Genomic DNA, 1,008,944 nt, shown 5'->3' on the forward strand with positions numbered 1-1,008,944 from the left:
CTTCTTTTTTTTTTTCTTTTGCTTGTAGAGCACACCCAGCTGGTGTTAGTCTAAGCACTCACTCAAAAACTGCCATTGTTTAAAGCAGTGGTCCCCAACCTTTTTTGGGCCACGGACTGGTTTAATGTCAGAAAATATTTTCACAAACCAGCCTTTAGGGTGGGACTGATAAATGTATCACGTGACCGAGACAAGTGTCAAGAGTGAGTCTTAGACGGATGTAACAGAGGGAATCTGGTCATTTTTTAAAAATAAAGCATCGTTCAGAGTTAAATATAAATAAAATGGAAATAATGTAAGTTATTTATTCTTTCTCTGCAGACTGGTACCAAATGGCCCACGGACCGATACCGGTCCACGGCCCCGGGGGTTGGGGGCCACTGGTTTAAAGTACCTCAGTAGACTTAGAATATCTTCAGAGATGTCTTGATTTCTTTTTCCCTAGTGTATCACTGATACACAAACCATTCCCTCGATAAGTAAGACAGGACACTGAACTCCAGTGACTTACCATGTAAGTATGAATTTTTATGTAAATAAATGTCTTTGCTTAGGTGACACTGTATTGACATCATCTGACCCTGGGAGCTTTCTCTGTCCCTGGGGGCTTAAGAAGCCTGAGGCCCTCAAGCCTCCTTCACTGAATGAAATGGAGAACAGGAGAGTCCGTGGAACTTTTTAAGTATAAACTTTGAAATATAAGTCAAATTAATTCTTGTTTTATAAACTGAAGCTTACCTTTCATTTTGCTCTGTTGCATTATTATGCTACTGCTCAAGAATTTTTTCTGTACAATTATCAGTGTCTCAAATGAAACATGAACTGAGGAAGCACTGAAGTGAACCCAGTACTTCAGCCCCAATGAAAGATATAAGTCAATGATGTGAATCTATTATAGTTGCTTATTCCTGAATATCTAGAAAGCTTTATCAGGGGCAGTCAACCTTTTTATACCTACCGCCCACTTTTGTATGTCTGTTAGTAGTAAAATTTTCTAACTGCCCACTGGTTCCACAGTAATGGTGATTTATAAAGTAGGGAAGTAACTTTACTTCATAAAATTTATAAAGCAGAGTTACAGCAAGTTAAAGCATATACTAATAATTACTTACCAAGTACTTTATGTCGGATTTTCGCTAAGTTTGGCAGAATAAATCTTTATAAAACAACTTATTATAGTTAAATCTATCTTTTTATTTATATTTTGGTTGCTCCGCTACTGCCCACTGTGAAAGCTGGAATGCCCACTAGTGGGCGGTAGGGACCAGGTTGACTACAACTGCTCTAGATCAGTGGTCCCCAACCTTTTTGGGGCCACGGACTGGTTTAATGTTAAAAAATATTTTCACGGACCAGCCTTTAGGGTGGGATGAATAAATGTATCATGTGACTGAGACAAGCATCAAGAGTGAATCTTAGACAGATGTAACAGAGGGAATCTGGTCATTAAAAAAAAATAATAAAACATTGTTCAAACTTAAATATAAATAAAACAGAAATAATGTAAGTTATTTATTCTTTCTCTGTGGACCAGTACCAAATGGCCCATGGACTGGTACCGGTCTGTGGCCTGGGGGTTGGGGACCACTGCTCTAGATGATCTTAAACGATATCAACATGGTACAGATGCTGAGAGTAAATCAGAGTGTAGGGAGAAAACTTGTTTGATTACTTCTAGTGCATCAGACTGGGTCCAATCAGGAGACAGAAATCACATAGTAACTTAACCAGGTAGTTTAGTGTACAGTCTTATTAAGCTATGATAAGAAAGTAACTAAAAAATATATATAGCCTGACCAGGCAGTGGCGCAGTGAATAGAGCATTGGGCAGGGACGTGGAAGACCCAGGTTTGAAACCCCAAAGTTGCCAGCTTGAGCATGGGCTCATCCAGCTTCAGCACGGGCTCACCAGCTTGAGTGCGGCGTCGCTGGCTTGAGCATGGGATCACAGACATGACCCCATCCATGGTCGCTGGCTTGAGCCCAAAGGTCGCTGGCTTGAAGCCCAAGGTCGTTGGCTTGAACCCAAGGACACTGGCTTGAGCAAGAGGTCACTTGCTCTGCTATAACTACTCGGTCAAGGCACATATGAGAAAGTAATCAAAAAACAACTAGGGCGCCACAATGAAGAATTGATGCTTCTCATCTCTCTTCCTTCCTGTCTTTTCTATCTGTTCCTCTCTCTGACTCTCTGTCTCTGTTATATATATATAAAGAGAACTCAAAATGGTCACCTAGGGCTGAGAGAGAGGACCCAAGTAAGGACAACCTTAGAAGGAGCACCCTCCCAATGGCTGGAGTTCAGACCTTATGGGAGACTGTACAGTTATGGTTACTGAACAACAGAGGCATCTCTGTTTGCTGAGGCCAGAGCTGGTCCTCAGTGGCCCAGAAAAAGGCCAGCACCCTCCAGAAAGCGGATAGGCCAAGGTTGGCGGTGGGTGTGCAAAGGGAGTTGGGTGCTGCTGTGGGTGCAAGGTCTGGAATACAGGGCATCTGCATCCAGAGGGCTGCAGCAAGGTGGCCACCAGTCCCGGTTAGGGATGTGAAGTCCCTGATGTGTGCACTCTGGATGCACAGCTGGGCACAGCGCCACCAGATGTCCCCCCACACACACACCATGGCTAGACCATGCAGCTTAAGCAAGAAAAAGCAAAATGTAGCACCTGGATCCAGGGAGAGAAGTCCCTTACTTCTGGAATATTTCTTCAGCTTCCTTGGCTGACGGCTGACACAGTTTAACACTGCGCTCACTGTGACGGAGAAATGCTTAGAGTCCACTTCGTGATCACAGAGCAGGTAGGAAAGGGTAAACTTGGAACTGAAAATCAATAAATTGATAATTCGCCACATCTGGATTCAAAATATGAAAACTTTAGATTTTCAACCCTATTGGAATCTTCATAATCCAGAATATCTACGCATATTGTTGGGGAATTGGAAAGTCAAACAGTAAATTCTTTTTTTGTCAAATATCATCTGATACTATGTCTTCAGTATGAAAAGTAAACATGTTTCATTGATTGTGTTTTTCAAAGTCTATCCTCTGAACATCTAGTATAAGTGAACAGTTCTAAACATTTAAGATATTTGATTGGAACTATATGAGTACATAACCAATGGGGTTTTAATGGGTTTCTTTTATCATACTATAATGCTTTTTTGATAGTTAAAAAGAATAAAACATTCTTAATAGACAGTTTGTGTTAGTTAATTGGGATTTTAGTTAGAAAATTTTCTGTATAAACCTGACCCCCATCATATAAAAAGGAATTATTTTCATATTAAGTAACAGAGAGTAAACAGAATAACAATGTCTCTTTCACAATAAATAAAAGCATCGCCTGACCTGTGGTGACGCAGTAGATCAAACATCGACCTGGAATGCTGAGGTCACCAGTTCAAAACCCTGGGTTTGCTGGGTCAAGGCACATATGCGAGTTGATGCTTCCTGCTCCTCCCCCCCTTCTCTCTCTCTCTCTCTCTCTCTCTCTCTCTCTCCTTCTCTCTCTGTCCCTCTTCTCTAAAATAAAAAATAATAATAATAATAAAACCATGAAGGATGAAGCCCAGTGGGTCTATGATAATAACATATATGTGTATAGTCTTTGTCATTCATGTGGTATATTGAACCTGTTAAAAGTAAGATACATTAGTACAGTGCAAGTTTCTAATAATTGGAGAAACTTAGTCAAATATTTTTAACCCACATATTAGAGATGAGAAATGAAAACTCAGAGAAATGAGCCTCTGAAATCATACAGTTATTAACTGGCAAATCTGAGACAAGCTCTCTAATAGATTAGAAAGAAAATGTACTATTGTATCCACATTGTCTTAGAGTCTCTCTTATTAATAAGGGACGATTCCCATATTTTCGGTTTGTAATAGACAGGTTTAAGAATTACTTAATTTTGATAGAATATGTAAAGCTTAAATCTGTATCTATCTGACAGATACAGTTGCCTGCTGCACAGATGTCAATATTTGGGAAGTTTGCAATTGAACCATCTGTTCTACAAGGGTATTTGTGCCATGGCAGGCCTCTCTGCAATGCACCATTTGCTGCTCCTTGTGCTTTTGCTACATTTCAAAGAAGCAGCAGAAGAATAAGTTGGGGCCTGGCTGGTTGACTCAGCAGTAAAACGTTGGCCTGGAGTGTGGAAGTCCAGGGTTTGATTCCCAGTCACGGTACACAGGAGAAGTGACCATCTGCTTCTTCACACACCCCTTCTCTCTCTCTCTCTCTCTCTCTCTCTCTCTTTCTGTCTTCCTCCCTGCAATCATAGCCTGAATGAATGAATCAGGCACTGAGGATGGCTCCATGGCCTCATCTCAGGTGCTAGAGTGGCTCGGTTGCCATGCAATGGAGCAGCAGCCCCAGATGGGCAAAGCATCCCTAGGTAGGTGGCTTGCCAGGTGGATCCACATCGGGGCACATGCAGGAGTCTGTCTCTGCCTCCCTGCCTCTTACTTAATAAAGAAAAAAGATTGAGCGTTGGCCTGGCGTGCAGGAGTCCCGGGTTTGATTCCCAGCCAGGGAACACAGGAGAGGCGCCCATCTGCTTCTCCACCCCTCCCCCTCTCCTTCCTCTCTGTCTCTCTCTTCCCCTCCCACAGCCAAGGCTCCGTTGGAGCAGAGTTGGCCTGGGCGCTGGGGATGGCTCTGTGGCCTCTGCCTCAGGCGCTGGAATGGCTCTGGTTGCAACAGAGCGATGCCCCAGATGGGCAGAGCATCACCCCCTGGTGGGCGTGCCAGGTAGATCCTAGTCAGAGTCTGTCTGACTGCCTCCCCGTTTCCAACTTCAAAAAAAGAAAAAAAGAATAAGTTGATTTGAAGTGTAGGTAGCAAACACCAAGTGTGATACCAAGCAAATGAGAAGGCTATAGGAAATGCAATTAAAATTACTTCCATGCAGAGTGCTCAATAATACCTATATACAAGACGTTGGGAAACAGGCCAGGATGGTTGACACCCAATTCATTGTTACTCTGCAGTGTGATAAAGTTCGTTCCAGGCTGTGAATCTGAGGAGTAGAAGATGGCAAAGGTATGACTTCAGGGAGAAACTGCGTATCTGTCCAAGTATACCGACAAGTTTGCCTCAGATTCTTTTTTACACTCAACTGAAATAAAATCTCTCTGCTATTTGGTAATGGCAGGCACCACGGCTAAGTCCGCTGAAGCATAGCTGGAAAATCCAGCTGCCCTCACATCTGTTTTGCATGACCTTTCCATCATCAGCAAATATTTCTGCCGCTAGGAATGGAAGGCTGGTAGGATATGGCCATGTAACTTTCTAAGCTCTCACTCTGGAAAACATATTGAAACAAAATTCACGCATGCCAAGGGTTGTGCCCAGAAATTATAGACTTGTCTGAGTGGTGTTAAGGTTTTGACCTATCGAGAGTACTCACACCTGCTTCTTACATTCAACTTGTTAATCCTTTGTTCAGAAAAAATGCGACATATTATGAAATATGTGAACGGACTACTGTGGCTTAAGTCTTAAGTGTTTAAGCTCTTCAACTGGTTCAAATTAAAATAATGTTGGTAAGATATTGTCCTTTTAGGCTTCTAATGATTACATTTATTATGTATCAGAAACCTGTGTGACTTGTCTTGACTCCCAGATTCTTTGAAAGCCATGACTTCGTTATACAGTGTTTGCTTGAGATTCAGGTTGTAGTGAAATGTTCTGAAAATAAAACGGGGAGAAAAATTACTAAAGAATCTCTTGGAAAGATTGTCATTAAGTTCTCACACTACTAAATTTCATTGTCCCACTGATACGATAGGGGGCCACTGGAGCGTGTTTAAGAACACCGTTCAGTTTATCTCAGGATCAACGTAAACTGTTGTGAAAGGAGAGCGTGACTGGTGATACTAACTGTGGTGATTATATGTAAATACAGGGGTCCTCGGGTTACTACAGTCTCCACATACGGCGTTTCGAGTTTATGAGACTCCCACAAGACAAAATAACTGAGACGTGAGTGTTCGGCTCACCTACCTACGGATTATGTGGGCGAACTAGTTTGGTTGCTCATGGCGGCTGAATTGTAGTAACGCAGCATATGAGTGAGGGAGTGACGTCCCCCAGTACGCTTACCTACACCATTTTGGGCTGTTAAAAGCTCAAGCGAAGAAGAAAAAAAAAAAAAGCTCAAGCGTTCCGTTTGTGTTGCAGGGGTCCCCAAACTATAGCCTGTGGGCCGCATGCGGCCCCTGAGGCCATTTATCCGCCCCCCCCCCCACTTCCGGAAGGAACATCTCTTTCATTGGTGGTCAGCGAGAGGAGCATAGTTCCCATTGAAATACTGGTCAGTTTGTTGATTTAAATTTACTTGTTCTTTATTTTAAATATTGTATTTGTTCCCGTTTTGTTTTTTTACTTTAAAATAAGATATGTGCAGTGTGCATAGGGATTTGTTCATAGTTTTTTTAATAGTCCGGCCCTCCAACAGTCTGAGGACAGTGAACTGGCCCCCTGTGTAAAAAGTTTGTGGACCCCTGGTAGTGTGTGTTTCAACTTACACCAAAATTCAGGTTACGTCACTGTCTTAGAAACGGAACTGTGTCGTAACCTGAAGATGCCCTGATCATGAGTCAAGTGCTTAAAGAGCGAAGACTTTGTTTTAAGGAACACAGGTACTGGCATTTGATAGAGCGATCTGAGTTGACTCTGGATTATAGCCAGGTTAAACTTGTGTATAGGGTTGCTACAGGGAGGCTAATCGTCTGCATCACCTCCAAATCAATGTGTCACTTCTTTGGGTTTTTATTAAACATTTACATGGACGATGTGGGGGGAAGGCTGAGCACTTTGCTGAGAGAAAGGGGGAAGTGTGGGATCCCTGGAAGCAGAGATAACCTCCTAGAAAGCTCCAATACACTTAACTTCGCTCCATACTTGTCCACCCCACTCAGCAAAGCAGCCCTCAGCCAGAGGTAAGCTGGTGTCGCTCCAGACTCCCCTAAGAGTCTCAGTCTCTGATTCGATGCTGTAAGCTGCTTATCAACCCCATCCAATGCCATAGTGCAGCGGTTCTCAACCTGTGGGTCGCGACCCCGGTGGGGGTCGAACGACCAAAACACAGGAGTCGCCTAAAGCCATCGGAAAATAGAGTTTTCTTTCCAAAGTCACCCTAGTAGACTATAATTTTCTCCGTCTCATAAATTTTCCAGTGAGGGCTTTTGAGCGTCTCACGCGTTGGCACCCTGAGCAGCTGACCAATAGACCAACTTCTTTAAATGGTATTCCGCACTCAGAAGCCTTCTGAGACTACAGAACTTGGTTGAGCCTGGGGGGGGGGGGCAATTTTTGTTTGTTTACTATTGTGTCCCCTCACCATCTTGAAGGATAATTCTCTAATGGCTTGGAGAGTGGTTGTGACACTTTAGTGGGAGTGTATGTAAACATACTAGAGCTACAAAGAATCTATCTGTCCTTTTTTTGAGACGATAGTAAGAAATACTACTCAAAAAAGAAATTTAAGTTGTTAATCTTTTGTTTATAAAAAGAGACATTATGTAATATGTGAATGGACTGCTATAGCTTAAATCTTTTTTTTTTTTTTTTTTAAGTGAGAGGAGGGGAGATAATGAGAGACTCCTGCATGTGCCCTGAGTGGGATGCACCCGGCAACCCCTGTCTGGAGCGATGCTCAAATCAACAAGCTTCTTTTAGCACCTGAGGCTGATGCACTTGGACCAACTGAGCCATCCTCAGCATCTGGGGCTGATGTTCAAACCAACAGAGCCACTGGCTATGGGAGGCGAAGAGGGAAAGAAAGGGGAGAGGGAGGGAAGAGAAGCAGATGGGTTCCCTGACCAGGGATCAAACTCAAGGCGTCCATATGCTGGGCCAATGCTCTATCCACTAAGTCAACTGGCCAGGCCCAGTGGCATAAATCTTAAGTGTTGTCAAATAAATCTGGGAACTGCCATCTACCTCAGAGACTCACAATGTACATTTAAGCTGAACAGTCTTGCCATAAAAAATAAAAATAAGTTTTAAGTTGGTATTTCCCAAATATATATATCTGACCACAAACCCCTTTATTTGAAAAACATCTGCTAAACCCTTATTCTACATACTACAGTTTGCAAAACACTGGCTTATCCTCTTCCTTTCTTTAAGGGGGAGTGAATGCCCTGAGTCATGCCTGTCTTCATTTTAGACAGCGGTTCTCAAACTTTGTGCATCAGAATCTTCTGGAAAGCTTGTTAAAACTGGATTGTTGAGCCCCAATCTCAGAGTTCCTAATGTTGTAGGTATGGAGCAGGGTGAAAAGCTGCATTTCTACCAAGTTCCCAGGTGAAGCTGGTCCTACTGTCTGGAGAGCCCTCGGTAATCACCTGTTCTAGATCTACACCAAAGCTGCCACTGTAATATGCAATTAGCCTGAGAATCTCGCTAAAAGGCGTTCCTGGGCCCATCCCAAAGACTGATTCCACAGGAGTGGGATGGCACCCAGACACTGCATTTCGGAGGAGCTCCCAGGGGTGTTGCTCCTGCTGGTTCCCAGGCCACACTTGGAGGAGGTGTTATCTTGCTCAGATGTCCTGGAACAAAATGAAGAGCCTTGAGGACGACAGGTAGAAAACGGCATGTTTTCTCTTCCTTTTGGGTCTAAAACCAGAGACTCACACTTCGATTTCCGAAAATAAGATGCATAGAAAAATTCAAGCTACTCTGGGAACGTTGCAGGTTTCTTTCACACGTTCTTCTTTCCAAGACTCATACGGCACCCAGGGAAAGCGGAGCAGACGCAGACCCCACACAGACCTGGCTGCTGCCTGAGGGAGCTGGAGGTGGAGCGCGCAGCCGCGGGGGTGTGCAGCCCGGCAAACGGCCCATTTGCTTTGTTTTCACCATGCCAGATTAGGAGTGTTAATTTTCCTATCCTTTAAAGATAAATTCATAGGGGAGGGGCAGGGTGATCGGGCGGGGGTGCAGCGAGTTACAGAAGAGCCAAGAGTAAAGCAATGGATTTGGGTGTTTGTCTCCGTTGACCACTAATTCTTTCTCTGACCCTGGAAAAGATACTTAACCAATTCTGAGCAGAACTTCCTATCCCTTAAAAATTAACTAGATAAGTGGGTTTCTACACTTTGATTGCTTGTTTGTTTTAGTAACTCTCTCTTGAAACATCTTGAAAACCTAAGACAGAACACAAGCAAGGGGTAAGCATTTGGCACTCTAATTTCTTGATTGTTTTTTTAGAAGAAGACACTTGTAATTTGCAAAAGCACTAAAGAAACTCGAGATTCCTCAGGTTCTCAGGAACAAGATTTGTACATTACTTAACTGGCAGGCAGCCTACACTTCCTCCAGTCTAACGTTAAACCACCTGTGGGATTATGGGTCTGCACTGATTGACACACATGCATTCACCTTTCCTGATAGGACTCTGGCTCCTCCTCAGGAATAGTTTGGAGTTTTTGTTTTTCTGTTTTTAATCATAGTCCATTTCTTCAGTGCTTTTCCCCTAAAAACTAACTAGCAGGTGTATTTATTTATTTATTTTCAAACTATTGAAAACTACTTCAGTTTGGGAGGGGGAGGTAGGGAGAAAAGATGTCTATAGTCACCCAGGGAGGTCTGGGAGTTGCTATGTTTTCTTAGCTGTGCTGTGCAAATGAACTGAAGGTTTAACACTTAAAGGTGCTATTTGAAGATATAATACAACAGAGCCTAGAGCTGGGAGCCCAGCAAGGCCATCGTCCGGCTTGCCCAAGGCCTCTGAGGACAGCTGCAAAGCTAAAATTTGTTGCCATGGCTTAGAGCTAAACAAACCCATGTCTGTTCTGGTGTGTAGATTATGTTCTTCACGGACAGTGCTGCTCACTCATTTCATGTACATCTGTGGGACATGTGGGTTTCAATCATTTCTCTACTGTTCCCGTTCTCAAGCTGCAGTTTGTTACATGATATAGTGCCGTTTCACTTAGCAGCAGACGCCGTGGGGTTGGAATCGGCCTGTTCCCCAGCTATACTGCAACATTTGTCCTCAGGGACCTCGCTGTGGGACCACCTTGCAGGCATTAATACTTTTCCCACTGAACCTGCTTGGACAGAAGCCAACACGAAGGCTGTCCTCCACAGAGTAATGGAGATTCCAGGCTACCTTTCGGTTAGTTTGGAGGCAGTAGAGAACAGTATTCCTCCTCTCCCATCGGGGTCTCGGCATTGTCCTCTTTTAAGTCTCTCCCCCTGCCCCCAACACACACCCTCTGGGATATGACTCTCTTTTTGGTTTATTCTAGTACAATGATATTTGGCCATATTTTTTAGTTTCCTTCATCTCAGAGGACTCAGAAGCAATTTTAAGGAATAGGTCTCCTAAGAAACAGTGAAATAATATTATTTTTAATTCCATGCAACATAGTAAGGAGCTAGAAAGTACATATGGCTTCTTGTGTCACTAAAAAGTATAACTGGCAAAGGAAAATAATAAAACAGACAAAAAGCACAAATTATTTTAATAAAACAGCCTCTTATACGTGTAAGCACACACAATTTCTATGTCTTAGTAACAACAGTGGTATTAAATGATTTTCCTGGCAGCTGAGAGAAAGGCGCTATGTGGTCTGCGTGGTCAGGTTTAAAAGATGCAAACAAGCGTCATTCTGGGAAAACCTCCTGGCCCTGGATTCCTGAAGAAAGTTGCTGGGTTGATCCTTCTGTGAGAGACCTGGAGGTAACAAAGTGGCCCACATTTTCAGAGTCTGAAGGGGTGGAAAAGACCTTCCTTGATCTGAAGTCATGTTTTAGATCAGCTGCTTCTAAGAGCAAGATATTAAATCTCATCTCAAAAAACGTTTCTGCAAGGGAGTTGAGAAAATATGGTCCACAGATGTTGGTGCTTCCTCCAGTCTTTCACACGTTGACTTACTGAACAAACGTGTATGGGAGCACCTAGCATTTTCTATGGACCATTTTGGTCACTTGGGTTTTAACACAAATCTCTTCACTCCAAATGCATACATACTGGTCAGGGGAGACACAATACACAAGATAGTACCTGATTATACAGTATATCGGATGGTGAACGAAGCGAAATAAGGAAGGGGTAGGGGAAAGGGAGTGTAAGTGTGGGTTAACCAGACAGCAAGGAAGGAAGAGGGGAGAGAGCACGGGGAGGGAAACGCATGGATATTTAAAAGAAGATTGTTCCAGGCAAAGAAAAAAATCTTGACATGTTCAAGGAACAGCAAAGAGCCAACATGGGTGAAGTGAGTGGGAGAGAGAGGAGACTGGGGCGGGGGAGGGGAGAGCATTGGGAAGGCCCCAGAGTGCCTGGTAGGCCATTTTAAGACTTTGGCTTTTACTTGAATGATATGTAGTGAATAAATCCTTTAGATTGGTACATGTTATTCATTCTCTCTCTCTCTCTCACTTCCCACTGTGAGACAGGTCTTTGGCAACTGGTAGACCACATTCCACTGTCTGAATGAATGAAGGCTTGAGTGTGTCTGTAACATTACTAACTACCTTTGACTTTTACTGTGATTTGCTCACAGGGCAGGGCTTCCTGAACACTCTATTTTTGGTTTGTAAGACAAATTATGTAGTTCTCATCTTGATGAAACTTCACAAGTCTGGACTCCCTCTTATTTCCATAATACAAAATTGAGTAGTCTCCAATTTTCCTTTTCTTGTTTCTTACTCTTTCTGGGCCTGGAGGAAACTCATTGTCACAGAACCACCACATTATGAAATGACCTTTGATGACCCCTTACTCAAATCAGCAATTAGCCCTGGGGAAGGGGTTTCCAATGGAATCCTTAAGGCCCAGGATGAGTGGGAAGTGGGTGAAATAACCAGGTGTGCAGATACTGGAAGCCCAGGAAGTTAAGCAGATACACCTGCATCCACAGGTGAGAGGAGTAAACTCTGCTTTCTTCCTGTGTGCCCCTGAGAGAGCTGTTGTGGGATTTCACTTGAAATTAAAAATGAGACTCTTGTATTTCATTTGTTCCATTGACTCTTGGTCTTAAAGTGATTCTAACTATTGTTCTAAGAGACAGTATCTGCAAAACTTTTAGGAAATCCCCACCCCAAACATTTTTGTTCAGGAAAAATAACTGTCAGGAGAAGTTTAGAGGTAAAAGGGGGTCCCCAAAACGTATCATGAATGGATGCATGCTAAGAGAGTATCTGAAGATCCAAAGATTTTGTCTTGGAGTTGGGGACTTGCTTGTGGTGGTGGAGAGGATGAACTTATGGTGTGACTGTGTGACTGGGCACCTCAGACACTGTTTAGCGCCGTCAGTAAAATCGCTTCCTTGGCCACCCATTTCCCTCCTGCCGTCTCACCTTGAGCTACCATCCAGGTGGACAACATTCACCTTGTTCTTCAAGCTGCTTTCTGGCCACGTAACAAAGTTTTCAAAGCTTTGCACGTGGTCTAAGCACATATAAGGATGTTTTATACTCACTAGAGGATTTGTTCCTCTTAGACTCCAAGTACTCTGGGAGCAGTTGCCAGTCTGTGTGGCTAGTTTTCACAAGCTTCAGAAGGTTATGAACAATTGACAGCTGATCTTTTATCCCATGTAAGAAGGGCTTATCATTGTTGTACTCTCCATGACCACCTTCCTTGACCCGTCATTCATCAGAATAATTCCTCCAAACACATCTAATTCTGCTTCCAGATCACCACCTCTACGTGACATCATGGAAACTTAGTGCAAACAAATCTCCAGAGAAATCTATGCTGGACAGATATTGAAATGGATTGCTGCAGGAGGGCATTACTTATCTCCTTAGAGAGCAAGGTTTATCGCTGAAATGAGGCTTTGATGTAAAACACTCCCGGGGCCTCCACGTACCTTGGTGCGTCCAAAGCATTTCGCCATCAAGTCTGGACGTAGCCCAGAGCAAAATTAGAGCAGGATCTTATTAGCAGTCCAGAACTAAGGCCATGTTTTAGGATACAAGAGGAAGCAACTTGACAATACATTCTAGATATTTTTTATTATTGATACTGTTATTGTTATTTAGCCAGCAAGGTAAACATTCCTGGTTGCGTCTATTGCAGTTGGTCCTTGTTGGTATTGAATAAAACAACCCTCAAAAGGACACTTCTTTTCCAAGCCTGAATTACCCTGCATAGAAGTTTTATATTACTGCCAAGGGACTGTATGGCTTACGTATGGGATGATGCTGACGGCTAATCAAAATTTGAAACCTATGCAATTTCTGAATGTTTTCTTTTCAAATAATTTCTCTTTTTCTAACTGTGTGAGAATTTGATCATGTGAGTTGATCATTTTTAACATATTCTCCGAACTCCAGAATGAGACAAAGGCACGACAGACAAAAAGAATTCTGGTAATGGAAAAACAAATGCGTACAGTGGATTTCACAAGGTAGCAACTGGCAGAATCAGAACTTTTCTTCAAAGCCCATGTGCTGTGTCCTCCCTCGTCAATAAGTCAGGAGTGTTGGACTCGATTGCTTATTTCAAGACGTAATGAAAAGATGTTTGGGACCCTAAAGTAAGTCAAAGCTACGTGACAGTCTTGATGATAAGAATTTTTATCTTTTTTTTCTCAGAAACTGGAGACAAGCAACCTGTCCACCTGCCTGTTGTAACCTTTATCTGGCCATCAGGTTTTAAGATTTCTTAAACATAGTTTCCAACTATTAAAATTCTGAAGGTTGTGTATACCCAAAAAGTCAGATTCTACTCTTATCTCCAAAGAGAGAGCTCTGGGCCTTCCTGATTGACCCTGAGGAGCTGGAGCGAAGCGCGGCCACCTCGTCCTGGGCAGGGCTTTTCAATCTGTTTCTGCCTCTGCAAGTGCTTCCCTCGCCTTCTCCACCGGCCTGGCCCCACAGACACTTGAGCATGAGATTCTGATTTCATATGGAAGAGTTATGGAGGGCTTTCAGGAGAGTAACGTGATTCAAGTTTTAAGAAGCAAGAAAAAGGACCAAGTGATACTTGCCAATATATCTTTAAATTTTCTGCATCTGGCTCTTTGTGGAATTGCTACAAACCTTCCGAGTCACTAACCTCTGTTACCTCTGTTCACATCTTCCACTAAATAAGTCATTCCTGGGAGTCTGTACTTACAACCTCAAGTGTGCGATGTTACTGCTGGAAGTACTTTAGCAACTCTGGCCCTTGTTTTACTCCAGTTGAAGACAGAAAGGCTCACCAAGGAAAAGCAATTTTGCCCAAGGTTATATGACATGAGAACTGTGCTCTGTTGAATATAGATAAGAAAGTTCACTCCTAATGGTATAAAACAGTGGTCGGCAAACTCATTAGTCAACAGAGCCAAATATCAACAGTACAACGATTGAAATTTCTTCTGAGAGCCAAACTTTTTAAACTTAAACTGTATAGGTAGGTACATTCCTTATCGAGGTAGCGCCCGCATGTGGTGTTTTGTGGAAGAGCTACACTCAAGGGGCCAAAGAGCCGCATGTGGCTTGCAAGCTGCAGTTTGCCAACCAGGGGTATAAAATGATGCAAAGTACCAGGATTTTAGTAAAGGTTCTAATGGAACATTGCATATTGAGCCTGATTTTTAATTTTTTTTTCATGTTTTATGAACAGAAAATAATGTTATAACCCTCCTCAATCGATTACTGGGATTACTACATGGTGGATGTGGTGGGCTGTGACTCTGAAAACCTGTTTGCCCGAGTTTGGGTTCCGAGAATGTGTTGAAGGTCTTGGTACCCAATCTCACCTCTCGCCCTCCCATTCTTTGAGGATGAAAAAGCCTAGTCTATCTGAGAGCAAATCAGTGGCCTACAATATAGAAAATAGAGTCAATTTTTGGTTCTAAGGTTTGGGGATTATATACAGCATTAATATTTCTAAAAATGACAAAATTCAGAGACGGTTAATTTTAAAAATTTTCCACAGATTGACAACTATCATTTGCTATGGAAATCATTACATAAAAAAAGAGTATTTTAATATCAAAGAAGTTACAAGGGCATAAACTCAGAAGAACTGAAGGTTGTTTCTGAGTAGAGATTTTTGGTATCCAGCCCTCACATGCATCCACGCATTTGTTTTTATAGATATACATTTGTCTCATTTTGCTCTGAATGAGTGAATGTTTTAAGATAATTTGGTATTTGGGAACATTTGTTCTTAACAACACCCAACTACAAACTGAAATATTTTTATTGCCACTGGGAGTGAGTTTGGAGGTGACACGCTGACTGAGCTAACCGGCCAGGGCCTTAGATTTTGATTATTGCTTTGTTTTCATGTCAAACATCTGCCAAACTTTTAAAAAATGACACTATAACCATCTGCCAAGTTCTTTTTCAATTTTTAATTACAAATGCCATTATAGCAACATAGTCCAATGCTCACAGAAAACAGCTTATAGATATTTATAGTCTGAGCGCTGTGTACACTCCCAAACCCTGGCAGAAAAGAAGCCATCTGCCCTGTGTTCTTGAATTCACAGTTCTGTCTGTGGTTGTAGTTTGATTCCTTTTAATATAAGCTGTGCCGTGGAGGTGAATTTTGCTTGCTGGTGGTCATGGGTAAGGCAATTATGAAGTCTGACATTATTCTTGGAATGATTTTAAGCAAAATATCATAGTTCATCAAAACCTGTCTGCAAAACGCCAACAAGTTAATAGTCATTTATGTACAGAAGGAAAAAATTATGGCTGCCAGACCACCTTCATGTGGGAGATTTGGTCATAAATTTTAAATATCCATTGTGAGAATTATATTATGTGTAAGGAAATCAGCGTCCCGCAGTTTTACAAGTGGACCTAGAAGGGCATAATGCACAAAGAAAGATTTAACAAGAAGTGTAAGCAGAACAGGCGAGCCAGCCATCCCTGAAACTTCTGGCGTCTCCTATAAGGCTTTAGGGAGAGGGCGCAGTTGCTAAGGCATTTTTTTCTGTTAAGACAAAAGAGTGGTGTGGAGCCCCGGATGTTTTAAACACTCAATATTGCTACTAGTTGAAACGCTTTCTATGTGCTAAGTGTCATCTGTGGATCATCTGATACAAGCTTTGGGAGAGCCCCAAGTTGGAGGTAGTGATTCAGCTCAAGTCTACAGAGAGAGAGGCAACTTGCTCTAGATTTCCACCTGGTAGACTAACCGGTATCTGGCCCTGGTGCCGATTGTTTTTTAAAGGCATTATCTAAAGCAAATTACAGAGGGTTGCCTCACCAGGCAAAGGAGCTATGAAGACGTGTAAGGCCCCTATGTTCATGTAGCCCCCCAGGGGGATTCAGCTCAGACATGCTGGGTATAGATATCATCTTTAAAACAATGAATAAGAATCTCTTCCTTGGAGCAGACACGGTGCTGCACGAAGGTATAAGGCTTGGTGAGCAGTAGGATAAGTTTTATCTCCAATTCTTGCCTAACTGCCCCTGCAGCTTTGATGCCATTGCATCACCTGCCCTAGGCAGACCACGTAGCAGGTAGGACTCCTGGGAGCCAAACCCAGGCAGTGTGACCCTGGAGGTACATGGGTAGGCAGCATTCTCTCGATCCCCTGTTCCTCATCTTTAATACCCAGTTCAGCCTGATGGGCAGGTATCTAGCATTGTGCCGAGGACCACAGCACTGTCTGCTCCTTTCTCCTTTCCACCACCATTCCGTTTACATAGGCCATATTTCCTTTACATCCCCAGCAAATCAGACAGCACGGTCCCTCCCTGCCTTCACAGAACTTGTGTTCCAGAGACATCACAATTTCACCAGCAATTAAATAAGCCATTGAGGCCCATGCTGGTGAGAGCTGGTAGAGGGAACATGAAAGGAACACGGGCAGTCAGGGAAGGGCACCCGACCTAGGCTTCCAGTCACAGGAGACAGACTCCAGGGGCAGCGGTGGCTGAGTTGGTAACTGCAGAAGGAAGAATGGAGCTCAACCTGAGAAGGTGCCAGCCCGAGATGTGGGCTCTGGGCGGAAGCCGGGTGCCGATCAGGAAGGACCTCGTGGGCCATAGCAAGGAGTTGAGACATTATCCTGGGGCTGAGGGAAACCATTGAATGGTTTTAAACAGAAACATGGCTCTGAGGTTTGCCTTTCAGAAACATGATAACTTCTAAAATAATAATCCTGTGTGTTCATGTAGTCATGTTTCCATATGACTTTAGAACTTTGCCTTTACTTTATAGTCATATTACATAACAAGACTATATCTGTTTTTAAAAATAACCTCAAACTATTTTTAAAAACACTTCTAATCTTCCCCCAAAAGGTTAAGCGACTTGCTCTGTTCTCCAGGCCTGATTTGGCCCGCCACAGTCCTCCATCACAGCATTTAGCACAATTCTGCTGACATTTTTACTTCTACAATGCTTTATTTGCTGCTTCCCAATCTGATAGAAGCTCTAGGTCAGGGGTCCCCAAACTTTTTACACAGGGGGCCAGTTCACTGTCCCTCAGACCGTTGGAGGGCCAGACTATAAAAAAACTATGAACAAATCCCTATGCACACTGCACATATCTTATTTTAAAGTAAAAAAACAAAATGGGAGCAAATACAATATTTAAAATAAAGAACAAGTAAATTTAAATCAACAAACTGACCAGTATTTCAATGGGAACTATGCTCCTCTCACTGACCACCAATGAAAGAAGTGCCCCTTCCGGAAGTGCAGCGGGGGCCAGATAAATGGCTTCAGGGGGCCACATGCAGCCTGCGGGCCGTAGTTTGGGAACCCCTGCTCTAGGTGAACAGGTGCACCTTGGTTGTCTTGTTCACCCACATAGTAAATACTTAATACGTATTTGTTAAATATCTTGTGGCTCCTAAACAGATAATCTTTGGGAGCTGGAGCCCGAGGCATGATTTGGAAACTCCCTGCCACTGACTGGGAGCTTAGACCAGACTTTCAGGCTTGTACACGCAGTTAAAGCTGTGTTCTGTGTAGCCCTCCCTGGGTTGACATTACAATGTCATCGTATGGCCTCTTGGAGAGTACATGCCACTCCTGGTGTCATTGTGAATAGGCATAAATTATTAGAGACACTTGCCAGCCTCTGAAAACTAGGGCTTTGGCTGCTGTAGTGGAGGGATGCCCAATATCACCCTAAGTTTGGGAAGACTTCAGAACAAACTGTATCTTAACATTTACTTATACCTCATGTTTGGGGCTTTAAACTGAATAGCACATTGGCCCTCATCATTCAACTAACATTTATTAATGCTTGTATTTCTGGACATTGAATCCAGTTCTAAATGAACTGGGAGCGGATAATCATCCTCTTTGGCCACTGTATTAGTTTTCTGTTTCTGCTACCACAAATGATCACAAATGTAGTTGTTTAGAACAGCACTATTTTATTATATCTTACAGTTCTGGAGGTCCAGAAGTTGTTATATTGTGATTTATAATAAATATATATTTAGTCTGTCTCCATTCTTGGCACAAAGGTCCTAAATCCCTTGTAATTTCCTAAAGGATGAGCACAAAGGCGTCTTTTGTTATGTTAATGAGGCAAATTTGAAAGCAGGAAGGGTGGGGGTGGTTGCCAGAAAATCCATCAATTGATTGAATGGTTGGGATTTTTCAGCCCACCCTCTAACCCAGTGGTCCCCAACTCCCAGGCCGTGGGCTGGTACCAGTCCGTGGGCCATTTGGTACTGGTCCGCAGAGAAAGAATAAATAACTTACATTATTTCCGTTGTATTTATATTTAAGTCTGAACGATGTTTTATTTTTTAAAAATGACCAGATTCCCTCTGTTACATCCGTCTAAGACTCACTCTTGACGCTTGTCTCGGTCACGTGGTACATTTATTCGTCCCACCCTAAAGGCCGGTCCATGAAAATATTTTCTGACATTAAATTGGTCCGTGGCCCAAAAAAGGTTGGCAACCACTGTTCTAACCCCAGTAGCCAGTGATTTAATCATGCCTATTTCATGAAGCCTCCAAAAACCCCAAAAGAATGAGGTTAGGAGAGCTTCTGGGGTGGTGAACCTGCGAAGTGTTGGGAGAATGGGGCTCCTGGAGAGGTCATAACAGCCCCTCTCCCACGTCTAGCCCTATGCCTCTGTCCCACCTGGCTGCTGCTAAATTATATTCTATACAATCCTGTAATTTAGTGAGTCAGCCGTCTATCTGAGCTTTGTGCGCCACTCTAGCAAATTAATTGAATCTAATGTGGGCATTTTGGAACCTCTGATCTGTAGCCAGTTGGTCAGAAACACAGGTGACTCCTTGGATTTGCAGTTGGCATCTGAAGTGTGTGTAAGGAGAAGCAGGGAGGGGTGGCAGTTTTGTGAGACTGAGCCATTTACCTGTGAGGTCTGATGCTATTCCCAGGTAGATAGTGTCAGAACTAAATTGAACTGTGGGAGATTCAGCTGATGTCTGAGCATTACCTGGTGGTGTGGAGGGGAAATGCACACTGGAATTGAAATTGGTACCCCAACTGTAGAGGTCCAAAATGGCTCTTGGAGGGCTAAAAACAAAAGCTTGGCAAGACTCCGTTATACTTCTGGAGGCTCTGGGGACAAATCTTTTTCTTTCTAGCTTCTGGAGGCTGCCTGTATTCCTTGGCTCTTGGCCCCTTCCAACAATAGTCTCACTGTGACATCTGCCTCCAGGCTCACATCTCCTCTGACTCTCCCTCTTTCATGTAGGCAGAGCTTTTGTGATTTCATTGGCATATCTTCATAATCCAGGACAATTTCTATCTCAAGACCCTTAATCTAATCATATGTGCAAAGTCCCTTTTGCATGTAGATAACATGTTCCTGGGTTCTGAGGATTAGGATGTGGATATCTTGGGGGCCATTATCTGTCTACATCTGTCTACATCTGAGGATTAGGATGTGGATATCTTGGGGGCCATTATCTGTCTAGATAACATGTTTCTGGGTTCTGAGGATTAGGATGTGGATATCTTGGGGGTCATTATCTGCTATAAAGTGCTTATATCCAGTGGTTTAGAAAAAATGGTGTGGGTTTTAGACTCAATTTAGACCTAATCCCAGTTCATTCCCACTACATCCTAGAGATACAAATTAGAAATGTTATTTACCTAAATCGCAGTTTTCTAATCCTTCAAATGAGAAAAATATTACCACATAAAGTCATGAAGTTTATAGACACTGGTTCATGTCATGGCCTGCCCTAGTAAACACTTTTAAAATGTTAGATATTATCATTGTTAATAGTTTTTTCTTGAGCAAGCAGCCCTGATAACACACAACTCTCTTCGTTTCAAAGAGATTTTCAGAGGTTTGCCATGATACTTCACTATTTTCTTAACTAAGATTTTGGTTAACTTAAAATTTTATAGTTTTATAAAAGGAAGTTGTAAAGTACTCAATAAAATAAGTTCAGAAATAGTCATTGAGAGCAACACAAGTATTCAAAAACAGCTTTTAATTTCAGAAAGAATTTCATTTAATTCAGGGGCTGGGTATGCCCTCAGAAATAGTTAAAAAGTACATCACTGAAACTTCACTGGTTCAAGGATCCTGTCAGTCTTGGGTGCGGGTGGTCTTTATCGGAGCCCACTTTTCTCTGTCTTGGAGACTTGGCAGAAATCGCTTCTGGACTCTTACTAGAAATCATCATGACACATTTAGGGCTTGCATTGTAAATTAGTCTGTGCACACCCTACTCGCCTCTCTAAAGCTAAATCCCCATAGAACAAGACTCATTTCCTGCTGCTTTTTTTCCAACTGACTTTTGGATAATCAATTTCCTATAAATTCAAAATGAGATGCCAGTTTGCCATAAAAAATTTAAAAAGATCCTCAACAGCTGCCTGAACTTGCCTTACGGCAAGATGCTGTTCTACCCTTTCATTGCCTTTCTCCTGATTAGAGAGCAGGTTTCCCTGCTGTGGGAAGAGCTGTTCTCTGCTGAGTGTGGCACCGGGTGTCTCAGCACTTAGGTCTGTGTACCTATTTTGAAAAACTTGCCAGGGTCAAGGGAACAATGCCTTTCTTGAAGCCATTCCTAGAAGTTCTGAGCTTTGAACAGGACAATTTTTGTCTGCATAAGAATTACAAAACCAAAGTATGATTATAGAAGAATGAAGTTGGTTTCTAACAACACACCAGAAATTCTACATCCAAGGATTATAGATCATTTATTCATTCATTGCACATATGGGTGTTAAGTTCAATTGATATTGTTAAATGACCAGAGTTTTCACCTGTGAATAGTACATTTTAAGATTTTTATTTATTTATTTTAGAGAGAAGAGAGAGAAGGGGGGGGGGAGGAGCAGGAAGCATCAACTCCTATATGTGTTTTGACCAGGCAAGCCCAGGGTCTTGAACTGGTGACCTCAATGTTCCAGGTCAATGCTTTATCCACTGTGCTACCACAGATCAGACTATAGTACATTTTAAACTCTATGATCACACAGAAATTTAGCTTATTGCTTTTTCAGAATAGATGGTTCTTAAAATATGTGAGTTAGATTTTTTTTTACAACTAAGTTGTTCTTAATACTCTAAAGGATTTAATTATTTTAAGATTTCTTCTAGTAAATCTTTTGTATAACCAATACGTTCTAAAACAGTGATTGGAGTAGTATTGACACAAGTATAGATAAACAGATCAATAGCAACAAACAGAGGTCCAGATTTAAATCCATGAACACATGGAAATTTGATCTACCTCAGAGGTGGCTTTGTACATTAGTCATAGGAAGTCATCCTTTTGATAAGTGTTGCTGCTGTTCTTGGCTCTGTTATAGGGGGAATATTGGACTTATACTTTATACACAGAACCTTATTGCAGGTGTATGAAGATGAAAATGTGAAAAGTCAATCAAAAGCAGTAGAATAAAATGTAAGAAAATTTTTATTACTTTGAGGTAGCATAAAAGTTGTAAAATACCTCTCACACACACCTAGGTTGTTTTCATCTTTTGTAAATAGTGCTGCAATGAATGTGGGGTATATATATATCTTTTTGATGTCATGTTTTTGTTTTCTTTGAATAAATACCCAGAAATGGAATTGCTCATTCATATGGTGTTTCTATTTTTAACTGCTTTTGAAGAAACTTCATACTGTTTTCCATAGTGGCTGCACCAATTTACATTTCAACCAACAGTGGACAAAGTTTCCCTTTTTCCACATCCTTGCCTTCATTTGATATTTCTTGTGTTTTTGGTAATAATCATTCTAACAGGTGTGAGGTGATATGTCATAGTGATTTTGATTTGCATTTCCCTGATAAATGCTAAAACATCTTTTCTTTCTCTCTCCCCCTTTCTCTCTCCCTCCCTCTCTTCCTCCCCTCCCTCCCCCCCCTCCCTCCCTCCCTCCCTCCCTCCCTTCCTTCCTTCCTTCCTTCCTTCCTTCCTTCCTTCCTTCCTTCCTTCCTTCCTTCTTTTCTTCCTTCCTTTCTCTCTTTTTCTCCTTCTCTCTCTCTCTCTTTCTCTCTTTCTTTCTTTTCTTTTTACCGAGAGATAAAAACAGGGACAGACAGATAGGAAGGGAGAAAGAGAAGCATCAACTCATAGTTGTGGCACCGTATTTGTTCATTGATTGCTTTCTCATATGCATCTTGATTGAGGGGCTCCAGCAGAGCCAGTGACCCCTTGTTCCAAGCCAGCAACCTTGGGGTCAAGTCAGTGACCATGGGGTCCTGTCTCTGATTCTGCACTCAAGCCAGGGACCCTGCACTCGGGCTGATGAGCTCATATTCAAGCTGGATGAGTCAGTGCTCAAAGCCAACAACCTTGTGGTTTTGAACCTGGGTCCTCAGCATCCCAGGCCGATGCTCTGTCCACTGTGCCACTGCCTGGTCAGGCTGACCACCTTTTCATGTACCTGTTGACCATGTGTATGTCTTCTTTGAAAATGTGTCATTTAGTTTTTCCCATTTTAAAAATCAAATTGTTTTGTTGCTATTGAGTTGTTGTCTGTCTACATTTTGGATATTAAATTCTAATCATATGTGACTTGCAAATATTTTCTCCCATTCAGTAGATTATCTTTTTATTTTGTTGATGGTTTCCTTTGCTGTGCAGAAGCTTTTTAGTTTATGTAATCCCATTTGATTATCTTTGCTTCTGTTTCCTTTGCTTTTGGTGTCAAATCCAAAAAGATTTGCTAAGAGTAATGTTAAGGAGCCTACCACTTATGTTTTCTTCTAGGAGTTTTATGATTTTAGGTCTTATGCTGAAGTCTTTAAATCCATTTTGAGTTAGTGTTTATGTATGGTACAAGAGAGTGATTCAGTTTTATTCTTTTGCATGTGGCTGTCTAGTTATCTCACCACTATTTATTGAAGAGACTGTCCCTTCCCCATTGTATATTCTTGACGCCATTGTCATAAATTAGTTGACCATAAATGATGTGACAGTTTACATTTGGACTTCCTATTCTGATCCATTGATCCATAAGTCTGTTTTTATGCAAATTTCATACTGTTTTGATTACTATAGCTTTGTAATATAGTTTGGAATTAGGGCACATGATACCTTCAGCTTTGTTCTTCTTTCTTAGATTTCTTTGGTCATTTGTGAAAGGTTTTTGTGTGTTTTCATACAAATTTTAGCATTGCTCTATTTCTGTGAAAAATGCCATTGGAATTGATAGAGATTGCATTAAATTTGTAGATTACTTTAGGCACTATGGTATATATAAGGTCTACCAGAAAGTTCTGTCCGTTTTTGGAATAAAACAAAATACAAATTTTTCTTACCGTCAATAAACTTTATTAAATAATATATTTCCACACCAATCCTACCTTCCGAATATGGTCTGAAATGGTTTGCTGAGCTGAATTAAGCCTTTCTGCAATCTCTGATGTTGTCAGAAAAGGATCTTGCTCCAACATGGTCTTAACAACATCGTCATCGATCAAAGATGGTCGCCCAGAATGTGGCTTATCAGAAAGGTCAAAATCACCTGTTTCGAATTTTTCGAACCATCTTCTGCATGTCCTATCAGAAACTGTACCTTCACCAAACACTTTCAATAAATTTCTACATGCTTCTGTAGCATTTCTTCCTTGTTGAAATTCATATACGATACAGTGGCGTAAATGAACTTTATCAGTAGCCATGGGTACACTATCGCTTCACACAAAAGACTAACGTGAATCAACTTTGTTTTAGTTAATTTGCTACGTCAGTATGTATACATTAAGTGATAAAAATAGAGAGGCATACATGCGCCAAATAAACATGTGCTTACATGTCGAAACTTGTGATAGAAACAGACAGAACTTTCCGGTAGACCTTATATGAACAAAATATTTTAACAATATTTTCCCAATTCATGAGTATGGAATATCTTTGTATTTATTTGCTGCATTATTAATGTCTTATAGTTTTCAGTCTTTCACCCCCTTGGTTAAATTGATTTCCAGGTATTTAATTTTTTTAAATGAAGTTGTAAGTTTGATTATTTTCTTTATTTGCTTTTCTGATAGTTCATTATAAGTGGTAGAAACACAACAATTTTTTTTGTATTTTTCTGAAGCCAGAAATGGGGAGACAGTCAGACAGACTCCCACATGCGCCCAACCGGGATCCACCTGGCACACCCACTGGGGGGCGATGCTCTGCTCATCTTGGGACATCGCTCTGCTGCAATCAGAGCCATTCCAGCGCCTGAGGCAGAGGCCACAGAGCCATCCTCAGCACCCGGGCAAACTTTGCTCCAATGGAGTCTTGGCTGTGGGAAGGGAAGAGAGAGACAAAGAGGAAGGAGAGGGGGAGGGGTGAGAAGCAGATGGGTGCTTCTCCTGTGTGCCCTGGCCAGGAATCAAACCCGGGACTCCTGCACACCAGGCTGACACTCTACCACTGAGCCAACCGGCCAGGGCCACAAATTTTTTCACATTAATTTTTATATACTATGGTGATAATAAATTTGTTTTTTCTAAAAGTTTTTTGGTAAAGTCTTTAGGGTTTTCTATATACAGTGTCATCCAAAAACAGTGACTGTTTTACCTTTTTCTTTCTGATCTGAATGTCTTTTGTTTCTTTTTCTTGACTTACTGTTCCGGTGAGGACTTCCAGCAGAATGCTGAATAAATATGGTGACAGTGTGCATCCTTGTCTTGTTCCTGATCTTAGAGGAAAAGCTTAAAAAGTTTTCCCCATTGACTATGATGTTCACTTGGGCTTGTGCTATATGGCCTTTGTTATGTTGAGATATATATTCCTTCATTTCATGCATTTTGAGGCTATACTCTGAGATACATACAAATTTAAAATGGTTATATTTTCCTGGTGAGTTAAATATTTTGTCTTTATTAAATAACTACCTTTACTTCAGTCATGCTTTCTTTTGGCCTTAATGTTTAACGCCATTATACCATCCTGGGGACACTGCTTATCAAGAGCCCCCTTAAATTCCTTATACAACCCCGGCGGTGTGAACTTGGACTGCAGATCCAGGCAAGGGCTGGCTTACCTATGGTTCTCAACTTTATCCTGAAGGTGTGCCACATTTATACCCCAACTTGTTGCAGAGGGTATTTGCTATATATGCCCCCTTACCCTGTATAAACCCAAATCTCTGATTTCTGTTTTATTTCTCAGGCAAAACCATTAAGGAAACATTTGCAGATATGAACCTCATAGGAGAAGAGGCATCAGCCATATTACTAAAACTACTATATAGATGTTGAAATACTGTTTGTTCTTCTATGTTATTTAAATTGTGAATTTTATTTGGAAATAGAACAACAGATAAAAGCAATGAATATACTTAAGTGCTATGTTTTTCAATTACAGTTACAAAATAACCTTTTTATAAAAATATTATTACATGGCTAGTATGTGGTGAGCTTGGGATTCAAATGCAGACAGTCTGACTCCAGAGCTTACATAAATCAGGTGGATACAATAAAAAGTTAAAGTAAGAGCTCCCCTCTGATGGTAGTACCTGGCTATATTTCTACCTATCATGTGCCCTTCTGAAAACATCTGTTACAAAACCAAGATTCTACATTTATCATCATAATAAAAGCCTCCTTAACTGAGTTCTCTACTTTGGAGTTCACCAAGTCTGACCAAAACTATTCAAAAATATTGTTAGAGAAATCTTTCATATTGTCAGTAAATATTTGAACAAAATGATGGCTGTTCTCTTAAACATTACACAAATGTACTTCATAAATCAATATTGTTTTTTGATTCACAAAGTACATTCCTATTCTATACAACATGCTGTATTTGGAAGTGGTTTCATTTTCTTTGCTTCATTAAAAACGCAATATATGTTCCTTTTCCAACTTTGTTTAAAGAAAATAAACTGTGTGTCATATTCTTAGGTTAATATATTCCTAAGTTCCTGTTAAAGAGTTTAAAGATCTTCTCGGTTCTGAATTTTATTCTGAAGTAAAACATCCTATCTTCAACCCTCATTTATTTTGAAACAATTATTTTGCTTATGGTGAACAATAATGCAAGTATAGGTATAATGTTTAGAATATTCAATACATTTATTTTCTTGTCTATGACTAAGCCATTTTTGTAATTTTTCAGTAAGTCTGTCCTTCAGAATTTTCTCCTTTTTTAAATTGTGGAAACTTTGGTACTATTGGCTCTTGATCTAATGGTTACAAGAGAATATTTAATGGGTTGGTGGCAGTTTTATTGCCCCTTAAACATTTAATAGGTTTTCTGTATAATTTCTCAATGTGTTCTTATTTGTTTACTTTTTTATATTTTTGGTGTAAAATTGAAAACTTATGGTATTGAATTTTATGACATTGGCACAATTCCTCCTCCACAGTTGTAATATATGAAATATATACTTCCATTATACTCTTATTTCTAGGGGCTAAAATATGAACTTAACAGTACAACATGGCCTCGATCCATAAAGTTTTATATTTGAATGACTTTTACAAATTGAAAACTTTTTCTTTACTAAACTAATAAGGTTATGGTTTCCTTTTATTTTCATGGTCATCTATTATAAATACACTGGCCAAATCTGGAACTACATTTTATTATCATTTTTTTTAATTAAACATCAGTTTGATCAACTTTGTTTTGCTTGCCTAAGTATGTTCTAATGGAAATGGCACCAGGGTGGAAATTCAGGAAATTCAGACTCTAGTCATAACACTGCCGTTCATTTCAATGCTCTGTGATCCCAAGCGTCAGTTTGCACTGGGTCAGAGATTTCAACATTTCTTTAGGTGAATTTATGTTTAAACAAAATCTGACAATATGAAAATCAGAACACACCATCTGAAAAGGAGTGAAATATGTATTTCTTATTAAGTTACTTTATAATACCTGAATAGTACAATTTACTTGACGAAGCAAGTAAATCCTTACCAGAGACTGAAGAGAGAATTTTTTAGTTGTTTGAAATGATGATTTTGCTCCTCATAGCTTTTTGATTTATAGACACAAAAATGATACGCTTAGAAAGTAACTTTGGGCCCTGGCCGGTTGGCTCAGCGGTAGAGCGTCGGCCTAGCGTGCGGAGGACCCGGGTTCGATTCTCGGCCAGGGCACATAGGAGAAGCGCCCATTTGCTTCTCCACCCCTCCGCCGCGCTTTCCTCTCTGTCTCTCTCTTCCCCTCCCGCAGCCAAGGCTCCATTGGAGCAAAGATGGCCCGGGCACTGGGGATGGCTCTGTGGCCTCTGCCCCAGGCGCTAGAGTGGCTCTGGTCGCAACATGGCGACGCCCAGGATGGGCAGAGCATCGCCCCCTGGTGGGCAGAGCGTCGCCCCATGGTGGGCGTGCCGGGTGGATCCCGGTCGGGCGCATGCGGGAGTCTGTCTGACTGTCTCTCCCTGTTTCCAGCTTCAGAAAGGCGTAAAAAAAAAAAATAAAAATAAAAATAAAATAAAAAAAAAAAGAAAGTAACTTTGTTAACAACTGTTGCAGATCAATTTATAAAAGCTTTCTATTAGTCTGTGTTCCACTGGCCTTTCTATTGAAGTTTATATGAACAATTTAGTAAAAATGAAGTTTAAAGAGGCAGTTTTTAAAAGTCCACATTTTTTTTTTTTTTTGTATTTTTCTGAAGCTGGAAACGGGGAGAGACAGTCAGACAGACTCCCGCATGCGCCCGACCGGGATCCACCCGGCACGCCCACCAGGGGCGGTGCTCTGCTCCTCTGGGGTAACGCTCTGCCGCGACCAGAGCCACTCTAGCGCCTGGGGCAGAGGCCAAGGAGCCATCCCCAGCGCCCGGGCCATCTTTGCTGTGGGAGGGGAAGAGAGAGACAGAGAGGAAGGGGGGGGGGGGGTGGAGAAGCAAATGGGCGCTTCTCCTATGTGCCCTGGCCAGGAATCGAACCCGGGTCCCCCGCACGCCAGGCTGACGCTCTACCACTGAGCCAACTGGCCAAGGCCAAAAGTCCACATTTTAAACAGGAATGATCCTAAATAATACTGTGCTTCTAATGTGGTATTTAGACTTTGTATAAAATGAACAAACATAAATATTTTTGTTCTTAAATCCCATACATGAGAAAGTTTGTTACAATGACTTCTTTTGAACTTTGGGGAAAACTCTGAAGGAACCTAACTGCATTTCTCAGTTGATTTCAGACAAACCATTTCATGTGTAAGTCAGAGCTCACTGTCTGAAACAGACTGACATTCTGTTGTGTCACAGAAAAGCTCGTTGTGAACGCCTACTTCATTGTTATGTTCACACGTTCTGAAGTCTAGTTGGGACCAACCCCCACTGATGTCTTGGGCCACTTCCCTTTTGGTGACCTAACCCCAACCTTCATCTGTTCCCCTACAGCCATTCGCAGAGGGAAGATTTTCAGAGCTGTCCTTCCTCCAGCCATTTAGGTTGCCCTGGAAATCTATCCAGGCTCTCATAAACCATTCTCTCTCTCTCTCTCTCTCTCTCTCTCTCTCTCTCTCAAGTGAGAGTTAGGGGAGATAGTGAGGCAGACCCCCTATGTGCCCTAACTGGGATCCATCCATCAACCCCGTCTGGGGCTGATGCTGGAATCAACCAAGCTATCCTCAGCACCTGGAGCCGAGGCTTGAACCAACCAAGCCACTGGCTGCAGGAGGGGAAGGGGAAGAGATGGGGAAGAGGGAGGAGGAGAGAAGCAGATGGTCACTTCTCTTGTGTGCCCTGACCAGGAACAGAACCCAGGATGTCCATATACCGGCCTGATGCTCTATCCACTGACCCACTGGCCAGGGCTTTATAAACCTCTTTCTTTCCCTTTCCTGTCTCAATTTCCTAGCAAAACTTGAACATTTCAGTGCCCACTCCTTCACACTGGTTGTTTGAGAGCTTCCTGCTTTGCTTTGAGTGCTACTGCACAGACCAAGCCTTTGCCTGGCCTTTCCTACCCAGGCCTTCTAACCATGTTTGCTCTTGACCTGACCCTAATAGAAACAGCCCATGCCTGCCCTGCAGGCCCCCCTCCACCCAGGAAGGAAGCCCCCCACCCACCCAAAAACTAGTGCCACTCAATCAGCATCACTTATTATTATGGTGTAATTTTTTAAAGTTGAGTAAATACTAAATGAAAAATGAGTTTATATTTTCAAGTTACAGTCATTTAGGCTGTAATTCTTTTTTAGTCCAAAGAAGTACCAAAGACACTCGAGAAATTAATTTCTTCTTTTTACCCCTTCTGGTCTCAAAATCAGCTACCATCTTTTAAAAGCTTGCTTTGCCATTGCCATGTGACACAAGTCCTCTTTGGATGAACTTAACCAATGCTCAGGTAGCAATTTTGGACCCTACTTTATGTATACACTGAGTTAATTAGTACTTAATTTAGAATTTTTATTCTTGATGTCTCAATGAATAATTCATACACAGTTGTAGCATTGAAAGGATCTTTGGTTTATGTAGGTGAGCAAACATTTGAAAATACTGAAGTAACTATTTTTTCTCTAGTAATTTATTCTTTCATTGTTTGATGAAACAACATTCATATGGCATTTATGCTCTGTAGAATTCCATAAGGGAAATGTTTGCAATCTAGTGAACACATCAAAATCATAAAAGTTCATACCAATATGTATTTTCCCTTTGTTAAAAAACAAAATTTAACTGAGCAAATTTGAAGATCTAAGTGGCTTTAAAAAAGCAATTCATGAATCAGGCATGCCCTTCTAGTTGCTCGATGGGATGTGCCTGATTCCCGTATGTTTTCCAGATGGGTTGAAGCCCTGCCATATAGCTGACAACTTCAGAGTGGCAAACAGACTGCTAGAAAATGTGTTTTTATGCCACACAAGACAGTCACCGTTAGACCAGTGTCTATTGGTATATATCATATAACCTTTGGTTGATCCCTTGTCTCATGCTAGTATAACCAGCTACTGTAAGTTTTAAATGTTTTATATTGAAGTCCATCCAAAACAGGTTTAAAAAAGTTTCCCAGACCCCAATTCAAGGGACCCTATTGGTTACAGTCTAGAGCCTAAGGACTGGGAATTCTGGAAGCTTTATCAGAGAAGTGCATACTTTAAGCTCCACTGAAAGGCACCTTACCAAAAACTCCTGACCACTAACACTATTGCAAAAACAAGAAGGCATCAAACTTGGGAACACATTTCACAGCTGAAGATTCTTCTGAGTCTTTTTTTTTTTTTTTTTTTTTTGTATTTTTCTGAAGCTGGAAACGGGGAGAGACAGTCAGACAGACTCCCGCGTGCGCCCGACCGGGATCCACCCTGCACGCCCACCAGGGGCGATGCTCTGCCCACCAGGGGCGATGCTCTGCCCCTCCGGGGCGTCGCTCTTTCATGACCAGAGTCACTCTAATGCCTGGGGCAGAGGCCAAGGAGCCATCCCCAGCGCCCGGGCCATCTTTGCTACAATGGAGCCTTGGCTGCGGGAGGGGAAGAGAGAGACAGAGAGGAAGGAGGGGGTGGTGGAGAAGCAAATGGGTGCTTCTCCTATGTGCCCTGGCCGGGAATCGAACCCGGGTCCCCCGCACGCCAGGCCGACACTCTACCGCTGAGCCAACCGGCCAGGGCCTCTTCTGAGTCTTAATACCAGCTGGAGACCTCCAAACCAAACTGACTGGAAAAGAGCTGACATCAAAGTAGATGGCTCTCATCAAAGATGCCATATCAAGACTTCTTACCTTAGCTAACTATGAAACTCTTTCTTTATTTCTTTTTTTCCCTTTATACTGGCATTGGACTACAGATATAACACCATCATCCATATTTCCCAGGCCATTGCTAAGGCAGGTAACCTCTATAATTTATAACTTTTTATTTTCGGCTAGGAGAAAACCCAACATACCCCTGGCTTAAATGAGCAATTGTACCCTGGCAAGATTTATCCTTGTCTGTAAGTTACCATTCTCTTGAATCCATAAATGCTTAGGTTGGTGGTGTGCATCTGAGAATGCCTCTTTGATTATCTATCTAACTGTGTCTCTAATTGTTTTCTAACTTTGGCAAAGCCATATTTTCCTGGTTAGAAATAGATACCAATAGGCATATGATCAGACACTTCTCCTTAGTTCCTGTAGACACTGCAGATTCCTCTGCTAAGGTATTGCTTCCCATTAGATTCTTAGATTCTCTGCTGAACAGTGTTATCCCTGCTCTGGCCAACATAACCCATTCTACCTGGATCACTACTGCTGGGGAAGTTGAAACTCAGTTACATGAAATCATTGAGAAAGCCATTTGGCTTAAAAGAATGACTCCTGCAATGGGATCTTGCTTTGTTATGTTTGGGTCTTGGGGGCTGTGGTTTTGAAGTGCACTCCAAACATTGGAAATTATCCTTCTCATAAAAATCTCCCTGGCACATTGTATTCTCTCAAAAGCTTTAATGCGTGTTTGTAGCAGATAACTACCAAGCAAATGATTTCCCTAAGACTGGAATGTCAAAGAGGGAACAAAGAATAATGGATTGTATGGTTTAGGAACCTGGAATCATTACCTGTGAATGTCACAAAGAATAAGCAAAAAGGTCACATCACACCGAGGATCAGTAGCACTGCAGAGCAGTAGCTGAAAGTGACACTAATACCTGAATTCTTTATCCTATCTCTCAATTAAACTGAGAGGTATAATCAAGAGGGGGAATTGTTTTTATTTTAATTTTTTTTATTTATTGATTTTAGAGAAAGAAGAAGGAGGAAAGAGATAAAAACATTGATTTATTGTTCCACTTATTTTTGCATTCATTGGTTGATTCTTGTATGTGTCCTGACTGGGGATCAAACCTGCAACCCTGACATATCAGGACATCACTCTAACTAACTGAGTACCTGGCCAGAACAATAAAATGGGAGAATTGTTAAATGGAAATCTACAGGCCCAAAATAGTGTCACTCGTGCTGAACACTCATGATACCAAACCTAGAATTAATACTTAATCTTATTAAAGTATCAACTGCTCCCAGAAACCATCTTAATCAATCTGAAATTTCCTGATCAACACTAGTGAGATAATCTACCCGATAAGACCCACTCCCATCTGACCAGGCAGTGGCGCAGTGGATACAGCCTCAGTCTAGAATGCTGAGGACCCAGGTTTTAAACCCTGAGATTGCCGGCTTGAGTGTGGTCTCATCGGTCTTGAGTGCGGGGTTGCTGGCTTGAGTGTGGGATCATAGACATGACCCTATGGTTGCTGGTTTGAGCACAGAGGTCACTGGCTTGAAGCCCAAGGTCATTGGCTTGAGCCCAAAGTTGCTAGCTTGAGCAAGGGGTCACTGGCTGGACTGGAGCCCCTTGGTCAAGGTACATATGAGAAAGCAATCAATCAACAACTAAGGTATCACACAAAGAACTGATGCTTCTCATCTCTCCCCCTTTCCATCTGTCTATCCCTATGGCCTCTCTTTCTCTCTCCCCCCTCTCTCTCACTCTCATTAAAAAAAAATAAGAAACCCATCCCTTCCCGCTTGCCTGAAATAACCCACACTTTTAACTCCTTAGTCCTACCCTAATCCACTTTTAAAATTTCTTAGTCCCATGCTCTTTCTGCCTGTAAAAACTTTCCATTTTGTACAACTCATCAGAGTGCCCTTCTGGTTGCTAGATGGGCTGCTGCCCATTCATGAATTGCTTAATTCAAACCAAGTAGATCTTCGAATTTATTTGGTTGAACTTTTAAAATATTTCCTTAGATGTTTATCATATATGTTTGTCTTCTTGCAATAAGGACAAAATCCCCTTTAAATATACTGTTTTCACTGAATCATGAAAAATGTTTTATGTCATAATTCCACATAAAAGCTTCAGTTCTAATACTGTAAAATACAGTATTATACCTTAAGTCCCAAACATTCTTGCTTGTGAGCTGAAAATTAAGAATCAGGATCCAGTAAAAGCCCTTCCAATTGCTCTTGGAACAGGTGCTGGGGCAAAGCTGTGAAAACAGAAAGCTGAGCACCAAGAATTCCCATGGCCTTCGTGAATGGAACAGACAAAACCAAAGGGTGGTCCAGCCTTCACTGCCAAATGACATAGCTTGCTCTAATCACTGTATATTTTGAGAACAAATGCATTGAAATAACAAAAGTTTTTTCCTGTATTTTTACATTTTGAAAAATAGGTACTATGACAGTTATGACAATACTCCATGTTGGAAAGAGACTGTGTGGAGAGCTCTGAAGTTGTACTTTTTTCATTAGGGAAGCCAAAGAAAGACACGGGTCTCTTCTGCTCCTGTAGGACTGAGTCTTCTGGGACTCAGTAGTTCATGAGTCCTCACAGCCAGGAGTGCTTGTGGGAGAACTCAAGGAAGGTGAGTCACCGTGTCCGACGCAGTGCTCCCCTGGTCTGCCACCACACTGGGGACTCTTGACCCCTCTGGTGCTATGACCCTCTGGGTCCTGCCCCAAGAGTTGCTGCAGCCATCTGGGCCAGAGAGCTGTAGGGACTCAATGTTCAGAAAGCCCAAATCTTTTTTTTAAATTATTATTATTATTTTTAGCAAGAGAGAGACCGACAGCCGGCCAGCCAGCCAGAGAGAGGGTCAGGTAGGAATACACTGACAAGAAGAGAGATAAGAGGCATCAGTTCTTTGTTGCAGCATCTTATTTATTGATTGCTTTCTCATATGTGCCTTGACTAGGGGGCCCCAGCCAAGCCAGTAACCCCTTGCTCAAAACAGCAACCTTGGGCTTCAAGCCAGCGACCTTTGGCTCAAGCTAGTGACCATGGGGTCATGTCTGTGATCACACACTCAAGCTGGTGAGCCTGCGCTCAAGCCAGCAACCTTGGGGTTTCAAACCTGGGTCCTCTGTGTCCCAGGCTAGCACTCAATCCAGTGTGCCACTGTCAATGCAGGCAGGAGGCCCAAATCTTGTTTTGCTCTGTTGACTAGTCAGTAAACATCTCTGGAACTCAATCTCTTTATTTAAACACAGGATAAAAAACACAGGCTCCTATACTGCACAGGGTCAAATAAAAGAATGTCTACACATGTACCTTGAAAAGCAGAAATCTAACATGTGAAGGTGGGTACTTTAGTTTGCACTAGGAACTGCCAATTGGTAGATATGCTCAAAAGTTTGAGGGAGAGAGATCATGTCCATGAGAAAAGTATTAGCTGAGAAAGAAGACCTAGAAGAGATGTAAGACCAAACTACATTAAAAGTAAGAGAAAATTAAGGGAAAGAGGGACAAGAAGTCAGAAACGTGAGGTGAGCTCTAATGCTGTCTACGTCCAGTTCACCAGTTGCAAACAATGAAAACACACTCTGCGATGAGGAAAGAAGGCAGCCGTGAGGGGCTGGGAGTGTGGGGACCAGAGCAAGAGGGGAGAATTTATAAGTGATGCAGGGACAGTGAGCACATCATAAACTCTTAAAACGGGCCATTTTTATCTCTTGACTTTGCTTTGTACAGATGGATACTAAATCATGTGCAATAATGATTTTTAAACATTTAAATAAAGTCTTAGATTTTACAAAGTGAAAAGGAATCCAGCTCTGACAATCTTAAAAAGAGAAGGGAAAAAAATCATTTATTGGAAAGATGCTGAACAGCTCACAGAGATCCTAGGAAGAATTAAAGGGTCTGGTCTGTTTGTAGGAATGAATGAAGAATCTTTGCAGCGTACAAATAATGGCCACAAAACTGGCCCAGTCCAAGCTTTTATTTTCTCCTGCCTAAAACAAACAGAAAAGGAGAAATAGCCCAGAGATCTTAAATGGCATTTCATGATTTCTTTTAACTTTTTATTTTGAGGTAATTTAGACTTACAGAAAAGTTGTACAAGTAGTACCGAGTTCCTGTACACCCTTTACCCAGCTTCCCCGATGCCAACATCTTGTATAACCACGGGGCAATGATAAAAACCAGGAAATGGACGTTGATACAATGCTATTAAATAAATGACAGACCCTATTCGGGTTTCACCAGTTTTCTCATGACTGTGTTTTACTTGTACAGAATCCAGTCCAGGATTCCATATTGCATTACTTGTCATCTTATTCTCCACTCTGTGAGGTTCCTCACTCCTTCTTTGTCTTTCTTGACCTTGACACTGTTGAAGAGTCCTGGTCAATTATTTTGTAGAATGTCTCCCAATTTGGGTTTGTCTAGTGTTTTCAAGGATTAGCTTTAGGTTATGTGTTTTTGGCAAGAACACAATAGAAGTGACATTGTTCCCCTCTGAATGCCTCCTATTAAAGTTGATAGAATGTCAGGTCCTGGCCAGTTGGCTCAGGGGCAGAGCATTAGCCTGGCATGTGGATGTTCCAGGTTCAATTCCCAGTCATGGCACAAAGGAGAAGCACCCATCTGCTTCTTTACCTCACCCCCTTTTGCTTCTCTATCTTTCTCTCTTTTTCTTCTCCTCCTATAGCTGTGGCTCAATTGGAGCGAGTTGGCCCCAGGTGCTGAGGATGGCTTCATGGCCTCTGTCTCAGGCTCTAAGAAGAGCTCAGTTGCTGAGCAATGAAGCAGCACCCCAGAAGGACAGAGCATTGCCCCCTAGTGGGTTTGCCAGGTGGATCCGAGTTGGGGCACCTGTGGGAAACTGTCTCTGCCTCCCCTCCTCTCACTGAATAAAAATAAAAAAAAAGTTGATGGAATGTCAATTTGTCTTTTTACCCGTGGTCTTTTTTTTTTTTTTTTGTATTTTTCCGAAGCTGGAAATGGGGAGGCAGTCAGACAGACTCCCACATGCGCCCAACTGGGATCCACCCAGCATGCCCACCAGGGGGCGATGCTCTGCCCCTCTGGGAGGTCGCTCTGTTGCATCCAGAGCCATTCTAGCGCCCGGGCCAACTTTGCTCCAATGGAGCCTTGGCTGCGGGAGGGGAAGAGAGAGACAGAGAGGAAGGAGAGGGGGAGGGGTGGAGAAGCAGATGGGTGCTTCTCCTGTGTGCCCTGGCCGGAAATCGAACCCGGGACTCCTACATGCCAGGCCGACGCTCTACCACTGAGCCAACCAGCCAGGGCCTTTACCTGTGGTCTTAACTTTGCTCCTTTGGTTGCTGTGGTGTCTACCAGGCTTCTCTGCTATAACATTACTATTTCTCTCTTTGTTATTAGAAAATATCTTATGTGGAGATGCTTTAAGAGGATGAAATTTGCTCTTTCTCATTGTACTTTTGTTCACTAACTCTGATACCCATCAATAGTTCTTGCCTGAAAACATTTACAGTGGTGGGATTCAGCCAGTTTGCACTGCTCAGCAAAACTGATACCTAATTTTTTGTTGCGTTCAGCAAACCAGCTGTTAAAATGGCACTTGTAATTATGGTTCTCTCTAAGATGAACACCTGGGCAACTGCCCGATGTGGAAATCACAAATTTACATTCTTGACTCTTTTTTAATATCCATCTATGCAACAGTGTATTCTAAGCACCCATAGTAATGTTCATTCTACCCATAGGTGAAAAAATTTGATGGAACTATGCTTGTAAATATTTATTTATTCATTTCATAAAACTCATTATATTGGATACTTTTGATGAAATACTACATTTTAATTCCCTCACGTTTGTTACTTTAGTAAACAAACATATAAGGTAAAGAGAAAAAATGCCAAACAACCAGAGGGTGACAAGCTGTCATTGGAAATATCTTAAGTTTTACTGTTTCTTTTCAGGTATTAGTTAATATTTTTTCATTAATAGTTTAAAACTTTCTTCTAACATAACCTAGTTTTGTGTACTTCTTTTATTGTTCTTATTTAAGTATTAAGTGCATGAAAAAATAAACTACCTTTTCATATATCTTTTTTTATACTTAAAACGGGCATTAGGGCAGAGAACTGGTTTTTCAGGAAAACAATATTCCTACTCAAAGCAATAACAAAATTTGGTTGTTGAAATCCATGTTGATCTACTGAGGCTTGCTATAGTAAATAGCTGTCAATTAGTGTGTAATTTACTAATTTACTGACTGTCTCCAACTATTCTGACCTTATGAGGTTCCATTTTTTTAAAAATCACAGAAATCTGGAAAAAATAGAAAACTCCTTGTGGCAATTAAAAGACGTAGAGGCCCTGGCTGGTTGGCTCAGTGGTAGAGCGTCGGCCTGGCATGCAGAAGTCCTGGGTTCGATTCCCGGCCAGGGCACATAGGAGAAGCGCCCATCAGCTTCTCCACCCCTCCCCCTCTCCTTCCTCTCTGTCTCTCTCTCTTCCCCTCCCGCAGCCGAGGCTCCATTGGAGCAAAGATGGCCAGGGCGCTGGGGATGGCTCCTTGGCCTCTGCCCCAGGCGCTAGAGTGGCTCTGGTCGCAACTAAGCGACACCCTGGAGGGGCAGAGCATCGCCCCCTGGTGGGCAGAGCTTCGGCCCCTGGTGGGCAGAGCTTCGGCCCCTGGTGGGCGTGCCGGGTGGATCCCGGTCGGGCGCATGTGGGAGTCTGTCTGACTGTCTCTCCCCGTTTCCAGCTTCAGAAAAATACAAAAAAAAAAAAAAAAAGATGTAGAGCTAGGATTATTTGGTATGAGATAAAAACCACAGAATTAGAAAGTAGTAATGACTAAAGAAATCTTAATGGAATTATAGATTTGTTTAAATCAGTTAAATGTTCAGACTTGCATTACATAATGTGGGAGGAACTATATTTAAAAATATATGCAAAATTGTTATAAAGAAGACATATAGTCCCTTTTAAGAACCAGAGTGCCAAATGTAGGCATTGTTCCAAAAAGAAGCAGGCCTCAGGAAGTGTGGGGAGAGTTTTATGAAATTATTTGCCAACCATTTTGATAAAAGCAGAACATGCACAGAGGCTCCAAGCTCTAGCCTCTAAATCAGGAACAGCCCTGGGGAAGAAAAATTAAGAGCCTAGAGTAACCAGAAGGTGTTAAGGAGGCAATAAAACCTTTTCCTCTGCATGGCAGCCAGGAACTGGCTGAAGGAGAAGGTGCCAGGGGCCATGAAAAGGTCCAATAACTTGAACCTGTGGCATTATTTCAGATCACAAAGTTGAGTTGGAGTAACTGATAAACACTTTGCATAAAATGAAGTAAATACTCCTAATTTATAAGGTCAAGAGAAAATGAAATAAAACATACTTAGCAATTGCTGGCATTCAATAAACAGTGAAAAAGTAGTATTCATTTTCATAGCAAACATCCATTGAGTTTTCAGGTAGTTTTACACTTAGCCATTTTGGGCCTTAGTCTTTCGTACTCATATTAATGGCTTCTGAAGTGCCCATTGACTCTGAAATGCTATGGGTACACTGCCATGGGTGGTGAATTAAAACCCAAAAACTACGCAGTGGACTTGTAGAAAGGCAACCCAACTGCCTTCATTCACTTATTTATTAAACACTGGCTATGTGGCAGGCATTATGCTAAAGGCCAGACATTTTCTAACTGAATAAATAGCACTCATTTCCTGACGGACTTCAGCCTCCCATTCTATTTTGACAGATGACCATGCAAACAAACTTTGTGATGTATACTACGTAATACGGTACAGTAGAGGGAGAAAGGGGTAGTCTTTCTACATGAGCGAGGGCTGGTTCATGAAGAATGAGAAGAAATTTATTCAGAAGATGATAGTACACATTAGGTAGAAGAGTTTGCTTGAACAAAGGCATAGAAATATGGAAGTGTGTGGTGGTTTAAGAATGAGTATCATACTTTGGTGTGTGGACAAGAAAGTGGTTGAAAATGTGTCAGGTTAATTTGGGACAAGACTAGAGTTTGACCCCTATAAGTATAGGAAGCCATTGCATATTTTTTAGTAGAAGAAGTACATAATAGGTAATATTTTACAAGGTATTTGTTAGCAGGATAGAAAATAAAATGAATGGGGAATGACTGAAGGCTGAGAAATTCTGCTATTGTGAACAATGCTGCCATAAACACGGGGTGCATTTCTTTTTTTGAATCAGTGATATGGTGTTCTTGGGGTATATTCCTAAAAGTGCAATGGCTGGGTCAAAAGGCAGTTCGATTTTTAATTTTTTGAGGAATCTCCACACTGTTTTCCACAGTGGCTGCACCAGTCTGCATTCCCACCAGCAGTGCAGGAGGGTTCCCTTTTCTCCACACCCTCGCCAGTACTTATTCTGTGTTGTTTTGTTGATGAGCGCCATTTTGACTGCTGTGAGGTGATGTCTCATTGTGGTTTTAATTTGCATTTCTCTAATCATTAGTGATGTTGAACATTTTTTTTTTCTATTGGCCATCTGTATGTCCTCTTTGGAAAAGTGTCTATTTATTTCTTTTACCCATTTTTTGATTGGATTGTTTGTCTTCCTGGTGTTGAGTTTTACAAGTTCTTCATAAATTTTGGTTATTAACCCCTTATCAGACATCAAATATGTTCTCCCATTGTGTGGTTTGTCTTTTTATTCTGTTCACATTGTCTTTAGCTATACAAAGCTTTTTAGTTTGATAGAGTCCCATTTGTTTATCCTGCCTTTTATTTCACTTGCCCGTGGAGACAAATCAGCAAATATATTGCTGCGAGAGATATCAGAGAGCTTACTGCCTATGTTTTCTTCTAAGATGCTTATGGTTTCATGGCTTACATTTAATTAAGTCTTTTATCCGTTTTGAGTTTGTTTTTGTGAATGGTGTAAGTTAGTGGTCTAGTTTTATTTTTTTTGCAGGTAGCTGTCCAATTTTCCCAACACCCTTTGTTAAGGAGACTGTCTTTACTTCACTGTATGCTCTTACCTCCTTTGTCAAATATCAATTGTCCATAATGGTGTGGGTTTATTTCTGGGTTCTCTGTTCTGTTCCATTGATCTATATGACTCTTCTTATGCCAGTATCAAGCTGTTTGGAGTACAATGGCCTTGTAGTATTATATAAATTGATATCAGGAAGTGTGATACCTCCCACTTTATTCTTCTTTTTCAAGATTGCTGAGGCTATTTGTGTTCTTTTTTGGTTCCATATGAATTTTTGGAATATGTGTTCTATATCTTTGAAACAGCCCAAGTGTCCACCAGTGGACGAGTAGATTAAAAAGCTGTGGTACATATATACAATGGAATACTATGGGACCATGAAAAAGAAGAAAATATTACCTTTTGCAACAACATGAATGGACCTGGAAACTATTATGTTGAGTGACATAAGCCAGGCAGGGAAAGAAAAATATCATATGACCTCACTCATTTGAGGAATCCAAAGAACAATGTGAATTGAGGAACAGAACTGAGACAGAGGAAGGATCAAAGGGACCAGAGAAAAAAAGGACAGAGGGAAAGGGGATGATAGGATGGGATAAACCTGAAGGGAAGGAGGGAGGGCGTTGTTGGGAGTGGAGCAAGGGAGATGTTGAGGGGAATATGGGAGAGGGGTGGATGCATTCGGGTGACACTAGAATCTATGTAAACACCATAAATTAAAAAAAAAGACTATTTCAACAATTCAGGTAAGAAGCAATGACTTCAACTATAGCTGGAGCCATGGAAATAGAGAGGAGGGAAGGGAAGGAATTCCACACATCTTTGGAACTACAATACCTCTATGAATTCCATATCTGTGATTTGACTATCATAGTATTTATACTAACCTTCTCAGTAAAATGAACTACACATGCAATGCATGTATGTATTGTTTTAAATTATCAAAATGCTAAATATCGCCTGACCAGGAAGTGGTGCAGTGGATAGAGCAATGGACTGGGACGTGGAGGACTCAGGTTGGAAGCCCCGAGGTCACTGGCTTGAGCACAGGCTCACCAGCTTGTGTTTGAGGTTGCTGGCTTGAGTGTGAGATCATAGACATGACCCCATGGTTGCTGGCTTGAGTCCAAAGGTCGCTGGCTTGAAGCCCAAGGTCACTGGCTTGAGCCCAAGGTCGCTGGCTTGAAGCCCAAAGTCGCTGGCTTGAAGCCCAAGGTCACTGGCTTGAGCCCAAGGTTGCTGGCTTAAGCAAGGGGTCAGTGGCTCTGCTGGAGCACTCCAGTCAAGGCACATGTGAGAAAGGAATCAATGAACAACTAAGGTGGCACAATGCAGAATTGATGTTTCTCATCTCTCTCCCTTCCTGCCTGTCTGTCCCTATCTGTCCTCTTTCTGTCTCTGTCCCTCTCACTAATTAAAAAAACAGTGCTAAATATCTACATATATTATTTTTATATAAACTATATATATAAGTATTAATATATTCAGTATATGATATATATATGACATATATATATATCATATCCCATGTGAAAAGCAGTAACCAGTAAGCAGAGCTGTTATGCTGAACTTAGCTTAATTTATCAAGGCCTTGTGAATTGTGAAGGACAGAAGACAGAGCCCTTTTAATGTAAATCTGGTCAGTCTAACATGTAAATTTCTAATATAATTGGGGCCTCAAAGGACTGTGCCATATATGTAAGGATGTGAGAGTGAACTAATAATAAACTGTCTCTGCTCCTTTTATCCCCCAACCTCAGGAGATTGTAAGAATCACAAGGAAAGTTATTGGGTAAAACACATTATGGGAAAAAATAAATAAAGCAATCTCTGAAAACTGAAACCACAAGGCTATCCCTCCAAAATTTTTACTGGCAAAATTCACATGTTTTAGGAGCTACCCCCACCCCAAATGTTCAAGCCTTGAGTTTACCTTAAAGTGTTCCAGGACTGCTAGTACCCCTGTATACCAGACAGAAGTAAATACAAATTCCTTATGAAGAGACCCACCCACATCTAGGTCTCCAAAATTTTTCTACATAGAATTTCTCAAGGGAAAAGAAAAGTTTGAAGTCAAAGATAATCAAGCACACAAGAAATGAAGTAGCATGTGCAAGAACCAGCAGAAGCAACAGGCAACAAAATAAGATCTATATACATTTCAAATGTAGGTAGGAGACAGATTTTAGTGTAAGTATAAGTATACATTTATATGTATAAGACAAATCGTAACTAAGCAAAGAATAAAACAAAGATATCTCTAGGAAAAAGAAAAATATTTTTTAAGGTCTTAGCAGATTTTACAACGAACAAAATAGAACTAGACAAATGATAATTAAAATAAAAAACACAATAAATAGCTTTAACGGCAACCACAGCTGAAGGCAGAATATGTGAAGTTACATAGGGGCCAGGAAGGGCCATATTAAGAACCAGAAATCGCAAAAATCTAGGGCCAGGAGCATTTCAGAACAGAAGAGCAATGCTAAAGGAATATGCTTAACATGTTAGTCGACAGAAGGAAGGCCAGGCGTCTAGAGCGTAGTAAATGAGACAAAGTGAAAGAAATTGAGGTCAAAGAAGGAGGTGAAAGCCAGAACACATAGTACTTTCTGTGTTTATAGGACTCCTTGCCATGTGGAATTAGATATTATAAAGAGTGTGATGGAAGCCACTGGAGAAAAGATTCTAAGACAAAGTTTGAATTACAGTTTAAGAATCACCTTCTGACTGTATTTCATCTATAATAGAATGGACTGTAGGGGGATGATAGTGGAAAGAGGAAGGCCATTTAGAATCCTATTGAAGTAGTCTCAGGGAGATATGATGGTAATACTGACGAAGGTAGAAGAAATGATAATTACTTGGGTATCTGATTTGTGACGGAAACATTGGGAGACAATTCCCTAAGGGCCTCTTGTAAGAGGCACTGATGGTTTCGGTTCTGGACTATCTGTTCTGGACTGTGTCCCTTTGTACAGGGAACAGGCTTTGAGAACAGAGATAGTATCTTTTCATGGAGCAAAGAGCAAGCATCCCTACTAGCCATTGTAAAAGGTTAGAGTTCTTCAAGTTCAATGTTCTTCTCCTGGAAAGCAATCCACTCTGTATACAAATGTCACCTGGCCCTCTGCATTGCCATGTGGGAACTGGGTCTTGAAAAATTGGTACAAGAAAATGCTAATACTCTGGCTCTATTGAGTAATAAACTCCTTTGGCTCTAACTGAAAATCCTCATGTCTTTGTTAGCATCTACAAAACTAAGGCAGGATAACTTGGTAGATTGCAAGGAGAGTAAATATCAGACCCTTCATATTATAATTCTTGACAAGAGGCTGAGACTTACTGAATAGCACAATGAAGAGCACACATCCAATAAAAATGAGATATTGTATGAGGTGAATTCCTAGTAATAGAGAACCCAAGACAGTAAGTTCTTGGAAGTCCAGGCAATTTATGTAAGAGAGGGTCAACCATACGAAGGAGAAATAGGACCCTGGCCAGGGGAATAGGAAAGAATTTTATACTAGGGAAGGTGATTCATAAGGTCAAGATAGGACTTCAGTATTAGACATGTGCTGGAATACTACATTAGAATATCAGAAATTACCTAAATAGAGCAACCATATGAAACTCCCATTTATATGAATGAGGGCATGCAGAGGAAGGAAAACTCAGACAAGGAAACCCAGTCACAGAAGTAAACGGAGGAGAGGAAGAGGTTGAACAATGTGGTAAAATATCAGACAGAGCAGTTAACATCTTGGCAACTGTATTTGGCAAACTAATGAAAGAGGAGAGTCAAAGGAACACAGTCAGTTCACTGTAGGAAGAATGTGGGGATACATCTCTGACCAAGGGGCACTGACCCCGTTTCATGTAAAAAAGGGAAGTCCCTTAATATAGCTTCACCAGAAGAGGGGGCAGATTATAGCTAAGGTTATTTATTTATTGTCTGCTACAAGTCTGGATTGATTTTAGAACCAAGGGTGTGAAGCGGGCAGATCACTTGTGGGGGCTGAGAAAGTCAGAGGTATTGGAAGTGAAAGGGTAAGGTGTTCACATCTGTTTTCATGCTACAAGCAAGTGCCATCTAAGCAGGTTCTCTTTGCTTCTTGTCAAACAGGCTTTCATCTTAAACAGTATGCAAAGCTTTGGTAACAAATGTAAACAGACAGGAGTTTATACGTCTGCTAATTATGCATTATGTTTATGAATTAATTATTCAGAGAAAACCTCTTCCTCACGCTTAACTCCTGGGTGATTATAAACTCCATTTTTTGCACAGCGTTCCAGTCCCTCTGTGTCTACGTGGTACGGTAGAGCAGGAGGCGGCGTACTTCCCAGCTGACATGGTGTTTCCCTAGCACCTGGGATGTTTGTCACAGACTTGGAATAAGTGGTAATGCTGGAAGGGTCTGGGATCCACAGAACCCACAGGGTGGCGAAGCTACAGAGTATGTTTAGCAGTTTAGGTCTCATCCAGTGGGGTGGCTCCAGCCCTGCTGTGTGTGTGGGGGGGACTCTGTTGGAGAAGGCAAGGCTCCAGCGTGGCCCCGCAGTGTGTGCAGGGGCTGAAAAGAAAATTTACAGTGGTGCACGTCTCTGGTCCTGGACATAGAGGCTGTACCTAGGAAGACATGATTTCTGGACTAAGACAATGTTATGTATGCTAGAAATGCCTGGAGTGGTAAAGTAACAATAGTTTTTTTTAAAAAAACAGTTGGAAAAGTCTTGGTTTGATGATTCCACTCTCTTACATATAACTGCTTTTATGCTTCTTAGCGTTGCATTTGCTTCTCATTCCTACCTTTTGCGTGTAAACACCTGACGTATACAAAGACTATGTCCTCAGCTATTTTTTGACTGTTTCCAAGACATATTTCATTTCATTTAGAAACTGATTTCTTAAATAAGTTATTGGTTATTATTGTTAGAATTCCGTTCAATAAGAAGTAACACCACCCGACTAGCTGTGGCTTAAGCAAGAAAGAGTTTTGATTATTTTACACAGCAGGAAATGTGAAGGTAGGCACGTCTGCAGGCTTTATGAAGAAAGAGCAATATCACGAAGGATGCTGGCTCTTTCTCCCTTTCTATTCTATAATCTTCTCTTGTAACAAGTTGGCTGTCACTGTTCCTAACTCAGGAGATGCAAAGCAGGAAGAGGAGACAGTAGACGGCCTTTGCCTCGTGACACTCAGCCTTTTTACCTGGGTGGAAAACTTGTTTTTCAGAACTGATGTGTTATCTCTAACATCCCTTTGGCTGGAACTGGGCCTTACCCATCAGCCAAACAGGATCATAAGGCTACCATAGACCACCCACTAGTAAAGGGCTTACTATGATTGACATAGATGGCATGTCTCAAATTTTTCTGCACATTGAAATCACCTTTGGAGCTTTAAAAAATATTGATGCCTGCCTGACCAGGCGGTGGCGCAGTGGATAGAGCATGGACTAGGACGTGGAGGACCCAGGTTCGAAACCTCAATGCCACCTGCTAAGCACAGGTTCATCTGGCTTGAGCGTAGGATCATAAACATAACCCTATGGTCACTGACTTGAAGCCCAAGATCACTGGCTTGAGCAAGGGGTCACTGGCTCGGCTGTAGCCCACCCCCCCATCAAGCCACATATGAGAAAGCAATCAATGAACAACTAAGGTGCTGCAAGGAAGAATTGATGCTTCCCAACTATCTCCCTTTCTGTCTGTCTGTCCCTATCTATCCCTCTCTCTGTCTCTGTCCCCCATAAAATAAATACTGATGCCTGAGTCTCACCTCCGGATTCTGATGAAGTTGTTCTGGGCGTAGTCCAGGCTGCAGAGTCGTTCATGTTTCCCAGGTGATTCTCACATGCAGCCAAGGTTGACAGCTCCTACCCAAAACACCAATTATGATCTCTTAGGGCTGGCTTACGTGCCTTACTTTTTCAGGGGATCTCAGCTGCCAATGGAATGAAATTGAGGTAGAAAATGACTGCTGGTATTCTTAGATTCACATTTTTTTTCAACCTAGCCAATCCAGTGGAAAAGTTCTCTTTGCCAATATTTCCAGTAAAAGTCCAGAATCGAGTCCCTGTCTTTGGGTCTGTGCCATCCTTGAACCAATCATTATGGCCAAACGGATAGAAAATACTAATGGGCCAATCCTGGATCATGTGCCAGGAAAGGAAATTACATGAATGGAGCCAGTGGGAAAGAGGAAGCGGTTTCCCCCCCAAAGGAGCATGTAGGTGCTGTTATTAGAAAAGGAGGAGAGAAAACCCCCAAGGGCTCACTAGTGCTCAATACATATTTGTTAAATGAATGAGTAGTGGAATTATATTTATTCTTCACCTTTTCCACTCCTAAATGAGCGAAGAGGGTAGTTCTCACACTTCAGTCTCCTTTAATCTGAATTCTATTCTTCAGAGGCTCTCTATTGATTCACAGGATGCAGACCTTTGAAATACAATTTAGTTTCTCAGCATGTGTTTAGGATGATTATTTCTATTCTCAGGCAGTGGAGTAACTTCCACTGAACAAATAGTGAGGACAGCTATATGAAGAACATCCATTTAGGAAGTAAAATTGATTTTATTCAAGTTCAACCCTCTGATTATTACAGTACCAATTGTGCTTCTATAAGAGTCAAATATTTAGTATCAGAGAATATCCAACCACCTGATTATAAATTTTTAGTAAGCAAAAATATTTTCACTTGAAAAGAAACTATTGTCTTCACAACCAAATTCAAATTGCTGACAGATAAAAAAAATCAATCCAACAAACAAAAAATTCTATTGTTGCTTGCTATTCTGTCATTGTTGTCTGTTTGAGTGTTAGCACCAAGTTCCAAGCTCCGCAGGTCCTGCAGGAGTAGTGGAGGATGCATAATGAATAGTTACAAAGAGGAAATGTGCCTGACCTGTGGTGGCGCAGTGGATAAAGTGTCAACCTGGAAATGCTGAGGTCGCCGGTTCAAAACCCTGGGCTTGCCTGGTCAAGGCACATATGGGAGTTGATGCTTCCAGCTCCTCCCCCCTTCTCTCTCTGTCTCTCCCTCTCCTCTCTAAAGATGAATAAATTAAAAAAAATTACAAAGAGGAAATGTTAGGAAGCCAGGAGCATTTCACTCCATCTCTATCCTGACTCTGTGCCTCTCTACTATGGATTGACCATTTGCATTAGGGGAATTCCTCTGCCTGCTGAGTTTTCTCAAGAGTTTTTCAAAAGATAGAACACCAATCATTTTCATATCAGCTTACATTTTTTATAGAAGTGAGATGCTTCTTACACATTTCCAGGAAGAGAGGATAAGGTTAAAAATGTGGTCTCCTCAACATTACCTGTGGCTCTCAAACCAAGTCAAACTAGGAAAGGAGAAACACCCATGAGTCTTGTGTTTTTTGTTTGTTTGCTTTGGGTTTATGTATGCATTTGATTTTAATGTAATAGAAAAACATGTTCTTGTTAGTTTGCATTGGTTGACTCAAAGCAGACAACGAAGGAACAGACTTTCACTGTCTTGCTTTATTTTAAGTACCTTGAAGAAAAGGATTCTGCAGGGTCAGAGTTTCAGCACTTTCTAGGGGTGAGGGCATCATGGAAAGATGCGAGGTGGTAGGAGAAGCAGGCCCTTATGTGTGGGGGGGAGACTGTTGTAACAATGTGCAAGATACAGAAGGTAGTGATTGAATTATATCTTCCGTTGCTGATATTTTAAAAATAATCAGTTAATTCCAACTAAGTAAATTTTACACATAATCATTTGGTATAATGTCTGTGTGAGAAAACTCAGTCCTACCTACAGTTATACATCCTTTTTTTTTTTTTTTGTAACTTTTTATTGGAAATTTAAGATAAATACACATAAAGAATACCACATTGTTTCATATTTCTACAACTCAGGATTACCAATCTTGACATCTGCCTTCATTCATTCCTATTTTTATTCTTTCTATTAATTAATGTTTTGCTTTAAACAAAAGATACATATTGATTATGAACAATCCAAACAATGAACAACAACGAAAGAAAAAAGCCATATTTCACACCCAGAACAACCATCATTGACATTAGGTGAAAGTCAACTGTAATATTTTCCTGTGCATGTAGATTCACAAAAATTCATTTATAGCCTGACTAGGTGGTGGCACAGTGAATAGAGCATCAGACTAGGATGCGGAAGACCCAGGTTCGAGACTCTGAGGTCACTGGTTTGAACGCGGGCTTATCCAGCTTGAGTGCAGGCTCACTAGCTTGAACGTGGGATCATACATATGACCCTATGGTCACTAGCTTAAGCCTAAAGGTCTCTGGCTTGAGCCCAAGGTCACTGGCTAGAGTGAGGGGTCACTCACTCTGTTCTAGCCTCCCCCCATCAAGGCACATATTAGAAAGCAAACAATGAGCAACTAAGGTGCTGCAGCTATGAGTTGATGCTTCTCATCTCTTTCCCTTCCTGTCTGTCCCTAACTGTTCCTCTCTCTGACATTCTGTCTCTGTCAAAACAAAACAAAACAAAATTTATTTATAAAATTAGAATCATACTATAGATGGTGCTTTTAATAAAAAAAAGTTTTAGTTAGTTTTACTTGACTGTTAAGAAAAAAGAAAACTTTTTTCTTGGAAGAGAATAAGTAGTTTAATACATACTTGCATATATGAATATACAGATAGGTATATGGTATAATGCACAGACACATCAGAAAATACTCTTTCTTAAAAACTATACTAAGGCTTAAAAATAACTATGAATAAGTCTTAAGTCTTAAGGCTGGTATTGTCATTAATTTCTGTCAGGTTTTTTTTTTTTAGAGGGAGAGAGAGACAGGAGGGGAGAGAGGAGAAACATCATCAGTTCTTCATTGAAGCATCTTTATTGTTCATGATTGCTTTATTATATGTGCCTTGATGGGGAGGGGCTCTAGCAGAGCTAGTAACCCCTTGCTCAAGGCAGCAACCTTGGGCTCAAGCCAATGACCTTGGATTCAAGCCAGCAATTTTGGGCTCAAGTCAGCGACCATGGGGTCATGTCTATGAGCCCACACTCAAGCTGACAACCTCAGAGTTTTGAACCTGGGTCCTCAGCATCCTAGGCTGATGCTCTATCCACTGTGCCACTGCTTGGTAAGGCTGTTATTTTAAAAACAGTAGAAATTGATCCTCGGTTATAAAAGCTAGAACATAAGGTCCCTCATAATACCTTTTTCCCTCCTTCACATCTTGTTATTGTTACTTATATTATTACTGTTTTTCTATTTCCCAGGTTTGTAATGTTAGCATTCTGTTTTATAGAACACATGCCTGTTCTTATTAAATCTACTTACTGTTTAAATTTACTTACTGCTACTATCATTCCACCACAACATCCTTATTTCTATGTTCATTATTTTGACTCAACTCTTAATGCCTGGGTTTCATGGTCATTTTTTTCTGAAGGGCTCATAGGGCTATATTCTTATGTTCCTTTCTTATTAAGTTTTTTTATTTTTAAAATATTTAATTAAATTTACTGGTGTTATATTGGTTAATAAAATTATATAGGTTTCAAGTGTACAGTTCTATACTACATCATTCGTATACTGCACTGTGCGCCCACCACCCAAAGTCTAGTCTCCTCTGTCACCATCTGTACCCAATCCCCTCTACCCTTCACTAGCTCCTCAGCCTCCCTTCCCCTCCGGGAACCGCCGTACTGTTGTCTGTGTCTTCTTGTTTCTATGTCTGGTTTGTTCATTTCTTGCTTTCAGTTTTATATTCCACATATGAGTGAAATCATATTTTGTTTAGCACGATATCAAGATCTATCCCTCTTATTCCAAATAGCAGCATTTCATCTTTTCTTATAGCTGAGTAGTATTCCATTATATATATGAACCACATCTTTTTTACCCAATTATCTATTGAAGGCCAAGACATGGAACATTGTGTTCCTTTTTCTGAGAATTCTGCCTTTTGCATTTATATTAGAATATTTTGGCTGGCTATCATAATTATGGGTAATGCTTTTCTTTTCCTCAGAACTTGGCAAAACTTGTTTCATTGACTCCTCGAGTTGAAGTTTGGTCTAAAATAGATTGAAAGTCTAGACCAGAGATTTTCGACTGGTATTGCCATGGCACACTGGTGTGCTGTATGAAGTTTTAAAACATGCAATACCTGACTATTTAGTCAGTGGAACTGAGCTCTTTTCCCTTAAATTGTCAAATTTAAAAAAATGGCAACACTGAACACAACTATAGCCATCCAGTAAGAATGAATCAAAATAATATCTGGATTTCTTTTTGTTAGATTGGCAAAACATACAGTATATTTTTTGGTGTGCCACAGAATTTTAGTAATTAGTATATATATGCCATGAAATGAAAAATTTTAAAATTGCTGGTCTAGTCTGATATTTCTCTCAGAGTAGAAGTTTTTGTTTGTTTTTTGTTCTGTAACCTGAAGCTCATCAACTTAATTAGGGTTATGTATGTGTGTGGGGGAGTGTTAAGATTTCTGTATCAAAATTTTCTAAAATATTTAGTCTGTATCCTGCAAATCTCATTTTTTCCTTTCTGAGAAACTTTCTTACGTTATTTTTTAATAAATATTCTATTCTTTTTATGGGCTCTTTGCTTCAGAGAACTTATTCTTATTTTGAAATGGACTTTGTTTCCTGTAGCTATGAACTTTGTTTCATTTCAACTGCAATTATTTCTTTTTACCTCATGTTTCTTCTTTTTTTTTTAAGCAAAGTGTCACCTTTTTAAGCTCTTTAAAAATTATTATTTTGATATTCTTATTAAGATGAGCCATGCAAAACAGAAAGAATCCCTGCATTTTGAATTCTATATTTTTTTGGCTTGAGTTTTTGTTCATTTGGTTTTTTTTTTCTTTTAGATCGCTTTTTTCTATCCTTTAGCTTCATTTTGTTGGTATACTTCTGTTGTTCCTTGTCAGTTTAATGTTTGTACATTGTAGAGTTGCTAGGCTGTTTCTTCTCGTATTGTTCATTCCGGAGCTACTCTTTCCACTCTATTTACTCTGATATTGTGTGAGTTATTTCTGAACTCTTCACAATATCTGAGGGTTTGTTTGTTTTTTCACTTCCCACCAACAACTTGAGATTCTACATATTCCTGCCTTTTTTTTTTTTTTCTGTACCCGAAAGGAATGCTGGGGAACGGGAGTAGTGTGCAGGCTGCGTTAGTGACCTGGGTCCTGCACCTTTTCTCTGAGATTTTATTACATATCCTGTATAAGAGTTCACTTTAGCTAACGAGGGCTCAATTGCATTCACACTCAGGAGCTCTGCTGGGCTTTGGATGGCTTTCTGTTTCACCCATTTTCCCTTTCAGCCACTATTTCTCAGTCAGAAAAGGAATTTGATAATAAAACCAACTCAATTTCCTTTCCTTCATTTTTAGAAGTTTTTGTGGGAATTCTCAGATTTTCGTGAACTCACCATTATCCTTTCTGGAGAGCTGAGGGTTGGATTCTGACCAAGCTGTGTCTGTCATCATCACTTCATTCCACAATCAGCTGTTTCTTCTTGCCATGGGTATGCCTCTTTCCATATTTGGTGATTTGATACATTTCCTTTTTCGATTTGCACTTTTTTTTTTAACTAAAAAAGGGCAGCTTTAGTAGGGTGGATAAAGGCATGAACTCCAGAGCCATGCTGCCTGTCTTCAGGTCTCTGCTACTTGCTCGCTCCGAGACTAGGGATCAGGAGCTTAATTTCCATGGTGTTATTTTTCCAGTTTGTCAAGGGCATTTCTCAAAGGTTGTTGTTAAGATTAAACCAGTCAATGCATTTAAAGCTTTTAGAACAAACTCTGGCATATAGTCAGCACTTAATGAAAGTTAGATACCGTAAATCTTTTTATTTTTATTATGGCTGACTTTAAATATTGAGCACTGAAAAAATTATTTTAAATCTACTACTTAAACCAGAATTCTTTGATTCTAGCCTTTAATTTTCTAATCTTTTAGGATGTATGACACACGCATAGTCTAAATTGCACAATGAGATTGCTCAGAGACTGTATTCATTGGTCCAAACTTTCTGTTTACAAACTCAGGTCATATAAGCATGCCCATTTTTCACCTTCATCTTTCTTTTTCTCAAAAAAAAAAAAAAATTCTGTCAAAAGTTAAAAGTGAGAAAATGTATGACTTTTGGGAATTTATTAAGCACTTAAAATATTTGTTAATATTTGTTAAGCATATAAAAATATCTTTAAAATAAAGATATTTAAGAATTGCTTCACACTTGGATTTTTTATGTTCCTTTAAGGGGTATTTTTCAGTCCATGTCATTGTGCATCCTGAAAAGAACCTATTTAACTGGTTATCTAGACATCATATTTTATTATTGCGTGAGTTAACATGGTACATTTTGAAATATTTATTTTGGCTCTATATTTAAAAATATCTGAGCCCTGGCCGGTTGGCTCAGCGGTAAAGCGTCGGCCTAGCGTGCGGAGGACCCCGGTTCATTCCCGGCCAGGGCACACAGGAGAAGCGCCCATTTGCTTCTCCACCCCTCCGCCGCGCTTTCCTCTCTGTCTCTCTCTTCCCCTCCCGCAGCCAAGGCTCCATTGGAGCAAAGATGGCCGGGGCGCTGGGGATGGCTCTGTGGCCTCTGCCCCAGGCACTAGAGTGGCTCTGGTCGCAACATGGCAACGCCCAGGATGGGCAGAGCGTCGCCCCTGGTGGGCGTGCCGGGTGGATCCCAGTCGGGCGCATGCGGGAGTCTGTCTGACTGTCTCTCCCTGTTTCCAGCTTCAGAAAAATGAAAAAAAAAAATCTGACCTCTACCAGGAATTCCCAAATTGTAGGCCTTACTAGTGTGCCACAAACAGGTTATACATAGACAGTAATATTGATTCCTCTTTGTGGTTGGGTTGAGTCTAGAAAGTTAGAACTCCCTGCCGTTTGGCCTTTTCTGCTTAGCATTGCCACAGTTATTATTTAACCCTTTGAGTAGTATGAACATTCATGTACGCCCTCATGCCTCCTGACCATCCGGAGTATGCTCGTAACAAAAATATTTATTTTAAAAATGTGTAAGGCAACATTTAAAAAAGGCAAATGTATGTTCTTTTTGTTTCCATAAATTGGTTATCAAAAATATATAATTTTAAATTAATAAAACAGTAACTGGAACTAATTTTATTAAAAAAAAACACACAACTCACTCCCAAGGGTTAGTGAGCATGAAAAAAATTCACTACTCAAAGGGCTAATACGTGTCCCGTGGTATGGACTAAGTTGGAAAGAATGAATCTCCGCACTCAGGAGGTAAATTATGTCGGAAAGTAGGAGCCGTCAAATAGAGCTAGGCACCATCAGGCTAGAAAACAAATGATGAGTTTAAGAAGATTCACAAAAACCCCTAAAATTGTATGTAAAGCTTGTGAATGTTTTTCTGAGGCAAGGATTTATAGCTTTTACAAAAACCTCAAAAGCAGTCTTTTCCAAAATGCAATTTGAGATTTAGAATTATTTGAAAAGAATGTTATTAAAAGTACAAATACCCAGGACCCATCTTATGGAATATTAAATCCTTTTAAATTACTAAAGTAAAATTCTTCACTTGTCTCCAAAGTATTTAATTTTTTTTTTCCTGTACAAATGTCAATTTTTTAAATTAAGTTGAGTTTGGGGGTAGTAGCACTTATGTCAAAATTGGGAAAAATGAATTTGCAGTTTGTATTTGACAGTAAGTCTGGATTTATTGATAATATAAAGAGGTGACCAAAAGTTCATAAAATCTTATTCTTTACTGATAGAGTTTACATATAAATAAGGGAGATGAAAGTTTCCTTTAATTCTTTACAAATTATATTTCTGAGGTGTGTTCCCTCTCAGAAACTTTGAATGGAAATTATGAAAAAACTAATTTTAGATAATAAAAGAATAACCTAATCAAAGCTGCTGAATGATGAAATAAATCCTTTTGGGGAATAACAATTTTCCATCTCACTGAAGGAATTGAACATAAGGGGCCAGTTCACTTCTAGGAACACTGTGGAGAGAATCCACCCATCAGGAGTATGAGACTCCACTGTTCTAGTAATTTAACATGCACACACATCCCCAATTAAAAAGGTTTTTACCTGGAACAGTAGTACATGTTTTTTTTGTTTTGTTTTGGTTTTTTTAGTAATACATGATTTTTGCAGAAAATTTGGTACATATATACCAGCAGGAACAAAAAGGAAAAAATTATCCTATGTCACTCATAGATAATTGCTGCTAATAATTTACTTTAGAATCTTCCGGTCTTTTTTATATACACATAAATATATAGAAACATTTTTTCTATAAAATTATATTGTGTGTAATGGTTTCTAAATGACTTTTTCACTTAATAAATATACTCTGTGTTGATAAATTTTACTTAGAATATAATTTTTTAATTTTATTTTTCAGTTACATTTTACATTGAGTATTATTTTGTATATTAGTTTCAGTTGTACAGCATAGTGGCTAGACAGAGTAGAATTTTTAATGTCTTTTAGCTAATCTTATGGATAGTCATATGATAATACTCTTTAAATCACTTTCTGATGTTGACATTTTTCTTACTCTTGGTTATTATAGACAATATTGCAATACACATCCATATAGTCAAAGTTTTATATATGTCTGTATTCTCTATTGCTGCATGTTGGGCAAATGAGTTTGTAAAATTTGTGTTTTTTGAGTTTGCTCACTTATAGTGTTGAAAAATGGCACTGGGCAGCACCAGGTATGTGACCTGTGAATTGCAAATTACCCTCCTGCTTGGGAAGGGCCATTGTCTTGCTAATGTTTGCTGGAGAAGAGATGTTCATGCCAGAAAGTATTGAAAAGAGAAGGGAGGAAGCCATGTGTCTGCGGAGTTTGTGCAGAGAGAAGGGAGAAGATAAGCTGATGGGGAACCAGGGCTGAAGGGCTTTTGTGAGCTCTGCTGAGACTGGTGAGGCTTTTGATTCTAGGAGAAACCGGAGAAGATTCTCCTGGTTGTGGAACCACAGAATGTGTCAGTGGCTTTGGGAGCCCTGTGTGTTTGCTCATTGGCCAGTGCAAGTCTTGAATAAAGGAATGGCCCACCATTTTTTGGCTCCACTGTTTCTTTGCTGTCTGCCTGAATCCAATGTAAACCTGCATGTGCATGGCCATGAGGACCACAACTACTGGCCATACACTGCACTAACAAATTACCCCACACTTAAAACAACAATAAGCATTTATTATCTTCACATTTTCTATGGGTCAGGTTTCAGAAAGAGGCATAGCTGGGTGGTTCTGTTTTGTCTCAGACAGGGAGTAGTCAAGATGTCAGCCAGGGCTGTAGTCATCTAAGTGGGGTGTTTTATATTTTGTTTTTAAATATACAACACAGTGTTATTAGCCATAATCACTATGCTGTATATCAGATCCCCAGAACTTAAAATTATTCATTTTATAACTGGAAGTTTGTACTTTTTGACCAACATCTCCCCTTTTCCTTCTGGTAACCACAATTCTATAAGCTTGACTTTTGCAGATTTCACACATAAGTGAGATCATATGGTATTTGTCTCTTTTTTTGTCTGATTTATTTCATTTAGCATAATTCCTCAAGGTCCATCCATGTTGTCACAAATGGCAGGATGTCTTTTTTATGGCAGAATAATATCCCACGAAATAGGAAAAATATATTATTATATTTGCTTTATGCATTCATCTGTTGATGACTACTTAGGTTGTTGCCATATCTTGGCTATTGTGAATGAGCAGTGTGCAATGTGCAATAACTGTAGGGATACAAATAGCTCTGTTTGAACCTGTATTTATTTCCTTTGGATATATACCCACAAATGAGATTACTAGATCATACCAAAAATAATAATTCTGTTTTTAGTTTTTTTTGAGGAAATTCCATACTGTTTACCATAGTGTTTGTAGAAATTTATAGTCTCACCAACGTGCACAAGTGTTCCTTTTTTCCACATCTTTACTAATACTTACTGAGGAGCCACTGAGCCACTTCACCCGCAGGTGTTGTAAGGTACCAAAAGCTACAGAATTAATATTAATATTTTGGGAGGCTTGAAGAACATTTTATTAATTTGGGTTAAGGTGTGCAGAGAAATTAATTGTGAGAATAGTCTCTGTACTGTGTGATTGGCATGACCAGGTTGGCCCTTGGCATTGTATTGTAAATGCAAAGGGGAGGAAAACATGGATCCCCAGACATTCCACCACACCTGTGGGGAAAGGGGTGAATGGCTAGCCAGGTGCAGGGAGAGAAAGGCCAAAATAAACCTTTTCTTATAACTATGAGCCATTTGTGGGCATTTTTCCCTACGGAAACTACCTCTCCTATGTAAATGCATGTGGTTAATACGTGTGACTCTGGACAGAGATGGCAGATGAACACTAGATAATATGGGAATGCCTTTTAATATGTAAAGAGACATCTTTCTGCCATTGTGTTGACTTGTAAATTTTTTTTCTCCAAAATAATGTATGGCTTGCAAATTGAACATGGTCCTATCATGTTAAAGGACATATGACTATAACCAATAGTGGCAAAGGGCTCCTAATTACAATTTTTGCTTCTGTACTTTCCACTTACAAAATTATAAAAACCAAGTAGAACAAAGGGCCGGCGCGCTCCCCCTCAGATTTCTGTTTGGAGTAGCTGCCGCTTGGCCAAGCTAGACAATAAAGCTTTGGTGTGTAATCGATGGACTTTGTTCGTGTCTTCAATGTTTCGGGTCCCTCCGGATTAGGCTTAACACTTACTGTCTTGTCTTTTTGATGACAGCCATTCTCACATGTGTAAGCTGATACCTCATCATGATTTCAATTTGCATTTCTCTGATGATTAATGATGTTGAACATCTTTTTATGTACCTGTTGGCCATCTGTAGGTCTTCTTTGGAAAAATGTCTACTCAGTTCCTCTACCTGTTTTTTTTAAAATTTATTTATTGATTTTAGAGAAAAAGTCATCATAATGTTGTTTTGTTTCTGTTCTTTGTTCTTTTTGCTATTGAGTTGTATGAGTTCGTTATATATTTTGGATATTAACCTCTTAGTACATATATAATTTGCAAATATTTTTCCTTATTTTAAAGGTTGCCTTTTCATTTTGTTGATGGTTTCCTTTGCCATGCAGAAGCTTTTTAGTTTGATATAGTCCCACTTATTTATTTTTGCTTTTGGTGTCAATCCAAAAAATCATTGTGTTTTATAGGTTTACTCACTTATATTGGGGCAGCACCATGTGTGTACAGTCCATGGAAGGCTGTGAGTGCTTGCCTTCAGGGTGGCAGATTGCAAATTACAGATTGCCTTCCTGCTTGGGAGGGGCCATTGTTGGCTACTATTTGCTAGAGAAGGGTTTTTTTCTCTCCAGCCAGTTTTGCTGAAGAATCTAGAGCAGGCATCCCCAAACTATGGCCTGCGGGCCGCATGCAGCCCCCTGAGGCCATTTATCCGGCCCCCACCGCACTTCCGGAAGGGGCACCTCTTTCATTGGTGTTCAGTGAGAGGAGCACTGTATGTGGCAGCCCTCCAACGGTCTGGGGGACAGTGAACTGGCCCCCTGTGTAAAAAGTTTGGGGACCTCTGATAGAGAGAGAGGGAGTGCTAAGGGGCTTGGGGGCCCTGAGATTTCGGCCTATCCTATTTGGCTGGGGAATGCTGAGACTGGTGTGGGCCTGTGAGTCTGGGTTGTGGAAATGGAGACCAAGTCGGGGCTTGGGAGCCCTGAGAAAGAAAGAAGTAGTCTTCCCTGCCTTTTGATCATCTACCATTATGAGACTCTGATAAACAGAATGGCCCCCCATTTTTTGGCTCCACAGCTCCTTTACTATCTACCCGAATCCAATGGGAACCTGCATGGCCACGGTGGCGGCCCCAGGCCTTACACCAGCGTGGATATTTTATAGTTTCATGTTTTACATTCAAGTCTTTAATTTGTTTGAGTTGATTTTTATGTGTGGTGTCAAAGAGAGTACTAGTTTCAGTCTTTTGCATGTCGCCATCTGGTTTTTCCAATACCATTTACTGAAGAGTCATCTAAAGTTTTGCCAGAAGCTGAAGGCTTGATTTCCATGGCTCACTCTCATGGCCAGCAATTTAGCATTGGTTTTTTTGGCAAGAGGCCTCAGTTCTTCCCGTGCTGCCCCTTCCACAGGCTTGAGTGTTCTTGCAACATAGTACCTGGCTTCGCCCCCACCAACCCCCCAGCAACAGATCTGAACTGATCTGAGAGACAGAAAGCCCGACAGACTTGTTTCTTTTCTGACTTAGTTTTAGAATTCATACAGCAGCACATCTGTCATGTTGTGTCAGTTGGAAGTGCGTCTTCACTAAACCCGGCCCACATTGAAGAGGAGATGAATTAAGGTCCATCTTTTGAAGGGAGGAGTGTTAAAAAATTTAGTGGGTGCATTTAAAAATCACCACAACAACTAACCTTAAAATAAATTCCTAAAGAAGGGCTTTGGAGGATCAAGGAATATGGACTCTTCTGAGAGCTGCACGTAGCGCTAAGTTGCTCTTCAAACAACTTGTAGCGATAGAACTCCTCAAGCAGTCCATGTGACTTTCTGTGTTCCTCAGCCCTAGAAAACACTGAACGTTCTCTTTAAAGCAGGGCTTCTGCTTGTCCAAAGGGTGCCTTTGTAAGAATAAGAAAAAGGTGTTCCTTGTCTGGGCACACAGGCCCCCTACAGGGTGTATGATATGCGATAGGAGTGCCAGCTGGTTTGCAGCCCTCCTGGACTCCTGGGCTGGGCACCCGTGGGCAGGCCACAACCTGCACAGTTATACTCAGTGGCCCTGTTGACAGTTTATTTCTTTTCTGAACTAAATTGCAAATTTGTCTTTCTACTCATTAAAGCAGATTTGATTTTTCTCCTCATTCTAATCATTAAAGAATGGCCCTAATTAGCACTTTAAATGTATTATGATGTATACCTGAGAAGAATAAAAGTTTACTTTCTTAAACAGCCTATTCTGTACATATTTTACTAAATTGGGCTGGATTTCTTATTCCTGCTTGCCCTGTCTCTAACCACCATCCTAAATTAAAATAGTACTGTGTCACTATATTAGGACAAAAGTGTCTGTAGAAGTGATTGTCAGTTTGTTATGATACAGGCAAGAATGTAAAATGTGAGCCAGGAAAATTAAGTATGTACTTATAGTCATCAATTACCCTTGACCATATTCACAGCTTCTGCTTTTTTCATTTCTTTTTTCCTCTTCCATTTCCTGTAAGGGGACGTGATAAACCAAGAACTGGTCGTGAATCCTACACCTGCTACAACTTGCCATTTGGATCCTGGCATTTATATTTCATAAAATATGCAAACATATTTATGCCAGTTGACATAGGAACACAATAGTCTATTCACATGTTTTCTATTAGAAAAAATATTTAAATTGCAATTTTTGTGCTGTCTAAACCAGGCTATAATTACCATCCATTGTAATGTAACCCTCTCCGTTCTTGTATAAAGATCAACAACAATTTCTCACTAGTTTTTTACTATTCCTTTCAATCATCACTCAAGTCATGTTCTTGTAGTAAAAGCAAGATTTTGTAACTGAAGTTTTGGGAACCTTGACTAATATAAATGTGGATGATGTTGTTAAATAGTTTGACTATTTTAACTGATCTGACCACAGGGGCTGTTTTTTTTGTGTTTTCTTTTTTTGTGGTTTTTTTTTTTTGTATTCAATTGACCATTTAGTTTAATCATAAACAGTAAAACTGTTTATGTGGTTAGTATAATTGAAGCCAGAAACATAGTTGCTGTTTCTTACCTCCCATATTTGGGTATGATATTATCATATTCAGTTCTTCATTAAATCTATGCTTGGTGGTAGGTGTTAAGAAGCAACAAGAGCTCAGATTTACGTCCACAAGACTCATGGGACGTATAATTGAAACATTACTTAAAATGTAATAGCTTTTCCATCAGAAAATTTAAAACCAAAGGATCACTTTTCCAGGTGTCAAATAAGCAGTGATTTTTTTAAAAAGTGATGGAGTCACTGACATTTATCAAATATAAATCTTTGTACAAAAAAAATTGAATTCTCCTATTCCAAAAACATATAACCTCACTCATAAAAAAGTATTTAAATGCTTACTGCTAAATAGATAGGAGTTAAGTAATTTTCATGAAGGTATACAAATTCTAACATAACTAAAACGAAGTTTAGTGATGCCTTACAATCCATTCTGAGATAGTCCCATTTGATCGTGAGATCAAACAAAACTATTTTAATTTTAATAGAAATTTTAATTCTCAATGTCATCTTTATTCTATTGTAAGAATTTTTTTTTCTCTAAAATGTTAGTCTTTTCTTAGTTGTCAACCTGAACTTTGCATCTAGAAAAAAAATGGTGTGAGAAAAAGCTTTAAGTGGGCCAAGAGGTTTCGCTTAAATCAATTTCTGTTAAAGTGCTTTCTCATTTATCACCTCTGAAAGGACATTTAACAAAGGTCCTCTGATGTAACTTTTGTCAGAGTACCAGGTAAACTGCTGCTTAAACATTAGCTTAGTCTAGAGGCTGAGGCTTGGGGAAGGAGAGGGCAGTCTTCATATGTTAATCTATATGAGGAAATAAATTTATTTTGTTAAGTAGTGAGGTTATTTTTCTAAAATAAAAAGCTGTCACTTGAGGCTTAACAGTTTCAGGTCCAGGGTGAGAACAACAGTGCGAAGTGTGATCTGGGCAATTAAGACATTAAAGGTTAAAAAATAGACGGGTGGATCACTGGAAATATCCTTTCCAATGCAACAGCATAAAAGGTTTTATGTGTACTGCGAACCTGGGATATTTGGATCTGGTGGGGGAAAGTTGACTTTGCTGGCAGAGTGTGCCGACTTTTTTTCTTCTTGTTTTTATGTTGTATTGGTTTGTGGCACTGAAACTAGACTTCAAAGTCAAGCGCAGATTTTACATACGTGGAGAGTAAAATCATGCCTATTAGGCATTTTCACAGGTTTAGTCTGATTTATGTCAGCGATCAAAGTCCGAGAGAAAAACAAGAAAATGGAAGGTGAGACAACACTTGGATTAAATGGTCTTCATATTTAGGGTGAAGTTGTTTTGAGGGCGCAATGTATTTGAGTTTGTCCTTTCATGCTCAACATGTCTTTTTGGCAGGGACATTCTGTGGGTAGACCAAATTAGAGGTTGGCAATAACTTGGAACACAAAAGGAATGATTATTCCTCCACCAAACCTGGCCACGCCACCAATGTTTATTGGCACTTTTTCTTTTTTATTACCATTTGGAATTTGAAAGGAAAAAGAGAAAATCTTTTCTGTTTTATCACTTATGCTGGATGTAGTCAGGAGAGGGGGAAAAAAGCACCTGTGGAGATTTTAGTATTTATTTCTGTGTAAATGAGAATATAAGTAGAGAAAGAAAAACCTGGTTCTGTATATGTGCACGTGTGCTCGTGTGCATGTGTGTATGTGTATGTGCAATCCCCCATACCCTCAGCAGTGGCTGCTGTTCTGAATGGAGCAACCATAGGACGTGGTGCTGCAGAGAGGAATGTTTGTGATTCTAGGCAAAACATCAGGGTACATGCCTGACTTTTTAATCTTTTATTTAATTCTTGAAAACGCTCTGAAAATATATATAATGGTTTCTGGCACATTAGGTTCACAAGAGATATTTTTTAAATAAAATATAAGTCCAGTTCATCCAGCCCCCTGACTGTTAACCTAATAGCAACAACTCATGCTCTTTGCAGGCTAGCTGCAGTCCTCTTCATGTCTCACCCAGGGGTTTCTGGGAGTTCGAAAGGAGTGTCTATTCAGCAGGTCTGTCGCAGCCTTTACTCCAAGCCCTTGTCCTGATTTCTGTTGATTAAAAACTGCTAGAGGGGTTCAACATGCCCATGCTATTATCTTTGATAAACTACAGCTTTTTGATCTTCTGAAGAGGGCTGCCAAAGGTCTGTAGTAGGTCTGTGCAGGGCCATAAAGGTTATGTGCTGGACAGCCTCAGGGAGAGAAGCATATTCATGCATTCCCATGTAAATAGCACTCCCTGGAGTTGTGCAACAAGGAAGCTTTGCTTGCGCGTCCTCTGGGTACCAAAAAATGTCATTATATTCCCTGGGGTCCATGGTATGCCGATGGGATATTAATGAGGAGATGGGAAAATGCTCCTTCCCTCGGTGCTATGACACACTTGGCCACCTCAGCACTGAAGGAGCCAGCCCTGCTATCTCCTGCCTCTTTGAAAAACAGCAACTTCAACTCCTGGATTCAGCCACTCTAAACACAAGGCCCAGTCAGGTGCCATGGGGCCAAGATACGAGAAGGGTTGATTACTGACCTCTTCTAGTCCAGACTCCACATGCCCATGAATAATTTTCACTCAACTCCTAGAGACCATAACTCATCTCTTTATTTGGCATGTTTGGCATGTCTCATTTCCTATTTAAGGTCAAGCTTGGACCTCTGCTAGATTTTGAGTAAATGAGTACATGAATGAGAGACTGGATTTTGGTACCTATACCTATACCTACACCTACACTTATACCTATACATAGACCTATATACCATCTGTATTTAACTTGGTTTGTGGTAGAAAAATATAAAGCCTCTATGAGGAATTGATTGCCATCGTGGAGTTTAAACCTAAGATCACTCATCAGTGTCTGTTGGAAAAGATAAGTTAATTATTCCTATGTTTTCTATTTATTTAGACCCTTTCTCTGTATGATTGAATAGAAAAAGCTTTTAGTTTGATACAGAATCCTCACTAAACTTTTCAATAAACAGGCCATGAAATGAAAAATAGGAAGTAGCCCAACCTATTCTCTAGAGGAATTCTAATTTCAGGGCTCTGCTTGGGCTGATATAAGTGATGGATACCTAGTGGTCCCTAGGGCATCTTTAATATAAGTAATTTTACTCTTAATTTTTAAAACAAAACCTTGGTTACCCTTAATTGTGGTTTTCTATTCAGAGGCTGAATTTATAGTTCAAAGCACCTTTTCCTGGGACTATAACTCCCTAAAGGGAAGTGTCAGAGGCTCTAGCCAGAATGCAGAGATGACATTAACCCCAACATCAGCCCAAAAAACCTGTGGGTGCTGGATATGGAAAATAAAAAGGTATTTTGCTCTCATGTAGTTTCCTTTTTGAAGAGTAGTGGTTCTAACCAGTTGCTGCTACTTCTTTAATGTCTCCCAGTTTACCAGGGATATGCTGATTGGATTGACTCAAAGTTTCTGGAAAGTACTTTATCTGATGAAGTCTAAACCCCTCAACTTGCTAACAAGCCACTTAATAGTGTGGCCCCTAACCTTCCTTTCCCACTGTTCTTAACATCTCTGGCTGCAGAGCCTATACCCCAGCCAGTACTAGACAGTGTTATTCCCCATGTAAGTCACACAGCACACCTCTGTGATAGTGCCTGCCATTCCTTCTGTCTGGAATAATCTGCCTTCTCTTCTTGTAACATAGTGTCATTCGTCCTCAATAACTGGTGATCTTTAGCTGTTTACAGATGATCAGTTTCTCCTGATTTTAGGCAATTTGTAGGATTGCTCTGCCCCAATCCCATTTTAATTTAGACATGGTCATGCGACTTTCTTTTTTCAATATGCTGTGAATAGATGTGCTGTATCAGGCAGAAACTGAGAGGAACGAGAGTTCCTGGTTCCCGCCCCCCCCCCCCCCCTCCACTACAGCTATGGACAAGGTATGCTTTGAGGTGAAGTCTCTGCTGGACAGCAGTTTCCTGTTAACCAGGGCTGGATGTGTAATGAGAATGAAAGAGAAACCTTGGAGTCTGTGTGAAATCAACAGAAATTTTGGTGGCATTTGTTACCATGGCTTAATCCTGCTTACCCTGACTGATACAATAACTGAACCCAATTTAAATGTTAGTTTATCTAAGAAGCCTGCTTCATATTATTAACAATTTAGATCATCTTTGGCTCCTACTGTGGGGACCCAGTCCTCCTAAAGGACCCCAGTAGGACCCTCTGTTTTTCTAAGAGTTCTTTTTCCATTTCCTAGAGAAGTCTGAGGAGAGGGGATTATAATGGAAGCAACATAATAAGCGAAGGCATATGCATTATTACTTTTTGGGAAATGTGCCAGTCTCCTCCTGGATCTGGGGTACCACCCCTTTCTTTCTTTCTGTGGTCAGAGCCAGATCTGCCAAGGTGTAGGCAATGAGTCAGTTAGCATACTAATGTATTCTAATCTGGATATAACAAAATTCAGTCTCCTGGAGGTCAGATTTAGTACCAACTTGGTTCAGGCTGGTTCAGGTCGGTTTTTTGTTATTCTAGTCCTCCTTGCTTTTTCCCTGAAACTGAAATGGAAAGATAAATATGCAAGATTTCAATAGGCTAGGGGCCTACAGCCATGAGGACAATACCTCTCCCTCAGAGGCACATTGATCACAAGTCTCAATGCTTTGTTAGTGCTTTGTACATAACTTCATTGCTGCCCTTGCCACAGCGTACAGTGATTGATTTTTATTGACATGGCGGTTTCTCCGGCCACACTTTGAACACCCCAAGGAAAAGACCATATCTTCATCACCATGGTTTTCTTCCCCTGCTTTCAACATTCTCTCATTTTCCGGAACACTTTTTGGCACAAGGTTGATGATATTTAATGACTATTTTTAAATAAATAAGAAAAAGGACAGTAGGGAATCCACTTTCTTCTTATGATTCAGAGGGTTTTTTTCATAGCTCCTTTGTTCAAATAGTGAAAATAAACTCATTAAAAGTTATTAGGCCATGCTTTTTTATCGTTGTCCATTTAAAGTCAAGAATGTATTAAACTTATTTAAATAACTATTTTTTTCTTAAAAGAATTTCTAAGACTAATAGTTCATCATTTTATTGATTATGGTTAAGGTCACTAAAATCTGCATCTGACAAAGCCAAGGCTATTTCTTACCTTGCTCACATTAAATTAGTCCTCAATATTGTGGTTCCTTATAAATACTTCGTTCATCCAGTAAATATTTAGTGACCGTCTATGCTGTGTCTGGCACTGTGCTAAGTAAGCACTGAGGATACAGAGATGAATAAAACACAGTACCTAACATCAGCTTAGTGGCACAGAGGTATAAACAAGTAATTAAAATACAATGCACTGCGGGCCATCATTAAAGCACACATAGGCATTATTTAGGAACATAGAAACACTGGTCCAGCCTGAGAAGTTGTCAGGCAGATAAAATATATTATGCTCACTTTGTTAAAGATGGTGCTGCCCACATGGAAGCCGTCGCCCAGGTGATATTACTGTGTGTTGGGGTGGGCTATGGGCAGGCTGGATCCTTGTAGCCTGGGGCTTGGTTTTAGGACTAAGCCTTTCCCACTCTTTTTGATGTGGGGTGGTACAATCCCATCATGCCTCAGATAAGTGACTTTGTATTAGAGACTTCCCTATTTTGTATATTGGATTAAAGGTTTTGATTTCTGCACTATAAAGTGGGGCAGACTGGGAGTTTGCTCTCTCTGTTCCTGTGATTAGCATTAGAAGAGACAGCAGAGAGGAGAGCAGAGAGAGGCCACGTGGAGGAGGCCAGGAGAAGCAGCCAGATGGCAGTGTTGAAGGAGAGCTAGTTTGTGCAGAGAGAGGTGATGGGGAACAGAAGTGAATAAGGCTAATGAGCTAGAAACCTTTGATTCTAGGAAACTCAGATAAGTCAGTAGCTTTGTGAGCACTGAATGAGTGGGTTTTGGAGCCCAGTGTGTGTTTTTACTTGCCCGCCGGGTGCAAGCTAGGATTAAAGGTAAGGGCCTACCAGTTCTTGGCTCCATTGTTTCATTACCATCTGTCCGAATCTAATGCGAACCTGCATGGGCCAGGCGGCTGTGATGGTGGCCGTGGATACTGGCTTTACATTTGGCGTAGTCTGTGGCAGGATTCGATACAGTTTGGTATGGAGCCACTACTACCTTTGAGTGGTGGAGTAGAAGACTGGCTGCTGTTATGGTTCCCCTTGGCTATCCTTTTGGGGACCATAGGCTGGCTGACTTTTATAGCCATGTGAGAGGAAACTGAGAGCTCTGTGGAAGAGGCTGCCCGGGACCTGCAAACCAAGCAGTGGAAGGAGCTGGAGCAAATGTGGGAGAAAGAGATGATGACCCTGGAGCTGAAGCAAGCACCGGAGGAGGCTAACCAGGTTTGTGAGATTCGTTTGGAAATGGAGCAGACACTGGAGAAGGAATCACAGGTTCATGAGTTGGAGATTGCCCTGGACATTGTGGAGAGCCCGCAGCAGCGGGAGGCCGGGGCTGAGGCTGAGGCCGGGACTGAGGCCAGGCCCAGGGCTGCAAGGCCAGCAGCGAGAGCTGATGTTTCCATTTCCTCTTTGGAGGATGAGGAGAATCGGGCTGGAGTGGCGATCCACAGTCTACAGAAGGTGAGAGCCCAGCAGCAAGGAATACTTACTATGTTCCTGGTAGGTTTGCGATTTTGGGACATAGGGGTGGACACCATCATACTCTCCAGAGCAGAGATGGAAATGCTGACTTCCATTGCCACGTGCTCCTCTTTGGGACAAAGTAAGACCTGCCAGGACGGCAGGGATGAGGGGGGTGGCTGACACCCCATGTGCGTGGACTGGTTCCCGGACTACGACCAGAGTAGGCCCTGGCTCCTTTGTTGGATGGACTTACGGATTTTGGACAATGTGAAATACCCTGATGGGGGTGGGGGACAGCTTTGCTAGAGGCCCTTCCCCTGCCCTGGGAAACTTTTCCCATGGCTAGAAAGAAGGCCGAGGACATTTTGCGCTTTTGGCAAAGTGCTCAGAGACTGGTGAAATGTACCTTTGTAATTGTTGAAATTGTATGATTTGTCATGTTGTTGTAATTTGTGTAATGTGCCTAATTTTCTTGCACAGGGATGCCAGTGATGTAGATTGTGGGTAGTAAAGTGAGCATAGGGGTGGACTGTTGGGCAGAAAAAATATATTATGCTCATTTTGGTAAAGATGGCGCTGCCCACATGGAAGCCCGTAGCCCAGGTGATATTAATGTGTGTTGGGGCGGGCTGTGGGCAGGCTGGATCCTTGTAGCCTGGGGCTTAGTTTTAGGACTATGCCTTTCCCACCCTTTTTGATGTGGGTGGTACAATCCCATCATGCCTCAGATAAGTGACTTTGTATTAGAGACTTCCCTATTTTGTATATTGAATTAAAGGTTTTGATTTCTGCACTATAAAGTGGGGTAGACCGGGAGCTTGCTCTCTCTGTTCCTGTGATTAGCATTAGAAGAGACAGCAGAGAGGAGAGCAGAGAGAGGCCATGTGGAGGAGGCCAGGAGAAGCAGCCAGATGGCAGAGTGTTGAAGGAGAGCCAGTTTGTGCAGAGTTTGTGCAGAGAGAAGGTGATGGGGAACAGAAGTGAATAAGTCTGGTGAGCTAGAGACCTTTGATTCTAGGAAACTCAGATAAGTCAGTAGCTTTGTGAGCACTGAACGAGTGGCTTTTGGAGCCCAGTGTGTGTGTTTTTACTTGCCCGCCAGGTGCAAGCTAGGATTAAAGCTAATGGCCCACCAGTTCTTGGCTCCATTGTTTCATTACTGACTGTCCAAATCTAATGCGAACCTGCATAGGCCAGGCTGCTGTAGTGGTGGCCTTGGATACTGGCTTTATAGGAGTCTAAATCAGGAGAGTGACAAGATCACATTCACAAGAAGCAAAGATGACAACCAGGTGCTAGCTTGTATGACTGGCTGTATGATAGTGGCAAGGATTAAGACCACAAGGATAGAAGAACATTTAGATAGAAGTTAATAAAATGACTTGGACATACTGAGTTTGAGGTATGGGTGGGATATCCAGGCACCATCTTCTTGAGAAGGTTGAAGATACAAGTCTGAACTTAAGAGAGATCTTCACTGACGATAAGGACTTGGAGATATCAGCATTCAACCAGTGCCTGAGGGGCCAGCACAAAAAGAATGTCAAAAGGACACAGGAGAAATTCAGTCACACAGCAGAGTCATAGTTCTCATAAAGGAAAAGGGGCAATATTGCCTCAAAGGGGGGCATTTTTGACCATTGACCATTTTAATGATTGAAATTGTGTCATTGGAATTTAGTGTCCTCCAAGGAAATGGCAGTTCTACACAATAAAAATGACCTTACCTTGTACATGACTTTTGAATATCCTGAATATTTTGAATGATGCAGGTAAAAACATGTTCTAAATCCAGGTTTGGCTCCATTTTATATATAAACAAAGATTATGTTTTTCATGGTTTTGATATACAATAATTTTTCTCCCAGAAATGTAACAACCTGATAAAGAACTGTACTTCTTTATGTTTGGAACTTTTCTAAGAGAAGCTTACCATTTTAGAAAATCATACAATTGATGACAGTATCATTTATGGTATTTGAGTTACACAGCTATATCAGTCTACGTTATAATTGTCACAATTGGTAATTAAAGATATACAGTGTGTCTGTAAAGTCATGGTGCACTTTTGACCGGTCACAGAAAAGCAACAAAAGACGATAGAAATGTGAAATCTGCACCAAAAAAAAGGAAAACTCTCCCAGTTTCTGTAGGATGATGTGGCAGCATGTGCAGATGATGATGTAACACCGTGTATACAGCAGAGCAGCCCACGGCCATGCCAGTCGAGATGTGGAGGTTACAGAGGAAAGTTCAGTGTGTTCTGTGGCTCGTTAAATTTGAATCTGTGACCAAAGTGCAACGTGAATATCAGCACATTTATAACGAAGAGCCACCACATAGGAATAACATTACTCGGTGGGATAAGCAGTTGAAGGAAACCAGCAGTTTGGTGGAGAAACCTCGTTCTGGTAGGCCATCAGTCAGTGACGAGTCTGTTACGGGATAGCTACCTAAGGAGCCCTAAAAAATCTGCGTGAGCCCACATCAAACTGCACTGAATAGGTATGAAATGGGGAGAGTTTTCCTTTTATTTGGTGTAGATTTCACATTTCTATCTTTTTTTGTTGCTTTTCTGTGACCGGTCAAAAGTGCACCATGACTTACAGACACACTGTAGGTTGAAGAATCCGATTACTTATGGCTTTTAGTGTAGTGGAATCTAAGTATTTACATATTGAAATAGGTACCAATTTATTAATTACTTCCTTATCACTTATATTAGTTATTGGTATATGTAAGGCCAGTGACAGTGGCCAGGCAGGTTCCCGCTGGATTCAGGCAGACGCTAAAGGAACTGTGGAGCCGGAGGATGGTGGGCCATTCCATTTATTAGAGGCTCGTGACTGTGGATGGGCAATTAGGCCTGCCTCTCAAAAATGTTTCTCTCTCTCTCAGGACTCACAAGCAAAATGGGCCAGGTCGAGGGGAACCCCTTCTTTGGCAAACAATAGCCCCTCCCAATGGTAACAGGCAATCCACCATCTACAATCTGCCGCCCTGAGGGCAAGCACCTGCAGCCTTACATAGACTACACACGTGGTGCTGCCCCGTGCTCATGCACCACTCGGGCAAAGTGCAAGCGAGCGAGCCTAACACACTTGTTTGCCCAACAGCATATTTTACTGAATATTTATAAACTTACATGTTGTGAAGATACATTATCAGTTAATTTAATTTCAAGATCCCAAATAGGATACCGCATGATGCACATTATAAAGAAGGGACGTTGGATCTGAGAGTTTAGTCAGTCATCTTCAAAATCTGAAAAGGCCTGCAAAGCCCTGTGTTTCTTTCTCAGTGACTGCATATCCAAGCTCAAATGAGACACTTTGTCCTTTATTTTTGAAGAGATTTCCTCATGTCCTTAAATACGTCACTGGTGCTGCAGCCTCCTGAACTTTACCTGCCATCCTCTGGGACACATGTTTCTTGCAAGGCGGAGTCTTCTGCATCATCTTTCTAGGATTAGGTATACTAGCCTTCAACAGGGAGGATGGGCCACTTCCACAGGCCCAAAGGGTTCAGCAGAATGTAAAGTTTCAGAATTCTTGAGTGCATTAACTGAGATTTTCCTATGTTAAGTCTCAGGTCCTTCCAAGTATAGGTGCTGTAATCAAGCTGCCTTGTCAGATTTGAGAATGCAAGTTTTCTAATTAAGGTCAAAGACTGACCCTTTGCTTTTACTGCCCTCTAGAAGCAGGAAACGAACCCCTTTTGCCAAGGGAGGTCTATGATTCTCACTTTTTAAACTGGTGATTCATCACCATTATCTTCATTGTCTTTTTTGAATGCATCAATAATACCCAACAACAGCCATCTAATTCTCTGGTCCTTATAACCACCATTTCCCCCATACTTCTCAAGTGCCTGAGATAATAGCACCCCTCAGTGTGTTCCTTCCACCATCCTCCAATATCCCTTCACTGCTGGTGAACAGTTCCATTGCTGCAGTATGCCAGGGGTTTTCGTGTCCGTCTCTGATCCTGTCCAAGCCCTGTTATAGAATTGTTCCTAGGACCACTTTCAGTTCCAAGTCCTAGGTTGAGATTTCCTGGAACCAAACTGAGAGGCAGAGGTTTGCACGTAGCAGGTTTCTTGACGAGTGTTCCTGGACTAGCACCTGAGAGGAACGCATGACTAGGAGATAAGTCTGTTGTAACAAAGGCCTAAACTGATGTCATAGAGAGCTCTCTGCAAGAGTGTTTGTCCCAGATTGAAGCAAGGAGGCCCCAGGCAGAGACTTGAAAATGTCACATTATCCAGTGATTAAATGCAAGCAATCCCTGAGGAAGGAACATGACCTTGGGACATTACCTTTGGCTACAAGTAATTCCCAGAGAAGGATGACCCATTGCAGCCAAATTATTATTACTAAATTATTAGCTCCAGCATTATGGGGTAGATGAGGAGGCAAAAGTATCTAGGTCCCAAGGGGCAATCTGCGGGATGCATCGCAGCGTTACTACAGTTAGGAATCAATATTTTAGAGGTACAGGAGGGGAAAGGGACAAGGAAATTTCAAGAAGAAGGGGAAGAGGAAGAGATGCATGTCTTTCCCTGGCCCCCTTTTTATTGCCACTTTCTAAATTCAACTATGATGCAGTGGGAAGAGCACAAATTTGTGAATCAGACAGACCAGTTTTCAAATTATAGTCTGAACCTGCTAATTGTGTGACCCCAGATAAGGACTTCAGATTTTTACCTGTAAAATGAGGCTAGAAATACACTCACATAGGACTACTATAATGATTAATGAGTAGTTGGCATTTATGAGTTTTGTTTGGTTTGTTTTTGTATTTTCCAAGAGTGAGAAGAGGGGTGGTGGCAGACAGACAGACTCCCACATGCGCTCGACCAGGATCCACCTGACATGCCCACCAGGGGAGATGCTCGGCCCATCTGGGGCATTGTTCCGCTGCAACCGGAGTCATTCTAGCACCTGAGGCAGGGGCCATGGAGCCATCCTGAGCACCCCGGCCAACTTTGCTCCAATGGAGCTTTGGCTGTAGGATGGGAAGAGAGAGATAGAGAGAAAGGAGAGAGGGAATGTGGAGAAGCAGATGGGTACTTCTCCTCTGTGCCCTGGCTGGGAATTGAACCTGGGACTTCTACACGCTGGGCCAACGCTCTACCACTGAGCCAACCATCCAGGTCCCATTTATGAGTTTTTGCTTGGGGTTCTTTGCAGTGTTTTGCAAGTACAAGTTCAATCACATGGATTAACCCTGTCAAGGAGGGATTATCACCAGTTGTTTCACAGATGAAGTAACTGAAGTGCAAAGATGTTCAATACTTACCTAAGATTTCAAACAGTAAGTGACAGAGTTGGAGATTTGAACCTACATAGTCATTTTCACAGCTTTGGCTTTTAACTGTTATTCTGTACTGCCTTGCATTCTTCTAAGTAAAATACTTTAGGATGGGTCGGGAGCCTATGGCTCATGAGCCAGATGTGCCTCTTTTGATGGCTGCATCTGGCTCGCAGACAAATCTTTAATAAAAATAATAATAATGTTAAAAATATAAAACATTCTCATGTATTACAATCCATTCATTTCCTACCTCTCATGTTTACGATTGCGGGTGGCTGGAGCCAATCACAGCTGTCCTCTGGGACAACACCAAATTTTTACTGGATAATGCGTAATGTACGTGGGTTATTGTATGGCTCTCATGGAATTACATTTTAAAATATGTGGCGTTCATGGCTCTCTCAGCCAAAAAGTTTCTCGACCCCTGCTTTAGGAGAAGAATGGGACGTTGAGTGCCTGCCACAAAGTAGATACTCAATAGGTGATAATTTCCTTCCAGTTTCCCCTTGGATGGATTTCTGGAATTGTCTAGTGCAATTTGGCTTTCTGGCCTAGCTCATATGATAGTGTTTCCACAGGCCCTTGAACCAGAGCCTATGTGTTTTATTCATGTCATGTATCATACAATATTGCAAAATAGATGATGGAAAAATTTTATTGAATAAATGAAAGAATAAATGATAATTTGAAAAAGTTAGTTTCTAGTACTATACTATAACATGATTGTGGTATTGGTTACATTACTATATACATTGTCAAAACCTATTGTATTAAGCACTTAAATGGGTAAATTTTATGTAAATTATTCCTTAATAAAGCTGATTAAAAATAATTTAAATTTGCCCTGGCCATATAGCTCAGTTGCTTCCTGCAATGTCTTGCTGCACAGAAGTTGCTGGTTTGATTCCTGGTCAGGGCATATGCAGGAACAATCGATGTTTTTGTCTTTTTCTATCCCTTTCTCTCTAAAAAAAAATTCAATAAAGAAAAACAATTTTAAAGAGTTTAAACTCTTAGAGAAGTAAAAAAGAAACATCCTGTAATACAGTTAGTCACTATAGGATGCTTAGAAGAGTTTTGTATCACTAGAAAGGGAACCTAGAAATACAATTAGGTCATCCATTGAGGGAAGATTAAGTTTCTAATTTAACCAAGATAATATAACAACTTGGGCTCAATTTTTCTTTAATTGATTTACCGTTTACTCTCTGCTGCTTCTGTTATTCTGAAAATACTTTGAGTAAATTTTAATTTTAATTTTAACTATGACTTACTAAATTTTCTAGGAAATTGAACCGCAATAGCATGGTCATATTAGCCACATCCATAAAACTCAATGAACAGGAAATAGCATATTGTTTTGCAGTCCCAAATAGTCATGTGCCGTAATCTCAATCAGCCATGTTAACATGGGAAGAAATTCCACATTAATGTTATAAAATCTGGAGTAAGAAGTCTCCTTCAAATGCTATTATGTTTTTATTATCAGAGAGTTGGGGGGAGTAGTTTCAATAAATAAATTCATATGTTTATTTTGTTAAATTGTCAAATCCTAAACATTACTTTTATTTTATGACTATAAATAATATCACTTAAAATTATGCCACTTGGTTTGGAAATACAAACAGATATGGAATTAAAATAATCAACTATGAAAATTAATATTGAAAGTTTTTATTGTGCAACTTCATTTTCTAAAGTGTTAATTTCCTCAGGTCTGACCAGGTGGTGGCACATTGGATAGAGTGTCAATCTGCAATGCTGAGAACCCAGGTTCAAAACCCCAAGGTTGCCAGCTAGAGCACGAGCTCATCTGCTTGAACACAAGGTCACCAGATTAAGCATGGGGTCGCTGGCTTAAGCGCAGGGTCACTGGCTTGAGTGTGAGATCATAGACATGACCCCATGGTCACTGGCTTGAAGCCCAAGGTTGCTGGCTTGAGCCCAAAGTTGCTGGTTTGAGCAAGGGGTCACTGGCTTGGCAGGAGAACCCTGGTCAAGGCACAGATGAGAAAGCAGTCAGTGAACAACTAAGGTGCCACAACTGCGAGTTGATGCTTCTCATCTCTCTCTATCTTCCTGTCTGTCTGTTTGTCTGTCTCTCTCTCTCTCTCTCTCTCTTTCTCTTGCAAAAAAAAAGTTTATGGTCATAGGATTGTAAATATAACTGTTAAAATTATATAGGGGGAAAATATGTATCATGTTATACTTACCTCCTGGTTTGTTGGTATTTGTTATGTTTTTATTTGTTTGTGTATAAACAATGAAATTATGGAGTTTCCTAGCCTTATCAGTTCATGCCTGCTCACTGATGAACAAAGCAGGCTGCTGGCTTTAGAAATCTCAGTCCAAGAATATATAGTTCATAGAAAATGAAAATGAGCTCCAGAGAGATTGTGGTGACTTATCAAAATCTAGCAGAAACAGATCTAGAATATAGGACTCTTAGCTTCTAATTTTTTCTCTCTCAAAGACCTGCTACTGGTCCTCTGGATTTTTAAAGTCAGATTAGCATTCTCTCATTTAACAATAAAGAGATACTTACTGCACTCTGACTTTATGCCCACTACTTTCCTAAACATTGGGGATAAAAAGTGAATGGTACATTGTTGGTCAAATAAGTTTGAAATTATGACATATATGTTTGCTTGCTTATAGTTTGCATTGGGTGTGGGAGACAGGCTGTAAGCAGGCAGGGTCATTATAGCCTGAGGCTTAGTTTTAAGACTAAATTTTTTCCCCACACCCTTGACTGTTGCATGATGTGGGGTGGTGCACTCTCATGAGGAATCCCATTATGCTTCAGATAAGTGACTTTGTATCAGAGACTTCCTTGTTTGTATATTGGATTAAAGGTTTTGATTTCTACACTATAAAGTAGGGCAGACCAGGAGCTTGCTCTTGGTTCCTGAGATTAGCATTAGAGAGGAGAGCAGAGAAAGGCCACATGGAGGAAGCCAGGAGAAGCAGCCAAGATGGTGGATTGCTGAAGGAAAAGCCAGTTTGTGCAGAGTTTGTGCAGAGAGAAGAAAATGGGGAACAGAGGTGAATAAGTCTGGTGAGCTAGAAACCTTTGATTATAGAAAACTCGGATAAGTCAGCAGCTTTGTGAGCACTGAATGAGTGGGTTTTGGAGCCCAGTGTGTGTTTTTACTTGCCCGCTGGGTGCAAGCTAGGATTAAAGGTAATGGCCCACCAGTTCTTGGCTCCGTTGTTTCATTACCGACTATCTGAATCTAATGGGAACCTGCATGGGCCAGGCGGTTGTGATGGTGGCAGCGGCTACTGGCTTTATATACATATACCCCAGTCTCATGAATTTTAGAGTTGAATAGCTATGAATATGTAAAATGGAATACTAAATTTTTCTTTATTAAAAATTTATTATGGCATACTTTTATTACTTATTCAGTTAGTTACTTTACATTGCATGTGATGCTAACATTCATAAACCTCACTTAGCTGTCACCGAAACTTTCTAAGTAGTTACTGTTATTTCCATTTCAAGGGTAAAAAAGGGAAGTTCCATGGATGGGCACTCAGCTCCTCTCCAGAGGGTTCAGGCCACAGGGCTAGCACTAGACCCTGAGTAGAGAAGAGAGTAGGAAAGGAGGTGTCTCTGCCCCCACAGTGCAAATAGTCACTTGAGGAACATTCACTAAAGCCCAACTGTCCTGTGCTGTCAATCCTGAGACCCTGTGTGTTTGCCCTTTCTAAAGAGCAAACTTTTGTTCTTGCTTTTTGACAAGGGTGGAGAACAAAGAGTCACCTTGATAAGTGGTATTGGGGATGGAAACTGGGATTTAGACTGCTTCTAAAACAGACTTTGAGCCCTGGCCTGTTGGCTCAGTGGTTGAGTGTAGGCCTGGCATTATGGAAGTACTGGGTTCGGTTCCTGATCAGGGCACATAGAAGAACTAACCATCTGTTTCTCCACTCCAGCCCACCTCTTCCCCTCCCCTCCTCCTCCTTGCCTTTCTCTTTTTCTTTTTCTCTCTCTGTTCCCCTCCCACAGCCATGGCTCAATTGGTTTGAGCGTATCAGCCCTGGAACAAGTGGCCCCAATTGGCAGAGCATCCCCTGGGGATTGTTGGGTAGATCCTAGTCAGGGGACATGTGAAGAATCTGTCTCTCTGCTTCCCTGTCTCTCACTAAATAAATAAATAAATAAATAAAGCAGACTTTAGTCCAGTGTTCATTACTGAGGCCTCTTTCTTTCAAAGGGAGGCCCTCCCTCCACTGCCATAATAGTACATATGTGATGCATTGTGATTATTGCATATACATAGTAGGGTATGTTTACTTTTCATGATTACTAGAAAGTAATATGATATATATTAAAATAGTGATAGGATTAGAATTTTTGTGCTAAAAGGGCATGGGAATTTTCAAGATTATTGCTATGGTTTGCACTTTTTCTATTTTCTTAAAGATATACCTATCTTTTGGTCAGGGGCATATTCTCGCTTTTGTCTTGTTTCACACTTAAGTTTTAATCTATCTGAATTTTTGTGGTAGAAATAATTTCCTTTCTTTATTTTTTCTTAATGTAGAAAACTCAATTTATTGATGTCTAAATTTTTTTATTTATTTATTCATTTTAGAGAGGAGAGGGAGAGACAGAGAGAGAGGAGAGACAGAGAGAGAGACAGGGGGGAGGAGCTGGAAGCATCCACTCCCATATGTGCCTTGACCAGGCAAGCCCAGGGTTTCAAACCGGCGACCTCAGCATTTCCAGGTCGACGCTTTATCCAGTGCGCCACCACAGGTCAGGCTTGATGTCTAAATTTAATAAAACTAAGAACCCTGCACAAGTGTTTTCAGAGGACTTTGACCCAGTTCTCGATGCTATGCTCCTTGAAGCCAGCCCACTTTTGTTTCTCCCGCCTGCGGATCTGTTCTAGGGGGTGCTAAGAGGATTCAGCTGCCTGTCTCAGTCACAGCCTTTCAGCACTTGTGAATGTCATGGGATGCAGAGGGAAAAAGCCAGAAAGACCCAGATGCTACCCCACGGGTTGAGAGAGGTGGGCCCCACAGCTGATCCAAAGCCGGTTGTGGTCCAAGTGGAGAGCAGCGAGTTTCTCTCCATAACTGTTGGGCTTTGGATCACAGGAGCCTCGCTGCTCCAGGAAACGGCCGTCCCTGGGGCACTTTCTGTGAGCAGCCACGATGTGCTAGAAAGGCCGGTGGCTACTGCCACCTGCAGCAAGATGGCTGGTTCGATGGCCTCTATGGTCAGCAGTGTGGAGGAGACATCAGTGAGCTAGACCACCTTGCAGCCTGGGTGCCCCAGGGCGCCTTGAGTTGGCCTGCTGTGGGCAGGAATTGGGACACTCACAGTCAAGGCTGCGAAACCCTGTGCTCATCGCAAAGCGAGCCAAGCCCTAGAGTCAATTTCCTACTCATTGTTTCTTTCCTCTACCATTTTCCTTCCCCAACCCCAGTCTCTCTTTCTATTTCTTTCCTTCTTTCTTTTAGTATGGGTAATCTATGGTCTTAACAGTATTTACTGTAAAGTCTATTTTTCTCACTGTTTAGAATGCAAATTCTAATCAAATTCCTATACATTCTATTCCATATGTTAATTTGTCCACATTTGCACCAATACGTGGCTATATTAGTAACTGTAACTCTATATTAACTAATTATCTGGTGGCCCAACTTCTGCCCCCCACCCCTGCACCTGGCCTTTCTTCTCTGTACTGACTTGGTCTTTTTCACCTCTATATAAGTTTTAAAATGGCATGTCAAGTTTCATATGCTTTTTATAATGTTTTTGAGATGTTGATTAGATGTGTAATTAACCTACAGATCAGTTTGAGAGAAATTAACAACTTTATGATATTGATAAAATCCAGTCATGGTAATTTTCTCCATATTCTTTAATCTCTTAACAAAAAACTCTGGAGTGTTCCATGGAAAGATCTTTCAAAAATTTATTTCTAGCCTGACCAGGTGGTGGCGCAGTGGATAGAGCGTCAGACTGGGATGCAGAGGACCCAGGTTTGAGACCCCGAGGTCACCAGCTTGAGTGCAGGCTCATCTGGTTTGAGCAAAAGCTCACCAGCTTGAACCCAAGGTCGCTGGCTCCAGCAAGGGGTTGCTCAGTCTGCTGAAGGCCCACGGTCAAGGCATGTATGAGAAAGCAATCAATGAACAACTAAGGTGTTGCAACACGCAATGAAAAACTAATGCTTGATGCCTCTCATCTCTCTCCGTTCCTGTCTGTCTGTCCCTGTCTATCCCTCTCTCTGACTCACTCTCTGTCTCTGTAAAAAATAAATTAATTTAAAAAAAATTTATTTCTAGGTACTTTATATATTTTTTCATGGTAGTGTAAATGTCTTTAAATAAAATATATTTCTATGTGTTTGTTGCTGACATATAGCAACATAATGGACTTTTATATATTTATTTTGTACCTACCAGCCTTATTCATCTATGCCTTCTAATAATTAGTCTAGAGATTCTTTGACATTTTTTTTTCTATGTAGACAATCATAGCATCTGTGAATAATCACATATTCCTTTCTCTCTAATTTTATCTTTATACTTCTTTCCCTTGCCTTTTTCTGCTGGCTTGGACCTCTTATGAGGATGCAAATAAAAATCTAAATTTTAGGGTATGATTATATGAACTCATTGAACTGAGTGCCATCTGATTGGTTCAGAATTATATTAATTTGGTGGTCCCTATCTAAAGAGAACATGGTAAATCAAATCAGACATAGTTAAAGAGAACCACATAAACTTTTACTTTTTCTGAACTTAGAAAGTGACATTATAATATAAAATGAACTCTTCTAATAAAATTCATTTGACTAAAATATCTATTTAATGTACTTAAAAGTAATATATTCCTAGAATTATCCTGTCCTTTCCTATTTCTGAGATTTTTTTTTCAGTGCGAGAGATAGAGACAGGGAGATAGGGATGGACAGACAGGAAAGGAAAGAGCTGAGAAGCATCAGTTCTTTGTTATGACACTATAATTGTTCATTGATTGCTTTCTCATATGTGCCTTGGTGGGGGTCAGGGGGCTCCAGCAAAGCCAGTGACCCCTTGCTCAAGCCAGTGACCTTGGGCTCAAGTCAGCAACCTTTGGACTCAAGCCAGATGAGCCCTTGCTCAAGCTGGTGACCTCGGGGTTTCAACCTGGGTCCTCTGCATCCTAGGCTGATGCTCTATCCACTGTGCCACCGCATGGTTAAGCTATTTCTGGGTTTTTAAATTGTTCATTCTTCTTCTAAAACTACTCCCTTACTTCCCATATCAATACTGCTCCTTGAGAACTTTTATGTGTGCTACAAGTAGGTATCTCTTTTTTAAAATTTTATTTTTATTTTTCTGAAGTGAGAAGTGGGGAGGCAGAGAGACAGACACCCACATGTGCCCGACTGATATCTTCCTGGCATGCCCATTAGGGGGTGATGCTCTGCCCATCTGCAGTGTTGCTTCATTGCAACCAGAGCCATTCTAGCACCTGAAGCAGAGGCCATGAAGCCATCCTCAGCACCTGGGCCAACTTTGCTCCAATGGAACCTTGTCTGCAGGAAGGGAAGAGAGAGGCAGAGAGAAAGGAGAGGGGAAAGGGTGGAGAAGAAGATGGGTGCTTCTCCTGTGTGCCCTGGCCAGGAATCAACCCGGAACATCCACACACCGGGCTGATGCTCTTCCACTGAGCCAGCCGGTCAGGACCTACAAGTAGGTATCTCTTAACTATCACTTCATTAGAAAAACTTCCCCTAGTCTCCAGGTTATATGCAGCTATAGAAATCCGTTTTAGTTTATTCAGATCTTTACTGAGGATTACTGTGTGCCAGGTGCTGTTCTAGGCATCTGCATAATTCTTTCATCATTGGTTTCCCTAATGAACCATAAGCAACATGAGGGGTGGGGATTCTGTTTTCTTCCTCATTGTCTCCTTCAGAGTCTTGCATATATCCAGTGCAAAATAAGCCTCTAAAAATATTAATTAAGTAAATAAGTTAATGTGTGCAAAAAGTCATCTTGAAGCTGATAATTAGATTTCAGCATCATGGCTACATTAAGACCATAGGTTTATTCCACTGTAATTCTGGGTGGAGTTTGAGAGTCTGCTTTCCTAACAAGCTCCAAGATGACATCATTGAGTAACATGGAAAAAGACAATCAGGGTGTGATTTGAATGTACATTAGTGTGGGAAACTTTTTTCTATGTGATGCCTGCTGGATTACCTGATCTGAGATCCTTTCAGAAGTTTAATCTTCTGAGTCTGTAACTGACTCTTTCTAAAATGGGCTGAAAAATCATGCATCCAGTTGCTCATCTGTCTCAGATACATGCCAAATATCCTTGAAATTAAGTAAAAGCTCTTATTTTCCTGTTCAAAGGGCAAGGAAATTCGTTCAGGAGCATAGTCAGAAGCCTGAAAATGTCTCCTTCTTTTTTTCACTTCCTCCCAAAAAATACATGCTGGAAATATTTGGGAAACAGTATATTCAAACTTGTCATGGACTCTGTGATAAATACATTAATATTTGCAGTAAACAGTAGAACGTGGAAAATCTTTTCTGTGTGCTTGGATATAATGTATATGTTGAATGCAAACTCCATATATACTTATTAGATCATGCTTTCAATCTGTCACATACACATTCCAGGCAGACGGGGGAAAAGGGAGCTTCTTCAAACTTACCTGGTTTTTCAAAAGGCTTTCTAGAAGCCCCACACTACACCTGCGTTTCTATCTTGGTGGCCAGGAATTAGTCACACAACAACACCTAGCTGTATTTATGGCTGGAGAATATAGAATTGATTCTGAGTGGAAGTATGGCCAGTTAAAAAGTGGGGTTTTGTTTCCAATAAGAAAGGAAAAATAGATATTTTAGGTAACTAATAGTACTTGCTACAGGTAATTCAGAAATTCCCTCACCTCATTAACATAAAATGTATGTTTCTGTTCCTCACTAGCTGAAACCTGGCTCTTCTAAACAACACTGCTTTCCCCAAATCCTTTCATATAAATTCTGCTTTCTCTCCCATATAACACTCACTGAGGGATGATGGTGTGACCAAATTGTTCATTTCCCAAAACTATTCCAAGACCACTCACTAATTCTCCCTTTTCTTTAAGAGCCCTTGTCTATTTGTCTATCATATTTAGCTACATCTTCTTTCCTCTCTGTCACTGTCAGCTGCCAATCTTCTCACTGAAGACTTTGAGTTTCTGTGTCTCCTCCCCATTCTCACCCCGAGTATCATCCCTTCTGACTTAAGGTTCGCAAAGAAGACTGGTTTTCAAAGTGTGGTCCTGAAATCCTAGAGTTTTCTGAGACCTTTTCAGGGGCTCCAAGAAGTCCAAACTTTTTTTTTTTTTTGTATTTTTCTGAAGCCAGAAACGGGGAGATAGTCAGACAGACTTCCGCATGTGCCCGACCGGGATCCACCAGGCACGCCCACCAGGGGGCAATGCTCTGCCCATCTTGGGGGTTCGCTCTGCCACAATCAGAGCCACTCTAGCGCCTGAGGCAGAGGCCACAGAGCCATCCTCAGCGCCTGGGCAAACTTTGCTGCGGGAGGGGAAGAGAAAGAGAGGAAGGAGAGGGGGAGGGGTGGAGAAGCAGATGGGCGCTTCTCCTGTGTGCCCTGGCCGGGAATCGAACCTGGGACTCCTGCATGCCAGGCCGATGCTCTACCACTGAGCCAACCAGCCAGGGCTAGTCCAAACTATTTTATAATAATTCTAAGATATTATTTTCCCCTTTTTGCTATAATTCCCTCACAAGTACACTGTAGAGATGATATTATAAACAGACTGAATGTAGAAACAAATATAAGATTTCAGCTATTTCCTGTTAAGCCAGATGTTAAAGAGATTAATAAAGTAAAACAAGATTACTTTTATCTAATAATTTTGTTTCAGAAAATGTAGTTATATCACCTAACTAGTGGTGGCACAGCAGATAGAGCATTGACTTGGAACACTGAGGAATCAGGATTGAAACCCTAAGCACAGGCTCATCTGGCTTGAGCATGGGATCATAGACATGATCCTGTGGTTGCTGGCTTGAGCCCAAAGGTCGCTGGCTTGAGTCCAAGATCACTGGCTTGAGCAAGGGGTCACTGGCTGGAGCACCCTTCTCCCGTCAGAGCACTGTTTGAGAAGTAATCAGTGAACAACTAAAGTGATGCAACTATGAGTTGGTGCCTTCCATTTCTCTCCCTTTATGTCTGTCTGTCTCTGTCTTTGTCTCTCTCACTAAAAAAAAGAATATATAATTATATTTCATAAAAATTGTAATTTATATTAACATGTCATGGCTTATTTTTATATTGAAATAATATATAATTTTAAAAATAATTTAATTTCTGAATTTAAATTTCTCATATAGTAAATATAAGTGAATAAAATTCTTCTGGGGTCCTCAAAGATTTTTTTTTTTAAGTGAGAAGTGGGGAGGCAGAGAGAGACAGACTCCTGCATGCACCCTGACCTACATCCACCTGGCATGCTCCCTAAGGGGTGATGCTTTGCCCATCTTGAGCCATTGCTCTGTTGTTCAACAACCAAGCTGTTTTAGCACCTGAGGTGAGGCCATGGAGCCATCCTCAGTACCCAAAGCCAACTTGCTCCAGTGGAGCCATGGCTGTGGGAAGGAAAGAGAGAGAGAAGGCAGAGGGAAAAGGGTGGAGAAGTAGGTGGTCACTTCTTCTGTGTACCCTGACTGGGAATCAACCCAGGATATTCACATGCTGGGCCAATGCTCTACCACTGAGCAAACCAGCCAGGGCCCTCAAAGATATTTTTAAGTATATAAAGTTTTCCTGAGACCAGTAGGTTTTGGAAATGCTGAGGTAGAACAGAAAAAGAAAAAAAGAAATTTAATATCTCAGCCTCTCAGTTACTTGCCTTTATTGAAAGCATGGTTATCTCCCAAGTCTAATTGAAGAATAAGGGACAAACATTCATGTCTGATCTCTACATAAGTCCAAGAAAAGCAATTTTCTTCTTAACGTTTCCAATTAGCTGTCTCATGGGCACCTTACACTCTTCTTGTCAGAGCATAATTTCTTCACTTCCTTATCAAACAAGTTCTTCTTCCACTTTTACTGTTTCAGAAAAATAGCATCATGATCCATCCAATGTTTTAAACTAGAAGCCTGAAAGTAATCTACCAGGCCTCTCTTTCTGCCATTTCCATATTTAATAAGTTGACAAGTTTTGTCATTTTCAGGGTTTTGGGGTGTGTGTGTGTGTGTGTGTGTGTGTTCATCTTTATAACATTTAAAAATATATTTATTTACTTTTAATTGAAATATAATTGCTATATAACATTGTGTATGTTTAAGGTGTATAGCATGTTGATTTGATACATTTATATATTGCAGTATGATAGTCCTTGTAGCATTAGCTAGCACGTCTATCACATCGCATGATTATCTTTTCTTCTGTGGTAGAAATAATTAAGGTGTAGTCTTTTAGGAAGTTTAATATTTATAATACAATATCATTGTCTATAGTCACTGTACTTTGCATTAGATTTCCTGGATATATCATAGTTATCTGCTAGTTTGTACCCTTGAACAACATTGCTCCTATTCTCTCCCCAGCACCCTTTGTCCCTGGTAATCACCATTTTTTATTTCATTTTTTTGAGAGAGAGAGGCAGGCAGAGAGACAGAGAGACAGAAATGTCAAGCTATTCCCGTATGTGCCCTGACTGTGGATTGAACCGGCAACCTCTGTGCTTTAGGATGATCCTCCAACCAACCAAGCTATCTGACCAGGGCCGGTAATCACCATTTTACTCTCTGCTTTTACAAGTTCAGCTTTTTTAGAGTCCACATAAGTGATATCATACAGTGGAAATCTTGCCATTTGTAACAACTTGGAGGATTTTGAGGACATTATGCTAAAAAGATTAGTCAGAGAAACATATTCCTAGTTTCTTAATGACTCTCAAATTTGTCTACTAATCTTTAATCTCAGGGGTCCTATCTTAAGTTAGGACCACCAACATCTCAAAGTCTGATTACTATGACAAACTTCCAAGTTTCTCTTTTCTTCCCTTCAAATCCACATTCCACATTTTACTCAGACTGATTGTCTGAAATAAGCCTGGTCATGTCATTTTCTCATCAAAAAATTTTTATTGCCTTCCCAACCACCTTAAGGCAAAGTATAAACTTCTTAAGATAATGTATGCTCATTAGATGATAGCATCTACTTTATGGATTGTCTTGAAGAAATAACTATTTTAAGATAGAGAAATTGAAACATAGCAAGGTTATATAACATGTCCAATTTATCAGACAGAAAAACAGATCCACTGTGAGTTATGGGGCAAGGAATTTATTGTAGTATGAATATTTTTCTTTGTTGGAAAATAAGATCTTAAAGAAGAAGCTAGAAGATCAGAGGGTCACCAGATGGTCAATGAAAGAGTCAAGCACATTTAGCCACTCAGGTGGGACTGTTAGAGTGCTGGGCGATAAGTCTATAGGAGCTGTTGTCTTTGGGTCTGCAATTAAGCAGTCAGTGGGCTGCTCTCTGTCAGAGGGGCCAGAGGTGAGCAAAGAAGAGCTAGAAGTAGAACAGAGAGGATAGTGAAGACAAGCTGGAATCTTCCAGGTACCTCTGGGTCTGTCCATCACTACATCCAGCCATGATGACCTTCAGAGTGTAATGGCAGCAGTTTCACTTCCATCTTCTGAATCTTGCACAAGTTCTTTATCTGGTCAATACTAACAGAAGACTGATCAGGGAAAGAGAATAGAAAATATGATTCTCAAGTTCACCAGGCTGATACTAGAATGATTTACCAAGACATGGCTTATAAGTATTTGAATCAGGATTTGAACCCAACCAGCCTGCCTCCGTTTCTGTGATGGTTCACCTTATTAAGGCCTTCCTGATCTGATGCCTGATTACTTTGCTTTCTCTACTTTCACAGTTTCCTGCTGTACATCCTCAACATCAGCTACAACAGTGTCCTGACCATGGCTGATCTCTCTGACTTTTGGGCAAGTCCTCCTTTCTTTTTCCTTTGTCTTGCCAAGTGTTGTTTTTCTTTCATGTGCTGCTAAGTTTTCACCACCTCCAGAATGACTTATCCTCTAAAGGCTGGTTTAAGTACCCCCATGGGATAGATTCTAATATTTGATGCTGTCTTAAGACAGGACAGGGCAGAGGTTTGATTGTCTTGCTCACTGTTGTTACCTAGCACCTAGCACATTGGCTAGTAAATCATAAATAAAAAAACATAGTTTACTGATTTCTTATTAATTTTTAAATTTTATTTAGAAAATTAACTTTAACAGGGTGACATTGATCAATAATGGTACAGAGGTTTCAGGTGAACATTTCTATAGCATTTGAACTGTTGATTATGTTGTATACCCCTCACCCAAAGTCAAATCATTTTCTGTCACCTTATATTTGTCCTTTTCTACACCCTTCCCCCAGCCCCTCCCCCATCTCCCTTCCCTACATCCCCTTCTCCCTGGTAACCATTTCACTTTTATTATGACTATGAGTCTCAGTTTTATATTCCATCTATCTGTGAAATCATACAATTCTTAACTTTTTCTGATTTACTTATTTCACTCATTATATTTTCTCAAGGTCCATCCATGTTGTTGTAAATAGCACTATGTCATCGTTTCTTATGGCTGAGTAGTATTCATTGCATATATGTACCACTTCTTCTTTACCCAGTCTTCTATGGAGGGACACTTTGGTTATTTCCATTTCTTGGCCACTGTGAATAATGCTACAACGAACAAGGAAGTTCATGTGTTTTTACATACAAATGTTTTTGAGTTTTGGGGGTATATTCCCAGTAGAGGGATTGCTGGGTCATATGGTAATTGTTTTCTTAATTTTTTGAGGAACCACTATACTTTCTTCCATAATGGTTGTACTAATTTGCATTCCCACCAACAGTTAATGAAGGTTCCTTTTTATCCACAGCCTCTTGTTATTACCTGTCTTGTTGGATGTAACCAATCTAAAAGATGTAAGGTGGTATCTCATTGTAGATTTGATTTGCATTTCTCGAATAGTTAGTGAAGATGAGCATCTTTTCATGTACCTGTTGACCATTTGTATGTCCATTTGGAGAGAGCTGTTGTTTGCAAATATAATCTCCCATTTAGTTGGCTGCCAATTTGTTTTGTTGTAAGTTTCTTTTGCTGTGCAGAAGCTTTTTAGTTAGATATACTCTCATTCATTTGCCTTTGGGATCAAAGTCATAAATTGTTTTATATGGCCAAGGTCCATGAGCTTAGTACATATTTTTTCTTCTGTGTAATTTATTGTCTCAGATCTTATATTTAGGTCTTTAATCTATTTTGAATTAATATTTGTGCAGGGGGACAACCTGTAGTCAAGTTTCACTTTTTTGCATGTGGCTTTCTAATTTTCTCAGCACCATTTATTGAATAGGCATTCTTTTCTTCATTGTGTGTTTTTTACTTCTTTGTCGAAGATGATTTGTCCATATATATATGTGGTTTTATTTCTGGGCTCTTGATTTTGTCCCATTGGTTTATATGTCTGTTTTTCTGCCAATACCATGCATGCTATTTTGATTATCATGGCTCTATAGTATAATCTGAGGTCAGGTAGTATGATAAAGTCAGGTAGACCTCTGGCTTTATTTTTTTCCTCAGGATTACTTTAGCTATTTGGGGTCTTTTATGGTTCCATACAAACTTGGTAATTTTTTGTTTTATTTCTTTAAAAATGACATTGGGATTGCGCTAAAATTGTATATTGCTTTGAGTACTATGGTCATTTTACCTATGTTGATTCTTTTAGTTCATGATCATGAAATATTTTTTCATTTCATTGTGTCTTTTTCAATTTCTTTCAGTGATGTTTTATAGTTTTCAGTATATAGGTCCTTCACATCCTTTGTTAAGTCTATTCCTAATTTTTTTGTTGTTGCAATTGAAAAAAGAATTGTTGTTTTTTTTTTAGTTCATTTTCCGATGTTTCCTTGTTGGCATTTAGAAAAGCCGTGGATGTTTGTATATTGATTTTGTATCCTGAGACTTTATTGGTTTATTGTTTCTAATAGTATTTTGGTGCAGTCTTTGGGTTTTTCTACATACAGGATCATATCATCTGTAAAAAGTGATACTTTTACTTCTTCTTTCCTGATATGGATGCCTTTTATTTCTTTCTCTTGCCTGATCATTCTGGCTAAAATTTCCAAAGCTATGTTGAATAAGAGTGAAGAGAGTGGGCAACCTTGTTTTGTTCCTGATTTTAGAGGAAAAGCCTTCATTATTTTCACCATTTACTATAATATTAGCTCATGGTTTGTCATTTATGGCCTTTATTATATTGAGGTGCTTTCCTTCTATTTCGATTTTATTGAGTGTTTTAAACATAAAGAAAGGGATGTTGTATCTTTCTGAATACCATTTCTGTATGTAATTTTTGTTTTTGTTTTGTTGATGTGATGTATTATACTGATCAATTTTTGTATGTTGAACCATCCTTTGTTCCTGGAATGAATCCCACTTGATCATGATATATTATTTTTTTAGTGTGTTGTTGTATTTGATTAGCTAGTATTTTGTTTAGGATTTTTGCATCTGTATTCATTAGAGATACTTGTCTGCAGTTTTCCTTTTTTGTGTTGTCTTTGCCAAGTTTTGGTATGAGGGTTATGTTGGCCACATAAAATGTGTTGGGGAGTATTTCTTCTTCTTCTATTGTTTGGAAGACTTTGAGAAGGATAGGTACCAAATCTTCTTTGAATGTTTTTAGAATTCACTAGTGTAGCCATCTGTTCCTGGACTTTTATTTTTGGTGAGGTTTCTGATAGTTGTTTCTATTTCCTCCCTGCTTATGGGTCTATTTAGGTTTTCCACTTATTTATGACTCATTCTAGGAAGATTGTATAGTTCTAGGAATTTATCCACTTCCTCTAGGTTGTTGAATTGGGTGGCATATAATCTTTCATTATATTCTACTATGATCTTTTATATATCTATGATGTCTGTGGTAATTTCTCCTTTTTCATTTTGAATTTTGTTTATATGAGTTCTTCTTCTTTTTTCCTTAGTGAGTCTAGCCAGTGGTTTGTCAATTTGATTCATCTTTTCAAAGAACCAAACTTTTGTTGTACTGAGTTTTTCTATAGTTTTTTTTTGTTGTTGTTTTCTATTTCATTTAGTTCTGCTCTAATTTTTACTATTTCTTTTCTTCTGCTGACTTTGGATTACCTTTGTTCTTCTTTTTCTAGTTCCTTAAGGTATGATGTTAGGTTGTTTACCTGGCATATTTCTTGTTTCTTGATATGAGCCTGTAATGATATAAACTTTCCTCTTATTACTGCTTTCGCTGCATCCAGAAATTTTGATATGTTGTGTTGTCATTTTCATTTGTCTGTATATATCTTTTGATCTCTGTTTTTATTTCTTCTTTGACTCAGTCATTTTTTAGAAGTATGTTGTTTAATTTTCACATTTTTGTGGGTTTCTTTGCTTCCTCCTAACAGTTGAATTCTAAATTCAAAGCCTTATGATCAGAAAATATGTTTGCTATAATTTCAGTTTTTCTGAATTTGTTGATGTTAGTTTTGTGGCCCAACATATGGTCTATCCTTAAGAATGTTCCATGTACACTGAAGACAGTATAGTCTGATGTTTTGGGATGAAATGTCCCATATATGTCTATTATGTCCATTTGGTCCAGAGTGTCCTTTAAGACCAATATTTCTTTATTGATTTTCTGTTTGCATGATCTATCTAAAGCCATCAATGATGTGTCAAAATCTCCAAGTATGATTGTGTTTTTTTCTGCTTCTATTTTTAGATCAGTTAGTAGATGTCTTACATATTTGGTTCTCCCTGGTTTGGTACATATATAGTAAGAAGAGTTATGTCTTCTTGATACAATGTTCCCTTTATCATTATGAAATGTCTCTGGTTACTTTGTTGTCTTGAAGTCAACATTGTCAGATATGAGTATGGCTATACCTCCTTTTTTTGTACATTATTTCCTTAGAGAATCATTTTTTAGCCTTTCACTTTGAATCTACATTTGTCCTTGCAACTTAGATATGTCTGTTGAAGGCAGCACATGGTTGAGTTTTGCTTTTTAATCCAATCTGCTACCTGTGATCTCTTTATTGGTGAAGTTTAGTTCATTTACATTTAAGGTAATTATTAACACTTCAGGATTTCCTGTAGCCTTTTTATGTTTTGTTTTCTGCTAGCTCTGTGTCTTGTTTGGTTCTTCTCTTTTTATTTCTGTCCATTATTTTTGTTTGGTGGTATCCCATACTTCTTTTCCCTGTTTCTGTGTGTTTCAGTAGAGGCTTTTGTATGGGTTGAGATTTTTCATTTTCTTTCTAAACTATGTATCTGTCTTGTGTAGCCATAGTATTCAATTTCTTCTTCCTTGATGGCATTTGAGAATGGTATTCTTAAGAACCCTAACAAAAAAACCTTAAAAAAAAAAATTTAAAAATACAATAAATAATATAAAAACTTAAAAAATTATGACAAGAAAAACCACAGAAAAAATATCAAGAGCAAACCAAAAAATCAAAAACATAACATCCACAAAAAAATAATAAAATGCATAAAAATGGAAGAAAATGAAATTCCAAAGAGAAAAAGAAAAAAATAACAAGAAAAAATGATAAAATGGGGAAAAAAAAGAAAGAATAAACTTTGGTTTTGAGATGTTTCTTCCAGTTTGTGTCACTGTGTTAAAACTTTTGTTTCGCCTCATCTCACCTTTAGTCCTTTTGGAGCATGGATCTTTCAGGTGCACTTGCTAGCCCAGCTGGGGTTAGCTCTGTGAAGTTCCTGGGGTTCCTCTGCTGAGATGTTGCTGAATTATTACAATGATATAGTCAGGGCTACAGTTGCATTGGTGGGTGGGGTATGTTGTGAAGGCTTAACAGCTTCAGTCTAATGGCTTCGCCTTTATGGCTTCACGTATGGTCTTACAGCTCTAGCAATAGTGATCTCAGGCTTCTGGACACTCCTTCCTATATCTCAACAGACCTGGGGACCAAACGTGGAGCACCTCTGTTGTTCAGGGGAAAGAGCAGTTCTGGAGAACTAGCTGTGGGAGTTTGTCTCTGCCACTCTCAGTAGCACAAAGTGATGGAGGTGGGATCTGGGAGGCTAGAGGGCCACACTTTAGCTTTCTCTGTCTCTGCTGAGTGTGGCCTATAGTCAGACTGTGGGAACACTGGTCATGACCCCATGCTCTGGCTGCTTTAGTTTATCTCCCCATCTGCCCCTCTATCTCAGTGCTCCTCCTAGCTGAAGGAGACCCAGTCACTTTGAGTTCCCCTCTTCATAACCCTCAGACAAAATCCAGAGAGCCTGAGCTTCCCTCCTTCCCTTAGTCCAGCAGAGAAAAAACACTCAGTCATTCCAGGTTTGTCTCCTCTCCTCTCTGTTCCTCTCCTCCCCTCCCCTCTCCTTTCCTCTCTGTTCTTCTCCTCCCCTCCTTTCCCCTCCCCTCCTCTCTCCTCTCCTCTCCAAAGCCCACTGTGATTGCATTTGATCTTCTGCCACTCTTTTCACCTCATCTCACCTTTAGTCCTTTTGGAGCATGGATCTTTCAGGTGCACTTGCTATCTCAGCTGGGGTTCCCTTGCTGTGCTATAGTTGTTCAATTCATTGAAATTTCAAGGGGACAGATCAGAAGTATCTCTCATCACGCTGCATTACACTGATGTCATCCAAGACAGAGATTTTTATTTTCCCTAATGTATCCTCAGCATCCAGCATAACATCTGTTTGTATAATATGTGCTGAATTAATGAGGCCAGTAATAGCTGGGAAAAACTTAAAAATTAGATAATAAGTTAAATATATTCTCTCCCTAGTAAATTAAATATATAAAGACCTTATGTGAATTAATTTAAAATTGAATATTCTTCAGATTACACTATTAGATTCATTAGTTACTCTTTTCATCTTTTCAGGCACAGTTACTAAGGTAAATTTAGACCTTGAAATTTTTGATTATTCTTATTTTGGTTTTGGTAACACTTCAGTAAAATTATTTCTTAGAAGACTCATAGGTAGCCAATAAAGATGTGAATAAATTATGGTTATTAGAGAATGAGGAAAACTCATTGAGTTTCTTTGAAAATTCTTGCTGATTATCTTGTTAGACTTGAATGCTGGGTGAGTGGCATTTCACAGTTCTGCTTGCCATGATTTCTGATAAAGTCCAGGGAATGCAGTCATTATGGTGCTCATTCACAAGGAGGCTGCCATCCAGATGTAGTACACAGAAAGGTAGAGTTACTAATGTGTTTTCTATGAAAATATACTGGTTTAAATAGAAAACCCAAAATGAGAAAGTGTACTTCACGTTAAAGTGAAGCCCAAATCTTCGAAATCCCTCTATGAGAAGGAAAAATGAAGAAGGAAATTATGTGAACTGGAATACAATCCAAGAGAAAACATATGTAATCTATTAGTGACTCTATTGGCATGCCACAGGTGAGGGAGATGAACATTTTTCAAAGGTAAAATCAATAGTATCAGCCACCTAAACCAAACATTAGAAGATAAACTTTCAAGAGATAAAGGTAAAAAGTTTTTAATAAGTGATTAGCATGTCATAAATCTTGACTTGTTTTAACAAAAATGTTAGTGAATAAATGCAACTAAAAGTGTTAATTAGCAAGTTTATGAATCAAGGTTCTGTTTATATGCTCTTATAAAGGATAATTATTTGTTAGTGTAAGATTTTACTCCTTGATGGTAAGCAGCAACAAATTCAAATGATAGCTTGAGCCTGGTGAAAGAGGAGACATTTATCATATGCACACAACTGTGGAAATTCAAAGTCAGTCTTTCTGTTTAAACAAATGATTATGGTTAAGTGAGAAGTGTAAACAGGGCTATAGTTCAGGTATTGCTAAGCCATCACTGCCTCCTGTATTTCCTGCTGCAGTCATTAACTTTTTACCTGCATGGTAAAACCTGTATGACTGCAGCAAAACAGACCATGACAAAACGATTTGGGGAAACCTTGCTTTACAAGAAAGCAAAAGCGTAAACAGTCAAGACGGTATAAAAAGGCCTATGAGGCCCTGGCCGGTTGGCTCAGCGGTAGAGCGTCGGCCTGGCGTGCGGGGGACCCGGGTTCGATTCCCGGCCAGGGCACATAGGAGAGGTGCCCATTTGCTTCTCCACCCCCCCTCCTTCCTCTCTGTCTCTCTCTTCCCCTCCCACAGCCAGGGCTCCATTGGAGCAGGGATGGCCTGGGCGCTGGGGATGGCTCCTTGGCCTCTGCCCCAGGCACTAGAGTGGCTCTGGTCGCGGCAGAGTGACCTCCCAGAGGGGCAGAGCATCGTCCCCTGGTGGGCGTGCCGAGTGGATCCCGGTCGGGTGCATGCAGGAGTCTGTCTGACTGTCTCTCCCTGTTTCCAGCTTCAGAAAAATAAATAAATAAATAAATAAATAAATAAACAAATAGATAAATAAAAAGGCCTATGAAATGCTATTTAATAAATTCTCTATACTTACAAAACTCCATAGGTAGGCTATGGGAATTCAAGTGTCTGAATCTTCCTTCTTTTCAAAATCTGTTATATGTATATTGGCATCTTCTAGCTCTACACTATATGAATTAGTTGAACCCAGGACTTACGTAAATAATTTCCTGGAAGTTAGTTTCAAAGAAATAGAAACCTTGGCTTTCCATTTGTTATTGTACCTATATTATATGTAAGGAATATGTTGAATGCAGGCAGCCTGGTCATGTTATATAGCAATAAGTGCTGCTTTTTAAGTGTGGTAGATTGATATACAAGATTATATATAATTTTTATAAGTTTTCATAACCACTACTAAATTCAAAAGGAGATTACATATATTTCAGGTATACAACTATATAATTAATTATTTTTATGCACTACATAGTGATCACCACTGAACGTCTAGTTATCAACGATCACTTGAATGCTGCTTTTTAATTCCATAGTAAAACTTAGGAATTTTGAAATAAGAAGTCTGTTCTCTCATGGGTATACTTAAATAATGCCTTCAAAATGTTATTTATTAATTGGAAAGTAAAGTGATCAATAGAATGGCAAGGACTTCTGAGGTAATGTCTTTTTGGTATAATAGATAGCAAGGCTTTGTAGGTAACTGGACTCTAGCCTTGCCACCTCCCTAGCATCACACATGTACACTGTTCCACCGTCCTCCCAAGGAGAAGCCATCCTGTCATCCTGGACGGCGAAGACAGCAACAGCAACCACAAAAACAATATTGTGGTTAATGCCTTGGCTACCTCTACACTAAATCTATGCATATTACACACTTATATGCCTTTATAAATATTGTGTTCTAAACACAATAATTGTTAAGGTGCTTGAATGTAAAATATTATCAGTTATTGAGATTATAATAAGTTGCAGATATAGTAATAATTCATGTGAAATGTTCTGTTCAATGATTTAAAAGTCATTTAAAGTCATTAATTTTTTGGTCAATAGCCTCAGTTGCTTTCCCCTCACAAAAGTGCCGTGATGTGGGCAGTATAGTGCTACAACCTTCATGCATGTTCAAAAGCAGAAGTAATCTTTCTTGAAATGGGCTTCTCACTGCTTGAAGAATATTATTGATGCTTGTTCAGTGTCTTTTGGTTTCTTAGCTCCATTCAAAATAACTGTTTCTTTTTTCTGTGTAAGGTGCACAGTAGGCTATTGTCACCAATATACCAACCAGGCTTCTTGTCAGCTATGAGAAAACTCTTTCTCTTTCTCTATCTCTCTCCCCCTTCCTTCTTGCATGACAGACACTTGAAATCTAAAGGGTGAGCCTGACCTGTGGTGGCGCAGTGGATAAAGCATCGACCTGGAAATGCTGAGGTTGCCGGTTCGAAACCCTGGGCTTGCCTGGTCAAGGCACATATGGGAGTTGATGCTTCCAGGTCCTCCCCCCTTCTCTCTCTGTCTCTCCTTTCTCTCTCTCTGTCTCTCCCTCTCCTCTCTAAAAAAATGAATAAATAAATAAATAAAATCTGAAGGGTGATATGTCCCTATTTCAGGACTCATGTTAGAATATTAACATGGTTTAGCTTCATTTTTTCTTTAATTCTGATCTCTCTCTCTCTCATTCTCTTTCTCTCTTTTCCTCACCCTCTCTATATTTACCTCATACACATGGGTCAGGAAAAATATACTATAATTTCAAAATGAGAATAGAGTTCTATGATTTATATAGCTATTCATTAAACCTGTATTACTATTGATTAATATGCTACACAGTGTGCTAAATGCTGCGAGAAACAAAAATGCAAAGAAATAGTCTCAACCTCAAGAAGTTTAGCAGCTAAAAGAAGAAAAAAATGAAATAAAACCTTAACATTCAGCCCTGGCCGGTTGGCTCAGCGGTAGAGCGTCGGCCTAGCGTGCGGAGGACCCGGGTTCGATTCCCGGCCAGGGCACATAGGAGAAGCACCCATTTGCTTCTCCACCCCTCCGCCGCGCCTTCCTCTCTGTCTCTCTCTTCCCCTCCCGCAGCCAAGGCTCCACTGGAGCAAAGATGGCCCGGGCGCTGGGGATGGCTCTGTGGCCTCTGCCCCAGGCGCTAGAGTGGCTCTGGTCACAACATGGCGACGCCCAGGAGGGTCGCAACATGGCAATGCCCAGGATGGGCAGAGCGTCGCCCCCTGGTGGGCAGAGCGTCGTCCCATGGTGGGCGTGCCGGGTGGATCCCGGTCGGGCGCATGTGGGAGTCTGTCTGACTGTCTCTCCCTGTTTCCAGCTTCAGAAAAATGCAAAAACAAAACAAAACAAAAAAAAAACCCTTAACATTCAATATAATTACAATGCCTTAAAACCATCAGTAGAAGGAAAGGGAAGATGCTGAGTTAAAATATTTCCTTACTACCTGTGAAATTTGGAATTTCCATTAAGCATAAAAATGATATTTTTAACTTCAAATGATATTAGTCCTCTCTAGTATCTGCATGACTGCTTTGTCATTAACATTTCAGTGTCTGTGATATCATGTCCATGGGTAGCAACAGTGAGATAACTTTATGGGAGTGGAACAGATAATAAATATCTTCAATTATTGTTTCCATATTTTTGTTTCAGAGTAGAGCAATATTCTGAGTTAAGTCCACGGTTCTAAATGGATCTATTACAGCAAAAAATGAAATGATGTATTTCATCAGAAGTGCATTAGCTTGTACTTTTAACTAGAGATGAATGTGTGGCAGTATCCAGAAGTTCTGGTTAAGAATGTGAGCTCTAGACCCTAAAAAATTTGGGCTTAAATATCCACTCCATCATGCTCTACCTCTGTACCTTAGCAAGTTGCTTAATTTCTCAAAACTTTATTTTTTTTCCTCTATAAAATGATGGTATTAAAAGTATGAGGGATTAAATTAAATAACAAAGCAAATGTAGAGTACTTGGTGCATTAAAAAGCAATGGGCCAATAATAGCCATTATTTCTACCATATTATTGTTCTTGTTCCTTCAGTTCACCCAAATATTACTTTATTTGATCTATAATAGCAGTGTGTGCTAGAAGAATCAATCTATTCTTATTCTTTTATAAGAACAGTTGGTAAGGGGAACAGAAATGCTGTGAAATTGTTATCTATCGCCATACTATGCTATCCACTCATTCCTCATATATTTATGAAGTCCTTAATATGTGTCAGGTGCTGGATTACTAATTGTGTGTTTGTGTCCTCAAGGAACTTTCATTTGCATCAGAAAACAAGGTAGAACACTCCGTGTTCAGATAGAAATGCTTTGAAAACCTGATTATGTTCTCAGCAATATATGCTTTGATAACTACAATGAGATACCACCTCACCCCTGTTAGATTAGCTATTATCAACAAGACGGGTAATAACAAATGTTGGAGAGGCTGTGGAGAAAAAGGAACCCTCATACACTGTTGGTGGGAATGTAAAGTAGTACAACCACTATGGAGGAAAGTATGGTGGTTCCTCAAAAAACTGCAAATAGAACTACCTTATGACCCAGCAATCCCTCTACTGGGTATATACCCCAAAACCTCAGAATCATTGATACGTAAAGACACATGTAGCCCCATGTTCATAGCAGCACTGTTCACAGTGGCCAAGACATGGAAACAACCAAAAAGCCCTTCAATAGAAGATTGGATAAAGAAGATGTGGCACATATACACTATGGAATACTACTCAGCCATAAGAAATGATGACATCGGAACATTTACAGCAAAATGGTGGGATCTTGATAACATTATACGGAGTGAAATAAGTAAATCAGAAAAAAACAAGAACTACATGATTCCATACATTGGTGGAACATAAAAACGAGACTAAGAGACATGGACAAGAGTGTGGTGGTTACCAGGGGTGGGGGGAGGGAGGACGCAGGAAGGAGGGAGGGAGAGAGTTAGGGGAAGGGGGAGGGGCACAGAGAAAACTAGATAGAGGGTGACGGAGGACAATCTGACTCTGGGCGAGGGGTATGCAACATAATTTAATGACAAGATAACCTAGACATGTTTTCTTTGAATATATGTACCCTGAATTATTAATGTCATCCCATTAACATTAATAAAAATTTATATAAAAAAATATATGCTTTGATGACTGTTTTCTACAATTTAGAGATAATAGTTATTATGGACTGAATGTTTGTGCCACCCCAGTCCAATTCAGATGTGAAAATTCTAACCCTTAATGGTGAGATTGAGCCTTTGTAAGGGTAGAGCTCTCATGAATGGGGTTAATGCCATTACAAGGGAATGAAGTGACCCAAGTTTTCTTCTGTCATATGAGGACACAATGAGGACCCAGTCATCTGCAACTTGAAAGGAACCCTAATCAAAACTGGACCATGCTGGCACAGTGATCTCAAACTCCTAGCCTCCAAAACTGAGAGAAATAAATAGCTGTTGTTTAAGCTACCCAGTCTATGGTGTTTTTGTTATATTATTAGCCTGATATAAAATCAAAGACAACAGTCTTTAAATTCCTGATCCAGGAATGAGGTCATTTTACCCCTGAGATGGTAAGCCCCATGCCTGGCTAAACTTCTACCATCTGGATCCTCCTCATTCCACACCCAATCCAAATTACTGCTCACATTGGTTTAGTCATTCTGTGCTAGGCCATTGCTTGCCCTGGCTGTACAGTAAGTAAACTTGTGTAGTTTTTCCCTTCATTTAAAAATCATTTTTCTATTTTAATTATTTTTTAATAAATTTCAAACAAAACTCCATATATCTCTCTGCATATATGACCCCTTTGTAGGGTGTTACTTGTTTCAAAAGACTTTTTTTGAGTGGCCAATATAGTTGGAAATCTACAGATGGTTCTAAAATCTAGCCTTATGATTTCAACAGAGTTGTGAAGTTTTGTAGTTCTAGCTTCCTTCAGCAGCAAAGATATATGGGGCACCTATTATGTCCTGGACACTGTGCTATGTATTAAGAATATTTTTTTTAAGTGTAGAATATGAGAATAGTAATGCAGAAGTGTGAAGAGTGACGGATATGCTTGAGGAAGTGCAGAAACATTTTATGAAAGAAAAGGCATTTGGCTAGGGTTTAGAAGGTGACTGTCAGATGGTGAGGGGGACAGTGGCCAGGGGGCCAGATGGTATGTTAGTCTGGGGAAATGGTAGGAGATGTAAACATATTTAGTCAGTAGGCTGTGAGGCTGGAGTGTTTGGCAAGAGATCTGGCTAGAAAGGGAGCTGAGGCCAGTTGTGATGGGTCAGGAAGGTCACTGGGATGCATGAACTTTTTGCAGGCAATTGAGAAACAAAAATTTTTGAGCTGATGAGTTATCATCTTATCTTCAACATTTCATGTATTCTGACCTACCTACCATGTAAGGATCTAACTCAACTGAAAGGTTTACGTAACCAAATCACAAGTATGATCTGTGTGTTGAAACAGAATTCTTTCTTTCTTTTTTTTTTTTTGAAAGAAAAGACATATCTAGAAGATATATTTGCGTAATTTACTCAAATTCCATCCTTGATCTTTTGCTTCCTCATTCCTGTTATTTATTTATTTTTTTAATTTTTTTGTTACATGGAAGACTTGTTTTCTCTTTTGGTTCTTTTTTCCTTAGACTTCAGGGCTATCATTTTTCTTCCATTAATGGTAGTATAAAACTTCCAGGATTTGTTATTGCCAAGGAGGGCTGTGGCTTTGTTCTATACTATGCCCTGGAAATCACTGGTTTAGCTATTTTGTGGTATGGAAATCTAGATAGCTTTTAATGTTCTAGTATTCATATTTTCACAATAAATGATTTCAAAACATATGCTATTCTTATTATTAGAAATGTCAACAAGAAATTTCTAAAATGGCATCTTTGAGTTAATGTGGTGATATGCAATATTATTTGACATTAATACAATGTTAAATCTTTCTGAATTTATATAAGGCACAATCTCCGAATTCATGGAAACTGGTTCCATTTTTTCTATACTAGCCTGAAACAATTTTCAATTTTAAGAATAGGTTTTTAGTTAATAAGAGTCAAAACCCATTCTTTTCAGGTAGTTTAATGGGAGATTTACTCTCATGTGTTTTTGTTCTCTAACTTTTCTTTTTGCTAGTACAGAAGGAAATAGTTGCTGTATATTTCATCCAGAGGCACACATTGTAAATATACTATGAGTCAGGCCACTCAAAAGTTCCAGGGTTGGCAAATTATTTTAGAAGGAAAAAGTCATCAGGAATATGAGACTCCAATGGAACAGATGTAAGAATTACTTTTTATAAATTTTGTTGCAAAATTTTTTTCCTTATTTTCCAGTTTTAGGAGTTATGTAGGTGTATGATTCAAGATGGTTCAGAAAAAAAATTAGAAATTTAGAAAAAAAATTTAGTAGTTAAAAATGACATTGTATTCAAATTTAATTTCAAGAGGATTAATTTATATCAGCTCTAGATAATTTGACAATATATACTATAAATAGGTGGATATTATGTCTGCTTTAATTTAGAAAAACTAGAACAATGCTGACAGCAAAAGAAAGTAAAATGATTTTAGCGTTTCTACTTCAGATTTTTTTCATGGCTTATTTCTGCTTCAGTTGAGGAATACTACTTTTCTTAAACTTACATTTTGACAAAATTAATTTGTTTTTAGAACTAGAATCTGTGTGTTATTTCCCTATATGCAATCATAGTTTGATATAAAATCTAATAAAGAGAATAGGAGAAAATAGGTAGAAGTTATAGGATATAAATATGGGAGTAATTTGAAGTGTATTTTATTTGTGAGATAATCACCAATATGGTATACACCAGAGTAAATTATCAGCAATAGAGTGACTCATATTAATATTTAATTTATTTAATATCCATGTTAATATTAACATTTATATGAATTATATGTAAATTATGTTGATATTTATACTAATATTTTAAATTATTCACATTAACAATATTAAAAATAGATTTAGAACATGGAAATGGGTCTTAGAAGTTTCTGGTCTACCTCCTGTCCACTGTAAGGACCTCATTCCATACTATCTCATTTCTGCCTTCCCCTGTTATAGGAACCTCTCTACCTTATGATACAATTTGCTATACAGCATGAAAAAAAAATCTGATTTGGAACTAAACTCACCCATTCCATCTGGCAAAAATGGTTGTGTTTAAAAATCTACATGGTTGAGGACAACAGTGAAAGACAGACAATGGGTCCTCAGGAAGTTCACAGCTTGGCAGAGGACTTAATCAAGGGCATTAAATGCTGGCCTAGAGAGGAAAAATTTAAAAGCCACAAACCCTATTGCTCCCATATTCCTGGCATCACCAGATCCCCCCGCACCCCTCCCCCTACCACCTGCTAGCTTTCCAAGAGCTCAGAAAAATGTTTCACAAAATATAAGGTACTGAAGTACTTGGACTTTTCATACTTTCTAGGATCAGGTTCATACATTACCTTAGATTCAAGATTTTTTTGTCTTTTTGTCTAGTATCTGTTCATTAGATACTTAAAAATATTCTCACCGCTTTGGAGTAGTTTTGTGAACTAAGGCTGAGATGCTGTTGCCATGCTGTCTGGGTTCATATCATGTCCCTTCTACTTTGTAGTGTGGCATTGAGCATGTTATCTAACTTATCTGTGACTCGGTCTCCTGATCTGTGACAAATGGGAATAAAATGGTAACTACTCTGTTATGAGATTTTAATGTGTTAATGTGTGCAAAATACTTAGTAGTATGCCTAGCACATGATAATCACTCAATAAATTTGGCTTTTATCAGAGAAGCTACACATTTTGCCAATACTTATATATTCTTATACTAACAAGTAAGGCTTAATATTCCAGTTGTTGAGAGGTTTGAGCTCTTGTTTTATATATGTAGAGTCAAGGCTTTAGCAGTGTGTTATAAAACAACTGCAACAGTATGAATTGTGGGGAAAGAAAACAATATTTCTTTCTTTCACTGAAATATTTCTTTTTCCTGATTCCAAAGAATATCTCCAAAAAGAGATCATCTTTTCTTCCACATTTAGAGAGAAATAATTTAAAAGCACATGGCCTGAAATATTACTTAACATAATATACCTTAAAATATTAACGGTTGTCAGATCCTATTTAGTTTTACAAGAGTGATAGATGCAAAAGGGAAAGATAGAAGGGTAAGGATATCAAAGGAGAAGAAACAGTTGGACGAAAGGGGAAGCTGGAAGCACAGAAGCCAGCTCATCTCATTACTTTGTGTCTCAGGTCTGTCCTATTTAACTTTGTATGATTTCTCAAAAAAGTTTGAGTGCAGCAGAGCTGGGCAATGGGAACTTCCTTAATGAGAACTAAGCCTGCAAATCCACTCTGAGTCCTTTCTCTTGCTTCCCTGGTGTCCTCTCCTGAGATGCTTTGAACTTTTAAATGATTTATTTTTAGAATTAAATTAAAAATTTTGTACTTTTACCCAAATTTTTCATGCCACCAAAATGAGTCCTCTTCTGTTGTGCTCAATATCTCCTTCCACAGTGATCACTATTTTATTTAAAAGCACCACCAACCCAGGCTGCAAAGCAGAGAATCAGCTTCTAAAACACTGTCTGAAGTGTCTTTTAAGTTCCTTAATGATCTTGGTCATCCTGTCACTATCTTGGTTCAGATCTTTACTTTTGTTTTAATTTTTAAAAATCCATTGATTTTAGAGGGAGATGAGGGAGAGATAGAGATAGAGAAAAACAATTTGTTGTTCCACATATTTATGCATACATTGGTTGATTCTTATATGTGCCCTGACCAGGGATCAAACCCACAGCCTTGGTGTATTGGGAGGACACTCTAACCAACTGAGCTACCCAGCCAGGACCCAATCTTTACCCTTTATATGAAAAGTCTCCTAATGGGTTCCATGTTTCCATTTCTCCCTTTCTAGTTACCTCTGAATGATCTTCTGAAAATCCCAATCCACCTTAACTCCTTGGTTTAAAAATCTCTAATACTCTCCCATCTCCTAACACAAAATTTGTATTTCATTAGTATATCTGACAAGGTCATTCCTGAACCTTAGTATGAGATACATCTGCTGTACTAATTGGGAACCAGCACTGAGCCACTAGCTCTTCCCAATGCACTGTGATTTCTCATACAGTTTCCTCCGCTTAGAAAGCTTATTCTCTAACTGCCCTTTATTCTCTGAAGAGCCTTCAGAACCCTGATAAAATGTGACCACTTTGCACTTTTTTCCTGACATTCCCAGGCAGAACAGTTTCTTCTGTGTGCCAATAATTGGTACTCACGTGTTGATCACTGTACTTCTCAGAGAATGTTCTACTTTAAAAAAAAAATCATCTCTTTTTCCTATGAGTTTCAAGAAGAAATGGACAAGGCTTGAATCTCAAGCACCAGTGTGTGGCGTTCACAGGTACTCAGTAAATGTAGATTGTTCAGTGGCTCACCCCTAGATTCCCTCTCTCGGCCCATTGAGACACAATTTCCTTATGGTGCTCTCTCTTATTTTCTTCCACCCAGAATATTTTTTTAAAAACATGAAAACCTATAGAAATTTCTTTATTCCTCTGATTTGGATTTTAAAATATCTTATAATTAAAAGAACCTACTTACTGTTTTTTTGTAAGTTATTTGTCATGGGATCTCTGTGTCTTCCCTATGAGAGAGGTCTACATTCTCTGGATCAGTGTCCCATGTCCAATAGATGCTTAGAAGTATACACACTGAATAGAATTAAAGCAAGGACAGCTGATCTCAGGTACAGCTTCTGAAAATATACAGGCAACCCAAATACTCTCTGTTCTAAAACTTGTCCCATATGTTGGATTTACTTCATTGAAGTTTGTGAGGACTGAAATTCTAAGAGGAAAATATTTATCTGTCAAACTTATCAGTAATTCACATAGTATGACAGGATCCATTCAATCAGATTTCTTTCCACATTAAAGCTAGTTAATAGCAGAGGATGAAAATGATAGGAAATTTTACTGAGGACCAGGAAGAAGATACCTGAGGAGCAGAGCAGACGTTGTGTGAGGGTAAAGTGGGTGGACTCCACCTTGGGATTCTTGGGACAATAAAATAAGCGCTGGTGCTAGGGACCAGAAAGCAGGCTGTGTAAGGGTAGTGAGATGATACCAATGACAAATGCTACCTTTTGAAAATTTTCTTGTGTTATGTTGAACAAAACTTTCTTGTTCCAGTCTGGTATCAGGAACCAGAGCACCAGTTAGTCCTGATAATAACATGGTTCAGATACATTATGGGGCAAATAGACTTTTGAGGGGACTTTTTTTTTTTTTTTTTTAGTGTGAGAGAGAAAGAGAAAAAGAGATAAGCAGCATTCTTTGTCGTGGCACCTTAGTTGTTCATTTATTGCTTTCTCATATGTGCCTTGATGGGGGGGGTACAGCTGAGCTAGTGACCCCTTGCTCAAACCAGCAACCTTGGGCTTCAAGCCAGTGACCGTAGGGTCATATCTATGGGCCTGTGCTCAAGCCGTGACCTCTGGTTTCAAACCTGGGTCCTCACTCTTCCAGGTCGACAGTCTATCCACTGCGCCACCACCTGGTCAGGCTCTCACATTTCTTTGATAGGAATAAATGTGCCTACATTTCCCAGACTCTTTATAAATGCCTGGAGTATCACCTGCTTCTAAGTTGGAATGACATAAAATAAATTTATACACAAATGAATGTATTTTCATCTTGATAAATTCTAGGCATTATATTTAATATCTAATATAAAAAGATTTAATGGGAATAATCTTAAAAAAGGAGTAGTTGAAAGAAAATGGTAGGCTAAGAATTAAATAGATAATGGGAAGAGATGTGTGGAAAATTGGAATAGTTATGTTAGAATAAAATTGTATTATGTTATATAAATCACACACTTGATTGTGACTAGAGAGGACTTATCAATACATTTGAGAGATGGCTAAATTTTATAAAAGGAGCAAATTAATTCTGGAGGACAGGCAGCCGAAAGGCATTGGAAGGAAAAAATTATTTGGAAGTCATTAGAAATCTCCCTGGGAGATAGAGTTGGCAAAATGGCTGATTTAAAAAAACTTAACTATTCTCTCCCATCTCCTGAAAGACTGGACTAGCTTAATTTATATTTACTTTCTTGGAAGAAAATGTTTCAACACTTAAAGATTTAGCAAGGAGACCACAAAGTAAAGATGTTATATACTCTTCCAAAATAAACATCACTAATTGTAAAATTTCATCAAATACAAATGGAAGGGATTACTTTTTTGGTTAGTTTTTGTTTGCTTGTTTTTAAAACAGTTTCAAGATATTTAAAGAAAGGAAATACTTCATTTTTCTAGGAGGCCCAACTATATGTTTCAGGGTTCCTAAACTCCCTGTCCAGAGCAGCAGGCATAATTTGATGTGTATGTGTATTATTTTTTACAGGGTGTGTCACCATCTTATCAACGTCTCCAGTGTCAATGGCCCTAAAAAGTTGAATCCACTGCACTAGATCATCTTTGGAACTCCTTTCCAGCTCTCAATGTGCAGTAATTCCTCAAATCTTTGTTTCATCAAACCTTTTCTTTCTTTCTTTTTTTTAAAAAAATGAAACCCCATTCTTACACATGAACAGGAGCATTTATGATGAACATGGACGAAATGCTCTGTGAAACGGCTGAGCCTCAGAAGTTCGGGGCAGCCGCTCCACGCCGGGGACGGCGCGGTGGCCGCAGCACCCCAAGTTCGCACGCCTTGCTCGCACAGCGCTGCTGGGGCAGCTCCAAGTGCGTTGAGAAGTGTAATCCCTCCTCTAAGTACTTGGCTCTCAGTCTCCAATCACTAGTGGGAGCTGGAGAGGGCAAGTTAAAAAAAAAAAAAAAAAAAAAAAAAATTCCAGAAGCTGCCGAGGAGCTGAGGAAAAAAAAAAAAAACAAGTCCGGAGGCGGCGGCAGAGTGGCCACCGCAGCCATAAGTTGACGGTCGCAGTGTGGTCAGGGCTCAGACTGGCGCGGGGCCTGCGCGGCTGCTCTGACGGTTCGGTGACCGGGACCAGTGCCTGCGGCACCGAGGACCAGGACGCCGGGGCCGGAGCGCAGGGCGGTAAGGCTCCGGGGACGCCGGGAGCCCCGCGTGCGGGAGGCAGCGGAGCCCGCGGAGGGGCGGCGCGGGCGGGGAGCCGGGGGCGCGGGGCGCGGGGCGCGGCGGTGTCGCTCCCCGCCGGCTGAGCGCCCCCAGGTGCGGGTGGGAGCCGGCAGCACCGCGCGGGGCGGGGACGAGGGGTCCGATGGCCGCCCGGGCTTTGGGGCTTTGTGCGCGGGCGGCTCTGCCGGGACCCCCGCGATCTCGCGCCCGCGCCGGCGAGGAGGAGGCAGCGGAGGAGCCTGCGGACTGGACACGTGCTCCGGGGCCGGGGAGCCGGGGAGCCGGGACCTGCCGGCCCGGGGATGGGGCGGGAGGGCTGGGCGAGCGCAGCCCAGCCCGGGAGCCGGACTCGGAATCGGGGGCATTCCCGCAGCCTGCCAGCTCGTGCGGAGCCACCTGCCTCGGACGCCCCGGACCCGCCTGGTCGCGGCAGAAAGTGCGCAGCGAGCCGGCTGGTCCCCGCGCTCCCCCTCGGCTCCGTCTCCGCGCTGCTCCTGCCGGTCCCTCTCCCTCCGTCTGCTGCCCCGTCTCTGCACGTTCCCAGTGCTTCTGTCCGCCTTCTTCCTCTATTCTTTGTTTTTCCCTCTTTCCACCTCCTCTGTCTCGCTCTCCCTGGGTCTGTTTGTCTTTCTGTCTCCCTCTCACCACCCCTTTCTCTGTCTTTACGTCTCTCTGTGTGTGTCCCTCTCTGCCTCCCACACTCTTTCGGACTTTTTCACTTAGAGCCTGACTTTCTACTTCTTTCATTGTCGCTCCTTGCCTCATTGTTTCTCGCCCATCAGTCCACTCGCTCCAGTTTCTGTCAGGGCTCCGTATTTCTGTCGGTCCCTTACAGTGTTAGGATTTCAGATGTTAAGAGAAGACCCCCCTCCTCGGAAGTGGTCCGGTGTAGTGTCTTACTCCTTTTGAGCTGCCACTCCAGCTAGATTTGGGGTCCTTTGGGTTTGTTTTCTATAGAATGGGAACTCTGTGGTTTTGAGTTATTAGAAACTGCTGGTCACCTTTCCACCAAGGTGAGGTCAATGACTGAGCAGCCACAAAGGTGCCGGTGAAAGAAAACAGAAGAAGAGAGCCGCTTAATTGCTCCAACCTAGAAAGAGAATGTACCAAACATATCTTCTGTGAAGCACAACCACCTGTGACCAGGTCCCTGAATGCCGGGCAGAAACACAAAGGGCTCCACCACTCATGAGAGGACTGAGCTAGAAAGTAGTTGAAAATAATTTGCAAAAGCATTTATGGAAAATGCTTGCGATACTAAAGCGATGCCGACTAATACCTATTTTTTAACATATACTTTGAGGATTCTAATAACATCTCCAAGTCATCGTTTTGGGAAAATGATGGGAAATGTCAACTGGGGCATTTGTCTTTAGGAAAATAGTCAGTTTTTGTACACATATCTTTTTAAACTCTAAGGATCAAGGCAAATTATTCCTAACAGCAAAGAAAATAGGAAAGGATTTTTCAGTGATTTTAAAACATGAGATTTCAGAGATCAGTAATTTTTTGGGGGGGAAACTTGGCCTGACCTTTGGCAGCATTGACCTGGAACACTGAAGTCGCTGGTTCGAAACCCTGGACTTGCCTGGTCAAGGCACATATGGGAGTTGATGCTTTCTGCTCCACCACCTTCTCTCTCTCCCTCTCTCTCTCTCTCTCTCTCTCCCTCCCTCTCCCCCCCCCAAAATGAATAAAGTCTTTTAAAAATCTTTTAAAAAAGGATGTTTTGAAGGATATTACATCTTAGTGAAATATGCACGTTATTACACACTTAGATCATTGTGCAATGCAAAAAAAGGGTGGTGTGCTGTAAGCAAATCATGGTGGTGATGGTTTTTTATAGGAAACATAGCAGGGAAATTAATTGCTCTGATTTTCACTGTTTTCTTTAGTCATGCATAATGTACCTTTGTTTTTAGCCAAATATGGCCCAGGGCTACAAAACTTGATACAGTGTGTTATTTGTCCAATCTGAATTACCAGTTAGAAAACCACCTTTACATTTTGGTCACAAGATATAAGTTGATATGATTTTATTACTTATGTGCTGGGGTCTCCTGATGAATTTTAATGGCACTGGTTTGTGATTTTAAATCAAAATGTTAGTTTTTGGTGAGTTAAAATCTTGATTTATGTCATGTTAGTTAATCATCACTATTTATGGGGGCTTTGCCACCTTGTCTGCCAGGTGCTACACAACCTTGAGCCCTGGCAGGGTTTTCTGTCATTCCCTGTTAGATTATTGTCCCTGAGTGACGTCCTGACTCCCTACTCATGGCATGGTCATATATGTCTCTCAAAATGTTCCAGTCATTAAATAATATTTATTAAAAGGAAATTGACTTAATATTTTCCTCATAAACTTTGAAAACTGTGTGTGAGATGGCCTGATAAATTATTTTTATTATAGTAAATGCTGATTTTATTATTTGTTTATAGGGCAATTTAAAATGTGATATATTTTGGTAGATGTAGCAACCTCCACTCTTCCTCAGCATTCAACTCATATTTATCATCCAAGTATAAAGTCAGTTGTCTCCTACTCTCACGTAACAAAGCCTTTCCTAATTTTCATAAGCCCCTCATGGCTGCCTCTGAAACTTCTGAGATCATCATCTCTCTCAGTATTCAGCTCTCTGCTGTGTAATTATTTGCTTGGCTCTTCCTTACAGGGATTTTGTCTTGCTGAGCTTTTTTCTCTGACTTTCAGAGGCCCAGCAGAGTACCTGACATAGGAGAGATACTCAAAAAATCCTTGAGAAAGGATTTGTTGTCTTCCAGTTGCTGTCTAATGTGATACTGATTCTTTGTAGCTGCAGTAGCTTCAGGGAAATACGTAGCATGGAGTAAGCACCGATCATAGAGGGATGAGAAGCGTCTTAGAAAGCATCTTTTCACACATTAATATTAAAGATGAAGTGGACGAGGCCCAGAGAGTTTGAAAACCATGCTCAGAAATGGACAGTGAAGCCACAGGGCCTATGGAGTTGAGACCTTGAGCTATGTTTCACTGGGCCTCAGTTCTTTTATTGGACTCATGCTTGCCTTCTTTCACTAGAAGCAGATAAATCTGTTATTAGAAACTACCAACGATTATCTTAACACTGAAGATTTCTTCTCGTGCCAACCAGTAAAAGTCATGCATGACATTTATCAACCTGTAATAACCAATAATCATTTGTTACACGTATGTATGGAGGTAATATTTGTCTTTTAGAATACTGACTTATAAGTGCTTTTATGTTTTGAGTGCTATGTCATCTTGGGCAGACTAATTATTTGTACCTGCAAAGAAGATTTAAATTCTTGATATTTAAATTTTCTCCTCTATAACTTTCTCTCTGTGTGTTATAGGGGGGTGGGGTGGGGAGAAAAAGAAGTTTGGACTAGATTAGGGATTCTTTTTGAAGTTTTTCTTCAGCCACCACCAGTTCAACTCTGTGAACAACTGCAAATTCATCTGTTTTACATATAGACTTTCCTGTGAGCTTTTGTTTGAAAAAAGGCTAACACAGTTTAGAAAAGGCTTGAAGACCACTTCACTTGATGTTTTCCAATCATCCTTCCAGTTCTTGAATTTCATAATCAAGATAATTTCTAGCTTTTAAATCTGGGTGTCTGGAGAATGGGTGATAAAAATATTAAGGATAGAAGGAAAAACTGATTTTCCATGCGAGGTACTCATTAAGTTTCCATATGCCAGGTTTGATGCAATGGCAGAAATTGGGGTAGAAGCCTTGCCATCTCTACAGGCAGGCCAGAATTCAGGGGAGGGAGGGACAGGGCTGCAAATACAGATTTCACAGCCATTCACATGAAGTTAATGAGGAAAACAATCTTTTTAGGAATCTAGAAAGAGAAATAAGTGAAGATTTAGGGGTGGACAAGAGGGATATTTTATGACACTTTTGAATATTTAAAAACTCATCTATAGTATCAAGATAAAAAGGATAATACATAATTCACATCAGGCAATAATCAGTTTTCATGATTCTTAGAGCATCCATTACATGCCAGTTATCTTAATTACCTTCATTTTTACTTAAATGTTTGCTTGCCTACTCTCTGCCTGGCATCGAGAATACTGCAGCCATTGGGACACAAGGTCCTTGCTGTCACTGATCTTGCATTCTAGAGAGTTGAAACACAATGAACTAGGAACAAGCCATGAAGATCATTTTCTATAGTAAAATTGTCACTAAAAAATAAGACAGGGTGATATGACAGTGAATGACTGGGGCTCCTTTATATGGGGTGGTCAAGGAACGCCTCTTTAAGGGTGTTCTGAACAACAAGAAGGAGCCAGCCCAGTGAAGATCTGGGAGAACTCCCTGGCAGAGGGAACATTAAACTGCCGCTAAAGGAACAGCAAGCTGGGTGCACATTGGAATCAGGCAATTAGGAGAAATGGTAGAAACGAGGTCAGGGAGATAGCCAGGCCCATGTTATAAAGTATGCATTTTATTCAAATTACACTTTATTAAACCACCCTGGAGGATTTTTTTTTTTAAAGCTTTCTTTTTTAAATTTTTATTTATTTATTCATTTTAGAGGAGAGGGGGGGGGGGAGGAGCAGGAAGCATCAACTCCCATATGTGCCTTGACCAGGCAAGCCCAGGGTTTTGAACCTGCAACCTCAGCATTCCATGTCGACACACTATCCACTGCGCCACCACAGGTCAGGCCACCCTGGAGGATTTTAACCTGAGAAGTGAACAAATCCGACTTAGCATTGTCTGTCTGTAATATGAATAGGACTGTCAGAAGTCAGATGATGTGAGAGGCTATGAGAAGGAGCCAGCACAGAATTGGATGGTTTGGCCAATGGTGGACCCAGGAGAGATTGATCTGATGTTGTTCTTATCACTGAGTAATAGTCACTGAGTTAAATCAGTAAATCAGCTCCCTCCCCGTTCTTTTTTCTCTTATTTTGCCTTGATCTACATTACAGCAACCCACTGGTTCAACAGTTGCTTTTACTTTTAAATTGCAGACCTCAGCACCTCGCAGTTCCCAGATGTCACATAAAGTTTGTGTTCTGGTTACAAAGGAAAGGAAGCAAGTCAGAAATCTCTAATCAGGTTTGAGTGTCATTTTTCTCTACCTTTCACCTTTGAAAACCTCGCATGTTTCTTGGAAGATTTCACTATAAAGTCCACGTTGTTTTATCTGGAACTCACCCTTCATTGTATTCCAGCCCTTTGCATTGAGCTAGTATCATATATAGTAGGCATTCAGTAAATATTTGTGTAATGTTGGATGTAGTCTGTTAGAGACCCATAGCTTTTATTCAGCTGACTTTATTTTTCCTATCAACAAGTATAGGGCTCCCTGTGCCTTCATCTTTAGAAGATACTAAGTAGCAAGTTTAGAAAAGATTTTTTTCTGAAGGTTATATTTACTTATTGGAGAAAGGAAAAAAAAATACAATCCGATATATCTCTATAACATTTCTTGCCTGGCTGTCTTGAGATAAACATTTTAGTCATTTTTATAGCAGTTAGATAGATATGGACTTAAACAAGTACAGACACATCTGTCACTAGGTAATTTGTTGATTTATGAATCTAAAACTATTCCAAGGAAGTCTGTAATGATAGTGGCTTTGTCTAAATTAATCTCTTGATAGAAGTCAGTGAGTTTTATCTAATACACTTTACAACTGTCTATAAAAGGTACTATATTATCATCTGTTCTTTTTCTGGAAACAAGCTACTCTTCTGCTGTTGTCCAATAACCTTTTAGCAGTAATAGTACATATAGTGGGGGAGTGTCTTCCTGTTCCTCTATTGCAGAATGTAGCACTTTACTCAAATGGGGTTACAAACGAGTTGGAGTCACATTTTTCTGTATCTGGCAATAATCTTTCACTGTTTCTTTAAGCTTCTTTTCAGTTATTCAGGAGTCCTTGCTGTGTCTGAAAGTCTCTTCCTGTGTAACTCAATTTAGTTAAAACTTCACCCATTGACCTCTATGTCAGCAATCTTCTGTTTGCCTCTCCAGATCACCTTATGCTCTCTGCCCACCAGGCTACCTGGGTGAACAGCTCTGATTTACAGATGGCTTAGGGCACTGGAGAATCCCAGCAAGAGGAATCTCTTGGCTCCCTCCCTGCTATTGATAGATTCCCTTTGGCTGCTGGTGTCCACTGCTCTCTTAAGGTAGCTGTCTCTACATTATTCTGTCCTTCCAGATTACAGTAGCCATCTCTACATTATTCTGTCCTTCCAGATTACAGTAACCTCTCAAATACCTTCTGGGCTTTTATTATCCTGATTTACTCCCCTTCCATTTAGGTTCTTTTACACTCCTGCCTATACTTATTAAATTATTGTAAATAAATCCTCTTCTACTTATCAGAATTTTTAACAATTAAGGTCTTGCATTCTTTTGGTTCAGCTTTTGAAAGCCTCCTCTTTTTTTGGAAACTTTTTGGATTGATAAGAGCAAGTTGACCTCCTTACTCTCTCTGTTGGACATCTGCTTTCTACGCCCAAATTATAGGATTTTGTCACTGCAACAGTAGCATGGAAAACTCAAGTTGTTATTACATAAATACTTTTCTGCCCACCAATTTAGTGCTTTACACTTCTTACTTTACAGCCTGTATACCTACTACATATGTAATTTGGCTGACCCATTCACTCTTTGATTCATTCATTAATGCAGTGCTTGTTTTATGCAGTTACTTTTCAGGGCCAGGCACTGTTCTAGGCGCTCTGCATATAAGAGGTCCATGTTTGCCCTTATTTGGGGTGAGGATTGGGGAGGAGATAGGAAGTAGAAAAATTTAATATTTACAAATCAAGTCTGTGATTAGGGCTTTGAAGGACATAAACAGGGTGTGGCAGGAGAGAGTAGTAGAAAGGACTAGCATTTGATTGAGATCACAAGCAACTGAAAGGCAGGGATGTTTCTAAGTGGCTTTTGTTGACCTGCATCTGTTATGCAGGTTCTTTCTCTGTGAATTTTAAAAGCTTTTTCCTAATACAAATAATAAATCTTCTTGATAGGTGAGTTAGAAATTGCAGGTAAAGCTACAGAAAAGAAATTTCCTTAAACCATTACCTAAAATAAATATTTTGATATATGTCTGTGTATGTGTGTATATATATATACCCTTCAAGAATTTTCCTGTGCATTTTTATGTACCGTATTTTTAAACAAAAATGAGGTCACATATATTATTTTGTTACTTGCATTTTTAATTAACCATATATTGACAATACCATTCTATATCAATATATTAATTTTGAAACATACTATTTAATGAATAATAATTAAATGTAAATTAGATGGAGCTTCTCCATCTCCCTACTGGTTGTATTTACAAGTTAAACATGCATGAAGCAGATAATGAAATGACCAATATCCTACTATACAAATGACCTTTAGAAATTGTGAGACACTTGGAATTTGAGAGTGTAGAAATGGCCTAAGTCATGCAGATTTTTATTTTATCATAACTCCATTAGATTATAATGCCCGATAAAATTAATTAAATAAAGAAGATGTAAAACAATTTAACCAAACTTCTCTTGTTTAGTGATCACATTCTAGAAACTTATAGGCCTAATATTATTGCTAATTCTTTTTGTCATCACATATCAAGTGAAAACTTAGAGTATGAAGTAGCATGAGCTGTAATTGAGATAAGCCACTTACATATAACAGTATGTTTGACTTGATTACATTTGTTTTCTCAGTAGGTTCCACGGAAGAGTGGTTCTGTGGAATGTCAGGTGTGTAGCCAGCCCAAGAAGGATCCCTTGGGTGGCAGCATAGCCTGCTGGGTAATTGTGGGGACTGTGGAGTTGGCCTGGCTTTGAATGTTGGCTTTATCACTTGTTAGCAGTGTGACCTTGGCGGAGTTACTGAACCTTCTATGTCTCAGATTCATCATTTGTAAATGGGGCTGATAATAATAGTGATTGCTTTATGGGTTTGCATGAAGATTAGAACAGCAAATATTTGTAAAGTGTTTAGAACAATGCCAGGCACATAACAAGCACCACAAAAGCATTTGATAAGTAAATAAATGATCAGTAATCTGGTAATTGCTGATATTTTAAAACTGCACCGCTTCTCTGACCTTTGTTATGCTAATGTGCATTGTGAGAGTCCTCAAAAGAGATATTTGACCATGGGACTTGTAATTTTTCCTGCATATACCGCTGGACTATGAATGTTCCTCAGAACACACTTTGGGAAAAGATGGATACAAAAGATTGGCTAAATATTTTACCATTCTTATTGCCAACACTTTTTCCTCTGCCTGGCACACCTATCACAGATTAAGAACCCAGTTCTTACTTTTATTTGTTTTCACTTTTATTCTCTCTCTTTTTTTTAATTAGAGAGAGAGTGAGAGAGAGACAGGGACAGAGAGAGGGACAGATAGGGACAGACAGACTGGGAGGGAGAGAGATGAGAAGCATCAATTCTTTGTTGCGGCACCTTAGTTGTTCATTGATTGCTTTTTCATATGTGTTTTGTTGAGAGTGTGGGGGGCTCCAGCTGAGTCAGTGGCCCCCTTTCTCAAGCTAGTGACCTTGGGCTTTAAGCTAGTGACCTTTGGGCTCAAGCCAGCAACCGTGGAATCATATCTATGATCCCACGCTTAAACTGGTGGCCCTGTGCTCAAGCTGGTGTGCCCACACTCAAGCCTGATGAGTCTGCACCCAAGTCGGTGACCTTGGAGTTTCAAACCTGAGTCCTCTGTGTCCCAAGATGATGCTCTATCCACTGTGCCACTGCCTGGTCAGGCGCTCTCTCTCTCTCTCTCTCTTTTTTTTTTCTCTCTCTCTCTCTCTCTTTAAGCAAGAGACACAAGAGAGGGACAAACAAGGACAGACAGAAAGGGAGAGAGATAAGCATCAACTCATAGTTGTGGCACCTTAGCTGTTCATTGATTGCTTTCTCATATTACCTTTATTCTCTTTTTGTAATTTATTGATTGATTTTAGAGAGAAAGAGAAACATTGATTTGTTATTCCACTTATTTATGCATTCATTGGTGGATTCTTATATGTGCCCTGACCAGGGATCGAACCCACAACCTTGGTGTATGGTGATGATGCTCTAACCAACTGAACACCCAATAGCCCTTCTCTTTTTCTTTTTAGAGGTAAAATGAATATTTTTCTTCATTACCCAGAGAAAGACTTTCTGTCATTATAGATAGGAGTATCCTCTGGGGATTGCTGAGCCCAAAGTTTACAGTGTATAATGTTTTCTAAAAAGCTACTTATTGGTATTTTTTTCAAATAACAAGGAATACATATTCATTGAAGTGAACTTGGGAGTTTAGGGAACTGTAACAAAGACAATAAAAATAACTCACTCTTCTACCCCACAGAAATAGCTACTGTTAACATTTGGGGTCTTTTTTTCTTTACAAAATTGGAAGCATAATATAATATGGTTTTGTGTCCTGCCTTTTCTCCCCCTTGACTTTATTTATATAATATTCTCAATCCAAGACATGCAGTGATTTCTGGCTCTCAGATGATTGGTAATCTACATTTCAAAAGCGCTTCCTTCCTTACTTTCCAAATTCTGAGGCCAGAGACAATATGAAAATAAAATGCTATATCTAGAATGAGTTTCTCTCTGATTTTAAGTATTCTCGGAAATTGGAACCACCTGGCAAGCAGTTGGCAATTCTGTTTAAAAGACCTGGAGTAGGTGACCTCAGGTTGCTTCATTTTTATGAGTCATTCCAGTGTTCTAGCCAGCAGCCAGATGGACGCATAAGAATCCATGACCAGGCTGGTTTGGAGGCGTTACTTACTCACCCTGAGTGACTGAGTGAATTTATATAACGTTGAGATTAACTAGGAAAAGTTATCCAGGGAAACCCAAATTATTCCAAAATAAATATAGCTATTATTTAAGTTTTAAATGCTGAATCTGTTCCCTCCATTGCATGTTGGACGTAGGGTTTTAATAATATACCAATATAGAGGACAAACAATTGTCTCTAAGTATTTTATCTTGTCCTATAGTTTTGAATAGGAAATACTGTTACATTTATATGGCGGTACATAAGTAAGGACTTTAAAATGACTAATTCTGGTAAGTTTTACTCTGTGTATTTCATAAACGATGGGTGCCATAATAACTAAAATATATCTGCTTAGTAAGACCTTTTTCATTCATCCATCCTTCTTCAACAATTTTGAATCTTCATCTCACTTGAGATTAAAGGAATCATCTTTAAAAACACTTATCTTTAACATCTGTTGGCAAATTAAAATATTTAAACTGTTTCTGAAGAGGAAAACCATGCTATGCTGTTTAATTGAATTAAATTAGCTTTTCATGGAAATTTACCTAGGAGCTGTTTCTGGAATCAATTTGGGAAATGATCTTTGTATTCTGTGGCATTTATGTTTGATTATGTTTTTCTTAGTAATTCTCAATGGACCTGATTCACTTCTTGCTTTAGTCATCAAACCCATGCAATTTTTGTAGGCAAATTAGGCATTTCCTACTCTGTAATTATGCATATTTATGGAATAATGTATGCTTCTTTCTTATATATAAATGTTTAAGAAATTCTTAATTCTATAACTTAAAATGATCTACTTTATCATTTTAGCATTCTGTAGAATCAGTTAAGGCTGAGATAAAAGTCATATAAATTAACTTCCCTCAAAAAGTGTTTTGCAGAATTTAAGTTTTGACTCCTATACCAATAAAAGCAGGTGCTGCTGTTTGTAAAAAAAAAAAAAGGAGATAATCTAAAACTTCTTTTAATCTCTTGCCTGGGAGCAATCTGTATCTCAAGCACATCAAAGATTTTGCGCACTACATTTTTTGCATTCTCTCCTACCCCGTAATCTGTTGATTTACAAAGCTATGAGGTAATGGAAAATTGCTTACAAAAACTCAAATTTCAAGTATTTTAGCTGTAAAATTTATCCTTTGTGATCAACAACATGGAAGTAAATTTTATATGCTTGGTGCAAGGATTATAATTTATTGCCTTTATTTATGAATACTTCATATTTAGCAATTTAAAGATCTTTTAAAACATGTTTTGTTTTAATAATAAAATAATAACTTTGCAGTATTGACCACAATTAGAATGTTAGAACTGTGCTGCTTTCTCCTCAGTGTGAATACATGGATGCTCGTTGCATTCTCCTTTGCCCTCACCTTCTTACTTTTCCCTCCCCATCCCTTTCTTCTCTTTTTCTCTCCTTCACTTTTGCACTTGATTTGCAAGCACTGTTTTCTTGACCACTTTTTTCTGAACTTGAAGGGGCTTAAAACATTCTCATCTCTATGATCCCAAACCTCTAGAATATTTCCAGTCTTACTAGATTACCATCTTGTGACGGACTGGATTTTTGACTGAGCTTACTGGTGATTGTTATTCTGTAAACATGATCTTAAAAGTACTTTAATAATACTATAAACATATAATAATGGTAAGGTGCATATATATTTTGTTATGAAATCACTTAATTACATAAGTTCACTTAAAATATTTTCATGAAATCTTCATGTTTTAAACATTTAAATAAATGATCACAGGTAAAGAAAACCCTAACAAACAAACTAACAATGGCACACCAGCCGGACCAGATAGTGGCACAGTGGATCGATTGTCGGCCTGGGACAGTGAAGACTCAGGTTAAAAACCCCGAGGTCTCCAGCTTGAGCATGGGCTTATCCAGCTTGGTGTGGGCTCACTAGCTTGAGCGTGGGGTCACCAGCTTGAATGTGGGAGCATAGACATGACCCCCTGGTTGCTGGCTTGAAGCCCAAGGTTGCTGGCCTGAGACCAAGGTCACTGGTTTAAGCAAGGGGTCACTGGCTTAGCTGGAGCCCCCCCCCCCCAGTCAAGGCACAGATGAGAAAGCAATCAATGAGCAACTAAAGTGCTGCAACAAGTTGATACTTTTTCTCATCTCTCTCCCTTCCTGTCTGTCTGTCCCTGCCTGTTCCTCAGTCTCTCTCTCTCTCTCAAAAAAAAAATGGCACAACATATATTATATAAATTATATTGTAGATGTTACTTGGGTCTAGGCAATATTCATTTTTTATACAATCTGATGTATAAAAATCTACAATTTTATTTTATAGGGTTTTCACCAAAAACTCTCCTATTTTATTTGAATTTTCATGTATTTACAATTTTGGTTTGAAAGCTCTTAGGTATTCTGGAATATTTTCTTTCTTTTTTTTAATTTAGTGAGAGGAGGGGAGGTAGAGACAGACTCCTGCAGGCATCCTGACAGGGATTCACAGGGCAAGCCCACCAGGGGGCGATGCTCTGCTCATCTAGGGCCCTTGCTACTTTGCTACTGGACCCATTTTTTTTTTCCAGCACCTGAGGTGGAGCCATGCTCAGTGCCTGGAGCCAACTTGCTCTAATCGAGCCATAGCTTCAGGAGGTGAGGAGAAGAGAGAGAGAGAGAGAGAGAAAGAAAGAGAAGCAAGAGGGGAAGGGGTAGAGAAACAGATGGGTGCTTCTTCTATGTACCATTGAGCCAACTGGCCAGGGCTGAACATTTTTCTTAGAAGTTACCAACATGTACTCTGACTTACCAGGAGACTGTAAATTCCATTTTTGGTTTATTTCTCCGAAACCTGGAAGGTATAATACAGTTTAACAATAATATTTTACATTTTTAGTTTTTGAATAATGTCTCTCTTTCAAGTGGTATTATTAAATACTAATGCAATGTGACTCAATTTGATGCCATATATGTCAAAGAGTTAACTGTGTCTTGCTCTAAGGGAAAAGATGTTTAAAATAACAGATAATACACTATCAAAAAATAAATGCAAAGCACAAATCAAATGAACATGAGAAAAACAAGTTAAGTCAATGAGAATATTTATGAAGTACCAAAGTGATTCAGTCTATTAATCTGGCCATCATGGGATATGTTAGGGAAGGCTAGGATTGGGTTTTCACAAATTCACTTTTAAATTTAGTATTGTATCCTCCAAATATCTTAGTTTTCTTCAATATAAACCACTACTTTCTTTTTGGAACTGATTAGAATTTCTTAGTTTAACATTGTGGCTTTATATTTCATTCCTCGACCAATGTGTGGATTGTACTTGAAGAACAGCAGCCAGTTGTTAGCTTAATATTTCTTTTGTCTATACTTTCCACGATTGTGTCGAGTCTATGAGTCTCGCCATCTATAATATTTCCTTATAAGTTTCACCTTCCTAGGTGCACAGAACGCTGATTTTTCTTGTTTTACTTCATAGGCCTGTTCTCTGGTGCACTTGAGCCTTTATTTTTGTTTTGGTTGAATTTTCCTCAATTTCTAAATCATTTTTTCCTTTTTTGGGAATAGAGTTATAATTTTTTTCATTCACCAGCAGATATTTTTAGAGCGCTAGGCCATGTTAGACTAAAATTGCATGTAGCATTTCAAATAGAGGTGAACTGTGGTTTAAAATAGGATGAAAATCATGTGTTTTGTTCTTAGGTGATTTTGGTGCTATTGTGAACTTTGTTAGTTACGGGAACACATTAATTCAGTGACTTTTAAGTTGTTTTCTGTTATAACTAAGGCTCATTATCCTGAGAAGTACAGTCTGTATACTTTCTGTCCTACATGCATAAGCCTATAGTTTTCCACTTTGAATCTTATTTGATGTTTTCCCTCTAGTAACTTGTAAAATTTTGGAAATCTTGTAGGTTATCCCAATGACTTGGCATTTCACATACTGGAAAAACTTAGTATCTTTTGCAGACCTGGAAAATTTAATCTAGATTTCCTTTTCTACATCATTTATAAAGATGTTAAATAAGACCATTTCCAGCACCTTCCCTATTTATAGTTTTCCTGCCAAAGTAATGGCTTTTTTCACTGTCTTCTTTGTTTCTCCAGTAAAAGTTCACCTAATCCTATGGTGACTCAGTTCTTTTTAATAACTTTTGTGGTAGTACCTTGTCAAGGGCTTTTAAAAAAATGGAGTAGATTATATCCACTGATTTCTCCCTTGAGGCTCCACTCAGCTTTTAATTTGCCAACACATGATTACCCTTAAAAAAAAAAAATCAAAGCTAGTCCTGCCCTATTGTTTGTTAAATTCTTCAGTGACCTTATGCTGTAGCATATATAGACCCCACACATTTGTCAAATTGCCAAGAAATAATTTTAATACTACATTGAGGAAATTTGAAAGGCTGTGGGTAAAATAGATGAAATTTCATATGGATGTAAATGGTTGAACTAAGCAAGGAGGAAAAAAAAAGAGGTTAGCTTGTTTGAGTCTTTATGTTCCAGGCAATGTGCTAAATAAGTGTATCTTCTTTAGAATAGTGGTGATTGTCATTCATTTACATATGAAGGAACTTAAAACACAGTGAGGTTCCCCAGAGTGGTAGTCTAGGATTCTAACATAGAACCCTCTGATTCCAAATCTCTACTTCGATTAGACACTGTGTTATCGGTGATACAAAGATGACCAACACTCAGCCATGACAGTTCAAGAGCATGGAAAGAGTCCAGGGGAAGGAAGAGACCTGTGCATAACAATGGAATGAGGTGGTCATTGCCTGTGGAAGGTGCTGTGAGAGCAAAGAGAAAGGTTGATGACTGAAGTGTTCAAGGGAGACTTGGGTTATTGATCCTACTTTAAGAAGAGAGGTGGATAAAGAAAGAGAAGGTTCAAAATATATGGGGGATAAATGGTGATGGATGGAGACTTGATTTCTAGTTGTGATGACTTGATGTAGAATTGTGCACCTGAAACCTGTATAATTTTGTTAACCAGTGGCACCCCAATAAATTTAATAAAAAGAAAGAAAACTAGTGTAATCTCTCTTTTCCCCTTAGAGTTATGGATTATTTCTATACAGAGAGCACCGGCACTGTGTTTTAGAGCAAATTTACCATATCTTTTCTAAAATTGACTTCCATTTGATTCCACGTGGGGTGAGAGAGAGAGAGAGAGAGAAGAGAGAGAGAGATGAGGGACACTGAACATGGGTAAATGTAGTGACATATCTGAGTGAATTTAGGATATCAGATAGCTCAGGTAACTTGCCAAGAATGTAGACATGCAATTGATGAAAAAAGATCATTTAAAATTGATGAATTTATCTGAAATAATGTTTTAAAATTTAAATTTTGAAATTCTTATTTTGAAGGATGCACCATAACATATACATAATGTATAATAAACATTGGAGTGTGGGGCTTGGCCAAAGTTTAGTTGCTGACAGGGACCAAAAGGTATGTAATAAAGACATAAAAATCTTCAGAGAGATTTTGATCTTGAAATTCTTATAAATCATTTCCCCCCTAATATTTAAGTGGGGTATAGATCATCATGTGTAATAGAGAGATTGTATATATTTTATCTCTTCTATTTTGATTTGTCAGAATGTGCTAGAGTGAAGTTACTGTAGCGGTTTTCCAGGATGGTTCGCAACTGGCCCAAATTGACATTTTCTGCCATTCAGTTTGCTTTGTACCTTTCTATGCATCTTTTCTACAAGGAGTTTTAAGACCTCTTTTTCATTTTAAGTGTAATACTGTTGTGTTTGCAGGTCAAAATGCAATGGGGTCTTTTGGGTGTGGGCATGGAGTTTTACCTAAGGCAGAGTTATTAAATTAAAAAATAAATTTTTAGTTTTCTAAATAATCACCAGGTTAAAAGTGTATTTTATATGGAGCCAAACAAAGTGCTATAGGGAAAGCAAAGTTTAAAATAGATTTAGGCTCTGGCCGGGTAACACAGTTGGTTAGAGCATTGTCCTGAGGTTGCTGGTTTGATGTCCCCTGTCAAGGTGCATTCAAGAGACAACCAATGACAGCGTGAGTGAGTGGAATAACAAATTGATGTTTCTCTGTCTCTTTCCCTTCCTCTCTCTTTAAAAAATATCAATTAGTTAAAAAATAAATAAAATAGATTTAAGCATTAAAAGTAAAATGGTAAATTTTAAAAATTTAATATTGATACTATATATATGTTAAGTCAACACATTTTTTGCTAGCCCAGTAATCACCATTTGATTTCCCAAAGGAATATAAATACTGTATCACAAAAACATACTAAGCTATAGTATAATTTGTAACAAATAGAAAGTTCCCTTGGAGTGACATCTTATATTCCAAAATACAATTTTTCCATTATGGAAAATTGTATTTATGTTGAACATAAATAATCAGATATTTGCTTCGCTAATGATCCAGATTATTTTAAAATCATGTTACTGGATTTAACGATGCAACTTCTGTTCTGCAACCTTGTGTATACTGGAGGCTTGTTATGCATGTCAAGGGATTTCCTTTATTTGTTCTAATTTTACCTGCCATTTAAATCATTGAATAACCCTTCCTAATTTTATTATGAAACCAAATAATAAGGAAGGACTAGTTGATTATTTTTTACTTTAACTTTCATAATCTTATATAATTCAAATCTCCTTTGTGGTCTCATTTCTCAGGTCAAATAATTCTTGTTTTACAATTTTTCATCACAGTAATGAATGAGACAGAATAGTATGTTTTGATACATTTATTGTTGCTATTTTAGCATTTTACATCTGTTCCCTTTTTCAGGGAAGGGAGGCAAGTAGGATGTTTAAAAGAGAACACGATTGAGATGCAGGAAAGGCTGTAATTAGTTTTGCAACCTCTGACTGATCACTGAAAGAAATGATTGGCCAACCTCTCTGAGGTCTTTCTGCTCTGAAATGCTATGATTCTGTTACTCAAATTGGCAAATCTTATCATAGTTAAGAATTGTAGTATGGCTTTAGTTTCTTGAGAGCCTGGCACTGTAACTGTTTCACGTCTGTCTGTTTTCTTTCCAGGTGGTTTTGGAATTTCAGAGACAAAAGCCAATATTCATGAATTACATCCCTTTCAAATCTTATCACGTCTTGAGATTTTATAATTCTTTACATGAGAGACTAATGCAAATCATATAATTATACTATTTACCACTTTATATCTTGTATAAATAAACCTTTTATTTGGGGGTTGCAAATAATTTTGGCTTGTAGGAAGTAATTCTGCCTCAATCAGTACTGTACACCAGTGGTCCCCAATCTTTTTTGGGTCACGGACCAGTTTAATGTCAGAAAATATTTTCACGGACCGGCCTTTAGGGTGGGATGGATAAATGTATCACGTGACCGAGACAAGCGTCAAGAGTGAGTCACAGACAGATGTTACAGAGGGAATCTGGTCATTTTTTAAAAATAAAACATCGTTCAGACTTAAATATAAATAAAATGGAAATAATGTAAGTTACTTATTCTTTCTCTGTGGACTGGTACCAAATGGCCCATGGACCGGTACCAGTCCGTGGCCCGGGGGTTGGGGACCACTGCTGTACACTCTTGGAATTATTTTCCAAGATCTTGAAGACAGTGTTGATAAAGCTTCTGTTCAGAAGTCAGATTCAGTTTTATGTTTGACTGTATTGGATTAAAATGGCTAATTTGACTAGGGATAAAATATGCAGAGCATGCCAGCAACATGGTAAATTAGTTTTTGTTATGTAACTTTTCACAAATCAGTAAGAGTGAGTTCTTTGTGCCTCATTGGTTACCTTTGTTTCTGTGACCCCCCATTCTAAGTATTCTCTTTCAAAACGCTTTTTAATATAGAAGCAAAGACTAAATGAGTTGAAATGTTATACAGTTAAACTGGTTCTCTCTATGAGAAATTATTGCCTATTCTATCTCTTCCTAAAATATTCCTTTTTCATATTGTTCCAGGATTGGATTAATGTTCAGATTCCTAGAAAATATCTAGGATACTTGAAACATTATTATTTTCAAGTGGATTATTAATTTTCTTTTAAGAACTATATTTTCATAAAGCACTTAACTCTTATTTTTGTGTGTGTGAAGATTTAAGTCGTGTTTTCTAGATTATCCATAGCAAATTTGTAATCCCAGCATGCTTCTGGGCAACTTTTCCCTGTAGCATGTCAGTATGTGTTGAAAGAATCTAAACTAAGCATGAAATTGTACTCATCAAGCTAAGTAAAATAGAATTGAGTAGACAAATGATCAGTGCCCCTAAAAACTCATCCTGGGCATTTGCTATTATTAATGTGTATCAGGAAGCCTCTACTGAAAGCTACAGAGTTGCTTGTTTTACATGATTCATTTGTTCTTAGGAGATAAGGGGAATAAGGTTAAGTGGAAAAACTGAAGTTCTGAAAAAAATGCTGAAAACATTCTTGACCATAGTCAATGGTTTAGGGCTCATGATGCTAAAACTCTTGAATCGGAAGTGAGAAGGAATGTGAGACAGAGTAAGGCAAGTTGCCTCTTCATATGGAACTTCGGAAGTTGGATTGAAAATGAAAAAAATAATCTGATTACTTTTATGTCCAACAAATATCACTTTATTTATGAATTTCTCATTCTGATACTATTTTTTTATTTGTGCTTCTAAAGATTCGTGGTTTACTTTCAGAAAGTATTCTATTAAATAATTCCATTCTGCTGAACTCATTTCTTCCTTCTCTCTGCCGCACCCTCTTCCATTCTTACGCTCTGTATCAATTTGTAATTACTAGTTTCCTGAATCATTAGTGTCATTAGCATCCTCACCATTTTAACTATATTGAATGCTAAAAACAATCTTCTGTTTCTCTAGTTTTCCACATATTTCACAATATGGATATGACACCCCCAAATTCTTGGCCGTTGCTGACTGGCTTTCCTGTTTTGTATGGGTCCAACCTTTTATTTCCTTGTTCTTATGAAAGTTTTCACTTTAAAAACAGGTACAAGGGGCCTTCAGATTTGAAAAAAAAATGTGTCATTTGTTGTATTTTTTCATTTTAATTTTTATTTGTTCATTTTAGAGAGGAGAGAGAGAGTGAGAGAGAGAGTAAGAGAGAGAGAGAGAGAGAGAGTGAATAGGGGGAGGGACAGTAGGGGGAGATAGTAAGGGGGGAGGAAGCATCAGCTCTCACATGTGCCTTGACCAGGCGAGCCCAGGGTTTCGAACTGGGCACCTCAGCATTTCAGGTCGACACTTTATCCACTGCACCACCACAGGTCAGGCCTGCTGTATTTGTTTTAAAAATACATTCTGGGATATGAAACAGAAAAAAATTTTCTTGTGTATTTTGACTCAAGCCAGTGCAGATGTTCTACAGTGGAATTTGTAGGTAGATGCTTGGTTTGAGTCCTACACTCCCATCAGTGTCCTCATCTGTAAAATGGGTATGATAAGAGGACCACCTTAGACAGCATGTTGTGGGAATTAAATGAAATATCTAGAACTGTGCCTTATACAGTAATTTAGTAAGTTAATTCCGTGTGTGTGTGTGTGTGTGTGTGTGTGTGTGTGTGTGAGTGAAACAGAGAGAAAGACAGAGAGAGGGACAGATAGGGACAGACAGACAGGAAGGGAGAGAGAGGAGAAGCATCAAGTCTTCATTGAGACACTTTAATTGTTATTGATTGCTTTCTCATATGTGCCTTGACCACAGGGCTACAGTAAGCCAGCAACCCTTTGCTCAAGCCAGTGACCTTGGACTTCAAGCCAGTGACCTTTGGGCTCAAGTCAGTGACCACGGGGTCATGTCTGTGATCTCATGCTCAAAACAGTGTCCCTGTGCTCAAGCTGATAAGCACACATTCAAGCCAGCGACCTTGGGGTTTCAAACCTGGGTCCTCGTTGTCCCAGGCCAGTGCTTTATGCACTGTGCCACCGCCTTGTCAGGCAGTAATGTTCAGTCTTGTCCTTTATTTTATATGTCTTTAAATGGCATTGGCACTCAGTCTGCTTTACCAGGTATCTGTGTGAAATTGTTCTACTGAAATAAAATGAAGAAAATTTACAGTTAATGAATCAATTTTAATGAGAATTTACTTATAACACATTTTCAAATGCAAAATTTTTAGGACACAAATATTCATATTAAACTGTTAACTGCTTAGTTAGAGACAAGAAACTTTTAGAAACAAAGATATTCCCCTCTTTTTTTATTCAATTTGAGATTTTTCCATTTCTATTTCAAATGCTTGCTTCTAAAAAAATTATATAATGAATAAGAGGATAAATTATGTTTTTATTACTTTGAATGACATTTTCTCCTTGGGTGAATTATGAAAAGTCTAGTTAAGTTTAACATTAGTGGAGCTTGAAGAGATGTTAATATTAAGCAAGTGTTTAGTTGCATGACATGATCAGTTTACACTATTGCAGAACCTTAATTAAAGTTTTATTAAACTGTGTAAACCACGATCCAGTTTGGATTTGAAACTAGATAGACATCTGTTTCAAATATTATTACTACAGTTAGAAATTAATGGCTTTTTTTTCTCTGAAAATCTGACAGTTTCTCTTTTGAAACTTTTGTTTCTGTTTCCTTACCGTTTCCTCTGTATTAAAATATATTCGAGATGTTAAGGTTATTTTAAAAATCACATTTATAATCTATGCAGTATCTATGCAAAAGAAAAGCAGAGAAGGGTTAGGAAGTACTTTATAGAAGAACAATAACACAAGACTCTTTTTTGTTTTACATTAAGAGCAAATTTCTACAGTGATACTTCAGAAGCATCTAAGACAGTTTCCTTGTTTGAGACCATTGTGCCTGCTTTCTTCCTCCCTACCTACCTCTTTTTTCTCTTCCTCCCTTTCTTGCTTTTTTCTTTATGAATTGAAGGCTTATTCTAGGTAAATTTGGGTGTCATTTTGCTCAAGCAGTAAGTAGAAAGTGCTCTAGTTTTTTTACATTGTGTCTTTGTCTCAATGACATTAGAAAATTTTCTAGTAAATCCATTTTTTTAAAAAGCTAATTGTGTATGTGTTTTATTCTTAGTTCTGGAAAGGAGTCTTGATACCATATTTCATGCAGACGGAATACTGAATGCTATCTAGCGTAAAAATGTCAAAATTTAAATTTTCTGTTAAACCATGCTCACTAAAAACGGTAGAAAACTCTACTTGGAGTCTGTTATTTGTAACCATTTTGATATGCTTTCTTCACTCTTTCTCGTGTATTATTTTTAGATTTTAAAAAACTGGGATATTACCTCTTAATTTTGTATTTTATTTGAGTTTTACTTGAAATTATATTATAGATGTTTTCTCCTGTCATTAAATAGGTTTCAAAATATTTTAATTTAGAACTGAAAATATTATTCATTGGTTTACATTTTTCTCATTCTTCATCATAAATAATGCTATAGTGGATTTTTTAATGAATAGATCTTTATTTTTTATGTGAAAGTTTTTATATATAACATCAAAATGCTTACCAGTAAAATCATTCTGCTGGCAGTGTATCGATTTAATGTTCTTTGTAATTTCAGGTGTGTTAATAAGTATTTCAATTCTATCCAAGAAATGTCCATTAAGCTCAGAAAAGACAAAACAAAATGTGAAATACCCAAACAGTAAAGAAGTTTTGAATAGTGGGAATGTGCCCGTGTTATTTTTATTAAAAAAATGAAAAACAGAAGTTTTTACTATTTAAAAATACTGACCATTACCTTTGATACATAATTCAATAAAATTTGTAAAAGAAATGCAAATTAATTTTAGTCATTTTTATTATATGGTTCTAAGTTTTAATTTGTAGCAATAGGAATGATTTAAAGAAAACATTATTAATTCACACAAAAACCCCTGAAGTCAAAGGCAGAAGAAACCTAGAGGAAGGAAATCTAATCCAAATTTTTGTTTGATATGCAAATTAGATTTAAGTTGGTTTTATGCTTTGTGAAAATATCATATGGTGTAATAGCTTTAAGAGGGAGTCTTTTTTGCATCCAGAGAGATTACTATGCTGAATACTAGGCCCAAGATATAATCCCAAGGGTGGCAGGGCAGCAAAGTCGATGCCCTGTACAGTTTGAAAGGTCACTTCTATCAAATTCAGAACTGTGGTCAAGTAAGAGTAGGACTCTGAGACTAGGAACGGAGACATTTGGGTGGATGTGCTGGATAGTATCGAAGCCTCAAATTTCCCTTTTTCTTGGCCAGGCGAAAATAGCCTTCTCTTCACTGGAGTCTATACAGTGACCTTAACCGAAGTTAGTGCTTCATAAGTTGGTTCTTAGGTTTCTTGAGACCTTGACATTATCCCTCATTACTTTCAGGTTGAATAGCCTGAGTAGGTCCCTTTTAGCATAAGCTAACTGGGAATCCCTGCTCCAAGAAGAAATATACTGTATGTCAAAACAGTTGCAAGATGCTATGTACTTTCAAGGGAGTATGTGAACATTTGTGGGAATAGATCTTGAGAATACTAACGGATGCTAAGACCTGGAATATAAGATACTCTTGGGTGCAAATTTATTATCATGTGGGTACTAAACTGTGACTTGGGAGTAAATGTTCTGGCCAGGACATGTGAGAAAGTCAGAATTTCCTTAGCACATTGAGGAAATGGTCATAAGTCTCAGTAGGCAGGAATATTAGAAAGGATTGGCTTTATCAGACTTGAGAGTCCACTACTTGTATTTCCTAGGACACTCCGTTCCCCAAGGGAACAAGGGGTGCATTGCTGAACCTTCTGCTCAATTCCTCATCTGTTGAAGAGATAGACATTGAGGCTCTGGTGGCAGATGGCTTATCTTGGACACATTTGACCTTGGAAGACACAGCACATGGTCCTTATCAGAATTGATTCATACACCACATAGAGGTTTTTTATTCGTCTGCCTGTGGAGACTTGCCAATATCATCATCTAAGTGTTTAATCCACTGACTGAATGTCTAATGTATCAACATGACACCCCAAGCCACATTTCTTCACACTAAGAGACCTACTTTATACCTGAGCCTATGATCACAGGATTTTTGCATCTTATTATGTTTCCTAACACCCAGAGGCATGTGGGTAGAAGGGTGAAGTATTCTGTGAAATAGAGAAAATATTCAGTGATGGAGGCAGCTTGTGGACAACTCTGGGTTGGATGGACTACATATGGTGCTGATTCAATAGCCAATAGATAGTGCCGAGTTGGTACAGATGAAAAGAACCTGAAAATGAAGGGGTGGGAGTTGGATTTACATTTTACCATTAGTCATAGTGACCCACTGCAGACTTCATACTTTCTGTCTTTGCAGTTTTAGGCTCAGCTGGGAAAGAGGTTCTGATTCCTGGGGGGCAGGGGGGATGCCGGATACTGAGGCCAGAAGATAACAGTACGAATTCCATTGATTGGAAGCTGTGACTAGCACCTGTTCACCTTGGGTTTATAATCGTGCAGCAGCAAGCATAAAGGAAGTTTCAACTGGACCAGTCAATCTGGAACACCGGGAGGAGAGAGGTTGCTACCCACGCACAGTGCAGGGTGCCGCATCTCTGGCCTAGGGAACTCCCTGGGCCGTGTCCTGGTGCTTACCCACCTGTGGTGACTGATGACAACCATAGGCTGACAAAGGCAAGGCAGTTAGATGTCCAAGCACCTTGGGAGGAAAGGTCTGAGTCACCCCATGAGGCAAAACCCCAGACTCCCCAGAGCACTGGTCAAGGGTGAAGAGGACCACAAGGGGAGGTAGAGGAAGTGGCGACACACAAATGTACTGAAGAAGCTGCACACGGCACACAAACTAGCTGGGTTTACTGACACTGTTCGGCTGTGGCGCGTCACTGCTGTGGCCTGCAACTTCTCTCTTGCAAAAGAGGTAAGAGCCGGCAGCCCACTTCTCACAGGAGGTCTGACTGTCTTAAGACAGTGCAAGTCACCTGAGTGTACAAGGGGAGGACTGCGCCAACTCCAGTTTACGTGCTTTGAGGTCTTCGGTAGCCAGCTGCCCACATCTCAGCAGCTTCCTCGGCTTCCTCATCAGAGCAGCCCCAGCATGTCTTCTGTCTTAGCTGTGGCGCCTCTGCCACTACGTTGTCTCTATTGCTTCTTTCTCAGCATCCTCTGAGGAAGTGGGTGCCTGGCTTCTGCCTACCTCCATCACTACCACCGGGACAGGAGTGTCAGCAGCTCCCGAGCTGAGCAGAGAGGCTGTGGCACCCTAGGAAACTGCCAGAGCACAACCTGGGAGTATGATGCAGATAACAGCCTTGGGTGGCAAACTGCCTAAGAAGAGGAGGGAGACAAGAAGGAAACAAGCAGTTGTTTATCTTTCTTTCCTTCAACAGCTCATTCTAAAATGCAGCTCTTCTTTGTTGTGAGCAATAAGAATGCATTTAAAAGGTAAATTGAGGCAGGAGGAGTGAGAGTTGTTCTAAAGCATTAAGAACAACATTTCCAGTATTAAAACTGGAAAATGCATCCTGTAATTCTGGAATTGAAATAGTAAGTTGAGATCATAGGAGAACTGGAAAAAAAAAAAAAAAGATCTGAGTGGCTGATAAAGGCCTGATCTTAAAAATGTAAACTTCATTTTGAGTTTAATGGTGATCTCCAAAGTGGTGAGCTTGTTCATTAGAGTGTCGAGAGAAAATAATAAAACTTCATTTTCTTTTCCTCTTTTTCTAAGTGAGCGAAGGGGAGATAGAGAGACAGACACCCAAACGTGCCCTGACTGGATTCACCTGGCAACCCCTATCTACGGCTTATGCTCTGCCCATCTGGGGCCATGCTCGTAATTGAACTATTTTTAGTACCTGAGACAAAGGCTCCATGGAGCCATCCTCAGTGCCCTGGGGCTGATGTGCTCAAACCAATTGAGCTATGGCTGCAGGAAGGGAAGAAAGAGCGAGAGAGCGAGAGAAGGGAGAGTGTCTCGTTCCAGCCATGACAAGTATATACCGGAGTCCCGAACAGGAAAAGGCATGGATTTGAAATAAATGATAGACAGGGACTTAAAGATACATATATGGTTCGGGAGGACGCCACAGAGAACAGTCTCTACTGTTCCTCAGCTGTAAGGTAACTACTCCCAAAAGTGCATCGCCCTTATTCATGGAAAAACGGTGTCCATTAACAATTCAATTAAGTTTCCAAGGCAACTCAAAGACAACCCACACCATACCATCCAAATCCAACTTTACACTAATAAGAAATGAGCTTCCAGCTTCTTCCGGAGATCATGGGTGAGACAAACGAGAATCAGGTGTAGCTCTTTGTTAATTAGGCAGGTGAGGTGGGGATTAGGCCTAGCATCTCTATCCAGATTGCAAAAATATCCTGTTTATTTATTTGGTCCCCAAAAGGAGAGGGGGAGTAGTGGAGAAGCAGATGGTTGCTTCTCCTGTGTACCCTGACCGGGAATCAAACCCAGGACGTCCACACGCTGGGCCAGTGGCTCTTCCACTGAGCCAACTGGCTAGAGCCTAAAATTTCCATTAATACTTATTTTTAGTTTCATCTTTGATGAACTTCTGTTTTATGTATGTGAATATATTAGTAAAGTAGATCATAATATCATCACATACCAGTCTTGGAACCATAACTCAGCTGAGTGGCAGGGATAGATTGGGTGGAATATTGGGGTTCTGGAGGCAGGAAAATTAGGAGGTTTATGACTTACAATTTCTGTAGACGCATTTTTACTACCTTCTTTCTATTCCTCTGTGCTCTTAGCCTTGGCCTGGCTCTTTCTACTTTCTGCAGAGTTGCTCATAAAATAGGAGCATGGTACTATAGGGAACATACTGTTGTTTTCCATTGTTCACATTTCGGCTCTCCACTTTGTGTAGTCTAAAGTTTTCAGTGTACAGGGGATCCTTGGGTTACCACACTCGACATATGACATTTTGAGTTTATGATGCTCACTCCCATAAAAACTTTAAAAAAATTGAGATATGAATGTTTTGGCTTAAGCCATTAGCATCATACCTATAGACCAGGGGTCCCCAAACTTTTTACACATGGGGCCAGTTCACTGTCCCTCAGACCGTTGGAGGGCTGGACTACAAAAAAAACTATGAACAAATCCCTATGCACACTGCACATATCTTATTTTAAAGTAAAAAAACAAAAAAAACAAAAAACCGGGAACAAATACAATATTTAAAATAAAGAACAAGTAAATTTAAATCAACAAACTGACCAGTATTTCAATGGGAACTATGGGCCTACTTTTGGCTAATGAGATGGTCAATGTGCTCTCACTGACCATCACTGAAAGAGGTGCCCCTTCCGGAAGTGCGGTGGGGGCCAGATAAATGGCCTCCGGGGGCCGCATGTGGCCCGTGGGCCGTAGTTTGGGGACCCCTGCTATAGACGATGTGGGTGATCTAGTTTGGTTGGATGCGGTGGGAGAATACTCAGTACAGTGTACAGTACAGTATATTTATGTCCTTTCCCTTTTTCTGTGGCTTAGTTGTGTTTTTATGTTCTAGATTATGGTTTTACAACTGTGCTAGGAAAGGTAAGTGACTTAGGCTAGGAAGTGTTTCTACTTACACCAACATTTGGCTTACATCACTGTCATAGGAACGGAACTGTGTTGTATCCCGAGGACCCCATGTATCTTCCTACAGTTTGTTGAAGTAGAAGAAATTTCTCTTGTATCTTGTTAACATCTTTTAAAAAATAATACTCATTATTTTTAGAGAAGTTTGAGGTTTAATCAAGGTGACTTTTGAACAAAAGGAAAGGATACTTTTAGTCTTTTATTTCTTGTTATTTATAGCATTTTCAGGTTTCTTCATGGTGAGTGACAGCTTGTTAGGTTGTGGCATGGATTACACTGAAATTCTATGTAGTCTTCCTGGATTTCCGCCTTGCACTCCCTTTAATAACTGCTTTGATAGTTTTATTGAGTTATCAAGTATAATTTTGAAATTCACTTTTCCAAATAAATCTCTTTATTATTCAGTGTTACCATGATGATTTTATTTAGGGTAGAGCTAAGACTTTTATGTTCATGAAGTTTAGAAATGGTAACTGCTTCATGTACTCTCAGTAGTGTTTTAACTTTCTGGAAAGAGCTGAAAAATATGTACAAATCATGTAAGTGTCTAAGGAACAGTTTTGTCTTAATTATGCTCTTTTTAAATTTTAAAACATTTTGGTGAAATTTTTGCATTTTCTTATCACTTGCAAAAATACTTATCTATTTTTTTTTTTACTTGCTTGACTTAAAATAGGGAATGATACCCAATCAAATACATGGAATAAAATGGACTTAGTTCTGCACCTTCTTTTTCTTTTGGCCATCAGTTTTTGTATTCTAAATGAAATTTATCCCAAAGTAAATGCTTTTGGAAAAGCTACTCAGCCAAAAAGAGCCCCCCTCCCTTCCACCCCTTGTCCCCCCCCCCCCCACTGTGGTCTATTTTTTTCTGAAATGAATAACACTTTCTTTATTTTCTAACCTTATCTTCACTGGTTATTTAAAAACTGCTCTTTCTTCCTTTGATCAGTAGCCTAAGTTTTTCATTACTTGGCAGAATTTTAAAATTTTTCTGAAAGGAGACATAAATGTTTAAAAATCACTGGAGTAGTTCCTTATTTCTCTGGCATATTTAAATTCAGGGGGTCCTCAGGTTACAACATATGACGTATGACATTTCGAGTTTACTATGCTCACTCCCATAAAAACAAAACAATCGGGCAATCCTGATTCACCTGACCCAGTGTCTCCAGCACCTTCTGCAGGTTCTCCTGCCTCTCCAGCCTCCTCCTCCCAACAGATCGCTCTCTCCCACCTTGCAATGCCCCTTCCAGTGTGCAAGCCAACCACAGGGATAAAGCTAAGAAATTTTTACACTCATTTTTTTGTCGTTTTTTTCTGTTGCTAGTGTACAGTACAGTATATTTATGTCCTTTTCCTTTTTCTGTGGCTTAGTTGTATCTCTATATTTTACATTATGATTTTACAACTGTGTTAGAATAGGTTAGTGACTTAGGCTAGGTACTGCTTCGATTTACACCAAATTTCGGGTTACTTCACTGTCATAGAAATGGAACTGTATCATAACCCAAGGAACCCCTGTAAGGATTATTCATATTAAGAGAATTTTTCAGGTAACTTATACATATTTTTGTTCTCGTTTTTCTTTTTTATTTAAAAAATATTTCTAATTGATTTTAATTTATCGTATTTACATAGATTCTAGTGTTGCCCCAAATGCAACCCCCTTTCCAGTAATCCCCTCAACATCTCCCTTCCCCCCCTTCCCATAGTGCCCACCTCCCTTCCCTTCAGCTTTATCCCATCCTATCATCCTCTTTTCCTCTGTTCTCTTTTCTCTGGTCTCTTTGATCTCTCAATTCTGTTCCTCAGTTCACATTGTTCATTGAATTCCTCAAATGAGTGAGGTCATATGATATTTTTCTTTTTCTGCCTGGCTGAATTCACTTAACATAATAGTATCCATATCTATCCATGTTGGGTAAAAGAAATGAATAGACACTTCTCCAAAGAGGACATACAGATGGCCAATAGGCATATAAAAAATGCTCAACATCACTAATCATTAGAGAAATGCATGTTAAAACCACAATGAGATATCACCTCATACCAGTCAGAAAGGCGCTCATCAACAAAACAACACAGAATAAGTGCTGGCAAGGATGTAGAGAAAAGGGGACCCTCCTGCACTGCTGGTGGTAATGCAGACTGGTGCAGCCACTGTGGAAACAGTATGGAGATTTCTCAAAAAATTAGAAATTGAACTGCCTTTTGACCCAGCTATCCTACTTTTAGGAATATACCCCAAGAACACCATAGCACTGTTTCAAAAGGAGAAATGCACCCCCATGTTTATGGCAGCATTGTTCACAATAGCGAAGATCTGGAAACAGCCCAAGTGTCCGTCAGTGGACGAGTGGATTAAAAAGCAGTGGTACATATATATAATGGAATACTATGGGGCCATGAAAAAGAAGGAAATCTTACCTTTTGTAGTAACTTATACATTTTTAAGCATTAAAATATTTAAATTTTAATTATCACTGAAAGAGATCTTTAAAAATGCATGCTTTCTTGCCACACAGAATAAGTTCTGTCAAACATAACAGCCTGTTTTGGTTACTCAGTTGCTATTATGGATGTACTCTTTAAAACTCCATTTTCATATAGACCGCTGGTATAAATGGGCTGTTTGTTTCTACTTTCAATGCTCTCAAGACTGAATTCTTTTGTCTGGTTTTGGGCTCTGATTCTTGTCAGTTATTAGATGGCTGCAGTGTTTTTGTCTCCAGCGAGTCTGTGCCAATTGCCCTCTCTCCTCCTTCTATTCTCTTCTCACCACACTGTTTTTCTGTAGCACAACATACAATCACACACACACACACACACACACACACACACACACACACACACCCCTTTTGCTGTTTCTAATGCTTTGAGTGCTGGAAAAAAATCAGAATTATGTCCAAAATGGGACCAAATAATGCCTTTAATCTGAAGCCAAGTGATTCTATTCTGAGTAAAGTACCGTATTTCCCCATGTATAAGATGCACCTTCTTCTGAAAAATTTGGGGTCTAAAATCTGGGTGCGTCTTATCAGGCAGTTGTAGATTTTTTTTACTTGCATAACCTGCTTTTTCCCGCTTGTTTTTGTGCTCATGTTGAAGACAGTGGTGCATCATCAGACACAGATGAGGACAAGCTAATGGATGGGAGTTTTGACAGTGATGAAGGGTCGTATGAATTTTATGATGAATAAAACCTGAGTTCAATAACTTTATGTAATACATTTTCTCTTTTCAAATTTCAGGCCCCAACATTAAGGTGTGTCTTATACACAAGAGCGTCTTATACATGGGGAAATATGGTATCTAAATCTCATTGTATTTATCATCTGGCATCTCTGTTAACTGGTTGGTGGCCTTGTTTCTTTTGCTTTTCAGTCTTGACTATGCTAGATATAAATTTTCTAGTTAAATATGTCCTTAGCTTGAGATGCTACTCTATAGAAATACGGTTTTTAGATAGTTGTATTGAATTTTTAAGCATAATTGATTATGGAAGCATATCCCAGAAAACACAATTAATTTTCTTATATCATGTTCACTAAACAACATTTACACACAAAACTTACCTGAAAAATATCTAGAGCAGTGTGCATGGATTCTGCTTTCACCTTTCAGGAAATTATTGTCTCAAGCCAATGGTACTGTTCAGATAGTCACAAAAAGGGAATTATGGTGTAACTAATTTCCTATGGAAAAATATATAGAAAACCCGTTATTGAAACATTTAAAAGATAATGTGAGTCTGGATTAACATTTAAAAGAAGTAAAAAAATTGTACCACCTATGAGTACTCTAACACAGTCGAGGAGTTAGTTTACAATGAACAGAACTATAAAATGTGTGTGTAGCCTCAGGCCTTGCTGTTTGAATTTATGTTAGGTAGATTCATATTGCATTTGTGAAAGTGGTGATATTACTTCACATATTTGGAGATGGTCAATAAATTGTCAGATCAAGTTTGCATGATATTTTAAAAATGCTGCCTTAAAAAAATAAAAATTTTAAAATGCTGTCTTATTCTGTAGACATGCCATGTACTTGGTAGTCTTTAGATGAAGTTGCGTTTGTAACAGTTGATCTGACATATTCTGTTGAACAGTTAAGTGGGGTAAAGTTACAGACTATGACATATGTTTGTGACATCAATGTGTTGCTGAATAGCCTGGTCAACCAGTATCAATATATATTAAAGAAAACCATACCATAAGCCTTTCTCTACTTATGTACAAATATGAACTAATTCGCACCTTTGAGAAGAGGTTTTAAAAAATGTTTATTAGCCTGACCAGGCAGTGATGCAGTGGATAGAGCGTCAGACTGGGATGCAGAGGACCCAGGTTCAAAACCCCAAGGTCGCCGCTTGAGCACGGGCTCATCTGGCCTGAGCGCAGGCTTACCAGCTTGAGCGTGGGGTCGCTGGCTTGAACATGGGATCATAGACATGACATTGTGGTCACTGGCTTGAGCTCAAAGGTTGCTGGCTTGAAGCCCAAGTCACTGGCTTGAGCAAGGGGTCACTTGCTCTGCTGTAGCCCCCCAGCCAAGGCACATATGAGAAAGCATTCAATGAACAACTAAGGTGCCGCAATGAAGAACTGATGCTTCTCATCTCTCTCCCTTCCTGTTTGTCTGTCCCTGTCTGTCGCTTTTTCTTTCTTCTGTCTCTGTCACACACACAGACACCCAAAAAGTTCTTTAAGTTTTGGGTTGAGTAAAGATCAGAACTGGATGAATGGAATAAAGATATTTCTTGATTGCTCTTCATTCTTGTTATAAACAGACTTTAAGGTCATAGACTTTCCAAGAAGAAGGCATTCTTTCTGAGTTTCCAGTTCTTATATGTTGCCCATGTGTTTTTAATTGGGCTTCCTCAAGTTTCTATTGATTACATTGTTCCAGAAGTTATTTTCCAGTGCTTCTGAAAATTGTAGTGTGTGCTGGAAGGAGGAAACAGTAAAAAAATTAACCTCCAAAGTAAATTTTGCTTTTTTGCTTATTTCTTATTTATCTTTAATCTGTCATTGTAATCAGGTTTAATAGGCTTACTTACTTATTTAAATATGGAATGGAATGTGAAACTATATAAAGAATAAATGGTTTGTCCTCTATTGGAGTACTTGGAGTTTAAGAAGTATATGTAAGAAATTAATATAATATAGTTTAGACCATTATTTCTCTATTTCTGGAATGTTTGTTTATTTAATAAGCAAGAGAGAGAGAAAGAGAGACAGACAGAAAGGGAGAGAGATGAGAAACATCAACTGGTAGTTGGGGCTCCTTAGTTGTTCACTGATTGCTTCTCCTATGTGCCTTGATTGGGGGAGGGGCTCCAGCTGAGCCAGTGACCTCTTCCTCAAACCAGTAACTTTGGGCTCAAGCTAGAGACCTTGGGTTCTTGTCTGTGATTCCAAGGGCGACCGCACACTCAAACTGGTGAGCCTGCAATCAAGCTGGATGAGCCTGTGCTCAAGTCGGCAACCTCGGGGTTTTGAACTGGGGACCTCAGAGTCTCAGGCTGATGCTCTATCCACTGTGCCACCACCTGGTCCAGCTGGAATATTTATCTATCTATCTATCTATCTATCTATCTATTTATTTTTGGAATATTTATTTTTAATGTTCTGAAGAAAATGTTTCAGAAATATATCTTGCTAAAGTATCTATTCTTTGAGCTGAAGTGCAGTTGGAAATGTGTGGTACCGAAGATATGATACAAATAAATATTAAATGTGAATTAAAAAGGTGAGGGGGCCCTGGCCGGTTGGCTCAGTGGTAGAGCGTCGGCGTGGCGTGCAAAAGTCCTGGGTTCGATTCCCGGCCAGGGCACACAGGAGAAGTGCCCATCTGCTTCTCCACCCCTCCCCCTCTCCTTCCTCTCTGTCTCTTTCTTCCCCTCCCGCAGCCAAGGCTCCATTGGAGCAAAGATGGCCCGGGCGCTGGGGATGGCTCCTTGGCCTCTGCCCCAGGCACTGGAGTGGCTCTGGTCGCGACAGATTGATGCCCTGGAGGGGCAGAGCATTGCCCCCTGGTGTGCAGAGCGTGGCCCCTGGTGGGCGTGCCGGGTGGATCCCGGTCTGGCGCATGCGGGAGTCTGTCTGTCTCTCCCCGTTTCCAACTTCGGAAAAATACCAAAAAAAAAAAAAAGGTGAGGGGAATTACTGAGGCAAAAATTGTGAGCAGCTTTAGGCCTGATGATTAGTAGTGAAGTTGAATTCACGTTGATCTGTGTTGCACTGTGTAGTTCCCGAATTTGCCTAATAACAAGGGTTTCCCAGGTGGTACAGGGTGTGTGTTCTCAGTGAGTGTTTTAAAACACATTTCCAGGCCCTTTCTGAGAGGTTCTGAAAGAGTAGGTTGGGATGGGGCCCATGCCATGGGAGTATTTTTAACAAGTACCATATGATTTTTATTATTAAGCATGTTTTGCAAACAATTGAATAGGTGAGAGTTAAACTGTCAAATAATGTAGATTGACTATAGCTGTCAAACAAGAGCAGAACTTATAGTTTGATGAAGACTGTTTGCCATGTTAGGGGATGAATTTATAATAATGATGGTGGGAAATAGCTCTAGTCATATATAATTACATTGTTTCTTCATCTTCACAGCTAGTGTTTAGCGTTGAGGACGTACCAGACATTATTTACTACATATGGCATTTGAAATTATTATTTATGTATCTCATCTAATTTTAATTTCACTGCCGAGATGAGGAAACCAAGACTCTGAGAGTTGTGACTTAACTGGGGTCAAATTTAGAGAGCAGGGGTGGTAAGACTTCCACCCAGGCAGTCTAGTGCCAGAGTTAGCACTCCTAACTGACGTATAGATTTATTATGTGCTCTGATCCCCTCTTCCTCTGATGAGGGCTTACAATTCCAGGATCCTCAGCACCAGCATCCATGCAGTAAGTAAGAAAGCAATTCTGGTAAGAGTCGCTGCTGGGAGTTTTGTGAAGGGACTGCTGCCATTCCCAATGAAATGTGTCCGGCAGCTCTCAAAGAGTGCTTTGTTATAAAGAGAGACAAGCAGCCTGAGGTGGTCCTAGAGTATCCCTTATTCTTACTTACAAGTCTCCAGATAACAGCTGAGAGTACACATAAAGCTACCATATTACTACCCCCCCATCCCATTATCTCAAGCCCCGCCCCCCCCCCATTATCTTGAAGCTGGGCAGCATCCTTCACATGAGTTTTTACTTACTGACAGACCTTTGACAGGTTTAACGACCCCAGACCTGAGTGGTAACTTCTATGGTGACATCTGACTGTCAGCCAGAGCTTCAGAGTGGAGAGTTTCGTCAGGGTGCTGATGATCGGAGGTGTTGACTGTTGAGGAGATCCAGAGTGATTGAGTCTGATTTACCCTCTGAGTCCTCAGGATTTAAATACTGAAGGTTTCTCTGCCCCCACATTAATTAATTAATTATAGTATTGAGATCTGTTTACTCATGTTGCTTTTCCAGAAGCATCTAAAGAAGATAGAAGACAGGTAGTATAGTCAGCAAGATATACTGCAAACAAAAAAAAATAGAGGATATTTCAAAATGAATATGAAGTAATAAAAAAGGAAGCATTTGATTTTCTTTTTAATTAAAGAACATCAGAAAAGCAAACGACAAGTCAAAGTTGTTTGATTACGCAAATGAGATGCAAAACCAACTTTTATTTCATTGGTGAAAATGCACTATACAGAAGGCTGAAAGTACTGGAGTATATGCATGTTCCTTGATCCCCTAATTTTTGTGAACAGTGTATTTGTTTTTTATGAGTCACTGGTTTCCATTGAAAACTTTACAGTGAGCCCCGGCCAGGGCACATAGGAGAAGCGCCCATTTGCTTCTCCACCCCTCCGCCGCGCTTTCCTCTCTGTCTCTCTCTTCCCCTCCCGCAGCCAAGGCTCCACTGGAGCAAAGATGGCCCGGGCACTGGGGATGGCTCTGTGGCCTCTGCCCCAGGCGCTAGAGTGGCTCTGGTCACAACATGGCGACCGACGCCCAGGATGGGCAGAGCATCGCCCCCTGGTGGGCAGAGCGTCGCCCCATGGTGGGCGTGCCGGGTGGATCCCGGTCGGGCGCATGCGGGAGTCTGTCTGACTGTCTCTCCCTGTTTCCAGCTTCAGAAAAACGCAAAAAAAAAAAAAAAAAAAAAAAAAAGAAAACTTTACAGTGAGCACCCCAGAAGCATTTTAATGTAGTTTATTAGACTACCCCCACAAAACTTTTTTCTGTTTAAAACAAAAGAAGAAGGCTAGTACTCATAATATACTTCTAGGATGTAAGTTTATATTGCAGCCTTCCCCTCTTTCATAGTGAGTGAGAACTTGTCTCCGTGTTGTCCTCTTGATGTCTGAACAGATTGTGCCTTTGAGATGCCGTGCTGAGTAGAACTCACAGTAAACTTATACTGGATAGTAACACTGACCCAACCTTCCCTCTTTAGGGAGAGACGACATTGGGAAATTTCTTCATACTTTTTAGACGATGGGGAACTAAAAACCAGATTAAAAACAAAGATAATTTCACTCTTGTATGATTTAAAAATGACTATTTTTTTTAAATGAGTGTGAGAGAGACAGACAAGAAGGGAGAGAGATGAGAAGCATCAATTCATAGTTGTGGCACCTTAGTTGTTCACTGATTGCTTTCTCATATGTGCCTTGAGTGGGGGGCTCCAGCCAAGCCGGTGACCCCTTGCTCAAGTTAGCAACCTTGGGCTTCAAGCCAGCGAACATGGGATCATGTCTATGAGCCCATGCTCAAGCCAACAGCCAACAGCCTCGGGGCTTCGAACCTGGGTCCTCATTATCCCAGGCTGATGATGCTGTATTCACTGTACCATGGCCTGGCCAGGCTAAAATGACTGTATTTTTTTTTAACTCATGTTTTTGAAATATTTTTTCTTCTTGTTTTGTGTGTGTTTGATTCAATGGGTGTCACTTTTTCTAAGTGGAATTTAATCAGAGCAGTGTAGTACAAGTGTTCTCTGCTTGGGCAGAACTAGAAGGGGATCTTGATTTCTCCCATCATGTGCTTTATGCCCTCTTTAGCAAAAGCCCTTCTTTCACTTCTGTGTCTACAGAAAGAAAATTCCAGACTATTGGCAGTACCTCATTGGCTATGTGAAGTCAGGAATTACTCTTTTAGCAAGTTTACACATTTATAATCAGAGATATCATTTATATAGGAAGAGCTTCTGGGTCCAAATGTGAGATTTTTACAGTAGTTTGAGGTTTATATGTGAAGAGTGTGTAGGAGATTTATTTTATGCCAGTTCAGGGATTTGGAAATAGCCTGGTATAAAAGTTTAAGGATTATTTAGACATTTACTTGTGGGAAGCAAAAGTATTTTAAGGTCTTTTAGTTCTACTGTTTCCTTTGGTCAGCAAATGGCCTTGTAGTGAACAAGGGTAGGGCGATTAAACACCTATCGTGAATGCAGCCCTCCTCTAGAGTCTGTGTGGGCCGCTAGGGAGGAGTAGGTCTGCACACTGGGGTTCCGGCTTGCCCTGCCACGTTTTAGCTGTGTGACTCCAGGCCAGTCCCTTTCCAGCTGTGGACTTTGGTATCTTCAGCTAGGAAAGGGAACTATCATATCATGGACACTGTTTGCCTTCCTGATTGGCTTATTTTGAGGATCTGGAGAAGTTAACGTCTTTTTCGACTATAAAACAGGTATGTAAAAATTAAATGGCACTCTTTGTTTTTGATATAGTCCCTGTCCTTGAGGAATTTACAATATGTTTGTGTGAACGGGGTTTATGTAAAGCAGATATTTAAAGAGTAGCGTAAAGCCTGACCTGTGGTGGCGCAGTGGATAAAGCGTCAACCTGGAAATGCTGAGGTCGCCGGTTCGAAACCCTAGGCTTGCCTGGTCAAGGCACATATGGGAGTTGATGCTTCCAGCTCCTCCCCCCTTCTCTCTCTGTCTGTCTCTCCTCTCTCCCTCTTCCTTTCTCTCTCCTCTCTAAAATGAATAAATAAAAAAAAAATAAAGAGTAGAGTAAAATAAGATACAACCAAATGTAATTCTTTTTCAGCTGTTTCCATGTTCTGTAGGAAATCTGGGGAGGGAGAGGTGGATGTAGGTGAATTACTAGAGGAAGCCTTCAGGGATGGAGCTGGAGGTGTAAGTGTGGACAGGGCACAGGGTGATCATGGTGGTAGGAAGGAAGATAGGTAAGCTCATTAACCTGATCTCACCCAAGTGCCGTGATTTAGAAATTTTCTGCTTTCGTATGCCATGCAGAGTCCTTGATAACAGAACCCTGTGGTACCTCGGACTCAGCTTACTCTTTGTGTCAGAGTAGTTCCTCTTCCTGGAATTTCTGTCTGCCTCTTTCTCCATCTAACCCAGGGTCAGATATCTCCTGACTGAAGAGGTATCATCACCCTGGTGCCCTTACAGCACAGTTCAGTCTGCCCTCCCCTGCCTTCCTATGTACCTTCTGCTGGACTCCATTACTGGTGACTCTCAGTTATGGTTAGGTGTGGTGCCATGTGCTTTAAATATATCATTTCATCTCATCAGTATAATAGCTTAGTAAGTTAGGCAATAATACTATTATTTCTATTTTATAAATAATAGTAATTCCCTGAGGCTTTGGGAATCTAAATTTGTCTCAGGTATTCTAGCTAATAAAAGGTGCTGGGACTTAAACCAACCATGTGAACCTGTTCTTCCCAAACTGACAGATAATGTTTAATTATTTGATTTTCTGAAGGTTTCACACATAAGAAAGAAAAAATGAGACAAAAATTGACGTTGGAAACATTCTTTTTGGGTTTTACTGAGCAATAGGTAAAATAAAATGTATAATTAAATAAATATAGGAGGCCCTGGCCAGTTGGCTCAGTGGTAGAGCACCAACCTGACATGTGGAAGTCCCAGGTTTGATTCCCAGTCAGGGCACACAGGAGAAGCTACCATCTGTTTCTCTACCCCACCCCCTTTTGCTTCTCTTTCTCTCTCTCCCTTTCCTGCAAGCCATGGCTCATTCAAGCATGGTGGCCCCGGGCACTGAAGATGGCACCATGGCCTTGCCTCAGGTGCTAAAAATAGCTTGGTTGCTGAGCAATGGAGCAAGGGCCCCAGATGGTCAGATCATCTCCCCATTGGGGGATTGCCAGGTGGAACCTGGTTAGGGCTCTCTTTCTCCCTGCCTTGCACTTAATAATAATAATAATAATAATAATAATAAAAGTAAATAAATAAAGAATAAGTAAAATGTTGAGATAAGAGCTAATTACACCTGACTCAGGTTTTCAGGAATGTATGTTCTATTCTGCTGAGACTCTAAGATGTAAGTCCAAAGAATTCTTTATTCTTGTATAGGATTATTTTATTTCATATTTTCAAAAATGAATTGAATGTATACCAAGAAATTAATTAATTATTTAAAATGACTTAGTTTATTTTTTGCTGGGAGGAATATCTTCCCTGGAGACAAGGAATGTTTTGTATGTAGCTATTGTAATTGTGAGAGACAGGTGGTGGGTAGACATCACATTTATTAGATGATTGACTTCTTGCTTTTTTTAGGTCATTGGTTCTGGCTGAACCCCAAGCATTTGTGTTGAGGTTGGTGTGGCCTAGGACTGTGACAGAGGGACTCTGCGCTTGGCTGCAGGCTCTAGAAGCCAGATAGATTGTGCCATTCTGGGAGACTCCTCAGTGTTTGTTTTATTATTTTATTTTATTTTTTTTAGTCAGAGAGAGAGATAGAAAGAGAGAGAGAGAGAAAGACAGGGGGACAGGCAGGGACAGCCAGACAGGAAGGGAGAGGGATGATAAACATCAATTCTTCATTGCGGCATTTTAGTCGTTCATTGATTGCTTTCTTTTTTCTTTTTTATTAAGTGAGAGGTGGGGAGGCAGAGACAGACTCCCATATGCTCCCTTACCAGGATCCTCCCGGCAAGTCCCCTATTGGGCAATGCTCTGCTCATCTGGGCCTGCTTCTTCACTGCTCAGCAACTGAGCCATTTTAGCACTTAAGGTGAGACTTTATAGCCATCTTCAGTGCCCAGGGCCAGCTTTGCTCAAATCATTGAGCCATAGATGTGGGAGGGGAAGAGAGAGAGAAATAGAGAGAAGAGGGGAGGAGTGGAGATGCAGATGGTCACTTCTTCAGTATGCCCTGACTGGGAATTGAACCTGGGACTTCTATACGCTGGGCTGCTGAGCAAACCAGCCAGGGCCGTTGATTGCTTTCCCATATGTGCCTTGACTGGGGGACTTCAGCTGAACCAGTGTCCCCTTGCTCAAACCAGCAACCTTGGGCTTCAAGTGAGTGATTTTGGGGTTTCAAACCTGGGTTCTCAGTGTCCCAGGTCAATGCTCAATCCACTATAGCACCGCCTGGCCTGTTTAAGCATCTAACCTAAGATTATATTTGTCCAAGGAGGTCAGTGAAGAGAGAGATAAGTAAGGTAAAAATAAAAGACTTTGTGGTAAATGCAGAATTTGAGTTGAATTTTGAGGGATCATTCCTGTGTTGCATGGAAGACATGAGTATAGGCCTAAAACGGACACCATAATTTGAGGGTCTTAGGAGAAGTTTTGCTATTAGTTAGAGGAAATGTTTCATGGAGCCATACATTTACTTTTATTGAAACTCAGTTGTACAGAGTTGTACTTTATTTTGTGTGTAATTGATCTTGACTTTCTATAAAGGCTCATTTACTCGTTGCTTAAAGAGGGGAAAGATATGCTATGGAGCTAATCTAGGTTAAAAGTTGTTTGAGTTTATAATTTAAGTAATCCACTTGGGTAATACTACTTTTCTTTAGGAAACATAACTCATCTCTCAGATAGCTCACCCTTCTTCCTAGTACTATTCCACGATAGCAAGATGTACGGGACAGTGAGTAGGACAGAGTTATTGACCTTGTGCCCATTGTCCACTGCCCTTGTCTTTGGGACAATGCCTCTTGTTTCTCTGGTTGTTAAACACCCTGTGGACCTTCAGTGCTTATGCTTGCAACTGATGAACTCATGGTCCATTCTTTTTCATTTCTCTTATTGAGTACTCACTGGCTGACTCTAGACTTCTTCTTGGCTCTTGGTGGACCATGGAACCCTTGGAGCTCTGGCTGTGAGACACACTAGATCAGGGGTCCCCAAACTTTTTACATAGGGGGCCAGTTCACTGTCCCTCAGACCGTTGGAGGGCCGGACTATAAAAAAAAACTATGAACAAATCCCTATGCACACTGCACATATCTTATTTTAAAGTAAAAAAACAAAACGGGAACAAATACAATATTTAAAATAAAGAACAAGTAAATTTAAATCAACAAACTGACCAGTATTTCAATGGGAACTATGCTCCTCTCACTGACCACCAATGAAAGAGGTGCCCCTTCCGGAAGTGTGGCGGGGGCCGGATAAATGGCCTCAGGGGGTTGCATGTGGCCCGCGGGCCGTAGTTTGGGGACCCCTGCACTAGATCATGCCCAAGAAGTCCACCTTGTGGACTATGTTCTAGCACTGCATCAGCGTATGGCAGGGATCTCCTTCTAAGAAGATTCTTGGCCAAAATCTGGTCAACCCCCCACAGTGTTCCAGCCCAGTTCAGGAAAGCTAAACCTCAGTGACTCCTCACCTGCCAATAAACTGTACTTTGCTTTGATATGGCTCCATCTCAGTTCCTAAGAATATCCTCAGACTCTCCAATGGAAGAGGAGCTTGTGAGCAGAGTGGGACTATGAGAAGTAAAGGAGAGCTAACGTGTCTACTCATCTCTGTTTCCTGTCCCTCTCCCCATCTTTTCCCACAATTCTTGCAATGTCAAAATTAGGCAGTGTTCCTGCTTCCTCCTCCTTCTGTTGCATTGAATAGTTCAGCTCAGCAGAAATGGCAAAGGAAGGATAAAAGGCCTTCATGCAATCTTCTCTCAAGATAGTAACTTGATTTACAAAGTTCTTGTTTTGCAGCAAATTCTTATTTCCTGAACATTACAAGTTGAATATTTCTTCTGTCTTGGGTCTTTGCATTTGCAATTATTCTGTAATAAATATTATTCTCTCCAAGGTGGAAGTGTGGAGCGGACAGAGGAAAGGTCATATGCTAACAAAGTCAAAAGGGAAAAAGCATTTGAACATTTCAAAGTAGGTTTGTTGCAAATGGTAAAAAGTGACTCAGAAAATGGACCCAGGATGTTTGAACCAGACTTTCTAAACTCTATTTTGTAAGATTAGTTAATAGTGTGCATAAAATGTATGATTAAAGGGATTTCCAAAAGGGATGTATGGCCAAAAAGCATATCTGCCTCTTGAAAAGTCACAATAAATATTAGTTTATCAAAGGTTCTGAAAAGTTTGTATTAAAAAACAATATTAAGTTTTGATCATGAAGCTTAAAAAAATTGTTAACTATCTACTGATTTTTAGTTAAAGCCTAAAACCAAACAGAAATCAGAGATTTGAATGGCTGTTTACACAACTTGCTTTGTCATGCTTTGTTGCCAAAAACCATTACTGAGCCTCTAATGTAGGTATTTTTCAAAGTAAATATATAGTTCAAACCTGCTCACCTAGTATTTACTTTGAACTGCACTTTATATAGAAATAATTTTCTCTGGGAACTATTTTTTTTGGTAAAATAGTTCATGTGATGTGGAAACCATTTTGTAACACATATGCCTAAGCAGTGAGCCTTTGTTAGATCCAATTAAAGTGTTTTTTTTTTTCATTTTTTTAAATTAATTTTAATTTATTGTGTTAACATGGATTCAAGTGTCCTACTCAATATAACACTCTCACCTCCAGCCCTGTGTCCCCCATTACACCCCCTTTGCTCCCCTCCCCCTAACTCCCTCCCCTGCTTTCCTCTGGGATTTTCTGTCCTGTTATCTGTATCTATGTGCTATGTATATATATATTCTTTTTTTATAAATAAATTTTTTATTTTAATGGGGTGACATCAATAAATCAGGGTACATATATTCAAAGAAAACATCTCCAGGTTATCCTGACATTTAGTTCTGTTGCATACCCATCACCCAAAGAGAGATCGTCCTCCGTCCCCCTCTATCCAGTTCTCTCTGTACCCCTCCCCGTCCCCCTCCCCCTCTCCCTCCTCCCCTCCCCCCACCCCCTGTAACCACCCCACACCTGTCCATGTCTGTTAGTCTCGTTCTTATGTCCCACCAATGTATGGAATCCTGCAGTTCTTGTTTTTTTCTGATTCACTTATTTCACTCTGCATAATGTTATCAAGATTCCACCATTCTGCTGCAAGTGATCCGATGTCATCATTTCTTCTAGCTGAATAGTATACCATGGTGTATATGTGCCCCATCTTCTTTATCCAGTCTTCTATTTTTTTTTTTTACAGTGATTAAAAGCCTTTAAGCAAACTCTTGGCCAATACAGCAAGAATCCATAAAAGAGTAGTGTCCTTAACATATTCACCAAGTCCAAGTTGGCCCCATCACCATGCCAAATTCCTGAAAAATGCAACCCAACCACAGTTCAGTCTGATAGGAGCTGTCACAGGGAGCAGGAGTCCAGGAAAAGTCCACAACCAGGAAAAGTCCTCATGGCACTGGAATTGTTGTCACCATTCTATACTTTGCAGCTCATGTCCAAGTCCCAATGACCGCTGCTTCTAGCTGGTAATGATTCAGGTAGACTGGAAAAGCCATTTGCAGCATGCGTGGATATGGAGCTTCTGTTCTCCTCTGCCTGGAGAGATGAGATCAGGTTGCTTTTCCCTGGAGCTCTGCAACTGTGGCATGGTAAAGAGAACCTTGGGATACACTAAGCTGGGTGGCAAAGGTAGATTCATAATAGAAGTTGGTAAAAGGGGGAAAGAGAGCTCTAAATTAGGAGTAGGTACCAGCCTGAAATATGAGTGGGGCATTGAGGTAGGAGGGATAAAGGAAACACTATATTTTAAGCAAAGCAGCAGTAAATAGGACTATCAACACCCACAACAGAGATCTTTGAGGGAAGAATAAAAAACCTGACTATTCAGGCAAAACATAGTAGAGTGGCCCTTGTGCAAATGAAATCAGTTTACCTGCTTCTTGGAAGAAATACCCTAGGCTCGTCCACAGTGTTGTAGATGGGGCTGACGGCCCTGGGCACCTTCAGCCTTCAGTGGCAAACCCCAGCTTTCTGGGCAAGGTTAGGTCATAGGTGGCTGGAGCAGGGCTGGAAGAGACTGAACCCTCCCTTAGAGGAGCGAGGGGGAAGCCTACCTTCCAGTGTCCCTGTTTCCTCTCAGCAGAGGCATGTAAGCCTGGCAGGCTTTAGCTCAATGACCTTCCTTTCCACTATTGAAGCAGGACCCAGATGGCATCATATGAGACCCCTTTGGGGCGTTGGAGCCTTTAAGGGTGTATCCTAAAAGCTGGTAGTTCCCCTGATCTCTATTGGGCTTTTTCTGCCTCTAGTTACCTTAAAAGCCATGCTCAGAAGATCTCGCTGAGGGGTTTGAGGATCCCCATCCACCTATATAAATCTTTTCCATATATCTGGAGCTATTTGGAAAAAGACAAAACAGTGTTATTAGCTGGATCTAATAAAGAAGGTAGTAGTTTGCAGGCAAGAAAGATTTGGTGTCTCCTGTTCATCAGCATTCAAAAGAAATGTAAATTTTTTTTTTTTTAAGTAAGAAGCATGATATGGTAGACCCGTAGGAGTTCCAGGATATGACTACCCCCTTTAAAAAAAATTTTTTTTTAAATTGACCTTAAAATGTTTGCTGAGTACACTTTAATAATACCTTAACTTTAAAGATTGTAAGCATGACAAAATACAGTAAATGCTTTTGCCCCATATGCAGGAGCATTTTCAATTTAACCAGTTTAGGAAATCCAATAATAGAACAATGCATATAGACAATGAGCTATAGCATGCTTAGCAGCCTCTCCTGTTCTGACAGAGGTTACTATAGATCCGGAATATGTATCCACTGTAATGTGGACATACAACTGTTTGCCAAATGAAGGTATATGAGTAACATCCATCTGCCAAAGTTGTCCTGGTAGGGGTCCTTGAGGGTTAACTCCAAATGAAGGGGCAGTATAGGACCCTTTGGACAGGATTTCCCAATCTGCTGTGCTGCTTCCTGAGAAAGTTGAAACTGTTTACACCGGGCTGCAGCGTTCTGGTGATGAATAGTATGAGACTGACTTGCTCGGTCTGTCATGGTTGCTCCATATATTTTTCTTTTGGGTAGCTTGATCAACAAGGGCATTCCTAGGCCCTAGCCAGTTGGCTCAGTGGTAGAGCATTGGCCTGGTGTGCAGGATTCCCGGTTCAATTCCCAGTCAGAGCACACAGAAGAAGTGCCCATCTACTTCTCCACCCCTCCCCCTCTCCTTCCTCTCTGTCTCTCTCTTCTCCTCCTGCAGCCAAGGCTCCACCAGAGCAAAGCCACCCCGGGCACTAAGGATGGCCCCATGGCCTCTGCCTCAGGCGCTAGAATGGCTCTGGTTGCAACAAAGCAACACCCCAGATGGACAGAGCATTCCCCCCCCCCCCCCGTAGGCATGCCACGCGGATCCCAGTCAGGCGCATGCGGGTGTCTGACTGCCTCCCCATTTCCATCTTCAGAAAAATACAAAAAATAAATAAAGAAAAGAAAAAATACTACAAAAAAAAAAAGAAAAGAGAAAAAAAAAAGAAAAAAAAAAGGGCATTTCCTTGTGCTAAAGCTCCAGGGAGCATGGAGTGAGCTTGAGTATGTCCTATGAAACATGGAGCTCTATGTTGACATATAAGTCTTTGAAGAAGGAGGAACTGCTGAAATAGTTCATCAGCATTTGTCCCTAAGACAGTAGTCTTTATAGTGGAAACACCATACGTAAATATTTGCTGTCTATAGATTAAGGGGGGAATATGGCAAATGCTGAAAAGCCATGATCTTTGTGCCCCTCCCCTCCCCCAACCCCCTCTCTCTCCTCCCCCCACCCTGTAACCCCAACGCATGCACCCGACCGGGATCCACCCGGCACGCCCACCAGGGGCGGTGCTCTGCCCACCAGGGGGCGATGCTCTGCCCATCCTGGGCGTCGCCATATTGCGACCAGAGCCACTCTAGCGCCTGAGGCAGAGGCCACAGAGCCATGCCCAGCGCCCGGGCCATCTCTGCTCCAATGGAGCCTTGGCTGCGGGAGGGGAAGAGAGAGACAGAGAGGAAAGTGCGGCGGAGGGGTGGAGAAGCAAATGGGCGCTTCTCCCATGTGCCCTGGCCGGGAATCGAACCCGGGTCCTCCGCACGCTAGGCCGACGCTCTACCGCTGAGCCAACCGGCCAGGGCCAGAGTCTCATCTTTATGTCCCACCTATGTATGGAATCATATAGTTCTTAGTTTTTTCTGATTTACTTCTTTCACTCAGTATAATGTTATCAAGGCCCATCCATATTGTTGTAAAAGATCCTATGTCATCATTTCTTATGGCTGAGTAGTATTCCATAGTATATATATACCAAAGCTTTTTAATCCACTCATCCTCTGATGGACACTTGGGCTGTTTTCAGATCTTTGCTATTGTGAACAATGCTGCCATAAACATGGGGGTGCATTTCTTCTTTTCAAACAGTGCTATGGTGTTCTTGGGGTATATTCCTAACAGTGGTATAGCTGGGTCAAAAGGCAGTTCGATTTTTAATTTCTTGAGGAATCTCCATACTGTTTTCCACAGTGGCTGCACCACTCTGCATTCCCACCAGCAGTGTAGGAGGGTTCCCTTTTCTCCACATCCTCGCCAGCACTTATTCTGTGTTGTTTTATTGATGAGCGCCATTCTGCCTGGTGTGAGGTGATATCTCATTGTGGTTTTAATTTGCATTTCTCTAATCATTAGTGATATTGAACATTTTTTCATATGCCTATTGGCCATCTGTGTGTCCTCTTTGGAGAAGTGTCTATTCATTTCTTTTGCCCATTTTTGGATTGGATTGTTTGTCTTCCTGGTATTAAGTTTTACAAGTTCTTTATAAATTTTGGTTATTAACCCCTTATCAGACGCAATATCAAATATATTCTCCCATTGTGTAGTTTGTCTTTTTATTCTGTTCTTATTGTCTTTAGCTGTGCAGAAGCTTTTTAGTTTGATAAAGTCCCATTTGTTTATCCTGTCCTTTATTTCACTTGCCTGTGGAGACAAATCAGCAAATATATTGCTGCGAGAGATGTCAGAGAGCTTACTGCCTATGTTTTCTTCTAAGATGCTTATGCTTTCACGGCTTACATTTAAGTCTTTTATCCATTTTGAGTTTATTTTTGTGAGTGGTGTAAGTTGGTGGTCTAGTTTCATTTTTTTTGCAGGTAGCTGTCCAATTTTCCCAACACCATTTGTGGAAGAGGCTGTCTTTACTACATTGTATTTTCTTACCTCCTTTGTCAAATATCAGTTGTCCATAGAACTGTGGGTTTATTTCTGGGTTCTCTGTTCTGTTCCATTGATTTATGTGCCTGTTCTTATGCCAGTACCATGCTGTTTTGAGTACAATGGCCTTATAATATAACTTGATATCTGGAAGTGTGATACCTCCTGCTTTATTCTTCCTTTTCAAGATTGCTGAAGCTATTCGTGTTCTCTTTTGATTCCATATAAATTTTTGGAATATGTGTTCTATATCTTTGAAGTAAGTCATTGGTATTTTAATCGGTATTGCATTGAATTTATAAATTGCTTTGGGTAATATAGACATTTTAATGATGCTTATTCTTCCTAACCATGAGCACGGTATATGCCTCCACTTATTTGTATCTTCCCTGATTTCTTTTATCAATGTTTTATAATTTTCCAAGTACAAGTCTTTAATCTCCTTGGTTAGATTTATTCCTAGGTACTTTATTTTTTTGGTTGCAATGGTAAAGGGGATTGATTCCTTGATTTCTCTTTCTGACAGTTCATTATTAGTGTATAAAAATGCCTCTGATTTCTGAGTATTGATTTTATATCCTGCCACCTTGCCGAATTCATTTATCAGGTCTAGTAGTTTTTTGACTGAGACTTTAGGGTTTTCTATATATAATATCATATCATCTGCAAATAATGATAGTTTTACTTCTTCTTTTCCAATTCGGATGCCTTTTATTTCTTTTTCTTGTCTGATTGCTGTGGCTAGGACTTCCAGAACTATGTTGAATAAGAGTGGTAAAAGGGGGCACCCCTGCCTTGTTCCTGATCTTAAGGGGATTGCTTTTAATTTTTGCCCATTGAGTATGATGTTGGCTGTGGGTTTCTCATAGATGGCCTTTATTATATTGAGGTATGTTCCCTGTATTCCCACTTTGCTGAGAGTTTTCATCGTGAATGGGTGCTGGACTTTATCAAATGCTTTTTCTGCATCTATTGAAATTATCATGTCGTTTTTCTCCTTTCTTTTGTTTATGTGATGAATCACATTGATTGATTTGTGAATATTGTACCAGCCTTGCCTCCCCAGAATAAATCCCACTTGATCATGGTGTATGATTTTTTCATATATTGCTGGATCCGGTTTGCTAATATTTTGTTGAGGATTTTTGCATCTAAGTTCATCAGGGATATTGGCCTATAATTTTCTTTTTTTGTGTTGTCTTTGTCTGGTTTTAGAATCAGAATTATGCTCGCCTCATAAAAGGAGTTTGAAAGTCTTCCTTCCTCTTGAATTTTTTGAAATAGCTTCAGAAGAATAGGAGTTAGTTGTTTTTTGAATATTTGGTAGAATTCACTTGTGAAGCCATCAGGCCCAGGACTTTTCTTTTTTGGGAGTTTTTTGATAGCTGTTTCAATCTCATTTGTTGTAATTGGTCTGTTTAGGTTTTCTGATTCTTCCAGATTGATTTTTGGAAGATTATATGATTCAAGGAATTTGTCCATTTCATCTAGGTTGTCTAGTTTTTTGGCGTACAGTTCTTCATAGTATTTTCTTACAATATTTTGTATTTCTGTTGTGTCAGTTGTTATTTCTCCACTCTCATTTCTAATTTTATTTATTTGAGTCCTCTCTCTTTTTTCTTGGTGAGTCTCATTAAAGGTTCATCGATCTTGTTTACCTTTTCAAAGAACCAGCTCCTGGTTTCATTGATCCTCTGTATTATTTTTTTAGCCTCTATGTCATTTATTTCTGCTCTGATGTTTATTATTTCCTTCCTACTACTAGCTCTGGGCTTTACTTGCTGTTCTTTTTCTAGTTCTTTTAGATGAAGGGTTAAGTTGTTTATTTGAGCTTTTTCTAGCTTCTTGAGGTATGCCTGTAATGCTATAAACTTCCCTCTCAGGACTGCTTTTGCTGTGTCCCATAAATTTTGAGTTGATGTATGCTCATTATCATTTGTTTCTAGGAATTTTTAAATTTCTTCTTTGATCTCAATGTTAACCCATTCGTTGTTTAATAATGTGCTATTTAGTTTCCAAGTGTTTGAATGTTTTTCAATTTTTCTATTGTGGTTGATTTCTAGTTTAATGCCATTGTGATCAGAGAAAGTGCTCGATATGATTTCAATCTTCTTAAATTTGTTGAGCCTGCTTTTGTGCCCTAACATGTGGTCTATTCTAGAGAATGTACCATGAGCGCTTGAAAAGAATGTATATTCTGCTGTTTTAGGGTGAAAGGTTCTGAAGATATCTATTAAATCGAGTTGATCTAATATGTCCTTTAAGTCTGCTGTTTCTTTGTTAATTTTATTTCTTGAGGATCTATCTAATGATGTTAATGGGGTATTGAAATCCCCTACTATTATAGTATTGCTGTTGATCTCGCCCTTTAAGTCCATCAAAGTCTGCTTTATATATTTAGGTGCTCCTATATTAGGTGCGTAGATATTTATAATGGTATATCTTCCTTTTGGATTGCTCCCTTTATCATTATGTAGTGACCTTCTTTATCTCTAACTATGGTCTTTGTTTTAAAGTCCATTTTGTCTGATATAAGTATTGCTCCCCCAGCTTTTTCTTCATTTCCATTTGCGTGAAATATTTTTTTCCATCCTTTTATCTTCAGTCCGTGTGCATCTTTTGATTTAAGGTGTGTCTCTTATAGACAGCATATGTATGGGTCCTGTTTTCTTATCCACGCAGCTACCCTATGTCTCTTGATTGGATCATTTAATCCATTAACATTTAGGGTTATTACTGATATGTAATTGTTTATTGCCATTTTTTTTTCTTTAAAACTGTATTCCTCTTTTGCTATATTCTTTTTTTCCTTTGATCTGTTTACAACAGGTCCCTTAGCATTTCTTGCAGCCTTGGTTTGGTTGCAGTGAAATCCTTGAGTTTTTTTTTTGTTTTTTTTTTGTCTGTAAAGCTTTTTATTTCTCCTTCAATTTTAAATGATAGCCTTGCTGGAAAAAGTAGTCTTGGTTGTAGGTTCTTGTTCTGCATTACTTTGAATATTTCTTTCCATTCCCTTCTGGCCTCAAGTGTTTCTGTTGAGAAGTCAGAAGTCATCCTTATGGGGGCTCCTTTGTAGGTGATAGTCTTTTTTTCTCTAGCAGCTTTTAATATTTTCTCTTTATCATTTAGCTTTGGTATTTTAATTATGATGTGTCTTGGTGTTGGTTTCTTTGGGTTTCTCCTTAGTGGAGTTCTCTGTGCTTCCTGAACATGTGAAATGTTTTCCTGCCTTAATTGGGGGAAGTTTTCCTCTATGATATGTTTGAACAGTCTCTATCCCTTGTTCTTTCTCTTCTTCAGGAACCCGTATGATGCGGATGTTATTTCTCTTCATGTTGTCACAGAGCTCTCTTAGAGTTTCCTCAGACTTTTTGAGTCTCTTTTCTTTTTTCTTCTCTGCTTCCGTGCCTTTATTTATTGTGTCCTCTAACTCACTGATTCGATTCTCTGCTTCATCCATCCTGCTTTTAATTCCTTCCATTGTATTCTTTATTTCAGATATTGTACTTGTCCTTTCTGGCTGATTATTTTTTATTATTTCAATGTCCTTTTTTATATTTGTTATCTCTTTATTTAGGTTTTCGTAATGGCCATCTATGGTGGTTCTAATATCTTTGAGCATCCTAACAATCGTTATTTTAAACTCTGCATCTGGTAATTTGGTTATATCTGATTCACTTAGGTCCTTTTCTGGGGATTTTTCTTGGTTTATTTGTGTTGTATTTCTCTGCCTCTCTTCACGGGAGTGGCTGTGATCACGTGCTCGGGTGCACAAGTGTTGGTGGCCTTGGCCTTTGCCCCGCCCCTGTGTGTGACGTTATGCTCGGTCCTGAGGGCACTGGCGAGCACCTTTGCTCAGCTGCGGGTCTCCGCCTGTTTCCAGGCTTTCGCCCTGCCCTTACAGGAGGAACCCACTCGAGGAATGGCTGCTAGCCTTGGCTCTACTGCCGGGCAGGGCTGCGTGCCCAAGCTCAGCTCAGTAGCGGAACTCCACCTCTTCTGAGCTTTTGGGTCCACTCCCACGGGAGGAGCTGGCTACCAAGTCAGACCACAAGCCTGGGTTGCACGGGTGAGGCAAGGCTGTACTCCTCTGCCCTTGCTCAGGGGCTGGTCTGCACCCTTTCCCGGGTTCCCGCCCTTTTCCCCGCAGGCTGGATTACAGGCTGCCGGCAGCTGAGCTTGACCGCTTTTGCACTCCCCCTTCTCCCCAGCCGGGCAAGATTGAGCTCACACTTGAGCCCAGTGATGGCCAGCTGGCTTCTGCCCCTGCCAGCAGAACCGCGCTTTTGTCTCCTGCTGCCCCCCGCCCTCCGGCACGCCCTCAGCTGTGTGGGTGGGGGCGTTGCAGCTCGGACCCTAAGACTCACTACTGTAGACCTGAAAGCTCCCTCCTTCTATGCGACTCTGCTCTGAATGCCGCGGGGGAGCTTGTTTGGCTGCTCTCCTGCTTCCCTTTGCTGGTATTGCTGTTTCCGGGGGAAATATTCACTTCAGCTTTGGGGAGTGACTCGTCCCAGGGGTTAGGGTGGCTATCTCCCAAAATGTTTCTCCCTGTGCCTCCTAGAGTACACTCTCTTCCTGTTATTCTCGTCCTCTCCTCTCTCCCCCCATCCCCAGGAGCCCCAGGTGAGTGGTTTTGAGAGAGATGTTCTGTGCGGTCCCTTTAAGAAGGATCCTGGGTCTGAGAAATCAGACTTTCTCACAAACAGTATCCTGACTTGTTTCCAGCTAAATACTGTCCTTACGCCTCTTCTGGGCTCTGGGGCTGCAGGCTGGGGCTTTGTTCCTGGGGCTCAGGACCCTTTCCCCTCTGCTAAACTCACTTCCCGCCACGTGAGTCTCTCCCTGCTGCCATTTGCTCTGGGGAGCTGAGCAGCCCTCTCCATGTTTCCACGTTTCTGCTTTTTCTACCAGTCTCGGTGTGGCTTCTTCAGTGTTCCTTGGTTGAAGAGTCTTCTTAGTTTAGTCCAAAGTTGGTTTTTCCTCCAATTAAAGTTTTCTTTTCTGATTAAATGTGAAATTCTGAGATTTTGTTTCACTTGGCAATAGGCAAACAAATTGTCTTGGAACATTTTCTGTGTCAGTTTTCTGCAGATGAAGAGTGTAATATTAATATTTATGTTTACATAATTCTGGAATGAATTATAGACAGAAATAGCCGGGATGTACAGTTGCTGAAGTAAAATAGCAACCAGAAGTGCTTATTTGAGACTTCTTCAATGATCTACAAAATGAATAAATAAATATGTTGTGCGTGTTAAAGGGACAGATTACAATTCAGAATTATAGAATTAAGGACACACAGATTTTGGAACCGGGAGAAGCTAAGCCCGAGCTTTTTATATACCATGTATTGAAGCAAAGAAATGAGGCTCAAAGAAGTTAAATAATAATTTTAAGATTCTGTAGTGAACACTAAAATATTTTACTTTTATTGGTAAACTGAATGATGATTTAACATTTAGGTAAGTTTGTTTTTGGATAAAACATTACACCTAAATGCAAGGAATGTTATTCCTTTTAAGATGTTAATCCAAACTCATGTTATGGATGTTATATCTTCCACTGTCTCTATATATTTTATTCACTGAAAGGAAGTGTATTTGCAAAACTTATAAATATGTGAATAAATAGTTTTGACTTCTATTTTGAAAGTCAGAGCAGTTTATGATTGATGATAAATGAGAGCTTCACTTTGTGCAGAAGGCTTTTGTCCCCCGGTTGGAATGGTTTGTATTCATGAGCCATTGGGGAATGAATTTATAATTCCATTATAAATCATACTTTACTGTTGCTCCCAATAGTTTCAATGGGTTTTAAATAGAAAAGTCACAGGATAATTATATTGTTCTGATGGGGGTAGGAGAATTAACATGGGGAGTAGTGTGAAAAGAGGGAAAACAGAGTGGATATTGATGGATATATCTGGCAAAAACCTAATATCTCATGGAGATGAATGAATCTTTTTTATTTTTGTCCTATACTGTTATTCTTTATGTTGAAGTCTCCATATCCTAAAATATAGGATAGTAGCACTGGAAAGTTATATATAGGATGAGTGAAAAAAATAAATTAATGAATAAATATGAATCTAGAAAATTGTAACCAATAATGATAATAATAGTGCAACAAACAAAGATTTTTCATGCAATTAAGACACTCTGAGTTCTCTTATCTGGTATTTTCTTTGCCTGGGTATAGCAGTAACTCATATGTATTGGAATCCAGTTCAAGACAACAAATATTTTTCTAAGCAATACATTTTCAGAGATGACTTGTAAGTATAGTTCAGTTTACCTTTATTCAAGGAAACAATTTTTTATTATCTAAATGGGACATTCTCCTTATTGTGCCAAGTCGATCTAAGGGGAGATATAGAAAACTTAAACCCAGGTCGAGTCAAGGCACTTTTAGCAATATTCAGCGAATTCAGTCAGTGTTCACAAGGCAGGCCCAGAGATAGCGTTCTTCTTTTTCCTGACTGGAAATTTGAACAGACTTAATTAGTTGGCTCAGTCATTCACTTTTACCGTACTGTTTGCAGCAAACTTAACTGCTGGACTTTTAAATTAGTTCCTTAAGCTCACAAAACTCTGTTTCCTCAAGTGAAATGAGAGTAGTACCTGTCTCACAGGGCTTTGCTGAGGATGCAGTGGACCATTTGCTATTTCACAGTTCCGGAGGAGTAACAGGAATTCCTTCCTTCCTTTTTCTCCTCTGCATTATGTTACTGTATTGCAAGTCAAAATATGAATAACTAAGTTATGCTCCCAATGTTTTCATATTATTTTCATTATTTCTAGGGCTGTCAGGTAAAAGAACTGGACATCCAGTTCAACTTGAATCTCAGATAAACAACGAATAAATATTTAGTATGACTTAGTCCCAAATATTGCATGGGGCATACTTATACTAAAAAATTATTCATGCTTATCTGAAATTCAAATTTAACTGAGTGTTTTGAGTTCTTATTTGACAAATCTGACTTTATTACTAACATTCTGAATTTTACATTATTAGAAATTGATATTCCTTTTTCTCATTACATTAAAGACATTACTATTAAGAAAGTTCATAATGAATGATAAATATAGAGTTGCTGGCAATTTATGTATCACAATTTTCTATAATGGAAGTCATATATATTAAAGTAATCATTTTTGATAGCAAAATTTAGTATGGTTTTTATTATAAATGCCTGTGTCAGTTCTTGAATTAAGAAACCACTGAGATAGAGAGAGAGAGAGAGAAAGAGAGAACGAATGGATCAATTCAGTAGAGAAAAATTGCGAATATACTTTGGGTTGTAAATCAATTAACTAATAAAATGAATCACACTTAAATATTTAAGACCAATTTAACTGAGAGGAGTGAAATGTGGTAACAGCAAATCCCATGAATGTGTCAGCCGTACGAAGGACCAATGTCCCTGGGACTGGAGACAATAACATGATATTTTTGTGTCTGGAGAATAGAGGGTAAATTCTGTCTGGATATAACAATATGTTTAATGGAAGTTTATTTTTATTGCTTCAGCATTTAAAATAGTTAAATAGTTTGAACCCAACTCCAGGTTAGAAACCATTTCCTATGGGAACTACTTTTTGGTAAAATTGTTTAGAAAGTTTTAAAAATTTAAATTGAAAACTTTAGACTTTTTAATTGAAACATTGTGTTAGTAATATTTGGGATTTTCTGTTTTGTCATTAATTGTAATTGTTACTTGGTAGCATTTCTAAAATTAAATTAATGTTTATTTCAAGTGCTATTTTAAAGCTTTTTGCATTTTCTTATATAGGCATTCTGTACACAATATAAGAGAAATTGGAATTTATATAAAATGTGACAGAAAAATTACTCATAGCTCCATTACCCAAAGACAACTACTGGCATCGTTTTGGTATTTTAGTCTTCATCTTTAAGTGTGACAGAGTTCTTGATTTTATTCTACCATTTCAGCATTGACTATTCTTATATTTTCAGTAGTTTTTGTTAATTTGATAATCAAAAAGTAAAACTTTTACATTTTTTTGATTAATTAGTACAGTGTGTTTAACCACTGACTTTTTAAATTCATTTTACTTTTTATGATATTTTAATAAAATTTTAGAGTAGCAATGTGCTATAGGCATGTGAGGGGAGCTTAGTGGATGCTTGTTGTGTGAGTATTGTATGTAGGTAGAACATTATATAAAATTATCCTCATTGGACACTCTCTTGTTTCATCTCCTTTACATCATTATAATAAACCCCCCCACAAGTTTGCTTGAAATGAGGTTATTAGTCTGAAATGTAACAGCCCAACAGTTCTTTCATAATGTATAAGTTTCTGATGATACTACTGTGAGGATCATGCCTACTGTCAGTCAGAGAGGACAGACAACAACCATCTCATAGAGCTGTTTTGTTCATTACTAGTGTTTTTAAATGCTTTTTCCCATTCATGTATTTTCTCTCCTTTTTGTGTACACTGTGCAGTCCCTCCATGCCAACTTGTAGAAAAGAGAACCTGTATTTGCATGAATAGTTTTTATCCTTCTCTTTCTAAAACACATTTGTTTTACTCTTCAGAAACAGTGGCCAAGAATCTGAAGGACTCAAAAATACCAGTCAGCTTTCTACCGTAGGAAAATTTTTTGCATAAAGCTAAATACCCATCTGGTCTCTAACAGTATCCAAGAATTGAGGTGAAAGTACAGCCAAGTGTGTACCCACGAGGAGAGGGAAGGACTCAGGTTGCAGTTGTTATTGTACTCTAGAACCTGAATTCCTTAAAGGAAGTAGGTGTGTGTGTCACTCCCACATCTCAGTTATTTTGCAATTGTCTAAACCCACAGAGGAGTGTGAATTTATAGCTTTTTTGACCCTAACACAGGTTGGCAATGAACTAAGAACCAAATGGTACAGTTTTTCTTTTTTCTTTCTATCTTATAAACTTGAAACTGAAACTCTCAAGAAGTAAGGAGAGTGTTAGGTAGGCTGTTCTCTATCTAGCTGTAGCTTTTTGAGAGATGTTCCCTTGTTATTCTACATGTTGGTATTTATTTACTTCCAAGCCAAAGTATTTTTACCGTTTTGTGTCTAAGACCTGCTGCAATTTGTTATTACTTGTTGAACATGTACTGTCTATAAAGAGTACCATATTAACTTAATTATACTCCGAATGCTAAGTAATATGTGGAATTTTGAAAAGCACCTAACTTACAACATTATAAATAGGTATGTAGCCAAGTACTGCCCATAGTTGAACAAGCCACTGACCTTGACTCTTAGAGTACTGTCTAGTCATTTTCCAGGATGAGCAAACCAGTGCAGTGGGAGAAAGTTGGGACTTGGTGTGTGAATGGGAACGAGCAGTAAATTGTGTGATTGTCCCAAGGTCTGAAATACAGCAAGATTGGGATGCAATCAGATGTTTCATTACAGAGACAAAACACACAAATGCAATTTTATTTGTATTTCGTATTGCATGTAGAGCCAAATTGAAAAGTCTGTTTTCAAAATAAATGAAATATGCTTTATACCTAAATCTCTCCTACTATAAAGATAAAACTCAAACTGTGTTCCATGACATGTTGATTATGAATAATGCCAGAGAAGAAATAGGCCAAGTAGGCAGTCCTGCTGGGGTGCATGTACCGTTTCCAACCTTGTGTGTTGAGCGGCTACCTGGTGTCAGGCACATAGTAAGGTAGTTAATTGATGCTAATTGGATGAGTTAGACATGGTTGTTTAAAGCCAAGATCAAGTATCTTTATTGTATATTGTACAAATTATATTTATTTTATAAGTTATATATAAATTGTATGCACTTAATATGCTTTATATATTATATGCTTTATATATTTATATAAATTTATGTATTTATATATATTATATAAAGCAGGGATAAAATACATTTATTATTTATGTATAATTATAATATATATATTACATATAAATGAGAGGAAGGTAGTATGATAAAAGTGAGTGAATATTAATTCTCAAACTTAATTTTTAGACTCAATAAGTATATTTAGTTACTATAATGCTGTTTCATAATGAGGACACCTCACAATCTGTAGTGCTTAACTATTAAAAGAGGTAGAGGTTTATTTTTTATTCACATAAAGTCCAAACAGGTGTTCTTACTAACCAGTGGTTCCCTGATTAGGGGCTCAGAGATCCAGACTAATCTTATTTTAGCTTCGTCCATCCCATGTATGACTTCCAAGAGGCTTATGTGCATCAAGGCAACTGAAAGCAAAGAGCAGGAAAATTGCATATTGGAAGTTCTTCAGAGCCAGGCCAGGAGGTGCTGCACATACTTTTGCTCACATGCCATTGGTTAGAACTCATGCATAGGTCCACACCTAACTGCGAAGGACGGGGACTATAGTCTAGTATGCGGGACTGTAGATAACCAGCTGCAACTTTGTCTTCTTAAATCACTGTTTCTTTTCATTCATGAATAAAATGACGCCAGTATGATTATCGTATTCCAGTCTAGGCTGATTATTAATATAATTAATGATGCTTTTAGAAATCATTTATACTGAATGTTTGAGTACAAAATTCCTAATTTTAAGAACTGCTAAGCTTCGATACCTTGGTCATGACAACTTTCTGCAGTGCCAGGGAAGGAACATTTGAATCCAAATATTTTCTCTGTATAAAAGGCCCACCCACAATAACATTCATTTGCAGAAGGAAATGATTTATTGCTCCCTGTGAATGAGTGCCAAAAAAAGTTTTCTACTGAAATATGGTGCCAGTGTTTCCATATAAACACAATTTTACTATATTCAGAGATGTGGACATTTATTTTTTCATGGAATTTATAGGTTTTGAGATGTAAGGGGTCCTCATAAAGTCCTTGTGTAGTTTGAAAACTTGAAAACATTTAACTTTTATAGTTCAAACGTTTATCTTCTGGAAATGATAGAAACAATTTCTAGAGGACATTTAAAATGTTTTTCTTCCAATTTGTGTGGTTTGCTAACCAGGGAATATTGTTTTATTGTGCTCATTCATTTAGCAAACATATTTTGAGCATCAGCTCTGTGCTGTGAAGGAGGCACACACTTAATCCCTAGCCCTCCAGTATTTAAGGTCAATTAGGGAAGAGAAGCTCTCAGCTATGAACTCTAACACAATATCCATCCTAGTATAGAGGGAATCATGAAAGAGGAAGAGACCAATGTTTTTGAGGAGAGTGTGTGAAGTTTTCGTAGAGAAGATAACATAGCATCTTGGCCTTGAATCATCAGTTGTATTTGCCTGGAATAGAAAGGGGTTAGAATATTCAAGGCAATGAATAGGATGGGCAAAGTGATGAAAGTTTGAAAAGTCATGGCACTGTTGGGATCCTGAAATTCCTTCTGAAAGGCTGTACATCTGGCCATTTGGGGAGGAATTGTGGGATGTGAGCCCTTTCCAATAGGTTGAACTGGGTTTACACATCACACTGATGCTTTTTGCTTTTTCTTGTAGGTGCTGGGTTTTAATTGGGCAATGATATAGTTAGAGCTGCATTTTCGAAAATAACCCTGTTAGCTCTGCAAATGATGTGTAAATGCTGAAAAGATCAGAGGAGGGGAGAGAGGAGGAGAGGGCAGTCAATGCTAGGAGATAGTCCATGGGTAGGATTGTCAAAATTCTGTCATCAGTTTCTGAAAGTGTTTTCTTGGTTGTTGTTGTTGGGTTTTTTTGTTTGCTTTTTGGTGGTTTTTTTTTTTTTTTTTTTGGTTTGTTATGAGAAATTGCAAATATTCAATATAATGGTTGAATAAAATTGAGTAGCAGATTTGACCTGCACTTAAATAAATTTATTGGTTTACTAGCCTGTAAAAAGTAAAAATATCTGTCTGCCTTAATGTGGCTATTGTAAGGAGAAATTAGATAGTATGTATAAAAAAAGTATAGTGTCTGACATTTTATAAGGTTATTATTATAGCACCCAATTATTTTCTTTTTGTGCTTTTGGCTACTAGTCATCCTTAGACTTTGCATCATGTATCAAATCCAGGAAATCAAATGATAGTTAAAAATATACAAGAAGATTAGGACAATTTTTCTTTCTTCTCATGATAATATTTGATGTTTTACACTTCACCTTGCAGTTAAAAAGGATTTTAACCATTGTTCTAATTTTATTAACTGATGTATTAATTAATTACACATGTTTATAGAGCACCTACATATGATCAGGTTGTGAAGATAAATTATACCACTCATTGTCTGCATGGAGTTTAATATTTTCTTAAGGTAGACAGATAATACATCAAATAAACAGGAAAATCTATACAGTAGCAGGTGGTCATAACATAAAGCAGGGGAAGCAATATGGCATGAGTTGAAGGGCCTGCTATTTCCAAAGTGATCAAGGGGAGCCACTTAGAGAATGTAACACACGAGTAGAGCTCTAAAGGTCATGGGGAAACAAGCTATCTGGATTCCTATGAGAAGGATTTCCAAGAGGAAGAAACAGCCAGTGCCAAGACTGAAGTAGAAACACACGTGGAACACCAGCAATGGCAGTGTGGCTAGAACAGTGTGACAGAGAGAGGGAGATGAAGTAGGAGAGGGAGATGAGACAGACCAGCTCACTGGAGCCTTGTTGGCTGCTGTTTGGATTCTGGCATTTTCTCTGGAATAAAGAGGATGAATGATTTTGAGTAGAGATGTGACATCTGACTGAAGGAGGGCTTCGGCTGCTGTATAGAGAGTAAACTGTAGCTGGATTCACACCATGTTTGTTGGCAGTTTGCATACATGGTATGAGAGAGAGGAGTCAGAGAAGACCCCAGGAGGGAGTTCGGCCTGTACACATGGAAGTATAGAGTTAGCAATGCCAAGACGGGGAAAGCAAGAATCTGGGCTGTAAATATCGGGAGTGTAGTTTTGGATGTCTTTAAGTTGCTGTGTTTATAAGACATGCAGGTGGAAATGCCAAGTAGGCAGTTGTCAAGTAGACTTACTTGGAAGTCTGAAGGTCAGGGTAGAAGTTTGAATAGCTTGTGATTATATTTGTGGGGGAAATAGAGTTAATTTAAAACTGGTTGCAAATAACTCAAATATCATCTGTTCATAAATATTTAAAAGGATAACATTTAAAAATGAATAAGAATATGTTACAATGACAATGAATTTATTGGGGTTTCACCAGTTAACAAAATTATACAGGTTTCAGGTGCACGATTCCACACCACATCATCTGTACACCATATTGTGTGTTCAGCACCTCAAGTCAAGTTTATTTCTATCACCATTTACCCCTCTACCCTCCTCCCCCTCTGCCCACCCCACCCCCAGTCAGTCTGTGTCTATGAGTTTTTTCTCTCTCTTTTTTTCTTTTTTGCCCAATCCTTAGAGGAGAAAATAGACTGTTTTTATTTTATTTTTTATAAAAATGTGTTTCTCAGTGACCTCTTTCTGCTTTAATATTATCTTTAAATTATTTTATAACAGATTCTCATTCTTATAAATCTGGAATTTGGAAAAAGGAGAACTTACAGGTTGATTTATCTTTAACTTGGGTTCAGAAAGTAAACTTTCCTAGATCCACAGCATGTTACTGCCATACATAAACATTATGCTTACTAATTGTTTACCTATGTCCTTATTCTGCTTTCCAGTAATAAGAGTTTTTGACAGGGTCACATGCTGAGTGCCAAAGAGCAGAATTGCTTGGTTGTTCGAGTGTGGGCTCTGGAACACATTCTGGCTCTGCAGTTTATTAGCTGGCTCAACTCAAGCAAATTACTTACTATCCCTCTACTTCTTTTTTTCCTTTTTTTTTTTTTTAAAGCAAACTTGGCATAATATAAGCATAGGATTGTTGTGAAGATTATAGATGTTATTGCATCCAAAGTCCTTACAACAGCGCAGGACATAGAGTAAGTGCCTACATGTTAGCTATTATTATCTGCTATTGATTAAATGGTTAGTACACGCCAACATTTGTACTGGCAACTTTGCATATATTATTTTACTGTATAATTTTAAACTATATGTCTTCACAGAATGTCTTTACTATACAGAATAACAGCATTCATGGGGAGCTAAATTTCTCAAAAAAACATTTGAACTCTACCACCCAAAATTAGTAAGGTGTTTTCATTTCTTTCTTAGTCCCTCACAGACCTGTTCCCTTGAGTATTTAATGCATCTTTTTTTTTTACAATGTAATATGGTCATAACGATTGTACACTTTGATGTAACAAGAATTATTTTATTATACCTCTGTTCCTTGGTAGTTGGACTGTTAAAATGAGTGCTGTTATATAATATTATGAATTATATATATATTGTTCAGCAAATAATCTCACTTATTTCACTTTATTTTACTTATTTCTCGAGGTTATATTCCTGAAGGTGAATTGTTAAGAAAAGGAATATATGCTTTCTTGCTCTGAAAACATTTTGCTATATTTCTTCAGAACTGTGCAACATATCTTCCTGTTAACGATGTATGGTCAACATTGGTAATATATTTTATTTTGCTAATTTGGTGGTTTAGTAATAATGGTAACTTGGTATTGGTAATAGTGGTAATATTTTTTGTCTTGTTCATATGAGTGGATGTTATGCTAACCATGGGTGCTGGAATTAGGCCGTCTGCATTCAAATCCCAGAATTGCACCTGACTAGACATGTGAACTTGGAAAAGTTGCTTATCTATTCTAAGCACTGCTTTACTAGCCTATAAAAAGTGAAAATACCATAGTTTGCCTTAATATGGCTATTGTAAGGAGATATTAGATGGTATATATAAATATAAATAGAGCATAGTATCTGATATTTTATAAGGTTATTATTATAACACCCAATTATTTTCTTTCTATGCTTTTGGCTACTAGCATAATTTCAAAACAGTTTTGATATTTGTTTAAACTTTAATTTATTTTTTGAGGATTGTCTTTTCACTTGAGCTGGCCTATTTTATCCTAAGCAATTAGTATATTTTTCATAGGATGTCATATGTATGTTGATATCTGTCACTTTGGCATTTTCTTTGGTATATTGCTTTTCCTTCCTTTACTGTATTTTATTTAAAAACTATGCCATTATAACCCCTTCGCATGTATCTGCTGGTCTGGTTTATGTTAGTATTTATATAATTTGAATTCTTTTTTAGTAACTCTTTATTCCACTGGGAATTTGGTGTATAAAATGTGAAATATGGTTCTAAATAGGCCTACATTGTTGACCATTATTCTTTACTGGGCTATTATTTTTCAATAGCTCAAGCTATTTTTTTCTATACAAATAAAAATGATATAAAACTCTTCTTAATAAAAATCTAGCTATTGCAATGTTCGCTACAGTTTATCTTCAAAAGAGTGAATTTTCTAGACATTACAGTCATGTAACTTAGAAGGCACTATTATTAAGAAGAACAAAGTGGTCCGGGCTTATTCCATTTATAAAGTCTTTAGTTGGAAAAGAAAGGTGCAAGCAATTTCCCCCCAAAATGTCTATCTATGTAAGAATAGTAATTTCATACCTGTTTTGAGAATTTCTGGTCGGCATAGAAGACAACAGTCCAATTCTGGGAAAATGTATGATAAATTCCCTAGTAAATTTGTTGTCAGGCACTGAACTTTTCAAGTATTATGTGTCATTTTCCTTTCATAGTTTCATAAATGTCCTCTTTTCATTCTCTGATTCCTTCAGATTCTGGCTCTACTGTTTCTTAGGTTTGTGGCCTTTGGCCTATCAGCCTCAAGGCCTCAGTTTCGTTTCCTAGTCTGTAAAATGGGAGTCCTTATAGGCATGGCTAATAATCAACCATTTATATTACTTTGTTGCTTTCAGCTGATGTCATTCTGATTGGTCACTGCCTGTGTCTAATTCGTTGTTAAATATGTTTAAAATGTCGCCTTTGAGAATGAGAGGCAGTGTCTGCTCTTCGCTCCAGGGTCAGGGGGGTGATGGTGGGAAATTGGTGTCCCTCAAGAGAAGGCATCAGCATCATATAAAAACACCTTTTCCTGACGGCTCCACCCTTCTCCTTTTCCAGCCACTTTCTTGGGGAGTTTCTCATAGTGATGGAATGTGTTATATACCTCAAGTGCACTGAGGTGGAAAGGACTGGAAACCATAATTCTAGCTGGGTGGTTGTTAACTGTTGCTTCACAGTAGGATCACCTTGGGGGAACTTTAAAAATTAAATTAGAAACTCTGAAATGGGGCCCAGGCAGTAGCTTTTTACAAAGCTCTGCTGGTGATTCTATTGTTAATCTACGTTTGAGGACAAATACTTTAGATTATTTTTCTATAATAAAAGCAGTGCTGCTTTTTTTATTTGCTATTTGATGACATTATTAGGACTCCTTTCTAGATGGCCCTGGGATCAGTTCATTACAATACCTTTGTCTTCTGCTTTTATTTATACTCTTGTGTTTTTAGTTTAGCCTTCTAGGTCTCCTTTATTCAACAAATAATAACAATAATAACAACCAGTTTTTATATACAGCTAATTTTGTGCTAGGCTCTAAGGACTCTCTCTGTTTAATTCATCTAATTTCCATGACAATTGCATAGGATAGGTACTATTATCACCCCACTTTACACACGAGGAAACGGAGACACAGAGAAGCTAAATATGCCTTGCTTAGGGTTACGCAGCTAAGAGACGGAGCTGCACCTCTCTGGTACAGTCTAAGCTTTAGCTTCCAGTCTATATTGCCTCTGTAGTTGAGCAACTGTTGTGTCCCAGGGACTGTTCTGGATTCTGAGATAAAAGCAGTGAACGGAACAGAGGGAAAACCTGTTCTCAGTGAAACATACAGTCTAGTGGAAATTTTAAGTGTGCTCCTGATTTTTAGTCAAGATCTTGTGTTTTAGCCAGTGCTCTGCAATTAAGCTATTCCCTCTTCCCATATAATTGCTAATAATTGTGCATAATTGAAAATATATAGTATTCCTACTTCAAGAAATGTTTTATTAGTCTAGACTGATTTGGGGGTGGGGAAATGAATAAGTGGATGTTCATAGAAAAAGAAAGCCCATACTCATTCTCTAGACTTTTTCAAGTCTGTTTAATTTTCTCTTACAGGCTTTGTCTTGGGCCAGAGGGCTTTAGAACTTGCTCAGTCTACTCAACGAGAAGGGCTCTGATATATTTCCTCCTCTATTTCCCCTAACTGGAAAAAAGTCAAGACTGCAGATCTTTATTAACCTCCCCTCACCTTGACCATGTCTCTTTGTGGCATCTCCTTCTCTGAGCCCCTGTTAAATGATACAAGTGGCTAGTGAATCAAACTAATTTGAGATAAAATATTGGCTGATAATAGCTGCAAGAGCCACCCATTCTGCTCCATCCCAGTTGCATTTATTTCAGCAGGAAGCTCTGCGTGAGCTCCAAGCAGGAACTGTGTGGGAATTCCAGACAGCGGGCATAGCCAATGGAAGTATTTTTAGCCCCGGGAGGCCCTTTCATTACTCCCTCTAGTTACACCACTCAAACAGCTGCTTACCCTGTGTGTATGTAAACAAGCTCTTCCCCCTCCTCCCCAAAGACCTAGATTTGGGACCCGTATTCAATCGTTCACAAATATAGCATTGGTGGTGACCTTTTACTCTAATCTGGATGCTCTTGAGATTTTCAAGTACACGCTGACAGAGATTTTATGGGAACATGTAAGTATCTGCTCATGGTGAGAAGCAAGCCTTTTATCAGGGATCTCCTCCAGTACTGCACATTTGGTTACAGTTGGTCATACCTTAATAGTAGAATAGAATTTACTTAAGGACATTGTGTTTTTTCAGAGGTTCACTTGAAAACGTTTTATTCATGTTAGTTAGAAGAGTAGCTCTCCTGCCAAAAGGTACAAAATTCCTGAAACACCCTGATTGTTTTGAGCTTCTATTCTAGTACTCCTGTGCTACATCCATTTGGCCTCATGATTAGTGAGTAGCTAAACAAATTGAAATTGACAAATTGAATTATGACAAGACTGTAAGATCCTTGAAGCCTGGGAATTGTATCTTGTTGTACAGAGTATTATTTCAGCCCCTCCCCCAGTGAGACCCGTGGAGCTCTTCATTATGTGTCTCTGCAAAGAGGTCAGGGATGCGAGAGGAAGCTTTCTGGGATGCAAGAGCTTGGCTGTGTGGATTAGGGATTTGAGTTAGGTGGTCTGATTCCAAAGTGTATGGTTTAACTTCACCAGAAAAATACATTATGAAATGAATTGCAAAAGCACGGGGCTATATATGCCATCCACAATAAACCTTTGTTTTCTTGGAGGGCTTTACGGAGCTCCCGAATCGGGAGCCATTCACTAATGGATGGAAACCGATTGCTGGGCTGCTTTTTCAGTGGGACTGTAAACTTCTCCAGGGCAGGGGGAGCGCTTTGTTCATTGTTCATTCCCAGGACTCTGCAGACCATTCCATGAAAAAGTGTTTTAAATTACTTAATGCCTTATGATTAAAACATTTTTCTCATTAAAGTTACAGCAATGATTCGCATCATCAACAGAAGCCTTTTCTCTGCGTACTTGAAAGCCATCAGGACTTCTAAGGAGACTAACTTATTCTCAAAGAGCTGTTGTGTTTAGGCTTCTCAACTCAGGTTGTAAAACATCAAATGACAAAGTCAGAAATGTAAATCTATTTTCAGTTCCTATAGGCATTAGCAAAATCATGTCGATACATAATGTAATTTATACTCAGAAGCTTCATATATTAAAAGCGGTAAATTTAAACTGATTAGGAAAAAGAACCTGATCCATTCTACTTTTAGCATGAACTTCAACCAAATAACATGTGTTGTTAAAATTGGGAGTTTTCAAAAATATGGAATTCTTAATAATTAGAATAATGGATTCTAAGAGAGATCATTAGAGTGCACAATGTGCTTTAACTCTTACCAGCTGTGACAGGGCACAGTATTGTGATTCCTCAGGTTTGCCTAGAAGCTTTAAAGGAATCTGTTTATAAACTGGAACCAATACTTAAGTGTCACTGGATTAACACTTCAGAATTTCATGTTTACACATATATTTCACAACTCTCTTTAATATGCTTTAAAGCTGACTGAGACTCATTTATGTGTTCCACAGCTATACTGGGTTCCATAATCTATAGCTACTTTCTTTTGAAATTAAATTTATTACCACAGAAAATTGTGGCGAAAATAAAGCCAAAAGGTGTTGCAACCTACTAATTGAAACCATGTATTCTGAAACTAGTAAGCATTAGTAAGCACTTAAGAGGGAGGTTTTACTTAGCATATTTGATGTTCAATACTAACAAAAATGAAGATTTAAAACTATTGATAGCAGAATTTTCTCAAAAAATAATTTTAGCTAGATAATATATATATATATATATATATATATATATATATATATATATATATATATAATTTTTAAAAAACCTTCAAAAATCTAAACTCTAATCAGAATTCATAGAAAAGTGTTAAGGTCTGGCTTAAGATAATGTTGGAAATGGTTGCTACCGGTGAGGATCTTGAAACAACTGAAATCAGTAAGAGCTCAGTAAAAACAGTACATGTAAATGATTGAAGTGAATTCCATAAGACACTGTAGTACCTACTGTTTGTGAGGCATTGCAGTAGGCAAAGTGGATATAGGAAAGAATAAGATATAGTGCTAAATTCCATGGATGTAATTATAAGTGTAGTAAGGACAGGGTTCATAAAGGTTTTCTTCTTGTGGCCTGGGTGGAGCCATGTGTCAGCAGCTAGCTTAAAAAAGAATGGGTTGCTTGTGTAAATGTACCTGTTCAAGTACTTGAATCTGCTATCTCCCGTTCTCCCCCCCCCCCCCCCCACGCTAAGGAGACACTGCTTTCTGTGTGCTGGTACACAGCTCTGCGGCAGCACTTATTTTATTGTGCAGTGATTGCTCAATTGTCTGATTCTTCAATACTGGACTTTGAGCTCCTAGAATTTAGAGACCACTCTTAGTTTGTGGCACATTGAGCATATTTAATGGTGGTTGGACAGTTAGGTAATGGTATAAGTTGGAAAAAATAGTGGGAAATTGAAAAAGAAAAGAAAGAATAAGAAAGAAGATGGACGGGGTAGAAGAGAAAGAAAGGAAAGAAATACAGGGTGGGGAAAAAGTAGGGTTACAGTTGGGAGTATGCAAAACACAGAGTTTCTTCTTGTATTATTATTTATTGATCATTATATTATTTTCCGAATGAAGAACTGTAAAGCTATGTTTGCCCTGCCCTGTTTAAGAGAAAATAGGAGATGGCTTGCCTCCTCTTCCCTGTCCTCTTCAGATAAAACGAACTTGGGGAGGGTGTAATTGTAGCAGCTTTGCAGCTGCGTTTGGGCTGAGGGGAGTCCCCAAGGCTTATAGGAGTCAATGCCGTGGGCATGATACCTACATGCCTAGCTTGGATGCATTCCAGGAACGCACTGTCAGCCAGGCAGTCGGTGGACCTGTGCCCCTACTGAGTCCCCTGAGCGGCAGCATTTCATTTCCTCACCAGCTGCTGAGCCCTTGTGAAGGACACGGCGCGTCTTGGTGGCACTCTGCAGTCCATTGTTCTATTCCGCAGTGCTGTGGTGTCTTCCCTGTCAGCCAGACTCTGAAGGATGGTTGCGTTTGAATGGGAAGTCATATTCTGATGATGTGTACTTTAAGTAGAAAAAATATGTTTGCCTCCTAGTGAAAAAGGCATTCACGGGGAAAAAAATAAGTATTTTCAAGTTAATTTTTGGTATCAGCGTTTGGCAAACATTTCTACAGGCAGCCCCTGTTGGCGCCCTGCTGTAAGCTTTCCTGTTAACCAGAAACTCTTAGAGACGCTTAGTTGAAATACTTTGAAGTCATCTGTTACCTAGGGAGGGTGCGGCGCCCCTTCTCAGCTCACATCCTAAACTTGCCTCACTGAAGAGCGGCGTAAGGTTTTAAAGAATTCCGAGACGGAGCTACTTTTCAAAACTTTGGTTAAAACTAGAGTGGCGTGGATGGCGGGAAGGGGTTCTTTGCTGTTGAGGGGTTGGTGGGAAAACCGACCTCATGGAAAATTAGCTCTGGTTCCCTTCTCTTCCATACTTCTTTCCTGATGGGCTTCCAGGTTCCCTGGGTAAAGAGACCTGAGCGACAGGGAAAAGTTGGGGGCAAATCTGTTCTTAGAGGAACTCTGCCCCCACTTGGGGGACCAGTGGCTGGAAAGTGATTCTGAGAGACAACTTGCAGAGGAGAAGGAAATAGTCGTTACAATTATGAAGAAAAAATAAAAAAGACCTGAGATTACATACATTTATGTACAGTACATAGAGAGTCCTTTACTGCTCACACAGCCCAAACTTTCTGTAATGCCTAAGAACAGACCTTACATTTATTTACCAGGGCTGGCTTCTGCCTGAAATATGAAATAGGGGAAAGGTAAGATGTGCCTATCTAAGCAGCCTTCAGATGAAAGACTATCTTTGGTGTCCTTTTAGTTTTTAGAGTTGAAAGGTGCATTTGGTGTTTACATTTCTTCCAGAATTGTAATGAAGTAAAATCACATGTATAACAGAGCTGCTGATTTAAGTGTATAAACAGTTTAAAGCATTACTATTTGGATATTGATACATTAAATTACCATATAATTCTAATTAGCCTCATCATTTTTTCTATTCAGCGGGAAGCTGTGGATACCTTCTTCACCATAACTTTTTCTTTCTTTGAGAATTCCCCTGTTAAGAAGATACTTTTTTCTTGGGTGGGTACACAGCTCTGTGGTGACCCTTATATTATGAAATGGTGATTGTCTGTTCTGGGACTGAGTTTTTTAGTGTACCATGAGTGTGTGAACAAAGCGCAGGTATCTTACTCACCTATGAAATGTCCAGGCTTTAACTGCTTTGTCAGTTGGCCCCAAGTACATCTATGTGATATTGGAATGAATCCATTTTTAAATGTCCTAGTTATTTCCTAAAAATCTTATTAGATCCAAAAAATTATAAAATCACAGCTCTTTTTATGTGATGTTTAGAGACTTAATTTTGTTTGAGAGAATGAAAACATTTATTTGGGGAAAGAAGAGAAATATGAACCTTATTCAAAATGGTTGAGTCACAAAAGACATTTCTGTTAAATGAGGAGAATAGTAGGGGAACACTGGTGGTAGACTTTTGAGTAAAAACATTTTAATATTAGGTAAGTTTTTATTTTGGTCATTAAATTTCAAATTATATGTAATGTTCAAATTACTGATAGTTTGTATTTTCTACAAAACTTTTGTTACTGAATGTTGTAAATCCGAATGGACTCTTTGAGTCATTTTAACTAATCTAAATTGACATTTTATTTCATTATTCAGGCAGAATAATTTCGCATACAAAGAGAAAATTCCAAATCAAACTAACTTGAACAGGAAGGAGTTTATAATCTCTCCTAAGGGGGTTCTGGGTAGGGTGGTACCAGAGCTGATTGCTCCAGAGAGAGGCTCAATACTTTAAGAGCAGACTTGGATTTTTTTGGTGTTGGTTCATTTCTAGTCTCTGACTTTTATGTTGGCCTTATTGTCTGGCTATTAACATCACATACCACCTTCAGTTATGAGAGCATTTTACGAGAAAGAACAGGTGCCATTATTTCTTCTGCCTCTTTCTTAGGACGGAAGACATCTTTCCCAGAGCCCTGGGAGAGACTTGTCCTTTCTTATCATTGACAAGAATGGGACCACTTGCCCATTCCGAAATCATCATTGACAAGAAAAATGGATGACAGTGACTGGCTCATGCTTATCATGTGGTTGAAATAGATGTTGGGGAGTAAATCAGAGTGGCTACTATAGTGATAAATTTATACTGCTTCTACACAAATGTCAAAGTGCTTTGCCGAATATGGAAACAGAACGTATTTCATTGCACATCACTGAAAAATTTTTAAAATAAAATCTGATAAATATTTATTACTTTTGTAGAGAAATAAAAGAAATACTACAACAAAGGGAAATTTTGTCCTGGTTATCTAAACTTTGGAGCCAAGCACACAATAACATTTCTTTCTCATTTCATGCCTTTGCCTCGATGCCACTTTCTCTGCAATGCCATTGGTTACCGGGGCAGGATCTAAAAGTTTATTTTTGTTTTTTTGTGAAAAAGAGTTTTAAAATTTGTAGGAAAAGAATACGAAATCATATTTCTTATTCCCTTTGATAATAGCCGGTCAAGAGATAAATGAATTGACTGAATGTGGAACTTAGATGTTTGAAAAAATAGAATACATTGTGAAGCGTAAATGAAACGTTAGTTACTTAAATATGAACTAAATAGAAATCTCACAGGAGGCTTTTGGCTGCAGTCTATTTGCAGTAGAGTTATAGCTTGTGAAGAATGTCGAGGTTAAATCAGGGTTGAAGAAGGGATATTGCAGATGTTATTCTTCTGTCAAGTGGCAGCCATTTGCACACCTGCAACATTGGGATCTTCTTTCAACATCCATAAAAAGCTCACTAGGGGCCAGACTGTTTCCAGATTTACTTCCTGTTCACTTTGTTCTCTTCCCCACTGTGCTTTTCTGCTGTGTCCTTGCTCCCATTTGTTTAAGCCATTTTCATAAGGGATGTTGTTCTTGTGGAGTTTAGATTTTCTTGTAATATAAAAACTATGGAATCATTGAGATTCCTATTAAAAGTCCTCCCGCCCCCCCCCCTTTTAAATTCAGTTACGCTTACCATTAGTAAGGTGATTATAAAGGGAACCTAGTAAATGTATTCTTTGGGGAATACAAGTGAAGGAGGAACATCTGGAAAGTTCTGTACAATAATAAAAATGGAAACAGATGCATAATCGTTACCCTGCCTCCTGTCAGAGTCTCTGTTATTAGTAATTTAGGAAAAACTTTATTCTGCCTACCCACAAGGAAAGGTAAATATATAGTCATAATATTAAATTGTTGAAACTAAACTCAATACTTTTATATTAGTTTTAGAGATGTCAGTGAAAAAAAACTCTTATATTTCTAAGAGTAAAAATTTTGCCAGTGTAATGTAGGAATTAAAATATAGTAACTTTGATATGATTTGCCGAACAGAAAGTAGTTTACATAATTAAAGTGGCATATTCCTACTTTCTAAATGATATAATTATAAAAAATAAACCAAAAATATTGAATTCTAAGAAAATCCAATCTATGAGTTTTTGGAAGTCATTTCTCTAATATGAAATATAATCTAATTTGGCTCATTCAATGAATACTCTTCTAAAATGACATTCTGACCTGACCAGGCAGTGGCACAGTAGATAGAGCGTCTGACTGGGATGCAGAGGACCCAGGTTCAAGACTCTGAGGTCACCAGCTTGAGCACGGGCTCATCTGGTTTGAGCAAAAGCTCACCAGCTTGGACCCAAGGTCGCTGGCTCGAACAAGGGGTTACTCAGTCTACTGAAGGCCCACAGTCAAGGCACATATGAGAAAGCAATCAATGAACAACTAAGGTGTCACAACAAAAAACTGATGACTGATGTTTCTCATCTCTCTCCGTTCCTGTCTGTCTTTCCTTATCTATCCCTCTCTCTGATTCTCTGTCTCTGTAAAAAAAAAAAAATGACATTCTGTGTAACAGGTGTTCTCTTTACCCCATTTGCAGCCCCTCACTGTCTCTGGTTGTATTGGTTGACACTCGGGCAGCAAAAGCATCTCTTGTAGGATAAGAGTTTGAAGTTGTAGTTCCACTTAAACATTAGTCTCGACATTAGTATGATTATGTTATATAAAGTTCATATTGCCCTTTGGAGATAGAAACAATCCTTAGATGTAAAGTTTATATAAAGGTCTAAACTCTCTCCAATATATTATTTGTATTTCTGTGCTATTTTCAAATTACTGCCTCTCAGTCTCAAATTTTTCACATATTCAACAAATATATATGGAATAACTATAGTGTGCTAGGTACTGGATTGGTACCTGGAACAGACAAAAATCTTTTCCCTCCCTGAGGTGACATTCTTTAAATCCTATTAAATATTTAAAGGAGCCTTCATTGAGAATTACATCTTTTCTTTCTTTTGATTCCTGTAGAAGTTCGTTCCTGCTGTTCTTATGGCAGCCAGGCCATGCTAGCTTTTAATACAGCCCTATTTGAATGTGTCTGTCTTTCACTATAGTGTGAAAGATTCTGAAGATGTACATCTTTTCAGATGCATTCTTTGTGATGAAAAAGGAGAAGAAGAAAAGTTGCTTGGAATGAGTATAAGAGTTACCGCTGAGGCCGTGCAGTGTAATAGAGACATGACTGGAACATGAGTCAAAAGACATGTTGTTACTTAGTTCCATAAATTGGTGACTCACCCTGTTGCTCCTTTTCTTAGTGAACTAACTCATGGTAATGCAGAGAGAGAAATGCCTGCCATACAGTTTCACACAAGGTCTTTGTAAATAATAAGATCAGACGTGAGAAAATATTTTTTAACCAAAGCATACTAAGGTCTTTCATTGCTATAAGAATTTCATGCTTATAAGTAAATGTGAACAAATAATGTAGATTTGTGGCTGTCAGTATTTCAAATACAAAATAATGTTAACTTATGTGTAACTTTTTCTTTTTGTATTTTTCTGAAGCTGGAAATGAGGAGGCAGTCAGACAGACTCCCACATGCGCCCGACCAGGATCCACCCGGCACACCCACCAGGGGGCGATGCTCTGCCCATCTGGGGCGTTGCTCTGTTGCAACCAGAGCCATTCTAGCACCTGAGGCAGAGGCCATGGAGCCATCCTCAGCACCCGGGCCAACTTTGCTCCAATGGAGCCTTGGCTGCAGGAGGGGAAGAGAGAGACAGAGAGGAAGGAAAGGGGGAGGGGTGGAGAAGCAGATGGCGCTTCTCCTGTGTGCCCTGGCCGGGAATCGAACCCGGGACTCCTGCACGCCAGGCCGACACTCTACTACTGAGCCAACCGGCCAGGGCTCTTTTAATTGATTGTTGATTGAAGCATTGTGAGACCTTTATATTTATTTCACACCACACCCCACCACGAGGTACAAAAGTTAGCACTGCAAGAAAGTATATTCATGATTGGATGAACCATGCTTGATGTGAAGCTGGTGGTTGTGGCCATGCAGGTTTGCATTGAATTCGGGCAGAAGGTAAAGGAACTGTGGAGCCAGAAAACAGTGAGCCATACCAATTTACTGGAAGCTCGCAGACAGATGAGCCAAAATAAGAAAGAAAAAAGGCAAAGGAAAACCTGCTTTTGGTAGTGAAGGGCAAGGGATAAGGAAACAATTTTTACCTCAAATCTCACAGTGGCAGGATGGATCTGATCTCATCGCCCTGAGGGGAAGCGCTTACAGCCTTACAATAGTGCTGTCACTTACTCTTGCACTAATTGTACAAAGTGCTTGCAGCTAGTAATCCAGCAAGCAAGCCTAACACAGCTGTTTTCCCCACACCTGATCTGAAATGCAGATTATGTTATTTTATTTAGACAGGATTCATACATAGTAAGAAGTTGGATTATTTCCAAGGTTGAAATTCTTTTCTGCTGACATATATTTTAAGACAAAGTTCTAAAGAGTCAAATGTTAATTTTTCCCAAGTGTATTCCACAGAACATGGTAAGATGTTAATAATTGCTCTTTGGTTAAAGGATTTCAGGGTTAAACAATTTTGTTTGATACACATTTGATAAAAATGTCATTTACTGCAGAACATTTTTCAGAGCTTTTAATGTACTAAGGTGTATAGGGAGATTTTAAGAGGACATACAGACTATGTAACATTCAGTAACAATATTTGAAAATGGATATTTTCCTTTTACGAACATGTAGTAACAGCACACTAGCGTATTGGTTCTTAAAATGTGGTCCTGGGATGGGCAGCATCCACTGTCATCTAGGACCCGTCCCCCAATTTCATCTGAATCTCTGAAGGGGAGGCCAGCAGTCTGTGTTTTAACAAGCCCTCCAGGTGACTGATGTATGTGAAAACCACTGCACCGGGTTCCTGGAACACAGTTAGGAAAATGAAGTTCCAATGAACTTAAAATATATACTTTTAAAATAAAGCCAGTATTCTGTTCTGAGTAGCGATGTTTAGGTCTCAACTTTTCATGCAGTGTGTGTGTGTGTGTGTGTGTGTGTGTGTGAATTCATCAAAGGAAAAAAAAAGTAAATGTGTTCTTGCCAAGTAGAGTAGGTGTGGTAGAATAAAAAAGGTGTTGAAAGTTTATGATTCAGGATTTAGTAAAAGTGGAGTTGGATTAGCTTTAGATTATGCATCTGACCTTATATACCACACCCTATGTACTTCAGATTTATACTTCCATAAAGTGAAGAAGTGCACACTTGCATATTGTGGATTAGGAAGAATTTGTCAGGTTTTTAATTTTCATGAGAAGCTTTGCCTTTATCATTTTTTTTAAATTTCTTTATTCTCTGTTTATTCCAGTAGGTCATAATTTCCTTATGATGTTGCTCTTAGGAAATTTTTCAACAATTACTTACTGGCTTACTAGAGGCTCGGTGGGCACTGTGCTAAGTGCTGCACAGGCATTGCTAAATCCAGTGCTGACTATGTGGGAGTTTGTGATGTATGGGAAGGTAGAGGCCAGGACGCAGTCTTGTGTAAGGAGTGCTATGCTCCTGGGAAGTAGTCCAAGATGCCAGGGGCAAAGGAGGGGCGCACAGTCTAGACCTTGGGCATTATGGAAGCTTCCCTCAGCAGCAATGTAGACTAAAATATATTATGATGTGATATGTGAAATTATCTATTTTGCACAGTAGTTAACTTAAAAAATAGCACTGGAATAGTCTAATGCATTTCTAAATTTGGGAGGGAAAAACTACATAGTTGGGAAGAATGTCTGTGAACAATGGGCATATCATCATGAATGATAAAATTCAGTGCATCTGTCTTTTGTAGGTTGACTTGCAGAAGAAACAAAGACCATAATAATCCTGAATTTAAAAAATTTAGAACTGAAATGTAATAACTATGTGATGATGGAATTATATATTATGGAGTAATAGACTAGCATAAAAAAAAACATTTATGGCCCTGGCCAGTTGGCTTAGTGGTAGAGTGTTGGCCTGGTGTATGGAAGTTTAAGGTTTGATTCCTGGTCAGGGCATACAAGAGCAGCTACTCCACCCCTCCCCCTTCTCTCTCTCTCTCTCTCTCTCTCTCTCTCTTTCCCTCCCTCCCTCCCTCCTTCCCTCTCTTTCCTCCTGCAGCCATGGCTCATTTGAACAAATTGGCCCCAGGTGCTGAGGATGGCACTATGACCTTGCCTCAGACACTAAAATAGCTTGGTTGCCAAGCAACAGAACAGTGGCCCCAGATGGTCAGAGCATTGCCCTATTGGGGGTTTGCTGAGTGGATCCTCGTTGGGGTATGTAAGTCTGGTGGTTGTGGCCATGCAGGTTCACACTGAATTTGGGCAGGTGGTAAAGGAACTGTGGAACTGAAAAATTGTGGGCCATTCTGTTTATTAGAGTCTTGCAAAGGTGGACGAGCAAGTAGGATGAGAAAACTGCTTTCCTCTCTCCCTGGGCTGAGGAGCAAACAGGCCAGGGTAGAAAAACCCCTTTTCAGGCAAACAATAGAAAGAAATGGTCCTCCCGATGGCAGCCAGCAATCCACAACCTACAGTCTGACCCCTGAGGTCAAGCACCTGCAGCCTTACATAGACTATTCACACGTGGTGCTGCCCCGTGCTCATGCACCAATCAGACAAAGAACAAGCGAGCGAGCCTAACACACTTGTTTGCCCAAAAGGGCGCATGTGGGAGTCTGTCTGCCTCCCTGCCTCTCAATAATAATAAAAAAAGAATGTTTATATTAAATAACTCTTGCATATGTTTTAATTTTTATGAATTCCCCAAGAAACAAATAATGTTATTTATTCAGACATCTTTCAAAAGGAAAACTACAAAATTAGAAAAAATATTAAAAATAGTTATGACTTAAAAACTTTTTTCAGGAATGTTAATGTGATGTGTGATTATAGAATTCTATCTGTATGTGTGTTTACATATTTATGTGCTTCAGTGTATTGTGTTATTTGTGAATATAACTGTCTTTTTAGATAAATAAGCCATAGATACTGTGTGAATAAGTCTAGTCTTAACATTAAAATGCCAATATTTAGCCTGACCTGTGGTGGTGCAGTGGATAAAGCGTTGACCTGGAACATTGAGGTCGTGGGTTCAAAACCCTGGGCTTGCCTGGTCAAAGCACATATGGGAGTTGATGCTTCCTGCTCCTCCCGCTTCTCTCTCTCTCTCTCTCTCTAAAATGAATAAATAAAGTGTTTAAAAAAAGAAAAAATAAAATGCCAATATTTAAAATATTTTTGAAGGCCCTGGCCGGTTAGCTCAGTTGGTTAGGGGCATTGTTCTAAAATAAGGTTGTGGGTTCGATCCTTGGTTAGGGCATACTTGGGGAGCAGCCAAAAATGCACTATTGAGCGTAATGCTTTTTTCCCCTCTCTTTTCTCTGTCTTTCAAAAAAAAAATCAATAAAAATTAAGCCCTGGTTGGTTAGCTTCGTTGGCGCATCCTCACGGAGTGCAGAGGTTGCCGGTTTGATTTCCCGGTCAGGGCACAGACAGGACAGCTTGATGTTCCTGTATCTCGCTCTCTCTCTCTCAAAAAAAAAAAGTATATATATATTTTTGAATCCCTCATTTTTATTAATTACATGTTAATTATCATCATCGTATATAGGATTTGATTCTGTGTAGTTTATAATTTGAAATTCCTCATTCCTCCCTTTAAAAAAATGTTTTTAGGTACTGTTATTACTGGGGTTTCCTTTTGGGAAGTTTACAGCTAGATACTGCTGTGTCTGAAATTGCAGAGGTGGCTGTTGCTGATGTAAGTATGTATGTATTTATGCATTATTACCATTATTTTGGTTTACTTGGAGATAAATACTTATCTATTTCAGACACCATTCCTCCAGTTAACTAGAAGCTCTAAGGATTGATTGAAAAGGTTTGTCTGCTTTGTGGAGCAGATGGTTTACTTGTATGATCAGGTTGGTCTTGTGTAGAAAGGTAGGGGTATCAACGTCACACTGGAGAGGTCCCATGCCCACTCTGCACGCACATCAAGCATGTCATGTAACTTTTCTGTGCATTACTGAGTTTATCACCTTTAAAATATAAGTGTAAGTAAGGCCTGCTTCATAGAGTTGTTATGAAGATTAAAATAGTTAATTAGTATGAAGTACATAGAATAGTCCCTGGAATATAATCAGTCAGCAATAAATATTAGAAGTTATCATGTTTCATTTGACCTTCAATCAACTCTCATGATTCTCCGAGTAAAGAAAATACCCTTAACAAGGCCCATAAAACAGCCCCCTTATCCGGCCACTATCCACACTTCTCTTCTTCCCACAGCGCTGTCCACTTCTTTTCCATCTTTGGTGGATTCTGTACCTGTTTCTTATTATCTCTGCTCAAACGCTCCCTTCCTCATCCTCCCTTGGCCAACTGATCGTTTTCTCATGCTTCAGATTTTAGCTCAAAGGGCGCACATATGCTTAGCCTGAAGTTCCGGATATTCCCATTAGCACTCCACACCCACAAACTATTAATAGATGCTGCCCCTGTTACTGGCTGTGTTTCTTTTTAAAAAAAATTTATTGAGAAAATTAAATTTAACAGGATGACATGGATCAATAAGAGTAGATAGGTTTCAGGTAAATATTTCTATAGCATTTGAACTGTTAATTATGTTGCATACTCATCACCCAAAGTCAAATCATTTTCCATCACCTTATAAATATAAAAACACCCTTCTCCCTACCCTGGTTGTGCTTCATACAGAAATTTTACAGCTTATAATGGTACAGCTGGGTTATCTGTTGTCTCTCCACATCATTGCGTATTATGGACCCACAACTGTTCTGAGTACATAGTGGGCACAGAATAAATATTTGGTGAGTGTGTGAGGGAGGAAGTCAGTATATTATGAATAAATGAATCACCCTATGTACATTTGGGTATTAGACATATTTGAGTATTATAAACACAAGTACCAGATAATCCTGATACATGAGAGTAGATGTTTTTGAACTTGAAACTTGAGAAGGTAAATGCCTCCCCGTATGCAAGTGTGTTTGAGAAGTACCCACACACACTGTAATGTTTGCTTTTGTTGATTAAATGAAACATTTTCTTTTATATTTGCAACCTGTGCAAAATGGAATAAAATGTTATTGTGCTTGAAATATGCTCATCGTAGTTTGACACATTGCCAGTCATTTCCCATTATACGTGGGCATCGAAATAGGGCCAGCTCCAACAGCTTTCCCTGGCTGCTGGGGGCTGTAGGAGGCACAGTTGTGTCCCAGGGGTGTGTCTGCAGGTGATCACCCTGAGGCAGTTGCCTGCAGGAAGTCATTTAGAATCAGGACAAGTTGGATGCCAAAGCTATTCTGTTGGAGGCAGATCACTTCCGTAGGTAGTATTCATGATATGTCGTCTTCCTTATTTTCTTCTATCCCCTGTTTACCCCTTAAACTTGTCTTACCATTTTCCCTACTTTTAGTACGTGTCTTTCTTTCTCCCTACCTCCTTTAGCTTTGCACACTTCAAAACTACCTCCTCCCACTTTGTTTTGAAAAGCTGAAGGAGGCTTTTTTCCTCTTTGAAATTCTTTCTTTTTCCCTTTAAAATATATTTTGAGTGAATCTCTGAAGTCTGCAACAACTTTGACATAGGCAATGAAAAACTGGTCAGAATTAAACCTGTTCAAAGGCATTAAACTCCTGTTTCACTAGGAGATTAAGGTTTAGCGTTTAGCGTAGGAAATGAAATTCTATAGTTTAGAACCTTATGAACCAGAACCAATAAAATGGTTCACCAGAAAGGGAGTGTTTTATACTTTCTGGATCACTGACTATCCAGTACAGAAAGTTCAGCATCACCAACACAGCAGTTAGCAGCTCCTGCATATTTTACTCTGGAAAGGGAAGTGACAGTGGCTGCTTTAGATATTTTGATAATAAAGGGGACTGATTTCTTTTTCCCACTGATTGAACCCAACAGTTCTTAAGGAAAGCTGTTCTTAAAATCTCAGAGGAATCTGAATATTGTACAGTTTATTTTTCTTTGAAAATATCCTTTAAAGATAGGAAGTAGTCTTTTCTCCTCATCTTGATAAGGTGTTATTCATTTGACAAACTGTATAGCACTCAGTAGGCGCGACCACCATCACAGCTGCCTGGCCTGTGCAGGTTCGCATTTGATTTGGACAGATGGTAATGAAATAACGGAGCCAAGTACTGGTGGGCCATTAGCTTTAATCTTAGCTTGCACCTAGCGGGCAAGAAATACACACAGTGTGAAAACACTTCCATTTCCATTCAGGGCTCCCAAAGCCCTCACTTATCTGAGTATTTCTAGGATCAAAGGTTTCTAGCTCACCAGCCTTATTCACCGCTGTTCCCCATCTCCTTCTCTCTGCACAAACTCGACACAAACTGGCTTCTCCTTCAGCACTCTGCCATCTTGGCTGCTTCTCCTCTCCTCCACATGGCATTTCTCTGCTCTCCTACGGCATGGGCTCCTCCTAGAATGTAATCACTGTTCCCCAGAACACATGATCTCTCTTGCTTTTAAAACCTTTTGGTGTGAAAGCCCTCCCCCAACACACATTAATACAATCATGCCCATCCCAAGCCAGAAAGGCAACTAATATTATCATCTGGGTGACGGTCTTCCACGTGGGCAGCACCATCTTTAACAAAGTGAGCATAATATATTCTATCTGCCCAACACAAACATTTATTTTTTGAAGTTTTGGAAGACATATCGCTTTTATTGGTTGTCAGAATCATCATATTTGGTTATGTGGACAGTTGTGAAATTTTTCTATAAGGTATTTTAATTTTCTATAGAGTGCTGCGGCTTTAAAGCAGTTTTTAAAATGTAAGACATGATGTATTAACACTATTTTTTGGGAGGGCAACAGTTTGTACACGAGCTCTTCAACTACAAAGTTATTTCCTGTACATACTAACGATGTCTAAAATTATTTTCTTAAAGACATGCCTTTAAAAAATAGATTGACCTTCCAGTAAGGTTGAAAAGTTTTCAGAACTGCAATATATTATATTGTTGATAAAACATTTTACATTGTCAGAAGAATAATCTCTTTGGTGATAAGCAGATAGGACCAGAAAGATGCAATGGTACATTTTTAGGTGCCAATTTATATTGAAAATATTTATTAAGTATACATTTTATAAAACTGTTCTGTAAAATTTTGTCTCCTAAAACCATATTAATATTTCTTAAAAAGTGAGATTACTAGTCCCTTGAAAGCCGTCATATTTCCTCTGGATGGTAATGACAAATACAACTGCACACGAAGTGGTTTCTAAAACTGTTTCTTGGTGTCCATTCCAATATTACTTCAGGGAAAATCTTTCCTAGAGAGCCACTTAAAGTGGGTGACTGGTGGAAAAATGGAAAGACATTATTTTAATAATAATTCACCTCCTTGTGATTCTTCAGCGTGGATGCATGCATTAAGGGATTGTTGTAACAAGATAAAAAAGGCTTAGAAATTTGATTGTAAAAAGTAAATAATTTAATTTACTAGGGGATTAGGCTTTGTTAGGCACATGGTACAAAACTCAAAAACTACAAAAATAAGTGTCCTCCTGCCTCTGTTTCCCATCTACTCAGATGTCCTCTTCAGAGACAGTTGCTGTAACCAGGCTCATCCTTCCAGAGACTTGGTGTGTGTATGTGCACATATGCACATGATGCAGAACAGTGTATATCGCATGTATATTAGCTATGAATAGACGAATTGGAGTAGCTGTATATACACTGTTGATGTGTCTTGCTTTCATTTAATACATGTTGTTAGTCATTTCATATTAATACTTATAAACTTGCATCACTATTTTACATATAGCATACAATTCTTTTAAATACAGTGTATGGATGTGATATAATGTTTGGCTTCCCGGTCATTTTCTATTTTTCACGTGTGTGTGTGGAACTGCAGAAGCACTTCCTAGTGTGTAGGTGTTCACTACGGAGCTTGTCCGGTTTCCACCCCCACCCACGGTGTATGAGCTGCCCGCTTTCCTGTATGCTACCAGTGAATACGTCATCAGACTCTTCAACTTTTGCAGAGCTGATAAAAGAAATGATTTCTTTGGTGTTTTAATTTGCATTTTCTTTATATATTTTCATATATTTAAAAACCACCATGATTTTTTTGTAGAACATTTATATTGATTATTTTTCATGTATTGTCCTTTGTTCTTATTTTTAAGGCACCTTTTATATTAGGGCATAAATTATCTTTTGTGCTATTTTGGAACTATTTGCTCAATTTATATTTTGGCTCGATTAATGATATTTTTGACCCAGAAGCAGAAGCAACTTTATTTTTTTGGCATTTACTTTGTAGTAAGCACTTTCTAAAACTCTTTAATTTGTCTTCATAAACCTATTTAATCCTCAAAAAATAAAAATATTATTCTGAGCAGTTAAATGACTTGCCCGAAGTCTGACAGCTAAATTGAACTCATGTAGTCTAACCTTAAGGCTCACCTTCCTAACTACTGTACTATACTGCCTAAATCTGTTTTTCTTAAATATTAAAAATGAAATATTTCTGAATTATAAAAAATTATATTTCACATGATTATTTCCTCTTGATATGGACAACTCATTATCAGGTATACCTTTTAATAATTTTTTTCAAGATGGAATACAGGGGTCAGCTTACAACTTTAAAGTAAAATTGACAGTTATTTGTTCTCATGATTTGAGAAGCATTTTTTATATTCATTATTTTTACATTTGATGCAAGAAATTTTAGACATGGAATAAACTGATGTCTGAAAGGTAATATTTATAAATAGTAGTGTCTTTTGATATATCTTTCTCTGTCTGAAAAAGAATAAGAATACTTATTTGCTGTGCTTGGATTTTAGGTGAGATGTAAACGTTAGACTATTAAATATATTTTTGGTATTGCAAAACCCTCTGGCAGGTAACACATAGATGTGGTGTCAGGTTTTTATGGGATTCCCAACTTCAGAAAATTGGGCACAAGGCCAGAAGCTAGCTAACTCTTAGTTCTCTATTACTTTTTCCTGGATAAGCCTGTGATAAGACTGAGCAAGACCTCTTGTGAATACGCTAGTTGGTTATTTTGTCTTAAATGTAAACAACTTATTAAAAATAAAAAGAAACTGCTTTTTACATGATTGCAATTTTCAAAACTTTACTGCCTTAAAAATGGTATAATTTAAGGACTTATCTACAGTCAGGTTCTATGGGTCAACGATAGAAATCAGTAAATTGTACAGTGGGACACAGAGGAGGAAGGCAGTTTCACCAGGTAGGGGAAGAAGGGCAGGTGGGAAGGGTTTGTGGACGAGAAGGAGAGGGGGGAGCCGCTTTGCAAACAGGGAATTACATACAGTAGAGAGGCCTTGCCCGCCTGAGGGCTGCAGGGGTTTTAAGGTGGTCAAAGGGGAGATAAGATACAGGGCTTGAAACCCGTAGCCTTTGGGACAGTGATGTGCAACAAAAGTGTAATGTGAGCTTCAAAAGTAATTGAAAATTTTTAGTAGCACATTCAAAAAAGTAAAAAAGAAAAAAGAAAAGAAAAAGAGCAGGTAGAGATCATTTTAAGAATTTACCGAAGTAAAAACGTTGAATGGTTTTTCTTGGCAGAAAAGAGAACATTTCCCCTGAAACTAGGAGGAGGAGGAAGAGAAGGACAGATAAAGATAGATGTGTGTCTTCTTGAAGGTTTTGAAAGTCTAGGGAAAACTAAAGATGAATTCTCAAGTATGGATTTTCAGGAAGAAAGGGAAACTTTTACAAAATCCGATTGTTCATTCAGTGAAGAATCCTATTACCTTTGTTCAGTTTTCTTCACACTGAAAAAATGGCCCGTGGTTCAGAGCACCATAGAATGAACACAGATGGCCAGAAGTAGTGCAGCAGAAACAAACGTAGTACCTTCATTACAATTTGGGTAGGGTGGTTCAGGGCTGACTGTGTCACAGACGGGGTCTTGGAAGTCTTAAGCTAAATCATGAAGGAAGGGATGGCTATGGATCAGTGGACATTCTAGATGTCAGTCACATAGGAATAGTCATGGAGAGGGGTATGTGGGGAGAGAAAGAAGGTTTGACTTGGGTAATAGAAAGGTGAGTGGAAAACAACATTTTTGCTTTCTTTAAGTTGGTATTTTTCAACTTTTTTTTTTTTTTTTTTTTTTTTTTTTTACAAAAATACTAATTACATGGTACAGAAAATGCATCTAAACACTCTTAAGCAATGAAAGAAATGTCCTGGATCACAGAATCAAAATGCTCAGGGATATCAGGCTTCAGGCAAGGTTTAATCCAGAGGCTCAGGATGTCATAGGGATCCAGCTCTGTTTCCTGAGACACTCTGGACTTGGCTTTGCTCCGCAAGTTGGTGCCATCTGCAAGTGGGATAGCCTCAGTATTTCACATCTTCATGCCATATTGTCCAGAGTAAGAGACAAGTCTAGTTGCCCCTGAAATTTTAATAAGAGTGCTAAATTCTGATCAGACTGTTGCTAGATTGCGAAGTTCATCCCCAGGGCTGGGAATGGAGTTAGGGCCCCTGGGATTACATGACTCCCCAGTGGAAACTAGTTCTTGTTGGGCAGTGGGGACACAGATGCTGGTGATCCAACCAAGAGCTCCCATAGTACCAGTGGGAAGGGACAGTGAACATACACCCTCGGGACCTTGGATAAGTAGCCAGAAACATGAACTTAAAAAAGAACTTTCCTGTTTTCTATTAAATATCAATTACAATTTTATAATTCATTCCATAATACACTTAAGTAGAAATTTAAAATTTCTGCTTAATTCTTTGAGTAAGAAGTATGATCCAAAGCCATTATTTAACCTAGGACTATAAATATCCCTTGGTACCAGTAGGTATTTGTAAACAATTCTTACATAATCTTAATCTAATGGACTCTTTTTAAAAATTATTTATTTATTTTAAGTGAGAAGAGGGGAGTTAGTGAGATAGTCTCCTGCATGGCCCCCAACCAGGATCCACCTGGCAGTCCCTGTCTGGGACCAATGCTCTAATCAACTGAGCTATTTTTCTTTTTTTTTCTTTTTGTATTTTTCCAAAGCTGGAAACGGGGAGAGACAGTCAGACTCCCGCATGCGCCCGACTGGGATCCACCCGGCACGCCCACCAGGGGGCGACGCTCTGCCCCTCCGGGGAGTCACTCTGTCGGGACCAGAGCCACTCTAGCGCCTGGGGCAGAGGCCAAGGAGCCATCCCCAGTGCCCGGGCCATCTTTGCTCCAATGGAGCCTCGGCTGTGGGAGGAGAAGAGAGAGACAGAGAGGAAGGAGAGGGGGAGGGGTGGAGAAGCAGATGGGCGCTTCTCCTGTGTGCCCTGGCTGGAAATCGAACCCGGGACCCCTGCATGCCAGGCCGATGCTCTACCACTGAGCCAACCGGCCAGGGCCCAACTGAGCTATTTTTAACCCCTCACATTGATGTGCTTAGACCAACCAAGCTATCCTCAGCACCCTGGGACCCATGCACAAACCACTTGAACCATTGGCTGCAGAAGGGGAAAAGGGAGAAAAGGGGAAGAGTGAGGGGGGACATGCAGGGGGAGAGAAGCAGATGGTCGCTTCTCCTGTGTGCCCTGACCAGGAATTGTATCTGGAATGTCCATATGCCAGACCAACACTCTGTCCATTGAACCAACTGGCCAAGGCCATAATGGATTCCTTAAAACACATTTGATTGTAAAATAATACTGCGAGATATTTATGAAATATTCCATCATTGGTATGTTTTAACCTTGGTTTTTAGAAATTATTGTCCATTTTAAGAACAAGTTATCCACAATTCACTTAAAATCAACAACTACATATAGTCTTTGGAATTAACCACTTCTTGCATGTTAAAATACTTGAGAACGCATTATTATTTTTTTTCTTTTTTTTTTTTTTTTTCTGAAGCTGGAAACAGGGAGAGACAGTCAGACAGACTCCCGCATGCGCCCGACCGGGATCCACCCGGCACGCCCACCATGGGGCGACGCTCTGCCCACCAGGGGGCGATGCTCTGCCCACGCATTATTTTTTAACATGCTTTGTACCCTTGGCCATTACACTTAGTCCATGAATGTGTTTAGTAGCTATAATTGTGCTGCAGGACATTTTAAATACTAGAATTGAACTTTTAACCCCAGGTTCCCTCTGAGATAATTCCAGAATGAAAAATAAAATTAAGAGAAAGAAAATCTGTCTTCACTGACAAAAATGTCTCAATGAAAGTACTGTTCAGTACCTTTTAAAGGTAATGATATTTTCATTTTATATAGACACAAACACCACACTCACATTTGCCTGCCTGCCTTTAGGAAATAGAGTTATCCATTTACTCTGATACCAAGATCTTGGATGGAACTCTGATAGTAAGGAAAACTTGAATATTTTCAATCAGGAATAAAATTTACTAGAGCGAGGCACTGATTTAAGTTGTTGTTTTTTTTAAATTGATTTTTAGAGAAAGAGAGAGAGAAAGAGAAAGAAAGGGTAGAAGCAGGAAGCATCAACTCATAGTAGTTGCTTCCTGTATGTGCCTTGACCGGGCAAGCCCAGGGTTTCGAACCAGCAACCTCAGCATTTCAGGTCAATATTTTATTCACTGCTCCACCGCAGGCCTGGCTGAGGTTTAAAATATAATTACATTTATTATTTCTCTCAACCTTTAAAAACTCAGGTTCCTGTGTAGCTAGTAAATAAATCAAGTTGTAGAGTCTAAGTAGCTGGACTGTGGTATCCATGGTCTGAACTACACACTGTTTTATTTTTAGTGATTTTGTTCATAAAGAGGAAACCTTTGCCAGGTCAATCTATGGGAGTTTGTTACTAAAACAACTTGTGGTGCTACTGCTGATAGATTTTTCTGGTTTGAAAGTTGAATGGTCAATCCTGTGTCTGAGCTCTGGCATCAGCGGGCTGTTTCCCAGGAGCTCCCTTCTGCGCGGTACCTTTTGAAGTCATGCTTCGCTGGCACTCTGATGTGTTCTTCGGCCCAGGTTCCTTTCAGGTGTCCAGCTTCAGATGAATGGTCATGGTGCCATTCTTCACCAATCACATAATAGAACTGGGGTTCTTTTATCCTTGTGATGTTGCTCATAACATGCTGGGTTAATAGAGAAGTTTATTTTAACTAATCAGAATACTGAGTTTAAGATTTATTTTTGGTTGCTATTTTATATTTGTAGTTCATTTAATGACAAATTAAATTAGAAACTTAAAAAGAGACGTGTAAGGGAACACCGACTGCTAGATTCCGAAGCAGTGAGGGGCGTGAATTTTGTTATGTTTTGGTAGAAAATGTCTTAAGAATCATGTCCTCTCTCTAGGCCTCGTTGAGATGCAGCTCACCTTCACCTGCTTTATACAGGGCCCTCACCTCATGCTTTGTTTTTTGCATTATTTAAATTTACTGTGGATTGTTTTCTCTGATTCTTTTTCCATTGCGGTTTGCTTTTTCTTGCCCCCGATGCTCATCCCACCCAGTCCTCTGTTATAGTTACAGGAAACAGAAAACAATCTGAAGGAAAAGAGATTTATTGGGAAGATTCCGAGTGGCTCAAAGGAAGAGTTGAACAGTGAGGCTTGAGAATAGGAGCCAATTGCCTGTTGACTTGTGTCTAGTATTCCCAAGTGAGGATAACCTCTCTGTGGTCACCTCTTCTGCCCAAGTTTACAGTATCTAGGAGGGCATGTGGGAGGACCCCACTGTGTTATTAGCCCCCTCCCCTGGGCCGCAGGGCTGGGTGCACCGTGTAGAGGAGCTGCTACAGAAGATCATGGAGACGGATGTCGGCAGGCTCTCTCCCTCCCTGCGGTCTTCTTCATCTCTGACCCTCTGGGTCCCCCCCCCACACACACCCTGTGTTATTAGCCCCCTCCCCTGGGCCGCAGGGCTGGGTGCACCGTGTAGAGGAGCTGCTACAGCAGATCGTGGAGACGGATGTCGGCAGGCTCTCTCCCTCCCTGCGGTCTGCTTCATCTCTGACCCTCTGGGTCCCTCCCCCCCCCCCCCCCACTCCCTGTCATAGGCAGACTAATTTGATGCAAGATTTTGCTCTAGGGAAGAAGGACATGCTGAAAAAAAGAAATAATGGCTCTTAATCCCAAATCAATTTCATATTGATCTCTGGATAATTCTCAGTGAGCCATGTTTTTTATTAATCAGGAGTGCAAATTGATAAGATTAATGAATGTGGCTGAGAGGATCATAGTGAGCCAGAACCTAGAAGCCAGGCATTTCCACCTGTGCTCTTCAGGGAACATCCCGAGAGGAAGGAGGAGGGAGAATTAGATTAGTAGCTGCGCTGGTTCTTCTGGTTTAGCTCCTGGGAGACCTTTCTGCTGTCACCAAGAGCGAAATAGACTGTTAACCTGAAAAGATGAGAAAAAGAAAATCGTCAGTGTAGCACAGGGGACAAATTTCATAGAGGATTTAACTACACAATTTAAATAGCAAATAATTGGGTAAAAACTTACATGAAGGAATATTATTTTCTAGGCTAGATTTATCTATTTTAATAATTTCAATTGGCCTGACCTGTGGTGGCGCAGTGGATAAAGAGTCGACCTGGAACGCTGAGGTTGCTGGTTCAAAACCCTGGGCTTGCCTGGTCAAGGCACATATGGGAGTTGATGCTTCCTGCTCCTCCCTCCCCCTTCTCTCTCTCTCTTTCTCACTCACTCTATCTCCTCTCTAAAAATTAATAAAAAATAATAATAATTTCAATTGAGTATCAGAAAGTTTTACATTTTAAGGCAGTTCAAAATAAATTATTAGGGCAGAAAAGGCAAGACTGACAAGAACCAGGAAAATCTTCTTTTAGGAAAGTCTTAGGGGGACTTCTTTTTGTTTTGGTCACAACATAAAGTTTCTACCTCATACTTCTATCTGTTAAAACCAGTTTTTAATTAAAATGCTGTTGAGGCGTAAGCAAACATGTTGAGATGTAGTACATTAATAACCCTTTAAGAAGAAATGCTAAGTCAGTGAGCATTATTATTTTGACTTAATAGAAGATCAGATGCAGGGAAAAACTTTGGAAGAATTACTTTTGCCCAGGAATCTGTATTTAATCTTTGTTAACTTATCAAGTATATTAAAAGCTGTTATACAAATTGCAATGGAAGTAAACATAAAAATATCCAGCTTAATATACTCAGTATTGGTAAATAAGTTCTAGCCTACTAGTGATAATCTTAGGATTCAGTTAGGAATTCATAGAAAGGTTAAGCTACATTTCAGTTAAGCTCTCTCATTGAGTCTTTGCAAGTCATTTTAGAAGGGTAATTAAAATTTGTTCAACTGCTGTATTTAACAATTCTCTACAATTAATCCCCCAGGGTACCAATGGAGACCAAGGTACCAATTCTTTCAGTCACAGAATTATAAAAAGGAATATAATTATTTAAAAAAAAATTAATCACTGCATTGATTTTTATGTATTAGTGCAGTAAAATTCATTTTATGTTGGGGGAAGAGCTGGTCCTGGCAGAGGGAGGAACTTGTGCAGGTGACCCAAGGCGACTGTGTGACTGCTGTGCTTGAAGATCGGCAAAGCGGCCAGTGGCCTGGAGTGCGAGTGTCCAAGGGGAGGATACCAGGAGGGCATTTAGCGAGGTGACAGGCGACTGGATCATGTTTGGACTTGTAGTCTGTCTTAAGGACTTTAGCATGTATTTTTAGTGATATGGAAAGTCATTGGAATGTTTTAATCAAATGAGTAATGTGAGTTCTCATTGGCTTTAAAAAGATCATTCTGGCTGCTGCACAGAGAGTAATATAGGACAAAGGACGGAATGGATCCTGGGGTCATCAGCTATCCTAGGTGAGCGTGGGTGGCAGGTGACAAAACGTAAAATCCAATATATTTTAAAGAAAGAATTGAAAGGATTTGAATTGAATGTGGGAAATAAATAATAGGGAAGCATCAAGAACAAGTATAAGGATATTTCTGGATCAAAGATGAAGTTCCCAATAATAGGGCCAAGGAAGACTGAGAGGTGAAGGTGTCGGTGAAATCAGGCATTAGGTTTTGGACATGTTGAGATGTTCATTAAAATGGATGCATGAGCTTGACCAGATGTTGGTGCATTGGATAGAGCGTTGGCCTGGGACACTGAGGACCCAGGTTCGAAGCACCCAGGTTGCTGCTTTGAGTGCAGGCTCACTAGCTTGAGCGCAGGGTCACTGGCTTGAGAGTGGTATCAGACACATGACCCCATGGTTGCTGGCTTGAGCCCAAAGGTCCCTGGCTTGAAGCCCAAGGTTGCTGGCTTGAGTAAGGGGTCACTGGCTCAGCTGGAGTTTCCCCCCACACTGCGTCCTGGCATGTATGATAAAGCAATCAATGAACAACTAAAGTGCTGCAACTATGAGTTAATGCTTCTGATCTCCCTTCCTGTCTGTTTCTGTCTCTCTCTCTCACTTAAAATATGGATTCGTGAGACTGGAGCTCAGGGAAGAGCCTTGCTGGAGAAAGAAATTTGAGTTTCATTAGCATGTTGGTTTTTCCTAAAGCCACTGGACGATAAATTTGAGGACTAATCCTAGGGCACTCTTAAGATCTGGAAGTTGGGGATATGAGGAGGAATCAGCAAAAGACGACAAGAGTGAATGAAGTAGAGGCACGCAGGAGACTAGTACCCAGGCTGCCATGTGAAAAAAGTGTATTAAGGACAAGGAATTGATAACCTTAGTGAAATCCTGTTTCAAGTTTGGCAACGGGGGTGTCAGCCCATGACCTTGATAAAAAAAAGCAGACAATGTTGAGGGAAAGCCTGATCAGTTTGGTTTCAAGAGAGGGCAAGAGTGGAGGAAGGAATTGGTGGCAGCAAGTGTAGACAGTTGTCTTAAGGAGAAAAGAAGGCGAATATTTGGAGTAGAAAATGAAGCAAGGGAAATTTTTTGGTTTGGGGTTGGTTTTTAAATCATGAAAGTAAGTCCAGAATGAGAATGATCCAGTTGAGAGGTACAAGGATGGTGGGGTGTGGGATGAGGACTGCTGTAGTAAGAGGATTTTTGTGGCATTTATTTATTTATTCATTTACTTAATTTGGTTTTTAATTTCTGTGGGTTGTCCTAGAGTGAGGATTGGAGGATGTAGAAATAAGGTCTGAGGAGAGTAAGTGCTGCTAGAGTCAAAGTAAAGTCTAGTTGAGACAGTGCAGGGAGATTACAGCATAATCCTTGCCTTTATTTTTTTTTCAAGTCCTTTTCCTCCTGCTTCAGAGCAGCCGTTCTCCCTTTTTTGTGCCATAGCTCCCTTTGGCAGACTAAGGAAGCCAATAGACGCCCTCCTCAAGATAATTAAAAAATTTTTTTCCATTGGTTTTAGCGAGAGAGAAAGAGAGAATCTTTAACTCATTGTTTCACTTAGTTATTCCATTTAATTGTACACTCATTGATTGCTTTCCATACGTGCCCTGACGGGGTGGAGGGCAAACCCATGACCTCTGACATGCTGGGTCAATGCTTTATTCACTGAGCAACTCGGCCAGGACTCAAGATAATTTTTTTTAAATTATTTTATTTTTTACAGAGACAGAGAGTGAGTCAGAGAGAGGGATAGACAGGGACAGACAGACAGGAATGGAGAGATGAGAAGCATCAATCATTAGTTTTTCATTGCGCGTTGCAACACCTTAGTTGTTCATTGATTGCTCTCATGTGCCTTGACTGCAGGCCTTCAGCAGACTGAGTAACCCCTTGCTGGAGCCAGTGACCTTGGGTTCAAGCTGGTGGGCTTTTCCTCAAACCAGATGAGCCCGCACTCAAGCTGGCGACCTCAGGCCCTTGAACCCAGGTCCTCTGCATCCCAGTCTGACGCTCTATCCACTGCGCCATCGCCTGGTCAGGCAAGATAATTTTTAAATGAAAAAAAAAATTTATAGTATTCTAATGATAACCAATGAAAAAAATTCATAGTATTACAATAGAAACCAATTAATGAGATATAGTTTTCAAACTATGAAAATACACATGAATCTTTTTGCGCATTAAACAATAAGCTCTAGTGGCATGTCACATGACTGCCTTAATTTCAAAGTAGTTAATAAGTGAACAGTATTATGAAATATCTGTAACAACTGAGATATGATATGAATATGTTTGTGATTTAACTGGTGATAAGGTTATAGGTATTGGTACTGTGATTTGTTGCCTACTTTCATAACTAAAGGAAATGCTAAATTCCAGCTAAAGATTTAAAACTAGAGATGAAATCTCTCCACCCATCCAAATTCTATCCTGTATTCTGTGAATGAAACTTTTGGGAGTATGCAGATTCAGTATAAGTACTGATAGTCTAGCCTCCTACTCCCATTTTGTCTGAGGCATACTCCAGGCAGATATCCCCGATTACTTGAATCTCTTTTTCTATCAATGTATTTTTTTCATTCTTTTTAGAATACACTTGCATTTCTTCTGTCTTCTATTTCCTGTGAGGGCAGTAAGTAACTTGACTTGCCTGGGTATGGCAGATACAATGATTGATATGTGCTCTTTAAATGTAAACTATTTGTAGAAAGTGTTAAGTGATATTAAATAATAAATAGATGCTTCTATATCCAATGGAAATTCACACATGTTTATGTAAATTAGAGAATATTAGAATTGTTTTCCTGTTAGTGAAGGGAAGATCATTCTAGGGTTAATGAACATCACGGAAGCCCATTGATAAACTTAGAGGAACATGTAAATTCACCAGTTGCTCCACAAAAGTTAACGTCCTCCAAGGAGAATATACTAGATTACCAAATTTAAGAAGTTTTGATCAGAAAAGTTGAGATTGACTCTCTTTGTCAAACCAATTCATTGGTTTCCATGAATGTCTAACAAAGAAGATAATGTTGAATGATTTATAACTTGCTGGACTATAGAATTAAAAATATGATTAAACTTAATTTCTTTAAGTCACATATTTAAAAATATAGTTTGGAATTTTTCAGAAGATTAATTTAGACATAAATTATCTTAGATTAACAAAAGATAGAATTTAGTGGCAAAGAATTTAGTATTAAAACTTTTTTGTCCTTAATATGAAATTGCTCCTGAACTAATTTAATTTGCTGGTAATCAGGAGCTGATATTCTTTGAATATATACCTCTAATTTATATAGCTATTAATTATATTTTATCTAAAAATTTTTTATTGTTATATTCTATTCTTTAATTATTGAATGGGTAGTTGAATTTTTATATGTTTCTACTTATACCAACATAAATAAGTCAGTTGAGGCCATTTTAAAGCTGTTATCTTGGCATATAATAAGTATTATACAATAAAAATAAGGAACCAAAAAAAATAGAAAATTTTGTTCTCTCCTACTAGATTATTAGCTTGTTTGTAAACTCTGTGAACATAGGGCCTTACTTGCCTTGTAATTTCCTCTTTGTTTGGCTCGTCCATTTCCTTTTCCCAGATACAACTGGCACAGTGTCTGGCCCATAGTAGGTTATAAATATATCTGTCTTATATGAATGGAAGCCCTTAAGGAGGAGTGGTCATAGAGAGTGGAAACATATGGAGAGAATAGGGATTATTATGATAAGTTGTGGTAAAGATGAACACAGTTACCTTTTACCTATTTGTATTCAGGGCTATTAGTATGTCACACACATACAAAATGAGTGTGGTTATTGCAGGTGGAAGACGTGTAGAGAGGTATGGAACTCAGCCAGGACACTCTGGCATGGCTCTATTGATTCTTTATGGCCAGCCTCCATTTTCATTGTCTATCTATGGCCACATCGGTTGGACAGCATTGTGAATAACATCTGTGAACATAAGTGAATATTTGGAGGAAAATTTATTCAGTCTGTTTAGATAGAAAAAAAAATGTACACACACATATATGGACATTACTATACGTCTGATATGAAGCATTGAAATAAATTTTAGCCTATAATCAATATAAAGTATTTATAAATTAAAGAACCTATACAAATTAAGAATGCTGTATTTTAACATGACTAAAATGATGTTTTGACATTTAACATAGTGCCTTTTCTAGTTCCAAACAGCAGTCATGATAATGAAAGTACATGATTGTTTTTATTATATTTAGGTACTTGCCAGTTCAGTAGGGGATTCAGATATTTTATAGGGTCATGAAAATTAGTAGTATTTTCTTTATGTAATAATAAGCAACAACATTAAAATTACCTCTTTTTCTATACTTTATCTTTTGATCATCATTGTCTTATTTCTGCCCATAAAGAAAGGCAGAGCAATACTGCAGTGTAGATAAAGTAATTTTACACTAGCTGGTTGATCTTTCCTTGCGAGCTACTGTAATTTTTATAAATAGCTTACTGACTTCGAAGAAACATAGTTCTGTTCTTAGGAACTCATCTGGAAAGGGAATTTCTTTGGGGATATGGAGACCATGTGTGGAATTGCAGCTACAGGAAAAATTCTGGAATTTAGACAAAGAAATATTGGGTGGTTTAAAATTGAAAGTCGTTTGTGAAAAATTGGTTTGCTCTTAATAGGCATATTTTGTTTTTAGAACCTAATATATTGTGGACTCATGTCTCCAGACTGGAGTTTTCAGACTCCTGGGGATCTGCAAATATAGATTGGTACCACTGGTCAAATTATCTTTGTCAAACATACTGATTTGAAGTCGTATATTCTTGATTTATTAAAAATGAGCAACTGTTGTTTATTCCTTAAAATGAGCAATTTGTTTAGTTTACTAAATTTTTCCTGACATGAAGTTCGTAGAGTAAAAATAACAAAAACTCCCTTGGGAAAGTCTCATGCCAATTTGAAGCCTGACCTATACAATTGTCGTCTATGTGAAATGTTACCTGTAAAATCAAGATTTTATTTATTGATTTAGTATATATTAATTTGTAAAGCTTAAGAACATAAACTGTTTAACTGACTTTTACTGTTTTTGAAAAATGAAATATAATTTAGATATACTAGTTTCAGGCGTACAACATGATTTGATATTTGTATATATTGTGAAATAGTAACCCCAAAAGATCTAGTTAATATCCATCACCATATATAGCTACACTTTTTCTTCTTGTGATGAGCACCTTTAAGGTTTACTTTCTTAGCAACTTCCAAGTATACCATAAAGTATTATTAACTCTAGTCACCATGCTGTACATTATATCCCCAGGGCTTACACATTTTATAACAGGAAGTTTATACCTTTTAACTACCTTTGTCTATCTGATTTTTGCTGTATAGTGAATATCAAAGTATAAACTACTTAATTTTGCATTCAAGTTTGTGATGCAAGTGGTTTTATTATATTTTTGTGATAAGAATATGTGTGGAGGTTGATATATCTTTTATATATTATTGCCCTAAATTTAATGGTTATATGATGCTGAATTCATATACATATATATGAATATATATATATATATATGTGTGTGTGTGTATATATATTTTAATAAGAAGAAGGGAGACAGAGACAGATTCCCACATGAATCCCAACTGGGATCCATCCAGCAAGCCCACTAAGATGTGATGCTCTGCCCATCTAGGCCATTGCTCGGCAACCAAGCTATTTTTAACACCTGAAATGGAGGCTCCACTGAGCCAGCCTCAGCACCTGAGGCCAACTTGCTCAAACCAATCGAGCCATGGCTGCGGAAGGAAAAGAGAGACAGAGAGAAAGAGAAGGGGAGGAGGAAGGGAGGAGAAGCACATGACCATTTCTCCTGTGTGCCCTGACCAGGAATCAAACCCAGGACATCTACACACTGGCCCACACTATACTACTGAGCCAACCAATCAGCCAGGAGTGAATTTATATTTGTTAAAGTAACTTTTATTGTACTTGGATTAAAGGATATCCAGTGTTTTTTTGTTTGTTTGTTTTTGTTTTCTTTTACTTTGTTTACCTTTTCTCATTGAGAAGGGGAGAAGAGGTCATGATTAGATTAGCAACATATGACACAATCAAGCTTTTTTTAAAATTTATTTTACAGGGACAGAGAGAGTCAGAGAGAGGGATAGATAGGGACAGACAGACAGGAACGGAGAGAGATGAGAAGCATCAATCATCAGTTTTTCGTTGCAGCACCTTAGTTGTTCTTTGATTGCTTTCTCATATGTGCCTTGACCGTGGGCCTTCAGCAGACCAAGTGACCCCTTGCTGGAGCCAGCAACCTTGGGTCCAAGCTGGTGAGCTTTTTTGCTCAAGCCAGATGAACCCACACTCAAGCTGGCGACCTCAGGGTTTTGAACCTGGGTCCTCGGCATCCCAGTCTGACGCTCTATCCACTGCGCCGCCACCTGGTCAGTCACAATCAAGCTTTAAAAACAGAACATATATCATGCTTCGCCCACAATTTCTCCACATCATTGTGAAAACACTAAAGATGTTACTCAAGATTGAATTTTGAATGAATTAATTTTGAGGCCCTAGCTGGTAGCTCAGTGGATAGAGTATTTGCCCACCGTATGGATGTCCCAGGTACGATTCCTAGTCAGGGTACAAAGGAGAAGTGACTTTGTCACACTCAGACCCGCAGCCAGTGGCTTGATTGGTCTGAGCATTGGCCCTGTATGCTGAGGATGGCTTGATTGGGCTGAGTGTGTCAGCCTCAGGCACTATAAATGGCTCAGTGCTTGAACATCAGCCCCAGAGTAGGATGCCAGGTAAATCCTAGTTGGGGTGCATGTGGGAGTCTGCTTCACTATCTCCTCTCCTTTACTTTAACAAAATGTTTTTTTGAAACATTTAAAAAATTTTTAAACAAACATTAAATAATTAGAGAATTACTCCAGTTTACAGTCCAATTTTAATTTTTAAAAAAGCTTTGCTTATCACATTCTTAAATAACTTAAATATGCTGGTAAAATAATTCTCATTCTAATTATTTATATTCTTCAGGATAATGTTTTTATTTCTATTTTTATTTTTTTTTTAGCAAGATGAGACAAACAGGAAGGAAGAGAGATGAAAAAAATCAATTGTTGTTGCATTACTTTAGTTATTCATTGATATCTTTTCTCATATTTGCTTTGACCGGGGGCTATCGCAGAGCTAGTGACCCCTTGCACAAGCCAGAGACCTTGGGCTTCAAGTTAGCGACCTGGGCTTCAAGCCAACAACCTTTGGGTTCAAGCCAGCGACCATTGGGTCATGTCTATGATCCCATAGTCAAGCCAGTGACCCCTTGCTCAAGCTGGTGAGCCTGTGCTTAAGCCAGGTAGATGAACATGAACCCAAGCCAGCCACTTCAGGGTTTCAAACCTGGGTCCTCTGTGTCCCAGGCCGACACTCTATGCACTGTGCCACCACCTGGTCAGGCACAAAAAAAGTTCTTGACTTACACAGTCATGTTTTTGGAAAATTCAATGTTCATTAAAAGTCTTTCTATTTATGTATTTTTAAATTTAAATTTATTTTGTTATTTTGAAATTAAATTTAATGGGGTGACATTGATCAATAAGAGTACACAGGTTTCAGGTGAACATCTCTATAGCATTTGAACTGTTGATTGAGTGTGTGCCCATCACCTGAAGTCAGAGAATTTTCCATCATTGTATATTTGTCCCGTTTACTCCCCTCCTGATCACCCCCTCCTGCAGGTAACCATTTCACTAAAAGTCTTTTTTAAATAGTATGTGCTTCTGTAAAATGGAGTAAGATTCTATATTCAGACAATTATAAACATTTTTCACTTTCATGAGCCTCTACCCATTCATTCAAAGTGTTGAGGGACGCAATAATAGTTTCTGTTTGGGACTATTCTTGGTATTGCATTAAACATAGCAGGCTGCTTTTCAGCCCATGAAAAGCAAGTATAGTCCTTAGTCATTTTATAAGCCAAAAATGTGATCACTTATTTTCAAGAAGAACAGCCCTAAATAATTCTATTGAGAACACTTGCTCTAGGCTAGGCTATTAAAGTTAGAGTCTATTTTCTAAAACATTTTTTTAAATTCTCTCCTATGTAGACTTATCCAGATTTCCCTATTTTATACTTTAATATTATCAATAAGGATAAGGTATTCACATTTGCTTAGAAGGAACTTATTATCCTTGAAAGGTATAGACTCTTATCTAAAAATAAAATTTTAAGCAGATTTCTAGTTGCTAACAAGCCATTGTGGATGGTTACCAAAGAGAGCCTTTCTTCTCCTTTATGTGCAATGTTGCTTCATGTAAAGGCTGAACATTTTATTTTAAAATATGTAGAGAATGGTAATAACACTAAGCATTTACAGAACACTTATCTAACAGTTATGTTGCTTGCCTTATCATTTATTTTTAAGTCTGCCAACCATCTGATGAAGCAGGCATTGTTAATATCTTCATTTTATAAAAGAAAAATCAGAGCTATAGAGAGGTTAATTACCTTGCTCAGGGTCACACAACTATTAAGTGGTAGAGCCAAGATTTAAACCCATGTTTCTCTGACTCTACAACTATTATTTATAAGCTGCTGTGGTTTTCAGATGAATCTTTTCAAAAGTGAATCATCACTGTTAAAATGTGGCTAGTACAGATCTGCAGAGGAGCTCTACTCATTGCTTGTGTGATAACATTTAACTGTAATTCCTTTTATTTTCCCATCTCCTGAGTCAGCGAGCTGTATGAGATAGGAAAGTGAACTGTACACAGAAATTCTACTTGGTGTTATTTAAGTGCCAAAATTGCAGTGAGAAATTGATGGGGGCCGAGTACTTCAAATTGTGAACATCATGATGCTCATCAGTGATAAACAAGTAAGCTTAGTCTGCCTGTGTGGTCTATTGATAGAATGGCAGAAAATACGAAAACACTGGCATGAACTTAACAGAAACTATGTGAATAATAAAACTCAGAAAGCAAAAGAGAATGCTTATTTTTTCTTTACCCCTCAACTTCTTCAACTAATGGGAACGCCTCCTAATTTTTCATTTTTCTGGTGCCAGGAACCACTGAAGACAAGGAGTTTGCAATGCTGCCACTGGTGATATATTTGTGACTGCTAGATAAACAGTGCCTCCTATCAATAGTTTCCTGTGTGTTGTTCTTTTCAGCATTAATATATTGATTTAAAATAAATAAAGTGATATGAATGGATCAAATGAGCTCTTGTGCTTGACAGTGAAATAATCAGATTTTAACTTACAGGGGATCCTCGGGTTATGACAGTCTCAGCATATGGCATGTCGAGTTTACGTTGCTCACTCCCATTAAAACTTAAAAACATTGAGACATGAGTGTTTTGGCTTATGCCATTAGTGTTGTACTTACAGACTGCGTGGCCAAACCAGTGTGGTTGTGTGCGGTGGAAGAATATGCAGGACAGTGTACCGTACAGTATATTATTTTTTTTTTGTATTTTTTTTTCTGAAGCTGGAAACGAGGAGAGACAGTCAGACAGACTCCCGCATGCACCCAGCCGGAATCCACCCGGCACACCCACCAGGGGCGACGCTCTGTCCATCCTGGGCGTCGCTATGCTGTGACCAGAGCCACTCTAGCGCCTGAGGCAGAGGCCACAGAGCCATCCCCAGCGCCCGGGCCATCTTTGCTCCAATGGAGCCTTGGCTGCGGAAGGGGAAGAGAGAGACAGAGAGGAAGGAGAGGGGGAGGGGTGGAGAAGCAGATGGGCGCTTCTCCTGTGTGCCCTGGCCGGGAATCGAACCTGGGACTCCTGCATGCCAGGCCGACGCTCTACCACTGAGCCAATCGGCCAGGGCCTTCCGTACAGTATATTTATGTCCTATTCCTTTTTCTGCGTCTTAGCTGTGGTTTTATGTTCTAGATTATGATTTTACAACTGTGTTAGGATAGGTAAGTGACTTAGGCTAGGGTGTGTTTTGACTTACACCAAAATTCGGGTTATGTCACTGTGTAAGAATGGAATTGTATAATATACCTGAGGACCCCTGTATATTTAAAATTTAGAAAGACTTCCCATTAAAAATAGCATTTGGTTACAGTTGCTGATACAGCCTTTTCTAATTTTTTTTGCTAAAAGACTAATAAAGAATCAAGCAAATACAGTAATGGTTAAAAAAAAGACTGACACTAAATTGCTTGATGCATTTCCTCTACCTGCAAGGAACTGGACCCAGCCACTCAGGGTTATCCCCCAGGAAGCTAACCTAGCCAGTCTAAATCCGTCATCTCAGCATGAGAGAATGGGGAAGTTAACCTTGATAGTGGAGGGTGTGTGCGTGCGCCCACGCGCACGGGCTCATTCATGCGTGTGCACGTGCTGTCTGTGTTTAAGCTTTCCAACTTCTTCTTCATTTTCTTCACTTGTAATACATCAAAGTGAAAGACACTGTAATCCTATCTCTTCAGAGTCTTTTTTCCACCCTTTCCAAATCAACTTAAATTCTTCTAATTATTCACAGGTGAGATGAAGTCCAAAAGAATTTTTGTTCGTGTTATTGTTCTGTTTCTCTTCTTTTCCTTTTAGAGATCACTACCTTTCTTTTTGCAGGTATGTTAATAGATAAGCATGTCAATATAGTTTACTATTGCCATGTCATATTACTATATTAATGCAAGAAGTTTAGACTAAAGGCAAGTCTGGAAGTGATTTAGATCCTTGCCTTTTTGAAGAATTTGAATTGTCCCATCAGACTGTCTAGAGCAAGTTAAATTGGGAGGTGAAAGAATTAAGCTTCAAGATGTTACACTTTATGTTACAATTGGTTGTATTCACTTTAAGTTGTAAAGTGAAGTTGAAAGAAATGTAAGTTATAGTTAATAATTCTTTTAACACCTTCCTCCCAATTTTTATATTTTTAATTATTCAAGTTAATTTTTTGTGATTTAAAGTGAAGAAGGTGGCACTCAACATGAATACCATTCCCACAAGGGATGCTTTATGCTGAAGAGTCAATAAAACAGTCTTATTTTATGAGCTTACCATATACAGGGTGAGACAAAAGTAGGTTTGCAGTTATTTGTATAGAAAGTAGTAATACAAAAATAAACTGTGTTTTCACATGTTTACAACTGTAAATCTACTTTTACCCCAACCTGTTTAGGTTGAAAAGCATTTCTCCTTCCACATTAATTAACTAGGTAAGACATAATTTTAGAAGACCTTGTGCACATTTATTTTTAGAACATTTCAAGATAGAAAGTACTGGAATCCTCATATGGTCAGCTCCTGCATTCTTGATTTGGTGAACACTTTGATCAGCGTAGTGTGGCAGCTTTGCAGCCAGATCTCAAACCAGGTGGCATAAAGATGATGAACCTTAAAGCAGCAGGCTGCAGTGACAGGCTTTTCTTTTTTTTAAGACTTAATATGCAGTAATACTAATAATGGAGAAATCTGTGAAAACAACAAATAAAGTATTTTTGAATTACTCTGGCCCAGAATGTGAGCAAATTACTTAATCATATATAAATGACGAAAGGGTAGTGTGGTTAGGATTTCAAAAGCAAAAAACATTTCCATTTTATCCAATGAAAATCCTCCTCTTCCTGGGTCTCCCAAGAGCTCAGTTAATGATTTGCATTGTGACCAGTGTGGTTTTGGGGATCTTCATCTGTAACTAATTAGAACTTTTTTTTTTTTTTTTTTGATCTGGAATTGCCACTTTTTTGGTGAAACTGGCTCATAGGAACAATGGAAGTCCCTTTTTCTTCGCCCACGCTTCCTTTGCGAATGGTTGGTTCTCTACCACTTCCTAGACTGGGTGAAGTCTGATGATGAGGGTGAAACTGAAGAGTGCAAGAATGAACACAGCTGTTTATTTTATATCTAGATTTCACTAAGGGAAAATTTGGTTGTCTTTGGTTAAGGAAGAAATAAAGTCAGGTCTGAAAATTAGGCGATAGAGGCTACAGGACTTGAAGAGCAAAAATGTGTGTTGAGAAGCCTTTAGAGACCCAGAAACATCATTAAGATGCTGAGCAAATACTGTTTCCAAATAGTCATCAGATGCTATGAAATGAGATAAACATAATCTTGCAAAGGGCAGCGCTGGAGGAGAAGGGCCACTTCCTGTTTATTTTTTAATTCCTAGTTTTTAAATAGCAGTTTTCACACAATAGATTTACTTAAATATCCATCAAGAAAATATTAAAACGCGAGGCATACAGATTCAATATATGAATTAAATTGTTTGTATCTATCTTACTAAACTTCTATCTATTGGTCTCTGTAGTGAGGCGTATTCCTTTTTCTAAGATGTCTGCTACTGTTAGAATTCCTTTTATTGAGTGTTTGTAGGAGTTTGCTCTTCATCCCAATAGTGAGCATTGAGATTCTGTTATAGGAAATTTTGTTCTGTAATAGTTAACAACCGGCATAGAGTTTTGCAGAGCAGAGTCATCTAGATTGGCATTCCTGTTGTCAGTTCATCTTACAAGAACTTCTTAGAGTAAATACACCTAAAAGTTCATTTTCATATGTCTATGTATCTGTTTCTTTCCCCCTTTTTTTTTAGTGAGTGAGAAACAGACAAGGATGGACAGATAATAAGGGAGAGAGATAAGAAGCATCAACTCGTGGCTGCGACACCTTAGTTGTTCATTGTTTGCTTTCTCATATGTGCCTTGACCAGGGAGTTCCAACCGAGCCAGTGACCCCTTGCTCAAGCCAGCAACCTTGAGCTCACGCCAGTGACTATGAGGTTATTTTTATGATCTCACACTCAAGCCTGAGACCCTGCACTCAAACTTGTGAGCCTGCGCTCAAGCTGGCAACCTTGGGTTTCGAACCTGGATCCTTAGCATCCCAGGTTGATGTTCTATTCACTGCACCACCGTCTAATCAGGCTGTGTGTCTGTTTCTTGTGGAGATTCCCATTCCATTCCATTTATCCCATTCCATTCTTTATTTCTTCACGTATGTGTATATATTTTTCACTTTTGTCTTGAGAGATATAGTATAGTGCAGTAATTAAAGGGAAGGATGCTGTGGCTAAACTGGATTCAGAATTCCGTTCTGCTACTAAATAGCTGGATGATTTAGGATAAATTATTTCAATCCTCTGTGCCTGAGCTTCCTGATCTGTAAAATTGTGCTAATAATATCACTCGCCTCTCAGGGCTGTTGAAAGATTAAATGTGAAGTCCTTAGAACAATGTGTGTCTCATATCTAATTCGCTTTGTCTATATTTGAAGGCTGATTAAAACTTGATATTACCTGTTTCCTCCCAGAGATTTTCTTACCTAGTTTGATGTTTGTATTTCACTTCAACTAAGTTTGAACTCTTTCTTTGCTTTACCCCAGCAGTGCTGTGGGAGTTTTCTACCTTCAGAATTAGGAGAGTTCGTGTCAAACCTTTTATCCTGCCTTTTTTTTTTTTTACTATCGAAGTAAAGGGTCCATATCAAAACTTTTATCCTTTTTTATTTTATTTATTTTTTTACTATCAAAGGAAAGATATGATTTCTGCACTCATACTGCATGTATTACCAAAGCAGATTGCAAACTTCTGAGGTATAAATACAGAATCATGCTTTTTAGCATTTCTGTCCTTTATTACAACACCGAGCAAATATGTTACCCAATAAGCACATGCTGATTGTAAAACTGTGCTTGTTGCTAATCTGTTTCCAAAGAGAAATTTAGAAATGATATAGGTCAGAATAGACTTATGTCATTTATAGTTTCAGCTGTGTACTTACTAATAGACTCTGAATAATCAAAGTTCTCACATTTCTTTTCCCTGTTGTGTGAATAAAATAGAACTAACCTAAGACTGAATTTCATCCAGGTAGGTGAATAGTTTGTATCGACTGCTTATTAAACTTTGGTTGTGAGGAAATAATACATTTTAGTGGAAATAATAGAAGTAGTTGCTAACTTTATATAGTGTTTACTGTGTGCCATGTAGTACCTGTTGACCAGTACCTGATCTTGTCTGAAAAGCCTTTTTTAAAAAAAGGAAAGACTTGGGAGATTCCAAATTTAATTAATAATTTTCTTTTTTTTAATGAAAGATTTTAGTGTAATGTTTAATAGAAACGGTGCTTCTAGATAGCTCACCAGGCTGTCTCTGGCTCTGGCGGGTATTGGTTGAACGTAGTCCCCACCTGAAGTGAATGGAACAGTGGAGGTCCCTGTCCTTGGCAATACAGAGTGGTGAATAGCAGTGCTAGCATTTTCTTTTCCACGATTCTTTAGGATCTTCAGGCTATTCAGACTGAAAGGTGAAGAAATTAGTAGCACTCAGTGTTTATTTTGCAATTGTATTTGGTTTCTAATTTGGGTTGTGTATTTTCCTTTAATGTTTCATTTTGACATAATGTATTTTAAAATGGACTTTTCCTGTGGATAAACATTTTATGCTATGATTTTTCTCAAGTTCTAGGCGACAATGTGGCTGTGTTTTATTTACTGGAATCATTTGTGATGAGAACCAGACTCAAACTTATTTCAGAAGTAGTGTTAATTATACAAATGAAAGAGGCAGATAGCTTTTTGATTCATCCACACATTTCAGACTTGCTCTGCAGTGCATTCCTGAATCCATATCTAAATAATCATGCAACATCTTTTAATGTTGGCAGATATTTTATACTTGCCCATTAGGATTTATATTTATTTAATGATTATAAAATAATGTGTGGTTTTCAGGCAGAATGAGTAGTGTATGTAATGAGATTGAAGGTGATGGGAGATACATTCAAATATATATGAATTGTGCATTTAAATTATTCCTTTAATTAATGCACACTGCTCACAAAAATTAGGGGATATTTCAAAATGAACATGAAGTGATAAAATATCCCCTAATTTTTTGAGCAGTATAGATTTTAATTGAGACATATTGGTATTTATAAAAATAAAAGAAATGGTAGGTCAGGTTACATTTTCAGGTATCAACACTTTGTGTGGGCAAAATTCAAGGAATGTGTATTATAATAGCAATATTGCAAAGGAACAGCGATCTGTGGCTTGAGTGCCCACCACTGTAATTACTGAACTCCAGTCTCTAGAAGACCCTATCTAAGGTACAAGCTAGATTGGATCTCAACCTCTCTCCCATTTTGCATCTCACAGCAGATGGAACGTAATGTGGCAGGTGGGAGGATGTTAGGATAAAAATCAGGATTGGAAAAAAAACCTTCAATTACTAAAAAATCACCACCAAGGTCCTGTTTAGAAGATTTTGGCAGGGAGAAATAGATATAGAGGCAGGATTGAGAAGTCATTTTGGGTATTAGAATGATCTGAATTTCATAGGAAGGGAATGTTTCTTGTTACTATTTCTGAGCCATGAAGTTTTGTTTTTGTTTTATATATATATATTTTTGTGTGTGACAGAGACAGAGAGAGGGACAGATAGGGATAGACAGACAGAAAGGGAGAGAGATGAGAAGCATCAATTCTTCATTGCGGTTCCCTAGTTCATTGATTACTTTCTCATATCTGCCTTGACTAGGGGGCTTCAGTACAGTGAGTGACCCCTTGCTTAAGCCAGCAACCTTGGGCTCAAGCCAGCGACCTTGGGCTTCAAGCCACTGACCATGGGGTCATGTCTATGATCCCACACTCAAGCCAGTGACCCTGCACTCAAGCTGGGTGATCCCACACTAAAGCCAGCGACCTTGGGGTTTTGAACCTGGGTCCTCCACATCCCAGTCCAATGCTTTATCTACTGTGCCACCACCTGGTCAAGCTGTTTTATATTTTCTATTACACATAAAAGTATTTTTAATAGGTTACTAGTAAATGAAGGTTTGTTTTATAATTTATAATTGATATACTTCAGTACAGCAATTTATAGTACTTTAAGAATTTTTAGGTTTATGAATATAGTATAGATTAATTCAGAAAAATAAATATAGATTTAGTTATTTTTAATTATCAAAACTAATATAAAAATGTAGTACATAGTCAAAACACCAATCTGTTCATACTGTTTCCTACTTAAAATCTTTCAGCAGTTTCCATTGCTTTCAAGATGAAGCTTGTCCAGGCAACTTGGCTCAGCGGTAGACGTCAGCCCTGCGTGTGGACATCCTGGGTTCAATTCCTGGTCAGGGCACATAGGAGAAGCAACCACCTGCTTCTCCATACCTCCCCCTCCTCCCCCTTCTCTCTCTCTCACCCCTCCCCTCAAGTAGCCATGGCTGGAATGGTTTGAGCAATTTGGCCCTGGTTGCTAAGGATGGCTCAATGACCTCGGCTCAGGTGCTGAAATAGCTCTGTTCTGAGCAACAGAGCAGTGGCCCCAGATGGGCAGAGCATGGCCCCTGAGTGAGCTTGCTGAGTGAATCCTGGTCAGTATCATGAAGAAATCTTTCTCTCTGCCTTCCACCTCTCACCTCTCATTTAATAAAAACAAACAAACAAACAAATAAAAATGAAGCTCATTATCTTTATCACGGGAGCCTCATATCCCTCAGTTATTCATCTGCAAAGCTCGTGTTTGTCTCTGGTTGCTTCTTCTCCCATTCCAACAGGGTTATGACATCATCCATCTTGTCACATTCTCTCTATCAACAGAGCAGTGTAGCTTTTCAGAGGATGATCATTTCATTTTCTGAAAAATGAAAGATGTCCACCAGCTTTATGCTTCATACTAGCATCCACCTATATTCCCACATATTCATACCACCTTCCCTTTTTTCTAAGTATAAGGATTCTCCCCATGTGAAACAATATGTTTATTCAGTCACTTTTTTAATTTTTATTTTTATTAACGAGAGAGAGAGACAGAGAGGGACAGACAGGAAGGGAGAGAGATGAGAAGCATCAACTCATAAGTGCAGCATCTTAGTTGTTCATTCATTGCTTTCTCACATGTGCCTTGACCCCAGGGTTTCCAGCCAAGCCAATGACCCCCTTGCACAAGCCAGCAACCTTTGGGCTCAAGCCAACAACCATGGGTCATGTCTATGATCCTACACTCAAGCTGGCAACCCTGCGCTCAAGCAGGTGACCCTTGGGGTTTTGAACCAGGGTCGTCAGCATCCCAGGCCGACACTCTATCCACTGCACCACCGCCTGGCCAAGCTATTCAGTCATTTTCTATCTCCTCTCCTTTTCTTTTTCTTCTGTGCCAACACCTTCTTTGCCAACTCTTTTCCCTTTCAAAACTATTCCCTCTAACTGTTGCTCTAACTCTTCCTCTGGAATGAAGTTGTCTGCGTTTCCGATCACCCATTCATTGTTTATTTCATTATTTGTTGCTGGAATTGCTTTTATCATGTCACTAATGACCACTGATTTGCCATATCCCATAAACTTTTGTTTTAGGCCCTGGCATATCCCCTGTATCCAGGGTGCCACATATTGAGCACCGTAAATATTAGTTAAGTGAATGACATTTTTCACTTATATTATCTTACTTCTCTTCATCTTATGTATATAACTTCCCCCTCTCTAGGCTCTTGTACTGGTTCTTACATATCTGGGTTCTCTAGCTTAATTTACTTTTTTCTGGGTAGATGACCCATTCACAAGCACGCCTCCAAATAGACAGCAGGTCTCTCACCTTAAGTCTTGACCCTAGGTAAAAGACTCCAGTCTTTTTGTGTGTTCCATAGATACCTCGAACTCAGTTTGTCTAATTTGGAATTCTTGATCAATCCCATAAAGTGTAGTTCTTTTATGTTATTCCCCATGAGAGCCCTGTTAGTAACATCGCCAGATCCACAAACAGTAAAACCAGAAATAGAGGAACCACTTCTAATTCTTGCTGCCTCTAGCATATTAGTTTTGAGTCTTCCTCTTCTCTTTATTCTTGTATCTGAGGGCCTTGGGTCAATGCCATCTCAATTTTCAGCTGGAGGGACCTTAATTCATTCTCCCTGTCTGCCTCTCTAGCTTTGGCTAGCTATGTTTTGTTGCTTTTAATTTTTTTAACCTAAAGAAAACTTTTTAGAGTTTCACTAGAATATATGATGTGTTTGTTTGTTTTTTCCTGAAGCAAATTGAAAATACTTGTTTGTGAACCCTTGAGAAATCAGAATCTTTCAGAACCTTCAAAAAGCAATTGAGACATTGCTCAGTGTTTATGGTTTAAATATAATTATGGTATTTTTAAAGATTAGTTTTAGCTGCATATTAAAATAATAATTTGCTTCCTTATTTAGTTGAGAAGAGGACTCCCCACTGTCATTGGCTTTGGGCGTGGGGACACTAATGGGATTCTACTTCCTGAAGGGGCCAAGGAGTGTGATTTTTTTTTTTTTTGCAGTGTTGAAGGTTAAGCATGACTTTAGCTGTTGTATCTGAAGGAAAGGCCAATAGGCAGAGAGAAAATATAAAATCCAATGCCATGAAAAGAAGCGGGGTAAAAATATTTTTGGAACATGACAATGTTTGAATTTATGCAAATATGTTTGGCTTATTAATCGAAAGTATTGCATAATATGAGTGTTTATGTTCAACTCATCACTTTAATTTCTTTAGACATCTATTTTATCTCAGGGATTCCAAGTTCAGTAGAATGGACACGATGGAGAATGTTGCCCTTTAGTTTCTGTTTTCCCACCTGATTTCTTGTTAGCACTGTGTATTTACATAGTAGCATGAGTCTTCATGGAGTCATTTAAAAATTAAATGTTAGAGGCCTCTGAGGATAGGACTGAAAATCAAAGATAGTATCTTAAATTTCTATAAACCTATTTTTTTAAAAATAAGAAATCTGTGATTTGTCTAAATTCTTACTATTTTACCTACAAAGGAGGAATGATAATTGGTTTTGCTACTTGCTAGATAACTTATGAATTTCATTTTACTCTTTTCATCATGTAAGAATAAAACCTCCACAGCATTTCTTTTAAAGTCTAGAATCATTATTCATATATTGTATGAAAACAATTTTACACTTTTCCCCCCTTCAAACCTCTTTCCTTTATATTACTAAAGCACCAGAAGAAAGTCTGATTTTTCCTGTGACGCTCAAATTTCTTCCAGATCAGATGCTGAAATACCCTTTCTTTTTTCCTTTGAGGCCCTTCTTAAATGATCAGATGTAGACTTTTAAGTATATATAGCCAGCTCTTTAATCTGAGTTACTTTGTCTAAATTTATACTATTCAGATAGCATGTATCTTCAATACTTGGCTTGGTAAATATTTTATAAAGATACACTTTAACAGGTTAGTGTTTTTTTTTCTTTGAGATTTGACTGAAATTACAGGTGTGTTTCCTCTATACTGCACAGGTTCAAAACACCTGCTTGGTTTTGAAATAGTCTTATTCATTATCAAATAAATTGTGACTATATTTCTAGGTGTGTATACGTTCTCTAAGTAGTAACATTTTAACTTATTTTCCTTGAGATCATGTAAACATTTCTTTTAAAAACTTAGCTTTTATAAAATGGTCTGTGTTTTTTATATATACTTGGCCTTTATTTTTTCTAAAGGTGTGCGATGTGTGCTTATAAAGAACAGCAGTACCAAAAAAGAAAAAAAAAGGAAAAAGAAAGAAAGAAAAAAAGAACAGCAGTACCACTTTCTGCTTTGAGGTCAAATTAAGCATAACAAATATCTTTCAGATTGAATAAATCATTAGTAGTACTTTCAAAGTGACATTTAGCATATCTTAATGGATATTAGAATTGAAAATACACTGCTTATAAAAATTAGGGGATCAGGGACCGTGCAGATACTCCAGTACTTTCAGCCTTTTGTATGGTGCATTTTCACCAATGAAATAAAAGTTGGTTTTGCATCTCATTTGCATTATTGAACAGCTTTCTTTGACTTGTCTGCTTTTCTGATGTTCTTGTTTAATAAAAAATCAAATTCTTCTTTCTTTTATTATTTCATATTCATTTTGAAATAACCCCTAATTTTTATGAGCCGTATAGATATATGTAGCCTATATATTTAAAAACCTCCATTGCTAATGAAACAAATTGTAGAGAAATTTAGATTTTAAGGAAAAGAAATTTATCTTGTACTATAAACACCCTTGTAAAATTCTACTTTTATAAATTCTCTTCATTGTTAGCTAAAATTTGCTTTTAAACCTTTGGATAAAAATTCATGTTACATGAGTTTCCGCAGTGTGAACTTAATGCCATATTTGGGCTTGTTTTTGTGATTTTCTTCCACTAAATTTGGAACACAGTCTTGAAGAATCGGTTTTTTGGCTCTCATGGGCCATTATAGTAATGCACTAGTTTTTCATCACTGCATCTGTGGAGTGTCTTGCTGCTGTATCTTTCCGTGTATTGACTTCACCTTCTCTCTGTTTACAGCCAAGATGTGTTACTGCCTCTGTTTTTTTCTAGGATTTTTGTGGTTTTGAGTCTTACATTTAAGTCTTTAATCCATTTTGAGATTATTCTTGTGTACAAAGGTGGTCTAGTTTCATTTTTTTTTTTGCACATATCTGTCCAAGATTTTTTGAAATGTTTCAACCAAAAAAAATATACAAAAAGAGTTGTAGTTTTACCACTTGTGATAGAGAACATCTTTCCTTGGTTATGCTATTTGCTCTGTGATGATTATGGAATTACTGCTATAATAGAAACTGTCAACTTGAAGTTATTAGAGCAAGTTTTGGATTAATAGCATCCTTTTATTTCTCCTCAGTCCTTGTGCTTGTTTCATTATACCTAAGACAGTGGAGAATTGAAAAGAAAAAGAAATAATTTAATGTTCCATCATCTAATTCAACTTTTCTTGAGTATGTGAGAGCAAATAAAATTTTTTTTTGTTACTATGAGGCTTTTGCATTACCTATAGAATTGTTATTCTTCTCTCAAAAATTATCCTCTGTTAGCACAATGATTGATAATTGCTCCAGCAATATCGAAAGTCTTGCATTGGATTCTGACCTTACTCTGGAAACTGTTTCTATAAAACTGGGATGATACTAAGGTCACCATAACTTAGAATTTGTGATTTCCCAGTCAGTGCTGAAAAGTGTCTTATGCTCTTTTTTTTTTTTTTTTTTTTTTTCATTTTTCTGAAGCTGGAAACAGGGAGAGACAGTCAGACAGACTCCCGCATGCGCCCGACCGGGATCCACCCGGCACGCCCACCATGGGGCGGCGCTCTGCCCACCAGGGGGCGATGCTCTGCCCATCCTGGGCGTCGCCATATTGCGACCAGAGCCACTCTAGCGCCTGGGGCAGAGGCCGAGGAGCCATCCCCAGCGCCCGGGCCATCTTTGCTCCAATGGAACCTTGGCTGCGGGAGGGGAAGAGAGAGACAGAGAGGAAAGCGCGGCGGAGGGGTGGAGAAGCAAATGGGCGCTTCTCCTGTGTGCCCTGGTCGGGAATCGAACCCAGGTCCTCCGCACGCTAGGCCGACGCTCTACCACTGAGCCAACCGGCCAGGGCGTCTTATGCTCTTGAAGGACAGTTGTGGACCAGTGGAAATAGCCTTAGAGAAGCAGCTGAATATTGTTAGCATTCATCGTTAAATAATGATGATTGTTTGTTTGTTTTTTGTGTTGGGAGGTATTATGTTAAATGCTGCTTGTGCATTATTTTATTTAAATCTTATAGTAAATGTGAGCTAGGCAGTCTTGTCCACATGTTACAGATGAAACCAAGGCTTAGGGAAGTTGAACAGGTTGCCCTAGATTGATCACACAGCCAGTAAATGTAGAGCTGGAAATCACACCCGGACTCGGACTCTAAGACCTGGCTCTGCATTTTGTTCGCTGTGAAGTCCCATGTGCTTATTGTGAGGATTAAATAAGCTAATGTGTACATCCCTTGTAAAGTAAGCTATTAGTCTCAGTGTGGTAAAATATGAATATATTTGGAATTTGGGACTGTTAATCTGTTAATCTCTTCTGCTGTTTTTAGGCTTTACATTTACTTCATAATTTTAAATGGAAATATTTTATATCTTCAGTTTTGTTTATATTTTACCAATGTCATCTTTCCTGATTTATGAAGTACTTACATGTTATTTTTAAAACCTTTACTAAAAGGAAGAAAAGCTATGATTCCCACCCCCCATTTAGAAATCATGGATTTTTGAAAAATACACATCAACAGCTTTTCCCTTTTTCCTCAGATTCCTCTTTAAGATTTTCTGTACTTCAGAATTTAATAATTTGTTATATTATTTGCATATAATATTGTGCTACAGAAGAAGATCTTTAACCATTAATTAAAAAAAATACAAGGTAAACATAGAGAAAGATTAATTCTTCAGTAAGGATACTGAATAGTCAAAAAAAATTTAAATAATTTAGTTTACTACCTATATACACAAGCTATTTTGAGTGTTCTGTATTGCTGAGATGCTTGAAGGACTTATTTAGTTAGTATGCATTGCTGAAATACCCTAAGGTTTGATTCTAGAGTGCTTGAAAAATTTGAAATTGCAGGAGGCAAACAAATGAATGCTTATTCATGTTGTAACACTTTTCTATAATTTCCCTCAATTTCTGAGGTTGTCCTCGGTGGTACTTTTTTTTTTTTTTTTTCCAGTTTAGGAATAGATTTTAAGTACTCTTGATTCCAAGTAATTTGTTTAATTGTCTTAATGCTATCTTTATAATGATTTTAAGCTGTGGCGCGCTCTGAGCTAGTGCCCAGGGGCTGGGTAATTGACATCCAGGCAGTGAGGTCTGCTTTCTCTTACTGGCCTCTTGGCAGCTTCTGTGACCTCACAAGGGCAGTTTAAAAAAATCTTGTAGCCCTGGCCAGTTGGCTCAGTGGTAGAGCGTTGGCCTGGTGTGCAGAAGTCCCGGGTTCGATTCCTGGCCAGGGCACACAGGAGAGGCGCCCATCTGCTTCTCCACCCCTCCCCCTCTCCTTCCTCTCTGTCTCTCTCTTCCCCTCCTGCAGCCGAGGCTCCATTGGAGCAAAGATGGCCCGGGCGCTGGGGATGGCTCTGTGGCCTCTGCCCCAGGTGCTAGAGTGGCTCTGGTCGCAGCAGAGCCAAGCCCAGGAGGGGCAGAGCATCACCCCCTGGTGGGCGTGCCGGTGGATCCCGGTCAGGCGCATGCGGGAGTCTGTCTGACTGTCTCTCCCCGTTTCTAGCTTTGGAAAAATACAAAAAAAAAAAAAAAAATCTTGTAACCCTCTGATAGCTTTGAAGGCCAAGTTCTAGAATATGGTTGGGGAATTCAAAAATGATAATTTAAGTAAATCTAAATGTAAATATTTGTAGACAAAACCCTCAAGTCTAAACTGTGGTTTAAAAAAATATGCTCCAAAAGTATAAAATTATTTTTCAAGATTATTTTTACACCAAGGAGCAATATGGTATAAAAAGTCTCTACTCATATCACATAATGATGGCTACAAATATTTGTTTGAAGTAAAAATTTGAAATTCTATTTTTTGAATAAAGTAGAAGTATATAAAATTATTTGCCTTATATTTTGAATGGGAATTTTAGAAAATGTTTTTTTTATCTTTTATAAATAGTATTAACTGATGAATCTATTGGGGTTTTTTTTGTTATATTTAAGATTTCTCTTTTATTAACAATTTCAAGTGCTTAGAACAGCCCCATGTCAATAGTCAGCAATAGATGATCACTGGTTACCTAGTTACTTAAAATTTTTTTCTGTGAGCATAAAACTGAAGGGTATTAAGATAATCTCTGTTTCTGAGAAGTTTGAAGTGAAGAAATTTCAATTTCATACAATTCAAAGGTAATGTAGGTTCGTACTGGCTTTAAAAGCTTTTGTAGAATATATCTTTATTTATGAAAAACTCAACTGACTTGGTCACCTCTGGTTCCCCTGGGCCCACATCATGGACTGTATCTGGAAATATTCTATCTGAACTGACCACCTTACCAAATGGTCCTCAGTTGATTTTTTCCCCCTCCTTTTTGTCTGTTTGCTTGAATATTTGTTTTTCTCCTTCAAACATTTTTGTGTAGGTTGGATCATCTTTCTGGTCTTTTTACTCCTTCTCTGATTTACTAAATCTTATTCATACTACGAGAATATGAATACTGACCATGTAACATCATTTATATCCCTATTGCCTTAAAACATTGTGATAGAAAACCCATAACATACAGTTTATTACCTTAATCATTTTAAGTGTACAGTTGAGTAGTGTTAAGTATATTTACACTGTTCTGCAATGGATTGTGACAACTTTTTATTTAGCAAAACTGAATATCTGTGATCATTAAACAACACCCCATTTCTCCCTCTCTGCAGCCTCTTGCAGCCACCATTCCACTCTCTGTTTCTGTGAGTTTGACCATGTTAGATACCTTATACAAGTGGACTCATATAGAACCTATCTTTTTATGACTGGTTTTTATCACTTTGAATAGTGCCCTTAAAGTTTATCCATCCTGTGGCTTGGGAGAGTATTTCTTTCTTTTCAAAGGCTAGCCAGTATTCCATTGTTCTGTATATACCATATTTTGTTTATCTACTCATCTGTCTGTAGGTTGCTTTCATCATTTGGCTATTGTGATAATCCTAATGTGGGTGTGCAAATATTTATTTGAGATCCTGCTTTTAGTTCTTTTTGATATATCTAGAAATGGGATTGGTGGATTATATGCTGGTTCAATTTATAATTTTTCAAGAGAGAAAGAGAGGTAGGGAAATAGACAAGGGAGAGAAATGAGAAGCATCAACTTGTAGTTGAGTCACTTTAGTTGTTCATTCATTGCTTCTCATATGTTCCTTGACTGGGGGGCTCAACCTGAGCCAGTGACCTTGGACTGAAGCCAGCGACCTTGGACTTCAAGCCAGCTAGCTACCTTTGGGCTCAAGCCAGTGACCATGGGATCATGTTGATGATTTCATTCTCAAGCAGGTGACCTGTGCTCAAACTCATGAGACTGTGCTCAAGCCTGATGAACTTGCACTCAAGCCGGTGACCTCAGGGATTTGAACCTAGGTCCTGAGTTTCCCAGGTTGATGCTCTGTCCACTGCACTGCCATCCGCCAGGTTTTAGTTATAATTTTGGAAGAGCTGCCATGCTGTTTTATATAGTAGCTATACTATTTTATATTTCCACCTGCAGTATACAGTTCTGGTTTCTCCATATCCTCTCCAACACTTGTTATTTTCTATTATTACTACTGTAAGCCTCTTTTGCATTGAATTTGTGTCAGTTGGGTTCTTTGGCGAAGGGCCAAGTAAGCACTCATTATCAAGGTGTTCAGCTGGCCGATCTTCTAAGACAATAGAAGTATACACAATCCATATATTCTGTTAGTGTTGGAACTAAAGGAATGCCGCTGAGTAGTGACAGTAGGTTTTCACTACAAAATAAGCAAGTCAAGGAAACTACAATGCCTGAAAACTTGTCACACTAAGAAAATATATAATTCTCAGAGATTTTATATGAGAATATAAATCAAGACTCCTTGAACAAGTAAGAGGTTAAAGAGTATTCTGGTATGGTATGACTTAAGATCATTAACCTATTTCAACCAAGCTTTTCTTTGGTGAAATTAAAAAAAAACAAGTCAGTGAAGCTCTAGATTCTTGAAAAGTAAGAACTTAGCACATTAAAAAACCTTTCTTTATAAAGGATGTGTTTTTAACATTTATTATTTTCACATTTATTAAAGCCCTGGTGAATGAATGGAAATATGAATATTTAATTGCTATTTGCTGTCTGTGAATTCAGTCTCCTAAGCTAGGGAAATGTTTCATATATTAAAATAATTCAACACAAACAGGTAAGTTTATGAATGGACAGCTGATGTTTACTTTTCTTCAAATTGGGTACCTATAGTGCTCCTCATTATTAGCTGATATCAAAGCTAGAATATTTGTGGTGTAAAGTGGTTTAAAACCCCTAAAATTGAATCAACATTGCTTCCTGTTAGATACATTCCCTCATGATATGGCCATAGAAATTTCTATAGAAAGTCTCTGGAGACTTCTTTTTATCCTAGGATCTGTCATTGGGCTGTGGGCATTGTTTCTTTCTCTCTTTCTTTTTATTAATTTTAAAATTTTATTTTAAAAATTAACTTTAATAGAGTAACATTGATAAATAAGAGTACACAAGTTTCAGGTAAACATTTCTATAGCATTTGAACTGTTGATTATGTTCTATACCCATCACCTAAAGTCAAATCATTTTCTGTCATCATCTATTTGTCATAGAGTCAAGGCAAATGATCATTTAAGAGTAAGGCATGGAGCGACTCTAGAGAAATTAGTGACACTGAGAACTGTCACCTCAGCAGATGGTTCAACCTAAGAAGATTCCTGGGGTCAACCAAGCAGTCCTCAGCCTAACAGTTTCATTTTATCAGTGCTGCTGTCCTATTTTACTGTTAGAAACCAAATTTTCACCTCCATGCTTTCATGAGTTTAAGTTTATAGAAAAATGTCTGGAAGAGATTGGAGGCCCTGCTCTAAACCATGTTTCTTTTATTCCTCTCCATTTCAGAGGAGGCTGCTAGTTTCCCACAGTCAGAAATCATTCTTGGGATTGGGGGGGGGGGGCAAAAAAAGCATCATGTGACTTAGATATTTGTGCTTGATTTAAGGTTTTACAAATTATTCTATGGTGTTTATGTCTTTTGATAGCCATGAGTGTCTGAGGGACCCCCATTGTAGGAAAAAGAAAAGAAATAATTTGCTTTTTGTAAGTTGTAATATTGGGTTATCTACTTGGAATCAAAGTTCCTGTCATATAGTAGGCACTTAATATTTATTTGTTCAGTGAACAAATAAAATTTTAATGTAATGATCTTGAAAATTATCTAATCTATTCCATTAATCATACTGAAGCTAACATTTATCATTGAGTGTTAGGCATTTTCAAAACACTGTGACTTTTTACAGATGAGGGGATTGAAGACCAGAGGAAGTTCAGTAACTCAGTTAAGGCCAGGATGAGACATGTTTATCAGTTTATTAATTCCCAGTTATTTATCAGATGCCTTCTGTGTACCAAGACTGTGCTTCTAAGTGAATTGGTTTTATGTAGGCATTTCAGGCAAGACTGCCTACTCTATGTAAGCATTTCAATTTGATGCTCTTTTTAGAGTGATATGATTTATGTTGATTGTGCCATTTATCTATATTTTTTCTTTGTGATTTGAATGCTTTTTAAACTTCCCATAACTTTAAAACATAGGGTTAATAAAAAGTAAATCACTAATTTCATATTTGGCATCATAATCTCATACAATTTTGTTTTTCATACTATGAAAATGTTCTCTTTTGTGAATCCAAATCAAGGTTTCTCTTGATTTTGGGTTAAATACAGTTACATTCTAACAAAAATCTATGGTAACTCTGAATTAACTATATATGAAATGAATTTTATTTTGCTTTAAAATTGTGAGACTTTATTACACTAAATCTGGTAGTCAAGTCACTTTGTCAATTTAATTCATATACAGTTTGCTTACTTAATCTGATACAATTATAATGAAAACGTTTATTATGGTTTTATTTTTTTTACCTCATTTGACCAAACAGACATTTTGCTTTTAGTTCTCTTCCTTATTCTATATCTCTCTTATTTATGTGTTTTAAATGGAAAAACATATTTATACCTAATTAATATCTGATTGTGGCTTACACAGATTTTACTAGAATGAGGTACTGGTGATGTGCATACTCACAAAGAACTGTGAAATTCTATTATTTTTCTTGCTTTCTATTTTTTAGGAAATTAAGTTGTTTAGAAAATGTTATAAATGAAAATCTAATTTATTTAACTCTCAAAATTTGTGGCTATCTTTTTAAAGCAAAATTTTGCTCTATATAACATCCTCCAATGACAGGCTTACTTTGACTTACTAGTTTTGCTTTTTGTGGGGAAAGGATGTCAATCAAGTTTCATATGTTGTCTGTAATTCTACTAACGGGACTGTGCTATATTTTTGTCTGTTTATAAACTAAGAGCTCAAAAATTAGAGTGCTGAGATGCAATAGTACAAAAATACTTTTTTCAAGTTAATTATTTGTTACCTTGGCTCCGCATTTAAATTGGTAAAAGATCACCCATTTTTCTCAAGGCAATAGATTAAAACTAATAGCAACTCCATTTTTTCCCCTCTGGTTGACAGGGTGGAATTTGACTCACTATTTCTTATATGTGAAAGGAAGGGAAGGTCATTTCATGTTTTGTTGATAAAATTAAAGTCATAGGAATTATTAAAGAGTTTAGGAAGTTTATTAGGCATCCTTTTTTGCTTTTTGACATTTTGACTTTGTGGTATGCTGAAGTCAACAGGAAGATATTTTCTACAATGAATAGAATGTACAGATGTTTTCTTTAATTATCAGTAAAACATATAAGATAAGGAAACTGGTGTAAATCAACATGACAGAGTGGATGTGGATATGTTATATAATGAGAAAGTAACTTGTGCCTTTCATGTGAAATGTTAGCTTACACACTTAGTCTGTTCATCAAATATTTACACACTTGGTAATAACCTTTTCCAAAATATTGCTGATATCATCATGATAACATTTTTCAGTTTAAAACAAACTAGATTACACAATTATGCTGTTTTCAGGCAAATCCAGTCCAGTGTACTTGCAGGCTGATATTTCTGGTTGGCTGCACTCCTTTAAGAGTGTCAATGTGAAACAGGCGGGTGGGGCTCGGAGGGCCCGCCCCTGAGCAGATCGCCAGGGGTCCTGGTGCAGGTTCTTTTGGGGACTGTTTTCTAACCAGTTTGTTCCTATGTGTAGCCACTTTGTACAGGGAGCTCTAATGTTCAGGCGATGTTACAAATACTTCTTATATACTCACTTTATTAAGTATACAACAACTCAGATGGGGCTATTATTCAGCTTTTTTTTTTGGCAATAAATGTGTATTATTTTTATAATGAGAAAAACTAAATTTAAAATTTTTAAATATTTTTCTTTGGGTTTTAAGATTCTTATCCATAATTCAAAGTTGGTGTCATATATTTGTTGAGATCAAATAAAATACAAAATTAAATATTTGGAATTAGATACTAATTTTTTAAGAAGGAAAGTAGAAAGAAAATAATTGTATAACACCTTTTTTTGTAACTCCTGAACAGCTTTGAAATACTAAGAAGCAATTACAGATTAGACATAAACCATAATTTCTCATAGGTTAAGAGAGTTTAAATTATTTATAAATAAAAAATAATTGTGTATGGTCTAGTCATTTTGACTAATGAACAAAGATGGAGAAAATCTCCTTTGCTTAAGAAACAGGACTAGAGAAAGGAATGACTGGGAATTGGGTAGCATTCAACTGGGGTTGAAAACCACATGTTCTCAATTAATAATTTTAGCTAAATTGAATCACTCTTCAGGTACTTGAATAAAAAAAATTTGAATAAAAGTTAAGCTTCTTCATATGAGAAGCTATTGAAAAATTGATTCGTATTACTTGCATCCCTACAAATATATTTTATAACATTATGATACAATTTTCAGTCCAAAACAAGACAAATATAGGATGAACTTAAGAAGAAGACTTGTATTGATTTCAATAATTTCCCCATTTTGTAGGTGGTAAAACTGAGCTTTGGAAGGTTAAAAACCTTGCTCAAGATTACCTGGCTAGTAAGTGGTAGAGCTAGAATTACATCACCTCGTGATTTTTATTGCTAGTAAAGTCCTGAAAACCTGTAGTAACATGTGAACAATTACCTAATAACAGACCCTTATTACAACCCATTGACAGCTTCAGCTACAAACTCACATTCTTGGCTAAATCCTATCATTGTGTGAAATTTTGTATTTCACAATTATCTCTTCATTTTTGACCATCTAATTTGTTTTCAAATGGCTGGATAGATAGATCAGTTGGTTCGAGTGTCATTCTGAAGCACAGAAGTTAAAATTCAACCCCCAGTCAGGGTACATACAGAAACAGAACAAGATTCTCTCCCTTATTCTCTTTTTCTCTCCCTTATTCTCTCTATAAAATCAATGAAAAAGTTTATAAAGAAAATTTATAATTTGTTTTCAGTCAAACACTAATATATAAAAATTATTTCTGTGGGGAATAACAATGTACTGATTCTCCTCTAATTTAATCTCCACAGTTCTGCCCTTGTTTTTAAAATTTTTAATTGTTTTAATGTAGGTGAGAATAAGATTCAATAGAAAAAAATATAATTTTTACTTTTTTGATTAGTGAGCCAAAATATTTTCCAGTTTTCTTTTTAAAAAATTGTTCTGGAAAATATTTGCTTCGTTATTTTATGTTTCCTGTAATATTTGCTCAATATTACAAGAATTAATGTCAAATTCTATGAGAGGAAATCACTGCATATTTCTTTGAAAATAAAATAGTTAGGAACATGAATTAAATACTTGTTGGAGTGAAGAAGTTCACTTTCAACGTGACAGGTTATAGAGACAGAAATGTTGGCCAAAAAATTTCTGAGTGGAGAGTGCAGGAGACCAAGAAGATCTGAAAACCTGTCCACAAGGGTTGTAGCATTTTTTTAAATTTATTTTTACAGGAACAGAGAGAGAGTCAGAGAGAGGGACAGATAGGGACAGACAGACAGGAACAGAGAGAGAGATGAGAAGCATCAATCATGAGTTTCTCAGTTGCTCATTGATTGCTTTCTCATATGTGCCCTGACTGGGAGGCTACAGCAGACCGAGTAACCTCTTGCTCGAGCCAGCGACCCTGAACACAAGCTGGCAAGCTTGTTGCTCAAGCCAGATGAGCCGGCGCTCAAGCTAGAGAGCTCGGGGTCTCGAACCTGGGTCCTTCCGCATCCCAGTCTGATGCTCCAACCACTGTGCCACCACTTGGTCAGGCAAGGGTTGTAGCATTTTTAAATTGTGTTCTAACATTATATTTATTTCTATTGAAAGGCTTGTGGATTCCAGTAATTGTTTAATTGCTTTATTTTAATAGTTTTCTAAAAAAGTGCTGAAATCATTTGCCCCCTTTCATGCTCTCTCTTTAATGAAAGGTATCGCCATCCACCTGGTGGCAGCCACCTGAATTTTACACGTAGTACAGGGAGAAAATAAGAAGACTCTGGAAGCTTTCAAACCCAAATCTTTTGATTGACAATCAGCTACACCTAAGGTAAATACACAGCTCTTTAATGTGAAGAGAAAGTGTTAGATGAAGAAAAAGTGCAATGAATATGAACTAATAGCTTGTAGGGATCTAGATATCTGAGAATTTATAAGTCAATTGAGAGGGTGCCTGACTTGCTCTTGGTAATCAGAGAATAAGTGAAACTTTAACCCTTTGAGTAGTAGGATGTTCATGTATGTCCTCGTACCTCCTGACCATCCGGGGTACGATCGATTTATTTAAAAAATGTGTAAGGCAGCATTAAAAAAAGGCAAATATATGTTATTCTTGTCTCTGTAAATTGGTTATCAAACAAAGATGATTTTAAGTTCATAAAACTGTAAATGTAACTAATTTCATTTTTTGAAAAAACAAAACAAAACAAAAAACAAACATCACTCCCAGGGGTCAGCAAGAATGAAAAAAAACTCACTACTCAAAGGGTTAATACAACTTGAAATGAAAACAAGAATTTTCACCAGATGCTTCAGTGAGCTTGCATCTGTACCTGTTCCATAAGAAGAAAATAAGAAAAGATGAGACCATAAAAGAGTTGATTGACACCTGTTCTGTGTGAACATTACAGGGTGAGCTTATTCACAATAATGATGGGAAGATGTGCTTTCTTTTCCTTATATATTTTCTAATGACATATGAATGGTAGCAAGAGTAAAAGTTAAACTTCTTAATGTGCTTTACTTAATTTACTACAGTGAAGTCTATCAAATTTTATATATCATTAATAAATATACATATAAGTAGTAAGGTTTTCAGAAAATTACTCATTCCATACTTACAAAAGATTTCTTTGCTTGCTTTAGAATAACCTAAAACACAACAGCATAGTTTTTAGTAAAAGTGATGAAATAATATAATTTAGAACTATTATTATTACTGCTTTTTTAGGCTATCCATACAATGTAATTTTTCTCCCCCTGGGTTAAGGGTTTTGACGTTAAAATTTTAACTTTATCAAGTTGAAACATTATGCCATCATTCTGAAAACTTGACATTGATTTGGCTATCAGAATCATGGTATTTTTCTCATGGGGAGAAATGGTAGGAAGAGAGCAAGACAGAAACAATGGGTCTTGGTCTGGGACCTGGGGCGGGGTTGAAATGCCAGGATGAGGAGTTTGGAAAAGGTTTCATTCATTTGTGAGTCATGCTTGAAGTTGTTGATGGGGTCAGATTTCAGCCCCAAAGGAGAGGGGTTCTTTTACCAGGACTTGGGATGGGGTCAGAGAACTAAAATGGCTTGGCTTCAGGTTTGGGATTTCTTGGTAATCAGTATCAGAATAAATCAGAAAAGCAGAGAAAACAGCCTGTGAAGCCTACCCTCCTCATTCTACTGGGAGAAAGGGTGCCTATGGACTCCTTTCCCTAGGAATAAGATTTATGATAAAACGAGACTCTAGGATTAATCGTGATCCCACTGCCCAGTATGCAAGGCTTTAACACAGTGTCTAGCTTTGTGAATAAATGCCAGAACAAGAGGAGTTGCTCAGCCTGTAAGTTAAAATCTTAATTATATTTATAAAACAGTGAGAACAAGGAAGGCAGAAACTGAAATGCATATATATTTTTCCAGATGTCAACTGTCAAATGTATTGAATTTGATTTCATTTCATATATCGATATATATTGTCTAAAAATATAATATGTAATCAGATGGAAAAATATTTTTATTAGTGAAAATAAGTCCATGTTTATTGTAGAGACAGCAGAAGTAAAAGGAACATTGTAGAGATAGGACAGCAGAGGTAAAAGGTAAATGCTAACACTCAATGTTAGCATTTTTATATTCTCCTTCCATCTCTGTCTCTAAATCTCTTTCAGTATTTATATTGTAATTACACTATCTGTTGTTGAATGGTCTTCTAAAACAATTTTAATGGCTACAGACTCTTTCATTGTATTGTTTGAGATTATATCTCTCCAATATATACCTGACAGTGGAATAACTAGATTGAGAAGCTGGAGCAGTTTATAAGGCTCTTGAGAGACCTGGGTGGTTGGCTCAGTGGTAGATCATTGGCTCAGCGTGTGGAAGTCCCAAGTTCGATTCCCTGTCAGGGAACACAGGAGAAGCAACCATCTGCTTCTCCACCCCTTCCCTTCCCTCTTTCTCTCTCTCTTCCCTTCCTGCAGCCATGTCTCGAATGGTTTGAGCAAGTTGGCCCTGGGCGCTGAGGATAGCTCCATGGCCTCCCCTGAGGTGCCAAAATAGCTCAGTTACCGAGCAATGGAACCGCAGCTCAGATGGGCAGAGCATTGTCTGGTATGGGGCTTGCTGGGTAGATCCTGGTTGAGGCACATGTGGGAGTCTATCTCTCTGCCTCCCACCTCTCAGCCTCTCACTTAATTAAAAAAATAAAAAAGGCCCTTGAAATATACAACATTTCTTTCCAGAATTTTATTCAATTTATATTTATTTCAAGAGTATACGAGGGAACTGGTTTGACTGAGTAGTATTATGGAAATCTCTGAAAGGAGATGGGGAGAGGTTTGTATTCCATGGTTTAAATGTACTATGTTTTCATATAGGCACACGTATAGTTAGTTATGCCTTATCTTGGAAACAAGAAACAATATTCTCCTCATTAGAGTTAGCTTGGGGTGGGGGCAGTGAAGATTTCACTGGAGCTTTGTCATTTTGCCTTTCCTTTCCATTGTTGTTATTGTTTGTTAAAATTGCCTCTGCTTGTCAGGTACTATGCTAAGCATTCAACCTACATTGTTTCATTTTGTCTTTTCAAGAACTCTTTAAAGGAGAGGAGATATTATAAACTACTCTTTTTACAGACAAGGAATATCAAAAGCAGGAACTTTACTTACCTAATTCAGACAACCTGGCCAGAATTGGTAGAGTGAACATTTGAATTTAGGTCAGTCTGACTCATAAAAGTACTTTTAAAAGATAGAGTGTCTGTGGTTTTCAATAGGGTTATCAGACTTCTTCAAAGATTGTGATATAGAGGTATAATAAATTGGTTTTTGTAAAGAAGTTTTATCAGATATAATAAAAAATGTAGGAATAGGAAATTGAAAAGGTAACCCTGCTCTGATTTGGCTGGCAGTGCAATGGCTAGCTCCTCACCTTCAGAGTTGCTTCTGTGTGGAATCAGAATTGGCACCAGGCAAAATTATGAGACAGAGTCGGCTCTCAAGCTCTTCCTCTTCCTCCTAACTTCCTCCTCCTCCTCTTCTTTTTTCCTCCTCCTTCTAGTTACATTGGGTGTTCAGACACTACCCAGCTCACCGTGCAGGTTTTCTATGACTGCCCTTCCTGGCAGCAGCCCAGAGAAACATTGAACACTAGACCTGCAAAAGTAACAGAGCTCTTGTTTACATGTCCACTTGCACTGATGAGGCAACTGTATCAGCTGGATTCTAGTCTGTAAGTCTGAAGTAGCTTTTTCGGACTGAGTACGTAGGAAACTCTGATACTGCATGCCAAGTATGTCTGAACATACACTTTTTGGTCCAGAGCATCATCAGAATCTCGCAGAAATCTGTGGTTAAATAACAAAACAGAACAGGAAGAGTGTTTGCATTCCGTCGTGTTGATATTCTAGACGGTCTTATCTTACCAGTGCTATCTCTGTTTCTAATCAAATATTACTGTGATAGCTCATTTCCCAAGCCTCTTTTATTCATTGCTAATGCACGTGCTCATTTATTTGTTGTTTAGGTCTCTATTTTCACAAAGTATTTGAGGTTGTTCATATCAAACAACTTAATAATAATTTTATTTTTAGCCAATGGGAATACATTTTGTAATGTACTACCTTATATTACATATAATATATTACTTTAATACATTTCATAAGTATTTCATCTGATGCAATTACTTGAAAGATGGTTTCTAATGGAGAATTCTTTATTGTGGTCTGGTCAATAAACATAAAATATATAAATTTTAAGGTACAGAATATAGGATGCCAATTTAGCCTGCCTTTTTTTCTTCACCAATTATTTTTGTCTCATTGTCATGTTTTGATTTGTTTTTTCAAATTTTAACTAGACTATTTTTCTAATCCAGGCTATTGAAATTTGAATATTTTGGGGGCTGATGGGAGTAGAGTGGGGTAAGGGCAGGACAATAAAGAGCAGTAGGAACTGTGACAAAATAGGAAACAATTGCACTGCCAAAGTGAAATACAAGCCTCAAAGCTTTAAGTGTCACAAAGAAGAACACTGGATTCCTAAAGCCACGCTCGACTCTGAAGCTATACTGCATGAGTGTGAGTGTCCTATACAACGACCTTTATGAAACAAAACCACAGAAGAACAAGAAGACAGAAATCTACGAATAGGTGACTCTAATACACAACACTTAGTGAAGGACAAATTAGTTGACAAAAGATGAATAAAGAGATGAAAAGTCTAGCAACGTAATCAGTAGAGTGGGCTTTATGAAGTTTATGTCTGTATCTGAACTCTGTACCCTGACAGTAGAGACAACACGTTCTTCTGAAGTGCCTGTTTCATATTCACAAAAATTGACCACATAACAGTCACAAAGAAAACAGCAATGGCTTTCATAAAGTAGAAATACGGCAAACAGCATTCAGTGATCACTATGCATTAAAATAAAAGCAAAACATTTTAGGAGCTGTGAGGGAAAGGAAAGAGAAATAACTAGTGTACAGGGAAAAGAGCAGGAGCAGATGTACCAAGTTCATAGAATGGTAGGGATCTGAATCTGCATTCTTGTCCAAGGTCACAGTGATGTTGGGTTTAAAAAAAACCCATATTCTATTAGAATTGAATAAAATTTTTATTGGCCAGTCCTAGTGCTCAATTCAGTAAACTTGCTATTTTTGCTAATATGTGCCAAACATTTCGTGTCCAGAGATGGAAAAGGAACCCTTCCCTGCCTTGGAGAGTGGTTTCTCTTTGCCCTGTGTTGTAGTTCTCCTCTACTTTGGGGCCTGCATAATGCAGATCCTGTTTCATAGACTGCACATAGTAGGCATTCAGTTCAATAAAAACCCACCAAATGGCTTTTATTTATATTGCTTTTCCCATTTACAGTACTTTTATATCCTTTTGTTATTAATGTTTCAAATGATCTTTTTTTTTTCTTTTTTCTTTTTTTCTGAAGCTGGAAATGGGGAGAGACAGTCAGACAGACTCCCGCATGCGCCCGACCGGGATCCACCCGGCACGCCCACCAGGGGCGAAGCTCTGCCCACCAGGGGGCGATGCTCTGCCCCTCCGGGGCGTTGCTCTGCCGCGACCAGAGCCACTCTAGCGCCTGGGGCAGAGGCCAAGGAGCCATCTCCAGAGCCCGGGCCATCTTTGCTCCAATGGAGCCTTGGCTGCGGGAGGGGAAGAGAGAGACAGAGAGGAAGGAGGGGGGGGGGTGGAGAAGCAAATGGGCGCTTCTCCTATGTGCCCTGGCCGGAAGTCGAACCCGGGTCCCCCGCACACCAGGCCGACGCTCTACCCTGCTGAGCCAACCGGCCAGGGCCATGATCTTTTTAATAAAAGAAGAGGTGTAACTCCACTTGGTAGAAGAGAACCTTCTTGTAATAACAGGTCTTTTCTCTGTTACTCATTTTGGGATAGTAGTGAGCTGGCCACGGAAGTCTTGTTTTTATTGGGAAAAACTAACTTTAACTTCTAAAATTACTCAAGTTAGACTTGTTTTAGCCCAACTAGAAGCACAAAATATAAAAAGAAGAAAATAAGTATATTGATTGTGTCACCCAGTTGAGCCCTTTTCATACTTTGGTCGGTATTCTTTTTGCTCTTTTCCTCCCATATCCCCATCCCTCCTTAGCTCCTTTCTTTCCTCCCCTCTTTACATTTGCACCCTCTTATGTGTATCAGGTGACTTCTGATATGGGTCTCAGTGAATAAGAAAGGATTTTCAAAAAGCAAAAATGGGGAAGAGGATCATGGTAAGTAAAGTTCTCTTATTCAAAGCACAGGGGTTGGAAAATAATAGATTTTGTTGGACAAGTGCCAAGTAATTGTGACTTTGTTGTTCCTCAAAACGGTGTGAATAATAACAATAGTAATGATGAGACTAAGTGCTTTCTCTGGACCAAGTACTGTTCTAGACACATTGTAAACATTTGATTTTTTCACAATTATATGAGGTAGGTGCTATTATTAATCCTGTTGCAGATAAAGATAAAAGAAACATAGAGAATTAAGTGGTAATTTGATCCAAATGATCCACAATTTATAGGCTAATTCTGATTTCAAATTCTGTTAAAAGGTTATTTTCATGAGTTTGAAGTATTTCAGTGGATTTTTTGGTTAAAAAAGTTATTAATGTTCGATCTTTTTTTTTTTTTTTTCTGAAGCTGGAAACGGGGAGAGACAGTCAGACAGACTCCCGCATGCGCCCGACTGGGGTCCACCCGCACGCCCACCAGGGGCGACGCTCTGCCCCAGAGCCACTCTAGCGCCTGGGGCAGAGGCCAAGGAGCCATCCCCAGTGCCCGGGCCATCTTTGCTCCAATGGAGCCTTGGCTGCGGGAGGGGAAGAGAGAGACAGAGAGGAAGGAGGGGGTGGGGGTGGAGAAGCAAATGAACGCTTCTCCTATGTGCCCTGGCCGGGAATTGAACCCGGGTCCCCCGCATGCCAGGCCGACGCTCTACCGCTGAGCCAACCGGCCAGGGCCTAATGTTCGATCTTTAAGGAAACCATTTAGTTTATTGTTTCTTACACTGAAAATCTGGTATTTTACCAGAATTAAAACATTCTATGTGCGTAGACAAGAGTGTGATGGTTGTGGAGTGGGGTGGGATGGAGGAGGGTATAGAAGAGATAAATGGTGATGGATGAAGACTTGACTTGGGGGGTGAACACACAATACAGTGTACATATGATGTGCTGTCAAATTGGGTACCTAAAACCTTTATCATTTTGTTAACCAATGTTACTCCAATAAACTCAACTTAAATGTAAAAAATTCTGAATTTTATAGTACACAATACTAAACTGAAATCAGAGTAGTTTTAAAAAAGTAATGTATAGGCTTCAGCAGCCTTATTTTTCTGATCTTAAGTTTGTACTGGCAACTCAAAGAAGAGAAAGAAATTTATAATTAACTTCTTTTAGTATGTCAGTAACAGAAGTGTCATATGGGGTCTAATGGATTTTTATTGTACATAGTACAGTAGTTCTGTTTCAAATGTGTTATCCAAAAGAGAACCTAGTGAAGTTTTAGTAAAGATATTTTATCTCTTGCCTTTCCTACTTTTTATTATAATTTGTGGTTAAAGTTTTTTCAATAATATGATATGTCATAGTATACTAGGTTTACCATCTATTCTACATGATAGATCTTTTCTGAGCCAAACATGTCTGTGCATGTTTGACAGCTGTATTATCTCCATTTCCCAGATGAAGAAATTGAGGCTCAAGTTAGTACAGTTTGAAAAAATAAGTTAAGATTGCAATTTAGGTTTGTGCAGCTCCGAAGCTCATTCATACGCTATTCAGCAGTGCTAAAATTCTGGTTCTTTCCATATGAAAAGGGATCACTGAAAAAAGAAGAAACGGGTTTTCTCTTTGTTCTGATACAAACAGAGTAAGTGCTTTTTAGTCCTGAGCCCCCTCAGTCTTTCCCATCAGGGCGCTGTCCTGCAGAGAGCTTGCCCGCACAGTAACCATAAGGTCTTCCAGCCTCCGTGCTCCCCATCGGGAAACCTGAGAAGGAGACACAGTCTTCCTGTAAGCAACAGATGGTTACTGTTTAAATGAGGTTAACTCTGGATCTCATCTGTGAAGTGATTTTAGGGTCTTGTGGGGTGGGTGGGTTTGGAGGGTTAGTCAAGGGAACAAGCTAGAAACAAGATTTAGGAGGAGGAGGAAGAAGAAGTAAACAAACCACATTTGTCCGTAGCTTTTTCACTCTTACATACTCTTTAATCACAATCACATGGCAGGTTGTGTTTTTCTGCCCCCTCCTCCACCCCAAATAGAGGCGGAGCGATGAAGGAAGGGCATGGCAGGCTGTTGAAATTTGTAGTGTGTTGGCATCAAGTGAGTTTTGCTGTGGGGTAAGTCCTGTGGCTTGTTTTCTGCCTTCGTGAATAGAGCCTTTCCATCTTTGCCAAGCCTACAGTTAATGCGGTCAAGGGATTTATTATGAAATGTACTAAATCTTGGCATGGAGCTAATTGCATATAACAAGAAGCGTGCTAGAGGCTTGGACCTGAGAAGTGACACATGCAAAAAGCATTCTCTTTCTGATGCCGCTGAAAGAGGTTTTGTGTAAGGGAATGTCTGCATGTCTGCGCTTATTGCTAATGAAGTAACCCCTCACCCAAAGCATATTTCTGGGTTACTTGTTAAAGTGCAGAGTTAGTGCTCTGTCTCTCTGTGTCTGTCTGTCTGTCTGTCTCTCTCTCTCTCTCTCTCATATTTACAAACAATTGGCAACTCAAGAATGAAAGTTTATTTACTAACTCCAAATTCACATCTAAAGCTCTTACTATATCATAAAATATACATTCATGGTTGTTTAAATTACAGAATTATAATCTAGAATAATTCTTATATAAATGAATAAAAGGCAAGCAGATGCATTGTTTTACTCAGGCTGCCATAACAAAATATCATAGTGCTGGTGGCTGAGACAACAGAAATTTGTTTTCTCATGACACTAGAGGGTGTCTGAGATGAGGGTGCCACAGTGGGGGGTCTGATGAGGGCTCTTTGGCTGGCTTGCAGATGGTTGACTTTTCACCATTTCCTCACTTGGGGTGGAGGTATGGGGTTGGTGGGGATGTGGAGGGCAGCAGGGGTTGAAGTGAGTGAGAGAGAGAGAGAGAGACAGAGAGAGAGCGCTTGTTCTCTTGTTTCTTCTTCTGACAGCAGTACTTTCACCATAAGCCCCTCCCCTCCCCCCATGATCTCATCTAAACCTAATTAGTTCCCAAAGGCTCCATCTCTAAAACCATCACATGGAGGTTTAGGGCCTCGACATGTGAATATATAAATACGGAGGGGACCACAATTTAGACCATAACAGAAGTATTTAAAGGAAAAGACAAATAATGCATCTTTTGAAGTCCAGTATATGTCCCTAAAACTTTATTCATTTAAAAATTTAATTTAAAAGTAATAATTAAATAATTTATATAGAAATGGAAGAATCTTTTTTTTATCATTCTCTAATGGTTTCATAAAGTGTGGCTATGTAAATTTTCTCAAAGCTTTATTGGAATATTTATCTTTATATTTCTCACAACAACCTAATGTATGCATTGTATGTCATAGGTGCTTAATACTTATTTGGTACATTGAAAACTGAAACACTTTTAGCACTTTACATACCTCATACATCTTAATTTACGTACCTTGTACATCTTGATTTACTGAAATATATAGAGAAAAAGCAATAAAATTTGGTTTAATGAAACAGTCACATTTTTTCTTGAATGTTATTAGAAACATTCTTCTGCCTAACAAAAAGAAATAATAAAAACTGGTTAAAAGCACATTAGGAAATAAATGTAAAGTTTTATTAATATCTTCCTAGATTAGTAATTTTTGTGTGCATGCAAAGCTAATATCCTAATACTTAAAAGTGAATGGGAAGAGAATTGTTGTAATGGTTTTCATCACGTGGTTAATACTAATCTTTTTTATACTAGTGGTTTTTGAAGTGGAAGTAATCTTGACCTTAAGACAAAACAGTAGTGGCCACAAATTTCAGTCCTAGCATAGCAAAAAGGAAAGGTTGGAAAGAAAGTGTTTAAAGCATTTGAAAAAAAAAAGAAAAGTAACATTCAAAAATAGAACAGCACAAAGATCATTTGTATCATTCCTATAACATTGTAAATTCATTCATATTTAGGGCTTACCAGGTTAGTTTGAATTTTTTTTCAAGTGCCAGAAATTAGCATTGATCAGGATGATAAAAACCTCATGTTTTACAGAGAATGAATGGTTTGTTTGCTTGTTCATTCAATTCTTCAGCATTGATTTACTGAGGTTCTGCTGTCTTTGAGGCACCATGCCAAGCACCATGACAGAGAGATAAACAAATCAGTGATAGCATTTACCCTCCAGTACTTAATTTTGTACTTACTTAAAATTGAGTCCCTCCTACATATACAATACTGTCCTGCCTCTTGTTACTGAAAACACAAACTTCATTAAGAATAGTCCTTTCAAAAAAGCTTGTATCTCATCTAGGGAAATACACATAAACACAAAATTGCCCTTTGTTATTAAGTTCAATCACTTGAGGTTTGGTGCCAGGTTTAAATAGAGGTGAACATTTAAGAAGAACATATGGCTTTCTGAATCACTCACTAAGTCTGGTACGTGCTACCCCACTAGTTTAAATCCTTGCTACCCAAAGGGTGGTCACAGCACCAGCAGCAGTGCCATCACTTGAGAGAAATTACTGGCAATGAAGAATTTTAGGTCCCACTGCAGACTGAACCCTAGTCTTCATTTTATTAAGAGTGTTGTGTGAGCCTGACCAGGCAGTGGCACAGTGGATAGAGCATCAGACTGGGACTCAGAGGACCCACGTTCAAAACCCTGTGGTCACCAGCTTGAGTGTGGGGTCGCTGGCTCGAGCAAGGCTCACCAACTTGAACTCAAGGTCAATAGCTTGAGCAAGGGGTCACTCACTTGGCTGTACCCCCCCTGTCAAAGCACATATGAGAAAGCAATCAATGAACAACTAAGGTGCTGCAATGAAGAATTGATGCTTCTCATCGCTCTCCTTTCCTGTGTCTGTCTGTCCCTCTCTCTTTCTCTCTCTCTGTCACACACAAAAAAAGTTTTGCATGATTCATACAGGTGTTGAAGTGTGGGAAGCTTTAATACAAGGTTTGACTTGTATTCATAATTCTATGAGATGAGATTTTATCTGATCTCATAGCTAAGCTGTTTTATTTGCACATGTATTCTTTCAACGAGAATTTCTTGAGCCAAAGATCTATCGAACGTGCCCTAGGTACTGCACGAGGACCAAAAAAACTAACTTTACTCTCAATCATTAAATAAATTTTGTAACCGAGTAAAGAAGTAGTTCTATCAATCTGGAGGCTAAGGAAACTCTATGTAAGACATGAAACTTGAACTGGACCTTACAAGATGTGCAAGGATTTGTTCAGGGTGAGAGGGAGAAATATCTCAGTTTTTTTCTCAGATTGCTTGTATATGTCCACTTTTTTTTTTTTTTTTTTGTATTTCTCTGAAGCTGGAAACGGGGAGAGACAGTCAGACAGACTCCCGCATGCGCCCGACCGGGATCCACCTGGCACACCCACCAGGGGGTGACACTCTGCCCACCAGGGGGCGATGCTCTGCCCCTCCGGGGCATCGCTCTGTCGCAACCAGAGCCACTCTAGCGCCTGGGGCAGAGGCCAAGGAGCCATCCCCAGCGCCCGGGCCATTTTGCTCCAATGGAGCCTCGGCTGCGGGAGGGGAAGAGAGAGACAGAGAGGAAGGAGAGGGGGAGGGGAGGAGAAGCAGATGTGCGCTTCTCCTGTGTGCCCTGGCCGGGAATCGAACCCGGGACTTCTGCACGCCAGGCCGACGCTCTACCACTGAGCCAACCGGCCAGGGCCTATATGTCCATTTTTGAATGGTTAATTACTAGAGATAAGTTGTTGGAAGCCTTTTAAAAATTAGGTAAGCTCCTAAATCAAGCTTTATATATTTCGGTGCATTCTATTAATGGGATGAGTATACTACATCTTAAGGAAATGTTATAGAATGGACATTGGAGTCCAGTGTGAGTAATTTTGCATTCTGAGCCTCAGTTTCTTCATCTGTAAAGCAGGAATAGTAGTCCTACAAGGTTTTAATGAAGATGACAAGGAATCGAGCACTATGGCATTCCCATAAATTATAACTGTTATTGATCATAAGAACAATTTTTTTATTGACAAGTTATTAATTTATATTAGAAAAAGGAAAATATGACACATTTAAAATAAAAAATACTCATTTATAATAATAAATAGCAAACAAAATGTTCCTGTATAATCTAAGACATGATAAGATAAAAAAAAGAGAAATAAAGAATCATAATGCCCCAAAACGGAAAAAAAATATTTTCACCTCCTCAAAGAGGAAACTTGCAACATTCTCCTTTGGCTCTAGATTGCATTTTAGTGTTTATAGTCAATCCTAGGACAGGCCCTCTCTGTCTTCAGTAATGGGCCATTTTGATCCTTCTTAATGGGTTTCACTCACTGCCTTTTAAATATTTGAATAGCAAATTTGTGTGAAGTGGACTTTTCACCGTGTTGTGTGTGGGCTTCCCAAGAAGAAATACATGCACATGTTCTTAGTAAAAATATGACTTCTCTCGCTTTTTTTATTTTACAAATTTGCAAAACACATTTCAGTACCAAGCTAATAGAGAGCAGCTGAGTCTTTCTCATATGAACTGAAATTGAAATGGGTTTTCTCTGATCAGTGAGAAAGAAATGTTCTTTATTCAGTGCTCAGGAATAAAGAACTGGGTTCACTCACTGTTCTATAGTTGAAGTCCCGTAAGACCATGCAAGACATCTGGGTGCCTTTCCATTCCTATGAAATGGCCATCTGAGAATCGCCAGTAGAAGGCAAAATGTAAATGGAAGTATTAACCTGAAGAAAGGTGAGAATGATGGGGAGAACCAGCTGTGGCTGCTGTGTGGCACAGTCATAAGGGGATAAAGACAAAGTGAGCTGAGGGACAAAATTTGAGGCCCACAGTGAAATATGCTACTCAAGGTAAACAGTCCATTGTTGTTGTCTTTGGCAGTTTTTGAGAACCTTGTCATGTTAATGTAATTATTGAAAGTGAATTTGGAAATTGTAATGTTGCTCTCATATTTCACTTAAAAACAGTGCTAACTGCCACCTTGAAAGGGATCACATATATATCATAAGCAGGGTACTGCTAATGTTTTTGTAACCCCACAAGCAGGATAATGAAATGAAATACTGGAAAAGCACAACCAACCTGCGGTTCCTCTGCCCAGCGTGCTTGCAGTGAGATACATAATGTAGAAATGACCCAACCCCCTGCCAGGTTCTCTCTTTGCATATGCCCAATGGCACCCATTGTGTGTCAGGGATTACCCTGGGTCTGTGTGACCTTGGCAACATTTCAGGGGTTACATTTTCTCATAAATCAACCGTCCTAGAACAGTTTCTTCAATGTATTGGCACAAACTAAGTTTTCTTAAACAGTAAGCATTTATATTTCTTTTTCTCACCCTCAGCAAACATAGCCATTATGGCCTTTATAAAAGAAAAAGAAAAGAACCTGACCAGGCGGTGGGTGGTGCAGTGGATAGATCATAATACTGGGACGTAGAGGACCCAGTTCAAAACCTTGAGGTTGCCGGCTTGAGCGCGGGCTCATCAGCTTGAGTGCGGGGTCTCTGGCTTGAGTGTGGGATTATAGACATGACCCCATGGTTGCTGGCTTGATCCCAAAGGTTGCTGGGCTTGAGCCCAAGGTTACTGGCTTGAGTCCAAGGTCACTGGCTTGAGCAAGGGGTCACTCACTCTGCTGTAGCCTCTTCACCCTGGTCAAAGCACATATGAGAAAGCAATCAATGAACAACTAAGGTGCTGCAACAAAGAATTGACGCTTCTCATCTCTCTCCCTTCCTGTCTGTCTGTCTGTCTATCCCTATCTGTCCCTCTCTCTGACTCTCTCTGTCTCTGTCAAAAATAAAAGAAAAAAGAGGAAGAGAAAGAAAGGAGAGAGGGAGTGGGAGGGAGAGAGAGAGAAGGGAAAAAGAGGAAGGAAAAGAAAGGAACCCTTTATTACCATTTACATAGAAATTGCCACATAGTCTCAAGACAATGTTGTGATATCTGATCTTAGGTCTCATTTGCTCCTTTTTGTATTTTAAAGAATTGGTTCTTTAAGGACTTCCTTTTTGGAATACTTTATTTTGCTTATTGCCCCCTTCCAATAGAACAGTTTAAAAGGTATTTATAAAACATGTATTTCCATTGACGTATCTTTTAATCATTTTTCTAAAAGTGAGTTGTTGATTTGACTTTTGGTTATTTTGAAAAATTTGGCAAATGTAAACTTGTATTTCTTTAAACTTGGTAAACTTAGCCAATGAATACTAAAAAGGGCTGCTTGTTCTTTATGAGATATGAATTTAATTCGTTCTGTAACTGAGCTCATAAGTCAGTCAACTCGTATATCGAACTGCCGATACTGGACCTGTGTGCCAACGCGCCAACTAGTGGCAGCTTCCTGGATTACGACTCGTATTTTGGAATTTCGCTCAGATCTCTAACAAAAATACGGACCTAGTCGCAGCACGTTTCTTAAAAATTTCATATGTTGGTCTGTTTGTATCTCAAGGTACCACTGTAATTTCTTCAGTTATTCTGGGTGTATCATGATATAGAAGAATAAAATTAGGCCCTGGCTGGTGGCTCAATGGATAGAGGGTTGGTCTGGTGTACAGGAGTCCTGGGTTTGTTTTGTGATCAGGGCACACAGGAGAAGCAACCTTCTGCTTCTCCCCCCTGACCCCAGTTACCCTTCTCTTCCACTTCCCTCCCATAGCCAGTGGCTCAGTTGGTTTGAGCATGATGCCAGGGCTGAGAATAGCTCCAATGGAGCACATCAGCCTTAGGTGCTAAAAATAGTTCGGTACTTGAGCATTGGCCCCTAATGGGGTTGCTGGGTAGATCCCAGCTAAAGCATATGCAGGAGTCTGCTTCACTATCTCTCCTCCTCTTGCCAAAAAAAGAATAATAGAAAAGGAAAATAGTTAATATTGTCTAAAGTTCTTTAATGTAACATCTCACTGGAGGGACTTGGTAGTATCATGTCCAATTTTTAATGTAAACAGGTATCCCAGAATTCTTTTTTTCTCTTGGTTTTACAGCTGTATAGCTGTTCCAAAGTTGAAAATGTGCTTGTTCTTGAAAGAAAAGTATCCCTCATTGCTTAGATTAATGGTGCTTCAAGACATGTTTATTCAAAGATGGCAGCAAAGAGGTGAAGAGGCTAAATGCTCTACATTAGAGATCATTGTATCATATACAACAGATGTAGTCAGGGGACTGTTTATGTGCAGCCTGCAATTTTTGTTTGATTTATAATCTATGAAAAAATTGAAATGTTTTATCTTTATTTTTCCCTTTTCAACAAAAATGGGGAGATTTTAGATGAAAATCTATTCATTCGAAAAATTAATTCATGAAGAAGGCTTAGTTTGCTGCACTTCAGCTGTGATATTAAATGATACACTCAGGTTTTTTCAAGAGTTGTTCCGTCAGGCAATTGGATCAAGGAAAATTTTCCTGATTTTGGTGTCTTAGAGGTAGCTTGCAGTTATATACATATAATGCATTGATTACATATTGAACATCTTGCATTTCAAAGTAATCATTAAGAAATATGCTGGTGTTCATAAGGTGTGTGACATTTGTCCTTTTTCAAGAGCAACAAAATATGCTCTATATAGCACTTGATTTAAAAAAAAATCAGAATTTTTCCTAAACTGGTTTGCTTCTTTCATTTTCAGTTACTGGAAATCATCATGTGAGCTTTCTAAAACAGGCAAATGTGATTATATGCTTTATTTAATGCTAAAATGTGATACAAGCATACCAATCATAAAAGGAAAGGAAACTAACCTGTGTTTATTTGTAGAGTTTCTCAAAAGAACTTCTAGTTGGCTCTTGAGTTGAATTCTGTTGGTAATATAAATAAATAAATAAATATATATATATATATATATATATATATATATATATATATATTGTGTGTGTGTGTGACCATCTCAACTGTATTTTTGTCTAGATGTATTTTTTTTTTTTTCATTCTTCTGAAGCTGGAAACAGGGAGAGACAGTCTGACAGACTCCCGCATGCGCCCGACCGGGATCCACCCGGCACGCCCACCAGGGGCGACGCTCTGCCCACCAGGGGGCGATGCTCTGCCCGTCCTGGGCGTCGCCATGTTGCGACCAGAGCCACTCTAGCGCCTGAGGCAGAGGCCACAGAGCCATCCCCAGTGCCCGGGCCATCTTTGCTCCAATGGAGCCTTGGCTGCCGGAGGGGAAGAGAGAGACAGAGAGGAAAGCATGGCGGAGGGGTGGAGAAGCAAATGGGCGCTTCTCCTGTGTGCCCTGGCCGGGAATCGAACCCGGGTCCTCCTCACGCTAGGCCGACGCTCTACCGCTGAGCCAACCGGCCAGGGCCTAGATGTATTTTTTTAATTAAAAAAAATTTTTTTTTTCGAAGTTAGAAGCAGGGAGGCAGTCAGACAGACTCCCTCATGCGCCTGACCGGGATCCACCTAACATGCCCACCAGGGGGCGCTGCTCTGCCCATCTAGGGTGTGCTTCCATGCGGCCAAAGCCATTCTAGCACCTGAGGTGGAGGCCATGGAGCAGTCCTCAGTGCCCAGGCCTACTTTGCTCCAATGGAACCTTGGCTGCGGGAGGGGAAGAGAGAGACAGAGAGGAAGGAGAGGGGGAGTGGTGGAGAAGCAGATGGGCGCTTTTCCTGTGTGCCCTGGCCGGGAATTGAACCTGGGACTTCCACATGCCAGGCCGACGCTTCACTGCTGAAACAAGTGGCCAGGACCTAGATGTAATTTTTAACAAGGATAGTGATAAAGACTTTCTACTTGTAGATATTTATTTTTCTTTTAATGGCGTATTTCTGATTAAAAGCACTTTAGGGATATAAAAAAATGAAACTAATATTAACTTAAAGGATAAAAATGAATATCTTTTATTTTATTTTTTTAGCATGACAAAGAGAGGGACAGACTGACTGGGAAGGAGAGAGATGAGAAGCATCAGTTCTTCTTTGCTATACCTTAGTTGTTCATTGATTGCTTTTTCACACATGTTTTGATGGGGGCGGGGGGGGGGGACTACAGCTGAGCCAGAGACCCCTTGCTTAAGCCAGCAACCTTGGACTTAAGCCAGTGACCCTGGACTCAAGCCAGAGATCTTGGGCTTTAAGCCAGGGACCTTTGGGCTCAAGCCAGTGACCATGGGGTCATGTCTATGATCTAATGCTCAGGCCAGTGATCCCACACTCAAGTTGGTGAGCCTCTCCTCACCCCACTCAAGCTGGTGAGCTGCTGGCTCAAGCTGGCAATCCAGGTTGGAAATCCAGGGTTTCCAACCTGGATCCTCCACATCCAAGTCAATGATCTATCCACTTTGCTACTGTCTGGTCAGGCAGAAAATGGAGTTTTTAAATTGACATTTGATAATTGGTTTTATTTAATTCATCTTATGATGTTCTCAACTTGCTTTATCCAAGTATGAAAATACAAAATTAGCTCTAATTTGAGCATGATCTCTTCCCCACCAATTAATTATGAATACCATTTCTTTCATATTTCTTTAAGAACTAATCAAATTTAAAGAAATAATAGAGCTCTCTAGGATATATTTACCAATATAAAATGCACAGAAATTAATTTTACAATCTAAATGAGAATGTATGTAGTATTTTGAAAAAACTTAACTTTGTAGTTACAATATATATTTTGTGTATTTTGAGTTACATTAAGTTTCTAGAGTTTTACAGTAGTCATTTTTGTTTTCATTTGTCCCAATAGGTGAAATTACAGCTATACACAAATATTTATCTCCCAAATTGTTGGCTTTGAGATTATTAGCATATTTTACAAAAAGTTGAAGTATCCAAACCAAGACCCTATTGTATGGAGAGTCTTGGACCAATAAATTAAAGTAAACTACATCCTGAATCAAAATAAGTGAAATGAAGAGATATTACTCATTTGAAAGATTGGATAATTTTCTACGTATTTATGTAGTTGGCAATATTTAGGGAAGTCTGATTTATTGATTCCTTGGCCTACTCATGAATCTGAAAGGGCTATAAGGAAACCTAGATATTTTACCTGGTGGGATTTCCATACTTAAGTATCAGCCAATCAGAATGGGTTTGGGGTTTTCGCCTTGGCTTCTTAAAGCTTTCTGATACTAAGAGCTACCCATTCGCCGTGGCTAAACCTGTCTGTGCTACATCAGCATCATGAAGATGGGGGAGTCAGTCTGCAGTCTGAAATGACGTGATGTGGCTTTGTCCCAGCTCCTTCTCCTTACGTAGAATGACCTTGAGTGGACTCCAAAACTTCTTGTGCTCCCAAATTTAAATAAGTGACAGTAGTATCTATGCCTGCATGCCTCATGGAGATTCAGAGCCATTGTAGGTGATGTGATACATTTAAAGACATTTGAGAATTTTGGCTGGTAAGGTATATTATTTTTATGTTATCTAATCACCCAGGAAACTGTAGCATTTGTGCCTGCCAACTACTCTTTTTTGAGCCCTTTACCTGCTATGGTCCTCAGAGTATCTGGTGTATTTTAATAAAATTTAAACAAAAAACTGAGAGAAGGTAAAAGTCAGGTATAATCCTGTATATTTCTTTCCAGTTTTTTTCTATACATTTTAAATAAGAATTAAGAGTAATAATATTCTTATTCATGTTGCTTTCTAAATGTAATATATCATATTGTAACTTCTTATTCTCCAAATTCATTTTTAAACATTTTTTGATGAGTGTGTAAGATGTTCAGTCAAGGAAACATACTGTGGTTTACTTAATTATTCTTCTATGCTTAGATGTTTTGATTCTTTCTTGCTTTTGGTATTGTAGATAAGTGCTACTAGGAACATCTTTATCCATAAAATTTGAACTTATTTTGGTACATATTTTTTTTCAAGTGAGAGGTGGGATGATAGACTCCTGCATGAGCCTCAACCAGGATCCACCCAGCAACTCCTGTCCAAGGCCCATGCTCAACCAACAGAGCTAGTTTTAGAGCCTGAGGCTGATGCACTCTGACCAGAGAGCTATCCTTAGTGCCCGGCTGATGCTCAGACCAACTGACTTATTTCATCACCCGAGGGTGACCTTTGAACCAATTGAGCCACTGTCTGTGAGAGGGTAAGAGAGAGAGAGAAGGGAGAGAGGGAGGAGGAGAGAAGCAGATGGTTGCTTCTGTTGTGTGCCCTGACCATAATTGAACCTGGTAAATCCATATGCTGGGCTGATGCTCTATCCACTGAGCCACTTGCCAGGACTTAGTATATATTGTAAATACTGGTTCTCAGCTGTGGAATTATTGAATTAAGAATATTTGCACCCAATAATTATTGATACTACTTTCTGGAAGGTTTCACACTTCAAACATTCTTTGTTTCTAGGCCTTGTTCTTTCAAAACCCTTCCAAAACCTTTTCCCAGCACACCTGAAAAGGATCTCTCATTTTTTTCAGGTGGTTGGGGACCCTTCATCCCTGTTATTCATTTAATTTGAGAATTCAGTATGTTATCCTGAGATAATAGCAGTTATACTGGTATTAGTTTCCTGAGGCTGCTGCAATAAATCAGCATGTTAGTGGCTTAAAACACCAGAAATTTATTCTTTCCCAGTTCTTGAGGTCAGAACTCGGAAACGAGTTTCACGAAGGCTGAGTCCAGGTGTCAGCAGGCCCATGCTCCCTCTGGGGGCTCTAGGTAACAATCCATTTCTTATCTCCTCCAGCTCCAGTGGCTGCTGGTATCCCTTGACTTAAGGTCACATCACTCCAATTTCTGCCTCCATGCTCACATTATGCCCTCTTTTTCTGTACCTGTGAAATGTCCTTTACCCCCTTTCTTATAAGAACTTTTGTGATGAATTTAGGGCCCACCTGGGTCAACCAGGATAATCTTTCTGTCACAAATTCTTACTCACACCTGCCAAGGTTTTATCAGACAAGGTAACATTCACAGGTTCTGGGTCATGGGACCTGATGTCTTTGGGGACCAGCATTCAGGTACTTATAATAATATGTTACTAAGACGGGTATGGTACTTTGAATAATGACTTAACCCTTTGAGTAGTATGAATGTTCATGTACGTCCTCATGCCTCCTGACCACCCAGAGTATGATAGATTTATTTTAAAAATGTGTAAGGCAACATTAAAAAATGGCAAATATATGTTCTCCTTGTCTCCATACATTGGTTATCAAACAAACATGATTTTAAGTTAATAAAACTATAACTGGAACTAATTTTATTTTTTGAAACAAAACAAAACAACTCACTCCCGGGGGTCAGCAAGCATGAAAAAAACTCAGTACTCAAAGGGTTAACTTCTTAAATCTTATGTATTATTTACAGCACAGTAGTTGGCACAACTGGGAAATGATACAGTTAAATATAAAATGTGAATGTGAATATAAAGAAGCAAAGAGCTCTAATTAGTATTCTCTTACTAGTGTATGTGGCCTGTTATTAAATGTCTTATATTTACATTTATTGAGATAAAACAAAAAGAGAGTTGATCTTTTATCATTTGTTTTTAACATACTGTTAAAAATGTGAAATTTTCTAGTTCAAATTCATGAAAAATTACTGAGAAAATTAATAATAGTCACTGTCAAATTTAAGCAAGGTATTAAAAACTTTTGAAATGAGAATGTTTCTACTGGAATTAAATTGGGCATTTTTATTTTTCTTCTTATAACTACGTTTGATGTGAAATAAGTCTCGCTATTCACTCACCCATTGTAGAGTTATCGTTTCAGATATATATTTCTGAGAGTCTGTACCAGGCACAGAGATGGCTATTCAAATTGCTACTGTACGGTTTCAGAAAATAGCAGGTTGTCACTTTTAGACTCCCAGTATGAGAGAGGAGCTCAGGGAGAGTAGGAGAAATGGCAAGGGTTAGAAATAACCTGTCAGTTCTAATCTGCAGAACCTTTGCTTAAACAAGATTGGAATGAAAACAGAGTTCTTTTTTTTTTTAATTTGGAAATCTGTAACTTATCCAATCATAACATTCCACACCGAGTGCATGCACACTTTTAGAAAGACACCACACTGTAATGCGCTAGGTCCCCAGATCTGCTTCAGTACTGGCTTTGTGTATAACTTGAACTTCAGACGTCAGTTGGCTGGATGGTGTATTTTTACATTGCATCCAGTAAAATGGAAAGAAAAGATAAATAGGCCAAAAATTATAGTCAGCATAGTGGTAATAAGCTTTAAGAACATTTTACATGTTAATCAAAATGTTAGGTCCTGTATTTATAATTCAGAATTATAAAGATACAGTTTGTTTTCATACGTATGTACAAATATTTAGATACTTTCCGTGCTTAGGATCAGCTAACTACAATGAAAGTGTGTTAAAAACGGGCAGAGTTGTGAGAAAAAGAGAAGTTAACAAAAGCTAACAATTATTGTACAAATAAGCCCCAAATCCTAAACCCTATTTTTTTTTCCAGAATGCAAATATTAATAGTATTATTTGAGGCCATAGTTGTGACAGTAAAGAACATGTCTATATGTATTTGAATAAAGAGAATATCAAGTAATAGTTATTTGATTAATTCCTATGGGCATGAAAACAATTTTGTTATTTTATTATGGCAAATCTTGGAACTGAAATAACTTAAAAAAATAGAATATGCTTGTAGAGATAGTCAAAATATGCTTCTGGTCCACATCTATGAAAACTGAAAGGCAAGTTATCAAAAGATAAAGCCAAACAAAAGAACAAAATCCCAAAGTAGTTAAAATAACCCTCAATGGTATGTCCGGAGAGTGTCAGACCGTGTGTGATCCTGTCCTGTGCACATCCATGTGAAAAGTGGAATGAAATCTTGTAACACTAATGGGCTGAGATCCTAGAACCCCTTGGGCAGTACCCCCAGTTAGGGTACTTTGAGGTTGAAACATACAGATATTCTCTTCTTTCCATGTAAATGAGACATAGAAAAGATCAAGTGGATTTCATATTCAGTGTGATGACCCATTAATGGCATTATAACATCAATTTAATGGGTTTCAACTAGCAATAAAGTAGGTTTAAAAAATAGAGTGCTTTACATGTAAAGATAAGCAAATGTATAAGTCTTATAATAAGTTATTCTTTGATCTCATTGGGGGAAAGGAGTGCCTAATACACTACTAGCCCTTTGTGTTCAGATGTTCAGATCTTGGGAGGGGTGGAAACACTCTTTGGAAGGTTAGTGTTGCAGGTAAATAAATGGGGTGAGAGCAGATACAGGAGGATCTGAAGTGATAAACTGTATTTAACACGACTGGGAGATTTCCCCTGTATCTCTGACCACCCATTCCTTCTCCTAGAATTGTGGACTCGGTTAACTCAGAAGGTTGTGTATAATCTAGGAAACAGATACTAAAACAGCAATGAAGTACCACTTTAATATACCCATTAAATTGGGGGGAAAAATCCCCCAAACAAACCAGTATCTAATATCCCCAACATTGGCTTCAGTGTGTCAAGTGAGATATTATTTTCTATTTCTTTGGAGAGCAATCTGACACCTCTTGGTGAAGTTGAAGGTGTGTGTATCATATCCTCAGGCCCAGCACTTCCTTGGCACCGTTCATACATATCTATCAAGATGTGGACTATTTATGCTGTAAATATAGATATCTGATCTCTGCTATACTCAGTTTCATTTCAAAAATGAAATGGTTAAGAGGATAACCCAAAGTGTGTTGATTATTTTTTTCTTGTTTGTTCTCAATATACTCTGTGCAAACTGCGTGTGTGTGTGTGTGTGTGTGTATGAATACGTACAGGAAATAACTCAACCGTCCCTCTATTGAGGAACAAATGACAAACTGAGGTTTATTTATCCTGTAAATACTCTATAGCAGTTGGAGTCAGTAAATAAGAGCTACCTCTACCAATGGGAAGGTAGAAAAAAAAACCCCAGCAAAGAATTCATATAGTTTAATTCTATTTATGTAAAACTTTGACCCACCAAATACAGTAGTATCTATTATGTCTAAGTGTTCAAATATATTGAAACAGAAAGCCTGAATATAAGTAATATTCTGAAGATTGGTTATCTTTGTAGAGAGAGAGAGAGAGAGAGAAGGGATAGCGGGGATTCATGGTGGTACTTGATAATGTGGCAATGGTATTTTAGCTATTGGTAAGATTAAAAGGCAAAATGTTAGTATTTTGTAAATGTGGCTAGTAAGTGCATGGTGTTATGTTATTTTCTGAACTTTTCTCTTTCTCTGAAATATTCAACAACTTAAAATATAGTCTATAGTATGTTTAAAAAGTTGAACCCTTTAATCTGTGATTAAATAAAATTTTTTATTTAATAATTTTTGTCATTTCCTTATCTCTTTGAAAACATTCACTGTAATTTAATATTTTGAAGAGAAGTTAAACTGCTTAACTCTCAGCAGTCTGATTTGCTGACCTCCGCTATCCTCAGCTGCATTTCAGCGAAGGGAACTGCACAGTGCTCACTGTGATTCTTGCATTCCGGTGTGCATTCATTAGCAACAAAACTCTGTGAGGGCTGGGATTTTGGTCTGGCTCACTTCTGGTGTAGTTATTCCCTGACCCTAGTAGGGTTCAGTAATATTTGTTGAATGAATGAATAAGGGGTAAATGATGAATCTCTAGGTCCGAATGCTTTTTTATAGCCCATTTATACCTATAGTATGACTTGTGCATCTTACTTGGCCAAGTGAAGTTATGGTAGAAGACATTCTGCGTTGCTTCCTTAGTAATCCATTCCTTGCTTGCTCCTAGAATTGCTCTCAGGGCATTGTCTCTCTCTGGAAAAACTTGTAAGCTACATTTCTTTAAAAGATAACACAGTTACTCCCACTCTGACCCTTTCCTTTCTATACCCCTGTTTCTGATTAATTCAGATTAAATTTAGTGTCCAGTTGGACACCTTAGAATGAGTTTGTATATGCATGTATCTCTATAGTATCAAATGGTTTCCAAATTCTGTTTGCTTTTATTCTTGTTGCTATTCAATTTCATTGTGTTCTTGTAGTTTTAACGATGTAAACTGTCTCAGAAGCTTTAAACAAAGAGTAGGATAACACTATTTCCATAAAAATGTATATTCCTGTGAAGTGATATATTGCTTACTCTTTTTGAAAATGCAATCATTTGCAATGTAATTGTGGTACAGTATTTTTAGTGTAATTCAGTTGTGAATTTTATAAAGCAAATATTTAATTGGTAGTGTAATAGAAGAATTGTGTCCCCCAAATTTCATATGTTCAAGTCCTAACAACCAATAACTCAGAATATGACTGTATTTGGAGGTAGCGTCATTAAAGGGGGTAATTAAGTTGAAATGAAGTCTTTGGGGTGGGCCTTAATCCATTATGACTGATGTCTTCATAAGGAGAGGAGTTAGGACACAGACAGTACAGAAGGAAGCCCCATTAAACAGAGAGAAGATGGTGGCCATCTGCGGGTGAGGAGAGGGGCCTCAGCAGAAACTGTCAACTTTGATCTTGAGTTTCCAGCCTCTAGAATTGTGAGAAAATAACTCTGTGTTGTTTAAACCATCCAGTAGGTGGAATTTTTTTTATGGCAGAAAGATGGAAAACTTGCTAAAGTGAGTAAATATATATACATTTACCTTTTATTTTGTATATTTAATTTTAATAGATAACTTGTCATTTGTATCTTGCTGAAATATGGAATCCTTATATTAAGAAAATTAGAAGATGTCAGGCATGTGATTTATGTAATAATACTTTATATTTATATAGTTCTTTATACTTTAAAAACAGTGTCACTCATCATTTCACTAGAAGCAAGCTGATAATGACTTACTTTAAAATGCATTCCAAGGCATGACAACATTTCAGAATATATTTGGCCATATGATTTACGGATGTGCGGTTCTATAACAATAATTAGTGCTTATAAGTAGTACTTGAAGTACTAGTACCTTTCAGGCACTTTGCCTCCTTGGTTAGATTTAATATTAATTTTACTCTATTCTAAAAAGTAGTAAAAATATATTAATATGGTAGCAAACAGGACATTAGAATGTTAGATTAGCTCAAGGTTTTTATTCCTTGCTTTGGGTAATTGCTAAATATTATTTCCTGCATTGGATTTGCAGTAACTAGATGTGCTCATTTTAATTCAGCCACCCCAAGTGATTTGTGAATTACTAGTAAGAGAAATCAAAGATTATATAATTGTGATCAGTGAGAAGCATTTATTTTTTTTGCTTCTAAATGAGCAATGTGACAAATCATGTAAAACATTATTGTCTCTAGTAGCAAGCATGAAGTGAAAAAGACTGGTTCTGAACCTACTCACTTTTTAGCATTGCTTTGCTCTTAATCTGCAAGATGGCAAATATCAAGAAAAGCCAGCTAAGCTAATTGAATTCTTCTATTACTTGTTTTTGTTCACCGCTCCTCAAAATTCTATGTGTTTATTTCAAATGGTACAAAAAAAAATAAAAGCAGTATTTTACATGAAAGAGGCTACCTTTAAATTTAAGTACTCTATTTTTAATAACTCTGAGCTTTAAAAGTCTTGGAATATTTAAAGAATCCCTATATTTGGAAGACATGGTGAGAATTATTTTGGATAGATGATTTTAAAGTAGATTTATTCACTTAACTCGTGTAGTATTTGTGAATTCCTTTACAGATGTCAAAAGATGGGGGCATTATCCCTTTCATTTAAGGTGGCAGAGATTGTGAGAGTGTCGTGAATTTGTCACCTGGCCTAATAGCATGCGTTAACTTAAATGATTTTCTTATTTTTATTCATTAAATGGCAAATCATTTTATTTTATTCCAAATTTTAATTTTATTTACATTATATAGATTTATTACCATTTACTATTACTACTGTAGTGAAGAGATCTGGTTACTAACCCAGAGTACAGATTAATCAGGGAAAACTAGTTAATCTATTGTTTCTGTTGGCTTGGATTTTATGAAGATCAGGCCTCTTTTGACTAACGAGACCTTACTATTCAATTTTCCCCTTTAATTTACTCCAATATATGTGTACCCAAAAGGTAGTCAGTGCCATCATGGTGCACGTTCTGCGTTCCTTTCCATCCCTGGCCACCGTGAGGCCATGGTCTCCCTCTGCAGAACGCCTCCCTACCTCTGGGGGCCACCGCATCCCTAACTGCTGGCTCGGTCACAGCAGGGCGAGTGGGGACAGGGTGGTACATCTTCTTCTCTGATTTTCTTTGAATTTAATTTTCTGTGTTGGTGGAAAATTTAGCATTTTTACATTTACAAAGCTAATAGTGATGTACTTTACAGTTTAAATTTAAATAGAATTTTTTTAAAAAAAATTATTATTATTATTATTATTTTGCTGTTCATTCTGATTTTTTGCTACTGGCTGAAATTTATTTCCTTTTGGGACTCCATTAAGCTACAAGGGAATATTTAAAGGATCGTTAAAGGATAATAAAATTAACAAAGTAATGTAGGTGATTTTAAAGAAGTGCTCCACAACCAAGGTTTGTTCTTGTCAAGGAAACTCTTAATATCCGCTCCGCCAGGATTTTTCTCTTCTGTGAAGTATTTGGATGTAGTTCACATTATCTCCGGTGACTCTGCTTTTTCCTGGCCACTGAGGCTGAACAACTGCTCGGATTGGTATTTTGTTGCTGAAGATATTTTGACAAATCAATCTGTCTTCAGTCAAGTCTGGTTGATTTGGGAACCCAATTAGCTCAGTGCCTTGAAAATGCCTCTGGAGACCAACTTAAAACTACAGCCTTTGTTTTGTTGTTGTGCTTGATATTCGCTATTTTTGTTATATCAAAACACCCAGTTCAAATACCAGTGCACTTCAGACCAGACATTTGAGTTTTATAGGAGCAAAAATCACGTAAAATATTCATACTTAAGGGGCAACAGCCAAAAGCAAAAACATTTCATGACTCACTGGTACTTTTCCTGACTGTTCACCCAAGAAAGACACATCTTTTCATTTTCCGTCTGTCTGTGCTGATCTGTTGATGCTGAATTAAATTCCTTAGGGCAATTATATATCTTCTATTTTCAATTTTTAGGACAGAGGTCACATTTTAACTCCTCAATATGAACAAGGTCTTTTGTATTATAATTTAGTCAGTTTACAGGTTTTGCAGGACAACTTCTGGATTAACATCTCTGCCAGGATTATCCCATCTGTATCTGGGAGATATCTCAGGGTATAGCAGGTACTTGGACCTGCTTCATGAAGTTCAGGTGCCTTCCCGCATAATATTTAAGCTGTGGCCCTTAGGTCAGATGAGGAACTCTGGGATGTATAATACGTTCATTCATGCAGGGAGTATTTTCTGAATGACTATGCTTGGGCCCTCTGCTAGGCCTACTGCTTTAGAATTTCGAAGGTGGCTGGGCATGTATGTTGTGGAGAAGTTCAGTATTGCAACATACTCCTATGGTGAAGAGACATTGACTCTACCACCTGACTATGCCAAAATACGTCACTGGTAATACTTCTGTTTTAAATGAGATGAAGGCATCATTAGTGTTTCCTAACCTAGAGTGGTATTGACCATGACAGGTGTAAGGGAATCAGGGTCTCTTATCAGGAAGCAGTTAGTCATTCAGCATTAAATCACTCAGGTAATATTTATTTGGATGCTTATATATACTACGAGCATTCAGGATTCTACACTCAGGCCATAAATATATGCTTAAACTTCTCTCCCCACAACTCCTCTCCTCTCCATTCCGTCTTTACCTATTTAACTCATCTATTCAGACATGAATCAGGACTGCTATCTTGTTTCAGGGAACCTTTAGTTAGAATTAAAGGATAACTCTATACAGTTCCCTAGAATCCTCAGCCTATTGCTATCATCTTTGTATCATACTGTTATAAATATTCTAATTATTTATGGCTTACTGCATATGCCCCAATTAGCCTTTCAATTCATTCAGGGAAGGGATAGTGACTTATAGACTGAGGACACTTATGTGTCCCCGCTTTTGAACTTACAGGTGGCTTGCTACAGGTGGTGTTTACTGAATGACTTACGGCATTTTCCATCTAGTAGCAGAACTAATGGAAATGCATATATGTAGAGTCTTTGTAAGTTAAAAGGTCTTCAGGGAAGATTGATTCCAAAGAAACGGGAGATTTCTCCTGTTAACCTTGAACTGGAGAATAGAAGAATTGTAATTTTTGAACAGGAGACAAGAATTTTACATAAGAATTGCATTTTTAGACTGAATTTGATGCTCTTCTCTCCTTGTTACCTTTAAACTCTCAGCTCCTTAGTCTTCTCTTGCTTCCTTCTCATCCTAACCCTCTAAATCAGTGGTCTCCAACCCCCGGGCCGCAGACCGGTACTGGTCCGTGGGCCATTTGGTACCGGACAGCAGAGAAAGAGTAAATAACTTACATTATTTCCGTTTTATTTATATTTAAGTCTGAACGATGTTTTATTTTTTAAAAATGACCAGATTCCCTCTGTTACATCCATCTGAGACTCACTCTTGACGTTTGTCTCGGTCATGTGCTACATTTATCTGTCTCAACCTAAAGGCCAGTCCGTGAAAATATTTTCTGACATTAAACCGGTCCGTGGCCCAAAAAAGGTTGGGGACCACTGCTCTAAATGGTAGAGCTCCTTAACGTTTTGTTCAGATCAACTTCTCTTATTTTTATATATCATTACCTGTAATAATACTATCCTTTCTCAAGGTTCTTCATACCATCTATATCTCAACGATCCGCAAATTTTGTCTTCATCTTCAATCCTCTTACAGGTTATAGCTCATTTCAAGAGCTCAGTCATGAGTAAAGGGTAGGCTGATGGATATTTGCAGCTGAAGACAGAGCCTTTCATTAAATCCAATGGTGCCTCATTAATGCATTCATATCAGCTGTCTTATCTTTTTAAAAGAACTATGAAAAAAAAAACCATATTCTTTGCTTTATTAATTATCTCCATGTTTGTAGTTCTTTACTACTCCTCATGATCTTATTCTCTATATTAGTTTCCTATGGCTGCTAAAAGAAATTACCACAGAATTGGTGGCTTAAACAACAGAAATTAATTTTCTCTTAGCTCTGGAGGCCTGAAGTCTGAAATCATTGTGTTGGCAGGACTGCGCTCCCACTGAGGCTCTAGAAGAGAATCCTTCCCTACCTTTTCCTACATTCTGCTGGCGTCTGGCAGTCCTTGGCATTTCTTCATTTATAGCTACATCACGTCTGTCTACACATGACCTCCTCCTCTGTGCTGTGTGTCATCTCTTCTTATAAGGATATAAATCATTGGATTTAGGGCCCACCCAAATCCAGTATGATCTCATCTTCATTATTTCTGCAAAGACCCTATTTCCAATGTTCTGGGTGAACATCAGTTATTGGAGGACAGTAACCCACTATACTCTAGCTGTATCCATGTTAAATGCTCAACACAAGAAGCAGCTGTCATGTATAGCCAGAGCACAAAATCTAGAAAATGGCCTTGGGCAAATGACTGAATTGGTCCTTGCTTCAGCTTCCTCATGTATAAAATGAAGATATAATAAATTGCTGTAAAGATTAAAATATTTAATATATGTAAGGTACCTAGAAAAATACCTAGCACCGCCAGACCAGATGGTGGCGCAGTGGATAGAGTATAGGACTAGGATGCGGAGGACCCAGGTTTGAGACCCCGAGGTTGCCAGCTTGAGTGTGGGCTCATCTGGTTTGAGCAAAACTCATCACCTTAGACCCAAGGTCGCTGGCTCGAGCAAGGAGTCACTCAGTCTGCTGAAGGCCCATGGTCAAGGCACAAATGAGCAAGCAATCAATGAACAACTAAGGTGCCACAATGAAAAACTGATGATTGTTGCTTCTCATCTCTCTCTGTTTCTGTCTGTCTGTCCCTATCTATCCCTCTCTCTGACTCACTCTCTGTCTCTGTAAAAAAAAAAAAAAAAAAAAAAAAAAAAAAGGAAGGAAAGAAAGAAAGAAAAATACCCAGCACCAAGTAAGTGAATTTGGTTATAATTGCTCTTAGTCTTCTTGCATAATAAATCTATAAAGATTCATTCCTGAAAACTTTCTCTCATTTTTATTCCTCCTTCCCCCCCTTCCTGATCTTACATGTTATTTCCCCTTGTCACTCTTTCTCCTTCTCACTGTAACTCCTTGTGAGGTATTGCAAAAGGTACACTATGGCAGAACACACCTTCAAGGTCAGTTCTGAGCCAGCCCACCAGAAGCCTATGCACAGCTGAGTGGCTAGAGATTGTGGGCCCTGTTGTGCCTCCAGATGCCTGCAGTTGCACGGGATCTGCGGAATGTTAATTAACTTTCATATTTCCCTTATCCCTTTAAGTTATTCTGTTGCTGCAGCAAAGACTTTCTGAGCTGGGTCCCAAAGTGGCATTCTCTTGTCATTTTTAAGACTCTTAAAGACTAAATCCAGTTTAAAATCTGTTCTCAAGTCTAGCACTGGAACTTTTGATGACAGATTCACATTAAAGATGCTGGGATTACTTTAGACTGTGTGCCTTCCAAGACTCTCATATATTTATTGCAACTAAGGAAACCCTGGTTACCCTAGTTAAGGGAAGGTACTCTCTTTCCTCTGAGAACCTTCTGGATTTATTGGAAGTGATTTCATTTCAAAAGACGCCTCATTTATATTATTCCCTGCAGCATTTTTTCTCTCAAAATTAAAAAAAAAGAAACCTGTCAAGTATCTGAGGTGATAATAGTTCTCTGAGCTTCCTTTGGGACTGCACATGTATGCACTGAAATAACTTCAGGTCTTTTGAATTCTTTCCTGCCAATAGAGACCAATGGCAAAAAAATGAGACTTGGTCAAGCCAAGTAATTTTATATATGTTTGGGTGTTTGATATAATTTGTGAATGTGTATTTTTGGATATAGCTCCTTATTTTTATTATAGTTTGAATTTAAGCTACAGTATTAAACATTTCAGATAATCCAGTTTAAAAATTCTTATTGAGCCCTGGTCGGGTAGCTCAGTTAGTTAGAGCATTGTCCCGATGCACCAAGGTTGTAGGTTCAATCCCTGGTCAGAACACATATAAGAATCAACCAATGAATGCATTAATGGGTTGAGCAATAAGCTGATGTTTCTCTCTCTCTTTCCCTTCCTCCTTTCCTTTCTCTCTAAAATCAATCAATCAATAAAATTAAAAAAACTAAAAAATTCTTATTGATAAAAAAGAGAACTTTTTATTGAACAAAATGAACTCATCTAGTATTTATGTCAGCAGCATATACTATACCCTGCTTTAATTCCTCATTAACTTATTTTTGGATATTGATAGATAATATATTCAACATAGACTAGGCTAGCTTTTTTGCCTTTGTATGGTGGGATAAGCTGAGAAAATTATTCATTCATTAATGTTATTTAAAGTGTAAATTTTACTGACTTGGTGTTAGACTCTAAGGATATAGAGATGACTGAGACTCGTCCTGTTTGTTCAGAGAATCTGGAATAAAGAGTTGATGTGTAAACCATTAAAGTACAACAGAGTGTGAAAAGGGCAAGAGCTGGCAACGACTCGCGCTGTCTAGGGGTGAAGGTACCAAGAGGTTTGCTAGGAGGGGGTGACACCTGAGCTGTGTTTTGAAATATAAGGGAATCTTGTTGGCTGATAGAAACGGAGAAGAAAGTGAGTAAGGACTTAGGTGCCATGTGCCCCCCCCCAAAAAAAAGATGGTGTATTTAAGAACTACAACAACTTGTTTCTGCTTTAGTTTATAGTGTTTGGTTGTTCTGTTTTTAGAACTTGTCTGGTAGGTGCAGTCTTTGGTGTAGTTTGTGGAAATTTAGGAAATTTTCTAGACCTCATGATACTTGCCAAATCACTTGAATGATAATATCAGTTGGATGAGTGAGATTAAGCCCTGGTAACTAAAATCACAAAACTAGATATTTGAAAAGTACTAGATAATACTACAATCATTCCATTTTCTTTTTAAAATTAAACTTATTGGGAGTGACATTAGTTAATAAGGTCATATAGTTTTCAAATGTACTTTTCTATGATACATGATTTGTATATTGCATTGTGTGCCCATCACCCTCAGTTAAGTTGTCTTTTGTCACCATATATTTGGCCCCCTTTTCTTTTTACTACCCACCACTTCTTCCTTCAGTCATACCATTTTCAGTCTCCCTTCTGCTCCAGTACATCTGAGTAAGACACTCCCATTAGTAATGGTGGCTCACCAGGGTAATAACTCTCAATCTTGGGCAGCAGTAGGGTTGTCTGCTCAGATAGAAAGTGTATTTGCTAAGGTCAGTCTAGTTTTTCTAACAGACAAATCTCCAAATACAAATGGATTAATACATTAGATATTAATTTATTATCTAAGCAAGATACCGAGTAAGAGTTTTGACTAGTGACGGTATGGCATGAGTTGAGGTTTGGAGAGAGAGAGTAGGCTTAGCTCCATTTAGTTGCTCAGGAATCTAGGCTGATAGATGCTACACTACACTCTCTTCAACATACAGCTTCCAAAATTGCCTTAGCTATCCCCAGACAAGAGTCAAATGGAAGAAGAGAGAATGTACAGAGGTTGAACAGTTTTATATCTACCCCTAAGTCCTGAGGTGACATACATATCCTCAGCTCATGTTCCCTTGTTGAGAATCAGCCACAAGTCCCTACCTAAATGCAGCAACAGATGAGGAATGCAGTCTCCTGCTGGACCACTGCTTCTGAACAAGAACTCAGTGCTATAGATGACTGCAGATCTTTGGTGGACAACCAGCTGCCCCTGCAATGTGGTGTATTGGAATTTCTGGGGGTAGTAAGAGCATAGTGGAATGATATGTAGTTTGAGAAAGGTTTGCATGTGACTCCAGTGTGTCCTCTTAGGGCATCTCCCTTTTCTTAACTTATTCAAACTAGCCAAATGTCTTCCTGTGAGGGTAATGCATGCTGAAATTTAGGGAAAGTATGTCTTGGACAGAGTTAAATGTTAAATTTTGATGTATTATTCTGATTTTAATTTTTCCACCAGTCATAGGATGGTGGTGGTGATGCTACTGCTCCTCTTCATCATCATCCTTTTCTTTATCCTCCTTCCTTTTCTTTCCCTCCTCCTCCCCTTCCTCTCCCTGCTCCTCTTCCTTTTCTTCCCCTTCTTCTTTTTCCTCTGCCCTCCTCCTCTTCTTCCTCGTTCTGCTCCTCTTCTTTCTCCTCTCCTCTCCTCCCCCTCCAACTCCACTCTTCCACCTTCTTTTCCTTTTTTTTACCATCTTTCTCTTCCTCCTCCTCCCTCTCCTTGAATTCCTTCTCCTACTCCTCCTCTTCCTTCTTCTTTTTCTTCTTCCTCTTATTATTATTATTATGCTTTTCTAGCCAATTTTCAAAGTCCATTGCTCTTAAAATTAGAATTCTTATAATTCTTGGAAATAACCACTTTTAAATACATTCAGAAAATTATATTGCTTTTGGGAGAGGTAAAAATCTTTGGATTCATGAGGATTTTATTTATTTATTTATTTATTTATTTTTCTCCAAAGCTGGAAACGGAGAGGAAGTCAGACTCCCGCATGCACCCAACCGGGATCCACCCGGCATGCCCACTAGGGGGCGATGCTCTGCCCATCTGGGGCATGGCTCTGTTGCAACCATAGCCATTCTAGTGCCTGAGGCAGAGGCCATGGAGCCATCCTCAGCGCCCGGGCCAACCTTGCTCTAATGGAGCCTTGGCTGCGGGAGGGGAAGAGAGAGACAGAGAGGAAGGAGAAGGGGAGGGATGGAGAAGCAGATGGGCACCCCTCCTGTGTGCCCTGGCTGGGAATCAAACCCGGGACTCCTGCACGCCAGGCTGATGCTCTACCACTGAGCAAAACCAGCCAGGGCCGACCTTGGGGTTTTGAACCTGAGTGCTCAGCATCCTAGGCCAATGCTCTATGCCCTGCACCACTGCCTGGTCAGGCTTGCAGTCTTTTTCTTTTTTTTGACAGAGACGGAAAGACAGTCAGAGAGAGGGACAGATAGGGAAAGACAGCAAGGGAGAGAGATGAGAAGCATCAATTCTTCCTTGCAGCTCCTTAGTTGTTCAGTGATTGCTTTCTCATATGTGCCTTGATGGGAGGGCTACAGCAGAGTGAGTGACCCCTTGCTCAAACCAGTGACCTTGGGCTCAAGCCAGTGGCCTAGGGCTTTAAGCCAGCAACCTCTGGGCTCAGGCCAGTGACCCGCACTCAAGCTGGTGAGCCTGTGCTCAAGCCAGATGACCCTGCACTCAAGCCTGTTTAGAACCTGGATCCTCCATGTCTCAGTCTGATGCTCTATCCACTGTGCCACCGCCTGGTCAGGCAGGCCTGAATTCTTAATTTAAAAAGTTGTAATAACTAGAAATGCTGGCTGGTGGCTATCTTATTGGACAGGGCAAGTCCAGGAGGGAAATTAAACGTTATTTAAATAATCATACAAGAAAATGTAAAATCTTCTGACTCATAATGGGTGTGAAAGAGACATATACACTGCTCTGAGCATGTATAAAGTTTTGTTTGACTTATATAAGCAAGTATTAAAGGCTTATGTTTGAGCTTGACCAGGCAGTAACACAGTGGATAGAGAGTTGGGCTGGGATGCTAGAGGACCCAGGTTCTAACCCCCTGGCCCCCCAGGGTGCCAGCTTGAGCACAGGCTCATCTGGTTTGAGCAAGGGGTCACTCACTCTGCTTTAGCCCCATGGTTAAGGCACATATGAGAGAGCAATCAGTGAACAACTAAAGTGTCTCAACGAAGACTTGACGCTTCTCCTCTCTCTCCCTTCCTGCCTGTCCCTATCTGTCCCTCTCTGTGTCTCTCTCTGTCTCCATCACAAAAATAAATAAATAAATAAATAAATAAATAAATAAATAAATAAAACCATATTAAAGGTTTATGTTTGGGTGATAGAGATGGAGAGAAGTGGAGAAATTTGAAAAATCAATAAGGTATAAAATGGAAGCGATCTTGTGATTGTTTTAAAAAATTGTGTAAAAGCAATTGGATTCAAAATAACTTTTATTTATCTTGTGTGTACAAAAGGGAAAGGCCTATTCACTAAGAGAGAATACTGAAAAAGGACCCAGTTTGTGAGAGAAAGAGATGAGCTAGTATGTGTTACACTGGTTTGGAATATACAGGCCTGACACACAGAATAGAGGTTTGAGAGGGACATGTGATAATTGAAGCTCTGACCTTCGATTTCCTTCAGAATTCAGTGTTTTTTCCCCTTTATTCAAGTAAAAACTTTGATTTCAATAGAACTAGATAACCCACGTGACAGAGTACTGTTGTCCAGGGTTTGGTGTAGCCTCCTTATCTCTAAGGTGAGCAGTTTTCAAAGTGATTGTTTCGGATGTGACATCAGTGCCTGGCACAGGCTTTCAAATGGACACGCATGAGTCCTTCTTCAGATGCTGTGTCATTCATTCTCTTTCACCCATCTTATCCTTCATTACTTATCAAACCCCACCTTAAAAATTCAACTTATGTTATAAAATTAACAAAATCAGAAGTTAATGTATATTTTGCCACAAAGAGAGGAGCAAGAATGTGCTTGTTTGAGAAGAGAGCATTAACTGAGATAATAGGGCCCAGGACTGAGTGAGGAGCCCTAACTGCTTAGTGGTGGGTAAGCATATAAAGGAAGGAGAAGAATAATGGGATCTGGAAGAACTGAGAGTCCATGAAACTTGAGGTTCCAGTGAAGTTGTAGAATAGTCTAGTGGGCACAGCTGAGGGGGTAGGCTTAGAAGAAGAAAGTTATATTTATGTACTTAAAAATGCTGGAATAAATGAATTTTGAGATGGAATATTTGGGGGGGTCATGACAAATATTCAGGATCTGCATATGGGAATTAATGACCAAAGTAGAGATGGTGGTCATGGCAATTAATGGAAAAAGAGACCATACAGATGAATTAAAATGAAAACATATTTCATTACATTTGGACTAAAAGACAGTGTAAAGCTCTGTTATTAGTTATTATAAGGTATTAAAATATATTTTTAATGTGCATGTATTTAATAGCAATACATTTTATGAAACTCATTAGGTACGTTACTAATAAAGCTAATGATCACAAAATTTCTTTTAGGGAGATTTTGATCATTTAACAATTGAAGGTTTGCTGTAGAAGAAGGTCATTTGAGCATGATTAAAGATGATTTACCCCATGATGTTAAAATTTGTGTAACCTCTACAACCTTGACAGGTGCCAATAAAAAAAATGCCTTGAATATTGCATTTGTAGTTTTTAAGGTATTATTGTAAATTAAATCATCTGTCCATGCTTTGAAAGCTTTAAAACTGAGTATTTATTCATTTTTTCATTGACATTAACTGTTTTTGGCTGACCTTAATTTTTTTCTTCCTTTTTATAATTAATTAAAACCACAACTTGGTAAGAATATGAATCTTATTCTGAAAGAGCCATTGAAGTTTTAATACCTTCAGGGAAATAGATAGTTATCAAAACCATTTTAAATCACTCCTTTGAATCAATTCTCACCCCCCCCCACTCTTGCAAAAAAAATCACACATAAGATGACCATTCTACTTATAGCTAAGTTATAAAATACAATTCTAAAATATTAAAAATAATTTGAATATAATTGTTCAGTTTGACAGATGTTACATCTTCTCTTTAAATATATTAAATATCAGCACATATTTAATAAGCAATTAAAATATTAGTATAAAGGAATAATATGAATGACAGTATAAATGAAAATACCAATTTTCATTTGCGGTTTATTTGATTACTTCTGTTGTTTCATAGTTGCTCCTTGTTTGTGTATATGTACAGTTATACTCAGTCATCTTATCAATAGCTTCACAGATAACAGCAACAAAAGGTTTTTACAATTAAATTATTCTAGAATAAAAACCACTGCTTTCTAATTTTACTCAGACTTACATGTTGAGACAATTTTATTAAAATTGTACAAATATACATATATCATATCACATTAATAAGAAATTAAGTTTCTTAATCTTATTGGTAGCTTCATCTTAAATGGTAGATGTAGCAAGAAGGTAGTTTTATTCATTACTATTAAAAAGTAATGAAAATTAAAAAAAAGTAATGAAAATTAAAATCATAAAAAAAGTAATGCGACTTTTATCTATAATAGATATTAACTTCCTCATTAGTTCACTCTTTGCTGAATATCTGGCTATAAAAAATATAACTTTGTGAGACCATTGATAATGGAGACAGAAAATATAAAAGTAATCAGTCAGAAATGAAAACTACAATAACTGAAATAAAGAATATATTACATAAACCCTGGCCAGTTGACTCAGTGGTAGAGTGTTGGCCCAGCATGTAGATAGCTCATATTTGATTCCCAGCCAGGGTGCACAGGAGAAGTGTTCATCTACTTCTCCACCCTTCTCTCTCTCCTTACTCTCTTTTTCTTCCCCTCCCGCAGCCAAAGTTCCACTGGAGCAAAGTTGGCCTGAGTGCTGAGGATGGCTCCATGGCCTCTGCCTCAGGTGCTAGAATGGCTCTGGTTGTAATGGAGCAATGCCCCAGATGGGCAGAGCATTGCCCCCTAGTGGGCTTGCCAAGTGGATCCTGGTCAGGTGCATGCAGGAGTCTGCCTCTTTGCCTACCCACTCCTCACTTCAAAAAAAAAAATACAAAAAAATATAAATAAAAAAACAAAAATGTATTACATGAAATCAACAGTAGAGTAGATGAAGCAGAAAATCAGATCAGTGATTTGGAAGATAAGGAAGCAGAAAACACCCAATGAGAACAGCAAAAGCAGTACTGCCTGAGGTATGTATTACCAATCCTCTTCTAAGCTGCCTTGTATTCCCATGTCATGTAGAATATGGAGTTGAACTGAGAGTTGGTCATCTTCTGGGAAAATTACTGGTATGTTTTGAACTTCAATAAAACCTATAATATAACATGGAAGCAAAAATTTTACAAACCAGTACTTACCTTTGCTACTTGAGATATAACCCGATATTTTCGATATTATTCCAGTTTATTTTTGAAAATGTTACCTGTGACCTGATAAATTGATTTGTGACCTACTAATAGGTCTTCACTGGAAGTTTAATAAACATTGTTTCAGAAGCCTGGGGTCTTCCCAAGGTAATGCCAGAGATGTGAGCCTGAGTCAGATGGTCTTTGAGTGTCTTGTACCTACTTATATACTGTGACGGAGACACTTCTTTACTCATTCCCTGTTCTCCCCTCATCAAAAGTTCAGGTCAGACAATCTTAAATTTGAAAATCATCTGTCTTTCCTTCTCATACTCTCCCATGGCCAAAAGGAACTGATGTTCTTCTTTCTATATTTTGGGAACTTTCCTTTTATCATAGTCTGAGCCCTTTGTATATTATGGGTGAACTTTATGAACTAGTCATTCTTGATACAGAACTGGAGTTACCAATAAAAATGCTACTTTAATTTTATAAAAATGTCACCCCAAGGTGGTAATTAGGATCATGCTATTGTATAAGTAGCTACTTTAATCATTCTTTTCTATTCTGGAATATCTGGTGAATAAAAGTGGGGACAATGATGTTATTGTGCTATTACATTCTTTATTATTAAAAATTATTCTTTTAGCTGTTTATGAATATTAGTGATTTAAACTTAATAAAAAAGTATGTTTTTGCAAGTTTCACTCTCTTAGGGCTAGAGGATTCTTCAAACACAATTTTATATGTCATTTAAAACTATATGCGGTGGCCCTGGCCGGTTGGCTCAGTGGTAGAGCGTCGGCCTGGCATGCAGAAGTCCCGGGTTCGATTCCCGGCCAGGGCACACAGGAGAAGCGCCCATCTGCTTCTCCACCCCTCCCCCTCTCCTTCCTCTCTGTCTCTCTCTTCCCCTCCCTCAGCCGGGGCTCCACTGGAGCAAGGATGGCCCAGGCGCTGGGGATGGCTCCTTGGCCTCTGCCCCAGGCACTGGAGTGGCTCTGGTCGCGACAGAGCAATGCCCCGGAGGGGCAGAGCATCGCCCCCTGGTGGGCAGAGCGTCGCCCCCTGGTGGGCGTGCCGGGTGGATCCCGGTCGGGCGCATGCGGGAGTCTGTCTGACTGTCTCTCCCCGTTTCCAGCTTCAGAGAAATACCAAAAAAACAAAACAAAACAAACAAAAAAAAACTATATGCGGTAAATTTATTTATCTTATAACTAGTTTATATCTTTTAACCACCCCATACCCTTTTTACTCATCCACCTTTGGCATCACCAGTCTGCTTGCTGTTAGTCCTGGGGATATAGTGAGCAACATGGTGAATACAGTTAACAATACTGTATTGTGTATTTGAACACTGGTTATAGAGCACACCTTAATATGATATTTCTCATCACAAGAAAAAAAAGTTTGTATGTGGTGATGGATGTTAATTCATTTTGCAATATAGACATATAGCGAATTATAATGGTATACATGTAAGAATAATACAATGTTATATGTCCATTACACCTCAATAAAAAAGATAAATGGTATTAGAAAACCAAAACCAAAGTAGATTGTAGATGGATTGAAAAAAAGAAGAAAAAAGGTGTTAATTGTGATTTCTTATACTAAAAGGCCTTCTGAAGAATTCTGCTAAATGCAATAATAAACAAAACCACTTTACCTTACACAAGAGCAGGCATTTCAACTTCTTTTACATATGTAAATTATTGCCCAGATTTAAGTTTTTAAATTATTTTCTACTCTTTCCATTGATTTGAGAGGGAGAAGATGAGGGGTAGGGTGTGGGAGAGAAACACTTAGTTGTGCATTCATTGGTCACTTCTAGTATGTGACCTGACCCAGGATTGAACTCGTGATCTTGATACACCAAGACGATGCTCTAGCCACCAAGCCACCTGGCCAAAGTCCCAGAAATTTTTTTATTGTTTCTTGATTATTTTTATTGAAATGCTTATTGTCTGTCATTAAATAACGACATTAATTATACAGCAGGGCCTAACTTCTCAACTTTTTCCAGAAGAAACCCCTAGTTCCTATAAAAGAGTTTTATGGGGGCTCCCCACACGTCAAATTTCACACAGCCGGCTACACTGACTGTTTTTAAAGGTCTTTGAATGCAATGCCAAGGCCTCCCACTAATTGGTTTATGGGCTCAGTGTGGGATCTGTATCGCTGACTGGGGAAGCCCATGTTAAAGGACTGTGGGAGTGAGGAGTTGTCAAATATACCCAGAAAGAGCACTAAAAATCCTGGTTAGCTGGACTGTTGTTGCCAAGGAGCATAAGCAGCACACAAAACATGCCAAATACTAACTGATTTTAAACAGTGACCCCTATTTCAGACTATACTCACTTCATTACATTTTTGGGAGAAAACCAAATCACAAATAGCTCCATAGTGAATTTGAACACATTTCAAAGTTTGGCACTGGTCAATTATTGTTTTCCAAGTGGTAAAAAAATTACAACTAACTCAATATTTTTATGTGTTCTTTCAGGGGAGATAACTCATCATGGTTATCTGTGAACATTTAGTCTTGGGATAATGTGCTTAAAATTGTGTGTGCTTTATCATCTTTTATTTTTCCTCTGAAAAGGTAAAGAGAGCATGTTGTTAGCCTCTAGTGCCCATTCAGCTAGAACTCACATCAAAAATGCTATTTCAGTGGACTCATTTTCCACTGTGGGTCTCTAAGATGCTTACAATCATGCAAGATATCCTTGTATATAATTAATCCACCTTTATACAGCTTGTCTTTCTTCATCAGACACTTGGCTTTATAATTGTTTTATTGAGTATTCTTTTTTTTGAAGGTGACAGAGTCAGAGAGAGGGACAGATAGGGACAGACAAGAAGGGAGAGAGATGTTGTTCATTAATTGCATTCTCATATGTGCCTTGACCAAGGGAGAAGGGCTACAGCAGAGCAAGTGAACCATGCTCAAGCCAGCAACCTTGGGCTCAAGACAGTGACCTTGAGTTTCAAGCCAGAGTGACCTTTGGACTCAAGCTAGTAACCATGGGGTCATGTCTATGATCCCACGCTCAAGCTGGTGACCTTGGTGTTTCGAACCTGGGTCCTCTACATTCCCAGTCTGATGCTCTATCCACTGTGCCACTACCTGGTCAGGCTTATTGAGTATTCTTCTGTGCATTTTTTATGGATGTGATGGTTTTAAAATGAAAACAAAACAAAACTGGGCCACTACAGTGATAAAATACATATTAATGTTTTGAGTTATTCTCAATTGATATCATCAGTTAATAAGATATTCTGTTTGTTCTAAATGTACTTTATATTTTTTTATCTTTTAATCTGTTAGAGATAGAATTATGTTATTTCTCTTTGCAAGTGAGAAAACTGAGAGTTAAGAAGCTATTCATTAGCCACAAAGTAATAAGAATGGGGATATCAATATAACAGGCTTATGTACTCTGAAATTTTATATTTATAAAAGGAAATACTGAAATTGAAGGGATTGTTTCGATATTCTGGTTGGGTTATTTTTTTGTTATTAGTGTCTTGCTTACAGAGACTGCACTAAGTACATAATAATAGTAGATGCATAATAATTGTTGAATGAATTCCAGATTCTGGGGTCCAATTCTGACATTTACATTAGATACTGAAAATGATTGAAACTTCCTGGACATAAGTTTCTCAGATCAAAAAATAATAAATTTAGCTGTTGGCAAAATAAGATATCCACATGCAAAAGAGTGAAATTGGACCCTTGTATTGTTCACAAAAATTAATGAAAATCAACTCAAAAATAGTTTAAAGACTTAAACTATAACTGTAGAACTCCTAGAAGAAAACGGGAAAATTTCCATGACATTAATCTTGGCAATGATTTCATGGATATGACAAAAAACACAGGCATCAAAATAAAAAAATAAACAAGGGGGACTCATCAAACTGGAAAGCTTCTTCTGTACAGCAAAGGAAACACACAAGTAATTAAAAGTACAACCTATTGACTGGAAGAAAATGTTTGCAAACAACATCTGATAAGGATTAATATCCAGAATATATAAGAAACTACTATAACTCAATAGCAAAAATTTGAATAACCTGATTAAAAAATGGGTTAAGAACTTGAAATGACATTTCTTCAAAGAAGACATACTAATGGCCAACAGATAAAGAAAAAAAAATGCTCTCACTCGTCATTGGGGGAAAGCAAATCAAAAGCAGAATGAAATATAACCTCACACCTGTCAGGATGGCTGTTATTAAAAAATAGACAACTATTGTAAGGGAAATTGGAACCCTGTACACTAGGGATGGGAATGCAAAAACGAAGCAATCACTATAAAAGACAGTATGGAGGTTGTTCAAAAAATTAAATACAGAATTACCATAATCATCCCATTTCTGGGTATTTATTCAAAGAACTGAAATCAGTATCTCAAGAAGATATTAGCATGCCCATATTCATTGCAGAACTATCCATAATAGCCAAGATATGGAAAACACCTAAATGTTTACTGACAGATGAATGGATAAGAAAATGGGGTATATACATACAGTGGAATACCATTCACCCTTTAGAAAAAAGGAAATGCAGCACAATGTGATAACATGAGGAGCCTTGAAGACATTATGCTGTAAGTGAAATAAGCCAGTCAGAGAAAGATAACTGTATGATTTATCTTATTATTACATGGGGTATCTATATAGTTAAATTCATAGACTCTAAGAGTGGAATGGTGTTTGTCAGGGTTTGGATAATGTGAGAAATGGTGAATTACCGATCAATAGGCATGACATTTCATTTAAGTAAGATGAACAAGCTCTAGAGATCTGCTGTACAACACAGTGCCTGTTGTCTGCAGTGCGGTATTGTAAGTACACTTAAAATTTGTCAAGAGGGTAGATATGTTGTGTTTTACCACAATAAAGTAATGTTTTAAAAAAGTTTGAATAGACCTGTGGTGGCGCAGTGGATAAAGCGTCGACTTGGAACGCTGAGGTTGCCGGTTCAAAACCCTGGGCTTGCCTGGTCAAGGCACATATGGGAGTTGAAGCTTCCTGCTCCTCCCCCCTTCTCTCTCTCTCTCTCTCTCTCTCTCTCTCTCTCCCCCCTCTAAAAAAAAATGAATAAATAAAAATAATTAAAAAAAAAAAAAAAAAAGTTTGAATAACTGTCCCCTCAGATACAATCCTTTTTGTTCAAATGAAGTCTTTTTCAGAGAGTACTTTTTGTAGAATAAGTAAAATTGGGCATGTTCTTCTTGGAGATGTGATGGTGGGAGAATGGAGTGGTTATGAAACCTCCTTTGCTCTGTTTGCTCCTATCCCTAGGCAGTTTGAAATGTATTAAATTAGATTAGGGGTCCCCAAAATACGGCCCGCAGGCCGCATGCGGCCTCCTGAGGCCATTTATCCAGCCCTGCCGCACTTCCGGAAGGGGCACCTCTTTCATTGGTGGTCAGTGAGAGGAGCACAGGATGCGGATGCAAAGTGCAGCATCGCTCACGTACAGTACTACTTCCGGTGACGCGGGATGCACGTGTCACGGCTCTGGAAGTGCGTCATATCACTTGTTATAGCTAGCAGTGACAAATATGGAACCGGACATTGACCATCTCATTAGCCAAAAGCAGGCCCATAGTTCCCATTGAAATACTGGTCAGTTTGTTGATTTAAATTTATTTGTTCTTTATTTTAAATATTGTATTTGTTCCCGTTTTGTTTTTTTACTTTAAAATAAGATATGTGCAGTGTGCATAGGGATTTGTTCATAGTTTTTTTATAGTCTGGCCCTCCAACGGGTGACTATAGGCCAGTGAAATGGCCCCCTGTGTAAAAAGTTTGGGGATCCCTGGATTAGATGATAATTCAGTTCAAAGATAATTTGAGTTCCAGAACTCCTCAACTATGATCTTCTAAACGTCTGGCTTATACTTGGAAAAGACATTAGGAAAATGTATATGTGGAGCTCAATAAAACAAGTAACCTACTTTTGGTTGGGGAATGGAGGTGGTGGTGGTGGTCATTTGCCTTCCATGCTCAGTTGTTTCCAGTTATTATGGGATTCAAGTTAAGGATGTTATGTCTTGAATTGCATATGCTGTGTTGGGGAATGTGCTATTCCAGGGGTCGGGAACCTATGGCTCGCGAGCCAGATGTAGCTCTTTTGATGGCTGCATTTGGCTCGCAGACAAATCTTTAATAAAAAAAAATAATGTTCAAAATATAAAACATTCTCATGTATTACAAACCATTCATTTCCTACTGCTCATGTTCATGGTTGCGGGTGGCTAGAGCCAATCACAGCTGTCCTCTGGGACAACACCAAATTTTTATTGGATAATGTGTAACGTACACGGGTCATTGTATGGCTCTCATGGAATTACATTTTAAAATATGTGGCATTCATGGCTCTCTCAGCCAAAAAGGTTCCTGACCCCTGTGCTATTCTCTTCCATTTTTGGAAGAAATTCCTCTTCCTTCTGACAATGTTTCCCTTTCCCCTCTGTCATTAGGCATTTAAAACATTTACTTGACATGTCCGTATTACTACTGTTTGGCCACTTGAATTACTTGACTTTACTTTTGCTAGGACAAGCAGGTAAAGTTGGAGATTTAGAATTACTGAAATCATCCTATCAGATGAAATATTTCTTTGTCTAGTGGCTTCTTGCTCTTATATTTCTAGAAAAAACTTACTATGTTTCTCAATATTACAAAATCCCTTAAAACAGGGACTATAAAAAAATGGCAGAGGTAAAAAGTCTTTAGATATAGCATCAGAATCTGTTCCAAATTTAACTGGTAGGGTAGACTATTTGATTGTCTCCCCAACATTTATATTCCAACTTCTCTTCAACAGCCCACTGTTTTCTTCTGAGTATCTGTGAATTTTAAAGGAAACTGACTTAACCTCCTGCCATTTTGATCAAGACAGTTAGTGTATTTCATCCCTCTGGTGTACTGAGATATGCAGGGTGGGTATGTGACCTAAGCCAATTCAGTAATGTGAATGAATACAAGGCTTTGATCGACATTTTAGAACAACAGTGCTTTATGTCTTGGTGAACTTGAGCAAAGGGACCAGTTAGCCTCCAGAATTGCTGACCTCTATGTTGTATAATGAGCTGAAATGATAATAATGGAACTGGGTCCTTGTTTATTTCATTGAATCACTGGTTCAAGACTTACCTGAAGCTCATACTACTTCATAACTTTGCAGCTATGGGAATGAATAAGTCTCTTTTATGTGTAAAGTAGTTTGAATAAATCATTACCACTGAATGAATTTTGCCTGATACATCAAAGCCTTTGGTACTTTTGCCTGGACCTTACTAATTTAGTTTAATTTCCTAGAAGTAAAATCTCCTGTTTGCACCTTAGTTTCCTCATCTATTAAATAAAGAGTTTGTATTGGACTATACAAAATATATATTGGATTACTTTTTCTCTCTACTTCCAAGAAGTGGAGCTCATATCTGTTAGATCAGAAATTTGTTGACCTCTCTCTTTCTATTTAGAAAGACTCTCATAACATGGATTTCTCTGATACTATACATAGAATAGCAATAATGTCATATATATCACTCACAAAAATTAAGGGATATTTCAAAATGAATATGAAGTGATGAAAAAATTGATTTTTTTATTAAGCAAGAACATCAGAAAAACAAACAAGTCAAAGAAAGTTGTTTGATTATGCAAATGAGATGCAAAACCAACTTTTATTTCATTGGTGAAAATGCACTATACAAAAGGCTGAAAGTACTGGAGTATCTGCATGTTCCCTGATTCCCTAATTTTTGTGAGCAGTATACTTTTAATCAGCTTTGTAATCTATGATCTTTTTTTTTTATTCTATAAATACAGGGAAGCTAAGATTAATGATGCCAATGATAAGTAGTCTGTCCCAATTGAAGTCAATTAATTTTGCTGTTTTTAAATAACATGCTGGCTTCCTAAACTTTGCTAGCTATATCTTAAATGTTGTCAGTAGATAAAATAATTATTTGAGAATAGTTTCACAGATCAGCACAAATCTTTCCCCTAATATGAGAACAATAACTCAAAGCAGATGCCTTCAATGTATTCTAAGTCCATGTCAAATTCACCTGTAAAGAAAAGTACAGAAGTGCTTCGAAACTTGAACATCGTATTGGGGGAATTTTAATGAGGGTTTGGAAATTCATAAGGACTTTAACCACCTATTTAAAAGGATAAACTAAGGAACGAAGCAGATTTTTAAAGCTGAATGGTGATGGTGGTGGTCGGGAGGTGTTGGTGGAAAATAACTTTTATTAGATTGTGCAAATGGTGACAGGCAGCATTCAGGGGTTTACAAGAATTCAGTGAATGGTAATTTACAGCAATCTAATTTCATGTAACAAAGATTACCTGCAAGGCACAAATTTCTTTTTCTTTTTGAAAATGACAGCTTTTCTATGTGTGACTCAATGATGAATGACTTTGTGAAATAGTATTTATTAAAAATAGCTGTGCTCCTCTGGATTGCACTGCAGGATATTTAAATTTTTTCTAATAAACATGTTTTTTACAGATTTTGCAAATTTTTCATCAGACTTTTCTCGGTCTTATCTATAAAGAAAAACTACATGATCGTATTTAGGTCTTATATTTCTTCATTTTTTTCTGTTATGCTTGCTAACTAGTCTTTAACAAAGAGGTTCCCTATGCTCTAAAGTATAACTTAAATTAAAAATGTTTAAACTTTACACTTTTAATTTAAGGCCAACCATAATATTGGCCTAGAGGAGTTTGCCCTGGAGTTCAGATGCATCTGCCATTTTGAATGGATGCTCCGGGGACCTGTCTTATTTTGTTTCTCTCAGGAACACCTTGTTAAATTTGGTGATCATGTCCAAAGTCAGCAATGCATGCTGAGTTTCATGAGTTATTTGGCTATACATTGGGTTGCATTTCTTAAAGCTGTCACTATTTTCATTGAATCTTATAGTGTTATATTGATTTATAGTTTGTATGCGTGTGAGTGTGTGTGTGTGTGTGTGTGTGTGAGATGGCTACACTTGCTTTCTGCAGTTTAAAAATAGTTTAAAATAGTACCTTTTAATTGTGTTCTTAAGGTGAAAACCTAGTAGATAAAAATTAGAAAAGAGATAAACTTAAATTAACTTATGTGTTGGCTTTTAAAAAATCTGTTTAATATAAAGCATTTTAATATATTTGAAACTTGTTAAAAGGGTATTTTTTCCTATGGTACAATAATAAGAATTACTTTAAAAAAGACATTTCCTGTCTCAAAATTGGTTTAATATTTACTTTCTCTACTTGAAAGTTATTTGTATGTAATCTATCCATTCCAAGTTCCTATCCTTCACTGACAATAACGGGTAAAATCAGACACAACTTGAACACAACTGTCATGAACCATGGACTTAATTCACAAGAAAGGAGAAGAAAAAGCTCTAATGCAGAGAGCAGTTCATTCACTTTTTGTGGGTCACTGATGAATTGATTTTCCTCCAAGTCTGTATTAATATGTTAACATTTTCTATTAAAGTCACCGAGTACTGACAGTGTTACTATGATCAGATCATTAGGCGCCTTGAAATGAGAAATACCTATGGCACATTTCCTGCCTACATGGAGCCAATGGATTGATTACTGGTGACAGAAAACAAAAGAAAAATAATACTGAAGACATATGTAGGATGTAAACAGACACAAGCATCCTCTGAGAGCTCATGGAAGGATGGGGCTGGAGGCAGGTGGGGAAAAAAAATCATTATGAAGGAACCAATGTTTGAGATTATTATTGAGGTGTTAAATAGCCTTTTTGGTGAAAGGAGATGGGAGTGGGGAGAGCATTCAATTGGGAGAAATGGCATGCGTCAAGATTGGGAGTTTCAGATCATTAAGGCTTAAATAGGTTGTTCATGAAGCAAACTGGCATGTAATTGTGTCTTAAATGCCAGGTCAAGGAGTGGTTGCGTACTTTGCTAGGCAGAGGGGAATCACTCAAGGCTTGAAAAGCACTAACTTGGAACTGGACTTTATGGAGAGCAGTTGAAACTGCTTGGGAAGAACTGGAATGCATTCGGAAGTGGCTGAAAGAGTAAAGGGCCCAACTGCATCGCGGAAGAAGTAATGGAAAGAAAGAGACATTCCTGGCACACTGAGTGTGTGGAATCCATTGTATTTGGCAATTATTTAGACATAGAAGATCAGGGAGACTGGCGTTAAGAAAACCTCCAAAGTTTGGAGGCTATCTGCTTCTGGAATGTTGGTTATTTCATTAACAATATTGAGGGGTCAGAAGAAGAAGCTGTTTGTGGAGAGAAAACATAGGAAGTAGGTAAAATAGGATTCACATGTGCTTTTCCCCCATCGTTCTAGAAGGAAAATGTCTTACCTGGTGATTGAATGTGTTTGTGTTTTTAAATGTCCGTATCTGTAAGTCTTTCTCATTGATATATGAAAATCTTTTGTAAATTTCTTAGATTTAGAGTTTATATGCAAAAACCTCTATTATTGTGCATGATCGCAGATCAGTTACATTTTAATCTTGGTAAACTAAAACCAGTTCAGAGTTGAGATCTCATCTAGTTTCTGATTGATACTTCTGGGACAACACAAAAATCTATGGCATGACTTAGTGTGATGTTATATTAGCATTTAAAAGTTTTATACTTGACATATTTTCCAAATGTTTTAGATAGGACTAAAGCGATTTAATTGATTCTCTTAAGATTCTTTAAAAAATGATATTACTTGATACATAATTCATTAACTAATTTTCATAATACATACACTTAAAACCAACCAAACTTGGCTAAGATAATGGTTTAAAAATCATTAAGTGCAGTGTCCCAGAGCACTTCCCTTCCCACTGAAGTTTTGGGTGGTGAATATGCAATGCAATATACAGATGATGTACTATATAGAATTGTGTGCTTGAAACCTATATAATTTTATTAACCAATGTCAACCTGATTAATTTAAAAAGCAAGTAGTTGAAATGTTTGATATGTGCCAAGAGCTTGCTAGAACTGTTTTCTGATGTTCTCATATCATATTTGCTCCTCAATAACTTGTGTGTCACTTTTGTTAACTGTTTGCTGAAACTGTTTTGCAAAGCTCATGAATAACCTCTTTTGTGCAATATATTGCCCTGTTTTTAGTCCTTCTGCTGTATTTTAGGATCATTTGACACTTACGTGTTCCCTTCTCAGATCTGTTCTCTGTCCTCTCCTCACACACTGAGCCACCTGCCGATGCTTCTGTGTTGCCTTTGCAGGTCTCTACACTTCCTCTGCCTCTGGCTGGTGCTCTCGAGTTTAGTCTGAGGCTTGCTTCCCTGGCCCTCTCCTGGCTCATGAGTCTACTTTCTTCACTTCACTCATCAGTGCTAAATGCTGTTGGCTCCCATCTTTCATTCCAGAACTGGTCTCTCCCCCACAGAGTAGACCCTCTTGTACGATTCCTATATATTTTCACTTGGACTGTCAACAGGAGCTTCAAGTTTGACATGTACCATGTCCCAAACTAAAGTCATCTTTCTCGTCCCCCTCCCCCTTTCTTCCTGTGTCTTCTGTGTTAGTAAACTTCACTGTTTTTCTCCCTGTTGCCAAAAGCAGAAAGCTAGGCATTGTCTATGATATCTTGACTATTGTCTATCTCCTCAACTCGTTTTTAAAACGTTCCTGCTTTATTTCCCTAATACTACCTTTTTTAAGCAAGAGAGACAGAGACAGAGAGGGGAACAGAGAGAGGGACAGATAGGGACAGACAGGCAGGAAGGGAGAGAGATGAGAAGCATCAATTCGTTGTTGTGTCACCTTCGTTGTTCATTAATTGCTTTCTTATATGTGCCTTGACCTGGGGGAGGGAGGTGGTGACAGCAGACCAAGTGACCCCTTGCTCAAGCCAGTGACCTTTGAGCTCAAGCCAGCAACCGTGGGGTCATGTCTACGATCCCACTCTCAAGCCAGTGATCCTGCACTCAAGCTGGTGAGCCTGTGCTTGAGCCGAATGAGCCCATACTCAAGCCGAAGACCTTGGGGTTTTGAACCTGGGTCCTCTGCGTCCCAGTCTGATGCTCTATCTGTTGTGCCACCACCTGGTCAGGCCTTAATACTTCTCAAGTATGGCCTCCATTCTCTATTTTGATTTCTATATCCTTAATTTAGGACTCCATCATTTCTTACCTTGAATCACTGTGAGTGTCTCTTAACTGTTCTCCCTGAAGCCAGTTTTGCTCCTCCAATTCTAGTATTTGTTTTATAGTTAAAGTGACTTTATTAAAACTCATTTTTAAATGGTTCTTCATAATATACAAAATCCTCATTATGGCAGATGAGACTCTTGAATATATAGTACTGATTAAATCTTTGGATCTTGTGTTTTATCATATGTTCTGGTGATTAGCTCCCAATGGTCTTCAGAACCTAGCTGAAGCTTCCACTGTAGTTCCGATCTGCCCTGGTCCCTGCTATTCCAGGTGGCCTCGCTGTCCCTTCTTTATGCTTCTGCGGCACACTGTGTTGAACTCAAAGTGTATTGCAATAATATGTTTGTTATACTTTTAGTAATTATGGATATGGACTGCAGTGTTTTTCATATATACTTAATACTTGTAAGTATTTAACATAAGCCTAGTAAGTGTATGATAGGAATTCTAAGTAATTTAATAAGTAACCAAACTAAACTCCATAAAACCTACATTCTATTCTGAAGTACATTCTTCCTAGTGAGATTTAGAAGTCCAAATAATTTGAAAAAGCCATCAACAAACAATTATGGCAGAGTGTGGTATAAGCCATTGTTTTTCAACTGCTGGTCCATAGACTAGAGCTAGTCCGCCAGAATTTTTGTGCTGTTCTGCGAAAGAGATAACAGCCCTGATGCTGTATGAACATTATAGACCCAATGATCATAGTCGAATATGCTTATGCTCAAGGTGATTGACGCTTACTAGCTTGCATCATCAATGAAAATACTATTGAGATTGTCATAAATACCTTTGGAACTGGTAGGCTCATCCAAACAGCCTTTTTCACTGTGCAGAGCACTTACAAATCATGTACAATAGACAAAAAGCATTCAGACAAACTTATGCAGTATTCAGTGTTATTGTGGACTTCAGAAATCAAGAGCCCGCCTGTACTTTGTTGCACTGTCATGCACAGTGAGATGAAACTTTATTCGTTGTGTTTTCATTTCTATCCAGGTAGGTCACCAGTGCCCAAGTATAAAAAGGTTGAAAACCATGGCTATAAGCTATTAAAACTCATTTTTTCAAGTAGGAAGTCATTAAATGCTAATATCTCAAGAGACTGTCTCTTGAGGATATATAATAATAAAAAGACACAGAAATGTTCAAGGCATTCAACTGTGTCTCTTTGAAATGAGGCTTTATTGTAACACTTAAGTTATTCAGAATACTTTAAAAAACTTTTATTACCTCTTTAAAAATTTATCTGTCTTTTGTTTTGTCAGTTTTAGGAGAACTCAACAAATGTGAGGCAGGGTATATTAAATTTCTGGACATTTATTTGGCTAGCTAAGAGGCATGTTGAACATTGCTAATTTTTCTTTTCATTTTAGAAACTACTATACCAATTTCTTTTCCCTAATAAAATTTCACATGATCTGGCCTCTGACTCTGTGCTTTATAATTAATTCACTAATTACAAGAAATATAGTGCTTTTTTTTCCTCTGTCAAAAACAATTTAAGAGGACATAATGCATTTTTAAAAACTTGGGCCTGTTTGATGAACTCCCAGGCTTAAAAATGCCATTGTGACATGATTTTCCTCATTTAATAACGGAGCAAACTTTTGTTGAAAAAAATATTAGCAAACCCTTCTGATTTTTAAAGTTATAAATGATTGTGTCATGGCTTCTATATTGCTTAGAATAGTCAACACTGTGGATATTAACTCTTTGATTCCAAAGGCAGGATCTCTTTATTTGGTTTTCAAATCATGGCCCCGGAGCCCTAGAATTCTGAGGAATGCTTAGGGAGCCTGGTGAGGAAGCTAAGGAGTAGGTGGGCATGCTGTTGGTGAAGCCCTTCCTTGCAACTTCCCCTCTTCAATCAGTTTAGCTGGTTTTGTGTTATCTGTTGGGGTTTTTAGAAGAGGATTATTATTTAAGAGGGGGGAAAGCCTTTGAAAATACTTTGGAAGCCATTGGTTCACTTGGTGCAAAAATTCAAAGAACTCGGCCCTGGCCGGTTGGCTCAGCGGTAGAGTGTCAGCCTGGCGTGCGGGGGACCCGGGTTCGATTCCCGGCCAGGGCACATAGGAGAAGCGCCCATCTGCTTCTCCACCCTACCCCCCTCCTTCCTCTCTGTCTCTCTCTTCTCCTCCCACAGCCAAGGCTCCATTGGAGCAAAGATGGCCCGGGCGCTGGGGATGATTCCTTGGCCTCTGCCCCAGGCGCTAGAGTGGCTCTGGTCTCGGCAGAGCGACGCCCCGGAGGGGCAGAGCATCGGCCCCTGGTGGGCAGAGCGTCGCCCCCTGGTGGGCGTGCCGGGTGGATCCCAGTCGGGCGCATGCGGGAGTCTGTCTGTCTCTCCCCGTTTCCAGCTTCAGAAAAATACAAAAAAAAAAAAAAATCAAAGAACTCATCTTGTTGACAATCAGGGAAACCCATGAGAATAGAAGATGTCCATTTCTTTCACTAACTACTCTTTCCATGCGTCACCTACAGTGACACCCTCCAGGACATTGAGGGAGAGCTGTGCAGTGAAAAGTATAAGGCAAAAAAGGTGTCCTATCTCACTTGTTTTCCAACAAAGATTTTCGGTTACCACATGGTATTAGAACCTTTGGATCAGGGCCTGACTAGCCCTGGGGTGGGGAGGGGAGTGGGAGGTGGAAATCTGGGAAATGGTGAGAAACAGAAGTTTAATGCTTTTTAAGAACCAAGAAAAGGGTTGTGGATTTTGCCAATGTCATGGTGTTCACATCATAATGCTAAGTACTTTCATACCAGGAAACTGGAGGGTCAGGTCAGACTTTTCTAGATTTTGACCAAAGGCTTCTCCAAGGGAAAAGTAAATGTTGAGAGGTGCTGACCATATTTCATTCTTTTGGTCCTGTACTTCTCGCTCATCCCAAATGGGGTTATCTTAGGTGTAAAATCCAGATCACTACCATAGCAACCACACAAGTAGAGCACAAGAAAGTGCTATTTGTTTTAATTTTATAGTGATGGAAAGAAAACTATGTGTAGAGGTACTTAGAAGGGACACGGACGATGGTAAAAAAAAATGTCTATAAGAGATAGGTTGGAATGGACTTTGCCTGTAAAATAATTTGTGTTTTAGAAGCAGAATCTGGAGGAGTAACTGATCTTTTTAAACAGTTAAAAATTGGCAAAGTTGATTCAAATGCTATTTAAAAAATATCACTTTTAAAATGCTATTTTGGGGGGATAATTATAACTTCAATTAGAACAATGGGATTCCTTGCAGCAGAGATGGTAAAATATCCATTGTCATTTGTGAAAAAGGTTTAGGGCAGTTGATCATCAATAGATGTGTTTGTCAAATACACACATGCACACACACACATTTTGGCCTCAGGAAAAATATTACAGGATCACAGATAAAGAAATATTGTATATTTAGGTAACACATCTCTCAGATAAGTAGATATTTTATTAATGCACATGTTAAGAATAGGGATTAATCATACCTGGCACAAAGATAGTATAGGTGGTTATCAAATTTGCTAAACATGGTTAGAGTTGGGGGTCTGAGCCAGTGGCTGAGAATGTCATTCAGAAGTTTCTGACTCTCCTTTTTCTCACTGAGGATTGTACAGGGAGCATCGCTGGACTCAAAGTACTATTATAGCTACAGTAGCTTCATTTCTAATTGTAAAAGCAGTATGTGTTTATAATTAGATTTGTGTTTAGTTCTACTGCCCTAAGGTAACCTCTGTGCATATTTTAGTGCTTTTTAAAATTTTTTGGTATGAGTGCATATATTATATTCAAAATATACATAGTACATTTTTATGTCCTGTGAATATTTTATTGAAATTTTAATCAAATATGCATATAATCTTATAAACTGCACTTTAGTTCATTTATTTAACAATTCTTCATTTTGTGCTTGCCATATTGTAAGGATTTAAGCATGACATTTAATAACCTCTTAATATTCTATGATATGATGATTTGTTTAACTGGCTCCTTATTAACATTGTTTTAGTTTTTTTTGCTATGATAAATAATATTAAATTATTTTCTTTTCACCTCTCTAGTTCTTTCCTATTTCTCTATATTGTATTATTTCCTGAAGAAAAAGTCCAGTAAATGCAATTATTTTTTAATAATTCTCAATTTAATGGCACTGTGTTTGGAGACTATTAGATGAACTTAAGCTTTTATAGGGTCCATACAACAAGGTTATCAGGAGAAAATGTAAGACATAATTACTCTAGTCACCTTCTCAGTAATCCTGCATTCTGGATGGAGTTTAAATGGCTTGGACTTTAACATCACTTTAGTGTGGGTGTATTAAGGTTGTAATGTAAGGTGATTGCCTAATATGTAACAGATATTTGTTATGACAAATAATGTCATTTTACACCGAGTTATTCATTTCTCATTACTGTTCTTGAGATAATCTCAACATCCAGTCCTTATGCAGCAAACAGTTCTTAGAGTTTACCTAATCTCTTAACTCTTTTGGGTCATTGATGCTATAAAAACATCCCACTGTACCAGGACTCCACTTAACAAAAGATAACAAAAAATTTAAGAGAAAAGAAAGTTTGTACCCGGTGCATAGGCATTCTATTGTCTTGTGTGATAATCAAAAAATTTTGCTTTCATTAAATTTTGAACTATATATGGTGTGTGGTTATTTTAGGAACACCCTGAGGTTGCTAATGGCTATAAGACAAAAAGTAAGCCATAGTTCTCCCTCCCCCTCCCCTTCTCTCTCTCTCCTCCTCTTCTTTCCTTCCATGTGGATTTTTGTGTGGGCTAGTATGTGCGAGTGTGTGCATGTGCACACATTCTCACATGTCTTATTTTTTTTCAAATATGTGATTTGATTCATTTCAGTCATTTGTAGCATCCACAGATATTTAGCCAACCATGTTTAATCTTCCCATGAAATGCTTCAGAGATTCGTTATATGAGATCATTGGTTTCTCTTTAGTGCTAAGTCATAGCAAATTATCATCTTTTTTTAGGTTCATTTTGTGGAGTGTTAAATGCTATTTAAATTTCCCTTAGATATGAAACCACTTATTTTTCTCCTAATCACTTAAAATAGTAAGAACTAATCAACTGGAGTTTTTCTCCTTTTTTTTTTTTATGAATACACCAATCTCACCCTGACTCACGTGCATGTCTCAGCCTTTAGGTCAGTGGGAACTTTTCCCAGCCATGTTTTCTTTTTTTCCCTTCATTTCTAATTTCTCTGAGGAACAAATGGCAGCATAGTTAAGCATTAGAAACTTGTTGCTGAAGGTGCTAACCTAAACATCAGTGCCAGGATACGACTGAGACTTAATAGACTAATTAATTTGTCTACTGCACCCCTGACCTGGGAATTTCGTACAATGGGCTATACTTAAGGAACTGAGAGTCTGGTATCCAAAGTGGAGAAATGCAACTTTGTGTGCTTTATATATCAACATGCAATTAATACTGGGTTCTTTAAGAAAATAGATTTTGAAAATGGAACTTTATTCCATTACATGTTTTAAAAGTACGATACTGCAAGATTCTGAGTGCCTTTTTGTTTCAGTTTTTTTTCTTTTACGTTTTATAGCTGTGCTAAACAAAACCCTCACATTATTTGATCCAAATGTGCAGCTGACCTCCAGAAGAGCCTAATTATATAGAATACCACAGTTTCTATACTACCTGTTCTAATATAATATGTTCTCATAAGCATAGTAACTCTTACGAAAAAAATAGGAATTTGAAGTTTGAATGACATTTCAAAAAGTGTTTGCCTTATAAATTCCTCACTGTGGTATTCATCTTTCTTTCAGTAAGAAGATTAGTTTTATTTCCTCTTGTATTCCTTTTCTCCCTTCTCCTTCATTTTGGAGACAGTTGAAATATACTTCAAGGGCAGTTAACATTTGACTGCCACTGAATTCATGGCACTGAATAGAACCTGAATTGAGTAAATCTGTTCACGTTGATTTGTCGATGTATGGGTTAAGCATCTGTCTGGATCTTGTGAACTCACAGAGAGGTACCAAATAAATGCTTTCCTGTTAGGCTTTTATTTAGAACAGAGTTTTGATATTTTATCATTTGTGCATTTGCAAGCATGCATTAGACCACCAAGTAGCTGCTGAGCCCGTGGCAGGCCCTTTTCTAGGCACTGCTGCTAAAGGGTGAGCAAGACTGTGGTTCCCAGCTCTGCTCAGGCATCTAGTCCAATACTGGACGTCACACAAAGTATAGTGGTTACCCCTTCGTCGAGGTTTCGCTGTCCATGATTTCAGTTATCTGCAGTCAACAGCTGTCTAACAATATTAAATGGAAAATTTCAGAAATAAATAACTTATTCTTTTAAATTGTGTGCTATTCTGAGTATCATGATGAAATATCTTGCTGCCCCGCTGTGTCCTTCCTGGGATGTGAATCACCCCTTTGTCCAGAGTATTCACACTGGATACACTACCCACCAATGCATCGCTAGAGAGCCATCTCACTTATCAAAGAGAGACCACATTTATATAACTTTTATTCTGGCATACTGCTATAATTGTTCTATTTTCTTATTTGTTATTTTTAATCTCTTGATTTTGCCTAATTTATAAATTAAATTTTTTCATCGGTATGTTTGTATAGAAGAGACAGTATTATATATTTTATATATATACATATTTATACATACATACATACACACACATACACATTTATACACACTTTGGCATCCACTGGCAGGGTCTCAGAACATATCCTCTGTAGATAAGTGGGGACTATTGTAAATACAAAAAGTAAGAATAACTAAGTCAAGACATGGCTGATTGTTATGCACACAATGAAACAGCGTAAAGGGATAGAGAGTGACTGGAGTGTGTGTGAGTTATATTAGCCACAGTATTTAGTGAATAGCTTTCAGGAAGGCCATATTAAAACTGAGAACTAAAGAATGAGACAATAGCCTTTGGGTAGGTACTGTTCTCATTCAGTTATTGGCAGTCGTTTCGCCCGAGGGCGTATGCAACATTTCATATACTTCTCTGTATTGACAAAATGTATGAACACAAAAGATGCTCAGAGGATATTAGCAGGATGAACAAATTAAACAAGTATTGGCTTATTATTTAAAAGGAAATTGCCTTTCTTTGTAAAATTATGTTGCCTGCAGTAGCGGAGTGAAAGATTTAGGTTTCATCGGCATTTTTGTTTGTTTGTTTGTCTTTGTTACAATGTAATGTGAGCTTCACATGGAATATTTTTGTAGTCATTTATTATTTCTCTTATTTTATAGGTTTCTCTGTGGCCAAAGGAGTGAATGTACCTGAAGTGGATGTGCCTTGCGTGAGTCATCAAGAGCCTTTTCTGCTACAGATATCAGCAGTGTTTGTATCTGGTTGGTATTCTAAATCAAGTCAGAACACCTTATAGAAATCAAATCATTGATATTAAGGGAAAAACCATAAGATGATTTTGTGTGTCAACTTATATTGAGCCAATTTATGTGACCATATGTCTAACCATGTCACATAAAACTTAGTTATGGTGTTAACACAGTTATTTGAATTCCTTGGGGAGGGGGGAGGTGTGTGATGGGGGCCGTACTAGTAAAGGCAAGAAATCAAATGGCGTTGAGGCCAAATGAAGAGAGTGATCATAGACTTTATTTAATTCCTTCAAGTGAATTTTATGTGTACCCATTTTCAAAGGAAAACCTAAAGAACAGGAATGTATGCAGCCCTTCACTTTGACAGGTTAGGGCTGGGAAGGGAAGATGGAATTCTACTACCTGGAACACTTAGTGTTTGAAAGACAGTCTAAGATCAGTAGATAGATAAACAGTTTTCAATTTAAGCTTTAACATATTATTCTTGACCTGTTTCTTCTTGTTTATACATTGGAAACTTCAGTTTTAAAGATAGAAGAAATTATTTAATTTATTCCCAAACTAAGAATGGATTTGACTTTCAGTAATGATTCATGTTCAATGTTGACATTGCTCGGAGTACTTTCTTTGGCTCTTCTCTCTACTCACTCAGTTTAATTGTGTTCATGTATATCTGTACTTTAATTATCATGTTTCCATTCCTTGCATCTCTTAACTCAGATCTTCATTATTTCTCAGTAATACTCAAAAACAGCTTCCTAATATCTTTCAAATTTTGCCCCTTTCTAAACTGTCTACCATTTTGTCAGTGGAAGGAAGGTCTGATCCTACTGTTTTATCTTAAGTGACCTTCAGTGCCTCCAGGATTACGTCCTATAGCATAGAGGGCCCTTCCTCGTCATCATATCCCTGCCTACCATTCTAGTCTTGTCATTTGTCACTGCCTTTTCTACACTTGTATTCATAGCCTGTGACTTTTCTATAGTTTCTCGGTTCACCTGCTTGCTTGCTCTTTCATTCATGGTTTTGTCCTTTCTGTTCCCTGTTTCTTGAATGCCATTCCTATCTCTTGTTTACCTGGCTGATTTTTATTTATCCTTCATGATTCTATTTAATGAAAATATTTTTTATCTGTAATTCTTTCCCTAACAGAAGTAGGTACTTCCTTCCTCTCCTTCCAAAAACATTGAATACGTCTCTGATTTGATTCTCCGTACACACCTTAAAGTGTTTCCATGGCTTTCTAGTGCTCTGTAAACCCTTACGGATAGACACTGCTTTCTGTTTTCCCCTCTGTCTCCAGCCCTCTGCACATTATCTAGTAGGGATCCAATTGCCATTTGTTGACTGAGTAACCTGCTTTGTGTTTAGCACTGTGATGTTTATAGGGAAAGGAAAATTTCAATAAGGTTGTGATTTTATTTGGTGGACAAGACTTAAGCTCATGAAATAATTAGCAAACATGAGATAAATCGTGGTATACAGATGAATCATTTATATTTTAAAAGGTTAGTAGTAGCTGTATGTACCCATGCACTCATACAGATAGGCACATACCTACACACAGTGGGTGGGGGAAAAGCAGAGGTCAGGTTTAATTAAGTATGAGACAAGCTTCATGAACTAGATAAGAACTCATGCAATCGTGAGGGAGTGTACCTTAGTAAGTCTTAGTTTATATAGGCTTAGTATAAGGACAAATGTTGACCATTCTTATTTCTAAGCAACCGAAAATCAAATAGAAATTAAAACAAAGGATAACAATTGAGGTGGGTTCTGAGTATGTTTTGGAAAGATATTATTCCATATACAGTGAAATCTGCACTGAATAATTAAGTCTTAAATGCAGATGCCCGAGTTAGAAGTAGAATGATGGCAGTTGAAAGAATCGTACAGTGACAGTGAGGTGAGACTGCTCTTTGGCTGGGTTTGAAACAGTAGTTGTAAACAGTAGTTATTGGGATCCAAGATATTATAACTAGAACACTGTTTACGCCTGTGGAGTAAATGAAGAGAAAATCAGAAATTTAAACAAAGCAAGCAAGCCAGATTCGTTAGTTTGCAGGTGAACAGTGAGAATGGTTTAAATTGAGTTGGGTATTACTGCCTGATGGATGGGAAACCATCTTCTTACGGAGGTCAAAAAATAGAAAACCAGTTGGAATGAGCAGGAGGTTCACAGCAGAGCAAGTAATGAAGTCTACAGAGGCTGAGATCTAAAGTCACAGTATGCAACTATGTATTTCTCATTTACATTTAGTTCTCTGAGTGTATTGAAGATAATGGTGACTCTATCTAGGTTAGTGAGGCAGAATAAAATTTTAGGAAATTTATAACTCTGTCGATCCTCTCAGATCCTGAAGTCCTAAACCTGTCATCTTCTTTTCACTTTCCACAGTCTTCTTGTGTATGTTTTGTATATGGTATCCAGAGTTTTTAGAGGTAATAATGGAAGAAATAGGAATTACTACTTTAACTTCATCTCAGTCCAGAATCACTTAGATTTTTATAAGTACCTTTGGAGTTTAGGATTGGAACTTGTTCTAGCTTTTCAAGTGTAGGGAGATAGTAGCTTCAAGGTGCTGTGGACTCGGTGACACCACAGAAAATAACTAGATTAATAGCTACATTTACCACATGCCAAACCCACTTTAAAAGCACATTATAGTTTCCACAATACCCCATTTCTTTGACAACCCTGTTTGGAAAGTAAACGAGGGCAAAGAAAGGTTTTTGAACTTTGCTCAAGACCCCAGACAATCTGATTCTATAATCTAAACTTTCAATTGCTTTGTCCCTTCTGCCATTTGAAAAGTAAAAATTTGGCCCTGGCCGGTTGGCTCAGTGGTAGAGCGTCGGCCTGGCATGCAGAAGTCCCGGGTTTGATTCCCGGCCAGGGCACACAGGAGAAGCGCCCATCTGCTTCTCCACCCCTCCCCCTCTCCTTCCTCTCTGTCTCTCTCATCCCCTCCCGCAGCCAAGGCTCCATTGGAGCAAAGATGGCCTGGGCGCTGGGGATGACTCCTTGGCCTCTGCCCCGGGCGCTGGAGTGGCTCTGGTCGCGACCGGAGGGGCAGAGCATCGCCCCCTGGTGGGCAGAGCGTCGCCCCCTGGTGGGCGTGCCGGCTGGATCCCGGTCGGGCGCATGCGGGAGTCTGTCTGACTGTCTCTCCCCATTTCCAGCTTTGGAAAAATACCAAAAAATAAAGAAAGAGAGAGAGAGAGAGAGAGAGAGAGAGAAAGAGAAAGAAAGAAAGAAAGAAAGAAAGAAAGAAAGAAAGAAAGAAAGAAAGAAAGAAAGAAAGAAAGAAAGAAAGAAAGAGGAAGGAAGGGAAAGGAAAGGGAAGGGGAAGGGGAAGGGGAAGGAAAGGAAAGGAAAGGGAAAGGGAAAGGGAAAGGGAAAGGGAAAGGAAAGGAAAAATTTTTTTAGGACTCTGATATCCTAAATTGAGAGTCACCAACTTTTAACAAATGATTAAGGAAATTGATGATGGGACCAGATTCTTAAAGTGAGGAATTTTTAAGAGAATTCTGTATGTAGCCAAAAAGAACTGCAACTACAAATTTAAATTTTCTCCACATTGCTCCTTTGCTCTAGAATTAATTCCACAGCTTCAGTAATTAAGGAGTAAGCCAATACTATGGGTATAAAGCCAGGGTAGTAACTAGCGTCTCCAATGTTGAATTAATAGTTCTTGACAATATGGTGGTCTATATATCATGAGATTGTCAAGAAAACTTTAAAATCACAACTTGGAAGTAAGTTTGAGTGCCCATTGTACTTGCACATTTGGAAATTTTCCTAGACTGATGCGGGATGAGTTTGTGCTTGATTTTGTCAAGTTTGTAGAATCCATAAAAATTGTTATTTAATGTCAGATCCAAAGGAAACTGATAACTAACACTTAATATTTAGGCAAAGATTTCTTGTTTTTTCATAATTCGTTGATAGAAGCAATCAAATAGAGGTGTCATATTACAAAAAAAGAATTTGCAGTTCTTTTATAGTTTTTAGGGTTAGTGATTATATTTTTTGGTTTTCATAGGTTGGTGTAACATTTTTTAGATATTGTCTAGGAAAATGTCTTGTTTTGTTTGAGATATTTTAAAGCAAAAGTCATTTTAAGATACCTTTGCCACAATTAAATGAAGCCAACCCTCATGAAAGTACCTGGTGAATGAATTTCAACAGTATTCTAGTTAGTGTGTTCAATGCTCTAACATGTACTATTTGTCTTGAATCAGATACTGTTTTTTTTAATCTAGGAACTGGGCCAACAATACTAATGCATTTAGGGTATTATTATAATGATATAAAAATTAAACATTTATGAAGTAACAGAACAAGAATTGTTCAAGGTACAATTAGATGCTGGATCTGGTTATTTTTTCCATCTGACTTCTTATAATTTAAGGCTTTTGCAATATTGCTTCTGGGATTTTCACCATGCGGTAGTCTCTGCAGATGTAAATTTCTATAGTCTTACCAGAGCTTTAAGTTTCTAAAGATTCCCTTTTGTTTTTATGACAATTGTTGAACATGTGAAGAAATGGTATTTACCTAGTTGTACAGTATATATAGGCTGCCTTCATATGAGGCTGCTAGATTGGTAGATTATTACTCAATTCAGTGTTTTTCTGTTCTTATGTTTTTAAAATCATATTGTCAATTATGCACTAAGGTCTCTGTAACTACACTGACTTTCTTCCTCTCCTTTATGCTGAACTGACTGTCTTAACAAGGTCTGTTATTTAATCCTCTTTCGGTCTCTACAATTCATGCCTATAAGTTCATTCTCACTTTCATAACCCTTGAATGACTGGTGTTTGGCAAAGACTTTTAACTGATTTCTCTGTTTTTGGTTTTTGCAATCCCATGCATAAAAATTGCTCTGAATATTGAGGTACATGGTGTAGGTGTGTTATAACAATGCAGTAAGTCCTTATTGAGTGGTTAGAAATGAATTAGTTCTCAAAGTGAGAAAGCCAGATAATCCATTTGAAAGTTGGGACTTTTAATGATGAAACCATATTGTTTTTGTTTGTTTGTTTGGTGATAAGCCCTATGAAATTCAACTAGGTTCTTTCTTTATGTAACTTTTATATTTTAGTTGTAAAACTTGAACCCACCCTGGCTTTTCTGTTGGTGATAAAAGAGAAGAAAAACTGGTTACTTATTTTAAATGAGGAAACATTTTGTAGTTCAAAACAGTAAACATAAAATTAATAATTTTCTCTATACGTATTTTCTATATTTATTTGTCAAATATATTTAGACAGTTTTTAACATAAAAATTATGAAAGTTAGTAGATGATATGAACAACATAAACAAGAGAAAGAAAAGTTAGCGTTTTTATAGACCCTTTCCACATATCTGTGAGATGGTTGAGTCGGTAAACATTCAGTGTTGGGAGCTTCTTTTCAATGGGTTGCTTTGTGTTATCAAGAAGAAAAACAAAACGCTAACCTAATTCTAGTTTGTTGCTTTTTCATCAGATGCTTTCAATAAACTTAAAATTGTTGATGCTGAGAAATGTGCAGCAAAGTTGTGTGAACCGTCCTCGGCTTCTATTGTTTTATGTTTCAAATATCACTCATCCATTTCCAACAGGTGTTCTGCCAGCTGTGCCCAAAACGTTTCAAGTGATTTAGAATCTATTTCCACACTTACCTTGTGCTGTGGCTATTTACTGTAAGAGCAGTTCTCTGATTACACAGATTTTGGCACAGCAAAGGGCCAGCAGACAGAAAAGCGAGTCTAATTGGAGGTGTACCTGCATGTTGTTATGGCTTCCACAGAAGTGGGAGGGCTGGGATTGTTTTGTGTGTAGCTCTGGTGCTGATAAATGGATTTTTCTTTTAATCTTGTATATTTTGGCATGTATATTTATGTGGTGGCAAGAAGGAATTTAAATGCAGTCAGAATAATTTTATTTTCACAGCTGCTTGAAGATACAATGTAAGAGTTTGAATTCTCAGAAATTTTAGAGTGAGGTGGGTTTTTAAAATAGAGGGAAAGATCTCTTATATTTTTCCCCTTTGATGAAAAGTAAGACATTTATATAAGGTCTTTTCTATCTGTAAAAGTACTTGGTTAGTGATTGTATGACTGGAAACATGTAGGATATTTTAGGAATATGTCACACTTTTGTTAAGATATTAAACAAACTTTAGAACTTCTGAATATTTATGTTTCATGCTACTGAGATTAAACTATTCTTTGTTTACTTATTATTAATCCACCAAATAAACCAGTCTTATTGGCAGTAAATTAAACAAAGCCGTTTCCCATGGTGATAAGTTGAGTTTGCTTTCAGCTATAAATAACCATGGTCTAAACATCTCATTTTCAAATTATAGTTTTTTTGTAACAGATACCATGTTTAAATGTAATCTTATAGCTGATATCAAATTTAACTATTACTGTTACTTAAAGGCATACCATTATTGGATTGAATTCTAGCCTCAGAGTGCAACTCCAAATATAAGCAGGTGTTATAAAATGTTGTGTTAGAGTTGCAGGCACAAGATACAGTATATCCATGCTGATAAAATGATCTTATTTGCCCATTAAAAATATGTTTACATTTTATGGACAGAATGAAACTCATCAGGAACTAGGAAAATATATAATACTTTCTCTGCTTATATACAACACTGTATTATAAAACAGTGATCTAAAAAAGCACTGCAATATCCGTAGTCATTAAATCTTCCATCATTAAATTCTGACCTTTTATGTTTATTATAAAATTAAAACATCCAGAACTTTCTATTCCAAAGATATGCCAGTATATGTAGTCTAGCATGGTGGTCGAAAAGCTGGCCCTAGAGTTAGCCTGAATATGAATTCTTGTTCTTCCATTCACAGTTTGTGTGACAATTAGGTAAGCTATTTCACTTGTTTCTTTATTCATGCCTTTATCTCTAAATGAAGGTAATAACAGTACCTAGTGCATTGGTTTGGTTGTAGATTAAATGAACTAATATGTGTACATTGCTTAAGACAGTGCCTTGCATTGAGCGAGTATATAGCTTAGCTATCATCATTCTGATGCTTGGTCGTCCCATACCTAATGACTGTAGGTTGAGAAATACAATTGTGGGAAAGAGAACTTCACATCATTTGTCATGGTCTTCATTTTAAAGTTATAGAAACTAAAATTGAATGCTGTTAAATGATTTTTTTAAAGAACAAGCTCTGAGTTAGCAGAGGGTTTGGGACTAGAATTTAAGACTTTTTTTTATTGTCCTGCATCTGTTCTGTTTTTATCTCCAGTATTCAAATAATTTTAATAGTTATAATTTATGTATTTGGTGTTTAAAGTCTCTCTTTTCTCTAATTTGAAATTTCACTAAAGTTGTTAAAATGGTGCAAATGTAGAGAGTGGAAACTTTTTTTTTTTTCTGAAGCTGGAAACAGGGAGGCAGTCAGATAGACTCCCGCATGCGCCCGACCGGGATCCACCCGGCATGCCCACCAGGGGGCAATGCTCTGCCCATCTGGGGCGTCGCTCTGTTGCGAACAGAGCCATTCTAGCGCCTGAGGCAGAGGCCACAGAGCCATCCTCAGCACCCGGGCCAGCTTTGCTCCAATGGAGCCTCAGCTGCGGGAAGGGAAGAGAGAGACAGAGAAGAAGGAGAGGGGGAGGGGTGGAGAAGCAGATGGGCACTTCTCCTGTGTGCCCTGGCCGAGAATTGAACCAGGGACTCCTGCACACCAGGCTGACACTACCACTGAGCCAACCAGCCAGGGCTGGAAACTTTTTAATATTCATGTTTTTCTAAAATCACTTAAAAATTCTCACTTTGAAAATGGTATGTATGTTTACATCTCCTCTTCAGTCTCTGCTGGAGTATTTAACTACTTAACATTCTGTGCCACTTTTAAAACATAGGTAAGCTCTTAAAATTGATAATGCATGTCAGTTTACATTTTTTTAAAGACCAGGACTCAATCCATTGTGCTTTCTATGTAAATGCATATGATAAGGGAAATAGTTGTTTTTGTTTAGATGAACTTGTATAGTTTTCTTCAAGAGCCTAATGATTTACAGTATCATTTTTGCAAAGCTTTGTGATGCATAATAGGGTATCAGACAGTGAGATGGTGATGTTGTTACTTTTTGTGTAGTTCCAGTGGTAAATGAGGCTTCCTAAAGGCAGAACTGTAAAGAGAGCCCAATTGCCTTTCCTCGGTGATTTTTTTAATGAACTTTTTGCCTTAGTGTAATGCTACCATAATGTTTATGGTGCAACCTGTATACCTGCATTGACTGGAGAAATTGAATGGCTTGGCTGTCTGGGATATGTAATACACTCCAGCCTTTTTCCATGACATCATTATTATAACAGACTTCTTTGAGAATATGAACAGCAGCTGTGCACTTTTGTGAGTTTTACATTATGAACCATAACAACCTTTTTGGGTCTATACAAGTGATAGGGCAGCTTGATGCTTAAAAAATGAAGCCAAGCTCTGAGCTGTGAAACTGTTAAGAGATCTAGAAATGACATGGGCCCCATGTACGGAACATTTCATAACACAACAAGGGGGAACAAGGGGGACTGTCATTTAGCACATTGGCTAAAGGTTTTATTTTTGAATCTCTTTTTCCATATAACTCCATAGAATCAATGTAGAGTTGCAGTCTGTGTCAATAGATATAGAAAATCTTCCCTTGAATTTTATTTTGAAATTTTATCAGGAACCTGACCAGTGGCTCAGTGGATAAAGCATTGGCCTGGAATATGAATGTCCTGGGTTTAATTCCTGGTCAGGAAACACAGGAGAAGTGACCATCTCATCTACTCCTCCCCTCCTTCTCTCTTTCTTCCCCTCTCATAGACAGTGGTTTGATTGGTTCGAACATGGCCCCGATGTTGAGGGTAGCTCTGTTGGAGCACATTATCCTCAGGCACTAAAAATAGCTCATTACTGAAGCATCAGCCCCAGATGGGGTTGCCTGGTGGATCCCAGTAGGGATATATGTGGGAGTCTGCCTCACTATCTCCCCTCCTCTCACCTAAAAAAAGAAAAGAACAATAATTTTATCAGATTTTCCAGCACATGACTGTTCTGTTTTCCAGCCTTTATATAGTAAAAGAAGAATACTTGTTCCTTGAACATCAAAAATATGAATGCTTATTCTTACCATAAAAATAGGAATCTAATCTAATACAATGATGGGGAAAAAATCTCTTGATTAAGTATAAATAGATTTTTTATGTGTAGGAAAATAGATACATTCATTTCTACTCCATATAATATAGTAAAGCAAAAATAAATCATTTTAATAGAAAAGTTTACTTGACCATAATAGGCTTACCTCAAACGTTCTTTACAGGCCCTGGCTAGGTGGCACAGAGGATAAAGCATCAACTTGGTGAAAGGTTTGACCTTCAGGTCAGGGTCTGTACGAGAAGCAATCTTACACACTAAATGGAACAATTAAGTGAAATAACGAGTTGATGCTTCCCTCCCTCTCACTCCCTTCCCTTTTCTCTCTCTTACTTCAATTAATGCAGGGGTTGGGAACCCTTTTGTCTGAGAGACCCGTGAATGCCACGTATTTTAAAATGTACAATTATTTCGTGAGAGCCATACAACGACCCGTGTACCTTACGCATTATCCAGTATAAATTTGGTGTTGTCCTGGAGGATAGCTGTGATTGGCTCCAGCCACCCGCAACCATGAACATGAGCAGTAGGAAATGAATGGATTGTAATACATGAGAATGTTTTATATTTTTAACGTTATTATTATTTTTATTAAAGACTTGTCTGAGAGCCAGATGCAGCCATCAAAAGAGCCACATCTGGCTTGCGAGCCAAAGGTTCCCGACCCCTGAATTAATGGAAACATTTTTTAAAAAGTTCTTTATATATTGTGTCTCATCAAACATATTCTTCCTGAATAATAATTTATTACTGTGATTTGTAGTGATAAACTATAAGCCTTCCATGTGTCTGTTTTCTATAGTTAAAAAAAAACACCCAGTAAGTTTAAAATAATCTTTTCCTGTAATATTTAAAATTCTGCAGAGTATTTTAACTAAAAAATCAAATTCCTGACATGCTGAAATTTTTCCAAGTTATCTTTTATAGTTCCTTATTTCATTATAAATCAAGACTTATAGAAAATCAGTGATCTCAGAAATATTTATAGATGATATTTGCTAAAGGTATTGAGTAGTGATTGTTATAGAATATTAGTGAGTATATTTATCTCCTTGAAGGGTATTTTTTTTTCCAGTGCACACATGAGTGATAGAGCGAGACAGGCAAGAAGGGAGGAGAGACATGAGAAGAATCAACTCATAGTTGCGGCACTTTAGTTATTCATTGATTGCTTCTCATATGTGCTTTGATGGGAGTGGGGGTTGGAAGTCCAGCCCACTCAGTGACCCCTTCCTTGCTCAAACCAGTGACCTTGGGCTCTAGCCGGAGGAGCCTGCACTCAAGCCAGTGACCTTGGCTGTTTGAACCTGGGTCCTCGCTCTGTCCACAGCACCCCTACAAGTCAGGCTCTCCTTAAATCTTAATACATAGGTAAGCTCTTAAAATTAACAACATATTATTGCTTTGTATCAACAAGCTCTAATTTTTAAGATTTTTGTTGTCATCGCTTCTTTTTTTTGAATGAAGATTATTAGTTGCTTTCTGTTTAGCAATGTAAGAATGCAAAATGTTTATTTTTTCTTTTTAGAATTCCCAGTGAAAATGAAAATTGTGGTTTCAAAAATACCAACTTGTGAACTCATCAGGGAACTGTAATTCTAAACTTCTATCAATTTTCCCATTGTTTTCATGTATCATTTAGTTTGAAGTGAGGATTTATGGGCAAAATATATAATATACAGAGAAAAAAGGGTTCTGGGGAAGCTTTTACAGAAGGCATTGGAACAATATTGAAATAAGCCACATAAAATAAAAATTTTTAGTAGCGAGAACTGAACCTTTTGTACATATTGTTAAGAATAGCCTAGTATTATGAATTAAAAATAAATTATAGCCCTGGATGGGTAGCTCGGTTGAGTAGCATTGTCTTGGAGCTCAGGGGCTTCTAGTTCGATCACCTGTTAGGGCACATAGAAGAAGAGATCGATGTTTCTGTATCTCTCTTTCTCTCTGTTCCTTCCTCTCTCACTAAAGTCAATTAAAAAAAAGTAAAAAGAAATTATGAGTTTTCAGTTTTTAGCTTCAATCACTAAATTACTTTATCCAAACAAAAGGTCAACATTAAATAAATATGCTGTTCTCTTTCAAATAATATATTTTGAGATTAGAACTCATAGTTTGTATCATGATATTCAGGAAGGCAAATTCAGGTGAAAGACCTGACTCTAGGAGAAAAAAATGTGTGGTCATAATCTTTGTGTTCTTATAATTAAATTTAGATTGATTATTATTACTCAAGAGTTAAGAGATTTCATGGTATATAAATTCAATATGTCTGAAAAGAAATTCTAAACACAGCCATTTTGTGAACTACTTTAAACAAGTGATATGTTTTTAATTAAGAAAATTTTAACTGTACCTACTAGATTGGTTTTCCATTACTTATGTGCTTAACACATAGAGAAGGTCGCATTAACAAACTGGAAAAAGAGATTTGCTAGCACAAGATTGCTTATGAGTATTAGTGTGGAATAAGCCCATCTTATACAGTAGTCAAAATTCTTCTAGATGCCTTCTTGACTACTTCTTTGAGCTAATTAGTGACTATCTTTCATGTGTATTAATCTTTTTGTTATTAGGTTATAAAGCCTTTGAGGGCTGGAGCATTTCTTTACTTGAAACCCCCGGCCTCATGATTGAGATCAGAATGGGTGTTCAGTACAAATGTGTTAACTGAAGCAATACACTTATTAGCCAACCAGGATTTGGGACTGAATTTGCATACCTTTGTATGATAGGACCAGCTGGACAAGTAGCTAAGGATGGTTTAGTACAAGCAGTCCCTAAATTATGAATGAAATAGGTTCTGTAGGTTTGTTCTCAAGTTGAATTTGTATGTATGTTAGAACAGGCACATTTACCTATTAAATGAAACTTAGATGTTTGTCTTAGTATAGTACTTAGTTTTTACCTTTCTGTACATATAAATACTTAAACATTTTCAAATACAACCTAAACAATATTGAGTGCTGCAGAAGATGGACTTGTTGGAGAGGATGGGCCTGGTGTTAAGAGTCAGGGTTTGATTCTGCTGCTGGAGTCAGTTTCTTGATGGAGGTCTCAAGGGAGGTTTGACAGAGCTTTTCTTTTTCTCATCATAAATGGCCCTGTAGACCCTCAGGCCTTTGGTAGCTGTACAGTAAACTTTGGTGAACATCTCTATATCAGGATCTTGTTCCTCTAACTTTGCCATTCCTGGTTCAATGAGCTGAAATGCATCAGCTAACTTTTACAGAAAACTTTTTCAGTTCCAGAGTTTCTAGGTCCCTGTTTTCTTCCCTAAATGCTATCTTCTGCTTCTTTAGTTCCATAAGGTCTTCCTTGGTTAGTTCTTTGCCATGGTCACTGAGTAACTGTATGGTATAATTTTCCCTGGTGTCCAACTGCAGTTGATTACCAATAGTCCTAATAGCGCTTGGTTTGTAAGTACATGTTGTATGTAAGTCAGATGTTTGTAACTTGGGGACTTACTGTAGTAAGATCTAATTTTCTGGCTTGACTGAGCTCCTGTAGCTCTAGTCCTTGCAATTTCATTTTATTTCTGTAAAGAGGCCTCCTGCAACCTATATACTCTCTGGCTCTTCATGACTTTAGTCCCGAGTCACATTTTTTCTAACAATATTCTTCTTCCAGTACTCACAAATTCAGATTATGCTACCATAGGTCTTCAAACAGAGTCATTTCATTCAATGTCACTTTGGTATACCAGTGATTAGGAAAAGCAATCAATTCCCAGCCGAGGCCACTGTCTGGGTGGAGTTTGCACGTTCTCCCCATGGCTACATGGGCTTTCTGCAGGATCTGGTTTCCTCCACATTCCAAACATGCGCATGTGTGAGGTGAATGGCTTGTCAACATTGTCCCAGTCTGAGTGCGTGTGGGTGTGAGTGTGCCCTGAGCTGTCAGGATAGACTCTAGCCCCCCTCGACCCTGAACTGGAATCGGTGGTTTGGAAAACAATTGCCTTACTTGTTTTTATACATCTTTCTCAAATGTATGTGTAGCTCACATTTATTCCAGTGTTTAATATTTGAAGTGTTTTGGGTCTTTATTTAGAAGTTTGGTGATGTTTTTGTGACCAGAAATATGACATGGGAACTTAATTCTTGTTTATATCAATTAGCTTCAGGCAGAATTGGTTTCATTATTTGTCCTTTTGCTTTAAGTCATCATTTCCAGAAACCCATTAGTGACATCGAGCACTGGCTGCGCTGGAATTACTACTACTAGCTGCAGTTTATGGACTGCCATTATGTTAGGTACTCTATTTTATATGCAAATGTATTTAATTCCCACAGTCCTGTGGGGCAAGCAAGCATTTTACAGGTAGGAACAAGTAACACGTCAAGTGACACATACCAGACAGGGTCCACCCAGGACTCTCTGACTCTACACCTCTGCCCTTAGCGTCGTCCTGGCCACAGCTTGGTTCCCCTGTCAACCCTGGTCGCCTGCATTTCTCTAACCGTTCAACCCTTCTAGAGTGCCTTTGTCCATACCAGGTGGTATTTTCTACAGTGACACCGCCAGAGTCACTCTGAAAGTCCCAGAAGAGCAAGCGTGTTGAGAAGTATAAAGGAAGAACATGGACAGCATGCCAAAGTTAGTGCTAGAGAGAAGCTAAAAGCAACATTCACAGTGCCTTCCTCCTCTGACTGGAAGTTCTCAGGTTTCCAAAGCAAATATTATATTAAAGCACAGAACAATATTTCTGCCTAAGACAAAATGAGTAAGTAGGACTTTTGAGGTAACTAACCTTTCTCATTTAGATAGAAACTAAAAACAAACAACAGGAAAAGTACCAGGAATGTCAAGATGTGGCTTCATAGCTCCTATCTTTGAGGAGCACGGGGCTTCATTGTAAGAGTTCACATAACCCGTGGCCCTTCTTAGCCAACCATGTGACCTTGGGCAATTTCTGTAACTCTGAGTTTAAATTTCATTATTTATGAAATAGAGATTGTAATTCCAGATTTGGGCTGCACAACAAAATCTCCTGGGTTTTACTCCCCCACCCCCACCTTAGAAAAAATTACAGGTGTCTAGTTTTCTGCCGAAATTTGCTAAATCAGTCTCTGCCTGGGCTTGTGTTGTGGGCGGGGGGAGGGGGGGAGGTAGTGAAGCATGATTTGCTATGGAGTGTGGGGGTTGATTTGTAGCAGGTAGGGAGGCAGCGAACGTTTTTAAACAATTTATTGATGTTCTCTGACAACAGTGAGAGAAGGTGGGCAAAATGTATGCTGTCAAACAGGTAATTAAACATGTCTTTGTTTTCTGAAATGTGTAACTTTAGATGAAATACATTCTCTGAGAAGAAATGAAAGGCGCAGTCAGTCAAGAGGCTAGCTCTTTTCATGGACGGATTTATATTTCTAATTTGTTTGCAAATGAAAATTCATTCACTCTTTTTTATTTATTCAGCAATGCTAATTGTGTGCCAGACACAAATCATGTTTACTCCCTCAGAGAAAATAATCTTGCCGAGCTGCTGCCTGCGCTGTGGAATCATTGAAATAGGTTATTCTGAATCCGGTGAAGGCGGCCAGCTTCCTTGGGAGCTTTGAGCTGGTAGAAAAGAAATGTGTTAATTTTTTCTATCTTTCATTTATACATTTGCCTTACATAGTAACCTATAAAAGAAAAAAACTTTATTTTTAAAAAAATCACTATTATATTAACCTTTTAAAAGAAAAACATCTGGTTTCATTATCAGTGCAGAAGAGCGAGCCACAGACTCTGTCACGTCACCTGTGCTGGTGTTTCGGTCTAGTCTCCAGTTCACACTGGGTGTGTTTGAACAGGTTGCATTTCTTTTCCAGAAAACTTATTATGGGGAACAAACAAGTCTCACTGAGACTTAGGCTTTAATATTTGCTATTTCTTTCACGACTGACATTAAAATATGGGTCAGGGTCGTTTTTACGGGACATATTTTTATAGTAAGCTGGAGGCATCTGAAGCTCTTGCAGCTTTTGCTAGCAGGCAGCAGAAAAGAGTGCCCGCTGTGGGCTTTCAGTTAATTTCCTTCTTGAAGAGCCAGAGATCACCGGGGTAAACCTACTGACTCAGATTTCTGATGTTTTTACTGAATTGATTGAGATTTAGAAGCTCCAGGCAGGAGGGTTTCGTGGAGAGGAAAGGGGTTTGGGGTTTGTGGTCATGTCTCCAAGAGGCTCGCAGATTGCCAGACCTTCCCTTCAGGAGTTCCGGAAGGAAATTTCTTAACCACGACTCAGTTTTCTCATCTACAAAATGGCTGTATTAATTCCTGTTTGCGGAGTTCCTGAGGATAAAATTACTTATGAAGGATAAGTATCAAATTTAGTATTTTCTTTTAACATTTTTAAAAAATTTTCTTTTTTTTTTTTTTGCATTTTTCTGAAGCTGGAAACAGGGAGAGACAGTCAGACAGACTACCGCATGCGCCCGACCGGGATCCACCCGGCACGCCCACCATGGGGCGGCGCTCTGCCCACCAGGGGGCGATGCTCTGCCCATCCTGGGTGTCGCCATGTTGCGACCCTCCTGGGCGTCGCCATGTTGCGACCAGAGCCACTCTAGCGCCTGGGGCAGAGGCCACAGAGCCATCCCCAGCGCCCGGGCCATCTTTGCTCCAATGGAGCCTTGGCTGCGGGAGGGGAAGAGAGAGACAGAGAGGAAGGCGCGGCGGAGGGGTGGAGAAGCAAATGGGCGCTTCTCCTGTGTGCCCTGGCCGGGAATCGAACCCGGGTCCTCCGCACGCTAGGCCGACGCTGTACCGCTGAGCCAACCGGCCAGGGCAAAATTTTTCAATGATAGCTGGCATTTAATATTATATAGATTAGTTTTAGGTGTACAGTATAGTGGTTTGACATTTATATAACTTAACTAATAAATCTAATACTTATCTGACACCATACATAGTCATTACAATATTATTGATTATAAATATTGAACCTTGACAAATGTAATTTTTCTCAGAGAAAAGGTTCCAGGCTCTATATAGGAACATGAATGAGTACATCACATGTGTATATTATGATGCCCAAAAGTTCTGATATGTTTGATTGATTGATTAATTTTATATTAAAACATTTTTTAAGAGAATTAAGACTTTATTTTGTAAGAGAAGTTTTAGGTTCACAGCACAATTGAAGGGAAGGTACAGATATTTCTCATATAACACTGCCTCCACATATACATGGCCTCTCCCCTCATAAATATCATCCACCAGGATGCGTACTTGTCACAATTGGTGAGCCTACATTGATAGACACATCATTATCACCCAGAGTCCACAGTTAACATTATCATTTAGTCTTGGGTACATTCTATGGGTTTGGATAGATGGTTAATGATATATGTCCATCTTTATCATACAGAGTATTGTCATTGTGTGCTCTTGCCTGTTTACTCTCTCCCTTCCCCATTCCCTCAAATGCCTGGCAACCACCAATCATTTTCTTTCTCCATAGTTTTCATAGGAAAAAAACTATGAATAGAAACTAAGGTATCATATAGTAGGAGTCATGAAGTTATGTAGTCTTTTCTAATTGAGTTTTTTTATGTAATAATGGGCACTTACGTTTCCTCCATGTCTTTTTATGACTTGTGAGCTCATTTTTTTTTTATTGCTGAATATATTCCATTTTCTGGATGTACCACAATTATTTATTCACCCAGTTATTGAAGGACTTCTTGCTTGCATCAAAATTGATGCTCTTTTTTGATTTGTTTCTCCTAGACATTTGAGAGAAATTTAAGTAGTACAAATATAAGTGTGACAAACACAGTTAATTATATTTTACTTTGTAATTCATTGTTCTTACCTTTTTTAGGGAATTTACAATATTGAAAATACAAAATGCAAAAATGAAACCACATCATGTAAAATAGACCCTAAGTTAGACCTGGAAAACTACAGCCTTTTCATCCTGCCCTTATTCAATATGCCTTTATTCCCTATTGCAATAGCCTGTCCACATTGTATTCGTAAGAGTTTTTCTATTTCCAAAATATTTTTAAGTCTAATAATGAATTGCATCCTATGACAACTCTATTTTAAGAACTTCTGCGTGTGGTTTAGAGCCCATCCATTCCTGCCATCTCTCCAGTGTTGAACCTTCAGTTGTTCTACTGCTGCTCATTTAATTTTTCTTTCCTATCTTACTATTTGTCCTTGTCATGTACTTTCGATAGGCTCGTCTCTTTGAAACAGTACTTTATACACTGTGCTTTTCAGGAACATCCAGTGATTTTTCTCTCATCCAGCACATAGAGATCAGGTGGGCAGTGAAATAAGATGAACAGTAAGTGCCTTTACCTTCCTCTTTATTCTTTCTCTGATCAAACCAAGCTGGTCTACTCCTTGAACCCCAGATACAAATATTGCTCATTACCATATCTTGGTTTTGCTGATTCCAAGCTTAAGTGAAAGGAGACTGACTGCATTTCACATTCTGACTGGACAAATTGTGCAGCTCTGGCTAAATTATCAAACCACCTACCCACGCAAAGCAGATCACTATGTCTGCTCAGACTGTGCACTGCACACTCCAGGAACTCGATTCACATAGATTACACATTTTGTACACACGGCTTCTTTTACAGGATTGTTATGAAAATCACATGAGCTCATAACTGAAGTAGTTTAGCATGATGATAAAGAGGACGGACTTGAGAGCCCAAGTTCCTTGGGTTGTAACTCATCTCTTCCACTTATTAACTGTATGATCTTGAACAAATTATTTAACCTTTACTGTGCTGTGCTTTCCCTGTGTTTAAAATGGAAACAAAAGTACCTACTCATAGGGATATTTTGAACATCACATGTGTTAATATTTATAAAACACTTACAATAGTTATTGACATATACTAAACACTCAATATATGTTAGCTATTTTTCTTATTGTATAAAAATTATTTACTGCGGTGTTGGTGTTCTTTGGTAGCTATTATTATTATCATTATATAAGACCTACTCTTAACATTTACAGCCCTTCTCCATTAGGTCTTTCCTAACCCCTCTATACTGCAGTTACCTTTTCTTCTTAGAATTTCCTACAACAGACATCATAGTAGGTATGTGATTTAGCTTGGAATTTATGCTACTTTATAATATGCATATTTCTCTCTCTATTTAAAATGAAAGATGCCTGAAGGCCTGGACCCTAAGGTGTACCTTTAAGGTAGTCTGTACCTTTAAGGTGTTCTACCTTGTCTGAGACTGATGTTAATTGAAGACAGTGTCTGTCTTCTGCTCTGAAGGAGGTTGTTGTCAGAAATTGAGGTTTGAGCCTGACCAATAGTGGCATAATGGATACAATGTCAACCTGGAACACTGAAGTCCCCAGTTCAAAACCCTGAGGTTACCAGCTCGAACATCAATTGCTGGCTTGAGTGCAAGATTATCGACATGTGCCCAAGATCACTGGCTTGAGCCCAAGGTTGCTGGCTTGAGCAAGGGGTAGCTCAGCTTGAGGGCCCTGGTCCAGGCACGTATGCAAAGCAATTAATAAACAACTAAAGTGAAGCAACTATGAGTTGATGCCTTTCATCTTCCTTCCTGTCTGTCTGTCTCTCTCTCCCTCTCAAACCAATTAAAAAAAAGAAGTTGAAGCTTGAAAACCAGAAAAAACAGTGTAGTTATGTGTCTCTTTAAGGATTTTTTTTATTTTTTACCATTTTTTAAAAAAATTTTGACAGACACAGAGAGAGAGAGGACAGATAGGGACAGACAGATAGGAAGGGAGATGAGAAGCATGAATTCTTCATTGCAGCATCTTAGTTGTTTGTTGATTGCTTGTTCATTGATTGTTTTCTCATATATGCCTTGAATGGCTACAGCAGAGTGAGTGACCCGTTGCTCAAGCTAGGGACCTTGGGCTCAAGCCGTCAACCTTGGGCTTTAAGCCAGTGACGTTTGGGCTCAAGCCAGCAACCATGGGCTCAAGCCAGAGACCCCGCACTCAAGCTGGTGAGCCCATGCTCAAGCTGGATGAGCCTGCACTAAGCCGGCATCCTTAGGGTTTTGAATCTGGGTCCTCCATGTTCCAGTCTAAAGCTCTATCCACTGCGCCACTGCCTGGTCAGGCCCTTTAAGGATTTTATAATCCCTTTGATTATTTAAGATGAACATACACAACAACGAATAATTGAAAATGTAATTAAATTTTGGGATATATCAATACAATCAGACTAAGATATCAGTAGGAGTTTAGAAGAGAACCATGTCTATAAGCGCTGGGCTCAGTGGATAGAGCTTCCTGTGCAGTGCACCTGAAAGGGGCAGCTGTGTGAGGTAACAACATCCTTTGGGCCTGCAGACAATGCTCATACTGCTTTTGTTCCTGCTATTAGCTAATGCGAGTATTAATCCTAAGAGCAAACACTAACAGGGTGCTATGCTAGGCATTGTTCTTAGTGCTTAATATCTATTAGGTCATTTAATTATTACAATAAGTATATGAGGCAGTAACTGCTATTATCCCCATTTTTTAAAATGAGGAATGTGATGTTGCCAATAGATTTTCTTTAGTTAGGATCATGATTATAAATTTTACTTTTTCCACAAATTCAGAGTGAAATGAAAGTCTTTACGATTCCTCGAGATCCAACATTTTGAAATTGTTTTATTATAATTTTTAATCATGTCTTGTAATCTTTATTTTAAAGAAAAGCTCATTTTTAAAAAATGATAGCCTCAGTCTCCTAAAGAGATAATGTAATTATCAACCACAGCACAAAAGATAAAAGGCTTTCAATTTTTGGAATGTGATGTAGCTTATTTTATAATTTTATAACTTCTTTTATAATTTAGATTACATCAGATTTTAATGCTTCCCTATTTGTCTGATTAAAAACAACTGGTCAGGCTCATCTCTAGTGAGAAATAGAACAAAATGTTGAGTTTGATAAATATTTATGGGGTAGCGTTCTGGATTTAATTTCTAGTTACTTGGGTGCATAGCAGACTAGAATTTTCTTTTTAACAACTTTGATAGACTTAGTGTGCTCTTGTCAAACTTTATAACATAAATTGTGTATAATAGAAATTAATCTATCATTTTTTTTCACTCATCAAAGAAACCGTCTTAGTTTCAATTTGATTTGGTTGTAACTCTGTCTTTTTCTAATGAAATGTAGGCTGTATTCCTTGTGACATCAAAGAAAATCCTTTAGTTTCTAACAGAAATAGAAATTATTTATGTGATATCTAAAGATGAACAGACTTGATTGTGATTTTTAAAAAAAGCCCTTTAAGTTGTGGATTACTCTTTTGATGCACACAGCATTCAATGGTTGTTATTGTTTGTTTATTTACCAAAATAACAATCAGTGGGGCAAGTGTTGAGTCCTCTAATTGGGGCCATATTTCTTGTGAGTATTTAGCTATCTTTGTTTCTTCTCATTCACAGACCTTGCTGTGGATTAGTGTTAACAATCCTGTGTTTGATCACGGCTGTGAAACTCGATGCCTCACCTAGGAGGCCTGCCTTCCAAGGCGGTATATGAGGTGTGATTATAAAGTGCGAGACTGGCTTCCACTTGATGGGCACACTGCGCCCATGGAGTTTACCTCTGTTGGGTGGTTTTTCATTTTGCAATGTGTGTGTGTGAGAATGTGCTAAGAACTCTTTGTCTTTTTTCTCTACAAGACTTTAGGATGTTTGAGATGAGCTCTAGGACTTACCCTGCTAAACTTGCTATTTCATTAGCTGTTTTTTGCTCTCCTTCTCCATCGTCTGCACTGAAATTGGGGATAAGCAACATTTTTCGTTAGCTGACCCTCCTTCCGTGTATCCCTTTCCCTCATCACAAGGATGCTTCATAGCTGATTTTGTTATCTTTCATTTTTTTACTTGAGTCTAGGAGGTAACATGTAACTTCAATTAGTGAATTAAAGTACACCATCAACAACTCTAAGGTATGTGTTTCAATTTCAGAGATGGAACAGAGTGAAAACATACCTATCATGATGATAGAAATGTTACTGATGTGAGATGTATTTTTTTCAAGGATATAAAAATATTATTAAAAATTCACTTATTTCACTACACTATTTTGACACATCCATGAAATATGCTGGCTATTTTAGGTTATCACTGACCTTTGATATGTAGAAAGAGGCATAATATGGGTGGAACCAAGGTAAACACACATGTGCCAAATTCCATTCTTTGAGCATTTCTGTAAACAGCTCTTTTAAATAATAAATTCTTAATTGTGGAACCTGATGGCTACATGTGTTCTTAAAATATATGTAAAAGAAAAGGAAAAGGAAAGAACAAGAGGCTATCTTTTAATCCATCAATTTATCATCTATCAACATTCTCCAGAAAAACCAGTACTGCTAGTAGTAATGTTATTTTTGTATCATTTACGTATGGTCTTTAAAACATGGCGTTTAATATCATAAGCTTTACAGGAAAGTAGACCTTGCTTCTACTTTGTACTAGGGCCTACTTTGAGAGCTTAAGCAAATTACTTAATTTCTTTTCATTTTTTAAAATAGTAACCACTCTTTTCACATAGAGAGGCATTCTGGATTACTTAGTAATATAAGGAAGACACTTTACACCATGCCCGGGCATGTGGCAGCTGTCTTAGTCTGCCAGAGCTGCCATAATAGCACACCACAGATGGATGGCTTACCTATAGAAATTGATTTTCTCACAGTTTTGGAGGCTGGACGTTCACAGTAAAGGCACTGGCAGGGTCAGGTTCATAGGAAGCTTCTCTCCTGGGTTTGCACGTGGCCTCCTTCCTGCTGCCTTTTCCTGTGGTCCTCCTCAGTGAGCATGCAGTCTTGGTGTCTTGCTCTTTTGCTGTCCTAATCTTTTCTTCTTAGAAAGACAGCAGTCAAATTAGAATAGGGTCCACCCTAACAGCTTTGTTTTAAAATTAATTACCTCTTGAAAGGCTCTATCTCCAAATACAGTCACATTCTGAGGTGCTTCAACCTATGACTGGTGGTGGAATGCAAAGCAGGTCCACAGTATTAGTTGTTATCCAGAAATGTTTATTGCTTACAGAAGAATTTTCAAGTGATGTCTGGTATCAAAATAGCGTAGTATAATGAAATAAGAGGGCTGGGCATATTCAGACAGGTCCCTGAGAACATTAGGGTTTATACTGGGTGGTGAGGATGGTAGTGCGATTTTAGTACAAGGTCAGGAGTTATAAATAATGTCTGAAATCTTGAGTTTTGAAGGAGCCTGATATGGTATGAAAAAAATGTGAGAAAGCTGATTTGGCAAGGAAAGAACTTCACATTTGTATATCATGAGAAAGGTTAAATAACTCTAAGATAAGGAGGACCAGATTTTAGAGTTGCTTGAAAGCCAGGCTGTTTTGTTTTGTTTTTTTCCCAACTCATAGTAATGACTATCGAACTGGAGAGTGATACGACAAAAAAGTTTTAAGAAGGTCATAAACATACTTTATGCTATAAATTTCAGTATATTTTTAATGTGAAAAGTAAATATATAATACTCATGTAATTAATAAATACCTTTTCAAAGCATTTGAAGTGATCTTGTTAGCAATCCATGATAATGGTGGGTTAGTTAGTGGTCTTACTAGACATGTGGAGCTCCCTGAAACAATGTGTTCAAGTGATCCTCCTCCCCACTGTGAGGGGGAGGGGAATAACATATAACATATAACTGTGAGGTCTAAGAGTTTTTCCCAAATCAATCAGGTTAGCCTCCTGGGTATACCCGTAGAGAGTCAGTAAACATTTTACAGAGACGTCTAAAAGTTGAATATTGTTTTGGATTATTAAAAGATTTCTTACTTCTCACATTTCTGTCAAATATTTTTACCATTATTACTGTCTGAGCCACATTGGCTATCTTTATAAGGATAGCATTCCTTCTTGAAATGTAATATAAAATTTCATTACAAAATATGTAGTTGAGTTCCATTTCATAAAGTTAATTTCCTTCACAGAGTTTTGGAAATGCTTTGGCTAGTGAAGTTTTTGATCTTTGATTAAAATGTCAGGTAATAAAAATATTATGTGAGTTGTGATATATCTGAAAATCTAGGGTAGGGAGTATGACTTCGGTTACAACGTGGAAAGTTTTGTGCTTTATTTATTGTTTTTGAAATTCTTTTAAAAGTAAAAAAAAAAAGGTCAATGGGAGAGATAATTTAAAAATCAGGTTTCAAAATTTAAATGTTAATTAAATTATCTACTTCTTTTCAGTCTCGAAGTAAAAACTTACTAGCTCTTGAATTATGTTTTTAATTGAGAGTTACTATCAAAATATGTTGAACTATTGCTTGATCCTAAGGACCAATTCTCTTAACTTGTTAGAGTTGTCTGGGATGCTTAATTTTTATCTCTTTTTGCTAATATGAAAAGCCAGGAACTTAGTGAGTCTTTTGTTTTATGATTGCAATTTTAGTCATAAGCATCTTTTAAAGAAAGTCAAATTATTTATATCTCAATAAAAGGAAATACTGCATCTGTGGTACCAGGTCTAAGTGAAATATCTTATCATAATGGCTGCAGTATTAGATTCTTGCTTTCTTTAAACAGTTTCATTTCATAAATCTTCTGTAACTAGAATCTTTAAAAGATCTTTCTCTTTGGTCATTGTTGATTTTTTTTTTCTACACACTATGTCATTGAACTGTATTCAGGGACAACCAGAGTAAATGGGGTCAGTGTCTTTTATGTCCATGTGTTTTGGGAATAGGTGATAGTAATGTTAGAAAACAAGAGAAAACTATTTGGCATTCTGAGACAAATTAGGTATAAGGGTCTGCTTTAATTTTAAAAACAAAAGTTCTACTGTTTCTAGCCAGAAAACCAAATATCTTGGAGTTAAACATGGAAAATGTTTATAGTGTTGTATAATTTTATTACTTCAGACAGAAGGAAAACAGTTTATTGAATAACTTTCAGCCAATAAGAAATTTTATACAGGCCAACAAATAAGAGGTGAACCAAAAACTATTTTCTGGTTTAGGGAGAATAAGTGATAAAGGCTTAAGGTCTTTAGCTGTTTACTTTGAGACAAGTGTATTTTTTTTTTTTTTTTTTTTTGCTTTTATGTGATAGTAGACAGCTAGTCAAATAGAAAGGTTTTGTGACTTACAGAATTGTCCTTGAAGGGAAGGGCCTTGCACGTTTTTACCATTCTGCTTATCTGCTTGCTAAGTTGCTTCTGTGATGGCTGGAACTCAAGCAAATATCTTGAACCAAGAGCTAGCAGTGACATGCTGAACATGGTGGAAAAAAATAAAATAAGCTGATATAGAAGGAAACTGCATTGTTTTGAATTGTGGAGTTGCCACACCAAGCCTGTCTGTTGCCTGTGGATTTCATTTATAAGAGAGAAATAATTCTTTTTGAACCATTACTTCTGGTTTTCTACCACTGATGACTGAACAATCTAATGATTGATACACCCCCCCCCCCCCCTCCCAGCGGTGTCTATTCCTGGAATCAGTAAACTGGTCTGCAGGTCAGATCCAGCCCATTGCCTCTTCTGTTCATCAAGGTTTTTGGAATACCACCCCACCCATTGGCTTCCATATTGTCTCTGGATGGCAGGGCTGCTCTCCTGCTAAGTCATGGAGTTGAGTAGCTGTTTTAGAGACCGTGTGGCCACAAACCTGAATGTCTATGACCCGAATATTTACAGATGAAATTGGCTGATCTCTGATCTAGTCTGTTGATTAACGTCATTTGTTTTTCTTTGAAAAATGTCTTTTTTTCTTCCTTTTTTTCTGTATTCATGTGAGTCCCTTACCAGGCTAAATGTTTTCATCTCATATCTGAAGTATTGTAGATGTCTTATAAGCTTACTTAAATCACTTATAGTTTTATCATTTATTCATTTTATCAGATATACTATAATGTAGCAAACCTTCTTAATCATACTTCACATTATGTCACTCCTCTGATCAAAATTTTTCAATGACTCCCTTTTTCCTACAGCATCAGGGCATAACATTTTTGCTTGTCTTTTATGATTCTTATTTCTGTTCTAGCCCTACCCTAGTATGCCAACATTATTTTCTAGTCATTTATTAATTAATCATTTAACATACATTTTGAAAACCAATGTATGCTAGAAAACCCAAGAAATTCACAGTTCTAGTACTCCTTTCCTTGGGAAATAGTAGCAGCTTCTTATTGGTTTCATTGCCATGAGTTTTTCTCTCCAAGTCTCTCTTCCTCCCTGTCTTCTGAGTGAGTTGTCTGGAATGCAGTTTTGATCATGTTCCATTCCCAATTCCACCTTCTGTATCCCCATGTCACCTCCAGGGCAGGCTGTACAGGTTAACTCTTAGTTTGTAGCAGAGTGCACATGGCCTTGACGGATTGGTCCTTGAATATTTTGGTAACTTTATTTCTTTTTTGAGGCAACCACCTTTGACTCTAGCCTTGAAAATGGCTTCTCATTATTTGAAATTTTATCCAATTTCTGTTCTTTTTGTCACATTCAATAGCTCTTTCTGAGATACCTTTCTTTCTCCCCTTTTCTGCAAGAATATGTCCTTATGAACCTTTCGTAGGTGAAGCACTAGTGTCACCGTCATGGTGAGGTGTCTCTTTCCCCTCTGGCTGAGTTCATCATTGCCCAGTCTGGAGTTCATTATAGAGTCTTGCACATGCTTATTAGTGAGCCTTTATACTTGTAATAGTTGTTGGTTGACACAGTCACTTCATCTCTACTAAGACAGTGACTCTTTAGGCTGAAGTTTCCTGGTCAGAGAGTCTCCTTGCATTTTGCACCCTTTCCTCATGCCACTAACCATAGTTGTGTCTTATATTTTTTTTGTGGTGTTATTTGATTAAGGTCCTTCTGGTTTACCACCACCTGAGCCCAGGCCAGACTTGCAGCTTTTTGTTCACCATTAAATTTCTTAACATATAACAAAGTACTTGGCACACAGCATATACACAATACTTGATTGTAGAATGAGTAAACCAATTAGTTGAAGGTAAGGATTTCTTTTTTCTTTAATATTTGTATCTGTGTCACATAGCTCAGAACCTATCAACCTTAATCACTAACTAAGCCTTGAAGAGCACTTTTTTTTAAACACAGAAAGATTCCTTTCTTCAAATCTTATCAGGAGTCCAATATATAAAACAGATAAAAGCAGAACTTCCCTGTTTGAATACCCTTCTCCTGGCTCCCGCCTGGGAGTTAACTTCACTGGCCTGGCTTACATTTAGACAGATAGGTGTAAACTATGGTAAACTATGGTTAGAGTGGAAATTGCATTGGCTGTGATGTTGGTGGGTAGTGTCTTTCTTTCTTTTCTTTTTTTTTATTAAGTGAGAAGTGGGGAGGAAGAGGCAGATTCCCACATGTGCCCTTACCAGCATCCACCTGGCAAGCCTTCTACCTGGTGATTCTCTGACCATCTGGGACCCCTGCTTTGTTGCTCAGCAGCCAATCTATTTTAGCACCTGAGGGAGTCCATAGAGCCATTCTCAGCTCCTGGATCCAACTTGCTTGAACCATTTCAAGCCATGGCTGCGGGAGAAGAAGAGAGAGAGAGAAGGGGGAGAGGGAGGGGTAGAAAAGCAAATGGTCACTTCTCTTGTGTGCTCTGACTGGGAATCGAACCCAGAACTTCCACATACTGGGCTAATGTTCTACTGCTGAGCCAACTAGCCTGGGAGAGTGGGCAGTATTTTTCATCAAGCCCTGGCTGTAGCTGTGAGGCTGAGCAACTGTTTAACCACTCTGGGATTGGGTTTTCTTATCTTTGAAGGGAGAGATTCTTCCTCATGTTCCTGGTGTTTCTTTCCAGCTATGTAAGTATATTTCAAAGTTTCAGGTTTATCCCAGCCCGTGGTCATCCTTAGATGCAATCTCTTACTGGAATACCCTTGCCTCTCCCTTAATGCTAATGCTAAATTGCTGTCAAGCCCTGTCAACTTCCAACTCACCTAACAAGTCTACTCAAGCTAGTCCTTTGCTCATTGCTTCTGTCATATTCACTGTCCACAGCACATGAACTGGAACCTAAAATACAGTTTGCCCGGTACACAGTTTCCACACAGGAGCAAGTTTTAGCAAGTACATTGCCTATATACCCATTTTGCTTACCTTCAGTAACCTAATATTAGTTCAAAATGTTAAGGTACATTCTCAATATGTATTTTATTTACTTTCTGAAGTTATTATGTACATTTTATAGGAACACCATATAAAATACCTTTTATTGATCAATTACCTCAATTCACTTTATTTGCTTAATTGCATAGACCTCATCTTATATTTCTGTGTACTGTCTATCATTTACTATTTGCTTGTCGATTGACTCATCATTTGAGAATTATCATAATACCTGTTTAATTGCTCAGGTTAGAAGAATAGAAGAAAACTTGCTTTGGAAATTATTGGATGAGATTGTATTTATTTATACAAGGAGGGGCAATCCATTAAACCCTTCTCTGTCCATATTTTAAATAAAAGAGCAGAAGAGAGACAGACCTGTTTTTGTAGTCAGACAGATTGGACTCGATTCAGACCTCTGCATACCTTTAGTTATATTGAAACCTCTCTGACTTTAGAGTCCTTATATATTTTTATTTTTATTGTTTTTTTGTATTTTTCCAAAGTGAGAGGTGGGGGTTAGAGGGGGGAGGCAGTCAGACAGACTCCTGCCTGCGCCCAACCAGGATCCACCCAGCATGCCCACCAGGAGGCGATGCTCTGCCCATCTTGGGCATTGCTCCATTGCAACCAGAGCCATTCTAGTGCCTGAAGTGGAGGCACGGAGCCATCCTCAGCTCCCGGGCCAACTTTGCTCCAATAGAGCCTTGGCTGTGGGAGGGGAAGAGAGAGAAAGAGAAAAAAAAAAAAGGAGAAGGAGAAGAATGGAGAAGCAGATGGGCGCTTCTGTGTGCCCTGAATGGGAATCGAACCTGAGACTTTCACATACTGGGCCGACGCTCTACTACTGAACCAACCGGCCAGGGCCTAGAGTCCTTATTTAATGAAGTAATGCTCACTTTCTTGGGGCAGTCGTGAAGATTATTTGAACTAATATACATCAATATCTTTTCACGTAGTAGGCACTCCAACAAGGTTAACTGTTTATGGTATTTCTTGCCACTGCAGAAATCTGAGACAAGCTCTATAATCAAAGAAAAAGATCTGGGTATTCAAGAGAGCTCATGCAAATCCATTTGTTTTTTGACTTGGGTCATGAAAGATTTTTCAAATTAAAGTTACAAGTGTTTTTTTTTTTCTTTAGGCTAGTTTTCTCCCAGTTTAAAAATGCTGAAAGAAATTGGAGGATATATGGGGAATTAGTGACTTTGATTAAAATGTTTCAAATTTTGTGAGACTTTTTTTTTTCCTTTTGAACTTATTTGGTGTACACTTGAGGAAGTGTTCTTCCTGGTGAATATGTTTCAAAGAAAATACAGTTTGATTTAGACCGAAAGAGTAAATTGTGTGTGTTTTCATGTTTACATATAGGCACAGGAGTATTGACATGATAAATACATCTTTAGGCACTCAGCAGCTCAGAACAGCATTTAAAGTAACAACCCTGTGATCCAACAATGGACCATTTGTGGAATTGAAAAAGACAAAGGAACATTGGAAAGCAAGGTCATTGGCACACAGGGAAAGCATTAGCCAGCGAAGCACTTAGAGTGAATGGACATGTGACCACACAGTTGTAGAAAAAAGGTTTTGAATCTCTCAACACGGCTTTGGCTTTGGACTCCCTTAGTTTAAATATTGACTTTTGAAATAGGATGAAAGTTGATATATGCCGTGTTGCAATATCTTTCCACCACATGTTAAGTGGCAGTAATGCAATCTTGTTGGATAACTAGTACTGTGTTTTTCTGATTTACAGCTCTGGTAATTTTTCTTGTTCTGGGAGTCCATTGCATGAGAACACATGTTGAAGCTGAAATTAGCTCCAAAGCTACCTAAGTAAAAGTAAGAATTCTCCTCCTATAACCAACTTGTAAATATATATTTAGATTGTAAGTGATGTTTATATATTTAATAACCTTTCTTAGAAATTATCAAAAGAATAAAAATATAAGGCTAGAAACAAAAATACCATCAGGAGGAATTACAATGAATGATAGTTCCATTTTAGAAGAAACTAGAACACTTAAATACCCGTGAAAAAAAACATAGTGTAAAATTTTTGCTATAAGAAAAGCAGTCATATGTCTGCCTATTCAAGGGGTAAGGGATCTACTATAAAGAAAAAGTGTTAACTTTTGAATTGGTCACATTGCTTTTTTCAGTAAATAGTTCTTTATACAGTGGATATTCCTCAAGTAATGAATCCTTTATATTGAGCTGTATGGAAATACACAGTCACTGGGTTATTTCAGAATCTTTACTTGGTATGTATATATGGCATAAATGTTCTCGAGAGTTTATGATTTAATTGTCATGCCCAAGAAATTTTAGCATCTTATTAGCTTTAACTTAAAGTACACAGAGAGATGAAAATTAAATTTTGATGGCTAAATTCAGATTATATGCATCATTAGAAAGTATTTTATAGTGTAGGTTGATACATGGAAAAATTTTCATGAACAGAGCCAGCTGTATCAAGAGATGGTGTTCAGAAGGTGAACAGATAAGTTCCATGTAGGGAATGGGAGCCCTTGGAGAAATGTTAGTCTGTAATGAAACCATTATTTTACCTTAGAAGGTGACAAGAAGAGGCAGAAAAAGGAAGTGTGTGAGATATTTTTATGTAGTCCTGACATGCCACAAGAGCTAGGAATCTCAGAATATCTCAAAGTTGGCTTATATTCACTCTCTGAAAGTTTACAGAAATATGAAACTGTAAAATTAAACGATAGTTTTCTCTTGTACTTTTGAACAAGACCAAGCCTTTTAAGATCGTTTTTGCACTTTTCAACTCAGTTAAGTTGACATACTGTCACCTTTAACATCTTTCTTTGGTGTAATCAATAATGATATTTGAATTGAGAAGGCTGCCTAAAAGCAGAGCCATTCAGGAATTAGGGGCTTTTATAAATGCAACTTTACTGCTATAGATTATGTACATCAATCACATTTATTGTAATTTTCTAAAATTGCATTCCATTTTCTTACTAGCTTATATTAAAGAATTTTCATTTGCATGTGTGTTTGTCCATGTGAAAGAGATTAATTTTCTTATAACTGTTTAAAAAATGGTAAGAACATTCAAAATTCTGGTTGTGGTATTGTAAGAGCTCAAAAAAATGATATCCAGAAATTTGTTAGAGAACAGGAGATATCACACATGATGGAAGATTGACCATATTCTTGATCTCCCTTGCATGGTATCTCCTTAAAGGCAGTGATAATATTTTAGTAGTTTGATTTCCCCATCAGCTGTATAAGTATAATGTTACATTCAGGGAGAGTTTATTTCTTTTTCTCTTTCTCATCTTTCACTTTGCAGACCATGCTCTAGTTGTAATTACTTAATAATATCTGTATTGTTTTAGTAAGCTTGATTTGCTCAGAGAGGAAGAGGTAGCTAGAGACCAGTGTGTTTACAGCTTGGTATTCACAGCGGCTATACCCTGCCCAGTGCCTGTCCAGCTCACTCCTCATGACAAGATCTCACTGAGCCTCCACTGGGAGAACATTATAAGGCTAAGCTCTGGCACATGGTGAGTAACTAGTTTTTATGAAAATAAGGGCAAGTTTTAGAAAGCTATTTTTTATGGGCTCTACGTTAAACTAAAATAATGAAAATGCTATATTGAGTTCTGGCAAAATATATTTATTTAAAAATTAGATAATCTGACCCTGGCCAGTTAGCTCAGCAGTAGAGCATTTGCCCAGTGTGTGAAAGTTCTGGGTTCAATTCCTGGCCAGAGCACATAGGGGAAGCACTCATCTGCTTCTTCAGCTTTCCCCCCTCCTTCCTCTCTATCTCTCTCTTCCCCTCCCGCAGCCAAGGCTCCACTGGAGCAGAGTTGGCTGAGGCGCTGAGGATGGCTCCATGGCCTCTGCCTCAGATGCTAGAATGGCTCAGGTTGCAGCAGAGCAAAGCACCAGATGGGCTGAGCATCGCCCCCTGGTGGGCATGCCAGGTGGATCCCAGTCAGGCTCATGTGGGAGTCTGGCTTCCCCCACCCCCAATCCCCTCCACTTCTCACTTCGGAAAAACACACACACACACACAAAATTGAGATAATCTACTTTTATTGGATAGAAGAATGTTATTGGATAGAGAAATTTTACACTGCCTTTTAGCCACTGAAATGTGAGCATGGAGGAATATTCTAGATGTGGCAACCTCCATGTTGCTTTATACTCCCTCAGTTTGGTTTAGCTTTGATTCTTATTCTAAAACTTGAAGGCAGCTCATGGTGTTGGGTAGGTGGCAGGCACACAGCCTCGGGGCCTCTGGTGTTCAAGACAACTTTAGAAACCATCCTGTGCTAAGTCAATGAGAGATCTTTCTTGATTGGTGAGTTTTACCATTGGCATCATTATGTTCTTGTATCCTTGTTCTGTGTTCTCAAGTAATTAGGTCTTTGCTCTATTCCTTGGCAACTACTTCCAGCCTCTACTCCAGTTTCTGCTGCCAAGTTTCTGTGATGTTCCACATGTTTCCCAGTTTCACCTTTTACTTGCTACGTGGATTTTCCAGGGAAACTGTACTTTCATCTGTATAGCCCAGATCAACTAGAATGGCTGCATGCCACCAGTTGCTGTGACTGTGTTCTGACACTCAGAATGCAGGCTAGTAGATTAAGCTGTTCATTCTCTTCAAAAGGTGAAGGTTTTTTTTTTTAAACATTGAATAATATTCTCAGAAAACTCATAGTCTATCACAAAGCCTTTTTTTTTTCCTTTCTAATTTAGCCTAGACAAAGTCCTGATTATTTTTAAAGCATCCTCTTGGTGTTTTAGGATTAGGAGCCTATGTCCTTATGGGAATCAGAATTAGCAGGGCAGAAAACTTCTTTGCTGCTTTAATGTTCTCCTTAGCATTTATTACAAACATATGATCTGTTTCCCTTTCGAATCTTGTTTAATATTTGTCTTCCCCACCAAAATGTGAGCTCTATTTGGCGGGGATTTTTTGCCTGCTTTGTTGCCCTCTGTATCTCTAGTTCTTTAACAGTGCCTGGTGCATAGTAAATGCTCAGTAAATATTTGTAGACTGAAATTCTGACTTTGTCAGATCATTATGTCTAAAAGTTTGGAAGTCTCCTAAGGAGTTAATGATCACTGTATAATGATTGTTTTGTGGTTCCTTATATGTAAAATGAGTGTGATACTTTTATGAGTTTTTAAATGTTTCCTATAACTTCAAATGTTTTAGTATTTTACTACACTTCAGATTTATACTTATAGATTAGCTTTTTAAGGACTTGAAAACCAGGCTTAAGTTTTTGTCCTATATTGTACTTTATTTTTTACAGTCCTTAATGTTTGTACCTTGTAAATACATTAACATCAACTATACCTTTTTAATTGATCCTAGGACACACAGTCTTAACACATTTTACAACTGCTGAATTTGAGATATATCTTAATGTCCTCATATGACAATCACAGTATTTCTTTTCCTCAGTGCTATATCAAATGGTGGTTGGTACACTGTATAAATAATGGTAGTATGTATCTGATTAAATACTTTTCAGTTATGTTTTGACGTTTTTGATGGATTTTAAGAACCATTAAAGTTTAATATCTATACACTCCAATTTCTATAACAAAATATTTTGGAGGAGAGTTTTCTGTAACTAAGTGTTCAACTAGAGAGAGTGATTGATCATTCAGTAGTGATATCAAGGTACTCCCTCTGACATTGCAGGTAATAGAAACCTACCCATTGACAGGTTTTGTTTTTGTTTTGTATTTTTCTGAAGTATGAAGCAGGGAGGCAGAGAGACAGATTCCCACTTGTGCCCTACCGGGATTCACCAGGAAAGCCCGCCAGAGGGCGATGCTCTGCCCATCTAGGGCGTTGATCCGTTGCAACCAAAGCCATTCTAGCACCTAAGGTGGAGGCCATGGAGCCATCCTCAGTGCCCAGGCCAACTTTGCTCCACTGGACCCTTGGCTATAGGAGGCGAAGAGAGAGATAGAGAGAAAAGAGAGGGGGAGGGGTGGAGAAGCAGATGGGTGCTTCTCCTGTGTGCCCTGGCCAGGAATCGAACCTGGGACATCCACATGCCAGGCTGATGATCTACCACTGAGCCAACAGGCCAGGGCTTCTGTTGGCAGTTTGACAAATGAAACCAGCTCAGCTACAGGGAATCAGAGCTTTAGAACTCAAGAAGGCAGGTTGCTGAAGATGTCTTTCTCTAAGGGCTTCTGAATTAAGGGGCCCTGATGCTGAAAGTATAGACAGATTTGAACATCAACCCATGTTTCCTAATGTGTGACCTGCTTGTTCACCTCTAGAGGCCTTTACAATTTTTGATAAGATAATAGAATCATACACTTAACAAGTATTTGTGAGAATCTAGGCTGTATTTTTCAGGTGAGAAAGCAAAGAACTGCTAAGAGTTGTCAGAACACTAGGTAGAGTTTTCAGGTTTTAAAGAAACTATTTCATGCCTTTTTTTCCACTGATTGACTTTGTAGAAAGTTGACCAACCTCTCTGGGCTTCAGTTTCAGTACTTATGACATGAGAGAACAGGGTCATGGAATATGGTAAATAAAAATAACTTTTCCCTCTAGAAATGGATATGTTTTAGAAAGGTTCGGTTTGATATAAGTAAATAAAAATTATTGAGCATCTATTGATTATAGTAGCTTGATCCCATTGGCGTTTAAACTCAATACTCAAAACTAAATCTTTCTAAGGTAGTTAACTATTCAACTTGTCTCTTTATTTGTTTTTGTGACAGAGATGGAGAGAGGGACAGATAGGGAAAGGCAGGCAGGAAGGGAGGGAGATGAGAAGCATCAATTCTTTGTTGCCGTATCTTAGTTGTTCATTGACTGCTTTCTCATATATGTCTTGACCAGGGGTGCTACAGCAGAGCAGGTGACCCCTTGCTTAAGCCAGTGACCTTGGGCTTCAAGCCAATGACATTAGAGCTCAAGCCAGCCACCATGGGGTCATGTCTATGATCCCATGCTCAAGTCAGCGACCCTGCGCTCAAGCTGGTGAGCCTGTGCTCAAGCTGGATGAGCCCGTACTCAAGCTGGAGACCTTGGGGTTTCGAACCCGGGTCCTCTGAGTACCAGTCCAATGCTTTATCCATGGTGCCATGGCCTGGTCAGATTCTACTTGTCACTTTAAAGAAAAACAATTTAGTTTTTACCTCTGTCACTTATGTCAATTAACTGCAGTGTTTAGTTTCATGTGACAGAACATGATGGATACCCATGTACAATTCTAATGTAATTCAGAGATGCCTCAACTGAAGGCAACGGCTCCATAGATATTTTACTTTCTGATCAGAGGAATCCTGGCAACATAAAGATCAGATTTAATTACTGTTTTTTTCTTATTGCTTATTTATTGATAGATTTGTTGCTTTTAATATTTAATGTTACAGAATATCTCAGATTGGTTAATCTAACAAAATTCAAGTTTTTCTGTATATTATGCTTATTATGAATATGCATGTATATCATACACCTAGTTCCATCACCTCAGATAACCACAGATAACATAAAAAAAGCCTGACCGTCTTTTAATTTGTTTTCTTCCAATACCTTGAGGCTGTTTATCTGACTACTTTCTGATTTTGTTTAATAATATCACCTAAAGATTTATAGAATGGCCCTGGCTGGTTGGCTCAGTGGTAGAGCGTTGGCCTGGCGTGCAGAGGTCCTGAGTTCAATTCCTGGCCAGGGCACACAGGAGAAGCGCCCATCTGCTTCTCCACCCCTCCCCCTCTCCTTCCTCTCTGACTCTCTCTTCCTCTCCCACAGCCGAGGCTCCATTGGAGCAAAGATGGCCCGGGTGCTGGGGATGGCTCCTTGGCCACTGCCCCAGGTGCTAGAGTGGCTCTGGTCGCAACAGAGCGACGCCCCGGAGGGGCAGAGCATCACCCCCTGGTGGGCAGAGCGTCGCCCCCTGGTGGGCGTACTGGGTGGATCTTGGTCAGGCGCATGCGGGAGTCTGTCTGACTGTCTCTCCCCGTTTCCGGCTTCAGAAAAATACAAAAAAAAAAAAGATTTATAGAAAATGTCTTTAAATTTTTTTGTTTTTCTTTGTCAATTTTGATCAGAATATCAGTTTCCATTTTTAGTAATTTTTATGACATTTCCTGAATGTAGCCGGAATGAGGTGCAATAATTTGTGCTTTTCATTTCTGTTATCTCTAACCATATAATAAATCGCTGTAATCCACAGTGGCTTATAACCACAATTTATCTCTCACAATGTTTGTGGGCCAGGAATTTGTGTGGGGTTTTGCTGTTTACTTTTGGCTCCAGGTCATGCACGTATTTGATGTTAGTGACTGAAGTTGGGACAGTAGGCAGCTGAAACAGATGGGGGCAAGTCAGGCATCTCTCTCCACCATATACTCTCAAGGCTTGTCCATGTGGTCTGTCCACATGGCCTAATTTGGGCTTTTCACAGCATGGCAGCTTCAAGACAGTTATTCTGCTAAGGTGGTGGCCGAAGGCTTCAACGGTGAGTGTTAATGACACCTCCCTTGTTCTAGAGTGAGCAAAATGAGAGCTGTATGGCCGTTTACAGTCTAGTCTGTAAATCACATAGCTTCACTTAGGCTATAGTAATAAATTCAAGGGGAAAAAATATCAACTCCAATACTTGGTGGTCAGAGTGTTGGAGTTACATTATGAGAAGAACATGGTGGTACGGAGATATTATTGTGGTTAAATTTGGGAAATATAATTCATCACTGTCCATCCTCTGACCATAATCATTTACAGCCCTCCCACGTGTAAAATACACTGTTCTTGCCCTCAATGCCCTCAAAGTCTCATTTCTTTACTGCATCAGCTTGAAGTCCAGGGTCTTGTCTTCTAAATCAAGTCCAGGTGCAGATGAAGCTTTTTGGGTAAGTCTTCTTGAATATTGAAAACACTTGAACTATAGGTTCTTTTGAAAACCTGTGAATGAAAGAGATAAGTTATCTGCTCTTTCCATGCCCAACATGCAGTGATGTGACAAGCATAAAAAAATTCTGTGGTTCTTCCCATTCACAGAGGGAGAAAGGAGAGGCTGTTAAACTTCATTGCAAATGTGAAACCCAAATGTCCCTGCTGCCATTAGCTTTATTAGGGCTCCGTCTAGTCACTGGGAATTGTTCTCTGGGACTCCTGGATCCTCCTACTGTGTCCTTGTTTCTGTCCTCTGAATCATCATTCTTTTTCCAATCAAAACATGGCTTGTATTTACAGCTGCCAAGTTTCTCACCTTCCTCCTGTACATGGATGTTTGGGGTCCCAAGGCCACGCTTACTTTGTACTGTCTTTGTTTCTTTTTAGCTCCACCTGGTTTAATTCTTCACAAATCTTTAGGGTTTCTTACATATCAATTTATAATCTGTGTTATTAGCAAAAGCTACACCAAGAAAAATTTTTTTTTTTTGTATTTTTCTGAAGCTAGAAACGGGAAGAGACAGACAGACTCCCGCATGCGTCCGACCGGGATCCACCCGGTACGCCCACCAGGGGGTGACGCTCTGCCCACCAGGGGGCGATGCTCTGCCCCTCCGGGGCATTGCTCTGTTGCAACCAGAGCCACTCTAGCACCTGAGGCAGAGGCCAAGGAGCCATTCCAGCGCCCGGCCATCTTTGCTCCAATGGAGCCTCGGCTGCGGGAGGGGAAGAGAGAGACAGAGAGGAAGGAGAAGGGGAGGGGTGGAGAAGTAGATAGGCACTTCTCCTGTGTGCCCTGGCCGGGAATCGAACCCAGGACTTCTGCACGCCAGGCCGACGCTCTACCACTGAGCCCCCAAAATTTTTTGAGATAATTGTTCCTTTACCAGGCGTTCCTCGTGAGGCTGCAGTGAGAAAATACCCTTAAGATTTTTAGACATTCAGTTGCTTAGCAGAGCACGTTTGTGTGCCTTTAAGATCCTTAGAAAGCCTTTTATCTGTTTTAAAGGATCTATGAGGCATACTCTGACTATTCCTGGGGTGTTACAGAGGCTATTTATAGTAATATGAATACCTTTATTTGTAGACCAGGCCATTCTGACTACACTGACATTTTATCTCCTGAGGCTTGCTCCTCTGAAGTGATAGGGATGAAAAATAGTTTCTATTTTCAAACCCAACAACTTCTGTCTTTTTTATAGTGCCTCCAAATTTCGCTGACGCCGAATAGTTTCTTTTTGGACTCATCTGTCTCTGCCCACATCTTATCATAAGCAGCAAAAGGAGGGCAGGTGCTACTTGCAGTGTTCTGCTGGGAGTCCTCCTGAGCTGGCTGCTGGAGTTCATTAGGAACGTTTCCTGCTTTCCACATCATTGTGGGCAGTGGCATTGCTAAATCTTCTGCCGCTAGGTAACAAGAAGTGTCCTTCCTTTCCCTTTCGGAAACGCAGTTCTTGTCTTCCTGGAGCCCTCATAGCAGAGTTCTCTCAGGCTTTCCCTGCACTGACAGTCTCCTCCAGCCTTCCCTCTCTATCCATTTCCAAGGCCAGTACTATACTACATCCTGAGATTACTTTCTAAAAAAAATTTTATTATTATACTGCTTCACTTCTAATATCAAAGTGTGTCCCAGTTTATCTGTGCTCTTTAGAGAAAAACTGTAAAACACAGTGATTTAAAACAACCAAAACAAAGTTATCACCTCGCATGATTTCTGTCAGTCAGGATTTTGGGCAGAACTCAACTGGATGGTTCTGGCTCAGGGTCTCTCATGCTTTTGCAGCCAGATGATGTCTAGAACTGGAACAGCAGGAGGCTGACGCAGGGAGAAGCTGTCCAAGCTTATCTCAATCAACCCATGTTGTCTCAAAGCCTTTTTGCTTTCTCCTCATTGGCTAGTTTGGTCATTCTTAGAGCACTGTGTCCTCTGCCTAGGCAGACTGCTAACATGGCAGCTGAAGGCTTCAAGAACACAGATTCTGATTGCTAAAGCGGCAGTTAAATCACCTTTTATTACCTGCTTGAAGCACATAGAGTCACTTCACCATAGTCATAAGCTTTTCCTGATTCACAGAGAAATCATTTAGACCCCCACCTCTCAATGGGATGTCAGAAGAGCAGTTGGGATGGGGGACATTGTGGCCATTTTTGGAAAAAAAAATCTTCCATACTTTTTTGTATCCAGTCTTTGCAAGTTAACTCCAAAGTTATAGGATATAGAAATAGATGTCAGTCAAGATATACATAGAGATTTTTTTTTATGGTAAAAAGAAACACAACTGGACCATCCAAGCTTTCATCATCAAATTTTACTATTTAAACTATTCAGTAAATTTCCAGTTACAGCATTTAGTGGGAATCTAAATTTGATGTTTTTTTCTTGGCTAAGCCAAAATCATGATGGTGTGTGGTGCATGTTTTAAGTTATATCAAGTTCTTAGACATGCAGAATTTATGAATGGTAATAGCTTGAACTGGCCAGCTATTGAAACCTTGTGTTTTTGTCAGAAAAATGTTTTCTAAAAATGAAGATAAATTACTTCTCTTCCTAAAATCTAGCTCTGTATAAGGACTGACAGGTTGTCCCATTGATTCTTAAAATAGTCTTCAAATATCAAGAATCATTGGGTTGAAGTTCATGCATATGAACAGTGAAAACTTCATTAAAGGTGACAATGTGCAGCGGCAGTCCCCTCTTCCCTTCTGGGCCACGCCAGCTCAGTTCGTCTTCTGTCACTACAGAAACGTGTGCTTTGGAGAAGTTTTGGCTGTTTCAGATGTTTAGTCTGCATAGCCTGGACCCTGTTCACTGCATCTTATTACTTGGGTTCCTCCCCTGCTTTTAGCAACAATGCTCTCCAGCCCGTCTGTGTGGGTGAGCCAGGCAGGAAGCAGCTTGTAAAAGCCAAAAACCCAGAAAACTGCTACCTGTGTCAAACGGGACAGTATCTTTGCAGGGCTGTCAAGGGACTGGCTTACATTTAGCCAGTCTTAACAAAATCAGAGTTGACATAAAATGCATGGAAAATACCAGAAGATATCATCACAGTCCATTGTAATTATTTTACCTGGAAAAGCGCACCACTTTTTAGCCGTGAACCTGGCCGACTGACAATGAAATTTGGTTTCATGGCTAGATGGAAGGCAGTGTTCCTTAGTGAATTAGTAACATAGTTTGCATAGTCTTTTAAAATACATGCAAAGTGTAGTTGTAAGTTCCAACATAGGATTGCTTGTTTCATGTCAGAATCAAAATGTGCCTCAGCATTTCACCCTCAGGTGAATTTCTCTGTGATAAAATGTGAACTCCCACAAAGTCTAGTGAAATTGGCAGTAAGTTTGTTCATTTAATTACAACTTGGTTTTTTGAAACTTTTGAATTGTTTTACAGTAAACCTATAAAAGCAACAAACTACAAAAAAAATATACAAATATTGAAAACTGGATTGTAACTAACATGAAGTGACAACTGGAATATCAAATTTTGATTTTCATTCAGCATGTTAATTTACTGCAGAAATTAGTAACAATTTAGTTTATTTCGTGGCATTATTTATTTATGAAAATTGAACTTCCCATTCATTTTCAGTAGGAGTTAAAATATTCTATTTATAAGTTTTCTACCCAAATTCTAAAAGTTGTTTATTTCTAAGGAAGTCAGTAACTCATTGATTATTCAAGTGGTAGTTAAGTATATGTGTTCAGTATTGTGTAGGATCATATAACCCAAAATTTGTTAATTATTTTATTTTATTTTATTTATTTATTTTTAATAAATTTTTATTTATTCATTTTTTAGAGAGGAGAGGGAGAGACAGAGAGAAAGAGAGAGACAGAGAGGAGAGACAGAGCGAGAGAAGGGAGGGAGGAGCTGGAAGCATCAACTCCCTATGTGCCTTGACCAGGCAAGCCCAGGGTTTTGAACCGGTGACCTCAGCATTTCCAGGTCGACGCTTTAGCCACTGCGCCACCACAGGTCAGGCTGTTAATAATTTTAAAGCATAGCTTCACAAATGTTATCATGCCATTCTGTTTTTTTTTAAAACTGCTCAGTGGCTTCTCATTGCCCTGTGGGTAAAAGTTAAAGTACCTTCTCATGATAGACCAGGCCCTCCTTGGCCAGGCCCCTTCTTCCCCGTCTTGCCTCATTTCCTGCCTTCCCCTGCACTGGAGCCTCGGTACATCAGAGACTTACCTCTCATAACTTGTACAGACTATCCTATCGCTCACAGCTCTGCTTCTTTCTGGAGTGGGTCCCCTTCTGCCTCTTTTCCTAGACTAATTTCTACTCACCCTGGTGAGACTTGATTCCACGACCACCTTTTCTCCCAGGTCCTATATCTTATCACTTACGTGTAGCTCTAGCATTGCTTTTTATGACTGTGCATTATAGCTTTTGCCTGTGTGCTATTTGGAGGCAGGGGTTATGTCTTATTTACTTTTGTATGTTATAAGTGCTTATATGTATTAGGTATTCAAAATTGTTTACAGAGTGATGGAATGCTTTATGGTCCTATTTTATTTTTCAATTGAATCTGCAGTCTTTATTATTATTATTATGATTTTTTACAGAGAGAGAGAGGGATAGATAAGGACAGACAGACAGGAATGGAGAGAGATGAGAAGCATCAATCATTAGTTTTTTGTTGTGACACCTTAGTTGGTCATTGATTGCTTTCTCATATGTGCCTTGACCATGGGGCTACAGCAGACCGAGTAACCCCTTGCTCAAACCAGGGGCCTTGGGTCCAAGCTGGTGAGCTTTGCTCAAAGCAGATGAGCCCATGCTCAAGCTGGCAACCTCGGGGTCTCGAACCTGGGTGGTCTGCATCCCAGTCCGACGCTCTATCCACTGCACCACCGCCTGGTCAGGCTTGAGTCTGCAGTCTTTAATCATTGAATCCTCTTTCTCCTTGATCCAGCCTTCTTATTTGGAGCATAGCAGTACCTCTCATTTCACATTTTCAAGTATTTCTCACTTCTCTTTATTTTACCAGGACAGGAGAGAATGGCAGTCAGGGCTCTGAAGTGGTCATGTGTATTTGCAGAAGCTTATACTAGCACTGGGCTGCTTTGATGTGTCCTACTTTCAATAGTGGAAGGTTAATTCTTCATTATACATTCATTAATTAGGTGTTTCTTTAACACCACAAAGAAAGGTACTGTCAATATGGAAAAATGCATAAAATACAGCTCCTGATTTCAATTAACATATTATCTACTAGAAAAAGGAAAACAGATATAATACAGGTTCTGTGGGTTTTCTAAAGATACAGAAAGAATTCAAAGGCTGTTTTGAGATAGATTACACTGGCTGACTTTATCAGAGAAAGTTTTAAGAAGAAAGGTTTGAGTAGGAGTTGTCTTTCATTTTTTACTCACACGCTCTGAATTCCATGACAAATAGACTATGTAGAAAATGCGTCAACTTCTTTGAAATACCTTTAAAAAATTGGTAATAGTGTAATACTTATAGCTGCAATTTTAATGAAATACTATTTGGCATCTATATATAAAGGAATATAGGTTTATGTTCTATGGAGTGGTTGAGTTTTTAAATAAAATTCCTTAGGTAGTTAGTGGGTTTTATAAGCTATTAGAAGCTGAAAGAGATGCTATATCAGCAAAACTTTTAGGACTATAGCCCCACACGATAGTTCCATTAATTTCTAGCTGATTGGTTTGCTTTTCTGGAATGTGACCAGGACTTGATTGCTTTTGCTTTTCTTACATTTTAATTTAGGTTCCTTAGTTTATGTATGCATGACTATTAGCTGTTAAAAAAATAAGAACAATAGCAGGATTCAGACTACAATATAGCTGTGAAGTGCTGTGTTGTCGTTCCCCCTGCTCAAAATAAAGTTGTTTCTTAACTATACCTGTCTGCTATACTCTTTAGCAGCCAGGTACGCTTGGTCTCATACATGTAATAAAAGATAAAAGAAAAAAAAAATAAGAACAGAAATTGACACTAAGACTTGGAAAATGTAATCTTTTATTACCAGTTAGGAGACTTCATTCTCTACTAAATACACTTCAAGAAAAAGTACTCTAGTGTGTTTGTTTGAAGAATAGAAATGCCATTTTTTACCTGAAAAATATACTGTATTTAATGTTTCAATTAATGGTGATTCTTATGTTCTAGCAGTCTTAATAAATCAACCCCATTTTTCCTCAAAGGTTATTTCCCAGGGAAGTTTTAGTGGGTTGATCTCTTATCAGAATCATGTGCCATAAATGATGTGTCATTTACAACAGGTGGGATCAAGTACTCATGTGACCCATACTACCGGAATCCATGGTCAATGTTACAAATAAAAAGGATACTGTAAGAAAATTAGATACTGTCTTAAATATTTTGTATATCTCTTGTTGTTTTTTTATTTTTATTTTTTTTTTGGTATTTTTCTGAAGTTGAAAACGGGGAGGCAGTCAGACAGACTCCCACATGCGCCCGACCAGGATCCACCCAGCATGCCCACCAGGGGGCGATGCTCTGCCCATCTGGGGCGTTGCTCTGCTGCAACCAGAGCCATTCCAGCACCTGAGGCAGAGGCCACGGAGCCATCCTCAGCGCCCGGGCCAACTTTGCTCTAATGGAGCCTTGGCTGTGGGAGGGGAAGAGAGAGACAGAGAGGAAGGAGAGGGGAAGGGGTGTAGAAGCAGATGGGCGCTTCTTCTATGTGCCCTGGCTGGGAATCGAACCCGGGACTCCTGCACGCCAGGCCGACGCTCTACCACTGTGCCAACTGGCCAGGGCCTGTTTTTTTATCAAGAGATACAGAGTTATTTACAAATGGTAAGAAAATGTATTTTAGAATTTATAAAGAGTGTGCATTAAAGCAGTGAACCAGAACTGGATATGATTGCATTGGGCATTTCCAGAAAAACTGATTTTTATCTAAATGCTCTGAATTTTTAAAGAGAAGTATTTCAATAATTGTTTTTGTTTTTGTTATTCTTAAGAATGTGCTTTAAGAACTAACATTCTCAAGGTGTATTGCTCCCTTTTACTAAAATATTCTATCGCATTGCCTGACAGAACTTTTAGAGGAAATTTTAATCTTCCAATGGCCAGTTATGTAATTAGAATAAAATCTAAATCTCTCAGCGTGGCTTGTATTAGTGCTAATATTGACTTTATTGTGTGCCAACTCTTGCCCCACCCCCTGCTTCTTTGTCACTCGAATACCAGGGGTGATTCTTACCCAAAGCGCTTTCCATTAGCAAGTTCTTCTTCCCAGAGTGCTCTTCCTAACATCTTTACAGGCTGTCTCCTTCTCGTCACTCAGGTCTCAGTGCCAAGGGTCCTGCAAAAGGTTCAGCAAGCCTTTTCTTATTTCCCTTCTAAGCTTTCTTCACCCTGGCATGATCATATTATCCTGTTTTATTATTGCATTTGTTGTTTTTGTCCCACATGAGATGCTATCATATTTATTGGTTACTCCTCTTTTTGTTCACTACTAGAATGTTAAGTCCAGGAGGGCATGTCTGGCGTGTTTGGTTCACCATCATATTTCTAGCACTTAATACCAAGCCTGTCAGTCCTGATCGGTGGTGGCACAGTAGATAAAGCATCAACATGGTCTCTGGTTTGAAACCTCAAGGTCACTGTCTCTGACCTTGGGCTCTTCGCTATGGGTTGCTGGCTTGAGCTGGGAATCACCACATGATTCAGAAGCTCTCCAGCTGGAGCCCAAAGGTTGCTGGTATGAAAAGCCCAAGGTCGCTGGCTTGAGCAAGATAGCACTAGCTCAGTCCCCTGAAGGCACTTATGAGAAGCAATCAGTGTACAACTAAAGTGAAAGGAACTACAGGTTGATGCTTCTCACTCTCTCTGTTCTCTCCCTTGGAAGCAGTCAGTGCACAACTAAAGTGAAAGCCGCTGTAAGTTGATGCTTCTCACCTTCCTTCTCCCTTCTTGTCTCTCTCTCTCAAAAACAAACTTAACAGACAAAAACCAAGCCTGTCAGATAACAGTTTCTCAATAAATATTTTTTGAGTGAATGAATAAAAATGTTGATAGAGAAATGATCGTATGAGTGCACATTATTATATCCCTCCCCCCCAAAAAAAATCCCAACCCTCAAAAAACACAAGATCTATTTTTTTTTTTTTTTGTATTTTTCTGAAGCTGGAAACAGGGAGAGACAGTCAGACAGACTCCCGCATGCGCCCAACCGGGATCCACCCGGCACGCCCACCAGGGGCGATGCTCTGCCCACCAGGGGGCGATGCTCTGCCCCTCTGGGGCGTCGCTCTGCCGCGACCAGAGCCGCTCTAGTGCCTGGGGCAGAGGCCAAGGAGCCATCCCCAGCGCCCGGGCCGTCTTTGCTCCAATGGAGCCGTGGCTGCGGGAGGGGAAGAGAGAGACAGAGAGGAAGGAGGGGGGGGGGGGTTGAGAAGCAAATGGGCGCTTCTCCTGTGTGCCCTGGCCGGGAATCGAACCCGGGTCCCCCGCACGCCAGGCCGACGCTCTACTGCTGAGCCAACCGGCCAGGGCCAAGATCTATTTTTAAAGTAGAATAAGTCAGGGATAAAATGAATGAAAATGTCAATAGGCACAGAAGAAGCAAACCTAGAATTGTGGCCATCCCATTACTGGACCTGTAACAGTGGTGATAGTGCACCTGGAGTAGTTACCAGCAATTGAGTCTCTTACTCCATGGCCATACTCTGGGTCTTGCCATCATCCTAAAGTGCCACACATTGAAATCTTCATATATTTTCTGGCTACTCATTTTAGAGGGAAGAGAGAAAGAGAAAGAAGGGGGAGCAGGAAGCATCAAATCCCATATATGCCTTGACCAGGCAAGCCCAGGGTTCAAACGAATGATCTCAGCATTCCAGGTTGACACTGTATCCACTGCATCACCACAGGTCAGGCTGGTTAACTTCTATTTTAAGAAATCAGATAATCACCTTCTTCTCCAAAAAACCTTCCCTGAGCTCAGTGTCCAGGAAGAGTTAGGGTTTCTGTGCTCTGCTTGTTTGTATCATGGCCACTGCCATGCTACATTGTAGTGACCTATTCACCAGTCCTCTGTCCCCTTCACAGCCTCTAGCTTCCCTGAGAAGAACCGAGTCTGTAGTGCCAAACCTGCAAGTGATTTCTTGAATGAAAACATAAGTAAATATGAAATAATCCAGAAGAAACATTACAACTGCTAATTAAAATTATAAAATAGATTTGTTAGGAATATAAGTTAAGTTAAAATAGTTTTGTTTTGTTTTTTTTTCATTTTTCTGAAGCTGGAAACAGGGAGAGACAGTCAGACAGACTCCCGCATGCGCCCGACCGGGATCCACCCGGCACGCCCACCAGGGGCGACGCTCTGCCCACCAGGGGGCGATGCTCTGCCCATCCTGGGCATCGCCATGTTGCGACCAGAGCCACTCTAGCGCCTGGGGCAGAGGCCACAGAGCCATCCCCAGCGCCCGGGCCATCTTTGCTCCAATGGAGCCTTGGCTGCGGGAGGGGAAGAGAGAGAGAGGAAGGCGCGGCGGAGGGGTGGAGAAGCAAATGGGCGCTTCTCCTGTGTTCCCTGGCCGGGAATCGAACCCGGGTCCTCCGCACGCTAGGCCGACGCTCTACCGCTGAGCCAACCGGCCAGGGCCCCAAGTTAAAATAGTTTTTAATAGAATAGAGCAATAAATAAGCAGTTAGGGGTATGATGTTATTATGCTCATTAGGAAACCGGGAAAACATTGGTGCCACCAAGTATAAGCACTGGCTTTCGACTAATATGTGGCTTGTCATCTGAACAAGGTTTTCATCATTCACTTGGGATTTTTTATGCATTATTTACCTTTTTTTTATAAAGTTCTTTTCAATAGCTACTATTGAGATGGATGCATTTTTCTGTAACACCTGATATGCATTTTAAAAGTAGACTTAATTGGTATCGATTGTCGGTAAACCCAGTGATAACTTTCATCAGTGTGCTTTGAATATTGTTCTGCCCAAAAGAAAATGTAGCAATTTTTAAGCATATAAATATTTTAAAATTCTCTCTGTAGAGGCTATGGACACTCTTGTCATAATTTTAGCAATTAAATACTACTTAGGGCTACTCTTTCTGATTATCCGGCTTCAAACTCTTTTGACAGTACTACTGTGCATAATTTTACCTGAAAGCTATATTAATAGGACTTCCAAAAGGACAGTTACACAGTTTCAATTAGCATATTTTTATTGATGCTGTGGAATTATTTATTGCTTCATTTTCTGTCACAAAGAGTGTAGAACAGAGGAAGAAAAATGGATGCTCAGGACAGAAATGCTGGTCAGGTTCTCCAACTCATTCTGAAACACACGGTGTTAGCCCTGCTTTGCTGCTGGCCGCCTGGGAACTGCTCTGTGCTTTTCCCTTCTGTTTTTAGGAGGAATCACTACCAGTGAAAATGGAGCAATTATCATCTTTTTAAGAAGGAGACAACAAACTCTTGAGTCACAGCATCCAAGGACGTTTTCCCTTTTTAAATTTGAATTTGCATTCCCACATATTTGAAGCTAATTTTGCGCCAGTTGAAATGTTCCATAGAAGTAAAGGCGTGCAAAAGCCATTCTATGAGGACACAGGGAAGCCTGAAAGAGCTGCTGTGTTCAGCATCATTTCCAGTGAACGTGGGGTGCGTGTGGTAGGAGAGTGTAAGGTGGGGTTTGTGTTATGAAAGAGAGGGAAAGGAAACCACAAGGGGGGGCAGGGTGAGATGGTGGAGAAGCCCATATTCAGTGCTAGAAGTTTGAACCCTGTGTTGTTGGCAAGAGGAGGTGTTGAAAAAAATCCCTGCAGGGTAGGGGTATTGTAGAAGAATGGTGGAGGAAAGGGAGATTGCAGACAAGAGGCTAGATTGTGATCATTTCAGTATTTAAGGGTATATGAAAGCTAAACCTGATTTTGGTAGGAACAGAGGGAAGTCGAAAAGATGAGAATAACTCAAGAAATGTTTCCAAGATAGATCCTGAATATACAGTAACTACTTGGAAATAGGAAAGAGAAGAAGCGGAACACTGAAGTCTTTAACTTGGATGACTAGGTAATGGTACAGTCATTACCTAAGTACAGTGCGTCCTCGGGTTACAGCAGTCTTGACATACGACATTTTGAGTTTCCGATGCTCACTCCCATAAAAACTTTAAAAATTGAGATGCGAGTGTTTTGGCTTACACCATTAGCATTGTACTTCCGGACTGTGTGGAAGTACAATGGAAACCAGTTGGTTGCGCGTGGCAGAGGATATGCGGTAACATATACAGTGCAGTACGTTTATGTCCTTTTCTTTTTTCTGTGGCTTAGTTGTGTTTTTATGCTCTAGATTATGATTTAACATCTGTGTTAGGATAGGTAAGTGACTTAGGCTAGAGTGTGTTTTGACTTACACCATAATTCAGGTTACATCACTGTCATAGGAGCAGAACTATGTCGTAACCCAAAGATCCCCTATAATGGTAATGTGTGTATGTGTGTGTGTGTTGCCATTGTCAACAAAAACGTGTATGTTTCAAATTGGAAGACTTCAGACTAACCCTAGGAATGATTATTTTTTCCACAGAAAAATAATTTTTTTTTTGTATTTTTCTGAAGCCAGAAACGGGGAGGCAGTCAGACAGACTCCGCATGCGCCTGACCGGGATCCACCCGGCATGCCCACCAGGGGGCGATGCTCTGCCCATCCGGGGCGTCACTCTGTCATGACCAGAGCCACTCTAGCGCCTGGGGCAGAGGCCAAGGAGCCACCCCCAGCACCCGGGCCATCTCTGCTCCAATGGAGCCTCGGCTGCGGGAGGGGAAGAGAGAGACAGAGAGGAAGGAGAGGGGGAAGGGTGGAGAAGCAGATGGGCGCCCCTCCTGTGTGCCCTGGCCGGGAATCGAACCTGAGACTTCCACACGCCAGGCCGACGCTCTACCACTGAGCCAACCGGCCAGGGCCAAATAATTTTTAATAAGATATGGTCCCTCTGATATTATTGAAATGTATAGTAGTGAGGGTCAAGGGTTTAATATGAAAGGACTGAATTCAGTTTCAGTCTCTACTTTAAAACTTGGACACATTAAGCTGTTTCTTTACCAGCTTTGAAATTCAGTTTCCTCATATGTAAAGTAGGATCACTTTCTCATTGGCTTATCCTGATGATCAAGTGAGATAATATGAAAGAACACTTATTCAAACTATAAAATGCATGTAAGTGTGAGTTGTTACATTTGTACATACCATTAAGAGTTGGACAGTGAAAGGTTTTACCCCATCAACAGGGATTTTTTGACCTTGAAGACATGTTTTGAGATTCCTGTACTTCTCAAGTATTCTTTAATAGTCTCTACTGGTTTTACATAAAAATCAAGTATGAATAGCAGCCTGACCAGGTGGTGGCACAGTGGTGAGAGCACTGGCCTGGGACGCTGAGGACTCTGATTCCAAACCCTGAGATTGCTGACTTGAGCATGGGTTCATTTGGCTTGAGCGTGGGATCACAGACATGACCCCATGGTTGCTGGCTTGAGCCCAAAGGTCACTGGTTTGAAGCCTAAGGTTGCTGGCTTGAGCCCAAATTTGCTGGCTTGAGCAAGGGGTCACTCGCTCTGCTGTAGCCCTCCCCACCCCAGTCAATGCACATAGGAGAAAGCAAACAATGAGCAACTAAGGTGCTGCAACTATGAGTTGATGCTTTTTATCTCTTTCCCTTCCTGTCTGTCTGTTCCCTGACTGCCCCACCCCTCTCTCTCAAAAAAAGAAAAAAAGAAAAAGTGTGAGCAGCAGTATGTATATGCTTTTCCATACAAATTATTTATATAAAACACTTACTTTGCTTCAATGTTGAAGTTCAATGCAAATTGTCTTCAAAATAAAACAAAAATATAAGCAACTTGATTACTAAACTGAGATGCTATTTGTTAACATTGTTTCATCTCTTTATTGAATCATGAAAAGAAGTATAAGGATACTTTAAAATTTTTTTTTAAATTGATTTTAGAGAGAGAAAAAAAGTGGAAGAGAAAGTGTGCACGCATGAGACAGAGAGATACACACAGAGAAACATGAATTTGTTGTTTCACATATTTGCATTCATTGGCTATTCTTGCATGTGCCCTGACCAGGGATCAGGGCTTACAACCTTGGTGTATCAGGACGATGCTCTAACCAGCTGAGCTACTCGATTAGGGGATAGTCTTTATTTTTACCTTTTCTACTTTTACCACTTACCTGTCCTCAGCCTGCTTCCAACTCTGTTCTTGGCCACTTTAGGCCAAATACAAGAATGAAGCAAATTCTGTTATTTGAAGGGAGATGGGGGGACGCCTCAAAGTTCACTCCTGTTCAGTTTCCATCTATTCCAACATAGTAATAGATTTTTATTTTTAGTCTCTTTTTCTGCGTTACCCTTTAGTTATTTTTGATAGCACATTTCAAGAGAATTTCATGCCCTGTGAAGCAGAACAGCCAATAGAAATATTTCATATATGAACCAAAAAAGAATAATGATTAGCTAATTTATTTCTTGTTAAAATTAGTTTATTATTTTCTTCCTATTTTTCTTGCTTTTTGAGGGAAATATGTTCTCCTAGAAAGTGGCATTGAAGTGAATAATTATATTCTTCAGCTTTACAGTTTAAATTCTCTCCATGAAAACAGATTCATCATAGAGCAGTGAAATAAACATATTATTCTTGTTTTATTATAGGAATGACTAGACTTAAAGCACATTCCTATTTTCACTACCTGTTAAATTTAATCATTTGGTGATATTTTTATGAGCTACTGCCTTACGATTAATGAATAGTAGAAAAAGGTCAGCGTAAATGTGGTGGACAGCTATTTCCATCCTCCATCATGTTATTGCTTTTGCTGAATCCTTCCTGGTTGGGATTTCTCCCTTAGCACCCCCAGCAATGTATGCTGTAGCTAGTTTTGAGGAATCCCCAATCTTTCCTGTTCTCATTTTAGCTGACATAATTCTTTCCTGCGGGGTGATTTCAGCCCCATTTTCCCTCCTTGGAGAGGACACTTACTACTTTCTTAAGATTGTAGGGCTGCTGTCCAACAAAATATACTATAATTTTTTCCTAGAAATAAGTATTCCATTAAATTATTGTTACATCGCTTGTCATGAGTTTCTGTATGAATGAAAAGATCCTCAAACGAGGATCAGGATTGAGAGTTCAGGCTACATCTCTATTCAGGAAACTATTCAGAGATTAATTGAATTATCACCTCTAATTATCATCATAAAGATTCTTATTGTCCTATAGACTTAATATGATTTTCATTTTAAAGAAAATTTTAATTTGAGATTAATTCCTTAATTTTTAAATTAATTATTGACTTTAGAGAGAGAAAGGGAGAGGGAGAGACAGGAACATCGTTCTGTTCCTGGATGTGCCCTGACCAGGGATCAAACCAACAACATCTGTGCTTTGGACAATGCTCTAACTCAGCTATCCCAGCCTGAGCTAATCCCTTAATTATAAAAAATAGATAATAAAGTTATATGATGATTTTTAAGAACTGTACATTTTTTTTAAAGTTGGGAGTGCTTGAAATTATATTGCAAATAAATATTTAATCTGTTAAAAACTTTTTAACACGGTTCTTAGTATTATATAAATATATGTGTGGTTTTAAGAAAAAAATAAATGGAAGTACTGATACATAGCTAGGAACTCAGGTATTCTTAAGAATGAAAACACATTAGTGTAGTTTTAATATAAGTCCATTTAGCAACAACAATCATATGAAAATAACATGATATTCCTGATGTCACTCTTTATATTACCATATTTTGTTAAAGTTAATAGAGTTTTATTATTGATTCTGGTTATATGTTTTCTATACACTATGAATTTCAGAACAAACAATTCCTTTTTATAAGTGATAAAGTGTTTTAGTTTGGTGTTAGTTGATGTGATGTCAAATGAAAGTTCAAAAAACACATTCGTTGCTATGGTTTTCATGTTTAGTATTTTTCTTCTTTTCAGTTTATATACAACATTGTTCTTGTTGAATAAAACAAGTAACCTATTTAGCGATTGTACAGTCAATACGTCTCAAACTAATCATGGATAAGTATAATAAACTGGCAGCAGTAAAGGTTAGTAGACTTATGTATGATTTTCCTTTGAGTCCCAGGAGCCTGGACTATTTATTACTTGAGAACAAAGAACCTTAGAATTAGGGTAAGTGACTCTGTATATGATATGACTAGTAGTCGGCCTGTAGAGGAACAAACAAGGAGAAACAGTCCATAGATTGTTTCTAACTAGGCACATTGTAGAGTCAACTTACTTTCTCCTCAGTCATTTACATTGAAAGTCACATATTCCCTCAGGTCTTTTTGAAATAAGATTACAAGCTTGGATTACTAATAATTTCCTTGTATACATTTACCCTGAAGAATGTCTCATTTTTTATAGTCCTGGATCAATCTGTGTATTCATGTCTGATAAAGTTTGTCAACATTTTAAATTCATTCATTACTTAATTTTTTTTTGCTTTTGTCACCTCTCATTTCAAAGAAGCATTAAATTAAAACATTAATGTAATTGGATTACAAATCTAGTATCCTAACATTGATCTGATAGAGTACTTATTATTACTAATCTAGAAATACTAATGTAAATATTTATCATAATAATAAATGCTTAACACATTTTCTTGGTAATTATATTTTATAAAAGTTTCTTTTCCTTTGAAAGGTCTCTTTTCTATTGAAACTGTATAAGAATTCAAATGGTTAGTTTAAAAACGGAAACGATATAGTAATAAATTTGGTATTTCTAATTTTGAATCTTTCATTTATTATTTTATTCATTTATTCAGCTAACAAGGGAGTGCATGTATCTATGCCAGGTATGACAAACAGGACCCTTGAAAATATGTTTAAAGCTTTATTGAGTTCCAGGATTTTCTGAAATTCTAGAAATTATATTTAGTGGAAGTAAATAGTAAATAGCCATAAGGCCAGTAAGTGCTTGAAAAGATGCACGATATTATTAAACCTTAAGGCAGTGCAAATTAAAACCACAATGAGATTCTGCTTCATATTCACCAGCATTACTGTAATAAAAAGACAGATAATTACAGGTGTTTGAAGGATGTGGTGAAATTAGAACCCTCATACCTTGCTGTTAAGGTTATAAAATGGAAAACACAGTTTACAGTTCTTTAAAATGTTAAATAAAAAATGACTATATTACTAATTTTACTCCTAGGCATTTAATCAAGAGTAACAAAAATATATGTTCACATAAAAACTTGTACGTAAAAGTTCATAAGAGCATTATATATAGTAGTTCAAAAGTCAAAACAATAGATAAATAAAATATAGAATATCTCTGTACAATAAAATAATATTCAAAAATAAAAAAAGAGGCTCTGGCTGGTTGGTTCAGTGGTAGAGCATTGGTTCATTGTGTGGTTGTCCAAGGTTGAATTCCTGGTCAGGGCACACAGAAGTGTCCATTTGCTTCTCCACCCCTCCCCCTCTCCTTCCTTTCTCTCTCCCCCACCCACAGCCAAGGATCCATTGGAGCAAAGTTGGCCTGGACGTTGTGGATGGCTCTATGACTTCTGCCTCAGGTGCTAGACTGGCTCCGGTTGCAATGGAGCAACACCCCATATGGGCAGAGCATCGCCCCCTGGACTTGCTGGTGGATCCTGGTTGGGCACATGTGGGAGTCTGTTTCTCTGCCTCCCAGCTTCTCACTTTAGAAAAAAGACGAGAAAGAAAATTAAAAAATAAAAAATAAATGGTGTAATGATACCCAGTGATGCAGGAAGTGATATTAAACTCATCAATGTGTAAACTAAGGTTATATAATTTATGTAACTTGAGACAAAAACTCAAGTCAACTTGACTTAAAAACATTTTACCTCTACACTGTAGAGAGTTGTTTTAGTTTGTTGTTTTAAGTCATTACCTTTGTCTTTCATTTTTTAAGGTTTTCTATTATTTATTTTATTAAATTTAGAAAGGAGAGAGAGAGAGAAAAGGGGGGAGGAGCAGGAAGCATCAACTCCCTTATGTGCCTTGACCAAGCAAGCCCGGGGTTTCAAGCTGGTGACCTCAGTGGTCCAGGTCAATGATTGATCCACTGTGCCACCATAGGCCAGGCAACTTTATCTTTCTTTTTTCATGATCAAATTTTGAAAGATTTTATACTGTGTCTTACTTCCTTGGCTTGCTTCAGACCTCTAAGGAAACAGCTCAGCAACCAATGCTCTCTTTCTTTTTTAATACATGCTTTGCTTAAATATAAGTCATATGCCCCTAAAATTTACCCTTTTAAAATATGCAACTCACATATTTACACTCATGTGCTCCATGAGTGTTATGGTATAATGTGCTGTTTTTAATCCCTTTCATATTTGATCTTTCAGGGCATCCACGATTATTGATTATTCACTCCTGAATACTCCATCCTTATTCATTTTCTCATTTTTCTCCTACCTACATGTACAGTTATTCTACAGTTCTTGTGGGCATCTCTTTCTTGACCCACCTTTTAAATGTTGGGTTTGGATTACTTCTCATTGTACATGCTTTCCTTGAAAGACCTCATGTCTTCAGGAACAACTTAAGTTGGCATATGGCTCACAAATCTCCAAGTTATTTATATATCACAGTTATTGTGCATTTATTATTATTATTATTTTTAATTTAGTGAGAGCACAGGAGGCAGAGACAGACTCCGCATGCACCCCTACTAGAATCCACCTGGCAAGCCCACTAGGGTGTGATACTCCTTCTGGGGCCCTTGCTCTATCGCAACCAGAGTAATTTTTTAGTTCCTGAGGGAAAGTACGTGGAGCCATCCTCAGCGCCTGGGGCCAACTTGCTATAATCGAGCCATCGCTGCAGGATGGGAGGAGGAGGAGAGAGAGAGAAGCAAGAGGGGAGGGGTGAAGAAGCAAATGGGCACTTCTCCTTGTGTGCCCTGACTGGGAATCAAACATCGGGACATCCACATGCTGGGCTTATGCTCTACAACTAAGCCAATGAACCAGGGCCTATTGTGCATTTATTATGTGTAAGACTCAGGCATATGAAATCTGTACTATTATTGAACTTACATTCTATTAGAATGTAAGAGAGACAAACAATAACAATCAAATAAACATCAAAGAAAGTTTGTATTGTGAAGTGGTATGGTAACGGTAGACTTCACTGGAAGGTGCCATCTGAGCAGACTTGAAGAAGCTGAAGGAGTCATCCATGAAGCTGTCTGCAAGAGAACATCCTGGTGCAGGAGCAGCAAACTGAAGGATGGACACTGAGAACAAACTTGTCAGGCACGTTTAAGGAATAATAATAGGACAGTTGAGCTGGAGCTGGGCAAGGGAGGTTGTAATCAGTGCTGTCAGAGACATGATGAGAGAGCAGGTCGAGTAGGACTTTATGGATTATTATGAATTGTTGAGCTTTCACTTTGAACAAGATGGGGAAGCAGGTAGGATTTTCAGTAGAAGGTGAGTATTATCTGAGTGAAGTTTTTCTAAGTGACTGTTTTGGTTTCTATATATGTTGAAAATAGCCTGTATGTATTTGAAGCACTAAAACAAGAATAGAAGGCTACTGAGTTGATACAGTCTTCACATCTTCTGTATTATAGACCAGTGTATTTTAATGCTTTTGGTATATATCTGCTTGGATATAGCAGATACCTCAAATTCATCACATTAAAGATTAAATCTGTCTTCTCTTTGTAGCTTTGGAACAGGGTTTCCAAAGTTGTTCCTTTTTTTCTGTATAACCTCTGCCTTGGCAAAGACTCAGCTTCCAAAAGGAGAAGCCACCTTTGATTTTCTATAGACTTTAGTTTTTGGTTGTTGTTTGTTTCTCTGAGAAAAAGAGATAGATACAGACAGACAGACAGGGACAGACAGAGAGTAAGGTAGAGAGATGAGAAGTGTCAAATCATAGTTGTGGCATCTTAGTTGTTCATTGATTACTTTTTCATATGTGCCTTGACTGGAAAACTCCAGCCAAGCCAGTGACCTCTTGCTCAAGTCAGCAACCTTGGGCTTCAAGCCAGTGACCTTTGGCTCAAGCCGGCAACCCTGGGGTCATGTCTATGTTCCTAAGCTGAAGCTGGCGACCCTGTGCTCAAGCTGATGAGTTTACACTCAGGTTGGTGACCTCCGGGTTTTGAACCTGGGTCCTCAACATCTCTGCCTAACACTCTATCCACTGCACCACCACCTCTTCAGGCTAGACTTTAGTTGTTTTTTCTTTTGTTTTGTTTTTGAGCAGTATAAGGTTCAGAGTAAAACCGAGATGAAAATAGAGAGATTTCCCATACCCTGTCTGCTCCCACACATCAATGGTTATAACCAATGTTCCCCATCAGAATGGCATATTTGTTACAATTGGTGGTCTACATTAGCACATCATTGTCACCCAAAGTTCATAGTTTAGGGTTCACTCTTCTTGGAATACATTCCATAGGTTAGGACACATATAGCCATTATTATGGCATCATACAGTATATTTTTACTGCCCTAAAAATCATCTGTGCTTTGCCTGTTTATCCCTCTCATCTTCTCCCCCCCCCCCCCCGCAAATACATCTTAGATCTCATTTCTTCTTAGATCTGAATAATGTTCCACCATTTGGATGTACCACAGTTTATTTACCTGTTCACCTACTGAAGGGCATCTTGGTTGCTTCCAAGTTTAGGCAGTTATAAATAAAGCTTCCATGAACATCTATGTGTAGGTTTTTGCACTGGCATAAGTTTTCAAATACTTTAGGTAAATGCTTAGGATCATGATTGGTGGATCACGTGATAAGAATGTTTAATTTTGTGAGAAACTATTAAACTATCTAGCTCTCAGAGTATTTGTACCATGTTGTATTACCACCCATAATGAATGAAAATTCCTGTTTTTCTTCATCCTCACCAGCTTTTGTTGGTGTCTTTGTTACAGATTTTGGCAGTTTCAGTAGGTATGTAGTGGTATCTCATCGCTCTTTTGTGTGTGTGTGTGTGTGAGTGAAGATACAGAGAGAGACACAGACACAGAGAGAGAGAGAGACAGATAGGGATAGACAGGAAGGGAGAGAGAGGAAAAGCATCATTTCTTTGTTGTGGCACCTTAGTTGTTCATTGATTGCTTTCTCATATGTGACTTGACTGGGGGGCTACCGCAGAGTGAGTGACCACTTACTCAAGCCAGCAACCTTGGGCTCAGGCTGTCGACCATGTGGTCATGTCTGTGATTCCACACTCAAGCCAGTGAGCCCACACTCAAACCAGCAACCCCATGCTCAAGCTGGATGAGCCCACGCTCAAGCCAGCGACCCTAAGGTTTTGAACCTGGGTCCTCTGTGTCCTAGTCTGACGTTCTACCTACTGTGCTTCCACTTGTTCAGGCTCATTGTTCTTTTAATTTGTATTTCCCTGGTGACATAGAATGTGGAACCTCTTCTCATATATATACTTATTTGCCATATGCATGGTATATTTTCTTTGGTGAGCTGTCTATTAAGGTCTTTACTCCATTTTTAAAATTGGTTTGTTTGGCTTCTTATTGTTGAGTTTTAAGAGTTCTTTATAAATTTTGGATAACTGTCCTTTATCAAATATATCTTTCATAAATATTTTCTCCCACTCTGTGGCTTGTCTTCTCATTCTCTTAACATTTTCTTCTATAAACGAGACATTTTTAATTTTAATGAAATCAAGCTTATCAATTATGTCTTTCGTGGATTGTGCCTTTGGTGTTATATCTAAAAAGTCATTGCCACCCTCAAGGTCATCCAGGTTTTCTCCTATGTTACCTAAGAGTTTTATAGTTTTGCATTTTATATTTAGGTTTTGCGATCCATTTTGGGGTAATTTTTGTGAGGGGTATGAGCTCTTTGTCTTGATTTGTTATTTTGCCTATGGATGTCCAGTTGTTCAGCACCATTTGTTGAAAAGATTATCTTTGCTCCATTAGATTGTCTTTGCTCTTTTGTCAAAGATCAGTTGACTATATTTATGTGAGTCTATTTCTGGGCTCTCTGTTCTCCACTCATCTATTTGTCTGTTCTTTCTATAGCACCACACTGTCCTGATTGCTGTAGCTTTATAGTAAGTCTTCATCTCTGGTTGTGTCAGTCCTCCAACTTTCTTCTGCTTCTTCAATATTGTACTGGTTATTCTGAGTTTTTGCCTTTTTATATAAACTTTAGTATAGTATTGTCCATTTCCACAAAATAGGTTCCTGGGATTTTAATTGGGATCAAATCTGTAGTTAAAGTTATGAAGAACTATTACTGTGACAATATTGAGTCTCTATACCTTTGACTCTTGATATGTTCTCTTCATTGAAATTGAACATAAAACCCTTTAAGTTTTAATGTAGCATATCAGTTATTTTAATTTTGTACACTGGTTTCTACTGATCAATTTGTTAGTTTCCTCTTTTTACCACCATTTAATGCTCAGAATTAAAATTTTTGCAGTTCCTCAAAGAAGTGCAGGAAGACTCTTTCGTTAATTTCTGATTTTTGTGAGAGTACTGAATCCACTTCCTTGCCTGACCTGGGCAGTCTCTACCTCTTATTTAAATGACTAATATAAAGGCAGTATGTGGTATGGTAGTCAAGTCAGATTTGGGCTGAACTTCAAATCTACTGTTTATTAGATTTCAGACAAGTTACTTAGTAACTCTAAGCTTCACTTTTTCCGTCTTAAAAAAGGCGAAAGTGTACCAATCTGTCAGCGTTGTTTTTTGTGTTAGAGAAAATATTTACAGAGCTCCTGTTAGATGATAATTGATTAATTAATAGTAATACTCCTTTCTCTTGAACACATGCTTCAGAAAGACAAGGGAAAGATTTAATTAAAGTCCATAGTTTTTATTAGGGCCTCTCTTTGTCTGTTATAGTTCTAGGGTTTTGCTAAATGCATAATGTCATGTATCTACCATTCTACTATCACAAAGGATAGTTTCACTGCCCTGAAATCTCCTTAGAAGGAGGATAGTGATGAAAAGTTTTATATATCAGGTTAAAAACCTGGATTTTATACTGTAGGCTAATAGGCTTTAACTGTTTTTGTTCATACATCTTTAAAAGAATTTTGAAAAACTACTCACACATTACCAAGTTAATATCTACCGTTTTTCACCTGTGGTAAAATATATACTTGCAAAGAATTTAATTTCTACCCTATTGGAAATATTGACATTTTAAAATAAAACTTTTATCAGCTATTTTAAGAATACTCAATGGAATCTAAACCCACAGTAATTAAATAAAGCCATTATTCATTTAAATAATAATGAATAGACTCTTCTGTTAAAAGCTGAAGAATTTACATTACTATTTTATTTTCTTGACCTGTATTTCCATCTCACTTCCTCACAGAATTTTTATGCGATATATTTTACTGTTAAAAATCTCTAACTGTTCACCCTATCATACTACTCCTCAACAAAAATTTAAAACATGAATTGAAATTTGTTAAGATTCTATGGCTCCAAGGCAATGTACCACAGTAAGATGTGAGATGGATGAGAGCATGCCTTTCTTCTGTGAAGTAAGAGAAATTTTATTTGAATAAAACACTGCTGTTAGCCAGATTGATATTAGTAAAAAGTTTGTGTAGAAGAGAATTTGGACATTGACTCAATTAAAACTATCCATTCAATTGCTAAAGAGGCTCTGTACTGAGTGATCCCAAATATGTATATGGCACTCTGAACAAGGCAAAACTATAGAGACAGTTAAAAAGACCAGTGATTCCACAGGGTGTGTGGGGGAGAATGAGTAAGGGAAGCACGTCCTTTAAATTAAAGAACAAACAGATAAACAAATTAAAAAAAAAACAACAAAAAACGATTCCGTGCTTCACATTCTGTGCTCCAGCAAGAGCTATGTGAAGTTCCATATCATGCTTTTTCCTGCCTGTCTTTATTCTGTCATTCTTTCCCTTCTTTGCCTCACTGCCCTCTACTCATTTTTTAAGGTGTAGAAGTGTCCACTAAAGAATTTCCCATCAGACCTTGACTTCACATTGGCTCAGACGCTGTGTTCCACATGCTCTCTCAGCACTGTCCTAGTCTTCATCATCACATGAACCTAGTTTTTTTGTTTTTGTGTTTTGTAGTTAGCTTTTTTCCTCTCTGAAATTAGGCTGCAGGATCTCTGAGGGTAGGGACTATGTATTATTTTTGTCCCCTTAGCACCTGGGTATTGACCTGTCTTGGTCATATGTTAATTTGTTGGACAAATATTAATTTTTAAATGAAGCAGGGCAAAGTGGATTTCAATTGTTAGACAGTTAATTCTTGTACATAACGTTTGGGGGTCAATTAAACTATAAAAGGCTGGGGATTTTTTTGTTTTGTTTTATGCTAGTTGTGTTTCTGATTTATGGTAAGGTTTTTAGTAAGATTTCACATGAAGATAGGATTCTGAACTTAAAAATGAATTTGATAAATACTCTTGTAATGGAAGGAGCACACCATTGTAAGCAATAAAGAAGGCAAGGCCCTGGCCGGTTGGCTCGGCGGTAGAGCGTCGGCCTGGCACATGGGGGACCCGGGTTCGATTCCCGGCCAGGGCATATAGGAGAGGCACCCATTTGCTTCTCCACCCCCCCACCTCCTTCCTCTCTGTCTCTCTCTTCCCCTCCCGCAGCCAAGGCTCCATTGGAGCAAAGATGGCCCGGGCGCTGGGGATGGCTCCTTGGCCTCTGCCCCAGGCGCTAGAGTGGCTCTGGTCGCGGCAGAGCGACGCCCCGGAGGGGCAGAGCATTGCCCCCTGGTGGGCAGAGCATCGCTCCTGGTGGGCATGCCGGGTGGCTCTCGGTCGGGCGCATGCGGGAGTCTGTCTGACTGTCTCTCCCTGTTTCCAGCTTCAGAAAAAATAAATAAATAAATAAAGAAGGCAAGGACTCACTTTTGGCTTTGCTGCAAACATGCCATATGACCATGGGCAAGTTAACCAGCCTGTGGGTCCATTTATTCAACTATGAAATGAGTTAGTGACCAGATTATTTCTAAAGTGTCCTCTACCATTAATCAATGGAAAACATTTCAATAAAGCAAACATATGCTTATTCTTGGGGAAAAGAATAAAAAATATACTCTTGATTTATTTTCTAATCATTGCTACTATGGATATTGTATGTGGTATACATGTTTAATGCTAATCTTGTTCATATAACCTGCAAAATCATGGCTTTATCCAGTTTATCCTTAATCTAAAAACAATAAAGTAATAATTATAATTTCCATGATTGAAAATTATGTAGTGATTAATATAATATACTGATGCATATAATTAAGGTGACCAACTTTTTTATTATATAATGAAAAGGAAGACAAAAATAAAGAAAACAATATCGTAAATAAAAGAAGCATTTTATTCATTGCAGCAATACACTATAATATGATAAATGCATAATAAAAACATTTGTAATATTTATATTGTAATTATGCTTACATGCATATTAACTTTTATGAATAATTGTAAGAAAAAAGTAATCATTTAGTAAAACTAAATATCAAACAAAACCACTGATTTGGAGTGATATTCGGGTGTATTTATCATTTTCTAATTAAAAAATGTCTGTTTTATGCAACTATTTAATCAAAATGCATTATTAATAGATTTGGTTTGAGGTTAGATTTCTATTTTAAAACTTGAATTTTGAGAAAATATTTGTAAATAAAATTATACGTATTTGGAAATTATTAAATAGATAATGAATTAATAAAACATGAATTGTGCTTGTCTATGATTGAGTATTCACTGAGTAAAAAATAATTGTGAGTCTACAATGCTGTATGTGCCGTGTTGTATTTCAGTAAGAAGTACACAAAGCCATTTGCGTGCTCGGTATATCGCATGCTCTCTCAAGGTCTCCCATGCGGAGCGCATGTGTCTCATAATTGCATCTCGCTGCAGTGTACTGATCCTTGACGAATTGTCATGTCAAATACAAATACATCACATCACACACAATGGATCTACTCTGCATCGATCAACTCTGCATCGATCGAACACGGACATTTACAGATTAGTCTTCCAATATCAAAAAGGAGGACACTTTCAAGGGAGGACAGAACTTACAAAAGAAAGACTGTCCTCCCTAAAGGAGGACGATTGGTCTCCTTAAATTGTGTTTTAGCTTTTTTCACTAACCACATGATTTGATCTATATTACCAGTGCATTTCTGTCATTCTGAAAATGAATTTACTTATGTTAAAATATTTCTTCTTGTCTGTCACTGCAGCCCTTTTCAATGAGAAGCAATATTAACAATGGCAAAAATGCTTTTCTATGTCTTTTGGGCTTTCATAATATGTAGAAATTGTAGTAATTCATTTTTTTAAAGCTCAGATGATATTTACATAGGAGTTCCATAAGGTTTTGAGATGACGTTGATTGGCCAAAACAAAGACAGCATTTCCCTTCTTGTCTTCCACTGTACCCAACCCCCCTTTTTTCCACCTGCTGGAAGAAAACTGTATTTCTTCAGACAAACCTCATAATTGCCCTTCTGTGTCTGATTTGGGCCTCAGGAAAGGCCCATAGCATCTGTAAAGCTGGCAGCAAAATGGTATTTCCAGGCAGGCACAGGGTTGCTGGCGAGTGGGCCAATCCTCAGCCTTGTCTGAGCAGCTGAGAACTCTGCTGGAGTATTACCGCAGTGTTCAGTAACACAGACCTGTGCCATGAGCGAGCAAAGCCCGGAGCAAGTGTCAGGGTCAATATTTATAGACCACTACGTAGCTGCCTCGCAAAGAGAGAAAACGAGAAACACGCACACAGAGGGCAAGGAAGAAAGGCTGTGGTGGAGGGAAACCTTTAATTTCCATTTTTTAATTTTACTTAAAAAAGTTCTTTTTAACCGTCAGGTTCCAACTGCTCCTCAATCATAACGGTGTGCCGCTGAGCTATGACAAGAGAGGAAACAAAAAGTTAGACGAACAAAGCTGCCGTAAGTGAGAAGAAAGTAAGTAATTAACTTGTTCGGTCTCGCTTTTACTTGTAAACTCTGTCTCCTTGTTGGCTGCTCCACATCAAGACACACAGGGCTGTGTGGCTTGTTCAGCTAATAGGAGGGGCTGCCTGCTGTTTAAGAATGTTATTGGTGGCAGTATAGTTTTGTGTACTGGTCTTAGGAATGCTGGGTGCATTCATAATACACGTGATTCCAGCCATGGGGATGGCTTTTGACACTAAGTTCATGCTGTATACTATAAGCAAGTATCTGTTTCTTCATTGTGTCAAACGTCAAGTCTTCCTATTGGTAGCTTCTTGGTTGCTTTTATATCAGTTTTAAAACATGAATATTAGTAAGTTTACAGTAGTCTCTGATCTAGAAATAGAGTAGAGGGGAAGTTCACATAAACATGTGAAGATGTAGTAGACCTTATTAAAATGTTCAAGTAACGTGGGGTCTTTTTAAAAGAAAGCTAATGTCCATTTGACAGTGCAGTAAAGTAAAATAATGATTCCTTGTGGGAATAGGGAATAGAGAGAACTGAGTGATGGAAAGTAGGAACAGCCTTCTTAAAAGACTCAGGTGCAAAAGACTCAACATTTAGGAGACTTTCTCAGCCTGTCCAAGTGACTTGTAAGATTGGTTCCTTACCAAATGTAATTGTCAAGTAGAGACACTAACTTAGCATCCCTTGCTTCACATTAGTCATTTGTTTTGTCCATTCATCACATGTGGCACTTTCACACACGTTTCTGGTATGCTCAGTGCTGTATTATGTTCATTTAACATCATGGCTTTGCCTATTCTGGATTTACATTAAAAGCAGTGTTGCTGAAGGGGATAGAAAAATTGTTTTCTCTAATTTAGAAAACCCATGGAATGTATAAGCTTTATGTTTTATATATACTACACATAGTTTGCAAAGTAAGCATGTTGCTTTGCCGGAAGTATGACATGAATTCAATGAGACTTACCTACTGACATAGTGAAAGCTTCCTTGTTGCTATGGGTTTTGTAATTGAGGAAGATAAACATTAGCATGGTATTTAAATTTTATAAAGTTGGGTTATAGATTATAGTGGATTATATAATTCTAAAGGACTTGACTTTGGATGGTAGGCACACAATGCAATATACAGATTATGTATTATGAAAATGTACACTTGCAACCTGGATGGTTCTACTAACCAATGTCGCCCAATACATTTTAAACAACAAAACAATCGATCTTCTCTACCACGTATTTAAGTTACAAAGAAAAGTAATATTAAAGTTGTTGTAGAGCTTTCGCTGTGGTTCAAAGGAGATACAAAGAAAAGCTAATGCTCTGGCACAGGTTTTGTTTTAGGGCTAATGGGCAGGAGCCCACTTATTCTGAGGTAAAATGAAACCATATCCAGAATAGCAGCTCGAATAGGTCTAACTCTACAGTAAATATCTTAAAGTGAGGCCAATAGTTGTACAATGTCTCTTCTTAAAAATCATGTGTGGTTTTTTAAATAAGGCAAGATGTTTGAAAGTCAATTTTATTAATTCAGAAATGTTTTAAGACTAACCTAAAATCTAAATTTAAAGTCTATTTTGACATTTATTTAATGCTTGTTTTAGCCTCTGACTCAAGCATTTCCTTTGTACTTATTTAAGCTTTACATAGCAGTTTATTAATGAGTTTGGTTTAGATATTTGACAACAATATATTTCTTTTGAGAATGCAGCCATGATGATCTAGAATGGGCATTTTTCAATTAAATTTTCTTTTTTACTGCCATTGGGTAATGTTTCATGATCAAGATTGTAATTTCTGTTCTTAATTCAATATCTTCTATTTATTCACTTTGTATGTTGCATAAATATATGATACTGCTTTCTTATGTCTGTTTTATTGGTTTTATTTTTATTCCTTTTGGTATGTTGTTTCTGAGAAACTGTGTGGAAATTTTGAGTGGAAAACAGGTCAAATAAAATTAATTCAATAAAAAGGAATTAAAGAAAGTTGTTCCTATAATTATGAAAAGAAATAGAAAATTGTGGTATTGGTTGACAGTATCTAAAATGGTATATATTTTCATTGAAGGTGGGTTGAGCTTTTAAAATTTGCAATGCCTTGTTAATACATTTTTAGCTTTAATGTTAATCTGATGTTGGTTATATACCATTTTTGTAAATAGCATTTTATATGTAGTTTATTATAAAAATGGATATGAGACCTTTTGTATCATGTGTAAAGTATTGAAGCAAGCTTAGTGAATTTAGCTTGAAATGTTAACACTACCCTCCTAATGGATCTTACTGTGCTAGTCTCAACTATCAGTCCACCTGCTATATGACCCTTAGAAGGATCAGTCCCCACTCCCATGAACACTCATTTTCCTGTTAAAGACCTCCTATCCCTTGCCCATAGATAAAGGTCAGTCTACTTGATACAATGAGTCTCTTCTTGTTTTAGCTGCTACTTTTATTCTGCAGTCACATTTTGCTATTCTCTCTGGGCTGTTTTCCACATCTCTCTTTCCCTCCATGAGAGTATTCCCCTTTTCTCTGCTGTATGCTCCAGCAGTCTTGAAAGCCTTGTATTTCTCAAAACAGTCCATATGGTTTTACTCTTTCCTGTGATATTTTAGGTTGCTCCCTGTATCTTACAAACCCTCTTTCAGTCTTTGACTTTCAGTTTAATGAAGGCATCCTTGCCCTGGATCCCTGCTGGTCCACTGTGGTTTGGCCTTCTACATAGACCTCTGTCACAGCACTTTGAAAACCCTGATGACATACTCTGTGCTTTTTATCTTCCTGACAAGAGACTGTAAGCTACTGGTAGCCAGGTTTTAAAATTTAGTTTTTTATGTTCCTCCAAGATATAGTCTATAACAGATACTCAAGAACTTGAACTAAAGAAAAACTTTATCATGTTGATCTGAAACCCACTTTTTTTTTTATAGACTTTTTTATTTTAATATGTTTTAAAACTTTGATTAACTGGATTGCAGGAAAGCCCTTCAAGCAGATGGTAAATGCTTTTGAAGCAATAACAATGCTTTAAAGAATTATTCTCTTTCTACCACTAGTCACAAAACATGTGTATATGTGTTTATTCATGCAAACAGGTATTTGTTGAAATATAAGCTTATTTGAATAATAAAAGTTTGAAGTTATATTGGTTAGCACATATAAATTAAGGATATATAGCCCAAAATATTTTAAAATAAATTGAATGCAACCTGTCAATAAAATTTACCAGTTGCTGCTTCCATTTAGACTGCTCTAGTAAGTTATATGTTGCCTCAACAAACTGGAGACAGTGTTACACCTTCCAAATGGCCCAGAAAGAATTTCAGGAGAGATTAGGCCCATCCTCATGTATGCTACAGAATTACAGAGTTGAATGGTTCTCACTGTTACTGATAAAGATATACTACCTAATTTTATTTACTTTTCTAAAGATAGTGAGGGATTTTGAAGAAATAATAAAACAATCATTGTTTAAACATTCTCAAACCCTAAAGGGGGTTTTTAATATCAGTTAGAATTTTCTCTTCAAATTAGAAATGTTGAAAGAAAAGGATTTTTTTTTTTTTTTGGTATTTTTCTGAAGCTGGAAACGGGGAGAGACAGTCAGACAGACTCCCGCATGCGCCCGACCGGGATCCACCCGGCACGCCCACTAGGGGCGACGCTCTGCCCACCAGGGGGCGATGCTCTGCCCCTCCAGGGCGTCGCTCTGCCGCGACCAGAGCCACTCTAGCGCCTGGGGCAGAGGCCAAGGAGCCATCCCCAGTGCCCGGGCCATCTTTGCTCCAATGGAGCCTTGGCTGCAGGAGGGGAAGAGAGAGACAGAGAGGAAGGAGGGGTGGAGGTGGAGAAGCAAATGGGCGCTTCTCCTATGTGCCCTGGCCAGGAATCGAACCCCGGTTCCCCTGCACGCCAGGCCGATGCTCTACCGCTGAGCCAACCGGCCAGGGCCTAAAAGGATTTTTTTTTTTTTTTTTTTTTGCACTTTTCTGAAGCTGGAAACAGGGAGAGACAGTCAGACAGACTCCCGCATGCGCCCGACCGGGATCCACCCGGCACGCCCACCATGGGGCGACGCTCTGCCCACCAGGGGGTGATGCTCTGCCCATCCTGGCATCGCCATGTTGCGACTAGAGCCACTCTAGCGCCTGAGGCAGAGGCCACAGAGCCATCCCCAGCGCCCGGGCCATCTTTGCTCCAATGGAGCCTTGGCTGTGGGAGGGGAAGAGAGAGACAGAGAGGAAAGCGCGGCGGAGGGGTGGAGAAGCAAATGGGCGCTTCTCCTGTGTGCCTTGGCCGGGAATCGAACCCGGGTCCTCCGCACGCTAGGCCGACGCTCTACCGCTGAGCCAACCGGCCAGGGCCCCTAAAAGGATTTTAATATTTAAAAAAATAGGTGAGAAGTAGCAGCTGTTTTAGTTCTGATACTAAATAAAAATAAAATTTATTTGTTTTTGTGTTTTATTTTTCTACCATACAGAAAATACTTACTTTGAATATGAAATACTTCTTAAGCCAGAAACAAATGTAAAGATTCATGCACAATTTAGAGTGATTCACAACTTTTATTTCCATCCTTTTTGCTTCTTAGTCTATGCTATCGGCAGTTTCCACTACTGTGGAAGCCTTATAAACCTCTTCCAGACATTGAGTAGGACTCTTTTGTTTGTTTAACATTGAATTGTATCTGTCTCAGGAATGAAAACAAGATTGGTATTTTCATAGGAAAATTTAGTAGCTCTTTAATTTGCTTGGAATAGATCATAATTCAATATAGAATTTCTTTTCAGATGTTTTTCACCCACATAAGTATCCTGTAGTTAAATAGGTATGGGGAAGGTGCCTTACTAAAGAGTTATAAGCATAAATTTTATATACCTCACTGTTATGTCAAATAATGGAAATATTGTAAAACTGGAAGAACAGGAATTTCTTTGGTCGTGGATATAGAGATGTATAATACTTAGTTCCCATCAGCCAGTGATAAGAGAAATCCAAAGTTGCATCAGTTTTAAAAGGTTATTGTAAAAATAAAGCAGAAATACTACCTCTAAGTCAAGAAGAGGTAGAAGAACTTTGTGGTTAGAATGAGGCATAAAGGATTTTGGCAGAACAATAAAGTCTTATTTTTAATATTGTTAGCAGCTGAGGTTGCCAGTCAAAGTTTTTCTATCATATAACTGTATGGCATAGAATTCATAGAACATCAGAGGAGAAGAATAAATTAGTCATGAACATGGAATCCTAAAACCTCTTCTACTTTAACTTTCATTTTGTAGATATGGGCAAATGTAGTAAGAAGGGGTCATGTAACTTGGCAAATATCAGCTTTTAAAGTGGCTAGTTAAGATTTTGATTAAAAACAGAAATAATTATGTTTTATCACTATGACATTTTCTGTTGGTAATTGCTCTATTTTTATTCTGTACATTGCATGTAAAGCTTAATATGTCATATCTTTTGTGTTGTATTAGACTCATTTACATTATTTCATAACCCCTGAAAATTAAAGCTAATAATTACTGCCCCCAACTGGGATGGAGTACTTTTCCACTTATGACCATAAATATACTGCTCACAAGAATTAGGGGATATTTTATTGCTTCATATTTATTTTGAATTTTTTTTTTGTGAATATACATATCCTTTCTAATTTTCCTGATTTCTCCTTTTCTCTTTGGTAGTATAGTCAGATTTATGCCCCATAACTATTCTCCTTTTCAGTAGAACATGGCAGATAATCCCAAAGCAAAGACAGAAGTGGAACAAACCCTGATTATATCTAAGGGATTCTCTTAGAGAATATATCATTATATTTTATTTTATTACTTGTTTTTAAGATGATTCTTTCTTCTAATTAATGGTTGGAAAACTTTTCGTTAAAACTAAAATCAAAGAACCAAATGTGCTTTCCCAGATTACATTGACTTTCATCTAGCGTTCCTTAAAAAAATTTAAATAGTTAAAGGGGTGGGGAGGGTCAAAACAAGCTTGTTTTACACATATTGCTGTCCAGTAAGATTTCACTTAATTATTTATGTTCCCCTCCCCCCAATTGGTGTTCTTTGGTTCCTTTTATTCTTATAAATATTAAGGTCCCTAGACAAAAATCACTTGTATATATATCTAAAGGTGAAAGAACTTTGGAGTAAATAGCTAAAGGTTTTTCTCTACCTCAGGCTATGATTTCATGACCTTCTGTTTCTTCCTCCCTCAATTCAGAATCCAGTGACCATCTTTTCTCACAGCCCCAATCAATGAAAAAAGTCTGATTATCCCTTGGTGAACATTTGCTATTGGATTGGTACTTTGCACTTTGAGTATATATCATCTGTCTCTTCCTTTCTAAGATATTTATAATTTAAAATATTTTATAGTAAGATAGAGGACACTAATATTTTATTTACTTACTAGTGAACATGAATATGAGGGGATTATTAGAATTTAATATTTTATTATTTATCATTGATCTATTTATGTACTTATACTTTTTCTTGAGCTGTATTTCTCTTATTGGTTCAGAAGAGTTCTGTTTTGGTAAATCAAGGATCTTAATTATTATTTTTGTTTGTTTTAGCAAGAGAGACAGAGACAGAGAAGGGGATCAGACAGGGACAGATAGACAGGAAGGGAGAGAGTTGAGAAGCATCATCTGGTAGTTGCTGCACTTTAGTTGTTCATTGATTGTTTTCTCGTACATGCCTTGACTGGGGACCTTCAGCTGAGCCAATGACCCAGTGCTCAAGCCAGCGACCTTAGGCTCAAGCCAGCAACCATGGGGTCATGTCTATGATCCCACACTCCAGCCAACGACCCTATGCTCAAGCTGGTGAGCCTGCACTCAAGCCGATGACCTCGAGGTTTCAAACCTGTATCCTCAGCATCCCAGGTTGTCGCTCTATCCACTGTGCCACCACCTGGTCAGTTAAGAATCTTAATTCTTTAACTTTTTTACAAACCTTTGATTGCTCTTTAAGTTTGTTTTAAATGTTTTGAAACATTAAGTATGTTTGGAAACATCTTTATAAAATCTAATCAATATTTTCTTCATCTCCTTTGAAACTAAAAAAATTCTTTTTTTATCAAGAAATAGGAAAGTTTTTTATATTTTATAGTTAATTTATTTAACTGTTAATGCAGTGATTCACAAGGAAATTATTAAACAAGTACTTCAGAACTTCCGTTGAATTATTATTCCTCTTTATCTCTTTTTTTGTTGTTGTTGCAATCACCTCTATCTTGTATTTTTGTGCTGAATATTTAAATCTCTGTGTTACCTCTCAAGTTATATTGCATTTAAAGTTCTATCTCTATGAAATAAAGTTCATGTTTCTTGCTAAATGAAATTTAAGTATTGGAACATGTGAGAGTGTTGTTGGATTTAACTTGGCATGCTCTTTGAAATTACTGTAGAGAGAAGGCTACGTATATTGCTTACGTTAAAGCAGATCTAATAAGAATATGATTCTGTGTGAGTGAGATATTATGCATTAGTAATAGCCACCATTTATCAAAGGTTTCTAGATATGTATCTGGCATCATACCAAAAACTTTATATGATTTCATTTAACCCATGTAACAGATCTTTGAATGACTTATTTTGATTTCCGTTTTTCAGGATAAAGAAATTGAGACCCCAAAATGTAAAAAAAAAGCTTAGTCAGCCCCACATAGCTAATAAGTGATAGAGCCATGATTTAAACTCAGATCTGGCCAAATCCCATTTTTTAAGGAAGCATTGCCAAATAGAGAAATTATGCTTTTAGCCATAAGTGATAATAGATGTAGGTCAGATGGCAAAATCCATCTTAACTTAGGTCCATTGTGAACAAAAAATGAGCTAGGGACAATAATGGCTTTCAAAGCACATAGGCAAGTCAATGAAATCAATGATATAAGGGAGCTTTTGATATTTGGGATCAGAAATAATCCTATACTTTAAATCAGTTTGGAAGATCCTAAAAAATCTTTTAACCTCTTCAAATTTCACTACCTCTGTTGGTTTTATCATTTTGTTAATTTTCAGTCAGCTTATATACTTCAATTGTGCCTCATCTCTTAACACACAGCACCGCATACCTGCTCATGACATTAGGAGGAAAATTGGCGAGGAGCTGCCAGGTTAGCAGGGTGTGATGGTTCCATCTGGGTCCCTGTTCTGTAACTACAGTTTCATTCAGGGAAGAAATGAGTCTACCTAACTGGCATCCTTCACTATCATCTCTATTTTAAGCTCCTCAGTTGAGAGATTCACAGTTGTTGCTGTGGTATAAAGCTTGGATATTTAAAGCAGAGAAGGAAATTCTAGATATTTTGGCATCTTTAGAACTCAGTACTTGTGCAGTACACTAATTGGCTACCTGAAATGAGGTAAAAGAGGAAAGCTTAATTAGCTATGAATGAACAAACCTCATAAATACAGTGTTTGTTTATATATGTGTGTGTATGGAGGGGATTATCCATATATAAAAGTTTATAAAAGACATAATTTGTGTTCTTGTTTGTAGTACATTTGGCCACCATGAAGTAATTTGTTTTGTTTTTTCTTTAACTTAAAGCAACCAATTTTGCTTAAAGATTTTTTGTCTTTGGGTCACTCTGCCCTTTGTGGATACATTAGTATATCTGTGGTATGATATACACTATAATTTCCTGGGGTTTTGTTTTATAGCCCTGCCTTGTAACACTTGATAGTAAATTATACCTTTTGGTTAATAAGTAGATTGTTCTCCTGTTATTAGAAAAGCATGGATCGATCATACCTGTACTAATTAACAACCTTAAAATTTTAAATAGACTACTCATGTTATTCCTTTTTCTAATCATTTCTTTTTAGTTTCCAGCTTTATTATCAATGTAAGTAGAAGTGCACAGTGCATAGTTTGAACATTATTTCACATATGATTTCATATATTAATTTTCCAGATAAATGTTTGCTTTTTCTATAGGTAAAATTTTCTCTTTTCCATTTCTTTCTATACTGATTTTAATTGCATTTGTAAGTCAGTATGTCATTATTCACAGTAGTAGTTTAGCTTACTAACCTTGAAATGTATTTTTGTGTTTATTGTCAGAGCTTGTTGGCAAATTGAAGTTGATAATAATAGAGAAGGAAAGCAGGGTGACCTAGGACACACTGTTCTACTGAAGTACTTCACAGTTCTTGGAATGTTTAATCTTTTTTTGTTTATTTGTTTTAAATTGTCAACATACAATGAATATAGACTTTTGAGTTACTAATTAATGCTCTGTGTGTAAACCTTTAAAATTATTTTTGGTAGAAATAGACAACTATTCAAATGATTTTTTTGGTGTTAGTGCTGTCTAAAGTAGATGGGTACTATAAGCCTCAAAAGCCAATGTGAGCTTTAAGTCTATCTACTGAAACCATGTTTTCTTAACTAAGTGAGCTGATTTTGTGGTCAGTTTGGAACTGTTCTTATACTGCATGTTCCCTTTAGTAGGAAAGAAATGTGATATTTATGCTAACACAATTTCAATTTCTTAATAATCCAAACTGCATATGGTATGTTCAGAGGTTGAGAATGAATTCTTTTAAATTTTGTTTAGATTTTAATAAAATGCTTTCTGTGACATACATATGTTTCTGTTTACTGTAGTGGTATTAGTTGATGCCTTTAGAGACAAATAGCATACTTCAGATCAAACGCTGGTTTACAAACATTATAAGGTATGTAGAACACACCGATGGCCTTTTTTACTTTGTGCTCACGTCCCACACTCACTGTAGGGCTGCTCATTTCTACATATTGCAGTTTATCATACAGGCTGACCTGGGATGATCTGGTGGACAATGAAATATCACCCCATCCATCCAGGAGCCATGCAAGCCATCAGTCCTCTCTGTTTCCCTTTTCTCCCCCCCCCACCCCAGTTACCATTATCCTTTACCCACTCTCTCCATCCTCCATCACCTTTTTCTTTTGTTTTCCTGGTTATTTTTTTAAAAAGATTGTTCAAAAGTGTCTGTTACATTTCAACAAGTTACATATCCTACCAAGTCATGTGATTGATTTTTTTTTAAACTTGAACATTTTACTTTCCTTCTTTCACTTGTCACCCAATTATATCAGAAAACTCTTTTTTAATGCAATTTTAAGAAAAGCTTTCTAATTTTAACAGAAATATTAAATGGCTGAAAGTCAGAGAAACTTGTACAAACAGGAGAAATAAATCTTAATTGTTATACTGTATTATTCTCCTTTTATTCCTTACTTTTCCCACTTCTGTGACTCTAAACAAGGTTCCTTTAAGCAAAAAGATAACAAAACAAATACTTAGGGAAGTACAGTATGTTCTTTCCCCAAAAAATCTATGCTATGCTCTATAGTGTTTTGAGGCAGGTTAACCTTCATCTGCAATCTATACATTTTTTGATTTCAGTTAGACTTAATAGATTTTCTCATTAGTTACGAAACACACTGGGAATGGCATGGATATTCAGATCATTCCATTATTGAAGTAGGTATTTTTATATTAGAAATGGATTATACTGCTTGTATATTAACTTATTTTTCTTTTCCTTGTTCTGTTTTTTTATAAAGGAACTTTATTAGAAATTATGTGGGGCAGGAAATAACATTTAAAAAAATACATTTTATTTTTAGTCTAGTTAAGAAACTTTTAAAAGAAGACAATATGGAAGAAATTAAAACTGTAGATAAAACTGACCTTTGGGAATTATCTATTGATTTTTCCGTGACTGTTCTGGCCCTGTATTTGCAATATTTAATTTAAGGTTATTTTAAGTTATAACTCCTGTTTGTAAAATGTTTTACATTTTAAAAGCATTTTCACACCCATGTCTCTTTTGACCTTTGGCTCACCACATGCTCTGAAGAAAGTGTATATATTTTATGAATGGAAAAATTACCAAGAAGTGAGGGTGGGGTGAGGATCTCAGGCTGAAAAGCCAACTGTTTTGACCTTACCAGAATAGTTATTAAACTTGATGAGCTTAATTATAGTATGTGAACTGTAGAGGAATAAATATGTAATTATATGTTAACCTATACCAGACACTAGTAGAAGTTATGAGTAGCAGGTGCAAGTCATTTAAAAAAAATTATGAGTGTTAATATTGAGAAAATTTTATGAATTTAATTTAGTTGTTTCTGAAACCGAGAAAAGAATTTAATATGATTATAGTGGCAGAACACCTGTATTGAGCTTGTGGCAGTATGTAGGAGTCTAGTCTGAAAGCCACTGAATTATCACATAAGAATTCTTAATCAGTATATAGTGTAATAATAATATTTTTCTAAAGATTTTCATAAGCTTTTTTGGTATGTCGATAAAGTGTTTATAAAGAATACAAGCCAATTTAAATAAACTCTTGAAGGGCATCTTATACTGTATGGGGTAAAATGCTGACAGTGTATAGATGGAGAGTTATATAAACTACGTAAAAAGTCATAAAAATTTGAATGGAGTAAATTTATCAAATTGTTTTTTCCCCCCTCTACTCTCTCTTTTTCTTAACACCTATCTGCAATGATATGCCGTGGGCTTCAGCTTTTCAATGAATCCATCCATAGGAGAGACATCACCGGTCCATTGGCCCTCTCTCTTTTCGAGTTCCATTGAGCCTTGAATCCAAGCTGCCACTACAGAATCAGTGATTACTTATCCATATTGGAAATTAAAATTGATCCGTACTCACCTCCTTCCATAAGCAGAAGCAGATTCTGTATGACAGAAAGACTTAACTATGAAAAACAGTACTTTAAATATTTAGAATTCAACATCATTAAAATAAAAATAATGTGTTAATTAAAGGACACTATAAAAGTCAAGAATGCTAAAAACTGGGTACACATAATATATTAAATATCCTAACAATCAATTATAAGTAAAACCTGCCATATAGAAAATGAACAAGAATTTTAAAAAGAGAAAATCCAAATAGTAAACATATGAAACCTTGTTGGGTGTTAATAACTAATGAAATGTAAATTAAAGCTAGAGTGATGGATACGCTATGTCATACCCACCATGTTATTAAATACAAAAGTCTGAAATACATCAAATGTTGGGAACTCCTACACACAGTTAAAGGGAATGTAAATTGGAACGACTAAATGGGTAAATGGAATGTAAGTATACCCTTTTGCTCAACAGGTCCCCCTATAGAAATTCTTGCTGGCATGATTTAGGAAGTAGGTACACGTGTTTTCTGTTGTTGTAGCCTTGTATAAATAACAAACAAATAAAAGCAAATCTGGAAACAATCTAACAGAAAGCAGAATTGATAAGTTGGAGAACTTTTGTTTATAGTATAATTAGCATAATGAAATATCCTAATGATAATAGTAATAATGAAAGTGAAGGAACCTAAGCTACATTCATGAACCTGCGTGAATCTCCAAAACATAGTGTTGAATGTAAAAAGCAAGTCACAAAAAAATACGTACAACTTGTGTCCAGTTACACAAACTGGAATCAGAAGCAAAACTGAGTAATGTATTTTTGTGGAACCGTTATGTATGTGATCAAACTATAAAGAAAACCAAGGGAAAGATTAAAACAAAATTTTGGATATTGAGTGCCTCTAGTACAATGGAAGGAGTCAGGTTCAGGGGAGCCCAGAAAACTTGGATGTGATATAAGTGGGTAATCATATAAAATATTATTTGAAAGCATAATTAGTGATAATTATGCATATTATGATTGATATATTATTATAAACAGTGAAATTATAAGTAATATTTTAAATATAATTGATAGTTGTAGTATTAAAATACAATTATGTAAAATACATATGCATGAAATATTTCATAATACAATAAAAACAACTAGAGGAAAAGATTACTTCCTTCTTCAAAAGACCTTTAAAGCTTCAAGCTAACTTTTATCAAGTATAATAATGTTTTCAAAATTAAATTTATTGGGTTGACCTTGGTTAATAGGATTATATAAGTTTCAAATGTAACAATTCTATGGTATGCCATCTGCATATCGCATTGTGTGCCCACCACCCAAAGTCAAATCTTCTTTCATCACCATGTGTTTGTCTCCCTTTGCGGTTACTACCTCTTTGTCCCTCTGGTAACCACCACATTGTTGTCTGTGTCTATGAGGTTTTGTTTATTTTTCTTTTGTTCATTTGTTGCTTTCAGTTTTATAGTTCTCATCTGAGTGAAAATCATACAGTGCTTAGCTTTTTTTGACTGACTTATTTTGCTTGGCATAATATTCTCAGGGTCCATCCATGCTGTCACAAATGGTAGTATTTTATCTTTTCATATGGCTGAATTGTATTCCATTGTATATACAGTGTGCCCGTAAAGTCATGGTGCACTTCTGACCGGTCACAGTAAAGCAACAAAAGACGATAGATATGTGAAATCCGCACCAAATAAAAGGAAAACTCTCCCAGTTTCAAACCTGTTCAGTGCAGTTCGATGTGGGCTCATGCACAGATTTTTTAGGGCTATTTAGGTAGCTATCCCGTATAGCCTCTACAGACTCATCACTGACTGATGGCCTACCAGAATGGGGTTTCTCCACCAAACTGCCGGTTACCTTCAACTGCTTATCCCACCGAGTAATGTTATTCCTATGTGGTGGCGCTTTGTTATAAACGCGCCGATATTCACGTTGCACTTTGGTCATGGATTCAAATTCTTTTTTTTTTATGGATTCGAATTTAGCGAGCCACAGAACACACTGAACTTTCCTCTGTACTGTCCACATCTCGACTGGCCTGGCCGTGGGCTGCTCCGCTGTATACACGGTGTTATGTCATCATCTGCGCATGCGCACAAGTTGCCACATCATCCTACAGAAAGTGGGAAGGTTTTCCTTTTATTTGGTGCAGATTTCACAATCTTTTTTTGCTTTCTTGTGACCGGTCAAAAGTGCACCATGACTTTATGGACACACTGTATGTACCACATCTTTTTCCAAGCATTGGTCAGAGGACACTTTTGTTTGTTTCCATGTCTTTGCCTTTGTGAATATGGACAAATAATTTTCAATAAATGAGTAACAAATATACAATGGAGAAAAGAAAGCCCTTTCTTGTTTTGTTAATTTTTAAATTTTTACTTAGAAAATTAACAGGGTGACATTGATAAATAAGAGTACATAGGTTTCAGGTGAACATTTTTATAACATTTGAACTGTTATGTTGTGTACCCATCACCCAAAGTCAAATCATTTTCTGTCTCACCTTATATTTGTTCTTTTTTACACCCTTCTCTCTATCCCATACCCCTTCCCCATTCACGCAAGTCCTCTTCCCCTTCCCCCATGTTCCTTTCCCACTGGTAATAGCCAATCTAACCGGTGTGATACTAGCCAATCTAATAGGTGTGAGGTGGTTATCTTATTGTAGTTTTGAGTTGCATTTCTCAAATAGCTAGTGAAGATGAGCATCTTTTCATATACCTGTTGGCCATTTGTGTGTCCTCTTGGAAGAAGAGTCTGTTCAGGTTCTCTCCCTATTTTTTAATTGAATTGTTTGCTTGTTAGTTGCTGAGCTTTGTGAATTCTTTATATATTTTGGATATTAACCCCTTATCACAGCTATCTATTGTTTGCAAATACCATCTTCCATTTAGTTGGCTGCCATTTATTTATTTATTTATTTATTTATTTATTTATTTATTTATCTTCATTTTCTGTTATTAATTTTAATGGGATGACATATGACATACGACAATCAGGGTACATATGGTCAGAGAAAACATCTCCAGGTTATTTTGACATCTGATTATGTTGCATTCCCATCACCCAAAGTCAAATTGTCTTCTGTCACCTTCTATCTGGTTTTCTTTATCCCCCACCCCATAACCACCACACTCTTGTTCATGTCTCTGAGACTAATTTTTATGTCCCACCTATGTATGGAATCATATAGTTCTTAGTTTTTTCTGATTTACTTATTTCTCTCAGTATAATGTTATCCAGGTCCATCCATGTTATTGTAAATGATCCGATGTCATCATTTCTTATGGCTGAGTAGTATTCCATAGTATACATGTACCAAAGCTTTTTAATCCACTCATCCACTGACGGACACTTGGGCTGTTTCCTAATCTTCGCTATTGTGAACAACGCTGCCATACACATGGGGATGCATTTCTCCTTTTGAAACAGTGCTTTGGTGTTCCTGGGGTATATTCCTAAAAGTGGGATAGCTGGGTCAAAAGGCAGTTCGATTTTTAATTTTTTGAGGAATCTCCATACTGTTTTTCACAGTGGCTGCGAAAGTCTGCATTCCCACCAGCAGTGCAGGAGGGTTCCCTTTGCTCCACATCCCCACCAGCACTTATTCTGTGTTGTTTTGTTGATGAGCGCCATTCTGACTGGTGTGAGATGATGTCTCATTGTGGTTTTAATTTGCATTTCTCTAATGATTAGTGATGTTGAGCATTTTTTCATATGCCTATTGGCCATTTGTATGTCCTCTTTGGAGAAGTGTCTATTCATTTCTTTTGCCATTTTTTGATTGGATTATTTGTCTTCCTGGTGTTGAGTTTTACAAGTTCTTCATAAATTTTATTAACCTTTTATCAGATGTATTGTCAAATATGTTCTCCCATTGTGTAGTTTGTCTTTTTATTCTGTTCTTGTCTTTAGCTGTGCAAAAGCTTTTTTTTTTTTTTGTATTTTTTTTTTTTTGTATTTTTTTTTCTGAAGCCGGAAACGAGGAGAGACAGTCAGACAGACTCCCGCATGTGCTCGACCGGGATCCACCCGGCACGCCCACCAGGGGCAACACTCTGCCCACCAGGGGGTGATGCTCTGCCCCTCTGGGGCATCGCTCTGCCGTGACCAGAGCCACTCTAGTGCCTGGGGCAGAGGCCAAGGAGCCATCCCCAGCGCCCGGGCCAACTTTGCTCCAGTGGAGCCTTGGCTGTGGGAGGGGAAGAGAAAGACAGAGAGGAAGGAGGGGAGGGGGTGGAGAAGCAAATGGGCACTTCTCCTATGTGCCCTGGCCGGGAATCGAACCCGGGTCCCCCGCACACCAGGCCGACGCTCTACCGCTGAGCCAACCGGCCAGGGCCAATGTGCAAAAGCTTTTTAGTTTGATATAGTCCCATTTGTTTATCCTGTCTTTTATTTCACTTGCCCGTGGAGATAAATCGGCAAATATATTGCTGCGAGAGATGTCGGAGAGCTTACTGCCTATGTTTTCTTCTAAGATGCTTATGGTTTCACGGCTTACATTTAAGTCTTTTATCCATTTTGAGTTTATTATTGTGAATGGTGTAAGTTGGTGGTCTAGTTTCATTTTTTGCAGGTAGATGTCCAATTTTCCCAAAACCATTTGTTGAAGAGGCTGTCTTTACTCCATTGTATGCTCTTGCCTCCTTTGTCAAATATCAGTTGTCCATAAAGGTGTGGGTTTATTTCTGGGTTCTTTGTTCTGTTCCATTGATCTATATGCCTGGTGTTATGCCAGTACCAGGCTGTTTTGAGTACAATGGCTTGTAGTATAACTTGATATCAGGAAGTGTGATACCCCCCCGCCCACTTTATTCTTCCTTTTCCAGATTGCTGAGGCTATTCGTGTTCTTTTTTGGTTCCATATAAATTTTTGGAATATATGTTCTATATCTTTGAAGTATGTCATTGGTATTTTAATTGGTATTGCATTGAATTTATAAATTGCTTTGGATAATATAGATATTTTAATGATATTTATTCTTCCTAACCATGAGCACGATATATACTTCCACTTGTTTGTATCTTCCTTGATTTCTTTTATCAATGTTTTATAATTTTCCGAGTACAAGTCTTTAATCTCCTTGGCTAAATTTACTCTTAGGTACTTTATTTTTTGGTTGCAATAGTGAAGGGGATTGTTTTCTTAATTTCTCGTTCTGACAGTTCATTGTTAGTGTATAAAATTGCCTCTGATTTCTGAGTATTGATTTTATATCCTGCCACCTTGCTGAATTCATTTATCAGGTCCAGTAGTTTTTTGAGTGAGACTTTAGGGTTTTCTATATATTGATATAATATCATATCATCTGCAAATAATGATAGTTTTACTTCTTCTTTTCCAATTTGATGCCTTTTATTTCTTCTTCTTGTCTGTTTGCTGTGGCTAGGACTTCCAGAACTATGTTGAATAAGAGTGGTGAAAGGGGGCACCCCTGCCTTGTTCCTGATCTTAGGGGGATTGCTTTTAATTTTTGCCCATTGAGTATTATGTTGGCTGTGGGTTTGTCATAGATAGCCTTTATCATGTTGAGGTATGTTCCCTATATTCCCACTTTGCTGAGAGTTTTGATCATGAATGGGTGCTGGATTTTATCAAATGCTTTTTCTGCATCTATTGAAATTATCATATGGTTTTTCTCCTTCCTTTTGTTTATGTGATGAATCACATTGATTGATTTGGTAATATTGTACCAGCCTTGCCTCCCGAGAATAAATCCCACTTGATCATGATGTATGATTTTTTCTATATATTGCTGGATCCAGTTTGCTCATGTTTTGTTGAGGATTTTAGCATCTATGTTCATCAGGGATATTGGCCTATAATTTTCTTTCTTTGTGTTGTCTTTGCCTGGTTTTGGAATCAGAATTATGCTCGCCTCATAAAAGGAGCTTGTAAGTCTTCCTTCCTCTTTAATTTTTTGAAATAGCTTGAGAAGAGTAGGAGTTAATTCTTTTTTGAATATTTGTTAAAATTCACTTGTGAAGCCATCAGGCCCAGGACTTATTTTTGTTGGGAGTTTTTTGATAACTGTTTTGATCTCATTTGTTGTAATCGGTCTGTTTAGGTTTTCTGATTCTTCCAGATTAATTTTTGGAATATTACCTGTTTCAAGAAATTTGTTCATTTCATCTAGGTTGTCTAGTATTTTAGCATACTTCATAGTATTTTCTTACAATATTTTGTATTTCTTTTGTGTCAATTGTTATTTCTCCACTCTCATTTCTAACATTTTATTTTTTTCTTTCTTTCTTTCTTTTTCCAAAGTTGGAAATGGGGAGTCAGTCAGACAGACTCCCGCATGCGCCCGACCGGGATCCACCTGGCGCGCCTACCAGGGGGTGATGCTTTGCCCCACCTGGGCGTCGCTCTGCCACAATCAGAGACATTCTAGCGCCTGAGGCAGAGGCCACAGAGCCATCCTCAGCGCCCGGGCAAACTTTGCTCCAATGGAGCCTTGGTTGCTGGAGGGGAAGAGAGAGACAGAGAGGAAGGAGAGGGGGAGGGGTGGAGAAGTAGATGGGCGCCTCTCCTGTGTGCCCTGGCCGGAAATTGAACCCGGGACTCCCGCACGCCAGACCGATGCTCTTCCACTGAGCCAACTGGCCAGGGCCTTCCACTCTCATTTCTAATTTTATTTATTTGAGTCCTCGCTCTTTTTTTCTTGGTGAGTCTCGTTAAAAGTTCATTGATCTTGTTTACCTTTTCAAAGAACCATCTCCAGGTTTCATTGATACTCTGTATTGTTTCTTTAGCCTCTATGTCATTTATTTCCACTGTAATCTTTATTATTTTTTTCCTTCTACTACCTGTGGGCTTTACTTGCTGTTCTTTTCCTCGTTCTTTTAGATGCAGGGTCAAGTTGTTTATTTGAGCTTTTCTAGCATCTTAAGGTATGCCTGTAGTGCTATAAACTTTCCTCTCAGGACTGCTTTTGCTATGTCCCATAAATTTTTAGTTGATATATGTTCATTATCATTCATTTCCAGGAATTTTTTTATTTCTTCTTTGATCTCATTGTTAACCCATTCATTATTTAATAACATACTATTTAGTTTCCAAGTGTTTGAGTATTTTTCAGTTTTTCTGTTGTGGTTGATTTCTAGTTTCATGCCATTGTGATCAGAGAAAATGCTTGATATGATTTCAATCTTCTTAAATTTGTTGTGACCGCTTTTGTGCCCTAACATGTGGTCTATCCTAGAGAATGTACCATGAGCACTTGAAAAGAATGTATTTTCTGCTGCTTTAGGGTGAAAGGTTCTGAAGATATCTATTAAATCTAGTTGATGTAATGTGTCCTTTAAGTCTGTTGTTTCTTTGTTAATTTTCTTTCTTGAGGATCTATCTAGTGATGTTAGTGGGGTATTGAAATCTCCTACTATTATATAATATAGTATTGCTGTTGATCTCGCCCTTTATATCCATTAAAGTCTGATTTATATATTTAGGTGTTCCTATGTTAGGTGCATAGATATTTATAATGATTGTATGTTCCTATTGGATTGCTCCCTTTATCATTATGTAGTGACCTTCTCTATCTCTTAATATAACCTTTGTTTTAAAGTCAATTTTGTCTGATATAAGTATTGCTACCCCAGCTTTTTTTTCATTTCCATTTGCATGAAATATTTTTTTCCATCTTTTTACCTTCAGTTTATGTGCATCTTTTATTTTAAGGTTTGTCTCTTGTAGACAGTATATGTATAGGTCCTGTTTTCTTATCCATGCAGCTACTCTATGTCTTTTGATCTGATCATTTAATCCATTTACATTTAAGGTTATTATTGATATGTAGTCTTTTATTGCCATTTTATTCTTTAAAGCTGTATTCCTCTTTTGCTATATTCTTTTTCCCCTTTGATCTATTTACAACAGGCCCCTTACCATTTCTTGCAGCATTGGTTTGGTTGTAGGGAATTCCTTGAGTTTTTTATTGTCTGGGAAATTTTTTATTTCTACTTCAATTTTAAACGGTAACCTTGCTGGATAAAGTAGTCTTGGTTGTAGGCTCTTGTTCTGCATTACTTTGAATATTTCTTGCCATTCCCTTATGGCCTCAAGTGTTTTTGTTGAGAAGTCGGATGTCATCCTTATGGGGGCTCCTTTGTCAGTGATAGCCTTTTATATTTTCTCCTTATCACTTAGCTTTGGTATTTTAATTATGATGTCTCTTGATGTAGATTTCTTTGGGTTTCTCTTTAATGAAGTTTTCTGTGCTTCTTGAACTTGTGAGACTTTTTCCTGCATTAATTTAGGGAAGTTTTTAGCTATGATTTGATTGAACAAAGTCTCTATCCCTTGTTCTTTCTCTTCTTCTTCAGGAACCCCTATGATGCGGATGTTATTTCTCCTCATGTTGTCACAGAGCTCTCTTAGAGTTTCCTCAGACTTTTTGGGTCTCTTTTCTTTTTTCTTCTCTTCTTTCATGCCTTCATTTATCTTGTCCTCTAACTCACTGATTTGATCCTCAGCTTCATTCATCCTTCTTTTAATTCCTTCCATTGTGGTCTTCATTTCTGATATTTTATTTGTCATTTCTTACTGATTCTTTTTTTTTTTCAATGTCCTTTTGTATATTTGCTATCTCTTTATTTAGGTGTTCGTAATGACCATCTACTGTTGTTGTAATTTCTTTGAGCATCCTAACAATTGTTATTTTAAACTCTACATCCCATAATTTGGTTATATCTGACTCATTCAGGTCCTTTTCTGGGGATTTCTCTTGATTCATTTGTGTTGCATTTCTTTGCTTTCCCATTTTGTGTTTGTATAAGAAGGTTTCGGCCACTGGAGTCCAGTGGGTGTGACCTCTGTGTTCCCTATGTGTGGTTTGTCTGCAGGCCTGCCACCTCTCTGTCACTGCTGCCTAGGGTGTTTGGGTATGTGCATTGCCGGTGCCAGCTCACTGGTGCTGTCGCTGCGGTTTCCACCTCTCCTCCACAGGAGGGACTGTGTTCATGTTCCTGGATCTACAAGCCTTGGTGGCTTCAGCCTTCACCCCACTCTCTTGGGTGGGGTTATGTGCCATGCCTGGGCAGCGAGCCTCAGCACTGCAGGCATGGGTGAGCACCTTTGCTCAGCTGCTGGTCTCTGCCTGACTCAGGGCTTTCGCCCTGCCCCAGTGGGAGGAGCCCGCTCTGGTCAGCTGCAAGCTTCTGATCCATGGGCCAAGCCATGCTGCACACCTGCGCTCAGCTGTGGGTCTCTTCCTATTCTGGGCTTTTGCCCCACCTCGCGGGAGGAGCCCTCTCCAGTCGGTTGCAAGCCTTGGTTCTGCGGGCTGGAGGGGCTGCATGCCTGTGCTCAGTTGCAGGTCTCCGCCTGTTCTGGGCTTTCACCCCACCCCCGCAGGAGGTGCCTGCTCGGGGTTGGTTGCAAGCTGTAGCTTCATGGGCCAGGCTCGGCTGCGTGTCTACGTTCAGTTTCGGGACTCCCTCTGTTCTGGGCTTTTGCCCCACCCTGAGGGTGGAGCGGGCATGCAAGTTGGGCTGCAAGCCTCGTCTCTGCCCCTTTTTAGGGCTCCTGCCCCGCCCCCCGCAGGCAGGTTTGCAGACGGGCCATCTGCTGGGCTTGACCACTTTCCTGTGTCTCCTTTGCCCCCGCCGGGCAAGACAGCTCACACTTGGACCTCAGTAATGGCCAGCCAGCTTCCACCCTTGCCAACGGAACCACGCTTCCTTGTCCTGCCATCGCCTGTCCTTTGGTGAGCACTCAGCCGTGTGGGTGGGGTTGCTGCAGCTCAGACCCTAACACTCCATACTATAGTCCCAAAAGCTCCCTCCTTCTAAGGGACTCTGCTCTGAGTGCCACGGGAGAGCTTGTTTGGCTGGTGTCCTGCTTCCCTTTGCTGGTATTGCTGTTTCCAGGGGAAATATTCACTTCAGATTTGGGGAGTGACTCAGCCCAGGGGTTATGGTGGCTGTCTCTCAAAATGTTTCTTCCTGTGCCTTCTAGATTACACTCTCTTCCCACTGCTCCGGTCCTCTCCTCTCTCCTTATCCCCTGGAGCACTGGTGAATGGTTGAGAGAGGTTTTCTGCGCAGTCCCTTTAAGAAGAATCCTGGGTTTGAGAAATCTCTCTTTTTCACAAACAGTATCCTTACTTGTTTCACAGCTAAATACTGTCCATACACCTCTTCTAGGCTCTGGGGCTGCAGGCTGGGGCTTTGTTCCTGGGGATCAGGTCCCTCCCATCTCCGCTAAACTCATTTCCCACCTCGTAAGTCTCTCTGGGCTGCCATTTGCTCCGGGGAGCCAGGCAGCCCTCTCTACATTTCCACTTTTCCTACCAGTCTCAGTGTGGCTTCTTCAGTGTTCCTTGGTTGAAGAGTCCTGTTAGTTTAGTCCAAAGTTGGTTTTTCCATATGATGATTCTTAAAATTAAGTTGTAATCCACTTTGGTTCTGGGAGGTGGAAGTTGGTACGTCCGCCTACTCCATCGCCATCTTGCCTAGCCTGCCTTTTATTTTGTTATCAGTTTCTTTTCCTGTACAGAAGCTTTTTAGTTTGATATAGTCCCATTCATTTATTTTTCCCATTACTTCCCTTGCCTTTGGGGTCAAATTCATAAATTGTTCTCTATAAAGCCCTTTCAATAAATGGAACTGGGTAAATTGGATAACTACATGCAAAAGAATGAAACTACACTATTATTTGTTCCTATATACAGAAATTAATTAAAAATGGACCAAAGCCGTAAATATAAGACTTGAAACAATAAATTACATAGAAGAAAACAAAGGTAGTAAACTTATGGATCTTGATCTTAAAGAATATTTTATGTGCCTGACCAGACGGTGGCACAGTATATAGAGCAGCAGTTCTCAACCTGTGGGTCGTGACCCCGGTGGGGGTCAAATGACCAAAACACAGGGGTCGTGACCCACAGGTTGAGAACCCCTGATATAGAGCATTGGACTGGAACGTGGAGGACGCAGGTTTGAAAGCCTGAGGTCACCAGCTTGAGTGTGGGCTCATCTGGCTTTAGCACGGGCTCACTAGCTTGTATGCAGGGTCATTGGCTTGAGCATGGGATCATAGACATGACCTCATGGTCTCTGGCTAGAACCCAAAGGTTGTTGGCTTGAAGCCCAAGGGTGTTGACTTGAGCCCATGGTTGCTGGCTTGAGCAAGGGATCACTTACTCTGCTGTAGCCCTCCTCCGGGCCCCCAGTCAAGGCACATATGAGAAAGCAATCATTGAATAACTAAGGTGCCCCAACGAAGAATTGATGCTTCTCATCTTTTTCCCTTCCTTTCTTTTCCTATCTGCCCCTCTCTCTAACTCTTTCTGTCTCTGTCAAAAAAAAAAAAAGAAGAAGAAGAAAGAAGAAGAAAAAAGAAAGAAGAAGAGGAAGGAGAAGAAAAAGAAGAAGGAGAAGGAGAAGGAGGAGAAGATTATTTCATGAGTTTGACACCAAAGGCAAGAGATGTAAAGGTAGAAATAAATGAATGGCACTATGTCGAATTGAAAAGCTTCTGCACAGCAAAAAGAAACCGACAACAAAACAAAAAGGCAACCAAACAAATGGTAGAAGTTATTTACAAACAACGGCTCTGACAAAAGATTAATATCCAAAATATATAAAGAACTCATACAACTCAATACCAAAAACAAACAATCCAATCCAGAAATAGATAGAGGATCTGAACAGACACTTCTCCCAAAAAGTGTCAATAGATATATGAAAATATACTCAACTTCACTAGCTATCAGGGAAATGCAAATCAAAACTTTGAGATATTACCCTATACCTGTTAGAACGGCTGTTGTCAACAAGACAAGTAATAACAAGTGTTGGAGAAGTTATAGAGAAAAGGAAACCCCCATTCACTGCTCGTGGGAATATAAATTGGCACAGCCACTATGGACAAAAGTCTGGAAGCTCCCAAAAAATTAAGAATAGAGTTATGATCTAGCAACCCCTCTTCTGGGTATCTACCTGAGAAATTTGAAAACATTATTTTCAAATATATAGCACCGCTATATGTTCATTGCATGGTGGCCAAGACTTAAACATAGCACAGTTATGTAGATGCTTACAAGTCTGACTTTTCCTAGTGTATGCCTAGGAGCTTTAATGTCTAGGAAGTTTTATCATGTGTATGGATTTCTTATCCTGTCATGATTTTCTACTTATAATATTGTTTTCCAATTCTGCTCATGCCTCACAAGCTTTGGTAATTTGTATATTCATATTTCTTAAGCCATTCATTCCCATTTGTGTAATGACAGGACTTTGAATTACACTGCTCAGGTTTTTGTCTTCCTACAGTATATCTGGGGATCCTTCGGGATTTCTACATTTGTTCACACAAAGACCAGGTGGGCCCTGTGATCCAATCCTCTGGCCTTCCCCACGGCTGGCATTTCTAACTGCAGGCTGCCATTTTCCAGTGCTGGGCCCTCCTACTCTCAGCTGAGCCAAGCCCCTTGATTTGCGAGGGGTGGCTACTTTATATCATTGCTGTTTATCTCTACGGTATAGATATTCTTTCCGCCTCTGTTTATAATGATGATCTGTCCCTGACCACTGGTATTTCTGCTTTCTCAGACTGACTGCTTGTTCCAGACTCTGGAATGTGAGAGCTTGTCAGTGCCCATCTCTTTAATGCTTGGACCCTGACGGAGCATAATCTGTTGAAAATTAGAGAAGGGCAGTAGCTTCTTTCCTGCTTTGAACTGTTAATTTCTCTTGTTTTGAGGACCTATAGCATGTTTGCTTAGGCCCTAAATGTTACAGTGTTTTGGAATCTAGATTTCTAGTTTGACCTCTAGTCCTGCCGGAGCACACAGGCAACCAAGGTAGATGGACCAGTCAAGGTTCCATTCTCTTTTATCAAGTTGTATCTGGACGCATTACCCTCCTGTGACTCTCTGGTCTTCTTGCCAAGTCTGAGCTGCTACCTCACTCTTTCCCTATAGATAAGTTCTCTCTCACAGCTCTGTCCTGGTTCCTTCTTGAGAATTTGCTTTTAGAAATTTTGCAGTTCTGTTGTAGCTTTAGCCTTGAGATAGATTGATCAATCCAAAATCTATGAATCTCATGCCTTCCTTTTCATTCAGGCATGCCTACATGTATCAGAACCCTTTGATTATGGATTGAATTTGAATTATTTCTCCAATGGTTTCCTCGGCCTCAGATAAATCTGGTAGTCTGCACTGTGTGGCTGCAGAGAACCAGCAGTCCTAACCTATGTTTAGTTACATGTATTGACATCAAAACTCAGAAGCCAGCCTGGATCTCAATAATTAACAGTAACAATAATAGCAGCAGGAGGCAGCAAGAGGAAGTACATTTTATACATTATTTCATTTAAATTTTATTAAAATTTATGAGGTAAAGTTTCTCATCCTACCTCATATTATATAATTAACTGAAATTTGGATGGATGGAAAAAATAAATTCTGCTACAAAATAGGACTACCTGACTTTGAAAGAATGTACTCTTAAGTGCTAGATTTGATATAAATTTTCTTTTCTTTTTTTTAATTATTTTTATTTATTCATTTTTTTTTAGAAGGGGGAGAGAGAGAGAGAGAGAAGGGGGGGAGGAGCAGGAAGCTTCAACTCCCATATGTGCCTTGACCAGGCAAGCCCAGGGTTTTGAACCAGCAACCTCAGCATTCCAGGTCGATGCTTTATCCACCGCGCCACCACAGGTCAGGCAAATTTTCTTAACACATATTAATTTTGGCACAATTTTTAAAATGTGATTTTAGATATCTTAGCAGCTTCTTCTTCTTTTTTTTTTTTTTTGTATTTTTCTGAAGCTGGAAACCGGGAGAGACAGTCAGACAGACTCCCGCATGCGCCCGACTGGGATCCACCCGGCACGCCCACCAGGGGCAATGCTCTGCCCACCAGGGGGCGATGCTCTGCCCCTGGGGGGGGGTCGCTCTGCTGCCACCAGAGCCACTCCAGCGCCCGGGGCAGAGGCCAAGGAGCCATCCCCAGCGCCCGGGCCATCTTTGCTCCAATGGAGCCTCGGCTGCGGCTGTGGGAGGGGAAGAGAGAGACAGAGAGGAAGGAGAGGGGGAGGGGTGGAGAAGCAGATGGGTGCTTCTCCTGTGTGCCCTGGCCGGGACTTCTGCACGCCAGGCTGACGCTCTACCACTGAGGTAACCAGCCAGGGCCTCTTAGCAGCTTCTTATTCTGAATATATTACCAAGATAATTATGAATTTTCTATAAGAATATAGTTTGAAAACAATTGTTCGGTTGTACACTTTTTTTTACTTATTTATATTTTTTGAGAATTGTTCAATTTAATGATACTTTGTACTTGACAGTCCATCTGTGAAATTGGATAACCTGTCTGTGAAACTGGAATCTTTAGATGCTATAGTATTTCCTTGGCTAGTAAAATCTCTCTAGTCAACATTTGATCGCTTTGTCATTAAGGAATGTTAAATTTCCATGAAATATTGCAAGTTAGTGTAATATTTTAATAACCCTTCCCCCTGAATATAAGTGATAGTTACTTCTGGATAATAATAAGGAACTTCATGTTTTGAGCTTGGGTTATCTTGTGGAATGATTCAGGGAAGAATGAAAGTGATCAATATTCTATGAGAAGACACTTGTAACAATAAATAATATGTAATAGAAAAAATGAAATTATCTAAATTTTCATCCACAGAAATGTAGATATAAAACCATATACATAAATAGTATATAGTTATGCAGTTAAATGAATAAACTTGAGCTATATTAATCAAAATAGACTGATCATTAAAACTTGCTATTAAAGATTAGTAAGTGACTGAAGAACTCATGAATTTATGACATCATTTATAGAAAATGTTTAAAAATTCCACAAAATAGTATGTATGGTTTATGGACAGATACACACACACACATATATGTGTGTGTGTGTGTGTGTGTGTGTGTGTGTATGTATATATGTATGTGTATATACATACATATACACACAGATGTACGCACACAAGTGCATGCATTTAAAATATGCCTGGCAATAATAAATAGCAGAATCAGTGCAATAGTTACCTATAAAATGAGGAGGAGGACCTTATTTTTATGTCTTCCCCTTCTTTTTAGTGTCTTGGTGTCCTTGGTTCTCAGAATCACCCCAGTTCAAAAAATATTTCAATACTGTTGAAATTCAAAAACAGTGGAGTTGGGAGTCTCTGCTCCTCAGAAATTACTTGGTTCCTGTGAATATTTATTTAGCTCCTCTCTTAGATCAGCTCTTTCAACTCCAGGGCATTGAAATAATTGCTAAGTAACCAAGAGTTCTATCTCCCTGTAAACCAGAGCAAAGCTGTATCTTCACCTGATGTCTTTTAATAAGAAAAGCACTAAAATATTTAGTAATAGCTAAGGAATATTTGTATCCAGTGGGTTTTGGTGTCCACAAAGATCAAAGACATGTTAGGCTTATAACATCTTATGTGAGAGAAGTGCTAGGGTCACCCTCATCAGGCATCTGGGCATAGTATACATATTTCATTTCTCCTAATCTGTATATGTTCTTTCTATCATTTAGGAATTGCATTTGGATGCAAGTAGTAGAAATTGGAAATAATGGTAGAAAATAGAAGTTTATTTCTCTTTTATATAAAGAATCCCAGAGTTAATGCAATTCAAGGATGTCCCAGTTCCATAGACATCAGGGATCCAGTCGCTTTTTATTTTGTTTTCCACCAACCTAACATGTGGCTTCCAACTTCAAAGACACATTATGCTCTTTGGTGGCTATTATTGCTCCAGCTGTTAGGTTTAATTTTCAGACAGCAGGACAAGGTTGGATAGGTCTTATGGATAAAGCTTCTGGTCAAGTACCTTCTTGTTGGCAGAATTCAAGATGTGCCCCCTCTGGTTATATTTCATAGCCAGCTTTTAATCAGATGAACATATCATAGCCTTTGATCTGGTTATATTGCTGCTTTGAAAAACCAGGACTCTGTTGCCAAGGAGGAAGGGAAGAAGAATTGGTGATGACTAGCCTTTTTTGCCTCATATGTTCTACTTAAGATATTGATGGAAGTATTTCATAGATAAGTAGCAAATTGGACATTGCTCTTTAGTCATAAACTTTGTGTGTGGGTACCCTATTCTGAAGTATCCTTCATGGCCACCTTTACAGTTCATTAGCCATTTGAAAATGAAAAAAATTTTCTACTTCTTTGTTCTCCTTAGTACACAAAGTTAAAATGCATGGTTCCATGAGGAGATTTGAATGACTGTTACAATGGATGTTAGATATTGAGAAACTATGGGACCAATTAAACAGTTCTGCGTCTTGAGGTACAAATATGTTCAGAATCTTAGGTCAGTCTAAGGAAAGCTATATGTTTTAAGCAGGAGAAAAATGAGGCAATAATTTGTAAAAAGACACAAGTGAATAAATTGTGAATTATTTCATTAATTTATAATGTTTATTAATCTAAGAGAAATTGATTCTTGGTATATTTGATTATTTATAGTCTAAAGTATATAAACATTTAACCTAACCTTTAGATACTTTAATATGACTGTACCTATGCTGCTTTTAATTAATATTGATTTTGAATTAATATTAGCTTACAACAGTTATTTTTGGTACTGTTCCAGCCGTGTAAATACCCTTATTGCATAAACAGACTAAATTTAATCACATAATTTACTGCGCTAACAGTATTTATAACTTCATTGTGGATGCAATTTTTTAAACATCTGTCTTTCATTTACTTAATTTTTTTATAGATTCTTATACAGGTTGAATTCTAAGTATTTTCAGAAAGATACTATATAGCACAATAGTACTTGAAGGAAGACACAAAATATCTGAGAAAAGAATTTCTTTAAATGAACACTATGTAGGTTAGTAACGCCACCTCTCATAGAAACAAATAGGGACCTATCTGAAATAAGTAAGAAAACATTTTTAAGAGAGTTCTTGGAAGATATAAATTTTATATTAAAAATGTTAAAATCAGTTTATTTTTTATTTTTTATTATTATTTTTTTTTTTGTATTTTTCTGAAGCTGGAAACGGGGAGAGACAGTCAGACAGACTCCCGCATGCGCCCGACCGGGATCCACCCGGCACGCCCACCACGGGCGATGCTCTGCCCACCAGGGGGCGATGCTCTGCCGAGACCAGAGCCACTCTAGCGCCTGGGGCAGAGGCCACAGAGCCATCCCCAGCGCCCGGGCCATCTTTGCTCCAATGGAGCCTTGGCTGCAGGAGGGGAAGAGAGAGACAGAGAGGAAGGAGGGGGTGTGTGGAGAAGCAAATGGGCACTTCTCCTGTGTGCCCTGGCCGGGAATCGAACCTGGGTCCCCCACACGCCAGGCTGACGCTCTACCGCTGAGCCAACCGGCCAGGGCCAAAAATCAGTTTTTTTTTAAAGGAGAGAGTAATGTTGTTGTTGGTTGTGGTTTTTAAATGTCTTTGTCTTGTCTTACAAACATCATGCAATAGGCCCTGACCAGGTAGCTAATTGGTTAGAGCATCTTTCCAATAGACTAAGATTGTAGGTTTGATCACTGGTCAGGGCACATACAAGAATCAACCAATGAATGCATAAATTGGTGGAGCAACAATTCAATGTTTCTTTCTCTGTCGCTTTCACTTCTCTCTCTAATATCAATACAAATAAAATAAAATTTAAAAATCACGCAACTTTTCCATTAACTACTTAGTTCTTCAACTGAAATAACATTGTGTGGCCTAAGGTGGATTAGGAAGAAGTACAAAAAAGAGAAACAGAGTTAATAAATATGACTTTCAAAAGTTATTTTCCCCATCAAACAACAACTGTGTATTTGTTCACTTATTTTTATAGTTAATTTTGAGTTTGAGCCCTGCCAGGCTAGTTTCTCATGAATTTCTTCCAACTGATTTCATTTTGGGTAAATTACTTTTATCTGATTTTCCTTTAAGAAAACACAGACATTTGTTTCCTTGGCTGCCTGACAGGTCGGGTGAGGCCTGAGGGACCCACATGAGGGCTTCACATGTGGGCCAGCGCACCCCATGCAGGGATACTTCCCAGGCTAGCTCTTTGTCCTCCCAAAAGGTGGCTTGCAGGAAAAAGCAAGTACTGAGACTGCCCGGCTTCTCAGGATTTCAGACATACTTTTTGAATATGTGCGGAGCAAACAATATTCTAAAGGATGATAAAAGAAAATCAGAAAATGTAAACTTCTAGGATAGCACTACTGATGCATGGGAATAAAAGCAAATAATGAGGGTAAAGAGGTGATGAATTAGGAATAGATAGTGTTTGAAGTCATCAACCTACACTGAAATCTAGATGTCTGAAGTTGTTATTTTATATTATAAAATTAGCCTTGTATCATACTGTTTGTATTGTACCTTTGCTTTGCGTTTGTATATATTATCTTCCCTAATTAGATTGCAGGTTTTCTGTGGAAACTTCTATCTTACTTCTTTGGGATCTCCTATAGCATCTAGGATCGTCTAAGATAATTTATTAGCCTAAAATAAAATAAAAAATATTTAAGTGGATCTGGGGGTAAATTTGGTGAGTCTATTACTAAATTAACTCTAAAAATACTTTCTAATTCTAAATTCTGTATTTCTTAATTCAGCATCCAAATTCAGAAGCTTTACTATCTTAGATTTGATAGAATCCAGCCTGACCTGTGTGTGGTGTTGCAGTGGATAAAGTGTCAACCTGGAATGCTAGGGTTGCCGGTTTTAAACCCTGGGTTTGCCCAGTCAAGGCACATGTGACAAACAGTTAGTGAACAAATATAGTGAAGCAACTATGAGTTGATACTTCTCACTCTTCCTCCCCCCTTCTCTCTGTAAAATCAGTAAATAAAATCTTTAAAAAAGTTTTAAATTGATAGAATCCATTCCCAAAATGTTAAGTTCCAGACTATTAAAAATAAACTAAGGAAGACAAGTCTTTTCTGGGTTGAGTACCATGATTTAAGAGACAATGAAAGAAAAAAAACCCCAAAACTTCACCTATGTTAACTTGATTATTATATTTAAAATTTAATAGTATGCTAAATTCCAACTAATATTTAGTTAGTAGATTAAGTGACATCCCTCCTAACTTTACATTGCTGTTTATATAGAGCAAAAGTTAATTAACCTGGTTCTGGAATAAGGTTCGGGGACAACTGAGTTCTCCGTTCTTTGTAGGTCAAGAACATACTGGACCAGTTACCTGATTTTATCATTATAACATTGGCATTCTAACAGAGACTTTCTACATCTTTAATCTCAGTCCTTTACACATAAAAAAGATTCTTGGGATTGCAGATATAATTACGAGGGTTAACTAGTACTCAGATCTCCTGATTTTAATGCTGATTCCTTTTTCATATGTCAGTTTTTCCCAATGATTTTTCTTCTATATATTAGTTAAAGAAGATATTCTGCTAAAGAACAAAATGGCTATGTACTACACAGAGTGTCATCCACCAGGGTTGTGGTGGGTGGGGTTGGGAGAGGTGTTTATTTGTCCCAGGGGGCTCTTTGATGCATGGGAAAAGGGACAGCGGAATAGTGACCCTCAAAATATGGTCTTTGGACCTCTAAAAGGTCTCCAAAACCTTTTACGGCATTTGTGAATTCAAAACTACTTTGATAATGATACTAAGATTATATTTTCCAGAATAGTGACCCTCAAAATATGATCTTTGGACCCCTAAAACATCTGCGAAAACCTTTTAGGGCATTTGTGAATTCAAAACTACTTTGATAATAATACTAAGATGATACTTGCCTTTTACACTGTGCTGATATTTGCTCTGATGGGTCAAAAGCAATTGTAGGGAAGGCTGGTGGCATCCGAACACCAACCCAGGTAGAGGCGGCAACAGGTCTGCTGTTCACCATTGTGTTCTTTACTGCCGCACCCTTGAAGAAAAAAGGAAAAATGAACTTTGAACCTTAAAATGTCCTTAATAAAGTAATCAAAATTATCATTTTATTAAATCTCAACTCTTGAGTTATATGCCTTTTTAATATTTTCTGTGATGAAATGAAGGCTACTCCTGAGTACTGAAGGTACAGCATACGGCAAGTGACAATGTGGTTTCACTCAAGGGATTGCTGCTCACCTACATCCTTCTTCATGGATCATTATTTTTAATTGAAAGGATGGCTGACTAACAAACTATGACAATTTAGACTAAGATATTTCATGGACTTGTTCTTAAAAATGAATGAAGTGAGCCTGCCAAGGAAAAAATTGATAGTATTTGTGCTGCTGAAAAAATTTGAGCTTTCAAGTAAAAATTCAAATAACTTTAACTTTGGAAAACTTTTCATTGCCACCATGAGCTTAAGAGTATCCAAATATATAAAATCCTTTCTTTCTCTTTTTAATATTTTATTTTCTTTACATTTTACATTCCAATATAAACTCATAGTTCAAAAATCTATCACTCTTGTTCCTCCTAATCTCAAATGACTATTTAGTTAATTCAGGATTACACATTTTACCATAAATGAAGAAATATAAGAATTTAATTTTTATACCATTGTATTTACCACCTTATTTAATTAGTTACTAGGTTGACTAATTTGTTTTTCTTTGATATTTTTCTGATATTGGTGTTGATATTAACAGATGTGATATTTTGGCTAGTGTGTAAAGAAATGTGTTAAATTGTGCAAGTTCTGCATGAGTCAATGAACTGATATTTTCCAAATGATCAATGCCTGATGTTATGTATAAAAGATCTATTCAAAGTTCAAAGTAATAGAATGAAATAAAATGTAACAGAATGTACAGTTTAGTGTTCTGGTTCAGATTTGACATCGCAGTTAAACTTTTAGAAATTACTATATGTTGAGTTTGGTATAGTATTAAGGAAGAATATGCAAAATATATGAAAGACTATTGAAATATTTCCTCCTTTTCCAATTTTACTTCAACAGAAGCAACTTAATCACAACATACTGAATGTAGAAGCATAGTTGAGAATCTTATCTTCTGTGAAGCGAGGCACTTTTCACCAAATTATTTTTATTTGAGGGAACATGATTATTTTTCATAAAAATATTATGCATATATATGATAGATTTATGTTATTTTAAATGAATTGATAACTTCTATAAATGTTTTAGTTTTAATTTCCATTAAGGTAAGTTAAAAAATCTAAAACAAAGGAAACATAGATAAAAATAAACATAAACAAAAGTTCTTTTAGGCCTTTCATATTATTTTAGAACGTAAATAAATCCTGAGGCCAAAAAGTTTGACACTTACCTAGACACTAGTTTAGAGCAGAAGCCTTTGTGTGTAGGTATAGAGTGATGTTGCTTAAATATTAATTTTGTGTGAGTACAATTGTTTGTTTTTTTATTGATTGATTCATTCAACAAATATGTGTGCCTTTTGTCCTGGAGGTGCCTTGTTAGCTGGTGGTGAGAGTTATTTTAAGTAAAGATTGTGTCCCCTGCTTATCTTTTAGCTCCTCTAATGGCAGATTCATGGGTTATATTTCTTTTTATTTCACCTCTTATGGTGAAGTTGTTGAATAGCTTTCCTATTTTCTTTAAGTTCATGGACATGGACATGTAACTTGGTATCTTCATGTTTTTGCCATTTGCTATGATGGGCACTGATTGGCTAACACTTGAACATGTATATCATGTTTTCTCTCCACCTTCCTTCTGGCATGTTTGCAAGTGTGGAAGAGTTAGATATCTTTGCACTATGTATATATATGGTTTATAGGGCAAAGACACAAGAAAGGCACGGGAAAGATGATAGATATATAGATAGATAGATAGACAGACAGACAAAAAGCATTCACAAGGTATTTACAAAGTTTTTTCCAGATTTACCTCTAATTTTTATAAGGCGACCTGGGACAAGAGTACAAATGGAGAACTACACGCCATATGTCAAAATATTTAAAAGTTGCGAGTTAAAGTAACACACTATTTAATAAAACATGTTTATTCTCTTGCTCTGACAAATATTTCATGTAACCCACAATTTGAAAAATATACATAAAACAAGTTTATGGCAAATAATTATGGGTAGCACAAATTCAAAATGATTATCTCTCCACCAAGGACAATAACTTATTCTAGGGAGACCCAGCAACATTGAACAGACAAGAGAGAAGTGCAGGATAAACAATTCATCCTCACTTCTTTGCCATTCCAGCCTCTTCTTCCAAACATTTGACAGATCCACAGAGAGAACAGCCATTTTATCTTTCTTTTGTAAAAGAGGAAGTTCTTTCTTCCCCACTCAAAACTCAGCTGCTCATCCACCTTGTGCTCTTCCCTTCACCCCATGGTTGTGAGAAGTCTGCATGCTTTCTCTCTCCAGTCTTCAGCAAGGCATGCAGGCATCTCCCCTTCCTGGCAACATTGCTTTTTTGAGGTTCTCAAATGAAACTGAAGTTGGAAGTCCAGGCTGTTCCCATAGAGAGTTCCCAGATTAATCTGAACTTGGTGCTTGGCTACTGCTGGCTTGGGAGAGGTGATCTGACCCGGCCCAGGGCCCGCCACCCTGTTCTTCCCCTTGGCCTTCTTACTGTGCCGCCAGGGACTTACCTTGCAGATGTGTGAGCATCTTAGTCCTCTTGTCCTAATTCTGTCTCACATGGCCAGTAACTAGTTGCGCTTGGATCTTCTTTTGGCCTAAGTTTGTTCTTTCGGGTTCTTTGGGGAAAGAATTTCGGGGTCACAGGTATGCAGAAGGAGATCTGGAATGAGGAAACGTAGGTCCAGATGGGCACATCTCATTGGACCATGGATTCCTAGTAGCTGGTGTGGCATGCAGCCAAAAGAGAACTAGATCCCTAGATCCGATACCTCTAAAGTGCAGACCTCAAGATAAGGACCGTGTTTTTCCATATCTAAGGGCTGTATTGGTATGGGCCATATAATACTTGTATTAGAATCACCAGATGTGCTTTTTAAAAATACAGATCCTTAGGCACCATCATACCAGACCTAATGAATACAAAGGTCGGTGTTAAGAGTGTTGTCTGTCATAGGTAATGTTTGAGGTGTTTCCTGAGCAAAGGAATGAGGTTCCACTTAGCATCAATATTTCATTGTGGCCTTTTTAAAAATCTTAAACATATAATCTAATTTAATTCATTCAGCAACTCTTTGAGGTCATTATTCATATGTATCAGAATGTATGCTGTAATATCATTAGGGAATTTGTGTCTTGAAATGGCCTTGGGATATAGCTTTTTTCAAGCCAACCTTCTACCTTTTTTACATAAGGATTTGAAAATATTATTGTTATAGAATATGTTCTCTATAGTTATGGTGATTCTAGAGATTAGAAAACCATATTTACATCAAAAAGAAAAATAGTATTGTAAAACAGATAAACAAACATAGAAGGCTTTTGTGGGGATAAATCCTCTTTAAATTTTGAAGAAAATTCTATCATTTTAATAAAATCAAGTCACATTAAGTAAAGCAAATTTTACTATGCAAGTAAAACTGTAATATTAAATGATGACATATTGTTATTCAAGAATGTATGTTAGACACGTACATGTAACAATGTAATAAAATTTGCATTTTCATTTTGTTGATAATTTGCATCTGTAGTGCTTTTTTATTCTGAGAAATAATTTTAGGTTTCCATAATAACACTCACTACAGAGAAGTCATAGATAGAGTTGGAAGGTCCATGGAAATACCTATATTGTTTTTGGAATTTTTTTTAAGTTACTGGTCAAATGTAAAAGTAACTAATAATAGTTCTGTAAAACCAATAATGAAGCCATTTACTCTACTGATTAAAAAAGTTGTGGTCTCAGGCCTGTAAAGTGTTATTTAGTAGTCAGAGGTGGGGGAGTGGGGGTTGCTAGTTACTACCAACCATACAGTGCTTGAGTTGTTTTCCAGAGTTAATACAGATTCTAATTTATAATGTGAAAGTATATATTTTAGTCACTGGGATTATCTGGATTATTTAGTATTTTGCATCTCTGTGAACTACTGAATAGCCACTTGTTCATGGAATTATATGAACTTTTTAGACTGCTGGTTTGGAAATTATTTTTGTAGAACTAAAGTATCTTTCTAATAATACTGTTGTCCTTTAAAAAAAAATTGCCTGGGATTCAGTTTTGGTTTGCAGAGACAAATCAACATAATAAGGTTAAGCAAGGGGACCTGAATTGGAATTGTTAATCTTCAAATTCAGCTTGAGTTGTGTTTACTGATCCTTTTCTGTTCCTTTTAATTGGCACCTCAGAATCAGTACTAATTAATGGCGAGCAAGGGGCAGGTGGCGCCGTTTTATTTTGATAATCCTTGTCAGCGATGTCTGTGTAATCTTCTTGTTTAATTATATTGAATATGCTTTGGGTGCATGAACTTTCAACAGCTTTTTTCACTGGAAGTTCACTGGTCAAGGACAGATCTGCAACCGTCAGTCACTGCTGTGTTTTGCATACAAAGCCATTTGTTTTACCACTTTAGTTATGAACTTACATAAGTGAATGTCACTAATGGAGGTACTATGTGTTTCTTTAAAACTAGACAAGTATAACTCTAGCCAGAGAAATGAAAGAAATATGTGCTTTCTTTAATTGTCCCTCTTTTTTTTTTTTGCAGTGAGGATAAGAAATTTTGTTTAAATAAGGACATTTAACTTTTAGAGTACTTAATGGATGAAAATATTAGAGTAATGTTTTCTCTGGAAGGAAGAGACTAGGCAGGAAGTCAAAATAAATGGAACTGATTTACTTGAGAATTTGCAAGTTTTATTTGTGCAATGACTAGATAAATGATTCTGTTGGAAAGGAGGTACCTACCAGAAGATGCATATTTTACTCATTTCCATTTTAAGGAGACTGTTGTGCTTTCAAGTATAAAGGTGGTTTTAGGTAAAATAAATCCATAATAGTTTTGAAATTTGGGAACCCATCTTAAACTTGTGTTCTAAGCAATGCGTTATTTATTTGGGGGGGAAGCTGGAGAAAAGGAGGGAGGAAGAAGTCAAAAAACACCTCCTTGGCTGTTAATACCTTGAAACTTAGGGGAAAGGAAATAACACCCAATTTATAAGAACTCCAATGTAAACAAACAGGAGCTCTGATAGGAAATAGCACTACGGCCAATTTATAAGACTTGGTCCATGTTCATTTTTCAGATAAAACTTCCTGTACTTATTCCTAGCCATTTTGGGCCAGACCAAAACCAAAATAAATCTACCTCAAATGGTGAAAGGAAACATTTTAATTGGGTGATATTTTTGGAAAATCAGAAATAGTTGCTTCTGCTCTTGGTACCTTGAAAAGAGGTAATATAAGTATTATTTAAGATAAAAGTGTACATTTATATAAGCTTGGTTGTTAATGATAGACTTATAGTTTAATGCAAAATAATGAAATTTTCCATTTTTGTGCCTAATCAGAGAATCTTCACTGAATATAAATTTACAATTAAAATGAAAATCCAAATCTGTGGTTCTCAACCAAAGGGCAGCTTTATTTATCCCCTCCCCCCCCCCAGGGGACAGTTGGCAGGGTCTACACATTTTTTATTGTTACCAATGGGAGTGGGTGTTTCTGGCATCTAGTGAGTAGAAATGGTTGATGCTGCTAAGCATCCTAAAATATACAAGACAGCCCCACAAAAAAAGAATTATCTGGCCCAAATGTTGATACTGTGGGATTGAGAAACCTGCCCTCCGTAAATGATGCCTTCTACTGAGATGAAATATTACTTATTTATAATCAATGGATTGTGAAGGTGCTGAAAATTTCCTAGGAAATGCTATATATTTAAAGAAGTAATTGTATGTGGATATGCAATATTAGGTTGTATGGAATTTTTAATAAATAACAAGTTCCTAATTAAAATTTTTTTTTCTCCCTTTCAAATGGGAAATTTTTGTACTGCAGGAGTAAAAAGTGATTCACTACGTGAGGTGATGGATGTTAAATATATGCTATTGCTAAACTAAGTGGTTAACTAAGTGTGATAACCATTTCACAATATACATATATATCAAATCATTATGTTGTACACATTAAAGTAGTACAGTGTTACATGTCAATTATATCTCGATTAAACTGGGGGAAATAGTCTGAAAATGGGAAATAGTAGTTACAGATTTTTTATAAGCTTTTCATTCACTTTAACTATATTACCAGTAGTTCCCCATGTATAAGACACTCCCACGTATAAGATGCACCTTAATTTTGGGGCCCGAAATTTGAAAACAAATGTATTACATTAAGTTATTGAAATCAAGTTTTATTCATCATAAAATTCATATAATTCCTCATCACTGTCAAAACTCCCATTCATCAGCTTGTCTTCACCTGTGTCTGATGATGAAATGACTATCTTCAACAATGAGCGCAAAAACAAGTGCGAAAAAGTGTAATATGCAAGTTAAAAAACCTACAACCACTGTATAAGACGCACCCAGGTTTTAGACCCCAAATTTTTCGGGGAAAGGTGCGTCTTATATATGGGGAATTACAGTATATTCAAAATGCAAGAAAGCACAGTAGTTACTTGGCCTCCAAAGAGTCTAGTGTGCCAGTACAGGTGGTGTGTGCCACGTTGCGTGCTGTTGTGTTTACACATTCTGTGTTACTTCCTTGGTGTGGTGGAGCTTTCTGTTAGAGGCATTCAACAGGAGTTCAGCCCTGCAGCTAAATTCAGGCCACAGTTTATCAGATTTGAAATATTAATTCTCATATGTGAGTGTTTTTGTTACTGTGTGATCATAGATAATGTTTAAACCAGGTGTTTAATTATTATGGAAACCCTAGCTTGATTCCAAATTAAACAGTTGAAATTTCATTTGCTCATTATTTTTCTTTTATGACACTAATACAACTACTTAAATGCTGAGCTGTACTTATCAAATATCCCTTTCTGGTGTTCTGATATTCATTGCCGGTCTACCAAAAGTAGCTAAATCAGTTCTTACTTACTCCTTGTGTAACAGGGCAGACCTATTTATGTGGAAATTTAAAAATTATATAATTTTGTGTAATCATACTATATCATGCATATGTAAGTGCTGCAGCATAATATATTTCTGCTCACCGGTGGCACTGTACCTCAGGCATTTAAATTCATGTTGTTAATGCTGTTTGAATATTGGCCGACATAGAGATGTTGGTTTGCTTTTTGAACTGGTCTGTTTTCAGCCATTTTTGGCAAAGTGTGTGTTATATTTAAAGAGCTCAGCAGAAAGTTAATATGTACTGAGTATCTGAGAAGTGGGAAAGATTCCTATTAACATATGTATTTCCCCCAAAATAGCTTTCTAAATAAATGAAAAATAGCTTGTTTGAAAAAAACAATTTAGTAATTTTTTAATGTCTTATTTGCTGGGAGAGAAGAAATAGGACAGGCACTGTGGCCAGCAGTGCTGTAGACGACTTATGAGATGGCAGGAGGCTTTGTCCACGGAAACACGAAGGCTCATTCAGCGTGGTAACTGCAGTGTATTTTATACGGAAACCTGTGTCTAAAAATAGATGCTGGATGAAACTTCTTTTAGAGCAGAAGGCCATATGGTTGTTAAAGGGCCACTTTGTCTTATTGGAAAGAAAATATGAAAACTCCCCATTTGGAAGCAAGTTTTAGTAGTGACTGTTAGAAAACACCTTTATGTGCAGTTACTAGGTAAGCGTTCCAAAACGGATGTGTTTTCTAACTACATTTATTAAGTAACTACCTTAATCAGCATTTCTCAAATTCTGTTAGAGTGTGCTTCTTTTTGAATGATAGTTGAAATCTTATATAATCATTAGGCACAGTCCTTTTTTTTTTCTGTGAATTTTGGCAGATGTTTAATGTTTGAACCAAAATACGAAATTGAAGGAAATTATATTGAAGTTCTAAGTAAGTGACCTTTGTTATTTATTCTTTAAAAAGTCACATGAAGACCCTGGCCAGTTTGCTCCATGGTTAGAGGGCTAGGGTATGGATGTGTCCCCAGTTTGATTCCGGTTAGGGCACATGTGAGAAGCAACCATCTATTTCTCTCCCCCTCACTCTCCCCCTTCTACCCCTCTTCCCTTCCCACAACCAGGGGCTCGATTGGTCTGCACATCGGCCTCAAGCACTGAAGATAGCTCGGTTGATTGAGCATTAGCTCCCGACAGGGTTTGCCAAGTGGATCCTGATTGGGGTATATGTGGGAATCTGTATCTTTATCTCCCCTCCTCTCACTTTTAAAAAAAAAAAGGAAAGAAAGGAGAAGAACAAAGTCACATGAGGCCCTGGCTAGATAGCTTAGTTGGTTAGAGCATTGTCCCAATTCACCAAGGTTGCAGGTTCAATCCCCGATGAGGGTACATACAAGAATCGACCAATAAATGCATAAATAAGTGGAAAAACAAATTGATGTTTCTCTATTTCTCTCTCAAAACCAATTTTAAAAAAGTCACATGACCTGCTTAGTCCAAATTTTTAGTGTTATCTTCTAGGAGAGGAAATATTTTTTTTATCTGTGTTGTTTATAAGCACATGTCCCTACAAAGTCCATTTCTGTGGCATTAATGGAGTTTCTGAAATTGAGTGTATAAAAAGATTGAGAATTGAGTTCTCATTGTGATTTTGTTAAAGTGATATTAATATAGTACATGGTATAGAACTGCTAATTTAAAGGAATTAAAAAGAATTAATATAAAGTGTATTTACTTATGACAGAGAAGGGAACAACCTGATTTATTGCAGGAAAGACTCTGTGAGGGACTACCAGTAATATCGTGGAGCTCAGGTTAGATAGCCGGAGCATTTCCAAAGTTACATGAAGAAAACTTCAAATGTTTTGTTTACCTCGATAAGCACAGTGTATGAAATTAATAGTACATCGCCACTAACTTATTCTCCTTTAGTGGGAGAGTATTTTCCATTTCCAGTGAAAAGCCCATATCGTTCAAAGTTAATGAAACCTAACATGTTTCCAGTTTAAACAAACACACACACACCCAAAACGTTTCTCCATACCTTTCTCTTCTCTCCTCCTAAACCTCTGCCTTCTCTATAGTTCATGCCTGCCAACAAAACTTCTAGTATGGTAAAATGTTTTAAATTTATGTGTTCTTTCCAACTCTTAATGTCAAAGACCCTTGAACTCACTTTAGATCTAGAAGCAATGATGGCAAGCCTTCAACACTCACTTCTTTTAAAGTGTGTTTATATGCGTTTGTGTAATACATTTTTGGGTTCCCCAGTTTTTGAAGCATATGCCTCGAATGAAACAGACCTCTCATACAAAGTGTATTTTAATATATGCAGGTTTATACTACAAGAATGAGAAAGTATATATTACAGCCAGTTCTAATGTGAGGACTTTAATTTTGTGCACTGTCTTTCAGGTTTTTAAGCTTTCACATGATAGCTCGTTTGGTCAGTGTGTCAGTATTATAAGGCATAAGGGGATCCCTGTTTTCTAGCAAGAACTGATGCTAATGGAACAATCGCAGTAAAACTGGAATCTGTAACCATCAATCCAAGACACTTTCCATTAGACCAGTTAGTCCCCAACCTTTTTTGGGCCACGAACCAGTTTAATGTCAGAAAATATTTTCACGGACAGGCCTTTAGGGTGGGGCGGATAAATGTATCACGTGACCGAGACAAGCATCAAGAGTGAGTCTTAGACAGATGTAACAGAGGGAATCTGGTCATTTTTTAAAAATAAAACATCGTTCAGATTTAAATATAAATAACACGGAAATAATGTAAGTTATTTATTCTTTCTCTGTGGACCAGTAACAAATGGCCCACGGACCGGGTTAGGGACCACTGCATTAGACCACACTAAAAATTCTACCTTAAAATTTAGCAGGATGACACTGCTTATTAATAATACTGTTGAGCCTGACCAGGCGGTGGCACAGCAGATAGAGTGTCGGACTGGGATGTGGAGGACCCAGGTTTGAGACCCTCAGGTCGCCAGCTTGAGCGCGGGCTCATCTGGTTTGAGCCGGGCTCACCAGCTTGGACCAGGGGTCACTGGCTGGAGCAAGGGGTTACTCGGTCTGCTGAAGGCCCACGGTCAAGGCACATATGAGAGAGCAATCAATGAACAACTAAGGTGTCTCAACGAAAAACTGGTAATTCATGCTTCTCATTTCTCTCCATTCTTGTCTGTCTGTTCCTATCTATTATCCCTCTCTCTGACTCTCTCTCTGTCTCTGTAAAAAAAAAAAAAGTACTGTTGAACTTAGACTTGCTGGATGGACCTGTCTGTAATTTAGCCCATGAGGCCAATATTCTTAGTACTAGAATAATGATGATTCTAGTAGCTAATATATAAATATTAGAATTTCTATTTACACACTGCATATTTTTTGTGTGTTGAAGAAAGAAGTAACATTAATTAATCTGACCTCACTCTTAGAAAACTCCTCTTTTCTCTCTGATGTTGCGAAATGACTGATTTTAAAAACAGAGGATATTTCCTGCAGTTCAGATTAAAATTTTATCTACCAGGTGAGCTTTTTAGAGTTTCCCAGGTCAGTGCTAAGGAAAACCTTTAGGAGTCTCATGGCATTGGGAGAGGGGTGTACGATCCTGGGACCTTCCTCTGTAACCCGTTGCATCTCCTGCTGTGAGGGCTGCCAGCTAGTTAACTCAGTCTGTGGCCCAAACCATTCCGGAACACAGACAACAGGGTTTATTGTATCTGTAAATACAATACGAATGAAGATAATGCAACTTTATTCATTTCAAAAATGTCCCTTGTGCCATTTGTGCACCCAGCACAGTTACAGAGTTACAGATGCTTTAGATATAGTGGAAAATAACTATAGGGGTTGTGAAAGGAAATGAGTGTGGTGTGTTTGAGGGATAGGCAGACAACCAACACTCATAACATTTTCGACCAAATGGAAAGTGATAGGAAATGAGGTCCAAGAAGCAGGCGGAGGAAAAATCATGTAGGCCACTGCAGTGAGTGTGGTTTTGTTTGCAGTTGGAGGTTTGACCAGGGAAGTAATATGTGGTTCACACTTTGTGGATGTAACTTTGATTGCCGAGTGGAAAACTCAGTCAGTGGCAGGACAGAGTAGAAGCAGTAGGCGAAAGGGGAGGCTATTACACAAGATTCTGCAAGATGCATGAATGGTACCTTGGGCTAGAGCTTTTGCTGTAGAGGTAGTGAAATGTGGTTCGATTTGGGATATATTTTAGATGTAGCATGCCTAGGTTTTGATGTAATAGGTTGGATATGAGATCTGAGAGGAAGAGAAGAATTAAGAAGGACCTAATGATTTGTAAACAGATAATACCTCTTTTAGAGAGTAAAATGCTAATGACTTGGCTAGCTGGCTTGTCATTCATTCATTTTTGTAGAAGTAGGAAGTATCTTGATAGACTCAGCATTTTGCTCATGAATTGCTTCCAGAAGTTGTCACTTCCGTAGGTTGCAATACACTTTATCAAAAGTAAAGAAGGTGAATAGGATGTATTTTGGGGTCAGTTTTTAAATTTCAAAGTAATTTTCAGGAACAAAAGAATATATTTTTGAATACCTACTGTTTAATTGTTACAAAATTTTCGGTTCACTAGAATGGTTTTTATTAAAATTTCTGTTAAGCATAGTTTAATTTATCAAGAGAAAGTGAAGAATGACACTCAAATTTGTGCTATGAATTTGAAAGTCTCAACTTATTTTAAGGTAGTAAATATAATTGTTAAGTACTTGTTTAGATTTTATTATAGCTAGCATAGATTTATGCTGTATTTTTATGTGTCACAGTACATTTGACAGTATGTCAAGGCCCCTTGGATAATCAATATGTTCAGTGTATCTTATCTTATTGAACATAGCTTCATGTATTAGAAGGATGATATTTGAATCTTTTACAACATTTTTATCACATATATGATCTATTCAATTCTGTAATCTTAAGACTTCAACCACAGATGATAATATTACGAAGAACAATCCTAAAATTGTAGAAAGGTGTAGACCTTAGAACACGGTTGTGAACTGTACCTCTGTGAAGTTAACCAAGTAACTTCCTGTCTGTATTGGCTCTATCCAGTTTAAGTATGATTTCTCACCATTTCTTACTCCACGGACTTTATATCTTATATTCTCGGTATTTTCACTGGTATTTTCTGAAAAAAAATTAATATTCATATAATTTTTAAGTAACATTAAATATTTTCTTATAATGTCTATTATTTTGGATAAAAATGATAAATATCTGGGTTATTCTGAATCTCATTTCTGTAAAATGTAGTGAATTATATATATATATATATATATATACACACACACACACACAATTTTAAAAGTCTGTACCATTTAAAAAACAAAGGCAGATTTTTCTTAACTAAATATTTAAAATTATCCATAGTCCAGATTATTGCTTCTTTCTATACAACCAGTTAGTACTCTTTTAGGGTCAGAAGATCAACTAGGTTTTTTATAAAACATGATGAAAAGAAGTATTAGTTTCCAAACCCAGAAGAATCTGTTTTCCAATGGACTTTTTTCTTATGCGTTTTACTTTATTAAAAAATTAAAACTAAAATTAGAAGTAGAAATAATAATTAATGAATTAATTTCTTAGAGCCTGAACTGTTAAATCAATTATATGAGATTATTTAGTTAAAAACATGAATGAGAGAAAAACAAAATTTCTCCATTTCTCATGACCAGATGCCACATGCTTTTTCCTCAGTTTGTGATTGTGAGGGTCAAACCCAGCCTGCTTTATTATTCATCTTTCCTTTTGAACTGGAAGATAAATGCCAAGCTATCACGTCAAGCCTGTGCTGAAGATGTCAACATAACAATAAACCCTTTGTGATGAAAAGAGCAAAGCTACTTAGGAAGTTAGAAATGGAGAATTTATTATCTATACTGCAGTTACTTTAAACCTTCAGTTTGCCAATTGGGAAAACAAGAGTTAACATAGATTATTTTAAATGAATTATGTTTTCACTTTTAGTCTGTACTTCAATCCCTAGACCATTTAGTAATTATTTTGGTAGATGAGATGACTGCTTTTATGCACATATATGTATATGTTGTCTGATATGGTCTGTGGTCTGTACTTTTTATTAGGGGTGCTAATAATTATCTTTTATCCGTGTATTATCAACTTTTCAATACTTTGCATTGTCAAAGATTGTTTTGCAGAGGTAAACTTTCTACAATGGAAGTGCCACCAGAGTATACTATTATTCACATAACTAACTTAATGATGATCATTGCTTCAGTGCAGAGGCCGCAGGAAGGCAGGGCCAGAAGTATTTACCCCAGGAGATTTCATATAGGATGATTAGGAGACATTCCTAAAGACAATGAGGCACTAGCATTTTTTTTTTTTTATCAGAGAAGCTATTTCACTCTGAGGACTCATGCTGGAATTAACTGGTGTCATTTTGAAGGAGAGTTTTGCTAATTGGCATCTCCCAATTGTATATAATGCCAACACCTTTTTCTATTAATTATCTCCCCTAAGCAGAGCTCAGTTAAAGCTGAACTTAGCTCAGTAAAGCAAAACTCCCTGCCAACTTATAAAGGTTTAAGAGGAACTGTTGCAATTTAATTAGTTTCCAAAAGCCCTATGTGAACTGTAACAGTTGGTTGGTATTATTTGTAAAAGTTTTGTTGTTTGACATTGGAGGCATTATGTTCATGTATTGTGGTGATGGCCTGCTGAGCAATTGCAAGGTTCATTATGCTACCAAGACTGTCAAGGGGCATCAATGGATATTCATGTGCAGTGAACCCTTGAACTTGAACTGGTCATTCTTGTCTCCCGTGGCTGGAATGTGTTTACTCTAAATGGCAAGAAAACTTTAATTATGAAACCAGAAAAGAGGCAAAATTGCCTATGTTTAAAATGGAATATGCACTATTAAGAAAAGTACCTGAAGTTTTTTCCCTTCAATGTTACCTGTACTCTCAAGGAAATTCATCATAAAACTAAGGTTTAAAAATTTTAAAATATATATTTTTGGTGAAAAGTGTGTGTTTCCAAATATTGTGTTTCCATGTAAGAGTATATTAGAAATCCATCATTTCCACTGTGGGTATTCTATTTATAGACCAAATATATATAACATATTTAAATATCAATAAGAATTAAAAAATATGATCCAAGCATTGCACATCAACTTGAAAACTTTTTTTTTTATAATAATTTTATTTTTTTAATGGGGTGACATCAATAAATCAGGATACATATATTCAAAGATAACAAGTCCAGGTTATCTTGTCATTCAATTATGTTGCATACCCATCACCCAAAGTCAGATTGTCCTCTGTCACCTTCTATCTTGTTTTCTTTGTGCCCCTCCCCCTCCCCCTTTCCCTCTCCCATTCCCCCCTCCCCCCCGTAACCACCACACTCTTATCAATGTCTCTTAGTTTCACTTTTATGTCCCACCTACGTATGGAATAATGCAGTTCCTGGTTTTTTCTGATTTACTTATTTTGCTTCGTATCATGTTATCAAGATCCCACCATTTTGCTGTAAATGTTCCGATGTCATCATTTCTTATGGCTGAGTAGTATTCCATAGTGTATATGTGCCACATCTTCTTTATCCAGTCATCTATTGATGGGCTTTTTGGTTGTTTCCATGTCCTGGCCACTGTGAACAATGCTGCAGTAAACATGGGGCTGCATGTGTCTTTACATATCAATGTTTCTGAGTTTTGGGGGTATATACCCAGTAGAGGGATTGCTGGGTCATAAGGTAGTTCTATTTTCAGTTTTTTGAGGAACCACCATACTTTCTTCCATAATGGTTGTACTACTTTACATTCCCACCAACAGTGGATGAGGGTTCCTTTTTCTCCACAGCCTCTCCAACATTTGTTATTACCTGTCTTGCTAATAATAGCTAATCGAACAGGTGTGAGGTGGTATCTCATTGCCGTTTTGATTTGCATTTCTCTAATAGCTAAAGAAGATGAGCATCTTTTCATATATCTGTTGGCCATTTGTATTTCTTCCTGGGAGAAGTGTCTGTTCATATCCTCTTCCCATTTTTTTATTGGATTGTTTGTTTGTTTGTTGTTGAGTTTTATGAGTTCTTTGTATATTTTGGATATTAGGCCCTTATCTGAGCTGTTGTTTGAAAATATCATTTCCCATTTAGTTGGCTTTCTGTTTATTTTGTTATCAGTTTCTCTTGCTGAGCAAAAACTTCTTAGTCTGATGTAGTCCCATTCATTAATTTTTGCCTTCACTTCTCTTGCCTGTGGAGTCAAATTCATAAAATGCTCTTTAAAACCCAGGTCCATGAGTTGAGTACCTATGTCTTCTTCTATGTACTTAATTGTTTCAGGTCTTATGTTTAGATCTTTGATCCATTTTGAGTTAATTTTTGTACAGGGGGAGAGACTGTAGTCCAGTTTCATTCTTTTGCATGTGGCTTTCCAGTTTTCCCAGCACCATTTATTGAAGAGGCTTTCTTTTCTCCATTGTGTGTTGTTGGCCCCTTTATCAAAAATTATTTGACTATATATATGTGGTTTTATTTCTGGACTTTCTATTCTGTTCCATTGGTCTGAGTGTCTATTTTTCTGCCAATACCATGCTGTTTTGATTGTCGTTGCCCTATAATATAGTTTGAAGTCAGGTATTGTAATGCCCCCAGCTTCATTCTTTTTCTTTAGGATTGCTTTGGCTATTCAGGGTTTTTTATAGTTCCATATAAATCTGATGATTTTTTTTGCTCTATTTCTTTAAAAAACGTCATTGGAAGTTTGATGGGAATTGCATTAAATTTGTATATTGCTTTGGGTAATATAGCCATCTTGATTATATTTATTCTTCCTAGCCAAGAACAAGGTATATTCTTCCATCTCATTATATCTTTTTCAATTTCCCTTAACAATGGTTTATAGTTTTCATTATATAAGTCCTTTACATTCTTTGTTATGTTTATTCCTAAGTATTTTATTTTTTTGTTGCAATCGTGAAGGGGATTATTCTTTTGAGTTCGTTCTCAATTGTTTCATTGTTGGCATATAGAAAGGCTATTGACTTCTGTATGTTAATTTTGTATCCTGCAACCTTACTGTATTGGCTTATTGTTTCTAGTAGTCTTTTTGTGGATTCTTTGGGGTTTTCGATGTATAGGATCATATCATCTGCAAAAAGTGATACCTTTACTTCTTCTTTTCCGATATGGATGCCTTTTATTTCTTTGTCTTGTCTGATTGCTCTGGCTAGAACCTCTAGTACCACATTAAATAAGAGTGGAGAGAGTGGACAACCCTGTCTTGTTCCTGATTTAAGGGGGAAGATCAACAAAATTGACAAACCCTTGGCAAGACTTACCAAGGAAAAAAGAGAAAGAACTCATATAAACAAAATCCAAAATGAAAGAGGAGAAATCACCACGGACACCGTAGATATACAAAGAATTATTGTAGAATACTATGAAAAACTTTATGCCACTAAATTCAACAACCTAGAAGAAATGGATAAATTCCTAGAACAATACAACCTTCCTAGACTGAGTCAAGAAGAAGCAGAAAGCCTAAACAGACCTATCAGTAGAGAAGAAATAGAAAAAACCATTAAAAACCTCCCCAAAAATAAAAGTCCAGGCCTGACAGCTATACCAGTGAATTTTATCAAACATTCAAAGAAGACTTGGTTCCTATTCTACTCAAAGTCTTCCAAAAAATTGAAGAAGAAGCAATACTTCCAAACACATTTTATGAGGCCAACATAACCCTCATACCAAAACCAGGCAAGGATGGCCCAAAAAAAGAAAACTACAGACCAATATCTCTAATGAATACAGATGCTAAAATACTAAACAAAATACTAGCAAATCGAATACAACAACATATTAAAAAAATAATACATCATGATCAAGTGGGATTCATCCTAGTATCTCAAGGATGGTTCAACATAAGTAAAACGGTTAACGTAATACACCATATCAACAAAACAAAGAACAAAAACCACATGATCTTATCAATAGATGCAGAAAAGGCTTTCGATAAAATACAACACAATTTTATGTTTAAGACTCTCAACAAAATGGGTATAGAAGGAAAATATCTCAACATGATAAAGGCCATATATGATAAACCATCAGCTAACATCATATTAAATGGCACTAAACTTGAAAACTTTTGAAAATATGGTAGATACTTAAAAAGTAAAATTCAAGAACTATGCGTATTTATCAACACGTAATTGTGTGTCAACACTAAAGTATATATCACAATAATTAGAATGATTTCTATGAGTGTCCTTCCACTAGCCTTTTAAGTTCTTGAGAATAAAAACATTTTCTTAATTAAGTATCTTAGCTCACAGTGCTCAATGCATAGTACATGTTCAATTAAATTTTGTTGAACTGAATTGAAGAGGTATGACGGAGAAAGTGGTATACTAGAGAGGATTGCAATTGGAAATAAAAAGTTACTGTTGGAACATGGAGTGCATGGAGACTGGTGGCCAGAGACGCATTTAGAGAATTAGGCAGGGAAGTTGTTTCTCTCCTTGGGTGCTTGGACTATGTACAGAGGGTGCCGTGGAGCCACTGCAACATGTTAAGCAGCTAATCGCTTTGATAGCCATGGGCAGAATGGGAATGAGGCAGGAGTCAGAATCCAACTCTGAGTTATCCAGGCTTGAGATATGGTATCCTAGAAGCCTGGGTTGAAGAAAGGTTTTTTTGTTTTTTTTCTCTTTAAAGAAAAAACAACAAAAATTCACTTAAAATTTTTATTGTGGTAAAATACAACATAAAAATGATTACTTAATCATTTTTGCATGCTACAATTTGGCAGTATTAAATACATTCATATTGTTTGGCAAGCAGTCTCTAGCACTCTTTTTCCTCTTTGTAAAGTGGAAACGCTGTCTTAGTCTGCTCAGGCACCTATACATAATACAATAGATGGGTGACTTAGACAACTGATGTTTATTTTTCACAGATTTGGCTCCTGGAGAGGTTCCTCTTCCTGGCTTGTAGTCTTCTATCTTCTTGCTGTGTCTTGCTGAGAGAGTGAGAACACGGAGCTAGCTCAGGTCTCTCTTCTTCTTCCTATAAGGGCACTAATCCCATCTTCATGGCATCATCTAACCTTGATTATCTTCCAAAGGCCCCATCACCGAACACCATCACCTTTTGTATAATGGCTTCAACATATGGCTATCATAATAATGGTAATTTTATTTTTTGTGAAAGAGACAGAGAGAGACAGAGAGAGGGCCAGATAGGGACAGACCAGCAGGAAGGGAGAGAGATGAGAAGCATCAATTCTTCATCGCACACCTTAGTTGTTCATTGATTGCTTTCTCATATGTGCCTTGACAGCGGGGTGGGGGGGGGTACAGCGACCTTGAGCTCAAGCTGGTGAGCTTTGCTCAAACCAGATGAGCCCACACTCAAGCCAGCGACCTTGGGGTTTCAAACCTGGGTCCTCTACGTCACAGTCCGATGCTCTATCCACTGCACCATCACCTGGTCAGGCAATGGCAATCTTTTTGTAATTGGTTTATTTTACTTAGCATAATGTTTTAAAGGTTTATCAGTGTTGTTGCATGTGTCAGAATTTTCTTAAACTAATATTTTGTTGTGCGTATGTACTACATTTTGTTAATTCATTTAGTAATTGAAAGACATTTGAGTTGCTGCCCAACTATTGGCTAATACTAATAATGTAGCTATGCGCATGGGTGTATAAGTATCTTTTCAAAACCCTGCTTTCATTCCTTTGGGTGTGTACCCAGAAACAGAAACTCTGGATCATACGGTAATTCTATTTTTAATTTTTTGAGGAGCCATCGTATTGTTTTCCATAGCAGTTTCATGATTTTACATTCCCATCAACAGTACACAAGAGTTCCATTTCTCCACACTCTTGCCAATGTCTGTTTTGTTTTGTTTGTTTGTTTTGTTTTTTATAGCAGCCATCTTGTTGGCTGTGAGGTGATACCTCATTGTGGTTTTGTTCTACATTTCCCTAATGATTAGTGATGTTTAGCATGTTTTCATTTGCCATTGGCCACTTACATACTACTTTAGAAAAATACCTGTTCAAGTTCTTTGCCCATTTTAGAAATTGGGTTTGTTTGTTTTTGTTGTTGACTTGTAGACATTCTTTATATATTTTGGATAATAACCTTTTATCAGATCATTGCATATTTTTTCTCTGTTAGGCTGTGTTTTCAAGCAGTTTATTATATCCTTTATGCACAGAAGTTTTAAATTTTGATGTGGTCCAGTTTTTCTTTCTTTTTTTTTTTTGTTGTTGTTGCATGTGCTTTTGGTGTCATATTCAAGAAATTATTGTCAAATGCAATAACATAAAGCTTTTCCTCTAAGTTTTCTCATAAGAGGTTTAAAGATTCAGTTTTTAGATTTAGGTCTTTAATCCATTTTGAGTTCATTTCTGTGTACAGTATAGAATAAGGGTCTAATTTTTTTTTTTTTTTGTATGTGGATATCCAGTTTTCCAAAAATACTGTCTGTTGAAAAGTCTATCCTGTATCTATTTAATGGTCTTGTCAACCTTTCTGATGCTCCTTAGATACTACTGGAGCAAAAGAAAAATACTGTGCTGGCTGGTTGGCTCAGCAGCAGAGTGTTGGCCTGGTGTGTGAAAGTCTCGGGTTTGATTCCCGGCCAGGGCACACAGGAGAAGTGACCATCTGCTTCTCCACCCTTCCCCCTTTCCTTTCTCTCTTTCTTTTCCCCTCCCGCAGCCAAGGCTCCATTGGAGCAAAGTTGGCCAGGGTGCTGAGGACGGATCCATGGCTTTTGCCTCAGGTGCTAGAATGGCTCCATCCGCAATGGAGTAATACTCCGGATGGGCAAAACATCACCCCCTGGTGGGCATGCTGGGTGGATCCTGCTAGGGTGCATGCAGGAGTCTGTCTGACTGCCTACCTGCTTCTAACTTCAGAAAAATACAAAATAAATAAAATAAAAAGTAAATGACATATAACAGAATCCTGCAAAGAGACTAGAGACCTTTTAAAATGTTAGTCATGGAGGTAATTCTAGAAATAGAATGGTCAAACCTTGTCAGATCAAGAGCACAGAAAGAGGGACTTAGTGCAGCTCCCTAAACCAGAAAAAATATGCACACAGTGTTTTGTTTTAGCAGGGTTTCTGAAATAGGCAGGAGAAAATGTTCAAAGCATGGATGAAGATGAATGACAGACTCTTACCCTCAAGAAATAGAAACTGTAGTGGGGAAAGCAGCATTCATAAATAATTATAATGCAAGGTAAAATAATAAGAGAAATGTCATAAAAATGATACTGATAAAGTGCTGTGGAAGTCTAGAAGAGGAAACAATTACTTCTGCTTAGAGGACCAATTGGGTCTTTGATATGTCCGTCAAAATTTCAAGTTTGAAAGCAACAGAAAAAAATCATGATTAATTTAGACAGAAAACAAAGTTATTAAAAGGATGTTATCTAGTTCATAGAATCTCCAAGAGTACATGAGAACCAAGTTGGTAGAGACACAGCCTAGAACAATATTTAAAAATTTCAGCCCTAAATTAATCTTTTATAAGGACACCATTGTCAGCACAGGTTAGTGTAGACGCTCTAACTTATGCTGCCCACATCATCAATGCTAGATCTGGATGCTGCTACTAGCATTGGCACTGCTGCTGCCTTTGGAAATTGAATGTAGCTGCTACTCCGCCCCCCCCCCACACACACACTGATCAGTGTAATGCCCTGAGGTCCTCTCTTAGCTTCCTGTGAAGTCTAAGACACGTGAAAATGATTTGGAGCGTTTCAGTCATGTACTCGTGTCCTAGCTATAAGAGAGGCAAACAAAGTATCTGACATTTTTTAGCTTCTGTTTTGGTAGAGTTCTGTCTCAGACAAATGGAAAATAGCCAACATATACAAAGTGATAAGGGCTTAAACCTAGGTGGCTGCAAAGTGTTGCAACATCCACAGAGCAAGAGAGATAGAATTTGAACTGCTGTAGAGAAAGAATATTATTTCAGCATGCACTGGCAGTTGGAAACACGGGGTGACGGTTCAGGGAGAGATGTGTCCTGGTAGTCAAAGTGATATTACCCGGAGCCCTGACATTACAAGGGAACATGTTTGAGAATGAAAGATCATTGGAAAAGAATCATGATCACCTATGTTTATATGATCCCAAGAAGAAGAAACTTGGATGGCTAATTAATTTACTGTTTAATGAGTGGTGCTCTTAAGACAGGAAGTAATTGTAGTGTCAGTATTGCTTAAGGATGAAAGAATGAAGACTAAGAAAAATTCATAGGATTTCTTGAACTGAAAAGAGTTTTATTAGGATGATTAGGAGTAGAGGTCCAGTATGGCCAAGTAGGGATTTGGGGGTGGGATTGGTAGTGGTAAATAGTATACTAGGGTAGGCTTCATTGAAGTGAGATTTGATCCAAGATTTGATGAGGTGATGAAAGAAGCTAAGTACATATCTAAGGGAAGAAAAATGTTTTAAGTAGAGGAGTAGCAGATACAAAGCTCTGAGCTGGATCATGCATGGTGTGCTTAAGGAACAAGATGAAGAAGAGGAGAATCATAGAAGCTCCTAGTGATGTAATTGAACCAGCTCTTATAGGACCTGGTAAGCTATCATAAGGACTTCATCAGGACATCAGAAGCATCTACTCTAGGATAGACAGCTCGTTGATATTTTCTGTAGCCCAACATGAAGTGAATCTATAACTTTTTATACAATTCAGAAAAAATGTCAAGCTTACTTTCCGTGTAGATGATTTCTATTTATAACAACTTCTGAAAAGAGATAATGAATACAAAGAGACAGTGTCATATAATCAATGCAATGTGAGGCAAGATTCTTTACTGAAGAGGCAAGGTAAACTGGGACGGATAATTTATAGTTCTTTCCTCTGAATTCACAGAATGAAGTAAACATTTTGTTGTTCAAGTGTCAACGTATGATTATATACATATGATCTTAATAGAAAGTTGAAAATCCTTTTTAAACAAATGTTTATAAAGGAGCAGCTACTTCGCCTGACCAGGCAGTGGCACAGTGGATTGAGCGTGGGACTGGGACAGAGAGGACCCAGGTTCTAAACCTCTAGGTTGCTGGCTTGCGTGCAGGCTCATCTGGTTTGAGCAAGGCTCACCAGCTTAGCTAAGGTAGCCAGTTCGAGCAAGGGATCACTCTATCTGCTGTAGCCCCTAGGTCAAGACACATATGAGAAAGCAATCAATGAACAACTAAGGTGTGCAGTGAAGAATTGATGCTTCTCATCTCTCTCCCTTCCTGTCTGCATGTCCCTATCTGTCCCTCTCTCTGTCTCTGTCACAAAAATAAATAAATAAATAAATAAATAAATAAATAATAAAATAACAGCTACTTCTTTTGAACTTTCTCCCCTTTTCTCTACACTACCTTTGGTGGGGGTGCTAATAAGCTGTTTTGAGGACTTTGGAATGCTTCCCCTGTAAACTTCTGGGAGACCACAGAGTGGAAATAATGATGACTGTTTAATCAGATTGGTCATCTTAATGGGCCTTAAATCATCTGGATAAATTCAAGTTTCACTCATTTTGGTTAAGGTTGAATTTAAATGTTTCATTTGGCATAATCCTTAAGATAACTGACTGCTTGACTAATTTTTTACATTTTGCTGGATGTTTGGTGTAAACAGACACAACCACCAGGATTGCTGACTATCATAAGAAAGGTAGAACAGATAAAAGAATAACTGTATAACTAAGGCTTTTGTATAAGACAAAAATAATATTACAATTTTGTTTCCATCAGACTATTAAAGAATTGTTTTTGTGTCTAAATATGTCTGTCACTGGTTTTTATCTGATATGGTGATCACTAAGCACATTTTCTTTAACTCCACAATTTAAGCATCTTACTTTTTTATTTCAGGCACATTAAGAACCCTCTGATTTTGCTACAGTGTTCTAGATAGAGCACAGAAAGAAAGAAAATCTGATTTTGCTATTCTGTGACAGTCTCTGGTTGAATAGAGTTTATATGTAGGAGTCTTTCTCTTTCTTTCTTTCTTTCTTTCTTTCTTTCTTTCTTTCTTTCTTTCTTTCTTTCTTTCTTTCTCTCTCTCCCCCCTCCCCTCCTCTCCCCTGCCCTCCCCCTCCCCCTGCCCTCCCTTCCCCTCCCCTCCTCTCCTCCCTCCCTCCCTCCTTCCCTCCCTCCCTCCTTCCTCCCTCCCTCCCTCTTTCTTTCTTTCTTTCTTTCTTTCTTTCTTTCTTTCTTTCTTTCTTTCTTTCTTTCTTTCTTTCTTTCTTTCTTTCTTTTCTTTCTTTCATCTCTCTCCTTTTTTCCCTTCTTTCTTTCTTCCCTCCCTCCCTCCCTCCCTCCCTCCCTCTCTCCCTCCCTCCCTTCCTTCTTTCCTTTCTATCTTTATTTCTAACTAATTGTTTAAACATTTAAAACAACCCTCAGTCTTGTGAAAAATCTTCATGTATGGAGTGTGTTAGAAAGGCTTTAATGAGATGATCAAAAACTGTTACTTCTCATTAAAAAAATTCAAAACACTAAGCAGCTGTGCTTTATATCTGGGAACAGGTGAAGGAAGATAAGGGAATTTTATTTATATATATTTGGGATACAGTATGTTTCAGGCATCCTTTTGGTGTCAAACATCTGTCATTAGGAAAATATTTGAATATACACAGTTGACTTGTGGCTGTAGAAGAGATGAAAAGGTTTAGTATTCATGAATTGTAACTAAAAGCCATGGCAAGAAAACTTTCCTTTTTATGAAAATACCTTTTTATATGCATGTAGATTTTAAATGTCACTTTAAATAAAATTATAACTTTCTGTAACCTTTGTATTTCTTTTAGCATCATTTCTTGAAAGACTACTAATATGTGTATCATATTGGCAACACAATTGTTGAGGCTTTCTTGGGAAAGACTTATATGCTAAATAAAAGCAAAACTTTTCTCTGGTATGAATGTCTTTTCTTGTACTTTAAGAAACTTTTTATCATGTAATTCCTTATATACATATATAGGTATTTTTCAAAAAGTGAAAAATTGATTTTCTGAGAGCTATCTTCATATAGTATGTGGACTTAGCCTAGATTCTTCAAGTGCTTAAATAAGAGCTGTGCTTTAACTCCTTTTATACTTTTATGTGTGAATACTGAACTTTTCCTTCTTTATTTCTGACATATAGTCAGAGAGAGTGACGAGGAAATATACAAGATATAATACAATTTTATTGATATTGTTTCTATTTAAAATTTTATCTTCAGTTTGCTTATTATTAAAGTCGGAGTCACATGAATTTAATGCATAATTGACATTAAGATGAAATAAGAGTGATAGTAATCCTCTTTAAGGAATTGATTTATGTAGGAAACTATGTTGAGGTTTTAGAATGGCTAGATAGGATGTACACAGATACTAGAGATTTTGATTTTCTGCTCAGGGATGCTTTGCACTAACTTGATAAGAAGATAATATTCTCTATGGTAGAGTGTCGGCCTGGCGTGCAGAAGTCCCGGGTTCAATTCCCAGCCAGAGCACACAGGAGAAGCGCCCATCTGCTTCTCCACCCCTCCCCCTCTCCTTCCTCTCTGTCTCTCTCTTCCCCTCCCGCAGCCAAGGCTCCATTGGAGCAAAGATGGCCCGGGTGCTGGGGATGGCTCCTTGGCCTCTGCCCCAGGCGCTAGAGTGGCTCTGGTCGCAAAAGAGCGACGCCCTGGAGGGGCAGAGCATCGCCCCCTGGTGAGCAGAGCGTCGCCCCCTGGTGGGCATGCCGGGTGGATCCCGGTTGGGCGCATGCGGGAGTCTGTCTGACTGTCTCTCCCCGTTTCCAGCTTCAGAAAAATACAAAAAAAAAGAAGATAATATTCTCTAAATCCCTCTGGAATAGAGCTGTGGGTAAGTCAAGTTAGTAGCTTTAGTGGTTTTACAATTTTCATATTGTGTAACTTTAATTCTGAGGTATCTGGGGCCAAAGTGTTAAAAATATGGTACCAGAATATGTATATTGTTTTTTAAACAAACAACAAAAACTCCTTTCTCACATAATTCCTTATAATGGGGCAAAGTCAGTCTAGAAGTACCTTCTCGTGGTGTGAAGAACACAGCCTCTTTTATTAAATCAAACTCATCTGCTGAGGGCAGGAATTCATTATACAGTTCTTACGACTTCATTCATCCGCTTACTCTTTCTCCTAAGACTCCAGAGTTGCCTCCCTGTACCTCCTACCTCCTAATGCACACACCTCCTCAAGGAAAAACAAACAACAAACAAACAAAAAACCTCTCTCCTCAGTTCCAACACACCTCACTCACTTTAGTTACTTCACTTAGAAAATGTGGACAATATCCCTGGCCAGGTAGCTCAGTTGGTTAGAGTATCATCCCAGTATGCCAAGGTTGTGGGTTTGATCCTGGGTCAGGACACACACAAGAATCAACCAATGAATGTGTAAATAAGTGGAACAACAAGCCAATGTTCCCCGCCCTCTAAAAAAGCGGTTGATAATACCTGCATTGAAGGGCTACTGGGAAAGTTAAGAAGAATGTATACAAGACACTGCTTTAAATTAATGATAACATACATTGATTTGAACTGTTACTATGATTATTTTATAATGAAATAATATATGTGCTTTAAAGGGAAGGTCTGTCTCTCATTGGATCTGAGACTGCTGGCCTCTCGAAGCACTGCCATGGCTTCCAGAGTATCTGGTGTCCCCCTTCTCTGAAATCAACAGGTTTGGGATTCAGGATAAGAATTTCTGGCAGTCACATTCCCTGAATGAATTTCAGCAGCCCCCAGAGTCCTCCTTCTACTGAATGGACCATTTCTGACCCAGCTATTTCTTATGGATCAAAAAACATATGGGTCCCTAGCTAGTAAAGTACTGGTATTAGGTCCTGTTAACGTTAACCAGTTCCAGGCATTGTTGGCACAGGCACTCTTAGTATTCTCATGCGTTAATGAGGATGATGATACTGCACAGGGAGGCAGTGAGGATTAAATAAAGTAATATATATGAAGGACATAGCATAGTGCCTAACAAAGTGTAAAAGTTCACTAAGTAGTATGTATCCTCCTTCTCTGCCTCATCACCATCATCATCACCTTCATGAGGATCCTCTATTCTATCTAGAAATAACTTATTTAACTTCCCTGGATTCCTTGCTTCCCAGCTTCTGCCAAAACATCTTCCTTTCATTCAGTTTTAGTTTTTTTGTTTGAGATAATTATCTTGACCAGGTCATAGATAATTCTGTAGTGGTGAACATAAAAAAGTCATCTCACTTTTAATGTATCACCTAACTCTCTTTTACTGGCGTACATGTCTGACCGTATTAACTGTTGAATAACAAAGAAACCAGGTGACAAACTAAACAGAAGGAGCCTGTATGGGCTTAAGGGATCCTGGGGCAGTCTGGAGGTTTGTTTTGTTAACTGTAGAGCTTGTCTTAGCAAATTCACTGAGTTAATTTTCATTGGTAGTTTAATCACATAAGTTGCCTTTATTTCTCTTTCTACTCTTTAAATGTTAATTGCTTTTTGAGTATAATCTGCTTATCTCGTATGCAGGTTGTGCATATTCTTGTTATAGTCATGGTCTGAGCTTTTAAAAAGAACTCTGTAATCTCTAGATAAGTGATATTGTAAGATATTCTGTTGTAAAATTCTATGAAGCATCTTGCTCTGATGGGTTCAGTTGTGCTGATGATCAAATTATGCCTTCCAAGTACACAGTGTTCCAGTGTTTTAGAAGAATATAGTTTGGGAATTGTTAATTTTCAAAAGCTATCTCTAGTACCTTTAATGAGTTGTGGAGAGTAGCAGAATTAAAAGACCCACACTGGAAGCCCGTATCAGATGACATTGACATGGCCATTCCATAATATTGGGGCTGTCGACTGTTATTAGTGATAACATTTCTATTAGGTGAGAAATGGTTTAAACTATTGATTGGTATATTTTATATAGCAATATATTCAGAGTATTTTGTAACAAATGCATTTCCTCTATTTTATAAATTCTTCAAAAAAAGATACCTTTGATGTATGGTTGTTATAAAAATTGTTTCTAGTTCTTGAGATATGTAATTAATGAATAATCATTTAAAAATAAACTTTCTAAAGCCAGTGACACCTGGTTTATAGTAGAAGTTTTGAAATTTTAAAGCTCAGAGTGAAATCTGGATGTCTTTATATTTTGTGTGAATTTTCTTGTTGCCCATGGTAACTACAGAGAATTTTGTTTTTCAAAGAGCACCCTTTTAATAACAATGGTCTCCCCAAATATACTGTGGCATAGCTTTAAACTTGATTAAGTCTGTCTTGGACTCCCCCTTCCTCTCCCTGAGTTCATGGAAGAAAAGTTTGGCAGGCTCCATGCTGTGCACTTGATTGATGTCCAGAACATCTGAAGGACTTTTGTGTCCTGCCTGCTCTCCGTGAGTGCATAATGTGTGAATACTTAAAGAAGGTCAGCCCTTATCACATGTAATCTAGGCCTGAAAGCAGATCAGTGGTGACAGTCAGAGCCCATCGGAAAGAACACAAATCATCCTCTCGATGCTTTAGACAAGTTGTGGGATATTTTCTCTCTCTTTTTACCGCTTCCCACTCACGGGGACCTTGGCAGAGCAATGAAAGCAGAGGGAAGACGTGCCCAGAATAATGTGTCACTCATTGGAGGGAGGAAGGGATTGTTTATTTGTGATGATGTGATGGTCTTTCACCGTGCAGCTGAAGGGAGCTTTGGGTTGTTAACGACTAGTGATGTGGAATGCTGCAAATTAGAATGGGATGGGGAAGCAGGAGGCAGCCCCAAAGTGGGCTGGAGTTGTGGGCTTTGCAAACTTGAAATCAGGAAAATGTTTCTGTTGTTCATTGCCCCATAGTGGAGTAACCTTTTATGTCGTTATGTAAGTATATAGATAAAATTCAGAATGATAAAAATGAAACTTGCAGTACAATTCTGAGCGCACTTTTCTATTTTTGGCATACTAAGTACTCAAGTTTGAGAAATATTTTAGTGCAAAACTCTGTGGAATGGTCGGGACTTCATCTGCTGTAGGTTCCAGGGGAAAGGAGGAAATAGCTGTTGTTTTTAGGTGTCTGTGTGTCTGAACAGAAGTTTAATTAAAAACTAGATGTTGTTCTAAATGATATCAGCAGGGATGTTCAAGTAAGAAAGAAAACAACACCAACCTCGTTGGTCTCATTAAGGGTAATAAGGATATTGTTGCATTTTCTTAGATAAAAAGAAAAATACTGTTTATCTTATCTCAAAAACTTTACCAGCTTCTTTTGAAATGTAAACAGCCAAAAAGATGTAGTTCAGTCAGTTCACACAATGGAACTGTGCAAATGCCTCCTCCAGAAATGATGACATTGCTTCCCATGTCTGTAGGATCAAATCAAATAAAATAAAATCGTGAGCTATATGGGCCTGCCCAACTTCTCCCAGTGGACAGCAGCCGCCTCAGTTTGCTGTTCTCTAGGCTTATCCAGTCCCCCACACTCTCATGTTCTCTGCAAACACTGTTCTTTTTCTTACTAATAAATGCCTGTACTATCTGTTCTCTTAGCTTAGTCTTCCTTTGTCCTCCCTTCACCCAGTGAATTCTTATTTATCTTTGAAGACCTTGTACAGATGCCTGTTCCCTGCCAGTCCACTCCCCACCTCCAGTCCGAGTAATCTTTGTTTATCCACTGTATTTTCCATGTTCCTACCATCTCCCAGCAGTAACTGTGTTGCATTGTCATTATTATTATTTTTGTTGTTAAGTGAGAGGCAAGGAGACAGGGAGGCAGAGAAACAGACTCCCACATACACCACAACTAGGATCCACCTCGCAAACCTCCTACAGGGCGATGCTCTGCTCAACTGGGCTTGGCAACCAAGCTATTTTAATGCCTGAGGTGAGGCCATGGTGCTATCTCAGTGCCCAGGGCCAACTTGCTCGAAACATTTGAGCTATGGCTGCAAGAGGAGAAGAGAGAGAGATAAGAGGAAGGGAAGGAGTGGAAAAGCAGATGGTCACTTCTCCTGTGTGCCCTGACTGGGAATCAAACCCAGGACTCCCACCTGCTGGGCCAACACTCTACCACTGAGCCAACCAACCAGGGCTGCACTGTCATTATTTTTTGTATGTTTGTCTTCACCCATTCCAGAGTAAGTTTTGTCCTGAAAGCAGGTCCTTTTTATTTTAATAGGCATAATTTCATTACAATTTTTTAGGTGTCTCTGTTTTTTAACTGAAGTTTAATTAAAAAGTAAATGTTCCAAATAATATTAGCAGGAATGTTCAAGTAATAAAGAAAACAACACTCACCTCATTGTTCAATACTGTAAAAAAAACCCAAGTATACTATTGATACTAATTCCTATGAGTTTGCTGTGCTACCATTTACAAGTCAGGAAATTAAAGAAACCATTTAATATTTAGAAACAATTAAAATCAAAAGCCTTAAAATCTAACTGTATGTAGTACTTCCTCAAAAAGCTACAACCTGCAGTTTTAAAAATGTATTTTCTATACCAAGAATTTTATTAGCTGTACCAAAATCTGTACAGTTTTTCGACTGAAGCTAATATTGAGCTGCACTTGAATTCACTTTCTTATCAAAACAATTGCCTAAGCAAGCCCACACACTCCACACACATCATTACTTTTTAATGTTCTGGTATCCCATTCACTAGATACAGTTTCCCAAATGTCATTTTAAAACTGTACAAATACATAACATCAGGAGATTTGAGGGGTTTATATGTGTAAATAAGTAACAAATCAAATTGTTAAAAAGATAGTATCATAATTTAAAACTGTTTCATGTACTTCTGCTTCAATTGCATGAATAGTGAATTAAGTAAAAATAACTGGAGTAAATAAATATTTGCCTTTGCAAGTATAATTAAAAATTTCAAAACCTTGATTTAACATCAGACATACTTTGTATCCTTGTTCTAGTATTTACATTGTTTATGACAGGAACAATTTGGTAAATGTTATATGAAAGAACATTATCATTAAACGTTTGTTTTGTTTTGTCAGAAGACAGGAGAGTAATGAGAATTGTCAGGAAATTGGCCCTTTTTTCTACGTACTATAATCAGTTGTTTATATTTACTTACTTGTCTAATTCATATAAAAATCTTAACAGGTAATGAGGAAATTACAGAGCAGAGTTTAAATAATTTGCCCAAGATTTTACAGCCAGCGCAAATCAGCTCTCTCTGCTCCACAGCATAGACTCTATAAATCCGGAATAAGTGGGTCTGTGTAAGAATTCTACAACGTATACTGATGACATGTCCTATTCATATTGGTAGTACGAGCCATAGTCCTACTTTTCTATTTCCTTGTTCTTCTCCTGTGTATATTTTTAAATTTAGACCTCTCTTTTAAGTCTCTCAGAGCTTTCCTTGAAGCCTCATCTGGTGAGTTCTTTAAGGTGATTGTGCTGAATCACATGCAAATTGGGATTGTTTTGCTAAACCAGATTTATGATCTACCTTATACCGAGATTTGTTAGATCTTCCAAGCCTTGTTGTCTGCAGCCTAATTATGCATTTTATAAAACATTTCTTCATTGTTGGCACCCAGTGGATGTTAAGCCATATAGGCAAAATTGAGTTAATAGGGATACATGTTGAATTTCTTAGTACTATAAATAAATCTATATTAACAAAAAAATTGACTGACCTTTCCTCACACTTCTAATATAAGTTTCACTTCTCACATAACTGAAAGTTTGGGTTTGGAGACGCACCCTATATGCTGAAATACCAAACCTTTATTTTTTCCACTTCATCAACTCAGTTGCTCAAAAGCCTTTAGTTGTTATATAATATATAGTCTAAACTTTGTAACCTGTGTTTAGAATCCTGCACAATCTAGTTCTACTTTGTCTAGCTTTCTCTCCAACCATTTACTAATAGGAGCTGTCTGCTCCAGTAAGATTTTTCTTCTCATGCTCTTGTTGCACAAGTGAAATATTTAATCTCACATCTAATGGTGTTCTTCCCTTTCCATGTCCTCTATTGCTGTATATTCAGTATAAGTTCAATTCATATTTCAGCCTCCAACTGTTCCTTCAATGGTTAGCTCAGCCTAATCCATCCCTTACTCTGATTTTCCATCTTTATTCCATTTGCGAACACTTCATCTTAAAATATCATACATTTTTACTTAGTTCTATTATATATTATATATGTTGTATATTATATATTATACATATCTCTATATAGTGCTTTTTCTGTGGTATTATAAATTTCTTGTGTGCATGTACTTCAGCTAGCTTATAGTACAAAATTTGAAATGGTTGCTGATATGAATTGTTCTGAGCTGAGTTAGGATTCTAGGGAGAGAACAACGGTTCTCTCTTCATGCTTTGAACCATTTATGGATGCCCATTCTGGAGAAATGTGAGTGGTGGGAGCTGTCCCACATTTCAGCCTTTCACTCCTCATCCCAAAGCACAAGGCTGGGTTCCAAATTGGCAGTGGAAACATGTTGTGATATGGCTCTGAGCCTAATATAGAAGGTTTGAAAAAGAGGTTCTATTACATGATTTTTGTCTGCTTTTCCCACGTGTTACCCCCTCTGCTCCTAATCACTCTTCTTCATATTAGCATGCCTTAATCTCCCTTCTTAGCTTAAAGCAGGGGTCAGGAACCTATGGCTCGTGAGCCAAATATGGCTCTTTTGATGGCTACATCTGGCTCACAGACAAATCTTTAATAAAAATAATAATAACGTTAAAAATATAAAACATTCTCATGTATTACAATCCATTCATTTCCAACCGCTCCTGTTCATGGTTGCGAGTGGCTGGAGCCAATCACAGCTGTCCTCCAGGACAACACCAAATTTTTGTTGGATAATGCGTAACGTACACGGGTCGTTGTATGGCTCTCACAGAATTACATTTTAAAATATGTGGCGTTCATGGCTCTCTCAGCCAAAAAGTTTCTTGACCCCTGGCTTAAAGGGATGTGGATAAATGATACTGAAGGATTACCTCATTCACCCCCAGCTTCCCATTTTCCTGACCAGTACATTCCATGGCTTTTGTGAATATAAAATGTGTAGATACCATACCTGGTTAAAAACACCATATTTCTGGCCTGACCTGTGGTGGCACAGTGGATAAAGTGTTGACTTGGAATGCTCAGGTTGCCAATTTGAAACCCTGGGCTTGCCTGGTCAAGACACATATGGGAGTTGATGCTTCCTGCTCCTCCCCCCTTCTCTCTCTTTCTCTAAAAAATGAATAAATAAAAAAATATAAAAAACCCACCACCATGTTTCTGTTCAATTTCATCTCATAAGCGTGAGTTATGGGTGTTGGATTGGTAGTAGTATTTGTAAAGTCACAACAAGCAATTGCTGGGCTACCCTAAGCTAGAGAATAGATTTGAATGGCATCTAGTAGGATCTAGTAGGATAATGCTGGAAGGTGCTGGTGTGTATGTTTGTGTGTGTGTGTGTGTGTGTGTGTGTGTGTGTGTGTGTAGGGGTAGAGGTGTCTTTTAAAAATGAAGATGGCAGAGATTTTTTCCCAAGATAACAAGTCTTAAAACATCAAGTAAACATATTAGATAATATCTTAGATACAAACATTGAAATAGGTCTAGGCTCTCATATTCATGAATCCTTAATAGTGACTTCTGTTTGTATCTGTCTATGGTGACATTGCGGACTCTATATATACTGACAGTTCATTTATATTTCTTGCTATTCTTTTATTATTGTCAGTTCTTGGAGTGAAAGAAAACAAATAACCTTTTAAAAGTATTTTAGTGTTCAAAAAAGTTGCTCAGAATGTCATGGGAAATCAAATTTTACAAAATGCTCTTTGTTCACATTGAGGCAGAATTATGTTTAAAATATAAAAAATTGATTAAGTTATAGTAATTTTATTTACATAGTAAGTGGTTAGATTCACAGTTCTAAAAAACTTGAAACTATAGTCATTTAAAATTAATTGGCTTATGAGTAGCTTAATTGAAATATTTTAACTTGAAATATTCATTAAGGATGCCTTTTTCATGTGAATCTTTTTCGTATCTGTGCACTTGCTTCAAAGGCATTTGCTTCATCATTTACATGCAGATACAGTGTGAGAACACGGCGGTAACATGATACTTGATGTGTTGCAGTATTTCTATCACTTCATCAGAAAAAAAATTTTTTTTCTTCTTGTTTTTTACAATTCCTAAACAGTTAACAATTTCAGCAGAGAGAAAACCTTGACCAAAAACGTCGTGTATATTTCATGACTGTGAAGCATAGATGTGTGGCGTGTGTTGCTTTGGAACCGCGCGCAGCTGCCCGAGCGATGCGGGGGCCGTGGGCACGCAGTGCAGTGAGGCGCCTGCCTCGCCGGCCCCTGTGTGGGCAGCTGGCTCAGGCTCTTTCCTTAAGAAAACAATCTTGCTCAGGGTCCTCGCCGCCCTTTGTTGTCCTCTCCACGAGATGATCAGTTGAAGTCTCTGTGGTGACAGCACCAGTTTGTAACAGGCTTGTCTTTCACGGTGCTGTCTCAGGCTTGCTGGCAGGCTTGCCCGGAGCCTGACAAGAGTGGCAGCGGAGGAGTCTCAGTGCAGGAAGGCGAGGCACGAAGCAGGAGGCTTAAACAGGCAGGTCACAGCCACTGCTCTCCTGCTGCAGTGGGCTGGCTGGAAGAAGTCAATTGGCAGCTTCACACTTCCTTGCTCATTCTTCTGTCTGTGCACACGAGGGGTAAGATCAGTGAGCACCCCCAGGACAGGGATGACAGGGGGCTCCGTGAACGTCTGGTTTTGTGGCTTTTATCACAGAGTGGCAAGTTCAGGGCAGAAGATGAATAGCTAAACATTTTCAAACCCTATCCTCCAACTGCTTTGTAATTTTACTATCTTCTCTATTAGGGCAGTTTTCTAGATAGTGTATTAGAATAACTTAAAGGGATTGGAAGTTTCTGTTTTCTCTAGCAATTAAGAATGAAGTACAATCCAGTTTGGAACTTTGAGTATAAAGTTGATTGTCAGCATACTGTGACAATGTATATGTGAAGAATTTAAGAAAACAATTTGAATAAACTTTGTTTTGATCATTTTAAGCTGAATCTGTTAGACTGTTATAGGTTAGCTAATTAACTTTGAAGTTTTATATCGCTGCATGGAGTAAATCTCTAGTTTTATAATGGTAATAATTATAATTTGTGACTATGTCAGAAGTTTATCCACATTTAAGAATAGGGGCTTGCTTAGTGATCATTTTGTCCAGAAGTATTCTTGTATAAAGTTGACTAAAGGGTAGCAAAAATTTTTTTAAATAAAAATGTAATTATAAGAGTAGTTGAAGTATATTCAAATTAGAAGAAAGATAACTTAGTGAATATGAAACAACTATCTGTGACAGTGATTTGCAATGAGGGAGTCATGAGGTTGGAAATAAAGAGAAAGTGGCTTTATAAAATTAAGCCGGGGACAAAGGAAATATGTATGAGATCAAAATGCATTTATAGTTCAACCTCATGTACTTGTGAATACATTTTCTAGAAACAGTTTGGCAACACTATTTATTTGAGAAGTATCAGTTGACATGCACTTCTGATCGTCATTTAGAAGATTAATATTTTCATAATTTCAAAGTACTCCTTAACTCTATTGATATACTCTATTTTATAGCTTAGCTACATGACAATGCTTTTAATTTCTGGTAGAGGTAAGTGTAATTCAATGAAGCTTTTTGTATTGATATGAAGGGACAATAGGTAGTTCATTTACACGTTTTGCTAGTTTATTTTCCAAAAAGTTGTTATAGTCTGATACTTTGGAGAAGAGACTAGAAGAACCGCAGGGCAACTTTCTTAAGAATGTTTCAGGAAGCTCAAAGCACAATATATGTGAAATTCTTATTCCTATATTTTTGTTATACTATTTCTTGATTGCCTGAAGGTAACTTTTTATTTTCTTTTTAGCAATTTCCTTGAAACATATGAATGCCTGAATTCATTACTGAGATGTGTTCCAATAAAATGCAAAGAGGTTATATGCTAAAGAACAAATCTTTAAATTGTAAATGTGTGTTTGTGTGTGTTTCTACTGTATAATTTATTCTGTAACATAGTGGTTAAGAATATGAATTCTGGACCGAAAATGCCTGGGTTTCAGTCTTAGCTCTACCACTGATTAGATGTGTAAACTCAAATGAGGTATTTTATTAGTTCCTCAAATTTCTCAACTTTACAGTGGGGATAATAATAAACAATAATCAACTTACCATAGGGTTGATTTGATTACTAAATACAGATAAATCACTTAAAATAGTGTCTTATCTACAGGGATGCTATGATTAGTATATATTATTATTAAAAATACTAATTTATGCAGAAATAGGAGGCAGCCAAGTGGAAAGGTAAATTGAGACAAGATTTAAAAAAGAATCCATCACTTACTTTAGTGTTATTACCATACTGAATCTCAGTTTGTATTCTCACCTTTGCCACCAATGAATTTTTTATTGGGGGGGGAGAAATTTCTCTACCCATAGCTTTCTATTAAAAAATAAACTTATGGTTTTTATTTTTTTTCCCTGATGAAGAAAGAATGGGCTGTAGACAGAGATTATGAGTTTAACCAAGAGAAAACTTTAACTACCAAAGTTAGATATTCATTGACATCGTGTAACACTTTACAATCATTACTTCTGCATATACTTCAGTGAGAATGATGCTCACAAAAATAGGTGGTAAATGTGAAGCACAGACAAAGTGGTTATGACTCAAGTGAATGACAAAATAAAGATTAATGTTCTGAGGCCTCAAATCCTTATTTAAAGTAAATGTGTTTCGAAATAATAATTTGAGACATTTTCAGAGTATGAGATTCAGGCTAATAAAAACATCCTGTTAGTTAAATATATGGAAACCTAAAAGTTCTGTATGGAAGGAATATGTATGCTATTCCAATTCTAGCTCAAATGGTACAGCACGCTGCAAAGTCACAGTAAGTGGAAAGAAGTCTTCCTACTTGGAACATAGTAGTTAGGGTGGCTTGTGTGGAGGGTAATTCATCAGCCTAAATCTTATTACTGTCTAAATCTTATCTTAAATGTTACACTTGAGATATAGGCTTAGAAAAAAAAGAAAGCAAGGGTCCGTCTTGGAAGACATTGTGAACTTCTTGTTCTTTATATTGACACATTGTGATTGCTTCAGAAATACATTTTTTAAAGGTAGGGATTGTGAGATGAAAATTTTCTTCCTGTGAAAGTAAAAATATGAGCTGTAATGGTGAAAATCTGTGGTGTTCATTTGTACTTACAATGTATTATTTTAAGGATTGAGGTATTTATACCACCCTTCTTCTTATTTTTCAAAACACAGTAGAGAATCCCCAGCATATAATGAATAGTGATAGTGTGTCAACAGTATTCAAGCATCATTTTGGTACTACCAGCCTTCTTAAGTTCTGCTAAAGGAATTTAGTGAGGATGTGAATGTCACAGACTGACAGGCCCAAGAACTAAAGAACTCTTTCTATCTATTTTTCTAATACATTGGTCGCAGCAGTGTGCCCTTCCTGACATAGATGGGCCTTAAGTTCTGGCATTTTAAAAAGGTGAGATTTTTATTTATCTTCCTGTTAAATATATATGTAAAATTTTCTATAGTGTCCCCCCCACTCATGGTAATAAATTATTACAGCAATCAGATTAAGATAAAAACTAACAGCCAACTTTTTGTCTTTAGGACTAAGTGTAAGTCAAAGAGTAATAAGAAAAAAGGGTGAGATAGGAAGTAGGAATCAGATCTTTTTAAAGACGGGAAAATCTCCAAATTCAATGAAGAAACATAGGTCCCTACCTCTATGGCACTTAAAGTTTTATATAAGCCAGATTTTTACCTCCTGGCCCTTGATTGCCAGGTCATATTCCATAGGTTTCCTATTGCATTATTTGTGTTTGAACCGGCTGATGCTAATTTAAAATTCTGAAAAAAATCAGTGCTATTTAATATTTTAAGTAGAATTGAAGGAAAATAGGATATGGAGTAACAAATAAGAAATAGAGTAACAGGAGGATAACAAACATGGCTGTGAATGTGTCGTTTCAAAATTAAAATGGTAATATTGCTATAAGGCATTAATTTTTGGCAATATTTTAAGTGAAAAATGATCCTCGTTACCATATGGCAAAATACAGTGAAAATTTGAACTGTTAGACCGACACAGCTGTTAAATACATAAATGTGGTTCTGTGTTTAGAATGTTTTCTACTACAGCTATTATGTGGCACTTCTAAGATTAATCTCAGCCGACCAATTAGTAATAACTGCAAGTTGTGGTGAGCATCACAGATGTAAGAAATTTGATCCCTGTGGTAATTTACCTGGGAAAAAAGTGACTAAACTATAGTTTTCAGCTTAAATGCTGTGGAGCAGATTTGAAAATAAGCATTCACACCACTATTCAGTACAAACTCAAGTTATTTGGTTTTACCTTCTGTATGAGAAGTTAGTTATGTTCTGTAATTGTGGTGGAAACCATATAAGTAAGTCGTGTATATGTAGCTGTGTGCGTACCTAATTTTTATCTTTAAACTACAACTGCATGAAGGCTTCTGGATAAATAATAGTTTTAGAAAGATAAGAGTAATTCAAATTAGGGTTGTTGTTTTTTTGTTTCATTTGTAAGCCAGTTGAATCTAAAACATTTTATAAATCTTTTATTGACTTAGAACTGCCAGGAACAAATATATGAATATGTTTTTCCTTCAATTTTCAAATGCGTATTTATTTTAAGAACTCATACAGGTCTTGGCCACATCTTTAAATAGGACAAAGTATTGACAATTAATTATAGGTAAATGCATTAATCAGCTTAACTGTCTATCAAGCTTTCCTCTGCTACATTTCAAGGCCAGATGGACTGTGTTGATCTTGATCTTTATACTTTTTTTCATCTATAAAATAGTTACATTGGCCATCTTAATATATTCTTGTGACATTTTCATATTAAAATACCCACAGGTGATTGTGTGACCATGTGCTCAGAATAACCTAGGCCTTATTTTTAGGCTCTACCATTTTTCTTTTAACACTGGAGATCTATGGCTTTTGGATTATTTCTCTGCTTGTATATCATTTCTATCACATTCCTTTGATAATTAACTCTTCATGTAAAAGGACATGATTAACATTGATATTTTTTTCATGAAGGACAAGAACTAAAGTAAAAAAGGTGAATGGGAGGTATAAAGAAAAGCTAAAGGAAACAGATCTTATGGGACTCAGAGGCGCCGAGATTCCGTTCTTGTGTCCCTGAGGGTCCTCAGAGACAGTCCCCTCTTTACCGTGAGTTTCTTTCCTTATTTTTGTTAAAAATTCTTTAATGGATACTGCTTGCATTTAGGACAAATCCAGCAATTTCTGTGGCCCTGAACTCCCTTTGCAGCTCATCTCACCACTCACTGATCACCAGCCACCTGGGCCTTTTCCTGTCCAAAATTATCCAAACCTTTTATTCCTCAGGTGTTCCACATACGCCGTGTCCACAGCATGGGACGTTCTCTGCTTAGCTACTCTGCTTATCCATTGACATGTCAGGTAAAGGTTTTCCCTAGCAGTTTACATTAAATGAGCTCCCTTATAGAAACCCTCATTGTAAGTCTTATTTTTTCTTTATCTATCATGATTTAGCATTATTCACATCATTCTCTTACTGGAAGCTCAGCTTCTTGGAGGAAAACACTGTGACCATTTTGTTTACTTCTGTATCCCTAGGGCATAGCACACACTTGGTGTATAAAGGAGTCTGTCTTCCTGGGCATACTCGTTATTCAGCACGTGACCCAAAATAGTGTCTGCATCCCGATTTTCCAAGATGTTTTTTTGTAATCAACACTCCAGCATTAACTGATAAGTGTTTCACTGTCTCTTAATTTTAATTTTTTTTTTTTGTAGATAGAATTTGATTGGCTGCTGTCCCTTATAGTAATCAGATGTAACCCGGCTGGGATGTGTAGTCACCCAATACCAAGATGGGAAGAAAAGACACTGTGGGCAAGGGAAGTTTTTCTGGAAGAGGTTCTAGATGTGGTTCGCAATCAAAAACACCTAAAACAGCTGCTACTGACATTTATAATAGAACTGTGAACACTTTCAGTACTCCTTTGTGTATAATACATCCCTACTGGCTATTAAGTTACTTATTTACTAGTATATGTTTAGAAAAATTATAAAAAATCTTTTATATTTTTACATGAACTTTGGTATCCAGAAAATGTTACCACCAAAGATAATGGTAACGTATGCCTGTACTTTCTATAGAATTATTTTAACAGTAAATGAAAAATTATGAGATTATAGAAATTCTAGGTATCAAGGTGGTGACAAAAATAATATATGAAACAAGAAGTTCAATTATTTGGCAGATTTTCATTCTGTCAGGTTGTTACATACAATTTTTACTCCTTTATTAAAACAACAGTTGCAAACCTTATATCTCCCAAAAAACATCTCACAATTTTGCATTGGGAAGCTTAACAGGCCACAGATTTGAAATTATCTGTACACATCTTTCATTTGATCAGATTCTGGGAACTTAATATCTGAAACTACGCTTTTGACCCTTTCTGGAGTCCAGAATAAAATTAATGTACGTATCTAATTCACTTTTTAAAATAACCTCATGAGTGCATGCAGTAAACTGGCTTTGGTTCATGGTGTTTTACTGCCTATCGTTATCTGTGGGACACAATGTTCCCAGGTTCATCTCTGTTTCTTCCCAGTTTTGGGGGGAGTTTTGCACGTAGGAGATAGTGACTTAGATCGCTTGTGCATCAACTGAGGAACTTCTGTGATGTGGAACTGCATTGATGAGATATCAGCCAAGGGTGAGACAATTTAATATAACAGGCATCTTAAATATTTTTCTGGCAATTTCTGTTTTGTTTCAAATATAAGCTATGCCAAGGCCAATAGCGTGCAGCTCCAGAAAATCTGAGGCCAAGGTTGTTTTGCAAAGTCTGCATGAAATTATCTTTCTATGTTTTTGTGTTTGTTGGAATATTTGTGTTCAAACTATGACTTCGCTGCAGTGTTTAGTTTTATTTTGGTTTCTCTTTAAAGGAAAAACTAAGACAATTATATTTTTTTCAAGAGTGAAAAAAAAATAACCTGCCAGTTGTATATAATTTTAAAACTCATGTACCTTTTCATGGGATTAAATCTCAACTGAAGGTTTGTCTTGGTTAAAGTTAATAAGCTCAATTGAGTGTGGTTTTCAAATTTCATTACAAAGGTTTTATGTTTCTATTTTTTAAAGAAATGGTTAGTGTTGTAAGAATAATAGGTCGTATTTACTCATGAACTCTTCGCTCGTTTTGGGGGAGGCAAGGTGCAGCGGCCCTTGGCAGGAGTATTGGAATGGTCTCTGAGCTTAATTTAGGCTGAAATAGCTGAGGGATTGAGGACTGTGGTGACCTGGAAAACAACAGAAAGTAGTTTCACTGTGACAGTAACAGAAGGGGAGATGCCACTTCATTGGGGTTGCTAAACAAATTGCCTTTTTACTTCCACACTTACTATACGTAGTATACATATCCACACACATATGGTTCTCATATGTATATTTTCGTAGGATTATTACAGCTTATTGAAATCAGGGAATATCACTAAATATTTCCTACTTAATTTCCTATGCCCCAAGTGAAAACTTGTTCAAATTGGGGGGTAGGTCTAAAGGGAAAGAACCCTTTTGCTAAATCTTGTGATTTCACAGATATAGGACATTGGTTTATTTTTTGTTTTGTTTTTTTCAGTGGGCATTCCTGAAGATTTCTTTTTGGCCTGGGTTTTATGGATATATATTAAACAGTTTATTCACAACATGCATTCTAGTAGCTGTTATGAATATTATTAATCTAACCTACTTAACCTCTTGGAGTGCAAAATACAATTTTCTGTCTTTTTTTGTTAAGCAGACTTAATGACAAACATCTTGCAAATTCGATTTTCATCTATTTCATCTCTTTCTTATGCTCAATTTAATCTATCAAAGCGACACATTGTAGGAGACATCTGGTATTGAGCTTAAGCAGCTGGGTTTCATTTGTAAAGGTTTTGAGCAAATTTCGGTGCTTGCCAACAATAATAGAACAGTTGGCCAATGTGTTTTCTTTGTGGAAGTTGGGTGCAGTGTGGCAGAGGAGACCTGAGTTCAGGATCAGGTGACATGACGGTTTTCTGCAGATGTTGCCGTGAGCACTGGGCGCTGGCCTGCGGCAGTGGCTGTTGAAAAGGAAGCAGCCTGTGAGCAGTGTGCGGTCTGTATTCATCTCTTTGAGAAACAAGGAGTCCGCAACTGTCCTCACGTCATGATTCAATGTACTGCCCACCTCAGAATCGCTGTAGGTAATATTTTGAATGCACTTCCCTGTACCTCACCGCAATTCCACTAAACCAGATATTTGGGAGCAGAGCCCAGAAAGCTGCAATTGATTAAACACCCCCTCCCACTCTTATCTGGGTTCACCCTAGATAAGAGTTAATACATTTCAGTTCATTGTTTATCTAAGACAGAACCTCTGCCACACCCCTTTGCCCCCTGCTTTTCTGATCAAGAGAAAACCCTATTGTATTTATCATGCATTTAAAATAATATCAGGAATTGGTTGCAAGAGTAACTTACCCATGTATTAATTTAGATGTTCTTTCATAAACTATTATATTAGTATGACCTGTTGTTTTATGAAATAATTGTCCTATTAAAATATTGCAATATTAAAATATAGATGAAGAAGGGATAGTAAGTCTTAATGTACCCAGAACAATCCAAGTATAAACTGAAAGATTTCTGGAACACTGAATAGAAATGGGTATCCCAAATTTCCTTTCCTTCTAATATATATCATATTAATGAAGTAATCTCTGTCTTCAAATAGTCCTTGGACACCTGCTAGGCTCCTGAAAATTTTTTCAGAGTTTGGCTCTGTGTACTACCCTCAGAAAGTACCATATTGTTGTTTGGATGCTTCTTAGCCCTACACTCACCTCCAGTTACATTCAACATGTAATTCCTAATGAAAATAGTTTGTCTTTGTGGCTATATATGCCATGTGGGGGACTGTTCTGGAAATAAATCAAGTTCTAACTCTCTGCTTTTGCTGGAAATGTTCTGTGCCAGCATTCTTTCTATCCTAGTTTAGTGTTCTTGTTTTACTGGTTCTGAGTCCAGAACTGAGTTTTCCAGATAAACACTGTGAGTTCCAGGGCAATATGGAAACACATGCAGAGAAAGTGTGGTTTTTGTGAGGATTGCCTCTTTGGAAGTTAATAGGTAGTGACCATCTGTTGTTAAAATGTCATTAACTGGGAATGTACTTTTCTTTACCTTATCTTGCTTTGGAAATTAGCACTCAAGATAGTCACCTTCGGGAACTCCTGCATTCCCTCCGGAGCTTGATTTAAAATAAACACAAACACACACACACACACAATGTAGGCAGGCAACACACTGGAAAACATAACATTAAAAGAGGGTAAGAGAAGCGGCAGTCTAAATGCTTGGGGTTGTCTTGTTCCATGATCCATACCATCCATGGGCTACATCTGCAGCCTTTTAAAGTTTCTGGAGGAAGCTCAGCAGTGCAGCTGTCTCTAATGTACTGTGAACCTTGACAAGGAATTTCCTTTCAAGTAAAAACGGAAGTAGTTTGTGTGTGGGATGATGGAGCTGGAGGTTTCTTTTAACAGAAATTAAGTACCGTTATGTAAACAAACATCTAGGCAACCTAAAGTAAACCCAGGAGGAATAGATGCGAAAAGCACCCACTCTCTGATTTAAAAGACTGAGTTGCTGTTAATGATCTACTTGTGTTTTCTCATTTTGAAGGTAAGGAAAATGAGGCATTCAGTTGTTAGGTGACTTACCCTAAAGTCTTACTGTGACTGCTAGAGCCAGAACCAAAATTTGAGATTCCAGAGTTTTAGTTCTTGATCTTTGAGGAATGACATTTAAATTTGACATCAGAATTGCTATTTTTGCTGAGTGTTTAGAAAGTCGAAACAAAGTCTTTGTCACATGGCATCTTACAATATTTAAGAGAGAGTACAAAAACACACAACTCCACCACGACAAATAAATAATTCGGTGTATGACTAAAGCTCAGAGATGATCGTTTCTGCTTTGATTTTTTAACTTTATCTAATATATACTAGTTTGAAGAAGCATCCTATACCGAACTGCATTTAGGCTCTTATAATAGTGCTCAAGGAAATGCAATTTACACACATTTGTTTCTGAGCCACATTATCTTAGCATTTAAGGTGAGGAGAAGGTAAAAGTTAGAAATACATTAGAGTTATTTTCTAGGAAAATGTTTGCAGTCTGCATTGAAGAATGGAACATGCTTCCCTTTGTCCTCTTCCTCAGATTTCCTGTTAAGTTAAAGAGACTATTTGCAAAATACCCTGAGTTGCTATGACTGCAAACAAGAAATGTGATCTGTAGCTTTATACCTTAAGAATATGTGCTAACACCTCTACAGATTTATGTCTTAATGCTAAAATTACAAGGTTCTTGTTCTTTTTCATTGTAGGTTATCTCTTATACTGAGATCCTTTAGATTTTATGGTTTGGAGCAGTTGCTGTAGAATGTTTTAGAACAATTGATGAACTGTTTGTACCAGGTAAAATTTCTGTACTGTTGATCCTAATATTTCTCTTTCCTTTGCCTATTTCTTTAGTAACTGTGAATCCAGACTGTGGCTTTTGCAAACTCAATGAAAAGAGTTGGTTTTTTGTTCTTGGCTTTGCTTTGATTCTTGTCTTTGCTATTTAGAAGGTGTTGAAGATCTTTTGAGGATTTCACTTAATTTATTTGTATGTACAGGATACTTAAGCAAAATTGCTCCCCAAAAGTTCTCTAATGTTTTAATTTTCAGTCTAGATTCTTTTTTTTATTATTATTCCTATGGCTTTCAGTGTATTATTTACTTTATTATCTGCAAAATAATTGAAAAGGTCTGCAGGTAAAAATCGACATCCTTAAAGTTACATATAGTTATATATAGTGGCATTTTATATGTAGTTCTTATAGTTAAGGTGAGGAGAAGATAATCACCTCATAGATAATAATGGACATATTTCCAAGGATATAAATGTAAACATTCTTATCTTTTGATTTGTGAATGTCTACATTTGTAGCTGTTAAGCAGAGAGGAAGGTAGGAATACCTGCTTTTCTTAATATAAAACTATGGTTTTACAATTATACAACTATAGTAATTACAATAGTGTGGTTATAACCTAAGGTAGAAATAGACTAATGGAACATATTAGAGAGTCATATGTATAAGGAAATAATATGTATCAAAGGGGACATTGAAGATCATGGGGACAGGCAGACTATATGAGAAACTCATATCATGTATAAAAATCAGCTCCAAGTATAGCAGGAAGCTAAATGTAAAGTTCAAAAATAGAAAATAATAATAGCTGATGTTCCTAGTATTGTTCTAAACACTTCACATATTTAACTCATGACAGTTCCACACAGTATAAAATAGGTGCTTTTATTATCTCCATTCTTTAACCAAAGAAATAGGTTCAGGGAAATTATATAATTTGTTTCATATTACAAAGTTAATACATGGTTGAGTCTAGATTCAAATCAAGATAGTCTGTTCTTGTGTCCATTCCATTGGCATCTATACAATAGAACATCTCTTAGAGGAGAATATTTATATAACTTGAAGTTTTCAAAAAAAGATGTAAAAATCTCAAAACAAGAGTTTTAGAATTTCTTAGTGATAAAATTAATAATAGTTCAAAAAGCAAATCACAAACAAGCAGAAAGATGGCCTGGACACTTAGAAAGGATGTTGCAAGAGACATATAATTGGGAAATAATTATTAATTGTGCATAAAGAATACCTTCCAAAGTGAAAAAATACAACAATAATAAAAAAGTGACAGAAGACACAAACAAGTAATTCACAGAGAAGAAGATGGAAGAATAGAGAAAAAAGCTAAGTAAATAGAGAAATACGAGTTTAAATAATACGAGCTACTGAGTTTTAGCTTACAGGTTGGCAAAATAATTAACAGTCCGCCATTATCAAGGTTTGGCAAATACTGCAGTAATGGGAACCCTTCATGATTGCTATTTGGAATGCAAACTGTTTCAACCATGTGGAAGAGTGATATGTCATTTATAGATTTAGATAGTAATTGTATAGAAATATTAATAAGATTAAGCAATAGATATTTGTAGATGATACTACAAGCAATAACAACAAAATAAAATGGATTCCATCAATTAAAAAAATGTTCGTGCTTCAGAGTACATAATCAAAAAAGTGAAAAGGGACCCCACAGAATGAGGGAATACATTTGCAAAATATTTGTTTGATAATGGGCACGAATGTAGATTATATAAAGAACTCTTAAAAATCAATAATAACAAGATAAATAACCCCATTTCAAAATGGGCAAGGATCTGGACAGACATTTTGCCAAAGAATATATAAAAATTGCCAATAATCATATGAAAAGAAGTTCAACACCATTAGCTATGACACCCTTTAGGATGGCTGTAATACCATTGTTGGTGAGAAGGTGGAGAAATTGGAACCCTCATACTCTACTTCTGGGAATGTGTTATACAATGGTGCAGTCACATTGGAAAATAGTCTGGCAGTTCCTCAAAATGTTCAATATTAAAGTTACTGTATGACCCAGAAATTTCACTCCTAGGTATATACCCAAGAGAAATGAACCTAATGTTCACAAAAAACTTGTACACAAATGTTCATAGTTCCATCATCCATAATAGCAAAAAAGTAAAAACACCCCAAAGGTCCAAATGAATGCATAAGCAAAATGTTGTGTAGCTAAATAATAGAATATTACTCAGCAATAAAAAGGAATGAAGTACTGATAAGTGCTATAATATTAGTAAACTTTGAAAACTATATGCTAAGTGAAAGAAGCCAGAAGCAAATACCATGTGCATTTATATGAAAACCAGAAAAGGTAAAACTGTACTGTCAGAATGCAAATAAGTAGCTACAGGTTACCTGAGGTGAGGTGTCTGATGAAAGAGTGGGCAATGACTGCTGGTGGGTATGGCGCTAGTTTTGGAGGTGATGAAAATGTTGTGAAATTAGATTGTGATATCATTGTACAACTCTGTACGCACACTGCAAAAGATTGACCCGAACATTTCAAATGGTGAGTTTTATGGCATATAAATTATATTTCCATAAAGCTACTAAAATATTGATAGGAAGGATAAATAGCAAATTTAGAATAGTGGGGAGAAGGAGATGGTTCTCACTTGACTTTATAAGACTTTATTCCTGAATGACAATAATATTTGTGAAGATTTTATAAAAATGAGTTGTGAGAACCCAGTATGCCCAAACATTTTTTGTACATTTGCAGAAATTTATACAATAAAAGAGACAACCAGAAAGAAAATTTAAGTATATATCGATTGCCTCTTTCAGTTAGAAATATTATGGGTTCTTCTTTCCCCCTAATAATTGAAAACTTTGGTTCTAGAAAACATTATCTGCAACCAAAATATGGAATGGAAGCTCCTTCAGTGACTGTTTTATTTTTCTGATATCAATTATAATAATATTTTATCTCTGAAATAAAAATTTTAGTGAGGCAGTTTTATTTGCCATTTTATTAATTGGTTATAAGAAAATTCTTTTTGATTCAGAGTTAACATCAGTTCTAGGTAAAATCAGATAATTTTTCCTTTGCAACAAACTTAGCAGAGTAGCCTACCTGCAGTTCCACTTGCTTAATTAATGGGAAAACATATCTTTTTGGAACAGCTGTGTTCATAATTCCTAGTCTGGGCTTGTAGGAATCAGTTCATTTTCCTGTGAAACTTTATCACAAACTCTTCTTACCCATAGTAAAATTATCTTGGAGACAGAGAGCATGCCTATAGGCCAGAAGGCTCATTCCTGAATCACAGGTTCCCATTTCATTACATTTCTGCTTTCTAATATAGCAGATATGGCTTTCCTGTCATGGGGTAGAGTGGATGGGAAAGTTCCCGGTCATAACAAAAACAGTATTCTGGAAAACTTTGGTTCTAGAAAACATTATTTTTTTGGTTCTAAAACATATATTTTTTTGGTTCTAAAACATATATTTTTGGTTCTAAAAACAGTATTTTTTCCAGAATACTGTTTCATGCTCCTCTCACTCAGGTTCTTGGCCATCACTGGGGCAGGAAAACCACCTCAGGTCTTGACATTTGTACATCAGAGTCGGGGTAAATTGGACTGTAGTGTGGTAGCTTCACACAGAGTTGGAATATGGTTGTCTTGTAGAGTAAAGGGTAAGGAAAAGTGCTTTTAACCCTAGAGTCTCTAAGCAGAGGAGCGACTTGCATAGTTTAAACATCAAAGGATGAGAAAACGTGCAGAGCCAGGAGTTTGGGGGGCGTGGAGACTGGGCCACAACGGTAGATTGTGACTCGCTGGTGGTTTCCGAATTGTGGTCCCTGTGTCAACATTACATGGGAACTTGTTGTAAATATAAATTTTTGGGTCCCAACCCCGATCTACTGAATCAAAAACTTCAAGGGATGCCTTGGAAATCTGTGTTTTAACAAGTCCTCCAAGTGATACTCATGTGAAGCTACAGTTTGAGAACCACTGGACTAAATTATGTTGCTTTTTCAGTGCTAGGTGAGTAAGCTTGAACCTTAACCCATGGGCAGTGGGAATAAATGGATTTGTGAGCAGATTTATGAATGATGCAAGTTTAAGAGAGTGGAGTCTCTTAAACTTTTTAGTTTAAGAAGGTATTAAAATGCCATGATATCCAGTGATCTGATTTAATTCATACATTTCAGAAGGGTATACTCGTTTGTACTTTCTTATGATTAAATATGAGTGTTTTTAATTACTTGATAGACTTTAGAAGTTTTCAACTAAAGTGATTTTTATTTTCACTATAAATTATAGAATGATGTTTCTTTTATATGCCATTTAATTCTATAAACTTAAAATATTTTGAAGATTTAATAGGACCTAGGTGTACTCTGAAATCCTAAAGAGACTGTCTGAATAATTTTAAAAAATGGCTGAAGGCATTTTCTGGGTCACTTTGCTGTGTAATTTTTTCCCAACTATGTTTTGCATTTTAAATGTTTTCATTTTTCCTCTTAATCTGGTTATGTATCAGTAACACATGATGTGTTGGCATCTTCTGGAATAACACATTTGTTCCAAGTGAAAAGGACTAGGTTTAGGAAATCTAGTCAGCGAAGAAGTTTATCTGACAGAAACCTATACTGAGTCTAAAACTAATGTGCTCACATTTTTCATTAGAGTTAAAAAGGAATAAAGCCCAGAAGGCACTATAAGAAGTTTGCTGATCTTAGCCCTGCAAGAACCACATTCTCTAAATCTGTCATTTAGTCCCATAGATAATAGACACCATGTTGAAAAAGACCTTTTACCTGGAAGTCTGAGATGGGGCTGACTACACAAAATCTGATTAAATTATCCCTCTCCTTAAGAGTCATATAAGACTTAAGATGCACTAGAATGATTTTATTTTATTCTCAGATGGCCTTATTTTTATGTTTAAATGGAAAGTTGGTGTTCAAATGCAGCAGGCATTTTTACTCTTTAACAACCCAATCTTATAAAATGTCCTCTAGCACATTAGACTTAGAATTTGTTTAAGAATTAACTAAATTTTGGGGAAAATCAGCAGCTTTTTCTCATGGGAATCAGAATTGAAATTTAATTGCTGTCCTGCTGCTACTTCTGTGACTTTGGATAATAATCTCTGATGTCTCAGAGGATGTGATGATGTATTAAAATATTAGAATAGTTTATGTTGAAAGTTGATTTGAGGCATGGATATTGTATCTTTAAAATAAACATAAAATGACTTAAGGAAACCAAATTTTTATTCTTTTGTTCTTCCATACTTTTATTATACATCTACTATCCTATAATAGTACAATATGCCCTTGAGTTCGAGGAAAGTATTCCTTGCTACATTCTGAAGGGAGGTGGACAAATACAAAGAATACTTTGGGAACAGATAATGCCTGAACTTAAAAGGAGGTATCAGCTGAGTTGGCAACTAAAATGGAAAAGGAGTTATCTGAGCAAAGGAAGGAAATAAACAAGTTCCAGATAGAAGGACCGACATGAGCAACCCAGAGCGATCTGGGAGAGCATGGATGGCCCAAGACTGCTGAGATCGTGTGAGTGCCGAGTTGCAGGCGAGGAATAGTGAGTGGCTAATTTCAGGTTGTAAGCAGGGAACAGAAGCTGAAGTCGTAAAGAGACATAATTTCCCTGTGGTTGCATAGATCCATGACTGACTTTCAAGGAGGCAGTTACATAATTGTATTTCCTACCCTCTTCCTTTAATGGCAATTCCAGCCTTGTAGTTGATAAAGACAAAAGTATGGGCATTGTCCTTAGGTGCTCTTTATCTGTCACAAAGAGTCCATTAAAAAATGACATCAGCATTATCTATAATGGGCACCCATGTGCACCACTTTAGACTCCTCTTGGAACTACCCCTTTCCGCTGTCAGAGCTGCAGCCATCGGTTCCACGGAGGCTTGCCCTGCTTTGTGGAAGTGGAACTGGGTACGGTCCCACCCCTAGGTCGCCTGCCCTGCAGCATCTTTGATGTAGCGAGTGGGACTCTGGCAGGAATCGTTCTCTACTTGTGCATATCCTGCAACTAACTACAGGGCAGGTAACTGCCATGCTCCAGACACAGTGGTAGGATACAGGCTGATGGAGAATCCCTTCTTCTTTTTCCACAGGGTAGATACACTCAGACAGTTGGCATAATTCCTCTAGTGGGGTGCACTAGATAACCTCCAGTCACCCTATTTTTTCTTCTGTTTCATTGCCCTGGTCACGAACTTCTCCTTCCTGAGATGACCTTGTCAAATAAACTATCTTTGTTCAAGCACTTATCTTAGGTTCTACTTTTTTAGTACTGTTATGACAGTTCCTTCAAAATATAATATATCTTGAATCTGACTACCTCTCATCACCTTCAGCACCCCCCCCCCCCCCAGATTTAAACAATGACGAAGGCTTGCTTTATGGGCTCCCTGCTTTTCTTTTTGACCTCTAGAATCTATTCTTGGCATGGCAGCCAGAGTAGAAATTCCAACAAGGCCCTGTAAGATATGCCCCCTTTCTTCTCAGACCTCACCTGCTGCTACTGTGTCTCTGGCTGAACGCAGCGGCATCTGTTGCTTTTCAGCGATACCAGGTGCACTTGCACTTCAGGGCTCTGGCGTGCTTTGTTCTTTCCAGGACACATTCTCCTTCATAGCTCACTCTTCACCTTTTCTCAGAAATGGTTTCTACAGTGAGGAAATTGTGGTCATCCTCTGTAAAATACCAGTCACTCCCAGCATATTCTATTCCCTTCCCAGCTTTATTTCTCTAGGTCGCACTTATCACAATTAATATCTTTTAGAGTGTTTTGCTTACTACTGATGTTCCTGCAATTATTGGAAGCTCTGTCAGTCAAGGGGTTGTGTCTACCCCTCTCCCCTCCCCCCAACCCAATTGCTACATTCTTGGACCGGGAACATAGTATTGGGCTTGATAGGTGCCCAATAAATAATTGTTGAGTTAAGCAAGTGAGTGAATATGTATTTTTAAAAAATCATAATTCTGGCTGTGTTGTAAATTTGGTTAAAGGAAGCTAGACAGCAGAAAGAGCAGCGAGGAGGAGCCTATTGCAGGCCACCAGGTGAGAAATGATGAGGGCCATGTTTAGCATCCTTGTAACAGCATCCGTGGAGAGTTTAGGGAGGAAAAAATTTAGAAGATTAAAATGATTGTGTTACTGATGGATAGGCTATTTTGGATAAGAGAGAGAAAGATGTCTAGGAAGATTCTCAGGTTTCTGGCTGTGGCAGCTGAGTGGATGGTGGTTATGTTTATCAGAGAGTTACTGAAGGAGGAGCAAGCAGCTTCAGAAAGGAAAGGGATGGGTGGAGAGGCTTCAGGAACGAGGAAGGAGAACTTGTGATCTATATGTGTGAGTTTGATGTAGCAACAAGATGTCTTAGCCTGAAATGATAGAGACCCCGTAGTCAGTTGAATGTATAGAACTAGACCTCAGTAAAGGACACTTGTGTGTTAAGGGCATTGTGCCTTGATGTGGGCTACTGACCTTAGGACAATCAAACCAGGAAAAGCCATATATTACTGTGTTTCTATATGAGCATAGAAATTCTTAACTGTTGTCACTATTTCTTTCCTAAACTTTTTTTTTTAAGTTAGGAAGAGAAAACCTTGAAAAAGAGGAAAAAAATATCTCTGTGATTCATTCCTGTTGGTACATTTTGAAAGAACGGAAAGCCATTTATCTTAGGATGAAGTGTCTGAGTACCTCTGGAGTACAAAAAATTTACCTTGAGCTTGTCCTGGCTAGTCTCAATCTCTGTATTTCACTTTCACAGCCATCTTCTTTTATTGAAAACATGTTGAAGTACTCTTTTCCCTTTAGTTACCGGAAATGAATAAGCTCTTTAGTGAAACATCCAAAATGCACGTAATGAAAAATGTCTAAATGTTTCAAGTAAGATTTCTGGCATATATATATAAATTTTAAGTGGTTGTATTTTTCACCAATATACTTTTCATGTATTGTGAAGCTTAAATTTTTGCCATTAGCTTTCATAGCTCTGGTTGATTTTTTATACCTTATTTAGTAGAGGAGAGCCTAGCATCTTGAACTGGTCTTCAACCTAGAAATTTATTAAACAACTTGATTTCTCATGGGGGAAACACTTGTTGGGAAGGATTACTATATACAGATTTCTAGACCAATAGAGGGTAGAGATGAGAGAAATATTGCCCCATGAAATTCATAGAAACAAAAACAAAATCAGTCTGTCTGATCTGTAATTATCTAATTGTTGGTGAGTATACCTAGATTTGGGTGAAATCTTTGACTTGCTATTGAATTTAATCCTTGTTCTTTATTCCAATGTTGACCCTTCCCGTTACTCTCATAAGATGCCGATATCTTAGCTTGCATTGGATGCTCACTGTGGCACAGAGGCTGGGCTGCCCTGCCTGAGTTGTTATCGATAAACCATGGATTATGAATACAATATGTAGGATCTAAACTAGATTGCTAACAGTGAAATTACAGTTCTTTATCACATGGAAGAAATTTCTGAGAACCACAATTGAAGGCCCAAGGTAATTCATATTTAATTATAAGAACCTTTTATATTTATTTAAAAGAAGTCTGGGTATTTAAGGAAACTATGAATAACTGTGTTAGATTTCTCCATGGAAACAGAACCAATAGGAAAGATATATTAAAATTATAATATAATTCAATATATACTATGACTTAAACATTTATTTATTATAAGGAACACTTTCACATGATGGTGGAGGCTGAGAGCTCCCAAGATCTGCAGCCGGTAAACTGGAGACTCAGGACAGCCAACGGTGGAGTTCCGGTCCCATAGCCAGCAGGCTGGAGACCAGGAAGAGTTGATGTTTCTGTTTGAGTTCAAAGGCGGGGGAAAAAACCGTCTGTCCCAGCATGAAGGCAGTCAGGCAGGAGCATTTCTCTCTTATTGGGGGAAAGTCAGCCACTTGGTACTATTCAGGCCCTTCACTGATTGGATGAGGTCCGTTCACATTAGAGAAAGTAATCTGCTTTATGCAGTCTGTCAGTGTAAATGTTAAACTCATCCAAAAACACCCTCACAGAAATACCAGAATATTGTTTGATCAAATATCCAAGGTACCCTGTAACCCAATCAAATTGGCACATAAAATTAACCATCATAATAATCTATTTTAAATCTGCATAAATTCAATCAATAAGCATTTTACACACAGCTCTGTGGATTCAGCAGAGGGTAAGACATTTTGAGTATCTAAAGAAGAAGAAAACAACCTTTCATAGACCACAATAAAGTAATATAAAATCAAGAAAAAAATACAAGTTGTTTTGTGTTTACATTCTTCACCAAGACTTTTTTTTTTTTCTTTGTATTTTTCTGTAATGAGAAGCAGGGTGATCACTTCTTGGCCTTTTGGCTAAGATCAAGTGTGAGAAGCAGGGGGAGGCAGACAGACAGACTCCCGCATGTGCTTGACAGGGATCCACCCGGCATGGCTACCGGGGGGGGGGGGGGCGATGCTCCACTGCAGGTGGAGCCATTCTAGCACCTGAGGCAGAGGCTATGGAGCCATCCTCAGCGCCCGGGCCAACTTTGCTCCAGTGGAGCCTTGGCTGCAGGCAGGGAAGAGAGAGATAGAGAGAAAAAAGAGGGGGAAGGGTGGAGAAGCAGATGAGCGCTTCTCCTATGTGCCCCGACCGGGAATCGAACCCAGGACTTCTACACACTGGGCCGACACTCTACCGCTGAGCCAACCGGCCAGGGCAAGACATTTTTTATATATGTTAAAGCTAAATACATATATTAAATTGACTTTATTAATCTGAACTTTATTAAACAAACATTAAGAAAATCATATATTTGTTTTTTCTTTTTTGTTGACATCATGATATTCATCTACAGCAGCGGTTCGCTGGGGGTCGCGACCCACAGGTTGAGAACCGCTGATCTAGAAGATAGCAGCATAATCATAAAATGATGAACTAGTAAAAGTTTAGCCTGTTTAAAAAAAAAAATTATTACTCTATCTAAAGGATGCCACCCAAAATTCTTTTTGTTCAGCATTTTTGGCCCCTCAGTTATGTTCTATTCTTCCATCATATTTGTGGCCATATAATTCTGCCCTATTTTTCTGAATTCAGGCAGTTTTAAAGAGTTTTGTGTTTACTGGACATAGGAGGTAAACAAAGTTTTGAATTTTGATTTTATTTTTTCTTTGAAAAAGCACGTGAGTCCTTATCATATTTACCCACAAAGTATAGCATATGAAATAGTCATTGCAGGCATGACACCTCCCCATCCCACCTGACTCAGCCCCGTCCCAGCTTTATGAACTGAAAAACAAAAGGCCATTGGGGAAACAATTTTAAGAATGTAGTAAGTATATTTCAATTATTAAGACAGTTTGGAGTCAAATACAAAAAAAAAAATCTGATTATATTTTTAATTAAAAAATTTTTAAACATTTAAAGGATTCAAGAATTCTGAATTTGGCTCACATTGGAAATTGTAGAACTAGGGACTCTATCAAATAAGCATACTCATTTTTGAAATATGTCTTAATGTCTCCAAATTTGAGTGATATATCTCTCATTTCTGGTTACATGATAATGACAACTAATTGCACAATGCAGAGCCTTTCTGAAGGTAGCCTTATAAAATACATGTTTATCTCTCCTGATTGAGGAAACAGTTGTAAGAAAAAAGGGGGGAAATCATGATTGTTGTACAGCTGAAAATAGCAAACATAGTTTTCTTTTTTTTACAGGCATCTTTTTCAGTCTGGTCCAGTGAATCAGATGTGGTAGGTTTTGGAGATATTTGGTCTCAATTAGTTAATATTTGACTTGCCAGGCAGTTTGCGTTTCTTAGGCTGACCTTGGGAACACTGGCATTGCCATGATATCTTGTGGGCATCTCCCCTCTTTGGGCTGCTAAGAAATATTTGAGCCTGTAGCTTTATCAGGAGAGGTCTGGTTGTGTGATAATAGTCCCTGACCTCTGTGTGGGATTGATGTGAATGTCACACTTTGGTGAATACTTTCTTTGTAGACTCAAATCCAGAGTGAAAACTTTTTTTTTCTTTCTAAAACAGTGTGTGGCACTTTCATAATATCTAGGCCTGCCCTGTTGATTTATATCAAAATTATTCCCTCCCAACATCATAACCATTGTACTGTTCAGTGGTGCAGAAGGCATCGCAAAGAGTTGGTGAAATGTTTTTGAATCATTCAGAGTTGGAAAAGTGATAAAAATGAAAATATTTTCCACAGGAGTGATACTGTGCAGATCTTCTTATAAGGGCAGAAATAAAAATATCTCCACTCTTAGAATTTTATATCTTCTAATGGTATGAACCATTTGGATAAACATCTAATACAAAACTGAATGTTTATAATTCCACTTAGTCTTTGTTCATGCCTTTTCTACATTGGAGACTTAGCTGTTTTCCTTTTCAGACTTATGGGATAGGACACACAACTCCTTTTAACATTTAATGAATATTTATGAAGTCCTTTTACAATTAAGGACTCATTAAAATTTACTTCAAAAGAAAAAGATACAAACACTTTTAAGACTAAAGCAGACTGTAGTGGCAAGTAGCAACTCACATCTCTTTTTCATTATGTATTGCCCAGTCAGAATCACTGCAAAACAAACCAGATTCTCTTAAAAATGATTCTAGGTAGTAGTTAGAATATAATTTGATTATTACATGATGACTTTTAACTTTGCATTGGATATTGTCTTTGATGAGTGTTTTTTTCTAAAGATACTAGGAAATGTTGTTTTTATATGAATAGCGAATAATAGGAGATACGACTTTGGAGTCAGACTTTTTGTGTTTAAATCTCAGTTTCAACTCTTTCTAGTTCTATAACCTTGAACAAGTTCTCAGTGCCTCTGTCTCTATATTGTAATATAAGAAAAATGACACTACACACCTCACTAGCTTGTTGGAAGATGCAACTGAGTTAATACCTGAAAAACACTTAGTTCCTGGCACAGTGGTATTTTCTGCCTTAAGAATCCTTCCTTTCAATTTACACTTCTTTGTTCCTTATTAGGGCCCTTTGGAAAGGTCTTTGTTTTTCCCTAGCTAAGGTGATGCCAAAGAATAGTTCATGAATTCTCACTGCTGATGGGTAGCATTTTAGCTACTTTTTCATTTCACTCTTTCTCCAGTCTTCCCAGGACACCAAGGTGCTGTTCCCAGCCACTTCCAGCTTCCTTGGACTGCAGTTGTTATGTTGATCCAAACATGACACCAATATAGGAATGCTAACATACTTATTCAGTTACTCTGAAGAACCTAGTCTTTTCTGAATGAGAAATTGCTAAAGTTCAACAAGACTTTTTGAAACTAGAGCGGTTATACCATTTTGGTGTTACTCCATGTAAACCATTGCTGTTGGTAAAGGAAATAAAGAACTACCTCATCATTAACTCAGATAATGAACTAGAAAGTTACCTGCTGGCTCACCGTTATTTTCAATATGAAATAGAAGTATGTATTGGGATGAGCGGAAGAGTACATCCGTCCCCGTAGTTCTCTTTCTGTAAGGCTGTTTGCAGAAGTAAGCACTGACCTGCAAACCCAAACTGTGTGGTGCCACTGATTGATGTATTCCTCTAAAGAGCATCCCATTTGTTCTTAAGTAATTTACCATTCTACTTTACACACTGTAGGTCATAAGATTAAATTAGTCTTTAAAAAGTGCTGAGTTGCTGTTATTTAACTCAAACCTTATCTTCAAGACAAGCCTCATAAATTTAGTAATAATTAGTCATAGTTTCCACTGGAATTTTTACTGCTTTCACCATCTGTCCTTTTCACTCTGTACACAAGGTGTTGGATCTTTTTCACAGTAATTGAATAAACTTTCACTTCTACAATAATCATTTTTTATTGAAAAAATGATTGCCATATATATAGTTTTAAAAAGATAGTGAATGTGCTACAGTTTATTTTTTAGTTTCTGGATGCATCACAGGGGGACTTTATTTTTATTTATGTGCACATGATATAGTATTAGTAATGACCCTGATATTAGGACATACTCTTGTTTACCAGTTAATGGCTTTTGTGGACTTGGATGTTTTCTCCTCGCTTTGATTATTGTTAAATGTGCTTTTATAATTCTTTATATCTAGTCCTCATTTTGGAAAGGCAACTCATTCGTTTAGAGAATACAATTAATTATTTCTATATTTCCCAAGTAAGCACTCAGCACATTAGCACTGATAAGTCTGGTTCTTGGTGCCTGCTGTAATAATATGAATAAGATGAATACTGTTTTTCATCTCAGTGTGGTTCATGGCTTTCTTCTCCCATCCAACCACAATCATAAGCCATCATCCACTTTCTTTCTGTTGTAGATGTCAAAGCTAAAGGATCAAAGTTCTTATGGTGTCTCACAGAAAGAGAGCAAGAATAAAGGAAACCCAGATATTGAACTATGAATGTCCTGTAATTATAAAATGGGCTTAGTTTTTTTGTGTAAATGGCAGAATGTTCCTAATGCACAGAATTCCTAAACTGTGTGCAGAAATGAAAGTGTTCAGTGGATAAGCTTATCTTTTCACAAGAGTCCTACCTTAATTACAACTCTCATTTAACTGTATAGGTAGTAAAATTTCAGGATGAATGGTTCCATGCTAGAAAAGATGAGCTTGTTTTGTGCTCTGCAGAAATCCATTCCAACTTTATGAGTATTAAACTCTGGAAAGTCTTATAGTATAGTTGGCTTAACTTTTAGTCAGTTATGATAATGAATATATTTACTCATATAAAACACCCTTTAAAAGTTAATCTAGTTTTTTAAAAATTGATTTTTATTCTAAAAATTTAAATATCTTTCTTTTGAAAGCTTGCAAAGGCTAAAATCAGAGTTGGATGCATATGTGAGTCAGTTAATATCAAACAATAAAATTATTTCACCACAAATGTCAGCTAATAATAGTATATAAATTGTTCATACTTATGGGGCAAACTCTGTTTAAGGTACCGTCCTATCTGACCATGTGATGGCACAGTGGATAGAGCATGGCCTGCAACTCTGAGGACCCAGGTCCGAAACCCTGAGATCACCAGCTAGAGCATGGGATCATAGACATGACCCCATGGTTTCTGTCTTGAACCCAAAGGTCACTGGCTTGAAGCTCACAGTCGCTGGCTTGAGGCCTATGTCACTGGCTTGAGCAAAGGGTCACAGGCTCAGCTGGAATCCCCTGGTCAAGCACACATGAAAAAGCAATCAATAAACAATAATGAGTTGATGCTTCTTGTCTCTCTCTCTTCCTATCTTTCTGTCTCTGTATATTCCTCTCTTTCATTAGAAAAATAAAATAAAGGTAACATCCTAAGCATTTTACACATATGAATGACTAAATACTATTATTATCTTTATTTTATAAATGAGAAAATAGAGGTTTATGGAAGTTAAGTAAATAGTCTGAGGTCACACAGCTAATTATTCAAATTAATAATCAATTGGGTAACTCATATATAAGTAGACTGTACTACTTATAATAAGAGGTTGATTGTTGATAGGCCAGAAATATATTCTGTTTGGGTAGAGTCACATATATAACATGGTAAAGTTCCATGGAAACATCAAGAAAGATGCACATATTTCTGATTGGGAAATGTAGCCTAGGTGGTGAAGGAGAGGGAGACTGTTGTAGGCTGAAAGAATTTAGTGAGCAAAGGCACGGGGATACAAATACTTGGTGTATATAATATGAATTAAGTGTGGACAGGGAGCAGATCATGGTAGGAGATGACATTGGGAAGAGAGGTTTAGTCAACTCTTGAAGACCCCTGAATGCCTTCACAGGAACTTAAGAACCATCAGAACTTTTTGCTTATTAGGCTTTGGTTTTGCAAGCAACACTGCAAATAATCAGAAAAATATGAGGGAGAGCAGAGGCAACAACAGTAATACTGATCAGGGACAGGGATAGAAATGAGGGGCTCCAGTCACTAGTTTGTATTTTGCTGTAAAGAAACATAGAGGATTTAGGAAACCTGTCCTTGTTACTGGGGGGAAAAAATCAAAGCTGCATACAACTGCTTATGGTGACATTATCATTATCATCTTCAACCATCATCGTCATCATCACCCGGTGATTTGATTAAAACAATTATATGGAACAGTGAAAATCTCAGCTCAGCCTTATAACCTTATATCTGAGCCTCAGTCATTCATCAAAATGGAAATAGTTGTATCTACCTTGTTGGGTTGTTATAAGCATTGTAAGTTCTGAATACTTGTGAAAGCTCTTAAAACTGTTTTACCTGTGGTGAGAACTCAGTAAATACTAGTTTTCTTTCTTTTATTTGTGGATCATTTCAACAGTTATTTACTTGCCTAAAGTTTACACAGAATACTGTGATAGCCTTTGTACAGTAAAGGGTTGATTGACAAGCCACTTTTCTACATACAATTTTTAGATTGTCTATTTACATTTTAAAGTGAATGTTTATATTACTTTATATATTCTCTTAATTCTCTTCCTATTAAACATGAGAATTAAAGTTCAGTGAAATTATATAACTAGCTTTACATGATTTTGCAGGGCAGGACATAAGTAAGTTTATAGTTTTGAGGACACAAGAGTTTATTCTTTTATTTATTTATAGTATCATTTTCCACACGAACAACTGTAAAACTACTTTTGTCCCATTCTGTATATCAATGAAAGACCTGAGGTAAAAGATTAACTATGGGTCAGTTATAAAATTTCTTTACTACTTTATATGAATGTTATAGAACATATACATGTATAATTTTTGAATCTGTTGAACACATATGTTCATGTAAGAATCTTGCAAAGTACAAGATGCTATGAAGATGTATACTGTAATATTGTTAAAAAGTAGTAACTCATATTACCAGCAGTTGGTAATAACGTGTCAGGTGAATTGAATATGGCATACAAGGCATGCTATTTTTAAGATATGTTTATGTAAGGCACTCTGAAGGTAAAGTTGATATGACGTACTAAACAAACCTGAATATGAACTAGTCATATGGTTGATGCATAATGTTCTGTACTGCTATTTCTTTGAACAGTGCCACATTGATTCATCATCACTGACAGGAGCCGTGTCTTTTTCTTTCTCCTATGTCTTTTTTTCTAAACAGTGAAATTATTTCATAAAACAAATTAGAAAGTGGCTAAAATAAACTGAAAATTGAAAATATGAATTTGTACCCATGTGTTTCATTTATTATGCTCTAGAAAATAGACTTGTATGTGGATTTTTAAAAAGAGGTGTATATCTTTAAGCTGGTTCTGAATTCTGATAGAGACTTTATATCTTATTTAACTGGAATTAAAGATGTATTTCTTTCTGTGTTACCTGCCTCGCAATCTTTACTGTCAAGTTTTAAGCCATAGAGTTAAAAAAATGAAGGGAACTAGCATTTATTGGGCATTTATTGGGTTCTGTGCTCAGTGCCTTATATAAGTCTTCATTTACTCGTAGAAACAATGATGTGAGTAGTGCACATTATTGCTGATGTTTTCAAGATGGAGAAATAGGGATCTAGAGAAACTAATGAATTTTCCCAAAGGCATACAAGCTGATTAGTCAAGTTGGGCACAATCTCCAACCTCCAGCCCTATGCTCTCTGCTGCAAATGCTCTCTAGGATGCACTGGACATTGAAGACATTGGCATTGAAGACAATGTTCAGAAACTTCCTCTCACATCCACGTTCCAGTGTTTTTCTTATTAACCAAAAATATAACTTAATTGAATTGACTCTGCCAATGATGTATTTCACAGAACTAGAACAAATATTCCAAAATTTTTTTTTTTTTTCTTTTTTTTTTTTTTCATTTTTCTGAAGCTGGAAACAGGGAGAGACAGTCAGACAGACTCTCGCACGCGCCCGACCGGGATCCACCCGGCACGCCCACCAGGGGCGGCGCTCTGCCCCCCAGGGGGCGATGCTCTGCCCATCCTGGGCGTCGCCATATTGCGACCAGAGCCACTCTAGCGCCTGAGGCAGAGGCCACAGAGCCATCCCCAGCGCCCGGGCCATCTTTGCTCCAGTGGAGCCTTGGCTGCGGGAGGGGAAGAGAGAGACAGAGAGGAAAGCGCGGCGGAGGGGTGGAGAAGCAAATGGGTGCTTCTCCTATGTGCCCTGGCCGGGAATCGAACCCGGGTCCTCCGCACGCTAGGCCGACGCTCTACCGCTGAGCCAACCGGCCAGGGCTTAAAAATTTATGTAGAACCACAAAAGCCTCAAACACCACAGATGACCCCAAATAGCCACAGCAATCTTGAAAACGAAGAACAAAGTTGGGGGAATCAGGCTACCTGATAACATGGCCATAGTAACCAAAACAACATGGTACTGACATAAAAACAGACCTATAGATCAATGGAACAGAATAGAGAGCCCACAAATCAACTGATACCTATATGATCAATTAATATTTGACAAAGGAGGCAAGAACATACAATGGGATAAATACAGTCTGTTCAATAAATGGTGTTGGGAAAATTGGACAGATATGTGTAAAGAAAATGAAATAAGACAACCTTCTTATTCCATACATAAGAATAAACTCAAAATTGATTAACGACTTAAATAGTAGACACAAAAATTCTAGAAGAAAAAACATAAGCAGTAAAATATCGGACATTTAACATAGCTGTATTTTTTTTCTGATATATCTTCTTGAGCAAGAGACATGAGAGAAAGGATAAATAAGTCTACATAAAACTACAAAGTTTTTGCACAGCAAAGAAAACCATCAACAAAATGAAAAGACAACCCATTGAATGGGAGAATATATTTGCCAATACATCTGATAAGGGATTACTATCCAAAATTTATAAAGAACTTATAAAACTCAACACCAAAAAAACAAACAACCTAATTAAATAATGGGCAAAGGACCTGAATGGACACTTTTCAAAAGAGGACATACAGATGGTCAACAGACATATGACACGATGCTCAACATCACTAATCATCAGAGAAATGCAAATTAAAACACCCAAGTGATATATATTCCTTTACACCTGTCAGAATGGCTATCATCAATAAATCAACAAACAAGTGTTGGCGAGGATGTGGAGAAAGGGGAACTCTAGTGCATCATTGGTTGGAACGCTGATTGGTACAGCCAGTGTGAAAAACAGTATGGAGTTACCTCAAAAAATTAAAAATAGAACTGCCTGAAACATTAGTTTAAAAGAATATATGCACCCATATGTTCTTTAAAAGTTTTTCTTGAGTTTGAAAATTATATAGCTAAGGAGCAGGGTTGTCAGAGAAATTCAGCTGCATGTTTACATACAATAAAAATAAGAAAAAGCTTGTCTCGATATGGCCAATATTTCAATGTTCAGATATGAAACACACACACACACATATACACAATAAAAACAAAAATAATACCTGTGATAGCTTACAACCAAAAATAAAAGCAAACATAAACAAAAGTCAAACAGTACTAATTAGTAGCATATTTGGCAAACTCTTTTTTCTATTCTTAATTACTTTTTGAGAATGTGAACTTTCCATATGTTTGTTGTCCTTTCATATTAATGGATCATTTCTTTTTTCTAATGTTTGTCAACATATTATAACTGTCGACATCTAAGTGGTGCTAGCTTACCTAAGGTTCTGTATTGTACTTGTCCATTTAAAGACTAGTTAATAGCATTAAAGCATACATTTACATTAATAATTGTTTTTATTTGTATTAGGCACACACAATAGTTTGATGAGCAATTTAGAGTTTCTACATGGAAATTTCTCTTTAAAACTCATAAAGGTTCAATAATTATGTATATTTTTATTTTTAAAATCATCCCTTATTCTCACTCCCTTTTCTTTCACCATCATACAATTTCTTACCTTAAAAAATATGTAAATTTGGCCCTGGCTGGTTGGCTCAGTGATAGAGTGTCGGCCTGGCGTGCAGGAGTCCTGGTTCGATTCCTGGCCAGGGCACACAGGAGAAGCTCCCATCTGCTTCTCTACCCCTACCCCTCTCCTTTTTCTCTGTCTCTCTCTTCCCCTCCTGCAGCCGGGGCTCCATTGGAGCAAAGTTGGCCTGGGCACTGAGGATGGCTCTATGGCCTCTGCCTCAGGCGCTAGAATGGCTCTGGTTGCAACAGAGCAGTGGCCCAGATGGGCAGAGCATCGCCCCCTGGTGGGCATGCTGGGTGGATCCCGGTCGGGCGCATGCGGGAGTCTGTCTGAATGCCTCCCCGTTTCCAACTTCAGAAAAAAAAATGTAAATTTAATATCTCTTATTCTAATGACCAGTAGTTAGTTATCTAGTGTGGCAGTTCTCAAAGTGCAATTTGCAAGCCATAATCATAATAAGATATATTATTAGCATTTGCACTCATGATAAAATAAATAATGGGTGTTACAGGGCACCAAACTTTTGTATTTGTATTCTTCACTGCCACGACTCACAGTATAAAACAACCAAGTAAACACCAAACAAAAAAGCCAACTTTAATAACATACTGCATGAAATAGTAAAAATTATTAATTTTATTAAATACCAACCTCTGAATGTGTTTTTTAATATTCTATATGACAAAATATGAAGCATACATAATGAAGTTCTTCAGTATAAATACAGTGAAAGGTTACCTTGAGACCTTTTTCACGAAACACAATTTTTACTTGAAAGAATGGGTGACAAACTATTGTTGCTCACTTGTGGGTATGGCTGACCGGTTCTTAGAAGTGAACGAAGTGAGCCTGTCATTCCAAGAGAAACAGCTGACAGTATTTATTGCTAATAGTGAAACTCAAACTCTCAAACAAATATTAGGATTTTGGAAAGCTTCTATCCACAGAACTGATCTGCATACCTAAGTGAACCAAGAATCCTTTCCCCCTGTGATCAGTCAGTCCTGATTGTTTCATAATCATGCACGAGTAAAAAATCCATTCAAAGTATGTGATTGACAATAGATTTTAATTTATCAGAAAATAAAAATTTCATCAATAGGGTTTCAGATTCTGCGTTGTGTCTAACTTTTAAGAAAGTCCTACTTGTCTAGTTTTTGTAAAGTATCAAAACCCACTATTTTATGAAAAGGCAATGAAAATATTCCTACTTTTCCAACTATGTATCTGTGGCCACATATCCTTTTTCATCACGTCAACCACAACAACATATGGCAGTAGATGTAATGTAGAAGCAGATATCCAATTTCTTCAATTAAGCTAAACAAAAAGGTTTGCAAAAATGTAAAACAGTGCCACTTTTCTCACTATTCTTTTGAAAATATGTTAAAACGAACTGTATTTACTACTTGTAAAACAATTACAATTATCTATATTTAAAACTGATTCAGTTTTAATTTCTAATGTGATAAATAGAGATAACTATAATCCACATTTATAAAAAAAATTTGGTGTCATATAATTTTTTATAATAAAAAAGCATCTTGAGAACAAAACATTTGAGAACTGCTATCTGGAGAAGCTACTGCTCTTAAAAGTGATAGAGACCAGAGCTTGCATCCTTTCTTGCCTGCTGTTCACATAATTATTTTCAGGCAAATAATCCCTCTCAGCCCTGGTGCCTTCATTGATCAAATGAATATTTTGAGAATTACATTATATGAGATCCCTCATGATAATAAGGGATATATATAAACAATTGCACCTTATTTTTCTCAAAAAACTCCTTGAAGTGTGAATACTTTTACTGTGAAGTGTTTAATACCAAAGGAAATTAATAAGTTGCCCAAGGTCGTGTGACTAATAAATGCCAGAGCTGGGAGTCTTATCATTTAAGCAATGTAATATTCAGTACCTCCTTTTCATGCTATAGATATGAAAAAAGAATGGATAACAGCAAGGTAGAAGTTATATAGAACCATAATGTGTTTGAAGTAGAAGGGAGGTTGGAGAGCATGACTTTCTACCATCTCCTTTTACTGATGTGGTCCTTCAGGATACACAAATATTGATATATATACTATTCTGACCCCTAAATTGCTTTGAACCTGGCAGCATTTTTAACATGATTGTTTTCATCGTTTCTTAACCTCCTTCTGTTCTTCGTGCTAGACCTTGGCTCAAAAGAACTCGAGTATCTTTGGCAAGAATTACACTTACTCACACAGATGCCAATGAAAACAAAAACAAATGAGAAACAAGACTGAAAATCTGTAATAAATAGTCATAACCTTCTACGACTACTAGTTAATTTTTGTTACTTCTAATGGTAATGACATTACTAACAGATATTGTTTCAGACCTTAGGAACTCGGTACTTGTTAGAAGTGTAGCTGAAGTCCTGGCCAGATAGCTCGGTTGGGTAGAACATCGCCCTGATACTCAAAGGTTGCGGCTTTGGTTCCTGGTCAGGGCACGTACAGGACAGATCAATGTTCCTGTCTCTCTTTCTCTCCCTTCCTCCCTCTCTAAAATAAAAATACATAAAAAATACTTAAAAAAAAAGATATTTAGCTGAAGTGATTTTAAAAGGAGTCATGGTGGGGAGACGATACTGCAAGAAGAAAGCAAAAGGAAAGGTTAAGTGTCTGAAACAGGAAAGTTTGTATGGCAGTCGTGATCAGACTGCCCTTCTCAGAGCAGACTGGTAAGATTTAAGAAGGGCATAGACTATACCTCTTCTCTTCATGCTCTACCCTAAAATACCTTAAGGAGGAGGGAATTAAGGTTTTGGTACCGCCATTCTATGATATTTTTTCTTTTTACTTCTTCATAATTTGTTCTCATTTTCCTATTACTAAGAAGCATTAAAAATGTAAACTTAATCAGATGGTTTAATTATGCTTTATCAGTGTTTTTCAACCGCCGGTCTATGAACTGGTGACGGTCCGCGAAAGAGTTAACCATCCTCATGTTGTATGAAAATTCATCAGGGTGGCTAACTCTTTCGCGGACCGGCACGAAATTTCTGGTGGACCGGCACCTGTCTGTGGTGCGGACCCAGCGGTAAAAAAACACTGTACTATATGAGAGCAGAATTCACCCTTTATTTAACTATAGTTTGTAATAGTATACTTAATATGCTCAACGGAAGTGAAAGTTATTTTCAGACTACTCTTAATATGTTAGTTTCATTTCGGAAATTCACAACTGCTGCTCATTTAAGGCTTTTTGTCCTGTCTTTGTTTTTCCTTTTGCTAATGTAATATGGTATCTTTTCAAGCTATTCAAATCCCTTTCTCAGTAAATTCATCAGTGCGCCTCACAACATAAATCGTTTTATATGTGTGTAATATTCTCTATAAATGTAAAGGTAGATGTGAACCTTAAAGTCTGCATGAAATTAGGGGGACAAAGTCAAGGATAACCATATGTACATCCATATCTAACATATAGTTGTGAATGATTTCCTGTGTTTGTAGACAGGCAAGCTTGGATTTATTTTGATTTCTTCTGTCTATACCTAGTTATGGTCTTAGGCAGTGGGAGGTTGGAAGTCCTTTCCCAATTCTTTATTAGGTAAAGGAAATATTTGGAAGTAGTTGGAGGTATAACACGTTACAGTGTTTGGGAATATTTTGGTTACCAGAGCAGCCACTACTTTCTCCCCTGGTTCCTTTCTTTAGAAACAGCCATTATCACTCTCTTTGTTGCCCGTCAGGGAATGTGCTCATAGGAAAAGCAGTCACAGTGTGGCAGTACTATATTGTGGTATTGACTTGGTGTCATTTCTTTCACATTAAATTCCTGATCTACACAGGTATGTTTGACTGAGTGTTTTCTAGTGAGCTGCTTCATTCATTGGTATTCCTACCACAAACATATTTTGAAACCTATATTTACTGCCTAAAGCCTTATTTGGTAAATCATCACCATGCTGTTTTTCCAAACAAAACATTCTGGACCATTTGGAGATGTCCAAGTCAGTGCAAAGCTAGGACAAGAAACCATGACTCTTAACACCTGTTTCGAATGTAGTTATCCTGTTACACGTGTGACTTGGCCTTTTGTTAGAGTCGGTGCTTGGTTTCGTGTTTTGTATATAAGTTACTGCATCTTGGTAGAAAGGCACAAGCATAGGCATCTCAAGTTTTTCTTTCAGGGTTTCTTTGCCCTTTCTTCTCAATACAATCATCTCTCTTTGTCCTAAAACCCTTTTTCAGGTGGGCTGATCTAGGCTGGGAAAACTACCCTTTGTTCTCAGCCCAGGATGTAAAGTGTGAAGGGGGATCAGCCTCTGCGAGAGGCTGTGGTCCTATGCGTGGGAGAAGAGATGGCGGGGTAACTCCCCTGAGATGACAAGTGAGGATGGAAGTTCACAGTTCGGAGGTGTGTGTTGAATGGAAGGGGGCAAACAAGGATATTCTACACCTGGTGTTCCCTATCCTTTCAGTGAGAGCGGGAGGGAGGAAGGAAACAGCTGAGTTCTCAAGAATACTGAGGTTTTTGAGAAGCCAGTGGGGATTGGGAAACAACAAATGAAAAAGGAAGATGGAGAAGGATCTCAGATTAAAATGGCATATTCTGCACATATAGTCAAGTAGAGAGAGCCTCTGCCCTGTATTATTCACGCATTGTGGAATATTGGTGGAAAAGGCCTCGGGGTATGCTGCTTACTGACAAGAGAAGTAAAGCTGAAAAACTTGACATGAGTAGTTATGAAATATATAAGTAAATTTATCAGTAACCTCCAATACTGAGCTCAGAAGTAGCACTGTGCTTCCTGCTCTGAGCATTAGCACTTGGTCCAGTCACTGGATAATGAGCTGAGAAAAAGAAAATGAAAAAACGTTTTAAATGTAATGGCCGAGTAGCTCGATTGGTTAGAGCATTACCCTGACGTTCCAGGGTTGCGGGTTCAATCTGCTGTCAGGGCACATACAGGAGTCAACCAATCACAGTATGAATGGATTTAACAACAAGTCGATGTTTCTCTCTCTCCCCTCCTTTTTCTCTCAAACTCAATACAAAGGAAAAAGTTTCAGGTTTGTTTGTTTGTTTTTTCTGTCATTAGCTGGGGCATTGTTCAGTAGTGAGAGATTTTTGAGGTTTGGGAACTACTAGGAACATTTGGCAAAAAGACAGGTTTTGTGTAAATAATTTACTTTTGGATCCTCACTGTGGACATATTTTGGGAGGGTGTGAAAAGGAAGTATTATATAAATACTAAATCTTTTAAATGCATGTTAATAGGATTGATAATGAATTTGTAAAGTCTGGATGTGATTATTCTGGATAATTGCTAACATAATCAGAAATCTATGACTATTAGGTCATTTAACTAGTCGGCAGAATTTTTCCTATCTTGATTGGGAATCCAATCATTTAAGGGTCCAGCTTTCTTTCCTTCCAGTTACTAGTTTTTTTTGTTTTTGTTTTTTTTTTTTTAATTTATTTTTCCTTTTTCCGAAGCTGGAAACGGGGAGGCAGTCAGACAGACTCCCACATGCGCCTGACTGGGATCCACCTGGCATGCCCACCAGGGGGCGATGCTTTGCCCCTCTGGGGCGTCGCTCTGTTGCATCCAGAGCCATTCCAGCGCCTGAGGCAGAGGCCAGAGAGCCATCCCCAGCGCCCGGGCCATCCTTGCTCCAACGGAGCCTCGCTGCGGGATGGGAAGAGAGAGACAGAGAGGAAGGAGAGGGGGAGGGGTGGAGAAGCAAATGGGTGCCTCTTCTGTGTGCCCTGGCCGGGAATCGAACCTGGGATTCCTGCACGCCAGGCCGACGCTCTACCGCTGAGCCAACCGGCCAGGGCCTACTTCCAGTTACTAGTTTTTTTTAAAAAAAATAATTAAGGATATGTCACATTTAAGTTGCTGTTTGTGTTTATTGCAGGTTTTGAATGACTGTGTACACTGCCTTTTAGTGTAAGCACTGGTAATTGAAGATTTGCTATAGTACTGCCAACTCTCTGTCCGAGGCACGTTGTTACAACAGCAGGGAAAATAGATAATTTTCCCAAGACCAAGTGACCATTATTCTTAAGCATTTGTTACCGATATCTTAACATTTATTTATTTATTTTTTGTGGGTTGCTATAGTTTTCATGATGTGACACTTAAATGTCTATTGATATTGAATATTTTATTATTGTTCAGCCTGTTAGAAGAGGTGATATGGAAGAAGACATTAAAGGTTTACTAAGAGGTGGCAGTGAGTTTGATGTGACTAGCAGAGATGCTTCTGAACAATGCTGCTAAAAAAATAGATCTAATGAGATGTGGGATGTTTTTTAAAAGTAGTCAGCATTAGTGTAATATTCCTTCAGGGAGCGTTTGTAATGCCCACAAGAATGTGTTGGTGGAGGGATCAGATTCCCGGCTAACCTTCCGTTGCTTTCAGTAGTTGACATAACACACACCTGTGTGTTCTCTTCTCTGACCTCTAATTGTTTTGAAAAGCTTCTGACATCGGGAGGTGTGGAAAAGACCCGATTTTGATTGCAGTGAGGGCCTTGATTTATCTCAGGTCCCTCTAATCAGCTGTAATCAAACCTCCAGTTTCTATGATAGATTGGTGTTTTTCTTGAAACATTCGAACATGCTAGAGATAGAAATATGTGAATATATTTACATGTCAAATAGCACTCATGTTGTGTTTCTTTTTCTTGGGAGGATTCATTTTAGAAATTCTCTCTTAAAATAGTTGAATTGTTTGTCAGTAGGAATAGCACTGATAAAATTGACCTAATTCAACCTTACCATTTTCTTAGTGATAGGGAAAACTTTCTTTGATAACAACAGCATCGGTATTACCAAAAATGTTGTCACATAAGGGAAAATACTTACCAAATATCAGTGAATTTCCCTTGAACTCAAAATATTCTGCAATAACTTTGGTAACTGAATTAGTGGCTTTTTATAGTATATATTTTATATAATATATTTATATTATAAAATAAATTGTTTAGTATTTTTGTATTTCAACGTCCCTGGAATCTTAGATTGATTTTTATTCAATTCACAGATTTTCCTTTTCAAAATGAGGCTTGACTTGGTTTGGCATCAGCGACTTACTCCTTGCAATCTATTTAATTGAGTAGCTTCTGCTGTTTATCCAAAAATGCAGATAAATGGCTTTCAGCACAGTGTTTATAGTTTCATAGTTCCTAAAGTGAGTCAACATTATCAGCTAGTGTGTACATGTCATTACTAATGATCTCTCTGCTTATACTTTCTTCCTAGTAAGGAGACACTGAACTCTACAAAGGCAAGAGCCTGGGCACAGTTGGGAGTGGGTGGGCTGTTTGGGATGGAGCCTATTGGTAATGCTCTTTTCTCCCTTATTGGTATAAACAGGAAGAGAAATATGTGCTTTACCACAATTTTTGCACTCACAAAAGCTGTCACCAAGTGCCATATGGATAAGTGCTATGATGAAAAAATTTTAGGAAGTAGCTGTTACAGTTATTTGTTTTATTCCAGATTATCTGTCTAATTAATAACTAGCACAAGTTTAATATTTTTCTTGTTAGGCTATTTGACTTTATGAGGGAGAATAGGAATCAACAGGAAATTTTCATGTTACTACCAAAAAGCTACTATGATTTTAATGATAAAACAGTCACACACACACACATACATATCTCCCAAGAAAGAGAGAGGATATATATAACTTGATTAATCATTTATCATAAATTGGGCTTATTGATTTTGAAAGATCATCTTTCACTTTCTTTAGGGAAAGCAAAACAAAAAACAACTCTGAGACTCTGCTCCTAGGAGGATCAACAATCCTATGCCCATAATAGTTGAAACTGATGAATTTTAACAATCTCTAGTTCATTACATAATAAAAGTTCTTGCCTCCCACACCAAGTTAGTTTCTAGGTATTTAGGTAGAGAATAGGGCATTCTGTAAGTAAACATGGAGAATGGTTTCCTAATAGCTAAAGTACTAACTATTACATTTTGATAAAATATTTTGTTTGATATATGTTCTTTTTTTTTTTTTTTTTTAAATTTTTTTTTTTTTCATTTTTCTGAAGCTGGAAACGGGGAGAGACAGTCAGACAGACTCCCGCATGCGCCCGACCGGGATCCACCCGGCACACCCACCATGGGGCGACGCTCTGCCCACCAGGGGGCGATGCTCTGCCCATCTTGGGCGTCGCCATATTGCGACCAGAGCCACTCTAGCGCCTGGGGCAGAGGCCACAGAGCCATCCCCAGCGCCCGGGCCATCTTTGCTCCAATGGAGCCTTGGCTGCGGGAGGGGAAGAGAGAGACAGAGAGGAAAGTGCGGCGGAGGGGTGGAGAAGCAAATGGGCGCTTCTCCTGTGTGCCCTGGCCGGGAATCGAACCCGGGTCCTCCGCACGCTAGGCCGATGCTCTACCGCTGAGCCAACCGGCCAGGGCGATATATGTTCTTTGTGAATGGGAAACCTTTCCTCATTTTTAATTTTTTTTTTCTTCTTTTCCAAGTGAGAGGAGGGAGATAGAGAGACAGACTCCCACATAAGCCCAGATCAGGATCCACCTGGCAACCCCTGTCTGGTGCAAATGCTCTGCCTACCTGGGGCCATGCTCACAACTGAGCTATTTTTAGCACCTGAGGCAGAGGCTCCGGGAAGCCATCCTCAGAACCTGGGCCAATATGCTTGAACCAATCAAGCCAAGGCTGCAGGAGGGAAAGAGAGAGAGGGGAAAAAGAGAAGTGAGAGAGGGACAGGTGGAGAAGCAGATGGTTGCTTCTTCTGTGTGCCCTGACGGGGATTGAACTAGGGACATTCATTCACATACCAGGCCAATGTTCTACCACTGAGCCAACCAGCCAGGACCAGAAAATCTTTCTAATTGAAGTGACCATGTAAGACAGCTTTGTCCTTTGCTTCCACATTAGTATTACTATTGTTTGGGAGCACTTTGGTCATTTAAATAGAATATGCTTTAAATATATATTTATCTTCTTATTCTAATATTGAAATTTAATATTACATACTAATTTATTAGTCTATTTCATGGTAAAAATATATAACACAAAGATACATCTTCCTTATGGGGGAATGGTTCAAAATACAGAAACATCCAAAGAAAGGGTTTATGAAAGGTAATTATTTTTCATGTGGCATCTTAAATTCCGGTTTTTCTGCTGCTGTTCTTTTTTTCTTTGGTTGTTTATTGTGAGATCCCACATTGATAATTATTTAAAAGAAGAAGGCAACATTTTGACCTTAGAATATAATGTGTGGGCAGGTACATTATGGATATAAATGAGGAGATGTGAATCAGATAAAGAAAATGAAACAGAAAAATTTAAAGGTAAAATCAATTAGGCTTTTTAGAGCCTGAGTCACTGACTCTACTAGACTTTATACAATTAAAAAAAATTCAAAAATAAGATTACTTTTAGAGGATGTTTTGAAAACTGAAGCCATTTGTTTATCAAAAAAGGGCAGCTTGAGCAGCATCAGGCCAGAATGTTCCAAAGTGTGTGATCATCAGATTTAAGATTAACAGAATCATTATAATAACAGAGTCACAATTCAGACCTTTCCTCAGTGTTTCTGCTCAAAAGTCAGCAAGATTGCCCTTTGGCAATCTTATTTCTATAAATTAGAGGAAAGTGGATGGTGGTTCAGAATCTCAGCACTATTTTAATGGCCAGTTAAGAATAATTTCAGAAAAATATTTTTATCTTAAACTATCAGGAGTTTATATATCACTAGTCACACCCATACCCAGCACCAAATTCAACATCTTATTTAATTTTGGATGTGCAGACCAGATTATGGAAACAGGATAATATTAATACAGCATTTTGTATCATTCCTTCTAAATCTTTGTACTTTTTTAGTTGGCCTCAGAGTGTTATTAGAACTTTGAGTGCAGTCTTATCTCTAACACTAGAGTCTGAATATATGAAAAAGCTATAAAACTTACCAAATTCTGATGAGAGAATGTTTTAATGGATATAAGAATTTCTTTTGACTCTATTGCTAATATATATAATGTGGAATTTTCCTAATAATGCTTTTTATAGACTGATTGACTTTAGCAGGTAATTAATATCTAATGAATGAAAAAATAATATATTGAGCATTTTCTTTAATATACCCATTTAAGTTATGTTTACATTTTGAAGGTAGTATATTTTCTTTTATTTCAGCTCGTTTTGTGTATATAAATGAACTTTTTTAGTTTTTGTTTTTATACCATCTGCTGTTAGGAAAGGGTATCTTTTTTGGATAAGGTTTTAAATTATTTATTTTAAATGGCATGGATATTAGCATGGGAGCCAGAGGGTTTTGTGTTTAGAGACTGTGTAAAAGGAAACAGCTGAAAGTTTTGGTGTGAGTCAGCAACCCTTTTATGACAAAAGAACAATTAAAAAGTTAACCTTTGTTCTACTCTCCCCAACTAGATTTTAAGGTTTGTGGGCATAGTGGTCATTTTCTCTTCATCTCTGTGAAACCAAAGTTCTATGTAGACAGTCTTGTATATGAAAAACTAGTTCTTAAATAAATTTGGACTTGTTGGTAAGTTTCTGCTAGGTTAAAATAAATATATTATGCAGATTTCCCATACATGTTTAATTAGAGAGTTGGGTCTGAAATATACATTTTATATTAAACCCTTTGTGTCAAGTCAAATGACATAGTGGATTTAATTAAAAGATAAAATTTATGGTAATCATTTGATTGTCAGTTTTCTAATATTTTGAAGGACCCCAAGTTATAAAAGGAGTTTGACATTTAGTCAGTGGTGTGATTTAGCCAGTTCACACTGGTTCAGCAGAATTGTTGAGTTCGGCAATCCAGTTGTTAAAATGGCACTTATTGTAATCAGGGTTCTCTCTAAGGTGGGCACCTGGGCAGCCGCCCAATGTGGAAGCCACAAATTTATATTCCTAACTCTTTTTTAACGTTCATCTCTGCAACAGCGTATTCTAAGCGCCCGTAGTAATGTTCATTCTGTCCATAGGTGAAAAAAATTTGATAGAACTATGTCTGTAATATTTATTTATTCATTTCATAAAACTCATTATACCTGTGATGAAATACTACATTTTAATTCCCTCGCGTTTGATACTTCAGTAGAAAGTGAGGATGCCAATCAAGAAACAATATGGAATTATTTTAAATAACAGTTTATTTTTTTTCAGTTATTATTTAATATTTTTTCATAATATTTTTAAACTGTCTTATAACAATCTAGTTTTATGTACCTCTTTTATTGTTCTTATTTAAAAGTATTTAAATACATGAAATAATAAACTACCTTTCAGTATGTTGTTTTTAATACTTAAAATGGTCATTAGGTTAGAGAACTGATTGTTAAATTATTTGAATCCCACTACTGCATTTATGTATATATATATATGTAAACCTCTTTAAGGAAAGATTTTTAAATGTTTATGAAACTGATCAATTTGTGAAGTTGTGCTTATTTTTAAAATAAACTTAAGAATTACATGTTGAAGTACCATTCTACAAGTCAAAGGCTAATATCAAAAAAATAGGTTTCTAGATATTTAAATGTCATATATTTTTCTTCCTTGCACATAATCAGAAGCAGCTTTTAACCATCTGGCACTGTTACATAATACACCGTGGTCAGTGACTTTTTTTTTTCTTTCCTTTTATTTATTTTTTTGATTCTAAGGTTTCCTTTCTCTTTTACCTTTCCACTGTCATATGCCATGTATCCTGAACATAGCTCAGTGCCTGACCGGAATAATCTCTCTTGCCAGCTTATAATCAAAGGGCATACTGAGAAAAACAGCTGAGCTGTATTAGGCAACCACAGTCTGGACTGCATTTCTTAACTGCGGAATAACACATCACAGGTGCAGGATTAATGCTGCCTACGGTGCTGGTCTTTTTAGTGGAAAACCCTAGCAATTCTGTGCCTCCTCCTCCTGTCTCATCCCAGGGAACCTGGCAATGATCTAGCAAGCACACAGAAATCAAAGCTGAGTAGTGGGAAAAACTCTCTATCTTACAGAGGCTGTTTATTCCCTCTCCAGAAAATGTAAGCAAGATCAGTTAAGCCAATTCTGGCACATACAAATAAAGATGATAGAACTTAGTCTTTCTTGGCATTGGGAGTTAATCAGAAAAATTTAGGGCGTGGGGGTCATTTTACGCACAAAAATCACAAGGCAGGAAAATGCAGTTTAGTTCAGCTGTCCCAGCAGTTTATATCTTAGGTTACTTTTAAACTATTAAAATGTTTACGTATGTTGTTTTAACTTTCGCATTGCATATGTGTTGGAGGAGGCGTTCTTGCCTCTACATTTTTTTCCCAATATTTTCATGGTTAAAATCAAGTGTTGTGGCTATATAAAGTTCTTGTGGTATAATTTAATCATTTCTAGTTTTTTGACTTTGTGAATTCTTCTGCTATCTATGATAGACAACTCTAAATTCACGGATTATAAAAGTCGAGGTTGTTTCCTTGCAAATATGGTCTTTAAAAATGTAAAATGTTTTAAAGTATAAATAAAGGATTTGGATATTAGAACAAATGAATGTTTTGAAAAGAGTTACTGAGTCATTTACTTTTGATCAAGGTTAGAAATTATTTTAGCAAGGTCAAGTATATACTCAGAAATGAAGGCAGTTTTAGAAATTTATGTCATTTTTGGTATCTGTCTTAGAAAACTTTTCTATGAAACATAACATAAATGTAAACAAAGCCATATAGATAGCATTGCAGGTTTTGAACAGTTCTTTATTTAGTCTACAGTTTTTTCTTAAAACTCTATAATGGCATTCTAAAATTCAGGTTTTAACTCATTTCATTGCTGGTTGTCCTTATTCCATATTGTTTCATCATAAATAGGTTTTTAAGTTCATTGATGATGGTGATAATATATATAGTCTATGTATTTTATGCTGGAGATATTTAAACACTTGGAATAGTGTATTTTTAGGCCAGTAGGCTCTTTAACAAAAGTATCCTTTAACAATTATTCTATTAGAGGATACAGAAAGCATCAGGAACAGCGAGATCCTAAATGCTTTCCAGGTTTTTTCTTTGGGGAAAAAGAATAGCACGAGCATGGTGATTTGGTTTTTGTTCTGTCTGGCTTTATTGTCACTTCTCTTCTTTACATATATGAGTCTGTTCAAAGCAGTTTTACACATCAAGCTGTCTGGGGAGTGCTTTGCAGAGCTGCAAAGTAAATTTTGGTGTGGGGGGCAAGTTGAACATCTCCTTTGATTAGCTTCAGAGCTCTGTGAAGCAGAGCATTGATAGAAAGATCCCTGAATAGAACCACAGCTCCCGGCTTGGCAGTCTGCCCAGTCCCAGTTGATTCTTAGACATGATTGTCAAAGAGGCTATGCTTTCATTTCTTTTCCAACAATGCAGATTTGAACAGACACATTAAATATTTTAAAATACAGAGATTTCATTTTAAAATCATTCTATTAGCTGTAATTATGCTGTTGGATGGGTATAGATTGAGTTTGATGGTAAAGTGTCTTTAAACATTGTGGCTACACGCTTGTCAAGTTCCTTATTTCTTAAATTGCTACTTGTATTAAACTACTTATAAACATGTTGTGTTTAGAATATTTTCAGAGATTTTAATTTTATTTGGACATTTTGGTTGATTTTCTTCAAATTCAAAAACATATTAAAACCTGAAAGAAAGGCTAACTGTTATTTGAACTTTACAGAGTGGATATGTGATAGCTAAAGAACTATAATTACTCTCATGATCGATTATTGTGCATACTCAGGCTCATACCTCTGTGTCAATTACCTACAAAACAAATATAAATGAATAAATTGTTCACATTTATATATTTAATCTCTTCACGATTTGCACATCATAATCTTGTATTCCATACAATAAAACATTTGAATGATTGAAGTTTTCACTTTTTATCCAGGTGTGTTGGAGTCTCTTGGCAGTGCTTTTATAAGATAAAATGTTGAAAACATGATTATCCTGCAGAACAGGAGTGATGTGGTAATGTGGATGTGGATGGTGAAAAGAGAAACAATTGCCATTAACTGGAAACATATAGATATATTTTATGATAAAAGCCCTGGTTTCTATAGTCAGCTAGTACATCTCTAGCATTTTAAAAGAAAATGTGTTTTTCTTAACCTACTTAATAGTGTTAACCATGACCCACTGAATTGAAAACCTGTCCGTATGTCTCACTGGTTTTACTGCTTATGTTTTCCATAAAAGATTGTGGTTGATTGCTGCCACCATAGTAATCTTTCTTCCTACACACTTCTACCTAGAACTTACTTATATTTGACATTATATGTGGCATTATGACATCTATTTTATTGTTTTCGTGTACTATTTTTGGTTTTCCATATGTAGTTGATTTGTCTCACTATGTTCCACGTGTAGTTGATTTATTTCACCAACAAGATGATTATTTTATTAAGGGCACTTCCCGTGCTGTGGGCCATTGTGCTGTGGAGAGCGAAGGGATTTCACGATCATTTGCGAGATAGAGGAAAGTACCACGGGAGGAAGGAAAATTAATAACAATGTATTAGTTGCCCCGAACGAACTTTCAATGTTTCATAAACCAAAAGGCTCTGTATTTTTATAGGCTTTTAGCTCACAGTGATGCAGCTAGAAAGAAAGGGAGAGTAAAAGGAAGTTAAATGAAGTAATAGAGAAGAGAATTGAAGAGGAGGGAGAATCAGGATGAGAGAAAAGGTATGTGGAAAGAAGAAAAGGAAGAGAAGTAGGAACATAGGAGATGAAGGAGCAGCGACTAAGGGAACAACAACGACCAAAGCATGAAGTAGGAAAAGAGAAAAATCTGAAGAAGGAAAACAAACAAATGAACAACAGTAAGCTTCCGTAGCACAGAAAATGGTTTGCTGGTATTCATTCTCACTATGTGCAAGGCATGTAGTAGGTGCTCTACTTACAATATCTCATCCAGTTCTCACAGCAGACCAATGAATACTGCCACTCTCCTCTGTAAGGAAAGTTAACTGACTTGCTAAGACCAAAAGCAAGTAGCCAAGCTGGGCTTTGAACTGTTTCGTTTGTTCTACCCCATATCCTGGTCAAGTCTGCCTCCACTAATCCATGACCATAGCTGATATTGGGTCATAACCTGACATTCATCCCCTTCCATAGCATGCCCAGAAACTCACCACCAGCACCTTCCCTTGTCTCTCTCCCTCTGACTCCTGGGACTCTGGAAAGAGAAAAATTCCTCTGCAGGTAACACCACAGTTAATAATAGAAAATCTAGTTTTCCCGTATACGATGTGCAATTCTTGCTTTGGTGTTTTTTTTGTTTGTTTGTTTTTTTCTGAAGCTGGAAACGGGGATAGACAGACTCCCACATGCGCCCGACCGGGATCCACCCGGCACGCCCACCAGGGGGCGTTGCTATGCTGCGACCAGAGCCACTCTAGCGCCTGGGGCAGAGGCCAAGGAGCCATCCCCAGCGCCCGGGCCATCTTTGCTCCAATGGAGCCTTGGCTGTGGGAGGGGAAGAGAGAGACAGAGAGGAAGGGGAGGGGGAGGGGGTGGAGAAGCAGATGGGCGCTTCTCCTGTGTGCCCTGGCCAGGAATCAAACCCGGGTCCCCCGCACGCCAGGCAGATGCTCTACCACTGAGCCAACCGGCCAGGGCGCTTTGGTGTTTTTGAATCAAAATTGTATTTACATTTTGTTACTTGACAAAAGAAGTAGGCACATAGCCCAACTTTTTATTATCATTGGGTTTCATGTTTTTCAAATATATTTTCTAAGTTTTTGTTGCAAACAACATAGAAAAATTATTTGAAAATGTGTTAGTAAAACAAAAGGGTTAGGTAGTGAAAACAGAGGAAGCTTAAAAGACAGTAAACTATATAATTCATTAAACTGAGTGAAAGGATTCATGTTTTAAGTGAAGAAAATAAAAATTAGTTTTCTCTTTAAACTCATTATTTAAGATCACTAACAGTTATTTTTAAATCAATATTGTTTCCAAGCTCTGATCAAGTTTTATTCCTGTGTATTTTATTTTGAACCACTATATTTAAATTAGTTTTGGTTATGAACAGGAATGGGCATTGATTCATGTTATTTATTATCATAACAATATGGATAGGGGTTGAATCAATCATTCTCAAAGCATTGCTGGCCAGTTCAGTACTTTCAAAATTTTCTTTCACTGATGTTTTTACCCAAAATAGTTAAGTGCAAACTAGTGTGATAAGAATTTAAATTTCTCTGCTTGCTCCTTGCCTGCCCTCTGGTGTAGAGGGGTAAGAACAGTGAAGGCACTAAATTTTTTGTTAATTTTTGATATATTCAGAGAGCTAAAAAAGAAAATGAAAGAAAACAATTACTACTAGATCCTGTGGCACAAAATAATCATGACATTTTTCAGTGAATTTCAACTTCATTTCTAAGCCTATTGTGTGTTGATAATTTCCCTTGAATAACCTAAGTTGTTTATAAAGGTTGTTTTCTATATGTTTTAATGGATTCTGATATTCTCTTCACTGTGATGGCATTTTTGAAGTGATAAGAATGTTACTTAGAAAGTAATTAAAATTAAATATAGCTGAAACATACTTTGGGATGTAATGGATGAATATAAAAGTTAAAATTTATTTGTTGCAGAGTTGAAGTAGTATTATTTTTTTACAGTTTACTTTTTTTCTGTGTCTTCTGGTTTTTCTGATAAACTCTTGTTACATTTTCCTTTTTAAAAAATCATATGGAAGAATTAATAACAAAAATATGGAAATATTTTTAAAATAATTGATTTAAGTTTACACATCAAAAAGAGTTATTTTATTGTGTTTATACCAGGTTTCTAGCTAATAATTTCCCACTAATTCCAAATAAGTAGTTTAAAGGAACTCTGTCTTATTTTCTAACTTAAGCAAGAAGAGATGCTATAGGAAAATTCTATGTAACTATATACAAATAAATGCAAAATAGCTGGAAATGTCTATATAAATGTAACATATATCCAAGAAAATATATTCAAGATTAATAACTTTTTATTTAACCTTTGTAACTGATTAGAAGCCACATATTACTCCATGCTGATTATTAGGTTTTTTCATGAAGTGTAATTCATTTGCTTAGAAATTTATTAATCTATCTCATATAAAAATCATAAGAAATATAATTTAGTTGTGATTAATTAAGAACACGCACACATATAAGCACAAGTGTAGAAGTAATTTTGTGGTGTATCTGTTCCCTAAAAATCTACCAGTCCTTTAGAAAAATGAGAACCAATTTTAGATTGGCTTCCACATACCCTGCTTTGTATTATCTTGGTAATTTGGATAATTAACTACCTGGGTTAAATATAATGTAACCAGCTAAGCTAACTACACAACATTTGAACTGTCTAGATTCACACTATTGAGCTCAAAATTTAGAGGTGGGGGAAGGGAGGGAGGATTGAGGGTAGGAGAGAGAAAGAAACTAAAATATGGAATAAGCTCCTAAATAGTGATTTATTCAGTGTAGTATTAATTCCTTAGGAATTTTAGACACTTTGACTTTTCTCAGTCTTTTTTCCCTTGTTTTTCTCTCAGGTTTATTAATAATTCTCTTATTAAATATTTTAAAAACATAATGGCCTGGAATGCTGTTGGCAAGAGATAATCGTTTTTGTTAAATTTCTGTTCTACTTAATTAAGTAGAAGCTATTTACTATTTAGCTTTCCTTGATGGAAAAATTATTTAAAGATTTAACTTACTGATTTAGAAAATACAATGTACTAAAGTATACTTAATGTTTCTTTAATGTTCTGTCATCTTCCAATTGTTTTCTTTTTTTTTTTTTTTTTTTTTTTTTTTTTACAGAGACAGAGAGAGAGTCAGAGAGAGGGATAAACAGGGACAGACAGACAGGAACAGTGAGAGATGAGAAGCATCAATCATTAGTTTTTCCTTGCGACACCTTAGTTGTTCATTGATTGCTTTCCCACATGTGCCCTGACCGCGGGCCTTCAGCAGACTGAGCAACCCCCTGCTCAAGCCAGCAACCTTGGTTCCAAGATGGTGAGCTTTTGCTCAAACCAGATGAGCCCGTGCACGACCTTGGGGTCTCGAACCTGGGTCTTCTGCATCCCAGTCCGACTCTCCATCCACTGTGCCACCACCTGGTCATGCTTTTCCAATTATTTTCAATGATTAGCCTCTTTTATATAAAATTTACACAGAATCGCCTGACCAGGCGGTGACGCAGTGGATAGAGCATCAGACTGGGACACGGAGGACCAGGTTTGAAACCCTGAGGTCATCGGCGTGAGCGCAGGGTCACTGGCTTGAGCATGGGACCATAAACGTGACCTCATGGTCACTAGCTTGAGCTCACAAGTCACTGGCTTGAAGCCCAAGGTCGTTGGCTTGAGCCCAAAGTTTCTGGCTTGAGCAAGTGGTGACTCATGCTGCTGGAGCTCCCTCCCCTGAAAGGCTCATATGAAAAAGCAATCAATGAACAACTAAGGTGCTACGATGAAAAATTGATACTTCTTATCTTTCTCCCTTTCTGTTTGTCCCTATCTATCCCTCTTTCTGACTCTCTTTCTGTCTCTGTATATAAAAAAAAAGTTAACACAGAATCAAGTAACAGGATCTAATGAATAAAGAGTTTATATTATTTGAGTGAGTGAACTAAATAAACCTTACTATCTCTTAAAGTCTACTTTTTTGTGTTTCAAATGGTAAGATATTAAAAATAAAATGTGAAAAAGACATTTTGATAATTATCATAATCATACATCTAATATTTGGGATAATTCTTTTTTTTTTTTTTTTTTTACAGAGACAGAGTCAGAGAGAGGGATAGATAGGGACAGACAGACTGGAACGGAGAGAGATAAGAAGCATCGATCATCAGTTTTTCATTGCAACACCTTAGTTCATTGATTGCTTTCTCATGTGTGCCTTGACTGTGAGGCTACAGCAGACCAAGTGACCCCTTGTTCAAGCCAACGACCTTGGGTCCGAGCTGGTGAGCTTTGCTCAAACCAGATAAGCCCGCACTCAAGCTGGTGACCTCAGGGTCTCGAACCTGGGTCTTCTGCATCCCAGTCCAACACTCTATCCACTGTGCCACCGCCTCATCAGGCAGGATAATTCTTAATTATTGCTACTCAACTTTTCATCTGGATGTTCACATTTATTACAAATATATATCTTTGTCTTTTCTTCTAGCTCTTACTTCAGTATCATTATTATCAGGCTAAATTCATGTCTCTATAAAATGATTATTCTTTGTACAAGCATTTAATTGCCTTTTTTCTTGTCTTAGCTGATGTGTTCCGTCTTGTTTTGGATCCAAAATGCTTCGCTTGTGTGTGTGAGGCTGGCTGAATTTTGCACAAATTCAGTCTGAGTTTATATAAAAGTGATCTTTCTACAAATCTTTTTTCATATAGATAACAGTAACGCAATAGTCTAGTTTCTCATTGGCCCTTTTTCTCAAATGTGGACTAGCACTTAAGGAGATCTGCAGTGTTCTTAGCTTTCAAAGTGAGTCTGATCAGATTTTTTCATTCAACTGCTGCTTCTCTTCACATTTGTTTACTAATCTCCAAATTATCACTCAAATACTTTAATTTTCTCTGTGATTGGAAATCTTGTGAATTGTGTGACAATGATTTTCATTTCATAGGAAATTAAACACACATAAATTAATTGGCTCCTAAGTACAATCGCAAACTTTTACATTAAGTTACTCCCTCGATTTGATTATTTTGTCAAAAGCAAGTGAACTCTTTGCATGTCTTAGATTTGTCCTTAACTATTCATTTATTTAATAATGCTAATTAAAAGCAATCATTATCTCATCTTGCTAGTTTTAGTTATTCAGATCATGTTGTATGTAGTTACCTTACATGTGCAGTCATAATGTCATCTTACTCAGTTTATAGAAATACTGTCTGTATTATGAACTAACATTGCTTTTTTTACCTTTTTGTTCTTTTGAATATGTTTCTGGTAAAATAGCATATATGTATTTATACTGCATGTTAAATATTAAGTAATATTGAAAAGGTTATGCAACAATATTTTATCTTCATAATCTTTACAGAAAGGATGGCTCTTACTTGATTTGTTCGGTGTTTGAGAGCCAAGAGTTGACTATAAAAGTTGCTTGGAGCTACTAGACTTAGGTATCTTTCCTTAATAATAACTAAACTAGTTTACTTTGAATGTTCTACAAAATACCAGGGAATAGATTGTTGATAAGCTGCAGTATAGAATCAGGTATGTAGATTTACCACAAACTTAAATTCACATGCATACAAACACATAAAACATGGATTTAGTATTATAACAAAACTGTTTATTGGTCCAGTGGTGAATCCCATAATGAAGATTGTCAAGGAAACTTCCTTCTTCTTGGCAGGGTATTCCTTTATGATTTCCCAATTCTTTTTTGTTCACTGATATTCTTCATTCCACATCAATGTATGAGACTGATTACTTCTGTCTTAAACTGAGAAGCAATTTGAAAATGTTTTTAAATAGCTCCAACCATTATCTATTGCTACTCCATAGATCCATGCTGATATAAAAACAGGAATTACAGCCCTTATGAATGCAAACTGAAAATTTCATGATACCAAATTCAGTATTCCCACACCGAGATACTATATTTTTCTACAAGAAGTAGGATCCGCATATATTTCATCAACATTCTTATAGATGTGAATTTTTCCATCAATTTATCTTGCACACACAAGCTACACTGGGATCATTATATGAGACGTATATTTTTAAACATGTTTTTTATTTGTTTTAACGTAGTTTAAAGAACCTTATTTTTATTTTTTTTAAAAGAATCTTCCCAAAAAACCTGTATCCAATAGTAACTATTTACATTCTTCTTTTCATTCTTTTGGTATTTTACCTCTTGATTATTCGATATTAGGCATTATTTTTGAATTTCCACTATTGAAGATAAAGATTTAGCTGTCTTTTACCACTCTCACCCCCACTACATACACACGTATTTTTGTCTCCCATCATTTATATATATGGAATTAAAAGGTTACTTGTTTCCATGGTTTCCTATGTTCCTATCACAAATTCATTTCTAAACTCTCAATCAGTTTAAATTTAAAATATATAAATTATTCTATTAATATCAACTTTTTGGAGATATCGCTCCCAGAGGCTTTTGCTCTGCTTCAGTGTGGCCTGATTGTTTCTTAGGTACAATGTATAGATTTCATCTTATTGATCTACTTATACCTTTATATTGGGTTCGGTCTCCAATTAGCAGAACTGTATTATTATTTTTTTTTTATTTTATTGATTCATTTTTTAGAGAGAGTACAGAGAAAGAAAGAGAGAGAGAAAGAGAGAAGGGGGGAGGAGCAGGAAGCATCAACTCTCATACATGCCTTGACCCAGCAAGCCCAGTGTTGTGAACTGGCGACCTCAGCATTCCAGGTTAATGCTTTATCCACTGCGCCACCACAGGTCAGGCAGCAGGACTATATTCTATTTTCTTATTTTCACCTTCACTTTGGTGGAGCATCTTCTACAATAACTTTCTGAGAAAGGTACATGGGAGGTAAATTTCTGAGACCTTGAAAATCTTAAAATGTTTTTTCCCTATCCTCATAGTTGATTTATAATTTGCCCAGGTATTGAGTTCTCTCTTACTCTTTTTCTCTCTCTCTCTCTTTCTAAAACGTTGGAATCTTCCTTTGTCTCCAGGGTTATAAAATTTTGCATAACGTACCTAGGTGTAGGTCTATTTGTATAATCTATGGGTTCTTTTAAACTTGAAAATAATGATTTTTAATTATGGAAAAAATACATGACTTATTTATTTGATGATTTCCTCCCCTCTATTTCCTCAAGTCTCTTCTAGAACTATTATTATTCAGATGTTCTATTTCCTGTGTTGATGCCTTCATTTAATTCTTCTTTGTGTTTTACTCTACATTATGAGAGATTTTCTAATCTTTTTCTTTTCAACTCACCTACTGAGATTTTTATTTATGCAGTTTTATTTTTAGAGTTCCTTATTATATATAGCAACACATCCTTGTTTCATTGATATCATGTATTGTTATAAGCTGAAAGTATTAATAAAAGTTTGTAAGTTTTTATTTACTTTCAAATAATGTTACTTTCAAATGGCTTTGTCTGTATATTTGTTTTGTTCCAGGTCTTTGATGTTTGAGGATATCTAGTGACTTTGAATTAGTTATTATAAAAAAGAGAATGGAGCATTATGAAAACTGATAGGAAGCTCTGTGCACATGGGTAAATCGATCACCTGTGGGCCTTACTATAGGATAATATTGTAGGACTGTTTAACTGAGAAACTTTTAATATCCCTCCTTTTTTTTTTAAAGGTATTTTACTTGTTTATGACCTGGTCAGGTTCCAGAATAAAGAAGGCATGAGTCAGGCTGCGATGAGTCCTGGGAGCCATGTGGGATGGTGGTGGGGGCGGAAGTAATGGGAGGAGTCAACATCAGCATAAATGTTCACTGAGTGATTATAGCAGGGTGGTGTCTTGCCCACCTCTATGCTTGGTTTCCTATGGTTCCTCACCTTAATGGTGAAAAGGGAAAACAAGTCATCTAGTGGTATGTAGATCAGAATGATTCTTCCAGACTTCTGCAGGGGTGGGGAAGGATGGTTGCTAGCCTGTAGGGACTAGGAAAGAGTAAGTGAAGCTCTAACAACTTCGAAACAGATTTCAGCCTCCAACTGTTTTTTATATTCCTTTCTCTGTCACTTCTAAAGTAACTTGGTGTCTTTCTGGACCCTTTGGGGATTGAGTGGTAAAACTGTTTTGCCTCTTGGCCCACCTTTGGCTTAGGATCAACATTTTTGGCTTTGTTAAATCTGTATCTGCTTGTCTTGCTTTCCAGGTTTTTATTGCTAGTGTCTTCTCTTGGTCTCTTTTATATTGTAGATTCATGTTTTTTAGATTTTTTAAAATTCATTTTGAGAGAGAGAGAGTAGAGAGAAAGAGAGACAGAGAGAGAAGAGGGGGAGGAACAGGAAGTATCAACTCCCATATGTGCCTTGACCAGGCAAGCCCAGGGTTTTGAACCAGTGACCTCAGCGTTCCAGGTCCACGCTTTATTCACTGCGCCACCACAGGTCGGGCTGTAGATTTATTTTTTAACTGCTTTTTCTATTATTAAAATACGATTTTTATTGCCTGACCAGGCGGTGGTGCAGTGGATAGAGCGTCAGACTGGGATGTGGAGGACACAGGTTCGAGACCCCGAGGTCGCCAGCTTGAGCACGGGCTCATCTGGTTTGAGCAAAACATTCACCAGCTTGGACCCAAGGTCTCTGGCTCGAGCAAGGGGTTACTCGGTTTGCTGAAGGCCCGCGGTCAAGGCACATGTGAGAAAGCAATCAATGAACAACTAAGGTGTCGCAACGAAAAACTGATGATTGATGCTTCTCATCTCTCTTTGTTCCTGTCTGTCTGTCCCTATCTATCCCTCTCTCTCTGACTCTCTCTCTGTCCCTGTAAAAAAAAAATATATATATATATAATTTTTATTAAAAAGAAGCCTATCCTCAATAAAAATTATATTTTAATATTCTTTCTTGTCAATAAATACACTTCTATATCAACATTTTAGTGGCTACATAGGAATCTCACTTTAGAGGGCTAACTTACCATCTTTTAAAACATAGGCTGTTTAGCAATATTGCAAAGAATCCTATTATAGTTGAATTTTATATCATTCTTTAATTTAAATAAATTTTAAATGTGAAGAAATCATGACTCCTTTAGCCCTTGAAGTAGTGAGTATTTTTCCTGCTTGCTGACTTCTGGGTGTGAGTTTTTTTTTCAAAAAATGAAATTAGTTCCAGTTCCAGTTTTATTAACTTAAAATCATGTTTGTTTGATAACCAATTTGTGGAAACAGGAAGAACGTACGTTTGCCTTTTTCTAATGTTGCTTTACACATGTACGATCGTACTCTGGATGGTCAAGAGGCACGAGGACGTACATGAACGTTCGTATTATTCAAAGGGTTAAAATGTTTCTTACAGAACAATATCTATTTCCAATGGTATGGTGATATTTCCTTTCTAATGTAGACAATTCTATGTAAACATTTTATTTAATAACTTTTCACACCAAATGGTTAATTCTGTGTACATTTAGTTCATTCTACCTAGAGTCTGTGTCTGGAACAGGATAGGCACTTGGTAAATATTTGCTAAGTAGATATATGCATAATAAATGAAATTTTATTATTTTGTTTTTAACATCAAAGAGAAGGGGTCAATATGGAAGGAAACAGTATGTAATTTAAATACCTCATTTTCATCATTTTACAAATGAAAAAAGAAGTCACCACAGATCTTTTTCTAAACTTCTCATTTTCTTATGTAACCAAATCTATTTGTAGGTTTTAAAAGTAACACATGAACACTGTATATATCTATTATGTATATGCACTTTGGCCTAGAATTTAATTTTTTTAGTCTGATAATCTGATAATATTTTGTTAATATTTGATTTAATTCTAGGTCAGCTGGATGTGTTGTGAGAGAAATTTAAAAGTAACATTGCTCAGGCTGACAATTTGTGCAGTGACATTCCATTTATGAGAGCTTTTACCCCAGTGCCAAGAAACATAATAGATACCAATGAATGCATGACCCCTTCTTGAATATCATTCCTTTCCAAAAGTAGTGGTAGTAAAGAAGGAAAATATGAAAACTACCAGTATGTTAAATAATGAAACATGGTCTTACTATTTAAAATGTAAAAAAAAAGTATAGCCCTGGCCAGTAGACTCAGTGGTAGAGCGTCGGCCCCAGTGTGTGGAGGTCCCGGGTCAGATTCCCAGTCAGGGCACACAGGAGAAGCGCCCATATGCTTCTTCACCCTGCCTCCTCTCTTTCCTCTCTCTCTCTCTTCCCCTCCCGCAGCCAAGGCTCCATTGGAGCAAAGTAGGTCCAGGCACTGAGGACGGGTCCATGGCCTCTGCCTCAGGTGCTAGCATGGCTCCCTCTGCAACAGAGCAACAACTCAGATGGGCAGAGCATCGCCCCCTGGTGGGCATGCTGAGTGGATCCCTGTCGGGCGCATGCGCGAGTCTGTCCGACTGCCTCCTGGTTTCTAACTTCGGAAAAATACAAAAAAAAAAAGTATATTATTTTCCTAATATTAGTTACAAGTTATCAAATATTACTATGTAACATATACATTCTAAGCTCTTGATATGAGGTAGGTGCTTATAATTATCTCCATTTTAAGGGTAAGGAAGTGATACATAGTGATATTGCTTATAGTTATCCAAGGTCATTTTACTGGTACTTAGCAAAGCAGAGGACCCAGGTTCTAAACCCCAAGGTCACCAGCTTGAGAGCAGGCTCACCTGGCTTGAGCACCTGGTCACTGGCTTGAGCATGGGGTCTCTGTCTTGAGTGTGAGTAAATGCACTTCATGGTCGCTGGTTTGAGCCCAAAGATCACTGGCTTGAACCCAAGATCGCTCACTTGAGGAAGAGGTCACTCACTCTGCTGGAGCCCCCCAATCAAGGCACATAGGAGAAAGCAATCAGTGAACAACTAAGGTGCTGCAACAAATAATTGATGCTTCTTATCTCTCTCCCTTCCTGTCTGTCTATCCCTCTCTGTCCCTCTCTCTGTCTCTCTCTCTCTGTCACACACAAAAAAGTAGAACCATTGCTACTAATGTAGATAAGCACTCTTGCCTATAAAAGCTGTGGGAAGTTGTATCTTTTGAAATGTTTCTTAAGTTTTTATCTTCCTACTCAACTTTTCAGGTTAAATATTTATAATAATTTGTTTTAAAAAATTCCTGAAAGAGACCCCTAAAATAGAATGCTGGAAAGAGTTTTAGGGCCCAAATAATTGGGGTATAAAGGCTGACTTCATGATTTATTAGATGTGTGAAGATCACTTAAACTTGTAGTCTTAGTTTTCTTATCTGAAAATGGGAAGAATAATAATTACCCATAGTATTACCATACAGAGTAAAGATAATCTGTAAACTAATGTCTCATTGAGCTCCTTGTATTCAAATATAATCATTGTAATTTAATGAAAGGATTTTGGGAATTTCTATATTCTATATGAGACATATAGTTATATATGTCATTCATAACTATATTCTCTTATTTATAGAAAGTGTAATTTTTAGTATCAAAAATATCAAAATATCTGTTTTTCAATTAAATCATTAAACATCAGGAAACTCTAAGATTTTGTTTGCTATTACCTTATTCTTTGAACAGAAGACATCGACTGGGTCATCTCACAGCTGCTTAAATGCTCCTTTTTTTTTCTTTTCCACAGAATTCCTTGATAACATGCTTTTGCGAAGTTCAGGAAAATTAAACGTGGGAGGCAAGAAAGAGGATGGTGAGAGTACAGCCACCACTCCTCGTCCAAAGATCTTGCGTTGTAAATGCCACCACCACTGTCCTGAAGACTCAGTCAACAATATTTGCAGGTCGGTACATAAATTTTTAAAACCTAGTTTCAATAGAAAGTCATGACTAGAGAATTGTATGCTGGTGTTTCCAAGACTGTATTTTGGGAAATAGTGCCTAAGCCTATTGATTCTCAGAGATATGCCTGTTTTTAGAGAAACATTGAGTTGCATTTTTCACAAAATGAGGCTCTGAGATTCTTCCTCCATTTTGAATTAATTTTAGTACAAGGGGACAAACTGTAGTCCAGTTTCATTCTTTTGCATGTGGCTTTCCAGTTTTCCCAGCACCATTTGTTGAAGAGGCTTTCTTTTCTCCATTGTGGGTTGTTGGCCCCTTTATCAAAAATTATTTGACCATATAGCTTATATATGTGGTTTTATTTCTGGGCTTTCTATTCTGTTCCATTGGTCTCAGCATCTATTTTTCTGCCAATACCATGCTGTTTTGATTGTCGTGGCTCTATAATATAGTTTGAAGTCAGGTATTGTAATGCCCCCAGCTTTGTTCTTTTTCTCTAGGATTGCTTTGGCTATTCGGGGTTTTTTATAGTTCCATATAAAAAATCTGGTAATTTTTTGTTCCATTTCTTTAAAAAATGTCATTGGAATTTTGATGGGAATTGCATTAAATTTGTATATTGCTTTGGGTAATATGGCCATCTTGATTATATTTATTCTTCCTATCCAAGAGCAAGGAATATTCTTCTATCTCATTGTATCTTTTTCGATTTCCCTTAACAATGGTTTGTAGTTTTCATTATATAAGTCCTTTATATTCTTTGTTATGTTTATTCCTAGGTATTTTAATTTTTTTTTTGTTGCAATCGTGAAGGGGATTTTTTTTTTTTTTTAGTTCGTTCTCAAATGTTTCATTGTTGGCATATAGAAAGGCTATGGACTTTTGTATGTTAATTTTGTATCCTGCGACCTTGCTGTATTGGCTTATTGTTTCTAGTAGTCTTTTTGTAGATTCTTTGGGGTTTTCGATGTATAGGATCATATCATCTGCAAAAAATGATACCTTTACTTCTTCTTTTACGATATGGATGCCTTTTATTTCTTTGTTTTGTCTGATTGCTCTGGTTAGAACCTCTAGTACCACATTAAATAAGAGTGGAGAGAGTGGACAACCCTGTCTTGTTAGAGATTCTTCCTCCAAACATCACTCATGCACGTGATTATAGAGCACAGGTCCAAGGCACCTTGTTGAGCAAAAACCAATTATTGTATTTTTTGTTCCATAAGACGCACTTTTTTCTTCCCAAAAGTGGAGGGGGAAGTGCATCTTATGGAGTGAAAACTATGGTATTTTGTTAAATATTTTAACACACCATTTGGTTTAGAATATTTCTTTTCTTATTTTCCTCTTTAAAACTCTAGGTGTGTCTTATGGTCAGGTGCATCTTATGGAGCAAAAAATACGGTATTTTCTTTTAAAAAACCTAATCCCCAAAATGAATTCATCAGCAACAGTATCAAATGTGTGGCTTTTTGTTAAATTTTGTTTAACCATTTGTCATGTTGGCTAGTGTTAGTATTTTGGAAAGAACGCCTAAGCAGCTACAGTTATTCTTAAACTGACAACTATAGTACTTGAACTACTGAGAGTATACCATCTGTTGGAAAGACATTGTCAGAGCACTAGAGAAGAAACTCCTTCGCAGATCATTGTTTGTATAAATATTTTCTAATATGTGAAACTGGACAGTTTGCCTCTTTCCTCCATATACACCTTTATGCAACCACATCCATTTTGCTGGTCACTATAGCTGCATTTACTGCCCTGGGGAAGCCAACAGTGTTCCATGAAGAAGCCAGAGTTTGCCCAGGGAGAAGTGGCTGAGATAACCAAACAAGTGCAGACTTCAGAAGTTAAAATGCCAGAGAAGCATAGTCTTCCCTCAAGAAGGACAATGAAGCCAGATAAGGAGTTGGGCTGGTACATTAGATCCAGACAGAATATCCGGGCAGCTATTTGGGGACCTCCTTACCCAGAAAGGAGCATGAGATTGGATGCTTTTATTCTTCCTGAAACCTGTTTTTTTAAGTTTTCTTTGAACTGGAATCTGATACAAGCTTCTCAGTCTATCATAAAATATATAGCTCAAGAAATATATATTAATTGAATGACACAGAGAGGGTATAATCCCAAGTATATATCTCATTTAATCAGCAAAAAGTGTGGTAGGGAATGTTTATTTCTTACCATTAGACTGAAGGCGTTTATGATCCAGAGAGGTCAGGGACTTGGCTCTTGTATGATAGAACAAGGTTGGGATCACTGAGTCTCCTTTTTTTTTTGGTATTTTTCTGAAGCTGGAAACGGGGAGAGACAGTCAGACAGACTCCCCCATGCACCCGACCGGGATCCACCCGGCACGCCCACCAGAGGCGATGCTCTGCCCACCAGGGGGCAATGCTCTGCCCCTCCCGGGTGTCGCTCTGTTGCGACCAGAGCCACTCTAACGCCTGGGGCAGAGGCCAAAGAGCCATCCCCAGCCCCCGGGCCATCTTTGCTCCAATGGAGCCTCGACTGCGGGAGGGGAAGAGAGAGACAGAGAGGAAGGAGAGGGAGAGGGGTGGAGAAGCAGATGGGCACTTCTCCTGTGTGCCCTGGCCAGGAATCAAACCTGGGACTTCTGCACACCAGGCCGATGCTCTACCACTGAGCTAACCGGCCAGGGCCTCCTTTTTTTTTTAATTGAATGTATTGGCTTGACACTAGTTAACGTAATTATACAGTTTTCAGGTCCCAAATTCACCGAGTCTTGAAAGGTAAAATGATTCCAAAGCCCAGACAGTATTTTCTGGGAAATAGTTCCTTTTTTGTAATAAATTTAAAAAGTATCAGGAGTTTTACAAAGTTTCCTGAAGAAAGTTAGCAGGAGGAAGTATATTCGGGGAATATCTTACTCTTTTTTTTTGTCAGATCCTGTCATAATTAAGAATAAATCTGTGCCATTTAACCGATAGTCTGGTGATCATATGTTCATGCTTTCTGAAATTATTTCAACTTCAAATATTTTGTCTTGTTTTCCTTATAGGCCATTGAAGTGATCTAAGTTAATTAGGAAGACAGTATTCAGGCAGGGTTAACTGTAATGCAGATTCTCTGCGGTGAGAAGGAGAAGCTGGACAAGTTCAAAGAAGACTGATTTTCCTAGAGGACAGGGAGCTGGAGGAGCTGTGGAAGGAGTTGAACCTGGAGACAGGAGAAAGGCTACCAATTGCCTGATGGGCTGAGTTACACATGTCCATCTTATTCCCGAGAGCATGGGAAGCTATTGAAGAAAAGTTTAAGCAGGAGTAGCAGTGGTGATTGATGTGGTTTGATTTGCTTTCGTAAAAAAATTTTCTATTCTGAAGAATATTAGGTGTATTTGAGCGAAATTTTTATGCTGATGCATTGGATATGGAAGAGGCTTCACAAGTCTCTGGATATACATTTGGATGCATAGTGTAGCCTTTTAAATGCAGGAGGACAGAAGAATATAGTCAAATTCCAATCTGGACATGGTGAGTTTAATATGTAGTTTTGGACACATCCAGGTGGAGATATCAAAGGGTAGGCGCAGAGTGTGGATTTGGAGCTCAGATAAGAGGTTGTCGAGAAAATACAGAAAGAGTAAAACATTAGTCAGGTTTTTCTGTGAAGCAAACAGCAAACAGACTCAATCACTATGGCTTACAACTAAAGACATTTAGTTTTCTTATTTCTGGGTCTGCACATGGCTGCGGCTGTGTTGGGCTATGCCATATTGGGTGCCCTTGGCTTCAGGCTGCTGCTTGAGGTCAGGCCTGCTCCACATGTTTCTTCATCCTTCTTGGATCAACAGCTAGCAAGGGATATATTCTTTCTCTTAGGTAGGGAGCAAACTTTTAAAACTTCTGTTATTGTCATGTCCTCTAAAATTCCATTTATCAAATCAAGGGTCATAGTCAAGCTCAAAGTCAAAGGGACTGTGGCTATAGTGGGCCCTGAAGAGTTGAGAACTTCCTGGAGTAGGACTGAGCCCTGAGGCATTTAATGCTCGGGTAAAGGAAGCTCTCCTCAGGAGACTCAGAATTATCAGTGGAGCAGTGAGAATAGTGTCACTGAAGTTTACAGGATGCTGTGAGAGGTCAAATAGGATAAGAACTAAAGTACAGCAATCACATTTATTGACCTCAATAACAGAAGTTTAGAAATGTTTAATGTGGAAGTAGAGATGGAAGCTAGATGGGAATGGATTGTGAATTATATGGTTTCAAACTTTGATTCATGGTAGACAAGAAAAAGAAAGCAAACTACAACAACAACAACAAAGAAAATAGCAACAGTAACAAGGAACCCCTAAAATAAAAGTAGGTATACCATGACAGTCAACATGAATCAGTTAACTTGTAGAAGGTCGACAGAAAACTAGTATCTCTTAAGCTATTTATAAACACTGGCATGCTTACTTTCACCTATCTTTAAACATAGCATTCCCATGAAAAATTTAACATTATCTGTATTTTTCAGGTAAGAAATCTGAAGCTCTGAGGGATTAAGTAATTTTCCTAGGTCACTGTTCATGCTGGTATGATGAAAAAAAGTGTAGCCTAGATACCAAAGTCCTGAATCCTTGACCAGCAGCCAACCCCTGACACTGGATTTCAAATAAGCGAATATTACCTCTTGAGTAAAATGCACATCCATTTTGCTAATTGTTGTAATTTGCTAATTGATGTATTGACTCCATTTGAGTCTCCCATACACTGAGATCAATTGTGGATGAATCACAGGGACTACTTCTGTTTTGTGCCCTAAGACCTAGAACAAATCCAGGCCTTTCTTCCTCTGTTTCTGTAAGCCCAGGCTCTGCTCTTTGACCTTCAGATTGGTACTTCTCAAGCTATCTCTTTCAACAGAGATTACCCCACACAGTTGTACACAGATACTTTTCTAAAATACAATGAAAATGAATTATTGATTAATTAGAAAAATAAATTTAAAAATACTTACTACAAATTATGTGCTCTGTTTTTTCCTGTTTTCTATTATTTGGATTCTACAGAGCTAAATGTATTGTATGAACAGTAGCCTGACCTGTGGTGGCACATTGGATAAAGCATCAACCTCAAACACTGAGGTCTGTAGTTTGAAACCCCAGGCTTACCTGGTCAAAGCACATATGGGAATCGATGCTTCCTGCTCCTCCCCCCATCCCTCTCTCTCTCTCTCTCTCTCTCTCTCTCTCTCTTCCTCTCCTCTTTTTTTAAAAATAGATAAATAAAATCTAAAAGAATTTTTTTAAATGTATTGTGTAGATGTAAGAAATTTCCAAATCTGTAAGAATTTTTTATGAGTTTATATGAGCCAAACTGTCAACAGCTGGCAGAAAGCAAAGTCTCAACGGATTGAGAAAATGCTCTGGCAAATGGTGGTTTCACCACTTATTTATTTCAGAATCAAAGGGGGAAGACATAAGGAAGTTACATGAAATTGATTGGTGATAGATTAGGGAGGCAGGAGAAAGCAAAGCGGGGATAAAAAGTAAAATGTATATACTTAAACTTCTTTTACACAGGCAGGAATAAGATAGTTAACAGCAATTAACATGGTAAGAATAACAATGAAGGGGTTTGTTGGTTCCTGCTCTGATGGGATGCCTGCCCTGCATGTTATCTGTTCAATATTGCAGTTGCAAAGACTACAGACAGGCTAGATCAGTGGTTCTCAAAGTGTGTGCCGCAGCACACTGGTGTGTCCTAGAAGATTTCCAGGTGCACCCTATGGTATTCCAGAGAAATATGTGCCTGTTGGGGACCAAAAAACCAACAAGGTTTTTGGAGTTTAGATATTTGGAGGACAGAGGTGTGGGGAATTGGCTGTAAACTGACAGTCTGCCCAACCCTCCACCTCACTTGCCTAATTAGGTTGCAAAAGGCTGTTAAGATGTGGTGCTGGATTGTTTACACTACCCCCCATGTTCCCCAGAAAGACTGGAGGCAAGTTTCTTCTATCCTTTGTTTGGTATAAAATTAAGATAATATGTATGGTGGGGTTTTTTTGCACTCAACACAATTAAGAGTAAAAAGAGAGGAATTCTTCAATGTATTGATGAGAAAATGAGAGTTTACCTTTCAAATATATGCCCAAACATTGAAGAAATTGCTAGGACACATCAGGCTCATGTTTCTCATAAACACAGGAATGAAAAACAGTAACACATTTGTGTACACCTGCTGAATTTATTAAATCTTACTAAGAATGTATCTATATGTATAAAAAGATAACATTTTTGTCATTTTTAAAATTTTTTAACCCCTCTTTTTTACGAATTCTAAAAAGCATAACTCAAAAAATGTAACATAAAATGTTTTTTAATGTTAGAATAAATTTAATTTTGTTGTATTTATTTTGTTTAGTTACCATAAAAGCATGCTTGGACTTTATATTTTTTCTTTAATATTTGATTTAATTATTATAACATATTTCTCAGAAATTTGTATATAGTGTGCCTACAATTACTTGTAGGATTTTAAATGCACCCCAACTTCAAAAAGTTTGAGACCCATTGGGCTAGATTAAGGTAAGCATTGACCTTTGTCAGAGAAAAATACCTCCCTAAGGGCATGACTACGCACCATGAACTGCTTTAGCTAGAAACAGCTTCAGACCATCCTCCGTGGTTACTTTAGGTCTCTGAGTTTGCAAGGCTACCATGCAGGTTTTCCCTGAGCTTGTCAGGTTCACCATGTAGCACCTTTTTTAGTCCACAATTGCTATACAAATTTCAGTTTCTGTATTAACCTCCTCAGACTAGTAACAAGCTGTTTGCTGACCTGCAAGGAAATACCTGTTGAGTAATACTGCCCGTCGTGCATTTTTAGATACAACATTTCTCAAGATGGGTGTGCTTGCTTGAGAATTAGATAAGGGCTGGTCTAAACTCTCTAGCCCGCAGCCTTGCACCAGGCAGATTTTAGCTAATCTGGTGTCTAGATAGATCTCATGGTCATTACCACTCCCACTTTCCTGGAGAGAACGATCCAAAAAGTGGCCCAAATCAAGAGTGCATCAGAGTTAAAAGAGATTCTGAAATCCCACATGGTAATTCAGAGAACATGTGCGAAGTTTAGAGGTTTTTTTGTTTTTTTTTTTATAACTCTGCCTGAGTGCCATCAATCACTTTACCAGCCAGCACCAAGGCCAAAGTCATTGTTGGCCTTGTTTCCTATCAGGTGCAGATGTGCAGCTTCTAAAAATCCCTGCCATTTCCGTTGCCTGATGGCATGCGTGTTAGAGGATGTGGTGCAAATATGTCATGCATTAGAGCGCTTTTTAGCATACGAAAGTCAGAGTAAGCAGTGAAACCATTGTCCCATCTCCCTCGAGATAATATGTCTTTGAAATATCTTTCCGGGTGTTATTTTGCATTGTTAATCTTTCCCACTCTGTTTCCACATTCTACTCCTGGACCCTAGGCTATCACTGCAGGGCCTGGAAAGCTGCAGATTCTCTTGAAATCATTCTGTTTAACATGATTTTCACCATGCTTATATTCTGTCCTATTTTCCCATCCTACCAAGTGTAATCTCAGCTTTGTTTATCTTTTCCTTTGTATCATCTGGGCCTACTTCACATAGTTTTAAAAGTTTTACTTGATTTGGTCTGTAATAGTTATTTTTATCTCTATGGCATCACCTCTCTTAGATTCTTCCACTCCCTCCCACTAGTTGATTAATTTCTAAAAATTATTTTTTATACTGTTACAGAGATAGTTTTAAATACTTCCTTATTTATCTTACTGAGATCTGACCAAGAATACTCCTGCGTGGGCAGTTTTCCAAAGTTACAGGTGTAATAAATCATATCAGATGTTGGCACAAAGGATATGTAAACGACACCAGGCTGCCTATATAATCCAATCAGTCTCCAACTGGACTTTGAAGAGTCACTGTTGGGTAAACAAATACTTTTTTTCAGGTTTGCTCACTTGTAAGGGGCAGCACCCTATGTGTATGGTCTATGAAAGGCTGCAGTGCTTGCCCTCAGGGCGGCAGGTTGCACACTGTGAATTGCCTTCCTGATTGGGAGGGGCGATTGTTTGCTCTGGTTGCTGGAAAAGCCTCCCCCAACCCCCGCCTGTTTTGCAGAAGAGTGCAGAGAGAGAGGAAGCCTTGCTCAGGCTTGTGGGGGCCTAGGAGTCCCAAAGAGTCTGGAGAGTGAGTCGGGCTTTGGGAGCCCTGACTGAGAAGGAAGCCGTCTTCCCTGTCTGTTTGCTCATCCGCCAGTACGAGACTTGAATAAAGGGAATGGCCCACCATTTTCTGGCCCCACAGTTCCTTTACTGCCAGCCCGAATCCAATGGGAACCTGAACCTGCATGGTGAGGGCTGCTGGTCATATAGTCACAAAGGCTGGAAGGAGAAGTTTAGGGACTGTGAGTCTTTCTACAAAGTTTCTGTTAACCCAGGGCTTCTAAACCTCTTGCTAAATATGGTGGTATATGAGTTTTTAGACAGGTGCTCCTGACCCAGGGTCTCATAGTGTTTAAAGTGTACACTGTTCTCATTTGTTCATACACCTTTCATTGCATCTAGTTTATCCCACTGTTGCCTAGGCCATCTGAACATTGAGTTTTAAGATCTCTTCTTTTTCTTCAGTAAAAGATATTGAATTTAAACCAACACAGTTATAAGACTTGTGGGTCCTGCATCAGAACTTACAATTTGGATGGAAGAGGCTATGATTTCAAATTTCCTTATGAAGTTTTTACAAGGAATAACTCTCCTTTTATGCTCCTCACTAGTCATAAATGAGTATGTTAAATGGGCCCATTTGTTGTTGGACTTAATAGAAAAGGAATAAGGTAGAGCTCTTTAAAATCATACATAAAGAACCATTGGAGATTTTTGAGCAGAGAAGAACAATGCAAGATTTATCAGGCAGAATGGCTAGAATTCAGAACGGGAGAGGGAAGCCCCCTCCCCCCTTCTCAGAAGGCTCTCAGAGCAGTCTGGGTGACAGGTACTGAACAAACCTGCACAGGTGGTAAGAGTGAGAATATACAAAAACCCTATTAATATAAAAATTGAGACAAATTCAAAATATCTCGTACCTCCCCAGGGGTAGGGGGCTAGTGAACAGAATACTAAATCACTTGGTATGGCTGCCAGAGAAGGGTGTCTGATGCTCACACATCCTCAAGGATAAAATAATGAAAAGGTTACCTCTGATATTGAAACTATCATAATGCTATCACTTCACCTTCCCCCAGGATTATGACCCCTCAGAAGAAAAGCCAGAGAAGAGGATCAGTAGTAGCCTTATATATTTTACCCTCTTTTTCTCCACCACTATGGGAATCCACCCACAGAAGATGATAAGGAAAAAATAATAACAAAACAAAAAGATGATTCTATTACTTTAAGTCATTACTGTTCCCCAACCTTCTTCTTTTTCCCCTCCCCCCTTCACTAGAAAACACTTGACCAGCTTGTGATTTTTATCCGTGTCACGTGAAGTTAAGTTACTTTGTCTCTGCTGGCATCCGTGGAGCTATTCACAAACTAGGAAGTCTCCAGAGCACAGGCTCCAGCGCTCTCCCCTGGCATTCTTGGCTGCTCACTCAGCGTCACTCACAGCGCTTGCGATGAATGTTTGTGAAATGTACTGTTGAAAGCTCTAAGCAGCTTTAAGCTGCTTTAGTCAGCCGCCTAACTTCTACATGATTTAAATGACAACTCTAAAAGTGCATGTATCTTTGAGTTTACCTAGGACAGAAAACTTTGAAAACTTTCTTTATTCTCTTGAATGTGAAATATGTACTTGAGAAGACAATGTTTTCAGGGGCCTATTTACAAATTATCAAAAACCCAGCAGTCTTTTCAGATCTATTCTGATTGAAACTTAAAAGAAATATGAAAGAAGTTAAGACTTCTAGTATCTCTGACATACTGAAAAACATATTGGACTACATATTGATCAGTCAAGAGAAATATTAATCCTTGTGGACACATGCATTGGAGAAGATCTCCATGTCTCTAATTTTTGTCAAGAGCAAAATTTTAAACCATTTGTAATTAAAAAACAATTTAAAGTAATTTAATAATTTTTAATTTTTAAAATGCTTTTAAACTTACTATCACACTGAATGACAGTAAACTTTTTAATTCATACTTAAAAATTATTTTATAATTAGATGTATCTTTATAAAGATCTAATCTTTATTAGAGGAAAAGTTCTATAATAGCTTCTTTTCCACTGTGCTGGTGATGTTTCTGAACAGCCCTCGGGTTTCCAATACACAAACATGAGATCTTAGTGAAAGAATAGAGTTAAAAGGGATGGAGGTGTGGGTAAACCTTATGAACACTATAGTCAGTAAAATAAAACAGTTACCAGAGTACCTTCAATAAGGATGTTGTCAGTACAATTTTGGACATTTTATGAAATGATTTCCTACCATCCTGTAAAAACTAATAAATGATTTTGATCCAAAAGGCTGTCTATAAATGCATTTGACTGTAAATGAGAAGATCCCAAACTTGCAGGTTCTGCTCACACACTCACCTAAAAAGAGTATCACTTAGTCACTCAAAACTTGAAGCCAGAAGTACCCCTTTCTTTCTTACTGTGTTCACTTGGGCATGCCAGAAATCTCCTGTGGCAGCTATTTGCCTGACGATCTTTCTAGATGCTCCAGACACTCATTTGCTTTTGCAATATTGGGCAGAACCAAGGAGCTTGAATCTGTAGCACCCTCTCAGGGTTGTAACAAAAGTTTTATTATCACTACTTTGACCTCACGGGACTTTCAGATTTTCTAATGTTTTGCCTTTTCATGCATTAACTTATGTGAAGAGGCATTTCATCATTGGTGGCCAATCATGTAGGTATGCAACTTCTTGTTCCATTCTTTTCAATTACTTTTCTTTGCTTATATGGCAGAGGCAGCATTTTTGAAGTGTTATATCAGTTGTCTTTTTGTAAAATTCATAATCCCTACTGGAATCACATGATTGATCCTACATTCCTGTATACACATTACCATTTTCACTTTTGTCTAAATGATTTCTGCTTTTGTTTCTTTCATGATTCTTCAGATAGTCTTATTATCACCTTCAACACTCTGAGAATGATGGGGTAATAATCTATATAATGCATATCAAAACCAAACTTACTGTGACAACAAGACAACAGAGTGTCCAGAGGAGCCATGGTAATGGCAGCCTTCTTTGCCATTCGAAGGCCGTCTTTCAGTGGTGGGCGGTGTGGTTCCGCTCTGCCTCTGGAGTACCAGCTTTGTTTACATTTGTGCTTGCCTGAGGGTTGAAAGTTCTCAAGAAATTCTTAAACTTCTGTAATTTTAGTGCAAGTTTTCAGTTAATGTTCCTTACTAGCTAGCAATTTCAATGAGAAGCTTATAAATTATTTTTTGCTTTGTTGCAGAGAATAGGCACTTGAAATGATTCTCTCACCCTGTTGCTTTTACTCAAGTAAATAATTGATTCTTATCTGAATTGATGACGTAAGGGATAGGACTCTTCTCCGGGGTCTCTCTCCCTCTGCATCCCCTCTTTATAATTTTATTTCCACCCTTCTTTGCAGGCAAGGGAGTATATTTTTAAAGATTAAAATTACTCTCCCTGAAGTTTCTTTATATTTTCTAAGACATTGAAATGATAACTTACTAACAGCTTTATCAGGTTTTTTTTTTTTCTCTTTTTTTTTTCTTTTTTCTGAAGCTGGAAACAGGGAGAGACAGTCAGTCAGACTCCCGCATGTGCCCGACCGGGATCCACTCGGCATGCCCACCATGGGGCGATGCTCTGCCCACCAGGGGGCGATGCTCTGCCCATCCTGGGTGTCGCCATGTTGCGACCAGAGCCACTCTAGCGCCTGAGGCAGAGGCCACAGAGCCATCCCCAGCGCCCGGGCCATCTTTGCTCCAATGGAGCCCTGGCTGCGGGAGGGGAAGAGAGAGACAGAGAGGAAAGCGCAGCGGAGGGGTGGAGAAGCAAATGGGCGCTTCTCCTGTGTGCCCTGGCCGGGAATCGAACCTGGGTCCTCCGCACGCTAGGCCGACGCTCTACCGCTGAGCCAACCGGCCAGGGCTTTATCAGGTTTTTCTAGTCTCATTCTTGATTCTTGTAAATTGCTTCAAAGTACATTTCCATACTCAGATTTTGAGCAGGGGGAAGTCATGATTAAGGAGAAATCAGTTTTTTATTTTTTGGATTTTATACATTAAATCAACTTTTCTAGCCTCTATGAATTCCTAATGTCAGAAAATAAAGATGACTTTGTTTCTAATAATTCCTGAATTTTATTTATTTATTTTAAATTTTATTTTAATTTATTTTTTCTAATTGCATATTTTTAAACTTTACATTTTTTATTGATTTTAAATTATTGTGTTTACATAGATTCTAGTGTTGCCCTGAATGCATTCCCCTCCTGTATTCCCCTCAACATCTCCCTTGCCCACCTCCCTACAGCGCCCTCCCCCCTTTCCTTCAAGATTATCCCTTCCTATCATCCCCTTTCCCTCTGTCCTCTTTTCCTCTGGTCCCTTTGATCCCTCCTCTGTCTCGGTACCGTTCCTCAGTTCACATTGTTCATTGGATTCCTCAAATGAGTGTCCTGAATTTTATTTTTGATGGGAATGTAAGTTACACATATAGTTTAAATGTGTAGGAAAGGAATAAAAAAAAACCACATGGGTATTGTTTGCTTATATTGTTTAAAGTAAATTCCTAAGGGACAGCTTTTTTATTTATTGCCTTCAGTGTTTACATGCTTTAGATTATCATAACAATCTCAGTATATTGGCTAAGAACCGCAAGGAATTCAGAGCATGGGCTGTTCTGAGATAGTCTTTCTTCCACAGCTGTATTCATACATTTGACCTTAGTCTAACAAAGAGATTTATCATCGGCCCTACCCAGCCATTTGGTGGTATATTTGAACTTGGCTATGCTAGTTCTTATAAACTGAGGTGTTTTGGATCACTTGAGGCTTATAAACCAACTAAACGATTCTAAGGGTGTTGATGATAACTGAAGGGCTAAGGTATGGCAGAATGCTGCTCCACTGACCCAGAACAGACCCGCCCAGAAAGACCATGCTTAGTGCTTTCCTCCCTTTTTAGACCTGCCATTATCATATCTGTCTTGGATACTGAGCATGCATGTATATGAGGAAAAGATGGAAATATAGTTTAGTCCTTTATTTCTTCGCACATGCAGTAGGGTCGTATGAATTACATGGAGGGGGAGGGTCTGCTTGCTTTCATCATTCAAACTCGTAAGGACAGTGCTGTTTGTTTATAAATAGTTTTATGAATAGTAGTTGTTTTTCATTTTTAGTCCCGGGAGAGGATAATGGGAAAATGTGTGGGATAAAAGCAGGAGGTTCTTGACTCAAGGCCTGATTCTATAGATGTTTACTTATTAGACTCTCATAACTTTAATTTCCTTATCCATAAAATAGAAATAATATTACTTCTCGTTGTTGAGAGGATTAAATGCGATAGAATAAGTAAAAATACTTTGTAATCTGAAAACCAAGACAAATTAAAATTATTGTTTTTTACCTTCTAGGGCAGCAATTTTCAACCAGTGCGCTGCAAGAATTTTTAAATCATGCAGTACCTGACTATTTAGTCTGGGGCACTGACTTCTTTTTCCTTAGACTGTCAAATTTAAAAATGACAACAGCCAACACAAAAATGGCTGTCCGCTGTGAATGAATCAAAATTATACCTATTTTTTTTTTTTGTTATACTGGCAAAAACAAAAATATTTTTTGATGTACTACAGAATTTTAGTAATTAGTTTATATGTGCCATGAGATGAAAAAGTTTGAAAAATGTTGTTCTAGGATCTTGTTAAAACCCCTTCTTTCTGTTATTCATTTTTACCCCACCCCCAACTTAAGTCTGGAAATCTTAAAATGAAACTTGATGTTTTCATATAACAGGCCAGTCCAGAGAAGTAGAGGAGCCCAAAGGCAGAATCTTAGTCACCTCACTTATGCTGTGCTGATCCCAACTCCTACCCCTCCTTAGTTAGAGTGCTTTAGTAAGGGAGAAGCTTATTTCAGAACCTGAGAGCAAGTAGAACCAGTATAGATGTTTACCCACAATGGTTCAGATCTCTGCTATGCCTCTCTCACTAGCGGTTGAGAAATTACTCAGAGCCTCAGTTTCCTCGTGTAGAAGGTATGAATATTACCACCTTCTTCACAGAGTTGTTTTTCTAGATTTTTAGAAGAGATCCCTGCCAAAGACCAATATAAGTATTTAGTAATTGGTGTATATGGTCATTAATGGTATATTTTTTATGGAAATTCTGAAAACTTCTTTCTTGCATGTTTCTGGGCAGAGGAGATATTAACCAAATGTTTTATGATAATTAAGTCAACATTCATGAAAGGGAGTTTTGGGATTCTCAACAGATTGTAATTTGTAATGATCATCGAACGTCGCCTTGTTTGTAATGAAACAAATGATGGACATCTTCACTGGCTTCCCCCTACACACACTCACACTCACACTCTTACGTGTACACACTGTGACTCACACACTCACTTTGCCTGTTTGGTCTTCAGCACAGACGGATACTGTTTCACGATGATAGAAGAAGATGACTCGGGGATGCCTGTGGTCACTTCTGGATGTCTGGGACTCGAAGGCTCAGATTTTCAGTGCCGGGTAAGGAAGAAACTCGATTCTACTTTGTTACCTTTCCTTGGCAAGATATCAGTCACATTTCAAGTAAGATAAAACAAATGTGTGGGTATTTTACTTTTTTGACTAGCCTGTTTTTAGTAATTTGGAAAAAATATTTGAACATTCTCATTGGTCCAGTTCTCCCTTCGTTTTGAAATTAAATATTACTTTTATTTGTGCTGTTAACTTCTGGCGTAGTGTCCCGTTAGAATCTTCGTTCTCAAATTCCATTTTAGTTAATTGCGTGAAACCAAGTTTTCTTCCTCGGTTTGTAGTGTGCACAGTGCAGTAGGGATTTTGTTGAAATGCAGACATTGCAGGAAGATAATACCTGATCATTTGAAATCAATGACCTAGCAGAAAACAATATTTTCAAACTATTTAAGAATTTTAAGTGAGTTATCTAAATATTAATTTATTAAGTTTTAGAAGATGTGCCTATGAAATTTCAAGAACAGGCACTAAATAGTATTCTGGGTTCAATTTTAGGACACTCCCATTCCTCATCAAAGAAGATCCATCGAGTGCTGCACGGAACGGAATGAATGTAATAAAGATCTGCACCCCACGCTGCCTCCGCTGAAAAACCACGGTGAGGGGAACAGGGCTTCTAGGCTGGAAAAGTTTGGGGGCTAAAGGAACTAAAAACATGAATTTCCTCTCTTTTCTAAATGAATCTATCTGTACCATCTTCCACTGCTGGGGCAAAGATGACATAAAGGCAAGATGACATAAAGAAACTCATTCAAAGACGTGCAAATAGTTCTTGGGAAAGTGGTCTTACAGGGCTTCACTTCAGGGAATCTTATTTCTTAATCTCCCCCCACTTCCTCTTAGAAAACGAGGGTTTCTAGAGCCTCTAGTGTGTTTCAGGAGGGTGGGGGAGGGAGACAGTGTTTCATGCTCTCCCCTAAATATCACTCAGAGGTTGTACTTCATTCCAAACTACTGTTTGTTTATATTTATTTTTAAAAATAAGGACCCTATAAAGGACTAAGTCAGATTATTTGCTGATGGAATTTCCTCGTATTTATGCTAGAGTAATTACTTTTTAGTCAAAGCGTATATCATATATTGGTAGAATGGAGAAATGTACAACATTAAATTTCAAGATTTATGCATTTAAGTGTTGCACGTTAAAAGATAAGTGAGCACCCCAAAGACTTCTTGTTAAAAATAGCTCCCGTATTTCTCTTTTCTCCTTTTTCTCACTGCAAAATTAGTGATTTGTAATTGTCACAGAACTCTAAGCCCCAAGTCTTAGATAAGTGGTTTAAAGTGATTCTTCATGACTGATTTTATTTCTTAAAAAGAGAAAAATTTTCCAATGAAATATAATGACATGTTGTGGTTTTGAGGATAACAGTTTATGACTCTTGTTCCCACTATTGCCTAGAAAGCTTTATAAGACTGATTCATAGTAATTCACAGCAAAATTCAGTCAGGTTTTTAAAATTTTGCCAGATAACGTGCTTTGTGGTAAGGATACAGGAGATGAAGGAAATTCTTGCTTTTAAGATATGTACAGTAGGATATGAAAGGGAAACATGTAAATAATTATATTCAGTCAGGGTATTTCAGCAGTTGAGTTAGTTTATAAAGTGTAGTAAGGCCACAAAAGAGCGAGTGGTTCAGACCGTCTGGGGTGGCAGGATGTCAGAATAGCTTCGAAGAAGTGATATTTGAACAAGACTTTAAGGTTAAACAGGAGTTTGCCAAGTGGATAAGGCAGGAATGAAAAAAAAAAGGCTAACATAGTCAAGCATTATGTGACGTTTACATTAGTTCATCCCTTTGAGCCTCACAACAAGCCTATGAAGTACTTGGAATTATTATTCCCCATAAAAAGAGGAGGAAATTGCAGCACAAGGAAGTTAATTAACCTTTCCAAGGGTGCACAGCCTGTGAGTAGCAGTGACTATAAACAGAGGTGATAGTAAGTGCAGAGGTTTGGTTTGTAAAATTTGAGAAATATTTGCAAAATACAGACATATGAAACAGCATGGCTGGTTGGAGAAAATCTACTAATTAAGTTGTTTGAAACCTCACTATTCAAAGTGGACTTTTGGACCATCATGATCACTTGGGGCTTATCAGAAATGAAGTCTTAGGCACATCCCACACTACTAAACCTGGTTTTAAAACAAGATTCCTCAAGTTATTTATATGCACATTAAAGTTTGAGCAACACTTTGGTAGAAAAAGATAGCACCGTATTGTTCACAGAGAGATTCACTGGTGTCAAATTGTAGTAAAATTCTAAAAGTTTATTTCCAGTTTTTGTAGTTATTTCCTTGTAAACCAGTTTCAGAAAGGAGGTAGTCTATGGACATTTTTTTTTATTATTAAGTGAGAGGCAGAGAGACAGAGGGACAGATTCCCACATGTGCCCCGACTAGGATCCACCCGACAAACCCACTGGGGAGCAATGCTCTGCCCGTCTGGGGCCACTGCTCTGTTGCTCAGCAGCTGAGCTACTTTAGCGACTAAGGTGAGGCCATGGAGCCATCCTCAGCACCTGGGGCCAACTTGCTAGAACCAATCCGAGCCATGGCTGTGGGAGGGGAAGAGAGAGAGAGAGAGAAAGTAAAGGATGGGAGAAGGGTGGAGAAGCCGGTGGTCACTCTGTGTGCCCTGGCCAAGAATTGAACCTGGGACTTCCACATACCAGGCATACGCTCTAGCACTGAGCCAACCAGCCAGGGCCTATGGACATTTTGAATAGCACTAGTATAGGGGCTTATGTATTGGGAGTGGGGAAGGGAGGAGGGTGAGATATGGCTAGAAATGATAGAAATGCTAGAGTTTTAGAATCTGTTTGTCAAGGTGAAAACGTTTTTCACATGCAAGTGGAAGAGATGTGTCGTAGAAGTAACAATGAGGTTTAGAGAAACTCAGATTCTTCCTTCCAGACTCTGAAAGGGCTACAGTACATATGTTGTCGTATAGGGGGAGACAGATTCTAGTTACCACCAGGCAGATGAGGGATTATTCTCTGTGGAGGTTGAGGATGTAGGGACTTTTAATAGTGGAGTAAGTGTCTAGAGAACTGAGTGAAAAGGCTTTGAAAAGAAGGGCAGGGAAGGCAAGTCCTTTGTTCAGGCATTGGGAAGACTATGCAGGTGGATTACACTGAGGTCTATACAAAGTGATAGGCTTGGGTGGAGTTTGGTGGCATTAGGGTTTACTGCTTAAACATTGAGGACCCCAGGTCAAGCCTAGGTGCGGTCTCAGCAGATTCTACCTCATGCTTTTGGCACACTCATTTTCGTAAAGTTGTGAGGTCAGTTGGCAATGTGGGAAGGTCACATGAGGAACCAGGCCCGGGAACTTTGCCTGGAACTGCCCACACCCATGCCCACCAAAAAGAATCGGCCCAGAGCCCTTTGAAAAAGAATGACTGTCAGCCAATGAAATTTTTCCATGTCATATTAACCCAACCACCCTACAGATGCTATACATTATTCCCCAGGCAGGAAAATCCGCACAACTTCTCTGGCGCATTTTGCAGACCAGAGAACCTTGTCCAGGATGCGCTCTGAATAAAGCTTTTGCTATTCCACACTTGGTGGCTATGCCCTTCTTTCTTCCTCGGTGGGGAAAATACCTTACAAAAGTCATTGCAGGCTGTGGTCTGACAGCCCTGGCATTTTTCACATAGCTAACCCTTATAGCTGCTGGAGTGTTTTTATGTGTGTGTTTCTTTTGCCTCCTTATGTTCAACGTTTTTTATAGGAACTGTACTATATAGCTTTACTGACTATAGTGAAGTGTTGGTCAGAAACATTAGAGATACACCATATTGAATTATGTCTATATATGATATGTTAACCTAAAAATAAAAGGCTAAAGTGAAATGCAACAAGTATTTACTTGAATTCTAAAGAATAGGTAATCAGAAAGTATCGATTCAGGCAGACATCCAAATTGTGTTTCCATTAGAAGGTCAAGGCAAGGGGTATTTATGAGAAAGGGAAGGGAAACAATTACATGGATAGAAGGACTTTTTCTAGGTGCAGATACACTAACAGAGTGATGCTAATTCCAAAGAATGTCTTTAGTTTTTATATCTCCTTTACTGTTATTTTTGAAAACAGTTATTTGCCGTACAGTCCTGCTTTAGGCCCAGGCCACAGGTTATTTTGCCCAATTTAACATTCCAAAGGTCTGAGGAATAAGACCTGAAGCCTGTTCCCCTGGGGTGGCAGCTCCCACTCCATTTTTATTATTCTTCACAATTAATATTGGAGAGATGCCTGTATGTGGTTGATATGAAGCCCAAAATAATTACAAGGATGATGATAAAGAGTTATAGAACCATCTTCTTTTTTTTAATGTTTGCTGTTGTTTTTTTTTAATACTCAGGACTATCCCTATCTTGTGGAATGTAGTATAAACGTAGGTCCATATACCATTTACCTACATATTTAAAACTCATTAACCAGTATAGAAGACTGGTAAATAAAATACATTATATTCATTTAACATATATAATTTCATCATAATAGAGAACAGCATCTTGGCATTTAGCATGCTGGAACTACTGAGACTAACTCTCTCCCGTGTGGGAGTGTAAGTATTGGGAGGCTCCATTCTAATTTTTTTCCCTGTGCTTTGAGGGGCTTCTCATGTATGCGTATAGATTCCTGTTTTTTGTTGGTCTCAGCCTATGGATATTGTTGCTGTCAGCTAGGAATGCCTGAAGCACTCAGCTGGGCCCGTACTCCCTGTGATAGCCCCCACAGGCATTGCCCCAACTGGAGCCATTGTTGTAGCTGGACCTGGCCTTATGGTTCTTACTGTGACTGTAAGACTCCCCTAAGCAACCACCATGGTGGAACTTTGGGAAAATAAAAGATTTATTATTTACAGGCTCTGGAGCCAGGTATAGGTAGGACATGCCTGAGGGTGACACAGGTCATGGGTAGACAAAGAGAAAGAAAGCATTAGCAAGTTTGGACCTGGGGCTCTGCTTTTATTGGGTTTGGGGTAGGGAGCCTAGAGCTTTGCAGGCTCTTTTTTTTTTTTTTTTTGTATTTTTCCGAAGCTGGAAACGGGGAGAGACAGGCAGACAGACTCCCGCATGCGCCCGACCGGGATCCACCTGGCACGCCCACCAGGGGCGGCGCTCTGCCCACCAGGGGGCGATGCTCTGCCCCTCCTGCCCCTCCGGGGCGTCGCTCTGCCGCGACCAGAGCCACTCTAGCGCCTGGGGCAGAGGCCAAGGAGCCATCCCCAGCGCCCGGGCCATCTCTGCTCCAATGGAGCCTTTGCTGCGGGAGGGGAAGAGAGAGACAGAGAGGAAGGAGGGGGGGGGGTGGAGAAGCAAATGAGCGCTTCTCCTATGTGCCCTGGCCGGGAATCAAACCCGGGTCCCCCGCACGCTCAGGCCAACGCTCTACCGCTGAGCCAACCGGATAGGGCTGCAGGCTCATTCTTTATTGGTGAATTTAAAGCATAAGAATGGAAGTTAGATTAGGGTACCATTAAGAAAAATCAGGGTGACTCAAGTGGTCAGTTATCTAGATTACCCTGGACCTTCTGAAAGGGAGCTTTGTGGGTGGTGCAGCCTGGTTCTGAATCTAGTTGTTTTACTCATAGCTGGTTCCTACGGCTGGCAACACACTATTGGATATGAATGTCTTTGAATGGATGCCTTGACAATCCAGAAGTTTACTGTCAGACACTTGCACTCTAACACTCCCACCCTCTGGTTTATACTCCCTTACATGTCTTGTTCCAGACGCCCTTGGCCACCCCCAAGACCTGGGGTTCACACACCAGCTCCTTGGTCTAACCTCAGGGAAACAGTGTAAAGAAGAGGGCCTCTTTCTGAACACAGACATAAGGCTTTTTAGACAGGAAATTCCAGACTTCTGGGCATTGGTTTAAATGGAGAGTAAAATGAGATAGGTTCTGGGTGGACACATCGTCTGGGTCCTGCAGGTTCATTACTACATGGAAAAGGGCATCGTTAGCCTGACCAGGAAGTGGCACAGTGGATAGAGCATCGGACTGGGACATAAAGGACCCAGGTTCAAAACCCTGAGGTCACTGGCTTGAGCACAGGCTCATCCAGCTTGAGCACAGGGTCACCGGCTTAAGCATGGGATCATAGACATCCCATGGTCACTGGCTTGAAACCCAAGGTTGCTGGCTTGAGCAAGGGGTCACTCGGTCTGCTCTAGCCCCCCAGTCAAGGCACATATGAGAAAGCAGTCAATGAACAACTAAGATGCCACAACAAAGAATTGATGCTTCTCCTCTCTCTCTTCCTGTCTATCTGTCTCTGTCAAAAAAAAAAAAAGACAAAAAGAAAGGGGTATGGTTAGAGTCAGAGTAGGACCCACTAAAACTCTGAGCTCAGGTCAATTTTCCGGCCTGAGGGCAATGGCAATTATCATAATAATTGTGATATTTGCTTATGTGACTGGCATGCATATTTACTATGGCTCTTTTCTAAATACTTTACATGTACTACCTCATTTAATCTTCATAACAACCCAAAAGAGAAGGCACTATTATTATTCCTATTTCATAGACATGAAAGCTGAGGAATCCTGATACTAACACTGGGCAAAGTTTACATTGCTAGAATAAGTAGCAGAGATGGAAAATGGGCCAATGATGTCATTTCATTGAGTCTTCTATGGAAAGCTCTGAATGACATTCTCTAAAAAGTGCTTTCACCTTTGTGAGTGACAAAAATGCTAAGTAAATATTGGTTAGCCGTTTCACACAACACTTGGTAAATAGTCAATGTGATTACTTTCAAAGTAATCTGTTTGTGAGAAATGGCACCGTGAGAAGGGCTCCCGATACCTCTCCCCAAAATTTCAACAAGTTCAACAACTAGAGACAGAAAAATGATCCCAGGAGTAACTGAATAAAACAAGGAGCTGGTTCTTTGAAAAGATCAACAAAATTGACAAACCCTTGGCAAGAGGAGAAAAGAGAAAGGACTCATATAAACAAAATCCAATATGAAAGAGGAGAAATCACCACAGATATCATAGATATACAAAGAATTATTGTAGAATACTGTAAAAACTATTACATCACCAAATTCAACAATCTAGAAGAAATGGATAAATTCCTAGAACAATACAATCTTCCTAGACTTGAGTCATGAAGAAGCAGAAAGTCTAAACAGACCAAATAGCAGGGAGGAAATAGAAAAAACTATTAAAAACCTCCCCAAAAATAAAAGTCCAAGGCCAGACGTCTATACTAGTAAATTCTATCAAACATTCAAAGAAGACTTGGTTCCTATTATATTCAAAGTCTTCCAAAAAATTGAAGAAGAAGCAATACTACTAAACACATGTTATGAGGCCATTACCTGCATACCAAAACCTGGCAAGGACGGCACAAAAAAAGAAAACTACAGACCAATATCGCTAATGAATACAGATGCTAAAATGCTAAACAAAATACTAGCAAATCAAATACAACAACATATTAAAAAAATAATACATCATGATCAAGTGGGATTCATCCCAGAATCACAAGGATGGTTCAACATACATAAAACGGTTAACATAATGCACCATATCAACAAAACAAAGAACAAAAACCACATGATCTTATCAATAGATGCAGAAAAGGCATTTGATAAAATACAACACAATTTTATGTTTAAAACACTCAACAAGGCCTGACCTGTGGTGGCGCAATGGGATAAAGCCGTTGACCTGGAACACTGAGGTTGCCGGTTCGAAACCTTGGGCTTGCCTGGTCAAGGCACATATGGGAGTTGATGCTTCCTGCTCCTCCCCCTTCTCTCTCTCTCCCCTCTCTCTAAAAATCAATAAATAAAATAATAAAAACAAAACAAAACAAAAAAAAAACACTTTAAAAATGGATATAGAAGGAAAATATCTCAACATAATAAAGGCCATTTGTGATAAACCATCAGCTAACATCATATTAAATGGCTTAAAACTGAAGACTTTTCCCCTCAAATCAGGAAGAAGACAGGGTTGTCCACTCTCTCCACTCTTATTTAACATGGTGCTAGAAATTCTAGCCAGAGCAATCAGCCAAGAAAAAGAAATAAAAGGCATTCATATTGGAAAGAAGTAAAGGTTTCACTTTTAGCAGATGATATCCTATATACATCAAAAATCCTAAATACTCCACAAAAAGATTACTAGAAAACAATAAACCAATACAGTAAGGTCACAGGATACAAAATTAATATACAAAATTCCATCGCCTTCTTATATGCCAACAATGAAACATCAGAAAACAAACTCAAAAAAATAATCCCCTTCATGGTTGCAACAACAACAACAACAAAAATACATGGGAATAAACATAACAAAGAATGTAAAGGACCTATATAATAAAAACTACAAAGTATTATTAACGGAAATCGAAAAAGATACAATTAAATGGAAAAATATTCCTTGTTTTTGGATAGGAAGAATAAATATAGTCAAAATGACCATATTACGCAAAGCAATATACAATTCAATGCAATTCCCATCAAAATTCCAATGGCATTTTTTAAAGAAATGGAACAAAAAATCATCAGATTTATATGGAACTATAGAAACCCCCAAATAGCTAAAGTAATCCTAAAGAAAAAAGAACAAAGTTGGGAGCATTACAATTCCTGTCTTCAAATTGTATTATAGAGCTACAACAATTAAACAGCATGGTATTGGCAGAAAAATAGACACTCAGACCAATGGAACAGAATAGAAAGCCCAGAAATAAAACCACATATATATGGTCAAATATATATGTTGATAAAGGGGCCAACAACACACAATGGAGAAAAGAAAGCCTCTTCAACAAATGGTGCTGCGAAAACTGGAAAGCCACATGCAAAAGAATGAAACTCAACTACAGTTTGTCCCCTTGTACTAAAATTAATTCAAAATGGATCAAAGACCTAAATATAAGACCTGAAACAATAAAGTACATAGAAGAAAACATAGGTACTAAACTCATGGACCTTGGTTATAAAGAGCACTTTTTGAATTTGACTCCAAATGCAAGAGAAGTGAAGGCAAAGATAAATGAATGGGACCACATCAGACTTAGAAGTTTTTGCACAGCAAGAGAAACTGACAACAAAACAAACAGACGGCCAACTAAATGGGAAATGATATTTTCAAACAACAACTCAGATAAGGGCCTAATATCCAAAATATACAAAGAACTCATAAAACTCAAACAAACAAACAATCCAATAAAAAAATGGGAAGAGGACATGAACAGACACTTCTCCCAGGAAGAAATACAAATGGCCAACAGATATATGAAAAGATGCTCATATTCATTAGGTATTAGAGAAATGCAAATCAAAACTACAATGAGATACCACCTCACGCCTGTTAGATTAGCTATTATCAACAAGACAGGTAATAACAAGTGTTGAAGAGGCTGTGGAGAAAAAGGAACCCTCATCCACTGTTGGTGGGAATGTAAAGTAGTACAACCATTATAGAAGAAATTATGGTGGTACCATAAAAAGCTAAAAATAGAACTACCTTATGACCCAGCAATCCCTGTACTGGGTATATACCCCTAAAACTCAAAAACCTGGGTACATAAAGACACATGCAGCCCTATGTTCATTGCAGCATTGTTCACAGTGGCCAAGACATGGAAACAACCAAAAAGCCCTTCAATGGATGACTAGATAAAGAAGATGTGGTACATATATACTATGGAATACTACTCAGCCATAAGAAATGACGACATCGGATCATTTACAACAACATGGATGGACCTTGATAACATTATACTGAGTGAAATAAGTAAATCAGAAAAAACTAAGAGCTGTATGATTCCATACATAGGTGGGACACAAAAATGAGACTACGAAACATGGACAAGAGTATGGTGATTACAGAGTGGGGGGAGGAGAGGGAGGGAGTAAGGTAGGGGAGGAGCACAAAGAAAACCAGATAGAAGGTGACGGAAGACAATTTGACTTTGGGTGATGGGTATGCAACGTAATTAAATGTCAAAATAACTTGGAAAAAAAACAAACCACCCCCCCCAAAAAAAATCCCAAAGTAATCTGTTTGTTATGCTTACCTAACACAGGCTATTCTCAGGCATGCATGAATGACTATGTTTAGAATATGGTGTTGTCCCAGTAGAGCATGAGCTCTACGTAGATCAGGTGTCCCCTATTCAACGTCTCTGCACAGTGGGACACTTCTGCTTAACAGTAGGGCTGGCAGCCTCTTTGAGACTACTCTTGAGGTGACTGTGAGGATTCTACTTATCAGTGCTGAGACCCATTGCCACCAGAGGAAAGACACAACCGACCCACAAGTTAGTTGCAAGAATCACACCAGCAGTTTATTACTCACAAATCTTTTTGGTGTGCCTGGTACAGTTAAGGGGCCCTGTCGGCGTGCTCCTCTCAGCTGTTCTTGGTCAGAGCAGTGTGGAGACAGTCCACATTCAACATTGAAGTCTGGGCACCTACCTCAGCAGGGGGGCCCCTTAGCTTTAGTACCTTTTCTGGACTAGGCCTTCTAAAGCAGTGGTCCCCAACCTTTTTTGGGCCATGGACTGGTTTAATGTCAGAAAATGTTTTCACAGACCAGCCTTTAGGGTGGGTCGGATAAATGTACCACGTGACCAAGACAAAGCATCAAGAGTCAGTCTTAGACGGATGTAACAGAGGGAATCTGGTCATTTTTTAAAAATAAAACATTGTTCAGACTTAAATATAAATAAAATGGAAATAATGTAAGTTATTTATTCTTTCTCTGCGGACCGGTACCAAATGGCCCACAGACTGGTACTGGTCTGCAACCCGGGGCTTGGGGACCACTGTTCTAACAGGTGTCAATCAATTTACAGGATTATCACCTCCAGCCACCTTTTGGGGAGTTCCTCAAAGGGAGCCCTTTTTATGTTAATCTACAGAAATGTCACATCAAGCCACTTTTAAGGTGTTCCTAGGAAACCTTCTTGTTTATGTTAACTTACAGAGTTATGACCTAAATATAAGACTAAATATATGACCTAAATACAAGCCACTTCTTTTCTATATAGAACTTCACACACACACTTATGGACCCTGCGAGAAAGGCAGAGTCTGCCTATCATATCTGTACACATTAGATTAATTCCTATCCAGATGGCATAACTTTGTTTACTTAATTGCTTTTAATATTATATCTGAATTATTTCTATATAGCTTCCATATTTTTCTATATTTCTATATATTTAATTACTTTACCATTATATTACTGCAACAGGTGTAGGGCGTTGCTGGTTCTGCACTTTGCACATCTTGTGTGTGTGCTTACACTCCCTCCCTCCTTCTCTCTCCTCTTCTCCCTGCTAGTTTAACATTTAGAATGTCCCAATTGTGTACTAGGATACTGGCTTTTAAACATGAGGTGCATCAGAATCACCTGGAGGTCTTGTTAAAACATCCATGACTGGCTCCCACCTTGTTTCTGATTCCTTGGGTCTAAGTGGGCCTCAGTGATTGGCACTTCTAAAGAGCTCCCAGGTGATGCTGATGATCTTGTTCCAGAGACCACACCTTGAGAACCCTTACATAGGCATGGCCTAGTAGATTGTTATCCATTATTATAGATTTATGAAAAATTATATGCCAAATTACTATAAAACAGAGACAATGTTATTTTAAAAAATAGAGGGAAGAAAACCCCAACTCACTGTTTTTTTGTCATCATTGTTCTTGTTCTACAATAATTGCTCTTCCAAAGAAGTTAAAGGATTAATCTATGACAAAACAACATCTGTGTTACTTGGTGCTAAATACTAACAGGCTTCTAATATTAGAGGCCAGAGAAGTACTAAGTGTAGGGGTAAACACATACTAATAAATTATCCTTTTTAAAAACAAATACGCAAGAAAACCTTCTCTACCAGTCCAGAGTTTTCTCTGATTCTTTCACAGCTACACTCAACAGATATTTCTCAATGAATATTTATGAACTTTAAATTTTATGTGTCATCTTTGTTTCAAAAAAAGAAGATGAGGGAAGGCCAGAATGTTGCTTCAATTTTTTTTTATGAATATTAATTTCCTTTTGCTTTGCTGATTCCATTTCAGTAGCTGCAAAGTAGAATACACTACAACAGTCTTCTCATGAGGGAGGAAGTGTAAGAGGTTTTAGATCAAATGCAGCACCTTCATTGTAAACAATTAAGTATGATCTGGGAAGCCCAGTGACCCTGCAGCTGGTGCTAAGAGTAGGGAGAGAGGTCAGTTTGGATGGAGAGGTTGGAAGGGAGGAGTCGTGGTGCCCAACCTCTAGTCCCTGCTGCAGAATTAGTGATGCTGGTTGAGATGGTCTCAGCATCAGACAGTTTGACCTACATATTGTGAGTGAGGTGTCCTCTTGAAAAGGCATGTAGATCGGAGAATTGGATAAGGTCTTCCCTCCCCCCCCAAATTACTTACCATAGCCACTATTTTTTTTTATTTTTTTTAAGTGAGCATTTAAAGGAGTGAAAGACTGGAGTCAGAATGAAATGAACAGAAGCCTTTGCTTTAGTAAATGGGATCCTCTAGTTTGGTGCTTAAAAAATATAATTATATAATTTTTTAAAATAGGCATAAGTTGCCCTGGCCGGTTGGCTCAGCGGTAGAGCGTCGGCCTAGCGTGCGGAGGACCCGGGTTCGATTCCCGGCCAGGGCACACAGGAGAAGCGCCCATTTGCTTCTCCACCCCTCTGCCGGGCTTTCCTCTCTGTCTCTCTCTTCCCCTCCCGCAGCCAAGGCTCCATTGGAGCAAAGATGGCCCGGGCGCTGGGGATGGCTCTGTGGCCTCTGCCTCAGGCGCTAGAGTGGCTCTGGTCGCAATATGGCGACGCCCAGGATGGGCAGAGCATCGCCCCCTGGTGGGCAGAGCGTCGCCCCTGGTGGGCGTGCCGGGTGGATCCCGGTCGGGCGCATGCGGGAGTCTGTCTGTCTCTCCCGGTTTCCAGCTTCAGAAAAAGGAAAAAAAATAAATAAATAAATAAATAAATTAATTAAAATAGGCATAAGTTTACTTAAATATAAGAATTACTCATGTTACCTATTTACTTAGTAGAAAAATGAAGCAGAAATAAGATTCTATTTTGAAATATGGTAATTTTAAAGTATTTTTAAGGCAAATTATAATATAAGATTTCCAAGTTAAAATTTATTTTATTTTACTCAGTTAAAAAATATATTCTGAGCACTTTACAGATTTTTTTGTGTGTGACAGAGACAGAGAGAGACGGAGAGAGGGACAGATAGGGACAGAGAGACAGGAAGGGAGAGAGATGAGAAGCATCAGTTCTTCATTTCAGCACCTTAGATGTTCATTGATTGCTTTCTCATATGTGCCTTGACCAGGTGGCTACAGCAGACTGTGTGACCCCTTGCTCAAGCCAGCGACCTTGGGTTCAAGCTGGTGAGCCTTGCTCAAACCAAATGAGCCCATGCTCAATCTGGTGACTTCAGAATTTCGAACCTGGGTCTTCTGTGTCCCAGTTCAATGCTCTATCCACTGCGCCACCGCCTGGTCAGGCTAAGGGTTTTTGTTTTTGTTTTTAAAATGCTATTGGTTAGCTTAGGTGTGCCAATTACAAATTAAACTCAATAGGTAACAGGTACTTAACCAGTAAAACGTCTTGCTGTTCTCTACAGCACAGATCAAATACTATGGCCAGAATGCCAAGGTGAGTGCTGGAATTTTTCTTCTGATATCTTTTATTCTGCCCATGGCGATACCAACCAATACATGAGTCTGAGTAAATTCCTTACCAGTGAGTAGTTCTAACGTTTTTTGAAATGTACAGTTCTTGTTTTGGACTTTCAGGTTAACACTATGTTTGGGAAAAGATGAAAGGAATTTAGAAATAGTCTTTTCATTTCTCATTGAACACAATAATCTAGATATAAAAATTCTGTCTAAATTCTCCTTTGTTACCAGGAAATTTCTTATTAAATTTCCTATTAAAATTTTATTGTAATTATGAACCATCTTCTAGCCTTATAAAAACAATGTGGTCATTATAAACTGTTATAATCCATCTAATTATCAGAGATGAGACACACAGTGACAGAAAGCTATCAGAAATCCACTGGTGAGTCTTACTTGCCTCTCGGGGTAAACCAGACTTCCCTGGAGAGTTCTCTGTTCTCCCTGCCTGAGCAGTTGGAGTGCCTGTGCAGGTAGCAATCCGCCGCCCTCGGAGAACAGCAGGCCCTGTCCCTCTCCTGATAGGCATCTGGAAGTGTTCGCTTTCCAAGACTCTGGCAGTGACTTGAATGTTTACATTGTTAATACTCTGAGCACAGGTAATGGCTGATTAAAACATGAACAGCATGACCAACAGAAACAAAGGTTTTTTGATAAGGATCAACTATTCATGACAGAAAACTAGGAGGCAGAGATGGGGCTGTAGGGGACAGAGTTATTGGGGCAAAGAAGAGGAATATGGGAAGGTAATGTTAGCCTTAAAAAGTGCTTGGTGGTAAGGAAAGAATCCCCCAGCTGCCTCTGGTCTCCTTGCTCTCAGAAATCAGAAATGTAATAAGATGAATAATAGATACAGTGTTCTTACAGTGCAGAGTGTATTCTTTGTTTATGTTGAAAAGTAAAAAGCAGTGAGGCCAAAAGTTTTAGTAAAACTTTATCACTTGAATGAAAAAGTTATTCTGTATTCACAGTGATAATATGTTACACTTGTGTGTTTAGTTCCTCCAGTTAAATTCTGAGTATCCAGTGTCCTCTTTGGTTTTCTACAAATTTGGGCTTTTTGCTTTTGTTTTCCTTACAATTGGAAATCCATGTAAGCTATTTGCACATATGTGTGCCATGGAATTTGCACACCTGCATATGTTGTAAACAGTGGAGTGGGCTCTCACTGGCAGAGGTATTGTGCTCAGCTTGGGTCTGTTGTTAACTTTGCCTATAACCTAAGGGAGGGAGGGATAGAGCAAATATTTACTGAGGCAATTTATTGTGTAAAATCTTAGTATACTTAATTTTAAGAGCCTACAAATTATTTTCAAGGGTTCCTCAGCAATGCTTTGTAAGTCAACACATGTGTTAATTATATAGGAATATATATATATTCCTATTATTATTGAATCCTGAATGGCATGTACTGTAAGCCTGGTGGTTGTGGCCATGCAGATTCGCACTGAATTTGGGAAGACGGTAAAGGAACTCGGAAGCCAGAAAACTGTGAGCCATACCAATTAATTGGGGGCTTGAAAAGACAGGCAATCCAAAAGAAGAAAGAAAAAAAGAAAAAAAAAAGGCGGGGGAGAAAAACCTGCTTTTTGCAGTGGAGGGGAAGTGATCAGGAAACCAGCTGCACCTCTCAGTGGTGAGCATGATCTGATCTCATCACCCTTGAGGGGAAGTGCTTATTTCCTTACAGTAGTGCTGTCACGTGCTCACACTAATTGCACAAAGGGCTTACAGCTGGTAAACCTGCAAGCAAGCCTAACACAGCTGTTTTCCCCATACGTACCATAGTAAGTCAAGTTCCTAAACTCTCCTTTTCGGGAACATTGGCAATGATTCCGAATTTTTAAATGTAAAACTGCTTATTTTTAATGACCTTTCATTTAGGCCTTTCAGATACAGACTATTTCCAATAATATTTGGCAAGTAGAATAGATCCTAACTAGTTGTTAAACATGTATTTTAGACTGATGAGTAAATCGTAGCTTTAATTATCATAATATCTGGACAAGAAATTAATAGAAGGTTATGTGGATTTTAATTTATTATAAATAGTATAAACTTTCTCTGAAATATTTCAAAGGAAGATTAATTTTTAACTTCTAAGTTCATGTTAATTTCATTTTTTGTTATCGTTTGGGAAGACAATGACCTTATTCTTAGGAAGTGCACTCACAAGTGTTTATGGGTACTCAACCAATGGTGGCACAGTGGATTGAGTGTCGGCCCTGGATGGTGAGGGCCCTGGTTTGGAACCTGGAGGTCATTGGCTAGAGTTGAGCTTGTTGGCTTGAGCACAGGCTAGCCAGCTTGTGTGTGGGACCATGAATGTGATCCCCCAGGGTCGCTGGCTAGAGCCCAAGGTCGCTGGCTTGAGCGAGGGGTCACTGGCTCAGCTGGAGCCCCTCCCAGGCCTCCCTCCATCAAGGCCTGTGTGAGAAGCAATCAATAAGCAACTAAAGGGAAACAACTACAGGTTGATGCTTCTCACTTAAAAAGAAAAGGTGTTTATGAGCGTACATTATGTCTGTGACTTCACATGACTTTAATTAGTCATGCACACAAATAAATAAATAATACAGATACAGATATAGCCAGCAATACATTGCTTAATGATGGGGATACATTCAGAGAAATGCATCTCTGGGCGATTTCATTATTCTAGGAACATTGTAGAACGCACTTACACAAACCTAGATGGTATAGTCTACCACACACCCAGCTTTCATGATGGGCCAATCCTGGTGCCATTTGGTTGCTCTGCTACCGCCTACCATGAAAGCTGGAACACCCACTAGTGGGCGGGAGGGATCAGATTGACCAGCACTGCAAAAGTGGGCAGGTTTTTTTTTTTTTTTTTGTATTTTTCCGAAGCTAGAAACGGGGAGAGACAGTCAGACTCCCGCATGCGCCCGACCAGGATCCACCCGGCACGCCCACCAGGGGGCGACGCTTTGCCCACCAGGGGGCGATGCTCTGCCCCTCCAGGGCCACTCTAGCACCTGGGGCAGCGCCAAGGAGCCATCCCCAGCGCCCTGGCCATCTTTGCTCCAATGGAGCCTTGGCTGCGGGAGGGGAAGAGAGAGACAGAGAGGAAGGAGAGGGGGAGGGGTGGAGAAGCAGATGGGCGCTTCTCCTGTGTGCCCTGGCCGGGAATCGAACCCGGGACTTCTACACGCCAGGCCGACACTCTACCACTGAACCAACTGGCCAGGGCCAAAGTGGGCAGTTTTTATAAAAAGGTTCGCCATTACGGTACTACAATGTTAGGATAGCTACAATGATACTAGGCAATAGGAACTTTTCAGCTTCATTGTAATCTCATGAAATCATTGTCATCTATGCAGTCATTGACTAAAATGTTGTTATACAGCACTTAACTGTATAACAGTTAAGTATACATATTTATATTATGTGTAGAGAGACACACACACTAAGGGAACAAGAGACTTACTTATACAGCAAATGTAGTAATTTTATTTTATTTATTTTTTTTTTTTTCCTTTTTTTTTTTTTTTTTTTTTCTTCATTTTTCTGAAGCTGGAAACGGGGAGAGACAGTCAGACAGACTCCCGCATGCGCCCGACCGGGATCCACCCGGCACGCCCACCAGGGGCGACGCTCTGCCCACCAGGGGGCGATGCTCTGCCCATCCTGGGAGTCGCCATATTGCGACTAGAGCCACTCTAGCGCCTGAGGCAGAGGCCACAGAGCCATCCCCAGCGCCCGGGCCATCTTTGCTCCAATGGAGCCTTGGCTGCGGGAGGGGAAGAGAGAGACAGAGAGGAAAGCGCGGCGGAGGGGTGGAGAAGCAAATGGGCGCTTCTCCTGTGTGCCCTGGCCGGGAATCGAACCCGGGTCCTCCGCACGCTAGGCCGACGCTCTACCGCTGAGCCAACCGGCCAGGGCTCAAATGTAGTAATTTTAAAAATGAAAATCTCTGTAAAGGGCATACTGGAATTTTTTATCCTTACAGGTTTTCTGTAAGACTTAAGTTAAACATATATTCATATTGATGGTAAAATAGAAATTGTTGCAATCACTATTTAAAGGAAATTTTAACAATATGTATAAAAAGCCTTAAAAATATATCTATTGAACTAATTCTTCTGGGAATCTAGATTAAGGAAATAATCACTGATATATATTATGATGTATGCATAAAATGTTCATCACAGAACCTTACTTATTACAGTAAAGATTTGTTATAGCAAAATCTTTGCAGTCTCCTAACTACGCATCATCAGAAGATTGACTTTCTAATTAGAATGTGTCTCTATATATACTCTGTAGTCTTTAAAACTAATGTTGCAGAAAATTATTTTGTTTTGCAAAATGTTCAAAATATTAAAAATGAAAACAATCTAGTTATAAAGCTACTATAATGACTTTTATACTTTTTTTATTTTGGCAAAATACACATAACAAAATTTATCATCTTAATTATTTTTAAGTGTACAACACAGTGTATTAAATATACTGCTCACAAAAATAAGGGAATATTTCAAAAATGAATAAGAAGCAATAAAAAGAAGCATTTGATTTTATTTTATTAAACAAGAATATCAGGAAAGCAAACAAGTCAAAGAAAGTGGTTTGATTATGCAAATGAAATGCAAAACCAACTTTTATTTCATTGGCTAAAGTGCACTATACAAAAGACTGAAAGTACTGGAGTATCTGCACATTCCCTGATCCCCTAATTTTTGTGAGCAGTTGTGTAACATAATGTTACACAGCCATCACCACCACCCATCTTTGTAGCTCTTTTCAAATAGAAATAGAAACTGAAACACTGTACTATTAAATATTAACTTTCCCAATTCCACTTTTCCTTAGCCCACCATTCTATATTTTCTCTTTACGGTTTTGACTATCCTCAGTACCTAATAAGTGGAATTATACAGTATTTATCTTTGTGTGATTGGCTTATTCACTTAATTAATATCCTCAAGTTTCATCCACATTGGAGTATATGCCACAATTCTTTTCCTTTTGAAGGATGAATAATGTTCCATATATGTATATACCACATTTTTCTTATATATTCACCTGTCAGTGGACACTGATTTCTTCCATGTTTTAGCTATTATGAATAATGCTGCTATGCATATGGGTATATATAATGCCTTTTTGTGAAATATTTTGTTTATGAATCTTTCTGTTCATTGAAATGATCCTGCAAAAGCATACAATTGAATGTTAGTTATTTTCCTCATTAGTGAGGTGGTGGCAATTTTATTTATTTTAGTTTAGTTGGTAATTTTTTTTATTTTTCTGTATGGAACATATAATACTTTTGATCGGGGGAAAAAAAGTTACATTGGGTGGGATAAGGTCCTCAGCCAAAGTATATATAGGTGATAGATAGCCATACAGTTAAAGGTATACAGCACAGTTGGAACACCTCTTCTCTGTAGTAACCAAAGTTATCAAATACAAAAATACCATTTAAAATTCAATAACAGTAATCACACTCTCAAGGGTATATGGTGCTCTTAATAAGAATGGTGCTAATGTTATTACTATGTAAGTGCATCTGATTTTAGGTCAGTTTTCTTAAAATATAATACATACCAAAGACTACCTGCATATAAATCACTTGAAGTGATTGTAAAAAACATCAACAAAAACTTTGAAAAAAAATCTCTGGTATTAAAGTCAGTAAACATGAAGTTTTATAAAGTTCTGCAAATTATTAATTTTTATATGATGTTTCAAAAATCATGCTATAGGTAAATTTGATTTGTTAAAAACTGGGATAATACCTAGCATGTGGAGGACCCAGGTTCGATTCCCGGCCAGGGCACACAGGAGAAGCACCCATTTGCTTCTCCACCCCTCCCCCTCTCCTTCCTCTCTGTCTCTCTCTTCCCCTCCCGCAGCCAAGGCTCCATTGGAGCAAAGATGGCCCGGGCGCTGGGGATGGCTCTGTGGCCTCTGCCTCAGGCGCTAGAGTGGCTCTGGTCGCAACATGGCGATGCCCAGGATGGGCAGAGCATCGCCCCCTGGTGGGCAGAGCATCGCCCCTGGTGGGCGTGCCGGTTGGATCCCGGTCGGGCGCATGCGGGAGTCTGTCTGACTGTCTCTCCCTGTTTCCAGCTTCAGAAAAATGAAAAAAAAAACAAAACTGGGATAATATTGGGCCCTGGCCGGTTGGCTCAGTGGTAGAGCGTTGGCCTGGTGTGTAGAAGTCCCGGGTTCGATTCCCGGTCAGGGCACACAGGAGAAGCGCCCATCTGCTTCTCCACCCCTCCCCCTCTCCTTCCTCTTTGTCTCTCTCTTCCCCTCCTGCAGCCAAGGCTCCATTGGAGCAAAGATGGCCCGGGCGCTGGGGATGGCTCCTTGGCCTCTGCCCCAGGCGCTAGAGTGGCTCTGGTCGCAACAGAGCGACGCCCCGGAGGGGCAGAGCATCGCCCCCTGGTGGGCGTGCCGGGTGGATCCCGGTCAGGCGCATGCGGGACTCTGACTGACTGTCTCTCCCAGTTTCCAGCTTCAGAAAAATACAAAAAAAAACCCAAAAACTGGGATAATATTGAATACTTTATACTATTAAAGGATACAAAAGAATCCTTTGAACAGAACATAACCATTCTTTTAAAATACAATATTTATGAAAAATTTAGCTGTGTATTTTTGACAGGCATTTTTGTTTAAAGTGTTGCATATCTATATATACAAATGATTTTCATCCTTATTTATTTCCTGGCATACATATAAACTACTAAAATTCTTAGGTACACCAAAAAAACATATTTTTTGCCAATCTGACAAAAAAAAGCTGTAATTTAGATTTATTCACACTGGATAGCTATTGTTGTGTTGGTTGTCATCATGTTTTTGATAATCTAAGAGAAAAGAGGTCAGTGCCCCTGACTAATAGTCAGGTATTGCATCTTTTAAAATTTATTGCAGCACACTGGTTGTAAATTTCTGATATATAAGTGTATATATATATTGTTTGAAGAATATATTTCCTTTGTATCCATCAGAAGATGACTCTGTTTTATGTATAATGAATATAGAATTATTTTCTTAATACAAATTTGTAGAACACTCCAGAAACCACATGAGAAAAGGCTGTATACCCATCAGCTAGACCTGAAATAAAGATGCTACCTACTTATATCAATACTTTAGGGGCGTTGATTCATTTACTACATTTGCTTATATTCTCTGCTTTTAACCCATGTCAAGCTCATTTCTTCCAGCATGCTCTTGAATCAAGGGCCTAGATGAATGATGATTCCTGTTTAGTTGAAATTATTTAATTTAGAGTGTGTGTGTGTGTGTGTTTGTTTTATCAGTTAGCAGATAAAAAGTACCTCTCACATCTTGCATATGGAGCTTAGCAAGCACTTTTAGGAAAAAGTTGCTTCCTTATTTTTAGATGAAAATATTCTGTGTATTATAGTTCTCTTTGCTTTCTTTTTCATTTCAGATTTTGTTGACGGATCTATCCACCACAAAGCCTTACTTATATCTGTGACTGTCTGTAGTTTGCTCTTGGTCCTTATCATTTTATTCTGTTACTTCAGGTAAGTTCCCAAAATATAGATGTAAAATTTTGAGTTTATAATATCTTTCTCTTACTGCTCTTACCCACTGATATCATTTTTCACCACAACTTCTGTTGACCTAATTAGATCTTAGATGTCACTGTTAATATTAGTTCCTATTGATAAATATTTGTCCTAATGAAGCTATTATTAAATATCTATTTCATTTGTGCTTCATATATCCAAACCACCCAGATAAATTTCACCCGTGGGGAAGTTAGGGTAGTTAGGGAATTCAGGAATAAGTGGCTACTGAATTTAATTCTAAGCAGAGAAATAAGCATGTTGATCTTAGAATCCTTCTAGTAATTTCTTATTTCCTGATCTAACAACTTCCCCTAGTAGTGAAAGATTTTTTAAAGACAATGTATAGATTATTAAATTAAAGTAAGTTTGGTTACTATATTAAAGTTAAGTATGGTAGTTCAAATGATTTTTAGTCACTTGAAAACTTATTTTGTCATTTGTGAAATATCAAAGACCTTTCAATTATGTTGCTTGTCTTTTATAATACTCATTTTACAATATTATTCTGCAAATGGAGTTGATTCAAATACATTTATTTCTAATAATTAATACGTTTTTAAAGTTTATATTTATTTCACTTAGCTATGTTATTGGCCTATATATTACCTACATAAGAGAGTTAGCTTTAATGTCTTTTTCACACCAAAAATTTGGATCTATAATTAATTAGAGGGAACCGTAAAGGGAAGAACTTTAGGGAATGAATGGAATGGAATTCTATAGAAACATTAACAGACTTTATGTAGCCTGCTGGACAAGTCAGTTGAAAGGAATAGAGATGTACTTAGACGGTGGAGACTGAGTAAGAACATGTAGTTTACTCTAAAAAAAATAAAAAAAGTTAGTAAAATAATTTTAATTTGTATTTTGGCAATTAGAACTGAATGTAATAAATAGTGAGCATTTAATCTCGCATTGTTTTTATGTGCTAAAATAAAAACCTGCCCTGATTACTGTTTGATCGGCAGTGTTTGCCTGTATCATTACAGTTCAGTGTCTAAAATGATCTTCCTCTGTGCCTCTCTAGGTATAGAAAACAAGAAACAAGAGCTCGATACAGCATTGGGTTGGAGCAGGATGAAACTTACATCCCTTCTGGAGAGTCGCTGAGAGACTTGATTGAGCAGTCTCAAAGCTCAGGAAGTGGATCAGGCCTCCCTCTGCTGGTATGAGAAGAACATACATTGAATTTAAAGGAATGTTTTCTGAGAGGAAATGTCAAGAAATACAGGGTTTCATTTTACTGAAACGGATAGGGCAGGACAAAGAGGACATTCTGTGCAGGCAGTTAGATATCAGATCTCCGATGCAGGGCTTCCTGATAACATTTTGACATATTGGGGGTAAGGTGATTGTTTTTTAATGTCAGTCTATGGTTACAATCCAGACCCTCAGACGTTCTGATAAAGAGTAGATTAGAAAACATTAAACAGGGGGCCATCTTCCCTCTGTTTTCAGTAAGTATAGTATTACTGCCCTTTGGCCTGGCTTTTGAAGGCCATTCTTACAACCAACTGGGATCCGAGTACTTTTACAAGGAAAGAAGGCTGCATTTCAGCTGGAGGGCTTATGTTTCAGGGCGAAGTCCTGGCTTTTCCATTCAGGAGAGGTTTCATTTTCTGATGGTCAATACTGCCAACCTTGAAGAAAATATATACTGAATCCAAGGCACTTGCTATAATGAGAAAAACATTTTGTTCCTTTATGCACCATGCAAAACGATGACTGTGACTCGGGATGGAAATAACAATTTTAATGAGAAATAGTTTCCTTTGTAAATTCTTGAGATTGATTTTCCTAATCGTTACTGTCTGATTCTGACTTTGGATATCTTGTTTACTTTCCTTAGGTGACCTTTTATTTAGTATTAAACGTAACTTAAAAAAAAAAAAGTCTCAAGCCAAGAATATATCTTACAACATTTTTAAATATACAGAAAGCTGTTTATATTTAATGTATACAACTTGAGAATTTGGCAATGAATATATATCCATGAAACCATCACTACAATCTATACCATGAACATATCCATCACCTTCAAAAGTTTATTTATTATCATTATTATTTTATGATTAGAACACTTGACATGAGATTTATGCTCTTAGCAAATTTCCGAATACAATACATACTGTTAACTGTGGGCACTATAGATCTTTAGGACTTATTCATCTTGCATAACTGCAACTCTATACTTGTTGACTAATACCTTCCCTGGAGGCAATAGACCAGACAGAAAACCCCTTGTGAAGTAGTCATTATGACCAAAATGATGCTTCTCAGGATATCACTTTTTCTTATATAAAAGTTCTCATCAAATTGCTTGATCTTTATTTTTAGAGTTAATATGTATCAAATCCAATTCTCATGTTTAAAATCGTTATTGTATATTTTCAAAAGAAAAGTACAAATATTGAAATCCCCTTTGATATTAATGAATCAGAATTCATATTCTTGGACTATTTGTTTTTTTTCTTCTAACCCAGTGTTTTCAACTGCTGGTCAATGGGCAAGTCTGCCAAAAATTTCATACTGGTCCATGAAAGAGTTAAACACCCTGATGCTGTATGAAGATTATAGACCTAATGATCTTAGTCATTCATTTATGCTCAGTGTGATTTCTGTCGTTGCAGTCCCCAAAATAATTCTCATATTTTCACTGGTCCCCAGAATGTAAAAAGGTTGAAAACCACTGTTTTAATCTATCTTTTTCATGACTGTGAAATTATCTCTCCGAAGTTGTTGACCTTCTTGTGTTACTTCCCTGGATAACACATTCTAATATTCAGTACATTTATGGGTCTTCTGTCTTCCTTGGTCTGCACATAAACCTCTTCTCCCTCCTCTCCTCCACCTGCTTCCTGCGCTCTCCTCCGCCCGGAGTCATGGTTTCTCAAATGCAGGAAGTCCTCACTTAACCTCATCAATAGATTCTGCGACTGTAAGCGCAACGACTTATATCAAAACCAATTTTACCATAGGATAATTGACATAAACAAGTTATAATGAAACAGCATTGAATGAAACAATGAATCTTTATGGTGAGGTCTTCAAACTTCTTGCTCCTGTCTTGGCTCACATTTTTCTCTGTGACAACTTACCATAGACTTAGCCGGTCTTTTTCGGCTGTCTTAACATTTGCTTGTAGTATCAATACAGCAGGTTAAAATACTGTTAAATTGATGGTAATGTGTCTATGTCTTCAGATGGACTCTTCTCTTCAGAGGTGGAGATTACATTTTACTCACTTTGTATCCCTACAGTTCATTAAATAATAGTTTTTAAAACTTTCAACTCCAATTTTTAATATTTGTGAAAATACTATCTTATTTCCATAATCTAGATACTGAAAAATAGCATTTGGCCCGTATCAAAAAAAGATTAAGAACAGTCAGATTGCCAGGGTTCAAATCCTGGCCAGACACTGGCCTTTGCAAATATGATCTTATTTAATACCAATAACAACCCTTTGAGATAGTTCTGAAAATATATACCTGCATTACAAAACAAGGCCATAGGCCAAGGTAGGTTGACTAGCTAGGAGTGGAGAAGCCAAGATTCAAACCTGAATGATCTGCCTCTAGAATCTGTGCTCTTATTGTTTCTGAAATGTGAACCAAATGTAAGTAAGTTAGATAAAACAAATAAATGCATTTGACAGGGGCAGCTTGGGAAAAGGATCCTATAAAACGAGAGAAGAAAAAAAAAATCTCGGTATTACAGATTTGAGATCTCGTTTTAAGAGACTTCCAAGTGTGCAATACTTTATTATGCGAGTATCTCACTTGGTACTAATTTGCTACATATTTTATTAATATAAGGGGAAAATTCATGCCTTATGTATATTTGCCAAATATCTTGATATATAAGTCCTTTAAGGAAGGAATATCATAGGTTGGTTGCAAGAATTAAGATAGTTTGCGTGTCTCCCCACCATATATATATAATATATAAAATATATATTTATTTAATTCATAATATGTAGTCAGTAAATAGTAACATTAATTTTTACTTATACCCAATTTATCAGAGCCTGTAAAGGAAAAGAGGTGAAGTAAATTCTTTAATTGAACATTAAGCTTCTTAAGTGAGGAATCCTTTGTGAAAAATCTTTCCAATATGTATTATTAACCCAGCCTTATTAAGTTTAGCATTTTAAACTGTATATTTGTGTGTGTGTTACTAATGCAGGGACATTTTAGAGAGTAGAGAGCAGTGGTGGTCAACCTGGTCCCTACTGTCCACTAATGGGCATCCATCTTTCATGGTGGGCGATAGCAGAGCAACCAAAGTATAAATATTGAATAAAAAGATAAATTTAACTATAGTAAGTTTTATAAAGATTAATTTTGCCAAATTTAGTGAAAATCCCACATAAAGTACTTGGTAAGTAATTATTATTATATGCTTTAACTTGCTGTAACTCTGCTTTATAAATTTTATAAAGTAAAGTTCATCCCTACTTTATAAATCACCATTACTGTGGAGCTGGTGGGTGGTTATAAACTACTACTAACAGAGATACAAAAGTGGGTGGTAGGTATAAAAAGGTTGACTACCCCTGGTCAATGACTTATGCTACATGATTTTCAGTGACTATATACATGGACACAGACTTACACATTAAACGCTATTGGGTATCACTAGATAAGATGACATTTATGAAATAATAGTAACTCCTTATGTTATACAGCCAGTTGTACCCATTTTACATAAAATAAGTCTTCCCTTCTTGGTGTCACAGTTGTAGTGATTGTATCTCATAGACATTTTACTTATATAATCAATCCTTACAACAGCCTGAGAATGAAGGTTTAGGTAGAGTAAGAGCAGAAACATGTCCTAAATCAAATAAAAACTGAAATCAAATAGTTTTAAATTTTTTCCATTGGGTTGAAAGAGAGAGAAGTACCAACTCCTTGTTCCACTTAGTTCTTCCATTAGTTGTGTACTTATTGGTTGCTTCTCATATATGTCCTGGCTGGGGATCGAACCCATGACCTCAGCATGTTGAGACAATGCTCTATTCACTGAGAAAGTTGGCTGGAGCCAATACAAATATATTTTTAATTTTGAATATAATTTAGTGATACTTTTTATTTTTGACATGTTGTTCCTATTCATTGAAGCATTGCCAATTCCATCAGTACCTTTAATAAAATATTAGATGATATATTAATGTTAGATAAGGATGAAAAACTGCTTAATATAGGAAATATTCAATAGATTTACAGAAGCAATGCTTTGTAACATCTGTAAATTAAATATATTTCTTTAATAAGTGTGGGAAGTTTTCTCCAAGTCAATAATTTAACTCCTTGTGGATTTGTGTCTTAGCTGCCTAGTGCCGTTGATACTTCCGTTCCCTCCTCTGGGAATGGAAATGCTCTTGGATTAGACTCAATAGCATATTTGACTCCGAAAGGGAGGAAAGCAGCTCAGCACATGTGCTTGGTGCCTTATTTCCTTTAGACTGGGTGACTTCATGTCATGTCAGCAATGCTCTTATTTTTCACTCCTTCTTTTAGAAAAGAACAATAAAGAAAAGCTTTTCATTTTTAAGATTAAAAAGATGTAATCTTAGTGATTTTGATGATTATGACAATGGATAGCATTATTTCTTGAATTATGCATTATGCATAAACAGAACTCATCCTGGTTGGTAGACATCTATGGTGGGCAGAATAATGGCCCCTCAAAATGTCCATGTCCTAATCCAGTGGTTCTCAAACTTTTTGAAGTCGTGGAACATTTAAAATTTTACAAGTAATGGTAGACACACTGTATACAAATTTCTGAGAAATATGTTATAATAAGTCAAATATTAAATAAAAAAATATAACATCCAAGCGTGCTTTTATGGTAATTAAACCAAATAAATATGACAAAATTAAATTTATTCTGACATTAAAAAACATTTTTATGTTACATTTTTTGAGTTATGCTTTTTAGAATTTGTAAAAAGGAGGGGTTAAAAAATAAAAAAACGACAAAAAGTTATCTTTTTATATATATAAATACATTCTTAGTAAGATTTAGTAATTTCGGCAGGTTCCGGCACAAATATGTTAAGTTTTTTCATTCTTGTGTTTATGAGAAATATGAGCCTGATGTGTCCTAGCGATTTCTTCAATGTTTGGGCATATATTTGAAAGGCAAACTCTCATTTCCTCATCAAAACATTGAAGAATTCCTCTCTTTTTACTCTTAATTGTGTTGAGTGCAGAAAACCCCCACCATACATATCATCTTGACACCAAACAAAGGATAGAAGAAACTTGCCTCCAGTCTTTCCGGAAACATGGGGGGTAGTGTAAACAATCTAGCACCACAGCTGAACAGCCTTTTGCAACCTAATCAGGCAAGTGAGGTAGGGGGTTGGGCAGACTGTCAGCTTACAGCCAATTCCCCACACCTCTGTCACCCAACAATCTAAACTCCAAAAACCCTGTTGGTCTTTGGGTCCTCAACAGGCACATTTTTCTCTGGAATACCATAGGGCGCATCTGGAAATCTTCTAGGGCGTACCAGTGCGCCCTGGTGAACACTCTGAGAACCACTGCCCTAATCTCTAGAATCTGGTATTTTGCATAGCAAAGGATAATTTAAATTGCTAATTAATTGACCTTGAGATAGGTTATTCTGGATTATCTGGGTGATCTCATTGTAATTACATGATCCTTAAAACTGCAGAAACAAAAAGAAATACTTTGTTTACCTAATACAGAGTGTATCTCTGAAAGAACACATTTCAATTTTCTGAGACGATCTTCTGAGAGTTTTGTGTTAGGTTCTTTACATATATTCTATATGTGTTAGGTTCTTTATCTTTATAGGCTCACAAAAATTAGGGGATCAGTGAACATGCAGATACTCCAGTACTTTAAGCCTTTTGTATAGTGCATTTTCACCAATAAAATAAAAGTTAATTTTGTATCTCATTTGCATAGTTGAATAACTTTCTTTGACTTGTTTGATTTTTTTTTTTTTTTTTTTTGTATTTTTCTGAAGCTGGAAATGGGGAGAGACAGTCAGACAGACTCCCGCATGCGCCTGACCCGGATCCACCTGGCACGCCCACCAGGGGGTGGACGCTCTGCCCACCAGGGGGCGATGCTCTGCCCCTCCAGGGCGTTGCTCTGTTGCAATCAGAGCCACTCTAGCGCCTGGGGCCAAGGAGCCATCCCCAGCGCCCGGGCCATCTTTGCTCCAATGGAGCCTCGCTGCGGGAGGGGAAAGAGAGACAGAGAGGAAGGAGAGGGGGAGAGGTGGAGAAGCAGATGGGCGCTTCTCCTGTGTGCCCTGGCCGGGAATCAAACCTGGGACTTCTGCACGCCAGGCTGACACTCTACCTCTGAGCCAACCGGCCAGGGCCAACTTGTTTGATTTTTTAATGTTCTTGTTTAATAAAAAAAAAATCAAATGCTTCTTTTTTTTTATCACTTCATATTCATTTTGAAATATCCCCTAATTTTTGTGAGCAGGATATATGTCTCCCAAATTGTGTAAATTGTTACTGATACTTGGCCATTTTCAGTTATGGAGTTCTTAAAATATTTTGCTGTAAGCACAGATGGGATAAAGAGCCTATAGAAAGAGACATTTAACCTCTGTGCTACTTCACTCTCATGTTTGCTTTCTCTTTGTAACTGTTGCACTTTCTATCATTCTTCAGTGTACTCTCTTTAGCTTAACTCTCTCCAGCTCTAATCTATTGTTTTATTTGTCCATTTTACATTTTTTGAAGTGAATAATTAATTGTTCTATTTCAAAGTATCATTTTCATTATATTCTTGCTGCTTTCTTATTTTTCATCCCATCTTCCATGTCTTTACATATTTCTTGTAGTGTTCCTTAGCTTTTTATGTCTCAAAATTCAAATATCTGTAATCTGATGGCGTTAAATCTATTTAGATTGTTTTTCTTGACTCTCATTTATAGCAGCTGTTTCCTTCTGTTTTAAGGAATTTGTTCTGTGAGATCTTCCTTCTCTCCCTCCCTTGCCTCCTTACCTGCTCCCTTGGGAATTTCCTTTGTTCCTTTGTGTAGGAATAAAAACATCCAAACCTGTAGAATTTTTATAAAATTTATTTGAGCCAAACAGAGGAGATGCCTGGAAGTAAGATCTTGAACTGAGAAGAGTACTTCTCAGAATGGCACTCTGCAGCTTCTTTAATGCATCTGTATTTAAGGAGGGAAAATAAGGACAATTACTTGGAACGCAGAGAAGGCAAAACGGGGATTGGTTTCCAGAAGAGTTAACAAGATGATGTGCTCTCCTGAGGTTCTTTCTCTTCTGCAGGGTCTGACAGAGGCATTGCAAAGGTGTGTTAACCTAGATGCACAGAACAATGGACAGGGCTTGCTTAAGTCAAAGATAAACCATTTACTAAAGAAGTTATATGCCTGGGGCAAGACTACCCACCATGACCTGCCCAGTTAGGAATTTATGATCAGATCACCCTGTGAGGTTACTTTCCCTAGAACCCCCTTTTTTGTCCACACTTCTGAGTTCAACAATGCATTAGTTTTTATTATTATTTTTTTTTGTATTTTACCCAGAATCAGCTTATATGGTTGCAAGACTTCCTTCAAAGTACCTGGTATCTCACCACAGTGGTGTGATGACAAATATTCTGCAAATGATTTCCTCAGTGGAGGATTTATATTGAGTTTTCTGGGAGCCATGGGATGCTACCAACCTAGGACAAATCTAGTTTCATTCAGTGTCCTAATGCTGAAACCCTAGGGTCAGTTTCTCTACTTTTAAAGGGATCAAAGTTTAGATTCTGTCCCAGTGCCGGTATATTCTTAGCCCAGACAGCAACCTTGCCTTTGTATATGCTTAATGCTTATCCATCCCTGCTCTAGTCTCCACTCTTTCTTCCTCCTTTTCCTCCCTCTTTTCTTCTTTCCCCCTCTTTTCTTCTTTCCTTCCCTTCCTTCCCGCTTGCTTGGTGATGTTCTTTATTTCTTTGTGTGTCTAATGATACTCGGTGGGACAGAAGTAGGTTTACAGTTGTTTACATGGAAAATAATACAATATTAAATAATAATACAAGAATAAACTGCTTCACATACTAACAAATATAAAACTCTTTTTGCCCCACTCTGTACATCACAATTTTGTTTTGTTGTATTTTATCCAAATGTATAGTGGCATGAGTCCCTTCGGAGTATGTGGCGTTCCACTGTGGTGGTGGTCATGAAAAAAATAGTCTATTCTGCCATCTCCTGTGAACTCATTCTGGTTTTTCTTGCTATGAAAATAGTAGGAAGAATAAAATAGTCAATAAACTGGAAGAAATATTTCAAACCTTCAGAATCAGCAATCAATTTTAAATCTCAAATCTTTCAAGAGGAAAGCGTAAAATGATAAACAAATACAAATAACTTGTCTGTATAAAAGGGAAACTGGGTAGATCTAATTGAGATCCAGTAATTGTTTCTTTTCTGGAGAGAAAAGAAAATTAAACAAATCTGTAGTGCTGTGAATATACTAACAGTGTGTTTTGGGATTTAACAGGTCCAAAGGACTATAGCTAAGCAGATTCAGATGGTGAAACAGATTGGAAAAGGTCGCTATGGGGAAGTTTGGATGGGAAAGTGGCGTGGCGAAAAGGTAGCTGTGAAAGTGTTCTTCACGACAGAGGAAGCCAGCTGGTTCCGAGAGACAGAAATATATCAGACAGTGTTGATGAGGCATGAAAACATTTTGGGTGAGTCTATAGCAATGTTCAGGGTTTTCTAGCTTTTCTCTATTTTTCTGTTAACATCTGCCTATTAACTCATCTGTCTAGACCTGTTATGCAATATATAGACATTTTCTTCTTGGCCTGAGCCCAAGAATGTCATAAGCTTCTAATGGGAGACCTCACAGGAGGAATGACTAAGGCACTTCTGCAAATGACTGGTGGGATGGAAATGAAGTACTCGCCACTACTTTTTTAGTGAGGGACAGGAAATGCAAATACAATACCGGCATTTCTTAGGGTTTCTTACGGATTTGAAGGAGCATGTTTTTGTTTAAATGTAAAAAATTATAAGAATTTTATCTTCAGGGTTTATTTATATTCAGAGTTTATATAGATAATTGATTTCCTTTTTGTTTTTTCCAGTTAGCAATATCTAGCTGGATCATTCAGCTGTGAAGGTTGTAAGCTAACCTGAAGTGTATGCTTTGACTCAAGTCCCTGTTTTGCCAACAGTGTCTTATGTGTAACTATAGTACCTTGATCTATTTACTGTTAACTTAAAAGCAATTTATGTATCAACAACTGATTAGAAAGAGGTCATGTTTAGAGATGCAAACTCTTATGGTTGCTCTACCCCTGTTGTTTTGATAGCTTCTGATTGGTATTAGTAATTTCGTACTGTCATAGGCATAGTCAGAAGACTGAATGAAATGCTAGACAAGGGAAACATAGAACAAAGAATGATAGTTGAGAATATGAATTATTCTTGATAATATTCAGAAAAGACAGCTCCAAACCTTTTTGTCTTTTTTATCTTTTAGGGTTCATTGCTGCAGATATCAAAGGGACAGGGTCCTGGACCCAGTTGTATCTAATCACAGACTACCATGAAAATGGTTCCCTTTATGATTACTTGAAGTCCACCACCCTAGATATTAAGTCGATGCTGAAGTTAGCCTATTCTTCTGTCAGTGGCCTATGCCATTTGCACACTGAAATCTTTAGTACTCAAGGCAAGCCTGCGATTGCCCATCGAGATCTGAAAAGTAAGAACATCCTGGTGAAGAAAAATGGAACTTGCTGTATAGCCGACCTGGGCCTGGCTGTTAAATTTATTAGGTTAGTATCAAGGTGAACAAATACAGTTTCTATGATCCTTTTCTATCACTTTTTATAGATCATGCATTCTGTAGTTCAGTGCTTCCAGGATATTTAGTAGAGGAGGTGTTTCTATTACTTTTGAGTTTTCTTGGGAGGGAAAAAGAAGTATTTTATTGGCAACATAAAGTTTTGGGTGAGTTCTACTGTTTTTATGCTCATCTGTGTCCTGGCTTCAAAACAATGTTAGTCCACTGGATTTGAGGCTGTCATGAGGGTATTTAGAAAAAAGTAGCTAATGTCTTGGCTTATGTGGTCAGAATTCTGTGTAACATTTTTAAGTAGGAAAAGGTTTCAGGAAAGATCCTCAGGTTATGTAGTGTTAAAGGCAATGTTTTTTATATGATAAAGAAAAGATAACTTGCTCACATGTTTTATGAGGAATGTTAGATACTAATAAACACAGCCGGTATTTAGCATGTTATACTGTAGCTTAAACAGTGACTATTATGCCTAAACACGTAAGTCAGCATGTGTTATAAAGCAATGGTGTTTAGACCCTGGGTGTAGGGAGACTCCTTGGAGTCTATCAGTTGCCTCTACAGAATGGAGAGGAGGAATGCTCAATAGTTGAAGCTTTGTGTTGCTTACCCTCTGTAATCAGAGCAGTCCCTTTCATCTTGTAGATGATGTATTAGAAGAAATGGTTCCTCTGCTTTGAAAATAGAACAACCAAACAAAATAAGTTTGCAAACCACCGGCTTAGAGAGAACATCATATAACTACCTTTTAAAAAACTAAATATAGGCTTAGCCAATATTAATTGTTGAACCCTCTTGTGGTTTCTCTTTTTTTAAAAAAAGATGACTGTAAGATACAGAAACGGGCACAAAGGAAAAGCCATGGAGATGATTGAATGTTTGGAAAATGAAACTCCTAAGAAAGAACAAATAAATTCATATTTTTACCCAGGAATGAGATTGAAGAGTTGTTTAATAATAGGCCCCAAATATAGGAAGGTGTGTACCTCACCATTTAGAGGATGGCAAATTGAACTTCTTGATCTTTAAAGGATCGCAATAGGAAATGACTTGAAATGTAGATTTAAATGAGAAATGTGAACCTCTCGCCAATAAAGATTATTAAATTCCCTCTCTTCTGAATGCCTTTTTTGGTTTACAACCTTTTTCAAGTTTTTTTTTACCAAAAAAGTTTTTTTTTTTTTGCTTCTCAAATTAACAGCCTTTCTCTTTTCGTCCCCTGTTAAATTTCTAGAGCATTCCAAAGAGTAACCTGCTTTCACAATCCAGAAATTGATGCTGTTTTCCAGTCTGGCCTCTGCTGCATTCTCTCCTGAAGCTCTCTGACTGAGGGGCACCATTGATGGTGTCAGCCCAGGGCTTTCTGATTGTCATTTCTTTCTCCACTGGGCCTGAGCCTTTCCTCCTCCTGTTTCTCTGGCAGGCCTTCTCAGTGCAGGCTTCCCTCAGTCTCTCTAGAAGTTCTGCTCCGTCTACTTTTTAAAAGGTTTTCCCACTACTAGATTTCCTGTCATACCTGATTTTCCTTCCTAGTTTCCAGTTTTGTTCGATCCATTCGAAAATGTGAGGTGCCTTTGTTTCTGAAGTTTCGGGTGTGCTCAGTTGAATGAATTCTGTCTCCACGATGGTCCCACTTGCGCTGGGCCAGTGTGGGTCCTCACTGCCGTTTTTCCAGATTCGGGAGCAGTGTTCTGTAGCTGCTTCCTGTCTCTATTTCAGGGGTCTCAAACTCAACTCAGCATGTGGGCCGCAGAGCAAGATCACAGCCATTCGGCGGGCCGCACTAGGTCTACAAAAGGCAACTATTACGCAACACTTTTCTCACTGCAGTTGAAAAAAAAAAAATCAGTACAACAAGCACAATCGTACATGCAGTTTACTCAGTGTCACAAAACGACCAGAAACTGTAGTTCGCATCACAACTGCTGTTAACTAAGCTAATATCTAGCTAGGATGCTAGAGAAATGAAAAATACAAGTAGGCCCCTAGGCTTACTTAATTTTATCCAAAATATTTTGAACTTCGTGGATTAATCTGCGGGTCACACAAAATTGTTTGGCGGGCCGCATGCGGCCCGCGGGCTGTGAGTTTGAGACCCCTGCTCTATTTGTTTTCCTTGTGCTGCTGTCAGATTTATTTTCTTGAAGCATAATTTTGGATATCATCATAATTTCATAGTTTCCTATGGCTTTGGGTTAAAAGATAGCTTTTATTCTGCACACTATATACATTCTCACATCTTCAAGTGTTTTTAAATGCTTTTATCTTTATCTGAATACTCAACATCCCCTCTTCTATTTAGATACTTAATACTTATCAGCACGGTTTCTTCCTTTGGGATACCTATTGTTACTCCCTTACAAGTCTGACTAGAAATTAGTCTTCTTATATCCTCCCATGTGACCCTGGGCATATGCTTATGACATTTGTCACATTGTTGTACAGTGATCATTACTACTTATCAGTTATTTATATAAGCTCCATGAAGGTAAAAACCATATTTTTTCTGAAACCTCTAGTGCCTTTCCTTGGTGCCCACTACTTAAGAATTGCTTTAGAAATTTGTATAGTGGATAAATGAATTACTTCATAGGATACTATAGGAGGAAGAAAAATAGCACCTTTTCTTAGCTCCAGAGATTGTACACACTCTTGATGAAACCCACCTTTCTAATTTTATATCCCACAACATTTCCAACTTGTGTGCTTTCTTTAGCAAAACTGAAGTACTTGCATTTCCATGTTTGCTACTGCCTTGTTTTTTCATTTTACGGTGTCCTTACTTCTCTTTGTACCTCAGTCCAATGTCAGAGTTGCCTTTAAATCACTCTACTCATCCCCAGCTAAGAATAAGAACATCATCTTTTCTACTCCTGTAGTAATTCCTGGCCCTTGAGTATCTGATATTATAATTATTTTAGTCCATACTTCATCTTTTTTACTAGTCAGTGGGCATCTTGAGAGCAAGATCCATGCCAAATTAATTAATGTATTTCCCATTCAACTTGACATAATGAGTTACCCATTGCAGGTATTCCAGCATTGTTTTGAATGAATAAATGGTGGCTAGATAAAAGTATTTGAGAACTCATCTTCTTTATAGAGCTTAAAACTAACAAGGGAAGTACGTATCTGTTATAAATCTGAAACTTAATTCTGCTGAGTGTAAGGGGAATACACTGAATGGCCTCTTAGATGTCACACAAACCCTGATTCTAGGACACGGAAAGGAATATCGGAAGGGCTAAGGCAAGGTTTCTCTGGCGTGTTAGACTACGGCAGTTCATAGAAGGGAGTGATCTGAGGGTGCCGGCGCAGCTGGGCCGCGCTGATGGCCGTGGTGCACACCTCTCATGCGGCTAAAGGGTGGCCGTGACCCATACACTGTTCTGGGCCTCAGTCTCTCTTCCATTAAACGGAGGTTGTATTTGATAATTTCAGATGTCCTTTTCACAGTTTTATTTCCTATGTTTCAAAGAAACTTTGCTCCTCTCAGTCTTTGAGTCTATCTTTTAAACCTTGCTTTGCATGTTTCTTTGACTTCCACTCTTTTCCCGACTTTCCATTTTATGGTTGCATGTCCGTGAATGTGCATGCACATAGAAACTTGGAGCATTTTATTGCAGGTAGGGCTGTAGCTAACCCAGCCCTGAGTTCTTGGACTTTATATGTGAACTCCCTGTATGAACCTAATCTTTACCCTGGTCTCCACATTGCAAATGTTCTCTCAGGCTTTTAAGTCATTTCTGGGAGGTTCCCAGGGAACTTGAGAGCCACAGAGAGAGAGGGGAGTGTGCTTTACAGATTTCCTGCACATGAATTTTTTTATATGTCCTGAATTGGTTTCTTCATGCATTGTCTAGAATGATGTAAGTGCTGATGCATTTCCTGGCCCACCGAGATTTAACCCAGGTGATTCAATAGACGTTACCATTCCCCCAAATCTCTCTTGGGAGGAGAAAACTAGGGCTTGTGAAATCCCTCGAAGGAACTTAATAAACAAAGCCTTTCACTGCTTATTCTGCAGGATCAAGCAACCACTCTGGTACTTCAGTGTCAGCAGAATATATATATATATATTTTAAGGGGGAAAATAAATCCTGGCTTAGGGCCTCTCAGGTATTAAATTTTAAATAGAAAAACCTACGATGAAAACTGGGCTGTAACACACATCTCCCAATGGGTCATTGTCAACTTGTCCAAGTGCGAAGGAGACAGAGTTACCCAGCCCAGAGGGCACTAAATTTCCTCAGAGTCTTTCTGATGTCGCTATTTTTAGCACTGTGTCTGGTTTGTATACTTAGTGGTTTTTGAAAAAAAGTGACATGGCCTAAATGACTTGCCAAAGTCACAGAACTAAGCTAATTAGGGGTTGAGTCAGCCCTCCCAGGCCAGGCTTTTACAGCCAGATCCACCTCCTGTGGAAGAGTTTGTAGGTCTGAAGTTCTGTTTGTAAGAAACTCTGAGATTTCTCAGGAGTTAATCCTGTTGAAAAATGTGACAAAAAACTCTCCTCTTTAGTTACCATCTGCCTGGGCAGAGTTCAGTGCAACACATCATTTCCACAACTTGTAAAAACACGTCCAGGACACACTACAGGGTGTGCACAACCCCGTTTGAAGACTCATGAGAATCCTTCATGCGTGGGGAGGTCATTTTAGTCTTTCTAAGAGGTGGTTTAATACTCTCTGTTATATGTTATGTGTGATTAATTTAAGACAGCATTTGAAAGCCACAGGCAAACCCATGGCCTCCTTCACACCTTTTGTTCCCACCCTTCTTTCACTGTTTTGAAAAGTTCAGTTCTTATTTTTTTTAAGTTTTTTGCTTAGTAAAGGTATACATGTTTGTTTCTCCTCTTTCTCTATTACCTTTTTATTTCCCTTCTCCCTCTCTCACCCTTTGCTCTCTGTTTCAAGTATCAGCAGCATCTAACAGAAGACCCCACGTGTTCAAAAGCTCCGAGAGGTAGAGCCAGTGGCAGGAATCCTGAGCCGGCACCCTGGCCAGCTACGGTGTGGGCTCTGCCTGTGACTTTCATGAGACTTTCAGTTCCCCTTCAGCTGGCGGCCCAGGGGAAATGTGCACTGTGCTGAACCAGGCAGCGGCTCTTTTCCTTACATAACACTTATTGGAAGAATTCCTGCTTTGGGTATATAATTAGAAGAGTCTTAATTACCATGAAAAATATTTAGTACGATACAAGATTAAGACAGATTATGTTTTTGAAAATCCCCTTTATTCCCTGCCACCAACATGAACATCCTTGACCTGCCCCACATCCAGCGCATGACACCGAGGGCATAGGCCTGCCCTGCTCCCCGAGTCCGGTGGGCACTCATGTCCCCAGCCCGCTCCAGATCCTAGCTGCAGGCTCCACTTCCAGCCTCTCTGCATCACCTGGAGTTCTGTGACTACCTCCCTCAGTTACTCCAACCCTACGGCGCACACATACCACTCTGCGCATTAGTGCTGGACCAAGGGGAACACTGCCACTGGCCTGGTCGGGGATAGACAGTAAGGGGGCGCACTGTCTGTAGACATTAAAACTGGTAATAGGGATCACCATGTGCCCAAGTTCTCAACAGTGTCCGTGATGACTTGCGTTTCCCAGCAGGCTGCCTTGCTTCCGCCGTCCCTCCTTAGCCCCTCCCTGGCACCTGCGGAACAGAATATCTTGGTTTTGTTTCTTCTCCTCCCTTCCCTTCTCCCTGCTCCGTTTTTCAAAGTCTTTTCTCCCTTCCCTCCGCCTGAAGCAGTTGACTTGAGAACTGTCCCTGATGGGTTCTCCTGGCTGAGAGGTGCCACTCAAAGTGAGCACACATGTAGGAGGCCGTTTGGCCATCAGTGTAGACCTCTTACTTCACCCTGCTGGTATTATTATTTTTATTTTTTTATTATACCACTATCATCCAGGGGACTTTGGTCAGAGAAATGAACTGTTTTCATCCCTCTTTATGCAGTCCTAGCTCTAAGGGCACTCGGCGTTTCAAGGTTCATGATCACCCTCAATCCGACCTGGTGCAGTGGGACGCGGTGTCATTCACAGCGAGTCTGGGAGCCGGATTTCCCTTTTGCCATATCAGCCTTCTACCTCCCATGAATGTTGTACCTTTTATGTTTTATTTTGTTTTGTTCAGTGAGAGGAGAGGAGGCAGCGACAGACTCCTGCATGCACCCTGACCAAGGTCTACCTGGCAAGCCCACTAGGGAGTGATGCTCTGCCCACCTGGGGCTGCTGCTCTCTTGCTCAGCAACTGAATTCTTCTCAGTGCCTGAGGCTGAGGCCATGGAGCCATCCTCAGCGCCCGGGGCCAACTCACTCCAGTCGAGCCTTGGCTGCAGGAGGGGAAGAGAGAGAAAGAAGTGAGAGGGGGAGGAGTGGAGAAGCAGATGTGTGCCTTTCCTGTGTACCCTGACCAGAAATTAAACCTGGGGCATCCACATGCCTAACCGGTGCTCTACCACTGAGCCAACTGGCCAGGGCTGTTGTAACCTTTTTCTACATGAGGAACCTGCTGGTTCTCTTCTTTCCAAAACACCAGCAGCTCAAGGTACATGGTGTAAGATATTGCATAAAATTTACTTATAACATTCATGATACCACAGTATTTTTTCCTGATTTTTTTTTCTATGAAGGCTAACATCTTATTATGAGCCTAGGCCAGAAAGGAGACCCCTTCTCGTCCTAACTGACTTGCCGCTTACTCCCCAACCTCCCAAGTTGCTGTTCATTTCTTACTTAGAAATATTTAGGTATTTTTACCTTATCCTGTTCCAACCCGTACTTTCCCTTTACTTCTTAAAGAAAAGCATCCATTGACATGTGATTCCAAAACAAAGGAAGTTTTTTCCTGAAGAGGAACTTACTTGACATCCCTTAATTTATTTTATTTTGTTTGGTGTATATTTTTATTTTCTTCCAATTCGATTTAAGACTGTATCACAGTGGTTCTCACATTAACAGGGACAAAATCCATGATGGATCTGGTGGTAGCATTAATGATTTAAAAAAAATATGAGTAAAAATACCCTGGTAATTCTTTAAACCAAGTTCTCCAATCATAACCCCTTTGTAGAAGTATTTCCAACCCTTTCCTATAAGAAGGGAGAGCAGAGATCATGTCTTCTCCACAGTGAATGCAGTGCCCATGATTTTAATGGTTTTCAGTTTTCCATTGGAGAAACTTGTTTTTTTCTGTAATTTTGTTGTTCATTGAGATGATTTTTTATCTTCAAAGCTTTATGCCTCTAATCTATACCTTTATCCTTGAAATGTATATTTATTTTTATGATCCCTAATCCTGCTGAGTTTCTTCTGTTTAAAATATATTTAAGTATAACATACAGGTTGGGACAAAAGTAGGTTTACAATTGTGAGCACACAAAACACAGTGTTTGTTGTTGTATTATCATTTATTAATTGCTATGTTGTTTTCCATATGAACAACTATAAACCTGTGTTTGCCTCACTCTGTATTTTAAACATAAAAAAGCATAAATAATAATGAAACACTCCTGTAATAATTTAATATTAACAAGTGGTACCAATTTGCCTTGTTTTATCTAGTCTTTCTTAAAAAAAAATAGTGTTGAAGATAGCCCCGTCGCATTTTCCTCCCCATTCAGTTCCCTTTATCCCTGGCAGAAGTAAAGAGTATCCTCATGCTGGTATTTACCTTTCCTGTGTACAATTTTAAACTTGACTCCATATGTGTGTAGCCACTGCAATTCATAGGGTCATGTTGTGGGATTGGAGTTCTTTTCTCTGAGTCCGCTCCTCTTGTGAGTATCCATCTTTTCTTGCCGACCTTGTTTCTCGCCCTTTCCCAGCCCTCCCTAGAAAGAAAGGCAGGGTGCTGAAGGTGTCCTGACCTCTACTGCTTCCTTCTTTCTCCTTGGTCCCTCTGCTTCACTTACTCCTTAGTCTTACGTGGTCTGGACCATCCGACTCGACTTTCGCTCTCTTTCTTCCTTTATTCTTGGTCCTCCAGTGTTCAGTCACTTTCATTTCTTTTTGTGACCTTGAAGATGAACAAGCTCAGTTTTTTTCTGCCCTTACTTGGGACAGGTTAGATTATGTTTCTGAATACCCGAGAAAGAAATGTGGTTTAATTACTTTCAAATATACAAATACTCCTGAGGGAAGAAAAGGCAGAGAGCTGTATGTTTTGGAGGACCTGACACTTTATAATATCAGATATAAATTACTTATTATTAGCATGCTTGTTTAAATCAGTGCTAAAGGCATTTGTCATTAGGTTAATAATAATCTTTTGCAAAATTAATTTGCTTAACAAAATTCTGTTTATGCTCTTAGATATTGGTAATGTCTCATTTTATGACTTATACATATATTTTTATGTTTCTCTTTAAATTATCCAAAGTGAAGTTTACTGTAAATTGGCATTTCCTTCTTTCATCTAAAGTGTATTATTTACCTACCATGGGCAAAGCACTCTATGAACAGGGGTAGATTGGGGCTCTACTCTTCAGGGACATACCAAATGGTTATGGTGATATTCAGGGCTGATGGAGTTTACAGTCTTAGATTGGAAGACATGTATTGGTCCAGATACTACAAGGTGAAACTATCAATATTTATTCAGTTACTGCGAGGAAAATCACCTAGGGTGGGGAAGGCAAAGTGGAGGAGGGATAGTCATGCTCAGCATTCGTGGCCTGTGTGAGAAGCTGGTTTTGGGGAATTTGATGGACATACAAAATCCTTGATTGTATGTTCTTCAGTATTTGAAGTATAAGACTTTAGAGATAAACTACATATAGTCTGACCATCACAAAACTTAACTCTATATTATTAGCTAACAATTACCTTTTAGTTTTCCCATAGATATTTCAGTGTCACACATTCTATTAGCTTTTCCTGAACTCCCAAATCCAAATAAAACATTAAGGAGCTAAGAGTAAGAATTAAAAGGAATTGCCTATAACCGTTATCAGTTGTGGTCAGAGTGTATTTGTGACCTCCGTGCAGTCCTGGGGGCCCGTGTTGGCTTCCTCTGCCAATACAAGTTCTGGAATATAACTGAAGCTCTTCAGTATCTACTTTCCACCTGCAAGCCCTCGTGTTTGTGTCTGCACAGAACTCAGAACTCTCTACCTGGGGCCACACTCTCTTCCTTGAGTGACTCACAGTTGTACATTAGAACACACATCCAACACGGTAATGAATACATACTCTGCACTCACAAGAGAGGTGTCAGTGGGAAGGAAGCAGGAGAGACCTTAATTTATAATCGAGAGTGGGGCTTTTGCAGCATCTTTTAAATCTGATATTTTCCCAGTTTAGTAGTCAGCCTTTCTTGGCTCACTTGCCTTCCGGACCATTTACGATTGATTTAGGTACAAAGTGACATTTTCCTATATAGCATGTGGGTAGTTATTAAGAATTCACATTTTAACTTCTTTTCCTATCAGAAAAGAGCCCAGAACACAGACTTACATTTACAGATGGTAAGCGATACCAGCGGTTTAGTTTTTCTCATTTTTAAAAAAAATGTACACTTTAATTTTTATTTTAGGAAAATAAACTCCTTCAGGGTCATAACTCCTAGAAGATTACAAGGCGCCTAGGGGTGCACCTGTCTGCTGTACCAGCTTTAGAGCAAGGATTTTAGCCAGCAGTGAATTTAAAAAGGTTCTAAGAAAGAAGCCTTACACTGATAAGTGTTAGTAACTGCAAACAGTTTTGAGATATACAGAGGGACATTTACCACCTTCTAAATTTTCCCATATGACACTATATATTTTATGTTTTAGAAGATAGAGACTGAGGAAATAAGATCAAAGCCAGAGGTTTATTTTTCCCCAAAGGCCACTAGTATTTTCGTAAGTTTGGTATTGACTGTGACTCATCATGTTAAAGGTGATCTTCAATATCCCTCACTCTTTTCAGGGTTGAGGAGAAATAACATGTCGATTTTTGAAAGTCAATGGAGTGTGATAAAAAAAAATCAAAAACAAAATAAAACACCTTTTTGGTAATCAGGAGGTAAGGAGGTTTAGCCAAGATTTCCCACACACTTCAGTTTAATGAGTTTTATTTTGTGCCTTTCCTGTTTTATAGTTTTTTTCACCCATCCACACTGAGGTTTACTGTTCTTCTTCCTAGTCCCACTTATTTCTGTTGAGAGAGTTCTTCTTAAACTCTACCATGGGCTTCATCCTGTGCTGGTTGTGCTGTTACATGTCTCATCTCAGTCATCAAGCTCACAGGCTCAGACACATTGAACCACGGGTTCAGAGCTGCGGCTCCAGCTTCACTGAGGCAGTGGTTCTCGGGTACCAACCTGCACACTGGGATCCATCCATCACGAATGCCCTCCCAGCCTATGGGAGCAATAACAAACAGATTGTGTTGTGAAATTTTCATAATGCTAAAGCTATTATATTCAATTACTCCTTTCAACCTTTTATTGAAAATATGTTACTTGATTTATGAAATATTGTAATTGTGATAGTAGAAAGCTTTTTAAAAAGGTCCCTGCTTATCAAGGTAAAACAGTTGCATTGTTTACTTTGTTGGTTCTCTCTGCCTTCCTCCCTTTTGTACTTGCTTGTCAATCTAAAAGCCTCATAATACAGTGTGTCCATAAAGTCATGGTGCACTTTTGACCGGCCACAGGAAAGCAACAAAAGAGGATAGAAATGTGAAATCTGCACCAAATAAAAGGAAAACCCTCCCAGTTTCTGTAGGATGATGTGGCAGCATGTGCGCATGCGCAGATGATGACGTAACACCGTGTATACAGCAGAGCAGCCCACGGCCATGCCAGTTGAGATGTGGACGGTACAGAGGAAAGTTCAGTGTGTTCTGTGGCTTGCTAAATTCGAATCCGTGACCAAAGTGCAACGTGAATATTGGTGCATATATAACGAAGCGCCACCACATAGGAACAACATTACTTGGTGGGATAAGCAGTTGAAGGAAACCGGCAGTTTGGTGGAGAAACCCCGTTCTGGTAGGCTATCAGTCAGTGATGAGTCTGTAGAGGCTATACGGGACAGCTACCTAAGGAGCCCTAAAAAATCTGTGTGTGAGCCCACATGGAACTGCACTGAATAGGTATGAAACTGGGAGAGTTTTCCTTTTATTTGGTGCAGATTTCACATTTCTATTGTCTTTTGTTGCTTTCCTGTGACCGGTCAAAAGTGCACCATGATTTTACGTACACACTGTACTTGGCTTAGAAAATACTGCCTCAAATAAACCAGTTTGACATGAACACAATCAATTTTAAGAGCAAAGTTATAAAATATGAAAAGGAGGAAGGTATTTTTTTAGACATTTTATTGATATTTAGAAAATATGTAGAGTTTACATTCGATCTAGTGGTAATACAAACTTAATATATGTTGCAGCTTCATTCTGATTGTCACCTTCATTATATTTTTAACTGTGAATATTTGATACAACTGTTGGAAATGCTATTTCCTGAAAAGACATCCTTTCCCATCTTCCACTAAAGTTCTGGTTTAGGAACCCCCTTAATCTGTCACTTGTTGGTCTTCTTTTAATACTGACTGTACCCTGCTTTACGTTTCCCTTAGTGATACAAATGAAGTTGACATACCACCCAACACTCGAGTTGGCACCAAACGCTATATGCCTCCAGAAGTGTTGGATGAGAGCTTGAATAGAAATCACTTCCAGTCTTACATCATGGCCGACATGTACAGTTTCGGACTCATCCTTTGGGAGGTGGCTAGGAGATGCATATCAGGAGGTAAGTAATAGTGATACTGTTGGACCACTACAAATCCTTGTTTTCTGACCAGAAGGCAAAGTTTAGTCTACAAAGTCAAATATTCTTAACTTTTCCCCTTTATTTCTATTGACTCAGTCACACTCCTCCCTGCAAATGATATTTTTTTTACTTTTCCCCTTTATTTCTATTGACTCAGTCACACTTCTCCCTGCAAATGATATTTTACATCATAGAATTATCTCTGACTGCCTTCTTCCCTCTGCCTACTATGAGGAGTCACTTATAGATACATTGTCAACTTCCTCTGCCTTTTCAAAGATCACCCTGTTCTATTATATATATTGTCTCCAGCAGTTTCTTTATCAAGTCAACCTTCTTCTCTACTCCTCCTGGCTTCTTCTTACCAATCTGCTGGGCCCCATCCCCATCTGCAGTCCTGCATTTCCTGTGGTTTCCTCTGTTCCAATGAAGAGACATAAATGTGGTGTGAGACACCCATTATTTAGCCTCTCGACTTCTGAACTTTCTGTAATACTTACTCAAAAAGCAATTTGTAAACATCCATTTTTTATCAAAAGGACATTAAAACATCATTACTGGTTATGGTAATTTTCTTTTACAAACATAAAGTTTCACTAGTAAGAAACTGAATAAGAAGACATTCTTAAATATTCAGAGATGTTATTATTGCTTGTAGTATTTTGCTAACTGCTGCATAATTTGGCTTTTAGTAGATTCCAATACTTTTCATGTAAGGAGCTGAGTCTTAGGCTCTTTAGTATTAAGTGCCGTGTTTATACTTCCACTCGTGGTTGTGTGCATGTTAAGAAACCCTGGTGCTGCTGCTCTTCCTCGTGACAGCCAGTTAAAGTCACCTTCATGAAAACCTGAGCTTGCCCCAAATTCTGAAAATGTAGCCGACACTTCACTAGCACTGACTGGCACTTGTCCTTAGACCTGCAGTTTGTTCCCTGTGAACCTTTGACAAATTATTAAACTTTCTTTTGTTCCAACTTTCTCATCTCAAGGAGGTGAATTATTTTGTTACCTCAGACAGTTGTGAAGTTTAAATGATTGTAAAGAAAATTAAAACTGCCTGACCCATAAATAGTACTCAAGACATGTTCATTCCTTTAAATTCTAACTTTGGTTGGCAGAGCCTTACCTTATATTTAGAATCCTATTTAAATATAAAGGGGAAACAGTTAATCAATAGGCATTCATACTTTTATAGAAAGGTCATCTTCAATGATGCAGTACCTTCTCATCACTCTGGGAATTCTGAGCTTCTGACAAGCTTAAGTTAAAATAGAACACATGCCCTCTAAAGTGAGAGAACTATTTTTGTCCCAAAGGAAAGTTAATGTAAGGAATTTTTCCTATTTAGATAGTGAATAAATTTCATATCATAATTATAAAGAAGAAAAGAAGTAACCAAAATATAAATTAACTAACTGCCTATGCCTTGATTTTGTGATTGAGAAAGAGGAAATGAATGTATTTTTCAATACTATGTATATGCTTATTTAAGGCATATTTATAAGAGTTCAAGGAATAGAGTATAAGATTATTTTTTCTAATTATGTTTTCTTGAACATCTAAAGCAGGGGTAGTCAACCTTTTTATACCTACCGCCCTCTTTTGTATCTCTGTTAGTAGTAAAATTTTCTAACCATCCACCAGTTCCACAGTAATGGTGATTAATTAGTAGGGAAGTAACTTTACTTTATAAAATTTATAAAGTAGAGTTACAGCAAGTTAAAGCATATAATAATAATTACTTACCAAGTACTTTATGTCGGATTTTCATTAAGTTTGGCAGAATAAATCTTTATGGAACAACTTACTATAGTTAAATCTATCTTTCTTTTTTTATTTTTTATTTTTATTTTTCTGAAGCTGGAAACGGGGAGAGACAGTCAGACAGACTCCCGCATGCGCCCGACTGGGATCCACCCGGCACGCCCACCAGGGGCGACACTCTGCCCACCAGGGGGCGATGCTTTGCCGCTCCGGGGCGTCGCTCCGTCGCTACCAGAGCTACTCTAGCACCTGGGGCAGAGGCCAAGGAGCCATCCCCAGTGCCCAGGCCATCCCCGCTCCAATGGAGCCTTGGCTGCGGGAGGGGAAGAGAGAGACAGAGAGGAAGGGGGGGGTGGAGAAGCAAATGGGCGCCTCTCCTATGTGCCCTGGCCGGGAATCGAACCCGGGTCCCCCGCACACCAGGCTGACGCTCTACCGCTGAGCCAACCGGCCAGGGCCTAAATCTATCTTTTTATTTATACTTTGGTTGCTCCGCTACCGCCCACCATGAAAGCTGGAACGCCCACTAGTGGGTGGTAGGGACCAGGTTGACTACCACTGATCTAAAGCAAGTAGGGCCACAAGAATCCTAAATTGGAAAGCCAGTGGGGCAGAATATGAGTGAAATATTTTTTAGCTTAAACAAGCTAAGGTATTAATTATTTTGTTAAAGCTATCTTTGCCTCTGGAGATTTGAGAGGCACTAAATGCTTCCCTTACCTCTGTACAAGATTGACATGTATTTGTAAGACCCCTTAGCAACTGCATGCCTTAGACTAGATACTTAATCCTTTAGAACCAAGTTTTCTCATCTCTACAATGTGGAAAATAATGCTGTATAATAAAAAGTTTTTGTAAGAATTCAATAAGGCAAATAAATGTTGAATCCCTATGTTGTACACATGAACCTAATAATATTGTATGTCAGCTATACCTTAATTAAAAAAGTAAAACAGATATAGAACATACATAACTTCATGCCTGGTATGTGATTAGCTCTCAACAAATGAGTTTCTTTTCCTAAAAAAACAAAGCCCATGCAATTCTATTCTCCAACATTGGTTTATTTAATAAAGATGTTGGAAATTTTAGGCTAGTCTTTCTAGTCCATGTAATTTTGGGAGAAGTAGACCCATCCAGATAGACATCCACATTTTAAGCTCTGGAAAGTTTTGAGGTTTCGGCCACAAGTAAATGGCAGCTAATATGGACTTTTTGATAATGTAATTGCATGATAAGGAGAAAATCAATAAGGTCTATAGCTCAAAAGTAGACTTTGATGAATTCATTATTTTAATGATTGGCTGTGTGTCTGTTGTTCTATATATATCTCGCCCAACTTTCAAGCTTCAGTACAACCAGGCAATGGCACCAATATCAGGCACTGAGAAAAATAGAAGATGAATAAGACAAACACAGTCTTTGCCCTAAAGATGTTCCCAGAACCACTCACTGTCTTGAACATTAGAAAGGGAGAAAGAACCGAAATGAAGTAATCCTCTACTATATATTAGAGCCTGTGCTTTTATTATGTCATATATTAAAACTAAAGAAAACATTAGCATAGGTATTATGTATAATTATGCTCTGTGGTCCCAGAGGGTGACAGAGTAAGTAGTGAGTTGGCATGGTCTGATAAAACTTTTGAACATTCTGGTCCTTTGTATTTATATATGTGTTTGAGTTTACTTTTTAGAGGGCATAGTACAGACTCCAGATTTTGTCAGCATAATCTCCTAGTGAATTTAATGATATGGTGGGTAATCTGTCGACCCACTTGTTAAGGTAAAAACCAGTGACATTTCTATAAAAGATGATTTAGGGTAGGAAGTAAGGGTGCTCCGGAAACATGGTTTAGAGCAGTATCCTCTGAGGACAGAGACTTCTTACATATATTGTGAGGAGTTAATCAGACAGGGTTGGACAGAAGCCACAAGTAGCTTAGGTTTATAAAGGACAAGAGGGAAAAGGTAGAAATTAGATACTAGGAAAAATGAGATAGAATGTATCGTAAGTGCCATTTCCCTAAAGATGACATAGATTTGTGTTTCTTAACCCTTTTTTAACACACTTTTTTTTTTCTAATAGTAATGTATTTCTTGTAGATATTTTGGATAACTACAGACAATTTAAAGAAGAAAATAAAAGTCAAATTGGTCCTTGCACCTAAAAATCATGGTTAATGTGATTTGGTGTATACAATTCTCTAAATTTTAAATGTGCAGAAATGTAATCTTGTGATTAAGCAGAAAAAAATGTAAATGTGACAGTTTGTTCAAGTAGAATACACTGCCAGATTTTTATGAGATTCATAATCTCGTACTGCAGTAATAGAAACAATCACATATTAAACAGTAGGAGTTTGGGATGTGTTAGCCAAATTACATTGAGATTTAATATAGATTTTTATAAATCTGGCATACAAAAGCTTTTATAAAATTGAACATAAATTAGAGATGCTTGTTTTACTTAGCTTTTGGAAATTAAAAAAAAAAAGGCTTGAAGACCTATGATAATATGTTTCATTAGGCTTTCTACTCATTTTAAAAATTAGATTAAATGTCATTTTGGGCAAAGTTTTTTTTCAAGCTTTATTTTGCTGTTTTCAGCCTGAATTTGTCTTTAGTACTGATAGGTCTTGTTTTGAGAACAGTTTGTATATTAGACTTTTATTTCCACTTCACAGAAAAAGAATAGTCACAATAAAACTATATTTCAGGTACAGTGGAAGAATACCAGCTTCCCTATCATGATTTAGTGCCCACTGACCCCTCTTATGAAGACATGAGAGAGATTGTGTGCATTAAGAAGCTACGTCCCTCATTTCCCAGCCGCTGGAGTGGTGATGAGGTAAGGCTTGATGAAACCATGTGCTATATAACTTGTACCTTTCTGCTAAAATTCCAAATATTCATTAAGGGAATTTTTCCTTCTTCTTTCCTTTGTTGGTATGAGGTAACAATATCTCACTGCAATAATTTATACAGCACTAAGTCTAGTATGGTAAATTGGCTGCTCCTTTTTTTAAAATTTATTTTGCCACTTGCAAAATATATCGAGTGGGTTAACATTTAGCTAGCACAACAGATAACATTATTTCATTTATTTGCGATGTCCTGACATTTGCTTAAAGGCAGTATTTTTCTCTGTTTTAAAGCATCATGCACTTTCTCCATGACAAACCCACGTACAACATTCTCTCACTTTGATGAGAGAAAAGACAGGCATGTGAAAAATGCAGTTTTCTATACACAAAAATGTTACAAGTTGACCTAGTTCAGATGCACGACTGTGCTGTGAGTCTTTGTTAAGAAGGATGATAAGATGCGATTTGAATGAATCCACGTGCAGCTAGGCTGTAAGGATGAACTGGTGAAACCTCGTACAGGTCTGCAGAGAAGCTGTTCAGAGGAGGAAATGAGTGGGGCGGGCTCTGCCTTTCCTGCCTCATCTGCTCCACACGCTCTCCATCCATCCTAAGCTTCTGAACTCACCTAAACATGGAGTGCTCTGGCAGGCTGGAACATTCAGAGATGTGTCTGAAGCATCAAATATGTACCAGAGCCAGTGGAAACACAGGGGCACAGCACTGTTTATAAAATGTTTCTCCAGTGTTAAATGCATTTTAAACTAACCTTTGGTTCATTGGTTTTGTGTTTAGTTACTGAAATTCTAAATAATACATATGTTTTCCAATGAGCTGTGCAGAAAGCTTTATGAGATGTTGCCATTACCTTATTTTGAAGCTGGTTATGGGTATTGGTATTGCCCTAGTTTCCTTTACTGAGGATTTCTAATGAAGTGGAATTATGCTTTGCAACAGGAAGACCAATAATTGATGTAGAAGAAAGTTTTAGTGAGGCTCTGCACAGGTCATTAATATTGTTAAATGGGACCGTGTGATGCTATTATTGTAACAGACAACTGTGATTTATGAATAATTATGTTAGCTTGAATAGTATGGAATTATATAGAAGATTCAAGCTTATCAAGTATTATAAACAATGTGGGAGTGTGGAGTGGAACACCAACTCCCTGGGTATTTTTGTATATATTTAATACCAACTTCAAAGACACTCTTCTTGAATCAGCAAAACCACCTGTTTGCTCCTATCAGAGGAAAGACATGAAGATATGTTTTAATCATTTAAAATGTGCATGAAAAAATAATTTTTATCAAGTTTTGTTTACATGGTTCAAAAAGCAACTTTGAAAAATATATTCAAACTTCGGAAACTCAGAATGAAAAGCCAGCCTGGTACATAACAAATACTCGTCTGTAATGTTACTCCCCCTTTTCCTCTTCCCTCCCCGCAGTGTCTGAGGCAGATGGGGAAGCTCATGTCCGAGTGCTGGGCTCACAACCCTGCGTCAAGACTGACAGCCCTGCGCGTGAAGAAGACGCTTGCCAAAATGTCAGAATCCCAGGATATTAAACTCTGATGTGAGGGAGGGGGGAAGCATCCCAGGAGAAAGGAGATCTTCTCTTTGTGGGCAGAGCAAAAAATGTTCCAGAAGCATCCACAGTACAAGCCTTGAACAGAGCCCTGCTTCCCAGTGGGTTCAGCCTCACCTCTCAGGGAAGCAGCCTGGACAAAGACAGAAGTTTCCAGAAACACAGATTTGTCGTGTCTGTAGGAGGTTGAAACCGCTCGGGTAACTTGTTCAAGATATGATGCATGTTGCTTTCTAAGAAAGCACTGTACTTTAGGATTGCCCCCGCCCCTTTATTTTCCTAAAAGATGCTTTAATTTTGCCAAATTAAACAAATAATTTAGATGTTTTAAGGTTTATACTATTATAGTTTAGATAATAGCATTCAAAGTTTTTTCCCAGAAATTCTGTTGGAAAGTAAATTAAACTAGTGTTTGCATTGGTAAAATTTTGTTGCACTCTACAAACCGAGAGACTGTCTGTGAAGTGGAGAACACAGAATGGAACTCGTCTGAAAAGCCCCGCCCTGCCCCCTCAGACCACTTTGGCCAGCCCTGCACCGGGGCTGCCGCAGCAATGTGAATGAACCAGGGTACAAATGCCACCTGTCTGGGACCGCGTTTGGGGATTCCTGCAGGTGACCTTTTTGCAGCTTCAGTGGATATGGAACAAATGAAGTTTTTATGTAATCTATTAGAAGTTTGTATCAATGTTCTTCAGAACCACTTTGTGTTTCTGATTCTGTCGGACATTTCTCTTTCATGGTCAAATCCATTGTTTTTTGTTGTTGTTGTTTGTTTGTTTTATTTTTATGTGCAGAGAATTGACCCAGGCATATTTTAATCTCTCAAATGAAAGGATCAATATTAAATAGAGTTGCCATCAGTTGTTTTGAAGACTACACACTTTAAAATAGATAGAATTGGCTCTTGTATTATAAGAAGACCATATCAGGAAGGTAGAGGGCAGGGTGGGGCTGTGCATGGCTTGTTTCTTACAGATGCAGAGAGCCAATCTCAGAAGCACAAGGAAAATTATGTGCACCTTACTTTGTGTAGGTAAAACCAGTTTCTTTTCGTTATTATCTCTCTTGTGTCTGAGTTAAGGGAAGGAGAAACATATGGCGGGTTAATTTAACTAAATTTTAATTTAAAAAATAGATAAGTGTAACTTCCAAATGGGACAACAGAGGAGAGTTAGTGGAGGCCACAGAATTATATGGCAGTTGTGATTTATCAGTCTAGTATAGATATGGATCAAGTATCTACACCGTAAGTGATAACTTCACATCTTAGGGATGCTATTTCTATTTTATTCTCATGATGTTCAGTTCACTTTTTAACTTATTATTTTTGTATTCTTTGTGGCACTTGTGCAAAACATCTCTTCACCTCCTCAACTCTGTGGGGTTTTCATTTGTGAGCAACATGAATCCAGTCATTGACAGAGGCCAATATTCCTGAGAAACAGGAACATAAAGTTCAGGATTATATACATGCCCCCAACCTTTATTCATTCACATGTCCTTACTATGGTGTTCTTTTTACCTCCTAGACATTCTGCAAGTTAGTAAGCAATTGGAAAATACTTTCCCCTTAGCCTTAAAAAAATAAAATAAAAGAGTTCCTTCTAGAATACTCCAGAGGGCAGTGTTTTATAACACATTTTTACCACCTGGTGACTGAAGATATAAGTTTTTTGAAAATTTGACAGCTGTGTGAAAAATGAGAAAAATGTTTTCCTCACTTCTGAAGTAGGCTCGCAGCCAGTAACTTGTTCATTTAGAAAACATCCTAAAGCAAAGAGGGGTTGAGAGTTGTGTTTCAGTGTTCTACATCCTACATGTACTTCCCAATGCTTCAGAGCCACATTTTTATAACAAAGAAAGAGATTTTTTTAATATTCTTGAATATGAACAAAATTTTTTAACATTAAAAGCAGTTGTTTCCAAATATAATTTTAATTAGAATGCTTTTGGTGATATTAAAATAACCTGAATAGAAATATAACAGTTCTTTTCTCTGTGTCAAATCATATTCTTTTTGATAGCCTAGAGGGTATATGTGGCTAGAACTAAGTGTGATAATCATCTGAGTTCTGGAAACTTCAATGCCTCTAATCAGATCATCTACAAACAAATAAGTAAACACTTACGCCAGTTACATGGGGACATGTTTTTGTTTTCTGATTTTCTATACATTGAAGAGAAGTTGGACTTATTTTTTAGAGAAAATTTTTTGTTCTTTTCAGTAAGTTTTTATATATGGTAACTTCAAATCAATATTTTGTGGGGAAGTGATGATTTGAAAGTAAACTAGATTTCTAGGGAGGTGTTGGTTACAATGAAGAAGAGCAGGAAATTTCTTCTTTATTACTTGTTTAGTTGTTTTGGAAAAATCAATCGCTTACTTTCTAATTCTCAACTTGATTTACTTACTGTGGACATTAAAAATTATTCCTGAGATACTTTTAAAGACTTATTTAGTTATTATAGTCTTTCAATGAAACAAGAATTTACTTATGAATAGATTTTTCTGTGTCTTTTCAAAATTCATCTTATTTAGGGAATCCTAAATTATTCTTAAGATACTACCTAATCACTTCCAAATAATTCTTTTTGATTTTTAAATTTCTAGTAGCACAGAAGTGAATTGTATTTTATTTTATTTTTTGTTTTACCTTTCTATAGAATAAGTGGGAACCTGGAAATGAATAATGTAGTTGATTTCTTACTATCAGGACTATTTCAGAGACGGAGATTTTCTTCTAGTCCCTGACCCCCCCAAAGGAATCCTAAAATAATAGTTGCTAGCTAATATAAGTTTTGATGCTAAGATGTTCAAGTTTATAGTTTATTATATGTGTATATATTATATAAAAATATATATATAAATATTATGTTCAGTTTGGAGTCTGGCACAACTCCACTTTGTGGATTAAAGAGTAAAATATTATGAATGATAAAGTACTAAATGAAACATAATATTTATTTATGAAAGTGTGTAGATCGTTAAATCACAAGTAACAGTGCTATGAACATTTTGTGTGAGGAGATAGGCCTTTGACCTCCTGGAAAGCACCGCTCAAAAGTCTCTAGCGACCATTCTTTTTATTCTCAAAACATAATGTTTCTTAGAAAACATGCTAAGATTATATTTACATTGAATTCTTTGTTTCAATTGTTGTGTAGTCAGGTATATCCAGGACGGAATAACAACTGTACTTTATGTTTTAGTCACGCGTGTGCAGTAGAAGTTACTGTGTTTTATGTTGTTGGTCTGTTCTAGTTCCTCTTTGTCTGTAGGTGGAAGGCACTGAAGGAAGTACAATTTATAAACTTGAATAGTTCTGTGGTTATAGCTCTTTAGAAAACTCAGTCAGATAGCAGTGCAAGTGAACAAAATGACATCAGAAGTGATTTAATTTAGCAATTAGGATTTCTCTTATAAAACAAAACAAAAAATAATGCCATAATTTTTTAGAGAAAAGCTGGCAATACATAAAGGGATTTTTTTGTTTGTTTCAAAAGAAAACTCATTTGTGTTCCTTTGGGTAACCAGTGCCTTATTGAATTTGTATATACTGTAATTATTCAGGACTAGGGAACAAATACTTGTATTTCTTACAAATTGTACATGGCTTTGTTTGAACATTCTCCCAAATAAAATGGTTTCATGTTCCCCTTGGAAAAAACATGTGTGTTATCTTATAGTTGTACCTTTATTCTCTCTTTGAAAATATCACCTTGTAACAAGTGGGAAGGCAGCCATGAAGAAGGGTGATGCAGGTAAGTTTATACACTTGGTGGCAGAAGAGCAAGAGAAACGGACCAATGGCTTCTATTTTCTCTGTGATGAGGAGGTACCATCGTTTGTTGAGAGTGAAAGGAAAGGTAAGGAAGTCAGTGATTGAAAGAAGTGAGAATTGTACTGTGGAAAATGAGTCAACTAGTTGTGGGCAACACCAAGCGCCAGATGAAGATTGATGTTGTGTGGCTTAGTGGCCAAGACTGTGGCCTCTGCATCTCCAGACAGCCTGTTGGTCTCTCCGGGCTTACTCATTGCCTTGGTTGAGTGACAAAAGGCATGTTTTGACCTCTCAAAGACTTTGTTTCTTCCTCTTAAAAATGAAAATCACACTAATATCTAATGCATGGAGTGGTTCTAAAGATGAAATGAAATAATCCATGTACCAAGCAGGAGGTAAGCACTCACCTGCTACGAAACATTAGCTGTTATTACAAATTCCCATTATTACAAATTCCTAATGCTACTTTGTTATGCAGTTTTAGGATTTTATTTTTTTTTATCAGCAACCCAAATACTGGCATGGAGACTGCAGTAATTATAATATATTCAGTCAAGGTTGAAATTTATCAGGCATATGCAGCAATAAGTCATAGAAAATGACGATTATTATCATGGAGAGTGTGGCTGGCATGGTCCAGGTTAGGGAAGGGATTAAGGAGGAGTCAGGTGATGGGTCGAAGGACAGGGAACTCTGAAAGGGCTGAGGGGTACACTGGCAGTTTTTGAGAAAGGGGCTGTGGTCAAACAAAGAGGAAGCAGTGAGACTAAGCACAAGACAAAGGGAGTGGCCACAGGAATGGGCGGGTTCAGTGGACTTGATCACTGGGGATGAAAAAGTGGCCCAAAAGCCAGACCTCTGGGTGGATTTGGAAGCCCCCCCCCCAATGGTGCCATAGAAACACAGTCACAGAGGGCGGCCAGGTCTCAGAGCTCTCCAGTGACCTCAACTTGGACAGGTTTTCAACTGGGGCTTTAGAGACTTGACTTTGAAAATATTTTCATGTGCTCCTAGGTTCAACTTTCCCACAGAAATCCCAACTACCAAAGCTCCAACTCAGGGGTCACTTATAATATTGGGCTGAGTCTGTGCAGCTACATGTTTTCTTTCCAAAATACTGCTTTGTTCTGTAACAAAGTTTTTATTCTTTTACATGGAGTTGGAATTCTCTGCTATGTGTTTTCTTTCCAAAATACTGCTTTGTTCTGTACCAGAATTTTTATTCTTTTACATGGAGTTGGAATCCTCTAGTTCGGCGACAGGACTCACTTCTCTTTTTGATTCTACCCGGGTTCTAGTTCATGTATTGTCACTACTTCCTTGGCCCTGGCAAGCATTTGAGCTCGTGACCCCAGCTTTGAGTAAGCCTTAAGTCGCACTCTCAGTTCTTAGAAGGGGATAGTTTCTCAGTATTGGCACAATTGTTCACAAGCACTCTTTGTTAAGAGTGAGGGTTGGTTGCGGTCCATCTGACACATTTCTCCAAGTATGCTTGGACCTTGAACAAAATTGGAGTTGGGGTGCCAAACCTCCATGGATAACTTTTGATTCCCCCAAAACTTAACTATGCTAGCTTACTGTTGACCAGAATTATCAGTAATATAAACAGTAAATTAACACATATTTTGTATGTCATATATATATAATGTACTGTATTCTTACAATATAGTAAGCTAGAGAAACAAAAAATGTTATTAAGGAGAGAAAGTGCAGTATTTATTGGGAAAAAGTCCACATATAAGTGGACCCACACAGTTCAAACCCATGCTGTGCAAGGGTCAACTGTCATTCTTTCCCTAAGGAAAGGGCCGTCTTTCCTTCCATGCCTCAGTTTCATAGCTGCTTCTCATCATGCCCTTGCAGCCTCCCTCCTGTTCCCCCAAAGGAAGTGACTGGTGTCCTGAACCAAGGTGAGCACGTGTGCGTGGCATCTGCTAGAGCTCTGGGCATCCTGTATCACTGAGCTCTCCTTTCATTTTTTATGTATTAGTGCAGTGTTTTGCCAGCTTCTTTAGACTCAGATCTCTGAGGTTAGGACCTCAGGCTCTTTTCAGTCACAAGCTCCCTGGGGCGTCCAGTGCGGTGGTTCTGACTCTGACTCTCTCTCAATAAACTGCTCATTATCATCACCTGGGAGCTTTAACCACCCCCACCCCAGCTCAGGCCATACCCCCAAATCATACATCAGAATCTCTAGGGGTGGGACCAAGGCACTGGTATCTTTTTAAAGCTCAGGTGATTCCAGTGTGCAGAGAGATTTGAGAAGCAGTGTTGTAGAACCTCACTCGTCCTGTTGCTGAGGTCATGGTGATTGCTATCCACACAGAAAACTTAGAGCTTGTGTCCTACGAAAGAAACACACGGTGACTCCTCCTGTGGAAGAGGGCTTTGCCAGGAAGATAAAGAAGACAGTATTCTCTGTTGCTTATAAATATAATTTATTACCTGTTTAAAAATTCTTTCTTACATTTTGTACATGTTGGCTGACTGAATAAATGCAGGCAATTTACAAACCAAGGGGACTGCAGGAAAATGGGGCAAGGCAGCCCAGGAGAGAACAGAGGCACACCCGGAGCTGGCCCCGCTCACCCCGCTGCTCAGGATCTGCAGGCAGGGTGCCCTGGGCATGCCTCCTCCAGCAGGGGCTTCTTAGAAAAAGAATTGCATAGAAGATACAGCAAGAGGGAGCTTCACAACCACAAAAGAAGGGTTCCATATCTGAAAAGCCAAGGTTGTAGTGTTGTGTTTAAAAAAAGAAAAACGACAAAGCACAAAATCTCCATCTGACATTTCTGCAGTTGAACTGTTCCAAAGGGAACAGCAGGTGGATGACCCAGGTTCTTCAACACAGACTGCTAGAGCTTTTTCTCTGACACGTATTGGTTGTCTTCTTTAGAAAGAGCAAAGATGAAGGTCACCAACTTGCTACAACCCAACATTAAACTCAATGAATACATAGCACCTGGACATCCGGCACACACACACACTGAGTGATGATGTTCCCTGCAATTGAGCCAAATGCGCCCTCTCTGGATATTGGGGGCTTCACTACCCACAGAAAGTCTAGGAAGGAATGGAGAATGTGAATCACACATCTCACATTCAACTTGTTCTCACTGCTGTCCTCTTTCTTCTTCAAGGCCTGAAGGAGTATCCATTTGTGTTTATAAGCTTACGTGTCAGAACAGACCTTAAGAATATAAAAGGGGAAAGGCATCGTTCACTGGCTGGAGCTTTCTTGTTCTTTCATGCCATTCTAAACACAGATTCATTGTCATGATTCTTGGATGTTGTCTTATCATCATGCTGAGGTTCAGAGGCCAAGGACTCATCATCCCTCAGGCTGCCGATCGGCAAAATCTGCCTACGAGTCAGGTTCTGAACTGCAGCACTGAGGGTTATTACCCAGGTCGGTGCCATAGGTTCCACAGTAGGTCTGACAGTGTCAATTCTAGTAGACCTTTGGAATTGAAGGGTGATGACACACAGGATTTAGGCATATTTGAAAAGGGCCCTGAAGTGTTTGGGAATACTTTTTCTGAGGCACAAATCTGAAATGACACCTTAAGAGGCAGGTATACAGTAGCATATACTTTGGCTGCTGGGCAGCTGATGGTACCTTGAGGCAGGCAGCTTCCTCTTTTCTACCCAACAATTCGTAGATCATGACTCTCAAGACATGTTGCCTGGGTTCCTGACTAGGCATTCTGGAAGATCTCTGGACAGATCTCATCAATACACAAGAGTTCAGTGGACAGTGGGATGAGAAGTAACTTGCCCCTCATGAGGGCTTGATTTTGTGTGCTGGTCCATTTGTGGTTTCTGTTACCCTGGTGATCTTTGCTTGACCATGCTAAAATAGGTCTGTGGCATGTATTACATTTGGTTGAATGAACTATTATCCCACCAAAGATCAGTTTCCCAATGGAAAATCTGGGAGCAATGAACTCTTCCGAAGACAATTTTTTAAAGTAGGATTTCCAAAAATGGGGGCAACCACAAGGTTGATAAGATGAAAGGATCATGAAGTTAATTGTTAAACTTGGTCTGTGGAGAAAACCCACCCAGTGACATACAAGGCTATCTTCATCTCCCTACTTTACAAAATTAGCAGGTATTCAGGCATGAATTCTGGAAATATGACTCCATTTGGTTTACTTCACCTGTGGGTACATAGGCTTAAATTAACATTGGTTACAATGCATTTATTCCCCTTATGCCTATTCCATTAAAAATATCTATAGAGATACAAGGGAAATCTTTCAAAATTATCATTACAGCCAAAGGTTATACAAATAAATTTTTTAGGGTAGAGAAACAGTACTTCATAAGAATTTCAGTCAACATTTGCTCAATAAAGTTTAAGAAAAAAGAATACAAAACACAAACAAAAACCCCAAAGTGTAATCGTTGGTCCTACGAGGCACTGGAAAGGTAAAAGAGAAAAAATTTTTATTACCTTGAGATAATAAAAATATCTTCCTTATTGGATCTATAAATTTAAATGCTCATTGACCATTATCATCTTTGTAAATAGATAACTGACTTTGAGCAAAGACTTTCTGATTCACAAAAGCTCCTCTATTCTCAAAAAGATGGATAAAACTCAATTTCATTCCAGCTGTTTTTGTGGTCATTCTTTCTCTCATTAGCCTTGGGTTTGTACTGAGGTCACTAAGTGAAACTGGTAACTTGTCTAGAGCAACTGCTCAGCAAAAGCTAATGCTGACATTCAATCTGAAAACTGAAGGTTTGACAAGCAAACATTTTTTGCCTCCTTTACACTCTCTTACAGATCTTCATATGGTTTTATACACTTGACCCCACGGGGTCAGACCTGATAGGAAAGGCTGGTGAATCCTGGGCAGATAGTGATCAGCTTACTGGCTCTCTTCCTCAGACATTGATGACAGAGGAGTAGGTGGACCAAGAGCACAGCTGTGTCCCTGACAGACACACACAAGGATGTGGAGGACAAGAGCCATGTTTGCTCCTTTCCAGAAGTAAAAAAAATCTTGATTCTACTATCTGAATGCTTACGTTTAAGGTCTAGGAGAAATACCGTTCAAATATATTGTTGACTATGTAGTTTCCAGAGTGTCCTGAACTCAGTCTCCCTGATGTCGTCCTAAAAAATGGCCTATTATTTGAAAATTGTGAGATTAAAATCTACAAAATAATAGTATATATGGAAATGGCCAATGATTAGGCAGTTTAATATTGGATACCTCACTGACAATATTGCCCTGCCTTGCAAGTGCCTAAACTGCTGAGTAAGGATGAGTTTTTTCTGTGTAACTGAGGTGGGTATCCACGTTAGTATTCACGCTGTGTGTGGAAAAGGCTGCTAGCTGTAAGGATCTTGGTGCTACATGTTTCCATCACCTTGTGCCCAGTTATCAATTCTGAATTTAACTTCTGTTCCTTCCAAATCACTTGAAGGAAATTATTTGAATGAGTGTCGTGAGAAAATAATGAAAACAGGGTGGGAACTTTGTCTTTAGATTCCCAAATTCAGAAGAAAGGAAGCTGCTTCTTCTTTGTGGATAAGATCACAATTTTTGATCACTTAGACATAAGATTCTCATTTACATATACAAAAGCTAGAGTTTTCAAGTAGATGCTTCTTACATTTCCAAAAATAAATGTTAGAGAACCAAAAGTAATGAGATTTAAAACATATAAAGCCCAATAAAAAATGTTAATGTAAAAAAAGTCAATTCTTCAAAGACTTTTATACAGATTTTTATGTATTTCTATTATTTCTGTTACCAAAAGTCAACTTGAGATGTGTCACGTATAAATGAGATGATAATATAGTAGGTTCATAATGACATGCAATATTTGATATGGGTACTTTAAATGAGAAAAAGAAGTGAGAAGAAGAAAACTATTTGAAGTGAAAAATTCCATAAACCTATTTGTCATAAAGGTCTTGTTGACTCTACGGGTATTCATTCCCTTTGTGGAGAAACTTAGTGAGTTTCTATATATATTAAACTCAAGGTAGGTTGTGTTATATACCACTAGATGGCACCATGCACAAGTGATAAGTCTTCCTTCTAAATGAAGTAAGCCTGTCTTTCTCCACAAGTTAAATGGTCATGAGAGGCAGGACTGGTCACATAAAACGGTTGATGAAGTGGCTCCCTAGAAATGAACTGTTGGCTCTGGACCTTCTAAGTTTGAGAGCAATCCAACAGCTATTAGTTTTTTTCCAAAGAAGGAAATCAGAATTCATAGGGAAAATTCTTTGACATAAATGCTGTGTTGTATCTATGGAAGTTGCCAGTCACTTGATAGGAAACGTATCAGGGTTTCTACAACAGATGCTGGACGAGTACCTTGCTTATTAAGAATTAAGCAGTCTTCCTATTTCTGGTGCTGGGGCATTGAACCGAAAAAACAAAACAAACTAAAAAACTATGAAGCATCTGAAGTGAACACCAAAAGGCCCTCAGTGACTTTGATAACACAGTTCCTCCTATGTTTAATATTTCTGCATTGATGACCTTTTAGTGTTTTTTTTCCTAGTTCAAATTTTGAACTGATTATCTGGATAGTGGCATATTTGCTCCTCTTTATATGTTAGTAGTTTCTTTGAGAAACCTTCAGATTTCTAATTCTTGATTTCAATAGATGACCACCCCCAAACCAATAATGGTGAGCAGTCTTGAGAAGTTACTTCAAGATGCATGCAGCAATGGGCAATAGCTCTCTTTTCTCCTCTTTCACTTTAAAATATATATATTTAAATTTTTTTATGTAGAATACAATTTTACTATCTTTTGGTCAAATATGCATTAGTATAGACATTATCCACTGAACTTATTTATTAGTGCAATATTTTTCTTTCATGATACATGTAACATTTTTATATATGGTGCAGGTGGTGCACAACAAGTTATTTATACTTTCTCAGTGATGAGGATGGAGGGGCCAGGAGAAATATCAAGAAGTCACCACTAAAATAGGAGAGGAAATATATGTGGAAAGAAGGGAGAAAAATGTATAAAATTATTCTAATCCAGATCCATTCAGCAGCCTGGATACCTTGAGGCCAAAAGTAAACCACAGCTATGTTTTGAAGGTTCTTATTCATACAAATGGATCCTTGTTTTTCAATCTTGGTTTGGCTACTGGGCTGCCGAATCTCTATTCCCACCTGCTGAATGAATGGACTCTCTGTGTAAAAACAAAGAGGAAATATCATAGTTTATACAAAGTACTCTCTTGGTGAACTGGTTTTCAGTTAAAAACTTTTTAATTTAAAAGTTTTTGACCAAAACAATAATAGAAGAGGACTTGCTACTAACCAGGAGTCGAATGTCCAAGAGAGGAAAGAAAGTGATAATAGAGAGAGGCCATCTCTCGGTGAACAGCATAATTCAATGACACAAAGACGAGACTTGAAACATAACAAATATGTTACAGGTTAGAATAATTATCTTCCACGTCAGAACTATTGGAAAGGCATAATGTAGTCGGGACAAGAGTTTAGTGTTTATGGATTTTTATATGATCCAGCTCAGAGTCCACTGTGGTCTTCACATGGATGAAGGAGACTGGAGCAAAGGTTCTGCCTTTTAGAACCTTGAGATGATCTAATCCCACCCCTTTATTTTACAGGTGAGGAAACAGGTCTAGGGAGGTTAAGTGACTTTCCCCAGGTAGCGCAGCTAGACAATGACAAACCTAGAATGAGAACTGGTTTCCTGATTTCTAGTTCAGAGGCTGTTCCTCCAACCACACTGCCTCTAAGGGAGACAGAGTACTGGAGGGAACTGATGTGAGGCCCTGTGACCCCAATAGTAAGTGAAGTTGAATAGAGAACACTTCCCATGATAAGACTCAGAGGAGAAAGACCCTGCCTGAGCAGGTGGAAAGAACAGACCAACAAAGCCAGTAAACATTTACTACCCCTTTGGGGCAGAATGAAGGGAAAAGATGAAAGGTCGAGGAAGCAAAGCCTGTTTAATTAAACGTGACCACGCCCACATTGTTAGGAGAGAAGGTGAAGCAGGTCTAGTCAATACCTAAATACTAAAAGTACTGCTAACAAAAACAGACGTTAAAAGAAATTCCTTTTACTAGAATACTTGTAAATACTTATCAATAATAATAATGATATCTTGAAGAAAAAAAAAACTTCAAATTGCATATTACAAACACACATGTTGTAAAGAAATGCCTGTTTGTGTGGTTGACATGAATCACTGTCCTTCCTGCAATGCTACAGCTTTATTCCCAGACGGCACCGGACAGGTGTCCTTAAGGAATAAGGAGTCTTAGCTATTTCTCCTTTACACTTAGGTTCTCCATTTCCCTGATACAAACAGTAACACTGGTTTTACAAGTTCTAGAAACAGAACACTGATGGGAGGATTATCTGAGACACTTGATGCACATGATTTGTAGCAAAAGTCTGTGATTTCTCTGTAAATTACTAATCTGAAATAGACACAACAAACCGTCCATAGCTTCAACTTCAAATGATTTAAACAAAAATAGAACGAGCCATGGACAGTGTCTGTATCCCTGTCCAATTTGATGTAAACAACGTTTGTAGAAATTGGGTTTGTTAAGAAAGTTTATCCATATATCTGGATAGCAATAAAAAGCGTTTCCTAGGAAACTGTAAGATCCTGTACCACACAGCATACAGCCCAACAAAGAGGAAAATTAGGTTGGTTTCTAAATTCAAGGTACAAATGTACACAATTGTTCTTAAGTCCTGTGAGGATGTCCTAGTAAAGTGGGCATGTATATGGGTAGTTGTATCTGTTTTCCTTCTCTCTTCTGCTGCCATCTTCCCTGTGAAGCTCATTGGTCTAGTCTAGATTTCCTCCTCCTCAGCTGTGATCCCCTGGACGGCCACAGACTCCCTGTGCATTCTTGTCCTTCACTGTCAGTCTCAGCTTGGGTCAATACTGTCCTTCTGCTGCTAAAGACACTACTGTTTCATGTCTTCCCATTTCTTCCAAGACAGCTGCCAGCATGCTCAGGTTTCCATCCGGGAAGTTCTGTGCTTCCCAAAGATCCAGGATTACACCAGTCGGGCTCGATTTGGTCGCAAAGTAATTCAAGTACCTGTAATTGGGAATGGGCAAATGTGCTGAATGGCTTGATTTACAGATCTGTTTTCTCTTTACTTTTTCCTAAACCCTTCTGTCTCTCTCTCCACTTGCCTGTTAATTATCTTGGTCTCACATGAGAGAGGAACTGTGGTTTACAATGAACCATCCTAAAATACTAGCCCACACTTAATTAGATCAGCTGCAGACAGGAGATGTAATGTTTAACTTTGTTAACCTCAACTCTGAGTAAAATAATTTAAGAGACAAGATGTGTATGGGTCATATCCTAAACAGGAAATCAAGAGACTCATGTTTTCTTTCCAGCCCAGGCTCTGATCATCCTTGACAGGTCATGCCATGTCTTTTGCTCGGTAGTGACGGCAACATTTTACAAAGAAGAGGTTGCTGAGGTCTCTTTATAACTGACTGTCAATGCTGTGTTTTGCATAGTAGTGACTCATCCAGCTTTAGGTCCTGCTCAGTAGGAGATGGAGAACAATAAGTACTTTAGTGAGTGGATATATTGCTTAGGGGGATTTAGCCCATCAGCTTTGCAGTGTGGATCATAAAACTTGATACTTCTACATGTCAGATAAGCCCAGAATACCTCTCAACAATGCAAACCCACAGTGCAAGATACAAAGAAGAAGCTTAATAACTGTTTTCAGAATAAAAGTACACAGATGTATGGATGAAAGAAAAGAAAAGAATGCTGCTTTTTTGTCTAAACGTTATCAGCCTGGAGCCCTATGTCTATCAAATTCGTCTCAGAGCCTGGCCATACCCACCTGTCCAGGTTTAGCTTATGGGCCAGCATCCTCCAGTCATGACCTCTCGTCTGCGGGGCATCCAGACTGCTACAGAGCTTCTGCCTGATAGGAGGAGGGATGCTGAAAGCGCTGGGGCCCGTCATGGTGGTGATGGTGCCTGCCGGATCCAGCAGAGGCAAATCGATGCCAGTGGGTTCCTGTAGTTCAGGCACAGGAACAGCACAGCATTATTTCTGAAGACAAGAACAATCCCTATGAAGCCAATCACTATACTATAGCCTTGCTTTGAGTGATAAGAAAAGAACGGGTGCTATTACTCTCCCTAATAAGAATGGCTTCTTCCTGGCTGAAAGTTGTGATTAGCTCTCTGTAACCTGGCTGAGAGAAAGTGGTACATTTTGAGCTGACTTTGCACAGCCTTGGATTTATGGGTGAGCAGATCTTGCACAGGTCTGAGATTAGAAGGCCAAAAGTTCAGAGCTTCAAGAAACTGTCTGACCCTGAGGGGAATGCCTTGGGCAAATGCCCAAGTAAATTCTTGCTCTAACCTCTGTAGAAGATGGTTCAGTTCTGCTTTTGTTGAATGAAATGGAACACAAGCTCTCCTCTAAATGATATCAAATTAAGACTAATTTCTTTGAAGAAAATGGTGAACACAGTATATTGCCTTAGGGCAAGCCGCTAATGGCATCCTCCAATTGCTGTACACCCTTATTTTTTTAAATCTAATTTTAGCGGAGAAAACCATAAATTGGCTCTTAAAATAGTTTCAGCTCATAAAACAGCACAAATGCAAAATCTGAATTTCATCTGTAGGAGAAAACCTAATCATTTTTTGATCTTCTGCTGGTTGGAAAAGCAAAAGTAAATGTTGCCTGGGAACGATTAAAGCAATAACAGAAAATCTTAATCTACTTTAAATGTCACCTCCTCTCTCTCTCTCTCTCTTTAAAGCAGGTAACTCCTTGGTGTACATAATTAGTTGCTGGAGGATAAACTAGCCATACAGTTCCAGCCAACAAGGAGTCTCCGGAGCCTTGCGGAGCAGTCAGCATAGGGGTCAGTGCCATCACTGCTCAGAGCCCCCAAACCTTGCTGCTCCTGTACTGCAGGGTTCGGGGCTGGCTTTGTTCCAGTGTGGACTGGCAGTGTGTCCTGCCTTCCGGGATCAGCAGCCAGTGCTCACTGCTAGGCTGTGTAATCCCACTGCACAGGGTCCATATGCATGTGAGAGCTGAATGAATTTTTTGTGGTAATACACCAGTGGTGTTGGCCGCCATCATGGTATTTGGCCTCAAATCCAGAGCTTGGCAAATTGAGACTCCCAGGATTCCTTTTGCTCCTTTGTGCTAACTCCAGCAGCAAATACCAGGATTTAAAAGACTGGTGTATAAAACACAGAAGCAACAATGGGAGTTGGAGTCCCTGAATGAGGCTATGACCCACAGATCTTTCCCTGCATTGGGCATGGCTCTCCTTCCATGGGACTATGAGGAGAGAGGACTCCTGTCCTCAAGGGCATCAGGCTTCAACAAAGGGGACCAGAAGAGTAATCCAAGAGCCCTTGCTGGTGGTTATCAATGAGTCTATATTGAGGATGTCTGAATCCAAGTGCCTAATGCTTACATTAGGAATAAAACAATGTGTGTCTGGGTTGGAAAGGTGGAAGAGAAGAGAAATCACACACTGTGTCCACAACTGAGTGCCATCAGCCACAATGAGGTCCTGCTTGTTTCTTGTGTGGACAATAACACTAGGGTCTAGAAGGAAACCCACCATCTCCCTCAAATACAACTAAACCCTGACTGTCCCTCGTTGGTTACGGAGGTTAAGTTCACACAGAGTACTCTCCTCAGGAAGTCTTCTTGCTGTTGGTCACAGAAACTCACTCCTGCTTACCTGTGATCCGTCCCTGTCTGCCACACTGATCTTCCAAAACACCAAGCTATGCCCCCCCCACTAAGAAGCACTAAATGCCCCTCCTACCACATGGAACCCCAACTTTTAATCAGGCAGTGAGGGTGATTGGCACCATCTGCCTTGTTGGCTGGTATGTAGTTAGTCCTAGAGGTGATGCCTACAGAGTGCAGAGCTAGGCCTGCCAAGGAGCTGGGGCCCCACACCCATGGACTCCCACTGCCTGACAACCTGACCCTAATTTTTCTCAGCCTTGACATGACTCAAACTCTCCTTAGGCCGAATCACTCACTTTCCCTAGCACTTCTTTTAAGAATCCATCTCTGAGAGTCCTTCTGCCCTTTCCTTTAATCTCTGACAGGTAAACCCCTCAAAGTCTGGACTAAAACCTTGTCCCCTGAATCTCCCATGAGCAAACTCATTCATCAACCTGGCGACCGCCAGCACTTCTCATAGCCCTTCCACAGGCTTCATATTCTGCCCTAGGCATGCTGGTTGTGTTCATATGTTCCTTCCTTTGATTGCTCACATTGCTTAGAGATGAGAGTCGTTTTGCTATCCTCAGAACTCCTGTGATACTCAGCAAATTAATTGCACATGGAAGCTACTCAGTTCATGTTTGCTGAGATGAAAGAACAGACTTTTCCTATATAGAAAGGGTATAAAACCAGTTTCTGACAGAAGCCCACCCCACATAGTGTGGAGCTTCCTTCAACTAAATGTGGCTAAGAGGATGGCTCTTCTCACTGCTCAATCCTGAAGGTAAAAGCCAGGTAAAGGTGGGCGTGGCTCTCAGAAAGGTCTGCTCATATACCCCTGTTGTTGTCCTTATACTAATGACTAGAGAACCATGGCCACTTCATGTGGACTTCGCAATCCGGAGACCCTATGCCTGGCTACTGTGCTGTTTCCTTCTGCATGTATGAAACAATCTCAGTAGGGCATAATACCTTGTCTTTCTTATCAGATGGCTGACAACAGCCTTGGGGGTACAAGAATAATACTCTTCTACATTTACATTTAAATTTCATCTAGTATTTCAGTTGCTACTAGTTCTTCTTTTGCTTGCAGGTAAAAGTAGCATTTATTCTCACAGAATGTTTATTACAATAATCACTTATGATATAGGTACCATCTGTTTGACGTTGTGAATCCCTTAGTTAAACATATGATTTTTCACCATGAGCCAAACAGCTGCTATGGGTGATGGCACACATTTTCAGTGCTCACTCCACGGTGGATTCAACTTTCCACTCTCATATTGTGACTCTTCCTAAAGTCAACTAGACAACCTAGATTGTTTCAATGGTTGTTTTGAGCAGGTTATTGAAAATAGCTGAGGTCAATGGATGGAATGGTTATAGCAGAGTGATGTTACTTTGCACATTTTTAACATTAATCTCTGTGTACACGAAAGTGTCCTGAATCAACAGTTAACAAAGGTTATAAGGTCTTTGTTTATAGCAAAACTAAACAGAAGTCTTGAAGAGACTATAAATGTCTCTTGCCTGCACCATTTTTTCCTCTTGGAAAAATGATGGGTAGTTTTCCTGTTATTATTCCCCCCCTATCCCTCTAAAAAAACCTTTTTATCATTTTATATATATATATATATATATATATATATATATTTCTTTTTTTTTTTAATTTAAATTTAGAGAAGGGGAGATAGTGAGATAGACTCCCACCTGTGCCCCAACCGGGATTTACCCGTCAACCCTGTCTGCAGCCCATGCTTGAATCAACTGAGCTATTTTTAGCACCTGAGGTTGATGTACTCCAACAGAGCTATCCTCAGTGCCCAGGGCCATGGTTGAACCAATCAGGCAACTGGCTGTGGGAGGGAAAGAAGGAGAGAATGGGGAGAGTAAGAGGGGAGAAGCAGATGGTCACTTCTCCTGTGTGCCCTGACAGGGAATCAAAACTGGGACTTTCATATGTTGGCCTACGCTCTATCCACTGAGCCACTGGCCACTGGCCAGGGCCTATTATTTGTATTTTGACATTCATTTTTCCCATACTTTTCAAATATTTTTATTCCGTTTTTTAAAATTTGTGTGGGTGCATGCGTGCACGAGCACAAGAGAGAGAGAGAGAGAGAGAGAGAGAGAGAGAGAGAGAGAATGTGAGAGAGAAAGGGACAGACAGGAAGGGAGTGAGATGAAAAACATCAACTTGTATTAGCAGCACTTTAGTTGTTCATTGATTGCTTTCTCATATGTGCCTTGATGGGCGGGGGGGGGGGGGGTGTGCATCAGTTGAGCCAGTGACCTTGGGCTCAAGAGAGTGATCATGGGGTCATGTCTATGATCCCACGCTCAAGCCAGCAACTTCAGGGTTTTGAACCTGGGTCCTCAGCATCCCAGGCCAACACTCTATTTACTGCACCACCACCCGGTCAGGTCACACATTTTCATTATTAAACTTCATCTCTGTGAGACTAAAGTCTTTGTTTTGTAGTTAAGGAATCTCTGGCCAAAGCCGTTGGAGAGGAGCAGCTGGACAGCTCTTGACATCACCATAGTCTATGTCAAGCACAGCCTGGTTTTCCTGGAGTGTGGTTGGGGGCAACAGGTCCTTTGCCTCACTAGAGAGGCCAAAGGGCGTGTTGTACTTCATAAATGACTGTGGGTTAGTGTCTGGAGAGATGGATGGCTGTGTGGAGGGAGCAGCACATTCCTGCCAAATCAGCTCAATTCTTGGGAGACAGGGCATTACAATTGCAACCCCAGTCCACCTGCCAGCTTGCCAAGTGACCCCAGGAGGGAGCCCTGCGAGAGGAAAGACACCTCAAATGGGGCCTTTTCTCTGTTGGGTTATGGTTTGTCAGTCACAGTGTACCCCTTCTCAGAAGTCCTTATGAAGATCCGGTCTCTCAGAGCTCTCCAGAGCTTACTGTTCAGAGCTAAGCCTGCTCCTCAACGTCAGAGGCCAGCCTCACACGTTCCCCTCCCTTCAGCGGCCCCCTGCACCGCATTCAAATGTTAACAACCACGGTGGGACTCCGTGACCTAGAAGTAAAAGCAGCAGAGTGCCTCTTAATCTGCAAAGTCATCGGACTCCAGTTGGTTCTGACCCTGCCTCTGTTAACACACAGGGCAAAGGCCTCGGACAGGACCCAAGGGCTGGCCCCTCTGAGCTGAGGCTGCCACGTTGCGAAAGAAATCCTCATTTCCTTCATGTTGGCACAAGAAAGTCCTTAAATTGTGATCACACTATGCCATGCTGTCTCTTGCAGAAGAGGGAGGAGGTGGTGGACCTAGCAGGGAAGAGCCCTCAACAGCTCTTTCATTCCCTGCTGCATCTGATCCACCTTTTCATTGCACCACAAACGTTCCTGCTGAACAGAACACAAGCATCAAAGGAGAGGCCCTCCTCGCCCCCTCCAAAATTCCGCAGTCTTTGTTGTCACTGGAGCTGGGTGGTTATTGAACTTTGCAGACCCGCTGGGCCTGGAAAGTGAACACACCCTCCGGAGCCAGCAGGGGTGGTGCTGTGCGCCTGGGAGATAGAGCTTGCGCCTTGGGAAGGCCCGGCGGTTGCCATGGCACCCTGACACCGAGATCATTCCTTATGAATGACACTGGGGTCTGTGACTAAAGCTGTTGATGAGTCAAAAGTCTCATGAAACTACAGGAGGAAATGAGGACCGCACCCGGGCAGGCTGTGGGAAAGAGGGATGGATCGTCCTCGAGGCTGACATGCCTTCATTCCCACCCCCCACCCCCGTTTGCTAAGGAAAACAGTCTTTAAATACAACATGTAGAGCGAGACATGCCAAACAACCTGGCATCTCATTCGTCACTGTGTATAAAACAGCGAGGGAGAAGCCGTCTTTTTAAATTATACGCTGACCTGCTGTTGTGGTAAAATACGACAATCCCGTGCTCTTGAGCTCAGCAAACAGCACGGAGCCCAGAACATGCTGCATTCTGACCACTCTGCTTACTGTGTCCTTTGTTCCTCTTGCAGGAAGGGCTTCCAGTGTTCCCACTACAGCTTTGGGGGCCAAGGTAGCTGGTTAATTCAGGCACACTCTCTGTTTCCACAGAGAAACTATAAATAGCAGTGCTGATTGTTATTTCTGTAAGAGGGACACATAAAAGTGTCCAACGGCACTGAGTGAAGAGCACAGCCCAGAAAGGCAGTGATGGCAACAAAGGGAGACATTTGTAGATTTTACTTCTATATCGGGAACATTTCTCCTACCCCGGGGGAGAGGACATTTTTTTTTTTTCTTTTCTTTTTAAATTATCTTTATTGAGGTATAACTGACATATTAATTGCAGGTGTATAACATAATGACACAATATTTGTATAGAATGTGAAATGATCACCCTAGTATATCTAGTAAATATCTGTCCTCATATATAGTTACATTTTTTTCTCTTGTGATGAAGACTTTTAAGATATACTCTCTTGTGTCGGCCCAGCGTGTGAAAGTCTCTGGTTCGATTTCTGGCCAGGACACACAGGAGAAGCACCCACTGCTTTTCGTCCCTTCCTCCTCTCCTTTCTCTCTCTCTTCCCCTCCCGCAGCCAAGGCTCCATTGGAGCAAAGTTGGCCCCGGGCACTGAGGATGGCTCCCATGGCCTCTGCCTCAGGTGCTAGAATGGTTCTGATTACAACAGAGCAACACCCCAGATGGGCAGAGCATTGCCCCTAGGGGGCATGCTGGCGGGGGGAACCCGGTTGGGCACATGCAGGAGTCTGTCTCTCTGCCTCCCCGTTTCTCACTTCAGAAAAGTACAATATATATATATCTTCTCTTATCAACTTCAAATATGCAATATTTTATTAACTAGAACTATAGACCCCATGCTGTAGATTATATCCCCATGGATTATTACTTTTTTAAAACTGGAAGTTTGTACCTTTTCACCTTCCCCCTCATCCAGTTTGCCTCCCTCCCCGCCTCATCTCTGGCATATCTTCTTGTATTTACAGAATGACATATAAGGAGATCAAGAGATGTATCCTTTCAACAAGGAGAAAAAGGAAGAGAAGAATAGAGAAGGGGTGGGGACAGAGGCCAGTTTCTCCTCCTCCACGCTGTGGGCAGCACGTGACTAGGCAAAGGTGAGAGCGCCCTGAGGATGTAGGGAGCAGGGGGCCAAGGTGGCGGAGGCGGGATGTGGCACTCAAGGGACGCTTTGGGTCAAGTTACTCTATGTGCACGTCACTTAAATTAAACCTTATATTTGGAATTCAGATCTGTTGTAAGAAGTTAGAACAGGATTCTTCAATTTATGTCATAAAAAGTAAAAGATTGTTTTTTCAAAAACGATTCCCTTGTATGTTCTTTTATGTATCTAGCCCCCTGTGTTCATTAAAAATGCCCTTCTACTAACAAATAGGACCTATAGGAAGCTTTTCAGGACTTCCCGCATGACCTGTAATGAGATAGCTTTATGCTCCACACTGTATCTCCTCCTCACGGTCATGCTGCCCCTGATTTCTGAGACACACAGCTCCGTACCTCCGAGACGGTGCAGTTTAGTTGGAAGATCTGCCCCTCTCCTTCCACCTGCCGCACGCAGAGTTTGCACACCAGCTCCACGGTGTTCAGGCTGAATCTCTCCAGAGTGAATATGCAGTGGAGGTTTCTCTGAGACCCGCTCCAGACGTGGTAGAAAGGAATTTCCTACAGGATGTAAAGGTGCAACTGCAAATAGGTGACTAATACTAAAAGTAACCACCAGACACTGGCTTGTCAAGTACTCTTCTCAGTATTACAAACATCACCTCATTTAATCCTCACAACAGGTCTGCACCACCCCCCCAAACCCTTTTCAAATGAAAAAGCCCAGAGATGTGAAATAAGTTGGCCAAAGCCCCACAGCGAGCAAGCGGCAGAGTTGAGATCTGAACCCGGAAAGTCAGCCTCCAGAATCTATATACCTAACCAGTTTGCCACTTGTCTGTCATTTACAAAGAACACTATTGTAAATAGTTTAAATGAAACCTACACACTCCAGTCATTGCTCATTAAAAGGAATCCCTGCCGTGGTATTCTGGAGAGAACCAATGGAGCTCTGATGGATAATGGGCTGACCCAGTTCCCTTTCATGCCTATACCCTCCCTCTGCACAGGGCAGGGGAAAGGCAACACACACTCCAGTCGGAAGCTGTGGCTTCAGTTAGCTGCTGCAGAAAGGTCTTTGGCTTAAAAAACATCAAGCATCTAACAGTTGTACATTTTCACAAAGTCTCCTAGACCACCTTACAGAATCCATTCTAAAATCTTTTTTCGATAAAGGAAATAAAAGATCGATACATAAATAATGGGTGAACACAGTGCTTATGAGCAGAGTCTGAAGAACAGAGGGGAACACGCTCCCTTCACCTATGTGGTGATTAGAAGCAAGCTACTGAACCTTTCCATGTCTCCGATTCCTTATCTGTGAAAGAGTAAGCGAAAGAGGACCTAAGTCCTATACAAGCTGGGGTTAGATGCGATAAACCAAAGTGCGTGAGTGTCTAGTGGAAGGAAGGAATTCAGGCAGCCTTAATTTGAACTAATGTCAGATTATCATTATTATAAAAGTAGTATTTTCCATTATGATTACATAAAGAATTTTTTTTCAACAGAGACAGAGAGAGGGACAGGCAGGAAGGGAGAGAATGAGAAACATCAATTTTTCATTGCAGCACCTTAGTTGTTCATTGATTGCTTTCTCATATGTGCCTTGATCAGGGAGCTACAGCAGTGTGAGTGACCCCTTGCTCAAGCTAGTGACCTTGGGCTCAAACCAGCGACCTTTGAGCTCAAGCCAGTGACCATGGAGTCATGTCTATGATTCCATGCTCAAGCCAGCGACCCCACACTCAAGCTGGTGAGCCTGTGCTTAAACCGGCGACCTCGGGGTTTTGAACCTGGGTCTTCTGCATCCCAGGCCGATGCTTTATCTACTGCACCACTGCCTTGTCAGGTAAGAAAATTGTTCATAAAAATGGGAAGATCTGTGGACTTTTTTGGCAGTTGCAGAATAAGGAGAAGAAGAAAGCAAAAGAAGAGATTTAATGAGCAAGTTAAAATCCAAATCTCTCAAGTGCTGAGTGATAAAGAAGAGGCTGCTATGCAACCCCATCTAAGCTTGAGACTGTTATCAAATTAGTAGGTTTTTCTTCCACAATTTATGTGTGAGTACTAGACCTATGAGAGTAAGAATGGAGCTAGAACATTTTCCCATCACTCCCAGTATGTTCATTGACCAGTCATAGCCAGTGCTGCTGTAGTGCTGAGGCGTGGGATTGGATTTGCATGCATAGACTAGGTCTCACAGCTTATCAAAGTATGTCTGTATCTGCTAGGACTGGAAATGAGTCTTGAGATCCTCCCATCACACAGTTTCCTGAGAGCTCGTGGCGACTGATGAAGGAGGAGGTGCAAACCCCTGGAGAGTACCTATGCTTTTCCCATTGGAACATACAATGGGACTTGGCATCTGTATGCTAATATTTAATAAAGTCCTCACCAGGTTTTATTTTTACATGCTATATAAGTTTCAAAACTGGGGTTCCTTCTAAGTTTTCAAAGAAAAGGTATTCTCCTAGACAGGTTGAGCCTAATTTATGTCATGTAGGATAACATGTTCTGCTTTTTTTCTTTTTTTTTTTTTTTTCAAGAAAGATTGAGCAAAAGAGAGAGAGAGAGAGAGAGAGAGAGAGAGAGAGAGAGAGAGAGAGAGAGAGGAACAGACAGACAAGAAGGGAGAGAGATGAGAAGCATCAATTCATAGTTGTGGCACTTTAGCTTCTCATTGATTGCTTTCTCATATGTGTCTTTACCGGGAGGCTCCAGCTGAGCCAGTGACCCCTTGCTCAAGCCCGTGACCATGGTGTCATTTTGACAACCTATGCTCAAGCCACTGACCCCACGCTCAGAGCTCTCCCTCAATCCGAGGACCTCTGGGTTTCAAACCTGTGTACACCTCAGCATCCCAAGCTGATGCTCTATCCACTGCACCACCGCCTGGTCAGGCTGTTTTTCTTATGAATGCATTTTGAGGCTTTTTAAAATCAACACAATGTAAACATTTATCATATCTTGAAATTGTAATGATGGACTTGAAAGTCTTACTTGCTAAAAATAAAACAATGATTGTTCAGTTATTTGAAAGAGAATTAAGAAAAAACATTCCTTCCAATAAATCTATTTCTCAAAAATCCAAAATAATCCCAAATTATTTTGGAGAGACAAGTGCTGATGTATGAATGATTAATTTCAAAGAAGGGAATATCTTATGTTTAAATAATTTTAGTCCTTTTTCATGGAGCTGTTTCCAAGCCTTTACTTCATCTTGGGCACCTTACCTGATACTTAGCCAGCAATTTGCTCTTCCAGAGGGAATGGGCGATATCGTGGATGGACAGGCGCAGGTTGTGGGTGCTGCCTTTGAAATGTAGAGCCTTAGGTTCTTCCAGGAGCTGTCCTCCCATCTGTCTCTCAAGCTGCAAAACTTCCTGCAATCACATGCCCAACACCAAAGCAAATTACTGAACTGTATCACTTCCACCAACCCTCTCATTAAGTGAGTGTTTCCTTCCTGGTCCTTCCTCCGACCCTGACTAACAGGAGTAACAGGTGACGACTACTTCCGCAGCCTCGAGTCCCTTCAACTGCAGCCACTGCCAGTGTGTATGTGACTGGATCCTACTGACCACCAACTATGCCTCAGCAATCACACTGTTAGGGGCAAATTCAGAACAGTCAGCACTTCATGACAAGCACAGTATTTTTCATATACAGGAAATAACCAAAGAGCTCCAAATGGGAGAAAAAGAAACCCAGATAAAAGAAAAAAAAAATAGGTAGAAATATAAGTAGGTAAGTAAGTAGATTTTCAATGAAATCCCAGGGAAAGGGGAAAATAACCATTCAACAAACTGTATCTTGGACTTAGTGAAAACTAGCTCATGAACAAAAATTTGGAATATGTTTTGCACACTTTTTCAGTCTTTTATAGTCATTTTATCAACAGAAATAGTAAAATTTTGCTTAAAATTATCCATTGCAAGATTTCAAATTATCAAAAACATTCAACTGTGCTCATCATACATCTTATTAGAGGAAAATACACTGATGCAGATTATGAAGGTTTCTCAGCAGCAATGATTGAAAGCAACAGTTTACTCAGGCTAAATTTTAAAAAGAATGCCTCATTTTTCAAGAACTGTGGCTGATAAAAACTATTGCTATGTAATAGCTTTATTTATACTATAAAGATGTAAAACGAAGACAAATTCTATATATTCCTCCAATCCTGAAGCTAGCTAATGGGAGTTAATGAAGTATTTTCAACTACAGCTGCAGTTATCCAAACAGCATCTAACCACAAGTTATCAATGAACGAAATATCCTGGCTCTTCTCTGCTGTCTGAACCACCCCGTGCACATTTCTCTCCCTTTGTGCTTTAAAGTTTTAGTGGGCCTTGGCCCGTTGGTTTAGCAGTAGAGTGTTGGCTGGCATGTGGAAGTCCTGGTTCAATTCCCGGTCAGGGTACACGGAAGAAGAGACCATCTGCTTCTCCACCCTTCTGCCTCCTTCTTCTCTCTCTTTCTTCCCTTCCCAAACATGGCTTGAATAGTTCAAGTAAATTGTCGCTGGGCACTGAGGATGGTCCATGGCCTTGCCTCAGGTACTGAAATAGCTCGGTTGCTAAGCAACGGAGCAGCGGACCCAGATGAGCACAGCATCACCCTGTAGGGGGCTTGCCAAGTGGATCCCAGTCGAGGTGCATGCGGGAGTCTGTCTCCATGCTTCTCTGCCTCCTCACCTCTCATTTAATAATAATAATAAAGAAATGTTTTAGTGATACCAATATGTAGGTAATTTACCTTCTTTTTTTTAAAATAAGAGTCCAAGAAAATAATGAATTTTTTAAAAAATATAGTTTTATTCTTTGATGAGATTTCAATGGAAAACATGGGGTTCAATAATACGGGCCATTTCACATACATTTATCCGGCTCCCACCAGGGTAGCAAGTGCAAGTGGGTTACACTGGAGAACTGTGAATATGGGAACCAGACTACAGTCACCAACATCGTTGATTATGTAAACAGCTCATTTTAAGCTGCTTCTGTAGTGATTCTCAGTATCCATCATCTCTGAGGCAGGCCACTGAGTTCTGAACAAAGCAAGGTGCTGAAAGGTCCTATAGGGTATAGGAAATATTAGGATAATATGGAATATTCTCAGAGGGGGACTCCTCTAATTGGTGTCTAATGGAAGCCATGAGGAAACAGCACATTGATGGAAAGATGAACATGGTCCATCTGCTTGAGAATATTGACATTGAGATTATTCAACTTTGCTGGCTTATGAGTAGCTATTGCTTGTGACAGGAGCCTGAGCAATCAGCCGGCCCCCTAACCAGCCAGTTGGCCACCCGGACACATATGTTATCACTGTGCCCTGGCTCTGCTGTGCCTGCAGCTCAGCAGGCTCTGAGGGTCCCCATTAGGCTATACAGATCCACCCAGACTCACATATTCTCCTTATGGACCTCCCTCCCACAACACTTCACAGTCCATTCCTAGACAAGAACCTGGCCATGTGGAAATGAAGATGAATAAGAAAAGTGAGGGTTAATTGCAATTTCTTCTGCTTCAGCAGGAAGGCATAATGAGCTTATGTTGATCATGTTCATGTTCAGTGTCTAGTTAGCATAATAGAGAAAGCTGATGTTCCCAGTGAACCTGGCACCTGACAAATTCTAAAGCTAAAATGATGTTTGTTTATAAGCCCTTAGAAGAAAAGAAACATAATTAGAAATCTTTGAGATTACAATCATGCCAATCAATCAGTTGTAGCTTTTCTTTCCAGTATACCCTAATTACCTCATCAAGATGTCTAAAGAGCAATCGATAGTAATTATCTGATTACTATAGATCTTCATTATGTCCAAATTATCTCCCTGGGATGTCTGAAAGAAGATGCATTGTTTTCCTGGAGGTAATTGTACCCAGCTAAGTATAATCCACACCCACATTCTTACAATCAACACAAATTGCAGAGTATACAAAGAGCATTGTCAGTTTCCTTGGCTGGGAGGACAATTGAAACAACCTAAATTGCCTATTGGCCATGCCCTTGAAGTCAAGAAATGTAATACCATGTATGCTTCAAGCACAAAGTCTGTGTTGGAGCCAGCCCAAGAATAGGGCTCAGTCAGTCCTTGGCTTTGGCATTGACCTCAGCTCATGGTCAGAAGTTCTCGGTGGGGAAAGTGACTGGGCTGGCTAGAGCTCTTTTTTTGAGAGAAAATCTCAAGTAAAGTTCCACTCTATTTTATTTTTTAATTTCATTTTGCAGTTGACTCTTTGTTTTAAAAAAAAATTACAGTTGACATTAAATATTATTTTATATTATCTTCAGGAGGACAGTTTAGTGACTAAATATTTATATAATTTACGAAGTGATTCCCACCGTAAGTCTAGTACCCACCTGCACCACACATAATTATTACACTACTGTTGACTATATTCCCAATGCTGTAAATAAAGTGACATTTCAGACAATGAGACCAGAAAATACACATGCTTTCCACATTCTTAAGCTCTCCATCTCTCCACCAACCAGGAATGACACGACGCTGCTGCGCAGAGTTGGGAGGAACCTGACATTTTTCTCCCTTCAATTGGACACGAACCTGGTGAAAGATAAACTGCCCATTCTGCTTAGAGTATCCACGCTTAGAGCAGAGGTCTCTAAACATATGCGACTGCATATGTCTCTCAGTCAAAAAATTGAGCATGCATTCTGTATGTTTCTTTAGAAATTATATATTTATATTAATACATGAGCATGTTAACATATTATGTTATAAAATATAACATGAAAAGCATGGTCAAAGACAAACAGGATTTATGGGTTTTTGTTTTTATGCTCCATATATTCATTGGGTCTGGGTTGTGTGAATTCCCTTCTGGAGACTGGAGGCTTAGGCGGCTGTCCTTTCACTAGATCCTTTGGAAGCAATTAGCCTAGTAGTAAATGACTCAGTGAAAAAGATTCTTACCAAACTTAACTATTTTTTTTTTCCTGAAAAGTAACAACTGGTATCATCACACTTAGGATGTTCAACTTCAAGGAAACTACAAAACAAAGGAGAAGACAATAACCAAAGTACAAACTAAAAATATTAAAGTGGAAATTAAAGATATTACAATTAGTAAATAAAAACCACTCCGTGACAACTAACACCATCTAAAACCATAAATGAGTCAGAGATGGCTTGCCACACACAGTGAATCCCACATATATATATATTTTGTTGTTGTTACAGCGACAGAGAGAGGAACAGAGAAGGACAGATAGGCACAGACAGACAGGAAGGAAGAGAGATGAGAAGCATCAATTCTTCATTGTAGCTCCTTAGTTGTTTATTGATTGCCTTCTCATATGTGCCTTGACTGGGGGCTACAGCAGAGCAAGTGACTCCTTGCTCAAGCTAGCGACCTTTGGGCTCAAGTCAGCATCCATGATTTCCCCCTCAAGCCAGCGACACTGCGCTCAAGCTGGTAAGCCAGCACTCAAGCCAGTGAGCCCGTGTTTAAGCCAGCGACCTTGGGGTTTTGAACCTGGATCCTCTGTGTTCCAGTCCGATGCTTTATCCACTGCACCACCAGCTGGTCAGGCTGGTTTTTTAAGTGTTATAGTTTCAGATATTTTATAGCCAATCCACTTAAAAATCTTGTAACTTATATTTTGCAAAGCTTGATTTTAAAATTTTCTTCTGCATGAAATCATTTTGGTTATCATACATATGATACAAATAAGTAGGAGAACATAAAAATAACATGTATGAATCAGTAAGATAGAGTATCACAGTTAAATGCTTTACTTTCCTTAATCTTCCTGGCACATCATTCAACACCAGGGAAGCATGCACACTCTGTCAGAAACCATGCCAGGCTCTGGGTCACACAGACAAGCAAGTCCCCATCCCTGCCTTGAGCAGACCACCATATAAACACATAATCCCAGCAGACTGCACTCAGTCCCAAGACAGCACCCTGACAGGCTACTTTTGGACCCCAACAGTTAGAATATTTCACACACTGTAAAAGAGAATAGGAAAAAACATATATTTAAGGTCAAAAACTTTAGAAAGACTTAAGAAAAATATTATCACCTTGAAAAGAAATACCATAATAGGAATTAGGATCATCTTAGGCTCTCTGTTCTCAGAAATATAAATGTCACCCTCTTTTCAAAGGTCATCCTCCCTCTTGGCAGCACGCCCTCTCCGTGCCTAGTTTGGCACTACGTGACTGACTCTACCTGTTGCTCTCCTTTGCTTGCTCTCCTCCTCTGGGAGAGGTCCCTTTCTGACTGTCTTTGCCAGTCCATTTCCACCCCTCCAACTTAACCTTGAAAAGACTCTCTCAGGGGTCAGTTAACAATAAAGGTGTTGCTAGCCCATCTCTTCGGGGGAACACACGCTCCAACCCCAGTGGTAATGTCAGCAGGAGCAGGCTCCCTGTGCATCAGAGCCTGGTTCCTGTGGGGCCCCACGCCATCCGGGGAGACTGCTGCTTCCCCAGCACTGTGGGCTGCCCCAGCCCGGGCCCTGATTGAGGGCTGTATTGATTCAGGGAACCTGTGAGAGATTGCTCGAAAGGCAGGGACAAGGGACTCCACAGTAGAAACAAGCAGCTTTCACAATAACCAATTAAACCAAGACATTATCCATGCCAAGCCATTAGCTTAGGCCACTTAAGAGCCACAATAAATCCAAGCTGTTTTAAAGGCCCGGACATGCAAAGGGAGCCCCTCTGGCCTGTACCCAGTGCTCTCTCCCAGGCCCTGAGCGGATGGGCTCTTCCCTCATTAAGGGCTGACACAGCCAGGCAAAGGGAGGAGCCCTACAGCTCTTACACGCTGGTTTCCCCAAACCCACCCAGGACGCTTCAATCTGCATTAATGCCGGGGTTGGAACGCATCTGCCTCCACTGACCCTCTCCTTCTTCCTCCTCCTCCTCCAGGTCTTTCCCAGCCTGTGTCAACTTCCCGTAAGTGCCAGCCTCACAAGGAGTGCACACAAGAGCTCCAGGTGACAGAGCTGCACGCACTGGGATGCATAGCCTGTGTTTAAGAACAAGACCGTCTCTGCCTGAGTGAAAGCAGGGACTTGGTGCCGGAAGCTGAGTAAGGTGCTGGGGCCCTGGCTCTATTCTCCACGCTCTGTGCTCAGACTTGTCCTCTGATCACCTTCATTCTCCTCAAGTCCATGCCTTCTCTCTCACAACACTGCTTGGAAGGGAGCCTTCTTCCTCTCCCTCCCTGGCACTTGTCTGAGCTTCCAGTTTCTCCAGAGGTGAGAGTCCTATCTGTGGGTTATCTAGCCTTTAGCTCCCTTCTATATCTCTGTCTTGTTTTCCCTCTGACTTTTTTTTTTTTTTTTCCATTTTCTTTTCTGAAGCTGGAAACAGGGAGAGACAGTCAGACAGACTCCCGCATGCGCCCGACCGGGATCCACCCGGCACGCCCACCAGGGGCGATGCTCTGCCCACCAGGGGGCGATGCTCTGCCCATCCTGGGCGTCGCCATATTGCGACCAGAGCCACTCTAGCGCCTGGGGCAGAGGCCACAGAGCCATCCCCAGCGCCCGGGCCATCTTTGCTCCAATGGAGCCTTGGCTGCGGGAGGGGAAGAGAGAGACAGAGAGGAAGGCGCGGCGGAGGGGTGGAGAAGCAAATGGGCGCTTCTCCTATGTGCCCTGGCCGGGAATCGAACCCGGGTCCTCCGCACGCTAGGCCGACGCTCTACCGCTGAGCCAACCGGCCAGGGCCCCTCTGACATTTTATCTCCTATCACTCCTTTCCTCTTCTTATTAGAAATCTTATCAGCTAGAGAAAGGAAGACACCCGTGATTAAACTTAAATCTCATATAACTCGCATTGCAATCTCGCCTGGAAGAGAAGGTTAGAGGAGGTTGAAGCAAGGCTTTGTTTTGTTTTGCCTCGCTTCTTTCTTGGTATTGTCTGGCTGAGATTCATCTGCACACTCTTTATTCTTGATGGAAACACAGAGCCCTGCATCAGCGGCAGTCAGAGCTGCCGGGGCGCAGGGCCCAGCGCCTGGACCTGAGCACGTGCAGGCAGCGATTGCAGAGAAAGCACTAACAGTACTGCCCAGAGGCGAGCATGCAAAGGACAGCCCCTTCCACTCCGGGGGGCTTGTTGTGGTTTAATTGTACGTTGTGGAAAGTCACCCATTCTCCGTTTTGTCCAGGGTGCTGGACCAAGTACAAAGACCGAGCTGTGCAGTTCAGGACCAGTGCCACCTTCCCCATGCTGTATGGACACAGGGTTCTGGAGGCACGAGGAACAAACTGGCCAACGTTCGGTGTGCCACCTGTGCTAAACCTCCAAAGACCAACCTTCAAGGGTTGCGCTGACCCATAGTTTAAAAAACCACATCGCCGATCTTATTTTACAGAACTTGCTTTGCTCCTAGTCATTCTTTCATCCTCTGTGGAAACCTGCTTTGTCATTCAAGGATGGGAAATTTCTAAATTTGCTACTGAGGCTGTCACCAGGCCACTGTTGCTGTGAGAGTTGTGGGCCCGAACTCTCCCAGAGGAGAGGCCAGGGAGATTGCCACCCTTTTCTCCTGCTCCCTGCCAGCTCTTCAATGACTGCTCTTAGCTCCCATTCGCTGACTCCTCCTCAGGCCTCAGGTCTCAGGCTGCAGGGCCAGCGGTAGGAAAGGAACATGTGAATGTCAGCGGCCTCTCCCACCTGCTCTGGTCATCGCTGCTGGCCGCAGGCCTGGTGGTGCTGCTCTCTCTGCCAGTGCTCATGCTGCGGAGCTCTGCTCTCCTCCTGAGTCTGTCTGCCACCCTTCCTCCCGAATCATAACAAGGCGGGGATCCTGTGACCATGTGCAAACACTTCCCGTCAAGTCACTCAGTTTCCAGGGTCTGCCTGCTGCCGCCACAGCTGCCACCAGCATGGATGCTTGGTTTGGGCTGCCACTTCCAGCCTGCCTGAGTCACAGTAGCTTTGGACGCTTGTGAAGAAAAATGCCAAGGGGAAGTGGCCGTGTCACTTGTCTGCCTCTGCTCTTAGTTCTAAGGAAAAGATGATGTCTCATATTTATGTATTAGGAATAAGACTTTTTAGGTTGTTCTAGAATTTCTGAAGTCATCTTGTTATTTCTTTTCACCCCTAACATGTTATTTTTTTTAACTTCTGTATTAGTTTTCTACTTCGGCCGTAAAAATTTAGCATACACTTAGAGACTTACAACAACACAAATTTATAACCTTATTGTTCTGCAGGTTGGAATCTGACACAGGTTCCACTGAGCTAAGATCAAGGGGTGGGTGGGCTGCCTTCTTCTCTGGAGGCTCTAGAAGAGAATTCTGCACATTTTGTCACATAAGGCAATAATACATTCACAAGTTCTGAGCATTGTGTGTAGACATCTCAGGGGAAAACATGTGTGCTCACCATAGATTCTATTTTCTCTTCCCTCTTTTCTCCCTCTCCTAAAATAAAATATTTATTCAACATGGCAGGTCATTTCTAAAATATATAACAGAACCAGGGCCGGTGCCCAGTCTCCTGAGAAGATATTAAAGCTGGAGTACATTTCAACGGACCAAAAAGATTCCTGTTCTCAAAGGGCTGATCTACTAGCCTGCTACCAAACCTGAAACGCACCCCGTAATTAGATTACAATTAGAGTTAATATTTTCATTGAGCCATTATCTTCAAAATGCCAGTATAATCTAAATGCCCACCTAAGGGTAATTAGCATTATCGAGTGCCTATTTTATACCAGGAAATTTAATAACTATGATCTCTTTGGATCTTCTAAGGTCCCTGATGCAGACCAAACGACCGCCCGGAGTGGGCAAGTTCAATGACCGAGGCCACAGAGCTGAAGGGCGGCAGAACCAACCGAGCCAGCCGGCCTGACACACGCTTTCCCTCCATGCCACATGCTTGTAACATTTAACACGTTTTTTGTTGATATTATCTAATACATGTGTTACATGTATAAATATATTAATTTAATTCCAGAGACTAGGATCTTGAAGTATATCAGGCTAATTTTGAGGTTATTTGAAATAACTGGGGAAAAAAGAGAGAAAGAGAGAGAAGAGAGAGAGAGATGAGGCCAATCAAGAAAGGGCAGCCTTAGAAGGACCAGACAAGGCAGACCTCAGGTGTTCCGTGTTCAATGGGAGCAAAATTTGTCACAAAGGAGGCATCAGAAGGACCGTAGTGAGGAAGGCGCCAGGAGGCAGGATGACAGTAAACCTCTTACAGGCTACTCAGTTGTCTATGAATGCAGCCCGAAAAACTGACTATAACACATTGTTAACTAGATTTCTTACTTTCTTTGATTTCCAGTATTTCTTTTATATTTTCTTATTTGTTTTAACAAAATATGATATTTCCTAGAGTTATTGTACCAAAAGTGTATCCTGGTTAGTGTATGTAAAAAATAAAATGCAAAGAACGCTCTTCTCCATGGCAAATGACGATGGAAAGAAAGTCAGCTTATGCTAATACAGTACATGTTTCTTGGTTTGTATGACATACATATTAGCCGGAAATTCAATAAACATCATCGACTACCCAGATTGTATCCAAATAACTCATCTTTTAGGTTCTGAATCTTAGAGTTCAGAATAAACCCCTTTATTTATTAAGAAAGAAGCTCACACATTATACCATTAGGATAGTGGGGCAGAATTAGTTACCTCCACCTAGGTGTATGTCTCTTAAACTGTTTTTACACTTATCCCAACTATAATCTTGTTCTCTATTAATTTCTTGTCAATCATCATTAGGATTTAAGTCTTTGAAAACAGCCATATTATTTATTAATTCAATCACTGAACGGAAGAGGAAGAGAAAAGCTGTGTTAACACCCAAAACAATCTTTTCAGTAGATACGACCTCTCTTTTGGAGCCTGGAATTGGTTCTAAACTACTCTAACATGTCTTAGCATCTTTATCTTTTTACATGAGGTTAGCTTGCACATGCTCCCATTGTTTCTTCGGGTGTACAGACTGGAAACCCCCCCTCTGAAAGGTGTATAAAGGAATTCACTGGTCCCCAGCAGCCTTGACTTTTAGTTCAGCAGTCACTGCCAGCACCCTAATTTTACATCAATGCTTCAATATTGCTATTTTTTTTTAAGTTTCAGGTGATCATTTTTGCCCCCAGGTTTAATAAAACTAAGATAAATTGTTATGAAAGCACTGAAGTCAAAGTGGTGGGTGGGAAAATAAAAGAATGCAGCAAGGTTATTGAAAATAATGTGGTTGGTGGTCTTGTCACTCTCCCCCATCCACATGGACAATATGAACACATAGGATAACAAGTGGGAATTAATACTCTCGTTATGTTCAGTTCCAGACATCATCTTTTTCTAATAGCTCTCTAGACTGTGGGCTGCTTAGCCCTGAGATTAAGTGCTGCACTGGGCTTTCCTCTGCACCCTAGTCCAACCTTCTGTGAGGGCTTCTGCAATTCAGAAAGAATCACCAGTACACAGCAGTGACCATAAGAAAATATCAAGTCCAGGGAGCCCCACTTTGAGGCATTGTTTGCTGTGCTAGAGATGGAGGTGGTGGAGGAGTTGGATTAAAGCACAAATAAGAGAGTAGGACTCGTTTTCATCAAAACCTAGACTATGGCCCTGGCCGGTTGGCTCAGCAGTAGAGCGTCGGCCTAGCGTGCGGAGGACCCGGGTTCGATTCCCGGCCAGGGCACACAGAAGAAGCGCCCATTTGCTTCTCCACCCCTCCACCGCGCTTTCCTCTCTGTCTCTCTCTTCCCCTCCTGCAGCCAAGGCTCCATTGGAGCAAGGATGGCCCGGGTGCTGGGGATGGCTCTGTGGCCTCTGCCTCAGGCGCTAGAGTGGCTCTGGTCGCAACATGGCGACACCCAGGATGGGCAGAGCATGGCATCCTGGTGGGCAGAGCGTCGCCCCATGGTGGGCATGCCGGGTAGATCCCGGTCGGGCGCATGCGGGAGTCCGTCTGACTGTCTCTCCCTGTTTCCAGCTTCAGAAAAATGAAAACAAAACAAAACAAAACAAAAAAAACCCTAGACTATGTGAGGAGTGACTGAAATAAAGGGTCTTAAGGGGGTGCCGGATGGTGGTGGCACAGTGGATAGAGTATCAACCTGGGATGATGTTGCTGGCTTGAGCGCGGGTTCACCAGCTTGAGCACGGGGTTGCCAGCTTGAGCGTGGAATCATCGAAATGATACTATGGTCACTGGCTTGAACCCAAAGGTTGCTGGCTTGAAGCCCAAGGTTGCTGGCTTGAGCTCAAAGTCACTGGCTTGAGCAAGGGGTCACTGGCTTGGCTTGAGTCCCCTGGTCAAAGCATGTATGAGAAGCAATCAGTGAACAACTAAAGTGATGCAACTAAAAATCGATACTTCTCATCTCCCTTTTTGTCTGTCTTTCTCTCCCTCCCTCTCTCTCCTCAAGGGTAAAGGACAACAACTGAAGGAAAATCCCTTGCGTGGAGTTAGGTCCTTGCAAAACCTGAGAGTGGAGAGGACTGGAAGAAATAACTGCTTTTTGAAATCTTATGACTCAAGAAGAGATAAGTGGAAGGATTTGGAGAAGCAGGGGGAGCATAGCTTAGGGCAGATATCTTGAGATTAAAATAGACTCAGTTAGCAATTTGTGATTTTTTAGAGTAACTGAACCACCTAGAAGTAGAAGTTGGGGGCTTGTTCAGTGGAGGTCCTCTCTAGCTATGGAAATTAGAAAAACCTGCAGCAGTTCCAGATGGCAAAACATTTCAGAGTGGGAGTGAGTTGCCTGCAGATACGGGTATGAGCAGGTGAGGGACTGTGCACCAGGAGACCACAAAAGGTTGAGGGCATTCTTCCTTAAGAACAAAGGGCAGTTTGCATGTACCTTGTGTGTGAGAGATAGAAGTTCAGATGTTGTGGTCAGAAAGGAGGAGTTTCACAGGTAGAGATCTTGGTGTTGTTGCTAATGATGATGAAATCTAGAGTGTGTCTACACTGGTAGATAGATAATGTGGGATCATGTGAAAGCTACTAGAATAAATTTGAACACAAAACTCATGATTAAGTGGTGGCTTTAAATATGAGAGGGAATAAAATGAGTGGAAAGAAAGACCACAAAGCTGGTACTGCTAGTATGGGGATACACAGGGTGGGGGAAAAGTAGATTTACAGTTGCGAGTATGTGAAACACAGAGTTTACTATTGTATTCTTATTAATTATTGCATTATTTTCCATATGAACCTCCTTTTGTCCCATTTGTAGACTAAGGGTATTCTGCACTAAGGAAATAAAATGGGTAATGAGCAACAGAGTAACCGAACAAATAATAACAGAACAGAGAGCCAGCCCATGAAGTACAGTCATGCCCCAGAAGTGGTCATGGGGCATGAGAAGTCTTGGTATTTTGCCCTCTTGGCCCATGATTAGAGGGTGTGGTCCTCACTGCGGGGGGTGGGAGGAGTGCCATGTTACTGGGAATATCCAGTTGCCATTAAGGTGAACAGGTAAAGCAATGGGAAAGAGAATGATTTAAGGTGTGGGAAAATTTGTCCTTAACAGGATTAAAGTTTTAAAAAGAAACTTTAAGAACAAAAACATTCTGTAAAAGTGTTTTGGTAATAGTTCTGAACTGTGGCTACACTATGGCATTACCCAGAAAGTGCTAAAAACAAATATATAAACAAAACCCAATTTGGAGACAATTAGATCATAAACTTTGGGTTGAGATCCCAGTGCGAGTCATTCTTAAAGCTCCCCATCTGATTCCTAGGTGTGTGGGATAGAGAACTACTGATTTAGGAAGAGTATGGATGGGCCTAGGGTGAGCCGAAAGAAGATGTTTGGAAAAGGTGATACAAAAGATAACGTTTATGGATAACAGACAATAGAAAAGTTGAGGCTATAGGAGAGAAATTAGTAGCAACATTAGCAGGCAGTGTGCCAAAAGGCACAACTGAGGTAATTAAGGGCCTTTTCTGAGTTTATCAGCCCCACGCTTCCAATTCCAGCATGGGTAGGAGGCAGTGTTGGGTAGGCCGAACACAGTCTCCTTGGTAAGTTGGAAAGACCGCTCACCTGTAACTATGATTTTGGTATTTCTGCATTATTAAAAGGTCATGAAGTGCAAGACACCTTATCCATTTTTCATGTTTGTTTCAGGCTAAATGCTGGATACTCCGGTGCCGAGAATTTACTAATGTCTATTTGGAAAGCGCTGACCACAAAACAAACTGCTCTTGGGTTGTTTTTACTATTTAAACCTACCCATCAGTCTTTGTGTGTTGATCACTAATTAAAATGATAAAAATTATTTTATAAAACATTATGTCTTTTTGCATGAATCTGTGTGTCTGTTGGGAAGAAAGGTTAAGAGCATATAAGAACTGTGTGTGAATATAAAGTATGTGTATCAAACATTTCAAGTACGATGTAGATCTTCTGTAGTATGCTTTTTGCAATGATTTTTCTTGGAATTGTTCAAAAGATTTGCCTTCATCAGACCCCATGGCTCCTCTACAAATACAGTTTTTCCAAAGAAGAATTTAAGCCTAAGATGATTTCTATCCTGACAGTGCCTTAGAAGTATCACATTTGCAAAGAATATAAAAGAAATAACCTTAGGCTTTACACTTGAGCTGTGTGTTCACATCATTTATTCAACATTAGAGACTGCTACAGGCTCGACCATCAAAAATATATCCAGTGACTGACTCTGTTGCATTCCCTTTATGGATCCAACCTGCCACATTCTTGTTTTCATGAAATACTCTCTGGATAGAAACACCAGAAAGAAATACCCTGGTTTTCAGAAAGACTGCTGTTCTTAGCTTCCTTGACACAGTTTTCTTCCATTTCTGTTTTTTCTTCTCTGGGTGCTCATCCTCCAGAAGCTCCTCTGCTGGCTGCCCTTCCTCCCCTTGCAACGCAGAGCACCCCAGGTCCCTATGTTCCGGGGAGAGACTTTGAGAAACCCACTTTAAGATTGGAGAGTCCAGACTGCAGCCAGATGCCTGGGCAGGAAGCTTGTGCTCTCCTCTCAATAGCTGTATGACGTAGAGCAACTTACTTCAATTTTCTGTGCCTTGGATTACACTTCTGTAAAATTGGGTTAACGGTATCTTATTGGGTTGTTGTGAAGATTACATGAGTTAATAAAGAATATTTAGAATCTTGCCTGGCACATAGGAATTTCTCAGTAATGTTTATTATTTTTTAAAGTTATTTTCTTCCTCTATTCTCCCTTGATATTCTTTCTGATCACCATGGATGACAACTGTCAACACACAATTGGTTCCTGAGTCTATCTCAGGATCTACCCTTTGTTCAGAGGGCCAAACCCATATTTCTATCCCTTGGACATCTTTGTCCTGTTATCTAATTCATTTCTCTAACTCAGTACTCCTAAAACAAAGGTACCATATCCATATGCTAAAAACTACCTGCACCGACCCTGGCTGGTTGGCTCAGTGGTTGAGTGTCAGCCTGGCGTGCAGGAGTCCTGGGTTTCGATTCCTGGCCAGGGCACACAGGAGAAACGACCATCTGCTTCTCCAACCCTCCCCCTCTCCTTCCTCTCTGTCTCTCTCTTCCCCTCCCGCAGCCAAGGCTCCATCGGAGCAAAGTTGGCCCGGGCACTGAGGATGGCTCCGTGGCCTCTGCCTCAGGCGCTAGAGTGGCTCTGGTTGCAACAGAGCAACAGACCAGATGGGCGGAGCATCGCCCCCTAGTGGCCATGCCGGGTGGGTCCCGGTTGGGCGCATGTGGGAGTCTGTCTGACTGCCTCCCCGTTTCCAACTTCAGAAAAATACACACAAAAAAACCAACAATACCCTACCTGCACCCTGTGTTTGCTACTGTTACTTGAAGCCGACTTGATTCACTCATTCAGGTTTAGTCACCAGGTCCTGCAGAGCAGGTTGAACAAGACCTTTCATACCTATTCTCTTCTGGTCATACTTCTGTCATCACCCTGGGTCTGCCGTGCTTTTCTTCTTAACTTGACTCTTTCCACTGACTTCAGACTCTTTCTCTTGTTTAAATCTCTTCAGTAACTCTCCATTAATTCAAGAAACTGTATCTCATCTCCTCTATCTGGCAGTCAAGGTTCATACCTATAAAACTCTCATCTTGGCCCTGGCCGGTTGGCTCAGCGGTAGAGTGTCGGCCTAGCGTGCGGAGGACCCGGGTTCGATTCCCAGCCAGGGCACATAGGAGAAGCGCCCATTTGCTTCTCCACCCCTCCGCCGCGCTTTCCTCTCTGTCTCTCTCTTCCCCTCCCGCAGCCGAGGCTCCACTGGAGCAAAGATGGCCCGGGCGCTGGGGATGGCTCTGTGGCCTCCGCCTCAGGCGCTAGAGTGGCTCTGGTCGCAATATGGCGACGCCCAGGATGGGCAGAGCATCGCCCCCTGGTGGGCAGAGCGTCGCCCCATGGTGGGCGTGCCGGGTGGATCCCGGTCGGGCGCATGCGGGAGTCTGTCTGACTGTCTCTCCCTGTTTCCAGCTTCAGAAAAAAGAAAAAAAAAAAACAAAAACTCGCATCTATCATTTTAACATGCCCGAATAGAGTCTGTATTTACTGTTCCCTCTGTGTTTCTTCATGCTGTTCCCTTCACCTAGAAATCATTTATTTTTTCTCATTATTACTAGTCAAACCATTTTTTCAATTCGGGCCACTATCAAATATTAGCTTTTACTCAGATTTCCGTAAAATAACATGAAGCCTCCCTCTCTCTTCCCAAAGAACTTTGCATTCATCTGTAGCATTTATCACACTCTGACTTGTCTCCTAGTCCTTGGCATACTTCTTTTATTCTTCCATCTAGCTTGCTTCTTCAAAGGCACTTATAATACCCTTTAAAGAAGCTTCAAATGTGATAAAATGAATTTCAATAATAGCAGCAGGAATTAAGCTCATTTATTCTGCAAAGCAGCAGCCTGTTGTCAAATGCTCCCCCTCTTCCTTGCAGTCCTCATAAAAAGAATGGGAAAGCATATAAATGCAGTAGCACACAAGAGGAACATACAGTGTGAGCAATTGCGCCAATTCCTTTTATAGGAAGAACACAGCTGAGATAAACACGGAAGCAGATTACTTACCAGCCACGGATCTCATTGCCAAATTTTCCCTTCTAAATTTTTCATTAAAGGAAATCAAGAAAGGTAAACAAAAGTAGCCCTTGGGAAAAATCAGCATAATGGAAACAGCTCATTTATCAGCATGGCCTCAGAGAAATGTCTTCTTTTTTTTTTTTAATGCATCTTTTGGGGCCAAACACTTGTGTTCATGCACTGGAGCACATTTACTCAGACACATTTTCTCTAGGTGTGTGCAGTCACACCACACCTGGCTTTGGGTGAAGGTATAAAGGGTGAGTCAGACAGGATCCACTTACCTTCAAGGCATCTTGGGTGTCATCCAGACAGTAGACTCGAACACTGTACTCTAGGGATGAGCAGCAGAGCGGCCCAAAGATGGCCAGCTTCAGGCGCTTGGCGGCCGTTTTGGTGGTGGACTGGCCAACCAGAGCGTAGGTGCTGAGGCTCTCCGTGAGGACGTGGCAGGCCTCCGCGTCCAGCTGAATGTAGCAGGGGGTAGTGAAGTTCTCCTCTCCCACCACAACCACGTCCTGTGGGGCAAGAGAGGGGGTCTGGTTGAGCTCCGGAGATCCTGCTGGCAGCCATGACAGTGACCAATGGCAGTGTTAGATAAAGCAGGACCTCTTTTCTTGAGTTTTGGTTATTACTTTTCCTGCTCTTTTCTTTCCTCAGACTTTATTATACCTTCATTTCCATCCTTCATCATAATCTCCCTTACTTCCCTTGCTTTTATACTGCTTATTTTTATTTAGATGTCATTTACTTAACATGTTTTGATCTTCTGAGAATCCACATAACTGAAATCTACATGAAATTTCATTCAGATTCATGAATTATCCTTTTAACTTTAGTGTACTTAGGTTTATTATCTATTTATGAGAATCTCATGTTTTAATCTCTAAATTTCTTATTGAAACCAAAAATACTATCTTATTTTAATGTTATTATAGCATAGTAGGTTTTTCTCCCTTACAAATCTAATGATTTGAAAGAAATAAGACAAATTAATAAATTATGCAATACCATTCTACTATGTTCTTCTAGACTTACCCACCAATTCCTTTCTAAAGCAATATCCTATTTTTCCCCAATGATCTGGGTTGCTGGACTCTACAGAAAGCAAACTATGTAGCAAATTCCATGCCTTTAAGACAAGTTTCACTGTTGTTACTGTTATTTTTCATGTAGGCCTTTAAGTAGCCTATCACTTTAGATTTTGAAAACATTTAGCAAGAAATAAAACTAAGTGGAAGTGAGGAATTTTGTGAAAATAGTTACTAACTCAACCAGATTTTGATTTATCCAAATGACTCAGGCCGCAGAAGAAATCATCTGAAAGCCTAAGCATAGAATCCAAGGGTCACAATTCCACATGCTTCCCAGGGCATCCAGGTAATAAGAGTGTGTGTGAAGCAGGACAGGCAAGAGACGATAAGGAGTGGTGGAGACTGTGGTAAAGTGGAGCACAAGCCTGTCTAAAGAGCTCAGTTTCCACTTGGCATCAGCTCATTGCAGCTTAACAGAAATGCAGGCTCGATGAGCACACGGCCTTTAATTTTTCAAGAGAAGCTGGAAGTTCAGATTTTTTATGTGAAATCTTCCTACTTTTAATTACTTCAAATGTAAAAGGAAATTTCATGTGGGAGAAATAAAATGCATATGCAGGCCCGACTCACCCTCTGCATTAGGCTACTTTACCTCCACAGAGGCAGGAACTGTATTTACTTTGTTTTCCACTGTAACTCAGTACGCGTAGCTTGCGGTGAGTAAATGGTTTTATGTCCAAAAAAAAAAAAAAAAAAAGAATTAGTGATTCATCATAAACTAAGTTCCTGGGGCTGGACCAGTGGTAGGATTCAAATAATTTAACAACCGGCTTTCTGCCCTAGTGACCGTTTTTTAAGTATAAAAAAATGATATACCGAGGCCTGACCTGTAGTGGCGCAGTGGATAAAGTGTCGACTTGGAAATGCTGAGGTCGCCGGTTCGAAACCCTGGGCTTGCCTGGTCAAGGCGCATATGGGAGTTGATGCTTCTAGCTCCTCCCCCCTTCTCTCTCTCTGTTTCTCTCTCTCCCTCTCTCTCTCCTCTCTAAAAATGAATAAATAAAATTTTTAAAAAAGCAGAAAAAAATGATATACCGAAAGGTAGTTTATTATTTCATGCATTTAATACTTAAATAAGAACAATAATAGAGGTATAGAAAACTAGATTACGTTATGAGAGTTTTCAAATATTAATAAAAAATGTTAAATAATACTTGACCAAAAAACAATAAAACTGTTATTTAAGATATTTCCATATTGCTTCTTAATTGGCACCTTCACTTTCTACTGAAATAACAAACACGAGGGAATTAAAATGTAGTATTTCGTCAAAGGAATAATGACTTTCATTAAATGAATAACTAAATATTACAAGCATAGTTCTGTCAAATTTTTTTCACCTATGGACCAGAATGAACATTACTATGGGCGCTTAGAATACACTGTTGCACAGATGAACATTAAAAAAGAGTAAGGAATGTAACTTTATAATTTCCTCATCCGGCAGCTGCCCAGGCGCTCACCTTAGAGAGAACCCTGATTACTGGTGACATTTCAACAACCAGTTCGCCAAACTCAACAAAATATTAGGTATCGATTCTGCCGAACCGGTGCGAACCCACCACTGGGCTGGATAAAGGTATAAAAGAAAGTAATCCCCTTAGGTGGTTTTTTTATTAATTAAGCCCGGCATCATCCTCTCAGCTCTGTTTTCATAGCATCTGTAAAATCATTTCTTCCACTGAACCTGTACCGTAAGATGAAGCTCAAACTGAACCGGAAAGAAGGGATGGAAGCTCAGCACCGCCTGGTTTATTGCAGCCCCAAACAATATCTAGTTCCAGAAAGCCTCTGGGAAGATACGGTCAAGAATAAAGAGACACTGTCACAAGTCTGAGTGTTTTCATAACGATTGTCCTCTCTCTCAGCTCTTCTAATCTCATCCTTTTTTTAAAATAATTATTATTGATGAATTGTTATTATTATTCAGACTACCCAGATATAGAGAGAATTTTAGGATATTAGGCAGAGAATTGTGCAAACACTTTGGGGTTACTTGAGACTAAGACTTTGGGGTGTTTTTGAGATAAGTCACTTAAAGTTTAATGAAATTGAGGTTAGATTTGGTTAAGTCTGGTCTTAAGATGAAGTATATCCCTAGACTTCAATCCTGGACTTGAGTTCTTCAGGCAAGGGGTGTTCTCCTCTAATGGCTAAAAGAAGAACATGTGCATAGGAGAAAATTTCAGGACATCTCAGGGATGCCCTGCTGCTCTTTTAAGTCTAATACTACTTTTTCCTAAAATATAAGGGTGTTGTATATTTATGTATTACTTTTCAAAAATTTATTTCCTAAAAGAAACATATGATATGCAATCACAAAATATACAATATATAGCATATAGAGTGGATACTTGTCTTTGTCATGTTTACGCAAAAATCCAGAAGTAGCTTTTAAAATTATTTGCTTTTTTTAACTTTTTTTTTAGTATTTTTCTGAAGGCAGACAGACTCCCACATATGCCTGACAGGAATACACCTGACATGCCCACTAGGGGGCAATGCTCTGCCCATTTGGGCCGTTTCTCTGTTGCAACTGGAGCCATTCTAGCACCTGAGTCAGAGGCCATGGAGCCATCCGCAGTTCCCGGGCCAACTTTGCTCCAATGAAGGCTTGGCTGCAGGAGGGGAAGAAAGAGATAGAAAAGAGAGAGGGAAGGGTGGAGAAGCAGATGGGTGCTTCTCCTGTGTGCCCTGGCCAGGAATCGAACCTGGGACTTCCACACACTGGTCTGACACCCTACCGCAAAGTCAACTGGCCAGGGCCTGCTATTTTTTGATAAACATATTCCTGACATATGCCTTCCTGAGAATAAGAATAATCTAAATTGTACCTTTTACATGGGTATTTTTATTTAAACAATAGATACCGTTTATTCAAGGGATACCAATGGAAATGTACAAACTTTTCAAAAGGTATTGGGTATAAAATCTTTCTTTTTTATAGAGACAGAGAGAGGGATAGATAGGGACAGACAGGAATGGAGAGAGATGAGAAGCATCAATCATCAGTTTTTTTGTTGTGACACCTTAGTTGTTCATTGATTGCTTTCTCATATGTGCCTTGACCACGGGCCTTCAGCAGACCAAGTAACCCCTTGCTCGAGCCAGCGACCTTGGGTCCAAGCTGGTGAGCCCTGCTCAAACCAGATGAGCCCGCACTCAAGCTGGCTACCTCGGGGTCTCCAACCTGGGTCCTCCACATCCCAGCCTGACGCTCTATCCACTGCGCCACCACCTGGTCAGGCTAAAATCTTCTTGATAAACATAACAAATCCTTTTGCACTAACTAAAGGGTTCTGATGTCAGGAACAAGATTTGCTAAGCCACTGTCCTTAAGATGTTATGATGACAACAGCCATAAAGAGTCAAGATGCCATAAGTGTTCTTCATTCTGGTGGAGCTTAGAAGACTGTTTCTGTTTTCCCAGGTTAGGTTCAAAGGAACTAGATAGATCCCTGGGACTTGTTTGCAAGAAAGTGTCTAACCCAGAAAAGAAATTTTCTGACCCAAATGCAATGTTTCTCTACCTGCAAATTTAACATTTATATATATTAGATATAATTATATATACAGTGTGTGTGTGTGTGTGTGTGTGTGTGTATTTCCCTTCCCAAAATATAGTATGTATATTACAAAATGGACTCATGTAACACTCCTAAATGCACTTTCCCTATGAGTTAGCTCATGCTTGACCATCATTTTCTATGTCTGTCAACAGATAAAGCATTTCAGTAAACTTTCTGTCTCTGTCCTTATCCCTTCTTGCTTCTCTTCCTCTTTCTCTCCTCTCTTTGTTCCCACCTTCCCTCTCTTACTTTTAAGAGTAAGATAAAAATTTCATCCATGTTTTGCTTTAAAAATAAAAACCTTCCTATTATTTCTCCTGCTTATCTGCAGGGACTGCTCCCATCTCTTCTTTATCCCAACAGAAGCTCACCTCCCACTGTCCCTGTGCTGCCTGGTTCTTGAGCTGTATTTTCCAGTCTTCGGTACTGGGCTCAGCGCAGTGATGCATTGTGAGGATGACTGGTCGCGTCAGCAGGGCTCCCGGAGGCCCACAGCTCACCACAGGGGTCAAGAGGGTCTGAGTGTCTTCCATGGGTGGCCTAGGAGAACAGAGAACAACATCAGTGACATTTCTGTAGTATTTATGTGTATGAACTCTTTGAGATTTTTATATCTAAAATTGAACAAATAGTTTCCTTTTGGAGTTTTTTTAGGGAGAAATGGGGGTAACGGAACCAGCTTGGAAGACATGCTACTTATACTAAGACTTTTTAAGACTGGAGGTCTTTATGATAACAGTTTGTCTGCCAGCTTTCCCTGTTTCCCTTCTCCCAGATACAAGTAAGTATGCCTTTGGCGACGTCCTCTGAATTCACATACAGATAATTTCAGGATGGAATAAGAAGAAACAGGGTCCTTATGAGGTTACATAACCACGTTTTCTGAGAACACTTGCCATTGGTCTCACAGGGTTTTAAGTACTTTTGTGTTTTGGGGACCTGACTTAAAGAACACTTTAAAAAATCACTTCAGAATAAGGACACCCCAGAGCTCAACTTCTTTGAAATAACTTTCAGGAACAATTCAGACTAGTATAATAAATGTATTCTTTTGGAAGTGACCAGACAGAATATAGAATTGCATTTCTATAGCAATTTAAAATGAAACAACTTTTCTTGTATACTTGATACTATGAGAGTATGAATGGAAAGAACCTTAAAGATCCAAAATCTTTATTTCACATGTTTATGTTTTTTAAATTGACTTAAAATTTTCCCTAACAAGATTGCAATCAACAAACTAACAGATAAACAAACCAAAGTGATCAGTTGGTATGTGAAGAAGTAGTCCCAAGGTGTTGAATGGATTGCCCAAAGTCTCACAACTAATAGTGTTAGGGTTGGGACTAAAACCAATGCGTTTTCAACAACAGTCCTCAAAACTACTCTGTAGTTTAGATAATGTGGCTTAAGAAATAATTGACTCATAGAATTTTAGAGGAGGGATATCCCTTGGGAGCCAACAAGTACCACCTTCTGTCCATAGTAGGAGCCTCTCTACACTATGTTGACATGTGGTTAGTGCTTTTGACACATCCAGAATTATATAGTCCACTACTGCTCAATCCACCTCCTTGACTATCAACTCAAATTTACAACATATTCTTACTTAGAATGAACACAATCTTCCTTCCTGACACTGACACTTCTCTATACATATCTTGTCCTGCTTTCTCACCATTTTGGCAGGAAAGCCTTTCAAATACTTAGAAATTGTTATTATGTCTCTAAAAAGTCTTCTGTGTTTCAGTCCAAATATCCTCTCAATTCTCCAACTCCTTAAATTTCAACTAGAGAATCATGGTTTCCAGGTCTCTCCCTATATTTTTTTCTTCACTTTCATATAGATGTCTGTCAGTGTTTTCATGTCTTCACTGAAGTGAGGCATATTGAAATGAAAGTAATGCTCCAGTAAACAGTGCAGGCAGACTATTATTTTCTTTTTTGGAATATTTAGTTTTATCAATGCCTCACAAAATCGTTGACTTACATTATTTTCAATCAAGTAATTATTTATAAATATTATTTAGCAAGTTCAAATTAGATGAGAAGATGGAAATAATATGGCTAAGCATCTCTTTATAAAATGAGGCAATAAAGCCCAAGAAGGATAAGTAATTTGTTAAACTAACCACTCTATGTATTTCTAATATGAAAGGCTCTTAGGCTAAGTCTCTATAGTTATGTGGTTGCTATGATGATGGCTTTTGAACCAATGTGCATAAATTTATATTTAGATACTTCATTTCAATTTAATAATTTCAGGGAAAATTTCAGGACATCTATTTCTGAATGCTATGTATTTCCTCCAAATACTGGCTGTCTCATCCAGTCTTTTATCCTCTAAATATGATACGCCTGCCATTTATGTTCTCATTCCAATCACTGATAACATTGTAATACAAGAATAGGGCAAAGACAGAGACCTTTTCAAGGACACCACTTGAAACACATCTCCAGTCTGACATCAATATTTGAGTTATTTATGTCAGCCAAATATAAATCCATTACAATGTACATTGTCTAGTTCACATCTTTCCATTTTATTCACATGGATATTGCAAAGGACACATTAAATTCTTTTATATATAAAAGCAGTAGCCACTTGAAGTGAATTTTTCTCTACTCTTTACCTATGTTTATATGTTAAATATTACATACCCTAGAAGTTAGCTTTTATCTATGGCCTCATTTAACACTCAATGAGAGAAGTTGTTACTATTTTAAAAGTACTGTTGGAAGATAATTCTCCGTGGAGCGTTCATGTTTTCTGCACGTCCCTATCTCTTCAAGGCAATTGCATAGCACACACCTTAGAAGATAAAGGTAGCGCTTACCTCTGGAGCATATGCCAGACATGTCTACTTCCCATTATAAAGGACTCAAGTTCCTCTAAGCCAGGGTCTTGAAATGTAGTCACTGAGTGTGTAGATGTTGTCTGACCCTGTTGGCATCACTCTTTCATAACTGGGGCTCAGGAAACTGGGAGAGAACTGATAATAGTCTGGATAGTGCTACTCCTGTAATAACTGTACTCTGTCCCTGACCAGGATTCTAGTGCCATCTATCAGCATCTACAGAACTGGCAGCCAACTTGGTAGCACCTGGGTAAGGTTAAATCTTATAGATTCCTTAGTTCTTGACAATTATTATTATTATTTCTGAGGACTCAATTAAAATTTGGCATATTTTCCCTTTGATAAAACTTGGCTATTTCCTCACTGATTCTAAAAATTTACTACAATCTCACCAACCTACAGCTTTCTCTCCCTTCTATTTAGAAAATCAAAACAATCTTTGACTCCTTTTCATTTTTTAATGTTATCTCCATTCTCACTGAACAACAAGTTTTATTAAACCTAAAGATATCAAGGTACTTGAAAATAGACTTATACTTGAGATCTTCAGAACACACTACTACCCTCTCGGCCCCCTCATTTCCACTTCCTCTTAACCTCCTTCCTTTCAGTCTGAAATTCATGGTCTCAGATCATGAGTGAAGTTTTACTTTCACTGTGTCATGGTTATTTTACACTATCTGCCCTGAGTATTTGAATTCTATTTCTCCTGTAGTGGGTCATGGTAGTGGTGGTACTATGAAACAGTGATTGAATTTTCCTGTGCAGTTCTCTTTTATTTTAAAAGTATACTTGAACATTAAACATTTTTAAAATATATTTTATGTCATTGAATTTTTTAAACTGAATTTATTGGGGCGACACTGTATAGGTCTCAGGTGTACAATTCTATAATACATCATTTGTATACCGCAGTGTGTTCACCACTCCAAGTCAAGTTTCCTTCCGTCACTATTGATCCCGCCCCATACCCTATTCTATCTCCTCCCACTCCTCTTTCCCTCCTGTAGTCACCACACTGTTGTCTGTGTCTATGGAGCATTAAACTTTTAAGGAAGGAAACTAAAGTGGAAACCATTTCAAGTGGTCCTTGCAGTACAATGGGGGATTGGAAACATCTGTCTCTCAGTCTGCTGGCAGCAGCCGGTGCTTGAGGCAGAAGGAGGAGGGGTCCTTCTCCTCGCTGAGCTGCAACAGAAGGGAGAAGACTCCCTGCTGGGCCAGGGAGCTGTCAGACCTGGGAGCTCCGAGCACACCCCTGGCATGCAATATTGATGGGCGCCATTCTTGAAGGAGGGAGAGCATGAAGAGGAAGGGGCAGTAGGTGTCAAAAGAATTTATTAACCCAGTGAGGTGCAAGAATGTCATGAATAGGAAAGCGGTGAAGTGAAATTCATAACAGGGAGTGAAGAAACAAAGAAATAATGGTCAAAATCTTTCAGAGTTTTCAAGAGGAAATAGGAAATACTTATTAATACTTAAGGAAGAAGTTATGTAGGTCCAGAAAGTTAAAATTTACCAAAGGTCAGAGTGTTTAAATTCACATTTTATTTATATAAAGAGAAGGTATTAAAATCCATTAAACAAAAATAGTAGAAAATACATATAAACAAGTCTGATTCACGTGTTTGCAGAGAAGGGTTTGATACATCTATATCTCAAGTTACCTTAGCTTTTTAAGCAAACATTGTGTAAATATTAATTGTAGATGATATGGAAATGAGTGCAAAGCAAAAATTAGCTGCAGAAGCAGCAATTATGTAGAAATTCAGCTCTGAACACTGATTAAAAATTTTAAAGGCTTTTCAAAGTCCAGCGACAATAATACCATGGTAAATGCTCTCAGACAGGAGTTTTCATTTCCTGTCAGAGAGATTTTCTCATCCTTGGCTTGCTCTTATCAGTGAGGAGAACATCTCCTACACAGAAGTGCATAATTTACAAAACTTTCACAAAAGCAATTGCTTTTGCGGCTCACGGCACACCTGTAAGGTAGATAGGGTAAGTATTTATGTTACCTTATTTTCCAGAAGAAGAAACTGAAACCCGGAGATACTAACACGCTTGCCTAAGGCCACACAGCTAGTCACAGGCATAGCTAGAATTCAAACATAATCATTTGGCTTCTTTCACATAATGGTGTATTTTGAGTTGCTTATCTGGGTTTAGGGCTTTGAGAAAAAATTTTTTTGTGTGTGTTTGCTGGAGCTGGTTCAGAACAGCTTATTAAAAAGAAGAAGCTGTCTCCATCTACCTCCGTGTGGAGCCGAGATGCCTTCTATTAACACACGACTTCTGTCAGATCCCTCAGGATGACAACCCACCCTAGGCTCAGCTGCCTGTTAAAGCACATGGTTTCCCATAGAACTGGCAACCTGAAATATTTACACTCCGTATCTGGCAGGGAATATCAAACTCACTTGCTATCAAAAGCTCAATTCAGCAAAAAAGAATATTTATGGCTGTTGTGCTAAAGGACATGCCACCATTTCCCTAGACAGGCCAAAATCTGTCCCTAGGTTAAGACAGAACAGCTAAGTATGGTGCCCTGGACTGAATTACTGAATCCTGTGTAATTCTTTTACTTAATTTACACTGGACCTTATACCGTCTACTTCCACTGAAGGACACTAACAGAAGCAGCCCTGAGAAACTCACTGCTGTTTTTATTTTAACATGTTGTTCATTGTATTAACAAAATGTCTTTTTCATGTGGAACCACAAGAGGAATCATTGAGCTTCTTCCGGGAATACTGTTTCCTCACGGACACGTGGATTTTGTAAGTTACCACGCTCCCCTCTAAAAAGCTTCAAAATAGTAAATTCATGACCTATTATCAGAAAATATGCTGGTAATTAGACCAAATATTTTATACTCTATCTGCTCACACCTGACTTTATCTTATCTTTTCTAATCTTATTTTTCCCTTTTTCCATCCACTTATTTAAAACTTTTTTCTCTTGTTGAAAAGACTGTGTTTTCATAAATCACCTTGAATAATATCTTTACAAGTAGGATTTCAATAAAGAAAGACTGCAGAGAAAAGCAAGAGAATAAGATATAAATATACCTGGCCGTGTCTCCCTTACCTCCTACCTCTAGTCTCTGTATAGCCGTTTCTTCAAAGGGGGAACTTAGGGTGCCACTTAAAAAAAGAATACTCTGTGTTTTACTAAGAAATAATAATGTCAACTACAGTTTACAAAGTTCCAAACAACATGTTAAAATAAATTAAAACTTTCTACTATATAATCATCTACAAAAAATATTTTTGTTCCACTATCTTAACACATTATTATTTATATTCAGTAAATGCTGGTATATATGACAGTTTTATTTGCCTCACTACTAACTCACACCTAAACTCTTCTTGTTGGGATTTCATCCTTAAAAAGAAAATACCCAAAGACCATCAATGTCCTGAGTTGACACATCCAACATATTTTTATTATTATTCTTTCTTTACATTTTAATTTTAATGACAACTCTGTCAACCACTTCTTCCATCTCGAAACTCTCTTGACTTTTGATTTTTTTCCTGTTAGCACTTACATTCATTCTTGCATTTAAAATATTTATTTGAGGGGCCTCTATACGTTAAACATTATGCATAATGCTAATTCTTTATCTGCCTTATCCTTTCATGTTCTATTTAGTTTAGCTCATCAGACCCAAACTGTAAACAGGAACATTTCCCCAAGTTTGTTCCCCACGTCTCTTCCTTCTGTTTCCGCACCTTTTCCCTGGAGGACCCGCTCACCGGTGACTTCCCATCTGTACGAATCCCGTAACCCCACTCATGCACACTGCACTCATTTAACTCAGGATTTGTCCTGTCAGACCTCTTCCATTGCTCTCGCAACTCTCACAGTGCCCAAGGCTCGGTACCCAAGCATATATTTTTTGTGCTTTGCGTCACATCTAATCAGTTAGGAAATACCTTTGTTCTGGAATATATTTCACTTTCCATTCTAAGGGCTCGAGCCTGGCTCTGTCCCCTGTCCCCTCACATCTGGATTATTGCTCCAGCCCAACCAGGCACCCAGCCTCAGGGCAGTCCTTCTGTTTCCTCCCACAGCCCGTCACCAGGTCAGCCTTTAAAAAGCACTGCTATTTCTGTATCACATGGCTGCTCAAAGACATCAATGCTCCCCTCCCCTCCCCCGCAGTTTATAAAAAAGATTCCACTTGCCTTTGTATTTGAAATGTCTAAACTGATTTTTTTGGTCTTTAGAGAAAACAGCTAGGTAACTACAGAATACAGAGAATGGTAAAATTAACATTCACATCATCAATTCAAATTGTTTTTCAATAAGCAATGACACTGCGTAAAATTTCAGGCTGGGTGAGGCCCACATTTTCTAAACTGCTACTGGACACCAGGCAAAAAGGCCCGTGTGAGTGACATAAGTCGTGGAAATGGTCTCCACGGGGGGAACCAGAGGCTGTGCAGCCTCTGCAGAGCTGTGCCAAGCCGGGGAGGTGGGAGTCGCGTCATGGTCTCGCCGCTCGGCTCCCTCTGGGTCAGAGACAGTATGCCCTGTCTCTGCTGCTCATTTGGGCTGCTCATCTGCCATTCCGTGCTTTCTCTTCAAGCACAGTCGGTAATGACAAGGCTCCTCTTGTCACATTCACTATGCCACATGTAATTAAGTTCATGCCTCCTTTTGGACAGTTCACATCAACAGATGACCAGCTGGATCCTATCCAGCTGGAAAAACACCCAGTTCTGGACTCAATCAAGGGAAACAGAGAGAGGAAAATGGAGAAAAATAATCAGAATTGTCCCATTAATGCCTTCAAGTGACATTTACACCTCCTGAGGTCCTCACTGTGTCTTCTCTGCAAGAAGTCCTTTCTCACATCATGTGAGGACAGAAGGGTCCTCAGTGAGCGATAGAAAGAAACTGTGTTCAGAATGCACTAGGATGAAGAGGCTGAGGCTAGCTTGTGTCCCGGTGGGATGGGGGACGGGCGGCCTGTGAGAGCTGGTCGGAGAGCTTTGCCGTGAGATAACCCTGCGTGAATTTTGGTCTCACCCAGCCCTGAGCTTGTGTGTGAAACCTTGGCTCTATGACGTCATTTCCCTGAGCTTCGTTTTCTTCATCTTTAAAGTGGAAGTCATCCTAACTTGCAGAGTAGTAGGGAGGAATCAGTGAAATCAATAGTATACTGAATAAATGGTAGCTATGCTTGTTATGTTTTAGGACTATGTCTATATCCTAAAACACACACTTGTCATTGCGTTTTGACAAGAGAAAGAAACCTATCTGGTTCACAACAGAAAATTAGCGAAGAGAGGCACTTTCTCATTCATTTAAGACAGTTATCCTTTTGTGTTTGTTCCTTCTTTCTATTTTCTTTTGAGATCTTGAGTTTTCTATAGCTTCCTTTTGATAAACAGAACTTCTCTGATGCACAGTGAATTCAATAGAATACTTCCTTAACTTCAGGTGGTAGGTATGGCAAAGCAGGATTTTGTCTCCTTTTCTATAGAGTAAAAGGCAGAGGAATCTAAAAGCAGAAGTGTCTAGCTTTATCAATTTTATGTTTTCTCTTTCTTTCATCTGAACATACAATTGTCCTGGTCAGATGCCGACTAGACGGTGAGGAGGAAAGCTGTGGCTGGCAGGGGAGAGCACACATCTTTCAGGGTCAGCACGGCCCTGCAGCAGCCCCTTCTGGCTGGCTCTCCAGCTAAAGATATCACTGATCACATGGAAAGTAAAACATGACCAGCCCTGGCCGGTTGGCTCAGCGGTAGAGCGTCGGCCTGGCGTGCGGGGGACCCGGGTTCGATTCCTGGCCAGGGCACATAGGAGAAGCGCCCATTTGCTTCTCCACCCCCACCCCCTCCTTCCTCTCTGTCTCTCTCTTCCCCTCCCGCAGCCAAGGCTCCATTGGAGCAAAGATGGCCCGGGCACTGGGGATGGCTCTTGGCCTCTGTCCCAGGCGCTAGAGTGGCTCTGGTCGCGACACCCTGGAGGGGCAGAGCATCGCCCCCTGGTGGCGTGCCTGGTGGGTCCCGGTCCGGCGCATGCGGGAGTCTGTCTGACTGTCTCTCCTCATTTCCAGCTTCAGAAAAATACAAAAAAAAAAAAAAAAAAGAAAACACGACCACCTCACTGCTTCTCAGTGTAAAGCACTGGCCAGTACTCATTCCTGTTTAAACAAAATATCCACGTTGGCATGGCCTTCAGAGATGGAAGTACTTAGTGCTAACCCTGACTCTGGACAAGAGAGAAAATAAAAAAATATAAAGGGATCTTGGAGTTTGCTAATCTCCGTATCTGCTGCTGCAAAAGAAGGGCTCTGAGGGCCCATGAATGTTGCTTTGCATTGGGAATGAAAAAATGAATATTTGATGTGAGTAAATACAAGCCTTTTAGTGATTTTCTGTTGCTCAAATTTAAGGCATGAGTAATGCTCAGGGCATTTTATTATTTTCTTTGACAGGCTAGTGTTTATGTAGCCTCACCACCTGAGGAAAGAATGTTCTGGGTCCTACAGATTATAAATATCAATATTTCCACCTCAAGCATAATAAAATAGCTTTCTGGATACTGAACAAGACTAAAAACGGATGTTTTTCTTAGGACAAAAGAAGGGATAGAAAAGGTATAATGTGTTATAATGATAACCTAACTCTATGTTGTCACTAATGATTTGTATGTGGAGTTTAAGACTAAAGAGCTGATACCATTCCCCTTGGAAAAAGCAGCAAAAATTACATGTAAGGATCATGGTTTCAACATTTTTTATTTTAAGATCTCTGTACCTCAGAAGTATTCATTAATCAGCCAGGCCTCTAAAGCACTACTGAACACATGCACTTTCCTAGTGGGAACTAAGAAAGAAATATCACGTATAATTTGTTAGAGGTCAGCCTGGAAATTGAATTTGGGGCTTTTAAACGCCTCTTGCTATTTTCACTTAAAATAACTTCATCTTTATGATAATGACACATTCAAAATAGCACCTTTTGAGTTAATCTAGTTTTAATCAACCCTAGCTCCATTGAGAAAGGCCCAGCATGAATTTATAGGTGATGAACATTAGAAGGATGTTGGTAATGCTTGTTAGAAAGAGTCACAAAAAGAAGAATCTGCAGGTTAGAATAAAGTGCTAGGCTGAGGGGGGCGGGGCAGGTCAGGAGTTGGGGTTCGTCTTATTCTTTGTGACCTTCATTTCTATAACAGGAAAAAGTTAGATTCTTAAGCCAGGCCACAAGAAGCTGATGTCTCTGTGTCTGCCCACGAATCTCTCTGGACAATCAAAGGGTCTTATTTCTTTGTCTCTCTGGACAATCTACGGATCATGCTTATGGCCATTTTTTCAGCTCATATGTCCACATATCCACATGGGAAGAGATCTCTGGCCTTCTGTCCATACTCAAGATCTGCAAAAGTGTCTTCAGCCTTTGACATAAAGGGAAGTAAAAACTGACCTTTTATAGGTCTAGGAACACAAGGGTATGTCTAAGGCAGGGCGCTCAATACAAAAACATGTTGGGTATATTATTTCTATTGTACAATTCTCTTACAAGTAGATACTGGTAAAGTGAAGTGCAGCAGAAAAAGCGTATTTACCTCATGTTTTCTTTCCTGTGTACAGTCACATACATTTCGTAGACTCTCCCTTGGGGAATGGCCCCAGCGGGAATCAGCAAGCTTACTCCTGAAGAGCAAAAGAGAACAGAAGTCGCGTCAGTCCTATGAGTCAAAGGGAGAACTTCACAGAATGCCTCTGAAATGAGAGAAAGGGAATGAGATTCTGTGGCCATGTAGCCACATGCCTGCTTTCACTCTAAATACATGTAAATATTCACAACTGGTCTGGTTTCCTTCCTTATTGGCCTCCTTTGTCACTACAGCTCCCTCTGAACTGCCAGGAATTAAAGAAATGATGTAATTTTTTAAAACTCTTGTTCTATTCAAGGAATAGACAGATGGTTCCACTGTTGTTTTCCTTGTAAAAGAAGGGGAAGACCAACAACTGCTCTTAAAATTTCAAACAGCTGTAATGATGCATTATTAAAAAAGAAAAATCTCCACAAGATTAAAAGTCAGAGAAATACTAACGTCAACAATATCAAAAAGCATCAATTTCTAAAATATCTGGTCAGCTTCAGTGTTTCTTCGTAACAGAATAATAATTGATAAGAATGGTTTTTATCACACATAGCTCAAGAGAGTGAACAGTACTTGCTAGTTATGCCCATCAAGCAGGTTTTTTACTTAGTTGCTCATTAGTGCCATTTTGCAGGACTATTGGATTGACCTCTGTTCTAATTAACTGCCTGGAGCAGTGGGTGGCCACTGGAGCTTGCATCAGAATCACCTGGAGGATTTGCTAAAACAGAGATTACTGGATCCCTACCCCCAGAGTTTCTGGTTTTATAGTTCTAACAAAACTATAAATGTCTGCAGCTCTAACAAGTTGCCAGGTGATGCCAATGATGGTGATCTGTGAACCACTCTGTAAGAATCACTGTCCTGTGCCAGTGCAACATCACCACAAAGAGTAATTCAGGGTGGGCAGCAACAGGAAGATACTTGGCTTCATGATTTTATTCCAATAGGTGCAGATTATTTCAAATCAATTAAAATTTATGGAGCACCGTTTTGAGTCAGTGTTTGGCACTGTTGTGAATGCCAAGAATGAAAAGATAGGGCTCTTATCTTTGAAGAGCTTCTAATTTAATTATCAAGGAAATGCAGTATACCAAATGAACATAGGGCAGTAAGAAAACTTGCCTGAGCACGTTGGAAAGTCTCAAGAATAAAGAATGGAGAGTTAAGGAGAAGTGAAGTAGTTATTCAAAGGCCTTCGTATTACTGGTGGAGCATGCTGAGTCTTGGCTTTCTGGGTAAGGTGAGCCACGTGAGAGTGGTGGAGCTGTGGGGAGTGGACTGCCACCTTCATGCAGTGAAGGATTTACTGTGGTACACAGTGGAAGCAGGCAGACCACAGGAGGCTACCAAGCCTCGGAGTTTTTCCTTTTTTCAATGGGATCAATAAAATGTACCTCTGTATTTATTATAGGGATGAAATAAAATTGTGAATGTAAAATAACAAGAATAAGGCTTGACACATTTTAAGTTAACTATTATTACTCTATTATATAAAATAATCTATGTAAATCACTGTTGCTTAGTCCACAGAAAGTTATTTAACATATGCTAGTTCCCTCCTTTCCACTTGAGAAGCCTTTATAATAATTAATCTATAAAAATGTGACAGGTGTAGAAATGGGAAGGAAAGGTAGAATTCAGTGAATATGATTTTTAAAAACCATATTGTGAATAATATAATGTTTAAATAATGAAGAATGATAGAGCATATTTTGACCTATTCATTTTATAGGCTATCAAATTTATATTTAAAATCATGATTTTAAAGTGCATACAAGAGCACAAGAATTAATGAGAAAAAGGTGAAAAAAGCATTTTATATATTATATGATTCTAACCATGTGAAATGTAGAGAAAAATGAAAAATAATATTCCATTAAGTATTTCAATTTATTAAAATATACTTTTAAAGATATAGGGTAAAAAGTTGCCAAGGCATTGAAATGGGGAGCTGAATAAGAGGAGGAATTAACGACAAGTTCATATTCAAACCTGAGGACCTAGTGGTTCTGTATATTGGCATTCTGGCTGTTGACACATATATTCTTTTCTTATATTACACAAAGACTTTAGGTCAATAAAATTGTTTCTTATTGTTGTATTTGCAAAATATTCAGTATTGTCCATAAGAGCTAAGGTTTATTCACAGAGAACTCCATTAACCCTCTTATGACCCACAGTTCCAAAACCAATACTACTGCTAAATAATAAACTGAAAATTAAATAATACCACAAAATGACACATGATAAAACTGTGATTCTAGATAGCGATGTCAGGAGTAGGAGTATCTTATAAAATCATGAGACTAAAGACTGTGCAATAAAGAGTTAATAAATAAAGATTTAATGTGTATTATGATGTTCTCTGATCATCTAGAAATTAGCATTCTGAAGTATGGCTTCCTATAGTGAATTGGAGCTGAACCAACTGATATGTTTTCTAATTAACTTGTCCTTTTAAAGTGTAATGACAACAGTGAGAGCTTCTGGCTTGATGTGCCTTCTGAAGCTCTGTTAAAAATAAGGACAATGACAGCTCTAAAGTACACCTCAGCAGAAAGTTGTTAGTATAATATTTATAGAGTTAAGTGTTTTCAGAATTGATTGGTGGAAGATGAATGGTTTTGCTGATTTTGTCTGAAGTAATGTAGATTTACATTGAAAGTAGATTTGGGTTAGATAGGCTACATTGAACTTTTTAGGCTTAATGAAAAAAAATGATCTGGGCACAAAAATATGTTTTAAAGCTTCTTTTTGCAATGTACATCTTTAGGAATTACCTGAATTGGGAACAATAAGGTGACCCCCAAGAGAGTTGAAGGTGCCAAATGCAGTACAGGATGGATCAGTCTGCCTGGCCAGACTCTGACTCTTCAGATTGAGGGCCTCATTCTCCAACAAGGACTGCGTCATCTGAGGGGACAGCTTTGATGCAAACTCAGAGAGGTCATCTTGGGGGGTGACAGCACCTGAAGTGTTGTACACTTTGATTTTCAGGTTAGGCAGTGGATCCAGAATTGGAGAGTTGGTCATGGGGATTTTGTCTGAGACATCATGCAAGGCATAGACAGGTCCCCTATACATGGCTGCAGCTGATGTGAGGTCTGGAGGTACCGCCAGGAGATCTTAATCAGAAAGAGAAAAGAAGGGTAGTTGAATTCTTCAGTCAACTGATGTTAGACACTCTCCTCCTGATACATTCTGAGTCAAATGCAAGGAAATTCAGCAAATATTAGAGATGTATAGACTCTAAAGTTTTGCTGAAAATAGAGCAATTAGATGGCTATGATCCATTTTATTATTGGCTGCAAATAAATAGACAGGTTTTATATTTTGTCTTGAAGAATACTCATTGCTCTGAAGATACTTAGCTATTTCAACAGGTGAGACTCTTAGACAGTGATCCCCACTAGGTATCTATAGGTAATAATTTCTCGTCTATTCTGGATTTTGTTTCATCTGTAGACCACTCTATTCATAGAAATACAAGATGTTTTGTCAAAAGAGAGAGAGAAAAAGAGAGATTCAAGAATCAGCCAACCAGTCCATATACTCTTTTCAAATAAAACTTATAACGTATGACAGAGAAACCTGTTAGAGAATTTAAAAGATTAATGCACTCTGTCAACTCTAACTTGTAATTCAAATGCTGTTAATACAGTTATTAACAAAACAGACCAAAACCCCTGTTTTCATGGAGCTTACGGACTCGCTGAACAGGATGATTTCACTGATTTTGAAGCTACACAGGGAGGTTATTTATTTTCATAAGTTGTAGGTGTGAAGTGCAATGTCAACTGACCTTGTCTTGCTGCCTTGATGTTCACAGGCTGAAAGCCTCCATTGAGTGCCGAAGAGTCAATAATATCAGACTCAAAGTCACGATGATTCTTCCGATACACAAATAGGGCCACAACTACAGAAATGGCCAGGCAAACAATCACAGCTATAACAATGCCAACATACAGAGCAATGTCATCTGAATCAGGAGCAGCTAGACAGGAAAAGGAAACATTGAACCGACTGGTTAGAGAAATTTCCTACAGTAGACATGCATCTTGCTATAATTTTTTTCCAGACAGTTATTGCCTTTTTTATATGTTAACTTCAAATCTATTCCAAAAGCTACATAAAACAACTGTGACCTTCAGTGGTAAACTATCTCTGATTTTTTTTTCCTTTCTCACTCTGGATCCATCCTCCCTACCCATCTATCTAAACTTGGGCAGCAAATCTCATTTATTGCGAGATAACAAAAGAAACTTGAGCTAAAACCATCCTGACCCACAGGACAAAAAAAGCTTATTATTAATTTCAGGTGGAAAGTTTGTAAGGTGGCTTTGAATTCCCTGATAGTTCTTTAAAAACATAAACACTCTGCTAGAAATATCTGGCATGTTCTGAATCTGTGTATTTATTGAACCAGAATATTTTCCTAGTATGCCTCCAAGTCAGAAAATTACTTTCCATAGTACTCTTCTCACTTTCCCCTAAATCAATGAATGGGTAGGTGGGGGAACGGTGTCACTAAGCAAAACAAATATCAGGAGCAAACATGTTGAATCTGAAAGGTGTGCTTTTAGAAGACTCAGATCTGAGGAGCAGAGGTTAACACTGGTTAACCAGACTTTTATACAGACTTAGTATCACCTCGCAGAACCCTGAGCTTCTCAAGGTCTCTTGTTGAAGACTTCCATTTGAGCTCCTCATTACTGGGATAAATTACCCCTCTATAGTGTACTCAGTAAGATAAAGGCCGGGTTCAATGAACAGAAAAGTCAGACTATCCCTGAAGGTAAGTAAGCATTTGACCAATTCAGTATGTGGTCAGATGGGAGGGGGGCTATTTCTGCTGTTTCTGGGTAAAGAGAGAACAGAATTCCTGTAAATTTTGCATGTTCCTTGGTGGCATAGAACATGCTTTGATCCAACTGCAAAAGGTGGTAAGTACAGCAAAACAAAAGTAAACCATTCCTGACATCTTCCCATGGACAACTTTAAATCTCTGCCTTCAGTTTTCTGTGGCCCACAAAAATTATCAGCAACGTTAACTGAAGCTTCTTGGCTCACTTTAAAAGAGGTGATTACACAGGTATGTCAGGTGGTCAACAACAGCCTTTCTATACTTAATTTCATATGTACACTCATTATGTGGGAGGAGAATTTTCAGATCTGTAGGTCCCATGACCTCCTAAAAGCTGAGGAACCACTACTTTTTCCTAAGACTCCTAGCCACAAGGTTTATATGGTGTAATGACTCTTCATTTAAATTGGCAGAAGCTCAGAAAAGCACCTCCACTCTCATGTCATGGTTTCTTTGACACATTGACAGTATAAAGGAATTCCCTGTTGAAGTCACCATGTCTCTTGTAGAACTTTATGTTTAGATGCATTGTATGTGGAAAGATTATATAAATATTTTTCATATTTTTTGTTTTAAACCACTGTCTTCCCAAAGTTTCTGGAATATCTGCTTTCCTATCAATCAAGTCAACATTTCAGAAAACAAGTAACATCCCAAACCCTCTTGGTTGTGTGAGCACTGTTTTCAAAATGCTGACCTTACTTTACTGACAGGTCTATCTGGGGCCCTGAAGCAGCATTCGGAACTCTGGTCAGGATATTATACAGAAATCCTTAATATTTTACTTTACCAGCTGTAATTACTTATTCAACATTCATGATTTCTAACTCAATAGATCTACATTTTCTCAACCCTTTACTCTTTAACATTTGAACCCTGCTCTTTATTTATATCAGCATATTTTATGGTCTGTTTTGTCAGCTACGAGGATTCAAGATTTGGATGGTAGGCTGATAGATTTTAAAGCTGGCAGAGACTTGAAATGACCCTTTCTTCCCTTCAGCAGTGAAAACCTAATTTGTTTCTCATGTTAGAATATATTAGGCACCTAGTTCCCATGTGCACATCTGTGATCTAAAGAAAGTAAACTTGAACCAGAGGCAATAAGGTTAAAAGATTATCAGCAACATAAAAACCAAACATGAAACTTACAAGAAAATCCATATTCATTCTGGGTTCTCTGTTCAGTTGAAATAGGATAAATGAAACCTTGAAAAGAAACAAATATTGAAACAAAAATAGGAACAAAATCAAATCAATGAGGAAAACAAAATGAGAAGCATGAAAAATGGTTAATTAAAAGAAAAGGAAAAAAATCTCGCGGATCTTTAGAATTCTGGTTCAGTACAGAGTTTTGATTTTGCATCTCCTGTCTGCTCTGGAGTCTCAGGAAGAATTAATAAGTAGGCAGATTGAATTTCGGAGCAAAAACTGGTCTCGAGTCACTAACTTTGGAGTGCTTAAAGTCTTTTATTGAGCATAAACTCTAATGGATCTAATTTATTTCAGACATCATGGGTCATTAGCATAAGGAAAATCTTTTTTCCTTATCCCTGCCATATGCTTTAATTCCCAGGACATATTCTGTAGGGCTCTAAACAGTTTTTTTTCTTTTTTATTAAATCATAACAGCTTGCTCTTGGTCTAATAGAACTAAAGGAGACCTGTCGTCATTGGTCAAAGGTTAAACGCCCATTTACTGAGCTGAGCCACCACCACCTCTCCTGTTCCATTTCAGATTTACTTTTTGGATTTTTTGTTGTTCCTGCCCCCCTCCATTTAATAGGAATCCAATAGGTTTTCCCAAGAGACTGGGCAGTTTGTCAATGCAACGAGAACTAGATGCTTTTTATTTGAAATCATTCAAAAATCAATAGGGCCTAGAGGTTAGAACATTATTTATCTTAGGGCTTCAGAGGAATGGTGTAAACTGGGCAAAATAAAAATCTCATCTCGACAGTAAGTGCAGAAATAACTAGCAATTTTATTTTTCTTTCTTTTTAGTACATTCCCAGGTAGGAAATAAAAAATAACAGTAATAATAATAAAAAATACTGATGTGAAGTAGAAGGCTAGAAGAAAAGATTTCAAAATGTAAGACACAAACTTTTTATATTAAAGAATCCATGGAAATTTTGAAGGTACAACTTTTAACTGGCTCCCAAAGTTGTCTAATATTTAATATGTGGCAATATGAGTTAATCAAATGATCTGGCACCATTTGGATCAATCAAATGATGAAGAAAAAGACATATGTGAATTAAACTTTCCTAGTGATACCCAAGGGCAAAAATGTAGAGAATCTACAAAAATCCCAATTAATTGGTTCAGAATTAAAGGTGTATAATGCTTTAATTCTAAAGGTAAATGTGAATTGTGCTTCGGGTATATAATTTTTAATTTTATTTTTTTATAGTTTGCAAAACGTTCAGTTCTTACAAGCTATTTACCTCGTTGGCGGAACTAATTCTGGAGAAACATGTAGTGCGACCTTAATGAAAGAGAGGTTTGCTGCAGCACACACAGGTTGGCTCTGAATTAATGTTTAGTGTTTTATTTTAGAGCAATGATTGCAACCTCCAACTCAGTGTTATAAATATTATATTCCTCATTCCAGGTGTCTGAGTCCATGTATTAGGTTTGATTTTCATTTTGAACACTTCTGTCTGGTAATAACCTTTTTCCATTTGTATTCTGTGAACTCAATAATAGAACACTTGGGACAAATACAGGCACTAGAGAAAAGGTTATTTATTTTTGAAACCCAAAGACTTAAGACAAGGCAAATTCACTGCTAGGAGAGGAGAACAGATCACTAATGCTGTCATTTTGGTAGGAATGATATTAAGGAGGGATGCCAACAGATTTGTTTTTGGCAGGTGGTAGGGTCTGGAAATTAGTGTAAATAGGATATTTGGGAATGATCTGATGTTCACCATGAAAATGTTGGTAAAAATGAGTGAGGTCCTGCTGGAATAAGCAGAAGAGCTGGAGTTTATAAAGGCAGAAGTCAATCTCCAGAGAGACAGCATGGGCTGAAATTTCTCCCTGTGAAGCAGTTCTGGGTTTTCCTTGGCTTTTAGCCTTACTTCCCAATAGAACCTCTCCCTGTTCTCAATAAGAAGACCAGGAAATTGTAAAAAGAAATTCCATAATTTTGATTTTATTCTCAATTTTCCCACCCAATAAATATGTTTGTGCTTTATGGTATTTATCTGAAGCTTATATTTCATTGCAGGCATAGAACTAAAATCCATTCATTCATTTATGCATTCATCTAACAAGTACTCCTGAACCTTAATGTAAGCAGGGTTCCATATTAGCCATAGGAATAAAATGACAAACGCGTTGGGAAAGTCCCTACTTTCATTCTCGTTTAACAGAAAACAAACCAGGAAACAAAACGCTAAATAAGATCATTTTAAATGCTGGAAAATCCTTAAAATAAAAAAGAATGTAATGTGATTGTAGAGAAAAGGCTGACAAACTAAGGGAATCAGGGAACAAGTTTCTGCTGAAATGAAGTCTGAACTGAAACTTGAACATTGAGAAAGAATCAGCCAAGTAAACCTCAGGAGGGAACAATGTCCCATGAAGAGGGACAGTAAATGCAAAAGTCCTGACAGAAAAAGAGTGATCAGAGGGCCGTGGGTAAAAGGAGAAAGGGACATGCAGAAGGGTGAGCAGCAGTAAGAGCATGTAGGCCTGGTGGCTCATGACGAGGCATTTGGAATATATTCAAAATGAAGTGCTCATCCTGTGATAGAATATAATTCTGAAAAGGTCATTTTAGATTCTATATAAAAAACGGAGAGCAAAGAGACATTTTATGGATGGTTTCTACAACACATGGCTTAAGAGATGTCTATCTTCGGTATATCAATATATTTGATGAAGTGTTTGCATTTGAGATTGCTGGAAGATAAAACAAAAAAAATTCTCATTAATAGCTTTTCCTCATAATGAATTAAGACGAATCTTGACAGACTGTTATTTTCCTACTTGGGAAAATTTAAAACAGACCAGTATTCAACATACTCACCAGTGTTTTAACTAATTTACTCTGTTATGGGAACACTGATAAGGAGTTTGGGAAGGCAACTCTGCAAAACTTCTCCATACTTTTCAAAAACCCTTCTGCAACCAAAGAACTAAAACATCACATAAGAAGCTGGTAATTAGAAAAGAAGGGGGTCACTGTTCCATCCCCCAAACGAGGGAAACAGAATCACTTTCTATAGTTTGTTTTAACAATTCTCCATCTGATCCATCCCTCACAGAACAATAGGGGACATTTTCTTCTGCTAATGAGGTGACCCTGCTGAGAGTAGTCCTAGCAATAATGAAAAATACCATCTCTGGCAGAACACAGTGCAAAATAATTGTTTTCAGTGTCACTATCAATAGCCTGGTTCATAAGTTAGGGATTTCAGTTACTTTTCCTACTACTTGAAAGTAAGGCCAACTGAAAAAGCACCATGGCTATTGGCCAAGGCAGTGAAATTGAGTTTTTCAGGATTGTGGGCTTTAGTTTGAATCCTAGGTCTGCCCCTTCCTTCACCATGAGAACTTGGTCAAACTATTGCACTTCCCAAAGCATCGGTTTTCTCATCTGTGCAAAAAGGCAGGAATAATCCCTTCCATACAGTTGTGGAAAGAAGAAATGAGGTTTGTAAAGTGCTGGTATGAGCACGCAATAAAAAAAGAACAATGATGTCAGTATCGTTGTGATGCACATTTTAAGTACACTGAGACCGTGGGTTCTTACTAGATTTTATTTGTAGAGTTGAGGCAATCTATTATTTAATGAATGACCTTTGAAGATTTGTTTGAATTTCAGGTTCCCTGGTAGTTACAGAGACAAGAAGCCCAGTTTTTTTTTTGTTGTTTGTTTTTTGAGAAACCATGAACAATACACTCATTCAAAGTACTGGATACTTTTCTCACCCTCTCCTTAAGAGGTTTATTCCTGTCCTTTGTGGCTTCTGGCAAAAATATAGTGGCATGTTTCAGAAGCAAATTTCCAAGACCAGAGGGCAACTTGACGCTAAAATGGTTTCTCAACCGCAACTGGTGCCACTTCTAAAGGAGGTGTTTGGAAACAGGGCGGAGGAGGTGTTCTAGGTGTTCTTTGGCTGTCATAATGCTCTGGGGTTTGTTTGTGGCATTTAATTGACAGCTAAGGTTACTAAATGCCCTGCAATGGGAGGGATCGTCTTGCCATGAAAGAACTGTCTGGGACAAATGCAGCTCCATTGATAACAACTTTCAAAATCACCTCTCTCGGACTGATGAAGCCCGCGTCCTGGGCTCCGGGAAGGTCACGGGACTTGCCCCATTGGTTGTAACAGTCTCAGTGACCGGGCACTTCAGGCCAGAGCGATTTTTCTGCTATGGGGCCCTATGATCTCTCAGTTTTATTGTTGTTTTCTGTATTTTGAGAGGTCTTTTGGGGAGTAATTTTAAAGAACATGTATTTTTTATTTATTTATTTTTCCATTGATTTGAGAGAAAGAGAAAGAGGAAGAAGGAAGAGAGAAAGAGAGAAGGGGGAGGGAGAAAAAACAAGGAGGGGAGAGAGAGAAAGAGAGAGAGAGAAGAGAGAAGCATCAACTCCTTGTTCCACTAGTTCTGTTTAGTTGTGCACTCATTGGTTGCTTCTCATATCTTCCCTGACTAAGAATGGAACCCGCTAGCTCGGCATGCCTGCAAGGACCCTGTATTTGCTGAGCCACCCAGCCAGGGTGAACATATATTTTTTTCAATGGAGAGATTTTCCTGACCTGGGAGAATAGGGATTGGAAGAAGCTTAACTGTGGAGAAAAACTGTAAGTGCAAACATGAACAGTTGGAAAATCAGAGCAGGCGCCTGCTGTCTTAAAGAATCACTGAAATGATCCTTACACCAGGCCATCTCATTATTGCTCGAAACATCATTTTAAGAGGTTATCTAATACAGCCTTTTCAGATGTGGAAACTAAGTTCTAAAGTTGAAAAGTGATATTTTAAAGTTACCAAAAATGTTGAGACTGAAACCTGATTTCACACCCCTGGCAGTGAAGCTGAGGGTGTGAGAGTTTTGCACTGCTCAGCTAGGGATGGCTCCATCTACATTTGTGTTGACTGTAGATGTGGATTGTCACTGTAACAATCTCCTGATTGAGGGTGGCAAAGGGATTTGAAGAAAAAATGACTTTTTCTAATTCTCACAAGGTCACCCTTTAGAATAGAGGTGGGATTGTCCATATTTTTCAGCCAATATTCAACAGTTATAAAAGATGAAAATCCATGCCCAACTATCTTAAAAAGCAAAAGAGCTTTTCTTGGTTTTATACAGCGGTAAGTAACAAGTCATCCTTAAATACAGGGCTCATAATTGTGCAATAATATGGCAAACATAACCTACTTGGTGGATTTACAGTTGGGAAATCCCAGAAACCAGTTGTAAATCTTAATTTCCCTCAATAAACAACAACTGGTTTGAGCTTTCCAGTCTTTAAATATAAAATTCTTTTCTTGATTTATGGTTAATAGGTAATAGCTAAAAATCATCATGATTTTATGATTAAATTTGAAAATGATACTATAAACTGTTTTTATGTCTTATATAATAGTTTATTAGAAAAGAAATTATCAAGCAAATCTATTGATGTGAGAAGTATCAGAACTTCTGAGAATCACTAGGCAGGTTTAAATTCTTCGAAACCAGTCTGTTTCCTTACTAACTCACATACACCCAGGATGATGGAGTTAAGCTAGTTCAGAGATTAGAATTTCCTATGTAACATTTTTTATCTGCAGACTAAGGAGCAGGAGCATAGAGTGGTGAAGGGACTTGACTAATATCACAAAGCTGGTGAATTAGCAGAAACAGAGTGTCCAGCTCTTGGGCTCAAGTCCTAACAGTCTTATTAAGTGTTGTCTGGAAATTAATTAGTAGATTTTAATAAGGAGAGATAAGAAATTAAAGAAAAGAGCTTGATATGTTTCATGACTGTTGGGCAAATAAGTTTGTAAAATTTTTATTTGGGTTTACTCACTTTTATTGTTAAAAATGGCTGCTGCCCAGGTAAATTGCACTGCCCAGGTGAGGCTGCTGATTGCCTTCCTGCTCGGGAAGGGGCTTTGTTATGCTAATGTTGCTTGAGGAGGGGTTTTTGTGCCAAAAAGATTTAAGAGAAGAAGAAAGAGGAAATTTAAGGAAATAAGCCATGTTTTTGCAGAGAAAGCAGCCAAGATGGCAGGGTGCTGAAGGAGAAGCCAGTTTGTGCAGAGTTTGTGCAGAGAATAGAAGAGAGAAGGAGATGTGGAACCAGAGGCAACTGAGGCTGGTGGGGGGCCTTTGATTCTAGGAAAAACTGGAAAAGATTCTCCTGGTTGTGGAACCGGAGAATGTGTGAGTGGGTTTTGGTGCCCTCTGTGTGTTTGTGTTTACTCGCTGGCTGGTTGCGAGGCTAGAATAAAGACATGGCCCACCAGTTTTTGGCTTCGTTGTTTTCTTTACCATCTGTCCGAATTCAATGTGAACCTGCAAGTGCCTGGCTGTGATGGCCGTGACTACTGGCCATACAATGGCTTACTCTGCATTGCAGTGATTAAATGAGATAATGCTGAAATCACAGAGAGAGGTTTTTTCCCTTAAATGAAACAACTTCCAAACAATGTCTATTGTTTCAGGTGTAGGACAAGGGAAGAGGTGCACCAAACATGGTTATTTCTAGTCTAATGTAACTGGAGGAACCAAGCTAGAATAATGTAGTTGTTGACGTGTATGATTATCATATTGCATTTGGAAGAAAATTCTGCAATAAATAAGTATTTAAGAGTCACATTGCTTTCCTCAAATGATACCAACTGGGAAAAGAAATAAACATTAATAATTGGAGGAATATTACCCATCAGAAGAAAATCACAATTAAAAAAAAAAAAAGGCTGACAGCCAGTTGCTTCCACCATCTAAGAGCCCCCATAAAAAAGAGTATTTCAAAATGAGACAGATTTGGGTTCATATGTTTGTTCTTGGACTAACTTGTGGGCATTGGATGCGCTGTTTCACTTTTATATCCCAGTTTCTTCCTTTACAAGACAGAGCTATTCTAAGGGGAGTATCAATATGAAACCGCTTCTCTGACCTTAATGCATGTGCATAGATTTTATAATATTGTGAGAATTAAAGGAATAGAGAATCATGCATATCTTATATGGGGGTTAGAATGTAAATTATGACTATAATTCAACTATAATTTATAAAATCACTGTGTTCTATAAAAGTACACAGTTTCTGAGTTATCCTAAAATATTAGTTTTAGTCATATTTATCCATCTGAAGTGTATTAGACAACTTCTAAAGCTCTGTCCTCATTTTTATGATCTCAGCATTAGAAAAATCTCTACTCTTTTTTTTTTGTTTTTAAGAAAAATCTCTACTCTTGATTGATTTTTCTCCTTTTTTCCTACTTCCTTGGTCTTTCCTTCTGCCAGTGACTTTAAGCCAAAATCTGTGATTTTTCTCACCCAGATTACATTTCTTCTGATGCAAGTGTTCCTATTAAAAACCTCAAGGGCCATTCAAAATAAACATGTCCAGGTTCTGATTTTCCTTTCGGGTCAGTTCTTATCTAGCAAGCCCATCAGGACTGCACTAATGATGTCAAAGGTCAGGTCTGTCAAAGACATTCAGGTCATTTATTATAATTTACCACCCTTCTGAGGGTTTCTTTATTGACCAGAGCTTAAGGATCTCCAAATAAATGAATACATAAATTCTAGGACATGCCAACAAAAATTGAAAAGAACATTTGCTTATCACTGATGTCAGTTATCCAAATTGCTGTGGTAATTGGAGCTCCAGCCCTCACAGGATAGTAGGCAGTTCTCACTAAACTGATCCACAGCCTTTTTTCCTGACAGCAACAACCACACCCTCTGAAAATGAGTAGCTCGGAATTAACCTCTCAGAATGTAAGTCTGATATTGTGACTCACAGTAGGTGAAGAATAAATGTCTGAAATTTAACTCAATAGTTGAGTAAAATCAAACCCAGAGTTCAGCTGCCCAAGTCTTTTTAACGCAATAGACTATTTTCACCAATGTTCCTAAGAAGAATAATGAACTATTAAATCCAAAGGCCATGACATTATAATCCACAGTAGTAAAGACATCTGGTAGAAAAATGATCGAGTTCTGAAAGGCTGATTTGTAGCACACATCACCATATCTGCTGCATTTTTAGGCAAAAAGAAAACAGTTGAACGCCCTGGCCCTGCACCCACGTGATTTGAAGGAGTTTCTACTCTACTGTGATCATGACAGGCGACACCCTTCTTGAGTCTCTAGGAGTCTCCTTTCCATCATAGAACCCGAAGACCTTGCATTTCTCGTGTCACACTAATTCCTGAGGGGGCTCCATTGGTGTTTAGCAGGTTTCTGTGAGTTACAGTTTCTAACCACATCCCTGCTTTTAAAAGCAGAAAAAATATTATACCAGAAAGGAAGAAGGCAAAAGCAAACCGCACTCACTGTACTGGAGACAGCAGAACTCTGTGTTAGGCAGCCAGTCCGCATACAGAATATTTATTTGCCAGCTGGGACACTACGCATATCCAGGACTCTGCAAACACAGCTATGACATCAGCTTCTTCCAAACTATAGATAAAAGCACTCACTGTCTGACACTCACAATTATGCATTCCCTAGCAAACTGCTGTGTTGACAGGAATGTCACTAGAAACTGACTAGTACCTTCTCAAATGCCTATCATATGGTCATAAACACATTATTCTAACGTCAAGAATAGACTATTTATAATGTAAAATTATTTTCTCACATTAAACACACCTGAGATGCCAGGAGACCTGGTATGCAATGTGTCCACATACAATTTACACACAGCGTTCTGCCACTTCCTCTGTATGGAAGAGTTAATGGAAGAGCTGTGTGAACTATACATTTTTTAATGAGTTGCAAATGCTAAATTCGTAGGCTGCATAACATTTTAATTCCTGAAGTCAGGAAGTTCACTGATGCAGACACAATTCCAGGGAGTTCTTGTCTGTAAATTGCAGTTTTAAATTTGTCTACTGTGACATAAACCCTCTTCAGCGTGAAGGAATTCTTCTAAATTCAGATGTAAACTGTTACATATCCCTATGGTGGGACCCCAATCTTCAAATAGGATTAAAAACTAGTCAGTCCATAGGAATCGAGGCAGTAATATATTAATCTAATTGAGTCTATTATAAATATATAGATATATGAAGCACCATTTCTGAACTAAGTCACATATACAGTCTTTGGATTGCTGTTTTGAAAAGAAAAAAGTAAGCATGGATTAAACCATTATACGTCAACCATGACAAAGTAGATCTTACTACATATTCATTACAGATTATAAATGTTCAGTGTTGTCAGTGCCTGATAATGCGGTTGTATTCCAACATAAAAAAGGTAAAGGTAAAGAGATAAACACACTTTTACTAGCTTAGCATTTTTGGAGATTGTCCTAAGTGCTCTTTTCTTCTTCTGTACCTCTTCTATATGTCTAGTGTTCTGTCTCTCTCTCTCTCTTTTTTCCTCTCTCTGTTTGTCTCTTTCTCTCTCTTGCCAGAACCATTTCATGGAAATCCTATTTCAAAACTATATGGTTAAACTTGGGGCTACTTTCATATAATTTTAGGAATGATATAAAGAATCTTAAATAGGTACACAATACAACAGACCTGCCGTTACTACCTTCTGAATAAAATACATTATTCTGTAGTAGTATTAAATGAAAATAGTCTCATCTGTTATTAATGTTGTTTCTCATGTTAGAAATATCAGACATCTATGTTCAGTTATTTTCAATAGTGAAACATAATTGTTTTTAAAATTAACAATGTGTTTATAAACAAAAAAGGTCCAACTTCTTTCTGGGACATTAAGTGACTTTGATGGTTTTTAATAAACCTTTAATTAATGCATTCTTGTGAAATAACACCAATTTCTGGAAGTTCTTAATTTGAAAGTAGTGTTTCAAGTGTAGAAACTACTTTTTTCAGGCTAATAATGATATAGCCAGTGTAATAGATACATGATATATATTAGTCTTCAATTTCAATGAACATGTATGAATGGCCTAAAAAATTCAGCAGGACTTCTGAAATTGTTTAAAGACAATGACCTTGTTTCACAAATGAAATTACACAGCATCACATAATGAACCCAATTTCTCAAAGAGTTTAAGGATAAGTATGTTTGCACATGTATATTATATATATCAATAATAGGCAACTGAGAAATAATGCAAAACTATAAGTCAGCTTCAAATTCCCATGTCTACAAAATCTTCTTATATACGTAATTGATTTGCTAGCTATAAGTAACTCTTGCCACCCAGGGTTTCATACAACTAGGGCTTTATGCAAGTATTTTGTGCAAATACTTTTTTGGTAATCTAATTTAAATCTAATCTAACTTTAATCAACATGACCAAATTCCTAGGACATGTCAATGATATTGCTACATTTCAAATCCTGAGTCTCTTGCTTACAGATAAGCAGTTCTTTCAGGCAATCTTCAGTATCTCTTTTTCAATAAGTCATTTACAATTGTAAACATAATGAAATACTAAAGCTAAAGAACATGGACAATAGAATACATATTGAAAAAGAAAAATAATCAATTGAATCTCACAAGCATTATAAATGCATAAATTTCATTCACCTTCTATAGCTTATTTTCACATGCTTATGACAAAATGCATTTACAAATCTACATTCTGCTTTTCATTTAAAACCATCATAAATATTTCAGTGGCTATATGATACCCTTTCTTATGGAAGTAGCCTGTATTACTTAACCATTGTTCTAATACTGGACTTTCAGATTTTGCATTTTTAAAAGTGAAATACAAAAATAGGACATATTTGGCATTTTTTTGGTATTCATATCACTCACTGAAAATTTAGTCATTGAAGTAGTAATACTAAGTCAAAGGCTGTGAACACTTTAAAAACTCTTAATTCATACTGTCAAATCACCGTCCTAAATAAGAGTAAAAATTTGTATTCTCACTAGTAAAACACAAAAGAGTCTACTTTATGACACATTTGCTAACATTTGGCATTATTATAACTTTATAATTGGTAAGTAAACCTCAAAGGTTTTTAAAATTTTCAATTGGTGTTAAGGAAATACCTGGATCTCTAAGACGTCTTATACAAACAACCGATAGCCTAGTAAAGAACTTGGAAAACTTTTGATTAAATAGCCAATAGAAAATTAAATATTCTAAAAACTATAAAGTAAAAAAAAAACCCAACCCAACAAATATTTAAATTAAAACTATGAGCAAACACAAGCTCTAAGATGTGTTACGGAGGCACAGTGGGAAATGGAATTAAATTAATATACCAGATAGTCAAAGCCATTAACTGGATACTTTTAAATAAAGATAGAAGTATATTGTAAGTTCCATTTTTTTCACTTCAATCTTTCTCTGTAATTATGATTTCATTATATCTCTCATAAACAGTATAAAACTGGATTTCCCCCTACTGAATTTAACAGGTGAATTTAATTCATTTTCATTATTGTCCTTGATATATGATGATCCCTGATATATGCCATCTTATCTATCACACCTTTTTATTCTTTCTGTTTTGTTCCTGTTTGCCTTCAAAAATCTTTTTTTTCACAGAGATAGAGAATCAGAGAGAGGACAGATAGGGACAGATAGGAAGAGAGAGAGGTGAGAAGCATCAATTCTTTGATGCAGCACCTTTGCTGTTTATTGATGGCTTTCTCATATGTGCCTTGATGAGGGGCTACAGCACAGTGAGTGACCCCTTGCTCAAGCCAGCGACTTGGGCTTCAAACCAGCAACTTTTGAACTCAAGCCAGCGACTGTGGGGTCATGTCTATGATCCCACACTCAAGCCAGCAACTTTCCACGCTCAAGCTGGTGAGCTCATGCTCAAGCTGGATGAGGCCGTGCTCCAGCCAGTGACCTTGGGGTTTCAAACCTGGGTCCTCAGCATCCCAGACTGACACTCTATCCACTGAGCCACCAACTGGTCAGGCCAAAAATCTTATTTTGAATTTATTCATACAACATTTTTGTGTGTAGTTAGTCTTAACAGTGTAGTTTAATGTAAGTAGTATTACTGTTATTTTCTTGAGCAATACCTGGAAATTAGAAAAATTTTAACTCAGTCAGACATTACTATATTCTGTGTTATTACCATCTATAATTTAATTTTATCTTGTTTTCAACTGACCCTTAATTGGTTTCTCTTTTTTAAAATATATAAATAATTAATTTTTATAGATTGGTAATTTACTAGTGAGAGTTTGTTGAGTAGAAAGCTCTCTTGATTATCTGAAAATATTTTTAATTTTGTTATCTTGCATGATAAATTTTGGATTTTCTCATTTTATACTCCATGTGTTTTAACCTCCCTTTTTATAAAATTATGCACTTTATCTTTTTCCCTTGTATTCTGAGGAGTTTTGTGAAGTCTACATTCCATTTTACTAAATTTTTCTCTAACTTTATCTAAAGCTTTCTTTTAATCTGATCTGATTTTTAATATTCCATTGAATTTTAACTTCAATAATCATGTTTATCATTTCAGATATTTCACTTGATATTTTCTCTACCTGACTGCCCTTTTTACAATATTTTATTCTTTCTTTTGTGCTTACATATCTTTTAAAAAATAAAGTTTATGTTTTAATTTTATGCATAGTTTTATTCAGATTGTTCATGAGTCTATGTTATAAGTGGGCTAACTCACCTATATATTGTGTTGCTGACTCCTTTACAGCAGTCTGTTCTCTTGGGTGATCTGAAACTTTATATTATAAGCTCATCTTCCAGACTGGGCTATTTTTTATCTTAGACCAATGCACTTGGGTCTTGGAAAGAACTCTAGAGAATGGCTTGCTGTTTGCTCCTGCTGGTACCTCAGATGTTTTACCAGTTATGTAAATTATACATCTTTTGTTTTTTGCTACCCATACTGTATCTTAGACTCCATACCAGAGCTGAGTGTAAGACTGGTTTTATGTAAGTGAAGCCTTCGTTTTTCTTTTCTTTACCATGAATTTTCCTCTGGTTGGTGGGTAAAATATTTTTTAGTTATTTTTCATGGTGGGAACAGTCATATATGAGACTCAACTTTATTCAGGGTTCTTGCTTTCAACTTTCGGCTTCAGGCTTTTGCAAACCCAGGGCTTTTACCTCTGTTTTAAAACTGAAACCCTGTCAATCCCACATCCAAGTCCAATGAGGATAGATCTTGCATCCTACATCCATGTTCAAGGCCTCTCTTGGTTATTCTGAGGTCCACTCAAACAGTTACCTCTCTAGGTTCAAGTTCCTACTTCATTTCTGGCACTTGAGAAATTCCCTGCATTTCACTTGAACTCTTGAACTTAATTAATTCTCTCTCTCTCTCTCTCTATCCCCCTCCTTCCCTCCCTCCCTCCCTGTCTCTCTTCCTCTTTCCATTCATGTTCCTACTTCATTTCTGGCACTTGAGAAATTCCCTGCATTTCACTTGAACTCTTGAACTTAATTAATTCTCTCTCTCTCTCTCTCTCTCTCTATCCCCCTCCTTCCCTCCCTCCCTCCCTGTCTCTCTTCCTCTTTCCATTCATGTTCCTACTTCATTTCTGGCACTTGAGAAATTCCCTGCATTTCACTTGAACTCTTAAACTTGATTCATTCTCTCTCTCTCTCTCTCTCTCTCTCTCTCTCTCTCTCCAGCTTCCTCCCTTCCTCCCTCCTTCACACACACACACACACACATATGTGCGTGCACACTCTCCATGTGTGTATTTGTTCTTTAGGTTTTAAACCAATAATATAGACTACAATTACTTGTTGCACAATATTTTACATATTTGAGACAAAGGTGTTTGTAATTTTGTAATGACAAAGGTAGTTAGGGAAGAAATGTGTTTGAATAAAATTGTTTTGAAAAATTAGTGAATAAGCATTGTAGTGATATTTTCTATATATTTCCCATTGTATTTATTTTAAGTACCAATTTGGCTTTTAAAATATACTATACTACATACATTATGTAGCTAACTCTGAATTCTACTGATGTCCATTATGAATTCTGAATTTATGCTACTTAGCAGCATGCTTACATTTATATCAGAACCATTTGTAAACAATATGAAGTGCATTCAGAGGTTATATTGCACACCTAGGTCAATAGTGAGTAGGCTACCTTTATTCTGAGATAATATTGCAGTACTGATAAAGAACTATTTATTAACGCATTGAAGACACTAATTACCCTAAAGTCAATAAACATTAAATGATAATTTTTAAACTGTCAGTTGCAACTTTCTGCCTGTCTTTTCTACACCCATTCTTCTTTTATTTATATAGACTCATCCCTCTTGCAAGGTTAGCATTTTCACTATTAGAAAGCCTTTTGTTTTCCAAAATAAAGGCTAAAAAGGCAATTTTATTTCTTTTCAAGGCTTGGCAACAATGTTATGCCAGAAATACTCAGTTTACTGGTAAATAAAAACTACAGCTTTCATTATAAAATATTATAATTACACAGTACAGCAATAGCTCTGTGGTTTTTATCAGGAAAGAAACCAGTAAAATAGACTACAATTACTTGTTGCACTAGAGTAGATATAGAGGACAGATGAAAGTTTATTGACTTAATAGGGGCTGTTACTATAGCAAATCAAAATTGTAAAAGAAAATAGCTTTTTAACTAATTTAAACTCACATGTTTAAGTCCAAGAGACTTAATAAAAAATAAATAAACAAAAAAAAGCAACAAAAAAGCCCTCCTGTAGCATCATTCCCTTTCCTATTTAAGCACACACTTCATGGCATCATTATTGACAAATTTTCAATCATAAGGAAAATCCTATTAAGTCTATAAGAAATAAGCTAGATGTTAAGGAAATGCTGTGTCATGAAAATCTTAATTTGAATATTTCATGTTTGTAGCTGACAGATGTCATAATTAGAATGTGTCATTTTGAGTAACTAATAAAAGACTCAGTGTTCCATCTTGTGGCTTTGATTTCCTTCTTAGATAGGTTGCTTTGGGAAATTTTAAATATGCCCAATAAAAGCAGTAAGCATTAAATCATCCAAAGTTGAAATAACATTGAGACAGGAAGACAGGGATGGAAGAAAGGAGTAAAGGGAAGAAAGAGAGAAAAAGAGAGAAAGAGAGAGAAACTTTAAATTTTGCTGTTTCTCGATCACATGAATCAATTTGTTAAACATTAAAGAAAGAATACTAAATCATAAAAATGTTAAAAATATAACTTACGCGACATATGTTTTTATTTTAGTTCTCACTCAAGATCATGCCTAGAGGAACAAACCCTGTGTCTTTGGGAAAATGTTGAGTAAAACAACTGTATTCTTTGTGTGTATGTGTGTGACAGAGACAGAGAAAGAACAGAGAGAGGGACAGACAGGAAGGGAGAGAGGTGAGAAGCATCAATTCTTCGTTGCAGCTTCTTAGTTGTTCATTGATTGCTTTCTCATATGTACCTTGACCAAGGGGCTACAGCAGAGCGAGTGACCCCTTGCTCAAGCCAGTGACCTTGGGGTTATGTCTATGATCCCATGCTCAAACCAGCGACTCTATGCTCAAGTTAGTAAGCCCGCACTCAAGCTGGTGACCTTGGTGTTTCAAACCTGGGTCCTCTGCATCCCAGTCTGATGCTCTATCTACTGTACCACCACCTGGTCAGGCCAACAGTTGTAGTCTTATCAGTCTTGCGTTTCAGGTACAAACTTAATAGATGCACAGTAACTATCCCCCAACCATAACCAGTAGCTACGGGTTTTTGGTCAGCAGAAGCCCATTTTCAAAGCAGGTAACCTACTGTGGACAGAAAAATAGAAATCTTATTGGATTTTTATTCAATGTCAGCAACATAATTACTTATTTGTCTTAAGTAAGGTTTCCATTTAAAGGTCCTGTAATGTATAGACTCTGGAAGGGAAATAGAATTTCGTCAATATGGTGAAAATAAAATGTTTTATTCAAAAAAGCTTCTACACAAATATATTTGCTTGCTTGAATTCTGCAAGCAATTTTTGATGTTATAATAAATATCAACATTTGGCTGCCATGAATTAAGATACAAAGATAGTAACTTGTTTGATCTATTTATCTGCATAGGTATGATTTTAGAACAATTCTTAGTACTTTAATTCATGTTAATGAAAGAGATGGTGAATTTTGTACATCTAAGGGGTCTTTAAAAAAAGGGTAATACTTTGTAGGTATGGAAATCAAACAGCCATTTCATAAGAAAACCTAAAGAACAAAGTCATAAAAAATAGGAAATATTTAGCTTAAAGCATCCATAATATTCCTGAGCCATCTTCTGCACCCATTTAAAATTTTTACATTTTATTAACATTGTTTCATTTAAATAAACATAATTTCTAACAAAACCCAGCATTTTTGAGGAGCTGTGCCGATGTTCCATTAAATAGTTCTACATTGGAAAATCTACCTGCAGAAATGTTTCCTGTTCTTATACCTATTATATATGTCATGGTCTTTAATTCAGTAACAGCCATGAATTAGGAATAAATAGATTATTTTTTGAAACTCTATGAGGAGGAGTTTAGGGTACCCTTTTGTGCGCTCTAATAAACCTGAGTATGGTTCCATGATCTGGAGAGAGTGCCAGCCCCTCTATGGAGATGACTAGAAACACTTTGCTCATGGGAAAGCAGTACTGTATCTGACATTTGTTACCTGGACACAGTTATTACTTTTGGTTCCTGGGAGTTTACCTTTTTCAATTTGGGAAGAGTGCTGGGATATTGAGGAATTATTGCATTTTTTTGTTGTTCAAATAATATTGAATTTTTAATACTTCCTGCAAAAGATTCCAAATGCTTTTATCTCAGGTCTCTCCAGTGTGTTTTGTTTGCTCAAATAGACTTACTCTGCATGCAAAGCCCGTCAGTGCAGTTCTTGGATTGCAAGACCAGACCATCACAGTCCTTGCCTCCGTTCTTGGGGGCGGGTGCTGTGCACTCCCGCCTGCGCCAGTGTGTGCACTCGGTCCCACAAGTAGACCACTTGCTCCAGGAAGTCCACCTGCCATCCACTGCCACAGAAAACAACCAGCGTCAGGTGAAAGGGAGAAGGAGCTTCTTGAGGGTACAGGGAAGCTAAGCTCAAGTTTAAAAACAGAACAAAGAGGTGAGGAAGATGCCCCTCCAAGGTGTATTACGTTCATTTCGGCTGCTGGAAGCAAAACACATTCTGCGTATGTCTGCTGGGCTCTGTGAACTCGCCTTAGGAGCGATGCAGCTGTTTCCTCACTGACCAAGCAAGGCCAGCTTAACGGGACAAAGAGAAACCAAAGTTGTCACCAACACCTATATAAAAAAAAAGTTGTGGTGGTTTCCCATTCTCTATCAAAGGGAAAACTTCTGGATTTTGTACTGAAAAGTAGAGGGCTTCTTTTTGGACCCAAAATTCCTTCATGTATGGTGTCATGTGGGCAGTGCAAGTAAACCTATATAGGAGGAAGGAGAGAAGGTTGATAGAGTGAGGACGAAATCCATCCATCCATCCATCCATCCATCCATTTATCATTTATTATCTATATCTATATCCATCTATTTATCTATCATCTATCAACTATGTGTGTCTTATATAGTGTCCTATATACTCTTTTTATTTTATCTATTTTAACTGGGTTAATTGATTCTGAAAACAACTTTAATTTCTAAGTTAAAAAATATATAGTAAGTTTTACTAAGGTCATATTTTAAAATATATTCTTTAAGGGTGCTTACATAAATAGGATAAAAATTTAATGAGTTAAATTTTTTTCTGAAATACATAACTATGATTACCTAGAATTCATTGTAAACAATATTAAATATAATTAATTGAATACCTAATATATATAGCATCTTATTCATGCATATTGATAGAAATTATATTAATTTTAATAGTTTACTATATGATATCATATTCAAATTATTGTTTAAAAATATGCATAACATGTATAGAGATATAAACATGAACATAAAAAGTAATAAAAGCATTAATGCTTTAATCATAAAGAGCTGCCTCCAAATAAGCAGCTCTCAGCTATCTGGAGAAAAGGCATTTGCTTTGACCTAGCCTAGACCATTCTAAATTACACACACAAACACACACACACAACACACACATTTCTATTTCAACTCAAAATGCTCAGTGCGTTTTTATTTGTGGGAGTCCAAATCTAGATAAAATACAGAAGAGTTTACAAGATAAAATACTGAAATTGTAAACCTAACTGTCAAAATTTGTTCCATGAAAAAGCTCTCAAACGTTTCAGTGTATAGTTTTGATATTTGGAAATCAACACAGGAATATGAAATATAGATTATGTTTTTCTTTTTAATTAATTTCTTCAATCTGTCTCTGAGAAAGTTTCTATCAATCATAAACCAAACTAAAATCAGGCAAAATTCGGGGAAATAAAAAACTGTATATCTAAATAACAAAATTAACCATATGATATCTATGTCAAAGAAGTGCACTTAATTTATGGATTATTTCAAAATAATCTTAGCTAAAAATTTCAATTTGTTGATTAAGCATCTTAGTGAGTTTTGGTTTTGGTGAATATTAAGTTCAATTTACCTAGGGATAAGGGTAGGTAACAATATAAAATTGCATAGAAAGATGTTCAGAGGCAGAGGGATGCAATCTTGGCTTAAGTACCAGTGCAAATAACTCAAAAAATAAGTGACCAACATGTACAGGTAATAGAGCGCTGACTGCATTGTATTTTTAAAATCTATTAGCTCATGTGTCACAAAGCCGAGACTTCCTTTTAATTCATTCCAAAAATTTTATTTGCCCTTGCCCAGAAACTGACACCAAATGTCAAATATTTATGTCTAAAATATTTTCTGAATTGCAGTACCAATGAATTTCCATGGCTTTCTGGAGATCAAGGGTTGTTGTTTCTAAAAAGTGTGGTTTTTAATGCTGCTCAAATCTCTTGATATCTTGATTTACAGAACCTGTAATCTTGGCTGTAGCAGTTTTGTTTAGTAATAGAAGGGGATTATGTTTCTAAGTGTTTAATCACCTGTTTTGTATTATTTTGTATGTCTAAGTAATAAAGTTAAGTACTCTTTTGGAAGAAAATATTTGATTTCCCTACAATAAAAGGATTGAATGATATAATGGATTTAGATAATGTTTATCACACACTCAGGTCAAGGACAAGGCTTTGTGTATATCCTTTAAAAGATACTTCTAGAGTAGAAGAAGACATCTGGAATGAGAGTACTGGTTTATTTACCTGGGCATAGTGTGGTGCACGCAATTTTCTGCACGCTCTGCCCTTCACAGAAGGCACCGCCATTGAGTGGTGCTGGGTTGGTGCAGGTCCTGGTACGTTTCTGATACCCTCGTCCACAGCGGCTGTTACACACAGACCACTCTGTCCAGGTGGACCAGCCACCATTGACTGGAAGGAGGTAAATAATAAAACGTGATTAAAGGTACTTGTATGCACACACAGACACACAAACTACACAAAACACATAAACAAAAAGTTATTTCCCAAGTGACTATACAAAAATATCTAAAATTCAAAGTTAGAAGAGACTTAGGACATCATTTTATTCAGTTTTATTGCAGAACTAAAGAATCTAAGATCATAGATAAATAAAATGAATTACCAATATTTATTCACCTACTCAGAAAAGTAAATAGACTTGTGTTCTCTGTTCTTTGTCCAGTGTTACTTTTAAAACAAAATATATCCCTTTACCTAGTCAAGCTCCAAAAATTGCTTTTGACAGCTTATCTCAAGTAATAATGGTTTACATCCCTAAGTCGATCTGAAACATGGGAACTGAATAAAATCATTCTGTCTTTACTTAATAACAGATAATTGATTATTTTTTCTTTAGCATATGTAAGCTTTACAACCATTTAAAGATTTTTAGCCAGTTTTATTAACTAACCACTGAAACTGGTTAAATAATAAAGTCTTATATTGCTGGATTTTTTTTTTTACTAATTAAGTAGCTATTTGATTAAATTGGCAATTAGTTGATGTAATTGAAATGAACACCTTTTTTGTGTGTAGAAAGGCTAATTACAGTGTTTGATGGAGAAGTCACTATAGATGAGGTTATAAAACCTACATGCTAACATTATGTTCATTATTTACCTCTGAGATCCACTCTAGAAAATACTCTGATATATTTTAGTTACTCAAAAATGTGAGTGTATGAATTTTGTAATTAAGGAACTTTTAACAAAAATTATTTGCTAGTAGTTAGGACAGGACACTACAAGTATATATATATATATATATATATATATACACACACACACACACACACACACACACACACACACACACACACACATACACACACACACACGTCTCTTGAAAGTCAAGTGTTAGCTATTCAAGTAACACTAACCTTATATGTGCACATAATATGTCCCAAATCTTTTCTAGAAAGCTATGTAATTAGGAAATAATCATGCATGTGTTATATATACGAACTCAGACAAGAGTATTTTTTATAGCAGAGTTATTTTTTATGTATAGACATTAACTAAAACAACTATAATGTTCAACAATAGGAAAATGATAAGGAAACCATGTATCTTCATGTGATTGACTCTTAGCCATTAGAAATGATGTTGTAGAAGTCTATTTAGTTATAGATGAATATTTCAGTATTATATTTTAAATAATAGGTATTAAATTCCTTATTTTAAAGTCTTATCTATGCATAGAAGAAGTCAGTAGTGTGTGTGTGTGTGTGTGTGTGTGTGTTTGTGTGTGTATCACCTTTTTAAAAACTGTCTCTGGATGACAAAATGACAAGGTTATAGGTATTTTCTTCTTTGTCCATTTCTGTGTTTCCCAAAGTTTCTGTAATTGACATATATTTGTACTAAAAATGACATGAACAAAAAAATATATATATAAGTGACTCAAAAATGAAATGATGATGGATGTATATATGTTTTCTGTGGACTTCTGGTGAGCCTCAGACAATTTATATTATGAGGCCATAAAAAGGACAAACAGATGGTTGATACGTAGAGTCTCAATTAGTGTTTCAAAAAGCATCTCTACCTCTCAAACAACTTGACAAAGATCCAAATGTTGTGGAATTATTAGTATAAATTTCTTACTAGTATACTGGCAAGCTGATATTTTAGATTATATATACATATATTGCTCTGTTAGGATTTTAATAGGAAATGAAAATCATAAACTTTTATAAAATAAAGTCTGAAGATTCTAGGCTTATTCCCTCATTTTAGAGAGAAGGTGACAAGGCTTTTGATCAGCTTGGTTAATGTTAGTTAATGGTAGAACTAGTCCTAGAACACAAGACCCTTAGTCCAATGCTGTTTTGAACTCAAAATGCTTGTGACTTATGTTTGATCCTTCCTAAAGACAATTTGTTGGCTTGTAATTATTGAGTACTTGTGATTATTGATTGTAATGATTAGATATTGAGAGTATGTGATACATAGAAAGAGATTTGCATGTGTATTAAACATCTATATAACACACATAGTATGCCTTCATTCGTTATTTATTATTGGTATGTGCTGTGATATGGCCCGTTTCTCTTTTGCCTTTTCAATGCTGTTAACTAAGTCACTTAGCTTAGAAAAAGACAAAAAGTGGTTTCTGTTCTTAAAATTCCCTCCAGCATGAGGACACAACTTTCCAAATAGTACTATCACTAGAAGTACCTTGAGCCCAGTGCTCGCCAATGGCTGTCACTGCTACGGAGCCATCCAGATGCTAAGGCCCCTGGAGTGTCATTTACCACTGAAGCAACAATGAAAAACTTTCTTATGTTCTAAGTGGTATCTATATCATTCAGAAGGTGGCATAACTTCCCAGGGTTGTTCAATTTCCTCTGAGACAATAACTCATCAAGAATAGGAAGGCCTACTGTATGTCTAAACTATGAGAAATACATAAATATACAGAGTTGGCTCTTGGTCCATAAACGAGCTTAAAGATTAGCCGGGGAGATGAAACTACTCATGAAATGACTAGAAAACCACTGAGTTTTAAGCCATACAGGGAGATAAAGCATATATGCCACAGCAGAATTGGGTGGGAAACTGTTTTCCACTTCTGGGGAAATAATAGGCTTAGAAAAGAGATAGATTAGGAAGGACCAGAGAGTGTCAAGGAAGATTCTTAAAGAAGTCATTATGTTGAACCTTGGCACTTGGTTAGGTGTAGTGTTACTTGGCAATGGAAGTGGTGTCTTCACTTGGAATACCCCAATGGAGTGTGTAAAGCAAGTTCCTGGAAGTTAAAGTTGCTTTGATGTGTTTAGGGAACATGTCAGCTCCAGTTTACCTGAGGTTCTGCAATCATTGCATTGTACCAAGGTTCACAGAAGTAGCACTATGCTGCTTTAAACATCTTTTCTCCAAATTCACTCCAGATCTCAGCAGGCCATGGCAGGGAGAGGGAAGGACTTGGGGGATCAGCTCTCACTTAGGTAGATTTCCTTCACTTTCCTAAAAATTGCCTGAAAAAGGCTGGGAATCGCCAAGGCTAGATATTCTATGAGCATGAGGGAAGCATCTAAACCCCTCTGGGCACATGGGAAGCTGGAAGAGAGCAGCAATGAGGATTAGAAAGGGGCCTCTTGTTTTTGATGTTTTAAAATGAAAATGAGATGTACTTTTGATGTGAAGTAGATTGAGACCCCAAAAGCTCACTCACCATAGACAATGACAGTTGCTGTTGTGCTTTTCCGCTTGGCAACAATGTTTTTGGCAACACAAGTATAGTTTGCAGTATCTGAGAGACGGGCCTGCTTGATGATGAGGTTGTGATCAATAGTGATATAAAAGTTCCGATCTTCAACAGGATCAATTACGTCTTCATTTTTCAACCATTCCACCTAAAGATGCACAGGAGAAGTAGATAATTTCCCAGTATGTATCCCCTGATGGCTCTCTGTCCTAACTTGGGCTTTGCAATCTGTACAACTGCTCCATGCTGTGAACTTCTGCAAACTGGGAGGAAGTAACTTTCTGAGGTCATGTGAAGTATCACTCACCTGCCAAACTTGCTGATGTTGTACGTACTACGGTATTCTCAAATGTCAATGAACCCACTGGGAAATACAGTTCAAATTGTTTTCACTTTGCCCTGCAGGCAGGAACAGGGAATGTGCCGCTGCCAAGTTCAGAACCCAATCAAAAATAACAAGCTAAGCATTTCAAACTGAACTCAAACCTTTTACTATTTAATTTGTTTACTCTTGGCAACCTACCTGCAGCTTTTCGGAAGAGCGTAAGAACTATTTAAAAAGCTCGGGAGACATTTTACACATGTAGCTCTAATAAAATAACAGTCGTATGATTTACATGTAGCTTTTCTGAAATGTATGGATTAAATTTCCCTGAAAATGCACTTTGTTTAAAATGCTGTAAACACATACCTGGAGATGCATCTAAGCCAAAAAAGTTGAGGGGAAAAAGAGTTTTCTACCATTCTACCACCTCTCAATAGAATCTAAACAGCATGTAAGTCATGCTTGTCTCTCCTTTTGTATATCACTAGCCTCAGTTCTTTGGCTCATGGATTGCTTCTGAGGAATCTAACTGCAGACATGACTGTCTAAAACAATTAAACTACTTTTTTTCTATGCAATTAATATCCATTTAGCAGCAGCAATGTTATCACTACAGAATGAAAAGAGGGAGATGTATCTGTATGAGCTGTCCTGTGAAAGGTAAATTATTTCTTGTCCTGTAAAATCACTTTTTCCCTCCCCCCCCTCACCCCTTATGCACAGGTTTTTCCATAAAGTGAAACAGTACTGATATTTACCACATTTAAACTTTCCTTTTGCATTAACAGTGGATGGGAATGCAAGTAACCTTTAATGGGAGGAAGTCAACAGTGTTGCCATTTTCAAAATCTGAAGCAGCTTCTCTAGCACCACAAGCGGTCTGGAAATTAATCTTTAAATCTGTCAGGGGGTTTGATGTTGCACATGTCTAAATTAAATCTAACACAGGGACTTTAAAACAATGTTCCTGTAATCCATAGAAGAGAGGCCACAATTTAAAGAGAAAAACAAAAGCCAGCAACAATCCTAAATAAAAAATGTATGAGAAAGTAGATAAGAGCTACCATTTGTAGTAATATACATTTTGAAATAAATAACCATACTGGGCATTTACACTAATGGAAATGAGAACGGAACGGAATCCATGTAAAACAATGGAGTTCTAAAACACGCATTTTGTTTTCAAACACAGACTGCACATTCAGTCGGGGCCATGCTTGGATATATTTGATTAGATACTCATACTCACTTGGCCTGGATTTTCTCAAAATATGACCCTGTGTGTGTGGTAACGTGATTCTGCTAGGCGTGCAAGGGGAAGGGAGCAAAATTCATACTGTCAGAAATTGACTTGACAGTAACTGAAAGCTGACATTAATATTTTTTGAAGCTAATCTTTACCTAGGTTATCTATGCCATTCTAAAGAACGCTTTCCTCTTGCAGAAGGCACTGCTGGGTTTCCCTGAGCAGGTCTTGGATCCCTTCTACTTGTATGTGTGTGTGTGTGTGTGTGTGTGTCTGTGCACTTTGTGCTTTTCTTTCAAGGACCTATGCCTTCTACTGTTTTCTGAAGGACTGCTGTCAGGCACTGGGGCTCTGCCTGGAAGTGCCTATGGGTTCCCAGCTTCCCCTCCTATGTTGCTCTCCACACTATCTCACAGGGGGTGGAAAAGAGCTTTAAGAAACTGGCCAATCCCAGTCAGAACCTGAAGGTTACTCCCCAGTTCCCCATCAGGGATCAGGTTGAAACTACTTCCTTGAGACTTTGCCTGAAGTCACATTCTTTCTGGGTTCCTCTTTTCTCCCCTGCTTACTCCACCCGCCTCCCGGGCTCTACTGGGGGTGCTTCCAGAAAAAACTTGTGCTGTCAAACCTTTGCCTCTAGGTTTGTTTCTGGAGAACCTTCCCTAGGTCTCAGCTGTTCAAAACTGTGGTTTGTGGTTTCTTCTATGCGTGTAGTATCAGTTAACAACAGAAGTGTTGTCCTGATTCATAAATGTAATAATCAAGAGTCTCAAGGAACATTGAGAGCCACTTGTTTATTTGAAGAGTTTATTACATGGAGAAAGGAGAGCAATTGGGACAGTTGACAAAAGATTTAAAAAGGCTCACATCATTATTGGGTATATGGCCTTTACTTTCATATGCATGGCTGCATTTTCCTTGGATATTTCTCACCAACCTGGGAGTTGTGATTATCACCTGAAGTCCAAGACCCCTTTTGAGTCCCAGAAGTGCTGGGGAGGACCCCCGAGCCCTGTAGCGGTACAACCCTCCTCCTTGAACTCTGGCTTTAATCATACAAGCTCATATTTGATCTGCTTTCCACATTAGGTTAATTTGTATGCCTTTGTTTGAAGAAATGAAAGGTTTTTACTGCTAGAAAATATTTGTAGAAATGAGGAGGGGAGCCCGGAAGTTCTCCAGCTTCTAGTAAGATCCTTCTTCGCAGTTCTCCGCATCTCGGCACTCCCAGGCACGCACAACGCCCTGCTTTGAGACCATCACTAGTCACCACCAGAAGCTCTTGTCTGAACTGCAGGTCATTGCTCCCTCCTGTTCTAGTACTAGAATCCCTGTCTGGCTCTACACATCTCTATCCCCACCCTCCAAGATTCTCGAAACCTTTCCATCCGGCTTTTGGAACACAGTCATAAAATCCTCCAAAATTTCCATATGTTTTTAGATAATTTTCTTCCCTTTCCCTTAACTAAAAACCTAGCTCTTCAGGATGCTACTGTTTCTTCTGGAATCCTCTCAAATGAGGGCATTTCCCAAATCCAAGACACCACTGCACCCGAGGTTTCAGGAGTATCTTCTTGGTTCTGCCTCATCTAGGCCAGATCATTCTGTCCAAACGCGTTTGCTTTAAATCTCATGCCATCAGATTTTTCATCTACTTCTTCTATATTTTTTTGTAATCATCTACAAACCTCTGGATTCACAGTCATTTTATCCAGCACAATTTCTGTAATAATTCTTAATGATCTTAATAACCAAAGGATGGCATTTTTAACATCTCTGCCTCTCAGTTCCATAACTCTCCCTCCTGCAATGATCTTATATTCATAGTCACATATTCTAAGACAGAAGTTTTTTTTTTTTTTTTTTTTTTTTTTTTTTTTTCTTTTTCATTTTTCTGAAGCTGGAAACAGGGAGAGACAGTCAGACAGACTCCCGCATGCGCCCGACCGGGATCCACCCGGCACGCCCACCATGGGGCGATGCTCTGCCCACCAGGGGGCGGTGCTCTGCCCATCCTGGGCGTCGCCATGTTGCGACCAGAGCCACTCTAGCGCCTGAGGCAGAGGCCACAGAGCCATCCCCAGCGCCCGGGCCATCTTTGCTCCAATGGAGCCTCAGCTGCGGGAGGGGAAGAGAGAGACAGAGAGGAAAGCGCGGCGGAGGGGTGGAGAAGCAAATGGGCGCTTCTCCTGTGTGCCCTGGCCAGAAATCGAACCCGGGTCCTCCGCACGCTAGGCCGACGCTCTACCGCTGAGCCAACCGGCCAGGGCTAAGACAGAAGTTTTCAATCCTGGCTTCACTGCAGGATAATTTGCAGAACATTTATCATATATCAACTCTTAATCCAACCCAGAGAAACTCTGACTCACTGGTCAAGACTGGCCGAGCATCAGTATTTTTTAAACTTCCCATGGTGCTGTGTGGTTACCACACTAGACCATTGCCTTTCAAATGAGATCCTTGAACCTACAGCATTTATATTACCTAGGAGTTTGACAGGAATGAAGACTCTCAGGGTTTGTTCCCCACGCCCTCAGACTTACTGAATCAAAATGTGTATCATAATAACACCAGGGGATTGACATGCACATTGACGTTTGAGCAGCACTGGACTACTTCTTGTCTTAACCACTAATTGCAAACCCTCCTTCAACTCAGTGTCAGTCATCCTCTGTTTCCATCGTTTTCTGTCTTTCCTTCTTAGTCTCTCTAGAACCCCTATTTTAACAAATCCACACCACAACCTACAAGCTTTTAAACTTACCAACTTTATCTCTCGCCCTCTCAATGTTTCCTATTCCTTTCTACCAAGTGTAATTTCTAGTTGTCTAACACTATCTACAATCCCTTACATTATATCCTTGAAGTGAAAAATAGTGATGGGCTCATCTTAAATTTATGATAATAGAACTCAACTGGGTCTTTAATTCTTCCAAAAAAGAAATCATAGTATATTTCTATTGTCTGTTCACTGTCCCACATTCCTAGACAGCTATTTCACACTTTCTCCTCTCAACTCAGACACTGCCTCCTCCTCTATCCTCACTTTCAGCTGATGACCAAGTTTCGGCATTGCTGACAAAACTGACCACAGCATCTTCCGAAACTCCCGCTATCTGCCTACCCACCTCTGTTCTGTGCCCTCTCTTGTTACTGAGTCAGTTCTGCGTGCTCCTGTCAACTCTCATTTGTACTTGGCATCCCATTGCTTTTTTTCCCCTCTTATTCAAGGGCGAGCACCAGCAATTCTCTTCTCTCTCTCTTAAATCATTCATTTCCCCTCTTCACTGAATCATGCCCATTAGCATGCAGACATGCAGTTATGTTCACAACTTAGAATCTCTCCCACTCATTTCTGCCTCTACTACCCCCATATTTCTCTGCTCACTTCACAAAATGCCTTGGAATAGGTGTTGGTAGTTACTCTCTCCAATTCTTTTCCTCTTTATTGTGACTGAATCTACTCTAATTGCTTCCTCCTCCACTATTCTGCTAGAGTTGCTCTTTTCAAAGCTGCCCATTGCTTCCACTGTGTTAGTGATGCTGAGGAGGTCTCGGAGGTCTGTTTGACGCGGTGGCAGTGTTTGACCCAGTGGACCCCTCGCTGATGCTGAGGAGGTCTCGGAGGTCTGTTTGACCCAGTGGACCCCTCGCTGATGCTGAGGAGGTCTCGGAGGTCTGTTTGACGTGGTGGCAGTGTTTGACCCAGTGGACCCCTCGCTGATGCTGAGGAGGTCTCGGAGGTCTATTTGACGCGGTGGCAGTGTTTGACCCAGCGGACCCCTCGCTCCTCCTCACTTGCTTTCTCAGGACATGGCCCTTTACTAGTTTCTTCCTACCTCATCTCATCCTCCAAGGCTTCTGTGGACTGAGCTCTGTTCTCCTACAGGGGCCCCATCTTTGGGTCTCTTTTTTTTTGTTTCTATTTTCGATCCATATTCACATCCTGCCTCATGCAGATGACTCTTCAATTTATCTTCATTCCAGATCCCACCCCTGGGTTCCAGATTCAGATATTCAACTGCTTTCTTGCAACTCTACTCAGTTATCTAATAACAATCTTTTGAACTGCTCTTACAAATTTAGTCCTCCACAGCTCAGTTAGTGCCAACTCCATCTTTCCAGTTACTTCGACATGTCAGACTTGTCCTTGACTCTCCTCTTCCTCTCCCTTTGCCCTCTTACTGTCAAAGCAGCACATTGGAACCTGACCACTCCTCATCTCTTCACTACCACTTCATTTCTGGGTCAGGTGACCACTATTTCTCTCCTGTATTATTATAACAACAACTTCCTATCTTACCCTCTGTTTTTCCCCTTGGCCCTCAGCAGTCTGTTCTCAACACAGTAGTCAGTGATTCTTCACCCTAATTTAGATCATCTCCAAACTTCCTGTGGCTCACTATCTTGCTCAATGTCAAAGCTAAAGTTCTTACAAGAACTCACAAGGCCCTGCTTCACCAGGACCCTTGACTTCTCTAAGATCACCTCTCTGATAGCCATGCACTTTAATGACCAGGATACATTTTGAAAAAATGTACGTTAGGTGGCTCTGTTGTGTGCACATATATATCATAAGGTGCACTTACACAAACCTAGATGGTATAGCCCACTACACACTGAGGCTATATGGTATAGCTTATTACTCCTAGATTATAAGACAGTATGGCATGTTCATGTACAAGCAACACAATATTAAGTTTTATGGCAAGCTTTTTCTTATAAGTAGAAAGAGTATATTCTAAGATAATGATAGAAACTATTGTAAATACATAAACCAGTAACATAGCTGTTTATTATCATTGTTAAGTATTATGTATTGCACATGATTGTATATGTTATACTTATATGACAGGTAGTGCAGTGAGTTTGTTTTACACCAGCATTACACGTGAATAATGTGTTGCATTACAACACTATGATGGCTACGACATCATTAGATGATAGGAATCTTTTTACTCCATTATGATCTTCTGGGACCACTGTCACACATGGGGTCCGGGATTGACTTACAGATCATGGTGTGGCACATGACTGTATTCCCTTCCTGTCTCTCTTCTCTTTAGCATGCCAGATCCCTTGGTGGTCCTTATGCAAATCAGGGAGCTGTCTCTGCCTTGGTGGTTCTGAGTCTGCTGGTGCACCTGCCTGGAATAATCATTCCCATGTACCTGCACAGTTTGCTCCCTTCCCTCCTTTAGGTCTTTATGTGGATGTCACCTTCTCAATGATTCACTTCCTGAACAGCTTTAAAACCACAACATTTTCCTCTGCCTATGCCCCCAAATTCTCCCCGTTTTCCTTTAATTCTCCATAGCACTTCTCACCATTTGTATAGTCTGTATTTTACTTATGTTTTTAGTTACTAACTGTCTCCTCTACCAGAATGTAAGCTCATAGAGTTTGGTCTGTTTTTGATCATGTTATATATCTGGGGCCCGAAACTGGCATGTAGTAGGTGCTTAATTAGTATTGCTGAATGTATGAACAACAAGATCCGTAGTAGGATCCAGTTTGTTTGCACACACACGTTTTTAAGTCTCTATAAAGTTGGTGCTTTAACTATCAACATTGATATGAAATATATTTAGTAAGGGTCATTTTTCTTTTTTGAAAAAGGCAGCGAGAGAGAGACAGGAACATCAAGCCACTCCTGTATGTTCCCTGACTGAGGAATCGAACCAGCAACCTCTGGGATGACACTCCAACCAACCGAGCTATCTGGCCAGGGCTTATTTTTAATTTTTATTTTTACTTTTTAGAGACAGAGAGAGGAAGGGGAAGGGAAGCATTCATTTGTTGTTCCACTCACTCAGTTGTCCATTCATTGGTTGCTTCCCGTGTGTGCCCTAACCAGGGATTGAACCTGCAATCTTACCATTTTGGGATGATGCTCTTAACTGATGGAGCTAACCGGCCAGGGCCAGTAAGGGCCATCTTAAATATCCCTTCTCACTAAGTTCTGTTTCAGATTAAGAACGCACATCCCCACAGTGCCTAAGAAAAAGCCTACAGAGCTGTCCAGTGGAGTCACTGGAGAAATCATGAGACAGAGGGCCTCTAGAATTATGCTGAAGCCTTCTCCTCCCCAGTGATTCACTGCCACTTATGAGTGTCAAGTGTCCTGTGGTCAGCATATTTTAGCTAAGGCATCTTTGAAATTGGCACACCTCTTTGGACCACACTATACCTATATATTTGCTGGGAAATCTTTTTAAAAAAGTGTTTGAGTAATTATTACAGACTTTCATCTAGTAAACACAGAATCTAGGTGCTCACAGTAATTTTAATTTTCAACAAACAAAGAGTTAGGCATCTTGTGATTTCAAGTACATTCTGAAAACACTGAATACCTACTATATGCCACACATTGTGTCAAGGGCTGGGGGACAAAGAGATAAATCAGAGAAGCACTTGCTTAGGGAGCTCTGGATAAGAAGACGAACCTATAAACAAGTAATTACTGTGTGATAGAGAAATCACACACATATATACAAGATAAAGATGGAGGTTCAGGTAATGTGGGGAGAAGACATTTGAGGCAGAAATGTCTAAATTATTTTCTAAAGGGTGAAATTCAGATTATTGGAAAGGTAAAGAACATGGAGGTGTGTGTGTGTCTGTGTGTGCGTGTGTGTATATATATATATATATATATATATATTTTTTTTTTTTAATGAGAATAAGGGTGATAGAGAGATAGACTCCCACATACACCTGACTGGGATCCATCCAGCAAACCAGCAACCCATCTGGGGCCGACACATAAATCAAAGGAGCCATCCTCAGTGCCCAGGTCTGACACTTGAATTTATCGAGCCACCGACTGCGGGAGGGGAAGAGAGAGAGAACGGAGAGAGGGATGGGAAATAAAGCAGATGGTTACTTTTCATGCATGCTCTGACTGGGAATCAAACCCAGGAAGTCCGCACACTAGGCCAATGCTCTATCCACTGAGACAACCAGCCGGGGCCAGAAAGGGACATTTGAAGAAGAGGAAACAGCAGGTTCTCTGGCACAGGCTCGAAGCTTCATAAGGAGTCTGGACTCTGGACAGCTGGGTGTAAACTGCACAGTCAGGGGGAGCCGAGCAAGAATAAAGGTGCTTACAGGAAATCATCCAGGGGCTCCAATGCTGTTCTAACAGCTGGCCTTTACCTGTAGTTGCTGTGACCCAGTGAAGGATTTAAAGTGAAGAAGCATGACACTGATTCATAAAAAGACTGTTTAGGGACAATGTGGATTAGAAAGAAAGCTGGAGACCAGTTAGAGCCTCTTGTCATAGTCCTAACGAGACCAGAAAGAGAGAATGAAGGAAGTAGCAAGAGGGCTGGGGGAAAAGAACGAATTCAGAAAGTGATTTGAAGGCACAAGGGACAGGGCAAGAGAGCTGATTGTATGTGAAAAGGAGGATGCAAGAGGGACCCATCTCCAGTTTCTGGTTTGGGCACCTGAGTGCCAATCAGGGATAAGGAGAGTAAAAAAGATTTGAGGGTGGAAAATATAATGATGAGTTTAATTTAGCTAGTCTTCTAAGAAACCCAGGTAGCAAAGCATGATTTTGACAAAAGCTAAACTGCTAAAAATTCCTTTGTTTTCATCAACAGACTGACCTTTTTTTTCTCTTGTGAAATACTAAAGCAATGACAACAAAACCTTGATGACTTCTGCTCCCCTTAAATAATTTCTATCTTAACACTAAGAAGTAACTGAACACAGATAGTGATAAAAAATAATTCAGTCCCATTTTAATGTAGACAAAAATGATAAAATGTTAACTGAAATTTAAGAGGGGATGTATGCAAGGGAAAACAATTTTTGAGGATAATTCTGTTTATCATGTAAGGGGTTGTCAGAATCAGCTGAAGAAGTTCATATAAGAGGCTTATAAATATTTATTTAATAGGGATTTATTAAAATATATATCCTTTTTATGCAGTGTTTCCAGAACCCAACACCTCCAGAAAAAGGTGACAATTTTCCCACTTGAAAGAATTTCATAGTAAGTCGCCATACATTGACCCTAAGCAAAATCCCAAACAACAATACAGTATCTTCCATTATGCTGGAATTTTGTTGTTTTGAATAGTAAGTAATTATATTGTTGACAAGCTATTTATTTGTAAACTAATCTTGGTCACTCAGGGGTTGGCACTTTGGTCTGGCATCTAAATTCAGTTCATATTTTGCTCATTTCAACGCTTCTTATTGATTTTACCCTGAGACATTGCTTCCTCCCATCTGTTCTTTTTTGCAAACCATCTGATTTATACATGGGAGCCATCTTTTGGATAGCCATCTACTATCCAAAAAGATAGTATTTTTTTTTGTATTTTGATTTTTAGTGAGAGAGAGAAAGGGGAAAGACGGACAGAGAGACAGGAAGGGAGAGAGATGAGAACCATCTACTCATAATTGTGACACTTTAGTTGTTCATTCATGGCTTACTCATATGTTCTTAAAGAGGGTGGAAGGGGGCAACTCCATCCAAGCCAGTGACACCTTGCTAAGCCAGCGACCTTAGGATTAAGACAGCCACCTTGGCATTCAAGCCAATGACCTTTCAGATCAAGTCAGTGACTAGGGGGTCACAGACATGACCCCACGCTCAAGCCGGTGACCCTGTGCTCAAGCTGGTGAACTTGGGATTTAGAGCCTGGGTCCTCAGCATCCCAGGCCATTGCTCTACCCACTGTGCTACTACCTGTTAGACAGTAGTTCTTTTTAACTATGCATAAAACATTCAAAAAGAGAGTGAAATAGGTTGAAGTTCAGTATATAATGAGGCTTTGCCTATAACTGTAACATTTTGCCAGTTTTGCAGTGAAGCATAATTCTGTTTATGTTCTTATGATTCAGTAACTGCGGTCTTTTCAATAATTTGGGGCATATCTGAAGTTGACTCAAGTGTTAATAAAGACACAAGTTTTTATTCACAGGTAATAAAAATATATACAAGGTGAGTTTAGGATGTCCTATTTTCATATTCTGTTGTTATCTTTGGGGTTGATTAATCCCATTGTATGTGACTGCTAATCTTACTTTAAAGGAAGCCTTCTCTCTGGCCAGATAGCCTGGGTTCAAAACTTCCCCGATCCCAAGATGGAAGCGGAGTAGATAGACGCACAGACTGCCACCTCCCAGGACCAAACTGGATTACAAATTAAGAACAATCATCATATCATCATGAAAAAACAACTTTTGACTAAAAGAACAAGACTTGAAAACCAAGAAGCACAGAAAAAACCACACTGGGCCTGGTAGAAAGTGTGGGGATGCAGTGAGGGTTCTTCCACTGCCAGGAGTAAGGGGCGACTGAGGGTCTAGAGCAGGGGTAGAAAACCTTTTTATACCTACCGCCCACTTTTGTATCTCTGATGGTAGTAAAATTTTCTAACCACCCACCGGTTCCACAGTAATGGTGATTTATAAAGTAGGGAAGTAACTTTACTTTATAAAATTTATAAAGTAGAGTTACAGCAAGTTAAAGCATATAATAATAATTACTTACCAAGTACTTTATGTCAAATTTTCGCTTAGTTAGGCAGAATATATATATATTTTTTTACAGGAACAGAGAGAGAGTCAGAGAGAGGGATAGATAGGGAAAGACAGACAGGGACAGAGAGAGATGAGAAGCATCAATCATCAGTTTTTTGTTGCAACACCCTAGTTGTTCATTGATTGTTCTCTCACATGTGCCTTGACCGCGGGCCTTCAGTAGACTGATCAACCCCTTGCTCAAGCCAGCAACCTTGGATCCAAGCTGGTGAGCTTTGTGCTCAAGCCAGATGAGCCCATGCTCAAGCTGGTAACCTCGGGATCTCGAATCCTGGTCTTCGGCATCCCAGTCCGATATTCCATCCACTGCGCCACTGCTCAGTCAGGCGGCAGAATAAATCTTTATAAAATAATTTACTAAGGTTAAATCTCTTTTTACTTATAGTTTGGTTGCTCTGCTACCGCCCACCATGAAAGGTAGAATGCCCACTAGTGGGGGGTAGGTACAGGTTGACTACCACTGGTCTAGAGGGTTTCTCATTGCTGGAAGAGAGACCCTGAGAGGCGGGGGTCCTCAGCCTCAGGACCGGAGCTCCAGATTAGAAGCCCAGAGACTGGAGGAGACAGCCTGACAGCATTGAATGGGGAGAACAGTGGGATTTCTGTCGGTGGGAAATGGCTGGTGAAAAAGTTGTAGCTTTAAAGGGCCAGCATAGAAAATATTGCTCACAGTCACTTGCCTGGAGCTCCGGAGGAGAGGAGGGATGAGAGGATTGGTTTTACATGAGGAGAGTGGGGAGATCAAAGGCACGGGGACACAAATGGTGAAGGGAAGAGTATCTGAGCTGAGTCTCCAGTGCCGAGGTGGCCATAGCTAAGGGGAGGGTTGCTCCCTCCATCCAGCACAAGTTTAGCAGGGAGCCAGTTGACCAGCCTCCAAAAAGCTATCCAGTTCCAGTCAGCACAAAAGGCCATTGAGAAAGGAGGAAGTAAAGGGGAGGGGCAGTGACTCAGGTTTCCGGGTATACCTGAGCTACACTGCCACCTTCTGATATGAAGAACACGCCCCACCCCGGAGAGTACTGGGCAGAGCACACCTTCTGGTTCTCAGAGGTCACACCCACCACATTCTTGTATAGAGTTTCAATTGGGGCCTAAGAACAAGATACGCCCATTACCCCCCCCCCCCCCACCTCCACTATCCTAAACACAGAAGTTCCCTGCTGGGCTCAGCAAACAAACAGCAAGGAAATTAAAACTTTTAAGTGGCTCTGCTAGTTAAGGAGAATTAAAATCAGAGCAACCGGCAGAGGCTGAGGGATAAAGACCTGGAGGAGGAGCTGCATTCTATATATCAACCTCAGACCCACAACCGTAACAAGCTTGCAAACTGCACAAAGAAAAAATGAAAAGAAAGAGGAATACAGTGGTACCTTGAGATATGAACAAACTAACGTACTAATTTTTTTATATGAGCTGCGACTTGGTCTGTATTTTTGTTCAGGATCCGAGCAAAAATCTGAGATATTAGTCGTGATTCAGGAAGCTGCCGTTAGTTGGTGCATTGGTGCACGGGTCCAGTATCAGCAGTTTGATATATGAGTTGACTGACTTATGAGCTCAGTTACAGAACAAATTAAATTTCTATCTCAAGGTACCACTGTATAATCTATATGAATCAACAAGAGAAATGCCCAGAAAAAGAACTGGATGAGTTGGAAGTAATCAAATTACTGAATGCAGAATTTAAAATAATGATTGTTAGGATGCTTAAGGATCTCAGAGCTACAATGAATGGGCTTAATGACCACCTAAATAAAGAAATTGCAAGCATCAAAATGGACACTGAATCATAAAAAAGAATCATTCAGATATGACAATTACAATATAAGAAATTAAGACTACAATAGAAGGAATCAACAGCAGGCTGGATTAAGCAGAGGATCGAATCAGCGAATTAGAGGACAAGATAAATAAAAACATGTTGAAACAGAGCTGCAAAAAGAAAAGAGGCTCAAAAAGTCTGAGGAAACTATAAAAAAACTCTATGACAATATGAAGAGAAATAACATCAATATAATAGGGGTTCTTGAAGGAGAAGAGAAAGAACAAGGGATAGAGAACCTGTTTGAAGAAATAATACCTGAAAACTTTCCGAAATTGATGAAGGAAAAAGTCATAAAAGTTCAAGAAGCACAGAGAGTCCCGGTAAAGAGAAACCCAATGAGGTCTCCATCAAGACACATCATAATTAAAATACCAAAGTTAAGAGATAAAGCAAAAATACTAAAAGCAGCAAGAGAAAAGAAGTCAATTACCTATAAAGGAACCCCCATAAGGATGACATCTGACTTTTCAAAGAAACACTTGAGGCCAGAAGGGAATGGCAAGAAATATTCAAAGTAATGCAAAACAAGAGCCTACAACCAAGACTTCTTTATTCAGCAAGATTATCATTTAAAATTGAAGGAGAAATAAAAAAACTTCCCAGATAATAATAATTCAAGGAATTCATTACAACCAAACCAGTACTGCAGGAAATGTTAAAGGGCTTGCTGTAAAAAGAGCAAAGGAAACAAAAATTGAGAAAAAGAGGATTATAGATTTTAAAAATAATAAACAACTAAATATCAATAATAACCTTAAATGTAAATGGATTATATGTTTCAATCAAAAGACATAGGGTAGCTGCATGGATAAGAAAACAGGACCTCTACATTTGCTGTCTACAAGAGACCCACCTCAGAACAAAAGATACACATAGACTGAGAGTAAAGGAATGGAGAAAAATATTTCATGCAAATGGAAAGAAAAAAAAGCTGAAGTAGTAGTACTAATATCTGACAAAATAAACTTTAAAACAAAGGCTATACTAAGAGATAAAGAAGGTCACTACATAATGATAAAAGGAGTATTACAACAAAATCATGGGATCTTGATAACATTATATGGAATGAGATAAGTAAATCAGAAAAAAACAAGAACTACATGATTCCATACATTGGTGGGACATAAAAACGAGACTAAGAGACATGGACAAGAGTGTGGAGGGAGAGGGAAAGGGAGAGGGGGAGGGGCACAAAGAAAACTAGATAGAAGGTGACGGAGGACAATCTGACTTTGGGTGATGGGTATGCAACATAATTGAATGACAAGATAACCTGGACATGTTTTCTTTCAATATATGTACCCTGATTTATTGATGTCACTCCATTAACATTAATAAAAAATTTATAAAAAAAGGAGTATTACAACAGGAAGATATAACTATTATAAATATATAGAAGCACCTAAATATCTAAAACAGATTTTGATGGACAAAAAGGGCGAGATCAACAGCAATACTATAATAAATAGTAGGAGATTTTAATACCCCACTAACATCAATGGATAGAACCTCCAGATAGAAAATTAACAAAGAAACAGGAGCCTTAAATGACACACTAGATCAACTGGATTTATTTTTTTGTTTTGTTTTTTATTTTATTTTATTTTATTTATTCATTTTAGAAAGGAGAGAGAGAGGGAGAGAGAGAGAGAAACAGAGAGAGAGAAGGGGAGGAGCAGGAAGCATCAACTCCCATATGTGCCTTGACCAGGCAAGCCCAGGGTTTTGAACCGGCGACCTCAGTATTTCCAGGTCGACGCTTTATCCACTGCGTCACCACAGGTCAGGTGATCAACTGGATTTAATAGATATCTTCAGAACCTTTCACCCCAAAGCAGCAGAATATACATTCTTTTCAAGGGCTCATGGTTCATTCTCTAGGGTAGACCACATGTTAGGACACAGAACAAGTCTTTATAAATTTAAGAAGATTGAAATTATATCAAGCACCTACTCTGACCACAACGGCATGAAACTAGAAATCAACTACAATAGAAAAACTGAAAAACATTCAAACACTTGGAGACTAAATAGCATGCTATGAAATAATGAATGGGTTAACAATGAAATCAAGAAAAAAAATAAAAAACTTTGAAACAAATGACAATGAACATACAACAACTCAAAATTTATAGGACACAGCAAAAGCAGTCCTGTGAAGGAAGTTCATAGCATTACAGGCATACCATAAGAGGCAAAAAAAAAAAAAAAAAAAAAAAAAGCTCAAAATAACTACTTAACCCTGCACCTAAAAGAACTAGAAAAAAAAAAAAAACAGCAAGTAAAGCCCAGAGGAAGTAGAAGGAAGGAAATAAAAAAGATCAGAGCAGAAATAAATGATATAGAGAAAAAAAATACAGAAGATCAATGAAACCAAGAGCTGGTTCTTTGAAAAGGTAAACAAAATTAATGAACTTTTAACTAGACTCAACAAGAAAAAAAAAAAGAGAAGGGTCAAATAAATAAAATTAGAAATGAGAGTGGAGAAGTAGCAACTGACACATCAGAAATTCAAAGGATTGTAAGAAAATACTATGCCCCAAAATGAGACAACCTAGATGAAATGGATAAATTCCTTGAAAAATATAATTATTCAAAAATCAATCTGGAAAAATCAGAAAACCTAAACAATCCAATTACAACAAAAGAGATTAAAACAGTTATCAAAAAACTTCCAACAAACAAAAGTCCTGGGCCTGATGGCTTCACAGTTGAATTTTACCAAATATTCAAAGAAGAACTAACTCCTGTCCTTCCTAAGCTATTTCAAAAAATTCAAGAGAAGGAAAAACTTCCAAACTTCTTTTATGAGGCGAACATAATCCTCATTCTAAAACCAGGCAAAGACACTACAAAGAAAGAAAACCATAGGCCAATATCCCTGAAGAACTTAGATGCTCAATTTCTCAACAAAATTTTAGCAAACTGGATCCAGCAATACACGAAAAAAAAATCATGCTGGGGTGCCCCCTTTCATCACTCTTATTCAACATAGTTCTGGAAGTCCTAGCCATAGCAATCAGACAAGAAGAAGAAATAAAAGGCATCCAAATTGGAAAAGAAGAAGAAGTAAACCTTTTATTATTTCCTGATGACTTGATACTATACATAGAAAACCCTAAAGCAGGGGTCTCCAAACTTTTTACACAGGGGGGGCCAGTTCACTGTCCCTCAGACCATTGGAGGGCTGCCAAATACAGTGGTCCTCTCACTGACCACCAATGAAAGAGGTGCCCCTTCCAGAAGTGCAGTGGGGGCTGGATAAATGGCCTCAGGGGGCTGCATTGCGGCCCGCGGGCCGTAATTTGGGGAAGCCCGCCCTAAAGTCTCAGTCAAAAAATTACTGGAACTGATAAATGAATTCAGCAAGGTAGTAGGGTATAATTAATACAAAGAAATCAGAGGTATTTTTATACACCAACAATAAACTGTCAGAAAGAGAAATTAAGGAATCAATCCTCGTCACTATTGCAACAAAACCAACAAAGTACCTAGGAGTAAATTTAACCAAGGAGGTTAAAGATCTGTACTCGGAAAATTATAAAACATTGATAAAAGAGATCAAGAAAGACACAAACAATTGGAAGAATATACCGTGTTCATGGTTAGGAAGAATAAATATAATTCAAATGTCTATATTATCCAAAGCAATATATAAATTCAATGCAATTCCTATTAAAATACCAATGTCATACTTCAAAGATATAGAACAAATATTCCAAAAATTTATATGGAACCAAAAAAGAACACAAATAGCCTCAGCAATCTTAAAAAAGAAAATGAAAGTGGGGGGTATCACATTTCCTGATATGAAGTTATACTACAAAGCCACTGTACTCAAAACAGCTTGGTACTGGCACAAGAACAGGCATATAGATCAATGGTACAGAACAGAGAACCCAGAAATAAACCCATGCCTTTATGGACAATTGATATTTGACAAAGTAGGTAAGATCATACAATGGAGTAAAGACAGTCTCTTTAACAAATGGTGCTGGGAAAATTGGACAAGTACATGCAAAAAAAAAAAATGAAACTAGACCACCAACTTACACCATTCACAAAAATAAACTCAAAATGGATAAAAGACTTGAATGTAAGTCGTGAAACCATGATCATCTTGGAATAAAACATAGGCAGTAAGCTCTCCAACATCTCTCACAGCAATATATTTGCTGATTTAACTCCACAGGCAAGTGAAATAAAGGACAGGATGAACAAATGGGACTATATCAAACTAAAAATGCTTTTGCACAGCTAAAGACAATAAGAACAAAATAAAAAGACAACCCACACAATGGGAGAACCTATTTGCCCACACCTCCGATAGAGGGTGAATAACCAAAATTTACAAAGAACTTGTAAAACTCAACAGCAGGAAAGTAAACAATTCAAACAAAAATTGGGCAAAAGAACTGAATACACATGTCTCTAAAGAGGACACACAGATGGCTAATAGGCATATGAAAACATGTTCAATATCACTAATCATTAGAGAAATGCAAATTAAAACCACAATGAGATATCACCTTATACCAGTCAGAATGGCACTCATTAACAAACAACACATAATAAGTGCTGGTGAGGATGTGAAGAAAAGGGAACCCTCCTGCACTGCTGGTGTGAAATAAGACTGATGCAGTCACTGTGGAAAACAATATGGAAATTCCTCAAAAAATTAAAACACAAACTGCCTTTTGACCTACCTATCCCACTTCTAGGAATATATCCCAACAATAACATATCACTGATTCAAAAAAAGAAATGCACCCCATATTTATTGCAGAATTGTTTACAATAGTCAAGATCTGGAAACAGCCCAAGTGTTCATCAGTAGATGAGTGAATTAAAAAGCTGTGGTACATATACACAATGGAATACTATGCGGCCATGAAAAAGAAAGAAATCTTACCCTTTGCGAAAACATGGATGAACACGGAGATTATTATGTTAAGTGAAATAAGCCAGGCAGAGAAAGAAAAATATTGTATGATCTCATTCATATGAGTAATCCAATGAACAATCTGAATTGAGGAATGAAAGAGAGGGAGAGAAGGGGTCAAAGAGTCCAGAGGAAAGCAGGCCGAGGGAAAGGGAATGAGAGGAGGGTATCAAAGAAAGGAAAGACATTAGTGAAAGTATATACACATCACACACAGAGATAGAGGGCAGGATAGTAAATCATGGAGGGAAGGTGAGAAGATGGTGGGGGGAGGGGGCAAAGGGGGTATTAAAGAGAACATGGGGGGAGGGAGGGAGATATATTTGAGGGTACACTTGTAACTATGTAAACACAACAAATTAAAAAAAAAGCACACATCAAAAAAAACAACAACTTCCCTCTGCATCTGTTCCTCTGCTGGGGTAATTCTTATTGTCCATGTGCGTCAGAGTACATATTTATAAAATAAGAGTAATTCTCTAACCCATCCCTTAAAGATTTTTTTATTTGTTTGTTTATTTGTTTTGTCTGAGAGAAGGAGACAGGAACATGGAACTGCTCCTGTATGGGACCCAACCAGGGAATTGAACCAGCAACCTTCCTGGTCCAACACTGTGCTCCAGGAGGATGCTCCAACCAACCAATCGAGCTATCTGGCCATAGCTTAATTTTTATTGATTTTTTTTTAAGACAGAGGAAGAGAGAGAGAGGGGAGGGGGAAGGAAAGCATTCATTTGTTGCTCCACTCAGTTGAGAATTCTTTCGTTTCTTCCCATGTGTGCCCTGACTGGGGATTGAAATCACAGTCTTATTGTTTCGAGGCAATGCTCTTAACAGACTGAGCTAACTAGCCAGGACCCCATTCTATAAGGTTTTTAAGGATCGAATGAGTTAATATATAAATTACTTTGTACCTGACATACAGTAAATATTCTTCAATTATTACTAATATTAAATGATTAAAGATATACTAAAAAAGATGGGAAAAAACCCTAGTCTCTTTAAAACATAAAAGAGATAGTGTTAATCTAAAACAAAAAAATAAAATATTTAATGTCTAAATTCTTTTATCCTTCACTGACATTTCTATTGGGAAAAAGACAATTCACCATTAGATTGTGACAACTTAAGACTGTACTGTACAAGATATATAAATGATTAAGAATGAAATTGACCAATCTAGTTTGTATGCTAAACTTAAATACATATTTCTACTTAACTCTACGAATCCATGTTTCCAGAGATGTAATTAGCAAGCATGTGCTTCGGAACATGACATTTTAATCAGTCTGTATAAATGTTATTTTCTAATTCTTTTAGGTTATAAACCAATTATCACACTACATTAGTTTTTAAAAGGATAAGTAGAATAGATTTTTAATAAAGGGAATTTTATAACATTAATTTGAGAAATTTTCATTATTGTACTTGGTAATAAGTTATAAATGATGGGCAATTTATGCATTACTATTACTTTTACCTAGACCTAACCACTCACATTGTTATAGTTTTTATTTTACCTCTGTAAGTACTCCAGGTTTATTCCTGTTATTTCAAGTTAGTCCTCATCACTTATTCTTGTAACGACATTAGCTCTTACTCCAACCCGCTCCCGTACACCGGCCCACACATCATTACCGTAACACCTTTATCCACATCCCCAAGCACTGGAGTTTCCTTCTAGTTCCCTCAGCTCTTCCCTGTGCCTGCAATTCAGGAGTTAGTGTCCTGAGCTCTCTCCTGCTTCTCTTTCCCCACACAGGAAAGATTCTGGGCCAGAGTGACTTGTCTAATGGGTAAGAAGAGAGAAATTATGGGCACATCCTGTGGTTATGGAATAATACCATCCTTTGGGGTGCGAGAAGGAGGGGGCATGAGATGGAGGGAAACATGGTCCTATGGTCCCTGATGTGAATCCTGACCTGGTTTAAGGGAGTTTGAAAACAGAAGATTTTCCCTGCACTGAAATTGGGAGGACAGAGAAGGAGGTGAGAGAGATGGGATGTGTTGGTGAAGACTGAAAACGGAGAAAGACAGTGAGCTCCTGTGGGGCATCCAAGGTACCCAGGTAAGTGTGTATACACCTCTAGGCCCAACAACAGCACAGTGACAGAGGTATTTATATTCCCACCTTTTTCACATGAGGAGGAAGATGCTCAGAGAAAAGAGCTAACACCAGCTTACACAGCCCACAGTGAAGCCTAGATCTGAAGTCAGGACTGCCTGAACTCTGCGCTCTCCTTTGTCCAGTAAGCCAAGAACTGGGGGGAGGCCCCTACAGTGCTGCAGCTTGAGCAGATAGGATGGGCTTGGGGTCGTGTGATGGTGGCTGAGAAACCACTGACACCGAGACACACCTCAGCCACTCCAAACGTGGGCATGGGCTAGTCTCTGGTCGGCGTCCCCCAGGAAAGTGGTATCATCACAGGGAAGGGCCCATGGACCCATCCTCTGGTATCCCCACTACCCTGCTGACTCTTATGGAACCAGCACAGGTTTGCTTTCAGAACTGGGTGCACTGTGGTTTCAGAGGCTTCATGAAAGTCTCCTTATTCTCCAAAGTTACTCCCCACATTTTTTACTGTGACTTGAAATGTCTTTAAGAAGGAGAAGTTTTGATTCTATCATTAAAAGGTTCTCTTCATTTGCAGATTACCTGGAAAAATAACACTTTAAGTCACATAAAGGATTATAAAACATGGCATATAAGTGACTAAGGAAAATGCTTTCCAGTTTAGTCAAAAAGGAGTTTGAAAACAGTGAAATTTCAAATTGATATTCAAGTGCCCAGTATGTAAAATTTTCTAAGTGGTGCGCATGCAAAAATATATATCTATTTTTTTTTTAAGATTTCCTTATTTTTTTTAAATTATTTTATTTTATTTATTTATTTTAAAGAGGAGAGAGAAAGGGAGAGAGAGAGAGAGGAAGAGAGAGAGGAGAGAGAGAGGAGAGAGAGAGAAGGTAGGGAGGAGCTGGAAGCATCAACTCCCATATATGCCTTGACCAGGCAAGCCCAGGGTTTCGAACCAGCGACCTCAGTATTTCCAGGTCGACGCTTTATCTACTACGCCACCACAGGTCAGGCTATGTCTATTTTTATATAAGTGAGAAGAGGGGGAGATAGACAGACTCCCACATACATCCTGACTGAGTTCCACCCGGCGACCTCTATCTGGGGCCAATGCTTTTCCCATATGGGGCCCATGCTCACAAACAAGCTATTTTTAGTGCCTGAAGCAGGGTCTCCATAGAGCTATCCTCAGTGCCTGCAGCCAATGGGGGGCCAGTGTGCTTGAATCAATTGAGCCATGGCTGCAGGAGGAGAGAAAGAGAGAATAGGGAGGGGGAAGGGAGGAGAAGCAGATTGTCACTTCTGTGTGCCCTGATGGGGAATCAAACCCAGGAATTCCACATGTCGGGTTGATGCTTTAACACTGAGCAAATCAGCCAGGGTGCAAAAATATTTTTAAGGGAATCAGTATTTATATCTTTAACTTCCATATGCATTCATCCTAAAACTAACTTCCCTGAGAAGTTGCCCCTACCTTTAAAAATAAAGAATCTCTTGCATTCCAATCTCATTATTATATATTACATAAGGATGTAAAAACATCCTGGGTGCCAAACAAGTGAGTGATTGGGAACTTAAGTATGGTAGTTGACAGAGTAAGGGACTGTAATGACAGGGTAACAAATCCTTTTGCAAATCAGGTAGTTTACTAATCTTTGCTTTCATTAAAATTGAAGAAGGATTTAATATGCCAGCTGATGGGTCACAAAACATAAATTTTGAAGATAGAATACTATGTAAGGTTTGGCATGCAATTCTAAACATGTGCAAAGAATTGGGTGACTACATGTATTCTTATTTACTTATTTATGGATGAGAACAATCTCACCTGTATTTGTGTCTGTTACAAATGATCAATAGAAATAAAATTGATCTGATCCTGTCTCATGTCTGTGGTAAGTAACATTCAAACATGCTAAATGAGCTAACGGATGGAGAGGACAACCACACTTCACCTATTAAAAGATATATTTCTAATAAAAATTCAGTATGTATGCTAAATAATGTTTTTTCAAAGTGCGCAATACATTTGGATTCTTCAGACAAATCACGTAGTAATCAAAATGAATGTACTGCAAACTTAATCCAAAAGAAATTTAACACTAAAATCTGTATAACCATAAGAAATAAAATTTATATGCATATTTTTATTACAGAAAAGTATGAAATGGTGATCAATAAAAATTTTATGCACAAATATATTAGGGTAAAAATCTATAGAGCAGCAGTTCTCAACCTGTGGGTCGCGACCCCGGTGGGGGTCGAACGACCAAAACACAGGGGTCGCCTAAAGCCATCGGAAAATACATATTTATTATACACTACATTTTTAAATAAAATATGTATTTCTGATGGCTTTAGGCGACCCCTGTGTTTTGGTCGTTCGACCCCCGCTGGGGTTGCGACCCACAGGTTGAGAACCGCTGCTATAGAGGAAATAACATAGAAATACAAGCAAAAATAGAAAAAGGAATGCTATATATATTCCTATTCTTATATATTCTCATATCTTGTCAATGGATAATGTTGGGTAAGAGATCATTAGAATGTTTACAAAGATACCAAATATTTATAATAAACCCAGAAATAATGTCATTTCCTATTATTTAATTTTATGATAAAAATTTTAGATACCAAATTAAAATACAGCCCTGGCCAGCTGACTCAATGGTAGAGTGTCAGCCTAGCATGTGGAAGCTTAGGTTTGATTCCTGGTCAGGGCCCACAGGAGAAGTGACCACCTGCTTCTCCGTCCCACCCCCTTATCTCTCTCTCTCTGTCTCTCTCTGTCTCTCTCTTTTCCTCTTTCTCCTGCAGCCAGGGCTCATTCAAGCAAGTTGGCCCTGGTGCTGAAGATAGCACCAAGGCCTGCCTCAGGTGCTAAAATAACTAAGTTGCTGAGCAATAGAGCAATGACCCCAGATGCACAAGCTTCCTAGTGGGCTTGCTGGGTGAATCCCAGCACATGCAGGAGTCTGTCCCTCTGCCTCTCCACCTCTCACTTAAAAAAAAAATTAAAACATATGTTACATGTTATTTGATATATACATTTTAAATATAATAAAATATATGTATATAGTATATATAAACTCGTAAGGAAATGCTAAAAAAAATTTAAAGATTGCTGCACTAAGACATGGGAGCGCAGTGATTTTATCATTAGGAAGGGAACTGCATCAGGGGAGAATAAAGAAGACTGAGAATTAAGAAAACTTCTGCATATTCTCCTGGGTGATTCTGTGGTTTTGTATTATATATTGCTTCGCTTTATGTAAGGCCAATGAGAGCTTGACAAAAGACACTTCAATCTTAAGTACAAAAACCTAGAGCTAAGACCCAGCTGTCCTGTCCGCTAGTTCTACGACTTTAGGCCTCATGTAAGATAATTTTCTTAGGCAACATAATTCCTGGCATATGGTAGTTGCTGAGCAGTGTATCATAGTAAATAGTCATTTTTACAATACATTGATCTTGTTCAACATTTAATAAAGAAAAACAAAAAAAAGATCATCCTATTCTAGATGAAAAGTGTTAGCAAATAAGAAAAAGAGAAAATTTACCCAGAACACACAAACTTTAAGGTGGATACATCATACCCAAGAACCATCTCCAATTTTGCCTTGCTGAATTTTACTCAAAAATTGTATTCACTGGTCACTTCTTCCAGCTCTTAGGCTCTTTGAAGCTCTAGGTCATTAACAGATTTTTCAATATTTTTGTGGCCTTCCTTAACATCGGAAGATGACATGTGTTTTTCTAACAGACCAAATAAACCATAAGATATATAAACTCCTATCAGTGTTCTTCTTCCTTCTGAGTGTCAAGTCACCCACAAACATGCACATATCTCCTCCATTCTAGAAACAAACCATCAATATAATTACCCCTTGACAAGCCCACCATCTCAGCTAAGCTTCCACCCACATTCCTTTTCCCTTAGTGGTTAAACTGCTTGACAGAGCAGAATATTCATAGTTTCCATCTATTGACCTGCCCATTCACTCTTTGATTTGCTGCTGTCTGGATTCACACAAACCATCCTATTCAAAATTCACTGTCAGAGATGCTCATTGGCTCCCTCATTGCCCAATACCTGGCCTCCTGGTTATCTGTTCTTTCTCAAACCTCTTTCACTGGTCCCTTTATTTTCATTCATTATTTTCAGTTATTTTTAGGAATATCTTTCATTTTTTCCCCTTTTAATTTTATAGCCATGTGTTTCAGCTTTGTAAACAGGAATCACCTGGGAGCTTTAAAGACCTTTCCATGGTTTAGTTCTACCTGCAAAGGATTTGATTGAATCTGATTGACAAAGGGCCTGGGAATTGGTGTTTTTAAAGCTTCTCAGATGATGCTATTGTGGAGTCAGGTTTTCTAATAACCGGCATATATACATTGGCTGGGTGGTCTTATTCACTCTCATGGCTAACTCAAGCATCAACTTCAGTTACAATTTTTGTTAAGCTCTATTCATATTTCCCATTACTTTCTAGATAATCCCATCTGAATGCTCAAAAAATATGAAAAATATAATAGGTGCAAAATTGATCTCAGTATATCCTCATATCAGCCCTATCTCTATAAACTTAGTCTTCCCCAGCCTTCTTTTTCATTAATGGAGTTAGGATCCTTTTCCCATTCCTCAACTCAAAGTTTACAATATTAACCTTTCCACCTCTCTTCAAACCATTCCATTAAGTTATAAATGGTAACAAAAATGTTTTTCAAACCTGGCCCTTACTCTCTAGCCCTACTCTGGCTATTGTGATTCTATTTTAATTCCAAAAATTCTCTTTAAAATATAAATCTTAAAGACAATTGTGTTCTCCTGAGATGCCAAGATGGCAATGGAGTAGGCAGATATTCCAACTGCCACTTCCTGGGACCAAATTGGATTACAACTTAATTTAAGAACAATCATCTTGAAAAACCAACTCTGGACTAAATGAAGAGGCATCTATAATTAAGGATCATAGAAGAAGCCACACTGAGACTGATAGGAAGGGCAGAGATGCCAGAAGGGCAGAGATGCAGAAAGGGTTGCCCCGCTCATAGGAGCGAGTGGCGTTGGAGGGTCCAGAAGACTCTCACCGCAGGGAGGGTCACCCTGAGAGACAAGAGTCCTAAGCTCCAAGTCAGGTGCCCCAGCCTAGAGCCCCAGAGCCTAGAAGAGGTGCCCATACAGCATTTGGTGATGAAAAGAACCAAGGTTTATGTCTGCAAGAAAGAGATGGAAGCTCTAGGAGACAGACTATGTCTTAAAAGGCCAGCACAGAAAATCTTGTTTGTAGCCACTTACCCAGGGCTTTGAAGAGGAAGGGCTGAGAGGACTAGAGGTGCATGAAGAGAGTGTGAAGTTGGTGGCCCAGGGAGACACACCATGGGGACCGCCATAGGAACCCTGTGCTGAGTCATTCTCCAATACTGCAGTTGCCATATTTCTTGGGTGCAGCGTCAGCCAGGAAGCAGGGAAGCATCAGTGACTCAGTTTTTTCACACTGAGGCTGGAGTTTTCCCTACCCTGCATGCTTCTGAGTCTATAACCGGTGCTTCCAATTTACACAAGACAGTAGAAAATGCCTGAAGTGCTGGAAGACCACACCTTTGGGTCTCAGAGGCCACACAACCCAGAATCCAGGTGGCCACACCCTACTAAGGTCTGTGAAAAAAGTCTAGACAGAGTGACACCTGGGGTCAGGGGTGGAACCACATCCACCACCCTTCCTAATTTCTGAATTACTTCAGGTTCTAGATTCTACCAGAGGCATTTTTCAGTGGCAGAGCCCAACAAGCACCCAGCAGAGAGAGGCTGCAGGAAGCAGAGCTTAGGGAACCTTGGCCTTTTGTGGACCTTCCCTCAGGCCCAGTGTGGGTAAAAGCCAGCCGAGGTGTGCAGCTTGGTATTTCCATGTGCACCTGGACCCAGCAGAGGCAGCCACAAACTCTGGATTGCTTATAGCTCCAAGAAGGTTACTGGCAGCCAATCACGGGCATTCTCCCTCACTGGTCTACACCAGACTCTCTCTATGGAAGTTCAGGGCTGGTATATTCAGTGGTCAGCTGCAGAGACCATCAGTTTAGAACCGAAAGACCCTTGCTGGCAATGTGTCCTGGGGGTGGGGGGGCTCACCACACTGGGCTCAGCTAAGGTGAGTTCTGCTTTCAGCACTGCAGAGCAGCTCATGTGCATTGAACAAGGTGGAGCTTCATAGTCTACCATCCTGGATGCTGGACATCCTTTCCTGCTGGGCTAGATTCCACAGGAGGAAGGGAGGGAGGCTTGGAGCATAAACATTTAAAGTGTGGGTCTCCGCAAGCCCATTGTTTGGTCTGTTGAGGGGCTTAGCCACTTTCTGAGGGGAACAGTAAGCCCCAGGGAAGGACTCTCTTAGTTTTCCTCCCTGAGACTAAGGTCTCACTAGGGGAGGGGACTGTCAGTCCCATGCAATCTGAGCTGGCTGCTGAACTTGCTGGGGAGACATAAATTTGAGTATTTGAGTATCCAACAGTGGCTAAGTGATTAGGCTCAGGAGTAGGGGCCACTTTCCCTGTACTGAACTCCTGACCAAGAGACCCCTGAAGTAGGGGGTTCCACTAACATTGTATTACCAACCTCAACTGTCCTAACCCAACAAGCTTGCAACCTATAGAGGGGTTGGTAGGGTAAGGCCAGTCAGAGCCCAAACTATAGTCTTTCTACTGACGACTCTGTTCGAAGACCACACAGCTGCAAGAGGAGGTGGAGCAGCTGAAAAGTGGAGACAAATCTGATGGAGATTGGGACTCTTACGGAGCTACTGTCTTCTCTAAGCAGAAGAAAGTAGATCCTTATACACAGGTTGGCCCTTCCCACACTACTCAGGCACTGAAAACACAGACACAAACAATGAACAGAGCAGTAACTCCAGACAGGTAGCCCACAACAGGTTACAAACAACAGCTGATGCCAACTCAAAAAAAGCCAGAACCAATACAACCAGTAGTGGGTGGCAGACAGCATCAAAATTAGGCTCAGCTAGCTACACAAGCAGCACACCCAAAGGAGATATCAAGCAGGCACCAAATACTTCAGAGAATAAATATGCCCAACAGGACAGACATTGCACACTGTCAAATATAAATGATCAAGGTTGACCCTTAGAGCCAGCCAGCCTGAAGGGATAACTGTATCCATGAAAGGACCATGTGCATTCAATATGCATATACAACAGGAGGGTAAATACTACCCTCAAGAAGCATTCCTAGAGCAAGCAAATCAGGTGGTCTGGATGTAAGTACTACTCAGCCCATCTTCCTCATAAAGACACCACAACAAATTTCAAAGTCAGACAGTACTACCTAATACACAGGCAAAATGGGCAGACAATTAAATATGGCTCAAATGAATCAAGAAGAGAAATCCTCAGAAAAAGAACTAATTGAAACGGAAGTAACCAAACTATCAAACACTGAGTTTAAAATTATGATTTTTAAGATGTACAAGGATATTAGAGCAACAATGGATGATCACAATGAGAACTTACACAAACAGACAGCAAGCATCAAAAAGGACATTGAAATCATAAACAACTAGTAAGAAATGACAAAGACAATATCAGGAATGAAGACTGCACTGGAAGGAATCAACAGCAGGCTGGATGAAGCAGAGGATTGAATCAGTGATTTAGACGACATGATAAATGAAAGCACAGAAGCAGAGCATCAAAAAGAAAAGAGTCTCAAAAATATGGAAGAAACTCTAAGAGACCTCTGTGCCAACATGAAGAGAAACAAACATCTGCATCACAGGGGTTTCTGAAGGAGAAGAAAACCAAGAAGGGATAGAGAACCTGTCTGAAAAAATTATAGCTGAAAATTTCCCTAAATTGATGAAGGAAAAAGTCACACAAGTTCAAGAAGCACAAAGTGTCCCATTAAAGAGGAACCCAAGGAGGTCTACACAAAGACACATCATAATTAAAATGCCAAAGTTAAGAGACAAGAAAGAATACTAAAAGCTACAAGAGAAAAGCAGTTAATTACCTACAGAGGAGCCCCCAGAAGGATAACATCTGACTTCTCAACAGAAGCATGTGACTGTCATTAACATGGCCATTCATACTTCTATATATTTTGTGCACTCTCCCCATAATGCTTTTCTCCTCTTTTTCTGCAGAGAGAATTCCACTCACTCTTCAATATCAAACTCAGGAGACACTTGCTTTCTGTAGCCCTTGTTGTCTTTGGTAAGCAGAGTCAGCATTTTCCTTTCATATGCAACTCCAGCACTCTTTTTCAAACCATTTATTGTACTGCACTGTAATAATTTGTGTCAAGTTTGTGAACTCCTCTCCTGGGAGCTCCTGAGAGCACAACTGCACATATGTATATGATATAGTCAATATGAGACATTTTGAACATCTCTGAATATTTATTCACTTTAAGTTCATGGTATCTAGCATAGCATCCCAGCAGAATGTATTGATTATTTATTCAATGAATATTTGTTGAGCATCTTCTATGTGGCCTCACTCTTCCCAGTACCTAGAATATATCAGTAAATCAAGTAATTTTCAAGAGAGAAGACAAAATCTAAATAAATAAACATATTGGGTAATTTCAGTGGCTAGGAAAATCATAAATCAGCATTATGCAGTGCTTTAGATCAGGAGTCATAAAAAGTTTTCTGTAAAGAACTACATAGTAAATATTTCAGATTTTGTGGGTCATATGATCTCTAAATATCTGCCATAAACAATATGTAAATAAATAAACATGGCTGTGTTCTAATAAAATTTTATTTACAAAAACAGGCGCTGGACTCTATTTGGCCTGCAGGCTACAGTTAGTTGACTCTTGTTTTTGATGGCAGGGAAGGCCTCTCTTAGGAGGTGACTAAGGTGACTATACAGTAAGACGTGAATACCAAGAAAATACTAATCATACTGAGCTGGAGCATTTCGGGTACAGGAAAAAGCAACTGCCAATGTTGTTAGTGAAGCATAAATAAAGCCTTCATGACTGAAGTGTGGTGAAAAGAATGAATGAATGAGTGTATGAACACAGACATGAATGAATGAAGTTTACCCATAAAGAAAATAAAGCTACTACCATAAACAACCAGATTTTGTAAAGATCATTCCCTTAAATGCAATATATAGCCACATTCAAAAAGAATAAAGATATGACCGCATAGGAAAATAGAAGTCAGTAGGATCTACTCAAAATTGGTTCACTGATTTGAGTAGCTATTAAACAGCTACTGTGTACCAAGGAGTATTACAGGTGCTAGAAATTAGACAAAATGTTAATAATTAAGACTCATAAAGTTTCAGACAATCACAATATTTTGATATCTAAAAGCTGAAAAATGACTTCTAAGTGCAAAGAAAGTATTATCATAGAACTAGGATCAGTATTGTTACACACCAAAAATATGTGACCTGGAAACTTATAGAACATATCAATTAATTTTATTTTAGAAAAATATTTAGAAAAATTTCTTGGACATCACCCAATAAAATATGTTTAAAAATTATTGACATAATCTAATATAAATAAAGCAGTAACTGAGTTTAGTTTCTCATTACATATTGTAAAATTCTAAAATTTTCATATTTATGAAGTGTCGATAATAGCAACATGAAACACAAATAGGGGTGCTTATTTTTTAGAAATTGATGAGATAATGTAACACTTTTCAAATAAATGAATTTTCCCAAAAGTTATCTTTGTCTGGATATTACCTGATTAGTTCATCAAAACTGATCAGATAGCATATCATTTAAATGAGCTAAGTTTCAGAAACACACAGGCAATAAACCTTTTTTGGTTACAGGAAAAAACATGGGCTTTGGAGTCGACGAGACTGGGCTCTGTGTCAGGCCCTCTCCTGTGCAGAGCTGCAGCATTGTGTAGGCTGTAAACTCCCAGAATCACAATCCTCACCTGCACGAAGGGATGGACCATCCTGCCTGGGGTTGTAAGAAGACTTGATGACAAATGGAAGGAAGGGAAAGCACCTGGAATTAGGAAGCAGTGAACACAGGAAAATCCAGGAAAAATGACACTAAGAGAAATCTGACTTTTATTTACCACTGCATATGAGTGGCTATCTGTGTTGATTTATGAGTCTTCATTAAACTCTACTGGTGAGGAAAGTTTTGCTTATTTACAGTCTCAATTCTTTCTAGTGTATGTACCAGAACTCTCATATTTCTAGCTTTCCTGTAGGAGGAGAGGTTCCCAGCTCTCATAGTGGGATGATAAAATGTTTAGAAATCCCTCGAACAATTAAGTCTTTCAGTTCAATTGGCACCTTTAGTCTGGCACTGAGTTTTCAGAAACAATAACATGATTTTATTATGAAAATGAATAATTCCCAATTTGCTTATGTTTTAGGACTGGGGCATATCGGCCCCATACTGTGTGTTCCCAGAAAAGGTGTATGAAAGTGCCATCCCTTCCTGTGTGGTGCAATTTAAGAATCAACTTTCTTATGGCTCTTACCTACATGGTTTTATAGTTTTAATAAAATCAGAACTATTGGCTATATAAGTGTTGTCAGAAAAAGAGAAGTTTTGCAGCAAAACATGGAAATCACTTTTCAATGACTCAGACTTCCATAACATCTTCTGAGGGCCTTCTCCAGCATTTAACAGCTCTGATGTTTCAAGAATTCTGCATTATCTCTTCCTTAAAAACTTTATTTTTCAGTTTAAATTTAATGTTTGATGTATTTGTCATCAGCAAAGATAGGCAAAAGTAGATTAATATTCCCAATGGATTATCCATTTATAGTTTATAATTTATACAAAACAAATTATAATCACTAATTGAGTCTTGACCACACTCATCCTCCCACCTTTATTCATTCCCCTCTCCTCTTTCTAATTCAATATTATAAAAGCTAGACTACCTAAGACAGATTCCAAATTATCCAACGTAAAGAGTATATAAAGTGGGAGATTTATTTACATCAGATTGTTACTTTCCAAACATTATTTATCTCCCGTAATTTCTTTCATGTTTTACTACTAAAATTGTTTAAAACATAATTATGTTCATGTTTAACTATTAAAAATAAAATACAAATAGTTGGGGTAGAAAGATGTAATACTAATAAATCAACCACCATCTCCTCTTTCTTGTTGCCTCATTCTTCCAATCCCTGGGCAAGAGGAACACGCCCTAGAATGATTCATATTAAGGCCCTCCAGGAATGTCTAGCATTAGGTAAAATTCAAGTATATTAAATGTCTGCTGTGAGTTGTTCCTTTGTTCTGTTTAAGCAAATCAGTGTCACAGTAGGGGAAAAAAATTATAATCTGAAATTCCAGTCTATTTTCTAATCAACTGTTTCTAAAAGAACAATAGGGGCAATATATTTGAAGCCACAATAATACAGACGTTATAACAATGATGTTTTACTTTTAGATGACAAAAGCACATCATTGATTATTATTAAACATCAGAAATGTGAGCCATATGTGCTATAGTATATATACTTTAAATTTTAAACTTAACAAAAAGCTTTAGCTAAGAAGTGCTTAAGAAATGCACTGGCCCTAGGCAGGGTAGCTTGCAGTGGATAAAGCGTCATCCCTACATGCCAAGGGCACAAGTTCAAGACCTGGTCAGGGCACATATAAGAAGCAATCAATGAGTGCACAAGTAAATGGAACAACCAAGTGGAACAAAAAGCTGTTGCTTCTCTCTGCAACCCCTTATCAATAGAAAAGAAATTGAAAGAAAAGATATGCTTTGGCAATCTTCAAGACTAATGTGTTAGTTTCATAAGTCTCTGTACTTCCAGAATCAACACAAGGGGAGAGCCATTATTATATTATAAAGTAATTTGGCTGCATCTCTATTTCTCTAAAAAATTGCCAACACAGAAGAAGCAATATCAATTTTCCTTTAATCAGAAAGCTAAATGTTAAGACACAAAGAAACATATAAGCAGAAATAATAACAAACTATAAATCTGAAGGTGATCGACATAGGTTTACAACACTTGTAATATAATCCTAAAGGCAGAATTTTGTGATTTATTTCAGTGTGCCAGCTTTTGTATCAATGAAGTGAAGTTCTTTTTGAGAGTTTTAAATAATTCTACTTAAGAAATTGTTTATTTCTGTAGTTCAGGGTAAATAACATTGCCTGCATTTTACTGATAGGGCAGAGTAATTTATTTCTTTTTTTAATGGAAGGAAAGACTACTTAAATTCTTTGCAGAAGTTCTTTAGAGATAGTTAAACGTTGGTCAGGAAATTGCTAACATTAGAAGTGTTCAGCTCCCCAAGTAGCTACTGGCAACCTTTGCCCTTAAGAAACATGACTGTTTAACTGTGATTGCTTAAGGTATTGTCTAATCATATATGTCAATAATAAAGAGCAAAGCACCTTGCAGTTTGCTTTCCTATTCTACTCCTCTGTGAAAGACAGATGTGTTGTGTCTAATTATTCTCTGATTGGTATCGGGAGAAACATTAACATAATTGGCACATTTGTTCTAATTAACAGAGTGGGACTGCCACATGCCACCCAACATGAAAAGTGGGTCCAGCAGCCATTAGGCAGAAAAATCCGCATCTATCAGAAAGGTTACTGTTGAACACAAACTGAGGTCCTAAAGACAGGACACTGAGGTTGCAAATGACAGAGCAGAGTTGAGAAAAGTGTATACACTTAAGAGAATGGAAATTCAGCCTGGAATCGTTGTATGCAGGTACATTAATCAAACAAATGGGAAAAGCAATTATGTGGCAATTATCAAATGCACACTCAGCCAAGCCAAGCTTCTAAAAGAAGAATTAGCTAGAAGTTGGGAGTCTGCCAAGTTTTACTGACTGGTTCAGAAGTGACAAGTTTGAAGCTTTTCCTGTATTTGTTTATTTTAACCTTTATACCAGCAGTTCTCAAACTTTGTGGCATTTTAGAATCACCTGGGGAGCTATTAAAAATCTTGATAGACAGGCTGTTCATCATACCTAGTAAATCATTATTTTTAGGGTGCAATATAAGCATTGATATTTTCTAACGATTCCCAATGTGCATGGTAATTTGAGAACTGGTATTCAAAACTGGTTCTTATGATCTTACTCGAATGTGGGTTTTGATCAACTGGTCTACGCGTAGGTGGCTCGATATTCTACCTTTTTAAAAAGCTCCCAGATTGTGTTAATAGAGATAATCTATGCATCACATCTTGAATATAAAGACCTTGACAATTCTAAAAGATAACTATAGCTAATAAACCTTCTGTAGACTTTCACCCGATAGGCTTTAGTTGCAATTGCTCCAGAGTTTGAAATTCCAGAATGATTTTCTTTTTGTTTCTCACACTTGAAATAAGTCTCTTACCAATCCCTTGTAGGCGCCTTCATATGACCAAGAAAGCCTTCATTATAGAATGCAAATAAATGTTCTTTACCCATAAAGTTGTGGGTAAAAAGTGTCTTAATGAGTGGATAAGAAAGTTATGGTTCATATATACAATGAAATATTACTCAGCTATAAGAAAGAATGAAATTTTACCATTTGGGAATGTATGGCTAGGGTGTATTATACTACGTGAAATAAGTCAAAAAGGGAAGAAAAATACTAGATGATTTCACTTGAATGTGGAATCTAAAAAATAAAATAAATAACTAGAAACAGACTCATAGATACAGAGATCAGACTGATGGTTCTTAGAGAGGAGGGGTTTGGAGGGCTGGGTGAAAAAAGTGAAGGAATTACGAAGTACAAGGTGGTAGTTATGAAATGATATATACATCACAGGTATGTAAACTATAGCATGGGGCATATAGTTAGTTACATCATAGTAACTGTGTGAGTACCTGAAATACTTTGTAAAGTATATGGTTGTTTAACCACTATGCTGTACACCTGAAACTAAAACAAAATAATACTGAATGTAAACTGTAATTGAAAAATAAAAAATAAAATGAAAATAAAAACATGCATGCCAAGTGATTAATGTCTATGTCCAACTTAACAAAGAAAGTGTGTACCACATAAAATAGTATTTTAAAATATAAGACCATTTAAAAAGGCCATTTAAAAAAATTATACAAAGAGCCCCTGTTCCCCAAGCTATCATAGAAACTGTTATAGATGTTCTCTCTTGTCAACAATCCAAGGCTACATCATTTATGAAGCTATTTCCTCCTCAGATTTGCAATAAACTAAAGGAGTCATTTACTTGTGTTGTCCACTGTTCAATAAACTTTGCACTTTTCAGTAAGATCGTAAAAGTATGTGTATTTTTATGCTTAAAAAAAAAAGGTTGGTCTTCAAAAAAGTTAAAATTGTATCTTTATATAATTGAAAAATATACATAGCGGAAGGATTTTTTTAAAGTGGAAATTGTAGTGACATTTCACTCAGTTCTTATAACTTCTGCAAAGAAATGGAAATTTTGTTCTAGGGGAATACTCTCTTAACTGCATATATGCCTAGCTCACTGCTTTTGAGAGGTGAATGCTCACAGACCATATTGGAAGAGCAAACTTGCCTTAAAACTTGTCCATTTCTAAAGTCTAGGTTTGACTATGATAAAAGTATGTTCATAAATGAACTAATAGTGACAACTACTGAAAAAAGCCCAAAGCAGATTAAATATCCCTAATATCGTCCAAGGGAGCAAAATGGTACAGAAATGTCCTTAAAATATTAAATTTTCCAGGGCAGGGACTATGAATTGACTAGTCCATGGATAGGATAGTTTCTAAGCAGTTTTTTACTATCACCTTGACTTTCAGGATAAGTAAATCTCGACATTTCTTCTTATTTACCAATTAGGAGTGTTCAGGTCTCTTGCTAAGTCTACCACCTTTAGAAAACACTGGCTTTTTGCTCTCTAAACCAGTTTTCATCCACAATCAATTTACAGTAAATACTGCCAATAGGCATAGGGAGAATCATTAAAAGAAATTCTAAAGCAAGATAACTTATGCAAGAAACATAAACTTCTTTCAAGAAATAAAGGCTGTAGCTATAAAAGTCCTTTCTGTCCTGATTATGGACCCGGGTTAAGTCATTGTCTGCTGCTGAAGGGCCACTGAGCTTCAGCATGGGAGAGTCCACTTTCTTCTGAAAGGTTAATTGTTTTCTAGATTTTATTTAATAAAACCAAATTTTAAAAGATGTTCAGAATTTTTTCTTCCACAGGAATTAAAATATGTCTTTTATTTTTCCTTGCTTTCCCATCTCTTCTACTCTCATCTAAGACCAGCAACCATTTTCTCTTGCAAGATCTCCTAAATCAGGGGTCCCCAAACTACGGCCCGCGGGCCACATGCGGCCCTCTGAGGCCATTTATCTGGCCCCCGCCGCACTTCCGGAAGGGGCACCTCTTTCATTGGTGGTCAGTGAGAGAAGCATAGTTCCCATCGAAATACTGGTCAGTTTGTTGATTTAAATTTACTTGTTCTTTATTTAAATATTGTATTTGTTCCCATTTTGTTTTTTTTTACTTTAAAATAAGATATGTGCAGTGTGCATAGGGATTTTATTCATAGTGTTTTTTATAGTCCGGCCCTCCAACAGTCTGAGGGACAGTGAACTGGCCCCCTGTGTAAAAAGTTTGGGGACCCCTGTCCTAAATGGTACCCCTGCTTTCAATCTTACACTTCCCCGAACCTGTTTCCACATAGCAGAAATAAATTATCTTTCAAAGATATGTATTGGGACATGACAATTCCTTTCCTAACATCTTCAATGACTTTCCATGAACTCAGAAGGAACTCTGTAAGCATGTCCTCTGCACTCTATCAGAAGGTGTTCCTGCCCTCCACACTATGTCTCAGAGACACCAGCCGCCTTTTCAATCAATAACCCACATCAGCTCCTTCTGAGTCTGCTCCCCTTGCCCCGAGTTTCCTGACCCAGATCTTTATCAAGTCTCCTCTTTCTTGTCATTCAGATCTCAGCCCAAACATAATATCCTCAGAAAGCTTCTCCTTGGACTTCAAAGGGACTCTCAATGCCCAGCAACCATCAACCTCTCAGACATGACCTTGTGACATTTCCTCTGTTTTGTAATCATCTGACAATATCCTCATTTGTTTCCATTCTTATTTAGTGTTTAGCTTTGTTTTATTACCCTTCAGAAACTTTTTTAAAAATTATTTTTATTTATTCATTTTAGAGAGGAGAAGGGGGGGAGAGAGAGAGAGAGAGAGAGAGAGAGAGAGAGAAGGGGGGAGGAGCTGGAAGCATCAACTCCCATATGTGCCTTGACCAGGCAAGCCCAGGGTTTCGAACCGGCGACCTCAGCATTTCCAGGTCGACGCTTTATCCACTGCGCCACCTCAGGTCAGGCAGAAACTTTTGACTGACTTGAATCTCCTGCAACTAGAACAGTGTCGGGCACACAGTGAATGGACAATAACTATTTCTTGACTCAATGAATTAATGATTTAAAAAACTCAGTGTGTACTATAGGCTCAAAGAAATGTATATGTAGAAGTCAAGTCACAAATCTATTATAAGTCAGAGAAGGTTTATTTTCTTATTTTTTTAAAATTGATATTGCTACTATTTAATTTTATTATTATTTTTAATTTAGTTTACTCAGTTATCTGGGCTTGTGGTAATCTGTGTGTATATTATCTTTTAAGGACAAACATGGAAGAAAAACATATTAAGTGACTACAATAAAGAGGTGATATTGTCGCCTGACCTGTGGTGGCACAGTGGATAAAGTGTCGGCCTGGAACACTGAGGTCACTGGTTCAAAACCCTGTACTTGTCTGGTCAAGGCACATATGGGTTGATGCTTCCTGCTCTTCCCCCCTCTCCTCTCTAAAATGAATAAATAAAAAAAAGAAAAAGAGGTGACATTGTCAAATATTAATTGGACCAATGCAAAACTTGCAAGCTGACTATGAGTCAGGGAACCTAATACTTGTGCAAACCTGTTTGCAGGACTGATCATCATCTTAAAGTCAAAAATCCTTCTTGCTTCTACATGCATGGTAGGAAAAAATTCCAACAGATAATAGTGGACACCACAAGCAATGTCTTCCCTCAAATTAATATTCAAACTCTTCTTTTCTCTCTAAACCTCTTTTGCTTGCAAAGAATAGAAAGCACAGCTTGGAAGACAATGCACCTGCATGAAAATGCATCAACAGGAACCAGTTATGAGGAATGGCAGCGCAAACATGCATGCCTTTCACCAAACAAAGTGTTCAGTGGCCACATTAATAATCAATTAGATGGAGAGCCACCTGATGCTGTTCATTTGGCTGAGCCTCCAGCGGCCGGCAGCTTTTTGCTCTGGCAGTATCAGCTTTAAAAAATCTGTTGCCTGTTTATCAAGACTAAACTCAGTGAAGTAATTATTCTTTTGCATGTCACCCCATATTTTCCCACTTGCTAATTACAGATGCAAATGTTGATAAATAAGGTGACAGTTTTGAAGCACGCTGGGTCAATAAGTTTGAAATTGTGCCCTGTTCCTCCAATTAAACTCTTATGAGAAATAGCTCAATTATAATTAGAGGAGCAATCATCCCCTTGTTAAAGGTGAAACAAATCACAGTTTTAGTGAAAAATTCGCTGTCGTTCCTTCTGCCATGCCAACAAATCCTCTCTCCACTACTGTTTAGATCCCAATACTCTCCAAAAGAGATAATCCAGTGAAATGAAGCCTCTCTGAATGGATTTCTGGCTCACCATGTGACAACAACATTTTCTAGGCATAAGCTAAAATGAGCAAAGAGGGATTCATTTCTAATAGTGCCGCTATTACCCGGCGGAGCAACCCAGCACCCGTTATGGATGTATTAATTTCCAGGCTTCCTAGAGATATGGGGAAATTTCTGTTGAAGGGGTGGCAAAGTCTCCCCAGAAATAGAAGGAAAGAATTATATTTTTGCCTAGATCCTAGCAGAAGAGTTATTAAAAATCCTAAGCAATACCATTTAAGAGTATTTCTAGGGATCATTTTTCTTTCTTTCACCCAGTCTAGCCTTTTAATTTCAATATGATTGTTACTAACCTGACCTATAGTCCTCAAGCTAAAGTACCTCTCAATGTGTTTTCGCCCCAGCCCTGCTGTGCTGGGACCATCATCCCACACTGAGTTCTTTCCATAGAGTTGTATCTGCAGAGGTGACATCTTTTTTTCTGGAAAGTTGCATTTCTTGAATTGCAAACTCTGTGTCACATGTCACATCCATCAGAAACTCTTTATTTTAATTAGTTAAATATATTTGGAGAATCTTCTAAGAAACCTACATTCAGCTGGTGTTAAAGATAAACACAAAAACCTCTTTTTGCTCCTGTGTTGCTGCAATCTAATTAGACAGCAAACACATTTGAACACAACTAAGAATCAGAGTTATTATATAAAGTCATGGTATGTAGGGCTGACATTCAGCCAGTCACACTGGTTCGTCCATACCAGGTGTTAAAGATCCATTGTTCTCTGTCTGCTTCTAAATAAGGGACTGCCCCTCACTCCCACTTGCCCGCTGGCCCCCTGGGCCCCCTGGGCCATATCTGTGACTCAGCTGCTGAAGAGTTTATACCTGCTACTACACAAGGCCCTCAGACTCTGCCCCATGTTACTGAAGGCAGCGGTTGTTAAATATTGCAAATAGAATAGGTATAAAGAAAGGGTTTGGTAAGGAGATGAGAGGAGGAAGCAGCCAGGCTTAGAGTTCTGAAACACTTATGTCTCAGCCCAGGGTGCCCACAACATAGGTTTTCTTAACCGATGAACATCAAGAGGAATTTTGAGTCAAAACTGCCACTACCTGAAGGGATGGAGTAGAAAGAATCCTGGTTTGGCCTCTTTCCTCCAACAGGCTTTCTTTGTCCTTCTCTTTCCTTCATTCTGCAAAGAGCTACCAACAATACCTCTAGCCCAGATTTCCTCTATGGGAGAAAAATCTGAGGTCTGGACCAATGTCTTGTGATTGTGATGACTAAATGGAGAACAGTAACTTTAAAAATCAGAGTTAGGGCCCTGGCCAGTTGGCTCAGTGGTAGAGCGTCGGCCTGGCGTGTGGGGGACCCGGGTTCGATTCCCGGCCAGGGCACATAGGAGAGGCTCCCATTTGCTTCTCCACCCCCGCCTCCTTCCTCTCTGTCTCTCTCTTCCCCTCCCGCAGCCAAGGCTCCATTGGAGCAAAGATGGCCCGGGCGCTAGGGATGGCTCCTTGGCCTCTGCCCCAGGCGCTAGAGTGGCTCTGGTTGCGGCAGAGCGACACCCCGGAGGGGCAGAGCATCGCCCCCTGGTGGGCAAAGCCTCGCCCCTGGTGGGCGTGCCGGGTGGATCCTGATCGGGGCATGCGGGAGTCTGTCTGTCTCTCCCCGTTTCCAGCTTCAGAAAAAAAAAAAATCAGAGTTAGGACAGCAGTATGTCATGACTTGTAGGTATTTGTCATTTATAAATGAGATATTTACACATATAAAGTGTTTCCTTGTTTTAAAGTTCACAATAGCTTTATTTACAGCATTTATGGGCTCTAACCAAAGCAACTGGCTACGGAACACAGGAGGTTATCTTGGTGACTTTTCATTGGACATATATCCCACAGTGCCCAGCAGAGGCACAGTGTTCTTAGTGACTATTTTGAAATCAGGAGAATTAATTCAGTGTTCTGTGAATCAGTAGGTGACAAGAGAATACTAGTACTAATAAAGGCTGGTGTTTCTTGAAATTTGCTTTCTACAAATTTGCATATATTATCTCATATAAATTTCACAACTATGTTGTGTGTAGATAATATCATTATCAACAATTTTGTAATTGAGGAAACTTAGTTATAGGAGAATTGAAATACCTTGCCCAACGCCAGAGTTTAAAATGGTGATGCTTGGGTTTAAACCTAGAATTCTGTAAAAAAATTAGTTTAGCATTTTGTAGTGGAGACTAAAGCCAAAAGAAGGAGAAAATAAAGTGCTATTTGTTATCTCAGAAATGTTTATAACTTTATTTGCACCAAACAGGTGCCATTTAACTTTAGATTAGTAGAATTCCTTAGAAACTTACCAACTTGTAGGGGAGCAAAGAAAATTGTGGCTCTCTGATATTCACAAAGAATGTATCTGACTATGTCTCTACTGAAGCTAGACATATACTCATAAATCAAATATCATTTGACTCTATCAACCATGGATGCATTGAGCATTTACTATCTTAATTTTACAGAATCATTTGCCTTGGGTACAAAAGCAGAAATCTTTATCCTGGTGGCCAGATAGCTTAAAGACAGATTTTATTTATGGCAAAACGTAAGAGTTTTACATGCTGGTTCTCCTTTAAGGTCAATACTTCATTCTATATTAATTTTATTCTTTTAGATTACTCAAATAAATAAATAGGCTATTAAATAAATGCATTTTGCATTAAATTAAAATAATCTTATGTCTTATGATCCTTTAAGTCACCAAGTTACATTTCATCCCTTTCTAATTTATCTACCACTCTTGAGTAAATGACAGTTGTAATGTGTCACTTTAAGATATTCATTAGTTTTCTGTCTTGGTGATTCTGAGGGTGTTGAAAAGAATTTACATAAGAGTTTATTAGCCTGCTCTCTAGCATATGTGTTTGATCTTTCTTTTGACTTCCAAAAAAAAGCATTAAATATAGTTCTTTGAATGTCAAGGGGTATACGATTTTGATTTTACCAAGTGTTAATTGGTCTCTTGCCCAGATAAAATTCACAGCCATTTAGTCTGCAGTCATGAATCTTTACTCTTTGACAAAGTGAACCACACACACATACACACAAAATGAAGATATTGTTAGGATCTTTCACTGAAAGTCTTTGTAGTGATCAGCTACCATTAAGAAGTATCAAGTAAAAATGAGGCTATGGACACCCATGTTACCTAAGAATGTTTTTGTCTTTAAGTAGTTTATGGAAGAGTTTGCATTAGAATTTTAGAAATGCATTTATTAGAAGAAGAAAGATGGCCTGACCAGGAGGTGGCACAGTGGATAGAGCGTCGGACTGGGATGCGGAAGGACCCAGGTTCGAGATCCCGAGGTCGCCAGCTTGAGTGCAGACTCATCTGGTTTGAGCAAAGCTCACCAGCTTGGACCCAAGGTTGCTGGCTCAAGCAAGGGGTTACTCGGTCTGCTGAAGGCCCACGGTCAAGGCACATATGAGAAAGCAATCAATGAACAACTAAGGTGTTGCAACGTGCAATGAAAAACTAATGATTGACGCTTCTCATCTCTCTCCATTCCTGTCTGTCTGTCCCTGTCTATCCCTCTCTCTGACTCACTCTCTGTCTCTGTAATAAATAGATGATAGATAGATAGATAGATAGATAGATAGATAGATAGATAGATAGATAGATAGATAAAGAAGAAAGATGCAGCCCTGGCTGTTTGGCTCAGTGATAGAGTGTTGGCTCAGTATGTGGAAGTCCCATATTTGATTCGTGGTCAAGGCACACAGGAGAAGTGACCATCTGCTTCTTCACCCTGCCCTATATCCATCTTTCTTCTCCTCCTGCAGCCATGATTTGAATGGTTCTAACAAAGCTGGCCCTGGACACTGGGGATGGCTCCATGGCCTAGCCTCAGGCACTAAAATAGCTCAGTTGCTGAGCAATGGAGCAGTTGCCCAGATGGGCAGAGAATCACCTGGTAGGGGACTTGTCAGATGGATCCTGGTCTGAGTGCATGCAGATGTCTGTCTTTGCCTCAATGCTCACTTAATAAAAAAAAAAGACAGATACACTATTGTAATAAGTGATATAAAATATTAAATAGAGAAGAGATTCTCCTTTTCTAACCGCAATTGTATATCAGTGTTGGGAGATCATTTGGTGTGGTTGGAAAAAACAGCTATAACTGTTCAAAAATCTTTGAAACAATGCTAGAAAGTGCCATGGAATACCAGTTACAAAGCAAAATGGAGTCATTTTGTAGAGACACTCCCTAAATTTCTAACTAGTTTATTATTAATTAATTTGGAAAGGACAATCAGATATTTAATTTTGTTGTTATAGGACAAGATAACTGAGCTGACTCCCACCTTTGATTGAACCTTCAAAAAATTGAAAATCTATGGAAACCTAATAGTAAGTGCATTGTTAGCTCTTAAAAATTTTTTGGACAAGTTGTGAGTCTAAGCAATATTATTTTACAATTTTTTAGATAAGGATATATTGGGCTTATTTTCAAAAAGTATCAGCAGACCTATATATAGGCCTAACTTGTAACAATTTTAAAAAACACCTCTTTCCAACAAAGAATAAAATTCCAAAAGAGTCAATGTAGTTTGGAGGCTAACAAAACCCACTAACAAATTGGCACGTACATCATTCATCAAAATAAATGTTTTTCTGGGCTTATAGGGTACTGGATCTGTTAGGGCAATTGTTTGACACATATTAAGATATCTTGCAAAAATCATAAAAGGGTAAAAAAATCATAAAAAGAAATAGTTGTTTTTTTGGGGGGGGTTTGTTTTGTTCTTTGTGTTTTTTTTAAAGGAATAGTTTTCAGAGTTTGAAATGTTAACAAATGAAAGACATAGTGTTGGGTGATTTTCCTCAACAGTATGCTCTAATTGATGGGAGTGTCCGAAGAAGAGCATGGCACTCTCTTGTGATTCTGTGGGCCTATCCCCCAGAGACAGGCATTTCCAAAGAACACTGTGTAAGGTGCAAATGAAAATTCATAGTATGAATCTGTTCATAATACTACATTAGCAATCAACAGGCTTTATTTTAGCAGAAACAGGAAACTACAATAAAGAGTTTGATAGGAAGCTTATATGATGGAATTGTCATTTATTATCCCTCAAACATGTCTTTATTCTTGGTAGGTGAATATGGCTTTTAGATATATGTCCATGATTATATATCATGGAATAGGAAATGCATTATGTGGAGTGCACAGGTGCACGCATGCACGCATACACACACACATTTTTAAACCATACCATCTCTCTCTATGATACATTCCAGATAAAATAAAGCAGTATTTCTGAATTCTTGAAAGAGAATGACAAAATCAAACCAAATTGACTGCAGCTTTGTCCAGTGGGGCATTCTAATTGACTCCCAAGTCATTAATCAGTTCCCAATCCATCTATTTTGCCAGCAGCAGGCAGTTAGGACTCCATTACCAACCATTCATCATGCCATTCCCTAATTCACTGCACCATTAGCCATGGATTAGGCCTCTGTTAGAATAACTAAGTGGCAATTGCTAAATGCAAAGAATTTTCGTTACTCACCTCAGCCACTGGGATCCCTTCAGGTGGTCGACATTGGAGCAAGACTTCCTGTTCCAGGGACACTTCCTTTCCCAGGGGTTCCTGCTCAAATGTCTTCCGTAGATCTGGAAAGCACAGAAAATAAAATACATGACAAAGCTAATTTACATATGTTCATTTATAGGAAGTGCAATAGAACTTTTACAGTTTAGTATTTTATGTGTCTTTGTATTTTTTTAAAACCACATGTTGTTAATACTGTACCTCAATCTCGGTGATTATATTCTGTGGGGTGGAAATTATAAAATTCAGAGGCTATTAACTGTTCCAACTTTAATCTTCATTGGAATGCTTTGAAGATCTTCATATTAGCAATTAGTGAACTTCATTTCTTGCATTTCCTTATTCATTCTTGATAATTAATGATAATGATCACATTTTTAATCAAAAGAACCTCATCGTCATGATTCTTGCACACACAGAGTCCCTTATGTACATAAATCTTTTCCTCTCTGTTCACCATGAATACTGTTAGAGTTGTAGTAACTCTGAGATCATTGGATCAATAACTCAAAAGCAAGTTTCCAGTTTGGAGTATAAAAAAGAATGCTGGAGTCCAGAAAGAATGAATATAACCTCTTGAGGTATCTCAAACACAGGCCAGGGGAAAGTGTAACTATTGGAATAGTTATCTAATATGCAAATATTAACCCAGATAGCTCTCACATAATTATGTGGTCATTCTTAAATTAGAAAATTAAGTAGTCATTTTTTCCCCAGCTATACTAATTATGCATTTATATAGTTATAATTGCCATAGCAGTATGGAGATCTTTAAAATTATTTTAGATGAACATAAAAATGTTAGAAACCAGCCTTTTACTTTAAAACCCAAAATTAAAAAAAAGAAATGATTCAGCCATAGAGATTTAAAGCAGCATTAAAAAAACACAAAGTTTCATTTCATACTTGTACGATTCAGCTCCTTTCAATAGAAGTTATTGGAATTTTATCCACTTTATTTTAATAAAAAATTAATGTCTCTGTCCTTTTAACTCATATGCTTGATAAAAACTGAAAAACCTAAAAGCATCATTTTAGCCTATTGAACTAATAAGTGGAAACTCAAAAGCTGTGGAGGTATATGCCTCTAATGTCTTTCAAGGAGCTATCAGAAAACACCACCTGGAAAAATGCACTGAGAAGAAATCAATGGTTACATACTTGTCATTTTGTTGAATTTCTTGGCAAAAGAAAACCTTTAGAAACTTAGGGGTTGTGAGAAAACTATAGATCTATGTGGGTCTGGGGTAAGACAGAGACTTTCACAATGGTGACAGAATTTGTCAGAAAGGCGCTTCTAATTAGATTATCAAGAAATTGAGTATATTGTAGAAGTGAACACTTAAAAACTAGAATTATTAAATTTGAAAGTTATATAAATCACATCCCTAATTTACATTTAAGGAACATGTTTATCAAATTACTCAAAGCTTCATAGCAAAATAATGAATGTTGCCTTAGAACCTGATGATCCCTGATCTGATATATATTTTGGATCCCACATGTCCCTTTAATACAGTGTGTCCGTAAAGTCATGGTGCACTTTTGACCGGTCACAGGAAAGCAACAAAAGACGATAGAAATGTGAAATCTGCACTAAATAAAAGGAAAACCCTCCCAGTTTCTGTAGGATGAGTGGCAGCATGTGCGCATGCACAGACGATGACATAACACTGTGTATACAGCGGAGCAGCCCACGGCCATGCCAGTCAAGATGTGGACGGTACAGAGGAAAGTTCAGTGTGTTCTGTGGCTCGCTAAATTTGAATCTGTGACCAAAGTGCAACGTGAATATCGGCGTGTTTATAATGAAGTACCACCACATAGGAGTAACATTACTCGGTGGGATAGCAGTTGAAGGAAACCGGCAGTTTGGTGGAGAAACCCCGTTCTCGTAGGCCATCAGCCAGTGAAGAGTCTGTAGAGGCTATATGGGATGCTACCTAAGGAGCCCTAAAAAATCTGTGCGTGAGCCCACATCGAACTGCACTGAATAGTATGAAACGGGGAGAGTTGTCCTTTTATTTGGTGCAGATTTCACATTTCTATTGTCTTTTGTTGCTTTCCTGTGACCGGTCAAAAGTGCACCATGACTTTATGGACACATAGTATTTCTTTTGGTTATGTGTTGTCTTTCCAACAGAAACATTAAAAAAATTATTACTTTTTCTCTCTGATATGCTAGTTTTTCTGTTTCTAATCTGCATTAAGGTAAAAATTTCGGTAAAGCACAAAATACTAATAAAAGTAAGAACAACAATGAGTAAATTGTATGAGATAAAATTTTCCTGACAAAGTATATTCACTTTTTGAAAAATAATTTTGAAAACACCCATCTGATGTAGAATAGGGTGAAGACATGATGACTGGAATTAATTCTCAAATGAAATAACATTATAACTCACTTCTAGTGAAATTTATTAGCATATCACAAAATGAAGGCTGAGAATAAGAAAAACTGAGGCACATATGTATCTAAATAGTCAAAACAAGTTCTACTAGTACTTGTTAATTATCTTCTTTAGGTAGACAATTTACTAGATACTCAAGATAAAGATGTGAAAGATAGAGAATCAAGACAAGAAAGGTTGAGATCTATTTAGGAAAAGCCTTTCTACCATGCTAAGGAATGGGAAACCCTCAAAGCAGGGGTCTGGAACCTATGGCTCGTGAGCCAGATGTGGCTTTTTTGATGGCTGCATATGGCTCACAGACAAATCTTTAATAAAAAAGTAATAACATTAAAAATATAAAACATTCTCATGTATTACAATCCATTCATTTCCTACCACTCATGTTCATGGTTGCGGGTGGCTGGAGCCAATCACAGCTGTTCTCCGGGACAACACCAAATTTTTATTGGATAATGCATAACGTACATGGGTCGTTGTATGACTTTCACAGAATTACATTTTAAAATATGTAGTGTTCATGGCTCTCTCAGCCAAAAAGTTTCCTGACCCCTGCCTCAAAGGCTTCTAAGCAAAGGAAGGAGATCAGATATCTTACTGTTTTCATTGTGACAGATGGCATGAGACAGAAGGTAGTTTGGGAACAAATTGAATAGAACACAAGGGATGATTTGGTCTTGAATTCTGCTAGTGGTAGTGGACAGAAAGAGAAAAATCTAGAAATAAATAGATTACACATTTGGGAAGACCTAGGTATTCAGAAAGTGCCAGAAGGTCAACATAAAACTATATCCTTAGCTATTGCAATTTTTAAGTTGGTATCTTTAGTAAATGAAATACTAATGAATTGAGTAGAAAAGTGAGGAGAAAAAGCAAATTATTTTGTTCAATATTCAGTTTGGTGTGTCTGTAGGATATGCAAATGGATATCCCGGTAGGTCCAGGTCATTATTTTTCAACCCACAAAATTGACATTTGGGACTGGATAATTCTCTGTTGAGGGGCTGTCCTGTGCATGGTAAGATGCTTAGCAGCATCCCTGTGATCTATCCATTAGAAGCCAGTAACACCTCTTCCAGCCTTGACAAAATAAATTGCTCCAAAGAAGACAAATAACTGCAACTTGAGAATAACTGGGCCTAGTGCTTGGAAAAGAAATCCAGGTAGAATATTTTTGCTTCAGAGACAGCTGAAGTACTAGAAATAGAAGACGTTAGCAAAGGAAAGACTGAAGCATAAAGACAAACAAACAAAATGAGGACACCAACATTCAAGAGAAAAAGCTGCCAGCAAAAATAACATGGCGTGAATCATGCAGTAGGTGAGAAAACTAAAGACAAGTGTCAAAGAAGCCAAGAGATGAATAAAGTTTTACGAAGTTGGGAGGCCAACAGGACACATGCAGTGAAAGAATCAAAGGGAAGAAGTCATTGCTTTGGGAAATTTAGGAGTGACTAGGAGAAAAAGCCAAGCTTTTGTTGAGGGCTTCACAGGAACTGGGAAAATAACCACCACGAGAAACTAATGCTCTTTTGCAAAACTTTATAGTGAAAAAAGTCAGCAGCACCATTGATGGGTGATGGGTCTGAATAAGGCATGTTATAATTCTTAGACTATAGTGTACTTTTTGGCAGTTCTCATTCCTGCCCCGTGAAGGCACAGCTGATGAGGAGCATTGCTTCCTGAAAATGGTGACCATGCCTCAGAGGCATGTACTTCAAGAGATGGGTTGAACTGAACCATCATGGAATACCATATAATTATTTTGTTTTAATGGTTTGGCTTTAAACTCTATGAATTCCATCTAATTTCTAAAATGATCTCACATTTGGTCCTTATATTTAACTACAAGGCAATACTTTCTCCTGAAAAATCCTTTTAATTATTGCCATGAAACCTTTGTTCTAGTTTTCAGGTAGTGTAATGAGCACCGAAAATACCATGGCGGCCCAGCACGGCAGCTGCTTATTTCAGTACGCCTCCTCTTGACTCAGCAAGCAGAGGGGGGTAACATTGTAAGCATATCTTTTATCATTTGGAGAGATGTGATAGAAGGCGGGCAGGATGCCTGGCAGGCACAGGCACAGAGAACACATGGCTGACGAATGAATAAGCATGAAAAACGGACACTTGTCAGCTAGAAATTAGATGTAAAACAGAATGGTTCAGAATAATATGGGCATTACTGTCAGCACAAAAGATGAATACCTACCCTTGGAAGACCTGTAGGAATCTAAATTTGTTTTCTCTTCATTAGTTCTAAGGCTGCTACCAAAATAAGTATATATATAGTCTTGTCATTATAACTTAGATTATTTCTGCAAAGTCAACTTGGCCAACCTCTGATGTAGTCATTGATTCTTCTAATTAATAAATCCATAAAGAGAAATCTAATTAGCAGATGTAGAATCAGACCTGAAACTATCTGGATTTCTATTTACCATTTACCCAGTAATCAAAGAAAGGCTTTTAGAATACAAACACATGTGTGGGTGCAAACAATGTGTCATTTTTTATTAGAGAATTCTGATGCATTCAATGATTTTTTTGAACAATAATAATGCTGCAGTTACAAATTATTTATGATGCAGAATATCTTAATTCATGGCATTCTACAAACATGTACTCTGCTTTTTGACAATGTGGTAAAGAGAAAAGAAGGTTAACTAAGTGTTCAAAGACTTTGTGGCATTTACCTTTCTCATCTGTAAAATGAAAGTGAGTGGATGCTTTTGAAGGTCTCCTTTGTCATAACAGTTTATGACCTAATAGACTAATATTTTAAACATGTCTTTTAGAGGAAAAAGTTATCCTTTGCTAAATAAAACACTTCTTGGCTGTGATAAACCTTTAAGAAAATATACCAATTTTCAAAGTCCAAGAGTAATAATAGAAGAAATTACTTTTTTTTTAAATAATCTAGCAGTTGATGTATCTCTGAAGAGAACAGCTAATAATTTTCCTCTCAGGAAAATTTTTGTGGAATTTTCACTTGTATAGACAAGTATTGATAAAAGTTTGAAAATGGGTTTAAAGTTTGAAATGGATTAAAGTTTAAGGATGGGTTTCAGAAAAGTCAATGTTAAAATATCAGAATATTCTTCATATAAATCCAAGGAAGAATCACAAAAGCACATGAATAGTAAAGCTTGGAAGATTGTGAATGCATTTGGAATGACTTTGAGAAAACCAATGTTTTGTTTCTGTAGAGAGATGGGGAGGGGATTGCCTAGGCAAAACAATATGTAAGAAAGCCCAAAATGTTAATGTGCATATTTATAAAAGGGGCAGAAGATCTTGTCCCCATCTCCAACTGACATCCCTCAGGCAACTTTGACACCATAGAAAAGGGTGAGTGTGACCTACAATAGGAAAGTCGAGGGTAGACAGGCCACAGCTTTGAGTATAATGGGTCACCCTGCCATCTAAGCACCTGTTATCCCTGATGATCTTAGAAGAAAACTAGGAAAATTTTAGCAAAAAGATTTCCATATGGTGCAGGCAGGTTGCTGATGCTATTGTCTTTGAAAAAGTTAATAAACATGTTTTCCCACCACAGTTTTAAAGATTATTTACATTTATTAAAAATGTTTATTCCTTCAGCAATGCTACTTCATTATGCTGATTTATTAAAATAAAATATTTTTTAAAAGACAAAATCTTGGCGATATGACAGCTGATACTATGAACTCAAGAATTCTCTGGTGGGTTTATTTCAATAGATGTTTCTAGTGGAAATGAAAATCCTTAAATTCCACAGAGTAAGATAAATGAATTATTATATTACTAATGTTGTTTGTTTTTTGGTTTTAAGTCTCATAGGTTTGGATGAATACTAAGAGCTACTGGATCTAAAAAGGTTTGGAAGATTGCAGAGGACAAAATACATGTAACAAATTATTACAACTCTTTCTATTATTATTACTCGAGAGATCTGGAATGAAAATAATTGAAAATATGAGTAAATTTTTAATATGTCATTCTTTTATAAAATTTGGCCATATACAGTGTGTCCGTAAAGTCATGGTGTACTTTTGACCAGTCACAGGAAAGCAACAAAAGACGATAGAAATGTGAAATCTGCACCAAATAAAAGGAAATCTCTCCTAGTTTCATACCTATTCAGTGTAGTTCGATGTGGGCTCACGCAGATTTTTTAGGACTCCTTAGGTAGCTATCCCGTATAGCCTCCACAGACTCGTCACTGACTGATGGCCTACCAGAACGGGGTTTCTCCACCAAACTGCCGGTTTCCTTCAACTGCTTATCCCACTGAGTAATGTTATTCCTATGTGGTGGCGCTTTGTTATAAACGCACCGATATTCACGTTGCACTTTGGTCATGGATTCGAATTTAGCGAGCCACAGAACACACTGAACTTTCCTCTGTACTGTCCACATCTCGACTGGCATGGCTGTGGGCTGCTCCGCTGTATACACTTTGTTATGTCATTATCTGCGCATGTGCACATGCTGCCAGATCATCCTATAGAAACTGGGAGGGTTTTCCTTTTATTTGGTGCAGATTTCACATTTCTATCATCTTTTGTTGCTTTCCTGTGACCGGTCAAAAGTGCACCATGACTTTACAGACACACTGTAGTTTATAAATGATTGTATCTAATATTTTTTACTATTCTTATGAAATTTAGGGTTAATTGAATGTTTTTCAAACTCTGTGTCATGACCCCTTAGAAGGTTATAGATCAATTTAATATATTAAAAACCAACATTAGGCCCTGGACCATTTGCTCAATGGATAGAGAGAGTGTCAGCCTGGCATGAGCACTTCTGAGTTCGATCCCTGGTCAGAGCACATGTGAGAAGTGATCATCTTCTTTTCCCCTTCCGCTTCCCCTTCTCTCTTTCTTCCTCTCTTGCAGCTAGTGGCTCAGTTGGTCTGAGTATTGGCCTCAGACACTGAGGATAGCTTGGCTGATTTGAGCATCAGCCCCCCCAGACAGGGACTGCCAGGTGGATCCCAGTTGGGGCGCATGTAGGAGTCTGTATCTCTATCTCCCTCCTATCACTTAAAAAATTAAAAAATAAATGAGCATTAAAAAATATGAAATTGAATAACTAGAAAGTTCAAGGTATATCATACATGGTTTTATTTTATATATGTATATATACTTTATATATGCATATATGTACATACAACCATATATGCATACACAGGTCTGTGTGTGTGAATTGGGTATGTATTTAGTGTAAGCACTTTTTTTTTTTGGTAGATCACTGTGAAAATAATCTAAAGCAATTGGAAAGCAAAATAACACTGTGACCAGAACAGGGTCTTCAGCATGAACAAACTTGGACTCAGGTCCTAAATCTACTACTTGACTAGGTATGTGGCCTTAAGCACATTGCTTAACTTCTTCTTGCCTTAGTTTATTCAGCTAAAAATGTGTATGATACTAGGGACTATCATATATAATGTTACATAGGAAAAAGCTCCTATAAAATTCTACCACTGGTTCAAGACCCCAAGGTCGCCAGCTTGAGCACGGCTCATCTGGTTTGAGCAAGGCTCACCAGCTTGGACCCAAGGTTGCTGGCTTGAGCAAGGGGTCACTCAGTCGACTGAAGGCCCGCGGTCAAGGCACATATGAAAAAGCAATCAATGAACAACTAAGGTGTCGCAAAAAAAACTGATGATTGATGCTTCTCATCTCTCTCCGTTCCTATCTGTCTGTCCCTATCTATCACTCTCTTTGATTCTGTCTCTGTAAAAAAAAAAAAATTCTACCACCATGTTTTGAATATAGTCTGTGCTCAAAAGATAGTAATTCCCCCACTTCATCTTTTTCCATATTATTAGTGAATTTTATTATGCTATACAAACCTTAGGCATTATCATTCTTAGTCAGACAAAGAGTGAGAGAAAACAATTATGAATACAGGAGGGCTAATGATTAAAGTTGATGTATCACAAAGAGAAACCCAGAACTACCATGCTATACTTGAAAAAAAAAATGCAGAATTCATCTTTAGGTTGGGCCCTAGGAATATACAATTGTAACTGGTCCCATATGTCTGTTTTATGCACAGCACTAAAATCTAAGAACCACAGGTTCATTGATGGAGTGTTTATGGAACACCCGTGATATACATGGCACTGTGCTAGATCCTGCAGGCTGTGGGAGGAAGGGTTAGGAAGACTGTGGGAGACACACTAACCTGCTTCTGCACTATGACGCTTGCCACCTGGTCTACAAGGTCTACATTAAGTCGCTACTGGTGTTTCTACAGTGTCAGCAGAACTCACTTTTGTACAGGATGATGGCTTATGTTGTCTAGCAAAGGACTTAAAATTTTACTTGTGTCTAGAGGCCATACTGGTAAAATAAACTGAGAGAAGGTTAGGGACAAAAAATTTTTTTTCTTGAAATATGACACCCATGTGCGTTGTCTATTGTTTTCTAAATTTTAATTGTGACATGGACATAAAGCCAATCTACCAGAATTTTTTCCCCGTGCTACTCAGCTCTAGCTGTATGTTGTTCTACAGGAATGCAGACTTAGTGGGTCACTGGCTCATACATGGTTGCTACAGTTAGAAATATAGGCTATTATGTAAATTTTTTTCTAACTGCTGTCAACTGCTTAAAAGCTTATTAAAATGCCTGTATAAGCCAACATTTTAAGAGCCAAAAAGTTGGTGAGCTATACTGGGCATGTGGACTGCCATTTTGAAGTGTGGGTCTAGCAAGTTCATTACTGAGAGTGTCAAAGTTATCTTAATACATTGCTCCCAAAAATTAGAGGATATTTCTAAATAAATATGAAGTGATAAAAAAAGAAGCATTTGTTATGTCATTTGCTACTCAATCACAATAATTGAGTTTGCATCTTATTTGCAAAACTGAACAACTTGATGTGACTTGTTTGCTTTTCTTATGTTGTTTAATAAAAAAAAAATCAAATGCTTCTTTTTTTATCGCTTCATACTCATTTTGAAATATTCCCTAAATTTTGTGAGCAGTATAGTTGTGCAGCCTCTCTCCCACTTCAGAGACAATCCCCTAAACTTCTCCTCACAGATCCTCCCCCTACAGACTTTCAGACACTTGCTCAAGAAAGCTGAGCAAGAAATCTTGGTGGTCAAAACTGTTTCTGTTAGGAGGATGGCATACATAACATTTTTCAAAGTAATATTTTATATTTATTAGTTTAGGTACCTTTACTTACTTTCAGAAAGAATATTAGGCAATAACCTTTATTACTTCAGAAGATTAAGCAACATTTTTTTTGGAAATGGAAAACAATTAGCATCTCAGTCAGGGGGATCACAAGTTTCTTGATGGCAAAAAATATACTTTTTTATCATTTCTGTTATTCTTGATCACTATATATGATCAAAATGTCCCCACATTCTGTTCTGATGCAATGTCTTCATTGCTACAGTTGCTATGTACAAAATCCTGAAGTTCTTTCATGTACAGAAGTGAACTGTCAGAAGTGGTATGATCAGTGCTCACCTCTAGTTTTAGAGTTGGAATAGCCGCCTTCCCTTTCAGCACATGCCTGTAAGTAATCACGATGTTCTTCTCCGTAAAGTCTGGATTCAGTCTCAAGATCCTCCCTAACGCAGGCCCTTGGGAGGCCAACACTGAGCAGCAGTTAGCATTCCAGATGTGATGTGTTTGCATCCCCAACCTAAAGATCACTGTACAGAGCTTCCTGATATGGGGTATATGTGCACAGTAATGGTTGAATTTCTGTCATACATTACAGGGCTGTTAAATTTCATTTCAAAAAGATGAACTGTTCCAGCCAATTGTTGAATTTATAAATCTTAAAATTCTTCAAGTTCAAATATATCTTGGTGCTTAGTGCTTAGTATATAGTACTTCCTTAATAAACACCAAATTCAGTTCAATTTCTAAGATAATCTGCCATCCCCTTTACTGCAGGTCTGGGAACGTTTCTTACAGTCGAAAACAAAGCCCTCAGAAATTGCACAGCCCAATTCTCTTATTTTCTACAACAAAGTGATACAACCAGTACCCTGAGAGGTGAACCCACTTGTTCTAGATCACAAACTTTTTAAAAGCAGGCTACCCTATGACGTGGGTCTATAGAAGAACTGTTGTATGGTAGTTGTATTTGTTTCCTATAGAAATGACCACTTTCTGGCTTAAAACAACCACCGTTTATTTTCTCATAGTCTGGAGGCCATCGATCTGAAATCAATTTTACTGGACCATTATCAAGGGGACAGGGTCAGCAAAGTTGTGCTGTCTCCAGAGATTCTCAGAGAGAATACATAGCTTTTCATTTTCCAGGTTCCGGTGGCTGCCAGCCCAATCCCTGCCTCTGTGGTCACATGACTCCCTGTTCTGTGTCAAACCTCCCTATGATTTTCTCTGATAAGGACACTTGTGATGGTATTTACGGCACACCTGGATAATTGACGATAATCTCCTCATCTCAGGATCTTTAGTTTGAGCATGTCTGCAAAGAGCCTTTTTCCATGTTAGGTAAGATCTACAGGTTCCAGAGATGAGGACCCGATGCCTCTGGGGCCACTGTCCAACCTGCCACAGGGATTAGAGTGTAGAACCAGGGTCCATGGGCCCAACTTTAATCTTGGTCCTGTACTTAAGGTTTATGTGCTTTGCTTTCTGCATCCTAAAATGAGGGTAATTCCAGTATGTAGAGGGTTACTGTGAATATTAAATACACATGAACACACTTAAGACAGTGCTGTTACATAAAATCCCTCTATAATAATGTCCTCATTTAGATAACCACTCCTTTCAGTTCCCAATCAGCACCGCTGCCATACTTCCACAGAGTTCCTGGTTGTACTGATACTGAATTACATAAATTAATTACTTTATTTAGTTATTTATTTCTGTGAAAAGGCCACACTCCATGTATCAGAGTTAAACTTCTTGCCTTCCAAAGTGAGCTGGTCTTGACAAAGTGACTCTCATCTAGGGAAATTCAGTACTTAGAAGAGATTCATGTGGAGTTATCTGCTCTTGGCCGCCTTCTGTACACTCTGACACAGGCCTGACCTTGGATTAAGCAAATACAGCTGCTTTACAATAAGGCACGTTTCCCTATTTTCAAATTATTTTTCAATTAATTCTTTTGCATCTCAATAAACAGAGGTGCTAAATACTTTTATTTTTAAGGGAGAGGAGGGGAGATAGACAGACTTCTACATGCACCCTGACCGCAATCCACCAGACAACCCATCTGGGGCCAACGCTTGGACCAACCGAGCTATCCTTAGTACCAACGGCTGATGCTGGGACCAATTGAGCTACTGGCTGTGAGAGGGGAACAGAGAGAGAAGGGAGAGAAGCAGATGGGCACTTTTCCTGTGTGCCCTGATCAGGGATTGAACCCAAGACATCTGCACACTGGGCCAATGCTCTATTCACTGAGCCAACCAGCCATGGCCTATACTTTTAACTTGAAAAAATTGTTTTAATGTACTTTCAAAGTACTCTTCTAGTGAATAAAATAATTCTGTGGTCACATATAATAATAATACTTATGTTACTAAAGGGAAGAAATGTACCTTTCTTCCAATAATGATAGAAGGGGCTAATTATGTTGTCAGAGTTGAGTACAACTTATGTTTAAATCAACAAATTTGGCTGCTGCCAGGAAACAACTGCTGTGCACAGACCAGTTCAGCATGTTGTGGGAGAACTAGATTAGTCTCCTGTGCTTTGGATACTTATTAAAATGGAAAAAGGCCTCACTTAAGACCACAGAACTCTAAAAAGTTTATCAGTGTTTCACTATTTAGAATCAGAGTATATATCTCTGCTGGGAAATTTTTAAAAATCATGAAAAAACTTATGTTCAGCAACTCTATAATTTTTAAATATAAGGAATACAGTATGTAAAAAAATTGGATGGAACTGTCTCTTTTCACTTGATTTTTCTTTTAGAATATTGTAAAATATAAAACAAAAGAGACAAAAGGCAACCAACCAACAAACAAAAACAAACTACAAGAAGTTTCTTCTATGGTTAGAAAATTCAAGAATTGTTATGTTTCTGAAAATGTGCACAATGAATTGGACTGAGGAGAGAAAAGTTTAAGGCTCACATTTACTATTTCCTAAACAAGTGACTGAGGCCAGTTACCTGTTTTTATGCGATGGTTCTGTTATCTGCAGAATAAGGATAATAACACCTAACTCTTAGGATTGTCAAGAGCATCGCAATAGTTAACGGGCACAGGGGCTTTACAACAGATCTGGGCATACAAGGATTTTTTTTTTTTCTGAAGCTGGAAACTGGGAGAGACAGTCAGAGACTCCCGCATGCGCCCGACCGGGATCCACCCGGCACACCCACCAGGGGGCGACAGCTCTGCCCCTCCAGGGCGTCGCTCTGCCGCGACCAGAGCCACTCTAGAGCCTGGGGCAGAGGCCAAGGAGCCATCCCCAGCGCCCGGGCCATCTTTGCTCCAATGGAGCCTCAGCAGTGGGAGTGGAAGAGAGACACAGAGAGGAAGGAGAGGGGGAGGGGTGGAGAAGTAGATGGGCACCTCTCCTGTGTGCCCTGGCCGGGAATCGAACCTGGGACTTCAGCACGCCAGGCCGACGCTCTACCACTGAGCCAACCGGCCAGGGCCGGCACACAGGATTTTTAATAGTTTAATGAAGATGAAATGTTTTCATTGGTTCCTGTTGTTTTATAATCTCATTTTTTACTTTTTAAAAAGTTGTTTTTGACAACCTTTAGAAATTTTCTGTTAAAGCTTTTTATAATATCATAGCTCATATCCAGGGGCAGATGTTAGAATGATCTTTAAGCAAAAAAGCAAAAGATTATCATGGTAAAGTGTTAAGTTGTGCTGAGGCATGCTTATTTTTGCCTGCATTGAGGTCATTTAAACAGAGAAATCTCAAGTGAACAAAGTCCCTGCAGAAAGAAAGTACAATCTCAGTCTTTCTTCCTTATTTCTTGGCTTTGGGGAATATATAGGACATATTTGTATTCAGAGAGTTTTGCTAAAGATTTTTTTTTAAATAAATATTTTAGAGCAAGAATTCCAAATGACATCCATTACAAAGTAGAGGAAGAAAAAGAATCATATGAGCTGTTCTTTTATATTCACATCACATCTTTAGTTTCAGAAAAAATGATTATATGTCCTCATAATATTTTAAAGGTATGTCTTAAGGATAAATACTAAGAAACATGCCAATGTTATGGATGAGATACCTGACATATCAACAACTGAGGGCTCTTTTCTCAGAGTACAAAATAGAATGCAATGATTGCAGACAAGCTTTTTTGCAAATAAGCATTTCAGCCATAAACTTCCTTTTTCATATAGCATAAAACATTACTTTAATGACACATTTTAGTCTGGTGGGTTACCAGCTCTTCCTATAGCACACAGAAATTTCCCCCACACTATAACTTATAAGACAGCGTTCTATCAATTGAATGTCTACCTCTCAGAATAAATATGGGCTATAAATGTTTTTAGATTTGTAGGCCTCCATGAATCTTGGGAACCTCTGTCCATATATATAAGCAAATATGTTTGCAAAAACATAGACTGTTACAATCAGGTGTATGTCATAGTTTTTAATCTTGAAATGAAAACAGCATGATTTAATACAATGATTGAGATTTATAAAAAACAGGGGGAAATTTATTGTTAAAAGTTTCTCTTATCTAAAAAGTCTAAATTCTACAATTAATCTCATCTAATTAAAAATCTAGCTTTGGGAATTTATAATGGGCTCCTTGGGGGCTTAAATGATTGTACAAGAAAATCAACCACAACTTAGTAAACAGGTCATTTATTCTGGTGTGTTGGCAAGCTTCCTAAGCTCTATCAAGACATTTGGCTTTAAACATCATTCTAGATAATATCATAGTGTAATATAAATCTTTCAGAATATCTGGTTAAAGAAATGCATTATCTGATCAAATTGCATAATTAATTAATTTTGTTTTATGCCAGGTGGAGTAGATAGATAGGAAATGGAGAAAATAACATAGAAGGCCATGAGTAATAACTTCCATATAAAAAACCAACACAATAATTCACAAGCTGACATATTATATTTAATTGGAGATCCTACTACCCTTACTATAGAAATATTAATTCATTCATTTCTTTGATATTTATTAAGTTCCCACAGTGTACCCAGTATCATTGTAGACATTTTGAATATAAATAACAAACCAAACATAGGGATATTATATTCTAAGAAGGTGGGAGTGATAAGCCTCAAACCATGAACATAATAAATAAGTAAGTATATAATAGTTTATAAGTTAATAAGTGCTACGAAGAAAATGATTGAGTGCAGAAGTATAATGGGTGTTTGAATTGAGAGGCACAGAGATAATCACTTCAGACTATCTGATGTATTTCAATTTCTTAGGAAGTAAAACATTTTTACAAAATGAACAAATGATTAGCATTCAATAGCATCATTACTTTGCCCCACCATATGCTTTCAACTTAATTCAATTTAATTTTAAATGTCTTCATTTACCTAGCACCATCCACATGCAAAGAACTGTTTTTAGAAATTGGGGGTTTTGACCTTTTACAAATAGGCTGCCAGATATTTGCATGCTCTTTTATAGACTTGGGAGGGACTATGTAAACAAAGAGTCTATTGGAGGAAACTGAAAGTTTGAAGTATCCTGATTTTCCATTGGCTGAGTTATGTCATTCTCTCATTGGCTGAATTGTTACTAGGAACGAAGGAATCCTTTCTTCCTCTGACTGAGATAGTAATGTAGTATCACTTCCTGTCAAAGACATAAGGCAGGTCACTTGCTGTTGAGGTCAGTTGAGTGCCACATACCTGAGAGTTCTCTCTTCTAGTCTCCTGACTCCATTTTAAATGAAGTTTCTGTTTCTTAATTTTCACAGGGATATAATGAAGAAAATAAAATGGCTGTCTTTGTGAAGCTTATATTCAAGTGATGCACACAGTCAACATAAAAGAAAACAAATAATGATTAAGAGAAATGTTCTCAAGAAAAATAAAGCAGGTGTGGGTTTAGGAGAAGGACAGAGTTGGGGTCAATAGGTTTAGGCAAATTGGTCAAGTTCTCCCCATCTGTAAAGGTGACACTTCAGCAGAAATCAGAGTGGAAGAAGGAAGTGAACCACACACAGAGTTGGAGATGTTCCAGATGCGATGGAACAGTTACTGCAAATAGTCTGTATTTGGAATGACTATGTTATACACTGGAAACAAGGAAGCTAGTGTGGCTAATATAGATCAAGTAATGGGTAGAGAAGCAGAAACCTAAGGACTGCTTATACTTCTCTATTATAAATAATAGCAAGCATATAACACTATATATGTGGGAAATGAGAGTGCCACCTGCATAGAAATCATTGTCAAGTCCTCCCTTATTTGTATCCAGTGTGTTGGGTCAGGGTGTGAACACTGCTGGTGGACTGACTTGCTTCTTCATATACCAGCTGTGTGAACTCAGGCAAGATTTTTTATCTCTCTCTGCTCTCAATTTTCTTAATTATGAGGATAATAACACCCATCACATAAAGTTGTTGCAAGGATTGAATAAAATAGTCCATGTAATATCGGTCAAAGGGTACAACCTTTCAGTTATATAATGAATAAATGCTGGGAATGTAATGTATGGCATAACTATCATGAATAATATCATATTGTATACTTGAAATTTGCTAAGAGAGTAGATCTTAAGTATTCCCACCAGAAAAGAAAAAGGTATCTAATTATATGGGATGAAAAAATAAAGTTAATTGGAACTGCACCTTTATTAATATTATTCTAACCCATCTGCCCAATTCTAACCACATTTGGCTCTCAAGCAATTAATGTGTGGCTAGCTTTAATTGAGAAGTACTGTAACTGTAAGCATATCAGATCTCAAAGTTTAGAATAAAAAAAATGTAAGATATTTATTACTTGTTTATATTGGTTATTTTGTTCACATGATAGTTTAGAGATTCTGGATGAAATAAAATATATTTTAAAATTAATTTTTCCTTTTTCTTTTTAAATTACTTTTTTAAGGGTGGCTCTGATCTTCCTTAATTCTTTCCAGGATCCACAATATCTTATTCCTCTCTGTAGCCAATGGTCTTTATGACAGTGTCTATGATTTATTGGTTTGCACACATCATAAAGAGAAAATCCTTAGGATCTATCCTGCCATTCACAGAAAGATAGGTTCTCTGTGCACATAAATCCACTATAACTCCCAAATTGCAAGAGAAAGGTAATTATATGGACTGCTCCTCCATCCTCAGGGATGGGGAAATATTACTGTTCAATTATATGTGAATCACCAGAGAATTTCATCCTCTAGGATTGGTAGTCCAGGCTTGGGACATGAAGTGGTAAAAGGAGAGCCTTTTAGTTTCCAAAGTTAACTTAGCATCGATAAGTTTCAATGTGCACAAATAAAGTTGTTGAAATTGTATCTGTTGTTATGAACACCTATTCACTTAGCATTTGCTTGGTGTCTGGCACTATGCCCTATGCTTTACATCTCTATCTAATTAAAAAAATAACCTTATCATTTTCATTTCACAGCTGATAAAACTAAGGCTCAGAGGGGTTAAATCACTTGATCGAGGTCATACTTGTAAGTGATGCAACTAGACTGACTATAAGTCAATGTGGCCTCAAAGCTTGTGCTCTCACCACTCTACTGTGCTACTATTTTTACATTATAAACACAACCCCTGGCAACAATAGCCACATCATCAACAATCACCATATGCACAACAGCAGCCATATAAAAATCAAGACATTTCCTGTAGGAAGAAAGGCAGTGTTGGCTGAAATTTTGCCTGAATTATGTTTTCCTACCTTAATATTCGGGAATTTTCCCTTTGGTCTATAACAAGGGATCCTGGAAAAAGCAATCCTATAAAACTGGTAGCTGTTTTACCCAACAGTTCTACTTTGGACAGTCATTATAGTGTCTGTTTGAGTTCTCTGCAAAGAAAATTTTCTCTGTGTATTGGAAGTTACAGCCTCTACTTAAGCCATTTGATGCTGCTCTCTAACAAATGTGCATTACTTTAGAGCAGGCATATTATGTTCTCAGCTCATGCCTGGCTGAATTCTACATTTCATGTTTCCTTTCTTTCCTGTCCTACTGTCTCTTTATATAGTCTGAACGTGGTATAAGAAAACTTCAATAAATGAATAGCCAATATTCATTTCAGCTTTATAAACTTCTGAAAATAGAGCATTTTTTCATGAAACAACTATGGACCCCCCAAAGTACACAAAATGAATATATAAATCTAATTAGGTGAGAGGTAATTGCACTTATTTAACCTTAGGATTATGGTTATCTTGACCTGAGACAAATTTGAACTTTAATTGAAGTCTGTGTGATGGCTATCAAGTGTTATTGGGCAAACTAACAATCTGCAAGCTTACTGTAAAATTAGGATTTTGATTGTTAGGCATCATCACTCTTGACAAAGAGAATTTGAAATTTAACCTTTTATTTCATCATGACCTAAATACTATGCAGATAAATCTCACCAGTTGGATGGTGTTCTTTGGCCATACACACATAGGTTCAGTTAATTATGAAACTACAAGTAAACTGCTCTTTAGTCTTACTACGTGAAGATGAAAAGGTGCTATGGGCAAACCAATCTTTTACTAGAGGAAGAGTTTGTTCTTCTATTATTTAAAAATGTTAAACTACATTTAAAAACTATGAAGTAAATAGCAAATATTATGTAATATTTTGCAAAGAAAGATGAGGTTATATATATTTAATTTTTATATGAATAGAAATATATAGAGAATATTATATATGCTACTATATATTACATATATGAAGTTGACACAAGATACTCATCATTTGAAACTATGAAGCCCTTAAGCCAGCCTTTTGTCAAGTCGATTTAATATGAAGTAGAGATTGGCAATTTTAAATATTTATTATACATGATATTAATAAACACAACAATGAAAGATATAGTTTTAAGTCATTGTGCCTCTTGATTATAATTAGAAGCTACTGGTAGTTTCAAATTCATTTAAATATTTCACCAAGATAATTACTTTCTGTTTCTTTCTCAGGACCGATCCCACCTATTGGGACTGTTCGTATTCAAGGTTCCCAGCCTCTCTCCTGGAACTGTCCTCAGTTGAGGAGAGCTGACTTGACCCAGGTGACACATACTGAAGGGGGGCGCTAGGAGGAACCTGCATCCACTGACTAGTCTATGTGGAGGAATAAAATTTTGCTAAGCTCTTTGTATCAAGGTGGGACCATCTGTGTTCCAAAGCTCCCTATGAGTTCATCTTTTGTTATACCTGTACTGCAGCACAATTTCTCCCTCTGCCCAATACTACTGCCTTTATTCCTCCACGAACATTGTTCCTAACAATAGTCTTTAATTATAACATTTGCCCGGATACATGTTTCTATCTCCATGTATTTCATGGAGAATCCACATGAGAATTCTCTTTATAGAACATTCTAATAAACTTTGGGACTTCTTTATGATGATTTTAGTTCAACAAAATTTATTAAGCATCTATGATATTCTAGGCATTGTGCTAAGCACTAAAGATATAAAGTTAAGCAAAACTGTATTAAGCAAAATTGATCTCAAGAAACTTGCTGGCATGAAACACGGATGTTACAAGTGAACATAATTCAAATGAGACATTCCTATATTAAGAGTATGGACAAACTGCTCTGAAAATATTGAAAAAGGAGACTCATGAGGCAGAAACGACTTCACTGAAGACATTTGAAAGAAATCCTTAAAAATCTCTAGACTTTCTGTATCATTATTCTTCTCTTTCACATCCCACATCCAATTTCTCCACAAAAGCCATTACCTTTGCTTTCAAATATATCTAGAATCAAGATCACACTACTTTTACCGCTTCTCATCTATGCTCATTTACCATAATAGTAGCAGCCTCATTATTGGTCTTCCTGCTTTTACCCTTGTCTCTCATAGTAGTTTTCAATACAGCAGTTAGGTGATTCTGCTAAAATAAAAGTCAGGTCAGAAATTCCTCTGCTGAAAACATTCCAAAGTTCTCTTCTCCTACTAAGAACCAAATAAATTATAGCTACATGGTCCTAGACTGCCCCTCCTGTCTTTACTCCATGCCTTACCATTCATAGCTCATCTAAGAGTCTCTCTTCATTCACTGTCTTATAGCCACTCTGGCCAATCTGGTCTTCTTGTAACTGGTCAGCTTCCTACCTCAGGGTATCCATCCCTGCTTGTACCACTTGCTGTTCTTTCTACCTAACTCCTTTGCTCCCCTTCAGGTTTCTTTAATTGTCACTTCTTCCTAAGGCCTTCCTTGCCCACCCTTGCATAGCACAACAGAATCCCCTTTTCTTGTTCTATTCATAGAACTAACCACTTTCTCTGTACCTGATTATTATTATTATTATTATTATTGTTATTAGAGTTTGTCTTTCTTCACCAGAACATAAGATCCATGAGGGCAGGGATCATTACATTTTTGTTTCTGGTTCCATACCAAATACCTATAATTGTTCCAAGAAGAGAGATTGTGTTTATTAAATAACTGTTGAATAAATGAACTTTTATAAATAATAAAGGTAAGTAAGAGAAGGGTAAAACACTTCATTATGAACAATAACTAGAGAGTAGAGAAATCATAGTATTTCTAATGTAGTACAACTAGAATGGAGACATTCATAGTGGTCAGAGCTAAAAACATAAGTTAGATGTGTAAAACATAAAATGTGGCATTATGGACTGAATTGTATCTCCCCAAAACTTCTTACATTAAAGTCCTAATCCCCAGTACCTCAGATAGTGACTTTATTTTGAGATAAACCTTATAAAGATGATTAAGTTAAAATGAGGTCTTTAGAGTGACCCTATCCAAAATGATTTATAATCTTACGGAGAAATTTGGATCTGAATAGTTACAGAGAGAAGTCAATGTGAAGACACAGAGAAGATGACTATCTCTAAGTAGAGGCTACAGAAGAAGTCAATACTGCTGGCACCTTGAACTCAAGATATCTAGCTTCCAGAACTATGCGAAAATAAATTTTTGTTGCTTAAATCCACCCACTCTGTGGTACTTTGTTATAGTAGCCCTAACAAACTAATATAATGATATATACCAATGTAAGGAATTTTGACTTTATTACATAAACCACTGTAAAACTGTAAACACAGAAAGATGAGACCAAAGTTTTAGAAAAACTGCATTTGTGGTGATATGAAAGAAGGATTGGAAGAAGGATAAGTCTTGAGCCATAACCACTACCTGGGAAGTGTTTGCAATGATTGTGGTCTACATCATGATGAAGGGAAGGAAGAGGTGAGTGTAGAATTGGGGAAGCATCAAAGCCAGGATTATTGAAACTCTGTGACTTGTTAGAGATAAGTAATATTGACATCTGCCACAAAAGGGGATTTAGTAAACGCAGACATGAAAAAGGGTTCAGGTAATACATCTTACTTGGATTTCACTGGTCTCATACTTGAGAAAACTTCTTAATATGGAAACTTAAAACAGATTATAGTAGCATTCATGCTGTTCAAGATGTGAATAGTATTTATTAAAAAAATGAGTCGACAGAAAGAGCTGCAGGCTATATCTCTTTCTTGGGGATATTATTAGCATATTAACTTAGCATTTAAAATATTTGCATATAAAAAATCTGAGAAGATTTGCAATGAAAAAACTTCTGTAACTTTGGTTAAAAAAAATTATATTAGCAACATTCATCTGATTACAGAACAATTTTAATGGGGCACCTTTGAACCTCTTCATGAACATGAATACTCTAGAAATTAACAGTATGTAAAAAATAGTGGAAATTTTGATGTACTAGAATGTTTCCAAAATAAATACAAAAGTTTGTCTGGGCAATCTTTGTTTCTGATTACAAAACACTGTATTCACAAATAGGCAGAATAAACTGGTGAAAGGAATACAGTTGGTTTTCTCATAACTTCATTATTACCAGATTTAAAAAAAAAATTCAGAATCTTTTGAAAGTAGCACTAATTTACTCATATCCTTAAAGGAAAATTGCTCAGTGCCTTGAAACAAACAATAAAATAATATGGTGACTTAAGGGAAAAGCATAGCTCAAGTAAAGAAACATGAGGGCCATTTTTGACTAGGTGTTTTGATGTTCGAGCTGTCAGTCTAAATCTCCCCATATTCTACCAGTTTCTGAAACCCATAGGGTCCGTGTGCAATGACTCACATGCAATGCGCACATAGGCCTTCCGGCTCTTCGTGGTGCCCGCTGAGCTCCAGGCCACACACTGGCACCAGTAATCTTCAGGCCCAAAGAGTTCTTCTACTTGCTGGCGTGAAATTTCAATGCTCACTTCCCGGACAATGAGACCTAACCAGAGAAAAGAATATTGAAGTCAGAAGAAGATTTTTACTGAAGAAATACAAAACACTGTGCCATATTATTATCCCTCGGTGATGCTTTTTGATGCCCTAGGTCAATATCCTGGATATTGTCTCTTATCTCTTCTGATTTTCTCTGGCTCCAGGTACTAGACTCAAACTTTTTTTACTTTCTTATTTGTTATTTCAAATCTTCTGGATTCATCAGAAGATAAAGGGAAGATCTATCACTCCACAAAATTATATTTTTCTCCATATAGCCTAATATTCATCCTCCACCAAGTTATCTCCTTTTGTATATTTAAATGTGAACTTGAATTTCACAGCTTCTAAGGATTCTATCTTAATTATATAGGTTGTGAGTAAGATACCCACATGCTGTTTACAGGATTACAAATTTAAGTCTTCCTAGGAAAATTTAGTTCCCGTGAAATGAGAGAGAACCACCTAAAACTATAATCATAAGTATATAAACTATAAATAAATATATATATATATACATATATACATATATATACATATATACATATATACATGTGTGTGTGTTGTCTGTATGTATATATACATACAGAACCATTACCTAATTTTTTGTTGAGTTCGGCAAACTGGTTGTTAAAATGTCACTTGTAATCAGGGTTCTCTCTAAGATGGGCGCCTGGGCAGCTGCCCAATGTGGAAATCACAAATTTACATTGCTTACTCTTTTTTTAACATTCATCTGTGCAGCAGCATATTCTAAGCGCCTGTAGTAATGTTCATTCCATCCATAGTGAAAAAAATCGCAAGTGAGGATGCCAATCAAGAAGCAATATGGAAATAAATAAGTTTTCTTGTTTTTTGTCGGGTATTATTTAATATTTTTTCATTAATATTTTAGAACTCTCTTTTATAACATAATCTAATTTTATATACCTCTTTTAGTGTTCTTATTTAAGTATTAAATGCATGAAATAATAAACTACCTTTCAGTATATCATTTTTTTATACTTATAATGGTCATTAGGGCAGAGAACCAGTTGTTAAATTATTTGAATCTCACCACTGTATTTATCAGGTTTTATTATATCAGCTAGTAATTTATAAATATGTGGTGATTATTTAACAACTAAATTACTTTAACATTTATTTCAGTTATTAAGGCATATTTTTTTTTGAAAGATTTACTAGCCTTAATGAACAAACCTCTGCTTTTCTATCCAAAGAATGTATGACTTCAAGGTTTTCACGCATAATATTTTGAAAGCCCAAATGTTTCTCTGTAATTGTAATGTAATGAAAATCCTTTTAGAGATAAAGTGGCCTCCAACTAAAACGCGTGAAAATTGGAATTTTTTTCACAGAATCATTTAATCCTAAATAACAAAAATTGAACTAAGAATCTGGGATTATGATTTTAAGTGTATTTATCAAGAGGTATCAAACCAATGTCAGAGATTTATTCTTTGCAAGGTGCCTCTTTCTATTGAACATGAAGAATGATCTAAACAATATATGTGGGTAGCCATCATATATTGACTACACACTTTACAGATGGAGTGTCTATTGAGAGAACTAACAGGGGAACCCTTAGTGAGTAGAAGAATTTGTTCTAGGTCAACTGTGAGCACAGGAAGAAAGATTAAACATATTGCTTTCTACCATTCATTCATTCATTGATTAAATATTTATTAAGTATCAATTATATAAAAGACACTGCACTAGGTAATTGGGAAATGATGAGTAAGATAGTGATTGTTCTCATTGAACTAATATACAATTATACAATTTATTATTTAATTATAATTGTATTCAGTGCTGCAAAGGAGACATATAAGGACACAATAAATAACAAGGGGAATGAAAGATCCAACAAGAGTCAGGTTGGCTAAATGACATGGGAAGAAGAATAGGACACATGGGAAGAAGCAGAAAAGTAAAGAGAAAGTTGAAGTCCCAAGAGAAGATAATTAAACCCCAGACACAGAAAATAATGGCATGAGATGAAACTAGAGACTCGTTTATATACTGGTTCTCAATTTGAATCCCAGTACGGCTTTGTTAGCATCACCTGGAATTTGTTGGAAATGTGAATTCTCGGGTCCCACTTCAGACTCAGCAACTAAATAACTTCAAGAATCAAGCCCAGTAATCCGTATTTTAAGAAACCCTCCAAGAATTCTAATGCATGCAACTTGAGAACCACTGCTGTATACCATGTTTAAGGTTTTCAATTTCTTCCTTAGAGTCATGGGTATCACTGAAGTGTTTTAAGCAAGTAGATAATATAATCAGATGAGAATTTTTAAAAATACCTATGTATATGTATAAGATATAGTTTAATTAGGACTCTGGAATTTAATTGGTTCCTCAAAGTCATGATTTCTTAAGATGTTCGATTATGACTTTTTGGCATAGGTGACATGAAAAAGGTGTTATCTAGAGACCCTTAAAAAGGAATCTCTCAGAACTTACCCTAGAGGCTACAACATGCTCAAATGGGTAACAGTATTCAGGGAAATTAATAACCACCCAACAGAAGTAAGTGCTGTCCCACTGGTGTATAAAGATAACAGCACTTTCTTTCTTATATCCTGGCCCCTGTTTAGGCCTCTCATTTTCCTAACTTACTGTTATTATTCCCATTTTTCCAATGCGTAGAAATCCGTGCAAAGAGAGAGCACATCGTTTCCACCCCATATCTTCCCCCTCCCCCCATTGTCTGGTGTTTAATACTTGTGCCTGTTTGTACCTTCTTTCTTCCTGTAGAAAGTCACTACTGGAAACAAAACTCTTCCTGTAAAGTTGTTGCTGTAATTTACAGTCACCAAAGGGCTGATAAACTTTCAATGTGTATTTCCTTAGAACTATTACAGTTCTTTGCAAAATGCAGAGCAGCAACAAATGGCTTCAGGATATTAAAACCACATACAAATATTTTGTGTTCCAAGATGACAAATTTAGGTTTCATCCCCCTCACCCCTTTTACTTAAAGCAATTACAGGAAACCTAATTAAATGTTGGGGTAACTTCACTAGGGCCACTGTATCCTTTTAACCCAAATAGATTCATGGCTGTTTTTTACTGACCACAGATCTGAGGCCTTTTAAGAAGCCACAGACCGACCCTCCTGTTACAGGAACTATTCAGAGTGTGAATGTTCTGAATTGTGTGGCCCAGGCTCCCTGTGGGTGCTGGAGTCAAGCACACACCAATTTTTGTCCTCAGCCTCACAGACACCCCGTTTAGAAGGGGATGGATTATTTACAGTTGTGTAGAGTTGTCCTGCCACAGGCCAAAGACTACATTCCAACTATTGGTCCACAACACGAGCACAAGAAAGAAGTGAAGCATGAAGTATCTAAACACAGCTTAGAATTCCCTCGAGTCTGCTGCATTATTCAGACTCTGAGCTACTTGGTTATATATCATCTGTTCATTACCACAGGTAAGTTCATTCCCTTATAACATTTTGCTCATCTAACCAGAGGCTAGTGGTGTGGGTAAAAGTAGGTAACATCCTTTCCCTTTGAAAGTGAAATTTCAAATATGCTTGAAGTCTTAAGATAGAAAAAAACAAGCTGTCTTAAAATTTGAAATGCCATCAGTGTTGCTTCTAAGGCGGTCTGCTTTGAAGAGCATTTGAGAACTTGAAATTGGTTTCAGGTTATTTAAGGGTGGGGGGAAATGCTTCGGTCTACAGGATTTGCTCAGATACAAATATGTATTTCCCATCACATCTAAACACATCAAAGATTTCCCATCACTGTTCTTCCTTTAAGAGTGGCGTCTCAAGGATGCATGCTGTTTGAAGTTTGCAGTGATTTGCTTTTATAATAGGATTCATTGTGGTTTGGGAGCCAGAGCACAGGAAAGTAATTAGCATGCTATACCAAGAAGTCTTATAATGAGTATAAATATGTACTTGTTAACAGGGAGTTTCAAATAATTTTAGAAATTCAGATGTAAGTGCAATGCTCTGACTGAATTGTTGTGAGTTTATCCATGATATGGCAATAAAATCTGGTAATTAACATTTATACTTCACATAATTTTAATTTTACAACAGTGGTCAGGCACCACTAATAGTGTATTTCTAGAGGTTATTATAAAGAGATCACAAATACATGATAACCCCTGTTGTATAATTATTTTAAAAAAGATCCATATTACTCCAAGAAATGTAATCTATAATGCTGCCAACAAATATGAAAGTCCATAAGTGTCAAAAATCATGTTAAATTCCAGAAATATAAAGATGAATTAAATGTCACCTATAGCCTTAAGCTGATCATTTATTTTGTTTATTAGGTGATATTAAACAAAACCATGCATCATCTTATAAAGATTTTTTAAATGTGGTCATCTAATTTGTACCTTCTGATACCCCATATATGCTTTAGTACAAAGCATACTACCCCCACGTTAACTTAGATGTTAGGTACACCAAGTTGTTTTTCTCATGCCTTCCAATTGCTTTACCTTTCATATGACAAACTGAAGTTTTGAGACATCACGTTGTGCAGACTTCTTCCAGCCCTCTCCCTATTGGGAGAAGAGCTGCAGAGGTCATTCAGTAAGATCTCATTATAGTACATTCACAGTTAGGACTGAGGTTGGTGGGAAATGTAGAAAGCTGCAGGTAGGGATGTTCTGGAATATATTACATGTAATTGAATTAGTGTGGTCTCTTTTTCATGTTTTCTTCCAGAGCATAATCCTATTAGTTTTCACTAATATGATCTAAAATATGAAACATATCAGTAGTAGATGTATTACTATAAATTAAACAACACAAAATACCATTATTATTTAAAACGATGTCATACCATAAAATCTGATAATTATTTTTGTAATTTATAATTCACTAAAGTACTCAAAATATGACAGCTTGATAGGCAGAACTTCATAATCAGGACACTGTTTCCTGTTACATGAAATCATTTGACAAGCTTTAACTACATCAGGAAAAAAGAAACACTGTAAACAAATAATTTACAAACTTTTCTCTCAAATATTTTCCAAGGGTTTTTAATATAATATTTAATATGTAAATAGGTCATCTAAATAACTAAAATTACTTTGTGTAGCTGGGAATTAAAACTTACTGGTATATTAGATTTATTTTGAGTGTAATTTTGTTCAAGTTCCATTTACTGTCTTTGTGATCAATATCAATTTGCCTAAAAGTTAAGGGATAACATGGCTGGGACTGAATGTTTCAAAGGATTTGTTTGGGAATATTTTATACCTAAGTTATTGAATTGATTCCTTCTTATGCGATAGTTTCTAATCAACTGGTTCTGTCTTACATCCCATGTCCAATGAAGACCTGTGATTTGTTTTATTTTTGTTTTGTTGAGAATTAAGAAGAAAATATTAATTGATTGTGCATTTGGAATAGAGAAACTTCCAGTGCTTCTAGAAAGCTATATAGGCTGGTGACGTCACGGAAATGGCGCCGTGAGCAGCGCGTCCGACAGATCTCCCCAAAATCACAACAAATTTATCAACTAGAAACAGGAAAATTTATCTTCGGAGCAAACTGAAAGCAATAGGACTGTTATCACTCGAATCTGAGAGACGAGGGTGTGGAGGAAGCTACCCCAGGGACGTTCACTCAAGCCGCGAGAAAGTGCGCCTGTGGTAAGTCATCCCGCACTCGGAAGCTGCCGCCGCCAGCCCAGGTCGGTTGCAGAATGAACGGCGAGCAGCTACTGGCGCGCTCCCGGTCTGGTTGCAGACCGAGCATTGCAGACCGAGCACCGCTAACGTTCCCAGCGGCCCAGGCACCGGGAGCGGGAGAGGCCCCAGGGCGGTATTCCCTACTTGGGAGATTCTCTCCGCGGGCGGGGCACCTCACCCAGCCATTCAAGCTAACAATCAAGCGTTGGGGGAGGGGCACGCGCAGGCAGCCTGAAATACCTTCGGGAGCACAGCTGCGACCCAATTACTAAAATTAACTTAACCCGTGAAATCTGCGCACCCTCGGTTCTAATTGATAAGATCTCTCTCAGTTCACCGACCCAAGACAAGAGGCTTGATATTTTTTGGTGCCTCTCGCTAAAGGGGCGGGGGCAACTTCTGATTGATAGAGCCTCCATATTCAGGGATAAACGCTAACAAGAAGGACTTGGCAGATAATAAGATCTATAGCACACTAGTCGCAAGCAGAGACTAGTGCCTCTTCTTACCGGCCAAAACAGGCTACAAAGGGTGGAAAGCCTGGGTTGAGAGGTCCAACGGAATGCTAGGCGCTGAACAATCACCCTGACAACAATTGACTCCCACCCCCGCCTGATTACACTGGAGGCCCTGACTGTCAGAGCCCTTCCCAGAGCCTTGCACTGAGTGGGGACAGAGTGGGGATTTCCCAGCTCTTTGAGCCTCTTACTCCCCAGACAGAAGCAGTGGCAGCCTTGTGGCTGGATCGCCAGGCTGCTGGTTCGGGAAGGGGGGACTGGGAGAGAGAATCCACGAAGGCGAACTCTCTCGTCGGTAGACCCTGCAGACGCCGGCAGTCCTTGACTACCAGCAAGACTAAAGCCAATTGTGTGACATTGCCGTAGAACCCCATCAATTGCAAGTCCCTGCCTGGGTGTGGCGCAGGGGCAGGGCCTGGGGTGCAGAGTCGCTGACCGGGAAGAGGGAGAGAGGAGAAGGAGGAAGAGGTTGACATCTCAAAATCAGGAAAAATCCACAGACTTTGCAGCTTGTTCCACTGTTTGTTTGTTTTTGTTTTTTTTGTTTTTTTTTGTTTTTTTTTTGTTTTTTTGTTGTTGTTGTTGTTGTTTGTTCCTTCTATCTTATTGCCTTTATTTCCTCCACCTCAGTCCTTCTATTCTCTGCCCATCTTATGCTTCCCTTTTCTTGAACTACACTACCCATAAGTGTTACATTTTATTTCTCTTCTTCATCCTCACCCTCCTTTGGGGTTATACTCCAGGACACTTATTCTCACTCTCTCCTCTTTTGTTTTTTTTTTCCTTATTTTGTTTTTTTCTCTTCCTTTCTTATTTCTTCCTTCGTTTTTCTCTTTTTCTTATTTTTTCCTTTCTATTCGTTTTTTCTTTTCTCGTTTTAATTTCCTCCCATTTAATCCTCAATCACGAACAAATTAGTTAATTTGGGACTCAAGGTTTTTTTTGGCTTTGTTTTTCTTTTTCGGTTTTGTTTTTGTTTTTTTTCTGGTTGGTTTGTTTTTGTGGCATTTTGGGTCCTCCCAACCCAAGGTCTCCATTGTATTTGGTCTTTGCTCCACTTAATACAACGTATTTTTACTTATTATTTTTATTTTTTCTTCTTGATTATTCCTTTTTTTGTCCTTTTTTCTGGTTCCCTCTTGTCCCTCTCATTATATCTCTTGGTTGACCGTCACCCGCAGGCAGATCAACTTATGCTTGTCTAAGATTTTCTTCCTTTTTTTTTTTTTTTTTTTTAAATTTTATTTATTTATTTTTTTATTTTTTGCCCCCTTGAACTCTACACCGCAAACCAGGCCCTCCATTATAGGCACGATATTTCCCTGAGGAGGGGAGAGGAGGGAAGGAGAACAAAGAAAAAAAAAGGGGGAAATAATAAATTATTACTGCTTTTTTTTGTGGGGTGTTTTACCCTTTGTTTTTTGTGTTTTTTTTTTGTTTGTTTTTTTTGTTTGTTTTTTTTGTTTTTTTGTTTTTTACTTTTTACTCTTTATTAATTCTAATTAGTGCTATCAACAAGACCACCCTCAGATGCCAATAAGAAAGAGGAAATCGAATATTATGGATACAAAAGAAAGAGAGGTAACACAAATAGATGTGAAAAAATCTATGGAGAAAAGACTTAACATATTGGAAGCCTTGGAGCTAAATGACAGAGAATTTAAAATAGAAATCCTAAAAATACTCAGAGATATACAAGAAAACACAGAAAGGCAATATAGGGAAATCAGAAAACAACTCAATGAACACAAAGACTATATTACCAAGGAAATTGAAACTATAAAAACAAATCAAACAGAAATGAAAAACTCAATTCACGAGCTGAAAAACGAGGTAACAAGCTTAGCTAGCAGAACAACCCAGATTGAAGATAGGATTAGTGAAATAGAAGACAAGCAACTTGAGGCACAACAGAGAGAAGAAGAAAGAGACTCAAAAATAATAAAAAACGAGAAAGCCCTACAGGAATTATCTGACTCCATCAGAAAGAATAACATAAGAATAATAGGTATATCAGAGGGAGAAGAGAAAGAAAATGGAATGGAGAATATACTCAAACAAATAATAGACGAGAACTTCCCAAGCCTGTGGAAAGAACTAAAGCCTCAAATTCAAGAAGCAAACAGAACACCGAGTTTTCTTAACCCCAACAAACCCACTCCAAGGCACATCATAATAAAGATGACACAAACCAATGACAAAGAAAAAATTCTCAAGGCAGCCAGGGAAAAGAAGAGTACAACATATAAAGGAAGGCCTATTAGATTATCATCAGATTTCTCAGCAGAAACTCTACAAGCTAGAAGAGAGTGGACCCCAATATTTAAAGCCCTGAAAGAGAGGAACTTTCAGCCAAGAATACTATACCCATCAAAGCTATCCTTCAAGTATGAAGGAGATATAAAAACATTCACAAATACAGAAAAGATGAGAGAATTTATCACCAGAAAGCCCCCACTCCAGGAAATACTAAAGGGGGTTTTCCAACCAGATTCAAAGAACAAAAGAAAACAACACCACAAGTAACAGCTCCACCAAGAACACAATAAAACCAAACTTAAACTGTGACAACAAAGGAAAAAAAAAAAGGGAGGAGAGAATGGAGATTAACAGTAGCAAAGGACGATGAAGTGCAGAAATACTTATAAGATAGGGTACTACAATGAATATGGTAGGTACCCTTTTCATTACTTAATGGTAACCACCCTAGAAAAAACCACCACAAAAACACATGACTTAAAAAAGGTAGCAACAGAGGAAAGAAGTATGGAACACAAACAAACAGAAACAAATGATAGAAAAACAAAAGAGAAGAATCAAACTAGATACAAAACTAACAGAAAGCAATTTATAAAATGGCAGTAGGGAACTCACAAGTGTCAATAATTACACTAAATGTAAATAGATTAAACTTACCAATAAAAAGACACAGAGTAGCAGAATGGATTAAAAAAGAAAATCCAACTATATGCTGCCTACAAGAAACACATCTAAGCAACAAGGATAAAAACAAATTCAAAGTGAAAGGCTGGAAAACAATACTCCAAGCAAACAACACCCCAAAAAAAGCAGGTGTAGCAATACTCATATCTGATAATGCTGACTACAAGACAGAAAAAGTACTCAAAGACAAAAATGGTCACTTCATAATGATTAAGGGGACACTGAATCAAGAAGACATAACAATCCTTAATATATATGCACCAAACCAAGGAGCACCAAAATATATAAGACAGCTACTTATTGACCTTAAAACAAAAACTAACAAAAATACAATCATACTTGGAGACCTCAATACTCCGCTGACGGCTCTAGATCGGTCATCCAAACAGAGAATCAATAAAGATATAGTGGCCTTGAACGAAATACTAGAACACCTGGATATGATAGACATCTACAGGACACTTCATCCCAAAGCGACAGAGTATACATTTTTCTCTAGTGTACATGGAACATTCTCAAGAATTGACCATATGTTGGGCCACAAACACAATATCAGCAAATTTAGAAAAATTGAAATTGTACCAAGCATATTTTCTGATCATAAAGCCTTGAAACTAGAATTCAACTGTAAAAAAGAGGGGGAAAAACCCACAAAAATGTGGAAACTAAACAACATACTTCTAAAAAATGAATGGGTCAAAGAAGAAATAAGTGCAGAGATCAAAAGATACATACAGACAAATGAAAATGAAAATACGACATATCAGAATCTCTGGCATGCAGCAAAAGCAGTAATAAGAGGAAAGTTCATATCACTTCAGGCCTATATGAACAAACAAGAGAGAGCCGAAATAAACCACTTAACTTCACACCTTAAGGAACTAGAAAAAGAAGAACAAAGACAACCCAAAACCAGCCGAAGAAAGGAGATAATAAAAATCAGAGCAGAAATAAATGAAATAGAGAACAGAAAAACTATAGAAAAAATCAATAAAACAAGGAGCTGGTTCTTTGAAAAGATCAACAAAATTGACAAACCCTTAGCAAGACTCACCAAGGAAAAAAGGCACAGGACTCAAATAAATAAAATCCAAAATGAAAGAGGAGAGATCACCACAGACATCATAGATATACAAAGAATTATTGTAGAATACTATGAAAAATTATATGCCACCAAATACAACAATCTAGAAGAAATGGATAAATTCCTAGAACAATACAACCTTCCTAGACTGAGTCATGAAGAAGCAGAAAGCCTAAACAGACCAATCAGCAGGGAGGAAATAGAAAAAACTATTAAAAACCTCCCCAAAAATAAAAGTCCAGGCCCAGACGGTTATACTAGTGAATTCTATCAAACATTCAAAGAAGACTTGGTTCCTATTCTACTCAAAGTCTTCCAAAAAATTGAAGAAGAAGCAATACTTCCAAACACATTTTATGAGGCCAACATAACCCTCATACCAAAACCTGGCAAGGATGGCACAAAGAAAGAAAACTACAGACCAATATCTCTAATGAATACAGATGCTAAAATTCTAAACAAAATACTGGCAAACCGAATACAACAACATATTAAAAAAATAATACATCATGATCAAGTGGGATTCATCCCAGAATCTCAAGGATGGTTCAACATACGCAAAACGGTTAACGTAATACACCATATCAACAAAACAAAGAACAAAAACCACATGATCTTATCAATAGATGCAGAAAAGGCCTTTGATAAAATACAACACAATTTTATGTTTAAGACTCTCAACAAAATGGGTATAGAAGGAAAATATCTCAACATGATAAAGGCCATATATGATAAACCATCAGCCAACATCATTTTAAACGGCAAAAAACTGAGGACTTTCTACCTTAAATCAGGAACAAGACAGGGTTGTCCACTCTCTCCACTCTTATTTAACGTGGTGCTAGAAGTTCTGGCCAGAGCAATCAGACAAGACAAAGAAATAAAAGGCATCCATATTGGAAAAGAAGAAGTAAAGGTATCACTTTTTGCTGATGATATGATCCTATACATCGAAAACCCGAAGGACTCCACAAAAAGATTATTAGAAACAATAAACCAATACAGTAAGGTCGCAGGATACAAAATTAACATACAGAAGTCCATAGCCTTTCTCTATGCCAACAATGAAATATTAGAAAACGAACTCAAAAAAATAATCCCCTTCACGATTGCAACAAAAAAAATAAAATACCTAGGAATAAACATAACAAAGAATGTAAAGGACCTATATAATGAAAATTACAAAGCATTGTTAAGGGAAATCGAAAAAGATACAATGAGATGGAAAAATATTCCTTGTTCTTGGATAGGAAGAATAAATATAATCAAAATGGCCATATTACCCAAAGCAATATACAAATTTAATGCAATTCCCATCAAAATCCCTATGAGATTTTTTAAAGAAATGGAACAAAAAATCATCAGATTTATATGGAACTATAAAAAACCCCGAATAGCCAAAACAATCCTAAGGAAAAAGAATGAAGCTGGGGGCATTACAATACCTGACTTTAAACTATATTATAGGGCCACAATAATCAAAACAGCATGGTATTGGCAGAAAAATAGACACTCAGACCAATGGAACAGAATAGAAAGCCCAGAAATAAAACCACATATATATGGTCAAATAATCTTTGATAAAGGGGCCAACAACACACAATGGAGAAAAGAAAGCCTCTTCAACAAATGGTGTAGGGAAAACTGGAAAGCCACATGCAAAAGAATGAAACTCGACTACAGCCTGTCCCCGTGTACTAAAATTAATTCAAAATGGATCAAAGACCTAAATATAAGACCTGAAACAATAAAGTACATAGAAGAAGACATAGGTACTAAACTCATGGACCTGGGTTTTAAAGAACATTTTATGAACTTGACTCCAATGGCAAGAGAAGTGAAGGCAAAGATAAATGAATGGGACTACATCAGAATAAAAAGATTTTGCTCAGCAAGAGAAACTGTTATCAAAATAAACAGACAGCCAACTAAATGGGAAATGATATTTTCAAACAACAGCTCAGATAAGGGCCTAATTTCCAAAATTTACAAAGAACTCATAAAACTCAACAACAAACAAACAAACAATCCAATAAAAAAATGGGAAGAAGACATGAATAGACACTTCTCCCAGGAAGAGATACAAATGGCCAACAGATATATGAAAAAATGCTCAGCTTCATTAGTTATTAGGGAAATGCAAATAAAAACTACAATGAGATACCACCTCACCCCTGTTAGATTAGCTATGATCAACAAGACGGGTAATAGCAAATGTTGGAGAGGCTGTGGAGAAAAAGGAACCCTCATTCACTGTTGGTGGGACTGTAAAGTAGTACAACCATTATGGAGGAAAGTATGGTGGTTCCTCAAAAAACTGCAAATAGAACTACCTTATGACCCAGCAATCCCTCTACTGGGTATATACCCCAAAACCTCAGAAACATTGATACGTGAAGACACATGTAGCCCCATGTTCATTGCAGCACTGTTCACAGTGGCCAAGACATGGAAACAACCAAAAAGCCCTTCAATAGAAGACTGGATAAAGAAGATGTGGCACATATACACTATGGAATACTACTCAGCCATAAGAAACGATGACATCAGATCATTTACAGCAAAATGGTGGGATCTTGATAACATTATAAGGAGTGAAATAAGTAAATCAGAAAAAAACAAGAACTACATGATTCCATACATTGGTGGAACATAAAAATGAGACTAAGAGACATGGACAAGAGTGTGGTGGTTACCAGGGGTGGGGGGAGGGAGGACAGGGGGAGAGTTAGGGGGAGGGGGAGGGGCACAGAGAACTAGATAGAGGGTGGCGAAGGACAATCTGACTTTGGGCGAGGGGTATGCAACATAATTTAATGACAAAATAACCTAGACATGTTTTCTTTGAATATATGTACCCTGATTTATTAATGTCATCCCATTACCATTAATAAAAATTTATTTTAAAAAAAAAGAAAAAGAAAGCTATATAAGTTCAGTTTTCCACCTTGAAAGTTGAAACTTTATAATTGCAAAATGATATTAAAATAATGACAAATGACTCAAATATAGTGACAGTGTTAACATTGCTTTTCCCTTTCTTTTCCAACCACCATTAAACTTGCAGATGCTAAGATGAAGGGTATTTGAAGTGGTGGCTATGCAAAATATCCTTCTTAACTACAGAGTTGTAATGAGGTGATAGAAATTAATCCTACGAACTTTGGCTCATCATTTAATTCCTTTTCTTAACTTTGGTGATGAAAACCCTGTTTAATTTCTTTCAAGAATTCTTTCGGAGAACAAAATGGGAACTGAAGTGCTTTCTATAATTTACTTCTGCCTTAGGTGTCAATATTGTTTAAAATATAAAGTGACCACTTTGTAAAACCATGATGGCAATTTGTTTAATTTGGAAGGACACAGCATATTCCATTGAAATAGCAAATGCATTGCTCCTTTTAAATATTTTTCTTACACACCTAACTTACTATATATTTGAATGTATATTTCAACAATTTTTTTTGAAAGTATAGTTTTAAAAAATTATCTAGATCTAAACATGTATTCCTTTGTATTTTAATTTCATGTAATTCATGATTTTTTTTTTTTTTGTATTTTTCTGAAGCTGGAAATGAGAAGAGACAGTCAGACAGACACCCGCATGCGCCCGACCGGGATCCACCCGGCACGCCCACCAGGGGGCGATGCTCTGCCCCTCCTGGGTGTCACTCTGTCGCGACCAGAGTCACTCTAGTGCCTGGGGCAGAGGCCAAGGAGCCATCCCCAGCGCCCGGGCCATCCTTGCTCCAATGGAGCCTCGCTGCGGGAGGGGAAGAGAGAGACAGAGAGGAAGGAGAAGGGGAGGGGTGGAGAAGCAGATGGGCGCTTCTCCTGTGTGCCCTGGCCGGGAATCGAACCCGGGACTTCTGCACGCCAGGCCGACGCTCTACCACTGAGCCAACCGGCCAGGGCCATGAAATTTAAGTGTGGAGGAATAATAATGCATTCTTACAGATCTAGTTAACGGTGTGCTTGTGACGTGTAGATCTCTTGTTTATTCATTCATTCAATAGGTATGTATTGAAATTCTTCTATGTACCATGCACTCTTCTGTGCACTACAAGTAAGTGCTAATGATGGCAGACAAGGTTGCTATCATTCCATGGGTAACAGTCCATCGTGGAAGTTGTTCTTGAGCATCTATTTTATGCACAGTAATTTCTAAGATAGCCATAAGATGAATTCTTTATGGATTCTTCAGAATTTTACTCTCAAATACTAGATATCAAAATAGAAGTATATTGAGTAAAGGGACTCTCTCATATGCATTGTAAATCTACCAGTACAGTAATGAATGAACAATTTATACTTTACAAGCCATAATAGCAAGTGATATTAAATCCCGGATAGTAAGTAAATTTAAATCTAATTCCGAAGAGTAAAACTAAGCAAATTTACTGAGCATCTACCATGTGTCTCAGCTAATCTGTATAATAAACCTTGAGGATTTGTGTTGCTATACCTATAATATGGGTAAAGAGCAGAGGTCAAAACTTAAACAATTTTGTCACACCATCAGTAATTATTGAAATCAAGATTTAGCATTTGTCTAAATCCCATGTTTTTAGTCTTTTCAATACAGCAAATATCTCGCAAACTGTGTCAAAAAAGTGTTCTCTCGAGATTTTTATTTAATACTCCTTTTAAAAGCTCAGCATGCTCACTAGCATATTGAAGGTATTGGCTAGAACTTCTTGCCTCAAAAATGTCTGTTTATTTGAACTGCCACCATTTCTTCACATTTGTTTTAGTGAGACAGACTCTTTCATGCTCCGTGACTTGGATTCACCCAGCAACCCCCCTCTGGGGCCAATGCTTGAATCAACTGAGCTATCCTCAGTAGCTGAACCTGATACTTGGACCAACCGAGCTATTCTCAGTAGCCAGGGCTGCCACTAGAACCAATCAAGTCACTGGCTGCAGGAGGGTAAGAGAGAGAGAAAAAAGAGAGGGAGGGGAAGAGAAGCAGATATTCGCTTATGTGTGAGCTCACTAGGGATCAAACCTAGGATGCCTGCATACCGAGCCGAGGCTCTATTTACTAAGCCAACTGGCCAGGGCCACCTCCAAATTTATTAACCCTACAATCAACATAACCACAGAACCCTACAATCAACATAAACACAGAACCCATCTCACGACAGTTGTGGTTTATTTCATTCTCCATACATTGACATATTGAATAAAAGTAATTGATTGTTTGGAAAATTCTAAAAACCATATAAAGAAAGCTGAAGTGAAACATCTTCCGAAGGAGAGACCAAGGGAAACATGGAGAATGGAATATTTCATTTTGATGCTGTAGAATGGTTTGGGTTTAAAGATTTAGGGAGGAATCAGAGATACTTCAGGACGAGAGAATAGCAGGAAGCCAAAGGGCAAAGATGAATAAGCTTGGAGCACCCTAGAGGAGAATAGTTTAGATAAAACCATAGAACTAGATAAAAGAGAGATTCCTGCAGAGCCTTGAATGGCAGCTAGAGAAGTATGCTGTGTGGAGCAGGGAGCCTATGAACATTGTAAATTGGTGATATGACATTTTAATGACGTATGCTTTAGAAAGATTAAACTGTTTCTATTAGTAAGCAAGCCTAATCTGATTTATTTTAATGGAGTTTTAATAATTTTAATTTTTATTATTATAGAATTTGTTCTCATATCTGTGATCTTACTTCAAGTCATTAATCATAGTATTAAGACCAATATTCTTGACCCCCCTAAAAACAATTTCTGAAAATGAAAACCGGGCACATATATCAAGAACAATCATTACTCATACTGTTAGGCTTTCATTTTGCACTTATTCCCAATGATTTAGAAACAAGTCTTAAGAACAATCACCTCTGCAGTCACTGCCACTTATAATAGTTCACACACATTATATGCTTTTGGGGCAGCTATTTGTTTATCTTAAAAGAAATACATCTCAAATTTATAATAAAACTTCTAAATCAGCCTGACCAGGTGGTGGCATAGTGACTAGAGCATCAGCATGGGACACAGAGGACCCATGTTCGAAACTGCAAGGTCTCAGGCTTAAGCGTGGCTCACCAGCTTGAGTGTGGGGTTGCCGGTTTGAGTGTGGGATCATAGACATGACCCCATGGTCACTGGCTTGAGCCCATGGTCGATGGCTTGAACAAGGGGGTCCCTCTCTCTGCTGTAGTCCCCGCCTCTGCTCCTCCTCCATCAAGGCACATATGAGAAAGCAACCAATGAACAACAAAGATGCACCAACAAAGAATCGATGCTTCTCATCTCTCTCTTTTCCTGTCTGTTCATAGCTGTTTCTCTCTCTCTCTCTCTTTCTCTCTCTCTCTCTCAATAAACAAACAATCCAAAAAAAAATCCCTTCTAAACCAAAGGGTAAATGTTCACTTTATAAAAAGTTCAACTCATCCAGGCCCTGGCTGACCAGCTCAGCTGGTTAGAGCATCATCCAGATACACCAAGTTTGCAGGTTGGTTCCCCAGTCAGGACACACATAAGAATCAACCAATGAATACAAAAGAAGTGGAACCAAAAAAATCAATGTTTCTCTCTCTTTCTTTTCTTTTTTGTCTGTTTTGCATACACTGTAAACCTACTTTTGCTCTACACTGTATGTGTTTTGATATTTCCAAAATAATTCTATGTAGTATGAGAACCTTGCCCTAAATCATTCTTTTATTTTTCCAAAGGGAAAGATAATTTAATAAAAACAACACAACCAAGTATAAAGCACTTAAATTCTCCCTCCTTCTTTTTTAAATGCTAAGAATGTTTCCTGTTCTTCTGATGATTCTAAGTTATATACACATAATTTTTGATAAACATAAGACTTTAGGTATAATTCCAAAATATAAAACTGCTACAGATATGCTAGTAAAACTTTATTTTTAATGAATCCTTGGCAATTAACTTAATTGAGGGTATAATCCTTGCCGAGGATCTGGTTCAAATTCTGATTCTTCCTGTGACTAGAGGTATGAGCTTGCGAAAATTCCTTTGCCTCACTAAACATCACTTTACTCAACAGGAAAACAATAATCAAAATTCCCCACTCAATGGATTGTTTTAAGGTTTAAATGAAGGATACATGTAAAATTCTTAGCAGAATATGCCCTTATATAATCTAATTAATATGATTTTTGGGAGCTGTAATGGTTTATGCTTTGTTGTGTATTAAATAACATCCTCCATTTCAGAGGTTTTACAAAATAAAAACTTATGTTTCTCTCAAAAAAGTCTCCAGGGAAGCTGCTCTACATGATCTTTCTCAGTGATCCAGGACTGCATCTGTCTTGAATCTACATCCACTCAAACATGGCTATCAAGGTCTCTGAGGAGGAGCAGTGAGACTAGAAAGCTCACACCTGCTCTTAAATGACCTGGCTCAACAATGGTGACATAACTTTTGCTCTTAGTCTGTTGGCTAGAAGTAATCAGTTGGCCTAGCTGAAGAGCAAGGATGCCAAGATATGTAGTATTCCTGTGTGCTCAAGAAGGAGAGCATAACTGAATGTGAGTATAGGAAGTCCTATTGCAGTCCTATTGATAAAGCTACTTCAACGGGAAAACCAAGGAACTGTCGTTTAAGAACTCTAATGTGATTGAAATACAGTTATCAAGTCAAATGATATTTGGGTTTTGTTTTGCATGATATAAAAAGTCTCTACTGACAAAAAGAGCTAAATGTAGAAGAAAACACAATATTTGACCAAGAGAAAGGAAACAAGATTTTTGATCCTGGCTTGGCTACCATCATGAGTAACTTTGGGAAGGCTACTAAATTTTTCACTTTCTTAGTTTTAATCAATAAAGTAGTTAGCCCTTACCAGTGTACTTCAAAGGGTTTTTACTGGATCAAAATTAATCTTTAAGAGAAGGTACTTTTAGAGACAGAATGACGTCAAAGATCTTTTTGGGAACATAATTTGGCCACATTTTCTAGCTTCCCTTGTTTTAGAACTAGCCACAAAAACAACTCTAGGCCTTCGTTGTGTTTCAGCCGCAGGCCCAGAAAAGCAGTAATACCATACAAAGTGACACCATGACTGCCATAAGGACCAGATGCAATGACCAATCACACCCTAGTGCCGACCAATCAGTAGAGACCACGACCCTGACCCTACGTGCTCATTTTTTTTTATTTTTTTTTTACAGAGACAGAGAGAGAGAGAGAGGGATAGACAGAGACAGATGGACAGGAACGGAGAGATGAGAAGCATCAATCATTAGTTTTTCGTTGCACATTGCGACACCTTAGTTGTTCATTGATTGCTTTCTCATATGTGCCTTGACCACAGGCCTTCAGCAGACTAACTAACCCCTTGCTCGATCCTCAAGCCAGCGACCTTGGGTCCAAGCTGGTGAGCTTTTGCTCAAACCAGATGAGCCCGTGCTCAAGCTGGCGACCTCGGGGTCTCAAACCTGGGTCCTCAGCATCCCAGTCCGATGCTCTAACCACTGCGCCACCGCCAGGTCAGGCTACATGCTCATTTTGATGAATCAACATATTAAAAGACATATCTAGAAAGCCAATAAATAGTGTATTGAGGTCTTCCCCTGAGACCTCTCCTAAAATCCCTGCCTATTGAAAACATATAAAAATGCTTAAGACAAAAGGCCCAGTGTGCACTCTCTCTCTAGAGCATGCCTGCGTCTTCCGTTTCCAGGTATGTACCTTTTTCTTTCTGCTATTCTCTGAGGGCCCGTCTTCTGCCTCTGTAACATGTTCCCTGAGTCCAAACAGCTCAGCTGGCTCACGTCTTCAGCCTCTGTGATGTTCTGTCTAAAAGGCTAAGGCAGCTCTCTGAGCAGCCAGCTCAATTTTTTTCTTTGAGTGTACTTTTGTTTTGCATGCTAAATAAATTTCCTCTTGCACTAGAGCAAGGGGCTCTGAATTCTTTCTTTGCCAACCTCAGGAACCAGGAACTGAGAACCCTACATTGCCAGTAATGCTATGATTTATAGCTTAGCTCCAAATAATTAAATTATTTTTTATTTGGCAATATCTTGTTAGATACACAAAGAAACATTTCTATTAATTCTGCATGCTCAAATACCTGAATGTGTGATTGTAATATTATGCTCAAAATGCTATAAAAGAGGAATTTGCCTATTATGTAAGAAAATACGAATTTCAAAATGTTTTGCTGACAATATTTTTCTCTTTTCAGAAGAATGACACCTGATTCTGACTGCTTTGTGTTACTTGTCTTCATGTCCATTTTGCACTAGCATCACAAAGAAGAAAAGAAAGAAGAAAAAATGATTGTTTCTCACTATGAACCCCAATTCTGTGAGATATTTATGTAACTGTATAATACTGTCAGCTGAACAAACAGCTTCAATCATATGTTTGTTCATATCTCCAGGCAAAGTTTTGTTTTCCTTTCTGCCTCTTATAAATGTATTTCCTTCAAAGAAGCATCCCCAGTGGGTAAACAATCTCCATGGGAGAACAGGAAAGCTAGCTATATAATATGCACAGTTCAGTGTCATGAGGTGTGGAGTCACAGTAAATAATATTTTGTGATGGTACTAACACTAATAAAAATGATGACATTTTCATGATTAGCTATGTTTTTAGGAAAGGGAAATTAATGGATAAGACTATTCAGTCTGAAGGATGCACACAACGTGCTGACAAACAAAACTGGTTTCAGCATAAAATGGATATGTTATGTAGACAATATACACATGCACCTAGTATTAATATGTATATTTATATGTGTATCATTCATCCAGTATTTCCTTTTTATCTACAAGTTGAAGTGCATTAACTTCATATGCTATTATAAGCCCATTTAGTCACAGTGCTGTCAGATCCCACCTGCATATGAAGTGTTAAATAAATCAGTGGTTAATAAATGTCCTTGGAAATGTTTAGAGATAAATAATGAGCTACTGTATCTGGTCATAAATGTACATTTTTTTTTATTCTCAGAATCTTAAAAGAAACATAACTTTACCTAGTACATGCATATAGGAAGAAAGTTAAATATAGAGTAGTTTTATAAAAGGATCCTGGTTTATTACTCTTGAATGGATACGCTACAGACAAAAAGAAATGTTTTCATGACTGTTCAAAAAATTCTCCTGCAAAGGAATTACTAAATAAGGGTGGAGGGTCAACCTTTCCATCATAAGTGTTGTGTTCTTTTGTTTGTTTGTTTTTCTTATAAGTGTTTTTTTTTTTGTCACAATTCCACAGGCTGGATGCACTGGGCCAGCCCCACAGCAGATGGAACTGCAGGGCACTCAGAATTCCAATCCCATCAGGCTCAGCTGACCATAGGCACACTTTTAATTTGTGGCAAAATAGTCCGAAAAGCATACTGGGAAGGCAGTACATATGGAAATACAGATCAAGTACCAATAAAAAATATGCTCACCTTGAAAATGCAAACAACACTTCTAGGTAATAATGAACAGGGATACATCTATGAAAACATGGGAAGAATACAATCACTTCTTTCTCGTGAATAATTCTCACAATCCTCTTTAGAGTGTACCCCAACATCTCTTTATAATCCAACATATGTATATTTCTGGCATCTATACTTACTTAACATAAATGTATGTCCCCTGCACATACCTCATCAATGTCATCCCATCCCCCCACAAGCTTCTCTGGACTCAGGCCGTCTCAGGTTTGCTTTCATGTCTATTATGTAAGTCATCCCTTAGCAAGACTTTGAAGTTCCATTCCTATGAGAGGTGAAGCAGGATCTGGTGTCTTAAGAAGAGAAATAATGACAGTGCATGGCTACTATTTCATATGTTCCTGACCATGAAATAAATCTTACTGCTTAACAAAAAAGTAGAACACATGGGCCAAAGTAAAAAAAAATAAAATAAAATAAAAGGCAAAAATAAAATGGAGGAGGTTAAAAGAAAACACATAAAATCTTGCCAAAGGTTCATGTTTTACATAAAGCTGCAGTTGGGACTTCACAAAGGAAATTTCTGCACTTTTTATTTCTGGTTCAGAGGATTTACATGCTCTTTCTAATGATCTGGGCCTTCAGCACTGGGTAATGTCTCCCAGTCCCCAGCTTAGTGCTCATGCAAAATTGAAACACTTTGGAGGCAGTTTAGTAGCTGCAGATGAATCTCAATGTGCAGGAAAAGGAATAATGGCTGTTTAGCACTTGCTAGGAGAAGCTGAGGAAATCAGGGGGAAAAATCTATTGAACTTAAGCCATCTGGGAAGCCAACTGAGAGCTACTGCATTAACAACGTGTTTACATTCTCATTGTGTTGCTAGCCAAGCAGAAGTGCGTGTGTGTCCCTGTGTGTAGGAAATTACCAAGTAAAGCTTTTCTGATTATATTGGCTATTTTGGTTTAGTTTTGGCAACTACATGGGGAAAGAATTTGCATGAGTAATGTGGGTATGAGAGTTTTCAGGTTTCCGTGAGACAGGGGACGGCTAAAGTGCAGAGGTTGGCAAGGATGCCCTGGACATGAGGAAACTGAGTGATATGCAGGAGCCCAGCTGAGCAGTTCGTTCTTTTTCTGTATCTGGCTCACAGTACAATCAACAGCTTGGGGGAGGCTTCAGAAAACTGGTAAAGGACATGAGGGAATGCTTTCATTGCCTGTTACATTTACAGTTAACTTCGAAAAATTTAGCAAATGAGGGAAATTAGGCAGGTAAATGCCTTCAATTTTAGCTTCCACCACCCCTACTCACTGCCTCCATCATCATGGTCTTTTCTTTTTCACTGCAGCTAGTAGATTATTATTAGAGCAGCTATAAGTTCCCAGCAATCTTGGGCAGAAAACACAAAGATTTCCCATATACTTCCTACCCCCACACATGCAGAGACCCCCTTGTAATCAACATTCCCCACCAGAGTGGTATATTTGTTACAATTGATGAGCCTACAAACACTGACACAGCATTATCATCCAAAGTCCACATTTTCCGTCAACATTCACTCTTGCTGTTGTACATTCTATGGGTTTAGACAAAGGTATAATAACATGTATCCATGATTATAGGACCATATGGAAGAGTTTCACTGACCTAAAAATCCTCTGTGCTCCACTTATTCATGCCTACCTTCCTTTTAACCCTTGGCAATCACTGATCTTGTTACTGTCTCCATCATTTTCCTTTTCCAGAATGATGTGTTGTTGAAATCATACCGCATAAAGCCTTTTCACATTGGTTTCTTTCACTTAGTAATGTGCATTTAAATTTTCTCCATGATTTCCATGACTTGACAACTCATTTCTTTTTAGTGCTGAATACTAGTCCATTGTCTAGAAGTACTACAGTTCATCTATCTATTCACTGACTTAAGAATATCTTGGTTGCTTCCTAGTTTTGGCAATTATGAATAAAGCTGCTCTAAATATCTGTATCTTTTGTGTGTTTTCAACATCTTTAGATAAACACCAAGGAATAAAATGACTATATCATGTGGAAAGAGCATGTTTAGTTTTGTAAAAAAGCTGCCTTACTGTGCTCCAAATGGATGTGATGTTTTGCTTTCTCACCAGCGATAAGTGTGAGTTCCTAGCGTTCCATATCCTTGCCAGATTTGGGTATTGTCAGTGTTCTGGATTTTTGGCATTCTAGTAGGTGTGTAGTAGTATCTCATTGATGTTCGCATTGCATCCGCCTAATGACATATGATGGGGAACATTTTTTTGTATGTTTACTTGCCATCTGTAAATCTTCTCGGTGAGGTGTCTATCAATGTTTATTGCCACTTTGAACAGCCATATTAAGTGGCATTTTCTTGACAGATATTTAATGACTATAGAAAGCTAAACGGTGGCCCCTAAAAAAAAAACATGTCTGCATATGAAGCCCCAGAACAAGAGAATATTACCTTATTTAGCAAAGATCTTTGCAGATATAATTAAATTAAGGATCTTGTGATCCTGAATAATATAGTTGGGTCCTAAATTCAGTGCTAAGTGTGCTTATCAGAGACACGCAGACAAGAGAGACACAGGGAGATGATGATGTGATGTCAGAGGCAGAGAATGAAGTGATATGGCCACAAGCCCAGGAATGCCAGGCCAGCCACCAGAAGCTGGAATACACAAAAAACAGGTTTTCCTCTAGAAGTCTCCAGAGGAAAGGCAACGTGGCTGGATTTCAGACTTCTGGTTTCTAGAACTGAGAGAATAAATTTTTCTTGTATTAAGCTACAAATTTCGTGGTAAATTATTACGGCAGCCCTAGAATAGAAAACTAATACAAAAACTAAGGGCCCTTTCTCTCTGTCCCTGTAGTCAAAGAGTGGACTGGAGAGAAAAAGGTGAGAAAAAACTGTCTGTCCTGTGGTGTTTTTCTGTTTTCACAAATGCTTCATGGAATGGGTGTGGGAAGGTAACGTTTTAGTCACTACCGTCATCTCAAACAGAGGGCATCCTTGTTTAGGATCATCAAGGCAGCAGTTATAAAAAGAGGCAGGCTATTCATTCCCTGCCATTCCTGAAATTGCTTTGTAGAAAACATTCTTCTGGGTTTTTCCAGCTAAATTTAAATTTTAGTTTGCTTCAGCCCTAGTATTCTCCCCCCCGCCTCCTCTCAGGAGACTATCCCTCAGCCTGAGAAGTTTAATAGGCAAAGACAAGCAGAAGGCCATTGAAGAAAGCAAGGGCTCTCTGCCATGTAACTCTATACTAAGGAACTACCAAGGGGTTTCATGAATTTATTCTCATAATGAGACGAGAACCCGAGCAAGTGATAAAGTATACTCTTTTTTTCTCTCTCTTCCCCCCCCCCTCTTTTGTCCCCTCTAGACTGCGATCTTAAGTGCATTAAGTCTTAGTTGTGTCTTTACTTACAGCACCAAGTAATATCTGGGTCATGGATTTTGAACAGCACGTCTATGCGCTGCCTCCTGCTCCATTTTCACAACCGTGTCCCTCTTTTGGCCTGGTTTTCAAGCCTCTTAGCATCACTAGAGAACTTAAAACATGCAAACAGAGGAAAACAACAATAACAACAACAAAAAACAAAAACGCTCTGCCCTGCTCTTAATGAAATCTGAGGCCAGATCAAAGGTGTTTTCTAATATCACCCCCTACCTCCATGTGATTGTCAAATGCAGCCAGAGTTGATAGCTAATACCCTAAAAGTTCTTTCTTGCTCTTGCCTTCATGTTCTCGGAGATTTCTACCAAAGCAGAGTTTTTAATATCAGCTTAAAACATCCATGAAATCAGAAATGAGTCCAAGACTTACCAAATCTGAGTTGTTTTTTACTGCTACATGTTATACTTATATGCTGTACTTGCTTTTTGGCCAGATGCTGATATTTTGCTAGTTGGAGCTTACCTGTTATGCATGTGGTTTTGTATCTCCAAATAGTGCTTTTCAGAGGAATTGGCAAGAGTGAATGTTTCAACAGGCATGCCCATGACGACTCTGAGAATACCTGGCTGAGGAATGGCTAGTATTGGGGGTGGAGGAGAAGACTAATGGGTCCAGACTGAGTCAAGTCCTGTTCCCTCAAGTTTTAGCATTAGATTATTCATTGATTGTGGCATTTTAAACTAACACATTCTATGTTGTGTCTTTTAAAATGCCAAAAATTGTGTTGAGGTGAAGTAAGAGAAAACAGCTTCAGAATTCTGAGCCAATTATTGAGAGAATATTGGATAGTAAGATTTAGTGATACAGAGACTTAAAGAGAATAGGTAACATTTTATGACATTATAGAATAAAAAGGACAACAATCTAGATCATTATCTAATCATTATCCACCAGATTTACTTATATTTAACACCACAGTTACAGACAACAAAAAGAATATTTGCATTTTCCGGTTCGAAACCCTGGGCTTGCCTGGTCAAGGCACATATGGGAGTTGATGCTTCCAGCTCCTCCCCTCCTCCCCTCTCTATAATGAATAAATAAAAATTTGAAGAAAAAAAAAAAGAATATTTGCATTTTGAAAGGAAGTCATGCTCTTTTAGAAGCTAACCCTGTCATTTAAACTGAATTTTTCTTAAAATTCCTTAAACAAGATCATAAATTCATTTCATATTACTATCTAAAACTTTGTTAAGTATGCTCCTTCTTATGAAAATAAAGAACAAGAAACTCTCCTTAAAACCCTCACACATTTTAGCCAAAAGTTAGACTAAAAATACATTATGACTTTTTAACACTTGTGCTATTCTGACTTTGAAGTGGGCATATCAAAACTCTAAGCCACAGTGTACGCATGGCTGCTGGGCACATGGCAAAATTGCTATAGCAACACAATCACTAGATTTGCTCCTGAAATGCTCTGTTTGGGTGTGATCTAGATAAAGAATGGGCTTTAGGCTCTTGTTTCTTATTGTATCCTTTGTATGGGCTTGCAGATGGTTAGCATTTGATTTTTCTCTTTTCTAAATTTGGGAAAATATACACATACAACTATACTCACATACATATACATATGTATGTACCTAAATATCTACTTATATGCTTATTTTTGATTAAACTGTATTAATCAATGCTTTCATTTTAACTGTGGGAAGAAAAAAGAGTAAAGCATTACAAGTAACCTTGCCCTAAGTGTTAATTAGTAGGGGAGAATTCCTTTGTGTTTATTACATTAGAAAGACTCACTGTATGTAGTCTTAGAAAATTTCTGTTTTCCTCTAATGAAACACAGCTTGCTTAAAACTGTATTGAAAGGTGTAATGTTTTCTTGCCTCTACTTTACAATCATGCTCTGTGCTGGATCTGTTCAATAAATGCACACTATTGAAATATTCTATACAGTAGGTAATGTAAACATTAAAACATCTTCCCCAGGATATATAATTAAGTTAAATTACATACTTTCTCAAACATGGTGTTATGTGGGGTGTTTTGCGGTTTATTCATGGTCTATAATTTTTATATTTGCAAATTTTAAACTTACTAATAATGAAGAAATAACAATTAAAAATTTTACAACAGTAGTTTAGTAACAAAAAGAATCCAATCTTGTAACCTAAAAATTTTCAAACTCATTTCTGTTTGTAAGTTAGGAAAACAGCAGAAACAAACACCACCAGTTTTATATACAGTGAGAGAGCCCAAACCACTCAGCTAGTTAAGATTATCTTCATGCTAGAACGGAATGAAGGCCACAGCTAAAATCTGCTGGAATTCTGCTCCAACTATGTTTTTATAGTTGCAGCTGAAATTATATTAGCCCTGTTAACAAAGGTGTTTAAATTCTTCATGTCAGTGTGAAATTAGAATGAATCAATTGTGAGCACTAACAGATAAAGAATATGAAAATGGATGTATTTCAAGATAACTGATATTCTGTTCTCACTAACTACTCTCTTTCCAAGTTATCAGACTGACTCAGTAGAAAAGTCTTCATGTACTAAATGGATCCTCACCAATTTTCTATTTTTATTTTGGGGCCAGCCTCTAATGGAAAGAAAAAAAAAACTGTTAGTTTCTGGTATTGAAATAAGTATGTCTGAGAAGGAAATCAATAAATCAATTGATTTACATTCCAGAATCATTTATCTTCATTGGAAGACAAGTATATTACAGGTATAAGCTCTATACTTGCAAAGCAATACTCTCATTGACTTAAATTTAAAAAAAATAATTATAGAAGAAATTCCAACAGAGTTTACAAATTTTATGCATCATTTACTACAATTTAAACAAAGGCCATCTAACTTTCTTTTGAAAATGTTCACTTTGTGAATGAGAACTGAATTTAAAGTAATTATTTCACATGAAGAGTAATGATTGGTCTGATAGGCCACTTAATGTGTAAAATAACTCCTTACAGAAGCTTATGCTATTTTTATGTATTCCTTAAATCACCAATTCATGAACTATTACAAATAAAGACATCATCATTTAGTATGTCTCACTAAATTTGATTTAACCACATTTAGCAGTATGAATGGCTATAATCCCACAAAACAAAATTTTATTGATCATCTTCTGACGCTTAGTGCCTTGTGTTATAAATTTCAGAAAAGACAAAACTTTACAAAGCATAGGCTATATCAGTGGTCCCCAATCTTTTTGGGGCCGTGGCCCAGTTTAGTGTCAGAAAATATTTTCAAAGACTGGCCTTTAGGGTGGGACGGATAAATGTATCATGTGACCGAGACAAGCATCAAGAGTGAGTCTTAGACAGATGTAGCAGAGAGAATCTGGTCATTTTTTAAAAATAAAACATTGTTCAAACTTAAATATAAATAAAACGGAAATAATGTAAGTTATTTATTCTTTCTCTGCGGACTGGTACCAAATGGCCCATGGACCGGTACCAGTTCACGGCCCGGGGGTTGGGGACCATTGGGCTATATCCTACCATTTCAATTTAGTTGAAGAGACATAATTTTTATATGTATTTATAAATATATGATATATAAAATATATACATAAAATGTACATATTTATACTATGAATATAACTTTAAAAAGAACTTGATATAGAATTATAAGAAATTACTTATTAATGAGAATATTAATAATTTATATTATAATAATTATAATAATTACATACAAATATATATGATAATTAAAATAATTATTATATGTTATATAATTTATAACAATAAGAATATTGCTAATAAATATTATTTATTACTAATAAGTAAGAATACTTATTACTAAGAATATTAATAACTTCATATTATTATTTAACCTAATACACATATAAAATTCACAGATATATAAATGAAAAAAGTATAAATAAAAGAAATTTGGGCATGTATGACTTAGGGCAGGGGTCCCCAAACTACAGCCCACGGGCCGCATGCAGCCCCCTGAGGCCATTTATCCGGCCTCACCGCACTTCCGGAAGGGGCACCTCTTTCATTAGTGGTCATCCGCATCCTGTGCTCCTGGAGTCCTGTATGTGGTGGCATCGCTCACGTACAGTACTACTTCTGGTGACGCGGGACGCACGCGTCATGGCTCCGGATGCGCGTCATATCACTTGTTACGGCTAGCAGTGACAAATATGGAACCGGACATTGACCATCTTATTAGCCAAAAGCAGGCCCATAGTTCCCATTGAAATACTGGTCAGTTTGTTGATTTAAATTTACTTGTTCTTTATTTTAAATATTGTATTTGTTCCAGTTTTGTTTTTTTACTTTAAAATAAGATATGTGCAGTGTGCATAGGGATTTGTTCATAGGTTTTTTTTTATAATCCGGCCCTCCAAAGGTCTGAGGGACAGTGAACTGGCCCTGTGTGTAAAAAGTTTGGGGACCCCTGACTTAGGGTTTTATAGAAAGATTAACACATAAAATTGCATTTGAAATACTTCTTTAAGAGTGAGTAGGATTTCAACAGAGGTAGGTTGGGGAAAGTATGGTATAAATTCATTAATTTGTACAATACATATTCACTTGATACCTGTAAGTACCCAACACCAAGTTAAGCATGAACTGGAAGAGTGAAAAAGACATAAGCCCTGACTTCATGGAGCTTGTTGTTCAGCTCATATTTAGACTAAAGGGGAGAGATAACCTGAGACAGGAGACATGATAACTGTCCCTTTTAAATATCAAAGAGATTGGTTGGAGGACAGAAGGTGAACAGACCTATCCTAAAGTTCCACATGACGTAAGTGGGACCACTAAATCAAAATAAGAAAAAGCAATCACATTCAATTTAATGAAGACCATGCCAATAATTCACTGAGTTTAAATTACTGTTGTTGTCTCACAACTTAGTTTCTATGATTGTAAGATACAATAGTATAAAGAGTATTTGCATTCAGTTAATAAAACTTTAAAGAATCTCACTTAAGTTCCTAATGAAACTGTATAAGCAGCATTTTCTAATTCATGTAATGGTTTGACATTAAGGCCTCAGGATAAAGGTTGCGTGAAAAAGATTTCAGTTGCCAAACATGAGGTTAAAAAAAGTATTTTTTGCCTGACCAGGTGGTGGCGCAGTGGATAGAGCGTGGGACTGGGATGCAGAGCACCCAGGTTTGAGACCCCGAGGTCACCAGCTTGAGCGCCGGCTCATCTGGTTTGAGCAAAAAGCCCACCAGCTTGAACCCAAGGTCGCTGGCTCCAGCAAAGGGTTACTCGGTCTGCTGAAGGCCCGCGGTCAAGGCACATATGAGAAAGCAATCAATGAACAACTAAGATGTTGCAACACGCAATGAAAAACTAATGATTGATGCTTCTCATCTCTCCGTTCCTGTCTGTCTGTCCCTGTCTATCCCTCTCTCTGTCTCTATATAAAAAAAAAAAAGTATTTTTCACTGAACTTTTACATGCAAACTTACTTTATTCTTTTCTCCAAAAGGGGAATATAAATAACTATTATAGTTTCCTAAAGTATTTGACCACAAAGCTCTTGTTTGTTTTTTTACCAAATAGTATTTATAAGACACGGGTACATTTTAAGAGGTAAAACCAAGTTGGCCTGGTATATAGGAAATGTGGTGGAGGAGAACCTATTAAAATAAGGCTAGAAAGTTTGATTAGGAATGAATGGTCCTGAAGCTTTTGACTATATGACCAAGAAGGGTGTTCTTTATTACACAGACAAATGAAAGCCATTGTATATATAAGAAATAAATAAAATATATATAATAAATAAATATATATAAGAAATAAAATAATATAATCACTAAGACCTGTGCCGAGTCCTGTAACTGCCTGGAGAATGGATTGGTAGAGGGGTTGAAACCAAGAAGAGATGGGAGACTACTTACTAAGTAAACTAAGAGGTATATAATAGTGGCCTACAGCAGGGGAGTAAGAGCAAGAATTAAAAATAAAGGTTCATAAAATGCTCTTTAAAGCCCAGGTCCATGAGTTTGGTACCTATGTCTTCTTCTATGTACTTTATTGTTTCAGGTCTTATGTTTAGATCTTTGATCCATTTTGAGTTAATTTTAGTACAGGGGGACAAACTGTAGTCCAGCTTCATTCTTTTGCATGTGGCTTTCCAGTTTTCCCAGCACAATTTGTTGAAGAGGCTTTCTTTTCTCCATTGTGTGTTGTTGGCCCCTTTATCAAAAATTATTTGACTATATATATGTGGTTTTATTTCTGGGCTTTCTATTCTGTTCCATTGGTCTGAGTGTCTATTTTTCTGCCAATACCATGTTGTTTTGATTGTCGTGGCCCTATAATAGAGTTTGAAGTCAGGTATTGTAATGCCCCCAGCTTCATTCCTTTTCTTTAGGATTGCTTTGGCTATTCGGGGCTTTTTATAGTTCCATATAAATCTGATTATTTTTTGCTCCATTTCTTTAAAAAATGTCATTGGAATTTTGATGGGAATTGCATTAAATTTGTATATAGCTTTGGGTAATATGGCCATCTTGATTATATTTATGACTCCACAGGCAAGAGAAGTGAAAGCAAAAATTAATGAATGGGACTACATCAGACTAAGAAGTTTTTGCTCAGCAAGAGAAATTGATAACAAGATAAACAGACAGCCAACTAATTGGGAAATGATATTTTTAAACACCTGCTCAAATAAGGGCCTAATATCCAAAAATACAAAGAACTCATAAAACTCAACGACAAACAAACAATCCAATAAAAAAATGGGAAGAGGATATGAACAGACACTTCTCCCAGGAAGAAATACAAATGGCCAACAGATATATGAAAAGATGCTCATCTTCTTTAGTTATTAGAGAAATGCAAATCAAAACTGCAATGAGATACCACCTCACACCTGTTAGACTAGCTATTATTAACAAGACAGGTAATAGCAAATGTTGGAGAGGTTGTGGAGAAAAAGGAACCCTCATACACTGTTGGTGGGAATGTAAAGTAGTACAACCATTATGGAAGAAAGTATGGTGGTTCCTCAAAAAACTGAAAATAGAACTACCTTATGACCCAGCAATCCCTCTACTGGATATATACCCCCAAAACTCAGAAACATTGACTCGTAAAGACACATGCAGCCCCATGTTCATTGCAGCATTGTTCACAGTGGCCAGGACATGGAAACAACCAAAAAGCCCATCAATAGATGACTGGATAAAGAAGATGTGGCACATATACACTATGGAATACTACTCAGCCATAAGAAATGATGACATCGGATCATTTATAGCAAAATGGTGGGATCTTGACAACATTATACGGAGTGAAATAAGTAAATCAGAAAAAACCAGGAACTGCATTATTCCATACGTAGATGGGACATAAAAGTGAGACCAAGAGACATTGATAAGAGTGTGGTGGTTACGGGGGGAGGGGGGAGAGGGAGAGGGAAGGGGGAGGGGGAGGGGCACAAAGAGAACTAGATAGAGGGTGACAGGACAATCTGACTTTGGGTGATGGGTATGCAACATAATTGAACGATAAGATAACCTGGACATGTTATCTTTGAATATATGTATCTTGATTTACTGATGTCACCCCATTAAAAATAAATACAATAAAAATAAATAAATAAAAAAAAATAAAGGTTGTTTTGCAGGAGAATTCTGAGATGGAATTGGCAGTAGTTAATGACTATTTTGGCTGTTGAAGAATGGAATGAAGCTGAGACTTCTTTTTTGGTGACGGGATGGAGAGAAGAGGTATATGACATATGAATACAAGTGGGGAAAGAATTTCAATTGTGCCACTCTTACAACAAATGGGAAACTGAGTGAGCACAGTATATCTGTGAGAAGTCTGAGAAATGCAATTTGCTTACATTTGTGCCTGATTATAGCTTCTCTTCAATCTTTTTTTTTTTTTCTTTTTCTGTTAAGGCTCACCTTTTGCCATTTGGCCAAATGTTAAGTACCTTCAAGAATAAAAGGAATCAAATCATAAGCACTATCTTAAGTTATTACATTAAATAATCACAAAAGGCCACATATGGGAAAACTGACACAAGGCAAAGAAGGCATATGAAAACATGAAAGATCAAAGTTTAGCTAACATGCTGAATCTGAGTTTCTTCTCCTAAGAAAAGGAGTTATTATATTACATAGCTACATTTCAGTCTGTTTGGCACTCAGTAGTTTTGGCAGAATTTAGGGAGACACCGGGTATAAGGACCAAGAGCAAAAGCTTCGGAATCAGAGCCCTGGGTTCATGTCCTGCCTCTGTCATCTCTTAGCTATGTGAGTTGGGGCAAGTCAATTTCTTTATTCTGCTGAGCCCCAGTATTCTTATTTATGTATGAGAGAACCCCAAAGTTATCTCATGAGATTGTTGTGATGACTAAATGACTTAATAAATGTAAGGCATTCAATATAAAGCCTAGAACTCTTTTTATTGTTTGTGTGCTGGTCCTATTGATAACATTCTGCTAATGTGAGATGAAAAGGGAAAATCTTGGAGGTTATTAAAATTTCAAACCAACTGAGCTTTTCTAAACTCCCTTGCTTCTTCATAGAGGGAGAATATTTGCTTTTTGATCGTGAATCTTAGGTACCATGGAAACAAGGGTTGAAAAGACTTCAAGTAAATAAAAAGCAAGCAGCCAAGTCTGAGTTTTTCTTAAAAAATGTTAACATTAAATTTTTGAACAGTTCAAGATTTCAATAAAATTGTGAAAGAGTACAGGTATTTGTTACTATATTACCAAATCAAGAGCTGTTGAATATTGAAATTTTCTTTAAAAAAGTTTTAGATTTTTTAGAGAGAGAAGAACGGCAAGTGAGAGTGTGAGAGAAACATCTATTTGTGGTTCCACTTATTTATGCATTTATTGGTTGATTTTTGTATGTGCCCTGACAAGGGATTGAACCCACACTTTGGTGTATTGGGACAACACTCTAACCAACTAAGCTACCCAGCCAGAACACAAATATTAAAAATTTCTAAACTATCTAATATAAACTGATTTTCTTATATTACATACTTGTAAGAAATGCAAATGTGGTTTAAATAATAGAAAGGTGAAACAATACTACTTAATGGATCACCTTCAATCAGTACATCAGTGGTAGTCCACCTGGTCCTTACCGCCCACTAGTGGGGGTTCCAGCTTTCATGGTGGGCAGTAGCGGAGCAACCAAAGTATAAATAAAGAGATAGATTTAACTATAGTAAGTTGTTTTATAAAGATTTATTTTGCCAAACTTAGCGAAAATCCAACATAAAGTACTTGGTAAGTAATTATTATTATATGCTTTAACTTGCTGTAACTCTGCTTTATAAATTTTATAAAGTAAAGTTATTTCCCTACTTTTTAAATCACCATTATTGTGGAACCAGTGGACGATTAGAAAATTTTACTACTAACAGAGATACAAAAGTGAGTGGTAGGTATAAAAAGATTGACTACCCCTGCAGTACATTTTATGATTGGTGGCACAACTTTGCTCAGTGAGGAAAAATAGTGGTTTGCTTCATACTTCAAGAGAGTCTATTTAATAACGCCTTCCACGTTTAAAGAAAAAATTTTGTGAGTTGGAGAAGAACTTTCACCCTTCAGTTTATGGTTCTATGGTTTTTCAATGTGATGTCACCTTTGCTGAAGATCTCATGGAATGTAGTTGATTATTATTTGCAAGGAAATGCACTGATTGCCACTAAACATGCTTCCAATATGTTTATTCTAAAGTGGCATCTATAAAAATTAACTTGTTTCAAATGCTTTCTCTGTCCTATCATCTGAGAACTGATTTGATTTTTTAAATGCCAAATAAATTTCCTTAATTTATAATATATTTCAAGACTTAATGTATTCTAACATTTCTTTTGATTAGGAACAAGTAAGAGCCCCCACAAAAGATGATAATCAGACTGTTTTAAGTGGAAAATTGAAGACCAAAGTTGCAGGTGTATCCAGCTTCAGAGGGAAAAACAACCCCAACAAAACAAGCAGTTCAATTTCAATACCATTCATAATGTTTCTAATTTCCCAGGAAAGCAAAGAGCTCTCAAATTCCACCCCCCCCCCCCCCAGACACTGTAGAGATTTAGAGATTGGAGATTTATGATAGCAGGCAAAGAGATGCAACACAACTCTATGGGCTTTCTCTTTTCTTCTAGGTTTCATAATGTATTAGGAAAATAATACATTCACAGAATTAAAAAAAAATTAAAGTATAAAAAAAACCTCCCAAAACCCTGGATTCTGAGCTGCCAACTACTTATATATTTTTATAGAAAATCCCAATGCATAGAGAAATATATGTGCGCCTTCTTTCTTTACATAATGAGGATATATTATATGTAGTATTCTAGAGTACTTTGGTTTTCACTTAAAATTTTATCTGATTTTTCTACAGCTTTATATGTGGAGAAATGCCATTGCTTTAAAAAGCATCACGGTATTTCAACCTAGGAACAGACAGTCTTTGACACATTCCTGCAACAAGGGTGCAATGACAACCTTGCATGCAATCTTTGTGCTCCTTTGGAATTTTATTTTTAGATAGTCTAAATTTGTAATTAGTGAAGAAAGGGTATATACATTAAATATCAATAGGTATTTTCAAATTGCCCTTTAAAAGTTTGTAGCAGTTGCAACCTCATCAACAGTAAGGAATGTTCCCTATATCAGTGGTCCCCAACCCCGGGGCCATGGACCAGTACAGGTCCGTGGGTTATTTGGTACTGGTCCGCAGAAAAAGAATAAATAACTTATATTATTTCCGTTTTATTTATATTTAAGTCTGAACGATGTTTTATTTTTAAAAAATGACCAGATTCCCTCTGTTACATCCGTCTAAGACTCACTCTTGACGCTTGTTTCGGTCATGTGATACATTTATCCGTCCCACTCTAAACCCAGTCCGTGAAAATATTTTCTGACATTAAATCGGTCCGTGGCCCAAAAAAAGTTGGGGACCACTGCCCTATATCACTCCTTTTTCAGCACTGTATACTAACACCGGTTTTGATCTGGACAACATTTCCTTAGATGTCTATTTAACATTTGTATTTTTTCCCTGTATCTCCATGTTCAAACTCTGCTGAATTTTCTATTAGGTTACTGAGCTTTTGCTTAAATCTATTTTAGAGATATTTACATATTAATTAAGTTAGCCCATTGATTAATGATTAATACATGTCCAAAAATATAGCAAGTGTTTTTTGTTGTTGTTGTTTTCAGGGGGAGGGTCTGTACCTTAGTTTTGTGATTTTCTTGCTTTAGAGATTCAAATTTGATAAGGCTTTTCAATTTTGTATTCATTAAAAAAGCTGTGTCCACCAATGAAACTAATTGACAATTTTTTCTCCTAGTGATGATGGTGAGGATGATAATGATAATGACTTTAAATCCTGGTATTTAGAATTTATTTTATTTTAAAGAATGAGATAGAATCCAAACTTTATTATTGATTTTTTGCTTTTTACTTTTCCAATTGCCTACTTTATGTGTTGAAAAATCATCTTTATCACATTGTAAAATGCCTTAGGTGTTTAACTGTTTCCTGGTCTTTATTTTGATGTCTTAATCTGTATGTTTTATCCTTTGCTAAGATCAAATTCTTTTAACTTTAGTTTTATAATATATTTATAAAGAGTTAGGTTTTCCTTGTTACACTTCTATTTCATTATTCTCTCAGCTGTTTTTGCAAATTGTTTTTCATACAATACTGGTGAACTTATAGGTTCATTTATAAACAGTAAAAATTTAAAAAATATTATTTTTAAATCTAAGAACAAGATATTTTTCACTTAAGTAGGTAACTATATTTTTGTCTTTTAGTAAAATTTATTATATTTCTTTCTAAATTTCATGTTTACTTTATGACTACATATTTTGTTTTACATTGTTTCTTTTAAAAGTATCTTTTATTGCCTTATAATTTGAATTGGCTATTTGTACTTAGAAGAGTTAATATGTAATGTAAATCTTATATCTGCCATTTTTCTGGATTCTTTTGAAGTTTTTTTATATTTTTCCTATGAAACTGTGCTTTTCTATATATACAAAATCATACTAATTGTGAAAACAATCATTTCCGCTTACCTTATAATTTTTATGTATTTTACTTATTTGTTTTGTATAACTGCACTGACTAGTCTGTTGAAAACAATACCAAACAATACTGATATCTTTGGGTATCATTCACTTTTTTTAACTTTAAATGTAATACAACTCTGGCAGGGTAGCTCAGTTAGTTGATGCATCTTCCTGATACCCCAAGGTTGAGGGTTCAATCCCTGGTCAGGGCACATAGAAGAATCAAACAATAAATGTATGGATAAGTGGAACAACAAATTGGTATTTATCTCTTTTTCTCTTTTCTCCTCTCCCTTTTTCTAAAAATCAATAAATAATAAAGATAAAAAAGGAAAAGTAATACATCACCTGTATTCTGTCTTTCTTGTAAAGTTTTGAAAAAAAATAAAAGCCCACCCAAAAGTATATTATATTCCTCTCTATTCTATCCATGAATCTTAGGAGGATTGTGCAATTATTTGAGCCATGAAGTCTTACCTTAACTCTTATTTAGCCCATCCTGAATTTGAATAAAAATACGTCATGTATTTTCATTTACAATCGCTTTAAAAGGTATTTTTAAACACTGATATATGCAATATTCATTAATTTTGAGGACATAATAAAAGTACTGTTTTTTAGAATGTAAAATATATACAATATTTTATATACATATATATAAAACCAACATAGCATGAAGGCATCAGTGATCCTCAATGTCAGAGCAGCTTTGTTTTTTTCTCTAATCTTCCTATATGGGCAATTTTATTAATTTAATAAAGATGAATCTATATGTTTGTGACTCTCATTTTAGCTTTTATGATTTCTTTCTTTTCTGCCTACCATTAAAACTTCCGTGTTTGAAACCTTTACAAGTAAATGAGCTAAAACAAATAAAACCCAATTCACTTGAGATTTTGAAGACATCTGGTGAAGTTATTTTCTGAGCAATTAGACCAAGAGGTGAGACAAATCCCTGAAGTCCTGAAGTCAGCTACCATACAGTTGGATAGGCAGTCATTTCTTTCTTTCTTTTTTTTTTTTTTTCTGAAGCTGGAAACCGGGAGGCAGTCAGACAGACTCCCACATGCGCCATGCGCCCGACCGGGATCCACCCGGCATGCCCACCAGGGGGGCGATGCTCTGCCCATCTGGGGCAACCAGAGCCATTCTAGCACCTGCGGCAGAGGCCACAGAGCCATCCTCAACGCTGGGGACAATCCTGCTCCAATGGAGCCTTGGCTGCGGGAAGGGAAGAGAGAGACAGAGAGGAAGGAGAGGGGGAGGGGTGGAGAAGCAGATGGGCGCTTCTCCTGTGTGCTCTGGCCGGGAATCGAACCTGGGACTCCTGCATGCCAGACCAACACTCTACCACTGAGCTAACTGGCCAGGGCCGCCAGTCATTTCTACAGTCATCAGCTTGCATGCAGTGAGTATACTGATTCACAAATTGACAATTAGGTAGAACTGTCACCTGATTTTCTCAGACAATTTGTGTTATAGAAGTATATTCTTCATGTGCTTTTTAGAAAGATGCCAGTCTGTTCTATGTCTTTATGTTCTGTCACTTCTGTAGGCTCTTTACGTCGTTAGAGACCTTAAATGCAGACCTCTCTTAGGTGCTGGTCTTTGCTTGTCCCTGGTTAATCCCACATTTGGATACAAATGTGAATTAATTACAGTTTGACTTTCAAAAACCTATATTGATTTTGCTATAAGTATATTTAAGAATAAAAATAAAGGTATTTAAATGCTTCCACTTTTGTCATATATGTCACTATTAAGCTTGGAAATACAGATCAGTAAAGTTTTAATATTTAAAAAAATATATATTTATATTACAAGTCAGATCTGGAAAGGATCTGAAAGTTCAAATTGTTATTCTCCCTGCTGGAAAGCAAAAACACTTAGGCCACTGTAGAAAGATATATATCTTTCCAATTTAAAACAACTCTAGGAGATTCCACAACTATCTAAGCTACCCACTGTGGAATAAATAATTGCTATCAAGAAAGTTTCCTTTATAACCTATCTAAATTTCACAGGTTATTAAAATCTACTTCAAACTCTCTATGCTTTTAGTATAACTGTTAAGGATGATATTTACAGAGCAATACAGTTAAGAGTTTTAACCATGCCAGCATCAAAGATACTCTGACCAAGATCCATCCAGATAGGTGGTAGCTACACTCACCATTTCTCCTTTCCCTGGATCCTATACTCACTATTCTCAGTCACCCTCAATTTAACTTTAGCCAAGTTATACAATTAAGATTTATTTCTTTCAGATGTACAGTAAGGATACAAGATATTTTGAATCTATAACTTTTACAAATTGTATGAAAAAGTATAAGGAAAAATTATGCATATGAATTAACATTGGAGAGTCATGTAAACAAATACAATTTATCTTTGGTTGAATATGTTTTCCCATCTTAGGATATTTAGAACTTACACCAGACTTGACACAAAAGTGAAATCCAAGGGTATCTTTCACTAGGGCATTTACCATTTATTTAGTCTACTGTTTCTCATCATTTATCTTCTTAGTGTGAACAATGTTTTAGTTGCACATAGTCCAGCAGAAATCAAGTCAAGATTTATATATCACATTTTACTTTGCAATGCATGGAAGAAGATTACCAAATATTAACCAAACTCATTCAAAACTTTTGCCAAAGAATAATAACTCCATTTTCCATTTCACTAATTGAAAGAACTGTATGACATGGGACTCCTAAGAAGTAGTCCACATGCCAGAGAAAACTTACCAGATGTTTCATCTACTCTTTCATCTACTATGTGGTCTTTCTGATGTACCCATTCACTATTGCATTTGAAGTATATCTGAGTGGCCGGGCTGGCTTTACAATACAGGTTCACAGGCTTATTCTTCACGATGTAAGCTTCTTCAGGCTCAATAAGGAAATGTGGCAGAGGTTCGGGTGGATCAGATGGAAAAGTTTCTGGTAGTTCATGAAAAAAGTCATCGTCTGGTAAAAGAAGAAAAGGGGAAATGTTCAAAGCATGGTAACCACTTGCCCTTCACTTGCTACTTATTTTTAAATGCCTCATTATCTAATTAAGGAATTTGAGTGACCCTGTGCGCTAAGCAGTAGGTTAGGTCTATTGACTGGTTGTTCAATTGAGGATTTAGATTGTTATTCTCATTTTTATGCATGGAAAAACTCAACATCAAGGAGAATAAATATCTTTGCCCTGAGCACACAGATAGAAAATAACAGAACTGTGATCAGAAGCCTGGTTTGTTTTCCTCAAAAACTTTGATCTTCCAGATATATACTACACCTCCCACTACACAGTGTTACCCTTGAGAACTGACAAAAGCAGAAGCAACTTCATTAGAAAAATTTATTTGAAAAATATAAGGTTGGCAGGTAAATTTTGCAATAACCCAAGAAGAAATACTAGAAATAGGAATTAAGGATAAATCTATTATTATTTTTTAAAAATGCCACTGCATGAAATATTCTTTCATTCATCCAAAAATATTGAGTTCAGAGTCATGCTAAATACTAGAAATGAAGATGATACTTCAAGTCAGGCAACAGTAGAACCACAATAGAACCTAGAATCTAGCAAAGCTGGTCAATCTTATTTTGAAACTATACCTCAAATGTATGTTGTATATGAATAGTCAACCCATTCTTTTTCTTTCTTTTTTTATTATTATTATTTTTAATTTTTTTTTATTTTTTACAGGGACAGAGAGAGAGAGTCAAAGAGAGGGACCGACAGACAGGAACGAAGAGAGATGAGAAGCATCAATCATCAGTTTTTTTGTTGTGACACCTTAGTTGTTCATTGATTGCTTTCTCATATGTGCCTTGACCTTGGGCCTTCAGCAGACCGAGTAACCTCTTGTTTGAGCCAGCGACCTTGGGTCCAAGCTGGTGAGCTTTTTGCTCAAGCCAGATGAGACTGCGCTCAAGCTGGTGACTTCAGGGTCTCGAACCTGGGTCCTCCGCACCCCAGTTCGACGCTCTATCCACTGTGCCACCACCTGGTCAGGCTCAACCCATTCTTATTATAATAGTACTAAATATTATCATGAAGAAAAATAGTCTCATATTTTCACATTATTAAATGTTTAAATATACTGCTATCTCCCTTCTGTTCCAACACTGATGAATAAACAAATTTAAAAATTAATTAAAATATTTGCACACTATACAGTACATTTTCTTTTAACTTCGGTTACACATAATTTCAAATAAAAATAGAGAATAACAAAAGTGCCCTTTAAAAATCTTATCATACTCCACGTAAAATATGATAAATAGAAGTTAAATAAAATGTCTTCCAATACATTCTAAATAAGTTAAGCTTGATAATTCTTTTATGATGAGGGACAGAGGAGAATAAAACTATTATTAATTGCTTAAGTTGATTAAGCACTCTAGGATAATATGTAAATATAAAACTCAGGTCAAAATTTAAAAATGAAAAGTTTTTACAAGTTCTTTAAAGATATATATATATATAGATATATATATATAGATATATTACATAGCAATATCGATATGGTATTGGTAGTTAAAGAGTGATTGCACAGATGTTACCTTGAAACTCATTTCATCACTTATTCAGTTGTTTCCTTGTTTTGGTAGACAGCCATTGCTGATGTGAATATATGTCTACTAAGAACCCTGGCATGGGACTTTTTTCATGTAGATCATGAGATAGCTGTCAAACAGTAACAACATTTGGCCTTTGCCAATTTGTTTTGCAGTAAAAATTGACTTCACTTTCATCACAGACAAAACAAGTTTTGAACACTGACCCTCAATTATACATTCCTGACACTGGGTGTAAATGATGTTTCACATAACTAGCTTTCTTTCTCACTTTATTTTTTGAATTTGTTTGCTTTAAGTGGAGTATCATTTCTGGCTTTTCTATTGTTAAACAAGAACCCAAACTGTCAGAATAATAAGGGATAACTTCGTTTCCATCAATTTCAGTTTTTTTTAAAAAAAGAATCAATATGCAAGAACACTCAAGGCTGCTTAAATAAACAATAGTTCAGAAAGGCAAAAGAATGGGGAATGGAGGCATTAGACAGGTCCATCAGCACAGAGCTGATGTCTTGAAGGCATTAGTCAATATTTTCTTGTTTTTTCTTTTGAAGAACTTCCTGTTATATGTAATGACAGACAGTGCTGATAATCAATAAAGCTTCATAAAATATCAAATTCAAATGCTATTAAATGTTAGCTTTCATTTTTAATTATTATTATCCATGAAAGCAGAGGGTCAATTAGACTTTTTTTTCTATTGACGAATATTCATGCACACAAAACTTGTGTATATCTTTCATAGCAATATATTTATTTAGGTATGCAAAATATAAAAATCCTTTCAAGCCATTCATTTAGAAGGTGAGTCTTACTCCTTTGGAAGGAATGATGATTGCAAGACATCAGATGATTGTATACTTCCTTACCTTATTCAATAATGTAACAAAAGTACTTGTACATTCATATCCTACAGAAAGAGAAGCACTAAACATTGATTAAACTGCACTTCCGAAGCATATATTTCTTTCTTCTGATAATTTTATTTTAAACTACTGGGAAGCCCAATGGAAGCTGAGAAAGTCACACGTATGTTTTCAAGTCAAAAAGACCTCTGCTAAGTGCTGGAAAAAAAATAGTAATGATTTAATACTGTATTTTTTAAAATGTATGGACAGACTAAGTTTGTAATTTCCTTAATTTTGGGTTTTAAGACAAGAGTTACTACAAATAAAAAGAAATAATTCTGTCTTGGTTTGAGGCTTCATAAAGTGTTGATTTTTCAAGATGTTTGCTTAATAACATTTAATATGCAAGTTATTAAGGAATTATTTTCATCATTTGAAATATTTTCAATATGCCATCAATCCAGTGTTCCTTTTACATATCATTCTAGCTCTGTATGAATCCCATGTCTAAAATTTTATGTAGAAAGATGCCTAACTAACCACAGCATATTAGTTTATCAATATGGTAGAAAATAGCAGAACTGCTATTTTTCATAATATACATACAGTGTATTTAAATCTATGCTCTAGACAAATTCACATCAGGCAATATGACACATCATTTCTGTTACTCAATTCTGATGTAGGGAATGACATTTATGAAGATAATTTTGAAGAAACTGTGTTAGTAAGATATGTATAGTGGGACAGATATAACAAAATGCAAATGGACAGTTGTGAAATTCCTCACTTCTCCATATGCAACATTTAGCCTGGGTACCATGCCCCACTATAGAAGTTGGCCCAGAGAACAGCTTCCTCACCATCAGGTTAAGTATGCTAAGAGAACACTTTTCTTGCTCTAGACAAAAATGGTAAGTGTCAGCATTAATTTTCAAATATAATGGTATTTCAGGGATCGTCATTTTATGAAATGTCATCTGTATCTTTTTCTAGAGTAAGTTTTAAAAGTCAAGCAAGTAAGCCAATTCTCTTCAACAAAAGTTTAAAGGAAAACTTCTTAGTATTTAAATACCCAGCATGGTTGCAACTATATGTATTTAACAAGGAAAAAATGATCCTCTCCAAACACCATGTACATTTAACCAGAAAAAAGGGTCATCTACAAATACATCTTCATGAACATTTAGTTCCTCCACATTATGCATTCGCCTCGCACGTATGTGGAAGAGTCTAGTTTTCAGTGTTTGTAACCAGTTTTATGTGACTATTCCCAACTTTCAAAAGCCAAGAATATAACAACAAATGCTCAATACTAGAATAAGTGCTTTTGAAGGCAGGGACTATGTTGTTTTCCATTTTTACTGTCTACAAATCTAGCATAGTGCTGGGTACATAATGGGAGGTTAATAAAAGTCTTACAGAAGCACAAATATCATTATGGCAACTTTGATAATTCCTAAAAGATTCACAAGGTATTTTAGAGTTTCAAATGCTTCAAATTCAGTTTTAAATATAAAGCGTCATAACAATAATATCTACAAACTGAACTGGCTACAAAATTTGTGTGGCCCAGTGCAGTATGAAATTCTCGGAATCCTTGTTAAAAATGCATTAAGAATTCAGAAGTGGTGACAGCAAAGCATTAAACGTAGTGCAGGTCCTGTGTGACAGGTCAGGTCACATAGTCAGGAAGCTAGTGTCTGCCACTGTCAGTTAACTGAGAGTTCCACTTCAAGGAGAGTTTGAGAAATGAAAATACATCTTTATTAGTGAATGCTTATTTTAGAACACATTTGGAATTTCCCAGCTTCTTATGGGTATAACATGTTTTCTAGAAGAAGATATGGATTTTCAAATTCTGAAACGAAGACTCCAATCTATTCTCTAAGCACATGTGTTTGCAATGGTTTGTAAGTAAAAGTGTGTGGATTTATCTGTTCCTGGTTTTCCTTTTGGATGTACACTAGTGCCCATCCTTGGGCCTGATATAAAACAAGAAAATCCTTGCCACACTCAGGGTAACTCCTTCAGGCCACTAAGGGACTGTTTACTACATGGGATAATAAGGTTGAAGATTCTTTTTTTGAGCTCGTAGACTGTTTGCTGACTATTTCTAGCATACAATTCATTTTACTATAAAAAGAAACCACATTTTTTATACTATTAAGGTCATGCTAAAAAATTGGAAGCTATAAAAGAACGATTTAATTCTTCAGTAGGGAGATCACTGAGTGCATTCTCTTCCCACTTTATTTCTTAATAAAAGTATCTAAAGAGTCCTCTGAAGTCTTCAGGATTATATTGATAACAGGAACTCAATTTGTGAACAGCAACTTCAGACTGTGAATTCATTTCTGGTGATATGCCATAGTTATTCTAAATTGGTATATGTTGTATAAAGGCACACCCCAAAAGCTGATACTGACTGCATTATGTTATGTTGGCAAAATTATTGATTAATTACATTGTTATACAAATATTTTATATAAAGTTCATTCAGGTTAACAAAATAAATTTTTTCATAGTTTTCTTTTATACATTGAATTCAGTATTAATTTCAAGCTGTAATATTCTCATTGATTTAGATACATTATATTCATTTTACTCCATTAATAATTGGACTTAATTTTCCACTTTTACCATTATTCAATAATGATATTGCCATTTTTATCTAGAAGTCAGGTAAATTTCAGTATTTCCTTTCTCTATTATCTCATATCGTCTTTTGTGTTTTCATTTACATACAAGAAGAGAAAGCTTTGCATCATGTATTATTTTTATAGACTTTCATTCTACCTAATTCCTGACAGTAAAATATTGTACTATGAGCATCAATGTAGGAAGCTTTAGGGTACTGGCTTTATTGCTATATATCAGCCTTAATTTTCATCAAATTAATACATAAGTTTCTATATTTCTGAATCATAAGACTTAAACTATTATTGCTTATAACATAAAATATAGACTTAATATCTCTTTGTCTGAGACCTGAAGCGTATTCTTCTGAAATGGAATATACTTCCAAATGATTCAAGAGCAATTTAAAATGAATGACTGCAAAGCTAATTTTATCTGCATTTGGCTGCCCATACATCAGAGAGATAATTCATGATATATTACAACAAAAGGCAGCTGAAATTAACTATTTGAATGAGTCTGCAGCTTATTTTTAATATTTTGATTAAAATATCCTTTGGAAGACAAAGACTATGTATAGTCTGTATTTCAAGCAACATATTAATGGATTCATCATTTAAATTTAAGTAGCTGAATATATGATATAATACCTTAAATGTATTGTACAATTTGGAGATCCTGAATAATTTCCAAATCCAAATGAAAAAAAAAAACTTTTCAGCTTTTAAAGACATACTTTCAAAACCATATCCATACATTATTAATAGTGATATGAAGTCAACATGCTATTTGGCATACACTTACCTATGAAACTGAGGCACCTCTTTCTGCCCCAGTTTAAGCCTTTATGATCTCTGACTTTTAATAATACAAAATTTCCTATGTTGTTTCCTGACAACAGTCTCTGCCATGTAGTCTATATTGTGCTTTTAGAAAAGTTTTCCAAATTTACTTCCTTCTTCAAATAATATAATAAATACAATATAATGCAAGATGGTTTCTTTTTGCTTTTGTATTTGCTGAGAAATACTGAATAATTTATGAAGGATTAAGGAAATGTGAATTTGCATGTACTGGCTACAGTGTAAATTGGTATTATATCCATAGTAGAGAAAATTTGACAATATAAATAAAAATTAAATCTGCATATCTCCAAATATGGAATCTTCTTGGAATCAATGTTATAGACATAATGCCACACACCCACACACACAAAGATGTTCACTGAAGCATTGTTTATTAAAAAAATAAGTGCTGTATAACAACAAAAGGTAGCTCTAATGAACAATGAAACTGAAAACAATTGAAAACCAATTAAGGAATGGTGAGATAATTATTTATGATATGTCCTCCCAAGAGAATACTGTTTCACCTATAAAAGTAAAGAAGCATATTTTTATGCATAAAACCAGAAGGACAACTCTAATTTACTAAGCAAATAAAGCAAGTTCTTACCCAATTTGCACAGAATAATACCACTCTTTGTTAAGAAGGAAAGGAAGGAAGAAAGGAAGGAAAGAAATCTGTGTGTGTGTGTGTGTGTGTGTGTGTGTGTGTGTGTGTAGATGGCTGCATCAATAAGTCACAAGAAGTACAAGGTAAAGTCTAGAAGCTGACATCCAAAAATATTAACAGTAACTATTTCTGTGAGAAAGAATGAAAGTGTTTTGGGGAAAATTTTACCTTCTACTTGAACTAAGCTTTTCAAATGCTACATTACACTGGGGAACATTTTTTTTTTTTCTGAGACAGAGTCAGAGAGAGGGGTAGACAGGGACAGACAGGCAGGAACAGAGATGAGAAGCATCAATCATTAGTTTTTCATTGAGACACCTTAGTTGTTCATTGATTGCTTTCTCATATGTGCCTTGACCACGGGCCTTCAGCAGACTGAGAAAACCCTTGCTTGAGCCAGCGACCTTGGGTCCAAGCTGGTGAGCTTTTGCTCAAACCAGATGAGCCCGTGCTCAATTTGGTGACCTCGGGGTCTCGAACCTGGGTCCTTGGCATCCCAGTCCAATGCCCCCCCTTTTTTTTTTACAGAGACAGAGAGTCAGAGAGAGGGATAGGCAGGGACAGACAGGTAGGAACAGAGAGAGACAGTGGGGAACAATTTTTTTTTTTGTTTTCTGTTGCATGAGGTTTTAGAACTGTTTCTATGTATTTCTGTATCACTGATTCCAAATCTGAAATCCGTTTTTCGGTCAATGCTCTAGTTTTTATGGAATTTTAATTTCTTTTTGTTACAATTAATCCCATGCATTGGTTTTTAAATTGGAGTTAAAGGGCAATGACTCTTGGATTGAACATAACCACAATGCAATTAATGTTTTAAAAACATCACTTTTACATAATTGTAGTTGTTTTTAAATGTAAAAAATTATTATATAATAAAAAATATATATGATAAAATGACATATGATCACATATCCTAATATTCCTTCAGCAATATGACCTATTCCAGACTCTGAGACATGCCCGGTTCCAGTTTTCAATGGTTTTATTTCTTCTAAGGATGAAGAACGTGAACATGGTGATCAACTGTATTTTGGTAAGATGCATGAGGAAATGGTTGTAGAATCTGAAGGGTCTTCTTCTGATGCCAAGCAGTCATTAACCCCTCAGCAGCTTAGCCAACCCAAATTGAATGACTTAGTAAGAGATTTGGGCCTATCAAAGAAAGCAGCTGAGTTATTAGCCTCCAAGCTTCAAGAAAAGAATGTATTTCACCGGTCAGCTAAAGTATCCCATTTCAGAAAGCATGAACAAATTTTTGTGGTCTTTTTTTCTGAAGACAAACACTTTGTTTACTGTCATGATATCAGTAGTCTTCTCAGCCAGCTAGGTGTTACCACTTACAGTGCAACAGAATGGCAGCTATTTCTTGACAGCTCTAAACGGAGTCTGAAATGTGTTCTACATAACAGTGATGTTTATGCAGTGGTTCCAATTGGTTATTCAACTCATCTGCGAGAAGATTATAATGACATAAAAATTGTCCTTGACTTTCTGAAGTATGAGGAGTATAACTGGATCATTTGTGTGGGTCTTAAAATAATAAATTTCCTGCTAGGATGACAGAGAGGTTTCACAAAGTATCCTTGCTTTCTGTGTTTGTGGGACAGCCGAGCTCGGGAGAAACACTGGACACAAAAGGAGTGGCCAAAACATGAAGCTCTGGAAGTAGGGATGCAAAATATTGTGAATGAACCTGTAGTTAATCAAGACAGGATCATTTTTCCCCTACTTCACATCAAACTTGGCTTAATGAAGCAGTTTGGTCAGGCTTTGAATAGAGAAAGTGAATGCTTTCAACATATTATTTCTGCTTTTCCTGCCTTGTCTTTCGAGAAGATAAAAGGAGGTATATTCGATGGACCTCAAATTCGAAGCCTGATACATGACGAAGAATTTGCCAGGAAGATGAATAAGGACGAGAAAGCAGCGTGGCAGTCTTTTGTGGCAGTTACAAAGAACTTCCTTGGCAACAAAAAAGCAGAAAACTATGAACTTCTGGCTCAAAGAATGCTGTTGGGTTTCCGCGACATTGGCTGTAACATGAGCATTAAGATTCACTTCCTGAACAGTCACCTTGATAAGTTTCCTGAAAATCTTGGAGCTGTTAGTGATGAGCAGACTACTGCTGGAGCATCAAACGAGATTGTCCTCAACAAGTACACAAATGCAAGAGCTACAAATGCAAATTTTTGCCTGAATAGAATTGATATAAGTTTTGTGCAAATTTTATGATTAAAATAAATGTTTTAATATGTTCTATTTAGAAACTGTAGACAAATTCTGGTGCAATCATATCTTTTAGTGTATTAGTGTATTTACTGCATTATATTTTCACAAAGATGATGTCCAAGAGGACATTCTATTTCATTATGTTAAACTAAATGTTAAAAATTTTACAATAAGATGAAAACCTAAAATCTTGAATTGCAAAAAAATATTGTAGCTTACAGAGAAAAACTAATGTCAGATTTGAGATCAGCACACTCAAATTAAGTAAGAACAAGTGTTTTTGTGGATGCAACAAGAATTTTGTTCCCCAGTGTTGTTGATTATTTCTATATTTAATGTGCTTCTGGGTTTTTATTCAAATTAAGAAAATTAAATAATCTCATGTGCAAACTATTGCTCAAACCTGGAACAACCACTTCGGGCTTCTTTACTAAATTAAACCTTCCCAAATCAATTACGCTGACACCAAAAAGCCTTCCTTGCGTTACGTCTCTGTTAAAACGTGTGTTTATAGACCATGTTACTTTTAGTTATAGAGCATTTATTTCATTCCGCCTAGTTTCACTTCCTTTTCCTTTCATTTTTCATTTCATAAATTTTTATTCTGTAACCTCTAATTTTGAACTAAAAAGTTTTAAATCTTTTTCACATTTTGTTCAAAAACAAGTATACAATATTTGCTAATTGCCTTCTATATGCTGGAGCTGTCCTCACTGTGGTAGCTGAGGCTGCACATCATCTCTTAATGAAGTCCTCCTACTTATTAAAAATAGTGAAATAAAAAATACAAAATTTATGATAATTTAAATTAATAATAAAATTGGTCTTTTAGTCTGGTTATATAAAGAGAATGTTAAAATTCATTAGTACTTGAATTTCACTTTAAAGTGCTTAATTTTGTAAATGACCCGATGTCATCATTTCTTATGGCTGAGTAGTATCCCATAGTGTATATGTGCCACATCTTCTTTATCCAGTCATCTATTGAAGGGCTTTTGGTTGTTTTCTATGTCTTGGCCACTGTGAACAATGCTGCAATGCACATGGGGCTGCATGTGTCTTTACATACCACTGTTTTTGAATTTTGGGGGTATATACCCAGTAGAAAGATTGGTAGGTTACATGATAGTTCTATTTAAAAATTTTTGAGGAACCACCATACTTTCTTCCATAATTGTTGTACTACTTTACATTCCCACCAACAGTGGATGAGGGTTCCTTTTTCTCCACAACCTCTCCAACATTTGTTATTACCTGTCTTGTTGATAATAGCTAACCTAACAGGTGTGAGGTGGTATCTCATTGTAGTTTTGATTTGCATTTCTCTAATAGCTAATGAAGATGAGCATCTTTTCATATATCTGTTGGCCATGTGTATTTCTTCCTGAATCATTTATAACATGGATGGCCCTTGATAACATTATACTGAGTGAAATAAGCAAATCAGAAAAAACTAAGAACTGCATGATTCCATACATAGGTGGGACATAAAAATGAGACTCAGAGACATGCACAAGAGTATGGTGGTTACTGGGGCAGGGGAGGGAGGAGGAGGGTGAGGGGAGTGGAGGAACACAAAAAAAAACAGATAGAAGGTGACGGAAGACAATTTGATTTTGGGTGATGGGTATGCAACATAATCAAGTGTCAAAATAACCTGGAGATGTTTTCTCTGAACATATGTACCCTGATTTATCAATGTCACCTGATTAAAATTAACAATAAAAAAATAAAGTGCTTAATTTTAAGATGTTAGAAAGGTTCACTAATATATGTAAAACTCACATAAGTGAGTTAAAGAAAAGTTCTACAGTTTTCTTACTCTCTATTTCTAGAGCTACAAATCCTGTATTCTTATTATGCACTTCAGGAATTTGAAGAACTGAACAAATTCATTCAGAAGAAAATTATAAAAATTAAGCAATTATCAGTAGATAAATAAGACAACATAAACATAGTGGCAATCCTTACTAGTTAACTAAAAGAATGATTGTATTTTAAAAGAATCTATTAAAGACTTAGAAATTCAATATTATAATATTTTCACATGACACATGCCAATCTTTTTCCTGGGAAACTCTGTGATGGTCATTCTCATGTGTCAACTTGGCCAGGAATACAGTCCCTGGTTATTCAATCAAACCTTAATCTAGGTGTTGCTGTGAAGGTATTTTGTGGCTGTGATTAAGTCTATTCATTAGTTTCTTTAAGTAAGAGAGATAATCTGGGTGTGTCTCATGCCACAAATTGAAAGGCCTACCAATGTTTGATTAAATAATCAAAAACAGTAGCTGAGCCAAGTTGATGCATAAAAATGCCATCATACTTCCCACAATTTCATTGCCATCCTGTTTCTTAGGTCTTAATCATGCTTCAGATATCAAATACCCCTTTCTCAGAAGGCCTCTCCACTCTAAATCCTAGACCTAAGCCCCTGTATCATCTTTGATCTCTACTCTTCATTTTGTTTGTATTTCTTCCCCACTAGTGAGCAAATTCAGAGAATTAAAAACAATGTTTATCCTACTCATTTCTGCATAACTAATATCTAGTTCAGTGTCTAGTATGGCTTTCGGATATTTTTTCCCTTTTCATTTGAATAGCTATGCCTAAACAGGTTCTATTTGATAAGAAAGAAGTGTATAGGAATTACTCCATCAATAGAAATTATGAGAGGAAATCTTTGCAAAAAATACAACAGAAACACACATATTTAAAATGTGTCCCCTTAGTGTTTTTAAGTACAGAATCAGTTCCCACATTAACCCTTTGAGTAGAGAGTTTGTTGTTCATTCTTGTTGACCCCTGGGATTGAGTTTTTTCTCAAAAAATAAAATTAGTTTTAGTTCCAATTTTATTAACTTAAAATCATGTTTGTTTGATAACAAATTTATGGAAACAAGAACATACATTTGCCTTTTTTTTTTTAAATGTTGCCTTACACATTTTTAAAATAAATCGATCGTACTCTGGATGGTCAGGGGGCACAAGGACATACATGAACATTCAAATTACTCAAAGGGTTAAAAAAGAATTACAGCTATCTTCCATGCAAGTGTTAATGCTATATATCATAAAGCGTACATAGCCTTGGACAAGTATATTCCATTATATTTCAATATATAATCAAAGTTGAATTTAAAACATTTTGTGTAATACATATGATTTCAGTGCCTCTTCAACCTCTTGGACTCATTTGACACTTGACTTCAGTGTTCCACTCCCTCCTTTTGAAACTTCCTCCTCTCTTGGGGACTGTGAATTAACACTAGACTGCTTTACCATCCCACCTCTTCGACCTCTCTCTTTCTTCTTCGCTGCTTGAATACAGTTAGACACTTAACCAACGTTCTCTTTTTTAGTCTCTCCCCTGGGCATCTCATCCACAACACTAACTTCAATTATCAGATCATGTCGCATGCACAACCTTCCACTCCACTCCCTTACTTCTTAAAACCCTCAAGGTCTTTGCAATGACCTCTAGCATGAAATCAGATTCCTTACCAAGGCCAACAGGAACTCACCTGATCTGATTGCTGCTGGTCTCTCTTTATGTCTCATTTTCTACCCTCCTGACCTTTCTTCATTGTTCTCAAGCAGACAGACTGGTAATTGTATCTTTGAACACACCAAACTCAGTCTCACCCTAAGATATTTACATTTGCTTTTCATTCATCCAGGAAAGATAGTCCTCCTTTTGTCATTTAGATTTTAGCTCAAGATGTCTCCTGGACAAAGACAGATTCTTGACCACCCAATCTCAATTTCTTGATGATTCTTTCTAAGAACAATCATTCTATTTTTTTTCTTCTCATCACCTATCACCATCTCAAATTAGCTTGTTTCACTGAGTTAGTTGCTTATATTTTCTTCCCTCTCACAAAACACCAAACCTTATGAGATGGGAAATTTTGTCTATTTTATTCAACACTATCTTCAGCATCAAAATCAGATGAACGTATATTTGCTCTAAAGCTAGCTTCTCCTTTTTCTCAGCTCCTTATTTCTGACTGTAATAGTATTCTCACAGTGAAAAGCTTGAAGCCCCATCTCACTATCAGATTGAATCCATCTATATGTACAATGCATATCAGATTTACATTGTCTTACTCACAATCAACCCTTATTTTTCTTTTCATCACTAGAACTCAGGTTGAGGTCTTTACCATTTTCATCTAGATTATTATAAGAGCCTTGTTACTGATTTGCCTTGATCCTGACTTGTCTCTCTTTCTTTTTTGGGGCCAGGGGAGAGGCATAGAGAGTGAGAGCGAGAGCAAGAGCGAGAGTGAGAGAGAGAGAGAGAGAGAACATGGAGCTGCTCCTGTATGTGCCCCAGACTGGGGAATCAAACTGTGAACCCCCGTGCTCCAGAATGATGCTCCCACCAACCAAGCTATCCAGCCAGGGCTTTTTTTTTTTTTTTAAGAGACAGAGAGGAGAGAGAAGGGAGGGGAAAGGAAGAGAGAGGAAAGGGAAAAGGGAAGCATTCATTTATTGTTCAACTCACTCACACATTTATTGGTTGCTTCCTGTGTGTGCTCTGACCCAGGATCAAAGCCACAACTTTGTTGTTTTGGGATTATGCTCTTAAACAACTCAACTAACTGGCCAGGACCAGGACTTTTCTCTTTTAATTTTATCAATACTGCACCACTATATCATCACTATGTGTAGAAAGTGAAATCATAGTAGCTTTTGCTGGAAACTTTCAGTATTCAGTAGAATATGGGCCAGTTTTTTTGTTTGTTTAGTGAGAGGAGGAGAGGCAAAGACAGACTCTCGCATGCTCCCTGACCGATCCATCTGGCAAGCCCATTAGGGAGCAACGGCAATGCTCTGTCCATCTGGGGTGTTGTTTATTGCTCAGCAACCAAGTTCTTCCAAACTAAGGTGAAGCTGTGCAGCTATCCTCGGTACCTGGGGCCAACTCACTCCAACTGAGCCATGGCTGCAGGAGGGGGGAGAGAGCGAGATAGAGGGGGAGGGGGCAAGAGGGGGAGGGATGGAGAAGCAGATGGGTGCTTCTCCTGTGCGCCCTGATCAGGAATAAAACCTGGGATATCCACACTCCATGATGATGCTCTACCACCAAGGAAACTGGCGAGGGCCCCAAAATTTATTTTATTTTTAGCTGTTCACCAGAGTCCTACAAATTTAAAAATTTGGTCATTCCATAGTCTATAAACAGCTTTTAAACTGCTAGTAGACTCTAAAACTTTTCTCAATTAAGGTGAATATATCTAAAATTGATTACTAGTTCTTAAGGACTATGAAATTAATGTCATAGCCATAGTAATGTACTATGATAATTCAAATTATCTAAATACAATCTCTACTTATATAAAAAGTCTGTATATATTCAACTATGATGAGAATTTTCAAGTATATGCAAAATGATAGAACAAAGAACCCCACTTACCCATAATCCACCTGCAAGGAGTTTCAACAGTTGCTAATTTTGTTTCATACACATATAAAAATGTTTAAGCATTCAGAATTCATAAGTAAGAGAAACTGAAAATATCAGAGTCTTAGGCTGAGATAGTAAAGGAGACAAATATTTCCAAAATTAGGAATTAAATTCATAATATTGCATATTATAAAAATAAAATCAGTGCCAAAATGAGAATACTTGGTTTAAGAGTACAATGCTCATCCATAAAAATGTCTCAAAGTAATAGTGATTAATGGTAAGATCACACTATTCAAAGTATATTTTACAAGACATAACCATTAGAAAACTCTAAGCTGAGATTACCCATTGTTGGGCAGATAAAATGTATTATGCTCACTTTGTTAAAGAGGCCATTGCCCAGGTGATATTAATGTGTGTTGAGAATTGTTGTAGCCTGGGGCTTGGTTTTGGGATTAAGCCTTTCCTACCCTTTTTGCTGTAGGGCGGTACAATCCAATCATGCCTCAGAGAAGTGACTTTGTATTAGAGACTACCCTGTTTTGTATATTGGATTAAGAGTTTGGATTGCTACACTATAAAATGGGGACGAAGTGGGAGCTTGGGCTCTTGGTTCCTGAGATTTTCAGCAGAGGAGAGAGTAGAGCCAGCAGCGGGAGGAGGCCACGTGGAGGAGGTCAGGAGAAGCAGCCAAGATGGTGGAGTGCTGAGTGAGATGCCAGTTTGTGTAGAGTTTGTATTTGGGATAAGGAAGGAGATGGGGAACAGAGGTGAATAAGTCTGGTGAGCTAGAAACCTTTGATTCTAGGAAACTCGGATAAGTCAGTGGCTTTGTGAGCACTGAATGTGACTGGGTTTTGGAGCCCAGTGTGTATTTTTACTTGCCCGCCGGGTGCAAGGTAGGATTAAAGACTATGGCCCACCAGTTTTTGGCTCCGCTGTTTCTTTGCCGACTGTCCGAATCCAATGCGAACCTGCATAGGCCAGAAGGCTGCTGTGATAGTGGCCCTGGCCTTGACTGCTGGCTTTACACCCATATAAAGAAGAAACTCTGTTAGTGACTTTGGAATGAAGAAATCATACTTTAGTAAAATAATTTATTACTAATACATTAAAAAATACAATACAGTTGACCACTGAATAAGTTTGAACTACAAGGGTCTGCTTATATGTGGATTTTCTTTTCAATAAATATATAAAACATTGTAATGTACTTTCTCCTTCTTATGGTTATCTTAATAACATTTTCTTTACTGTAACTTTATTATTCTTTGCTATAAGAATATAGTATATAATCCATATAATGAAAAAACATGTGAATTGACAGTTTATATTATCTGTGAGGCTTTTGGTTGATAGTAGGCTATTAGTTTTGGGGAGTCCAAATTTATATAAGGATTTTTGACTGTGCGGAGTATTGGCTCCCTTACCTCTCAAATCATTCAAGGATCAAATCTACCGTGTAAATTGGTAACTACGTTTTTGCATACAGGAAACTTCACAACTATGAAATTTTAGTCTTTCCTAAGGTTCTCCCAAGCTGGAAATCTAAGAAGTGTTATTGGCTCTTTCCTTTCCCTCACTGTCAAGAAAAAAAAAACTATCAAAAGTCCTACAAATTTTATGACCCACATATTTCTTGAATCCACCTCTTTTTCTCTGGTTCTGATTCCACAGCTATCATCATTCCTTGCCAGAAAAAAAAAACAAAAAACAAAAAAAAAAAACTTCAAGCTTCATAATCGGTATCTTTTGTCCCCCGTCTAAAGACAAGATCTAACCAAGTCACTTTGTTTACAATCCTAGAGACCCTCATTTCTTTTTTTTTTTTTTTTTTTTTGTATTTTTCTGAAGCTGGAAACGGGGAGAGACAGTCAGACAGACTCCCGCATGCGCCCCACCGGGATCCACCCGGCACGCCCACCAGGGGCGACGCTCTGCCCACCAGGGGGCGATGCTCTGCCCCTCCGGGGCATCGCTCTGCCGCAACCAGAGCCACTCTAGTGCCTGGGGCAGAGGCCAAGGAGCCATCCCCAGCGCCCGGGCCATCTCTGCTCCAATGGAGCCTTGGCTGCAGGAGGGGAAGAGAGAGACAGAGAGGAAGGAGGAGGGGGTGGAGAAGCAAATGGGCGCCTCTCCTATGGGCCCTGGCCGGGAATCGAACCCGGGTCCCCCGCACGCCAGGCCGACGCTCTACCGCTGAGCCAACCGGCCAGGGCCAAGACCCTCATTTCTTGTTAAATAAATCCAAGCTCATCAGCATGGTATATGAGCTTCTCCATGATCGGAAGGGTGCCTGCCATTCCATCTTCTCTCACCACTCTCAGTAATACAGACCACCTACTGTCCTCCAGACACAGTATGCAGTTTCTCCACCTTCTGTCTGCAGTTTTACCTGCTCTTCTATTGTACACGCTCCTCCTCATCCTCTGAGTCTCAGCTCAGGCATCATTTTTATCTAAGATGCTTTTTCTGACTTTCCTCACCTGTTTTAGCAACTTATACTACAAGCATCTATTTCTCCCCTACCCCTTACCTTCAGTATATTTCTAGCACGGCATTTTATAATTTACTTTGTAACTAACTAGCTTTTATTGATCTTTGTGTACTTGGTGCTTATTATGGCCTTATATATCATTTTAATGATATATATATAAGAATGTATAAATTTTGAGTAAGTGGTTGCAGGACTTTCTGTATCTAGGGAAAAATATTCTTTGGATTATCATAGACTATGAACTGTGAAATTGCTATAGAAAGAGGTTCTGGGATCTCACAGACTTGGATTTGAATCTTAGCATTGCTGTTTACTGTGCATTTGACTGGGCATTTCACCTAGTCTCAGTTACCAAGCTGCAAAATGTGTAGGTATAGCAATGTGGTTGGTGATAGTGTGGGGGTTACATTAAATAAGGTAATAATAATGATTTAACATAGAGTTTACCACAGATTAGATCTTCATATATGATAACTATTTGTATTCTTTTCTTATTCTATTTCTATTGTGGATGCTAAGCTACTCTCATCTTCCTAAACACACTTGAGCACTAATATGCCTTTAATCCATCCTTCTGAAATGTCTTTTCTCTCCTGTGCCTGGTAATAACTTACTCTTCTTTCCAAGTTCACCTTGAGCTTTATCTTCACTAGGAAGCCATTCTAGACCCTTCCAGCACAGGTTTGTTGCCCTCTTTCTCTGCCAGCACTGAACAAATATGCACTGCTATATTATCACTCTTATTAAACAGTAATGTGTCATGGTGTGCTTTCCTGTGTTCCCGCCACACAAAGAGCTTATTTGAACAAGATTATGTGTACTTTGCTTACACATCTGTACACCCAGCCATGCTTGGTATATTCAGGACCAAAGATAAATAAGTAGAAGACAATGTTTGTTGACTGAATTGAGGAAGAAGTATAGAAATTCCTAAAATTACAAATTTCAAAACAAAAATTTTAAAATAACGTAGAAGCCAATATTCTCCATTTTTCTACTTTGTAACAAATGAAGCTAGATTTTGTATTAGTATCTTCTTAAGAGTTCCAATTCATTGTTTTAGGTATATAGAATAGTTTTGACTCACTTTAGTGTTCTCTTTTGAAATTTTGGATGTAATTTATAAATATTATACAAGTTTCAATTTGCTTTTTCATTAATAATTTCCAAAGACAAAATCCAGTTACCATATAATTTCCCAACATAAACTGTTCACAAAAATTAGGAGATATTTCAAAATGAATATGAAGCGATAAAATATCCCCTAATTTTTCTAAGCAGTACTTTCGAGTGTTCTTTGGAGGAGTGAGCAGGAGGTAGTGAAAGGAATCCTGAACTGTGAGTTGAGAACCTGTGTTAAGACTGGACATTTTTTCAATGACCAAATGTTGTAAAGTACTGCAATCCACAGGTTATATAGAAACACCAGGCAGATTACAGAAGAAATTTGAGGAGTTTATTAATTAGCTGATTAGCTACACGGGGCACAATCCCAAATCATGTAGGTCCTCTTACCATTCTAGACCTTCTTTTACACAAAATCAAGTACTTATTGAGGTGGGTAAGGAGGGAGCATGGTACAATAGTCAATTACCAACAAGCTTACAACATCTATCTATAGGATCTATTAAAAGGAAAAAACATTCATACACCACAAGATAACACAGTAGGGATAATTGTTTTACATACCCCGCAAAGACATTCCCAAATCTTCTAGTGTCTACCCCCATCCCTGTCGCTACAAAATGTTTATCTTAGGATAAGGAGAGAAGCTAATGCAATAGCTTTTTGTAAGAGATTGACAGGTAGGTTTGTATAGTGTGAACAAAAATCTAAATTGTGAGTACATCATACATGAAATTAACAAAGCTTTGAGAAAATGAGAATAATCTATATGTCTACTTATTTAGATGTCTGTGCTTCTACCAAATGACTGTGGATCAGGAGGATGGGAGGAAGGCCAGGATCCCAGAGGTGGAAAAAGATAGAGAACGGTCTCATTTCTCGGTGCCTGGCTGGGTGGCTATTTCAGAACTGTCGAGTGGGGAAAACATGAGTGACATTGTTTGTGACTATAGGGAAGTAACTTGTTGATAATTAAATGTCTACTTAGAATTTGCAAGTTGGTCAAACTATCTCATTTTGTAGAGGAGAAAACTGAAACCCAGAGAGTTTGAGTGACTTGTCTAAAATTACATGGTTTTTAAGCTGCAGGAACAGACTTTCCAGATCAATATTGAAATTTCATGGCTGTGGTATATATTTTGTGATTATGTAAGCTATGAGCCATCACATCAACAGCCCCTTCTAATTCACCTGATAGTTTATTTTGTCTTCTTATTTTTGAGCTAACCCATGGGCTATTGCAGGAGTCGGGAACCTTTTTGGCTGAGAGAGCCATGAACGCCGCATATTTTAAAATGTAATTCCATGAGAGCCATACAATGACCCATGTACCTTACGCATTATCCAATAAAAATTTGGTATTGTGCCCTGGCCGGTTGGCTCAGCGGTAGAGCGTCGGCCTAGCGTGCGGAGGACCCGGGTTCGATTCCCGGCCAGGGCACACAGGAGAAGCGCCCATTTGCTTCTCCACCCCTCCGCCGCGCTTTCCTCTCTGTCTCTCTCGTCCCCTCCCGCAGCCAAGGCTCCATTGGAGCAAAGATGGCCCGGGCGCTGGGGATGGCTCTGTGGCCTCTGCCCCAGGCGCTAGAGTGGCTCTGGTCGCAACATGGCGACGCCCAGGATGGGCAGAGCATCGCCCCCTGGTGGGCAGAGCGTCGCCCCTGGTGGGCGTGCCGGGTGGATCCCGGTCGGGCGCATGCGGGAGTCTGTCTGACTGTCTCTCCCTGTTTCCAGCTTCAGAAAAATGAAAAAAAACAAAACAAAACAAAACAAAACAAAAAAAAAAAATTTGGTATTGTCCCAGAGGACAGCTGTGATTGGCTCCAGCCACCTGCAACCATGAACATGAGCGGTAGGAAATGAATAGATTATAATACATGAGAATCTTTTATATTTTTAACATTATTATTATTTTTTTTTATTAAAGATTTGTCTGCGAGCCAGATGCAGCCATCAAAGAGTCACATCTGGCTCAGGAACCATAGGTTCCCGACCCCTGAGCTATTATCTTTTTATGCTATTATGTTTTTCTTTATTAAAAAAAATTATGATAGTTACATATTTTAGTGAGAATTCTACAATAAAAAAGTAACAAAAATAGAAAGTCACTCAAGCTCTATACCACTCCCCAAACCTACCTACTGTTGATACTAGTGTGTGTTTTTCTGGATCTTTCTCTGTCCAATTCCTTATGCAATTGTGTGTGTAAATGTGTGTGGATATATTATAACATTGAAAAAATACAAATGGGATTATGCTGTACTTGTTTTGTGTTGACTATTGTTTTTATAGTAAATTCTCTGCCTTAATTGATCCATCATTTGCTAAAGTTGGTGCTATCATATGCCTACTATGTGTCATCACTGTCCTACAGTGTAGGCAAACATCCAAATTTGAAAAATAAAAAGCTACTGTACATTTATAGTTTTGATAATGTTTACATGACACCAACACTTCTGCAGATGTTTTATACCAAAAATAAGCATTACAACCTTTATTAAAAACAGGACCTGGACGGTTGGCTCAGTGGTAGAGCGTCGGCCTGGTGTGCGGAAGTCCCGGGTTCGATTCCCGGCCAGGGCATACAGGAGAAGCGCCCGTCTGCTTCTCCATCCCTCTCCCTCTCCTCCTCTCTGTCTCTCTCTTCCCTTCCCGCAGCCAAGGCTCCATTGGAGCAAAGATGGCCCGGGCGCTGGGGATGGCTTTGTGGCCTCTACCTCAGGCGCTAGAGTGGCTCTGGTCACAACAGAGCAACGCCCCCTGGTGGGAGTGCCGGGTGGATCCCGGTCTGGCACGTGCAGGAGTCTGTCTGACTGCCTCCCCTTTTCCAGCTTCAGAAAAATACAAAAAACACACACACACACACAAAAAATATTGTTATCTTTAGCTTCTGGATCCCTGTGTGTTTGTTTAGAAATCAGAGTTTCCATGTGGCATGTGATATAAATTCATATTTCATAACTTTACGAAGAAAGGATTAAAGGATTTATTCTGTTTGTTGAGTGACGATAGTGATCATGAACCAATATTATCAATTTTAATCTTTTTTGCTGGAACAAATTACATTCTTCCAAAATTTACTGTTTTGAAGGTTAGTGTATCCAGTAGACTTAAGATGAGAAGGATATGACTCATCTCCTGCAAGGTACATGGTTGGTTAATGTTTCACATTTTCACCTCCCCTGCCACTGGAAATCACAACACTTGACACAGGGTCACAAAATTATTAAACTTGAAGGCAGCAACCTTCTTTCTCTACGTGAGATCTCACTTCTCCTTGACACTTTAGTCCTGAAATCCCTTTAGGCTCCTGGCCTTTACCCCTGTCTTTAGCCCCACAACTAATTAAATCTGGACAAGCCTTTGGTGAAAACAGTTTTTCTTTCAAGTTATTGATTCAAAGTTCCCCTTCAGGCAGCCTTTGTCACTTTAGCCTAACCTGACATTTTTACATGAAGTTTAAAGATAAAGGCTGTATTTTTAAAATATGACAAATGCTTCAGCATTTCTAGAAGTTTACAAGTAAACAAAAGGTTCCAAAGACTTTGGTCTCATTAAGACAGCTAAAATGTCTAAATTATTATATGTAGAACTATAATTAAATTCTACACCAAAAACTGAAAGGAATTAAGTAACCAGTGTAGTTGAACTCATTCTCAATACATGTCTTTGGGAAACATTAAACTTCAGAATTAAGCAGCAATTTGAATTTTGTTATCAATTTAAAAGGAGACAAAAATAAAGATCAAAGAAAATAAGGAATTAAGTATGGAAGTATGCCACTGCTTAAGTAGTTTGTTTACTGAGATAAAACTAAAATTTGCCAAGTTGACAATTATTTAAACTTAATATCACATTTTACAAATAAATAGAAAATTTCACTTTTATTTTGTTTAAAAATGTAAAGATCAGACAGGTACATTTTGCAGTTGATTAAGAGCGCTCAGCTGGGCTGAGGATTGAATGACATTTAATGATAAGCTCTACTATTATATGCTTAAAGCCAGAGAAGTATTTTCTCAGTTTAGTAATTGCTACCTGTACAGCTCCTAAGAAGAGGTAAGGGAAGTTTTCTTTATGAAACTGTTTCTTTCTATATTGTTTAATAATCTTATATTGCCATCTCATTTCACAGTTACCCTGTGGGATGCAACTTTGCTAATAACAAGCTCTCTATGTTTTTCGTAAATGAAAGCTTGTGTTTTGATAATTTAAAAGTGTCCCCCCAAATCTGAGGAGCTAAGAAAGGAGTCCAGAATCTTCTGGCTTTGTGAGCCTGAGTGCTCTATAGGTAATTCTGCCACCCACTGCATGAAAGGTTAGTTGTGAAGTATATTTTCCTTTTCCTTCCTTCCTTCCTTCCTTCCTTCCTTCCTTCCTTCCTTCCTTCCTTCCTTCCTTCCTTCCTTCCTTCCTTCCTTCCTTCCTCCCTCCCTCCCTCCCTCCCTCCCTCCCTCCTTCCTTCCTTCCTTCTTTCCCTCCCTCCCTCCCTCCCTCCCTCCTTCCTTCCTTCCTTCCTTCCTTCCTTCCTTCCTTCCTTCCTTCCTTCCTTCCTTCCTTCCTTCCTTCCTTCTTTCCTTCCTTCCTTCCTTCCTTCCTTCCTTCCTTTCCTCCCTCCCTCCCTCCTTCCTTCCTTTCTTTTTTTTTTTTTAGGTAAGAGGAGGGGAGATAGTGAGGCAGACTCTTGCATGTATCCCAACAGGAATCCAACTGGCAACTCTGTCTTGGGTCGATGCTTGAGTACCGAGTTATTTTTAGCACCTGAGGTTGATGCACTTGGACAAACTGAGTCATCCTCGGTGCCGGGAGCCACGCTTGAACCAATAGAGCCACTGGCTATGGGAGGGGAAGAGAGAAAGAAGGAGGAGAAGAAGAGAAGTAGATGGTCACTTCTCCTGTGTGCCCTGACTGGGAATTGAACTCAGGACATCCATATGCCAGGCCAACACTCTATCCACTGATCCACCAGCCAGGGCCACAATTTTCAATAGTATCACTCTTAGCAACACATTAAATAACTACAGAAAACCAAATACATATAAAGCAATTACAAAATGCCAGGTGCCCCACTAAGCACTTTATAATTTGTTCCCTCATACGATTCTCACAACAGCATCATAGATATCATTATCTCCATTGTGAAGGTGAAAAAAACAGGAACAGAGAAGACAGTTCACTTGCCCGAGGCCCACACAGCGAATAGGAGCAGAAATTTGACTATCACTCAACCCATGAACTTGGAGAACAACCTGATGAAAAATAAGCTGTTGAGTTTCTCAAACAGGAAACAACATCAATTTATTAGTTTTATGTCAAAATGAGAAATATACAGATGTTACTTTTTCATATTTTTATATATCTATACTATATCTGCTATTCTCTTTAGAGATCACAATGTCATGCTTTTATTGCTTTTTTACTTGCTTGACTTTCTGACTTCTTAAACCAAGATATTTATAATAACTGCTTTAAATTACCTGTAAAAGCTAGTGTCTAAGGTTAAAAAAAAAAGGCTTAGTAAATCAGTGTCCACAATATGGAGAGCAACAATAAACCATGAGTAGCACGGAATATGTGAAAGCAATCTGAAAATTGCTAACTGCTTCCCATGGTAAAGTATTAACACTGCTTAAGTAACAAGCTAAGGCAATTTGCAAAAATAATGTAAGAAAAGTATTCTAAGATAAGTAGTACAACTCAATTGAAAATTTAACAACTTTTAGCTGATATTCTTGAGCCAAAAATCTTAACTTGCATTTTATCCTCTGATAACGTACTTCTTCAGAATAACAGTATAAATAATGATTATGAAATAATATAAACTAAGAGAGAAGTGGGTTATTTGAGTAAGACAAGGGCACCAAGGATACAAATCTGGATTTTTTTTTTTTTTTGTCATAGGAGGTGGATTTCTTTGAACGGTATCAATTTTCCTTTTACAAAGGGCTCTGTTTTATCAAACGTCCAAAAATGAAATAGGAGTTGACAATCTTTACAAATATAACGGAGGCAAACGATTTGTGGAAAGGGAGAATAACAAGGTTTCTTCATGTTAAGGAGGTGTTTTATCAGAAATGCACTCATGCCTGGAAAATCCAGGTCTTTGAGCACATGTGGTTATTTTCAGGAAGGTTTACCCTTTCTGTCTTCCACTTCAGTAAACTCAGGGAGTGAAGAACCATTCTGTGAGTACAGCTAGTTCATTGACATTAGGAGCATATCATTTTCCAGAGTTTGAGAGAGCAATGGATTGATTTCAGGGCTCACAGTGGGGCAGGGCAAGACACACAGCTCATATGACTTTTGGAAACAATATAAATTCATAGAGCTATTTCCAGATTTCACAAAAATGTTATAAACTACTGGATTGGGTTACACTTTTCTTCCTGCAGGGACTATTTTATCCACTCCTCTCAGATAAGTCAGGCTGATTTGTTGTTTTCACATTCTGATTTTCCTTCAAATCCACTTGAATAAGCAGGTTGATTTCAGGGCAGACCCCTTAACTCCCTTCTTTTTTCTATATGGGTTCAACTCAAGTTCTTGCAAAATTATTATCCTTTTCATACCTTCCAGACTGACTACAACAAAAAGTGAACCAAAAAGTAAACAAAATTAAACTAAAATAAAATGTGGTCATCAAGGATTTGCTGTTCTGGGCTTATGTGGATACAGAATCAGGTGGTATTTACGAAAATGCCCCCTGTGCAGTGTGGGCTGCAAGCAGATCCAATGCCAGTTTGCTGAAATTACATATAAGTCCCTTAAGGCAAGGTGCCCTTTTACTCTTACCCAAACCGGAAGCACGTCCAAATCAAAGCAAACAAATCCTTCCAACAGTCAGGAAAGCAGAGAAACAAGGAAACTGTATGAATTTGATTGCTTCAGTTGACATCACTGCCAGTACTTCAGGGAAATCTTCCATTTATATGGTCTGCCAAGAAAATCAAGCTCCCTCTTTTATTTTCCCTAAATTGAAAAATTATGTTGAATCTTACAGAACCAAAGACGAAAAAATATTCCTATGACTCTTATCAATTTACTCATTCATTGCTTCTGATTCTTCAGTGTTCTCATATTACCATGTTACAGGTCTAAAAAAAGTCCTGACTGTTAACTACCTACAACCCTGAGACTTCACAGAAATGATTGAATGAATGAGAGAAAACATGCAAAACCTATTGGACTCAATGTCAGAAACTGATTATTCAAGACATATATCTTCTGTGAGCCTTCACTTCATCACCTGTTAAATGGAGGATAATGTAGTAGAAACATGGTTTTCTTTGTCCATCCATTTCCTCTTATTTTGTGACAGAAATGTCTCCTATATTCTCAGGCCATGTGGTTCAGTTTCCCATTCATGTCCCTTCCAGCCCAGGAGAGCATTACAATCTTGTGACCATTATTACTTGTTCAAGGTGAGCATAGGACCCAAGAAAGTGTCATCAAAATAAAACTTGGGATTTTGTTGTAATGAAAAAAAAAGTGACTGCTCAAAGGCTGAGCTGTTAGCTTGGTGCCATTAGTGGCCATCTGATATGGGATGGAAGCAGCAATCTTGAAGGAAGCCAACCAGATAAAAGCAGAGACGGGAGATGTAGCAAGCATGTGTTGAGGTCATCATTGGGTCAATGGGTCTGGTGGCAACTGAACTCAGATGGATCTATTTCTGGTAAATTCATTTTACTTCTTTTGTTTTAATCATGTTTGATTTGGTCTTCTTTCTTTCACGTCCTGAAGATTCTTGACTATTACAGTAAGGAGATTAAGCTGACATACCAATATGAATAATATTTTTATAAAGTTCTTACTTGTTTAAACACAAAGGCCAAAATTCTTTGCTTTACAAGATACATTTGCATTTTTGTACAACTAAATGAATAAGTTTAAAAAAGTATTTCATATGCCACAGGTACTCTACCAGAGCTTGACAATATAAAGAATAAGAAAATAAAACTAACTCTATAGGAGTTTATTAGCAAGTAGGAACACTAAAGTGTGCTAAGTAGGAAACAGTAAAAAATAGGTGAAAGCTCTGGACTATATCAAATGCAAGGCTACCATATTTCACAACTCTAGGGGGCACTGTTTACACCACAGCTTATGCAAATTTTATCCCGTGGTGTCATACAAAGAAACATTAGCTCCACTACACTTCTATCAGCTGGTCGACCTGACCAGCCAAACACTTGCACTAGTAAATATTTTCCACCTCCATAATAGTTCTTGGCTATTGCAATGTTGTAGTGAACTGGTTATTGCTTATTATATTTGAATTTTTAAGGAAATTTCTGGCAGACAGCTGGCACCACAGGTTTACCATTACACAAACCAGATGCAAATCTCGATGATCTTTGCTGGCTGTGCTATCATTTGTGAGCAGTCAGCTGGCAGAGGCGCCACTAAATCAAGCATGTGCAAACAGAAAACGTCGCATTCTGGGATAATAGAGGTCTCTGGGCAGTGGGAGATTCATTGAACACCAGATTAATTATTTGGCAAAACAAGTGGAGCTTTTATGACTCAGAGGTCATTTACAACAACATACTTTCACACTGTTGCCTCAGCGATAATACTTCATTTTAAGTGGCAAAATCAAACTATAAGTAAATTAATATCCAAATTAATCCAACAGCTGTGTGTTTTGATAGTGATTAATATGTACCATATAAAAGAGGCTTTGCATCTCTTTTTTTTCAGTCACAAAAGAGAGAGAAAAAAAAAGTTCTTTGATATAATGCCCTTTCTGAAGCAATGCCAAGGTAGTTCATTGTTTAGTTACAGGAAAATACTCTGAGATCTTCAGAGAGATGTGGGGTTTTTTTTTGTTTTTTTTCCTTTTCTGGTGGAATAACAGCCACAGTTCCCTTTGATACTCTACTGAGCTCACTTGATGCCTTCCTCCTGGACCCAAACTCAGACTAAACCACCTCTCCTTTGTAGGCAAGACAGCTTCAGCCCTCGTTTGGGTTGAATGCTTTATTTTCCTTAGATGCTGAAGCTCACTTTTCTGTAGAAAGCAGTCAGGCTGACATATTCACATACATTCATATCCACATTTGCCTCTAGTTTGGATGCATATTCATAATTACCCATCTCCAGCTGCAGCCCCTACCCCTGTTGTGAAACATTCTGAAACTCCCCTCCGGCCTGCATGTTGCAAAATAGCAAAGGTCTGGAGGCTGAAAGGTTTGGCTCTAAGCTGAGCTGGCAAAATACACCTGTGTGTGCCTGACTCGTGTGCTAGTGTGGATACTTTCAAGAGCTATATCTCATTATCGAAACAGGGGCAGCATTTGGCTTTTGATATGATTCGATATATGGCACAGTAAGGTTGTTTCAAATACGTCTATAATGTATTCTATTTTTTATTTCCCAGGATGATTGATGTTTTTACCCTATTGACGCTATGATTATATTTCCAACTTTGGTTTCTCTGTGAAAAGTTTAGAACCAAATTTGTGGCACCCTGTAAAAACAACCTAATTTTGCATGTGTGTTTTACAGAGAAAGCAGCGGAGCTCAGGGACTCAGAGCCCAGGCTTGAAGACCAAGCAAGAGACAGGTTTTGAACATGGTTCTGCTTCTTTAACTCTGTAACTTGGGACATGTATTTTAATATTTTTGCTTCATCTGTAAGATGGTCCTACCACCTAGCTTACTGTGAGGATTAAATAATTTTTTACATGAAAAGTTTTTTACAACAGTGCCTGGCATGGAGTACACACTGAATGTACATGTCATCATCATCATAAATTATCATCATTGCCATGCTGATTTTCCTGCTTTACCAACTTCCTCAATGATTTATCTTACTCATTGTGTTTTATGTATTTTTCTAAGCATTGCCAAATTCTTCATGGAACACAGTGCAGTAGAAACAAACAAACAAGCAAATAAAAACAAAATATACATAATTTATTTTTTAATTTTCTAACAGAAAGAGTACTGCACTTTGGTTTTACACACACATCCTCATTGAAAATTTTATTTCATAAAGCTACTACTAATAGTTCATACCATATTTAAAAGTGTTCTTCTCAACACTCAGACGTGCTAACATGTCAGTGATCTTTCAAACACAGACTGGTCTCTAGTATACTCCGAGTTAAGATGGCACATGCTCTAAATGTCAAATCCTATAAAAATAATTGAGGATAAACAATATAAGAGGTAAGTGTGATAAGGAGACTTGGGTTGTCTGGGATGAGCAGTCATTTCTAGAGATCTGAGCTCCAACATTCACCAACAGCATCTTCCTGTTACACAGGATTTAGCTATCATGTACCAAGTAATATTTCCCCCCACTAAAAATTTTCTGAAAAGCAGTTTTTTATGCATAAATTTTAAACACTAATATATATTTTTCTCTTGTGCTTGAGGACCAATTAAATTTGGTCCTGCAGAATATTATAGCTCAAAATTACTGAAAACTTACAATCTAGTCTTGTCACAAAAAGAGTCTGGAATTGTCTACTTTTCAAAAGAAAAATGACAGGCATTCTTTTATATTAATAAAATATGTTTTGCCTGACCAGGCGGTGGCACAGTGGATAGAGCATCGGAGTGGGATGTGGAGGACCCAGGTTCGAGACCCCAAGGTCGTCAGCTTGAGCACGGGTTCATCTGGTTTGAGCAAAGCTCACCAGCTTGGACCCAAGATCACTGGCTTGAGCAAGGGGTTACTCGGTCTGCTTTAAGGCTCACGGTCAAGGCACATATGAGAAAGCAATCAATGAACAACTGAGGTGCAGCAATAAAGAGTTGATGTTTCTCATCTCTCTCCCTTCCTCTCTGTCTGTCCCTATCTGTCCCTCTCTCTGACTCTCTCTGTCTCTGTCAAAACAAACAACAACAACAAAAAAACAAAACAAACAAAAAAGAACTTTTGCTATCTTCCGATTAAGACTAGTCTAATCTAACTTTGTAATTTTAATTGTTAAACTTATTTTTGTCACATTGAACAGCAGAGCTGAGCACTCAATTTATATTAAAATAACTAAAACTTTTCTCTGTGAGGCAGTTTATGCTAAAACATTTCTTCTTGTGCCCAAATATAATTTGCAATGATATCAGGTCTACAAGCAGCTGAAGAAAGTGCAGGAACATTATAAGCCTTCAAAAGAGCTTAGGAAGTTAAGTTTATAATAAGGTTTTATATTTGACTAGGCATTAAAAACTCAGAAAATCCCTTCACAAACATCTTATTTGATCTTCCCTAAAACCCTATAGATCAAGCCATGAAGGGTTTATTAATCCCCATTTTATATATAATAACAGTGAGGCTCTGAATGCTTAAAAATATGCCCCGAAATTACACCTCTGTTCAATGAATGGTATGTCAGGACTAGAAACAAGGTCTTCTCACTTCTTGTCCAGTCCTTTTGAACATTATGCCTTATGCCACTTTATTTGAATTAGATGTTAGATATTCTAAACATTCTATGTATTAAATAGCTGTACTTTTTATCTAAAAATTTTATCTTCCCTTCTAAGAAATCTTATTGGTTACTCCTAGAAAAGTAGAATATACTAAGATTAATTATGCCTTCTTAATAATATCCAGACTTTTGAATATGGTATTTATGATATGAATTTAACATTATCATTCTTTCTTCTGATGTTTAAGCTTTTTGTGTAAGTTAATTTGGGTAATTCATGTAGATTTTAGTTGTTTCAAGACAACAGATTTCATGGTCTACCATATTTAGCCTGTAGTAGTTGTTTAAGAAAATCTTTTCAAATTGGCCAGCTTCTGTCTAAGGAGAAGTTTGTAGGACATGTTTGAAATGGAATACAAATAGTATATTCAGAAAGTTATTTTACATTATCTTTCCTAGAAATGACTGACAAATTCATTTTGATGAAAGACAGATACAGTGCAGTGAATAGGTGCTTTCACAGAGGCATGAGAGCCCATGAAAATAACCCAGACACAGTCTAAATGAGCCCCGGGTGTGCTGACAGCCTGTTCAGCATAGTGTATGAATACCCCTTTCATGATTTAAAAACATTTTGATGTCTAAAATAACATAAAATCCAGTTATCTGTGATGTATGAAATTGTATCATAACTAAGTAGTTCAATTGAACACTGAGGTATTTTGGAAACACAAATTCAGTAAAATAATAAATCTGTACTTTTTTCCCCCTCTACCCATAGAATTGAATTCAAACAACTCATGTATTTTCATAGTATCTTTTTTTTAGCTGTCAATTTCAAAACACTTTACAAATTATAGACTTACTATTACATTTCAGGTCAGTTTATGGCATTGGTAAGAATTATTAATTGATTTAAAACTATAAATATATAAAAAAAACAAAACCCAGAGACAGAAGTAAAAATATTTCACAGAGCAGTATGTTGAAAGGTGGGCCAGTTCTGATGACTGCTAGTGTTTATTTATGATGCACTTCATTAAACCCTTTGATTTTTTCAAGGGGCCACCTGTAAATCAGTTATGATTTATACATTTTAGGAATGTGTTCTGCTTCCAGTTATTATTCTACAAGCCACGTGTTTGAGACATTTCCAAAGCCCAAGTATAAGAACCTAAACCAGGAACATCCAATACAAACATAATGCAAGCCACCTAGGCAATTTAAAGTTTTCCACTAGTCACATTACCAAAAATACAAAGGAACAAATTTAACTCTAATCACTTTTTAACTCAATATATCAAAAATAGTGTAATTGTAACATATATTCTACATAAAAGTTTATTGATATTTTACATTTTTTTTCTTGTACTAACTATGAAATCCAATGTGAATTTTATTTATAATTTTAGCAATCTGAATTTGAGAGCTAAATTTCCATGGGACTTCCTTGATTTGATTCTAGTTTTCACAAAGTTTATAGTAAAATAACTGCAGTAGATTAACTCACCCCAAATGTTTCAAATATACTTAAACATTTTCAGTAACTGAATCTAGTCTCAGTTTTAAATTTAAATTAATGAAAATTAAATAAAATGAAGAATATAATTCCTTAGTCACACTAACAATATTTTAAGTCTTCAGTCATTCGATGTAGCTAGGGTTATGTGTTGGACAGCAGCAAAGTAAACAGATTAAACAAAAATTTCAATGGGAACAGTATATATTTTTTAACTTCACCCTTCTGTAATAAAAGTTAAAATTTTTGTTGATTCTGTAATACAAAGAAATAAGAAGATGACATTTTAGATGAAGAAAACAAGTAGAAATGGTAATATGGGTCAAGTTACCTTTGATAGAACTAATTTTAAAAATCTTTCCATTATTATATTTGTTATTATTTGTGGTTTCCAGAGTAATTTTGCATCTGTTATTTTTCTGTCCATAGGAGAATACAGGATAGAATTTTAAGGTAGAATGGAGCTAATGAGTACCCATTGCATATCCTTTTTTGTTAGAAAGGAAAGTTTAGTCTGGAATTGAACTGTCTTGTGCATTGGCCATTGGCCACATGTGAATACAGGGCGATTAAACAACAATCGATTAGTCATATCACAAGTACTCGCCAGTTTGATTAGTCAATTAAAATTTGGACGGCTAGTCCAAATTTAAAAGTGGTATAAGTATAAAATATACATCAATGTCAAAGACTTAGCACAACAAAAGGTAAAATGTCTCATTAATGATGTTTTAAGACTTAATATATGTTAAATTATATTTTAAATATGTTAGATTATATAATTGTATTATTAAAGTTAATTTGCTTATTTTTAATGCACAGCTAGAAATTTAAAATTTTATATGTGGTTGTATGGTATTTTTATTGGACAACACTGTGAAGAAAGAGAGCTTGCATTTTCTTGCATCAAAGAGTTGACTCTTAAGGCTGCATGGCTTGGTTTTTGGTTTACTCTAAACATGTGAGTTCTAATATTCACAGAAATACTCTTCCACAATATGCTGCCAGAAAAAGATACATATTTATGGCAAGAGTGGGCCTTATGACCCACTTTCTTGTCGTTGGCTTTTCCAAATAAAGTTAGAATGGCTTTCCAACTTTGAAAATAATGGCTCATTTGTATAGTCATGTGCTGTTTAATGACAAGGAAATGTTCTGTGGAATGCATCTTAAGGCAATTTTGTTGTTGTGAGGATATTGTAAAATGCACATACACAAACCTAGATGGTATAGCCTACTATATGCATTTAGGCTCTATGGCATAGCCTATTGCTCCTAAGCTACAAATGTACATACAGCATGTTACTGCACTGAATGCTATAATAGACAGTTGTAATACAGTGACAAATACAGTGTATCTAAACATAACTATATGTAGAAAAGGCACATACTATAAAAGGAAAAAATTGGTTCACCTATACAGAGCACTTACCAGGATGGTGCTTGAAGGACTGGAGTTGTACTGAATCAGTGAGTGAGTGGTGAATGAATGTGAAGGCCTGGGTCTAGGACATTACTGTCCACTTTTGTAGATATCAACACTGTACACTTAGGCTACACTAAATTTATAAAATAACACGAGATTAAATCAAGCACTACATAAAATGATACAATCAAGAGATGAAGTAATGCCTGATCAGGCAGTGGCGCAGTGGATAGAGCATCGGACTGGGACATGGAGGACCCAGGTTTGAAACCTGAGGTCCAAAATACATAAAGTTAAACTTTTTAGTCATGTATGTACATAAACTATACAGTGCACGTTTCAATATATTGCTCTTGTAATTAAAACACATTTTTAAATATAAGAACTTATCTTGCTTTTATTGATCTTAAAGTATGAAACTCTATAAAATAAAAAAATTTACAAGTCCTATTAAAAAAAAAACAAATAAAAAACCTGAGGTCACCCGCTTGAGTGGGGGTTTCACCAGCTTGAGTGGCAGCTCGCCAGCTTGAGTGGTAGCTCGCCAGTTTGAGCATGGGGTCGCTGGCTTGAGCATGAGATCATAGACATGACCCCATGGTCACTGGCTTGAGCCCAAGTTTGTTGGCTTGAGCAAGGGTTCACTTGCTCTGCTGTAGCCCCCCCCATACCCCTCCCCCATCAAGGCACATATGAGAAAGCAATCAATGAACATCAAAAGTGCAGCAACGAAGAATCGATGCTTCTCATCTCTCTCCTTTCCTGCCTGTCTGTTCCTATCTGTCCCCCTCTGTCTGTTACAAAAAAAAAAGATGAAGTAAACATGAGATGTATGAGGTTGCTGCCAGAGTAACATGCACACTGTTTATTACAGAAAACTTTTTTATTAGTAGAAAGAGTATACTCTAAAGCAATGATAAAAAAAGAGCAAATACATAAACCAGTAACATGGTTATTATTGTTATCAAGTATTATGTACTGTACATAATTGTGCTATACTTTATAAGATATACAGTACAAAAAATAAAATAAAATAAAACAAAGACTTATAGTGCTATAGGTTTGTATAAATCAGCATCACTACAAACATACAAACACGTGAATAATGTGTTGCGCTAGGATGTTTCCATGACTATGACGTCACTATTTGATAGTAATTTTTCAGTTCCACGATAATCTTATGGGACTACTGTTGTATATGTGGCCCATTTTGACAGAAATGTTGTCATGTAGCACATGACTGTACTCATTTTCAGCTAATTGCTGTTTTTATTCTGTTAACCTTTTGTGCTTACATATATTTGGCAGCTTGATTTGTGTTTTTTATTCTTCAGGCATTGCAAAAGTAGAAACTTCACCACCCATTGTGGGTGGCTCCATGCAATTACTGCATGCAGTTTTACATTTTTATCACAGTAGGACCAAGGCAACATTAGAAAAAGCACTATACAAATGATTATATGAATCACCAGGTGTTCGAAAGAGTATGTAATTCAAAAGAAAATTCAGTCCAAAGTGATCATTCATTTTCTTAATGGCCAGGCAGCCTTTAGAAGGCAAGCTACAGGTTTATAGGCCTCAGTCTTCACATTGTCTCTCTGATTCCCATACATGGATTACAGTCCCAAGGTTGGCAGAAAGGCTGAAAGCCTGTTGAACTTCTCTTGCTGCCTGCTCTGCTACGTTCTCGCTCAGCGAAGAGGAGGAAAAAATAGCCTCCATACTGTTATACCAAGAGTCTAAGTGACTTCCTGGGTTTGGATTGCTTAGGTTGTATGCACAGAGACTAAAGTGGCACTTGGAAACTTCCGTTTGGAGCACCTATAAAGTGGTATTATCATAGTAGGTTTTTCGCGACCTTCTTTGCATAAGTAACTCAACCATGTCTGGCCTCTGCACTCTGTCTTTGCACATGGCACTGTCACCAAGTCCTCAAAGCAGAGTGACTCAGAGGCTTTTGCTCATATCACTAAGGTGCCAACACCACATCTGATGCCTACTATCCCTCTGCCTGCATAAGCCTTCAGGTGAAGTTTCCTGGCACCTATCAGGAGCATAGAAAGTTTACTTCCTCACCACGACTCTGCGCTTGGCTCCTGAAAGGAATTTTGCCTGGAGCCCTGGGGCTCTAATACAACATGCTCTTGCATGGCCCAGATAACGAGAAGCAGATTTCTACCCAGGCTGTAACACTGGTAATGCGCCTCTAAGGATCCCATGAAGGAAGCCCTTAGAATACAAAACAGTCGAACTTCATTAAAATACATCGTTTAATAACACCGTTTACAACCTCGGACTTTCAACAGGAAACAGAAAGCAGAGTTATACAGAATGATTGCCTACTGGAGGATCGTCAACTTCAGGACTTCCTTTGCAAGGGTTGATTAGATTGCCTGTCCAACTGAAATGGAAAGTTCCTAATGTAATTTACCTTTTAAGGTTAATCTTGCTGGAAGACAGTAAGTTGAATGGCAGTTTATATAAACGCTGATGCTAGCACCTCATGTGGTATCTATGTATATTTCAAATGCATGTGACAACACATTCTCTAGCTTTAAAAAATAATCGTTGTAATTACTAATTCTTGTGAATTTTCAGAAGAGACAAGCTGGGATATTAATTACATAAATGTGCCCCTTCCTCTCAAAATTATCTACCTGATATCTCAATTATAAATAGAAAAAGCATATCCTTGGGAATAGAAAAGGCATGAGATGTTGATACATTTGTTTTTTTTCTAATAAAAATATAATAAGCGTTGGGTAAAGGCGGAAAAAAAATAAGGGATACACTTAGGGGACTATGCCTAACATTTGTCAATTAATTTATGGCTTGAATACTATAGCGCTAATATCATTAAATAGTTTGACATTTTTTCCTTGTTGTTATGGTCAAGATCTATCATCTTTCATTAACTTAATTGGCGCTTCTTTCTCAGAAATTTTCAAGACTTTAAACAAAACTACATTTTTAAAGAGCCCATTGTATCCAAGCACAGTGCTTGTAATTTAAGTACATGGTTTTCTTAATCCATACAACTATTGGCTCAAGTGTGAGCTTCATGTGTAGATGAGGAAACCAAGGGGAAGTGGGGGCAGGTGTCTCAAGGTCAGGTGAATTGTACGTACAGGAAATTGAATGTTGTTCAACTGGAGAGCCTAGGGCTTTTCTTTTCAGCTACACTGCTGCCACAAAGAAGTTATACAGAGATAAGTATGAAATTTTAGAGATATGGTACTGCCTTTTACCAAGAACAGAATATTAATATAGAAATTCTGCCTGCATAAGCCCTCAGGTAATTGTTTCCTTGTAAAAGAAAATATTCTCAAACTTCCCTGGTGGTACAGACAAAGGTATATTTCTCATTCTTTTCCAGAATCTACAAAATGAAGAATCAAATGTGATTTCAAGACTGATATAAGCTTTTAATGTCTTTGACTTCTATCACTGTCAAAGAATTTATAGATAAAGTTCAACTTTATTCTACCAATAAGGTTGGTAATTTCTATCACTCATTTCTATTGACTAACAGACAAGCTGTCTTTATACTGAAAAAAGATTACCCTGAGATAAAGATGGATGATTAATACCAATGAGCATTACTTGCAGCAATTATTTAAAAGTCAGTATAGGGTGGTTGGTTTTTCAAGGTTGATGATATGATTTTTTTTAATTGCTTGAAATTGCATGTTGATTAAACTTAGGACTGATTTTAGTGAGGTAAATGCTTAGGTTGAATAATGTTTACATTAACTATCAATAAATTAGAAGTCTCTAATCTCTATGACATTATCATTTGCTTCAATAATGTTCTAACTATATAGGAAATGAACCCGTAAAGAAACGACCACACGTCTTTTAGATATATAGAGCACAAGTTTATACTTTAGTGACATTTAATAAAGCCACAACATTTGAAATCAAAACTCGCTCTCCAACTGTTAGCACTAACTTTAAGCAATTCACAAGTAGGTTAGCCTAATTATTCAACAGAACAATCTTTAAATCAGTCAGACAAGAAATGGCACATGGTTGACATTATTTTGTGGTGTCTTCAGTTTTTTGTCTGTTACCAAATTGAAAGATTGTTCAGTGAATTACTTTCTATCTAAATGTTGACTTGTCTGAGTTTATGGTCACCTAAAGGAAATGTCATAATTCTTCTCTTAATTAGTAAATATATACATTTCTCTATTACACTCTCCAGTTTACATAAAAAGACATTAAAGAAAAATAAGCCAGTTGTGTTTAAGATTATTAAGTTAAAGTAAGGCAAAGAGTGAACTTTTGTGACTTTTTCCTCTGTTTCAACTATTTTTTTTTAATAATTTTATTTTTTTAATGGGGCAACATCAATAAATCAGGATACATATATTCAAAGATAACATGTCCAGGTTATCTTGTTGTTCAATTATGTTGCATACCCATCACCCAAAGTCAGATTGTCCTCTGTCACCTTCTATCTAGTTTTCTAAAACTCAACAACAAACAAACAAACAATCCAAGAAAAAAATGGGAAGAGGACATGAACAGACACTTCTCCCAGGAAGAAATACAAATGGTCAACAGATATATGAAAAGATGCTCATCTTCTTTAGTTATTAGAGAAATGCAAATCAAAACTGCAATGAGATACCACCTCACACCTGTTAGATTAGCTATTATTAACAAGACAGGTAATAGTAAATGTTGGAGAGGCTGTGGAGAAAAAGGAACCCTCATACACTGTTGGTGGGAATGTAAAGTAGTACAACCATTATGGAAGAAAGTATGGTGGTTCCTCAAAAAACTGAAAATAGAACTACCTTATGACCCAGCAATCCCTCTACTGGGTATATACCCCAAAAACTGAGAAACATTGATACCTAAAGACACATGCAGCCTCATGTTCATTGCAGCATTGTTCACAGTGGCCAGGACATAGAAACAACCAAAAAGCCCATCAATAGATGACTGGATAAAGAAGATGTGGCACATATACACTATGGAATACTACTCAGCCATAAGAAATGATGACATCGGATCATTTACAGCAAAATGGTGGGATCTGGATAACATTATATGAAGTGAAATAAGTAAATCAGAAAAAAACAGGAACTGCATTATTCCATACGTAGGTGGGACATAAAAGTGAGACTAAGACATTGATAAGAGTGTGGTGGTTACAGGGGGATGGGGGAGAGGGAGAGGGAAAGGGGGAGGGGGAGGGGCACAAAGAAAGATGTTTCAACTATTGATTTGAACCCATCATAGATGAGCTAGAAAGAAAAAAGACGTAAAACAAATATTTCACAATGCAAGAAGATTAAATACTCAGAACTGTGGAAGGGATAATAACAAGGTGGATAATTTATAATTTTATATAGACTGTAAGGTATTTTTCCCCGCCGAGAAGGAAGGAAGAGGCCAGAGCCACAAAGTGTGGAATAGCAAATGGCTTTATTGAGTACAGAGCGCGCATTCTGCCCCGCAAGGCTCCCTGGCCTCGAAGAAAGAAAGATGGAGGAGATGGAGACCAGGGAAGTTGCACAGATTAAACCGCATGGGAGATATTTAAAGGGGTCCCTCTAGGGAAGTAGAGCTAACATGACGTGGTGAAATCCAACTGGCTGGCAGATGATGGCTTTTTTCCAAACGGTTCCTGTGATGCCTCGTTTTTGGCGCGCTTGGTTGTGGGTGGTCCTAGCCAAAGTTCGCGGGTCTGAGTTCCCTACATGACCATCCCTCATTATCCACCGACCTTACATAGACCATATTTCCCCATGTATAAGATGCTCTTGTATATAAGACGCACCTCAACTCTAGGGCCCGAAATTTGGGGAAAAAACGTATGACATAAAGTTATTGAACTCAAGTTTTATTCATCATAAAATTCATACAACTCCTCATCAATGTTCAAACTCCCATCAATTAGCTTGTCCTCATTTGTGTCTGATGACAAATTGCTGTCTTCATATATTGCCTTGTCCTTACTGCCATCTGTGACCTTTGAAATGCCAAACTTCTGCAACCACTGTATAAGACACACTCAGTTTTTAGAACCCAAATTTTTTTTTAACAAGGTGCTTCTTATATATGGGGAAACATGGTACTTGATAACATAGCATAGACTGTTTAATACAGAGTTACCAGGAAAATTGTGGAAAATCTTGGAAGGTAAATTTTTTACTGAAAGCAATGAGTTGAACTTTGAGTTCCCATTTCAATTCTTATGATTATTTAACTGAATTTAGTTGGGTTTATTTTTTTGTTTTTGTTTTTTGTTGTTCGTTTGATTTTTTTTTTATTTGGTTTCTTAAATTTTACTTACAGTATTACCTCTTTCTTTCCCTGTGTATTCTAATTCTCTTTATTGAATTTAGTTCCATAACTTAGAACTCTGTGTCTCTAGACTTCTATGGGTCAAGTGCCAGTTACCATCTTGTTGGACATCTTTACTTAAATATGCGCTTCATAGCTCCAATTCATCCTGTCCAAGGTGGAGAACAGGAAGGATGTAAGAGAAAGCTGACATTTCTGTGCACCTACCATGAACAAAGTAATTTATGTTCACACAAATTTTATATCATGACCACAACTCTGATTCTCTTCCTGTGTTTTTTAGCTCAAATACTGCTAATTAAATATAATTTTCTCTTAAGTTAACCAAGTTAGAAACATGAGAATCAAGCTTAATTCTGGCCTCTTCCTTACTCCTCACAACCACTCAATTTTCAAGTCATGCCATTTGTACCTATCACGTGTTTAAATTCTACCCTGTTTATCTTTCCCACCAGCTTTTAGTTGGATTCTCACCAGCTTCATGTGAATAACTACCAAGACCACTTTGTTCTTCTTGTCTGGATCACTGAAACACCACACTGCCTATAGTTTTTGTAAAATGCATTCTAACCATATTACCAACTTTCTGCAGAATCCTTTTAAGTTCCTCTTTATCTCTGGTTTTAAAAGTCTATCATTTTGTATTTATATTCAGTGTCTTGCATAATATGGCTCAGGTCTAGCTATCCTGCCTCGTCTGACATCTCCCACTCTACACTGATCATATCAGACTTTATTCTTGACTTTAATTCTTATTTTGTCTTTTATTCTTCTATTTCATCTTCTTTTACTTATTATAATTGCAACACATTGTTCCTTCCTCATCCAGAACTCCCAATTCTTCTTGCTTTGCTCCAAATTTTTCTCCCTACAACGTCTGTCTGTCTCCTTCATAGCTACCAATAATTTATATATTTCTCTATTATTTATTGTTAATTTTTATCTCGCTATAATTAAGGCCAGACAAGAACAGATGTTTTTAACCTGTTTTGCTTATCTAAGTATTTATCATTGCAAACGACTAGAACAGGTTTTACAACATAGTAGTATTCAGTAAATATTTGTTGAAACAATGAATAACTTCTTTGAATGACATTGTTCCTTTATCTTCTGTTTCAAGGCACCCTAATCCCATGGCTAATTTCACCACCCTCTAGCTAAAAAAATCTTACCTATTTTTAAACCTGCAAATCTAATATTGCTTTGTTTTATTTTAATGTTTTACAGAGACAGAGTGAAAGTCAGAGAGAGGAACAGATAGGTACAGACAGAAAGGGAGAGAGATGAGAAGCATCAATTCTTCATTGCAGCTCCTTAGTTGTTCAGTGATTGCTTTCTCATATGTACCTTGACCCAGGTCCAAAGCAGAGTGAGTGACCCCTTTGTCAAGCAAGCAACCTTTAGAATCCAGCCAGCGACCATGAGTTCATGTCTATGATCCCACGCCCAAGCCTTGCTCAAGCTGGTGAGCCTCCGCTCAAGCCGGATGAAACCGCGCTCAAGCTGGCGACCTTGAGGTCTTGAACCTGGGTCCTTCGCATCCCAGTCTGACACTCTATTCATTGTGCCACCGCCTGGTCAGGCTAATATTGCCTTATTTTTGAGACACTGACGTTTTAGTGTAATTAATCAATTCTTGTTCCATGTCTCCGAAGCACTTAACGCAGTCTAACTTTGGTTATGGTCTGCTGTCTCCATTGTCAAACTGAGAGCAATGTATCTTCCCATCTGTCTCACCATGCACACTCAGTGGGATTATACATGCTCAATAAATTGTTTAAACAGAACTTTAATTTGACATAAACTGTGAAAAATAAAACATGAGTTTATCAAACAGAGTCATAGTAAGGCTACTATTTTAGTTGAGAAACAGCAAGGACAAAGGGGGTCAAGATGTAATTTCCTAAACCTTTATTGGCTCTTCAGACAGAAAGAACTAGAAAGATTGAATAATCTGTATTAGGTCAATAACAGAAATTTTGGAGACTCATTATCATCTAATACATTTAGAACAGCTGACATTGATTTTGGATATACTTAAAAGGACAAATGTCATCTTTGAAAACAAGACTTCCAGAGCATTAAAATAGTCCTTGGCTGTTTTACAACCCCCACTGTCTATCAAAGCTTAGTTTAAGAGATCTAACAAAAATCACAGCAGTGGAATTTGCTTCAGGCCACTAGCGAATTCTGTGTGCTCTAAGACCCTGCCTGGCATGTCATATGTTAATTAGACAATGAAATAAACCAGAGTTGGCATTAGAAAATAAGCAAGCATTGATTTTCTTTTCACTTTTTATTTATTAAAATGCTATAGAATAAAGAGATAAACTTTCTTGGGTCAATATTTATGACCAATTTCCTTCTTTAAACTGGAAAAAATGAGTGCCTTCAAAAGTGAATCAAAAGCCTTTTTTCAGTTAGCCTTTGGTTAAATAGTTTTTTCTGAACTATAATAGGCTCCTCACTATAATACCATTAGTAGATTTTTTTCCTTCTTCATAGGTTATATTTTGAATTGTAAAAGATGAGAAAATCCAGACCACTAAAAACAATGCAAACACACTTCGTGTCAAGCAAACTTGTCATTGTGTTTCTACATTTGCTGAACCTACAATTATGATAAGGGAGAAATAAAAACGCTTAAGGTTTTTATTTGGGAGGTGGAGGGTGGAAGCAAATGGGATTGAGATTAGAATTAGGAAGGGCCAAACCTTTTTGTTACTCTGAAAGATAAAGATAATAGGAGCCATCATTAAAGTCATGTCTTTGAAAGTAAACGATGACTTGATTTTGTTTTTTCCAACTTTTTTACATAGAGTGGGATTTTTTATAAGTATAATAAATAAAATTTCTTAGAGTAAATGAAAGAAAGAAAGAAAGAAAGAAAAGAAAAAGTTGCAGCATAATCTGTCAGTTAAGAACCATGTTTCTGCATCTACATTGCCTGACTTCACCATTCAATAAAACTTCAGTATAAAGTAGTATAAATCTACTTCAGTTAAGTAGACAAGTTACTTAACCTCTCTGTAACTGTTTGTTTTTTCATTTGAGATATGGAGACAACTTTATTACCAACTTCAATACATTGTTATGTGGGTTAAATGAGTTAATATGTACACAGCACCATGAACACAGGGGCTATATAAGTGTTTGTTAAATAAATCACTTTGTACAAAAGGAAGCAAGTTCAAAACCTCACAACTCACAGACACTTAGGAAGTAATAAATCAAATGTGTATTTAATTCAAATTTTCACTCAGTATAATATCTGTTTTCTTCCCAATAGAGTATTAAAATACAATAAGCCTTACTAACCTTTAGCAATTTATTTATAAAAGCCATGTTCCGCATTTCTTAGTATTGTTTTTCAACGTACCTGTCTTTCTGGTTTCTAGATTATAAAGCAATTAGCACCAGAGCCCGCAGAATTACACTGTTTTCTATCATTTAGCTCTTCAATGCAATGTCTCCTGAAATCACTTCCTAAAACATGTAACAATCCTTTCACATAATTGTGTAAAACCCAAGACACCCAGGCCTGTTGTTTAAAGCTAATTTTCTTGAGCTTCCAAAGATGAATTACTATTGACTACTTTCATTAGGAAGCAATTGACCCTTCTCCAGTGGAGCATCTTGAGAAGAAATTCACTAAATATGCTCATATTTCATCTTTTGAATATCAAAGTGCAATAGGCATGCTGAAGGATATGGATTATTTAATTTGAAATTAAAAATTCTTAGGCTACATTACCTAAAGTAAATTGCTTAATACATTTAAGAACAACTGCTTTCTAAGTGTTTGAAATTCGTGTAGGGTAGTCCTAAATTAGGTGAACCTGTGTACACAATTGCAGATATAATGGTCACCAGGATATTTCTGATATTATATCCAATCCTCCCTTCCAATTACATACACAAAAACGATTTTCAAATAGAAAAAATTGGCTCCATCAGGCACCACTGATTCCAAAAAGATTTCATAATCCTTCCACTCACTTTCTTAGTCTACAAAATTGAGAAATAGTCAAAAACATTCAATGAGATTAAACATTCTGATTTTCAATATTTTCAGTCTTATTTGGGTAATACAACATTTTTATTGAAAGCTAATATTCATTCCACATTTAAAAATAGATCTGAGGCACCTTACAATAAAATAAATACAAGACACAGCACTTGAAATCAAGCTGGACTAATTGGTGGTTGGTGGTTTATGGATATGGGGGATAATTTCTTGCTCTGCTTCTAAGCAAAGTACCCAATAATCATTCTATAGTGCTCAGAGGATGCAAATATAATACCCGAATACAATCTAGATTACTCTATAGTTGAGTGTGAGAGAAGGTACCAGACTCCGGACTTTTAGAAAATTATACTGACACATGAGAGGAAAGTACCAAAAAAATAAATAAAAATTAGTGGGAGTCTGCCCTTCAAGATTAGCTCTCTAAGAGCTAATTTCTGCAAAACCAGATATACCAGAAATTCAACTATTTCCTATAGTACATGCCATGATATTTTGCCTTGTACTACCATAATCACCTCCTTACAGTTCTCCATACTTTGAATTGAAACTCTTATGACATGACTATCCCCAATACCATAAAAAACTTCTTAAAATATTAATAAACACATACTACTACCTAAACCATGGTTTCATTTTACCGTGGCCTACAAAGTCCTATTACTACACAACCTGACACTAGCTTTCCATCCTTACTTCTTACCACACTCTCCCTCCTCAACTCTGTTTCAGCCATTCAGGCTTTTTTTTTTAAATTTTTTATTTTATTTATTCATTTTTAGAGAGGAGAGAGAGAGGGAGAGAGACAGAGGAGAGAGAGACAGAGAGAGAGGAGGGGGAGGAGCTGGAAGCATCAACTCCCATATGTGCCTTGACCAGGCAAGCCCAGGGTTTCGAACCAGCGATCTCAGCATTTCCAGGTCGACGCTTTATCCACTGTGCCACCACAGGTCAGGCTTTTTGGTGTTCCTCTAACACTTGCCAGTCTCTTGTGTCAGGATTTCTGTGGTATGTCAGCCGGCATATTTCTCTTTCCACTCTGTTCTTCCAACTCATCTAGGGCCCCTATTTACTGTCACATCCCCAGAAAAAACCTTCCCTGACCACACTGTCTCTTTACTGACTACTCTATTCTTTTTTGTGCCCTTTCTCTTCCCGGGATATTAAGTTATATGTTGATTTGTTAATATGATTTTTTTCTAATTCCTCCTCTCAGATGTTCTCAAAGTGTTTGTTTTTACTGCTGTATCATCATAAACACAGTGACTGGCACATAGTATGTGCTCAATCCATGACTACTGAATAAGTGAATAGATCTTCAGGTCACAAGAAAAAAATGATTTTGCTATTAGACTACAGGATAGAGAATGAAAGACACTGAACTATTTTAGAAAACAGGGAAAAGGATGGAATGCTTCCATTAACACTCTTCTGGTTGTTCAACTATTTTAGGTTTTAAAATAAGAAGGCAAGAGTAAACACATTCCTTCATCTTGGTTTGTAAAGCAATTCTAAGTATAATACAGTTATTTTCATGACAGTCTCTAATCGAATCATAGATGACACTTACTCTCTAGTTGGCCTCCAACAGTCATCTTTCAGTAAATCTGAAGAATGAGTCTGTATTAGCCTTTCAATTATATCGTAAGCATGTCTACATCCCATCGCAAACTAGGTAAGTGTGCACTCTGACATTAAGAGAAGGGATATCAAAGCAACATCCCTTAAAGCATTGATGTCAATCAATTAAGAAAAAAAAACTAAGCCAAACAATATTTCAACTCAGACCTGCCTCAACATTTGCAAGGCTCGGAACAAGGGTACAAATGAATACCATATGTCTAAACAGTTCAAGTTTATAAATCAAGTTAACCAACTATTAAATAAAATATTTGCTATCATCTGATTTTGACAAATATTCCTCCCAGAAATTTATTATGTGGCTAAATTCTAAATCATCACTTGTTAAGTGCTCTGAATTCCATGGGTCATGGGAAGAGATGAAGCATCTTTCCATCTGCAGATGCCTTAGTTGCATGGCCGGCCCACTCTCCTGCAGAAGCTCCGTCCACACCGTTACAAACAGTTAGTTGTTCCTTGACCACCTATTAGACCTAAGCATTTACACAGTGACAGCAAGGTTTGCATTCTAGAGGACAGATGAGAGGCTGGTAGGAGCGAACCGTGGAATCAAGCTAGAGCAATCTGAGCAGTGAATGTTGGAGCCACGGGTACCCTCAGCATAAGAGGTGAGTGAGGAGGAACATGGATAGAAGAAGGCCCTCTGGAGTGCAAGGCTCAGGGCAGCAAGCTCTCTCACAGGCCTACGTGTGCTATGTTTTGGTGTCAGTTAGAATCTTTCTATATACTACAGTTAAAGAAGGAAGGCAAAAAAGTCTAAAAATCAAACACAATACATAGGTCACATAAAGTATATACAAAATTTAGGGGGGAAAAATCACAGCATTAATTCTCAGAAAATAAATGTCAGGGAACTAAGTTAAAATAATATAACAGGTTAGAATGTAATACTGAATAGTTAAACTAGCACTTCAAGCGTTAAACTGCAGAACTGAAATGGAAAACAACATAGACTGGACTAACACATTCTGAAAATCCTTGGAAACTGGGAGTGAGCATTTTATCATATCCTTCATCCAACTTACCTAGTAGCTTATCGGATACTTGACTCTTACTAAACATTTGTGTAAGAAATAGTTGAACAAATAAAAAGTTATATTAGGAAAAAGGTGAGAGAAGATGGCAACCATTGAGAGTATATTTCAAAGGTCTGAATCAACATAAAATAAATTAGAATTGGTTATTAAGAACATAATTGAAGAAACTATTTTAAAATTTAATTAAAATTAGCAAGAAGAAACCATTATCAAAGTGCTTTCTCTTAAGATCCTTTCATTAATACAAAAATAAATTTTCTACACTCCAAAAGATAGTGAAAAACAACAATGGGTTATTTTGAAAGAAACCATTACCAAGAAACGTGTACATAGTCTTTCTCAAACAAAGAATGACAGAACAACAGTAAGAATGCAAAAATGATTGTTATAAAGAATTATATACAATACACTATGAACAACAAACAAACATCATATAACTAATTTAAGCCAAAATGTATTTGATAACTTTTAACACTCATTCTTAATAAAACCATTGAAAATTAGATTATAAGAACAATTTTCTAATAGCAAAGTACTTATTTTAAAGTGAAAAATAATGTTCTCAAAGGCAAAAATTCTTAAGAATTTCCCTTTAGATCCATTTGCAAAATAAGAGTCCTCACTACTTAGTATTATTCTATATTTTATTTCTTATAATATGTATAAATAGTTTCAATATATTATTTAATATTTCTTATAAAATGGTTTTTAAAATAAAGAAAATAAACATAAAAGGTATTTGATTGACTCATTTTTATTTATGCCCCTGATATATACATATATGTATCTTTGCAAAATTTTGCCCTTAAGATATAGATACATCTCATATATATTTGTACATACATATATATGCACACACACACATAAAAAAATACTTTTTCTGTGAACTACGTTTATTTAACATCTTGTATTGTTGAGCTCTAAGGTTGTTCATAGTTTCTACCCTAAACAGAAGGTTATCTGATATTAGAGACTAAGAAGAAATAGATTATTTTTAAATGGTAAGGTTTTTTCCAGGGCTCTTATGAGAAATTAGATAAGCTACTGTATCAGTGAAAACAGGGTCAGCTTGAGTACCAGCAATCAATTTTTTACCTTTAGAAGTTGCCTTTAAAAAATAAAATGTTTTTATATATTTTATTATAACTAAATTATGAATATATCACTCTGAATCAAATTACAGTCTTTTGACATTAGATTAAACTTAACAGGAAACAAGCATAGGCTACAATTACAGAATTTTCCTTGATTAAGTACTTTCAAATTACTTTCAAGATGATGTTGTTGTCCACATATGCCATAACTCCTTTTATTATTTTATTGCTAGAAATTCAAATTTGATGTTGAAGATGTAAGCATTTTTCTTGAAGATATAGTTTCTTCTTCCAAATTGAGGGGAGTTTCAGCCTAGCCCAAGGGTATCACCAATGTCTTTAGACAACTGTCTTGGTTCGCCTGCCTTTTGTCTTGTGTTTTCAGTGAACGCAATGAAGTGCTAATAGCGTTCTTTACTTGTAGGCCTTACTTTGAAGAATTATTGAACGTGAGATCCAGTTTGTATAAGCAAATCACTACTCAGTAATATTCTGGGAAATAATCAGTTGTTTAACTATATTTTAGAATGTAGTAGTACTGAGGGAAAAGGAAATCACACAGTTATGACAAAAAGAGCAAGGAAGGTGGTTTTATTGTAGGGGGAAGGTTGTATTTAATATTCTTACTTTAAAATTGCACTTTTCAATTTTCTGCTTTATAATGAATTACAGCCAATTACTTCCCATCAACACTGATAAAAAGAGCTGTCCAACTGTTCAACATTTGTTCTGCTAATTGAATGATCAATTATTCAAATAAATGATTCTCCCTATCAAGCTCCAAGAAAGTCTTGGTTGCTGTTCCAGCTTCCGATATAATACAGTGTGCAGCATCAAAGAGATCAACTCTTGATAGAATTCTAAATTGTTCATAGAAAATTCCTGTAGTTAGGCTAAGATTTACAGCAACTAGAAACCGCTTTGGCATCCCCTGGATTCTGATCTTTTCTGAGACTACAAACCTCACCTTCTCATAGTCTATTTTGCTGATTAATTCACTGGCAAGTATCACTGTGTTCCTTAAGAACATGCACTTTGTTAGGTAATGGGTTTTAATGATTAGTCTAAATGTGCTCCTTCCTTACCAGCAAATAAAAACCTCTCCCTAAGTTATCTTAGTCCCAAGAGGACCTGGTGGGAAGTGGGGGTCCGGGCGATGGCGGGGGCTTCTCAGCTGACAGATGGCAGATGTGTTCTGCATTCATGCCATACATTTAGATGGATTAATAGTAGCTGAAGGTCATTCTGTGGATTTGCTCTTTTAAAGGCAAAATAACTTTTAAAAAACTCAAGCTCATGTGTAAGCAGATGCTATCCAGAGTGTTCATAGTATTCAGGATTTGTCCTCTATAAGTGACTAGCTTTAAATACACACACATTCATCCAAGCAAGAAGAGTTCACACTATGGGGCCAGGTTTTCCTCTCATAATTATTTTCACACACACAGTCTGGACACAGTTGTGTTCTGAATAATTTTCAGTCATGTCTTATTACATAGAAACTTATATTCTTTTCTTTCACTACCATTGCTTGTGTGTAAAACCCACCAACTAAATAGAAACTCAAGGTTGAGTAGTGTATGCACAGAGGGACCTAATTCTAATTGTCAGGTCATGCTCTCCCCAAACTGAGACAACTTGAAGGGTAATGAAAAATAATAGTTTTGAGAATTCATATGAATTTGCAACTGAATTGTCAAAATAAAAAGTATATAGTAAATGAAAAGTGTAGTTCAGAATAAAAACTAAAAATCAGATAGAAATGTAATCTGTTAATGGGAGGCACATTTACTCAACTGGATAGAATTTTATTTCAAATCAGGCTGAAGTGCTGTTAAAAGCCTAAGAAACTGTAACAATTTTTGATATCCTAAGACTGTTACAGCTGATGATCATCATTTCAGGAGTTAAAAATAAAGGTGTCTAGGGGGAGGGGGGCAAGGCGGATGTTGAGGGGAACATGGGGGGGATGTATTTGGTGGGACACTAGAATCTATGTACACATAATAAATTAAAATCAATACAAAAATAAAAGGTGTCTAATTTTTTGCATGCACAAACAAAGGACTTACGTAAACATTAGTCAGCAATAGCTTGTAGAGAATGTATAAGGGATCACTAGAATATGAACATTATAGAGGTGGGGGCTTTGTCCCAGTACCTGACAGTGCCTGCCTGGTACATCACATGTCTCCCACAGACATGAATGCTTCAATGAATGGCTCCATGTAGCCGTACTATTTCAATGTAGGAATATGCTGTGAAGACATGCAGAGTTAGGACAATTAGAGACCCCGAGGCACCCGAGGGCAAAAGCCTTGAGTGGATGAAAGTCCAGGGGACTCTCTGACCCCATACTGGAAACAGTGCATGCTGGAAACAGCAAAACAGCAGGATAAGATTCAGTAACAGAAAATGTTTAGGCTCTCAGCACAGAGATTGGGAGTCAGCATGTTCCTCGTCCTTTACTTCACTCCCTGCAAACTTCTTCTGTCTGCTTTCTTGAGTTAATTGTACTGGCTAAAGAATATCTGAGTAAGGTTGAGGATAGGGCTTCAGCCTTTTGGTCTGCTGACCAGAGCTGGAGCTGGTCTCTGAGTAGTCACTGTCACTGTGAGGAATGAGAACCGAAGGACGGGTTTGCTACTCCAAGTAGTCACTGTCGCCACATTTCAAACTGCATTGAATTGTTCTTTCACAGTAAATTTAAGAGAAAATGTCTAATTTTTAAAACTGTGATTAGACTAAGAGCTACAACTCCTAAAATTTTACTGTTAGTGACTTCCTATGAATATAAAACACAATAATTTAGGGTTATTTAAGGTTATTCAAAAGAAGTTAACTTCCTGAATTTGTGTTATATTTCTAGAGAAAACACTAAATTTTCTTGGTAAAACTGTGAAAATCACCTAATATTTTACCAATATGTTGTTTTAAAACTTAACCCGACTGGCCACATGATAATGCTCTTGGTTTGAAAACTCAAAATTATTACTTGTTTTGAAAGTAGAAACTAAATATTGAGGATAGTTTATTGGTTGTAATACACATAATTTAAAAACTATTGGTGATTAAGGGAAAAAAAGATAACTGGGGCAAGGGGTAGAGACACAATAAAGAAAATATCTGATCAATAATAAATAGGATACTAAGAAACACCCCAGAGACTACATGCCTCCAAGTTCACTTAAGTCTCAACGTACTTTACATTTCAAATCATATCTCACAGAACAAGTGATAGGATTACGCTGCTAAATCCATAAGCATTGATTTTTGTCTCAGTACCAGATGCATGCTGTGTATTATTGGAAAATTTGCTAAAATAGGTTTATGCCATACAGTGACTACCATCTAGCAAGCATTATTTTGTATGAATTTGCTGAAGTCTTTAATAAGCAATTATCTAAGCTTCAGAATACATACACATTCCATTATGCAAACTGCACTCTGAGCGTGTTCTTGGACCTTTCCCATTTCTACCATTTTTCACTATAGCAGAGGCCTTCCTATTCCCCAAGCAGAGTATCCTGCTTTCTAAAATCACAGCACACGTGTGTGAGCTTTCAAAGTGGTTTTAGGAAATATCCCCAGTGGACTCTCAAGAGCTTGCCTTCCGGTCAGAGAAAGAAGAAGCGCTCAAATGGGCTATTATTTTCACTGATAGGTTGACCCCATTCCTTGTGGAATTTTGGATTTAGTTTCACATGATTTAGTTTCACATGGTAGTAAATCAGTGCTCAGCGGCTATTGGAATAACAAGGACTTGGCACTTCTATAGCAAGATAAGGCAAGTACAGGCCTAAGAGAAGGAGGTGACAAGACGCAGTGCTGCCTCATGGCTTTCTTAATTCTGTCACTCCTAGAGAAGGGTTGTTAGATCGGGCCAGTCAGTGTAGAAGAGCCATGAATTGTTGCTTGATAATGTAAAAACAATAAGCATTATGGCAGCATTTGTTGCATGTATCACTTTGCTACACTACTCTCTGCTGTTAGGAAAATTTCTGAAATGTTCTTTCTAAAGTCTCTGTTTCGAAAATTCTTTTTGTTCTTTATTTTCAGGTGCTCTGTGTTGCCTTACTCTCTTTGATGGAAAGCAGTCATATTTTGTCCCATTTACTCACGCTCCAATTTTTGTTTTAGCTATATTCTTGTATCTAGTGTCTTTCCATGTACTTGAAGTGTATCTTAACTATCATTGTGATTTTAATGTTTAAGATAATATAGAACATTTAAAATTACTGGAAAATAAAATCATGATTATCAGTTTCCACTTATGTCTCATTAATATAGTCAAATTTGGATAGAAAAATAATACATTATAATGAACTCAAGTTTGTTAATATAATTTTTAGTACAAATTTCTGTTTTCCTAAGATCTTTTATTCTGTATGTGAGCATCTGTAACATAACTTCTTAAAATTAGTCATTTACAAATCAAAAGCACAAACAAGCAAACAAACCCTCCAGACTGAATTCCCAGATTTTCTGTGATGCTAGTTTCCTCACAATTCTATGTGTGACAAACAATTTTTTGTTAATATTCTGGAGTAAAACCACACTTTTTATTCCGAATCCATTACGTGATCATTTCTAATTTCCAGGATTAGGCATTTAGATTCAGATTTTGCATGTAGCTAATAGCACTGAGCCACTTTAATTAATGTAATAACCTCATTCAAGAAAAGATGTTTCTTCCAGCGACCATGTGACCAGTGAAATGTTAAAGTTCCTATTTTGTATAATTTTACCATACCAATTTAAAACTTACCTTGTAATAATTATTTGCCATGTATCTAATTTACACTAGAGAGAATTTTACTCCATATATAGAAAAAAACAAGACCCTTAGTATTTAACTTTTTTAAATTCTAAACCCCAATATCATTACTGTTTATATGTACAATATGTATTGTTAATGAGCTTTTTATTTTAAAATCATGTTTAATTTTTTTATTACACTACGATCAAAGAAGAAACAACTTGAACCTCTTATAGGCACAGAATGAGATGTATGTTTGCTTCTGAGTATGAACACTCATCATTATTGAACATCATAGTGCTTCTAAGAGAGCCACTTTGAAGAGCTACATCATGGGGCTGGTTGTGTTGATTATATATTTCTGTGAAATTATTCATGAAGGTGCTGAATGACGTGAAGTTCACAGCAGACCTGCTGTAAAAGGCAGAGATGTGTATGTGTGTGGAAGCCATGATGCTCGAAGAAAATGGAAATGGAAAGAGGGAGTGACTAATCTGTTGGGCAAATAAGTTTATAAAATATGATTCTTATGTTTGCAGGCTTATAGTTTGCATTGGGGGCTGGGTAGTACCAGGTGTATGTGGGACTGTGATATGCAAATTATCTTCCTGTTTGGGAAGGGCCATTGTTTTTGCTAATGTTTGCTGGAGGAGAGAAGTTTTTGCACCAGAATGTTTTGAAAAGAGCAGAGACGAAGGAAGAGAAGAGAGAGAGAAGCCATGTTTGCAGAGTGAGAGCAGAGGGAATGCAGGGTGCTGAGGAAGAAGCCGTGTTGGCAGAGAGAGAGAAGGTGTGCTGATGGGGAACCAGAGGCTTTTGTGAGCTCCGCTGAGACTGGCGAGGCCTTTGATTCTAGGAGAAACCAGAGAAGATTCTCCCAATTATGGAACCGGAGAATGTGTCAGTGGTGTTAGGAGCCCTGAGTGAAAGGGAAGTGTTTTCCCTGTGTGTGTTACTCATTGGCTGGTGTGAGACTTTAATAAAGAAATGGCCCACCATTTTTTGGCTCCACTGTTTCTTTATCGTCTGCCTGAATCCAATGAGAACCTGGATGTGAATGGCCACAATGGTGATGGCCCTTTGCATTACACTATTCTTATTCTTTTATCTTCTTATTTTATCTTTTCAAATAAACATGCATTTTCTAACTTTGCCACAAAAAAACCCACACCATCACCATAAATGCCTGTGAGACAGTAATCCAGAGAAGAATTTATTTTAACAAAAAATGCTTAAAATTTGAAACATGGGTCTAAAGCTTAGACCCATGTTTCATTATTTGTTTCTAACATTTTCAGTGTTTTACCATGGATAACGGAGATTTAGAAATACGGCATAAAATACTGCATGTATGTAGTCGCCTCTTGTCCAGGATTTTGTTTTCTGTAGTTTGTTACTGGCAGTTTGAAATTTATTTAATACGAAATTCCAGAAATAAACAATTCATAAGTTTTAAACTGTGTGAGTATGACTAGTGTGATGAAACCTCCTACATTTCCTCTCTGTCCTGCCAAAATGTCCTTTGGCCAGAATATACCCTTCTTCTTAGTCACTTAGTAACCACCTCAGTATTCAGATCAACTGTCCCAATATCATAGTACTTGTGTTCAATGTTACTGATGTTACTTAATAATGGCCCCGAAGCACAAGAGTTGTGAGGCTGGCAACAATTCAGATATGCCAAAGAGGAACCATAAATTGATTTTTTTTTAACTGAAAAAGTGATCCACTTAAGAAGGAAAGAAAGAAAATTGTATGCTGGGATTTACCATAAGACTGGGTCTTCTATCTGTGAAACTGTGAAGAAAAATTCATGCTAGTTTGCTGAGACAGAGATAACTTTTCATACTATGTTGTTATAGTTATTCTATTATATTACTAATCATTGTTTTTAATCTCTTACTATGCCTAATTTATAAGTTAAACTTTATTATAGTTATGTATGTATGGGGAAAAACATACAATATATATAAGCCCATATAGTATATATATAGTTTGGTACTATCCAAGGTTTCAGGCATCCACTGGGAGTTTTGGGACATACTCCCCATGTCTAAGGAATACTATACACTTACCAAATACCTGAATGGCAATCTAAGAGCCTAGATATTAAGAAAAAAACCTGATAATACATTACATGAAAACTATAGATTTATAAGGTAGGATAGTCAGACAATGGGGGTTTATAAGTTTAACAGTGATTGGCTGTTGACCACGACATACTTGGGATGTAAGTATGAATGTATCTGTGTATGCAGGGCAGCTAGTCCCTCACAGTGTTACTAGAGGAAATGGGCAAACTCCAAACTCTAGGATCATTAAAGCATCTACCTGCAAACTCATGAACCCCAGATAAAGCTGAGTAAAATCTGGTTTCCAGGTTTCACAGGCAATCTGCAATTTATGCCCAGGAGTGGTTTCAGGCCAAGAGTTGCCTTGCCTATTTCAAAGTCCAGTGTCAGCACTTGGCAAATATAAAATTCTTTTTACCAGAATCTGACCTGCAGGAACATGCGCAGGTTATGTGGCATCGTAAGCTTAAAGAATCTGACAGCCCTCATTAAGAAAAGAATCCAAAATCATGCATATAAATTTAGATACAAATGAAATGTTTTATTAGAATGAGAAGGGGATTTATAACAAATTAAAATTTTAAACATGACAAATACCGCAAACATCACAAAATTCAGAAAAGTAGTATTTATATTTCCTTCTTAAATAACTGCTGGTCACATTTCTATTGATATAATGCTGTTTTTCTTGCATTTGTTTTGTTGCCCACTCTTTGATTGCTTTTCCAAGTGACAAAAATTATATGTTTAGTATGTATGTATTGGACTTGTCTCATTTCCCCAGTTTATAATAACACTCTTTAATTTCAAGCCTATAAATCTGATGTCTTGGTATTTGAGACATTTTGTCAAAACTGTTACCTTTTGGCTTCTTACATCTAAACACAGGTGCTTGGCTCTACTTCTGATGGCATGCAACAATGGTCTGGTTAGTACATGTATCACTCCTGTCAGGTACACTGCCCAGCAGATAGGACAATGGGCTTGGCATCGCCACTGTCTTTTCTCCCTGTCACAGATTTACTATCTCAACTAACTCCACTGTCATTTCTGGACTTTCCATAAAGCAGGTTGGGATATGAAGTGAGGAAATGTGAAATGATTTTTTGAGCAGAGAAGTACAGGTGATCACTGTAGGGATGGGAAATAACTATGTTCTTTGCCTACTATGAAAAAAAGAAAGCATTACAAGCTCACATTCAAAGAAGTGCTCTCCCAATTTGTGAGTTGAAAACATCTTTATTTTTTTTCAATCTTTTAACACTTTCTGGCCCATCATTTGAGATAAACTAAAAAGTAATGTGCACATTCTCCAAAGGTCTTTTCTCTTTGAAGTCACAATAACTTTGCATTTTGATTACTTCTAGTACCCTGCATGCAAGACAATTTTGAGCAAATCAATCTTTTGGAACCAGATAATGGCTTAGCTTTTTTTTTTTTTTAATTTTTTTATTTGTTTGTTTGTAATTTTCTGAAGCTGGAAACTGGGAGGCAGTCAGACAGACTCCAGCATGCGCCTGACCAAGATCCACCCAGCACGCCACCAGGGGGTGATGCTCTGCCCATCTGGGGCTTTGCTCTGTTGCAACCAGAGCCACTCTAGCGCCTGAGGCAGAGGCCATGAAGCCATCCCCAGCGCCCGGGCCATCTTTGCTCCAATGGAGCCTCTGCTGCGGGAGGGGAAGAGAGAGAGAGGAAGGAGAGGGGGAGGGGTGGAGAAGCAGATGGGCGCTTCTCCTGTGTGCCCTGGCTGGGAATCGAACCCGGGACTTCCGCATGCCAGGCCAACGCTCTACCACTGAGCCAACCAGCCAGGGCCTATGGCTTAGCTTTTAATCATGCTTATTAATATATAAGCAGAGCAATCTGCCACTCAGAAGGAATTTATAAGGCATGGGTGACCCATCCCCTAATTTGGGTATGTATATAGTATAGAGTCCCCAGGCGGAGAAATATACTATCGACCTGTGTCCCCTTTTGGCAATGGGATAAATAGCCTTGCCATCATTTGATTCTAAATTGATATTCCTACTTAGCCACAGCTTTATCAATGCTTGGCTGAATGCAAAGCTGGAAGTGAGCGACTTCCTCAGGGTGCACTGTTTTTGATGGGTTAGCTGTCAAACGCTCCATTGTCCAAATTACACTGCTACTGTAGATTTCCTGCTAAGAAACAATTTACTGAAGCACTGGGCTATCAGCCTGGTGGCCTGTGTTAGTTTTGGGGTATCAAAATCTGATTAACTTACTGCAGGTGCACAGAAGTGCCTACTGTTGCTTTCACCAAATTTCCATTTACTGCATTGTTAGCAGGATATAATAACAGAAGCTCTATACAGGAAACATCCTAGAAGAAACAGCAAGCAATGCTGCCAAAGTCTGGTGCACTATTAAAGCTAAAGATAAGTGTGAAAATAATGAATAAAAAACAAAAAAGTAGCGTCAAAATCATCAGCGCTTTCTCATATTTTTCTTCTTTGAACAAAGGTCATACAAATTATCTGTATATATACTTTTAGTCAGACATAGTTTCCAAACTGATAGACAGTTATAAAGGATAAGCACTTCAAATTGGATATGCATGGGTTTTCTTTATTGTTGTTAAATACACAAAAGTAGTGGGACATTACAAAAAAATCTCTTGGCAATTTAATGTTTTCTTCCTTTTAGAAACTATTCCCATACGAGTCATCCTCAAGATTTCTGTTTTGGTATGTAAAGACTCAATGATCACTTTACTAATTCAATACAACAACTTAATGATGAGTGAGTTTACCTTACCTTTTTCTAACTGCTTATTTATAGAAGTACTAAACAACATCAACAGCGTACCAAGAAGATTTCTGTGATAAGGAAAATGCCAGGCTGCTTATTCTTTATTCAATATGAGGGATTTGAGCACTAGACTTAATGTAATCACTGCATTCAAGACAGGATCAAACATCAATTCTAATATTGCATTTGTGATAATATTGACATCCATATTTGCTAACTTAATTGAAGCACAACAACTGGCTTTAATACAAACTCCAAGTTTTTTAATAAGTTGAGCCATGGATATTCTCATTACATTGGCAAATAACTGTACACATAACCTTTTCACCTTAATTCTCAATAAGTACTGCTGGCTTCTTCATCATATCAGGATACTCCAATTTTTCACTTTCATCTCACATCTATAAAAGAGAACTAAGTTCTCCCAAAACATTATTTTACTTTAATCCATTAAACATTCTATAAATAGCATTAGTTCATTTACTTATAAAGTATCATTTATTATATTAGTGATATAGTGTTGAAAAATGATTTAATCTAAAAGAAAATAAGAAGAGAATATTTCAAACCCCAATATTTTATTATATGTAAATATATTTACCAAATATATATGCAACATATATATGTATTTATGTATATGTTGACATATACAGTTGATCCTTGAACAACAGTGATTTAAACAACACAGGTCCACTTACACACAATTTTTTTTTCAATAAATACTGAAAATGTATTTTCTCTAATGATTTTCTTAATAGAATTTTCCCTTGTCTAGCTTACTTTTTGGTAAGAATACAATATGTAGTACATATAACATACAAAATATGTGTTAATCGACTCTTTATGTTATTATTGGTAAGGCTTCCGGTCAACAGTAGGCTATTAGTATTTAAGTTTTGAGAGTCAGAAGTTGTGTGGTGATTTTCTATTGAGTAGGGAGAGGGTTGATGCCCCAAACCCTGTGTTAGTCAAGGATGAATTGTATATATATATTTCAACATGGTTTATATAAAGCTTGTCAATGTTACGGTTCAGAAATAAATAAATAAGTAATGTCACAACATTAAGCCCATTTCTGCTTACTTTTTAAAGGGAGAGAAACAGAAAGAGAGAAACATCAACTTGTTGCTCCACTTATTTAAGCAATCATTGTTTGTTTCTTGTATGTGCCCTGACCAGAGATTGAATCTGCAAATTTGGCTTATCAGGACAATGCTCAAACCAACTGAACTATTTGGCCAGGGTTTTCTGCTTACTTTTTAAAATCAGCTTCCCATGGAAAATATTATTGAGTAACAATTATAAAGTGGTGGGCAAAAAAGTAAGTTTATTGTACAATTGTGACATTCTTTTGAGTTAATAAAGTTATTGTAATAATCATTACTTGCATGTCTTTTTCTCTGTGACTAACTGTAAACCTAATTTTGCCCACCCCTGTATACTAGGCTCAGTGCTTGGTCTTGCAAATAAATACAACATGCTTATGGATAGTCTTTGTTCTTAAAGAGTTCACTGTATAATGGAGAGGAAATTTGAAAAATAATTACTAATAGAAGAATAACAGTCATATAAAGCAAAGGGACCAAACTGAGCCTGCAAACGAGGAGCCAGAGGAGATTATCTTTTTGCAGAATCTTGATAGACAACCTGTGGGGGAGGCATGTGGGTAGAAGGTACTCCATACACTTGCTGTGTGGCAGAAGGAAGCCCCAACAGAGCAGTTGTGAAGAAACACAGAAAGGTTGGCAGGGCTGGAACACTGACCTCATGTCATGAGTGTCGATAAACAGTGCAGAATATATAAGTGCCTGGCAGGTGGAATCAAAAAAGTTGAATGACATCCTGGCAAGAGGCCACTAACTAATTCTTCAGAGGAGAGTGACAGGTCTAGATTTACACTGAAATATAATTATTCTGGTGGCTGTGTGGAAGAAGGACTGGATGGGGTAGAAGACAGAAAGGGGATAAGAAGGGAGAAGGATATTGCAAATCTGGTGAGAGATTATGGAAGTCTGTACCATAACAGTGGCTTTGGAAGTGAGGAAGAAAATTTAAAAGGTCCATAAAGGCTGAACTAAGATTAGATTTTTGATTGGTGTTGGGTGCTGGAGGGAAGCGATGAAATGTCTGGATTGGCTGATGGGTGCTGCCAGTAAATTAGAGAATATAAGAAAAAGGCAGAGTTTTAAAAGGGGAGAAAAAACATGTTCCCTCACATGGTACTTGTACCCCGACGGAGTTTGGGCCCATTTGGAAGAGGCAGTGGGGAATGTCCTAGAGTGAAGTAAAATGTCTTCAAACATAGGACCAATTATGGGTTTCCTGTTTATAGTGTCCATTCACTCACTGCTTTGTAGACTCTCAATTAAAGAAAGAAAAACTTTCATACTCAGAAAGACTTCATTTTATTTCAGACATGCTCTGAAAATACAACTGTGCTGTTCATTTTTTCCCTACTTGCAGATAAATTGAATTGCTCAGGCCTATAAAAATTATAGATTACAATTTGTAGGAAGATAGAAGAACATTTAATGTTGTACTGCTCAATTTCATTCTGTTCTTGTAAAAAATTTATACTTTCATTAAAACTCATTTTTATCATCACTAAACAAGTAAGAACTAAAGCCAAATGACTGAATGATACTTCATAGAACTATAGAGCTAAAAAAAGGAATCTTAATGGCACACAGGTTTATTCTAGGATATTGCTATTAGAAGTGTCAGAAGTTTCCACTGCTATCAGGTGGATGGTTTTTACATTAAGAGGAAACAAGAAAATGCTTATAAACTTGCTAATCTTCATATTCTTACAAAAAATTATAATTATTTTGTTTGCTGATGGCCACCCAAATTTTATTTCTGGTGCTGTCCAGTGGTTGAAGGTTGAGTTCCTTTTTTAAATTTTATTTTAACTTTTAATTTATTGAATTGATATGGTTTCAAGTGTCCCACTCAATATAACACCCTCTACACACTGCTTTGTGTCCACCCTTCATGCACCATTGAAGGTTCAGTTATGTGATGACAGCTTCCAGTAGACAATCAACATAGACATCCTCCTGGAACTTCAAATCGCACATGTTTAAAGAAATGTACCTTCCTAATCTTGTTTTTATTTAATACCTTTTTGAGCTCTGCTATGTTCAGAATTCTTTTCTTTGACCATATTTTAGTAATGGCCTGAGAAAAATCAGGCTATTTTAAGATGGCAACTGTAAAGCAAAACATAAAAGTTGTTCAGGGGTATAATCAGATTTATATAAAGTAGAAACATCAAAAGCCTAAGTCTTCTCCAAAGGGCATCTAATTTTTTTTTACATAGAGTCTGTTAAAGATGCCATTGTTATTTTTGGTACACATTTTGAAACTTGTCTTGACACACTTCTAATCATTATCATAATTTGTGGTGTCTTTCACTGTAATTTTTTAAAAAATTTCTTAATTACCCCATGGCTCACTCTTGTATTATGACAAACATTTCTAACTGGTCTCTGCAACTACTGGTAGGGCCACATACACTTTCTGAATATCCTGTTGGTTAAATAGTAATGTCTTCACATTGTTTCAGCTTTTCCTCTTCTTTACTAAAACACGGATCTCTTGAAGCACTGAAATATTTCTTCTGAGCACATATAGCGCACTTGTACAGTCTGGACATGAATGCCTTTGATCATTCCACTGTCTCTATCTGAAGCTCTCTGTCCTTCTCTATCTAATGTCTGTTTTTCCTTTGCAATGCAGATGATTGATCTCTCAGTCTCCCTGATCTCCCTGATGGTGCTGTTCTACCTAATACATACAGCCAAAATTCTGCTTTGGCTGTCACTTGCTAGTTTATCTTGGGGACAAAAATGTTGATGGCACGAGATGCCATCCATGGTCATGTCCTCATTTTGTTGAGAAGGGTGAATGTTGGAGTTGTTCTCACTTCTTAACACAAAAGTCCTTGTCTTGTGCTCTTCTTATGTTTAATTTAATGTGGCAAAGTATCTTTTTTCTCCATGAGAATATTCTTGTGGATCTTAATGGGAATTCAATGGGTTATAATCCAATATTAGAAATCTACACAAGATGTCAACAAAATATATTATTAAGGTTTGGACATTTATGGCAATATTTAAGCTAACCTAAACTCTGGCCTTCTAGAAACACTCCTCTTTCAGTTCTCACATAAGTAAAATGTGAGATTTAAAAAACAGTAATTAAAATCTGGAAGAAAAAATATATTTTTTAACTCAAAAAATATTTTTAAAACACATTCATATTTTATGTGACACGATGCCTTATTTGTTTAAATCCAATATCTTTAGAATTAAACAGCCATATTCCAATTATATATCCTGAGAGTTCTAATTATGTGTCACTTTCTTAGTTTCCCTTTTAAAATTTAAGAGAACAAGGGCTCTGAAATTCTACCCAGAAGCAGTGCTTCCAATTTAATATTAATGGTTTTAAAAATAATGCCAAATAATCTGACCAGGTGGTGGCACAGGGAATAGAGCACTGGCCTGGGATTCAGAGGACCCAGGCTCGGAAACCTGAGGTCACCAGCTTGAGTGTGAGCTCATCTGGTTTAAGGATGGGCTTACCAGCTCGAGCACGGGTTGCTGGCTTGAGCATGGGGTCATAGCATGACCCATGATAGCTGTCTTGAAGCCCAAGATCACTAGCTGGAGCCCAAGGTCGCTGACTTGAGCAAGGTATCACTGGCTCTGCTGGAGGCCCCTGGTCAAGGCAAGTATGAGAAGTAATCGATGAACAACTAAAGTACTGCAACGAAGAATTGATGCTTCTCCTCTCTCTCTCCCTTCCTGTCTGTACCTCTCCCTCAGTCTCTTTTGCAAAAAAAAACAAAAAACAAAAAAACCCCACAAAGAAACAAAAAAACAAAACCCAAATATATTCTAAAACTCCACATTTCTGCCATTGCTGACCTGACTATGAACTCTTGTAACCAACACTGTCAAAGAGCAAGAAAAGATTGTTTTTTTCACCTGTGATAATGAATCTTAAACGAGTTCAGTGTAAGTTTTCCCTTGAGGTAACAGAAACCTCCTCCCTAAAATATTCTTACTTGTAATAACCTGATTATCTCAATGAGTTTGCTGTTCAATGGAAACTGCCTAAATGATTGACTGCTCCCCAAAAGTAGAGGAATGATTTCAAGCTATGTTTTCAAGGCAGTTAGGTAGATAAGCAAAACCCATAAGAATTCTGTTCAAGAGATGGATGGTACTACATTTGTTCCAGAAGGATATTTTTCATGTTCAATGAGTAAGCAGATTGGCTTTAACATTGAAAACTAGATACCAGAGATGATCTATTTTTATGCAAACACTATAAACATTACACATGCCATATTAATAATAACAACAATACAGAAAAGTTTTCTGAGGAATAGGAATCCTGAAATGTGAAGAATGATGTGAATTAAAAAATAAAAAACCACCACCAACAATAATAAGATAGCAAAAAAGAACAGTAATTTACCAGTCTGGGACTACATAAAACTAGCAAATGTACTTCATGATGTTTATCTTTCCTATAATTTTCAGAACATAAAGCCATACCTTGATTAAAAGTCTGATCTATTATTCATGGAATCATTTTAGAGAATTTGTAAAGTCTTGTTTCAAAACAGGTAGTTATATTGGAACAGATAGGCAAAGCAAAATTTTCTCATTGAAACTGATAAACCCTTTCGCTTTTTGAGGAAAACACTTGCACACTAATTAAACAACAACCAAGTGAAACTGAGACTCTCCGTTTCGACTCCCTACTCTTGTGGGTTTATACACTTTGATTTACTTGACATGCCACATACAGCAGTTGCTTTTCCTCTCAACCTTTGGCAGTAGGTTTAAACTGTGATGATCTCTATATAGTTCAAACAGTCTCATATAATAGTAATTCATATTTTGAGCATCTACTTTGTGCCAGGCACAAGGCCGAAGATACATACTCATTTAATTTTTTAAAAATCTATAAATTAGATCATATTCTGATCTCCAAGCTAGAATGAAGAAATTAAGGCTTGAAAAGGTTAAAGTAGCTTGGCACAAGTTCACATGATTTATATATAAATGGTGGAATTATGATACGAAAGCTGTCTGAATCCAGAGCCAAGCTCTCAGTTCCTTTGCTAAATCGTCTCTCTATACAGTTCCCAAACACTAATTAATAAGCCTCTATATTAAATAAAGAAGTATTTTCTAGAATCTTGTAGGTAAAAACCCATTGTGCAATTGCACACTTTCATTTTCTTATTTTTGGCCAGGTATAAGAAATGCTGCAAAACGCCATCCTAAGTATATTCTATGGATCTCCCAATTGGCAATTTGATAGGTCTGTCATTATTCAAAAACACTTGTGTGTCCTTAACCATACTAGAGCAATCAAGTGAAACAAAGCAGGTTACTTTGAAAGTATTTATCCAGCAGGGCTCACAGTCATACAAACCCACAAAGCTTTCAAAGCTGCTGGAATGGAAATCTGGTCAATTCAAATACTAACAATCACAGTTAAGGCTATTTCTCAAAATTTGCCTTCTTATCGGTTTTTATAATAAATGATTTACTATTCAGTATGAAACGGAAAATCTAAATATTTACTACAGAAAGAATGTGGAGGATATTTGCATAACACAATAAAGCATTGGTCGATAACATAACATAAAATAGATGGGTTTCTGTCTCTTTTTTCTCCCACATAAGTAAGAATATGCTAAACAAAAGCATTGCACAGTCTTGTAGAACTGTAATATCTTATATAGTAACTACTAACTACATATGGTATTAGCATTTGAATCTGATTAATGTAAATGATAAGCTGAATTTAAAATTTTATTTATATTAATGTATTTAAATTTAAAATTCACTAATACTATTTCAGTTACAGGGAAATTTTTAATTAACTTTGGTACAACTCAGGCATAGAAATTTACTTTTTTAAATGCAAATTCTATGAAATCAAATACAGAATATCTATTTCCAATGAAACTTTAGCATCTGAATTGAGATGTGCTATGAGTATAAAATACACATTGAATTTCAAAGATGTATTAAAAAGAGAATGTAAAATATCTCATTAATAGTTTTTAAATATTGATTACATGTTGAAATGAGATTTTAGATATCTTCAGTGAAAAATAATTTTAAGATTAATTTTAACTGCTTCTTTTTACTTTTTTAGTATGCTTTAAAAAATTTTAATTACATATGCAGTGCACATTATATATAGTTCTATTAGATAACTCTGTTCAAAAAGGTAAAGTCCATTGTTTATATTTCAAATACTTGAAAATGGTGCCCCAAAACTTATGAAAATGACATTATTTCTCAATTATAATTTCTATTCCAGTCATTGGACAGTAAGAAGTATCATTCTGATTCTTTAGTATAGAATTAGCAAAAGATAAATCACCTCAGATAAAAGAAAAACTGGGAGACTCTGGGGTGTCTGACTTACTGCATTGCTCTAGTCATCACTGGCTGGTCCAAGTCGGGATTTGGCAAAATGCTTAACTGGAAATTAGCCAGGCAATTTATGCCAGGAAAATTTCTAAATGTTCAAAAACAAGCACACTCCCTAGAACTTCTAAACAGGGGAGTTTGAGACTAAAGAAATCTCTATAGCATTCTCATTCTTGGCTTCTTTTACATTTTCAAGAGATATTTACAACCCTGGACTTCATTTGTGTGTGTGTGTGTGTGTGTGTGTGTGTGTGTGTGTGTGTGTGTGTGTGTGTGTGTGTGTGTGAGAGAGAGAGAGAGAGAGAGAGAGAGACAGAGGGATAGACAGGGAAAGACAGACAGAAAGGGCTAGAGATGAGAAGCATCAACTCATAGTTGTGGCACCTTAGTTGTACATTGATTGCTTTCTCATATGTGCCTTGACTGGGGGAGCTCCAGCTGAGCCATAGATTCCTTACTCACACCAGCGACCTTGGGCTCAAGCCAGAGACCTTGGGCTTCAAACCAGCAAACTTTGGGCTCAAGCCAGCAACCTTTGGGCCCCAGTCAGAGACCATGGGGTCATGTATATGATCCCATACTCAAGTCAGCAACCCTGCACTCAAGCTGGTAAGCCCAGGATCAAGCCAAGGACCTTGGGGTTTTGAACCTGGGTCCTCAGCATCCCAGGCTGGCATTCTAGCAACTGTGCCACCACCTGGTCAGGCAACCTTAAACTTTATGATTACATTGGCATTTATACTTTGGACTCTATTCTAAAGGTAAATATACCCAAACAAATAAATACACAAGCAAACAAATGAGATGGCTTCGTGTGTCAAGAGGCTTCGTGTGGCTTCTGAATGAGGTCCAATTCCTGTGTGATGTGGAGTAGAAGTCTCTATTTCTCTGAGCCTCTTCCCTCATTTCCCAAATGGAGACAGGGAGGTTCATTATCTCCAAAGTCTTCTTGCTTTAAAAGTTGGTGATTCTGAATGGATTCTAAGAAGCTAACTCTTATAGAGTGCTTTCTATATTTCATAGCACCTTCCACATTTAATTCACAAGAACCTGGTGAGAGGCTTCTTCCCCTACCCTTGTACTGAGGAGAAATCTGAGACTTGAAGAGCTAAATGTTTTCCAAATTTTAGAAACTAGGAAACCTGACAATACAACTAATTTAAATAATTTTACAGTATATTATACTGATTGTCATTTTCTGAGAGTAGCTGAAATTATGCTGAACAGTATTCATATGTTAAATCATTTATAAGAGATGGGTTAGACAATCAGATAACTATCATTTCTTTCTAATATATCTTGTACTTTTTTTGATTATCAACAACACTTCTTTTATATGTAAATTCTTAGAACTCAGTGAGACTATCTACTAAATACAGATAAAAACTATTTAGCAGACACTGTCATAACTATCTTAACAATGACAAATTTCTTAATTTTTTTTAACTACCATGTTGTATAAACTGAAGTAAGCCATGTTCTTTTCGTGGGGAATAAAAACGGTGTTTTAAAGTAAGTACTCATAATATTTATTAATGTAGGTTGAAAAAGATTTTTACAGAAATGTATCTTTGATGCCTAGAAGAACTAAATAGCTTAAAAATGTACCAAATTTTCACCCAAATACCTTCCCCCACAACAAACCCTGCTTATTATTGAGTAATTTTACAGTTCTTTCTAATAATTTCCATGAGTTATTATTATATTAGTTATATAATGTGAGAAAACATTATATAACTAAAATATTTTTTGGCTAAAAAAAAGCATTCCAGTTAAAATAATTAGTCATTGTCTAAAATCCTACAAATTTTTGGGCATAATTTCAACAACTGGCAGAGCAATTTTTTAAGAGAATGGATTATCCTAACATTTTTTCCAATAAAGTATTCAACTATAAAAATGTTATCACTACAAAGTTATTAAAAGTGTCACAAGATAGAAAATAAGAGAATTTTAATTTATCAAATGTTTTATAAATCAATTCAGTTAAACATACATTACTAGTTTTGAGGAAATGATGCCACATTGACTTAACTGTGACTCTGTAAAAGTGAAAATCTCCCAGGAGACTATGAAGAAGATCTATACATCTCACGTCCCCCCAGGGAAATTCCTTCAGATCAGCATGTATGGTATTAGATGTCCACAAATGCACCCTTTAACCTGGAAACAAAAGAGTTACCCTTGGGGAAACATAGTAAGTCGACTTAGATTTATTGTGCTGCTTTTCTATTATGTGTCACTTCATGATGAAATGCAAGGTGGGAGTAGGACAGATGTTGGAGTTGGATGGTTCAGAAAGAATCTAAAAGTCATGCTTGTTAATTTTAACATTTTCTCTCCCCACTGAGATATCAGATGTTACTATTTTACAGAGAGAGCACAGGATAAAGCACAAAATGTTGAGTAAGTATAAATTAGTTAAATTTTCCAAGATGGAACTTTTGTAACCTAATTATACTAGCTTACTATAGAGTACTGTTGGAGGAATCAAGGGAGAACTATCGAGAAAAAAGGCAAAAGACCCTTCCTAGAAAATACTTCTAGCACATGTACTATGCAGGCTAGACTGGTAACTCACAGGACACTTACTATATCATAAGGTTCTCCTGGAGTGGTTTCTAAATTAGAGTTTTTCCAATTGGCACTCAGAGTTAATTAATAAGTCTTTCTGAGTACCATTAACATTTTCAAATATTAAAATTTTTTGTTACTTCTAAATATTGAATGAGGTTATTACTTCTATGGTCTAATTACCTACCCCCCACCTCTGAAATATGACATGAGTGTAATTTTATCAGATCTACAAAGAGATTTAACTTGCTGATACTTGCTTCCTATGATCACTTATTCATTTGAAATTAAAAACCTAAAATGAACATTTTTTTTCTGATGTTTTGTTACAGACAACTGTTCCATAGGTTACAGAGGTTTTTATTGATTGATTGATTGATTTTAAAGAACAGAATTTTAACAACAATTCCTGTACAACTTGCTTGTTTCAAGATCACTCACTCTGAGTCTCTCTAGGTATCAACCCCTGGAGGACGATTTTGAATGTAAACAAGATTAAAGTTATGATTATGGCACTCAGTTTTGAAAAACCTATTCTGATAGTTCTGTCAAGAAATAGAAAAGCAAATGAAAATATATGGCCGAAGAGCGAAGGATGTCTTCTCTGTAAACTGGTCTGAGCATTGCTAATGCACTGTCTTTGCCTGTATTTTTGTTGTACTGAAGCTCATACTGACACTGTGAAATACCTTACTATTTTCTAAACTATTGCTACTTCATTTATTTTATTTTTTATTGAATTTATTAGGATGACATTAGTTAATGTAATTATACAGGTTTCAGGTGCCGAATTCTATAACACATCTCAATACCCCATATTGTGTGTCCATGCCCCTCAATGAAGAGTTAGCTAGGCTTGACTTCTGAATCCAGCCGTTTTCTAACTATCTGAGTCTTCTATCCACTCCTGAAGCTTTGTGCATAATTTGTGAAGGTCCCTTCAAGCTTACTAACGCCATTTTTGAAAAAAAATCACAATACGTAGTAATGGAACCTCACAAACTGAGGACAACTAACTGCAGTTAGACCTTCCCTACACTAGCAGTAAATGTCTCTAATTGGAAAACTCCTCTTGGTAGAATACAGATTGAATTTAGCCTACCTTAATTGCCAAAGGAAAAAAAACTGGAGTAAATAAACAGAGTTCACTTTAACAGCTAAAAATATAAAGTAATATTTCCCATTGATTTCCAGAGATAGGCAATGGATTGGGCTGGAAAGCTCAATACTGAGATAAGCACCCCCCAACAAGTTTCTTTGCATAAATCAGAAGAAATAATAAAATTATATAATCATTCTGGAAATGTATTTGTTATATATATATATATATTATTTTCTCATCTATCATTATCTGAGATTGTTTTTATTCTTCGTTAGTGTTATCCTGCTGTTTGCTAGAAAGTACGTCTGCAACAAGATGTTGACTCAAAGCAATTCAGCAGCACAAACAGCATTAGAAGAACTGATGAAAGAATGGAATAAGAACCAAAAACAAAAACAAAAAAACCCTTAAAAAATCCTCTCTCTCTTCTGTTGCTTACACCTTAAACAACAGGCTGTGAAAATAGTTTCATTAAAAAATAACAAGCCCCTGTTCACCTGGGGATAGATTGGAACAAACTGAATCCAAAATTCCTCAGTCATTGCTCAAGTAGGTCAACTAGAATTAATTCAAAGGGCAAAGATTCACAGTGCGCCCCTATTTCCTACCAGTCTGCTTCTCCAGCCCTCTTCTCTGGCGGCAGGTGAGTGCTTTAGGAGCCTTCCATGGTGGCCAGGTCATTTGGATAAACCTCCCTCCGCATCAGTGTAAAAGTGGCCCCATACGCTATTAGTTTGAGCTCTGGGCATTGTCTTGAAATGTTACCAGACTGCTAATTTGATCCAAGTTAATTGTTTTTTACCAATATATTTCTGTGATTTTTTTTTTACCTGACTACCTTATTTATCAAGAGAGTCATTAATTCTCTTGATGGTTAAAATGCTGGTCTTCGTCACAGTAAAGTTATTTTTCTTCTGCACAAATTCTAATAAAGTATGATTAGCTTTATTCTTATATATAAAGCTATATTCTTTATTTTTAAAAATAATCAGAACAAAGTTCTTTTGAACAGAGCCTGAGCAGAGTTGGTCCTGGTCAGATCCCTAGAGTGCTGAGTGCTGTGTCTTCTCCGACCTAAGCACAGAGCTGTGACAGAGCTGTCTCTCATACTGGCTTACCAAAGTTAAAGGGCCAAAAGGTCCGCTTTTTTTTTTAAATTTTTAACTTAGTCCTACATCCTTAGTGTCAATTAATAAAAGCAGTTTTCACGGATCCATATCAGTATGAAAAGATATAAATGTAAAATTTTGTTGAGGCACCAAAAACAACAGATGTATAATTTTGTTTATTTATTTTTTAATTTAGAAATTAAATTTAATGGGGTGATATTTTTTTAATGGTTTTTTTTTCCTTTAAGTTGGAAACGGGGAGAGACAGTCAGACTCCCGCATGCGCCCAACCAGGATCCACCCGGCACACCCACCAGGGGGTGACGCTCTTCCCACCAGGGGGCGATGCTCTGCCCCTCCGGGTCATCGCTCTGCCGCAAACAGAGGCACTCTAGTGCCTGGGACAGAGGCCAAGGAGCCCTCCCCAGCGCCCGGGCCACCCTTGCTCCAATGGAGCCTTGGCTGCGGGAGAGGAAGAGAGAGACAGAGAGGAAGGAGGGGGGCAGGTGGAAAAGCAAATGTGCGCTTCTCCTATGTGCCCTGACCGGGAATCGAACTCGGGTCCCCCGCACGCCAGGCCGATGCTCTACCGCTGAGCCAACCGGCCAGGGCCTTAATGGGGTGTTATTGATTAATAAGAGTATATAGGTTTCAGGTGAACATCTCCCTGGCCTTTGAACTGTTGATTGTGTTGTGCGCCCATCACCCAAAGTCAACTCCTTTTCTGTCACCATGTGTGTCCCCCCTCACTCCCCTCTTCCTTACCCACTTCCCCCTGGAAACCACTTCAGTTTTATTTCTCTTCTTAAATAAAAACAGCGTGCTGCTCTAGTGATAACATAGGTTTCATCTATAGTAATAATTGAGTTTCCAGTCCTAAGTTTCATTACTGAAAGCACTTTGGTTCCTCCCATGCAAAGCAGCTCTAAATTTTCCTGAGTGACCCAAGATTTACAACAAAGATCCACTACACATCTATGCAAGTAATTTGTGAGGCCAAGAGATCAGGAATATAAGGGATTCTTTACTCATAAAACATTAAGAACTTCAAGAAAACAGCAGAGCATTAAACTGAGATGGGGCCCTTCGAATAGCCCCCACACCCATGAGTAAACATCAGCATCCTTACGCACTCTGGGCCTCATTCCTGGTTACATACCCATGAAGCTGGCCCTGACTCTGCCTCTCACTGCGCAGGAATGAGTAGGCTGGCAGCTTTCAGAATAGCATGGTTCCTCTGACTCTCCCCAAAAGCAACTTCTATATTTCTTTTAATCAACCTTTTATGGTAAGAGCTCTGTGGAATAACCTGCAAACTATTATAACTGATAACCAGGGCAAGGAGTTTCAGCGTAGGAAAAACCCACAGGATATTACTCTGAGGGCTTGTGTCTCTAGCACCCTAGGAAACTAGGAGAAAGGGAGAAAATCACTGTGGAGAAACATATACTGACCCCATAACATCAGAACACTGAGATTGAAGATTTGGTGCTCATTAGCAAACTATGTGATCTTGTATAAGATTGTCCAGCTCGCTGGAACTCCGTTTTCTAAGTTATAACATAAAAGTGTTGAACATCATTCCAAAGATACTATGTGATCTTGTATAAGATTGTCCAGCTCCCTGGAACTCTGTTTTCTAAGTTATAACATAAAAGTGTTGAACATCATTCCAAAGATTCATGGAATGTTTACTAAGTCTATGAGATGATAAAGGAGAGACTCAGATTTACTTTTCTCAAAGAAGGAAACATCTTTACCTTTAATGGGCATTTCATAGAAGGAGGCCCTGGCCAGTTGGCTTAGTGGTAGAGCATCTGCCTACAATATTGAAGTCCCAAGTTCGATTCTGGTCAGGGCACATATGAGAAGCAACTGTCTGTTTCTCCACCCCTATCACTCCCTCTTCTTTCTCTCTCTCTCCTCCCCTCCCACAGTCATGGTAGTTTGTACCTGGGTACTGAGGATGGCCCCACGGCTTCACCTCACATGGTGAAATAGCTCAGTTGACAAGCAACAGCCCCAGATGGGCAGAGCATTGTCTCATAGGGGACTTGCCAGGTTGTTCCCAGTCAGGGCACATGTGGGAGTCTGCTGTCTCCTTGCCTCCCACCTCTCATGTAATAAAAAAATAATAATAATAATAATTTCATAGAAGAAGAATAATGATATTGATACTATTGATACTATGTGTTGAGCTCTGTTTAAGTGTTACATTTAACTAATTTAGTTTACCTTTAATTCATCTAGCCTTCATAAATTCTTTATGTCGTAGGTACTACTATTATGCCTACTTTCCAAGTAAAGGAATTGAGGCCAAAAAATTTTAAGATTACGGATATTTACTAAGCTCCTAGTGTGTGCCGGGATCTATGGCAGAACACAGAGGGTCAGTGCATTCAGACCCTGGGAAGCCCGCAGGCCGAGTGCCACAGGTGGGGTGGGAGGGAGAAGAAGGGTGCAATGTCTTATGTGTGTTGTCTGGGCGCCCTGAGGAGCAGAATACAGAGGACAAGTGATCTGATGACTGGGAAGTGAAGACAGTTTTCTTAAAAAACCTAAACTGGGTTCAACTCACAGTTCTGAGAAATACAAGTACTTTACACAAAGTGAGAAAGCCTAACACATCCCAAGGTTAACCAATTGATGCCTTTAAACCTTTGCCAATTGGTTACATTTTCAACTAAACATTTGTTTTTCTATTACTTTTATTCCACCAATTATTTTTAAGAGGTACTATTATAGAAAAGTCAGTAAGAAAACACTTAGGCACCTTAAATAAGTTAATTATGCCTTAGACAACAACAACAAAAAAGATTTTATTTATATCTCTCCTGATTTTTCACTAGCTATTACACTAATTAGTTTTCAAGTAAATATAAAGGTTGTTCTTACAATAGAAAAAAGGACTTTGGACAGTTGAAACGTAAATAGCTCTTTTGATGTATTTCATCCATGACATTAGAAGCCAAGGACATGAATGTACACAATGTGGCCAGTAGCATCCTTAAAACTCATTTCTTTGAGCAAAGATCCATATAAGGAAGAAATAATTTATGAGTTTTTACTGCCCTTTAAATTTTTAGACATAGACTTCAGGGAATAAAACATGTTTAAATTAGCTGTGCAAAGCAAAGAGTAGAGATCTTATCGTACATCAAGACAACTATCAAAAACATTTCTTTAAAATTCTCATGTATATTTTAGAGCAGTAGTATTATTAATTGTTTGCATTCTGCTCCATCTTCATAATTCAATATGTTCAGTTCCACATATGTTTCAGAAAACTGGCATGTTTATTGCACCCTTGGGACACAATTTCCCAATAAGAACTAGCCAAATATAGCTTTTTCTTTTTTTGCTTCCTATATAAAATGCTACAGTGGGTAACATACATCCTGGTTCCTAAATGGCAATAAGAAAATTTATATCACTAACCAAATGCAAACTGAAACAAAGGAATCCATGCTTATAATCCAAACAATTTACCTTGGCCATCAAAATGACCTTGGTATCAGAATCATAAGAACTGATCTCCCCAGAATTTTATCATAAAATATCCTCTACTGCTGAGTAATTGATGCTATTCTGCATTTTAACAAAGTTGCAAGCAAGAAACCATCATTTCCAATTATGACACCAGTCCTGCCCAATACTGGTGGCCAGATTCTGCAAACCATCAACCAAATTAGAATAATAGCTGCAATTCAGAAGTCTATCTTCATTCAATCTCCCATTATTCATTCGTTCACTCATTCAACAATTATTTCAGTGTCAACTAAGCACAAGGCAATGAGTCAAGTTCTACCGTAGCAGAGAATGCTCCCATTGACTATACCGTTGTAAACCATGGTTGACTTGCTAAAACTGTCTCTCTGAAAATAAAAGTTAGATTTTAATTACTAGTTTAGACAAAGCAAGGAATACATACCTCTTGTTTCTTGTTTCGGTTGCAAATTATGTGTTCTTAGAAGACAATAGAGCATTGATTTTGAACCACAAGTAAACAAGGCATCTGGACTTTGTCTTAATGAAATAAAGTTTAGTCTGTGCTTTCTCAGTGGGATGGATTTTGCTGTTTAATTGGTAGCAGAAAACTTCAGCAGCATGTCCTTTTTCTGCCAACAGTGAATTCCATGTGGAAATGAGGCTGCTGCAGAGGGCTTTCAGACAGAAATGCAGCTTTAGAACTAATTAGATAAAAATCACAAGAAAAATATTGCTTATTACTTGAGAGGAGACTGAAAACGTTATTTTATACCACGAATTTCCTGAGATACAGGAAAAACATAGAACTTGGGGTCTGTATTCCTCTACTAAAATCTTCCAAAATAAAGCTAATTTACTTTAAACATGCTAATTGCATCACAGGGCATTCTAATAACTAAGACAAAATTAGGACACCAAATACTAATAGAAGTATGTCGCCTGTAATGTTATGTCCTAAAATAAAAGTGAAATCACTATGAAATAAGAAAAATATGTATAAGACATAGGAATTATCATGCCAGGAATAGTATTCTAAAAATATTAACTGAGACATAATTAAGTACCAATTACTTGAATTTAAACAGGGCCTTCCCTAGAGGCTAGTAGAAAAACCTTATCAACAACCTCACAAAAACAGACTAAACCGCACACAACAGACAAAAACCTTTTTATGTTATTAATAATAATAAAAAAATGCAAAATACGTTCTCTGCACTGGTGTTTCCAAATTGTATCTGGCCTCTTCCCTGCTGAAAACCCTTCTATGGATTCCCACTGCACTTAGGCTAAATGGAAAATCCTCACCATGGCCTGTGGCTCCTTCCTACCTCTCCATCGTCACGTATCCAGACTGCATCTTCATTATTCACGCTGGCCTTATGCCAATCTCTCAGATGGACTTTGTCTTTCCTGCCTCAGGGTCTTTGCACTTATGTTCTCTCTACCTAAAGTTCTCTTCCCTTCCTCTTAAATAGCATGTAGGCATTAGGTGGTCAAATAATATTTCTTGGGAAAGCAAGCCATGATCACCAAATATAGAGTAATTTTTTCTTATCTTCTCTAACACCCAAGTGGGCTTCCTTCATTTGTCATTTTTTCTTAAAACTCTGCTCTTTCACAGTACTCATGAGAAACTGTAACAATGTATGGGAGTAGGATTTTTGTCTTTAATATTAATCCTCCCCATTAGAATATATGCTCCTTAATTACAGGGATGTGTCTCCGTTGTTTATCCCTAAACTAGCACAATATCTTCATAAATTCACCTCTATATTTCAGGAAATTTGGTTAAATTTTCAATCATTGTTCTTGGTTACTAACACTGCTAAAGATAAAAGTAACTAATATTTTACATATATATACATATATATGTATATATATATGTGTTTGTGTGTGTGTGTGTGTATATATATATAGGCTGTAGTGGAAAAATCTGTTGTACTGAGCATCTTTTAAGCTGATCCTTATGACTTACATTCTTGAATAATATCCTTTCTTAGAGTGTAGGAGGAGCCTGTGGCTTGCTTCTAACAGAATATAATAAAAGTGATACAATGTTGGCTTTGATGAAATAAGCTGCCATGTTCTGAGAGGGGCATATGTCAATGAGCTGTGGACAGATTGTAGGAGCTCAGAAGCGCCCTAACCAATAGCCTGCGAGAAAATGTGGCCCTCAGTCCTACAGTCATAATGAAATAAAGTATTCCAGCAACCCGAGGGAGGCTAGAAGCAGGTTCCCCAAATCAAGTCTCTGATAGAAGGAGCCTCTGGCTGACACCTGCGCTGCAACCTGTTGAAACCTGAGCAGAGAATACAGGTAAGCTGTGCCTGGGCTCCTCACCTGCAGAACTGTGAAATAATAAAACGGCTACCATTTTAAAATGCTCGTTTTGGATGGTGGGGCATAATCTTTTTCTTTTTTTTTTTTTTCTGAAGCTGGAAACGGGGAGAGACAGTCAGACAGACTCCCGCATGCGCCCGACCAGGATCCACCCGGCACGCCCTCCAGGGGCGAGGCTCTGCCCACCAGGGGGCGATGCTCTGCCCCTCCGGGGCGTCGCTCTGTCGCGACCAGAGCCTCTCTAGTGCCTGGGGCAGAGGCCAAGGAGCCATCCCCAGCGCCGGGCCATCTTTCCTCCAATGGAGCCTTGGCTGCGGGAGGGGAAGAGAGAGACAGAGAGGAAGGGGGGTGGGTGGGGGTGGAGAAGCAAATGGGCGCTTCTCCTATGTGCCCTGGCCGGGAATCAAACCCGGGTCCCCCGCACGCCAGGCCGACGCTCTACCGCTGAGCCAACCGGCCAGGGCCATCTTTTTCTTTTTAAGTGACAAATTTCATACTGAAAATGTTTTCTTTCTCTTGAGATATAACCTTAGCAGTATTTCTTCTTTTCTTTTCTGTATATTTTCTGATTTGGGGTCTTTAATTGGTTCACAAGTGTCTTCCATGTGTACTACAGGATTCATAGGTTAAGGTACACTTTTTAGAAGTGGGGGGATAAGTATTGAATCTGTTGGAAAAAACACAGTCCAGTAACAATATTACTTAATACAAAGAACTCAACATATATATCAAGTCTCTCTTCATGATCACTTTATTCCAGTCCTCATCCCTGAGCCACTGGATTGAAGCCCTTGCTGGTGTTTGAGGACAAAGCAAGTGGCCAAGGGCCCGTGGGAGTCAGGATCTGAGCACACAGAGTTGTCTGATTCTCCCCTCTCATAGAGCCAGGAATAGTATTTCATTCACTTGTGTGTCCCCCTAGAAGCATAGCTAATATTTGAAAAATATTGACTTTTAATTGAAAGCCCAAGAGATATTCGAGTATGATAGAGCATATCAAGAATAACTTCTTGAAAGCAGTATCTTATATTGGTGATTAGAGATGTGGACAGTGTATTATTTGAGAGAAAGGAGAAACAGGTATTCTCCTATCTTATTGAAATTTTAGGAATCAGTTATCTAGTTTTTTCCCCCTAATATCTGTTTCTAAAAATGTATCATCTATAGTTTTATTTATTTTGTGAAATATAATGTTACTAATGCAACATCTTCATCTAGTTCCATTTCTACTTATTTGTAATTTTCTTCAGAATGCTTTCTAATCAATGCGATTATACAACTTAAAGATACCATCTGTTTCACTTTGCTGGCTATAATTTTTAAATGGCTATTCCCTCCACTCCCCATCCCATGTAGCATCAATCAGATGTGCATTTCCAGGTTTCCTCTTCTGCCTAGACCTGCTGTCCTGGAACACTGGGGGCTTTGACATGGAAGAAAGAGCTATGGACGTGGACAAAGTAGTCCTATGTTTAAGTCTGGGCTCTGTGATCAAGCACACTTCTCTCAGGGACTTATTTTGTGTAATAGGCATAATCATTCTTCATTTGTTTATTTCTTGAAGAACTGCTTAGCCTTGAGGGGAAAGACTGTGCATGTAAGTGGTTCCCCCTGTTTCTAATCACACGAGACATTAGCGGAGAGGAATAAACAGATAGTCTCAGAAGGTCTGAAAGGGTTATTTAAGTACTTATGAGCTCCAGTGTGATTTGGAGACAAATATAATATATAAAAAATAATTTACAGGCTTTAATGAACTGACAGCATTATATAAAATACTATAACAAACAAATATTTATGACCTATTTCATGACTGCTTCTTGTATTTTCCTCTCCCCACTTTAATTCACGTCACTTCTCCAGACTATTATCTCCACTGGGCCAAATATTTCTAAACGTATTTGAAATCCTGGTTCCTTGGTGGCAATTTCTCTACAGATTCTTAGTTTAAAGAGATTGTTCCATTTTTCTAAAGTTAGAAACTAATCTAAAGTCTTTTGGGGACTTTTCTTCTGTGGTTCTAAAAGTGATCAAAATTCTGAGATATTTACTCTTTCATGTATTAGATACCAATTCTTTAAAGTACATTGCAAAGTAGTAAGATGTCTTTTCAACTTGATAAGTATAAGTTACTCCTAAATTCAAGAGCATGTCAAGAACTTTACAGTTTTGGAAGGAAAAAGAGTTTTAGAGGCGCGCGCCAATAATTACTGAGTGGAACACCGGTAGAAGAGTGGTAAGTATTTATTGTTAATGAAAAAGAAGGAAACGATTGCATCTGGTTGGGAAAATCAAGTAAGGCTTCCCTGAGTAAGACCTTGAAATAAGCTTGTCAGTATTAATAAAATTTCCAAAGCCAGAAACTGGAAGTTGGCTGGGAACAGAACATTGGAGGAAATAGCTCAGCAAAAAGCATGTTGATAGAGCAACCGAGGGAGGGCACTTTCTTGGAGTCAGCTTAGTTGGAATACAGCCCCCATGCAGGGACTAAGATTCACACCTGGGGACAAACTCAGTGTGGAGGTGAAGAGGCAGCATTTAATCCGACTGCCAGTGGGAAGTCACTGAAAGCTTCTCTGCAGGGAAGTCAACAGTGCTGAATATATACTAATATTTTTGTTTTATTTCTACTACCTTTCAAAACTCTCTTTCCCATTGGGAGTTGTATTTATTTTAAATATAATACTTTTATTGTGGAAACAAAATAAGTATATATTTTCCACATTCATAGTCACCTGCAGATTGATCACTATTTCACAAATTCATTTCTTCTGGCCCAAGCCCATTTTTCTGTGTCCACATCACTGCACTTTCTCCACTACTCCATGGAACTTTTTCAATCCCTTGTTTCAGTGATCTGCTTCAGGTCATAATTAAAGAATAAAACACTGACATGCTTCCTCAGTAGAGTTTCTTGAGCCATCATTTAAAGTTCTTTCTTAAAGAATAATCAATAGAAGGATATTTCCAAGGAAGCCAGCATGGCTCACAGATGGATCACTTTCCAGCAATAGAAAGCTACCTTGGGGGAAGGAAAGTACTTAGCCTCCTGTGTAGCAAGTACATTAGACATATATAACATAATAATTAAATTGATGAAGAGTCAATAGACTCTAAAAGGCTGCGAGGAGAAAACAAAAAGCAGAGAAACATTCCCTCTCCCATTTTTCTTTAAGAATAACTTTTATATCATCAGCTAGAACAACAAATTGATAACACAATTGTTCACAATTTTGAAATAATTTACAATGTCTGTTCATCTTCATAATTTTCTCCTGGAAGAGGTTTGATGATACTCCATATTTAAGGTAGCTATAACTGCTAAAGGGAAATAGCATATTTTTGGACAAAACTACCCAACGTGTGTCAGGAAAAAGAATTAGTAATCTTAAATTATTTTATGAGCTGCTGGTATTGATGAAACTATTCATGTGATATCAAGTGCTCACTGGACTGAACTTGTTTCACTTCTGACTATATAGGACATAAAAATTTCCAACACCCAAGCATAGCCGTTCTTCTTTTTACAAGCTCATTAAGTTCAAAAACACCATATCAAAAAACCATAATATTATCACGTGAATAATGTCCATGTAGTTCTTTGCTACTAAGTACTCAGCTGTATGATATTGAGCCACATAAGTTTTCTTGCACATTTTAGTTTTCCCATTTATTAAATGAGTATTGGTAGAGGGAGTTAGTAATTTTTTTAAGTGAGAGGTGGGGAGGCAGAGACAGACTCCAGCATGTGCTCCAACCTTGAGCCACCCGGCAAGCCCACTATGAGGCAATACTCTGCTTCTCTGGGCTGCTGCTCTATTGCTCAGCAACCAAGCTATTTTAGCACCTGAGGTAATACCATGGAGCCATCCTAAGCACCCAGAGCCAACTTTGCTCTAAACATTCGAGTCATGGCTGCGGGATGGGAAGAGAAGGGGGAGTGGGGAAGAGGTGGAAAAGAAGATGGTTGCTTCTCCTGTGTGCACTGACCAGGAATCAAACCCAGGACTTCCACAAGACAAGCAACACTCTACCACTGAGCCAACTGACCAGGGCTGGGAGTTAGTCTTTATGCTCATTAAGGGTGATACCAGTTCTAAATTTCTATGAAATAAAGTTAGTCTGTTTCTTAGTTAGATACTGTGGATGGTTTTCATCAGCTTCTCCATAATTTTCCACTCCTCCCAAGTTGCATCAAGCCAGAGACATGCTATACATAAGTCAAGTGCCAGAAAAAAAAATCCTTGAAATCATTGAGGAGGGATTTATTAAGATATCTGATTCTTCATTTTAGATGAAGAAAAAGAGATCGGAAAAGTTAGATGACCTGACTGTGTCATATGTTTGCTCTGAACAGAACCAAAGTCCATACCTCCTTCTTCTTGCCCATGCCAGCACTTCCCAAATTTCATCTGCGTGTGCTCCATGTTCACAGTTTACTGATTATGGCTGTTTGCTATTTTAACTATTGTCATTTTTACAAATTGAAATCAACTCATGTTTTTACTTAAGTGCATTTATTATAATAGGAATCTGTATGTCATCACAGCAAATGGAAACCATTATCAACTGCCATCAATAGGTTACCATAATACCTAAAAAAAAATGCAAAAGAATGCTTCATCTTTTCATTTAGATACTTTTGCTTGCCATGGGCCTGGAACTTAAGAAAGACTCTCTTTGTTAAAAACAGAGGTGAGCGAATGTTAAGAGATATCAGCCATACTACTAACAAAAACCAGAGAAACTTGTTTTAATTTAATGGAACTGAAAGGCAGAAACAAGTATACTTTCATGCTAGATCAAAGTATGAGTCTAAAATTATTGCCTTTCCAATATCTTCCTTCCACCCCCACATAAACAGTTTACTAGTTCTAGTTCCCATTTCCCTACTTTCCAATGCTCTGCTGCCCATCTGTTGGAATAAATCCTTCTTCTGTTATCAATGTTAGGCTAGGCCAGAAGTTGCTTGCCTTCAATTAATAACCTGCGTTATGTGACTTAAGCTTCTTGGAGACAATGCCATGATTTCCAGCTACTGTGACAGGATTTTTAAAGACCTGGAATTCATCCTAAAAGTTAGTATTTGATTTCATTAGGGCCAGTGTTAATCTCATTTCTCTAAATGAAAATGTGACAATTTTAGTTTAGGTTTTGTTTATATGTGATGTACCCAAGATAGTCCAAATTTGACTCATAGTACAAATTTATCAGAATGTGTCATAGAGATGTGATATGTAACAAAAATAATTCATAACCACAGACTTCTTTTACTGTTAGTTCCTTGAGCCACCTTACTTCATTATCAAAGTTTATTCATTCCTTATTTCCATGTTTACATTTCTGAGTATAGTTTATAAAGCAACTCAAACACTGAGAAATAATGTGATATGCTAATGAAGAATAAATGCAAAATTCAAATCTTAATGCTTTAAAATATTGAGTAAAGTAAGTTACATATTGTTCAAAAACTGATTTACTCCAAACTGCATTTTCAACAATTTCATTACTTTAAAAAATGCTCATTCAATAATATTTCAAAAGTTGCTTTTAGAAACAAAATATTTCAATGGCTATTGATGGCAAATTTAATAAGTGTGATAAATAGGTATGTTTCGGGGACTTCAATGTGGAGGTATAACTTATTGGTTATGCTTAAATATAAATAACTGCACCTTGCTCCTGAAACTCCTACTTCCAATAAATAAACAGAAAAACTACAAACGCATTAGAACAAAGAAAATGAGAAAGTTGACAATAGCTAATGAGCGCTGTCAAAAAATGAACTATGGATATAAGATAATGAATTATTTAAAGCTAAGGTGTTTTTTTTTGTTTGTTTGTTTTTTTGTTTTGTTTTGTTTTTTTTTTTTTCATTTTTCTGAAGCTGGAAACGGGGAGAGACAGTCAGACAGACTCCCGCATGTGCCCGACCGGGATCCACCTGGCACGCCCACCAGGGGCGACGCTCTGCCCACCAGGGGGCGATGCTCTGCCCATCCTGGGCGTCACCATATTGCGACCAGAGCCATTCTAGCGCCTGAGGCAGAGGCCAAGGAGCCATCCCCAGCGCCCGGGCCATCTTTGCTCCAATGGAGCCTTGGCTGCGGGAGGGGAAGAGAGAGACAGAGAGGAAAGCGCGGCGGAGGGTTGGAGAAGCAAATGGGCGCTTCTCCTGTGTACCCTGGGCGGGAATCGAACCCGGGTCCTCCGCACGCTAGGCCAACGCTCTACCACTGAGCCAACCGGCCAGGGCTTAAAGCTAAGGTTTTTATATAAAGTTCTTAACTAGAATTCAATATTCAGCACAGTATTAATTATCTATTTATGGAGAATAAAGACATTTTCAGATCTATTAAGGTCACTAAAATTTTATATTTCATTCTTCTATTCTTAGGAAGATACTGATGGGTGTGTTTCACCAACACTAGAGAGTAAACCATACAAGAGAGGATGTGAGGCATTTCCAGAGTCAGGGTATCCAGCAAAATCCGCTGGCAGAAGGTATTTCCAGGGCAAATGGCAAAGAAATCTTAGGAACACATGCAACAAGCCTGGATGGGCACCAAGAAATCTGGAGTTAGGACACAGGCAGAGGGCTGCAGAAGGAGTGGATCCAAGAGATATCAGACAGATCACATGATGTGTTTGGCTTCCCTGGGAGGAGTTTTAGAATTTGATAGAAACGTCTGGACCTACATTAATTTTAGTACTGTGCTTAGAATTCTAAGGAGAGAGGAGGACAAAGTCAGCAAGAGAGAGGGAGAAAGAGGTGCAGGGAGGCCATGGTTAACTTTGGTAAAAGCAGAGTTGTGTAAGAAAACAATTCATCTGATGCCTTTCACTCAATCATAAAGCTATGAACAAACAAATTTGACAAAAAGTTTTATTATATTATATTGGGGCAATGAGGAGAGCCTTTGTGGTGAAAAAGGGGTTATAACAGAGCTAAACTGATATCTACAATAGTTGAAAGTCCATCATCAATAGATAAAAGTGTTAAGAAATAACAGAATAAGTTTATTTAAAAATAAATATGTAAAAATCAGAATAAAAAAAAAAAGAATTGAAAGTAGTTGGATAAGGAGTTCCAGAGGGTTTGGTAAATATTTGAGTTTTAAAAATGTCACAGAGTTTAATGTTATAATAAAAATGTATTACACTTTAATTAATATGCAAATTAAATATCTCTACCTTGTTAAATACATTTATTTTTAAATGAATTAAGTAATTTCTGTAAATATCTCAAAGCAGATATTTTACACCATTGAATGCAAAATGGTAGCAAGAATATCTCATTGCCACAGAATACTTACATCTTTCTCAAATATGCATATTCTTCTAATCTATGTTTAAAATTACTTAAGTTGTTTTGAAGACTTCTAAAGAATAAAATGTTTCTGGGTTGGCTAAAATTCTCTGTCTAGAAGATGATGGAGATTTTACCTGCAATCTTCCTCCTCTGTTCTTGATCACATAACTGCATTCTGTCTACTTTCATTAATGCCTTTCCAATGACTCAGTCTCAACTTCAAATACTAAGATATAATGAACTATAGAATAATGTTCAAATTGCTGATCTTCTGAAAGATTTCTAAAGGAAATGTCACCTCTTTCAATGGCAAAGCATTTGTTATTAAAAGGGAGTAAGGAATATGTATAAGGGGGAGAAAAGAGAGAAAGAGACATTTCTAGTTTACTTCAAATATGAGGAAAGGCGATATTCCATAACATGTAAGTAGTCTACACGGTGTCACATCTCCAAAGATTAGAGGGTTGAGAAGAATAATCTTTTTCCTTTGGAGCCCATGATTTGAAATACATTCACATCATTTAGAGAAGTAGACACAGGTGAGAGCAGATGATGCCAGGACCCAACTTAAATAACAGAAGAATCTAATGCAGGAAGAGCCAAGTGAAGTGAGTAGTTTAACAAATCACTTTTATAAAACGATCAATTTGTACTCTAGATGATCGGAATTACATATTTCAAGTCATTGTTAATATTTGCATCTTTACATAGTTCAAAATGTTTTGCAAGAAATTTCCCATCAAATGAGTTCGTCACACACAATAATTAGAAGGTTAAGTGACAGATGTCATTCTCCTCATTTTAATAGTAAGTAAAACAGACACAAAAAGTTAAGTGCTTTCTTTCTCTTTTGTTTAGTTGTTGAAGAAGAAAATAGGGTTCAGGTCCCCTTTCTTCCCATCCAATACTTTTCTCTCTCTGTCAGGGATTCCCAACGTGCTGGCTGCAGACAACGCAGGGACTCAGAACAATTTTAAAGTGTCTAAATTCTCAGATCCAAATGCAAGTGTGGCATTATCTTCAGAAAAATAAATAACATACCCTACACATATGTGTACTTTGACTTTTCAAATGTGCACCAATGTCACTCTGATGAATAAAATAGACATTTGTGTAAAAGCTTTTTACTGAATTCACAGTAGCTTTTTATCTTTGTGTATTTTCAAATCAATGGAAGATAAAAGTCTGATTACTTATGCCAGGGAGGTGGTCAAAGTTTTTTGCTGTTGAAAAGAACAATAAAGTTGAGGGCTTGGCACCATGCTCTCAGGGAGGCTCTCCGTGATCACCCACCCACTTGACCACTGTTCTCTGTCCTTTTTCTTTGTACAGCACTTGTCACACAAGCATTCCATTTATCTTGTGACTTGTTCCAAGGTCCTGTGTACTCAGTTCCATCTCTCACTGTCACAAGAGGGCGTGGTCCATGAAGGCAGAGCAGTGCTGCTGTTCATCACTGTCCTGTGCACCCAGGACTGGCCTGGTACGAAGGGAGGGCTTCACCCAGCTCTGTGACATCATGTGCAAGGAACACTGCCGCACGCTTTCTCCCAGCTGGCTCTGGGCTCTACCCGCTTCGACAGAGGGTGATCAGGGTCACAGTATAAAAACAACTATGCCAGTAAAAGTGATGACTGCTAATGATGGTTTTGGCACACTCAGTCCATCATGTTAGCACCTTGCATACATATTGATTGTATTTGCTTCCTGGTCTGCAGGTGGATGTTATGGCCTCTGCTTTGCAGAGGACAAAACTGACTCTCAGAGGAGTTAGGCACCGTACACTGGACCACACTAGAAAGAGGTGCTGATGCGCTTTTGAATGACATTTTCCTGTTCCAGAGACTGTCCTAATTCACTGGGTTATACTGTCCCTGGTACCACTCCATAAGCATGGCACTTCATAGTAGGTCACAGACTCCTTAATAAAAGAGAGAAGAGGAGCAGATGCCACCCAGAGGGCTACCTGTTTTCTCTTACTTTTGTGTATTTCTTACAAACTACCCTTTCCTTAGAATTTAACAGATGCTTCAGCAACAACTAAAATCCTGCATTATTTTTCCAACTCCAGGAGGAAGGGAGAGAAAGGGAGGCGAGGGAAAGGTTCACAAAGGGAAGTCTGTGAGCTGAATCCGCCTCAGCGCTGGAAGCACAGGCTGCAGAGGCTGCTACCGCCCAGAGCAAATGAAAGAGACACTTTGTTAGTAAAGGGGGCAAGCGTTAGGGGACAGGCGTTTAGCTAGAAGAAAGTCAAGCCTCAGGCACAAATCAGGGTAATTATTGAACAAATCTGGGGGCATTACACTCACTCTGAACACCAAAGAGATGATAGCCTGCTGCTCAGAGGCAAAGGACGGCGTTCAGATGTGTGTCCTACCCGAATTCGCCCCTCCCCCGCCTCTTACCCAGTGTAAAGAATGGGAGGGAGTTCACAGTTTTTAGCCTGGCTTTGCCTGTGGGTTGACAAATGTGAGACCCGCCCCTCCTTATCACCACCTGGTTCCTTTTGGACCTTCTAATGGTACGGAGGGCAGAGGCATAATGCAATTTGTCAGGAAAGGGACAGATGCTGCAATAACAATGTCCATGTAAGCGGAGCAAAGGCTCGCTTTAATTGTCTGTACAAGTCCACCTCACAGGAGTTCAGCTGGAAAAGCTGATGAGTCACAAGAAATGATTTTCTTATCTTTTATTGAAAATTTCAAGGAAAACATATGCCATAGCCCCGGGGGACAAACCAGAGAATCTGCAGGACAGGGAAGATGGATGTCTTCCAATGTCTTAACACATCTAACTTTAAGATATTACGGATACTATCATAACTTTCAAACTTAAATGTCTTTATTAGAGAAACAAGATTTATGTTTTCAGTCCAGGGGCCAAAAGAAACTTGGATACCCATAGAGGGTCCAGTGACAGTCCCTCAGCCTTTCTGATTAAGGGCACTTAAGGCAGAATTTTAAAGAGAAAGTTATCTTCCTTTGGTTGTCCAGGTTTCTCTTCCTTGCAATTTACTTTTATACGTTCCCTTGAGCTTTTTGGCACATTATATTACTTTTTTTGTTGTTTCTGTTAGAAGTTCCTTCAGGAAGTAGTACTCTCTAGCTTCCTGATTTTCAAAAATGAATGTACATACATGTTTAACATCAGGCTCCCTGGTACCCACCCTGGTATCATGAGTCTCTACACTTGAGGAAAAGAACATATCTATTATTTTAAATTCAAATATCAGAGTAAGAACCGGTATTATACCGAAGGAAATTGAGAAAATGAAAAAGGTCACAATTAAATGGAATGTCAGTCTTTTTATTAGTAAGTTTTCAATCATCATAGTTGTCTAAAATGATGTCTAGGAGAATACAGCTGGTTATTAAGTCGGAGCTCTTCTGATGGCTTTCAGCAAGGACAATCATGTATCTTAGACAAGTCATTATTTTCCCTCCCACAGGTTCTCTCCTGCCTGTATCCATTGCTACTGCCATCATTAAAAACCTCACCATACTGTCTGAGCCTCCTAACTAGCCTCCTCTGGCTTCTTGTCCTCACTCCCTTCCATCAAGTCTCCATAAATGCTGTGGAATAGTTTTCTCTAAAACCAATTCTAATTACATCATATCCATTTCTTCACTGCCTTCAGGATGCAAAACGTGCAACTGGGGTCACACATGACACACAGTCCTATATGAGCTTCAGTCTCATCTCTTGTCCTTCCCCTTCTCTCCCCCAACATCTCATGTTCAAATCAGGCCAAATGACTTGCAAATGTTAATACATACTACTCCCCATTCTCAAAAACTTCCCCTTCTCAGTTCTCTTCATCAGGTTTATATCATTTTACACAAAATTTAACTTAGATATTATCTTTTCCATGAAACTATCTCTGAAAGCATTCTGTGTGTTACAGCTGTCTTGTTCTTTTTTTTGGGGGGGGGGGGAATCCCGCTGGATCTTTCTATCTTTCTGTCGTTATTGCAATCTCATGTTATCCCCCTCCCACCTTTTTTTCTGGACTGTAAGCTCCTTGAAGGAACTAAGTCAGTGTTTTGGGTGAATGTGAGAAGCAGTGGAAAGTCAAACATTTCCCAAAAAATGTATTTATGCCTAAAAATCTACCTATCATTCATGATTTATTTTGTAAATAATTTATAGCCTTATTCCTGGAAGACTGTTAAAATGCAGACACTCTTGTGAGAGTTAGCACAGTAAGTCACCAAATCCTGATCTTGAATAATTTTTAGTTTCCCACTGACCACAGGGAGAACCAAGAGCACAAGACTGCAAGATATAAGTGGTGAGAGAAAGGGCACATAGTCAAAGGATGAGGTCAGACTGCGTGGGGAGCAAAGGGGAAGAATAACCATTTATTTATCAGCATCATCATTTTCGCAGCTATCAGCTCTTGTTTTCCATCTGCTCAGCCAGGACTCTCCCTGTTTCTTTCACGTATGGGAATTGAACAAAAGTGAACAGGGCAACTTCTCTTTCACAGGTACGAAAGATGTTGGTAAATAAAAAATGAAACAATCATCCCCTGTGACCCTCTGATAAACCCACCATTCTTCTTCACTAAACTCAATTCCCCAAACTCATACCCCAACCCCTTGCTACTTTCCAGCTTCCAGGCCATACACTTTCTTGGTGTTTGGGAGTTATTACTTACTTTAATAACCTTGATGCATATCCTGTTTAGTTTTTGCATGGTATCTCTTTTGCTTCCAATATCTCTCATGTCATCATTAAGTAACCCAAGTGGGCTTTTCCATTTGCTGTCTGGAGCATTGATCTCTATTTCCCTGCCTACTTCCTCAGCCTTTCCTTTTGAAGGGCTACCCATGATGGGGCCTGGCCTCCAACATTATTCCACAGAGAACTATCACTCCTTTCCAGAATTGCCATTCCTCAAACTCATCAAATTCAGATCAAATTTAACATCTAATTATTCTGATTACACCACATTTGTGTGGAGTGTTTTAGTACTTTTGCACTTTATTGAAGACAACATGCTTCAGAAAAACCAACTGACTTCACCCTTCCAGTGATAGGAACGAAGGTGTCAAAGTTACACAGATTTGTACAAGTGTAACATACCTCATTATTTTCTTATCAAAATAATCTTGCAGGCCCTGGCCAGTTGGCTCAGTGGTAGAGCGGCGGCCTGGCGTGAGGGAGTCCCAGGTTCGATTCCCGGCCAGGGCACACAGGAGAAGCATCCATCTGCTTCTCCACCCCTCCCCCTCTCCTTCCTCTCTGTCTCTCTCTTCCCCTCCCACAGCCAAGGCTCCACTGGAGCAAAGTTGGCCCGGGCGCTAGAATGGCTCTGATTGTGGCAGAGTGATGCCCCAGATGGGCAGAGCATCGCCCCCTGGTGGGCATGCCAGGTGGATCCTGGTCGGGCGCATGCGGGAGTCTGTCTGACTGCCTCCCCATTTCCAACTTAAGAAAAATACAAAAAAATAATAATAATAATTTTGCATTAAAAACATGTTTCTTCCAAAAACTTTTTCTCATAGCTTATTTCTGAGTCTATGCAACAGCCAAGGAAGTAGAAGATCATAGCTTTCCTGTTCTTGAGTTGTTAGGTCCTACAGCTCCCAACTGCGAACCCTGCAAAGTACAGGTGTTTGATTACCTTCTGAGCACAGCCTGCAGATGGGAAGGATGGGCCTTAACTCCAGAGAAAACCTGTGTCCTTTTTGCACTCAGACACAAATACGCTCTCACATCTCCCTGTACCTAACTAAATAATGGTGGCACATTAGACAAATGTCAATTTCTTTTGATCAGATCTATTCATCATCTTGAATAGCAGAGCGAATTAATTTACTAAACAGTTTATATGTAAAAACATTTTGAAACTGAGAGATTCTTTTATGAGTTCTTAGAATCTCCTCAAATTTTTTATGTTTTGGTTTTCACATCCTCCCTCCCCAGAATATAGATCTTTGTGGACACACACACACACACACACACACACACACACACACATGAAAATAGGACAGATAAGATGAAAAAGCAAAGGTTCAATGTAACAACTAAATTAGCCAAGCAACTGAGGTCTGCTCTGCCTGCAAAGTTGACTGTATGCTCCCACACAGAAACATGTTTTTACTGCAAAATTATTATTATTTTTTTTGTATTTTTCTTAAGTTGGAAACGGGGAGGCAGTCAGACAGACTCCCGCATGCGCCTGACCAGGATCCACCCGGCATGCCCACCAGGGGGCGATGCTCTGCCCATCTGGGGCGTCACTCTGCCGCAATCATAGCCATTCTAGCACCTGAGGCAGAGGCCACAGAGCCATCCTCAGCGCCCGGGCCAACTTTGCTCCAGTGGAGCCTTGGCTGCGGGAGGAGAAGAGAGAGACAGAGAGGAAGGAGAGGGGGAAGGATGGAGAAGCAGATGGGAGCTCACAAGTTTGTGACTGCTCACAAGTTTCCCAAGACATGAGCTGAGTGTCTTTGCTATAAAGACGGTCAGCAATGATTTGAATTATTTCAGCAGAGGGAGAACTTACCTAAATTTACCAGCATGTAATGTCAAAAACCAAAGTACTGTATAAAATAATTACTTAGCAACTAAGATGCTCAGACCCAGATGTTTCTGCACTTAACATAAATGCAAAGCTTATTACTGTGTGACAATGTGACCATGACACTTCTGTGGAATCAGTTTTTTCAAACCTTTAGTCCACAATCTATTCTAATGAAATATATATATATATAATATATATATCATATAAAAAATATAATTTAAGGTATACCTTCTGTCTGAGAATATGAATGTTATAACTTTATCCACGCGATGTAAATGGGCAGGCAGAAACATACAACATTCTATTTCAAGACAATATTTTTCAGGCTCAGTAAAATGACTTTGAACTTAAGTACATTTTCATCAAGTAGGTTATATAGTGCAATGAAGGAGAAAAAATGATCTGGATAATTATGCTGAAAACATAAAAAAAAGAATTTTAGAGATTATTGTGACCTTTATTTTGCAAGTGGGAAATAAAAGAAAGTCCAAAACTTCAGTACAATAATATTTACTCATCATATTAAATTCATATAACCTTAAGCCTCTGCCTTCCGCCCTTGATTATAAATCCATCTGAGCCCTGGTCACTACAGGTAGGGATTTCTTTCTTTTCTTCTCTTTTCGATACTTTAGCTTGAGCTGTTGTCACCGACCTCTTAATTTTTGAAGGGCATAACAGAAGCATTAATGTAAAAGAACAAAGTAAATAATTTTTTTAAAAAATACTAGGCATGCAGAAGTTTCATTAGTCATTAATATTTGTTTCAGCCTGATCAGGTGGTGGCACAGTGGATAAAGCATCAGACTGGGATGCAGAGGACACAGGTTCAAAACCCTGAGGTCACCGGCTTGAGTGCGGGCTCATCAGAGTAAGCATAGGGTAGCTGGCTTGAATGTAAGGTCCTAAACAGGACCCCATGGTCGCTGGCTTGAGCCCAAAGGGCTGGCTTGAGCAAGGGGTCACTCACTCTGATGTAGGCCCCTGGTCAAGGCACATATGAAAAAGCAATCAATGAACATCTAAGAAGCCACAATGAAGAATTGATGCTTCTCATCCCTCTCCCTTCCTGTCTGCCTGTCCCTATCTATCCCTCTTTCTCTCTCTGTCTGTGTCACACACAAAAAAAATTGTTTCAGCATAGTCTACCTTGACTATACCCTACTTCCTTCTTCAAGTCATAACTTTAGAGTTCAAAGTTCCCCAATACATTAGGACAATGATATTCAAATTACTTGGCAAAATAAATCTCTTAAATTGTTAAACCTATAGCTTCCTACCCCTAACTTGACTTTCTGAAACGAAATCTTAGATGAGGCTGAGAACACAGATGATTCAGAGCAAACACTGAGTTTCCCCCAAGACAAAGATTTTTTTTAAAAACTGAATAAACAGAAAAACAAATTAATAAAACAGAATGAATATGCATATGTTAAACTGATTGCCTGAAAATTGAGATAATACTTATTGAGGATCTTTTAGGTGCTAGCCACTTTTCTCGTCCCTAGGCACTATTTAGACAGCAGTCATAAGGTCAATTGTCTCACTGTAGTAAGATTAATACCTCATTTTCATTAAGGCAAAACTGATTTTTTTAAAATAAGGGTTATTACATGCATTAGTTCTTTTTTTATTTTTTATTTTTTTTTAAATTTTTTAAAGATTTTATTTATTCATTATAGAGGGGGGGGAGAGAGAGAGAGAGAGAGAGAGAGAGAGAGAGAGAGAAGGGGGGAGGAGCAGAAAGCATCAACTCCCATATGTGCCTTGACCAGGCAAGCCCAGGGTATTAAACTGGTAACCTCAGCATTTCCAGGTCGACGCTTTATACACTTTGCCACCACAGGTCAGGCACATGCATTAGTTCTTATTTGCAAAATAACCTTGTAGATTAACCACCTTGATGTGTGTCCATGATAAGCAATTAAAAAGTGTGGGATAAACAGGGTGAATTTACTGTGTGCTCAGGAGTGCAGGTGCTAAATGACAACCCTAAGTGTGACCCTATCATTTTGAAAAGAGACAATTACTTTGAGACTTCTTCACTTTGAGATCACTTGCAAGAACTTTGATAATCACTTAATATTTTAATTGATTTTTTTGTCTTAACTGAAAAATACTAATGTCCCTTCCCCATCTCAAACTTCAAAATTCATTTGATTATGTATAAACATTGATAGAAGTTGGCATGTTAAAATTAAAATAGGAGAAAATAAGTGGGAGAAGAGGGTTTTTGGAATAAATTAATTTGTGAATGTCCAGGAAGCAGTACAGTTATTAGAACTGGTATGCAGAAGTTAGAAAGATTTAAGTCATTGTGAGAAAGAACTTTTAAGCATTTATTTTATGGAATGAACTGGGTTGTCAGCACAAGCAGGGGACCCATCTTTTAGGTTTCAGTGGGAACTCAGACTATGGCTTTTGAAAGATTACAGGCTATATATGAGTTTTTAAAGTGAGGCAGTTCCTAAAATGGTGTTACTACAGCTTCCCAAAAGAATTGGAAAGTTTAATTTAATGAAAGTCCAATCTTCAGTACATTCTTGAACTGTGTCTGCCTTTAACAACCAAGTGGAACACCAACTAACTAAAGACTACCTTGGGGACAGTGATTTAAACAAAGAAAAATGTGTGTAAATATGATGATGCAAGTTCTCTGTTGTCATGTATATGTACTGCTTTGATTGTCTGGCTCTGGGGGATAGGAAGAAAGTGAATGTATAAAAATTAAAATTAGATAATTTAATTCAAGATAAATGAGATCTTTCTTGCAATTAGAACAGTTATCTCTAGTTTGTTTAAATATGCTTTTATCAGCATAACAGAATTACTATTGCACTTTTAAAACTTCTAAGACAGCAAGACAGCGTTATCAAAATGTCCACGTCATGTCCAAGTCACAGAGAAACAGAACAAAATATCTGGCATAATTAAATGGCTTGTGCTTCTTGGAAAAATAAGCACTTAATAGCATGGGTAATGTAAAGCTGTTTGAAAGGACCCAGTACCCAGCCGAGTGTCCACCTTGCCAAAGGCAAACAGTCCATAAAGATGCATGAAATGTGTGTGTTAGGACTACATGAATGCTATGATAGCTCTAATTTCTGTTCAAGGAATTCTAAGAGTGTTAAATGTTGTTTCTTATTTATTTCTTTAAATAACCCTATGATGTAGGTTCTATGACACTTCTCTTGCTGGTGAGAAAAGTGAGGTCAAGGAACTTTCCCAAAGTAAGTGCTAGAACCAAAAATTAAATCCAATTCTTTCAATGCTCCAAACCACATCCTTACCCTGAGATTGGGCTGAGTGATCTCCACACACTCCTCTTACTCTAGAAAATTTCTCTTCACACATTTCAGAATGAACCCCAGTAGGACCTCTGTGGTATGAGGAAACTAGAGCTCTAATGGCACCCAGAAAAATGAATTGTATATGGAAATGATTTTGTCAGGTGGAGTTTTAATACATCTTTTTACATAAATTAGCACTGTAAGTTCTAAATGTGCATTAAGTTTAATCATTTGTTTTAAATGTGTCTCCCCCCACACGCAGCTCTTTGACCTATGTTCTGTTACTTTCATTATTAATCAACTCCTGATGTTTGACATCATGCACTTGTTGCATAGTGATTTTCACATTTAGTGAGCAGGAAAAATCATCCTCTTGATGACCATTTTGCAATTCTCCTTAAAATGTTTCCTTGGGATGTTGTTCAGATTGATTAAAACTAATTTAGAGAAAATATGAGGCAAGCATCTTCGGTTCCTAAGCTAATTAGCATCATATAAAGTCTGTAATTGACATAACATTCTGGAGCTGTATTTCATCTTTCATATGATGATTATTCATGAAATAGAGCTGAGGCAGGAAGGAAACGGGGTCAGGCACAGAGGGAGTGGGTAGATGAATGTGCACACACGGGACTAGTGCATGCTTCTGGCATTATGCCAAATCCCAATAAACATGTGGCTCGCTGTGGTTTTGTCGTAGCCACACCAGACACTTCTTCCCCCCTGGCCTGGTATCAGCACAATTAAAGCAACCATATACGAACATAGGAAATACAAAGAGAGAAAGAGAGTCCTAAAAAATCCAAGTATCTCTATCAATTCCATGCCAAGAATTCTGTATGCAATGGACATTTTGAGATAAGCAACACCTGTTTTCTCTCCCATAACCTCAACCGCATAAGATTAGAGACATGCATCCAAACATTCCTTAAACAAATATTTTTTTGGTTTATTCATGAATTTCGCTAAATGCTTTATGAGTCTATTTACATTTTCAGCTTTATTTCTTCAAAATGATTGCAATCTTCTGCTGAACCTAGTATTTTGCTTTATTTGACTCAAGTGCATCTCTTCCAAACATCTTAGAATGGTTCCACATTCTGGAACTTCACAAGACTTACTTGCTTACTAAATTCTTGGAGAAAGTTAAAGCGACTGAGCTGGTCTCCTGTGCTTCCCTCTCTGCACCTTGCCTCCTCCCTCCGGGCCGCCTCTCCCCCCAGAGCACCAGATGGGCGCCGGCCGGCCTCTGGCTGCTGCTTCTCCCCAGGAAAATAACCTACTGATAAATTCAATGATTAAATCTTTACTTTTATTCGAACTTTAGTATGAAGAAAGGCTAGCTTAGGGATGAACAAAGAGCCAGTGGGGAACTGTTTTCTGAATAGGACACACCCTCCGAATTCATCTAATAACCAGTTCTTCCACTTGGGTGAAGGTACAGTAGGGACCCAGCCCTCTTATCCCCGATTGCAGACTCTGATGGCTTGTCAACCTTAGTATTGCTATGCTGCATGATTTAGGGGTTTCAAAACCAACCATGTCCTCCTTTGAAACATCAGTTTGTGGCTTTTGTGCTCTTACAGATTTGATTCTAAAACTATCCGAGTGTGATTAGAATTGCCATGACAAGGATTTTCACTTTGATTTGTTGTTACTTTGGAAATATGAGGAGCTTTATGTTTTCCTCTAAGTGATTTTTAGGATAAATTTGGTTAGAAATCTTAAGAAACACAAAATTCTATTTTAATTTTTTTAAATTTAGAGGAGGGGAGGCAGAGAAACAGACTCCCGCATACGCCCCGACCAGGGTCCACCAGGCAAGCCCACTAGGGGGTGATGCTATGCCCATCTGGGGTCCTTGCTCCATTGCAACTGGAGACATTTTTTTTTAGCTACTGAGGTGGAGGCCATGGAGCCATCCTCAGCGCCCGGGACCAACTTGCTCTAATCAAGCCATGGCTGCAGGAGGGGAGGAGAAGAGAGAGAGAGAGATGAAGAGAGAGAGATAAAGAGAGAGAGAAGTGAGAGGAGAGGTAGAGCAGCAGATGGGTGCTTCTTCTGTGTGCCCTGACTGGGAATTAAACCCAGGACATCCACATGCCAGGCTGTGGCTCTACCACTGAGCCAACCCACCAGGGAAGAAACATAAAGTTAAGAAAGAAATGATGAAAAGAAAATGCATCACAGTAATCACATTGATAGCTAAAATGTACACCTGAACAGGGAGGCCCAGCCAGTGGCCAGGAGGGATATGTAGTAACCCAAGGCCTTTCTTCAGTGGCGACAACATGAGTATCGTTTACAGAACAAGCGCCAGCTGCCATAGCTCTGACTCCTGAGTGCTTATGAACAGAAAAGTTCGTATCTACCACGGCCAGCCCTTATGGAGAAAGAGCAAAGCTTTCAGTGCTAATAAGAAATTTTTTCTTTACAGAGACTAAAAGCGATTACAAGACCGTCCCTGTTCTTCATTCAAATCAGATGCTAACACCAGCCAAATGCCCCAGACTCTCAACTCCCATGACTTCAGAATGTTCTTCTGCTGCCCACTTTCTGTGTCACTGCCTTCATTTTGTGTCTCATTAGGTGAGACACAGTAATCTTCGAAAATAATGATATCCCTTAAGTTCTTTTCTCACAGAGAAATATTTGAAATTGAAATTATATAAACAAAAATATAGTCTGCCTTAAAGTCAGTATTCTGACAGCTGAAACATTAAGTTATCAAATTTGTGTTAAATGATTGATGGAGAAGGAGTAAACTACATCCAGGTGGTTTTTGGTTGGTTTTTCTCACCCAGCTTAATATAGGAAAATTCAGATGACAATGTGACCTTGCTATTACACACACACACACACACACACACACACACACAAAGTAATTCTTAATTTTTAAGATGATGAAAACAAACAAACAAAAAACCCTGAAATAATTATCTGAAAACCTGTAATTTACTCAATTTGCCTTTTTGTTCATAGACTCTTTATAATAACATGAAATTAAACCATTTTACTACTGATCAGACTGAATAATGAATATTATTTAAAATAATAATAAATAAATAAAGCTTGAGTCTCCTCTTTGTGCAAAGGTGGACACTAAGAAGAGATTGTGTTCCTTCCTGTTCCAGAGATCATGTGCTGTGGTTCTCAGCCAACCTAATGCAGCTGGCTGCCAGCAAAGGATTTCTCGTAAATGTTATTTATGCCCACTCAATTAAAGTCAACAGGTATTTATTGAGCACCACTATACATAAGACAGAGTTGCAGTACTGTAATGCAGTCACCACCTTGTTACCCCACAGACACTCAAACTTTTCCTCTTTCAGAGTTCCACACCCAGAGAATCCATTCCTTGAGTGGTGCTTTTCTGGCACATGTTGGACACTTACAAAACACTAACTACACTTGATGCTATAATGGACAGACTGAATAATATAAAACACCCCAAAGAAAAGAGTCTTGCCTCCTGGAACTTACCTTCTAAAATATTAGCTCAGAATAACTCAATAGTTCCCATAGAAATAGATAGTAATAGTCTTACTTATGACAGTTTACAAATAAAAGGAACTTGATATGCAACACAATATTTCCGTACTTTTTGATGGTCTTTTTAAATGAAGACATGACATTTAAACGTTTCTGCTTGAGTTTCTGAGAATAAAATAATCAGATGTGAACACAAAGCATATATATAAGCATTTAGAATCTTTAAATTTATTCTGCACTTCCTGTGTGTTTCTGCAAAAATGATGATTCCAGTAAAATAATGTGTTGTATTTGATAAGTATTATGAATCTATACCCTCTAACATATGGAAACTTACTGAACAAGTACCAAGGCTGTAACTTAAGTTCCATTCCAGTTATTCTTCACTGCTACATTCATAGGGCATGTCTGATATAAAGTCCAAGCACATTTACTCTATTTTATAAGCAACTTTATTGAGAGTGGCAGACATATTTATGTCAAAGGGGACACATTAAAAAAATCAATATTTTCATAAGTCTAGAGCTTTAACAAATTAAATTTGTTCTAGTTACTAGCATTTGCAAACTCTTATTTTTCAGAAGGGAATTAGTAAATGTTTTCTAAGTAAAACTTCATGCAACTATGTTTTATTGATGCATGATAAAATACATAAAATATTTTTTAGATTTCTAAATTGGTTTAAACTCATTTTTTTCCATTTTGTTTTCCGCTATTTTAGATGGGAGTCATTTCTTAGATTTTATCTTATAATAAGTTGTAATAAAATATTTCAACAAAACATTGGCTTCAGCACAGAGGTCCTATAAACATAGTAGAAAGCACATTCTCATCTCTCATAGAGGCATCTGTACACTGTTATCATGAATAACATGGAAAAGATACATGAGACTCACGGAACAGAAAAGGGAAATGTAAATACTTCAGGTTACATTTTTAAAAGAGCTTAAATAAAGAAAATTTTTCAGAAGAAGAACAAAAGCTACATTGATCAAATTTTATAAAGTCATATAATTAACTCTTGAGATTAACAATCCAAGGCCATCCTGGCATTAATTCTGGGTCTACCCCCTATTAGACATTGAGATTTGGGGCCACCTCTCTGAAAGATCTATCATCAATTTCTATAATGATCTAGCTCAGGGTTTCCCTCCATATAAATACATGCAATATAAACATAAGTAATGATTTTCAATCTTTTAATTATGAAATATATATTTCTTACTTATTTTTGCCTAAGTAAATGACTCTGCATCCTCAAAACTTCCATGTGATCTTTTTGGAACAGACTTTTCCTGACTCCAAATACGATGAAAGTCTCTGCTATTGAATGCCACTTGTAACTCTAGGGTATTCATCAGAAGAGTAAAGAAAGACCTAATAAAATATAAAGGATACCATCTGAATCAAAGCCTTTGCAGACAGATAACAGCAAGGGCCAACTGAGCACATGTCAGATGTGCTGACTGGTCCCAAGACGGCAGGCAACAGGCAACAAAAAAGAGTGGTTCAAGACCCCACTGACGACAACAAGCCGCAGCCACAGCTTCCCAGCTGAGTGACAGGAAAGACCATAATGGAAACATTACTTGTATAGGTAGGCACACATGAAAGATTAATTTCCTGGATTGTCTGCATTTGCATAGTAATAATAAATTCATCTTCTCAGCTTGTTTGGGCTTCAATTAGCAATTCTATTGTCATCCCTAAGATGAGGAAGGAGAAAAAAAGAAAATTGTAGAAAATATCCCTCTGGAAAGAGCAACACTAATGGAGCTTATCACTCCCATCATTAATTTAATCAAAAACCTTAAGGCAAAGGGCTATAGCAATCTGTTAAGGAAACATTTTCTAAAATGAAAGTGCTTCCCATTTCAATTAGGGTCTTGCTCTTTTTCTCTCTTTAAGACATTCTTTTTCTCTGTGTTCTCTCTCCTCCCCCACCCCTGTCCCCCCCAGTGATCTGCAACTGGGGACTGTATTTTTTTTTCTAAGAATGTTTTCTTATAAATAAACAATTGCACAACAACATCACTCTCCCCTAACATTCTTAACTAACTTCTTTCTTTTAATGACATCTCAATTAGTTCATATCCATTGTGCCAACAATAAAATCCTTGTATCTCAATGAGAGAATACTCTAGAGAGAGTGGAGTTTGCTTCACAGTGTGCATGTTAATATGTTATTTTCTTTAATTGTTTTACTGATAATGACTACCAGTGGATAATGCTGCTGTACTTGTAAATATGTATTTGTATGAATTGTAAATTATAGATTTTTAAACCTCAAGAACATCATTATTAAAAATAAATAAAATGGGCCCTGCCGGTTGGCTCAGTGGTAGAACGTCGGCCTGGTGTGCAGAAGTCCCGGGTTCGATTCCGGGCCAGGGCACACAGGAGAAGCCCATCTGCTTCTCCACCCCTCCCCCTCTCCTTCCTTTTGTTCTCTTCACCTCCCGCAGCCAAGGCTCCATTGGAGCGAAGATGGCTCCGGCTCTGGGGATGGCTCCTTGGCCTCTGCCCCAGGTGCTAGAGTGGCTCTGGTCGCAACAGAGCCACGCCTCGAGGGGCAGAGCATCGCCCCCTGGTGGGCAGAGCGTCACCCCCTGGTGGGCGTGCCGGGTGGATCCTGGTCGGGCGCATGCGGGAGTCTATCTGACTGTCTCTCCCTGTTTTCAGCTTCAGAAAAATACAAAATAAATAAATAAATAAATAAATAAATAAATAAATAAATAAATAAATAAATAAAATGGTGGTGATCTGCACTCAACGAGATGTCTCCCTCCTACCTGCTGGAAATACCTTTAATAATGCAGGCAGAACCTTTCACAAGTCACCATTGTAGAAATGACACTTTCTATATAAAAGGGTGATATCTTCTTCTTGAGAGAATTTCTTGAGCCAAAAATCTAGTACGTACCAAACAGTAATATCTCTCTGGGATTTGGAGAAAACAAACTGCACCTTGGACCTCTGTGACAGGAAAGACGATAGCAGTGTGGCCATGCTACCCAGAATAGCGTGGAACCACCTCCACCTGTGTTCACTGGCAGCTATCCAGTGGATGCTCCTAAGGGGCACAAGGAAGCAAGATGGCTTCTCTTGGCTCATCTTTCCCAATGCAGTATTATTTTAAAAGTTAAAATAGCTATAATAGCACCATGGAAGGATGAGGTCATGAAATTGCATGCAAGGGATCCTATCAATGGACTGCTATAAAATTTCAAAACAATGCTCATAAAATAAAATACGTTTGAAGGATAGAAAAGAAATGTTTTTATATTGTTCTTTCCCATTTAAGCAAATACATTTTGAGGTTTTTCTTTTCTGTTTTATCTTACAATATTTAAATATGTTTAGAAGTTGGGGAAGATAAATCACAAATAAAAGATATTTTATGAAGCATTTTGGAAAAAGTGTCCTTTAAAATAGAATAGATGGCCAACAGCCTAAGTAATCTCAGCAATTTTTTTTCTTCTTTTACAAGTGAGAGAAGGGGAGATAGAGATCCAACTGGCAACCCTCACTGGGGCCAATGCTCACAACTGAGCTATTTTTAGCACCTGAGGTGGAGGCTCCAAGGAGGCACCCAGGGCAATGCACTCAAACCATTCAGTCATGACTGCTGGAGGGGAAGAGAGAGAGAAAGAGAGAGAGAGAGAGAGAGAGAGAAAGGAGAGGGAGACGTGTGGAGAAGCAGACGGTTGCCTCTTCTATATGCTCTGACTGGGAATCAAACTCAGGACATTCACAAGCTGGGCCGATGCTCTACCACTGAGCCAAAAGGTCAGGGTCATTTTTTTAAGGGCAGACTATGCACCCACACCTGAGAGAATGGTCCATGTGAGCATTTGTATTGGTGTGATTAACAGACAGGCTCCAGCAACTTTATTTATTTTTTTTAACAATTATTATTTTTTTATTTTATTTTTTATTTTATTCATTCATTTTTAGAGAGGAGAGAGAGAGAGAGAGAGAGAGAGAGAGAGAAAGAGAGAAGGGGGGAGGAGCTGGAAGCATCAACTCCCATATGTGCCTTGACCAGGCAAGCCCAGGGTTTTGAACCGGCGACCTCAGCATTTCCAGGTCGACGCTTTATCCACTGCGCCACCACAGGTCAGGCTCCAGCAACTTTAAAGTAAAAATTCTTTAACACCTGCTTTAAAGTAAAAATTCTTTAACACCTCTATGATCTTCTAAATTTGAGACACAAACTACGGTGAAAAAGTATTTCAGTATATAGTTGTCATTGTTACTACAATGAATAGAAATATGCTCATGGTCTAAAACAAGAGGTCTTCAAATAGATAACTATACAAGAAAATTAATCAGTTTCTACAAACATTAATATGTAAAAAACTAGCATTAATTGATTTATACAAAAAAGCCGTTTTTTACATGAGGGAAAAATATTAAGTGTTCTATTTTTTTCTGTTTCATGAAATTCTCAAGAAATGATGTTGAGAAATCTGGGCAGTGACTTCCGAAGGTATTAAGATAAATAACTAAATATATACACTGGACTAGACTTTGATATCCCTCTCCCCCACCCCCACCCCATGTATGCATACTTATCCATAGAAACCAAAATTGAAATATCAGTTATCAAATGTATTTTTTAATGTATGAAAACAAGTAATACCAATTTCTCACATGTCGGGAATTCTGTTGAGTATTTTATATATGTTAAAGCTCTCAGTTCAAGGGTCTTATTTCCTTTTACAGATGAGGAAACTGAGGCAAGTGATTGGAATGGGTCAAAATCCATCACTGCAATATGTTTCAGGAAATGAGTCAGCTGTGTTCTTGCCCATCATAATATCTCTGGACCTGCATTTACTCATTTTGAAGATAGCTAAATTACTTGAAGTTGTGTATTCCTATGTCACTTTTCAGTTCCAATCTGCATAATTTTTCAAATTGTAAATCGCTTCCTCTTCACCAAGAAATTTAGTGGTGAAAGGACATTTGAAATCACCAAATCCCAGTTTTCTACCACCATTAAGAAAATCTATTCTATAGTATCTTTGATTTACAATGGCTTTTCTCCAAGACTTCATCTAATGAAAGGCACAGCCCTCAGGTCAGGAGACATTGTTAACCCTTTGAGTAGTGAGTTTTTTTCATGCTCCTTGACCCCCAGGAGTGAGGTGTTTTGTTTTTTTTTTCAAATAATGAAATTAGCTCCAGTTACAGTTTTATTAACTTAAAATTATGTTTGCTTGATAACCAATTTATGGAAATAAGAACATACATTTGCCTTTTTAAAATGATGCCTTATACACATATGATCGTACTCTGGATGGTCAGGAGGCACGAGGACATACATGAATGTTAGTACTACTCAAAGGGTTAAAAGTTTAATTGTAGGGAATATTTTCTAATTTTTTTAAAACTTGATATCTACCTTTAATGTTTAAAGATTGACTCACTTCTTTTGTTTTTATATTCTTTGCTTTTTATATAACTTTCTACAAACATAAAAAGTAGGTTATATAGTTTTGAAAAATACATGTCTAGTACAAATAAATAAAAACTTATATTTCAAATACCTATATAAATCCATTAAAATGATTTTTTTATCCCTGACTAGATAGCTTGGTTGGTTAAAGCCCCATCCTAACACACAAAGGTTGTGGGTTCGATCCTTGGTCAGGGCATATAAAGGAGCAGATCAATGTGTTTTTGTCTCTCTCTTTTCCTTCTTTCTTAGCAGTTTGTTTAATACATGTATTTCAACTCTAAAAATTAAACTTTGATCTTGTGATCTTTTTACTCAACATATTAATATAAATATTTATCCATGCCAGTAACTATTCTTAGTGAATATAATCTATATAATTCCTTCAGCTTCTCTAAATTTTTAATATTTTATTATAAATTTTAAGCTTTTTTGAATAAATTCAGATATTCCTACACATAACTATCAACATTTTCTTCATAGTTTCTTTATCTGAAATCATTCATTTTATCTCCAAAAGAAGTTAATGACTTTCTTCTATTTTCTTGTGTTATTGATATGGTTTTTTTAAATATGTCTCTTTAATTATCTCTTTCACTAACCTGTCATTTATACTGGCAATTTTTTTTGCAGCTGAGGAACTATAAATTTTGTGAAAGCTTATAAACGATATTAGTCTATATAGTAGGCCTTCAGATATTTGAAATCTTTGATCATGCCTATCATTTCTTTTCCATCCAATAACAAGCCTTCTTTATATTACATATGATCAGCTCCTTTTTTTTTTTTTTTTTTCAAAGACGTTTGAAAAGTAGTCTCGCCCTGGCTGGATGGCTCAGTTGATTGGAGCATCGTCCCAAAGCACAGAGGTTGCCAGTTCAATCCCTGGTTAGTGTGTTTGCAGGAACAGCTCGATGTTTCTCTTTCTCACTCTCTTTCCCATCCTGTCTCACTAAAATCAATAAACTTTAAAACAAAATTTAAAAAAAAAAAGTCTGTCTCGTGGTGGCACAGTGGATGGAGTGCCGATTTGGAACACTGGGGTTGCTGTTCAAAGCCCTGGGCTTGCCTGGTCAAGGCACATATGAAAAGCAACTAGGAATCGATGCTTTCTCTCTCTCCTTTTCCTAAAATCAATAAACAATATCTTTCTTTATTAATTTTAATGCAGTGACATTGATAAATCAGGGTATATATGTTCAGAGAAAACATCTCCAGATTATTTTGACATTTGATTATGTTGCATACCCATCACCCAAAGTCAAATTGTCTTCCGTCACCTTCTATCTGGTTTTCTTTGTGCCCCTCCCCTCCCCTCCCCCCACCCCCTCTCTCTCCTTCTTCGCCCCCTCCCCACCCCCGTTACCATCACATTCTTGTCCATGTCTCTGAGTTTCATTTTTATGTCCCATCTATGTATGAATTCACAAGAAAATTTAAAAATAAAGTAGTTTCATCTGTTATGTTCTCAAACTTGCCAGTTTTATTAAGAAGTGTGCTGTTTACAAGTATTGTAGATACAGTGTTTAAAATGTGCAGTGTCCATGCATTGTTGGGCAGGAAATGATAATTCAATAAATGAAACTAAGATAAAAGAGGGTTGTTGGCTACCAAATCTTAGCCTTGGCATCTGTACAACTGGTACTTAACTAAAATCTCCCAGATCTTTTGAAATAAACCACACTACTATCAAGCTGTATTTTTGGAAAATACTGGCAACTAAACTGTGAGACTTTCATCTACAGGGTATTATATATGCATTTGATATGCATTGTGCTTTCAAATGGTGATTGTGTTTCTGTTTTAAATAAGATTATGCAATTACCCAGAAAGTTAGAAGGGGTCTCAACGAATGGCTTTGGTGAGAGCAACAGTGTGGAGTGTACAGATGCTGGAGTCTCTATTAAAGCAGTCCTTCCTCAGAAACACACCAAAACATGATGGCCACAGAGTGCGCAGTGCCTTCATTTAAAACACATACCTATGGTATGAAAACAGATATCAAGAAATCCTTTTAAGGACACCAAGAAACAAACTTAAAACTCCCCCGAATAAAAGAGGAGTTTCTGGCACAGAAAGAACTGAGCAGACCACATTTTTTTCCGAAGCCCTTTGTGATCTTCTTAAGTTCATCTATTCAGAGTAAAGGTCAAGTGGGCAAACCCAGCAATTCTATTTTCCCACAAAGCTGCTACAGTTTTCTGTCTCCTGACAGCCTTGTCACTGGGAGTCTATTATCTCCCATTCTGTTTCTAGCACCACCCAGATATTAAAAGCTCTTTTCTTTCATGGGTTGACTTTCAGCTTCTTGTAATGGCTTCATGTTATACATCTAAAAGCTTTCTTCCCTTGCTCTGTTTGTTTAAGGAGGGCAATCTGAGAAAGCAAAACCCACCCTAAACAAGCCTTGCACTGCTTAGTAGAACAAATAGGAGTAAATTTGCTGATGAAGGCCTCCTCTAGTTCATTAGGTGGAACCTTAAAAGTAGCATTTAGATAACATGTCTGAAACTGATTTTAATTGAATTGTTAGGGTGACACTAGTTAATATGATTATACAGGTTTCAGTGCCCAATTCTACAGCACATCTCTGTACACTGTACTGTGTGTTCACAGCCCCTCCCCCCACCCAGGTCAGTCACTAGTCTTATGGCTTCATTCCCTCCCCCCACCTCACCCTCCTTCCTCTTTAAGTAAAACTGGTTTTAAAGAGACTTAAGAATTGATTTCTAGGCCCAATGGTACAGTGATGAGACCATCATCCACCCACACCAAGGTAGCAGTTCTTACACAGTCGGCGCAAATATCAGGAGTAATCAATGAGTGTACAGCTAAGTGGGACAAGAAGTTGATGCTTCTCTTTCTCTCTCTTCCTTTCTCTCTCAAATCATGGAAATTTTTTTAAAAAATCTGATTTCTACTTGAAGTAGCACTTTGAATCTTCCTTTAAATATAGTAATAGTTAGTAATTCCTTCCAAAAAAACAAAAAACCCAAACAAGTTTATTGTTTAATCATAAAGACTACAGGTTGTGTCTGCATTCTCTCCGGACCTCATGGAGTAAAAGCTTTTCCTTGTCCCAATACTTGCTTTGATGAGTAACTGTTTTCTTGTTAAAGTCTTAATCCAGATCAAGAAACAAAACACAAAATAAAATCTAGTTGTTCTGAGTTGACAACTCTCCCTGGCAGATCAAAAAATCAAATCCTCCTACTTTCAAAATTAAATAGAAAAAAAAGAGAGGAAAAAAAGTTGCTCCTGGCAGGCTCTAAGCTTTCCTTTTTAAGGTGTTTGTATGCTAATATGGTTCCAGTGGGGCCAAGGAAGTCACGGGGAATCCACACAAGTTGAAACTCAAGTTAGCTGTTTCTTTAAATTTTTTACATTTCAATGCATATTTTCTTGCTATTGCACATGTTCTTAATCAGGAAGAGAAAATAGGTAGGGATAACTTACTGAAAAACTAATGTCCAGAAGACATAAACATGGAATTAGAGTTTGAAGGTTAATGTGTATATTAACATTAATATGTGGAACAGAATAATGATATATACTTATTTACTTAAATGTCATGATAAAATTTATTCAAATTAATAATAAAAAAATTCTTAGTTACTTTCCGTTACCAAATAGAAAATAAATGTAATTAAAAGTATAGGTTACAGGCCCTGGCCGGTTGGCTCAGCGGTAGAGTGTCGGCCTGGTGTGCGGGGGGCCTGGGTTCGTTTCCCGGCCAGGGCACATAGGAGAAGCGCCCATTTGCTTTTCCACCCCCCCCTCCTTCCTCTCTGTCTCTCTCTTCCTCTCCTGCAGCCAAGGCTCCATTGGAGCAAAGATGGCCCGGGCGCTGGGGATGGCTCCTTGGCCTCTGCCCCAGGCGCTAGAGTGGCTCTGGTCGCGGCAGAGCTACGCCCCGGAGGGGCAGAGCATCGCCCCCTGGTGGGCAGAGCGTTGCCCCTGGTGGGCATGCTGGGTGGATCCCGGTCGGCGCATGCGGGAGTCTGTCTGACTGTCTCTCTCCATTTCCAGCTTCAGAAAAATACAAAAAAAAAAAGTATAGGTTACAGGTCCCAAATGGCAGAATTTTAGACTAGTTTTTCTTTTTATCTCTGTCACATGACATTGTTTTGCCACAATTCTATTGTTCTCTTCCTAATATTTATGAGACAAAGTCAAGGAAGAGAGCAGTTTGAATTATTAGGTAGCAGTTGTCTTCAAATAAAATACAATGAAAAAACCACTTCTCTCACATGTCACATCATGACCTGTTATTTCTGTAGGGCTTCTACCCTTAGTAGTTACAGTGGATTACCTGAAAGCAGTTGTCATTTTAAAATGATGATAGACCTAAGATTACATGGAGCCTAAGAACATAAAAATAATAATAATAAGGAATGATGGCAAGGGCACACAACTTCTAAGAATTCTGGTGGTGGCTGGAAAGATGTGTCCCTGAATCTTTGGGCTACAAGAACTCGGTAGTCTGATCTCAATTCACTTCTCCAACATCATCTTTATGTCACACATACTTAACCATTCACACATCACTCTTCATCCAGGTAAATCTTTTGTGGACCTCAGAAAACATCACCTTTCTCTCTAGCCTTTGCCCTCGAATTAACTTCTACCTAAAATGTCCTCACCCTCTCCTTCCCTTTAATCCCATCTGTGTGATTAGCCCTTTAAGCAGTGAGTTAGTTTCTTCATGCTCGCTGATCCCCAGGGAGTATTTTTTATAAAAAATGAAATTAGTTCCAGTTCCAGTTTTATTAACTTAAAATCATGTTTGTTTGATAACCAATTTATGGAAACAAGAAGAACATACATTTGTCTTTTTTTTTAATGTTGCCATCACACATGTAAAATCGTACTCTGGATGGCCAGGAGGCAAGAGGAAGTACATGAACATTCCTACTACTCAAAGGATTAGTAACTCCCACTCGACCTTCAGGTCCCAGTGCTACGACTATGTCAATTTAGATTCCCATCCTGTGTAGTTTTGTAGCACACCTTATGCAGATCTGTGACGCTCTATCGTGATGAGGGTATAAAGCAGAGGTTTTCAAAATGTGTCCTTTAAAGGTCACGTGCATCATAATCTCCTCAGAGGTTTTTTTTGTTTGTTTGTTTTTTGTGGGGTTTCTTACAGGGACACAGAGAGAGTCAGAGAGAGGGATAGATACAGACAGGAATGGAGAGAGATGAGAAGCATCAATCATCAGTTTTTCGTTGCGACACCTTAGTTGTTCATTGATTGCTTTCTCATATGTGCCTTGACTGCAGGCCTTCAGCAGACTGAGTAACCCCTTGCTCGAGCCAGCAACCTTGGGTCCAAGCTGGTGAGCTTTTTGGTCTGGCCAGATGAGCCCACGCTCAAGCTGGCGACCTCAGGATCTCGAACCTGGGTCCTCCGCATCCTAGTCCGACACTCTATCCACTGCGCCACCGCCTGGTCAGGCAACTCAGAGGTTTGTTAGAACAGCATTTCCAGGTCCTCCCATTGTCCTGCTGAATCAAAATCTCTAGGAGTGGAGCTGAGAAATCACTTTAAAAAAGCTTTCCAGGTAATTCCTATCAATTCAGAACCACTAGAGGGGGAAATATATTCTTTGGAGAAGTAAAAACAGAGATTAAAGATAATTTTGGTTATTAAATATATTATGAGAATCAGGGTAAAAACTCAAAAATATAATGATATTTTAAAAATGGAATATGGCCTTTCCATGGGGGCAGAACCACCCACATGTCTGAAAATCACGTATCTCTATATCATTTCTTCCCTCTTTAGTCTAGAAGAGCGAAATCATGCCCTATCCATATCAATTCCATTACTTCCTTTCCTGCAAGACAGAATAATGACTCCTTTAAAGAAGACTGGAGAAAAGTGTGCATGTTTGCACGGGTGCATGTGTATATATGTTCCAGAGAAGTACTTTTAAAAAAGACATTTTAATTAACCCCAGTTTAATAGACAATGCTGAAACACAAGGGACTTCACATATTCTTGGCCCATAGCTTTTCAGTGATAATGATGATGATAAATGAGGCTCCATTCTCTAGTCTAGAAACACTTATCACAGGCATGATTTCTGAACTTGTTTCCTTCCCTTCTAAGTGCCCCACATCAAGTAATAATGAAGTCAAGCACAGGAACAGAAAACGGAGAGAACTAAATGAAAAAGATGTAAAAGGAAATGAATATAAATGAGGAGATACAGTTCAGGAGATGTTTTGTTAATACTCATATTTCAATGAAGATAAGTTTAGAAATTGGAATGACCCTCGAGGTTGGTTCTGCAATGAGTATTCATGACTCCTGAAAAGTTTTGGTGTTGTTTTTCAGGTTCTAATTAGCAATGATGGCACCCTTAAAAGATCCTCAGCTATTTCTGGTAGACTCCAGGCCATTTGCTCTCATTATGAAAGTCAGCTTTCATCGTTCCTGCAGTATCATTGATCTTAGCACAGTTGCTAATGCCAACAATCATCTCATTATTTTCTGTGGAGCATGGAGAATAATAATAAGTTCCTCTGTGAAAATGTGCAAAATATTTTATTATTAAAATGTCTGATGGCTTTTCAGAAAAAAAGGAAGTAGCTGTATAGTTTTCTAAATACTAAACTATTTCTGTATGTGTGTCAAAAATATTGATTTTGGCATTTTGCCTACACCAAGAAAATCAGAGCTTTGAAGGCAATGAGTGGCTGACTACTTACACAGAGCCTGTTATAATCTCTCACCCCCTACCTTCTTGGAAAAGCAGAATTCACATTTGTTGTTCAGAACTCTGTTTGGGGCTGGAATAGGCCAAAACCACTCAGAAGTTTCTAGTGCCAATTAAATACCCTTGATTTACTGATTTAATAAAGAAACTCTGTCTTCTGACCTCAAAGGGTCACTAGGAACAAACATCAATAAAAGGGAAATGTTTTCATTGAAAACATAGGGAGATCAAGCATGAAGTTCCTAATGTGATTCTGTGATACACTAATCTTTCAGTGAAACGCTCTTGGTGGGTAACAACTCAAGGAAAAAAGTAACCTCTGTTCCACAGCTTTAAGGCTATGTTACTTAAATTTTCACAGAAGGGTTAGAAGCCAAACTACTGAGTACACCAATATTCTGGGGCACACTTAACTAACTTTCGGAGAAACAATAGTTCATTTTTCTAATACAATTTAAATCAACCACAAACTTGTGAACAAGACATTTGAAGTAGAACCTGCTGCAGATAGGTAAACACGGTCGTGGGCTCCAGTGTGCTCACTTCCGTTCTGCAACACTGAGGGGTGGGTGCTGGTGGGCAGCTGCGGGCACACAGGTTCTAGTCGGACAGTTGTTTTTGTACTTAGCCAAGGAAATAACTCGTCAAAAGATTTGATAGTTTAAGTGATGTAAAACCATGCAAATAGTTTGAAACTTTTTTAAAGCTGTGGGATATACTTATTATCATAAAATCGGGTACCAAATTCTATAAAAATAAAAATTTGTAGGAAAAAAAATCAAATGATAATATGCTAGAATAATCCTTCCCTTTGGTTGTGGGATCTTGCATGATTATGATATATTTCCTTATTATCATTTTGGAGCATTTATTTATTTTTTCAACATTTTTACTATGAACATTAATACAAAGATATATCACATTTAAAGCAATTTTACAGTGGATATCTATGTATATAGAACATATATTTTACCAGTAACTTTACCTGTTTTACTATAGTTCTATGTATCAGTCAATTCTTCTAATAGTCAATTTATTTTTTAATGCATTTCAAAGTAAATTACAGACCCCAGTAAACTTTTCCTTAAATATTAAAAGACGCATATCATTAACTAAAGCTCAAAATTTGTTTAGTTTTTTGTAATATTCACACAAAATAGAATTCACAAATATAAAGTCCAAATTCACTGTTTTAACAACTGCATGAGACTTCTTCTTGATTAAAATCCAGATCTTCTACCCAGTGTGATCTGACTGAAGCCTGTTTCTCTAACCACAACTCCAGTCCATTGTCCCTACCTAGCTCATCTACTGTCACATGGCCTTTCTGTTTCTCACACAAGTTAAGCTCCTGTTGTGCACTAAGATAATTATTCTTTTTGCCCCTCCTCATTCTTCAATAGTCACTTTTAAATTTCACCTCCTTGAAAATGCCTATCCTGACTGCACATATACTTAGTTATGTTCTGTAATCATTTCTATGAAAGCCTGAATTATACTTTTATTTATGTGTTCTTTATTTAATATCTATGTACTTTACTAGACTATAAGCTTTGTGATTTTAGGGACTATATATTTCTAATTCACTATGTCATCTAACATAGTAAAACATAGTAGTAGGCAGACAACAGATAACTGTTGACTGAATAAATTATAGTCTCTTTGATTTCTTCCTATACACTACTTGTTCATTCACAATAAAGCACTATATTATTTCTTAGCCAATTTGTATGATCTTTCTCTCTTCTGGTAGACAGTAAGTTTTTGAGTCCAATGGTTATTTATTCATTTATATATAGTTATTAAGCATCTATCCTGCACTAGACAATTATCTATACATTGGGGCATTTAATAGGGAATGGAGCAGACATGTTTCTGTCCTCGTCCCATAATGGGAAATGGAAAACAAGAAACAGAAATATAATACAGCCTGAAAAGTGCTTTTGGAATGTAAAAAGAGATATGTAACTTGGATCAGAGGGTAGGAAAGACTTGCCATTGAAGGTGGTCTCCAAGCTGAGTCTTGAAGTAGATCTTAGCCTTACTATACTTCTTTTACACTAAATCCAAGACCACCTTCTCTCTCATGTGTGAACTCCCTTTCACTTTTATCAACATGGACTGTGGAGCACTTTTCCCTACATTGAGAAAGAGCTAGTAATAATGTGTCAGGGTGACTTGCTTTGTTTCCAGCAAGTAAAATCCAGGACAAGTTTAAAGCTATGACTATATTATCTTTCTCCCCATTGGTCTCCTTTTGAATAGCCCATGGTGACTGTGAAGTTTCAGCTCAAAGAACTTATTATTTTTCTACTGTGCACTGAAGCTTAGCTTGAGAATATGAAAGCATATTCCAAAGGCCACAGAAGCACTCAAGTCTGTCAAAGCTCTTTCCCTTCCAATATTTGTTAATTTCTCTTAAAATATAGTAACATCATAGGAAATTTTTGCTTTTGCAGAAACGGAATACATTGAATACACTTTCATGTCCCACATTTTGACTTACTCCTTTAAATTCATTCATTCATTAAATAAATAAAGAATCCTCTGTTTGCTTATACTGCATGGTTTGGTAAGCACAAATTCTGGAGATGAAATCTAGAAAGCAGACAAATGAAATATTCAAAAATTTTAAATGAATACTCAGTGGTCTTCCTGATTCTGATATCCCTTCCTGATAAGATGTTATTTTTCAATGTAAAACAAATCCAAATGAATGAATTAAGATGGACAGAGAAGTTGAAGTTCAATTTTGTATAACAGTAGATGGAAAAATAAAAATGCTGCATATAATTAATTGTACTGATATTAAATGACAATATTGAACAGTCACACCTTTTTTTACCACAAGGTTCATCATCTTCAATTAGAAAGTTAGTATGCCCATCTTTCACATGAATAGTTAGTTCTACTATAACTCTTGTTTTGAAAATGCAAATACCCAACAAGGAATAATTTGGGCATGACACAGAACTTCTCATTTGAATATGCATTAGTCTGCATGGAGAAAATGAAAGATGAACACAGAAAACCGCACCCATCTGAACAAAACCACATAGGAATACACAAAAAGCTAATACACACACAACCTTCATATCATATCTACTAGCTAATTCAGATTACCACATGTGTTAGAAACCACACCCATTTACAACTGATGTTACACCTTCCTGTTGGGTTTCCAGTAACTTTCCTTTCACCTCTTTGCAGTATCTCTCAAGTTGCAGCTCTTTCATAAGGTCTCTTTCTAGGTAAAGTCCATTGTCATTGTGACATTTATGTATTTCATAACAATGTACATGTGTAAAACTATGCTACTATTTTAATTAAGTTTCTATATTTGTCTGTGGGTATGTCCAGTTCAAATTTTGAGTGTTATGCCCAACTCCATTTTTCCCATCAGTGCTTTTGGTTTTTATTTTTTATTTATTTTTATTTTTTATTTTTGTATTTTTCTGAAGTTGGAAACGGGGAGGCAGTCAGACAGGCTCCCGCATGCGCCCAACGGGGATCCACCCGGCATGCCCACCAGGGAGCGATGCTCTGCCCATCTGCGGCATCGCTCTGTTGCAACCAGAGCCATTCTAGCGCCTGAGGCAGAGGCCACAGAGCCATCCTCAGCGGGAAGGGAAGAGAGAGACAGAGAGAAAGGAGAGGGGGAGGGGTGGAGAAACAGATGGGCACTTTTCCTGTGTGCCCTGGTCGGGAATCAAACTCAGGACTCCTGCATGCCAGGCCGATGTTCTACTGCTGAGCCAACTGGCCAGGGCTGCTTTTGGTTTTTAGTTCATGATTTTGGACATTGAGGTAAACTTTAGGAGCACATATGCTGTACAAATACTCCATTGTTACTTGTGAAATTTTTATGAAGCTCTGTTCCACAATTTAAAAGTGTCCTATGATGTTAAATGCAAAATAACAAAATAATTTTATACTAATAATTTCCTGTGATTATCCATTTGCAGGATTGGTAATAACTAAGAACATAAGAAATTATAATTTTTTTCATGCAAAACCCATAGAGAAAACTAACTGGAGCAATCATTAACTGATAGGTAACCCATAATTTACTTCTCTGAAATTAAAAATATGCCCCTCTATTCCATAATAATATCTTCAAAGACTCCAGGAATAATTTTCTTAGAGGTGGACTCAACCTTTTTTAAAGCTAAAAAAGATCCCTTAGTATGAGAGAATGGAAAAAAAACACAATTATGAAATTAAAGACAAATTGTAATCTCAGTGATAGTTCAAATATTACACTGAATAATGCAGACATACTACTAATTACAGAAATTGCTATGGATGAATGGTCCAGTTCTTGTTTGGGAATTTTTGAGACAGTCATCTTGATAAAAATGTGAAGATTGGTCAGGTCACTCATGAAAAAAGGCCCTAAGTTTTTTCTGTTAGTTAACTCTTGGAATAACTCAGAATTAAATGAACATTTTCAAGCTAGCTGGATAATAGAATATTTTACCAGTTTATACTAGAATAGTGTCAATTGGTCTATAATCAATAGAAATATAAAGAGTTAGCAAACTCTTATAAAAAATTAAAGAAAGGTATAGGGTTGTGTCCATGACATTTTTCTGGAACTGAGTCATTAGTATTATCTTAGAAATAATCACTTTTAATGTGATTTTGTGGCTTATGTATTTTCTATGAAGGATGTATCAAAGGATTTTCACAATGCTTTAACGAAGACAGAAAACATTTCTTGAAGTGTTCAGAAACTCTGACTAAATTACTTTTATAAGACTTAGATTTTTGCTTGCCTTTTTCTTTCTTACAGAAAAAAATGACAATATAAAACAGCAGGTCTGCAACTTTCTCACTAAGGAAACAAAGGGGGAAAAAACCTGACAGAGCAAATCCAAACCAATTAAGTAGAACAGAAACCATTTTAAAGTGAATAAAACCATAGTTGAACATCAAATATAGCTCTAATATTTATGTGAAAAAAATATGCAGCTCTAATTGTGAAATTTACATACATGTAACATGTCAATTAACTAGTGACGTTATATGCCTAGAGTTCTTTCTGTATAATTAAAAATTCTTAAGAGTTCAAAAAGTACGAAAGATTTTAAATTGTTAAGGTCAATATTTTTATTTATTGAAGATTCACAAGTAATAACATTATATAAATGTGAAAATAAAAGCCTGTCTTTAATCTGTGGCATATTGAATTAGAAACCTGAAGCAATAGGGGGAAAATGTAAAATTTTATAACCTCTAAATAATTGGTAATAAAGGATATAGTCTTTCTCTCACATATTGACATGATATGACAAGAAACTATATAAATAAAGTACTGAAAAGTTTTGATTAGAATAAATCACCATATTTTGTAGTGATTAGAGTAGATAATAAGAGCCGGTCCAATGTAAAACTATAATTAGGTTTCCTGCACCACTGCAATTTAGCATAAAAGTTGAATAAACTGGATTTGATCAATGGAAAGATACAGCTTTAACAATAAGGTCTAATGTGATTCCATAGGATTCTGTTATAAAAACAAGAGTCCAACTAAGAAAACTTTGTTAAGTTGTTTAGCAGCCTCAAAAGAAATAAAATAGAGTGCAAGATGGTTATCAGAACCCAGGATTTCCATGTGATTAAGTCCACAATTTAACTGTTGTTCATTTGGGTAGAGAGATAAAGGTGGAGCTGCTTGTGACCTTTGTACATTCAAACTTTTAAATTAATTAATAATCCATATGGATTATCTTTTCCATCATTATAACAAAACTCATGGTAAAAGGAACTTTGCCAAAAAGGAACTCCATTTATGGACATTGGCACTATTCTACTAGATCAGAGTTTTGGGAAAGCCTATCAACACAACTAAAATAGTCAGGTTTGTTCTGTAGAGATTGCTCTATGTTTAACAAGACATTTCTCATAAAGACGTTTCTACACCCAAACTTGGCCATTCCACAAAGTAATACAAGTAAAAACTAAAAACCTTATCTCTTTTTCCTCTCTTAACACAGAGGCCCCAAATAACCACATACCACTATTCAGCAGTGCATTTTAGAAAAATTAATTCTAGTGGCATAGGGGTCAAGATGATTGTCTGAGGACAGGTACTCTCTCACTTAATAATTCAACCATGTAAGCTTCTTTTTGAAAATATCTATATAAAAATAATCACAGAATACATGAAAAAGTAAAATATGAATCAAAAATTTATTACTCAAAACAAAAATATAATTTATAAAAGTGTATTTAACATTTCACTGATAAATAATGAGAGACAAATACAGTTATTGCTCAAATATCCTTAAAGAGAAAGGTATGTTCTTTTTTATATTTTCCCAGTGAGAGGAGGGGAGATAGATTCCTGCCTGTGCTCTGACCAGGATTCACCTAGCAACCTCTCTCTGGGGTTAATGCTCTGCCCATCTGGGGTCACCTTTGCTACTGAGCTATTTTTAGCACCTGAGGCAGAGGCTCCACAGAGCCATCCTCAGCGCCCAGAGCCAATGTACTTCATTCAATTGAGCTATGGCTCTGGGAGGGGAAAACAAAAGAGAGGAGGGGGAGGGGTAGAGAAGCAGATGATGGTTTCCCCTGCGTGTCCTCACCGGGAATCAAACCCAGGACATCTATACACCAGGCTGACACTCTACTACTGAGCCAACCAGCCAGAGCTGGTAAGTTCCTATTACCTTCTTTTTGCACCTGAAAATCTAAGCACACATACCTGAGATTTGCTAGAATAGAAAATGCATACCACATGTGTAGTTTCTAAGCAGCTGTTTCTGTTGACCTATTTATTTGTAAAAGTTGTAAATAATAGATCTAATGTCTAAAGATATATAGTTTTCCAGAAATGAGCTCCTACAGATACCTTCTCTTTTTCATGTTACCCATAAATGGTGAAGAAAGTCAGCAATAAACTGAAGGCCATTATGTACTACTAGGCCAAACCTATATGCTAAGTGACTTAGCTTTTCTCCAAGTGAAAATGATAGAAGGTAGCTTTGTTTTTATCCCTAAATCCTCAAAAAAATATCAGTGATTTCAGTCTTCTTCTGTCCTGTCATGCTGCAAGAAAAATTACACCTCGGGTGCATATCCAAGTTCACAGGCCCAGTTTAGTTTATTTTTTCTTTTACAGGCTCTTGTAATAAGCAGTACATTATAAACAGTCTCATTCATCAAGCCTGGCCCCAACAAATACAGATAAATAATGAAACATCTTAAGCTTCTAAAGTGTAAAAGATTTATAAGCATAGATGGCATGGACAACCAGAAGAGTTCAGAGGCCATCTGAATCATAAACTCAAGAGGAAAAATTGGAATCATTTAGCAAAAAGAAGTGTTAAGTGAGTTTTTTCCTTTCTTCTTTCCCTTTTTATGTTTTAAGACAAAGTCTATTTAACACAACACATAAACATCCCCTTAGTTATCTGATATGGTTAGGGTCATAGTTATCTTTCTGATAGATGAAAGACAAACACTTTCAGAAACAAAGGAAATTTTATTTGAACTCTTTTTGAAGGAAACTTTCTAAAAACATATCACATACTTCCTTGTTAATGTAGAATGTTCAAAATGTAATTAAACCTTTTTGGGTTATTTAAAGCATCATTCCCTAAAGTACATTCTAGACTACAAGTTCTAGAAGTGGGATGTTAATGGTAGATAAGGGGGGGAAAGTGTTATAAAGTCAAATAAATTTAGGAGATGCTAATGTCAACTTGGATTTTCTTAAACATTAGACATTCTCATTTTGACTGGCTAACTGGATGGGAAACATAAACCCACACGGTGCTTGTGTAGTTACTCCACAAGCACCAAGAAATGGACTGTCAATCATTCTCTCTTCATCTCATGGCACTGCTCCATCTCAAGAAAGGACCAAGCCCAGAGCTTACACACACATAATACTGCAATTTCTCTTCTGACTTCCAGCTCTGTGGCCACAAATTTGGCCAACTATTGGTACTTCTGTTTTCTATTGGTGGCACTGCCACTTCTGTTCCCTATTTGGCAAGACAGCTACTTTCAGCTACTTTTGTTGGTGTTACTGTACAGACACTGTAAAATCACAGATAAGCTCACTGTTGTTCTACAAGGATAGAGATGCCAGAAATACATGCAATGGGATAAAGGAAGACACCACATTATTTTTAATGGGAGGTGACTTATCTGTGTTTGTTTGCTTTTTTACACCCTATGTGCTAGTTTTAGAGAAGGAAAGGAAAAAAAGAGCCCAGATGAATTTAGTCACATCTAAAGAAAGTATTTTGCTCTCTAGTTATAAGAAATTAAAACAAAATAGACCATAATTTTATAACTTTCATTAGTAGTAAGTTATTACTGATAGTTCATATCATTTACTATCAAGAGAGGATGGTCATTTTCTCCATTTATTCAATAGTCTCACAAACACTGAAACATTGATCTGATTTTTAATTAAAATAATTTTAAAATTAATAATTAAAACATAAGTGGGAGAGAGTACTTATTTCTTTACAATAAAAAGATAATACTGCATATATAGCTAATCTCATTTTCAACAATTTTAAGTTGTTATAGATATATATTTTTTTAGATGGTAGCAATGGTGATGGTTAAAAAGAGAAAATTAGAATTGCTAAGACTTGACACTAAATCAAACAAAACCAAAAGAAAAAAAGAAAAAAAAAGGTTTCCTGGATTACTTGAATAACATTTCACCATGCCTCAGTGAATTTTTGAAAGGAGTTCATTGAAATGAAATTTTAAAAGTATTCATCAGCCAATATAACTCTAAAATAATTTTGTTTAATAAATAGAGCTTATACTTAGCACTTACATCACAATTTCCTCTTCAAAGTACTTTATAAACGTTAAGTAATCTTTATAACACACCTGAGAATTGATGACGATATTTTGCATTTATTTATATATTCATTTGAAGTATCTAAAAAGACCTAAAAAATATTAAACCGCAGCCATAATCAACTGATTTTAAGTGGACTTTAGAAACAAGAACAAAAAAAAATTGGAAATAGACATGATGTAAAATTAGAATTTAGAATTCTTGATAACTAAATTTGGTTTTTGACCACACAGAAGCATTTCTTCATGGAAGTGGCCTAAATTCAGGAGTGTTTGAGAAACTAGTTCAAAAATTGATACAACGGGTTAATTTTAGTCTAAAGCTACCAGACTTTCATTTTTGTGTCTCAATTTTATCAACTTCCTGAACAGTCAAATATGGCAATCTCCTCATTATCCAGTTTAATGAAAGAAAGCAATGATATTGCTAATGCAAAACATAATATAAAAATCATTCATAATGGACTACAAATGAATTTATTACTCTCCATGCAGTAAATTTAATTTTTAAAATGGTATGTTTCAAAAGATAATACTGTAATTGTTTTACATTTAATAAGTAGTGATGAAGAACTCCTTGGTTAGTGGTGAAAATCTGTCTCGACTGTTCTTTTCTTAAATTGATATTTAACTAATAAGAAATTTCAAAGTTACTTTAGCCAGGTGTTGTTACATTTAATATGTTAGTACTTAATTGTTTTTTATCCTAAATAACTTTATAAACCAAAGTTTCAAAAATCTTGTAAGAATACGTACAATTACTGTCATATATACTGCTCACAGAAGTTAGGGGATATTTCAAAATGAATATGAAGCTATAAAATATCTCCTTAATTTTTGTGAGCAGTGTATATAAGTTATATTTAATTGTCAAAGAAAACGTAGTATTGTTATTTCCATTTTATAGATAAATTAACAGAGGCACAGTCATGTAGCTTACTTAACTTGAATGATATATTTAATGAATGGTACAGTCAGAATTAAATAAGTTTGTTTCAAGAGCCTGGGCTCTTAAAGCACTGTTTCAGAGTTAAGTCACTACATGAAGCCAAATAGTACAAAAAAACCCACCAAGACCAGCAGGTGCAAGGCAGATTAATGGATAATCTGGCACAGAGAAAAGAAAGGCAGCTTGTTTGAGTGGAAAGGATGTTTGACTTTGATTCAGAATCCTAGTATGGAGATTCTGAATGTCCAGTCTACTAGACATGTGCCCCTGTGTACTGTGTCACCTTTTTGAATCTCATTTACCTTATTGTACAACAGAGTTGGATAAGAAAAGACTGAATTACATAGTCCTGAAGGTCCCTAAGGTTCTTAACTATTTATACTCTCCACTGTGTCTACCATTTGCAGTTAGAAAATTTGGGTGAGGTGAAGTAATTTTGTGAGCTATCTCACAAAGAATAATTAGCAACATAATCTAAATAATAAGCTAAATCATTAGTAATATATGCAGATGTGACCTTTGTGTTTTTGTTAAAGTCCCAAGCATAGGTGTGTATACATACACCTGCACACACACTCATACTCATGCAAATATACGCTATGCATAGCTTCATCCTATACCATTTATCATGCTAATAACTCAGGCAGGTGTTTCCTAAATTTAGGAGACATAATGACAATAAGGAAAGTTTTTGCACTCAAAAAGCTTATATTCCCGTAGAGGAAACATGGGAAAAAAAGTTAATTGGAGATCACAAGTGAGTAGGAAGCTGTGATATATTAGTGAGACTTCTCAAGAAAGAACTAGATAATAAAGAATAAAGAAGCAATTAACCTGGATAACATTCCAAGGAGAGGGAACAGCTAATACCAGAAACTGGAGTTGGGAATCAGCTTGGGTAAGCCAAGGGTCAGCAAGGAAGCCAGTGAGACCCAGGCAGGAGAAGAATGGTACATGACCAGACCAGAAGGGACACAGCCAGGCAAGGGTTTCTGGGAGATCAGGGAGGGTCTGTGAGGCCTTTGTTGTTATTTTTCAAGTGCAATTGTAAACCACAGGAGGGCAAATAAGCTACTTATTTTTACTACTCACTGTATAAACTAGTATTTTAAATATAATTTTCTTCTTAACTTTCAAGAGATTAAGAGTTCACTCTGGGTTAAGACTCCATTTACAAGAGATTCTTTTGGATCACCTAAATCAAAGCAGCTGGCCAGTCATCTTTCCCCTACCAAGCCACAGTAGAATCTAGAACCTTTGAAAATTTAATAAATAATCCCTCCTTTTGGAACTCCCTAAAGATATATTTAATATTGTTTTATATATGTTATTTCACTCTATTAAGTTTTTTTTTAAGAGATACAACATAAAAACTGATGTTTTTTTACCAATTTTAAGTGAAATAGAAAAATTTCTTTGAGCTAAAAATTTGTTGTCTCTTTTTAATATTTTTATTTATTGGGTTTCTCTGGGATTATGAAATTATTTTTCTTTCTTTTTTTTTTTTTACAGAGACAGAGAGAGAGTCAGAGAAAAGGATGGATAGGGACAGACAGACAGGAATAGAGAGAGATGAGAAGCATCAATCATCAGTTTTTCGTTGCTACACCTTAGCTGTTCATTGATTGTTTTCTTATATGTGCCTTGACCAGAGGCCTTCAGCAGACCAAGTAACCCCTTGCTCAAGCCAGCAATCTTGGGTCCAAGCTAGTGAGCTTTGCTCAAACCAGATGGGCCTGCGCTCAAGCTGGCGACCTCGGGGTCTCGAACCTGGTTCCTCTGCATCCCAGTCCAACACTCTATCCACTGTGCCACTGCCTGATCAGCCTGTGGGATTATGAAATTTTAAGTCTAAGTTTTGATAAGATTTAACCTGTTCTTACTGTATAATACAAATTCTTTGTTTTTCACTAAAAATGAAGTCAAGCCAAGTATACAAAAAATTTAATTAAATTATGAATGCTTTAATTTATGCAGTAGTATATTAATCCAATAAGACCCCATCACCTTTTTAAAATGCTGACAGAATGAATTCCTTAGTTTACTATCATAGAAATGGTGATCAAAATAGTACCCCTCCATATACAGCGGTCCCCCCTCATCTGTGGGGAATACAGTCCAGGCCCCAGTGAATGCCTGAAACCACAGATACTACTGAACCTTCTATATAATATGTTTTCCCCTAGACATACATACATGCATAAGATAAAGATTAATTTATAAATTAGGCACAATTAGAGATTAACAACTAATAATAAAATAGAACAATTGTAATAATCTACTATAATAAAAATTATGTAAATGTGTTCTTGCTCTCTCTCTTTCTTCAGCAATTTTTATATTTTCTATTACAAATGGCAATTTTTATATTTTCTATTACAAATTTCTATTCCCAAATCAGTGTAACCATCCGTTACTTGCAGTAAATGGCTTGGTGTCACTTTTTTCAGATGATGCCTTGCTGAAGTCTTCCTATAAGCCCAATGCTTTTAGGCACGACACATTGCTGTCAATTGGAACACATTTTCTGTTCATGTCTTCCACCCATAAATTTAATGCCTTTTCCATCCTAAGAACTTTCATGCGTCATGACCATACCTTTAGCAGTTTGAGGTACAACAACAAAACTAATGAGTTTCTTTTTCCTTCTTCATAATTTCATGAAGATTTATTTGTTCATACCATAGAACCTAACAACCTCAGCTTATGATTTTTTCTTTCCATATTAAATTAAGAACTTTCACCTTTGCACTTAATGAAAGCACCTTTTCACTTATTTTTAGCCTATCCAAATTGCCAGCATCACTACTTTTGTGATTTTTGGCTGTTATTAAGTAAAATAAGGGTTACTTGAACACAAGCCCTGTGATACCACCACAGTCAATCTGATCTAGTCAGCAATTTTCAACCAGCGTGTCACAAGAATTTTTAAAACATGCAATACTGGATTATGTAGTCAGGGACACTGACCTCTTTTCTCTTGGACTGTGAAATAAAAGAATGACAACAGCCAACACAATAATAACTGTCCGGTGTGAATGAATCAAAATTATAGCTATTTTTTTTTTTGTCAGACTGGTAAGAAATATGTTTGGTGTGCCACAAAATTTTAGTAATTAGTTTATGTGTATCATGAGATGAAGAAGGTTGAAAATTGCAGACCCAGATGACTACTAAGAGACAAACAAGTGGAGAGCACATAGAGGGTGGAGGTGCTGGAAAAAGGGATGATTCACGTCCCAGGAGGGCGGAGCGGGACAGTGCTAGATTACATTACACTACTCAGAAGGGCTTGCAACATAGCACTTATGAATTGGGAATTTTCTGTTTAGTATTTTTGGACCATGGTAGACTGCGGGTAACTGAAATCTTGAAAAGCAAAATCACAAATAAGGAAAGGACTACTCTACAGTGACAGGCTACTGAAAGTTTGAAAGCAAATCTCCCATCATGTATGGTATTGGAAATGGACCACCGATAGGCAAGAAAACCAGTGCCACCCTGGTTAACATGGGCTTCACAGTGAAAACAGCATGGTTAGATGGACCCTGGATTTAAGGAGAATCATCCTGAGAACTGGAGCAGTGGATTACAATTCTTTCCTCCTGTGACTCCTGGAACTCACAGTCTCTGGTCTAGCTCTGATATGCACATGATTTAAGTGAATAATCACCACCTGCAAATCCAAGGTATTGCTCCCATTAAAAAATTAACCAAAATGTTGTATAGAATCAGTCTTCAATTATATTTAGAAATGTACGGAGAAGCTTATAAATAGCCACGCTTGGTAGATTGATTCTATTGCAACCTATAGTACAGGGCTTGATCACATTGGAGGTAACTCAACTGGCAGCTGTGCAGGCAGAGCCTTGGGTGCCACGATCTGGAAGGGAAGGAAGGAGCAAACCCAATTAAAAACTGAAAAAGCTGTCGCCTCACTTAACTTATTTTCATTATTGGTTGTCTTTTGATTTTCTATTTTTGTAGAGGAGAGACTTTAGAGAAGTTTACATATCAATTATGTATCAAATTTCAGGGGACGCTTTGCAGACCTAATTACCAATGTTTATTTATGTCCCTCCTTCCTTGTAAGCATATATCATTTTTATTCTTACCTTTTTCTGCTTAATTTTATCTGATCACTCTACTTCATTTTCTTAGACACATTAATTATTGGCATGAGTCTTTTAGATGAGTAACAGTAAAAAATGGAGAGGGGCCTGACCAGGCAGTGGCGCAGTGGATAGAGCGTTGGACTGGGATGCGGAGGACCCAGGTTCGAGACCCCAAGGTCTCCAGCTTGAGTGCAGGCTCATATGGTTAGAGCAAAAGCTCACCAGCTTGAACCCAAGGTTGCTGGCTCGAGCAAGGGGTTACTTAGTCTGCTGAAGGCCCACGGTCAAGGCACATATGAGAAAGCAATCAATGAACAACTAAGGTGTTGCAATGCACAACAAAAAACTAATGATTGATGCTTCTCATCTCTCCGTTCCTGTCTGTCTGTCCCTGTCTATCTCTCTCTCTCTGACTCTATCTCTGTCTCTGTAAAAAAAATAAAATAAAAAGAAAAAAATGGAGAGGGCTGTGGTTGAATGCAGTTTAAGAATACATTCCACTCCATCTGGAATCAGACAGGGTTTTTGTCTCTCATCCTGGGACAGCCACAGCCACAGTTGTTGTTGTTGCTTTTCTGTTTTTTAATAATACCCTGTAATAACCAAGAACATCAAGTACATTAAGTCTTCACTTAACATCATAGACAGGCTCTTGGAAACTGAGATTTACAATAAAACCATTTTTTTTCCATAAGCTAATTAATATAAACAAGAGTTTAGTTGCTACAGAACATTTCTGGTCACAAAAATATCAACAAACTTTTAAATAAAGATATCAAACACTTCTAGTACTAAACACTAAAATAAACGTGAGCTTGATATGGATTTAAGAAAGGTTAATAAAAATAAGTCAGATAATGATTTCCCAACACATTTACTCTAGTTCAGGGTCATGGGTGACCAGAGCCAAGCTAGGATGGACAGGGTGCCCTTCCATTACATCCATTACAAGGCACTCACACCGCAACCACACTCATTTAGACTGGAACAATGAAAACACTCCAGTTTATTCAACATGCACATCTTTGGATGTGGGAGGAAACCAGTTCCCAGAGAAAACCTTCACCGACATGGGAAGAAGATGCAAACTCCATGAAGAGAGAGGGCCAGGCCACAAATTAATTTTCCCCCTCACCAACATTATAAGAAAATGGCATTGAAGTAAAGACATTATTTGAGAAACTGTTATATGCAAATTCAGTACAGTAATGCTCTTAATAATGTTGTTTAACATAGCTATTCAAGCAATCAATCTGTAAGTATTTATTTGGTTTTTTCTTAATATATTTAATACAAAGGAAAGTACTTCAGGGAAGAAAAGTGAAAGTTCTTGACAATTTGGTTGCTAAAGGAAGCCTAAAAGTATTATGTACAATGAGCACATAATAAAGCAATAAATGGGTTTTCTGAGCAACCTGATTTAGAGAAATCAGAATCAACGGAGTCATTTAGACATATTGGTGAAAAGAAGAGGAAGTAAGTTCCTAGTGAAGAACTGGTGTCCTTGATGGATGCAGGCGTGGGCAGCTGGGCTGTGAATCCATCCATGTTAGCATCAAGATAGTACCACTAGGACTTACTCAGAAAGAATATCCATTTTTGGAAGATAAAGTACCTGCAAATAAGTGATTGAGGCTTTTTGTTTGTTTTATTCTATTTTATTTTATTTCTTTTCATAAAAGGAGATGTTATAAAGTATCTAGAATGAAGGAGAGATACATTTCTTCTCCTTGGAGTGCCTGAAAGAGAAAGGCCTTCATTCAGAGTCCTTTTTCTTTTTTTAAATAGTACCCTGTAATAGACTCAGGACATCAAGTACAGTACTTAAAGTAACCAACACTTCAGCAAGTTATTCAGTCTGATTTACAATGATACAATAGATAAATAAGTGGTACATGCGGAGGACCCGGGTTCGATTCCCGGCCAGGGCACATAGGAGAAGCGCCCATTTGCTTCTCCACCCCTCCGCCGTGCTTTCCTCTCTGTCTCTCTCTTCCCCTCCCGCAGCCAAGGCTCCATTGGAGCAAAGATGGCCCGGGCGCTGGGCATGCGGGAGTCTGTCTGACTGTCTCTCCCTGTTTCCAGCTTCAGAAAAAAAAAAAAAGAATGAAAAAAAAAAGAAAAAAAAAAAATAAGTGGTACATGAAAAGGGGAGAGTGGAACTAAGAGTATCAAGAAGGAAAACTAGGTAAGTTGTAAAGACAGAAGGAAAAATATCTACAAACTGTCAGATGAGAATACAGAAAGAGCTGTCTGAGTCCAGTCAGGGAAAATTAGCATCCTGGGTAATGATACACTCTGAGAGACTACTGAAGATAATAATACGAATTCTTACATGCAATGATTACTCAATACTCAATAAGCTACATTCAAAATGATGACTATTTAATAAAATCTTATATGATGCTTAATATCATAAGTCAGAGTATATCTATAATTATCCAATTAAAAATCAGTATGATGTGTCTTTAGTTAAAATTTTAAAGAAATCTCTCTAACACTTTCAGAACACTTTCCATATGACCCAGTAATCCATTCCCAGATATTTACCCAAGAAAAAATTAAAACTTATTTTCAGACAGAAACCTGTACACAAATGTTTATTAGTGGTTTTATTCATAAACCACACTATAGGGAAATTTAAACTGGTCAGGGAATAAACAAAGCATGTTATATCCATACAATGGAATACTATTTAGAAATAAAAGCAATTAGCAACTGACACATCCAAATAACCTGGCTGAATTTCAAATAATTATGCTAAATGAAAGAAAGCAGAAAAAGAAGCTACACACTACGTTATAATATTCATATGATAGTCTGAAAAAGGCAAAACTTTAAAGACAGGAAACAGCTAACTATTGCCAAATTTAGGAATAAGGTGAGAGACTGAAAATAGTGGTCGTAAAGGCATATTTTGAAGGTGAGAAAAATGTTCAATGACATTAACTTTAAAGTAGCAAATCCAGGATTTAATTTCAAGCCTGCCTAATTCCAAATTCATTGCCAATGATAAATGGTCTAGACCTTGATTGGGTTTGGCTATAAAACGGTGGTGGTTACACAACTGAATGTGTTTCTCAAACTTTATATAACTGTACACTAAAAACATTTCTTTTGACTCTATGTAAATTATACCATCATTAAAAAGAATTAGATCATTTTCTGAGATTGTCTGGTTTATAAGTGGTGGAATATTAAATATGTCTGTTGCTTGATTATGACTAGGGTACCACTGTTATACCTTGGCTTTCCATTCACTAAGTGGTTCACATTTTATTTCTCCATCATCTCTATCACAGTGCAGTAGATTAGGAATAGCTTACTATTATCATTACCCTCTGAGCTTCTTTCTTTCTTTCTCTGTTGGGCCTAATCAAAACATGACACTATATAAAAATTATTTCTTAAATGTAGTCATAGTGTCTTGAACTATGAATCAAGATAAAGGAGTTCTTGATAGTCTCATATAATTCTATATTCAACCACTGTGCTGGATTCATAAAAAGATGAAGGTCCATATTAAACAAAGGTCAAAAATAAAAATAGCTGCTATTTATTGAGCACATACTGAGTCACATTTTGCCAAGCTATTCACATGTTTTAAGACTGAAAACTGTCTTATGAGGTAGGTGACCTAATTTACAGACAAAAAAACTTGGAAACTTATACTAGCAAATTTAGCAACCTTCCTGATGACACACAGCTAGTTAAAGTGGCACATCTAAGAATAAAATTCAGGTCTGTCTAATTCTAGATTCACTGAGACACAAAGATGGAAAATAGAAAAGTCTAAAACCAGGCAAACTGTGAAGAATATATATCATAGAAGAAAAAGAATCTGCAGGAAAAAAGGCCCTTCTTCAGGAAGAAGGGGCTTGGAGCTAACCCTGTAGGAAGGATACAACTTTGATAAATTAAGGGGAGGAAAGAAGACTTTGCCAGTAGTGGAAACAACCACACTTTGCTAACACTTTTCTAGCTAATGCCCAGTTGAGAATGTGACTGCTCCTATGGCCAGGACTTTTTCTAACCCCAAAAGGGGACTTAAGCCTGATCACTGAACACTGATTTATAACATATGTGGAAAGAATACTGAAATAGGGTTGTAGTCCCACATGCAACACCTGAAAATCTCATCACCAGAGGCAATCCATACAACTCAGGTGGGCCTCAGGTCCTGTCTACGAAAGGAGTTCAATAACAGTATGAGCTGCCTTGCAGAAATACATAAAAAAATATATATATATATATATATATATATATGAGAAATATATATGTATGAGAATATATATACACACATATATGAGAATATATCTATATATATATATGAGAAATACAAATATGAAAATATAAATTTCAAGTTCTAATGGTAGCACATAATGGATCAATTTAAGGAAAGGCTATTAAAAATGTTCGTTTTCCTGGTCTGACTTTACCAGACGCACAGTGCAAAGGGCAGCTCTAAGTCACATGTGGAAGTAGGAGAAAATGGTGATGATGGATGTAGACATGTTAAAAGTGTTCATAACATTCAGGAATATGAAGCATTGGAATTTTCTATGGATTTTCTTTTGATAAATTACAACTACCAACAATGCTTTTGCATGTTTTAACACTGAAGTATGGTAATGTAATAACACCTGAGAAAAGCACTGTTAAAAAGAAAAGTTGTCAGCAACAGATACACTTTTGAAATGAACATTATATCATTTTATGATTTACATTATTTAGCAAGGAAAACAAAAAGACACTTGAAATATTAAAACTTTTTTGTAGAATTGGCAAGACCCAGAGGGGGAAATTCTATCTTGTGTCAAAAGGAAAGGCCACTGTTATACGGCCCACCTTTAAAGAGCAAACCAATTAAGAAGACCACACTTTGATGAGGTTTTTACCTCTGAGATTTTATTTGTTCATATTCTAGGTACCAAAAAGCAAAGAGAGAACCATTGCTCTGTCACCAGTACCAGAATTCCAAGCTTTTTATGAAACCATCCCATAAAATATTTATACAACCATATTACTTATGATGCCTAGACTGAAAGTAATGCCTTTTTTACTCAACAAAAAATTTTTAATGTTTATTTATTGTCTTGAAAGAAAGACATCAATTTGTTGTTGCACTTTCATGTATTCATTGGTTGTTTAGTATGTGCCCTGACTGAGGATTCAACCTGCTACACTGGCATATGGCATTGGGACAAAGCTCTAACCAACTGACCTACTGGGCCAGGATCTCATTTAACAAAAATTTATTGAATTCTTATTAATTTCCAGGAAATGAATTAGGTATGGGGCTAAAAGTGACCTAAACAACCATCTTTTCCCTGTAAACTTGGAAACCCCAAAGATTAGTGCAGTATAGAGAATACATTTAAAAGTGCCTAAAACTTTGCTTAGCATATAATAGTCAATATAGTTGTAGTGATAAAACTTAAGGTATTAACTAATATTGATCCCATATAACATAAAGTCTATATATGTGTCTTACAAATATGAGAAATTTATAAGCTAAGCAGTCACTGACAGGGTGTTTGTACCATTTAGAATTCTCTGTAAGTCTCTAACTGAAAGTCTTATTACTTTGATCCTGTCAGTGACAACTGAATCAAATGACACATCTAAATAAACGGGTCTACAGAGACCTTATTCAAAATGGCAGGCGTTGCTGATTTAAATGAGGCTTGAAATCTACCATAGCAACTTGAAACGTTTCTTACTCACAGTTGAGTAAAGTGATGTTCATTTCCAGAAAAGAAATATTAACATACAGATATAAGAGAAAGTAAGCTGTCATTTCTGAAAAGCAACTAAAAGGGGAAAAAAAAGCCCACAATGTTTATCCTATCATCTCCAAATGCCTGAAAATGTAAAACCTAGAAATATTAATCACTAGGCAATAATGATAGTAATGCCACTAATGTACACTGGTAAAATATAGAAATTAGAGATTCTTTATATCATAAATATACATCAAGGAATACAGACAGGACTTAACAGTTGATAAATTTCAATGATATTTAGTCTTTTATTATTAAGAAAAAATATCACCTTACTACTTTTGTCTGAATAAGATGGATGACAAGTAATAAAATACTTATAAAAAGGGTTCTGTATTGCTTCTCATCTTAGTCAACCCAGAAAGCAACTACATTTTTCATGAGAGAATTCTTTCAACAAAGTCTCTTTAGTGCTATTATAAACATTGTAATATATTGAGATACATGTTAAATTATTAATATAACTATTTCAGAAGCTGTATTTGTTTTTCATCTTGTATGTCCTAAACACTTAAAAATTCTGACAGAATTTCTGTTTGCAAAATCAATGTGACAATGATAGTTTGTGAAACATTTATTCAAAGTTGTAAGTCAGAAAAACAATGGGGGGGTGGGAATAAGAATAAACCACCTCCAACCTGGAAGATAATCATGTTAGGCAACTATTGTGATTCTTTTAAGCATACCAGATTGATTAAAACAAAGTGGTAATGTATATGGTGCATGACTTTAAAATGGTCAGTTTTGAAACTTTGCTTCCAAGATGGATATACTTTATTTCCATACATTAATTTTTCACACTAAAGTATTTTTCCCCTCTAAACCTCTAATGAGAAGTATTGGTTAACACAAAATAAATATGCCATAATACTTTCTTTGAAACCCTGCAGCCAACCCTTTGCATATAACTTTCTAATAGAAAAAAAAAAATCCTAACATACTTCATTTTCCCTAAAGAGCAGCATGAGATTTCCAATCCTTTGCTTGAACACATAAAATATTAAGAGCCAATTTTCAGCTGCACCTCTGTCACTTCCATTATCATTCTACACGTCCAGAGGTGATAATGGACTCGGTAAATTGCAGTCTTTCTCCATCCCAGACCACTGAGGATTTCACCAGGGGACAGTTCCACACAAAGGGTGGCCCAGATGTATGTTAATGGCACTGAGGAGGAGCATAGACACCCCATACAAGATAATATGATGTGTTACCCAGAGGAAAGACAAAATGAGCAGAAAACAATGTTCATTGGAATTCAGTAAAATCAACTACAACCTATTCTTTTCCACAAATCAAATATGTAGCACTGTCTTCACAGAACTTTGGAAATAGAATATTAAAATACAATTCTAACACCCTACCTCTGAAGGTAGTATCTGTCTAAACCAACACAGAATGACAGCTCAAGACATGGACATTTAACGAATTATGAAAAAGGCTGTTATTTCTCATCGACTTTTTTCAGAGACATATCAGCATTAGGAGAATTATCTCAACAATAAAGTGGAAAATAAAAAGGTGAAGTAAAGAGGATAAGATGGATAAGATAAAATGGATAAGATAAAGAAAAATATTTATCTTACCCATTGTCGGAAACAATACCTACTACTGTCAGTGGTGGGCAAGTTGTGTATTAGAAGCAAGCTGTTTTATAAGGAAATGAACAGGGTTGACACTTGGCTTTTAATTAATCATGTTTTCCAGTATCTTATGCAAAATTAAAATCACATTTTAAGGAAAATATACACGAGGAAAGGATTCAGATCTAGTTTTTCTCTCTTTTCTATAAGTACTCCTCTTTATGTCTCACTCCAGATCTGTGTGAGTTTTCATAGACTGAACCCGCGGGACTGAACAATGATGCTGTGGGCAAGGGTGGGATGGGGTTTGAAAACAAAGGTTGTGCTAGGAGGAAAGAATGAGTAGAGAAAGAAAAGAGACAGGACAAAATCAGATTGCATTGCCCAGATAATTAAGTGTAGCTCTTTTACATATTAGACAACAATATACATGATGCATAATCACTGGTTGTATGCTAATAAAGCTAACTGTTGGATACAACACACTTTATAAACACATTTTTGGGGCCAATTTTATATTCTTCGAGGTGACTTTAGAAAAGTCAGACCACAAATACTAACAACACAAAAGACAAACACAAAAATAAAAAGGAAGGAAGGAAGGAAGGAAGGAAGGAAGGAAGGAAGGAAGGAAGGGAGGAAGGGAGGGAGGGAGGGAGGGAGGGAGGGAGGGAGGGAGGGAGGGAGGGAGGGAAGGAGGGAGGAAGAAGGGGAAGCGGAAGCGGAAGGGGAGGAAGGAAGGAAGGAAGGAAGGAAGGAAGGAAGGAAGGAAGGGAGGGAGGGAGGGAGGGAGGGAGGGAGGGAGGGAGGGAGGGAGGGAGGGAGGAAGGAAGGAAAATAACCAATCCAGTATAATAACTTCTCTATTTATAAATTCAGGTCAAAATATTATCAAAGAACTCTACCGCTTCTCTTCTTTTCCCACATTCCCTTCAGAAAACAGCAAAGACTGAGATGTCTACAGGCACGGTGCGAAGTGAAAAATGTACCCCAGTGATTACAGTTTTGAGCAGAAGACTGACAGGCAAGCAGATCATTACAATACTGTGGCACATGCCATGGGAGAGGTATCAAAAGGATTCTTCTAATGACACTTTAGCTTCTTGCCAGAGTTTCCAGGACATATTCTTAGAATTTTCCATCCTTCTCTTCCATAGCTCTTTCCTCAGTAAAAACGGTATAAATGTAATAAATGCATAAATAGAATTTTAAAATTATGTATATTTACATTTCAAACCCCTCAAAGCCAGATTAGGCAAATCCGCAGATACAGGAAGCTTATCCGTAGTTGCCAGGGGAATGGAGGAGAGAGGTATGAAACGTGATTAAGAGTACAAGGTGTTCTGGGCAATGAAAAACTTTTTAAACTAAAGAGCCACATTGTGAATGCTCTAAATGTCACTGAATTATAGAGTTCAAACGGTTCATGGAATGTGAACTTCACCTCAATTAAAAATAAAAACCTTTTGAAATACTCTATTTGAAATTTCATGTCACTGTTTAAAATCATTGTGTAGTATCACAAAATTTCACAGGATTAATCAGTCTCTTCTCCTTGTTTTTCTTGCTTTTCCCCTATATGCAGTGAATTGTGTGATCCTTTCTGAAAAATATCAGAATTAAAAAAAAAATAATTGGGTAACTACAGAAAAGTTAATGCCTTTAAAGATACTTTTTTAAGTTCCTAAGATTGTAATAGTACAGTAGCATAACAGGAGGTATGATGATTACATATGCCAGTCTTTTCAAAATGTTCTTTTCTTTGAATTTTTAATGATACAAGTACTTTTTCAAGATCACTGAGAGAGCAGAAAGTTATTCAGACATTAAATTTGTTCAGTTTCTTGGCAGCTTTGCAAGAAAACAAGCAAGAGGTTTTTGTGGAGGAGGGGAACCAGTAGACTGAAGAAAAGGTGATTAAAAATACTAATCAGCTGCAGATATTGTTGACTGACTTTTTAACCTACAAGTTATCTAGGTGTTCTTGAGCATAAAATGAGACTTAGAATGAATTATTTTTTGGTTGCAACTGGGGTTGCACATACAGATATATTTAAAGTGTTTATATCTATAAAAGTTATTTTCTATTGATTTGAACATATCAGTATCCTAATTATCTCCTGAACATTTGTAATTTTACAATTGAGGCTATGGAAAGGGCATTAAGAAATATACACTAGCCAACACTGACAGTCCAGAATGTGATATTCCTCAAAAACTTGAAATTAATAAGAAATTATATTGTCCTCTTAATGTTAACCTAAAAAATGGAAGCCAAATGGAACAAAAAAGGGGTATGCAAAATGTACGTATGTATTAAAATAGCATTTCAGTCTCTGGAGATGCAGTGGATCATCCATGGATCATATTAAAAGGGGTGTCACAGAGTTTAATAGTCAAAGTATCTTTCAAACATTGTTCAAGGAGATTATGAGCTTTGGGCAATAAACTCCAAGAATTTCTTCCCGTTTGCAAAATCATGTCTAAGCTGCAGACAGCTTGTACTGTTCCCTTTTCATGAGCAAAACCTTCTCTACTGCATTTGGGCCATCTGCAGTGGCCCAGGGTCATGTGATTTATCTAATTCTCCTTGCATTGATTTCAAGTAATCTTTATTACTTATCTATCCATGCACATTCACCTACAGAGAAAAAACACTTTTGTCATACAGACCTTGATAATTTGCCCTTGAGATATTAGTTCTTTTTTATTATTACTCATTTTTGAGAGGAGAGAGAGAGAGAGAAAGAGAAGAAGGGGAGGAGCAGGAAGCATCAACTGCCACATGTGCCTTGACCAGGCAAGCCCGGGTTTTGAACTGGCAACCTCAGCGTACCAAGTCAATGCTTTTATCCACTGCACCACCAGAGATATTAGTTCTTACTGTTCATGAGTAACTTACTATTCTATATGATTTGACTTCCCATGCATCTAGAGGAGAGAATGCACCACGATGGTTCCTGGGAATATTTCACTCCATGTAACTATTATGTTTTTCATTCAAATTGGTATTTTGTGTTGATATTTCTGTATATCCATAAGAAAGGATTGAATCCACTATTGTCTGAAACCACAAGAGTGATAACCAGGGTTTAGATGCAAGTTTATTTACTAAGAGAATGACTGCTGTTCTATGAGGCTTGGGAGTGACAGTTGAGGGCTTCTCCCAGGTGAATAATATCAATTCTCAATATTGCTGAGAGATTGCAAGGAGAGGTACCCCTTTTCCCAAGGTATAATTGCTGAGTGTATTATAATAACAATTATAAGGCAATGAAGCATTAATTCAGAATATAATACTAACAAATGAAGCCAACTGTCTAAGAGAGATTAAAATCACAAAATTAGGAAGAAAAAGCTGCTCAAGTAACATAAAATGACAGGGTAAGTTAATTTTACATTTAAGTCCTCTAGGAAGGTGGAAGATGTAAAAGTAGGATACCAGGATTGCAGGAAAGTCAGTTGTACAGATAAAGAGCTCAATGAATTGAAGGAACTTAACATAGGATAGTAGAAATAGACTTGATTTGGTAAACTCAGATGGCATAAGGTTATGCATTGTCACTGACTGTGTCATTCAAACTACGCGGTTCCCTTTTCGCAGTGTCACTGTATTGTGGATTTTTAAATTGTATATATCTAATTTTGTATCGTGGATTTTTCGCTATATTGTGGAATTTTGCAGTATATAAGTATTTTTATATATTTATAATTGTAATTATTTTTGCGGTAAAATAAGCATTTTCTAGCCTAAAAATTTGAAAATATAAAAAATATATAAAAATATTAATTAGAACATATTAGTATTCACTGGTGAATACCCATGTAGAATTTTATATGTTGTTAAAATTACATAGGTTTAAGAGTGTAGGAAGTGTTTAAGAGCATAGGAAGTGTTTATAAAAGTGTAGGAAAGGTTAATAACAGTGTAGGAAAGGTTTATAAGAGTGTAGGTAGGGTTTATAAAGCCTTAAAATATATATAAATAATAAAACAAATATAAGGTCGCAACTTCGCAGATTTCCACCTATCGCAGGGGGTTCTGGAACATAACCCCCGCAAGAGACAAGAGACGACTGTATATTAATTATTAGATTTAAGAAATTAATTTGGGTCTGGTGTTTAATATAAATTCTGAAAATGAAGTGAATGGCTTTAGATTACAGATATTGTCTGATTTTAAAAAATTATTCAAGCCAACACATATCAAGGAAATTATAAATTTTCAATAAAAGACTTATGCAAAATTTGGACATTGGAAATTTCAGGGAAGTTGAGGAAGGTGAAGTAATGCACCTATGTATAAAAAGGAAAGTTTCTTCTTTAAAAATATAATTACCTATTGTCACATGAAATGGACATAGCACATTCATTGATAAGAGATTTAAACAAATACTATTAACATATTATATTTCCTATCTAAATATAAAATTTTTTTTAAAATTAAAAGCAAGTAAGAGCATTTGCTAAGTACTAAGTATGTTAAACCAAAAGTAACACGAGCAATAAAATATTATGTTCATCTCTTACTTCAATGTCCCCAGAAAATGCATTTTTTACTTATTCTTGCATGAATATAAATCAGTTGATGTAATTTATAAATTCCTTCAACAACATGTTTACGCACATTTAAAAAATATCAAAACACTTTTCAATACTGTTTTTTTAGTTCATTCACTTAAATTCAGAAACATTAGGTCGGTTGGCTCAGTGGTAAAGGGTCGGCCTGGCGTGCGGAAGTCCCGGGTTCGATTCTCGGCTGGGGCACACAGGAGAAGCGCCCATTTGCTTCTCCACCCATCCCCCTCTCCTTCCTCTCTGTCTCTCTCTTCCCCTCCTGCAGCCGAGGCTCCATTGGAGCAAAGTTGGCCCGGGTGCTGAGGATGGCTCCATGGCCTCTGCTGAGTGGCTCTGGTTGCAACAGAGCGACGCCCCGGATGGGCAGAGCATCGCCCCCTGGTGGGCGTGCCGGGTGAATCCCGGTCGGGCACATGCAGGAGTCTGTCTGACTGCCTCCCTGTTTCCAGCTTTGGAAAAATACCAAAAAAAAAAAAAAAAATTAGGAATTCACTCATTTTTTTATCTTTTTTAAACCTGTTATGTATGCTGATTGTAAACAAATACTTTTTAAAAGTAGAGAAGGAAACATTTTTCCATATAGCGCATAGCTTTGTGATACACTTAAAAAAAAAACAAAAGTAATGTCCTTTGTCCTCTTTATCCATCTGCAAAATTTTGCTGTCAATTGTGGTTACCATATTAAATACTCTTACCATCTAAGTCACTTTTCATTTGTCTGGAAAAGGCATAGGAGATAATACTCTAAGGACCAATACTTCTGCATGTCACATTTTCTATTTGTGCATTAAATGCTGTTAATATTTCAGCAGCTGTGGTACTAGGATCAAACTAAAATTTATATCTGAAGATTGAGACTGACATTGAGAAAGCAGGAGGGGAAAGAAAGAAGAGGGGAGGGAGGAAGAAATTCACTTTTTAAGAACTGACAACCAGTAAGAAAATGGTACATGTTAGTCCTACAACCACAGGAACCACAGGAACTAAATTCTGCTAACAACCAAAGAGCTGGAATGAGGACCTTCATTTCAGCTGGAGGAAACTGAGAAGAGAACACTGCTAATCAATTCCTGGAGTTCTGTCCACAGAACTCAGAAATGTGAAGAGCTTTCTTTGAGATGCTAACCAAGATGAATCTATCCTTAGTAGTGAGCCGAAATTCTCCAGTCTAAGATCAGTCTGTTTACTTCATAAACAGGAGAAAAAAGTAAATAGCATATAATTTATGATATGGTATCTGGTGTCTAAGAATATTAACTATGAAACTATCTTCATGTTTTCATCTACATTTCTTTTATGTTTCTGTTTAAACATATGGAATGTGTATGTATGTGTGTGTGTGTATACATGGTATCCTTCATTTATAATTTTTATATTACATTTTTCAATGCAGCTTACAAGAAAATGAGGCTCCAAAGAGCCATTAATCTAGGACCCCTTAAAGGGTGAAGGAGTTTCAAATTAATGAAAATGGAACCTAGTGTAAGAATATAAACAGGACTTACCCATAACATGTCACTTTAAAATAATAAAGTATTAAGGAATAACAACAAATCAAGGTTCCACTTTCTCTCTCTAAAATTAATCAATATCTTTAAATATTTAAATAACACAATAATATATAATTATTATAATATTTATTCATTAAATATTACATTTTTATCTCTTACTTGGTCAGAAAATAGGGGGTCACTGAGATAAAAATATGGTTCAGAGTATATCAATATCACATCTACCAACAGCATTTTGGCTGAATATGATTTTTCAATCTGGTAAAAATTAATATAAAAATAGAATTTTCTGTTTCCCTTGGATATGGTTCTCTTTTTACAGAAGCTAACATATAGCTTTAGTTTGCCTTTTCTATTTCTCCCTTTTTCTTGCTAAAATTACAAAATTTGTCTTTCATTTTTTCCCTCTTAACCTCAAAAAATATAGCCCTTAAGTAGAGCTAACTAAAGAAAGAACTTCAGTGAAATCTCCTTTAAGGAATTTCAAAATTAGCTCTTATTTTTTTTAGGGTCAGCTGATTATTAAAAAATATCTTCTCTGTCAGACAAGTAATTGATACTTACAAAATTTTGGTTTAAGTAAATAAATGAATAATAATGATTTAATTTTATTGAGTACTTACTATGGCTTTACACATGTTAACTAATTTAATCTTCTTAATGCCTCAATGAGTGCTATTCTTACTATTACTTAATGGAGTACTGAAGTTCCCAGTGGTGCCCCAAATTTAAGTGGTATGGTAGGTGTTTATAGCCATCACTTAAATTTTATCTCAAGCTTTTATCCACCAACATATAGATTAATAAATAAATTCTATTGTTTTTTCTAAAAATATTTCTATTCTTATCTTGCAATTTCAGAAAAGTTATATGGGCATTGCTAGCATCTTTTCATTTATACCCCAGCTAGCCACTTAGGACTTTGCCTGGATTATTTTCCCACTACAAACAATTTAAAAAATAAATAAATAAATTTCAAAGGAACCCTGTTTCCCACTTAAAATTTTACTTTGACTAGAGGCAAAAGTACTCCTTTAAACTCTTGAATTTCCCTGCATCTCCTTAGTCCTTTCCTCTAAATAGTACAATAAAATACACTGAAATTCAATTCAAATCCTTTCATATGGCATTGTAATTATTACTTTATGTTATTTGCTCTGAAAATGACTTTGTATTGTATCAGAAGATTAAAAAGAAAAAAATCAAAATGTATAGTTATTCAGTGGATGGACACTGTATCATTCTAATAATCAGTGTATTAAAAGTCCCTAAAGGCCCATTAAGGTATCAGACTATACTGGCTCCAGACCTGCCATTCCCTATGCCGGTTCAATAATGACTATGCACATGTAATTGATTGAGTATATATCAGACACATAAGTCACATTGTAAGTGGATAAAATGCAGTAATTGTATATAAATAGACTACAATTACAATCCAGTTCAATACAACAGGCTGGATAAGCTCCTTTACAAGTTATAAATATTTTTACAATGAGCAACTTTGCCTATCATTGTTTTGAAGGAAAATAGAACTGGAGGCAGAACAGTGTCTGTGAGCTTTAACTTCTACAGAAGTAAATGAGGGGCTTGCATGTCACATTAACTCATCTTACCTTGAAATAATAGTGGACCATGCAATCCCAGGATGGCTTAAAAGGACCCCTCTTGATATAGAATACCAATAGTTCATTGTGATAATATTTATTGCAGTACAGTGTAGTGAACACATCCATTCCTTGAAATAACACTGTTCTCAACTTTGCATGCTACTAACACACTTAAAAATGTTTTTCTATTCTCAATAATTTTCTACAAATGTAACATTTATTACTCATGGATTAGAAATTTATATAACTATTGATATATATAATTCATAAAATATGAAGTACCTTAAAACTTATTTTAAACAGCAACTGAAGTTATTTTTCATAATTGCCAATGAAACAAAATAAATTGGCAGATACTAAATTCAGTTTCCCTCTGTTTCTTGGGAAAATAATTTTTTCTTTGTCTAAAAACAAGAAAACTTCATTAATAAGTTTTCCTTAAGTTATCCCTTCCTTAAGAAGAGATAAGATTAATAAGTTACCAGAGAGCCCCCATCATGAATGTCTGTGAGTAACTACATCTTATAAGCCTGCTTCTGAAACTGGCTGTGTAATACCAAAATGCATACTTTTTTTAAGAAAAATATAAAGTATGTTTTTCACATGTTCTGTGATACACTTACTTTTTGAAGCATCCTATCCATCAATACTTATGAATACATAAATATTAAATTTTAATTACTTTATATTACTTTACATATATTATACATTTATATAATATATAAATACATATTTATAAATATATTTATATATTAATAGCTAATAACATAAAATCGCTTTTCTCCATGGAATAACTGACAATTAGCAATGTGCTTGTTTCACTTTGGCTAACTCACTGTCAACTGTTTATGGTTCTTGATTGAAGCTGTAAAATCCCTTTTGCTAAATAATGTAACACGATGATGAAGGTGACATCCCATCATATTCATAGGTTCACTCACACTCAATGGGAGAGGCTTCTACAGGTTGTGTACACCAAGGGGATGTAATCTTGTGGGCCATTTTAGAATTCCACCTACTACACAAGTAGACAAGTGATACTATTTATAAAAAGTACAGACAGCATAATATTGTCTACATGAATGGATAAAAAAATTTTAGATATTTTCTGATATTTTGTTTTCTTACATTCTGAAAAAACCCACAGTTTATTATTACAAAAATATTCATGTCTTAATTTTAAATTGACGGTAACATATATTTTACTTAGTTAAGTACTCAACTGATATAAACAGATCCTCTGTTTATCCTTTCAGCTAAACTCGAATGAGAGACTTTTTTAGTGCAAAAATATCTCTTCCTTCCAGGATAGTGTAAGGCACAAAATTAATAATAATTCACATACTGTTATATTAATTCTTTCTGTAAAGTTAAAATATGATTACATTCCTTTTCCACTATGGGGCAGAAGGCAGGAATGAGTTGAAAAGGTGTTTTGTGACAGCATTCATGGACCTGGAGAGTATTATTCTATGTGAAATAAGCCAGTCAGAGAAAGACAAATACCATATGATCTCACTTATATGTGAAATCTAATGAACAAAATAAACTGATGAACAAAATACAAACAGAGACATGTTGATAAAGCAGTCAGATGAGAGGGAGGAAAGAGGATTGGATGAAAGAAGGTAAAGAGATTAGCCAAAAGAACATATATACATAACAACTGTGTGGTGGTAGCCCCAGGGAAGGGGGCTGGGGACTAGCTAGAGGTGGGCGAAGGGGGTGGGAAATGACTACTAGGAACAGAAAGAGACTTTGCTTGGGGCACTGGGCACATGATGCAGTGTGCCAATTATGTTTTGATGCACTGTACACTTGAAACCTGTATGGTTTTATGAACCAACGGTATCCCAATAAATTCAATTAAAAAAAGTTGATGAGATGAAAAAAGAAGTGAGAGAGGAATCAGAGAAAGAAGTTGTTGCTCTCTCTGTGACAAAAATACTATATTATGAACACATTTCAATCAAATGTAAGTATAAAAATAATACACTAAGTAAAATTATAATTATTGTTGGTTCTTTCAAAAAACAATTAAAATCCCAGAGAGAAATCAAGTATGCACTTTAGTCTAAATATAATTTCAATTGTACCTCAGAAACATTATCTCAAGATGATAAATGAGATTTACAGTAGTGTTAAAATAGATACACTTTCTGCTCACTTTAGTTGTTTTCTGTCACATTATCCCTACTCTTTTTCTATCAGAACAAACAATGACTTTAATTGGGTCTTTAATTGGGCGAGTCTGCCTTCAGCCTGCTGATGCACAGCTCAGACGTAGTGTTTTTCTAGTCCCTCTTCCGACCCAGTGTCTGCCACAGAGCTGAAGCGGGGTCATGCTCCCGATGGTGCAGGCCACGTTGCGGGGAAGAACCAGGCCGCTCTCCCAGCTCACCTGCCTAGCCTTCCAGATGCAGACATTTAGCCACATTAGAGGAAACATGTCTTGGCTTCTTTTGCTTTTCTCATTTTTATTTTGTAGTTATATGATTAGCAGTTGAAACTATTTATTGAATTTTTATTTGGTTAGGGATTCCCATAACCCTTTCTTCAATCAACTTGACAGAGCCTCGGGGTTTGTTTTTGTTTTTTTTTTGGGGGGGGAGGGAAGGAATAGAGAGAAAATGATATGTCATACTACCATGAAATATAACCACATTTAAAAATAGCTATTGCTGCTTTTTAACTGTTACTGAATGGACAAAATATTACTTTCACAGTCACTCACTTTCTCTCCCTCTCTATAATACCTTCTGTTTGACATATGTAAAATATTTCTATACAGATAATACCTAAATGGATAAATAATTATATATTTAGATGAGAAAAATGTAACATACAAACGAGTCACAGGATAATGGCTCAATGTACATTATGAATTTAAGAAATATTTATCGAGTGATAAATATGTTACAGGTACTATATTAATCAGTAGGTACAAAATCATAAACAAGAACCATTCCTTGTCCATAAAGGCCTAAAAACTGTCTAGTAGACAAAATAGTCAAATTAACCTTAATGTGAAAATGAAATCTTCAGGAGTAATTCCTAGTTCAAGGATAGGTTCTTGAAATATGAAAATACACAGAAGGTAATTTTGTCTTAAGGGAAAAGAGAGATAGCTTTCTGGATGACATGAGTAATAATTGATGTCTGTAGTGTTTTACAGCTTTCAAGAATTAAAAATAAATCACAATTATCATTAGAATACATCCTAGGTTTATGCCGCAAATTAAAAAAAAAAAAACTTACGCAGAAGATTTTTTTCTGATGTATTAAAATAACTAATGGATGGCCCTCCTCTCATTGGCAGGTATATTCAAGAAATTTAAATGTATATGTAAGTGTACTTTTTGATTCTCCAGATTATTTGATTAAGGTAGATAGTCAAATTACATACTGTGAAGATGCTACACTCAGGCACTTGAACGTGAAAAAACACACAATTGGTGAACTGTTAGGGGTCAGGAAGGGGTGAAGGCCTTGAGGCTGCTCTGCTAGTCTTCAAATCTTTCAGGGTGGCAGTGTCTTTGATCTGCCTGCCTTTTAAACAAGGAAACCTGAAAATATCTTAGATGATTATTTGATCTGTTTCTCGTGGAGCAGGTAGTCCTCTAGCTGCCACCTTCAGACATGCTGTGCTCTCCCCAGAGGCTAAACTCTGGGCTTTTATGTTGGAGAAAAACCAGGCGTTCAGTCACATAGACAGTTAAAGAAAGGGCTGATTGAATCAGGTCGGTGATTGGAGTCTCCACCAGGCTGTGAGATCTAACTGTGGCCTTTGCACAGGTGCAAGCGGTCGCAGGGACTGTGGAATGGCTACATGTGCAGAAGCATCCATAGCAAGAGAGAACAGAGGCTTCTGCTGCTAAGAGTCGGAGTGCTCAGGAAGAAGTTGGCGAAGAAACAGTTTCAATTTAGAACACCAGGCTCCCCAGAGCCTGATAGGGCAAGATTTAGCTTCACTATGCAGTGGGTGGAGGCACAAGCAGAAGCTGAAGTTCAGGAGACAGGTCAGGAGGCGGAAGGATGCAGAAATCCATTCTAATGAAAAGCAAGAAAGTGGAGCATACTGCGGAGGATAGAGCCACAACCTAGGAATGTCAGCACTGAAACATCCTCCTAACAAAAACTGTGAGGGACCTGCTTTACCCACATAACTTGTAAGACAAAGAGAGAGGGTAATGGGGCTTATGAAAACATGAAATGTCACAACTGTCAGATGACTGTAAATGTAAGCTCGGCAAATGCCTCATAGCAACATTTACATCCATTTAATCATTCATTTATTTACTCAATAGACTTAGGTTGACTCTTCATTTTCAAACCAAAATGTTGGGTCCTGTACTCTGGATATGCTCCAGGGAGGGAAAAAATTTTGTAAACAAAACAGAAGCTTCTGTTTGAAATATTTTTAAACTCTACAACTATATTATTAAGTTATTTAATATTCAGTTAAATAAAGTAGGATCTTAATAAAATTATTGCTAAACCTTACTATAAACAAGCTTTCTCAGTAAGAGTAAGTCAATATAAGTACTTTTATATAAGCTGAAAATATGAGCTTACACAGAAAATAATACACCTTATTATTCACAAGATACCATTTTTATCACATCACAGCAAAATGTTGGATTTGTGGATGAAGAGAAATGTCTTATATTTGTGACTCAAAATCTATTTGGAAACTACTGACACTGAACTAACTACACCTTCAGGCTAATCTAAAAAGCTCTGCATTGGTTTACTTTTTAGAAAAAATATTTGGTGAAGGCCAAGTCGTCCTGCTGGGGAGGAGTTGGAACAACAGGCATCATTGGCAGGCTACATAATAATGAATTGGTTCCTACGGAAATGAAATTGTTACTGTTCGCTTTTGTCATTTACAATTGATTCATGTTCTGCATCTGGCATTTTAATCTTCGCATTTGAGAGCCATTCCATCTTTCTTTAGGACATGAGAATTAGTTAAAGACAGTTAAAGACGACAAGTATTGAGCACACCATCATTAGAGTCTGATTAGAGAACTTTCCTTCCAAGCCTTAGGAATTGTTTTTTGACAGTATCCTCTGTGGTATGCAAAAGGCAAACGTTAGCTAGAAAATGAAGAGAATACAAAAAGAGCACCATTTTAAATTCCCGAACTTACAAACATAATCCCACATTCTCATGTCTTATCCATAGAAAGCACGCTGTAGGGTAACATTTCCAAATGTCATAGTGCATTCCTTATTTATAAATAAATTCATATCATTTTGTAATTGAAATGATTTATGGCAATTATTTGTTTGAGTTTCTCTTATAAATCACTGTCTTATTTCCTTATCATGAGCATGAAAATAATTCCAAATAGGCTTTTGTTTGAACCTGAATCTATTAAGGGTGTCTTCCCATGGACCCTTTGTGCAAGTGGTAGAACTAAAAAATGATAATAATAAATAAAAACAAATAAATAAAAGTATCACTTTCAGGACATAGAACATTTCCTAATTTTCTGAATGGGTTAAATGCTACATATACTTCAATGTTGGGTAAGATAAGTGAACCTGAAGCTTTCTAATGTTCAAATGAAGTGTACTGGGTGTTAAATAATGAAAAAGAAATTCTTTTGGAGCTTTTCCCAGAGAGGTGATCCAGGCTGAAAGTGCATCCCCAGTGGTGGTGAGAACAACATGACTGCCTGACATGCTACCACTCAGGTGACCCAAATGGGTCACCTTCAGGTTATGTTAAGTAAACAATGAGACATTTAAAACAAGTGGCCACAAATTCAGAAACACTTATGAAGAGAAGGGGACGAGTTGCTGGGTTTTTTTAAATAAATTTCTGATGTCATCCATCCTTATCAGGTGATAGTTTCTGAAGCCACATTGCAGCCTTTAATTTCCATTTCTCCAAAATGAAGGACTGTAAAGGCTTAACTGTGAAAACTGTAATAGGGACACAATTTGAGGTAGATGATCATTCAAACTCTCTAATATAGTAAAACCCTCAAAAGAAGCTCATATTTTTGTACTTTTGAAAGCTACTGATAAATCTCAGGATAGCATTAACTTCAGCAACTAGAGATCTTTTTATTTTTTTAAATAAACATGGTAGTTTTTAAAGACGTACACAAGCTCTTTGATGTTACTCCCTTCAAGAGGTGGAGCCCAACTGCATTCCAACTGGATGTGGACTGGATCTAGCAACTTACTTCTAACAAACAGAATAAGGTGAAATATGTGTTGTACAACTTCACAGAGTGGGTCATGAAAGGCACTATGGCTTGCTGCTTGCCTTCTTGCTCTCTGTGAGATCATTTTCTCAGTGGACGCCAGCTGTGAGGACACTGAAACCACGATGAGAAACTGAGGCCTCCCACCAACAACCATATGAGTCAGCCAGCTTGCACGTAGACCTTTCAGCTTTAGCCAAACTTTCACAAGACTCTGGTAACTTGACTGCTACCTCATGAGAGATCCTGAGTCAGGACCAACAAGGCAAGCTCCTCCCGGATACCTATCATCAGAACCTGTGTAAATATAATAAACGTTTTTGTTTCTAGCTGCTCAATTTGGGAGTAACTTATTAGGCAGCTATTGATAACTAATGTAACCGTAACCGCATTTTTGGAAAGCAGAAAAGACAGAACATTCCAGGAAATGCAACTAGTGTGTGTTTGTGGGTAATGGTGAGTGTGTATAAAAGAGTCACATAAAGACCAATCATAGATATAGAGAGCAAGAGCAGAGAGAGAAAGCGCGCATGTACAACCTCTGAAATATGCATTTATTTTCTTTTCAGATATTCCCATGAATTTAGTCATTATTCTTTAGCAATATATCCCAAAGTTGCCAAATTATTACATAGATTCTAACGATAAGTTTTGAAGAGCCACAAAATTATATGAAAGTTAAATGAGGCCCTGCTTTGTCTTGTCTCCAGGAGGGCCTCTGAAGAAGGGTTGACATTTTCAAGGGAAGGAAAATTGAGAACATCAACAGGGATCTATTATCAGTTCAACCTGGCCAGGTGGAGGCTGAACCACACTGGAAGTACACGCGACAGCTGGGAAGGAGATGGGGCCTGCACTTGTGAATGAGTCAGTGCCTTAGGAGGAGTGGCCTCCCTGAGTAGTTCTGGTGTCGAGGGTGAGGGGAGAGTGATGGATTAAATAACAGACAGGAAGAAGAAGGTCCAGGAAAAAAAAACTGCAGTGATATATTATGGCCTTAAATTATGAGTAAACAAGGTAGGTACTCGGAACAAAGTAAAGCTATTTCATAAAGTTTTGAGAAGGGTCAGATATATATTGAATATTATGCTTAAAAACATTTATTACTAGAACAGAAAAATAAGCAACTTTCTGAATTGATATATATTTTAGGAAAGTGATTAAAGAAACCCATTTCCAGCAAGTGCAAATTACCCCTATGGTTGAATTGCATAGACAAAAAGACATTACTAGTTATCTTTTATAGATTGCAAGAACTTGCTTTGTTAGAAAAAATATATAAAATATTTAATCTCTTAACAAAATAGATTAATGAGGTTGAAATTTGCAAGCTGTCTATTGCCAATGTCGGGAAACAATTTTTTTTATCCTTATCAAAGAAAAGATACAAAAATGGAAACCATTTTCAAAGTAAAATCAAGCCGAATTAGGAAATTTAGAAATACTATCATATAACGTTTTAAATTTAAATATATAAAAAATTACTGAAACTGAAAACTCTTCTTTTCTGGGTGCCAAGAACAGGAAAGGGACACACAGTAAGCCTGTGGTGGGGAGGGTAAAATTAAAAGCAGGGAAAAAAATTCCTTAGGAATGTTCAATTGGGTTTAAAATTGGTTGAATAAAAATAATCTAAATACATTATAAATATAAATAAATAAACTCCTCAGTGCCTCTGCTAAATCTAAAAAATAAATTTAGCTTTGAAAAAAGTAGAAATCAGAGTCAGAGCATATTCTGTATATTTTCTGTTTATTTTTTTAAGAAGACAGGCATGACCCGTTATTTATAATCTATTCAAAATTTCCAAAGCCTGGAACGAAAAGCAGAGGTGTGTCCTGAAACACTTGCTGAAGGAATAGCAAACAAAACTTACTCAAAAGACTGAAATGGAAAATAATTTGCAGCTTCCATATGATGGCTTTGCTGTAATAGTCCATCATAAGTGTGCAATTTAAAGAAAAATATATTTTCCATTCTAAAGTATTTTAACTAATTCACAAAAGTGTAAATTAAATTCCTGTCACGAAGGAGTGTGAGGCTCTCCATTTCACATATCCATCAATCATGACTTCTACTTTTCTATTTAAGGTTTCCAAAATATTCCTTTTTTTTTCTTTTTTTTGTATTTTTCAGAAGTTAGATGAGGGGAGGCAGTCAGACAGACTCCCGCATGCACCCAACCAGGATCCATCCGGCACGCCCACCAGAGGGCGATGCTCTGCCCATCTGGGGTGTTACTCCATTGCTGCAGCAGCCATTCTAGCACCTGAGGTGGAGGCCATGGAGCCATCCTCAGTGGCTGGGCCAACTTTGCCTCAGTGGAGCCTTGGCTACAGGACATGAAGAGAGAGACAGAGAAAAAGGAGAGGGGGAAGGGTGGAGAAGCAGATAGGTGTGTCTCCTGTATGCCCTGGCCGGGAATCGAACCTGGGACTTCCACATGTCAGGCCAATGCTCTACCGCTGAGCCAACCGGACAGGGCTTCCTAAATATTCTTGTATGAAATAAGTTCCAAAGTACTTAATTTATCTGCCCTCTTTTTTATTTTTATTTTTTTAACCAAAATCCCTCAGAAACGGGAATCTTGAGAAATAGATGACTACTCACTTTGGTCATTGATGCACTGCAAAGTTGTGGTTTTTAGCTAATAATTTTGTCTCATTATTCTCCATATATTTCAATGGTGTATGTATCTCAAGTGAGGACATGAAGACTAAAGAATAGAAATACAAAATGGATGGTTCATTTTATCCTTTGCAGCATCATTTCACTGCAGCCTATTCCCTCTGCGGAGCCCCATGGTACACATATAAATTCACCTTTCAATCATTTGTCTGGGTTAATGACACTGAGTAATAGCACATTAGCAAAGTGCCATTCCAGACACCAGCCAGGCATGCCAAACAGATAATCTGACAATCGTTGCAGATTCATTTTCCAGCAACAGAATCACTGTTCAGGCTTATTAACTAGTAAATCTGCATAAGGCACAGCATAGAGCACAGAACCTCCATTAAAAGTAGCAATCTATCTCATTAATGTAATTTACAAGGGTATTTGGCCCATTCTATTGTACAATCTAAAAAAAAAAAAAAGAAAAAAAAAATAACGCTCCTCACTCCTGTTTAACAAAGCTGTCCTTTATTTGTTGTAAATTCTTTTATTTCTTTTTTCTTTTTCTATTCATTGAGAGGAGGGGAAGCAGAGAGGCAGACTCTTACATCTGCCCCAGTCGGCATCCACATGGCAAGCTCAATAGGGGGTGATGCTCTGCCCATCTGGGGTATTGCTCTGTGGATAGCACATCCACACACTGTGCTATCACTCTACCACTGAGCCAACCGGCAAGGGCCTATTTGTCGCAAGTTCTTTTTTTTTTTCTTAAGTGAGAAGCCAGGAGGCAGAGAGACAGACTCCTGCATGCACCCTGACTGGGATCCACCCGGCAAGTTCCCTATGGGGCTATGCTCTACCAATCTGGGGTAGTTCCTCCATTGCTTGGCAACTGAGCTATTTTAGCTCCCGAGGAGAGGACATGGAGCCATCCTCAGTGCCAGGGGGCCAAGTTGCTTCAACCAAGCCATGGCTGTGTGAGGAGAAGAAAGAGACAGAGAGGGAGAAGGAAGAGAGGGAAGAGTGGAGGGAGAAGCAGATGGCTGCTTCTCCATGTGCCCTGACCAGGAATCGATTCTAGGACATTCACATGCCAGGCCGACACTCTACCACTGAAGGGCTCAAATTCTTATCGTGTTCCTTATATTTTACTGAAATAAAAGGTCATAAATTGGTACAAACTGTTACTCAAATATCTTATATTTTGCTGCCAACAGTACAGAGCATGTAAAATTTAATTTGTTTTATATTCCTCAAATTTAATATGATGATTGACTCAGCCAGTGGTAATTAATGCCAAATCCTCTTTTGTGTTTTGACTTTCCAACTCACAAGTTGCCTTAAAATTTCCCCTTGGAACACATGATCAGGGACCTGTTGAACCGCAAAGATATGCAACATGATTTTAATAAAGACTCACACACCTAAGATTTCTGCCCTATCTCCATTCGTGCTAGCCTGGGGTCCTGTTTTATTTTAACATCTATGAATGAAAAGTTTACCTGTAAATATTGAAATTCTCACTGTATCACTGAGGAATATATTTCCTTTTTCTCTCTCCAGAGCTTGCTTTTTCTTTGTGCTTTATGAACAATGTATTGAATCCTTTTCTCTTTTTGCTGGGAATGTTCTCTGCATTTATCTTTAGATTTCGTGATTAAGAGAAAATTCCATTTAGAATTCATTTATCTTTAACAATGGTTTCATTTCCTTTCATATTTTCCTGATGCAAGTATGACTTTATGTTAAATTTTGGTGACCTGTTTTTAAGTATTCATTTTCAAAAATGCTATCATAAAATGAAGTACTATTAGAGATAGTCACATACATGCAGATTTTCAAAAGTGGTGACTGATGCTGAAAGTACTCAAGAAATATGAAGATCTCCAGTAGTCCGTGGCATATTCCAAGTCTAATTTAACTTTCATTGAGAGGTTCTGCATGAGGGAGACAGTAGCCATAAATGACTTAATTATGAGAAAATGAGGTCAGCACAGAGTCTTGGAACAGCAGAATTCTGGAAAGAAAATGTTTGTAAGGATAATAGTTCCCACCTCACAATCTGTTTCTTTTTCAAGGTCCAACTACCTGACATGGATCACAGGTTTTTCAACACTAGTAGGCAACAATCACAAAACATTTTCCCTCAGCCTTCGATTTTCTCTTTTGAAGAGTCATATTTCATCTAATCAAATTCCTTACTTATATCACCTGAACCATCAATGATAAACTCTTCCTTCAGTGGTTCTATATTTGATATTTTCCTTTCATTCAGAAAGCATTACTGTCATTATTTTTCCCCACTCTGTTTATATGGCACAAAAATATGCTTGAATTCCTCAGAGTTGATTTTCTTCTAATAACTGGCCCTGTGCCACAAAACTGAGTTGCAGTCAATCTGAGATAGATAGATAGATGGATAGATAGATAGATAGATAGATAGATGACTAGGAAATTTCTACGGTCAGTATTAATTTTTTATACAATTAAGGTATCTTTCTAATTGCTTTAAAAAATTCTCTTTAGGTCTCATTTGTTTTGTTTGTCTTTTCATTTGAATTGATTTCAAAATAGTTCAAAAGTAATATGAAGTCAGAAGGTATCCAAAATAAAAAACATTTGCATAATCACAGCAGTTAACTTCATTATCTCTTTAAAGTCACAAAAGGATTATAAAAATCAGCTCTCCTGTGCTAAAACAAATGGCTACCAATGTGGGAGAATTAGAACCTATTGTTAGCCATCTTTTGTCAGCATTTCTTATCTTTTAGCAAAATTATTTTTTTTAAACTTCTTGCTCGACTCTGAATCAAAACTATTTCTGTTTTTTCTAAATAAGGAGGAAGATCATTAATGGTAACAATAAAAGATCATCCCTACTACCTTTTCAGAGGAATAAAGTGTTTGTAAACGTGCATGTAATTATGCCAGGCACAACATTCCTAGTCAGGTAAGCAAATACTTCTGGAGACCACATGATGCATTGTAATAACCTAATAAGGCCCAATTTATTCCCTTTTATTAATATGTATTACTTAAATCAGCTTGTCTAACTTTTTACTACAAACATATCATTTGATCTAAGTATGTTTTTTGGCCTCTCTTTTAAACACATCCTTTCTAGAATTAAGGGAACTTCCTTTTGGGCTCATTGCAAATTGCTTCAAGTAATGAGCCCTATTTTCAGCTGTTAGTCATGCTTTTTCTTCAGATCTCTGATACACAGATTAGCTGCTCAGTAAATATTTCTGTCTGAAAGCAGTTGGTCTCCAGTCTTCGTAAAATCTTAAAAAGCCAGGCATCTACCATCTCCACAGGGTACTAGGCAATTGTAAAAAGAATTGCATGGTTTGGGAATTAAAGAAAGTGAGCTATTTTCTTTACCCCAGAGGATTACAGGTAAAATATTACACAAATTACAAAAAATCTCATATAACCAAGGAGAAAATAACTTTTTCAAACTGGGGTGTTCATTAATTTTGTCAGAGAACATTTTCTTTATTACCTTTTCTAAATTGAAAAACATAAGTACATTTTGATATAGTTTCTAAAATGTTATAATTTCTTCATATGCTGCTAAGTGCCATATATTTCATATGAACTAAAATACAAAAAAAAGGCAAAAACTCCCATAAAAAATAAAAAATTGCACAGGCTTAAAGCAAATTATTGGTGCTTCCTTGCAGTGGGAAGCTAAGTTTCTCATGTCCTCTTTAATTTCTTTTTAAACTTTTATTTATTGATTTTAGTGAGAGAGGAAGGGTGAGAGAGAGAAACAGAAAGAGAGAGAGAGAGGGACAGGACCATTATTCTGATCCTGTATGTGCCCTGACCAGGGATCAAACCAACAACCTCTGAGCTTCGGGATAACACTCTAACCAACCGAGCTGTCTGGCCAGGGCATCATGTCTTCTTTCATAAAATAAAAAAAGTAAGACTTGAACTGAAATTTGTCATAAAGGTTTAGGAACAGTTTATTTTTCCTTTGCTTTATATGTATTGACTTGTGTCTCATGACATAGGTTAAGTGCCCAATAAAAGCAAACTATTATTTATTGCTAAATTGGGAATGTAAAACTGTGTGTGTGTGTGTGTGTGTGTGTGTGAAAAAAATCCTACATAGGTTTGGGAGGACATTTTGCTCAGATCAGATCAAATCAATGCAATCAAGTACATGACTAATACTGTTCTGGTAGAGTTCTAATAAAACAAAACAAAACAGTGTTGCTTCGAAGAAAAGACATACAGCTACTAACATTCTACTAATAAAAATGATAGCTGTTAATATTAAATGATGCATATTAGAGCAATAAGAATTTTTCCATACTTTTATTTTCCATTAAGTCTTCTTAACTCTCTAAGGCATATACTATTCTTATTCCTAGCTTAAAAATAAGAGAACCAAGGCTGGTGGGCATTAGGTAACTCGACTCACCCAGGGTTATTCCGTTCAGGTCGGCCTGCCTGCCTCTACAGCCCGAGCTCTTTTCCACAACCTCATATGAGGAAGAGCAATCTGACAGCATATTCATTCATTTAGACATAACCAGAATCTAAATTATCACAGTTTTTGACCCTGTGAATATTTATGCAATTGCACACGCAATAGGCACACGTATAAGAGACAGCAAGCAAGGTACATTGTTAATTTTAACTTAAAAGATTTCTACAGCTAACCATGAGGATGATTAAGTTTGACTGCTTATGCATTTCGGGAAGGAGCAAAGATATGGGTAAGGATGCAGGGAGCCTTCTTCCTAAGATACTGGAGAGCAATCCTGTGTACTGGATATGACATAGATTAGGTACCCTCTTGAGTTTCCCTTTAGCTCAGTGACTTTGTTATTCTTTCTACACTTTATAGATAGGCAGACTACTTATTGGAAAATAAAATTTCATTGTGAGAATTAAACTATGATATCAATACAAAATAGAACACAACATAGCTTAAAGAGACTATTGCTTTCCCGACCAAAAACTTCAATGACAGCATTAACATAACCAAGAAAAGAACAGGTCAGTGTACGGGGAAATTGTTGTAGACTGAAGACAGGGGAAGTCTGAGAACTTGAAGCTATGGAGCTGGGTAAGCACTGCCCAGGGGATAGGGTGCCCTGCCCTGCCAGGCAGGTATATTCTTACATGAGATGAGATGCCAAGTGGTCACAGTCCCACACCTTCTGAACTAAGTGCCTTTGCGTGTCCTTGCCCTGATCCAACTTCCACGAAGCAACCTTCTGAAGGGGATATTTGATAGACAACACACTTGCCTTTTGATTCAGCAAGTATGGGTTACATTTGAACTTTGCTGAATTTATCTTTGTAAAAAGCATGACTTCCTTGAAAAAAAGAACTGTCATTCCAACACAATAGCATCAGTTGTTGTCATACTTAAGAGCACATGCTTATACCATGCTTATACTTGAGGGCACAAGTTGTGGAGCTGGGTGACCTGGGTTAATCCACAGCCCTAGTATTGACGAGTCATGTGACCCTGACCAAATAGCTAGTCTCTTTCTGGGACCAACAGTAGTACCTAATTTATAGGTTGATATGCAAATTAATAAGGTAACAAGGTAAGAATGGTGCATGGCACACAGTGCTTGATAAATTTTAATTATAATCTCCAAGATCTGGAAAGAGCCCAAGTACCCATCAGCAGATGAGTAGGTTAAAAAAATAAAAGCTGTGGTACATTTACACAATGAAAAACTATTTGGCTGTAAAAAAAGGGGGGGAGGAATTTTACCTTCTGTGACAGCATGGAGGGACCTGGAGATTATTATGCTAAGTAAAATAAGCCAATCATGGAAAGACAAATACCATATGATCTCACTTATATGTGGAATCTAATGAACAAATTAAACTAACAAAATAGAAACAGAGACATGGATACATGGAACAGACTGCCAGCTGTTAGAGGAGAGAGGGCTGGAGGGACTGGATGACCAAATGTGAAGGGATTAAGAAAACACAAAAACATATATAACATAGATAATGTGTGTATATAATATATATTATATATAATACAGTGTGTCTGTAAAGTGATGGTGCACTTTTGACCGGTCACAGGAAAGCAACAAAAGACAATAGAAATGTGAAATCTGCACCAAATAAAAGGAGAACTCTCCCAGTTTCATACCTATTCAGTGCAGTTCGATGTGGGCTCCATTTGTTGCCCTTACACACATCGAAACAATAGTGAAGTTCTTGCCACACACAGGTAAGGACGTCTGGTCTAACAGAGTGAATAATGTCTGTGATTCTGTTTTAAATGATTAATGTCATGGCACTTCATTATAAACGCGCCGATATTCACGTTGCACTTTAGTCATGGATTCGAATTTAGCGAACCACATAACACAGTAAACTTTCCTCTGTACCATCCACATCTCAACTGGCATGGCCGCAGGCTGCTCCGCTGTATATATGGTGTTACATCATCATCTGCGCATGCGCACATGCTGCCACATCATCCTACAGAAACTGGGAGGGTTTTCCATTTATCTGGTGCAGATTTCACATTTCTATTGTCTTTTGTTGCTTTCCTGTGACCCATCAAAAGTGCACCATCACTTTACGGACACACTGTATATATATACCACTCACAAAAATTAGAGGATATTTCAAAATGAATATGAATCAAAAAAAAAAGAAGCATTTGATTTGTTTGTTTTTTTTGACAGAGACAGAGAGAGGGACAAATAGGGACAGGCAGACAAGCAGGGAGAGAGATGAGAAGCATCATCAATTCATCGTGGCAGCATCTTAGTTGTTTGTTGATTGCTTGTTCATTGATTGCTTTCTAATTCATGCCTTGATGGCTGATGGGGGGGAGTGGTGACAGCACAGCGAGTGATCCCTTGCTCAAGCCAGTGACCTTGGGCTCAAGCCAGTGACCTTTGGGCTCAAAATAACGACCATGGGGTCACTTCTATGATGCAACACTCAAGCCAGCAACCCTTCACTCAAGCTGTTTAGCCTGTGCTCAAGCTGAATGAGCCTGCACTCAAGCCAGTGACGTCAGGGTTTCGAACCTGGGTCCTCCATGTCCCAGTCTGATGCTCTATCCACTGCACCACTGCCTGGTCAGGCTGATTTTATTTTTTTTTATTAAACAAGAACGTCAGAAAAGCAAACAACAAGTCGAAGAAAGTACTTTGATTATGCAAATAAGACGCAAACCAACTTTTATTTCATTGGTGAAAATGCACTATACAAAAGGTTGAAAGTACTGGAGTATCTGCACATTCCTTGATCCCCTAATTTTAGTTAACAGTGTATATGTATGTTATATAAAAACACATAGACACAGACATCAGTATGGTAGTAGGCAGATGGAAAGGGGGTGGAGGCTAGGTGGAGGTAAACAAAGGGGGGAAATAGAGACAAAAGGAACTTTGTGTGGGGTGATGGGTACATGATTCAGTGTGAGGACAATGTTTTATTGAGTTGCATCTCTGAACATTTACCCCAAAAAATTCAATTAAAGAATTTTATTATTATTATCATTGATTCTGTTGTGATTATTACTAGCTTTATTTATTTATTGTAGCTCAATTCTACTATTCCTCAAACCTAATACTGAATCTTACACTGAATAATTAATCCCTTTTCTTTCCTGGTATCCTCTACATTTTGGTTCTTGATTCACAAGCTCTTTCCACCACCCCATTCATTCTAGATTACAATTCTTCTTTTCTCTAGTAGTCTTTGCCAATGAAGGTTGGATTCTTTCAGTACCTCTGTCATCAACTTTCTTGACTCACAAGAGAAGGAGAAAGAGACTACCATTCTTGCTTTTCACTATCACTTTCCCCAAGATCACTCACCAACCTCGCCTATTTAATACCTGTACTACCTGACACTTACTTTCTATAATCAGTTACACTCTTCCACCTATTCATATTCACTGTATTACTGTCCTGTCATCTTTAGGGACAGAAAACAATAGTGTTGACAGTGATGACACTTTAATATCTGTTTTGGGTAGCTGTTTTTATTCCACACTATTGTTGTAAATTATTTGATGTATATGCTTCCCCACAAGCAATTCAGATAGCCTAAATTGGTACAAATGAAATTTATTTATCTAGACTGCATTTTGCTTTATTATTTAACTCTGTCAATAATAGGAATAATGTTTGATTGTGTTCAGGAACTAGAGTCATATTTGAACACCTATCCTTAGAAACTGTGGTGTGCATACATGGTTGCTACAGTCTAATATTTGTGTCCCCTCCCCCAAATTCATATGTTAAAATCATAATTCCCAAGGTAATGGTATTAGTAGGTGGAAACTTTTGGAAATGCCTAAACCATAAGGATAGAACCCTCATTAATAAGATTCATGCCTTTAATTAAAAAGCTCCAGAGAGATCCTCACCATGTGAGATCACAGTGAAAAGGAGCCAGCTATGAACCAGAAAAAGGTTCTTAACCCGATCATGCTGGTACTTTGATCTTGGGACTTTCCAGCCTCCAGAGCTGTGAGAAATAAATTTCTGTTGTTTATAAGTAACCAGTATGTAGTCTTTTGTTAAAGCAGCTCAAAAGGACACACAGACTACCTTATGCTCATGTCGATTAGTATATGGATTTACATGATTTTTAATTTCCTTGGTCATTCTTGATTTTAAATATTCTTTGCCAGTAACTTTTACATTCTTTCTTGTCATGTATCTCTATTTTTGGTTAACAAACTACAATCACTATTTCTGTGACACAGATATAGTTTGTACTCTGAGATATGGGAGTGTCAGTCACCCTTAAGATGAAAGTCCTGTAATGTGTAGGACAAAGAAATTTAGGATTTACAGAGATACACCCTAGGCTTGTTTATCTAAAGTAACTCCATGGGTTATAGCATACTCCTTAAAGAAACTATTTTCTGTTTCCTAAAATTGCCAGGCAATGCTTGAGTTTTAATCAGCTTTCCAAAGAGAATGAAATACAAGTACAATCTGAACTCAGAGGTACTAAATTTAGAGGTACCTCAAGTTGTCCAATAATCCAGACCTAAGGAATGATTAGGGAAGGGTCATCCATTGACAGACTTTGTGAAACAATGATAGAAGTGAGAAACTTGAAGGTGCGTACCAACATACCCAATGGGAACAGCTGAGAGAAGCAGGAATGGGCATTTATTTGACAGGGTGCGGACATTAGAATCTAAAGAGGTACATAGGCCCTCTAGACTAGACAATACAGGCACACAGGTGACTCCCTAAGCAAAAGAAAACTCAGAGTAAAGGAATTTAGCATCAACTTGGGTTGCAATACTGGCTGCCCATTAGAATTACCTGGGGTCTCTTACCAAGCAAGGATGCTGGGCCCCAACACAGTAAATACAGATTCCATTGATCTGGAATCTTGGAATTCCAACTTTTAAATATCCCTAGCCAAGGATGGGTATATTTAAAAGTTCCCTAAATGATATTAGTGTGCAGCTAGGATTGTGATTTTGTAGTATAAACCACAGCATAGAAACTGTGTTATAATTTGAGTGGACAATATTTTCTCCCCGGGTTACCTAAATGTGCAGGGTGGGCAAAAGTAAGGTTTCCACTTGTTTGCATGGAAAATAATACAATAATTAGTAAATAATACAAGAATAAACTGTATTCTGTGTACCCACAACTGTAATCCTATTTTTGCCTTACCCTGTATATTTGTAATTATATGGACATTTAAAACTTCACAATTACAAAAGTTAAAAAAAAAAAAAAACTTCACTACTACTACAGTACACAATGGAAAGTCTTAAATGCCAAATGAAGTCCTTAACGCAGACAACAGTTCTTATATCCATATAGGGTAGCTTAGTTTATTAGAAACGCAAGAGTATGTATATATTTTTCACCTATAAACTCTCCTCCTTCACAAAAACATAATTTACTTTTCATGGCTGTAATAGTTAATTTTATGTATCCATTTGAATGGGCCCAAAATGCCCAAATATTTGGGTAAGCATTATTTTGGATGCCTCTGTGAGTGTGTTTCTGGATAAGATTACATTTAAATCAGTAGGCTGAATAAAGCAGATTTCCCTCTCCGAGGAGGATGGGCCTCATCCAATCCTTTGAAGGCCCAAACAGAACAAGGCAGCTCAGTAAGGGAGAATTTGTTCTCTCTGCCTGTCTTCCAGCTGGGCCATCAGTCTTTCACTGCCTCTACACTCAGACATGGACTAGAGCTTATATCATTAACTTGCAAGCATGCAGTCAGAATGGAATTTTACTATCAGCATTCCTGGGTCTCCAGTTGCTGGTTGAAGATTGTGGAACTTCTCAGTCTCCACAAACATGTGAGCCAATTCCTTATAATAAATTTCTTTATATATACATTCTGTTCCTCTAAAGAACTGCCATACAGCAAGGCTTAAGTTTATTACTTCTAAAATACTTATTACTTTAGGAAATGATTGTCTAAAAATACTAGTGGCCATGTCCTCAGAAATGAGCAATAAATGCTACCATGTGCATGTAAAGATGATGGAAATTGCTGAAAATTTTCTCCAAGACCACCCTCTGTCTTTTTTCTGCCATTGTACACAGCCTACTTGTTTTGCCTCAGATGGAAAAAAGGAAAGGGGGATGTTAAGATGACCACAATGGAATCCACTGAAACAGCAGCAGGGAGTTTTAGCAGTTCCCACAAGCCAGCCCTTTGTAAGCACCAGCCCATCACTACCTTGTTTTCAAGACCTCCTGCTAATAGTAAATGCTTGAGTTTTGGTTCTGGTTTATTAGACTGTCCACTGGCAAAGAATGCAAGTTCCATTCAAGCATAATAAATCATCAGTTTCACACTAGCATATAATTCACCCAGACTCCCTTCTGTCTTTCCTTTTTTGACTGTTCATCTGTCAAGTGAACCAAAAAGAGTAATCACGTTTATCATCTTGCAAATATTAAAGTCAAATCAGCATGTTTCATACTACCTTTAACTCTTTCTTCATATTTTAAAAATACACACTCTAACTCTACAATTCAAATGCACATATGTATAAAAATGTGTATTTTCCTCTGGTCATTCTGTTAGTAAGGCAATTGCCCATTAGAAATCATAAACAATTATAATTTTATGTTGGTAGAATATGGCTTCAGTATAAAAAATGTCAGCCATACTCATATCTGAAAATACTGATTTCAAGACAACAAAGGTAACCAGAGACAAGGATGGACATTTCATAATGATAAAGGGGACATTGTATCAAGAAGACAATAACACTTATTAATATACATGCACTAAACAGAGAGCACCAAAATATATAACACATCTACTAACAGATCTAAATATAGAAGCAGACAAAAACATAATCATACTTGGAGATTTCAATACACCATTGACAGCATTAGACAGATCATCCAAATAGAAAATCGATAAAGAATATTGGCCTTAAATGACATTCTGGACCAAATAGACATAATAAGTATTTATAGGACATTTCATCCCAAAACATCAGATTATACATTCTTCTCCAGTGTGCATGGAACATTCTCAAGGATAGACCATATATTGGGCCACAAAACTAACATCAACAAATTCAGGAAGACTGAAATTATACCAAGCATATTTTCTGATCATAAGGCTTTGAAATTAGAATTCAACTGCAAAAAAAAAAGTAAATAACCCATAAAAATGTGGAAATTAAACAACATACTTCTAGGAAATGACTAGGTCAAAGAAGAAATAAAAGCAGAGACCAAAAAATATATACAGACAAATGAAAATGACAACACAACATATCAAAATTTCTGGGATGCAGCAAAAGCAGTAATAAAAGGGGAGTTTATATCATTATAAGCTTATATAAAGAAACAAGAGAGATCCCAAGTAAACAACCTAAAATCACACCTTAAGGAACAAGAAAAGAAGAACAATGGCAATCCAAAGTCAGCAGAAGAAAGGAAATAGTAAAAATTAGAGCAGAACTCAATGAAATAGAGAACCAAAAGAAATCATAGAAAAAATTAATATAACAAAGAGCTGGTTCTTTGAAAAGATTGATAAAGTCAACAAACCTCTAGCTGCACTCACTAAGGAAAAAAGAGAAAGGACTCATATAAAAAAATCCAAAATGAAAAAGGAGAAATTACCACAGACATCACAGATATACAAATACTCTACTATACAGTAGAGTATTATAAAAGATTATATGCCACCAAATTCAACAACCTAGAGGAAATGGATAAATTCCTAGAACTACATCATCTTCCTAGACTGAGCCATGAAGAAGTGGAAAACCTAAATAGACTTATAAACAGGGAGGAAATAGAAACAACTATCAAAAACCTCTCCAAAAACAAAAGTCCAGGATTACATGGCTACACTAGTAAATTCTACCAAATATTCAAAGAAGATTTGGTTTTTATGATTCTCAAAGTCTTCCAAAAAATAAAAGAAGACGCAATACTCCCCAACACTTTTTATGAGGCCAACATAACCTTCAGACTAAAACCAGGCAAGGACAACACAAAAAAAGAAAACTACAGACCAATATCTCTAATGAATACAGATGCAAGAATCCTAAATGAAATACTAGCAAATCGAATATAACAACACATTAAAAAAATAATACATCACAATCAAGTGGGTTTCATTCCAGGAGCACAAGGATTGTTCAACACACAGAAATCAATCAATGTAATACACCACATCAACAAAAGAAAGAACAAAAACCATATGATCCTATCAATAGATGCAGGAAAGGCATCCAATAAGATACAAGGTCCATTTCTGTTTAAAACACTCAATAAAATTGGAATGGAAGAAAAGTACTTCAACATAAAAAAGGCTATATATGACAAACCATCAGAGAGTATCATACTAAATGGTGAAAAGATGAAGGCTTTTCCTCTAAATCAGGAACAAGACAAGGCTGCCTACTCTCTCCACTCTTACTCAACATAGTTATAGAAGTTCTAGCCAGAGAAATCAGGTAAAAGAAAGAAATAAAAGGCATCCATATTGGGAAAGAAGAAGTAAAGGTATTGCTTTTTGCAAAGGACATGATTCTGTACATAGAAAACTCTAAAGACTCCACCAAAAAAACTATTAGAAGTAATAAACTAATACAGTAAAGCTTCAGGACACAAAATAAATACACAAAAGTTTACTGCTTTTCTATATGCCAACAATGAAACTCCAAAAAATAAACTTAAAAAAAACCAATTCTTTTTAAAATTACAAAAAAATAATAATAAAGTACCTAGGAATAAACTTAACAAAGGATGTGAAGGACCTATATACTACAAAACATTACTGAAAGAAATTGAAAAAGACACAATGAAATGGAAAAATATTCCACGTTCACAGACTGGAAGAATCAACATAATTAAACTGCCACATTACCCAAAGCAATATACAAATTTAATGCAGTCTCCATCAAAATGCCAATTTGATTCTTTAAAGAAATAGAACAGAAAAACCACCAGGTTTGCATGAAGCCATAAAAAACACAAATAGCCAAAGCAATCCTGAGGAAAAAGAATAAAGCCAGAAGTACCATACTACCTGACTTCAAATTTTTTTTTATTAATTTTACTAGGGTGACATCAATAAATCAGGGTACATATGATCAAAGAAAACATGTCCAGGTTATCTTGTCAATCAATTATATTGGATACCCATCACCCAAAGTCAGATTGTCCTCTGTCACCTTCTATCTAGTTTTCTTTGTGCCCCTCCCCCTCTCCCTTGTCCTCTCCCTCCCTTCCCCCCCAACCACCACACTCTTATCAATGTCTCTTAGTCTCGTTTTTATGTCCCACCTACATATGGAATAATGCAGTTCTTGTTTTTTTCTGATTTATTCATTTACAACAAAATGGTGGGATCCTGACTTCTAATTAAAAATAAAAAAAAAACTTGAGAAAAGTCCTGAAATAAAAGGCATTGTTTGAAAAAAAAAAAAGATAAACTAAACAGAGTCCTTGCCCTTTTGTAGCTTACACTTTAGTAGGAAAAAAATATATAAATAGACAAAAACAATAACCAAGCATATTTATCAGTATACCAAAGAATGATAACTGCTATGGAGAAAAATAAGAGTGAGGAAAAAAGACCTCTATAATAAGAAACCTAAAAAAAGTAAGGGAGTGAGCCATGTGGGTGAATCTATGTTTAGCTTTGTGGTTCACATTAAAGACACTCTTTTTTCCTATAAGTAAAATAGGGAGACATTTAGTGATTTTGAGAAGAAGAGTGACATGATCGAACACATAAAATTTGTCATTTTGGCTGCTCTGTTGAGACTACCTTGTAGCAAGGAGGGCTTTGACTCGATACAAGTGTGAGAGACATGAATGTTCGCAGTTTCTGGTTCTCTTTTCCTACCTGGGCATACAGGAGGGTACATTTAGCAGCCCCTCTGCAATTAGGCAAGGCCACAGGCCTGGTGTTGGACACTAACATGAAAGCAAGTAGTCAAGTATGTCACTTGGGTGCTGAGGCTTCAGGACTTTCTATTCTCTGTCTTTCCTTATTGCTTCAGCTGGTGACAACGGGAATGGCAAGCACAGCCTCTGTCAGCCTGGATCCCTGAGTGACAAAGAAATTGCTCACAACCCCTTAATCTTGCCACATAAAAGTAGATATTTGTAACAGATTTTTGAATTTTTGTGTGTTGAGCCACTGAGATTTGGAGACTTGCAAGTTATTGTTGCAGAAGCCTAGTCTGTCCTAATGAAACCAACCAATCAAGAGGCTATTACCGAGGACAGTATGTTATACCAAGATAAAATAAGTGGAGGTAAGATTGCAGATAAATTTTGAAGACAAAACCAAACCATTTGACAGATCCCTGTTATCTTTAGAAGAAATTGTTTTTTAAATCTGAAAATACTTTCTGAATTGATGTCTTTTTCAAAATTGATAAGTGACAAATATAACTCATCCAAGCAAGCATATGTAATCCCTTGGGCTGATATAACATATTACTTACTGTAAGTGGTCTCAAAACAAATGCCATGAATATCTTGCATTTATATTATGCCCTCCTCTCTTTAGTACGATCATATATTTTAAAAAACACAAATTTCTATTTAATGGAATATCTTGTGATATTATATGTTCTGGCTATAATTTTTCAACAAAAAGACACACAGCGTGGGGCAAAAGTAGGTTTACAGTTGTAAGTACATTTAAGTTTATGTTTTGTATTCTTCTTTATTGATTATTGTATTATTTTCCAGATGGACAACTGTGAACCTTACTTTTGCCCACCCTGTATATATTTTAAAAACTGCATTAAACTGTATTGGGGAAATACGTTATTCTAAGGCAGAATATGACAATGTCTACTATTATAATGATACAAATGAGTTTTCCTTAATATTCTACCTAAAGTTAAAGATGTGCCCACAGTTAAATTCCATAAGCTTTTTATTTAGCAAACACATAGTAAGGAAACAAATATGTGTGAGAACTTGTGCTAGTAACTTGCATTATAATAAAATAAAAAAAATTACTGACCTTTTTAAGATTAATGCCTATATGCCATTGTTTACAGTGTTTTTCAAAAGACGATGTATAAGTACCTTCCTGATATCCCAAAGTAAATCAACAGTGTTGTGATATTATATAATATACCCCTCTCACAAACCAGTGGAATATTTCCTGTTTGCTCTATGCATTTCACAACATAAGTACTTGAAAACTGATTATTATCATTCTGATGGTTATAATGTGGCCCTACATTGAACCAAGCCAGATATGCAATATACCTTGATTTATTTAGTTGTAATTTTTTAAAGGGGAAGGAAAAAGAGATATTTTGTTTATTTTTTATTTTTTAAGATGTTGTTTTGATCAAAGGTTGTCATTTTCTCCAATTGATATTTTGACATTTAAATCTTAGCTGTGGTTTTTAAAGGGTCAAGAATACCATGCAGGGTTCTGTAAACCACATTTCTGCTCTACCCAGATAGTCACTTTTATGAGTAATACTAATAATAGAATAATCACAGGTTCAACCATGCAATCATAGAATCTTCCAATCTTTTCTGTTAAGAATATTGTGATAGTTAAGAAAATATTAGATGACATTAAATTATTTTATGAATTTTAGTTGGAAATAAATACTAAAAAATATATTTTTTTCTAAAAATATCCAGTTACCTGTACTTATAAGGGATAACCTTTAGCTAACATATTTTTATCTGATTTAATCAGCTTCAATTTAAAAAACATTATGCTTACCTTTTTAGTTTCTGATTTGTTCCAATTCAAAATGTCAAATATACATAAAAGAAAATAAAATTTATATTTTTAGAATTTATAACCATTTCAGAACTTTTTATTATTTTTACTTTAGTGTGCAAAATATTCCTGAAAATACTGTATACTCACTACTGACAACATCTCCTTTATTTTCAACTATACATAAGCATCATTTTCTAGACAATTATTTAGTAATTTATAAGATATCGGCATCTACAATCCATAATCCCTTTGCTCTGTAAAATTCTTTGACTCCAAATCATTGCCTTGTGACCACTCTTTGGTATCTCTTATTGACATTCCTGTTCCCACTGCCTTCACTCGGTCTCTCATCATCCTATACTTGAATAACAACACAGTGTTCTCTCGGGTATACCAAGCTAACTGTACTTATCTTCAGTCTGGACTCATCACCACCAGCCCCAACATTGCTATACAAGTCATCATTCTCAAATGCAAATCTGGTCATTTGAGTTACTCCTTGGTTTAAAAAGTCTTTAATGTATTTCTCCTTCCTGATCTTGGAAGAATCCCAATGATCCTAGATCCCACCTTTTGATTTGGATGCTCTACCACCATGATCTTGACCCCAGAGCATTTATCTTTTCTAGAATCTATCACGATGTGGTGTGATGATTTATTTATTGTTATCTTCCCCTCTAAGCTCCTGGTAAAAGATATGATTGGGGATCCTTTGTGCTTGGTGCTCTGCCTTTTTATCTAATAGTGAAAAGTATGTGCTAGCTGAATAAACAAAGAAGCTAATGAATAGGCATCTCTAATACCTGAATTCAAGGTTTTATTAATGGACTGAGGTAGCATATTTTCTAAGACTCTATAAATATTTATTCTGTTCAAAAATATGCCCATAAATCTCTAGCACATATTTTGCCACAGGAGATACAAAAAGAAAATGCTATATAAACACTAAATTCTGTGGTACACTTTTTAATATTCAAACATAAAATCATTCAAAGCAAAACATTGCTTTTTGCTTAATTTATTCTAGTTAGACAAAGAAACCAGACTGGTTAGACTTATGAGATGGTTAAATATGCTATGTACTGATTTATACTATTATAAATACGTATGTGCTACCAAAATTTGGCATGCAATGTAAAGTTTTTCATTTTCAGAAAGAAACTAAAATGTAAAGTGATGTATTAGAGAACTGCCTCTTACCACATCCTAGTTATTTTAAATGAAATCTAAATTTGGGGTCTAAATTAGGAGAATTCATGTAAGTTCCATGCAGCATAATTTAGAACAGGAAGTTTCCCTGGTAACTGTATATAAGTTGGCAAGCAATGAGAGAAACTATAGCTTTAGGTTCTTGTAAAGAAATAGGAAGCACACTTTATGACCTTGACTTTGTTACTGCTTAACTTCTTCCTCCTGGACCATGGCATTAAAATTTCAGGTTTGTCTTTTTTGTTTAAGTCAATTGTTTATAAGTAGACTGAAGAAAAATTAAGTAAATCTTATCCTGTTTTCTTCAACACTTTTCAGATGTTTTATATTAGGACTAACAATGGTGACAATCATTTTCTATTCTGTAGTTAATACACTCATTCAATCAATAAAACAATTTTTAGTCTCCTTCAGTTAAACTGCAGTGAGCCCAAATGACTTTTTAAACTCTCTCACCTGAAAATGTTCTAGAAATAACCGTTAGGTTAATAGCAGAAATATTGATGTCAAGCAAATCTTGACTGTAATTTCTGTGAACATAAATATGGAAACTTGAAAAAAAAATGAACTACTAAATGCAATATACTGCCACTATTATTCATAATATTTTTTATTTTATAGTAATACTTATACTGAAATATAATGTTCTAAAGAGAATTTTGCATTTAACTTATCTGATAGAAATACAAAAAGAAGTATAAACAAATTATACTATTTATACCCCCTAACAACAATAATCAAGGTCTTCTTGGCTTTGTTTTAGAAGATTTTCAAAGAAAATTTTCTCAAGATCAAACAGAGAAATACTACCATCACTTCTGAAGTTAGTTCTTTGTTTAAAGGCACACCTAACATGTTTTTAAGTACCTTAATATCAGTTCTTTGGAGTCTGTGATTCTTTGCAACCATTACTCTGGCTATTATATATCATTTAAGGAGAAAAATGCATGTACAGGCAAATTCTACCATTAACAACAGGAACTCATAACACAAATTAATGGTAGCACATGACCCTTTGTGGTTAATATAACATTTACAAAAGCTTTTTGTTAACTGTAGCAATATGCTGAAATTTCAGGACCATCTGGAAATAATTCTATTCACAGTCTCAGGAGGAGGCAAGAGTTATTAGCACAGACTATTTCAAATATTTAGGTTACTTTAGATAATGATAACGGTAGATAAAGCAGTAGCTCAATATCACATGAACATGCATGCTCTCCAGCTTCCAGAGGTAACCTCAGAAAAGATCAGGTAGGAAAATGAGGGTCTGATCAAACCATTAAATTTGGACAGATATTTATTCTCTGATATGTTAAATTGTGTTATGCACAGAGAGGATGAAGGTTTAATCATGTAATAAAAATGAGAGAAATCAGGGTAAGAAGAAAGAAAGGAAGGAAAGAGGAAGGAAGGAGGGAGGGAGGTTGAGAGGGAGGGAGTGAAAGAGGGAGGGAGGTTGAGAGGGAGGGAGGGAAGGAAGGAAGGAAGGAAGGAAGGAAGGAAGGAAGGAAGGAAGGAAAGAAGGAAGGAAGGGAGGGAGGGAGGCAGGGAGGGAGGGAGGGAGGGAGGAAGGAAATAAAAATATACTTTTAAAGATCTAAGAATTTATGGTAAGTAATGCAACCTGTTGGAAAATCATAAGTCATTCGCCTTCTGACAGAGCATTACAAGAGAAGAGTAAAGAATAAAAGGCTCTGTGGTGGAAAATACACTGACATTTTTAAGAAACAGAATCAAGGCGAGTGGAGCTCAGTGGGAGATGGTGAAGTCCAGAGGGAGAAAATGAGGAAGTGGGCTGGGATGCAGATGAGGGGTTTCGGGCAGAAATCAAGAATTTTCTTAGGAGCAGCCTACTACAGGTGATGGCAAATATAGCAGGCCCTCTGATAACGTCATTTCATTCAACGTCATTTCATTATAACATTGATGAGAAAAAAATTATTAAATCCCAGCCATGGCCACTGTCCGCGTGGAGTTTTCACAGTCTCCCAATGTATGCATGAGTTATCTCTTGGGACTCAGGTTTCCTTTCACATCACAAAGATGTGCACATGAGGTGAATGGTGTGTATACATTGTGTAGGCTGAGTGAGTGTGAGTGTAGGTGTGAGTGGCCCTGCAGAGCAAGGGATCCTGTCCTGGGTGTGTCCTGCCTTGTACCATAAGCTACGAGGACAGACTAGGGCCACCCTCAACTCTGAACTGGAATCAGCTATCATACTTGTTTTTTATTCATCTTTCTCAAATAAATGTATAGGTCACATTCATTACAATGTTTAATATTAGAACTGTTTTGAGTATTTAGATGTTTGATGAGGTTTTTGTGGCTTAGCATTATGCTTTAGGACAGGGGTCGGGAACCTTTTTGGCTGAGAGAGCCATGAACACCACATATTTTAAAATGTAATTCCGTGAGAGCCATACAACGACCTGTGTACATTAGGCATTATCCAATAAAAATTTGGTATTGTCCCGGAGGACAGCTGTGATTGGCTCCAGCCACCCACAGTCATGAACATGAGCAGTAGGAAATAAATGGATTGTAATACATGAGAATGTTTTATATTTTTAATGTTATTATTTTTTTTATTAAAGATTTGTACACTATGGAATACTACTCAGCCATAAGAAATGATGACATCAGATCATTTACAGCAAAATGGTGGGATCTTGATAACATTATACGAAGTGAAATAAGTAAATCAGAAAAAAACAGGAACTGCATTATTCCATACGTAGGTGGGACATAAAAATGAGACTAAGAGACATTGATAAGAGTGTGGTGGTTACGGGGGGGGGGGGAGGGGGGAGAGGGAGAGGGAAAGGGGGAGGGGGAGGGGCACAAAGAAAACTAGATAGAAGGTGACAGAAGACAATCTAACTTTGGGTGATGGGTATGCAACATAATTGAATGATAAGATAACCTGGACATGTTATCTTTGAATATATGTATCCTGATTTATTGATGTCGCCCCATTAAAAAATAAAATTATTAAAAAAAAAAAAGATTTGTCTGCAAGCCAGATGCAGCCATCAAAAGAACCACATCTGGCTCACAAGCCATAGGTTCCCAACCCCTGCTTTAGGATCTTAACTCTTATTTCTATCAATTAGCTTCCAGTAAAACTGGTTTCCTTATGTGTTATTTTACTTAAAGTCAGAGTTTCCAAGAATATATTAATAATGTTAAGTGAGGACTTACTGTATGTAGTTGACTATATAATTCTAGATTTCAATGTGAGGTCAGGGTTGAAATTTGGAATTTCGGAGTCAGAAGCATGGAATGTCAATCCATGGATCTAAGTGAGATTACTTAAAAAGAAATCAGAGTCACAGCATATAACTCAAACAAATATATGCAGAGTCCCTAATAAGGCAGATAAAGAAGAGAAAAGAGACCCAGAATGAAGCCCAGATACCCCAGTTCTTAAGGATTTTAAAGAAAAAGAAGAGTCAGTTAAGGAGTCTGAGAAGGACAGATCTAAGAGGTACAGAGATGAAAAAGAAAATGGAAGAATATGCCTTTATGGCAATCAAAAAAGTATTTTGAGAAGATGCAACTGGTTATGTTGGTCAAATTCAAATTACAGTAAGTTATCAAAAGTACTTATAGAAGGCCTGACCTGTGGTGGCGCAGTGGATAAAGCGTCGACCTGGAAATGCTGAGGTCGCCGGTTCAAAGCCCTGGGCTTGCCTGGTCAAGGCACATATGGGAGTTGATGCTTCCAGCTCCTCCCCCCCTCTCTCTCTCTGTCTCTCTTCTCTCTCTCTGTCTCTGTCTCTCCCTCTCCTCTCTAAAATGAATAAATAAAAAAAAAAAATTAAAAAAAAAAAAAAAAAAAAAAAAAAAAAAGTACTTATAGAAGTATCTAAAAAAAGGCATTAAAATGTGGCAATTTAAATATTTTGAACTCTTAAAGATATTTATACCAAAAAAACCTCTTAAGGTTCATAGTAGAACAAGCATTCCAACTGCATTTTATTGCTTATCTAAATTGCTGATCCCATTGTGAACTTTAATTAATATACAAAAGGAGCTCCTACATTAATTTATTCTAATCATTATAAAATAATTAGTGTCTTTACCATGACTCAGATTCTGCACATATAGATATGTGAAGTAAAGCATAATTAACACTCATTTTAGATTCATCATCTGTGTTTTAGTGAGTGACCTTATTGCTTCAATAAAACCTTACTGAAATGTCAGCATAATCACAAATACAAATAGAAAAGAAAATTACCATTCAGTTGTTATCTCTGAAGAATCTTCCTACTAAGGGGAAAATTTTATTCCTGAATACATTTTATTCATTTAGACATATTGATTAAAAAAAACATTTAATACAAAATCCATTTTGAGTCTATAAAGTTTTTAATTTGTGCTAAAAGATAAATAACAAAATATCTTAAATAGTACACTATTCTGTAAATAAAAAGTATTTTAAATTGAACAACTATTGAATTATTAAATACCCAAGCAGGTCGTATTTTATTTACTAGATAAGTTATAAAATATAATTTATTTCTGTAATTTTCATGTATTTCCTGTTTCTCCCGCTAACAAAAAGGATGCTTATGATAGGAAACAGGGTTAAACTAATTCCCCAAAGCTTACCTCACAGAAGAGAGTAGGAACTTAATATATACCTGATGAACAAACAAATGAATGTGCAGGTGGTAGCATAAAAGATAGAGAGAATACAGAAAATTGCCTCCTTCCAAAGGTTTTATTATTAGCTAACAACACATTTTTAAATGACTGGCAAAAAAAAAAAATTGAATTTGTGTGTGTGTTTGTGTGTGTGTTGTACAATTAAAAAAATTATTACTGGCCCTGGCTGGTGGGCTCCATGGTAGAATGCTGGCCCAGCCTGTGGATGTCCCAGGATCAATTCCCAGTCAGGGCACATAGGAGAAGCGCCCATCTGTTTCTCCATCCCTCCCCATCTCGCTTTTCCCTCTCTCTTGTTTCTCCTCCCTTCCTGCAGCCATGGTTTGATTAGAGCAAGTTGGCCCTGGGAACTAAGGATGGCTCCATGGCCTCTGCCTCAGGTGCTAAAAAATGGATCCAATTGCAATGGAGCAAGGACCCCAGATAGGCAGAGCATCTCCCCCTAGTGGGCTTGCCTGGTGGATCAGTCAAGGGCATGAGGGAGTCTGTCTCTGCCTCCCCTTCACTCACTAAATAAAATAAATAAAAATTAATAAAAACTTATTTCTGCTTCCTGTCAAAATTAACATGCAATCAAATTAGCAGAAACCATCCATCGTTATGAACTATCTTCTTCCCACATTAGAAACTGGAAATAACTGCCCTTTGTTTTTATGATAATCACTCTTAAAATATGTATATAGTACGTAGCTAAAAGGTTTTATACTTGTTCCCTTGTGTATTAAACACTTTTTTCATACTCATGTTTCTCTTCATATCATATAAATCTTTCACCTTTTAAACACTTTTAATTCTGTTTAAGACTTAAAAGTATATTATATTCATTATCAAACATATTGAAAATTTAATCATTCATCTATATTATGACAAAAAACAATTTCAACTTTCTTTTTTTTTTACTTTTATTAATTTTTAGAGAGGAGAGAGAGAGAGAGAGAGAAGAGGGAGGGAGCAGGAAGCATCAACTCCCATATGTGCCTTGACCAGGCAAGCCCAGGGTTTTGAACTGGCAACCTCAGCATTCCAGGTTGACGCTTTATCCACTGTGCCACCACAGGTCAGGCTCAACTTTACTTTTAATGTAAATTAGGTTACTAGTGGATAGGCCAGTAGTGAAGTTCACTGTTATTCTAAATTAAACTCATTACTAAATGAGATCAACAGCATAAATTCTTAAAAATACATTTAACTTAACAGGTCAAACTTTTCAATAAATTTAGATAAAATTTTTAAGTTTGTTTTCCCTCATTCTCATTGGTTTTGAGAAGTTGTCCAAGGACTTTTATTTGGCAATATCTGGATAGCTAGGCAGATATTTAGCACTTACATAACTACATTTCTTTTCAATCCATAAATAATTCTGAATTTTGGTCAATTCAAACTCCTCTTTTCAAAAAGAGAAGAGTTCAGAAACATTTATTAAACTTCCATTATGTGCTGTGCTTCATGCAGAGTTTTAAATTGCATATAGCCTATGGAGGACGACATTAAATGTAATCAACATCATTATAAGATAATGTAAACTTACTTCCAAATTAGACTAATTAGAGTTATTGCTATTTAGGTTCAGGTAAATGTGAAATGACCATGGATTGGGGTTATTAGGGATGAGATGTTCCCGGAATTAGAATTTGAGATGATAACCAATAGAAAGAAATTGTAAGGAATTCTAAACCAAGAGTAAGAATAGGACTTCATGAGACTTCTCTGGAAAAGTAAAACAAGTAATGCAGAATGCATGGTTGAAAAGATGGCAGGAAATATAAGTTAAAAACAGATTGTTAAACACTGAATTCTTTTTTTTTTAAGTGAGAGGAGGGCAGGTAGACTCCAGCATGCACCCCAACCAAAATCTACTTGGCAACCCCCACCTGGGACAGACGTTGGGACCAATTGAGCTATCCTCAGCACTTTGGCCCAATCAAGCCACTGGGAGGGAAAGAGAGAGAGAAAAGGCAAAGGGAGGGAAAGAGAAGCACATGGTAACTTCTCATGTGTGCCCTGACCGGGAATCAAAGCAGGATATCTGAATGCAGGACCAACACTCTATCGACTGAGCGAACCAGCCAGGGCCAAAGACAGATTTTGAAACTAAAGTTTTATTGTGTCCATTCTTTTTAAAGAGAGTGTTCTAAATGTTCTTATCTGGCAATGAATTTTTTAGTCAGTTGATGAAAACAATAGATGGTGAGCTTTATAAGACTTTAACAATTTTTTAAACTGTGAAACATTAATATTAATATAAGATTTAAAAAATAAACATATTACATGTTTTATAATATATTTTCTAAATATTTAAACTTTGCTTTGGTATTCATTTCCAACTATGTATTGTAGGACAAAAGTTGTCTAGGTTTTAAAGACATTCAGTAATTGGATCAGGAAATCTTAAAATATTGACAGAGCTTGGTGCATATTCCTGCTTCTTGCAATCATTAATTTGGTAACTCAACGTTAAAGATGACTGGTTGATCAACAATATCCCAATCGAAAGGACAATGCTGGTATTAATAAACAATCTGAAGGCAAATGATAGGAAATTTCCACTTCTATTCCCCAGTCAATATCCTATTTCAATTACAATGCCATTTTCAGTTAAAAAGAATTGAATATGCCAAAGATATCAAATATATGGTACATTTTACAATTAAATCAAAACTATGATATCAGAATTCAATAAGTAGATATTAAAACTGTAGGAATCAGTTATTTTTTTAAATTTTATTATACGATTTTATTTATTCATTTTAGAGAAGAGAGAGGGAGAAAAATAGAGAGAGAGAAGAGGGGAGGAACAGGAAGCATCAACTCTCATATGTGCCTTGACTGGGCAAGCCCAGGGTTTCAAACTGGCAACCTCAGCATTCCAGGTCAATGCTTTATCCACTGCGCCACCACAGGTCAGGCAGGAGTCAGTTATTTTGACTCATTCTAGGATTCTTAAAAAAGGTTCTCAGATTGAAAAGAGCAAAAAAGAAAAATCATTCACTTGTTCAGTTAGTTAAAAAAATAAAAGGATGACTGAATATAGCCTCAATCATTGGATAAGTGTTAAGGAGTGGTATCATTTGGTGAATGTGAAAGCACAAATAAATGTTTAATTTTTTTTACTTTTTATGAAATAGCAAACTTTATAATATAATGAAATTGTTGAAGGGGAGTGCCTATGTGTAGATATTTAACTGGCATCATAATAATGCATCTTATGATTCATTCAAAGATTTCAGAAACATTAAAAGAATTACTACTGGTGAATCTCTCAGCTCTTAAAAACTATAACAAAGAGTTCTTGTAGTTTGCTCAGGGCATTAGAGGTCTTTTTCAGACCTTTCTGCCACACCTTGTTAAGTACAGTTAACAGTACTTCCTTTTTCTCAACGGAAGTATGTACATGGAATGCCCCTCAAAGATCAACCTGTGCTTAGAACGCTTTCCCACATTAAATTGAATTCTCAAAGTTTAAGATACAAACTTTAAATATGAAAAAAGCAAATTAGATGAAGGAGGGGGGGTCTTCCATTTCCAAGAGGCAATGCTAAAATTAAAAATAATTAAACTAATCTTAGCTAAAGTTAAAACATTTCAAATCTAATTAAAACAAAGATATTTGTATAATGCATTCATATGCTCTCAAAGTGTAGAAATGATACCTATTGTGAATATCTCTTAATTAATGTTAGTACCCAGAAGTAACTCACTATTTTCTTTAAGTATAATTGAAAAAATTAATTGAAGAAAAATTTATTTCATTAAAAATTACAATTATTATACTTATACATGTGTTTACCATTAATGGAGATATCTGAAAATTGGATGTTTCTACACATGTAATGAAAGTGACTGAGTTATGTACACTAGTGCATATTATTTATACAGGCATTTCTAATTATGTTTAATAGAAGTCAGCTAGTAATTATGCTAGAAAGAGATTTTCTGTTTTTCCCCAATGTCTCATATCCATTTTCATTTTCCTTATTTGAAGAGGAAATTGTTGCTATTTTTCTCTTTCTACACACCTTATTTTCTATGTCTAAATTAAAGAAAAACTGTAACACACTTCCCACTATTCTCTCTTGGGAATATTCTTAATGATAGGGGATTCTTTTTATCATCTGTAATTTCTGTCAATTTTAGGACAAATTATTCTAGTACAGAGGTCAGGTTCTGTTGGTGCATAGACACATTCCTGAAATTGTCTCTAAAACCAGAACAGAGGAGTTTGTCAATTTCAAGATGAAATTAAGCGCTGATCTTTTTTTGGCATTGATAGAACCTGTGAGAAAAAGGGTACACATTATATGGAGTTGAGATCCACATATTTATAATAAAAAGACAAATGATATGTATTTATCATAAAGATCACATTAGCTTTACATATACTATCTCCCTGGACCTTCAGAACAATCTCATTAATAAATAAGGACATGGATTATAATTTGTATATTATGAACAGGGAGCTGAAGTTCCAGTGGATTAGATAGCTGCCCAAGTTCAAATAGCTATTCAATGGCACATCTAGGGTTTAAAATCTGGCGTTCTGACTCAAATAGTCATGTTCCTTTCCTAGCCAACTCAGTCATTCTTATTTTTAAATTATGAATATAATGGAAATCTTTCTTTCTTGACCATAGTAGCAACAACAACATAAAGGGCCAAAAACGCAGAGAAGCTTTAAAGATTTACCAAAGTTTAAATACAGACAAAGAATTTAGATTCCAGGAAACACTCTATTCATATGGAGAATTTAGAAATTATTCAGTCACAATATTAGTATTAATAGCAACATTTTTCATTTGTATGAGACTTTGTACTTATTAAGGTGTTTTGTATACATTATCCTATTTATATTGCACCTAGGAACACTTCAATACACACTGGTTGAATAAAAAAAATTTAATGGAAAATTACTATAACTAAAAAAATGAAAATCTACGGACGGGGAGATTATACTATTCCGAAGAAAAAAAGTATTGGCCATTATATACATAAATTACCTTGCATAAATCCTTATCAAAACTTAGTGGCATCCTCTTTGGCAGTGTATGCACAGTACCTGGAAGCATATTTTGGCTTTTTTCCTGATTTTACAAGTAAGCATTTACTAAGACGAATAAATAGGATTTAACCAGAAGTGCCAAATAGCTTTCTGCTTTTTTGTTTTGTTTTGTTTTCAAACTAGTGAATGACACAGAGTGGTCAAGAGGAGGTATATTAATATCTGATAAAAGGATTTAAACTCTTGACTGTAGTTCAAACTGTACCATACCTGAATAGTGTCATATGTTAGGTATATGAAGAATACAGAAAAAATAATTATAGATTGTTCTTATTTTAATTAGGAAATCATCACTTCCCATCCTCAGTCCACTTGTAAACTTTAACTTAAAATATTTTAAAGTATGCTACTAACAAAAGAATCACTTTTAGCCCGTTTTGGGTTTATAGTAGAGACATTATTTGTATCCAGGTGAACCCTCATTTGATCAAGTGACATAAATAGTGGGCACTAAATGAGAGCATTGAGAACAAGTGTAACAAAAAATACATATTTATACTTTAAATGTATAAATCTATGTTGATACATATGATGTATTAAATTTATGGGATTATACTGATTAATTCTGTGCTTATTTCACAAACTCTATATTATTAATTAGCTTTAAAAAAGAACCTGGTTTAGTCAACAATCCAGTGTTTATTTTGTGAACACTATGGGCCAATTACTATGCTAGATTCTGGAAACCATACTCTTATAGAAATCACTAATCATTTCCAAGGGGTGTAAACAAATTGTAAGACTTAGTACAATAAGTGGAAACTCATTTTGCAAAAGGCACACAAGTAAAACAAATAATAATTAATATACTTCACATACTATAGTACTTTATCACTCAACCATTTGATTCATTTACTAATTTAAAAAATATTTATGAGCAATATAATTATAATAGTATTAAAAAAAGTTTAGAAAGTAAGACAATGAAAAAACTCAGAAACTATTTTCATCTTACAAGTTTTTTCCCAGTTTTATTTAAATGTATACATTTCATTGAGGCCCATAGTTTTGTATACTGCCTCATCAGCATTTTCATATAAGCTCACATGATTTTTAAGATAAGCTCTAATAGCTACATAATATTCCATTCAGTGAGCAGATACATCATAATCATGGCATAATGTAAAGGCCACTATCTTTCCAATGTCCCAGAACTGGGTTCAGATTCAGATTAATTGATTTATCACTTCATTACTCTGTTTTGTTTTTTATAGAATGAGAATAATATTATATACCTTTCAGGCTTTTCAAACACCAGATATTATTAACTTATGAAGCACCAATCACAGACACTGAAACTCAGTAGAGAACTCAGAAATGACAGCTATTGCTTATTATTCTCTAAATATTGTCAAATTAGGTTACAATATTTTGAATTATTGTTTTATTCAGGTTCAACTAAAACTTTGCCTATTACTTAAAACAAATCCTGAGTTTATTTTTTAACTTAAAAGCAGAAATATTGTAATTATTTTGACAAAAAAAAATCATTTAAGGAAACCATAAACGAAGGACAAAAATACAATAGATGTACTTAAAATTAAACATTTCCCTCTGAGTAGTTGACAAACATTTTACTATAAAAATACCCAATGAAATACTATTTGTCAAAGTGCCCTAAAATTTTAAATATGTACACAAATATTAACTAATACTAATAATTAATTATAGGATTTTTTTCTTCACTGATTTGTTGTGGCTCTATTTTTAAGTCAGCCTCAACATATTTGAAAATAAAGTAGAATATCCCTTCTGTTATATAATTTAATTCCTTTCAAAATATTTTTAAAGTATAATGTTTCTGGGGGTCATGTATCATTATAACTGAGTTCAAATTTTACCTTTAAATATTTTTTTGTAGTTGATGTCTATAAAATGACATGACACTTCATGAAGACCCTACAATGGAGTGAGACACAGAGAACTACTATTTTAAATGCTGACACTTTACTTTATGTACAGTAAATTTATTATTGTATTCAAATAAAAATGCTCTTTTCTTTCCTTAGAAAAGAAAAAATATCAAATTTAAATCATTCTCTATTGGTAGTGTTTTGAAACACTTTTCCACTCAAAAAAAAAAAAAAATGAAACGTTTTTCCCCTCATGGAAATCAAGGAAAACAAAAGTTTATCAAGAATCAGGTGAAATGCAGTCAAGTGAGGAAAATATTTGCAAGCCTACAGTTTTAAAATATACTTCTTATTCTAGGTCAGCTCCCATTCATTATCCTATGTCCAACTTGAAAATCAACAAATTCCAATGATCTCAGAGTTCAAGATAGGAGATAGAATAGGTAGACTGAAAATTCAGCAACTGAGGCCCTGGGCACTGCCCTCCTTCAGGAATCTTTTGAAGGCCAACAAACCACTCAACTTCTGTCTTCTCTTTACAAATAATTTCTACAGGCTGGATGTGGCTTTCAGCTTTACTATGGTGTTTGGAGGAAGGCTGGACAGGGCTTTCTTTCAGCTTTACTATGGTGTCTTGAGAGGGTTCTCAGGTCGTCTTCCTCAGTAGCCTGTGCCTCTGTGGGAAACCCTAGTGATCTCAGGGAGCAGTGGCAAGGGTTGGCAGCCTGAGCGTTCTCTTGACTGGAGACCTCACTCACTCCTGTGTGTTTTCATGCTGCCAGTCATGAAGGAAAGGGTCAACTCACAGCTTTTAAATAACTGATTCACTTAACTACTGAGTTGATATGGGCCAGAGAAGTAAAATTACGGGGAGATAAAGGGAGGAGCACAGTGGTCAATCACAGGAAACCTACACGCCTTTAAACCTTGTGAAAAGACTAAGTACATTCCAATGAGCTCCCTCCCCTCAGTCACAGCTATTTGCCAAAGCCATTAAGGTAAATCTACGCTGATGTCTAGTTAGAAGTTGGTGGTGTGTGTGTGTGCACATATGGAAGGTGGAGGCACTGGGGAGGAAATAAACAGGAGGGAAAGCACAGCCGTTCATTGTGATTAACAAGACAAGACAGGGCTGTTACAGAAAGGTTAACTGGCTACATCCTAAGCCATTAAGTGCAGGCCTTTACGGTCTGACTCATTAGTAGTCTGTAAAACCAGTTCACATGGAGACTCGCTATAAATAATATAAACTTGGGAGGTTCATTTTGTTTGTGGAGCAGCCAATCCTTTAACACCTAGTTCACAGAAGTGCTGTAATATATTAATAGAAAATAGATTTAATTTCCATTTTGATTTCCTTCTTAGCACCTTGTCATGCCACAAAGAATATTAGTGAGAGGCTCTCTAGTTTCAAAAGGAGTTAAGAGCTCCTACAAGCTTTATCCTACTCATTCAGTTTCCTCCCAGATAGTAAACTCCATGAAGACAGGGACCATAAGTGTCTTCCTCACCATGAAAACCCTACTGCTAAAAGCACAATAACTGGTCCATATTAAATCCTAAATAAATAAGTCAGTTAATGAATAAATGAGTTCCCAAGAACTTATAACTGTCACAGTCACATTAATATGTTTTTCCCCTAAACTTTCTATACTTATTTCATCGTTCATGTTTCTGTGGGCTACTTTGATTTAGCATAGAAATAATAAAATGAGTACCCTCAACCCAAGGTTCCTCAGCTGAATAAACAACAAGTTGCTTTTATTTTGATTAAGGAGAACCATTACATGTTTTTCCTCAAGCTATTAGTCTGCTAGGAACATGCTGTAATTTATAAGTCCTATCAAAACTTTCCTTTTCATGAAATGACTAGGAAATTAATGCAGTAAGTCAGAAAGCTCTTTTAGCTAATAGTTTTTTTAACATTTTCTTCTTTGAAATACTAGAAAACGATTTTAATTTACTGACTATTTAAGGAGAGAAAATTCAGTCCCATTGATATCACCTTGATTGGGTTGATGTACAAGTATGGTATATTCTTTCCCTTGGACAAGCCATTAAAAAATAAATGCTCCAGCTTTCTAACATTAACAGCTATTGCAAATAATGCTACGTAACCATTAGCAAGTAAACTCCTAGAATAATACTATTTCCTATGTGTTAATATATATTTGTAGAATTTAGGGAACTGGAGTTAGAGCTAAAACACTATACTCATGGGCATTAAAAGAAGTGTGATTCAAATTCTGCCTTGACACAAAGGTACAAATTAATATACTTATTCAGCTCTTAGAAAGATTTTGTATTTGAAATATTAAAATAGATAACAGTACAATTAGATTTTACTTTTTAATGTTATATAGGCACCTAGTTCTCTGTTTTGTATGAGCCTGTGTTCTTCAAATGGGCTAGCTAGAGGCATATTTCACTGGCTCAGAACTCTAAGAACCAGATCATTATTGAGGACTTTATTATCAACAACTAGTATCAATTATTCTATAAATAAAGTATTTACATATAATTTATTATTTAATTAATAAAGCTCAAAGGAGTTTGTTTCCAAAGAAAGCTAACCATTCCCATTTGCAATGTATTTTTTGTTACCAATTTGCTTAACAAACCCTTTCATAGCCAAGAGTCATTTCCAGCATATCAAATATTAGTATTATTATCTGCTAAAGAGCATAGAATTCTCAATCACTGTTGTTAATAACTCTTTGACTCTTGTTAATACATATACAGCTGACAAAGTAATTTTGAAGTGAAAAAGCTTTAAAGGGATTCTTTTGTCTATTATAATTCATTTTGAGGCTTCAGCTTTGAGGCAGTTTTGAATTTCCCATCTGATACCACCTTTGAAAAATTCTCAAAGTGATGAATGACTTCTTCCATGTAAAACAGGTTTTTTAAAAATATATGCATATTCACCAAAGCTTCCTTTCTCTTATGTTGGAATATTTATTTCTTGATTAGAAGCCTGAATTGATACAGCCACAGATAAATGCTACAGTAAAAAGGGAGAGATTTATTTTCCCTCAATTTATTAAAAATGTCAGGTGACTATTACAAATGAATTGTCTTCTTATGTTGACAAATCAAGCTTCTAAGAAGTAGCCTTTTTAATTCAAAAAATGTGCTTCATTGGTCTGAAGAATCCTTATATAAATATTTTCAAATTCTTGCCGTGATTTTATATGAATACTTTATCCTTAGTTTTGGCAGCAGTTAATGAATATTTTATTTTGATCTTTAACTAATGAACATATTACTTCTAGTTTGGTTGGCTGTTTGACTTTGCTCAAGCCATGATCACCTTGTAAAAATTTTGGATTAGAAATTTGTTAAATTCTCACATAAATATTCTTTGACTTATACATAATTACAAACAGTTACACAACATAATTACAGAGCAGTCACATGACAGCACCTGATATTCTGCATAAGCTAGATGACCTGTGGATAGAAGTCAGTATATGTTGGTCACCATTTTTGCCATTATTAACAATGGAAATAAACACTTTCATTGTATGAAATGCTTAATAAAATTGCTCCCATAACTTCCTTTTAAGGAAAGTATACATCTGAGTCCAGGTTATTATAAATATTATAGTGACATAAAATATTACCAGAATCTTTAAATTTTTTGCCTTGCCAATACTCCCACACATCTCCTATCCCAAATTATTCAAATTATGTTATCTTGGAGTCTAACCAGCTTTACAGACCCTCTTTCTTCATTAAAAAATTCTTTAGACTTTCATTAATATTCCCCAAACATACTCCATTTCTTAACTTCCTATTGAGGAAAAACATTTAATTCATATGTCTTCCATTATCTTCATCTTTGTAATTATTGGACAATATATCTAACTTTTCCCTTTCTGAACATTAATAGGTTGACATTCATTTTGATTCTTATTGTAATTTATTGTCTACTAGAGTCATTTGACATTATTCATCTCCAAATGTAATATATTCAATTTTTCTAATATTGTTTGGCTGCCATGAGGACACAAACCTTCTGAAAGCTATTAAAGAATAAAAACCAAAAGCAATAAAATGCCCCAAAATTATGAAGGGTCACTAAAATAATATCAGTCATATGATTTATGTACTTTATTTTATTTCTACTCCTCTTACTTGAGACTATGCAAAACTACTTAACCAACTCTTTAAAAAAGGATAAAATAGCATGGCTTCCTTTTTTACTACTCTAAATTCTTCCTATTGTCAGACATTTAACACTGCTTCTACCATGTCATTTTGCTTATATTCATTGGAAAATTTTCACTATTAGCCTCAATGTAACAAAGCCACTTTAGTGTCAGAGACCTATGCATTTTCTTTTCTTTCACCTGCATCTTTAATTATCACTTCACATCAACCTATGAGGAACTTCAAATTAATATCATTAATCAATCATCACTACTTAATATTGCTAAGAACCCTGAAAATTAATTTCCTACAAGTTTTCGCAATCTGTGACTTTATCTTCACTCCATTCATATTTTACAGTAAAGAAGACTTCTGTTCTTGAAGCCCCACTGACATTTCCTATGAAATAATGAACATTCAATGGATGGTAATAGAAGATAGTACTTACTGGTGCTTAGATCTTGGAAAAGATTTTTTATTTTTCTCTGCCTTTGTACACTAGGGCTACTTCCCCTTTCTTACTGCAAACAGCATTTCCCTCTGAACAACTTTACCCGCAACTCAATTCTAAATATAAAAATAAACTGAAAACTTTTAGCATTTCTTTAACTTCCTATCTTCAAATCCTCAGTTATCCATTCTGGGCACCGATGATTTTATCTTGACTATGACTCTGTGGCAAATATACATATATATAACAGACATATAAATGTCTTATATGAATCACAACTTTGTGAGCCTTTTAATAGTAATCTTAAAAATAGCATAAATGTAAATCATGACCTTGGTAGTGAACAATTTAAGGAGTATTTCATTATTGATTTCATCTATTATTTAAAAATAAGTAGGGAATTTTTAAAAAGAGAAAGACACACATCACTTCAAGTCTACAAACACAGTAACAAAATTGCGCTGCAGTTTCAAAAATGATGCTGATACATTAGAACAGGGTATGAAAATTAACCATTATGCAAAATCAAATTAATAGCTCTTTATAAATAGTTTTTGCAAAGACATCACACATGCATACATGTGTAAATCCCTGACAAGTATCTTTCTTTGCCTTATGATGTCATTTATCTAGTTTAAATTTGGGGGTGGTCTGTTTTATAATTTTTATGATTTTCTTATGATATTTAATTTAAAATTTTAGTTATATTTAATAAAAATTTCTATATTTCTTTGAATTATTTATATTAAACCAGTTTAAACTCCAAAGTTTGCTTATTTATTCAACTATTCCTGGTACTCTCTTAAAATATAACAATACTAGATATGACAGGATCAGAAATCAACAAATATTCACTTCTTAATTTCAAAATTTTACTCCTGTTTCAATACATCCATTATCAGAATTAAATTTTAATTTGGTCACTAGCAGGGTACAATCTATTAATGAAGAACAGTAGCGAAGGAACAACTTCAGGCCCCTAATGTGTTACCACTCTGGTACAGGTCAATAGAAATAGGCAAACAAGAGGCCAATTCAAGAGTTCCTGCCCAATTTCCTTCCACAGCTAGGTCTTTATGAGCAAGCAGTCATGGAAAAGATCCTAGAAAAATAAACTGTGGAAACATTTCAGCAACCTAATTGAGATTTTGAGAAGCTCTCAAAGCCTTCATTGTTATAGCCCACTCTCATCAAAGACCATGATTCAGCTTTAGAAACGGTGCTATTCAAACCCTACCGTATTAGCCATATATCTTAGGAATTTACTTCCTAATTATGCAGTATGCCTTATAAACAGTTTTTTTGTTCTGTCATTGGGTGACATAATATTTTAAGCAAGTAAAGCAAATTGGTTTGATCATTATTATGAAAATTCTTTCTCAACACATGTTAGACTTATGTTACCAACTCTGGAATTTATATATTTGTGTTCTAGAAGGTTGAATGATCTCCAAATGGATTTATCACTTACAATGCTATGGGAGAAAATATGTGTCCATATAACTCTATATCTGTTTATATGTTCCACTGTCCTTCACTTTGAAATACAGGAGAATTTGCAAAGGCAATACCATAGTTTCTAGAAGAACTGAGAAACTACGTCTTCTGGAAAGAGGAAGAAGCATTAAGGTAACAACTTTGATTTTATCTCTGTCTCTAAGGAAGTCCAAGAGAAGATTCAAAGAACACAAGATTGAATTCATTTCAAGAGTGAAGAGTAACTCTAAGTTGCTTTTTGGGGGGCAATACTTCCAGAAGACTACGATACATGCTGACATAAACTTTCTCCTAATATATGGCAAAAAGAAAAGCATGAAAAACATATTTCATTTATTTACATCATTCACCTAATTTTTATCTTCAAAATAAATTCATTTTTAATCCCAAAAAGTAGCTGAATTTATTCTTATGACATTCCCAGGAAACGTAGACAAGGTAGACAAGATTCTCTTATATGAAAATAATCAAATATAACTTGAAAGTAAAATCACTAGAAAGTTGTAGGATATTCAACATTGGGGCAGTAAGTTCAGAGCAATAATATCATGAGAGTATTTGTATTTAGCATGCTGTTTTTACCTGCCACAGATGAGTAATTATCATAAATTATTACATTTGACTGGTGCCCAACAGTACAGCACATTCCAGTCAAATATGTCACCAAAAAACCAACATTGTATGATGGTTTCTGCCCCTAGGTGATAGTGATGTTAAGCATAATACTCAGTAATTTATCCTGTCACTCGCACTTTAAGTTGCTATTTTGAAAGGTCTTCAATGTGATAATATATTTTTGCTTTATTTATTTATGTTTTTTAAACCAGCATGTTGAGTAAGGCTAATTGCGACAGAGGAAAAGAAAACCTAGCAAAAGGACTGTGCAGTTCACATAGACAAAAGGTCAATTTGAGAAAAACTAACCACATACCAAGTCACCTATCTTTTTAAAATAGCTGTACAGTATAAATAAGAAAAGTGAAATTAAATAAAATGCTTGCCTATGTATATAATGATAATCTCCAGGATATAACTGATTGTATTCCATAGTTATTGTCTTCTAATGCCTACACTCTTTGATTTTGAGGCCACATATACATAATAAATATAACACAAGCAAAATATGAATGACATAAACAATAAGTGGTTTATGTATATATATGTATACACAAAACCCATATCTACGCTAGATGATTAGGAATTGCACTTGGCCCTGGCTGGTGGCTCAGTGAATATAGTGACCGCCTGGCATATGGACTTCCTGGTTTCGATTCCTGGTTGGGGCACACATGAGAAGCAACCATCTGCTTCGCTCTCTCTTGCCCTCTCCCTCTTCCCCTCCCAAAGCCAGTGGCTCAATTGGTTCGAGTGTGGCCCTGGGCACTGAGGATGGCTCAGCTGGTCCAAGCACATCAGCTTCAGGAGTTAAAAATAGCTTTTGGCCCTGGCTGGTTGGATCAGTGATAGAGCATTAGCACAGCGTGTGGATGTCCCAGGTTCAATTCCCAGCCAGGGTGCACAGGAGAAGCACCCATCTACTTTTCCACCCTTCCCCTTCTTGTTTCTCTCTCTCTCTCTTTCCTCTCCTGCAGCCAAGACTCCATTGGAGCAAAGTTGGCCTGGGTGCTGAGGATGGCTCCATGGCCTCCATGTCAGGCACTAGAATGGCTCCAGTTGCAATAGAGCAATGCCACAGATGGGCAGAGCATTGCTCCTAGTGGGCTTGCCGGTTGGATCCTGGTTGGGCACATGTGGGAGTCTGTCTCTCTGCCTCCTTGCTTCTCACTTCAGAAAAATACAAAAAAAAATTAGCTCAGTACCCGAGCATTGGCCCCATACAGGGTTGTCAGGTGGATCCCAGTCGGGGCGTATGCAGGAGCTGGCCTATCTCCCCTCCTCTCATCCCACAAAAAAAGAAAGAAATTGCACTCTATACCACCTGAAAATCATTTTCATAATGTGCTGCATTTTTCAGCTTTCAAAGTTTTTACTCTCGTGAATTGAGACTATCAAACATATCAAAAAAGGCTAGAGAATAATCATTTTCATTTCTTCTCTTAACAGAATATCATACTGAGTAAATTAATTGACAGATACAAAAGAAAGTGATCATCTATTTAAACTGACTAAAGAAAATAAGCTAATGATACACCATTTGATAATTAGGATAGATAAATGACAGCTGGTAACTCTGGAATGACTAAATTCTTTCTAATGACAACCAAACAGACTACCCCAATGAAATGGCTTGTTCCTTCTCCCTTGCTCTAGTTGTCTCTCTCTCTTTTTAACTCTTTAATAACATTGGGTGATATCACTACAAATATCTCTTTCATCATATTTTCTAAAAATTCTTAGTTTCCTTCTCTGACTTTTCTTCTATAGACTTGTAACACTGAGCAAATCCCAAGACCCCTTTTTCTAACCTCAGCTATTCTTACCGTATCTTCGGCTTTCAAAATTCATACCCTTGCCTGATCTCAATCATCATGATAGTGCTGATGACTCCAATTCTCTATGTATAGCCATTCTTCTTCTAAAAAACAGTTTGAGAATTCTAGAATGCTGACATCATTTCCAATTAAAGATCTTTAACATTCAGACTCATCACTTCCCCTGACTGTTTTTTCTGTATGAGTTCTTTGGTTTTGTCAGTGACATAATAATCTTTCTCAGCCACAATCAGCTACAACTGATGGAAGGAACTCCTTCACATCCCTGGATCAATGTGAAACTATTAGTTAAATAAAAATGTTTAGTGCTAATGTTTCTTTTTTATAATCTTTAAACTTTTACACCTTCCTTTCCATTCCCACCACCATTACATCAAAGATATTAGGATCTCACAACTTGGTTTACTTCAGGAAACTCCTGAAGTAATTTTTTCTTCTATCTACTTCTGCTTGGATCCCTTTTCATATGAATCCAAATTGATCTCCTATACACACTTTCTTTACGCCATAGAGCAGTTTAGGGGCAAAGGTTCTGGAATCACACTGCTTGAGAAGCATGCATGCCAGCTCTTTCACTAGGTTACTAATCTTATAAAAGTACTTGACATTTTGTTGCCTTATTCCTTATCTGTAAGAGATGGTTAATGAGAAAAACAAATACAAGTAAAGCACATAGAAGAGTTCTAAGACAAGTGCTCAAAAAATGGTTGCTACTATTACTATCACCATCATCTTCCTGATTAAAAACTTAAACAGCTTTGTGTACACTATGTGATAAAGCCCAAACCCCTTAACACAGCTATTAGGCTTTATACTTTGGCCACATATTAACGTCCCAGATTCAACAAGTAGTATTTGCCAATATGAATTCTCTGTTCCAGCCAGGTGAACTAATAAAGTATATTTTGAACTATGTTTTCATTCTTGCAGTGACTTATGATGTTACTCTCTTTGCTTAATGTGTTTCCTTTTCTTTCCACCTTTACCATACTATTCATTCTTCAAGAACCTACTCAAGCATTGTTGGTTCCCTGAGAGGGTGGATCAGATCAGCATTTCTTGTGGCCAAAGTTTCTTTAAAAAGGGATCCTTATATTTGGACAGAGCTGTAAGTTATAATCCATCTTAGAGGGAAAAAAATGAACATTAATATTTAATGAACTTTGAGAATTCCTACAGTAAATTATTATTTTTTAAAACACAGTGTTACAAATTTACTTGAAGACGAAAAACGCTTTCTCTTCCAGAACGTGAATATGAATATTCCAGAGTCAAGACTAGGCATGAAAATATTTTGATTTTTAAACTATGTTTTATTCACTATAACTCACTTTATTTCTAATTAATTTCATATCATATATTATATATATTTCTCATATAATTACACCTCACTATCGTTCTAAATTTGAGAAGTGAGTTCAAATAAATCTGGAGAATTGAGAATGTGGGACTCTTAATTTTCAATCCAGTATGTTTCAACATATGATGCCACTGAAATAACAATAATAAATGTTTATTAACATTTAATTATGTTTATTCTTGACATATATAATAGCACTATACCAATTAAGAACTTTGAACGCCCAGGGAAAGCTTTTATAAAGCTTTTTCTTTCTTTTTTTAGTAACCATAAACATATCTACCCACATTTTTCAGTGTAATTATGAGGTCACATCTGATGGCAGTTAGCAAAAGTAGTATAATCCAATGTTGATTAAAATTTTGTGTTAAGCTTTCTTATCCATGCATTGATTTCTTACAGACTTAGTCTATAATTCTATGCTCTTTTGCAGACATTTCCGCCTATGTCTCTTAATATTGAGGCCTTACATTGTAACTAAAAAAAAAAATGCCATCTTTATTTCTACTATATAAACTATAACGTGAATCAAAGAAAGGCAAGGAGATGGTGAAACAAACAAATTAGAGAAAGAGATTTAGTAAAAATTTGAAGATTGACATCTAATCTTTTAAATAACTGATTCAACCATTGCTGCTTACTAAAAATGTAGGTACCCTGTTACTAATTCAATTAAAAATAACTGCAATCATGTAGACTGAAAAAAATTATTAGAAAACTAGGAAGTTGTTAATAAAAAAATACATTCCCCAAAATGTAAGTTTTTATAAATGTTCATTTCATTTTATTCTCATTAGATTATTATTTTGATGTTAGAAGGCCATTTTTATTAAACCATTATTTGCATAATGGTAACCAAACATGTGCATAGAAAAATATATGAAAAAATTATGTAAATATTAATCAATTACATTACTGTGTAAATTCTCAGCTTTCTAAGTACTGTAGATATAATCCAAATATTCCAAAACAAGAGTCTGTATCCATTTAGTAACAATAATTAAAATACTGTTAGATTTTGTTTTCTACCTGTGAAATACTTAATTCTTACAAGACAAGGTATAATAGAACTATATCTATATTTTATATAAGGTATAACAAATTGTAAGTACACTTAAAATATAGTAATATCAGGCTTAAGGTACCAATGTCATACAGAAAATATTTGTACCTTCCTTTCATTTTTGGTTTCCAAATTCTTCCTGACATGTACCGCTGTGAAATTTTTAATGGAAAAAAGAAAACTGCATTAGAACATATATAATATATTTATATATTAAAAATGAAAATGCCTCTATTATCCATTTATAAGTACTTTATATTATCAAGTAAATGTTTATCTTTTAAAAGGCAAGCTAAAGTTTTATTTTTCTATTTAATTAAAACAGACCACTAGAGGGCAAGCAACACTGATCTCAGTTATAAGGGAATGGATATAGGTCCTTAAAATAAATGAGTAGTTCTGCCTAATGTTCAGTCTTTCCTTTTTTCCTTCCTTTAGTCTTTCATTTAAAAACTATTCATCAGTGCTTACTGTGTGCCAGACACTGAGAATCCAGAACTAGAGCAATAAAAGAAGGCTCTTTATATCCTTGTGTCTCTCTGCATATATACATATGCATATGTATTTGAAAAAATAGTTTTAATATATATTCCTTCAGTGTTTATTCATTTCTTCATAATTTCTTATCTTAAAAATTTTTATCATAAATTCAGTGTTCTATAGCAAAATCAGATATTCAGACTTTACCAGACAAGTTGCAGTAGAGAACTTGGACCTCCCCAATACTGAAAATCAAAGAGCAGCTTTTGGTATTAAGTATATTAAGAAATAAAATCTATAGTCCACAGGATATTCTCCAATTCCGTCCAAAATATGCCTCATCATTTTCCTAACCTTTTGTGCCCCTTCTTATGAGGTGGTCTAGCATGGATATACAAAGAGAAATGTGGTTGAGCTGTTATCAGAGACAAAATCTTCTTTGGGTCCCCATTAATCAGTGCCCTGAGAAGTGTGTGGAATGATTTCATAATTCTGTTGATTATAAAAAGACACTGATACCCTGTGGATACTAATTCAGAAAAACAGAAAGAATAGCTGGGAAGCTCTTTCAGTGATAGAGAAGTTAATGATTTTGTGACTCGCCCTTTGATAATTATGAGGCAGCTAGTGTCACTGCTGACCTCGTCAAATTAGCAGGACTAAGAGTTCTACAGTAGAAGCCAAACCCAAACGCTACAAAGGAGGGATATTCACATAGTTTTCTAATTGTGTTTGTATGTGTGTGTTTTCTCCAACAACAGACTGTTTTTAATCTCTGTTAATCTCAGGTTCAAAGTGTTTTCTAACCTCCACATTTTTATGGCATGCAAGATATTCCAGAAATGCTCAGCCATATGACTGAGGAGATGGAAGCTGTCTCTCTTTCAAGTGCCAAAAGTAAGTCACACATATCTAGTGTTGTGTTAAATACTCAATTTAATTAAATCGCAGAGGAAAATAAATCCCAAGTTACAGAACTGATAGAGAAATGTTTAACTACCAGGACACAATCTATATCTATTTAGCTAGTGTTTGGGGGGGGGTTAACTTAAAATTTACATTTATTCCTTCAGAAGATATTTGTAGAGCTGCCATTTAGGCTCCATGGATATAGCAGTGACCAGATGTGCTCTCCTGGCTACATTCAAAGAAAGTGCTTGGTCCTTGCTAGAGGCACAAGATATAAAGTTAATCAACGTCCCTTCTTTGAGACATAGGAATTTAGATCCATGCAATCAGAAAATAGATAAAAATAGAAATCTATACCAATGACTGTAAGCAGAGGTGAAAGTTTACTTCTGAGGACCTGGGGGTGGGGGAGTAACATCCTGAGTGTAGTCTGAAAGAAGATGTGAGGGAAGAAGATTGCTTTGCCAAGATCATCTTGTTTCGAAAGAAACCTGAAGGATGCGTGAAGAATATTTGTTAGATGAGGAGGAAGCAGTATGCCAGGTCCTGGGCACATAGTGGTTGAAGAGTATGACAATACAAGTGGAATAAGCAAATAAAAATGGGCTGGAAAAGGAGGCAGGAAACAGAATCAGGATGTGGAGGGCCCTGATGCCTACAGGGCATTGTGACTTCACTTAGTTCATGATATAGTGTCATTTAAAGCTTTGGAGCAGAGACACAAACTTGATGAGAGAACATATGAAAATTGCGAAAAAAAATATTTAAAAAACCAGTACTTTTTCACATGCACAAAAGCTTATAAATCAGGATATTGACAAAGAAATTGAATGGACTATTGTCAACCAACATGGGGGATTTCTTACTCACAGATAGCAATTGTCTTCTGCAAGAACAGTGGAGTAGGGGAAACAGGGCATGGGTCTGGAAAAGTTCAGATATAAAATAAAGCAAGGAGAGGAGTTCATCTCTCAAAATCCTTAAGCATTCAAATCACCTAGGGAAGAAATTTTCATATAAATAATAGAATGACTTAAGTACATTTAAATTGATATCTGCTTACACATAACAATAAAATCTTCTAAAATTTACCATTCCCCACATTTTTCTAGGGCTCAGAGATTGTCGACTTAAAATTATATTTGTTTTGTTAATGACTATGATAAATTAGATTTTCAACGTTTTCATGCCAGGCTCATGGAAACATGCTCAGGTATTTTCTGCTACTGCTTAAAAAAAATTTTTTTTTTAACTAGGTTAACTGTTAAGAAAATAAAGCAAAAATCCATTTTCCCGGAGATAAAGATCATTTCTCAGATGTGTTCACCTATTAATATATAAGATCTTTGATAAATTAATTAAAGTACCTTCTAGATGCAGTGTATATATGTACTTTATCCCTGGCAAACTGTCTCTCAGGGAGAAGAAAATAATGTTTTCTTGACAGAGGTTAGCATAGCACTTCTACAAGTGGTTTGACACACCTAGTTCTTGTCATGGTGCTAAATATGTAAATCACACTGAGTGTCTGAGGCTAAAAGCAAAGTGACAGTTGACTGTGACTGCCATTAACCATGGATCACATCCCAGCATGTAATGCAATTATATGGCAGGAAACAACTAATGTGGGCTGCCCTGGTGGGAGAAGGGCGAAAATATTGAATTTTCCTTTGTAATCTATTTACATCTCAAAACGGGGGCATTAGTCAGATTAAGGTTCAGAATGCCAGAGACGCACACAGGCCCCGTATGCTAAGTGGTGCCATTCATAAAGTGACAGGAACGAAATGGTTAGGGAAACAAATCCATTCTGACCCCACTGAGTCATGGGGCAATTTTCTCTCATAAACTTCCCTTTCTGTTTCACTGTTTCAAGATATAGACTGAAACCTTTTAGAAATTTAAAGATCTGGAAGCATTATCAGCACTTCTTTTCCATTTCTTTCACAAGTACATCAATTAGGTTGAATTTTATTAATAATTCATATTAATTTTCACCCAAAGTTTAAACATAATATATGTTATTGAGACACGAGGCAAACTAATAAACTGTACATCTCAATTACTTTATTTCTATTGCTGAATACAGCAAATTAGATCACACAAAATTTGAGAAACAGGCAACGTGGGATGGATGGTGTGAAGACAACGGCTTTAGCACAGCTTGAAAAATTGCTGCTGAGTATTCTGGGAGTTGGAAAATCCAAGCCTAATGTTTTTCTTGGATGCTCATGTATCACCAACAATCATGACAAACCTCTTAACTTGTTTCTCCCAGTTCCCAAATCAGCTTTCTCACAAGAACCATTTTACCAGTCTCAGAAACACATCCTCATTTTTCCCTGGTTTCTTTCACCTGAAGACATGTATACATAATAATGGTTTAAAAACAACAGATAGCATATAATAACTCAAGATCAATTCTATTATAGATAAGTTCGGTTAGCTAAAGAATAGCTCTACTAACAATATGTGAATTTACATCTAAAGGCCAATTTGCAGTTTACATATCTAAAGAGAAAAACAAACATTTTATGCTCCGAATTAAGTACTACCTTAAAATAAATACACTTAAAAAATGTGTATAACTTTCGTATGCTTTGATTGATCTATAAAACTTTACAGTTCTATTGGCCCTTGAAGAATACTGGAATTCTCTTTACGCCGGGTTAATTTTTGTCAACCTTTTCTAGAAGCCTTCTTTGGCAATCTCCACAAGTTATCATATGTTTCTATGATTTACATACTGTGTCTTTCCTTTATGACATTTACCAAAGTTGCAATCTGATAATTATTTACATCACTCTTTACTGTTTATCACTTCTAGAAAGAAAAGGTGTCTGGCGAACTGTAGGGATTTAATAAATATCAAATGAATAAATATATGACTAATGAATATTCTTGATATTTCCCCAATTAAAAAATATACTATCTTAATGTAATTTCTTGTTTCTGAAATAAGCAACTTACACATAAGTGGAAAGACTTGGAAGATTATTTACAATATATAAATGACAGGGAAAAGGTCAATCACTTTACATAAGTAACCTGAATAACAATGATTTCAAAATAGCATCAAGAACATCTCATTTCTTATGCAATATAGCTTTAACTAGTATACCTGTAATTAATTTACTAATTTTAATTCAATTCCTAATTACAATATTCATATAGTATGCTTGCTGTCTCATAGTCTTCTCAATAAATTATCACAAGGCTCTTAGGGTAATGTGTTATTGTCTCTATTTTACCAACAGACAAACTGAAGCTTAGAATGTTAAGGGTCCTGCCCTACTAGCAGGTGTTACTAACGGAATAGAATCTAGATAGCCTTCTACTTTGAATGAAATCCCAGTGACAGAATTCTAAGAGTATTCCATAGCTTGTCAATGAAAAGAATATATTTGCCTTACTATCTTATGTTTTCACTCAGTAAGTCAAAGTTTCTGTTAGAAAAATAAAATGGATAATTGAAAGGATCTAAAATTTTCCTTTATGATAGAGAAAGAAATAAATGTAGAGCATGAATAATGCAGTTAAGTAGCTATAATCATTTACTGTGCATAACCAGTAGTCAACAAATGTTCAACATAGATCTAAGGGAAAAAACACCTATGTTGTCTATGAGGATTTTACTTTTTTTTAAATAACAGACCTTAAAACAAAGATCTATTTTTGTTCAAAAATCCATTTCAACAATTCTTAATTTTAAAGATCACATTTTTTCTATTTTAGGGCCATATGGTTGTTTCAGCCAAGTGAAACTTGGCAGTCTAAAGAATGTATATAAATGTTGCAACTTTTTTATAAACATTAACTAAACAATCTCTAAACGATGTGGTATTGTGCATGTATACATATATTAACTTAAGGCCATGTATGTATGCACATGTTAAATTTTGTTTTAAAACTTGTAAACTGTGCCTGCATAGGACAACTCAAGTATAAAATTAAGTAGCTCTAACTGTATATGTGTTTGGTCTGGATCACCCATGCAGAAAAGTCTTCATTTTTTTCCCTCAATACCATACTAGTAATATAAAACCTATATTTTTTTATTTTAACCCCTAAAAGAAGTCATCTATAGTTAATTATTTTGTTTAAATTAAAATATAATTAAAATTAGGTATAATTCTTGAATTGACCTTAAAATAAAGTTCCTCCCAGTGAGTATCAGAACTGGAGGATCTAAATGTTAAGCAAATAAAGACAGTATTCACTGGGATAGAGTATTCTAGAGTTGGAAATATCCGCCATTTAAGCCAAATACACTCCCCACTGAATATACAGTTAAGAGTAAAACTACACATGGCACCTAGTTTTAGTAAAACTGCTGGATTTGGGCCAGTTTTTCAGATTATGAAGATTACAGGGGATCCTCGGGTTATGTCACAGTTCTGTTCCTATGATAGTGATGTAACTCGAATTTTGGTATAAATTGAAACACACCCTAGCCTAAGTCACTTACCTATCCTAACACAGTTGTAAAATCATAACCTATAACATAAAAACACAACTAAGCCACAGAAGAAGGAAAAGGACATAAATGTACTGTACTGTATAACAAAAACAAACAAAAAAAATGAGTAGAAAAAAATTTCCTTACCTTTATTCCTGTGGTTGGCTTGCACACTGGAAGAGGCATTGCAAGGTGGGAGAGGGTGATCTATTGGGAGGAGGAAGTTGGAGAGGCAGGAGGACCTGCAGAGGTGCTGGAGATACTGGGTTGAAGGGGCCGATCCGTTTACAAGCTCTAGGATACGTGTTACTGAGTATTCTTCTACCACACACAATCAAACTAGTTCACCCACATAGTCCATAAGTATAATGCTAACGGCGTAAACCGAAAACACTCACATCTCAATTTTTAAAAGTTTTTATGGGAGTGAGCATAGTAAACTCAAAATATTGTACATCGAGACTGTCGTAACCTAAGGACCCCCTGTATGATATTTTGTTTCAAAACCCCAAGTCAAGTCTCCTCCCAACTACATTTATCTGCCTTTTACCCTCTTCTACCTCCCTCCATCATCCTTTCCCCCTGGTAATCACCATACTGTTGTCTGGGTCTATAATGTTTTTATTTTTGCTAATCCCTTCACCTTTTTCACCTAGTCTACCTCAAACCCTCCCCTCCGACTGATATCAGTCTGTACTCTGTTTTTATGAGTCTTGAAGAGCTAAGTAACAGAAGGTTTCATTCCAGCCATGCATTTAAAAATCTCTTCTTGGGGCCCTGGCAGGTTGGCTCAGCGGTAGAGCGTCAGCCTGGCGTGCGGGGGACCCGGGTTCGATTCCCGGCCAGGGCACATAGGAGAAGCACCCATTTGCTTCTCCACCCCCGCCCCCTCCTTCCTCTCTGTCTCTCTCTTCCCCTCCCGCAGCCAAGGCTCCATTGGAGCAAAGATGGCCCGGACACTGGGGATGGCTCCTTGGCCTCTGCCCCAGGCGCTAGAGTGGCTCTGGTCGCGGCAGAGCGACGCCCCGGAGGGGCAGAGCATCGCCCCCTGGTGGGCAGAGCGTTGCCCCTGGTGGGCGTACCGGGTGGATCCGGTCGGGCGCATGCGGGAGTCTGTCTGTCTCACCCCATTTCCAGCTTCAGAAAAATACAAAAAAAAACAAAACAAAACAAAAAAACTCTTCTTGGAATAACACTAAAAGCCCTACAGTGAATGTGGAGTCACCATGTTCCCATGGTACATACACATGGAAAGCACTAGGAAAGGAGAAGTGAAGTACCCAGGACAGAGGGTTAGGAAGCATGAAGTCATGCAAGAGCTTAGGAAGGGAAAGAATGTGTTCATGGCTCAACCGCTCACCAATCAGTTTTCTCTTCTGCATAGTGAGGTATAACACCTATTTCTTTTTACACGAAGACAAATTATGAAGGTTAAATGCAATAACATATAGACATTCTTTTATAAATTGTAAAGCTAGATATAAGTAACTGCTACTAAAACTAAAAATGTTGGGGAGGGGGCTGGAGGAGGTGGATGAGGATATAAAAGGGAAAAACGTTGATGGATGGACACCTGACTTGGGGTGGCGAATACACGATACAGTGTGCAGTGATGTATTATAGAAATGTGTACCTGAATCCTGTATAATTTTGTTAACCAGTGTCAATAAATTAAACCCCAATAAATTAAAGGAAAAAAAACTATTAGAGTATTATTTAAATGCAAGATACCATTATCTTGCTCCTTAAATCTAACTCAGAAAATTTTTCCTCCAAATACAACTCTTACTTCTTAGAAAGTTGTACTTTCTTCATTTTGTTGTTCATTTATATTTTAGTCTGTGAATCAGGGCTTTTCCAAGCCCCAGTGACCTTGTGATACAACCATCCTTATTACATACAAACACATGACTACCTGAGGTTGGGTGTTTAGCACAGACAATAAAAAGGACAAAGAGGGTGTTGCAGCTACAACATAAACACATAAATACCGCTATATAAAAAACTTAGAACTGAAACAATGCATAAACCTGAAACAGAACAAAAAAGGGATAACTATAGTAAAGTACTCCTGATATGATAAAGATGATTTTGTAAATTCAACTACTAAATAGCACAGAGATACATTTTACCAGGTTGGGATTATGTAATTTCTATCCCTGTACTGGAAAGGAAAACATTTTATGGTCATGAAAAGTTAGAATTGAGGCACATCATTTTTTTTAAAATGGGGGGGGGGGTACCATTAAGAAGGGACATCTGGTCATTTTGGCATGATCACATTTCTGTTACTCAGTGCAAATAAATTCTTTATGAGAATGTGCCACTGATGACATACTCTACATTTTAGCACTGTTTCTAAACATACTGTAAATTATGTTAAGTAACTCATTGAGTCTAACTTAGCTTTTTTTTCCCATCAAGCAGAAAGATAATGTTTGCTCTGAAAAGAATAAACCAGTAGACAAACCACATCTATAAACTCTGCAAGTGATGCGAGTGACATTAAAACATCTGGGGCATGTTAGAGGCTGCATTAACTCTAATCGTGGAGCACATGATGGCAGAACGTTTCTTTCCTAATGAGGAGAAAACACTGATAGTGAATGTGTTACTCAACATAACCCTGAAGTTCTTGTCCAAGAGCTGATAAAGCACTAGAGAGAAGGCTTTACCCCACCAGATTTCCAGGACTCAGGCTACGCAAGCTCCTTTATGTTTCGCCTATGTGTCAGTGGTGACAGTGTCTGAAAAAACAAAGCCCATTTTCTCACTCCAAATAAATCACAGGCTATCCAGCACCCAAAATTTACATTGAACAAGATGATTCTTGTTCTCTTTCTTCTCGCAACACTCCATTTATCTGTTAACTGACTAACCTAACGAAGAGGTCACCATAGACAGAATCTATAGACAAGGTTAATGTTTTAATTCCATAAACTATAATATACATTAAAATATTACTTAGAAATTAACACTATAAAACATAGTGAAAATATCTTTAAATACTGACTTTCATTATACATATTTATAGGGAAAACTATAGGAAGAGCCAATGTTATATATATATATATACATACACATATATATCATATATGTATATGTATGTATATATGAAGAAAGGCCAAGAAATTAACTACAACTGCTGTAGCTATCCTTAGGAGAAATTTGTTATTTTAATCAAGCACAAGAACAATCATTTCACTTTTAAAAGTGTTTTTCAGCCATTTCATCATTAAGAACTATATTTTTATTTTATTCCTATCAAAGCAATCAAACCTAGTTTGTCTTTGGTACAGAGCTCAAAGAATAAGTAAAATATGACTATCCCTTTGATAAAAAGGTTGGTTTTCTCAGCTATAAGTCCTTATAAACTTAAGTGTTTCCTAAAAAAGGCATTGTTGAGGATCCAGTAAAAAAAAGTATAATGTAATATGTAAAATATATTTGCAACACATACAGAATATATTAACTTGGTGTCTTAGTGCTAAAATGTTAGAGAGATCGGCATATAGTATTATTTCCAAAGGATCCTTTTTTAAAATTAATTTTGAAGTTGATAGAGAGAAAATGTGACTAGAGAAACAGTTTCTATTTTCTATGAATCATACTTTGAAAAATGTTGCTTCAAGTTGAAATCAACATTTGGGAAAAATTGTTACAGGACACAGAGAAAATGAACTTAAATAGAATTATATGATGATGCTGGGGTACATTGTTAAGCTACAAGCAGCTGGTTAAAAAAGAATTCTAGGAGAGTTGTAATTTGACACCAGAGCCCACTCAGAAGTGGGACTGGGTGCATGGCTTTCGAGGCCAGCGATGAGTTTGAATTCCCCAGAGAAGTCAGAATCCATTTGGAAGGAGAAACCAGAGATCTCCCTTCTGGCCATCATACCACTCTATCATTCAACAGTGATTAAATGATTTCTCCCTTTATAGACCATAAAACAGACTTAAGATTATTTCATCATCAGTAACACCACCATTACTTACACCCACTGACACAAATATAAACACACACATACACACACATACATTTTCTTTCTTTTTTAAGTCTTTCCTCCTTCAAGTGGAGATTGAGGCAGCATTTTAACTGGAACTCACTGGAGTGATGTACGGTCCACCTGCCTGCCTAACTGGCTCACAGAAAACACTTTCTGATGTCAATACAAGTGATGGAATTAATTGTGGAGGATTCGTTAAATGTTTTTATTGTCTAGAATACATAAAGAAACAGAAAGAAGAGACTTTTTAATGAATTTCCCAATTCTTCCACTGTCTGCCCTACTTACCTTCAAACCTAAATTGCAAACATAGCTGAAGGTATTTTTGTCTTGCATAGCTGTGAATACCTGCACCTTTAATAGAAATGACTTACAAAGAGATTTTTGGAACATGCTGACTTTATAATGAAGAAGCCCTATTCCCAGAGCAGTAATTAACCTTGACATCACCAGAGCCTGAACCACTGGGAATCATACAAACTGTTCTATGAGCAATGCCGAGATAAACTCAGCCTTTCAAATATGCTAAAGTATACAGAGCTCTCTATCAATCCCCCTAAATATTGACACAGATGAAGAAACTGAAGCTCAAAAAGGTAAAATACTTTCTCAAAAGTCACAGAGCTTCTCGGGTCCTTAGATAATAATCAACCTAGAGGAAACTCTTTAGATTTTTTTAGAGGTCACACTACTTCTGCATACAGAAAATAAAATATACATGTAGGTATATCAACATTTTGTTGTGTCATTGTTTTAAGATACTCCAATTAACCAATTAAATCAAGACAAAAAGATCAGAGTTATCTCAAGGAAGATTTAAACCTAAGTCAAGGGTAAAATTCAAGACTTTTTCATTTTGTTGAGTGATTGACTTGAATTTGGCTAGGTTATATTAATAGTTACTATAACAAACTATAAAATCTAGAATGATAAAAACATGGTAGAAGCTTATACCTGAATTCTGATATAAATATGTATAAATGGAACAAGATGAAACATATAAAGTCACCAAGGAAGCTGCATTTAAAAAAAATAATCTAGCCTGACCTGTGGTGGCACAGTGGATAAAGCGTCAACCTGGACTGCTGAGGTAGCTGGTTCGAAACCCTGGGCTTGCCTGGTCAAGGCGCATATGGGAGTTGATGCTTCCTGTTCCTCCCCCCTCCTCCCTCTCTCTCTCTCTCTCTCTCCTCTAAAATGAATAAATAAATAAAAATAATTTAAAACCTATAAATTATTTTTTAAAAATCTATTTTTTCAGAAAAATATTAAAGTATATGCTCCTTTTTGATAATTTGGGTATTTTCTACCACTATGTAAACAATGATACTATTCTCTGTCTTGGCACTCCTAGCAGAAACATACATAAGAGAATTTTGAGAAAGGTATTTTGATCTTCATAACTTTCCAAAATACTTGATAAAAATGTCGACACTCGGGGGAAAAATGTATTTTTAAAAGTTCTTGCCATTTTTATATATCAACAAATTCAGGAGGAAACAAAATGATTAAATTATGAAATAAAACCAGTTTGCTATTTAATTTTATCATTCAATTTGGTATTGGCATGGTGAATTAAAAAACTGGTGATTTGGGGAAAAAAAAGAAAAAGAAAAACTGGTGATTTGCAAATTGTGTATGAATATAAAACTGAAAATAAATCTCAAAAATGCACATTTGCCTGACCTGTGGTGGTGCAGTGGATAAAGCGTTGACCTGGAATGCTGAGGTCACCAATTCAAAACTTCAGGCTTGCCCGGTCAAGGTATACAGTACATGAGAAGCAACTACTACTAGTAGATGTTTCCTGTTCCTCTCACCCTTCTCTCTCTCTCTCTCTCCTTTCTTTAATATCAATAAATAAAATATATATTTTTAAATGCACATTTTTCTAAGAAAAAAAATGAGCAAATTTCTCCCAGTAATTTATTTCTGGGTTAATTATTATATACTAAATATCCTGACCAGATAACAAGATGCAAAATATATATATATTATTTAAGAATTTATAAAGGAATAGTTTATATATCTGATTTCCAGACAATAAATTATATGTGAACCTATGTTTGAAAAATACCCTTTCTATAAAAGAACTAAAAACCAAAACCCCTCATTTCTTCATTTATTGGTACCCTACAAATAGCCAGGGGCTTTAAATAATCACTTTTGAAAGTGTAATGCTCATATATTTTTCAATTAAAATAGGCAAAACTGGAAGAAGAAGAGAGTGAAAGCATCTACAGGTGTGAATCAGAGAAGTAGGGGGGAGGGAAGAACTGTGGGTGGGGGCCAAGAGACAGACAGAAAGGGCGTAGAAGGATGGGGGTAGGGGGAGGCTGAAAAAGGGAGGTTTTATTAAAATTTTAAGAGCTTAATCTTCATGAAGAAAGTATTAACATGAAAAAAGGCCTAGAAAAGATGTAAATTTTTTAAGCCTATGGAGAAAAAAAAAAGTATCCTGGATTTGCAGTCTTTTAAAGTTTAGGATTGAGCCAGAGGAAAAGGGGGGTGGAGGTTGGGGAGGGGTGCAAAGGAGAGGAAGGGATTGGGGGAGACTTTGCATGGGGTGTGGGGGTGAACGATGCAGTACATAGATGGTGTTGTACTGACTGGGACGCTCGAAACTATGTCAACACGATAAATTAAAAAATAATTTAAAAAGAAAATAGCAAAACACTAATGAACAATAAAGGAAGTGTTAAGTAAATGGAGATATATGACAAATACTACTCAGCAATAAAAAAAGAACAAAGTGATGATGCATCCAACAACATGAATTATTAAAACATATGTTGAAAGAAGTCAGACATAGAAGATCCTATTATTTCATTTATATACTGCAAAATTAATCTATTTCTCAGAACAGTGGGTGCCTATGTATGGAGCACGGTGATTCAAAGGTGGCAGAGGGAGATTTTTGAGGGTGATGGAAATGTTCTATATCCTGACTGATGTGGTGTTGTACAAATGTATTCATTCATCAAAACTCATTCAACTTTACACTTAGGATTTGTACATTTTACTTTAAATAAATGTTGTCTTAAAGATTTAAAAAAAAGTTCAGGATTGAGAGCGACCTGCAAAATCCCAGTGGATTTTGTTATCACCACTAACTTGTGGTGCCAGGGGCTACTGCAAACCCCAATAGAATTTTTAGAATCACTAGTATTTTATCAGATTTTTAAATATTTTTTATTTATTCATTTTTACAGAGAGAGAGAGAGGGAGAGAGAGAGAGAGAAAGGGGGAGAAATAGGAAGAATTCAGCATTCCAGCTCAGTGCTTTATCCACTGCACTATTACAAGTCAGGCAAATAACCATAGTATTTTAATCTTAACTTTTTCTTTCTTTTTCTCCTAATAGTGAATTTGTGCCTATATTAAAGACTTCTGGGGGAGAATCACATATATTCCAAGCAACTATATGTAATCAGAATTATTCTATTCAAAGATTTCAAAGTCTTCTATAAATTCTGATTTTGAGCAATACCAGGGACCACAGCAAAGAACAAGAAATTAAGGATCCCCTTACATTTTCTAGCAAATTACACTATATTCCAACAACACAGGTATTCTGGTACAAAACAGATGCCCCATCATTTTGTTCCCAACTTTAGGAAATCTACCAGGAAAGACAGCTTCTGGTTCAACCAACCAAAGGCAATTCTTTGAAGAAAAGCACAGCTGTGATCCTTTAGCAGCCAATATCACAGCAGCTGGGGGGTGCGTGCAGTGGGCCAGTAAAGGAGATCAGAACAGGGAACCAAAAGCATCCACTGTGGTCCGTTCCTTAGAGATCCCCCATCATATCTCTTTTGACATAACTGATCATCTCTGCATGTAGCAGAAAAAGACATTAGGACAGATGAGAAGTTATGATTGCCGTTTGGAATACAGTGCAGCTGTGCAATCGATTAGGCGTATAGCTGTGAAAGAATGCATGGCTATACTGGAGAGAGAGAGCAAGAGAGAGAGGGGGGAGAAGAGAAAGAAGATAAAAATTGAATTTCCAAAAACATTATTATACTAGTTTCACTAAACTGAGAGTGATGAAATGATGTTATTATATTTAAAGTTGAAAGAACAAGATAATAAAATAATTTTAATGATTGCAGTTAAAATGATATGTAATAACAGACAAATCTAAATTTATTAGAGTCAATTGGAGTTCCAAAACTACAATAAATCAAAATAAAACAATCTTACCTTTAGGATAATGTCAACATATCAACCTCCTAATAAGGTATTTAAAAGCCTTAGTTTCACCTTTATTAAAGTATACAAATACATCATTGATTGTTTTCCAGAAGAAAAATGAGGAGAAATATAGGTCATAAGCCAACTAAATAAACAGAAATTTATTACAGTGGAAAAGTGATTTAAATTCTAGAAATTATCATGGTCCATGCTTACAATAATTATTAGTTGACATGCCTGGCTTGTTCTCCAGGCCAAATACCCTGTTCTGTGCATTGTTATTCTTCATCCTCAGAGCACACAATGCTTTTTACATAGTGGTAATTCAAAACGTGTTTGAAACGCTGAACTGAAATGGATTTTAGAAAACTTTACAGATTCAGCAATAGCTTTAATTCAATCCAGTGATGGCAGAGCCAACAGGGAGGCCAAAGAGAGTGAGGATAAGATTAGAAACTGCAAATCAGATGGGTCTAGGCTTCAATCCTAGTCCTGAATTTAGCTGTTGGACTTTGACAAATTACTTCAATCTGTCAGAGCCTCAGTTTCCTCATCTTCAGAATTTACCTGGGTTGTTGAGAGGATTAGAAGAGACAATGCACACATAGCATCTTGCAATTTTTAAGCCACAGGGCTAGTTATTGCTGCTGCTGCTGCTGCTGCTAGGGAGATGAGAAACATGCACTAAGCAGAGGTCACAATCTGGCAGGCAGCTGGCAAAAGTCCACCTGCATGCAAGTTTTCTATGACCTGCCCTGCCTGAGAAATTTAAAATAAAAATTGAGAGCTCTGGCTTTTCTTGACAAACTGGAAGCTGTCAGAGTAGTGGGACCATACTCCTGCAGTGAGGACCTGGGGCCTTCTCTGTCTGGCAGGACTGTGCTCTCTGGTTTGTCATAGTCCCCAGCAGTGTCTGTCATCTTCCACTCAGCGGACTTACTCAGGGAACCTCAATAGTTCCAGTAGGCACTGAAGTGTGAGACCCTGAGATTGCCAAGGCTGAGTAGGACTTAGAGGCTTGAAAAAGAATTAGCAGGGGACAATTGAAGGTGCAGTGCTGTGTTGTAGGACACAGCTGAATCAGAGCTCCAGAAGACAGGACTTGTCATCCTAATTCTGTATGAACACCTGTGTGAACTCTTGGCTCTCTGGGAGTCTGTTTCCTCATCTGTAAAATACGTGTGTTGGCAAAAATTATTTCAAAATGGATCAAAGACCTAAATTTAAGATCTGAAACAATAAATTACATAGAAGAAAACATAGGTACTAAACTTAGACTTTGGCCAGAGAGAACATTTTATGAATTTGACCCCAAAGACAAGGGAAGTAAAGGCAAAGATAAATGAATGGGATTACATCAAACCAAGAAGCTTCTGCACAGCAAAATAAACTGTCAACAAAACAAATAGACAGCCAACTAAATGGGAGACGATGTTTTTAAACAACAGCTCAGATAAGGGGCTAATATCCAAAATATAGAAAGAACTCACTAAACGTGGCAACAAACAAACAATCCAATAGAAAAATGGGAAGAGGACATGAACAGACATTTCTCCCAAGAAAAAATACAAATGGCCAACAGATATATGAAAAAAATGCTCATCATCACTAGATATTTGAGAAATGCAAATCAAAACTACAATGAAATATTACTTCACATCTGTTAGATTAACTATTATCAACAAGACAGGTAATAACAAGTGTTGGAGAGGCTGTGGAGAAAAAGGAACCCTCATTCACTGTTGGTGGGAATGTAAAGTAGTACAAACATTATAGAAGAAAATATGGTGGTTCCTCAAAAAATTAACAATAAAACTACCATATGACCCAGCAATCCCTCTACTGGATATATACCTCCCAAACTCGAAAACATGGGTACATAAAGACACAAGTACCCCCATGTTCATCGCAGCATTGTTCACAGTGGCTAAGAATGGAAACAGCCAAAATGCCCTTCAATAGAGGATTGGATAAAGAAGATGTGGTACATATATACAATGGACTACTACTCTCAGCCATAAGAAATGATGACATAGCCTGACAAGGCAGTGGCGCAGTGGATAGAGCGTCGGACTGGAATGCAGAGGACCCAGGTTCGAGATCTCGAGGTCACCAGCTTGAGCACAGGCTCATCTGGTTTGAGCAAAGCTCACCAGCTTGGACCCAAGGTCGCTGGCTTGAGAGAGGGATTATTTGGTCTGCTGAAGGCCCATGGTCAAGGCACATATGAGAAAGCAATCAGTGAACAACTAAGGTGTCACAAGGAAAAACTGATAATTGATGCTTCTCATCTCTCTCCATTCCTGTCTGTCTGTCCCTATCTATCCCTCTCTCTGACTCTCTCTCTGTCTCTGTAAAAAAAAAAAAAAAAGAAATGACATAGTATCATTTATGACATGGATGGACCTTGATAACATTATACTGAGTGAAATAAGTAAATCAGAAAAAGCTAGGAACTGTATGATTCCATACATAGGTGGGACACAAAATTGAGACTCATTGACAGAGATCAAAGTGCAGTGGTTACAAGGGGGAAGGAAAGGGTGGAAAGAAAGGGGGATGAGGAAAGGGGAGGGGCTTAAAGAGAAACAAAATATAGGGGGCTTAAAGAGAAACAAAATATGGGGTAACAAGATGATTTTACTTTGGGTGATGTAGGGGTCCCCAAACTTTTTACACAGGGGCCAGTTCACTGTCCCTCAGACCATTGGAGGGCCGCTACATACAGTGCTCCTCTCACTGACCACCAATGAAAGAGGTGCCCCTTCCAGAAGTGCGGCGGGGGCCAGATAAATGGCCTCAGGGGGCCACATGCAGCCCGCGGGCCATAGTTTGGGGACGCCTGATAGACTACCCAAATGATCTGGAGATGTTTTCTCTAAAATCTATGTACTCTGGTTGACCAATATCACCCTGTTAAATTTAATTGTCTAAATTAAAAAAAAAATTTTTTTAATGTGTGTGTGTGTGTGCGTGTGTGTTTGTGTGTGTGTGTGTGTGTGTTGCATAGGTCAAGTTTCTGAACACAAGGCAAACCAGTTCCCCATCTGGGTTTCAGCTTCTCATATATTCCTTTTTTAAATAAAGATGCCAAATTAGTGGGTCACTGAAGCCTGGTTGAATTAGAAAAGCCCCCCTCTCAAAAAAAGAAACATGGTACACAGAGTTGATGGAATGCATTTAGAAGCTCAAATGCCAAAAGAAGTATAAATAGACATACTAGTAGCAATTTTGAGAACGCCCTTCTCTGTGCTGCTGGTCTTATGCATTAATTCTAACTGGGTAAATATAACTGTTTCCCCAAGTTTATTCTTCTTCCTAACATACCAACTAATGTTCAATTACTAATACAAATTAGATCTGCTTTATAATTCTTCTTGGGCAAAATTCCAAACTTATCCTCTTACACCTCTGCAGAATTACATTTTAAAACTTGAGGACTATAGGTATTTAATCATTACTTATTCTTTTTCTGTTTTTCATTCTAGAAATGTTTAATAAAATAATTTGTAAATTTCAGAAGATATAAACATGTGAGCCTGACCAGGCGGTGGCGCAATGGATAGAGCATCGAACTGGGATGTGGAGGTTTTGGGTTCGAGACCCCAAGGTCGCCAGTTTGAGCGCTGGCTCATCTGGTTTAAGCAAGGCTCACCAGCTTGGACCCAAGGTCGCTGGCTTGAGCAAGGGGTCGCTCAGTCTGCTGTAGCCCCCCAGTCAAGGCACATATGAGAAAGCAATCAATGAACAACTAAGGAACCACAACGAAGAATTGATATTTTTCTTCTCTCTCCCTTCCTGCCTGCCTGTCTGTCCCTCTCTCTGACTCTCTGTCTCTGCCACAAAACAACAACAACAAAAAAAAACATGTGAAACACATGTAATTCAAAATATATCACCAAAATTCTCATCCAAAATAAGTCTTTTTAAAAAATAACCTTATGCAATCCCCATATCAATGAGCTAAGACTATTTCTAAAGACAAAGACGTACATAGCAAATATGATCTACATATGTCCAAGATGATAATTGTTTGGAAATACTTCTTTTCAGTCCCAAAACCCATTTCAGTCCTTTTATCTGAATTTCTATAATCTCTGAAGCAGAAATCAACCAAGACAAGTAAACCAACTTACAAAAGCTTACTCAAGGTTTTCTCTATTTTGTGTTCTGCTGTTGAGTAAACAAGGCGCTGCCCCAAATCAGTATGTTGACAGAGACTCTCAAAACAGATGGCCATTTGGTGACAATTCCCAGTAGCAGATTGATAACTAACCAGAAGGGGAGAGAAGGGGCAAAAGCCTGGCAAATACATTCTAGTTTTTAAAAACGAGTCTTAATTTCTATTATTTAAAAAAAAAATCTTTTTAACTGAAAGCAAACTGTTTTACTTCCCACAATACATTGTATTAAAAAGAAATTTATCTAAGCTTCATGAAGAGTGAAGGTGCACAGATAAAACACATTCTATTATTGGACACGGGAAAGAAAGTAGCTGTTCTGGTTAATCAGTTATTCTCTCTAACTTCCTGAAAGGAAAATAACTTTTCAAAAACTTGGAATAAAGTATATTTAACATGAAAACCACTGTGACATTAACTTTTCCCCCAGTGATTCAGAAGGTATTACAGGAACTTGCAGTCTCCCGGTACAGTGATTATTCACCTCATTTCTGCAGGACAATTTCAGTTTATGTTTGTACTCCAGGAATCATTCTTAATAGCTTTCACTTTCACTCATAAAAATTACCTAATTTGGGCAATAATTATGTGGTCTACCTACCTCTGGATCACTCTAGTGCATCTAGTTGTCTATGTAACACACTGCAGATAGGCACACATGTAGGTTAGTGAAAAGACTATACTTGATTTAAAAAATGTTTGCCCTACAAAATACAAATAAATATACTGCTATACAAATTTTATTCAAGATATAATTAAATTTAGATTAGTATATACTGAAAAACAATTTTTAATGAAGAATGATCAGAAGTAGCTTAAAATAACTAAACTAATAATACTAGAACAAATTTGTTGCTTGGCCCTGGCCAGTTGGCTCAGTGGTATAGCGTCCGCCTGGCGTGCGGAAGTCCCGGGTTCAATTCCCCACCAGGGCACACAGGAGAGGCACCCATCTGCTTCTCCACCCCTCCCCCTCTCCTTCCTCTGTCTCTCTCTTCCCCTGCCGCAGCCAAGGCTTCATTGGAACAAAAGATGGCCCGAGCACTGGGGATGGATCCTTGCCCTCTGCCCCAGGCGCTAGAGTGGCTCTGGTCATGACAGAGTGAGCCCCCGGATGGGCAGAGCATCGCCCCCTGGTGGGCGTGCCGGGTGGATCCCAGTCGGGTGCATGCGGGAGTCTCTCTGACTGCCTCCCCGTTTCCAGCTTCAGAAAAATACCAAAAAAAAAAAAAAAAAAAAGGTTGCTTGCAATATAGTATCTATGAAGTTTTACATTTCTTTCTGACAATCAGAAAAAGTAAAGACCAAACTATTTAAATAATCAGAGAAATATCCCAAACACTGTATATTAAATTAATTCAACTTAAAAACATAGTTGAATATAGGCACTACAAGAGCCTCTCATTTTCCAAAGTTGAAATAATATTCTCACAATAAATCAATTTTCCCCTATTGGGTCTCGGAAACTACTCACAGGGATAGGAAATGGTCCTAAAGTAGTTATATTACCAACTTTACTGACAATAAAAACCGAAAAGAATAATTATTTGCATTCTCTCTTGATTAAAAAAGTAACTGAGAGTTCAATTTTCAACTTTTTGAAAATGTCTTTAAGTATCATAAAAAGCATGGTATCATGGCTTTTTAAGATAAAATTTCAAGTCAAGTGACAACATTAAAAAATCAATAAACTCGACAAGTAAATCCAAATAAAAAAAGTAAAATTACAAATACTGACTAAACTGAACTCAAGCAAAGTAGTCAATTTTAATTCCATATATTTTAATAACTAATGATAAAACACACATAGTAATATAGAAAGTATATCAGTGTTTCCCAAATTTTATACTACTTAAGACTTTTCATATGTGTTCCTACCTATCACAGTTTTATACAAACTACTACTATTATTATTATTATTATTATTATTATTATTATTATTGAGTGAGAGGCAGGGAGGCAGAGACAGTCTCCTACATGCGCCCCAACTGGGATCGGGGCCACTGCTCTGTTGCATAGCAACAGAGCTATTTTAACCTGAGGTGAGGCCATGGAGTCATCCAATTTTGTTTGAACCATTCAAGCCATGGCTGCAGAAGGGGAAGAGAGAGAGAATGATAGGGGGGAGGGGTGCAGAGAAACATATGGTTGCTTCTCCTGTGTGTCCTGACTGAAAATCAAACCCAAGAATTCTATAGGCTGGACAATGCTCTACCACTGAGCCAATCAGCCAGGGTCTATACAAACTATTAATAATTTATATTTTTAAGAAATAATAGCTCATTTTTATATAATTTTATTTATTTATTCATTTTAGAGAGGGGAAAGAGAGAGAAGGAGGGGAGGAGAAGGAAGCATCACTCCCATATGTGCCTTAACCAGGTAAGCGCAGGGTTTCTAACCAGCAACTTAAGCATTCCAGGTCCACGATTTATCCACTCCACCACCACTGGTTAGGCTAAATAAATCACTTTTGTATGTGTGTGTGTGTATATGTGTGTGTGTGTGTGTGTGTGTGTGTGTGTGTGTGACAGAGAGACAGAGACAGAGAGACTAGAAGGGAGAGAGATCAGAAACATTTCTTCATTGAGGCACCTTAGTTGTTCATTGATTGCCTTCTCATATGTGCCTTGATGAGGGGTTGGGGGGGGCTACTGCAGACTAAGTGACCTCTTGCTCAATCCAGAGACCTTGGGCTCCAGCTGGTGAGCCTTGCTCAAACCAGATGAGTTCATGCTCAAGCTGGTGACCTCTGTGTTTCAAACCTGGGTCTTTCTTGTCCCAGTCCGAAGCTCTATCTGCTGTGCCACTGCTGGTCAGATTAGATAAATCACTTTTAATCCAAAGGTTTATGATTGAAAATTGGGGCTTCCGATCAATGTTACCAAACTGAATTAATAACATTAAATTTAAAAAGATTCTTTAGTCCAGATTATTATTTGTTAAACTGTGCCACTTTAGAATTTGAAGTATTAGACTAATTCTCAGCCTCTGTATATTCATGATCTTCACATTCGTAGTCTATAGGCAGAGATTTTCAACTGGTGTGCAATGGCACAATGGTGTGCTGCAAGAATTCTTAAAACATGCAATACTTGACTATTTATTCAGGGCTCTGAACTCTTTTCCCTTTGATTGTCAAGTGAAAAAAAAAATTAACAACAGCCAACACAAAAATAGTTGTCCATGTGAATAAATAAAAATTATACCTATTTTTTTTTTCAGATCAGCAAAAATACATTTTTTGGTGTGCTACAGAATTTTAGTAATTAGTTTATGTGTGCCAGGAGTTGAAAAAGGTTGAAAATCACTGGTCTACAGAGTTATCTATATTGATATAGGTTTTTGTATATATATCATTTAGTATAGTAAAGCACTCAATAATTGCTTTTAGTGTAGTATTTTCAAATATGTTAGGAAAAATAAATTTTTTACTCATGGACTTATGATTAGTTGGTCGAACGAGAAAAATAGCATTTATTAAGATTTATGAAGACTTCATTAGAAATAATGAAGGGTGATTTTCTTATTAATCTGAAATATCAATTTTTTTATATGCATGTTTTAATCTAATCACTCCAGGAACTTTTTTTATGATCTTGCCACATGCATGGCTGAGATACTAAACTGCAAATTCACTTCACACTCTTTCCCCATATTATTCCCACATTTTTGTTTTTACTTTTCTAAAACTGGAAAAAAACAGCTTCAGAAATATTCATTGGCATCCCAGATACTATTTACCGTAGCAATACAGTTAGTTTCTCCAAATGACAAAAGTCATACAAAACATTTAAAAAGCCTTACAGAAGGTAGAACTAAAAGAGTAAGACATTAAAGCTCTAAAAATTTTTACACTATCCAATTTAAAATTAGTATCTATCAGTTGTCTATATATACTCTCAAACATTTGTGAACATTAGAATTTTAAGTTCTTGTATTTTGAATTGAAAATCGAAGTTTCAGAATTATTCATATAAATCTTTATGGCCCTTCAAATTTAAGGTTATCTGAAGTATGTTAACTAATTATAGAAGTATCCACAATTGACTTTGAAGTAGTTCTCCAGGTTGCTTATACTTAACTCTATCCACTTTCCCACCCACGGAGACTCATGCAACAGGTCCCCTCATCCCCTTCATACATCCTTGTAAGGCTTGTGGTTGTGGCCATGCAGATTTGCATTGAATTTGAGCAGATAATAAAGGAACTGTGGAGCCAGAAAACAGTGAGCTATACCAAACAAAGACAGGCAAGCCAAAAGAAGAAAGAAAAGAAAAAAACAAAGGAAAACCTTTTTGCAGCGAAGGGCAAAATACCAGGAAACAAACCACACCTCCCAATGGCAGGGCACATTCTGATCTCATTGTCCCTGAAGGGAAGCAATTATATCTGTACAACAGTGCTGTCACATGCTCATGCACTAATTGCACAAAGGGCTTGCAGCCAGTAAACCTGCGAGCAAGGCTAACACAGCTGTTTTTCCCCACAATCCTTTAGAGAGAAGGGGAAATATCTAACACAGCAATCCTCTACCTTCAAGGGCTGACGTCATTTTACAAACATCATGGCACCAAGGAGACCATTACTCAAAATCCAAACAAGTTTTAAAACATGCAAAACTGTATTTAAAAGGAGATAACAAACCTGTACTACGTCACAAACTCAAAACTATTGCTGTGAGATGTGGTAACGTCTGGCCTTAAGTAGCTTTAGCTACAGCATATATAATATAACCTAAATTTGGATAGGGGGCTCATTTTGTACTTCTCCAGTGTGATGTAGCCCTGGGAGAGCAAAGGCAAAGAGCAATTCCGGAAACCTGAAACCAGGCTCCTGCAACTCCTCACTTCAAGGCAAAGACAAGAGCTGTTAATAGGAGAAAGCTGGAGGGCAGAATTGCTTTCAAAATTGAAAGGGGAAGAAAATGGGAAGAGGTGAAGAGAGAATAGAATCTTGCACAGCTATAATAAAACATTTTCAGAGGCCTTTGAGTGCAATACTTAACTCCTTTCTCAAAATGGGCTGAAGAGTGTATCCCAGCTGCAAGTTCAAGCACCAAATCACATTTATCTATCCTTTTATCTCTTTCAAAATATTTTTATTTATTCTTATGTCAATTTGCCATCTTGTAGTTTTATATATTTTATCTAAATATTTCATCCTCCTAACAAGATTTTAAGGTTTTTATACTATTCTATCTCATTTATGTCTCTGGGATATAGCAATTAATACTTCCCGAATTAAACTCAACTGTACCGAAGATTTTCTCTATTTAAAAAGAAGTTAAACTGAACTGTGTTATAAGAGAATATAATACATGTTAAAATAGAAATCGACCCTGGTCAGTTTGCTCAGTGGTAGAGGGCATCAGCCTGCTGTGTGGATGTCCCAGGTTCGATTCCCAGTCAGGGAACACAGGAGAAGCAGCCATTTGCTTTTCCACCCCTCCCTTTCTCTCTGTCTCTCTCTCTCTCTCCTCCTCCTCCCACAGCCATGGCTCAGTTGGAGCAAGCTGACCCCGGCTGCTGAGGATGGCTCCATGGCCTCGCCTCAGGCACTAAAATAGCTTGGTTGCCAAGCAACAGAGCAATGGTCACAGGGCTCCAGGGCATCACCCCATAGGGTGCTTGCTGGGTGGATCCCAGTCTGGGCACATGCAGGAGTCTGTCTCTCTGCCTTCCTGCTTCTCACTTAAGAAAAATAATAAATAATAAAATATATAATGTAGTAAAATAAAATAGAAATCTCTTCTATTTTCACATCCACCAATTCTAATCAAATCATTGTCCTCCATGTAAATTTTAAATTTCGCTAGTGAGAATACAGGCAACTATCTGGATGCTTTGTTCACCTATATAAATTAGGGCCTTATGAAAAGCTTTGTTTAACTTACGTGGCGATCTGAAGAAAAATAATTCCAAATGTCAAAATGTGCTGCTAAATTACAAATCATAAAAATTTTATTCCCTCCTCTCCTTATCTATCTGGGGATTTTTTTTTTTTTTTTTTGGTAATTTCTTGAATGACTCTTCTATATTTGGTCCACTTTGAATAAGGGCCGAGACACTCTAGAACTTACATATATATGTTTAGATGGAGTGTTCTTAAGCATAATGTGTCAAGTTTGACTTAAGTTTATTTTAATTTAGCTACAGAGATCTTTTCTTTCACATTTTTGAGGGCTGATCTGTCCTGGTGAATTTCCAGAATAAATCTTATGTCTTCCCTTTAAGTAGGTCAAGATCTTGACATATCACCACTATGGGAGCTAAAGGCATTTCTGGCAAGAGCAGTGAATGACTGACTTCTCCATTTGTTTGCACAGTGATAAATATATGGTTAGCATTAGTCAGGAAAACAAATTTGCTCCAAAATACGTGCTAAGCACATCTGAGAATGAATGGGGTCATACAAATATATTATAACTCCTCTCTCCAATAGAAGGTGTTCTGGTCCATGAGGTTCGTTCCCTCCCACAACATAAAAACCAAAGTGCATGCTTATATAGAAAAGAAAACAAAAGAAAAAGAAAAGTATCCATTAAAAAACGTAAAAGACTACCCAGGCAATTACATTTTGTTGAGTCCTTGAGTCTATACCTCATATAAGTGTTTCCTGTAAGTCAATATAAACCACAGCCTTTGGTGTACACACACACACACACACACACACACACACACACACACCCTTTTTTTTTTTTTCCCCTGAAGCTGGAAACGGGGAGAGACAGTCAGACAGACTCACACACACACACACACACACACACACACACACACACACCTTTTTTTTTTTTTCCCCTGAAGCTGGAAACGGGGAGAGACAGTCAGACAGACTCCCGCGCACACACACTCACACACCACACACACACACACACACACACACACACCTTTTTTTTTCCCCTGAAGCTGGAAACGGGGAGAGACAGTCAGACAGACTCCCGCGCACACACACTCACACACCACACACACACACACACACACACACACACACACACACACACACACACACCTTTTTTTTTTTTTCCCCTGAAGCTGGAAACGGGGAGAGACAGTCAGACAGACTCCCGCATGCGCCCGACCGGGATCCACCCGGCACACCCACCAGGGGCGAAGCTCTGCCCACCAGGGGGCGATGCTCTGCCCCACCGGGGCCTCACTCTGCCGCGACCAGAGCCACTCTAGCGCCTGGGGCAGAGGCCAAGGAGCCATCCCCAGCACCCGGGCCATCTTTGCTCCAATGGAGCCTTGGCTGTGGGAGGGGAAGAGAGAGACAGAGAGGAAGGAGGGGGGGGGGGTAGAGAAGCAAATGGGCGCTTCTCCTATGTGCCCTGGCCGGGCATCAAACCCGGGTCCCCTGCACGCCAGGCCGACGCTCTACCGCTGAGCCAACCAGCCAGGGCTGGTGTATATTTTTTAATTAAAGAAAAATATTAAAATAATAGTATACTATCAGAACAACTTAGGTAATTTTTGTTTTTTAGAACAACTCAGCAAAATAAAAGTCTGGTTTATTGCTGGACAATATTGTTTCACACATACATTAAATTGGCCTTCCCCAAAATAAACAGCAACTTCATAGACAAAAAAAGGAAAAAAACAACAACAAAAAACCTTGTATCTTTGACCTTTTTAATCATCTCATACAAACCAACTACATAGTACAGCCAAGCGCATACACAAACAATTACTGGATAGCTCGGAATAAGAATGCTTTAGTTGTTGTGTTTCTCGCCTTTGAGATAATAATGAACATGGTCACACCACAGGAAAGTCAGAAGTAGGACAGAGAACGCTCCCTACAAAGGCTGGTTTGGTTATCCACAGATCATTAAAATTGGCAGACCCCTAACAATATGTACAAAAAATATAAAATGTAAATACAAAAAGACTTTTATTTTCAAAGTATTTCTAAGAAAAACAAAAAGCAGAACCTCAGAACTTTTGGTTCTTTTTCCTCCCTTTGTGCAAATTCACGCTGTGGTTTTTGGTTGGGTGGTGGCAAACGCGTGTCATCTGCGGCAACGCTGCCCACGTTGGTTGGCGGTAGAGCGTGACTCTCTACTTCAGAGTGACCACAGTTAGATTCTGAGATGGGAAATGGAGGTTACAGGTCACAGTGGCTTTTTTTTTTAAGTTTAACTTTTCCTTTTTTGCTGTCTAGTCATCTCCATCAGTATTGTGCTTCTTGGTCTCAACAGCTCATCCTCATCATCCTTAAGTGCCGGTTTTCTCTTAGCTACCTCAGCCTCATCTTCATCTCCATCCTCCTCCTCACCATCATCTTTCTTCTCTTCCTTTCTCCCCTCCTCCTTCCTCTTCTTCATCTACCTTATTGCCAGCCTCTTGCTTCGCATTTTCCTCATTAGCGTTCCCATTAGCAGGTACACCTCTTCCATTCTCTGCCGCCTCCACAACTTCCTACTTTTTCAAGTCCTTGGTGGTGATCTTGGAACTAGTATCTATGGCCACATCTGGCATGGTGGGGGGCACGCTTGCGGTCCGATGCAGCGGATTAAGAAAAGAAAAAACAAACAAGAGTTTGAAGACTCTCGCGACAAAGTTGCCGTAGTCCGCAGAGGCGGCTCATGATGGAGGTCGCTGCAGAGTGGAGGCGGACACACAAACAGTGCAGAGATGGCTTTTCAGAGCAGCCAGTGAGGGAGTGTATTTCCTAACGTAGACCTGGCATATTATACACATTTAACATTCTTTTTATAACTTGATTACATGTGTTTTCTTTTTTAATTTTTTAAAGACTTCATTCATTTTAGAGAACAGAGAGAGATGGGTGTGTGGGGGGGGGGGGGGGGCAGGAAGTATCAGCTCCCATCTGTGCCTTGACCAGGCAAGCCCAGCGTTTCAAACTGGCAACCTCAGCATTCCAGTTCTACCTTCAACTACTGCCTCACCACAGGTCAGGCGGATTACAGGTTTTTATTGTATACAATTTATTATATGGATCATTCTTTCTCTGTACCACTTAGAAAAGATGATGATTTTTATTTCTATTATAAAAAAGGTAAAAATTGAAAAATGTTATCACTAAAGGATAAAATTTTGTGCAACAATGGACAAATACCTAAAAAATATATAGTACACTAGCAAAATTTAAAATGTATATGCAAGTTTTGGGTTCCATTAAATACAGAATTTTCTGTTTGTTTTTCTTCTTCGACTTAAAATTTAAAACAGAAAACATTTTTAAATTCTATAATTTTTTCCCTTTCTTTTCCAAGTGACAGGAGAGACAGACAGACTCCCACATGCCCTCAACCAGGATCCTCCTGTAGCATCCATCTCTGACGATGGTCTGACAATCTGGGGCCATGCTCACAAGCCAGCTATTTTTAGTGCCTGAGGTGGAGGCCCCACAGAGCCATCCTCAGCTTCAGGGAGGATGCACTTGAACCAATCGAGCCATGACTGCAGGAGGAGAAGACAGAGAGAGAGAGAGAGAGAGAAGGGAAGAGGTAGGGGTAGAGAAGCAGATAGTTGCTTTTCCTGTGTGATGTGATTGGAATCGAATCTGGGACATCCACATGCTAGACTGACTACCACTGAGCCAACAGGCCAGAGCCAACTTATGTAATTTAAATAAAAATTTTTGGTCATGGGTGGTTATGAAATCAATGGTTTGGTGTCCTTTGAAGCCATGAAAATTCATTTTAAAAAAGAAACTAATTTTTTCTCCAATTTATTCATGTGATGCTTATTAAAATGAAGAGCATTATCTAATGTTGTTAAATCACCCTTTTTAAAAATGGAGTCCCATCTTGTTTCAGACTTTGTGATCATGCTTAGGCATGTGGAGAATGGGCTTAATTTGCGTAAAAGAATTTATAGCATTTTTCTTTTGTTTCCAATGAAATATTCTTTTACTACTGCCCTTAAGCCAATTTTTATTTTGATGTCTTTTGGTCTAAATTGACAGTTCCTTGAAGTCTTTCCTCAAATAATATTTGCCTTTTTAAACATCTCTCCGGTATTCCATTACGGGCACCTGCTGCTGATAATTACAGGTCTGTCTCCTAACCACTTCCTCTGCTTTGTCAAGGCTAGATTCAGGCTGCTTGATTACAAACAAATACCAGTTAAAGACCACTGCAAAGCTGTCTGTGGTAATTATTAAGGGCAAAATGGATCTGTGTTTACTGACGTCTTAACAAAAAAGAAGCGATTACTTGTTAAAATTTTCTCTTTGCTGGAAGTGTAGCATAATCTATAACATGTTTTGGTCTCCTCAAAAATACCTACAAAAATATTTGATTCAATAATGTTTTATAATGATACATTTCACTATGCTATTTCCTAGTCTAAAAAATAAAATATGCTGCCCAAAGATAACAGGCTGTGGTATTAGCAAAGAAAATAAAATTCAGACAATGGTCAATTATAAGGAAACAACAGAGTTTACTGTGCGCTCCAAATGGATTTATTCTTGACTAGGTTACTGTGTCCCCACCATCAGAAACTCCTCCTCCCATCCTTATATTCATAGTGTCATACTCTTACAGTCCAAATGTTTGTGTCTCCCAAATTCGTATGTTAAAATCCTAATCCCAAACACAGTGCTATTAGGAGATGTTAACTTTGGGAGATACTTAGGTCAAAAAAGGGAAACCTTCATGAATAAGATTAGTGTTCTTATTAAAGAGACCCTACAGAGATCCCTTGCCCTTACCACGACGCAAGGACCCAGAGAGAAGAGGGCTGTCTATGCACCAGGAAGTGGGCCCTTACCCACATGCCATGTTGGCGCCTTGCTCTTTGACTCCCAGAGAGAGAGAGCAGAACTATGAGAAACAAATTTCCCTTGTTTATAAGTTACCTAATCTGTGCCATTTTGGTCTAACAGCCTGAATAGAGTAAAACACATATCCTACAAGAAACTTGTTTATAGTGGAGAGAAATAAGAAGAAATACTCTGTTTAGTAATGTTTGATGTACGAAAAATTTTAATATTAAAAAAATTTCATCAACCAGTAGAAAGCTTCTTTTAGCAATATTCCATGATAGAATTCTACAACTGAACAATAGGAAAGGTTCTCTGGGGGGTATAAAAGGGTACTTGGTTTGATCTGTAGACCTCTTTAACTCCCAATTCTGCACTTAGACAACTTGACCAAACAGTTTGAGTCCAACTGTGCTCATGTCGCATACCCACCTACCATCTGAGGTTTATTTCCTTCAATTGCAAGAGAATCCACATCCTTCATTACTTAATAGCTCCAAATTACAGGGTAGATTCTGAAGCTAGAACTGGATTTCTGAAGGAAGGGTAAAGAAATTGTCCTTTTAGGCAAAATCTTAAAGATGATGAACTCTCTTTTCTGAGACCACGTTCCACCTACAACTTCATATGCAGCTCACTCTGTCCAGTAGCTCTCAAAAGAGGATGATGAACGGCATCTGGGAAGTTCTCACAACCTCTACCACCACCATGACTAGTCACCAAAAGTGTCTCTAAGATACGTTGTTTATGCATGAATGAAACATGCATTCATCCAACACCTTTCACAAGATCTACATTACATGCTGACTGCATGCGTGTCAAGAACCTTGTCCCGTACTGTGTTAGAGACACCACAATGAACATGATTCCCACTCTCCTCGTGCTAACGTGCAAGCTGGGGACACGGGGTAAAGAAAAGTGTATTACCGCTGGGTGGGTGTGAAAGGTAGCCTTATGGAGGAATGAAGATGTAAAATAAGACATAAAGATGGAAAAGAAGGCAGCCAGCAGGAAGGGATGGAATGAACACTTGTTCATAATAACGGTGTGGAAGCCGCCATGCTCACTAACAGCTTGCTTAAAACTCTGATGAACGTCCCCTCCCAGGGCCGCACTGGAGCAACTTGTGTGAGATCTGGGGGAAGTACACGGACTGAGGAGACTATAACCACAAGTTCCAGGGGTGGAACTATCAACCAAGTTAACAAATATTTTTATCTGATTCTTGGTGCAATAGAGACTCAAGAAAAAGAGCTCTATTGCCTGACCAGGCGGTGATGCAGTGGATAGAGTATCAGACTGGGATGCGGACGACCCAGGTTCGAGACCCCGAGGTCACCAGCTTCAGTGTGGGCTCATCTGGTTTGAGCAAAAGCTCACCAGCTTGGACCCAAGGTCGCTGGTTTGAGCAAGGGGTTACTCGGTCTGCTGTAGCCCCACAGTCAAGGCACATATGAGAAAGCAATCAATGAACTAAAGTGCCACAACAAAAAATTGATGATTAATGCTTCTCATCTCTCTCCATTCCTGTCTGTCCCTACCTATGCCTCTCTCTGACTCTGTCTCTGTAAAAAAAAAAAAAAAAAGGAAAAGAGCTCTATTGATGTCATTTGCTTGGCAAGGACAGAAGGGAGTGGGGGCAAGACAGGAAGCAGAAAGAAATATCTTCGGTGATCAAGTTGGGAGAAATGGACATCTTGAAATATATTTAGGTAACAGATGTCACCTTTTCTAATAAAACGTCATTAAAGGGCTTAATAAATTAAATGTTGCAAACATAAATATATGAGATTATGAAACAATTTTATTTTGTGTTTGTTGTAACAACCCGGCTTTCTGAATTATTCTCCCACCTCAAGAAAACAATAAGTAATTAACATTCATTCTGGCACAAAATAAATATTGTTCATATCAATTTAACAAACACAAAAACCTCACTAATCACACAACAGAACTTCCTAAGACAGTTTAACGTCCAGAAAAATTTAAAGTTTGGAGCAGCTTGTTTTTATTAAAACAAAAATAAAACAACAAAAGAAACAAACAAAAAAAGACAAAAAACAAACAAATAGATATAGCCCTGAAGAAGGGATTATAAATAGTCTCATCTTTTGAGTGGTTGTGGTTTTTCCCCTTTGGGAATCTTCAAAGACGACTACTACAAACCAAATGTTATACACAGCATAAAACCTCAAATAAGCAGTTTACTCAATCATTAAAAGCATTCTAAGTTGTTTCTGTTGGGTTCTTTAAGCAGAATAAGATCCTATAAAGATAAGAGGTTCTGTAATTATGTAGAGACTATACCATACTGTTGATTCCAGAGCTCTTATTAATTTTGCCTTTTAAGAGTGGGATGTTTCCTACAGTGCTGCACTTGGGGCTCTAGGGGAGGAAGGCTGGAGTTAAAAACTAAAAATGTGTTAAGCTTTGCTTTTTGGACAAAGAAAATTACAAATGAGTCAGTGTTTAATGGGCCAATTAAAAGTGTTTCCTGTGCGGTTATCAATTTGGTGTGATGAATGAGTTATATTTTTTATTTAGTTACTATATTTATTATATTCTGTCAGCTAAAGACTGTAATAGATACAGTAATTAAGTAAATAAGCAACTTTTGCATTTGGGGGGTTACAAATGTTTGGGATTATGTTGACACATTTTGAGAAAAAAAATGATTTGTTTTATTTTAATTTTATAATGAAGCATTTTAAATAATATAAAACAAAATTATTTAAGGTCACAGTGAACTAAAATATATAATACTGAATACCGTTTGTGGCTGAAAACATTTTCTATGCCCTTGTTTTTTTGTTTGTTTTTTGTTTCCAAAATAAAATTGTTCTTTAAGCACTTTTAACTTCTGATTCGCTTTCATTTTATAAATACATGCTGAAAAACATTTTATAAGTAGAACTATGATCTTCAAATATTTTCCCCTTTCCATCTTATATATCATAAATATCACATGTATGCTATTCAAAGCTATAGAGTTCAGCTACAGTTTGTTCAGAAACTAGTCTATTAGAAAACTGTTAAGTGCAGTATATGTCAGTCACTCCATATATATTTAACAGTGTAGTATCTAATTTCTCTTTTTGTCTATATTATGATATGCCCCTTGCACATATAGGAACATCAGCCTTGGTTGGAAATAGCAATTTAATAAATTTTGTGTCTATCCTAGGATCAGTAAATGCTTCAGTTTGTTAAAATTTCTGATATAAGTGATAAAGTTTGTCTCTTATTCCCTAGAAAAAAATTTAAACATTAGCAAAAAGTACATAATGCGCTTTATGTATTGCGTAGTAGAGAAAATATAAAAACTGATTTTTCAATTGACATTTATTAGGTGCTAGTATTAATGGAATATATTCTAGATTCAAAATCTGGCATAGAAAAAATTATCATATCCACATACATGTATACATCTAATAAGTTATAATCCCCCAACAGTCAAGAAAAAGGAAATGTTAAACTGCCAAAAAGAAAAAACAAGAGAACGTTAAAACCGTTCACTAAACAATCTTTTTTTTTTTTTTTTCCAGAGACATAGAGAGGGATTTTCAGGGAAAGACAGATAGGAATGGAGAGATGAGAAGCATCAATCATTAGTTTTTCGTTGCACGTTGCAACACCTTAGTTGTTCATTGATTGCTTTCTCATATGTGCCTTGACCGCGGGCCTTCAGCAGACCGAGTAACCCCTTGCTCAAGCCAGCGACCTTGAGTCCAAGCTGGTGAGCTTTGCTCAAACCAGATGAGCCCATGCTGAAGCTGGCGACCTCGGGGTCTCGAACCCGGGTCGTCGCATCCCAGTTTGACGCTCTATCCACTGCGCACTGCTTGGTCAGGCCGCTAAACAATCTTGATAATCACACAGGAAATCAACATTATTAAATATTATTTTAAGAAAAGTTGTGTAAGCATAAACAAACTTAATTGTGCCAAACAATACTATATAGTCTATTCACTTAAATTTTTTTTAAATGTAATTCTTCATACAAAAAAAGTAGAGCTATACACTCACTTATGAAGCTATCCACAAAAGTAACGGTATGTTAATTCGCAAAGTAAGTTTTTCTGAAACCTATTCCAAACTCTAATGTAATAATTGTCCTATTTCAATCAGACCAGCATCATCATATTATTGTCAACATAATTCAGTTTCTTAATACTAGTTCATAGATGTGTACAAATTTATTGTGTGGCAAAGTACAATGACATTCTTTTTTCATCTTGCAATAGAATTAAGTTTTATTTAATAGAAAAGAAAAAAAACATATGGAAAACAGTCACTTTTAACAGATGTTTTAATCTAAAAAAAATAAAGTTAGTTTAGAATTAAAAATCAAAGCTCACTGGTTGACTGAGGCATATTTCCATCTGTTATTAATGATGGAGTTATATACTAAAGATGAGATTATTCATCAAGTCCCTCATATTATATGTTAGTAAATGGGATTTTGGTTAGAAATTTAATTGTATAAACTCTGTCCATGTAAGCTTTCAATTCATTCCAAACAAGCCTTTACAGTGGTATGAATTAAATTAAAACAGTTAACAAACACCAAAGAGTACTGCTTGATTTTATTAAGAAATGCTTGTAAGAAAAGCTGTGAACATAAAAGGGAGATTTCTGCCACCCCATTATGATTAAATAAAAGTCCTTTTCTTCTTTTTTTCTCCTTTTTCTTTTTTCCCCTTTTAAGCAAAACATAGTTATGTGAAGTGGTTGTATAACACAATAAAAATTGACTTACTTTTAAAATATAAATAAATAAAAGATGTGATGTCTCAAACTTATAAATAAAAGCTCAGGTTGGAAATAATAAATAATTCTAAGTACCAGAAAATGTGATGAGAATTCAAGTGACCATTGTGAAAATGTACACAAAGTTTATGCCCAAGTGATTGGGGTCATAAGCTTAGGCAAGACTCCCCATTGTTGCTTGTACAGGTTTTCACAAATGGTCTAATAATGGGGAGCAGGGCTTCGATCTGGAGGTTCTCATAGTATTGTATAGTGGTACGAGTATGGCAGTCACTGATTAATTACTGCCCTGTTCTCAACTCACACAGCAGATTCCTCAGCAACCATTACTCTGTCTCCATAATGGTTGCAGAGTTACAGGATACCACCTTAGGGAATTTTTAAAGGTGACTCATTACAGAATTCTTGGATTCAAACATAAATTTGCAGCGAAACTTTTTTGTCTTTCAGATGATTAAAATAGAAATTAAAAAATATTAAAAAGAAAAAGTCAGGGTTGTTATGGACATTTCAACCATTGATTTCATTGCAGGCAGTACTAATACATGCTTATGCTTTCCAAAAATATTGATATTATGGTAATCACCTAAAAATATTAACATATATGAAGTTGTATCTCTACTTTCACCTTTTCATTTGTTCCCTTTTCTCAATCTCCCATCCTTACCCCCCACTATTTACACACATAACAGTGTCTAAGGAAGCGGTTTCCCGTTGTTTCAAAATGCTCTGAAAAACAACACTGAGGCTAATAGTAAAAAAAGTCACTTCACTTTAAATGAATCTCTCAAAGTGGTGCATGTGAAGATGTGTCTCTCTGAAAACAACTCTTTCTGGATGTCAGGTTTGTCAGCTTAAGCTTCTCCATATGATTTTCCTCAAAGGCTCCCTTTTAAAACCATCATTAGCATTTACTATCTCCTTGTTATATAGACTGTTACTTTTGTTTCATCACCAATCTCTGTCTGTTGAATAGCAGCCCTGCCACTACTATCAATGACATTTGTTTTACTTAATGTAGGTAGCTTTAGGAAAAAAATTACAGAACTGCTATTACTGAATTATGTGAAAAAAATTCCAACATACATTTAGCTGACACTGCATCAGCTGCTATTTAAACTTGGCTTAGCTAATGGACTTTTAATGTCAGCGGGGTTACGTGCAGTTACTGGCTATTAGCAGAAATGGCTCCTTTCTATAAAAATCACTTTTCCTCAAGTGTGTTGTTTGAACATTCCTTTCCCTAATTTAGTGACTGTCACTGAACGCAAAACAAACTCAAGGACTCTGGAATATGCTGTTATCTTCAAGACTCTCTTTTTTTAACCTTGCTTTCAGCATTAAACAGGCAACCTCCCTCATCAGCATTTAGACTTGTGATCACAAAACTTTGTGAGGCATTATTATTTACTTTGCTGTTCTTAGCAGAGTACTACATATTCTGCTATGAAAACCCAGTGTCATCCATGACTGTAGTATAGGTATGATAGAGGACATACTAAACAATTTTCTGAACCTTAGAAATTATTTGCATCTTTCAAATTCCTAGTTCCAATATGCCCAGTGATGTGGACATATGGCAATAATTAATATATATTTATACATTTAGGTATAAATATTTATACATGAACATGCATTTCAGTACAATATTGAATATAAACAAAGACTCATATTATCCCTCTATCCTGAGTGAAGTTCTGTATATTCTTTCATTAGTAACACTCTTTTCTTCCCCTCAACTAACTTCATCTTTGTTCAATTAAATAAAGCTTTCTATATATGTAATAGAGACGCCTATCAACCATCTGAGAGAGTCCCAGAAAATCAAATGTTCCCCAGCCTGGGAACATAACTCTATTTGATTAAGAAGTTGAAATAAACCATCACAGAATTCAGGCAAGAACAACACACTGGCCTCTCCTTCAATCAGCCCAGTCCACATAAGAGGTCATCTCCCACAGGGTGCATTCAATGAAAATGATGCCTCTACTGAGGGCACCCTATGAGGGAGTCTTGCATGTGGAGGAAGAATTTTACCTGTCCATGCATGAAAGCTGATGTTCTCCTTCCATCAACAAATTTAGTCCACTATGAAGGAAACAACAGAAGTCCTCCATGTTGTCTGAAACATACCAGGGAAAAGGTGAATCCCCTATTCTCTGTCCTTGGAGGAAAGGAGAAAATATGTTTCTATCCGATAAGCCACTGCATCAGTACTGTACATCAGTGGTCCCCAACTCCCGGGCCGCGGACCGGTACCGGTCCACAGAGAAAGAATAAATAACTTACATTATTTCAGTTTTATTTATATTTAAGTCTGAACGTTTTATTTTTTAAAAATGACCAAATTCCCTCTGTTACATCTGTCTAAGACTCACTCTTGACGCTTGTCTCAGTCACGTGATACATTTATCCGTCCCACCCTAAAGGCCAGTCCGTGAAAATATTTTCTGACATTAAACCGGTCCGAGGCCCAAAAAAGGTTGGGGACCACTGCTGTACACACTATGTAAGTGACTTAGTGACTTCCAGAGAACAAGGCACTTTTTGCAGAAAAGTAGTACGTAATTTTCAGTCATGATCCATTGAGTAAATCTGATTTTTTTCTCAAGAACTTCCTTTATAAATTTGTTTTCTAAGTAAAAATGTTTTCTCTTTTGAAAGGTTCTTTTTCTTTTAAAGCATACTACCAAGATTATTTGAAAATGAGCTTTTATTTCTAAAGCAAAAAACAAAACGAGTTACACAGATATACACAAACCCACACAATCCGCGCAAGCATATATATGCTCACAGGGAATCACTGAACTATTTATACATTTGTCTACTTGTAACTCTTCATTTCATTAAGACTCTGCCTGGAAACACCCTCCTCGGAAATAATTCCACAGTTATTTAATTCAATAAAAAAATGACATGTATATCTTTTATGTGATCATTATTTCCAATACATCCAATAAACTGATTACCCCCATCCCTCTGGAAACACACCTATCATTAAAACTTTTCCTAGTCATAACTTTCTTCATTGTGGTCTTTTAAATTCTATATATGTAGATATATGAATGTGTGTGAAAATGTAAACAAAATAAATATAAAATAGAATATATAAGAAAAAATATTGACATTTTAAAAATGTATCATATAATAATATATTAAAGATAAAACTTCACTTTAGAACATTCTTTCCCTAGATAAAGAATGGTTGATTTCTGATATACAGATGAGATTTAAGATACAATGTTGGTATTGCTATTAATGACAATGTTGAACAGTCGCGCAGAAATTGACAATGCATTCTACAAGGACCACTGGAGGGTTAATTACATATTCCAGAGGAATATCAGTATATCTCTGATTTAAGTCTAGATCTCTCAAATAAGCACATCTTGCCCAAATACTGTGGGTCCAACTACAATGCAAATGTAACTTCTTTCAAATATATATCTTTTAAATCCTGTCCAATTTATTTTTCTCTGTTAATTGAAATAGGTGCAGATGAAGACTCTATTTAGATAAAAGTTTCAAGTCAGAGGGTCTGTTCAATAATATTATGATGAAATACTGATCTTAGGTTTCCCTTCCGGATAGTACAAATAAATCATTTGAACATGCCTGTTTTTCTTCAGCTTTTGAGAGCAGTTACTGAAATGGGCTTCTGTTTTCCACCAAGCTGCATACTCTGTCGGTGATAGCTGTGGATGGCTGGGAGGGAAATATCTTAGGCTCTTTCCATCCTTGGATTTGATTCGTAGCACATTTTAAAGCTTACACTTTTTCATTACCTTATGGAGATCCAGAAGGAAGAAGGAAAGTTGCTAAAGAAAATGACAGGCAATGTAACTACTGTTTTATTTAGACTGACTTTTAGAATACTACTTGTTAAACTTGCACACTTCCACTGGGTGGCTACAAGTGTATATTTGGCAAACTCTTTAGTCAATGAAAAATAAAATATAGCATTTTCACTTTATCAAGAACTAAATTCAAATGTCAACATATTTCATAGAGGCATGATGATCGCAGGGAAATACCATTATTGACTATATCTTCCCAATCATGAAGTTTTGTTGTGATAGTACTTTGGTTATTTGGTATAGATTATAGATAATGCAGGTCTCTGAAAATCACTTGTAATAAAACAGCAGAATTTTTGTTATTGCCTAGCATTTTTAGTTCCTCTAGAAGTTAAAGAAGACATTTGTTAAAGAGTACTTTGTGATATAGATCTTGCAAATTTTTTTAGGTTCTTGAAATTTCCAAAAAAAATTACAATTATATAAAATATTCATTTAAAATACAACAAATTTTTGAATTCATAAAGAATAGAATGTTATCTTTAACTTTAAGCTTATGCATAAAAGTATTTCACTAAGCCTATAATTATAAGTGAATACTACTATATACCATATGCCTCATCCTATTGCACTAAACTTTTATTGTCTAATAAAGTGTATATTATGAATTTAAAATGATTCTGTAAAAACGGTATAATTTACTATTATATTACTCTTTTATATTTTATATTTATAAACACTAATTTTTTTAATTTTGAAAAACACCTACACTTCCATTCATGAACATATATGCCCTTATAACTGGGCTAAGAGCACTTTTATATGCAAGCAATAATCTGTTTTTATTGGAAAGAAATGTTCACATATAAGGTTTTTCTTCTGAACATAAAAAAGAGAGAAGATAATAAATTATAGTTGAGTTCAGGCAGTCCATGATTAAATAATCAATTAAGACATTGACTAAAACTGATAAATGTTAGCATTCATCAATAATCTTGCTAATGTGCTGAGGGAGTTTCTGTTGTTTAACATCCTTACTTAGAAGAGGAGATAATACATGCTCATCTACATAAAGTCTTTTTATGGCTCTAATATTTGCTGAGAAATGAGACTAGCTATAGGATCCAAATGACAATGATTAAGAAAGGTAAAAATCCCCCTATCCTCAAAACATGTCTAAATAAATAAGATTGGTAAGTCTGGAGTTAAGTTTGATCCATCCACATTGTCTGTTAACATGATTATTTTGAGCCCTCATATTTAAAATAAGACTCCAACCGGGTACATCAATATAATGAAATCTCACCTGGTTCCCCTTGCTCTCACATTGCACTACCACACTGGCAATGAGATATGGTTATTTATTTAATTAACAGAGGGTATTCCCCAAACACTGGAGTTTTCAGATGTTTGACTTCACTTTCGCTACACAAAGCACTTTTGAATCACTGCTTAGGGATAAGAAAAGGTAAACTGATATAAGGACAAATATCTGAATACTTGGCACTTTCAAAGCTAGTTTTCTTTCTAAATTATAACTTCAATTTAATTAATGTCAAATAGTTTTAACACTTCCATGTAGAAAGCTAGGTATGTTGAAAGTTACTATAAAATCTGGAGACATTCTTCTACGTATTTCAAAACTTCATTAGCAACTCCAAAGGGAGCAATTTCTTAGGGAGAAAGAATGGTCAAAATTAGACTATATTTCAATTTTACCAAAAATATTTTCAAAACTCTGAACTACAGAACAATATGTTCCAACATTTTGTTTTCAAAGAGTCCAAATATTTGCAATATAATATATGTTTTGGGTTTTCATAAAAAGGTAGAAATTCTGAGAGTTCTAATCAAGGATTTAAAAATTTACTATCTCTGATCTTGATAGCTCATAAAATTATTACTACAAAATGTTTTTACTTAAATCTGTAAATTTAGAGATGACAAATATTTAAAATAAGAAAAACTATAAATTATTCAATTATTCATTTCTTTTTAAGAACTAGAATAAAGAAGATGATAGAATTGCTGCATTGCTCAAGGCAAACTTACTCCGCTTTTAAAACGTTACATAAAATAAAGCACTGAGTTTCTGTGAGTGCTTCAAAGATCCTTGAGCTAAATGACATTGGGGCAATATCCAGGGCCTCGGATCATGCAGCCTTCCTACATGAATATATAAGCAATTACAAATCCAAATAAAATACAAAAATCCAAGAAGAGTCCATACATAGCTTTAAGAAGTTAAGTTTTAAAAAGTGAGAAATTTGGACTCTGTAGTAAGAGCTCACCTGGCAATCACAAATTAAAAGCAGAATGAAAATAGTGTAGGAGAATGATCTGTCTCAACATGGAAACCCCCCACAAATCTCTAGTTATAGCATAAAAGTTTGCCAAAAAAACATAAACACCAAACATGAAAAAATAGCAATAACTACTAAACAAGTAGAAATAATTAAATGTGAAACTTTCAAAATCTGTTACTCTAAATTATAATGCTAAAACTTTCTACTGTAAATATACATATAATTTGAATATATAAAAGGCCTAGTTAATTTGTTTTACCTTCAAGTCAACCTAATTTTCTATGTTTCTTTCTGTTGTTTTAACGTGTATTCAATTATGTTCTTCAGACTATACACCTGTGTCTGTTTTTTTAAAAGAAAAACTATGGATATTTTGTAGAGAGCTTTTTTTCCCAAACCCTATCTGAAAACATGGCACTTGACATGTGTTTTCTTTTAATGAAGTGTTTATGTATTTATGAAAAGTTTTCTTTTTATTCTTTTTTTCATTATTCATTGCAAAGAAAATCAAGGGTAGAACTTATAGCCAAGACCTAAGTAGCAGTTACTTGACATGGCATTTTTAGAACTGATATCGGGTTGATTTTCTCAAGAGAGCGCAGAAAGAGAGAAATGGGACTATGAAAGAAAAGTGTTCCACACTGTTCAAAGAAGCAGGCACGCTCTGGGAGTTTGCAGTGATACACTGTGGAGCATCTCCTCAGAGAGCCCCATGTGCTGCTTTTGGGAAAGCTGTGTCTGCAGCCATCCCACTCTGAGTTTAAAACTATTCGCCTTTAATTTCTTCAACTTCTAGATTTCTTTGCCAGTGGTGTACACAATGGAAGACAAGAATGCTGCTGTAAATACTCTACATGTGTTAATTCATTCAATCCTAATCTGATTTGTAGTATATATTATTCTCATTTTATATTGGAGGAAAGTGAAGCACAGGTGGACACTAAATAACTGATTCACAGCCAAACACCTAGGAGGACAGGAAGTAGGATCTTGAGATAGTGGTAACCATTAACATAATTGACCGAATGAGCACACACCACTAAACAGCCTTTAGCTTGCGCCTTTCCCAAACTGAACCAACTCTATATTTAATCTAAGTAAGATTTAATATGACAGTTGCAATGCAAACTTCCCACCAAACTGCTACCCTCAAGTTCTGTGTAGAAATTTTGGAACCCTTGCCATCATTCTTTAGCCCGACTTATGTTTACTATCTTTGGATGCTTGAATCCAGAAAATACTATAACTGTGCCCGCTGTTATATTTCAGAATGTGAATGATAATTATATGCTTATAAACTGTTCTCCTTGAAGACTGAAAAACTGTCTTGTTTAACTCTGTGTCCCTAACAAATAGCACACAGCCTGGAACATAATAAGTGCATATTACTGGTTTGTTAAGAACTTTATTCCTAATGCCACCACGATCCAAAAGAGCTAGTTTTTAATTTGTGAAGAAATTTGAACATGTTCATTTTCAACTGCCACAAATACAAAAGTCAGATGTAGGCTAAAATCGGAAGGCAAGAGTGATGGCTCAATCCCTGCCCCCACACCATTCCCCGTTATCTTCCTGAAGTGGTTGCAGCCAGTAAGTTTACCGTTTGTTCTGAGAATGACTCCCTCTGCTGCTCCAGCAAAGCCATGACCTAATCAGAAGAGTGTTAAATGCAGTTAAGGACCAACAGACCTCACTCTTGCTGTTCTTTCTCACTAAGTGGAAAACCTAGCATACATTAGAGAACAGTTATTTTTAAGTCAACAATAATTATAAATAAACTATGAGGGTTTGTCTAGTAAAGCTCATGCCTCACTCAGGATCATGTCCTTGGGTGGGGTTGGGGAGGGTGCTTAAAAAACTTCAGTATAGATTCCAATCAGGACTACACTGGGAGATGCTGGGGACCCTGTCTTGTTGAACTTTGAATCCCCAGTATCCAGAACACAGAAGGCCAAGAAGTCAATAAATGTTAACACTGGGAGATGCTGGGGACCCTGTCTTGTTGAACTTTGAATCCCCAGTATCCAGAACACAGAAGGCCAAGAAGTCAATAAATGTTAACAATCTAATGGTTCCTCACTCTTTGCAAGTACTTGAGAAGTTTATTCTCTGAAGCTTTTTAAGCATTCCTTAAGCAAGAATGCAGGAAATTATTTTTCTAAACAAAGGTAAATTAGCTACTTTTCCTTATTGCAAATTCCAAATGTGAATTTATGAATTTACTCTGCTCCTAAAATGGAAAAGTATATAGTACCATTGTAATGGAATTCAGGTTTGTTTGTTTGTTTGTTTGTTTTTATGCCAATGGTCTGGCTGTACCACACCAAAACGCATAAATGAATGAAAGTAAATTTTTACTCTTTTATAGAAAGTGTATGACTTGCTTTTAAAAAACATTGTCAATTTATGATAATGAAGAATTATCCTTATATGATTACAATCTTCAGTAATTTTCTATTCTGAGTTTGTTGGTGTTAGCACTCAAAACACTAGTTGGTGCTAGATAAGCAGAATATGAATGTTGTGTAACCCAGAAATAAAATGCATTTATAAAACAGGAGGGCACTAACTCTGAAGCACACTGTTCAAAACACACACATCCACACCTACACTTTTCCTACTAAAACCTTTCCTTCTTGAAAGTCAGAAACAGCACCAATTACCTGGAGCTAGTTGTTCCCAGCAATCTTGAATGAAACAATTAGGGCCTAGGCAGAAGGGAGCAAGTTGTTGCTTAAAGCTTAGAGACTCTCCTAAGGACCTGTTTAAAATGACTGCTGTCTTCCTTTAAACCACAGTTCTAAAACTCAGTACATTCACAAATAATACTCGCTATGTTTTCTTCATCTTAAACATCTGTTGTTTTCTTGGATATCTCTAAAGAGACATATTTCCTAAAACTTCTGATTTTTCCAGTACTTCTCTAACAACAATAAAAACCTCTTCCACATTGTAAAGTGCTTAAATTGACTTTCTCATCTTAATTGCATATGTACTGTCATTCATAACACTAGTTTATTCTGATCTTTACATCCTCAGCACATGCAAACCATACCTTTACATAACAACAGCATTTTGTATTTTGCTAGCACTCTAGTCTAAAGAGAAGAGAAAGGACAAGAAATTAGAAGGAAAAGAGGATCTGATCATAAGACCATGATAAAAGTCTGATTCTGAGAAGGAATTGATACAGTGGTTGGAGAGTAAACAGGAGGGGAAATGGAATTAGAGTGATGGTGATAGTAGCTGACAATTTGACACTTGGTACATTTTTGATACCTAACAGACAACACAGGAAGAGCTGATATCAGGAAACATGGAGGACAACAAAGATAAAAGTGGTGGAATAATGCCTTTTGAAGGCCACAAGGTTCAAACATAAATAGTTTTTTCATCAGGAACTGAAAGAACTAAATCAAGTAAACGGAGAACAGCACTGAGATACATCCAACAGAACACATTTTATTTTTCCACTTAAGATCGGAAGACCACGTTCAACCCTCAATCTCTGACTTGCCTGGTCTACATGAAGAAATATATGCACAGCAAGTGGCAAATGCTGTCTATGCTGAGCAGCTTTTCTTTTCATCTCTTCTCCCTTCTTCTTTCAATATTAATCCACTTACAATCTCCGGCTTGATTATATTTATTGATCCTTTTTCCTACGCAGTTTTTAATTTGGCAGTAGTAAGCACTGGGCAGGGATTTCGGATCCCCTGTTTGGCATCTTTGGGGACTTTAACTTGTCCTTTCTCCAAACAGTTCGCTCACTGTCCGGCCCCTTCCTAGCCCCCACGCCAAACTTTGTGCTCCCAATAACAGCAGGCGAATTCCTCAGGGAGTCACGCGGTTGATTCCACAACTATTCATCAGGTTGCCGACTTAAACTTAACACCTCCCTCTAAGCACCCTTGGCTGCCACCCTGAAAACTTCTTAACCAATTTCGAGAAATGTACAAGCTCATATGAATCTCAATGGAAATTCCTTTGTAAAGATAGACAGATGATCTCTGGAAGTACACGCAAGAAAAACCAGGGCAGAACCTCGGGATGGGAGGCATCTGTTAAGAAGGAAAGGATTTATGAGCGTTGCCACTTAGCGCGGCAGCAGGGAAATTTACTCCCAAAGTAGCTATGGCTAATTCACAAAGCCTTGCTAATCATTTACCTCCCCACCCGAACCACGCTCGCCTACGCCCAGCGCTCTCCTCCACCTCCCACGGCCTCGCCCCCAGCGCTCACGCGGATCAGGGAGGATGCTGTTGGGAACCCCCAGAGTATCTGAACAGCACCGGGGTACTTTAGGCTATAGCCGCACCTCGTCTGCTCTCCCGATTTTTAAAAAAATGTAAACGAGATGATGGGATGCTTGAATTATCTCCGAATGGTGCAGACACTTCCTCCATTCCCACCCCCAACCTCGCCCCCGCCTAAGGGAAAAGCGGAGAGCCTCTCCAGAGCCAGCAACCGCCACAGAGCTGGTCGAAAAGACCCAGGTTGGCGCTTAGCAAGCCAGGAGGTTGGAGACCTGGGGATCTGAGAGAAACCGCGAAGAGGGCAGCGTGGTCTCTTTCCTCTCCGTTCCCTTTCCACTCAGCTTCCCGGACTCAGAAGGCTGGGAGCTGCCGCTGCCAATTCAAACTCGGGGGACAAGAAGGGAGCTAGGCCTTCAGCGCCCTTTCCTCCCCTCCTCCTTCAACTCTCAGCCGCTCTTCTGCCAACTCTGGTTTTGCCTAGGGCCCCGGACACTTATTTTAAAGCTCAGAAGCGTTAAATATAAATGTCAGAGTTTTAAACTGACTGGTTACCCCGGGGAGTTTCAGATTTGGTTTGAGCGACCAGTCTGCTTCCCCAGAGCCCTATAGTTTTAAGTTTCCCAATCGCCAGCTCCGAGGAAGACACTAAGAAGCGGTGAGTGCGGAGGTGTGAACACCCTGGGCCTGCCGCAAGCTGGGGCGCGCGGGTCCGGGGGTGCTATGCGTCTCCACAGCGCCCTGAGCAGCAGCCGAGGGACACCAGCGCTGTGAGTCCTCGGCGGTAAAGGGCACGTTTTCTTAGCTGAGTGCCCTTCCGCGTCTGGCGTGCTCAGAGGGACTCACTGAAGATCCCGCCACCCCAGACGTGGCACAGCGCGGGGATCCTCTGTGCATAAGGGTGCATTTATGACCTGCCGCACGGACACCCGTACCGAGAGTCTCTCCGAACCTCTGTGTGTATTATACGCAACAACATGTGTGTGTGGAGCATAAAGTGCAAAAGACACCCAAAGGCGCCCACATGCCCAGGGACAGATGCGTGTCCACACCCCATGCGTCCTGGGTCCATCCATGCTCATCTTGGAAAACATTAAAAATAATAGCCAAAGCTTCTCGACTAGTTGGGAAAGTGGGCTAGTGGGAATTTAAAGTGATTTCCAGTAGGGTGCACCGAGGCGGATTAAGAAAGCCAGGAGAACTGGGGAGAAAGATAGGAAGAAGGAGGAAAGAAGCGAAGGGAGGTGGCCGCAAAGCTTGGCGGACCCCCTTACCTTGAGCGGCGGAGCCAGTGCCGCTTGCGCTGAGCAGAGCCAGGGCAGGTAGCACGAGCATTTGCAGCACGTATCCCAGTCCCAGTCCGCAGCGGGCCGCTGTCGCCCGCAGACCTTTCCTCATCGTCGACAGAGGTGCCGGGGGGAACCACACACAGACGCGCGAACAGCGGAAAACCCCACTGGGCAGCTGCTGAACCCGTGCACCGCGAATCAGTCCTCAGAAATAATGACAACCAAGCGCCACACTCCACTTTCTCCAAGGGCAGGGGCCAAAAGGGGGTGGAGAGGAGACGCTGAGGAGGAGTTTGGAGGTTCCTCTTCCCCAGTGCCTTCTAACTGGCGGAACGGTGAGCGGCTGCTCTGCCCCCACTTGGGAAGTCCCGGGAGGCGCAAGGCGGCCACCTCGCTGCTCCTCCCCAGCAGCGGGAGCAGCCGCAGCTCCGCCGAACGCCGAGCCTGGACTGCTCTCCCCGTCCCCTCACAGTGCCGAACGTACACAGGCACCGCCGGGCGAAGAGGGGGAGGAGGAGGGAGGTAGAGACAACTGGGAGGAGGAGGGAGTGGAAAGAGGGAGTTGGGCACAGTGAGGCGCTCGGGTCTCCAATCTAAGTGTTCTCACGCCGTGTAGAGACGTCCCGACCGCTGCTGCTGGATGGCCAAGGAGGGTCACCTCCCGGTGTGGGGCGCCTGGGTGCTCTGAGGCGCTGGCCCAGGAGGCGTGGAGGGCGCCACCCAACTCCACTGGGGGGTAAGCGGTGGCGGGAGCGCGCCCGGCCTCCTTATGTAAGCTAAGATTGGAGGGGAATTCGCGGCCAGCACGGAAGGTGGAGACCGGCTGTTGCTTTACCCGCGGAAGCCGCGGGCTGAGACCTGAGGGAAGAGGCGGCTGCAGAGAGTGGGAGCGCGCCTGCCTCCCGCGGTGCGCCAGACCCCGACTCCGGGAGCGCCGCGGCGCGCCCCGAGCCACTTGGCTGTGTCCTGTGGAGCTCAGCCCACCGCCTGCCAGCTTCTCCACGGCGCCAGCAAAGCCTGAGCCAGATTCCCCGGGACTGGACTCCTGTGACTTCGGGTCTTGAGATTGATTAAGCCGGATTTGGGCTGGAGCTGGAGTCCTGCGTGGTGGGGAAGAAGGTATGAAGCTTTGGCAGTGCCCCAACCGGCTGCAATCTTGGGGTTGTCAGCTCCACTTAGATTGCTTTATGCTCTCGGCACCTATAACCTCAGTAGTGGAAAAGAAACTAAAAGCTCAAGGAAAACTCATTCTTCAACAGATCTTACTTGCGTGCCTCTTGGTGAGATGATACCGATACCAGGGGAAAACCCCAGAAACAATGCACAAGATTTGTAGACACTCACTTAAACTGATGGTGGAATCTATGACATGATTTCCAAATTCCTAACGGTGTGTGTAAGGACTCAAACTGCTATGAATCTTTTTTACCTTTTTTTCCCCAAGGAAGAATTGGCTGGATAGGTAAGGGAGAATCTAAGAATGGGTGGATAAAGTAAGGAAGGCTAGACAAAAGGCAAGTGGCTGGATTAAAAGGTCAACACACACTTGAATAGCTACATTCTAGGAAGAAAACGACTTCCTAAGATTAGTGCATTTCTAAGCTAACAATAAATAATAAATCAGGAAAATTTTAAGCTCTTTGTGCCAAGTAGGCAGTGTGTAAACACGCAGGCAGGAAGCTTGCTATCTAATCTTGGTTGTGGTCATAACTCCCTCTGTCATTCTGTATAAGTCAGGTAAACTGCATGTCTCAGTTTCTTCATCTGTGAAATATTTTATTAGGTGGTTTCAAAGTTCTTTTCAATTTTAATATTCCACGATTCTGCCTGCCAAGTTCCATCTAAACCTCTACTCAGTAAAATGTGTCATGGATGAATCTGATCTGAAAAGTCATACACGGCAAAGACATGGACAAATCTGGCCATTTCTTATTTCTATGATGGTGCTGTCTGCCATACTAAAGTGTCTTCTTCACCCTTTTGAGCTTCTTCATACCAAGATATGATACTTTGGTAAGATGGTAGGTTCCTGCACTAGACTGGTTGGGTGATTCTTAGCATTTCTTATTACTTGTTGACAGAAATTGAACAATAAAACTAAGTACTGCAGTTTCTTAATCTGTAAGATAGGTATAAAAGCAGTAACTGTCATAAGGTTTTGTGAGAAATAAATGAATTAAACAAACATGTGAAATGTATAACACATAAAATTTTTAGCTGCTATTCTTATGATTGATAAAAGGTTCCCATCATCTGTATGCTACCCAGACCAGTGCTATCCAACAGAACTTTATTCATTGACGAACCTGTTCCCATTTTTAAGGCAAAGATTTGTCTTGTTTAAGATTTCATCCCTAACTCCTAACACAGAGCCCAGTATATATAATAATGGTTGATTGATTGCTTAAAAATGTTCTGTAGAGAAGAATCATCCAAGTCGAGTCAGTTAAATAAAATTAAAATGTCACATATTTCTGTTTGGAGTATCAAAGTACTCAATGACAGATATTATATGAAAATAATTCTTTAAAAGAAAAGTAAAGAATAAGAAGGGGGGAAGTACATAGTTCAATACCGAAATTCAGCTTAAAGTGGGCCAGAGAATGGCTTGAATAATAGTAAGTAAAGATGAAGTGGAAGCAGGAGGGGACAGTGACAGCACCAGAATAAGGACAGGGAAAGTACCAGCAAATACTAAGCAGTTGAGTTTTCTACAACCAATGGTTGCACATGAAACTTTCCTTGAAACATCCCTCCTAGATTTTGTTGTTGTGTTTGGTTTTTTTCCCTCGTGAAAGAGATAATGCAGTATTGAATAGGCTTCTGAACATAGGATTGCTGATTTACTTCACTTAGATCTGGGCTCAAATGTCACTGTTTAGAGACCTTCCCTGACCACATTCACCTCATCCATTCTATTCATCCCATTTGATTTTCCATCTAGCACTTCCTTTATGTAAACATATATGTGTACATGTACATACATACACCTATTACAGGTATATGTAGACATATATGCAGATATATGTGTCTGTGTATATATGTATTTACTCTCCAATAGATTGTATGCTTCTCAAGGGGGGGGGTTCTTAGTAGTTTCACTGCTCTATACCCAGACCCTAGAAAATGCCTGGCACATAATTGATGGTCAATAAACATTTATTCAATATTGAATGGAAGAATGAGACCCAACGGATTTGAAAACTTATCTAAGTCCTTGATTAAACACTTCTTCTTCCCTCAAGACAAATTTTCAAATTATGCATACATTTTTCTAGTTGTTGAATACTATCAAATTTGGGTGAATTTTTACCAAACAGGAATTTAAATATGAGGTTTTTTTCAGGGTTGGAATACTGTAGGTGTTTATGGAATAGAAGTGAAATTCATCTCATTCTTAATTTAAATCCATGTACCAGGGCTTCCTTTTCCTTGGCTGCAGTGAGTGGAGAATTAACTCTGGGATAATAAATCCCAGTGACAGGTGCTAATGGGAATTAAGCATGCAAATCCCCTGCATATCCCTCTAGAAATCTCACTGAGAAAATTATACTATTTAGTTATGTAGGCTACTTACTTACAGTATTATTTACTCTAAGCCAGTATGGAAAAAGTTTCTAGCTTAAGGATTAAGAAATAAAAAAACAATAGAAAATTTATTTTAAATATAGGAATATTTTCTTTCATTTTATGACTCTTGTGTTTGAATTCCCACTTTATTTTATATATATTTTAAAAAGAAATTATTATAGCAGGCAATATAGAAGAAGGGGGATTTTTGTGAATATAAATAGGATGGTGATGAGGAAACTCTTTTCCAAACTAAAAGTTGGAGTCAGTAGACCTCAACTAAAATCACTGATAGACATCAGCTAAGGAGAGACAGATGGCCCAGAGTCAAGTGGTTCCAATCCCCTTTATCTGCCTCAGCCTACAGAAGGGAATTTGGCCCGCTATAAACTCATACACTCTGATACTTTATGTTTTATATTTATTATTTTAGACAGGACGCTTTTGGTTGAAAGTGATAGAACTCCAACTCAAATCAGCTTAAGCAAAAAAGATAATTTATTTTTGTACATAACTCAAAAGCCTTAGATTAAAATATTTCTTTTTGGCCCTGACCACTTTGCTCAGTGGATAGAGAATCAACCTGGTGTCAAAGTCCCAGATTCTATCCCCTGTGAAGGCACACATGAGAAGCAACCACCTGCCTCTCTTCCTCTCTCTCTCTCTCTCTCTCTCTCTCTCTCTCTCTCTCTCTCTCTCGTCTTCTCTCCCAGTCAGTTGATTCGAACACTGGCCCCAGACGAGGGTTGTCAGGTGGATTTTAGTTGGGGCGCATGCAAGAGTCTGTCTCTCTAACTCGCCTCCTCTCACTTAAAAAAATCTATTTCAACAAAAGTGAATATTTATTGATTATCCTCTGTGTCAGACACTGTTCTAAGTTTTTTACATGTACTATCTCATTTATCCTCAAAACGAAGATTATGGTATATTAAAGTGCTATTGTCATCCTCACTTTATACATGAGTATACAGTGATTGTAATTTTGCCCAGTTCATAAACAGTATTTTATGAGTGCCAGTCTGATTTCAGAGATCATGATCCAGACTCAAGAACTTAAATACCGCCACTCCCAGGACTTGGTCCTTCCCTCCAACTCCCTCCAATCTTTTGGTTCTGTTCTTTTCTCCTTCGACTTCATTCACAGATCTGTAATGTGCACACAGGGATCCCTGCAACCTCCAGGTTTATATTGTCTTTACCATTGTCAGCCTCAGCACAAAGAGCACTTTCATTCCCAACGAGCAAACGAAATCCCAAAATTATGTTCTTGGCTTATCTTGAGCTGCATATCCATACCTGAGCCAATTACCACGGCCAAATTGTTGGACTATACTGAATGGCAAGGCCTCGATTGTGTGTCAATTTCTGGTACCTGGAAACGGATTGAGAGTAAGGAGAACAGCTTACCCAAAAGTAAAATCAATATGGCAAAGAGGAAGAACAGATGCCAAAAGAAGGGATGTATGACTGAAAAAACAACTATGCTAATTCTGTGGTGTGGGAAGTAAAATGAGTTCTTCTCCTGGCTTGAGTTTTGTGCCACAACACAACACTGTAGCACAGGGGTCCCCAAACTTTTTACACAGGGGGCCATTTCACTGTCCCTCAGACCGTTGGAGGGCCGGACTATAAAAAAAAACTATGAACAAATCCCCATGCACACTGCACATATCTTATTTTAAAGTAAAAAACCAAAACGGGAACAAATGCAATATTTAAAATAAAGAACAAGTAAATTTAAATCAACAAACTGACCAGTATTTTATTGGGAAATATGCTCCGCTCACTGACCACCAATGAAAGAAGTGCCCCTTCCGGAAGTGCTGCAAGGGCCAGATAAATGGCCTCAGGGGGCCGCATGTGGCCCACAGGCCGTAGTTTGGGGACCCCTGTGTAGCAAATGAAGAGCATTGGTTAAGAAGGACTAAAGAATAGCACCTATTCTTTTTCCATTGACTGGGAGAATTGAATATCATTCAACTCAATGCAAATTAATTCAATTAAACTGAACTCAGTTCAATTTAATTCACAAAACTTTGACTCAGTCCTTATTATATTGCATATTACTCATGAGTAACAGCCCTTATGCTCCGAGGGCTTGTAGACTAACATCAGTACAGATGGAGAAACAAAAAGATTCCATATAAAGTCAAAGATGGGATGGAAATATAAGAATATGAGAACATTTTTTTTATATTTTAAAATTTTTATTTAGAAAATTAATTTTAATGGGGTGACATTGATCAATAAGAGTACATAGGTTTCAAGTAAACATTCTTATAGCTTTTGACCTGTTGGTTATGTTACATACCCAGTGCCAAAGTCAAATCATTTTCCGTCATTGCGTATTTGTTCCTCTTTTCTCCCCTCCTCTCCACCTCCCTCCCCCACAACCACCTCCCTCCAGTAACCACTTCACATTCATGTATGTCCATGAGTCTCCGTTTAAAAAAAAAAAAAAAACTGAGAAAATATCAGATAGAGGAATCTGAGAAGAAAATCACCTAAAAACAAGATTTAAGGACTTGTGAATTAGTAATGCTAAGCTTCACACAGAGGATATATTTATCTCTAAGAATAAGCAATCTAGAAGTACACAGCCCATTATGGAACAAGCGCAGTTCAACTATGCTCTTTTTATGCCTTGGCTCCATGTTTCATAATGTGTGACTTTCATTCTCACCATTGCTTGATGGCTTTTTCACCTCCAGGTATCATGTGGCACTTTCCAGGCAGGACGAAGAAGGAGCAACAAGCTCAAGGGGATGCAGCCAGCTTAGGTACTTTCCAAAACATTTCTGGGAGCTCTTGGCCCAAACAGTTTCCACTTTCTCGATATTCTTTCAAATAGCCATTCTAGACCAGCCACCTGCTCTAAATAAGGAAAGGGGTGTTGTGAATGCTGGTTGGACCATGTTGGACAATAGGGACAAGAGGAAGGCACAAAGAGAAAGATACAAAGACAGGAAATGACAAGATGTATTCAAAGAACTGCAGATAGAAAGTAATTTTATCATTACTTGAACAAAAGGGAGGAGTGTTTTTCTATCACATTGGGAAATAAAAAGATGGAGCAGACTCTATATTTTTCAGTCCAAGAAAGTGTATTTATTGAACTTTTAAGATCCGTACCACTGAGATAGTGTCTTCTCCTCAAGAAATTTAGAGTTGGGGTGTAGAAAAATTTACAAAAAGAAACAAATAAAGATAAAAAACAAGGAAAGATGAAATCAAAGACTGAGAAGGAAGAAGGGAAAGAGGAAAAAGAAGGATTTTAAAAACAAAGAAGAAAAGAAGGCAAAAGGAAAATAAAAGAAAAGAGAAGGAAATAAAGTTCAGTGTACTTTCTGCATTTGTGTAAGATGATGTAATTGCTATAAGAGGAAGAAAACAATGAAAAGCTCAAAAATTATAAGAAAAAAATAGAATATGTAATTTAGAAGAAAATTACTGGGTATAGAAATCATAATTATTGTTTATTGGAGCTTTTCAAATAACTAATTTTATTTTAAATTTATATGTCAAATTGGTCCAGTCATTTTTCTCATGTTACAAAAGATATTTTATAAAATGGTGTGAAGATTCTGAATCAGTAAACATAAATTTAAGTCTCTGTTTATCTAACTTATTTCTCATATACTCCTTTAATTTCTTTACACTGAACAATACAAAAACATAAACTTGCCTTGAAGATAAAATGTGTTTGAGAGTGCTTTATAATGTGTCAATACTTGGGACATCATTATGCTGAGATATGTTCTATATTGTTCATTTTATATAATTATGTAAAGAATAACTTTAATATTGTTAATTACACCATCCTAACCTAAACTTGGTGCTGTTCTTACCTTCTCCTTCACTTTTGCCCATATTACTTATTCAATTATAAACGCATGCAATTTTAGTACCCAAAGATCCCCAGGACCTATCCATTACCTTCAGACACATACTATATTAGCATGTTCCAGGTGGTCTCTCATAATTACTTCCTTAAGAGCCAGTCTGCTCTGATATTTCAGTCCATGCTTTCCACACACTCCAAAACGACCATCTTACATACAAATTCTGTGATTTTACTGTCCTAAAGTTCGGTTTAATAACTCCTCCTTGTCTTAGACCCCATTTTCAAAGTACATTGCAAGGAAGTCCTATCCTTTATTTATTTATTTATTTATTTATTATTTTTTATTTATTTTATTTATTTATTTATTTATTTCTGAAGTTGGAAACAGAGAGGCAGTCAGACAGACTCCCGCATGCGCCCGACCGGGATCCACCCAGCATGCCCACCAGGGGGCAATGCTCTGCCCATCTGGGGCGTCGCTCTGTTGCATCCAGAGCCATTCTAGCACCTGAGGCAGAGGCCATGGAGCCATCCTCAGCGCCCGGGCCAACTTTGCTCCAGTGGAGCCTTGGCCACGGGAGGGGAAGAGAGAGAGAGAGAGGAAGGAGAGGGGGAGGGGTGGAGAAGCAGATGGGTGCTTCTCCTGTGTGCCCTGGCCGGGAATCGAACCCGGGACTCCTGCACACCAGGCCGACGCTCTACCACTGAGCCAACTGGCCAGGGACAAGTCCTGTCCTTTTTTTAAAAAAATGTACTGAAGTAACTATAGTTAGGTATATTGTATTATTCCTAATTCTTTACTTCTTCCTTGTTAATAGAATTGCTTTTTGCCATTGCAGTCCTATCCATCATAAGTGGAATGAAATTCCCTGCTTCATTGATGGTTGCTTTTGTCAATGACTATGGGAAGATGCTACAGTGTGCCAATTCCTTCCATTGCATATTTCCATTGTTTTTATGTTCTCCTTCCAGTAATTATGAGAAGAACATATCCCAGATCATTACCAGTCTAAGGTGAATGAGAAATATTTAGCAAGATGTGCAGCCTAGAACCTAGTGCCTGCTGTTTGGAGTCCAGAGCCTAGGTCCAGCCCAGTGTAACTGAGTTGCAGCAACCCCAGTGACCCATGAGTAAGAACAAAAAAGTGCTTGTTGCTTTCAAATACTGAGTTTTGGGGTTAATTTTTTTATGTATCGTTATCACAGCAAGAAATGTATGTTATGCATAGTATGAGAAATCATGTTTCAGATTAAGCTCAAGATAAATCACCTCCGTAGTGCAAACAAGCTAGCAGAAATTAAGATGGATTTCAGAACTGAGTAGAGTGACTCTTGAGAAGTGCAGTGGGAGAAGTATGGATACATGGCTGTGAAAGGTGTGCTCAATTCAATTGAATTGACTTTAAATTGAAATGATCAACAGAGTCTTAAATAAGCTTACATTAGACCTGATCCTTGAAGCATAAATAGGATTTCTGTTTGTTGAGCTGGACAGGAGAGCATTCCAAGCAGAAGAAACCACTGGGGCAGAATCAGGATAAAAGAGTAGAACAGGTCTGTCAAATACAAAGTGACTTAGTTTGGAGCCCAGAAAGCATTATACTTAGTACTATTACTAATTATAATTTAAAAAATAAATTATACATGCTAACATTTTTGAACTCTCATTAGTCAGACAGCATAGATATACATATATGTATACACATACACATATACATATATGTATATGTATATGTAAATATATGTATCCATATATTCATTGAATAACGTAACAGTACTATGTCTGAAGTAGTTATTATCTTCATTTTAAGCATGAATGAGAAAATCAAGGCTCAGAGAAATAAAATAACTTGCCTAGCTAACTTATTGTCAGAATAGAACTGAACTCAAGTGTATCTGGATGCAGGCAAATACCAAAAGGTAAATTTGGACAGGAAAACAGGACTAATTTTTTGAAAGGTTTTTCATTGTTTGCTATGAGGTTTATGAATTGATATCATGACAAAGTCTTGCATCACTTCACAAAATGGATTAAATCTGGAAGAATAATCACAAAGTCAGTCTTAATAATCAAGATGAGATACATGCCTGACCTGTGGTAGTGTAGTGCAGTGGTCCCCAACACCTGGGCCGCGGACTGGTAGCGGTTCGTGGGCCATTTGGTACCGGTCCACAGAGAAAGAATAAATAACTTACATTATTTCCATTTTATTTATATTTAAGTCTGAACGATGTTTTATTTTTTAAAAATGACCAGATTCCCTCTGTTACATCCATCTAAGACTCACTCTTGACGCTTGTCTCGGTCACATGATTCATTTATCCGTCCCACCCTAAAGGCCCATACGTGAAAATATTTTCTGACATTAAACCAGTCCATGGCCCAAAAAAGTTAGGGACCACTGGTGTAGTGGATAAATCGTTGACCTAAAATATTGAGGTTGCAGGTTTGAAACCCCAGGCTTGCCTGGTTAAGACACATATGAGAAGCAACTACTATGAGTTGCTATTCCTCCCCCTTTCTCTCTCTCTCTCTTTTCTCTCTAAAAATCAATAAATAAAATCTTAAAAAGAAAAAAGAGAAACAGTGAGAGCCTGAATGTAACTAATAGAAAACAAGTGAAGGGGATGTATACATAATGTTCAATTGGGATGGTGTTTACTAATTTCAGAAAACAGAATGAAAAAATGGTAACATTTAATATTCATGATATATTCGTGATTAAGAATAAAATGCACATCACTGGAAATTAATTAAAGGTTATTAAAGAATTAGAAATAAGATTTAAAAGGTGAGAGGGACACATTAATTTGTTGGGACTGCATGTGTAAATTGGAACTTGAAATGGTTTGTTCAATAAATATTGTAATGACTCATCTATATTTTGGTTACATGACTAGATAATTTTTTCATAGTCCCTAACAGTGTGCTCAGCACAGAAAAATTCATCAATAAGTATTCTAAAGGTGAATAAATAATTCATCAGAAGATTTTATGATATAAGCAAATTAGTTATATATTAAAATTTTTTCACTCTCAATTTTTCCTGAATTTATTTATTTTTATTTTTCTATTATAATTTTAATTTATTGTGTTAACATAGATTCAAGTGTCCCACTCAATATAACCTCATCCCCAATAATATACTCCTCTACACCCCTTTTGCCTCTTCCCTTGACTACTTCCCCCACTGCTGCCCTGTTATCTGTATCTATGTGTTATGTATATATAATTTCACTCATCCCTCTACCTACTCATCCCCTTTCCCTTTGACAGCTGTCCCTCAGCTCCCCATGACTCCGTATCTGCCTCTATTTCGTTCCTCAGTTCACAGTATTCATTAGATTCTGCATATAAGTGAGATCATATATTTGTCTTTCTCTGCCTGTCTTCTTTCACTTAGTGTAATAGTCTCCAGGTCCATCCATGCCATCACAAAAGGTAAGATTTTCTTCTTTGCCATGGCCACATAGTATTTCATTGTATATATGTACAGCAGATTTTTCATCCACTCGTCCACTGATGGACACTTGGGCGGTTTCCAGATCTCGGCTATTGTAAACAATGCTGCAATAAACATGAGAGGTGCATATTTTCTTTTGAATTAGAGTTTTGGAATTCCTGAGATATATTTCTGGAGGTGAGATAGCTGGGTCAAAAGGCACTTTTATTTTTAATGTTTTGAAGAAACATTTTTTAATGTTTTTTACATTGGCTTCAAAAGTCTATATTCCTACCAGCAGTACATGTAGGAGGGTTCCCTTTTTTCCACACCCTGGTCAGTACTTGTTTTGTGTTGACTTGTTAATGAGAACCATTCTGACAGATATGAGGTGGTATCTCAATGTGGTTTTAATTTGCACTTCACTGACGATTAGTGATGTTGAACATTTTTCATATACCTATTGGCCATCTGTATGTCCTCTTTAGAGAAATGTCTATTCAGTTGACCCTTTTTCAGTTGGATTGTGTATGTTCTTGGTGTTGAGTTTTAGAAGTTCTTTATACATTTTGGTTATTTACCCCTTCTCAGACATATTGGTGAATATGTTCTACCATTGTGTGCGTTGTCTTTTTATTTTGTTAATGGTGTCTTTTGCTGTGCAAAAGCTTTTTAGTTTGATATAGTCCCGTTTGTTTATTTTGTCTTTTATTTCACTTGCCCGTGAAGATATATTGCCTTTCATTTCTTCTTGTCTGATTGCTGTGGCTAAGACTTCCAGAACTATGTTGAATAAAAGTGTTGAGGCCCTGGCCGGTTGGCTCAGTGGTAGAGCGTCGGCCTGGCGTGCAGAAGTCCCAGGTTCGATTCCCAGCCAGGGCACACAGGAGAAGCGCCCATCTGCTTCTCCACCCCTTCCCCTCTCCTTCCTCTCTGTCTCTCTCTTCCCCTCCCGCAGCGAGGCTCCATTGGAGCAAAGATGGCCCGGGTGCTGGGGATGGCTTCTTGGCCTCTGCCCCAGGCGCTAGAGTGGCTCTGGTCACAACAGAGCGATGCCCCGGAGGGGCAGAGCATCGCCCCCTGGTGGGCAGAGCGTCACCCCCTGGTGGGCATGCCGGGTGGATCCCAGTTGGGCACATGCGGGAGTCTGTCTGACTGTCTCTCCCCGTTTCCAGCTTCAGAAAAATACAAAAAAAAAAAAAGTGTTGAAAAGTGACACCCCCGTCTTTTCTTATTCATGCAGCTACCCTATGTCTTTTGATTAGAGCATTTAATCCATTTACATTTAAGGTTATTATTGATATGTACTTATTTATTGCTATTTTATTCTTTAAACATACAATCCTCTTTTACTCAATTTCTTTTTTCCTTTGCTCTTTTTATAGCAGACTCCTTAACATTTCCTCCATTACTGATTTGGTTGTAATGAATTCCTTGAGTCTATTTTTGTCTGAGAGGCTTTATATTTCTCCTTCAATTTTAAATGACAGCCTTGCTGGATAAAGTAGTCTTGGTTGTAGGTTCTTGTTTTGCATCACTTTAAATATTTCTTGCCAATACCGTTGACCTCAAGTGTTTCTGTTTGGAAGTCACATGTTACTCTCATGGGGGCTCCTCTGTGGGTAATTAACTGCTTTTCTCTTGCAGCTTTTAGTATTCTTTCTTTTTCTCTTAACTTTAGCATTTTAATTATGATGTGTCTTGACGTAGGCCTCCTTGAGTTAATCTTTAATGGGATCTGTGCTTCTTAAACTTCTGTGACTTTTTTCTTTTTCAATTTAGGGAAATTTTCAGCTGTGATTGATTTCTTCAAACAGGTTCTCTATCCCTTGTTGGTCCTCTTCTCCTTCAGGAACCCCTTTGATGTGGATATTGTTTCTCTTCATATTGTCACAGAGGTTTCTTAGAGTTCCCTCAGTGTTTTTGAGCCTCTTTTTTAAAATTAATTTATTTTTATTATTTTTTGTCTTTGCTGCTCTGCTTCTGTGCTTAGGTTTATCTTGTCCTCTAAATTGCTGATTCGATCCTCTGCTTTATCCATCCTGCTGTTGATTCCTTCCAGTGCAATCTTCATTTCTGATATTGTACTTGTCATTTCTGACTGGTTCTTTTTTATTATTTCAATGTCCTCTATGATGCTTGCTACCTGTTTAAGTTTTCAGTGTGATCATCTATTGTTGTTCTAAGATCCTTGAGCATTCTAAACATCATTATTTTAAGCACTATGTCTGGTAGTTTGGTTACTTCCATTTCATTTCGTTCTTTTTCTGGGGATTTCTCTTATTGATTCATTTGGGTTATATTTCTTTGTCTTCTCATTTTGTCTGTGTATTAGGAAGCACTGTCTTACTTTGAAATTGGTTGAGGTGTCTTTAGGAGGAGGATGGGCTTGGTGGTACTGACCTTCTGGTCACCTGAGTTCCTTGCTCTAGGAATGCTTCTTGAGGGTGGTATTTACCCTCCAGTTGTATGTGAGTATTAAATGCAGTTGGTGCTTTGTGGGTATACTTGTCCCTTCAGGCTAGCTAGCTCTAAGGATCAACCTAGATCATGCGTATTAGACACTGTGCAGTGCCTGTCTTATTGTTTGTCTCTTTCTCGCAGACAGAAACCTTGACTCTTTTCACCAACAACTGTTGTCTGTGCCCCTCTTCAAGGCTCTGGGGCTCTAGGCTGCGGTGCCAGGCCTGGAAGCTAGGACTCTTCCCTCTCAGAAAAAACTTTCCTTCAGTGAGAGTCCCTCCGGACCCTCGCCTCTCGCTCCTGGGAGCAGGGCAGCCCTTTAGGCATCTCTGCCCTTCCTACCAGTCTCATTGTGACTTCTTCTGTGATCCTTAGTTATAGACATGTCTTGTTTAGTCCGAAGTTGGTTTTTCAAAATAATTGCTCTTAAATTAAATTGTAATCTAATCAATTCTGGTCATTGGAAAAGGCAGTTGGAACATCTGCCTATTCTGTCTTCATCTTGGAATCTCCTTTTCTGAATTTATTTATAAGTTTATTCTTAGAAATGTGTTGTGCTTTACCTTATAGAAACATGCCATAAATTAAGGTCTAGAGATTAATCTACTAAATCTTGTTAATCATGAATAATTGTATGGAAAACAATAATATTGCAAAGTATATATTTTAATGAACAAATCAAAACATTATTTATGACTAAATAAAAATATAAAAACATATGATCTTTGTGTTTATGGTATAAAGAAGAAAATGTAAAATATTGAGATTTATAAATTTATTTCTTGATATTTCCATTAACTCAACAATAAAGCCTTCTACTTCATATCCAGTTTCATTTATTTATTTATTTAAAAAATTAAATTTAACAGGGTGACATTGGTCAATCAGAGTATATAGATTTAGAGAAAAGATCTCCACATTGTTTGGACAGTCAATTATGTTGTATACCCATCACCTAAAGTCAAATCATCTTCTATCATCTTATATTTTGTTTCTTTTTAAGCCCTTCCCCTTCCCCCATTCCTCTCCCTCTCTACCCCTCCCTTCACCCTGGTACCCACTGCACACCTGTCTATATCCACGAGTCTCAAATTTGTGCCCCACCTATGTATGGAATCATATAGTTCTTAGCTTTCTCTGATTTCCTTATTTCACTAAGTATAATACTATCAAGGTCCATCTATGTTGTCATAAATGATCCGATGTCATCATTTCTTATGGCTGAGTTAGTATTCCATTGTATATATGTACCACATCTTCTTTATCCAATCCTCTATTGAAGGACATTCTGGCTGTTTCCATGTCTTGGCCACCATGAACAATGCTGCGATGAACATGGGGCTGCATGTGTCTTTACATACCAATGTTTTTTGAGTTTTGGGGGTATATACCCAGTAGAGGGATTGCTGGGTCATAAGGTAGTTCTATTCTTAATTTTTTGAGGAACCACCATACTTTCTTCTATAATAGTTGCATTAATTTACATTCCCACCAACAGTGAATGAGGGTTCCTTTTTCTCCACAGCCTCTTGAGCACTTGTTATTAACTATTTTGTTGATAATCTAACAGGTGTGAGGTGGTATCTCATTGTAGTTTTGATTTTCATTTCTCCAATAGTTAGAGATGATGAGAATTTTTTTGTATATCTGTAGGCCATTTGTATTATTTCCTCTTGGGAGAAGTGTCTGATCATGTCCTCTTCCCATTTTTTTATTGGATTGTTCATTTGTTGCTAAGTTTTGTGAGTTCTTTATATATTTTGAATATTAGTCCCTTATCTGTGCTGTTATTTGAAAATATCATCTCCCATTTAGTTGGTTGCCTATTTGTTTTGTTGACAGTTTCTTTTGTTTTGCAGAAGCTTCTTAGTCTAATGTAGTCCCATTCATTTATCTTTGTCTTTACTTCCCTTGCATTTGGAGTCAAATTCATAAAATATTCTTTATAGCCAAGGTTCATGAGTTTAGTACCTGTTTTCTTCTATATAATTTATTGTTTCAGATCTTATGTTTGGTTCTTTGATCCATTTTGAATTTTTGTGCAAGGAGATAAACTGTAGTCAAGTTTCATTCTTTTGCATGTGGCTTTACAATTTTTCCCAGCACCATTTATTGAAGAGGCTTTCTTTTCTCCACTGTGTGTTTTTGGCTCCTTTATCAAAGATGATTTGGCCATATGTATGTGGTTGTATTTCTGGTCACTCTATTCTGTTCCATTGGTCTGTGTGCCTATTTTTCTGCCAGTACAATGCTGTTTTGATTATCATGGCTCTATAGTATAGTTTGAAGTCAGGTATTGTAACGCCCTCAGTGTCACTTTTTTTCCTTAGGATTACTTTGGTTATTTGAGGTTTTTTATAGTTTCTTATAAACCTGATGATGTTTTGTTTCATTTCTTTACAATATTAAATTGGAATTTTGATGGGAATAGCATTAAATTTGTATATTGCTTTGGATAGCATGGTCTTTTAACTATTCCTATCTATGAACAAGAAATATTTTTCCATTTCATTGTACCTTTTTCAATTTTGTTTAATAATGCTTTGTAGTTTTCAGTATATAAGTCCTTTACATTCTTTGTTATGTTCATTGCTAGGTCTTTTATTTTTTAGTTGTTACTATAGAAGGAATTATTTTTTTGAGTTCTGTTTCTATGGTTTTATTGTTGGCATATAAGAAAGCAATAGACTTTTGTATATTAATTTTGTATCCTCGATCTTACTGTATTGGTTTTCTGTTTCAAATAGCTTTTCTATGCAGTCTTTCATGTTTTTCATATCTTTTGCAAAAATGAAATCTTTACTTTTCCTTTCCCAATATGAATGCCTTTTATTTATTTCTCTTGTCTGATTGCTCTGGCTAGAACTTCCAGCACTATGTTGAATAGGAGGTGAGAGAGTGGGCAACCTGTGTTGTTCCTGATTTTAGAGGAAAAGTTTTCAGTTTTTTTACCATTTAGTATGATGTTAACTGATGGTTTGTTGTAAATGGCCTTTATTATGTTGAGGTACTTTCCTTCTATTCCAATTTTATTGAGTGTTTTAAACATAAAAGAATATTGTATTTTATAGAATGCATTTTTGGCATCTATTGATACGATCATATGCTTTTATTTCTTTGTTTTGTTGATATGGTGTATTAAGTTCATCGTTTTACATATGTTGAACCATCCTTTTGTTTCCAGGATGAATCCCATTTGATCATGATGAATTATTTTTCTGATGTGTTGTTATATTTGATTTGCTAGTATTTTGTTTAGAATTTTTGCATCTGTATTCATTAGAGATATCAGTCTGTAGTTTTCTTTTTTGTGTTGTCCTTGCCAGGTTTTGGTATGACAGTTATGTAGGCCTCATGAAATGTGTTTTGAAGTATTGTTTCTTCAATTTTTTGGAAGACTTTGAGAAAGGAAGCAATTCTTCTTTGAATGTTTGCTAGAATTCATTAGTATATCCATTTGGCCCTGGACTTTTATTTTTGGGGAGGATTTTAATAGTTGTTTCTATTTCCTCCATGCTTATTGGTCTATTTAAGCTTTGTACTTCTTCATGATTCAGTCTAGGAAGACTGTATTGTCCTAGGAGTTTATCCATTTCTTCTAGATTGTTGAATTTGGTGTCATATAATTTTTCATAGTATTCTGTGATAATCTTTTATATATCTATGGTATCTGTGGTAATTTCTCCTTTTTCATTTTGAATTTTGTTTATATGAGTCTTTTCTCTTTTTTTCTTAGTGAGTCTTGCCAGGGGTTTGTCAATTTTATTGGTCTTTCCAAAGAACCAGCTCTTTGTTGTATTAATTTTTTCTATAGTTTTTCTGTTTTCTATTTCATTTATTTCTGCTCTAATTTTTATTATTTCCTTTCTTCTGCTGGTTTTGGGTTGCCTTTGTTCTTCTTTTGCTAGTTCCTTAAGATGTGATGTTAGGTTGTTTATTTGGGCTCTCTCTTGCTTTTTCATATAAGGATGTAATGATATGAACTTCCCTCTTATTACTGTTTTTGCTGCATCTCAGGGATTCTAATATGTCATGTTGTCATTTTCATTAGTCTGTATATATCTTTTGATCTCTTCTTTTATTTCTTCTTTGACCCATTCATTTTTAGAAGTATGTTGTTTAATTTCCACATTTTTGTGGGTGTGTTTACTTCTTTTTGCAGTTGAATTCTTGTTTCAGAGCCTTATGTTCAGAGAATATGCTTGGTATAATTTCAATCTTTCTGAATTTGTTGGTGTTGGTTTTGTGGCCCAGCGTATGGTCTATTCTTGAGAATGTTCCATGTACACTGGAGAAGAATGTATACTCTGAAGTTTTGGGATGAAATGTCCTGTAAATATCTTTTATGTTCATTTTTTTCTAGTGTTTCATTTAAGGCCAATATTTCTTTATTGATTTTTTGTTTGAATGAACAATCTAAAGCCATCAATGGTGTAAAGAGGTTTCCAAGTATGATTATATTTCTTTTGGTTAGTACTTTTAGATCATTTAATAGTTGTCTTAAATATTTTGGTGCTCCTTGGTTTGGTGTGTGTATATATATCTGTCTGCTTTATCATTATGAAATGTCCATTCTTGTCTCTGGTTACCTTTGTTGTCTTGTAGTCAGCATTGTCAGATATTAGTGTAGTTACTCTTGCTTTTCTTTAGATATTATTTGCTTGGAGAATTGTTTTCCAACCTTTCACTTTGAATCTATTTTTATCCTTGTAGCTAGATGTGTCTTTTGAAGGCAACATACTGTTGGGTTTTGCTTCTTGATCCACCTGCTACTCTGTGCCTCTTTATTGGTGATTTCAATCCATTTACATTTAGTGTAATTATTGACACTTGAGGATTTCTTATTGCCATTTTATATACTCTTTTCTGATAGCTTTGTTTCTTGTTTGGTTCTTCTTTTTTGTTTTTCTGTCATTTTGTTTGTTTGTTTAGTGGTGTCCCATACTGCTATCTTCTGTTTCTTCTTTTTTTAAGCTATGTGTTTCAGTAATGGCATTTTCAGGGGTGGTTACCATTATGTTATTAGAAGAAAAATTATCATATTTATTAGAGTCCATTATCTCATGAGTGCTTCTGCATTCCATCTTCCTTTGTTACTGCTTGCTGATCTTTATCCTTTCCTCTTTTGTGTTATTGTTGTCAAAGATTATCCTTGTTTTTATTGTGGTTTCATTAAAAAATGTTTACTTGTAATTTTGTCTTGTTTTGTTCTTTGTATCTGGTTGGATAACCTACTTTAGTTGTGGGGGTTTTCTGGTGATAAATTCCCTCAGCTTCTGTATGTCTATAAATGTTTTCATTTCCCCTTCATATTTGAAGAATAACTTTGATGGATATAGTATTCTTGGTTTGTAGTCCTCTCTTTCAGTACTTTAAATATTAGGATCCATTCTCTTCTGGCTTCTAGAGTTTCTGCTGTGAAATCTGATGATAGCCTAATGGGCCTTACTTTATATGTTATATCCTTCTTCTCCCTAGCTTCCCTGAAGATTCTTTCTTTGTCATTGATTTGTGATAATTTCAGTATGATGTGCCTTGGAGTAGGTTTGTTTGGGTTGAGGTAACTTGGTGTTCTGTTTGCTTCTTGGATTCGAGGCTCTAACTCTTTCCACAGGCTTGGGAAGTTCTCATTGATTATTTGTTCCAATATGTTCTCCACTTCTTTTTCCCTTCCACTCTCTTCTAATATACCCATTATTCTTATATTGTTCTTCCTGATGGAGTCAGACAATTCTTATAGGACTTTCTCATTTCTTTATTAAATTTGTGAGTCTTGGTTCGATTCCCGGCCAGGGCACACAGGAGAAGCGCCCATTTGCTTCTCCACCCCTCTGCCGCGCTTTCCTCTCTGCCTCTCTCTTCCCCTTCTGCAGCCAAGGCTCCATTGGAGCAAAGATGGCCCGGGGCTGGGGATGGCTCTGTGGCCTCTGCCTCAGGCACTAGAGTGGCTCTGGTCACAACATGGTGATGCCCAGGATGGGCAGAGCATCGCCCCCTGGTGGGCAGAGCATCGCACCTGGTGGGCGTGCCGGGTGGATCCCGGTCGGGCGCATGCGGGAGTCTGTCTGACTGTCTCTCCCTGTTTCCAGCTTCAGAAAAAAAGAAAAAAAAGAAAAAAAGAAAAAAAAATTTGTGAGTCTTCTTTCTTCTTTCTCTGTAGTATTTTTAGTTACCTGTCTTCAATGTCACTGATTCTCTCCTCTATCTAGCTTGTTCTATTGGCTAAACTTGTTACCGTATTATTCAGTTCATGTATTGAGTTTTTCATCTCTGTTTGGTTCTTTTTTATAATTTCAATTTCCTTGGTGAAGTACTCTTTTTGTTCATTAAATTGGTTTTTGAGCTCACTAAATTACCTTTCAGTGTTTTCTTGTATCTTATTGAGTATTTTTAAAGCTTCAATTTTGAATTCTCTGTCATTAAGCTTCAAGTTTTCCATGTAATTGAGATTTTTTTCCTGAAGATTTTTTATCATCTATATCTCTGTCTTGTATATCCATATTTGACTTTTTTTTCTAGATGGCATTTGCTGGTGATATTGTTAATAACCCCAATGAGAGATAATTATTACTTTTTCCTGGCAGGGGGCGCTGCACTACAAGATTTGCCACTGAGAGATTTTTGGGTCATCTGTTAAGGCCTAGCTGTCGCCTTTATAATGAGGAAGAAGAGTCGTCATGTTGGTATGAGAAGCTATTGCTAGGCCTTTGCAACTGTATGATACTGGCACTGGCTGATCAGGAGTCTTCCAGTGCCCTCTCCCATATCCCCACAGAGCAGGGGATCTAGTCTCTGGGTTCCCCTGTCTCTCACAGGAGAGAGCAGCCTGGAGATCTAGTGGAAGGAAGTCCGCCACCACTGCTGTTTTTGCAACAAGGAGAACAATGAGGAACTGGGAAGCTGTGGTGACAGAGTCCAGTCCCTACCCCAATATTACTCTAAACTCTCCAGGCACTGTCCTGGACTGCGCTGGGGGTGTGCACCACAAGCCAGGGTCCCTGAGTTTCTGGAGCAGCTGTGGTAGAGATCACTGATCAGGGGCTTCCCATCCACACATGCTAAACTCCCTCCCGCAAGCCAGAGCTTCAGAGCTGGTGGGGCACAGATCCCAGATTCCAGATCAAGCACGTCTGGTGTCATAAGGCTAAATTGTGCCGGTTGGGTGGGTAGATGAAGCATGGCCAGGGTCCTATGAGCCGATTTCCACTAACTATTCGCCTGCACTTCTTGGGAGCTTGCCACTGATTTTGTGTGTGCCGTGCTTGCAACTCAGCCCTGCAATCACGGGTGCAGCAGACGCCAGGAAGTGGCCCTGCTCCCGGGTCATCGCCCCCTCCTCTGCTCCTTTGCCCTAGGCTCTCTACCTGGTTCTCCTGGGTCTGAGACAAAGCCTACGCAAACAGTGCCTCCCTCCCTCAGGTCCATGAGTAAGGAGAAAGACCCAGTCCTCTGGTATTATTTTTTCTTCTGTGCTTTGGCCTGCCTTCTTGTGCAATCATACCTTTGTCTATCTGGTGTGTGTATATTTCAGGTTCATCTGGGGTTTTTTCTCTGCATATAGTTATAGAATTTATTGAAATTCCAAGGGGAGAGATGAGGAGTATCTCTCACGCCTCCATTTCTCTGATGTCGTCATATCCAGTTTCAATAAGGAATTTCAAATTTTATTTTCTTTAACATAGATGCGGTGCTAGTGCTAATTGTTTTTATCTTGATCACAGTTGGGTTTTGATTAATATATTGAATTAAAAGGAAGAAAGAGGTAGAAAAGGAAATATATTATTTTCTGGCAAAATTGAGGATAAATAAAAAATATAGGGAAAGAAATAAAGAATAAAACAACTCAAGTGAGAAATTTCCAGAAGTACTTTAAAAGAATTGTGTGAAAAAGAGGTTAAAAAGAATGAGATGGAGTTAAGAAACAGTGAGCAAGCAACAATGGTTTAAATTTTCATCCACATTGTCCACCAGATGGACCCACTGGCCAAGAACAGCCTGGTATTATAGAGTAGGCAACATAGCATTATTATTTAAGATAATCCTACAATTCAGATACTTTCAAGGATAAAGCCTTTGTAAGTTTTAGCTTGCTTGTTTACATGTGTTATTTCTCTAAATTTTGAGTTCTCAAGAAATAACATGTGTTATTTCTCTTAATTTACTGAAGAAATATTTGGATCATTAGCATTACCTGCCCCAAAGCCTAACACTTAGAAGACCCTAAGAGTGGTTGCATAATGAACAAAATAAAAAAATGAGTAAATGATCTAATAAATGTATGTGCATTTTAATTTAACCAATGACTCTTTTTCTGTTTCACTTACTATTTCTTGCTAGTACCAGGAACATCTCTTGATGATTGTTATTCTCAAAAGTACATTTCATTAACATTTCTGACTCTAGTGAAGTAAAAAAGACCACTTTTTCTTTTTTTTGCTAACAGGTTGCTTTTTCAAAAATATAAAAAAGCCATTTACATGCCATGGTTTACTTTTCATCTTACTGACAGCCCAGCACAAAGGCTACAAATTATATGGTTATAGATTCAGAGGAGCATATTGAGCATATTTGTGATTGAGGAGATAGGACCAAATAACTTAAAGAAAAAATATTTGAATTATTGAGAAGGCTAAAATATCCCAAGAATATTTAAAGTAAGCTATTTGTAGAAAGAGTCTTGGCATCTGGATACCAGTGTTGGAACCTTATCTCTGCTCCAGGCCCTCAGGATGGCTGACTTCCATTCTCCCAAGAATCAAGTCTTTTGTGTGGTCACAGGCTATAACCTGGGAAACTGATATCTTTAAATTTCTTTGCATTTGCTCATGACCCTTACTCTACCTGAAATTTCCTTCCTCACTAGTTGACCAGCCATTTTTCAGTCTTGTTCAAATGCTAACCCTGTATAAAGTTTCTCCTGAGCCCTATAGCTATAAGTGCTCAGTCTTTTTCTATTGTCTACATCCTTTTCTATCACCTACTATTAATATCTCTATAAATGTATAGTTTCCTCCTATTAATTTTTATGGCATTTATGATTCGACTTCAGGTCTTAAACACCTTGGACTCTTTAACAACAGCAAACTCGTTGGTCAATATATATTAAATACATAGTATTTTTTAAATGTGTATTTACAAATTGGCTCTTCTCTTTTGCCTTTCCACGAACAGAATAGTTCTCCTAGTCATTGCAAGGCACTCATCTACCTTGGGAGAAGGGGAAAGGTGCAGGAAATGGGCACATCTATGGTTAGAGCAGGAATGCATAAGGAAAAGAATTCATATGTAGTTTCTGAAATCCAGGATGGAATTTCTATGCCAGTGGCCAAACAATGGGTTTAAAAATTAGTTTGTAGTTGCCATTAAAAATGAATGAACTCCTACCATTTGTGACAATTTGTGACAACAGGGGCATAGAGGGTATTATGGTAAGTGATTAAAGTTAGAGAAAGACAAATGCCATGTGATGATTTTACTGATAGGCAGAGTCTAAAAAAAACCCAAAACAAACAAACAAAACAGAAACAAACTTATAGTACAACAACCAGACTGATGGTTGCCAGATGGGAGGGAGATTGGATGGCTGGATGAAAAAGGTGAAGGGATTAAGAAGTACAAATTGGTAGTTACAAAATACATGGATGTAAGGTACAGCGTGGGGAATATAGTCAATAATATTGTAAAAACTATACATGAGAAATCACTTCAGAAGTTATATAAATGTCTAACTCTTACGATGTACACCTGAAACTACTATAATATTGAATGGCAACTGTAATATAAAATTTTTTTAACTTTACTTAGCTTGTAGAGTGTAGAGAAATGCTACTAGTAATTGAGATTGAGGCCATTTAAGTTGTGAGTTAAAGAATATAATATGAAACCCAAAAATCCAAATCTCACTCAATCTCCAGGTATTATGGAAAAAAGAAAGAGAAGAGAAGAACAAAGTCAGGCTTTGTTTCTATTGATCTCCATGGTTTCCACTTATGAGGGAAGGAAATATAGAAACTCTATGGCATAAGAGGAGAGAGCAGTAAGATCACCTTGTGTCAACAGGAAGGCATTTTGTGTCAATGAGGCACGCAGAATGCCCTTAATAAAAAATGACACACAGGGTAGTAATGATTTGAAAAGCATGGTATTCTGTGATACCCACTTTGAGAGGACATGGGTATGGGTGGAAATCTTTGTATTCTGCAGGGTTAGCAGCACTTAGCAGTTGAGTCACAGAGCACCAGTAGGCCATGACAGTTTTCCTTGTTTTAGAGCACACGCTCTATTGCAGAAGTACCTAGGTTCTACTTCCTGTTCTGTCCCTTATTTGAGATATTAGGAAATATCATAAATTTTTCTTCAGCACTCTTATCTGTAAATTTAGATATTAATAGTACCTATCTTATAATGATGTTTAAGAGTTGAACAAAATAATTCACATAAAACTACTTACCATGTATGGAATTGAGTAAACATTAATAAATATTAGTTATCATAAAAATATAATATTTCAGTAAATAATTTATCTATATGAAAATGAGGTTTCAGAAATCTTTTAGTCATTTCACAGCTACAAATACTTATATCAAATATATTTGTAACCTTTTGAATATTTTAATTTATAAGCACTTTAATGTGCTCTGCCATTCACACTAATTTTTACTTTCAAAAATAAAAAAATATACTATGTTTCCATACATAGGTGGGACATAAAAATGAGACTCAGAGACATGGACAAGAGTGTGGTGGTTACGGGGGGCAGGGGAGGAGAAAGAGGGTGTTGGGGGAGGGGAGGGGCACAAGAAAAATCAGTTAGAAGGTCACAGAAGACAATTGGACTTTGGGTGATGGGAATGCAGCATAATCAAATGACAAAATAACCTAGAGATGGTTTCTCTGAACATATGTACCCTGATTTATCAATGTCACCCTATTAAAATTAATTTAAAAAATAAAAATAAAAAATAAATAAAGATAAAAAATATAATTTATAAATACATAGTTTGAAAAACACAACATATTTGCCTGACCAGTCGGTGGTGCAATGGATAGAGCGTCGGATTAGGATGCAGAGGACCCAGATTTGAGACCCTGAGGTTGCCAGCTTGAGTGCGGGCTCATCTGGTTTGAGCAAAGTTCACCAGCTTGGACCCAAGGTCACTGGCTCGAGCAAGGGGTTACTCAGTCTGCTGAAGGCCCACGGTCAAGGCACGTATGAGAAAGCAATCAATGAACAACTAAGGTGTCGCAATGAAAAACTGATGATTGATGCTTCTCATCTCTCTCTGTTCCTGTCTGTCTGTCCCTATTTATCCCTCTCTCTGACTCTCTCTGTCACTGTAAAAAAAAAAAAAGAAAAAAAGAAAAACACAACATATTTTATAATCCAAATAAATATTGGCAAAAGCATGCTAGACTAAAATGATTCAATTATGTGATTACAACATAAAAAATAAAATGTGAGCAGAAAATATGTTTATGCTTGTCTATGTTCACAAAGCTTGTAGGAAAGGAGGCATTCAGGTCAGTTCTACAGAGAATAGAACAATATCTACAAATCCTCACAATGTTTGCTATCAAGAGAAAATACACTCCAAGGACTGTGACACAGTCATCACAGGGATTTAAGCATTGGGAAATGTGTATAATAAAAATGGCTTTTAATGCTCTTTGGGATATAAAGTTAATATTATTTGCTCATCAGACTTTTCTAATAGTAGTAGTTAATTTGAGCTGAGTATGCCACACATTTTTACTTAATTCTACAAATGTTTGTTTTTATGAAAATTTCACAGAATGAAGCCTGAATGTACAGAAAATGCCCAGAATGAAGCTTATAGACCTACATGAGTATTTAAAGTTGCAATATTTATCTTATTATACAAAGGTCTAACCACCTAAATATCATATATCACTCAGAAAATATAGACATATCCATTTTTTAACATGTCAGCATTCAAATGAAAAATTATGTCATTGATGTGTGTTTCAGCTCTCTCTCACCCTACCACATACATGTTAGAGGCTCATGTGCAGAAACCTGCCCTTTTGGAGATAAAAATGCCTATTTGTAAGTGAACAGATGGTATTCCTCAAGTTCAGAGACACATCTAAGGCAGAATCTCAGGGGGAGGAGGGACTGCTCGGAGAGATGGGCTGGTGTTGTTTGAAATGGCTTCCTGGGTGATTCTGATAGCTGCCCACCTTGCCCCAACTGTGCAGTGCTGATTTAAAGCTTAAGGACACATAAATGTCATGTAGAAGCTGATTTGAGCTGCAGAGTGAAAAATGAACTCCTTTCGTAGTAGAAATTGTCTGATTGCATTTCTTTGCATTTTAGGTCATACTTTTCGAAGGCTGAACCTCCTGAAAATATACTTAAATGAACTCATTTAAAAACTTCTGATTAGTTCATATATGCCATTATTTTCATTTGTATTGTGGTGTTAAATGGCAAGTCCCAGATGAGCATTCAATTATACTTTTTATTTTGGGTATGTTTCCATATACATGGGTCACAATAAAAATGAGTCACATTATATATGATGTTATAATGTAAACAACCATACCCATAATTATTAGTGGAGCCATTGAAGTAAGTTTTGAGATTCAGAATAATTAAAACAATTATAACCACAATTACCTTTAAAAAATTTGTTAAATAAATTTCAAAGAACAGTATATATTTTGTGTATATAAATTTGTCCAGATATTCCTATCATGCTAAAATTTGAAATCTTGTTAAATTAAAGAAATAAATAAATAAAGAAAAGGAGGAAAAAATCTATATGCAACTATTATGACTTTCAGGTGATTCTTGAATTTAAAGAAGTGAAGGATGCCAAGGAAAGTGCCACAAAGTTGCCCTGGTTTCCACCTGAGAGTAAATAACCTTTGTTGTATTCCCACGGAAACACCAAAGGGTCCCATCCTTGGGTGGGGGGTGGGGTGGGAATAAACTCCATTACCTTCGTCTAGGTAGTATTGGATTTGGATAGATTTGGAATATCTAAACAGAAGAAATTGTCAGAATTGGATGGAGTAGGCTATGAAAAAGATTGCATTTGAAGCTTTGGGTTGAAAATGCAGTTGATGCCGTAGCACCTCTCAGCCAGTTCTGAACTTACCTATTTCCTGGAGGGGACTGTATATACAAAAGGAGAAAAAGACTAAAGCAAAAGACACTAATGCCAGGATCCATGACAGTGCTTGAACAGGGAAATGTAGCTTATCACTGAAGGCTTCTCTGTCTACCAGGCCAAATGCCACTTGGCTAATAATAGTCTCTGCATTTTGTGTTTGCCTTGTGAGGTTAATAACTGAGGAGCTGGTGGTGGTGGTGTGTGTGCATGTGTACATAGAGTGTAGGTCAACCAGTTTTTCTTCTGGGATTCAGGTTAAATACTTCTCTGTCATTAATTTTCCAGTGTTTACAAGTAATGCTTCAGTAGATTGCATTAACATACCCCCCCCCCCACACACACAAATCTATATATACTCACAACTTTATCTTCCTTGCAACCTCGGACTCCCAATACCCTTCTAATATTTTAGATTTCTTATAATGTGTCCTTGTACCATGACTGATTTTTCTATCATGATTACAACTAAACCATAGGGAACATAATTTTACAGATAACAGAAGTGATTTCCAGAATGTCATATTGACTTGTCCAAATCAGGAATAGTTTAATGACAGAATCAATACCAATGACAATGCATTTTGATTTCTGGTCATATGGGAAAGATTATACAATAGCATATATCTGATATCGGTTCCACTTTTGATATGTACTAGTACTATGATTTTAGGAAATTTATTTAACCTAACCAAGTAAACTTTTTGTTTATTTATCTTTAAATGTGAAATGATAAAACCTGATTAAATAAAGTTATTATGAAGCATCAGTGTGCGAATAGATATAAAATGACAATGCAATGCATGGAATATAGCAAGAGCACAATAAATATGATTTCCCCACTAAGTGCAATATTTTTTTTATATTAGATCACCTTGCAATCTGCCTTTTTTGTAAGCGAGAGAGACAGAGAGAAAGACAGATAAAGACAGAGACAGGAAGAGATCTTTCTATCTTGTACTCCACTGATGCCGTAGAGCCTCTCACAGTACTTGACATACAATAGACACCCAGTACTACTTGAATAACTAAATAGAAAAGTGTCAATTTTTAAGAATCTGGAATTCAAGAATTTTAATTCACTCTTAGTCTATTTTGAATTATTAAATTGCAATTATTAAATACTAAGACATTGATCATAACTTGATATCTTTGTTTAATACAAAAATTACTAGAGTTAAAGACTAGCTTTATTTTGTGAGTGCTATTAAAAATATCTCATTCAGAGAACATTTTAAGATAAAGTTTTAATAACAGATATCAAAATGAGATAAGAGAAGAAAAAATTCTACCACAATTGTTATGATAAGAACAATATTAGAATGTGAGGAATACCCTCAGGGAAGTAAAGTACTCAGACAATAACAGCCTCAGTTGAATACATTTAGCAGAATACATACCAAGCAAGGGCTTAAGTGCTCATATGAATGAGGTGTTACAGTCCACGCATTAATCATCCATGCTTGAGTGTCTGCTTAAGTGGGTGATGCACAATATTTTAAATGCCATATTCAAATATGTTGTCGTTCAAATTGATTAAAACAAAAAAGTCTTAATATTGTAATTAGTACAGAGATACAGCACATTCTAATTCATTTAATAAAATTAATATTTTGCTTCATTTCTTGTGGAAAGTAAGGGTGTACAAAAATAATTTATTTTAAAAGAAATTAAAAGCAAGACATGATAAATCATCTGGATGACTTACATCAGCAGTGTCTTTGTAAAGGCAGGGAAGGACACATGTGCATGTGTGTGTGTACATGCATTCTTGGATGCAAGTCATTTGGACATAAAGGAGGCAGGTGGTGGGGGTGGGTGGGAGTGTATCATACATAGCAGGAAAATGAAGAAACACAGGTGTTGTGATGAGGGACCCTATTTGGAGTCTTTTTTTTGCCATTTCTGAGGACCATGTAATAACTTCATCTCAGTATAAGCTTTGTTTTCTCTGCATTCAATCCCCTGATCTATTTCCATTTGGTTGGGTTTCCTTTACAGGGCAAGTCAGCACAAAGTGTATATAGCTGTATGTATGCATATACACTCAGATGGTAGTTGGTGAATCAGTATAGGTAGTAGAGATGACATAAGGCTGGGTAACTGGCAAATGTCACAGTACTTTCCAAAAATGAAATAGATGAATCCTACATATTTTATTTTGGGAAGCTTTTATCAATCCATGAAAATATTCTAGGTCAGATTATTTGTGAGCTTTTACTTAAGGTTCACTCATAGTCAACATGAGGCATTAAGAAAACTTTATATGTAAGTAATACCATTTCCATTTAGTGTAAGTGTTGTCTAGATTAGCTTAAGGAAATACCATAGATATAGGGTCAGTTTTTCTCTGATATATATTTAGACAAGATATTAAAATGTGAACTATATAATAACTAAACCTCATTATTAATAAAATCTAGTGAACCAATGTTGTTAAATCTCCAGTGACTGCAGAAATAGATCTCTGATACTGAATGGTGAATGTCTGTGTTTGGGGATGAGAAGGATGGAGTTTACCTCCTTAAAGTCAGTTGAGGCACGGAGTTCTCTGGATGGTGTGACCCATCTCATCTTTATATTCAGTCCCAATATAGTCCAGAACAATGAAGACGAATTGGAAATTCAGCACAGCTGGGTGGAAAGTTCGGGGACTAGTGAGTGAAGTAAGAAGCCCTTTCTCCACATTTCAGCCTCTTATCCAACCCAAAAGTATCTTGAACATTAACACTTGAATTAAGCTAATGTGGACTGGGAGGACTAGCAATAGCCATTAATATCTCTCAATGCTGTTTAAGAATGGATTATTTTGCTAGTAGAATACTGGTCTAGATCAGAGGTCTTCAAACTTCCTAATGTACTAGAAAACAACCTTCACCTTCTGGAAAAATAAGCTTGAGGAATGATTCATGTATCTTACCTGGCTTCCTTTCCCACTTTCCCCTTTGTAATTGCCTTTCTCTTACTTTATAAAAGAAAGCCATACTTCTCTTCATCCTGTGTTGCAGCCACTGTTGAATTGTACTACTGTTGAACCCTCACTATTAGCATTAAAGTAAATGACCATTACAAATTTTAATATTTGTGCTGATGAAGTAAACTAATTTTATAACAGTACCAAATCCATGTGCAAATCACATAAATTCTAATTCTTTCAACAGTTTTGAAGGAATACTGAATTAATTTGCTATTTAATGATAGATCAAGTAGAATTGATAGTGATCACCATCTTATTCTAACAATAAATAATGTTCATCCATAGACACACAAATAAATTGGAAAATAAAACTGTATTCATCTTGCCCTGGCTAGATAGCATGGTTTATTAGAGCATCATCCCAATATACATAGGTTATGAGTTCGATCTTCATTCGGAGCACCTACAGGAACAGATCGATGTTTCTGTCTTTCTTTCCTTCTTCCTCTTTCTCTCAAATCAATCAATAAATTAAAAAAAATGCATTCATCTCATTAAGAGACATTTTAAATAAATTTTGTACTTTACATATAATTATTAGAAAATGTCATATATTCATATTGTATTATTCAAGTTTGTACTACATATAATTGTAGTTACAACTGAATTTAAAAAACGTTTTAACACTTGAGAGCATTAGAATCAAAGGATGACTTTTAAAATTTCAATTTCAATTTTCAGAAGTATTTTATTGCAGAATATTATGATAGGAAGAATAATGAAAGACTAATAACTAATTTATTATGTCATCATAAAATTGAGCAAGTGGAATGGGTATATGAATTCAAAAGAAAATTTATGATGGTAAATTTCTGACTGATCATTTAAAGTTTTTTTAAACATATTTTTAACATAAAAAATAAGAAGTATAAAATTGCTATGATATTTATACTACTCATTACATTTTAATATGACATGACTTTTTCAATGTCAATAATTACATGTTAGAAATACAAATTGCAACTATTAAAGATTTTATGAAGAATGTAAGCATTAACTAAAAATTATGTGAGTGAATATGTAGTTTTCAGAATTCATAGTATCTAGGTATTGAAGCAAAATTTGAAGACTGCTGAACTAGTCCTAGTGTATTTATAGCATGTTTTATACCCAATGTAAAAGGAAATTTATGTGACTAGTGGAAATTACAACCCAGAAATAGAGATGAAAAGAAATGGATGGAAACTCAAGTAATCATCTGATCTACTTTTTAGGTGACTGTCAGATGATATTTTTTTCTTGAATTTTATGAGCTGAGATTTATTTAATGTACAAATTGATAATTTTTGTATCACATGCACTTGTTATGTCAAAAGAACCTACTTTGACTGTAAGTCTAATTACATTCAATATTAATCTATTGAAAATCTAACTCCTTGGCCTATAGAAAAATGATACAGTTCAAAAATATATGCACCTATAGAAAAATATATTTAATATTCTTATTTATATTATATATTACTATTAGATATTAGTACTTGTTACATACATACATACAATATACATATACTATACATATAATATACATACAATATACATACATACAATAGATCTTAACTTAAATTTTTCATTAAGATAATATATTTTTTACATATAGTAAGTACTCTGTAAAAATTGTTGAGTCTAAAATAATTGTAAGTTTTATGAAATATTATACATTATGACATACATTTTCCTTACACAGATTTCATTTTTCCATGTTTATCCTTATCAGTTCCTTTAGAAAATTATGCTAGTCCTATTTTATATATTATTAGAAAAGCTAATAAGGTTCAAAAAACACATTTCAAAATTTAAAATTTCTTAACATTTTCTTATATTTATTATATTGATGTTAATACTCATAGCAGTAATTATCACTTATTCATAGGTAACATATACTGCTCACAAAAAATGAGGGGATCAGGGAATGTGCAGATACTCCAGTACTTTCAGCCTTTTGTATAGTGCATTTTTACCAATGAAATAAAAGTTGGTTTTGCATCTCATTTTAATAATCGAGCAACTTTCTTTGACTTGTTTGCTTTTTCGATGCTCTTGTTTAATAAAAACAAATCAAATGCTTCTTTTTTTATTGCTTCATATTCATTTTGAAATATCCCCTAATTTTTGTGAGCAGTATAGTTTATAATTCTGATTCAGTTAGATTCTACAATTAACAATCTACTCAATTATCCTATACTAAGTAGACTTCAGTACATCAGAAATAATGGCTAAAAAGCTATCTGGCTTAAAAAACTATAAACAGATAAAAATAATAGCTATCTTTAATAATTGAATATAATTTTGTTTTATATGTTTTAAATACATTTTAATAGTTTTTAACTAAGGTACTTATTAGATGAGAAGAAAATAGCCATATTGGTCTGGTTTGTATTATCCTCCCTAAAATTGACAAGGTTCTCAATATGGAATTGTTTCTCAGAATACATATAGGCATTTCTTTGCTGAACCATATTTTAAAAAAAGAGGCCTTGACTTACAATGACACTATCTAAGCTTCTATATGAAAAACAGCTTAATTTATTAAAAAGTATTTGCTTTGAGATCCTGCCTAAAAATTAGAAATACATTGATAATTATTATCAGCGAAAATATATTATGGCAAGAATTATTTAAATTTCTGACTATCCTGTTTTTATGGTGAAAATCTTGAGTTTCACATGTAGTGAGAAATAATCATAAATACTAGAACCATGATGCCTGACCAGGCAGTGGCACAGTGGATAGAGCGTCGGACTGGGATGCCGAGGACCCAGGTTCGAGACCCCGAGGTTGCCAGCTTGAGCGCGGACTCATCTGGTTTGAGCAAAAGCTCACCGGCTTGTACCCAAGGTCGCTGGCTTGAGCAAGGAGTTACTCGGTCTGCTGAAGGCCCACGGCCAAGGCACATATGAGAAAACAATCATGAACAACTAAGGTGTCACAACAAAAAACTGATGATTGATGCTTCTCATCTCTCTTTGTTCCTGTCTGTCTGTCCCTATCTATCCCCCCCTCTGTCTCTGTAAAAAAAAAAAAAAAAAAAAAAGACTAGAAGCATGAGATGTGAATCAGAAGATCCCAACTTAGGCATGTGACTTGTCCTTCATCAGTTTTAGTTTTTTAAATTGTTTAAAGATGATGCTCAAATCATGGGAAGTACTAAGCCCATTGCGCAAAATGTAGTCAAATCACGATTGCAGCATTGTTTTTGAATCTTAACTTCATAAATTTAAAAAAATGTATAGATACAATGTGATACTCTCTACATGTAGGTATACATCTCAGGAGCATTGACAAACTAGAATGCGTCTAGAAGAAGGCATTCAGGATTATAAAGCTCTAGAAAGCCTGTCATTTGGAAACCATGAGATTAGTCTTAAAAAAGTAGATTCAGCAGAGCTATCTGTAATTATTTAAATAACTTTGAAAATCATAAAAGAATTAGATTTTTTATGATGTTTCAAAATTCAGAACGAGGATTAATAGTGGAAGTGAAAAGAATAAAGATTTTTGTCTTATCATAAGAACTATTTTTTTTTTTTCTGAAGCTGGAAACGGGGAGAGACAGTCAGACAGACTCCCGCATGTGCCCGACCTGGATCCACCCGGCACACCCACCAGGGGGCGACGCTCTGCCCACCAGGGGGCGATGCTCTGCCTCTCCAGGGCATCGCTGTTGCGACCACAGCAACTCCAGCGCCTGGGGCAGAGGCCAAGGAGCCATCCCCAGTGCCCGGCCATCTTTGCTCCAATGGAACCTCGGCTGTGGGAGGGGAAGAGAGAGACAGAGAGGAAGGAGAGGAGGAGGGGTGGAGAAGCAGATGGGCGCCTCTCCTGTGTGCCCTGGCTGGGAATTGAACCCGGGACCTCTGCACGCCAGGCATACGCTCTACCACTGAGCCAACTGGCCAGGGCCATAAGAACTAATTTTAAAGCCAGTTCTTTGGCAGTGGAATAAATTGCCTCATGAGCTGCTCATTGTAGAACTACCTAAACCATCTTCTTTTTAGAAACATTGTAAGCATACTGTAATCTAAAATTTTTTTGTATTTAAGGTTCTACCAGTATGTTGAAATTTCTTTTAAAAATCTAAAATTCAGTGCTTCATGCATGTTTTATTAAGAAGATCTCTCTTTACTTTTATGTGTGGTATCAAGACATTTTTAATTTTGAATGCACTTTCTTTCATCTAGCTAACAAATATTTATGGGGCAATTACTATATGGTGTAAAGTACTGGGGCTGAGTGGAGAACCAAACTAGACATGGTGTGAGTCTTATGGAAATCAGAGATCAATAGAAACAGACATTGCTCAATAGTCATATAAACAAATGAGCAATTACAAATTCTGCTAAGTGGTATGGAGAAAATGCACAGAACTATGACCTTATGTCAAAACTAAGTTTCTTTCCATTCCACCTTTACCATCTCATGCAGCCCACATCATCTTTAACTGGAGTGCCATCCAGCCTACTAACTGGGTGTCCTGTTTCTTGGTTTCTACTCATGCTTCCCTTTAAACTTTTCTTAGCTTCACAAGTAGAATTTTCTCAGAATGTAAATCTGATCATGCCCCACCTTCCCTGACATCCTGCAATGCTTCTGATTGCTCTAAGGATAAAGACCACCATTATCAACATGGCCTGCAAATATTTTTATAATTGAGTTCCATTTCTATCTCCAAGGTATCACAAATCATTTTTGCTATTTTTTTTGTATTCGGTCCCTCTGAGGAATTTCAGCACTGTACCAATACTTATTCACTATCTTTTTCAATTTGGGCCTTTGCATATGCTGTTCTCTCTCCCTGCTAAGCTCTTTATCCCTTCTTCTTTCATCTAGATAACTTCATTTCATGTGATATCACATGTTGCCTTCTTGTAAACAATTATAAGTCATTTTCTTATTTACTTAACAAACATTTATTGAGCTGCTCTTATGCACCAAGCATTAAGTGTATGGACTACAGGGGCAAACAAAACAGACACACTTCCCTTGAGGGAGAATAAAAAAAGATTCCTGCCAGTTTATACTCTACCTAGAAAGTTAAGCCATTATCTAGATACTTAGATCAAATAGTTGATTTCATTGGATATATAACAGTATTTTCACAGATTTTTCGATGTTGAGATTGCTAATAATTCCTAGAAATGCGAGATTAGATAGAAGATTATATAAAAATTGGTTCTTTGACAAAACACAGTATATTCTGCATTACAGTTATAATGAACATGGCTCATTTCATGCCCTATGATTTCATAATTTAGCTGATAACATGTATTTGTACATGAATATTTTATGTGTCTATATCTAGGGTCTGGCAAAAGTAAGTTTACATTTGTATGGAAAATAATACAATAATAAATAAATAATAACTCAAGAATAAACTGTTTCATGCACTCACAATTGTAAATCCCCTTTTGAATCACCCCATATTAGTATTACAGTGCATATGTATACTATGTATGATAACATAAATAGATTTTATAGTATTCTCCACAGAAGGATGTAAATTAATACTTTACCTTGAAAATATTAAAAAGTTTATTTAAAATTAGTTTTAATATTTGGGAAATTAAATGAATGATTTTATAGATACTGATTATAAAATGTATTCTTTTCAAAGCAAGTGGTCATTAACTAACTAACTAGTGGTTATTTCAGCAAGCCTGGATTTATCACATTTTATTGTGTTGAGCCTGAAGGGAGGCTTTCACAAATTAAGAATCCTCTTCACTGGTCTGAGGAATTTATCATTCACCCAGAGGGACAGCGTAAATGAAACAATATGAGGCAGCATCTCCACAAAGTACAACAAAGTATAGTAAAAAGTAAACATAAAACAAGAAAACTTCTCCTCACCCCAATTATTTTCAATACATTTCTTTATTCAGCAAAATAACAGCAGTAGAGCCATGAATTTTTGTTGCATCAGATGAAATTTACTAGTGAGGCTGTGATTTCTGGAAAGAACTAACTACTAACTAGTGGTTTGTTTTACTCCTCCCTCCCCCACCCCCAACACACACAAAAAAATGGAGAGGCATTAACCTGGAATCTCCAGGAAGCTCTTGGGCACATTTGATTGTGATTATACTCTCTTATGATCCAGATATCTCAGTTTGAAGGCTTTGCGAGATATGGATGTTCGGAGAAAAATAAAATAACAGTTCAGTGAGAGATTCTCCTTTGCAGCTCACTGAGATGAGGAAAAGGTCAAAGGCAGTCTAACGCGTTTATAGTTGCTTGGAAAGTAGCTGTGTCAGGTGGAGGCAGCTGCCAGAGAGGATCTTTTGGTAGAAATTGTAGCTCTGCTTTCTTCCATCACACTGGTCACATTGAGAGCAGAGAACTCATTGCAATGGATTGAGGAAATACCATGACATAAAAGGACCATTGGTCTGGATAAAACTAGTCAGTAAGAATAGAAAACACACTTCCATGTGTTTGGCCTTTAGCGGCCTCAGAGACTTCAAATAACATTTTCCCAAATTGCTTTTGAGTCCGTCATAGTTTCACTGCTTTTTCTTTGGGTCACTCGATAGTTTAAAAACTGCTAGCAGTTGTGAGATCACATAAAAGGGATGTAGAATATATATACATTTTTTCTTCAATGCCACTTAATCCAATAAAGTTTAGGCCAAGGGAACACGGTAATTTAAAAAGTTATTATCAATTTTTACTGCTGGTGATATGGATAATGTTTGTACTCTAAAAATATCTTTATTTGCTTCAGGATTGGCCAAAACAAACTTGTTTTCATTGGCCTACATATTGTTTTCATAGGGCTCAATCCCATCAGTTGAACAATTTAATGTTATTCCAGGTTTCAGGTATTATTTATGCTAAATGGTTTTGTATGTAGGGCATACAGTTTAAAAGGGTGCACTCTGCAATATTAAATAATATGAAAAATGAATGTTGAGGACAGAATTTAAATTTAAAAAAACTAACATGCTGACAATTGAAAAATGTCCCAATTAACATTACAGACATCTTACCAAGTTGAGAAATGAAAAGCAAATAAACAAAAATTTATTTTTATTGGAAGCCAAGTTTAGAAGTTGATAAAAATATTTTTTCTCTATTTTAGACAAATGGCTAAAGGTTATTTTTAGAATTGCTTACTTATGGTGCTTTAAAGAAAGCATATTGTATGTGATTAACTACCTAATGATTGGGGTGAGTTATTAAAGAGATTTGATGTAAATTGGATATTTATGTCTTAAATCACTGTGTGCTATTGGCTCAGTCTCTTAAGTTCCTGAAAGCAGGAGTGTCTGACTCACTGCTAGAGCCCCTGGGACAACTGTGGGCAATTATGGGCACATAGCAGATCCTTAGAACCTCTAGACATTTTTGTTGAATATATGGATAAAAGCCCTAAAGTGAAGATGAACACACACACAGACAAAAGCAAAATATGACTCTGAATATGGAAGCATTCTGGGTAAACTTTCAGTGAAATTGAGTTCAGAATAATGAAAGCAGAGTTTGGCCAAATTGATCATGGAATATGAACAGAAGATGTTGTAATTCTTCTGAATAATTTCTATCATCAGTTCTGTGAGAAAAGTGAGTGATAAGATATGAAAAGCGAGCTAAGGATGAATTTTAAATTACTTTAGTACCTTTTAGTCATAGAAATAGTTAAAATGAAAGACTTAAAAAGAGCACATCATTTTTTGTTTTGATATTTTTCTGTTTTGGAAAATTGCTTATTAGTTGAAAAAAATGACCAGAAGAAGGCAGAAATAAAAAGACAGTGAACCCACAGCAAAACTATAGCACAACATAGTTGGTGATTTCAATTCTTTCATCAAAATTTTTTACTTCTGAAGATGTTTGTTCATTCTTTTGCCCCTTCCTTTCTTCCTTCCCTCTCTCCCTCCACCCTTCCTTCCTTCCTTTCTCCCTTCCTTCCTTCCTTCCTTCCTTCCTTCCTTCCTTCCTTCCTTCCTTCCTTCCTTCCTTCCTATCTCTCCCTCCCTCCCTTTCCTTTATTCTTTGCCTTCCTTCTTTTCTCCCACCTCCCTCTCCTCCTCCTTTCTTTCCTTCTTGGCCAACCTTACACAAATAAAGCTATATAAAAAGATTTAAACATCTATTCTGGGATTTGGACAGACCTAAGGGATTTTAGGGGTGCTATTCACTTTAACAGATGCTGAGAATGTGGCCCAGCAAGGTATAGGAATTGGGAAATAAAGAAGAGCCTAAAAGACACAATTTCCCTATCTTCCTTCACTTGCTTATTTCCTTCACAGTCCCTCTCCCTTGTGACACTTTTACACTAATCCTAAAGCATCCAGTGTGCACAATAAATGCTTTCCTTGATTCTCTACATTTTATTGGTCCTTTAATTACCTTCATTAAACAAAGTTTCTTTTTTTATTATTTCATTGGGGTTATCTGAATCTCTTAGGAGTATCAGGACAGCATAAAAAATCTCATTAATAAATCTAGTGCTAAGACATGAACTATTGCTTTCTGTTTGTCACATGTTTCAGAACCACATGCTGCAATAATTTCTTAATTCTTGAGGAACTCCTTTTTCCAGAAAATAATAACTAGACTTTGTAGAAAATATCAGGTTGTATCTCACCTTGTTGGTACTTGTTAGCTTTCCTGTAAGTACAGCCCTTGAGACCCTGACCCCTTGAAATGACATGATTGCATGAGAGGATAAGGATCAATTCTTCCTCTGTCACTAAGAGTCTGTACGGATTATACCTAAGTATGAAGGTGCCATACTCTTTTAAGAAACTAAAAGGTTACCATAGTTAAATGATATTGAGTTGCTGGGTGCCATAATTTTTAAAGCAGATTTATCTACAAAATCAATATAGACACAAGACTTTTATTGCATTATTTCATTATACACCCATACCTCAAATATTTAACATGTTGTCAGGAATAATACTTGAGCTCTTAAACTTTAATCAAATGTAAAAAAAGCAGGGACCCACAGAAAATTAAATCTCCAGTGAACCAATACATCAAATTATATGATTTTTGCTAGTTATTTCAATGAATTCATAACAAGAAAGGAGCCAATAAAAATATAACTTAAAATGTGAATAGAATTTTGAAAAGTGTGCCAAATAATAGAAATATTTTTGAAAGGGTCAGTGATCATGTCAAAGTATCAATTAAGTAGGATATCTAGTTGACTGAACAAAGAAGAAGAAGAATGAGGAGGAAGAAAGAAACAGATTTTTAGAAGGAGGTTGGAGGAAATGAAAATATATTGACTTGGAGGCCCTGGCCAGTTGGCTCAGTGGTAGAGCGTCGGCCTGGTGTGCAGAAGTCCCGGGTTTGATTCCCGGCCAGGGCACACAGGAGAAGCACCCATCTGCTTCTCCACCCTTCCCCTCTCATTCCTCTCTGTCTCTCTCTTCCCCTCTCGCAACCAAGGCTCCATTGGAGCAAAGTTGGCCCCGGGCAGTGAAGATGGTTCCATGGCTTCCGCCTCAGGCGCTAGAATGGCTCTGGTTGCAACAGAGCAATGCCCCAGATGGGCAGAGCATCGCCCCGTGGTGGGCATGCTGGGTGGATCCCAGTCAGGAGTATGTGGAAGTCTGTCTGACTGCCTCCCCGTTTCCAACTTCAGAAAAATACAAAAAAAAAAAAAATATATATATATATATATATTGACTTGGAGTAGTTTGTTCTTGACAATTTCTGACCTTTTGTTCAATAGGTCATATAGGACAGTTGTGTGACAATAAAGTGGTTGTAATAAAGGATGTTTATAGGCTAAAAGAATAATGTGAGTTGTGAAATCTGCTTAGTAGCAATGTTGTCTTATATAGTCTGTGGGGAAACCATTTCCTAGATAAATGCATATTTTGTTTGCTTTGACCATTAAATTCATGTTTAAATATTACCGAAATGCCTAAACAGATAATAAAACACTGATTATGTAAATGTTAAGCTTTATAAAGTCTCTCTATTCATAAGACAATTTTCTGGATAACCAATGTTTATCCAGTTTGGCATGAAATAGGGTTGGCAAGCAAAGCAAAAACAAAAAACAAGGTAAAAATATCTATTACATCATATTTTATATAAAATATTTATCAAGCTATATTTAATTATTTAGGCTTCACTCTATAGATTTGTCTAAGTATTTGAGATACATAAACTTTCCCCACCAATATTATCTACTTTAAACAATGCTGAAAGATATATCCTATCATCAAGATAGGATATATAGGACACTTTTTATGACCCAACTGAGTTGTAGAATCAAATACTTTTATTATATAAAAACATTATTTGATGCATTCCCCCACATCTTAAGGATCCAAATTCAATTATTTAAAATTATAAAGCCACTCTAATACATAAATACACATGAATGCATTCAATGGAAATATATTCAATTGATGATCTTGTTATTTACATTGAAATTTTCAAGAGAAAATTCACAAAAAAATAAATGGATATCAGAAAATTGCTTTTTTCAGCACCCTTTATTTAATTTTAAAATAATATTTCTAAGGCCTGAGGTTAATGTATATTCAGTCTGATTTTCTACAACTTTTAAAGATTTGAATAATTATTTTAATTAAATTAGACACCAATACAATACTAAATTTTTAGAATATTGAAATATATCAAAATATCCCCCCTTTTTAATATTACAAGAAGGAGATATAATATTTCTATAAGTCTTATCCACATGAAAGAATATATTGCAGTATGATGACAGGAGATAAGAATATTATATTATAAAATTAAACACAATCTTTAAGACTAGCAGCAGTGTTGATACTGTGGTCTGAAAAAAAATAGAAAAAGAAATATCCCTGTGTGGATAATAAGCCTATGTTTGTTTGATGAAGCAGTATTAATATTTTGATAAGAGCAAGATTTAATATGTAATTTTAGATGATCAGCAACTTGTGTTAAACATTGTGTTTTCTTGAGCAGTATATTACTCTTACCAAAAGTAATTTTTTTTTTCTATTTGGAGATGCTCAGGAGATTGGCAAAATTGAAGAGCCATAGAACTGAGGACAGAAGTCTGTGAGGCCAAGCTCTATATTATGAAAGCTAAATGATCATCTTGGTATTGATGCAAACAAAAAATGTTAAAAATTATGTATATCAGTCAGTTGATTGTGATTTTCATTCATTCTTTTATGGCAAACATGTGAAGTTCACTTGTCTAATTGTCTAGGAAGTCACTGGAGTAGTGCTTTCTTTTGATTATTGAATCATGTAATCCCTTCTTCAGTGTGTATTATGCAGAAACAACTAAGAAATAAAATGTGAGTCTGGAAGAGAAAAATTATAAAATTATTATGAGAGTTTGTGATTATGAAATTTATATTCTAATATTTTACCACATTAGTAACTTATAAATTTAAAATGAATTCAGTAAGAAAAACATCATCTGAGAAAAACCAGAAATGTTTGTATTTGCTTAGAAGCTCATAATTTTTTTGTTTCCTAGTGAAAAGTTTTTTTTTAATTTATTGATTTTAGAAAGAGAGAGGAAAGGGGGAGAGGGAGAGAGAGAGAGAGAGAGAGGGAGAGAGAGCATCAATTTGTTGTTCCCCTTATGTATGTACTCATTGCTTCTTTCTTGTATGTGCCCCGACTGGGGATCAATCCTGCAACCTTGGCATGTCAGGACAATGTTCTAACTAACTGAACTACCTGGCCGAAGCCTTCTCTGTGATATTTAATTTGTTGTTCTGGTTATACTCCTTTCTTCAGTATGACCCATCATATAGAAGTCAAAGCACAATAATCTGTACTGACAGGAAGATTGAGGAAATCTATTGGTCTCAGTTGTGAATCTGGTTGGCTCTTGGAAATAATCTGTTTGTGTATACTATGAGAAAGAATATATAAATAAGATAATTAAAAAGAATTTTGCTATGACAATTCTACACAACCATAATTATATAATGAATCATTAGGTTTCCTTAAGAACATCTAAACTAATGCTATGTTATGTTAATATTTTAATACAGAAGCAATTTTTATTTTTAGAGAAACAGACAGGAAGGGAGAGAAATGAGAAGAATCAATTTGTAGTGATGGCACCTTAGTTCATTGATTGCTTTCTCATATATGCCTTGACCAGGGGGCTCCAGCTGAGCCAGTGACCCCTTGTTCAAGCCAGTGACCATGGGGTCATGCCTGTGATCCCACACTCAAGGCCTGGATGAACCTGCACTTAAGCTTGCGACCTTAGGGTTTTGAACATGGGTCCTCAGCATCCCAGGCTAACATTCTATCCACTGTGCCATCACAAATTGGGTTTTGAGGTAGAGACTTAATTTTGTTAAATTTTCTCACATCCTTTTCCACTCTCCCTATCCTAAACTTACCCCCACACCTTACCCTTTCTGCCCTTTCAATTGCTTCTTATCTTTTTTTCTTTTACTATATATTTAAATCTTCCATTAAGTCTCCCATGGATTTTTTTTTCACACATCTTAACCCTTTTGAAGCACCATGCATTGTGTTTTACAAATGTTAGTCTAGCCCTGGCCGGTTGGCTCAGTGGTAGAGCGTCGGCCTAGCGTGCGGAGGACCCGGGTTCGATTCCCGGCCAGGGCACACAAGAGAAGCGCCCATTTGCTTCTCCACCCCTCCGCCGCGCTTTCCTCTCTGTCTCTCTCTTCCCCTCCCGCAGCCAAGGCTCCATTGGAGCAAAGATGGCCCGGGCGCTGGGGATGGCTCTGTGGCCTCTGCCTCAGGCGCTAGAGTGGCTCTGGTCGCAACATGGCGACGCCCAGGATGGGCAGAGCATCGCCCCCTGGTAGGCAGAGCTGCCCCATGGTGGGCGTGCCGGGTGGATCCCGGTCGGGCGCATGCGGGAGTCTGTCTGACTGTCTCTCCCTGTTTCCAGCTTCAGAAAAATGGAAAAACAAAAAAAAAAACAAAAAAAAAACAAAAAAACAAAAACAAATGTTAGTCTAATTACTCCCTAAAAGTACTCTGAGGTTGATAGCATCCTGTTTTATAAATGAGGTATTTGAGATTTAGTGAAATTACATTACTTACCCAAATTTAGGCATCAGTAATTATTGGAACCAGAAATTATCCTCAAGTCAGTAAAACTCTAAAACTTATATTCTTCCCAGTACAGAAACTTTTAAAATTTAATTCCCTGGATTTCGTCCAAGAGAAAATCATGTTATTTCATGATGGCGCTCAGATTAGTCACTCACTTAGAAGTGCTTTCTAAGTACCTTAGGTGAACTCTCTGTAGGAGAAGAAATTATAAAGGACGTGAAAATCTTAGTTTTAAATCCTGCTTGTGCCAATTACTTGAAGTCTCTGTGTTTCAGTTTATTCATCAATGTGAGGCAATTAAGTTCACCTCATGGATCATCATGAAGATTCAGTTTGATATCCAGTGTAATAGTACTTGACACATAGTAAGGAAGAGTTTTTAGAAAGGATTATTATGTTATTATTAGAGTCCTGTGCCCAGTGGGAAAGACAAGTGGATAGAAAAATTTTAATATAATTGAGAAGACAAAGGACCAATGCAGAAAATAATTTTAGGGTAATTGTAATGCATGTTAAAAATTATATATATAAATATATTCTTAAATGAGGACTAGTAACAAAGTAATAAGAGGGAGATTGGGTATTACAGAAGATTTCTGTGAGCAGGTGCATTGCAGTGTGTTTAAAGGTTTGAGATTAAGGGTACGAGACTTAAAGGAGAGGCATGAGAGTGCACTACAGAGAATTGGAGGACTCGACTGAAATGGAACCTTGAGGTGTTTCTAGTTTATCAATCCTTCAAATCAAATAATAGCTAATAATGGTTTAGTGCTTTCCAGGTGCCAGTTACTGTTCTAACAATTGTGCTTAGTCCTCACAGCAACTATATGAGGGAGGTGCTGTTCTTGTTTTCTTTCTACTGGTAAGGAAAATGAGGCACAATGATGCTAATTGGCCCTGAGTCACACATCTAAGGAACAGAAGATCCAGAATTCCAAAGCTAGGATTTTCAACTCAGGCAGTCTGATTCCAGAGAGCTTTCTGAGAGGTTCTTAGCACACACTAGGGGTATGGGGAGATGTGACCATAGGAGGATATGCTATGTGGAGCCTGGTTTAAGATTAAAGAACAGAGACCGTTGCCACTTGTTATGTTAATTGACAGTTAAACTAAATTGCTTCCTGCTTAATTCCTAAGAATCAGAGGATCTAAAACCTATCTTTGAGATGTAAACCTTGTGAAAGTGGACTAGGAATTTTTCTACCGAGAATGATAAGCAAGTTGGGATTAAAGGACTAACTCTAACCTCAGAGACAATCACACAGAGTAAGTAGTTCAGAGAGGAGGGGATGAACAAGAAATGTAAATTGTATTGCAGAAGTTCACGTCACTGGGGTCAGGATGATGCTTGGAAAGAAATTTAGAAGGGAGAAAGAATATTTTACCAAAGATTTAGTAATGAGATACAGATGGAATGTTGGAGGGAAATAGGAAGAAAAGAAGGGCAAATAGAGAAGCGAGGCACCATCTTGAAAACCCTGAAGTTTTAGTCTGAGTAGCAGGTGAAGTGAAAGTACTATTCATTTTAGGCACAATTAAAGATAGAAAAACTAAGGTAAATTTGAGCTGATTTATGTTTTATGACATTGAGCTATGGCAAATTTTAACCCGTCTATGAAATACATTTCTTTCTGAACAACTTTTATATCACAGTTAAATGTTTGCAAACATATATTTTAATAATTACTTGTTGACAAAGTATGAGTAATAAAAAAACACAAAGCTCTGTCTTTTCTTTTTAACTATTGCTTCAATATGATTGGTTGATAAACCTTAATGGGTATACTGTGATAAAAATGCTTTTCTGCTTTTTGGGGGGTTTCTTTTTTTTCCCCTCGTTTTCTTTTGACCTCTAGTTATGCATCTAGAAAGTGGTCTGGACATGTGTAGGTTGACATGATCTTTCCTATCAGCCTCACCAGAGTCAAGTTACATATATGGAAAGTGAAAGAAATTCCCAACCTGGTCTCCAAACATAAAGAAATAAAATAAGGCCCAGACTGTCAAAAGACCCCCTTGCATTTTGCACCTATGTTATTCTATTTATCGAACTGGGCTTGTCTTTCTTTCTACTTTTTCCACAGTTTTAGAGATGTTTAGTTCTCTGTTTTAAAAACTTTGTATATTTTAGGATCACTATGAAATGATATTGTTGGGCAAAAGAGTTTGTAAAATTTGTATTTTTGAGTTTGCTCATTATTGTTAAAAAATGGCCCTGGCTCAGACAGTTTTACAGAGAGGAGCAGAAAGATAGCATGGAGAATGCAGAGTGCTCAGAAAGAAACAAGTTTGTGTAGAAAGAAAGGTATGCAGATGGGGAACCAGAGCTGAGGGGCTTTGGGAGCCCTACTGAGGTTTTGGGGGCCTTTGATTCTAGAAGGAACCAGAGAAGATTCCCCTGGTTGTGGAAACATAGAATGTGTCAGGGCTTTGGGAGCCACTGAATGAGAGATGTTTAGTGTTTTCCCTGCTTGTTTGCTCATCGGACAGTGCAAGGCTTTAATGAAATGGCCCACCATTTTTTGGCTCCACTATTTCTTTGCCATCTGTCTGAATTCAATGAGAACTTGCATGGTCACAATGGCAGTGACCACTGGCCCTACAAATATCCTTCCCATACTTTCCCAGGTAATGACCTTTCAATTTTTGTTATGCTTATTGTCGGTAGCCTTTTTTTCCTAAATGGTCTACAAGTCTATAGTTTGACTATAGATTTAAAAATAAATTAAAAGCTTTCCTAGTCATGACTAAAGCATCAAACCTTACTAGGCAAAACACGTCTTAAACAAACTTTGTTTTATACAAAATTAACTTAATTTTTCCAGATGACAAAGATATCTGAGCTACCGAGGTTTTCTCAGTGAAACTTGTACCTAACCTCAGTTGTTTATCAGCATTTAGAGGACAAAATTGAAGTAATATATATATGGTGATGGAAAGAGATTTGACTTTAGATCAGGGGTCTCAAACTCAACTCAGCATGTGGGCCGCAGAGCAAGATCACAGCCATTCGGCGAGCCGCACTAGGTCTACAAAAGGCAACTGTTACGCAACACTTTCCTCACTGCAGTTGAAAACAAAAAAAAATCAGTACAACAAGCACAATCGTATATGCAGTTTACTCAGTGTCACAAAACAACCAGAAACTGTAGTTCGCATCACAACTGCTGTTAACTAAGCTAATATCTAGCTAGGATGCTAGAGAAATGAAAAATACAAGTAGGCCCCTAGGCTTACTTAATTTTATCCAAAATATTTTGAACTTCGTGGATTAGTCTGCGGGCCGCACAAAATTGTTTGGCGGGCCGCGAGTTTGAGACCCCTGCTTTAGATGGTAAACACACAATGCAATATACAGATGATGAATTATAGAATTGTACACTCAAAACCAATTAAATTTATTTTAATTATTGGAGAAAAATTTACCTATTAGAACATAAAAACACTCAGCCAGAAAATTCTCATGAAATAATTTCCATGTAAGCTTTTAAATCACATTCAAATCTACCAAAAATAAATAAATAAATAATAAATAAATAAATAAACGAATAAAGTAAAGCCAATGTCTTGATTATGAGGTATAGTTACATCACAATATCACACTCCCATTATAGGATGACTCCAACTCAATTGAGCCTTCCTTCCTCATTCCCTCTCTTCCTTCTTTCTTTTCTTCCCTTCCACCTTCCTAGATATTCAGAGTGAATAGTGTGATAAATATTGAATATTTTGTTGCAAATGTCTATATATTTTTTATTTTTTAATTTATTTTTAATAGTTTTTTAGACCATTAATAATGGGGTGGCATTGGTCAACTAGCACACATAAATTTAGAGATAACATCTCTAGATCATTTTGACATTTGATTATGTTGTAGACCCATCACCCAAAGTCAAATCGTTCTCCTTCACCCTTCATTTGGTTTTCTTTATGCCCCTCCCCTGCCACCATCCCTTCCCTCTGCTCCCTTCCCCTCCCCTTGGTAACCACTGCACTCTTATCTATGTCCACAAGTCTCAATTTTGTGTCCCACCTATGTATGAAATCATACAGTTCTTAGTTTTTTCTGATTTACTTATTTCACTCAGTATAATGTTATCAAGTTCTATCCACGTTGTCGTAAATGATCTTATGTCATCATTTCTTATGGCTGAGTAGTATTCCATAATATATATGTACTACATCTTCTGTATCCAATCTATTGAAAGGCTTTTTGGTTGTGTCCATGTCTTGGTTTCCATGAACAATGCTGTGATGAACATGGGGCTGCATGTGTCTTTACGTACCAACATTTTTTTAGTTTTGGGGGTATATACCCAGTAGAGGAATTGCTGGGTCATATGGTAGTTCTATTCTTAATTTTTTGAGGAACCACCATACCTTCTTCCATAATGGTAGTATTATTTTACATTCCCACCAACAGTTAATGAGGGTTCCTTTTTCTCCACAGCCTCTTCAACACTTGTTGTTACCTGTATTGTTGATGATAGCTCATCTAACAAGTGTGCGGTGCTATCTCATTGTAGTTTTGATTTGCGTTTCTCTAATAGCTAGAGAAAATGAGCATCTTTTCATATATCTATTGGCCATTTGTATTTCTTCTTGGGAGAAGTGTCTGTTCATGTCCTCTTCCCATTTTTTTTTATTGGATAGTGTGCTTGTTTGTTGTTGAGTTTTGTGAGTTCTTTCCATATTTTTGGATGTTAGCCCCTTATCTGGGCTGTTGCTCAAAAATATCACCTCTCATTTAGTTGGCTGTCTGTTTGTTTTGTTGTCAGTTTCTTTTGCTGTGCAAAAGATTCTTAGTTTGATGTAGTCCCATTTATTTATCTTTGCCTTCACGTTTCTTGCCTTTGGAGTCAAATTCATAAACTGTTCTTTATGGTCAGGGTCCATGAATTTAGTACTTATCTTTTCTTCTACGTATTTTATTGTTTCAGATTTTATATTTAGGTCCTTGATCCATTTAGAATTAATTTTTATACAAGGAGACAAACTGTAATCAAGTTTCATTATTTTGCCTGACCAGATGGTGGCGCAGTGGATAGAGCATTGGATTGGGATGTGGAAGACCCAGGTTCGAGACCCCAAGGTTGCCAGCTTGAGCGTGGGCTCATCTGGTTTGAGGAAAAGCTCACCAACTTGAGCCCAAGGTCGCTGGCTCGAGCAAGGGGTTACTCGATCTGCTAAAGGCCCATGGTCAAGGCACAAATGAGAAAGCAATCAATGAACAACTAAGGTGTTGCTACGCCCAACGAAAAACTAATGATTGATGCTTCTCATCTCTCTGTTCCTGTCTGTCTGTCCCTGTCTATCCCTCTCTCTGACTCTCTCTCTGTCTCTGTAAAAAAAAAAAAAAAAAGTTTCATTCTTTTCATATGGCTTTCCAGTTTTCCCAGCACCATTTATTGAAGAGGCTTTCTTTTCTCCATTGTGTGTTTTTGGCTCCTTTATCAAAGATGATTTGACCATATATATGTGGTTTTATTTCTGGGCTCTCTATTCTGTTCCATTGGTCTGAGTGTCTATTTTTCTGCCAATACCATGCTGTTTTGATTATCATGGCTCTGTAGTATAATTTCAAGTCAGGTATTGCAATGCCCCCAAGCTTAATATATTTAGGATTACTTTGGCTATTCGGGATTTTTTTATGGTTTCATATAAACCTGATGATCTTTGTTTTATTTCTTTAAAAAATGACATTGGTATTTTGATTGGAATTTTATTAAATTTGTATCTGTTTTGGGTAATATGGTCATTTTAATTATACTTATTCTTCCTATTCAAGAACAAGAAATATTGTTCCATTTCATTGTGTCTTTTTTGACTTCCTTTAACTATGCTTTGTAGTTTTCATTATATAGTTCCTTTACATTCTTTGTTATGTTTATTCCTAAGTATTTTTTGTTGTTGTTACAACCGTAAAAGGGATTTTTTTTTTTAGTTTATTTTCTGAAGTTTCATTGTTGGCATATAAGAAAGCAATTGATTTCTGTATGTTAATTGTGTATCCTGTGACCTTACTTTATTGGTTTATTGTTTCTACTAGTCTTTCTGTGGAGTCTTTGGGGTTTTCTATATACAGGATCATATCATCTGCAAAAAGTGAAAGCTTTACTTCTTCTTTCTCAATATGAATGCCCTTTATTTCTTTCTCTTGTCTAATTGTTCTGGCTAGAACTTCTAGCACTACATTAAATAGGAGTGGAGAGAGTGGGCAGCCTTGTCTTGTTCCTGATTTTAAAGGAAAAGTTTTCATTTTTTTTTTGCCATTTGAGATATTTTCTATTTTGTTGAATGTTTTAAACATAAAATGATACTGTATCATATTTTATCGAATGCCTTTCTGCATCTATTGATAGGATCATATGGTTTTTGTTCTTTGTTTTGTTGATGTGGTGTATTATGTTAATTGTTTTATGTACATTGAACCATTCTTGTGATTCTGGGATGAATCCTACTTGATCATGGTGAATTATTTTTTTAATGTATTGTTGTATTTGGTTTGTTAGTATTTTGTTTAAGATTTTAGCATCTATAGTCATTAGATATATTGGTCTGTAGTTTTATAATTTTGTGTTGTCCTTACCAGGTTTTGGTATGAGGGTTATGTTGCCATCATAAAATGTGTTTGGAAGTATAGCTTCTTCTTCAGTGTTTTGGAAGACTTTGCATAAAATAGGAACCAAATCTTCTTTGAATGTTTGATAGAATTCACTAGTATAGCCATCTGGCCCTGAGCTTTTATTTTTTGGAATTTTTTATTGATTTTAATTTATTCTGTTTACATATATTCTAGTGTCCCCCCGAATGCATCACCCTTACCTCGTGTTTCCTTCAACATTCCCTTTATCTCCCTCCCTTCAACGCTCTTCTCCCTTCCTTCCAGGATTTGCTTCTCTGTTCTCTATAATGCTGTGTTGTGTGTATATAATTTCACCAATCTCTTTCCCTTCTCGGATCCCATCCTCTCATCTCCTTTAACTCTGTTTGCTTTCCCTCCAATCCCTTTGATCCTGCCTCTGTCTATTTCATTGCTTAGTTCCCATTGTTTATTGGATTCCTCAAATGAGTGAGGTCATATGATATTTTTCTTTCTCTGCCTGGCTTATTTCACTTAACGTAATAGTTTCCAGGTCCATCCATGCTGTTGCAAAAGGTAAGATTTCCTTCTTCTTCATTGACCCAGAGTATTCCATTGTGTATACGTACCATAGCTATTTAATCCACTTGTCCAATGACAGACACTTGGGCTGTTTCCAGATCTTGGCTATTGTAAACAATGTTGCCATAAACATGGGGGTGCATGTTTTCTTTTGAATCAGTGATGGTGTTCTTTGGATATATTTCTAAGAGTGGGATAGCTAGTTCAAAAGGCAGTTACATTTTTAATTTTTTGAGGAATCTTCATACTGTTTTTCACAGTGGCTGCACCAGTCTGCATTCCCACCAGCAATGCAGGAGGGTTCCATTTTCTCCACATTCTTGCCAGCACTTATTATATGTTGTTTTGTTAATGAGCGCCATTCTGACAGGTATAAGGTGATATCTCATTTTGGTTTTAATTTACATTTCTCTAATGACTAGTGATGTTGAACATTTTTTCATATGCCTATTGCCCATCTGTATTTCCTCTTTGGAAAAGTGTCTATTCATTTCTTTTGCCCATTTTTTGACTGGATTGTTTATCTTCCTGGTGTTGAGGTTTATAAGTTCTTTATAAATTTTGTTTATTAACCCCTTATCAGACATGTTGTCAAATATGTTCTCCCATTGTGTGGTTTGTCTTTTTATTTTGTTCATATCGTCTTTAGCTGTGCAAAAACTTTTTAGTGTGATATAGTCCCATTTGTTCAGATTGTCCTTTATTTCACTTGCCCGTGGAGATAAATCAGCAAATACATTGCTGCAAGAGATGTTGAAGAGCTTACTGCCTATGTTTTTTTTCTAAGATGCTTATGGTTTCCTAACTTACATTTAAGTCTTTATCCATTTTGAGTTTACTTTTGTGAATGGTATAAGTTGGTGGTCTAAATTGATTTTTTTGTAGATAGCTGTTCAATTTTCCCAACATCATTTGTTAAAGAGACTGTCTTTACCCATTGTATGGAGGTTTTTGATAGTTGTTTCTATTTCCTTCCTGCTTATGGTTCTGTTTAGGCTTTCTACTTCTTCATGACTCAATCTAGAAAGATTATATTGTTTTAGGAATTTGTCCATTTCTTCTAGATTGTTGGATTTGGTGGCATATAGTTTTTCATAGTATTTCATAATAATCCTTTGTATATCTGTGATATCTGTGGTAATTTCTCCTCTTTCATTTTGGATTTTGTTTATATGAGTCCTTTCTCTTTTCTCCTTAGTGCATCTTGCCAAGAGTTTGTCAATTTTGTAGATCTTTTCAAAGAACTAGCTCCTTGTTTTATTATTTCTATAGATTCTCTGTTCTCTATTTCATCTATTTCTGATCTGATTTCTATTATTTCCTTTATTCAGCTGGCTCTGGGTTGCCTTTGTTCTTTTTTTTCTAGTTCCTTAAGATGTGATGTTAAGTTGTTTATTGAACTCTCTCTTATTTGTTCATATAAGGCTGTAATGATATAAACTTCCCTCTTATTACTGCTTTTGCTGCATCCCAGAGATTCTGATGTCGTGTTGTCATTTTTATTTGTCTGTATATACCTTTTGATCTCTGCTTTTATTTCTTTTTTGATCCACTCATTTTTTGGTAGTATGTTGTTTAATTTCCATATTTTTGTGGGGTTTTTTACTTCTTTTTTTCAGTTGAATTCTAGTTTCAAAATTATGTGGTCAGAGAATATGCTTGGTATAATTTCCATCTTTCTGAATTTGTTAATGTTAGTGTTTTTTTTTTTTTTATGTTAGTTTTGTGGCCCAACATATGGTCAATTCTTGAGAATGTTTCACATATCCTGGAGAAAAATGTATACTCTGGCATATTGGGATGTAATGTTCTGTATATGTCTATCATATCCAATTGTTCTAGTGTTTGGTTTAAGGCCAATATTTTTTTTATTGATTTTCTGTTTCGATGAATGATCTAGAGCCGTCAATGGTGTACTAAGTTCTCCAAGTATAATTGTATTTTTGTTGGTTTTTATTTTTAGATCAGTTAGTAGATGTCTTATATACTTTGGTGCTCCTTGGTTTGGTGTATATATATTAAGAAGTGTTATGTCTTCTTGATCCAATGTACTCTTTATCATTATGAAATGACCATCTTTGTCTCTGATTACCTTTATTGTCTTGTAGTCATCATTGTTAGATATGAGTATGGCTACACCTGTTTTTCTTTGGATATTATTTGCTTGGAGAACTGTTTTTCAACCTTTCACTTTGAATTTGTTTTTATCCTTGTAGCTTCAATGTGTTTCTTGAAGGTAGCATACATTTGAATTTTCTTTTTTGATCCAGTCTGCTACTGTTTCTTTTTATTGGTGAATTTAATCCATTTACATTTAATGTAATTATTGACACTTGAGGGTTTCCTATTGCCATTTTATATATTGCTTTCTAATAGCTCTGTATCTTGTTTGGCTCTTCTGTTTTGTTTTTCTGTCTTTTGTTTTTGTTTGGTTGTATTCCATCCTTCTTTCCTCTGTTTCTTCTTTTTTTAAGCCATATGTTTCTGTAGTGTTTTTTTTTTTCAGGAGTAGTTACCATTAGGTAATTAAAAATATATATATCGCCTGACCTGTGGTGGCGCAGTGGATAAAGCGTCGACCTGGAAATGCTGAGGTTGCCGGTTCGAAACCCTGGGCTTGCCTGGTCAAGGCACATATGGGAGTTGATGCTTCCAGCTCCTCCCCCCTTCTCTCTCTCTGTCTCTCCTCTCTCTCTCTCTCTCTCTCTCTCTCTCTGTCTTTCCCTCTCCTCTCTAAAATGAATAAATTAAAAAAAGTATATATATCATATTCATCATAGTCTATAATTTTATTAATGCTTCTGCACTTTATCCTCCTTTGTTACTGCTACGTTTTGTCTTCTCCCCTTTTTTTTGTTTTTGTTTTCACAGGTTATTTTTTATTTTTATTGTTATCTTGTTGAAGCTTTTACTTGTGAGTTTGTTTTGTTTTGTTTTTTGTATCTGGTTGGATAGCCACCTTTATTACTTTTTGAAGTGGCAGTTACCTGGTGATAACTTTCGTCATCTTCCCTATATCTGTGCATGTATTTATTTTTTCTTCTTATTTGAAGGAATGCTTTTATGGATATAGTATTCTTGGCTGGAAGTTCCTCTCTTTCAGGACTTTAAATATTGGGGTCCACTCTCTTCTGGATTGTAGAGTTTCTGATGAGAAATCTGATGATAACTTATTAGGTGTTCCTTTATATGTTGTAGACTTCTTTTCCCTGGCTGCCTTGAGGATTTTTTTCTTTGTCATTTATTTTTGATAATTTTATTATGATGTGCCTTGGAATAAGTCTGTTTGGGTTAAGATAACTCAATGTTCTGTTTGCTTCTTAAATTTGAGGCTCTAATTCTTTCCACAGGCTTGGGAAATTGTCATTATTTGTTTGAATATGTTTTCCATACCTTTTTTTCTCTCTTCTCCTTTTGATATATCCATTATTCTTATATTGGTCTTTCTGATGGAATCAGACAATTATGGAAGGGCTCTCTCATTTTTTAAAATTTTGTGAGACACTCTCTTCTTCTCTCTGTAGTATCTTTAATTGCCTGTCTTCTATGTCACTAATTCCCTCTTCTATATGACCTTTTCTATTAGCTAAGCTTGTCACTTCATTTTTCAGTTTATGTATTGAGTTTTTATCTGTGTTTGGTTCTGTTTTATGGTTTCAATTTCCTTGGTGAAGTATTCTCTTTGTTCATTAAATTGTTTTTAGAGCTCATTAAATTGCCTTTTAGAACTTTCTTGTATTTCACTGAGTGTTATTAGCACTTCAATTTTGAATTTCCTGTCATTTAACTCCAAAGTTTCTATGTAATTAAAATTTTTCTAGAGATTTTTCATCATCTATCTGAGCTACATCTCTGTCTTTTCTACCCATAATATTTGATTTTTTTTTCCTTAATGGCATTTTAGAGTGATATTGTTACTAACACTAATATGAGATAATTAAGGATATAAAATAAACATTAAAAATACAATGAAAAAATGAAAATTAAATAATAATAAGTGGAACAAAAACTACAGAGAACAAGGAGCAGGAACTGAGGAGAGATGACAAAACAGAGAAAAAATGAAGTAAAAAACAAGCAAAATGCCAAAAAGAAAAATAAGAGTCTAAAATATAATAATTTGATGATAAATGACAATCGGATGAGAGCAAACTGAGAAAAAAAGCCCAAAAAAGAATAAAGAAAAAATAAAAGAGAAGAAAGAAGAAGGTAGAATAAAGGGAAAGAAAGGATAATAAACAAAATACAAAACAAAGAGAAAGAAAAAAAAAAGGAAAATAAAAACCAATGTTAAGGTATCTGAAATGAAACCCTCACAAAAAACAAGAATGAAAAATGTAACAACTATGGATAATGTAGTTCAAATTAAAAATAATAAAAAAGAAAAAAAGGGAAATAATTAAAAAAGACAAAAAGCTATTAAAAATATTTTTTTTTCTGGTTTTGAAAGGTAGTGTCTTCCTTTTTTTTGGCACGTGGCACTGTACTACGAGTTTTGCCTGTGTGGGGCTCTTGGGCAGAGGTCTGCTGGTATGTCAATGTGGGTAAGACGTAGGCTGAGCCTCAGTCCCATTGGCAGGCGGAGCTTGTTAAGGCTCTGCAACCATATGGCTCTAGTGATGGCAGTCTCAGTCTTCCAGGGACCTCTCTGCACATCCTGCCTCTGGAGCTAGCAACCTGCAAACTTAGCTGTGGGATCCGCCTCAGCTACTGTTCTTGTAGCAAGGGAATCTATGCACAACCAGGTCCCCCTCCAGCACCACTCAAAGCACAGTTCTGAGGAAGGCAGTAGGAACCAGAGCCACAGTGCCAGCAGGCAGGGTAGGGCACAGACCAAGGGCTAGGTTCTTTTCTGTTATACACAGGCAAAATTCTATGAGCTGGTGGGCATATCTGGCTTCCTTCAGAAAGTCATGATTTTAATCTCTACAGGCTTTTTCCACTTGCACTATTTGGTAGCCTACGACCTGCCACATGTGTGTCTAGCTCCCACAACTCCATCAACGCACACAGACAGTTGCAGCCACCGTTTAGGTGCCCAGCAACGGCAATCTGAAGCCAAGGGTCTTGGCCCGTTTGCACGCCTAGCGCTATGGAGCCGGGAATGCCCAAAGATGCTGGTGCCCATGCAGGTGCCCAGTATTGATAATCTCAGGCTAAGCCTTTAGTCCCTGCATGCGCCCAGTGCTGGGGATCTTGGAGGCGGGAGTGTCCAAAGACGCTGGTTCTCATGCAGGTGCCCAACGTTGTTAATTTCGGGCTAAGCACCTTGGCCTGTGCTCTCCTTGGCTAAGCACCTTGGCCTGGTGCGCCCGCTGGATACCCGCGCTGGCGATGCTAGGTGGAGCCGCTAGCGCAGCGCCTGCGACTGTGGAGCTGGGAATGAACAAAGATGTTGGTGCCGGCCCACGCAGGCACCCTGTGCTGGTAATTTTAGGTGGATCCCACTGGGCATGTGCCCAGTGTCCATGATCTTAGGCAGAGTTGGTGTGCTTTTTCCTTTGTTTGGGTGCCCACCCTAACTCAGTTCCATCCCTACTAATTTAAATAGTATCTCTTCACTGGGCTCCAAACAAAAGTGCCCCCACCTCAGATCAACGCAGAAAGCGAAATGCCCTATCCTCTGTCTTATATATTCAGCCACTTTTTTACCCAATCATACCTTTGTCTGGTGTGTGTAAATTTAGAGTGTTCCTAAGATTTTTTTTCCCTCTGTGTTTAGTTGTTGAATTTGTTGAAATTTCAAGGGGAGAGATTAGGAGTATACTTCATGGTGCCATTTCTCTTATATCACTCATATATTTTTTATTTTTATAAAATCATAGTCCCTGGCCAATGGGCTCAGTAGTAGAGCTTCGGCCTAGCAGTGGATGTCCTGAACTCAATTTCTGGTCTGGGTACACAGGAAAAAAGACCATCTGCTTCTCCACCCCTCCCCCTCTCCCTTCTCTCTCTCTATCTCTCTCTATACCTTCCACAGCCATAGCTTGGTTGGAGCAAGTTAAACCCAGGCACTGAGGATGGCTCCATAGCCTCTCCTCAGGCACTAAAATGCTTGGTTGCTGAGCAACAGAGCAACAGCCCCAGATGGGCAGAACATTACCTGGTAGGGGGCTTGCTGGGTAGATCCCAGTCAGGGCACCTGTGGGATTCTGTCTCTCTGCCTCTCCCATCCTCACCTAAGGAAAAAAAAAAGCACATACCTACTTGGAATTTTGTGTTCAGTATTAGTTACATGTTTTCACTGAGCTGAATCACATCCTCACCTCAGAAAAGATCACCTCAGGTGGGATCATCAGGCAAGGAACTCAACTGAAGAGTGATATGGTTTATCAGTCCTTTATGCCATATCCTTTTGCAACCTTTAAGAATATAATACATTCTAAAAATTACTTTATATTTGTCATTCTCTAAAAGAGGAAAATTGTTCCATTTCCATTTTTTAGTCAAGTAATAGATAATGTCTTCAGGGGAAAAAATCTAAGAACTCCTCAAATCTTTCACTTAATAACTTATTGAAGGCATATGGCCTTTTAAATATATTTGCATTTTTATCTGTAGTTGACTCTACCTTGCTGAGTCACTGGTTTTGGTGCTAGCAAACTTCTCTTATGAAATGGAAATGGAAATTGCACCTAAAAGGCAGAAAGAAATCTCTCATCATTCCTCAAAGAAAACAAGGAAAAATTTTTTTTCTGACATGTGAAAAGAGACATCTTTACCCATTCTTCACAAAAAGGAACATATGCATAAATCATCTTAAAAATGTTCTCCCAGATGGAAGAATTATACCTAAAATAGAAAAAGAAAGTAACAAAGCATGTGAGTTAACTAACTTTAGTTTAATTATTCAAAGACCAGATATTTCTCTAGCAAGTCAGAATGCCAAGTTGTGTGATTTTCACTAGCATTTGGAAAATTTAATTGTTGAATGTATATATGTTCTTGACACATGCAAAAGTAAGAAATGGAGAACAAATATGGGTGAATACTCAGAGGACCAGTCAAACCACATAATTGTTACAAACCACATGCTCGTAGAAGGGCTTTCATAAATTTAAACAATGAAACTGTCTGTTTCCAAATAAAAACTCCTTTAGTTTATCATTTAAAAAAATTGGAAAAATATTTAATGACTCGAGAGAGAAAGAGTAAGGGAGAGTGTGAGAGAGTGAGATAGAGAGAGACAGAGATTAATTTATTGTTTCACTCGTCTATGCTCATTGGTCGATTCTTGTACATGCCCTGACTGGGGATTCAACCAGCAATTCTGGCACGTCAGTATGATGCTCCAACCTACTGAGCTACCCAACCAGAGCTTTTTTTTTAACTCTTCAGTTTCTAAAGTAAATGATCTTCTTAATAGCTTTTCAAATAAACTAAGAAGAAATAGCTTTTACAAAAGAGATTAAATGCAATGCAGTTTTATAAAACATGATTTAGTAATTAAATTTGACACAAATGTAAGTCTCCAGAGTACAGGAGTGAAACCCAGAAACCCAGGTTTCTGTTAATCTCTCAGATGAGTTCAGGCCTCAGGTGACACATTCTAAGGCCTTTACTTCTACTAAGAACCAATAGGTTGATAACCCCATTTCATGTTTCTCTACTGAACTATGATTGTTATTTGAAAACTGTCTTAAAATGGAATTACACAGCCCTGGCCGGTTGGCTCAGCGGTAGAGCGTCGGCCTAGCGTGCGGAGGACCCGGGTTCGATTCCCGGCCAGGGCACATAGGAGAAGCGCCCATTTGCTTCTCCACCCCTCCGCCGCGCTTTCCTCTCTGTCTCTCTCTTCCCCTCCCGCAGCCAAGGCTCCATTGGAGCAAAGATGGCCCGGGCGCTGGGCATGGCTCTGTGGCCTCTGCCTCAGGCGCTAGAGTGGCTCTGGTCGCAATATGGCGACGCCCAGGATGGGCAGAGCATCCCCCCCTGGGGGGCAGAGCACCGCCCCTGGTGGGCGTGCCGGGTGGATCCCGGTCGGGCGCATGCGGGAGTCTGTCTGACTGTCTATCCCCGTTTCCAGCTTCAGAAAAATTAAAAAAAAAAAAAAAAAAAAAAAAAATGGAATTACACAGACTAAATTTTCTAATTAATCAGACCTAAATAATGTAATGTTATTTTCTCATATTCCTTACTTATATTTCTTATTTATGTAAAACCATAATTTAATTATTGAAGAATTCTTCTAAAAACTTGTTCTGAGTGTTCCCCAGCACCTGGCCTTGGGTCTTTCTTAGGTTATAGTAAGGATACTTTCTGATACAGCTCCAGAAAGAGATTAGCATCAGCTATTTCACTGGCACTTGCTAGCTTCCATACTTGTAATAAATAATCTGAAAACCTGTGAGATTATTTCACACCCCCAAACTGGGGTCAATGGCCTGTATGCTTTTTATTGGGTCCACTAGCTTTGTCTGCTTCCACCTCCTGCTTGTCCTGAGCTAAGAAAGACCAGGGTGGGTAAGATGGAGAAGGTTTGGATTCTGACAAGCTATACTTACTTTTGGATGCTACTCGAGGACACTTAGGGATGCTTCTTAGTTTCCCAAACCTTAGCAAGTATGCCTTTATAATAACAAAGTTGATAACAAATGTAAAGCTATTATAATTTTAATCAATGAAAATCAGTAAAATCACAGACATTTGAATTTAACTATTATTGTTTATTACTGGTTGGTCTGATAATGGGTTGGCTAATTTGAATAAGTAATGTTTATTTAAAATTCATATACTTTCTATATTTATTCTATAAAATTTTATTTTCTTGCTTTCATTTTAATAAGATTATTATGTTATTATAAATATGATGTTCATTTTTGTTAAACATTTGTTGAATCCTTATAATTTTTGTATATTTTTAATTTATTAATTTCAAGTTAGAGATTTTTATCTTGGCTGAGACAATAGTAAATGAAATAAAATTCTTAAAGCCATATTTTATAAATAATAAATTTGATGCTATGTTTATACATTGTAATAGAATCAAATACAAATAATCACAATTATAGAAAATACTGCAAAATATTTTAATTTTATCTTACAGTTTACTGTCATATCAGAATTTTATTGATAAAATAGTATATAAATATTCACAGTATTTATTAAGATATTTTTCTCTTAAATATTTTAATGCTCTCATAGTAAAGGAATTACATAACAGTATACTGATCAATTTGGCCTTATATTAACTCAAAATTAAATCTTGATCAATAAGATCCAGAAAAGTCTCTGTAGAAATTAATTCAATTAATTCAGGGTTTAAGTGTAATTAAATTTTTTTATATTTTATTAGAATGTCTTATCTTGTGTAGAATTTGTTTCACTTTAGAAAAAAAATTCCTAAATAAAAAAAATATTTTAAACATTTAAAGTAAAAAAAATCAAGTTTAAATTACTCTTTTAACCTACTGCTATCATATCAATATTATAGATAGTTCATGACAAATAACTGTATGTAGTTTAAATTAAAAATTAATTTTAATTGTACCATAAAACCTGATTTGATCATGATTTGAGGAACTTCAGCATCTTTCTTTAATTCTCTTAATAAATTTTATCTGGTCTACATTAATTATAATAACATTAACAAAATTTAGTTATCATTCCCTAATGTTTCTGAGAGTCATTGTAATTATTCCTATCCATAAACTTGGTATATATTTCCACTTATTTGCATCTTTTTCAATTTCTTTCTTTGGTGTCATAATTTTCTGAGTACAAGTCTTTTACACTTTTGGTTAATTGTATTCCTAGGTATTTTATACTTTTTGAAGTGATTTTGAATGGGTTTTTTTTCTTGGTTTTCCTTTTTGATAGTTCATTATTGGTGTGTAAAAATGAAACTGATTTCTGAAAAAAAATACAACACCAAAATAACAAACAATCCAATTAATAACATGGCAAAGGTCTGAATAGATACTTCTCCAAAAAGAACATACAGATTGCCGTAGACAGGTGAAAAGATGCTCAACTTCATTAATTATCAGAGAAACGCAAATTAAAACTACAATGAGATATCACCTCACGCCTGTCAGAATTACTATCATCAATAAATCAACAAACAAGTGTTGGTGAAGATATGAAGAAAAAAAACCTCTCAAGCACTGTTGATATGAATGCAGATTAATGCAGCTACTATGGAAAGCAGTATGGAGTTACCTCAAAAAATTAAAAGTGAAACTGCCTTATGACTCAGCAATTTCACTTCTGGAAAGAAACCCAAACAAAAAACCCCAAAACATTAATTTCAAAGAATATTTGCTCCCTTGTGTTTATTGCTGTGTTATTTACAATACACACAGTTTAGAAGCAGATTGGATGCTCATCAGTAGATGTGTGAATAAAATAGCTATGGTATATTTACACAATGCAATACTACTCAGTCATAAAAAAAGAAAGAATTCTTACCTTTTGTGATAGCATGGATGGATCTGGAAAGCTTTATGCTACACGAAATGAGCCAGTTAGAGAAAGACAAGTATTGTAATATTTTCTTCATATGTGGAATCTTGTAGGAATATGCTATGAAGACATGCAGGTTGTCCCAGTAGAGCCCAAGCTCTACATCGATCAGGCGTCCCTGATTCGACTTTTCTGTGCAGTGGGACACTCCTGCTTATCAGCAGGGCTGGCAACCTCTTCCAGACTACTCTTGAGGCAGCTATGAGGATGTTACTATTAAATGCCACCAGAGGAAAGACATGATCGACACACAAATTAGTTGCAATAATCACACAGGCAACTTATTACTCACAAATCCTTTTGGCGTGCCTGGGTACAGCTTAAGGGGCCTCGTCGGCGTGCCCCTCTTGGCTAGCTTTGGTCAGAGCTCAGAGTGACATGGAGACAGTCCACCTCAAAGTTGGAGTCTGGGCGACTACTGCAACACGGGGCTCCTCAGCTTTAGTACCCTTGCTGGCCAACACCTTCTAACAGGTGTCAATCTACAGAATTATCACCTCAAACCACCTTTTTGGGAGTTCCTCATAGGGAATCCCCTTTATTTCAATCAACTGAAATGTTTACATTCAACCACTTTTCTTTTTTCTTTTTTTTTTTTTTCTGAAGCTGGAAACAGGGAGAGACAGTCAGACAGACTCCCGCATGCGCCCGACCGGGATCCACCTGGCACGCCCACCAGGGGCGATGCTCTGCCCACCAGGGGGCGATGCTCTGCTCCTCCAGGGCGTCGCTCTGCCGCAACCAGAGCCACTATAGCGCCTGGGGCAGAGGCCAAGGAGCCATCCCCAGCGCCCGGGCCATCTTTGCTCCAATGGAGCCTTGGCTGCGGGAGGGGAAGAGAGAGACAGAGAGGAAGGGGGGGTGGAGAAGCAAATGGGCGCTTCTCCTATGTGCCCTGGCCGGGAATCGAACCTGGGTCCCCCGCACGCCAGGCCGACGCTCTACCACTGAGCCAACCGGCCAGGGCCTCAACCACTTTTTAAAATGTTCTTATTTTCATTAATTTACAAAATTAATGTAAATAACACCAAACCACTTCTTATCTATGTATAACTTCACACACATACTAACTGGGCTCTGCTTGAAAGTCAGAGTCTGTTTATCACATTACAGAATTATGGCACTAAGCCACTATATTAATTCTTATCCAAATGGCATAACTTTATTTAATTTTAATAATTATTTTTAATATCCTTTTAATTACTTTTATTATTATTATTTTTAGATTTTATTTATTCATTTTAGAGAGAGGAGACAGGGAGAGAGAAGGGGGGAGGAGCAGAAAGCATCAACTCCCATATGTACCTTGACTAGGCAAGCCCAGGGTTTTGAACCGGCGACCTCAGCGTTCCAGGTCAACGCTTTACCCATTGTGCCACCACAGGTCTTAATTACTTTTATATATCTTCCATATTTTTATATTTCTATATATTTAATTACTATAATCTTATATTACTACAACACAGAGTTAGGAAAACAATTAGAGACAGCGAGGAGTTCTAGCACAAAAGCCCTGAGTGGACGAGAGTGCAGGGGCCTCGCTGACCTATACTGGAAACATTGCATCCTGGAAATAGCAAAACAGCAGGATAAGATTCAATAGCAAGAAAATGTTTAGGCTCTCAGAACAGAGCTTAGGAGTCAGCATGTTCCTTGTCCTTTACTTCACCCCCTGAAAACTTCTTCTGTCTGCTTGAGTTATTTGTACTGGCTAATAACTATCTGAGTAAAGCTGGGGACAGGGCTTCAGTCCTTGGATCTGCTGTTCAGGGTTGTTGCCTCCCCTTGGCCCCTCAGAGCATTTCATTTGGTCTCCAGGTAGTTCATTGTCGCGCCACAGAATCTAATGAGCAAAATAAACTAACAAACAAAATAGAAACAGACTAGTAGATATGGAGAACAGACTGACAGCTGCAAAGGGGATGGAGGTGGGAGGAGCTGGGTTAAGAAGGTAAAGAGATTAAGCAAAGAAAAAAAAAACCTCATAGACACAGATAACAGTATGGTGATTACAAGATAGAGAGGGAATTAAGGGGATGTATAAGAAGGTAAAAGGGGGATAAATAGTGATGGAAGGACTTGGGATGGTGAATCATAATGCAATATGTAGATGATGCATTATAGGACAGTACACCTGAAATCTATATCATCTTATTGATCAGTGTCACCCTACTAAATTCAAATAAAAAAGAATATGTTTTATTAAGTTGTTTCATCTTTGGGAAGATCCAGAAAATATCATATTATCTTGAATTGTGTCAAAAATCATTACTGCTATTGGCAACATTGAGATCATGTTTCCTTGTGACTATTTCACAGTATAAGCCTCTTTTGGCACAGAAACTTGGAGTTCTGGCTTGTAGACCCATTCCCTTGAAACCATTATGTAATTATCTCTGAAATCAATGCCTAATGCTGAAAGCTGTTCTCTTTATTTCATTCAAAACATAACGTTTTTACATTAAGTAAAAAACAAAACAAAACAAAACCCCCCCAAACAATAAAAATGTCTTTATCTTGATTCTATGTTTTTATGTGTTAGTTCAATAGTTTGTATAATATAAATACAAATTGTTCAATATGATTTTTGTTCCTTACAAATTAGGTGACTTGTGTACCATGTCCTTTTACTTTAGCTACAATAACATTCTTTCACCTGAATACCTTTTACATTAATAATATTATTCTGAATAATTTATCCTAGATAATAAACATCAGTTTTAATATTTTTACCTGTCTTCCTATTTGGATATTTTACCATTATATTTCTAAGTAATTTCCCTTAAATCTAGTCATTTTCCATTGTTTCTTTAAAATAATTCTCTATTACCATAAAAGCATTATTGTACTCAGCTAAATATTGAAAAACTATTACTAATGTTTTAAGAAAAGCATTGCTATGTTCTACATTGGCAATTACTTGTCTCTGTTAAATGTTATTGATGCCTTACTATTTATTCATCCCCCCTCTTCTAGTAAGTACTTGTATGTGTGTTTCTGTGTGATATTTCCCGTTTTATTCTTTATTTGCCAGTTTAAATGTTTTTAAATAAATAAATTCACAAAGTTAATCTTGAGGACTGGTTGTGAAAAATGTTATGGTAGAAACAAAATACTTTGCTTTAAAACTTAGAATGTAAAAACCCAATTTTCTAGGTCAGGGTCCCCAAATTTTTTACACAAGGTGCCAGTTCACTGTCCCTCAGACCGTTGGAGGGCTGGACTATAAAAAAAGACTATGAACAAATCCCTATGCACACTGCACATATCTTATTTTAAAGTTAAAAAACAAAACGGAAACAAATACAATATTTAAAATAAAGAACAAGTAAATTTAAATCAACAAACTGACCATCAATGGGAACTATGGGCCTGCTTTTGGCTAATGAGATGGTCAATGTGCTCCTCTCACTGACCACCTTCCGAAAGTGCGGCAGGGACCGGATAAATGGCCTCAGGGGGCCGCATATGGCCCGTGGGCTGTAGTTTGGGGACCCCTGTTCTAGGGTGAGGGAAGGATAGTCAGTTACTGTTTAATTGGTACAAAGTATCAGTCTGTGATAATATAAGAGTTTTGGAGATGGATAGTGATAATGATAACACACGAATTTGAATGGATTTTATAAAAGTAAGCTATACTAAAAATTAATAAAGTGGTAAATTTTGTTACTTTTAGTATATCACAAAATTATTAAAAACCATTTCTACGTTTTTTCCTCCATTTAGAATAATTATGACATAAAGTTAAATATATTCTGCTAGGATAATTGTAATAATAAAACTGAACAGGATTATGTTTTCTTACAAATACTACTATGCTCTCAGAATGAT

General features: G+C 37.7%; 2 protein-coding genes, 1 non-coding gene and 1 pseudogene across 6 annotated transcripts; 2 read left to right on the forward strand and 2 right to left on the reverse strand.

Moving 5' to 3' along the window:
• The first annotated feature begins 104,036 nt into the window (after positions 1-104,036).
• On the forward strand, positions 104,037-531,165 carry BMPR1B (bone morphogenetic protein receptor type 1B). 2 transcript variants are annotated; one of them, XM_066386369.1, is made up of 13 exons: positions 104,037-104,201; positions 279,909-280,010; positions 342,039-342,136; positions 462,575-462,731; positions 477,297-477,399; positions 477,907-478,009; positions 498,547-498,643; positions 499,719-499,857; positions 508,215-508,407; positions 509,205-509,502; positions 521,094-521,269; positions 525,774-525,904; positions 527,372-531,165. In XM_066386369.1, exons 4-13 carry the CDS (start codon positions 462,589-462,591, stop codon positions 527,495-527,497), a joined length of 1,509 nt encoding a protein of 502 aa, XP_066242466.1. In that variant the 5' UTR covers positions 104,037-104,201; positions 279,909-280,010; positions 342,039-342,136; positions 462,575-462,588; the 3' UTR covers positions 527,498-531,165. The 2 variants fall into 2 exon arrangements, with proteins under 2 accessions (XP_066242466.1, XP_066242467.1); XM_066386370.1 differs by lacking the exons at positions 104,037-104,201; positions 279,909-280,010 and adding an exon at positions 294,331-294,434.
• On the forward strand, positions 321,976-322,106 carry LOC136407339 (small nucleolar RNA SNORA63). The gene has a single exon (XR_010751884.1). It is a non-coding gene; the product is annotated as a small nucleolar RNA SNORA63 (small nucleolar RNA).
• On the reverse strand, positions 519,757-945,506 carry UNC5C (unc-5 netrin receptor C). Of its 3 annotated transcripts, none has more exons than XM_066386368.1 (17): positions 945,014-945,506; positions 714,803-715,024; positions 675,855-675,998; positions 654,190-654,293; positions 610,977-611,157; positions 607,542-607,709; positions 605,169-605,333; positions 588,372-588,428; positions 586,158-586,349; positions 585,136-585,480; positions 582,311-582,398; positions 572,234-572,402; positions 567,484-567,717; positions 551,377-551,526; positions 548,540-548,704; positions 541,161-541,339; positions 519,757-519,872 (listed from the first exon to the last, which is right to left on the reverse strand). In XM_066386368.1, the coding sequence occupies exons 1-17, from the start codon at positions 945,135-945,137 to the stop codon at positions 519,854-519,856; spliced, it is 2,706 nt and encodes a 901-aa protein (XP_066242465.1). In that variant the 5' UTR covers positions 945,138-945,506; the 3' UTR covers positions 519,757-519,853. The 3 variants fall into 3 exon arrangements, with proteins under 3 accessions (XP_066242465.1, XP_066242462.1, XP_066242464.1); XM_066386365.1 differs by lacking the exon at positions 519,757-519,872 and adding an exon at positions 533,780-540,385; XM_066386367.1 differs by lacking the exons at positions 519,757-519,872; positions 588,372-588,428 and adding an exon at positions 533,780-540,385.
• Positions 926,039-926,359, reverse strand: LOC136406374 (prothymosin alpha-like; annotated as a pseudogene).
• Positions 945,507-1,008,944: the final 63,438 nt, after the last annotated feature.

Source organism: Saccopteryx leptura, chromosome 5, assembly GCF_036850995.1.
Source record: "Saccopteryx leptura isolate mSacLep1 chromosome 5, mSacLep1_pri_phased_curated, whole genome shotgun sequence".
Taxonomy (NCBI): Eukaryota; Metazoa; Chordata; class Mammalia; order Chiroptera; family Emballonuridae; genus Saccopteryx; species Saccopteryx leptura.

What these genes read in the sequence shown, in the direction of transcription:
- BMPR1B (XM_066386369.1), top strand. Translation starts at nt 462,589, where the DNA reads ATGCTTTTGCGAAGTTCAGGAAAATTAAACGTGGGAGGCAAGAAAGAG. An exon ending in ATTTTATTCTGTTACTTCAG is followed by an intron (nt 498,644 to 499,718) that starts GTAAGTTCCCAA and finishes GTGCCTCTCTAG; the next exon opens with GTATAGAAAACAAGAAACAA. An exon ending in GATCAGGCCTCCCTCTGCTG is followed by an intron (nt 499,858 to 508,214) that starts GTATGAGAAGAA and finishes GGGATTTAACAG; the next exon opens with GTCCAAAGGACTATAGCTAA.
- UNC5C (XM_066386365.1), bottom strand. Translation starts at nt 945,137, where the DNA reads ATGAGGAAAGGTCTGCGGGCGACAGCGGCCCGCTGCGGACTGGGACTG. An exon ending in CATCAAGGCAGCAAGACAAG is followed by an intron (nt 585,481 to 586,157) that starts GTCAGTTGACAT and finishes TTTCTGATTAAG; the next exon opens with ATCTCCTGGCGGTACCTCCA. An exon ending in TAAACTGCACCGTCTCGGAG is followed by an intron (nt 541,340 to 548,539) that starts GTACGGAGCTGT and finishes CCTGAACTACAG; the next exon opens with GAACCCACTGGCATCGATTT.